Here is a 904,790-nt window from a genome sequence, read left to right on the forward strand (position 1 = left end):
TAAATATATAGCACGACTTTCATCTGAAAAATGGTAAATTTCTCTTTCCTTGAAATTGAACTGGGGGCAATTCCCCTTTTGTAATTATTTAGCATAATAAGATTCCTTTATATAAGATAACTCACAAAATAACGAGGCAAATATATAATAAAGACCCAGCCGACAAAATTTCTCTCTTGGTCCCATTTATCGTTCTCCCTTGCGTGTAACGCTTTTTCATACGACTTTCATTATCTCAGAAACGTAAATGTATAATATTCTTCCTGGTTTCGTAATATTCTTCCTGGAGACGCTAAACAAAACAAAATTAATGAATGCCACGGGCACTACGTTTTCCATAAATTATTTATTATAGTAAATCATATATCCAAGGGAGAGTTACACAAATTGAAAACATTACTCGTTACCTGCAGCGTCATTCCAGACATTAACAGATGACGCGTGGCCCAAACTTTCTCAGTGACAACGATCTATGTACGCGAACGAGAATTTCGCTCGCTTGCACTTTATAACAAAATATTAACTCACACTTACACGTGTGCGCGCATACACGTCGTACGTATTATTTTTTTATAGTAACAATTTATTAAGTCGTTTAAATCAACTCGTGTTCCTCGTGATTAATGTAAAAACGTGCGATTCGCAGTTCGGAAAAGAATCGAATCGACGGTTACACGATTATTTATAGTACAGCGATATTTACAGATGTGCTTACAAATTATACTTACAATAAAAACGTCTTAATATATCAACACTCTTTCATTTTTCTATTCTCTCTCTCTCTCTCTCTCTCTCTCTCTCTTTTTCTCTCTCTGTTAGATGCATGCACACTGTCACCACATCGATTTCATCGTCTGCATACAAAACATTACGTTATTTAACGCGAAGCAACGTTACGGTACGTACACGAGCCACTTTGTCGCCTAAAATAAGAATGCGTGAGATACAATCGTATAAATGTGTCTCAAGCAGCAATTTGAAATTCAAAAGCGTTTCGATCGGAAAATCTTTGGCATGGTATATATTCCGCGCAGTGATTTCCTTACTCCTAATGAGCGCCGGCTTTTTCTGGTCGCGTATTTTCAAAAGGAACGCGAACCAAGATTCGCGCGTGCAAATTCGTGCGTATTATTAAGTCGCCAATTTCGCGCACGGATTCCTCGCGGAAAATCGTATGCGATACAACGACGACAACAAGGTTACGAGTACGTACGGTACTTATGGACGCTTCTTGTTAGGTAAATATCAGGCACTCCGAACAAGTTGCTTCAACGAGAATAGACTAATTAATACCGAACGAGGTAAAGGGGCGCAATAAAACGCACAAAATTTCCCCAAGACTGTTTCGCGAAGTTCACGAATTCTCCGGTGCTCTTTTTCACGGCTTTGTCCGTTAATTGAAAGCGGTATCGGTGAAAAACCAGACAAGCGGACGAACTTAAGTCTTCAAAACTTCGCTTTATTTCAAAAAGTTTAATACGTTGCGTATCTACCTCGCAAACACTGCGCTGTCGGTACACGCAAAATTGTCTTTGATGCACGAACCCGTAATGACGTCACGAGATAATAAGGGTAACATAGCGGCGTGGAACAAATGTTTATTACCTGCATTTCTGATAAACATTTGTTTTACGCATCCGCATTACATTCCGTATTTAATACATCCCGTCATTAAAATGTACCGTCGCAGTATCGCTCACATTTTATATAACACACCTTTATACGGAAATAAATCTTTAACGAGAAATATTGCTCGCCTGCCTTTTACGGACGCCAGTCAATTCGCAGTAGAAGAGGAACGTGTGTAATCCGCCGCTTTACCCCCGTCGACCTTTCAATCATCGATCGATCGCCGCTCAATGAAGCGTCTTTGGTATAATTCATTCATCCCGCCAAACGAGCGCGATGGGGTGCGAGAATAAATAAAGCGCGAGCCCGCTGCGATATGATAATGAGGGTGGCTTGGGGTGAGAGGCGCGCAGGGGATTCGGCATTTCGAGAGCATGAAAAAGATAGATCGACAACGGATTCAGCACGCGCGGTCGCGGTAAAAAAAAAAAAAAAAAAAAAAAAAAAAAATAAAGAAGGCAAGCGTGAAAGGCCGTATAAGCGGCACTTCTTATAACGTATTTACACAAGTCTAATTTGCATTTTAGAGACGGCGATGCTCGCGGCGCGTGCGATTTGCATCTTGTCATGTAAATGACACTGACGGATAAGCGGGAACGTTACAGTTGGCAGGCTAGCAAGCACGCGGAGAACGATTCCCGGGCGAAATTATTTTTTCTAGTCTCGCGACACGTTTCAACTCGAAATATTAATGCAACTCGTGCGATGCATGATTATAACGAGTCTCTGGAGCATGAGAGAAATTTGTAAGCGACATCGATCGCACCCCCGCTGAAATGCATCAGGGGTGTATCTTTATACGTAACAAGTAATAGATTATTAACGGAGTTGTGTATATTCTTGAGATGTGTGGATGGTATCTATTATCCCTGGCGGAGCGTACAAAGAACTTTGGACAAATTAAGAATGGTATTATCGGTTGTCCCGACGAAAATAACAGGGACAAGAATAATTTTGTGCTGTAGAAATAAATAAAAGATGCTAAAATAAAAGCGAGAGTAGTGAATATTTCCGAGCTTCCAACGCCCCGGAGACGCATAAATGTTATACGACACTATTTGCATAAATACAAGGCGCCATCGTTGAAATTCCGCGAGGATTTCCACACAAAAGGAAACGTGAGGGGGTTCGCGAGGGGTAGCCAGCTCGTTGTGGGAAGTGGAAGAATAATAACGAAGAAGAACCATTCTCTCTGATGAGAAAATTTTCTTCCGGATCGCGATCTCTTTCCACAGCTTTGCGGTACGTAAACTTTAATTAACGCGGACCAATTAGAAAAAAAAAAGAAAAAAAAAAGAAAACGGAAAAAGCGCGCAAAGTTATGTAATGGCATCTCGACTGCGAGGAATCTCGTTTTTGAAGTTTTTGGATCTCGCCGAGCGTAGAGCAGCGTGATGATAGCTCTCGAGAATTACATTTTCTGTCGGTACTCGATTACACGTTCGGTTACACCATTGCGATTCGTAATGTCGATTCGCGGAAATCAAGTTGCCTTTCCTATCATCGAATTGCTCGTGATACTGCTGATTTCCAGAGAAACGGTCTTTAAGTTCAGTTATATTTTTTATTTCTCTACGAGACGTGTTAGAAATAATTATATAGATGCGATAAATTAAAAACACATATTAAAATAAATAATCTTTGTGCAATTTAGCTCATAAGATTTAATAAAAATAGCTTCATTAAACAGTTCTAAAAAGAATAAAAATAGTTGAAAAGATTAAAAAATGTCAATTATAAATAAAATTTCTATTTTGTTGGAAGAAAAAACTTTTTACAATGACTAACAGTTGTTCGCCAGAATAATAATCGATCTGTTTGCTGTATTCATACGTACAAGAGAATGAGAAAATTAAAAAAAACGAGATAGATGTATAAAAATGTTGACGAGAAATATATATCAAAGAAAAATAGAAGAATTAGAAAAATAGAAGTGCGTCGATTGAGCCAATGAGTCATCTCTTCGCAAGAGATTTTAACTTTTCTTTTTAAAAAAGATAAAATAGCAACTCTATCAAAAGCATAGTTCTCATGCGAAAATATACATATGTATATATAAAATAAATATTGATATTTATATAAAAAAAATACGTCTGTAATGTGTATGCCTGTTTGTGTGCATGTATGCGTGAGCGCGTGTATCTTCTCTCACGAGTTATTCGCATATATTTTTCGTTTCGGTGGACAGCAATGAAAAATCAATTCGCAAAAATGATATACGTCCCTGACGATCGCGATCTCGTGTGAGATCGTGTCAAATTATACCATTGATGTTCAGACGACTTCGACGTATTACCTAACTGATGGCCTAACTCTTAAGGATAACGATCAGTACGAGCATTATTGCATTAACGACCTCGCTGATGTGTCGAAAATGCGACTCCGTGTCGCCGGATGCTTGCAAGATCGATTCGTCATAACGACACTGTGTGAATTCAGGGGAATACGACTTACCGAACGACGTACAAACAAACAACGAGAGCTAGAGCTCGGATTTGTCGTATTTTGTCGTACACTACGGACAGTTGAGCGAAATTACATTAATGCGACTCGCGATACAAATAATAATGGCGCGGTCTCGTGATATGCAATCTATCGTAATTCTTTCCTTATGTAAAATGAAATTTTGATTCATTTTCTGCTCACAAGTAAATAAGTACGTTACTGCATTCAGTCGAAAGACTAAGAAAATATTTTGAAGAAATATAAAATTAAAAATTTAAATGTAAAAATAAAAATCCACATATTAAAAATTCCATAAAAATAAAAGATTTAAAAAAAAGAAGAAACGAATTATAATATTTTCAATTTCTATAATCGACCAATTTCAAATGCAATTAAATTCAAAATCAGATATTTCAGTCAGTTTCGCTTTATCGGAACTAATTTTTACTTTTAGATACGCCGACTTTCTCGTTCTGATTTCGTTGAAGAGCTGTACAATCCTGTCATTTGCCCAGTACAATCTTTGCGATCAATAGTTAGCGAGAAAGAACACATGTGACAAAAAAAAATTACGCATCACGAGAAGATACATCCGTTTTACTTGCCTTACAAAAGGAAAATCCGAGCTCTGCTTATTACATACTAATCCTTACGATCGTCCGCAAGGGAGAGTTTTCGCTGGTTCGACAAGCGCGCGCTCTCCCGTTTTCCCGCACGATTGTAAAATCGATTCTATGGCACGAAGGGCAACCTTCCAGTTACAATCTCCGACCATTTCCGATTTAAGTCTCGTTATGCGCGTCCTCTTCTTCCTCTCTCTCCTCTCTCTCTTTCTCTCTCGCTCTCTCACTCACTCACTCTCTCTCTCTCTCTCTCTCTCTCTCTCTCTCTCTCTCTCTCTCTCTCTCTCTCTCTCTCTTGTTTATCTGTACATTACATGTCTTTATTTACAGTGTGATGTACATACATATCAATCTTTATAAAAATCGTCTCGCGACTATGGCAGCTTCGATATACAAAACCGCTGTAAGTTCGTTGAGAGATTTTCTTGAGTATGGGCGTGATCACGTTTGGCCGCTGCTCCATCAGTGATGGTCAATAATTTTCAAGTGGCGCGCAAGCAGCGGTCGGTTTAGGAAACGTCAGGTAATATTGGGTTTTCCTATCACGGTCGCCTTACAAATTTCAACGTAAATTGGTCTGCTTAGATTTTGATATTGAGAAAATTATATATAAAATGTCACTTATAAAATGTCCCAAGTTGCTTTCCACATTGTCGACATTTACAGAAGAAATATTGGATCCATTGATTTCGTCCACTATGATACAAGTCGCTACAAACCAATTGTGAGTAAGAGATGTTCCAGAAGTCTGTTACCAGCAAAGTGTTACCGGCAGTGTTACAATCGATATGCTCCATGGAATTCGCTTCAGTGAGATTCTTCCGAGGGTATACAGCTGAGTATATAGTGAGTACAGGGTATACAGTGAGTAAGTCGATAGGGTCGATAACACAGTTTTCACGAGATATGTCCATTTATAGTAAACAACGAAACTCAACCCGTCGATTTTACAGTTTAATAAGTCAAGAAATAAATATCCGCGAGATACATATTTACTTTCTCAATACCATTTTATATTTGGAAAAATGACAGTACTGTCATGTGCCTGATCTCACAAAGCATTTCGTTCAACAAAAAAATTTGCTGTGGTCCTTAAAACTATTCCAGTTCTATTCAAAAAAATTAATCGAGCCTTCTTATACACATTTACAAATCGATCCACGTTGCTACGTTCTTGTTGCAATATCGCAATAACAAGATAATGCTCTAACTATATGTCTCGTTCACTCCTTTTCCATTCTCACTGACGATAGATTATACATTTCTAATCGAGAATTTTCGCAAATCCTCAAAATGGACGACACGTTTACAGATATACAAGTCCGCAATCCAGTCTGTTTTGGTGAACGTTGGCAGATGCTCATTGGCATTGATAAATCTGAGATCGTATTTTCACAATGTAGCATAATTCGGTGCATCGGCCGATGATTTCTTCGTCTTCAACGTAATTTACAGCGGCTTGGTGCGGCATATCCGCTTTTGTCGAACGCGTGTTCCCCTTTCTCGCAATTAAAAGCAATATTTTCGCGTACTAACTTCCGGTACCGGGCTCAAGGACGGGGGTCGTCCCTCGCGCGGGACACCCCCTTCCTCTTGTCAGCCATAGTAATAACTTTTGTTGTTGAGGCTTCGGGGATTCTCCGTGCGGAGGATCGTGTGAAGATTATCCGTGCCGACCATATGATTTCCAAGATCAACGCGCATCCCGGTATTGGTTGCATGAGGCACTGATGCGGTATGGACGCTGGGAATTGTTGTCGGGGATAAAGGTATTCTTGTGTCGGCGTAATAGCGTTCGCCGTGAAGTCTCTCGGCCAATTGAGTTTCGGGCAATCTGCAAAAGAAATATAATTAAAATCCACAATTAACAGTTAATTATCACGTAAGAAATAAAATTGCGGTAAAACTTTCAGAACCGTTTCTTCATAAAATAAAATTAAAAAAGCAATAAAAATTATTTATTTAAGATTAACATTGTTTAGAGAGTTCTCAAAGTAATTACGTATTTAAATTTTAAATAGATACTTTTCATTGCCGTCTTATGTTTTAATTTTATATATTTAATATCAATAATATATTTAAAATGAACATTATTTAAATGTTCTCGAAGCAATTACGTATTTAACTTTTAAATGGATATTTTTCATTGTCGTCTCATGTTTTGATTTTATATTATTTAGTATCAATTATATATTTAAAATTAACAGTTCTCGAAGCAATTACGTATCTAAATTTTAAATGGATACTTTTCATTGCCATCTCACATTTTGATTTTATATATTTAGTATCAGTTATTTAATTAAGATCTAAATAAAAAAAATGAAAGAAAGAGAGAGAACTTACATTAAAGCAATTTTATTAACTCGCGCAATAAGGAAAGGAGTTACTTTTTTTTTTATTAAAAGGAGATATTTACCTTGCATCTTGCATTGGTACTGCGACAGGCGTGGTGAGATCAATGTCGGCATCGATTTCGGAAATATCGTCGGTAAAGCCGTTCGGGAGGGTCTCATTATTTGCGTGAAACTTTGCATCTCTCTTCGCACGATGACGGCTAATTAATAAGCGACCGATAACCAATCCCAGACAAAGCAGGATACCAGCGCTGACTGATACAATAATGTAGAGGTAGAACTTCTCCTGGTTATCTGCGGAAATCACATTAAACATACATCTTAAACTTTCGTATTTCTTTCTTCCCTTCCTTTCTCTGCGTAAAATGTCGACAAGAGCAGATTTGAGCCTTATTAGCAGAATATAAAAATAGAGCACATGATTTTTTTTTAATCCGCTGAGTTTTTTATTTATTTAATATAATCTGCTTTTGTCCAAACAAATCTACATTGACTATGTAACACCTACATAGACAACACGATATTCAAATAAAATTCGGAAACAGTGAAACAAAAGGAAAAATCAATTAACATGCCGTACTAATTACTGCTACGGGAAACAATGCAATCCCAGACACACAATGCTCATATTTGTCAGACAGAAATCAATCGGTGGTTACATCTATCATTTCGATATACTCCGATATCGAAAAGTCTAAATACAAACCAATCAATTTCGATTAGTTCGGTTTCGGATATCAGACAAAAATTATGTCCATAGATGTGCAATAATTAAAATGCAACAATTAAGAAAGTAAAATCTATTTTAACACCCAAAATTGAACCATTCAATAATAATCTGTCTCGTCCAAATTGGTATCTCTTTTTACGTGCATGTGTCAACAAAATGTTCAAGCAACTACGGGAAACATACATGTTTCGCCAAACCTTTGCCCTCTCGCGGGGCAAACTACCCTATAGTATCCAACCCTGGCAAGAGCTCGTCGGGGTCGATAGCAATGGCGTTTTACCAGATGGTTTACCAGCTGAAAGTAACGATCGACCGATGGTGTACTCACTCGTTATGAAGGAATAGGCATTGATCCACTCATTCAGGAATCCCACCACCATGTGATCCTCCTCCGGAAAGGCGTAGACGACGGTGGTGCAATTTCCGGATGATGCGCTGGAGCTCGTGGATGCGGCATTACCAACCCCGCTGTCGCTCGCCATCGCGCTCCCCTGGATAACCGTGGGCGGTAAAGGCGGTAAGGGTAAATCTTTCGCTCCGATACCGAGCGACTTTAACATGTTCAACCGCGCGTCCACTGTGCACGCGAGAAACAAACGTGAGGAGGGGTGGCAGTTCGTAGCAATTGCAATTAGAATCCGAGTTTGGATGTTAGAGATGTGTTCTTATAATTCTTGCTAAATCAATTTTCGATGCTACGGACGCGAGAAAATCATCTTCATTTCCTCCTCTCCATGAAGAGATCAAGATCATTTTCATGCGTCTCCACAGTATCGAAATTTGGAATTTCGAAATTATATCGATTTCAATGAGAATCGAATGGATAAAAGCATCAGAGTGAGGTTGTTTGTGTAAGTTACACAGCAATTTTACAGCGGCGATGAATAAAGAAGTGTCTCGTGGAAACTAGAACGTTACGCTTCTTGAATATTTCAAACGCATTTTCATATAAAGAAGCTTTACAGCATGTTTAGAATTACTTCAAAACTAATTATAATGCATGACATAATTTTTTTCATTATAAAATACAATATCTTATTTACATAATTACACATAATATTATTATTACACATAAAATCAATTTAAAAAATATTAGCAAAGACATATTAATTAGTCACTGTGTTATTTACAACAAGTATCATTGATGATTTCAATCGAATAGGAATATTATTTTTTTCACAGCGTTTAACACAAAACATAAGCGAAATATAGCTGTATTTATATAAAAAATGCTACAAATAATATATTAAACAAATATAATAATGTGATAATATTTTATAATTAAAACTGATTTGCTGCATATAAAATTTTCCCTTATAACATTAAAGTCAGAACTAAATTGCAATTTTCTGCAAATTTAATGATATCTAAATGACACCGTTTTGCAGCAATATGAATTCGTTAATACATATTATTAAATTCATATCAAGTCATTCTTTAAACAAAATTTACGCGTCATTAATTGATATTTGTTGAATAAATATATACTTAATGTAAATGCTCATCTATAATTTAGACTAATAATGAAGAATGTAATGATTTTTTCGTAATGCTTCATTAAGTTTTGGTGTACATTGCGCGAGCCGATATGTGTATCTTTGTGTGCATAATGCAAATATGTTCTACATTATGTATGTATGTGTGTGTGTGTGTGTGTGTGTGTGTGTGTGTGTGTGTGTGTGTGTGTGTGTGTGTGTGTGTGTGTGTGTGTGTGTGTGTGTGTGTGTGTGCATAATGCAAATATGTTTTTCCAGCAAACTTCTACAGCGTGAATGATTGATTATATCATAACATCCCTAATAGTCTCTACCGAATGAATCATGGGAGCTGTTCGGCGCAGCTCTCGTCATTCCGAATACCATTATTTTCGCAAAAATTACAATTTAAGAAACAGGATTAGGTTGTTGTTAAAATTTATGATATTTTTCGCGCTTATTGAACGCCGTCTGAAATTTCTTCAAAAATTTCTCACGACAAGTCGTTTATACCGTGTCTCTCTACGGATCGCGGAACTTAAATGGCACATTGTGCTCCTGGAACGCTTCACGGTCTTCCGGATCCTGACTTACTTTTCACCCGGGTTATTTTTCAGGAAAGAACCACGTTCGGCGTCAATGGGAAATGGAAATGCGGGAGCGGAAGAAAGTATATAGAAACGAAATAGTTCGTGTCTTTGTTGCCGACGGTATATTATATAAAGATCATATGTAGTTAGCTACGCGAAGATACACGGTTTATGTAAATATATAAGTTTTAGATACATAGGATCGCAGCGCGAACTCAAATTATAAAACTTTGTAAAAAATTTATAAAATCAGGAAATTCTTTAAAATGCTGATAAATTGTCTATAATTATCAATAGACCATATTCAAGTGATTAAAGAGAATAGTTTTTAACTTACCGCTATACCACTTTCTGTTCGGTGCACACGCATATATTTTGTTTATAAAACTGACTGATCCAAGCGGACTGAAAGGTAACGAATTACTCGGACACAACGAGCCTCGCGAAGCAGTTTCGCTGACACGATGAAATTAAGGAAAGAATCAGCATATCATAATGCAGAGACATATACTTGTCAGACTATCTATTACGCTCCATGTAATTAATTATATTTTGAAAAGAGAAGTGTAATCCTCTTCTAGCAGTCGAGTTTCTATAACTAAAACATAATAAAATGTTTTATATTCCATTACAATTGTTTTATATTCCATTTTGCAAATGGAATATTTTCAGTGTATCCGTGTGTTAATGCGCTGTATATAAAATAGCCCGGAATCGGTACGTTCATTGAGAAGTTTCCGCGGAACTTAGTAATGTCTTAGCTTCGAGTTATTTACATCATAATTCAAACAATATGGTTCTAGTTCTTCCGGTCGCGTTGTTCCGCCAAGCTTACTATCTCTCCCGTGCGAGATAACGTTCGCAGTTTCTAGTTTTCTAATTAGTGACTTGGGAATGCTTACAATTAGCCAACGACGTCGTGAAATTCCATTCCTATTCTATCGCACGAGTGTTCATTCTGTTTACGATCAAATTATATCTGGTTATGATTTTACAACAAGTCTGATTTAAGAAAATTGATATTTGTGTAATATTTTTATTTGATACTTTTATAATGTCGCATTCAAAAATATCTTTTGTAAATGAAACTATTAATAAACAAAAAGATTCAACAAAAATAAAAGATTCAACAAAAATAAAAAAAACGAAATAAAAACATGGGACACGCGTTAATTGCTACCATATGTTTGTTCGAAATGTGATTATGACACATATTACTTATATAAATTTTACTTCTTCTACTTGACAAATTATAAAAAAATTGTACAAAGATCGTTTTTCAAAATCACTTACGCATTACTATATTTTTTAATTATTTAATGAAATACGATTAGGCTAAAAATGTTCATGGTACACACTTTTATCAGTGTTGCCAAGATGATAAGCAAAGATAAGAAATATGAAGATGAAGTATAGTGGAATACAACACTCATTTAAGTTGAGTGTCTTTTAAAATATACCGGTTACCGGAATATAGAAACATAAGAATATAATTTGTTTATCCGAAGCTTTGTTTTATCATAGAAAAATGTTTCGCGAGAAATATATACATGGCATACAATCATTATCTAATTATTACATGGAAACGTTTCCACCATGCGTCTTTAGACGAATTTACTCAGCCGACTAGATAATAGCTGCGTCTGACGTGAATCTTCAAACATTCACAGAGTTACGTAATTACATTTGTGTCTTATAGCAAGTAACGCGGATATATGATTTTCGTCTGTTCCGGTTAATTATGTCACCAAAGGAAACTAAACTACGAGCACACTCTATTCATTGTTACAAATACATTTAAGCGAAACAGCTCGTAATTCAGCCCCTTTGATTTATAATTTATGTCCCTTTCAATAAAACTGGTCGATTTGTCGCTACATAATTTTGAATTTTAAAATATGGTAATATTGTAACTGTTTTTAACACAATAAACGTCACGGCATGACTGCATGATGATTGACTATAACTGCTGTATAATTGATATTAAAAGTAATATTTTTCTGGATATTAAATTACGATACGGTGAGATGAGATTAAATGAATCTCATGAATCGTGAGGATTGCAGAATATCGAACAATGAATGTAAAATTGGGATGTAAAAAATATCGTACGAGAAAAAGGAGAATATGGTAACCGACTAATTTTAAACGTTTCGTTGAATTACAGGAACATCGGAATAAAATCCGTGCTCGAGATGGCAATCGATCGTCTATGAAAGTTTAATCGCAGTACCGCGCATTTCATATTTTATTCTTCATAAAGTATGCAATGCGCGCAAAGCTACATGTACACTTTTGGCCTGGTATTTTCTCGATTGTTTTTAACATAACGTAATATTACATTAAAAATGGAATCTCCTTTTTTAATTAAATGGATACGTAAACTACTTACGACTTATCACCAGAAATAATCCTCGTCGCGTAATGGGACGATTAAAAATTGATATTTCCAACGGCACAATAATATCCTTCGATATTGCAAAACACGACGTGACGTGACGTTAAGCGTAATCTATATATGTGAAGGGAGCACACACTACCATATTAATGTGAATTAATTTGTTTATTGTAACAGCGCTGAAAATTACTGTAACACCGTGTCTCAAATTATGAAAGTATATTAGAATAAACTTGCGAGTGCAAATCACGTGTATATTGAGAGACATAAAAGCGATATTCAATTATCTCCGTTGTAAATAATCCTTTAAATTTGCAAAATGTAATTTCGCTAAATCCGCAAAATTAGATATTTTTCCATTAGATATTATTCCACGCATTTGCCGTATAAACGCACGCATTTATCCGTGGAAAAAAAAGAAAAAAAAAAACCAGTAAAAGAGGAATAAATAAAATAAAGAAAAAACGTTTGACGCAAAACTCGGCAGCGGTCGAGAGAGAGAGAGAAAGAGTATTTGCGCGCACCGGCGAACGAGACGTGACAAAGCCGAAAAGTTATCACGGATAAAATGGGAACGAATGCCGTTGCTTTTACTGCGTAAACATTTTTATTCCACGGCGAAATAATTTCTCGTCAGACTCGTCGCGTAAAAAACGTTATGCACTGTCGCTGGCGCCGAGCTATATTCCTATGAGCTACTACGTTCCTGCGCGAAATTATCATTCGCATTGCACATCCGCGAGTCGCGCGAGCTACGTGCACTGTGACCGAAAGAATCACACACAACTCGTCTGCACTGCCACCTGTTCACACGCCGCGAGAAGCGAACATTTTATGACAGTCGTAACATACATGAGTTAATACGTTACGTGTAATTTCGAGGTCGCGCTTTACGATCTTTACGAGCGCGGTGCGTAGGACAGAGATCTCTTTCCGTATCTTTTTATTTTTTTTGAAAAATGTTTAGATAATATCCCGTAAAAGAGAGAATATCTTTTTATAATGCTCGTCTAAAAAAAAAAAAAAGATTAAAGAAATAGTACTGAAATTTTTGGTCTTTTATATTTAAACGCAAAATGGTCGAGTAAAGCATGATTTTCTGTAATCTGTGACAATCAGAACGGAAATAATTCATTAATAAACGTTCATGGAAGATTAAGAGATTAACATTAAATATCCAGCTGTCGTCAAATGATTACTTATTAATTTAATTGCTAAATAGAGGAATAACGAAGTGCTGATTTTTCATTTATCTAACGGTCAATTTGTCAATTTAACGATAAATAACAGGTAAATAACTCTCGAATTAATACTGTTTTTATAAAATTTGCAGGATTCCATTTATGAATGAAAAATTTATGCCGCCAAACACACGCACGCACGCACGCACGCACGCACGCACGCACACACACACGCACACACACACACACACACACACACACACACACACACACCCACACACACACACACACACACGCACGCACGCACGCACGCACGCACGCACGCACGCACGCACGCACGCACGCACGCACGCACGCACGCACGCACGCACGCACGCATACACATATATGCATGTAGCATATTCATCATTTATTGATTAATTGCGACTCCGGGAAAGGACTTAGCGCTTCATTATCAAGTAATCAAACGAGTGCCTCATAAATCTGCGGTGATAGAAAACGTGGGTATAAATTCGCTACTAAAACGCGTCGGACAACGACGCTTAAGGGCAATAAAGCATCGCACGGCGTTAAGCTCGTAAAGCGAGAGCCCGATCTCTGCCACCCTGCGAGGGTGAGAACTAAAATTCGAGGGAGCGGTCGCCACCTAATCGACATTCGATGGCTCGCCGTGTTGGTATATTGACTGTGGATCGATCATTGGCGAAGCGACCCCTAACGAAATAGTCATATCGCTCCCAGTTCTGGTACTAATGTCAACATCAATCACTAACAGCAGCTATTAATCGTGCCTCAAAGTTTGCGTAGGGACCAAAAGACACTTTGCGTTCGTGAGAGATCAGCTGCGAGATATTCTCCTCTTCAAATTGCCTAAGTCTGTAATGTTCTTATCACGTCTGTTTAATCGAGAAACAAGATACTCGTCAATTCTTTACTCTGCAATAAAATTAAGAATTTTCAATAAAAAACGCAACAAACTTTTTTATATCAATAATTGTTTAAATAATTTATAAAGTTATTTTTTTGGCCACTTCGGCTAAAATTTTGAATTGAATTATTTGTTGAGTTTGCTTAAGCTTTTTAATTGTTATCGTCGAAAAGGCGACAATTGCAATTTTTTTCATATTGAAAACATGTTAAGTACAATCATAGTTGCGATATAAGAAATTATCGTAATTAATATATAATAGTAGTTAAGATTCCAATTTCATCATTTCAGTTAATTTATAAAGTTTGTCAATGATAAGAATTCGATACGAGGATCAACAATTTCCCTTTACGAACTTAAAATTTTCATTTGGAAGTAGTTCGCGCGGTAGGTATTGATGTCGTGACAGCTGTTCGATAATTGCTTTTGCACGACAGCTTTCCACCTAGTTTGGAGGCGAGAGAGAACAGTCACCAAACTTACTAAATACTATGTACGACTTTATTAACTGATTGGCATTTACTTCGCTGTTGACGATTGCTCATTTAGCTTCAACAATTTATTGGTCATTGTATATACGATTTTATATTTGGTACACGATATTTCCAAACAGAAGCATCTAAAACAATGTTTCTGCATTCTCTCTAAAAAAAATATATATATTTTAATAAAAAATAAATAAAAAAAAAGATTAAAATATAAAATATCTTCTCATTGTATTCATGTAAACCATCGCGCAAGTTCGATTATTTTCGTAAATAATTAAAAATATGCTCCCAGAGCGTATTTTCAAATTATTGATTATTAATAACAATCTTCTTTCATATTCTATCATTAACTATTCTTAATTACGATTAAAAGTGCTGAGATTGAATAACTTGCGGAAATTAAAATTTTTAAGTTACAGTTAGAAGGTTGGGTATTTTCTTCTTCACAGCGTAAAAATAATTCTGCGTGAGTTTCTCGTAGAATAAATTTAACAATGGAAAAAATTAGGGAAAAAAATTTTACTGTGATGAAGAGGAAAGAGCCGAAGATAAAACCAAATTTTATTCCGTTTTGACGGTACGAGAGGATCTTTATCTTCGGAGAGTCGGAGTTAAAAGGCCGCGCCATAGTCCGTTGGTTCGGCCAGCAAGTTAAAAATGTAAATAGAAGGGAAAGTAAAGTTCCCCCGTGCCCTGAAAGCTCTCATCAAGCAATGTAACTTTTACTTAAGCGATTTTGTTCTACCTGGCGTCGTATTATACTCATGCTGTACGGCTTGCCAATGCGGGCTTACAAAAGATATTTAATGAGCCACAGTAACCTACTTTCTCTGCTCTCATTGGCTTGGTAAGAGAGTTATACGTATTTCCTATTTCCCTTTTTGTCTCCTCCTCTCTATCCTCTTTGTCCAAATTAATTTAATATATTTTCGCTTAAACAGCTTAAGTGACTGAAAAATTTTTAATTTAACTTTACACATATGTATAATTTATAATTTAAGACTAAATTCTTGACATTTGTTTAATGTAATCTCGCATTTTTGCGTATTAGTTGAAACATGAAGGACGTAAGTAAAGAGTCCTAGATTACGTGCTCGAGAAACAAGAGTGCACCGTCTCACGGTGAATTAACACCGCTTAATTAGTTACGTCAAGGTAACGACGAAACACGATAACTTAAGATTGTCTTCAGACATTCCACTCGATTAAAGCCATCCAATTTCAACGCCAAGTTGTATCATTGTTTGTCAGCTAATGTACGGGAATGGCTGCGGCCTAACGCGTGAAACGTGCCATTTCTTATCTTTACTAACGACGAAATATGCGCCGACCCCCATTTGTCTGTGTCGGCAGTACAATTCTGATGGTTTCTTCGTTGTCGCCTAAAATGTGACACTGGCATTCACACAATATCCGTTTATCACATTGTGCGTTACCTCGTAGCAGTGAATTTCAAATGATCATTAGCCAAACGCGCGTCACGTAAGTGAACATTGTCGAACAATTAACAATAGCTTGATTGTAAGATCATTGTATAGTGTCGTATAATTAAGCGTAGAATTAGATACGGTCAAATGGGATTCTGCATTAAATTATAAGTCTATGCATACGCTTATACTTCAATATAACGCTTATGTACTTCAATGTACTTCAATATAAAGCATAAACGAAGACAATTTTAAAGAAAAATTAAATATATCTACAAAAATTGAAATTTGTTTATTATTCCGATTTACCATTAAGTTAAATAAATCCCGAAATTACAATGTTTCATAAACTACATGTAGGCTTTTGTATTAAAAGCATCAATCTTTTCGATTTTCGTTTTCATCTTGTCAAAAAAAATAACGTTGACATGATTCAACATCTATGTATATTTGCTCAAATACCTTAATCATGATCGGATCAATTTTTCATTCGGTATACATTAAAATTAATATTAAAAAAACTCGAGTATAAATCTTCTTTGCGGCTATTAAAATGCTTCCACGGTTCCGTAAGCATTGACTTTCCTATCGTCTAATAGGATTCGAGATGCAATTTGCATTTTCCGATTCTAGTTGCGAAAGTGCATCAAAGAATCCGATCCGCTTACGCCGATTACCGGCGGGTCAATTTAACTCCATTTTTAATATCGAACAGTTTCTCGCGCGATATCACTAAGCACACCGGCGGGGCGCAGGAGCTCAATTATTAAATCCGCCGATCTAATCGACCGTGAGAGATTACGAGACGTACTGCTTGTCTGCGCGTAAGAACTTTGCAAATATTTTGTTCCACCTGAGCCACCGATAAGTTAAAATCGAATATGTCAAATTTCGACGACACTCCGAACAAAAGTACGACGCAGAAAAGTTAGAGCAGATTTTCCTCCTCGATGTCAGACCACCACGATTCGTATAATCTTCCTCGCCGATAGTTCATCCAATTTTTGAATTCTCTTCGCAATCTTATCACGTTCTGTACATCTGTCTCAGCGATATTCCTGTAATATTCTTCGATCACTTTTTTCTTTTTTTTTTTTTTTTTTTTTTTTTTAAAGAAATGCAAAATTCAGTTATTTCATTTCGAAGTGTTCATTTTTGTAAGTGTATAAACAGAATATTGATTATTTCAACGCATCTCTCCGTTTCTCTCTTAATCTTCTTTACGTAATGCTAGTTCATATAACGATTTATTCGCAGACTTTAATTTCGTTCTGACTTGGCGAAGATACAAACGGGTAAAGGAATACAGTCATGTCTCGGAGGAAGGTACTCGGTCATTATCTTTAATTAACGGCGCAATCCACGGTACCTTCGATAAAGTTTGCAAAGCCGGCGAAGTAAAACGTGTCGTCGACGACGATTCACGTTGAAATTGACCTAACGAAAGAGAAACGAGAGGGGAAGGGGAGAGAGAGAGAGAGAGAGGGGGAGAGAGAGAGAGAGAGAGAGAGAGAGAGAGATATTACTTCGCCAGACGCAAAGTCAGGTTCACAGGTTTTTCATCGCTCACATATCGTAGCCCATCAGGTGGCATTAACTTTATCTGAGATTTTTTTCCCCCGATAGTTCGATGTCCCCTTTCACCTTTAATCTCGGTCGGTGCACATCCGGCGCGTCCGATATTCCGCACCGCCGGCACGATGCGCAACCTTTTCCCCATGGACGATCACCATTTCAACCCTTTTTGCGTAGACGAGTAGAAAGACCCCGACGAAATCTTGATCAAAGGAAAAACTGATCCCGACGGAAGTTTTAAACGCCAATAAACAGTATCGTAAAATGCAAGAGGCGCGCGCCTCTACTTTTTAAATATGTATCAGCGAATGCAGAAAGGATACATATAGACTACTCCCTTTTGATGTTCCATAAGTGTTTGCTCCGTTTCTAAAATTTAAACCTCATAAACGCGAGTTTCGGAAGATTACGATATTCCAAGAAAATGAAATATATCATTTTTGAATTAAGAAATGAATTTTGTTCACACCGAATGTTGCAACGTTTCGAGAAATATTATTTATGCACCGAATGAGCACCGGTGAGCACCTTTGAAGACCGTTAGGGTCGAGTTATAGTATTTCGAAACTAAGATGGACGCACGATATGTCAAAATGAGAGCTTGTTATATTATACATGGAACATATCATATGAAAAAGTTTTTATATGAAACTGATATTGACTTGATATTGAGTTTAGTTATTCATCGATCTCGCAAGTACAAGAAGACGAAACTTTCTCTCGGGGAGCAGACGAACTATGTAAGAAAAATCGAGAAGAGACGAGGGAGCTTACAGGATTGGATAAGGTCCGGGAATGCGTGGGATATTGCCTTTCGGTGGCAAGGTATGTCGACATGCTATCTCCGCGCCGGTGATAGTTTTCAGAAACGTACACAAAGCCACCGTCATAAAAGCGAGATTTCTTTTGTGCTCGAACGGCAGTTGCAATTCAAAAGCCAAATATAACGAGCGCTTTCACGTGGGCAAGGTGGAGAAATTATACGGACTGGAACTAGGAAAAGAGCAAGCTGTGAGCGCTTTTAATTAGAAGCCTGAATTATATGCACCGATGGCGACACGTACTCCATTCAAGGGTCTCGTACCACAGAACCTCGCGTTTAATCGCACGATTTCAGCGGAATCTCGCGACGCTGAAATTTGGTGAACATTTATGTTATGCATTGTGTAAGTAAAAATTGCTAATTAACTCTTTCATTATTGTGGCTCTAGGGAATCCATTCGAATTTAATTTTTCGAATAAAATATCTAGATTAACAGAAAAACAAGTGTTAATACGTTTTAATTACATTGTTAGAAAATTGGAATATCCAATTTCGGAACATTTGATTTAAATGAGTAAAATTATTGTTGAAAATTCCTGAACTCAAATTCGCAAAATAAGGTTTAATCAAAAGTTTAATAAAACAGATAATTAGAAATAATTATACTTAATTCAACCTACAAAATGTAAAACTTCGGATGATATTAACCATTCGATCTAATTAATCATTAAGAGCGTTTAATGTTAATTATCATATTGTTATTTGTAATTTTTGATCTGTATCTGTATTAAAGAACAGATTTATATTCAAATCTTTTGTCTAACAGATTTCACACTGAACTTTAATAGAATATATTTTTCTGCTTCGATCTTATCTTTCGTTCTTTGTTCTGGAAAATGGCTTTTCTTCAACTTATGGACTAGTGAGAATGTCAAACGAACGGAGCATCAAGTATTTTATATATATATATGTGTGTGTGTGTGTGTGTGTGTGTGTGTGTGTGTGTGTGTGTGTGTGTGTGTGTGTGTGTGTGTGTGTGTGTGTGTGTAAAACATCGTGTCTGATTGTATTTACACGTGAGGTTCTTTGGAGAATGAAGGAAATGGAGACGGACAAATGCGTGGGCTTTGATCGAGGACAATAAAGTTGATAAGAACTCCTTTGTAATATATTTCGAAGAAATTTCGTTTTCCTTTCATAAAAAATAATCCATGAGATAATCATCTCTCAAGTTATCTTCCGACAACTAAATTAACTTCATTAATTTTCCTTTGTTCTTTACATTCTTGTTGTCAACGAATGTTAATAAAAAAAATATGTCATTCTTATTGAACTATTAACTTATTGAACTTACTGAACTATTTATTTGCGAGTTTTGTTTTATTAAATGAACAATACAGTTTTGCGTACTTCTAATATATTTTTACAAGTCTATATCACACTGAAGGAAAATTTAAAAAAAATTTTATATAAAATTGCAAGAAATATTATACTTTTTGAAATTTAAGAATATTTAAGGATTTTTTTATAACGTGATAATATTTTTTTAAAAAACATACAAACAATTGAAATGCGATACTACGTCCGAATATAATAGTTAACATTATACGCCATTATAAGACCTTACATTAATAAATCTTACTTATTTTCTCCGGTGTCAAGTCAATTATTTCGTTTGTTTCGCACGACGATAACGTAATTTCGATAATCTGCGGCGGGCATCAAAGCGGCGCACGCGGCGCAATCATTACGCGTTGGCGTCTCCGCGCGAAGACAATGACTACGAGAGGATCTCTTAGCGCATCGCATTATGCACGCCTCGTCGACGAACTCATTAAAGCTGCCGACCGCGCCACGTAACTGGAATCCGGAATAACCCTTCGAAAACTCGAGGGGATGCATGACGAACCTCCTCTTTCTCGCTCAACAAGATTGCTTTGGATTTGTAGTCAGCTATACTATCTAAAATTCATAATTGTTGAAATGTCTCATCGCAATATTTTGAATAACAATATTAATAGAATACTAAGATAATTTGTTTATAATAAATAATATCAATCAACATTTTACAGACGCATATTATTATACTAATTCATTTTTTTCTGTTGAGCTATGTATACATAGTTAACGTGACGTGTGTACGTGTGTGTGCGCGCGCGCGCGCGCGTGTGTGTGTGTGCTACATTTTCTAAAATTAAAAAAAAAAGATGCTCAAGGGTTAGCAACAATATGTTAGAAAAAAGCGGATATTTATAAAGTTATTGACAGCTATGGATATTGTACAGGAACTGAAAAAAGCTGCGTGGTATCTCTGAGTTAGCAACGCTTTTTAAGAAGCTCAGAAAGAATTTTTTTTTATCAATATAATGATCGCGTCCATTCTGCACGTTTAAAATGTAATTTTAATAAGAGTTCTTTTATTTTTATCTCATTATATTCTTCGATAGCTCTTTCACCGATTTTACCGCCTTTAATTAATATTCCGGTGTCTCAAATTGTGGTCGGAGAATATAAATATCGAAAGCGATATTGCACCCCGAGATTGGATATCCCGTTTGCCCACATATTCGCCGCAATGAAATAACAAATAGTAACTATATATATATACATATATTATGTACGTTAAGATGTATTTTATTACAGTATCGCATATCTATGTTACACGCGAATTGAATGCAATGGATTACCGATTACCGCATTTAATCCGCTTTTGAAATTAACAATTTAGTCTTATCGGGCATTTTTATTTTCGGACATGTGCTTCTGAATTCCTGTTTTAGCTGACCTATAAATACGCAGATAAGAATACCGAATAACATCGAGATTTGATATTTTTTACCTTCCTTAAGGATATATAAAGACTTTAATATCTCGTGCATAATTTACGCTCTGTCAGTGAATGTGGGTCCAATAAAATCAAACGTTGAGAAATTCTATGTTCCATTCAATAGTATAATAGATGTCCCATAAATTCCCTATTTATATCTTTATATCTTCCTTTATATCTTCTCCTTTATACTATTCTAATACATATCTTTCCGTGTTGCTTTGCCGAAGCCACTGAAGTGAATAACTGAGAGCAATAGCGAATGATTCAACGGGCCACGAGGCAAAGGTGTCAGCAAGGAGTGTTCGAGTGAATGCATATCCAATTACAGGACTGTGCTCGGTCAGGCGATCTTTGAAGCCGAACTTCCGAACCGATCGACTTACCTAATTTCGCCTTCGTGCTTTAATGAGTTGGTTTCACTCTTTCGACCGAAGGAACGATCGCTTTATTCCTAATTGGTCTTGATGGTGAAATCCTATCTAGTAGATAATAGATGGTATTTCATCGAGTTAGGAGTAATAATAGCGGCAAAAAAATTCCACCGTGCGAAGAGCCGCAAACATTTAAAACGTTTATAAACGCGTCTCGAGATGCGTCCGATTATAAATATCGAGATGAATTCATTCGAGTGCATTGGCCTAAATACTGAGTCGCATTATTGATGCGTGGCGGACCGAGCATCGAGCTGCATCACTGACGGAACGCCGCCGCTTAAATATCGAGCGAAAAAAATTACGTAAAACTGGCCGGAATGTTAATGAGAGATAATAATAGGAGATCGCAAAATGCGTTCGTTCGCACGATGCTAATAATGTCAGTTCCGCATAACGTTCCTCGCGAATTCGCGTAAAAAGTAAAAAAGCAGAAGAGAAAACGCTCGCAGGCGAAGTGAATATAAAGCGGATGCTGCCGCTCTCTCCGAGCATGCTTTTCATCGAGCTGGTAAGTAATTTCATTGCGGACATTACTATACACGATATAAAGTTACGTACATCCGGATACTTCCGGCAATGAAAGCGGCTCTAAGACGGGCGCTTTGCTCCCCCCGCATTTATGCAGTACGCAACGATAGGAGCGCGAAAGAAGAAAAGAAAAACGGAAAAAACGTTTCAATGCGTCAAAATGTCCCTTGACTACTGTGAAAAGTACGGAAGCGTAAAAATGGACTTTAATATGCCTCTTCGCGAGCCGGTCGTCGGTGCCACGATAAAAAAAAAAAGAGGAAAAAAAAAAATTAATGCAGCGCAGAAAAACAAGAAAATCCGAGATGCAATTTTCATTCGCAATTTCAATTGTCAAAACGTCATTTAAATGTAATTTTTATGTATATTAAATTTAATACAATATTATTATTCGTGCTATTGTTTCCAGACAACGCGTCATAAGTGTTCACTTTTAGCTTTGCACCCTTCATTGTTTCCTTTTTTCACACGGATTCATGGAAAGATAATTTTATTACGAAAAAAATGCGTTATGCGTTATGTATCGTGATAACGCAGTTGTAGACGTAGTGAAATGTGCAGTATAAATGGATCCCACGTTGATGTCCCGGCGCTCGCACCGGGATTAATTAGTCATGGAAATAATAATAATTTACCTCGTCACTCGCATGTAATTATACAATTACGCGGTTATTTATAAATGAGTAGAATTAAAGAACTGCTCGGATAATGCTTTGGCGCATGCTAGATAGGTGGAGAACTTGCCGAAATAAATTTTCATAATCCTGACACGGAAGTCGGCTAATCACCTTTAGCACTCACGCGTATTACCTGGATGCAACTTCCGCTACTGATGTACGTGTCTGATGTACGTGTGTTTCGCACGTCGGTTGGTCGGTGTGTCAAATGCAAACCGATCACGAAAGGCAGACATGCAAAAATACAGACCGGCCGGTAGGTGCCGAGGTACATGCAAAAAAGCTCCACTTTTGCTGCTCGCAAATTAAAATATCTTCGAACAAAGGAAGGATAAATATTTCAGAATAGAAAAATATACATTATTTTCAAGTTTGCTCGTTAAAAACTCTAGCATGCATAAAAATAACTCTGCTACATTTTTAGGAGTAAAATATTATGACGGAAATGCTATACAAACACATTCTTTATAATCAATGCAGCATATATATATGTATATACGTACATATATACTGTATTGATCATAAAAAATGTGTTTGTATGCTTTCTGTTATAATATTTTGTTTCTAAATATAGATTACATTCTCCTCATTTTGAAAAGAGAAACAAGCTTACAAAAAAACTTTTCTCTATATATTGAAAGAAAATAAAATTATATAGAAAACATTTAGAACCTTTTAAATCACATACTTTATATACGTGTGTGTATGAGTGTTGTGTGTGTGTGTGTGTGTGTGTGTGTGTGTGTGTGTGTGTGTGTGTGTGTGTTGTGTTCGTGGAGTTCTGTATTTTCACGTCTTCTCGTAGTATCAGCTGGACTGGACAGATCGATAAATCCAATAGAGGATCGATACCTGCAAATGGCCCGTCGTAAAGAAGAAAAATAAATAAACAGAATTGCGTAACAGCTGTCATCGCGCGAGAACAATTATTCTACCGCTCCTGCTTGTTATTTACGTTCTTCTCCGTTAATAAAGTTATGTTACTAAACGGTGTTACACAACGTATTTATGCGACTCGCACGAGTGAGGGTCGGAGTGTTTTACACTTGAATTTCTCAGAAAAGGAGATCTCGGACGCAACATTTTTGGACAACCCTCGTCCGAGGGTGAACGACACTATGAAGTAGCGAGCGGTGACAGCTGTCTGCAGAAAAAAAATATGCACGTGGTCGACATGAGATTTCCTCGGACCCAGCAATATATTTGTAACTTTTTATTTTATCAGAACTTTTTATTTTATGAAATAATAATAAATCACTAACTCACACATTTTGGTAATGCCTAAGGGAATGATTCAAAAAGGTTCTAAATATTTTTTATATAATTTTATTTTGTAATATACACATACATACGTATACATACGTATATATGTATGTATGTATATGTGTATATATATATATATATATATATTACATGAAATGATTAATTAAGATGGTATTTGCCATGATGCAACATGCATTTCTGAATAAAACGAAAAAGCAAAGGCGGAACTTACCGCCGTTGTTGGTTCGTGCTCGAGGCGGAGAGGAGCTAACGGTCGGAAAATTTCTAGAGACATTATCCCGTAGTGGCGGTTGTGGTCCTTCGAGATTTGGGCTGGGGCTGAATTCAGCTCTGAAGTCTGCTCTGTCGAATCCCTCCTCGAACTCATGCGTCATCTCCAACTCGTCCGCCTCAACCTCGCCCTCGTATTGCTCCCGTAACACCGACCTCGGAACTGGAATGGAAAAAGAGAGTTCAAAGTCTGCTCCTCGCTGTGTAATGGACTCCATCAGCGACACATCAAATATACATAGAGGAACGCCGTTTCGTACAAGATTGCCGATATAAGGAAAGAATCCAGAATCTGTCGACGACGAGCGTCGCGATAAAATCATTTCCGCGTCGGTATTGGTTTCCGTTAAAAGCCTGCGATTGACTGAATTGAGCGATTGACGAAGAGTGATACATGTTTCATGAGGGGAAGTTATGTAAAAGAAGCAAAAAAAGAAGCTGTAACTAAATTTTCCGCTTGTAATTATTTAATAATATACCCGGCATCGCTAAATTCCACGTTTTCATAGAAAACGGAAAGATGCGGGAGAGGCTCGCGGAAAGATAAGATCTGGATTTTATTGTACGCTCAACGACTCGTTTAACGATTCGCGTAATGCAAATGCGGAAAATGCGAAATTATCCAATCGTCGGACGTATCCCGCCTCTCAAGAATTCTCGTGGCATTCTATTCCGCGTATTCCACGCGCGTGGCATTCAACGTCGGCCTAAGTTCGCATGAATTTCCGCGATCGCCCGTAGAATGCGATCGTTCTGAGCGCGCGTAAGAGCCCGTCATAAGCGTCAATGAGAACGTAAATATTACCGTGGCGCAAACGGCAGATAAATCCGCCGTTCAAGATGTGTGAGCGCCGGCGGCTAATACCTGTCAAGGTAATAACGCTGCATTTGCACAAACGCGAGGCGCGCGTTATGTATCGAATCGGAATGAAATGCTACCGATACGCTACTGTAAAGCGATACGCAATCGTTATCGTGCTTACACGGACTGCCCATTTTTCACCGCACGTGCGTCGCCGCGTTCGCAATAAACCTCGTGCCCCTGCCAGGAGAGAGAGAGACAGAGAGAGAGAGAGAGAGAGAGAGAGAGAGAGAGAGAGAGAGAGAGAGAGAGAGAGAGCATGCTCGTGAATTCGCGACATAAAATAGTTTCGCTGCGCGGGGCGATCGCGAAATATCATTTTACGGTAAAATGTGAGGATATACGTGATATTTTGAGAAACGACGTTGGTCGACTGAGAACTTTACGAGAGACAATCGCGGCCCCCGCGAAAATCGATACGCGTTCAGAATGCATCACTATCAACAATGATAGTTTTTCATCGCATTTTATTTCAGAATCTGAATATATTACATTCACAAAAAAAATTAATAATTTTTATAAATTTATGTTTATAGAAATTTTAGAACGTAGAAAAAAAATTTAATATATACCTATTACTTTTTTATTTTTATTTTAAATCTTTAGGATAGATCCATAAAAGTAGATGTCTATAAATTCATAATTTTATATACAGCGGTATAGATGTGAATAATGATCAACCACTTATATAATATTCTTTCTTTTTCCCTAAGAAGTTAAAAGCTCGATATTTTATATCTCCACTCAGTCATATCTTTCCGCTGAGAAAGCCTAAAGCTTTTAAAAAGCCTGGGCTTCTGAAAGAACTTAAGGCTCCTGAGGTGATCTAAGAAAATTTCTTCAGGCCGATCAACAATTGTTCCAGGTCGATAAATTAACTTACGAGACGCTCCGCGCGACAAAATGGAGATCCCCCGTGAAATTTGGTTGGCCCGCTTTAAAATCCGTCATTTCGGTGCGAAATTTGATAAATCAGAATCCGACACGGGCGGCGGCCGTTCGTCGAATTAAAGACAAACGACGCGGGTACATAAGCGAATGGAACTGGCGGTGTGGCTTGTTTACTGCAATTAATAATTGTAATTTAACACCAATTCTGCGGCAGTGCATGCCGCAACGGGTTATACCCGGTCTTGGCGCCGGCGTCCGGCACTCGGCACGTTCGTGCGCGCGGAACACCCATGACGCTTTAAACCGAGCGAATACATTATGACCCGCGTCCACGTATAATGGAACGAAGAAATTGTGAAGGCGGAGAAGATGCGGTCGAGCTACCATTGCAGTCAGCGCAACGCATTATGAGCGAAGTAGGAAAAATATCATTTTCTTACTGCAGAAAAAGCATTATGAAACGCTATATCGATTTAGCATTGAGAATAATACTCGAACGTAAAGTAAGTAGATTTAACACAGTCGAGTAAACGATCGATTCTTGATAAAATATCAATATTCGTTTTCATAGCGAGACGGTTAATTTCATATGTTGATTTGTATATTGCAATTTTATAGAGTTTAATTACTACAAAATTTTCAACGAAATGAAAAATCGATTGTACGCGTTTATATAAACTGTGTTTCATCGCTTTGATCGATTTATTTTAAGAATTGTTTAAATGTTGTTGATATTAATATCAACTTTTTTTCAACGCGAGATTTTCAAGAAAGTGCAAAGATTAACAACATTCTATTGTTAAATAGTATGATAATTAATTATATCTCGTAATTCAAACTTAATTGAACGCACTGCATTGTTTTTTTTTTTTACTAAAACTATTAGTATTTATACAGAAATAACAGAATTTGTATAAACATACGAAACATAGTAATGACGCATACGACCGCGGTGTAGCTTACTCGTGGCAATTAATTACAGTAATTTAACATCAATTTCGCGGTACGGGTTGCCGTAAATGCGGGTTAAATTTACTTTGAGTCGGTACACCGAAGCTTTAATCTGCATGGATATATTAGAAGCCCACAACAAGCAAGAATAATATAACAAAGGAAATACTCCGCCGTTGCAGGTGCGCGCAAGTTGATGCAATAATTACTTCTCGCGTGATCGTCTAATTATGGTGGTTATTGGCGGACTCGCGTTTTGCCGTCTTACATCCTATCAATTACTTACAAAAAGTAGTTAACTTTTCTATCAGAGCGAAGTACAGACGTCAGTCGTCCTGGGGGTAAGTTAGATCGGCATCAGGAACACACCAAAGCTCGTTAGCGCATCATCGTAGTTATCATTAGCTTAACGCAGGTCGTCGTAATAACGCTGCGTTACCCCCCGTTCACCGGGATACACAAGATAGAGGGTGTTAGCCACGGTCAGCAGCAATAATAATGAGAACCAGCAATTTGCAACGGGCGAGGGTTTTACCACTTCGCTGCTCTCTTGAGGGAGCATTAATTTATTACCCCGAAATTGTTACACCTGTGCATAGATCATACCGCTCGCGTATTCATAATAAAATGTCAACGTGTATATACGAGGCAAATAGAAATTAACCGCGAGTTTATAACGCAACGCTTATAAAACTACCACACAGTCGCTCAACTCTGCTTCTTGCCACCTCGACCTTTAAATCCGTGTATTTTTTAATGATAAAAGCTTGTAAAATTATATACTGATAAATATATATATTTATAATTCTAAATCTTAACTTTTCCAATTCTTTTAATCATTGTTATTGTTTGTTTGCAAAAAAAATTATTCATAATTTATACATTAACGCAAATATTAATTTTAAGTATCATTCCGTTTCGCCGAGAATCATGAATCACAACGTTCATCTTGGCAAATCGAGAGCTTGCGGCGGATAGAGAACCTTCAATGAGTTCATCGTGGAGGCGGCCGGAATAAAGACGGAGGGGATTAGAATGGCAATAATTGTTCCCCAAAGTCCCATCGGTGAGATATACCGTATGGATCACCACGGCAAGACTCGGAGGCGTCCTAAATTTTGTGAGGCTACGTCGCGACGCGCTAATAAGACCTCTGTAACGCATGAGGGATTCTCTCAATCTCGCTTGACGGAGAAGCAAGCCTATGTAAGTCGACGGAATGATGAAAGGAGTTTTGAGATCAGATTAAGCCCCGCTACGAGCCACTCGTCGACAGAAACTCCTAAAGTGGTACAAGTGGTAGCGAGACGCGGATTTACATAGAAGTGTCTTCCGCCTAAACGACTTTTCATTTTCGATTAGCTGAATGCTGTACTCGAAATGGCCATCTGTTACTCTTTTCGAATACGGAAACTTTACTCAAACTTCAGTAAATTCAATCAATCTGGAAAATACGCCTAATAAATCTCGGATACATTTGTGTTATATCAAAAATGTTTAATTGTGTAAAACAAGAGAGGAGAATTAAAGGAGAAACAAATTTTCGAAAATACAGAAATGCAGCGAGAAGGTCTAACGTCGAGCGAATATTTTTGTTAAAATATCTATTTTCTGTCGAGTCTATTTTCACGCCTGAAAGTCAATACGCTCCTAAATGTATTAAAACAAAACACAATGACGTTGCTATTGAAAGAATTTCATGGCAAGCTGGATTTGTTACGTTCAAATTAAAGTGATATGTTTTGATAAATACACACGCAAGATAATATCGCAACAATATTAAGTCAAATATCGAAACACCTTTCTTCGCAGAACTTCCAAATCTGCATTAATATACTCAAAATATTTAAAATTTCAAGATTAAATATCTCGGTAATTACCGCTTCAATTAAATTTTTCTCAAGTTAAGTCAAAGTCGACTACGGCCTAATTGGAAGCAAAGCTTCCTTCCCACTTTTGAAACTTAAATAACTCGCTAATTAAGACATTGATAAGATTTTCCTTAAGAGAAAAACAAAACACAAAAGAAATGAAAAAATCTCTACCATTGTTGTTAAAGCAATAAAATCAAGTGTAACTTTATAAATTACACGATAAAAATATTTCCAATTTTCCAGAGGGAAAAAAAAATAATTAAAAGATATTTTAATTATTTTTTTTTTCCCTGGAAAATTGGGAATATTTTTACTTTTCTCTCTTTACTTTAAAAATCCCATTATCAAAATAGGGAGCTACAAATAGCTCCGAGGTAAGTATCCGTATAATGATCGCTTTGCGCCATATATCCTGCCGGTTTTTTTTTTCGCGAACAGTAAATGCAACACACTCATTATTGCAACGAGCCCCTCGAGGTATTCTTCTCGTTGTTTGCGTATCTGTTACGGACACCGAATATACATATTCAGCGAAAATCGGATCGGTACGAGACAACCTGGTAACGGCAGGCACGCAGATGATCTTGAATGGGCTGAGCTATGCTCACTGAAATTGAGAACATACGAACGAAAGGATGCTTCGCTTGCATCGACTGGTACACAGTTCGCAGTCGGATATTGCATAGGCACGTCGCTTCGTACCTCGTGCTTTTATCATCCATTTTGTTGTCAGCACCGACGCAAGATCACCTTAAAGTGCGGAAACACATATGTTCTTCAATTGGTAGACGGAAAGAACATTTTTGCTGGCAAATCTAAAAATTTGATCAGATACAGGTCTGAAAATAATTTTGTTCGTCCATCAAAATTATTTTATAGAACACTTAAATACGATGATAATACTGCAAAAATGTTTGATCCTCTAACAATCAATTTGAACATCGTATATAATAATTTTGAAGACCCGACAAAATCGTTTTCGGATCTGTATCTAACCAAATTTTTAGATTTGCCAGCAAAAATGTTCCGTGTACGTAAACTGAGAGAAATATTATTATAAAAATGTCTCTCTCCACGGAATCTAATGTTTATAAAAATGGAAAGAAGAGCTTATAATTCTCATTCATGGTTCATATTCATAGCGAATTTAAATAATAATACAGAGACAGAACAGTTTTGCTGGCGAATTTAAAAATTTCATCAGATATAAATAACTCTTTGGACCTACAAAATTATTATATATGACATATAAATTGATCGCTAAGATCAATAATTTTTGCAATATTATTATCATGTTTAAACATTCCGCATAATAATATTGATTATCCAGCCAAATTATTTTTCAAATCCGTATCTGCCAAACTTTCTGATTTGCCAGCAAAACTATTCTCTCCGTATATGTACTCGCAAAAATGTATACTTTTCAGGAAAATATTAACGATATTGCAGCGTACTTTTATAATGGATTCACTATATTTCATTTCTCGTCTATCGCGGCAAATTTAAACACACAGTTAGCCTGGACTGTCTGCTGAAAATCCATCAGACTCGCACAATGCCGGACTGCGCCGTGTTTTTTAATTGTGCCCAAAAACGTGAATAGAAATCCACGACTGACGCGAGGTGCGTCGTCTCATTCGCATCAATGTGAGAAGGGTCTGAATGACATATCCGATAAAATGGGATCGCATTTTCGGAAAGCGATCGCGCACGCGCGCGATAAATCTCTCCCTCAAGACTGACAAACGAAAAAGTTAAAGGCCGTAATCGAAAATGTAGTATGTAAATCCCGGTGTTACGTGGGGAACACGCGCCACGGCGGCCGTTTATCCGTCGCTATCGAAAATTTCACGCTCGTCGTTTTTTACCGAAACAACCCCACCGCTCTTGTCCAACCCCTCTGATTCTGTCCTGTCAGGCTGGTTGTGCCGCCGGAACAGGAGCGTTGACCGCAGGAAATGCAAAATCGTTTTGTCACGCGAAAAAGTGCTAACCAGTCGACAATGGTCGACTCTCGTTTTTATCGAGCGACCCCTTCCCGTCCACCCTCGCAAATTATATTTACACGGAAATATAAAAGAGAAAGGGAGAAAGAGACGAAGAGGGAAAGGGTAGCGCGCGGATGCGGCTGCCAGGCGTGTAAACGCGAGGATGATTAATGAAGAGCGATGGATCGTTCGCCGAACTCGCCGAAGGACGAACGCGTACCGAGTCGCGGTTATTAATTACACGCTTTGCGTAAAGCGACAAGACTAAAGCGATTGACTGCGAGCAGAGAAAGGAAAGTTAATGTAAATTAACGCCGGAGATTAAAAAGCGCAACATTCATCTTTTTCCGAGGCTTTCCCGCAGGATCATCATAAAAGTTTCCAGTGAATTCGAGTAGAACGCTCTTTCTCTCTTTCCCTCTCTCTCTCTCTCTCTCTTTTTCTTTATAGAAAAATCTATATCATAATTCATTTTCACATTCTTCACATATCTACCTCGCGAGGTATTAAATTCCTCCAGAATTCTAAAGAGTTTAATGACCGTTCTTATCTTATTAATCGACTCAATCATCCATCTCGTTTTACATAGGTACTATAATGTAATTACATAAAACAGACGTATCACTTGAATGCGAAACATTTTTCAACCACATGGAAAAGAATGGGGACAACGGGAATTCTTTTCATGCATCAGCATTTCACACCGGTGCATAATTTGTCATTTTATTTACATCTTGTTCTCTCTCGGTATTATGTGCCATTTCCTTTTTCCTTTTTTCTCCCGGTGCACAGAGCAAACTCTTTGCGATAAGGTAAAAGAGTTTTTGTTCCATTTTGGCACATAAGCCCCGCATCATATCAGATCTTAAAAATGCGCTCGAATCCTTTTCATTTATCTTTGGCTACTTTGCCGGCTTGACAAACTTCTATTAAATGTTTGATGCTCGGCGCTTTCTCGTTTTCTTACTTAAAAGCTCTTTACAGAAAATGTGGTCACTGTATTCAAAAAATTTCTTACAAAAATAGTCATTTCACATAAAAAATAAATAAAAAATAAATAAATTTTTGGAATCCATTTTTAATTACATATACATTTTGGTATTCCATGTATGTACACATATTACCAGAAATAGAATTCTCAATAAATACCTTTTATATTTCCTAAAATAATTGCATTATTATGATTATTGTACGACCAATATTAAGCGTGTATCTGTTTTATCTTACATCCATAAAAATATCGAACGTCAGACGCGATAGTTCTTGTGAATTCATAAAAATGGATTAGAGATGGATTTGTAAGGATTAAAAACGGCTTGAAATTATCTAGTATTTATTTGTTAGTTTTCCAACAGTAGTAATACAAACAGTTCGCTGCGCGCATTGATTTAGAGATACCCTGAGGGAGAGTGAAAAAGAGTGTAAAATAACTGAAAGCTTGAATTGCAATTTTTGTACAAAGGCCACGTGCCAGCGACAATATTGAGTAAAAACCAGGATGCAGGTTGAATCCGGTCGTGGAATGTATTACATATGTAGTTTGAACGAGTATGCAAATACGTTCGTGGCTGGCTATACACAGGCAGAGGCTACTTGCCCGAGCAGACACGGGGGCGTATTACTCGTGCATTAATTCTTCCTATTGTGTTGATAATCATAAAAATAAAATTAAGCTAGCTAAAATTTTAACACTATTCAAATGTTCTAAATGTGCTAAATAAACTTTTAAAGAATAATTTGAGAAAAATTAATTTGACTTTCCAATATTTTAATTTATTTATTTCCTATCAATATAATTAATCGGTGTAAGTTTCTATTTCGATATAACGATAAATCATATCAACGATGGATTACGAAGAGAAGCATACATATGTTTTCAGATATATTACAATTATCGCATGAAACAATATACTATTCCTATATATATATATATATATATATATATATATATATATATATATATGAAAATATATATAAATATAAAATAAAAAATAAATAATATATACATATATATATTTCTGCTATATATAAAAGTAAATTTTATGTTCAATTGCAATCATATATAAATGAAGATTATTCCTCCGCTGTTATTCATTGCGTGTTTCTAATGGTTATTTCTAATGGATTCTATATTTTTTTTCTGCTTTCTTTTCTAAAACATTCCTTTTATTTCCTTTCTGTTTCTTTCTCGCACCCGGTTTGTTGATGTTTGCATATTGTTGTTTGCATATTCATTCCGGGTCCACTTCGTCGTACAATTACTACCGTCACACGCGCGCGCGCATGTGTGTGTGTGTGTGTGTGTGTGTGTGTGTGTGTGTGTGTTATATCTGCTACATCCCCCCAGTCTATACGATCCGCTCAGAATTCAATAGAGAGAGAATATACGAGAAAGTAGAATGCAATTGCTTGGTTGAAGGCAGCTATCGCGCGAGATGTGTTATGTGCAATAACTTTGTAATTGTCGTCGCAAAGACACAAAGTGAACCAGTATTATCTGCTCAAACCCACTCCCCACATCGTCGGTTAGTCGCGTTATTCACGCAAAATGCATCGCAAGTGCATATAAATCTTTTATTGCATAGTACAATTTTTTGTTTACATCGCTAAAAGCTTGTCATAATTTCAATTTGTAACTTTGTAAAAAACTTTTACTCTGTAATAGTCTAAAAATTATTTGTAATCAATAATTTTAATTGTAATATAATACGCTCAACTAGCAAAAATGAATGATTTTATACAAATGGAAATATAAGGAGAATATATAAAAGAAAAAAATTGTATAAAATAAGAATCGATATATAAATGCATCGAATGTCCTCAGATAAATGTCAAATATATATGTATATAGTATTTTATTGATTTAAATCAGATAAATCAATAAATATTTATACGTAAATATATATATATACACACACACACACACACACACACACACACACACACGTGTGTGTGTGTGTGTGTGTGTATGCGTAGTGATATATAAAACTTAGCGATACGTAAATCATAAAACTTCTATTAAATGCAAATTTTTATCGTGATTAACAATACAATAATATGCATATGCATTAAAGATGCTGCCACTGAAAGAGAATGTAAGCGAACAATTTTTCACTTCACTTCAACCATTTAACGGCTTCACGTTACATGAACCAGTGAGCCTTTCTATCCTGTTTCACGTACAGAGGGTGGTAAGCGATACACATATGTCAGCCGCCATCGTCGCGCTAGACGCGTTCATTTGGTGCTCAAAGGGAAGGAAAACTTGAATTTTTAATAAGCCATGGGGTCTACACCCCGGCTAAAAGTGTGCACAAGCTCTACATAGTCGTCGCCGTAAATAACAACATATAACGATACATAGGTACCGCACTATATATCGATTCTATTCTGAATATATATCTCTTGTGCAAGAAGGATTTGTGTAATAAATTATATGTAATATATAAACGTAAACTGAATTTAAGCGCATCAATTATTTTATGGTCATTAATTTCTGAATAATTGATTTGCAAGTTAAATAAAGTAAGTAGTTAAATAAAGTAAGAGAAAATATTGTAAAATACATATATTATAAATATTTATATCTATTATTTTTATATTATAACATTTATTATATATATTTTTTATGCAAGATATCTAGTTAAATATGTATTATAAAAAAATTCTCTAAAAATTCTCTCCGGGATTTTCTATATACTTTGTTCAAAATATCATATAAAATTAATGAATATTTAAATGCAACTTCGAAATAAATTTATTTTATTGTGTATGCTTTTTCCTGATTTATTGTGTATGATATTTCCTGATCACAAAGACAAGGCGCTTAATATTTGAATTAATGATTTGGCTTAATCATTTTAAAGAGACTTTCTATTGGATTTTCTTTATAAAAATTCGCAAATTACATATCAATATACGCGATGATATACACAATCAATATACAGATCGGTATGTTACATTGTTAACTTAAATAATTGATAAATTATCAATAGTTTGCATTATAAAAGCAAAATTGTCAAAAATGTTTTCCGAGAAGTAAAATCTAAATTTAGAGATAAAGTTTCTCTGAATTGCAATAAAATTTCCTGATATTTCCTGACTTAAAAAAAATTCCATGAAAATTTTAGATTTCCTAGGTTTTTTCCACAGAGTTATAATTTATTTCAAGTACTGTAAAAATTTTTTTTAAAAAAGAGAATATTTTCTCTTTTGTATAAAAAATATTAATATTTAAAAAAAATGCATTGGATATATGTAAACTAAAGATGAAAAAACAAGAATATATTGCATATTACTTCAGACATGATCAGAATAAATTGCTTCTTTATCTGCTTTTGTAATAATCATTTTTATTCGGAAAACCGAGTATTAATTTTGTACTGATTGAAAAGTGGAGACGTCCCTTCTCACTCTCTCTCTCTCTCTCTCTCTCTCTCTCTCTCTCTCTCTCTCTCTCTCTCTCTCTCTCGCTCGCTACGTGTGTAAAAGCAGCCATAGGTGAGCGAACAGGGGAGCCGCCCATGAATTCATTTGCGAAGGGGCTTCGTTAATTTCGCCCGAGTACACTTCCCAATCGGCGGTCGTCTGTGATTGAGTGCATGGAGAGGAGTGCGTAAATCGAGCGTGCATATGTCTCAATATTCGCGCGCGTAGGATGTGTCTGCGTGCATTGTACGCGCACGGTTGAGCAATGCAGCGGCGCGATACGAGACATCCACGTCCCTTGATCAAAGTACTGCCTAGGTTGCGTGCCCGCATGGTTCAGCTATCGGTACGTCGCTTCATAGCGTTGACTTGTTCCACGTAATTTTCATTAAGCGACACACAAGCAAAAATAGTTCAACGCGTCTTCGCAATCGTTCAGCCGAATTACGTAACCACGTTTGTTGAATTTGCATATGTTAAAGCTACAAATAAATTCGCCATATTTATATATTTACATAAAAATTATGAAATACCTCTATTTTTATACGTTATGCATAAGTCGTTGTTTTATTAATTTACATGCCAGCGATTTATTTTTGAGGTTTTTTTTTTCCGCGGAATATCATGCATTTCATGAAATGGAATTTGCGGTTTGTCATTTTAAAGACTTCCAAAAACTTAAAAAAATATTATGTGTAGTTTCAACATACGCATACGTATATAGGCATATATACATATATATATATATATATATATTTATACGCGTATATTTATACACATAGTTCCTGCAAGTGCGGATAACGTTTTGAATCAAATTCAAATGTATTGTGCATTCTCGTCGCCACAATTCGTACATAATCCTGAAATCCGATATTAAAACGAGACGATCTATCTCGGCTGGAGTATCTCGTTATCTCGGGTCAAAGTAGCATTGGTAATGCGATGCATCGGCGCAAATGCGGTAGTTTCCCGAGCTTGGCAACGCAATTATAATGCAATTGTAAAGGATGGTTCTGTTGTAGAAAATTTAACCAACGGGTTTAACCAGCGAATTTCACAAATTTGGATCGACTGCCCAGAAAATGCCCGACAATCACGGCGGTTCTCACTTTATTCAATCATAAGATCTCGATGGTTTGGCTCGCAGGCTGCATCGAGCGAAAAAGTTGGATGGCTCCGAGCTGGCAGCCCTCGGCTATGCTGTAGGGAATTCAATTCTCGCGTCAACAGAAGCGAATTTATCGCGAGCCGGATAAAGGGAGGACGCGCGAGAGGTTTAGAGGAATTGTACGAATACAAAACTTTCCCCTCGAGTTGGTAGTGAATTTGTTGCTACGAGATTACACCTTGTTGCATCCATTCGCATATACATATTCCCTGTTCCCAGTTTGACGCGGGAAAGTAATTTTTCAGCAAATGCCATCTTAAATTCGTATTCGAAGAGTGCGAAGAAAACGCGCGTTAAGACTTGTTCCATCAGATATAGATATATATATATATCTCGAAGTCTCGAAAGAGAACAAGTTAAAGACTAAACCAATCGCAATGTGAATTTTAATGGCAAGAGATACGTTGTCTCAAAAAGCAAGGTTTTACTAGCAAGGCTTTATTTTATCATGATTCATTGATCTAACAGCGGACTTTGTCGGATAGAAACTTTAGGAAAAGATAGTAGCTAGTTGAAAAATATATGGGGTTCCTTTAAAAAGGGACCGAAATGGCCATTTATCTGATACCAAAGAGGCTGTAACAATATTATCGCAATTGCAGTGTTTTATGGAGAAAGACTTGTTTTATTTTTCATCCTCGCGATTCAATTATACTATATTCTAATTAATCTTCCAGGAATTAGTACTGTATCCCAGCCTGACAAAATATTACATGTATAGATGATATATGCATGTGTAAGTAAACCATTATTCATTATTTCATTATTTCATTATTTATATATATATATATATATATATATATATATATATATATATACATTCGCTGCTCAAAGAAAAACATTCTTGTTTTAGAGTAAATAAACTATTTTTGCGTGAGCAACAAATTAGCGTAGTATATCTTCTTTCTCACCTTCTCAGACTTCAACAAAACAAAAAACTTATTATCTAATAAATGGCGTACTCTCGATAATTAAGTATCGCTTTTTCGCAAACCGGAATAAACGAGATACTTTACTTCTGTTTCCCTCTAATTCGAACAAATCTTATTTATCTCTTTTTCGAAACAACAAATACCTCCGTGAAAGAAATTCGCATATTTAATCTTTGCATCCTCATTATAGTTGCATAATGAATAAATAAAAGAATAAGACTACGTAAAGCAATAAATTCATTTACAGCTTTCCGCAAAATAAACTTATAAATAGTTTATATTACTGTCAGCTTAAAACGAAAGGAGTGATTTGTATATTTCATAACGGAAAAAACACAACTAAAAAAAAATAAATAAATAAAAAAATACTGGTACTACTGGAAGAGAAAGCATGAACATCGAGATTATATGTATTAATCTTTCTCTAACATGGCAGATGTAAAGTAAAAAGTTGATTAAAATATATATACATATTGGAACGGGCAATGTGTAGAAATCAGAGATATCGTGTGTATCGTCATTGTCCGAGTTCGTGCTCAACAATGTGTGCTCACCAAATGCAATAATTTTGAAGATATAAAATAAATATTTGTCAAAAAAGCAGATGGTATTGATTTATCGGAATATTTTACGACGGAAATCGGTGGTGCAAACGACGACAGTATAACCGTATTTTGTAGTTCGTGGATTCAATTATTCGTGTTGTACACCTGGTCGAGATTGCAACCGGCAGCATGTTGCTAAACGTCCAGCTTGGCATTATGCGTAACATCTGGCACCTGAAGTTGATGGACATCTCGCCAAGGCCCGACCACTTGTTGTTGGAGAACTTGACGATTACGCGATGATCTGTAAACATCGCTGCAATTGCAATATTCCCCGCCTCGCGATATTCAGTGAAATCAAGAGAGGCGCGAGAGAGAAGCGATTGGTTAGTACATCAGGGATGGAACTCCGTAACAACACGTTTGCTTAGAAGTTTGTATCAGACGCAAACAACACAGGCTATTATTTCATTACATGTCCGCGAGGAATATTTGCTGGCAACGCGAAGGGTGCACGAAGTTGTATAAAACTTATGAAGAAATTTTCCTAAAAATATTTTTCCACCATTTTCTCTCCAGGCTGTTTTCGCGATGTTGTACGCAATTAAAATTGCACAGGGAAAATCTACGTTGCACTATAATGGCATAAAATTAGGATTATCATAGAATTCTTCGAAAATTCATCACTACGTGAATAAAACTGATCGCATAGCCACTTGTTGAAGATTGCGAAGGCGACAAGTTTCAGACACGGGAGAGAAAGGGAGGAGGCAGGGGGGAAGGAATTGCAATAGAATTCCGTACGATCTCGAACGAATCCGAGGACACTGGATAAGGAACGGCGGAAATAAAGCGCTCGGTCCTGGACAATTTTCGATGTCTTCAATTCTAGAAAGATCGGCAAACGTCGTTCGGCATCGGAGATAGCGAGTTTAACGAGTTTACGATCTAAAATATGCAATCAAAATCAATAAGGCAATATGCATCACATCCTTCCAAAATTCAACAGTTAGCGATCTCTCTTTTTTCTTTTCTCTCTCTTTATCTCTCTCTTTATTTCTCTGAATAACGCTGTAAATTTTGTGTGATTTCAACAAACGTAATAAAGAGATCAAAGAATTAAATTAATATTAAAAGAGGAAAATTTAAATCCCGTCAGAAACATTGATTCAAATAAAAACGCGTGACAGAAATATTATGCTTAAATTTCGAAGTCAAATATGTTTGTTTATTCATTTTATTTACTTGTTATCAATCTAAAAAAAATAAAATTAAATAAATCCATCGTCTGCTTATTTTACTTTGTAATAGAATTATTTTCTATAGATACAACAATTAATTGTATAATTAACTAAACCATTATTACTATTCTCAAATTTAATTAGTTTCATATGCGTAATTATCTTTTCTGTTTTTGTGGGGAATAACAATTATTCCCCACAACTTATTAGTTTCTATTCTAATTTATAACATATTATTGCACAAAGTAAATTGGACGCTGATTGCATTCAATTTCTTTAATTTTACCCGCCTGAAAAACTCACCGATTTTATCTTCTCGCAAAGTGCAGACTGTCTTAAATTCTAATACCTCTGCAGCGTAATACAGCAATTTACAGATGTTTCTCACGAATAATGAATACTAGATCAAGGCATTTATTAATATGGATGTTCGAACCTGTGCAACACCCGTCGCTGAAAACGATACCGATTGATCGGCATCGGCCTGAACTTGTTTAAACGCACGTCGAATAATTCAAGTGTCGACAGTATACCGGGTGCAAATTAGCGCACGCCGACGTGAAAAGACGAATTATACACGTCTGGATCTAGAAATAGCGTGCAATACTCACGCACAATGCGTATAACGGTTAAAAGCGCTTCTGGCTATGCACCATTGTACAGATAGATCGGGCATTATTATGAACACAACTGTCGTTGAAACTAAAGGGAATCGGCAACTGCCACTCAAAGTTGAGAATTAACGTCTATCCGGCGGTGCCGATACGAAATTTCAACAAAACAAGAAGGCCGAGGAGAGTAGGAACGACGTTTAATAAAATTCACTCGCGTTTCGTACGCGATACTTTTATTTTGCAACTCGTCAATTAATCGTGCCGGATGTGCGTGTGTAGTAGCAACTGGTTTTTTTTCGAAAAACATCCAAGGTCCAAACCGAGATGGGAGGAGAGAGGTCAGCTCTGAAGGATTCGTTCATTAATCTTCCATGAGACGTCGCCACGTGGTAATTCACTCTTTAAAATGGAAATCGAGAGAAATTTCCAATAAAGGACCTTGAGAGTATTGCGCGCGTCAATACAGCTGGACTCCTCCATTTTGTAAAGCAAAATTTTTGTAGCATTTAGTTTTTACATATTTATGAATATTTTAACAATGATTAAACGTAACTAATTAGTTATATTAACAATAATTAATTTATTACATTTCAGAGATCTTCAAATGCAATTTGATAATTATCAACATTAAAATATGTACAATTTAGCAATTATTGATACATATGCAGTATAAATATGATTACTGTATTAATCTCTTGATAATAGTCAATGAAATTAGTTATCAAAATTATTAAATTTATTTGCAATTAATTACAATTTATAATTTTCTCTATTTAGAATTTATAGTTAAATTCAAACTAAAGAAATTTCATTTAAGTTCAACGTTTACATTTCCTTACTCTTTTACATATTAATTTCATAATTACATGCGCTGTTTGAGCAAAGAATATTTGATATTTTTGACACACATTCCATATCTCATATCGTATTGTTGTCAACGTTAAAAATAAATATAAAAATCACTGTAAGTTTTTCCTATGTCTCTCATTTCTTAATGTACAAACGTATGACAAATTGGTAGCACTTGTCAACATTTGCTTCTTCTTTGAGTAAATATAATCAATAACAGATCTCTCTTTTTCGGCAAATATTTCGCAAGCGTTTTATAAAAAATATCGCAGAATATAGTATTTCTGAAATATCCAACGTTAATACACACAATCTCGTTGCATTCGTTATTTATTAATTAAAACACGTCTCTGTAACTAAAATAAATTGTGATATATTAGCTCGCCGCATTTCTAATGAAAATATATTGCGGCTACACAATACCATAAATACTAAACGCATTTCTCGCTGATAATGAAGATAGCGGGAGACTCAAGAGTTAACAAAGAATCGCTAGGATAACACCGATAACAGCGGCCGCACGTGAAATATACCGTTTTAAACGTAAATTATCAATCAATATCGAATAACGAAACCGTTCCGCGCGGATTGAATCGATTATTCGCCGCATGAAGGATATTTTTCATTAGCAGCGCAGCTCGGATTAATCGGCTGAAATTCGAGGGGTCATTATCTCGCGATGAACGCTGTGATGTAAAGTAGCTATATACCATACGCGCCATCGAGTTGGCACTTCGATCCCTAATTAGCTTCGCGGCTACGCGAGCGCTTGATTTTCTATCGTTGATTGACATGGCTCTTCAGCCGCGTGTCAAAATTCAATTGAGACGAATAGCCGTGATGCATCGACGCTTCGTTAAGCAGCGCGGGACGTATCAATAGCCTCTATTATTGTAAATCGAACGGCTATTATGTAAAAGCTATCGCGCATCAGTTTCTAACTATTTCCGTTCAAGTATTTCGAAAAGCCTTAAATCATGAAAACATTCTTACAGAAAAGAAACACGCCAAGAACGGATCATAATAAGAAAAGTTTGGCAACATAAAAACAAAAAAAAAAAACAAAAAGGAAATTTAAAAGTTTTGCAAAATTCAGAATAAATTCAATCAAAATTTTAAAGATGACTTTCGAGCGAAATTGCTCAATTAACGTCTCTCTCTCTCTAGGAAATCATTTAAATGCATTAAATCGAATTGGAGTCTTGCAAATGTATAAAAGATATTTTCATAAATGATTTTGCACATCCAGGGCGTGTATGTAAAATCAGTCGAGTGCTATTGGTGAGAATTATCAATTCTCTATGAAAAACAAGGAATAATCAACCAACTGCGTATGCAACGAGATCCCATCTCGGAAATAAACCATGAGCTTAATCTATTTTTTTCAATTGGCTGATATCAACCGATGTATTCGGTATCGTGGAATTAAGCAACGCATTCATACATCGTTAAGCGTCGACTGATTTGGCTTTGGACGTAGGCTGCGTATGTACATTCACTTTGTCAACGAGATCCCATGTGTAAAATCAACGGTTGATTCAGTTTGTACCAGGGAAATGGATGATGAAATCCCGCTGAATGAATTTAGCTTCTATCGTTAGACACAGACGTGGATAATAATTAATATAACAGACGTAATATAACAGACTCGTGAGAATTCTCAAGTTGCTCATTCTGTTGTATATAACGCCAGCTAATAACCATTATTATGATTTATGATTAATCAAGCAACATTATCTGGAAAAGTTTAGCTACGTGATATTTAACGGTTCGTATCAAAATTTCGTTGGTGTATTAACTACCAAATCAAACGACGAAGAGATTCGGTTGAGCGAATTAATAAAAATAAAAAAATCAATTGGTACAACATATACAATGTAATTTTAAAAACAAGAAATAATTTAATGAAACCCTTTGATTAATCGATTAAATATCTTTTTTTTCTACATGAGTATTGATTGGAAAAAGTAATCTGTATTTTTCAGCATCTTTCAAGAGTCGTTCTCATAATTTTAGCCAATCTAATTACACAAGCTGAAACAGTTGCAACGTTAAGTGCAAAAGGCAGTGATGGAATAAATTTGCGGTTAATGAAGCAGCCGTTTAAATAGGGTTGACGAATGGAATCAGAAATTGCTTTATACGGCTTCATAGATGGTACCGTGTGGTATTGTGCCTCTCATAATTTATGAAAGGTCGCATACTACCAGAAAAAAATATGCTTTGAATATTTTCCTTCCTGAAGTTTACCCTTCCCTCGTCTTCCCCTCCGCCGATACAGTTCTTTAATAGCTTCTGCTGTAAATAAGTTCTGCTTGAAAGAGGGATTTTTTACTTCGCGGATATTACCTCGCAGAAAAATATATGTTTAACGCGGTTGGAGACTAATTTGTGACGATTAAAAATTTTATACGTATATCACGGCGAGAGCATTTTATCTGGGGACTTTATGTTCTCATAATGTCCAAGTCATTCCTGGGAACAGTCTTTTTATTGTTTTTAATATACGCTTCAATGTAAGAAAGAAGTGGAAAGATAAAGAATAGAATAGAAAGTTAGGATACATTAAAGAGATGACTTTTTCTACTTCTTCTCCAATATATTTCGTATAAGTGTGACGATAATTTTCGTATTTATAAAATTGAGGTCAGATATCTAATTTCACGAAACCAGAAATATCTCATAAATATTTCTAGTATCTTCGATTCTGTCAATTTTGTTATATAATATTATAACAATAATACATTCCGAGTATCTCGAAACTGATTAGCATATTTTCGATGCTGATAATCGATCGGAACTCGATTATATCTCGCAGAAACGCGGATTTCCAGAGCTTCACTTTCAACTCCAGCGCGGTTGACGATCTGTGCTCGTGTCAGATCAAAGGGGAAGGAGGTAGGACTTTGATGTACATTGATAATTCATGCGGATCCAATTACACTTTGAAATCGTCCGATAATTGTTCCAAGTGAATGCCCCAGCAGGGAGAATTCAGCAAAGAAGTCAACGAGCACGCTTTACAGAAATAGTATGAATGGTATGGGAAGTACGTTTGATTTCATTCTGGATACCGTCATCCGATCGAATGCAAGTTCAACGGAAAGAATATTTCTGATATTGCCGTTCGCTATATGTTAATTTCATATCGATAGTATATCGTAATTTCTCATCTGTTTTGATATCTTTTAGTTGCAAATATTATTAAGATTACTTACATTTCCAATCCTCAAATGTAAAAGAAAAAATACAAATATAACATAAATATAAATTACAAGTATTGCATATAATTTGTACCTACGTTTTATTAACTATAAAAAAAAAACCAATTATGATCTATGATATAAAAATATTTTTACTTATATTATTATGTGTTTCACGTTTATTTAATTTTATTGAAAATTTATTTAATTTTACTGAAAGCATTTTGTAATTTCAATGTAATTCTTACGCAACCCAATTTTCCAAATCTCAGTAAATTATATCTGCTACGAAAAAAGTAGATTCACAACAAGCCTTACTTTCTTATCAAGCCAGTTTATTATTCCTCGAGCATGTTCTCTTGGCACCGTGTGCGCATACATGCATGAATAAGAAGGAACATTGGATCTCGCGTCAGAATATTTCAAATTATTTGAAAGTAAGTTGACAAATAACTTTAATATGTTTTCTTCACGTTATTCACTTTACGGTAAATTTATTTCGAAATAATTCATAATATTTTAATATTTTATAAAAGGAGCAATCTCGATTTGAAAAATACAAATAATGCTTCGCTTTTTTAAGAGAAAAAGGGAGAACATTTAACTTAATAAATGAAACATAAGGTAACCATTTACCTTTGTAAAGGGTCGTATCTACTAGACTTTTCGCACTCTATGGTATTTTATTTTTATAACAATATTTAAAAATTCTTCTCTAAAATGCGCTTTCACGACATTTCAAAACGTTCGATCACGACGAAATGTAATCGACTCGAATCGACGGACGCTTATTATTTCACGAATTTTTTTCACGTAGCAACGAATGCGCATATTTTGCTCGCGGCCTCCGGGAGAGCCGCGTGCCACGAAGAACTATGCATGACTCGCTGCCAAATTAGAATACCGAGCGACGATTCTTTCTTTTTTTTTTTCCTTTCGCAAACGTTGCCGGTCGGTAACAGGAACCGAAGTGACATTGACTAATGAGCTCGCATCGGCCATTCACAGGCACATGCAAATACGTTCTCGGCTACGTCGCGCGAATCATAATCCGTGCACGTTCGTTTACGGCCGGTAATTTGACGTGCGACGAGCCACGAAAGGGCCAGCGCGATTCCCTACCCTTCCACCTGCCAAGAGGCACTTACCATTTTAATCGCAAATTGAATTTCGAGCCCGCGAAAAAAAATTCAGCCCCGATCCTTTTAATCAAGAAATTTTCATCCGTAATCTCGTATTAACAAAATATACAGGAGATTTTTACATTTTACGATCGCGCCGCGTCTGAAACTTCGCCCGAATATGATCGGGGCAAGCTCCCAAAGTGCCATCGAAGTAAAATCAGAATGTAATATCTCAGGGGCAGGGGCGCTTTAAATGAAAGTATTAAGTTAAAGAATAATGTTATTCATTATGCGTAACGCTATCTTGATACACGAACCATTTCTCAATCCTCCACCTCCTCCTCTTTCTCATCCAGCTTCCTTTTTTCACCAATTCTTAAAGTAAGTTTTATAGCGAGGAATTCACGAGCCAGTTTCTACGGTAGGAATAAATTTTACACGTTTCAAGAAAAATTACAGCATATTTTTATAACATGGCACTTTCTTTTCTACGCTTTCCTCCCTTTGTTAAGGAAGTGAAAGATGGTTACGATTAATGTAAACGAGGTATTCCGCAACAAAGTAATATCAAGTTATAAGAGCGCGCAGCGCTATTTGCTGACAAAATGTACGTGTACGGGAGAAGGGGAGGGGGTATGTGTAATTTCGCTCGCAAAAGTAAAAAAAAAAAGGTCCCGAGCATGGAGTAACACCGCGACAACCGTATGCTTGCTTTTTCGTCGCTCCTGCGAGGGTGGCATAAGCGTGTAGCAAGTAATATAAAAGTTCCCCTGTTAACGTCTTCCAATTCGCGTGCAACTTTTCGCGAAGAATGTTATTGCGGCGTTGCGGCTTCGCTGAAAAGATTCGAAGATTTTCGCGAAAAGAGTTTGTATACACGGGCACGTTCGTGCCCGTATGCTCGGCGCTCGAAAATTCAACTCATGCGATGCAAATACCGCGCGCGGTTAGACGCAAACTGCAAACTCGTCCTACTCCGGATAGGAAAAACGCGGCTTTTATTTTTTTAAATTGCGACGAATTCTTGATTAGCTGCAGTTTTACGCAAAAATGCGCGGCGAACCGCGCGCGCGAGACGTAATCGGCGCTCGGCAGTAAAATTATTATCATGGATATATTCCATCGAACTCTTTTCGCGAACAAACAACGGGTAAACAAACAAGGCTGAAATTGCATCTCGTATCACGGCGATGGCCGGAAATTCTACTTTTCCGTTCTCGAGAGGATAACGTCCTGCGACGTCATTCTACGGAATACGCTCCGGTGATGCCGCTCGTTAGTTTTCGTCGACAGTTTTCACAACAGTTTCTTTCGCCATTCTTCGTGACACATCGTGCCTGGGGAGAGTGCCCATTAAAAATGTCAGGTACGAAATTCAGTACGAATCCCGTGTCCCCGAGCTGAAGGAAAGACCCTGCGACGACGTCATTTTGTTTAAAACTGTCGCTGACTCGTTGCTGCCACGCCGGTTACTTCGTACCTTCCAATAAAATAACTTCGCCTCAACGAAGAACGTTCTTGCGCTCATTATACGCCATTGTGTAGCGAGCTTCGAATAGATCCCCCTACCGAACACGTTATTGCACGGCGCCGTAATATCAGTTTTTCTCACTACTTTTCAAGGATTCCTACAGTGAATCGCCGCCGGCTACACTATCTCAGGAAAACACTCGTACAATTTTCCCGTTTAAATAAATAATTACTCTTTTCTCTGGACGACTAGACGCTGCATCCATCATTCCGCCATTTTTTCGTAATATTATTGCAACTCAATCATCAACTTCCTCATCCTATTTATAGAGGTTGCTGCAACAACAGCAGCAGCAGCAGAAAATGTAGCAAATATTTTTCTAATTCGCGCTTAAAATTAGTCTGTTATTATCTGTTATTATTTCAAGATATTATTATTATTATTATCTTATTATATTATATCTATATATATTTTATCCTATTATTTTATTATATTATTATTATCTCATTTCTTAAATGTATGGATATTTACGGTGAATATATTATTAATGAAATACGAATGGCTGAATAAACTTTATTTCTGAATTCTTAGCTATGATACTGTGAGATATGCTGTTTAGTTATTTCAGGAGTTATAACAGATTAGTTATAACAGGAGGATTAAAGACAAGGGAATTTTTTTTCACTCACCGCAGGTATACACGACTTTGAGATACGTTTTACTGTCTGGGCTGCAAGGGTCTGGTCTGCCGAACGTTGTGCTGTTAGCCACCACCGAGCATCGCCGCTTACCATGGCATAATTGCATTACGGTTTCCGTTGCAAAGTCCATCATACAAGCTGTAACAATAATAGTATAACGATAATAATATCAAAGTATGCACTACACGAAAAAAAAACTATCCAAAAATCGGATTTTTTTATATTTCCATACAAAGTATATTCTACGCGGCAAGGAAGTAACAACGCTTAGTAGTATTTTATGATAACAATTTTACAAAGGTAAAAATGAAAGACTCATGACTGACTCATTCTATGTGCATACATTTACTAAAGTTAAGAATTAAGCTTTTAGAAAATTACATGCACGCAAGTTCTCTTTTGCTCGGCTAAATTTTTTTGATAGTAAAAATCATACGAAGATTACGTAACGCGCAATTTCCACGCAATCAATTTACTTTTCAATTTAATAAAAATAAAGCTTTTATTTATTTAATGAGCTTACGTTCAAACATTTATAAAATATGAATAAGATACCGTTTATAACGGAAACGATTTACAGATACCGCGTATGTTGTTTTCATTATTGAAAAAGATTTAAAGCTGGCCGACGATACGTAAACAGTCGTATCCGGAGAAAGAATGAGAATTTATCGATAGGACTTCACGCAAAATGACAGAAAAGTCGGAAGAATCCAAGGAAGAGCGGGAAATCCTCCGGAGTTTCCGATACTCTTTTGTGCGAGAAAATGTACGCCTCGCTCACGCCGATCTGAGACGTGACGACGTCAGCGTGTCAGGTAAAGGGATATCAAGGCGACCGCGAGCCATTCATAGCGAAGAAGCACGAAAAAGCACTATTATAACGTGGCACCATTCCGTAAATTTTGTTCCTTATTGTCGCACTCAAGCGGCAAGCAACCTCCCGACCCTTCGCAAGCAACCCTTCGCGTTAAAAGGTAGCTCTACGAGTTAGCGGACGATGACCGGACAAGTGGAATTGTGTGGGATGGAGAGATTTATTGGATCATCGCGAACAGAGTCGAGCTATTCATACTCTGCTCTAAAACCAGAGTTTCTTTACAAAAGGAACGATATTTTCCCTAAAAAATTATTCAAAGCCAGATAAATAAGTAAAAGGCCTATCTAAAAGTCAATTGAGTAACATTTCTTTCCAATTCTATCTTTAGCGTTACGAGGGAATAATTTTATTATGTGTGTATGTGTACGGACTATTATTGCGATAATTAATTTAGAATTATTATTAAAAATTAATACGAGTAATTTAGAATTATTATTAAAAAGTAATACGATATTATAGATATAAGAGTACAGCAAAGATTATACAGCCAAATGAATGGGAACGTTGTTAAATGTGTACGTGAACAATAGTGCTTCGGAATTAAATGGTATCGTTAGAGTGTCAGTGATCCATGATCTTCACGAGTGACTTCGTGTTCTCTTCGTTTAAGTTCTCTCTATGAAAGACGAGAGACCGGGCGCTTTGATAAGAATCGATTGATTGGACGGAACAAAAAGTCGTCGTGGAAACGCGAGCGGTCGACCGGAGCATTCCGCATTCGCGAGTTAAAAGAATTTACTTTGAAAAGTTAAATAAAACCAAGTCTTAAGAATGAGAGAGGCAGATAACTCGTCACTCTTTTTGAATTAAAAGTAACGAGGATGCGCGCCCCTCTCTCTCTCTCTCTCTCGACGCGCGAACGCAAATAACAAGCTTCCCCAAGATATCAAACGTCACATTTGGCGTCCAAATGTATCCGTCGGTCATTGAATTATCCCGCTCCACTGAGGAAACGGCAACACTCGATTTTCCTTTTTCAGAATACCCTGCGGGAGAACTCACTTTAATTTTCTCTTCTCACGTCGCGCAACCTCCATCTGAAACTTCGGCGGCCACCGAAAGAAAGAGTCGCAATCTCGTCGCCAAGTATGACAATAAACTAGGACAAACATTGAAGCGCAGGCTCCTCCACAGAAAAACTCATTGGCGAGCAGAAAGATTGAACGACGAGAAATTATCGATATCGCGCGAAATCGAAATGTCCTGCCGAAAAAATCCTGCAATTTGTCGTCCGACTTCATTTTCGCTTGGGATTTGCGATAGCGCTGTAACGACACCGTTAATTTAAAAACGACACGTCGATCCGCGTAAATGCCTAAGCTATAATTTCTTAAGAGTGTCTTCGCATATTATTTTCTTTTTTTACGAGATAAACAACATACTTGGAATGGACGCGGCGTAAAACTAAAGCGATATCAAAACGTGAAGAGTATACGAGAGTTTCCTAACGCGAGCTTTATGTTTGATTACTATTTTGCCGTTTTATGTGTAATAACGAGTAATACGACGTCAGGTGTATTAAAAAAAATGACGCGTAATCGTGATAAAGGAGGGGAAAGGTTAAAAAGAAAATAGTACTGGTCGAGTCGTAAATTATAATTAACGGAAGGACGCGAGGTGTCGTTAATTGATGACGGTACTTACTTTCTTCTTGGACACCCAGCGGCTGTGGACACTGCATGGACTCGTATTGCGTTCTACCGAAGGACGCGCTGAAAATCGCCACCCTCTGACCGGGATAGCAAACGAGATTGACGACATCGTTCTCGCAAGCCACCTTACTCCTGAACTCATCTGAAACCACAAAAACCGGCTTTTAATAAAGCGGCCATCATATCGCCCACCACCGCTGCCGCCGCCGCCGCCGCCGCCGCCTTTCTGCAAAACGCAATTATGTTCGCGCGACGCCGGTTTATCAAGTGTACCTTATTAGCAAGCGACCGTGTTTCTCATCGTTTCCCTCGCAGGAAGAAGAAAAGAAAAAAGCTTCCCTATTTTGTTAAAATTGCCGAACAAAAATTGCGCGATTTCGTGGAAGACACGATCGTCTTTTTTCTTTCCTCTTCTTTTTTTCTCTTAGGAAACGAGCATTTCTTCCGAGTGAAACAGACGTTGTCTACTCGTCTCGTTACGACGTAATCTTGCATTCGCGAATTTCAATGAACCGGAATAGCTTGCAGCTGCCGATAGTACGTTTTTGTGCTTGTCACCCCCTGCGATGCAAAGGTCGCGTCGCGCTGGGAAATTTCTTGCGACGGACGTAGTTTGCGAGCTTACGGATTGTCGGCATTTGGTCTTGCACAGATGTCTAACCGTGAATATGTTTAACGAAGACAAAAACAAAATCAAAAAGGATTTCTCGCAGATTTTCGAATATTACATTAAATATTTTCCGACAATACGAAAAACTTCAGATAACCAATAATCAATATCAAAAGTAATTACAACGAGCCGCGAGATATTCGCTAATTAAAAATTAAAAATTAAAAATATTAATGAAATGAAAAAAAATTGCTCGCCAGATGCGATTGTTGTTCAAGGCGAATTTGCGGAATAAAACCCAGAGCTTATATAACTTTCGTCACATAGCGGAAACCGCTATTGCTCCTACCTTTTTTATGTTTCTTGCCCTCGTAAACTTACAATTAAACGCAAACTCGTTGCGGCAGAATTGGTGATAAAAATTCCGGGTATGCAGCATCCGGGTGAATCTACCTCCCTCCCCTCCTCCCACGTTCGAGTGTAGCGAAACACTATGGTAACCCGTTGATGTATCGCGGTTTTCTTGCGGAAGAACAAGTTTGACCATAACCCAGCGATTCCACGTCGGAGGCAACATCCTTTCATACCGCGACCATGTTTCTTAGCCACGCACGGAAGTCGGCGGGTGCACTTATGTCCGAGATAAAGTGTTATGTCTTGCTTTATTGAGTTGGCGATTTACGGTGGTTGCCATCGCTGGCTTTCGAACTTCCTCCGCCAGCGAACGAAGCCGAGGCCAATGGCTACCATCGGCGATTTAAGGCGAAATTACGTGCAACGCGAGCCGTGCACACACACACACACACACACACACACACACACACACACACACACACACACACACATTGTTTGACGCGATAGCTTCACCGTTGTTCGCCAACGTGCCAAAATCGAGGTAACAACATCAGCTAATCTCACCAATCCGCTGTATCAGCCAGTTTTGTCTTTACCCCGCACTACCATAAACATCGGCTGACCTATATCTAGCTTTATTTTTTTTTCTAGCTCATATTTTCGCTCTTCTGGCAAAAATATCGCGTTTTTCTAGATTCATACATATTTTTTCGTTTTCTCTCCACGCGCGTGTACAACCTGCGTCGAGTTCAACTAACGAGAACAGTTGTACTGATATAGTCCCGCTATAGTGAGAACTATATTAAAAGATGCAATAATTAAAATTATATTTTTCAAAATTTCCTCGCAGCTTCAGTTTTAACTGCACGAATCGTCCCGTTACTTTCTTTAATATACATATTCCATCATGTAGTTATACTGAAAAAAATCAATTATCCTACTTTCAATATCACATTTTAATATTTTTGATTCAATGCCGCTTGTTTTCAATATTGTATTTTAATATTTTTTAATTCCAATCCTTTTTAAATCCATATTTTTCTATATTTATGTATTTTACAATGTACACGATCCCGCATATCCAGCTAACAAATACATCTAATTTCAACTCTAACGAGAGAGGAGCAAATATGTTATTATTTTATTTTGTAACAAAGAATTTTTTATGTTCAAATATAATAATAAAAGTTAGTACTGTTCTCATTTATCTATTTTAATCATGGCACTCGAAATCCCACAATTAATATAAAATCTGTACCCACTGTTTCCAGCCAGAGAATCCGAAAGTCCAGGCTAACCCAAATTAACTGTCTTTGATTGTAATAAAAGGTAATATCATCACGATATCATTACGAAGGGCGACTTTAAAACGTGGAGATGGTCTTTCCTTTAGTGCAATCTCTTCTACGTTATCTGTAGATAACGTAGAAGAGATTGCACTAAAGGAAAGACCATCTCCACGCATAAGATTACGTTGGTTCGCGCGTTAGACCCTAAGACTTTCCTATCTTGAATACCGTATCGGTGCTACAGCTACGTTACATGCAAAGCAAAAATCGCCACGCCATACCTACCTGGAGCTCTCTGGAGGCCCGTATCCACGTAGAAGCGGCCAACGTTATCCAATGGACATATCAAAGACCGGGGCGTCAATGGCCCGTGAAATTTCGCTCGGAAAAGCGAATCCGTGGTATACGCGAGAGAGCTCGCGGAACTTCCTTATTGCCGTGGGATTCTCCACACAGTGAGAGAGAAAGAGAGAAAGAGACACAGACAGACAGACAGAGACCGAGAGAGAGAGAGAGAGAGAGAGAGAGAGAGAGAGAGAGAGAGGGGAGAGAGAGAGGAGAGAGAAATGTCCAGTCTGGGGCTTTAATTGGCAAAAAAGAGGAAGCGCCGTCATGGCGCGGAAGAGTGGTGGAAAGAGGGTTCAAAGGGGGAGAGAGGTAATTCCCTCGACAGCGGACTACTCGAAGCGACAATGGAGCCGGCTCCTCGCTTTTTCAGCAAAAGGCCGGGACTTCGATCGACCTACTTTTCCTGACATCGATGGAATCTCCAGTTCCCACGTATGCTCGTGTGCATGGGGGCGGGGGGGGGGGGCGAGAAAAGAGGTAAACGCGAGCGAGTACGTGCCCTTCTCTTTCCGACAGGGCACGTCGGTGCGGTCCGTGTATGCCGACGAATGGAATTCTTTTCAAGGTACGTCCGGTCCTTTTTCGAACACTCCACTTCGGTGCGGTGTGGACGCGAATAACGCGAAGGAGGAAATACGTGTCGAGGATGACTGACAAAGCTAAGGAGTTGATAAGGATGGTCTATTACATCCCGAGACGGATGAATCGCGCGTAGCGTGTAATAATGGCCTGTTGAAGGAGCGGCGTAAATTTTGAAAAATAAATAAAAAAAAAATACGGGCACACTTACTACGCTGCAAATCGAATTTCAACGATCGCATCGTTCCGAATTAATTCAAACAAGTACAATTTGCATAAAATGCAAAAAAAAAAAAAAAAAGAAATCAAAGTTTCCAAGCTTCAATTATTTTAAGCAAAATTTGAAGATTGAAACATGAAGAAATCGAGCTTATGAAAATCTGTTAACAACATTCAGCCGCGTGAATACTATCCGATTGCTCATTACACGCATTGCAAATCTCATCGCGATGAGAAACATGAGGCAACCTCGTTTACTCCTCATTACATTGATCATTACTTGGACGAACGATACAAAAATTGATTAGACAGATTAAGCACGTTCGTATATCCGGCTTATTGTGCGTGTACAGTGGTGCAATAAGTGGCATATGTTGTCGTCGGATAGATTTGCGGGCGGCGCGTGAGGTGTCGGCTGGCTTTGGCACGTAACGCGACACGTGTAATATGTAATCGTCCCGTTGATGTATTACAGAGGACAACCGCGTTAGCCACGTACAAGCGTCATCCCTCCGCTTGGTCGCTTCGTTTTGGACCAAGTTGTGACGGATGTAAATACGCGGAATATACATTTTAATGGATTCACGAATAGAACTTTATTCAGAGATAATGGATTTTCCTCCTCCTTCTTCCTCACCCTCCTCTCTCTCTCTCTCTCTCTCTCTCTCTCTCTTTCTCTCTCTTTGTTTCGATAAAAATGTGCCGCAAAATTATCGAATTTACACGCAAATCTACATGTCTACGTGTCTACATTTCACCACGTACGTTACAGACAGAATTTCAAGAATTTAATTTGATATAACATTAATTAATTTATAGATGCATCATATTGTTAGGAAGTAATGAGAAAACATTCGCTCTCCGGAAAATGTCATTGTAATTAAAACAAAGTTATAGAAATGCGAATTCTGCAGTCTGCATATTCAATGTGTTGCACAATGAATTTATATAAAATAATAAAAGTATTATGACATTATCATAAGTATTATGATAGAAAACGTTGCGTATGGAGTTGTAATGGGAAAACGCGTATGCTGGTCTAAAATAATAAAAACGGCAAGAATAAACTTTTGTCTAAAGCGTTGCCATTATCGTCATATTTCCTACGTGTCCGTTAGTGAACTGCAAGTACAAACGCATGCTTTCTAAATGACTGCTTGTGGTTTTTATTTCATCGTCGTATGCGACACTATATTCTCAAAAAAAAAAAAAAAAAAAAAAATTGAAATAAAAGTTTTGTAAAATGAACGTTTTGTGGGGCACATGGGTTTTTCGCTTATAGTTTCCTACACTCACCACCACTTTTGTAGCTAAAAAATTATGCGTTACATTTAAATAGTGTTCTATAAAATCAACAGCGTGGAAAACGATGCGTAAAGTAATTTGCGTTACATATCAATTTGTTTCAGGAATTGTATATATAATATTAAAGCAATATATATAAATTTTATGTTTTCCTTTGTATGTTCTTTTTCTTTTTTGTAAAAATTAATCAAATGCTTATATTATTTTACTAGATTCTTATGTTGAAAATTGCTTCATACAGTCATTAAGTGTGCACATAATAAATAATGCTTGCCTAATAAACAATATACAAAATTTATTTAATGATTATAAACAGTCTGCTATAAATCGTCGACTTATACTACTTGTCCGTTCGCAAATAACTTTACTATCACATCAAGTTGCTCGAAAAACAATTATATGTATCGCGTTATAATTAATTAAATATTTAAAATATTTTACTTTATACGTATATTTTTTTAAATTGAAAATGAATTTTAAAACAAATTAATCTCAATTCGTTTAAAATAAATTACCTAAATAGACTAAAGTTATTTGAAATTTAGGTTATTTATTCGGTAAGTAGATTGTTCCTAATGAAAATTAGTTTTAAAGTATCTTTTATCTCGCATTATAATCTTTTTTACAAATATTAAAAATTATTCCGTAAGATCTTAAAACAAAAAGTCCCAAGACAATATTTAAAATCATTGTCTTCTATATTACACGGCTTCTATATTATATTATACACCAGAAAAACTTTTTAACCTCATGGAATATGTACTCTCATTTTCCCGAACTTTTCTTCGTATCTTCAAGTGTTCTGCGTTTCCGCGCTCACTGTTCTAGAAACGATTTCATTCATTGATTGCAAAGCTTGTTAAATAAAAATTTTTTTGGAAGTTACTCTACGAAAACTATCAAATGAGAATTCAATATAAATGCAGTATACTTTCTTTCTTTCGATACTACTTTTACTGCGTATTTAATTGAATTCTCTCCTTTTTTTAATGTAAATTATAATTAAAACAGCTTGTCATAAACAAAATAAGTTAATTATATACATATCAAACTAATTTGTCGCATTCAATTATCATTTGATAATAAAATATTATTTATTATTATTTAGGTTGATGTCTGTCCCTCAAAAAAAATTATTTTTTTGAAATTGATTTTAAGTTACTTCATACTTTAGTACTTTAGTACTTTAATTATATAAAAATTAGTTTATATATATAAATCATAATAAAAGTGTACTAAATTAACAGTTGTGATAATAATAATTAAATGTTGTACTAATTATTTTAGTGATTTTAGAATGAACTATCAAATTTCAGAATATAACAGCTTTTATTTTATGATTTTTAACAATACTTGTAAAAAAAGATATTCGTTTCAAAGTGCGAAAAATATGACATTTTTTGAAAAATTGAAACAATTTTTATATCCGGTCTTGTTACCTATATATGGTTACATGAAAACGGAATATAAAAAATAATGTATTTAGCACTTCAATATCATCAGATTTGTTTTGATGCAAACGGCATAAAAACGAACACGCAATTTTTTTTCAAAATATAACACTCAACAAAGCAAATCTGTGATTTAGAATATTGCAAATCCGCAAGTTGTAATAATCAAAACATGTCAGAAAAATAGATGTGTATATTGGTTTTCGCACAAATCAACAAAATTTAAAAAAATTTCAATAAAATATATCATATAAAATAGATTCAAATATGAAAGTAAATTCTTACAGATTACAGCCAATATTTTATTCAGACTTGTCAAAAAAATCGAGAAAACAATAAGCATTTTGTGGATTAGCCACTCAACAATCTTTTATCGTATTGAACTGAAATAAACCGGTTACGAAACCGTATTTCTTGCGCTCGCGTTCTGTTGGTACTCTTTTTCAGCACGCGAAACTGACACACCTTTGTTCAGGAGAGTGATTTAACGCTGCCAGCAGTACCCTGAAAAAGTACTTGGATTTACCGTGTGTGCAGTAAACAATGAGATGACTGTGGCTTGAGTGCGGCTGCAGGAACCGGCGTGGACCTACAGAATGTAAAACGCGCCGCGATGGAGTTGCTATACTTCATGGCAAAAATTACTTGAAGCTTGTTACTGCAACAGGTTGTCCTCACGCTCATTGCTCATTGCTGTAAACGCGCATGTATAGATAGATCCCTCCGATCATTGCTACAGTTCAAACGCATAGTTTCGTCACTGGCACTAAATGCGTAGCATAGCGAATGCATTCCATGCGATATGAAATCAAAATTTATAAACTTCAATGCGAACGAGAGCGTTAAAATTAATCCTTCAAAAAAAAAAAAAAAAAAAAAAAAAAAGTAAATTATTCTTATTTTAAAATTAAATTTTCCTGTTTTCTGTCTTATCCTTAATTGTGTCCATCTAATAGTGTAAGATGCAATAAGCAAAGTGCAAAACGTAGAAAATGGGTAAAAAGGTAAAGTCCAGAGGGTAAGGTTGTATTAGTTATGGCCAATCTTCGCTTTTACTCGACTTCGGAATGATCGCAAAATTACCGTTTTTACTCGCAGTAAATATTCCCGCGGGCAAACGGGAATCGGTCGCAGTTTGCCGGGTCACGTCGCGCCTGAGAATTTCCCCGCGAGCCTCTCGGCGATCCGTCGTGCGTGTCGCGCGAGGAATTTCATCGATATCGCCGGTTCTTATGCGGCCGGCGAACCGACCTAACGCTCGAATATCCGCATAAAAAGGAATCGGATGTCTCAGAGAAAAACGATCTCTCCTCCTTCTCCCGAAGGGAGCTTGATCTCGCGCGTTTCGCTCCCGCACGTTCGCGCATGCATCCATGCGGACGTGTGTGTGTGTGTGTGTGTGTGTGTGTGTGTGTGTGTGTGTGTGTGTGGTGGGGGGGAGTGGGTGTGGATATATATAAGGATGTATGTATACGGATGAGAGTACTTACAGGGACGGCATTTGTAGGCGACTTCGATGTACTTCCGTAATCCGGGGCAAGGATCACCTTGGAAAGTCTTCGGACTAGTATTAAACTTGCACTGCCGTTTTTTCTGACAGACTCCGACTACCATCTGCAACAGTGAGTGCTAACGCGTCAATGAGAAGATCCGCTCACTTTGCGATCCGGATCCATAAGAAAAAAAAAAAAAAAAAAAAAAAAAGATGAGTTATATCTTTTCTTACAGAGTTTAAATCAAGCCGACAAAAGTCGCTGAAATTTTACTTTCTACTGCGGTATACGAAAGCAATCTTGTATATTCAGTATTGTATATTCAATAAATTATTAGGCTGAAAGTTCATAAGAAAAAAAGAAAAAAAATTTTTCTCGCAATAAATCGTAGAAATAATATTAATAAATACAAAAATTTATTATTTCAAAATACGTTAAATTGTTTATAAAAGTCCTGATTAAGACGTCTAAAGAAAGTAAAGTTAAATCTAAACAATCTCTTTCCGTATAATGTTACGTGTAATATAACACAGAATTAGTATCAGCTAATTATACGGATCACTGAGGCAAAAGAGGAGGAATCCAGAGATTAATATGATAACGTGAGCAAGCAGGTGCACCAACGGAACAATCTAGTTCGATGGCGCTTTGAAGTTGAAGCTCGAAATTACCGTAGCTGCACCCTTTGCCGTGGTTATTGCAATTGCTGTAGAGAGCATTCATCTAGACAAAAAAAAAATGATATTCACACACGGTAGGAAACAAACTGTGACAACTCCAAGTTGGTTTTCACATGAAATAGAGACTTAATTTCGATCGAATTTTTCTACCGACCAGTTTGAATTAGAATTATTTCTGCTTTTTATGAAGAGTTCTCGAACAAAGTAAAACTAATATCGTAGAGGTCAACCCGCATAGCGAAATCGTGTGTCATATGCCGATATTTGCACATATAATGCAAAAATAAATTGACAAGTCGAGCGATGAGCCGCTCGCAGAGATATAAATAACAAAGTTTGAATTTTTTAACTAGCTCCGTAAACGTCATATTGCAAAAGATGAACTTTAGAGCTCTACAGATGGACAAAAAAATGTCAGAATAAAAGTCAGTTATGTAATAAACGGTTACCATCTCTTAATAAAAAAATAAAATAAAAATCATGTTCCAACTTTTACGGAAATGCATTTTCAACGTTACCCGGAAACACGACGATTGGATTCTGCGGAAGCCGAAACGGAAAAGATAAAATCACGAACAAGCGTACAAAGGGACACAAGATATACCGACAAGAGATACCGATTTTTTAATTAAGAAAATTTCCACTTGGGCGAAAATTTCCACTCGCAAAAGTATTAGTTGTCAAGAACGAATAATTGTCATTAGGCACAGAATCATCCCTCCGAGTTTCGCGTTCCCCAGAAGTCATTGGTAATCTGACGTCGCTCGGTGATATCCGTACATCGCCGAGAATTCCAAGGATTCCATTTTCAATCGGCTAATTGCATGCGAAGGTTCGTGTTACATAGTCCCGTTCGAGCTTGATTACGTTAAATGCAATTTAATCGCGTTACGTCAACGCATCTTAATGAAGAGGATAGTAATTTTAATCGAGGTAAACGCATGCGATAACACCATGTCGCATAAGATACAAAGGCAAAAACGTCATCTTTCAAGATCAGCAAATGACTTTAAAATGATTTTCATTTTAAGCGAGCACCTCGATCAAGTAGAATAATATTATTTCTTTTCCCGTTTTAATTTCAAATTTATGTTAATAAAAGAATATTCCCATTGCATATTATTATACCTTTTGCTCTCGATTAAACGTTAAATCCGCCCAGCCCCCACGTGGGATAATTAAAAATCGATGAACGCACTCACGAAAACGCGAAAAAAACCTTGTAATAGATGTAATATCCCGTGAGAGGTGAGAGAAGACAGAAGACCTTTACCGTGGGAAATGTGGAAATTACGTTTCCAGGTTTCAAGCTGCTACCGACACACGCTCGCGTCTGGATTCCCGCATGCGATTCGATCGCATGTGTATTCCCGCGTATGTATACACCGCGTGTGTGTGTATATACGTATATATATATATATATATATATATATATATATATATATATATATATACGATATCCACCTAATTATCGGCTTTTCGGAGTTTCCGTCTTGGGCCATTCTCCTGCATTTCACGTGCACGCGGCGGCAAGACTTCCCCGGGGAGAAATCGATTTTCCGCGTGCGTCGATACATTCTGACCGTTACCGTGTCGTCCGTCACTATAAGTAAACGTTTACCGTTCCGTCGAGCAACTTTGCCCCAGGGGCCAAAGTCAGGACGCGTAATTCCCTTAAACCGCTACGTTTCTCTTGCCGTTGTGAGACGACCCGATACCGTAAACTAACAAACCAATCTCGGTGCAAGTAGAACCATTGCTTTGATATTAGTTAGTTCAACAGTTGAGCTATTTCGATTTATGTTGTAGAGCAATATGATTAGCAATATAACACGGAAGCATATATATATATATATATATTTTAGAGGGGGAGAGAGAAAGAGAGAGATGCTCGTTCGTTGTATTACTTATACGTGACGCGCGATAAAAATAAGAACTATGGTATACAGCGTAAAGCAGTAAACGTACAAAGCACCGGGAAACCGACGTAAGTCCTCGAGCGATAAAATTGAACTATAAACCGAAGGATCAGCATATCGGGTCTCAATCTTTAGAGTGGTACACATCTGACTTCGCAACAAAGCTCAAGTCGTAAAACGATCAGGTTTACTTCCCACGGTCCCCCTCTGGCTGTAATCCCGACAATCGAGCTTGATTTATCCTTCCTTCATTCGGTTATAATTCCCTCAATTTAACTTCGCCTCGTAATATCCGCCCGTTTAAACATAAACATCCCCCGCGAATTCTCGTTATCGATATTTGCACATCCGCTTCCGGTCCCCGATCTTCCTTCCAGACGCCGTGATTTACATACGTCTCTCGCGGAAGAAACGCGTCTGTCGGCGCGCGAGCGCACACGTCGCTTTTATTTCAGCAAGCCACGACTTTAAATTCCTACCTCTTTATGGAAGCAGCGACGTGTGTCGTCGGGAAGTTGCGACGAGGGTAAGCACTCGCGCGGAAAAGCTCTTTCGCGAGATTCGAATCGTTTCGGCGCAGGCACGGAGCCACTTTCGAGTCGAACTCTCCTTATGGTTCTACAGGGAATACGCCTTCATTCAGGAAACGCCTTTCCCCAGCTTGGAAAATTCCCATGCAACCTGTACCAGGAAAAAGTACCGCCGCGCTGATTCGTTCACGTGCAGTCGTCATGCCGGAAACGCTTCCATCGTGAAAACAGAAGCGTCGTCGGACAACCAGGAATTCCGCGCGTGCTTTCAAGCCAATGACACGAGCGATCGCTCGTTTTCGCGACATAATCTCAAGCGAGTCACACGACGGATGATTCCTTTACGTAATAACTACGTAATAACTATATATCGATGTAAGATAACTGGAATTAGAAATGTACGCGAATTATCCTATTATTCCATTTCGAAAGTGAATTAAAATTGGAAAAATCGATTCGTTTTTCACAAATATTATATAATTCTATTGGATTTTTCTGCTATTAAAAAGTTATCGCTTATTAACTTCCACTTATAATTCCGTTTGAAGAAGATGGAGTATTTTAATAACTTGATAACAAATTATTATAAGTAAAATTATTACATATGTTAAATCTTAATATTAAAGATTTTAAGATTTAAAATACATAATTATTAACATTTTATTTTAATATTTTTCTTAATTTTTAAATTCAAACAATTATAACTTTTTAATACAACTTACAATTATTTGAATTTCCACTTATTAAATTACAGAGTAAGTTACTATCTATTACTTCGAGAGTAACCTAAATTGGAACAATTCATATAAATTCATTTTTTAAAATTATATAATTATATAATTCTATTAAATTTGTTCTGCTATAGAAAAACTTATCGCTGTTAACTTCCGTCTATAACGTTCGAAAAAGATGGAGTATTTAAATAATAATAATATAAATAATTTTTTATAAATAAATTACGTATTTTAAATCTTAAGTTTTAATATTTTAGTATTTTTCTTAATTTTTAAATTTTCATACAACTTATAATTATTTTCTATTTGTTGAATAATAGAATAAACTTAACATAACTTTACATAAATTCTCTTTCCGCAAAAGCGATAACTATCGAATGAAAGTACTTTAGAACTCCATAAACTGTTCACAGTTAACATGATCGTAGGTTAATCCATTATAAGAGAACATAATACATAGATTACACACACTTCACAATGTGTTTTATGAGCTTGTTTTATGAATCGACCTTTTGTTAAGAGACCAAATAAATCATTCAGAAAGAAAATTCTTCCACATTGTGCTTGATCTTTTGGATTATCGACCATCGTTAGTTTTTCCTGCACTACGTTATAATCTGCCTATAGAAAGTATCCAAAAGCGCTATAAATCCCATTGGAAACATTATGGATAGTCATTGAAATAAAACGGGTGATTGAGTGGATGAACTGTATTTATGTCGTAAAACTATACTTATTATTCCTTTATGACTCAATCTGTTAGAAGCATAAACGAAAATCCAATTTCGTAACAATTTTAATAATAATAACGTTTTTACACACACATGCGCGCGCGCGTGTGTGTATGTGCATGTGTGTGCATAAAGAATGGAGAATATTATAATATTTTATAGGACTTATACTTTGAAAAATAAACGTCATTAGATGAAGTATATTCAGCAGCTAAAAAAATATATAGTAAAATGTGCAAGAGAACGCGCTAAATCTCATGAAAAGCAAGATCCGGAGAAGAGGATAAGATCGTCAACGAAATAAAAGAGTAACTCCATTTTCGCATTCTGGTGGGATCATACGTACAATGGTTCCTTCCACGAATCGGCGGAATATGAAATATGAAATCGATACGTGGACTCGCGAAAACCGCAAACCGACGGATATAACCGATGAAGATTTTTATTGTACACCGAAGATAAGTTATTATACCGCAATACTGCGCGAATAACATCGCTTTTTTTTTCTGAGATAATAGAAGTGGGGACCATTCTGAATTGGAACGCTTGATCCTTCCTGAAGAACATTGCTCAATGATGCTGACGCGAACCTAAACTTTCTTTATTATATAAGTACACACGCCTATTCCAAATTCCATTATAAAGAGCAAGTTTCGATTAAAAAAAAAAAAAAAATAATAATAATAATAATAATGGCAAAAAGATAATTACTAATGTTATATACTCGATTTTCGTTAGAATAAGATTAAATCATGATTGTCATAAATGAATGATTTAATGTCGAAGGAAGAGAGACTTAAAGCGATATATTCTAAGAACGTTATTTGTCACCGACAATCTCGTTACACCGCCAGGTCTGTTCTACCCTCCTCTCTTTAGCCCGCACGACCTCAAACGAATTTGTCAGTTGCACGCTTCGCGAAACACAAGGGTGCCGTTTTCAGGTCAGTTGCCATTATTTCGCGAACCAAGATTTTAGACCAGCGTGAGACGTACCTCCTTTCCCGGCCTCGCGCGAGAGATCCATAATTGCCAGTGAATTAAGCTCAAAGAAAACAAGTTTTCATGCGGGCGCATTCTCGGCGGACTTTTCTCGCGGAATTTCTTCCCGCCGTTGCATTCCTGTTGAGAGAATAAATCGCACACACACACACACACACACACACCGATGCTTCTTCTCCGACTTTCCGCCTTGCTCGATTACCATTCTCGCGAAAATTTCGCGGGAGCTCCTTTGACGATGTTTACAGCTACATTTGAGTTTCTTTGACGAAGCTTCTTCTTTTAGTTCGCGTAAATCAAACTCGCAATTTTGAAAAATCGCAACGAAAAATCGGATAGAAAGGTGAAGGAAGAGGCGAAAATATGGAGTGTTTTAACTTTTTAAATTTAAATATCCAGTTTTACGTATTAATCTAAGAACTAATAAGCGTAAATAGAAACGTTGACAAAAATAATCGCGATTAGAAGGCAATCTCGTTTTTACGCAAGACTTTTAAAAAAATAAGAACGGCTGTAGTCTGAGGCACGAATTCATACGTCCGTTTTACGACGCTTGAAACGTACGAAGGTTGACCCCAAAAGGGGAATTCGGTTTACGATTCTTTCCAGTTCGGTACTCACACGGGATAGAACGAAAAGGAGACGAAAGTGGGATGAATATATTACCTACGTTCTTCTCCGGGTTAGAAATGAAGAGCTCGAGAGGAGCTAATAAATGTAAGACGTTGAATAAAATTTCAAGACAAAACGACTGAGAGACCAAGGTGTCGTCACAAAAATTGACTTGGCGTAAATGACAACGTGAAATCTCTTTCGGATATATCAAAATAGAACGAGCAATCAGAGCTATGAAACAAAGATAACACATCCTATATTTGATCGGCGTTCGAATTCTTCAAAAGTTCCAAATTTAAGCGGCTCAGATTGAATAGAGTTTGAACTCGCGAAACTTCCTTTCAAAAGCTGAAGAGGCAGAATCGGAAGATAATCGGAATTTAAAGTACGTCCAAATATTAAACTTTCCGTGGGAGAATGGAATCATGTCTTACCAAGTTTTGCAAATTTGCAAACTTTGTGCACGTCATTACACGAGAATCTATGCGATCTGCCTATTAACTTATTACAAAAAAAAAGTATGTGACATTGAGCACTCGTTGTACTTTAATTTAATGTCAATTTTATGCGACATAATTTGGTAATAGTACTATTACATAAGATTTAAGATTTTACAGAAATAAGTTGTAATATCTTAGTTAATAAAATGTTCCATACAATTTAAAAAAATATGTATCTTAAGTATGTATCTTTTTTCTTTAAGTAAAAATATGTATCTTAAATATGTATCTTAATCTCTCTTTAAATATGTATCTCTATCTGCGAAAACAACAAAAATGTTTCAAATAGAAAAGTTAATTATCTTCTAACAAAATATTTAATAAAAATTTCTAATTACTTTAAATCTAATTGCTTTGTTTTTTTCACTAGTTTGCATTTTCTAAGTCTAATTAAATCAATCAACGCATTCAACGAGCGATAATTTTCAATAAACTTGAAAATCACACACGTTACGCCGCCCGATTGGCATTTATCTATGGCGGAACGAGAGAATTTCATTGGCACATACCTGCACTGATTGCGGCCAGATGCATGTGTGATTCGTCGGCCTGTCCCCCGCGATCATCGGAGGAACGGACGAGTTGCATTTGCTGATGCCGTACATTCCCGTTCTTCCATATTGAGCGTGTTCGACAAGGATGGTTGTGCCGGGTGGGCATTTTAACGTCATCGTTTCCTCGTCGCAAGCCGCGCGTTGATAGGTCTTCAGGGTGCCTGACAACAGGGCTGTCCAGTTAAAAAAGAAAGACCGCACGACCACACGTGTAAATCGTGTAAAAATGGAATCAAACGAGCCGCAGTACGACGTACGATTCGAATAAAATTATATTATATCGTTGTGATCGATAATAATCAATATAGATCAATGTGTAAATGAGAAGCAAAATATAAAATAAATGCAGAACATCGTGCAACGTGGGAAAACGTGGGAATAAAGAAGGGCACGAAAGAAAAGGCGCGCGAAAAGATATTGGTATCGAAGATCGATCGACGAACCGTAATGGCATCGTCACCGCAACAGTGATCAATTTAAGGGGATTCAGAGTAATTAACGAGTGGATCAGCCAGGGATTGGTTCGACGGAGCGGGACCGGATGTATCAATGGCACAAATTCGTCCGCGAAAGCAGCGTCGTTTCGTTTACACACGATACGCGGTTTAACATAACGAATAGGGAAGCAGTCGACATTTGCGGAATTTAACGCGGAGATCGTTCGTGACGATGGAGTTTGCGGACGGAACCGCAGACGATACCAACGTGTAAATGCAGATTCGCGCGATAATTTCGCGAGTCCGGCGTTCAATAAAGGCCGGTATCGCCGGATCGCAGAAGTTTTCGAGGAAATGGCGAAGTGATTGTAGGAATGCACGATAATAGTGATCCGCGAGTGAGAGTAATGTGTGATAAAGCGTAGGAAATATCCATTTTGTTATTGATATTGATAATTCAGGCATTGACGCATATATATGAATAGTTAACAGGGTGAGAGTAACAGTTAACAGTGTCAGCGGGAGGAATATAATATCAAGCGTACATGCCAAATTTTCAAGCAAATGCGAAATAAATTGAATAAAATACATCAATGTGTGTGTGTGTGTGTGTGTGTGTGTGTGTGTGTGTGTGTGTGTGTGTGTGTGTGTGTGTATGTAAATATGTATAGATGTCACCGTCACCAATGTGCGTTAATATGTCACCGAAATCACCACCACCATCACCACCACCATCACCACCATCACCACCACCACCACCACCACCACCATCACCACCACCACCACCACCACCACCATCATCACCACCATAGTTAGAGAGTCGTCGTCACCAGCATCGAGTTATCAGCAGGCATAGATGAGTGCGGCCAGAGTCGACATCCCGATGAGAAACATGAAAAATAAAACAGATAAAAAAAGCCTGTTAGTTATGTCGTGAGCAGTCACGTACGAGAGATGCGAAATATGCAAATTCTTCAATATTTCCTAACGGCAGGAGGAATTGCGCACGGAGGAGCAAAGTCGATAATTCACGCGGCGACGAAGGAACATCTGTCCGACCCGATATTGGTCGTTTCTCCTGCGACGAGGCGTTCGCGGTAAGATGGCGGTAAAGCATAGCATACGCCAATTTTCCCAATTTTCCCAATTTTATTGAGTAAATTTGTAGAACGAAAGAAGATCATAAGCGTTTTGATTATTCGGATATACTCGTAATTATGCCACGAATGTTATTGCCTTCTTTTGCAAGTATTAAATACTCGTGAAAACTTTGCCAACAAAATAATATTTCTATTTTTTTAATATTTCATCTCTTCTGAATTTATCATTAATTTGCATTCGTTGTTGTATCATCACAATATCGAATTTTATATTTGATATTCGCGCGAAAAAATATATTAATTAATTACTGTTAATATTAATCGAGAAAACATTTCACCAAATTATATATGTAAAAATCAGGAAACAAAATATCCGGAAATAAAGTAATAAAATTATGATTACCATTATTAAAAGGATTAAGATGGTTATTTTATATTCACCAATAAATATTTTTTAATCTGTCTCATATTACACGTTATAAAATTGTTCAATAAAATTTTTAAAAGGAAAGTGTTATTGTACCATAACGGGCTTTTGCGTTATATGTCAACCGGCGGTATCGTATAATCTGCGACATTGTATAATTCGTTGCCTTTTCCATCGACAAGGCTCGCAATAATGTCGCGACATCGCGGCGTTGAGAAGCAGAGTGCTTCTCGACATAGTCGGTACATTGTCTTGATAACGATCGTCTTCGTCCCGGCGTCTAGATTATATGCATAAAGCCGCGCACAAAGAGTAATGCATACAAACGATTGTTGCACCGGCAATAACAAACCTAGGTCGCGCTATTACATTTCTCCCGCCCTCTCCCCCCTCCTCCCCCCCGGTGCACGTCCGTAAATCAACGACTGCAAGTATGCAAACCGTAAAGCACTGAACTGCACTAGCAGCTACTTGGGATCTTCGGAGGACCGCTGTAACTCGACTACGTGATTGGAATTGGACCGAGCAATCCGATATTCGCCTCTTGATCTCCGAAGGTGAAGAATGCGCGTGAACAATTCACAGGCGTCAAGTTTTGTGTATTGCGATTCGATTAGATTTACTCGATTAAATTGTCCGTGATCTCTTTCTCTGTGCCTCCATCCCGCTCTCCTTTCCTCCCCCCCTCCACCTCTCTGTCTCTCGTGCGCGCTGAATATTTCCCTCGTTCCTGTCTATTGAAATAATCACTTCGTCGTCACTTGTGCAGATTGTCGTCGAACACGGAGCGAAAGAACGCGAACAAACTCTGAGATAGACCGGATAATAATACACGAAATATTTGAGATAATTCTGTAGCAGTTCTTTGGAGCGTTTATTTGTAATGCCCTCACAATTTTTCTTTTTACTTAGCACTTTGATCATTTAAAAAAAAAAAAAAAGAAGACACTATTTTACATTCAAAAAAGATCCAACAAACAAACGCTTTTGTTTCAGACAATTTTGAAGATATCTCTCCACATGTTTTACGTATTTATTTTATATATTTGATATATTTATTTTATTCATTTAAAAATGTAAGTCTAGAATTATCATCGCTTATTTTTACTACATAGCAAAGTTCACCGTAATAAAAATGAAAGATCTCGTTGAACCTTTGTCGTATTTTCATTCTAAAAATATCATACTATTTCTAGACGCCATTTCCACACCCACTCGTTATTCTAATACACTTAATCAGCGTCTATTCATTGCCGTGCACGCTAACAGACGACTACAAAAAAAAAAAAAAAAGATATATTTTACATGTAACGTGCTCTTATTACCGAAAGTAGGTTAACGAACAACAGTTTCAGAAACTGTATTCCAATTTCTCTTCTATAATTATTATTAGAGTTCGTACGGAAATTAAACGCCAGCATATCATAGACTAATCAAACCTAATGACATTTGAACATTACTACTATGTTTATACAATAAGTAATAAATACACATGTAATTCGTGACATTATTATATAAACAGCACAAATTAATATGTAAATATATATTAATAGGTATATAAATTAATATATAATTAATATATCATTTAATCACTTTAATATTTTTGCACTTAAAAGGATGCATAAAGGATATTGATTATAAAAAAGTTATGTATTGGAAAAAAACAGAATTATTATACGAAAGAAGAAAGATATTGTGTTGTATTATAATGCAAATTCATTGTATTCTGTTGTGCGCGCGGTTTAAGTACAATGAGTTAATATTTTGCAATAAAATAATTTGAGACTTTATTGTAAAACATAAAGAATGTCTGCCAACAACACAATGAAATTATATATAAAATATATATAATTTATAATTATATATAATTATAATTATATATAAAATAAAAAAATTACTCAATATGTTATAATCAACTATTATAATTTTATTTATTTAAATTATTAAAAATGTTTCCGAGAAAAGAGCATATCTCGAAGAGATTTTGTGATTTATATACGTGCTATTGTATCGAAAAAACGGAATTATAACTTTTTTTGTATGTTTTATCAAAAACTTTAATGAAAATGTTTCTCTTCTCTTTTTTTTTTTTAGTGTAAAAGCAGTAGCTGTACTCAGGATGATTCTTTTCGTTGAATGTTCCTTCCCAGACCGTTCGATTTCACTCTCATCTTGTCTCCCACTTACACGAACATGTTCGCACTTTTATGGCGACAAGCTGTAAAATAACTCACGGCTACGGGAAGTAAATTGTTGTTCTGGTAACGGATGAACATGGAAGCGGAAGTAGGACTGTGAATTCGAATGTTTATTCAGTTGCAACCTTACGAGCGCGACTTCCGCGGGGAACACATTATTTAAAAGGTCCATTTATCCAGCAGATCGTATATCGTGTATCGAATCGAAAGGGAGAGAGAGGACAAAAGCTGGAAAACAGCTTGTAAATTCGTAACTTGACATGAATGGCGCGTCCGTTCCTACTTTTGGCGTATCGCTTTACCATATGATTTTCACTCCTTTTTCAATCACGTACTTGTTATTATTCCATCCATGTATCTCGCTTAAAACGATCAATAGGAGTTATATTGCAAACAATAACGAATAATTATAATGCATTATCCATATAACTTCTAACTAAAATTGGATTTAAACACGATGTACATAATGAAATTTCATTCTGTTTATGCATTAAATATGTTTTTCATCTCATTATTATTGTAAATAGAATATCTTATTATTGTAAATAGAAGAGCCTTGATCCAATAAGTTGTTATTTTGTAGCTACTATGTTAAAAAACGCAAATAACGTAATATTTCGCGATGAAAGATTAACCCAAATCGAACGTACGTCTAGAGATATTTCGACTTAATTCGTTTGGCTAATCCAAGGTTTAAGGTTCCTCGAAACGAAGCTTACCAGAGGATTAAAGTATCGTTGCTCCGATAGAATGGATACCATGGTGCAATGTAAACGTGTCGGAGTCCAGCAAGGAAGTTTGATAATAATGACCGTACTAGTTTCGCAACAATCGTGTGCAATTATAGTAAATCGCCGTAGAATATAGGCCAATAAAATATATTAAAAAATAATTTATTTTCACACTTTACCAAGAAAAATGAAAAATGTCCTTTTATTTTAGTTTTACATACATCCATATGTTTCATAAAATCATAATAATGCAAATAATTTGGATAAACAAACATGTATAAATATTAAAATAATGAAAGCATAATATTTTTATGTATTGGCAAGCTATAACTAATTACGGTAATATTGTAACAAAAATCATTAAAATGGAATATAATAAAAAGCAACGTAATGCGATATATCCTTGCCATTAATAATTAAAACAGTACTTCAATACTACTATGCAGGAATATCTCATTTCACTACTCCGTTCTAACCATTATTACAATAACGTCCATTTGATTTTGATTCCTGTACTAATTAAATTCTCCTAACTTTCATGACACACGCCAACGATTACGTTTTGCAACTACAGCTCACTCAGAACTTCTCTTGAATCTAATTGTACGTTAATGTGCATTTACGAAACCGAAACATGAAATATATCATTTATGACGTTTAAGATTAATTTAACATCAAATTAACAAAAGGCTGTAGCACCTGATAAACATGTATCTTCAGGTTGTTTGCAAAAAGCTAATTATCCAATATTAACATTAAACACGCGGTTACATATAAATTGTAAAATAAAATTTAAATCAGCGAATTAAAGTTTAAATTCAAATAAAATTAACCATTTTCGAAAAAGCAAATATTAAACTTTCTGCTTTTCCATCAATATTATCATTGCATTTTACAAAATGGCAAGCTTTTAGCATTTGCTTTGTAAAACTTAAAAAAAGATTTCAATTTTCAAACTGTGATTATTCGATCTATGTAAATCGATCTAACGAACACGGTTCATATAATACCTCAATATATAAATGTTAAATTTATTTCATATAATACAATACAATATCGTAATACGCGTAGAATTTTATCTAACAGAGTTACTTTTGTAGAAATAAATTTAAACTGAATTGCCAGCTATAATCGTATCGATAAGTAAAGATCATGAGAGGACCGATGGCAGTTTAGATTTGCAGTCAGATTCGACCAATGTCTCGAGATTCTATCGTTACCGGAAGGACGTGCCGTCCGAGTTGCTTACGAGGCAGCTTGTACAAAACTCGCTTCGTTCGTTCTGTGGAACAACTAAAATCTGGAAGCGATGCCAACTTTTCAGAACTCGACCAGATAGGGCATTGTAGCCGTTTCCTCTTTCTCTCTGTCTCCCTTCCTCTCCCTTTTCTCTCTCTCTCTCTCTCTCTCTCTCTCTCTCTCTCTCTCTCTCTCTCTCTCTCTCTCTCTTCCCTTTCTTGTTATTACAAGTGCAGCCACTCAGACTTTTAACTTTTTATGCTTTTTACATTAAACGACGGTCACGAGTATCGTGACTTTATAAAAAACTGTGACGATGGAAAACGAATGAAATTTCAGAATACGGTTCAAAAGCGGTTTTAAACTTTAAAAATTGCTATTAACGTTGTGATATTTACCATTCATACGTACGCAATCGGCTTTTTTCACGTGTAAACAATTAACCAATTTCAGCTAAATTAAAAAAAAACTAATGGTACAAACGAAACAGTTTTAGCATTTTTATTTAATCTCGTTGAGACTTTTTTTAACGTTGAAAAAAAATGTATAATCATACATTATTCTAAATAATTATGTTTTTATATTATGTTTAATAATTATGCTAATAATTATGTTATGTATTATATTATGCTATGTGCTATAAATATACAACTAACTTATTACTAATTATTATTAAACTTTAACTCTCTCTGTTCAGCGCAACAGATTATTTAAAAGGTGAGCGAGAAACTATCTCAAACTTTATAAGCCTCATTTGCAATCCAACCGAAATCCATATCATGTATAACAGGGGTTAAGTAAACTTGAACTTTTCTCTTCCTATGCGTCTCCAAAATAGTCAATTCAAATTATAAAACTAATACAATAAAGCACACATTCGCCGAGAGCATTATCCTTTTTTCCACCAGAATAAAAAACGATAAATGTCGATGAACGTGAACGTAGAAACGTAGATAATTAAAAAATTCCGCGGCGATAAACAAAATCCCCCCATTTTGCACGTGAGATAATCAACAAAAAAGTTTATTAACGTGTACCGCCGGTGTACGCGCGTCTACATGTGGGGTGTATTTAAAATGCAAGATAACACATTGTGCATTCGAATTACCGGGGAGAGAACATACGTGCATATGATTACTGATTATTGCTTACGCATCGTCAGGGATTAACGAATTTCGATGAAAACGTAATCCGCACCGGCGCGGATCGATCCGGCGCTTACGGCATGTGTGCGATGCGCTTATTCGCGTATTCCCGTCAATCTGCACTTTTTGTATTTTCAACAACGGGCAACTGCGTTTCCACGTTGAAACGTATTCGCGGCGCGATACGCCGTTAAATGATTGCGACGCTAACAGAAAAATAGTAAGCTTACCGCGTACGCCAGACTCGCGAGCGCAATTTACGAATTAATTGATAATAGACGTCTGTATATAAGCGCACTTTATCGACAGCATGAGTTTTCAGCTGATGACGTCGGGACAACGCGCGTATAAATTGTTATTGATCATTATCTATATAGTCGGGGTTAATGGATATTTTCCCCAGCCGGGCATAATAACGCATCGAGGAATATGAGTGCGTTCCGCTCGGATATCGTGCCGTTAATTTAATTTCTCTTATTATATATAATATTATTCCGGGAAACTGACATGCATAGCTTTAAATATTAATTTGTTGATTGTATATAGCGAAAAATTAAGCGGACCTTTTTTTTTTCATAGAGAGATCCATCATATTTACAAAATTTTAAGTATGTGAAAATAATTCCGCGTAAATGTCAAGCATTATAATATTTTAAAAATTCTTTTAAAAATCACCGTCCGTATATTCAATTGCAATATATGAGTACTTTATTCACAGTACACAATAAATTTAGAGTTATACGTGAGTCAATAAGTCCCTAGTAATAAATTATTAATTAAAAATATCGTAGCATTAACTTTTTAATAATCTCGTAATAATTATGACCATTAAAAGAAAAATTTTATCAAAACTTTGACAATATTATTTAAAAAGCTAGTAGATAAACATCTAAAAAATAAAAAATACCTCAATTTTCTCAATTTTTTTTATTTGTTCATTTACTGAAGAATCATTGCTCAAGCTTCTTGTTATCGATACACTAATGTACATATCTAACATTCAAATATTTGCGTTTCGGATACTAGAACATAACATTACTGAAACTCATGGTCTATCATGTATACCCACATGTGTAATATCAACCATTATCCATCCATGTGTTGAATTAATCTACAGCAGAACTATTGATATATTTTACCAGATTCTAATCACGAATTATACATTCGATATGACCCATTATTCACATATCTGTCTGAACATTAATTAATTGCTGCGCAATTGCACGGCACGGCCATTTCTCTCGTCAACAGCAGACCAGCGTTTAAAATTGATAGACTCGACCTGTCGACGCTATCGCTAATTGTTATCGCTTATTATCCGCGGTATATAACGATATTTTTCTCAACGTTGGGGGCGCTTCGATCCGACGACCCACCCCGACTACGTCGCGTGCGTGTGTGATTGTTATTAATCGCACCTGAACGCAGCAAAAAGCGGTATTCTATTTTTATTGGCAACCGCGACGCGAAGCGTCGATCAGCGAACTCGTTTCCTTCGTCATTTCACGCGTTGGCGGCACGGAAGTAATTTCTCTCGACGTTCGCGTCAATGATTTCCCCTCGCGCGTGGCTCAATTTTCCTGCGCGCGAGAGAAAGCTCGCCGTCCGGATGGATTAAACAGAGGAACGAGCATTGCGCCACGTTTCATCGCATCCAGAATGCGCGGCGTGTCAAAAAAAAAACGCAATGCGCAACACAATGCGAGCTCTGTCGTGCAAAAATACGTCGGATCCTCCATATTAGATTACGGATTTTTTACCTTCCGGTAACTTAACCGGAAATGATCTTGCGCGCGTACTATCAGGTGTGTTTCCCCGTCGAATGCATCTTCCGTATTAAAAACATAACAAATATAAAAAAAAATTTAATTTTCGAAAGGAAGAAAGAGAATCGCAAAAAATGTGCAGATATACTTTGTTGATAAATTAGATAACTTTGTTGATAAAATGAAAAACTCTGTAGTAAAGAAAACCATTCTACACACTGACAAAAACCGTTGTAAAACTTTAGTCTGCTAGTGGAGTTAAATATCCATTATATAGAATAGGATTTTCCGAAAATGTAGCAGTAAATAAAGTTTTAAAACTCTATTGTTGTACGATTTCTATTCTATTGATGTCGTATATAAAACAAAGTATATTTTTTCAAATATTAAAATATTAGATAAACATTAGATAAACCATAAATTATTATATTTACGTTTATTATAATTATACATTCAGCAACTATTATTTCATTAATATTTAATTTTTTATTCACAATAAATTATGCAAATTTATAGGAAAATTGTACAATAAATATTGTGTAAGTATTGCATCGCTGATTAATATTATATTTAATTATTTATTCATAAAACTTCTATACGTGCTATTTAAATTAGTAAAGGTAAAATAAATCATTATATTTTGTATAATATTGATAATGATAAAGGTTCTCGTTTAATTTATATTTATTTTATTTTGTTAGAAATCGCGCTTGCTCACATCAACATGATATTATCCAAGTAATGCGCCTGCGGCTGACATTAGACACATTTCACTGAAAGCATATCGGAAAAGGTAAACATATTTTATGTAGACGTGCACGGAAAAGATGCTTACAGCTCTGTGTGTCAAAATCCTTCTCTTTCTTTAAAAGAAGAAAATATCAAAGAGCATTTGTTGTAGCTGTTGTTGCCTAGAATGTTAAGAAGATAAAGGATGATAATCCCTGAGAACTACACTTCATATAATACGGAAATTTACGGAACAGTAAACAGAATACGACGCGACTAGTAGCGTTTAACGTTTAAATCCAAATATGTTATGTAATTTTAAGAGATTTAATCTCGTATCAACAATTTCTCAATTTATTAAATATTTAAAAATTTTCATCATTTTACTTAAAAGTGTGTTCAATAATTAATTACGGATTAGAAAGAAAAATATAAATATTTAATATTTAATATTTTTTCTACTTTCATTCAATCAATATCAAAAATAAGCTTTTATGTATTTTTAATAAAAATAGAAATATTAAATATCGATATATTTTTATATTTTCCTTTCTAATTTCCAATTAACTATTGAACACGCTTTTAAATAACATAATTTTTTAATTTTATATATATATATATATAAAATCTTTATTGTGACCTTTATATATTTCGCTAAAAAGAATATAAATTTAAAAGAATATAAAGATAGGCATTACAGCTAAAACACCCAAATTTATAACTCATAGATATAGCGAGGCAAACATAAATATAAAAGACGTGGACTCATATTTACATCTATTCTTCCGGTAGATAAAAGTGTATCACTTTACGCGGAAAAATGCACAACCGTGGCACTAAAATTCTTCCCTGTACTCCGTAAAAATCTTCTTATTCTATATAGTACAAGGAACGTAAGAATCGGCGCGACCGATATGGCGTTGACATTTTCGATTTGAAATAACATTCTCACGATGGAACGCGGCTCTCTGAGTATTACGATGCAGTATTTCTCGACGACAAGAAGAAACGATTCGCGCGAAGAGAGTCCGCTGCAGAAGGCACTTCCCGTCCACTTACAAAGAGAAATACGCCTCGACGTAAGAGCGTCGTTTTACTTTCTGGTCGGTACAAGACTGTAAAAAACTCTGTACTTTTTGACGCGTTCTCAACGGACTCGCGTAAGCTGTTTCACGTCTTTCATTCACTTTGCATGCGCTTTTTTTAAATCTGCACTCTCTCTCATAACGAGGATCAATACGCGATCAATTATTCGCCGGGGGATAAAAAGGCTTTTAAGAGTTTCTCGAGAGTCAAAAATAAAATGAACCACCAGCTTGTCAATGACTCAATGTACTCGGGCGCTTTTTTTTATCATATAAGCTCATTAAAATGTGCACGGCCATGGCCATACATAAATGCCGCGGATATTGCTTGCCTGTGCTATTTTTCGCTCCTCGTGGTATGTAAAAACGTCTCGCCAAGCCTGCGAAGTCATTAATAATAATTTCGTGGTAGCGAAAGCTGAGATAATATTATCACAAGTGTAAGATGCTTGATCCGAGATAATTTCATAGCAATAAGCAATAAAAATTTTGGGATAAACGTCAAAACGTAATAAATTTGAACTAATTGAGACAAGAAGGGGAAATATGAATTATTTATCAAAAATTTCTATATTAATTCCGTAATATTTACTTAATAATCATATCGATCCGTTAAACACAAAACGTGTATGCATAATGTAGTATTTATATTTATTATGCACGTAATAAATCAAATCATTGTTACTTGGACGTATCAAATATGTATAGCCTCATATAGCTTCGTACAATACGATAATTAATGCACTGTTAAGATATTAATAAATTTGTAATAATGTCAGGTAATATTGTTCTTAATGTCTAAAGTCATTAAAAGAAATTTTTCCCTAAAATCTAGGCGTTTGCAAAGTTTTGCGGATAAATCGTTTGCGTAATCGTTGACCAGAAGATTAACAAACATTACTTAAATGGGAGTTTACCACACTAACTATGTAATATCCCTGTTCTAGTAACACCCGTTAATTCCCATTACGACCTCGAGTTTGTATACCGAAATTCCTCAGCGGATTACCGTTGTCAAGACAGTGGGAAAAAATAAAACGCTTAAAAGGATGGGTCTTTTCACTCAGCCACCCCCCCCTCCCCCCATCAGCAAGTTGATCCAGCCTCAGCACTATCCGTTAATCGCGACCATTCTTCAACGCATCTTCAATGGTTTCAGTTGCTTTCGGATGAGCTTGCAATTCGTCGGAGGTCAAAGTCGAATTGTTTCGAATCGCGCGTGCACGTATGTAGTTAATTTTCCAGCCAGCACTCGAGACAAAGTGCCGCCCGGATTGTTAAAGCGAGAGGCACTACCGGTCGTTCTCATGGAAACCATGGCGCTCGCTGTATTTACGACGAAGTGGCTTCGTATGCCCGTCTATTCGGGTCGCCTGGTACATTAAAAGCTCAAGCTCTGTAGAATGGAAAGAAAAGAGGAGTCAAAGTGACGGGAAGTGGAGAAAACCAACGAGGGAATGGACGCAAAGGCGGACGTCTCGCGATAACAAACTCGCGGAAAATTTACATAGAGGATAAGATGAAAAATTTTTACGTTACGCAGAAACGCAAGAAACCAATTCTTGGTTTTCTCACACATGTTCGCACACGTCTCCCACATGTGTATTTATTGTACGAACACTCCTCTCATGAATACTAATGTATCACTTGTATTACAAATACTAGATTTCTTTTACTCCTCAGTCGTTTTTCCTTCTCTCATACCTTTCTTCTTTTCAATACGTCAAACGATGAAATTTGTAACCAACCAAGCATGACGAAAGGGGAAAATCGTGAAGAAGCAAGACGAGAACGACAAAAATTAAAATGAGGATATTAAAAATTCCGCATTACATAATTAACTTTAAGCACATGATTTTTCAAAGTACCGCGAGTTCGATAAAAAGGGCTAATCACGCCATTCTCTCTTTTCTGAACAATTGCAGTAATTCTAATTATGCTCGATCCATCAGGTTTTCTGTCAGACCAACTAACTGTAATAGTTTGCATGGTCGGCGGAGAACGTAACCAACCTGCCTGGAAAACGGAAATGGGGATGTTGAAAAACTGCAAACTCAGATCGTCGAGGGTAAACGGAAAAGGTTATTTTTCTCCGGCACGCGCGATTACTTTTGTGAAAATACGACCATTACGTTTTAGCGTACTTCATGCATTTGTCTATTACTTCTTTGCGTATTAATATTAAATTTTTACATAATCATTATAAAGGATTTGATTGAATTTGATTGAATTTGAAAAAATAGAAATAATAAACATGTCATAAAATAACTAAATAAGAAAGTGTTACTTTATGATAATATGGAAATAAATTTTGCTTGTGTTATTATAATTTTGTATGTGTCATTAATGTTCAGCAATTTATTAAATATCTTTTATAATAAAATTTATCACAAAGACTATGCTTAATAATATCATTTCCATTTATTTAATTAATAGATAAATATAATAGATAAATAATAGATAAATATGAGAGATAAAACGCTTGACTGGTTTACATTACTTATAGTAATTAACATTTGCGTGTTCTACGAGATAACGATAATGTTAATATCATATGTTAATATCATATGTTAATATCATAAATAAATCAAAATCGAGTATTTGTTAAGTAATGACGAAATAACGACTCGTATATTAATAATTCACACATCAATTTTCACTGAATCGTTAAGTATTTCCTATATTCAAATTGTGATTTTCGCTATGATTCTAGCTTAAGCAATGTTATGCGATCACGTTAATCAAACTTCCAACACGGCGACGTGAAACGTTTACTATACTTAGTTTACTTTAGTTTATCGTAGATCGAAGGGGCCCTAAAATATTCATGTGACGGCGCATCGAGCAACCACGACACTAAAATGTCGAGAGAACTCAAAATCGTAAAAGCTTTGATCAGGCTTACGTCATACACTGTAGAAAGCTTTTAGAAATTAGTAAATTCCTTTTGAAGCTTTATCTTTGAGAAGTGTTCGTAAAAGACTCGGTTAAAACATGCTATGAGAATTACTAACAACAAAACGTCGAGAGCAAATTTTGCTTTAAATCCAGATAATAAATTTTAAAAACTGATAAGTATATTTTTTTTAATACATCTACTTATATATTACGAGATATCGACGATAAATAATATTTTACGAGATGAAAAGGAATAAATTTGCATTTCGTTTTTGCGTGTTTTATCGACAGATAAGAAAGGAATTCCAGTTACGATAACAATTGCCGTCAGAGATGTCATTGGGCGATCGTGATTTCATCGTAATACGTGACGTAGAAATCGAGAAACGCACAACATACAATATTTGCTTAGTCGTTGACTTTCTGGCGCGTCGCCCGGCTTTGGTTTCCGGCCTGAGACCGCATGCGCTCGACTTAATGGCAGCAAATCAACCTAGAAGCGATCGCATCCGGAACGATGCGCGGAAATTTTCGCAAACCTCGGAAACGATTCGTATAGATCGCTATCGGCGCTCGATTATTACGCCACGAAGTTTTTTCATCGTGGTCGTCCCGGCTCGCTGGATCTTTCTACCTTCTCCATTTTTACATAGGTAGGAATAGATCGGCGAGGTGCTCGATCTCTGGCCCGTAGAAACTGAATTATCCGCGCGCTCTTGAATTCGGATCGATCGCGCGGAAAAATCGATCGTTTTGTACCACACGAACAATTTACGATTCTCCCCCGCTGTGAAATCGCGCATAGAAACGTGGTACGACTCGCGAACGAAGAGGCCGAACATTTTACTGCGTGCCTGTAAAACGAAATCGAATATCCGGCGAACTTACCCGGTGATTTTTCGTACGATATCGTAGAGATATCGATTATGCGACGTATCAGGTATTCTGCCCCTCATCGGCAGAAATATGAATAAATAATTATATTTTATAATGTCACAATAATATTAAAATTTATAATTATTACATTACGTATGTTATATTAATAGTGAGATTATTCATCTGTACAAGTTTTTAATTCTAAATGCAAACTACACCGAGAAAAAGAGTTGAAATATTCAAAAGTAAAGTTGGTTTGTAATGCTTTCTTTAATGGTTATTAAAAAATTTGATTATAATAACAAAATATATTTACATTTTTCTGAAATATAACTTAATTTTTTTACCAATCACAGGACGGATATACAAATAAAATTTTATTTCGCCGTAGTTAAATAAATATTACTTCTCGCAAATAAATTTTCAAATGCTCTCTTCTCAGTGTACAAATCAAATTCGTGCAAGCATAATTGTATTTCCAAGTAGGTAACATAATATTGTGCATACAGCATACGGCTAAGATTGAAAAACAAAACTTATTTTTATGCTCTCCGAAGAATATCACTTACGCTAAAAACTCAATAACTTGCACCGTTGCAACTTGAATCGTTAATATTTAACGGTACGAGTGTAACCACAACTTTCTGAAGACCTCTCGAATATTATTAACGTCGCCAAGCCATAGTCGGCCAAGTTACGCCAAATATTATATCCGGTTACCCGGGTAAATATGCATCCAGGTTTACACCCCCAGACATTTGATGCGGTCGTCAACGAAGAATAACTCTTTGCACGGCACTAAGTAACGAGATTGTCTATACCTCGTTGTATTTTACGCTAAAACGGATGTAAGGCGTGCTAGCGCGCGGAGGAGGGGGGGGGGGGGAGGGAGGGGGAAAAGGGGGTTATACAAAGCGGTATATGAGGGATTGCATGGGGGTGACGTTAACGCGCACAGCAGGACAGAATAGTCGATAGCACGTCTCGACGCTTGTCTTTGCGGATAAATTTAAGTTGGATGTGAATGCAACGACAAAGGGCTGTTACATTTTACGTTGAAACGTTGAAACGTCGAGTGGTTGAGAGAAAGAAAAATGCGAAATGATGAACAAACGTGAAATGTCTATTCCATTTCGTATCCCAGAGAAAACAAACAACAGAAAATAATAAAACTCTTCATGTGTTTACTCAATTATATATTTTATTTATAAGCTGTATTAAAAAGTTTTAATTTGATTTTCCTTTAACATACCGTATTTATATGTAAATTTAAAAATAATGTATACGTTTTCATTGTATATTTATATTATATAAATTTACTCTGCTTTATCTAAAATTGTGAAATATAAATTCTTTCATTATTTTATTCAAATGCACATACCATCAGTACATAATATTAAAAATAATAATTCTAATAAATTCTTGTTTCTTTTTTTTTTTTTTTTATTTAAATAATATTATTTCTGAAATAATATAGTATTTTATGACTATATTAATAAAATCGATTTTAAATATTCTTTTATTTTATTAACATCAATCTTGTTTTAAATATCATTTGCAAATGTACGCGGGAATTTTATATACGACGATCACATTACATTACATTATTAACGCAATTATTATTCCTCCGCTTTAAAAGGTAAAAATGTTAGATGGACAAAAGTTGAAATCATATATTTAACAAGTATTTACTAACTGCAATAAAGTGAATGAGAAAGTTTGAGAACAAACAAAAAGTAGTGTCTGAGTGGAGGAAACTCCACTCCTTCCTGAGTTGCCGAGTATATACATAAATTCATGTTCCACTTTTTCTCTTTTTCTCGGTAATTTCGGAGGCAAGAAATTACACCCTTCGACTTCTATCACCGCGTGTACGCATTGTTCGACCTCGTTACTTAGCCGTTTCTACGACAGGGCAATGAATTTTTATATGAGATCTATTCCTCGCGTTGGGTTTCGTTTCAAAGATTTTTTTTAGATATATGGCGGAAAGAAAGGCGAGCTCATATAATCCAAAAACATATCCCACGTTACGTGACATGCGTACGCATAAATCTCACGTACCTTCATTTAATCTCGATGGTAGAAAAGTGTCCGATTTTAATTTACCCGCACGGTTCAACAGTGTCTACCGAGCAAAATGAAAAAATACATGAATAACAGATTTTAGTGTCGCTCCGCATTACACAAAACTGATTTGAGATTACGTTGAATTTTTTGATAAAACCTATCCGTATCCGCTATTGCAATTTTGTTCCTTTATGTAAATCGAATCGGTCATTCGTCATTGGTTATATGGATTACGAATAATGTTAAAAAAATAGAGTGTGGAGAAAACTCAATAGAAACTTATTGAGATTATTTAATGATTTAAATAGGGGGGTAATTCTGGACTGTAATGGAAGCCGATAGTATCTGACAGACTCGCCGTTTTCCGAAGTCTTCTAAGACAGTACCCTTAATTAACAAATATAATAGGTTAATTTGGTCTACAGTCCTTAATGCTTTATCAAGCGAGCTTACTGGTACTGATTAAACAGATTCCAACGTTCGTGCTGCTACTGCCCTGAGGTGAAGGAAATTAATTTCCACCGCACCTGTTCAAGAAATTTGATATGCCGAGAGAAAGATAAAAAAAAAGAGAGAAAGAGTAAGAAAGCGAAGAAAGGAAAGAAAGAGAGAGAAAGAGTGAGGAAGGAAAGAAAGGGGAAAGAAAGAGTGAAACATTGTCATATTTTAACAAAATATACTTGAAAAATTATTTAATTTCGCGTTATTTATTTAACAATTAATTCCGCATTTAATAAAATTAAACCTATTAATAAAGCAACGTAGCATTAGCAAAATAAAATATATTATTTGAAGATTTACAGTTAGTAGAGTTACAGTTTAGTTTTAACATGTTCAAAAACTAGTTGAAAGTAAAAAATATACGTATCGTTACAGATGCAAAGTTTATTGAGTTTTGAGACGTTAAATAAAAAATTATGCAAGTTATTTAAGTTACTCGGGCGTGAAAAAAGTTACATATTTACAAGAAGAACGATGACGCTCGTTTATCTTGGTGATGTTAGTGGACGTTAAATAAATTTCGAGACAGCCGTCCGCGTCGCTACAGGGAAGAGTAGAAACATGAATTACATCTGTTTTAGGATTCCGGTCCTCGAAAGAGTCCTTGGAAAAGATACAAAAAGGACGCGGCAGGAGCAGCAAGAAAACTCAACGAAAGACGTACTCATTACGGAGATTTAATTAAATTGTTTCAAAGGTGGCCGTGTTTAAACGTACCTTCGTATGATCTTTCAAACTGATTAATTAACCTCTGGAATCAATGGAGCCCGCGGTTCTCTGATCTCTGCTATTAAGAATATGAAAGGATATAATGATTCATCATCCTCTCTGCTGGCTCTTATGCGATCGTAAATGATAAGCCACAGCACCCTTCCGGGACACTTAATTACGTGCCCATCCAAGAACTTTACGTGACTCGCCTACTAAGTGGCTACCAATCCAAATGCAATTTAAACTAGATTGTGTAATTCTTCATCGAACTTTCAATTAAATTTTAATTTAACTTAATGCAAGCAAATTTCACTAACACTAGCACTTGTTACAATCCCCATAAATTTAAATCCCCGTGTTATATTAAAAAGTCATATAATATCAGATTTGTATCGTTACACAGAGATATATAAAAAGTCACTAAATCGTATTTTAGAAAATTAATTATTTTAGTGTAATACAAAGTTATATCTTCATTTCCTCTCTGTATCTTACACATCAAATGAAATAAAGTATTAATAAAGTAGCTTTTTTACGATGCTATCAATTATTTTCGAAAAGATATTTCGCTATTTCAAGTCGAATTATTCATTTGCTTTTAAATATTTTTCCATACTTCCTGGCACAATGCTGATATAAAATAACAGCGATTAATTAATATAAATCATTCAGTAAAAAAGGAGATGGTAATTTGATTAATTAAGCCTGTGTTAAGCTCGCCGTTAAATATTCTGGAATAATTGGAATTCTCCATTTAATCCATGATTTTTATACGCATCCGTACACGTAAAAATACAAAATTTCATGTTCTACGCGTGTTTCAAAGTTTACTGCGGTAGAGGCATGCTTAACCTACCACGATCGCATTTACGAGATTAAACGACTTTTGTAGGATAATCTCATTCCCGTGAATGCTGCGTGGCTAGGTCAAGAGTCGCAAGAGACGCGTCTTACAATGTAATTCAAGATTCTCGTGTCGTAAATTATCTTCGACAGGTGCTATCTTTTTGGCGTTTTCAAACTTATGATATTCTATCTCAGTTATGTTCATATTACATAAATAATTTATTATTACCAAGTAACAAAACTGGTTGGTTAGAGCAGCACGTTTATCGCGGAGATTTTTACTTAAAAACTACAACAATAATATATAAAATAAAATATAAGAATTATTTAAAATTAATCTCTACAATGAGAATGCCGTTCATAGATAATAACATTATCTTTTTGCAGGTAAAAAGTTAAATGTATTTTCAGATAATGGCTTTCGATAATAAAACTAACAAAGAACATCTCCCCATATTCTTTACGCTACTTACACCGAATGTTTAAATTATCTGTAGATAAGAGATTTCTTGTGTAACCATCCATTATATCGGACGCTAAAGAGTAAATTTTAGTCTCCAGCTTTAATCGTTTTCCCATGTTACCGCGCGACATTACTTGAACAAATCGCAGCTACTTTCGTAAGTAAAGTGAGTTCATGGAACAGAAATAACTCTACTAGTTAAAAATTCTACTATTTTCTACCTCGTCTTTTCCGCGCGGCCGCCGATCCGCAAACGAATAAGGGAGAAGGAATAACGAACGATGCAAAAGGATCAAGAATAGTCGTAAGTCATCGTACCGATGAAACTTTGGATCCTTTCCAAAGGAGGGCGAGGAGGGGGGAGGGGGGAGCGGGAAGGAAGGTAACATATCCAGCTGTAAGGAGAATAATAATACGATAAGCGAAACGAGCGTTGCAAAGGGACGATTTTTCATTGAGAGATTAAATAGATTAAGTGTCTCGATGTCACACGTCTTCGGGAATTTATGAGCCGGCCATCTCGATCGTCGATGTAGATGCACCGCCATTGTCAGTCAGTACATCCCCTCGACCAGAGTTTCCCATTACAAAACGTCGGGATGCTTAGTCTATGACAATGGAAGCCGATATATCTGGGACCAAGATTAGCGCCCATCCTCAGCGTTTACCCGGAGAAAAACTGAATTAATCCGTTCCGTAATTTCGCAATTTTGGCAATTTCTGGGGGAAATCGCCGTCTGGCAAAAAATAGAGAACTATTCCACTACTTGGAACTCCCATATCTTCGAGATACGATACAGCTTGGATATTAATAAATCTTCTCCATTTTATTTTACACTTCAAAAGTTCACAGTGTAATTTAAAGTAGGAAACGGGACCGGTAGATTTATCATTGGTAATGTTATCAATCTTCATCGTCCTAAATACGTTTTCAGAGACGCTTACCTAGCTTACGTACGATACGCTCTGATGGCACGAAGGGGAACTAAAACTAAATCGACGAACGTGCGAACGCATGAACAATCCCCCATTTATTCATATCCTACTTTAAAACGGCGATGTGAAACCGTCCCTTTAACGCGACGTCGTTTGTCGAAAGTGACCTCGTGAAATCAGTCGGAACACCCGGTACAATATTGAACCTCTCGACGCTAAATGTTCGACGAACGCTCCTCGAGAAATTCTTGGCGGAGCCGGGGTTCGTCGTCGTCGTCATCGTCTCAAAGGAAACGATAATCGCGGTCTACGTCGTCATATTGTTCGCTCAAGACTGCGCTTGTCTAATTATTATCAGTTCCAGGACACACAGGAGTTATCCAGCAACTCCTCGAGAACGCGTGGCGTAAGTTCGCTCCCTGGATCTATGTATGTCGTTGCGGTCTCCTACGGTTCAAAGACGTGCACTAGTCACGCGCACTCGTCCTTCGTATCGTTTCACCCCTAACCCGCGCCGCGCCACCCTCTCTCTGTACCGCCACGAGACTGGCTCCATCAGGGCAGGACGTTTCTCGTATCATGCCGCGTCACGTATAATATGCGGCTGTATGCATGGCATACGGCTGTGTCATACGGCGCACGTCTGATCCCTCTCCGGTGCGAATTACCGCCCCGCCGTCAGCAAGGAATTGCTAGAAAATTTGTCGTGCCGGCTTTATCAAATAAACCCGCGGATATATATATATATATATATATATATATATATATATATATATATATATATATGCGATTTCTTTCTCCGCGTTACGCACCCCGCGTTGCATACCGTTGAAAATATTAACTTACTTTCGAACGATGTCATTTCGTTCCGCGAGGCAACGATATTGGGTCCCCGCTATCTTCGAGCTTAAAGGCATCGAGAGATAACGCTACGAATTTCTGACATAATACTGATGTATGGTAAAGACATAATGCATGAGAGTAATTTTCTGGAGAGAAGAATGAGAATCCCCCAGAGAGCATTGTCCCGCGAAAATACAATTTTGTTCCTACTTTAGAAAAGGAAGTGGCACTCGTGTGGCACTCATAAGATAGACGCTCATTCAAAAATGCGCAAAAAGGTCGCTTTCATTTCTTTCGAGACAGAAACAGCTTGAGACAAATTGTTGAATTCATGATAATGTATATTGAAATCTTGTAATTATAATTTATAATTGCATTTCGTGAACTCAAAAACACATCGTGCACTTCTAAAAATTATGAACTTTTTTCATACGAGAATGTTTTGCAAATTTTTTTGTGTATATAAATAACCATGATATTTATTAATATCTGGAGCGATATCCGGTGAAAGTTTCCGTTCGTGGAGAGCACTCGCTAATAGAATAAAGGTTTATTTTAGACTCAACTCGACCACGTCATTTTTAACGAGGCGATATAATCACTGTATTCTCAAACACGTTCCTGTATAACCAGCAATTTTATAGCACCTTGTTTTATAAAACCTATTAGAAACTTTGAAGTAGAACGTTATTAAAATCTCATGCATTTCTCGCGAGAAATGAGAGTTAGTTCCTTTACAGAGGATATTTTTGACATTTTTATGACCTATTTATTTTATGACGTGCGTTTTAAAGCCTAGAGAAGTTTCATCGATCAGTCGTGTCACCACAATGCAACGGTGACATTTGCAATTGCTATAACAAACTGTCTCTCTTTCCTGTTCAAACCTAACAATCTTCGTTATCATTGAATAATGGTCAAGAAAAAAATGCTTAAAAGCCTACAAATATTTTTGTATTAATATTTTGAAATTAATATTTTTGTATTAATATTGTGAAAAATAAACAAATGCCCAACAAAGTTATGTGTAATATAAAATTATTGTAACATATAAAATTTACAAGTTAAAAATATTTATATAATAATAAATTTTGTGTGTAAATTCAATTTCAAAATCAAATAAATTTTTGTCACATTATACATTTGTATTATAAAAATATTTAGATATAATATAAGACACAGAAAATATAATATATAACACAGAAAATATTAACAAACACATTAAAAATTGCATTATCCGACTGAAAGTCTCTTCTTCGATCACACTGTATTTGATTGTGCCATCCATGTCAATGCTCGTTAAAATAAACAAAAAGGTATTTTAATTGCAATATTCTCGCAAAAAATTGCTCGTTTATCCTGCAGCCATGGCAACGATCGATGTGTACAAGCATCATCGTTTTCCGTTCGACAATTGAGATGTTAGTAACACTTCGTTGCGCCAGTTCCAAAAATTGAAACAGAAATCCGAATGTCGTCCGAGATAGCACGGAGTATAGTTTCGTGTGCCAGAATTTACTCAATGGATGTACCGTTATCGAAACGACGCTCGATAGAAATTTGCGTCGATTGCAGCCGGCCGACTTTGCGCGTACCCATAAAACTCTCGTTATAGATAACATTTACATTCACGATCGGAAAATTCTATAAAGTGTAATCGCGTAATGGAAACTGCAGCGGATTACGCTCGCTCGCGCTCCGCTAAAAAATGCAGACGATGAATTCTTTCTATTTTTCGAGCGCGCGCTAATTACACCGGGAAAAAGGATAAACTGCGCAAATCATCGATCGTGAGTTCCAAAGCAAGCAATAAGCTGCGAGCACGCTTCTCGGGGATCTGTTGCAATAAAGAAGTGCATCGTAGAAACCATGATCAAGCGCGGCAATATCGACGCGTAGACACTAGCTCGGCTTTATTGTTTCCCCGCGTACAATATTCCAGCTGCCGTTTGCTATGAATGACCGTACAACGAAGTACACAGCATGCACCAGAAATTAACTTCTGATTCATAAAATCTATGAAAATTACCATGGCTTCAAGCTTTGTGTTTTTTAATATCCGAACTGAAACGAAGGGAGTCACTCTCATTCTTCGTTTAAAATTAACTTCGAGGAAATTTTTAATCCTCACATACAACTAATACAAAAATAATCAATATTTCTTGAATTTTATAATAATTATCATAAAGTAAATAATTTGTTTAATTTAAAATTTATTTTAAAATAATATTTTTCAGCTAAACATGCTTTTCACTCATAACGGTCGGTAAACTCGGATAAACCTATTGCGAATCCACAGGTCAAAGAATTTTCGTCAAAAACTTTGAATCAAGATATTGGGTATTACCCAAGAGAGAAAAAATTTAGGTTAGATTATTTTGGAAAAAAGAACGGTACGGAAAATTCCCTCGAGAGTTTACTCTCGTCTAAAGTAATTATTTCGTATAAATCGATACTCATCGTATTTCTCCACAATAAACGTCTGATGAGCATAAATAAAAAAGTAATCATTGAAATAGTATTATAAATAGTATTATAAATCCTATCTCACAGTGTATTAAGACAATAATATTCAAGATATACCTAATAGAATTTCTCGCAGCTATGCAAAGCTACTCCAAAATAGCATCCATGGTATAAAGACAATAAGACGCGCATGGCGACCGAATGAGCCAGAAAACGAGGATGTTTTCGTACAACCACATCAGCCAGTTCTGAATTAAGATTCTTTAAGTTCTCCTCTGCTTTCAAGTTTCTTCATATTCAATAAGAAAAGATCGATATAAAAATAGAACTTCAAAAATTTCGTTAAATTTATATCTGAATAGATTTCTACACATTTTTCGTATCAGCAAAAAAAAAACAACTTAAAATTTTATATAAGAAAATCTACTAAATCTTTTAGAATCAATGCAATTAATCGAGAAAAGAAACTTTTCTTTAAAAAAAAAAAATTTCTAATTATCAGAATAAAGAGGGAATAAAAAGTTTCGACCACGTTATAAAAAAAAGACCGCGTTACAAAAAATAAATTCTAATACAAAAATATAAAAAAATAATTAACAATATTAAATACTCTTAGGAAATATTTAGTAGAATAATTTTATTTCGATATATATATATATATATATATATATATATATATATATATATATATATATTGCATATATATATATATATATATGCAAAGCTAATTACCATCAATTACCTGGGCACGAGTACAGCCCAGCGGAGTTAATAGTCAAATAAATGTAACAAAAACTGTAAAAGGTGTTTCCGGAAAATCAACAACTAGACATACAAAATGCATCATAAATGTCATGCTGCATTATCAAATCCCAACGGGAATTACTTTGAAGTTTAATTCATAGGATAAAGACTTCAGATAGTCCGCTTAGTGTCTCCATAATACGATACTGAGTGTAGTACGGCGAAGATTATTTCTGTGCGACTAAAAACGACTTCAAAGAGCGTAACAGAGAGAGGATAGATAGTAAAAGAGTAGACTCGAGAAATGGCACGGGGGAATGCAGAGAAGAACACTGCGCAATGCCGCCATGCTGGAACGTCGAAGATGCGAAGTACCAGGTGGTACATTGCTCCTTTTCCTTCTGCTCTTTGATTTTTACTCGTTCCCAGTTAGAGTGGGACGAAGGGGAATGCGAGAGAGAGAGAGGGATAATTTTCCGTGCTCGGTGCTCGACTTCGACCTTTGACTCTTTAAGCTTTCCCTCGTAATACGGCTTAGCCTAGCGGCATGGCGATGGCACGATTGAAATTTTCACCATTTCTTTCAAATCAAATTAAAACGACTGACACGTTAACGTTAATAACGAAATATCATACCTTTGACTCGATATTTCGCGTAAATATCGTGAACTTTAAATCGCGTATATGTGAAAACGAATGTAAAACAACTAACTTTCATTTGGTATATTAAAAGTCGACACTTTTACCCGTGAAAATGTTTACTTAATACTTAAAAGTTGTTATCTTTTAAAAATTTTTAATAAAAATTTTCAAATTTGCTATTAAAATATTTTCCGCATCATGATATGGTATGTAATAACAACTGGTTCATTTGCCTGTCAAAAAGGTTAATCAAAAATAGTTCTCATAGCAAAAAGACTAAAGCGTACTATTATTTAAAAATAAGAGTTTTATCCTTATTATATAGTATAACATAAGAGAGATGCGTTATATTTGGCTAGTAAATATTTTAGCTTTATTAAAATACTTTAACTTTTCGGTATGTTTGATGCAAGTGCTCTACTTCATGCTTACAAGTACTATTTTAATTTTAGAAAAGCGCTGTGTAGATTGTTTAAGTGTTTACGTTTCATGAAGCACGTAATGTGCATTTTAATCATTTTATAAATCTACAAGATATTTAATCAACACAAAGCGTTAAAAAAAAAACAGTGTTCCAAAAATGTAACAATCCTAAAATTCACGACGATTCAATCACTCTAAACTAAAAAACTGTAAATAATAAGATGTTAATGTTCTTAACAATGCAGTTATTTAGTTTGCTGTTGGAATCATATTACGATTTAATAAAGCACAATTTGTTTTCATTCAAATTTTTTTTGAATGTATGCATATATGAGCTATCTATTGTTAAATTTTTGTAATTATATTATAATAAATAAAAAAAAGCTTAGCTGTGTTATTGTATGTGTTATTAAAAAATTTTATATGTGCACAATTTTATTCACAGTATTTTGATATTTATAGTTTCCATAAAATTAACTTTACATTATATTCAATAAAAAAAATCTAATAACTATACGTTATAAATCGCACATTTCATAAAGCTTTTTCTCAATCTTTTGTTTTATGATCGATTGCTTTTTTTTCCTTTTTTCTTGTTTTTCTTTCTCTCTCTTTTTATAAATATATAATAAAATACATAAAAAATAATATATTTATTCAGACACTCAATACATTTATGTTATTGTAAAATATTATACAAATAAATATCAATAAAAAGTGACATATTTTTTGTCTTTTTCTTCTTTACTTTTTTTTTATTCTGATATTTAAATTACATTAATTTCTCTTCATATTTTTTACAAAAATTTTTAATAATATAAGTACTGTGACAATTTTTCTCGTATAGTCAAAATATATTTAAAGTAATGCGGAATAAAATTGTATAAACGGATGAAATAGAAATATTGAAAAATTATGAAAACAAAATTTTATATTGTTATTTTGTTGTTTCACAGTAAAGTGCATTAACAACTTATAATAAATATTCAATCGCTAATTGACTGTTAAAGTTTTTAAACCACAATTCTGTTATTTAATTTCAAGATGTATTTAATGCAACATATTTTGTGTCGTCAGATTAGTTATCAATTTATGACAGTGATAAGCGCATTTTCACGATGTATATTTTATTAACTTCATAGTTTACGTTTACGTCATTCTTGCGTTCATAAATATGATATACGTATCAAAAGTAGGCTATGACCTGATTAGAGAAAGGTAACGTAGCGTGTACATATATTATCGTGCGTGTAAATCAGTTAAAACAAAAAGAAAAACATTGCAATATAAAAGATGCTCATGTAATATTTTCATAGATTATAAAAAATATAATATAAATAAAAGAGAAAATAAAAGAGAGACAAACGTACGTAAAACGCTTTTTCAAATAAAAAAAAAAAAAAAACATATACTTTTGTGTATTTAAAAATCAATTTTCACTTTAATCGTCAATAATATTTTAATAATTTTTATAACTTTCATGTCGCCACAGATGACAGCACATTCATGTATAAATTAAATTTGTCGTGTCTCTTTCAAATAATAATTTCATGTTACATTTTAAAGGAAATTTAATATATAAAATTTCAAATTTAAAGAATTTAAGCTTTTTTTATGTCATTTATATAAACGTTTAATGCCATAAGATTAATAAAAACATATAAAACTTTTCTATAAAGCTGAAAAATATATTTTATATAATACATAAAAAAATGATAATATATATTGTAGTTATTCCTATGCTCTTGTGCAAATAAAAGCGAGATTCAAACTGATTTATTGAATAAACTTTCGCGAGAACAATTTTGAAAGATAAATTTGTATTCAACATAGAAGCGTATGTCGAACAATCTTTCCTCTAATAATAACTTCCGGCGCTGTCCGATAATATGGGTTTTCTGATCACAGCGCGAAAGTATTTTTCTACCTTGAGAGAAGGAACTTAATCATGTCGAGTCGTGCAAGAACACTGTATGAAACTGCCAGAGTGCTTTCGGGATGCCGGCCGCGCGGCAAATAATTTTCGGAATAATAAAGAGTTACAGCGACACGGTAATGTAACTTCCCAGATGATAATACGTGAGAAAGTTCCTTTCTTAAGAACACGAGTCTCTCACGTGATCATCTCATGTTTGCAAAAGTATAATGAAAATAAAATGACTTCAAAAAGTAACATTATATCTTCCATGTGGCATATTTTTTATATAATTAATTAATTTATATAATTAACTGTTACTTGAAAAACGTTAATTAAAATAAGTTGTTCTCCTCACTCCAACTACAGAAAAAAAATTCATAAAAATCCTTTTCACGATCAATTCAATCGCCTTGTTCTAATAATTTTGTACGTAGAGAAGTGAAAGAATGTCATTATTATTATGTTATTACAAACCTTAATTTTCAATCTTATCTTATGTCACTATTTCTTTCCCGAAGGAATGACATGCAATTAGGTCACTTTACTTCTCAGTCGAGCTTTTTAACGCTTCTCATTACGCAACGAGAGTTTATCGATTTTCCATATCGTTTTGCATCTATATCAGAAAATTGATTTCGCAACTAACTGGAGTTATTCAGCTTCATCTATCTAAGCTAATTGGATTCAACTGGTTTCACCTGTACCTTACTCGTAGCGAATATGTACGGATTGTAAGAATAATTCATATGTTTGTTTCAAGTTAATTTCAATCAAATCTAAATGACGCAAAAGAGAAATGAAATACGCAGCGCAACATATAAAGGATTGAAATAAATAAAAAGTTACCGATAGCAATAAATAACATCGATGCCGATGTCCTATTTTAATTTATTCTAATAAAATCACGTGAAAAAGACGCTTTTGATATCCTAACATATATTGGAAGATCGATTGGCAGTTACATGACCTATGAACTCGTGTGAGCCAATCGCGACAGAAAGCTGCAGGATAAGATTAATACGATCCCGCCGGAAGTTTTTCGTACTAGCGACTTACGGCGTAGGATATTCTGAACGTCCCGATTCGCTCCAGATCTTTCGCTTCCTTTTCTTTCGCTTTCGCGAGGAAAGTTTCTTTTGGCGAAATTCGATAAAGTAAATCGCGATTGGCGATTGGGGCTCCAGCGAGAGCGGGGGGTTTTCGGGCAACGACCCTATAATGTTCTCAATACGTTTACACAAGTTGTTTTAAAGTTGTAGAAAGAATTGAAAATGAATTGCAGAATCGAAATAATTGCAACATTAAAATAAATGCAACAACAAAATATCGTTCAATGAGTCGTAATAACATCAACCTTCTTTTTTAAATTACATCCATAAATTAATATCATTTTCAATAATTATTCAATAATTATTCAATATTAAATTTTTAAAAATAAAAAATTTTTAATAAATCTAATAATTAAATTTATAAAAAAAATATTTTCATAAAAAATAAATCTATACATTTTGAAACATTTTATATTTAAATACTTTCAATCCTTAATACTGCAAGCAAGGATATATTCATATGCTTTCTGTTACATCTACTTTTCAATCGGTTTAGGAAGTGAGATATATAATTAATGGCACAATAGTATTCTGCATGTAACTAACACGCGGGAAATCCACGTTTGATATTCAACATATCGAATGCGAAATACGAGCCGTATATTTATCGGAGAATTTATCGCTGCTCACGAGTGGAAGTGCGGTGATCGGATTCGTGCAAAAGTTATTGCACCACCGAAAGTCATCGATGTGCATCAACGGTGATATCCGTTGATTTATACCAACTGCAGAGTGTAGTTTTTCGGCAACAACTGAAATAGGTTACACGGCGAATAATGCCGCTTTCGCGGATGATATCAGTAGGAAACAAATAAACTGCAGCGACACGCATTTACGAATTATGGACGCCGTGCGCCGGTATACCTATGGTATACCTATGGTTCATTAATCTCGGTTGTCAACAATTTCACGATCTATTAGCCCACGTCAACCTAGACTCTTCCCAACGACTGCTGCATTCGTGAGCTTATTTTTCCACGTTCCATCATTCATTAATAACATATAGAGATACATATTGCGAGTGTAATAATATTGGTCAACATGTTAGATGACATTTACGTGAATTGTGGCGTGTTAGTAAAAGTATTTTGTTACATTTTTGTCACAGTTGTACCAATTTACTCTGTCCCATCGTCACAACCAAAATTATCTCGTATCCAATAATTAATCATATATTCCGCAATAATTAAGCACTCTGAGTTCAAAATCAGCAATGATACAAAATACTTTAATTAACGTATCATGTTGGCTTCATTAAGCTCTTAATACATCACGAAGTAAATAACTTCAATAATCTATTTTTGGTTTATACACATTTATACACATTTGCCTAATTTATATAAAATGCATTAATTATATTGATCTCTTTCTTAAACAATAGCGACTTTTTAAACATTTTATGAATAAAAACACCTGTATTTTAAACTTTTAATTAATATTACTGATGCAAGTTATAAATTAATTATTAATTATTAAAAAAAAATCTAGTTTTAAAATTAAAAGTTTAACTGTTATCATTTCTTACATATACAATTTACAATTATTATTAATTTATATTTTTAATTAAAATTAATAATATTTTTAAATAATTTTAAATAATATTTTTAATTAAAACGCATAAAAATTGTAAATATTAAAATATATTATAATAAAAAAATTTAATTTAATAATATGTAATGTGCAAATTAATTTAGATCGCAACCTTATGCGTCAGTAAGCAAATATTATTCCTCCACCTCGCTGACGCCGGCATTAGGATTCTAATGGTCGAAATAAAAACATGGTGGAGAATGTGAACATAGCGGAGCCAGTAAGACCAAGGAATTTGATAAATGGAAAACATAATCCCGGTGCAATACCATGAACGAAGTACATCCGTGAAAGTTATTTGTGAACACAATGAATTCATCAACAATAGCTTTCTCGCCTTCGTGACTTGCGAATAATAAGAAGGAATGTAAAAGGAGGAACAATCTTATTTACAATTTGAGTAACAAATACTTTGAATACTGGCATTTTCGTAATTAAATAGAACGTTTGCGGTTTAGATATCGAAATCTTTCCAAATTTTTGCAAGAATTATGTACAGAAACATGTAATATATAATTTTTTCCCAACTTTCCCTCCGAAACTTTTGAGCGCTTTATATCGTTAAAATGAAATTAAAATTGATGAGGTAAAACGTTAAAAATGAAAGCAGACCTAGAGAAGAGAGATTATAGATTGTCGACAAAGTATCTCATTAATCTCTCTCTCCGCGGTGTTCGCGATTGTTAAAAAAAAAAATCACCTGTTCGCAAATTTAACGATGCATTTTAAATCGCGTCTGCATGCGAAACAAAAATTTATCCCAACGAGACAAAACTTTTTTTTTTATTTGTACTCATACGTGCTTGCACCTGTGAGTAGACGTGGGAATAAAAACGGCGTACAATTCCACCTTTTTGTTTCATTTGTGGATTGTCACTCGTGTGACACGTGACACCAATACAAATTTAATTGGCGCCACAAAGAAAAAAGCTGGCCATGATGTGGAGGGTGCGGGAAAAACGCGGACGATACATTGGGGAAGGCAGAAACGTATGTATAAAGCAGGCACACAGAAAAGATACTTGCACGGATGATACGGCACGGTGAAAACAATGGCGTCCAGAAACGAATGTTTCCCTTCTGACCAACGGGGAATAATGGGAAAAGCCAGATCCGCGGAGATGCTGCCGGCGTCATCGCAAACTGAGCAATCTTTTGAAATGTTTGTTGAAACGTTTCTCGTTCCGCGGGCGAATATTTTCATGAAATTCTACCCAGAATATCTTAATATTAATAACATCAATATTTTAATTGCATGTAGACATCGCCTCTCTTTTATGTTACATTATTTCATAAAATTCCCGTTCTTTTATATCAAATATTGTCCAATCCGTGAATTATATAACTACTTTAATTAATCACCATGCGAGATTTACATGGATATTCATGTAAGATAACCGCGCAGTTTGTTCTCTCCCTTTCTACGTCCATTGGTTTAATAAAAATCGAATTATTCTCTAAAATTCAATGAAATGTTCCGATATAAAATTTTATCGGAGTCTCGTCGTTTTCCCGTATCTATCTTTGATTAAATTAATAAAAGGACAGGATTCGTTGATGACAATGACAAATGACAGTGAAAATTTACTGCTTTCAAACGCATCAGAGTAATTCTATAATCTTCTGGTTATCTCCATGTAACGTTTTCAAAGCTTTTAGTATTTAAATTCCGGATTGTGCCAAATAACGAGCATGTTCGTGCATGAAGTCGTTTCACCGGAAGTAGGAAACGATCGACCATAAATACCCATTGGCCATCGACGGCAGCGTGCCGTCTATCGACTGGACCCGGACATATCGATAATCGAACATGAAAGCCACGTGATGACAAATGCCTTATCAGAGAGACGGCTGCTGCGCGTTGCAGTCCGGTAATACTGTAAATAATTCGCAGACGGTAAATTTCAGCCGCGTATTGTTCCATATACGTTGCAACATTGACGATGGCGAACGCCGAGGAAATTAACGCGATGTTCAATCTGGTGGATTCCTTCCAGATGTGATAATTAATGCGTAGATAATCGATACGTTGTTTACACGCCTTATCGAGATTCTCCAAGATCCGCTAACGGAAACAGCAACGATATGTACATGCCGCACGTGTGCGCTCGGGAAAACAGGATATTAGATATTATCTAGCACAATCTATCTACGCTAAGAATTTCATCAAATTGATGAGCTTTGAAAGTTTATCATTCATCGTTTATCTAATCCTTTATTCTTTCGATTTATGACGTTAAGAGATAAAACTATAAATCGTTGATACTCCTTAAAGTTTCTTTCTTTAAGAAAGATAGATATTTTTAGCTTTTTTAATTGTTTTCAATTTAGAAATATCAAAACTGCTATTGTTAAAATTCTAATACTATTTGTGTATTATTAAAAATTATATAAAAATTTTTAGATATAAGCATAAAATAATTTTTATAAATAAGAAAGTCAAATCTTTTATGAATCAGGAATATAAAAAGTAATTTATATTAGTTATTTTTTTCTCTTATTGTAAGAAGAAATAAACACAATGTAACAATAATATCGTAATTATAATTGAAATTACTAAATCTTGTAGTTATTATCTTTATATGTTATATAAATTTATATTAAGATTTAATCCATTTTATATATTAAGTGATGAATTTATTTGCGCTCGTGTAAAAACTTCTGTTTTTTGATAAAGTATTATTTAATAAATTTGAAATATTTTGTATAACAATTTGAGTAATCGAGATGTATTTTTTTTTTAGATATAGATTTATTAAATTGTGCGAATCTAAATCATCGGTAAGTTTTAATCTTAATATATGTTGTGTGTGTGTGTGTGTGTGTGTGTGTGTGTGTGTGTGTGTGTGTGTGTGTGTTATATATATATATATATATATTATGTGTGTGTGTGTATATATATTATATATATTATATAAAGATAATTTTATTTTTATAATCCCGTCTCGTGCCTCGAAATATTTCATTTATTATCCAATTGTCTGCAATTCTATAGTTCTCAAGATAGCAATTAACAAAATACTATCGAAATTTTATACAGAAATGAAATTTTATACCATCATAAGTCCATCGCTCGGAAATCGATTCGAAACTCGTATCGGTGCGTAAATTTCATTCCCATTGAATTCCGCGCATAGTTAGCGAATCGGTTCCGAAGCAATCGTATCCCAAAATGGCTGCTTGAGGTTCCTGAACTTTTCACAAGATATTATACGCATAACAAGAATACCAGATCTTATTTATAAACTTTTATGAAGCCTTATTGTATTACTAAAACTTTTCGATAATTCAAATTCATACAATAAATAATAATTTAATAAATCTATATCTAAAAGCAAATACATCTGGATTATTCAAATTGTTATGTAAAATATTTTAAATTTATTAAATAATATTTTATCAAAAAAATAGAAAGATTTAAAAAATAAAAGTCTTCACACGAGCGTAAATAAATTCATCGCGATATATAAAGTGGATTAAATCCTAATTAAAGATTTAATTGGCATAAGATATTTAATGACATCGAAGTTTGATAAGTAATAAATAATAACATGACACAAATGGGTATCTTCTCAAACGTAAATTCAGATCGGTCCTAAAATATCATTCGGCGCATCCGTAGCACTCCGTATATCATTTTATCCATGCGACATAGACAAATGCATCCCAAGTTACGAAAATACAATACATTTTATTCAAAGATGGACAGTTCTAACAAAATAAAATTAGATCTTCTCATTGCATCTATTCGAATTGCATCTACTCGCTCAGACAGACCGAATACTTGAGAATCGATTATCCGCAGGGGACAATACTCTCTCGCGCCGAAGGAAAAAAAAACAAGATAAAGACACGCTAGGGACCGAGCAGAGGTAAAGGCAAAACGGACGAGCTCATCACGAGATGTAATCTTTTGTAATTAATCGCCATGCGCTCTCGCGCCTTGCGGTTTAACTGACGTAGAAAGAGAGGAACGGTACGCGAGTAAGGTAGGAGTGGCCGTGTCTGAGTGCCTAAATCCGCTTAATTATCTGGCGCTCTCATTTGATTCCTGCCGGCACCGCGCTCCTTTCTCTTTGTACTTGCCAGCAGGAGAACGCCAAAGGGGGCCATTTCGGTCTCCGACGTGTATGGCGAGGAGATAGACGCGAGCGTAAATGCGGCGATTTGTCTCACTCGTGAAACTTATGAAGCGATCTAGCTTTTAAGAAGATTTTGCGATGCTTCTTCCCGGAAACTTGCGGCGCGGGGGTAAGGGATGTTTCTTGTTTCCGGATAAAGCCGCGAGCGTTACTGGATATGAAGAAATGGATGATCTGTCCCATTTATTAACTTTCCGCGCTTAAGCCTTTCATGGTAGACTCTGACGTTTGATAAATTATTCATATTGCGGCCAGCAAGAATAATTTGAGAAGCAAAAATATATTATTGCACACCCGGTTTTGATGTTTCTTTTTTTTCCTTTCGCGCCATATGTATCAGCAACAGAGATATTTCAAGTTAGCCGAATATTTTCGCATATTTGCACGCGACCTATATTTTAATCAATATGTCTTTTGGTTATCCGAATACATGTAAAAAAATTTATAGAACGTCCTGTATATTACGTTCTTTCAGACACGAAAGAGTTGAATTATCAATACTCTTTATGCCATGAGTGAGTAAAAAAAAATTTATCAGACTGATAAACGGAACTGCGTATTCGTATTTAATCTCACGTGGATTTTAACGGAATTATAATTTGAGCTTGTATTACATAAATATTTAATATTAGATATCAAAATATTATGGAAAAATATACATTTCGTGCAATAAAATGCCCTTAATAAAATTTTCTCTAAAAAAGAATCAACATGACATTGATCAAACATTCGTGAATGAGGGAAAATGTGACAAACGACGTTCTGTATAAAATTCCTGACGGTGCTGCACACTCAAATCAACTTTGTTATGTTTTGTTAGTAAAGCATACAGCGACTACATTTATTCTGACTATAAAATAGAAACCACATAACAGAGAATAGCAATCTACATCGATCAATATGTCAAACGTGTACATCAACAGTATACATGTACGATACGTCATTTCGCTGACTCGATTGGACTTATTAATCGATCGAAAACGCCAGAATCGTAAAAGACAAAGCGTAAAAGGCTTAAGCTTTCGAGCGGTAGAAATGGTTATCCACATCACGTCTTCGATTTCGGATCAACAATGAAGCTCTGTATTAATATTTGCAATTGCTGGCACCGTTCTCGCGAGAGGAATGCCACAAAATTTCAAATATCTCCTACACAATCGTACGCCCACCGTTCTTTCTTTCCTTCGTCTTCGAAATATATGCTCCCTTCAATAAACCAGACGGAACGTTATTCGAAAGCATATAGAATATCGAATCCACAACTGGCAAAGATAAAACATCAAAAAGGTCAATTGTAAAAGGTGCCCTTTCCCGTCCCATTTCAAGCGACTGCCAGAGCGCAGTCTCTCCTCGACCATCTTTTGATTCCATTCTTTACTTTCCCAATCTTACTCCAACCTTGATGTTACCCCTCAGTCGGGAGTATACGATTTCACTGTAACGCAACAACCACGCCAAACTTCATTTCCGGAATTTTCGAAAGACTCAGAAGGAATTACTTCCCTCGGAAGATCTAATAATTTTTATCAGTTTGGAGAAAACGAGAGTGGCAGAGTTTAAAATTTCATATGGAGAACGCAGACAAGTAAGCATAACACTAGTTAGATAATAAATTATATACAATCTGCGTTTCAATGTTGTTTGATGTTCACATTAATTGCTAATTAGCCGATGATTAAGAGGCGTAAATATGAAATATTAATTTCAAACAAGGCAAGGCGGAACTTAATGACGAGAAACGGATCAGGAAACGCACGAATAATTAGTCAATTAAATTTCTAACAAGAATTTAGAATTTAGTCGGTCACGGGCGGTGCGACCGTGCTGCATATAAATGATAGGAATTCATCAACCCCGCGCGACACCGATAAATAAAATTCAACTGCACTATCTGCATTCGATACGCATGAAAATAGTTTATTGATCGCGAGCGTGCCTGCCCATTTCGACAAACGCGACCAAATATCAGAGGAGCTATTTTTTCACGGGAGATGTGAGTCATACAGAATTTTGATGCCGCCCGAGGGTACAGGTGCATGGTAACAGCGAGAAAGCGCTCGTGCTATAGCACGGGTATGTCCAATATGAGAGAGAGAGAGAGAGAGAGAGAGAGAGAGAGAGAAAGAGGGGGAGAGGAGGTACATGCGGCGAGAATAGCAGCGAGCGAAAATAGACAACGCGCGCGTCGAAATGCCGAAAGGCGAGGAATAGCTGCGGTCCAGAACGCTGACAAAGCTCCAGCTCGGGGAGCCGCGGACGATCAACCGCACGATATTAATGTCTCGGCAAAAAGAGAAGCGGCCTCGCAACGAGAGAGGGGAAAGTTTAACCGTAGCATCTCATTAATGCGAGACAGACGCCGGCCAGGAGGGAATGTTTTCTAAGGCCGGATCGCGGGACCGCGATATACATGCGATTTGCATCACGAACTCTCGCGATTCGTCGACCTAACACCTTGACAAATGTCGCGATGCGAAGGAGGAAAGCGATGTGCGAGGTCGATGCTCCGTTATACGTTACGCGATATGTTTGCAGTTTATCGCACAATCCGTTTTCGTTCGCCGCGCAAAAGCGCGCGCCTGGTATAATCGGTTTTTGTGCTCACATCAATGATCAAAAGCTTCGTTTCTAACGACTAATCGCATGATTCATGGGCCTCTATCCTCTTTCTTTTTGCTTCGACACTTTTGTTTTGCCTAACGCACATGTTGGATCGCAATTATCAAGAGACGCGGTATAGACGCGGAACTTCGTTCGTCTTTGCGACGCAACTACGACGGGCTTTCGTGCCAATGTGTGCAACAATGATTAATTAAATGTCACATGCTTTGCTATTAGCTTGCGAATTTCTACGTCCCACAACGCTTTCATAATTAAATTACGCTTCAGAGAGATTTGATTGTGACATTTAGGTAATCAAGTCACGGCCAATTGTATTTGTCTCTGGAATTTCTAATATTATTGGGATAACATTTCAAAAAACATACTTCCAATAGCTAAATAATAAATAAATAAAATAATATGCACAAATTTAAAAAAAAATAAAAATTACCCAATAAATGAAAATAATCCCTTCTATATTTGTACATATTAACAAAATCGCACAATGCATTATTGTGTATCGTAATTCAATTATTTCTAATTATTTTTAAAAAAGTTTAAATTTTATTTCGAAAAATTAAGAAATATTAATAAATAATGAGAAATCGCTTTATAACAAAAAAAATCTCATTTAGATGGAACGTTATTCTAACATAAACGTTAATAGAATGTTCGATCGTAATGGAACACTCCGAATTGACATAAATGAAACGCGATCCTTGTACCGACGTTCCTATTATTTCATTTGAAATCCTAGATATTCATCGCATCGCACGATGAAGATGTGACGTGTCAGATATTCGTGGAACATAATCGATAGCGCGAATCTGGTCTCCCCTCCTCTTCGACAAATCAACGTCGACGACAGATCATTTTCGGATATTGCATTGTGACTCGTTTTTGCTCGCCCGAGCTCTTGCCACGAAATTATTGCGCTCCTTTGTCTCCATTTCATTTCATTTCATTTTATTAATAACCCCTGTTAATTCGTATATCGCTGATTCTACATAACAAATTGGGACGGAAATGATCATTTTAATTTAGCAAAGTTATATATTAATAAACGCATTCATAAAAATTAATGTCCAATCTTCAAACGTGAGTTCTTTAATATAATTAAATCGAATTTTTTAATATAATTGATCGATTCAATTTTTTTGTTTTCAAATTTTTATGATAACAATTAATAAACGTCAGGTATGAGAAATTCCGATAATTTCAGCAAGATTTCAAATATCTACCTAAACAAGCGATCACGTTTCTACTCGTGTATTAAATTACATATTAATTATACACATCTTCGTAACGGAAGAATATAAAATTTCTTTAGGCATATAGAAAGATATATTAGATAAGTAGAATCTAAAATATTCCTAAATTAAAATATAGAATCTAAACGTAAAATTAAACGTATTCAATATACAATTTAAAATATAGAAATTATATTGATTTATATAAATTTCGAATCTTAACATATTGGTCAGTGCCAATCCAAATCCTTTTCCATCGTGTCGTGAATTTGTTGTAAGGGTGTGTCTAGAAATGAGTCACAAGAGGCTCGATTGATGAAAACAATAATATCAGATAATTCTGTCAATCAGCTGTCAAGGATCGCCTGTCTTTTCTTCAACTTGCGGCGCAAAGGCACCCTACGTCCGGAAGTTCAACCGAAACTCCATCAGTATCGATCGTAAGTTACTGGCAGCATTCTCTGTTTGGCTAGTCGATATAGTCGCGTTACAGGATCCGAAAGATGGGATATCAAAGGCAGAGAAAATGAGACAGGAAAGTAGAGAAGAGAGAAACACCGTGATGCAGGCCATTCCGCGTGGGGACACCGAGAGTGTTAGATACCCTCTGAAATAATAAAGATTTCCCACAGACCGTGTCCTCGAGTAATCGCATAAATATTTGCGCTGGTCAACGAATAGGCAAGGCTCCTTCGAAGGAAAGAGAAACCGATTCCTGAAGTTTCCTTCGTAAATCATACAAGTTACTCGCGTATTTGATTTACATTATGAAACGTTCGAAAAATGATTTAGACAACGGGAAAAAAATATGTTACAAATCAAACACTAAATGTAACGCGGTAACATACACTACAGAAAAAACACTACAATTTTTATCAAACGTGGAACATGATAATGGTATACCGCGATACCACTAGAACTCTGAACATTTCGGCCATCTCTCGATTGTATTTATTTTACAAAGACGGACGAGAGATTGCTTCTGTCGTTTCTTCCCTTTTTTTTTTTTCCTCAGGGTGTATCCGTTTGATTCATTCGGATCGTTGATAACTGCCACGAAAAAAAATTGGAGTTATGTCAAAAGGACAATCATGCTGTCGATGGAAACGAACGCCTGACACGTCCTTTACACTCCGCGCGATGCGTGTCGTCCGTAGGACATACGTCATTCGCGGACCACTCGATTCGAAGATCGCGAAAGCCGTGACGTGACGTGGCCTGACAGGAACAAGCGGGAATCGCATTAGCGTGTCACACCGTGTGCACGCGTGTGTCTACGCAAGATATTACGTATCTTATCAGAGAAATGCGCGGCAGGATACGAAACGGAACGGAATGAAACGGTTTCCAACACCTCTGGGATACGCGAGTGGAATCGATCAACGCGCGAATTTATGTGTGAAAACTTGCGGGAGGAGGGCGAAGATCTCGCTCGTATAATCGAATCTCGAGTTCTAATCGAATTTCACGCTTTGGAGCCAGGAGTCTCGAGCTCTCGCCTAAAGGAGAGACCCTTTTCCACGTTAATTTTTGTGTACTCTCTCTTTACCCCCATGGGCACGCGGAAGTTAATTTGTGCAATACCCGATTAATTAGAAAGACAAGATATAATAAATAATATGCGTAGATTAAAACTTACATAAAATTTTGTTGGTCAGAAATATCTTCGCGTATAACAAAAAAAAAAAAAAAACTTTTAAAATCGATTAATATCTAAGAGAGAACTAAATCACAATACACGATACTTAATTTAATACAAGAGAAATTCATAGTATTTCTTTCATTGTAAGATAATATTAAAAATGTTACAACAATAAGATAATAAATGGCACAAATCGGAGGACAGGATATTAATGTCAAATAATTTTTCTTCGTTTTCTTGAATTAATATCACATACTATAAATTCAAAGCAAAAGCTTATATCGCGAATCGTGTGTCGTTAAATTTTAAAACTTGCAACGTAGCCTGCTCAAAGCTGTACCTAGATCCTCTCCTTCTCAATAAATCAATAATCAATTTTGAAATCGATTCCGCCACTCAATAGAATTCTTATCGCGAAAAGTTTTTCTGCTACGTGTAGAAGAAAATCACTTAAAGGCCAGAGAAGTTTTAGGCGATCATGTGTGCGTGAACGCGCGCGGACTATCGCATCTGCGATTGCAAATCGCACGGTTTTACGCATGGTTAGTTTTCGACGCTGCGACTGCAGTATAAATCCACCCACGTACAATTGTGAGCACGAGTGAGCATTCGGCGAAGACGGCGGATCACGTCCGATTGTTCCTTTGCGGTCACGAAGAATGCTTTGGCCGAAACGATACCCGTCTTACTACTCCAAAGAAGTAAATTGGCACTCTCGTCAGAAGCGCTCGGTAAAAATTCTTCGCGCGGGATTTGACGATGCAACTATACGGATATACTTTTATTTACGCTAGCCCTGATTTACTCCAACTTTTATATTCAACTCGCGTGAAAAACTCGGTGAAAAATGACCGACATTAATCAACGAAAAAGTTAACGATCCAGAAACGGAGGAAGATTTAATTTCTCTTTAAGCAAAGTATAAAAGCTATAAAACTTTCCTATCAAAATTCTATTAACATAATTATAATTTATATTTGTAAGAAAAAAATTGATTATATAAATTACAACATTAAGAATTGCAACTGATATATGTTTCGCGTAGGGATGATTCGTTAACATTAACAAAATGATTAAAAAGTGAAAAGGTCACGATTGTTAAATGAAATGGTCACAAAAGCAAAATTAGGTTGCAGATATCGCGTATTTTCTTCATTGCCTTTTTATTATCGGAATGTTTATGATGAGTCATCTGCGAACATCAGAAATTAAAAGCATTTACGACGAAATAGTGCCTCTTTTATGTGCAGTTTATATATATTTCATTGACACTCTGTACAAGTCACACGAATCGATACAGTTATAGTTACAGTTAACTACCATCCACAGCCGTGCACTCGGTTATTAACTTTGACCATTCGTGAGAACGAGATATCCGAATCGATAGGAAATATTCTAATATCTATATGCAGAATACAGCGAGTTCCTTGTACTTCCTGTCATGCACACTATTGGATCAATTTAAAATAGAATTATCTTTCAGAAATTTGAGAATTTTAATCAATTAAAAAGTACAGATTCTGATCAATATCCTAGAAATTTTCGCAAAATAAATTTTAATGATATAAAATTTATAAATTTTATGTTAAAAGTTACAATTTAAAAAATTAATTATATAAATGTATTACACACCAAGAGTTAAATAATTGCTCAAAAATGCATTAAATCAAATTTTTATTTAAAAATTTTTAACAAATTCTTCAAATTGAGGAAAAATCAAAGAAAGACATAATAAAATGCGAGATGTATTTGAAAAATTCTAAATAATCATGAAATTACTAGTTTACAAAAACTAGTAATTTCGTTGATCAAAAATTAAAAATGTAGAACGTATCAAAAAATTATCTTAAAAATGACATAAAATTCTGTACCGACTGAAAACATGAGAAAAAGATTCGCTTCCTTCAACAAATAAATACAATCTTCTGCGGTGAAAGTCCAACGAACTATAACAGATGGTTTCGTGACTTAGATGTTAAGTTATGGTGAACTCTGACGGATACGAGACACCTACTCCCCCCATTCATGGTTCAAAGAATTTAAGAGTCCTCCAGGGAAACAAGAAGAAATAGACATGGAAAAAGACCACGGTATGTATTGTCTCGAGAATTTAGAAACACGAATATTTGAAACAACCGTAAAAAAATGGGATAGAAAAATTTAATGATTTATATCATTAATAATTTCTCAACTAATCAAGGTAAAAGAGAAATAAATACATAAACGTAAATAAAGTTATATATATCATATTATTGTCAACAACAACATTTCTACGAAAATTTTTATACTAATAAACAACAAAATTTTATAAATGGGTTAATTAAAATATATAAAAAAGAATTGTATTAAAATAAATAATTTTACATAATCAATCTTTAGCATAAAATAATTAAAAACAAAATTTAAGTTATTTTTTGATTGTTAACACTTATATTTTTTTTTTATCTCATTGATTTAAATATCTTTAAAAATATGCCTTTCTAAATTTTTAAATCAGAATCCTGAGAAGTAAAAAATTACATATTGAAATATTCATTTAATAGCACTTTGTTTCCGACGATCGATCTATTTATTCAGATTCTAGTGACTTAGCTACCCTACTTTGTTACTCGACATCCCGTTTTTGTGTGTCTCCGCAGTCGCTGTCTGCTGGTGGGAACAACGGCTTCAAAGTTGGAAGGAATGAGCCCGTATCGAGATGGATAGGTTTCCTCCGAGAATAATAGCCGACCTCGTCAGAAGGAGTTATCCCCAAGATCGACGTTAAGCGCTGTTCAGCCTTCTCAAGTATCGAAGCCACTTCTATCGTCCAACACGCGCTAGTGACCCTGCGGTTGCACCAGAATTGCATCAAACTTCTCCCCGTCTCCAGTTTCGCTCACTTCCTCCCTCTCCCTCTCACCCTCCCTTCATCTTTCTCACATAGATTGCCACATTCATCCATTGCACATCCACCGTAATTACGACGCCGGACTATTGAAGCTCTAATCACAAGGCGACAACTGTCCTATCGTTCTGTCTCCGTTTCTCTCTCTCTCTCTCTCTCTCTCTCTCTCTCTCTCTCTCTCTCTCTCTCGCTCGCTCGCTCGCTCGCTCTCTTCCTCTTCCTGGCCGCAGATCCTTCCGCCGGATCTCCTTTTCCCTATTTCTCTCTCCACTATCCCCTGACAACTACTTGGAACGGACGTGGACGACAAATGCAAGCTTCTCGAGCTTCGTCTCCCTTGGCAGACATGTGTATTCGCGTGTACTTGCCAGCGTCTTTGTGATTCAGAAGATCAAGCGAACCGTTCATTAAGCGATTGAAATTGTCATTAAGAGAACGGTCGAACTTATCATCGCTTTGAATAAGCTTACAGATCTCTGAGACAAGCTTGAAACCAGTACGCTCGATCTATGCCACCGTGTAATCAAATCGCTGGTACTCTGACTTGGTGAAAAGCGAGGCTAAATGAGAGGTCGAGATAAATCAGATATACGAATTATTACAAATGTCGTAATAAAGTTTAATCTCCAATTTGATATATAGAAATAAAGTTATTAAGATTTTTAATATTACACGGAGAGAATCTCTTTATTTATTTAATCTATAATCTCTATCTTTAGCACTAATTGAGATTTTAAGAATTAATCCACTCATTGTATAAGCATATAGTAAAAAATTACTTTTATAAAATTTAATATTCAAAGGAACAACTTTAGAAATAAGTCTATCTATAAAATATGTAAATAGTCAGACAAATTGTTCACAGATTATATTTCTTGTTATGTTAGTTATAAAACTGAATACAAATGGTTATTATCTCCACTTAGTTAATCAAATAATTAAATTGACTTAAGACAAATATTATTTATAATAGAAATATCCATCACGAACTATTCAATCAAACATTTGTCGAGACAATGCTTATATTCGTATCATTAATTAATAATTAATTCATCGACATTTAATCGATCATGTTACTATAGACTAAGATAAGAAGTTAATAGATAAGAATTGTATTATTCGACTATATATCGAATGTATGTATCGTTCAAGTTTCCAATCCAATAATATTTATAGACATAAAAATGAGATATAAAAGAAGCGGAACCGGTAAATTATTTTAAGAAAAAAAAAAAGGGACAGATTTATTTATACATTTTCTTTGGCCTTGGCAAAAAGATAAAAAAAGAAGTCACACGAAAATTTATTTTTAAATTGCTCGATCTTCCTCATCGATGTGATAGTAACATATTCCTAGGAGAAAAATCGAACGTAAAACTTCAGGATGCATCTGGGCTTTATTCAAACTGCCATTTTCAACTCAAAGTCTCTGTCAACGATTCTTCCTTCGAAAACGATCAGAAAAGTCCTTCTTGCGACGTCGACGACGTCGTCTTTAGCGAAAAATAGTTCCTTGAACCTGGAAAAGTTTGAACTAATCCGTCGCATTGACTGTTTTATATATATATATATATAATCTGCATATTGATTAATTGTATTAATGAATAATTTTCATAATCGCCAATGGAATAATCAAAGAGTCCAGTTTGCTGATTAATAACAAACAATAATGAAGCGCATCTAAAACAAATGATATCGCCCGCCAGTAACTTGAGCAAAATTTAATCAATAATTGTGTTATTTTGTTACAAACAAGTGAAATATAACAGTCTACATTTTCATGAATTGATCAAGCTATACAAAAATAAGCATTTAATTTAACAATCACTATATAATAAATAAGCAATATTTTTCCAAAAAATTATGACAAATTGACAAGATATATTAAATAAAAAAAATATTTTCAACTTGTGTAAACGAGAAATTGGAAATCTTTCAAGATGTTATTTTTCAAAGAAAAATTTTTATGCACAGAAATTTCATATTGTCTATATATACTTAAAAAATTGTGCTTTTTAAACATACCCAAGTCTCAAAATTTTATCTATAATTTCATTTGCTCGAAAAAAAACCAAGCAGAATATTATAAATAATTTCAATAAAAAAAATCAAATTATCATCTACTGTTCAAGTTTTCCCTCTTATATAACATTTGCAGACATAAAAATGAGATATAACAGAAATACCGCACAATCGGTAAATTATTTTAAGAAAAGAAAAAAGAAGGGACAGATTTATTTATTTTCTTCGGCCTTCGCAAGAAGATAAAAAAAGAAGTCACCCGAAAATTTATTTTTAAACTGCTCGATCTTCCTCATCGATGCGATAGTAAGGTATTCCAAAAAGAAAAAAAATCAAACGTGAAACTTCAGGATGCATCTGGTCTTTGTTCAAACCGCCATTTTCGACTCAAAGTCTCTGTCAAACGATTCTTCTTTCAAAAATGATCAGAAAAGTCCTTCTCGCGACGCCGACGACGTCGTCTTTAGTGAAAAACAGTTCCAACCTGGAAAAGTTTGAGCTAACCCGTCGCATTGATTACGGCGACGAATTGCAAGGCGTAAAATCGGATTTCGCGGTGGACGACGGGAGTCAATCAATGTAATTTACATAAATCCGTAGTGACGAGGTGGAAACACCGACACCGTGAGATTCACCACGTCGTTGAGATGATTTACGCGCGGCTTTATCGCACGATATATCAACAAAATCTTCATTCATTTTTCTTGTACGTCACAACAAGACTATCTATATTGTCAAGGCTTTGTCGACATGCATGTCAATGCATCACGCTGGGCTCGAAACAACACAAACACCGTATTCCGAAATAAATGCAACGCTCGCCAAATGTTTGCGGTGCAAATGGAACTTACACCGAGGCTCGTCATACCAAATTGCGATACATATTACAGGATGTAACTATTCAACGTATCTCCCCCGTTTTCGCTTTATTCGCACGTGCATGCTGAATTGCAGTCTCGCGAGCGCGGACTCTTTTCAATTGTAAATCTCATTATTCGCATTTGTCGGCGGACTGATATTGCAGGTTCCAATTCCCAGCGAATGTTATCCCGGCTGTAACAAGAATACTCCCCCGTCGTGTAATTATGACTAACCGAGCGTATGAAATACCAACGGGATGAACATATAAATCGAATCGATTATTTATTTACCCGCGTGAAAATTGATTGGCATTCCAAGATTTTTTCTTATACTTTCAAATGAAATGAACAATCTCGGCCACCGACGTGCTTCGCTCGCGTTTCCACGCTGTTCGTTTTCAATTTGAGAAGTACTCGGGAACGTACGTGGGAACAATGCGTAGTCGCTGCTAACGATCAAAAATGTCGAAAAATTACGCTACCACGCGTCTTCTTCAAAACACCTACACGCGCAATTTTAAACACCTATACGCGTCGCGTATTTCACCAACTCGAGAATTTCAGCCTGCGAATTAACGGGAATATTTAAACGGACGCGCATACGAGGTACTTATCAGCGACGTCATTAACCATTAGCTCCATTACTGCGACTACCATACGCGAATGCATTATTCGGCCCGTAATGCATCGCATGACCGTAGAAAGCGGACGTGCGTTGTTAGTTTTGCATTTTTTATCAGACCAAGTGTGATCACGAAAGAGTTATTATGATTACGGATATTTACGAACCAGCGGACTGATTATATTGCGTTGCTCTATTACATATTAAACCAGCGGTAATTATTACTGAATTTTTTAACCGCGCGGTAAAAATTAATGGTCGTTAAATTTATGAAACTGATTAAACATCGCCGCTTTATTCTTAACTGACTTAAATGTCAAAAAATAGCATTTATTTATTTTTCAATGAAATGTTTCTAAAAGGAAATATGTACTCTCGTCATTTTTTATAAGAACTTGCAACGTTGCTGTATTTTTAAAAGAAATTTACAAAAAAAATTTACAAAAAGAAATTTACAAAAAAAAACTTATATTCTCAGAAATTAAACTAAAAATAAAACTAAGATTATTGGCAACGTGCATAATAAAAAGTTATCTTGGAAAGTCAGAGGGAACTTACTAAACTTGTAATGTTCTAATAATAAATATAGATAGATAGTATTTCCATGCTTGCGAAACTCCCCTTTAGATTTCCAAAGTTTGTATCGTTTCCAGACGCGCTTCCACGCACAGCTTTCAATGAACAACGTTAAATATTGAATACGCCGACAAAATTAGCATTTAGATAATATCCATGGCTCTATATATATATATATATATATATATATATATATATCGCGCTAGGATATCTGGTAGTGACTTAATCCTTCCAAGACCAAGTTGGAGCCCTTGCGATGTCCTGGCCAGAATCTTGCCCAAGTTGCGGGCAAAGTGGTTGGGAGTTTCTGAGCGGCCATGCAAATGTGTTAGTTGCATTCCGAGGCCGAGTTTTCCTTCGACTTGGCCGGAAACTTCCTTTAACGAGCGGGAAGGAGCCCGAGGTTGTGCGAGACTTCTCCCATGCACTATATTGAACGGTTTTGGGAGCGAATTGTCGACATTGTACACGAAATTTTGTGGCCGCTAGATAAAATTTCGGACTATCCCCGTCGAATGAAATAAATTTAATCAATAATTTTGCTGTTGGAAATATTCGATCGCTAAAAGCACACGAGAGAGAATTGCACGAGTACAAAAGTACGACAATATCAATACGATCAATGTGATCATTATGATATAAGTGGATTTCAATGAATTAAAAATCAGGATTTTTACATCCTGGAAAGACTTCAGGATAATAAGTTAAGTTATTAGAAAAGTTTCGTCCCTAATTAAGTTTTTTCAAGTAATTATAAGACTTTTAAGGTATGTCGCAGATCTACATTCATAAAAAATCCAATGGGATAAAAGAGTGTAAGATACTCGATTATTTAAATCCTATTTTAGAATCTGAGTTTTGACAAGTTTAATGAAACTAAAAGTATAAATGTCTAAAAATGCGACTTTTAAAAAGTCTTCCGAAAACTTTTAAAGATATTACAGAAAAAATTATTAGGATTTATAAGATTAACTTTACCTATGATGATTATAATGTCTTATTATTACGAAAATAAAAATACGAATTTATAATAAATAAATAATTACGATTTTACTAAACTTAAATATACATATTTTATCCATAAAATTATACGCGACAAATCGAATAAACATTATGAAAATTACGAATTTAATTAAGATTTTAATTTACAATACACTTGTATCAATACATTATGTACAAGATGTTGATATAAATGTTCATATAACAGTAAATTATGCAAATGTGCATTATTAGATAAATTAAAAATGAAAAATAAGTTTCATAACATATATGAAAAACGGATTGAAAGATATTTAAAATGCTTAAATTCCGTAAAAATATGCATTTATATTATGATAAACACATCATTGAAAGGTACTTCACTTGCACGTCAGCAAATAACGGCAGTCTATTAACGATCAAGTGAGATAATTTAGCGTGATACTCAAGAGATTTTAATGATTTTCGAATCAACAACACTTCTAGCTGTCGAATAATAATTCGGTCATTCTCACTATCTTCCGATGCGCGCGTGTCAAATTGTCGTGCATTATCCGTCTTCTCTCCCTCCCTCCCTCCCTTCCTCCCTCCTTCTCTCTATTATCGATCGCTTTAAAATTTTTTTTATATATATGATAGTTTCTGTGGAGCTGATGAATATTAATGATATCATAGATAATAGATGAAATCTCGATAGTAGAATAGAATTTCTTGCGTATCATTCGTTAGCTATTTTTAAATCTTGTATTACCAAATGTAACGAGCGGGAAGGTAACAAAATTATTTCAAAACAAAATGTACATGTTCTATAAAAGTTATTAAACATGATCAAAGAATGCAAACAAAAGATAAGATTGATTTTTTTTTTAAATCAAACGCTCTTTGCCTTTCGTTGAAATTATTTAACACTAGAATTTGCGATAAAATTAAACATTTTTTTCCTTGCGCTGCAGATTTTTCTTTATGAACTTCTGGAGAAAAACAGTTTCCTCGAGATGCAACCAAATATCGACTTCATCATGTGACGACGCCATTATATTTCGCTGATACCAACTATTTAACTGCTCGGATTAAAACTAGTTGGCAAACTTCAGAAATAAAAGAGAAAAAAATTATCCTGCGAGTTTTGCACTTTAATAATAAAATTATTTTCTCTAGAGGATATTAAAATGTGGTTTATCTAAAATAAAAAATTACGTCTCAGATATAGCATTAATGTATTAATTAGACCTATAACAATAATCTGTTACTCAATATCCAGTTAATATTGCTTTATTGTATTACTGAAGCTTATATTCGATAATGTGTCAATACGAAAACTAATGCTACACTATATATTATTAGGTATTGATACAGTATCAATACTATCAATGCAGAGAGAGAGAGAGATTTAGGCCAATATTAATTGAAAATTATTATACTTGGCTTAATATTAATCCAATATTGTGTATATGTTTTAAAATGTTGTATCGTAGTAAATATTGGAATGATATCATGAATAATTATTAACATGCCAACAATTATGGTTGACATCTTAATTAAGAATGTTACAATATTAGGCTATTATTTTTTTGTTAAAAAGAATATAGGTTACTCATTTCTCGCAAAAATAATAATCTACTAAAATTTATGAAAGCTTTGGATCTTATTCTACTATCACAATCATTATTTGCGAGGAGATATAAATATTTCTTATAAATTTCAATTTTCTAATTTTCTTTTATTGCGACATAATAGAATAAAAAAATTAAATTCGTTAATATTTTAAGTATTATTAAGAGACATCAGTTCATTTCGGCTCCAGGAGTCGATAAGACATGTATTTACGAAACATGGTTTAAAATATGCACGGAGTTGTTGAAGTTACACCCGATGCAAAATTTGTTCTTTATAAGTTGCGGAGAAAGCAGGAGAAATTTAATCGAATCTAGGAAAATCGACGTTCGCAGGATGCTGAACTACCGCGAGAAGACGGAAACTTCATGCCGGAATGGGAGTTTAATGCGACATTTCGCTACTTGCAGCTGCAACGAAATTCGGGCAACTTCTGTTCCATTTGCCAAGAACTGCCGGGCATGGATATCTTCATCATGGAGAAAAGTCTGAAACGTGTGCGATATTGACTATATGAACCTCGAACAACCACTCTTCCCGTTTATTCTTTTTCAGTCAGAGCAAATCTCTCCGGGAAAAAATCATTTCTGGCCTAGGAACATTCGTTATCTGTTTAAATAAATACGTGAATACAATTCAAATTTAATATAATTAATTCGCGGAAAAAGTATATCCTTTTCCAGATTGCTTCACTCAATTGCGAACTCCTGCAAAACTTTGGCAACGTTATCATGAAATATGTTCCGCGGAATGCCCTTGTTGCATAACTGCAAAATAAGAAACAAAATCCACTCTTTAATAAGACGAGAGGGAGGCGACGAAAATTCGCTTAAATTTAGGAAAATTTAAGTACATCCTGCTCGGAGGTAAGAGAAAGCAAAATTCATGGAAATTCCACCGTCCCGACGTCGAATTCAGCGCAATTACTTTTGCATTGTAAGTCGAGATGCTCGTTTCATTTCCCGGAGAAAAAAGACTACAATAATTTTTCAGTTAAAAGTTATTTCCGATCGCCGGTATAATAAATGCAAATATTGCAAATTGCACATTTAAAAAAAGAATAAAGAAAAAAAAGCATTACTTTATGCTAACAGATTTCACATAGCTGTAACTCATTAACGGTTGCAAATAAAAAATTTTATGTCAACGACATATTACATATGTGTATTTACATATGATAATTATTATAATAATGTGTTATAATAATATGTATTAAATATGTGTATATATATATATATATATATATATATATATATATCCAAAATTTTAATTTTAAAAAAATTCGAGATTAAGCAATGGCTATCTCATACTAATTTCGACTATCTCATATTCTTACTGTTTGCTCTAATGCTCAATTGCAAAAATAATTTCATGTATATGAAAGCTGTATGAAGATAACGGTCTTACGATAAAATACGACTTTGAACGTGACGCGAGGGACAAATTTCATATTGCGGTTTCCCAAACGTGCCATCGTGCAGTTGCTCTTTTCTCGGACGCTTTTTGTCATTACAACGATGAACAGCCATATTCGAGGCAATACGAATAAACAGCCGCAAAGCTAGCGTAAAAATCTACCAGTCCGGAAAGAAATTCTAAACGTATATTTCCCGTGGGCACCAGTCATAAAGGCGGTCACGTAAATTGAATGTGTGAGAAATTTGTCATGTATCTCGCTTTCAATCCCAGGGCAATCAGGCCACCTCTGCAGAGAGCCTACTTGCAGAGAGGGATGCGATTCAAGAAAAAAAGTATTAAAAAAGAAAATTAAAAAAGGACAGAAAGTTAAAAAAAACACTAAATTGCATCGATTATAAATGGGACGCGATCCTAATCCCAAAATATTGTATTTAATATTTTGAAAATTAAATTTAGCAGTTTTTTTTTCATTTCTCTTAATTGCACAATCAAGCATAAACATATTATAAATATCAATATATATAATAAATTTATTCTACCAACGCACAGAACATATTTACAATATATTTATTTCAAACACGTAGTTTAGTACTATTTGGAAGGAAGCTATAGAAAATATCAATTTTTCTTACTACTTGCAGACCATTCCCTATGGGATTCGGGAAGTTAGAAATATTTTTCTCCCCTTGTCAAATTGTACGAACGCCATTTATGATTATGTATTGCGGAAGTACGCGCAAGAGCGCAACGACATTGTGTAGGCGAAGTAGATTTTCATATGAGGAATATCCAAAACAGTCTGCCATATTCAACTCAGCATGCAAATATCAGCATTTGAATGATGACGCAAGGGAGTATGAAAATCGATTTCCCTCTATCAACTTCGTATTTCCGATTCATGCGGTCGTTTAAAAACATTTTCAGACCACATCCTCAAAATCTCGTTCATCCGACTAAAATATATATTGAAATTATTGTGTTTTCGACATTTACATTGCGCTCGTAATTTATTAAACGTCATTTCGTAACATTTGCAGTTGTTCCGCATTATGAAATACATCTTAAACAGAAATGCCTGATCCTCCTATACTCTTTTTCGAAAATTACACATTTTAAAATATTACTGTCTCATATTTCACAGTCACATAATCTTAAATATAAAACACTGGAACAAATGTTTTATTTCGATAATCCCGAAAAAGAATATTTTCCAGAGAATATTCACCTCTCGGTTAAAAGGTGAAAGACCTTGGAATGCGATTGTATTCGTCATCTTGATATCTTCACACTTGAAATAGGAATGGAAATTTCATTAATGTCACAGAAACTTAACACGCGAATCAGTTTAGCGAATTTTTATCTTAAATATAGAACACATCCAAACGTTCCGCAGATTCGTCGCAGCTAAAGTTGATTAATTATTCATCTGATAATTACGACACTTGACGTTTGAATTTGCGACTTTCCAATCCGGAAAAGCAACTAATTGACGTCAGGAACACGTGACCGATTAAATAAACTTTCTTATCAAATATATGTCCCCATTGCTGCCTCTCGTTAATAATACTGACAGTACTGAATATATATCAAATCACTCACTCTCAATTTAAATCCCACTCTTCTGAGAGAGATTCTTGTGACAGAATCCTGACATTTTTATGTTGGAAAAAAATGTATCTCTGTATACTATGTATAACGAAAGATTGATTAAATGCCATTTTTACAACTTTTTAACACACAATACCATATTTTATAGTTAAACTCGAAATATAATCAAGATAATGTAAAAATTAATAGCTAATAAATTAAGAAGTTAAATTAAAGTTAAAAAGTTTTGTTGTGTATACATAATTTGCATCTCTAAAGTTTAATTTGCCAATATTTCAATATTTAAATTCATTATTTATAATTAGTATATGTAACATTAATTGTTACATTAATTGCGTACAAAAGTTTTCAATATTTATTTTAATTCGACTTCTACTATTCGCGATCAATAAAGAGCCCAACGCATATATCCTAATATATTATCTTATATAATAGACCCATTTATTTATAACAATAAAAATCTCGAAATAAAAAAATGTATCTCCTATATATATATATATATATATATATATATATATATATATATATATATATAAATACACTCAGCTTGATGTAATATATATTTTCGAGCTATGGCCCTAATTAAAATTCTGAATCTATTCAAACGTAAATGAATAAACAATGCTTAATTCATCTCATTAAATGTCATTGTCCGAATGAAGTACTAATGCATTCGCAAAGAAAGAATTGATTCTTCCTACGACGTCCATCGGAAGTCACGTCAACCGGTGAATGATTGGTAATCATCGCGTATACGTCCGCCAAATCTGTTCATGGCGATCTTACCTCCGTATACAGTGCACACAAAGCGGCATTGCCTGATTCCATATCTCCTCCTCTTTCATTCTTTTCAGACCATTAGTGTGTTGCTGTTCGACACTTTCATTCGAAAAATCCCATCTACCTCACCACACCCAATCCATCAACTAATTGCCGTAAATCCGCGGCACACCCTCATTCGTGTCGCTCGCAAACCCTGCGGCTCGACTCGGGGCGATCGCATTAAACAATTGCAAGACCAATTGCAATTTACGGGTCAACGCGCCATTCGTCCGATTCGTATTACCAGCATGTAAAAAAATTAACTAATGCTAACCAAGTTGTCAAGTTTCACCAGTGTGAAAAAGTCGCATAAAATAATAATAATATAATATAAAGCAATTGTAATCAATAATATGCTAAAGTGTATTGCAAGTTAACAACAATGCATAATAATATAAAATGTACATACATACTAAATAATGCTTCCTACACAAACATACACAAAGGAAAATATTGTAAATTTCAAGAAAAATATATATGTTGTTCTACAAAAGGATATTGATAGTACTCCGTGCATATAAATAATTTTTACATGTTTTTGCATTTTCTTGCAACATCAGAAAATATTAAAATGGTTGAAAAAATTATTAACAATATGCATTAAGATTTATCATACATATCGTTACATAACGTGTGCACGCTCGTGAGATATACATAAAAGAACTCTCTGCGAGAGATGCATAAAATGCATACAGAAATGCAAAAATCATGTTTGTCGTTATTCAAAAGTAGTATTGCTTACGTGTGTGAAATTTAATATGAGGCATTACACGGATTAGATCATACTATATAAAATAAAAATAACTGTGTTATTAATAATTATTACTTTTACTACTGTACAATTTTAACAGGCGACTCCGCTTTTTATATATTGAAGAAATATATATATAGAAAATTCGGGAATTATTAAATACTGATAAAATTTATTCTGATTTTGTTAATTTATAATGATATGATGTTATGATCTTAGAAAACCATAAAAAATTTTCTCCATCAAGCAAATAATCAGTTACAATTATAATTTATTATTATTACACATTGCAATTTATTATTTTGTATGCACAAATTCACATGATAAATAATCATTAAAATTAGTCTTTCATTTGTTATTCAGATTAAGTAACACTTAACAATTTATAATAGAAGCCACAACGTTTCCGGAAATTCTGGCTGCAATATTCGTCGCATCATTTAGCTCGTAGCCTATTGCGCACGTCCCTTATTTCATCTGTTTCTTGTTCTCTCTTTTCACTATTTTCGTTTCGTTTTATTATGTGCACATGACAGTTAACAAGAAAAATTTCGCTGTTAAACCTGGACTCCTATGAGTAATTCGCGCGTGCATCGTAAAAAGTTCGAAATGGAACCCATAAAAATTCGTATAAGAATTCAAACTGAATGGATAACTAAAGTGAACTTTAGAAGATAAAGTCAGAACATTCTCATCTTTTTTTAATGATTTTTTTGATTCTCGTTTGTTTTTATTTTTATCGAAATAAAAAGTTAACAGAAATAAAAGGAATATTAAGGAAATAAAGAGTTAACCAGCACAAAAAGCAAAGTCTTTTGTAAGTAATTATGTAATTGCAAAAGTTTATCTTTTTGGATATCTTTTCATGTTATTCGGATATCTAATCTAATAATATCTGACCTAATAAAACAAAATCACTTGACTTTATTTTATTTATAACTGAAAGTAATGTTATTTATTTTCCGAGATTTATAATTTGTCTTTATTCTTAAACTTTTAATCTATTTCAAAAGAAAAGTGTACAGATGTAAAAAGATTAAGTTATTAATTCAACATGACGATAATGCCATATTTCATTTTTAATTATTGAGAAAAACATTCTAGAAAATGTCATTTCGCAGCTTATAAGACCTTACGAAAAAGTATACAATAATTTCTCTCTCTCTCTCTCTCTCTCTCTCTCTCTCTCTCTCTCTCTCTCTCTCTCTCTCTCTCTTTCTTTCGTGATAAGTTCGATTTCATAAGAAATTGAAGAAAGAACTAAAAGAAGAACTGAGATAGAGATTACCTGCATCGTAACTGTTTGCTGAATCGTTATCGCGTGAAAGAGAGACTGCGGCAAAAGTTTGATTAGAACGTGAAGGCTTCGTTTCGGTCTGTACACAAACGTGCTGCTTGATGCTCGGCTCTCACTTGAGCGCGCGCGCGCTGTGTGTGTGTGTGTGTGTGTGTGTGTGTGTGTGTGTGTGTGTGTGTGTGTGTGTGTGTGTGTGTGTGTGAGTGAGTATATACATATATATGCGATATATCAGAATCCTCGGGAATTGAACGTTCATAATTAACACCTTATTTCGTACATAAATCTTTGAAAAAAAATGATGTACGTGCACAAAAAAAAATAAAAGAAAAATGACAGTACAGTGAAAAAAAAATTAAATTATTATGATTATATTCTTTTTCTCGGAGCAATCTTATCGAATCAAATATTAATCATTTCAACTTTTTGAATGAGTAACTTCAGATCAAATAATTTCCAAAAATTCCAAAAGTTTACGCATCCTATACACACACACACACACACACACACACACATACACACACACACACACACACACACATTTATCCCTCGCAATCCTCTTTTACTTTATGGACAAACTGCGAGTCGATATATATCCGACGACTTTGTCCTATTCTCTCGAGACGGAAGTGCACACTCGACCGAGTTTCAAGATATCGATTCAGTCACACGTGTGTCGCTACGTGCTCTCTTGTCTCGAGTTCGTAAGCGTTCGACGAAGTTAATCGTCGCGTTGCTGTTAGCATTCGAAACCCATAAAGGCGCTAACCCTTTCACCACTAGAACTGTATAGGACGCTTCAAAATTATTATCGCTCTTTTCTTCTACAAGCGTTATGAAAAACTTGAAAACAAATCCTTTATTGTGAAATTTAATAATTACTGTCATATTGTTATTTTTGGAAAAAAAAATATATATATATAGTTGTTATTAAATTCATAAAATGTATCAAGTAAATATTTGCTTACATAGGGAATGCAGTTATGCAGTTGTGGATGGAGTTATACAGTATCACATGTTCATATTGCATTTGAACATGGATTAAATGATTTTCGTCAATTTTCAGCGTGGATAAAACGAGCGACCAAATTGGTTGACAGGTCAAATGTCAAGTGTCAGGTTCGCAATGTCGATCAATGCATCGATGATATCGCAAATTGCTAGTCAGTGGGCGAAATTGAACGATCACCCGAATTTTGCAACATACACAATTTTCAGAGGCTTTGCGTTATCGAATTAGATGCCTATGTAATTTTCCTAATGATTAAAAATTATGATATGATATTAATAACATTTACGTTATTCTAATAAATTATTATTAATATTAATCCGTATCGTATAAGGACAAAAAATCTTACAAAAATTCAAGATTTTTTTATCATACGTAAGCAAAATTGCATGGTTAAATAGAAAAGTGCATTTTTAATATATAACGACTGTTATATATGACGAAAAATTCATACAGCGAAATCAATCGTATATCCTCGATATCTCGATCAAATTTCATTGTTTGGACAAACCAAAGTGATCGGTTTCTGTGGCCATTTGTGGGCATCCACCGTCACTTTTCCGCAAAAGAAAAAGAGAGGACAAATTGAAAATGGTCAATTTTTATTTCCTGATTGTTTGACGAAAAAAGATTGAAAGCGTACTGGCTCGTTCGCAATATTTTTCCGGAAGAGCGAAAGAACATTATCAACGGATTCTGCACGTTCCTCCGCCTGTAATGCGCCGCAATCGAAACGCCACGGAACACAGGCTCGGAATTAAACGCACAATACAATCGGAAAACGTACCTACGTACCTACGCGTGTTCCACGTAGCGAGTAATTAAGCGCCGGCCACATTCTCGAGGAAATAAGTATGCGATTACATGACCGGCGCGGCAGCTTCAATTACGTTCGTGCGAAACAAGAAACATCGGCCGCGTTTTGGCAAGCAGTAGAGCTTCCATTCTAAACCGCGAATGGTTACCAGATGCTTTCAAAGTATTCCCCGTTCTCACGTTGAATCAGATTTGATTAGATTCCGATAATTTGATCAGTTCCGAAAAATTAAGCGCGACCATCGTACCACATTGCACATACCGACAAAATAGAAAAATTTCCTTTCCACTGTTTAATTTCGGGTGTAAAATAATAATAAAATATTTCCAAATATAATTCCTTTTTTTTTTAATTTTTTTATTAACTTATTTGATCGATCCGATCAAGATTATGAAGATCCCATTAGAAATAAAATAATTTTCACTTCGTGACACTAATTATTCTTGAAAGGCAGTTCCTCACGTAAAACAGTAGCATTTAAAACAGTAGCATTTAAATCGGAAAGTCCCAGCTGCTTCGGATGATACGACGATAGGAAATAAAATTTTCCGCACATCGAGCAGGTGAGCTTTCACGGCATTTATAAACTTTTTTCAACTTTATATTTTTCTGTTGCCAGCGAGGAAACTGTAAAGTCAATTTTTTCAGCCGCGATGACGACTCGACTCGTCTGAAGTCTGAATATGAAATGGCTACCTCAACAAATTAAAGTTACTGCGTCCGAGATGAAAATGTTAAATGAATGAAAATTAAATAGCGACGATCTGCGTTTTCCAGCAGTAAAGTGGACTTCTACACTTGTAACAGCTGCTTTAATTTTAAGTAAGCATTTCAAATGCAAGAATTTCAACCAAGTAACTATTCTTGGAAAGCAAGAAATCAATTGAGCTATTTTTCATAAAAGCATAAATAAAGTTTATAAATAAATTAATATCCAAATAGAACAATGGACATATAAGATGTCACTGTTTATGCCATTAATATTTATATAAAAACATAATCGTCGAACTAACTTATTGGACAATGCCTACATCATTCCATGATTAATCTACACGCGGATGTTTGCCAATCTTGTAAGTTTTCTTTTGCAACTTCGAAAACTAGACGCTATAAGTTTTTAACGCGTTTAATAAAGCTTACTAGCTAGAAAAAAAAAGTAAATAGTTGATTAAAATCATTAACTATCGCGCAAATTGCATTCGCGTCAAAAATCAATCTATCTGGAACAAAACTTGAACGGCATCGAGAGATGATTAATGAAAACGTCCGCTCCAAGCGTATTGCAGCCAAGTAATTCGAGAACGAATATCAATTCGTGCTTTGTAATATAACTTTTTCACTTTTTCCTCGTCGTTTAACCACGCGTTTTTATTCACGTACAAGTGAAATTTGGATTGCTCGCAAATTAAATTTTCACGGAGATGTAATTACAAGAGCAATAGAAAGATATTATATTCAGATGTAATAAATGGATAATTTCATTGATCGTGTATAAGTTAAGAAACTATTATAAACGAGATCAGACATTTTCATCTTTTTGTAATAATATAATAGAATTATTATTAAAAATTTCCTGTGACGTCTATTTAATTCAGCTTGTGAACATAAAAGAATAAAATTTATTATTTAAATATTACATTGTGATAATAGAATATTTCTTGTTTCACTAAAAAATATTGTTTGGGCATCACATAATATTTTTAAGATACTTAAAAAATTGATAGTGAAGATTGATAGTGAAACAAGAAATGTTCTCATCATTATAATATAATATTTAAACAATAAGTTGTTTGTTGTTATAAAATTATTAACATACCTTATATCCTCATATAAGGGAAGAAAGAAAAAATATATAAGTAACAGATGACAAGGAAGAACATTGCGGTACATACCTGAAACAAAAAAAAAAAGATCATATTTTAATTTCTGAAATAAAATAAAATTTAAAAAAATATTTTATTTTTATTTTTCTATTCAACGCATATTGTTTGTCGAGAGATGCGATTTTTCCTTCAATATTAGATAATTCAGAGATTCATTTCTGTCAGTTCAACGCGTTTGAACGTATATTATAGCCGCTTCAATGGCTTGATTCCCGCCGAAAATCTTCACGAAACTAGCTGCATAATTTGACGATAGAAATCTGAATAAACGATAGAACTAACGAGCTACTAGAAAACGGCAAGCGATGCATTTTGACCGCCACTCAGCATTTTCGCGGACAAAGAAAAACGATCTACGAAGCACTTGAGCACACACTCATATTCTTTTATCATCAAATTACGCGTATAGAAGAGTAAAAAAAATGGGTCAATTTTGAAGGGCTGGTCGTTTCTCACCGCATGAGATTCGTTGACCGGAATAATTCGATCATTCACTGCGTTTCGAGCATCTCCACGCCTTTTCCGAATACTGTGTCCGCGCGGGTCGCTGCTCTATTGACGCGAAATCGTTTGTAGAAATTTAACGACCACTGTGGCGGGAAATGCGTACGACTACGGTAGCCCCCTTTGTTCCAGCGAATGACGTTTCGTAATGCGTGCAAACCACCTCTAAACTTCAAGAACTAGTCAGCTCGACACTTGGCAAAGAGAATTACGTCACTGAGAAATATCAATATCTTTCCCTTAACAATTTTCACCAAAATACAAAATAAAGGGGGATATTTCGGTATTAAACAAAAATTCTAACGCAATATGCTAAGACGCTCACATATTTGAGAAATCTTAAATCTTGCTATCGATAATTTATGTAGTACAATGCTAATCTTTATAAATTTGTTTGCCTTTTCAAAAACTAAAAAACATCAATTACACGTAAATATGTATAACAAATTCTATCAGTTCTAATGTTATGTTATAAATGTATATTATATAAAAAAAAAATAACTAGATATTTTATTAATTATAAATTTTACGGATATACGTTTATATACGTTTTTAGTTACAATAGACAACGCAAAAAAATAACAAGTATAAAAATAAGAAATATTATATTTTATGTTATATTTTATGTTGGACAAATTATCGATTAAGAAACAGCTTTGGCAAAAAATCCTATTCTTCGTGAAATATTTTCCAAGATAATTCAAATAAGAATCTCCACAGCTCTTAGATATGTAAGGAACCTTTGCTACTTTGCATAAATCCTTGAAAGAAAATGTTGATGGTGGATGATTCATTCCTGACGGCACCGCAGCTATACATCCACCCATCTCCCCTGCCCCACTTGCGTTCCGTTATACATTGCCCTCGTATTCATAAACGTGCATAAATTCGTCGTGTACATATGCACCTGCACAAGCGCACCCGAAATATATTAGCTCTGACCAAAATACATGAGACGCGTGCTACCCCAGTTGAATAACAGAACTTTCCAACGGTAGAAAAGATCAAGAACGAATTAAAAACTCGTTCAAGATAAACAAAGAGACGAGAAAGCACCACGCAACCATGAATCTGTCAGAAACCATGGTTGTCACAAGAGAAACAGATTGCATCCCCCGGATCTTTAAGAGATTACAGAAACAAGCTTGAACGAAAAGTCTAAATTCGAATCGTACCGTAATTTAAATAAAATAAAAAATCAGCAGGATTTAAATAAATAAATAAACAAATAAATAAATTCCCTCGAGGCTTGAATGCACACTCCCGATAGGAATTTATTTTATTAGGATGCCTATAGGTTTCTCTTATGAAAAATTCTATCGAACGTTCACGTTCGGGGGAAGGAATGAAATTTTCAACTATGTAATATGCCAGTATATTCCACGGTACCATCGCGCTACATCTCCTTACGTACACAATGTCACTTATGATAAAACGCAATAAAAAGGCTTGGCCGTCATTTGCCTAATGGGGAAAGGTATCCCAGCAACGTGCAAGTTCGCGTGCCGCATCAATATATCGTGATTTTCATTCCCTTGAGACTCGTTACGTCGATCGTTAGTATTGCGTCGGTGCGAAAGAGTGCACCGACCGCGGTCATCAGCCTTCTTTGCATGCTTTATTGCGGCATTATTCGCTGGCTCGTAAAATTCGTGCACTTTCCTATGATTGGGGCTTAACCGTTTCTTTCATTCGATATCCCATAAATGCTAACCTCCCAACTTTCGGAAGTAGTAAGGATAATCGCTCTTCCATCTGTAAGCGCTGCAAGCTATGAGCTTGTAATATTTGCACGATCTCTTTGCTAATAAATATTTCGCATGCATATATTGTAATACCATTTGCATAATTAAACAGGATTGTATTCATGTATATAAAATACGATTATCAAAACGGTGTTTATTCATTCCACTTATTTCGGAAATAAAACTTTATAATTCTTTGTTTGCTTAATAAATCCGCCTTAATATGTAAAAATTGTACATGTCGCGCTATTAAAAATAAAATTACAGATTGTGTTTGAAGCTGTTATTTATCATAATACTATATTTATCATAATACAAATTAAAAAAACTCAGAGTCAAACGGAAAATACCCCGAAAGAAAGACATTGACATGTAAAATCCTCTCCGACGTTCTGTTGTAACGTCGAATGAAGATAGCACAACTGTGGATGACAATTTATATACGACGCGTTTGGATTTACGATCGTTGACATTCGAATAATGAAATATAAATCCACGATTTTAGATCCCTGTCTCGTGAGAAATACGTTTTCTGAAAAAGTGACATGCGTTGCTTTATAGGATATGACGTAAGTTTTCATGTGCGTAAGTTTTCATTTTACGTCTTGAACAATAACAAAATACAATTGTTTTTCGGAACTATCGGATCGCAAGAATTACTCACAATATTGCATAATACAATATGAATAGAACATACGTTATTAATTTTCACAAATAAGCAACATAATAATAAACGATATACATATCGCCGGTAAACATAATTAACCGAGATTCGCGTTTAATGTCACACGACATTATATTCCGTTTCGGCGTATATTGATAGCCTGCTTTGATAAATTACAGAATGTCACTCCGTGAATAATCAATATCTATATATCAATATCAAGTGGACAATAGCTTCGCGAAACTTGAGTAAATAAAACGAAATACGAGATAAATCGATATAAAGATTGATGAGATTATCTGTATATATTTATTATACATTATTTGTATTATTTATCATATTTATTATTTATCATATTTATTATTTATTACATTCGAATTTTATTCGAAGTGTGACAGATGATAATAAGTCATTAATATTATTGATATATAAATGTTGCTAATGAAACAAATTTTTACCTTATTTGCATATAACAGTAATAATAAAAATCTTTTTAAATTTTTTGCAATATTCAAGTCTTCATTATTTTAGAAACTCATCACAATTTTATAACAGTTTTAGTATTTTTTGTTAAAATAAGGTAAAAAATAAATTTTGTATAATTATTGACATTGATTAATAACCAACTAATAATTATTAAAGATATTTGAGATGAAATTGTTATACTTTATAACACAGATTATTATCGTAGTGTAATTTGAAATACAACGTTCGAAACAGTATGCATTTTACAAAATATCGAATAGGTTTTCAATTAACGTAAGTATCATTTAATTATTGAACTATAAGCAATTACATAAATCATCAACTCGCAAATAACTATATTTCCGTTGTATCAAACTGCATCACCTGTTTAATTACTGCAATAATCATCTAATAAAGATTTCTATTGCGTAACGACTCGTGGAAACTTTTATCGCAAAACTTTTCGTAATCCGCGACATCGTTATTTCGAAGACGAAAACGATGAAAAACTCGCATCTTCTTCAGAGCTTCGCGGAAAGTTTTTATTATAATAACAAGTACGTGATCAAGAAAACGTTCTTTAATATACAAGAAATCGGGCTAACGATCATGATATTTTCAATTCTTCTGCATGTTCATCAACATAATTCTACATCATACAGTCCTGTTTAACCTTCGATTTGTTGAAATATAATTAAAAAAAGAATTAATAAATATATGTTGCCTATTAATTATAATCAAAAAAATCTATAATTTTGAACCATACGTGTTGCATAAATATTATAAATAATGGTAAACAAAAAAATGCGCAGTTTATCTTTCATTTAGGCGATTCGATTAACAAGAATTAATAAAAATTTAATTTCAATTTCAATTTAATTCTTTTTTTGTAAAAAATTATATTTACGAATAAATAGCCTTTGCTCTTCCAGGCAGGATTTGATTCATTTTCAACGTTTTAATCTATGCTATTGTAAGATTGAATTGCCGACGATTAATTGGCACTTTGGCATTACAAATACCGTTCGTAATGGAAATATTAAATCATTGAAACAAATTCATTTAGAGAGGCAGACAAAATTCTGAAGAAAAGAACACCGAGATGAAAGATGTGTCTCTGGCGCGACGTCTTTTCCCTGACGGATAATTAAAAGCGGTCCTTTCCGTACGGAAACTTAAAATGTCGGCGCGTCCTTTTGTCCGACGCTCAGAGTCTCGTTTCGCTCGTGGACGCTGAGGAATAAAGAGTGAGTCGACGGGCGACGCCGCGACGAGATTAAGGCGTTGTCGTGATATAGCTAGGACGAGGCGAATAAAAGGTGCGCTCGGCGCATCGTAATTGTTCCCTTGGCACGTGACTTAGCCGCGCAATCGGTTTTCTTGACGCCAATGGTGGGAACCATCGACGCGCTGTTTCCGCTCGGAGAAATAATTGCCGCGGTTTCTACGGTGGTAATTACGTGTTCTCAATGACCCTATAGAATGATCGAATACTGACGGAACGAAGCAAGGTGAATCAGAATTATTCAATCAATTCTTCCGCGGTGAAGAAAACTGTTAAAGCGCCTGATTTGCACAAAGATAAATGAATATTCTTTTTCACTAAAATTCGATTTTGGGTCACTTGCAGGTTATTTTCCTAGAATGTACCTACGATCGTACACAAACTCGTAAACCCCCTTTCTTAATTTCCTACATTCTTATTTGCTGATGTCATCTGATATGGAACTCGCTCGCATATTTGGTAATGTGGTTAAACCGGATACTCGATACCGAAAAAGCGGTCAGCATAAATTTTCCCTACCGTGGTGGTTCGTTTCCTCACGAGCGAAAGCCAAAAATACTGAACTCATGGACCAAAATACTATTCACAAATACTATTCAAAATGTCAATTTTCATATTTATAAAATAATTATAAATAAATAATATTGCGCAATTTTCCACTTTATTAACCTTATCTAAAAAAAAGTCTCATAACTCGGTAACGTTATAAAAAATAAATTTCTTTTGCGCGTGTAAGTTTTGAAAAAATGTTATCCTAACTTGAGAGCTTTATATATTTTATCGAGATTACGCTAGGCCGCTCAAGTAATATAATGCAAAAGGTATTGCGCACCAGAGGATGAAGATCGGAGATCGAAGGTTTAACTCCGGGTTTACTTCCAGCAATCTAAACAATAGGTAGCCTCGTTCGAGCGCGATTTCGGTCCGGTCGACCGATGGTAGCGGTCTCGTACGTACTGCTTGTACCGGTGCATTATCGTGAACCTCGTCTATGTGGTACAGCACTGAATTATACAGCGGCAAGCGAATGCAGTTAGCTACGGAGCTCTCTATATTTGTCGGTCCCTTTCGGTCGCGCACGGCCTCTCCTTCTCTCGCCTTTCACAATCCCCCTGCGTTCTGTGGTGGAGCGCAAGAAAACCCCGGGGAAACCCCCCGCAACTACTGCTGCAATAGGAATCTTGTCCGGCGGTTGATGCCTCACGATGGTAAGCGAAGACAGGTTTATATCTCCTTTTAACCGCTGGGAAGAGAGGCCTCACATACGTTCCCGCGCGTATCCCGGAATCGTAAGAAGGCACAGCGACCCTCGGCCGCTTTCTTTTTTTTTTTTCAAGGTTCTCTCTGGGACAGGCAGGCAGTTCGTTCTCGGAATCCCGTGATTCTGCGAACGACAAATCGAACGGCAAGAGGATAAGTTGGACGATCGCCTTCGTAACGCAGTTCATAAAGTTACGCGTGCACCGTAATTTTATCCTCGTCCAATTATTTTCACTCGAAATACAAGTAGGCTTCCACGACGCTTCCAACATTTCTTCATTTTCAACTTTAATTCACAGTTCACAATTTCAATTCGTCATTTTTATGATTCAAAATAAAAAAAAATCGGATTGTGTTATATAGCGCGTATAGAGTTAATTAAATCTCTAGTATATAAATCCTCTTCTTTCACATTTAATCTTCCACATTTAATTTTTTCAGGGTTATTTAATGCATCAACAGATGTTAAAAATAGACACTACTGCATGGGTGGCGTGTTTGTTGTAGGTGTTTAATGCCAAAAGACAATAAATGGAGAAGTGGCTGATGAGGATACGGCAGAATTATGAAAAAGTTTCAGCTGCAAAGAAGACGAATAAACGATTTCCCATTCACTTCTCTTCTTTAACGAATCTTTAACGATAACAAACTGGCGGACCGCAAAGATAACGACGTGTTAACTGCGAAGATCGCCGGCAACGATGACAAAGAATATCGACCCTCAAGCACTTACGCATGCGAGACACGCATACTTTACGGTCGACAAAAGCGCAATTTTTTTTACGGATACATCGTTTTCGAAATATAAAAATCATTGGACAAATAAAATATTTCTTCTTTTTTAACGCAAAATAATTTTTTATTGCGTACACTCATTTAATCTCGCAAAAAAAATTTGCAAAAAAATAATTTCGAAAAATTTAATTTAAATCTTTTGTAGAAAAATAATTAAATTTTCAGTTTATCAATTAATTTTATTATTTTATTAAATTAATGTATTGCAATGTTGCTTTGAGTTTTTTTTTTATTAAAATTCAGTTTATCTCGCAACAAGAGAGAGAGACAGAGAGAGAGAGAGAGAGAGAGAGAGAGAGAGAGAGAGAGAGAATGTTAACCGCTAACAGCGATAAAAAAATAAATATATTATTTTATAAATTTAAGCTTATTAAGGTTCCAGTTTGTTAAATTGGACTAATTTAATTGATAATATATTAATGCATATTCAATCAAAAATATCATTTCACATTAAATACTACGGATTATCTTCAAGACTCCTTTTTCGCACTTTAGAATTAAAACGGAGCTTTACAAACGTGGTAGGATTAAAGGGGTAAAAAGATATTTTCCTGGCGTTAAGTAGAAAAGCATTAAGATAAACTATTTGCAGAAGAAGCTGAAAGAAAGAAAAAGGAGCTATGAAGAGAGCAATGAGATTCCGGATCCCCTTAAAACGTGTTACAACTGCAGCGTTGTTTGTCTTAGCACGCCAGGCTGTTCTTCCTTGCCTACATATTAAATCCCTTCCGAGAAAACGTAGCCGAAACAGTCATCGCTTTCAATTTTTCGAATGAAGAGGCTCACAGTTACCCACTCGTTTTAAAATCACGTAAGTGCAAACGTCAAATCAAAAATATACCAAATCGTTCATCATTCGTTGCATCACAACTTTTATAATTATTGCAAAATAAAGAAAAATAAGGCGATTTTATTTCAAATGTGCAACTGAAACGATAACGTAAAATAATATTATTATGAAAAAAATGGTGGGTAGAGTAAATCTCAATCAGAAAATTTCTTAATGGCGTTGAATGCTGTAGCTATAGACACGTTTAATGAAGATACTCAAGCCTGGGACGAGAAGATTGAAGAGATAAAGAAGAAAACCCGTGGCGGATAATGACGACGGGATTATAGCGATTAATTTATTATTCCTTACGACGTGCTCAACGAACACGATGATTACGTGCGCATTCACGATTAGTAACCGTGCTTATAGGTAGAGCAAACATAGCGAGTCGATAGGACGAACTAATGGAGTGTAGACATAAGGATTTTTCCGGATGAAGCATTCGTTCGGAGATTCTTCCTATTTTAATGGTGATTTCCGTTTTATATTATTCCTCACGTATACATAAATTTCGCATAATGGCGCGTAAATACGTTCCTCCTAGGTGTTTTTTATGACACAATTTTCTATGCTGACAATGAAAAAATAAAAAATGATCAAATTGTAAAATATGTTCCGAGTAATGAAAACTTTTATAGGCTTCTATTTCGAATTAAATAAAATTTCGGAATTTGACTGAAGTATAACACTATAACTATATTATGCTATAAAATTACTTCTTAAATTATATAAAGAAATATTTAATTGAATAAATGCATTTCATGATCAATCAGAGTACACTTTCTCAACATTCTAGTAATTTTATTTTATTCTAGTATTTTATCTAGTATTTTATTCTAGTATTTTATACATTTTCTAGTATTTTATTTTGTGACGCGTATTCCATAAGCGCAAAATAAAAAGTGTTCTTGTTTGGCTAGAGCAAACATGAGCGTCATGAATATACCCTGAGGCTTTCATCATGTTGTTTTAAAAAAGCTTTGTTTCGACGTACGAAAAATCACTTTGAAAAATAAACATATATATGCTATATATATTTGTAAGAAATTACTTCTACGTGTGAAAATAATAAGCATACATATAATTTATATCTCACGTGAGAGTAACTCATAATTTTGTATTTATATTCATAATTTCAATAATGTAATTGTTATTTAAATAAACAATCATACGTACAAAATTTTAATAATTTTCTAAAGAAAGATCCTTTTCAAAAATTTCCTAAAAATTCTTCTTATTTCTCATATATTTACGAAATAAATTTAAGTAAAAGTGTCCTAACGTGAAATTTTACACACAGGCGCGGGCGAGTAAATTCCATAAGGACTCATATGTGGACATGTGAGCTCAAGGGGAGTGTGAAAATGCACCGTGCCTGCGCGCCATACGTGCTCTCGGAAGAACAATAGCGTCTGGAAGCCGCTAGAAGTTCACCGACGGGGGGCCACCCTGTCGACCTCGTCCGCGGCGTGACAAAAGTCTTAAAACAAAAGTTCACCCTCGGCACCGTGAATGCCCATCCGCCGAACTTTCGTAACGTTCGTTCCGTTTCCTATGACAGAGTCATCCGTTAAATAGTGTACAGGCCGCTTTTGTGCCGCACGCGAGCATTAGGCCGCGTGCACCGGCATGCGTATGCCGGTGCACAAATGGAGCACAATGCCGCCCGCCGACGATATGATTTAAATACTGAGCATGGAGAAGGGGAAACTATGAAAATCTAAAGTGTGTAACTGGCAGGCGGGATTACTTTGCGCTATATGTCATAATCCCAAGTCTGGAGGAACTTTCTTTCTTAACGCTACATTGTTTACTACATCTAGATTAATTATGACCTCATAGAAATTTGTCTTTTTACTATATTGTTATACCGATACATATATATTTTAGAAGCGAGCAGAAGCATTATTCTTCGTGCTAGATTCTGTAAGTGCATGTTTCACGCCAACCACGAGATTTTCTCGTTTCACGCATACATATGTATGTGCTTATTAGTATGAGTGGCTATTCATCATGGTTATATGATGATAAAGAAGCCATGACCTTTGGTAGTTTAATGAAGATAACTTTCGTTTTCTGAAGAGGGCAGATAATGTATGTACGATATAAGTAAATGTTAATGTAATACGTAATAAGTATAATAAAATATTTAAGAGTTAATTAAGATAGAAACTATTTTAATTGATTTTCATGCTTCAATTAATATTAATATTCTCTAAACGGCGTAAAGCATCTTTAATATACATATATCATTTTTTTATCATCCCATATATAAATAAAATAATAAATTATATATTTTTTAGCACCTGCTAAATAAATAACTTTGATGTTTCACAACAACCATTAATGAATCTAATTATATTACATTAATTAAAATACACTAAATTCTTCACGCAATTTCTTAAAAAAATACTTTTTTCAATTTATTTATTAGTGTGTAATAAGAAAAGAAAAATATTAACTAAAATTACAAGAGAAATTATTTTAGTGAAGATACATAGCTCAAAGTATCTAACTGAAACAATTTATATTATGAGTCAGGATCAGCCATAAAAATAAGATGTAACAGCTTGAGAAAGATATTGTAACTTGCACGCGCGTTATCTGATGCGGAAGAATAATATTTTTATGTAGCCAGACGGTAATTAAGAAACTTAATTTCTTTTTATTTTCAAACTCATTTTCCCCGCCGCAAGAGAGAAGATCTGCGAAATTTTTAGACTATTTTTAGTGTAGATGATTTCCGTAAAAAGTTATGATTTCCGTCAAATCGTTTTTAGCAGACAAATGTTTTTACAGAATTGGAACTATCTTAACGCGTTTAACTTTGTATGTAAAAGAACATAAAGTAACATTCTGAAAGTAACATTCGTGTAAGAGAATTGAAAATAACATTTTCTCTTCCAAAATAAAATGCGTTTCGAGATCGACATTATCGTTATTCTCAGATTTATAATTTTTGAAATACTTAAACATTTTAATATAAATTAATAACATAATATAATTAAAATAAATTGTAACTTTAATTATAATTCAAGTTTTATTTCGATATTGCATAAAAATCATGCATTTGTATAATAATCTGCGCTTACAATAACTATATATAATAAAACAAATTAAAATTAATATATTTAAATAAAGGCCTTGTAAATTATTTTTTCCGTTTTGTAAATTATTTTTCTCTTTTTTTTTTCTTGCAAATAATTAACGATTTCCTATTAACGATTTTCTATGAAAAAATGCACTCATCCGATTCCGATCTTGGTGAAACACATAATGTAGCAGGCATTCAAAATTATCCTAACAGCTTTGTTGATCCCGCAGCCTCATCGATCAAAGAAGGCTAACATTCACGTGTACACACAGTACACTCAGTTGTCGCGAATGTTCCGTGAGCCCTCTGGGACACACCAAGCGCCGACATTTAAATTCTGGCATCCCCGGCATTAATCCAACGCGATTTATGGTCCTATTACGCCGGACGTGTTACGATACGCTCCTCATTGGCAGATCGGCAAATCGATCTTTGGCCATTGCCGCCAATCGATCATCTACGTCAAAAATTATCTCGCGCAGAATAATTATTACAATTGCATAATTGTATCGGCAAGAGAAATACCTGATTGACCGCTCGTTTGCATTGTCAATATACATATTGACATCATATTGCCGACATTATATGTCGCATTGATCACGTACATTACCCGGTGCGCGGGATGAAATGTGTGAGCACCGTTTCGCTAAACTACCTAAATCATTTTACGCGATGGAGTTCGCGTCGTTTACCCCCGGAGTCAATCAGGGTAATTGTAACATTAAGATATATTCCACCGCTCGCTCGGAGAGTCCGAAGAACCAATCTGGACAAGATAGTAACGGTGACGGTAACCATAAAAGGAGACAGCGACATCGACGAGAGTAATTTTTGTAGTGAGGCTCTTTTATGCGCTTGACGTAAAAGACTGCGCCATAAATATTTCAGAGTGACGCGGGGCTCTCCAACCGCGAGTTCGGCCACTTGTTTGCCGAAAGTAATGACGTTTCCCATCGCGCGACGGTAAATGGGAAATGGGCGTGTGTCAGGGATAACTGATCGAATCCCTTTATCCCACTACCGATCTGCTACATTGAACTCATTCCGCGCTGTGTAACCTTTCGCTCTTGGTTGCTCGAATGAATGAACAGCTAAATCAGATTCGTGTGCGCGGCTTCCAAATGCCGAACCCACAGCTAAAACAACTTAACACGTCGTGCCACGTAAACATACAAAGTCTCTCGATAAACAACATACATTAAATTTTCTTCGCAATTAAACCATAATTCGCCTATCGGAAAATTATTTATAAAAAAACAGGATTAACGTTCATCGATTACGAGTTGTTAATTAATTTTTATCATTATCAAAGTTATTACAAAGTTATTAAAGTTTTTTTAAATATATTTATGTATTTTGACAGTCGTAAATATATACAAAAGAAAATACTGTCCTTTATAAAATTATTTTATAAAAACAAACGCATTACACAAAATTATTATTTCATTCATATAATTTAATGTTTAGTGTTTAGTTACGTAACCAGCAAAAGCGGAACCTTAATTAAAGTAATTAAATTGCTTTTTTTATTGCTCTTTATAATTCGAAATCATCGAGAACGAAGCGTTAATAAGCGTGTTTACAAACCGAGCTTAAATTTAATGCATCTTCATTTAATTGGTATACATTGCACGTAAGATATCCCCCCGTGCAAGACACAATTTCGATCACGAAATGCGTATCACATGGCAAAAAAGTTATCATGGTTAATAAAACATATCGTGCACAAGCGGCTTATTAATATTGAAAATATAATAATCTATCCTGAGGCAATTCGCGTCGTACTTTGCATAGGATATTTCACAAGCAAATTGCTCCTCGCCGGATATTTGCTTCACGTAATAGGAATACCGATCAGGAATGATCGCGCAGAATCGAATCTTTGGCACGCTGCGGCATGGTATGAGTTATGCAATGCCCGCCAATGTAATCGCGGCTTACGATTATGACCTCGCTAATGCTAGATAACGTATTACTTATGTGTACGACGTACACGTGCATATGTTATGCATAATATCTTTTGCGTCCTGTCCTCATCTTCCTTTAACGCCGTCCTCTACCCCCGTCATTTTTTTTCTCCGTTCCCTCTTTACTCCCATCTCCCATCCGATCTTTTTTCCTTCTAGAATTTCTAGTTTCCCTTTTTTGCCTCTTTATTTATTGCTACACTTATTTGTATATTCTTAGATTCACTCTCGAATTTTTTTATCTCTTTGCTATTTACATGGTAAAACGCAAAAGTGGAATATGACTGTGATAAGAAAATATCGAAATTCGAACGTATGTCAAACATGTGATCGATCGAATCAATATTTTTTCTTCGATATCAAATAAAGCGTATTTCGTATTTCAACAAGTTTTTTTAGCATATAAATGTCGTAGACTGAATGAGACAATACAAATTCCGCTTTCGGCTATTTCATAACTTCAAATGATATATGTCGAAGCCAAACCATAAATTTTTCCCGCAAAATCACCGCCGCGAATCTTTAGAAATATAAAATCCTGCAACTGCGAAACATCCTCGGACAAACGGTAAGCTATTGTGTCACGGGAAATATTGCAGGTGGTGAGTTAGTAGATAGCGTTTACATTTCTAGCGAGCCGTGCAGTATAGTGATTACGTCTGACTGATGCAAGTAATTTCTCAGGAAAACTACCCACTTACCAAAGTTTCCTCGGCGAGTTTACGTCCGAGTAACATTCGATTCGGGCTGAGCATCGCTCTAAGTCTCACGAAACGAGCGGCTCTCGAGCGCGAGAGCATGTCGCCGCACCGGCGGCAATCATTATCTCGCTAAGAGAGGCGAGAAAAAATTATTACGATAATGGCCGCAATAATAACGACGGTGCCGTAAACGATAATAATCGTCGTTACACATTTTAAAGAAATCGCAGCGTCTCTCGGAAAAGGGAAAAAAAAAACGATTGGTCGCCCGCGATGGAAACGTCGAAAAGACTAATGGTGGACTTCTTCCCATACCATCTGCCCCCTTCGGATGGCTCTATCCGGCCGGCCGATAAACTTTTCCATTCGCCTCGCAGCCACCAAGACCTTTTTTACCACGGTACGATTGATATTGTTCCAAAGCGACAACCCGGCGAAGTGGAGAAGTAGTTTAATTGTGTGAACGTGTATACTACAAATGAGGACGGCGTCCCTAAATCCCGCAATAAACGCTTGTACCCTCCGTTTTTGTCTGTCGTGAGTTTGTTATTCTTTAGAAGTTATTCTTAGAAGTGAGTGTTTTCAACATTGCCCGTAGTCCGCTAAAACTCCAAATTTATCTAGGTGCACGAGTATTTCGCAAAAAAAAAAAAAAAAATCAAAGTGTTGTATTACCACTTGAACAAGTGTAAAAGGTCTTCTAATTACAATATAAAGAGATGAAAGAGATTGAAACTGTGTTAGGACAATGGTAAATCGAAATGCTTTTGCGATCAATTTTTGAAACAATCGGAAACTTGTGAATTATTAATCAATTTTATATCGATTACCGATAACAGGAATTTAAAATTGGAATAAGGGAAATCACGCGCGGATTTATATTTCAATGCGTGCCTTATACTTTATTACGAGCTTAAATTTAGTAAAGCCGTAAACCGCTTCGCTGTCCTGTACTTTAATGCCTGCAATCGGGGCAGTCCCCGACCCAACTTAACAACGTTGAACGGATATTGCTATCGACCTCATACCGCATCAAGGATGGCAAAGCCACAGGGATGCTTGCGACACCACCGGTCGTGCCCATCCTTGTACACATAAATAGCTAAAGTAACTTATTAGATTGAAAAAATTATTTGACAAGCATATCTCGCAATTTATACTATGACATGATTAAAAAAAGTATACTTTATACCAACACTGTGTCTTTTTGATATGCGAGCAGTGAAGGGTTATACACTTCTCTCCAAGGTAAAGATAATATTAAATATATTAAAATCCAGTTATCCATAAAAAATAAAATATGTTATAAAAGTTGTCGAAATAAACAATTGTATTATATTAAATTAAAATATTAAATAAATATTCAAATAAGTAAAAAAAAGAATTTTACAATATCGCTTCCTTTGATCAAAATCATGTACACCAATGCTTATTAATGTTTAATTTTTTGATATTATTGAATTTTTATTACTAAACTCTTTGTGCCCAATAATTTTTTATGTAACATCCTAGTAATGCTCATTAATCTTTACTAAATAATGCGCAATAATGCCCCAAATTTATACGTCGCAATGCCCTCGGCGATTCACTTCTTGTTTCTCTTTCGTCTTAATTATATATGTGTATCGTTATTTACATACATATATGGATGTAAAATTCCTACTTCTACTCCGAATCCGGGATTGCTCGATTGCTTTTTTGCTGACGTGAACTCGCGAAGCTCTCATTGGAGCTGTCGGGATTTCCTTGCTCCGTGCGTGTTAATCCTTCGAGGTTTGTGGGCCTCGAGGCAATTTTCCGGCTTACATCGAGATTAGCGAAGTTGCACTTGGTTGATTTCATTGGCGAAACCGCGACTTATGTCTTTGTCCAAGAGATCCGATAACGCAAATGGAGCGAAAGTTACACGTGTGAAAATAATCGCATAAATGCGTTGTGATATGAGATCATATGCAGTACATCTCTCCGCTCTTATGTTACATATGAACTTTGAAAATGTAAAATTTTGTTGTTGTACAACTTAAATATATCGTATGATATTAGCGACATTATAAAATTTTTTTTCATTTATTTATGGATTTACTTAATATGGATTTAGTATAATACAATTTTAATTTAGCATAATACAATTGTTTATTTCGACAATTTTTATGATATAATTTTATGTAATTTATTTTTTAGGATAAGTATTTTTAATATATTTTACATTACACACATGTAAATATTTAACAATAACGTGAGCTCTTAACCAACCTTAATAATATGTGGAAAAAGAATAAATTAAAAATTAAATAGGAACAGTGTTTGCTGGACATGTTGAGGATTAACCGCAGAGTTGCAAAAGCTACATCATGAGGTGAAGCCATGCGCAAAAGTCATTTTGAAAGCAGACAAAAAAAAGTGTGATATATAATTTCGCGAATTTTAATGTCGAAATAAAAGTAGCGGGTGTGGTGGACGCAGAAAACGTTAACAAACAGATTTATGATAGCAGAAATTCTACAATCCATTTGGTTATGTGCATCAACGCTGTTGAGTTTTAGCAGTGTAAAATGCGTTCGTGTCACTATTACATCGTGGTCTCACTATTACACGCCACGTATAACATAATTAGAGCCCAAACTACATATATAATTCTCGCGTTGCACCGACTGTGCACTTCGCGTCTATCGTTGCGTGACAAAGCTATGTAAGTGGAATTAAAGTTGCGCCTCAGCGCGTCGTTGTACCGACAATATCGTCGTCGACATATGGAAAGGCCGCGAGCCCCAGGAATTTGTTTAACTACAAGCAAGATGATATAACTACTTTTGGAACGAAGTCTTAGCGTGATTGTAACTTTCGCGCTAACTTTGTCTTTCTCATTTGTGTTGTGCTCACATCGACTGTATTAACTATTCTCAAAGTTTTCTATCTTTCTTGAGTACTTGCAAATCCCTCGCGTTTTCAGCAGGTCCCTTCTCTTTTAATAAGATGTGAGCGCATATTTCATGCAACAGAAAAAGATATAGCACTGATATTTTATTATGTATGTACAAGAAGATTTCGCTTTTCGATCGATAAAAAGAACGGCACAATTATACACACTGAGAGTAAAAAATAAAGATTAAGAATGTTACAGTAACACAATTAAAAATTTCCTAAACCGCTATCTTTTTTAAAATAAAAATAATTTTTTTCTAATAATTAAAAATATTTAATTCTCATGTCTATTTAAAAAATTTTTTAAATTTTAATTAATAAAAAACACATCAAAGAATAAAACGCTTAATAAATTTCGCGATTAAAATCAGGGATCAGGGATTAGTTATCAGTTATCAGGGATTAATACACTAAGAAAAAAATGCTGTTGAATCAACAATATTAGTCTAATTGGAAATAATTTTGTTAATTCATTGATATTATTGAATTAATGAAACAAAGATCTTGATTATTAAAACAAGAGCATGACATATTGTTTCATTAATAATATCATTGAATTAACAAAATTATTTCCAATTAGACTGTGCTGTTGATTCAATAGTATTTTTTTCAGTTTTAAGAATATTTCAATTTTACACAAAGAGAAAGAATTAGAACTAACAGCTATCATAAAAAAATCATTGAAACATCATTGAGCCGTAAATATTGGCGAGAGAATTACTCATCAAAGATAATTAAATTTTTACTAATTATTCAAATAACACAATAATTAATTCAGTTCTCCAAATAATTCTTAAAGTATCATAAAAAAAAAACGGATAGCTTAAATATGTTCTCGAGTCTTAAAGTCAATCTTTCGCAATATTTTAAGAGCAGAGCGCTACAGGCCTTCAAAAAGGTCTCGTAAATCCCAGTCAGAAACGATGATGAAATTTCCAAAACAAACAGTCGATCGGTCAATGGTCCGGCGGGCAACGCGGGTACGATCGTTTGTATGCAAAACGCCCAACGAGATAACGACGAATGTTTCGCAAATTGCAGGCTGAACGTTTACGGAGCCTCGAGGGTGGCGAGTACCAGAGATACTCGGTAACTTTACGGTACTCCAGAAACCGGATCGATGCCTATGATTACGTCGACGCTTCGTGTTTCACCTCCGAACGTATGGTCGAAGCACATCCGGTTCTTTATCGCCTTTATGGCTTCATATTCGTATGGGCAACTGCGAACCGGTATTCTACTCATCGAAGAATTTGACGCAATTTGACTCTTCTTATGAGCTTATTATCGCTCGTTCTCCCTTTCCATCGCTCATATGTCACTAAGCATTAATCACGAGAACGTATATATCAAATCTGTTCAGCTATTCCGCTCTCGACAATCCGCCCTATCGCTACAATTCTGATTCAAGTTTCATTTTACAAAGCATAAAAAGTTGATAACGTTGATATAGAAAAAATATCCATTTTAGAAAATAATTACAATAATAGCAAATATACAGGCATTAAAACGCGGTTATTGGTGCGTGGTCATAGAAAAAAATTATCATTTCAAACGTATGCCATTAAAACAAAATTATACATACATAATATAAATTTTTTTGAATTATCAACATTTGTAAATGAAAACAATACATTAATATAATTTTTATCGAGTTTAAATAAAAATTGTTTATCAATTGTTATATTTTTAAATTAAAATATGCAATGTGTTAGAAAGTGCAAACTGTCACCTATTTCATAAAAATTAATGACATTGTACCGATTAGTCAATAACGAATAATTTTTAACAGATGTCTTGATAAGACGAACGATATTGAACCGGAGTGAAGGAATTCGATGCTAATCAAGATTTTAATTTCAAGCCAAGACGGCTTGGGATCTCGCGTTTCGTTTATCGCACCAAAATGTCAGGAAGATTCTGGTGGGTCATGAACCGCTGCCAAGAAAACGGGACGAGAGACATTCAGGGTCCACTTATCTTTCGCGCCAGGATTTATGAAATGCTCCACCCCTCTCCGCGAGAATAAGAGCACGAGAATAAGAGCTTGAAAGGAAACGATGCCTGCCTGACCCGTAGACACGCAGGATAATGCGAGAATTAAGAAGCGTCGCCGTTGAGATGGAGTTTGCTACTGGATTAAGTATGGACGCGATATTAAAGCGCTTCTCGAATCCGATTTGCGAGTAAAAGCCTTCTTCCGATGTTTCAAAGACGCGAAGTATCCTTCTCGTATACACACTATATCAAAATCTACAGATATAATTTATATAATTTATAGCGTAATGCGATCAGAGATCATAAATGCAAAGGAAATTATTATATATTATTATTTAATTATTATTATTATATACTCGAAAGCAATTTTAAATTCAAGAAAAGAATATCCAGAAATTGAAAGGTTGAGTCCATTATTTATTTTCTAGAAATAAGAATTTTCATTTGTATAATGGGAAAGCAATTTGCAGAAATATAAACGCGAAGGTATTTTCATATTAAATAAAAACTGTCTGTATTTCTGTACTTTTACGTGGATCATCATGTGTACGTAGACCTAGTATAATCCGGCGTGATACTCAAATGAGATGATCCTACGCGATCTAGAGAGACGCACAATATGGGATTAAGAATCCCGAGTGCGGAGCTCATTATTCACGGATTATGAATAAGCTAGAGCCACTAGCGAGTTACTCTCATAGAAATCCTTATCCCGCGAATAACTGTTGGAACACTATTTCATGATCTGAGGCCTCATCGTTCTAGAGATATCCTATTTCGCAGTTAAAGAAAGGCAACAAATTTTCCCAAGGTTAAAACGCGAAGTATCTAAAGAGGAAATTAAGATAAATGTCCAGGAAAATAATACTATTTTTGCAAATCTCTTTTCTTTCGTTTGTGCAAATAAAGACTTGATATAAGCATCTTCAAGAATGTTAAGAATAGATGTAATTGTTAAATTAACATCTCTGTCAATTTAAAGCTCTAAGTTATTGTATATTTATTTGTGTTATTATCGCAATCTTGATTTCATTTTATTCATTATCGCGCGCGCGCGTGTGTGTGTGTGTGTGTGTGTGTGTGTGTGTGTGTGTGTGTGTATGATTTTTATTGATCCTAATAAAAATTATAAAAAGAGAATGAATGAATTTCTTATTATATTTATAGCAAATAATTTCTTGCTCGAAAAACAAACATGAAATGCCAAGAAAAGACTTTATATGTTTTCTAGACTGCGCAACACAGATCTTATTTTCCACTATAAATGAAAGCGAGATAGTAATGAAGTATCTCACATCGAAAGGGCATCCAGATGGCAAATTTTACTCGAGTATACTCTCCCTAGGGAAACTGGTTGATTTATAACACAGGCAAGCTTTTTCTACCCGCATTCAAACCAATTTCCCTTTACATGTAAAGCGACCCACACATTCAAGCTGCCTATCACGTGAAAATATTTGATATAACAGTTCGCTTTAATTAGTCAGAAGAGTTTTCAATTACAATCAAACTGAAAAATATAACAACAAAAATAATATTAATCTATTTGATGTTATCATTACTAAGCAAATAGATAATAAGATTTGAATAATTTTGTATTATAATAATCATAAACATTTAAATATTTTTAAAATTAATATAAGATACTATAGCTTTTTTGCCAAAATATACCAATGCTTTAATGCTAATTGGTTTAAATGCCGATTTGTTGATAAATTGTTACAATCGATAAACGTTTAAAGAATGACAGAAATATTTCTAGGAACGACTTGATTTTAACACTAGAAAAATAACCTCAAAAAGAGAAACAAATTGAAATTCATCGAGAGATAATAAAAAAGATAAAGCAATTGGATTCGGAAACGGTTTTCGATCCTTCAACAAGATCAAGAGAAAATTCAAAATTTTGAGATACAAAGATATTCAAAGCCAGGGTTGCCTTCTGCTCAGTGACTTCGTACTTTTCGTATATCGTTTTCTCTTTCATGGCACGTAGCCAACGCAGGAATCTATCATCCCAAACTATTTCGATAAATTACAAAAGTTAAATATAAAACAAAGTTGAAGAAATCCAAACAGATCAGCCGCCTGGTTGATCTTACATATATAAATATTAAATAAAATTATTAAAAAATATTATAGGAACTTTCACTTTTTTAATACATTTTTTCGGTTGACAAGAATTAAAGAATTGAACTTTCATTAAGTTTGTAACTAATTTAATTCGTTCAATTATAAATGTATTCAAATAAAATAGAGTCTTTTCTTTTAATATTTTCAACTTTAGTTTTGTTTTATAAATGTTTCAGAATGTTACGAGGTAACAATATCAAAATACGTTAACAAATACGTTTCAACTTTTGACATTTTGTCAAAAGTTACAGATATTTATACTTGTAAAAGCATTATTAAATTAGTTAATACCTAATGAGAGCAAAAATGTTCGTATTTCCGTTGATGCCTTTCATCAAAATGATTTACACTCATGAAGAATATATCGTGCATACACATTATATTCCATTTATTCATAATTACTATAATTCCAGAATGCTTCGTATCGCAAACGTTTACAAACATTTACATAATTAGCAATAATTATGTGTCATTATATCAGATAAAAAATATATACAGCATATATGCATATAATGAACATCATATATTATTAACGTTATTATTACATTGAAAATAATCAAAATGGATATATATATCACAAATTATCAAAAAGCATTTCTCTTTATAATTTATTCATTGTCTAATATATAAAACATTAAAAATAGCTTATGAATGTTTTATGTGATATTAAAGAAAGGGAAATTATTGTTCTCTTACAATAATTCTCTTTATTAAAATATAGAATCTATTCAGGCCACACGTATTGTTTTAATAATACGCCTACTAGGAAAAGTAATATACTTGTTACAAGAGCAGTCGCGAGATATTATTTATGGATAAGAATAGTAGTAGAAAAATCAGGACACAAGCACTGTCATACACAATGTTATATATTCTTTTATCTCGTGAAGCGTGAAATCAAAGTATCGGCAAATGAGTTGAATTCCATCGATATACCTAACGGCACAATATCATATCTTCGCTCCAAAAATTTTATTCGGCAAAAATAGCGGCAAAAATAGCAGCAAAAATAACATGAACTAATTAATCACTACTAACTAACCACTGTATCTGTAGAGGTTTCACTATCTCTGTCCATTTCATTTTATTTATAATTTAATCGGTATCAATTTCGATACGGTTATTGATTTTTATTATCCGTGCTTTTTTACATTCTTGCATGTAAAAAAGCAATATAAATGGATGGAAATAAAAATTATTTAATTTCGTTATAAAAATAGAAAATAGGAAATAGAAAACATTTTTAATTTTTTATCGATATAATAATCAAAAACAAATTCTCTATCTTTTTTTCGCAATATGAACAATTTAAAATATGTTATATAAACTATCTTGCAATTTATACATCAAGTTTATATAACATCAATCACTTATGGCTAAGTACGAATTTTCGAAACTTATACTCCAATTTCAAAAATAAATTATCAAACGAGAAAAAATAAAAATTAATATAGTGGAGATTATAAATCATGATGTAAAACTAAATTTTAGAATTTCTCGAATTCTCGCAAAACGTACTAATAATATAGTAATATAGTAATATAGTATAATAGTAAACTCACATTTCAAATTTTATTATTAAAATATACTTTTGCAACAAATGTTTTGAAATCAAAATAATAAATATTTTCTCTCATATAATATAATTTTCTAATTTCTTAATTTCATTTTCATTGGATTTGCAAGCCCACCGATTCTTCAAAGAAATTTCGTGCCTCTTCGTAATACCTTTTTCTCATTCAGATTCATACGATGTCATACGTTGCCATTGAATCTACATGCACGACGTCGATGAATGTACTTGAATGCCATAAAATAAAATACGCGAGTCAAGCCTCTTTGCCAAGAATGTCGAAAAGCCAAAGGTGGAGGATGTAATTTTATTTTAAATATCTTTCTGACTAAAAACTTAGAACGTGTTTGATCGTGGAATTGTATAAAAGTTTTCAACAAAGTTCATTCAAAACCTCATTAAGCAAATCTTATAATTCTTTGTAAATAAATCTACTTTAATTCTTTGAACCCAACAAGCATATTGTAAAAATTATTATAAATACTTTCGGCTTAAATATATTTCATAAACACTCCATGCAATAAGAACTTATTTCTGTTTCTTCTCATGCGCTACAATCTTGTAAGATGGTTCTTTATAATGCTTTTTATCCTGACTTTCCTTTCATGGAAGTGTCATTGTACAGACCATTCGCGGCGAAGTCGTCGGAAAGTTAGCTATTAAAGGCAGAAACAATAATATTAACCCTTAGAGACTTATCCATGACAATATCTACAGTTTTCAAGGGATTACTACAACTGACAGATGGTACATGTACGTGTGGCAGTGCGTACATTCATGAATATAGGAAGTATACATAAAACTGGATATTAACAAATTGTTAATATCCAAAACTTTCACAAAAAATTATTTTTTATAATTTTCTGTGAAAGTTTTGGATATTAATTCAAAAAATAATTCTAATTTTGTAAGAAAAGTTTGTCATAAAACGAATCTGATAAATAAATAAATAAATAAATAATTATCTTATAAATATATCGTTTGCGTTAAAGACATAATAAGAAATAAAAAAAAAATTGAAAGCGGTTTAAATTAACAAATTAACTTCGCTTTGTTTACTAGCTATATAGCTTCTCTTGCAGTTAAAATTATTGTTGTCCGCGCTAAACATTAATTTTTTTTACACAGGAACAGCAAAACGTAAATTGCACATCACATTCGCATAAAATTACGAGTAAACATTATTCGTTATTGGCACACGACCGGGAAAACTACCAGATGAAATTCTGCACGTGATTCTCTCTTCGTACGTGCACGAAATTACCTATTCCCCGCAGATCCTCCCCAAACATAATTAGACCACTCTCTATCTCTAATTAAACAGTTGCGGCGTAGAATACTTCTTTTTTTCAAGTAGCTCCGTAATGACTACGCCACGAACATCCTCATCGCCGCTTCCGCGATGAGGAGAAACATGGGACGCGCGAACAAGACGAAAGGGGAAAATTCGAGAGTTTCCATATAGCCGGAAACTGAAATGGAAACTAATATACGACAGATGCAGCCATGATTCAACGCTACACCGGCGGCAACATTGCCCCATCCTGCTCTTCCCAGTTTTCGGAAAGTTGTCCCGATTCCCGCCCGCATGCTGCACCTAATTCTTCGTACAAACTCTTCCTGATATTTCCATGAAAATTCAAACCTAACTAGTTCACGTGTAATGATTTGAACATGTGTTTAAATAAAACTGAAAATTATCTCACATTAATTTATAACTAAATACTTTGTGAACATGAATCTAATTCCGTGAATGCTGACACATCATCAAATTGTTATAATAAAATAAAAATATAAAAAAACTCGGAGTAAAACGCGATATATAAAATATTGTATTTTGTAACATCGAGCTATAAAAATTCCAATATATTGATGGATGACAAAAGCCAATTAAAACTCATTCGTACGAGTTATATAGTAAAAAAAAAATCCATATTACACGTGACACGCTTTTCATCCTACAAGCTGCACTTTTTTACATAATTGCTGGTGTTTCCTACTTTTAGTCCTACCTTTAGTCATTAGGGCAAATCCGATTAAACAGGTGCGATACGGCGCTGTCGCCAGTAAATAGCAGCCAAGTAAATGCGTGGCATGCCTGCATGAAAAGCTTGTCGAGATCTATAGTGGCAGTAAATTCACATATACCTATAACAAAATGGACACGAAACGGCGATACGCGGTTATTTAGTGCGCTTCGATTTGCAAAACTGTTGGTGTTGGTTAATTTGTCCTGCGAAAGAATATTTTGCCTCAGCTTCAGATTTCAATTTCTACCACTGCCGCGAAACAAATGTGCATTAAGCGCGATAATGCAGCTTTTAAAACTGTATCACGTGGATTTAATACAATGAGCTTCGTGGCGTACAATCGCATTATTGAAAATTACGAAACAACGTGGTAGAATATACGTAAACAATAGAAAATATAGCATAAAATAGTTCGTAACGAATTAATGCAGTTGTTTCGTTTCAAAAACGGCAAAATTTACCATCGACCTTGTGCTTTCGCTTAAATAATCGCAGATGTAACAGCAGCCAACACGTTAAAATGAAGCAATCTAGCGTTATACTAAATTCTCCAACAGAAAGCGGTAAACAGTTTCAGCTAAAACACCAGAAACCACGTAATCTTTTTAGCTACTCCCAAGTTGGAAGTCCTAATTGAGGAATTCGCTGCAGCGTCACTGAGCTGAGCCATTTAACAAAAGTTACGGAATTAGGATGCCCCTAAAAGCCGTCCGTGTCAACTTCTTCAATTAATAGCGATCTAAATTTGTAAGTTGTAAGTTGTAGGTCGAAAATCATATTAAAATGCATGGAATAATTTTCATCATAATATTATTTACAGTTGCAATTTTACGCAATTTTAATTACGCGTTTAATCTACATAAATGGAAATTTAATTCGTAATTGATTTTCTTTTTTCCTCCAATAAAAATAATAGGCTCAATTTTTATCGTTGAAAAACATAATTGTAAATAAGAGAAGGAAACAAAATATATTAATGAAAGTATCTCGAGCGTACTTCGCAGAAATCATGACTTTCCACTAATTGCGCAATTTCGCGACAAAATTTACAGGATTTATTCGTTGAATTCTGTTGACGAGTGTATCACGCGTACTTATGCATGCATTGTTAATAAATTATCAAGTATGCCGCATGCATATACGATTGCCATTAAGCAGATGGCGACGATTGCAAATTAGTGGCTGATAATTATCTCGGATATACCCAATACATGCATTCCATTCGCAAAGTTATGATATAAACACCACCTCATCAATCGTAAGGGATAAACGTGACGAGAGACGCAGTGTAAATCGGATCGTCGCGGCCCGAATAATTTTACATTAATTACACACATCGCGGATTATACATATCTATTGTAGGTATTACCGCGTGCCGTTAAATAGATAAACAAATATCGTTTATACATGATTAGTTTGATATAAATTCTCATCGACCGAAATTACGCTAATTTCCCTATGTGTAATGTACAAGCGTGACAGGACGACGGGATCCGACAAGATCTCGCGCATTCCGGAAAGCTCGCTAATTCCCTCGGCCAACTTAATTTACGAAATAATATATTACGAGCGAAGCAAAGGGGAAACTCTGACACGTTTTTTGTACAAGGCGGATTTTGAGCCTCGCAAAATCGCGAATCTAGTTACGACTTCGTCGTAATACACTCGTTGCACCGACCGAACTTTGACCTCTTACATTCTAATGTTTAAAACATGCGACTCCACTGCTTATCTCGTCCGAGATCACAATTTCAAAGTAACCAACTTTTGGCTCCATCTATTTGTTCCCAAGGAATTCCGACGGTGGGAAAAGGAAGGATTAAAAAATTCGAACAGTGCATGCGAAATGTTCACGCGCCATGAAATCAATGCGAAAAAGAACGGCAAAAATGTTACATTCATACGAATATATAAACTGAACGCTCTAAAAAAAAAAAAAGAAAAAAAAAGAAAAGATCAAGATCGAATGATATATGTACTATTTTACGAAGCTCGTTCGCGCGTAGGGAAAAGTAACGCGCGTTACTCGCGAAAGGCTCGCCTCTAAATAAAAGCACAGATACAATCTCGGTGGCGACTTTGCGCCTCGAATTCGCAACTGTCAATGTTACGAAGGCAGCCTCGGCATTACGCCCGCAGGAATAACGGATGCGGAAAAGCGGCGAGCGGTAGCTTACGTGCAACGCCGGAAATATACACCGGAGCCAGATATGTAGATTGGGCACGAGCTTTCAACGCTCGGAAAAGAAAGACGAGCCAGCCGAACAATAGGTAAATGCACTTCCGTGAAGTGTAGACCAGCTACTAAACCGTAGCTGAGCAGCTACCTACTCTATGCGACTTGCTGAATCGGGAGTCGAGAAATAGGCGTTCTGTTGCGGCGACCGTAAGGCGGCCGGGGGTGGAAACGGAAATGGGAAAGCTTGAAAACGAAGTGCTCTCCCGTCGAAACTTTTATCCCGAAAAGAATGTGCGAGATTGAATGCGAGAGGGTGAGAGGGGAGAGGTGTCGATAGCGAAGGTGTTGGTAACACAACAAGAACACGCTTATCGTATCAATCATGAAACAAACCGTGATGGATGTATCGAGAAAACGTCATTTATTAAAGCCAAACAAAAAAGCGATAATATTACCGGTTAAATATACACGATAAATAATGATGAAAATGTTTTTATGGAATAACACGTAATAATTTCACACCTCGCGGAAAATTTCCCAACAACAATTTATGAAATAAGATAAATAAAACAATAATATAAAATGTAAACAAAATGTAAAATGTAGAATATAAAAAGATAAAAATAATATATAAAATTATATAAAAATGTAACAGAATGGATAAAAAATTGACAAAGTTATTTTAGGAACTGGCTAAAAATGCACGATAGAAGAAAATCGGAATGTCGATAACATCGAAAATGGAAGCCAAAACAGAAAAGCCTTTAATCGTGTTCGATTTTCAAAGCTGCTCTGTGAGATGGTTAATTATGCATACTAGAGAGCCATTGTTTTACTTCGTATATGAGCACTAGAATTGTACGTAAATTATATAATCGGCTACGAATGATTTTGGAACAATTTCCTATCACATTGTTTAAATAGTAGGAAAATTATTTGCATTCAACAACAAATGGTAGATACTTTTATAAATACCAATATTAATTATGTATAATTCATAAGATATGCGATGTACGAGGCGGTGTGCTTGTAGAAGCGACGGTATCGGAACAATATGAAAAAAAAAAAGCTCAGAAATTTTGCAAACTGTATGCGCATGGTTTTCGGGCGCGAAGTGCACAAGCCGGTCGACCCGTATTTCATCGTGGCGACTGTTGCGAATATAAAATATCTTGCATTAATTTTCGAATATTCGAATCTATTTCACGAAAGAGTGAAAATTATGACTTGTCCGCTCTCTCTTTTTTTTTTTTTTTTTCACTGGCACAGCACTGAATTATGGCCATGGAAGAATTGTTCCCGGTGAAATGCAGATAGGTGCAGCGCATTCCCCCTGCAGTTCATGACCTCATTTCGCACAGATTTTGTACAATTTATAGTGGAAGACGGCAAAGATATCCGAGAAAGATAATCAAGATTAAGCTATATAAGATATTGCCCGTGCGCAGATTTTGCATCGACTACACGGCGAACATTTCCTGCGAATCTATCCTCAATCCGGCGCAATGACGTTCCCCGACGCAACGCGCAACTAATCAGAATAATCCTTAAAAGACGATCTATTTCCGTTTCAGGACGTTCTATCTACTCAGGTAACTTTTTCTACAGATCGTAACGTCGAGCCCTTTAAGTCAAATGTTCTCGCGTTACTCGATAAAGTTCTATCATCTACTCGCTACCGCTTTCCTCCCAGTCTTTTTTGCAACCCCTCACGTGGATTTGTAAAACTTCAACTGTACGTAAGCCCGCGGGCGTCCATCGTTTCGCACGATTTATAGAGATGGCGATGACTTTTCAAACTACTAAGCTTACCGCAACGGCGATTCGTCGCCGATCGCGATTTCCGAGCGTTGCTGCGATCGCGCAAATTATAATAAGAATTTACGAGCGAGACTAAACGACCGCGCGGACTATCGATAAAGTGCCATCGCCGGGACGTCCCGGATCTTCTCTTTCCCTCCTTCGAAAACATCCGATAGATTTACGAGGGTAATTACGCGCTTTCTTCCCGCGGCTATTCGACACTCGGCGCAAATGCACTGTCCATTCTTCTCCCGCTCTTATTCGTCTTGTTTTTTCTTCCCCTCCCCTTCTTTCCGCACACGTTAGCACCTACATGACGAAGTCTGAGTAACTTTACGATCGCGCCGCTGATCTATCGACGTCATCTAGTATTTGGACATATATATATATATAACGTGTGCCGAGCACTTCTAGACCTTTAACGTTCGAAACGCAATTCAAGTGCATTAGTGGAGCACGAAAGATCCTAACGTAGAGGTAAATTATGAATCAAAATTTGTATAATAACTCTAACAAAATCCGAATATCAAATAATAATACATACGTAACGTATTACAGAAACACATTATTAAATAATTAATAACAGGGTCTCTATTCAAACTTAAAAAAAAAATTCTCTCTGAGAATTGCCTGATTTTCAAGGCAATTTGTTAAAAATTCCAAGTAAAGTATTTTTTAATGTATTTTACAAATAAATATATATATTTACTATGCACATTCTTAATATTTTTCATAAAAATTTAGGAATCATAAAATAAAATTAAAAATTATTCAAATTTTAATAACCAAATTTATACAATTTTTAAAGAAATTATAAAAATTTTAAAAAATAAATATTTTATATCGCGTAAAATTTTCAAATTTTATTTTCAAAAACTACAAACAAAAAATTATATAATATTAAATTAATAATGCATAACCGAGACAAAATTCAACTTTTATAAAATTATTAAAATAAATATCCGGATAAATAATAATTTCATTAAACAAAATTGCATCTAATATTAAATTGTTATTTTTAATACTGAATATTAGATTAGTCATCAAATCAGTATACTTTGATGTTTGCAATGGATGGTTCGATTGTTATTATTATTAACAATTCAACCGGTAAATTCTCGACTGTAATATAAAGACAAAATAGTAAAAAAAGCAACTTTCGAAAAATTCTCTGATATTCAATAAAATTCCCCAAGAATTCCCTGATTTTTCAAGGCAAACAAATTCCTTGAGAATTCCAGGTTTTTACATAGTAGACATTCTGAGTGATGTCTGTTGTAATTTCAAATTATTTCTGTAACATATTCATCCGTAATTCATTACAAATAACTTTCCCTTTCCGAAAAATTTAAATCAAAATACTCAACATGCATATCTAATAATCACATCTATCGCAGAATTACGTTGATCCGACACATAACATTATAACCGTTAATACCGGCTTTCTGAAATTTCTGCTAATAAGTTTAACTCGTAACTCTCGACCCGTAATCTCTCAATTTTGTATACTAAAATTCCACATGAATTTAGGACTGAATGCTGACATTCCAACGGAAAATTTGGCCAAACTCGATGGATAAGGTTTCATTTCACGTTTTACCCTCGCCCTCGCAGAACCATTAGTAAAATTTTCAAAAGTATCACACAGCGGTCACAATCCCGAAAATCGATTCCCTTCTCTCGCCTTACCATTAATTATTGACAAGTGCGCTAATTCCCCAACCAAAATCGACAATCGCGATATACGATACGCCGTCGTAAATTATCATAGTGGTAGCCGGATATAAGCGGACGGTTCTTACAAATCCCACGATATATTCGTTTAATCGCAAACCAGAGCGCACGCGCACGCGGGCATAAAACGCGCCTGACAACTGTTATCTATATGTAAACGATTTTACGCGCTAGATTAATTATACGAGCGGCTGGGTCGCAACTAATTCACGCGTCACAATGATCCTTGATTTATGGCGCATCGGATCCGAAATTTGCTCCATGAATCAAAACGATCGTAGATACCGAATACCGCCACGAGACGGAATATCGACTTTAACGTCATTAGATTTGATTATACTAATTATTGCAGGACTACGTGCAGCGCCTTAGGCATCGCGAAAGATGAGACTAAACGCGAGCGACATGCAACATCTCCCGCGCGGCAATTCCCTCAATTTGCTCTCTAATCCCTTAATTATATGCATATGGAGTTGCTACTCCGCATGGCAGTTGCCTCTATCCAGTATAAGCAACGACGCGATCTCTAACTTGGCCAATTTTAACCCCTCACGTTCAATCTTCAGAGGAGTAACATTAAAATAATATTAAAATTTTGCATTATCATCATCCGAATTAAAACGCAAAATACTAAATAGAAAACATTTTTGTCTAAAGAAGCGTCACGGAACATCATGTTCATTGGAAAGAAGTCTTCAAAAATAATCATTAATATAAAATTATATTATCTTATTATGTATTATATAATATCTTATGTGTATTGTTTTTATTACACAATCCAATTCCACCTAAAAAATGTGTATCTTTATGCTTAAAATTATATAAATATTTTCACAGAATCTTTCATGATGCAATGTAATAACCTTATGAATTACGCTTACGTCATTTTAATAATTTGCAAGGCAAAGATTGAACCGGAATAATTTTCCTTATAATTTATGCAGAAAATATTTTACGCCATTTCAATCGTTCAAACATGCACGCCAGATTTAAAATACAAAAATTATTACTTTTATGTAAAAATAAATAGAAATAATATAATTGAATCGAATCAACGAAAATATTGAAAGCGGGGAATTCATACGAGAATATATACATTTCGTACATATTAATTCACAGTTATTATATTCATAATTAAAATTACACGAAATATTGATAAATGATACTTGCGTCGAGCATTTCGCGGCATCGAGATTTATCGATATTCGTCAAAATTATAAAATCGCGAAAATAAAGAAAAAAAATGACTCACCCAAACGATCGGTGCCCGTCACCCGATGAGCCCGGAGGAGCAGCAACCACACCAGCACGAGCATGATTTTCCTGGTTGGAGCACTGGCTAACATCATCGTCGCACTAATCAGTCAGTCTTGACACCACACTGTCGTACGCTGCCAGCGGTCATATCACAGCACCCGCACTTTGATCATCGACCTCGCGCGATCGAGATGAATCTCCACGAGCGTTCAACGACGACGAGTCAGCCGCCGCGAAGTCGTCGAACTCGGATGGATCATTTCCGGCCGGTCTACCTCGGATTAAACTTCACGGCACCGGCTCGCTTCGTGACGCGCCATGGTTCACCAAAGTCCGATTCTCAACATTCAGGATCCCCGTCGACTTCCGCTCGCGCGAGTTCACCGGAGGAGGGGCGGGAGGGGGTGCGTCAAGGGTGATCCTGCTACGATCCCGAAAGTTCCACTGTCGCCTCGATCGTCAAACCGCGTGGCACGACGTCTCGCTTCGATCCGCCTCGCCGGGCGCAGCCCAAACGCGAATGTCATCCATTCCCAGAAATTTATCCAAATCGCAGGACACACGGAGCGAGGGCGGGAGAGACGCGATTCGATCGCGAAAATTCTGCGACGTGACTTATTTCCCGCGGACTGAACCGGCACTGAACCGTCGCGTCTGTTCAGCAACGCGCTCGTTCCACTCGTCGAGGATAGTGGGGAATGTCGGCTTAATTCACACTGTTCCACCGCCGCGTTCGCGAAAGATCGCCGCCGAATTTTCCGTGTCGGAAACGAAGATATCACTTCCAAGAAGGATCGTCGAGGCACTCCTGAGGATATACGGAGCCGGAAATACTTTTCCAAAATGACCGAAGGATCGAGATGCATGCGCGCGAGTGCTCAGCAGTAACACATACTCAATGTACGGTGATCGGCGCGCGACTGAGCGGCGCTGAGCGGGCAGTCAGGACTTTTGAAAGTGGGGTAGCGCGATGCGCTACGTCACGCGGCCGCTCTGCGCCGACGCACGACAAACTCGGTCGCTACCCCCTCCACACGGGCCGTACCGCCGAATTTTCGACATACCTGAGATGAGCGTGACCTCGCGTACGTACATAAAAATTCGTGGAAAATATAAAAACACAACATGCGTACAATCGGTTGAATAGCGCTTGTGTTTACTTCCTAATAGAAGTCGTTTTCGGACCGTTGTACACGACGTACGTATTTTGTCTACAGATAATTTTCGCATTCCGTCTTCGCACATTTTTATCTTTATTTTCTCCAATTCTGACTTAGTTTTATCATTATTTTTGTACTTAGATTATATTTGATTGAACACAGTCGTATCGTTCCTGTGATCACTGTAGTAGAACGGGAGCCAACAGAAATAAAAAGAAAACTTTCAAATAGCTTGAGATATTCGAGACGTAAGATCAAACGATACAGAAGCCATCATTAATGTTTTCTCTGAACTTGAATTACTTCCAAATCAGATATACTTCCATATCAGATATTCGTATATCGTTATTTAAGAAATGGATGATACTTCAAAACATTACCAAAAATATAAAAATCGCATAGATCGTTCTATTACACTTGCATAAAATTTAAGCACAAATACTTTTTTTAGTTTAAAAGTTTAACTTTTGTATGTCTTGATTCTGTTTCACGTATTATAAAATCATATTTTATAATACTTATTTGCAAATTTGATGAGAGAGTAGCATTACGAATCGAATCAAATTTTTTATATATATAAAATAGTAAAATTCTAAAAAATATTTGTACAAAAGTTTATTTGAATCCATTAAAAAGTAATATATTTAACAATCCATTTATTTATGACTATAAAAAATATACGTAATATGCAATATACTATATATTATATACATTATAAATCAAATTATTTGTTATTTGATTTTGCAGTTGGTTTTAAGACGTATTCAAGACCAAAATTTTTCATTGATTAGGAAAAAAAATCTATAAGGAACCTACAGCTTTTAAATTCCAATAATTTTTAATTGGTATTATATAATCACATATTCATAAATTCGATATTAGAATTTGAAATAAGATAATAAAACATAATTTGAAAATAATTAAGATAAACGCAACTTTTACTTTTATCATAAATTTTCAGAAATATTCTAATAATACCAACACACATACATAACATATGAATATCTAGATTCGCTAAAGCAATTAGCTTCAAGCGGAAAGATATTAATGGCGCCTTCTATAGAACTAAAATCAATTATACATATGTCATTTAGCATTCGCGAGGGCAGATAGAAATAGCACGTTTGCAAAAACGCGACGAAATTAAATCGACGCGATTAAAATGAACAAGCAATTTATCGATCTACTCACGAACGTCGTCTGTTTATCGGCTAACCTTTCAATAGCTTCATGTATAATCGTGATTTAGAAACTAAATGATTATCCTCTTGGAGAAACGAGAGAGCAATGAATATATAACGAACTGGTCGATACACGTAAAGTAGTCAACGATACGCAAGACAGAATGTGAAACGATGGAGAATAAACGTACATGTTCTCGTAATTTCCGATACGCAGTAGCGGTTTGTTATGATATTGGCTTTGGTATGTAACGCGGCAGGGGGTGCGCTCGCTTGTTTTGATTTGACTAGCGTGGTTACCTCGCGCCAATTTCACGGCGCCTCGCAGTCAGATTGGAGGTTCCGGCCTCCGGTTGATTTTCTCTGTGTGAATCTCCTCTTCCCTCCAATCCCCTTTGCATTCCACCGCTATGGAGCATCAGAGGTTATCGAGTCAAACAACGAGCGGCCTTGTCAATTCAGACAATTATCAAAGTTGGGAAAATTACCTTTTAAAAGTAACTCGTTGTCGTTCTACTCGTTCAGTTAAAAAAAATAACTATTTGCTATTATTATTTATTGATTCTGAAAAATAACTCGTTGTCATTATCGTTATGGAAAAAGAAATGACTCATTACTTCTTCCGTTATTTCTTGATAGTAAAACGAGATCAGATAAAAAATTTACTTTTCCAATATTTTTTTCTTAAACTATCAATAAAAATAATAAAATTTTTGTTTTAAATTTTTGTTTTAAACTTTTTATTTTAAATTTGCAAAATTGCATAAAATTTAAGAAGGAAATTTAAAAGGATTTTAAAATATACAAAATGAAAATTAAAAAATTGTGATTTTTGTTAAATTAAACTAAATACAAACAATTTATACTTCTTTTTTATCTTTATTTTTGTTTGCAAATTTTTAAAAGCCGATATTTATAAACTCTATTCTTATTCCAATGCGATTCTGTGATTGGTCGATGAAAAACTATTCTTAAGATCTTAAATATAACAACTATGAATATCAATTATGAATAATGATCGAAGACTAAATATTGAATAAAAATTATATCATAGGTTTTAGATTCAAAATATAAAAAGTAACTATTAAATTTATTATCGTTATTAAAAAAATATAACTCTACGTTACAGTTAACATTATAACTAAAAAAGAAGCAATACCAAAAAAAACGTCACTGTAATGTGTTATTTCTCAACTCTGATAATTATTACGATCGACATTTTGCGAAACTCTGCGTGTGTGACATGAAGTTAGTGCATGTTTCGAGTCGTTTCTTGGAAGTTTGAACAACGAGCGAGTGTAATGAGGTGAAATGATCATCGTATATATGTACATCTCTATGTTGTTTACGCATCTCAAATATGTATGTCGAACATGCAACGATCGTCGGAAGTGTTGTATGATGCGACGAACGATTACTGCGTTAATTTAGGACCACGGGGCTGCGATTAGTTGCCTGTTCGATCGATTTGCATCTGCGTCAGTATATGAAGGATGGAAACGAGGCAATGGCGACGCGGCACATCGCTTGGTAAGTAAATTCATTTGCTATATTATGGATAATTCGTTTATTTTGTTAACGACAACTCGATGCTGCGTCGTAATTATTATCACGATCGCATCTGACGCACAGCGTTACAGAAATGTGTAGGTACCGCTGTTTATGTTTATTAATGTTATGAATAGAGAGAGAAAGACGTACAAAAATATAGTAGGAAAATAATAAATGCAACATGAATATAATCATATTTTATTTAAGAAAAGAACGCGATAAAAGTACTAGTTTTTAATTTTGTTATAATTATTTTTCATACACCAATAAAATAAAAAAATTATTATGACTTAAATTTAAAATTTTATGGGTGTTTTTCTTGTATAATTAATTTGGTCCTTCAAATTAAAATATTTAAAAAGTTAGAAATATTAAAAAGAAATATATATTATTATTTAAATTATGATTTATACGAGATCGACATTAAGATAAACTTGATCTAGTCGTCTTATATAATCTAATTATAATTTGATATATTTTTCCTAAATATATTTATTGAAACCCATTAACTTTTGAATTTCTCGACATAACTTGAAATTATATAATTGGTATTTTATAATGACAATATAAGCAGAAGATTAATTATAATATGTTATCTAATCTGTTAATATTAATACAATGTATGCAATATAATTAAATGTGTATAATGTATTTTAATTATTGCATTAAATAACAGTTTAAATGAAAGTTAAATAACAATAAAGAGATATATTATTTAACGAATAAAGAGATATATTATTTAACGAAGTACAAATAAATAACACTATGCTTGTAAAAGTGCTTTGTACAAGTATCTTTGATAATCATATCCTGAAATTTCTGGATAACATCTTAATTATAAATTCTTTAATCAAGTTAAAATGATTTATTCTTTAACAAAAATATCGACATTGTCATAGATTTACTAATTTTTCATGTTCAGTACTTTTGTAAGCAAACTTTAAATTAAAACTCTGTTAAAATAAAGTTTTAAAATAAAGTATTTAAAATTAAATAGCTACATTATTTAACTATTGAAGCTAATAATTCACAGAAAGTCCTCCTTCTTAGTTGTTTTTAATTTAAAAACCATTGTTTCGGTATTTTCGTCGAAGAAAAATATAAAAGATTTACAAGTTCCGCCAAACACCTTTGAATAAAACATTATCCTATGTTTTTGTATTTTCTTTTAATTTTAACAATTTAAATAAGTTTTAAAAATTGACATGTGTGTATACATATATTCTATCTTTATATATGTGTATGTATATATATATATATATATATATAAATATATAAAGATAAAATACAGAATACTAATGTGTCAATACTGTCAACACATCACGTTCGAGAGGAGAATACGTGACGGACTGCGCGAAACCATGACCTAAAAAGATCATGGACCAAAGCCTGTTTCACTCGTGTGTCACTAAGCATGCGTGGGAATATAATTCGCATGCCGCATTCCGAATCTGGGGGCTGCGGCTCGCAGGGACGTTAAGTATGGGGGCGATTTGCAGCGATCGACACGATCGTGCGACAGATAAACGACATTCTGACGCACACTCTTATTACTCTGTGTGTTAAATCGCGTTGCGGATTTTATATTTCGATATGTAACTCCCTCCTGCAATATAGAGAGCGCAGATATGTAGATTCGCAATCTACCTTTCATTACTCTTTCTTCCGGACGATGGAAACGCGCAAACAGTCGTTCTGCCAAGAGATAAGCTGCACAAATTAGCTTTTTCCATCGCTGCTCTGTAAAGCTCTTTTTTTCTTTAGTTCATTTAACGTGTTCCCCCGTTGTAGATTTTAATCTAAACGTATAATTCTCTTTATCAACTTCTGTATTACTTTCACGTCGCAATACACGAGATGAATAACGAAATGGATATCATTTGCGTTTGAGATTAAAACTGCGAAAACACTGCTATGGAGTAATTCCATTAGCTTTCTAGATATAAAAGGTAAAAAAAAAATGTCCCATGCTATTGCATACTATTATTATCTTATTACCACTAGCTTTTGTTGGTATTACATTGATATTAATTTCAATCGTCCTTTCTACAGCGTCTAAAGCATCATTCGATATTTGTCATCATTTGTCATCTGAATATCAAAATGTAACATCAATTTTAGAACAAATTAGTATCAATCAATGTTTCATAAGCCATATTGTTAGATCTGAAATTAAAACGACGAAAATGTAAGAGCAGACTTTTTCTGCATCGCGACGTATGGAGTAGAGATAGCTAGCAGTATTAGTAGCATCGAGTGTAGGGGCCATGTGCACCAGAGTACAACGCGTAAGAACAACCTAAGTATACGCGAGGAAACGTCTGGTCGATGCGTGTTAATTTTATTCACCCGGCTGCCTAAAAACATGGCATCGAGGGCAGATATCGCAGAGAAACTCTCGAACTTCGCAAACGTACGAATTGCAAGAACGCAAGTTTGCGTTAGAAACGATAAGTTTCTATCTATTCCTAAATATTGCCCTAAGTATAGTTACAGACTTATCTACGAGTGCCTAAGTAATTGCATGAATTGCCTCGCTCGAATTGCATGAGTTGCCGCTCTCATTTCTTGTTACTCCAAACTTCGACTAAGTATGACACGTACACAGATCTGTCGAAGTTGGAAAATATTTTAGATTAAACAATCGTATTTTCCAAAATAATAGCTAATGAATGAACGAAATGGCTTACATAAATTGGTGATTAAAATTATGGGACTTTTAATTGGATTTATATGTATTTCGTACAAGTTTGATAAAATATTTTTTTTATTTTCGCGATGAATCAAATATTATTTCCTGTTGCCAATAAATTTTGCTGTTGGTAACTAATATTGCCATCACAATATTAGCTGTGCAATTCCGAAAAAATAGGAAAAATAAATCGCCAGTATTGAAAATCACGGAGAAAGAAGTCAAGAGATAAGCAAGCATTTTTGAGAAAATTGTTTGGCAACGTTCGAAGGATGCAGACGTAATAAAGTATAGAGACGAAGTAGGTAATATAGAACAACATAGGACGAGCTTTGAACGTAAAAGATACATTTTATGAGTTTACCGTACCAACTTCTTTAGAAAACTTTATCGATCACACTTGTATTTTTTTTTTCGTTGAAACAATCTACATAGCGTATCCATTAACCCTTCCGAGCATCAGGTTGCTTCTTCACTTGTTTTTCTTACGTAATTGATCTATATTTATGTATACAATAAGATGCTAATAAATACATAACAGTAAACGTGTAAGAATTAATTATTGTTTATATATGCATAAATTATTAAGCTTTATTTGATAATTTAAAATCCCTTTTTCTACATATTCGTATTTTATTTTCTAGAATAAAAAATATTTTTAGCATATGATTCCTCTAGAATTAAATATTATTATTAGAATTGTATAGATTCAGAATGTACGAAATTTGGAAAGTTCACAATAAAATATGTAGATACATTTAAAATGATATTCTACAAGGAATACGTAGATACATTTAAAATGATATTCTACAAGGTGGAACGTCGAAGATAACATTATTAATTCGTAAAACTTAAAGATGTTCTTCATGTTATTATGCTAGTTTCGCTAAAGACGTTACTACGGCAACCTCATAAAGCGCATTCTGAACGCTCGGAGCGCTTCCTATTTTACCAAGCTCGGTTCGACATTGTAGCTTATTACTTCTTCGTTCTTTCATAAGTAGAATGTTACATCTACTGCTATAATATATAATTAATATCTAATATGAAAAAGATACAGATTTGTAGTTTTCTATAATTTTATTTCTATCATTCATTTTTTTAAAATTTTATTATCCGATTATAAACAAAAGCTATTCAGTTATATAGTAGTTACAATAATACATAAAATATAAAAATTTAAATTAATAATTTGTGTTAATGTATATATTTAAATTATTTATACAAGTTTGATCATTCTAGTTTGCAGCAAAAATTATACTTGCAATTAATTATTCATTCTCCAGAATCAAATTCTTTAAATTCTTCAAATTTCTTATCAAATTTTCTCTCTTTTTCTCTTTCTTTCTTTTACTAACCATTGTACAGTATCAGAAAGATACAATCATTCATCGTGTAAAAATAAACATTGTTTTCTCCCGATCTCGGCTTCCTAGTTGATTTACAGTTTTAAAAACAAAGTACATAATTTTCCTTCGCGTTTCGTTGCTTTCTAAATAACGATATCACATGAGTTTGCAAAAATTTATCGAAGCTTTGGAGAATACTATGAGTTGGATAACGATGCAACCTCAGCGTATCAAAGTTTCTTCTTCTAAACAAGATGGAGGAAGCAAACTCGTAAAATACTTACCGCGCTTCCAAGATGTCTGATATTGTATTACTCAGTCTCAGCTTGCTACCATGATAGGAGAATGATGACAAACATATCCCTTTGATAGACAACGTGTTTATTGATTGAGCTTGGTTGGTTGAGGTTGGTTCTCTCAAAGGATTCGATGTTTGTCACTTGTTTAAGGTATCATGCTGCTCTGTTGAATTACAGTTTACCATTGAATTTTGACTGAAACTCATGAATCATAATCTATAAGGCTTCCGGACTTGTTCGCACAAGTAAATAAATTATTAAATATTCCTAGTGTTTAAAACTAGAGAATAATGAAATAAGTTAATTTAAACTTGCCGTAAAAAAAGATAGATAAATTGGAAAATATATGAAAAGATGTATTTTCAATATGACAAATATCGATTTAAAATATATATAACTTAAATGGAAATAATTAAGTTGGAAATCAATTTTATCATTTTCTCAGTACGTTAAAATCAACGATGTTGTATAAATAATTATTTGCAGTCATTCGATATGCTGAAAGTTCCTGTAATCAAAGTCGCATATTGATACATATACAATTTTACAGTCTCTATTGGTTTTACGCATATTTATTACATATTCACTGCGTATGCAAAATAACGATTACATTTTAACATTTTTAAACGCTGTTTTATGTTTTAATGGTTTTTCATTCATAATTTAACTTTTCATTTTTTTTCCGCAAAAATAACTCTTGTCTTTCATGTATGATATGAGATTTATTAATTAAATATTATCTACAAAACTTATCCGTAGAGATTAAATTAATTTACATTTAAATGTATGCAAATGTGTGCGCAAAATCGGTAGAAAATGTTATAAATATCCTTCCTTTCATTATGTTTTACTTGTTATAGTTTCAACACATTATTTTTGCAAAACGTATTTCGCAAAATCCATGTTGATTATTCGCAAAATCTCCTTGTTTGTAAAATCGTCGACAGTGCAACCATCTGACTCGATATGTCAATTACAAAAAGCAAACGAGACACGTAAATCATCGTTACGGCTAAACTCTCTCGTGATGCCAGGAGTTGCCGCATTCGCGAATAAAAAACGTTAGAAAAAAGTGCTCTCCATTCGTTTTGACATTACACGTTAATCCGACATACATCGATGATTGGCTATCGTTTTCAAATACACCATCGGCCTGAAAGGAAGCTTTTCATTGTTCCGAGAATGTTCGCCAGGCCACCGTTGAATTGCAGAAAACGTAAGTGGGATAAAGTCGCTTCCCAAAATAACTCACAGCAAAGACGCGAGTTATAATTTCATCGCTTTCTCTACGAAAATAGTCTATCAGAATATTGAACTTCGTTTTTTATTTCTTGTTCTCACAAATAATTACTGCAAATAATTACTTTTACTTTTTACTATTATAATTATTATTTTTTTCTTTTTTATCTCCACTTATTTTATTGATCTAGTGATCATCGATTGTTCATTCTTGTTAATCTAAAGAAAATATTTATTTTTATTACATAATATTCAACCTCCATGTAAATTAAAATGAACAACAGAAGGAACATCACTTTGTATTATAGAATTATTTTTTTTTTTTAGTTTTCTATTGTACAAGAAATGATAGTTTTTTTTCTCTTTCGCTCTTCCTCCTGTTTGAATAAATCAGTTGATCAAAGGCGACATGGTATGGCAAAGCTGCATACGCAAAGCCAAACGATGCGCGGTGCACCATGCACGAAACTCCGTGACCTGACGATCGATGAGCTTTGAAGATGAAACACTTTACGTCCAATTTATGTGAAAAAGCATATTTGTAAAATTCATCGATTGTTACATCACAAAAATTCACGGAACATTCTTACGGAATGCCTTCAAAATATTTTTCAATTATTATGCGATTACATTTGCTTTGTTATATTTAGAATAATGCTGAGATTTCTGCGAATACAATCTTTTAAATATACTAAGAATTATAAAGTCAGATGAATAGAAAAAAGTTATGGTTCTCAAGAACCCAAGAACAAGTACGACGAACGTAAAGAACATTGAAAATAAATGTAGTGAAATAAAATTAGACTGAAAATTTCTCTTGAGATACTTATTACATATTTGTGACTTTCCGGTGTTTCTAGATTTTATTATTTATATATACTCAGATATGAGCACGTTGTACAAATATTTTAAGAAAATACGAAATATGATTTTATATTTATCAATCTTTATTAATTCCATATTATATTATGTTTGCATATAAATATTTATGTAACACGAAAAAAATATTGCAATATTTAAACTGTACAAATTCATAATTTTGTGATTGTATTCACTATATCTGTTTTCTTTTCAAAAATATAATTTTTCTCCAGTGGCTCGACGTCTGTCATATTAGAAAAGCTAAAATGATATTGACTAAATCCTTTTGTATTGTCATAGTGAGTATTGTCATAGATTTATAGATCTTCCAGAAATTTTTCTTAGAGTCCAAGGAAAACTTTGAAAAACCTGATTGTTCAGGCTGACATATAGACCTGTTGAATTTTTAATCGCGATTTGAAAGTGATGCGGAATAATGCACTATCTTAAAAAAATAGATTAGCGTTTCTATCGACATAGATAGAATTTTACTTCCACTGATAAGCGAAATGACAGTAGAATTAAATCATAATAAAAGAGAACGAGCGTCCATCTTTTTCGTTCTCTTTACCGCGCGTGCGGAGATCTACGTCTTCACGCTCCGTAAATTCGACCCTGGGAATTTTTCATAAATTAGACAGGTGACGGTGGCGTTAAAGTCTGCGAGAAAATTCCAAGAAGCCCATAAATAAGGAAAATGCTCGCTTCCACGTCGTCTGTTCTTTCAGCGCGTCGGTTAGTTTACACGGCGCGACATCGGAGAGAATGGACTGCAAAGTCAAAAGATGGGAAAATTGCGGAATTGAAAGAAGAACAGGAGATGTGCCGATAGAAAAATTCGCACACTTCGAATCATATTTACGTCTTCTGTTTTTCTCTTCAACAAAACTAGAAAAGGATTGAAAAGGATCTCGTTTGCATTATTACGAGTGCCTCTTCTTTTTTATTTTTAATTTCTTTTTCCCTTTCCTTTTAATCCAATGCTTCTTATTGAATAGATTATTTTTATAAAAGCAAACGTAACATGTGAACAATGTAAACTTTAATTGTATTAAACTCATATTATCCGATTAATGAGCTATTGAAAAAGCTTTGAAAGAAAAAGCTTTGAATTATTCGAATAAAGAGGCAATTGTAAATTTGATTATTTCTTTGAAAGCGGATTTAATTGGATTTTTGTTTAACGTTTTCGTGATAGAAATACTCAGTAACGCCATCATTGACACCAATAAATGTATACCTTAACAATCTTAGATGATTAAAACCCTTCAAAAATCATTAAATTAAATCATTTTAATATTAATCATTTTCAATAATTTTAAACGGTAGAATTTTATTGAAATTTTGAATTATTTGAAAAGCTCTTACAGAAGATATAAATAAGGAATGAATTTCGAGCACAATCCAATAGCTCGCTTTCGGCGTATGATTTTCGAGATATCGTTGAAATTTTCGAAATTAACAGACGTATCTCTCGACGTCACTTTAAATTCGTATAATGCAAGAGACACGCGATTAAGTCGCAATTGCGAGCACAAAGTACCAATTATTTTAGTTGCAACGAGGATGGTCGCTAGTTATGATGCATCGGGCGCCTCGATGCCTACTTTTCGCGAGATGCGAACCCACGTGCGCACTCTCGCGGAAAGTAGAGCGGAAGGAAAACGGGCGGTTTTGAGGGGCGTATCGGCCGTGTATAAAGTGTCGAGAGGACACCCTTAACGAGAATGCTCGTGCGAATTGCGACCCGTGCGGTGAACCGCTGGCGAGAATTTCGAGAGCCAGCTGACAAATACTTTCGCGGGGGTATATATATATATATATATATATATATATATTCGATCGATAATCGCGAATACGAGAGTCCCTCGCGAGAGTGGCAATTATTTCGAAAAGCCGCCGTGTTGTTTATACAACTAGTGAGCCGAATGCAAACAATGCGTCATGCGTTTTTTACCGACATTGATGACGAGAGAGATACATCCGGTGGTAGTCGTCGTTAACCGCGCGATTATCCAAACATAAATGAATTTTACGTGGGAGGGGGAAAAAAGTTAAATAAACCAGTCCATCCAGTGGTCCAGCGGCACATAACTCGTGTCTATGCGAACGTATTTGTTTCAAAATTAAAATGCAATATAATCTTTCGCGAACAGAACGGCCGACGCGATGCGCGCCGATGCGTAATAATATGGACGATAAATTCCATGTGCGCAGCGTGCTCTCGCCGCACCTCTTAGATCCTCTAAGTAAAATATTTTCTCTCGGGAGCCTAGTCAAGATTTTCCTGACGTCGCTACGTGTAATGCCTCTTGCAACACTCACCGCGGTTGCTGGTGCGTCGTATTTCACGGTTCCTCCCGAAGCGAGGTCTTAAAGAGTGATATATTACTGCCGCGCGGGAACGTTTGTTGCGTTTGTATGCGTGTCCGTGTGGATCGATTTCTGAAAAGGTATACCAATAAGAACCGTTCGACACCCATAGGAAACACATGTGCCCATTGCGGCCTCCACGGAATTATAAAACGATTCTTTTCGAAACTGTTAACCCTCTCAATCCGGATTTATATCGAATGCACAGCGCAGTGCGGCGCGCACAGAAATGCGAAAAATTAAATTAACACTTTGGCCGATGCGCTACGCCAACAGATCGATATTTAGGTCATTTTATTTTACATCAATTATTTTATCTATAAGATAAAAGACAGAGAAGACAGAGGACGCGAGAACGTATTATATATATTACATATTAAATTTTCTTTTTACAATCTTCTTACAAAAGTGACAACAAAATAGCATCATCATTTCCTATTTTTTTCTTTTTTAATAAATAAAACGTCTAAAAGTTAGAAAATTGGCAGCATGTTATTTAAGCGAGAAATGAGAGTATATACTTAAGGTTAAACAATCAATAAACAATCTCTTCTTGAACGTCGTATAAAATGAGCCGGCAAGAAAAGAGAGGAACTGATTAGCGTATTAGCGATTGGTACATAAATGAAAATAAAGAAATTAAGAAAATAAAGAAATGAATATAAAGAAATTAGTATCGCAGGTCTAAATTTTTGTCTTCGTAGGAGTTTCCTACATATTTCGTGAGCGATTCGATTTTTGTTCGGCTCTCCCGCTGCCCGCTATGTCGTATAATCGAATTCTCCATTCCACTTCCTCGCGCGGGTGGTGGTTTGAAATATATTTGTTTGTCAGATTGCGTCGAGTCGGGGCGGCGAAGGAAAAGTAAAAGAAACGATAGGAAACGCTCGCGTCTCTCGAGGGAAGCGTAAGCCGTATTTACTGAAGCGCGCTGCTCGCGACATATGTAGCAAATTCGTATATATCTCGCCGCTTCGACGTACAAAGATTATTCCGCGGTAACAGCTTCGTATTGTCCAGAGCTTGGAACATTTAAAGAATTGGCGCCAAATCCTCATGAATGTCAAAAATAAAAATCTGAACGCCTGAATTATTCATTTAAATATTTATTTCATGTAAAAAGTGCAAAAAAATATTTCTTTTCTTCCGTCGAACAGAAATATTTTCTCATAAACAGCTATTGTCATTTATATGAATTTTATAATTTTCAATTTTGGTGTAGAATTTCTTTTTTCAGGAGATTTATTTTTTATAATATTTTACAAACTCGAAAATCTCTTTCTTTCTTCTTTTTTTCTTTTCTCTTCTCTCTTTTTTTCTAATTTTCATCATATAATAAATGCTTTATTTATAATATCAATTATTAATGTACAATTTGCGTTTATATTCAACTTTTATTCATAATACGAATTATATTTATGAAAATATATACGTGATAACAAGATTGCTTGGATCAAATAATTCAATATTAAAATGATTGCAAGGATTAGCTACATGCTAGTAAATGTAAATCACATATTACAATACAATGATTCAGTTTAAATTGTTTATCATTAAACTAATAAATCTCAAATAATGATCTCAAATAGCCATCAATTTAATTATACAAATCACGTTTGATAGGACGCATCAATGTTGCGGAGTCGAAATTCGTGACGTGAAGGCGGGCTGCGAAATACGAGAAATACGAGCCGAACGGTAAATTAAATGGGTGCGGCGTGATCTCCGGGGTGAGAAGTGCGCGGTGTTAAAAAATAAAAAATTAACGAATTTAATTTGGATTTACGAGGTCAGTTTAACTACAGTCGACGGCAGTGACGGCAGTGGCGGCGGTGTATCGGGTATTCTAGTTTCCGGCGACGGCGACGGCATGATGCGAGCGAGTATTACGTTTGCATCGAACGCGACAGCATGCATTCCAATTTGAAAGGCCGCGATTCTCGCGAGGATTCGTTTCGCGGTTACCACGGATGCGGTTTAATCTCGGTTACCAACTGCAGAGGAAACGTCGTTTCTCTCTCCCTCCCTCCCATTCTCTCTCTCTCTCTCTCTCTCTCTCTCTCTCTCTCTCTCTCTCTCTCTCTTCTGTCCCTCTGTCTCTCTCGCAGTGCTGCGAATTATTCACAAGTATTCTGACGTGGAGAGACGACGAGAGGGCGAGAGCATTCCTGCATGGTAACGAGGATCAAAATACCTCCGATCAATAATTCCGCGTCGCACTGCTTCTAGGACCAGTGTACTTAACTAAGGAGCTCGCGAGCTGAAACGTCTGCTGTTCGCTCTGTCGGCCGCCTATGACGGCTTTAGTATCGCTTTATGAGACATAGAGAATCTTGATCTTTGGCGTTTCGTCTCGCTTTGAAGTGCGACAAGCGTCGGAACAGCGAGCGAACGTTACAAGTGTTCGAAGAGAAACATTCCGGCTGACGTATCAATTTATCTTGTCAACCCGTAAAACAGCGGATCATCTTGCGCTAAAAAAAGAGAAAAAAAAAGGAAGAAGAAAGAAAGGAACCGAGATATTCCTCGCGTCATGCGAGATGTCAGACTTCAGAATAGCGGGAAATAGGCAACCCTTAAGATTTTCGTAAAAGCGACGGCTCTCGTTAGTGACCTCAGTTACCAGAACCGCGCACGAACAAGGGACGCTTTTTCTGCGGCGGCGTGGGCGGCGCCGTTCGAAAATGTTACAAGACCCTTTGACATTGTCCAGAGATACAGTGTCAGCTCGACTAAGCTCAAATTCAGCGAAATCGCTATCGTATAAAGCGTATCGCCCATAACCGACACATTCAAACTGTAATCGGCACAGCGCATACTTTTATCACACACGTAAAGCTCTAACATTTTTCAAAATATAAAAAGCGCAAATATTTTAAAAAAACGTAGAAAAGTCACATATAAATATATAAAATATTATGATTTTATGTTGTATCATTCATATTATAAAATATTGTAACAAAATGTATATTTCACACGCATATGGCTGATATACGACATACTTTGACATGCAAACATATTTTTGACATGCTTCTTTTACAATTAAAATATATATGTAAAAATATTAATATAACATCTTTAAAGTACAAAATCAACGTTCTTTTGCAAAGAAATATTATAAACTTTTAGTTGTACGTTTCACGTTTAATGTGCAAAATTTATAAATAATGGAAGAATTGGATGCGATTGACTAATGAATTATACTCCGTGTGTATATCCATTTCAAAACAACGTCTATAAAATGATCGAAAAATGGTAGCCACTCTTCGGTAAAGTTAGCGCAACGCTTCTCTGTAGGAAGCTGAAAATAAATCTTTCGTACGGTAACTGACATAAATGCATGTCACGCAGAAAGAACTCGACGCGTTCCTAAGAAAAGATTGTGCATTCTATTCGTCGCCTTTGAATCGTTCAGTTTTCATTTTACATTACGCCTACATCATGCGATCAAATAAAATAGATGTTAAACTGTTTGTCAAAATGAATTGTGAAATGAAAAATAGTGATATGAATATACTTGTAGTCGGCAATATATACGTATGTATGTATGTATGTATGTATGTATGTATGCTATATTTTTTCAAGCCAATCACATTTTTCAAAATAGATCATTATTGATATTTGTGCTTTATCTCGTTTAAATATATATTTGTGTTTCTTACATAAAGTTATATGAGTAGAATGATTAATGAGTAGAATTAATTTCATTAATCTAATTATCATTTGATAATTTATTAATGTCTTGAAATAAAATAAAAATTCAATGCAGAAATAGATAGAATTTGCAATTTCGTCAATCGATTTATATTTGAATTAGAATACTGGACACCAATTTTATTTTCGCGTTTCAAACTTCTACGTGTTGTTACAGTTTTCATTTTTGGTCTGCGTTTGCCAATCGATAAGCATTTGAGCTTAGCCATTTCGAGAACTTCACGCGCAGCGAAGTTCAGAATTCGCAACATTGCAGACGGGTTGCAAATGGAGGAACATATTTGAATACAAAAAGCACTATAAGTAAATTGATATTAGAGAATTTCTAAGAAGATAACAGTCCTATTTATTAATATTGTATAGTGTTCAAACAAAATATCAGTTCAACTAAAATATGCTTAATGATGTTATATTAATAACAAGAATATTTCTAGTGTTTTTGTTATTAATGTTATTATTTTATATAGACACACAGAAAAAACTTTGTTAAATTATTTAAAAATTTTATTACAGATTTGAAAATAATTTTATGGAATTTTTAAAATAATTACATCAAACATTTAAGTATAACAAATATTAAAAATGTAATAATATGTAATAATTTAATATTCTAACAAATTATTTGAGCGTTCTATATAATTATTTATTATTATTATTATTATTATTATTATTATTTATTATCATTATTTTAAATAAAGTTATTTTTAAATAAATTTGATCAAATTTTATCTGGTTTAGCAAAATTATCTTTTCTGTGTACGTACGTTTTACATAAATATATAATAACAACTTGTCCTGTTTTGTTTCTTAATGTTATATCGTTAAATATATTTGCTTTTCGAGAAAGAAATCGTAATTATTTTTAAAAAATTTAATATACATTCATATTAACAAAAATTTATTAATTTACACAATAACTTAGCAACTTCTACATGAAAAGAATAATTTTGTTAAAACATATATAAAAATTTGACAAGATACATATTCGAGAATAATTTTATTGTGCGATTAAAATTAAAAAGAACGTTCAAATTGCTCGCTAAAAATATTAATGCTTTTTGCAGTATTATTATCATGCTTAAGCGCTCTAATTATTTTTATGATCCAACACAAAATTATTATTTAATTTAACATTAGTATTCAGCCAACATAATTATTTCTTTTTTTATATAGAAATAAATTTATGCAAACTAATCCATAATCTATAATCCATATTTTTGTTTGCAAAGAAACATTCCACGTCACGAGATGTTAATAGTCATCGATTTCACATCGCATACCTCGCATATCCGCGGCAGTCAGGAACACGCTTACTTCGAATAAATCGTGCGATATTTTACAACGACTTAGAGCATCCTCCGCGACGGAGAGGATGGAGAAGATGGAAGACGAATCCATTCGAAATCGGCGGACCCTTTAATCTACTAGCTCAATGGCATCGCAAGGATGCGGTATCCTCCTCGCTTTTCTGTGTATCGGCGAATACGTCAAGCCGCGCGACGGTATGATTTACAACCCGCGTTGGTAAATGTCACCAGGTTATCCAAAACCGATAAATCGAGCCCGCGGCACGGCCGGTTGGTTGGTTATTGCCAGGTGCGTTTTCGTGATCCCGCGTCCTCCGCGTTTCGTACCGCACCACCCTCGACTCTGGGATTAGATCGGGAAATGGTTGCCAACTGATTTGAATATTGGCTACCATCGACTTATCTCCGGACAGCGACGGGGAGCACTTTACTCGCAGGCGTGATTTAGATTTGGAAACGGCCTTTGGCAAGGTAGAATATACGTAAGAGGAAAGGCGATAATAATGAGTCTGATATTTCAGAGCGCTTCAGGAATAGCTGATTATTTTGATTCAAATTTTATTAGATTCTCTTTACGATGTTTATTGATGCAAAAGTACAGAAAAAATATTATAATAAAATAGCTAATATTTGTATATTCCGCAAAATCCTTACTTTACAAAATAAGAAAATTATAACTTATACCTTTCTTTTATTCGGACAGAACAGCACGAAATGAAATAAATTCTGTTGATGCACGAGGATAATTCATGACTTCTGCACATTTATATTTTAGTTATAAAAAGAAACTGTAGAAGATAATATAAAAGAGGGTAGAAATATGAGATATTCATTGTCTTCTTGACCTATAAACTTAAACTTGCAATTTTATGAATTTCACCCATTATGTCTATCTTTTACATTTGACGCGCGCCTCAGTCGAGATGAATGTAGCTCGTATGAACTGTTGGCATACTTAATATTTCTATATATTTTGTAAAAAAAAAAAAAAAAAAAAAAAAAAAGTTAAATTTGTATGTCCCGGTGTCAGAAAGTTCCAAGCCCATCTCGTATTCCTATCATCTCCTCTAAACTTTAATTAAAGGCAGGATACAGTATTACGTGCTATAACAATGTTAAATGACGTTCATTTATTTCTACGATACCACCTCCTTATATGGCATAAAACGTGAAATACTATGCGCAATTTGTCACGCCGCGGTAACACTTGTCGGCCAGCGCGGTAAAACTTGTTGCACCCCACACTTCCCTCTCGGAGCACATCCTGATAATCGACGAAATCTGCTTTAGGGCAGAATTTACAGGGTGCCCACACTCAGCTGAACCCCGCCAATCCGGTCAGCCAGGCATGCCCACGGAAACTTCGATGCGAGCGACAGGATACGCTCTTCCTCCGTGTGCGTGTGACCTCCTATCCGTAGAGTTTGTAATTAACGAAGCTACATCGTCGTCGCCCGGAGATGCCCGAGGCGTAAAACGCGTATATCCCCCTCTATGCCGATGAACTTGTGTCTAATGTCAAACTTTGGTCCACGCTCGACCGCGCGTTTTAAAGCAAATACGTCCGTCGGACGTGCATGTGCCATGCACCATAACGATCGTAAAGACTCGAATACGTGCGCGACTTTCTAGACGAGAAGCCGCAGCACAGCGGGGAACCCTCATCAATCTCACGTGCGACTTTTGACACGTCACTGCACTCCGTCGCACGCTCGTCCGTACGCGTTTGCACCTTTCCCGGGGTGAAGCCCCATTCATAAGGTCATACGTCCCTCGACCGTCTGTCGATACTTTGGACATACTTCGTATTATCCGATTTTTATCACCGCCCGAACAACGTCCCGCGTGCGTTAAAGCGTACGGCATTTAACTTTCGTCGTGTGGTTACAACTTGTTGTAATCATAATTATTAGATTTTGTGACGCGTTCCGAGAATCGAGATTTTACATCAACTGTTATTAGGAGAAAAAGATGAGATGATTTTTAAATACAAAAGATTGCGTTGTTTTTCACAATGCTTTGTTATTTCTTTCCATTCGCGATTTCTTTCAAGTTTCTTCCAACAGAGGTACATTCGAGATAGATGCCAAATGCACAATTCGTGCTTTTCTCATTCTTATCGTTGCTTCTTTCGAGCTCCATCTCATCCTATCTTTTCGATTCGCAAAAGCAATGCAAATACACATCGATGCACAACAGCGCAGCTTCCGTCAGATAATAATGTATTATCAAGTTACAAATAGCTATGCGAAATTGTTAAAATTTGCATGTATGTTCTTTGTACGTGGTGCACCGAACAAAACATTTTTTTCTGAAAACGTTTTATTTTGTCAAATTCACATAAAATTAAAATTAAAATATGTAAAATAGAAAATCTGCAAAAGAATTTAAATTATTATGAATAATGTATCATTAATGCTATTTATATTCTAATTTAATATTGAATAACTAATAAAATAACTTCAAAAACAAAAGACAACTTTTTTTCGATAATCCTTAAAAGAATTTGACTTTTGAAATTTGCTGATACTAAACATTAGACTTAACAGGAATGACAATAAAAAATTTCAATGATAATTTTATTGTAACGAGTGTGAAATCTATAACTTTTTTTGTACTTAACAGTCGTGACACGAGAGTATTAAAACGTATTTCCTCCGCGTCACGGCAATAAATTCCTTCCGTTTACCAAACTGCGGAACGCTTCGCCTTGTATCTGCGCAAGGAGAAACTGGAGATTCTATTACTTTTGAGTGCTAGAACCACAGTGCGAGCTGCAACCAGGCTGAGCGGACGGCTTGATGCCGCAAAGTGAGTACTTACGGTTTACGGAAGATAGTTTGTTCGTCGAGACACGTTTGCTTCTTCAATGTAATCTTCCGGCGTATTCTGAAACGTTTTCATTCGTCTCTAGCGAAGGTTCCGAGGAGAGCTCGAGTAACGTTGATATAAATTAGAAATTCTAAATAACATAAAAGTCATATCGATAAAATAGCACAGTTCAAATATTATTAATTTGTATTCATTATATAATATTTGTACAATATTTGTACAAATAATTTGTTATATATTATTATAATGTAATGCAATAAATAAAAAAGATATATTAAATAGATTAATATATTAAATAGATAAATAGAGATAGACAGAGAAAAAAAGAGAATGGTATAAGAAACTAGACTTCTAAACGTTTAGAATTTAAGATAATTAAATCTGGTTAATCCCGTTACTATTTGATATAGATGTGTGTATAGTTTTTCCTAGATTCTTCCCAAATGTGTGTGTGTGTGTGTGTGTGTGTGTGTGTGTGTGTGTGTGTGTGTGTGTGTGTGTGTGTGTGTGTGTGTTCAATCTTTCCCCCCAAACTTTCCAACATTGGCGTCGTCGCCTGACATGAATGACGTTCAACCGCTCCGAGTCCGTGCCTGCTTCGTTTAAGAATGCAAATTTATGCTAACCGAGTAAAGTAATGCGACCAGGGGAGGAAACCCATAAGCAGGCAACGATTTAGAGAGGCATAATTCGCCGCCGACAAAAGTTCGGCGCTCGAAAAACTCTATGTAGATCTTTTTTTCGATAATACATCAAAATTACAAAAGACTTTTTACATGGTATAACTTTACATTCCGGATATAACTTTAAATCTATTTAGTTCTATGTATTACATGCTAATGTTAGTTCTATGTATTACATGCTAATGTAAAATACATTTACTATTTGGAGAATCCACTGTTAAATAGAATGAAATAGATAATGAAATAGAATAGTTATTAAATTGTAATCTACGTAATATTTGTCAATTATTTAGAATAATTTATAATATATTAAATCGTAAAATTAATAATCAAATCAATGTGTAAAATTCTTTATACTTCAATTCTTCAATTCTTTATATTTCAATGTGTTAAATACTTTATACTGTAAAACTATGTTATTCCGTATATGCAAAAGGAAGCTGGATTGCAAAAAGAAACTAGGTCGACATTGAAAGGATTAAGGTGTAAAAAGATTAACGGGAGACAGAAACTTCAAATTATGTTGAGACGCGTTTAGCACGAGGCGTTTATCTACGTGTCAAGATAGATCGTCTTTCTCACAAATAGTTATTCATTATAATATATTTCTAGTTAGTCTTAATCATCAGATAGGAAACCAACGACGTTATTGGCCGTTTTCTATGGCGACAGCGTGTTCGTGGCGGGCACCGACCCAGAATGCTCGTATCGCCGAAATGACCGGCCACTGCATGATTAATGTTTGCACGTAATTTCATCTACATGGAAACACACCGCACCTTGAGAGGTTAAGACTGATACACGATAAGAGCATATTATCCAACTAATCAATTCGTACACGATACACAAGATAACTGACCGGTTGACACTGAATAATGCTCGCGGATCAGATACTGGAGGAGATCGTTATCTGTAAATAAAATTATCGATTACATAAACGATGTCATTACTGATCTCGACATTAATTTATAACTTAGATTTGTTAATCATAATAGATTTGTTAACTTGCTCATTAACCCGGCATAAGTAATCGTGCCGTGAAATATAAGAGGGTGGAATCGCTCGAAGCTAAAGTAAAATAAAGATTTTGAAAAATTCGCAAAATATTCTGAGAGAGAAAGAGAAATGTGTATAAACTAGATTATAATTTTAGAAATGCGACAGATTTCACGAGATGCAAAAGGAACAATTATATCTTATTTGTGGTACGCGGTGGTATCGTACGGATTTCCTTTTCTGCGTCGGCGTGCACTGAAGTGTGTGCACACACGCGATAAGCATGAAAAGCGTCGATTTCTTTTCTGTGACAGAAAAGCATGAAGAATCTCCACGAAAAACTGACACTCGTAAAAGTGATGAAGCGGCGCGTAAACGCGGCTACGTTACTGAAAGATTATTGGAAAGCAGATATTTTCAGGCGGCCGTCGCGGATTACTCTCGATCGTAACTCTGATGTGACTTTAAAGGCACGGATATGTAGTTTATCGCTTCTTTGTTTCGATAATCAAATATTTAAACGTATCTTGGTTCTAAACTATAACTTTAATAAATGTAAGAAAATATTATTATTTGCTAATTGATTCCTGTCAATAATTGATTTTATTTTACTAAATTATGTTTTAAATTAATTTAATTGATAACTAGATTTTTGAAAAGGCACATATCTTTTACATTATTTATATAATTTAATTAATAGTTTTGAAAAATTATATATTATTTTAAAAACTTACTTTAAAAACTATATTATTTAATTATTGTCAAACTTTTTGTAGTAATTGATATATTTAGTTCCTATTCTCTAATGTAAAATACTTCGTAAAACAATTTCAAATTCGAAGATTACCATTCAAAATCAAACTTTTCGCAGATTGAAATAAGTGTACGGAGTGAAAACTTCGATGCTGACTGTGTCGCTCGTGTCCTCGCATGGTCTTTTCAGCAACGCCAAACAGGATAAGGAATCGATTTCTTTAATCGAGCAGATAGGTATCGGGTTGAGCGTATCGGGTTCTTGAACATCCCCCAAGGCTTGGCAGGATTCGACGTATCGAGAAGTTAGACGAGTGTATCTGACATTATTGCAAGCAATTCGCCGTACGACTGCTTCTCTCTCGTAATACGGACATTGCTGTTGCAACCCATTAGACAAAAGCATATTCGAAATTTGATATATCTGATAACTATCATTGAAAGCAAGATTAAGATCGACATTAACTAAACCATTTAATTGTTTAAACATAAATTAAAAGGTAAATTTCTGATATTATTTTGCAACTAAAATTTATTAAAATTTTAATTTATAACTTTTTTTAAAGATTGAAGAAGAGCTTTTTAATTAAATTATATGTATACATTATTAAATTGTATTATCTATATTATATTATTATATTCAGTTTATTATTTTTTATAAAATATGTTGCAACTAAAAATAACATTATACTGTATTATCTGTGTAGTAATTGAAAATAATTACAATGATTTTCAAATATTAAACAGATAATTCCATTGTTAAATTTATACGTATTATTATAAAATATTATTTTTATGTACTTTACATGTATGCAGTTGTAATGCGTATTGTGTGTGGACAATATTTTAAATTTCTCGATAAATTTCAATTAGAAAAACTCCTACGATTTTATATACATTGTCTGTAATAATTTAAATATATACATGAGCATTTCATAAATTATTAGTACATTAATTATTGATGCATTTATTAATATTTATGCATCTTTTATATTTAAATTGTTAATATATTAATTTAATCAATATGTTGTAAATTAAGAATGTATACTTATATACATAGAAGCATAAAACTATAACTTTATAATATATTTAATATATTTCACATATTAGGTTTCGGTTTTTTTGCCTTTAATTATGTCGCATAGAAGTATAAAATTTTGTAATCTACAATCGACATTTCAACAGCTCGGGTTATAATTACATCGCGTTGATGTTTCATTATACGTCACCGGTTTATAACGATCCTGCGCTGCAGGTGTTTTATGAGTATAAATAAAATTGCGGTGTTAATGCATCCCACGGTTGCTTATTAATTCATGGAGACGTTATATAACGAACCATCACAATAAATGGCTTTCAATCATCGCTCGTCATTGCCGTTAACGAATCAATCCAATGCGCTAAATATTTATTTATCAATTCTCGTGAACTTTTAATATTTATTATATATCATTACACATCGCAGTTTTAATTTAATTTTACAATAATTTTATCTCACCTATACTTTTACATTGTCTTTTCTGTATATTATTACGCTACATTTGGAAACATATTTATTATTTACACATATATATATATATTACTGATCTCATCACGTGTAATGCATATTAACACGATATCGAAATCCAACCGTACGAGACGAATAATTTAAAACGATCGAGCAACAATCGGCGATGTATTTCGTTGTCGCATGCACGAGCATTCCGGAAATAATCATAGAATCTAAATATTCCGATCGAACCGACAGCGAAACCTGAGCAACTATTGGCTAACAATTTGAACTATCGACTTTTAGTTAACTCTGCCCTTAGTTACTTCTTAGTTGAACCTCCTTTTCGAAATCAAATGACAGTAGCGTGGCTCGGAGTTAAAATCAATCGGTGAAAGACTCCCGTATCATACGTCCGAAACGGATCAACGATCGCGAAGCAAACACGACCTCGCATTCAATCGAGTACTTCGTAAATCCAGTGACGCGATCAACTTACTTGTCCGATAAGATGATTGCCAGAGTTTTCGAGAGTCCTCGGCGCAAGAAAATGCTCGCAATATTGAAACACTAAGGATAACCAATTCAATGAATAATGAATCTTGAAAATGATCCCGAAGCAAAGTTTAGAAAGCTCGTTTTGAAATAGATTTGGATTCGCAGTTACGATTAAGATTAAAACATTATAATACGAAGTAACGTAGTCGCGGATTAAAGTATTACATGTATTTGTGAATTCGCTTTCAAAGTATAAATAAATTCTTTTGCGAGTGTATAAAAAAGATAGGGAGGGTGTGCGTCACGGCGGGGCCCGACCACGAACCAGTCGTGAAAATTCGTAATTATTTTGCGAAAAAATACCACCTCAGCCAGGAATCGAACCTGGATCTCCTGCTTACCGGGCAGGCATCTTATCCTTTCGACTACCGAGGCATGTGATGATATTTATCGCAAATAACGTGTTTAGAATAACACGTCAACAATACAATGATACATATATATATATATATATTACAATATACATATATACATGTATTCTTTCGAATCCCCACGACCGGTACTCCAGAGCGATGTTGGTCTCTCACTCGATGGATGCAGGTCGGACTGCAGCGGCGACACCCTCCAACGCCATTGGCAAATATACAAATAATCCTCCTGGAGTACGACAGGAGAGATTGCATCAAGCATGGCTCGAGCCCCCGAATAAGAAGGGAGGGTGTGCGTCACGGCGGGGCCCGACCACGAACCAGTCGTGAAAATTCGTAATTATTTTGCGAAAAAAATTACAAAAATTACAAAAATACTTTATGACATATGAATAATATAAATAATTATGTGTCTAATCTGGTATTAAACATTTGTAAAAGATATAATAGATTATTCAGAAGGTATTTACGACATTATGATATGACATTTAATATTGAGTCAGAAGACGTTACAACGCCTCGTATCAATTAAATATTATTCGTAATATTATTTATTGAATATTTCATTTTATACACATAGCTATCATAACCTTGAGAATTGTTTACGCGCCATGGCTGTGCGCGCCGCGTGCCATATTTACGCCATGTGCTATCATTCTTTAATTTCGTTCGGGCAAATAGTAGTGCGCGTTGCTCCGCATTTCTTTGCATTTTTTCGTTGTAAAATGATACCAAAAGTTGTTATATTATATGAGTATAATAATAAATGCTTGTAAACAATTGATTAAACAACGTATCGAAACAACGACATTTTAATGAAGTACATACATATGTCCCTGCACACAAGTGGTATTATCACTAAGATCAATCATCTAAATATTAAATTATAGAATTAAATATATATTAATTTTTATATATTACGTAAGATAAAAGAAATGCAAAAGTATGCTGTAGATACAATTCTATTTCACTCATATAGTGAGAATATCACAAGCATTTTAAATAGTTATATAAATTTTATTACAATACTTTTATTACAATATTTAATATATTTAATATATTTAATTTTTTATTTAATTATTAAGCACCTATTTATAACATTGCTCGTATTGTTGTTTTTTCTGCAAATATATATTTATTTAATATCAGTAAAACAAAAGAACACAGTCGGCTATATAAATGTATGCACATGCAAATTCACTAATGTAAAACGTTTTCGATTTGAGCTTTTCGGTAGTGGCATTAAAAAGTTGACGATGATAAAAAGTCGCTGTTACATATAAAACTATGTAAACTTTCTCGATAGTTATGCACGAATCGCTTAGAGAGAAACAAATAGACAGGATCGACGCAAAGTTAATGATTTTCTTACGAAAGTACGTCTGGAAATTTCATTCATAACTTGTCGAGCTGAAAAATGTACTTTTCTAAACACATTTATTTCATGATTTTTAAAGTTAAGAAATCCAGTTTATCGTCATAAACTCCGAAATCACATAAAAATTCACATACAGAATTGAATACGAATATGGAAAATAAACATGAAAAATCGATAATAATAAATCTAAAAATATGTTCTTAATTTTATGAACTTGTAAGTAAAATACTAATATTGTCAATTAAACCTGCAAGTGACCTCGAGGGTTTTTGCATATCGAGAATTCTAAGGATAGGATCTGAGAAATATTGTGCATTCTCGCTGATGTCTTCGTCAAAAGCGGGAAACTTGCTCGTTAACTTGTCATCTTTATGTAACATTTACTCTTAAAGCGACCGCTTTGTCGACATACGACACTATTTGTCGGCACAGTACTGAAATGCAAAAACAAAGCCGACACCTCTGAAATATCTCGAGCACACGTTAAGAACCTTTATATATTCAAATGGGCCAACAACTTAACAAATGTACTTTAAAAAAATAATCTTTTACTAATATTATGCTTTTTTATAGTAATAGAGAATAGAAATAAAATCTCACCATATACAGTAATATTTATATTATGTTTATAAACGTTATATTTAATTTGTAGAAAAATTACAATTACTTTTAATTACTGCTTAAAATTGAAAATAAAAAAATAATTATCTGAAAACAATTTTTCATAAAGCAATCGTTTTTTTCATAATAAAATTTTTCAAGAGGAACCTAACGCGCAAATACATTTTTAACATTACATTTTTTGATAACTGAATTTTAAATTAAAATTCCATTAAAAATTCATTAAAATAAAATGAAAAATAATATTGTGTCCATATCTCTCGCGTACACGTTGCTTTAGCGAGATTGATTTTATTTCTTTTCTACAGCTATAGTGTTTTATATTATATTATCTTATTGTATCATATAATTATATATATTTTTCATATATACATTATATATATATTTTCAAATTGACATGTAGTTTACATTTAAAACTTGTGCTATGAAAAAAATATGTAATTTGCTTCATATTTTATTTTAATAAACTTTCAGCCGGGGCATATTTTTTTTTCATCGATTATATCGGCATCGAATATACCCTAATATTACCTATATCATTCTATTATTTATACTTTCCAATATTTATAAAGCAGAATGTTAATTAAACTGAAACTGTCCATCGGCACAAAATTTATTTCTTTAACCGCACAGAAAATCTATTTCTTTAACTGCCACATGTATCTCAGATTCACGTTTACTCCCACTGTTCCGCTCACACGGCACTGACAGTTGAAACTCTCCGAAGATGCATGCGACGCTTACGAAATCGGAAGCGCTTTGAAACAGGTGCCAGAAGACAGATCAAAATACTATGTCGAATTCGACGGGAGCGCGCAACAAACGATGAACGTGATCGCGTTCGCAACCGCTAAAGTATGCAACATTTGTTTGCAATTTTTGCTCTCCCTACAAGCGAACGAATTATCGATATCGTGATTGAATAATAGATAAACTATGTGTGAAACGAGCGATCAGTTTTAATAGAATTGTAGACTGTTATACGCAGTTACGTTAAATTAGATATTAATTTTAAAATACAAAAATTAACGTATTTTAGTGAAAAAGTAATATACATAAGAGAATATTTTTATTCGATAGAAATTGCTGATTTATTATTTCGAAGAACAAATTGCTTTCAAAAATTAATTTACACATTATTCTTGTTCATATTATTAATTTTAAATATTAAAAAGAAGTAATGACATATTATTTCAATCTTAAAGAAAGTAATGTCCGTATTCGCGCCATATAATATAATAATATCCACTCGATTTTTGACGTTAAGAGATCGCCTGTTATGGCACTGGAGTTATCTATGGGACCTCAAATCATCCAAGTGACGCGGACGGATAAAAATAGGGCAGATCGAATCTCAGCTTCCTCTTGATCCCTCGGGGCTAGGCCAGCTGGCGCAGTTTGAATTAGAAAAGACACCGCTTCTCTCCGAAGGTTCGGAAAACGGAAGTGAATTCGTTAATTAAAGCCGAAAGCCGTCGCGTCGTCATATTGAATAAAAATCAAATTTTTTGCTTTCGACTTTGCTACAACGAAATAACAAGTAAGCTAAGACAATGATTTTCACACAATTTTGGTGAAAAATTCCTTTTGAATTACAAAAATATTACATACGAAGTAGGAGCGATGAGTCACAATCTCTTACCGGTGAGGCATTTCTAAAAGATAAAACTAGACAATACATTTGGAAAATGCATAGACGTGAGAGCAAAATCACGAGGAAAAAAACGCCCCGATACACAGAGGCGTTCGTTGTTCCTGCAGTCGTGACTTTATATTATGTAGGAGTTGCAGAATAATAAAATAAACAGTGATGTAACAGCGAAGCGTAGACTCTTAGATGAAACAGCGTAGCGAATAAAAAAAGATATGAAAAACATGAAGAGGGAAAAAGAGGAGGAAAAAGTGAGACACTGTATTTTTATTTTAAAAAGTTTGTATCAGTTAGTTATAAAAAATATCGCGCTCTTTCATAGAAAAATCTTTTACTTGTACAACGAACATACATACAACGTTTTTATAAAAAAAGATAAATGGGAAATTATATAATATATTATTGTTAGATTTTAAACTCCTTAAATATTATATTGTGTACATAACATATACATTTGTCCATTGCATAATTACATGAGATAACTGTACTATATACTTACTTATAATTACATGAGATAACTTAATATTTTTTTTTAATACTAATCTTTTTATTCTGAATAATTTTAAATTAAGACAGAAGATTAAAAATATGATCGTAAAGTCCTATTAGTTTTACTTTTTTTCTTTTCAAATAAAAACTTTGTGGATTTATATTATTATGGATTTATGTTTTATTAAAATACATATAACTAATTATATTATAAAATACATATAACTATCTTTAGTATAAGATCACTAAAAGACCAATTTTTTTAATGGCTATTAAACTTTTAAATGTTTATTACTATAGCCGTCTTTAACTCGCTATAATAAAATTTCATGAATAATGTAAAGGAAACGCTCAATCAACAATATTGTATCTACTTTTGAACAAAATTAAATCGTTCATTCGATCACTTTCAATTGAATATTTAAAGATTAATATTAATTTCATGCTATTCTTCCACGTTTTCCTTCTTTGTCAGAATTTCTTATGCGCTAACTCGATATACTTGAACTCAAATAGAAAGAAAAAAAAAACTATAAACTAGCGAGGAGCTTCAGCTGAGAAAATAATAAATCCACGATCTTTTGCAATGCCCGTGCTTGGGAAGTGAGGAATTGTATGCGCATCGCGTGTACATCTCGATGGGTGCGGCACTGATGTAGCCCAATACAAAACGTGGTAAGACGAACAGCATGTTGGCCACGTTGGCGGATAGATGGCTGAAGCAATGTTCGAACGACAACGATAACAACGACGACGATGACGATGACGACGACGACGACGACAATGACGACGACGAGGACGACAACGACCGAGATCACGCAGAACGGAATGAATATATACGCGATGCTGAGGCGAGAAATGGTAATTTGATTACGCTTTGCTGTTGCAAAGGGATTCTCTTCAGTGGATCTTTTTCCGGTGTAATCCGGATCTGATCATATTTGATACCACGCCATTAGTCCGCTTTTTACACACATCATCACTTAAATATTTCAATTAATGATTTTAAAAAGCAAAATAAAATATAATATAATTGTATTATGTTTTTTTAAGTTTTAAACAATCGAGATGGGTAAAAGTTTCACGAAATAGATATATCATCTATTTAATTATTTTAAACCATTTCTATTTGCGATGGAGATGTTGTTGATGCGTTTGTTGATGTAAAAAATTTTACTCTCTCTCTCATATCTCTTATGTTATTAATTAAAAAGCATACAAAATCCTGATGGTAAAAGGACGTGCCACCATTCATCAATCCAATCAATGGTATATCTAAAATAAATTTCCCAAATGGAACACAGATGAGAAAATGAATAGGACAGTTTTGATAAAGAAAACAGGAAAAAAATAAAAGTGGGGTGTAAAGTTGCATGAGCGAAAAATAAAGAGATTTCCTTCCACTCTCGCGCACCGCGGGCGACGAGATTTTTTTTTCTCTCGCGGACGAGAGAGCATACCTGTCTCTTTTGAAGAGGACGTGAGAGAGAGCACCCTCCTCTCCACTTCCCGTCTCTTTAATTAACCATTCTCCCTGTCATAGGAGATAACTTCGACGTTCGAAGTCCGACATTAAGCGCGCCATAAATTAAGCGACCCGTCTAATTATTCAGATCACACACATTCGCGCTTCTGCTCTGAATGACCCCGGCATCGGTATGACGTTATATATATATATATATATATATATATATATATATATATATATATTTGATGTATTGGATTTCTGCTTTATTTCATGTAATACGTTAAAATCATATTTTTCTTTCCTATTATTGGCTCAAAATTGCATTGCGGTATAACTACACACAATTCTTTTTTATTGGGTTTGAAGGAAAAAAAAAAGATATTGTTTTTCCAGAATAAATTTTATTTTGTAGCTTCAAACATTTTTATAATAAATTGAAATTCTAGCGTAAACAATGGAAAAAATATATTAATAATTGCAAGTAATATTTTACATATAAAATATTTTATGAAATAATTAAATTTAAAACAACATAGAATTAATATTAAAATCAGACACGGTAATCTGATTTTTATTTAATTCTTTGAGCCTAATTCCTGTCTATTTTATTATAAAATTAATATTATTTATTTTTCTATACGTAACCACGCTCCATATAATTATTATTTTATCTTGTTATATTTGCATGTATGCATATGGAGATTTTAGAAAAATTGTTAGCTGTTAGGCGTAATTCATTTGGACTCGCACACATTGAGTACACGGGTAAGGCTACGAAAGAGGCTACGAAAGAGGCTTTAAAAGGGGTCTTGTTGAATTATTCGGTACAACATGATTGCACATAAAGTAAATTACCTTTCTAGTGACCACATGATACTACGACAAAGAAGATACTACGAAGGCGCGTTGGTATAAAAGATTGCGAAGGCTGTACTCTGCAGTTTTAGTAGTGTATATATACGACGCATGTATGTACGAAGAGTTGGGCAGCATCAACGGAGTATGTACGGAATAGATATAAAGTCTCCAGAGACTTTTAGATTATTGAACGTGGTCGATTGAATTTTCGATGTTCGGAAATGTACAAACTCGCAAATAAATACTGATTGCATATCAAGAAGGTTCAGAAGTAGGTTTACTAAAATTTATTCTGAAAGTAAATTTATTAAAATTTTAATATTACATATGTGCCATAAATGTTCTAATTTCAAACGTTATTTCTTAAATATTTAATATTGATACAAATATATGATATATTTTTACATAAATCGAAGAATTAAATAATATTATTTGCAATATGTGTTTAGAAAGCAGCTTTTATATAAATAAAATAAATAAAAGTAAAACTGTTGCAAATATAGAAAAGCAGTGCTTTTCGAATCAATCCTTAAGTCTAAGTTATGAAAAGAACGATTTCTGTGATTAAGATATTACATCAAATTCTGCAAGGAGCACACAAATCGGATTATTAGTACTTATCTTGTTACAAGTAAAGACCGAAGTACCTAAGTATCAAAACGTTTGTTTGGGCACGATCACATTGATTAGGTGAATTTATTATCGGTAAACAATAGCGGCAATTAATATTTTATGATTTCAATTTTTGTTGTAGTATCTTTCTCTACATGTGCAAAATTCAAAATTTCGTTAACATGACTTATATACAAGTTTATTATGTATAAGTCACTATATCCTTTCAAGAACAACGTCATTACTGTTGTAAGTATCAGTATTTATAAATAGACTGTGCAGAATACTATACAGTGCATCCCATCATCTTATCGTAACTTTATAATCTCTTGGGATCTTCTAATCTAACTGCCTAACTGCCTGTCTTGCTGCTTTAAAAATTTAATGTAAAGTCTTCTAACTTTAGTACTTGCTTTCACATAAAATATTTAGTCATCTGAAGTGATTTTCGTTAGAAAGTGACATACTTCCGAAGTTTTGTCTCGAGAAATTGTGAGAAACGCAAATAAAAAAGGATTTTTATTTTTATTTCTTATTATTTGTATTTTTATTTATATATTAAATATAATTTATTTAAATACAATTAATTAAGCACAAATATTTATAAATGTTACACAGATATCCTTATGACAAAATTATTATTTCCGAATTATCATGAAAATTCAATTATTTGCAATAATAACAATATCAATAAAATAAACACTCTCATATTTACGAATTTTCAAAGACGATTAAAATTAAAATCCATTAATGCTCACGTTAAACATAAATAATATATAGTACATCATTTTAAATTTTAAAAACTACATGAAATTCTATTTATTGCTCTCATAATTATTTGAAAGTTAGTATAATATAACAATTAAAATATTTTTGTTTTCTCTCGTTGTTTTGTTAATAATTTAAGCAAATCTTAAATATAATATTATACAATATATATTTTTTTGTTAAAACGACTAAAAATACAACATAGATACATCGTATTATTATAACTTTTTTAATGAGAAATTATCACTTTTGATTTGTTTTCTCCATCATTTGAGATAACACTTTAAAGGTCGCATGAATAGCACAACTACAAATAAAATTCAGTTATTATTCGAATAATAGCTTTTTTGAGCACAGCATTGTGTCGCTGAAAAAATTTATTAAACTTATTTTTAAAATATATAGTATGGCTTGCTACATGTTTTACATTAACGCTAACGTAACATTTGCCCGTTTACAACATCGATCTTCCGAGACTCTTATCCCTTTACGTCTCGCGTTTTCATTTCCGGTCAGGGTCGCTGTGAATTTCGTCTGTGTCTCGCGCCTACCCTGAAACTCGAGAACCGAAGCGAATTCGTCCGAATATGATGCACAGCTCGTAAAGCTCCCCGCGAATCCATTTCCTGCGTTCTACGAAACTCTCGTTCAAGATTCTCGCGAGATCGTGACAAAATTTAAACATAAGAATGCCTACCCCACATTACATATCGCTGTCACTTATATTTGAATTCGCGTGCAATTTGTGATACGTAAATTAAAATCATCCCGGATGTCTACGTTCTTTTTGCACCCGCGAATTTGTCGCGAGTCACGAGCGAGCACTCGGGGGGGAGGATTGCCGCATCAATCTGCCAACGGAGGAAATGTCATCGATACGCTCTTAACCCGACGGTTAGTATCGCTATCTCCGCGAATCCGAAACACTTCCGTTATACTAACTCGTAGACGGATATGCATACCGCATTGTACATACGGGACGTATACGGGAACGCGTATGTATGCGCACAGCCGGTATATTGTGTTACGTGCATCGCGTCTGTATACGCGCGCACGGATACGTTCTGCGTTGTTATCCAGAAACGGAGTGGATGTGCATCGTCAAATCGGTACGCTAGTTTATCGGTTAAATGCAGTAAGACCCGTCAGCGATGCCTGCACGACTTACGTACGTATCGCATAACCGTCAATTTAGCTTCAATAATGACGATCTGAGATACCGAGAAAGAAATACCTTGTTTATTTTGTACGTCCAACAAGGAAAGTATTAATTTGAATTTTATATTACAATGAATATTACATTTTATAATATTCACAATAAATATGAATTTGTCTCTTGTATCTCTTATAGAAATTTAATTTACTAGAAAGTTAATGATTAATTACTTATTTTGATTATTAAAAACACTATTTCAATATTAAATGATTAATCAGTATCTTCCGAAACTATTAAATTTCTATGAGGCATACAGAAGACAGATTTATTTTTTATAATTAATTAAGGACGAAAGAAATAATATTTTGTTTGCCAGTTAGTCAAAATACCATAGGTGGTTCCATTCTGGTGTGCTCTTCTTCTAATTATAGTTGAACCAAGAGTCGGCGTCTAGTCTTACAAAAGACGATATATCTTACCCACAGTGCGGTAGGTCTTAGCATGGTCAACTAACCTAATAACACTGTTCACTGTTGCGAACTTACACTGTGATTCTGTATCACATCATAAAACATCACCATAGTTTCTGCTCATTATCAAAATGTTGTTTAGTAAGATTCATATAATTTTTAATTATTAATTATTAACACAACATCGCAATTTAAAGAATCTTTATCAATTTCTTTATATTCCTTGCGGATATTAAAAACATATCTCGGACATAAAATTTTTTAAATTTATTTACTTATTTCTAAAAAAATCAAGACCAATGAATCCTATTAAAGTTTTCCGAAAAATTGTAATTAAAAATACACAATGCGGACAACACTTTATTTTTTGCAAAAGTGCATTAACCTGAATTTAATATGCGTGAAATTACTTTTTCCCGGAAAAGTGATTTATAATTTAATTTGCCTGCGGTAATAAGGGAATGTAACATCACTTGTTCAACAATGAAGCGATTTTCTAAAGATATGAAGCGATATACCTATAAACAGTTTTTACAGTATTTATCAGAGCTTATTTACTTTCTAAATTACTACATTAATATTTTATAAAAATAAAACCATTCCTGTCTGTTTCATTTATTATTAAAATCAATTCGGGTTCATTGCATTTTGAAACAAACGAAATAAATGAGCTCATCGCATTTATCGTTCACAGTAGTTTGAATTTTTCTTCCTATATCTCTCGCAACAATTTGAACATCCCTTTTGTAACTGTAAGCGGATCTCGAATACAAACGCGCGGATTCCTTCGATTTATACTGCAGAAAGCAAGAATGGCGCACGTGCGCTATTTGATAAAACCGAGAGATTCTGCCGGTACTTTTTCTCATGCACGCCCTTGTGAACAAAGCGCCAAGATGTACCGTGAAGGCGAAAAGGATGGCAGAAATGTATAAGAGAAGGTAATAACGCGGCCGGGACCACGGATTACAGTATGGAATGCAATTTAAACTGCGCAAACGTAATTATTACCCTCGTCGGTTTTATCACTGTCACGGTAAATAATTTAACGCATATTTCGCGCGTATCTAATCATTTCTCTGTGGATTGCAGCCACAAAGTTTTGTGAACGTATTATGCTGACAGAACAATAGTAAGAGCATTTAGAATAAAGCTAAATCTCAATATTTCTCTCTAACTAATGAACTAGCTATAATGAGATAAGGATATCACTTTGCAACAGACATTTGCAAATTTGATGATAATTTTGAATTTATATCTATCTATGTATATCTATCTATATTTAGCTTTCTTTTCATTTTAATTATAATTATCGTAATCAAATAAATAATTAAATAAGTATATAAATATTGTTATAAATAATCCTAATGTTATTAACTTACGATTTTATATCTCTTTTTATGGTTATTATATCGCTAGTATATATGGTACGGAACTAATTATACCTTGTGAAGAAACATAAATCTCGTATTTTCACAATTGGTTTGTCTGTAAAATTTCCTGTAAAATTATTCAAGTGTTCTTTCGCATTCTTACGTAGCATTTGGAGTAAGACGAAAGCCTACAAGTGGAGAAGAGCAGAAGCGTTTCGAGATAGAAGGGTAATGCGGCATTAAAAAACGTTGCTAGGTAGAAAACTTTTCTGCGTTGAAACCAAATTTATTCCTCTACGCAGATCCAGTTATAATCTCTCCAGCTCGGCTGAGATTGTGCACTACAAGAAATGCAAGTAAGCAAATGTGGTTTGTCGTTGTAAAAGTGTGATTTACATAATATTTTGCATTTACACGATAGCATTTTTTTAAAACTAAACCATCTTCTCGCTCGATATATAATGCTATAATTTATTATCGGTACTAACAATTTCTATCTTGAATGAAAGCCGCGATATTTTCTTCGTGACATTATGTATTATATTCTTGAAGTGATACAATTTCCATGGTAATAGAAAAAAAAATTAATTTTTCTATTTCTAATTTTTTAATTTTTTAAAATTATTAATTAGACAATACATAATTAAACGTTATTAAGGATTCATATTAATTAACTTTTTGTGGATAAAATTGTTACAAAGAGCTTTCAGTAACACGATCGCTAAATATTTATTGAATCACGGTACTTTCCTACGAGAAAGAAATAATGACTATATAATTCAATATCGCTTTTAGAATCTGAAATCCGATTATCTCTTTACGATGCATCTTGTTGCATCGTCATGATGAAGGAAAAAAAGTCTCTATGGAGCTTATATACGTCGAACTATATATAGCCGAGAGTGTTCGTAAGATACCGCCTCCGGGTAGGCTGTTTTCTGGAGGAAAAGATCAGGGACGGCAGGCAGGGCGTAGAAAATAGATGTCCTGGGTCAAGTCGACAATTAGAGCATCCGTAGAGGAGCGAAATGCGATGCGTGGAACGGCGAACCGACGAAAATATTCCAACAAATTGACTACACCCGCGGCACGCCGTACGTGCACGGCCGACTGCCATCGGAAATTGGGACACGTGAAAGCGTTTAGCGCGTTCCGAGGGTGGAATTTCCAGATTCTCGGTAACGTGATTGATGAAGGTGCTCTTTCTCGAGCGAGAGAGAGAGAGAGCAAGCGAGCCTCCGTTTTCATCCTCACAAATTGATAAACCGAGCGACGATAGATCTCACTTTGAAGGCGCGCGTATTATCCCCGCTCTCGGTCTGTCAAATGTCTCACTTCTAGCAATCGATATATCGAGCGAATGCTCAAAGAATGCAATATTAATAATATTGAACTGAATTTTTCTCCGTTTGTCATATTTTTCATTAGTGCGTTATTATTAAGAGACACGATCATGTCTCTTCCAAATTTAACAAGACAGATATATTAACATACGAGTCGTCTAGTTGAAAGATTCTTAGATTGTCAGATTTCTAAAAGATCATGTTTCAAGGTATTCTATAATTTTTATTTTAATATTATTTTATACAATATAATTTTGTTGCAACAAACGCGTTTGATGTCTTTTTTTATCTTTCTTTTTTGAAAGATAAAACTTTTTAGTATTTTATAAACTTAAGTAATTTTATTTCGTTTAGAGATATATATTTTTGAGAAATATTTCTTAACATAGTTATCTTTGCATAACAATTTAAATATTTAAAACCATATCCGTATAAATATTACATATAAATATTTTTATATATCTTACTGAATATAAGATTAAAATACTTTGACAGTTTATAATAATATTCACCGATTAAGTTAATTTCAGTACCTCTAATTTTAGTACCTCTCTAATTTTAGTACCTCTTGGCTTCTCTGATTATATGAACATCTAAAAAGTTGCGGAAATTTTTTAAAAAATTTACTATAAATTTATCCATTTCTAACGTCCGTAACAAAAAAGAATATTCCATTTTTGTATAATACTTTCATTTCAATTATTATATTATATTTTTTTATTTGCATTTGATTATATTACTACAGATTTCTATATTTCTAAATAATAATATCATAAAGATGCAAGTATACATAATAAACTTCAATATATTAATACAGAACTACATTATGAGAACAATTATCATTGAATAAGAAATTTATTTTTATTTGTATTTTTTCGGAAAAATTTTTTACTAGGATTAAAACTATGTAACCATTGTTATAAATTTTCCTCAGAAAAAACTACTACAAATTGTGTCAGTAAATAACTAGAAATCAACGCTGAAACAGAACAGAGAGAGAGAGAGAGAGAGAGAGAGAGAGAGAGAGAGAGAGAGAGAGAGAGAGAGAGAGAGAGAGAGAGAGGAATGGGGAAGAGAGAAATGCTGAGACAATTGTATCTACTCAGAGAACCCAGTTAATCGTGATATCAGGTATATTGCTATCAGGTATATTTGCTTCACGAATTGTCGTCTGTCAGTGCCGAGGTACCGCTATATCTCAAAGTCACATTCGATTCATGTTAAGCAATGGACACGACGATAATCGATCGCACATTATCCGAGAATCGTTGGGCGATGCTTCAATATTCTATGTGAACATATTACGACGCGAAACCGATGAAACACAGATTATGGAAGCTGAAACCTAGTATAACGAATCTCCGTTCTCCGGACATTAACATTCAGAGTACATTGACAGTAGTTTCTAAGGAATACTTGCTGATATTGTGAAATTTCCAAATTAAGTCACGTAAAAATATACAAATTATTGGAGCTAAATTAATTTATGTCCAGCACATTCAAAAAAAGTTCATAACTATACTAGCAATAATGACAAAAAATATTAAGAATATCATTAAATTATCACTTTGTAGAATAGTAAAGAAAATAATTTTTAAAGGAAAAAAAGAATTAGGTGGGCTCGTTCTTCACTCGTTAGTTTTTTCGCACTTTGCTATTCCTTTGCGGGACCTCTGTCCAAAAAAAAAAAAAAATGGATCAACTTGTTATTTCATGTCTATGAGGCCCTCGTAACCCATTCCATGTTCGCCGCTTACAACTAGACAACGTCGCCTCCGTTCTCAGGAACAACGTAGTGCAACGCCTTAAACCGTGCGCGCTGCCGTTTAAACTGAAATTTATCATCCGCGGCAATTTCACGGGATCTTATCCTTTTCGAGGGCACGGTGCTCTATACCCGTCGCGGTTGCGGTCCGCCCCCCACGTGGCATGAATAAAACATTCACGTTGAACGTACGCCTCTGTTTCACAGCGCCGTCTTAATGATTTCATACGGCTTTCGGCATGTATGACGCCCCGAAATCAGCACGAGTCATCGTAACTTTGCTCGTAATAAATCTCTCGCGACTTTCCCGAGTTAATGAGCGTTAATTTGCTAAAGCCGCGACGATAATAAGACCGGCAAACACGTAAATGTTATGAACATAATTAAATGCGAAAGATTACCGTAGACGGGTTACGCATGCGCTTTAACAATATTTGAATTTTAAGATTTATATTTGCAAATATTACTGCAACGCAATGCAGTTATGCGAGCGCACGAGAAGCAGGAGAATACGATAAGAGATAAGAAAGTATAACGGTAATCTTTATGGGCATTTTTGCATTTTTGTATTGCCTAAATTATTTATTGACGACGAAGATTTCATATTAATAATTCTTAATGTATGTAACGTATTTTTTAATTTTCTTTTCGTTTTTCTTTCATGATGATTTCTTTTGATTTCTTCTGAAGATTAAATTTAAAAAACGCGAGGATTATCTTGAGCATAACTAGAAATTTCAAAATTCAGACAAAAGCCATATTCATTATATATTCATTTAAGGAAAGGACGATGAGAAATTTATCTTAAAGTTTCGCTTTTACAAGCTGAATTTACGAGACACTTGCCAACCTCCAACAAAAAAGTATATCAGTTTAACAATCGAAAAAAATTTATCATTCTCTTCCTTTGTTAGTGCGTATAGACAATAAGGGCAAACAATGGAGTTCTAGATTATTGCATATTTTAAAAAATTCTCTATTATTTAATTTAAGGGCAAGAACAGCCGGTAATGAAAATATAAATATAATATAAAAAATTCCGAGAAAAATGTACGAGTTAAAATGAATTTATAGAAAATTAATTATTTTGTGTAAAGAATTTGCATTTCCAAGAATAAATGCATTTTCCGAGAATATATACATTTTCTTGAAAAAATATTTATAATTTATTATGAAAAATTAACTTTACAGATTGTTTATAATCATAATAATTTCTCATTGATTGATTATTGTAAATTTTCTTATACATATATGATTTCTTTTTTTATACATATATTTGTTACTGTTAACATGAAAACAATTAGAATTTTTATGCAATGAATTATTTATTTAATATTAAAACATATACTATATTTTTAAAAATTTTAAATTTATTTAGTTACAATCAATATATTGAAAATATATCAAACGACAAAGTAAATAAAAATTAGAGAGAACATAATTTTATATTTTGAAAATTACATATATATTACTTTATCGATTTAAAAATTGATAATAAACAATTTTATCTTTATTTACATTTTTATATTTTTCAAAGCGATATGAAGATGTCAGCCACGAGCGATAAGGCTTCCTATCGGTTTCTCGTTTTATCAGATATCCATCCGTATAAGGCTTTGAAGTGATTACGAGTTACGTAAAATACGTCGTCGAGCAGGGGACAAAGCTGGACCATTTCCAGACAGCATTTCGTGCTCCCTTTCTTTTCAGTTCCCACGTCATTTTTACACGAGAGTCATTGCCTTCGTTGGCCTTCTATATCCGCTAGACGAGAGAAGCATTCGGAAAACTCGGTTTCCTCCTTTCATTACTTATGTCCAGCGAACGGTAGCTCCGGTTATCGAGCGGCTGGTAAGGACGATCGTGACTCCATGGAGTGGAATTACTTGAGCTTATTATGTCGGCTGTAACTGCACCATAGATGTTATAACAACCCCTTGCCTTTGTACGCTCGTCTTAGCTTTCGCTATTATGGAAATCGATTCTTTACGGCCTTGAATAGTCGTACATTTTTCTCTAACTCATTCTTTCTTTATAACTGAACTGGATATGCATTTGGTATTAGTTGATAATTCTTGTACAATATATTATGATTAATGTACTTAAAAAAAAAAAAAAAAAAATTATAGTAAAATTACATAATAAAATTATGATATTTAAAATTATAAAATTATATAATAAAATTTTAATATTTGAAATTCTTTCTATTTTTTTTATATAACCGCGGCGCGTATATAAAAATATGTTTGTTTTGTTTATTCCTTTATGCAATTAAAATCCAAATAACTGCAATAAATAATTATCATGTACACTTACATACACTTATATGTACATATATCAGCTTTTATTGTATAAAATTCAAAGTCGAACGAATTATTATATATCGTTTATTTTTTATTAAAGCATCCTCCTCGTAAAAAGCTTCCCGCTTATGTGAAGTCAATTGGAGAGTCAATATCAGAACTTCCTTCCGGAAAACTCACAAATTGCCAAATGTCATAATGGATACTACTTTTTTTCGATATTCTAGAGATTGCACCTGTACTGGCACGTAGTTGAACGTGATATCAGTACCGATTGGCTCGATTCACGTACCGCCGAAATTATTGATGTGCGCAACGAGCTGATTCAGCTGTAGAAATGGATGACGAGTCGACTTTCGTTACGTTCGAGGCGACCACCTTAATCATTCGCCTCCAACAATAAAGATTAAATCGATCGCTATGGCGCACCCAGCCGCGAATGATGAACCGAGGTGAGGTCGCAAACGGATTTATCAGGCAAAATCGGGGAATATATTTTCTCCGCCGATTGAGACGTATCGCATCGCGTTTCATCATGATGGTAAATGGACAGCGGGTAGGGGAGAAGATGAAAAAGGAGACGGAGGATAATGGCCAAATGGAAAGTTAATTACCAATTTAGATGCAAGCATGCTGGTATATTTTATAAAAATCCCATTTAATAAAAAAGTAGAGATATAGAATATCTCCCCTAATCCCCACGTTCGTGTCCACGTTCACGTTCATATTTGTGCAATAATATGTATTGTGTGCCACTTTCCTTTTGCTACAAGTTATAATGCGATAATCGATGATAGCTTGTCGATACATCATTTAGATCGTCAATATTGCTCGTCAGCTAGTTCCGCCGTGCATCTTTCATCTTTATCAGCAGTTAGTCTGCTATATAGTCGTACTCTACAAAAAATGTATACAGAGAGATGGAAGGCTGGTACTTAATCTTTAAGTCTCGTGCTCGTTCAGGCGTGAAGATACCGAAACGCAGTCTTGCTGTTTAACAATAAAATATAAATGGGGATTTAGCGAACAGACGAAACTGCAATTACGACTATGTATGATGCATTGTCAGACATTATGGCAGGAGGTATTCCTGCTCTAATACCGTTTTGGTTGTTTACGGAACAAGAAACGGAAATTTACTTTATAATACGCAGTATTTGCTAGTTTTTTAGTAAATAAATTGTTAATCTGTGAATCGTGATAGCGAGAAGACGTTTGGATGATTAAACATTGCTCTGATTTGGTGTCTTAGCGCAGGAAATTAAACTGGCCGTGTTTAACCCGCTTAACCGCTATACATGTTGTATACCAATGTTTGCCAGGACAGACGAATACTTTATCCTAAGAGACATGCGGTTTCGAAGTAATTTGCGTCTGGGAAATTGCGAAACATTAGTTCTCGCCATTAATTATATGCGTTAATGGATTAGAATTATCTTACATGCCACAGGGAGAAATATCCGAAAATATTTCAGAAGTAAATTATATATGCCAAAAATAAATATAATTGTTTGATAATATTTTATTCATAGTTACAAAATTTTTATTTAACTTCTACGTCGAGTAAATTGTATAAATTTATAAATAATTTATAAATAAAACAAAAGATGTCAGAAGAATAGTTACTTGATTTTAAAAATTTTACGTTTATTATTTTAAATAGTCTCTTGATTAAATCATATTTGTATTGTGAAATATTATGTTATGTACTTTACATCATGATTGATGTTATTTCTCTTAAAATTTTTACATAAGCTTAACATTGTGTATATATACTTTAAATTTTCTAAACAAAAGAGTAAAATATAATTTCTTGATTATAAGTTAAAAAAATATCCTTTTTTATTATAGTTGTTTTAAAACAGAGAAAAAAATATTTTTGTAAATGAAACAATTTTCAAATGTTAATCCAATTTCCTTTGTATTTGTCTGTCCATGGTAATGCGCGACCTGACAAAATTCGATCCAAGGAATGGTTGTGTCCAAATTGGAGATTGGATTTCGTGCTACACAGAAGGACATGTTTCTCCGAATGCTCGAATTGCATTATGCAGTCCGCATTATATTTGCATCTGCTCGATCAATCATCACATACCTGGCATATGGTCGTCCCCGAGAAAATCGACGTGTCCCAGATGCAACGCGATTTCAAATTAAACTTCAAGAAAACTTCGATAATCGAAATGAAGTCGCATAGCTTCACGCGTATAATTTTGTTAGATACGAAAATTTGTTTAATGAGTTTAATAAGTAGTGAAATTTGAAAAATTAGATATTTATTATTTAATAATTATTCATATAATTAATGATGGAGACCAATATACATTTCTCGCAATTTCCCAAATTATTAAATTATTAAATTATTAAAAATCATATTTAAATTATTTAAAAATCACATTTTCTCTTAAGATAAAATATTCAATTATCTTAACAGAAAATACCATACAATTATTTAGATATCGATCCTTTTGGAGTAAATTTCAAAGTTTTATATATGTTTTCATATCCTTGTTTGTATAATATACATATACATGATTAATTTATTTGTTTATTATACTTGTTACAAGTATACTTTGTATTACGGAAAAATTATTTTACAAATTTTATGCATTTGTTTCTCTTCGCGTTCTGAAGCGTTCAAGAAAACATGCTTCATACGTTCATTATTGCACGAATTGTTAAGCCATGATAAGGCGTGGTCTGGGCAGACGTTTTTATTATCGTCCTGAAATTACCAGCTAACGAATCTGGAAATTTCTCACGGGACTAAAGGGCGCACACGCGCTCTCAAATAAATAATTTCACGTGGAAAGCTATGCGTCAGGCAAATATACTTTTGCACACATACGCTTGCACACGCGCGTACTCTGCGTTATTCTTCCTTTTTATGAATCGTTGACCTTACAAAATTAAATCTTCTTCATTTAGATGCCCGCAAAAGTTATCCCAGGGGCATCTTGCAAAAATTGCAAAAGTTAAAACGTATAAAAAAAACGTATGAAAATATTTTAACGAAACGTTAATTAAATGGGAAGCATTTAACATATAATATTATAAACAGTTTTATTTATTTTTATTGTCAGTGTTTTTTTATTAATCGTCTTCATTAAAAGAAAATGTTAATACAAATTAAATGGGGATGATTAAAAATCAAGACAAGACGAAAGGAGAATTTAAAACTAGAAAATAGACTTGAGATACAAAATCGCATCAATAAACTTTTTTAAATTTATTGTGAGATTAATATACTTACATTATCAGTAAATAAAATAAGAAACTACATTATTTTTATATTATATGGCATTATAATAAAATCCGGAAGGAATGTAGAAAAGTTTCAGGAAAGTGCCAATATCGAAGAGCAAAATTTCACGATGAAGTCTGCATAATTCATGAGATATTTTGTATTCTTAATACTTCAAACTCAACGTGAAAAAAATAAGTTATTTTGCAGCGACTTTAATTCTATGAGATTGTGGAGATATAGAATTGACATTAGTCCAAAAATCGAAACTTGACAGTTTCGACGCGATTATACTAATCATGACGGAAACAAAGCCAGCTGTTTCAATGCTGTTAATACGTTACTGGTAGCTGCATGTTAACGTACGTGATCTCTGCTGGTTAGATGCACAAGTGCAGGTCTCAAACGAGGAATCAATTAACGGTGTTACCTTAATAACGTACATGTTCGAGTAGTTAGATTTAGGCTTCGTACACTAACGAAGCAAAATTACGACTTAGCTCTTCGAATCTAATTTGTCTAATATATCGAATATTGCAAATGGAATTGCATTCGAAGCTTATCATCGAAAAATCAAAGACATTATTTATTTATATACTTACTCATACAGCTACATATTATAAATAGCTGTTATGTCAAATTTTTAACGAAAAATCTTATCGGAAAAGATATTAATAAAATTATTATTTTTAACATTTAAAAATGAAAGAAAGTATGTGCACGTCAGAACGCTTTGAACAAAATTAAAAAATTCTATCTATCTCGAGTCGCCATGGAATGACTGCAACGATATGTTTCTCATAATTTGAGAAATTTCTAAGTAAAACACGTTTAACCTTTCACACCGCACGCAATATTGTCATCACCGGCAACCCCCAATACATGGTTTCGCTCGTTATGTTCGCGGGTGTTATCCTCCTGCCTATAGTTCACGGATTTAAACGCTTCGAGACGAAGTTTCCAGGACAGATGGGTTTCTGCAGCCCTCCAGGAAGTTCCTTGATGTGCTTTCGTGTTCGTGAGGTAAGCAGCTCTTCGTTGCATGCGCAGCAAACGCTTTCGCGAAACACGCTGTATCGTGACGCTATTAGAGGTGAATTTCGACAGCAAACAAGTCGCGGCCATAACGAGGATTTAATCACATTAGAGGCACGATACGGCGTCCTTCGAAGTAACAGGAAGTGCGTGGCAAGAACTTTCAGGCTCATCGAACATCAACCTTTGTCTCAGCGTGTCAATGCTCAGCGATAAAGATTCAAAGCGAATTTTATCTCTTAAACAAAATTCCAGAAGACATTTACGTGCCTCGAATGGCTCAAAAGGCAAAAATAGGAAAGTAAGACAACGCTAAGCGTTGCAATTAGCAACGAGTGTTTTCTTAACGAAAATTGAATTGAAACTTCACATTAATTAAGATGCTTAACATTCTAAGTTAAAAGTAATGGAATTTTCTTTTTAATTAATTTATAGTATCTCTCGTACTATTAAAAGTTTAACATAGTTACTCATAGTACGCGTACATCAATATGAGAACATAATTGTATTATACTAAATTGACTTTCCTAAACTGTTTTAAAAATACAATTTAATAACAATCTTTTTAATAACAATGTTTTGATCGTAAACATTTACATCAAATATCCTTCCATAAATTATATTATACTATAAATAACTTAATAAATAAAGTTATAATTATTCTATTTACCAAGTACATTATAATTGCATTTATATACGCAAAATCACTATTACTAATCGTGCTATCAATCACGCATGCAAATTGTATTTACACATACCAAAGTGCTGTCTGTGCTTGCTTGGAGATTTAAGAGAAAAAAAAAAAAAAAAGGCGATGAAACAGAAAACCATGGAAATGCGCAAACTTAGGGTATGTAACCGAGAAGAAGTGCTTTCTTCTCCCTTGATAAAAGTTTTCATCGCTGAGAGCATGTGAGAGCCGTCGCCGGCAAGATGGCAAGATCTGCGGGGTTGAAAGAACGGAAGACGATGTACGTAGAATAAATATTAATGCGACTGTTGCCCCTCGCTTCGTGCATCTGCTCTATTTCAGTCTCGACGGCTTCACGATCGAATCCTCATTGTTTCTTCCTTCTCTCACCGCCCATCGCGGCTCTCAGCTACGCGAAATTCGCACCCTTTACGAGTTCGAATGTACGTGTGCACGTGTGTACGTCCGTACTTGTCGTGAATTGTAATTTTTCTGGCTTCGCATCGCGTGTGACACGATTTATTTCGCAGATTTTATTTTATCACTTCGGAACACTTGAATGTCGCGATATTTCATGAACTCGCGAAGTAGAAAATAAGCAGTCGTAAAAGTATACTACTAGCTACTTAACTACCTTACTACTTTACTACGTTATTCACCGAGTTTTAAATATCCTCGTGATTTATTGCCCCAATACCGTGATAAAATAAAACGAGACAACGTCTATGTTGATCTGACATTATAGTAGGACAATAAAATTGATCATAATTTATGAAAATAAACATGCTCACAAATATGTGAAATTTGATCAGTTTTAAAATCTATTTCAAAATTTTAAAACTTTAACGCTTTTTAGCGATGAATTCAATTACAATTTATGATTTGAGCTATACAAAATAAAAATATACAGGTATGCTGTATAAAAATGCATGCATGTTTACTTATGACATGCGTTTTCCTTTAATTATCTTTTTAAAAGATTGTACGAGTTATTGATTTATTTGAACTCTACATTTTTTAATTATAAAACCTTTAAATATTAAAAACCGTTTGTAAGAGTTAAAGAATTATTTCATTAAGAATAGGAGAATTATTTTTTAATTTAGAAAATTATAAATAGCATATTTCAATCTCTCTTTTATTCAATTTGAGACTTTGCTAAGTAGCAATCTTTTTTTATTTTTCCTGGCAGCTATAATAGAAAATAAAAGTCTTATCTATCAATAATATTTGTTTATTTTATATATTAATATAATTTTTTGTTATTTCCATTGGTATATAATTCTTAAAACAGACTGTCATCATAAAATTTAATCATTCTAACGAGTAATGGGAAAATGGGAACATTCGATTAAGAAAAATAAATTTAAATAAAAAGGAATTTATTTGTTATAAACTAATTTTGGATATATTTTATGATCAAATTTTACTAATTTTTTCATTAAAAATGCAATTATTTTAAAGTGCAATATATTTTAAATTAGATTCTCATTATACAAATTTTAGTAGTTTTTGAAATTTATTATTATTATATGTATTTAATAAATATATTTTTATAAATTGTCTTATCGTAATATACATCTAACTATCAGAAAGAAAATTTGCTCACAGTTTGAATGACTAATTACGGTTGAAACATAAAGGGATAATGAGCAAATACTCGACCGCGTTTGCTCAAAAGTATATCCTCTCTGGAAACTTGTACTAAGGATTGAAATATCGCGGTGAATTGCCGGAGAGACGAAAAGGCACTTCGCCACTTGGTTCGACCCGTTAAAATATTTACGTCGCTAAAGGAATATAGGGGCGATGTTCGCAGTGATTCTATCCACGTCGGACTGCTCGCGTTGAAGAAGAAAAAAAAAGCGATGCCCTTCGCTGCACCGGTGATAGCGAATTAAAATGCTAATTTGTCGCATTAATTTCCATCTATTATAGCCGCTTATACGCCTTTACCAGCAGAAAATAAGTTTAAACGCTTCCACGTTTGTTCAGGACGACAGTGCATTTGTGAAATACGCATTTATATCTTGTTATCATTTACAAATTTATTTATATGCTCGAACAAAATATAAATATAATCGAAAATCTTTTTCCTTTTTAAATTTTTATGTTTTATATTTTTGGAGTAAACAGATTTTTATAGAACAGATGTTCAAATTACACAGATTTTTTTTTATTAAAATCATTTCTGTTCTTGACAAAATTGGAATTTGCAAAAGTATTTTAAATGAAAAACAAGGAATTATATTATTTATATGATAAGAAAATAAATTTATATTATGTAAAATACAAGTTATAATAATTTCGGATAAATCAGACAAATCGAATACATCATTTAAAGTATTTGTTGCTTTTTTATGAAAGAGCTATTTTATTATCATCCATATAATAATTATTTAATGTGCGAGTATGCATTTTGTGCACAACAGATGCAATCGAATTCCTCGATTCTCATTTCCGGGCAAATATAACAATTGATAAAGTATTAGTTTTAATGCTCTTAACTGCCGGTAGACATTTTATTGAAGCACTGTAGGATTAGTTTCGTTTCGACGATTGGTCAATCGATTTCTTTTATGCATATCTATCGTATCTTACATGGTTACATTAAATCTATACTTAGTATATTTATATTTTTAATCCAACCACTTGTTGGACAGAAACGTTGCTGTACTGCGTTAAAAATTTTTAGTTTAAAATTTTTATGATTCCAAGTCTTGAATTTTTTGTGAAAACAATCAAATTTAACAGTCAAAATTTAATTTCGAGAATATAAAATTATTTGTTATTTTAATTTAATTATTTGTTTATTTTAAACATAAAAAATAATTTTATTTTCACAAAATATTAAATAGAGCATAGGACAAAAAATGTCATTTGTATTGTATAAAATTTCCCCTTTTATCCACTGACTGCAAAAAGAAAAATAAATCGTCGAAATAAATACAATATTTATAAATAATATTATTTTAAAGCAGTGTCGAAGGTACACTGTATTGTGCGCAAACATGAATTTTTACGAAATATCTAGCAAAAGTTTCATTAGCACCAACTTTTACGCCGCGGCAATTTAAAACTACTTCCCTAAGTGGAAGTCGAGTCATGCCCAAGAGGATGAAGTTGTCCAATTGCTAGATAAGTCGACAAATATCTTAACACCTCCGCGTAGTAAAAATGCTAATTGCATTGCGAATAATCTCGTGCGGTTTCACTCAACAAAAAAATAATCACGGTGCACCTTATTAAGATTTAAAAAATAATAGAAAAAGAACTTGACGTTGTAGATATTACATATCGTGCATTCTTGTTTTCGAAAAAAAAAAAAAAAAAAAAAGCAAATACTTTTTTTTTATAACTTTTTTTATATTTTTTTCTTATAAATCTTCAAAGATTATGTCGATTTAAATTGTTTTTGTTTTATATAGAAAAAAAGTGGTATTTGCATTGCCGTTTTAGTTATTGTTTTCGTGCGGTGCGTTCTTGCCTGACGAAATCTCATCTGCTCTGTTATCGACCTTCTTCTTTTAGCCGCGTGAAGAAACGTGTTTACGAGCGCGACTTCGAAAGTTCGCAGGGATTGAGTCTTGACAGTCGGTCGGCGCGACGGGGAGGAGAGAAACGTGCGAGAAACGAGTTTGCGCTCGACGGCGATGATACGCAGGATATTGCTAGCGATGCTCGTTGAATGAAACGTAGTAGTAAGACCCTTTCAGTTTCACCGAAACTTTCCATCATCCCATCGCTTCCGTGACATTCTCCGCCGGAGGATGGCAGAGTCTTTTTTCGCGTGACGCGAATATCCGGCGTTCCGAAGGGTTCCTTTCTCGATGCCATTTTCAGAAATGTAAAACGGATCACAATCCGTAAGATTTCCATTGTTCAATGAGGTATGTGGAATTTACGTGCTCTTTATAAAGAGGACACGTTGATTTTTACTATTAGATATTGTTTGCCGCTGATAGACCGATACGTACAGAGTGATTTATTTTTAAATACCGCGCCTACGCGTCAATCTGCAAACGTCTTTTGCAGAGGCTGTTGGAAACGCGGTTTACGAGCATGAAGTTCAAAAACTTTTGCAGATTGAGCCTTGGTAACTCATCGAGAAATCGTGTAGACGCGTGCCCCCGGGATATGGAGCACTTGTGAACGAACTTGAGACAAGGAAAGATCTAACACTTCCTAGCACTTCTTAGCTTTCGTAGTCCGTCGAAGGTCAAACTTATCTAAAACTTCGATACTCCTATAAGAAGCCGAGAATCGTTAGCGCGGAATATATAATAATGTATTTTGATGGTATCCTCGAAGAATCCATCAGCATTTATTTCGATATTGGCATTCGATTGATGGATTAATCGTGAAAAATTCATAGAAAAGTTGTGACAACCAAACTGTGAACTTTGATACTCCAATATATTTGTTTCTTTTTTTCTCTTATTTATCGCTTCTTCTTGTCGATTTTTTCGATTTGGCAACACCGGTGTCCAAACTATTTTCGTCAAAAAGTTTTTATCGATCTCGGTCTTCAATAGTTGATTAAGAACAAATACGGAATTTTCTTTATGTGCAACTCACTAGTGATCGATCAGCTAAATTATAAATTTAACGATTTCAAGCGCGTATCTACGGACAGCGAAAGCATTTTAGCAAACTCGGCTAATAACGACGTTCGCGCCCAATGACAAATGGCGTCGGATAAGTAATTAGCTGACCCTGATCATTAAAGAGTCAAATGAAATCTCGCACCATTCACGATTCAGATCCGTCAGCGAGCGACCGCCAACGATTTAAAGTTTTCACGAACTTGAGTTATCTGGCAAAGAAAAAAAGAGCTCTAGAAGTGGGTTAATGTTCGTCATTAAGACCCGCTACATGGAGCACATAGGAGTAAAAGGAAAATAAGAAGATAGAACTTTACGAGAAATCACGAAATTTGTCTTTTCGTGGTTTGGTCTACGTGGTGACAAATCCTCAAATTTTTCTGTTTATATGCGACTTATAATTCTAAATATAAAATTGAAAATAGAGTATTATATTAAACTGATAAATGCGCACGCGAGAAGAATAAAAATATTTTTGTCTATTTTGTCGTTTCTCTTTTTTTTTTAAAACTAAAACGATTAAATTCTGAAAGTATTATATATAAAAATTTTATCTTCCATTTAACTTAAGCATCTTGTTTCTTAAAAAAATGGAGGAACAAAAATCTGAGTTTTATATCATGCTAATCTAATTAAGTGTATCCTTAAAATATGCGACTTAATATTACTTGAGTTATGTCACTATTCCGCTCAACGGGTCAAAATAAAGCTCGCACGTCGTAGCGAAGGAAATTGTTAAGTAAGACAAATCGTCGAATGAAGTACATCATTTGACAAAAGCATATATTGCTGAGACTGTATGTATATTGCGAAACGTGATCGCGCCCTCTCCAGCATAAAATGTAATCTTTTTAAAAAAAAGATTGATTAATATATTATGCACATTTATTTATTTTACAATTTAAAATATACTCTATGAAGGGAACAAATGTTATTCAATACATTCTTATGAAAAACCATGATATACAACGCAACTACATAATTGATTAGACGAAAAATTCATGAAAATTAGGTCGAAGCTATAATTTTATATTGTAAATTAAACAATTTCGTGATGAATTAAATGTCAACATTGATTGAATTAAAATATAGTAAAAAAAAAATAAAGATTATATATAATATTATACTCACTGGGGAAAAGAATTAGCAAAAGAGCGGTAAACTTTCATTTAAATATAATATCGCGGAATGTAGCAAACAACACACCGACGGAATTTCGTAGATAACGGAGAATGTCAGGAAGATTAATTTTGTAAACGAATTGTATACAAAAATTTGTTTTGCCCAATTAACAAAGTTCTCTGGTCTAAATTAAAATACGGCTTTTCGCTAATAGTCCTTTCCATGACGGCAGCGGCAATTGAAACTCACCACGGAGGGAGAAGCACCACGTGGTTTCTCTTCATAAAATCATACGCGTTGGGGGATGAAAAGTGCGAATGCGTGCTTATACTTCGTGCACCTGCGGGCTCGTAATGCGCAGAGCAAACGGCTCGGTCATTCTGATAACCCTGCATTATTACCCGCGCACAGGTACAGGACGGGAACTGTCTACGGAAGGGAGAGGTATATAAAGGAGACTCCTAGGCAGCGATACGATTCAATGTACAACACGGGGCCTATGACCATTATTGTACGGCTCTTCTCATTGTTCGGCATCGGACAGTCGAGCTCGCTATGCGCTTCCGTTTCGCGTTTTTCACTCCGCCGTGAAAGCCGCGTATCAATGCGGAAAGCATAAGAAACTGTGTCTCACTTCCTACGCTGCGACATCGGAATGAAAAACGGAAAGCTATTTATTGCGTATTATATGCTCGCTATTATTAACGATAACTGCCCTGTATTTGCTCATTGTGACATAGAAAAAAGTTTACGATATAATTTTTGGGAAATAAGCTAGGATTATTATTAATTAGCTAGAACGAATTTTGTGATATTTATTCTTAGTTTACAACATTTTAAATGAAAACCTTTGAAATGAAATTTGTTTAATTTATTTAGACTTTTGAAGTTTAAGACTCAATAAGCTTTAATTTATGATACAAAATTATATTTTTCATTATACTTTTATTCTAGTGAGAGACAATAAAAATACATAATCGTGATGTGACAATTTAGTAAAAATATAGAGAAATGCCCATGCTGCCTATTTGCAGTGCAAATTTCTATTACAAATCCCAAGATTGTTTTGGCGAAATTTTTCTAGCACCAATTTTGTACGCATCTCTCGTGTGTTCTGGTATTCTCCCAACAATACCGGATGATCATATTTTCAAGAAAATATATGACTTCAATTTCGATTCTTCAGGATTGCCTGAAACCGATTTGCTTCGTTTCGTTCTCGTTGGTCTCGAGATATTCGATTTATATTGCGAATCTAGCTTTACTTTCTGCCGACCTGCCCCAGCAGGAGATATTGCGAAATATAGTGTGCTTTCAGAAGAATACTGACTCAAAACACACGGCCTACGAGCAAAATGTTATCTTACGTACGCACAATTGCTTTATAATATTTTTCCTCAAATATAACTTCAACTTAATCCTCTTTCCGAAAATGAATGTACGAAGAATTAAATTTATATTATATATTATACTTGGAAATTATATATGTAAAATATACATATTACATATATTATATATGTAAAGTCTTTTATTAAAAAGACTTAATGATATGAAAAACGTACTTTTAAAATTATAAGTTGTTTAAGTTAAATGACTAAATCAAATTTAATTTAAAAAAAAGAACAAGTATTTTAGAAAATGTAATTTCACATTCCATTAAATGAAAAAATGATATGACTTGATATTACAATCAATGTTTAGGAAAATACTACGATATGATAAAGCGTGATTTTGCATAAAATCGAAGATGAGTCACAATCTCGCCTTGACTGTAATATAATTTTTCAATATTAGTATTTAATAAATATCGATCTTAAAATAAAAGCATTTTTTTATTTTAATTTAATCAAATCTATTTTGAAACTTAACCTTATGTAATATATAAATGAATTTTACTTTTCAAATTTTGATATTATTTTAGTAAAATTTTATTAAAAATTTTTTAAATTCAAGTATAAATATTAAAATTTAATATTAAAATTTAAAATAAATCATAGAAAAGATGATGTCTAAATCTCGCTAAAGAGAAGATAAGATCTCGCGTAAGGAATATCGTTCTCCAAGGATAATCGTTTTATTCAGATGCACCTATTACCACACATGCATCTATGCATCTATTCTTTGCATTTTGCACTATCCTCCCTATGATCGTGAAATCTAATATAGTCGGGATCTATAAATCAGAAGCGACCATAATCTTTCGCGCAGCTTTATTTCCTATCCGTACGTAAAACGTAGACTACGAGCCAATTTCTTACGCGACGACAAGATAGCCGGCATTTTAAGGAGAAGAAACATAAAGGCAGCGATGCGTAGCGAGCATATCAGTGAGCCAAAAAATGCAAACCGAATCAGCGTTAGAACAGCATGAATTATGGATTCCACTTCGGATTATTAAAAACCATTATTCAGAATATATCCGCGGAAGAAGTGACATTAGTCAGATTTTCCTAAATTATGAACACTTTGCTGTAATAATACTGTACTTGCTGACGACCGATAAATCTCTTGAAATTCTATAAAATGAGAATAGAATTCCCGTGTTAAATCAAATATTTTCATCTCTGCTTCACTAGCCTGTTTACAATTTCTTTTAATTAACGCTTTTAATTAACGCAATAAACAGGTCAAATTTTTCATCCAATTCTCCAATTTAATTTCTCTTCAATTAATGTGCCAATTGATATTCAAACGTTTTTCCAAAGTAATATTGCAAAGGTAAATCTGTACATATTTTATTTATATATAAATATACATACCCCTTAATTAGAAATTGCAATATTACTGATTGCTAGCGCTTGCAATAACAAAATGTTTACATTGTATTTGCATCGAGCAGCTCTATGTTAGTATATCACAATGCATTACGAATGTATACACAATAACGGGATAACTACGCATTGGCATTCGTTAGCGTAGTTTAGGTTTCGCATAATAAACGCGTATAACTCTCGATACTCTCTGATCAAATATTCGATCATATGTTACACATTATAAAAATCATATTATCGATCTACATCTTTCTATATCTTTTTATTTTTTTTTTATATTAATTTTATAAAGTCTAATTAACTCTAATAGCAATATATTTTCATATTTTATAGAAACAGTAAACTGATCTTTTAAAAATGCCACTTAAACAAATATTAAATAAATAGAAGAAGGAGAGATGAAGAAAAAAGGAGTATGTATGATTTCATTAAAAATGTTATTAATAACGTATATTTTCTCTAAGGACACTTGGTATGTGTTGCATCTTCGACTTCATACGAGTGAGTTGGAAACTCTCTCAGCAATCAGTGCAGCAATATAAATAAATTAATGTATCATACCGCAAATAGCCAGCCCGGTGAGAGAGAGAGAGAGAGAGAGAGAGAGAGAGAGAGAGAGAGAGAGAGAGAGACTGTTGCTACAACGTCGTATTTATTACATACCAAGAACTGGCGGTTAGCGAGCAAAATTCTATCGTCTGTAATCATGATGCATGGACGGAGCACCACGCTCGTAACACCAAAGTGTTCCCATCGCGTGCTTTAATTAATACGGGGGTTGTAACGAATCTCGCGATTATTCTATACATCGTCCAACGACTGCGTCCGTTTTTAGTCGAAATGTCCATTACCCGCGAAACTTTACTTTGCAACGTATATTATTATTTTGGACGTTGCTCACCATTATTTAGTGCGCAACCGCTCGTACACGTTTAATTATATAGGAAATTATGATAAAGGTTGACAACGCAAGAAGAGGGATTTTAAATTTTTTCAAGATAATAAAAACATTAAAAATATGTGTAATTCTAAACATTTACTTCACAAATCGAAGAATAAATTCCATCATCAAATTTTCCATTAAAATAATAATGACGCTCTAATGTAATATATATATATATATATATATATATATGTGTGTGTGTGTGTGTGTGTGTGTGTGTGTGTGTGTGTGTGTGTGTGTGTGTGTGTGTGTTGTGTATGTATAAAAATTTTTTGTTTTAAAGTTTGCAAAACAATTGCCAAATAATTTGTGTCATTACCTATAAAATCCAGTGTACTCTTTTTAAAAAGAGTTGTCAATATCAGCGCTAGCCAATGATTGATATCGTTTCCGGTAGTCATCTGCTCGGGACGGACATTTATCAATCTATAAAATCGATCGATGCGAACTCGTCGATGGCGAACGATAGATTTGGGACGATCAGAAGCTTAGGATGTACGTTTGACAATGACAAACCCGGTCGAGGGAGATTAGAAAGCCTTTGTGCGTGCCAGCAAGCTGACCATTGTGCCGAAAGAGAGAGACCAGAGAATGCTGTTCTTTTGTCGCGGATGACAGGACCGATCTCCTTCTATCAGCGCAGATATTTGTAACAAAAGGCTGACCTATGGCCCCTCCCCCCCAGCCGCTAATTTTATATCGATGTATTTTATTACACTTTTATCTCTCTTTTTCTCTCTTCCTTTCTTCCCTAATGGCGTACTTAGAATTTTTTATTAGCAATGGAAAACATAAAACGTAAATTTTACTAGAAGAGGTTTATTATGTAGAAAGCGAAAGAATTTTAGACGTCAATATGTAATTACTATCTTATCTTCGAGGAAATATAATAATTGTAAATATAATAAAAATATAATAAAAATAAAAATCTTATCTTAATTTTTAAAATTATTTATTATTTCCTGAGATATGCCTGTTTTTTTTTATATTGCACGTTTTTAATTTATTGGTTTCCTCTTTTGAAGTTTGTTCTTAATAGTATCGATTAAAAAAAAAATTGGTAGAGGAGCACATTGTACTTAAGATACATTATATATGACACGCAAACTTCGTACAGCATTTCCGCTCAAGAAGGACTTTCTTAGCTGAGAGAATTCATTAAAACATTGACAGAACCTCGTGTCATGTAATGCATAATATACGATAGAGCAGCAAAAGCCATGCTTTGTCGATGTGGGAAGCTGATGAGCACCTTTGTAACGGCGGTATCATTTAATTAATCAGGAGTGGTGACTGCTAAATCACTGCCTTTTGCGGTATAGTCGGCAGATTCGTGAAAATTCCCACCGAAACGAGAGTCGGAATCAGAGAAATCAGGAACGAAGCGTGAATGGCTATAAACGGATTTATGTTGGTGAGGAAAAGGGAGGATGATGCCTATATCGATTTTCAATCGGCCGCAGAAGTTTTTTATTTTATAAAAATCGCGCTTTTTTTACGATCTAACACAACGAAGTCTCCTTGGCAAGATGATACTGGCCGGATTTATGAGAATAGTAAAAAGTAGTCAATTTATTATAGAATAGTAAAAAGTAGTCAACTTATTAAAAGCGACTGTTTTTATTTTATATTGAATTCTACCATGCAAATAATCGAAACATAAATAAAGTGAAAATTACATAATTAAGCAACAGGCTTAGAAGCACGTTAGCTTCTGCGTCGAAGAAAATATTCCTTGTTTAAAGAAAAAGAAAAGGAAAATATATAGAAATATCGAATTCGATAAACTTTAATATTATGTGTTAACAGGCGATTAAAATTAACTAACGTAGAAATTGAGCTTGCGACTAATACAAATGGTGTAATAACATAAAACGCGGTTCGGGGAGATTGCACTGCGTAATACGATTAATATTATACGCTAAAGCTTATAATTATTTTAGATTCATTAGCGTACTTCATATAAAGCTGCCAAACGTTGAACTAGATCGTGTCCCGAAATGCCCGTCGAAATGATTAGCATGACGCGTTATCTGTCGTTATAAATCGCTTTGTTACAACAAAGTGTAATGGATGTTTAGTACCATCACCGTTCTATATTGCTTGTAAACTTTCCGCCAAATCATTGGATTTACTCCGCGCCACATTTAACTGGTGCGCGGAGACGTGTCTGGTGTGCTGATACGATACATGAGCGTGCAGAATGGCACGTTCCATCGTTGAAACTTGGTAATAATGAACTTGGCTAAGGCTCTATGACCGACATTCTTGCCCCACATTTAGCGGTATACGTGTTCATCCAATACTTGCATCATGTCGCAAGCATCAAAAGCGATCTTCCCATCAGACCAAAATTCCTCCTAGGTCAAACTTTAAACGCTAAACAAGCGTCGGGTATAAAATTAATTATTTAATTTTGCAATAGTGCGAAGTTTCAGAAGGAAACTTGGATGGTTTACGATTTGTCTCTTAAGACTTTTTTCTATGATCCTTATAACGGTGGACCAACAGCAAGAGCGGCGCAAATAGATGCTTAGTGTAACGAGACGTAATTATCTTCGTACAGTGTCGGCATGCAACATGTACGACTATGCCGTACTGTTGTACGACGCCATAATTAAATTCGCCCACCGCTCGCATCGACAAGGATTTAAATCCTTGACCTAATCACTATCATGTCTGCAGCATCCCGATGACCTGCTGTTTCATCACGTATTATAAAATGAGCATGATACGGAACAGGTTAACAGGTTCTTTATACTAAATAACAATTTTATTTTTATAAATACGATTATTATATGTTTACATCACTATATATTTTCTCATAAAATATTCATCTTCAATTAACTTTTAAATAATCGCTATCGCAAATGTGAGTTTAACTTTCTATTAAATGTCAAAAGTCAATTTAATACAAATTTCCTAGAAATATCTTTATAATATATAGTAAATATCTATTGTATAATTGATATTAATATTAATTATTGTGAAAGATATAAAAAAGTGACATCTCACTTAAAGTTAATCTATAAATATAATATTGAGTTTGTTTATAAAGGAATGAAACAGTCATTAATCATTAATAAACATCTTCATTTTAATTTGCGTAATATAACGAAAAAGTATTGCATGAAAGAAGATTATGGAAGAAAATAATTTATTAATATATGTATATTTAAACTTTTTTATTCTTTCTTACTCAATTTAATTAATTAAATTTTCTACATAAAGATGTAGATGAAAATTATAATGGACTCTTACAAGCATATTCTTTTATTTGCAAGGATATATTAACTTTAATTATATTAAAAGAATCATTTTGCTAAGAAATGTTAAACACAATTATTTAATTATGATTGCTATATTCTTATACCTTGATATAATCTGATGGAAAAGCGGGATGAATAAATTTCCTCCTTTAAACCGCCGGCATCCATTCACTCGAATCGCCGGCAACGATCGATTGCATCAGCCGTCGACCTCAAGTAATACCATAGACGCGATCGATTCTAGGAAAGGCTGGTTATACCACGCCTCAACAATTCCTATATGCATCGGGATTAGACTCGTTATCTTCGTAATACGCGCGTTATCCTCCTCGAGATATCAATTACACTCTGATGAAATCGCCTGCCTTCGAAACGACGTTACGATTTACCTAATCGTGGCGTCGCACCATTCCTCCCATTAGATGCGGAATATGCATATTGCACAGCAGGCAATTCGGTAAAGACATTTATTTTAAAGCATTTACTTAATATCATTATTATTTAGTACAACTTTCTACCGAAATTGTAGGGCGTACGCAATATTCCGGTGTAGAATTTTAATTTGTTTTATAAATTGTTTTTGGTTTAAATTACACTTTCTGTTTTTTGGAATAAATTAATTAAATAAAGTTTTAATAAACTAAGAGAAAGGGAGAGAGAAAGAGAGAGAGAGAGAGAGAGAGAGAGAGAGAGAGAGAAAGAGAGAGAGTAAAGAAAGCCAGAATATATAATATGCAATTGAATTATTTTAATTTTTCTTCAATATTATCCTATTATCTTAAACAAACTAAGCAAAACGCAAGCATCTTGGTGGTTATTAATTTTTTTATTAGACAAACACAATTTTCTATTTGTAAATTAAATTTTAGCTATTATTTCTTATGCAATTAACTACAATCATTCTAATTATAGAGATAGCTTTAACAATCATGTTATAGATTTCATAAAAAATTAATGTAATATTAATATATAATGTAATATGTAATGTAATATTAATAGTACTATGCAACTTTGTAAATATCTACAACAATCTAATGTGACATTTGGATAAAAAAGAATTATGTCATGTGTTGTATGTGTCGATTTTGAAGCAAAATTGCGTCGAACGTCTTTTAGCTGAAGGCATAAAATAGCCGGCAGACTCGGAACGAATTTGCGCCCAAAATTGAATTGCACCGGAATGCAACAAACAACCGTAGAATTGGCGCCGCGAGAAAAATTCGGTATCGAGCAAGCGAAATTTATTTCGAATTCGATAAATTAAGTTTTACATAAAATCAATATGGTGAAAACGCTCGGCGGGTTTAATAATAATAATAATATCTCACCGCGAAATCAGGAATACTTCATATCGCCGGATTTTCGTCAATATGAATTTAATCATTCGTTAATATAAATTTAATACGATTGCACAATTTCTGTCTCTGATAAAGGCTTTAAGAATTATAAATATGTTTCATATTTTTCTAAAATTCGTATTTATTGTTCCGAAATATATGCATCCCTATATTATACTGCATACTGTTTTATGTGAAACTTTTCAAAGGTAATGCAATATTCTTCTGTTACTGAAAATGAGAAAGAAACGATATGAGGGCAGGTCGTATAATTTGAAAATACGCAGCTCGGTTTGAAATTTCAACGTGATTCGCATCAATTATAGCAAAGAGGATCTTCTTTCCCGGATGGTATCCTGGAAAACTGGGAAAAAGAGAACGTCCACTCTTCCGTCGGTCCTCGACATTTGCGACAGTGTAATCTTACACCGGAACTCCGTGAAAGATGAAATTAAAGTGTTAGATAATGCATCACAGTTTTAATACGTTGTAACGTCGCATTTATGATAAGCAGCTTGTGACGAAAAATACCAACATGATAGATTCAAAATTACATTTTTTTTATTTATTTATTTTTACCAATGTACAAAAATTATTATTTACTTTCAATATTGAATATGCAAAGGTATATTTACAGAGCTGTATTTACCTTTATCGTTAACGTAAAAAAATATTTTTAAAAAAATCCACTAAGGAAGATCTATGTTTGATTATTTTTTTGCAATATTTTACTGCGGATTAAAGTGATACATTTTGTATATATTGACGCATATCGCTATTGATCACTGTCAGTTAACCGAGAAAAAAAGGGGATAGGATAAATCGTCTAAAGCGCAGCAGCTGATCACGAACACGGTGGAGGAAAAGAGATAGTGAAAGGAATGCGAATACGACGAAAGCTAGCGAGAAATACGGGATAATTCGAAATAGTTTTCCTCCGCCAAATCCATTTCTCGCTTTCGGGTAATAACAAATCTGTAATATGTAATGACTGAGATTTTACGAGCAATAAGAGAAACCGAATCGAATCGATAACATGAGAACAGAATTAATGTTTTATTTGCCAGAACAAAATTACTGAAATAAAAAGTTTATATTGAGCTTTTATCATACTTATTACATATCTGTCTTTGTATCGTTATCAAATATAAAATGTCTGTGACTTGTAATTAAATAGAATGGGATTTTATAGGAATAATACACATGCTTTAACATTTACAAATAATTACGATATCAATGATAAATAATTATAGATAACAATGTTTTCTTAGAAACTATTTTATTAATATCAAAATGTATACCACAACGAACGTAGAGCTGTAAGGAGTAAAGCTGTAAGGATAAAACTTTCTTGAGATTAAAATAGATTTAAGTTTGAGCAATTTCTCTCCTGAAAGAAAGTAATCAACACTACGAAAAATATTTGTTTTTCATTCAAGTGGCCGACAGTTTGCGCGCATTTTCCAAATACTTTTCTAAGGTATTTTCCAATTCGTGATCTTCGAGCGAACAGTCGATCGACATTGGAGATTCGTGATCCTCCTCGCGGGGAAAAAATATTGCCGGAATACAAATCGTTTGTGAGGTACGGTAAATAAAAAATTTTATCAGTTGAAGATTTACGTCTCGCTGTTAAATATACATCTGGGGACGCTTGCGTCATTTTACTGCTGCACCCGGCGGAGGGGGGTTGGAGTACCACTTTCTCAGTGAAGAATCATGAATGTTTCGAGGATTCGTATGCTGTGCATATGTATACGTTTGTGCGAGAGGCTTTCCAGCCTGGAAATCTCCGTTTTTCCGCTGGATATACGTCTATTTGCTTGCCACTAGCACATCGCCGCAAGCACTTTCCGCGACATTTTGCATATTCCCGATCCACTCAACGATAAGCTTTGAGTATTATATCCCACCACTGACTTTACCAACCACTTTGCTATTATTCACCAGCTCTAGATGTATTTTTTTTTTTCTTTATAATGTCACATACATATATTAAACACGAGATGAAATATCCATATCTATTTACGTATATATATATATATATCTAAATATCTTTATCTCGAAACGTATGAATTATAGTCATATTAATAATTGCAAGATCAATTTATCAGCCTCAATATTCGTGAAATCCCTCCTTAATTAATTTTCTCGACGTCGGATGATCTGAAAATAAAATACTCCGTTTTATAGTGCAAACTCATCTCGACTGATGTAACGTAACCCCGTTTTACGGTAAATCGATATGAATATACGTTAAAATACAACGTATAGGAAAATTGAATCCGACGTTGCTCTCGTCACTCGTTTTCGTCGTCGTCGGAATCATTACGACATGACTTTATGCTCAACCGCGAGAGCTCGACGCGCCCATGCTGAAAGATCTAGGGACTCAGATTAACGAGGTCGAACCGCATCTGCTAGGAAGAAGAACATATGAGTAATGCCGCATCTGCTGCTTGCTGCTTCAACGGTTATTATTTGCGGTCGCTGAAGGAATTATCGGAGTGCATGCGTCTCGACAATGCAACCGCACGACCGTCTCGGAGGCTTCTCGCGCTGCGCGGCTAAATTTATTTTGTTAGTTACATGCAGTCCGATACGAAATTCCGGCTTTATTCACGACCGGTACTTCGCAGGCGGTTTGCATTAAAACTTACTTTACTACTCGCGAGCGTTATTTCGTTCCGTACATACATACATTCGCATGACGCGATATCGCGCGCGGGGAGTCTTTCTCGGTCGAAGCACGTGGCAAGCGCTGAGATCCGCGTCAAATACTTGTCACATAGATGCAACGGCTAATCCCTGTTAAGTCCTTTCGGTGGGAAATCCGCAGAGGATTTGAGGAACGTGTTTCCTCTCGCAAGTTTCCGTGTCACGCGATGGAAACTTACCTGGATGAAATGGATAAAGGTGTATGATCGTCCTGGATAAGATATACCCCATACACTTTTGTTAAATTTATTTTACTGCTATTAATTTCACTACCGTGAACAGGTTTTTTTTTTTTTGTAAATAGAGTCTTTATATCAATGTCTTTATATCTTTTCACTTGAACTAATAATTTTTTTATTTAAATATTTAATAAAAGACCCATGAAAAATTTATGAAAAGTAATGTGCTTTAATTTGAAAAAGGTATGACAGATGTGATTAAACAATAAAAGTGCATTATAATCGATATTTTTATGTATTTTATACGATATTAAATAAATATACATAACGGACAAATCAAGAAATTTTGAAGCCTGAAAATTTGTTATTTGTTAAAAACATTTGTTTGCTGAAACAGTAACATATTATTTAATTTGCTAAATGGATGTATTTTTAGGTCAGGAATATTGTACGTTTTAATTACGGTAGCGTAATAATATGATCGGTAAACGAGTAAAATCGTTTAATATCAGTCAATGGATTGCGAGAAAATAACGTAGCGAGAATAAGATAAAAAATCGAGTTAATATTTAGAATATGAATTAATCCCGCTGGATAAATAGTGCATTTCATTTTTTAAATTAACATTTGCCTGACGGTATAGTAGAGAGCGATTTATTTTAATCTAAAATAATTTTTGACGGTCTTTCGGATTAATAGAAATTAACGTGGGCTGCCGTTGAACTGCTCGCGAAACGCTGCTGCAGATTAAACCAAGGCTGTAAAAGTGAAGCTAGTATATCGCTAATTAGCATCAAGACTTCTCAAGATATGGCACGTTCGCTTTAATACCGTGTTTTATCGCTGCATCAAGTACATATCGTTCTTCCAGTTGAGCTACTTGCCACGTGTAAACACTTATTACAATTTTACTACAAACGTTCGCGTGTCACTTATCGCTTCTCATTTATGAAGCGTTGCAATCATAATATTCTGCTTATATTAACTGTTGGAAAATCAAGATCTTTAATACTCCATACATAATGTAATACTTTGATACACGAAATTATTTTTCATATGAGATGTAAAGATGTAAAATATTACGATTAGCTCTGATTCAAAACGATTTTTTTCTGACATTTCCGATTAACGAGATAACACAATCAAACTTTATAGTTTTGTACGATCGCCGCGAGTAGGGCGATCGTTAATGTCGAATATATAGCGCATGAATAAATAAAAAAATGGGCGAGCACGGTCGAGCGCTTCGCTTTTATTAGGAACGTTCAATCATAAGTGCTACGCACCCTCTCGTCCGGATTAATGCACAGGCTTTAAGCGCACACCGTTTACAGCACGAGCCTGCATTACAGGCGCCAAATTTTATGAGCTTTTGCAGAATCGGCGCTGCGACCAATCGCGGAATTGATTCGAATGAACGCACTCGATTTCGTTAATAAAAAGCGAGAGAACGATTAAAACAGAGAAAAAGGGAAAGTGAATTAGTGGATTCGTCATATATTATAAATAGAAATAGATTCATAAATTTTAACCTTAATTAAAACCTTTAATTTTACCTTTATTAAAAATAAAAATAAGACTAAATTATTCAGATTAAATTTAGTCTGCAATAATTATTAGTCATTATTTATGACAATGGAAAGGCAATAGTTCGTAGCATTAAAATGATAAAATTCTTTCCGCTCGTACTCGAAATTTATAATATTATCTCTGTAAATAATTGCTATAATAATAAATAAAAAAAAATGATCAGAACGTATGAGCGGAATCTTATTAAACCCATATTTTGATTTCTTCGAAGATAGAGCGTAAAATTTTTCTATTATAAAGCATAACGGTATTATAAAACACTCTTTCTGTGTTTACACAATATTAATAAAGCATTAAAAGTTGAACGTGGAAGATATATTCGTATTAACCTCGATTTATTACAATCGACAAATATGTATTCTTTGTAGGATAGATTTCAGTCCGGCTTATATTTAATAAATCCACATCGTTGATAGCGATCGGAGCGGAGATAACACGCACATGTTATTGAACAGATAAGTTAAAAGTTTAGAGAAAAGCTATTAGAACCGCGTCGACACGAATTCGTGAAAAATTGGTGTCTACGGAAAATTAATTTCTTCTTATCTGCCCGCATGGAGGAACCGATAAATCTGGTCAGCGCAAGGCCAGAGTACGATTTACGATGGTGCGGCAGCTTGGCACGGCCTGTATCATCGCGACTTTCTTTGAGCGCTGTCATCGATAGGAATTTATTGCCTGCCTTCGACGTTTCGTTCGATCGGCATGGAACGTTAATCCAGTTAAATTAATTATTGGAGACGTGAAATGATCATAATCCACTTAACTCGAAACACTTATTTATTGAATACAATCAATTTCGTACTTCAAATGAAATATCGATAAATTTCCAAATAAAAAATTGTTTAAGAGAGATGTTGTGATTTTTTTCTTAAATATATTTTACTCGAAAAAAGTAACTTTTTTCTTCTTTATGAGTGAAGCTGAAAGATAATGAAACTTGTAACAAAAATTATCAATCCATATTTAGTCTAAAGTGTAAATTGTTACGTAAGATTGAATTGCGTTTTCAAGAATGAAGGGGTAATTATTTTTTCTCAATTTTGCATGATAAAAATAAGCTCTTAAGAGACTGACATCAGAGAGGAAAAAAAATGTATAAATTTTAATACTCAAATGAATTCTTATGATGATTATTTTTTCAAACGACGATATAGATGTGTGATGTGTGATCCGAAAACTTTTCTAATTTTTTAATTTATAATATTTTAAAGATACTTTTATACGCTGGATGTAATGTGTTAAATTAAAATATGTAATCGTATCATTGGAACAATCATAAGCAAAGACAGGAAATTGCATTTCGATAAAAACCGAGTATTCGGCCAATCGCGACAAGACAGCGGCAATAAACATGATCGATGCATCCGATCGTGTGTACACCTTGCACGCATCTACAATCGATCAAACTCGACGACGTGAAGCGTTAACACGAGAATTTCCGCGTCCACCCTTTGACCCTACAAAAGGGAGATATGCGACGAAATACGGTGGTTCCGCAAGGCTCGGTACGCAATTGAGAAATGATCGGGATATGTAGACTCCGGCGGGGGGGGGGGGATGAGGCGTTGAAAGGGAAAAACTGCTCCGCCACAGCAGGTCGGGTATTGTAAGACTCAATTTCATGCTTGAATAAACGACGCGGGGCGCGGGGGCAGCCTCGACGATATTCTCTGTGCCTAGAGATTGCGCGCGACAGCGCGAGAAGGGGATAATGTGCCGATTCTCGATTTCTGCGGAATGTCATCCCACCGATAAATTTTATCTTACTGATTTATTAGGGATGCCGAAGGAAGCGTCGCTTCATGCGCAAGTAACGCACAGCTAGACCCTGCTTCTTTTCCAAATGTGATATTCTTTCTTCATTCTTGGTACTGTCCGTAGCATAAACTACGATATATAAGTACGTTTTCTTTTAATTTTATTAAAATTGTATTACATAAAATATCAATCAACATCCAAACGAATACTATATTATAAACGAATAAATGAATGATATATTTTAATAATATTTAATATTCTTTTTTCTATTTATGTGTCCATTTTGCTTAAATGTCAATTTTTCCTAATAAAAGGTAAAGGAAATATAAATTGCTTTAAATTTTCAGTGTATTCCTGTTAATGATTGATTTAATTATTAGAATTCTAAAATCGTCCCCCATAGAATATTCATCAGTTTACGTGCAAATTGATCTCTGAAGCGCAATCTTTTTAAAGAAGATTTTGCATCTTTAATGATTTTCCTTAATGATTGATTATGTGTCCAGGCACATTTAACGGTAATATCATTAACTGCCATTTTTGTCGTTTGAATAAAAAGTATGGAGACATGAAAACGCTTCGTTAATATTCGCCATATGCCTTTATTACAAATGCAGAATTTGGCGTGACCGGATTATATAATATGGTATGATACATAGAAGCAGAAAATGTATTTCAAGCACGTGAGATGTAATGAAGAGTAGCAAAAAGATACATTCTCGACGCTACGATCTCATTACGAGCTGTCCATCCTCCGCAACGATTCAGAGAGGAATGAGAAGCGAGGTGAATAGCAGCTTTTTTACTGGAAGAGATCTATTAAACGGTAGTAGTTAAAATTTCTGATGTTGCGTTATTTATTAATCTGCTCAAATAAATGTCGAGAAAGCAAGATGAATGCGATGTTGATACCATCCACAGTTTTAGAATGATATTTCAAAAATAAATATAATCCCTCTTTATTTAAATTATATGATCGATTTTATCCGTATCATATAATTTTCAACACGTTATACATTTATTCTCTAAATTCCATTTAATCATTTTGTTAATTTCTAAATTAGTATTTTATAAATTTTCAAAATATTCAAACAATTATTCGTTGAAGTTAAAAATATTTATAGGCTAGAGTCTTATTAATATTTAATCGATTTTTTTATGCCGAAATTATTATTTAATGGATTCGATCAAGATATTTTTTTCATAAACAAAAATCATAAACAAAAAAATTGAAACTTGTCTCAAAAATTGTAGTTTAAATTGTCTGCTACTTCTCCGCGACGAGACTCGCATTCACCGGTTTCCGTTTTCCTATCTTCTTTCCAGTAGTTCATTTCTCTTTGTAACTCGCCGAGTAATAGGCCATTATTAGGGGGAAATAATATCACGGTCCGGTAAGTTGGAGACGAGAAAAGTTTTCTCTTCCAAGAGATACCATGTAATCGTACGGGGCAAACTTGTAAAAAATTGAAACAACATGCGCATTATGAATAGGAAAATTTTGGTGGAAGGCACAATTTCTCGAAATCATCAGTCGATTTCAACGAGATTATATAAAAAAGTGTCAATGACACGAAGATATATTCAAGATGATATGTTTAACCATGCACTTTTAGTATTTGCTACGTTATTTTGTAAAAGAAAACGGTAATTATGATTTCAAAGAGAAAAAGATGTAGAAAAAGATGTAGAACTTAAAAGCGGCACGATTATTGACTGCCATTCTTGTTCCTTCATGATATTGTACAAATTATTACTCCCGTGCAGTCCTTCTCATGCAGGAGGAAAATGCCGTTCAATGTGATAGAACACCGACAAGGAAACAATTACCGGAGTACTCCGAAATATCCATTTATCACGCGGCCGCCTCGTAGAACTTTATCCACAGCAATCAATCAATGTTCCATTTAATGGAAAATCTTCGCGTCTAATTCTTAATGTCCTCCGAGGGATCCTTCTTTCTCCCGGGTTCTCGTTGGGAAAATGAAAACTTGGAAAGTGTCCGACGAATCCTCTGAAAGCGTGACGAGAACCTTTTGTAATCGAGTGGAAAGGGTTACGCGAAATTTTATAAAATAAAAACTCAATTTATATACCGTGTACATCCACCGTGTTATTCATTGACATTTAAATGCGAGCTCTATTATCCTCTAGCAGAAATTCAAATCTTTTTCCCTGTTTTCTAAATATATTCACTGATCTTTTATCCAGGATTTAATCTTAAAATGAAAAATCTTGTAGTTGATGTGATAATACGTTGCGTGTATATGTACGTAATTTGTGATATGTCTCTCGCTTTTAAAGATTAGTATTTAAATAAAGATTCTGGAATTATTCACGAATGTCCGGTATTCTGAACGCTTTTATTTCCTTTTGTAATCGTTGTACTATGATTTTACATTTTTAACTAGGGCGGAAATGGAAGCATAGTTTCTCAAAGTAGATATGCCGGCTTGAAGAAAATGTTAGCGGAAAAGGAATGTCAAATGCAGAAACCATGAAGTTTTGCGTGTCTCTCCTTATTTTAGAAATATGATATTAAAATAAAATTAAAAAGTGAAATATTAAAACTTTAAAAACCATTCATTTATTCGTATGAAGGGATTCTTCGTAAAATTTAATCTCGTTCGTCATTCGTAAATTTCGTTGGAAATTATTATAAATTTATAAAACGAATAATGATTTTTTTAAACGAAAAAATTATTATTTTATTTATTTTCCAATGTATATATATCATTACATTAAAAATATTGATATATGAATATTAGATTGTAATATTTAAATTTTAGTTTACCTAAAATGCAAAATAATTGTTTCTGAAATGTTTGGAAATTCAGTTCTATATTCATCAAATAAATAGAAACTATGTTACAACGGTACATGAAAAAAATTTTTTTACGTGTCGTTTTATATAGAAAATTTTAAACTGCTTTCATTTCCTAACAACATTTCGCTCAACACGATCACATTTCAATGCAACATGATATTTTTGGACTTTACGAGCCGGCATAACACATGTTGATCATAGCATTGGCCTTGCAGCTGGAAAATTTCAAAATTTTCACACATTCATTTATTTCAAGAATTTCAAGAATTGTATTTCAAGCATTTTATTAAACTTGATTAATAAAAAATAAATTTTTAATTTAAACTAATTAGTTAATAAAATGAAAAGTAATTAATTAAAATAAGACAAAACATAATTTAAAAAGAAACTTGTTATACGAACTTGTTTAAAATTTTTTCCAATTTCTTTATTATAAATTCATAAATCATGGTTACATGAATTGAATCTGGTTAGAAAACGTACGCACACAGACACAATCGTATTATTATTAAGATATTAATTAAAATTATGTCTCTTATATTGTTAAATAGTATTTATTTTCTTGAAATATGACGTACATGAAACATTGTTATGTAATTTTTATTATAATTAAGAAAAGCATTGTCTCTCTTGATTAAGAGCTATGCAATTTCTGTAATATTTCTAATTAGTATTTCTAATTTACATATATGAAGGATAAAAAGAAAAATATAAATATATAGCAAGAAAGAAAATAAGAAAGAAAAATACAGACAATAGAAAATATACATTGATAAAAAAATTTTGCGAGACATAATAAAACTGCAATGGAACAATGACAACTACGTTGCTATAATTAGTGCATTGTCCTGAAATGTACTTTACAGTCGTGCTGTGTACTTTTGCCTACAGGGCAAAAGCAGACAATAAAATAATTGAACAGAACGCAAAGATTTTTATAAGATTTCTTATAAAATGTCCACGCTCGTATTTAAAAACAATGATGCTTCACTTTTAGAAAATTTGATAAAATTTAATAAATTTAAAAATAAATTTATTTAAAAATTTACTTTAACAATATATAACTTTATTGTTGAATATCATATAGATCAGAACAATTTTTAATAAAACAAAATTTACAAATATATCTTTGTTGAAAAATTCTTAAACTAATTTTGAGAAATGAAGATTTAATAAACAGATATCAATTTAATATTCATTATATCATATTTGCAATTGCGATACTTAGTTGAGGAATTTAGATAAAATGTCTTGAGGCTGAGTTTCATTTCTCGCGAATCAAGAATCAATTCTTGAAAGAAACTCGTATATACTTATTAATATAAATAGTTTTTTAATCTCATATTTTTTCAAAGGATTTAAAAAATAATTATTTACATGAAAAATCTGATGTTAAGTACAACAAATTTTAAAACCATTAAAATTATTTCTCGAAAAAGAAACAAAGTAATAATAATATAAATTTTAAATAAATTTAATCATTTTTGAAAAAATAAGTGACTTATTTGTAAAAATTAAAATTTGCTATTTATAATGTATGTATATATATATATTACAAACATTAATACATTAATACACAAATACATTACAAACAGATATGTGGAACAGAGATTGAAGCGAATTCTCTTGTCAATTTATATTTAAATGATGATATTTTTTTTCCAAAATGCTCTCACAATTTAGCGGAACATATATTATTCAGCACATTTCAAATAAAATAGCTTTAACTACTTTGTATTGGTGATTAGCTCACCTTGATATTTGTTTGTTACGCAAGATCATCACGTGATGAGACGCAGATCCATAAATAGAACAATGTTCCGCGTTACATCTCATAAAAACATTGTATCGAATATCAGTGGATCTCAATTTATTATTTTGTACAAACATTAGTTATTGATTTGCATAAGCGCTTAATTAATTCCTACGATAAATGATTGTAAATGCGATTATTTATCCATTTTGCTAATTTACTTATTGCATAAAATCAAAATGACAGAGAACGTAAATAATAAATTATTGTTTTATTGTAATACTATATGGATAATAATAATAATATCTTTAACAATTAGATTTTAATGTATCTTGCAATATGCTATAATCTTTTTACTGATTTAAACATAATTTGCATATTACTTTCGAATTGAAATCGGAATAATATACAAATTGCCGGATCGAGTGATTTAAATTATGAAAGATGATGCATTGACTGTTTATTAGTTATTAGTTATTAACACGTATATTTCATTCAATTTACACATTTGAAATATATTGCGACTTTATTAATCGTGACGTATCGCATAATATTAGGTATTAAAGCATATTGCGATACGGTTAATTAATATATTATCGTAATTAGGCTTTTATTTTAATACACATTAATTGGCATAAAATTTGATGGATTTATAGATTTGTTAAAATCTTTTGCTACAACGTTGTTTAACAACAACTTTCATTCGTTATGCTATTTACGGGATCATAGAATTTTATTTTCTTTTCGTGTTATTTTTTTCATAATTCTGTTTTGACGGAATCCCATCGCAATGTATAGATAAAGCGGCCATTAAGTGCAATTAATATCGAGAGTATTATGCAAAGAGTGTTATCTAAAATTTTAATCTGATGGTTAATACGCGTAGTCGTAATTAAACGTGTTTTTATAATAATTATATTACGAATACAAAGAATTTAAGAGAAAGAGAAAATATGAAAAGCGACAACAATATCATCTATTGATGATTTGACGTTACATCTCTTGAAATAAAAAACGTTTAATTAAATATTCTTTATTCAAATATGTTTTATATATTATACATTTACATATCCAATAACTATTTCATAGCATAACACTCTTTGCATAATACTCTCGATATTAACTGCACTTAATGGCCGTTTTATCTATACATTGCGATGGAATTCCGTCAAAACGGAATTATGAAAAAAATAACGCGAAAAAAATATAAAATTGCTATGTAACATTGTGGAATATTTTACTACAATCGTAGTATACTTTATTTATCGGATTTGACGTCAAAAAGCAATTCATTTTTTGCAATTAATTGCGTACACTCTTAATTGATCTCTAGTCAAAAAATAACTATTAATTTATTTATGTCTTGAGATATAAAAATTGATTGATAATTTACATGTAATAATTTTTTCATAGATTCAATTCAATAAAATTCAACTTTATTTATAAAAGATGCATTTTTTTAATTATCTGAAAGGATTATTTTATAAAATTCCAAATAATTATAAAGAATGATAATTATAAAGAAATTTAAAAATTAAAACATGTATTGTAATAATTTATATTTTGTATATATCTAAAGTATGTATCTAATAATTTATGATTATATTTATACATTTTTATATAAAATTGAGATATTTAATTCTATAAATGTACAGCTATTTTAATATAACAGGTGTTGTCCAAACACACATATATAATTAGGTATATAAATTTATATCATAATGATTAAATATTTATTAAAGTCTCGTAACAATTTGTAGTCTTGTTCGCAACAAAAAAACTTTACTGTTGTGAATTTAGGAAGAATAAAACATGCTCACATAAAGAGCGAAAGAGATAAAAAGAGTAAAAGAGACCGAGAGAAAAAGGAGAAGAGACCGCCAGGCTGATGCATAATTTATCGCAATTGAAACAAGAAGATGTTTCACAGCGCAAGTGATCGTAGTGAAGATGGTAATTGCAAGACAAAATTTTATTCGTCGCATAAATTTGTGCGGTTGAGCTAGGCGTTGCTGGCGTTCTTCATTGCATGGCGAAACTTCATTCTCTCACTTTAAATAAATTATTTTTACAACTTCCGTGTCGTTTTATTTAAGTAAGCGAACACAACTTTCTGAAAACAAGATTCTTAAAAGTACATATCCGTTAATGAAGCAAGAATAACTCAAAAAAATGTGCATATCATTGTATATCTTAATTATAAGGTTAATTATAATATTTAATAAAACAATTATTTGCTATTTATTAAAGTTACTATATATATATATATATATATATATATAAAATATAATTGAATATAATTGAATATTGTATAATTCAAGAAGCACAATACAAATGTTGACGAAACTCTATTCCAAGCTATTCTTTTTTATTCTGAAAGATACTTGTAAGCAAGATTCCTTGCTTATGTGCCACGAAACATATGTGGACGTGTACAATTTTGCTTTAAATGTCACGCTGTTATCTCGTAATCGCAACATTTCGAAACAACATCTAACTACGCGGAACAGGTGTTTTCTACGTGACAGGAGTTTTCAGTTAAAATTATTGCATGCAGTTTGAGCAAATGTATGCCAAACCGGAACTGAGACTTTATCCGACCATGATAGTGGTAACTCCATTAAGCAAATTGAAAACTGATTTCGAGTTAAAAAGAAATTTAAGTTAAATGTTTTAGAGACAACCATATTCCGTAAAGTGGGAAACAACTGCACTTTGCACAATCAATAATACATTATCAATAATACATTAATACTAAACGAGTAATTATCACTATCCTTCACCTCAATTATACCTGTCCAAAATAATGTATTTTTTGTTGCGAGAAATTACAAAATTAAAATAAATTAACTCGTTAAAATATGATACGTTCATTCGTGTAAAAATGCTCGCAACTAGGCCTGACGAACGATGATGAGCAACATTCTGTGGACGCTTATGAATAGTGCTGTACACTGAAAAAGGCGGCAACGGTACCGTAGAGAATTGAATCTCGAGGGAAATTGGAGCTAGTTCCTGGCGAATCGACTAATATGCATTATTCAGCCAATAACTTCGTATCGCGCGGTACGAACATCGTGTATCGTGTCAAACGCGCTCGCGTAAGCTTAAACTGCATGCATGACTTTCGGTCAAACCGTGAAAAAAAAAAACATATTATCTGTTTACTAATAATTCTGCAAAATAAAATAATACGATTACAATAGCGACACTTTTACGAGTCCTTTCGTAAAAAAAAAAATCACATATTTTAATATATAACTGTATATATTTGCTCATATGCCTGGAGAAATTTTGATAAATTTTTAAAAGATTCCTTGACGTAATAAAGATCCTATGTTGCTTGCTGAAAATTTTGAATTTTCTTGTATTGTTAAAAACTTTCGTGATCCAAAAGATAATAAAAAATTAAAAGACAAATCATATACACGTAAATATTAAAATAAATGTTAAAATAAGATATGACAAAGGAAGAAATTATTATTGACGACTATCAATTGCAGACAGTATCTATATTTATTTCAACGATTACCCTGTAATTGCAGTACCGCACGTTCTAACAATGCAACATTAATCAGAAGTTCGGCTCGTCGTCATTACGGAACGACAAAGCCATTAACATGGTTGCAACCGCGAGTGGATAGGCATTAACGGTAGCACGAGGATAAATGTATTTGGGGAAAGTTAGAATCGGCCAATAATTTTGCATAAGCTATACGTTTCGCCGGCTTTATTATAGTTGATATGCTCGTAATGCAGATGTTCCGAAAGTTACCGGGGAATAACTGGAAAGTTACACTTCAATGAATTTACAGCGTGATATATGCGGAACCACCCTGGTCGGTGGATGCAATCGATCGAGAGGAAGTAACTATCTGTAAATGCTTTTTTAATCGTCGCGTGCTCTTATCCGGTCGCTTTGCTTTATATAATTTCACGCTAGAGTAGCGACCATTTCTGAATGTCTATCAGAATGATAAGAACAAGCAGAGAATTTTTTATCGTTCGTATTTTTCGATCGTATTTTTCGAATGGTGGAAATTTTTATGTAGATTAATATTCCGGTTTGTAAATAACGTAACGCAACGCAGAATTTATAATATTTTATTGCTGAAATCTCTTTTGTATAATTCCATAAAGAGAAAAATATTAAATATTAAATATTAAATATTAAAAATTAAAGACTAAAAATTTCAATCGTCAAAATTAATAAAATTAATAAAATATTGATACGAACGAAGCCATTACTTTTTTTTTTTTTTTTTACATACAGACTTGTATGTAAAAAATAGACACTATCTCCGTCTGGCGTGACACACAAAATTTATCTGAGTGAAAAATGCACGTTCAACTTCGCGATCTAGCGTTCTACGCGATCTAGTAAATTGGAACGACGGCTTTAGCTCTCGGCACGAAGGCCTTCTCTTAATAGTTTCAGCTTCTCCACCGTCGCTCTTTGCTCATCAACACATCTGCCTTTATCTACCTATCCGGCGCGCGGCGTTTGTTACCGCTTTGGCTTGAAAGCCTCCTATCAGCCGGGATTACTGGACTAAGTACTCGCCGTGTATTTCGTTCTTCCACCATTTGCGGCCGATGTGCTTTGCCTCTGAGAAACTTTACGATCGACTCTTTATGTCGAGATCCCCCGTAGCTCTTTAAACGGCTCTTTTAACGGTAATAAGACGTAAAAAAGGTGGCGCGTTGAAGACATTCTGATAAAACCAGGGGTGGTACGCACGCGGGATAAGGTCAAAGGGGTGGACGTGAGCGGAAGACGCGATTTACGTGAGAATCCAAGATATCCATGTACATATACATTAAATAAATACTCGCGTTTCTCGCGAATTATATCAGATTTTTTTTATGGAACTACTAAATTGTCGTTAAACTCGCATTACGCGACTCCTGAAGTCCTGAGATAAGTATTGGCGCATTAAGCTTTTTCGATCCATTTTGTAATTTTCTTTTTATATCAGTCAAAAAGAAATATAACAAGATTTTTGTCTAACTATGGATAATTAGAAAGAGTGAATTTGCAAAAAATTTGCAAAGCATTAGATTATTTCTGATTGCGATTATTAATCAATTTGCTCAAGAGATTCCAACGTCGTATTCTAAAAGTTCAACCTCCACTTTCTTTCGTTTCCACAATTTGCCGAGCTCTTGTTCCGAGGAATTCGTTGATTATCTGATCGTAAATTAGTAGTTACATCAAAATAGGTCATGCAGTGAGGGATGTAAATTCTCGTAATTATGCATTTGTGCACATTGTCATTAATTAGTTGCGGCCATATGCCTTCCCACATTGACATTTCATTATCCAGTATAGTTTCCAGGAATGAAACAGATTTATTTATTGTTATACCCAAAGGGATACCTGGTAAATGATCGCACGCACACATATACAACGCACAATTCAAATACGATGTTCGATGCAATTTATAAATATCCACGATACCATAATCGCTTTGGCAATTTTTCACGCAAAGAAATAACACAAATTATCTTTACCATCGCTTTTTATAGCCCGCATTGCTTTCGTATACAATTACGTGACGTGAAACATTGTTAACATAATCATGTTGTTAAATTTCTTCCAGTTATAAAGTATTAAACGGATTTCGAAATGGATATTAAATGGACCAACCGGACATAATGTGGCGGGCCTTCAGAAATAATTAAAACGATATTGCTGTATTTAATAATTCAAATAATAAAAATGTTTGCTGTGACATATTTACATATTAACCTGTGTTACGTACATTAAAGCGACACGAAGTCGCTCGTAACGTGAGTAAACGCGTCAATGTCGTATACTCTGGTGAGTCTAATTAAAATTTTTTGCGCACAACCGCTGGAGCAGTGTTAATTGCGCAGTGGCTGTTGATGTTGCAATCAGATGCCCGACAGCGTCGAATAGCGCGCTTATTACGGTATAATAGCGAAGACAAAGGAAAGGATACGATTAGATTCGGGGGCAGATAAGTCTTGGCCTACATTAAAACGCTCGAACGTGTCTGCATTAATTGTCACCCGGATGATTAGATAGAAGAATAAAAATTTAAGAATTATAAAAATGTTCAAAATATATGAACTCTTTATAGTGTTTTATCATAATTGAAGAATATATTATATCTAATTTTGTAATTTTTATATTTATAATGAAAAAAATTATGAAAAACTTACAGGTTGTTTTAAATCGAATTTAAGACGTAATACAAAAAAGTTTAGAACATGAATCCAAAATTATTTAAATAGGTAAAGATGTGTTTTAATAAAAATATAATTAAGAAATAATGATAAAAATCTTGATTGTTTTTGTATAAATATTTTAAATATTTAAAATGATTTATGTAAAGTTTTATTGCGATGCAGAGATTAGATTGTTCTGTAAATTTAATTTTTATTTTACAGAGCGATTAATTTCTACATCATAAAAAAACTTGATATAAACCATTTTGAAGACTTAAATAAATGAACATGATCTAGAATAATTTATAATTTTTTAATAATTTTATCATTGTGAATAAAAATAAATGTAATATATCCTTAAGACAGTTTTTTTTCTCTTTGTGTTTAATTGTTTGCATTTCAATTAAGGCAGTCGTCAAATATAACAACAACTAGACTATATGTTGATAAATTTCCGTAAATTTAGACGTTATAAAATGCATTTTCTTCAGGGACATATGGCACGTCCACATGAAATAACACGTAATCGTTTATTAATGAAAGAACTGTAAAGAAATTACATTTCAGTTAAAGCATACTTTGCACAACATGAGCGAAGGGAAGCACGAGAGAGCGTGCGAAAAAATTTATTTATTTCAATGCATATCTGTAAAAGGAATTTTCTTTGATTTTTCGCCGCTAACGGCGTAATTCATCGTGTCAAATCCGAAAATTGAAAATATCGAGTAGAGTCGAATCCGAAATTGAAAATATTGAGATATTAATTATAGCTTGCGGTGGAATTTTCTCTGCAGCGGAGAGAATAATAATCGGTCGCTGATCGGTCGATTGACGATTAGTACGACATCAAGTGCACTGCCGCGTATCGAAATCATTAATTCATCAAAGGAGTCCAAGGAGGGAACAGGAAGCGAGGGGAAAAGTTTGTACTTTGGGCGACATCAATGATATCGATGGTCTTGCATCGGAACTCATTACGAAGCGCAATTAATTTGCAAGAATTAAACAGTTTGCATTGTACACTTGCTACCGAGAGAGATAAAATGAAGTCACATAAAATGTTACAAGTTACATTCTCGAAAATTATTAACGGTAACTTCCTTTTTTTGAGATGTCAAGGTCCTTTATGAGAAAAATAAGCCATCATTATCGGACTCTTACGATGTCAAAAGAGCAAATCCTCTCATCCTTTTTGAGGAATAATATATGAACGGTTCCATTTTTAGGACTCTTTTAAAAGCAAATAATTTTTATTTGAAATATCGCTAGCACGTAGTTAGAAAGATATGATGGAAAATATTCTTCACTGAAAAATACTGTAAGTATCTCGATAAATCTTCAAATCCAGGAAAGAATTTTGTCGTTAGTCCTAATAGTCTCGAGAGAACGGCTTGTAATACTTTACCCGAATAATCACCCTATATATATAACGACAAGCTTGCATTTCAGCAAAATCCGCTCAAGGAAATCTGGGAATGTAATCTCGGGAAATCTCGAGGAATACGTAATCGTAATCTCGCAGGCCTATTTAATAATATGTAAAACAAAATTTCCTTTAGCCACATGAATGCCATGTGCACGATAATACCACAATGTATAAAATGATACCGATAAGTAATTTTAAACATACTATAAACTTGCTAAACTGAAATAATATAAACTTGCTAAACTGAAAATTAAACTCGATATTAGGATCATATTTCTCGCTAAAACGTCCGACTCTGTTCATCTCATATCTTCATAAAAGTTCCGACAAATTATTGATCTTCCATTAATAATATTATTTTTGAAGCGATATATTGTTAAATGTTACGGTGAAAATTTTCGCCGGAGGTAAAATTTATCCGATAACGGGACATCGCACACCCATTAACGTCCGAGTCATAACGGCACCCGTAGCCGACATAGTCGCCATTACGTTCGAAAGACTGAAGAAATTCGATTCGTTGTGAGGAAACGGGTCGGGAGGAGGCGCGCGCGTGATCCGAGCTGCGACGAAAGCAATCTCGTTTCGTGTCCACGAGCCCGTAATCGGATTTCTCGCGTTCACCGGAACAGCCGTGGTCGAAGTTAACGCGCGTCTCTGCGGCACGGGGCGGTGTATTTTGCCGGCCAGCGACCGGCGGCGGTGAAGCCTCGAACGACGGCTGACCCGGGAGGAATGATGGATTTCCTAAATAGAGGAAGAGGTTGAAGCGCGAGCGAGTAAACGAGCGGACGAACGCGCCCGCTGGCCGGGCTCCAGAAACCAACCCCCCGATTGACATTTATGCGTTATTAATGCATCGGAAACATTTCACCCCGATTGCCGCGACAATGGATTTAATCGTATATATCGGGAAGTAGCATGCACACACGCCGTGCATCGCGCATGGCGTTTCGGTGGGCTGCATCGAGTGAGGTGGTATACATCAGATATCCAGGGGGTAGGACGCTTTGTGTCAGCACTTTTTCTCCGCGTGTCTCCCGTCCCTTCGCGCCGCCACTCGAATGCCACTCGCAGCCGCGACGGTCTGGCGATGGTCCAAAATGTTTTTATTAACTGTCCGTATAATTAGAGCGGGATAGATGTTTCATCGAGCTCGAGTGACCCCGCGTAATTAGTCGAATTTACGTTATCTTTGTCAGCTTTACCCTTTAAGGAGGAAATAAAGGTGCTTTGAGTTGTTCTTCATCGAAAGGTGAAAAGAGAAAGAAAGATAAGAAAAAAATGAAAAATTAAATCTTATGTCTTATCGAATGTACATTCATTTCTAAACAGAATTTCTTTTCTCTATTGTTGTAAATATAAAGTTTATAGGAGTAAAAATAAAGACTTTTATCTAATATCTAATTGTATCATAATATTAATAAGCTAGTAATCTAAAACAATTAACGGTGAATGATCACATGTTTTTAAAAAAAGTAATGTGATATTATTAATTTAGCATCGATATTTCTGACCTAGTTTCTGGCTATTCAAAAATAACAATCTCTAACTTGAGATTCTATTTAATTATCTTTTAAACAAACCTCCAAGAGGAAATTTTTGATTGGCAATTAAACAAGAAAAATATTGAAGCACAAGTGACTGAATAGAAACTTTCCAATTGATTTATGAATTAAATTAATTACATACTAACCGCGCTTAAACTCTTACGAATCAATTATTATCAAAAAAATTATACATTTCCACTCATGCTGCAAATTGTAGGGTCTTACAACAAATGGTTTCTTCTTTCAAAAATTAATCTTAAGTAATGAAAATTTCATTTCAATTTCAAGCAGAGAATTTTAAAGTCTACTTTTCGAGATTTCAAAGCATCTGGAATCAAAGCCAAATATCGAAGATCTTCCGTGTATGCACTTCAAACTAATCATCTGTATTATTACTATTTGCGAAAAGGCACGCTATTTGCGAAAGGGGTCTTAGTACAATCTATCGAATTTATTTTTGAGCTTCTAACTCGAGGGAAATTCTTGATCCTTGGCACACGAGTGGGCAGCCCGTTCGCATATTCCGACCGATTTATGCGGGATTTGCATAGCTGAGATTGCATTTTACTTTTAAATCCTACGCCGCGGAAACTGCCCGGCTCGTCGTCATTTCCTAAGTTATGGCGCTCGGCGATATTCAATTTTTCTGAATGGCACCTTCATCGTGGCCGTCTGCCGCTCGTATTCGCCGCCTTTTATCCCAAAAGCGCTCGCGAGCCCCGCAATAATGATCCTTTGAAGGTAAACTCAGCCTTTCTGAATATCGATAGTGACACTCGATGGAGCGTCGAGGAAATTCAGATTGCGATATTCATTGACGCCCCGCCCGTGAGAGATAATTAAACGGTGTGGCATGAATTTTGCAGAGTTGTCGGAGGATGATTGTGAATATAGTATTCGCGACGAGAATATTGTCGGGGGAATTTTAATATGTTCCGGTCATCTCACAAAGATTACAAAGTGTATATATGTATACGTGTGTGCGCGTATGACTGCACCATAAATAATAATATTCGCCTCTCGAGCTTCCTGCTCTTTTTCATTCGGCGAACGTTACGCGTTATTTTTCGATAACGTAATCGGCACCTGATATCGAGAATTAATTATTTGTTCGCCGACAGGAAATTTATCACGAGATTTGTAGCCATGGGGAGGGGGGAGATTTGGCAATTCCGTGACTCTCCCTCCCTCCCTCTTCACCACCCCCCTCCCCCCATAGATGTATGTAACCAGCTGTTGGTCCGAATTGAGAAACTAGGAAACGGACATCCGTTCTGAGCATGCAAAGCATCTTGTGATTAACGCCTTGCAGATATTGCACAATAACACCACGACATCTGTTGCGCTCGCGGTATTAAGTTAGATTTCGCAGATCCGTAATATCGCACTTGCAAATAATGTCGGCGGGCGACACACGCCGAGAGAACCTAAGTGCAAATCCGAGTCTTGAGCTTTCGTATTCACTGCGAAACGTATTCACCCCTTAACACTTATGGATAAGTGAAGTAGCGAGAAGACGTCGCGCGAAGAATGGGAAGGGCAAAATGTGCGCGTAGGAGAAATGTACAAAGTGACGTTTTGTTAGCATCATAATTTACTACTCGCAAGTGTTTTAACTAACTAGAATGATTTAAGAAAACGCGCCGTTCTTAATCCGTCTACTCACTTAGCACGAAAACAAGAATTTCTCTTTAGCGAAATCTTTGTCTGTGCTAAAAAATACTTACATTCTTTGTTACTTTTTTTCTATCGAATGCAAAGTATATTTTATAATATTTAAATATTATATTTAGATAAAGTACAATTTGAACATTTTAGATAAATGTATTTTATCTGAAATTCTCGGTCACAATCCAATCTTCTTTATCGAAATACAAAAAAAATTGTATAAATCAAAAATGTATAAATCAAGAAAGGTTATATATAATATGTTATTAAAAAGTCTTTTGCAATATATAAAAGTTACATATAAAAATGTGCATCTTTTAAATGCGCTTTGAAAATACTTCCTCCAATCTCTTCGGCATTAAGACAATTTAACTTGCACAAATCCGCTCTAGAAAGCACGCCTGCTTTTAAACAACACCAAGTTGCAGGATTGCAGATTTAACTGCATTTGTAATTATTTATTTTCTCGGATGTTCCGCCCGGCTTTAACTTAGTTCCGCGGATATAAAACAGATAATTCCCGTTGCGCGGAATATTGCGGAAAACTTGACGAATCAGTAATCGCACTTTCCGTTTTCCGTTTTCGCCGCCGCCGTCATATATATTTTCTTGCCAGCCGAAAAATCAGCGAGCTGACGGAAAATATTTCTGCGAATTGTCTTTCGATCTCTGGCGAAAGCGACAAACACACCGTCGCGGGGCTAACGAATGAAGACGTATGACAGCCGGCATACGGAAAGCGATACGTGCGTTGACCATCGGGCCACGGAGTTGCTGAAAAATAGGAAAACTCATCTCGCCGCCGGGTAAATTGCGGGGGCGCGAAAAAGTTCCAAGTGCGAAATATGATTAACGGATGAGCGAGCGGCGTGCTTCCAACTCGCGTTCGCTTGCGCGTACTTATCTACGAGGCCGGTGAAGGTAAATGGTGAAAATGTAACGTGATTTGAGTGTGCACGGCACTACGCGACCTGCTACGCTGTGTTTTCCGCAATAAAAGCCCGAGAAATATATCGCATACACCACTGAGATTTGTATGAGCGCAAATAGCTCGCGTCGCGCCCAGATCGTCGGGCGCAACATTATTTGTTTCGAATATTTGGCCCGAAACATGAGCGGTGTCATTAATCTATTACAGTGCTTCGTAATACAATCACGAAAATATTTTGCGCGACATAATTGTAAGCAAATTTCATATCCATCCTCCAAAAATGTGTTGTTTGTCAAAACTGGCACTTTTACATTCGAATCGGTTTTATTAGCGGTGAATCTTAATCCCTTCATCTCTGTCCCATTTCTATTCGTCACTCTAACTTTTATAAACTATTTTCCATAATTGACTATTTTGAAAATAGAACGTATTGAATTTGAAACTGAAATACACTTCTGTATTTGGAAATTAAATAATTATAGCTTGGAAAAGGAGAAAATTTTTATGATAAAATATAACATTTTGAAAAATTATTCTATTTACAAAACTACTGGAATAGTATTTTAAATTATTTCTGTATTATTTTAATCCTAGAAAAATAGAAATTGTAATTCGGGACATTTTATTAAGAGGCTATAAAGCCACACGTACACACGCGCAATTATATAAAATCTTTTTGTTTAAGAGACATTTTACCAGAAAGTTGAAACTGAAAAAGGATAATCCCTGTGTTCGCGATAAGAAGCTTACCGCGATTGGCATTGTGAAAAATCTTTTTCAAGTTTCGAAGACTCTCGTATGTGGCATTCCGTCGCGTGAGATACGCGCGAAAACATTTATAAAAGACGGCAGTTTACGCTATCGTTCAAGAAACCCACGCTGATCGAAAGATTCATCCCGCCATTGAACAGTAACAGAAAACACTGAAGAATGAAATTGAAAAATAGAGTCTTAACTGAATCCAACTATCTGTTACCCATCCCAATACACCGTGTTAAGAAAAAAGGTTGACTACCCTATCTGCTGAGGGTGGAGCGGTGAGAGGAGGGCGAAGACACGAATTGGTTAGAAACTCCGATTCGATTTCGCCTCCGTTTCATCTTTTCTCACGCTAGTTTCTACAACTGAACGGGAACGCCGTACGAGGATGTCGAAACGACAGCATTTAAGACTATTTTTGACACACAAAGACTTATCCCTTCGGAAGTTTTGAAAGTTTCGGCATATATCACTTGAGGGATGTAATGCAATTTCATCCGTTCTTAGGCAAATTATTATTTATTTGAATAATAAATAAGCTAGACTAATCTAAGTAGAAAGAAGGAATAACTGAAGAGAAAGAAATTTAAGGGAGATTAAGATCTCCCTCATTTTTATTCTATTTATTTCTATCTACGTCATTTCCCTTGTAATTAGAGGCTTCTTGTCATGCTCCTTCACATCCAAACTGCTGAGACTAATTGAGATTAATACATAAAGATAATGCGATGAATTAGACGCATTATCTTTGGCGTAAATTAAATAAACGGATGATTAAGAAAAAGTATGGTAGTAATATATGTATACTGCGTATGAAAGATGCATTTAGCTTTAAAATTAATTTTGATTTTGAAATTGGGTCTTTCATTTAGATGGGATATGACATTTTTTTTCCGAATGAAACGTGACAAAGCAAAGTGCAAGATGCAATCTATAATATTCTATTCGAAATTATTGGATCTTGTCGCGTTTCATTGGCGTTTTTTTGCAATCGCGAGGAGCGTAGTTATTCACAGTTCGACGCTATCGAGTTGCGCAGTACCGTACAATCAAATTCCGGTTATTTACGGAGCACGCAAAGTACATGGTATACACACGCAGGCATGAAAAGAGGTCAAAAAAATCCCCTGGTGCAGTCTTTCTCAATAATTCCTTGTTGACGCAAGAAGCAATCATCTGCATCATGTTGCGAATATTAAATCCGCAATTTTGCACATTCCGAGATCAGGCAATTTCTCTTACAAAGTACGCTATATTCCAAAATGCAAACAGGAACAAAATTTGATTGATTGAAAGTACGCTTGATATATCTTATAATTTATACTACTTTTATTATTGAATTAATTTTCAATTATTAATAATCTTAAATATTTGAATATTAAAACTCGATTTCATCTTTTCCCATATCTCGATTTGCTTTTAAAAAACTGTTACATAATTTATTTTATCTAGCAGTTGTTATCATAAAAAATACTGATCTATATTAAACTAAATCATTGCAATGATATGGACAACAGTTCGAATTCTCAAAAAGCATTCTTGACAAATTTTGTTAATAATAAAATAATAGATGACATTGCTCGGCAGGATTGGATTTTATATTCTATAATTTTTTTATTTTTATTTATTTATTTATTTTTTTTTAATTAAATTTATATATATATATAAATTTGGGACAATTACAAATTTTGTTAAACTTTTGCTCAAAATTAATTATCAATTAAATTAATTATCAATTAAATCAATGTAAATCCAGTTAATTTTGATATACAATATATGATCTAGAATATAGAGACTCATTAAATTATTTAAAATGACAATCATGATGGAGTCCAATCACGGTTCACGGTCCCGAAGCGTACGACTCAAGGATATTTAATTTCACGGGTTCCCGTTATACTCGTGATTTCCCGGGTGATGCAGACAAAGAAAAAAAAATCACGCAGAAAATCAGTGCGGGTTAACCGAGTAACGTAAATAACGTCTACATCATAAAATTTAAATTTGAATAACAAATAATGTCGTTCGTATCTTACTCATTACAATATCAAAGACGATCATTAGCTCGAATTTCTTCTCGATTCTTTCTCTTCATCTAAAATAATAAAATACCGAGGAACAAAAGGCATTCCGATATAAAACTTTATTGTTAATAAAATTCATCAAAAATGCTTTCTGGAAATTCGAATTGTTGTCTGTCACTGCAATGATTTAATTTAATATATTGTAGATTAATATTTCTTTGTGATAACAATTGCTGGATTATTCGATAAATTATCAGAATATCCAATATTTGGAAAATTACCAAATTATTTTGTAAATTGATAATATTAACTGTGACAGAGAAAATGATATTGAAAATGTTATTGACTATCAAGAAATACAAAACTAGCAGAAGATTATTAGCATTTATAGAAAAATCCTAATGACTCAAAGAATAATATTTACAATTGTCTTTTAATGAATGAGAATTTCAGATATGTACACATTATAAGGCGCACACACACACACACACACACACACACACACACACACATTTATAATATAAATAACAATATAATATAAACAAATTTTCATACATTAAGGATAATTCTTATATCTTACAATATCAAACTCTTTATTATATTATTTTTACAATGAAATTTTTAATCGATTCATCTATAAATTATCACTCCAGCGCATACGAAATTATATTATACCCATCGAAGTCATATGGTCCGTCCACGATTACTCGGAGGGCGAGAGTGGATGGAGATTAATTCCAGCGCTAATTTAGTGGCAGGTAGTAAATGCTCCGGTTGAAGTATCCTCTCGGGTAAGCTGCGCCTAGACTCATAGAGCCGCAAATGAAACTCCACGCAGTTATCTCATTTTCTTCTTCTCTTTCTGGTAGGAAGTCCCTTCTCATCTTAGAGGCGTAAAAAAGTGTTAGCCGAGCCATAACAAAATTTCCGGCAAAATTATACCATCCCCGGAACAATTTGATGCATTCGCATTAGATGCATTTCAATTCAACGCGACAGTTGCGAAATAAGAAATTTTGCAATAAATAATAGATATAGAATAATAAATAATAGATATAGTAATTTGATCTTCTCTGAATCTGATATGTAAAAATTGCCTTGCAAAGAAAATTTACTTTGCAAATATTTTATATAATTAACAAAAATTTATCATAAATATTATAATATGAATATAATGAATAAAATGAATATAATAAATAAATTTACATACATACAACAATACAGATAAAAAAGATTTCTCAATCATTTTACAAAATTTTTTGTCTAGTCATATATTCTGTTAATTTTATGTATTTGTTTGTATATCTTCAATTTATAAGTTTATTAAATTAAAAATGATATAATTAATTATCAATGAGGCTTGTAATTGTCAATTTAATAAAACAAAGAAATACTAATATTTAAAAAGAGATAATTAAATAAATTTAATGGATGAAATAATTTAAAAACTTAATTAAATATTTAATTAATATTAAAAACATAAAATAAATTTAACTTAAATTCATATTAAATTAAATTGTTATTAAATTGTTATTGTATACATTGATTTAACACAAAATAAAAATAGAAATTTACTAAGTTTGAAGAAGAAATGAAGAATTAATGTTGAATTTAAATGAAATAAAACCTAAATTTTTTAATGAAATTAAATTGTTGTGTGAATATGCATCGATTTCACATAATGATTTTGAAATTGTAATAATTTGCTAATATTAGTCTTTCATGTTAGTTTATGCATTTAGTTTATGCATTTTTAAGAATTTTTAAGATATTCATCATCCATTTACATTTAAGATCATTTTAAACACTGTTTCAAAATTCTATACGACCATTTTATTGGCTGAGCAGGATTTAAAACGACTCGACTTGAGATTTTTCCTCTTTTATTTTATCCGAATATTCATGTGCATCTGATTTGTTTATTGTTTTTAGATGTGCGACAGATACATAAAAAACTAAACACACAATTAAAAGATCAACGATGAATTATCGAGAATAAGAATATTTCAGAGATACTATATTATCCGCGAGTACTGACTCGCGGCTACGCAATTGGACGCACCAAGACCAGATGACGCTGTCGTCGATCAGGCGACGCCCATCTTTCTATCTCGCCTGTTCCCCGATTGTTCCGAGCCAACGAGCGGTCGGGGCGCGCCATGTTTGCGGGCAGCGTTGTAGGTGGTGTTGTGCGTGGCGCTGAGTGCGCGTGGGGTATAGAGTATACGTATTGTGTCCGCTAATTTTTCCCGTGTGCGGTACTGCTCGGCCCGTTTATTTACGTAGCGTCGCGACGCGTGCGGATACCGGAGCGTGTGCCAGCGGTCGTCGACGACGTCGGGAAGCGCGGTAACGCGCGGGGATAACGCGCGATAATCCGCCGCCACGCCGTTAACAAGCCGCGCATCTCGAGAATTCTCAGACGCAAGGGCGACTCACACACGGCTAAATGCGCCTCCCATTCCCGTGGAGGTTGTTGTTTACGGGCAGGCCCGCGCCGTCGGACGGACGTGCGGTGCGTGACTTCTCTTAGGTGCGCGACGTGTCCTTCCCCCCTTCTCCTCCGCGCCGTCACAACAGCGCGACTCGACGCGTCCGCGCTGTGCCGCGCCAAGCGCGTGCACTCGTGCCGTGTTTTATAACCTGACAAACACGAGCGAGGTCCTGTATCACATCTCCTGTTTATTATCATGCCATCGCATCTTTGATGAAACATTTATCAAGCGGTAAGGTTGCCCGCGCCGTGCCTTGTCGCTTGGCTCTTTGTCTCGATTCCGCGAATTATTGCGTCTCTCGCGTGATCCCACCACCGTGAAGCATCAACCATTGTTTAGAATCCATTGATACTCGTCCAGGGCTGGGTTCAGTTGCATCAAATATATCATTTTAGCTTTTAAACAAAGGTAAAATGATACTTGAGCGTATCTGGATATTATTTTTGAACGCATTCTATGAGGGAATTTCTACTACGTTGGATCACGTTAAAATAAAAATTATTTATATTTTCTGGTGCCTAACCTTTTTGTGCCTTCCGTAAATGATGTAGTTTTAGTGTATCTATAGCATCGTGCTAATATTCTAGATTATTCTAGAAGCATGTCAAACTATCAATTGATATAAATATTTACGGTATATATCTGTTGCAGGTGCATACTTAATTAAAGAATACCAAAATGTGGCCGACGCAAAGTAATAATAATAATACAAATACGAATCCTACGTCGAGTGAAAAGAACAATTTACGCACTCTAGGGATGACATCCGCTATTAGTGTAGCTGAACCTAAACCTGTGGACATTTCCAGAACCAACGAATTGAAAGAGGCCCTGAAACCCTATAATGTTTTTGAATCAGAAGAAGAGTTGAATCATAGGATGGAGATTTTAAGGTATATATCTAATAAATTATCCATATTTGTATATTATTTATATATTATTAATAATGAAAGCTATAAAAGTATAGTTTTTATCTGAAGTTTTTTAAATAATTAATATTTCAGAAAGATATAAGATTGAAGATATAATTATATAAAAGTTATTTTTCAATAAATCCATTAATACTAATATTTAATGTTTTTTCCTTATATATTTTTTATCAAATAATATATATCTAACTTAATTGATTTTGGATTGATTCAAACCCACTGTAATAAATGCTATTATTAATTATTGAAACTTATTTTTACAGCAAATTAAATGCATTGGTTAAACAGTGGATAAGGGATACGAGTATAGCTAGAAATATGCCACCTAATGTAGCCGAACAAGTTGGTGGTAAAATATACACATTTGGTTCATATAGGTTAGGTGTACATCACAAAGGCGCCGATATTGATGCATTATGTGTTGTACCACGTCATATATATAGATCAGATTATTTTACATCCTTTTTTGAATTATTGAAGATGCAGGAAGAAGTTACAGATTTAAGGGTATATAGCTCATGGATATTTAATACATATGTAATATTATATAATTGTGTTAAATACTCTTTCCTTTGAGAACTCTAGTTTATATGATATTAAAAAAAAAGTTCAAGTTTGGGATCAAAATATTTCTGTACCATTTGTATAAAATTAAATTGTTTAATATAGATAATAATTGGATATATGAATTATGTTGATTCTTATAAGTTTTTTTTCACTTTCTTGATTTTGAAACCTTTTATTATTCAATATTGATATATTTATCATATTATAGGCAGTAGAAGAAGCCTTTGTACCGGTGATAAAAATGAACTTTGATGGTATAGAAATTGATATGCTATTTGCAAAGTTAACTCTTAAGGAAATTCCAGATTCAATGGTTAGTAATATCTTCATAAAAGTAGTATTCTAAGAGTTTTATTTTCTATAATAAATTTTTATAATAAAAAATTTTTATTATATTTAATTGTGTGTAGGATCTCAGGGATGACATGCTACTAAAAAATCTTGATCAAAAGTGTGTCAGAAGTCTCAATGGTTGCAGAGTGACAGACGAAATATTACGTTTAGTACCTAATATAGAAAATTTCAGATTGGCCCTTAGGGCTATAAAATTATGGGCAAAACGTAACATATAGTTATTGTTTTATAATTGATGCACAATACATAAAGTTTATTTATTTTGATATATATATATATTTTTTTTTTATCTTTAGGACATGGCATATACAGCAATGTCTTAGGTTATCTCGGTGGCGTATCTTGGGCAATGTTAGTTGCGCGGACATGTCAACTTTATCCCAACGCCGTGGCTGCAACTTTAATAGAAAAATTTTTCCTTGTATTCTCTCAATGGAAATGGCCACAACCAGTACTTTTAAAACAACCTGACAATGTTAATCTGGGTTATCCAGTTTGGGATCCAAGAGTAAAAATTAAACATTTTTTATATTTTATAAATTAATGTTGCATGTAAATTGCAATATTTTGAAAATAATATTGCGAGTAAAATAATAAAATAAAATTTTGTTTGACAAAATTTTGCATACTTACGTATCTACAAGATTTGTTTAAAATCTTTACTCTTTCTTTTTTTTTTTCCTTTTCTTTAGGTAAATGTATCAGATAGATATCATCTGATGCCGATAATCACACCTGCATATCCTCAACAAAATTCTACTTTTAATGTATCCGTATCGACCAGAACCATCATGCAAGAAGCGTTTGAAAATGGTTTAGCCATAACCGAAGAGATTATTATGGGTAAAGCAACGTGGGACAAATTGTTTGAGCCACCAAATTTTTTTGGCAAATACAAGCATTACATTGTATTATTAGCCAAAAGTTTAAGTGCCGAGGATCAACTTGAATGGTGTGGTCTTGTCGAGTCAAAAATACGACACTTAATAGGTAATAGAATATGATGATACATTTATAAGTAACATATATATATATTGTTTTTCTTACATAACATTTTATTTCTTATTGTACTATTTTTACTTTACATGTAAATTCAAATTAACATAAAATATTAGAAAAATCAAATATTTAATTTAGATGTCTTTAATTCATATGAAATGAACAATGGATTTTTAAATAATAATATTGATGTCTAAAACAAATTGATTTCTTATAAAATAATTGAATTTTTATCTTATTTTATTGTTTATATATATATATATATATATATATATATATATATATATATAATATATGAGATTGTAGATTAAAATACAGAAGCATATGCTAAAATGTAAAATATATGTAGAAAATTAGAAGTATATGCTATACATACAAATCAACAAAGATTAAAAGATAGAATAAATTATAATATTTTTTCAGGAAAGTAAGGAGTATTTGCTAGGCTTTGTCTTTTAATTTGTGTGTTATAATAGTAAAATTAAATATTATCTTTACATAAATTTTTAGTTAAATTTTTTTATCTTATTTTTTACATATATGTATATATTACTAATAATTCGCGGGTGCCAAATTGGCAAAATCATAACCATTCTCACAGGCATGTTGGAAAGGAATCCTCATATTACTTTGGCACACGTTAATCCGGAGGCGTTCCCACCATTGAACCCCGAATCGGGCAAGCAGTGTTCTATGTGGTTCATCGGCCTGGCTTTTGCTAAGTGTGAAAAGAACGAAAAAAGCGAAAAGGGTGAAAATATCAATGTTGATCTCACATACGACATCAAATCCTTTGTGGATACAGGTATTTTTAAACAAATTAGAATATATGTACAATCGATTGTAAACTTAGAATATATATGACTAAGGATATATTTGTTACAGTTGAAAGACAAGCAGAACAAATAAATATGTTTAAGGAAGGAATGTGGATTGAAGCTAAACATGTAAAAAGAAAGGATTTGCATACTTACGTATCTCCAAGTTTGTTGAAAAAAGAGAGAAAGGTATGAAAAAAAATTCTAATACCTAAATATTAAATATTATTTTTATATTATATATTTATAATTGTATAGCCATGTTATATAATTAAACATTTTTTAAGAGATATACAAATAAACATATTTAAACTATCCAACGCGAATATTTTATAAATTGTTTTAACTAAAATATGCTTTAAAATAATAATTATTTAGATTCAATTACTTACTACATGATGTTTTCTTTTTTATAGGCTTCTAGCAGTGTGCATAGGAATGGCAATATAGCTGGAAATGGAAACAGTGGCAGTGTTTCGCCGCGAAATCAAGGTGATGCAAGTGGCAGGAAGAGATTATCAGATCAGACACTTGATGCGATTGGGAAGAAACGACGAATTAATGAGGCGGAAGAGCAAGTAGGTAGTGTACATACCATAAAATGCGCTTGAAGGAAAAAGAAAGTTCTTTTAAAGTCATACAGAATGTACTTATTAATGTTAATATATGTATATGTATTAAATGTGTAGATATGTATCATTTGAATCTTTTTATAGACGGAGAATTCAACGTTAGTGGTTCAATCTTGCGGGGAAGATAGCAATTCTGGCTTCAGTATGGATGAATATAAACAAAATCTATCAACTAATAAGGACGTAAGACATTGTACATATAATAATCTTTATATAACAGGATAAAATAATTAAACATTTGAAAATGAAACATAGTAAGTGAAAAATTTATCACAAAATTTCTCTTCATTCTTCTGTCTCTCACCAGGTAGAGGTAAAAAAGGATAAACATATAATACGTAATAATTTTAATTATGTATATGCTTTATTATTACTTAATAATCGTATATTGGTATATTTTGTTTTGCTTATGCTCAATACAAAATTTTAGAAGCATTACACTTAGAAATATAAGTGTTACCAGTAGCAATCTTTTTTTATTTTCTGAAAAAGAATTCTTAGATCTGAAAAATAAGAAAACTAATGCGCCAAACAGCAAATAAATATTAAATAGTTTTTTTATTTAAATAAGATTTTTAATTGCAACATGAATTCCAACGGACGAAAATGTGAAAACTTGAGATTTTATTGGTGACAATCAATATTATGATTCATTCTTCCTTGATGTACATTTGTTTGTCTAGGAAGGACCTACTGGTGCAACTACAGTAGCTCAGGAAGGATTTGTCTGCACTTGATGATCATCGTGGGATTACTATCTTACTTGAATCCATTGATGCTCCTCTGGATCATCTAGACTGTAAACATTTCTCATGCAACCATCCACTGCCCACTGTAAGTCCTTCGTTTCGTAAATGCAAAAGCGTCACGCAATGGTGGAAGCTATCCAGGTGGAATCAATCAATTGATGACAATTTCTGTGTTTATGTGAGACATAACTAATAGTATTTATAAAAAGAAAAAAACATCGACAGTCAATGGGAACAATTACGCTGAAAATTTATGCGATTGTGCCAGTGTCTGTGATGTCATTTATATCACCATAATAATAGTTTTGAGATACATAGCGAAAAGAATTTGCCATCGTGAAGGATAAATCTATTTCACTTGGAAACAAAATAATAACCATACTTTTTATATTTCCTTTTTGTATATATCGTTTACATTATTCTTTTTTTTATCGATAAATACTTGAACAAGAAGCTTAAGATTTGATAATACATGATGTAACATAATTTTACATAATTTACATGACGAACGGGAATAGTTTGATCGAGAAAATTACATGTATGGAAATTTTCGTATTTGCGAATGTTTCCACATGTTAGAAAAAAAAATAAAAAATAAATTATATTCTTATATAAAGTGCATTTTTATAATGCATCGTGGAATATATATATGCTTTAAAAATGCATATGTGTACGATTTAGTTGTAAGTAGCTCTGATATACTTTAATACACGTAATAACGCAAGTCACGTGCCGTGATTTGCCTGCTTAGGGACTTGCAAACAGTACTGTTTTAATACGCTTTACTGTTTGTAGTAGATATGAACTATTATTTACACGCGATACTTAATGTTGCTAAGGATAAGGTGTTCCATGCAAGTTACGGAATAGAATATTATTTGCTCTCGAAGCTTACCATTGTATGCATAAAGAAAAACGTTAATGGTTTGCTCGATCATCTTTCGCTATATATGACTGTAATGCAATCGATAATATAATTGCATTACAAAAGTCACCGACACTGGCATAAATCTGAGGATGTTTCATTTACAGAATTTACGTAGGTAATAGTCATTTTAAAAAAATAATAGATAAACATTTGCAAATGAAACATCCCAAATAAGCCATTGACTATCTTATTGACGATTATGTTGCGTAAAACAGTTTCGTACGGAGCCGTCTTTTAGTTTTTGCGCAGAAACAAACGTTATAGCTTTAACGAATTAGAAACGGGCTGACACTTGGATGATTGAAACCACCTGTCACCAATCGGTGAGTTTTTTCAGGTGTTCAACTGCCTTCGTTCCCAATCAACGGCTCTGATCCTTGATCCTAATTCCGATCCTAATTCCTTATTCTCACAGCCTCAATTCGTGTGTTAAAGGCAGTCCACTGATTGTATGCTACAAGGTATTTGATGTTCATTCTTTCATGCTTGTAAGCAAATCTTGCAAATACCGCAGTGTACGCAGAAACCAGGTACTTGCAAAGTGCAAACATTTAATAAATTTAAAACGCAATTTGCATCAGCATTGAAAAATACAAGAAATATCTTTTCCATGATATCTTTTTTTTTCTCTTCACATAACCGCTAACATTATTATAATGTAATTTTTATTATAATACGATATTTAGAATTAAATAATCATCGTTGATTAAAATTTAAGTTTAACGTTTTTGATTCTTGTACTTTGCAAGTGCTATGATTCGATATTCAGTGATTAGGAATCATTCCGTTACTTGTACATATTTGTAGATGCGCTGAAGGTTTCACTCTTTCAGGACTTGTCTTGCCGAGTCATTTTATTTATTGATATATGTTTCCCTGCGTATTAAAAAAGCAGTAACACTGCTTCTTAATTTCTTTGCTTTTTCATAGATTCACGCTAATTTTGCTTGAGTCTGGAATTGAGGTATATTACGGTACCGTGCAAGAAAGATTAGGCCAGTTGATTTGTTCGATCATAAATCCTTCCGCTTTCCATTTGTATTCATATTAAGATAACATAACTAAAAACGCGATACAATAATTTCTTTAAATAATTAAACAATGCAATTTGCAGCAAATTTATGTAGATACAGTCACACAAGTGCATCTGATTTGTTATTATCACACGGTACTATGGATAACTATAAATTTATTTCGTAATAATTAATATTATAATTGTTCTTCTTTATAGATCCTGTGAAGAGAGAAAATAGATATTTCATTTTATCAAATCATGATTTAAAAATTATTTCATTCGCAACGCACAGGTAAAGTCAGATGGATTCGTGCGGAAATGAGGTCGGTTCCTTGCTTATTATCTTAATTTTCCAACATTTTTAGTCGCAGTTTTCTCTCAAAATTAAATTTATATAAAACAATATTTTTTAATAAAATACGTAAACATATGCATAATATTATTACAATACTCATATGATAACAATTCTGGAATTAAATGAGTGTCATTCATCTGTCTAAAAGTTCTTTGTAATTATATGAGAAAATTTTAATATGTTATAAAATTTAATCATTCTTAATCATCATCGTATCATTAAAATATAAGATATCTTTTGTTATGTAAAAAATAGCTTTGGCCTTATATTTTTCTAAATAATTGCTTGCCTAATCTTATTTGCTAGATCCAGAATATCTTTTGTGCGAGATCCAAATATTTTAATAAAAGGGATTTTTACGCACTATTGGAAGGAAATTATTTTGTTTATGCATACATGTATTTCTTTTATTAACATCTTTTTTTTCTTGTATAATTAATATAATTTTCTTGTATAAATATGAAGTTAAGTTTATGCAGCTGATACACTTAGAACTTCTATTCAACGACAAAAAAACATGTTGCATTAATAATCTTCAATAAATTGAACATTTATTTATTTTATTATGTAATTCATTAACATTTAACAGTATGTGAATATATAGTGTTAAATATTAATGATTAATATGATTATAAATATATTTATATGCTTGAATATAAATATATATTTATATGCAAGCATATTTATATACATATAATTAAGAAAAATTCAATGTATGGGAACAAATATTTGTGTGTTTTTAGCATAGAACAAATTAAATTCTGTAAAGTATATTAATTATAGTGCAATACGTTATTTTTTTTTTTGTCACGTACAGAGCTTCTAGTTAAAATGATGAATCGAGAACGCGAATTTAATCTTACATAGCATCATGCGATAAAATGTAAAAAGGATGCTATCTGATTATTAAATCATATAATTGTGAAATAACAGTCCAGACGTGATGATTTCTAGAAAAGGACATGAAGATTTTTATATAAATTTCCTCTTCAACAAATTTGGAATAATATAATTTCTCAAATATTAGTTTCTCCAATTTTCAAAATATAATTCAAACTATATATAACACTCAAGTTACTCTTTGTGATTATGCTGTTATTAATGTCATTATCCACAGTTAACACCGAGCTTTTATCACTATTGTTCGCATATTTCAAGTCCACTTTCATGAGTTTTTCATCGATGAACAATAATATTTCATTATTGCAAGATCAAAAGGATGCACGCGCGCGTATCACCAGATTCTTGTAAAGCTTTCGAATCTTCCGCATTTCATCACATTCAATAGTATCGGCTTTCCCTGCTGTCGAGCACTCTAGTTGCACTAATTCCTCTGATCATTCATTACAGCACTCGTCTCAATCCGTTGAACTTGCTAATCGTCCGTATATTCCCGAATCGTTAATCGTCGCTATCTCCTAAGTTTGAAGATTCACGAGACTCATCGTATCACATACTTTGCACAATTTGAATTTTAAGTGTGCAATAAGAAACATGGATCATTGTCGTCACGATTGTGCTAGTAGAAAAAGGAGGTACTTGTCGGCCGAAAAAGGAGGCCAAGGATCGAGTAGTGAACATCAATTTTATCCTTGTACGCTAAATCCTATCGGCTATTGATTCTCTATTGATTCGAGGCTGTCATGCGTCCGATTCGTACCTCTTTCTCTCTCTCTCCCCCCCCCCCCCTCCTTCTCTTTCTATTTCGGAAATAGCTAGACATGTCTGTAGCACAATTCTCAATTCTCACGTTAGTCTCTCCTTATCTCCTGAAAACCACCATCGTTGGCCGACGTGGGCATCTTGCAATTTCGATAATACGGCAAGGGAATAACAGGAAGGGAAACGCTACATCTCTCATCCGCAATCTTATCTTTTATTTGTGCATAGAAAAGGAAGGGTGAGAAAACACGAGACGGGAAAATGGGAAATACGCTGAAGGAAAGGAAATAAGACCGGGCGCGAGGGATTTGTGTCGCGAAATCGATTGACTCGCGCTTATGTGCGGGTCGCACTTAAGATATTACGTCTCTCACGTCACGTCCAATCTTTAATATGAATAGAAAATATGATGCATTCGATTCACCGAATTCGCAAACGAAACGTTGAGATGCGGTAGAAGTGTGGGTTCATGGGTTTGTTTACATGAACGATCATAGAAAAAGCCTGTTTCGATAAATTACTGTAGGATAAATTGCGACACATTCCTGCAAGCGATCGCGTACCGGTTCCACGAGATACCCCCGCGAGATACGCTTTCTCTCCATCTTTCTCGCAAATACCATTTCGTTCTCGGAATATTCTCAAGAAAAATTCGGAACTGAATGCGAATATCTTGCGAGCGTGTGCAAAAAAAAAAAACACGAATGCTCTGCATACGCGCGCGATATCACGATTATTCGATCCGTTGCGCACCCATAATCGGCAATAGCATAAACCGGGAAAAAGATAAGAGATACGACGGCAAGGACATGCATAATTTGTATCCTCGAACATTGTACACTCTGTATTTCTCCTGAATAAACGGAAATAAATTTTTCTTTCAACTCCTTCAGCCAAAAAGAGTGCACGCTGATGATCACGTTAAGACGAAACGATGCAGGAACATGTGTGACATCGAATTGAGTGAAATTGCTTTCGAATCACGTGTGGTCGTTTCCTCTTGTCGCGATCGGCAGATTTTTAAATATATCCCCAGCAGATTTTTCAATATATCCCCATCCGAAATTTTATAACAATTACAGCCCGTGCAGCTAATTTGAGCTAAATCTTGATATTTCATTATTATTTTTTGTTTGAATGACAAATCTTACAATTGTTTTTGTCAGTCGTCAATAAATTATTGTCGAGCGAATTATAATAAATATCGTTCAATTCATTACATATCGTCTATATATAAGTACTTTTAAAATACGAATTAATTAAAATTTGAAATAATATAATTCAATTATAACAATAAGATTTATGTATCGATGATACAGGTAATAAATTGTGAAGACATGTATTGACAACTGAAGTAATACCAATACATAAGAAAAATATATTAATGACGATGATATTTTTTAAAATAAGCATCTTTAACTTTTGCGAAAGGTAAGTATTATTTATGTCTTCTCAGATCGTTAATAACCCATTCCCAATTTGAACTACGTAATAGTTCTTAAAATTGAAAGGTACACCATGGCTTTTATAATCTATAACAAAACATAACTACATCATATTACATCCTCTTGCATCACATTCTCCTTGCAATTTAAATGAATCAAAAACACAAGATAATCACTCATGAAATAATTATAATTGTCCCATTAGAAACATTCATGAGGATTGTCGAAATTACCAATGTGTCAAATGTTTCTATAGAAAAGACAAAACTGCCCAGCCGTTAGATATAACGGCTTTTGCTATTCGACAATGCATATCATTAAAAAATGTATTGATTCTATTGGCATTTCATATCATTTTGTAAAATAACACGCCTCGTCTGAAGTTGTATTCTGAAATATGGTATATTAAATCAATATTTTTTTTTCATTAAACAATATTTTAGTATATGGAATGAAGATATTAATTAAAATTAGTAATAACAAACAGAATTTGTGCAAACAGAATGTTAGTTGATTTGTTTAAATAACTGCAATTTTAGCCATCTTTTTAGCCAACAAGTTTCTTTAAATACTAAATTTTATGTAAATATTTCTAAATTTCTGTAATTACTAAACTTTAAATCAAAATTGCTAAATTATTATTTAAAAAATCCTAAATATTTATATAAGATATTTACTGGATAAAATATAGCTGACAATTGATTTTAGATGAAACAACACTGTTAGGAATGACGTAATAAATAATGTTGAAATTATATTGTACATTATATTGCATCATTTTGCATTTCTCGATGGAATTACGATAAAGTCCTTCATATTTTTTCTCATGACTATCAACAATGACAATACTTGATTTCTTTTCGAAACATTACGTTTTTCAATATAATTAATATGCTCGGAAAGGCAAAAGTGGTGTATCTTATTAACATGTCGATATTATATATATATATATATATATATATATATATATATATATATTTCAATGCATTTATAGTCATTAACAATGTACAACTTGTAAATATAAGTGATGTAGAAGAAAAATCGAAAATTGTAACTTTTTGGCCATAGATACTAAGAGCAATACTTGTTTGCCATAAAATAATTCCATTCGCATGATTCTTCAGGAAAATATGGCTTGATAAATGCTAATTGATCGGAAATCACGAAATGAAATGATCGACTCGCGAAGTAAAATTTTTCTCCCTCTTTCGGTTTCGTAGAAAAGAATAAGAAATCCAAAGGAAAACTTCTACGTACGTTCCTAATTACAGCTTTTGTCGCCTGGATAATTTCAAAGTGTACAAAAGCTTCGAAGAAGCGATAATAATGAGGAATTGAAGAGTCTCGATGCGCGAGAACAATTGTCTTAGAATAAAGAAATGGTCGAACTTTCCGCACAAGAGGAAACTTTGAGCGCTCCGACGAGTTCGAAATCAATATCGCTTTTTTTATTAATACTAATTGCACGTTTTCACGGTGGTTCTCGCGTGAGATGTGCGAAATTTCGCCAACGGTGCGAATCGCTCGTGTGAATTCAACGTGTGAATAATCTTGAACGATGCAGGTGTAAGTAAATCTGCATGTCTGATGAGCTGCATTATGTCTTATTTTAAGCACAGTGCGGGGTGCTTTAGCCACAGATAACATTGCGATATATTTCACTTTCGATTGAACCTTAGTGACAGAGTATTGAGCTTTCCAGTAAACAGGATTCTGCTTCTGAAAGTTCATTCGCATCTTTAGACTGATATAATTATATCTAATATTAATTATAGATATGTACATTACAGTTTATTTACCTTTTAAATTTATCTTTTAAAAGTACATTAAAATAAGTTTAGATATTTGTATAATAAAATAAATATCTTTCATCAAAAATCTTTTTTTTTTATTTTTCGGTAATAATACATAAATATACTTTTTTATTTTATTATTATTATTATATATTGATACCAAGATGTTATATTCATAATAAACATAGAACAAGCAATTAAATTAAAGCAAGAAATTAAATTAAAGCACTCTGTGCTAAGTGTTATTTACACATTACTATGCTTATGGGCGAGGAAGAAGATTGGTAAAAAGATTGGAAGAAATACTAGGAAGGAAAGCTTTTCCAATGTCGACGAAGAGCGCGTGTGCAATACGATTGCAACTTATATCACGACCAAACGGATGCAAGCAGTGTCATACAGTTGGTGTCCTGAGTGCTAGTTAGTTACATGGCAGATATAAAAAGAAAAATTCTTTAACATAGTAATATAAAAAATATAAAAGACATTTTCTCGCGCCTAAAACAATTTTTTTTAAGATTATAATTGTATTTAAGAAGTTAGATATAATTCAGATTTAAAAAGATAATAAGGAAACATCATGAGATATAAGCATATCGTTTTTGTCGGCGTATCACTAATTACGACGCTCTGCTTGCTTTCTGGACTTATGTATTATTACAATCAAGGTAATTATATTATTAATTCGATTATTATATGTGAAATATTTTAATTTATTTTATCTCATTATTAATTTTTGTTTCTCTAAAGAATCTTATAAAATTGTAATTTTATTATTCATTTTTGTGGAACATTTTAATAAAAATCAATAATTTTTAAAGGAGAAAAAGAAACATTTTACAATTATAATAATACAATTCTCTAAGTCATATATATATATATATATATATATATATATATATCTATATATATGTTTTTTTTGAAAATTATTATTACAAAAAAATTATTTTTTATTCGAAAAATGTTCTCATATTTGAATCTCATTTATATAAAGTAAAAATTGAAAAAAAGAGTTTTACAGCTATAAAATTAAAGCATATTAAATCTTCAAGTATCATTTGCAACAATATCTTTCTTTTTCTGTAGCTATGACAGATTGTAAGTGTGAACATCGTCGAATGTGCAGGCTACTTAACAGTTTCCTATTCCTCAGCACGTACACGTGCATTGTTACAAGATAAATATGCGTCCTTCAAATTGTAGCTTGACAATGTTAAATTATTAAATTGTTTCCACAAAATGAAGTCATAATAATAGTAAAATAGTCATTGTCTGCATTCGTGACAAACCATGTTACGTGCGGTGATAGCTTCGAGAAATAATAATTCTCATAATTTTATAAGAAGAAATTAGAATTTAATAACAAAATATAACAAAAATTATATCGATGAACCTTAATATATTTTCGATATATTAATAATTTTAGACGAATGTCCTGTTGGTACTTTTTTGTGCTTCAACAGCACTACGTGCATGCCGCAACGTAGCTGGTGTAATGGCATACCGGATTGTCCACATAGTGACGATGAATCCACGGAAAATTGCTGTGTGTGTTTTAAATCTTACGTTTACTTTTAATATTTACTACAGTTTCTGCTACAAATCCATTCAATTTTTACGCGAATTTGCTTACAATTCTTTAGCCAGCTGCAAAATTCGTTCAATTTTCAATAATACAGCCGAGTCTCTCAAAGAATTGATCATTCGTTATTCGATAAACTTCAACAATACACACATGTGGCTAAATAATTTATACCTGGCTATGTAATTTTACTAATTTTTATTCATCGTAATTACACTTGAAGGAGAAAGATTATCCTGATTTTTAGATTTTCAAAAATAATTTCGCTTCCCTAATTGATAAATTTATTATACAGTTGACATGCACGGTAATTGGGATTGGTTCATGAAAGAAAGGGACTGGGGAAACTCGAAGAATTGCGGTAATATCATAAAATATGATAAATACGATAAATACATAAAATTTGCAATGTTTACAAAATTTTATATCTTTTGTCGCAGATATATTTGATGTTTCAGTTAAATGCATCTACAACGCGTGTCGTGTGACTTGTGCAAATTATACCGATGTGCCTAAGAATTTGTCATCGAACGTCACAGCGATGTACGTCTCGTAGAAAAATGTCATTTTTGTAATTATATAATTATTTTTATATTTTTATATATGTTATTTTTATATTTTATATATAAATGATTAATAATTTTTATTATAATAATTATAATTAACATCAGCGATAATTTTGATAATTAATATCAGCGATTCAGAATGATCTTGAATTGATTTCTTCAGTAGAGCTAAGGATTGAAATCAATTAAATGTGTGTTCTCAAGACACTATTAATAACGTAGATGTACAATTTCTGCAGTTTCCTAACCGACAACTTGCTCACACATTTATCTCGCGATGCATTATCAAGATATCCGGAAATACGCTTGTTGTAAGTCTTTCTTGTTGTAATGTTTCTGCTTCGAGATACACAAAATAAAAATCTTTAATGAAATTCTGTAAAATTTTATAATTTTTTATAATTTCAGATATCTTGATAATAATAATATAATTGAACTAGAAAAAGGAACCTTCCTCCATCAATCTAAGTTGTTTTGGTTGTAAGTACAAATGCTGCAGACTACATCATTTATATTAAAAAAAAAAATATTTCTATAAAACAAAGCTCGCTTATGCGTGCAGAATTCTCACAAATAATAGCATCAGCGAAGTTCTACCAGGGCATCTAACGGGACTGGATAAATTAGAAACTCTGCTACTGGATCAAAATAAAATTGTGACGGCGGATTTTTCTGATCTGGAAAATAGCACTACTGCATACTTGATGTAAACTATTTCAGTATAGAATTATTTTAATTATTCTATTATTATATTAGATTACGAAGAATTATGGACGATCTCAATCTGTTAACTTTCGTTTATCATAAAATAAATATTTGCCTCCTATTCATTGTATTTAACATACTTTTTTCTTAACTTGTTACACAAAATTATTTAACATTGTTATTTGAAATTTGGTTTAGTTATAATGCTTATTTTTAAATTTCGAAGATATGAGTCATAATTTGAAGTTTGAAATCAACCTAATTTCCAAGTAATCTAATCTGTATTATCTACACTTGTTTTTTATTGTATGTTATCAGTATATCAATCTGGAGCATCGTTGTGAAAACGTAAATCCGTTTGGAAATTGCTTTCTTGATATCTGTAGTAATTTCGAGATAGCTTGATTGGGAAACGATTAATATGCAAATCCTAAGCAATCGGATCATATCATTTATTATAAATTAAATTATATTTGCGATTATAAAATTTATTTAAATTGCAAAGTAAATTACAAACAAAATTATTATTGATTGTATTATTTAAATCCATCAATATTGCTTCTTTCGAAAAGCAATACATTCTTTTACTTACAAGAATCGCTATAAACAATTAGTTTCTTGAAGCAGCATTGCATCGTCCGTAATTACCAATACTGATTGAAAGTGAACGTATGTAAATCTGTTTTTTTTTTCTATCTATAAATAGAAATCTGAGTAAGAACATGTTGACGACTTCCGCTTTGAAGTTACCACGACTGCCGACGTTGACGGAAATGTAAGCTTTTAATGAAAATGGATAATGTAGAACGTTTGATTTTCTGAAGTTGCGTTTCAGAATATTGGACGGAAACCACTTCGAGTCGATAACGGAAGATCTATTCGCCGGATGCCCCGCTTTGAAATCACTGTACGTACGTAAGTAGATTACGGAAGCGATTGCTGTCATTGTTAATAAGATTCATGCGAGCTAACGGCGTAACGATGATTCAGGAGTATGGAGGACAATAGCGTAAGCAGCATCGGCGAGAACGCCTTTCGAAATTTGCAACAACTTGTCGAGCTGTAAGTGCGTAAATGTTAATGTGACTCAGTTTCAAGTTAACGGTACCAACGTTCGATTATTGTAATCATAGATTGTCAGATCGGGAAACGCAGCGTTTGAGTTTTCATTGTCACTCCTTTATAGAATTATAACTCGTGTCTACGAGGTTTAAGTATTAAAGATTTGTTACCGTCAGCAGTCGACGAGGCAGATTAGACAGTTAGAAGTTGGAAACTGCTTTTTATCTCGAATGTTATTAATGACAAACTTTACCGCGGATAATAGATTGATTATAGATCAGATATAGACAATCACACAACATTAAAATACAGCCTTATTTCAGGAACTTGGCGTACAATAGGATAGTCACGATACCGTCAAACGTGTTCCGACCCGTGAATAATCTATCGAAATTGTAAGTATAAATATTCGTGTCGTGATACCAATCCGTGATAATCAATCTTAAATATTTAAATTACGTGCTTCAAGTCCGCTCGCTGATACTTAATGCTTAATGCTTAAAGATCTGCTCGCGAAAGTGAACTACGAAAACGTCACGTACTTACGGGCGCAACCGGTTTTAATTGCATTTTAAAACTACATGTGTAAATCGAAATCTACTTGAAAATAAGACTTATTACTCTAGCAACGCGCATGATATAATCTTATCCTTCCAGATTAATCAGTTACAATCCTGTTGCCGAGTTACCAATGACGCTCTTTAATCCATTAAGAAATCTTCGCTCACTGTAAGTCGCATCGTAACTTTATGTAAAACATGAGTAATTTTCTTTTCTGCTTGATGATAATAATGAAATCTAATAGCAGCGTAAATTTTTTTTATATTAATTTTATAACGTTATCTTTTCTATTTTATAAACTTACCAGTTAATATAGTGAATAAATGTATAACTAAGTTTTATATTATGGAATGTTGAATTTCAGAAGTGTCGAGGACATAAATATGGACAATATGGATAAAAACATGTTTGATGTATTTCCAAGACTAGATTTCGTGTACGTTCTCCTTATAATGTGTGGAATAATTTTATTTTCTAGTGTACTTAGTATTTTTATATTTTTTCAAAAAAGACAGCAAACTAAATTAAAATTGAAATTGTTAACAAGTAGATAATTTTATTTATATATGACATTAATTTCATAAAACATTTATATTTAATTTTGAATATTTACCTATATTACACATCTATCTGTATTTAATCCTTATATAATCCAATAAATTATATTTCCTTTAGCATTTTAAACTTAAAAAATAGAAAATAAAATTGAAAATATACAATTTATAATCTTTACATTCATTAATTATTTCTTATTTTAAATTTCCTGTAATTTGATGATACAAATTTAATTAAAATCATTAATACATAAAATTATAAATTTTTCAGATATTTCAAGAAATTTCATTACTGCATGACTTACGCACCAAAGGTGCAGAAATGCAGACCAATTAGCGATGGTAAGACATAAATCGCGATTAGATAAATTGCAGTAACAGCTGATTAATCCAATATTGAATCAAACAGAACAAGATGTATGTATGTTAACGAAGATAAGCCCCCACATAATTTTTCCCATATTGCCCCATCTAGTTTTTCCCATCTAACGCCCACATAGTTTTTCCCATCTAATTCCTACATAGTTTTTCCCATCTAGTTCCTACATAGTTTTTCCCATCTAGCCCCCACATAGTTCTTCCCATATTGCTCCCACATAGTTTTTCTCATCTAGCCCCCACATAGTTTTTCCCACATTGTCCCCATCTAGTTTTTCTCTTCTAGCCTCCACATAATTTTTTCCATCTAGCCCCCACATAGTTTTTCCCATATTGCCCCTATCTAGTTTTTCCCATCTAGCTCCCACATAATTTAACCCCTTTCTCTCTCTCTCTCTCTCTCTCTCTCTCTCTCTCTCTCTCTCTCTCTCTCTCTCTCTCTCTCTCTCTCTCTCTCTCTCTCTCTCTCTCTGTCTCTTTGTCTTTTCGAAGGTGTGTCATCGATGTCTCATTTATTGGACAAACCTCTATTAAGGGCTGCTGTTTGGAGCATATCTTGCGTTACTTGTCTCAGTAATACCCTCGTTTTGTGGGGAAGATTTACTGCCAAAGATGAGAATCGTGTTTTGAGTATCATGATCAGAAATCTCGCAGGTAATTACGTAAATTTATCTTTAATAAAAGATTTCCAAATTTTTTTAAAAAAGAACTTCTCTTTAGTACTCTTCAAAAAAATTAGACATTTACAAAAGTTGAACAAGTTAAAATAATTTTCAAATATTATAACATTATAAACATAGAAAATAGTAATCATATAAAAATACAAGCGATTTTAATCGTTCGCTTTATCGATCACTCTATCCATCACTTTTTTGATCACTCTTTTACTACATCAATGAATACGTTTCAAATCTATATATAAAATTTTTCTAAAAAAATCGGAAAGCTTAATTAATTTCAAGTTCATTCGCTGCTGAATCGCATATTGTAAAATTATTAGACATAGACGTGAAATAACGACGGCGTAAATAATCCCTATTCAAACGATCTATGTACACGAAATGCACGCGAATTATCATCGTTCGCGGTTCACAACAAAGCGCAATGCGATGATCGATCGAGCATATTAATGTTAGGCTCACTATAAATCACAGGGTGATAAAGTCACGTAATCCTTTTATAGTGTCCGACATATTGATGGGAATATACCTCTTCATAATCGCCATAGAAGACGCAAGGTTCCGTGATAACTACAAAGAGGAAGCAAGTACGTGGATGTCCTCATGGCCCTGCACGATCTTAGGAGCGCTGGCGATGACATCATCCGAGGTATGCACATTAACACTTCGCTGAATCCCACAATTTTCAATTCGCAACGTACAATTGCTATTTAACGGTACTATTTATAATGACCGCACACGCTACTATTCAGCGAAATCTGGGCGTCATGACAAAGTCGACATATGTTAGCGATGCTGCTCGTGCTGCATTTGCCATGTAGTGCGTTTAATGTGTTTAACTTGTGTAATAACCGCGAAACATCGGAAATTTATTAATTAAAGAAGTCACAGTGCGTATATTTCTTGAAACGAGTTTACTAAAATTGAATAGCAATATGCATATTACAGTAATAATAGATATACAGTTATAATAGATATAAATTAACATTAGAAAATATTTTTGAAAAATTGAACGAAATTAAAATAAATGATTCTAAATTGTTCGGCAAGGTTTCCGTGCTCATCCTGTCATTCATGTCCGTGGAGCGATTTATTTTGATCGCAGCACCTTTGAAGTGTCATCGCGCCATGACATCTCAAGCTGCATCCTCATCGATGATCGTCATCTGGATTATCGGACTCATCCTCGCTCTTGTGCCAAGTTTGTTTAAAAAAAGAATACTTTCTTCATTTAACTTTATATATTGCATTTAATTTTAATATCTTGCACAGTAGAAATATTTTATTTTGATATTTTAAATATTATGATATTTAATAATATTTAAATTTCGATAATATTTGAATCATTTACGTCGTATTTTACTAAATCTAAAAATATTTTCGAAAGAAAATAATTTAAAATTTTCCTATAATCTTGATATAAATTGATTTTTTTCTCTGGATCTGAAAGTTATCCACTGGAGAAGCAGCACAAGATTCTACGGTGTCAATGGAATGTGCTTTCCTCTGCATATAGACGATCCGTATCTAATAGGCTGGGAATACTCGGCATTTATCTTTCTGGGACTTAATCTCGTCGGGTAAACTGCATATTACTACAAGAAATTTGTAATTGAATCTAATTTGACGCTATAAAACCAGTTGTCTTTTTAAGATTGCTTTTAAGCTTATAATTTATCGACTATCATTTCGTTTTTTAACATTCCACAACAAAATTTTTTATCCTTTCAAAAAATTGAATCCGTGCGGTTAGTTTTTAAAACGTTAGTTTTACATAACGCAACAATATATCTAATTGTTATCTAATTAGTATTTGAATTTTCTAGTTAGTTCAATTATGTTAATGATACAGTGTTCGTCAAGAAATTTAATCAACGTATGCCACAAGCTTGATTGACTCTCATTTCGCGATATTCATGATATTGCATTGGAAGAAAACAGCCTTTCAAGGCTATCATTGCATTCATTTGCAGATTGGTGATTATTGGTTACGTTTACGTTGCCATGTTCGCCAGCATCTGGAGAACGCGCCGTGCCACGCCATTGTCGGTCGGCGATTCCGAGTTCGCCCTCAGGTTCTTCCTAATCGTGTTGACAGACGCGGCATGTTGGGCACCGATTATAGCGTTGAAAATCCTCGCCATGATGAAATATCCCGTCCCACGTAAGCAGAAACGTTGATGCGAATTTTCGCGTTCCCACCGACTCGTTTCCACTCCAACATTATCTCCTTTAACAATCTTTACTTATAAGTATATATGCAGATCATAAAATTTAACATCTTCTATATTTTTGTTTAAAAAACATAAATATAATATTTATTTTTTTGTTTCATTTCGCAAAAAAATTAATCAAAAATTAAATAGTCAAAATTTAATATATATTTAATATATATATATATATATATATATATATATAAAATATATAATTTTATATATTTAATATATATAAAATTTACAAAAAGATATATATTTATAAATAAAATTCAATGTTGCTCTTTAGCAGCACTATTGAATTTAAATAATATTAATACATAAAAATATTTATAGCCGATTTACACGCTTGGGTAGTGATTTTTATTCTACCGTTGAATAGTGCGGTCAATCCGCTGTTGTATACTTTTACCACGCCAAAATTTCGCGAAAGGCTCAATGAGGGTTGGTTTAGAAAAGTGCGCAGCTACATATCGAGAAAACATTCCAGACAAGGTTTGTACTCCGATATGAATAATTGCTTCAACTCTTCTACTCATAAAACGTTTATTGCTTTTATTACAGATTCACAGGCATCAGCTAACACCAATAAAAGCATGATTACCGATAGGAACGTGATACAGCCGATCTGGACTGAATATGATGATGATGATGATGATAAAAAGAGAACAGCGCCTTTTCTCGAAGATGAAGAACTTCGATCCGAGAGGCAGGACTGAAATTTAGTAATATGTTTATCTATTAATTCTATCTATCTCACTTCTATTACTTTTATATTAAATGTTACATAAATTACTGATTACGCCAATGTTCATACATTGCAAAGTTAATAGATTCTAGTTACAAAAAAAGTACAAATTTTTTTTTAAGAATATATTCATCATATAGACTTAGACTAATAGATAAATAGATAGTTTAGAACTAGCTTTATTAAACAGTGAAATTCTATGATCTAATAACCACAACAAATATAAAATCCTCATAAAAAGCCTTCTATATAATTTTAATCAAACTCAATTAATTTGAATTACGAAATTACGGATCAGGAAAACTTTCTAGCGTGCTACAGAGAACAATTATTTATCGCTTCATTATCGCTTGATTATCGCGAAAGGCATTTTCGTCCACTCGAAAATGTTCCGTTTTACAAGACGGTGCCGCAGTGCTGTTTGAGAGCACGCACTGCTCTCCAGTGGCTAATCCGTTTTATTAGAAGCGATTCGGCAAGAAGCTTAGCACAGATATCCGTGCTCTTATCCCCCCCGTTTTCTCAGATTAGCCCAGAATCCGCTCCGTTTCTGAATGTATTGTTTCGCGCATGGGTGATCCCGGCATGCGGATGTTTCAATTGTATCAACTCTGATGGCCCCCGACGGAGTACCCACCCACGAATACGGGTCGTGCTCGAAAACGTACATAAATTATTTTCCGACGAAGTCGGAAACGCGAAACGTGCACCGAAAAATTTACGACATCGATTCTGATGTACCGGCAAATCATGTTCCACCGATGTGGCACCGTTATGCCGGGTCAGCGCCACTTGTTCCGTATTATTATTATTGCGAGATGAGAAATTTATCTTCGAACACACGGGCGGGATGACTTTTTAAGCGGCTTCACCGCTGTGTACACTCTAAAACGAGCACTACATCACTCAAATATGCTCGATTAGTCGGTGTAAAATCATCGGTCGGCACGATCATCCCTTGAGGAGAGATGACTTGCCTGTATAATGAAACGATACTAAGTGAAAAAGAGGAAGAAAGCGAGGACATTATCGATAATTAATTCCTACCTTTGTTAAGATACACGTATTTTATTTCTCTCGTCATCTTTATTTCCATATTATTTAAATTATAATTATGAGAAAGAAAACTAATATCAAATTGAAGCAAATACTCTTTAATCATAATAAATTTAATAAATTATAATAAATTTAATATAATAATAAAAATGATGGATAATTTTTTTATAAGTTTTTTTTAATAAGTAAATAATATAATAGCGTGTATTAAATTTATATTTAGCTCAATCATCTCTTTCTTATATTAAATAAGAAAGAAATTTATAATAAACAATAATATACGCGGATATATAGAATAGTTTTGCTGGATATTGAACTGAAAAATAATTTTAGGACATTCAAATTAAAAAATTTTACAGTATCGTCATACTTAAACGTTTTACATAATAATTTAGATAATCCAAATTATTATTATTATTTTTTTTTAGATCTGTATCTAACCAAATTTTTAGATTCTACAACAAAGCATAGAAAAAAATAAGAAAAAGTAAAGTGAGCTAAATAATAAGCTTTTACTTATCCATTTATGAATGAACTCTTGAATTGTAATCCATTAAAGCCTGCGGAGATATAAACAGCGAGAGATGCAACGATATCCGACTTCCGACTTTCGGAGGGTTACAGTCAGCCGTAAATCATGCGAACGGCCAAGAAAAATGCATCTCGCGAGCACTCTACGATCTACCGGCACGTGGGTTGGTTCTTACGCGATATAATGTGTAATTTATGGCGGATGGCCAATGGTAAGGTCCCGTTAAGGGGCCTCGATACTTCGCCCGAGACAGACCGCCTTTTAGGACTGACTTTTCTTCCGCCTTAAGCTGCTAAGATTTCTTCGGCTACAATACAATTACATTACGATGTAGGCGGATATGCGTTATGCGATCGTCCACGAAATTGTCCCGGTATAAAAAGAAGGCAAACATCTCGATGTAACGATGCCGGTAGATTGATGGCAAACCGCCGTGACGCATTGGTGCGACATCATTGAATTATCGAGTCGTGAAATAAAAATTGCACTCATTACACTAAATTGCACTAAATACACGAATGTTCAATTTGAAAAAAAGAAGATGAAGAATCTTTTTACAAATTTGTAAAAATTAAAATCAAAAAGATGTAGAAAATACGTGCATATAGTAAATATGTGCATTTAGTAAAACACTAATCAGAAAGTTTAAGATATATAATCACAACTGATAATGATAATTTAATTTTATCAATTATAATTTTTTTGATAAATATTGATAAATTGGTTATACATTTTTCGAAAGGTTTGAAATATATTTAAAATATTTCTGGATATTTCTGCAATTACTATTGCAATTAAAATATATGCAATTTAAATATTTCTAATATTTCTGATTTTTTAAATTAGTTTCTGCACGTATTTTAATACGCAATAAATATTAGTTAACTTGATATATATGACAAAGAGAATTTTCTAAGATATGATAATGGCGCCAGGGCTCCAACCGGAAGACAGGGAACGTGAAGGAATTTCCAATGAACGTATATTGTATATCTATAGTGTCGCCTGGCATAAATTATTACAACTCTTGGCAATAGAGAAGAATATTTTTCATGCATGCACGCACACGTGATACGCAAAGCGAAAGCGAGCAACAAGATCGCAACCTTCCGAAGGTCTTCTCGAGAATTGCTTCGAGTGAGTACTTGTCAGTAGCAGAATAAAAAAAAAGGGTGAAACGTCACGTAACCACCTTTATAAATGATATATGCGAGGTGTGTTCAACATATATATATGCCGATGATCAATCTAATGATATTCTTGCTTAGAAACTAAAAGACACAAAGATGACGAGATATATCATTTATCTTTACGACGTTTTCGTTTTTCAAAGTTCCAAATAATATAATTAAAAAAATTTAAATTAATATATTTCTCAAGTAATTATTCAATTCCATCAACTTCCGATGGAATCGATGGTCGACTCAAAGTTGATCGAAACTGTATGCCCGTCCGTGGGCTCCAACAATGGAAAGGTCTTGAAAACGTTAATAAAGTTTCGAACAGATCGCTCGGCAATCTACGAAATTGGCCGGCGCGATTCGCAAAGAGTTAAAGACGGCCATCAGACGATCTCCGGCGCGAAATCGATGCGAAAGAGAGCCGCCCGCGCCACGGATCTTCCTTCCCACAATTATAGGGTATAAAAATTCTTTCGGATTTCAGTCACGCAAGCGCAAGGCTGCATTCGGTCCACGGGAAGAAGATTTACGTGCGAGGCGGTAATTGGCGCCGTTTCGAATTTTTACAGCGCGGAGGATCCTCGGATACAGCCTTCCGCGATAAGAGAATGTCCGAGTACAGTGTAAGATATCAAAGAAAATGGCTCGGCCGTACTAGTTAACGCGACTGTAATATTTACGCTTCAATGCGGTTATCGGTGATGCCGGGTAATAGTGAAAGCTGAATGTGCAGTCTTTCTTTTATCACAGTCCGTGATTACATTGCATAATCTTATATACACGCCCAATATCGTATAAACGTAAATATTTCACAATGCGTACATTACAGAGAAATCTTACGTAAGCCAATATGAGCGATCAATAATTCACAGAAAGAACAGTTTTGCTGGCAAATTTAAAAATTCAGCTATATATATAGATTTGAAAATAATTTCGTTAGGCCTTTAAAATTATCGTGCACAACGTTCAAATTGATTGCTGGCAGATAAAAAATTTCTCGCAGTATTATTATATTTAAACATTTTATATTTTACATAATTTTGATGGTCCAACAAAATTATTTTCAGATTCAAATTCTTGCTAATAAAACTTCTTTCCGTTTTCATTTGCTAATTAACATCTTTTCGTTCAATATAAACAGATCTCGAAGACAAAAAAAGTTTTGAAAAGATCAGTTTGGAAATTTCATTGCCGGCGAAGTATATTTTGCATAAAATATACTTTGTCATAAAAAAAGACTAATATTAAGATAATAGATTCTGCATCTATCCATTCATCTATTCCTATGCATTCGTTCTAACATCCACCAATTTCTTAGAGAATATTCTACAGTATCGATTTATAAATACGTGTCGGAAGCACGTTCTAATGAACGGTGGCCGTAGTGATCGTCGATCGATATTCCTGTCGATCATATCCTTGGGTACCGTACAAAGAATCATTCAAGATCACAGCAATGGTGATGAGACCACTATACGTTCACCTATTACATTCTATTACATGAATTACGTTCATTACGCTCGGAGATGGTCGACGTGAACGACGCGACGGCAGGCGAGATTGACGGGAAATAGATGATACTAATACCGATCACCAATATATAATAATCATATATACAATAAATATATTATAATAATAAGTCGCAAATAATTAGGCCGCAATAGCATCCCAATAGGAAGGCACAGTCATAAATCATTTATGAACCGTAATAATATTATAATAATTTTACATCGATATATTGTCACCCATCATATTTTATCAATTTTCTCATATTAAAGAATTAATGTTTTAATTTTTATTAATTATAAAGATAAAAATAAAATTAATTATAACAACTAGATTTCAAAAAAGATTACTTAGATTTCAAAAAAAAAAAGAAAAATTAAAATTCCACTGTTTTTGCGAAACAAAATCTACCAAAATGGTCGAAATTTATTCTGACGTCGCGTGCGAGTGCATGTACATGAATGAACAACAAATGGCATTGGCAAAAGGAAGAAAAAGGGAGAAGGGGGAAAAGGGAGGATGTGAAGAAGCACTGCTTGACACGCTCGCCGACATATTAAATAACGCGACAGCTGCGGAATACGCGGCACCGATACCTCATACCGGCCCGGTACTTCTTTCGTATCGTTACTCGCAGATTATTAACGTTACACAGCATTTTCGAGATTCACGGTTCGAGTGGACCATCATATTTCGTTTTTCTGTTCCGGAGAAGCTTCAATATTTGTCCAAGAATTAATTTTTCTTTCCTTGACTTTTTTGCAATATAACATAACTGTAGCATTAAAACATAATACACGTACAGGGAAGAGAAAATGTTTCTTAGAATTAAAATAAAATCAATTGGTCGATAAGAAAGTAGCAAAGCAAGTTTGAATGTTGAGCAAGATTTCCAGATAAATCTTTATCGTAAGATTTATTTCATTGCGCATTTTGCGCGCCGTGACAAGATACGGAGCGATATTGGACCACATCGGGTCCGGACCCAAGACCTGGTCCAGCTGTTGAAGAGCTCGAAGAAGGATGATGCGAGCCACTGGAATGCGGGGAGTACATTCGTGAGGGGTGCATCTGAATCTGAGTGTATCGTGTGGCATCGCGTCACAGTATCACATTGCCATACCTGCCAATTACAAAACCGTTCGGTCGACTACCCGGCAATGAGCAACATATCGCGACACGGTCATCGACTCGTGTGCTGCAAAAAACCTCGCAATGTACATACATATCTATAGACAAATGGCGATACACGGAAACGATATATCGCTTAAATTCTCAACAGAATGTCTAAGAATATCTGTCGAAGAAATTCTCTGAGAATTTCTTAATTTTCAAGGTAATTGTTTTAAAAAATTTTAGGTAAAAATGAAAAGTATTTTTAAATACATCTTATAAATAAATATATATTTATTGTGCAAAGTCCTTAATATTTTTCATTCATAAAAGTTTGTAAAATAAAACTCACTCTAAAAAGAATCACTCGAGTTTCAATAATCAAATTTGAAAAAATTTTGAAAGAAATTATAAGGATTCTATAAAAAATAAATATTTCATACTGCATGAAATTTTCAAACTTTATTTTCAAAAATTACAAAAAATTATATAATGTATAATCGAAATATAATTCAATTTTTATAAAACTATTAAAATAAATATCTTCATTGCAACAAAATTGCATCTAACGCTACATCGTTCATTCGTCTTCAATATTGGATATTATATTAATCTTAAAATCATATATTTTGAATAAATGGTTCACTATCACCATTAACGATTCAATCAGTAAATTCCCGATTATAACACAAAGACAAGATATTATGATAACTTCAAAATAATTCCCTAATTTCCAACTAAATTGTCTAAGAATTCTCTGATTTTTCAAGGCACAAACAAATTCCTTGAAAATTCCGGATTTTCCTGATTTTTTTCAGATAGTAGACTGATTTTTTCAGATAGTATTCTGGTGAGATATAAACTAAAAAAGAAATAAAATAAAAAGGGGTATTTCAATTATCAAAATTGTTATTGCAGTATCCATTTTAAGATAATTATGAAAGAAGGCACAATCTTACTTCGTATGATATAATCTCGCTTTAAACATCCAAATGGAATTTATTCTCGGACTTTTTATTCTCGGTTGCGAAATAACTATAAAACAACTCGTGACGCAAACTCGATAAGCTTAAGTGAGGAAATCAGTGTCAAATCATTCCGGGGCAGAATGCGTGAGCGGAATCCTTGATACCGACGTTCTCCTATCAACGCGGCTTATGACTATTAATTAAAAGCGGCAACGCTCGACTCGCGCTTCGGCATTCACGCGGTCAGCGACACGAAAGCAGAAGGCGGAGACTCGACATAAACAACCACGCGGACGGAAATTAATGCGCCGCGTCGGTGCGAAATGCGGCGAAACTATCTGCCAATGCGGATAATTAGTCGGGCGCCGACTATGCTAGCGCTAATAAGATTCGAAACGGAAAGAGCAACGTAATGTAGCTATCTCAATTGCATTTTTCCAACGGAAGTGTTTAAATAAACTATTACGATTGTAATCAACTTTAATACTTAGAACGGCATCCAGAGTTCGATTCTCGCAAATTTCCTGCACAACCGGAATCAAATATAAGTAGCAACACGAATATATTTTAGTAAATCTTATGACATTCTTGCCTTTAAATCTTTGATCGAAATGTGATGATATTGATGATCATGAGGTCATTTAACGTTAAAACTGGAAAGCTATCGCGATGATAAATTCTCGATGATAGAAGATAACTTAATCTAGCTTTAATCGAACTTTCTCTTGCAGGAATTCAAGATTTAATTGTGGAGACTCGCTAAAGATGCGACAAATTATTACTGTTTATTATTATTGATTATTTTTGTTTAAGAAAAATCGACCGACTCCGAGTTGGTCTCAAAATCCATGGATAAAAAAGAATTTCCTCGTATATTTCGCGCGTTAGATGATAACAGCAAACACGGAAAGAACGATTTTGCTGAAGTATCTAAAAATTTGGATTTTCAGATACAAATCTAAAAATTTTGTTCGACTATCAGAATTATTATTAGGACGTATAAATATAATAATACCGCAAAAATTTTTGATATTCTATGCAAATAATTTAAATATTCTGTTTTGTGGACCGACAAAATTATTTTCAGATCCGTATAGAAAAAATTAATTAAATTAAGATTATATATTCTCATCTGTAAGCAAGAATGCTATAATCTTCTTAGAAAAATTTTAATCTTGATTTGATCAAATTTATATTGCAAGTATAGATATTCTCATATATACATAGCATATACAAGCAAAATATATAATCTTTATATAGAAAAATATAGAAAAATATTATATCTTATATAGAAAATTTTGAACAAAATTGAACAAAAGTAATACTTGCATTAATATATTAATTCAGTCTCTTGCTTATATATATTATTTTTGGTATGTAAATTATATTCTTGCTTATATATGAGAATATTTGTCTCGAATTAAGACTAATTGACGCGCGCGCGCGCGCGCGCGCGCGCGTGTGTGTGTGTGTGTGTGTGTGTGTGTGTGTGTGTATTATATATAGCCAAATTTTTAGATACTTGAGAAGTATTCTTTCTATGCAGGTGGGCCGTAAAGTTGAAGCGATACGCGGAGAGACGTAAGCTCGCGAGGAACGCGGCGTGCCGCGCACGATCTCTTTTCTCACGTCGTGGAAACGACTCGAGGACGCGGCCTCATACTCTTTCGGTCATTAGCTCGACCCCCGTGGGCACCCGCTCCCACCCGTACGCGTGCACTTATGTATTATTTGCATCCGACGACGTAAGTCCCGATGGCATGTGTGTACTCGGACTTCGCAGTGGCCGTCGCAGAATGCAGTCGGCCGGCGACGCAGCGCGCGCGCTTTGCGTGGCGCCCGCCGCCCTAATCATCCCCAGCCGGCCGGTCGATCGGCCGCTCCGTTCTCTGTGCTCTCACTTACCCACTTACTTAACCCACGTAAATTGCATCCTTGTAAAAGGCCCCGCGTTGAATTAATCTCCTGACCGGCAATGCGCTTAGCGTTATAAATATACATACTGTCAGCTCTCTCGGTGGCTTCGAGCAAAAAAAAAAAAAACGAAAAGAATTGTAAAAACGTAGACCCTCTTGAGGCTTTGATTCGTGATTAATAGAAAAAAAGCTTCTTCATAGAATTTTTATTATCGATCGATTATTCATCGGTTTGGTATTAATATATGTCGTTTATATATGTCGTTTTATGATGCGGAGATAAGGTTTGATTTATTGTGAAAAAAGAAAAAAACGTGAATTAGTCTTTTAAGCTTATCCATTTTATATCTGATTGTGAAATTTAATATGGCTAATTAGTAACAGGAAACTAATTAATTAAAATCTTCCTTAATTACGTATAATTCTCAGAGTTTACTTTAAGGTTTGAAAATTTAAGCTAATCACAGAACCTTGAGATCACGCGTAGATGATTTATGATGCCATTGGCTTTGTTCTTCTTCATTCAGTATTGTCAAATTAGCTACAAAGGCCTGCGTTGAGAGGCGCTTATCAGCTAAATACTACGATATCGATCTATCTTCACACATTCAGATTCGCGATGCTCGTGTAGTTTCTCACTTTTCGCCTCACACCGAGTCGAACAAGATACGAACGAGGCTCTCTTAGTGACTTAACGGTACCTCCTAAAGAACAGATCATGGCATTGTTCCAGCGGCAGTGCTTTCGCAGTCAAACTCGTTTCGAGTAAATCTCTCGCTAGCCGCAGTACCACCTTTTGTACCACCGAGAGAGATGATGAAATTCTCCCAAAGCAGTTTTATCACCATATTTTAATCTCGAGAAAATCATTTCCGTTATTTTAATCTGCGAGACGAACGTGAAAATAATAATAATAATATGCATACGAAAATTCCGTAACACAAGAGACATAAATAGATTCGATTGTCGTTGCCCCGAGATAATGTTTTTAATCTCGAAAGATGATTTTGGGTTTCGTCTGTATTAAAATGTAAATGCGTCTTAAACGGAATAATTCATGAGACAACAACGAAAAGAATATCTTTACTGAGAATTACAGGGGAGAATTACAGAGAGTAGAAAGATTACCCTGAAGTAATTCCGCTACGATCCTTGAGTCACAGGGACCAGAAGAGTCAATCACATTTCTCCGTGACCGTTCCCAGGTCTCCTCTCAAGTACGTAAACGGAAGAAACGCTGACGGGCAAAGTGGCTAAAGGTTGCCGCAGTACTTTCACCATCTGGCACGAGTAAGTTTTGGAATGCTATATCACCATTAGAGTGCACCACTACGATATCTCTTGCCTCTAGTGGTTGAGTTATGAATCACTCCATTATTTATTTATTTAATTATTTATCTCGACATGAGAAGATTTCTCTCATATCATTATTTATACCTTCTTTTGCGCGGAATCTTCTTTCTTAGAAATAACCTCGCATGTGTGACATTTGACATTATTGTATACATATTAATCCATCTATCTTTTTTCTTGATTTCTCTTAGCTCGAACGTCATGTACGAAAGAGACTATTCGGAATTTTGTCAGGTAAAATGATATTCGGTCGCCGAATCGCCAAGTATTCCGCCCGCACCTTTGGAGAATTCCCTCGCCTTGGGTGAAACAAGGGAGGAAACATATTAAAATAAAACAATAAATGGTCGTTGCGCGCGTGTCATCGCGAAGCGAGATGTTTAGTGCGCTACGTCTCATGTTTCTGCGAGCGGCGCGTTTAAATTACTCGATAATACCTCGAACTTAATCCCCCGCATGGTTCAGTTACGGCGATTTGTTAGTCGTTCGCGACAGTTACATACGAGCCCTTAAATCCCGCGCCCTTAAATCCGACTTTTTACGGCCGCAATTAAGCAACGCCGGCCAAAATTCATTTGGCCTGACCGTTAAATCACAGTCCTATCGCGTGCCATAAGTTTCGCAAGGACGGTAAGTCGCGCATAATTTCACGGCTCGTTATATTAATGGAGATGTTAATTTCACGAGAGAAGAAAGCCCCCTATGCGGGGGCTTTCCTCGGGCAAGGGACAATGGGGAGGAGGGGGCGGGGGGGGGGGGAATTCGTGGTAGTTACCTGTCGACGTTTCACGAAAGATACGACACGCCTATTCTCCATAATAAGGCTGTGACATATTGGCTCGGATTTTGTTAAGTTTCATTTCTCCGACTCTCCGAGTGCCGATATTAATCCTTGTCATCCCGGTAATGTAACGCGTTATCGCCAACGATTAACGCGGTTACTACTTTATCTCTCGCATCTCGTGTCTCCTTTTACATGACACAGATCCGAGGAGGAGAATCCTCGTGACGAACTAGTGCGTAGAATTACAAATGATCCGTATCCTCGTGGACCGCTTAATAGCTTATCTCGCCCCCGGTGAGATAACCCATTCTAATGTTTAATTTATTACCGTCTCGATTCCCAAGATTAATTCTTACTAATTCGAAATTAATTCGTACGCCCCGCGCGCGTTCCTCCAAATCGTTAGCAGCTTGTTATAACTGATGATTAACGACTCTTAACGAGGGCCCGTCAAAAAGCTAGCGTCGAATAACCAAACTTCTAATCATGAAATGAGATTTCTTCGTCGAATAAGCGCGTAAAATTTACTTTCTTTCTGTCTTCTTTAAGATATCCATTTTTCCTTCGTCCGGCCGAAGCTAATCGTGTTGTTAAGGAAAGTGATTTATTATAAGAGATTGGCCGGCTACCAGCTGCGTTTATGGGAAATAACGGTACACGGTGCATTATGCAATCGCGGGATGCGTAACGTCGAAGTAGTAGTTGAGCACTCTCGTAAAGATGCAACGAAGCACAATATGCACATAAAGATGAGAAAAGATATGAATCATCGGAGGGAGGGACTAAAGGGGGAAGAGATAGGTGACAGAAACTCGCTTCTACTTTCCTCAGGGTATAAATTACTCCAGTAATATTCGTTCTAACCGCGTATCTCGTTATCTTGTAAAACATATCTAGCAGTTATCGCTTCTGCTTCTGCTAGATCCAATTCGCTGAATCCGAAAATGTATGTTAAATGGAATTTAACCGTCTCTTTTCTTTTACAGTGTTTCTTGTCATAAGACGTCGCATGAAACATTTAAATTATATTCGATTGTTGCGCTAAGAAAGAGAGATTTTTAAGTGTTTTTAAGTGTTTGTCAATAATTCTTATTAATCATTAAATTTTGTTTTTTCTCTTTACTTATTTATATAACTTATTACTAAAATTATACTGAATTTTCTTCTTTAGAGTGTTTATTTAAATTCGAAAAAAATTTCCTGAAAATCTCTGATTTTTAGAGCAATTTGTTAAAAATTTGGTATAATAAAAAAAGTTTTTAAGTATATCCTTTGAAAATAAATAAATATTTATTATGCAAAGTCCTCAATATTTTCCATTCATAAAAGTTTATAAATTATAAAATAAAATTAAGAATCACTCGAGTTTCAATAATCAAATTTAAAAAATTTTGGAAGAACCTAAACATTTTAAAAGAGACACATTTTATATTGCATAAAATTTATTTTCAAAAGCTAACAAAAACTTACATAATGTATAACCAGTATAAAATGCAACTATAAAGTGATTAAAATAAATAAATTCGTCTTCATTAAATAAAATTGCAGACACAAAACCGTTATCTTCAATGTTGAACATTAGATTGTCGCAAAATCAATCTCTGATGCTTAAAATGGATCCACTATCACGGTCAACAATTCAGTCAGCAAATTCACGATTATAATACAAAAACAAAATATTAAAAAAGAGCAATTTCAAAAAAATTCTCTTTTTAATAAAATTCGTGAAGAATTTTTCCTAATTTTAAAGGCACAAATAAATTCCTTGAGAATTCAAGATTTTCCCGGCTTTTCCAGATGGTAAATATCCCGTTCTCTTATGTAAAGCATAAGTCGCGCGAAAGTCGCCGTAAACGCGATTACCCGAGCGAGAAAATGAAAAATACCGTCGTCCTGGCTCGACGCTCGCGACCCGGGACTTTCTTAACTACGTCGCGCATACATATTCATATTCGCGCGAACTCTCCGGGATCGCTCACGGGGGACGTTTGGGGACGCGGATGATAGAATTCGACGCGGATTCCAGTGCCGGACGAAAATAGAGAGGGGCCGCGCATCGCATCGAGAATACCATCGGTCCGCATGCCGTGCGGCCGTATGGCACGGCGTGACGCGTCGCGACGCGACGCGACGCCGCTTCGCGCTGCGCGCACGGACGCGAACAATGTGCGGCCCGCCGCAAAAGAAGGTGACAGTTAGCGTGCTAGGCGGTGAAAGGCGATTACTTGCGTAATCAGCAGTGGATCCAGAAATGATACACCGGAATGACGGAACGCGATTTGAATTTCATAGGATTCTAACGATCTCGACGACAACAAAAAAAAAGGAAAAAAAAAAAAATAAATCGCCAAGATGAATTAGATGAATTGGAGGATTGATCGTCGGACTCTCCTTCTCTCCGCAACGTCGGCCGGAAATGACCGGAGTTACCGCTCTCCGAGAAACGCGGCCGCGATATTTCGCAAGGGTGATATGCAGACATTGAAAGATTGCAAATGCAATGTGGAAGCAATTATTATTATCCCTATGGAATTTCTCGGTCTGTGTATTGCGAAATTTTACCTGATTGATTAGAAGAGAAGAGAACCTAATATATTATTTTAAAAGAAACGTGATTTAAAATGAAACGTGATATCCAGTGGTTACTCTCGATATAACATTAGAACAGGATATCTTATTCGCGATGTTCGAGGAGACTGTAAACGCAAAAAGGAATTGATTTTTTGGAATCAATTTTATGTATATAACAGCGTCCACTTTCTCTCATTTCTCACTTCCCACACACTGTTGTGGATTCTAAAATGAATGGCAATAATTAAAGTATGCTAATAAAGCACTGGAAAGGATAAATATTTTAGCGGTCACTAACCCGTTTCAATCGTTAGCGTAACCACGAGTGAATTATGAAATCCATTGACGCCAGTAAATTTCTGATCATTTTTAACGCGCGGTCGCATATTTTCTTCTTAGATTTGTTCACTTCTTTCTTTTTTTGCCAAACATTTCTCTCGACGGAAGCGGAATTACTGACACGAGGCTCAATCTTATTAGGCGGCCATCTAAGGGCAATCTGAAAGCAAATTGAGTTCGGTAATCTCCATAATTGGTGTTTTCCGTTTCGGGAAATTAAACTGTTGCGCAGAGCTACGATAGCAAATTGAGTTTGATGATTGATGCATACTGATAGATCCAGCCAATCACGCTCAATCGCCGGCGACTGCTAGAAGGGATCGCGATTGCACTATTATATTTCCTGAACGCGATCATTGATACAAAGTGCCAGCGCGGAGGCTCCGGCACTTCGACGTGACCATATGAGACAGAAATACGAGAAGCGGCGCGACGTGGAGGAGTCAAAAGCGACGAGGAAAACGCGTACGAGCAAAACGAATTCGTCCCGACCGCGCCCTGCTGAAGTAACGATCGCGCCTCGCGGGATTTATGCGCCGCGAAATGACGTTTCGCAATGTTCGATAAAACGTGGCGCACGTGGCATGTACCTTCAATTTTCCATCGTGCACTCTTAATTTAAGCTTTTGCATAATAAGCCGGCCGGTTAAAAGATCCGGCGCGTCTCCCGAGCGCGCCAAACACGGGGGCCGAGTCACGAAACTCCGGAAACTAATTCAGCAAATCCCAAATGTGGCTCCCAGTAATTTTAACCACGCGATATTCTGCGAGCGTATAAAGAAACGAGCGTATCCTCTTGTAAAAATAATCCCCGGCGGTTTACTTTACGGCGCATTGTCTTTCGTTGTTTCCCAGTACCTCTCGTTCCGTACGGCCGCAACTGTATCAACTGTATTAGCCGCATTAGGAAATCGCGAGAACCAGATGGTCTGTGCGAAAGAACGAAAAAAATCTCCGCAATGGGACTTTTCCCCTCGACGAACGTCCGGTATCCGAGACGCGGTCAACCGCTGCAAATGGTTTTCGAGAGCGAAAAGCTGAAAGGCTACGCTCTATAACTTTACGATTCACCGTTATGCGCAGCTTCTAAATTTTACTGCGAAACCTGATGCCGCCTGGGGCCATCAAAATGCAATTGGATTTAACTATTTCGTTATTATCTCTATCTACCAGTGGAATCCTCGACGATAAATCATAAAGCATTCGTACGCGTTGAGAGAAAGGATCGGTTTATTCTTTCTCCAGCGATATTTGATTTTTATACACCTATTTGTCAATATTGAAGATGCAGCTTTCGCAGATGAAATCATAAGAACAGAGCACTTATGGCTGTAAATATCTTTAGGTCAAACCCTTTCTTTAGAACAAATCGACATGGAATCACACTTTACTTGTAATGCTAAAAATAAAGGAGAAAATTAAAATTATATTTCATTATTTCTTTTAAATATGTAAATGAATGATACATATTAATAAAGGTTTTTAACATTCTGCTTAATTAATACAACATTACAATATTTTCTATTAATCTAATTAATATATAATTTTTGACAAGATTAAATTAATTAGCTACTTCTCTTTTTGTTACTAAAAATCTCTAAAAATATCAGCGTTGCAATCGTCCTTATCATTCCATACCATGTAGATAATTACGATACACGTGTCCTTCTTCGAGATTCTGAATATTTCCAAGCATTTCCGATCGCTCGGAACCCGAGGCCCTCTTCGTGAAAGATCGAAAGAGGCGATAGTCCATCTAGCAGCGTCGTCCAGCCGAGAGAGAGTTTCTTCGGTTTCCGCGCAATTATAAATAGAATCGTCGCGACGGCGGATGGCGACGGCGCGGAACCATAAATCGACGCTTTGTGATCTTACGGCGCGCGTTACGCATTTATCAATCCACGTGGCTACCCGCGATGCATCCCGCGATGTGTCGGGGAGGGGAGGGGGGGGGAGACCTAACAGAATGGCGATGGATGTAACATTGAATGCGACTGGTAATGTCCCGCAGTGATTCTATCGTGGCCCAATCGCGCTTTTGCCAAGTTAATCCATTAACGTCCGGATGTCAGGCGTCCGGGACTCGCGCAACGGCCGAGGACGTTAGGACGTTATCCAAAATCGATCTCTCGAGCGGCTAACCAGCTTCCCCCGGCTTGCTCTCCCGGCTGACGTTTTAATGTAATACGCGAGTGACAAATTTGCAATGCGTACGGATTCGCGATTTATCGCCGGCGCCGCGGATACGTGACGCGCGACGTCCCTCAACCTGGATGCAAATGCGCCCGGATGAGCGCGCGTTCTTCAACTTCTGCGTTATTATCAATTCAGGAAGAGCCGGGACACGTCTCATAAATCATTCTATAAATATGTCCCTTTATGATACGTGACGCAAATAGGTCCCGGAATAGGCCGTACGTGTCTCGTATCGGCGCGCGAATCGGCGCGAATAATGATGAATTAAGCCGGCAAATAACAACGACAATTATCGCGTCATTATTATCGAACAATGATCGTCGCGACGGCCGTCCAGTCGCCGTTTGCAATCCGCGGCCGGATATCACTCATGGTTTATTCACGAACCGCGAGAGAAGAGACGCGACATTGCGTTTGTCGTTCTAATTCTAATGAAAGTGAAGCGACAGCCTTATATCGAATGGCCAATCAGCTTTCTTAACTTTCTCTTAATTTGAGAATCAACGCGCACTCACGGCACGTTTGCATGTTGTATCATATGAAAGACACGATACGACGGTATCATTGTCACGTGATTCTTTTTTTTTCCCAAGAATTTTAGTTACCCTTCGATTACATCATACGAACAAAATATCTGATAAATATACATAAAAAAAGTTTTGAAGAATATAAAAGAGAGTTTAAAATATGATTAATTACAATTAAAATTGTACATTACATTTTTTTATTGCTCTGTATCTAACATATTCGATAATTATTTCCGAGTCGTACGCTTTAATTTTCGAATTAAACCGCAATAAAATGCGCCTGCGTTGGAATTACGTCAGAATTACGTTGGAATTGCGTGAATAATTTTCGTATGCACATGTAATTACAGAGTGATGCTGGCTATTTTATAATTTCTATGCCGCTCTGTCGATTGCAAGCACGCGATATGTATATCTATATATTACGTTTCTAGTTAGAATGTGATCATGCGATATTGCGAACGGAGTCGACGACCTCCCGCCGATTGCTAAGTCTAATTCCCTTCAGATTTCACCGCTGTTTCATTTTTATTCGTCCAAATTAGAAGTTGTAATCCGGTTGATACCCGCAAATCGCAGTGTGTCGTCGCGATGTAATTAAGCTTTTCTCTAATTAATTATGCATATCTCTTATCAAAAGTATGTAGTTCAATTGCCAGATGACTTTTCTGATGAACAAAACGAGGACAAATGAACTAAAAAAATTAGAAATTATGTTTTATGAAAACATTTCCGCTAAGAAGTAGACCAATTAAAATATGTCGCAACTTGTTAGTTAATGGCCTAATTTCTAGTTCTAAAAGAAGATAAGGAGTTATTTAAACTGACGAAAGAGGACATTGGTGAAACTGGCTATTACTGTAATAGTTTGTCATAATTTTGAGAATGTCTTAAAAAAACAGCCAACGCGAACGAATTGGCTGTTTCTCTCATTGTAAATAATGCGGCCTGAACTCGGTTTCCTTTATCCGTCCAACTTTCCCCATTGTCGGCTCAATCGATTATTGTCATTGCGATACGGTAACGAGATAGGCTGCGCAATGTTTCGCTTTCGTTTCAAACAATAGCTTTTTGTGCAAAAAATATTTGTGATGTGTGGAAAAAATTCAAACATAAATTTTACGACTCTAAGAATTTCATAATCACATTTATTTAATTTAATAATAGTAATAATTACAATATGTAATAATAATAAGAAAAATTACATGGGAACTTAATGAAGAAAAGAATTTCCCAAAACGATAAGAAATTTTGTTTCTTTTATAAATTTTATGCGAAAAATATTTGTGATGTTTAAATAAAATTCGAATATAAGTTTTACGACTTTAAGAATTTTATTATATATTTAATTCAATCTAAAAATTTAATTTAATATATATCTAATTTATTATATATTTAATTTAATAGTAATAATTACAATGCATAATAATAATAATAAGAAAATTACACGGGAATGAAGATAAATTTTCTCAAAAAGATAAGAAGCTTTGTTCTTTTTATAAATGTCATTCTATGTTATTCAAGAAACTAAAAGGTGCGAATAATTTCATGTAAATGTTCGCTACAAACGTGAACTTCGAGATGTTAAAGACCCAGCCGTCTACTCGTTTACATTTAACCAGTTTGGAAGAAGTGAAAGCTAATGTAATCATTGTTCCGCCGATTGACGTAACGGCATGTTCCACCGTTGAATGAGAGATAAGCAGAAATTAAAATGTATAAGCACGCTCGTAATCATGAGCAAATTCTAAAGGGATAATTAACTTTTTATTTGGCTTGTCATATTTACAGCAAGTACACCAATACAGATTAAATTGACTTCACTTAAATGAAATGTCGTGTTTTGCATTATAGATTTTGCAAATTAGATTATTGATTTATTATCTCTCTCTACGTTCCATTCCAGGTAAGTTTTATCTTAATTTGACAAGATTCCAAAGTTTTAAAGCAGTCTCTCTCTCTCTCTCTCTCTCTCTCTCTATCTCTCTCTCTCTCTCTATCTCTATCTCTATCTCTTGTCTCTTCTGAGAAAAAAGTTTCTTCTAATATTTTATATTAACGCGATTAAATCAAGACTCTTGAATCTCAATAAAGAAAATTGAACTATCCTCTGTACTGTCGTGACTGCCCTTCCCCATGGGGGAAATTTCCGCAACACAACGACAACGTGTTAAAGTTTTCATCCGGATGGAAAAATCTGGCACACCAACGTATCCCTCGCAGCGCGGGCATAGCTCGCCTCGCCTTATCCCGCAATTACCGGCGTAAATTATGCCGCAAGTTACCGAGAATATTTCACGCCGTTGACGGTAAACCTTGCGTTAACGCCGTCTCGCTCGTCCGCGTGAATTTACGAGCGATGTTGCTCGGCGCGCGATGCGCGCCGCTTTTTCGCGAGCCGCCGTTTGGATATCTCATGATAGCCATGATCTATCTAAATGAGCGCGTGTTATGGTGCTACACGACGTCGTCTCCCATCCCGGTGCTATCTTTGTTCCTTTAACCCCTATGAAAGTTTCCCGTATTTCCTCGCAATTAAGCACGTCGCCTTTCGTTACTTATCAAATCGATGGTGAAACTTGAAGAAGGAGATAGAAATATGAAATACGATGAAAATTTAAAATGTTGAGATGCGATGCGATGCTTTTTGGAAAATTATTCGACGAGGGGGGGGGGGGGGGGGAGGGGAGGTGACGGTTCGTGCATACGTATTGCTCGGAATGCGCGTAAAATATCTAATATTCGTATCTACGGATCGTATTCATTTCGAAGCCCATTAGAATAAAAAAAACGTGCCGTATCTCCTTCTGTTATAGATAAAAGTGTTAAATCGTGAAGTAGATGGTACAACCGCGAAACTCGTTTGCCACGATATTACACGGAGTATTACATGAGATTAACGTGCACGGTAATACACGCATTCCAAATGTGGATGTGTCGTTAAATCGTTGAGAATCGCGATTCGCGACAACTTTTCCAGTGCATTTCCGCATTCTGCGCGAGATACCGAACGACCGACAGTCCAATATTATATTTCCTCGTTAAAACAGAAAAGCAATAAACAAGACGCAGATATTGTTGGACGCTAACTTGGAAGGGAAACGATAAGGAGAGGCCGGTCGGATAGGATTTAGCCGGCGTGGCGTCCTGTTGCAACGCGGGCAAAAACTTTGGTTCGCGGTTAAGCCTAATCGGTATCGTGTCGCGCGAATGGAGATTAAGATATCGAAAGTAGGCCAAATGACCGGCCAAACCAAGCAAGACCATCGATATGCTCGATATAGCCGATAGCTTACTGCTACGTAGGTGTACTGTACGGTTATCCACGTGCGGATCAAATTTTTCTGTCTCGCCGCACAGACAATCTATCGCAAATATCTTGACGAACGCGATCCTGCAAAAGCTTCCTCACTCTAATCAGTTCTAAGATCACGACGGACGATGATATTACATTATGTTCTTGTGTTTCTATAGATTTATCGTGAATTATCATATTCGCTTACTGCGAGCCTTCTTACCGATTAATTTGTAACTTGTACGTAAATGTAATTACGTTCCACAAAAAGACTATAGTTACAATTTAAGGAATAAATATTAAATATCATATCAAGTCATACCCTTCTGTGCCTGTCAAAAATTTCTCTATTTTTTAGTTTAACTTTTTTATAGATTTATATATAGTTAATGTAGAGATGTAAAGATATTAATAATTATTAGTTAACAAAATAATATTTTAAATTTCAATTTATTACTAATATTATTTATCAATACGCTAATTAATGCTAATTAACAAAGTGTATTTAATTATAATTATGTTTTATAAAAAGACTATAGTTACAATTTAAGGAATAAATAATAAATATCATATCAAGTATGCTCCTCTATAGTTGCTAAAAATTTCTCATTCTGTTTTTTATAGATTTATATATAGTTAATGTAGAGATGTAAAGCTATTAAAAATTATTAGTTAACAAAATAATATTTTAAATTTCAATTTAACTAATATTATTTATAAATACGTGGTAATTAACAAAGTGTATCATTTATCATAAGTAATGAGTTGTATGCAAATGTAGCATAGATATAAATAACATTAATAAAACTATTACGTGAACGACTGAGACCGGCGATGCTCCAGTTTTACATCCATCATTAATCGTCAAGAATTTAAACCATCTGATAAAGATTTTTGTTACGGCTGAGGAAATATATATCCGCTAGAACAAATCGGTGCTCGATTCGAGTTACGTCTTGAACGTCAAGACGAACACATCAGATACGCGAACGGATCAATGGCCGCAACTCGACTCTATGGATATTATATTAAATCAGATTCTCTCGGGAGAGAAGCAAGAATAGAAACAAGCTCCTGATCAAATTCCATTAAACTAAACGCGAAATGTAAAGATTTTAAAGATTTTACGAGATTCCGACCACAGACCCGAACCACAGACTTCAACTTTAACATTTTTATTTGAAAAATTTCAAAAGAAAATGGAGAATACTTTTCTCAATAAATAAATAATAATAAATCGAAAAAATTGTGTTTTCATTGCAACAAGAAAAAAAAAACAGAAAATGCTGCTAATTGTGACAAGCGATTGTGCAAAATTTATAATTAATAAAAATCAGAAAGCTGCCATTATTTTTTTTTTATTTCTCTTTTTTTTAATATGTATTTACTTCACTTACGCCTATTCGTGCAAAATGTTTTTATCACTTTTTGTGCACATATGTAATGTGACGGAGATTGTGCAAGAATGATTCTCGAGCTAACCGCCGAGGTCATTCACGTCAATATGTGTCATTGATAATCTATAAACACGAATTGCCGTGACATCGACGGCGGTGATCTAGGCCTTGGCTGATCACGCAGAACTAGTTCCTGCCTTTCCTATCCGCGCGGAGAATCTCAAGGAATAGTGCGTAGGATGGCGATTGTTTAGTGGCGTTTCGGTCTTCGGCACGGACGCCATTGTAACAAGCTGTAACGCCCGCGACTTCACCACTATGGAATGCACCGTACCATTCGCGTGTGTCTTGCCACAAGGCTCTCCGCGCCTGTGTCTATATTGGCAATAATCCCCATTCCTATCCTGAACACCTGAACCGGTCGATGATTGGAGAACGATTGTGAAATAACGAATGGGCACAGTAGTCATCATTACAGATGAGATCAGATCTAGTTGGCACACTGGTAATAACTCGTTTGTCAATCGTATGCAATACTAATCATGTGGAGCGAAATTAATTGTACAATAGCGGCGACAATTTACAACATTTTAAGAAGAGTTACAAAGAATATTGCGCATATTTTATTATAAAAAAGAGAAGGGAGAGAAAGAGAGAAAATAATTTTATTATAATTTTTAATATACAAGATTTTAAGAGTCACAAAGAATATTGCGTATATCTTATTATTAAACTATTAAACTATTAAACTAACTTACTATTAAAAAAAAAAGGAGAGAGAGAGAGAGAGAGAGAGAGAGAGAGAGAAAGTAATTTTATACAATTTTTAATATGCAAAACGTTATTAAAAAACATATAAATTTATTTGAAGAGAATTTAAACTATTAAATTAAATCAAAAAGTATGATAATTTGTTAAAAAAGTATGATTTATAATTACATCTCAATTATAAAACCGATAAATAAAGTTTCCAAAAGCTATTCGTACTTTCTCTGTAGTAAATAAACAGCAATATTTTTCTCCAACATTTTTCGTCATGTTTCTTCAATATTTTACGTATTCGATGAATATATTCCATTCGATACTTTTACCAATTTATACACATCGATTTGCCTCATTCGGAAACGACCGTGCCCCGATCTCTTTTTCTCCCCATGGTTTTATGCAGCGCTTGCTGCGTAATGCTTGTAAAACGACGAGGATGATAATCGACGAATGAATAAAACAATATGATAAATACCGGGCGTTCGATCGTTCATCTCGGACGAATGAGTCCGCTCCAGATTCCGTTCGAGAAGCTCCAGCCTATAAATACTTTTATTTCACGCGCCGTATCGCGGTCTCGTTCCGTTAAATCGCATGCAAAAAAAAAAACCCGCGATGCTTTCCTTCAATCAAAATGATAATTTTTCGCGACGATAAAATTAGGAGGATGATAAAATTAGTTTCACCTCGAATAAAACTTTTGACAGGGCTATGCCATAAAACATCTACGATATTGATTTTTCAACATCATTTTCAACATTTACTGGTGCCTGTTAAATTTATTATTTTCGAGTTTATGTTAATATAAAAATAAACTATGTTTAATGTGCAATTCGTATTAGTGCGATAATCGAATTCATATAAAACTCGTATAAAACTCGTTAAATTACTTTTTCGACATCAATGTTCAAATTTGTAAAAGTGATATTTCAGATTTCTACCTGTTGGCGTCTTTCACAATATATTTACAGCTGCATCGAATATACTCATGCAAAAAAATCGTTAATTAATTTAACAATCATTATTCTGTATATGAAAATATAAAAATAACATTATATTTTATTATAGGGAAGTACCGTCGTCGATCATGGCTCATCATATGCAATTTTCCAGCCAAAATAGGACCGAACGTAGGCATTCGATCGTAGATCATTTGGGTCGTAAAGCATCGATTCGCAGAGACGGCACGATCCGAGTCTTATATTTTCCCTGACGGTCGTAATGGTTCAATTACGACGCGATTGCGTTAGCTGCAACAGTGCACATTTGTGGTCTCGAATACCCTTACGAGGAATGCGTAATCAGCGCGAATCGCCACATCTACGCCGCGAATTATTGACTATTAATCAAACACGAATTATTGAAGGAAAGGCGGGAATTAGTATAATAGCTCTATCGAACAAACTAAAACGTAATTTGCATGTATCCCGCAAGCATACCATATGGAACTAACGGAAACGGAACTACATTGTGCTATTGAAATATTTATCTAGTATATTACCTAGTATATTTAATCGTATCATCGATGAATTACGTTTCATGATAAAGGTAACATAATTTGCATCTTAATATTTATATTACATTATATTTATATTATATTATAAATTTAGATTAACTTTGCTTTAGACTAACTTTGCTAAAATTAGCCTAACTTATAAAAAAAATATAAATGAACTAAAAATATTTACTTTCAATTCAGAGTGAACGTTTTTATTTAATAACACAGTCAAATATTTAATTTAATGTAATTTGCGCAAGAAAATAGATTTACAAGCTTGTAGTTAGTCATCTTTATAAATTTTTAATTTCGTTGCGCGTAGACATTTTGTAAATATACGTAGACTTTATTACATCTTTTTCACCATGGTGTACTTCGTGACGGCGAATAATAAATTTAATGATCGGTCTTTTCCTCACGTAAACCAAACCGTTCGAAGTAGTTCCAATCAACGTTCGTAAGTAATATCCGCGATGGAATCGTGCGTGTATTGTAAAAGGAAAATCGCGCGGTATTCAAACAACTCTAATTATGTAAAGTAGATACTTAAACTAGATTTACAAGGAGATATTGCCGGACCTCGCGGCAAAATTGCGCGAACACGTATCGCTTTCGAACAATACGACGAGCCGATCACGTTTATCGGCCACATTGTTTCTATCAACACGTTTAAATTGTTAAGATAATCCATAAACTAACTAAAGTCATAAACTAACTTCACGCCCAAAGAAACTTTACGTTTAATCTTAGGAGCTTAGAAATATTCTCCCATTGCTCGATCGTTGCAAAATTGTTTTTCACAGGATGAAATTATTCATGTCTTATTGATTACGTTATTTTTCTTACATAACCGTCTTTTTTTAGGTACAAGTACAGAAAATTCATTATTGCTGTGGCCAACGAGAGAAACATTCCAAGGAGCACAATGTCGGGCGACATCGATTCATCACTCAAGCACCGACAAAAATAACCAGCCAGAGGTGAGCGCCATTAGGCGATACGAATTGCGACAATTTCGAATATCATGTTGATGCATCACGCCATTCCATCATTGAGAATGGACACACCGTCGACGGCGTTGTCGCTGGCCGTCGCACCTCTCTCCCTATCCTACCGCGCGTATTTTCCGCGCGAGTGCGAGCAGTCAGGCAGAGAAGAAGATAAACAGAGAAGGTGTATCAGCTGCGTGCTGTACTAATCTCTCGTTCCATGTTTTCTGGCCTAGGGATCACCGATCGAGCGGAGCAACGGGCGCCCGAGGAAAAATGGTTACCGGCATGCCCTAGTCCAGGTCAAGATGGAACCTCTCCCGCCGAGAGAAAGAGAGCGAGATGGAGAGCAAAATACAAGACTGCGAGAGGATCGAGAAAGAGGTGGGGAGGGGGAGGGAGAGAGAATGAGGGAGACGGACGGAGTGAGCAAGACGAAGAAACAGAATACGTTCTCTTGGCACTGCGGCAAGGCGGATGCTGTAGGGACGTGAGATTCTTGGCAACCGGGCGGAGTTGCCTGCTAACTCCGTACCACCATAAGGATCGCGGTCGTTGGATGTTTATATTCGTGATAGTGCCTCTCTCTGTCCCCAAATAACCGGCCGAATGGCGACCAATTTTCGTGCCGGTACGACATATTGGGCGCCTCCGAATAGCGACTCCAAATAGCGGGCGGCGAAGGCACCGCTCGTTGAGAGAAAGAAATATGGTCGCGATGCGGCGGCGAAGGCACGGTTTGTACCTCGCCGGCTATGATCCGCGCCGGTACGGGCTAATATCTCTGAGATGCCCGAAGAATTGTCGCGGCGTGCCTTAATCACCAGAGTGGTAGAGATTTTACGGCCGTTTCTGTCCGGCTTACCACCCGATGTCGCGGAAAATGCGGGCTGCGAAGTGAGTAAGTTAGCATGCCGAGTTCTCCACTCTTTTTCTATCTTTTTCTCTTCCTCTCCACCACGTCGCGATGCTCGCGACCGCGAGAATTTATCGCGCAATTTCCACAGGGCTAGTGCCAACTATCATCCCTCCCGCAATCATTCCCGCCGTAGGGCCCGCTCTCATAAAGATTCGTTAAAGTTAACTAGGGCTTAACTGATCTCCCGCCCCTCTCCCCGGTTCTGTCTCTAAAAACAGTCGTCGAGACGACTGTTAAGGTCCGTTAGCTTTAACTAATATTTATGAAGACGACGCGTACGAAAGTGTTCGATTTCTCTTTCATACGGACGACTGATGCGCTGCGGAAAGTAGCGTAAAAGCGACGGCGCAAATCGATCAAAAATGCGCCCCCTCGCAATCGCGAAATTATAGAATATTAACAAACTGTATAATTGCATACATGCGCAGGAAAATTTATTTGAAAAATCTCGAATCAACTCTCTAATTTCCTTAGTTTCTCTCAAAAAATCTAAAGAATAATTGGTATTTTCTATCTCCATACTTCAAATAAAATTATCTTACTATTCTCCATTTTTTTAAAGTGCATAAATATGGAAATCTTGCAAAGATACGAAAGACAACAATGAAAATCATATACTTGCGATTAAAATTGTTGTTTTGAAAAAGATTGATTTAACTATGAGTCAAAATATTTTTACTAATTTTTCCTTTATCGAAAAATTAAAATATATACGTCAAAATAAATATATTTTTAGAATACAAAAATTATTTTTAATTAAATATAAAAAAATTAAATATAATTAAATATAAATTAATTAAATATAAAAATTAAATAAAATTATTCTTAAGATAGCAAAAGAATTGATGACGGACGATTCAATTATACTTGCGATAGAGCATTGTGTAACGTCAATCTAGCGATTGACAAACACCGCTGACTCTGCCAGAGAAATTCGTCGAGTAATTCATCTGTATCAAGGAAAAAAGGAGAACGATCTGATCTACTGTCAGGTGCAACACCTACTTTTAGCATCACAATGAATCCGCAGAAAATTGCAGGAATTATTCATCTCCGGCATCCCAGAGTCGGCGTGCTGCGTAGCGCGTAAGTGAAAACGGTGCGTGATGATTTCTCTAACATTAATTTCTTGACAAGCTAATAATTTCGATAGGCCCGTACCGTCACCGCGGCGTTTCCCCCGTCCAGCTTGTATTTTCCCTGTAAAAGATCGGCGGAAACAACGAGCCTGTTTATCTCGCGAAATAGTTGACGCTGCTTTCGGCAGCGCGATAAATCCTTCCGTCGCGGTCAGATACACACGTCACGTGCTATAAATACTTAAAGGTGCATTTGCACACAGACGATCGGTTGATGACGTTCAAAGCCCCTTTGTGCACGGGCTCCTACGCTGCGAGGTTATAATTTTATTAGCCGAACGCTCGGCATCGCGAGGAAAGTGAAATATACCCACATGTCTGGAAGCGCATTAAAAACAATCGATTGCCGCCCACGCCGCGATCGAAGCCTCTCGTCTATCGACGTCGAGCGCAATTATCTTGCATTAATGATCAAGATGACAAACGGATGATAAAGATATCTCGGGAAAATGACAGGACGCAAATGTACATGCAAATATAAATCCCGTCAACGCGTCGAGATGAAATTTATCAAGTATGAAGCATTCATTAATGGCAAATAAATTAAATAATGTTTTAATTAATTTTAATAATTATTTAAAGATCTGTAGTATCCAGTAATCCTCGCATAAGGCAAATGCACATTTATCAACGGCGGTCTGAAGAATCGTTAAAAACAGGCGGGGACGGATGCCACGCAACGAAGTGGAAACGAAGCGCGCGGTTCAGAGATTTGAGGGAGAGTCAGCAGGTGCGTGTGGGCGAATATGTCAAACGTCGAAAAGCGTTAGAGAATTTCGTCCGCGAGCTTGACGTTGCGTGTCGACTACGAGCCTCCGGAGATCCGAGAGAGAGAGAGAGAGAGAGAGACTCTCGGAGCTTTCGTAGCCGGAGCGCCGAGCTCGCGCTCGCGTGGATCCGTTCCAAAGTAAAGCTGACCAGCATTCATCACGTTTGGATTATTCGCCCGGCATTTCGTCTCTCGCCTCGTCTCCTTGCTAAATTTATGTGCCGGTGATCATTACGCCCGCTGCCCACTCTATCGGCTAATTCGTCGAGCTTGCGTGTCCGCGAGATTGGCACAGAGATTGGCACAATGTTGCTTCGTTATTGCGTTGTCATTAACACGTTTGAAATATTTCCCAGCATGATGTTATACTTGGCGCGAGGCGCTAGCGCGTCTCTTGATATCATATTTTTTTTCAAAAAAATTTGATATTATCAAGAATTTTGAAATCACGCATCATCATTTTGAAAAATTCTTTACTTAGAAAAATTTGATATTATCAAGAAACGTGGTAATGTTAACATATGTTTTAGAATAAAACATATTTTTCGTCGGATTCTTGCGAACTTACTGATTGTTAACCACTTAAACATTTCAATTAAAAAAAATTTGATAATATGAAAAAAAAAATCAAGTAATATCAAAAATTTTTATATAATATCAAATTGATTCAAATGTATAAGTGATCGGTAAGCTCGCAAGGATCCGACGTGAAATATGTTTTATCCTGAAACCGCATACGTTAACCACTATTAAAATGTATCTATAACGGTTCGGTATCGTAATCGATAACCGTTCTTCCGCGTATGAAATAAATTCCGATCGATGGACGGCAGAAAATAGATCATCTCAAACAAACGGCGTTGCTTACTTGCGGGCAACCTTGGCGCAGGAACCCGGAGGTTGCGGTACGTCTTCGGTTACCGTGACCAACCACGAGTGTTTGTTTATTCGTCCAGTGTCTCTTCTGTCATATGTTAGATAGCATCTCCATGTAGAAGAAGTGATTAGTTCGCGCTGTAGCTCGCTCTATCATAAGTCGCTGGATTTAACGTTGAATTACTAATGGCCGGGTAGTGTATTGGAAAGCTAAACGTCAATTAATTATTAATTGCATTACGCGTGCTTCCGACCTTTGAGAAGTGCTGTAATAAACGTGGTAATGATAGTTCAATGAGTAAATCAAATCGAATGTTCGATAATCGTATCACGCGATAAAACTCGATTCCACTTTCGTGCACGCAATTTCAAGCGATCCTAAGGCAAATATCACGTGCGAAAAACGGTTTTACTTGCCACTTTTACGTAATCGTTCGTAATGCGGACGATTAAGATCTACGCATCTACCTGTTCGGTTAAATTGAAATGCCGCATGTTTGGCTGTATCGATCAAACTTATACGACGAAAAGAATATGCAACGTTACGCTCTTATGTAACCTCGAGAGAAGTTTACATAACGGTCGCCACAAGTTGGAGACACGTCACGATACCGCGACAGGAAATTAGTTTTAGTCCATACTGCCTCCTCGTAAGATAATCTCTCGCGCACTCGATTTTCAACTCTTACGTCAACCTCTGCTGTTATCTTACCGATATAAAGACCGCATTTTGCACTTTACGCATTGATAAGCATATATGAGGCAACAAAACGGATAAAGATCTTATAAAGATACGAATTCGTATGTTACGCTTAAACACGCCCGTTTGAGATTTTAAGTATCATTTATCTTACCTAAAGATCACCTATTGTGATTACATATCTGTTGTGATATACCTATTTGGATCAAGAGTCAGACTTATGATTTTTTAGTTCCGGTTATAAAAGTGTAGAACAAAACGTTATAAAATATCTGTTAAATTTATTTTAAATATATTTTTGAAAATAAATGTGTTTTTAATTTCATCTAAAAATATCACAATATCTAAATATCACGCAAGAAGATAGTAATCGGCAAAACTTGGTCGCACGATAAACCTGCCGGAAAGATCGTGCAACGAGAAAATCACCGATATGTCGGCTCCATGAAATGTTAATAAGCCTTCGCGAGTCTTCTTGACAATACAATGTCCTCGACCGCACATTCCGCTTGTATCGTAAGTCGCCGTTACTAACCGCAAAACACGTGCGGGTGTAACTTTCAGCAAACGACTCGAGTAAATAATGAATGCTCGCTGGTACGTAACATATGCAGCGTACATTAAAAGTCGTCTACTTTCTATTCTGTTACAGATTTGTTTAAGAAATTTGAAATCATTATTTATGAAAAATGCAATCTATTACTATAAACTTTTTAACATTAAGTAAGAAATAAAATTTCATCGTTTACTTTTACCTCTAAAAAACTTTACCTCTTAACTTTACCTCTGTGAACATTAATTTAATATTGGACATTCTTGCATTAATTTTATTTATGTCTCGAGAGGAAATATATAATTTTTATAATGCATTTGCTATATACTGACACATTTGTAAATAAAAGATAAAATATTCAGCTTCGATAAAAGCACATTTTTTTCAATATGTGTTTATTTATAAATTATATCAATCTAGTTTCCCTCCCTCTAATTTTTATAATTAATGTTAATAAAAATTATTATAAACTTTTATATAACATAAAATATGTGTGAATATTATTTTTTTAAATATAAATATAAATTTTATTTATTTAATTTCTAATAAATGAGAAGGAAAACAAAAGTTCCTAGAATTAAGAAAAAATTGAAACTTCTGCAATTTAAAACACATTATATTGGATAGAATAAAAAAAAGTGTAAATGAGATATGACAAGAACAGCACTTCATAAAATAAACGTCTGGGAAAAATTCTTTTCTTTCGAATGTCCTTCAGATATTTTTTTAGACGTTTTTAACTATCTTTCGCGATGTTTAAATTATAATTATTTCTGATTATTTCTGGTAACTTTTGTAAATAGCACGATATAATTCAAAATATTATTGACATGTTTTACGAAGTGTTAAGTGTCAAAGTGGCGCATAGTTTACCGGTTTCTTTTAGTATTCAAGGTGATAGCGATATAGCAGTACATTTAATAAATGAGTGTCTAACTTAAGATCTGTAACATCACGTAAGATGGAACTTAAGCAGCTACTAAACCGCCCTTGTTTCATTTCAATGTTCCCGATAAAGAAGCACGATATCTTTAGTTCCCTTGCCATCAGAATGACTTCAAAGTCGCAGAATCGAATGTATAAATCCGCACGCGAGATTCCGCAAGGTTAGTCTCAACATCGTCGCCAATTTGTGAATACACATGTTTCTCTAATATTAGAAAATATTCTTTGTGCGATCTAACTAATCTTGAATTCTGATATTCATACGAGATTTCGCCTAATAACATGTACGCATGTACCCGTATAAATCAGATGTACAAGTGAAATTTTTAAATAGAAGCATCTTTATAATCATAATCAAGATTAGATAAGCCGATGTGCTTTGCATAATGTTGCGAAATCTCATATAAATGTGTATAAATGTGATAAGACTATTGCTATATAAAACAATAGTTAAAATTATGTAATCTCTGTGCAACTATGATTATAAAATTCGGAATTAATGACAAATTATTTTTTTCTTGATTTTTCAGCAAATATCTTAAAAAAAAAGAAAAAAAAACCTAGCAGAGCGTGGTTTCGATCCACGGACCTCTGGGTTATGGGCCCAGCACGCTTCCACTGCGCCACTCTGCTTGTTGTACAGATGTCTCTAAAGAATATATTAATACATCAAACTAGTATACAGAAAAATGAAAAGGAAAAATTGTTTGTTTTTATAAATTAAATTATAAATACTATTATTACATCAAATATTGTAATTAATTAAAAAAAATTTAACTTCCAATAAAATATAATAATCAGATAATAGACGACATAAACCACCCTTCCACTTATTTGTTACTCAGAGGGTTGTGCTCAACAAGCAGAGTGGCGCAGTGGAAGCGTGCTGGGCCCATAACCCAGAGGTCCGTGGATCGAAACCACGCTCTGCTAGATTGTTTTTTTTTGTCTCTTTAAAAGTGCAAAGCTTTTGAAATCCGAAGAACTATAAAGTGACATGATAAACTGGTGACTAATATAGACTTAGTAAATATAAAAAAATGTTCTTATCTCTAAAATTTTTCGAGATTTTTAGGCTTGTTAGATTTAGGCTCAATTTTTCGGAATTTAGAATATTTATATATGTATAATAACATTGTCGCGCTGTGATTCTGAAATTGAAAAAGAGCGATACGATATCTATGTCCTAAAGTCCCGTAACTCCGTTAGCGATCGTTTCACGTGTACGCACGTGTACGCACGTGTGCGACACGCAACATTGGAGCGCGATGGCCATTCCTTCGTCATTGTCGCTCCGAGAAGAAGTCGAGACGCGCGCGCGAGACGAGAGTTCAGGAGTTCACCGGAGTTCACAGACATAAATTCGGTGGGTGTCGTGCTCACCACGAAGTCCGATCCGGGGTGCCGCGTTTTTCTCTCTTTCTTGACACAGCAATGTTGGTTAACTGTAAACTTAATTTAACTGAATCTTCTGCTTCTTCCCAGAACTAGAATTAGCGGTAGGCGAGGAATAAGTTACAATTAAAGTTAACCAACGTTGATGAAACCGGCCGTTAGGCGCTCACGTAACTGGCATTTTCTGCTTACTTGGATTACTACATAAACGAATTTCTTGATTATACTTTCTCCCGTTAATTATCGATTAGCCGGTTGCAATCTGGTCGAGGGTAATGGTAAATCAATTTGGCTTCGATATAAATTTGGTTGACATTTTCCTGCACTTTATTCGCGTATGTTCCACGGGATCGTCCGACTTTACAGCAAACCTGATTGCGTTCTGATGGTATCGATGCCCTTATATGCATATGTGGACGTACGAGATATTTTTTGGTATGCGAACGCGCGACACGACGTTGTCGCGCAACAGCGCGATGTCGCATAAATCATACGTAAATAGAAATAAAAAAAAAAGGCAAAATAGAGGGAAAGCGAATGGCCGGCGTCACGCGAGCGGACGCGTGCAATCGTCGTAACAATGGCGCCTGGATTACAAGGCGCGTGAATTCACGTCGCTCGCTCGTCGCATCTAGTTTCTAAAGTGAAATATCAACGCGATTGAATGCGTACGAGCGACGGTGACTCGTAAAGATGCGTATTGCAATATGCGAATGAGCCAACGCAGGTATGTACGTTCGCGCAAGTTGTCGACAGCAAGGAAATTCGCGCTGTTGCGAAGAACTTCCTTCGTTAGTAATCTATCCACCCACACGTCATTCAAGGACTCGTCAATTATGTCCGATTCGAATATTGAGAGACGGTATTCAAGTGGATAAAAATACTCGATAAATAACAATGATGGAACCAATCAAATCATTATTCGTTACTATTAAATATTTCTATTGAAACTCAATGATTGAATCAATTTTGTTCGTCGTTTAATTGATACTCTAGACCTTTGGACGTTCCGTAATTTGCATTAAAAGTTTCTATAAGCAATAGACTGCTGCAGAATTGAAGTTTAAAGCATCGAATACGCGATGCTACGCTTTAGATTAGATCTGTTTTGTGAGACAAATAAACATCTTGAGTGATCCAGGTGTGCTTCCCTTTTAAGATCTGAGATCTGAAACAAACTCTTACATACATACCAGCTGTCGCGACATACGTTTCACCGCTGCAATGTATTACACTGTAATATGTATATCTTTACAAATTTTTAATGATATTTCATATGCGAAAGATTATGACTTTTATTTTCTTACTTTAAATTTATTTAAAAAGAGATTAATCATTTTAAATTAATCGATTATTAAAAAATATTTATGTTATAAAGAAATTTAAAATCTTATCATTGATATTAAAAAAAAATATACAAATCGTTCGTAATCATTTCTATGTTTTAAATTAAGAGTCTTTTTTCTCGTATTTAAGAATTTTGGATTTTTTAATTTTTCATCAATCACACTCTTTATTCTGATGAAACATTATGGTCAAAAAAACTTTAAAATCTTATCTTTGATATTAGAAAAAGATACACCATGATTAAACTCCACCCTGCTATCATAGGAATATCGCAATTATAGTTGTCAGGATTTCTGATGCTGGAGAGCGAGCTTGACATAGTGGATAGCGCACTGGTCTACTGTGCTTAGAAATCCCAGATTCAAGTCTGACAGAACTAAAATATTTTCAAACGCTCTCTTCTCGTCGATCTGACAAACCCCGAGAGCATTTCTGCCCAAAGTACTTCCCTAAAAAAGTGCGCCGTTCGGAACCGGCGTTAATAAACTGTAGGTCCCATATTCTTGTGCATCACTTGTGCGCATCATAGATATATGAAACGGGAGGAAAAACAAGCTTTTAAGCCTATGTATGGAAGAAAAAGAGATATCTTCTATATAAAAGAGAAAGAAGAAGTTTTCTTTCTCCCGTGCTATCCCATTGATCGCACGAGATTTTCTCCTGATAAAAGGAATTAAATTTCCTGACTAAAAAAATGATTGACGAAAGAATCAATTATTCTTGACCATTTTTATTTTTTAAATATCTCTTTTCACGTATTTCAAATATAATTTTAGAATCTTCTAACTTTTTATCAATTACATTCTTTATTCTGATGGAATACTCTTTATACTAGATTGATAGTATAGTCGGAAAATTTCAAATCTTCGATAATAGAAAAAGCTATATCGATGAATGATCCTTTCTACAGAAGATTGAAATTTTCTCGATAATTATCCGATACGATCTCAGCCCCACGATCGGATCTGTGCAGATCACCGCGAAATGTCGAACGCATAAAGCGTAACAAAGTAAGGCGGCTGCGACCGCGACGGGCCGGTGACTCCCTCGATGCAGTTCCTGGTGACGTCTGACTAAGCGTTCTATTTCGACTCGCACTCTCGGAGGCCGTGTGACTAATCCAACGCGCGCATACATCAACGCAGGTGGAACTCATCCGAGAATGTCGCGTTTCGAGATTTGGATTAGTAGGCGAGGGAGCGCACACGAGCGGCGTTATTACGACATTGTGCTCGTAAACGTGCACTATCATTACTTTGCACAATACTCCCGTTTTTACGCAATTCAGACCTCTAGCTGAACGTGTCTCTGCGTGACCGATGCGATACGCAATGAAGTGAATGTCCCGTGAGAGACTCGTAAAGACGATGGGACAACGTGAGAACGATAAAACGGTATCGTGCGTATCGAGAAATTTTTTGGCACTTTCTTCTACGCCGCCGTGAGTTACATCACGGGTTTTTTTAGTGAAAAGCGGTAAGGTCATCCACTTTACCATGACTGTCACTCGGTGAATAAGCAGATTCCGCGAGCGCTCGTCGCGAAGCGGGGAATACTGTTTACAGTATCGCTTTCGTCGGACAACGCGACAGGAATAGGAAATAAGCGATCGCCACGGAAGTTGAAGGATCGCTTTCGTTGACCTTTTCCTTCTCTCGTCCGCGATCGAAATTTTTCACGACGGTCCGGATTCGTCACGTAAGCACGGAATCGGTAGAAAGTTCCATTTCGAAAGCACGGCTACGCGCAAATGGCCACGCGAATCGCTATGCGTACGACGTAAAACGCGTCCGCTGTGGGGACTGGCACTCGTTATAGCCCAGAATTATTTTCCCGAAATCAAAATGCGAGATGCGATGAGCATAGGTGTTTGGAATGCCAAATATATTCGGCATACGTATCGAACCGCGAACCTGCGACGGGCCGGCAAGCGTAATTCAAGAGGAACGTGAAGAGAAACATAGAGACGAATATGATTCGGAAGACTAAAATAAATTCTGTTTCTCCGTCGTGTCTTTAAATATACACATGGTGCATCATTCTTTACTATTTCAGTGAATAATGGCTCAAATATGCATTAATCTTAAATTTAATAATAGATTGTCGCAAATATATGTACAACTGTTATCGTAAATTATTTTTTTATATATATTTGACTTTTTTATTAAGAGAAATAAATTATTTGTTCAATAGATTTATTATTACAGATTATTTTAATTTGCTTATTTGCACATTATTGTTAATTTATCGCTCATTTTTATTATTATTTATCATTTATATTATTATCATTCTTTTTCGTTGGCAAGAGAAATTCTTTGATTCTAATACTACCTAAAGATAATTGAGAAATTAAATTCTCTCAAATTAAAGAATTATATTTTAAAATGATAATGAATATATAATAACGTATTTATGAAATAATAAATATATTACTTGGCAAAATGTATAAGTGAAACGAGAATGAAAATTATGTACTTGAGATTCAAAAAATTGAAAAGAATGATATTTTGTTAAAATGTCAAAAATTTGACTAGACACACATTTAAAAATAATTCTATTTGGCCATCAAAATAATTATGTAAAACATAACATTACAAAAAATTTTTCTTAATTTTAATAATTAACTTAAGTATCTCATATAAATATTTTGGTGTTCTCACCAAAAATAATTCTCAAATTTGTATATAATATATTTTTAGATTCACTTTAACAAAATCGCTCTTTCCTTTTAATGATTCCTTTCGTTATTATTTTTAATAGTAGAAGAATTAAATTGCTAGTTTTTAAATTTTAGATTTAATTAGATTTTCTCCTTTAAGTAATGTTTTATTTACGAAAAGCATACAATACCTAAACTAACTGGACCAGATCATTTCAATTCTCGCGTTTCGTCCAAAGACGAAACGAGCCTCGCCCTCGGCGTTTCTCATTTCCAGTTCGGCGAAGGGAGAGACGCGCATGTCGCGCATCTAAGGAAGGACGAAGAGCTGAGATCTGAAACAAAGGATCCAGATGAAGGAGAGAATACAGGCGAGGAGAAGAGTACGCGACGATCATTTTCCTGATCATAATTCAAAGCGCGAGCCACATATATAGCATACAGGAATATGAGTAAGATTTCGGCATTTCCGTTTGTGCAACCCGAATTGTCATCCAGAAATTATTTATTCCGTAAGAATATTCTTTCGGAGATTATGAAAAAGCAGAATAAACTCGATCGAATATCGCAAAGGATTATTTTGAGCATCGAAAGATAAAATAACTTGTGATTCAATTTAATACTAGATATCGAATAATCATTTCTGACCATTTCATTCTGATCGTTTTTAAATTAATATCTTTTTTCTCCTATTTTATATTAAAAAAATACGATTTTGGAATTTTTTAATTTTTCAACAATTATATTCTTTATTCTTATATGGAACATTGCAGACAGAAAATCATGTCTTTGATATAAAAACGTAAAAAATCGTCTGATATTTCTAGCGTTAACAAATAATACGTAAATATTTTATAACGGATTACTTTTAGCAATATCGATCAAAAATGGATACGATCTAATAGTCAATACGTGTAATACGTTTATTCCGTTCAGTTTAACAAATTCCAACGGCGCAAAGCCATATCAATATCACGAAGCAAAGGATATAGATATGGCTGCCATTTTTTTTATGGACTACTGTCGCGGCAACGGATGATGGATATGCGTTTATCAAGCGATTCAGATCTTACATGGGACTCTCAAGCGTAACACGAGATTATCCCTCTCGTCCTCACTCCACGTCCCTTGTTCCACTTTCGCATACCTATACACCGTACACGCATAAACAGAGAGGTATACCGTATGTATTTTCGCTACTGTGCGCCGCGCGTCTTTAACAAAGAAACCTTCGAAATCTCCGACGCGCGATGCACAGCGATGATTAACGTTCAGCCGTTTCCTCGCCGCTACGCTTTTCGTCGCGCGAACAACGAAGGCCGTTCGGCTTCATTTCAGCAAAACGGGGCAGAAAGTGACGAATTGTTACGGAGTTAACGAGATAGGTCGAGGATGAGGTATGTAACGGCCGTAAGAACGGGAAGCCGCCGCGGGAAGCCTCACCCTTCGACCCCCTGTCCTCCCCCCTCCCCTGTATATCATCCTTCTCCTTCTCCTGCTCCTGCATCTCGCCACGTTCGGCCTCGACCCGCACAAAAGTTCGTCGAGGTTGCCGCACACGAGGCGGCCCGAAGATGTCCGAACGCGAGCCGCGCCGCTCGCTCGTCGCGCCGGCCGTAAACGCCGAGCCCGAGTTCGGCCGAGCGGCGGCGTGAACGACCGAAGTCGCGGCCGCGAACCAAACAACCCTGCCCGCTCAGTCCTTCACGGTAAACCGGCTCAGTTGGTTCTCTCGATTCGTCTCTCCGCGACGTCGGTTCCTCTCTCTTTCTCTCTCATTCTCTCCCTCTTGTTCCCTCTCCCTCTGTCTCTCACGCCGTCTCCGTCTCTCATCCGCGCTCACCGAACGGAGGAGCCGTTCCTGATCTCGCGTCTCTCGGATTCCGCGGACTAACGCAACGCCAGCGGCAGTGATACCCGGTTCCATCTCGTGCGCGGCGAGAAGATCGTGCTTCCGCTTGCCGCGCGCTTTCCTCGCGCCACCGGATTCAAGTGCGATCGATAAGTTGGTTTTGACAAGCGCACGGACCCGGTGAACCAGCGAGCCAGCCAGCCAGCCAGCCAGCCAATTCGTCCGCCCGCCATACTTCCCCGTCTCTCTGCGTCTCTCGGCGGATCGTCCTGTGGATATTACTCGACGCAGGAAACCTCTCTCTCGCAAGGTGAGTGAGACAGAAGTACGAGAGCCAGGAGTCTTCTCGAAAAATATCGCATGCGGAAATTTTACAGCATGCTTCACGCATATTATAGATCGTCTTACGCGATATCGAGAAGATTCTGGGCTAGGTCGCGCACGCGACGGAAGATCGCACGTGAGAGTTTAGAAAGGCGTACCACCGCGGCGATTGAAGCTGAGCCGAGCGTATCTGCGTTCCGAGAGATCGTAAATGCGAAAGATCGTACGCAATTCTCAGCTTTAGCGGCTACCGTCCCCCGCGTCTCTCGCCGTCTGACCCAAATCTGTTCTTAATTCGACATCGCGTCGCGTCGCAAATCCCGGTTAGCACGGCCCCGTGGCGAGAAGTGACGCTATTCTGCGCGATAATGTAATTATCGCGGCGCCGAGGGGTGTCTGCGTCGTGGATGTCCGTCAGTCATCGCTTTTGTCTTGTTTTCTGGAATTTTTCACCTCGCGCACATCTCTTCGAACCGCGTTCCATTAGTGCAGATGAACTTTAATCTCTTGCTTCAGTTTACCTTTATCTTTTTTTTTGGCTTCAAGAATTAGGAAAAAATAAGTTGAATCGAAACAAAGTTAATCTGTATTAGTAGAAATAATTGTTTGACAACGATTACATCACGAGCCAGATTTTTTAACGATAGTTTTTGAAACTTGATTCGAAAAGTAAAAAGAAATAGAGAAGAGGCTCGATAAATCTAAATCGCTAATTGCGACAACTCGGCTCCGATTGCAGCAGCCGTCCAAGTTAGGCAAGAGCCCGATTTGCAATCCCTCTTTTGATTATTATACCCGCATAGATGTGAAATTATTTCTGCGAAGCGAGAGAAGACTTGTTCGATCGAAGTCCTTGTGCTACGTTTACGTTGACATAAACAACGCGACGTAAACATCGCGGACATTTAATTCAGCCGCGCGTACGAGTGTCTTTGTTGTTTTGACTAAAATGCCATTGGTCTGAAAACGTCGACGTAGATGTTATTACGTAGTTAATAATTAACGATGCAGATTGGACGGATGGTCTCGTCGTGTACGGCTCTGGTTGCGTGCGATGTCGTGCGAACGTGTTTCCATTAGCACGACCGACGCTCAAGTGTTTCGCGTGTTATTTTGGCGTGTTACATAATAGAGTCCATTAAATCGGAGTTGATTTATAATGGCACGGTTTGCGAAATAATTCCGCAGACCACGACGAGATATTGCCTGTGTTCCAACCTGTCGCGAAAAACGTCGCGTACGCGGAATCCGTATACAGTATAATTAAATCTCTGAAGAATGACACTAAATATTTTAGAATACACATTAAAGGAAAGATATTTATAAATCCATTTGTGGAAAATAAGATTTATTTAAGGATACATTACGCACTTATTTTTATTTACAATAAAAAGATTATAGATTATTGTAGATTGAATTTGAAAATAATACAAATGTTTTTGTGGTTTTTAGATAAAAAATTATTTAAATATAAAATAGAAATGTGCTTTAATAGAAATGTAATTAAGAAATCATAAAAATTTCAATTTAATAAAATAAGTATTGAGAAAAGATGATTTATAATCATTTCAATGTAGAGATTAGTTTCTCTTTTAAATAAAAGTTAAATTTTTATTAGGAGTATGTAACGATGCAAATAAAATTTTTATTTACAGAACAATTAATCCTTGCATTATAATGAAACTTTACATAAATAATCTTGAATATTTAAAGTACTTATATAAAAAAAAATAGATTTTTTATTTTATTATTTTTTAATTACATTTCCATTAAAGCGCAGTTCTATTTATATTTATTTAAATATTTTTTAATTCAGGTTCTAAACCAACATTTGTTTTTGAATATCACATTTGACATTTTTCTTCAGAATTCAAATGCAGGATTTAAGTAACACATATTCGAAAAATATCGTGAAAGCATTTAAATATTAATTTTTAAGACGCACAGATATCTTTTTACTTTTTTTAAATTAAATTAAATTAATTCAAATGTATAAATCTTCTAATTTTTAAGATGTTTTTTTTTAGATGTTCTTTAGATTGTTTCTTGAGCAATTTATTAACTTATTTCAAATTGATATATTATTAATAATCTTTTAATTTTTAAGATATATATATTTTGTAGGTATCTGTTAAATATTTAAATTAATAAATAACTTTTTAATTTCAATAATGTTTTATAGATATCTTTTAAAGATATCTCTTTGTTGCTTCATCAAATTATTAATTTAAACTACTTATAAATTTTCTAATTTTTCAAACGTATTTTTGAAATATTTTTTAAATTTCTTTATTGCTTGCTTGAAGCTTTGTTTTTCAAATTACGAATGCGTCAATTAAAACTTGAAATATTTCACTAATAATAATTAGAAAAAAACTACTCTTATCCTTCTTAAGAATTATTTATGTTTATGCACATATCTTTATTTGATCTAAAAATTTCGTGTTTTCATTCGAAGTTATTTATCATTTTCTCGCTGTGATGATAGAAAGAAATAGCTTCAGGCTATTTCGGTTATTTAACAACCCGTAATAACTCGTCTATCGTGTTATGAGATGAATATCTTGGCGTGTCTATCGTCTATCATGTTAATATTTACATGACGATGATCAATACCATACAGTGTCTTTCCATAGTCTCACTCCGAAAAAATTCAGTTATTGCGACATCTGACTTATAACACCAACGTCAACGTCCTTTGTTTTTCACCTCGGATTGCTTTCTTTAATATTCATCGAGTTTTTAGACGATTTTGCCCGCAACTCTTCCTCGAGTTAACTGCACGTTGCGGCTCGAAGTTTATCGATCAACCGGTGAAAGTGACGCTTCTTAGTATTTGATACAAATTTAGAAAGCCGGCTGTGCCATCCATGTCTCGATGCAAATAGTACATTTCCTCGCTGTTTCACTTTAAAATTTCAAGCTTTATAAATATATATCCTGGATATATGTGAAAGTCTTTTGCATACATCGAAGAATATTAGTGTGTAAGTCATTTCGAAAGGTTATGGACAAAAAGCGTGTTTATCATTCTCTTGATCTCGATGTTTTTTTTCTTTTTTTTTTAGCGATTAACTAAATAATAGCGTATTAATATCGATCGCGTGCTAGATCTTTATAATATAATATCATTTTTTATTCTACAAAACTTGCGTCGATTCCCCATTCGACGATATAATCCCGTGTAACTGCGTCGTTAAGAACGAATCGCGCGTTTTTACAGCGCCGTAATCGACGCGATTTGCTCTACATGCGGAACACAGGTGGAGGAAACACGTCGCTTCCCGTTCTTTATACCTCAGTACCGGAAATCCCAACAATCGTAATGCGCGAGCAGGTAGAGACAGGAGAGGATGACCGCCGGTAGAAATCGATGATTCGCTCTAGCCGCTTATTTTGTCCCCGCTTTTGATAGTCACGGAGGAAGTCGGCTGTCGCGCTTTCACGACCATTGTACTTTCGTCGACATCGGCAATCCCCCTCGAAACTTAACACCTTCGTCTAATATTGTTCCGCGCAGAACCGTCGAGAGGGTCGATGCACGAGAGTGACCGTGCGGGGACGTTCGCAAAATATATTGAAAAGGCGATTAATTAAACGCGCAGTACGCGGTAATACGTAGACACTGACTCGTCGGTTCCCGGAGAGCAAAAGCACTAATAGACATAATGCACTTGGCAATTATTTCTTCTTACCGCAGTTTCTAGCAACGCAGCCGCATATCCGCTGCGCGATACGGTCACATTGTAAACGAATCGGTCGTTACGCTCAAACGTTAAATAACGTTAAATAACGTTCACTTTTTCATATCCTGTTATGCGGATTTGAGTCCAATAAATGATAAAGAGCATCCGTTTTGACAAAAGTCTCGCGTTGACGCACTCTACAAATTAAACGGAATGCCTATCGCACACTATCTAGAATTCTCAGAGAATTTATTTATACCTTGAAAAATCAGGGAATTTTATCGAAAGTCACGGAATTTCTTTTTTTGCAACTTTTATCCTTAGTATTTTATCTTTATTTATACTCGCAAGTTTACTGACTGAATTATGAATGATAACGGTGAACTCATCCATTTTAAATATCAGAGCACGTTGATTTTATGACTAATCCAATAAAAATGAAACGTTGAAGAAAACGTTTTCGTGTCAGGCGTCATTTTGTCTAATGAAGATGGATATTTATTTTAATAGTTTTATAAAAGTTGAATTTTGTTATCGGTTACCTATTATATAATTTTTTATTTATAGCTTTTGAAAATCAACTTTGAAAATTTTGTGCAATATAAAATATTTATTTTTTAGAATCCTTATAATTTCTTTCAAAATTTTTAAAATTTAATGAAACGCGAATAATTCTTATTTTACAATTTATAAACTTTTTTTATGAATGCAAAATATTAAGAACTTTGCACAATAAATATATATTTGTAAAATATATTTAAAAATATTTTCATTTCATCAATTTTTTTCGGGCTTCAGTAGATAGCTCTGTTAATGAAAACTCATTAATGATCGATGGCTTATGAAAGTTTACAGCCAGGCAATCGGAAATTGCGGAATATCTAAATATAGATCACTCGAGTGTATATTAATCGATCGATATCGATGATATTGGAATATCAAATTATATATCATCACGATTATTCGTTCGCATCTGCATTCGCCATTTTCTCCCAGTTTAGAAAACCGGTTCATCATCTCCGAAGTATGCATGTAGGCGAGCAAGGCGACAGACGAGACGCGGTCGTCTACTTTCTTGTTATCGCCGATTTGAGTCGTTCTTGATGATAGCGAGCGATGCATGTGCATCGCGAAAGATGAAGGGGAAGACGCGTCGCGACTAACTTTCTCTACGTCGGTGATGCACCAGGTAGATTTCCATCCGAGACACCTGCGCGTATTGTTTTAATTCTTGAATAATGACGCGAATCTCCAAGTCCTGCGATTACAACGGAATTTTGTAACGTGACGCTCGGCGATGATTCGTCTTTTCTCAAGGATTCTTTTAATAATAATTTATATCTTGGAAAGTTGGTGAAAATATACGATTATAAATGACACGCGCGCATTCTTTGCATTCTTTTTTATCGTAACAAGATAATATCATTGGTCGTGACCTATGACCTATTCAATTGATCTCTGCTAAAATCAAGTTTAGTCGATTGTTTGACAAAGGTTTTCGGCAACTTAAGAGAATTGTATAAGTATAAACATGAGATTAATTTTGATTAATAGTAATAATTTCAGTAACAAATTAAATGCTATACTATTGCTTTGTCTTTCTTTTTTTTTTTCGATTTTTTTTTCGTCAAGTAGGTATATCCATTAGAGCGAATAATATACGACTAATCCATAGGCATAAATTATTCTAACGTCGTTATACGTACGTACTATGTAACGGAAACTTGAATGAAAATTACGTCCGTTCTGGCAACACGTGATTTACAGAATTTCACTCTTTCTTGCCGTCAACGTGTTATTACTCCGCGAGTTTTCTTGCGCACGGGTCACGCAAGTCTAATCATCACAATGATAAATCGCGGATCTTGGCAGAACGAAAGAGTGAAATCTCGAGATCCACGTCGCGCCGTCCGTCTTCATCGAGAAACCGTACGATTACTCGCTTGTCTCGGCATTTTTTCGAAGGTTAATTCCAACGGGGGACAAATCGCGATTAGGACACTTCACACGAAGTCGCGCATGAAAGTTATTTTTGAGATACCGCGCTCGAACAATGAGTCGAGATAAACTTGGGAATTCTTGTCAAAGTGAACTCTGCGCGATGTGCGACGTTGCTTAAGAGCTTTCCCCTCGTTTTTGTGAAAATGACCCCCTTCTCACAAGCGACTATTCACTCTCCTGCGAGGAAATTCTCAATGAGATAAAAGAAACGTTCACACGTCTGTCTTCCTTTCGTATATTCTATTTTCTCTCTCTCTTTCCTCTATGTTTATAATATGAGATCTTGATTCCACGTATACATACGATTATTTCAGAATAATTCTTGAGATTCAATATCTTAACTCCGAGAACTTTTAAAAATCTTATTTTATATATAATTACATAATTATATTGTGCTTGGACTACGTAACAGAAATAAAAAACATCTATTATTTTTCGCTTGTGGCTTTCTCGTGTATGTTTTAACTTTTAATATTTTAATTACTTTTAAATCTCTTTATTATAAATTTACATAATTATATATACTTGTGCTATGATCGCAAGAAATAAAAAATTTATTAGTTTTCACTTTTAACTTGTTCATGTAGCCATGACGTACAATTTTTTCCATATCGTATATGGAGAGATCTTTGCCTTCGGCACTTTGTTCAACAGGAAAGACGATACGTGGCGTGGGTGTAGACACAGCTAAATCCGTTCGAATCGGCTGTATATGCCAGTTTAATGCGCATTACGTACGTAGATAAAAAATCAGGGACAGACATTCAGAAATTACATTTGTACGATGAATGTATCCTATTTAAAGGTATGGCTTCTCAATCTCTTGTCATGCGAAGCTCGGTAAAATCTTTATTTGACTATGAAATAAGATCTGGAGAAATACCGATATACAAGAATATAATACAACTTTCGAATCTTTTTAGAAACTTATCTGACGAGATATCACATTACATTTTTTATCTCGCTTTTTTACAATCTAAGAATCATCTTGCATCATGTAGCTCCATCTAAAATTTAGTATTATAAAAATCTAGCGTTATAAAAATCAGAATCTGATTATTTTTCAAACTCGTGTAAATCATTTAAATAGATATCAAGATTTTTTTGAGATAATGAAACAAACTTGATGAGCTTAACGATATTAAAATAGGCACGAACGTAAAGACAATAAAAGAAACAAAGAATTAAACATGGAGAATTAAATTTCGACATATGGGAAATTATGCTTCAATACACCATTAAGGAACAACAAGATGATCTTTCATCAATCAAAACTAATTTTCCGTTTCTAATTCTTTTTATGTACATTTAATTTCTTATTCCCGTTCATTATGTCTGGGCTAACTGTTGTCTAGAATTACGTATCGACGTGGAATATTATGATAGATTAAACAAGTATTAGATTATTCACGGCGCTGTTGACTGGTTTACATTTACTCGACCGTACGCAGGCGATTAGTTATTAGTTTGTTTCGTATCTGCGTCCCGGTCGCGCACAGTAAGATAGAAGCGTGTCGGGTAAGTGCGACACCTGTTACCCGTAGATACGATAATTATAGTCATCGGTCTGTCGTCTGTTATTGCGCACGTAGGAATCCGGGTAGTTCAAGAATGTAGCGAGAGAGCCGCCGAACGACAGCTGTGAGCGCGTCTCGTCCATTTTATTGACCGCGAGAATCTCCTAAAGCGACATCCACATTTTCCACTTGGTACTGCATCTTTGACTATTAAACGGTCAAGAGAGAAGTCCCTCGACTTGAATTAATATCAATCATAATTTAATTACCCTCCCCGACTATTTCCTAGATTTCCTGAAAGAGACGAATATTTATGGAGATATTATGACGTTGGCAAAGTCTGGCTTCAGAAAAAAAAAAATAATTTCATGACGTTACGTGCACGAAAGAAATTACTTCACAATAGATAATTGAGTTTCCTCACTGTTTTTATCACTAATGTTAACTGTAAATTTGCAAAAATAGTATAGCATAGTATTAATATAACATGATCGTGGTCTAGCTATTTATACAGTGCGTTGCGTGTGAATTGTGTCTTGTCAGTTTAGAATAGCGGTTCTCAAACTGGTTCGTAAAGCCATAGAACCTGGTGAGATTTTACTAGTGCCGGAACAAAAAGAACACGTTACTGACCGGAATAAATCATGGCAGAAATGAAGGCTTACTCTCCAAACCGCATACAGCTGTCAGGAAAAACACATGCAGCCATGCGCGTGCGTACAATTTATGCGTGGATCGTTTCTGTGCATGATCGTGTCCGCGTGAGGTGAGCTCTGCGATTAACGAAATCTAAAGATTGTTGCTTTGAACGGAGATAGCAAAGTGAAACGGTGAAATATCGTCAGCGGCGGAATACCGTAGACAGAACACTTTTGCTTGAAAATTTAGAAATTTGGCCAGATGCGGATCTGAAAATAATTTTGTTGAGCATTCAAAATTATTATGTACGACTTTGAAATTGATTGTTAGAAGATAAAAAACGTTTGCAGTATTATTATGTTTAACAGAATATTTATTATTCGGAAAAATTTGAAAATATCTATTCTCAAAAAATTTGTTTGCCTTGAAAAATCAAGAAATTATTAGGAAATTTTTTTAAAATTGTTTTTTATCTAATTTTGTTATTTATCTTTATTTTATGATAATCGAGAATTTATCGATTTTTTAACGATAACAGTTAACGATAACATTCTTTCTAAACATCAAAGCACATTGATTTTATGACTAACTCAATATTCGGTATTAAAGATAACGTTAAGTACAAGAGTTTTATTTAATAAATACGAATAGTTTTTAATAGTTATAAAAATTGAATTTTGTATCAATTATTTATTATATAATTTTTTGTTGTAGCTTTTGAAAATCAAGTTTAAAAATTTGGTACACTATAAAATATTTATTAAAATATTTTTTAGTCTTATAATTTCTTTTAAAATTTTTCAGATTTGATTATTGAAAAGTTAAGAACTTTGTATAATGAATCTGTATTTATTTTTAAAATACATTTAAAATATTATTTTTATTTTACTTGGAATTTGTAATGAATTGTCTTGAAAAGCAGAGAATTCTCATGGAGTATTTTTTTTTTTTTTTTTTGGGAGTAAATATCCTGTTTAAGTGTGTTTTACATGATATTTTTTATGGTCCCACAAAATTATTTTTAGATCTGGCCAAATTTTTAGATTTATCAGCAAAACTGTTTTCTTTCTGTACTGGAATCTTTCTACCGTCGTACTTTTAATAAATTCGCGGATTTTGCTTGAAAAATTAATCGTGGAAAATTACTCGGGGCACTTCGGAGACGGAGATAACTTTCCAGCGGAATGCGCGCGGACGACTCGTCCCGATAATACCTCCGCACTCAGGCGACATACGTTCGGTCTAAGAGAGATCCCCTCTATTTTGCCTTTACGCCACTAAGTATCTTCGTGCATAAATCAAACCGCATGGCCGCGTATCGCCCTGCATGGTACGGGTAGATTGAACCACATTCCGGTGTGCATCGGATGCATTTACATGGACCCGACTTAACCTTTGTCTGGGAAAAAAATAAATACCGCGACCGACGTGAGAGGAGGTGACAGGACCAAGAGTTGAGAGAGAGAGAGAGAGAGAGAGAGAGAGAGAGAGAGAGTGCGATGAAATACTTGGACGACTAGGTCGTAATTTAAATTTAATCTACCGGCGATTAAAGTCTCATTAGGCGATCGGATCAACGATTGGGTACTCGCCAACTGCTCGCTCGATTTAAACGCGTAATGCTTCGCCACCGTGCAATCTACGGATCGCGTTTCTACTGTGCCAGAGAGGGATAAACAGTCGATTCTTATTAAAATGTACGGAGACGAATTCTTTTGTATGATCTACTTCGTTTGGTTGATCCAGTGGGGAGATATATTTTTATGTTCTCCTCTCTTGCCATTAACAAATTAACAAATTATCCGAGCAATGTGTTTGAATTTCTAAATGCAATGTATACATGTGTATATATCTTTGTATGCTTCATATTACTCATTATTTTTCAATTTAAATAACAATTAATATAATCGACAACATATTATCTAACAACATACGATTTCCATATGTAAAATTATTTTAAAATAGTATTATATGACAACAAGATATAAATATGAACAACGTACGAGTAAAAACATAAAGATAAAGCATATTTATGTAAAATCGCTGTCTTGCTGTAAAAAGAATTTATTTATAAATCGCTATTGACATTAAAATTTTAAATATAAAATTTGTCAGATAATAATGCAGATATAAAAAGAGGGAGAAATACTTATATTATTTTAGCTATATTATTATTTATCGGAGCAATGTTTTTCGAGATATTTTTAACTTTATTCTTTTCAGCGTCCATTACTAAAGTGTTCATTAAATCTCGCGGTTAACAATAGAACATAAGCCGTTAAACATTGTGTTGCTTGGAGCAAAGAGCCGGTACAGGTTTCACGGTACTCTTGAATCTTTAGAAGTTAGGCAGGGCCGCACAATGCAATCCACGGAAGATTAAATCTTTTGGCAGCTGACAGTAGGCTTTGTGCTTATTTCCGACCGACCTGCTTTAGCTCGTCGAACGCGTCGTCGTCGTCGTCGTCGTCGTCTCTCGTCTGTCGTCTCTCGCGGTCTCTCTCGAGGCGTATTTTCGCTCGTCCGAGGCTCTGAGGTGTTTGCGTCTATGAGAGAGCCCTTTCTGCCCATTCAAAACATGTTTTTACGAGAATAACACAGCGTCTGAAAAGCATGTGCGAATGAAAATACAGAAAACCACAAATCTTTCTACTATACGATCTTTGTGTTGTCAACATTACTTAATTATGTTTCCCTTCTTGAAACTACAATATTTTTACTTTACTTCATTTCTTCAAGGTAATCTACATTTCATTAATAATTAAACAGATTAGAAATTAGTTGTAATATATTTTCAGAGACAAATTATTTTAACTTTGAATAACATTAATTAATTCAAAGCACTGCCTTTTATGAGTCAATAATTTCAAATCAAAAATCTTTTTCTACAGGAAAAAGAAAAGTTAAAGTTAAGAAACCTATTATTATAATAATAATAATAATAATTGTAAAATTGCTATTGTTAAGAAGAAAACTTTCATCCTATTTTTTTCTCGAAAGGTGTACTTTCTAGGCTTCTTTTCCTTCTCTCTGTCTTTCTCTTAGAAACGTAATTGCGTGCTTCTTTTATTTTAAGTACAACGAAGTGCTGTAAGCAAGGCGCGGTACTGAGCATAACCGGTCTTTTTACAAGTTGTGTCTACGATAAGTGTGTGCCAAATCTGAATAACGTACGTACCGTACTCTCGGTCCGGATCGCCGAGCGGCGATATTACAAGGGAGAAGATGGCAGTGGAGAACGGCCGCAAAAATGCGTCTGTTTGAAATTAATACTATCCGCAGACCGATAAATCCTCCCGATGCTTCGCGGAAACGCACGGAAAACGTTGAAAATGAGCCAGTAACCGAGCAAACGAGGACAGCTGAAACGAGCGATGCGGAACACGATGCACCTATCGCGTAAGCGTAGTCCTCGCGCGTAATAATTATCGACGATAGCCGTTCGTAAACTCGCGGACTCGGTTACGCTCGCGGCTAAAGACGGCAAAGGCGTGCTCTCTCGACTTACTATGCTCGACTCCGCTTTCTTCCGTTTCGATGTTCTCATTAATTTAATGGGCGTACAGCAGGAATATCCATTACACTTTTAAACCGCAAAATTAGATCCGTGACTTTATGGGTGATGTCTGCGATTTTTACATTTCGCGATGTACTCGTCTTTCGACGGAACGGACTTCACGCGGACGCGGATTTTATATATATATATATATATATATATATATATATATATATATATACACACATATATTTCCTCGAGAGAGGTATGTTTCTTGAAAATTTATATTTCCTCTCGACAGCTGTGCGCGCGCGAGCGCGTGCGCGTCATGGATTTATACTGTTTCTGTTTCTTACGCCTTCTTCCGCAACGGAATCGCGTTAATGTCGACTCATACTTATTCATTTTGCTAACGCGATCCAATTCAAGGTTGCTCGTAACGTCGGTCATCGTTCTTTGCTGGCGCATCCGTCCTCCGCGCGTCAGTCTGTCATTCGCGCGAGGATGTCGTTGACCCTATCCTTAGGATCCTTAAGACGCAAAAAACGCACACGCGAGATACCGTTGGCACGAGTCGCCGACATAGATGCACCTGTTCCGCGCCGCCGCTATGACGATGCAACGCAAGCGACGCGCTCGTTTGCTTCTTCTTCGCCGCCGCGTTCCGCGCGAGAGGACTCCACGGAGGTCGCCGATATCGTGACGATGCCGTTTTAGTCCATCACTCTTCGGTTGGATGTGAATTACGTGGCCAGCGATGCCGCGTCGTAAAAGAAACGGGGAAGAGGGAGGGGGGGGGGAAAGCTCACAAAAAATTAATTTCTACACGTGAGTTTTTATTTCAATTTTTGGAAATGCGTAATTATGACGTAACAAATTAGTTCTGCTAATTTTTTGTACAACAGTGTTAAAAATAAAATATAGGGAAAAATGTTGAGATATAATGTGAGTTATTATAAGATACTTTCATGATTTAATAAAAAACTGAAATCAATTTTTAATAAAATAATTAAGATCATCTTCGTTTAATGCAATTTGCATGCTGAAATTATTTTACGTCAGTTTTTTAAATAGAGTAGAAAGTTTGATTTTATTATGGTGAAATAGGTAAGTTAATTTGTTAAAATAAAATCAAGCTAGAGCATGTCTTTTTCATCATAGAGTAAAATAGATCTTAGATTTTAGACAATGGTCTTGCGAACCCAGGTGACGAAAGAGTTCTCGGCGTGTCGTGTCGCGTCGTATAGTGTTGCATCGCGTCGCGCGTTACGGCGCGGCATTCCAGTGCGTCCTTCACCTCAGAGGGAGAGGAGTACTCACGTTTTATTTTCATGCTTTCGGTTGGCGCTCGTGCAATTGCATAACGGTCACGCACATACACGCACAGTCCTACGTGCGTGTACGCGCACGAACGGACGGTGCGCACAGTGAACGAGGGAAAGAGAGCGAAAGAGAGCGAGAGAATGAGAGGGCGTGGGGAGGAGGAGGGACGCAGCCGCATACAGGATCGCTGACTTTTCGCGTCACACGCGTACGTGCGTGAATGCGTGTTATTCCCGTCTGCGTCGAATAAAAATGGGCTCGGTCTCTCGGACGCGTCGCGCGCGAGAGCGCGAAATTGTGACGGTGCGCAACATAGTAGCTGATAATAATTCGCTGAAATATGTACCGGCGTTTCAGATAGCAGAGTAGTATTTTGCATCGGCACATACGCGGGCGGTTTATTCATGCGATTTTACGGCTTTCGGCGCCCGTCGCTGCCGCACGCTGCCGCGCGCGGATAACGGTACCTCGTAAAATTATTTTGCAAAACCAGGTAGCATGGGGATAGTCTCAGATTTAATCTTAATCCGTTGGATCTCATGCTATAATATATATATATATATATATATATATATATATATATATATACACATATATATATATACATATATACATATATATTGGAACATATGTTGGAGAACGCGATGAAGTTAAAGCACTTGTTCGTATTTACACATATGTTGCTTCGGCACACTTTTCGTTCCAAAATTAACTTGTTCAGCTGTATGCGCGATATATCGATATTTCCATTCTTAAAAAATTTCACAATTTAATGATACAACAAGGTCACCATTCGTTATGTAATAAATCGTAATAATTTAATTATATGTAACACCATAACAATAATCGTTAAAATTATATTATTAGAAATAAAAGTAACGCAGATTATCAACGTTAAATCTAATTATCACGTTTATCTCGGCTCTGTTCCGAAAGCGGTTCCGTACCACGACAAAACGCGGAAGCTGTTTACGAGCAAACTTGTCGCGATTACGACGATTACGTTTCTTGCTGCGAGTCATGGCAAACGACAGAGCAATTATTCGTACACTCCCATTGCCGATCCGCGATCGAAGGTTCCCATGCGCGTAATACGCGCGCTCGTTACGAGGCGCATTTCCGCTCGAGCGTTAAATAAGAAAACGCCCGGTAGACTCGCTCGCGCGTAAACAGCTGTCGCACGGAATTGCATGCGCTTTGTGTTCGGCAGACGCGATACTTCCCAAGTGGATGTGGCCGGTCGATTAACGGATTAATCGCTCGTCTCCGCGCTTTCATCGGCAACTGACGTGTGCGCCCGATAAATACGACGATCCGTTAAGAACGCTAACGGGAACGTCGATATTCGCGACGACTGATTGATCGCGATTTCGCATTGCGATTGGCAAGTTCCCCCCGTCGAGAATTTCGCTTGTAAGGGCGTCCATTGTTTCAGCGAGTTCTCTCTTGTGAATTTTTTATTGTGTCATTAAATTCCCAGTAGATGCGATCAAAAACCGAACAAAAGCAAAATAAAAGTTTATCATCTTAAATCTACAACTTGACAACTATTTTCTTTTAAAACGTACATTTTAATTATGCTATTGTATGTTAAAGAAAGGGGTAACGTTTTTTAATGTTTAAATTATATATAACTGATTATATATAGAAATTATATATCTTATTATTATTTTTCATTGTCTTACGTAATGTTTGTATTGCGATCAATATTACATATTGAACTGCTCTGTTATCATGATGACAAAAAATAAATTAATGGTTATTGATCATTAAATATATCAATATCCGCTTATGTAATGAATGGAAATTTATGAAACGCTTTAATTACGCAACTTTAAGACAGAATTATAAATCTCTTAGAATTGGCTCAAATATTATTATTATAAGATAATTTTTTTATTTCATTTATCAAGTGAGCATAGGAATTGAATTTAACTGTAATGAAATTTGTCAAATGATATTATTTAAACAATTAAAGTTTATAACTGTTTATCATAACTGTTACTTATGATTATGCAATAGATCATCTGAAAATAATAAGCATATTATATAATATTTTTAGTTGTAACGACAATTTTTATAATAAATAATTTGCTTTTAAATTTCCATCCAAACATGGGATTCATCGTTCCTACAAATCATGTGGGTGGAATAGTCATCGATATTATATTTCTATCGTGTTACAGTCTCTTGTGTGTGCAATGAAAATATGTGAAATATATCTTCTTGTCTATCAAGGAAAAGACGTGGCACGAAGCTTCGTGCAACCGCGGGCTCCGCTTTTTCTCGGCGAGTCGACGCGGCGTAACGGAAAGTTGGTAACAGTCAGTAGTAATAAAGGAATAACGGAGCATTTCCGCAGTTTAAAACGCGCACGACTTGACGATTTTTTTTAATAGCAATCTCGATCGAGTGTAGTATTCTTAATAAGAAAACAGGGTTTCTCCTCCGATTGTGATAAGCTCCTAATATGTTACATTCTATATCAAAATAAGCGATACGTATTTTTTTATACGTACCTTTTAGGGGATAAAACACCCTTTTGAAAGAAATTGGCTATCTGCTATTGAATATCGTCGAAACTTATGAAAGATGAAAAAAGTGTTTTGAATAAAAATTGATTGGTTTTAAAAGCATTTTTAATAATACATTTTTCTTTATTTTCTTATTTTTTAATATACTTCTATCATTTAATATCTTTTCCAAAACTTTAAAATTTTCTAAGAATATTTGTATTACATCTGCATGGTATATCATAACTGTAAAATCTCAGAATGTACTCAGAACGTTTACATAGTTTATCATTCTTAGAATGTAGTCGGATTATCATTTGTATTTTCTCAGGATTCCTTGATCCGTTAAGAACGGGTCTACAGAGAAAGTTATGTAAAAATATACTAATCTTACTGATACTTTTTAATGCGCTAATATTAAGTAAATATTAATTATTTTAAGTAACATAATATTATTCATCGTTAACGCTATAATAATGACTAAAATAATGATATCCAATTTAAAAAAAAATTTTAAAGAATTTTCACACTCATCAGGGGTTTTTATAGATGGTTATCTTGAAATTATATGGGACTGAAGAATTTGAATGAATAACAAGTATATTACTTAAATGCAACATTTATTAATTAATAGCCATTAAGTTTTATTATCTTGCTCTCGTACGTCTAAATTCTCACGGCGATTTAATACGTTGACAACTAAATTAATCGTCGTACGCAAACCCTACGCAATTTAGTGTAGTGAGAGAATGCCGTTGAAACGCTTCGCGCTTCCTCTCCCACGCCACACCCGCCTCTTCAACGCTTACTCGACGCACTTAAGACGTAGCCAACTTAATATGAACATCCATATTTTACGAACATGCATAAACTCCGGACGGTGCAGTTCCGCGAGAAATCACAGTCTCGTTAGGAATAGCAGAATAAAAATACAGCTCGGCGCTGTATTTTTGAGGTATAAAGAGAGAGAGAGAGAGAGAGAGAAAGAGAGAAAGAGCAGGACAGCGACGAACGATTCATCGGTGCAAAAACGACGATGACTATGACGAGGGGAATGCGAGCGTGTCTTACGTAAAGCAGGCACCTGCCTTATTGTGAAGCGGCTTAGCACACTCGGCCATTCTCCTCGTACCCACAAAGGAACCTCCTTTGCCTACCTTCTTTCGCCTTCGTTTGCCCCCCGCTGTTCTCCTCGACATCTCGTTCCAGATATTTGATACTGGTCCGTTTCTCGTAATCGATACTGTAGCGAAATATTGTGCAATTGTGCAACGCCAATCGAGCGATATGTATACACACAGACGAAATGTCGATTTGGCTAACAATCCACGTCATCATCGTCATCATGTGTTGTGTAGAAAGTGGCGCGCGTTTCTCGGCATCTCCGTCCCTTCGAGGACGCGAAGGATCGTCTGCCGCACCTCGGCATTATTATTATTATTCAGCAGAACCGGCCAGAAAGGGTCCTTGACAATGGGAGACGGTCTAGAAGGGGCGAGGGATTGATTTTGTTTCGACCTTAGGGACGGATGTGCCAACTCCCTTCCTTAGGGCTAACTCTGGTCAAGTTAAATAGCTTCTCCATTTTACCATATATACTATCGTATAAAATCGTCATTTAAAAAAGCAGGCAGGCATTAATCCAAATTTATTTAATCCTGATTCTTGATGCAACTCGGCATTCTGTATAGAATTAACATTCTATATGTATAGAATGCAATTCTGCATTGTATTCATGATCGCACGCGGATCGCATGGCGACCTTTCGATTCTCTAGTTTTCTAATTCTCGTATTTACTCTCTTTTCATTCAATTCAAAGGCTGCATTCTCCTCATGCACCTGCATCCACAATATTGATATAAATTATCTTTAAACTGATGCTAAATTAACTTTTATACATACTTATATATACGTAATAAGAATCATTGTTTTCAGCGATACAGTGAATTGTCGATCATTTTTTTAATACGTAATTAATAAAAACACAATTTAAAAGAAAACTGTCATATCAAGCTAAAATTCTTTATTTGCAAATTTAAATACAACAAAAAGGTGCTGTATATAATTATTACATATGATGAACCCTAATGACAGAAAGCAACCGTAACCTCGGAAAAATCTGGAAAAAACGCAAATTATCTGCGGCGTTATGTTTAGAAAACATGGATATTGCAATGGTTATAAATATTCATTGCGCAACGTAAGACGTCGAAACGAAATGACGTGTAGATTCGAGTCGGCAAGAGGAAGAGTTTCGACAGTTGCACTAGAGGCACTAGAGGCTCAAAATTTCTCCTACGATCGTTAGACCGTGTGCAACGTCTCGGGTATTGCAGCGCGTACGTGAATCTTAATCGAGCGAGATCGCTGTCTGAAAGTGGATAATGATACCGTGTTACTGCTTCGACGATACGCAATTTCCCGCGTTTGAACAAGCTTTATTATCCGACCGTCGTTTCATTCGCGTCTACGAACTACTCGGCTGTCACGAGGCCGCGTGACTCTCTTTCTCTCTTTGATTAAACGAAGGGAAGCGGCTCCGCGGAGTGATGAGTGTGCGAAGGACAAATACTGTGGCTACCTTTTTCTCCGCGTGCATCGTTCCGCGACCGCGTCTTACGATTGTATTCGATTCGCGACGGCGTTAATCGAGGGAGTCGACGAAGGCACGCCACAATCACGCCGCGGCCGCGGCTCGTTGTCGGCTGTGTATACACGACGGCGGGCGGGCATCTAGGAAAAACTTTCCCGAAGGCCCAATTCCCACGATCCACGTCGGGGCCTCTTACGCTTACGCCTTCGGCGGCTGCACGTAAAGATACGCGGCCGCCGCCGTTGCTGTTGCCGCAGTTGCCGCTACCTACGTGCATCCCGCGCACAATGCGCGCAAGGTGCACGTACAAATTGTACGCTCGCTCCTTTGGAAAGCGACGGGAAAAAGCAAGCCTGGATCGAATCCGGTCGCCGCTTCGTGGCGACGTACGGTCGATGCGTCGTGACGAGAGTGAGAGGTCGTGAGAGTCGAAGCTCCGAGATGCATGCCGAAGTGTCAGAAATGGAAACCCGAAGCCCCTGCGAGACTCCGAGAAATTGAAACCGAGAAATTGATACCAGCTGTTTTCACGTTAAAAAACTTTCGAATTATTTTTGTTTCTTCGCTGATTTTAATATCGAAGGAGGCAATAATTATTCTAACTATAATTACTGTTTAGTAAAACTGATTTTATGCAGGAAAAAAATTGGTCTTGAATCAAGACAAATATTTTTATATATCAGCAAGAATATTATAATCTTTTTAAAAGATTTTTCTTGATTTAATTGAATTTTTATTGAAAGTATTGCTTTTGCTCAATCTTATCTAAAGATTATAATATTTTGCTTATATATAAAAATATTTATTACTTGAATCAAATTTAATCAAATTAGGATTAAACATTTTTTTGAAATTTTATTCTTATACATGAGAATATCTGTCTTGATTTAAGATTAATTTTTCCTGTATAAGCTTGCTTTTGTCAAGATAAATTCTGCGCATCTTTTTATTAAATTATTTGCACATTTACGATAATACTTTCGCTCTTCTTCTTCTTGGCGCGTTCAAATTTTTTTTTACAACGTTTTTTGAACTATTCGCATTATTCTTGAAATTTTCTGTGGATTTAGTTTCGGAAGAGGAATTTCAGTACATAAGGACGTGAAACGTGTTGATGAAGTCATCGTGGTATGATTTTGAAAGAGAGGCCAATCGCCTCATTAGTAGTTTCGAGTGGTACGTGTAGCCACGTGGAATATCGCCAAAACCGAGCGTGTGACGCGATCTACCTGGTATCCCCGATCTATATTTGTAATGGAGAGAACGACCGATGGGATATGCGATCAATCGTATCCGCTGCCAAGTACTGCTGTCCGTACCTTCGATTCTTCCTGCTTTAAATGACCCCGTCTAAGTGCCAGCACGAAACTAACTGCTCAAGTGTTACTGTTAATTCCGCTATTATTAGAAAAGTTTAAATTAATAGTAAATTTAATCGTAATAAATTCATAAATTCTTAACTTTTCTTTTGACAATTCTGTCTTCTTGAATTAAGAAGCGTAATTTTTACTAATATTTCTAACGTTATTGCAATGCCTACTACTAGTAGTAGAACTAATCAGCGTGAAAATATTGATTGATCTGCTTGTTTCACAATCATTTTACTCTTTGTTAGGAGTCATGGTGTCTTTTTATAGGCTGGCATTAGCGTCGCTGGCGCCTGACTGGAACGCATCGTAAACCGACGTTTTCAGAAACGCGATCGAATTGCGTCGAGCTTCCCTTGCCTTTCCCTCCCCAAGGACGATCCTTTTCATTCTCATTGCAGCATTACGTCGTATATACAGGTGCTCGCAGAACGATCGCGCGATCATTTTGCACGTGCATAAATCATTCGTGATTTAATGCGGCGACGCGAGTTCTCGCCTCTGTTGCGACGCTCGCCGTCGCCGTCGTCGTCGCCGTCGCCGTCATCGTCGCCGTCGCCGTCGCCGTTGTCGTTTAAGGTGAAGGCTGGTGAAAAAGAGCGGGTTCCTTTCTCTCCTTCTTGAGACACGCAACTCCACGCGGCGGCAGATAGAGAAGGGACTCGCGTCGAGAATTAATCTCGTTCCGCGTAAATGCGTAAACCGAAGATAATGGGATATACCGTGTCTGCCTCCCCTGTACGCTCTCTTCTTTGTATGTGTTATATACGTATACACACATATGCGGCACACCGTACGGGAAACTCTCTCGCAGAACAGATCGGGAGTGCCACGCGCGTGCACATTATTGCAACTCGCGTCCCGGCATTGTTGCGCCGCGCGAGTAGTGGCAAGGACGGCCGCATCTGGATTGTAATTCGCTTTTGTTACACGTAACTCGACGCGTCCGCTCAATCATCATTTCTCATTGTCTATTTTTGTTCTGTCGTCGTCGTCGTCGTCGTCGTCGTGCATTTTGTCTTTTTTACGATTTGTGTTCTAATTAGCATTTATATGGAAGAATCACGCAATGCATACGAAAACGGAATCCAGTCGCATAAGAGAGAACCTCCTCATTATTTTTATTATGCTATTGTTTGTTTTTATTTTCTTTTTTGATACTTTTTTAATTTTTAAAAATTCCTTTTTTGATTGTTTTATCATACTTATTTAATGTGTGTGTGTGTGTGTGTGTGTGTGTGTGTGTGTGTGTGTGTGTGTGTGTGTGTGTGTGTGTGTGTGTGTGTGTGTGTGTGTGTGTGTGTGTGTGTGTGTGTGTGTGTGTGCATATTAAAATTAATAACTAACCGTACTCACGTCTATTTTACATCGTAATCGCTTGACAAAACTGAAGGCAACATTCGCGAGCGCGATAGACCGTTTCGGATTTACTTCCTGTTGCGATGCATAATAGAATCAGCACTTCGATATATCGAGTAATACCGGTATCCCTCGCTCTCCAGTGCAAAGATAAGTACGGCCAATTTTATCTCCCATATTTTACATAACGCGGTTATCTATCCGGACGCATCGAGGATCTGATCGCGCGTTAAATCACTCTCCTAAATAGCGAATTAACATACATATCGATCGATATCGGTGCACGCCTTAGGTTCCGCCGCTCCGGTTCTGCTCCACATTAGCACGGGAATATATGATAATGCGCATAAAAATCGTCTATTGTCCACGCGTCGTTTAACATCGAGTAGATCGAGTCTCGGATCCTATCGTTCCTTCGTGTCTCGTGGACTTCCGACATCGACGATCAATGCCCGTCGAAAATGGCCAAGTTTCTTTACTGTTTCTTTCGAAACGCGCGTGACAGAAGTGTCACGTCGTATCTCGCACAGGAGAGAAAATCTTAACGTCGTATCAAATCTCTCGTATCGAGATGGCGTGGCTCGGGATTCACTCAGAAAAAAAAATTAGTCTCAAATAAAAAAAGATATTTTCATATAAGCAAGAATATATTATAATATTATTAATATTGTATTAATTAATTAATATTATATGTTAATATTATATGTTAAAAAAATTTGGTCTTGATTTGATCGAATTTGTATTGACAAATGTTACTTTTGCTCAATTCAAGATTAAAAATTCTCTATGTGAAGATTACAATATCGTTGCTTATATATGAGAATATATAGAGAATATATAGATTTAAGTTACTAATTTTTTTCTGTGCAACGAACAAGATCCGCGAGTGTTTTCCCAGTAGAAGAATGCGTTGCGGGCGTCGACGTTGTTACATCAGCGATAGGCCAAGTAACCCCCCCGTAGAATCCGAGGTAACGGGCGGCGGGTTGCGCGGGTAAGAGGGTCTTCTATTCTGCGGGTGAACCGTGTGTGTTGGATATATCACGCCAGCTTGTATAACGCGAGGTAAATGCGCGCTTTACCTGCAGCCAGAAAGGCCGCTTACGTTACGTTACGGCCACGATGCCACGCCTCGAGAAACGTTTCCTCGTTCCACGGAAGGAGATTACTCGCGCCGGACCTGGCACGGCACGACGTACCGCTTTTCGCGCGATCGATTACGACACGCTAAAAACGTGATCCTACATTTGATTCAGAACCGTTATTATATCCATGCGTAAAAGTGGACATCGGGTATCTTACGACATTTGTATTTCCACATCAGGTATCCTACGCGTCCTGTTATCCTCACTCTGCAACTTTTTTCTTCCGCTGGATAATCTGTAGATTATAAGCTATCTTAGAGTGCGGTATAGCGATTACATTCCTCGATATTATTTTTATCTTGATATTTTTTTTATCTTTTTACATTACTTCTATATCTATATTATAAAATTATGAGAAAACTGCATGTTTTATGCTTTGCAAATATTTAAGAAATAATGTTAAATTTATAAGTGAACTAAATGTTTTATTTTCTATCTTAATTTCAATAAAAATAAGATGACACTTTCAAACGTAATTACATCAGGTTACTAGTTAAAGTCTCACGAAGCTGAGAATAATTATTTCGATCTTTCGAGGAAAAGAGAGAGAGAGAGAGAGAGAGAGAGAGAGAGAGAGAGACAGAGAGGCGTTAACTTAACTTTCGCTTATTATAAAATAAGATCAGCGATCTAATCAGTAGGACGTCACGTTAGTTGCCACCACACCACAGTAATTTACTTAATTAACCTCACAACGAGTCATAGGGCGTGCCGGATGATGATCTTTAGAATCTTAATCTCTGGGCGATTCGAGTCGACTGTTAGCGAAACCTCAATTAAGACAACGACATGGACATGGAGATTGTTAAGTTTCTTCTACTTTCCTTAAATAAGGAAGTCTGCTATCAATAAATCCTTTTGCTATACGAACAACCTAATCTTCGCGCGAGCGAGGAGTAAATTAACGAGACCTAATTAATGAGAATCACGCTCTCTTACAGTGGGCGGCTTATTCTCACTTCCGTTCGTTAAAATAATTGTTTTAGAGAGCTACGTTCTTAGATATTCTTTATGTATTTCAAGATTTAATACCTGTATTATAAATTTATGCGGACAAAATTACGATAATAATCGACATATAAATTAATTATTACAACATATCATCGTAGATTTTAAATAACAGGATTGTGACTTTTATTTTTTTAATAAGGTTTTATGAAAGCAATTAAATTATCATTATATATATATATATATATATATATATTTTGCTCGACTATCTATATATATATATATATATATATATATATATATATATATAGAGTCGGGCAAATCATAATATTTTCATAATAAGTTTATTATTTGTATTATTGGAAAATATTATGATTATTTTGCTGAATTCTAATGCAAAATATACGGGATTAGGAAAAGGCTCAAAAAACTAAAAATGAATTTTTTGAAATGAATGCTTAGGAAAGATATTTCTGTTTGCGCCGTGAATTACGTGAATAAAATACGCATCCATATACATATGTAAACAATCTGTCAGTATAATATTTCTGTCCATGGATATTCTCGTACGCATATGATATTACTCCGTACTCGACTTTTTCGTCACTCGAGAATCGTGAAACGAGATCCCGGACATCCTTCACGAGACAAGTTTTAACGTAGATTTCCGTCCTCGTAGTCATTAAATCTGCACGGTGATTCTCTTTACTACTGCCTTTTTCATTATTTGTTCTTTTATATTCCGTTCCTTTTTATTTGACTTCTTTTTCAGAAAAAAATCTATTCATTCTCTTATGTGTTGATATTTAAAAATCTAATCAATTATTGATATGATTTGAAAAATGGTATGGAAGCAACGGAAATTATTCCCATAAATATTTATTTGTATAAGTACAAAATATACAATATAATACAAAGTATTATTATATCTATAATACGTATAATATATATTACAATATTATTTGAAGATATAATTTTATAACATGTTAATTCAAAGGAATGAGAAATTTAAATATGCAATTCTTCTGATCATGTCCCTTCTACATCTTGATGAGAAGATGTCCTACTTTCTATGTTACAATTATGCGATATAATTTGATTTGAATATATATACATTGAAGGTTAAAAATAACAATTAAATAAATATTTTTGAAAAGATTTGTTTTTTGATAAATGGGATAATAAAAAGGTTGAATATAGTGTTATGTGAACATTCCGCTTTGTCGAGCGATCTCTACGGAAGAGGACGATTAGTTGCGGATTTAGAGAACAGCTGCATCGTGCAGCACGCAACGCGTGACGTCTGCACCGCTAATACTCCCGTTTTCCGTTTCGTTAATTTTTAAACACGACTGGAGCGATAGAAGTAACTTGTGCACTTCGATGACAGCACGAGAAACATAACAAGTAAATATCTCAGAAGTCATTAAAGAATGTCAGAAAAATTCTCTTCTTTTATGCAAAACGTAAAAAAATACATGTAACAATCAAACGGCCGGATCAATTTGAAGCGATTTTATAGACGTCAGACTTTAATTGCGATTACAGTGTCAGCAGGGATTACAGAATTTTTAGCCAAGTGGCAAAGATAAACCGAGAGATAAATGTCTTTGTGTGTATGCTGCAATCAATAAAAGATATGTTGTAAATTAAATTTATCATGTTTATCGTCACGCTTTATCGAGACATAAACTTTTTATTGCGCGTTTATCACTTATCGCTAATTGTTACATCGACGGACGCTCGATTATTTGATTTAAAATGATATTTTTATCTTGGCAATGTAGAGTCATCTTTCCTCGGGGAAAAATTCTCGAGATGGTTCCCTCGAGCCGGCGAAGAATTTTGCTCGGTCGCACGGAACGGCCGTGAAACGGTCGCGAAACGATCCACTCGACACAAAACGATTCGCATCCGTCTGGACGAGAGGCATCGGTCGCTGCCCGTATTATCGTAACGGTTTCCAGGTAGATCTTCCGAGAAGCGCGGTTTAAGGAAAGGCTACCCGGCACTCTTGAGGAAGAACTGGACCTTTGATACTGGACACTGGCCAGGGTAACATTCCGCCGTAGGCTGCGTCATGCGTCGCGTCGCGTCGCGTCGTCGCGTCGCGTCGCATTGTCGCGTCGCGTCGCATTGTCGCGTCATCGTGTCGTCGTGAAACACGCGTGCGCATACGGTATACGGTAAACTATGGATTCCATATGATTCTTCGAAGGACGATGCATCCGATGTACTCCGGCGACGTCGGCAAAAATCCCGGTAGCTGGTTGCCGTTCGTTCGTTCGTTCGTTCGTTCGTTCGTTCGTTCGTTCGTTCGTTCGTGATGGAGAAGGGAAACCCAGTCTTGCCTGGTTCGCATGCTCTCTAATCGCGTATCGTTATTTCCTGGGAATCCAATGGGGAAGATTTATCATTGCTCGTTTATATGGGACGTTACTGAAATAATTTCCTACGGCTAGAAAAAAAAGGGAGGATCTCGGCCGAGCTCAGATTCTTTGCTAGGAAAAGTCCGGCTCGCTCGACTTAATGCGAGGAGTTCATTTACAGAGGCAACAGTTTAGAGAGGCACTGTAGGTTTCCCGCTATCTGTTTGTCTGTTACCAAATATCATGTATATTTAGAATGGAGGATTAAAGAGAGGATGATCCGTAATAAAATGTTTCTTTTCATCTCTGGCTCTGTTTCTTCTTTCTTGTCTGAGCTATCTGTAAACCAGCTGGCAGTTTGATGATTCAAACGCTATTTTTGCCGTGCTATGGGAAACGGCTGGAAAACGTAATTATGCGTCTCGCAATAAGCTCGACTGATCTTTGATCAGGTTCTGATCGGAAAATCAACTGATGTATGAAGTTTATATAAAGTGTTGCACAATGCGAATTGTGCGTGCCTTCCGACGATTTTTTTCTTTTTTTAATTATGTCTCCTTGATTGCGTCATAATGATCGAAAATATTTCATATAATTAAGCAGATATCTTTTACGGACTCAATTGGCATCGACCCAGACATTCTCAAGATGATCGGTATTTTCGGCTCGGTGTTCTTATGTGGCGATTTAAATGGAAACGTGATGGGTAATAGTTAGGTAGCATGTTTTAGTTCCGTGTAGTAAAGCAAAGTATCTTGTTCCACAATCGCATTATAACGATGTCTTCGCTTTGTTTGACATGATGTTTCTACTTTCTTTGTTTGACATTTCTATATGATTCAGAACAAATTTTAGAAACCCAATAAATTTCAGGCGAATTTGATATGTTTGATAGAATAGAAAAAAGAAACTTTCACAATAGCATAAATTTTAAAAGGATTTTTTAAAAATAAAATAACATAGGTTTTACTTTTCTGCTTCTGTAATATTGTTATAGAGAGATAGATTTATATGAAACTTGCTTCTAAATGCTATTATGAGGAAATTACAACTGAAGGTTCCACTTCCTATTGACAGGCATATCATTTAATAGACATGAAACTTAGTCTACTCATTTATTGATTGACAGGTAATGATTATAATCCTAGCAGCAGCATAAAAAAGAAATAAGTGCAGTTCAAAGAACCCTACAGCGGTATTTGTGTGATTGTGAAGTAGGTGTGGTGTTAAAGCAGAATTAATTATTCAATAATCATGGAAAAAATGTGCTTTTGCGCGCACGCGCGCACATATGTATGTACATATACATATATTTTATATATGTGCATACATATTTCATAGAACTGCAATGTTGCGAGACAACGTTATGAAATTAATCGTAAACCACAAGCATGGAAATAAAACGGCAGGAAAGACTGCTGCAAACGACGTTCTTGGCGGATAGACGCGTTCGCACGTGCAACCAACTATTACGTGTTTACGTTGGATTATAATACTAATAAAGTTTGTTTTATTAGAATTGCGGATAGTGTCAGATATCGCTGGGTATAACAGCTGCGTGAAACTGATGTCCCTTCGCGTCGTTGAGAATTTAATTATGATTATCATCATTTCGCTTAGCGTTTTTGAGGCGCTACCGAAGTTCGCGCGATGACTAAAGTCGCCATGTTAACATAGGTCGATTAACATATTCCTGATGATAGATGTAACACATGTTCATCATTTTATTCAATTAAATTAGTCAACGGAATTTTTTATTCATAAGTTAACCAATGGAATTCCAGCTTATTTCATAAGCTGGCAGATAGAACAATACCATTTATATTTATATTTAATTACGACATGTTAATTACATATTAATTACCTGCGATGCGATTGCAAAATCAGAATCGGATTAATTGTAGTGTAATTTTCGCTTATCGGCGAAGTTGAATTGCGCGCCGCGTAATACCTTGTCTTGTCATTAAATACTAATAACACGGCACAAATCGTCGTGCGCCCACGTAGCTTGTGCGAAGGCGCGTCTTAAAGCCTTTTAAACGGCGGTGCTAATGGCGCGATTTGATCTCGAGGGGAAAACGATTTCCTTGGCGGAGCATTGCGATAACATGCCGCAGTAAAAGACGAACGTCGGCGTTCCTGGACAACAACGCGGCTATATGCTACCGGCACAAGGTCGTTGTGTAATGTCCGATAGAAATCGCGAGTTCTCTGATCTTAACGGCGAAAGAACGGCTGTAAAGCCTGGGCAACTTTGCAAAAGAGGAAAAGGCGCAAGAATGTCTTGGCTGCCCATCTTGAATTTTCGCCTCGATTTCTGAAATGTCGAAGCGCCTGCTGCAGTGTATCTTGGATAACACTTTCATCTCGAGAGACTCTCACGGAGAACGGTATCGATAGTCGCGAGTGAAAAAGCTCTATCACGACTGTTCACATACAACTACAAAAAATTATAATAGGTATTAATTTAAAAATGTAGATATTCTAAAAATGATAAGATGAGAAAAAAAAACTTTTTTTTAATATCTGATCAATATTTGCTTCTCATTAGTATTTTTATTTTTTTCAAATATTGTCTTTTCCTTTTTGCGAGTTCTATATTCTCGACATACATTTTACCTCAACGACGGCAGTAAAAGGGATAAAAAAAATCACGTGTATGATAAAGATCTTTCGAAATGCAATTCATCGACTGTGATTAGCGATAACTCGATATCGCATAACTTCATCGCTCCTATCCCGATACCGAGATACACGATGTAAACGAATAAATAACCTGGCAAGGGGGTAATTAATGCGAGCGTGTACGAATACGCGTACGAGAGCACGCGAGTACAAATCGTAAAAGGCAAAATGGTAGGAGTTTTCGAGGCGAGCTGGATGTCGGGATATAAAATAACTTGGCATAATCGTCACGGAACGGAGAGCCGGTGTAACCACTAGCACGTAGATAAAAGATGCACGTGTACGTGTACGTGTGCGTGCGTGTGCGCGCGCGCGCGCGCACACGTCGCGTGTGTATTAACCGCGCGAACGAAAGAATTCGCTCGTGCCGGTGCCACGTCCTTGCGTTTCCTCTCGAATGGAGGAACGCCACTCCTCTCTCGTACACTCCACGATTACGTTCACTTTCTACCCTTGCCGCGGGAATACGTACGTATGTATGTAATGCCGGTACCGGCTTCGATGCTTTCCAGCGAACCCGCCTTTTATTCCGGTTGCACTCAACGCGCGCGGGGAGAGAAACCCGCGATGCAATCGCGGACGCTGCATCTCAAAAAGATTCGTTCGCACGGGACGTAGATTCTTCCTGCTTCCTCGTCATTCGGCACATTTTACGATGTACGCCGATATCCCAAAGCCAGCAAGTGGAAACGCGTCTCGTTACGTCTCACGAAACTCGCGATCGATCTCTATTTGCGGGGATGACGTGGCATTAATAGCAAGGCGTTAATAATTGTCGAAACGACTTTTATCGGAAACGAATGTCTAGACGACTAGAGATTTTCGAAGCGTTGAGTTTCTTGCGACTAGATTCGGATATCCGGTGGGCGACTATCCGGTAATTTTTCATTCTGATTCGTACTGAGAGAAGAATATTTTTGAATGTTAAATAATAAATAGATAAATAACGGACTCTTCAGAATGTCGAAATTAATAAATTGAAAAAGGGCAAATTAGAGTCGGAATTGTTTATGTATATTAACGCTGTTATTGTATATTGGATATGATCACATATATTTATTTATATAAAACTTAAACTTCGTGCTTAGAATTTGCCCCCCTTTTTAATTAAAAAAAAATAATAATAAAATTAAGTTAATTTTTAATTAAGAGTGTATCACCATGAAAACTGATTACAGTACGAAAGCCATTGTATATTAAAAAATCGGCTGTTTGTTCAGAGAAGCTTCAATTATTTTTTAAAGTAAGTACAGATGTAACACCCTTTTCGTTCCAAGCTTCCGAGCGTTCCAAGATTTCAGCTGTTTTAAAGAGAGGAAAGGAAATCACCAAAAACCAGTTTTCAAGTATTTTAATTCGAGAGGCACGAAATAATTAATTAAATCTGTAAAAGAGATCATCGCTCGTATACGCGTACTCTCACACACGGTTCACCGTCGCGTGGACGCTCGTGGGCATCGAGGCAAGTCCCGCAGAAAGGCATGGAAAAGGCAGCAGCCGCTCGTCCGTCGTCCGCGAGATCTTTCGCGCGGATAACGCGATCACCGCGCGTGTTGCTTCCAGCGAACGCGAGATCGCATCTCGATTCTCTAATGGTGTTTCCCCCGCGCGATTTATAAACGACGCCGATCTCAATCCCGATCTCGGGACGACGACGGCGACGGCGACGGCGGAGGCCCTTACGAGGCAATTTCCCCGCGATAAGAAGTCACTCGGACGATCTATGAAAATTTATTAGCGGGGGAAGGGGGAGGATCGAGCGTGATGGCGATTAAACGACGGTGTATTCCAGCGCGGAAAGCCCGGCCGATCGGAGACGGCTAACGGTAATCCCGTCGCCGAACATCGCGTTCGATTAGCTTAATATGTAAATCCATGATATAAATTGCAAATTACGACGATACGGTGCGTGAGATAGAACGCGCGCGCACGGCTAGGCTTTGCACTTGGGCGCGCAGAAACGTTTTATACTTCCTGTTTACAAATGGAAAAAAAAAAGAAGGGATAGACGTCGAGATTCATTCAGTTCAGCAGTGGTGCAGGATTATGGCAGGATTGTGTAACCGGGCCCGAAGGGAGCATCGGCCTTATTAAAGGCACACCTCGCCGGCATTTTAGTCTCCTTCTTTTTTCGAGAGATGAAAGACGATACTTGTCCTTCCTTTTGATAAAATGTTTCGTATTCTTAGAATCTAATAATTATTATATTTATTAATATCTTCTGCGCGTTTTCTATGGTTTTTTTATACGAATCGTCCTTGTAAGGTTGGAAATAGATATGCGCATTGTAACAGGCAAATTTATAAAAATGTCAATGCTTAATGGCAAGAAAATATGTATAACCGTGAGCGTGCCATTATTTCGCAAAAGAGAAAGACACGACTGCGTGAACTTTTGAAGGAGGCTGAAGGAAAAAAATACAACGAGGCGAAAGGTCGCAACAATCGTTCCCTCGAGCAACAGTGATAAAAGTGAACGTCTTTCGAATGATTTCGTGTACGCGAAAAATGGAGAACGATGGAGAATGCGATAAGGCTGATAAATGCATTTATTTCATGACACAATTGAAATGCTGTTTTTTTTTTTTCCTGGCACATTTCGTTATCTCAAGGAAATGATTTAGGATATGATTTTGCATATTTTTTTTTAAGTTTCATCAAGAGTACAAGATAGCTAATTCCTTTTGGATGAATATGGTAGAGGCATATTTTTTTTTAAATACAGAGTTCCAAAATTACAATTCTTGAAAATTGACAAATTAACGCGTACGAATAGCACTCTCTTTAGTGCCACGTGTCATTTGTCTCTGCAAAGCCGCTTGCATGAATATACGGCGCCTATTCTTATAAAAGCTCAGATAGGTCATCGGACGAAAACGGACGGGTCCGCAGCTATTTTAGGTCCCTTTATTCCTTAGGCCCCCCTTTCCATCGTGATACTCCTACCCCGGGATCGTTACCGGGCTTCAGTTAGACGAAGATTTGTTGTTTCTCCCGCTGACGCTCGAATTTTCACGGAAACGTCCCTTTGAAAGGTTTCGATCCAGTGTTTCACCCCGTTGTAAAATGGCTTTAAAAGTTCGTTCCCATTTTCTAATGAATTTTGTAACGATAAACAATCCGTAAAATCTTTGCTTATAGAAAAACATGTAACCTGATCGTCCATCTAAAAGTCTCTGAAAAGTCAAACCATTTATTTATCGTAGTTTATAATGCTATTTTTATAAGAATACATACTAAGAAAGCATAACATCCCTTTTAATATTTTCTAGAATATTTAGAATATTGACTGTGTAATTATCTTATTAATTATAAAAATATTTTAGAGAATATACAAAAAAGTCGCGAGACTCTTTTTTATAATGATACAAATTTACGTTAAATATTTTTCTTGGCAAGTCGAAAGATCGGCGAGCATATGCAGCACGTTGCAGTCGTTTTATTTTTAACGTACCGTGCATGAAAACTAATTTTGATATCGTGCAATATCTTTACCGTTTATCCGCTTGCAGGAGGAGGAGGAGGAGAATTTACGATAGCCCGATGGAATAAGCAGTTAACGAGCGTGCCGGTTAATTGGAATCCGCGTCTGTGCCTGTTCATAATGTCGCACTATCGGCGCCGTCGCGGACTTGTGTGCGCCACTTTCAACAAATTACAATGTTCGGTGACATTCTCCTACGGAGCGGCAGAACGTCGGACCCGTTACTGGCCTCGACGACAAATTACGACATTGTTAATCACGTGAATTCATTTCATACGTGGCGTCGACGCGTGTATCTCCGCTCGAAATGTTCCAATGGGAATATCCCGAGTATTTGTTCAGTCGTAATCATATACCCATGTTAACGAGACAGATGTAACGTTCAAAATTGAAAATAAAAGCTTAACGCGTTAAAATATAACATTGTGGTGTTTGTCATTTGGAAAAATTTGAAACTTTTAAGAAATTTATTTATGCTTTGAAAAAGAGAACAGGGACTCTTACAGAATTTTATTAAAAATTAAGGAATTTTTTAAAGTTGCTTTTTCTAATATTTGGTCTTATAATCGAGACTGAAATTATTAATGATAATCATCCGCTCTAAACTTCAATATTCAATATTGAAGACGATTTTGCGTTAGTTGCAATTTTGTTTAATGAAGGCAGATATTTATTTTAATCACTTTAAAAATTGAATTTTGTACTTATTAGGTATTAATTAATTTTTTGTTCGTAGCTGTTGAAAACACAGTTTGAAAATTTTATACGATGTTTACAATTTTTTCCAAATTTTTCAAATTTTTCAAATTTAATTATTGAAGTTTTGAGTGATTCTTAATTTTGTAATCTATAAATTTTTATAAAGAGAAAATATTAAAGACACCGCACAATAAAGATATATTTAAAAATATCTTCATTTTACTTCTTCTAACAAATTGCCTTGAAAATTAGAAAATTCTCAGAGAATTCTTTTTTATAGATTTAAGTACACTCTGTTTAAGTTTGGCTTTATTTTACGAGGCGCGAAGCGTGATGTTTTGCGTGAAAATAGTTACACAGATAGAAACTTTAGGTGTATATAAAAATATTGTTTCTAGAATTTTTTATCTGTCATCTCCTACCGTTGTTGGATCTAACGATCCGAACGCGGTTGGTACGAGCTGGCTTAGATACGCCGAATTCGTTCTTGCTTCTTCGAAGCGAGCTGCCTAGATGTTTTCTAGCTCCGAGACTGTTCAGGACAACTCGGAGCAGTATCAGACTGAGTAGAAATCGCTCGTGGAGCTCGTACGATCCAAGTATGCCGGTCAGAAGAAGGCTGCTGCGCACGCCCACTGTAAATTTTAGTACGTCATCTCCGAGGAACGACCTCGTCCCACAACCGGCACTAAACTCTTTTACGAGCGAGGCTGCAGCCACGTTGCCGTTCACGGATGTCGTTGACTCGTTTTTTCCGTCCTCGTCCTTCCTCGGGCAACGAGCCCGTCGAGCCCCGATAGTCTCGGGAAGGGTAAACAAGACGTTCGGGAATCGCCTGAAATCGCTCGAGAATCGTTCAGGCCTTTCCTTTCACTCGCAAGGATAATTCGGCTCGATATCAGGAAGAAGGAAGTCGAGAGCTCGCGCGGAAACTCACCGGAGCTGTTTGGTGCAACGCATTGATAAATAAGATGAGGTGAACGCACCTCGCTCTTCCGCACGATGCACCGTGCTTGTTTCTTTTTTTTTTTTTCTTCTTTCTCTCTCTCGTTTTCTTCTCTTTATTGCTCTCGCTGCGTCTTTTCTAAGGGGCATAAAATAGAACGCTTCGTCTAACGTCGTTTGCCAGATCGGTAACCGTGGAAAATTATGATGTTTTTATTGCGGCTTTTAAAAACAATGGGTCACACGAGTTGGCAGCGAGGCGAGTGCAGCAACAACGATGCTGGGCGCGAAAAAATTGCAAACGAAAACATTTGCTTTACAACGGGAAAACGAAGCGCGTATTATCGTTGTTATGGGCGATCTTTTCTCTTTTATAAACGAAGCGTCCGTTTCGCGCGAGTTAGCTTAGTATGATGCAGCGTGAACTGTCTGTATAAATCGTGTAGCTTAATTTTTCGCGGCGAAAATATCTCGAAGTACCGAATGGAAGTAAGATTCATCTCGTCCCGACGACCGATTCAGCGGTTAGCTTATACACGCGAGCTTCTTCCAAGCATGCATAATAAACGACACTTCTGCGATCGCGTGTACCAAACATCTCTGACATTGTACTTCCACTTGCACGTCGCGTCTTGACCGAGACTCATATCTTATCCGCATTACTTTATCAAGGCAAACGAGGCAAATTTACGATCTACTTGCGCAGTTATTAAATGAATGTGATATAAGAGCAATAGACGTATGCACGTTCGCGTGTTCTACGCCTTTCGATTTCGCGTGAATTATTAGGAATAATAACTAGCTGTGTAATAATCAATAGATTTATATATGACAAGGTGTCTACTCTGGAAAAGCTGGATTTTTCAGAATTTGTTTTTATGCTTTAAAATCAAGGAATTGTTTGGAAATTTTTTTGCAGTTACTTTCTCTGACATTTTATCTTTATATCGTAATCGGGAGTTAACTGAATTTTTAACAATGACATTTTGTTTAATGAAGATGGATATTTATCTTAATAACTTTATAAAAGTTGAATTTTGTACTGATTTATATCTGATTTGATTTGCATTATATTCTTTGTTTTTAGCTTTTGAAAATTTTATGCAATATAAGATATTTATTTTTTAGAGTTTTTATGGGTTTTTCCAAATTTTTCAAATTTAATTATTCTCAAATGATTCTTAATTTTATGATTTGTAAATTTTTATGAAAATAATTTTTAGAAAAATATTAATTAATACTTTGCACAATAAATATTTATAAGATTATTTAAAAATACTTTTATCTCTGGAATTTTAACAAATTATTTTGAAAATCAGAGATTTTTTTTTTAATAGACACCTTGTATCATTCTCATCAGTTTTATTACATACATAAAACGTTCTATATGTTTTTTTCTCTCTTGATTAGATCTCTCTTAAAAATATTCTTATGAGAATCTGTAGTGATTACGTGACATAAAATAAAGCTCGTATTATCTGAGGTATGTAACATTTATCGTCGAGCACGCGAGAATCCGACGTGACAGATGCGACACGCTACAGAAGTTAAATATCGGATATCTTTACGACTCTCCTATCTCGTCATCCGACGGCGGCGGGGCAGGAGCTGACGATACTAATTCCAAAAATATATTGCCATCCGGGGGTGATGTTCCACGGTCTTGCTCGTATTTCGGTCTAGGGTAATGCACGCTACAGGGAAACACGCCATTCGCGGGGAGAAAGAGAGCACGCACGTGCGCGCCATATGTCGTCACCGTGTCGCGTAATTTTTTTCATACGTGCCGAACCTTGAACTGTCGACCGCATATCCTCCCAGCATCGAGGCGAGACGTGCCCGATCGATCGAATCGCGAACGTGAGTTTTGAGAATTCGAGCGTGGTGCGGCGTGGCGCGGCGCGGCGCGGCGCGGCATGGCGTGCCGTTTCGCGATCAAACCGCTCCGGCTTCTCCATCCTCCCCTGTATCGCTGTATTAATAGCTTACGCTTTGGCAGCTTGCCTATCGCTTCCTTTCATTCATATTCCTGTTGCCCTATGAGTTAGGTAGGGATAAAAATAAACCTGGAGTATGGCGATCTTCAACACGAGCGTCGTCAGGATTTCGAAATATGCAAGAAGAAATTAGTTACGGATCGTGCCGCTTCGAAACAAGAAATACGCGAGGTTTTGACATTTAATAAATAATGGATGATCTCTCGGAAATTTAATTTGCTTCGAGACGAGATGCTTCGAAATTAGCTCGACGATCATCTCAGAAGGAAGGATAAAAAAAAGAGGAGATTAAAAAAAAAATGAAGAATTAATGCAGGCAATGTCGGATGAAATAAAGTGGAAGAAATCTCGTGATGATTCTCGTGTTACTTCTACATCGGTAGTCGGCTTATCGATAATTGTTAGTTATTAGCCGTAGCTAAACTACTTTTAACTGCGACGAATCTGGTACGTCTATAAAAGTTAATCGTTTCAAGGTTAATTGTCAATACGACCACTATTGTAAATGAGAGAGTGGATATGAACTAATATTAGACCGATCGTAATTTATGATTTAGTTTTGTCGTTCTTTCGTCTCTTTCGATTCGAAAGGAACCTTTCCGAGCGACTCCCGTCAAGGATAACAACTAGGATATGCAAAAGGCACGAGACAATTTTTTATATACGGACATATGTACATACATTTGTTTTAGAAAATTGCTCTTTCGTAATTCATAAGACCTGCATTCCCGGTTTTCACGCAATGCACTTTCTCTTTCTCTTACGATGGCGATTACGTATTTCATAAGTAATTTAACCTTTAGTTGTCAAGTGTCAACGGCTGTACAAATGTTATCTTAATTTTCTACACAAGTTTTAAAATAGATAAAATTTTTAGAGTAGAAAAGAACAATGATTTATAATAAAAGAGAAAGTAAAAATATCTTTTTGTTTTTACATCAAGTTAGAAAATAATAATTATATTAAATGAAATAATTATTTCATGTACAATCGTGACGTGGCAACGAAATATTTTGCAATTTTTAATTATTAATTAGATTTGAGATAATAAAGATTGTTTTTCTGAGTTATGTCTCACATGCAAATTTATTCCGCGCACGGGCTTCATTTTCATTATCGAGAATGGACTTTCGTTCATTATCAAATGTTTGGGGATTGGTGAACGATTTCTATAGCGTGCCACCAGATGCTAATCACGATGCCGATCGGACAGAGACGATATAATCGCCTTCGTAAGCTAGATAAACCACAATTAAACCGGCAATTTCCGCATCAACTATTGTGCATGAAGAACGGATGCATGACGTAATGTCGAATGTAGGCCGTTGGAATTTTTTCTTTTTTTCCACTACGATATGCGATCGCACGTCCATGTGGATCACGTGTCGGAACGTTGTATGGCTGCAAAATAATACAATTACGTTCATTGCGTGGCACCATCGCTTTGGAGCGCAAAGAGCCAGTAGCGAAAAACTACGATTTGATTTTGTTCATATTTATCATTAGACAACAAGTATTCTCCACTCTCCATTTTAAAATAATCCAGAAATAAATCGGAGGAATGGATGCATAAATAATCGATGTAGTGAACGTAAGAAAGTAAAAGTTGCAGAAAAAATTATATAGTAAAAAGTGCGCAATAATTAGCATTCTTCGATCGTTATTTCGAGCGAAACTAAAAATATCCTTCAGGATATAACATTTAAAATTTTTATCTCTTTTTATGTAAATACGCTTATTTTACATAAAATTACGTGAGCACAACTCGTAATTGAGCTGTGATTAGGTTTTTAAATGAAGCTTTTTACTATGAATACCATGAATATTTTGCAATGAGGTAGCAAGCATTCGATAGATATAATTATAATCGTGGTGTTGATTTTCTGAAAGTGCGTTCATGTTTGACGACGTTGTCGCATAGTAATGTGTCACGAAAGTTTACCGGCAAGTAGGAATGGAGTTTTCACCGTGCTATAGAAACTAGAGCGGAACGAGTTGAAACACGAACCGCCATAAGATTTATCGTAAAATGTCCTTCCCTTTGTTATTTTCTAGTAATAATCCAAGTGCACTTTAAAAAGATAGCAAAGTGCGTTCAAATTTCACGTTTAAAATTTTATTAGGAAAGTTTAAAAAAGTTTTATTAGATATCAGAAAAATTTTGGAAAAACATTAATAATTTTAATTATTAATAAAAATTGTTTAAAAGAAGCTGATTTTTTATATTTTGTGTGGATAAATCTAATATATCTATTAAATAGAGATATCTTTATCTCTCTTTTTACTTCTCTAATTTTTTTTATATGGATAATATATTTAATCTTCTTTTATCTATATTTAATCTTTTTTGGTTAAATTTAAACAAAATGATTAAGCGATTAATTTTCTTTCTCCAGAAAGAAAAATTTGTTCTTGTATACACACGCAGTTAAAACCGATTGGTTTAGTGCATAGATAATCAACAAAATGAAAGTTTTATTGAACATTCTTAATCTAAGCTTAGCCAATTCAATTTTTTATTTATTTTCCTAATCTCTCTAATGTTACACATCACCTCGAGCCTTGCACACTTTGGTCACGAGCAAAGTAGATTCTGTCAAACTTTAGGTCGAGTTTGCGTTTTCTCGCGAAAGGAAAAACACATGTCTTCTCTGTTCTTTTCTTCTGGCGAAGGAGAGCAGGGCGCGTAATCTCGCGTCAATCTCGCATTCTCGGATCCGAACTTACGAATTCGAGAGATCTCGCGATCCCGTCGCGACGCGGATGCTGCGATTAATCTTTTGCGCGTGCCAGCGGCCGGGGAACGTCTATTTATTGCCCGTCGCGCGCCAAGGATGCAGACAATTTCCTGGTTCAAGTGCATCCGACGAATACGTACCGACGGTACGTCGCGAGCGCGTATCACGCGCCCGGGAATTTCAGACGACAGAGGAGACGACCTCCGTCGGAGACGAGATAGCGCTCGCGGCCGCGCTATGCATATTTGTACAGCGGACGTTTATTGCATCCCGAGATGCGACGCAGCGCACACGTCTGATAGCCCCCGTCTCTTCGTACGACGGCGCCAGGGGGACCGTGCTTTCATTGAATGTCTCTGCTTTTTCTCTCTCTTCGCTTCCTCCCGTCTGTGATTAACTCCTTCAGCGATCGGTTTCTGGTACGATGTATGCGCTGTGCGCATAACGGCACTGACGAGTCATTGTATACAATGTCTTTCCTCTCTCTCTTGTTTTAGCCATATCAATTCACAGGAAACCGTCTGATGATATACAGGGTGTTTCTACATACAATTTCAATCAATTTCGAGATCGTCAACAGGATGATATATTTTTAATGTAATTCATAAAAAACAAATTTAAGAATATGTTGATTTTAAGACGACGTCACATTTGAATGTAATTTTTCTATGTTTAAGATCATCTTAAAATCAACATATTCTTCATTTTTTATGAATTATTACATTACTACGTTAATGAAGATATATGCCATCCCTTAAAAAAAATGTTGATCTCGAAATTATATTTTATAAAGGATTAGGCACTAAAAAAATGCTGATATCTTCGCTTCTTCGAAACGATCAACTTTTCTATTTAGTATTTTTTCGTATCATTAAAAACAACAAAGATATTTTGAATGATCGAATTATAGAAAACATCCTGTATAGAGTTACTTTGCGCTTGTGGGAATTTTGCAATGCAATAAAACAACTTTTAAAACAGGATGAAATAATTCATAATTTCAAGCTAATTTGTAAATATACGTAGATATATATGTCTCTACAAGCGATAAGTTATTCATTGGTTGTTTTCCATAATGTTTTAATTATGTGCAAGCTTCCGCTTACGCGGAATGTCGACAGTCTCTTATTCAGTTTCGAAAAAGATATAGATTAATGTTCACTACGTTCACTATATTCACTATGACCATTTGTGATAAGGAGTCTTCGTGGAAACTAATGGGAACGAATAAATATTGACAGCTTTATAAATAATTAGAATCGAGTCCGAGAATCTTTTTTTTGCCATGGGAAACTTGTAGATCTGGTATGTTATCGAAATCTCGTTTCTCTGCAAAAAATCGGTCGAATCGTATTCGCCATCCTGTCTTCTATCGCGTGCTAACGACGACAATTGTCCGATTGCGAGCTGCCGCGCCGGATTTTTGCCACCGCGAAGATTTATCTCTCGCGGTCTAATTGAGTTCTCTCAGCGAGCTCGATCGCGATGTAAAGCACGCACAATATGAGGGAGGGAAAGGAGGAGGAAGTGGTGGACCCTCCGTACCACACACGTACGCATGATTCGTCGTTGGTCGCGTGGCCCACGAGATGCAGCTTTGGAGCATCGCAGCGACGGTGGCGGCGGCGGCGGCGGCTGCCACTTCTCTTTCTGCCCAAGGGAAGAAGAGGGCATCGCCCTGACCGTGACCTAGCCACCGCTCTCCACGGGCAAACAAACGTGCACGTATACGTACACGTACATGGAACATCCTACGCCGCGATCGACGCACGGCGAAGTGGCCAAGTTGTACTCGGGCTCAGGCAGCACACGTGCGTATCTCCTCCATGTACAAGACGTTCCTCCACGTGCTCGTTTTGTATTGCTAAAAGAAACGCAACGTGACAATTTTTCATTAAGGCCTAACCGACTAACTTGAGCCGGGAGTATCGCGATTACGATATCTCTGCGATAAATTTTCCTTTTTTTTTCTTTTTTTTTTCCTTTTTTTTTTATTTGAAAGAAAGATGGGAATTTGACGTATCATTAGAAATCTCAAAAACATTGAAGTTTCGCTTTTTTAAATTGTTTATTTTGATAGGCTTATCCTTTTTTATCTACTATTATTTTTCACATTTTATTTATGAACAATAGCCAAAACAGCGCGTATGAAATAATGCACAGAAAAAAAATTAGCCTCAAATCAAGAGAAACATTCTCATGTATAAGCAAGAATATTGTAACTTTCTTGAAAATTTTAGTCTTGAATTCTTTAATTGAATTTATATCGATGTAGGTATTTACTTTGATCAATTCAAGATTAAAAATATATCAAGATCACAACATTCTTGCTCGTATGAAAATATCTATACTCGCATCAATATAAATTTTCCTAAGAAGATTATAATATTCTCGCTTATATATGAGAATATATAGTCCTGATTTAAGATGTTTTTTTCTGCGGAGTATTAGAAAGTTTTTGATAAATAACCGAGGGATACCCGGTGTGAGGCAAGGTACGCGCTCTTTCGACGTGTTTCTAGACACACACGTACGCAAGATGCACGCGTAGGAGAGGACACACGTGATCACGCGATCGGGCCCGAGAAACGTGGCTATGCGTGCGTACAGATCGTATGTATGGGCCCGCATGCACGTCTGGACCGACAGCGAAACCGGCCAGAAGAGCTGCCTTCGCATTCGCGGTTGCCTTTTCTTCGCGTATATTTCGTCGTGAATTTGCCGCGCGACGCGTCTCGGCCTAGCCGCGTCGCTTACATAAGCGCCTTATAAATCCCAGCCTCCTCGTTTCTCTTCGTTCTAATGGTGAAGGATAGCCCCCACGTCTGATACCCCCACGACCTCGCTGTCTCGCCTCGGGGAGGAAGCAGAGGAGACATCCGCGAATAATTCTCGCGGCTCATTTAGCCGCACAAACGACTTTTTCCGCTCGACGACTGCCGCTCCGCTTCGATAAACCCGCTCGCGAAATATCGCGGAAATGCTCGTTACTCGAGGTAAAAATGTAAAAAATGATTTTTACCCGATGATTTACCTTGATTTCGAATTATTTTAATGCTGCGCCGTCGCATTTAATCTTCGTAGGATTTTATAGTTGATACAAGATATTTACATACTAGTAGCCTATTTTATCTCTTTTTATATCGAACCGATGTATTTTTTCAGTCATTTATGATACGACGCGTGTAATTTATGACATACGCGTCAATATTGAGGATACTTGACAGCAAGTGCTGCTAATAAAAAGGCAGCGTAGAAAGCAGTTCTATAATGCGACCGGGACCAACGTCGCCGACCAACCGTAGATGAATTGGACGTTCTATAAAAGCGAACGGGCGAGCTTGGCGTTTATGATGACCAGAGTGCTCGATGACCGTAAAACACCCTGACATAGTTTAATAAAAGACCGAAGCCGACCAATGGCGCTCGGTAGCATAAAGCAATCGTTTTATGTACCATAAAATATTACAACGACTCCTCTCGCGAGGGCTTGTCGCGTCCAGAAAAAGAACGTGTAAAAGTTCAGACGACGAAGCGTCGCGACGCCTCCACTAGGCTTCCATTCGGTTCAACGTTCGTCGCGAGGAGCTTGTCTCGGAACAGTCGCTCATTCTTTATCTCGATATAAAAATATTTATTCGCGTTCATTTTAAATGTCTGTGTCGCATTAATCGTTTCTTCTGAATTGTATATCTTCGCGTCGACACAGATATCGACATTGAATACACCTTGCATCTTGCAGTTACGCAATCACAATCGTCTGTCGACGCAATGAGTGAAACTTCGTGGAAGTTTATCCAGGTTATCGAGTTTAAAAAAAAAAAAAGCAGCAAAGTCACTGATAATTTGTTGTGTAAAGATAACGAAGAAAAAGACAGAATTATATTCGTTATATTACAAAAAGTATTTTATTAATATATTAAAATAATAACATCAAGGATATTTTGGCTTTAAGCGAGAAATTTTATATTTGTTGTGCAAAAGCAAAAGCAAAAAATCTAAAATGCTTTAATTTGCATCATAATAAAGTAAGCGTTTTGCATCAAACGCTATGCTTTAAATTTTTTTTTACAGTTTTCCATAAATGTTACATTTCTTATTTTAAATCTTAATTAATATTTTTTATAAATGAATATTACACTTCCTTACATGACATCTCATTGAGATAATAATAATGATGATGATGTGAAACGAATCATAATTGTTAATCAATGACGTATTAATCTTTCACGTCGATTTCTTCGTAACAGTGAAATACTTCATTAAAATGATTTGATTACTGACATATTTGTGAAGTGAACAGTTGGAAAAAAATGGATTTATATAATTAACTTTCGAAATATTCTTTTCATTACAATAGTTTTTTTTATTTTTTTATTTCTGGTTGTCATAATATTCATTCTCTGCTTTTAATAAATATATTCTTATATGTTATTACGTAAGTGCCATTTTTGGATATTGAAAGTAATTATTTCTTTATTTTTTTTATTTTCGAAAGAGTAACCATTTGTACATTCTTACAAAATTCTTGTTTTTAAACTGGAAAATCCCGAACACGCGATACCGTATCAGTTAATGCCTTAATTGTGTTGCATCTTCCTCACGCGAGCGTTAAGAGTCACGCTCCATCGGTCTTGAATCAAATTTTATACGAAAGCTCGGACGCTGATTAAAAATTACGTCCAAAGTTCAGCGAGTGGAGATAATCGGATCGACTGCGATTCACCGCGATCTTGAGCAAACCAAATAAGACCGCTGGGAAACGCAGACTGTTACGCGCGCGAGCCAGAAGCGAAGACAGAAATACCCCAGCCTTGACTTCTTCGCGATCTTCGCGTCGATTTCCTTCTTCGAAGACTGCATTCCGCATCGTTCGCTCCAGAACTGCTTTGAAAGGCTTGCTTGTGGTCTTCGCGAGCGGTCCGCAGCGGGGAGATCTGAAGCGTCGCTGCTGCTCGCCGTCGCATCGCATCGCGTTGCATCGCGTCGCTCGTCTCCGCTCGTCTCCGCTCGCGCGGTTTGGTACGCGCCGATAGGCACGATCGCCTACCATGCCATTGACGTGATCGCGATCCCGCACGTGTCATAGGTGTCACAGGGATTCTGTCGAACTGGCGCGCGATGCAATTGGACGTATTGAAGCCCGCGACCTCGGCGCGACATGCTCCGCCGTGGAGAACGAGCGGCAGCTATCGGCGAACGCATCTCGTTTGTGACGTATCGTAGACGTCTGCGAGGTCATCGGGAAAAGTATAATCTGAATCGCTTTAAAGGTCTCGAGTTCGTTCCTTTAAAAATAAAAAACGTTGACGAAGTGTTTTTTTTTATTTAAAAATTTTTTGTATTCTAATTTAAAATCTTTTGTATTTACGAGAAAAATGTATGCAGACTTTTAAAATTATTTTGGAGAGAGAGAGAGAGAGAGAGAGAGAGAGAGAGAGAGAGAGAGAGAGAGAGAGAGAGAGAGAGAGAGAGAGAGAGAGAGAGAGAGAACAATATAAGTTTCTTCAATGTAAGTCTTTCTTTTCTCCTGAAGGTATTCTAGAGAATTGAACGATGTACGTTTTTTTATTGTTGATTAATTTCAATTTTTACGACGAGGAGAAAAGTATATTCGTGTTTTGGAAAGGATCGCCTTCAGAAATAATACGTGTAGCGGATATGACGTGTGAGCATAAGCCGAATGTGATAATATTTGTTCGCAAGGCGATAAACATTCTCGAGAATTCAAGGCAAACATCTGCTGCAGATGAAAGTCTAACTAAAGCGAAAGATATCTCCGGTAGAAGATAAATGGATCACTCGCATTATCTTATTAGCTATTCCATTTTACGAATAGAATAACGACAAAATTATGATGTATTAGTTTCGATTTTTCTAATCATAATTTTAAATAATCAGTTTTATTATATGTAATCGTATTTTGTTGAATATAAAACGATTGAGAGAGGCAAGTTATACATTTTCATTTTCTAATTAAAGAATTTTCTATTAATCTTTAATTCTTGTTTTTAACAGGAACAGGACATAGGATGGGCCGACTCGCGCGAACAAGTGTCGTTTATCATTGAAGAGGAGGAGTATTTTAAAAAAGCGAGAGAAGCAGGAAAACGCAAAAAATGCCTGCTTCGTCGCAAACCGCCGCAACTGAGCGGCGAAATGAAAGAAATGAAAGAACAGTTAGTATTCGTTATTTAATATCTTTTTTCTTCTAGAGTGATTCTAAAGAGTTTAACTTTTCGAGTATGCTCGAGAAAAAATTAAATATAAATGAATTAAATAGATTTAAAATTTCTCAAAAAAAGATAATTTCTGCGATTTTAAGCCAGATTTTTTTATTTTGTAAATTCAAATCTGCAACATTTTTGTTTGTGAAAAAACTGACATGATATTTTTATATGATATATAATATGAGAAAAGATTAAATATAATCTTTTTTCTCTCACAGTTACCGCATGAACCACCAAAGTTGAAAACGACGTTGAAAACGCCTCCCAAGCAAGCGACCAATCCTTTACAATTTGTCAAAGTCGGTCCATGTTCGTTGTATCGAACTGCACAGGAGCAATTACAAAAAGTCCAAGAGGTGAAGAAAATCAAACAGGAAGTTCGCGATGATCCCGAGGATTGGCAATCAGTACGTAACTTTAGAAATATTATCTTTTTAATAGAAAAGAAGTATTACGGAATTAAATTTTAGTTTGATAATCTTAATTGTGTAATTTATTAATTACTATTTTAGACGACAAATCTTGGCATGTAAAAAAAATATCAAGTTTTGTGTTCTACTTCTATCATCAATTTTTTTAATTTATGCATCTTGATATATATTATCTGATATTTTATTTAACAGTTTGTACTTAGATGATTAAAATCGTGTAAGTTTTTTTAATAATGAAAGAGTGAAACATTTAGAATGAAACATTTTGTCCACAGAATTTAGATAATTGGAAGAGTAGTCGGAGGAAGCGACAGGAACATATAATTGAGCGGGTCGTGGAGGTGAAAAAACTTGAATTAGAAGAACATGATCGTCAGCGTCGTCGAAACAAAACCTTCTCAGAGATGATGGAAGAGCGCGGTAACAGAGGTCGTAAGCTGAGCATCAGTTTGGCTATGTACAACGACGAGGACGCGAATGATCTCAGCGACCTCGGAATCGGTACCAGCAGCGGCAAGAGTTCGGTCAGCGGCGATACGCATGACGACACGCATAGTGTTTTGGTATGCATTCATTCAAACACGTGCGTGATATATGCCTTACTTCTGTCGATTCACTTTTATTTAAAAAAAAAAAAAAAAAATATTTCTAATATAGTAGAATCTATCGATACATCAGTTTTGCGATTAAATTTATTTTTTAATTCTTTACTAATATATTATGGATCTATAAACGTCTTTACATTTTTTTAAAAACTCGTTGATTTACATTTTATTTACTTTTTTATCACAATTCAATAATATCGGTCTGTAGATTGAAAATTTACAATGATGTTACTAAATTATTTTTAATCAGTTAATATAAATGAAATATGCATTCATATATTTGTTTATATTTTATGTTATGAGTACTTGTTTAATATTAGAAATTAATTCATTCATAATCATTAATTATCTCCGTGTTTTTTCTGGAAAATATAAGAGTAGAAATACACTGAATCAACAGAAGAAAAATAACGTTACAAGTTAAACATTAAAGTAGATTTTTTTTTCTATTAGGAACCAATTTATAGACATCTATTTCTATGAAACTCACTTATATTGTTTGAGCAGATAACACTACGTTATCTTGTCAAATTGTAGAGTGACAGGGACAGCGAGATTGAGAAAAGCCATTCTGATGTGGATAATGCTACCGACATGACCTCATCCACGAGCATCGCAACGACGACGACGGCAACAATTGCGAGTACATCAGCAATAGCAACGATTGCATCAGCAACAACAGCGACGATAACGACGGTGGATACAAATACGGCAGTGTCATCGATAGACCCGACGACGACGACGGCATCAGTTGCGATTGCGTCTGTAACGACGACGTCCACTGCAACTAGAAAAATGTTTGGTAGTAGTTTTCACGATAATCTGAATCACAATCAAGAATATGATTCCGGTACTACCGCAACAACGAGCTCTCCCGAACCGGAAGAATATACATATGAAGGCGCTATTCGCGGTTACGTGTCGAGAGTGTCGCAAAATATACCACGGAGATCCTTGACCGGGATTGACTCCAAATTAGAGATGGCAAAATCGTCGATAAATGGCTCGAAGACGAATTTGAACGATGACAATAGTAAATCTCCTTTATCGATGGTGAAAGTGGATATACTGAAGCGACGCGAGGTGTTCGAAAAAGCGTCGCAAAAGAGCAACGACAGCAAAACGAACAATAGATTATCCGGTGATTTCACCGGCACGAAGTCGATCAAGGAAAGATTATCAAGTTTAGAAAGACAAAAATACGAGACAGAGACTAGTGACAAAATCGCCAACAAAACCTTCAATCGATTGTCGGGCGACATGAACTCTATCCGAGAGAGGTTCACCCATTTGGAGAAGCAAGCTTCGGAGCGAGAGAATAAGAGTTCCGTTCACCGCAAGCTCAGTACGGAGGACCTGGAGACAGTGAGGCCTCTCAGAGAGAGATTGTCCACCTTAGAGAAATACAGCAGTAGCGACGAGTCCTCGGTGCCGATCACAACAAATGAATCGCGCTCGCACAACGGCGAGCTCACCGCCAGGACGATCAAAGATCGTCTTAGCGCGCTGGACGCTGCTAGAAGCAAGGATGCGACGGATAAACGAGGGCCTGCACACGTCGGTAAACATCCACTCTGTTTCCGTGATCAAGAGAATAATAGGGTCGACACTTCCACACCTAGCGAGAGGAGCTCGTCACCCGATTCGGAATACCGCGTACCGCGAGCCGTTTTCCATAGAAGCTTGGACTCTCTGGACGCAGACGCATCCAGTGGTCCGGACACCTTCGAGCGCGTACAAAGCCTTGAGGAGCTCGATTACGGACGTCAATATCCAGCATCGTCGTCATCTGCGGAACTCCTGAATGACACAGACCGCGAGGACTCTGGTATTCACACCGCAGACGTGAGTTGCTCGGTCAGCCAAGCAGATGAGCCGATTGATGAGGAAATCGTACAGCATACCGTCGCTGGTGCAATCGTCGAGCGACGAGACGTTGCCGTCGAGGAGAGAATCAAAGCTATGCCCGTCGTACAGGAAAACGCGTCAACGTCGAGTACGACGATAGAAACACCGAACGATACCATAACGGCTATTCATTCGCAGTTCACCAGTCACCGGGAGGCAGTAGCAGTGAACAAGGTAAGAGAAACGTTGAAGCCTGAATTTTTGAAGTCTTGCAGTTCAAATTATAAAGTCGCATATTCTACGAGAAACAATCCGTATTTATTCGGCGTTTTTCATCATCGATTTTTTTAAGATATAGGTATAATGATTTAAATCTCTAAAAAATTTTTTGACTAGCTTGAAAAAGAGCATAATTCTATTGCCAGTTCATTTTTTATCTATTTTATCAGTGAGTAATCATTTTCTATTATATCTTATTTTTTTTTTCTATTAATTCTTTTTCTTACTGGTTATGGTTCTCTACTATTACATTTCGGCTTATAACTCTGATTCTGTAGGGTACTGCTGACACCTCTGGAGAACTATCGACTAACAAATCACAGCCGCAGGCACGCGTAGAGACCATTACTAATTCTAGTACACTTCGTTCGCATACTTCCGTACCCCGCGCGATCACCCATCCGAGTCCCAAGATACCTTTGCGAGAAACTATTTCTGAAAACTTACCGAAATCGCGAGCGTTCGGCAAAGACGCGGTCGAGTTCAAGACAGATTCCGAGTCGAGTCTCAACGAGTCCGTGGTGTCGGCCAGTCTGAAACTTTCCATTGAACAAGCGAGACCGAAATTCCTTGGTCAAGCGAAGCGGCAGAATTTGTCGAAGGAACATCTCACCACTCTTTCTCAGTCTCAGTCGGACGTCATTCCCAGCGCGGAGACCTATCAATTGTCATTTCCTTCCATCAGGGTGACGACTGTACCGACCAATCTCTCTCCGGAATCCAGTCCGGTTTCCAAACCCACGTCTTGCCGCACTACGTCCAAGATTCCCACTCCTCTCTCTCGCAAAACTACCAAAGTCTCCTCGCCGACGAGTTCCGATTCTGTCTTGGCCTCGCCCGGTCCCAAAGCTTCGCCCTCGAAGATCCTCAGCGCGAATAACAAGCCCTCGACAAGTCAATCTTCTTGTTCTGTTCGGAGAACATCCGAAATCGCGACTGTCGAGACCTACTCGCCTATGTTCTCGCAAGCGAATTCAGCGGAACTTCCATCCTCACCCTCGAGACTACCTCCGACTAATGCGCGAGATCAAGAAGAAACGCTACTACCTGCGGAACGACGTCGCACCGTGGTGGAGGTGTGCGAGAAGGTTGTGGTACCTCAGGGCAAGACGCCCACGACGCCGCCGGTGACGCCGTTCATCACGGTGAACTGCGTCAGCGCGGCGGACAAGCGGACAACCCTCCCCGTCACCGAGGTTAGAAGCGATCAGCAAGCCAGCAACGCCTCGAAAAATTCCTAAAGACGCGAGGACCATCATTTTCGACAAATAACAATCACGCCTTGTCCTCCGCTTTTGGTCAGCCTCTAGACAAACCGTGCTAGATCTTATGTATGTAGAGCTTACCGTCTTGCGGCTATATGCGGATTCGTCGAGCGCGAGAAACCCAAGGATGAGGGAATAAGGATTTTATAAGCAACGTCTTCGATTCTAACTCTTGCGTGTCTGTCTGCCGAATGATTTGAAAACGTGCGACATTCTACGTCACAGTTGAACGGTTATGCAGCTCCTCTTGGCTCGACATTCACGCTTTTACAAAAGTTCGAGCGTTCTACTTTCAGTTCTTCGGGACTCGAGGAATCCCCTGCGAGGAGGGATTTTATTTTATCATTAATGGATTTAGCGTTGACGAGCGTTAACGAATCTGCACTGTCTCTGCATTCATTCGAATGAATGCGAAATTACGCAAACTCAGGCTACGTACCACTCGCTATAATCATGTAAATAGGCACGGCGCAGGTGCGAAGTGCACCTATAAGATAATCTCCGGTTACGATATGTAGACTTAGATCGGGTTATATGGAAATTCTACCGTGAAATCGCTGCCACACGTTTATAACGGCGCAACGACTTGTAATAAAGTTCACAATTGCGGTATTATCTTTGTCTGCGACGTACCAGCAGGCGCCTAAGTACTGTAGCTATCGAAGCATATATGCATATGCCGTCTAAGGAAGGCGTAACGGCCGATCTCGGCACTTTAATTGACTTTAATCGGCAGTTTAACTTGATCCCCTTCGCAATTGCAGTTCGCGCGAGCATACGGCGAACATACGGTCGAACTGGGATTAAAGTCGACCGCCGATATCGACCGTGAGAGGAAATAAAACTATTGTGATAACACGTTCAACATCGCTCTCCTCATCTTAATTACCGAGCGCGATCAAAGTCGCGTATCGAGTCGAGTCACGTCGATTGGAATATCTGCGATATCGCGCCGGGCGTCTTCTCCAGGAAAACGCTTCAAATAGCTTCGCCTGGATTAATACTCCGTGATGATCTTAAAAGAACCTCGCCGACACTTGACGCGCGAATTATGACTAATTGTCATGGAATATAAGTGTTCCACCGAGAAGGAACGAGCAACGATGAAATATAAGATACACTGGCCAACGAAACTTGCCGTCTCGCATTCCTTCTCTCACACACACACTATTATTCTATTATGCGGAATTTTCATCTTACCTTCTAACTTCTTTAGTTTTAAATTACGCTATTTATTTTTCCTTTATAATATTACTTTTCGTTGAAAATAATTTGCAAAATTTAATTAGACATTTCTCGACACGTAAGTTAGTGAATTTTGATGGATCGCTGGCGATATCAATTAAGACGTTAAAAATAACAAGCGAGTTCGATGCAAATCTTGTCGCGGTTCACCTCTACGGTTAATAGGGCGCATAAACACGCGCTTTTAATAGCGACCGCGTTCAAAGTACGATGGATATATCGGCCGCGTGACGCACGGTGTCGAGGGTCAATTTGCGGTGACACTTAATTAGTAATAAAGAACCCGCGCCGACCGTGATAAAGGCAACCATGCGAGCCACGTCGCCGTCAACTGTATTTCCATCAACGGTTGTCGCTCGTTTGTCGGCGCGCGATCGCTTTCTTTCTACGCGTCTCGATCCTCGATTACGCCGAAGAGGTAAGACGTCATGTACTCTTGATTGCTTCGAGCAGCGATTTGCTTGAGCTGTGTGTTAGCCCCCTCCCCCCGTGAGGGACACCGGTCGACGAACGGCTTCTTTTTCTCTTTTTTTCTTGTAGAACGAATGGCAATTTCACAAGACACGCATGTCCGTACCGTATAGTTCCATCGGATTCAGGGCCTACCTTCGGAAACTCTACGTGACACTTTGTCCGATTTTCTCTATATCTTATCTTAGTAACATTTTAGTACCAGAAGAAAAAAGAGAACAGAGTGTCTACTTAAAAACAAAAAAAAAATTCCCTGAAGATTTTCCGGTCCCTTTTCCCCTTTCAAGGCAATCTGTTAAAAAGTCCAGATAAAATTAATATTTTTAAATGTATTTTAGAAATAAATATATATTATGTTTAATATTTCTATTATTCTATTTGTAAAAGTTTAAATAAAATCGTAATCAATAATAATGTCAATAATAGTGTTATAATAATGTTAATAATAGTGTAACAAAGTTTAAATAAAAAAGTTTAAATAAATCATAAAATTCGAAGAAATTAAGAACTCGAGTTTCGATAATCAAACTTGAAAAATCTTGAAAGAAACTATAAGAATTTTATGAAATAAATTTCATATCATATAAAACTCCATTTCAAACTCCATTTTCAAAAGTTACAAGTAAAAACTTATATAATACAAAATTTCCTGATTTTTAATAAAACAATCCCTGAAAATTCTGATTTTTTTTAAGGCATAGACAAATTCCCTGAAAATTCCAAATTTTCCAGGGTCTTTTGGATAGACACTCTAGAGAAAAAATTTAATATCAAAAAATATTTTAAAATTGTCTCTAGATTCAATACTCTGAGACAAAGATAAGAATATTGAAGTCTCATTACCGATAGTATCTGCTTCGCTCGTCGTTTATCGTTGTCATTTATCGGACATACTTAGGCACGCGTCGAATTTGTTCCTAAGCGGACATAAGGTAGGCCCTAATCGAATTCCTTCCTTATCAGTCGCATTTGGAATCGAACGATCGATTGATAAATTTACTTCGGGTCTGCATTCTACCGAAGAATTCGAGCCTCGATAGCGGTGACTAGATATATATCCCCCTTATCTCCCTCGGTCGCCGAAAGAATATCTCCCTTATCGCGCCGTGTATGCGCCCGCAATACCGCCTTTAATCAGTCCGACAACACCTGACATCACGGTGGATCTAGTGGCTGTGTGATTTTCGAGGCGTGTGCACGATCCGCTTGCGACTTGAGAAAGTGAACGTAGTTTTTTCCTCCCCGCGCGTCCTCGTCACCTGCATGCGATTTCCGAGTATGACTCGTGAGGTAAGAGGCACTACCGAGCGGGTGTTGTGCGTGCGTGCGTGCGTGCGTGTGTTAGTGAAGTGCGCCTTTTAATTTTGCTGTAGTGTTTGAAGAGATCGCGTGATCGAGTTGTCTCGATCGCCGTAACTCGTAGTCTTTCTTTGACAGCCCGAGAACTCACTCGTGCACTCGCTTTTGAGACAAGAAAGAGCGTTGAATAGGCTATTAGCTTTTATAATATAATGTTGTCTGAGTAGAGGTGTGATGAGTAGAGATGTGATCTTTTTACAGACCATTCTGCTTTGAGAAACGAAGTAGAAAACGAGAAAAGCTGAAAGTAATCTAAAATTGATTGAAGGCTTCTCTTATTTCGAACGCCTTTAATCGCATTAATTTTATTTGGCATTTTACTCGCATTTCTGAAGCTTCGTTCTTCTTTTCAAACGCTTATTATCGTTTAATTTAAGAAGAGGACACAGTTACACAGTGCATGAAAAAACTATTCATTTAGACCGTCGGGCTTTTACCGTCCTCGCTTCTTACCTCACTTCTATCCAGCAAGTTTTTGTTTCCTTTTTTGCTATTTATGTTATATTAAGATATTCTACAAAACAGTTGTCAGCACCTATGCCACACGGAGATTTTGCAACGATTTACATTTAATGATCGATAAGTTGTGTTAATGTCCTTCTTTCGACGGGTGTTTCGAGGATCCTTGATAGAGAAGGATACGTGAGATTGGATCACCCTCACGAGCGTGAGAGAATCGCTTGATCGTATAGCGTCATTATTCGGGTCATTACCCAAAATCAGTGCCTCTCGAGTTCGCGTCGGTTAACGCCGACAATATACGAGCTCGTACGCCTTCGTAAAGGCGCGTCAAATCGCGGAGAAAAGCGCACGTGATTGCGGAGAGATCCGCGAGGTCTTTATTGGACATGTAACATTACGCAACGACGTGCGTCGGTCTGGCAAAATGCACCTCGCGTATTCTCACAGCAAGAATTTCACATCTGGTATGGCGCGAGACATTCTCCTGGCGTTTTTCGTGCAACTTCCACGCTGGGAAGATACGCCGATCACAATCGCGGCGTCGAAGTACACGCATTTATATTATGTCACTTAACGCTTGCATCATCAGACCCGTTCATCGCGAATACGGATGCGCGATCCTCAGACACTTGAAAACGTCGCAACACCATTTTTTTCCGATTACGATTTTTGAAACGGTCTTATAGTTTATCTTATTAACCGACGAGCCCCTCGTGACATCACTTTTATATTTAATCGTTAGTTTGATATATGTACGTTGCGAAATGGATATTTTCTTGACGCTTCTTGAACACTCGAATTAATTGAAGAGTAAATAAAACATCGCGATTTTTTACTGGCATAATTTATTCGTCATCGTAATATGTCGCAATATTGAAATTACACTAATTACGCTGTCGAGAAATTTTTAAAATTATTCTTGGGGTATTAATTTATACGTTCGTATCTTTAGACAAGCGCGATCAAAAGAGGGACCTGTTCTTTCGATCGGGTTCCCCATTCGTTTCAGATTTTCGCGGATTTGAGAAACGCTATTCCAAACCATCACCTCTCGATTTGCATAGAATGTAGCGTTGCAAAATTTGCGCGGCGCACGGTGCGAGACCGCGTTTTACGTATTTCGCTCTCAGCTACACTGTGACTCGTCTCCTCAGGAACGGATCGTTATCGAGAAAGCGGATCAGAAGGAGGAGACGGTCGCTGCCGCGAACCACCCAGCGGCTCCGGCAGTCGAGCACAAGCAGCAGGAAACGTCGGAGACATCGACGGGTGTCGGGATGCCCGCCGCTACTGTCATCACCATGAAGAAGTGCGACGTCGACATCGACATGCACGACGCACCTAATGCCACGCCGACAGCCGATCATCCACTGGAACGACCAGCGAACTTGAGTTTAGCCAAGCAGGAAGTCAGTCTGGTCGATGCGTTGAGCATACCGAGTCCAGCCTCGCCAATCTCCAAACAAGTTAGTCGACATTTTACTTAGTTTCTTACTTCAACTTTAGCTTTATATAATATAAAATTTTCTGACTGACTGATTCTCAACGTACATATATATTTTTTGCTACAGATTCTACCGCTAACTTTGTCCAACGATGAGGAGATAATCGCCGATCAACCTTTCCTTCTAAGTCCACCGACGAGCGTGGAACCTCCGAAGGAGAAACCACCACCGCCTCCGGTGGACATCAGCGACGATGATAATCATCCGCCAGAACCGTTGAAGAGATTAAATTCCACTCGCAGAATAAAGAAAGAGTTGCGTACGAGACGCTCGGATTTCCTCGGTATTGAGGGGGTAAGAACGAAACACGCATATATGCCATGAATTTTGATTGATTAATTATTCTTGATTAATTATTCTTTCTCAATGTCGGTTTTAATAGCAGATCAACGACGACGATCTCGAGCCCGAGTTAACGCTGACGAAACCACCGGACATGGCGGCGATTCTCGCCGAGGAAAGACGGATCGAACAACTGCATCGTCGTTCCTACGACACCGACAGTAACTACGAGCAAGATTCGAGCCATGAGAGGGACTCTGGAGTCGAATTGGGACACGTCGAGGATTGGGCGAAGCAGCCCGTTAGCCCTGACATGTCACAGCACAGTAGGCAGAGCAGCGAGCCTTTCGGTGCCAGCGTAACTTCCTCTGAAGAGGACGAGATCACGAAGAAGGAGCGGGAAATCATCGAGGTACTTGAGAAGGAAGAACAGTGGCGATACGACGATAATTGTGAATATAACAGGTATGAAAAATTTATTGCATTTTTGTTGCAGATAAGTCATTTCTTAAAGAAAAAAAAAAAAAAAAGAAATATATAAAAGAAAATTGGAAAAATTTCCAAATATCTTTTGAATTAGTTTTATATATAAGAAAAAAAAATACTAAATTCATATTGGGGACGGATAAATCGTTAAATATATTGTTGACGATACAGTGACTTAGGGGAAAGATTGGCCCACAAATTGCGCGAACTCGAGGAAGAGAAGATGCAGCTGGAGAGGGAGGCGATATTGCGCTGCAACGAGGACGCATTTCGTAAGAGGGACGACAACACACGCAAGCAGGAAGATGCTTCCTCACACGAGCAATCGCAGCAGCAACACGATGAGACAGCGAAACAGCGGGAGGCCCAGGCGCGAACGACGGAGGAGGAAGCAAAGTACGTCGGAGACAAGCGAAAGGACGAGGAGCTTGAGACGCAGTCAGAACAGTTGAGGATGCAGAACGAGATCGAGGAGAAAGAGCGGAGAGTCGCTGATGCGTGTCGTAAGGAGGAGATGCGCATCCGGACGATGGAAAGTCAAATTCGCGAACAAGAGGTAAGGCGAATCGGTTTTACATTCGTCAAACGCGAGACTAACGAGGAAAGAAAAGCCTGATTTTACAAGTAGATAGCAAATTTAGAACGAGATATCTATTATTTTCCGAGTTCTTTCTATGACATTTTCTGCCAATCAAGGAAACTTGAAAGAAATTTCTGCACAGAATCTTTAAGCACGCATTTTTAACCAATAGCTTGAAAATATTTACTATTCTTGGGGCAATGAAATTCTTGAAATTCTATCTTGATTTTTATCGACGTTTTTTTTTATCCATTTTATTTTTATACATTGAGAAATTATGTGGCAGTTATATTTTTATTATTGTAACATTGCCCAAAGGATTTGATTATTCAGTAGTATGGTGCAAATCAAGTATATATTGTAGTGTAAATATTGATAGAGGGATCTCGTTGCTAATTATTCGCAGAGCAAGGCATTGGTCGGTGCTGGGTTGAGCAACAACGAAGATGAATTCCCTTCCGGGGTAAGACAACAGTTGTCTTCACCATTGTTTTAGTTGCTTATTTGCACTGACTTTTTATATAAATATAGTATAGTAATTCTATCTTTTTTCATTATCTATCTCTTAAATATCTTTCCTAGAATATCTTAACTAATTTTAACTTGATTCGATTTGCTCTCTTTTTGTGTAATAGTATATTATAGATCAATAAGATAAAAGGAAGTCTTTATTGTTATATTTATTAAAATTAAGTCTATAGATTGTAGAATCGCAAAGATAACAAGATTTAATAATATTTTGAATTAAATGTATTTATGAATTTAAAAATTTTTAAGAATTTTATTATTTTAACAATAACAATTTTTATTTAAATGAAAATAATTAAAATCAATTCAAAATCTTTATTTAAAATATATCAGGCAAAGATGACCAGTACAATTAGAAATATTATATGTTATCCCTATAGGAAGTGCTACGAGTGGAAAGAGAACTTTTGCAATTGGAACAGGAAGAATTAAAGAGACAACGCAGTAATTTGGCCTATCGTGAACAAAAGCAACTTAGATTAGCAGAGCAGTTACAGGAACAGTGGAAATCTTTGCAAGATGTTGCACAGAATTCAATTAAAAATACGCAACAATACAAATATCATGCGCCTACAGTGAATTATAGATCTTCAATGCCAAACTTACAGTTTCAAGATGCGCCAAGAAGAAGACCACCACCACCACCACCAATTTCTCTTTCTAAACCACGTATGTTAGATCAACGACAGAGAGATGTTACAATCAGGTAAATACAATAATAAATCATATTATACATTAATGTGTGTGCTCTCAATATTTATAAAATGTATGAAACGTATAAGATTTTTTTGCTATATTCATATAACGAATATTTGTACGGTATACATATAAATTAAAATAATTTTATATTTATATATTTATATGTTTTATATATGTACATGTATATTATATGTATATGTATATATAAAACAAAACAGGTCACATAGAATACTATGATAATTAGAATTATTAAATTTTTTTATTTAATTGGAAATGTGTAGAAATAGTCGTATACCGTCGGCGGATTCGATTCCTCAACAAGTAGACGCATCGATTCGGGAAAGTGCATCGACAACAACATTCGGGAGTCATGCTGGTCAGCAAATGTCCAGGCAAACTTTACAAGCATTAAGTGCAGCACCACGTCCACGAATTGTTCAAGGTGATCAATGGGTCCAGCGAAGAAAAAGTGACGTGCCAAGAGGTGCTCATGATGTGAATTATCAACATTGGCTTATTCAAGTATGTGTTAACGTATTAATAAAATTATTTCTATTAATTGACAAATTATTTCCTGCATAACTCCATAATTTTTTCTATAATTAAGTTATTACAAAAATGTTGAGAAAAAATAATTTATTGTTATTAGATTTTATTTTTTGTATAATTTAATTATTGAATAATTTCAATTTTTATCATATATTCTACTAAAGTTTTAAACAAGATATTCAAATATTTATATTATATAATAGAATATATAAGATATAGATAAATTTTATTATTTCAATTATTTTTCTCTTAGGAGGCGGAACAGAGAAGGATTAATGAGAGAAATCAGCGATCACCGGCACGAAAATCTCAACCGCATGTAACTGGAACTTCCGTACTGTATAATGCTCCAACTCGGACAGATAGCAAACCGTTGCCTGATTCTATTATACAAACTCTGACGCAAAGGGTACAAAATAAAACGCAAGAGAAACCTCTTCTAACAAGGCGAAGGTGAATTTAATATTCAACGAAAGGATTTATTTTATGAATAATAAAAATGTTATTTTTATTTTCTAGTAGTGAGAAAAAGATATAAAACTTTTTAATTTTTTCATTTGTATTTAAATTTACACATATAAATTTTCTATTCTATTAAGTCTTGTTTTTTACGTTTTACGTGAAAGAATGTTCTCATCTTTTTAGGCCAGAGCCAGTTCACAATCAAGAACACTTAACTGTGCAACATCAATCGCCACAGTATACGTTACAGTCTCAGAAAACACAGCATGCGCCTATCGCAAATAGTAACGGGAATCAAGAAAAAATGCTAAGCGTGAGCGGGAAAAAGAAGTGTTCTCATTGCGGAGAAGAATTAGGTAATTTAGCAAATTAAAACTAAAACATTTTGTCATCATTATAAATATCCTGACGATCTTAGGTCGAGGCGCTGCGATGATAATTGAGAGTCTACGATTGTTCTATCATATGGAGTGTTTCAAGTGTTGCGTATGCCATGTGCGTCTCGGCGATGGATTGATGGGAACAGACGTGCGTGTCCGAAATCACAAGCTTCACTGCCATAACTGCTACTCCAGTGACGATGGTACAAACATATAATTTTATTTAGACTGAATTGAATATGATCGTGCGCGTATTGATTCCAAGAATAATAAAATACATATTGTTCTCCAAATAGTCAAAGAAAGAATTTCTTGAAAAATTTATGTCAAAGGTAATTGTAAACTTGCGATATTTATTAACATGATGAAAATTTCATGTTTTAAAATCATAAGGATAATTAACACTATTGTGAATATGTAAAAATGTCTGAAAGATATCCTCATCTCAGAATTTACATTGCTGTCAAATTTTCAGGTGTCAAGTTCAGTTGTGTGTAGAAGCCTGGCATTTAACGGAATTATGCTGATTAATGCTTGATTGTAACGCTTTTCGGCTATATCTTGAGATCTTCAATCGTTCAGTTACCCTTATTTAAAAGCGTCGTGTCGGCACATGAAAACGACATAAAATACATAAATGTAATTAATTTTTTAACAGATCAAATGGAGAGAAATACCATTGTCCGCCGCGCGATATATTTTTTTTTATTTTTTTTTTTAATTTTTTTTATTCGAGGTAGCGAGTTTACCATGTACGCAACTGTTTCTACCAACTAACATGAATCATATGAAGGATGTATATAAGATGTATTTATGTAATTAGTATAGAGATAAGAAATCATAGATATAATTGTTGAGTTGGTTTAATGTGGATGTAACTGGCATCGCTTTGCCGATGCTGTATATTTTTGTAATATAGTTCTCGTACTATTTATACCTGGTATATATATATATATATATATATATAATATATAATTATATATATATATATATATATATATATATATATATATATATATAATTTACAATGGTTGAATAACAGAATGCGCGCGATTGTTTTTTTCAAGTGAAGTCTTCGATTTTTTTTTATTTTGGAAGCGGATAACGTGAGGTTGAATCTCCGCCAAAATAATCCTAAGAATTTTGACTTCAGTGGCGGATTTCGTAATACTGAAGTTCATGTTTCAGGAAGATATCGAGAGGTTCTTTGTATATAAATTTCTGTTTAGTATGTTATTTTTTGAACTAGTGTTTTCAGTTTTTTTCTTATCAATTTTAAAAGTGTGACAACATCAATCGGAATAAGATTTGTTTGCATATTTTATTTATATAAATTGTAAAAGTTAGTTTGTGATCTAGACAGATTTCTTATGTTATTAATAAATAATAAATATCTGTTACATATCTGACAAATAATTCTTTTTAAGAAATATTTTGCAGGAATATTTTAAATCCGCCACTGCTTACGAAAATGCAACTCGTATTAATTTCCATATATAATAGCATATCGGAATTAGTTTGATACAATTTGTGTAAATGTGAGTAAGACTAAACGTGAGTCCCTCAATCTTCCCACAATTATATCGAAGACATGTTACATTGTGAAATATTGTAACATACGCATCTCTCGTGTTATTAACATAATTTTATATTATTGAAAAGAATAAATGTAAAACAGATATAGGATTGCTTTTCTATTAAATATCTCCTACCTGTTCTGTGAATTTTCCTTAAACAGATTGCAGATGAAAGTTGCAGTATTAGCATGTAAACAAATATGTGCTTTTATGAAATATTAGATAATAAAATATTGGATAATATTTATCTATTTCCTATTGTGCTTTTCCAAAGAATCTTTTATATCGGTTGTATTATTGTGTATTAGATTGTTGTATAATAGAGTAGCCAATTTTTTATTAGAACTTCAAACTGTAACAAATTTTAAAGCAATTTGATTAATCAAAATATAGATATCAATAAATGAAAAATATGTTTTTAAAAAATGAAGTTCTAAAAATGTTAATGTTAAATATTCTAGTAGGACTTTTTAAACAATTTGTATTATGTTGAATTTATATGGTGAAAATAATTTAAGTGATGTATTGCAGAAGAATTTGAATCCTATTTGTTTAATTATTTTTCTTAGCACTGTACAATAGTAAACTGTTTTTCCTCTTTAATCTTATGTAAAAATAAAGGTCTATACTAAAATTTAACTTATATATTTTTTTCCGAGATTTCACTTAATTTTTCTAATATAACTATGCTATTAAAAAATTAAAAAAAAAAAATCGTGAAATTTATAAACCACTGGAAATTGTCTAATCGATTAATATTCGAAAAATTACCGAGTGTTGCGTTCAAAAAATCATCTGTCATGTCCGGTTTTGTAATGAACCGCAGAAAGTATATTTTCAATAATTTTGTGACTCACACAGAACGTGAGATTGCTCGGTAATCAGTGAAATTTTATCTGTGTTTTAATTTCGTAGAACGACAATATATCTCACTTTTATAGAACAATATATATATATATCTCAGTGTGCACAACAGAAGTGAAATTTAGTATATAGTAGGTTTTTGAGGTTAGGAAGTCTGTCGGCTTATAATCTTTTGAAAAAATAGTTTTTTTTAACAATTACAACTAGTTAATTCCCACGTGATTCGTTTTTCCTATAAAAGATATCCTCTCTCGAGAAAGATTGACAATTTCTCATTACTGAAAAAGTTATCACATTTCAATACCGCGTGTCGTATCCCACATAATTAATTTCCTAACCTCACTTTTAATACATTATTCCACAAGATTTCGTGTACTATTATTATTTATTTATTTAATTTTAATCTTTGCCTCCTGTATTTTTTTATCTTTATATTTCGCGGCTTTTTTTTATATTATTACTCTCCTGATCACTTTCGATTTATATAATTTTGATGTCTAAATTCTTTTTTTGTTTACTATTATATCTTTAAACTTCTTTTTTCCATTTCTTCTTCCAAATCTATATATATATATATATATATATATATATATATATATATATTAAATAATATTGGACTTAATGAGCTTGATGAGCTCCTATCTGCTTGAGGCTCCCTATTCTTTTCATGTAGATTTTTTCTGATTTATTTCATGTCTTCATATTTCTTGTTTCTTTGTATATATCTCCATTATTTCACTTAGATCTTCTCTTTTATCTTTTTCTTTTATATATATAAATATATACACATTGTTCTATTGTTTTAAGATTTTATGTACTACCTAAAAATTCTTACTACTTTTACAGTATCAACTAACAATTTTATTCTTGTATTTGTATTATATTGCTTGTGAAGGCACATAAGCAAAATAATGAAGAAATTTTTGTTGTGTTATTTACCACTTTATATTTTCAGATGTAAATTAAGGTAATATGCACCATGTGTTCCCACGAGAGTATTACCTGGGAAGTTATAGACAATTCTGTCATGGACAGAATGATTGATAACTCTTTGATGCATAAATTCATATCATCACCAAAGATACGAAGGAGAACAAAAGTACTTAATAAAGAAATAAAGAAGCATTGTAATATGAAAGATTACAAACATTATATAGAACTAAAAACTGCTGTCCTGCGAAACTTGATAAATGATACTGACACTGATGACAGCAGCAGTCTTACTGATATCGATTATGATATTATATATAGCTCTCCAACGAAACAAGCCAAATATGTAGCCGATAATTCTAAAAGGTATATTTTCACCAGCGAAGAGGATTGCGAAGGTTGTAAAAGGAAGAATGACAGCGAGCATAAAGAGAGACGTAGAAGTAATAACATGGAAAGAAGAATAGAGAAAAAAGAAAAGAGGAAAGCACCACAAACAAAACATACAGCAGAATCTCAAAAACGTATTAATATAGGTTGGCAAGAAGTCATAAAGAAAAACAACTTATCAAACTTATCTAAACAAAAGCATACAAATATCTCTGATAATGAAGAAAATATTTTAGAGAATAATGAATGTGATTATTTCAAATCACAATCTAATAATCAGTTTCTTTCACGAATTAATTCTCAGAAAAATATGAATTCTAATATAATAAAATCTGGAAACGAATTTGTAAGGCAAAATCACAGAGATTCTGCAATGGACAATGAATTGAATTCTGAAGATGATATGATATTCAATAAAACAAAATCTATAAGTAAAAGAAAAGTACAGAATCAGCAAAATCAAAATATGTTGATAAATGAATCAAATGCTGAACTGGATTTACAGGCTTCACATCAATTATCTTCACTTCGAACGATTAGTTTAGAAAATAGTGAATCTAACAATGAATTAAATACCCTGGCTAAAGATAGCAATAATTATAAATTCGAAGAAGTAATGACTGAAAATTCAATAAATACAAAGAATCGCAAATTAAAATTGTTGAAAAATGTTAAGAGAAACTTAATACCTGCGCTAGAAGAAGCCAATTCTACTGATAATAATAAGAATGTTGAACAAGATAAGAATGTAGAAGATAAATTAGCTGATAATCAGTCACTTTTATCTACTCCAAGCCGACATAGTACCCCGTTAAAGAAAATGGGAGTACATATATCCAAGATGCAAAATTTGTCTCCAGATGCATTGTCATTAGATCAACAGAAAGATTCCGGATTTGATGATGACTCACAAGATAGATTTGTCAAAATTAGTAAACAATCTAGTAAGATTTCAAGTCGAAATTTAGAAGAGAAGACGGAGAAAACGCTTACTTTTCAACAACTTAAAAAGATTAATGATGTCAAAACAGTTATTTCAAAAGATTGTAAAGACAGTGCACATTCGGAATCTAATATTTTAGAGGAACAAGTTAGTAAGGAGCCTTTTGAAGAGGAGAAAACAATGAATTCTTTCCAATTAGATAAAACTGATATGAATGCTGAAATTTGTTCGATAAATCAGAAAGATAAGCATTTTGTAAAAACTATAAATTCAAATAATATTAAAAAACAATTGTTATCTCTCAAACAAGATTTAAAAAACCAGTTAGACTCTTGCTATCATATTCAAAAGAAAGAAAATGGAGAAGTTAAAAATTCCTCTGAAGAAAAAGAAATATCTCTTCGATTTAATGAAATCGATAAAGATACAAAAATTTCTTCAACGAAAGAAGGTAAGACACATTTCATAAAACAAGAAAAGTTATACGATCAAAAACAGTCATTCTCTCCTAAAAAAAATTGTGTACAGAACTCAATGATATCTAATAATAATTTTTCAGAGAAACAAGATAGTAGAGAAGAAAAGGAGTCTTTTGGAGAAAATCAAATTGATGGAAATACAGAGATTTATTCAACAAATCAAGAAGATGAGATGCGCTTTGCGAAATCAAATGACTCGTGCGAGGTTCAAAAACAGCAACTGCTATTCCCTAAGGAAAATCATGAACAAGATATACACCTTAGATATACACCAAGAAAGGAGGAATCTTACAAGAATAATTTAAATGAAGATAACAAACAAGCGAACGAAAAGAAAGAAGAGAAAGATTTTCCTCAATTGTTACCTAAAGTTACATGCACTGAAATCTTAAATAAAAAATATAAGATAATGGACAAGACAGACGAAGACGATATCAAGAATAATATTGAGAAAAATGATTGTGTCAATAATAATATTGATATTGTCAATGAACATACTCCTATAAAAAAGACACATTGTCCAGATATCACTAATTACGGTACTAATAATTGGCAAGAAGAAGTAAACTCAGAAAAAATTGATACACCAATGGCATTGGAAACTGATAATGAAGAAGATAATGTAAACTATCTATCGCCTCAAGCGAAAAAGCGACTTCAACAGCAAGCGAGATTGAATTTAGTCGTAAGCAGCGATTCCAGTGAGAGCGATGACGAATGTGTAACCACTGAAACCTCGCAAAAGCGAATCAACAGTTTAGATATGAGCCATTGTAGTGAAAATGAGTCGGAGAATGAAACCGATTGTACTTTTGAACAAAGTAAAATGAATATTACATGCAATGAAAACAATAATTTATCTCAATCTTTAAAAAGCAGTCCACGAAACGAAATGCAATTTGATCAAGATGTAAATAGTGACGACGATGATAAAAGAAATGAAAGCGTTAAGGAAGATGAGAGTTTTCATTTAAGAGTTTCTGAAAGTAATATTTCGTGCAATAATGAGGAATCTATGGATCAATTTTCAAAAGACAAACAATCTTCTTTATTGAATAAAGAAAATATGTATCAAAGTAATCAAGATGAAGATAGAAGCATTGAGGTTGAATATAAGTCTGAATGTGAGCAAAGTAAGCAATCAACCAAATGTCCCAATGCAGAACTTAATATTTCCTGTCAGTATAGACCATGTAACGTAAGTAATACGAGCAATATTAGAATTATTTTCATATGAAATATGTTTTAGAAGAAATAGGAAAAATTGTATAAAATTCTTTTTTCTTTTTCCTTTATATGTTGAGATAATTAATCCATTTACTAATGAGGAACAAGTATGAGCATATTTTATATTAAATTACTACTTATGAATATTAATGAAATTATGAAATGAATTAGTGATATTAATAGTGAAATTAGTAATATTTGAAGTTCAATAATATCAATTTTGAAATTATCATTTTTTAAATTTATATCTTAGTTACGAGAACTAGTCGAGGATGAAGAGTTACTTGTAGAAACGACATCGGCAAGTTTTACATTAACGGATCTTTCTGAAGATGAAGAAGCTTTTATTTTGAATATTCCAAAAAAGGTACTAATTTTTATTTTCTAAATTATTGATATTTTTTAGAAATGAGGATGCTAAAATTATGGCAAACATTACTATCAATATAGATTTTTAATTTTTAAAGATTTTTCTTGGATATTAATTTTTTGCTAATGTATGAGAATAATTTAAATAACTAATAAAATTGATTAGTAATGAAGCATATAATTATGCAATAGATCCAAATTTGTTTCAATGAAAAAAAAGCTTTAATTTAACAAAAAGTGTCTGTAAAAGTGTCTGTAAAAGTATCTGTCATACACTGATGACAGAATAATACTTTGAAATAAAAATGTTTTCTTTTTGTAACAAAATTAATTCTTGAATTATTCTGTAGGTCTTACAATGTAATTTACAAGGTCAATTACTAACATTAAAAGAAAATTTGATAAAATTTAATAAAAGTAAATATAGAATCATGCATAAGGAAGTGGGTACTACATCTTGCATTTTTGCTACTGGTAAAAATCGGAAACCGTATAAGATAGGTAAGTAATTTTTTTTGTTAAATGAAAATAATACTTTTAAAATTAAAGATAAAAATTTTTCTTAATAAATTCTTAACAGAAAATAAATAAATTTTCCCCATGGATTTTTATATTATATCTTTTACTGGTGTTGAAGGAGATTTCATAATTTATTTTATATTTTACAGTAAATATTAAAAATATCAGTACTCTTACCGTACGAGAAAAATTGACACATTTGAAAAAATCAAGACCTCATTATACTGCTTCAAAATTATCCAAGATAAAAAGTCAACAAACAAAAAACAAACATTAAGAATCTTAAACAGTGCAAACAACAAAAAAAATCAGGTAAAGAAATCATTGCTTATTATTACAAAAAACTAATTGATGTATTATTATATTGCAAAATAATTGCTTTCCTATTTAAAATCATTAATCCAATAATTGTATAACTAAAGTTTAAAGATTTACTTCATTGTTTCCTTTCCTAAATAAGGAATAATTAAAATATCTTTAAGATCTATATCTTTAACAAGAAAAAGAAAAAAGAATATAAACGATTTTATTTAATTACAGATAACATATTTTTCAGATTCTGAAACCAGATATTTGTGATAAAGAAGATTGTTATGATAATGATTTACTAAATGATTTACTTAAAAAATTAGAAATTAGAAAATACATTTAAAAGAAACTGAAAATGATAATTTGAAATGATAATCTGATGATAACTGAAAATGATAATCTGAAAATTTTAAAAAGACAATGACAATATTCGTAATTTGAATATATTGTATTACGTACATCAATCGAAATCTCGAACAAAAATTGAATACTGATACAGTGGAATGCATTCTTATATCGTTTAGTTTGTCAATTTGATTCTTTTGTACTGTATCTTTATGTAGACGCAAAATAATCGCAATGAGTATCGAGTGTTAACTTTTTTTATAATTATGTTAATTCATAATTTGTAATATTATATAAATATTGTTTATATAGTTTAACTTATACATAATAAACATGTCGTTTGTAAAAGAGATAAAAGATAAGTTTTAAATACAAAAGATTTATTTACATGTGAGGGTGATATTATTTCATTTATACATTCTATCTATATAGATGTATAAATTATATATATTTTATATATATAGTGTACACACACACACACACACACACACACACACACACACACAATTTATATAGGTTATATATAATTACATAATACATAAATTATAATGTGTGTGCATAATGTGCATGATGCGTGTGTGTGAGCGTGCGCGCACGGCTCGTGCGTGTATGTATTATATAGAATCATTTATATAAGTTATATCAAAATACTTTATTATAGAGTTTCAAATAATATTAATTATTACAGAACGCGCGTAAATAAAAAAAATTATTTTATATGATCGTTTCTAATAAATATTTAACCACACTTTTTAACCACAAAAACAATGAATGTTTTACAGTTATAATTTGCAAATTAATGAAAATATTACTAAAAACAATTTGCCTATGCCATAAATTTTTAATGATAAATATTTTTTAAATAGTAATAAATATATTAGATATATTATAATCAAATATATTAGATTTATTATACAAAAGATATGGGGAAAAAATCAAACAAGAAAAAAAAACAAAAAAAACAAAAAAACACTTTAAGATGCATACTATATTTAATTTGTTATAACTTACAATATAAGATTTACATTGAATTACATTAATTTGCAAAAATTCTTTAAATCATTGTTTATAAATAAATCTAACAATTTTGTAAAACAATTATTTTCAATGAGAAATAGTGTATAATTATTATATACTTGAAATGTTAGAATTTTATTAAAAATCTATAATTATTTTTTATCTACATATTTGATTTTTAAGAAATAAACAATTTTAAAATTGTCTACAATAAAGCATATACAGTATAGTACAATATAGTATATACTTATCAGTGAGAAAATTTATATGTTAATTATGCAAAATTACTATTAAAATTTATAGAATTTCGATAATATATTAAAAATAGATATTAGCACACTGGTTTTCAATAATGAGTGTCTATTGTGAATTATAAATGCATGTCAAATTTTTCTAATTTTATTTTTTCACTAATAATTTATTAATTTCTATAAAATAATGAATCAATTTTTTTCAAACAATACAAATTAATATTATATATTTAAAAATTCTTCAATTTAAAATAAGATTATAGATGACATTAATTGACAGGATGAATAATTTGTTTCTTGAAATAACATATATAATAATATATATAAATTTAAGACAAAGTGCTTTATATCACGAACTATGTGTTGTTATAATTATTTGCGCGTGATCCGCTCAAAACATTTAAAACTTGAATTCATTTTTTTAATGAATCAATAATTAATTTTTAAAATTAATTATTCTCCATTCAACGAAATTCTTATTATGAAAAATATCATTCCAATCAGGAATAGAACTTGGATCACTTACTTTCTGTACGAGTGTCTTAACCATTCGATCATTGAGGCACGTGATATTCATCGCAATAACTAAAAGTTCAATAACTAAAAGATAAAAAATAATGAGAAAGAACGCTTGCCAAAACCGTAAAGAATAAACAATAATTTAAACTAATATATTTAAAACAATAAGATCATAAATGACAAATTTATTCATTTAAATTGATATCTTATCATTTCTTTTATAATTTAGAAGGGCGTATACCCTTTCTAGGATATTCCTTAAACGGTTTTAATAAAGGATATAAAGTTTGACTATTTTTAAATGACATAATGTCGTCAATTTTCTTAATGTTTTCATCCATTGATAAATCGGTAACTTTTTCAGTGCTGTTATTGACTGAGTTGTTTTCTACCGATGTTATCGCAGATATCACGTGGACTGACATTTTAGATTGAGTTTTGCTATGTACATTTTCCTAAAATATTATAAATATATTACTTTTTCAACCTTTCTAAAAAGTAATTTCTTTTAAAAAAGTTATATATAAAAATATACAAAAATTCTATATATTCTATGTTTTTCATTCGTTTCTTTATGATATTTTCTTTCTGAAGTTTGAGTTTCAATATGTTTTACAAAATGTAAAATGAAATGAAAACACAATAAATGATTACCTTATAAAAATTAAGTAACTGCTGCCGCGTTATAGTTTTCAAGTAAGATACTTCGATATTTACTCGATCGAAGTTATATTGTTGGCTTACAATTTCATTCCAATATAAATTACATCGTGCACTCAACATTTTTGGTTTCTCCAAACGTAATGTAGCCAGAGCTTTCTTGTGTTCCTCAAATTGCTCTTCAGGCATAGTAGTTATATGATCCTAAAATATGATTGTAGTGATATTAATGATATATTTCAATCATAATATTACATAATTTCATAATATTATATAAGAAATAGATTAATGAGCAGGCTTTGACTCACAAAGGACTGTCATGCCAATGATGATTATGAAACAGATTAATATTGATTTGACATTACAGAATATGTGATAAATATAAAAGAAAAAGAAATATTCTTATATTTTGATTAATGTATTAACATGCTATTTTATTATTATTATCATATAAATAATTATTACTTACCAACATAGAGTCCATAAAGGAGTTAATTCTTTTTTCGACATATTGTGGATGCTTGTCACTTTGAACCAAAATTCGCAGACCTTGTGCTCCTCCATATGCTCTATGAATATCACTAAATACTATATAGCCTAATTGTTCCTTAGTTCTTAAAATGTTGAAACAAGGCTCAGAAATAATTTGCGTCAAGAGTTCTAAGAGCATATTTGACTCTGTTGACTGTAAACCAGTCTGGTAATATACCATTGTACAAGAACTTTTATGTAATTTATTTTCCGTTTCAAATAGAAAACGATAACCTACAATATAATTATATAATATTGCGTATTGTATAATATGAACAATATTAACTTATTGGAAAAAAGAAAATATTTAGTAGTTGGAACAAAAATTTTAGTACAGATTACAAATAAAATAAAAATTATCTTTTTTTTTATTACTATGTATTAATCCGAATATAAATAATATAAATAGAAATTATTAAGAGTAAACAATTTATATTAAAATTATGTTTCTGTTCTAATATAAATTGATATTTTTTATATTAATTTGTTCAAATTTGTTATAAATGAGATTGTTACGCATACTTACCATCTTCTAATTTAATTTCACGATTCAATACTAGTTGTCTTTGCAACAAAGGTACTGGGTGAGGCACTTCATTTATCAATTTAGATTCAATTAGTTTAACTGTATCTATAGCTTCTAGTCTAGTTACATTACCATGTATTAAGCATTCCACATGAACTTTACTAAGTAGCTGCGGTATAAACCATTGAAGTCTCTCCACAGTTAAATCTATATATTATATTCAAATTTCAATAAATTTCAATTACATGTAATTAAGAAAAGTTGTCATTTTGATAAAGTGTAAATTAAAAAAAAAAAAAATTGTAGCAAAAAAAAAACATTTAAGTCTTCTACAACTTACAAGCAGTTGAGTCTAATAATTCATCCTTGAGCCAAGCATGCTCTGTCAGTAAGACTATAAGATAGTAAAGTGCATGTTGATAAGGCTGGTCAGCAACGAAATTTTTCAAATTCCTAATATACTGTAAATTATCAATGATTTTTTATAAAAATGCTGTATCTCAATTAAATTAAAAACTCATACATTTTTTATTGTACATACATTTTCCTTTAGAATTTCAAATCTTTTTGGATCAACTTTAAAATTTATCATTTGATCTATAATCTTTTCAAGTAGTACACGTTGCTTATTATCGTAACCACCTATAGCAAGCTAGAAAAATAATTAATTTTTCTCTTTAATTATTATATAGAAATTATACATTATATAGAATTATTAGAAATAGAATCAATTTCAAATTTTCAATAACAAATTAAATAACTCAAATAACTCATAATATTCCATGCTATTTATATTTTTTACTAATATTATTATTATTATTTTATATTTATATATATATATATATATGTGTATATATATATGTGTGTATACATTATATATATATATATATATATATATATATATACTCACTGTTATTCCATATTTACAATTACTAAGTTCCCATTGTAAACCAGCTAAATCAGCATCATATACATATTCATTTAGGGAATCACGAAATAGTTGGATAAACATATGAGTCAAATTACTATTAAGAGGATCCATATAGGCAATTGGACTATAAATTAAAAACAAAATAAAAACCTTGTATAATTACAATAAAATATATTTCTTTATAATTTTGAAGATAATAAATATATTTATATAAGTTTAATTCTATTGTTATAACTTACATAAACTAATAAGATTTTGAGAATATAAGCTTATTTGAAAATATTTTAATTATTTATATAATAAATTATATACTTAATTAAAAGAATGATATATTTCTTATCACTTTATTACATACCTGACAAAATCGAAGATCATCCTCGTTTTTGGTACAAGAAATTCATTGTCTTTTTTATACCAAAGCCTTATAAACGAAGTATCTTCCAAAATAATAGGAAACGTTTCTATCTGTGAAATATAAACTATTAGTGCACGTAATAATTATCACAATAAAACTATAAAATTAAAGATCAATGATATAATCGACAACAGATAATAATTCAACAGTATAAAATCCATCTTTTCTATCACTTCTCTCTTATCTATATCACAATAACTCTTTTATTTTGTATAAATTAATAGTTAATTTTCTTAAGGTTAATGTAGAGCAAAAATATTCCAAATTTATCATTATTACAATAAAGAGCTATTATATGTATAAAAAACCAAATAATTTTAAGTATATGTCAATATTAAATTATAGCAAATACCATAAGTAATAATTTATATTTTTCAAAGATTTCAGTTTAAATATTGCCAACTAATTAAACTCAAGAATTAATATTGTAAAACAAGATAATTTTAATTACATTAGTTTCAGGTTTGATATCAAATTTAGTAGCTATAAATTCATTCTTGGAAGGCAATTTCAAATCTGAGTTATAGCCAGTATTGTTCCACATGTCCATTGTTTCCTTGGATACTTTCTCTTTCTTATATTTAGTGCCATACCAACTTTCGGTTTCATTTGCTATATTTTCGTATATTTTCGCAGCAAGGTGAATTCTGATATTTTCTGGTGTCAAATATTTCATTATTTCTTCAATCAAATCCGGTCGCCATTCATTAAAAACACGTTCCGCACACAAAACATCAGTTATAGGATATTCTTGCAGGTCGTGAACCGTAGAAGACACATACCGAAGAGGTAAACACTTCTCTTTAAAACGAAAATTTATATTCGCGATATCTCTATATTCCTGTAAATGTTAAATCATATTGCTTCAGATGTAACATATGTACAATATTAAAATATAGAATGTCGAATAAATTATGATACCATAATTTGTCAGACATTCTATATACAATCACATTTTATTTCATCAATTACATTATAGATCCATTCGATTGGGCCATTCAACTTGAGCATATTGATATACTGAAATGTCAATTGAACAATATCTTCAACATGTTTAATTCCTTCCTCGGTTAGATCAACAAGAATACCTAAAAAATTGAAACCTCTGGCGCCACTGCGTTTTTCAGATACCAGAGAGTTACACCAACCCCTGGCCTTCAAAGCAGACAATAATGAGCCTTCTCCTTCATGTCCAAGCAGGTGACAAACGTAATGTGCAGGCTATGTTAACATTACTTTCATGTTATACATACATGTAAAATGTGTAATATTATTATGTGTATGTGTAATATTATATACGATATATATATATATATATATATATATATATATATATGAGATCATATAATTATAATTAAAAAAAGCATATATACATGTGTGTGTGTGCGTGTGTGTGTGTGTGTGTGTGTGTGTGTACTGTAGAAAGATAGAAGAAAAATATTACCGATGACCGATAATGTTGCTGTAAATCGGGCAAAGGAAACGACATATTCAAGTTTCTTGTATCTTTTATCGGAACAATGTACCATATTGTGCGAAAGTGCTCATCTTTGAATGGATGTTCAGGCCACACTGGAGTTTCAACTTCTTTGTTTCGTACTTCACAAAAGAGATCTACTACCATATTTTCGAGTTCATCTAAACTCTCTAAATATAAAATTGATTTGTTAGTACATAATAAATATAAAAATATAAGAAAGAAAAATTATAATCTGTTCATGAGAAAAGAATTAATTTTACTCAAAAGTTACATGCTCATTGCCTTGTATGACTTGAAATATTTAAATTTTTTAAAACAAACCAATCTCTTTTTCTTATTTCAAATAAACATGAAAATTTTTTAGATTCTTTTAAAAGCAAAATTTTAGCAATTTACACAAACATTTTCACATATTTTCACATATCGACATAAAATTTCTCTTTTTTAAAATTGGACAATGTATAAATATCGAACAATAAAAAATAAAAAATGTGTAACTTATAGACCAGTACTTATATACCAGTGTTCAATTCATATGTACTTCAAATTTAAAAATCTTTACAATCTTAAAAAATTATTAATTATGAATTAAAGAAAATATTCTATTCAGGAAGAGATTTTTTATATTAACATCGTACCTTTGCCGAGAACACACAGTGACATAATATTAGCAGAATAATATTTTTCATAAAATTCAAGAAGTCTATCTCGAACATTGATTCCCTTTTGTTTCGGTATTATGTCCAATGTTTCTCTATTGCCTGTGCCGAATTTTGAAAACGGATGATCAGGACATGCAGAGGACTTATCTAATTGATCAAATCGCCAAATATCATTTGCTAAATTTTTTTCATGTTCTGAATTTATAGCATTCAACTCAAGTTCGGTCAAGGTTTCCGTGAAAAGAGGTGCTAGGAAAAACTGCGCAAAGCGATCTAAAGCACCTTCCAATTTCTCTGGTGTTACATCAAAATAGTAAGTGGTATGATCTAAGTGTGTTAATGCATTGCTCGTGCCGCCGTTTTGCGACAAGTACGTAGCGTAATCATTTTGTTGAGGATATTTCTCTGTTCCCAAGAACAACATATGTTCGCAGAAGTGTGCTAACCCAGGCAGATCATCTGGATCGCACATGTAACCTGTAATACATTTCATTTCTAATTAATTGATCATGAGAGCGATAATTTGATAATCGTTGATAAAAATATATAAATTTTTAATTAATATCGAATAGAATCTATCTAATATAACTTATAAAGAATATGATATAGAAAACATAAAATCTCAAAACATTGAATGCATAGAAATAAAAAATATAAAATTTTTATGTAAAATAAGATTAATATATTAAAGAATATAAAATATATAAGACCGATATAAAGTTTTTTTTTTATGATTTTCATTATGTTATATATAATACATAGATAGAATAATTTTAAAATTTTCCTATGGAAATTCCTATATATATCATAGATGCATAATGACATAATTACCAACATTAACATCCATTGCTACAGCACTTTTATCAGTTGTTGGATCGCTGATTAAAAGTACTTTCATTTTATTAGCCAGTAACAAACCCCTGTATAATCGGTCGTCATTTTGTGATTTTATTATATCATCATATCGTTTTTCCACACGTTTATGAGTCGACATATTGGTCACTGAAGTGTTGGACTCAGGAACTTTATTTCTAAATATGATAATAGAGACACAAAATTTTAAAATAAGTGCATGATCTTTATTAATCAATTATGCTTATGTATATAAATAAAAAGTGAAAAGTAAAAAATACTCAATAATAAACAATATTCAAATAAATTCAAAATTGTAAAATCTTATAAAAAAATTATTTGTATAATCTCATCCCAAAATATTTATGTTTATTAGTTACATAAAATATTTAATAATTAATAGTAAATGAAATACTGAATAAAAATATTTAGATATTAGGAAAAATAAATCAAATATTGCAAAAGTAAAATATTATATAAATTATAAAATTATAATTTGATTTTTCTAACTTTCTTGAATTGTCAAGAATAAATATTCTTCAGCCAAATCATGTTTTCCTTAAATAAATTGAAAAGATCAAATTGTGAAAGATGAATCTCTAAATCTTATGTGTAATTGTTTATATTATAAAATTAAAAACAATCATATATAATATTTCGACTTCAGATTGAATCTTCCTCATCCTCAGTGTATGTATCATATATTGGTCACTGAAGACTTATATAATTTAAAATTATTCCATTATAATTGATGTTAAAAATAATACATAACAAATTGTAAAACATGTCACAAATAATATTTAATTAATATTTGATGTGTATCAGGAATAACTTTTCATTTAATTCATTTTTAAGCAATTATTGGAGCAATTTTTCTCTTTTCTATAAATGAAAGGAATCTTGTAGAGCCTATCACAAAAGGAGATTAGAAACAATAAAGCGAAAATATTTTGTGAACTTTATAGACTGTGTAGAACGGAAGAGAATATACAAAAGCGTATATAGATTCAGGATATAGTTTACATTATTGCTCAGACTTGGCTAGTATACGCAGTCACTAATTAACTATTAAACGACAGTATTCTTACTTGTAATTACAACTCTCTGCAAGCGAGATCTTGTTATTCTGACAGAATGACGTCATGGTGAAACACGATGAGACTTTGCGTGGAGCGCGTTACCGAATCTACCGTTTCCTCTTTATTTCTCACTCTTTTTTTTTTCTCCACTATCACTCAAGTGTCACAAGCACCGCCAAACTTGGTGAACCTGACTTACACGGGGAGAGGTACGCGTGAGCGACGAGTATCTTTGTTTTTTCTTTTCATATGCACGATGTCTCGTTTCGCATAACAGGCACATATGGACTCTACTCAATATTCAGAGATCTTATATTACCTCGTAATAAAAACACAGAGCGCCACTGACAAAGAACGAGTCACTCGGTTGTTGAGGTTAGATCCGGAGCGTCAACTTCCGAAAGTCGTGGTAATTTCTCGGTGATTGTAGCATGAAATCGTTCGTCGCGGTAAAACACGAAGCCGCGGAACTGCGCCTGGCCACGTACAGCGATTCGACTGGTGATCGACGTAACGATCCGAACGATGACACGGCGAATACGGGTTCGTCCTGTCAGGTGCACGTAGATCCGAGTATGCGACAATGGCAAGTGGCGTGCTCGTGTCTGCAAAGAAATATAAATACCTGAAAAGCAAATGTGACTGTGCGAATGCTTGCGAAATGCGGAATTTTAACAGGCGCATGGCGCGTGCAGAAGATGAATTTACAAAGTTGAAAGAAAACGAGAAAAAAGTTGATTATATACACGTACGATTACATCAACGACTGGCGATCGATAATGGCTTGAAGTTAGCAGCGCGACTTCTCCCTCCTTCGCCTCGAGGGTGCATTTCACTATCAATCTGACTAGTTAACGTTTAGTCAATCACGTGACCTCTTTCTTGACGCTTCTTGGCGTCAAAAAGAAAAAGCCGGATTTGTATTATGTTAACTTTTTCCGATCTTTAATAATACAGTGTCTAGTTGCTTTATTATAAGCTTTGTTCGAACTTTTATCTTGCTAAAGAAGGCAGTGTAATCGAAATGTTCAAGTATTGAAATTTCGTTTATTCGTGACATATTATTCTGATTTATTTTACTAAATGTCTTTATTGTTTTAACTTATTTTTGCTCGTTTATTTGCCTTATTCGTTTATATTATTTTATAACATGTCATAATGTAAGATTAAATTATTGATATTTTCTGAAAATGTTAAAATTATGGCAAGCATTACAATCAATATAGACTTTCTCTTGGGATATCGGTTTTTGCACATATATAATTTACAATATAAGGTTTACATTAAATTATGCTTAATTTACAAAAATTATTAAAATTGTTGTTTATAAATAAATTTAACAAATTTAAAACAATTATTTTCGGTGAAAAATATTGCATAATTATCACATACTTAAAATATTAAAATTTTATTAAAAAATTATAATTATTTTTCATCTACATAGTTGATTTTAAGAAATAAACAATAATTTTAAAATTATGTACAATAAATTATGTATAATAAAGCATATATAGAATAATATTTATAGAGCAAGAAAATTTATATTTTGCAATTAAAATTTATAGAATTTCGATAATATATTAAAAATAAATATTCGCAAACTAATTTTCAATAATAAACCGTCTCAGCTTCTGTGAATTATAAATGCATGTCAGATTTTTCTAATTTTAATTTCACTAATAAGTAATTCATTTCTATAAAATAATTAATCAATCTTTTTCAAACAATACAAATTAATATTATTTATTTAAAATTATTTAAAAATTCATTCATTTAAAATAATAAGATTGTAGATGGCATTAATTGACAGAGTCTTAGTGAATAATTTGCTTCTTGAATTAATATATATAAATTTAAGGCAAAGTTTTATCACGAACTACATGTCGTTATAATTACTTGCGCGTGGCCCGCTCAAAATAATACCTGAATTTATTTTCTTAATAAATCGATAAATTTGAAAATCAATAATCCTCCATTCAACGAAATTCTCATTGCGAAAAATATCATCCTACTCAGGAATAGAACTTTGGATCACTCAGTTTCTTTAGTTTCTCAGTTTCTGAGCATCTTAACCATTCGATCACTGAGGCACGTGATATTCATCACAATAACTAAAGATAAATAATGAGAAAGAACGCCTGTCAATGCCGCGTAAAGAATAAACCATAATCTAAATCTAAATATATGTTTGAAACAAGAAGATCGTAGATGACAAATTTATTCATATAAATTGATATCTCATCATTCCTTTTATAATTTAGAATGGCGTATACCCTTTCTAGGATATTCGTTAAATGGTTTTAATAGAGGATATAAAGTTTGACTATTTTTAAATGACAAAATATTGTCGATTTTCTTAACTTCTTCATCAAATGATAAATTGGCAACTTTTTTGGTGTTATCGATCGGATTGTTTTTTACTGATGTTACCGCAGATATCACATGAACTGACAATTTAGGTTGAGTTTTGCTATGTACATTTTCCTAAAATATTATAAATATATTACTTTCTCAACTTTTCTAAAAAGTAATTTCTCTTAAAAAAGTTATATTAGACCTTATATATAAAAAATATATTTTACCTTTTTCATTTATTTCTTTATGATAAAATGGTTTTTTTCTGATTTGAGTTTGAGTTCAATATGTTTTACATGTAAAATAAAATAAAAAAACAATAAATGATTACCTTATAAAAATTAAGTAACTGCTGCTGCGTTATCGTCTTCAAGTAAGATACTTCGATATTTACTCGATCGAAATTATATTGTTGGTTTAAAATTTCATTCCAATAAAAAGTGCATCGTGTTTTCATTTTTGGTTTCTCCAAAAATAATGTAACCAAAGTGTTCCTGTGTTTTTCAAATTGCTCTTCAGGCATAGTAGTTATATAATCCTAAAGTATATGATTGTAGTGATGTTAATGATATATATCAATTGTAATATAATTCTTAATATTACATAGAATAAATAAATGAGCAGGATCTGGTTCATAAAAGGCCGTCATGATGATTACGAAATAGATTAATATTGATTTGATATTACAGAATTTGTGATAAATATAAAAACAGAAAATATTCTTATATTTTGATTAATGTATATATAACATGCTATTTTATTATTATTATCATATAAATAATTATTACTTACCAACATGGAGTCCATAAAGGAGTTAATTCTTTTTTCGACATATTGTGGATGTTTGTTACTTTGAACCAAAATTCGCAGACCTTGCGCTCCTCCACGTGTTTTGTATATATCTCTAAGCACTATATAGCCTAATTGCTCCGTAGTCCTTAAAATGTTGTAGCAAGGCTCAGAAATAATTTGCATCAAGAGTCTTAAGAGCATATTTGACTCTGTTGACTCTAAACCAATCTGGTAATATATCATTGTACAAGAACTCTTATGTAACTTATTTTCTATTTCAAATAAAAAATGACAACCTACAATAATTTACATAATGTTGCGTATTGTGTAATATGAACAATATTAGAGTGGAACTTATTAGAGTGGAAAGGAGGGAACATTTAATATTTGAAGCAATAATTTCATTACAAATTACAAATAAAATAAAAATTATCCTTTTTCTTTATTACTATATTAATCCCAACATAATATTATTACTATATTAATCCTAATATAAACAATTTAAATAGAAGTTAATAAAAGTAAAAAGTTAAAGTATTACAATTTATATTAAAATTATGTTTCTGTTCTAATTTAAATTGGTACTTTTTACATTCATTCGTTCAAATTTGTTCTAAATGAGATTGTTACATATACTTACCATCTTCTAATTTAATTTCACGATTCAATACTAGTTGCTTTTGCAACAAAGGTATTGGGGGAGGCACATTATTTATCAATTTAGATTCAATTAGTTTAACTATATCTATAGCTTCTACTCTAGTCACATTACCGTATATTAAGCATTCCACATGAACTTTACTAAATAGCTGCGATATAAACCATTGGAGTCTTTCCACTGTTAAATCTATATATTATATTAAGATTTATTTAAATATTAAATAAACTTCAATTATATATAATTAAGAAAAGTTGTCATGTAATTAAAAAAAGTTGTTTAATAAGGTGTAAAGAAAAAAAAAATTATAGTGAAAAAAAGTTGTAATGAAGCAAAAAAAGAACATTTAAGTTGTTTTCTATACTTACAAGCAGTTGAGTCTAATAATTCATCATTGAGCCAGTCATGCTCTTTCAGTAAGAATGCAAGATAGATAAGTGCATGTTGATGGGGCTGATGAGCAGCGAAATTTTTCAAAATACTAATATACTGTAAATGATTTTTTTTATAAAAATGTTGTATTTTAATTAAATTAAAAACTTATTATACATTTTTTATTGTACATACCATTTCCTTTAGAATTTCAAATATTTTTGGATCAACTTTCAAATTCATCATTTGGTTTATAATCTTTTCAAGTAGTATCCGCTGCTTATTATCGTAACCATCTATAGTAAGCTAAAAAAATAATAGAGTTTTTTCTTGTATTATTGTTTAGGAATTATATATTATATAGAATTATTTGTAGAAATAAAATTGAATATACTTATGAAAATCAAGTTAAAAATTAAATTTGAGTTATGATGATTTTTGAATAAATAATATTTTATGCATTTAAGAAATAGTCAATTTTAGATTTTAATATTAATAACAAATTAAGTAACTCAAATAACTCAAGTAATTTTCAATATTATTTATATATAGTTTTTACTAATGTTATTATTATTGTATATATGTACTCACTCTTAATCCGTTTTCATAATCAATAAGGTCCCATTTTAAACCAGCTAAATAAGCATCATATACATATAGGGAATCACGAAATAGTAAGATAAACATATGACTTAAATTGCAAGTAATAGGATCCATATAGGCAATTGGACTATAAATTAAAAACAAAATAAAAACCTTGTGTAATTACGAGAAAAGATGTTTCTTTTGTTAGAAAAAAAAAACGTTATATTATTATTTATACCAAAGACATTTTTAAATAACAATATTAGAAAGTACATAGTTTGCAAATTTATTTCTTTATAATTGATTTCAAAGATAATGAATACATTTATATATTACAAGTTTCATTATTCCATTGTTATAACTTACATAAATTGGCAAAATAAGATTTTGAGAATAGAGGCTTATGTAAAGATATTTTGATTATTTATTTGTAATAAATCATATATTTAATTAAAAGAATGATATATTTCTTATCACTTTATTGCATACCTGACAAAATCGAAAATCATCCACGCTTTTGGTACAAAAAATTCATTATCCTTTTTATACCAAAGCCTTATATACGAAGTATCTTTCAAAATAATAGGAAACGTTTCTATCTGTAAAATATAACCTATTAGTGCACATAATAATTATGATAATAAAACTACAAAATAAATTTAAGGTTGATGATATAATCGACAAGAGATAATTCAAAAGTACAAAAATCATCCTTTGTATTGCTTCCCTCTTATTTATATCACAATAGCTCTTTTACGTCGTATAAATTAATAATTAGGCATTTTCTTAAAGATAATGCAGACCAAAAATATTTCAAATTTATCATTATTACAATGAAGAGCTATACATGTACAAAAAACCAAATAATTTTAAATATTCATCAATATTAAATTATAGCAAATACGATAAGTAACATAATTTATACTTTACAAAAACTTCGTTTAAATATTAGCAAACAGTACTTAAGAATTAATACTGTTGGTCAAGATAATTTTAATTACATTAGTTTCAGGTTTGATATCAAATTTAGTAGGTATAAATTTATTCTTGGAAGGCAATTTAAAATTCGAATTATAGCCAGCATTATTCCATGTGTCCATTGTTTCTTTGGAAACTTTTTCTTTCTTATATTTAGTGCCATACCAACTTTCGGTTTCATTTGCTATATTTTCATATGTTTTCGCAGCAACATGAATTCTGACATTGTCTGGTGTCAAATATTTCATTACTTCGACGATCAAATCCGGTCGCCATTCTTTGAAAACATGTGCCGCACATAAAACGTCAATCATGGGATATTTTTGCAACTTGTGAACCGTATTAGACACGTAATTCATAGGTAATTGCTTCTCTTGAAAACAAAAATTTATATTCGCGATATCTCTATATTCCTGTAAATGTTAAATCATATTATGTAACTTCATATGTAACATACAATATTAAAATATAGAATGTCGAATAAATTATGATATCATAATTTGTCAGACATTCTATATCACATTTTATTTCATCAATTACATTATAGATCCATTCGATTGGGCCATTCAACTTGAGCATATTGATATACTGAAATGTCAATTGAACAATATCTTCAACATGTTTAATTCCTTCCTCGGTTAGATCAACAAGAATACCAAAAAACATGATGCCTCTAGCGCTAGTGCGTAAGTGAGATAATAGATAGCAACTCCAATTCCTGGTCTTCAAAATTGATATTAATGAGCCTGTTCCTTCATGTCCAAGCAGTTCATAAACGTAAAATGCAGGCTATGTTAACAATTACTTTCACGTTATACATACACGTAAAATATATAGTATTATCATACATATATACGATATATACGATCATTAATTATAATTAAAAGGTGTGTGTGTGTGTGTGTGTGTGTGTGTGTGTGTGTGTGTGTGTGTGTGTGTGTGTGTGTGTGTGTGTGTGTGTGTGTGTGTCATCTGTAGAAAGATACGAGAAAAATATATTACCGATGACTTATAATGTTGCCGTAAATCGGGTATAGAAAACCATATGTTCAAGTTTCTCTCATCCTTTATCGGAACAATATACCATATTGTGCCAAAGTGCTCATCTTTGAATGGATGTTCAGACCACACTGGAATTTCAACTTCTTTGTTGCGTATTTCACAAAAGAGATCTACCACCATATTTTCGAGTTCATCTAAACTCTCTAAACGTAAAATTTATTTGTTAAAACGTAATAAATGTAAAAATATATAAAAGAAATTATAATCTGTTCATGAAAACAGGATTAAGTTTACTCAAAAATTAAGAATATAGATGCTCCTTGTCTTCTGTGACTTAAAATATTTAAATTTTATCAAAACACGTCAATGTAATTTTCTTATTTCAAATAAACATGAAAATTTTTTAGATTCTTTGAAAAGCAAAATTTTTGCAAAATTTACAAAAACATTTTCACATATTTTCACATATCGACGTAAATTTTTTTTTTTTAATTTGACAATGGATAAATATTAAACAAAAGTAAAAAATGAAAAGTAAAAAATGTGTAATTTATAGATATACCATTGTTCATTTTATATGTACTTCAAATTTAAAAATCTTTACAATCTTAAAAAATTATAAGTAAATATTCTATTCAGGAAAAAATTTTGGACATTATCATAGTACCTTTGCCGAGAATACACAGTGACATAATATTAGCAGAATAATATTTTTCATAAAATTCAAGAAGTCTATCTCGAACATTGATGCCCTTTTGTTTCGGTATTATGTCCAATGTTTCTCTATTGCCTGTGCCGAATTTTGAAAACGGATGATCGGGACACGCAGATGACTTCTCTAATTGATTAATTCGCCAAAAATCATTTGTTAAATTTTTTTCATGTTCTGAATTTATAGCATTCAACTCAAGTTCGATCAAGGTTTCCGTGAAGAGAGGTGCTAAGAAAAACTGCGCAAAGCGATCTAAAGCACCTTCCAATTTCTCTGGTGTTACATCAAAATAGTAAGTGGTATGATCTAACTGTGTTATTGCATTGCTCCTGCCGCCGTTTTGCGACAAATACGTAGCGTAATCATTCTGTTGAGGATATTTTTCTGTTCCCAAGAACAACATATGTTCGCAGAAGTGCGCTAATCCAGGCAGATCATCCGGATCGCACATAGTACCTGTAACACATTTTATTTCTAATTAATTGATCAGTGATAACTGAGAGCGATAATTTGATAAAATCATTGAAAAATGTATGAATTCTTGATTAATTCCGAATAGAATCTACCTAATGTAATACATAAATAATATAATAGAAGACATAGAAGACATAAAATAATGAATCCATAGAAAATATAAATTTTTTTATATAAAATGAGATTATCATGTTAAAGGATTTTAAATATATAAGACCGATATGTCTTACGATTTTCATTGTGCTATATATAATCCATATATAAAGTCATTTTAAAGTTTTCCTATGAAAATTCCTACATATATCATAAATGCAAAATAATATAATTACCAACGTTAACATCCATTGCTACAGCACTTTTATCAGTTATTGGATCGCTGATTAAAAGTACTTTCATTTTATTAGCGAGTAATAAACCCCTGTATAATCGATCGTCATTTTGTGATTTTATTATATCATCATATCGTTTTTCCACACGTTTATGAGTCGACATATTGGTCACTGAAGTGTTGAATTCAAGAATTTTATTTCTAAACATGATAAAACACAAGACATTAAAATAAATATGTACATATGCGTGTCTTTATTAATCAATTATGCGTTTATTTCATTAGTGGCTGTCGTCGCGAACATCGTTTTAACAATTGTGTTGTGACAAACGATTAATCGTGTAACCGTATTATAATATAATTTTTGTTCCTTTTATTTAAAAAGATAAATAGCGTGCAACGCTATAGTGTCTAGTATCCTAAATTGATATAAAAATTCAAAAATAAAACTAACAAACTAAAAAATAATGAAATAATGCATAAGATGTAAAACACGTCAAAAATAATATTTTATCTTTGACGCATTTATTATTTTTATTTGCGAAATTTTAACATTTATCTAGAATATAATATGATAATTTTATATTGTCATGATACTAAGGATTCAATCTGAGATCAAAACGTTTGTTATAATTGTTATTATTGTATTATTGTTTTTAATTTTAAAAGAAAAACAATCGCTCACAAGGTCCGGCTGTTTCAGCTCTTAATTTTTCGAGTTTCTTAGAAAAACAAATAGGATGTAATTATATAAATAATTAATTTATTTTCATTAAATATTTTCAATTCAAAAATAATTATAAAATAACATAGCATACTTTATTTTTCAATTATTTCAACATGATTACATATTTTAAGATAAATATGAAGAAGTAAAATACACAGATGAAACAAAAGAAAATTTAATTTTACAGACAATAAAAACAGGAGAATTAACTATAATAATAATAGAAAATATTTGCTGCAAATGTCTGAATTTTATTAAAATTGAACAACAAACGAAGAGTTATTCAAGCTAAAATATATGATAAATATATTTTAATAATTATTAACGTTTATAAAGGTTCATTGCCGCAACGCAAACGTTTCACTCTTCAAATAGTTAGCTTTAGTGCGAAAACATTAATAAAGACAAATTAAATAAAAATAAATTAAACAAAACGTTATTCCTACATATATATATCAAATTTGGTTAATAAAAAATTTGAGATATCTAACAGTTATCCAAGATATAAAATATATAGATGAGAAGTGAGTCACAATACCTTATTTTTGTTTGGCGAATTCGGCGAATAAGTTTGATTCTATCGAATGTACATAAGTCCAATTATGCATACATTAGCAAGTGGTGTGCTCACGCAGAGAAACGTTAGTATCTGAAAAGCAGACGTGATTGTGCGAATATGTGCGGCGCGCGGGATTTTAGTAGGCGCATTACGTATAGAAGATGAACTTGAAAAGTCGAAGGAAAACACGAAAAAAAGTTAACTATATACATACACACATATGATTGTATCGACGAGTATCGACGACGGTTTGAAATAAAAGCAGCATTAATTAGCAGCGCGAAATCCTTCCTCACCTTCGCACGCGAATATTTTTAAGAGATACAAAATTTAAGATTAATTTGCGTTAAGTGGCAATTATTGGATACGGATGGGAAATAGGGTGGATTCTATTAAATAAAAATTTTTACGTTCTAAAATTTATTTTTTTATCTCATAGTTTTATCTCATACTTTTTATCTCAAATTTTCTGTTAAATTTTTTTCTAAAGTAAGTTTTAGATAAGACAAAATATATTGATGAGCTCATATATATAAAACAATAGAAACAAATAATGTCTATACACGAGCAAAAATAAATATCGTTAAAATAATAAAAATATATTTAATAAAATAAGTCAAAATAATATCATTGAAAAAAATGTTTCTCCTTTTTTATATGAAACTAACTAGAACATATTATAAAATAGAAAAACATATTCGATATTTATACGAAGAATCAAAAGATGTAAGAAATTAAAAATTAGAAAACAAAGTCCCATATAAATTAATAATCAAAAATTGAAAATTAAAAAAAATCAAAATCCTTTATGTGAACTTTATTTAAGTATTATGCTAGTAACGTTTCGTTTCATATGTATTATGTTAACTTTCTCTTATCTTTAATAATACAGTGTTTTGAATTGATTTATTATAAGTTTTGCTTTATTAAAATTTTTATCTTGCTGAAGGCAACTCAGTGTAGCCGCGACGTTGAAATTTCGTTTATCTATGACATATTATTTTGATTTATTTGAATAACTGTTTTTATTGTTTCAACTTATTTTTGCTCGTTTATTGGCCTTATTTGTTTGTATTGTTTTACGTACACGAGCTGTCATAAATAATGTAAAATTGAATTATTGATAATTTTCTGAAATGAGGATGCTAAAATTATGGCAAGCATTATCACCAATATAGATTTTTAACTTGAACATTGATTTTTTATTAATGTAATGAGAATAACAATTTGGATAACTGAGATAATTTATTAGTAATCAAGCGAATATAATTATGCGATAAATTCAAATTTGTTTTATATTGAATAATCACTGATTTAATAAAAAGCGTGTGTCTGCTTCATTACATACTAATGGAAAAATACAAATAATACTTTGGAATAAAAATGTTCTTTTTTCTTAGAAGAATTGTTACTTGAATTATTCTGCAAGGTCTTACATTGCTACAATTTGTAATTATTAGCATTAAATGACAGTTAGTTAAAATTTAATACGGGTAAATATAAAATCGTGCACAAGGATGAGGCTACTACATTTTACATTATAACTATAAACGGTAAAAATTGGGAATCTGATAAGTAATTCTCTTTTTTATTAAATGAAAATTATATTTTCAAAAATAAAAGATAAAGTTTTTTGAACGTTTTTTTGAATTTTGAAGTAATAAGGTTAAGTAATAAGGTTAAAATAAATTTTTTCTATGGAAAACGCGACTTTTATCTTTTATTAGGTATTGGAGAAGGTATTAGAGAAGATTTCATTTATTTTGTATTTTACAGTAAATATTAAAAATACGAGAAAAATTGACGCATGAAAAAGTCAAGACCTCGTTATACTGCTTCAAAATTGTTCAAAGTAAAAAAAAAACAAACACAGAACAAATATTAAGAGTCCTAAAAAGCACAAATACAAAAAAAATCCCTCAATACATATAAAAATACCATCATACCATACAAAAATACCATCTTATATTATATTATCTTACAACATAAAATTTTTTTTACATTAAATTATGCTTACTTTGCAAAAATTATTTAAATCGTTGTTTCTAAATAAATCTAATAAATTTTGTAAAACACTTATTTTCAATAAAAAATATTGTACAATCATTATATAGTTAAAATGTTAGAATTTTATTATAAAACTGTAATTATTTTTCATTTACATATTTGATTTAAAAAACTGAACAATAATTTTAAAATTGTCTACAATAAAACGTATATAGAACAATATTAACACAGCAAGAAAATTCATATTATGCAACTAAAATTTATAAAATTTCGATAATATATAAAAAATAAATATTCGCAGACTGGTTTTCAATAATAAACCGTCTCAGTGTCTATTGTGAATTTTAAATGCATGTCAGATTTTCCTAATTTCAATTTCACTAATAAGTAATTCATTAAATTTTATAAAATAATTAATCAACTTTTTTCAAACAATACAAATTAATATTATGCATTTAAAAATTCATTTACTTAAAATAAAAAGATTATAGATGGCATTAATCGACAGACAATATCTTAGTGAATAATTTGTTTTTTGAAATAATATATATAAATTTAAGGCAGAGTGTTTCATATCATAAACTACGTATTGTTATAATTACTTGCGTGTAGCTCACTCAAAACAATACATGGATTCATTTTCTTAATAAATCGATAATTAATGTTGAAAATCAACAATCTTCATTCAACGAAATTTTTATTACGAAAAATATCATCCCAATTAGGAATAGAACTTGGATCACTCACTTTCTGTATGAGAGTCTTAAGCATTCGACTACTGAGACACGTGATATTCATCATAATAACTAAAAGGTAAATAATGAGAAAGAACGCCTGTCAATGCCGCGTAAAGAATAAACCATAATCTAAATCTAAATATATGTTTGAAACAAGAAGTTCGTAGATGACAAATTTATTCATATAAATTGATATCTCATCATTCCTTTTATAATTTAGAATGGCGTATACCCTTTCTAGGATATTCGTTAAATGGTTTTAATAGAGGATATAAAGTTTGACTATTTTTAAATGACAAAATATCGTCGATTTTCTTAACTTCTTCATCGAAAGATAAATCGGCAACTTTTTTGGTATTATCGATCGGATTGTTTTTTATTGATGTTATCGTAGATATCACATGGACTGACAATTTAGGTTGAGTTTTGCTATGTACATTTTCCTAAAATATTATAAATATATTACTTTTCCTTTATAGAAAAGTTCCTCTTAAAAAAGATATTTATATTATACTTTATAGTATATAAAAATTATACTCTATGTTTTTCATTTATTTCGTTATGATAAAATGTTTGAGTCTCAACATGTTTTACATGTAAAATGAAATAAAAATACAATAAATGATTACCTTATAAAAATTAAATAACTGCTGTTGCGTTATCGTCTCCAAGTAAGAGACTTCGATATTTACTCGATCAAAGTTATATTGTTGGGTTATAATTTCATTCCAATATAAATTACATCGTCCACTTAACATTCTTGGTTTCACCAAATGTAATGTGATCACAGCTTTCTTGTGTTTCTGAAATTGCTCTTCAGACATAGTAGATATATAATCCTAAAATATGATTGTAGTGATGTTAATGACATATTATATTTGTAATATAATTGCACAATATTACATAGCAAATAGATTAATAAGAAGGATCTGGCTCACAAAGAGCTGTCATGCCAATGATGATTATGAAATAGATTAATATTGATTTGACATTACAGAATATGTGATAAATATAAAAAAAGTATTTTTATATTTTGATTAATATATTAACATGTTATTTTATTATTATTATCATATAAATAAATATTATTTACCAACATGGAGTCCATAAAGGAGTTAATTCTTTTTTCTACATATTGTGGAGGCTTGTCACCTTGAACCAAAATTCGCAGACCTTGCGCTCCTCCACCTGTTTTATATATAGTTCTAAATACTATATAGCCTAATTGCTCTGTAGTTCTTAAAATGTTGTAGCAAGGCTCAGAAATAATTTGCATCAAGAGTCTTAAGAGCATATTTGACTCTGTTGACTCTAAACCAATCTGGTAATATATCATTGTACAAGAACTCTTATGTATCTTATTTTCTATTTCAAATAAAAAATGACAACCTAAAATAATTACATAATGTTGCGTACTGTATAATATGAACTATATTAACTTACTATAGTGGAAAGGAGGGAACATTTAATATTTGAAGCAATAATTTCATTACAAATTACAAATAAAATAAAAATTATCCTTTTTCTTTATTACTACATATTAATCCTAATATAAACAATTTAAATAGAAGTTATTAAAAGTAAAAAGTTAAAGTATTAAAACAATTTATATTAAAATTATGTTTCTGTTCTAATTTAAATTGGTACTTTTTACACTCATTCGTTCAAATTTGTTCTAAATGAGATTGTTACGTATACTTACCATCTTCTAATTTAATTTCACGATTCAATACTAATTGCCTTTGCAACAAAGGTATTGGGGGAGACACATTATTTATCAATTTAGATTCAATTAGTTTAACTATATCTATGGCTTCTAGCTTAGTCACATTACCGTGTATTATGCATTCCACATGAACTTTATTATATAGCTGCGGTATAAACCATTGGAGTCTCTCCACAGATAAATCTATACATTATATTAAGATTTATTTAAATAAACTTCAATTATATATAATTAAGAAAAGTTGTCGTTTTGCTACGATTTAAGTTAAAAAAAGAAAAATTGCAATGAAATAAAACAAGAACATGTAAGTTGTCTTTTATTCTTACAAGTAGTTGAGTCTAGTAATTCATCCTTAAGGCAAACATGCTCTGTCAGTAAGACTTTAAGATAGTAACGTGCATGTTCATGAGGCTGATCTGCAGCGAAATTTTTCAAATACCTAATATACTGTAAATTATCAATGATTTTTTATAAAAATGCTATATCTCAATTAAATTAAAAACTTGTCATACATTTTTTATTGTACATACATTTTCCTTTAGAATTTCAAATCTTTTTGGATCAACTTTAAAATTTATCATTTGATCTATAATCTTTTCAAGTAGTACCCGTTGCTTATTATCGTAACCACCTATAGCAAGCTAGAAAAACAATTAATTTTTCTCTTTAATTATTATATAGATATTACATATTATATAGAATTATTATATAAATATAAAAATAGAGATACTTATGAAAAACTAGTCAAAAATCAAATTTGATTTACTGATTTTTGAATAAATAATATTTAATGCATATATGAAATAGTCGATTTTAGATTTTAATTTCAATAACAAATTAAATAACTCAAATAATTCAAATAATATTCAATGCTATTTATATTTTTTATTAATATTATTAATATTATATATATGTACTCACAATTATTCCATTTTTAGAATAATCAAGTTCCCATTCTAGACCAGCTAAATCAGCATCATATATATGTTCATTTAGAGAATCACGAAGTAGTTGGATAAACATATAAGTCAAATTGCAATTAACAGGATCCATAAAGGCAACCGGACTATAAATTAAAAACAAAATAGAAACATCGTATAATTATAACAAAATATATTTCTTTTGTTAGAAAAAGAGATTATATTATTGTCTGTACTTGATACATTTATTATAGTTGCAAATTTATTTCTTTACAATTGATTTCAAAGATAATGAATACATTTATGTATTATATTTAATCATTCCATTATTATAACTTGTATAAATTGGCAAAATATACAATTTTGTGAATATAAGCTTATTTAAAGGTATTTCGATTATTTATGTAATAAATCCTTTATTTAATTAAAAGAATGAAATATTTTTTATACTTTATTGCATACCTGACAAATTCGAACATCATCCATGTTTTTGGTACAAAAAATTCGTTATCTTTTTTATACCAAAGCCTTATAAATGAAGTATCTTGTAAAATAATAGGAAACGTTTCTACCTGTAAAATATAAACTATATATTAGTGCACATAATAATTATGATAATAAAACTACAAAATAAATTTACGATTCATGATATAATCGGCATAAGATAATTCAACAGTATAAAATAAATCCATCTTTTTTATCACTTCTCTCTTATCTCTCACAATAGCTCTTTTATTTTGTATAAATTAATACTTATGCATTTTCTTAAAATTAATGCAAAGGAAAAATATTTCAAATTTATCATTATTACAATGAAGAGCTATATATGTACAAAAAAGCCAAATAATTTTAAATATATTAAATATGTCTATATTAAATTATAACAAATAGCATAACATAATTTATACTTTACAAAAACTTCAATTTAAATATTGACTTATTAGTCTACTATTGTCACTCAAGAATTAATATTGTGGAAGATAATTTTAATTACATTAGTTTCAGGTTTGATATCAAATTTAGTAGGTATAAATTCATTCTTAGAAGGCAATTTCAAATCCGAATTATAGCCAGCATTGTTCCATATATCCATTGTTTCCTTGGATATTTTCTCTTTCTTATATTTAGTGCCATACCAATTTTCGGTTTCATTTGCTATATTTTCATATGATTTTGCAGCAAGGTGAATTCTGATATTTTCTGGTGTCAAATATTTCATTATTTCGTCGATCAAATCCGGTCGCCATTCATTGAAAACACGTTTTGCACACAAAACTTCAGTCATGGGATATTCTTGCAGTTTGTGAACTATAGAAGACACGTAACTCATAGGTAAATGCTTCTCTTGAAAACAAAAATTTATATTCGCGATATCTCTATATTCCTGTAAACGTTAAATCATATGTAACGTACAATATTAAAATATAGAATGTCGAATAAATTACGATATCATAATTTATCATTCTATACAATCACATTTTATGTCATCAATTACATTATAGATCCATTCGATTGGGCCATTCAACTTGAGCATATTGATATACTGAAATGTCAGTTGAACGATATCTTTAACATGTTTAATTCCTTCCTCAGTTAGATCAACAAAAATACTTAAAAAATTGAAGCCTCGGGCGTTACTAAGTTCTTCTCTCTCACATGTCAGAGAATTACACCAATCCTTGGCCTTTAAAGCTGATAATAACGAGCCTCCTCCTTGGTGTCCAAGCAGATGAGAAACATAATATTCGGGCTATGTTAACAATTATTTTCACGTTATACATGTGCAAAATGTGTATATTACATACACGATATATATGATCATATAATTGTAATTAAAAAAGCATATATACATATATACCCAGTCAGCAAAATGTTAGTAGAATATCGGCAAACTGGCAACAGATTTAACCAGAAAATGTTAGCAGACTGATTTCATGTGAGGTCTCATTCTGCTTACATTCTGTTGACAGAATCTGTTGACATTCTATGTCAACAGACTGACGCAGAAGAAATTGAGCATATCCTGCCATCAAATTGTGCAGGTCCTGTTCGCTTTCTGCCCCCAATTTGACGGCAGACTGCAGCAGGATCTGTTCGATTTCTACTGCCAATCTGCTGGCACAGAATGTCAACAGATTCTGTCGGGTTTCTGGCAGTTTGCTAACAATGTCAGATATTACAGAATCTGTTAGCAATCTGTTAGCTTTCTAACAGCAGAAATTTATAACAGATTTTGCGCATAATCTGTCTTTTCAAGTTTGGTTATCGGGGGGAGGGGTATATATATATATATATATATATATATGTGTGTGCGTGTGTATCTGTAGAAAGATAGGAGAAAAATATATTACCGATGACCGATAATGTTGCCGTAAATCGGGCAAAGGAAACAACATGTTTAAGTTTCTTGCGTCCTTTATCGGAACAATGTACCATATTGTGCGAAAGTGCTCATCTTTGAATGGATGTTCAGGCCACACTGGAGTTTCAACTTCTTTGTTTTGTACTTTACAAAAAAGATCTACCACCATATTTTCGAGTTCATCTAAACTCTCTAAACATAAAATTTATGTATTAATACATATAATAATATAAATATAAAAATATATAAAAGAAATTATAATCTGTTCATGAGAAAAGGATTAATTTTACTCAAAAGTCAGGATTATACATGCTTATTATATGCCTTGTATAACTTGAGATACTTAAATTTTTTTAAATAATCCAATCTCTCTTTTTTATTTCAAATTAACATGAAAATTTTTTAGACCTTTTAAAAGCAAAATTTTAGCAATTTACACAAACATTTTCACATATCAACAAAAAATTTCTTTTTTTTTTTAAATTGGACAATGTATAAATATCAAATAATAAAAAGTAAAAAATGTGTAACTTATAGATATACCAGTGTTCAATTCATATTTCAATTCATAGTCACTTCAAATTTAAAAATCTTTATATAAAAAATTATAAGAAAATATTCTATATAGGAAGAGATTTTGGTTATTATCATCGTACCTTTGCCGAGAACACACAATGACATAATATTAGCAGAATAATATTTTTCATAAAATTCAAGAAGTTTATCTCGAACATTAATGCCCCTTTGTTTCGGTATTATGTCTAATGTTTCTCTATTGCCTGTATTGAATTTTGAAAACGCATGATCGGGACACGCAGACGACTTGTTTAATTGATCAAATCGCCAATCATCATCTGCTAAATGTTGTTCATGTTCTGAATTTACAGCATTCAACTCGCGTTCGATCATGATTTCCGTGAAGAGTGGTGCTAAGAAAAACTGCGCAAAATGATCTAAAGCACCTTCCAACTTCTCAGGTGTTATATCGAACATATAAACAGTGTGATCAGTATCTGTGTAAGCATCGGTATTGCCGCCATTTTGCGACAAGTACGTTTCGTGATCATTCTGTTGAGGATATTTCTCTGTTCCCAAGAACAACATATGTTCGCAGAAGTGCGCTAATCCAGGCAGATCATCTGGATCGCACATGTAACCTGTAACACATTTCATTTCTAATTAATTGATCATGAGAGCGATAATGTGATAATCATTGATAACAATATGTAAATTTTTTATTAATGTCGAATAGAATCTATTTAATACAACTTATAAAGAATATGATATAGAAAACATAAAGCATCTCAAAACATTGAATACAGAAATCAAAAATATAAAATTTTTATGTAAAATAAGATTAATATATTAAAGGATATAAAATATATAAGACCGATATAAAAAGTTTTTTTTATGATTTTCATTATGCTATATATAATAGATAGAATAATTTTAAAGTTTTCCTATGGGAATTCCTACATATATCATAGATGCATAATGATATAATTACCAATGTTAACATTCATTGCAGCAGCACTTTTATCAGTTGTTGAATCGCTGATTAAAAGTACTTTCATTTTATTAGCGAGTACTAAACCCCTGTATAATCGGTCGTCATTTTGTGATTTTATTATATCATCACATCGTTTTTCCACACGTTTAGTCGACATATTGGTCATTGAAGTTTTGGATTCAGAAACTTTATTTCTAAATGATAAAAGTAACCCACTTTAAAATAAGTATGCACGCTTTTATTAGTATATTATTATATAGTCAATTATGCTTCTTTGTTAGCTATCACGAACATAGTTTTGACAGTTTAATTTTTTAATTAGTTTTGACAGTTTGATAAAAGATTAATGATGTAACAGTATTATAATATAATTTTTGTTTCTTCTATTTAAAAAGATAAATAGCGCTGTAGTGTTTAATCCTAAATTAATGTTAAAAATAAAACTAGCAAACTAAAAAATAATAAAATAATAGATGTAAAATAAACACATCAAATTATATTTTATACAATAATATTTTATTATTTTTTACGCGTTTATTTTTATTTGCAATATTTTAACTTTTATCTAGAATATGATATGATAATTTTATATCACGATACTAAGAATGACTCAATCTGATATTAACACATTTGTTATGTATTATTATTGTTTTTAATTTTAAAATAAAAATGATTACTCACTAGAACGGTGTTTCAGCTTTCAGCGTCCCTAACTTTTGAATTTTCTTATAAAAATAAATAGATAATTATATAAATAATGAATTTATTTTCTTTAAATATTCTTAACTAGTAAAATAAATATAAAAATATAGAATGCTTCGTTTTTCACTTATTTCAACACGAATATATATTTTAAGATAAATATAAAGAAGAAGGACACATAGATAAAACAAAAGAAAATTTAACTTTACAGCTAATTAATAAAAATAAGAAAAATAATTCTAATAACATTAGAAAATAATTATAACTGCAAATGTCTAAATTGTATTAAGATTAAACAACAAAAAGTTATTCAAGCTGAAGTTATATGACAATGATAAATATATTTTAATAATTATTAATGTTTATAAAAATTTATTATTGCCACGCAATTGTTTCGATTTTCAATGTCTTTCATCTTTAATACGAAAATATTAATAAAAACAAATTGAACAAAGATAAATAAAATAAAATATTCTTGATACATGTCAGATTCATTTAATAAAAAATTTGAGATGTCTTACAGTTAGCCAAAGGATAAAATATATAGATGAAAAGAGAGTCACCTTATTTTAATCCGGTGAATTCGGTGAATAAATTCGGTTGTCAGGTGCACTAAATCCAGTTATGCGAATGATAACGTGTTGACGAAAGTGACGTGTCTGAAGAGAAACGTAGTTACACGAGAGACAAACTCTGCGAATATGCGACACGAGATTTTAATACTCATCTCGTGTGGAAGGTGAACTTGCAAAGTCGAATAAAGAAACACGAAAAAACTGTTTGTACATATATATGATTATATCGACGAGTAGCGATCGACAGCAGGTTGTATCAGTTCTTGCCTTCCCTTCGCTTGCAAATAATTTTGTGTTTCAAAATTTTAATTCGAACAGTGTAACGCTGTTGAAAAGCAGAAGGGTTGGGCTGCATAAAAACTTTAATAAAGTTTTAAATTTTCAAATTTCCTTTTTTTATTTCTTAACGTTTTTCATAGATTTTTCTCTAAAGTAAATTTTAAATAAGAGAAAATATATAAACCACTCGTATATGTGAAACAAATAAAAACAAATTAAGCTAATAGATGAGCAAAAAGTATCGTTGAAATAATAAAAATATTTTAAATAAATCAGAATATTAAATATTAAAATAAATCAGAATAATATGTCACCTACATACTTTCTTAGATTAGACAAATGGACTACTAATTGGATTAATATAAAGTTTGAATTTTCTATTTCATTTCTATTTAATTAATTAAATTAATTAATTGTACATCATAACTATGAATTATATGTCCCTAGTAATATATTTTTGTGAATCTTATTTAATTATATATATAGTAGCGTTTCATTTCATATATATTGTATTTAATTTTCTCTGGTCTTTAGACAATATCTACATATTAATAAATTTTATTTTATCTTGTTGAAAAGAACGCGCTATAGTCGAAACGTTCAAATATTTAAATTTCATTTGTTATTTGATATATTATTCCGACTCGTTTTAATAAATGTTTTTATTTCAATCATTAACTATTTGTTTTTGTTTATTTATTGACTTTATTTGTATTGTTTGTATTGTTTCATACACTAGTAGTATAAATAATATAAAATTAAATTATTAATATTTTCCAGAAATAAAAATGCTAAAATTATGGCAAGCATTACCATCAATATAGATTTTTAACTTGGATATTGATTTTTTGTTAATGTGAGAATAACAATTTACATAACTGATATAATTGATTAGTAATCAAGCATATAATTATGCAATAGATTCAAATTTGTTTCATACTTATTTTATACATATAACCGTCTTTAACAAATATTTAATCATAAAAGCATTAATATTTTATAGTTATACTTTGTCTGCAAATTAAGGAGAACATTATTAAAAACATAATTTGCATGTCCCATAAACTGCTTTTTAGTGCTAAATATCTTTTAAATAATATTGTCAAAATATTATACATACTATTTAAAAGATATGAAAGAAATAGGAGAAAAAAAAATAATATTTAAAATGCACACTATATTTAATTTATTAAAATTAATAATATAAGTTCTACATCAAATTGTACTTAATTCGTCAAAATCATTTATATATAAATTATTGTGTATATATATATATATAAATAATGTAAAATAAATTTTGTAAAATAGCTATCTAAAAACAATTAGATTACTTTTAACAAAAAATATTGTATTTCAAATATTAAAATTTTATAAGAAAATTTTTAATAATATTTTTAATTTACATTATTTGATTTTAATTAAAGAATAATAATTTTAAAATTTTGTAAAACGAGGTCTATATAAAACAATATTTATACACCAAGAAAGTGATATATGTTAATCATGCAAAGAAAATTTACAGAATTTCAACAATATAAATTAAAAATAAATACTATCAGACTGGTTCCCAATAATAAACCGTAAGCATCTGTCGTATTCTATAAATGCATGTCATATTTTTCTAATTGTAATTTCGCTAATAAGTGATTCATTAATTTCCATAAAATAATGAATCAATTTTTTTTAAATAATTTTACAAATTAATTAGTTATGCATGTAAACAAATTCATTCATTTAATTTGCTATTCTTATCATTTGATAGAAATTTTCTTATTCTATTTTAGAAGATCCATCTTTTTAGAATATTCTTTAAACGGTTTTAATATAGGATATAAACTTTGACTATTTTTAAATGACATAATATCGTTGATTTTCTTAATCTTTTCATCAATTGATAAATTTGCAATTTTCTCAGTATAGACTGAGTTCTTTTCTGTTGATGTCATTGTAGATATCACATGTATTGATAATTTAGGTTGAGCTTTGCTTTGTATCTTTTCCTAAAATATTGTATATGTTATTAATTTTTCAACATAAAAATTTCTCTCGCAAAAATTATATTATACCTAGAATATGTATACAAAAATTATATTCTATATATATTTTTCTATATGTAGAAATATATATATATATATATATATATATATATATATATATATATATAGAAATATATACAGAAAAATATATATCGAATATTTTTCTTATATATCGAATATAATTATATATATTTTTTTTCATATGTTTCGTCATAGTAATATATCTTATTTCTTGAGGTTTTTGCATGTACAATAACTTGTAAAATATAAACAATAAATAATTACCTTAAAGAAATCAAGTAATTGCTGTCGCGTTATCGTCTTTAAGTAAGATACTTCAATATTTGCTCGGTCGAAGTTATATTGTTGACTTGAAATCTCTTTCCAATATAAAGTACATCGTGCATTTATTTCTTCTGGTTTCTCTAAACATAATGTAACCACAGCTTTTTTAAATTTCTCAAATTGCTCTTCAGGCATGGCTGTAATATGATCCTAAAATGTTATTATAATGATGTTAATGATATATTCACATAGAAATATAATTTCATAATATTACATAATAAATAGATTAATATTGTTTTATTTACGATATTATAGAATATGTGATAAATATAAGTAAAGAAGGATTCTTAGATTTTGATTAATATATTAACATATTATTTTTTATTATTATTATTATATAAATAATTATTACTTACCAACATGAAGTCTATAAACGAATTAATCTCTTTTTCGACATATTGTGGATGCTTATCACCTTGAACTACAATTTGCAAACCTTGCGTCCCATTTGTTCTATAAATACCACTATATAGTATATAACCTAAATTCTTTTTTATTCTTAAAGTGTTGAAAGGCTCAGCAATAATTTGTAGCAAGAGTTCTAAGAGCATATTTGACTCTGTTGATTGTAAACCAGTCTGGTAATATATCATTGTACAAGAATTTTTTTGTAATTTACTTTCTATTTCAAATAAAAAATGGTAACCTAAAATAAACATTATTATATAATGTTGCGTATTGTATAATATGAACAATAATAGCTTATAACAGGGAGGAGAGAAACATTTAATTTTTAAAGCAAAAACTTCATTACAAATTAGAAATCTAATAAAAATTAAGCTTATTTTTTTCTTATTATTAGTTTATGTTCCTTAATGTAAATTGATTTTCTTTTTATTTAATTTGTTGTTGTGTAAATTTGCTATAATCAGATTATATTATGCATATTTACCATCTTCTAGTTTAATTCCACGATACAATATTGAGTACAGCAAAGGTATTGAATAAGGTTTAGTTTTCAACTTAGAGCTAATTAGTTTAACTGTATCTATAGCTTCTAGCTTAGTCACATTACCATGTATTAAGCATTCTATATGAATTTTATTAAATAGCTGCGGTATAAACCATTGGAGTCTCTCGACAGTTAAATCTACATATAACATATAAGGTATTTTTTAATAATTTTTAATTATATATAATTAAGAAGAGTTTGAAAAGGTTTAAATTTTTGAGAAGAAAAATAATTTTTAATGAAATAAAATAAAAAAAACATCCAAGTTATCTTCTATATTTACAAGTAGTTGATTCTAATAATTCATTTTCGAGCCAAGCTTGCTCGGTTAACAAGGTTCCCAGATAGTATTGTGCCTGTTCATAAGGCTCCTTAGCATCAAAATTTATTAAATTACTAATATACTGTAAATTATCAATAATTTTTTATTAAACTTTTTTATTAAAATGCTGCATTAAAAAAAAACTGGTTATATCGATTATACATTTTATTGTACATACATTTTCCTTCAGAATTTCAAATCTTTTTGGATCAACTTTAAAATTTATCATTCGATCTATAATATTTTCAAGCAGTATACCTTGCATATTATCGTAACCGCTTATGATAAGCTAAAAAAACGAATAGTTTTTCTCTTAATTTATTCTCTTTATAAATTTGTCAAGGATTACTATATAAGAATATAATTAGATGTAATTGTAAAAAACAAGTGACAAATAAAAATTAAGTTTGATTTGTGAACAAATAATATTTTATACATATATGAAGTAGCATTTCTTTTAAATATTAATTACAATAAAAAATTTAATAATTATTCAAATAACATCCAATATTATTTAAATAACATATTTCATCAATACCATTGGCCTAAATAATACATTTTACTAGTATCTTTATTGTTATATATATGTACTCACTGTCATTGCATATTTAGAATTATCAAGTTTCCATTGTATACCAGCTAACTCGGCATCATATGTATATTCACTTAGCGAATCGCAAAATACTTGGATAAACATACGAGTCAAATTGTAATTAACAGGATGCATATAGGCAAGTGGACTAAATTGAAAACAAAATAATGTATGTACAATAACGATAAAATACTGCTTTATTAAATATATTTCTTTTATTAAAAAAAAATATAGCAGTACTTATATTTAAGATATCTGTAAATAATAGTGTTTAAAGATATATAATTATAAATTTATTTCTTTAATAATATGATATCAATGACTACTTACTTATTAAAATACTATGATTACTTACGTATTAAAATTAATTATTGTTAAAATTTGCATAAAATGACAAAATAAGATTTTGAGAATATCACGAATCTTATTTAAAGATATTTTAATTATTTATAGTAATAAATCATATATTTATTTAAAACAGTTGATTCATTTAAACAATTCATTTAAAACAGTTAAAACATATTTCTTATAATCTTTTATTGCATACCTAATGAAATTGAAGATCATCTTCGCTTTTGGTACAAGAAATTCGTTATCTTTCTTATACCAAAGCTTTATGTACTCATTATCTTCCAAAATAATAGGAAATTGTTCTATCTGTAAAATTTAAACTATTAATACATATAATAATTATAAAAATAAAATAATAAATTGAAATAGATGATATAATTGATAAAGAATAGTGCAAAAGTGCATAAAATTCATCTTTTGTACCACTTCTCTCTTATCTCTATCACACTAGTTTTTTTATTTTCTATAAATTAATATCACTTCAGTATGTACATTTACTTAAAGCTAGTGCAGAGCAAAAATATTCTAAAATTGTTAATATTAGAATGTAAAGCTATATATGTAGAAGAAACCAAATTAATTTTAAATACATATCTATTTTAAACACATTAAATACATCTATTTTAAATTATATCAAATATTGTAAATAACGTAGTTTACGTTTTATATTTTATTTTAAATATTGCCAAATAGTACTAAAAAATTAATATTGTAGAACACAATAATTTTAATTATTTATTAGTTTCGTTAATTACATTAGCTTTGATGTCAAATTTAGTCGCTATAAAGTCGTTCTTGGATGGCAATTTCAATTCCGAATTATAGCCAGCGTTATTCCACATGTCTATTGTTTCTTCGGATATCTCCCCTTTCTTATAATCAATGTTGTACCATTTTTCGGTTTCATCTGCTATATCTTTGTGTACTTTCGCGATACAGTGAATTCTGATATTTTTTGGTGTCAAATAATTCATTATTTCAATAATCAAATCTGGTTGCCATTCAGTAAAAACGTGTTCTGCACTTAAAACTTTATTGATGGGATATTTTTGCAACGCGTAAGCCATAGACTGCATGTATGAAATAGGTTTATTTTTCTCCATAAAACGAAAATTTATATCCGCGATGTATTTATATTCCTGTAAATGTACAATCATATTGTTTCATATATAATAATTAATTATAACTGTAGAACGTCCAATAAATTGTGATACTACAATTTGTTAGACATTCTATATACAATTATATATTATTTTATCAATTACATTGTAGATCCATTCGACTGCGCCATTCAGTTTGAGCATATTGATATACTGAAATGTTAATTGAACAATATCTTTAACATGCTTAATACCTTCCTTAGTTAGATCAAAAAGAATACTGAAAAAACTGAAGCCTCTGGCACCATGGTTGTGTTTAGGTTCCACAGAATTACACCAATTTCTGGCCTTCAAAGCTGATAATAATGAGCCTTCTCCTTTATGTCCAAGCAAATGAGAAACGTAATGTGCAAGCTATATTATTAAGAAATAAGCACTAAATATATTATATTTCATTTAACACTTACTATACTTATTACTTTCATGTTATACATACAAAATGTAAAATAAAAATGTGTAATATTATCATAGGCAATACATATAATTATATAATTATATTTAAAAAAGCATATATTTATATACATATAAACGTATATAGACACACACACACACACACACACACACACACACACGCGCGCGCGCGCGCGCGCGCGCGCATGCACGCACACATGGGCACACTCGCGCGCACACACACATATATCTGTATAAAAATAAAAAAAAATATATTACCCGTGACTGGTAGTGTTGCTGTAAATCAGGCAAAGGGAACAACAAGTCCAATTTTCTTATATTCTTTATCGGAACAATATACCATATTGTGCAAAACTGCTCATTTTTAAATGGAGGTTCAGACCATACTGGACTTTCAATTTCTTTATTTCGTACTTCGGAAAAGAGATTTACTACCATATTTTCGAGTTCATTTAAACTCTCTAAACCTAAAATTTATTCCTTAATATAATATGTAATAAATAATATGTAGAGATATATAAAAAAGTTATAGTTCGTTCATGAAAAATGGATTAATTTTACTTAAAAGCCAAAACAAGAATATCCACAATTATTGTTCTATACTAGAGACATTTAAATTTTTTAAAAATAAGCCAATTTCTTTTTCTTATTTAAAATAAACGTGATAATGTTTTAGATATTTTCAAAAGCAAACTTTTAGCAATTTATACAAATATTTTCACATATTTTCTTATTTGTAATATTTCTCTTGTTCAAAATGGGACAATGCATAAATAATAAAATAATAAATTAAAATAATAAAAATAAGTTAAAAAGTAAAAAATGTATAACTTATATAAATAGATATTCTATTGTTCAATTCATACAGCGAGAAAAAATGAAATAGTTCTGGCAACTGTATTTATAGCAATTATGAAATTTAAGTATCTGCAATTAATTTTTCAAAGTGATAAGTATGAAAATAGTATTGACTACAATAAAAATATAATCTTGATAAAAATATGTAAATTATTATGATATGAAACAGCGACTCAACTATATAATTACTATAATTACTATAATTACTATAATTACATTTTTCTAATTTAGACAAATATTTTTGTGAAATAATATCACAATATCATTGAGATAAATTTAAAAAATACTGACAACAACGGTATACAATACATTACAGCTTCTAACGATTTACTAAAAGACATTAATATTATTACATTTTTTTGGTTCATATATATTTTGTTGATTGTTCTATTATAATTTTATCATACATAATTGAGACTCTATTTATGTACAAATTTCTAATTGCTGACATAACTTTTTTCTCTAGGTGTATATATCTCATGCTTCAATATTTTTACATGAAAAATTATAACAAAATGTTCCATTCATAAATAGATTTTTGTATATTATTATCGTACCTTTACCGAGAACACTTAGTGACATAATATTAGCAGAATAATATTTTTCATAAAATTCAAGCAGTCTATTTCGGATATTAATGCCTTTTTGCTTCGGTATTATATCTAATGTTTCTTTAGTGCCTATGTAGAATCTTGAAAATGGATGAGCGGGGTACGCAGATGATTTGTTTAATTGAATGATTCGCGTAGTATCATCTGCCAAGGTTGCCTCATATTCTGAATTTATGGCATTTATCTCGTGTTCGATCATGGTTTCCGTGAAGAGAGGTGCTATGAAAAACTGTGCAAAGTAATCTAAAGCATCTTCCAACTTCTCGGCTGTTATATCGAAGAGATAAGTAGTGTGATCTATGTTTGTTATTGCATCGGTCCTACCCCCGTTTTCGGCCACGTACGTAGTGTAAGCATTATGTTGAGGATATTTCTCCGTTCCCTTGATCAACATATGTTCGCAGAAATGCGTTAACCCAGGCAGATCATCCGGATCGCACAAATGACCTGTAACACATTTTTTTCTTAATTAATTAATAATGAAATCGATAATTTAATTTAATAATTATTGATAAAAACATATAAATTCTTTATTAATATCAAATATAATCTCTCTAAGATAAATAATATAACATAAAAGATTTAAAATCATAAAATATTGAATTCATTGAAAATAAAAATACAAAATTTTTTAATGTAAAATAAAGTTAACATATTAAAAGATTTTAAGTATAAGAGTAAGAATATATAAGAAAGCTATAAAAAGTTTTACTATATCTTTGTGCTATCTATAATATATATATATATATATATAAAGTGTTTTTAAAATTTTTCCTATGAGAATTCCTATACATATCATTGATGGAAAATAAAGTAATTACCAATATTAATATCCATTGCGGCAGCGCTTATATCAGTTGTTGGATCACTGACTAAAAGTACTTTCATTTTATTAGCGAGTAATAAACCTCTGTATAATCGATGATCATTTTGTGATTTTATTATATTATCATATCGTTTTTCCACACGTTTGTCAGTTATTATTCGCATATTGGTCACTGAAATCTTGGATTCGGGAAATTTATTTCTAAAGATGATAAAAGTAACATAAAAAGATTTAAGTATAGAAAATAAGTATGCGTTGTTTTACTAATTAATTATGCTTATATATAAGTGATAATAAATAATATTCAAATTAATATAAAATTGTACGTTAAAATTGTAAGTCAAAAAATTATTTGTATAATAATATTATCCCAAAATATTTGTTTATTACAAAACACATTAAAAAAAATTTAATAAATATTTAAGAATACATAAAATGCTAAATAAAAATATTTAGATATTCGGAGAAATAAATCGGATAAACAAATAGGAGAATATTATAAAAGTATAAAATATTACATATATTATAAAATTACAATAAAATTGATTCTTCTTGATTTTGTTGAATTGTCAAGAATGAAATTTCCTTTATTTAAATCAAGTTTTCTTTAAATAAGGATCTAAAAGCCGGGAGTATGTAAGCTAAAACGCCGAATCTCTTGTTTATATTATAAAATAATGATCATACCTAACAAACGTTACGACTTCAGATTAAATTCTCCTCATCCTCAGTATATCATAACTCATACAATGTAAAGTTGTCCTATTATATTCCAAATTAATGCAAAAAATCAGAAAATAAAGGTAACAAGCGCATTAAAAATAATATTTAAAATATAATATCAAATATAATGTAAAATATTATTTTCGACGCGTTTGTAAATTTTATTAAATTCTAAATTAAAAATAATTTAGAATATAATAGGATAATTTTACATTGTATAAGTCATGACACACGAAAATGTCTTTATCTGAATGTCAAAATGTTTGTTATGTATGACTATTATTTTTAATTGTATAATGTAAACAACCGCACGCAAAATTCGAATATTTCAGATTTCATGCTTTTAACGTTTCAACTTGTTTAGGAAAACGTATATGCTGTAATTATATATTAATTTATTTTTTAAAATTATTCTTGTCTAGTAGCATAACACAAGTATAACATATTCTGTTTTTTTTTAGTTATTTCAATATTATTACATATTTTAAGATATGTATAGAAGAGGAATGCACATGGATTAAACAAAAGAAAATTTGACTTTACAGCTAACTAATAAAAACAGAAGAATTAACTATAATAACACTAAAAAAAAATTATAAATGCTTACATTTTTAAGCATTTTATTAAAATTGAACATAATATCTATAAAACATACATTTAATTAGTGTTATTTACAAAATTAATAAAAAATTATATGATACATATTTTCAGACCAAAATATTTTAATTAATGACCAATTTAAACTTAGCTATAAATATTTCAATTTTTAACGACATAAATTGTTATTTAATAGAGTTGATCAAGAGATTAACTAAAGTATGTACAGTTTGTTTATATTATATGTATTTTTTCTGGAATTAATTTATTAAATGTTTATTATTTTTTAATTATTACTAAAGTTACTGGAAACTTATATTAATGCATTTCTTTCTTTGAGGAAAAAAATTTTAAATAAAGTAAAGAATTGTATACAGCAAAAAGAATATTTAAAGTATATTATTATAACATAAAAATAACTGAATATAAAGAAAATATATTGACTTCAATTACTTTAATTGATTCAGGAGTATCAAAATGCAGAAATAAGTTATATAATGTATAATAAATAATTAATAATAACAGTTAAAAGCTTTGTCTAGAAATAAATCAAGAGTATAAATAAAGGACTTTTCGAACTGAAGCTAGATGACAACATTAAATATTTTAATAATTATTAACGTTATAGAAATTTATTGTTGCAACGCAATTGTTTCGATCTTTAATATGGTCATCTTTAGTGCGAAAATATTAATAAAGATAAATTAAATAAAGATAAATTAAATGAAACGTTATTTCTGATACATGTTAAATTCGGATAAAAAATTCGAAATGTCTTACAGTTATCCAAAGTATAAAAGATATAGGTGAGAAGAGAATTATAATACCTTATTTTAATCCGGCGAATTCGGCGAATAAGTTTGATTCTGTCAGGTAAGTCACCTAAGGCCAATTATGTGAATAATGACGAGTGGCGTGCTCGCGTTTGCAGAGGCACGTAGTTACATGGAGAGCAAACTGTGCGAATGTGCGGCATGCGAGATTTTAATATCCTCGTGACGTGTAGAAGGAGAACTCGTAAGGTTCGAAAAAAAACACGAAAAAACTAATTGTATACATATACGAATGTATCGATGAGTAGCGATTGACAGCGAGTTGTTGTTAGCACTTCTCCCTTCCCTTCGTTCGAATAACTTTGTGTGATTGAAAATTTAAATTCAAACACTGAAAACAAATTGAAACGCTGCAAAATGAAAAGCGGATATATTGGCCTGTATGAGAAAATAAATAAATTTTTAATTTTTCAAATTTTCTTTTTTATTTTTAACATTTTTCACAGATTTTTCTCTAAAGTAAATTTTAAATAAGAAAAAATATGTAACAAAATATATAACAGCTCGTAGAGCAATACAAATAAATAAGATTGATAGATGAGCAAAAAGGATCGTTGAAATAATAAAAATATTTATTAAAATAAATCAGAACATATCTTATAAACAAAGTTTAAATACTTGAAAATTTCGACTCAACACTGAGCTTTTTTCAGTTAGATAAAAATTCTAATATAAAATTTATAATAAAATATACTGATTATTGTATTGATCGTACTGATCATATTAATAAAGCTGCAGAAAATTAATATAATATATATGAAATGAGGCTACTAACAATATATAATTAAATAAGGTTCACAAAAGTAGTGTGAAAATCGCTGAGAACATACCGTTTATATAAAAATTAGAAAGTTAATAAATGAAAGTAAAATAAGAAATTCATATAAAAATTCATATAAATATTAATTAAGTATATAAGTATTAAGTATAATTATATAATATGTTTACAAATATATAAGTAATAATATCTTTTAATTTTCACATAATAAGATTTTGGTTTTTTTTCTTAACTTTTAACTTTTATTAATTTACACGATATTTTGTTTTTTAATTTTTAATTTATTATATCTTTTGTTTGTCTATAAATAAAGTATTCATTTTTGTGTTTTATGCTAATAGATTCTTATTAAATAAGATTCCCATTAAACATACAAAAAAGAAGAAAATTTTTCCTGATGATTTTATAGCATTTGATAATCATCACGACTTTACATTTTTACATTTGATTCAATCTTATTCTAGCCATCAATCGATGAACAGTCTTATTCAATTATGTCATTTGATCTTCATAATTTTTAAGAAAAATCAAAATTTGTTTATGTGAAAATTTGATTTTTACATATTTTGTTATATTGCATTACACTATGAACTCTAGATTTTTTATTTTATTTTTATTTATTAGTTTTACATTGTCTGTAACTATAAATTATATGTTAACATACAAGTTATAGTGCAAACAAAGTAAATATATACAAATAATATAAATTTATAGATTATAAATTATTGAAAATCTTTTATAAATTTAATTATAAATACAAAAGTAAATTTTATAATATATGTGTGTATTTACAATCTGTTTCATATACGTAATCATATTTTACGATGTGTATTACCGATTTTATGGATATAGCATGGAGTAGAATTAAAAGTTCTATATAGAATAATTTTGAAATATGTGACACCCTGATTCTGGACATAGTATGGAACAGAACCAAAGACCATGCACATAGCATGTTAGCCATTGGAAAAACTCAGTTATGACATACATAATGTCAAACTGTTCATTTTGTGCCCTTAGAGGCGCTAGTGAACAGGTTCCAATTAAAATGTGGATTCATATGTACATACTTGGGCTGGGGCCACTTTCATCAACTTTAGTTAATTTAATCTACCAAGTCCAATTATTTCATTGGACTTGATCAATCGTATTTGTTGTCAACAAATTGCAATTGGTTAATTCTAGTGGAATAATTAGTCGATTAAATTAACCGAGGGGTAAAATGATCTTTATAATGATCTTAAATCGGACAAAAAGTCCGGTTGAAAAAATTATTTTAAATCGTTTGTATTTCGTATGAAAAGTTTTGAAGTGTAAGTCACTCAGTTAATTAATTGATTATTGTAACGCCGTGTATTTGACCAGAATAATTAGCCGGACATAAATTAAACAAAGTTCTTACATGGAATTATTTGTATTGTTTTTATTTGTATTTGTATGAAGAGTTATGAAGTGTTATTAAAAGATTTTTGAGTTATCTAATTATAATTAAATATTTAAGAATTAAAATTGATCGAAATATATATTTACGCCATTATTCCAAAAATTTCATCATACGTCATAGACTCTCTAATATTCCGAGACTCATGGTTCTTTCTTGATCGATAAGATGAATAAATGATTCGACGAATCATAGTCGAATAATAGGAGAATAATCGACTATGATTGGTCAATTTCTTATGGCTTAAGGCTTAAATCACCTATTGTAGACCGGGACTAAAGCGTAGTCTACAATAGGCAGTAGCAATAGTGAATGAATCCCATGTAAGCCATAAGAAATTACCATCAATCACAGTCGAGTATGAGTGTGTCGAATTATCAACTATGATCAATTTCTTATAGCTTACGATTCATTCACTACTGCTACTGCTCATTGTAGATTACGCTTAACGTTAATTTCCTTGCTGCTTAAGTCTTATTACTTAAGTTTTTTTATGTACCACGGCCTTTAGAATCTATCGCTCGTGTTACCGTTTTGTTTCTATTGTCTATTGTGCACAGATCTTCAAGCTTCTCTCTGCTATCGATTACTTTGTGATGCGCATATTAGTTCTGCCGCGCCCCACAAGGCGCGGTTGGCGGCGCGGCCGCAGCTGTTGATCAGCAGTGTTCCTTATACGTACGTGGTATGTGAATTTATGCGTCGCGATCGTGCGAGAGAAAGAAGGAAAGAAAAAGAAAGAGAGAGAAACCGAGCTGCGTCGTCGAGGTCGCTGGTTTCCGCGACAGCAATGCATAACGCGCAAGACGGTTCATAATCCTTCGGGGCCAAAGAGGGATCGTGGAGTACGCGTTAAGCGCGCATCGAGGGTTACGCGCAAAGTAAACACGCGTGCGTACACACGCCCGCGCGCGCGCATGCGCGAGCAAGCGAGCGAGCGAGCGAAAGAGTAATCGGGCAGACAGACGTCGTAGCGTGCGAGACGGTATCTTCGCGGTCAAGTGTCGGCGGTTGGTGTCATGCCCGACGATCGAACGTCCGGCGGGCGGAGTGCGCTGTTACGTGTACGCTAAGTGATTGAAAGTACGGTGCGAAGTGAGAGGCGGGTGATCGGCCAAGAGCGGCGACGTTCACAGCGTCGTTGACAGTGGCTTTGCTCAGGCGGGCGCACCGCGCCGTCTGTGCCGCGCCGGCGGCTCGTCGGCACCGTCTTTTGCTTGCATGCCACGCTTTGCCGTGAGGATAGGAGCTCCCTGTTGGCGTTTCATCGTGCTTATCGAGGTAGACTGGCTTTGTCGATATCGCGCATATGCCCAGAGCGATGGTAAGTTATCCTCGGCAGGCCCGATTATGCTCCAGTCATTTAACGCGTTTTTCACCGAATTGTTAGGCCCTGTGCATAATGGAGGTATTAGGAACAGGAATAAATATTAAATTTTGGAAATAAGCGTTAAATAGGAATGAAGATTAAACGTGACGAACAAGGCACAAGTAATGGATACAAGTAAGTATGAGATGTAGCTATATCTTTGTTCCTAATCTTTATTTCTAATCTTTATTTTATTTTATTGTTCTTTTTAATCTATCTCTAACTTCTATTTCCAAAATTTTTATCAGACACATAAATATTAAATTTTGAAAATAAGAATTAGGAAATGAAGTATACAAGTAACACAAGTAAGTATAAGATATAGCTGTATCTTATACTTATTCGTATCCATTGTGCCTTTATTTCTAAATTTTATTTAAAATTTTTATTTTTTAGGAAGTAAAAATAAATATTAAATTTTGGAAATAAGACTTAGGAGTAAAGATTAAATGTAACGCACAAGTATTAAATAAATATAAAATATATAGTTATATTTTGTACTTGTATCCATTGTATCTCTTATGTTTAATCTATAATTCCTTTCTAATTTTTATTTCGAAAATTTAATTTATTCTAGTTCCTAATATTTTTTTTATTGTGCACAGGAGTATTCTTTGACTGATTCATTTCAACTACATTTCTACACTTATGTTTAAAATGCAATGTATATTTAGGCTTCAGATTGAGATATATGAAGAATGGAAGGAAAGAATATCTTTGTTATTAAAATATAGTAAATTTTATATTATTAGTATTAAATATAGAGAGAAAAGTTGATTGCTAGGATTGATCCTCTAAATTCATTTGTATTTACAGCACTTTTCTGTTTGGTGGTTTCAACCGAAAAGAATTTAGATAATTCTAAGAATAATTAATGATGTAATGATTCTATTAAATATATTTAATTGTGTGAGCATAGGTTTATGCAAAAATTTCATCTTAGATTCAAACTTCTTTTGAAGTTAAAAAATTTTTTTTTTTTTAATAATATGGGAGATAAATTTTACCTTTTAACTATACTTTTCATACTTGTCATCTTTCAACAAGCATACTTATAAAATAGTTGAGACGTTTTTTAAATAAATATTAGAAGAAATTTAATAAAAAATAATTGAATTTTTATTTTTCATTTTGAAATCAATTTTCTTGTTGAATATTAAATACATTGAAAATTATTGAGAAAAAAGTGTCATCATGATTCTTTATGAAAAAATGATTATATATCCGTTTTATTTCAAAATACTAGAATTTGGTTTTATTTTGATTACATTTTGTATTTTTTATTTTTTGTGCTTAAACAAGTATTGAATTCTAGCAGATAACTATCTGTTTTATTTTCTAAAATATTATAAAGAAATCGAACTGTATATTTTAATATATATATAAATTAAATAAAATTAAATTTAAAACCGAATTCACATTTTTGATGAAGACATAAAAATTATTTTCGTGCATTTTAACAATAAAATTCTTTTGTTCTTTTTGTAGAAGAGGGATTATTCTTTTTTAGAATAGAGATTAGAAACCTTATCTGCTCTCTTGTGGTATTTTAATCTTTAACCCTTGTCCTAACGAAATATGTGTGTGGAACAAAAATGTCATTGCTCATTCTGTCTTTCTGTTGCTTTCTCACTCTACGCATGGCCATGTGATCACGTGGCAAACGCGTAGTGGGAGAGCGACGCAAGAGGAGACTTCCACTTGACAGAGAAACAGCTGTTTCAGAATGAAGGAGAATTCAGCATAGAGGGATTCTACTGTAAAACATTGAAAATTGAACTTGATATAATTAGGATATTGTAATAATTCTATTTAAATCTAGAATATTGATGATTGTTAATTAACTTTCAAAAGTTTTGCACACATATTCGAAAAATTACACGGCTTCAAAATGATTGAGATAGTTTTTTTTTCCAACAATAAGTAAAGTACACAGTTAAAAGTACACAGAAATATTTAATAACAAAAATTTTTTTTGCAGAAATCCCATTTGTTTTTTATAGCTAAATGTGTTTTTTTCATGTTCCCATATTTTTCTACCAACATTTATAATCATATCTATTTTTTAAATGCAAAAAATGTAATATAATGCAAATATTTTAATATAAAAAAAATGTCACGTGCAACGTTGGAGAGAAAATGTGGAAAGATGACACGAAAAGTTTAATCAAAAACAAACTAGTTTTTACGAAAGAAATTCGATTATAAATTATTTCGCGTGCGTTTCGAGCGTTTGTCATTGTTGAAAAGAAATTGTTACAGAAATTGTTGTTGTCGTTTTGAAATCATTACCTACGTACATAGAAACTGCAACAATAGAAACTGCAAATCGCTTTGATATAACAATGACTTCTAATTTTCTTTCGAAGATTAGAAAATTTGATGTGAAAACATTATATTTCACTTATGCGGACTCCCTGTCCGATGGTCGAGTCAATGTCGTTAAATCACGATGATTACGGCATTGGTCTTTATTGCTCGGAAGTAGGCAGTTTTCGTTTCAGGGACTTTCAAGTACGACGAGACTTTATAGGTACAACGAGATAGAGAGGAACGATACTAGGGCTGCAGCTCGAACGTTGACGAGTCGTTTCACGCTCTTGACGTTTGGTAATAGCCATTTAGCACTTTCATGTACCGGATGTAAAAGAAATTCCGCGTCATCAATTTCCCCAAATGAATTTTTTCTTGCATCTCTACGTGCATACGATCGACGTTTATCGATCGAACAAAAGATGAATAAAAGTAAAACGTATTCCATTAATCGACTCTGCGTTTTATTAAATAAATTTTTAAATTCGATGAAAAGGAATTTGTGCAGAGGAAACCGAATACGGAAATTTAGTAGTAAAATATTCAGTTAGTACGTAGTAGTAACAGATAAGTTATGATTTAAAAATAGAACCGAAAATCTTGACTTTACTCACGGGATGAAAGAATTTCAAGCCTATGCTGAGTTATTTACTACCTTTAGCACTTTAAAACCATAACATAAATATCAATATTGATATTTATATCTACGGAGAAAAAACAGTTTGGATATAGATCTGAAAAATAATTTTGTTAGACCATCAAAATAATTATATAGGACGTTCAAATTAGTTGCTAGAATATAAAAAGATTTTGCAGTATTTTCATCATATTTAGACATCCTACATAACAATTTTGATGACCCGAGAAAATTAATTTTTAAAACATCTGGCCAAATTTTTAAATCTTACAACAGAATTGTTCTTTTCTTATATACTTCTTGATTCCATTACAGCGATTCTAAACGCACCGTTAAAAGACCAAGAAGAAGATGATTCTCGCTCATGTTAAACCTTGGTTAATAGGTTTATTTTGCTGCGGTGGTAATCACCGGTTATTAATCCAACTGCAGATCTCTGAATCTCGCTTTACCTTTGTTCAGACGTGCACCTCGATCAATTTTATGGCGAGGTAAAAGAAACGTCATTGAACGTCATTTTTGCGCTATCTGCTTAACAGCCATCGTCAAAGAAACGGGAATTTTATTCTATCCATTGGTGCTCGGATTGCGTGAAGCTGCGTTACTTGCGGTGTGGATTAATCGGTCGAGCTCGCACAGTCGGCCCGGTGTACAACCACGTGTATTAATGGCGATCCGGTGCGTTCGCGTTCGCGTTTGCAAGGACACCACGTACAGCACGCGGCTCGCCGGGTCTTTCCGTACTTTGCGGGCGTGAAGCTATTGAACCATGCAAATTAACTACGTACACGAAAAAAAAAAGACACGTTTCCTAGACACTGCGGGGAAATTATTCATTGAGTGCAGGCGTACCGGACACGGTTAATGTACGTAGTCGTACGTGCGTATACAAGGTGGATTGCTCACAACGAGAATAAACCGAGAAGAGATCGGTTATTCACGCTATATTGTCCATGTATACGCGATTTAAATTTTAAATTTACGATTTTTAAAGAGATTTTTTTAAAAAATTTAATGACAGGTACGTGATGAATATGCACGCGGAAAGAATAGTTTTGCTGAAGTACCTAAAAATTTGATACAGACCTGAGGATGATGATTTTATTGGATATCATCAAAATAATTACGTAGGACGTTTAAGTATAATGAAAATATTATGAAAATTTTTAATATTCTAATAACCAATTTGAATCTTAATTATTTTGACCAATTTGAATCCTAATTATTTTGATGGCCCAAGAAAGTTATTTTTAGATATAATGTCTGATCAAATTTTTAAATACTTTGCAAAATTTTTTTATACATTTTTAATGCAAAATTTTTTTTATACATAGAATTACAAATATGCATACATATCGGATAGACACGTACTTTCCATTTAAATTCCATTTAAATATTTGTACATCATTATTAATTAAACAATTAAGTAAGTACATATTAAGTATACATAAATCAAGCTATTCATTCAAGTAAGAAACAGATAATTTAGGCCAGAATTTTTAATGTCTTAATTTTTTAATTTTTGAATTTATTAATAAATTATTATATTTATATTAATTATTACATATTTATAAATTCAAGAAACATTAAATTCTTCTAAGAATTTCTTTTTTTATATTATTGAATTAGTAAAGAAAACTGCTACGTTTCAAAGATTGTAAACAATATGTAATCAATAAAATAAGCTAAATGTTTCTTGAATTTATTTATTAAGTTACAAAATTAAAAGATTAATCAGATGCCAGAGATCTTGTGTGATTAAATAATGCCTAAATTATATGTTTTCTGCATAGCTTAATTTTATTCGAAAAACATATTTCTTAATTATTTATTATTATATTATTTATTACGTATTGATTTGTCAAATACATTCAGTTTCTTAGAGACATTTTAATGTTTTAAACTGTTGATTTAAATTTACTCATAAATTTTTACATCCGAATATATGTATATTTCAAGTGATTTTGATTAAGCTCTCATTAACTTAATCGGCTTATTAATTATTAATAGTTATTATTAATTTACTAAATAATACTTTTATTATTTTGTTAGTATAGATTAAATTATTAACGTTTTTTTTTCTCTTAACTCGCAGAAAGAGAGATTAGATCAGAAACAGCGAATTATATAGCTGCTACGAGCAATTCTGCCGGTTGTGTTAATTGCCGATTAAGTTAATCGGAGGTTGGTCACAGCTGTTGCAGGCTTTTAGTGCACTTAGCGCTGTTTTCTTACAAAATAGCAAACGCTCTAGTCTTTCTCCCGACCTCTGGTTCACAACGTGAACTCTCTATAAAAGATATTATTTATCTTCTCGAGAGGAGTTAAGAGCGGGAATTGCGTACGGCACTTCGTTAGCCGGGCCGAAGCTGGCGTTGCCCGGCTTGTTGATGAATTATTCAGCGTGCACAAATCCACGAGAAGTAGAATGATGATCCTCGCGGAATTGTCGGAGCCAAGGTCAAGACGCTGAGACGCGCCGAGCGTGCCGTTTGGCACTTGCGAAATTTCTCAGTAGCCGAATCGCGACCGCTTGGATTTCGTGCACTGAAATTACACGACATTGCGTAATCGTGCACGACCGCCGCTGCGTTGCACGCTACTGCTCGTTGTTTATTGCTCACTTCATCCGACCTGCTCCTCGACGATGTACAGTCGTAGGGAGACACCGCGCTAGAAGCACGCCTTTTTATCTCTGGCATTTTTATAGAGAAACGTTATTTATAGAGAAAACATTAAACCTCGCCGACGACCTTGATCTTGGTGCATCGTACAGAATGGAATTCTGAGTCAGCTGCATTTTAAATTAAGCCTGGATTGCTACTGATTTTTAAAACGCTCACATACACACGTGCGTTCGTGTCATTTTTTGATAATTTGAAATTATGCAACCTTTACTTGATCCAAAACTTACTGTATTTCTCGCGTAAAATTAAGCTTAATACGTATAGAAAAAAGAGATAACTAGGTCAAGTTGAATTAAGTTATATTAGGCTTAGCTTTTTGAGTCTGTTTCGTATAGAAAGCAGAAGGCAGTGTGTATTTCTTTATAAATTTATAATTAAAGCGATTCTGATTTAATTCGAAGTGTTTCTGTTTTAAGATTTCAAAATATCATTTATTCCAAATCATAAAATATTTAATAATTTTTGTAAATAATTAATTATATGTTTATCATATTTTCTACTATTTTTTTATTCAGATACTATATGTTATTAAGAAAAGTTTTATGAAATAAAACTTGTTTTAAATCGTTTTTTTTAGAAAATACAAAATTATTTCAAAATTATTAAAGATAATATTGAGAAAAAAAAATCTTCTGATATTTGTCCATTCTTTCTTTAAAGTTTATGTATTATCCACTTTACTTTTAATCACTTTTTATCTTGCGCCTTTCTTCCATCGCTTGGCATTTTTTTTATTGTACGAGCACACAATCAGTTTTCGGGAGATACAAAGTGACAATATAAATCAACAGTTTTATCTCTTTTCCGAGAAGTGTGAACCTTTTCTTCATGTTTCTCTTTCGAAAAGTTTGAACGAGGATGTAAGCATTCTGGAGAAAATTCGCGGCAAATAGGCTCCCTGTTTCACTTTGCGTATTCGACAATGCAATGCGCGCGCGTTTGCCTTTGCCTCCGCCTTTGATGCAATGTATTTATACTATCAAGTGGTTCGGAGCGCTCGGGACTTGCAATAATATTTATCTACAGCAGCAACTGCAAGTCTGCACATTCTATATATACGGGATGTCCTAAAATCTCCTTCACCCACAGGTTCCTTAACAGCGTTAGTTTTCACGAGATTACTTTGCGATCTTCAACATCTTTATTATCACTCGACGTGTGTGACTTTTAGATAGGACAGAAGACAGATTAAGAAACATAAGAGGAAACATCTTTTTTATATAAAGTTGCTGCAATAAGAGAAAAATCAGTTTGAACCCATGTGAAGTTCTAAAAATTACTTCGATCGCGTGGTTTTAGTATCACGCGTGTATCATATGAGCACTTTTGTAAGCAAAAATTTACCTGAAACATTCCAAAACTGTATTAGTAAAGTTTGCTCTTGCATCACATTTGCATATTGTTTGAAATAAATAATTAAAAAAAAAAAAAAGAAAAAAACTAGAGCAAGATTTCAATTGCAAAGTTTTGCAGCAAAATCTCTTTGGTACCGCTGTGTGCGTGTGTCTCGCGAGTAACACATGGTGCGTTGATAAGCATTAAAACGCATGTTCCTGGCCGAGAGATAACGCTTTTTTATTAATAACCGTTAAGTACACTGCGCGCGCGAGATTATAGCAGCTTCTGTTTTCGCATCTGGCCGAGCTGTTTTATTATTAGCGACAGCTCCCTCGCGTTAATTATATGTCATATTATATATTCATTGTCTCCGCTTAGGCCGTTTGCGTGTGTCTGATGACAGGTCAATGTCTGAAGCTTCTTTACGAGCAAAACGATAAGCAGCGATCGCGTTTTTTTTGGCAAATGATTTTTTTATTTTATTTTATTTTATTTTATTTTTACGAGAGACTGTTCAAATAAAATAACGCAATACAACTTAGACATAATGATATAATTTTCTATTATTGGATCATATCTTAAGGCAACTTTAAGTAAATTTTAATTAATTTGATTGCCGATTAATTTAATCAACTGAATCGTAGTCTGATTTCTAATTATAAATAATTCATTGTCCCTGATCTAATCTTTTTTTCCACTTTAAATGATGAAAAATTAATAATTACTGTTTATATTAATGAAATAGCCGACAATTTAAATCGATAATCAACTTGTCAAATAATATGTATTATTTTGTTAATATAGATAATTATTAATTTTTTACTGTAACATTCTGTTGTACATAAGATGAGATTATTAGATTCAACAGGTTACGTAGTTACAAATTTTATTTTAAACAATTTTGCTGATTAAATTAATTACCAATTAAATTTGATTGAAGCTGCTCTTTTTAACGTTCATCAAGTAGGATGTTTATGTTCTGTTTTTGCATAACTTTATGCATAATATTTAATGTTTAACGCGGAGTAGTGCAAGTAGCACTAAAATCGCTATAAATATTCTTGCATCACGACTCAGAATTACTCTCCAACGATTTGACATGTTGTATGTTTGACATGTACGAAGGAGGTTAAACGTGACTAAAAATTGAATGTCACGCTAAGTATATATGTTAAATAAATAAATTAAAATATAAACGTTTATAATTGCATCTCGATTACAATGAGTTTGAATCAATTCAAGATTGATTAAATTGTTGTACACATATTATAAATTTATATTCAACTATAAAAAGATAGATATCTATAGATATGTAAAGTATTATTATAATGGATTTTCATGGAATAATTTTTGTATAATTATATTTTTAAAATCATTATTATTTTTGCATATTTTTAATTTCTTAAAAAGTTGTCTTAAAAATATCTTAAATGTCTTTAATGTCTTATATGATTATGATTCAAATTAAAAGTATTATTAATTGAAGAATAATATAAGAATAATATTTTTTTATTAATACAGTTAAACTATATAGGATATATTTAGATGAGATTAAAATATAGTGAATGTTTTTCTAAAAGAGCCATAATTATATATATTATATGATATATGAATAAATGATCATGAAAGTGACTTAGAAAATGTACTCCTCGTTTGACATACTTCAAATTCTGCGTTTATATAATTCTGCGTTAAAAATATTTTTTTATTATGTTACAAAATAGATATTGTAATATATGTAGATATTGTAATATATGTATATAAATGCAAAATAAGAAGAAAATTCCATTTTAAAAAATTTTTTTACTTTCATTATTATTGAATATGAATTTCTGCTCATAAAATTCGTATTTTGTATTAAAATATTTATGCATTATAATTGTTGATTACTCCACAATAATTTATTAATAATATTATTTTACGATAATAACATAATGAATATAGTACTTACGTATCTAGTATATATATTTACATAATAGTTTATATATTTATTGTATACAATAAAATATTGCATATATAATATATAGTATATATGCAATTTATATATTTTTATAATATACATATTTTATTAATCGTATTATGTAAAATTAACATATAAAATATGCAAATACTCTCTAACATGATACGCAAATATGTATGTCGAGATATGACATGTATATACTTGTGACGTAAGGGTTCGAATTATTCGTGCGGTAAAGTGAAAAGAAAAAAGGCGAGCACGTGGTGGTGTGCCATATATGCGTATTCGCCGCGCTTGTTTACGCTGGCATCCTTACAACGAGACAATTGATTTCGGTCGTGTGATGGGTTACGCGGGCGGACAAGCGAGCGAACGAAGACGACGCCAGGAGGGAAGGATGTTGTTGCAATGCGATAGCGACAGATGTGCACAGTAAGCGCTAAAACATTATCTTGGAGCTCGCGCGAATTTACGAGATTCGCGTGATGCTGCAATCGCCTGTGCTATTGCGGCTTGTATTTAACTGTGTCGTGGAATGCGCGAAAAAAGGGTTGAACGTAATACCGCCTGTCGAACCTGTTCTAAAATAAATTATTCGCGTCTTCTGAGCCTGAGGGTGGCTTCGACCAAACCCCGGTTAAGCTTGCTTGGCGATCAATTCGACCGGCAGAATTGCTTGAGGCAAAATTTTTACACCGAAAGAACGGTGGCAACTGAGGCAACTAAACATTTGGCCGCACACAGATTTAAAAATAATTTTGCCTTCAGAAATATTTATGTAAGAAATTGGTTACTAGAATGTAGAAAAGGTTTACAGTATAATCATAATATTTAAACATCTTGCATAATTATTTTGTGGTCCAATAAGATTATTTTCACATTTGTATTTAGCTAAATTTTTAGATAATTTGGCAAAACCTTATATATTATATTTTGTTCTCGTTAATCTAATCTAATCTTTTTTTCTATGTACTAAACTATAAACAATAAATAATTCTATCTATTATATTAACAAAATAATACAGGCATTATTCGACAAGTTAATCGAAGTTAATTGCTCTAAGGGTATATCGCAGTTTACAAATATAAAAATTTCGAGGCAAAGTTAGAACTATGATTAATACTACTTATTGAGAGAAAAATAAAGAAAAATCTAATTGATCATTATTGGAGGAGATAAGATAAGGCAATTTAATAATGAAATGTTTGAAAATATAACTTTACTGCTCTCAGAGATGCAAAAACCGTTTTATGATATTAACTAAATTTTTCTAACATTAGTCAAACTTTAAGTTGATTATTCTATTTTATTCTATACACAATCCTATACTTTATTTACAACATAAAAAAAAATTTTTTTTAATGTGCAGGAACTAAAAATGATGGAAAAAAAAGAAAATATAAAATAAAGAATATTTATAGCATAAAATAAATAGTATTTAGTAAAATTTTATTATATATTATTATACGAATAAATAAATTATTTTATATTATTTCTCTAATCATAAGAGATAATTATGTATCCATGAGATATTGTCATATATTTCTTTCATCTTACTAATTGTAAGATAAATTTGCAAGTAGTACTTCAAGAATTTTTAAACTTATCCCATCACCCGTTTCATATAGATCTTTTTCTTTCAGATGAAAATTGAAACGTCTCAAGATATGACGTAGACAGGCAGGTGCGTGAAAAATCACCAGAGCAATCGCCATGAAGAATCTCGTGCCGTAGTTGTTAAGCGATGTTAGTGACTGCCTCCCCGATGGACAATTCGCCGAACACGCTGTCGGTGGTCGAAGAGGAGGCGACGAATGTCACCGACATCGATGACGCGTTCCCGCCGCATGTCGACACCAGCAACATTGTCATCCAGCCGGAATCGCCAACCAGCAAGAAGCAGACGCTGAAGACCTTCGCTGAGGTGAACACGTTGCTGCAGGCCGGCAGAAAGCGGGAGGCAAAGTTAATCATACGGGAGAATGCCTGGCCACTTAACAACGGCATCAGGGCGCAGCTTTGGCCGGCGCTATGTAACCAGCATGCACACGGCAAGAGTATGCTCGACGGATTCTACTGGGATATGGTTAACCAGGTGTTTGGAACGACTGGTTAGTAGTTACAATTAGTAGTACACTATGAATCTTTGACTTGGATTTACACTATTCTATTGTCAAAGCATTTGTGATTCTAAACAGGAACAGACAAAATATGAAGCAGCGCGAAAATAAACTTTCATTTTACATTTATAGCAATCCTAGTTTTATGAGAATATAACTGAATCCAAATAGTAATTGTTGAAAAACGCAAAAGGCGCAAACAAAGCGTGATTCAAGAAAAATAAAGTTTCAAGAGATAGTTTTTTCTTTTCTCATACAACGCAATAAGAAAGAAAATTATCTTTCTTGTATTTATATAAGATTTGAAATATCTTATTTACAGAATTACCAGAAAAATCAATCATGCTACCACCGTTTGTCGATAGTACACATTGCTTGTCTTACAATTTGACGAGGAAGGGCAGAAACGTGGCGGATAGAGTCGTATCTGTATTGGGATATGCTTGTCCTGATATAACATATAGTCCCTCTCTTTATCCCTTAACTGCACTTCTCTTGCATTTTGTGCCAGGTAAATTAATATACTTTAAACCAATAATTACTTATGTAATAGCAATTCGACATATAAATATCAGAAGAATTATTTTTTGTTTTACTTAATAAAATACATTTTATGATCAAAACATCTTCACATATAAATTGGTGAAATTTATATTTACAAAAAATATATTGAATAATTTACATGAATTTGAAGCATTTTACATATATGTATAAATTAAATTCATATAATCATTTATATCTTATAATTAACAGTAAAAATTATTATCATTCACTAAGTTAATGATTATTTTTAATTTAATTTTTCAATTTTCAATTTTTTTTGAGAAATAAATCTTAGATGAAAAAGTATTATTTAATAACATTTTCAATTTTATAATAGTAGATAGATATTATTAGTTATTAATATGATTTTTGAATAATTGAGAAATACTGTTTATACAATAGTATTATTTTTACTTGAAAATTATTGGAGTTATAATTTTATATATTTTTTAATTTAACTTGTTAAAATCTAAACTGAGCAAATTCATTGTACGGATCTTGTTTACTTCCAATGAATCGCTACTTATGTTATTTTGGGAATGTTATTTTTCAGAGGAGGAATGTTATCACTGTATGGCTACTTTGGTTGCTGCCAAAGAAAAAATGTTCATCACGCAAACCAAACTTCTTTATGAGGTTACGTGGAAAACAGTAGAACAAATCACTAAAAAACATGTTGTAAGTACCAATAAGTTTAAAAAAAAAATTTAGATTTTTGATAATTATATTTCTGAATTACATAATGTATTTCTATTTCTTTTTTCTTTTAAATGATTCAAACTTTAAATATAAAACATAGATATAAAATAAAATAATAAATATTATATGAATGAATATTATTCATTATTTAGAGATGTTTTATTTGTCATATAAAAATGAATATGTTTTGAAAGTGAATTTTAAAATCTTTAGAAAAGAAATTTTCATTGCTCTTTAATAATTTCGAATAAAACAGCTTGTAACTTTACGCGAGAAATCTTGTATTTTTCACTGCCCCTCAATCTCTCAGTCTTATCTCGTGGCAGAATAAACTTCTTTATCTATGTATCTATCTCTCTTTCAATTGATATTACTCCTGTGTGTACGTAATCGATATATATATTTGTTATAGTATTAATAAAATATATAAATTTAAAAATTATTTTATTATTTTATTAAAAAATTATTTATTTTTAAAATATTCTATTTAGTAATAAATGTATATGGTCAGCAACACACAATGATATATAGTTTTCAATTTCACAATTTCCAGAAATCAGCTGCTGTACATTTAGCGAGGCATTGCTCTGGTTCAAGAGCAGAAAGAATCTACATGGATTGGATTTGGTGGATTCTTCAACTTCTTCCATTTCAACATCTAGTCAGGGTTATGGACTGTTTCCTTCATGAAGGTATTAAGGTGAGTTTACATGCATAAGTTTTGTAATTTAAAGTTTTAACTAACTAACAAATATATATTGAATCTATTTACAATGAAAAGTTTGAATCTCAAATGTATGTTGTTTATACAATTAAAACACAATTGAGCAATTTATAATGTTCAAAAATAGATTTTGAATAGTTAATAGTTTAGTTTGAAAATATCAAAAAGTTGAGTAAAAATAAAAAAATTTATTACAAATAAAAACAATTATACCCATAAAGAAATAAAATTGGCATGTCATATTTCTTTATTAAGTTATAAAAAAAGAAATTAGTGTGTGTGTATATATATATATATATATATATATATATGTGTGTACTTACCCTTTATTTTATGTTAAACAATTGTGCGAATTCAAACTGGATATAAATACCTAATTTACAGATCTTCTAAATATTTAGAAGATTTGAACAATTTAAACTTTGAGAAGGAAGTTTGAATTGTTAGAATCATTCAATCACGTAGATTTCGAGTTCAAACTGTTTGAGCTGTTTGAACTGTTCACCAATCAGAAAATTCCTAACTTTCGTTCTTGCTACATTCAAGGAATCAGTTGAGAGATGGACGTGAGATCCATCTACTACATATAAGAGAGTGAGAGAAAAATTGGCGTTTACCCAACCGACAAATAAAGATCACCCATGTCTTATGTATACTGTGCAAATGCACTTATATTCTAGGAATAGGACAAATGTTAAATTTGACGATTGACTTAGTGCCAGCAAAAAGATGTTTGGCGAGCATTTTTGAATGTTGACTATGAAATGTGCATAAAATTGTTCTTTTTAAACATGTATGATTTACAGAATATTATCTTAACAATTATTACAAGTAAATTATCATTAAATAATTTTTTTTTTCAGGTCTTTTATCGGGTTGCTATGGCTATAATTTTATTATTTTATAAGCACTCGTCGCCGCAGAATTCCGAATGGATGAGTGAAATTTCGAAGAATGGGATAGATGCTGCTCTATCAAAATTTTGTAGACAAATGCCAGTAAGTAATATGATCTAAAATCAATCATATTTACAATAATTATGAAAGTTAAAAAAATTTTATTTAAATGATATAATCTATTATTTGACATAAAATATAAATTTTATATTTTACAAAAACATTGAAACAAAAAAATTGAAGCTATTAGTGATTTGTATCATAATTATTTCGAGATTTATAGATTTTTATCATATGATGGATTATTATTATTAATGTATTATTAATGCCAATGTTTCAAAAATCGCAAAGTTTAAACTAAACTATATTGTACATTGTTTGCTCAATATTTTATTTTAGTCTGAGATTTTAATTCTGAGGAATGTTGCTAAAAATGATAATCAATTTGTCAAACTTTCAGGTGACACCGGCTAAATTTCTGCGCACTGCATTTGGAATACGCGGACTCAGCTCAGCATACATATCACGAGTATTTCTGCGTACAGAAATGGCTCTTAAGAGCAAGAGTGTCCTGACGGGATCCCGATCCTTGGCCAGGTCACGCTCAACAGACAATCTACCAACCAGCCAGTCTCAAGTTAATATTCAGATGATGTCACACACATTGACGATACGAGAAGTATGTTATTTATCTATCCTTTTTTCTTTTAATTTAAATTTGCATTTTAAATTATTAATAAAAGTTTGCCGATTATTGACACATTATTTATCAAAATATATAAAATCTATAATAAAAATCTACGATATCTCACTTTAGCAATTACAGCGTGCAAATATTTATAAAATAAAAATAAGGTTATAAAATTTGATAAGCATAATAACAAATAATGAATAGTAATGAATAGATATAAATACATTGAATTGTTAAGAAAATTGTTGAGAACATGTATTGTTAAAAATCAATTTTTTTTTTCAAATTAATTTTTAAGCATATTTTTATAAACATAATGTATATGTCTTGTATAAAATTTCTAAATTTGATTTAAATTATATTGATTATATTAAGAAGATATATAGAAGTTTTATTGTTGATAAAATTTCTATTTTTTGTGTTTTTTAATATAAATTTTCTGTAAATATTAAAGTTTTTTAAAAAAGCATTAATGTTCCTCAAAAATGTTTTCTTTAAATTTTTTCTGAATTTTATTTAAAAATAATTATTAAATTATTTATAATACTAGAAATTGAAAAATTTTTATTTTAATCAATTCATAAAAATGACAACTATGTTTGCTTAATTTAAAATAGAATTACAAACATTTATTCAATATAATCATTTTAGTTTTAATAGAATATATCAACGTTAAATAATAAATTCCAATTGAACATATTAAAACTATTTTCTGCAGAATGATTCTGCAGAATGATTCAAAAGCAGAACTCTGTTATGAATATATCTATACATTCTGCATGCGTGGTAATTTTAATTGACGAAATTTTTACAGGTACAATTTGAAGTATTTATTTGAAGTTTTTTTATGGTATGCAATATTTTATTATTTCGGCATATGTAACTCTTCCCTTTTATTTCCTAAACCAAAGGATACAATTTAAATTATTAAACCTTATGGTCTATCTTCTTCAATTTAAGGAATGAAAGGGATTGCTTATGCTGGGGGATAACTTTTATAATTTCTTATTTTTTAATGAGAATTGAAACCGATATAATTTCGTTGAGTTTGATTTTCGATGTTACAGGTATGCGAGAAAAGACTTTATGCTGATTATCGCGTTTCGTTAACTCACGGATAAACGTAAGGATTATTATTGCATGCCTACGATATCCAAATCTTAACTCGATGAAATTTCAGAATGTTCAGTAAAAGTTGTCGTATAATCAATATGAGACAATTTCCTATGAAAAAGAAATGATTAAAAATACAAATATTTTTTATTCTAATTTATTTTGATTATATCGTTTCCGAGAAAAAATAGTTTGAAAAGAAGATATGTTTATTTTTGATTGTATCGACTTTTTGAAATGTTGAGACGTAATAATCATGAATATATCATGAACATTAATAATAATACTTTTGATATCAATAATTTAATATACTATTTTAATTGCTATTAATTATTAAACATTTTTATTCTTGATTTTCATCCTCCTCTACAAATACTGTGTTAAATATAGTTAAATAAATGTACACTTTTATTTAAAATAATTTTTTTAATAGACATTTATGATATTGACTGTTTTTTTTCATAAGAAATTTTTTTTTTTATGTTGATTGTATCATAATTTACTGAATGTCCTGTGTACTGGTTTCAATCTTCGCTTTGTACAGCCCAGCGTGTTAAAGTAGTCTCTTATAGGGTTCGGTAAGCCTTTGAATCTCTCAATGATTCCATTTGTTTTCAGAAAGAATGTGAAGACACGTACAAAGACAGGGTATCGTATAATTATCTTTTTGGGAAATGTGTTGTCAAGTTCATGTGCTCTGCCCACTCTTACCTTTGTTCCCCCTTTATACTCTGAAATATCATTTATATTACACTCATACTCTACACGTACTCACTCATCACTATACATTTGTCGTGCCAGCTTTGTTGCTGTTATTTATCCATCTGCAGTGACTCCTTTAATACATTTTCAACGCGGTAGTAACTCTTATTAGCAATGTCTACTGCAACGCATAATGTGAAACTCTTGCTGGCTTTTTTAGTGTGCCTCCGCGTGTATCAATGCGGATTGCAATCATGAATGATCTAAAGCAGCTCACAAAATCAGTTTTTTTAATAAATAAAAATTTTAACTCCAACATTTATAATTAAAGAAATGAATTTAAGTTTCTCATATATTAGTTTCTCATATATTTTATTGTATACATCGCGTTATTCTTTCTTCTTCCTTCTCTTAATAGATTCTTAAGTCTTCTGTAACTCCTCTTTGCAGCCATATTATATTATGAGTCAATAACAAAAATCATATAAATCTTTTCGTTATATTATACCTTATATTATAGTTGAAATAAATCAGTTTTTCGCATGCCATCATTCGATAATGTAAATTATTAAAACATGCTAAGAAAATTGGTTTTAATTATGTTTTATTAATAAATATTAAATATTTATATGTTCTACATTTTTAGGAGAATGTGTTTTTAAAGTTTGTCTATTTTTGACTTTGTCAATTTATAAACTTGTTCAATCAAATATGAAAAAAAGCATACAAAAAAGACTAATATATTTCAATGTAAAAAAAAATGCATATTTTTTTATTTTTAATTATTTTTTATTCAATATGGCTCTACTTAGAGAGAGGAGAGAGAGAGAGAGAGAGAGAGAGAGAGAGAGAGAGAGAGAGAGAGAGAGAGAGAGAGAGAGAAGAAAATCAGAAGTCTTAAGAAAAACAAATTAATTTTTTTAGTCTTTAATTTATAATTTAAATAATATGTTTTCTCAATTTTATAATCTATTAATGAACTCACAGATTGATTGCAATTTAAACATTATTGAAAATTAATTGAAAATTAAAAATTGGAAATTGGGAGCTATATAATAAAAATGAACTTGAAAGTGTAATACTAAAAAAAAAAAAATATTCAAAGAATAAAAGAATATAATAAAAATATTAAAAACATAAAAAACAGATTTTATCTTAATTGATTTTGATGATTTTAATCGAGCTTTGCTTGGCGAGCGTTTAGTATTAGTTTTACTCCTTTCATATATACATTGTGTTATCTGTTATAAACTTATATAACCCTGTTTTTTTAAATGTGATTTTATGATATCAATTCAGGTACTGTACCAACTTTTGGAAAATGCTTTCCTTAGATATAACTTTGTTCACATTCACATCATATTGTTCTTCGAAAATCGACATCTAAATAATATCCTACACTCTCTGTATCTTCATATCTATGTAAAAAGAATTCTACTCATACACAACAGAAACAGATATCGAAATTACATTTTTTAGTTGATCTTCAAGCGGTTCGGACTCAGATTAATATTCTGACATAAAGGCCAATTTTAAATACATACTAAAAATTGTAAAATAAAGTTTTTTGATATCTTTGGGAAAATTGTTTTTAAGCTTACCATATCGAACAATTTTTCAGTGATTTTTCCTCTGTATCTTGATGTACTTGAGGGTAATTCTTTTATTATATTGGAAATCAATATCGTCTATTTTATTTGCGAACTTCTTTTTAAAGAAGCCTGAAATATCTCGAGATATTTGGGACAAACGGGGTCACGATGTAGCAATATGTACCTATTAAAGCTGCTACTAATTCACTGCAGCAGGAGCTTTAAATATTCAAACATTGAAATACAATTTATGTTTATCATATGATATGATAAAACAATAATCAAATCTGTTTGATACAAGAAAATAAAAGTGAAATAGATTTTATTGAATTATATACAGCAGGGAATTTAAAATGAGATATTTATATCGAATAACTTTAGCTACAAACATAAATTTAATCATTTTATTTTTAATTTAATCATTTTATAAATTGTTATTTGTGAAAATATATATATATATATATATATATATATATATATATTATATATATTATATTAGGATGATGAAATAAAATGATTAAGACAGGACAATACAAATGAATAATTTGTAAAGAGGAAAACGTTGGCTGATTTAGGAATTGAATGTAGATCTCTTATTGTAGACTTTGAAATGTAATTTTCTGTTTTGTTACACGACTATAAATTCCTTAGCATTTTTTCGAAAAATTTTGAATTTAAATTTATATTCTATCAACTGCAAAAATGAATTTTGTAATATAATTCATCAAGGTTTACAATTGTCTATTATATCTACAAGCTAAAGGAAGAATCTTCGGCACACTTCATAAATGTAAATTCTATCGAATACAAGTTGTAGCGCATGCAAGAAACCTAATTTATTTCGATGTATAGTGCAAAATAAACGCGAGTTTTTATTTTGGATGTTGTAAAATATGATTATAGTGTAGAAAGATCAAGAGCCTTACATCATTCTAAAGGAATCAATCAATATTAAATTCCTGAAATTCTATGCAAGTGTTTGTATCGAGTAAATTGAATATTTACGTCCCAGATTATTTTGAATAACTTTATGTTACGAAAATAAGAAATCCATTATTCGTGGAACGTTTGTGCAGTGGGTATATGCAAAGCTCGCACTGGTATCATTAGTGCTCAGCACTGTACATCGATGTAACTGACGTGTTTGTGCTGTCTTGTGTTGTGCTGCCTTCACTGGAATGATGGATTACGAATGGTACCGGGTGTATAGGGCGCACACAGTCCTGGACCACGCGCCCTATCAATGGGCGTTTATCCCATACAAAGTATATGCTCCCAGATCCTAGACATGCCTGATGTAAGTACTCACGGTCGTCCTTTCATCGACTGAGTTAAGATTCGGAAGCTCCGTCCACTAGTCGTAGGTTTACCTGTGGCATGTCTACATTGGTGTCGTTGCGATTGTCTAAAAAAAATATATATATATATATATATATATATATACATATACAGAGCTTGACAGCAAGATTTAACAGGTTTTTTTTAGCTTATAAAGAAACGGCAAGATTTAAAGTTATAAGACATAGGAGCAATCCATTAATATTGTCTTTCATTTATAATGAATAAAGTTCTAAAATAACATTCTGTTAAAATAAGCATTTGTTAAATATAATGTTAAAGATAAGCATCTCTATATTTCACTTCTTTCATCAAATTGATTTTGAGGTAATTTTTAAATTTGCTGAAACTATTTTAACAAAAGTCTTTAAAATGAACTCTTCAAATATTTTTTAACTGAAAAATAATGTGCAGCATCAAATACAAGAATAAATTTAAATCAAAATTTAAATTTTTTTGAAAGAGTACAAAAAATTATTTTATATAGAGGAGTCAATTTTGTATGTATTTTAAAAATTTAAATTGTGTGATAATATTGAAAGATTATTTCTATGTTTTATTCATTATTTCAAATCTTGTTATTTCTTATGAATTAGAAAACTGTCACATCTTAATTTGTTGAATCTAAGAATGTGTCGAAATATTGTACGATTGTAGACAGAATATGTAATTATGATCATTTTAAAATAGGGTGAATGATTGATGAAGAGTTACTTTGCGCTAAGGAATCTTAAAATCTTCATGTTGAGGTACTTTGAAGTGGATTCAACTGAAAAAAGTAGATAATTCCTAAAATCAAATGTTGTCATGTTTCTTAAAATTAAATGTTTCCTTATATTGGAGGAAGAAAGAGTGAAAGGAGGAAAATTAAAGAAAATGCAACTGAAAGAATACATTTATCATCGCTAGCACAAGAACTCATGTTGATGTCTCGTTAATATCCATCTGTATTTTTATCTCTAACCAATTGACGCTATCCTGATTGTTGCATGACGAATGATATGCACTGATTTGCAAAAAAGATACGGATGTTTACTTTCGCGAGCGTTATTCCTTGATGTTTTATTGATATCTCACAAAAACGAGATAAAAACACATTTTGTTGCTAGAATTAAATGTTCCTTTATGAGAAAATGTTTGCGATGTTATGAATAGGAAATGCCCTAATTATTTTTGATTTTATATTTTTTATGCAGATATACATATATGTGTGTATATGTAAGTACTTATGAGAAAATAATATTTCATGATGTTAGATTAATTATAAATTAGTATATCGCTATATTAATTATAAATAATAAATCCCTAACGGGATGACAAATATTATTTTAGTCATTCCAGTAGAAACAAAGATTTTTTTACAAATATGTACATATGAAAAATCTTAAAAAAAAACTATTTTATATTTCAAATAGATTACACATATATTTATATCACAATTACATCTTTTTTATAATATTATTGCCTAAAAAATTAAGGGATTGCCAACAAGAAAATCTCTATTATATTTTACTGCTTCTTTATGCAAAAATACAGTAAATGAAAAGGAATAAAATAAATAGGAAAAATAAAATAAAAAATTAACAAAAAAAATCCCAAAAGATAAATGTTTTTAATTTGAAAAACATTAATTAATTTTTTTATTGATTTTCTTGTAGAGAAGTGTGTCAAACAAGCGATAAATTTTTCTTATCAATAAAATATAAAAATTTCAATGATTATTTATAAATTATACTGTATTTTTCCGTAAAACAGCTATTTCTAAATCAATTTAGTTTATCAATAAATCGCATGTTTTACCATAATTTAATTTGCTCTTTTTAAAATTATTAGTGAGCCGTTAGAAACTAATGTTTGCACAATTATAAAAATCATCTTTTACGTCCAAGTAAATGTTTGAATTTATTTATTCAGTTGTTCACTCTATGGTCATGGCTACCGATGAGGATCACGATGTATCAACCTATTCTATTGTACACAACCGAAGAACATGGATGCTCCTTGACGACGTTCTATGTGCGAGTTGAGCAACACGAACCGACTCTTTTGATGATAAAAACGTGTAATAACGAGGTGAGTATTATGTATAATAAGTATAATAAGTATTTATCATATTTTTTTAATATATTGGTAAACTGACTGATTATCTTATACAAACATAAATATGCCACATCTTCTTTCCTGCTTTCAATAGTTTGATTATTTGCATTTTTCATTATCATATGTTAAAGATTATATATATAACAATATCTATAAATAATTTTTATAAAATTTCAACAAGTTGCGACTCGAAAGAGAATATTGAGAATATTCGTTACTCAAATATAATGAATATTTAATTGAATATTTAATTTTGCACACTTCGAGATTCACACACATACATACACATACATTATTTTGCGACCTTATGTAATTTGTATCGTACTTCTTAGGTATTTGGAGCTTATTGTTCTACTAGATGGTGCGAACGTAACTTGAAGGATGACAAGGGTCAGAGACAAGCATATTTCGGTACCGGTGAGACATTCCTGTTCAGCTTGTATCCTGAACGAGCCAAATATCCTTGGGTAGGTATGGATTCGTCGCACAATGACTCTAGAGTACATCACTCAGCTGAACTATTTATGGCTGCTGATTCAAAGATGATTACTATTGGTGGCGGGTAAGTTCTGATATAAATTAAAATTGAATTATATGAAAAAGCTATCGTAAAAAGAATGAAGAGTATGAAAAAGAGAATTTTCTTATCTTTTTGTTTCGAATTAAAGCAGTAATAAATTTTATATAGGATAATTTATATTAATCGTAATGTTATGCAATATCTCAAGAAATATGTAGCAACTTATTATTATTTTATTACAGAGATGGTCAGGCGATTTGGATGGATGAGAATATAAGATTTGGCAAAACGGATCGATGCTCGACATTTAATAATCCCCCGCTCTGCGCCAGTGGTGACTTTGAAATCAGAGTATTGGAGGTATATGGCTTTGCCGGTGCCTGAAAAGGGAAAAAAACAGCAGTGTATTAGTTTGTTTTATTCCCTACTGCCATTTAGCGACTCTCTTTCTATATATACGTACTAAACACACTGTGTTATATGTCATGAATGTATCTCCGCGTATCATTCTTTCTAGTAAACCCGTATGCAAAGAGCGCACAATGTGAGATTTGTCTGATACAAGAGGATAGAAATATTTTATTATAATATTTAAAAATGTTTTTGCATTTTCTTTTGTATTTAATTTCTGAGAATCACTTGACATCCCTATTGGATTTTAATATTATTATTATATTTAGATTTATAATATTTATTTCATTGTGCAATTAAATAGGAAATGTGCCACTTATAAAAAAGACAGTATTAGAATAACATTGATTGGATAGGTAATAATTAAATAAAGCAATATAATTTATAAATAATTTATATAAAGATATAAATTTAGTTGAGAAGTTCTAAAATATTTAATAATAAAATTAATATATCAAATGAATACTATATTCAATATTATGAGCAATTTGTATGCAGTCAAATTAAATATTTTTGTCCTTTTAAATTGGCCAAATTTTATAATGTACAATACATCAATACAAGCTACGCTCTGCAATGTAACAACTTATAATTATTGCCAGCTTTGCATCTTCTGATTACTGATGGCAATAATTGATAAACGATTCATATATGACTTCTAAATATACATTATAGTAATGACTTTTTAGGACAATTATATGCGTCAAAAATATAACTGTCAAATATTATCGTAAATTATCAATGATAAATGATTAATATTAATCACTTATAGATTCATAAAACAATTATATCTTGTGAGTCTGTAGGTACGTATTATGAAACAATTAAAGCTATATTCCAAACCGGATAGCTTGTTATGACAATTATTGTCGGCAACATAGCAAAATATTGCAGGTAGTAATTCTATAGTTTTGGATATTTGTTAATTCACACGCGATAAATAAAGAAGTATGTTTATATTAATAAAATATTGTCCTTTTGAACATACCTTGGCATATCGAAAAATGTATCCACCATAGTTTACACAATAGTATTGTTTGTGAATATAATGAGACGAGAGAGAAGAAACATTAGACCTTTTGTTTCCTCTGCCACTTGAGATTATTTCTTTTTTATCGTCTCCATCACTTACCACGCAGTGAATTCTCTTAATTTTGCATATATGTTTGGACCTCGGCAACGAGATAACTCCTAAATGAAATTCAACATTAAATAAATTAATTCTATATTATTTTTTGCTGATTCACTTTTCTAATAATACTGATACTCCAGGATTGAAATAACGAATGTCAATTCTTATGCTTAAAATATTAGAAAATGTTATGTTATTTAGAAACAAAAGGAATAAAATGTGTTATTCTTTCGGATAGCATTAATTCGTTTATATCATTAATAATGATTTATTTAATTTCTTTCACTTCAAAAATATTATTGTTCTAATTAAGCCATTGTATGCTGTTTTAAAAATTATTTACATTACCTTATATAATGTAAAATAATTTTGCCCAAACAAATTTATGATCTTAGTTCTGGAGTTTGCCCATCGTCAAAATACAAAACTAAACGAAATACATATTAATCGTTAAAAATGTAATATTAATTGCGAACCAAGCTTCGACAATAAGCTGAAATTGAAAGCCATATAGTCGCGATGCGAAATTTCGCGATTTTCATATGTACATATATAAAGAGCACGCTGATTCGTTTATGCGAATACTTAATATTCATTGAACTAGGAATTATGTCGTATGTATGTATGTATATGTGTTATATATGCAAATAAAAACACATATACTGTGTATATGCGCCTGTGTATATACGTATATAAGTATACATATATATGTGCATGTGTACCGTTTCGCAGATTTTTTCGCTGCGCTTGTCATTAATTTCGTCATTGATGTTCGTGTACACACACATCTATTATAATGATTATTTATCTCTTACTGTTGTTATTTGTAGCTTTAACAAATTATTAGAAGCGGAAGAGTTCAGGTTTGTGCATAAAGTTGTATACACATACAACACACATACACGCGCGCGCGCGCGCCACTCACCACACACACACACACACGCGCGCGCGCGCGCGCACATACACACCTTGTAAATTGCGCATATATGTATATGTAGATTGTATACAGGATGGACCACAAGTATATTAAATTTGTGTTAAGAATTATGCAGAATGAAGTGAAAGTGTCGAAAATACGAGAACTCTTTATGTAAAAGCTGAAAAATGTATGTTAATGATTACCGGGAATGTTTATTAATTTTTAACATTCACAATATATTCCAGGAAAAGTGCGATTTTTGTGAAATATATTTTTTTAGCTCATCACCAAATTTATATAATTAGTATAAAAAAAAAATTAATATATAAAATTATGTTGAATATAATCCGAAGGTCTAAGAACTATACAATTATTAAATTATTCAATAATTCAATGATCTCTAATCATAAAATTACATATTCGTAATCTATTAATTTTTAATTAATTGTAAGATAACACTTCACATACAAATTGTCTATATTCAAAATTATAAATTTATGTTACAATTATGTTAATTTTTAAAGCTTGGCTTTCTCGAGTAGTCATTCATCGTTTTATAATAGGTTTTATCATAGGTGAGAATTGATGTGCAGTAATTTTCTCACGATGTATGTTTTTTTCTTTAAAAAAATTTTGTAATCCTGAAACCTGTAAAATGTGCGGAAAAGTGAGACATTTGTCTGTTACATAGAAGTATAAAATAATTTCTGTATTAATGGGTCATTTCTTCAGTTATACTCAGCTAGCCACTTACTATACAGCTCAAACTTTGTAGTTATATTGCAGCAACATTGCTAATATTGTAACAATGTTGCTCAATATGCAAAGTGTTATATGGGTTGACAGATTCTCAGTTTCCTGTATATTTTACAAGTTTCAAGATCACAAAATTATGTTTTTTTAAAAGAACTAAAAAAATAAAAGATTTTTCTTTATTCTTGCAAGGAAATTAGTACGTACCATTTGCTTATGACAGTTATGTTCCAAAATGTACTGTCGATGCTCAGCGCTAAAATAAGATAGAATATAAATTATGTGAAATATAAATTTTCAATACTGACAGTGAATTTTGGAACACAGCCGACGTGTGTCATATATGGGTGCGGTGAGAGAGACGAGTCTTAATATATATTAATATTTTTCATTAAATTTCCTGAAAAAAGTTCACATTGAAAATATTAACCCTTAATTCGCAAAAAATATTATTGCCTTCTCAATTTATATTCATGAAAATATAAGAATATACCTAAATTATTAATAAATATTATTAATGTTTAATAGTGATGCATAATTTTATAATTGCTCAATGCATGCACAAAATCTAATACATTTATAATAATTCCACAATCAGTATAAAAAAAACAGGCAAAATTAGATTCAAATTATGAAATTGTTATGTGGTCATAAAAATATTTCACTAAATTCAATCTAAATGAAAATATAAATAAATAAGATAGTATACTTGAAAACATTAAAATGTTTTGAAAAATAATTTATGTTGTATAAAATATATTCTATTTATTTTATTTTTTGTAAATATATTTTTTATATTATATAAAAACAAATATACTTATATTTGTATAGAAATAATATTCTATATAAAAATATTATTTATGTAATGACATTTATTGTTGAATAGAAATTATTTTTATATAGATAAATACCAATTTTATTATGTGTATAAAAGAAATATATATTTTCTTATACAACATTTATTATTGTTTTACAATTTCCAAATCTGAAAGACGCTATTAACGCTAAGTCTATTTTGTTGCTGTTAATATTAATTTATTGTAACAGCTAGACATGTGCGATATATTAAAGAATCTATTAATTTAATATAAAAATTTAATACAAAAATACCCGAGGACGGATTAAGGGTTAAAATATCTTGAGAAATTCACTATCGCATGCCCTATATATATATATATATATATATATATATATATATATATATATGAGACGAAAATTTTATGTAACAAATTCTTTTGTATATATATATATATAACAAAATATATGTATTATATTGAAAAAAATTATTTTAAAATGCAGCGTGATTTCTTTCATATGGGATTGTATAATTTTTTTTTTAAATGTATAGTAAACATATAAAGGAAAATTAATTATATTAGAAAAAAATATATACTAGAAATATATATTAGAAAAAAGAAGAAAAAAAATTAATATTGTTCCATTTCGATATTATGAAATAAAATGCAATGTGTGTATGTGTATATATATATACACATGTCTCATAATTAAGAGTATTATATAGGATGCGTTCTATCCGTGTAAGTCAATTTAATCTTTTATGTGTACAAGATAGTTATCATTGTTTTAAACAACAAAGTGATTCATTATTGAAAAAGAGACATTGAGAGAGAAAGAGAGATACTCAATATACAATCATATTTGGTTGTGTGATATTAGAAAACACATTAAGTTAATATGCAATATTTTACCTGATTATATTTCTTCGACTGCGGAAAAAAATGAAACAAATAAAAAGTAAGCCCTATAAAATTTATTCTTTCTTTTGTTCATGTTATTGCCAAAACAGCGATAAAACAGCGATAAATAGAGAAAAACCGAAAAATTAGAATATCAATACAGAGAAAATGTTATTAAAAGTTATTACACGCTATATATTTTATTATTTCATTTATCTCAATCAGATACATATCTTTTATTATATTTTTTTATATGTACAAAATCTTTATAATGCAAATTTATCACTTTATATACAAGATTTATAATATTAACAAGAGTGATTCTTAGTGTTATAACACTGGGAAATAATAGGACAATTAAGAATCAGCGCTGTAAATGCGCAATTAACACTTTATTACAAAAACTCACTTTTTATTACAAAATTCCAAACGTTTTGATTCAAATTTGAGTCATCTTCATATAAGAAAGTATAAATATAACACTGAGTCCATTCGATGAGCCCAACCACAAGAATTAATATATATTATTATATATAATATATATTATATATTATAATAATATATATTAATTATAATAGATAATTATATATTATATCACTGTCAATCAAAATCGCTTCATCAATTGAAATCGCTGATTAATAATTATTATTGTGACAATACATATATCTGTCATCTTTTCTGTTAAATATAACGAAAAAGTAATCACTGAATGGCTGTCCAGATCACCAGATGAACACAGTTCACATTAAAAATAGAAAAAACACACAAGAGTACAGGATAATTCACGAAAATGACTCAAACTTGAGTCGAAACGTTTTGTAATAAAAAGTGTTAATTATGCACCATTTATAACTGATTCTTAATTGCTATTCCCTATCATATCTCAAGATGTATAATTTTATTTGAATGCATTAAACCTATAATATTATTTTCCATTATTTTTATAACTATTTTATAACTTATAATAATTTTATAATTTTAAATCTAAATTAAACTTTAATAATCTATATTTATAATTAATTTGTTTTACATACTGCAATACTTTGAACACAAAATAATAAGGTGTTTTCAATGAGTTGAATGTTGCGCTTCAATTTTAATGCTCGTATTAAATTATTAATTTTTCTATGACAGCATAAAAAACCTGTAATAATAATTATATAAATAATAGTTATATATTCATATAATACAATGAGTAACGCGATATAAAGTACACAGCTACATTACTAACAAAACTAATTGCGACGTTTTTTCTTCAAGTACAATTTTTTATTATATTTTATTAAATGCAATATATTGCAAGAGAACAAATATAAATGATAATAAATTATAGATGATTATTATAATCTTGTAAATATATAAGTACATTCTATTTGACACTCATAATATTTGTCAGCATCTTTTGTCCTTGTTTAATATTCGATTAAAAACAAAGATATAATTCTGAAATATTGCAAGCGCTAAATAGAATGCACTTTATATACTATACTCAGATTTACCTCTATATTTTCTATATTTTACAAATTTACAATTGGATAATAGTAACATAGAATACACGCAAATATAAATTTTGTTTAGGTTAAACCGAGATCTGAATTTCTCTAAAAAAGTAGGTAAAAACGTGAAAAAGAAACTCATGAAACAAAAAGTAAATAATATACTTTATGGCTTATTTTATTCTTATCGTTGATTACAAACTCTAGAAATAAATTTTAATCATATGTACTTTGTGCGTGTTAAGGCGCTGCTTCCTTTCGTAGGATCCATCATTCGATCCCAATTAGTGTGTCCAACAACAAATCCGACAGCACGCATTTTTTCCTGCTCTTTACGTTCTTCTAAATCGGCCCAACGTACCTGTAACGAAAAATATACATGTTTCAAGATTTCTTTATTTATTAAACAATTATATTTGAAATTATAACTTTTCATTGAAATCATATTGAATTATATAAAAAATAAAAATTTGTATAACTTCAAAAATAAATATTATATATTTTAATCGATTGAATTAGACATTAATAAAATTTTAATTTATACTTTGGCAAATTTGTGTAACATTAAAAGAAAGAATGCAATAATAAAATCTTTGTGAATTAGCTAAAAATTGTAATTCAGAGGTTATAATTATTAATGATGTTTTAATAATAAAAATACATACTCGTTTTTTACCAGAAGTATCTTCCATATTATAATAATCAGGAACTTGAAGGAAATCTTCCATAGTTTGCGGTTTTGAATCATTTTTCCTTTTTGCCAAACCATCCAATCGATCTGATTTATTTCATTAAAAAAAAAAAATTAAAATAAATAACTTATTTACAGAAAACTGTAGAAAAAATCAAGATCAATCCAAATTTATAAGCACAGGTGTCCTTGCGATAATGCAATTATATTTTAATATTTTTTAAAAGTTTCTTATATATTTTTAATAGTTTCTAAATGAAACTAATTTAATTAACTTTTATTTAGGTTTTCTTAAAAATTTAATTATAAATAAGTTTTGAGTCATTTTGTGCGTGACATCTGTACTTGCAAATTTTTCTATTGTCTTTAATTAGATTCATTAAAGAAAATTAGAATATGTTTTTAAATATAAGAAATATGTACAAAATATAAATGTATAATAATCTATCATATAAATTAACGTAAATTAGCTAACCTAATTTATCCTCAGCTTCCATTTTTTCCCATTTACTAACACCCTGAAAACAATTATATTCATATCAAATTATTATAAAATTATTTTTAAAATATTGCTCAATAATGCAAAAAATAAGTATATTTTTAAGCATCTTGTTTAATTACAATTGCATCCTGCGTATCCTCCTGACTGTCTTGACTATCTTCAGTTTGTGTGATAGGTTTTTCATGCGTTTCTTGACTGTCTTCCATATCCACCTGCAATAAAAATATATATGTGATTATATTATATGTGACAATACGATTTACAGATTTATATATTCTGCAATAAAAGAATAGCATGTCTTACAATATTTGTATTAATTTATGTACTATACCGAAACAAGAAAATTAAATACTGAAATCATTTTGCTAGTAATACTACTATTGTAAATATCTTTATTATTTTAATACTAATAATTTGAAAACTTTTAATATTGACATCAAATACTAATATTGACATCAAACAATTATAATTGAAATTTTCATACTGGTATATATGTAATTTTTCGGCAATATCAATATTATATCGATTATATCACTAAATATAGATATTACTCAAAATTAACTTAATATGATCTTAAAGCATATTTTTAACAAATTAATTAAATTATCACATCTATTTACTCTCTTTGAGAAAAACAAATAAAATACCTCCTCTATTGCTTGCTCTTGCAACATCGAGTTTACATCTAATTTCTGATGATAGCTAGGCGTTGGTTCAAAATAATCTATAATCCGATTAATTTCATCTTCGGTACGATTGTGAATATTTCTTTTCAAGCATATTTGCAGATCCATTTCCATTTCACACACATATACCTATATACAGATAATATCATACTTCATTAGAAAAAAATTATTAATTAAGATATATCAATGTCTAAATGTTATTAATTAAGATATATATATTAATGTCTAAAAAAATTGAAATTTTTATATCAATTCTTTCTAGAATATTTTAAGATTTATATAATCTTTGCAGGTTTAAAATATTTATTGTTGAAAAAAGATCGATTGCAAATCGAAAAATTAATAACGAGGATATCTCTTGTAACTTTATTAAATTTAACTTACTTTAAAACCTTTTGTTTTGGCAAAACTCCACATTTCTTCATAATCTGAAATCTTTTCATTAATGCAATCTAATATGATAAAATTAAAGAATCCATCTGTAATGTTTTTCTTAAAAGCTTTAACGAGAGATGTCACGTAACTCTGTTCCATAGCCTCTTCGTATTCATATACCATTTCCTATTACAAATAAAATCTATATAAATGCGATGTATTTAATATATAAAAATATTATTAGGTTATTATCGTCTTATTTCTAATTAAAAATAATTGTCATATGTATACAATCAAAGCTTATTTTATATCACAAATATGATACCTTAACTATGACTTTCTTTCCATTATCATCCTTAGTTTCTTTTTCCTTTTCGACAAGGAAATAATCATCTAAACTCAATATTCTCGGTGCAGAGCCACCTTGCTCGACTTCTTTATCCTACATAAGAAAGCATTGTAATAAATTAAGTATATCTTCATACATTTCATTCTTCATACATAGAATATATATATATATATATATATATATATATATATATATATATATATACATATTTTTTAATTCCATCATATATTATATATGACATGGAAATAATAATTCAAATTATATAACATAAATTATTTAGAATTAAAATATATTAATGATTATAACATAGATAATAATTTACTGACAATGTTAATATATATATATATATATATATATATATATATATATATATAGATAGATAGATAGCATTACTAATATACCTTGATAAGTTTAGTCACAAAAGATTTGCCGCTACCAGGCGGGCCTCTGAGGATGATAGCTATTTTTGGTGGTCTGTTCTGACGACCCGGTGGGCACAATAAGTCATCGACCATCGTACAGTTTGGCATTTTTGCCAATTCCAAAGTTTTTGTACTTGATTCCGCATTTTTCTTTGTATCAGAAGGCAGGCTATAAGAAAGAAATATCTATCTTAGTAAAATAAAAACAAAACTATGTACTTTTATAAATGATTATAACAGATTGATAAAAAAATTATTATTCATTTTTTTTCGCATAAATCAATAAAAGAATAAATTTATCAATTTTGTAAAGAATAGTAATTTTTGTAATAATAAGTGCAGAAAAATGCAAATATATTTTATATCATTTAAATCTTTTTTCAGAAACGTAGTTTCAAGTTGCATATACATGACAATTTGAAATAATTTGCAAATATAACCCTATTTTTCACTAAATGTTTATAACTAGATCTTAATTAATTATATAACTAGTTTTAGAAATAAATCTGCAAATGTATCGAATATTGAAAGAAAATTATTTCATATAAATAGATCGTTGCTGTATGTAAAAGAATATTAGATATCATATTATATATTAATAATGACAAAATTTGATACAAATATCATTTGTTAAATTTTCAATTTATCAGATGTAATAAAAAGAAATGCCATATAACCCAAGGAAGGGAGCAAAGGCATCTATTTCCTTTTCTTAAAAAAAAAAAAAAAATCATGAAGAACATATTGCGAATAGATTGATAAATATGTTAAATTAAAAGATACTATAGATAAATCTATAAATATATAAATATCATCCTGTAAGAGTAAAATGTTCGTTATGTATAGTAAAATGACAAACATTTGTGAAAACAATAAAAACTTGTTATAAATACCATTTATATAATATAAAAAACTTTGTGCATCAAAAATAGAATTTAGATGTTCATTATAGATAGTAAAATTGCATATTTTCTTTCTTTCTCCCTCCCTCTTTTGTTCTCTCCAAGAGTAAAAATTTTTTAAATACATTGTAAACACACACAGATTAATTCCATAAAAAAGATTAATTTATCAGAGATAAAAATGTAAGAAATTCATTGTGATCAGATTTATACTAAAATTATAACTGTAGACGTAGAATCATGATTAATTCTACAGTAAGTAATAAAATAATACATAATATACATCTTAAAAGTAACAATAAGAACTTGGGACAAATATTTGTTTCAGATAAATTTGTGCTTATAGGAGCATATCTTACAGCTTTGTCCGCCAAAAGATTGTTATAGTAAAATGTAAAATTCATTCATTAAATTATTTTTCATATGTAGTATTTATATATAAGATATATATAAGTAGAAATTATGAAAAATAACTGGTAAATTTGTAGAATAAATTTTATCGATTATTATGCATAGTTCAATAGCTATGCATAATAATTAAAACATTAATCTGACTATAATACAGATATATTACATTTGATATATCTGTTACATCAGAAGACTATAAACGTGATCCAGATTTTATAAAGACATTCGGATATCCGAATTACATAAAATAATTATTCGGCTTTCTAAATTTAATCCGAATATTCAGATATTTTTCTGAACAAATTATAAAACATCGTAGAACATAAAATAGCTTATAAAACTATGGATATCTTAAAAATTACTACATAAATCTTTTCAGTCAAACTTTAGATAAATATATCATAAATCGTGTTGCAGCAAATGCACAAATGCATATGCGCAAAATCTATATATAGCAGAATATAATTATAATGTCAAATATGTCAACATAAATATTAAATTATCGCACAGTTGTAAATGATGCATATTAAACATAGTCCAATTTATAGGACATTAATTTGGAATCAAATGGTTAGTAAAATGAATTTAACAAAAAGATATATTTGAAAAAGAAAATATATCCTTTTTGATATATCTTTTTGAAAAATATATCACTAAAAACTTAATTTCAAAAATATAAAATTTTCTATTGTATTTTCTAAATTTTTAAATCTTATATGAATCGGGACTGTATACTTCTGAATTAACAATTTAAATTTATGTATAATAAAGATACGTAATGTAAATATTAATATAATTTTAATATTTAATTAATTAATATAATTTTTAATATAATTTTTGAGAAAAGTATTTCTTTTTATAAAAACATTTATTGAAAATATTATATTTTTATTAAATTTTACATTTCTAATCGTTATTTAATATGTTCAAAATTAATGTTTTCTTTCGCTCAAATATTTGATTAAATTCAAATTAAAGCTTTTGTAATAAATTAAAAAAATAATATTAACATACCTGGTCTCCTGTAGCTTTATGTCTACAACGTTCTTGTTTGAATTTTCCTGCCAGCTAGCATTTCCTTTAGATCTAAAGAAAATGTCATATTCACACAGTTACGTATTCAAACTCCAGTTAAATTTCAGTTAATATAATTATTTTTATCGTAAAAAAATTAAATAAAATGTTTTCATAATACCTGTTATCATCTTTATCATTATCTTTATTCATTTCCTTTTGGGAGCTATCATGCATGTCTTCAACTTGTTCCACATCTGAGAAACAATAGGCACAATAAAAAACATAAGTATAAATTATTCATCTTAATATTTTAATGTAATTTACAATTTGCAAACAACAATATTATGCCGTATAAAACTAAATTAGAATGTGAATTAGAAAAACACGTTTAAAAATATTTTATATCATAGCATAATAAATCTTTGACAATTCTTAGTTTATTTTCATAAAGAATTATACTAATTACTCAAAAATATTTAAATGTAATTGAGCGGAGATATCACGCGCTCATTTGTTATTCCCCATATCCGAAGAATAAAGAGAAGATGGAAAGCAAATGCGCTTGAAGATGGAAGGCAAATGCGCTTGAAAGTCGTTCTCAAATTCTTTTCTATTGTAATTAAATGCAATAAAGACTAGCGTTTCTTTTTAAAGTCTTGCTTTTTACAACCGCAAAAATGTCTGCGAGCGAATCTAATGGACGCAACAATATTATGACTTATTCTACAGTTATCAAATGGTAAAATTAGATTCAAAATAATTTTTATAAATATATAAATGAGATCCCATTGGTTACATATAGAAAACACAACCTTAGTTGTGCAACCATTAAATAAACGCTCGCTATTTTTAGTATATTCTTCAAATTCAACACAAATTTAAAAATTCATTTCAATCATAGACAATTACTGAGCGCTCACTCATTTGTGTTCCCTGAATGCATTTCTTGTTATCTAAAAGAAAAATAATTTTATTTTTAGAATAAGTATAATAGGTATATTACCTTTATGTATGTTTTTATCAAATTGATCGTTCTGGTCATTATCAGTATTTCGATCAAAGGTGTGAGAGTCTGATTCAGGATTATAGTCTTTCTCTTTATTGTCATTCTCCTTTTTCTCTCCATCGGATTTCTTATTATTTGACTGCCAGTCGTGGTCTCTTTGTTTATTATAGTCCATCGATTTACGCGCATCGTAATTTGTCGCGTAATTGTAATTCTTCGTCTTTCCGACATATCTCTTCGTACTTTCATAGTTGCTCATCTTCTCAGTATATTCCTTCAGATTCTGTTCGTTTTCCACCCAATTTCTAAAATCTCTCTTCGGATAATGACGCTGTAGTTGCTCGCGATCCACTGTCGGTTTTAAATCTCCATGACCGTAATCGAAACACTGAACCGGCGACAGATGATCCGAAATCGAGGGGCGAGACACGTGTCCGTAATCAATCACCTTCGCTGGAGTGAAGTTAACCGACTCGATGAATTTCTTATCACCATGATTATAATTAAACTGCTTCTGCGCGCAAAATTCTTGATCACTTTTCTGCTTCATAAATAAATTAGGGACATATCTTGATTGGAAATCGGATACAATCGTAGATTCACCATATTGTGACTTATAATCATCCACCTTTAGTTCGGTTGCGATTCTTCCCGACTTCGATCTTTCATCGAAAGTATTTGAGAAATTTTTGTCAACGTTATGTTGCCCTGCATTGGACTTCTGATCACTGCCGAACTTGTTCTTCCAAGCATCGTTAGATTCGTATTCTGAACGAGGTAAAGTTTCTAATTCTTTTTTATTAAGCTCAGGTATACATCCAACATTGACATTCTCTTTTCGCATTTCTATGTCCGGACAGTTCTTGTTGAATTCATCAATTGATTGTGGGTTTTCATATCTGGCTCGTTTAGCAAAAATATTCTCTTCAAATTGTTCTTTTCTAGTGAAAGAGTTTCTACGCATATAATCGTTGCGATTATGCAAAGATGGAAAATTTATATTAGTTGAATCATTTATTGAATCTTTTGCTTTGAAATCCGATGGTCCAAAAAGTTCATTGTTAGAATCTCGAGATTCAAATCGATTTTCGTTGAAATTCTTTGAGTTACGTTGAAGAACCTCATTTGAATCGCGAAGACCAAGTGGAATGGATTCATTAGAACCACCACGAGGACCAATAGAACTTTCATTGGGTCGAAAATCAATGGTTTTTTCATCAGATAAACTAAAGAGCCCACTGTTATCAAAAGGTCTTTTATCAAATGGTGTCATCTCATTCATTCTATCAAACTTATTAAGCCCCATAGGGCCAAACTGTGAGTCAGAAGAACGATTGACACCGAAAAATGTATCATTGGGTCCTCTTGGACCAAAAGATCTATCGTTAGGTCCTCGCGGACCAAATGATCTCTCGAAATTTAGTCGGGAATCCAAACGATCATTAATACCTTTAGGACCGAACTGCATAGGGCCTCTGGGACCAAATGGACCAAGATGTCGCGGAGCAAATGATGAATCAAATGGATCTCTTGGTCGATCAATAGATCCTCTCGGACCGAATTTTGCATTTATTGGTGCTCGAGATCCAAATAGACCAAGTTGATCATCCATAGGACCACGTGGTTCAAATTTCTCGCTGTTAAGAGGTTCAAGTAATTTATCACTACAATCTCGATCGCCATATTGTTCATCGTTGAATTTTCTGGGACTAAATCTATTTTCATTCATACTAGATCCAAATTGACTATCTCTGGAACCTCGTGGACCTAATTGTAAATTTACAGAACCTTGCAAAAATGTACCAGGAGAAGAACCGGATGAAAACATATGAGGATCTTTAGAACCAAACATTGGCGATCCCCGAGACATACCAGATTTAAATTCTATTCCTTTGGGACCAAAATTAGAATTAAAATGCATATCAAATTGATTATCAGCTGGTCCTTTTCTGTCAAAATCTTTGTTTACATTGTTCGGTTCATTTTGACTAGAATCCGTAGAAATAGGACATAAATTGGGTAGTTCTGGTGGTGGTTCAATGTTTAAATCCACTGGTCGTACATCATTTTCACCCATAAAGGGTAAGCTTTCAGGCTTTTTAATAACGTCGTCATTATTATTAGATTCATTTGTCTTTTCAACATTACTTTGGGTTTGATTATGCTCTTGGATATGATCATGTTCTTTATCGTGCTGCATTGAATTATCACTACCAATAATTTTATTTTCTTCTTTATTATCATCTTTCAAACTATTTTCAAAAGTAACGTTTTCTTTTTGTATCATAGAATTATTAGCTTCATTTATTTGCATGATTTCGGTACCTTTTGTATCAGCAATATTATTAGTTTGTAGTAAAGAATCAGACTCAGTAATTTCAACTTTTTCGGAATGCTTAATAGTATCTTGAGATTGATTGAGATGCGACCTGATCTCCATATCTTTTCCTCGATCATTGTAATCAGTAGGATTATGTTTAGTAAAATTATCTAAAGATCCTCTAAAAGGAGGTGCATTATCGCGACTGAAAAGATGATCTCGTGGCCCATAAAATGATGTGGAAATCTGTCCCGAATCAGAAGAAGAATGTGATTGAAAATTTGGTCCGCTACTTGTCAATCCACCACGATTTAATGGATTCTTTTGAAAATCAAAAGAGCTTTTAAACGGTGAGTCACCAGTAATTTTTTTAAAACTCTCACTAAGAGAACCGATACCAGTGGACTTATCAGAATCAACAAAACTAGGCCTAAATACATCCCCTGCTGCTTTTCGTTTCTCCATAAGTTTTTTCAGTTCTGGCGATAATTCGTTCGATGGACTAAATGATGAATTTCTATTAAATCCTCGAAGATTAGTATTAAAACTGTCTCGTCTATGATCAGTTGAATCTTTCGAATCAAAATAATCCGTGTTACCTCTATTAAATCGATCATTTGGACGAAAGAGCTCATTGTTGGGTCCAAATCGATCATTGCTAGAGAAGAAACGATTTTTAGACTCGAAACGATCAGTTCCTAATCCAGGAACATGTTGTTCATTATTTAATCCAAATCGCTCATTATCCGAAAATCTATCGTTTCCAGATCCGCGGTGATCTTTGTCCATTTCAAGACGATCATTCCCAGGTCTAAATCGATCACCTTCCTTTCCAAACCACTCATTGCTAAACCGATCAGATCCTGGACCAAAATTATTATTTGATCCGAAACGATCGCCTCCCAATGCAAATCTGTCATTTCCCATTGATCCAAATTGATTGTTTTCTCTGTTAAAACGATCATTTCCCGATCCAAAACGGTCATTTCCGGGCCCACTCTGTCCTGGTCCAAACTTGTCATTATTTGAATTAAAATTATTTTGCGAATTTAATTGATTATTCCCAAAGTCAGTATAATTTTTGTCGCCTCTTTTAAAATTTTGTTCTTCTTTGTCAAAAGTATCAGTAGATTTAAATTGATCTTTTTCATATAAATTTGGATTAGTATTATCTCGTCCAAAACGTTCTTGGTCGCCTCTTCTGAAATTGGTTTGTCCATCAAAATTGAGAGGTGGTCGATCATTTGGATGCATAAAACGCACATCTGTATTTGAAGAATTAGCAAGTGGAGGAGGACAATCTTTCATATTTGTTGGACCCGATGCTCTTACATTTTGCATTCGATCATTACTAAGGAAGTTTGGTGGAGGTTGTGAAAAATTTGGTAGACTCGGTGGCTGTGTAAAATTCGACATCATTTGGGATGATCCAGTATCCGATGTTGAAATTGGAGGCATCATCGGGGGCATCCCGGTAGCATATCCTGGACCTTCCATTCTGGGATTGTATTGTTGATTTCCCCATTGTTGCTGATTAGACCAATTTGGCATTGTGGGATTGGATCTAATCATATTTATTTGTGAAGTTTGCTGCATTCCTTGTATCATGGGTTCATTCTTAGAATTTGTATTTTCTGGCAGTGGTGGAGGCGGTGGTGGCGGAGGCAGTAAGGATGTGGAAACGTTTTGCTTTGCTGTCAGACCCAAAGTTTTCCCGATACCTAACAGATTGTTAATTAATCGCGCATTTTCAGTGTTTGATAAGATGTTCAATATTTTATCATCGCCAGGTATATTCTTGTTTTTTTCAGCTTCTGCTTTCGCAGCAGCTTGTTTTTGTTGTTCACGTTTTTTACGCATTTGTTCGCGTCGTTCAAGTAACTTTTCACGCCACGATGTCCACTTTGCTTCGTATTGTTTATACTGAGTCTGAAATTTGTAGATTAATTTAATTTGTTAATTTAATTTTCATATAAAATACAATATTAAATATTTACATTAAATTAGACACAATTTCGATAATTATATTACTCTAATGTGCATGTATAAAATTTTATAATTATATAGAATTTTTAATATTATATTAATATATATTATAAAAATAAAGATGTTTATTATAAAGATGTCTTATTTAAAACTAATAAATATATTTTTTGAATATAATTAAAGACATAATAATATAAATAAAAAATTAATTTTTCAATGTAATATTATATGCATAATTATATATCAGAAACTTGTGAAGAAATAAATTAGAATAAAATTAGAAATAAAATAAAAATCCTTTAATATCTTTTTATTTTTCTAATAAACATCAAAATTAAATTAATCGAAAATGTGTCTTCTAATGTAAATAATTATTCTTTAATATTTGTGTAATATTTCATAATAAGCTATGTATATTAAAAATAATACCACTTACCTTGTCTGGATGATTGGCATTTTGCTGTTTCCAGAGATTAAACTGTTCTTCCCATTGTTTGAACTGTGCATCAAATGTTTTCTCAGTTTCGGTCAATTCTTCATCTTCAAAGTTTAGTTTTTTAGCACTATTGGTTCCACTAATTACATTACTATTGCTTTTTTCAGAGGAAATCTCTTTATTCTCACCGCTTTCGGGTGGTAAAGGTGGTTGACTCGTAGTAGGCAATGGTGGGTTTGTAGGATAATTTGTCACATTTGCTTGCGATGTTATCTTATTAGCAGATTCTTTTGAGGGGAATAATGGAAGATTATTTTGGTGCGGAGGTGGCATGTTTGCAAATTGATATGTATTTGTGGTAGCAGGAGGCAAGGGAGGTCGTGTCTCCTCTTTAGGAAGAGGCGGTGGTTGCATATTTGATGGCACTTGCATCTGACCAGTTAAATTCATACCCTGCGCTGATAAATGCTTCATATCCTGATACTGAAATAATTTTTTTATTATTAAAAATTAATATGTTGAAAAACTCTATTATTCTTTCGACAAATATTAAATATTTAGTATATAAATTATTGAAACTTTTGCGATATTACAATAAATCATTTTGAAAAATGGATAAAGATGACAATGATAAAATGACAATAATATATACATTTGTGTTTTCTTTTACGTTATTTTGCATAAAAAATAAATAGAAAGACCAAATTTTATTGAAATATGTTATAAGTCCGTAAATATATAATGATCACTATATATATATATATATATATGTATAAGCAATTAACTATCAATTTAATAATGCAAATTTATAATTCCAGCTTTGCCATTTATTTTTACAATGTTTATTTTTATAAATTATGTATTTATATAAATTATATTAATTATATATTTTTATATTATACCTTGTCGCCATATTGTGCCTGCCATTGCTGATATTGTTGTTGCCATTGCTGCCACTGAGCCCAGCCTTGCTGTTGTGCTGCTGCCCATTGTTCTGGTGTATATCCAGTAGGTGTCTATAAGAAAAGGATATATGTATTATAATATGTAATTAGTCATAACATATCATAACATGTTAATGAATTAATTAATATAGTTAATTATCAAATATCCAAATATTAAATTGATTACTGAACTTTTCCATTAACTTCCTTATTCCTTTTACATAAAAAAAGATATTTTTCCATTCTTTTCTTCAAGATTTAAATTATCAATTTTGAAATAGAACTTGATGAAGACAATTTTTTTCACTGATTTAATAAAATAAAATTTGTGTGATCCAATTCATTTTAAATTTATATATATATATATATATATAAGCAATTTATAAATGCAAATTTTGATCAAATTATAAATAAATTACTGTATATAATATTACAGTATAATATATAATATTATATTGTATATAATATTTATTTTATTATATATATTTATATAAAAATATTTTATATAATATTTATTATATATATGTATCGCATTTATTGATCGTGATTAAAGAATTTGAATCGTATTTTATATGATTTTCTATAAATATAGTATACTTTAAAATTATACTTACTGGTTGATTATAATATTGCATATAATTTTGCATCAAAGCAGTAGGATCTGCGCCTGTAGCATAGCCAATTGGTGGCTGTGGCATTGGAGTAATAGCTCCAGGTGGCAACTGCCATTGATTCCAGTTTTGCATTTTGTAAATCTTCTGTTAGACTAGCAAACAGCTTGCCAGTCCGTTTCAAAGGCCGTAGTCCGTTCTAGAGGGAATGCTATCTTGTATTTAAAGAAAATTTACATACTTTATTTTTCGTAACTACAAATGCGTAGTATACATTTTGTAACTTTTGTAACTTTTTTTTAACTCTTACTTCTTATATTATACAATTGCATAAAACTGACAGATAAATACAAAAACAAATTGTTTGAACTATATCAAATGTAATTCATTGATTAATCATGATATAATATCAAACAATATTATTGAGAATGTGCAACAATCACAAATTTTGCAGTGTATGAATATATTTTTCTGCAAATAAAATATGTATAATAATTTTTTTGTAACGCGACGTAAAATTCAACATAGCATATGAGATATATAGTGGCATCACAGCTGATGCAGTTTGATAAATTGTCAAAGTAGTGATACAATTTTTGCACATCTTATAATAATATTATATTTATTAAAGAAATGATGTGAAAATATATAAATGTAAGAGAAAATCGATGAATACGTATCAATACAATACATCCTTGAAATATTCTTTCTTATTTTTCTTTATCAGATAAATGTAATCTGATAAATAAAAACCGTTATAATAAGGAATTGTCATTTAATATGTTTGACATATCAAAAATTCATGCAATAAAATAGCATAAAGTAAAAAAATGCATCAAACTTTCCGCACAAAAGTGTGGAAATGTGCAATTTGCATCTCTAATGATTGATGCAGCAAATCAACAAACATGTTAGCGCCATTTTTGCAGTCTGTAATGCACTGGTAATTTTTCATGCATATTAATAAGCTTCAAAAAGCAAGATATAAATCCATATCGCTATTCATCAGAATATATTAAATATAGATTATTAAATATATAGAATTTTAACTATGATAAATTTCATATATTTTATTTATCGTGATGATAAAAAATGTCATAAATATAATTCTGCAATTGGATTCTGCGATTGCATTCTTTTTAAATTATAGCTACTAACAGAAAGACTATAATATCTAAATAAACCATAATAAAATATAAACATCAAATATCAAATAACAACTATATTATTTTAATATAATATTTTATATATTATGTTAACATCAAAAGCTAGAATAAAGTTTTAGAAATGTTAATATTTCTTCTAAAAAAAATGTAAAAAAATATAATTTTGTAAAATTATATTTAATATCTCATTGTTATCTCATATTTAAGTGTTTATATTTTATTTAATCAATACAATATAACAGAGTAATGTTACATTAATGTTATAACTTCTTACTCAGCAATGTAACTATGTATACATTGCATTTATATGGCTGAGTGAGAAACAATCCAATTACAACATTTATGTAATGTTACTGTTAATTTGTGTTTATTGGATGTCATATCTAAACAATATTTACATGTTTGATATTATTCAGATATTATAATGTTTCCGTTAATGATTAAATTACTTTTAATGCCAACTAAAAAGAATGTTTTAAACTGCAAATTTATATTTAAAGAACATTTTTTTTTTTCATTAATATAATTAGTGGAACAAACTAGCAATTTATATAAAAATTTTATGGAATATTTCGCATACATCTGCTTGTGATATTTTTTTTAAACAGATTCTTCTATCAAAAGAGAATAATTAATGCGTGGAAGGGGCACTAATAAAAAAGTGTCTCCATTTTGTCGTCAATTACATACATGTCAATGTCAGACATAAAAATCAGATTCTTCTTGAAGAATCATGTAATAAAATAATTATGTCATAGACAAATACGCAGCATATAAAATATATAAAAATTAGGATATAAAAATTATTCAGAGAATGATATATAATGTGTATAAATGTATAATTTAGATTATACACTTATATACATTTGTGTAAAACTATATCATAATCGTGCAGGATTCGACTGATTGTTTTTTATGTCAAATCTGACACACAAAAACATAAATGCATTTGCGATAAAATATATATCCATGTATATATATATACATGTAAAAATGAAAAAATATTTGGAATAAAAAATACAAGTAATGGGAGAAATCGCTTGTATAAGATACAAGAAAGTGACTCCTTGTAAAAAATCAGACGTAGAGTAAAATTTTTTGATTAATTGTATAGTTTCTGAGAATAATTTTGAATTATTCCGTTCATTCTCTTCCGTTGCATACGCAAATGAGCCAAAGATACATTCTAATTTCAAAATGCGTTATTTTCAATGACTCATTGCCTTCAAAATAACTTCCATTATCATATCAAATAATTTATATTTCTTGTCTTAATTTATTTCTTAATTTATCATATTAATTATTCAATCCAGTTAAATCAAGTAAATAAAATTTTTTCATTATGATATAAATAGTGTTTATTTTTGTATACTTACCAATAAAAATGTATGATTGTGTTTTGTGTGTGTGTGTGTGTGTGTGTGTGCGCGCGTGTGCGTGTGTGCGCGCGCGCGCGTGTATCACACAGTAGAGACATATTATCTTTTTGTAATTACAAATAACATTTCTCCCCTGAAAACTCCTACAGTCAATCGAGAAGCAATGGGGAGGTTTACTTTACAGCTCTACTTTTTCACGACGGATAGCCTCCTCGTTAATTTATAACACGATCCTGGAGATAGGAGAAATTCTCCGATTAGTTTGGAGCAAATTCCCTCTCTTTGACACCTAATATTATTAATCAAACTGATGGGAGACAATCGCGAATCGAGCGACTTTTCCTTAAAAAAAAATTATCCATCGTTATCTAACTTGTATAACACTTGCTACTACGCTTCTCATATCGAATGATGATACAGGTTAAACCAGGTTAAGCTAGAATCTAAATTGCAATATCGTATCAAGTGACTACGAGGCTTAGGTCAGGAATAGATTTTATGTGTAAAAGTGTTTTTATTGATTTCCTGTGTTGTATATTAAATTATGGATACCACTATAAACCATTTTTCTCACTACAGATTCTCGCCTACCAGCGAAATCCAATCGATTTCGGGACAAATATTACCTTTATAAAAACATCGAGGGATGTTCTTCAACACGCACATTCTTTATAAATTTCTTTGTACGATTAAAGCTTCGAATTAAAAGTTGATTCAAAGCTGGAAACCGCTCAAGCTTTCGCAATTTTTAAATAAGAACAAAAGGAATAACTGATTGAACAATAAGTCAATTAATATTTCGTAATTAATTACATAAATTAATTACATAATGAATATCTTTTTAGAAGATTGTGATTTAATTTAAATTTTTATGTTGTGACAAAATTTTTAATCACAACAATTTTATTCAGTTATGTTTATATAAATATAATATAATACACTGTAGAAAACGAATGGACATATTGTCGAGAATTGATTATTTGCCATATACTCATCAGAAAAACATTGTCTCCAAACAGAGAAACTGTTATACACAACGGAGATTATATAACTTGTGTATAATATTAATGATTTAGAGTAGGATGTGCAAATAATGACTTATATCAGTTAACAAATAAAATAATCATGATTATCTGTACTTTCTTGTAGTATTTCTATTATCTATTTATCTATTTCTATAATCCATTTCTATTAATGTAGATTAAATTTAATTCTTAAAACTAAAAAAAGATAAAAAGTAAGTAAACTCGAGATTAAAGTTAATCTATATTGACAGAAATGAACATATATCCAAGATACCAACAGCGAATTTGGCAAATGACAGTTTTACAAAGATTGCTATACACGAAGATATGTCCTTTTACCAATGCAAATTAACTTTAATCTCATTGTCAGTTTAATTTATTTTTTCTAAGACCTTGCACAATGGAGGAAATATTAGAATCAGAATAAATATATTTGGAAATAAAAATTAAGAACAAAGATTAAACATAAGACACGATAAATACAAGTACAAGATATAACTACATCTTATGATATAACTATACTTATTTATCACTTGTGTATTACGTTTAGTCTTTAATTTTCCCCTAATTTTCATTTCCAAAATTTAATTTATTTTATTTATTTCATTTTATTTATTTCTGTTCCTAATATTTCCTCCGTTATACATTAGGTCTAATTCTTGGAATTGAGCTTTGTGTCCACAATGCTAAAAATCAATCCAAGATCTTGGATAGAGAAAAAATTGGCTAATTGCAGTGACTATTTTCGCCAATTCAATATGATCAATATGATTGGTCAATTTTTTCTTCACCCAAGATTTCAGGCCAATTTCTAGCATCATGAACACAAGACTTTAAGAAAAGATAAAACAAAGTTCACTTAAGGTTAAAATTAATTTACATTGGTAAAAATAGATATTAGAGTAATTCCAAAAGCAAAATCTGATTAACTTAATCAATAATTAATTCAACCTGGCATAGTTGCTGAATGTAAAATTTCTAATTATATAACAGAATGTATTTATTGTTGTTTCTACTCTAGTCCTTCTGTATTAAGCCTAAAAACTAAAACTTTTGTCCATGTTAACAATAGATTGTTCGACAACCCAATTATTTACTAATTACCTACTAATTATCTATTAATTACTGATAAAGTTAACAGCAGTTTGCTGAGTTATCCCAAGTGCAAGAGAGTAACACAAACATTTTAATCAATGAAATATACAATGTACATTCTCCTAAAAATGCGATATGACACTGATACAAGGTATTTTATTGATCAAAATGTTTATGTTTCGATTATTGAATAACTTCGTGTATTAACAGTTCATCTTCGAAGTGCAACGACAGAATTCCGTTGGTAAACCAAATTGGCTACGAATTGGTTACAATCGAAATTATATGCCGATTGAGAAGATATCTCAAAAAAACATACAGAAGACATTCGAAAATTTTCGTGAGTGAATGCGCGGATCGTCGCACCGCCATAGACGAGCTATATTTGTTCGAACGCAACTCAGGCGTTCTACCGTAGTAAAGAATAATAAATATATCGCATTACTCACAACTGATTTAAATCCGAAACAGGCCCTCGCTAATGATCACGAACGCGGGAACTCGCACGTTATCCGCACTCGTGCCGATTCGAGAAACGAACTTGCACAACAGATATCACAAACGCATTGTCGCAGCTGACTGCCTAACTGACCCATCAAGATCCATATCATTGATCGGAAGTTGCATGCACTAGATTGACTTCCATGGCAATGCTGCCAACAGAGAGAGAGAGAGATCGGGACATCGATTTTATAACTTTTCCCTAGAAATATATAAAACTCAGAGAGAAACCTGAATTGTCATAGACGCGTTTTAGCTGTAATCTTATTCGCGTAGGTAATGTGCACGATTTCTCTTCCATACTAGACGTAAGAATGACGGACAGTCGTGTCCGTATCGTCCATTGAGGTCACGTGACATCATACGCCGGCGCGGCGGCGTATCGTGCTACCTTCTTGCTGCGTCATATTTGTTCGCGCCACGCTCTGGATTGGACGCTCCGTAATTTTCGCGTTCCTGAAATTCGAATTACACGCAGATACGGTGTCTAGAAGACCGAATATGAAGTAAAGTAATTACTTTATTAAGTAAATGCTTGTATAATGTATAGAAAGTATCACATTTATTTATGAAATACGTGTACTTGTTACATCGTAATGGAATGAAATCTCGCGCGTTTATTCGTTCGAATAAAATGAGTTACTCGTGCATCTATCGGAAATCTTAAGAGAAATTTAGCATCATACAATATTAAATTCTTCATATTAAATACGAAATTTTTAAAACGAAACCAGATTTTATTCGATGTATGTATATATTTACGCGTGTAGTAAAACAGTAAACAGTAATTCTTGCCGTTTTTGCTTTTACTATTTTGAGGTCATATGACGTCACACGCCGGCGCGCCTTTCGCGCCTCGGTTTTCTTGTCGTGTCATATTTGTTCGCGCCCTGCTTCGGATCGGACGCTCCGTATTTTTCGCGTTTCGGAAATTCGAATTATACACAAATATGATGTCCAGAATGCCGAATATGGAAATGGATAATTACTTTATTACATAAATAACTGTGTAGTATATAAAGAGAATCATATTAATGAAATGCAACAATCGCGTACTGTATCATAACAGAATGAAATCTGGCGCGCATATTCGTTCGAATAGAATGTGTTACTTGCGCAATAATGCAATGAGAATATCGAGAAAAACGCGACTTAATGTGTCGTACAATATTAATTCATGCGTATCAGGTACGAAATTTTCAAATGGAAGTAAGTTATTTGTTTTTATTCGATGTACATATTTATGCGTGTCGTTGCCTCCGTCGACGAATTGTTCTATTGCATAAATAATGATGTAGTAAGTAAATGTAATCTCGTTCGTTAATAAATCGCTACTTAATGCAATTTAATACCTTTTGCGTCGCGACAATTTAAATTCTCTCGCACTATGTGATTCGCATTATTCGCGTAACCGGGAGTGCCGAATAAAGTGTCGGGCGATCGTTAATGTGCATGTAATTCGAGAAGGTGAGTGATCACTAGAATTTCAACGGGAGGCAGAACTTGATGAGAGCATTAATTATTATTTATTATATATTTCTACGTTCTAAAATAAAATATATTCTGTAAAGTTTGGTATATATTTAATAATTATATATGTAAAAAGCATCATATTATGTAAAGAATTGATGAGCATCATATTATGTAAAGAATTAATGAGATTATATTATATTTGAGTAAAATATTCGTTAATTAAATTAAATACTTTGTTCTTTATAATATTTTGTTTCTTAGTAATCTTTTTAATTTTAATAATCTTTTTAACCTAGAACTAACGAGAAAATTCAATGAACATCATAATATTTGATTGCTTTTTATACTTTAGAAGATGTGCCGTGCTGGAACACGAATTTAGTACATTTATTTTTTAATTTTAAAACTGCGTAATTTTAATATTTTTCAGAAACTGTAAAACTATGAAAACTATTATTACTGAAGTACTCTTCTTTCTTTTAAAAATTAATAAAATGTCGTGCCAACTTCACATAATTTTTTTTTTATTATAAATACTGATTAATATTACTATATACATTTATCTAACTATTAATTATTTACAATATGCTATTTATATAAAAAAATAACAACATTTTATTTTAATGTTTATATTTATTTAATTTGTTGAAGAAGAAAACCTCTATTTTTTTAAACACGCTATATTACATTTTACACGTATTTACATGTACATAGATACAAACATATTGATAAATATATACATACTATATTAAAGTTAATCAGTTATTAATCTACAATAAAAAAATTATGCGGTAGGTAATTTTAAAATTTTTAAAAATATATAAATTATATAAATTATATATTCTTAATGAATTGGGGATGCGGATACGCACTAAAATTTGATTTTATCAGCAGTGTCAGAAAATGATTGTAACTAAGCAGTTACAAATTCAAAAATAGATATACTGGCGGTAATGTACAGAAGGCTTTAATGATCTTGTGAAAAGGCAGGGATAACTGCTTTCGGATTTCTCTCTGGGAACACCGTTGAAATCGCTGTACACTACCGCCACCATTTATTTCACTGGTTATTAATTCAACTTGAAACTATAAATCACATCCATTTTATGACATTACTGATAAAATCATCTTGCAAAATAGATGTGGTGTGCGTCGATACTAAATTCACAGAATGAATTATTCGTTTGTTTCTTAGTATTTTCTATCATAGTATTTAAAGATTGCTAGCTTACCAATAATCGTTAACAATAATTACTTCTTACTATCTGCAAGAGGTAACAATCATAAGTAAGCTAAGTAAGAGTTAGATTTCAAATAAAGAAAAAAGTATTTTATAATAACAATGTTTTTTTTAAATAAAAATGATTTAAACTAATATACATTTAAATAAAACTGTCAGTAAATAAAAATTCAAGAATAATTTAATTAAATAAAAAATTTTCAAATAAAAATGCATTGATTCTATAAAAAAATAATAAAAAAGGACATATTTATTTACAAACTATTTTATGTTTATATATTCTAGACTTTGACATATATTTTTTACAAAACTTTACATACTAATATTTTATTATAATTTTAAAATATTTAATATCTCCTTAATTATAGAAAATGATTTGTACAATGTGTATTAATGTTATAAAATATTTTCAATATAAAACTTTAAAGGACACATACGTGCTTAAGTATTTAAAAATATAGCTTAACGTATTTTTAAAGCATTTTTAGTAAATTACATCTGCGTTATGTAATTAATGAAAATCAATTTTATCAATTTTAATCGAGATTTTATTTTATTCTATTTTACAAATGCATTATTAGATGTATCAAAATCATTCTTGGAATTGGAACTTGAACTCTATATAAAATGAATATTTCTATTATACAGAAAATATATAAAAATTTATCAAAAAACGAATTTATAAAGAGTATATAAAATGAAAAATTAAATATCACTACGATATTTTTTACGATATTTGATTGAATCGTCTCTTAAATTGATATTTATCTATTTCTCATTCGCTCGAAAGACTTGCTCATTCCGCAGAAATCCTTCGTTACCCAGATAAGTATCATGCATGTTTCAGTTATGTAAATTATCGCTTATCGCAGAGAACCTTACAAGCAATTCGATGGCTTGCTTTAAATCAACATTTCAACGGGTCGAAAACAGAACGGTCACTGTCAGCTACTACAACTCAAGAGGTTGTTTTTACATGTTTGTAAAACGAGAAAAAGAGAAAAAAACATGAAAAGTAGACACACGGGGTAGATGAGGGAGCGACGGGATTGTGACCTCAATTTTAATACTAGCTGGATTAACGAACGCCTGCCGGCGACTTTCCACGAGCATTTTTTAGTTTTAGCCGGAGTTAGCCGGGTTGCGAAGTGAGTTACAGTTCAAAGAACAATACAATAGAGAGGTGAGAAGAGTGTGCAGTTTACAACAAAATCGCAGAAATCGCTTAGTTTTATCGAGAGTCGATTGGGGTTTTGAAAAGTGAGTAAATTGTATGTGTTTTGTGAGATTTTATCGATTTCTTAATTCTCGATGTCTATGCAATGAGGATAAAATTCGTATAATATTGTTGTTACATTACAATTGATTTTTTTAAATGACAAAGTAATTTTGATGTGAATTTATTTAAATATTTACATTGCTAAAAATTTGATGTTATATTTTTACATCAAAGACTTGCTAATTTACAATTTCTTATCTATATGCTTTCAAATTCAAAACACACGAATACGCAAACATAAGATATATAAAAATTGTAAATGGAATTGATAACAATATTTACGAAAATTTACGAAAAAATTTGTATATTTGCATATCTAAGAATTATATATCATTATAACATTATTTTTGTTGATTTGTTCTAAAATCGTAGCCATTACATTTATCAAATAATCAAAAATAAATAATTTTATTTCCGTTAAATATTTTATTTATTATTTGCTTCATTTTGCAATTGTAAGGCAAATTTTTTTTATTTCATTTATTTTTATTTCATTAGAAAAAAGCTGATTTAAAAATAATGAATAATTTGAATTAAAAGCCTTGGCAATATTAAAAATAAAAGTATCGGCAATATTATCGATCGATATAAATGTTAATTAAAATAAATCGAAGTTGGCGCACTGAATCGAAAAACTCATTTTGAGTCATGAACCGCAAAATACAAAATGAAATGCGAAGCTACGTTTAAATGTGTTCGTAATTGATAACGCGATGGCATGCGAATAAGAATGTATGACAAAAGAAAAATATTGGTAAAAAAATTGAACTTATGATACAAATGTACATTATACTTGATTTATATTTTTATTTATATTTTTATAATTTATTATTTTTATAATTTAGGATTACGATCATCACAAGAAATGAATACATAGGTACATTCTTTAAAAAAATATAATAATTCGGCAGCTGGTAGGAAGGGATATATTTTTTTATGCGCATAAAATTTTTATTATGTGCATATCTAATAAAATAAAATAAAATAAAATAAAAGAACATTTTTACTGATTGAACATTTTAACTGATATTTATTATTATATAATTTTATAAATATTATAAAATTATTTCATAAAATTTATGAAATATATTAATTATTTCAAAATATTTATGAAATATTCTTTTAGGCTATTCGTAATTAATTAAAACTTAATTTTTTTGGATCAATTACCAACATCATGCAATATTTTATTCAGTTGGATGATATAGATTGTAAAGACATAAATTGCGTATTCGGTTGCGGAAAACTAATACAGATTAATCATAGGCGACGCGTTCGTTCCATCTCCTATGATATGATGTATCACGAAAAACGAAACCTTATCTCGATCCGAATGCATCGTGCGTGCATCGTCGGGTTACGGAATGTATCGTCATGTCGATACTCCATTGACGATCGGATGACGAAACACGGAGCGAAATGCGCGGCTACGTTTAAAGCGGTCGCGATATCTCGCGTTAGTTAGACATATCCGGAATGTGAAGAGGAAATGACACTTTGTTCGCAGTCTCTTCGTCAAAACCAAAGCCCAAACATTCTCGTTTGTCGCGGAAATCTCGAATAGACACGCGATTGAATGTTGCAAGTAATAGGAGATGTGAGCTCACAACAGCTCTCTATGACCGGCATCAGTCGGAAGTATCAGTAAAGTCCAGAAGTACAATAATAAGTTATTTGCCTGGAGTGATTGAGATAATTAATACAAATAATTCTTAAGTTGTGAAATTTCCATTTGAAAATTTAAATTTAAATTTTTAAAATAATTAATTTTTAAAAGAAACATCGCGACACTTGTAGATTTTGAAAAAAATCTAAAATTTTTAGAAGTTTTCGGAAACACGGAAAGATTTTCAAATTTAATGTTATGACTCTTCAATCTATCATAAATTAGAATCGATGTAGAATCATATTTCTTACTAAGAGTAGAATATTTTAAATAAAAATTTTAAAAAATATTTAAAATATGCTTAAAATATATATTTAATAATAATATTAAGAAATATTTAGAGTATTATATATATTTATATATATATATTATATATATATATATATATATATTTTTTGTTTAATTTTTTTCGCATGTGTATATACCACATGATGTCACATCTCTGCCATTACGTCAGAGCGATTCGTACCGTTTTGCAATTTGCACTCGCAAAATCCTTTCACGTTAATCGTGTACTTTACGCGTCAACAGTAAATGCCCTGTGCGTTAACAAGATTTTCTTTAATACCAGTAAATCGGAAGGGGTTTAGAGGATGTATGACGCGTACGCAAACGCGATTAATAACTGCGTTGTCTGGATCATGATTCGTAGTACCGATTTCGATTTGACTCACCATTAACATGGTGATTGTTCACCATGAATATTCTCGCATGTCTCAGATTTATTCATGCATGGGATCATGCTGAAAGTTTTATCGAACATATAATAAGTATCGAGTAGATTATCGAACGATTTGTTAATTAAAGCGCGGCAAGTTTTGCAACTCGATGCGCGATGAATACGAAATGTAAGATATCGCAGTGGTCGCGGTGAGTTTCTTTGTATTCCGCCCGTGTCTTTTTCTTCTGAATTAATGTCTGGAGTGCCAGTGGTAGAATCGCTTAAATGCTTTTCTCGTGAAATTTTTTTATTGAAAATATGCAAAATCAGAAAAAGTCATTGGTATATAAATTTATACTTATTATTATTGCGTGATTATTTTTGTAATTGGATTGGTATCATAAACATGCATATTTAACATTTTTATGAAGTTTTAATAAAAAAAAAATAATATAAAAATAATTTTTGATTATTAGCTGATAGAATATTTAAAACATAATATTATGTGTAAGAAATATTATATGTAACAAAATTATGTGTCGTTCTGATTCATTAATCTATATCAGATTTATTAATTGATATTTATATTTTACTTTAACAATTTTCATAATTAAATATTATATTTCATTTAAATTATTACATTAATTAAAATAAATGTTGAATGTCTTCTTCTATTTATATCACAGATTGTAATTTGAATCTTATTTTAATGAAAAATAATATAGTTAAATAAAATCTTTTTTTATTTTTTTTGTAGCATCTTATAACATGACAATATAAAAGAGTATTAGCGTTTGATGGATTAAATTTTTATTATCCTTTATTCATTATCAACTTATTGTTTACTCTATAAGAATCATTTATTATTCTTGTATATTATCAATCTTTATTTTGCTTCTTCTCGTTCAGATTAAATTGTAAAAGATAAAACATTGATAAACAGGATTTATTCCATTTTGCAATTAAAGTCTGTAAATTGTAAAAATGAGGTTATAAGTTGTAATAATACTTCTCAATAAAATCTCTCGATAAAATGTGAAATAGACACTGTTTGTATATTAATTTATACATATATGCATTCTCACTGAATATTATCATCAAAGTGCATATAGATCGTATATGTAGAGATGTACAATGAGAAATACTAAAAGCGAAATATACAATAAATATGCGTTAATATTATTCATATTACAAAAGCCAATATAAAAGAGCTAGCCAAAAAATACGTACTGTAAACGTATATTTTTTAATTATTTATTTTCTCATTAAAAATTTTTTAAAACATTAACTTTTTGATATTTTTAAATATATTTGAATTATTCTCAATAATGAGTTTTTACTTTCTCGTTATATCTTTAAATTTTTATTAAATGAAAGAATGAGTGTTAAGGTCACGTCTTTATATAATGCTAATAAGAATAAAAATTCAAATAATGCAGTATTTAAATTTACATTAAAGCATATCATTAGTATTAAAGAAGAAAATATTATCTTGAAATATGAGGAACTTTTTATCAGAAAGAATTAATAACTTTTGAAGTTATTTAAGATTGTTAGCGATGATTAGCACGCGCAAATTACATTGTTTGTTGCTTAACAACTTAGTACTTATCAATTTTGTAATCCATATAACAAACGACAAGAGCGAGAGAGAGAGGGACAACATAATTCTCTGTACTATTTTACATCAGCAAACTGTTTCAATCTGATAAAAGATCCATAGCAGTCGCGAGTTGTGGAACCTGCGATTGCTTCATGCCAACATAAGTTTCCAAAGAAGAACTATTCCGTTCGTTATTCGGAGCTGTAACTTTCGACAAAGTCAAACGGCCCCGTAGGGAGATGGCGATACAACTTTTGATGGGAAACTCTTGGGAAACTACGTGGCGAAATTTTACCGAGACGGACACGTAGACTTGCCTCTATGAAAGGACACTGGTTCTAGAAGGCCTTTGTACCTTCAACGCTTCTGTGTGCTTTCGACTTTTGAATAATCCTCTTATCGATAAGATCTTAAGATCGATACTAAGTCTCAGAATTTACTATTGTATTAATCGCATTACTTATGATGCGTTACATACGATTCGTTTGTTTTAATTTCTTAAAACAAATCATCCATGATGTTTTGAAAATATAATACATGATAATCAAAATTTTCTTAATATAAAAATTATTTATTAAAAAATTTGAGAAACTTATTAACTGATTTTATTATATTTAAAAACATATAATAAAATATATAATAAAATCATATAATAAAATATATAATAAAATCATATAATAAAATATATAATTTTGTATAAAAAAATGTGCTTTTATAAATTGTTGCAGGTCGTATTCACTTTGACTTGAGAATTTACATATAAATAATAAGATTAATAATAGATAAATAGATACAGATAAATAGATTCAGATTTCATCAAAAAGATTAAAATTAATTATATATGAAAACGATTAAAGTAATCATGCGTCTTAATTAATTATTAATTATTAAATTATTAATTATTTGAAATGAGTTACTTTATATTGCTTTCAGAGATTTTTTTATCTTTATTAGCAATATCGCGGGAAAAGAAAGAAAAGATTTTTAACGAAGGGCTCAGCAGTCAACTCGGTATAATTACGGAGCATTTCGCAGCTCTGGTGAATGCTTGGCCTTGTTCCTGGTCGGATAATTCCGCGTCCTTAATTTCTGTTGATCTTTGGGGATCAACGGTTCCAAGTATGCCAGCTGTGAACACAAACGATTTCTTTCGTGCTGCAGCAATCTTGTTATATTTTACAAAATATTTTAAAATATTTTGATATTCTAATATTACAACAATATTGCATAGATCCAAATAACAAATTTTAAAAATAAAATATCTCTTTATACTCTTATATTTAATGTAAATTATCTTTTCCTCTATATTTTTAGTTTTCGCTTTTGCTAAATCAATATATATTTTTATAACTTGTAATAATAAAAAAGAGAAAGTTTATATATACATATAATTTTGGAATAAATATTTGAAATTATTTTTTTATATAAAATAAAAAAGTAGAAGTTTTAATAAACAATATATAATTAAAGAATAAGTAGATAAGTATCATGATGTATTATATTGTATAATGCATTTTTCTAATGTAACATATTTAATAATTAAATTAATAATTAAATATTTTATTAATTAAATGGTAAATTACATTAATGTAATGTAATAAAGATCGTACATTTTACTGAATATCAAAGCGATATTCAGGCTAGAATACAACTATTTTAATTCACAATACAATAACATCAGCGCAATGTTGCAAGTTTTCTTTTTATTTTTTTCGCTGTAATAACGATCGCAAAAAACTACAGATAAAAAAATCTCACCGATTACAAGCGGAAACGACGTTGAAAAATTTTACGTAAAAGAGAGAAAAAAGAAAGGCAGAAAAATAGGCAAAAAGGACAGACTTTTATTCGCGAAAAATACTCCGGAAAATGCGACTGCATTTATTATGAATCTAAGAAATTATATTTGCAAAATCTGTTAAAAGAAATTCGCCCGTATTGCGACACATTGCTACTTCCATTGCTACTTCCTTTGTTCAAACTTTCAATTTACTTCTCGCGTACAAAGTCTGTCTTTTTCATGATTTTCCTAACAATGATAAATAGTCGCACTTTAGATTATATCGAATCTAGAATATATTTAAAAAGTTAATTAATATTTTAATAAAAATGAGTGCGGTTTAAATTAAATTTCTGAAAATAAGTAATGAAATAGATATTTAAATTAATAGTAATATTTTTATTTCCAAAAAATTTTCAAAAAATAAAAATATTTTAGAATTGCGACATATATAATTAGGTAAGATCTTAATCTTAAAATTAATAAATTCAATAAATCATTTCATTCGTAACTAAGACCTGTTTATTTACAGATTCGAAAATGTAGCAATCGAATGCAATCGATGACAATAGAAAGAATTGCGGTACATATAATTAAAATAATTTAATTTATATACACGTTATCGTTAATAGAGTTTATCGTTAATAGAGTTTTCACATTATTATTTATGGTTATTGTGATAATATTATCACATGTCTCAGTACTTGAAGGATGAGATACTCGCTTGGAAGTAGGAATTCCAAGATCGATTCCTGGCTGAGATAATATTTTTCACAATAATTTCTTGCAGATTTCTAATTGTTATTAAGATTATTATTGGGGAATTAGACATATATTTGATTGCTATATTTTCGGTTTTGTAAGTAATAATCTAATTATGAACAAAATTCTAGAAATTTTAAAAATTTATTGAATTTATTGATTTATTGAATTTATATGTGTAAAAACATTTTATTATATTTTTATTGATGAAAAAGATTTATTACAAATTCATTTATGCAAAATATTAAAATAATTATTTAAATTAATTATTTAAATATAATGTTTTTAATTTCGGCATATCAATTTTCAACATTTTGCATATTTCTTAATTTTTCTTAATTATTCACAAAACTGATATTTCAAAATGATTATTTGGAAATAAAATCTCTTTAGGATAATATATATTGAACCTTTTTAATTTACTGTATTATTTTCGGGATATTGCGTATCCACGTCAAAGTTATTATCACAGCTGTGTCAACGTACAACATTTCAAGAATGTTGCGTGAAAAGATCGTCTTATGGAGAAATTATTGGCTATGTCAGAGGGTGACTCTCGTCTTCAAGTTGCACTCTTTCACACGTTCATTAGAGTCAAGAATTTACCTAGTGGAACAGTACTTGTCCCTCAGTATTTTTCCCCAGTTTTTCTTTACTCCTTTTTATATTGCCATGATATATACGTGTTGTTCAACGTCTGCAATTATGAATCAATTTTGTATAATATTTATAATGTAGTTATACTAGGTTCAATGAATACTTATATTAATATTTTTTTATTAAAAAGAGAATACAACTAAAGTCTTAAAATAAGAAATAAAAATCATGTTTTATATAATTTTTATACATTTGCTTATATTATTTTCATTAACAAAGAATGAATTTAACAAAGAATTACATAAAAAATTTTTGTATGTACTCACATACTCTTGTATTACATACATGTTTATTTTTGTAATTATTGATATACATAAAACTATAATATACATAAAATTATATATTGTACAAAAATTATATAACTGTATATTATACAATTTATTATATAATCGACTGCAATTTTATTTTGGAATTGACATTAAATCATGCGTTTCTAAAAACTGCACCGAATTTCGCTAGTGGTGAAAATCTTACGAATGAAAAACCTACTGTATATTACTTCGCCTCAACGAAACGCCGCTATCAGACTAACTGACAACAAGGAAAAGAACTGTGAAGCCACCGTCGTTCTGTTGAAGACGGATGAATGGAAGCTTAAACGAAGTGTCTGCCTCGCTACTAACGGAAAGCTGAAAAATAACGTAACACTTAGCGGATGAACAAGAGAAACGTATGAGGTTCGTAATAATGAAACCGAAGAGGAGTGAAGGCTAGTGAAAAGAAAAGAGAGGAAAAAAAAATTTTATTTCTCGTCGGCACGTTTGTCAAATGTAAAGAAAAAACACATGAAAAGAGGATATGAGATCGTAATCTGCAGAGTTTGACGGAAATGAACAGAAAATGAGGGACATGGAAAAATGTAAAGAGAAAGCGACGGAAAATGTGTACGAGATTGAAAGCAGCTGATTCTTTCGTTCTTTCCGATTTTTTTTTTTTGAGTATTGTTAATAGAAGGAACATGAATATCATTTAAATCCTCCTAAATAAAAAGAATCAAAAATAATAATTTGAAAAGTATCAATTAAAATTCGATGCACGTTAAAAAAATGAAAAATGAAAGGATAAAGCGACAGAGATATGACAAAAGAATATAGATAAAGAATCAGTGAAAAAAAGATAAAGAAAAGAAAATGAAAGATCATCAAAAAGAAAGAAGACAAATAATCTAAAACTATGATCTGAGATGAAAATATAAGAGAAAGAGGTGCAGCTGATGATTGATACTAGTGGTGTAAATGGAATAATGAAAATATGAGAAAATCGAACGAAAAGAACCCTGAAGAGAATAAAACTGGGCTCGATGGTTAACACGCGAACGCGCAAATAGAATAAGTAACGAAAGGTAAATAGAATGAGAAAGGATTGTTCATCGCGATGAGAAACGGAAAATGAGAAGAGATAATAGGATTGAATTTAATTAAATAAATCCTTCGCGATATTATCGTACGAGAAGTATCAAAGTAATAAGAGCTGTTCTTATTTTATTTATCATTTTATCATTTTCATTCATGCGCATGCGAGTCAGGCGGTTAAATTAATAATGGCTGAATTTTTCTTAGCTGAGATAACTTGGATGGAGTTGCATAAGTGTCTCTCTTGAGTTTTTTTAGATCATGATGACAATGTAATATAAAAGAGTCAAGGTTAGCTAAGTGAAGGATAGACTTAATCGACTATAAGCCGGAATAAGTCTAGAACAAGCTCGATTACGGTGGAGAACGATGGATTACACGAGAGAATAGCAAAGTAAACTGAAATAAACCAGATTGACTTGATATTAAAATATATAAATGGTGAACAGGGTAAATGGGAAAGATTTGTGCTGAATTGATCGTATGAAATAAAAGCGAAAGGAGTTTCTTATCAAGAGAGAAGTGCAAAGAGTTTAACATTCCACTAGAGCAGATTTACATGGAGAATCATAACGCGGCAACGAGGACGAAGGAATGAATGAATGAATCCAAAAATACGAGGAAACACAACAATATGATAAATACGAAGGTTCGCGTGAAAGGCGAGAAGTAGACACGTTGGCTCGTGGTAACTTTTGTCACTCTCTCTCTCTTTTTCTCCCTCTCCCTCTTTGTCTCTTTTTCTCTCTCCATCCCTCTTTCTGCCCCTCTTCCTTTTCCTCTCATTAACAGACCAGGCGAAGCTGAAAGCCAGCGTTTCTCAAAGCGCGCAAGTAGGCTAAAGTGGAAATACGGGGGCAGCGACAGTGGTGGCGGATCGAGTGGTGAAGAAGGGGGCGGATATGGCGATGGGCGCGAAAGGGGTAGCAGTGGGAAACCGTGACGTCATCGTTGAGAGGTTGCCCGGGCAACGGGAAATGTTCGCCGCATCAGGACGCCGACGCGCGTCGCCACCGCCGCCACCGCCGCCACCGCCGCCGTCGCCGCCGCCGCCGCCGCCGCCGTAAAAATCAATTTAGACCTTGGCTAGGTGACCGCTCCGCGTTCGCACGGCGTTGCTGCGACGCGGTCGCTCCGCTCTCTCTGGCGAGGCGACGAGAGCCACGCTTCTCTGGAGGTGCCGGGCTGCCGACTGCCACCGACCACCGCACCACCACTGCGAACCACACAAGCTCTCGGGAGCCAAGCGGGCCAAGCTCAGGCAGTCGCGAGCGGCCAACTCATCGAGCGGGTGGTGCTCCAATCGTGGTGGTTGCGACGGTGCCGCGCGCGCAAAGGCATACGCGTTCACATAAGACAGCATACACACACACACACACACACACACACACACACACACACACACACACACGTACGCGTAATATACATACAGACGTACACACACTTGCACGAGACGATCGTCGGGCATACGCACGGCAACGTCCTCGCGTTACACGCAGTCACGCGTGCGTACGCATTGCTCGCGCGCGCAACGCGTCGCATCGCGCAGCGAGAGGAGCAGCGGTGGAGAAGCTCGAACGCGAGGAAATGATACTCGCGCACGAAGTAGCATCGGGCACACGGCGAGAAAGAAAGAGAGAAAAATAATCAGACAGAGGGGGAGAAAGAGAAAGAGAGAGAGAGAGAGAAAGAGAGAGAGAGTCGGCTTTATGAGTGGATCGCAGTGCGCGCAAGCTTGCGAAGAATAGTCCCAGGCGGTCGCCTGAGGGGGAAGATCGACGTGCGAGCTCCCAGTGCCGGAGCTTGCGGAGACGCGCTACCTTCTCGGGAAGATCTCCGTCCTGGAGGCTTTCGATCGGCTGGCGTGCTTCTGGAATCTCCGGATCGGCGTGTCACAGGGAACGATCGTTACGAGCTTATCAGACTGGATGCGTCGCGGGAGAAGCACGCGTGGTGCTTGCGTAAGCAGTCGCATGCGTCGATGAGACAGCTTCGTGCTTGCGCTCCGGCAGTTGCCAGGAAGAGCCACGACGAAAAAGTCCGGGACCATAAGAAGATAGACGCTGAGCGTGCGAGAAAAGCTCATGTGTATGCTTAATCGAAGTGCCCGATGAACGAAACCTGGCCGGTATTCGTTTCTCGGGCAAGTGACAAACACCTTTTTTTGTTCTGACACGAAGCACGGCGAGCTTTCAAAAAGTAAAGCCGGAAAGCTGCGGACGCTCTTCTTTCGTTGACTGTTTGGTGTTTACTCGTAAGCATTTTCTCCTCTATTCTATAAGTGGCTCTGACGAAGCTTCACCCCTACGAATTTCAACTTGACGAACGTGAAGGAGAGCTTACGATTATAATTTACGAAAATTTTGTAGCAAGGAATGAAATTCTCATCTTCTCAGCCAATTGGCATTCGTAAGCTGGATGATATTTTAAAAAACCTCGTATCTCGATACACAGTGTCTTAAATAATATTCTGTGGAGAGCTCTACGCGTGATCTTTATCTACTACAACATGTATAAGAGAAATTTTACAGAAACCCTTAATCTTCTCGCAGAATTCTAAACGTATTTTCTCAAGTGTCATGTGATCGTCTTCAGCCTTTAAAGAAAAAAAAAATCTCGTTATCATTAAAAAGAAAAACGTTTCGTTACTTGTTATGTGAACTCGTGAGGTTTGAACGTGAAATCGGCTCGATAGGGATACCCGTCGAGTCTCATCGACGAGCGATGTCGTTGATAGTCGTTTTTTTGAAGAGTGCACTCATATCTATATAGGGACCCGACGGAGAGCTCGCAAGCTCGAGAATGTAGTATCCTAGTGGGCGCTTGCTGGCGGAGACTCAAGCTCAGGCTTTCGCGGCGGCCAAGCGAGTCGAAACAGGTGGAAGATCTCCGGCGCGATACTCTGAAGAGTACCACACCAAGAGCTATCGCGTGACTATCAATGATGGTGGAAGGCACGTTGCCAGAACGCGATTGGTTGGCCCGGCGCGCGTCTCCGCTCGGCTCGTGCTTTGCTGCATGCCGATCATCACTTCGCTAAGCTCGATATTTCCTCGAGAGGTCGAGTTGGAGAAACGAGGATCTTGAGGAATGCCAAGCGTGAAATGACGATCTTCGGAATCGTGCCCGATTCTAAATCGATGTCATCCTCATCGTCGCGATGTTGGAGAGACAAACGCTGTCTGGTCAGTTAATTACGTCTCTCCGGTGCGACTCGCGATCCTATAAACGGCGAATGTCGCGAGGCGCGACGGTCTCGGTAAGAAACCATTTCGATATTCGCATTTTAGAGAGCAAATGTGATGACAAAAAATCTTCAGAGAAATCGAATTTGTTTTTCCCGCAAGAAAAAGCTTTGTTGAAAAAATTAAGTATACGCAGCCGCGACGAGTAGATAAATAAATAGAATTCGTAGATAAATAAGCAAAATAAATAGATGGAAGTAGAAGGGTTGCTGATAACAAGGAAGACGATAGAAGATGTAGATCTTGGATTTATGAGCTAAGATCAGATTAGAGGAATGTTAGAAGCCGAAAAGAATTTGAATTAAAAATAGAAATTAGCAGTGTGATCGTTTTTTGAGAGAGATCTAGGGCAATAATCGTACTACTGATCGCGCGGCGGAGTTGAAGAAGCATGAATCAAACAAACGTCAGTTTGAGCTGACGTAAGAAGAATCGGCGGCAAGAAGCGGCGTGTTCCATACCATAAATTGAAGGAAAGGAAGCCTTTAAGTTCCAAGAATTTATTGAATTTGAATGTAAAAGAGATTTTTTGGAAAGTTGCCAAGTCGCAAATGCAAAAAGTTGTTTCAAGTTTGTTGCAAGAAAGATATTTGAAGCACAATCATCGAGGCAGCGACAAATATTCGAGTGGCGCACGGTTTCAATTCATAAATGTCGAACCAGCGAAGAAACGCTCTACACAAGAATCTATTGCCCAAGCAAGTATCCATCGTAAGCGATCGATGTGGATCGAATCATCAATGTTAGACTACTCATAGATGTAGATGTCGTTATTCTGAAGAAAAGGATTCTAGACTTGAAGTTGAAGATTGATTCGGCGTGATAGAAGCAGAGCGTGCCGCCGATACGCTTCGGGTACGGTCAACGCTGGCTCTCCCGCTACCCTGAAGGAAGATTCCACCTTCAAATATGGCCTCGGTGGCAGCGTGGCTGCCATTCGCCCGTGCAGCGGCGATCGGCTGGGTACCGATCGCCACACACCCACTGCCACCGCCGCCGATCCCGAAGGATCGGCGCAAGGCCGACGATGAGAAGCTATTAATCAACGTGAGCGGTCGTCGCTTCGAGACGTGGCGTAACACCTTGGAGAAGTATCCGGACACGCTGCTCGGCTCGAACGAACGCGAATTCTTCTACGATGAAGAGAGCAAGGAGTACTTCTTCGACCGGGATCCAGACATCTTCCGGCACATTCTCAACTATTATAGAACTGGGAAATTACACTATCCGAAGCACGAGTGCCTGACGAGCTACGACGAGGAATTGGCGTTCTTCGGCATCCTGCCGGACGTGATCGGTGACTGTTGTTACGAGGATTATCGGGATCGCAAGCGCGAGAACGCCGAGCGGCTGATGGACGATAAGCTGAGCGAGAATGGCGATCAGACCCTCCAGCAGCTGCTCGACATCCGGCAGAAGATGTGGCGAGCCTTCCAGAATCCGCACATCTCCACCGCCGCGTTGGTGTTCTACTACGTTACCGGGTTCTTCATCGCTGTGAGCGTGTTGGCGAACGTGGTGGAGACCGTGCCGTGCGGCAATCGTCCGGGCCGCGCCGGCACTCTCTCGTGCGGCGAGCGTTACAAGATCGTGTTCTTTTGCCTGGACACTGCATGCGTGATGATCTTCACAGCCGAGTACCTGCTGAGGCTGTTCGCCGCGCCCAGCCGGTGCAAGTTCGCGCGCTCCGTGATGTCGATCATCGACGTGGTCGCGATACTGCCGTACTACATCGGACTCGGGATTACCGACAACGACGACGTATCGGGCGCGTTCGTGACGCTGCGGGTGTTCCGCGTGTTCCGTATCTTCAAATTCTCGCGTCATTCGCAGGGGCTACGTATCCTGGGCTACACTCTAAAGTCCTGCGCCTCCGAGCTGGGTTTCCTCGTGTTTTCGCTCGCGATGGCTATCATCATCTTCGCCACCGTCATGTTCTACGCGGAAAAGAACGTCGACCAAACCAACTTCACCTCGATACCCTCCGCCTTCTGGTATACCATCGTCACGATGACCACGCTGGGGTAAGTGTATTTCTTCATTGATTTTTATAATGATACATCGTGACGAATCTATTATGCGTCAGTTGCATACAATCACGCAATCACGTTGCAAATATTACATCAGTAATCTTTTTCGAACAAGAACTATAGTTTTTACTTATTTAGTTTTATTTGAATTAATATATTATGTGATATACGTATATATATTCACGTCATTATTTGAACAAATATGAATATCTTGTTCCTTTTTCTTTAGAGCGAATTGTAATATACTTTCCACGCTTGTTATGCAAGAATTGTTTCTTGCAAATGAAATATTCTTTCTATATTTCTTTTCTGCACGTATATGTGTTAATTTTTATTTCAAATTAAAATTATTTAATTTTAATGTATTTATATAATTTTAATCGATTTTATGCCATCTTCGAGTACGAAATAAAATATAATTATAAAATTATATAAAATATTATAAAATAAAATAAAATAAAATGAAATTTTTTATAAAATATTATAAAAAAATTATTACAAAGCGACAAATGACGCGCGTATAAATATTTAGATTGAATTCAATGAAACTTCTTTATTGAGAGATCATCGATAAATCAATCTTTGCAAATTTTACATTTAACTTGTTTAATTTAACGCAGTGATAGAATGCACTTACAATGCAACGAGCTATGTATTCCATAGTATAAGTGAATTGTCGGTCGAAATGTATGAAAGTTCGAGTATTTGACACAATCTGGTGACCAACTTTAGCATCGTTATAACTTTTTAACGAGATTGTCACAGTCCCTTGCCTATATCTAGGTTTTTTCGCACGGAACTTTGACACTTAGTGTTTTGCACTTGGAATTATTTCGATAATGCGAGTTTCTATGTATGCTTTATCGCATTTTCAAACTTTCTGAGATTATTATTGCTTTGGTATTCGAGTCATTTGTAAAATCGAAAATTATAAATTAAAAAATTTAGATATTATAAAAAATATTATTAAATACTAGTAACTCTTAGATTTTACAATATTACGGTATCTATTTTTACGTATTACTGAATTGAGCTTAAAAATATTTTATAATTTGTAAATACAAATTACAATAAAATCTATAAAAATATCTATTAAAACAAATCTATTAAAATCTTTAATGTAAAAAAAGGATTTTAAAATTGAACGTAAAAAGATCTGTTTTATTAGATTTTCTATCATATTTTTAGAGAAGTTAACTTAACTTAAATTTGCCAAATATTTATTGTACATGTTATTTATGTATGCGATTATATACTATGAATTTAGCATATAAGGCTCTATCGTGAGCCTAATTATACAGCTCATTGAATGAATGTAGCAAATTCAGTGGAAACATTGGCGTGGTCCGAAGCACATATTCCCGTGGAATTTATTGGTCTATAAAATCTCCCCTTTCTCCAAGCTGTAGATTTTCTTTCTCCTCTTGATATTGGAAATTGGGCGCCAGCAAAAAAAGTCTTAGACGCGTTTGTTCCGTGAGCGCGAAAACGCGCGCGCGCGGTCAGTGCTGAAGAAGCGCCGGTTCTTTCTCTATTTCACGACACGGTCGCTATTTCTACCCGGCCGAATCTATGCCAATGGTATTTTTGTTACGTTTTCGCTCGGACAGCTGACAATCACGCGTGTAACCCGAGTCACCGAAGATCGCCCGGTAGTTGCACCTACTTGTTACTATTCGTGTGATTTGAATCAAGTTTATCTAAATCGCGTCTCGCTAATTGCGATCTTTTTTTCTATTTATATCACAACGAGTATTAGATAATTCTAGTCTCTTTCTCTTCGAGAACTCTTCGAAGAGTTGGCAAGTCAATTAATTTTGCATTAACCATCAAGCACGAACGCTGCGAGAAAGAATTGCAGACAATAATCATTGTTGAATTGGATAGAAATAGAGTATGATCTCTTTTTGTAAAAAAATTTGAAATATGACTAGCTTTAGCTTGACTTATGAAATTCATTTAATTGCATTAATCGAAAAATATTGTTTATTTTATATTCGAATATTTAATTTGCCAAATCGCTTTAATTTTGAGTTTTTTTCGACGCTGCATCTATACATATCACAAGATTACAAGAACCACTATTATTCTTAGCTTCCTTAACGTCCTTCAACATCCAAATAGAAAGGTGTGGCAATAGTTATACGGCACTTTATATGCAAATCGCATTCCTCAAATAATTTCATGCAAAACTATCTTGTCTAACGTTATCGCGCGGACGAAGTGCGAGCATGCAGTTTCATGGAAGATCGAGTCTTTCCTTTAGAGCACCGGATGAGGCTCATAAAATAGAGCTAAAGATAATCTCGACATAGATCCGGATTTAATGAATAATGTGATGTCGGGCCGAGCAGGAAAAATCTGATTTGTCGGTAGAGCTGACGACGTGTCGCGCTACTTTTTCGTGTATCGGCGCCGCCTGAGCGTTTGCCTTGCGTGTCTGCAGGACCAGAACAGGTCACTTTCTTCAAACTTTAATGAGAAGGATCAACAGGTGCCTCGAGGGTTCGTCTAGTCACACGTGATCCTTTTTTAATCTATACCGGCCGAATAATGGCCGTCGATACGAATTAGCTTCGACTCAGGCTTACGCGGGTGAAAAAAAGGGCGAAAATTGCGGTATTAAAAATCACGCGAGAACTTTCCGACGAAACCAAACTAGTGCGCGAGATTAGTTTTGCGAAACTCTTCGCGTAGCATAGGGATTACGTAGTTCGTATATTGACTACGCAATAGCGTTATCCGATTGTACTTTTAATCCTCCATTGTGCAAATCTATTTTTATTAAAGGGGCGGATATTAATTTTCGCATACGTGGAGGACAAATATTTGAAAATAACGAAGTTAAAAAGCTTTTTGTCGCTGGAACTGTGAATTAATTTTGTAGTAACGTTTTTCCACATAAGCTGCGAGGTTACTTTTGCAGGATATAAGAAATATTTGTGCTTTAATATGACAATAATTTAAATAAATTTTTCCGGAAAATTTATCGGACGTTAGACAAGATAGTTTTGCATGAAATTATTTGAGGAATGCGATTTGCATTAAATGTTTCGCTTAATTCCATAAAAGTATTTTATAAATAAGAATAAAATTTCCAACAGAAATATTTCAACGTGTGTGTCTCTCACAAATTTTTATCATGTCGTGTTTTAAGAGATATGTTTCAAAGTAGAATGGCTTTCATAAGATGTGCTAAACAGGTCAACGTTTTGACGCAGTAATAAGAGCAGCTATAAAAAAGATGGTGGTTACATTTAAATAAATCGAGAAACTGCTAGATTTGTCTCCTTGTCATCTCATATATTGTTTTATCTGCACACTGCACGTGCGAAAATTTATCGGACTTTTTTCAAACGAATATCACATCAATGCGCGTCTTGCATCGTGATATGCAGATGCGACTCTTGATTTTTTTTTTGCACATGTTGTTTTTAATGTATTTGCACGTGTTTTATACATGCATATGGATAAATATTATAATGTAAAAGTGTCAAGCTGTTGGCGAACGTGTTTGAGAACGGATCGGGAACGAAAACCGTGAAAAATTCATATGACATACGACGACGCGAATGAATTTTTAATTTAACGTACGTTTGTGGTCAGTTATTGCGAATGTATTATGGTAGATGGTTTGATTATCAAAAATTCCTTGTGATTAGCAATGCTTTTTTATTTTGAACGTATGATGACATATAAAATGCATAATAGAAAAAATTGTCGTTTTTGTGGATGTATTAAAAAAATGTTATCCTATTGTTCGATATTTTAAGTTTAAACTTGAACAATATTATATGTGTACTAAAATTTAATACATCATGCATACGTACGTAATATTTTTGACAATATTTTGACAGCTTTTTCTTTCTTAAAACAAAACGCAGAGATTTCTATAAATCTTAAAAAGAAATAGATTACATTATTATTAAAAAAAAGTTTAAGGAGAAAAAGATTTGACATTTTTTCATATTGGAAGTATGAATTAATTAGAAAGAATTAAGGTAACGAAGTGTTATGAATATGTAAATTGATGTTTGAGATAGCATTCAGGGAATATTAAATTGAACTTAATTTACTGCAGCATAAAATTTGTTGCAATCTAAATTTATTTTACAGTTTTTCTTATTTTATCTTTGCAATTATTTTTAAATTTATGTGAAACTGAAATTAAAGTAAATCTTATAAGTCTTTTCGTAAGTGTATAACATGTACTCGTATACTCCAGTGGTTTTTAAGAGTTAAAATATTATCTATAAGCTCACATGAAGTAGGTAATGGTTGCCGTAAACGAAACTTAACAACATTCGAGGATAAAAGAGCTTGAACCTTTAAAGGGTTCGTTCGAGATCTTGAGAGCGCCGCACGTTGGACATTATTCAGTCTGCTGTAAATGGGACAGTCTCTCAAATCTCGACGTGTCGTATCATAGTACCTTATTCAATCTGCCCAGCGCACTCTATCAGCCAATCTCCCGCCAATGGAATCCATCGAGCGTGAATTCGCGTCGTGGCGTGAATAAGAATCGTGTTCGATACGACGACGATGACGATGTGTGTTTCGCAATCATGATGTATAGAATAATATATAATATCATGTAAAAAATTTGAATTTGTAGCAAAGATGTACTCATTGACAAATGTGCAGTTATATATTTTATTTGCGAAGATTTAATCAAAAACTGGATCTCTCTCTCTCTCTCTCTCTCTCTCTCTCTCTCTCTCTCAATCCAATTTCGGAAATTAAAAGTTTTCGACAGAATAAATTCCATTACGCGCGATTTTATTAAATCACGTATACTTCTTGATTGATTTCACGACTTAAATGTAAACTTAGTTTGGCGCACATGTTTAATCCCCCGCAATATTTTATATTTATTTAAAATGTTATTAAACTATGATATTTTCTATTTTGTATTATGACACTTGTACGTGATCTGTTATTTTCTCATTTTTCTTTATAGTCCATGATTCAGAATATTATCGATAAATATCTGTCTCTGTAAAACAATAAGTACGTGATAAATCTTTAGCAAGGAATTGTCGGGAAAAAGTGAGATAAAATCTCGGACGTGTACGATCATACTGACAACCGCGATGGATATAACGTATTTTACAAAAGCTGTACATCTATCTGTCATGATGTAAAAATATGTGTAAATCAATCAAGAAGTAACACATCATTAAATACGAATTATTTAATATTAATTTTAAAAAATTAATTAAATTAAATATAAATGAATTATTTTATAACAACACCATTGTGATTCAAATTATAATGCATATTTTGCAATATATATATATATATATATATATATATATTAATATACATAATGTATTTAGAAATGTTAATTTTAAGTATTTACTTATTATATTTTAAATTTATTTCCTAAATGTTTTTATATTCTTATTTCTCATCTCTAGTAGTTTTTTAAGGATAGGATTATATGTTGTATTAAAATTGAATGTTAGAATAGAAGTGGGAATAAGAAATTTTAATAATAGATTTTATGATGAATTTAAAATAAATTCCAATCGTCTTCTGATATGTATCATCGCGAATCGATGAAGGTGTTCACTTTCCGCAAGAACGGACTTATGAAGAAGGAGAAGATCGTGCGACGGGTAGCATAAGGATAAGAGAGATTATCTCACTGCAGAAATCTCTGCGGTTTAAGAAGCAAGCCAGAAAATACCAGAACAAATTTTCACAGTAGATCTTTAGCCGCGCCAAATCGAATATGCATCGCGGTAAGCGGCAAAAGGACAGGAAGGAGGGAAAGTTTCTATGATTGTTCGACTAATTTACGCGGTATATGTGCGCATATGGTGCATGCTGTGAGAAATAGCAATGCCGTTTTTCCTTGGCATACGAGCGAGCGCGAATTTTGAGGAGAGTTTTCTTTTTAAAGTGCCGCTGCCTATCCTCGAGAGTTTATTTAGGTCGTGCGACAGAGGTGGATTAAGGTGTGCACGTAAAAAATAAGTACAAGGGCGAACTTTCCCGAGTTTCGTATCCGTTCTCATTGAGTTCCGAAAATAAAATCTCTCGAGTTTATATGTTCTACGTTAGTGATACACAGTAGTGATCCTCAGGGATCATAAAAGGAGAATCCACGAGAATGAAAGGACAAAATTACGAGACAATATAATGTAAAATATGGCGAAATTTTTTGGTGAAATTTTTATTTCAAGTTGAATCTGTTTGAATATGCTTGAAGTTTTGCAACATGAAAAATGGCATTACTATAAATATCGATTAAATTTTGTGAAATATTTATTTTATTCTTTTCAAAATCATGTTAAATCTTGTGTTAATTAAAATATTTTTGACAGTCGAGAATTTTCTTGATGTTTAAATAAGATGGATCTTTTAACACTTTAAATTCTTAAATAAAAACAATTTAAATTCGTTAAATTGTAATTAATTGAAAAAAAAAGCTAATAAGCTAATATATTTCTTGTGTTTAAAGTACTTCATTAGTTTATAAATGTTTGTATATTTGCATTTAATAAGTTGCAAATGAATATGAACTCAAATTAATTTTACATTAATTTTAGGTTTGATCATTCTGCTTTTCTTATAAATAATAAAGAGTCTCGAAGAAATGCATAGTTTTTCTTGGTTAAGCTACGCAGCGCATAAAAAGCTACGATGATCAAAGTGAATTGTGCTATCATATAAAATTAACCCGGCGCGGCGTTGCTCTTAAAGATTTTTTCCGGGGATTAAAAACTTGAACGAAGCGGTATCGAAGATTCGTTCACGCGAAGTTTAACACGAGATGGCTTTAAAGCGTTGATGCATACCTTAAGAGTGGAAAAATAGGTCGAAAGGTAGTATAGGGATAACGAAGAGGAGGGATTGCAGGCATCGACAAACACTTTGCCGTGCCGGGAAAGCCTGATTGGCGTATCGCCAAAACACAGACTTCCCAGCCACGATAATGCGTGCTTTTTCCTTAGTCTGAATGTGCTTTCTATGAAATTCTCTCTCTCTTTCTCTCTCTCTCTCTCTCTCTCTCTCTCTCTCTCTCTCTCTTTCTCTGTCTTTCTTCCTCTTTTCGCTACGTAGCGTGAAAACTGCAGAGTATGCCGAGTCGGTCGCAGATTCAATTAAAAAGAAGATTACAAACTGTAACAAACCATTGTTTTCTCTAATCTTTTGCTTTTTATTTTTTTAACTTTCTACGTATTTTTACATAGTATTTTTACGTACGACATTATTTTCAATGTACATAAATTAAATGTATCGCATACAATTATGATTCATAGAATTTTCAAAATTAACATTAAAAGTGACATAATTTTTCTTACGTGATATTCATTATGTATTACGTAGTATATTCATTACATGATATTCATAATGAAATTATTTGAGTGTAACGTGGCGAGCGATTATAATCAGATATTAATTATTCGCACCTGTACTCGTATCGACACAATCTAATGAAATATATCGCACATTAAAGAGGAATATTATTGCAATTGATTTATCGAACGAATATTTCATTTGCCGTTTTAATCGCTGAAGAGTGAATGTATTTTATGACAAATTAGCAGCGCAAAACGCGTCAAAAACGAAACGAGATATGAAATCTCGATAACTTGCTGATAACTTCTCGTGGCTAATTTCTCCTTTGTTCATCGCGTTCTGAACTACGCATTGGATCGTTCTGTAGTATATTATTCGTCTAATTGGCTGCACTTGCCGAATTGTTGCCAAATTATGCAGACGGTACGATTATCGAAGTTCATCGCCTCGTGTACAGTTGGTTTTGTGAAACTTTGAGAAACCAAATTTGTACATCCTGATTACATTTTAAACTCGTTGAATTATTAATATAAGTAAAGTTTGGAATTATTATTGTGAATTCTTTAGCGAATATGAGATAAATTGTAAACGAATTTATAAGATTACAAAATCAATAATTATATTAATAATATCACTTATATGTAAAAAATACACTTCAAACAAAAATACTGTGTGTTGTTAATATAATGTTGCACAAAACATTTCACAAACATTTATTTATTTTATATTTAATATTTTGCTATACTTATATATTATAACATAAAGTTTATATACTTTTAATTATTTTTTAATTGTTATATTAAAATATAAATTAATATTTATTTAACAAATACAAAATACGTAAAGAAATGTTAATGATATAGCTCTTAATTAGTTTTAAGCAAAAGTTTTATTAAAATATTTATATTTTTTCATAAAAAATACAATTGTATTATTGTGGAGAAATAAATATGTCTCTTTACACTAAATAAATCAATGTATTCATACGGATAAAATTGCAGTTATGTGAGTAAATAACAATGAGATTAACAGATTATTTTTCTATCAATCTTTTTCGCCAACGCAATACTGTTTTCTCATTAGCTTTGAATTGACGTTCTTTAATTCTCTCGCTTTAAAAATGTTGTAAGTACATGCAGTTAAAACGATTGTATTTGGTTGGGTTAATAGAGATGGAACACAATGATAGGAATTGAGTGGTTAGCTAGTGTGGTTCATTTAAAGTTTTAATTAAAAAAGAACTGAGAATTTTTTTTTAAAACTAGTATAGTACAATAGTAAAAATATAGAAATACATAAAAAATATTGCATTTTATTGTTATCAATAAAATATAAACAATTTAAAATTATTCAACTAATTTTGGAAAAAATATTTTTTTAATTATTAAATATAAATTAAATAATGATTTCATACATATTTTATAATTTATTTAATTGAGAAGCATTGATAAATATAAAATATATTGGTATTTTATCATGGTCCTTCAATTGTGAATTTCGAAATGCGTTGATCATTTTTCACGTTTTATCAAACGTTTTGTGCACTTTTCACAAGATTGATTTTGATTTTATATCATGTGATAAACGTGAATCTTACCGAGGAAACACTTTGTTATAGTATCCTAGTAAAACTTGAAGCATTATTAAACCGATCTGTCCCTTTTGCTCTTCTTCCCACAGCGTGATTAATCGTGCGTTTTCGCAACGATTCCTTCGAGGCGAGATCGAAATTACTGACATACATTGTGTAATGTTTTATGTCAATTCGGAATTTTTATTTTATATTGATCAACCGCAACTAGATCAATGAATGAATAATTACATTTGCTTCATTCCGTTTTATATTAAACAGCACAAATTGCAATTTGTAAATTATTTTCTAATTAAGTATTTAAATATTAAGAATATTTATAATTCTTTTTCGTAATTTTTCTTAATTGACAATAAATCGTTATAATGATATATTCTAATGTAAACTGTCTTTTACATCTTAAATAGGTTTTATAAAAGATATGAGTATTGATGTTGATTGTGTTTTGTGTGTGTGTGTGTGTGTGTGTGTGTGTGTGTGTGTGTGTGTGTGTGTGTGTGTGTGTGTGATATTTGTATAATTTAAAAGTAAATATTTAATAATAATTTATGCATTTATGAAAATCTATTAAATTTGTTTTTACACAAAATAAAGATTTTGATAATTTTTTTTTAAACATAAAAGCATTTTAATATTTTGAAAAATAATTAAATAATATATTTATGATTTTTATTTTTTCGAATTTTGCGACAATTCGGCGTATTCTATTGAAGATTGGCAGAGATCATCTAGAGGCCATTTTCGAGCCGTATTTCCGTTTTAGTCTTCGACGCTATTTTCCACAGCTCGGATAAACTTCTCGCGTTGAATTTCCGGAAATATAAGGCCTCCACAGTTTCGACTCCAATATCCAATCTCGTTTTCTCTTGCCTTCCATATTTCCCTTTTTCTGTATCTCGCACCCTCCTTGAAAAACCTTGAAAATATCTATCGTATTTTTTGTTCAATGAGAAACCCCCATATCTTGTTGACGAAAAAAACATGTGATTCATACTTTCGAATTCGCAAAGGCAAAAATACATTTAGGTATTACAAGGGTCATACAAATATAAGATTCATTGATTTTAAATTCCTTATAAATTTTGGATAATATAAATAGAATATTTTATGCATACATTTTACATAGTCAAACTTTATTTTAGAAACATTATTATAAAAATACTTTATTGAATTATACAACTAAAAAATTGAACTACAAAATTGAATTTTTATTTAATCATCAAACTAAGTTTTAACAGTATATCAAAATAAATTTTATTAGTATAATATTTGGATTTTAAAAATTTGAGATCTATTTAAGATTTATTTGACATGCATGCATTGTGAAATAATTAGAAATTTAAATTATCTAAGGCTCCAATCATAAAACATACAATTCCTGAATTTTCAAAATTTTCAATTGTTCTCTTACTACGTGATAAAATATGTGATATGTTTAGGATTTTCAAAATGTTCTAGTATTCTTCGAGATTGAATACTTTCCTCTCAAGTTTACATCAAGCTTCGTTGAACAAAGGACCGTGGACAGAAAAATCAATGATTTTCGTGCGCGATTCTCGTCGTTTGTCATTAGTGCGAAACGTTGAAAAATGATTTCCGCAGCCTCGCCGAGCCGTATGTCGGTGGCATCTAGTTCCCGAACAAGCATCAGTGTTAACAAGGTCCGATTTGTAATTCATGAAACGCGCAAGCAGGATGGATTGCACGTAATGGATTGCACGACTAAAAAAAAGAATGCCAGTTGAAAAAAAAGTCTGGTTTTTCTTGGTCTTCGCGTTAACGCTCCGTAGAATTCATTAACTCCGCGAAAATGCATTGCCTCGGCTACGTTACTTACATCTCGCTGCTGATTGTTAATGGAAAAGAGAAAAGTACTGAAAAGAGATAAAAGTCGTTGGTTCCGCACTTTCCTTTGAACGGATAGGTCATTTTGAAAATGTAACGAAACTGTTTTTCTTTTTATTGAGCACTGTCTTATTTTTTATTTATATAATTTAGTTACACATTAATCTCCCATCAACAAATTTTACTTCAGTTTGGCTCATTTTGTGAATTTATACTGATTTTAATTGAGTAAGAATTTTTAATTTTCATGGTTGAGTATGAAAAAAATTATAAAACTATTATAACTTACAGTTTTAAGATCGCAATAACATTAAATGATTCGGATAAAGAAACCGTAAACAGAATCAAGCAATTTAAACTTTAATTCTATCTTGTTTTCGTTTGCTTTGTAAATATTAGTGTAAATATCATATGTAAGATTAGTTTATACATTAAAGAATATATTTTATTTGTTACATTTTTTCTTAATCAGAAAATATAGATTAATATCGATTTCAATTTTATGATGCATACATCTGATATATTTTTAAGTTGTTAATATATACATACATACATACATATATACATACATACATACATACATATATACATACATACATACATACATACATACATACATACATACATACATATATACATACATACATACATACATATATACATACATACATACATACATACATACATACATACATACATACATACATACATACATACATACATACACACACACACACACACACACACACACACACAGATATATATATATATATATATATATATATATATATATACATATATACATATATGTATACATATACACATTAACTTTTGATACAAAATCAAAGAATAGCTTTTATATTTATACGATTACATAATCAATATCAAATGACTTTCATATTGATTTACGTTATTTGAGGATAAAATAACAGATTTTTATTTCGTCAATTCGCTGATTAAATTCGACAACAAATCTACCACGTTCAGTTTCTGCGGTGCGACGGATCTATCTTTTTTTTTTTGCGTTAGCTCATTGTTTATTGTTGGCTCTTCTCTTCCCATAGAATCTTTTCATGGCCTTCCGGCATCTATGTCTCTATCGATCTGTCCGACCGAGGCCATGTACAAGGCCGGTTTGGGCGGGGTCACATCATGAGGAAAGAAAAATTGGCAGCGATGAGTCGATGCTTTGAATAAAGGATTTCGTAACTTCGATTTTGAGCACGGAGAAATGATCTTTCTCGTTAAAATACGCTCCGTCGTTTTTGAGAAATAAACGCTGCGATTTGACACGCTGTTTCTTTTGCGCAAAATTAGCATACGCAAGAATTGTTATGAGCTATAGCAGTAGCTTCTGCAAAAAGTTTCAGCGTAACTTTTGCAAACCTTTGATATATTGTTTTGCTTTTATCTTATTTATAACATCAATAGACAACGCAATTCAAAGCTAGAATTAAGAAAGAAAAACGTGTATTAATGATATTTATTAAAGGTGAAGCATCATTGAAATAATACTCGTTTAAATATTTAAATTATCATTTCTATTAAAATTTAGTTAAGTGCACAGAGAGCATGAAATTGACTGAATTGAATTTCAAGTACGTTAGGCCGAGGTGAATCTGCGAGCGACATAATCGACCATATTTTCGATGCAATTACTTACTTTGAGGGGGTATATATGCAAGATATATGATTCGGAGAAACTTTCGAGTTTGAAATAAGTCAGTTTGTCCATAGAGTGACCCAGTTGCTCGGCGCTAACGCGCTCTTCTGGATTACGGTGTTAAGTTCTGGTAAAGCCTTAGGTTGCATTTGACAGAAATTCTCTTCTTCATTACTTCTCCTCTGTTTTTTCCTTCGCGTTCTTCATGTAATTCTACCCTGCGTCATTAACGTCAAACGCAAGTTGACATTAAATGATATATTTAATTATCGTTTTTATGATTTTTAACAATGTGTTTCTTAATTTTTGTTATCTAATATCAAAATTAAAGTATAATCTCTGTTAAATAAAAATATAAATTACGAAATTGTTACAATCTTCTAATAAAATAATTTTAAAATAATTTTAATTTTATATTTTTTGTAATTGATATTTTTACAAATTTTATACAAAAAAGTAATATCTGATAATTTCAATGTTTTAAGCTAAATTAATTTTGTTTAATTATTTATTTTTCTCATTAATTTCAAATGTCATTATTTATTTGCTTGTGAATGGGAAAGAACGGGAGAAAGCTGGCGGTTGAAACAATTGCCAATCTATTTGTGCTTTACGAAAAAAAGAAATCGATGGAATCTCATCGACCCAGGATTTCGAGTCCAATTCTGCGACAATTTTTCACGCTCGTCCAATATCGCTTTAAAGCGGTTATCGTGTCGCCGTTTCCAGCGCCGATAGTGGCCGACTAAAAATAATATCTTCACTCGCCGGGCGTGACATTTAACGGTTACTCGCCCACGAATCGACCCGACTCCCTCAAACATAATTATCCTTTCTCATTAGCCTCTTTTACGGTTTACGGTCCAATCGGTCCCTCATCGCAGATAATCGCCGCGATAGAAGTGGTTCGCGATGTATTAGTTGATTGTAATTTTTTTGTTACGAAAATGTTTTTCAATGGTAATTTCTTATATGTTTCAATTGGTTTAAGTGCAGTATGCACTCACTAGCGAAGTAGCGAGCGTAAAATCAAAATATTCTTTCAATTTAATCTTATTCTATGTATTAATTTTTAACACTGCGAACTTTGATATTTTTCTATAGGACTATTAGATAATTTGGAAGATTTTAATAATGTGTTTGATATACATTTTATATTTTTTGATACGTATTTTTATTATAAAAGTATTCCTTAAGTAATGCCACATAAGATCAATAAGTGGATATATACTAGGATAGTTTGTATTTCTCCATTGTATGACTTAGCAATGTTATTGCTGAAAGTTATTCAGCTATATCATAATCAACAAATCTATTCGTAGTAGGGAATATGAATATATATGTAAACAGCAATATAGTCTAATATTGGATTATTGTATCTAAGAGCGAGAATTTGAGGAACTTTGACATTTAAATGAATCTAGAATTTATTACACTTGAGCATAACATCGATGTGTTATATATAAATAAATATAAAAAAATAACTTTTTTTCATACATTTTTATAAACGAGCAATAAGAGCATAAGATTGAAAAAAAGTCGAATTAATTTTTCTCTTTTAATTAAATCTCATTTATTATAAAATATAATTTCTTTTATTTATTTCCATAGAACATATTACTATTACTATTGTAATTGTAAGGCATTAAATAATTATTGTTTTTTGCAAGTTTCTGTTCAGGACGTGTTAGCGTGTGTTAAACGGCCGTTGAATCGAAAACACGCAATGCAATTAATATACGTGCTAATTGCTCAAGTTTGGGTAATTAAGAAGTTCCTGTGTGGTGAAATCTCGCGCGTGTACGGAATTACGGAACGGATATTAATCGTGACCGTCAAAAAGAATCACGCGACTTATAATATAACGACTTATAATATAATAACTGTAATTTATACTCCCCATACACACAACAAAATTTTCTAAAAATTACTACTTAAATATTTATTTCCCATACTGACATACTGCTCATTTCTTATCTTATCTAAAAGTTTTGCGTTAAGCCAATCATCCTATGCAATACATGTCATAGCTCGTAAAGTTAATGAGAGCGGAACACTAATTTAATTAAAGTGCAAAAGTAACTAACGACCGTGAAAAGATCTTAATTGCTCTTGCTAATCTTATTGCGTGCTTTCGGTTAATACCGTCGCATGGCACACGCCATCGTATGAACTCAGATGGCCGATTATAAATTACAAGATTATGCTGCTATATCCGTAATTCGGGAAAAACACGGAGTGTATGTTATTAAGTCGGTGCTAAGCTCTCTGGAAGTAACAATTATATAAACGAGGTGATGCGGATTAAAAATAAGCGCCACATTTCATCAAGTTAATTGCATTAAATGCTATGCAGGTTCTCTGGTTATAATTTTCTTAACGATATGTTATGTATAAAATATTTTAGAAAATATTTTTTAATTAAAATGTTGCGAAAAATAGCTTGATTCAAACGATTCGATTACAATTATACCGAGAGTGTATTTTTTCTGAGAAAGATTAGGGATCGTTTATTATTATTGGTTGTTTCAATGAGAATTTTGTGGAATTGATATTTTTATCACAAGGATTTAATGGATATATGTCGAAAGCCGTACAATGTAGTGATGCTAACGCAATCTCGACCTTCGTCGCAGTTAGAATTGAATCTGTTTATTTGACTTGAGTTGAAACGCGGTGCTAACATCGCGTGTCATTAAAGTGTTTTCAGGAAATCGGTATAGGGACCACCTCCAAGTACAGCCCGCGCCTTCGGATTTCTCTAGAATCTCTTGGTCGTTTGCCAAGGATTGTTAAATCGCATTCGACGATACGTATGTACGTAATATAATCTAGATGTATTAATATATATACTAAATCGCGACGTGGCGCAACGTCGATGGGTCGTTCGTTTATTCGTTTATTAGTACTTTACTGTGTAATCCATCCCCGTGTAATCCATCGAGGCTTTCTCATCTCAAATTAATTTAGCGTCTTTTTGCCACCACGTAATAAGATTTGATTTTATTATTTTTTTACTTTATATACGAAAAAATAATTCCTTTTGCTGCTGCTTTCTTTTGCCGCGATAAATGTATCATTCTCCGTTTCTCTTTTTTATTTTTTTACACAATTATTTTTTTCCTCTTCCATTACAATTCTTTTATGAGGATGTAATTACTTGGGATATTTTTTTATTTTAATTATTGTGAAATATTTTTTTTCACAAAAATTGAACATTTCTTTCTCGTTAACAAAGAAAAAGCGGGTGCATTGTATGTGTCTCTATTAAATATATTTGATATTAGCGAAAAGTTATAATTTAATACACATCGATGTTGTCCACACAATTTAAGAAAGTCTGATATTTCTCTCTTGATAGAAAGTGCGAGCTTTCAAGGTTGTTTCAAAGTTATTCTGCAAAGAAGAATTTCCCTCAGGATTTACTTTCCGAGAAAGCTCATTTCGGAGATAAAACGTCTTTTCGAAGTCTTCTCTGTTATTTGATTAATTATAGTTAAGGTTAAATTATTACTTCATTAACCGTCCCACCATCAAGAGGCCGCACAAATCCACGAAATATTTTTTTTCGTCGAGCAACGTTGAGATTTCGTTACACAAAGATAAAGAAATTGAAACTTGCTAACATTAACACAATTTATGGACGACGATATTAAAATTACTCCATATTTTTTAACATCCTATTTTTTTAACCTACTCTTTTTTTTTGAAATTTTAATTAACTTCACTTATTATCTTCAGACGATTTATGTCTTTTTGTATTTGTCTTAACCGTATCATTAACAAGCTAAAATGTGAGTTCTGGACTTCATCATGATCATACTAGAAAGTCGGAATGCATGAATTTTCGAACTGGCCGGAAGAGTTAAAATATCCGTGGAAAGGGTTTTAGACGATGAAGTTACCGCAGATAAAATGTAAAAGTTCTGCTTCTCTCCTACGGTTTTTACGACTTACACCATCAACGCTCGCTACTAATAAATTGTAGGAGCCGTAAAAGTTTCTTTATACGATGCGTGAGTAGCGCGATAGGCATTGGTACTCAAATCATGTTATAAAAGATAAAGTATGTGGTGTACCAGAATTTTAATTATAGATGCTTCACAGATGTTAAAAGTATTATACTGACACTATATGACTGTAACGTTTAAATATGATTGTTATCAAACGGTGTTACAGTTTTAGCACTCGCATAATTATGAAATGTGATAACTATGCTATATTTAATATAAACGTTCTCACTAGTCGTATAGAAATTTTGGACTTGTATTTGTCGTGTTTTTATTAAATGACTTCGCAGAAAACAATTTTGAGGCACAATACGATTTTATAAATAAATTTTGAGAGTCAATTTGGTATTCGTTACGTCATATTCGCAATCGCGTTTTAATCGATGAATCAGATGGCCTTCAAGAAATAGTCTAAATTTATTTCTCGCGGTTCAGCAATTGATTTTTGAGAAATCAACATATGAGCAATGTTGTTTTCAAATCTCTTACAATACTTTAATGCATTTGAATTGAGAAGTAAACGATTACTTAAACATTAAATAACAATTTTAATAATTTTTCTAAATAAAATTAATAATAATAGTTATTTATTTTGATATTAAAAAAATAATATTAAATAATTCTCGTTGAATATTTCAAATTTTTTATAAGTAATATATATGTTTGTTATATTTTTAAATCAAATTGAAGTAAATTTTTTCATCAAAATTCAGATTCAAATAACAATTTTATTTAAAAATATTTTTTTTAATTGATTGTCATCGGGTGAAATTAATTGTTATTTTAAACTGTATGTTAATAAGTTTGCAAAGCAAAGTGTAAAATATGCAATAATAATTTTTTTATTTAAATTTATTTAAAAAGCATTATTTACAAAGCAAGGAATAGAATATTCAGCTTTTTATTTCAAAATTCGTTGAATATTTCGCGGCTTTGGTGTTTGTTCCTTCTGGCGTATTGCGCGTTATTGTTTATACAATGTCACCATGTTATTATTCGTGTACTGAATTTTGAATAGAAAGGTAACAGAGCGAATCGTTCTGCATATCGTCACGTTATCATTCTTCGCAACAAATATTGCGAACTATTTGTTATTGTAAACGAGCAACTTTATCGCGCTTAAAATTTTTCGACAGATTAAAAATAATTCGACAGAATAAAAATAATTTTATTCTTTCTAATTTTTAAATGTGCAAGTGTATAGTCATATTTACGATTTATATGAGCAATTAATTTAAAATATAAACTAATATGAAAAAAAAAAATGTTTGATAATAACGAGATAGTAACGCACGCCTGGCACTCGGCCTTGGTGATCGTATTGTAGCGTATAGTACGCTATTGTTTATACAAGATCGCAGTGTTATCATTCATGCACAAAGCCTCTAGTGCTAGACTATGAGATAGCAGAATGAATCGCTCTGTGCGTCGTCGCGTTGTCATTCCTCGTGATGAGTACTACGAACAATGCGATCATTTTTTTCGTAGATCGAATAACGTCTATTAATTTGCACAATTAATGAATTTCTACTCTTTGTAATGAAAAATGATTTATTTTTTATTGTGCGGTTATTTTTCATGAAAATTTAACAATTGTCGTACGGGAATGTTTTGTAAAATATCACGTGTGTGATAATCACGTTCTAGTGTATTAATAAATAGAGAATTAATTAATCGTATTCGCGAAATATGTAATGAGAAATCAAAGAAATTTAAGAGGGAGAGGAAATTTTTGAAAAATCGAGCAATAGCGGACCAATTATGCAGTGAGTGCATAATTTAATCCTTTACATGTTATTTATTTTATTAAATATCTAGTTGATAAAGATGCATAAAAAACTTAATATATGCAATGATTATTCATTAAACATTAATTATTTGTCATATTATTTTATTGATACAAAGGAGTGAAAACTGTGAAAATTATTTAATTATATAGATACAAACAATGTGTGTATAATGAACAGAGAATATTTTAACTCTAAAGTGTATTTATGCATAATCTCGCGTATTATTATAAATTATAAATTATATTATTATAAATTAAACATATATTTAAGCATCGTGTGTTTATCATTCCTAGAATTAAAATTATCACAACTACAAATATCGCAACAAATTATCGCTTTTTTCTTCATCTATATCTAAATTAATATCTAACTGATACAATCAAAACAGAAATCATTTATATCGAAAAACATCTATTCAAATTTTAAGCACAAGTTAAATTAGCATTACCAGTTGATGAATAGATGTCACATTTGTTTCAAGAAATATCTCGTTCATTTTATTTACGTTGTGAACGTAGGAAATTCACGCATTCACGGAGAAGTGCATCGTCCGTATAATCCTCATTCATAATAGCGCGGCTGTTTCACTGATGACGAATGAAGTGTGCTATTGTGGCTTCACGCGTATCACTTAAATTCTTCGCCGTTGACTCCGTACCGGCATTTGGCATCGCGATGCGCATCTGGTGCGCGATTTTAATTTAACGACGACGGCGACGGCAGCGATTCTCCGCATCCGGAAATAACGTAGTGAAAACGTAGTCCGATGCACCTGTCTTTAAATAACTTACTGCGCAGCAAAAAAATTTGAGAGAGTCATGCGATTTTGATCAGTGGCGGAGATACAATTTTTCTATACTTAATGTGAAAGATTGCTGACTGGCCTTTCTAGAGATATAAAAAAATATATATTTACAAAATACAATTAGTATAAAATCCATCTCGTATAAATAGATTAAATGGTCTCAAGTATAAAGTATTATTTTTGTAATTTACAAATATTTATTTATTGAAGCTTACATCGCGATAAGCATAAAATCATGGATAAAAAAATTTATCCATGATTTTATGCTTATTTGGTGTCATAATAAAATCCAAACACATATGTATCTCTCTTTCGTGAAACATTGTGTATCGATTTACGGGAACAATTACATAATTGGATAACTTAATCGATGACGAATTGAAATGGGAGCTCACGAAACTATTTGAATTCTGGAGCACGTAACTCTAATCTGCTCGCATTCTGTTATCCATTACTGGCCTGCTCTTTGGCGATCAAACTGGTAGAATGGGTGGGTTATTACATCGTCGTTAAAACGTTGATCGCACAATGGCGTAACTGATATATGTAGGATCTAGTCTCACGTTTGCAGTGAGTTTGATACGAAATCGAAGCTGATAAGATCATCGTGTTACTGTCAATCAAGCAACACGGTTGATGGATCTTTTAACGATCACAGATCGATGTTGACGTTGATATAGTATTGTCAATACAACGCAGGGTAGTGAAAATTAAAAGTGCTCTATCTTTTACAAGAGATTTTATATTAAACAACAACTTACTTTAATTCTACATTTGTTAGAAAGATTATTTTTATTGTTTGTAATTTTGTATATTTTTGAATTTATTATGATATCTTCAAATAATCTAATAAATTTAGAATCTTAATTTAAACTGGATTTTGATGAAAACAAATTCCTAAGTTTAAAGCATATTTAATATAAGTATATTTAAAGAAATTTAAAATAGTATCATATTCATATTTAATTACATTTTCAGGATTTTAAAATAATCAGGATTAGTAGTAGTTTACACGTTTACAATAAAAAGTTTAATCAAATTAATATTAATTTGTTATATATAAAATGTTTTAAACATATGCATTATTTATTAAAGGAATAGCTTCTTTTCACAATTTCTATATATTTATTACATTAATATTTTGAAATATTTTAAGGTATTTATATTGTATCAAGAATATAATATTGGAAATAAAAAATATCTTATATAAAATATCTTATTGTAAATCTGTTTTCAAAAGTGCCTTTGTCTTTTATTACGACTACTTTGTGATAGTATTCCAATAAAGCTTTTATCGTACCATTCAATTAGAAGAAGTTTTTCTTTTTAAAGAAATTATTTATTCTCGAATTAGAAACTTTTAAATTATTTTTTTATATAGATCCAAACAGTTTTATACTTTTTTAAATAGATTTACAGATAGGCAAAAATTATCTTTCTTTTATAAAGTTTAAGTACATTTTTTTTATAGATCACAGAGTGCATTAGAGTTTTTTTTAGAAAAATGCAATGATTAAATTTCGAATGAACTTTACGACAGCAATTGATGAAAATTGCAATCTTTTTCTCAAACTATGATATTAGTTGGGATCCACATTTGCTGAACTCCCTGAACTTGCAATTAGAGCATGATAGATCGCCGACATTGATGTTGAAATCGTCTTTCCGTGGCAGACCGCATTACCCGATTAATCAGGAACTTTACGTGGCAGAGCTTATAGCACTTTGAAGTTAGGCAACTGGCAGATGAAATTAGAGTAGCCAGTGATGATTTATATGTTCCACTCGATTTTTACTTGATCCATATAATCTGATAACTGCCAATATAAAATTAGATTAATATTATTATATAAGAGCTACTTTTCTGTGTTAAGAAACAAAACTTAATAAAAATGTTTAAACAAGTTTTAACATTGACATATTTTGATGAATAATTGTGTGATTTAACATTTTGATATTTTTAAAGAAAATTTGCGAGAAATAGCATAATTAATTATTTAATTTTACAGCTCTAATTTTGTAACAAATGAAATTAATTGACATGATTATTTACACGATAATATTTTTCTTATTACTTAATTAATTAATATAATGATAATTAATGTTATATCAAGTTATAAACAAATGATAAGTATTTACGTGTTTCAAGTTTAACAAAAAATAAACTATTCTTATTTAAAATTATTTTCCTCTAAGTTTCTATTCAAAAGTTTTGATTGTTTTCAATTATCTTTCGACATCACGAGATCGCAAAGAACAAATCGTTATTACTGCTTTGAAATTGACATATTACTATTATTGGTTTGGAGGACGCGAATCTCTTTTTTCCTCGCTGTTTATATAAATGCTGAGATAATGTATGTAAATGGAAGTACAGATGCGCGTTCATGTACAGCTTTGGATTACTTCGACTTGATATTAAATCCACTTGTTAGTAGTTAAGTAGACAGATGCCAGTCTATTTCGAATTAATCTACTCTTCCATCTCTAAACTTTACAGCATCTTTATGTAACTAATTAATATATATAGAACGAATGAGTTTAAACAAAGGATAAGTACAGAATTATACTTTTGTGATTGTGACAATTATGTTATGTTTATCCATAAAAACTATTTCATTTATTTTATAAAAAGATATTATGATAAAGGAAAGACATATCATATCCAATTAAATTATATTTAGGCTTATAATAAAATACTATGTTAAAGAATATGTCATCATAAGTATATCAAAATATTTTTTTATATAATACATTTTAATCATTAGTAAATAAAATAATATTTAATAATTTTTATCCGTATTCTTAAATCAAACCTCACAAGGTAGAATTCGTTCTAATAGTGAAAATTCTGATCTTCTGTGGCATACCTTACATATCGATTAATTCAGAGACAATTAGAGAGTTCAGGTCAGTTAAGCTTTATTGCACTTGATTGATTCGTAAATAGCAAGTTCTCTTTTCTCGGCAGAAATTCTCGCCGTTTCTGGGACACTCTGTATATCGATTAATTCAGAAATAGCTGCAAGTGCGCTTAAAACGCTCGAGTATTAGAACCCTTCTTCATGGCAACGCGATTCTCATCTCTTGTGAACGTTGTATCATATCAACAATACTACTAGATGTTTTAATTACCGTATAAAATATATGTTACCTATAACAAACCCAGTACCAATAATGAACACGTACAACTGCACACACATAAAGTATCATATTTATTTATTACAAATATCTATCTATATACCTACCATCTTTCTCTATCTACATATAAATGAATAGATATTCTAATTTCATATCGTTTAATTTCATATCGTTATTTTAATTTTCTGTCTATTTAATTTTAACTACCATAAAAAAATATTATGTATACTATTTTTACTCACGTGATTCATTCATAAGTAGCAAGATTTCTTGTCATAACAGCGTTATCGCTCGATCATCGCTCGAGTATTCGTCTTTGTCTACGCCTTGGTCGTTTATAAGTTATTACGACGGACGCGTCTCGCGACTCGGGGCGAGAACGCACTTTATTTTCAGACGAGGCGCGCGAACACTTCGCGGCCAATGTGGAAAGCCGGTGGTTCGTCTTTTAATAGCACGTTTGCATCTCGGTAACGACGGGTCCCCGTCCGCGGAGCTTACCCGATATACCGGATGGCCCGAAAATGTCGCCCGGTTTGACAAAGATACAGTGCTGGTGGCCGATCGGCGATGGCCGATCGTTTTGCTATAAATATATTTGTTTGTTATAACCGTTTGTTTATAATCGAGTTGACCAGTTGTTGACCGGTTGGAAGATAGTTTACACACGGTCGAATTGCGTACAAACATGGGTCTCTTTGTGCCAAACGAAACCGCCAATATCGAATTTGCATTAGAATTTTTGACTTTAGAATTTTGTATTTTGACGACTGTCATATGTAAAATTTATTTCTGCGGTAGTTCGTGGTTTTATTTGCGCAATTTTTCTTTATAAAATATAATTTTTGAGATAAGCATTGGCATTTAAACATTATTGATATTTATGATAAAATAATTATTGTATATCATATTCCATTCTTAAGTAAATCAAATTGTCTTCTTTTTTTCTTTTCTTTCTATTCTTATTTATGGAATTTGTTAAAGTTTTAATACATAAAGAAATTCACATTATTTTGTAATTTAAATTTATATAATCATATATATATTATAATATGCACTGATTGCTTTTAGTTCGAGACTGCAAGTTATAAATATATGCTTATCGACCAGTGTATATGCATTGAGTTGTTTCTGTAAACGTTGACAACGAGAAGCAAACAGTTTGTAGCCGATCGATTCCCTGTCGCTTTTTCCCCTTTTGTCAAACAATGTCATTTACTACCTCGGAAGCAAATACAAATTCATTAAAGCCAGTAAAATACGCCGTGTCGGTATTAACGATTTTGTCACGCACAAAGAAAAACAAGAACATGACTACAATATTTTCAGGACACACGAGTATATACCAAGCATAAAAGAAAAATATACTAGCTTTACTTGTCAATATATGTAGATCAATTGTTCCGAAAGCAAAATTATATTAGGCTTATTATTCCTAATAGCTTTTTACCTTTGATATTTTATATATATATATATATATATATATATATATATATATATATTTGTTAAAAATAAATTTTGCAAAGTTAATGGAATGTAAGTAAATTGTGCATTATATCATGAAAAAATTTAGTCTTTTCTTTCTTTGTAACTGGGTTATTCTGAAATGGAGAAAATCATAGGACTAAGTGTCATTGTAAATATGAAAATCTTTAAATTTTTTGTTACGTAGTTCCTTACAAGTTTTTACCTCACGAATGTTATTTAAAAAAAAAGTGGGTCACTACTAAACAATAGCGCAAAGCAAGAAAAGTGTGCGATCATGTGCTACAACGAAGTTGCTACAACGATGAGCCGATGATGCATAGATCTCGTGTTAGAAGCTTTTGCTGTATTCATGACTGTCAACATAAATCAAAGCTACGTTTACAACAAGCGAGTTTTATTAAAAATCTATATTTCAGACAAAATTCCTTGAAGCCTTCATTGAAATACTAGAATTTAATTAAATTTGAAATTTTTTTATTAAATGTTTTGAAATAATATCAATTAATATAACATATTAATATATATTTTTTTTTGTTGCAAAATATGTATATACTATGTAATACTAATCAAAACGATTATAATTCTGAAATATTTTTTAATGATAAATATTAAGATTAATAAAAATTAATAAAATGCCAGTTACCTATATTCTAAACAGTGTAATTTAACAGTGTATTTTTTACAAATGACGTTTGTAGTTAGAAAATATTGTCATTATTCTAATGCAATATCGCAATTAGTCTAATTAATATCATTCCTTGAAACACTCCATTATGAAAATAACCGGAAAATACATCGTTTCTCACGTTATGAAAGTGCACTTCAAATCGATAAAATAGAGTTGTACAATATTCGTATGTTTTTCGAAGTTGTTGAATATTTTGTCGTGTTGGTAGAATTGTGTTATTGGTGTTATTTGCACAGTTGAAGTTCCAACGTAAGGCCACGTTATTTGCTTGATTCGCAGTTTTTCTTTTGCCAACAGATGTTGGAAAATAAAGCAATTCGATATTATTTTAGCGATGTTAAATGCATTATTTTGTATCTTACAGCTTTATAAGTTTTCTTTCCTAAAGACATCTTTTGTCAATATTAGTAGTTATGTACGATGACACAAAAGCATTTTCTAAGCTAAGAATTATAAAACTAAAAAATTTATAAGGAAGGAATTTATATAAATTATATTTTATTTCTCTTCTTACATTTTTGTGTGAAAAAATTTTTCTGATAATTTATAAATAATGTCAATGAAGATAAATTCTTTTTTCGTAATATGAGTAAAAATTTTGATTAAATGATCGCTTAAATGATTAAAGAAATATTTATCAAAATTTTTCCTTTTTACAGTAACATTTAAAAATTTTATATATATACTAATTACAAATTTTATGCAGCAATTATTAATGTATCTTATGCACATGCATAAAATATAATTAAAAATTTTATTTCATGTTTTATAAAAAAGGGTGTCGAGTTATAGCTACGTTGAATGTATATTGAATTAAATTGTAAAATATAGCATCAATTTGTAAATACAACTCTTTGAGAAATTATTAGATGTCAACAGATTTTATATCACTATAAATCTTTTATTATTTACATTGAATTGTTCACTTCATTTCACTTAAATATATTCTTCTATATGTATTATTTGCATATATGGTAATATTTAATATAAGATATTTTTTTCTAAGATTAACAAAATATTGAATTTTATATATTTTATTTATTTAATTTTGTTTATTTTTTATTTATTTTATTTTTGTCTTTTTTTTAAATAAATTATTCAATATAATTATAAGAATTATCTTTATAATTATTTATCATATCTATTCGGATTTTTAAGTGAATTTTCCTTGTGTATAAAAATAAAGAAAGATAATTGCATGTATCTTCTTTGTTATCTTCTTTTTTCTGCATATTATCTTCTTTTTTCTTCGCAACGTTCTCATGTGGTACTTATATACATTATAAATGCGTACGTAAAACTATTCCCATAACGAAACGAATTAAAAAAGATCGTGAAGATGATGGCAGTCTGCAGTTTGCGTGAACTTTGCTAATTCGAGGAAATTTTTGCATTCAAAATACCTGCTGTGACGGAGGTTTTATCTTCGTTCAACCAGTATACTTTTTATAAGTTGAGATTCATTACAAGATATAATGTGAATCAATCTCAAGATTATTTCTTTCTTGTAGCAAATTTTTCTAAATTTATTTAGAAACTTTTTTCAAACTTTAGTTGTGTTCATAAAAAGTTAAAGAAAACTGAAATATTTATCAAGAAATTTTACGACAGAATAAGAAAAAAAAGAAAGAGTACACGTAAAAATTTTTTATCATTTATTTAAATATGTAAGTTAACTTAAAAATTTCGTTAACTTCTTAGATATGAATACTGGATAGTTTGATATTTTTTTTTATTCCCAGATTTTATCAATTTATCTAGATTCGAGCTTTTGTTAATATGTTATAATCTTAATAAAATTAAAATTAAAAATATAAGTTTATTTTTATAAATTAAGCTTTAAAACTTTAAATAAATGAATAAAATTATTAATCTTTACATAATTTAACTGGAATGTTAATTTGAACTCATTAACGAGATCATTACAATTGAAATTGGCTGACTTATATATTAATAATATAATTGTGAAATATATTATATGCAGTAGTCAAATTATTTTATTTTATTTTTATCGTAGAAGAAAAATTGAAACTGTTTATTTTTATACATTTTTTATTTATATTGAGAAATTTGTGAAGTTAATGCTTAATTACTTAACAAGTTAATCTCATAATCTCTGAATGCGATAATAATTCGTCTTTGTCTGCATTGATAATCATGATTTGTAATTTAATTGTAAGTTTGACCTGATATATCTGCGAAATCCGAGTAAGTCCCAGGTAGTTGCGCGACCGCCCAAGGCGCGCTTGTCTAAAAATAGATCACTAATCCTACGTTTTCGTCGGTTCTAAGCTCGCTACCGTCGCGTGTCCCAGCTACATTGACAAGTAAGAAAAATCAGTCTCATCGGCTCGACCCGAGAACGTTTGCCTTGAACTCATGCGCTCTGCCATTTCTAATCCCCTGCGCTCGATATTTATCTATTTTGAGCATATGATATTATTGTAAAGCAAAATAAGACAACAATTACGTTTTGTTTATTGGCATAGGATACAAAAAATTATTTATTAATATTTCAAGATTTCGAATATTTTTGAATATTCGAAATCTTGAACGTTTTAAATTCCTATACAAATTTTTGAGTAAGGGAATGTCCTAATTTATTTGCAATTAAATAAAGATTTAAATACTTGTTAAATAAATAATTAAATATTCATCTGTATAGTATGTATGTTAAATAATTAAAGCTTTTTTTGAATGTTTTTCTTTAATACAAAAGATTTATGGTAAGATAATTAAAAGTTAATTTTGATAGTCTTTCTTTCATAATAAGTATAATATTTGTGATATTTATTTTTATTTTTCACATTGTTATCTTTTAGAATTTTTAATTTGACATTACCTTTTTGTTGGACAATAGCGTTTATTATTAGACTGAACTAATGCATTAATTATTTTTAATCGCTTATACTTGTTTACTGAGAAACAGATTTACCCGTGTGGAAGATACTCCCCACGGAAGATAATGTAAGAAAAAAAAAAATTATTTGATCGATAAATAACTGGCGTGAGAAATTGTTAATTAAATAAAAGGTGTGAAAAAGGAAGAAGATCAATAAGACGCGGCATATTACGTGCGCGAAAGATGATAGGGCGAGCATCAGGTGAGATCCCATTAGGACGAGTTTCATGGTCGCTGTAAAAGTCCGTAGGAAACGTAAATCAGGGTCGAGGAACCGGGCCCGGGGGGCCATAAGACGTGGGAAAATTATTGCCAGCCAGGAAAATCGAGCTTAGGCGAAAGTTCGCGTGACCTGTAATATCAGGTCAACTTTCACTCTTGTGCCTTCAATAAACAAATATCATTTACGTTATGCAAGAAGAAAACATTTATTTACAAAATAACGTGAGTAGCAAAGCAGTAAATGTATATTACTAATGTATGTTACTAATTGTATTAGAAAATTACCTGAATAAAACATGAAACTTTTTATTTAATCTAATTTACACATAATAAATGCTTGAAAATATGGAAATTTAATATTTCTCTATTTTTTATTTATTATGATTTGCAACTATTAATCTTTTCTAGAGAAAATATATTTAAATATATGACGAAAATTTATTAGGAGTTAGAATTTATAAAATTAAATTTTAGAAATTATAATTTAAATTTGAAGAATTTTAATATTTAAAAAATTCTAAAATTTTAGATTCCACAAAAAAATATAAAATTTTAATGCATTAGACATTTAAAAATGCGAAATTTAGATTCCTCTTGTTTTGTTTTAACTCTAAAAGTTTAAAATTCAAATAATCTGAGATGTTTACAGAATCTGAATTTAAGAATATTATATAATACATTTTTTTAGTATTTTTAAAATGGAACTTTTAAAATGGAGCTTTTATTAAGGTTATTTTATGACTATGAGAGGGTGTTCTAAGCTTATGTATGTCTTCTTCAATAATTCAGAATATAATAAATAATAAGCTTTACCATAATATCGTGGGATATTGAGTGATCGATCATTTCTGAGAAAACATTTTTTTCTACGGACTCGTGTCACGTCGTTTGCAGAATAGAAACCTTCCCTCTACCCTTATTCCCTTCGTCACGAGTCAAAATTGCGTGCGGCCCGAGAAATTCGCTGGAAAAAGGAACGATCTGTAGCTGTCGAGTGCGATCCATTACACTTCATTTTATCCCCAGCTTCATCGGCGTTCTCTCTTTTTCGCGCGCGCCTTCTTTTGATCTCTCGAGTGAGGCATGTCGGCAGAATAAACGATCGCCATTGTGCGCAGTATAACGTAGTTTCTGGTTTCCTCAGTAATAATACGACACCCTTTTTATACCAATTTTCGTGGTAAGCGTTAAGCACCGACATATCTTGTTTCCTTCCGGAGTTTTTGAATACCTAAGAACTCCATAAAGTGAGTGCTTAATTATAAATATAAACAGGTGGAGTTTTTAAAATTAATCCTATATGTATCCTATTTTTAATAATTTTTTATTAGATACATTTTTTTACATTATAATTTGTAAGTTGTACGAATTGTTTATAAATGTACGAGTAAAATCTTCTACGATAAACAAATACTGCACGAAATATTTTTCTGTCAATTGCAATGGAATTCTGTCAAATTTCTTTTAAAGATGTCATTGTCTCGCTCAATTTTTTCCATTATCGCATCCTTTGTCGAACTCACATGTCGCTATCTGTCGCACCTGCAGGTTTCTCCCTGCTTGAACGGAAGATATACGTCACAGAATGAAACCAGCGGGAAATTCTGACATGCACGACGAATTGCGAAATATCTGGTAGTTGGCGTAAAAAGATGAGATAACATTTGAAATGTCTGTTGAAAATATTTCGCATATAAAGAGTTTATTGAGGCATAAAGGATACTCGTCAGCAGAGCTAAATTTGCAAGGAATATCTTAAAACTGTTAACATCATTTTTATAAATGTAATCAAATTGACCAAGATTAATACATATAAATTGCTTTTTACTTCTATTTAAGAAATATATGCATTATTATTTATAAAAGTATTATTTAAATTACTTGATACTAGGTAAATAATTTTTGCAAATATTAATTTAGAATTCTGTTAGATTTCAAGAAATATTTCGATTTTAGGTATAATATTAGTAAAAGTTCGATAATCCAATTTTCTTAATAGCAAAATTAGTACAATATTAATAAAGAAAGATAATGCAGGTTTAAAAAAAATTGTGTCAAGTATTGCCATCGCAAATAGGATATGTCAAGGATATGTCACGAAAGAGAATTGATTAGGTAGTTATAGAATCGTGCGTATTTGTCGTGTATTTGTGTTGCTCGATATATAGTAAATATGTAATGGGGCTGGACTAGGAGCTTTTTACGGGAAATGGTCTACACTAGCCACGTGTAGCCGTGGAAAAGTTTTACGGGCGGACGTTCGCACGACTGAGAAACGAGGACGAACGTACCTTTTACGACTGAATTCTTCAAGCACGCTATGAATTATCCACGCTCTCCCGTTTCCTCCTCCGCGATGCGTCCTCTCGCGGGCGACAACGTCGGGAATGCATAATTCCATCGTGCCTTCTGAACATTTGGCCGGATCGTTTGTCTAAGCTGCCACTGTTTTGTGTCGCCAACAATGCTCATAACAATGTTTCGCGAATGAATTTCTGTTGCGCGAAGTGTGAATTCGCTTGGAACTATACATGATATCTCGAAATGTTTGTGAGCCTACGAGTTTGGAAATCTTTGAGATGTGAAATGTATTAGATTACAGAATATATAATTCTAAGACTTGCAAACTTTAAGATTTGAACATTTTAGAAACAGTGGATATTGGAAGGCTCAGGATTCTTACCTGCAAATTAGAAACTATGATATAATAGAAATATAATGTTTTGATACTTGAAAGTTATATATTTTAAAGTTCTTCGATTCTGAGAATTTTTCTAAATTTTTCTGTAAATTTTATAATTTATAATATAATTTTATTACAATTTAATATTTTCTTATTTTTAAAAGGTTATAAATTGTGATTGGTAAATAATTTAAAATTCTATAATATATCTATTAATATATCTTTTAATTTTTACTTTGTAATTATACAAAATAACATTTTGTATAAATTACAGAATTGTTGTTTTAATAAATATTTTTCTGTTTCAGCTACGGTGACATGGTTCCGAAAACGATCGCGGGAAAAGTCGTCGGGGGTGTATGCTCCTTAAGCGGTGTCCTAGTGATCGCTTTACCGGTACCTGTTATCGTGAGTAACTTCAGCAGAATATATCATCAAAACCAACGTGCTGACAAACGGAAGGCGCAAAGGGTAAGTACACATTTAAAATTAATAAAAAATCTAATATTAATACACATAAAATTTGGAGACAAAAAACTTTCTGTAAATTTAGATCCAGAACTTTAGAGCCAAAATTAAATGATAGAATATTATCTTTTCATTTAAAATTAATTTTAATTTGAGATTTAATCAGAATATCAAATGTTAAAATTTGGGAAATTCTGTTAAATAGAAAGAAACTTGATTTCACAAGAAATTACTTGAAGAATCACATATAAATAATTTAAAGAAGAATTTAATCATATGAGATCAATGTCACGATTTAACCTGTAATAATTTAATATTTCTTTATGTTAAATTAAATCTTACTTGTTTCAAAATGTATGCGTTATAATTTTATGTAGAGTATCTTTTGAAGTGTCTCGAAATATACGCGTTATAATTTTAGGCAGAATATCTTTTGAAATGTCGCTTCTTTTTCATATACGATATGTACCTACAAATAGTTTCGTCGTTATTCGCGTTATCGAGTATACATTTTATTCTGGTACAACGAATATCGATACTTCTGGATGCTGTCTTCTGACTAGAAAACTCGCTTCGCTAGCTCAAGGCCCCTTTTGTAACAAAGTTGCAAACGACAGAGTTTTTCTCCCATTGTTTGTTACATAGCGTAACTATTATTAATAGAAAGAACCACGGATTTATTATTAATAAAAAATACTTTTCAGTATGAGACATGTTGAAGTAATGATGATACGCAATGTAATATTTATGTAAAAAAATGTTCCCATTAATTAATTAGTTTTATTTTATTACTATTCTATATTTTTTATTTATATTGGAAAAATTATATACACACACACACACACACATATATATATATATATATATATATATATATATATATTATTCGTTAGAAATTACAATGTGTGACATAAAGTAACAAGACATAAATATCTATATTTCTAAATCTTCTTATAAAATAAAACAATATTAAATATACCATTCCTAAGAATTTGCATTTTTACATGAGTTGATTTTCATAAGATGACTAGCTTCGAACGGAGCGCATAAATTTCGCGGTCGACATGCTCGAAGGTGAGGAGGTGTCTCGTCGCCATTTTCGTATTCTGGCAATATCGACGTTTCAAAGATATTTCTTCCATTATAGGGAGGAAGTGATGGTCCCAGTCGGGTCGCAGTCGATGACACGTTAGCTCGTTTCGCGTTGTCGTTTCCAGAAGTCGGACGATTTATTCTCACCCACGTGTAGCTTGTAACTTCGTCCCCGTGGCACAGTTACAACCATTTAACCAAGCATTTCACAGACTGATGTCATCAAGGAAAGAGAGAAAACGAGTTATCTCTTCCGATAAAGAACTTAAAACTTTTTTGCTCTTTATATTTGCAATTATTTTCTCGAGCTTCGCATTTTTCCAACATCGAGAAAAAATAGAAATCTGCGTGATTGACTAAAGTTTAATAAAACAATTTATTAATGCTATAAAATGTTACAAAATACAAAAGAATTTTTTTATAAATTTAATTTCGAATAAATCTAGCAAGTTTTTGAAAATTAAACTTTCATAATTGAGTCATATTAAAGAAATTTTATACTAATGTAATTATAATTTGAATCAATTTCTGTTAAGTCCCGAGGCAAAGTACTTCTTCCAGAACTTCTTGAAAGTTTCCTTATAGTATCACAACGAAATAGGGACGGTCATTCTCATACACTCGCTTCGCTCCCGTGACACGATTACCATTTTTAGCGTCGACATTTCGGCAGCGCATCGATCGATCCGTAAAAAGAATTCCGGCCGAATTTGTCTCGAGAAAAGTAGGGAGAGAAGAGAAGACAAAATCAGCGCCTTGAATATTTTCTCATGAGACGCTACGTCTACCACTCGTGGATGCTCTCACGCAGAATATCGTCCGCCGTGCGATATTTTTACGGGAACTCGCGGGCGAATGTGCGAGCAAGATTTATTCTGAAAGGCGGGAGCGATCTTTTAAATCTTTCTCGTGCAGACGATTTATTCCTGCACGTGTATACTTATGCGTCTACTTTGCTCACGCCGATATACTCGCGACGATTTAAGGAGACATCGACGACTCCTCTCCAGATCGATCTCACCGAGAAGAGAGATGGAGTCATGCTCAGCTGAAGGGAGAAGTCAGCTGTGCTCTTTTATCTTTTCTGTACGCTTGATTTCGCGAAAATGTACCATGTTGCGAGTAAAAAAGATTTACGTTGCAGTTATAAATCGAACAACATAATTCACTCTAACTTGCGAAATTGTACTGTCGAGCGAAACTTTTTCGGGTTTCGCAATTTCCTGAGAATTAAGAAATTAACTTTCAGTCAGATGCAAGAAATTCAGTTTATATTGATGCATATTTCACATTATTTGTTATAAATATTATTTCCATTTTGAAAGTACATTATTTTAACATCATTTATTGTTTTTCGTAATATATTATTATGAAAACTTAATCACGATATTTCAACAATATTTAATTTAACGTAAAGAGCTTTTTTATGAAAAAGTAACTAATTTATTTGGTATCTTTTTATAAGTATCAACATATAATCTTTTTAGCAAAATATTTATGAGGTGAAACATCATAGAACATTTACTAATCATTATTAGAATATTATAAACAAAATAATTAAGTTGCATATAATTCAAGAATCTTCAAAGAATTAATATCTTGGTCTTAATTTATTTATCACAACTTGATTTTTTTTCCTACTCTTCTTTTCTGCTTTTTCCTTTTCTTTCTCTCTATCGCTTTCCGTTTTTAACTTTAATTTACTTCATGATTTTTCGAATTGCTTCATGCGGAATTGCGAAGTTTCGGATCACTCGGTTTCGTGAAGGTCGACTTGCCGATGCCGCACAGATCTGCATTGCAGATGCAGTTGCATCTACATATGCATGGACACGTTTGTTCTGATTCTCGCTTTTGGACAGCGACAGATTTTTCGTCAGGCTTCTTTCCTCTGCCTCGCCGACGTTTGAACTTTTGCGCCGAGTTCTCAGGGGCTTTCGGAAATCAAACACAACGTGTCTTATACGTCATGATAGAATTTAAAGTATAAAGGATGCTTTAGCATTGTCGAATAATAATATTTTGATGCAGATATTCTTTTTTTTTTTCTTTAAGAGATTTTTTTCGAGAAATTTTTACAGATTTTTGAGATTTTTGAATTATTAAAACAGAAATATTTTGTTCAAAAATTAAATATACTGAGAAATTCTAGATTTCTTTCAGGGATTAAAGGAACTAGCAAGACTAAAAGAATAACTAGATAACTATGCACATAAATATCTGGCATTATTTCCATGATTCATGCTGATTCGAGATGCTTTACAATCGTTCATTACGTATTCCATACGCTGCGATTTCCAGCCTGGGGGATTCCTTGCTACATATAAAATAGCGGTAATGAACCGACGATGCGACAGCTGGTAATATATCAAATTATTCATAGGTCTCGTATGAAAATCTGCTGAAGTAATTTGAAAATCTGAGGAGAAATAGAAATAGTAGTTAGTTTTACGCGGGTGTCTCGCGCATCTCATACATGGAAACAACGCTATTTAATTTACAATAGCGATACGTTATATTCTCGGATAAAGAATCGCGAGCACAATAATTTTCGATGTCAAAGGATTGCGTTTGTTGAAATTCTTGAGAGAAGGGAATTCTCGATCTCACGTCATTGTTACCGAGAGGGGTTTAATATAAAGTCATTCACAGTTACTATCTCTCCGCATATTACACGCCTGACAATCGAATATGAACTGCCGTAATAGCGATGTGATTTACGGGCTGTATGGCCGTCATCGATATACCTACATTGTCAGTAAACGCCACTGTGAACTTTGCATCTGCATTTAATGTCACGTCCGGCGTTAACGGGCAAACAGGGGTCCGGATCGATTTTCCGCTCTGACCGTCGCGCAAACAGCGACACGAATCTCCGTTTAACGTCGGTTACCTTACTGCCCGTTGCTTCGATTCTTCTTGCTTTGTTTGCCCGATCAGTATGTCCTATCTCGCACGATAACGGCACCATTTTTCGACGCATTCCACGCGGAGGCGTCCTTTCTTCGTCATTTTCAGTTCCGCGAAAATCTTGAAATTTATGGATCTTAAAATCTGTTGGGAGGAATTTATCTTGATGACTAAGTGCTTTATGCTCACAGCAGATATACGTTAAAATTTTTTTTAACCGAAAGGTTAAGCGAATCAGTAACGACGCGTATAAACGTTATGAGAACTCCCTCGTTAATCCCAGACTCAATTTTCCTGAAACAATAAAGTAAAAATAATTTGCTTTCCTCGAAGCTTTATACTTTATTTTTTTTTTCTTAATCTCTTGGATAAAATGAAATGGATTTTATTTTAGGATATTTGCAATTTTAAATTTCGGCATGTTTATGGAAACTCATGAAATTAATTTAATTTGAAAGATTTATTAAATTGTTGCGTATATAAAAAAATAATAGTTTCCAATTATATAAAATAAAATATAAAAACGATTTTGCAATATATAAAATCATCAAATCGATTATTTGATTCAAGATTAATTTTATATTAAATTGAGCATATTTCTGTATAGATTCAAATTGTAAAGTTCATGTTTTGTTATTAATTATTGAATTTGTCATATTTAACAAGATAACAAAAGATTATATTAATTTAATTGAATAGTCATAGGATTATAAAATATTAAAATTTATTTAAAAAGCAAACGTTAAATTCGTGCTATACGAATTATAATCATAGATTTCAATAAAGCTCTTAAAACTATCAGAAATATAGATATTATTATTTATCTGATTAAATATAATTTTAAGAATTATAAATTTTGTATTGTTAAATTTTACAAAAATTTAATTTATAAAATTAAAGTATAAAATTAATCAATTTTATCAATTATTAATGAGAGATTTATTTAAGTAACTTTTATTAAAGTGGATACATGGATTTTATATATTAAGTAAAATTGAATTGATGAAGTTTGAAAAAAACGAACGTTTTAAACAAAATAATAAATAAAATAAAATAAAATATTTTTTATAATTGATTTTTATTATCATTAGAAATTAACTTGTAAGATATAATGAAGTCAATTAAGTTCATTGAAAATCGAAGTTTGTTTTATTGCAAAAAGCTCAAAATAAAGCAGCTTAAGTGTATAAATACATTTTCAAACAGTCTACCTTTAGTTTCAGTTAACTTTAAACGTATAGAATTGATTCCGACGGTTGGTACGCGAATGAAAAACCGTGAAAACTCAGAAAGCTTATTCCAACTTTCACGCGCGATTTTCAATAAATCTCTCTAGTTAACGGAAACTTTATAAATTATCTTAAGATGAATAATGAGCTGAAAACTATGGAGTTCTAAATTTAATTATGTTTTATTTTATATTCCTGAAATATGTAATTATATTACACAAAATTTTGCATTTCTGTCCATTTTTATTTAATTATAATTTTTTTATACAAATTTTTTATAATTTACATTAATTTTTTGTTGTTAAATATTATTCTTTTTACGTTGTTTATACATGCTTTCTTCCTTTTTTATATTATACAAGTAAATTTTATTTTATATATTTTTTTCTGTTATAATTTGTAAGATAGTTTTATCTTGATATCTTATTTTCAATTTAAATTGATTTTGTTTTGCACTTGTATTTTCTTTTTATATTGGCATTTTATATATACAGTTACTTTCTGTATTTATATATATTTTTCACTTTTTATGTACACAAAAGCTTTTATAAATCGATATTTGTCGACAATGTACGCAGGTTAAGTGTTTGTGATATATATATATATATATATATATATATATATATATATATATCGATGCTAGTATCTTTATTGTCTTTCATCAGATTTCTTTTTCCTTCTAAGCGAGTATCTAATTCATAGTCTTTCTCTTATTTTTCATTCTGTTGCCTCTCAGAGGCATACACGACTAGAGAAAACGGAAAGGAAATGGGAACATGTAGCGTCAAGCGTGCCAAGGGTTCATTCCAGGAATAAATGAGAAACATGAAGGAGGCTCGTGAAAATCTTGACGAAATGTGAAGTCAGCGAGAATCATTAGCGGTAACATGTCGATTTTTTAAATCGTGATTCAGCGACTAGGAAGGTTGGATATAAAACGGAAGCTATTAAATAAAAATGCTACTTTTAAACTTTTAATATTTATTATTCATAATTAATATTCACATAAGAAACTCTTATATTTTTTAATATTTTATAGTACAATATTTTATAATACAATAATACATATACTTTATAATACATAAAGAGTAGAGTTTCTACAATTTTAAGTTTGTTCGAAAATGATAAATAAACAATTCAATTTAATAAAGACAAAATTATTTTTTATTGAAATCTATATTTTTTTTGTTTTACAAATGTTTTACAAACAACGTCGAATTTTATCAAAACAAAATGAAGATTTTAATTCATCACAAATTTTTTGTCATATATTAAATGTAATATCTTTTTACAATATATTATATTTTTGTTGAATATTTTGCGATATTTGTAATAATATTATTATAGGCAATATAGATGGATTATAACAATTAACGAAGCGATCTGAAATTTAGACGTGACCTACATTCGAGTAAATAGTAATTTTAGTTTGAAATTCCAGTAGGGAATATTTTTCCTAAGGGAAATATTTTGTATCTCTATTTTTTAGTTATGCAATCCAATAACTTACTATTTTACACATTCGATTGTAATCAGAAAATCAGTATAGATTGCTTACTTTTTTATATGAAATGAGTATTGAAAAAATTTTTTTATAAATAATCTTAAATAAATTTTGCTATTTAGGATTGTGTTACTTCAAGATTTCATTCGCTACATTTACAAAAACATCTCTTGATAATTTTTTGATCTTCGTACTTTGATCTTTTTACTTGAGTTTATTACAAGTAAACAAAAATAATCGCTATCTTAAGATACACAAGTTTTCGCAATTCTAGAATATACTTCTTTCCTTTCTTGGCAAAGAGAAAGACTTTCTGTCGATTACTGATGCTTCTGATTCACTCGTGACGCGTGATCAAATCGTTGACGTCATTGGCTGACTGTCGAAGTTTATTGCGCCGCTACTTTTCCACTAAACAAACAGTTGTGTGCGGCTGCAGCAATGGCGATCAACATGCTCACGTTTATTCTTAACATCGCAAATAGTTCCAAACGATTCGATTGCGTGGGCACGTTAATCAAGATCATCTCGTTCGATCATTCATCATCGAAGAACACAAAGTTCGGAATTATCGAGCTCTTTTTCTCTTCTCCGGTCAAGCTGAAGACTTCTTTCCATCGACAAATATTTATATTGATGTCAAATATATGATGTCAATATTTGTATATTAAATATGAACAGTCGAAATTTTGGATTTATTGAGAGATAAAGAAATATTGTTTTCTTCTTAATGGATCTATGAATGTTTTATCGAAATTTCAAGACTGAATGCAGATTAGGATTTAAATTTTTTTATTTAAAGATCAGAATTGAGATATTTCTTTGATCTTTTAAAAAATTATTTTCTTAATAGAAGAAAACTAATTTAAAAAGAAGTTAACTGTTTATAAAAGATGTTTACTGTGACAAAAGATCAATGTTATAGAATAATTAAACTTGATAATTGATGTAAAAATTAAGTTTTAATGTTAAGATGATATCATAAACAACATTTCTTACAATCATAAATCTTAATTAATTAAATTTAGCTTTTAGAGAAAGGAAGAAAAATATCAAGATTTTATTTTAAGTCGAATTTTCTTTTACATTAAGAATAATCAGAGTTTCTTCCATCTTTTATTATTTTTTTAAATAAATTTCTCGTTTCTTGATGTTCTAATAATAAATTGAAAATTTTAATTTGCGGATGATTAATCTTAATTATCATATTTTATTAAAGGCATTTTGTACTTATGATTAAGGATGGTGTTGAAATTAGCGAGTATTATTGCATTCCTGGAAAATCCGATATTAATTTTTTACGAACGACAGTAGGGCTGAGAATAGTTACGACGACGACATGGTATGCCGTTTCTTGCAAAAACGATATCGTGGGCAGGCAAAGCTATGGTAGATCGATGGATTAAAGATAGGACGATCATCAAACAATATTGCTGTAATTCTCATGCGGAAAGCCGAAGTTGATTACAGTCAAATTGAGTACAATTTCGCCTACATGCCACCCATAAAAATATACGAAAGCAAGTTTCTTGATAATGTATGACTCAACGAACAATGTAATAACTTGTCTATGCATAATCCGTTTAAACATGTAGATGTTAAACGAATAGCGAGTGTGAAAAATAATAAAATTCAGAATAAAATCGCTGCTTTGATCCATCACAACTTGTTAACAATCGCATATATGTATGTGAAGTGCGAGAATCATTTCATCATAAAATTAATTTCTTTTATATATCGCTTTTGCACAATGTACACTTTTATTTTAGAGAATTAATGTTAAAAGAATATTTTTAGATATTTTTTTATAACATTTGATAAAATAATTTTAAAATTACTTGTAATTAATTTATTTGTAATTAATTATTTGTAATAAATTTAAAATTATTTGTATTATTTTAAGTGAAACATAAAATAAAATTTAATTGCCTTGTGACCGAATTGGTAAAGATATCTGGTACAGATAATCGAGAAGTTCCAAATTTGAATCTTGACTCAGGTGATATTTTTCGCAATACGATTTTCTCATAGCGGAAAGGAAAGTAATTGATATCATATTTAATTATTTAAAAATTTATTAAAAGGGAAATTTAATTCTGGTTTTGAGTCACCACATTGCAAATCTGTTAAACATAACGACACATGGCGGTGTAAACAATTATCTTAAATTTACATATATATATGTAGGATTAAAAGAGAAATGAGATTATTAGGCGTCTAGGATTTTGCCTCACTGAATATTTGCTACTTATTACATTCAATTATTTAAATAGATAAAAACATTGCGATAAAAACGAAATTTTTATGTATTATATGGCGATCAAGCGAGCTTATTACCTAGTAATTACCTTGTATTTGTTGAAGAGCAGAGAACTTCATCAAAAAATGCGAAGTCGTGCGAAGTATTTATGCTTCTCGGCAGATCCAATAATGCAAATGCACGATTGGTGGATTATTCGTCGAGCGAGTTAATTATAAGCGGTGGCTAACGAAAAGTCTGGCAAGAAATTTGGGACGACACTTCCAGTCAGGCAGGATGAATTATCATGAAGCATCCATGTTGTCGCGCCTCTAATTAATTGCGATTGCTACGCACATGAGCGATAATTAGGACGCACTGATGTACGGATATTAACGCAAATAGTAATCACCAATAACTGGACCGACTAACGGATGTGCACGAGACATGATGTAAATAACTGACCTTAATTTTTCGACGCGACGCGCGGAAATTTTTAATAAATAGAGCATTGGCCCCTCTCTCTCTCTTTCTCTCTCTCCCCCTTCTTTTTCTCTGGAAGGTGATATATCTTAAATAATTGTGTATTTTGCAATTGAAAATAGTAAACATTTAAAAATTAAGAGGCGTAATAAATTTTTTGAAAGTTTCTTTATTGCATTAATAATTCTTATCAATATTCTTCAGAATTATGATTTGATTGATAAGAATTAATAATTTTTTTTCTTATATTCGCGCAAGTGTTATTACAAAAAAAGTTAATATTCAGTAATAACATAAATATATTTTGAAATGGAACTAATATAGATATCTACATAAATGATTTTGTTCTTTATGTAGATTGTCATGTAGATTGTCACTGCATGCGATGTTACACGCGATGTTACATGCGACGTTACATGTAGAACGATTAATCAAGAATATTGATATTTACAATTCTGTCATACCTGAACGTTATGTGCTTTTGGTTACCTATTACGTTCCCCAATACGATTTACAGTACTTAATATTTGAAAGGACGTTACTCATTCATTAAATTCGTTAATGGATGGAATATCAAAACGAGAATGCAGCGAACGCAGTTTACAATCTCCAAAGCGCGTTATTATGCAAGTACTGTGACGATTAATTAATACAGTTTAATTTATATGGTCCGGAAAATCATTTAATACGCACATGTGTGTTGCATTACATCAGAGAATTTGACCATCAATAATTCAAGAAAAACGGTTAATAATAATAATACAGAAGTATAAAATTAGTAATATATATTAAAATTAATAAAAGCACATAATTACTCAAATAATCTATGAATATTAATTACTGCTATATTTTTTAAATTGTTATTGCATATTATTTTTAAAGTTCAATTCGCAGTTTATTTTTAATATTTACTACAAGTGTTAAATATAGAATTTTGGTGTTAATAATTAATAATTAATAATTATCAATTATAATAATTTAAATTTAAATATCATAATTTCGATGGAGTAATTGAATCAACGATTGTTTTCATGATTATTTCTATTATTAATGACCGCGATATTAATGCGTTGAAATTAGTCACAAATGATAGATTGGTCGAGAAATCATCGAAATCATATAGTGAATGATCACGCAGCCGGCAATGTAGCGTTAATTAATAATGCGTAATTAGTACGCGTTTTCGCACAAAACCGTTTCAATCGAATGTTGAGTTTGAACAATACCAATACTAGACGCGATTGGTTCGCTATGTTTGTAAAAGATTGAGTAGGATTCTTTTATTTTCTTGATCGTGTGAGCGATATCGTGGCTTTACCAATAGCGAAATTACGATAGCCTTCGATATTTTCCAAGACGCTACCGAAACACGGCACTAACGTTTTTTCATTTCATGCGGATAGACATTTTCCTCTGGGAAAGAGACAATATTTGCGAAAAATATTCTTGGTATACGCTATCTGAGAAAATTTCACGGGAATTTATCATGTTACACTAGAATAAAGTAGGATTGGCAACAGTGAAAGCTGCGAAAGTGTGTAACATAGTATCTAAATTTGGTATTTTATTTCTTGACTTTTAAATTGAAGTAATACGAATAGTAATAGCATTTCTTTTTCATATTAATTTTTATTTCTGTATTTTTATGTTTTTCATGTTTACGTATTTTCACAACACAGTAGCCATATTTACATCTACATGATAAAATGTAAAATTTTAATAAGAAAGACAAACATACTTTATATATATTCAATAAAATAATATAAATTTTATTGAATGAAAGACAGACATTTTGAAATTGATTATTTTAACATTACCAATATACAAAACTAAATATATATTAAATTTAATATTGGCTTTTTGAACATTGTAAAAAACATTAATTATTATCAAATAACATTAATTTTTTAGAATTTTAGAATAGATTTATAATTAGTTGTTTCGATTTAATAATTATTTGAATCGAACTTTGCAAAGCAATTAGAAATCAGTTGTTGCAAAATAACGATTGCTTGAAACAATTACACGTATCGATTTCGGAATCGAATACTGCTTCGTGCAGTCCTACCGCTTACCGGCTCCTTGACAGGAATTTCCGAATTTGGTTGGGTAATAGAGCGATGTGAACATACCACGGATACACGCGATGACCCTCGCGTGGCATTCGACGATTAATTCCAGCCGCGCGCCAACGATAAGAAAAGAGTATCGCGAAGAGTAACGCGATCGGTAACAATCGCGAGCTTTCGCCCGTCGCTTATCCGCCTAAGTTAATTAGGCGAACCCTGCGAAATAACGCGGGTCATGGACAAGAGGTAGATTAACTTTAAGCTTCCGCGGTTTTTTCCTCTTTTTCTTCTTAAAAAAAAGCCTACCGCTCGTAATATGCTACGCAAGACCTACTTTCTCAGATTTTTTTCGACAAAGGTAAAAGTGATCTTTAGAATTGCGTTTTCTTTCACAAGAGGTTGGGAGACAGCAGAGAGAACTCTCTTGAGATTTCGACGAATTTCAATGAATGCATTCAGAATCCCGCGAGATAGAATTTTTCTGAAAGCGAAGTGTGCCTGATATTTATACGGATATCTGAAAATTTTTATGAACATGTGCATTTGAATGTTTTCTTCACTTGAAAATTGCAGTTTAAATAGGTCATCGTTCTTATACGAAAAGAACAGTTTTTCTAAAGCATCTAAAAATTTGGCAAGATATAGATTTGAAAATAATCTTGTCGCATAATCAAACTACTTATATAAGACGCTTAAGCATGATAATAATATTGCAAAAATTTTTTCAACTTCCCATAATTATTTTGATAGTTTAATAAAATTATTTCTACATGTAATCAAATTTTTAATTACTTTAACCAAATTATTCTTTCCGCGTTTGAACGAAATTAAGGAAGTATGTAAGAATTTAGAAGGATGTATGCAAGAATCGACAGACTCGCTCTGTCATAATTTCCGGCATAGTTTTTCTAGTAATTGCGCGGGCTCGCGTGCTTTTTAATCATTCTGTTTGCAGCCACGTGAATATAAGTACAATATTGTTATCGTTGCCGCTTTTGTTTTGCGCACGCGTTTATTTGGCGACTAGCTATTTGAGTATTCGATTGTGTCCGCCTTGGGTTGTGAAACCGCTGCAAGCTGTAGATACGTTTCAGCCGAACTTCTACTTTCCCTCGTTTCACAAGCGATACCATGCCGGTGGGTTGAATGCATTCGCGAATCTATGTAACTTCCGGCGGCGACGTTGCCAGACATTGATAACCCTTTCGAGATGTAAAAGCTTCTTCGGAAAGACATGTTTGTAATGTAACGACGATAAGGAAATTAAGCGTCTCTACATCGTTTCTGACGAAATATTTCTTTCGGTCATTTTCCATCGTGTGTTACATTAAACATCTCAAAATTCTTCTATTTGCAGATTTTCTCTTCTATCTGAAAATACTTCATATTTCTTCAATGAAACTTTGATTAAAAACGATGTAATTTAATAAAACAATTATGTTTTCTCTTTTGAAAATATTATAAAATATATTTAATATATTTTCGACTTTTATTTTTCTTGTTATCTTTTTTATCAACGTATTTATATCAGAAAATTATACGCATTACAGCCGTTTTCATATGAAAATCGATATGTGATGTCTGTAAAAATAAAATCATATTGTTGATTATCGATATATTAATTAAATAATTAATGCATATCGACGCTATCGTGTATTCTCGGTAAGAACTGCAGTCAATCCATACGTGAATTGGAAATGGTTATCATCAAGCAGTTGATTTGTTATACGGAGTCTGTCAGGCATGCCATTTGAAATACATCCGACATACGGCAACTTACATATACATCAGTATACATTATTTACGATGCGGCACTTTATTGTCTACGGTAGCAATCGTAATTTACATTTGGTTTATATGTACAGTCACGTCATAACAATGAATAACATTAGTTAACTTAAACGTACTTTTTTACGTCAAATTAATTTCAATTTCTTGTTGTGAAGAAACGATGACATAATATTTATATTTAAGAATAAAAACACACATACACGTACGTAGATATCGATTGATTGACAATTAATTAATTGACGATGTGTCAAGATGATATTTTATAAAATTTATCGAAATTCTCCGCGTCTCGACGTCGCTTCATCGTACGTTGAAACGTTATGAATTTCATCATGTTGTGCTGCGCGTCTGGAGAGCTCGATTTCGCTCATTTTACAGCGTTTTCATTGCGGTTTCATGAAGCCACGTTCAATCACAGCTGGCGACGATTCCGTGTTGTCGTGCAGCTTTATTATTCCCGGCTCTCTCAACAGTCGTCGCCGTTGCTGTCGCGGAGCGACAGTAAAGCGCAGTTAAGCCGCGGCTGCGAAGACGGCTTTCTGACGCTTCGCAGACGCCTCGATCCGTAACGATGCGACGTAAACATCCGCGAGTGCCGAACGAAACGCACATCGCGGAAAATCGTGGCTGCAGTTCTGGTTGGAATTGCACCGCGCGAAAATATACCGAGGGCGAACGTAAATCAGTAAACGGGCTTCTGTTCCGCGAGGCGATCTTGCGCCTTCGTATCTTTTGGTGCTCCGCATTTATCGCAAGTTCGCGATAAGCGGAGAGTTTCCGGTTCACCGGTCTCTAATGTGAATTTAGCGTTGAAACCGGCTGAAATTTCTGAATGGCGACGGAGAATTAGATCTAAATTCTCCATTACGCGGTTCATTTACCGCAAAATGCGATCTATGTTGCGAATCTGTAGAGATTATCTGAGTTAATAGAACGGGTATGAAGTTGATCTTATGCTAGGTTTGCGATAAGAACACGATGTTTTAAAGTTGCATTAATTTATTTAATATACGATACAAATATTTGTGTTCTACCAACCCAAATATTTTAAAGATGGCAAAGAGCGCACAATCTCTGATGTTTACATTTTTATCAACATTTATTAATTAATATAAAGTATCATAAATTCAAATGTGAGTAGCTTGCATATTACATATATTGCTTAATATGTGACATTTTATTCAAAATTATTGTGTTTACAAAACGATACATGTATCATTAGCTCTGCGTGGAAAATAATTTCCACTCACTAGTCATTTGAAGATAGAAAACGAAACATTTCTACAGTAAAGAGGGGATTTAATTTCTTGTGTCTACATTTTTATCGACTGAAGCAAATTCTCAGACCCTCTAACCGCTTGATGCTTTTACCCCTTCTTTTTAACAAAAATAGAATCGATAGAAACACTGAGCCCTTTCAATCTCTAATCAGCCGATTAATGGCAACTATCGATACGGTTCACAAAAATATATACTAGCGTTCGGAAAATCTCACAAAGAACAGATGGTCATCGTAATATTTTCATAATGATTGCGCACAGCAGGTCGAGACGTGGACATTGAATTAGCGCTCATTGCCGTCTGCCTCAATTTCCGCAATTAGATAGCGCAAGTTACGAAAGTTACAAAATTAGCACGGTCGATACGCGACCGCTCGGACTTCGTCGTTAATCCTCATTTGTGGCCGGAAAAGAGTCTGTCGAGAGTTTATTCGCAGTGTAATATCGCATAAAATTCCAGAAATTCCGATATTATCCGATTTCATCATAACTCTGGCCACAACATGTATGAAAAAGTGTTCAACGCTCAGTTTATTCTGAAATACTACTTTATTTTTTATATCTTCAAAAGCAAACCTTGTACCTTAATATAATATTTTTAATATTTGAATTATCTGTTAATTAAAAGTGTAATCAAACTTATTGATTTTTAGATACAATTTCGTTTTTTTTCTTTACAGAATGAGATTTTAGGAATTGATTTTTAATCCCATTATTAGTTTTATTATATGATCTTCTTTCTTAAAAAAATTAGATAATATGATTGAAAAAAAAGGTAGCAGCTGTGAAATGAATTCTGCACTTTCAGAATTAATTATGCAGAATTTTCAAAAAGCCTTTGTTTTAATCTAAAAAATATAAAATTAAAATTAAAAATTTTTTAATTTACATTTTTAATTAGTTTTGTTCTAATAGAATTATAATTGCCAATAAATATTATAAATGATATTTAAACTTAAATATTATTAATAAATAATATAATATATAAATTAAGTATATAAATTAATAAAATAATTATTAATAAAAGTAGTATCTGTTCAAATTTTTGCAACGCAAGAAAATTAAAATATTTTTATATTTGATTTTTTTTTTATAAAGAAAAGAAAACAATTTTCTTAAAAAAGTATTATGAAAGAAATCAGATCTAAAATTCAAAATCAAAATTTAATCTTAAAAAATTACTCACATCTTCTTCTTACATTTTTGAAATACAAAAAAATCATATAAAGATTAAGCAATATTGTAAGGAACTTATTTGTGCTTGCTAACTGCGCGCAGATTTCTTGCCGCATAAAATAGCGCCATAGTTGTTGCAGGTCGACCGTAAGAAAAAAGAAAAATTAAACACGTGGTTATATGCAGCGTCAATAAGGTTGCATAAGGTCGTTTATTTATAAAGACACTTAGAAAAATACAGGGCGGAAAGAGCTACGTTTATTTATAATTTCTCGCTTGTCCGGGATTATAAATAAATGATTCAAAGTATTTCAACTGCTAGTAATATTACTTATCATAACTTAGGATTTACGAATTCTGTAAATCCTTCTGTAAACACATTTTGCTTTCATGATTATAAGTGCTTTATTTTATTATAAGTAGAGAACAACTGGATGAAGTATATACATTGAATTTTCAAGTTATTTAGAATTTGAGAATTTTGCTGTAATAGCATTTAACATTAACATTACAATGTATTCTATTTATCTCTCGAATCAAGTTTTTCTAATATATGAAATCTTATTAGATTTTGATATGTTATTGATACGTCATACTTTTATATATTTGTAAAGTCAAGACCGAGACCTTCATAATTTTAATAATAAATTTATTAGATATATCATATGTATATAAAACACTTGTAGGGATTGTTTTTAATGGAATATGCCTGCTCTGTTCAAGCGACGATAATGATAGAAAGATGAAGAATACACATTATATAATAGGAACATGATATAATACATTTATTGAGGATAATTTAATTTAGATAAACTTTTCAAATACGTTCTTTATCTTTAATATACAGTTAATATTTTAGCAAAGAAATAGTTATATTTTAGCAAAGAAAAAACAAAAATACTGAGGGTTTTCAGAAACAAATTTTCCTGACAAAGGAAGACCCTCAGTATTTCTTTCTACTCATCTTAAGAATTTACGTAAAATATTTACGGCGACGAAATTCAGCCATTTCTCAACCGAAAGCTTCCCCACGCGAAATGAAATGGGAATTTAAGAAGGCACAATGAAGTTATGTGCCACGATTCTAAGATAAAGGTTTATTCAGGCTTTAGCGAAAATTTATTCCCGGTAAATATCAAAAGATACTCTTGCGCATACTTAATCGTAAAATAATATAAATGCTTTTATGTGTCTTCCGTGCGAATTTTGTCTACGCGACAGATCTCATTTATTTTAATAACCGCATGCTTAGAGATTAAACTCACTTTTATTCTATAAATTATTTTATATCTGAATTAAAAATTCTGGTCTCTAAAAAAGTAACTAAAATAAAATTTATTACTAATAATATAACAACATGTATGATAAATAGTAGAAAGTTAATTTCTAATAACTGAAATTTTCTATTATATTTACTCATTTGCATAAATTCAATTTTTCTCAATATATTATTGAATAAGAAAATTTAAAAATGAATAAAAATTATAGTTTTAATAAAAAGTTTAATAATGAATTTTCCAACTGGTTTCAGCTTTATGTTTAGATCTTAAAAAAAAACTGATGAACTAATAGTTTCCCTTTTTTTGTATTACAGAAAGCCAGATTGGCGCGTATCAGAATCGCGAAGGCATCGAGCGGCGCTGCCTTCGTGAGCAAAAAGAAGGCAGCGGAAGCGCGTTTAGCCGCTCAGGAGAGCGGACTGCAGCTGGAGGAGTTCTACAAGGAGGAGGATATCTTCGAGCTGCAGCATCATCATCTACTTCGTTGCTTGGAGAAGACCACGGTAACTATCAACGCCTTTATCTGGTAACTGCATGTCGCGCTTTCGTGTGGAAAGTGTCCCCGTAGTGTTTGTCGAATCGTTTTAAAATCCTTAAAATCTATCCGATAAATTTACTTTTTTACACAGTTAATTTTAATTTATCGCCGTGACAATTTCATGCAAAGAAATTCTTTCTTTTTTCTTTTTTTTTTTTTTTCGTTTTAGAGTTAGCGCTGTACAGAGTGAAATAGCAAGAAATAAGATTACCACTTTTTCATAAAAAGGATTTTTTTTAAATAATACGTGTTAGTTTGGAAATTATTACAAGCACGATGTACTATATTTGACGTATTGTTTTTAAAGTAGAATTTTGTTAAAATAAATTAATAATTAATAATTAATATATACAGAATAGAAATGTTGAGAGACAAGCTGAGTGACAATAACATATTGGATTTATTTATAAAATGGCACAGTTATGAAACGAAGAATAATTAAGAATCTTAAGGAAAATTTTAGGATAATATGAAGAGTATTTTGCTGTCATTATCTAGAGTTTCTCGACATTTTTGCATAAAGCTGCGATTAAGATTAATCAGCAAAATGATAATTAATCATTCATGAATGCGTTATTCTCTAGCCACGGACGGCGACAAACTCGTACAAAAACGCAGTCTATCTTAAGCGCCCCGTCATTAATCCCGCGCGAAGCGACAAAGCAACTGCATCGTCGCGAATGCAACGTCGACACTTCCGTTTCTCGCGCCGAGAATTCAATGGGTCCTCCTGCTCGAAAATCCGGCAGTCTGTTTCGCGAGTATTGCGCACGAGTAATTTGAATAAACCCTACCCTTTCCCCCTTCTCCCAGACGCTCCGTGCTCGTCTACTTTTAGCCCGATGAGAGCGGAGGTTGCCACGTACGGGGTGTAGTTGTTATCGAGCTCGAATACCCGCGAATTACTAACTTTCGTTTACGGAACTGCTGTTACAGAAACGTGCCGTCGTGAAATCGCACACATGCGGGGGTTACAGAAATCTCTCATACTTTTTGTACAGATATACAGAAATCTCGTACTTTTTATGCGGATAACAAAGCAAAGCGAGATAATAAAATATAAAAATTATTATTATACATCACGGTTTCGGATGAATTGCGAAACTTAAAGGGGTTAGATCTCGTTAAATTGAATTTTTGTCAAGTAACCGATAATACTTATTTGCTGGGCGTCAATTTTTAGTTTTGTTGTTTAATTTTTATACGGTTGGTATAAAAAAGATCATTCTGTATACATAAAATATGTATATATAAGATTAAACATAGAAGGTAAAATATAAGGTTAGATAAGGTAATAGAAATATGAAATAGTATAATATTTACAACGTTTACAACAAATATTTACAACACCGAGCTATATTTTTTTATCTTTACAAAGAATATACAAATACGATATAGCGCGGTCTGCATAATTTCTGTTTATATCACTGATATTTAACACTTAGCAGTAAATTAACATTTATCTTCTAAGAATGAATTTTTTATTTTAGATTATCTCTAATTTATGATTGAGAATATACAATATTGCATTTTTTAAATTTATTTTCATTGATTCTACTATAATATATAACAAAACAAAAATTTTAAGATAGAGAGAATTAGTTAAAAAAAAAACATGGACGCTGTACAAGAGAATATGAATATGAAATGAATATGAAATTTAAATAAATTTCCTCGAGAAATTCGATTCCGCATATTTGTAAAAGGATTTACGGTCGTGGAAAAATGTACCACTTTTCCAATACGTCCTGTTCACGTTACATATATGTGCATACTTCTGCACAGAAATGCATACAAGCTTATGCGATTAAACCAACGACATGCATGATATGCATATCGAAAAAATTATAAATACGTGATTTATACGATGGTGTGACAACATTAATTGTGTAATATATATATATATATATATATATATATATATATATATATATCAAAGAAAAAAATTATGGTTAATTAAACGTTAAAAAAAGAGAGAATTTATGAATTATGTTAGAAACTGATGATAAAATTATTTCGGAAAAATGTTAAATTAAATGTATGTTAATAATTTCTAATTAATTAAATTCTGATATATTTTTATTCTTTCGTTTCACTTAGAAGTTTCGAAGAACATTTCTGTAAAATAATTTAAAGACAGAATCAACGAAAAAAAAGAAACGCTGTAATGTAAGCAGCACGGTTGTCCATTTTTTATAAACCAACCAGGTGTCAGTAGGGCAATCTTGCTATTTGTGTATTTATCCTGTATATAGTAAGCAAAGTGCCACGCATGTGAGCAGATGGTAATGGACGCTAGCCTGCCTTATGCTGCCTTTGTTCCTTCGGGAATTCGCTATATATGGCATTTTGTAGATTAGGTAAAGGCAGTTACTTGCGATCGTATCACCTGCGCAACATTACGAGTGAATTTACATTTTGTACAAACAGTATTTCAAGCTTTGGAGAGAACCCTCGGTATATTATCGCGTTACATATTCAATTTCAGATTAATTTTTAATCAATAAATTCTCGCAGTCTGTACGTAATATTTTAATAAGCGTACGAAGAATTTTTTATTATCTTAAATAATTGATGCTAAAATAATCATAAAATTAACTTTGTATAAAATTATATAAAATCATAATAGATAAAGATGGACTTATTAATTAATTTTATTGATTTTTAAGACTAATAAAGAAAACGTTGTTTCGACGATAGATACAATCAAATGATTTTACTGAAAATCATGATTTTCAAGTTGACTCTATCGTTTGAGGGTAATCGCAAATATTTATCTACAGTTTACATATATCAGAATGTTTGCACTCTGCTCTAATCTTGATAAGGCTATTGTTATATATAGTTAATTTCATCGTTAACTGATATTTCCTGATGTTGCGACGACAGCATTGCCTGATGACGAGCGCTTCCTATGTCATAAACGACGACGCTTCGGCGCTTCGGGGTCGGGTTTCCGATCGATTCGTTGCTCACGTCGTCCATAAAGCTGGCGAATCTTTGACCCCGAGTTTCCTGGTTTCGCGCAAATCGTGTTGAATTCCTTCCGAGAGTGCAACGCTCGCGTGACGTTCGACAGGGAGATATTTTCTTGGGAAAACGAACGTTTCCTGCTGATCAAAGAATGACATAGGTAAAACCGCTGATTGAACGCGACGTGAAACTCGAGCAGGAGTTTCGCAATCGCACGCGAACTGTAGTTTATGTAAGCTGAGAATTGTGTTTTCAAAGAGTGACAAGTCAGGCGTGCATCTTCATTATCATTATATAATATTTTTACGTTAGATTAAAATGTAAATGATAAAAAATGTTCTGACAGCCAGAAAAAAATATATTACGGTATTGTTATTCACTTGCATCCTTGAAATTTACATTGACGATATTCTAAGTTTTAATAGAAAAGTTTTTAGAAATACATCTTTATTTTTAAATTAAAATTTTAATATCAAAATTTGGGAAATATGAAGCTTATTTTTATGTATAATTTTGGATGAATTTGAGAGCAATTTTTTTTACAAAAATTTACAAAAAGAAATTTGACGTTTTCTTATTTATACATCAATATTGTTGTATTAATATCATAATAGTTTTATTATAAAACGTAATATATTCTTTAACAAAAGTGTTCTTATAAAAATATAGAACGTAGCAACATTGATGTAATGTCGATAATGTCAAAAGTTTTAATATAGAAGCTTTGAGTAGCGAGTTTTGATTTAAACAGCGACTTAACTATAAACAACTCTTTTTATTTTATGTTGAAACTTATGGAATATCGACGACGTAAATTTCAAAACTGCATATAAATAACAATTTACTGTTTTGAATTAGCAGGTGAATTTTGTTTTAATAAAAAATTAATTTAAAGCTTGATTGCAAGACTAAAGTTGAAAAATAAAATATTGCAAAGAACAATAGAGTACATTTGAATTTTTTATCGATATCAATTTCAATCAAACCTGATTTTATATATAAAATTTTTTTATATATAAAAAAATTAAAACTAGGTAATTCTATTTCAATACATTTTCTGTAATATATATTAATGCAGTAGGAAAGATGATATGTTACAAAACTATTAGAATTAATCAACGAAATTATGTTGTACATAAAATGCATGAAAAAATACATCTTCTTTTATTATCAATATCAAGGATAGTATCGATATTTGGATAATTAAATAGGAATTGCTTTTATTAGATTATTTTACATCAGAAAACAAAGAAAAAAAAGACAGAAAAGGAAAATAATATTTAATGGACCATTTTAGACAAAATATTACAAAAATGTCCGACTGAAATTGAATATTCTCACCTAGATTCATACAAATGTGTGCGCCGTAACTGTGCTTTCGCGAAATGCATACTAGATGCGCCGCTTTACGTCATCGTGCAGCTACCGTTTGTACAAACGAAGATATTTCGGGAATCCACCAGAGTAGAGTAGCCTCTCTTCTTTGAATATTCCGGTGGAATCCTTGTATTGCTTATACGAATTTGCATTGCTATATATGGAGGAATGCATCATGGATGGGGTAAAGCGATAAGATGACAGTACAATTAACATTTCAATTGGCAATTTACGAATTATTCATTCTCTTTGTGAATATATCATGAAGTATAGTAATATCTTGCATCAAACGCGTCGGTAATGAATGAACAATGAGATCAATCCTATCTTTACGCGAGCCATTTGATCAAATATTTAATAGGCCTAGCTAATAACTTGGAATAACTTTGAATTATAAATTACAAAGTGTCTTTATTCTTGGTTTATCTTTTGCGTGCAGGTATTACAAGAAGAAGCGTGCGCTAACTGAAAGTTAAAAATAATAAAAAATATATATAATTACATTTCATGATTTGATATAAAAAATATAAAAATATAAAAACAAAATTACAAATATTTAATTCTTTTTTTAATTATTATTTAATTTTATATATGTTATATATTTGTAATAAAATGTACAAGTGTTAATTTTGATTTACATAACAATTAATTTATATTTTAGTTAAATGAGAAGATTAAAATAAGAGTTATGTGTTTTATTATTGTATATATAGATTTATATTTAATAATGACTTTGTCTTCCTAATTTTTTGTTTCGCTGTCATATTATTTGATTGAATACATTGATTAACTAGATTCTTTATGTATCATTAGAAATTACTTATATTTCTTATTATATTTCTTATTTATATTATTAGAAATTATTTCAATTTTCCAATGAAATAACTTTGAATCTTATCTTTCTACATTATATTTTATTTGGATCTTATCTCTGCAGACGTTTTTCTTCGTCTTCGTCAGATGCAGCCAATCGTTGGCGTCTTCGGGTCGACGTATTGATTTCTTCCGGGTTGTGGTTATGTATTTGATCCGATTGTAGATGCGGCATGTAAAACGTCATTACCGTGACTAATTATAGCCCGTTACGTTGAAAAGCTATTCGACAATAGCAATCAATTTATTTAGAGTAACGCGACCGCATGACCGATTATCGAATGGAAATCATTGACGATGTCGGAGAAATTCAAAGAAGTATAAGAGAGTAAAAAGTTCATAGAGATTGAAGAAAGATTTGGAAATATAATGGAGGAAAGCGGATTATTTTTGATTGTGTAATTTTGTGAAAGCTTACGGATAGAGACAAGAAACTTCTTTGGCTTTCTTTAAACACCACTGAATATCAATATGTCATAGTGATTTTAATAATTAAGTTGATAAAGAAAGAACGTTGGTTCTTAAGATAGAAAGTCGGTTTTCTAAGTTCTTCATAGGACGGAGTAAGATTTGCTCAGGAGCGATATAATAATAATGGTCTTGGTCTGAAACAAGCGCGTCCTCAAATCACGGCTTCAAATCGAAGTCAGGGGGTGGAATTGGATAAATATATAACGGAGTTCTCTGAGAGTGAGAGAGAGAGAGAGAGAGAGAGAGAGAGAGAGAGAGAGAGAGAGAGAGAGAGAGAGAGAGATGTAAATGGATGGAATTAATGCTGATATTTGTAGGAAGAAATACGTTAATTATTCCAAATGAAATAAATTGGATGAAAAGAATAAATTTTTTTTCACGCAAAGAATTGAAAAAATGTTATCAAAAATCAATTTTGCAGCTAACTTTTTATATATCAATTTTTATAAATAAATTGATTTACGAAGAAAATATTAGTTTTGACAAAAATTTCTAAAATTTTTCAAAATGTCGTATATTATTTTAACTAGAAAGATACATGATTCAATTAGTTTGACGTTTCGGAAAATTACTGCGGCAAAATGTCTCCTGGTTGGGTTGAAAAAAAAAATATTGCGCATGTTCCGCTCATTAAATCTTTAGAGGGTTTCGTCGCGCATTTTACAGGCTAGCACACCTCTTACACAAGGAATGTCTGCCAGAACCCAACTCCGAAAAGAGAGGCGGATACAATATGGTAGTTCGCAGTTACGTATGCATTGCCGTCGAAAAGAGTGACGCACGAGTGAGCGCTCCTGAATTTAATATCGGCCAGCTAGAAACAAACTCTCTGGAAAATGTGGAAGGTTGAGTAAGGCACGAGACTAGAACTCGCGGAATGGAGCGAATAAAATGTACTGACGGTCGCAGTTGCGACCTGACAGAGTTCTTTCGGGTCACTACATTTCATGCCAGACGTCGCGATACTTTTGATCGCGAAGCATCTGCCATGGCGAATTAAAATCCGCAATATTGTTACACAATTTATCATTTATGCAATCGCGCAAATGTTACTGTAAAATTGGCTTTTAACGCAAAAATTAATTCAAGAGTGCATTTTAAATACAATACATTGTTATAATATCTAAAACTATTTCGTTAAGATACGTTTCATTCGCCGATTATTTTTCAAATTTTAAAAATTTAATATATCAAAGTCGTACAGAATTTTCCTTTTTAAGAATCTCGATATTTTTGTTGAGAAATGTGAGAACAAGACTCGCAATATATATATAGTAATATGTCACGTATTCGAATGTATTATTCTCTTGATTATCTTGATAAATCCGACAATCGGTCTTGTTCAACTAATGTTTGATATGTAGTACGTCGGGATATGGCCGGCATCGACGTATGTGGGGTCATTCCGTTGATTCCGCAGTCACCGTGGTATTTAGACAATGCATACCCGCAATTCCACTATTGTACTTCTAGCAACGCGTTTATTCTCCATCGCAATTCTGTACTCCGACGCGGAATGTTGTAAAATATTATGTTGATCTACGGTCATCCGCTTATAACTATTGCATCGGATGTCCTAGTATTGTTTTATTTGTTACTATTTTAATTTGCAATTGATTTATTAAACACGTGTGAACAATGTATGACATTTCCGTTTCAAATATTGAATTTGTCTCAACGTTTATTATTTTTATGCGTGATGGTTTACAGTGAATATTTATATCAGATAAAAATAAAGAATAATAACATGTACGCAATATTTGAGCGCTCTTTTGCTGCTCGTCCAATTCAAATTAATAATTATTACTGTTATCATAACTGTTTGTATTATTTTAATTAATTTCTTGTAATTGTCACGCGAATTGTATTATATTTGTATAAAATGCAATGTAATGTTTCGTTCGACAAATCAAAATCGGAAGTTACAATATGTTCGCGACCGACTGTTTTTTTTCCCGCGTAACATATAAAATATTTCCGATCGAAGTCAGGAGTAAAGCCGTTATTTAATCCGACATCTATGTGCTAAATGCGATCCCTATGACCTCTTTTATGTACGTACATAACAATATATGTTACGGTGCAACAAGCGGATTGCTTTGCAAAAGTTTATAGTGGCAAGTGATTTTACGCATACAATCGTGCAAAAATCGTATCGAAACAAATAACATTGTCTCAAGAAAGTGCAAGTATTTACGATATGATATCCGTGTTCTCGAAGAAACATTGCGGGAAACGATATCTTTTACGCGAGCGGATATAAAAGCAACCATTACCTTCTCTTATGGAATTCAGTGATGCTCTAATACTCTAAAAGCAGCTAAATCTCGCGTACGACAAAGAAATACGCAGCCATAAATATACATTGCACGATAAATTTAAGCTTGATATAAGTGAACGCAGTAATATAAATTAAATTTTTCTGCTGTGTTTCATGTTTTATCGGATTGTAAAAAAATCTTCTCTTGAAAAAAGGAAGCAGATAAGAAGATTCAGTAGCATAATTCAAAAGACTGTAGATATTTTAGATAATAAGTCACGTAGACACCATATTTACATAACGTAATGACATTAATTTAATAGTTACTTTTATAGTTACAAAAGATGTACAAAACTTAAATAATCTGAAAATGTCATTTTTAACAAAATAATTTAACAAAACTATTGAACTAGCTTTGGATATGATTGTATGGGATCAATTCTGAGAAAAATCGTGGTTTCTTTACAATTTTCGACGCGAGAAGGATCTGCAATTTTTCGCTATCGTTGAAAGCTACGTGCCGATCTGCTTTTTCGCTAAGTATGGTTCGTATGAGTATGTCAAAATACCATTATGATCGTAAAATCGCGAAATATGGCAAGTCACGTATGCCGCGTTGAGTTATTTATGAGGCAACGCGATGGTTACTGATTTACGAACGCTGATCATGGCTCGTGTCGTGTCGGGAATGCATATGTATCTTCATCGCATCTTCTTGATTCGTCATTGCAAAATTGTGATGTCAGAAGCAAAGAACTATCATTTGTTATTATAATGTATAAATGTCATAAAATATTAGTCTCTTGCATATTATCGCGTATAATTCAAGCACATTTGTGAAATTTGCTAGTTTTTTTCCGGTTTGTTAATTGCAAATTTTTACCATCTAATTTATATCTATTTGTAACAAGAAAGAGAGTAAACATTAAATAGTATAATTATTTATTATTATTATATGTTATATAAAATACTTTTATTATATTTTTAATCTTATTAAACGTACAAGTTGTATATAGTAAGATTTTACGTCTATTGCAAAATAGAAATTTGTATGATTTTTTGCTTATATTATAATTTTTAAAATAGCAAAGGGGCTAATAAAAAAGAGTGATATTAAGAAAAATTCTTAATATCAATTTATATTGAAAATTTTGCTTGAATTATGATTGAATATTGAAAGTAAATACGTAGAGAAAAATACGAGTATATGTTATTTAAAAATTCGAAATCTGAAGAGATTCATATTTCACGGTAATTTTTCGTCCATCAGTATCAGGCATCGGCAAAAATTTCGAGGAATCGATCAGCCCATCGCACTGGCGCATCCGACTCATCCATCTTTCTGCAAAACCGTCATTAGCGGCGCCTCCTTTTGCGCGATATCCACACGAACAATGCTATACGTGCAAAAGTGTATTGCGAGTTCTCTTGAGAAAATAAAAGGGGAGACAACGTCTTTCATTGGACAGATCTCGGTCCCATAAAGACTCCTCGTTTTATCCTTATGCTCGGTTACTCTCCGAGGACACAGTGAGACGTGATAAGGACGAGTCTAATCTGACCTTTACGGAGGTTGTGAAGATCCTGGATGGAATATGGACCAGCCTTAGGTGAATAACTTCTAGGAAGGGAGTCAGACGATGAGTCAACAGGAGCTAAATCTGGGAATTTGGGAAAATCTTGAGACGAGAAAAGATTTGATTTGATTATTTGATTTTTGTATACACATTTAACGCACATTTCTTTTATAATTTTGTGTATAATTTATCTATAATAATTTGTGTATAATTTAATTTTAAATTAAAATTAAATACTTACTATATCTTAGTTTAGGAAGGAACACTATATTGATGATAAATACAATTAAATTCTTCATTAAAGATTTGCTTAATGAACTCACTACATAATTCATGGAATTATTTATTTGAGAGTCGTGATAGTATTCTTCAATTTTTATATTTTAATATAATTATTAAATATTATTTTAAAAAATATTTTGGCTGTCCAAACATCCATTTTGGTATTTAATTTTTTCATGTCATGTTTTTGATATATATTCTTTCATATAATTTTTGTTTATACAAAGAAACTTTTACAATTATAAAACATTTATTTCAGAAATTTTTTGGTAAGAAGAAAATTTTGATTTGAATAAACTGTATTATTGTCTAGATTTTAGCGTGGGTTATCAATGATAATCCCTCATGTTTCTTACACAAATCACATGACTCTTGCGCCGGGATTAGAATACGTCAGTCCGAATGATGAGGGCTTTATGTGGACAAATTGCATCTCTCCGCAAAGTCTGCGCGTTGAAATACGGACAGTCTCTCGAGTAATCCTATAGTTTTCCAAGATCGAGTTCGTTCGAATGCGAGCTATCTGTAGCTTTGAAAACTGTGCATGACTCCTTCGGGAATTCTTCGAAAAGCTGACAAAGCCGTTTTATACTGCTATAACTTTTTGCGTAAATGTGATATCAATATTTTATGTCGACATGATAAACCAATAAAAGTTAGTTACATTTTTCTTTTATCATATTACTACAACTATTATTACTACAACTTATTATTACTTCAAAATGAATTTCTAATAGAATTTCTAAATATTTATGAAATTTTTTTTTTTATATAATTGCCGTTCATGTAATATTAAAACTGTTAATGCAACGCTGTGGAATATATTTTTATATTCCTTATTAAAGTTTTATAAATAATTTTATACATAAAACATATAAATATATATATAAATGTATAAATATATAATATATTTTTATATTTTTTATTAGATTTTATACGTGAAATATGTATATGAAATATGTTTCTGTAATGCCAATTAATCTATTGAAGCGATCTTTTAATCATATTCAGCGTGGTAGCGTAAATCTACTAATTATGTAAAATAGCGAGGGAATAGTTATCGTGATCGTAATCGTCATCTATCGCACGGGAAAAGCTTTTGCCAGTTTATGCGAATCTCGTCGAGTTGTTCGGGCGCGTTTATCGCAAAAGAGATCGAGGCGCTGCTCCATTCTGTACAAGCAATATCCTTTCGCGCGACGCCCAAGAACGCGACGTTCACGTTGAGATCACTCGATAACCTCTCGTTTTCCGAGCATCGTCCCCGCAGGATTTCCTCAAGACATTTCGTCTCGCACGCGGTTCTCAGAATCCCACGTATACACGTATTTTTTTGTATCTATTGAAATTTTTCTAGTGATTGAACAATTCTTAAATAAAATAACGGTAAAGGATCGCGTTAATGAATTTAAAAAAAAAATTTTATTGAAAACCCTCTAAAAAAAGAAAAATTTTTTAAAATTTGAGATAAAATACGACAACGAAGCGAATTGAATTTCAAGTGGCATTTTTCCAATCATCATTTAATAAATAATATATGTAAACATTAAAAGAATAATTAAAAAGAGAGATATCGAAAAATGCTGCAGTATATTTATTTCAATAACATTTTACGTTTTGATTGAAGACAAATTATTATGAAAAAAATCAATAAATTTAATTAATGAGTAAATACTGCAACATTGTTGTCTTTCCTCGTTTTCTGATTTAATATGATTTATATGATAACGTTAATATAACAGAATATTAGTTATCGTAATTATGCAATCTTAAATTAATGCGAAATATATGTGATGCAATTCAGGCGGAGATCTGGAACCGCAAGCAAAATACAAGTTTGACATAGTTCAACAGCGAGAAACAATAGAAAGGGTGCGCCGCTTGCTTTCTCATCTTGGCTTAATTCGGGTTAACCAGTAACTTCGTAGATTAAGCAATACATGGCAGACCAAACTTGGGTCAGCGACGGTAACACGCCGAGAAATATAACTTCGCTACGTCTTGTCTCGGTGCGAAAGCGGCAGTGTATGCAAAGCAGATTAATTAATTAGCTAGCTGTAGCGAGATGTTATTTTCCGCTAGAATTAAAATTTAATGAAAAATATATCAAGGAAATTTTATATGAGAGGGAATTTATATTACGTCGTCAAGAAAGTATGAGATATGATTATGCTGAAAACCTGTTAATAATCGTATTTTCTGCTGCAACACAATGCTTTACGTACAATTAGATACGACTATTCATTTTGCTGTTACGTAATGAATGATATTCAAGAGAAGAAAGAATTATATAATAATTTCATTATAGTTAATTGTAATCCTATAAGGACAAACTCATAGATATGTTCTTTGTAATTCATATACTTCCTAGATAAATGTGCCATTGATGATTCACATATTAAATATTTCATATAATTAGAATAATTCTAATAAAGGCATTTATTTTTTCATATTTTATCTTGCATGGCTCAAATCAAGCTTTCTAGCAATACGATCCTCCTAATTAATGTGTCCCCTTTAAGAATTGGTAGAATTTTCAGCTTTGCAACTCCTTGTCCTTTCCCTTAAAATGAATGAAACCAGAAGGATCCTGCACGTCGTAGTTTTTCTTGTTACATTCTTCTATCCAATCCAATTATTCTTTTCGTTCTTCAGTGTGCCTCTACTTATTGTCAGTTTCACGTGGATCTTCTTTTCAGTATCTACATTATTAACCATTATTTTCTTTAGTTTTTATATATATATATATATTTTATTTATTTAATTTTTATATAACAAAGAGAAAGAAAGAAGGAGGGAGAAAATAGAAAAGAAAATCTAAAAAAGTTATATATATATATATATCTTTTTATCTTTTTCGTCTTTATTTTCTCTTTTCTTGCTTCGATCCTTTCTAGTTTATCGGATATCTGTTTTGTCCTTTAACTTTTTTCAGTCTTTTCATCATTCTATCTAGTTCATTTCTTTCATTCGTTATCTGAACCTTTTACAGCTCAACGACTATCTTCATTAATGTTATTCCGCATAAATAAGCCTGCAGCATGACTCTTCTTTTCGGCGTTTCCCAAGCTCAAACTCTCTCAAATCAAGAAAGCCCTCTCGTCTAAAAGCTCCGTCTGTTATTGTTTTTCCAGGATCGCGAATTCGTGGAGATGGAGGTGCCGTACAACGGTGCCCCGAAGAGGCCGGGCTCGCCATCGCCCCTGACCTCCCCCGCGCACAGCACTGCCTCCAGGGGCGGCCTGCTGCAGTCCTGCTGCGGGCGCTGCTACCCCCAACGTTACCAGGTACGCGGTCGACGTATACTCGCCTCGATTACCTCCATAAACGAGACCGCGCCCTCGTCCTCCTCCCATTCTCACCAATCACAACCCGGTCGGTCGCATTATCAGTCAGCCCCGGTCGACCCGACGACCGTGCCGAATGTCGTGTTCAACGTGCCAGGCGACGCCGACCGGCAGCGTCGCCAGGGCGCGAGCTCGTCCAGCCCGTACAACGAGACGAGGGTGTGAGCCGGGGTAAGGACTATCGCCGCGATCCTAATTATCCGGCGACGGAATCGATCTTTTCAGTCGATTGCTGGATACGAAACGTATCTCATTGCGATCCGGTCGCTCTCGACGAACCGTCGATTGAGATTCCTGTGGGTTTTTCGAAGACGTGACTACCCCAGTCAAGTTCCCAGGTGTTGATAATAATTTGGCGAACCTCTCGATGGATTTAAAGAAACAACAAGGGTTCTGTGAGTGAAGCATCTGTGGTCCATACTCCAGTCTCGTTGAAATTACTTGCTTTAAGCGTGACGAAAGTATTATTTCTAAGCTTTTCGGCTCGAGACGAATCGACTTATTCGCGCGCGGGAGAGAAGTAAGGTGGTACGAGAAGGAAACCCGCACGAGGCTGATTGCGACTGCAGTCAGATCGCGAGAAAGGAGTCCTAATTAAACGAACATCCTCTCAAGGAGTGCTTAATTCGGATACGACGCTTTTAATCGTCGCTGCTAATGAAAATCAGCTGTTTCCAAGTGAATGAACAGTTTAACCGTCGCAACTAATTATTTCTCCTAATTCTTGATCCCTCAGGGTCGTTTTAGTCGCTCTCAGTCAAAATTTACGATTAAATAGGGCCTCTGGCGACAAGGACTAACTGCAATGCGTATCAGGAATAGAGAACAAGACAGAGCACTGCATATACTCTGTCTTTCTTTGCGGGATACTGCAGGTACTCTATCTTCGTTTCTGTTGTCATTGGTACAACGTGCAGTTTCTCTTCTGGCGAGAATGTTAATAGTCTTTTCCGTATCGTTTGTTCTTTAGTGTTAACTTTCTTGAAGGTTATATCGTAAATTTAAAAAGATTAATGAAATTGGTGGAGATATGTCTAATTATGCAGGTCGACTCGACTCGATTTTCAAGGTAAAGATAAGGGCAAAGCAAAGCCTCGTTAAAGGCAAGGACGGTAATTATGCGGGTTGAATTATATCTAACTTGTTCATAATTTCACTGTTCTAAATGATAAAATTATATCTACGTTGCTTAGAAATTTTATAAGTTATGTTATATTTATTGTTTCATTTTTGCAAAATTAAAACGCTTGTAATACATATGTGTGATATTTTTACGTTAATTTGAAATTAATAATAAAATAAATTTATTATGTTATATTTTTTTAAAAATAATGTTTAAGAAAATATATAATTTATTAAGCAAATATATAATTTATTTTCAAAAGTATATTATATAAATATATATTATATAACATTTAAGAGCTTTGATTTTCCATTTTATAAATAATATTAGATTTAATACAATTTTATATTATATTATTTAATATTTTATATATTGTTTATAATTTTATAGTAAAGAATTTTATGACAATTAATAATAAAATTTTATGTTAAAAAAGGAAAAGTCAAAATGCGAGAGATATTAAAATGATGTTAATTTACAGAGTAAAAGGCTCTTATTGGAAGTAGTCGAGGTAATTCATTTTATTTGTTGGAAATAATTTATCATAAAAGTTATAATTGAGAAAGTTAATTCTAATGAACTTTAATTATTGAAAAAAGATCGATAAGTTTTGATCTGTGTCGTTTATCTTTCTTCAGCACTGCCAAAGAGGTGAATTTTGGGTTGATATTGGATTCTTAGGAATTACGAGACGATAATCTCTATTCTAATCTCCATGAGGGCGCGATAATTAATAGGATTGCTGGCGTTTCGCTCGCTTGGTTTCCAAAGATTTATCACCGAAAATGTCCAGATTGGCAGATCAATGAGGTGTCCAACATGCGAACGTTCCGTTCCGTTACGTTATTGTTGATTAATCTCTAGGATTGCTCAGGTACGCGTTGACTGAAGAATCTTGTCGCAAACATTAATCATGACAAATTTAGAGAATTTTGTCGCAAATATAACTAGGCATCCCAGTAAAAATTTAAAAAGACATTATCTCATAAGTAATTGCTATCTCTTTACCAAATTCTAAATCGGTGTCGTAGTTATAAACATAGTATAATGATAAATACACTGAACATTTTCCTGAACACTCTCCTTTGATTATTCTGTTATTTTTGTTATTTATATTAAATAGAGTCCTTGCAATTATTTAGCAACGAGATATAATAAATTATATTATAGTGGCTTTTTACATATGTTAATATTTCTTTGATAGTATTTATTTTATCTATACAATATATTCCTTTGTAATTGGCTTAATGTCTTTTCCTTTATATACATATATATATATAATATTTGAATATTATTTATTTAATTTATATTATCTAAAAAAATATTTATTTTATTGCTTTTTTTGAGTCAGCATGTCGAATACGATTCATACAGAAAAATTCGCCGCCAAAAAAATTAATCCGATCGTGTCTGTCATATTGAAAGCGCTTTGAGTCTTTCAGTCGTCAAGTTTAAATTTTTCTCGGATATATTTTTATTAGGCGTGTGTTACACGCGGTGATATTTAAGTCTTGATCGTTTCTCGTGAGATAAGTAAAATTTCCGTCTATTTGTCTTCCTTCGTTATTTCCTTGACTTTTTTACTGTCATCTGTTTTCGTTTCATCATTTTGAGTGATAGTTTTGAATGCCGTGCAAAGATCTCACTAGAGCACTTTCATATTATACAAACAACTCTGAGTTGTTTCTTTGGAGTTTCTCTTCCAGAATTGCGGAAAATCATGCTTTAAGATTTTCACTATATGCTAATTATTTTAAATATTTTAATTAAGTATTTTAATTATAGCAAAATTATATAACAAAAAATATATATTGATAATATTTATTGAGTAAAGTATTATTAATTCTCATATGTCCAATGATACATCATTGGTATCTATATTATATTGAGTCATAGAATTATGTTAGATATTTTATTGATAAACTATTGAATATCTTACGATAACATAAATGGGATTTTCGAAAAATTGAATATATTTTTCAATTTTTTAGAAAGTGATCGAAGAGATTTTTATTTTTCATATATCAAAAATCAAAACCAAGACAAATTTTAGAAATTAAATCATATTATTCGATGCATATTGACTGTCTACAGTTAAATCTACATACAAATCGATCTTCATATAGAAAGAAAGAGAGAGAGAGAAAGCTGAGACCGGTATTAATAAGAAAAAATGAATAATGATGAATGATTCGATCGATTGATAGATCGAGGACGAAACCTTGTTGAAATCCCATTTACAAATACCTCTGCTGTCTCGGCTTTCATTTTTCATGGCCTTGCTTAATGTCTTTTTACCCTTTTCTCTCGATCCTACTAATCGTCGATTAATCCAAGCCTACGAGTAGATTTTAAATTCTCATTATGTTCGTGAAATACTGGCGACCATTCTGAATGAGAATAATTACGGCAATTAGACTAGTACTTAATAATTTACGAATAATTCTTGATTCTAAGAATTATTTGTCTTGATTATAGTTAGATTAACATAATTTAATGTATTGTAACTTTATTTAATTTTAATGATTTTTTTGAAGATTTATTTATATCTATTAAAATATCCGTTACATATAATATTTTAGCTGTTTCACTAAAATATTTTTTTATCATGTTCTATTCTATTTCTTTTTTTGCCTTAATTCCTAATTATCCCTTTTATGTCGATCGTATCGTAGAAAGAATATTATTCTTAATCTGAAATATTGTCTTCCATTGAAATCATTTAAATTTTATGAAAGTATAGCGGAGTAAATTTCTTTTTCTTCCATGTCATAGATTCATGAAGGATCCCGATCCAATAGGATGCCTTTATCTTTCACTGATGTTAGACTTAAGAACAGGTCGCTCTTTCTTCCTCGATTATATTAATAAGCCAATGACACAGAACTCTCACTTTATAATTTCAATAAACAGATTTAACAATACATTACTTATATATACATTACTTATATAATCTTGTTTTAAACGAATTTTAATTTCATTATAACAATTATTTAATGATTATTATATATTAACTTTATATTTTATGTAATTAAATCTAATTTGCATTCTTATTTAAAACAAAGTAATATCTTAAATTTATTGAATTAAATTTGCATATTTAAAAAAAAGGCTACATTTGTTTTGATTATTAATTTAATTATATAATATGATCACAGGCAAACGAAGAGGAGAACGAAAAAAGAGAGAGAGGGTTGTGCGTCATTGCGCCTAGATCCGTAGAGGATCCAGAGCTGATAGAATCAAATCCGTCTTCCAGAGAAACTATCGATCCCCATCTTTCGCGGAGCGTGTCTCTCCGCAGCCCCGTATCCCACGTCTTCCATTTTTAGATTAACTTGACATATATCGCCGCATCGAGTCCCTGCCCCGAGCTCGCGCCCGTCCCTCGCTCTCGTCTGATAATCGCTCGTATTAATAACTCGTAACTCGATCTATATAATCCCCGTTCCATTAAAATCTACTCCGCCTAACGTGAGTACGCCGCGCCAAGAATTCAACCCGCAAACTTGATCCGATGTGGCCGATTCACGAACGAGGAGCCGATCGATATGCCAAGATAAATCCAGCTCGTATTTTATTATTCATAAATATATCATAATTGCTATTTTTTACGAACGCCCTAGTGTAACGTATTTCAATTTGATCGAAACGCGACGCAACGCCTCTATGCCGTAAATCAACTTTATTGAATTATTAATTAAAGAAAACAAAAAAAAAATCACGCACGAGATAACGAAGAAATCTTCGCTTACGTAATTAAATCTACGAAAGAATTTGGATAATTTTCTAAAAAATTTGCATACGCGTTACAATTGCATTTAAATTAACTTTAATATTAGAAATATCGCGTTAAGATAAATCGTAATGCCAAATTTATAGTCTTTAAGGCAGCGATTAACATTAAAATCATTCTTCGTGAATAATTTATATCTTAATCCTAAGACGTGAATTTCGTAATACGCAGTCTCGCATTTCGATCTAGGACCTACGTGACGCTAGTGATCACTATTAAAGCTGGAAATTGCTAATTGGCGATATCATGGGCGATATTTCATCAATGATTAATTATGATAATCAGCTTACTTCGAAAGTGGTGAGAAATTGGTGAAAAATTTTGAAATTTTTTTCTTACTAACGTGGCTATATTGATCATGAATAAAGAATAGAAGGTTTCAAGATCAAATTTCCCCGAGAGGATAAAAAGTTGATCAATAGATGTGAGATTTTTTTTGCCCTAAACTAGTTTTAAGAATCAAACCCTTCTCGTGTTGGTAGACTCGACGATAATGACGAAGCGTTTGAATTATTACGATTAATTATCAATTGATTGCGACAATCCAACCGGTAACAATAGGAGATAGGAGCTCGCACAGTGTGAGATATACATATATATATATATATATATATATATATATATATATATATATATATATTATAATATCCATTAATGCAAATCGTTCATTTCATTGAATCGTCGAAAATTGATTTACGTCGAAGAGCAAACAAAGAAGTTTTTATCTCAATGTTTTACTTTCGTGCGACTTTAATTTTCTCTCGCAATTTGTAATCTTCTTTTGCGGCAGGCAAATGACAATCTGCAAGTTTGAAGCTGTAATATCATCGAATTGATATAACAGAATTGATATAATTGCTGTCTTATTACACAGAATAAATTAAGATTTGTTTACCAACTTGGGGAACAATTTTAATGGTAATATTATTTTTGATATTCTTTTATACGAAATTTTAACAGATTGTTAAAACAAAGACAGCTGTAAATGATTAAAATGTTAAACATGTTAAATGTTTTTAATTTTATTATACTTTTAAATTGATTATATAGATTGTTATTATTGCCTTGTTGTGAGAAACTTAAATTGCGATAATATCGATTAATTGGATATCGCGTATTCTTTGATTTTGAATAGAATTCGTTTTTAATCGTCTAGTTTGGGTGACAGTCTGATATAATTTTTCCATTGTCATCGATTCATGGAAAAATACGCGCATTCTTTATTTATTTATTTTTTTTTACGTCGAGATCCATGTCGATGTCGTTCATTCGTCATGCATTTGACTTTACGTGGCGATTAAGGGTTGATCGCGAACCGGCGTGTGATTGTCAGGAAAGAATAAAAATGAGACGTGTCATGATTTCCTGAAGAATGTACAAATTTATTTGGTTACATATTTGAATAATTTATTGTTAATATTTCTATTTTCTAAATAATTTTGCATTTTGTTACTTTAGAAATTACATCTTTTGATATGAAATTGTATGTTATATTAAAATTGATTTGCCATTTGTTGTATCAATAATATTCATGTCGAAGTTTCCGATCGGCCCTTGTTATATTTTAATGACGAAATACTTGCCAATACATTCCAGAGCTTTTACTTTCGATAATGTGATTTCTTTTTCCCACATATCGCGGCCTAAGTGTGACATGATGAAATCAAATCAACAAAATCAAGGAAATAAAGAAACTGAGATTTTTTTAACATACTCCTTTATTTCTCACACGACTCTTTTTTGAGCAAATATAAATATCATAAAAACTTCATAAAAATTAAAATCAGAATATGAATGTTTAATGCAATATTGAATTACCAAAACATTTTACTACAGTTTTGTCTCGAGTAAATTGGAACGTGAAAGCCGTGATTTTATTTTGTGGCAATATATACGCATTCGCAATATATATAGTTTATACAGAAAATAAAATATGATATTTATGTTTGTGTGAAATTTGCACAAGAAAAAATTACAATGTATATTTAAAATCGTTCTTGCAGTTCATACATTAATACGATTAATGCCTGTTGACAGCGTTATTTAAGTGTCAAAGAAAGGAATATCATTATTTGACAGTAAATCGATATTTTTTATTTTTGTTTCTTTTTTACAATTTTTAAATGCAATGAATAATACCAAATCATCTGACTATGCCGTTTAATGCGGCAGAGGGATAATTCATAAAAGTTATTTATTGAGTTGGGTAAGAGATGGGAATCGATAGTGCTAATTACGGTGGGGAATTATCAGGGTGAAAAAAAATGGTGGTGGAAAATGCTAGTCGGGCAGCGAGCCAAAAATAAACGTTTGACAAGAAAATCGTTGTCCGTGTACGCGAGTTTGCACGAGTTTTTACAAGTCACTGTATATAACCGCGTGTGGTCATCCTTGCACAATTATCGACTTCAAGTTGATACAACAGCCCTGACCTTAGAATTATGCCAGTGATGTATAGCGTGTAGGATAGAGAAAGTAGGTTTAACTGTGTTTTTACATCCCCTTGTAAAACGGCATTCACATCACATAATTGTCATCGAGATTCAGAGAAAATTAATCCGTTAAAAGACATGGATTTATATTAAAAAATCCAAACTTTTGATAGAAGAATCTACATTTTATGTTAAAAATTAATGGATGAAAAAGCAGTATATTTATTACATGTTAAAATTTATATGTTAATATATAGCAAAACTTGTAACGTTATATGCTAACTAAATTGTTTATTTAACTTTAAATTTGGAATTTTACGTGAATAAAATGTGAATAATTCATCGTTTGTTGATTACGCGTTTTCCGAAATTCACACTCCTTTCGTTTCGCCATATCAATTTATCTGACGCATCTTGCGAAAGTAATTTTTTGTTAAAACAACGAACAAGAGAAATTGCAATTATAACTCAGAAAAATTTCAGTATTGATTTAAGAAATGAGATGCACTTTATGCATATATTCTGCACAGATGTATCATTCTCCCGGTCAAGTCTTTATTATAGAAAAATATTTATAGGATCCTGGATGCGTCACGCGATGCACGGCGTATAAATAGAGATGGAATTTATAAAATAACGAAGTATGCATATCAAGGGACACGCGAAGCCGAAAGAAGCACGATTTGTCTTAATTCGTCATAAGAGGAGTACTATTGCATGACGTAGAATATTACAACATCCTTTGTTACGTCGTCTCTCTTCGATTTTACGTTACGCTTCGCGTTCGCACACATAGACGTGACATGGTTTTTCCAGTGACGATACGTGATCCAAATCGGGCAATTGAAATGTTGGTGAGCAGCACCATTCTGAGCGTTCAACGAATTCATCCGCTCTCGAGCCCGGCGAGATTAATACGATCGTGATTATTTATACAGTCCGCAATCGCAGCTGCATGCACAAGTCGCGTGTGGCTTGCATATCTGTACGCGGCATGCAGTTTGTACACGTTGAATGGCAAGTGGCATACCTACGTTGCAAAATGATGATCGATCGGCCAGTGCAACCCGCACGTGACCGTCTGTACAGCGGGGATACATGCATTGCGAATGCACATCGTGTCAGAAACGCACGTGTACACAAGTCTGATCGACAAATTAATTTTAATCGTAGTAATGTCACGGATAACAATTCAATATCGCGCGCAACCAGTTTCGATATTAAGGAAATTGCTTGCGAGCGATAACGTTGTCGGGCAAAATTGTTCAATTAATTAATATTAACTTTTAAATTAGTGCGCGAACCACATCGTTCTTTTCATTTATCTCTTCTCTCGGGTATTGAATAGAGAGAATATTGCAATTTTGTGTAAATATATAAAAAAAACACAGGAAATTTAGTTTCGTATTGATGAATATCAATATCATGAATGACGCATTTAACGCCTCGTGTAACTTCTAAAGTAGAAAGCAAAATTAAGAATAGTTTCTTGTAAATTATCTATTTAGTAAGTTTAAATATTATATTAAAGATCAATATTAGGATAAATTAAATTGCTAGGAAAAATTCAAAGTTGGTCAAAGATCCTTTGAGCGGACCGATATTAATTAAATAGCAAGATGCTTTGTCGAGGAGGATCGTCAATTTAATCGCTCGTGAAAAATCCAGGAAATTCTGGAGACAATTTTCGGTCATGCGGGCATGGCACGTGAATAATTCATGCGTTGGAATCGGCTGAATGATATCCGTTTCCTTTCGTTCGGACTATCCGCGGTGGCGTTTTAATTAGGGCGCTTCGATCAACCGTCTTCCGCTCATTATGAAAACTTTTGTTGATCTTCTAGAAAAGAGAAAGGACTGAGGAATACATAGAGAGAACATAGACAGACGGTCTTGCTAACTCGCGAGCTTATTAAGCTTCGTTTTACTTGAGCTTTTCTTTAATGGGGTCTTTTACTTAGTCGTTCCAGCTTCGCTGATATTCTCTTGGTTCCGATCAATGTCGGTTCTCTTGGAAGAAATCCATCGAGTATAAAATCGTTTGATCAAAATTAACACACTTGACATATTTTTGACATATTTGCGTCTTTTTAAGTTATTAATTAAAGCATTACGTTATATTTTTAGTGCTTTTTATAAAATCATTTTTTTAATCAATGAAAAAAAGACGCGAAAGAGAACGAGAACGTAGAGAAAACTTTTACTTACTTTGTTTATTAAATATTGCAACTTTTAACTCAATCTAAAAATATAAGTCTGAAATTTTATGTTTGCGATACGCAATGCTCACGCGCGTAATAATTTAATGACAATTTTCTGTTTTGCTAAAGATTTTTTGCTAAAGACATTTTTTTTTAGATAATTTATATGTATATACATTTCTGGAACAAATATTCTTTATTAAGATGACTCTCTAGTAAAATTGACGTCAGTCTCTGTCAATAATCTTTGCTTACAGTAGAATTAGAACGATATTTACTTTCTATGCGCGCATGCGTTTCAAAGCAATAATAAACTTCTACTGCTCTCGCGTACTTAGAGATTATCGATTAATCAAGGCGGACAGCAATCAGGGTGATAATTAACCGCATCCGAGTCTATTAATGGTAACAATAAGCAGCCACATTATATCTTGGTTGTCCGTTACAAGCAGTTGTCCTCCATTGCGCGACATAAAATATCGATTCCAGCGACTTGTGATTCCGACCTGCACTATTTACTTTGCGCTGTATGTGATTACAGACAGTAATACATGGTTCGTAATGAAATGCCTTCTATGTTATTTCAATTTGCATGATTTTACTTTTTTAAAATATGCGTAGTTCAATGATTTGAATGATTGAATTCGATGAATAAAATTGATATTTTCGAGATGAATTACATCTTGCATAATGATATATGTCTACTTTTATTTTTATATTTTATATCTTAATAGCATTTCAGTAGAATTTAATTATTAAAGTTGTCAATTTTTAAAATTGTTAATGTTGTTAAAATGTTATAAACCTTGAAGGAATTATTATTATAATTGTTTTGATGATTTTTGTGATATCAGAAATGTTGTTGTATAAAAGTATTACCCATTTCATAAATTACGAAAACTTGGTACAACAATTAATAAAACTCCATTTGTTAAAAAACTAATTTTACTTTGTTTTGTTTTGACAATTTCTCAAAAACATTTTAAAATAAATTTCGATTCAATGCCACATCGTCTGAATATCTTCTGTCAGAAACAAAGTTGATAGCTCAGAGACAAGGTTTTAGTTCGTGAATTATCAGTGATAACAGATATTACAAGAATTACACAGCATTAATACTAGATTTAAGTACACGTCATTCTCAAGATGTATAGTATATATGGATTTTAAATAGAGCCATCTCATTATGCAACTAGTTCTTAAGGAAAATATCTCTTGACGTAAAAGATTCTTGTCTGCATCCATCTTTTATGAATGTTGTTCAAAATGTTTGAACCGCCAATGATGAATTTAAACTCCGTAGGTGTCATTATGAGTATACATAACGAAGGAGTGTGAGATTCGAAAGACGCGGCCTCGTGTCTTTACACTAGTACTTTGCAACGCAAATGATACACGTGCGAGCGACACGTGCGGCATAAAGTGTTGTACATAGAAAATTGCGTGTGAGTCCATAAATCATTAAGTTATAGAATATCGATATACCATTACGATCTTAATCTGAAAAAGATGTAGATAAAATTGATAATTTTCAAGCTATTTTTGAAAATTACATTTGTGCAACTGTAGGATGAAGAATTTATGAATGTAGAAGTTTTTAATTTTTTTTAAGTTTTTAATTTTTTTCTTTAGATAATAATGATATTAGTGCGAGATAGAATTTATTTGAAGCTGTTTTAGTTTTTGCCGTGAATATCATGATTAAAAATTTAATAAGATTACACATTTTTACAATTCCTTTAATTATTTATGTACGCTTGTATAATTATGACAAAGATTTTAGAATCATTAAAATAATTCTAAAATCTTTCATTCATAATTATACAAGCGTACATAAAGAATTAAAGGAATTAACGATTCTATATGAATCTTTTAAAATATTTTATGTGAAAATTATGAGGGTTTGTGTATTCCAAAGCGTAAATAGAGATCGATAAAGACATATTATAATGCTTTTATTATCGTTGGGAATGTTTACTAATTAAATAACTAATTTAAATAATTGGAAACAATTATTTAAATTAAACTAGCATTATTTATAACGTTTTATATTTTATTAGATTATAAAAAAATATATAAAATTAGATAAACAAGTAAAAGAAGTTTTATATTTGTTTATATAATATTATATATTTTTTACACAAATGCAGTCTATTAAAGTATGAGAAAGTATAAAAAAATAAATTTGGAAGATATTAATAAAATTCAAAAAGTCTTTATAGAAAAGAGATTTTTTTATATTAAAAGGAAAGGCTCGGCTTATGAAGATTTGGATGTAAAACTTTTACATAGTTTGAAAGAGAGATTCCATCCGAAGCGAACCCAAATCTTCATGAAAATTTCTTGCATTCGTAGACATGGGAAATCAATTAAGCTTCTTCCGCGAAAGTTTGTCGCGTATAAATACATCACTATCTGTTAGGATAAAAAACTGGGACTTTAAGAAAAAAATTTGACGCGGAAGATTTACCAGTCCTCAACGTCAATTTCTATCATGACATTATAATATCGTAAGGCATCGTCATCACGCGTAACGGATTTTCGGCCCTTTAATCCACGCAATTAATCACGATCATCGCAGGCGGCTATCGCTTTTTATGAAGACGTTCGGAAGTTAATAGATCGTATCACGTGGTCCGCGCATTAATATTTATAATTTTCTACTTCCGTTCCGTTCAAAAAGTCATCAGGACTCGCGGACGTCGGCGATGACGTCGCGTCGGATTAACCGGCGCATTATGCACACTATAATGTAACACGAGTTGCTTTTATGAATAATGCATAGCCGAAGGAACAGCGGGAGCCTGTAGTGGAGCACCCACTTCAGATCAGCCAGGCAAGACAAAATTGAATCTTAAGTGTACGTTCTAAAAAGCTCCGTCGATCCACTACTCGTCGTCGACCCAGTAACGAGCAGCGCCTTTTTTTATCTTCGTTCCCGGCAGACTCTATTACTATTAATTGTTAACTATGTGACTAAAGAGCCTAGCATGCTCGATCGAGTATATTTATAACTCGATATCTACTTCGATCGAATATTTTAATTTGCCAATTAAGATGATTTTAATCTAAAAGTGACTTTCTATTTTCTTTGATAACATGATAATGTGATGTGTCTGAAATATGTTAAATCTATTATAGACTAATCTAATATACATATACTTATGATAAAAATTTCAGAGATGCTAAATCTTGAAAATATCGAAAATTAATAAAATAAATAAAAATTTATAAATAGCAAAAAACATTAATTTGTCTAGATTTAAGAATAAAGCAATTTAAATTACGGAATATAAAAGTTTTTAGAATAAAATAATTATGACTAAAAAATTGTGAAAATATTTTAAAAGTTAAATCAATATTAATTGATATATTAATAATCTTATAAATCAGAATATTCTGTACAAAATAAAATTAAAGTACTCATCGCTATAAATCACTTTGGCATTATCAGTCAAATGATTTTATAACTTATACTGACTTATTCTGATAAAAATGACTCCGTTATGATTGGCACCTGTCACGAGATTAATTAATTTAAGTGCTCTCCTATTATTTGGAGTTGCGTCGAAATTATACGTCGGGGCGCGACGAAGAGCGTTGTTAAATCCGCTCGGATGAAAATACTCGCTCGAGCATGCCGAATTTCTTCCCCAACGTACCAATTACATGTCACTTAATTTATGTGCAACACATGTAAACGCATAATGTATGATTACGTCCTGAATTTACTCACGTTGTCGTGTGAGCAGTCGTTAGCTTGTATATACATATATATATTGTACCAAATATCTCTGACCGTGTAATTGCATGTCCAATCGCAAAATTGCTATTACTTCGCATAAACGTCAAACGTCGTATCTATATGCGCGTTACATTTCTCTCCTCTTCTATATTCTGATGTATTTCTAGTTACAAGTATATTGGATGCATCAGGCGTAATATCCCGATTGTACAGATCGTCGTCGTCAAGTTGCAAACATTTTTAGACAAACACTTTTCCTCTTTTACCAATATAGAAATCTTTTTGTGGCGCTTACGATTATGTTTTTACCAGTAATTTTTTCGAATTTAATCATTTTTGCATACAAATGTTAAAAATTTAGAATTGTTCTTGTTCACTTTTTGCTGTTTATTATTTAAAGGATTATTATTTTGTTACATATATTATAACCTTAGCTTGTTTCTTTGCAAAAAGTGATTATTTTCTCGCTCGGCTAATATCTTGTGACGTTCTGTATAATCGCCTTGTATATAACTGTATATACTCTATATCAACCGCTTCTTTCCGGCCTGAAATCTTATCCCGTCATAGTGAGCAAGATTAATTACGTATTATTCGTTATCCTGTCGAGTCGCGTCGATTACAGCCGGCCGTATGATTAATCGATGTTGAAATCGAGCGCTTTCCTCTTCGTTAATAACTTGCAAAGATTCTTCGTCGCATTCATTCAAGTTATGATTTCGCCGTCAATTCACATTGATTAATTGGCGTCCAACAGGTACGATGATTGGCTGTAAACACTACAGGTAGCTACACTCCCCCAATTGATCACGAAAAAAATCGCAAAACGCGAATTTTTAGCATTTCCTAAACGTTCTCGCGATACAAAATTTAATAATTACAATACTACGAATTTTTTTTCTTATTATTGACATTGGATTTGATGTTGAAACAAGTTGTATTATTTTTCTCGCATCTTTGCGATTTCTACTTTTTACGAGCGCGACGGCTTTGTTTCTAACATCGTATTTTCCAGTGTAAATTTGTTCCTTTGTATCTGTAATGTTCCCAGTTCTCGTTGTTACTTGCTTCTAAAAACGTACAATAATTTCGTAAATTTTGAAAATTATTCCCAAAATGTAATGCATTTGAAAAATAATTGCTAATGTGCATCGTGATTTGCACATTTGATTGTTTCTTTTTCAAGCGTGATTAATTAATCTCGATGCAGTTGATTGAAACTGCATTCGGATGAAACGACCACTCACATGTACATATATCTAACACTATTGTTTATATATTTTATATCATAAACATATCGATATATTTGTGAAATGTTCCATAAAAAGTGTTTCTTCCTAGTGTAAGGTAAGAATTAACAATATACAAATCGTTCTTCTTTAACTTCCGACTTTATTTCTATCTATTTGATCTGTTCCGATTATTTTATATACTTTCGTCGTTGGCAGCACAGAGTGTATTGTTCGAAACGTGCACTTTTTTATTTCCGCAGCATTTTGTATAAGTGTCCACATCAATTTACATGTACGTAATTATTAATTAATCTCTCTCTTATAATTTCCTATAGCCAGTTTCGAATTTAGTAATGAGACCTAATCGCTCGAGTATTCGAGGAAACATGCGACTCTTACTCTCTGGAATTGCGACAGCAAGAACAATTTGATGGAAAATAATTGCGCCGAAAATCGCGTTGCCTCCAGGCGCTCATTAGTTTTCCGCTTTGCAGATTCGTGGAAAACTCGCGATGCGCTTGAATGCGAAATCGTCGCTCGCGCTCTTTCCGCGGCGTGCATTTGGACTCGAATTCGAATTGTTTGACTCGTCCAAAGGACACAGGGGGGAGGGGAGTAAGAGAGGGGAGGGAGGGGGGATGATGCATCGACGTTTGCGAGTTAATTCGTTTTCGTCGGTGATGCGCGCGGTATGCGCGTCACTTCGTCAATTTGCAGGCTTTCCCGGGGTTATTGGATCAATCGAAAACGCCATGAAGCCCATCGATTTTCACGGTCGAGAATATGACATATATCTCTTCGAAAATCGCTGAAACCGGATTTTATTACGCGCGTCGAAAGGTTGAACGAGGGAAACGAGTGGATCGTGAAATATTAAAAAATTACTGCTTACGTGTTCAAGTTGGTACGATATATTCCGTGATTTATTAAACTATAATTTAGTATATAAAAATTATGCTTTATATTGATTATTAGGGATTAGCAAATAGAAATTGGGAAGCAAAATTTGCAGTGAATAAAAAAAAATAAATTTTTCGATATCATTCTTAATATAAATATAAAAATGCATTATGCGTAAAAGGGTATTTTCCCTTTCAAGTACAAATAAGCTTTTAATAATATGCTTGCAACTATCTGCTGCTAATAAAATCTAAATTGAAAGTATATCTTACTAAGAAATAAAAATTAGAATAAACAATTTCGAGACATAATATATAAAGCTTATAATTACATTACAAATCAGATCAGCACTAAAGATTCCCTAATTGCATTTTTACTAAAGAAAAAAATGAAAGGCTTCGGTGCAGTGAAATAACAGAGGCATAGGAAAGAACATGATGCGATAGATATTTATTAAAGTTTCATTTCCACACATACACATACACACACACACACACACACACACACACACACACACACACACACACACACACATCGATCGCGAAAGTAGATGGAAGTTTAGGAGAAGTCCGTAGAAAGCATTAGCATAGGCGTACCTAGCGTGCAACAATGTAGTGTGTGCTTGTGGTTGTGGATTTCAGCAGGCGTACAGTCAATACATCCCAGCTACAAGGGCCGAAGTGTCCGGGGCCCAGGGTGGGCAGACGGGGGTCGCCATGGATGGCACTTACCTCGTCGAGGCCTCATTCTGAAAAGTCCCCTTGCGCACTGTAAACAACATTTAAAACTGAACCGGACCGAACAGAAAAAAAAATAGAAAAAATAAAAGAGCAAAAGTAATAAGCGAAAAAAATGTGATATCGCCGTGCTAAATGACGCATGAGCGGTTGCAGTAAAAGTCGAGAGATGCATCAGAGGATGCGTCGGCGACAAGTAAATACGCGCTAGAAATTCGGAGCTTTGCGAACGAGAGCTGAGATATGCTCGCCTATCAATGTAAAGCAGATGCAATTTAGAGTAACCGAAGTGAGGGGAAAAGATTTCTGTATATAAATATCGTTTCTCTCTCCAACAGATACAAGGGAAGAGAGAGACAGAGAGAAAGAGAAAAAAGAAAAGCGGCAGATACGTATGAATAATCGGGCGAGTAATTGAATAAGAGAAAGTAGAAGAGTAAAAGAGAGAGATATATATGTATATATATATATATCATATATATAGAGCGAAAGTAATACGTATACCTGTATCGACTCGCCGATCGTTCGCGATCTAAGAAAATTATCAAAAAAAAAAAAAAAATCCACAAACAACACAAGTAAAGACACACACAGTTGCGCGAAATCCATAAAGTCAATCAATCAAATTCTTCTATTTCATCATTTCCGTGCCATCATCGACCCCCGACGACGTCGACGACGACGACGACGACGACGACGACGACGACGACGACAACACGACGACGATCATGACGTCGCCGTTTGGACCCATCGACAACGATTGGCGCTGCCTCATCATCCTTCCCTCTTCATCATCGTCCTTGGAACATGGTGGACGAATCCTTCATCGATGACAACGACGACTACGACGATGTCGACGAAAACTTCGACAAACATGAAAAAACAAAATATACAAATTTGGCGACAAATAACGCGATCGATGCGTTAATTGTCCGATCGATCTATTGAAAATCATGTAGAGCTTGTCCTATCAACTTACCTCGAACGAGAGCAAGGACAGAGTGGTGCTCATATATGGCGACCGTATACAGGTGCGGAAAAAGGTAAAGAAACCATGTTGGCAGACAGATGTAAAAATGATGATATTATTCATGATGATAATGCTGATGATGATGATGATGACGATGATGAGACATTACACACACACACACACACACACACATATATATATATATATATATATGTGTGTGTGTGTGTGTGTGTGTGTGTGTGTGTGTGTGTGATAAATTTATGTGTGGTGTATCAAGTGTCTAGAACGCGCTTTTGCGTGCCCTGCCATAACGTGAAGAACACGTCGGGATTCCCTTCAGCAAACCCCATCCCTTGCGGTGTTCGATAATGCCTTTAAGAGCAATCAACTTCTGGACTGGCTTCCTCGGTGTCTGCTTTCACCCTCGAAAAAAAATACCCCTTGTTCGCTGCGCTTGTTAGGGGTTCTTGCATCCCTTGAAGGCTCGTCGATGAGGCTGTGCATATATACTACTTAGTGTGCAATTTACTTCTTATAGTTATGGCTGTATGGCTGCCTTGCTTTTAGGGGGACGGTTGGATATGCTTTTAGGGATACACGAGTATTTTTTCGAATCGATAGTTTTTCTGCACTGACTGTGCTTTGTTTTGAATATTTTATTTCATATTATAGGTGAATTTATGATCTGTGCACTTTTTATAAATATAAATAAATGTAATTTTTTACGCCTTTATTATTTTTTATTTTCGGAATTAATTCTTCATATTTTTTAAAATAATATTTAATTTTGATATTTTGATATTTAGTTATTACATCGTATGTTGATATCTTATTATTTGGAAAATTTTATTTGTCTTTATGTACAAATTATAGAAATCTCTATAATAATTACATTTAAAAACATTTTCCCATTTTAATGTCAATTTATAGAAAACGTGTTTAATAATGTAAACGATTGTAATGAAAGTGCGAGTTAATTATTGTCTACAATGAAATCTTTTAATGAAAAGTGTATTTGTTGCAAATATTATATCATTAGCTTCTGATGAAACGGATATTTCATGCAAAATTTAGGTCACTTTATTGTCCTCGTGAAATACGTCAAATTTCGTTAATCCAATCTTGCTGGTGAATACGAAAATTGACGACGGATATTATCGTTATAATGCGCTCGCGCGGCTTTGCATCTTTTTTAGAACACAACACTTTATTCCCCGGCAATTTCTATAGTTTCGTGCAACACCTTTGTTGCGCTTCTTCTTTTGTTTAAACTTTGAGCACAAAGTACAGGAGTTTCTTGAACGAAAAAGATTGAAGGAAAAATTCTTTCTTAAATCATCCTTAAAATATTTTCCGCTATTCTTCCAGTATTCGGTTTTCTCATTCTTTAGTGAAATTTGTTTGCATGGAATATATATTCTCGTTTACGATTGCTAATGAGAAAGAATAAAACACATTGAAAGCATAAAAATATAATATTCTTTAAAATTATTTTTCATTATACACATTCTTATAAATCTCTGAACCTTTAGGTGTTGAATTTCTTGTAAGCGTACGTCAATTCTTTGAAAGTAGGACAGCTTTAATTATTTTATGATTTAGGAGAGAGAGAGACAGGCATCTCTTGTAAGTCATTCTACCAACATTAATAAACACTTTTATGACAAGTCTTTTGTGTATGATGAATTGAAATCAATTTTACTGATTTAAAAATCTATTAGTATTCTTTTCGCCTTTTATATAAGCATAAGTAATGAAAGTTATATTTAACATGTTTTGAAGAAAGATTAACTTTAAATTGATTAAAAAGATGAAGAAAGCATAACCTACACCAATCTATATATAATATTATATATTTCTTATTTACGTTTAAATTATAAAATAATATAAGCGATTTCACAGAAGAAAAGAGAGAGAGAGAGAAAAAGAGAGTTGAGATATATTGATATCTTCTCAGATATATAAATTTAAATTTAGTTGCACTCTTATTTCTGTCCTTGCTCTTTGTACATTTTTTTTAGTTAAGCAGAAACATGGCAGAAAATTTAAAGAGAGCGAGAAGTTAAGACCGTAAAAGGCCGTAAAGAAAAATACATACAACAGCCGGAATAGACCGTTAGTTTCTCTCGCTTCTACTTTATTTTTTTTTTTGGAGTTTCATGACTTTCTTCCGAGGCAATTTAAAGATGTCGGCGATTGAAATAGAAGTTCCATATCTCTTTCGAGATTTTACGGTCTGAAAAATACGTTTGGTTTTGTCGAACGCTTCCACTTTTCTGTTTTACATTTTTGCGACACATTTTACACGTGTGACACAAAAATATTTTTTTTAATGTTCTATAAAGGAGCGATAGAATATGCTGTTGTTATAATATTTGCATATCTCCGGCAATCCTATCTGCTTGTCATACCTCTATTTTATCTTTAATTTATTGTTTTACGGGTAAATTTATATTTTGTAACTAAATATATTTGACTGAATGCGTGACGGATTTTTTGCTAGATATATTTTATAAACTTGTATTTTTAATATTACATAACAAAAATGAGTAACCTAGTATATATAATTAATTAGAAGTTAAATTTAAAAGAGAAAAATAATTCTCCTCTGTGACTTTTTCCTGCTTTATGTACAATAGGTTTACCTTGTATAAAATAAATAGATAAATAAACTGGGAATTAGGCAGTTGTGCATTATCTCACGCAGCACCTAACGAACGTAATGAAAATTAAACAGACCATCTAAACTACCTTATTTGTAACGACGAGGGGTGTTTCGTGCGAAGTGTAATTAGATGTTATGAGAGTGACTATCAAAGGCAAAGGTTGTGCATTTATTTTAGTGGGATTTACTATCGCTCGCTCGCAGCCCTGGTACGTTAACCAAATCCTCGTAAATGTCTACTAAATTTCGCATAAACCAGCGGGCGCGTCAATACAGCGAATAAATTTAACCGTAGGAACACCTTTACGGTTGTCGTCTAAATCGAATGCGTTTAAAGGCGTGGCGTAAAATTTTACATAAATTTTCAATGCTTATTACACGGATCAGCTTGATTAAATCGTCAATCCGTTTTTTATGATTTTCTTTTTCCGATAACAGGCAAACGCGGTTTTGCTGTACTATTTCCCAAATTCTCTTATATTTTTATTATAAAAAATTATTAATGAAACAAATCTAATAATATAAAATTGAGTAAAATAGATAACATAAAATAAATAAATAATTTGTTACAATTGCTATGTATCAACTGTCAATCTTGAAAAATTTAATATTTTATTAAATATCGTAATATAATAAAATTTTTTAATTTTAGATTAGATTGCAAACTTTTTTGATTTCCTTTTGTGCTCATTGCATAACGAGCATTGGCGCAACTATTAAGCAATGCACCTCGAAACAACGCGGGCATTCTATTTTGCTTATATTATGTACATCGATCGCACTTTTTGCATTTGCATTTACATGCCAAATAAATTTATTTCCATCGATAAACAATATATTGTGTATTACCGCAGATAATGTTCATATCACGATCGACAAATTATGTGAAATGGTGTCAAATTGTGTAAAATTATACGTATATTTTATATATATATATATATATATATATATATATATACACAAAATTATTAAAATCTTTTTCAAAAATCTATTTTCAATAACTAAGATACTTCCACTTATTTTTTTTAAATTTTATCAATGCATTAGTTAATTGTTAATTTTAAATATGATAAAAATTTGCAAGATACTCCGTACACGCTTCGCATATTTTCATTTACAAACATCAAAAAGCAAGCTGTTTTATTTCTGTATTTTTCGCGATTCTGCTTTCATGCATGAAATCAGAGAGGCGCCATGTCAATAATTTTTAGTATTCTTATTTGCTCTCTCTCTGCGTATATATATATATATATATATATATATATATATATATATATATATATATATAAGAAGTGCTTATGCGTTTTATCGCGGTTTTATGTACAAATAATTTCAGTTGGTACTACATCGTTCTCAAAGATTCATAATGGGAACATTCTCTGTGCAAGCTGTTCTGCGTTTTGCTGCATTAATAAATTCGTCGGGTATTATTAGAAGAATGTGCCTCGAATATCTGTGGACGTTTATATGCCGTGAGAAAAATAAGCGATGCAAATAGTTTTGTCATAAATTTTATTTTTATTTAAATTCGATAATCGTATTTTTTTTTCAAATGAAAATAACGATTTATTTCGCACTTAATTCGATGTTTTTGTCCTATATATTTTGCTATGATTTTATTATTCTCCAATCGTAAAAGCGAAAACATTACATAATGTTTTTAAAATAGTTATTTAATAAAAAATTATTTTTTTAAATTTAGTTTACTATTGCGTTACACAATTAGTTAATTAAATTGCAGTTAAAATTATGTAATTTTGCTAACATTGATTTTAAACAATAAAATTAACGACAATAATTCGACATTAAATTGTAATTATTTGTATATTTTATACTAATGGATTCACATGAACTGAAATTTCCCCATTCTAAACAGAATGACTAAAAGTACAAAAAAATACAAAAAAATTTATGACATATACGTAATTATAATACATCTGTAAAAAGTTTTATATTTTTTATATAATAAAACAATACATTGCAATCAAGAGCTAAATTTTAAAAATTAAGAAAAATTTTTTAAAATTAAAGATTTAAAAAATTATTTATGTCGGTATTTTGTTACCTGCAAGTAATTATTGCTTGCTTGATTTATTAATAATAATAATTATTATTTGTTTTGCCTAATTCTTTAGAAGAAAATTTAGCGTTTCTCTAAAGTTATTGCTCTAGATTCAGGGTGTTTGCCATATTCTCGATACATACTACTGCATAAGCATCAATTCAATACACTCGCGCGACCTCGTGACATGTCGCGATTTACGCGTGCATGCATGTAACTGCACTGCGGCGCAACACCGCGGAGCCTCGCCTGGTGAAATTATCAGGACTTGTGAAGTAAGGGCATTATTGGACCGGACGCTTTTCCGTCGTGCGATTGCGAGGGATTAATGGTCGCGCACGTGTCGCGGAGGTCGACCCACGCGCCTTAAACTCGTCTAAAATTTACTGCATTGCAGTTCGCACGAGTCCAGTGCGAACCAGTCCAGTCGCTAAGCCAAACAATGCTGAATTTTTAATTTTAATAAAGAAAGAAAGATTATTTCGAGATTTTTTCCTTTTGTCACAATATATTATTTGCGTAATATCTAAATAGATATTTTTCCTACGGATATTTGTATTTATTTCTTATATAAAAAAATAATGCTTTATTGTTAACTGTGTAAAAATTTGTTTTATGTTAAACGTATTTTGGAACAATGGTGAATAACAAAGGGAACATTAACAAAAATCCAGATTCTAGATTTAGATGTTGCAGGAAAGAACATTTCAATATTCAAGGGATATATAAAAATATCTATTGCACATCTACATTGCATAGATCTTCACATGGCACGTGTCGCGTACACAGTACTCTTAAATATTTTTAGAATTGTAGCTCTAAGAAAATACATATGAAATTGGCATATGAGTTTAAATAAGATATGATGTAGATATATATTGGACGTTTCAATCCTCTATTTGAGTATTCTTTGGACCTATTAACAACGATGTAATATATAGATTATATTAAAAATGTGAGATTAAATATAGAAATCAATCGTCAATTGCATATATATATCATAGCTTAATTTAACGGGCACGTCATAGAATTTCTATTATACATTATATCTATTTTATTGTAAACTTAAAATAAGTCTAGAAGAAATAAATATATTTATTTTAATAGGAAGGATTAATTAACAAAAATGCATAACTTGAAACAAAGCTGCAATTGCAATTTTAGAGGTGATTTCTATTATCTTTTAAAAACTGCTTTGATATTTATTAATTTTTTAAAATCTTTTATTTGTTATGTATTAAAAATTTACTCTTATAGTTTACTCTTATAATTTACTCTTATAGTTTTTATAAATATCCTTCAAGTTTTTAAATGTCTTATAATTTCTTAGATACATCTAAAAAAATTACATAAATATGCAATTTCTAAACTTAAGTTTTTGAAATTAATTTTAATCAATCTTGCAGAAATTTCCATAGATTTTATCTAGCAGACAAAATAAGACAAGATTTTGAATCGTCTGGTGATTAATTATATTCCGCTTTATCTTTCTCTATTCGATCGTTATCTCGGTGCGTTCATGCTAGCAATTATGAAATCGATTTGCGATTACCACTACGCTGCCCTATTACTAATAGCATAATTAAACGTCTGAGATAAGATCGATGTGGTGTTATTAATCACGAAAGACGTAGCATAGAAAGTCACGTTGGTGTTAAGCGCAACACATTAGCCGTGCGATTATCGCGATAAAGTTCTGTGTGCGCTTAACGCTCGAGAGGGTCATGCTGCCAGGACGAGCTGTAAAAATTCGACTTAGAAACTATGTAAAGTATGATAGTTACTTATAACTGTTACGTTACGATTCAGGAGTATTCAATTTATGAATGCGCTTGTAAGATGTATAATGCATTTCGCATGCGGCTGTCAACAGCGATCGATCCTTCGCTCACGTCATTCGTCTATCTTGCAAGGCTGCTCCTGCAGACGTTGCAATTTCTGAAAGATATGACAGTTTTGCTCTGAATATTCTTGCACAAGGCGAGCTCAAAAAAAGAAGTTCTATTAATCTTTAATAGTTTACTACAGTTTGAATAATATAATGTGAATAAAAAAATGCGGGCATGATAATTATTATTCATATGTTACGACTGCATTTCAAATAGACATTTATCGCATGTTTTATCTTTATGGAGACTCATGTGAGTCTCTATTCACACGTATTTCTTAAATGTTATATTTAAAATCAGGTTGAAGGGAATTGTTAATTGCAATTAAAGATCAGTTTGCAGAAACAATAATAATTTATTCTTGTTTCTACATGATTTAACTATGGTTTTAATATAAGGTGTTTTTTTATTTACATTTTTTACATTGGGCGCTTTTGAAACTTATCAAATGTAGTTAAATGACATCAATTTTAAAAATTTACAAAACTTTTGAATATACACATGTTAATTTCTGTTATAAATGAAAAATCATTTTTGAGCCCAAGAATAATTCCAGTTACAGTGGCTTAAGCTGCGCGTTTGTGTTAATATGTAAATTTAAATATGTACAATATTTACAATATATGTACATATATTATTATTAATGAAATAAACATGTCATTTTGGTACCAGCAAAGTGTCTTGTTTCGGCTCTGCGCACTGTTTGCTTTCTTCTATCTTCATGTTCTACATTTAATGGAATGTGTTGTTCTTGTTATTGTTGTCTTGTTATTGTTGTTATTATATATCCTCCTTGTTGTGTTATTGTTTGCTTCACACCCTGGTTTCCTCTCGTATCGATTATTTCCGCTCGTATCTGTTTCTCATCCGTCGCATGTTTCTCTCTTTGCACGCGTTCTTTTTTCGTCCTTTTTCCCCCTACGCCCTCATCTCTCAGTCTCTCTTCGTTCTTCCGTCTCCACAGGACGGAAGTTGTCCAAAACTTTTTTCCGACCCCCTCGTCCTCGGAAGATTCACGAGCGCTTTTGCTCTTGAGGATCATTCGAAATCGATTATCAATCCATTAGCCGCAAAGGTCCATTCCAATCCGTAGATCATCAAAGATTCTAGAAATTGCAATGTAAATTCACTTCGCATCATCGACATGTTTGACTTGATTGTGGCGTCGATGATCATTTTTCTTTTCCGAGAAGGACGAGGAATGAAGGGAATGAAGGAAAGAGAGAGGAGAGGAGGAGGGATTACTATTGTAATTGCTTAGTCTGAATTTAGAGATTTAGAAATTAGAGAGCAATTGTGTGAGGGGATAAGAGAGGCGAGATGCAAGTGTGAGCGAGAAAGTGCGAGATGTAAGAGTTGAAAGAAAGCGAGAGTGAGAAAGAGAGAGAGAGAGAGAGAGAGAGAGAGAGAGAGAGAGAGAGAGAGAGAGAGAGAGAGAGAGAGAGAGAGAGAGAGAGAGAGAGAGAGAGAGAGAGAGGGAAAGAATGATAAAGAGAGAGAAAGGGAGGGAGAGAATGAAGGCGAGATGAGGGGAGCGAGAAATATAAGAAGGGAGGACGACAGAAGGAAAAAATTCAAACATGCCGAAATGCCACTTGTTCCAGGACCTAAAGAAGCGCGATTCCCACATCTGCGACATGCAGGCCCTACAGCCACTTCCGGCCCCCACCAACACCGCCAACACCGCGCCCGCCATGACTACTTCCGGTGGGCAGCCACCGCTCCCGGTATCGGAGACCGTTTGAATCACGACGATTACGAGAACCGATCACGATCGTCCGTGTGCGCGATGCGCTAACCACGCATTACCACACCACCACTCACCTCTAAACTCATCGCCGTCCTTCTCCACCTGTACTCGCTGAACCCGATGAACGAACCACGGCCGACCACGGTCGAAGCAACGGTGAGCCATCATCAATCACGATCTTTAAAGGGCGCCGCGCGAATCACCGGAAGTAGTCGTGGATGCCATTAGCCCATGTTACGCGATTTTTTTATTGTTCTGTTTCGGAGGTCCCGCAAGTGACTTTCTCAAAAAAATGTCGCGTGATGATAGTTTATTCATATAGAATTTGCATTTTTACTGTACTGTTTATTGAAAAGTAATTTTCTAAATGTAGTTGAAATCCCTTGGATTGATTAAATTAACGTAATAGAGCAAAATGTGTTTGTAAATGTTTTTCTAACGCGAAGATATATGTAACGTGAAAAAGTGAAATTTAATGTTGTTCCTAAAATCTCGGGAATTTATTTATAATTAATGAGTAATTTTTCAAATTTTGAATATTATTTTGAAAAATTTTACTCTATAAAGAAATTTGTTTCGTAGAGAATTTCTAGAAGATAATGTTACTTTCGCTTCATGTATATGTATAGAGCTTTAGAAATCAAAATTAATCTGTTTCAAATCCCTCGGGTTATATTGATATTTGCTAGTGCAACTTTATGTAAATTACATGCATCGTGATTGCAGGTATATCGTTGACTTTACACGCCATTGGTTTTGTTCATAGAATTTATTCGCGTTTACTTCCGGCAATTCACACTATTACCCTCGAGTATTAACCAATTTCTATAATTTGAAAAATTTTATGATTGAGAAATGATGATTGAGAATTAATGAAATCTCTTCAATTCTACAATTAGAATTGGAGTTGATCTGTATATTTAAAAAAATGGCTTTTTTGCTGAATAAAGATTTTTAAATTTTTAAAAATTATATTTTGTTTCAATTTTGATGTGAGATCTCTAATTATCAAGCTACAGATATTTTCAAATATTTAAAAGAATATTAGAAATATATTTGATGTAAAGTTTCGAGTTTTTCTTTATTCTTAATATTTTTTTTTTTTTTATTTAGAAGTAACCTCTTTGTTTCTTTTTTTTTTGTTAAAATATCGCGGAGATCATGCTGAAGAGCAAACCAATCGAATCGTTTGGAGGGGAATTGACGATTGAGACTAGTCAAGAGGAAGGGTGATTTATGATCGGCCAGTGGACGTAAGACAATTTTCCGAGATTACGTTCGCTTCGTTTGCCATCTTGAAATACGGCATGAAGCCGAGAGCGGCCGTTCGCGATTCGGGGCTGCCGGATGAGTCCTGAGTGCAGGCAATTTTTCTGGATTTGCGTCGGCTTTCCCTGACGCGGCCTAGTTTCGTCGTGGAAGCTCGCTGAATCGAGCTACGACAAAGCAATCTTTTCCGGTGAACCACGCACGAGTTCCCAATAATACGTATTCTAATATAAATGAACTGGATAATTGAGAAAGTATACGTGTTCAGAATTCGATAAAATAGGAATTTATATATAAATTTTGTATTCTTCTCACGAAAAAGATTTATTTTAAAGTAAATATATATATATATATATATATATATATATATATACGTTATTTTATTTCTTCGTATTGCAAATGATGTATTTCTCGAGGAAAATGAAATGGATTTTTCCTTAGCAAAAATGCCGCATTATTATCAGTATTTATTATCAGTATTATTATCAGTATAGATAATTAACAATAACGTATGTTTTATCATGCAATTTCTCAATCATCATATAAAATATATATATTTTGTAAATTATTTGCTTTAATTTATCAAGTGTGATAATTATTTTATAATTGCAATAAAGTGTCAGTAAATTATTGTGTGACTCCTTGATATTGTTGCAAACTTGCGCGAGTATGAATTTTTCGCGCCTTTTAATTCCAGTAATAAAAACGAGCCGTTCGCCACGCGAGATGAAGATCGTCATCAACGGTTCAACGGCATTCCGATCTGCAATTTCATAAGCGGATTGATTCACTCTACCGAGAGGACGGAACGATCGTTTGTTATTCGGGATCTACAGAGGATCTAGGAGGAAGATCCGGACTTCCGTTGGACGTCCCCTCGCGATCTACGTCATCGCGATGCGAATCGATTACTATCGAATCGAAACGCGAGGATCGACGCGCGGTTCCTCCTTTGCGATCATAGTTCCATTAGATCATTTGCGTCGATTCCGCAGATTTCCATTCGAAAAACAGAAAAATGTCTCGTTTTAGCAACGCGCCTCGTTACGCAATCGCATAATCGGTTGCGTGCTGATTGGATTTCTGTAGGGAAGAGAAAGCGTGGAAGTTCTTCCTGCGGAAATTTGTTCACGGCATCGTGATAATTAATTGATTTAATTGATTAAATCGCGCCGACGAGCGACGAGATCGCAAAATGGGTGGCCCAGGTGCAGCTGAGCGCGATTGCGATTAGGGTTGCGCAATTATACGGGATTTGTCCGTGCGGGATCGAGTGTCCTTCGAGGGTTTTCGCATTATGTTACTTCGCGTCAGGCCGTCCTTTAAATAATGTTCTTTCAGTGATCCTTGAAGGGAAAGAGGAGACATATTATTTCTCGCGTTTGTTCAAATGGTCGGAGGATCCATTAATCATGTCAGAATTCTAGAAGTTCACTTGCGCTATCGTAGCGGCGTTACTTGATGACTTTTAATGCTTATTACATTGATTATGAAAGTTATGAATTTATATGAATTTATATGAATAATCGTAGTTGAACTGCGGCTCGTATTTATTTTTAAATACAATTGTTTGGTTCTTGTCTTTGTAACTATCATATATGATATGACGTAACTATATTCTTGTCTTTGTAATTATCATATATGGTATGATACAATTATAATTCACAATCAGGCAGTATTTAACGGTAAGTAGTGACAAGATAATAAACCTAAGCATTTGTTTAAGAATTACATTATTCAGAATTGAGTTTATTGATCAAACTTTTCATTTTAATCAGAAATGGAATTTTGTGATCACGAGGATCACTTTCAGAGAATAAAACTTTCAAGTGTTTATTCAGTTTTAATAAATTATATGAATTTAATGATTTTTAATATGTATTATATAAATTATTATACGCGAAGCTATATGTATATATAATATATATGTATTAATCGTTAATGTAAAATTAAATGAAACCGATAATTTTTAATATGTTATTACAAACGTTTCTATAATCTTAATCTTCTATAATCTCAAGAATTCTTGAATAAAATTGTATACAATCAAATATTTATTGCACATTTTACACGTTTGTATCTCGTTATTTACTACTTCTGAATATCATTTATCAATATTAATATTTTTAAACATCCTTATAAACACAATGTCTTATATAACATTTTATTATTTATTGGATTATATTTAAAAAGAATAATATTAATTTAATAATAGTTAAAAATTATTATAATATATATAATTTAAAAGTACAATACTGTTGAAAGATCCTATAAAGATTTGTAGTATAAAATTATATTGTTAAAAGTTCTTATAAAAGTCTTTTTTGCAAGAACTTTACAGTGTACTGTTATTCATTTGACATGTTAATAGAACTACGACGACAAAAGCGACGACAGATAATATGAAATCAGGAGAAAGAGAGACAGAACATATCAAAAAAGCAAATACGCGTGGGAAACATTAATTAATATAGAATTGATAAGACCCTTACGTCATGATTTATTAAGACTGTTATTTTAAAATAATCAGTAAAAGCAATTAATTAAAGCAAGTATTGGGAAAGGAAAGTTGGAATTTTACGAAGAATTTTATCATTTTGATACATACGATTAATTCTTGATTTATTTCCTTTTCCTTATTTTCTTTACGTATATATATATATATATGAATTTAAATGGATAACAGTTCTTCCCTCATTTTCTCTCTCTCTCTCTCTCTCTCTCTCTCTCTCTCTCTCCTCTCTGTGTCTTTCTTATATTCTTACTAATAAGTAAATGTTTCATTTTTTTTTCATTGAGATATATATTCAAAAATCTTAAGAAAATATAATATCTTGTCTCTTGTATGTTTAAAAATAATTTAAAGTTGATTGGATCGATATAAATATTGATTTATCGGAATTCTTGCGACATTTATGTTTTGCATCAAGATTGACATGAAGTATTATTTGCAAGGGGGTTTGACGCGACGTGGTTAAAATGCGATTACGCGAAAGAATGTTAAAATGGAGGGACCTACGTACCTTTGTACTTTAACTTAAGATGATGCCCTCGTTCTTTCAAAGCTTCGTGACCGACTTTAGTCGATCGCGACTCTTAGACAGTAATTAAATTGAGATATCGTTTATTACGGTGTTATCGTTATTGTTGCCCGACTGTAGCGATTGATCGTCCGCTTTCTTTTGCTATTTGCAAAAGAAATTTTCTCTGAGTGCTACGAGAACTTTATCAAAAGCAAAAAGTATCTCCTTTTTATTATATTTTTATTATATTTTTCTTTGAGACGTGATTTTTAAGAGTAAAGTTATACTTTGTATAATGATATCAATATTAGAGTTATATCATAAATAACTTTCTGAGGAAGTAGAAGCTACGACAATTTTAATACGCAGCATCAGAAATATTTATATATTTCTGTATTTAATATATAATTGATTTATTTTTATTTATGAAATATTATTATTTATTTATGAAATATCAATTTAGCGAACTTTTTAAGGCATTTGAGAGAATACAATATTTGTGAAATTAATATTATCAGAATTTATTATATTACAAGAGCATTAAAACATTTTACATTAAATAAAACATCAAAACGATGAATCGCATCAAATTATAATTATTTCTATTATCGCGGACGATTGAATGATGCAGTCAAATGTGCCGAAAGAAATGAAGGTGAAAAATTGGATTATCGTGTGTGACTAACAGAAGTTGCTTAACGATAACATGACTCAATGTAAATATTCGTGGACTGTAACAAAAGAAGAAAGAGGTGAATGCACAGTCTGTTGTCTGTAATAAACCTTTGTAATTAATAACGTAATTCGCCGTTGAACAAAAGATTTTAACAGGAAGATAATATAAATATGTATAGAAAGATTATATTATATAACAAGTGCAAAAATATGAAGAAGGAAATATATTATATACAAATATAATATAATGAGAATACACGAAGAAACACATACAGGATACACACATGACATGCATATACACACCTACAACTCCAGCACCCTCGTGTCGCGCAATAAAATAAATTCTAAATTGTTCCGTATTAGAATGCGTGCCTGAGTGCGTGTGAAGCCAAGAAAAAAAAATAAAGAAAAATGATATATATATATATATATATATATATATATATATATATATGTATAGATATATAAAAATAATTGTATACAAATGAAGAGATTGATAATGTCCGGTCTCTCGTTTTGTCCAAGAGGTACCAGTAATACTTGAGATAACGTCAAAGAAGATGCGGCAATTTAATTAAGATATGGTAAAGGCGAGTCTGATGGGAGGAAGATATCGCAAGAATTGTCGCATGGATTTTCAGGATTAGCTGTTAATAATTAATTTTATCCCTCACGGACGATCACGCGCGAATACTTGTGCGATCCTCTGGTCTGCATTTTTATCAACAATTAATTTATCCATAGGATGTCATATGTTTTTCGTATACGTGTGCCAAACTTACGGAATAAAGTTACTTTTGAAATGATGAACTTTGAAATGATGAAACGACCTCCTTTAATACCACAAATTTCATTTGTTTCTTAAGTTAAATAAAATCATAATAACAATAAATTTAATTATTTAATTTATTATATTAACTGCATTGTATTTGCTTTATGACAGTAGATGATAGAAATTGATTGTATTGATTCAATGAATAATTTCTTTATCGATATTATTTATTATAATTTTCAATTCTTTCAAGTTTTGTAAAAGAAACTTTATATTCTCTGGAATTAATGGAATTTTTTCATATATACATGATCGTAATTTTAATTTACTAAATGATTCATTTGATGCGCCTGGGATGAACTTTCGTAGAAATCGATGTCGGGAGAATATTGAATTAGTCCGATTAATTTAATTATCATGCTGACGTAGTTTGGATATAACATCGGAGAAATTGCCGACACGGCGGGTCGCGACGTAGTCGATCGTCCTGTGAATTAGCCTGTAATAAATAAATACATCGTAAATAAGTTAAGCATGCAACTAAATATAAAAAAAAAATTTAATAGAGACTTTTGTTGGTGTTGTGACTCGTAGTGCGTGTATGATGTGCATGTGTATAATGCGTATGTGAAGAATTAGCCGAAAAAAATGAAATTTCGCGAATTTTAAGAGTTTTGCAGATACAAATATGTTGTTTTTTTGTTTAATGAAATGATTAAAATTTTCATTATCGTAATAACTTGTATTAATTATATTAAATATTAATAAAATATTAATAAATTAATTGTATTAAATTGTATTAATTTTTAGTAATCTTTTTTAAAGAAAATTTGTTATTTTTATTTTATTTTCATTTTTCCACAAGATTTTGTTTTTTCTTATAAAGCTTTGAAGAGAATTTGATGACATTGAATTTTTGTGTAAATATCTGTATTTATATTATATAATAATTAATAATTTATATAATAATTAAATTACTAATACATATTTTTATTTAAAAATATAAGACAAGACAATTTTTTCTTTTTTTAGAATTAAATAATATTCCGTAAATTCGCGACATTATATTATCGGCACGTAGTGAGAGAAAAGTAAGTAATTGCACATTGTGCGAATGTGCAATGAATAGCATGATTTCACAGTGGTATTATAAATAAACAATATCAACAAAAGCAAAGAAGCAAATATATTAAGAGAAACAACACGAGAAGTAAACCGATAAAGAGGATGATAAATGAGAGAAGTCTTTCAATTTACTACTGTACTGCCAATATTTTCCGAAGCGACATAATAACTTTAATAAGGATATTAGAGTGAAGTATAACAAAAATGTGCATTAGTCAGGGACTTTTCTTTTCATTTCCTTTCGCTGCTCCGAGCTCTTGTGGTTTCCATGGAGAAAGAAAACATCTATAACATCAAACGTTTTGATCTGTATTATTAAAGATCGAGAGTATTGAAGGTTATAAAGAGGATAGAAAGGAACGAATTTATGTCACTCAGCAGCAAGTCTGCGATAAATATGCAAATTTCGGTACTGTAAATAAGCTAGCGTGGCATTTGTGAACGTTAAAGAAGAAAACGGCAAAAGTTTTATTTTGATTGAGATATATAAAAAAGAAGAATGAATTGTAAAAGAGGAGTAATATGATAAAATTATGGGATGTCAATAAATTTTTTATCAAGTTTTATCAAGAAATCTATATCTGATTTTAGTTATACATGATTTAAATTTTTATTTGAACTCTTGGCTTACTGTTAAGTGACATGGTTTCGGAATAGTTAAAGTTATATCTTTTTTGCACGATCAGTATTATAAATGTCAGTTTATAATCAGTGAGCGTTCTATTTACAATTGATTGATATGATTTTCATAAGATCGACGATATAATTAATCAGTCAACGTCAAAAACTTTCTCGGGGTAGCGGAGGCTCTTCTTACTTGTTACTTTTATTTAATAACAAGAAATAAATTAATTTTTATGCGCAAAACTAACAAACTGATAAAGAAATATATCAAGAACTCATAGCAATGATATTTGTGATAATACTGAATAGAGAAGAAAGAAAAGGATTGCCGTGAAATCATTGTGAACTTCCGAATTTTGAGATAATCGCGATGTAATTACTGATCGTGCGAGAAACAAAATTTTCGCTATATCGTAATCGTAGAAAATTTGTGAGTGCCGTGAATATATTTGCAGATGATAGAGAGCAACTAAGTTGCAAAGATCTGCTCGTACCTGGACATTGATTCTTCATAAGTATGCGACCTCTTTTCTTTTCCTTTCTCTTTTCTTAAGCAGGACGCCGTCCATGGACTCGTTGGCAAGTGCCGATAATTGCGTTGACGATTAAGCGAGCGATTGAAGGGCCAAATGAATGGAGTTGTTAGATAATATTTTCAATTATTCGTTATTGATTTTCCAGAGAAAATTGAGGATTATAATGCACCTTAATATTGTATATTATAATTTTAAAATGAAAATTTTAAAAATTGAAAAGTTAAAAACTGTTTTATTAAAGTTATTTTATCATTTTATCATTTTATTACTAATAATTTTGTTAATACAAAAATATGCATTAAAAAATAAGGATATTGGGATTTTTGTGTTTGAATAACATGAGATATGAAATATTCCTTATTTAATTAAAAAAGAACAAATGTATGAATCCCAAATATAATATTATTAACATAGTGTGTTTTACTTTACTATACACAACAAATAATACTAAATAATAATATTACTGAATATTAGTAATAATAACATGTATAATTTAACGATTAAATTTTTGCAAAAATGATATAACTATTTCGTTCACTTAGCTCTTCAATTATTAGATCGCACAATCTCTGTCTGTTAAATACGAGAAACTAAAGGTCTACGTACATACGTACATTTTTACGTAAGTACAGATTCACTTACACATGACTGTGCGATGCAGCAAAGCTTGCGTTGCATGGTGAAATGCATATATTTCTAGGTCAGACTAATTAAATCAGAAGATTACGACTCTTTGGGACGCGATACGACTGACGCGTCGAAATAAATGCGCGCATTGCGTTTTCACAGAACGCCTCACTATAACTAAAAGTTATTTTATTGCCAACTTCGTGACTATGTTACAGTTAGAAGAATTGATTTTTTTCATTTATAACATGATTCTTTACCCTTTGAAAGAAATTTAATTAAGAAATTAATTGCAATGAAATATTTAACACAGCAGGCAATTTTAGCGAGTGAGATTTTCAACAAATAAAATATTTGCTTTAAATTTGTTAAACAGTCAGTTGGTCCGACATCATAAAATATTTTATAATGAGTATAAGCGATTTTGTATATTTTTTAAACGTATTTCAGAAATGCTGCTGCAAATCAACCGATCATATCTCTGTAGGATTTATGAAATCCCTGAGTGAGAAGTCATAAATTTAGAAAAGATATTATTATTCTTATTTATGTGTTACATTTATTCGAAAAAATATATAAATTATTATGTAGAATGTTCCCCTCTTGTTCGAATGATGGAAAGCTGGCTTTCCAAGGTCCACGAAGAATTAATGAAGTCGATCGCATCGGACGATACATAATATAAATACAATAATAAAGAAAAACTGTGTTATGAACAAAAAACGTTTTTTTAACGTGAGAGATTAGTTAATACAAGATATTTCACTTTTTCCACATATAATTATATTATTTTTATGTGTAACGCATGGCGATTTTGTATTCTATTATTATTATAACAGAAATGGAAATGTAATGAGATATTATAATAATAATGCGTTCGCAAGCATTCGAAGCGTTGGTGAGGAGCGGTGGAGCTTCGATCTTCTGCGTCCGCGAACAAATTAAAATTAAAATTAATATTACGAGGCAGGAATGAATTTATTCGTGATCACGATCTCTCGTACGACATTGTTTCTGACTATCTTTAGACATATATAAACGTGATAATTATTGTCTCTCTCTGATCAAAAGTTCGAGAAATATATCGCGTGACTAGGCCGTCGATATCATTATTTGAGTATTGGAGTTGAGAATAATTAGGAGTATAATAATTCGAATACTTGAATAACGATTACGCAGAACATCCGAATATCAATCAATTGATGTTTTAAGCATCTTATCGATAATTTACAAATTATTATTAACGTTATTATAAATTATGCTAACAATATAAATATTTATGTGTAATTAAAGGTAAGTTTTATATCGTAGTATAGATGAAATTAGTTTCTATAAATAGCGTCATAATACAATTATTACAATCGTCATAAGATTTGTTCTTATTTTGCATCTGTAAAGTTCCTATTTTGTTATCATCAACTTGAAGAATTCGTAACGCATGTTATTCGCAACATTCAAATGTGCAACACAAATATGTGTTAAGATATAAACCTATCGGATATTAGAGCAACGACGGCCTGGCAGAACGTCGATGTATCGATGATAATGATATTTTTAATTGAAGCGTTTGGGAAGAAATTGCAATATCCTGATTGCTGACAATTGTAATTAAAAGTGAAGACGTTTTAGCCAAAGATGTTGTCCATCTTCGGTAGCTTCCACGCCTTACTCAATGAGGAAATAAACTAAAATTCATACTTCCAACTCAATTTTATTATCAACTTTGCTCTCCCGTTTGTAGAAATTTTCATCTCAAGAATTATATCGCTAGCGATTTAATATTATTTAATTCTATGAGTAAACTGTTAAATGAAAAACGCATATGTGAAAGATAATTAGAACGATAAATTAAAACTCAGAATTATAGCCGTATTTTATTGCCACTTTATTTCTTCGATATCGAGATTTGTTTTAGCATGCATCATGCTGCTGATAATTAAATTCTTGTATCATTCGTAAATAGCAGAGGTAAACGAAAAGATAAATGAAGAGATAATATTAAAGATAAAACTAATCAGAAAGAGAGAGAATGAGAGAGAGAAAGATAGTTAACATTTATAATGCTGGTTTATTGCCAACACCGCGTTTGTTAGCAAGAAACAAATGCTCTGTTGTGTTTTTCGCGAGAATTATATGACTGGCAATGAGAGATTTTATTTTTGCATAATTCTGTAAATTAGAAGAGATCAGAGATAAACGATCGAATAAACCAAAAAGTAATTACAAAAGTAATTACGAGGATTCATTGAAATGAGGATTTATATCACTAGTTATTATCGTTCCTATGAAACAGAAATGTAAGAAAACTAACGTTTCTCGCAGCTTTTACCGCGATTAGATTTTGTTCGTTCCAGATTAAACACAAAATTGAATCAGAAGATAGACAAAAGCACGGAGTGAAAGAGGAGAAAGCAAGAAGTAAATTATAACCGTGATATTCATAGTTTGAGTTTATTGTCTCCAGAGAGAAGTACTGTGTTTCCAACAATTAAAAGCTTGCTATTAGTCTATGTTTGATCCATATAAATACTTTTGAGCTTTGACCTTTTTATTCATAGAGATGGCATTATTGTTTTAAGAGCGCAATAACATTGTTCAAAACAAATTTTAAATCATATTTTATTTTATCTTAGGTAATTGATTGTTTGATGATCTTGTGTTGTTTGACATTTTCAATCGAGAATAATTTGAATGTATTGGATTAATTTGCCATTTTTGTTTAATAAAAATGCTAAAAATCGAATTTGAAATAAGAAAGAACTCAATAATTTTCTAAATATTAGTTTAAACAGTTTTGATAAATTAAGATTTATAAATACAAATATTATAATTGAACATAATTACAAATTATTTTATTTATTTATCAAAATATGCAAATTACATTTTGATAGGAAATTTTTGATTAATATTTCATAAATGAAATATTTCATAATGTTTTGCTAAGAAAATAGTAATTCTAATCGCAAATTCGAGGAATAGCGCTAAAGAAGCGAGAAACTTAAATTATGATAGTTTACATAACTAACTTTTGCAATTTGGAGTTTTGAACGTAACAAGCAGCTCTTTAATCCATTCATTATAAAGTTCCGATATTGCTACACATGACATTATCGATATATTACTTGATTTGAAGCAGTCATCTAAGTAGAAATTGATTAAATATATAGAACATTTATGTATACGTATATATCGGATAATCGAGAACATTTCATTATCATTCATTCATTATTTCATTATTATTCATTTCATTATTTTACATTTTATGCGTTATTGTTTAAATCGGTAATGGATTGAATTAATTTATGAGAAAATGATGTAATTTAAACGATTTAATCCTTTTAACTGCTTCATTAGTACACAATTTTGTATAATGCCATCTGTAGCAAAATATAACGCGATATTTTACATTAATGTTTTCATAAAAATATTTATTCTTATAACAAACAAAAGATTACAAGAAAATTGAGATATAAGTTAATGACTCTAAACATATTTCAAGGATTATCATTATTACAACTAAATTCGACCATCACCATCATAATAAAAATTGTGAAGTTATTAAACAAATTTTTAATTTGAAAAATAATTTAACAAGAAAAATTTATTACATTAATAATCTATAAAATTTTAATAAATTTAAAAGATAAAATAAATTTTTTTATTTTAAAAGGTTTTAAATGTAATATTTAATATTACATTTCATTTTTTATTGTTATTTAAAATTATATATATTTATAAAATAAGTTCTTTGATTATAATTCTAAATCTTTTTAATGATTTCCGATTATGTTTAAATTTGTCATTTTCTTTGACTATTTTGCCTATAGTAAATGGGTGACTGGCAATTTGCGCCAAGCATAATAATTGTTTAGCCGCTTCTTAGAATACGCCCACGTTATCTCAAATCCATTAACGATCGGTATGACGCTCGTTAACTGCGTTGGCGACAGAAAGTCGATAGTTAATTACGCAAATGAAGGGATCTCGTTAACAGCCACGGCGAACACGACTACGATAGATCGTTAAGTAACGTGCCCACCTATTGGATCGCCGTTGAAAGTGCATAGATCACTGCATGTGAATCCTTGATGCATCCCTCTTTAAATCTCGAATGCAATCGCATTAGATTGCGTTTGGCTTTTAAATCGGGTAATAACTTTCATCCTTTTATCCACAACGTTTTCACGAACGCTTATGGAATGACTGTTCGAAAGCGAAATACAATCTGATGTAATATCGAAGTGCAGTTTACACTTGCTATTAATTGGATTTTATCTATCATTCTTCAATAAATTTTTAATTTTTAAATAAGAAAAAAGATTGCGCAGAAATATGTTTGGACTTTGTGATTTCAGAAAATTACATTCCTTCTTTTAAAGATTTTATTTTTATTTTCTAATCTTGGCACTTATACTTTCTAATGCATTTTTAATTGAAAATATTAGCACAATATATTTAACATTAAATATTCAAATTTTGATAAAATTATTCATTCTCACTTTGATTTTTATATTTTCTAAGAACGAAGAACAAAAACTTGAAAAAAAATAACGATTTTTCTAAAACAATAAAATTGTTGTCTGAAGATTAGTTTAATTAATAAAAATTAAAATAGCTTATGCATTATTTGAATATTTAAATAACAAATTAATGTTGATTAGGCATTACGTAAGTTCATTACATAATCGATTGATAGGCGATAGGTAATTGTATCAGATTTAATGGCTAATTAAATGTGGCATATGACATGTGTCACGTGCAGGTGACAGGCCATGAGACGTCACGAAATTATCGTCGGTACTCTCGCGAAAACGACAGAGCCAAAGAAAGGTAGCGTCAAGTCGGGAATGCACGGTAAAGATGAAGAGTCGGCGTGAATGGAATATTTTGGGTCACGACATACCGAGAAACGATCCATTCACTGCGACAGGCGACAATTATGATTCCTTACGTGAATATAATTATTCGCGCTGTGAGTGCGGTTCGCCTCAATTAATTGCTCTTCGCTGAGCAATTGCTGGATGATGAGCAGCGACATTTTCTCGATGCAGCTAACTGCAACGATTAAAAGAGGGATGAAAGGAATACTTCTATTCAGCTATCGAGCTAAGTTCTCACGTTGATGCTATCTCGCGTTATTATCGTGGAAGAAATTACGAATGTGAGAATACACAAGAACCCGAAATTGTTTTAAGGAATTAAATTGAAGAGTTTTATTCCTGAACTCTTTATTTACAGATTTTGGCATTTTATTTTATTATTATTATAACATCGAAATATAAATCTAAAGAATTCGATATCAAGTTTATCAAATGATTCTCTCAAGTAAATTTGTAAGAGAGAGAAAGAAAGAGAAAGTGAGTTTATCATAATACCTATCTTAATTTTATCAGATTCTTATACGTTTCAATTAGAAAACTTTCGCGTCCGATATAATTTAATTAAATTTTATGGTGCGAATTGAGCTAAAAGTTCCATCTAATTTCTTCGTTATTAAATTTTAATTAATAATTGTATTTACTGAGGAATCTGAATTCAGCATAGCACTTAAGAGGAAAATTTTACTTTAAAGATTGAGACATAAGAATGAAAGGAAGAAGCTTTCTTTTCTATAATTTCTATTTTCACGGTATGAAAAACTTAAACCAACAATTAACAACAATAATAGTTATCTTTCTGTTATCTCTAATTTTCTTTTTATTTTACATTCTTCACTACTGAGATAATATTATTAAATGCAATAACATGTAATCTATAACATAAAATATCATAAAATGTTTTTTATATTGTTTTGTATCTTGATTATAAAATAATAATTATGTATTTTTTTTTAAATCAAAAGCGATAAAAAAAATTCTTATTTTTCTCTACGGATTCTTTTTCAGAAATTACTTATAATTTTTTATTTTGCGATCGTGACATATATTTAGAATGAATTGATTATTTAGATCGCTTTACAGTGATCTAATAATCAATTATTCGCCTTTAATTATTCAGAATTATATTTAAAATGATTTAATTAGTTACTTGGTAATAATTATTGATGATAATTTAATTATTTGCTCAAAAGTTATCTTTACTCTCGTCATTTATTCACATCATTATTATTGCTTATGGAATAATATAAATAATGGATTATTCTTTTATTATTCTTTTATTATTCTAAACGAGATGTATATAAATTGCAGCAAAAAATAATTTGAATTTTTAAAATTATTTTAGTATTTGTATATTGTTTATTAGATATATAAATATTTTTTATTCTAAGTGTACATTTTACAAATTTTGCCTTTGTCACTCTTGATTTCATTTGTTTTATTGCATTTTATTTCTGTATTGCAGTATTGTGACTGTTGATCTCTCTCTACGCTGAGGAAATTTGTGATCGCTGCATGTAGATCTTCAAATAAAAAAACTTGTGCAAGGATGACTCGGATAATTTTATAACAAGAACAAGCAATTGTAATATAATTGAAAGGTACTGAGATAAAACACAAGTATAAATGACGAACTTTAGTCTTATAAAGTCTTATAACACTGATAAATTTTAACATATATAAGTAAACATTTCACGGCACCTTGTACACTCATATTTATTTAAGCAATATTTCATACACTTCTTTCGATCGTTAGTCTTAAAGTATATTTATAATTTATAATTTAATTCGTACTTTACATTTTTAAAGATACTAAATGTTATTTAATTAGAATAATTACACAAGTTTATTTAAATTTTGAGATAGATTCTTGTTTTATATAAATTTGTATATTTTTATTGTACTCTAACTCTTAAATCTTTATGTTAATCTTTACAATTAATAGTTACATTTTCTACCCAAAGTTATAGACGTTTTGAATTTACTTAAGCAGTCATATATAATTACGTTATAAGTTGAGAAACACTGACATAAATAAACTCAATTTATTAGTAGACCAGATAGTAGTGGTCTGCAGTAGTAATACTCCGTTATGTGTCAGACAATACGCGTCATTAACTCACCGCAAAACTGTTAAATTTAGTTACTAGATAGAACAGATATTAATTTTATTAATTTTATTAATGATATTATTTTATTAATTTTATTAATGATATTATTTTATTAATTTTATTAATGATATTATTTTTAATAGCAATCTTTTTCACATTGTTATTTCTTTATTTTTAAAAAATATTTTTTAATAATTTTAATTTCTAAGTTTTCCTTTTAATTAAATATTTCTTTCTAATCTTATTATTAGAAGTGATACAAACATCTCTTGATTAAATATTAAAAATTTTATGTAAAATGACAGTATGAGAAATATGTATATAGTCATAACGCATATTTTTTTATATATTAATTAGGTGGAAATATAATTATTATAAATCTAATTTCTAAGTTTCTAATTTTGGTATATCATTATAAATACGGACATGATAAAGGTGAGTAATTCGTATATATTTAGCTAATTAAAATATTGCAAATCTAAAATTAGATCTAAAAGTAGAAAGTTTTGCTAAAATATATTATTTCTTATCTTAATAAAATTTCAATACAATTATATATTATGATTTTTTAATAAAATATGAATAATATAAATTAATCGATATGTCTACAAAAGATAAAAGATACATTAAATATTTCTGACATGTCTTATTTATTTAGCTAAACTTTTCATAAGGTAGTTTTAATAATTTGTTATATTATTTTACTGTGTCTTGTAATTTGAACACAGATTGGTTTATTTTCTTTTTATCACAATCTATTAGATTATGCTTAATAAACTGGCGAATTTAATTCTGCTTTTACTAAATTCTTTTATTGTGCCATATGATATTATGCAAGATATTTTTCGTTAGCTTGTTTTAACAAATTTATTACCGCATCTCTCGTTGTATTTTTTTCATTAATAATTTGTAAAAGCATATTCGACTCTCGTCGGTCGGGCATGCGTCTTGCCGAGTTACATTACAGGAAGGTGCTCCAATAGACGACATTAAGAATGAAGAACGAGAAAGGGAAGAAGAATCTGGAAACCTTGTCGATGTAAATGGCGGTGGCTCGTCCTTGGCAGCAATGCTCATACTGAACCATTGGTGGCCTCGTTGGACTTCTATTTCTTTCAGCGTCCGGTCTCATCGGTGTCTATGAAAAATGAATAAAAATACATCACGCAAAATAACTTGAACATAATAAAGAAAATTATTCTGTGGATTCAATTTATTTCTTCTCTTTTCATTATTTTATTAAGATTGCATTGTGAGGTAAGTAAATTTATATTTACCTGCAGTGATTAATTACTAGATAAAGAACATAATAATATACACATCAGTTTGTAATAATTAACATATCTGGTATATAAAAACTAATTCGATTTGTTAAATTAAATAAGAATTTTTATTGTTTTTAAACAAATAAGATTCATATTTTTCAATTTTATACGTATTATATTTTTATAGATATTTGTGTAATGCAATAAATATTTATTATAATTTAATGTAAAGAAATAATTGTATGCTTTTGACAAAATTTAAAATAACATAAGATTTCTACTCGCTTATGTTGACAACAAAAATATGTTGACAAATTAGAGACAAGAGATAATTACAAAATCATAATTACAAAAATTGTACTTAATTGCGTGAAACATAACTTTTGCTTACCAACTATTAAAGAAAGACGATATTTATTTCGCGCACCAACGTTTTATCGTTGTAAAGCAAGCAAGAGCAAATACCGCAAGTACGAGCAAATATTACGTGCGATGGATGTAATGAAAACGGGATGCGTTCTATGTGTAGTACGCGGCAAACTGCAAAGTCTGTGTAAACTACACGGAAGAAAGGAGAAAATAAATATTTCTCTGCGAATCGAGTGTGGGACGAATGCATGCAATAAAATCAAACTTTAGAACTTGTTCAAGAGCAAGTGATTGTGCTTCAAGTAGCAGTACTTTGTCATACTTTCCGCCGTCGAGGGTTTTTATTGTATAACACTCGAATTTAGAAATGAACGTTTCTTCAGAAACCGATCATATAAATTTTCACGAGGTCAGTTCTTTATTTGGAAAAAGAATGATTATAAAAGAAAGCGTAGCGCAAAATTAAAAAAATTTTCCGTGTTGTAAAACTGCACAGGCACGTAATATTTTCTCTCTTTTTTGTCAAACAACGTGACATAATTTTATTATGCGTTCCAATAACTTTCACGATCTCACGAATGTCGATATTCATAACGGTCACGGTTTACAATGCAGTGTCTTTTATTTCTTGGTATTTTTGTTCAATTGAACGATATCGCAGATAGGGCTCGAAATCGAATTATTCATTCGCCGTAAATATCGCGTTGTGCTTTTCTCCGTTTACCTTAAAATCGTCGATGGCCTCGCGAAGATCCTCGTCCGAGTATCCTTTCATAGCTTTCGTGGCGACTGGCCCCATATAGTTATTCACTACTGCAAATTCCATGAGAGAGAGAAAGACGAACACGCTGCACGAAGACATCCACACGTCGATCGCCTTTACGTACGAGACCGGCGGCAGAGATTGCTGAGATTGCGTGTTCTGAGTGGCTGTAAGAGAGATATTAATCCTCAATTCTCTCTCTTACATGCGCAGTTACGTATACAATTGATGTAGTTAGCGTCTATCCCTATAAATCCATGTTGAATAACAGTGGCCTAATTATTGTCATTTTTGTTATAAATTTGATTTTATTTTATTTTAATTCCATTTTATTTTTATATATAAATATCGAGATTATTAATTTAAATATAGAATATTATGATATTTGTTTTTATAATCTTTTTTTGTAATTGTAGATTTAAATTAGTATAAATAAGTTTCAAATATAAGCTATTAATAATTTCAAATATAAATATAATTAGAATACTTATTTGTCATCAAAGCATTTTTCATTATTATTGCATAAAAAAATTATTGTTATCAGCTTTCAATTATTTATATTATATGATGATTTTTATTTTTTTGTTCTCGAAACGAAAATCGGAATGTATTGCAGATAATTTCATTTTAGTTTACAATATGTGGAAAATCGAGGAAAATTAACTAACAGTTTTGCTGAAACAAAAGATTTGTTAAACCATTTGGTCTTAGTAAATTACAATTTAGTTGAAATTTATGCCGTCGTTATATCTGGACAAAGCGCTTTATCGTGATCGCAAATATCATGAATAGTTATATCACGAGCAATGGGAGGAGAGATGGCCTAACCGAGGGTCAGTAGTGACGTCACACCAAGGGTGACCCGTGCTGGGATGGCTTCCGGTTTGATCCAGAAGGCGATCCAGGACATGACGACGATCAGAGCGGATGGGATGTACGTGTGGAACAGATGATAACCCAGTCTCCGGCGCAGATTGAAGACAATCTGTATGCACGTGAAGTTTCCGGTCGAGTATTCGATCGTGCAGTCCGTCGTGTAGTTGTTCGATATGTCGAGTTGCGGCAGCTCGATTTCCGGATTAACTACAAGGGGATCCGTCATGTTCCATAGGAATATTAGGTCTTGAGTCGTGTGCGAAACTGAAAAAAAAAATAATAATAATACTTAATAAATATTTGAATAATACTTAAGGAAAAGATAATAAATAATAATATTATAATATAAATAACTGCAAGATTATATAAATAAACGAGCCTTAATATTTTTACATAAAATATGAATATAAATATACTTGATATAAGTAATTTTTTCGAAATGATAAAAATTACAGATGCAGACAGTAATGCAGCAACTAATGAATATTAATATATGCCTTTTTTTATATTATAGATAGGAAAAATGTTATGTTATCTATATGAGTTTGCAGAATATAACGTTGCAATTATTATACATAATTTATAAACCAATATCTATGATACTTACGGCTTTCGATCATCATCGAGCAAATTTGAGTGTCATGAGGATAGGACTCGAATTTCATTGCGCATGAGAGCACCAATGTCAATCTAAAACGAATATTGCCTTTCTTTTGATACAACTCACTAATCAAATTACATTTCAATTTCTAATACGAATATATATCACTTGAGCTATTTTCGCTGTGACAAACAATATTGAAGCTTTTCTATCTTTTTATTTCCGACGAAACATGCGCTCAGAACAAGGGAAACTAAACTCGTATTATTTTATTGGCAATAAAACTTGACAAACCGGTGACTACTCGTTCAGCCAACATGTAGATTAAAATCGCCAGGAGATAGAAATAAATACAGCCAAGGTAGCCATAAACGAAAACGACGTATATCAATATTATGAAATATTTGAATATATTTCATACTAAGGTTTGTCATCAGCTTTTCAATTGTTCATTTGTATCAAGCTTTCAATTGTTCAGTTTAAAACATTCTGATACTTGAATTAATCATAAAACTTGCCATATATATTGTAAAAATATCTCATTGAAAAACTACAAAGAAATTTACAAAGAAATTTATGAAATATCAAAAGCAATGTATACATCTGTCACTCGAGCAATTGAAATTCCAGTTAATAGCACCTTTTTTATCAAGACGCTAAGTTATAATAAATTGACCAAAACTTAATTTTTCTTCAAATTCTGATATGTAGTATCGGTATTTTAGTGTGATAATGTTTCGTGTGATTTTAGTTTCGATGAATTTGATAATAGTGTGATAGTAGTTTCGTTCATATATTTTAATAAGAAAGATGAAAAAAAGCTAATAAATTTCTCAAGGCATTATGGCGATTTTTCTTAAGTTACGTATGTGTAGTGTTAGTTGTAATATGCTGGTTATCTTTTGTAATAGAACAAATAGAACTTAATTTATTAATTATCATTATTTGATTATCAAGAATTAATAATTGTTAATTAAATATAATTGTTTAATTAAACGTATTAATTTATTTATAACACGTTTTTCTATAAATAAATAAAATTCAAATAGCTATATTTATTATTGAATGCTCATCAATAATGTTTTACAGAAATTTTGTTCAAATTTATAGACTTACTTGGACATGTAAAGCAACGTCTTATCGTGATATAACCAGAGATAATGGTTTGGTATCGACATCTCATGGAAAGTAACTTTCTTCGCATTTTTGAAGAAGCAATCGGGTCTCCAGATATTGTGCAACCAATCTACGTCAAGTATTCGGTACTCCTCGGACATGTTTTCTGGTAGCCGCAGTCTAGAGTCCCGCCAACTCTGAGCGAGAAATATGTCGGCCACGTACGTCTGTCGCCGTGGAAAAATAACGTCAACAGATGCCGCGTTTCATATGCGACCGTATGCAGATGACATAATTATTCTCCTCTTCATATGAAAATAAAAGGTCCTTTAACTTGCACACTTTACAGATTACATCTCCATCATAAATTTTAAATCCACAAAATGTTTGAACAGTAATTTGCAAAATTTTGGAATTACGCTTGGATAATATTTAACACAAGCTCAATATGTTTTTGTTAATTATAACGACGATAGAAAATTTATTCATAAAATAAATAATTTACTTAACCGTTTGGCCGTTTTTTTTTTTTAATGTAAAGCAATTTTATGTTATATTCATGTAGCATAATATATATTTCGATTTATTAAATATGAAAAAAGTAGCCTAGTAAAGTTTAAAATAGAAGTAACGAACGTGTAATATTTCGGCAGAATATTCTCGGGTAAACGAATTTTCCGGTGTGTTACTTATATCTCTCTTGCTCACCATCGATTCCTCATTTATCGAGTCCAGGCTGAGCACTGTCACGTGAAAATAAACGATAGTGGGTTGCCCAAGGAATTTCGGTGCTCTGTGCTTATCATACTGCTTCGGATTCAAAGGCAGGATGTCTCTCAGCGACAAGGAGGTTTCCTTTTTTCCATACTCATCAAAGTCCAGTTCTCTGAAGTATCAAAAGTACATACACTGTTGTACACTTAAATATGTTATCTTTAATATATATCACATTAAAATTTTGTATTCTCACAAAAATAACGAACTGAGTTGTAATTAGAGTTGGAATAATTACAACAAAAAAAAAAAAGAAGAGTCTAATGCAATTACAATTTGCAGTTTTGATCTTAACGCTTAAATAATAGGTTGACAGCGATATTGCTGGTACAGCGATTTTTATCGCAGCATCGATAATGCTCATAAATTATTCACAGATCACAAGAACTGAGCGGTCTGTTGGCTTATTACAGAGTTTCATTATTACAGAGTGGATGCTATTTTTCTCAACTGGACCGGCCATGTCGATATCACAATTGCTAACCGTATGACTTTCTTTGTTCAATTGGAATGTGATTGCAACTATTGACTGAGCAACAACTGCATCGAGAAATACAGTTTATATAGGCACAATATACTCGTTATTAAATTACAACGCGTTTATAATCTGTACATGTCAACATTATACAGTATAATATATGATGCAATTTATGATGTAATAAATATCATGTAAGTATAATAAAATCTACTGGTATGCTTGTATATTTTATACGAGAATTTTGCTATTATTTACACTTAAATAATTTATCTGTCTTTTCTCTCACGGTTATTATTGAAAAGCTATTATATTTATGTATATAATTATTACATAATTCTTCTGTCAAAGTCTTGGAATTTTTGAAATATAAAATTGTAATTTAAGCAAGATGAAGATATAGACGCATAACATTATTTTTATTGAAATTGTTAATCTTGAAATTATGTAATACTTAAACTCTTTCATTTCAGTAAAGAAAGTATAAGTGGTATACTCACGGAAAATGCGAAGTAGTCATGTCAAATAGGATGTACAAGTAGCAGCATATGATGAGTAGAGAGTACTTCGTCATTCCTGAGAAGCGGGAGCAGGGAGTGAAGAAAGTGATATGATGTCCCAAAGAAAGAGCAGGGCATGCAATGAAGTATGCAGAGTACGTCATAAAGAATTCATCGACGCAGAGGGATCGATGAGATCGTTTTGAATTCACGAGCATCAAAGATGTCCCTACCTTTCTGTGAGCGGATGCGTTCGTTTCTTCAGTGTCACGCTGTGACGCGTATGAGTCTATTAATATTTTAAAATGATTGTAAAATTAATCATAACTTGACTGACTATATAAGAGCCTTGTATGTTTGTATTCATATGTTGACAAATAAGAATAATCTATCATCATATCTTCAAGACATGTTCAAGACATATCTTCAATATGTCTTTACCTTATACAAGTTATAAAGTTATAAATAATATTTGTATTTATTGTAAATGGATATCTACTGGTAATTTAAATACATGTGATTCGGTGTAATATAAAATAATTTTGCTATATAATAAATTAATAAATTAATGGAAGATTTAATCTAGATTCATACTTAGAAAATTTTATATTGTTTGGAATTATTGGAATTTTTTGTTTTCTTATTAATACACAATTTAGCATATTTTACAGACTATTTCCTGTGGTTCATTTATTTTTAAATTTTCGTGCTTTTTTATACAACGGTTTTCCGATCCAATTTTCCACTCACCAATCAACTGCACATTCTATAATTTGGAAATCCGGCGAATGCACTCGACAAAGATCGAACGGAAGTTGTTAACTGCTCGCCCGAACATCGGTTCCTTACAGATTAATGAACATTTGAATTACATCCAAACGTTATGTCTCACGAATAAAACCATTGACAATAAAACCATTGGACATTGAAAATCTTGTGTCACGTTATTGATATTAATTATCGATTGCGATCTACGTGAATCTATTGAATCAACAGAAATCATTTTTATCCAAAATTATTTTTAATAATGTACTGAATACTTCAATTAATACACTCGTTTTGAAATTTCTTAATGAGCTTTATCTATTTTTTATTAATATAACATTCTATAATTAAATTTAAGATTTATATTTGTAAAATTAGAAATTAATTCAAATCAAATTTGTTTAAAGAAATTCTATTGACGAATACATAACCGCACAGTTAAAAACACAAGTTGATTTTTAAGTTGTTTTAAATCAGCTCTTTTTTTAAGAACAAAATTAAAATTGAATAATAAGAAAGCATATTTATAATTGTAAGATAATACATAATTAAAAATTAATTTTACATAAATATAGTTTTCAAAAATAATGGATCATGAAATGTTTAAAGTGTATTGGATAAGCACACAGAAACATCATAATTGAAATAAATTTAAAAGATTAAAGAATCTGTCATCAAGAAGTATCTAAGAAAAACAAATTATTTTTTCAATTTTGTAAGATATTCTTTAAAAATTATAAATAAGATTACAAATCTCTGTACTTTGACTGAAGTTTTCTCTTGCGATTTTTGATAAAACACGTTGAAAAGATTGCCAATAGCTCAATGGCGTTCGATCCGCGATATCTTTCAACATACAAGGCTGTCTTTATTTTTTTCAATCACGATCTCCGAAGATGCCAAACAAACTTTGGAAACGTGGATTTTATCACGCGTCCAACACTTCAGGCTTATCATACGGAAACTGGCCATATCGTTGCACTTTCTTTACCGTTGTCTGTAAACCACCCCTCGCTTGGTAGTCTCTAAGCCAATTTACCTATCGACAAACTGATTAAGCCCTACTCTCTTTCATCTACAATATTGTGTAACAACTAAGCATGTGGATCTAAATTTACAGATTTTGTAATTTTAAAATCAAAAATATAAAAATAAATAAATAATGAGCATTATGCGTGCGTCATTTATTTTCTAACGTTATGTTTTTTAATTAAATATATATCATCCTTATATATATATATATATATATATATATATATCATTCTTTATTTGTGATTTAAAATAATTCCAAAAATTTATATTTTATATTTTATTATTTATATTTTATATGACGTATTCAAATAAAATTTAACAAATAAATGTTTAAAAAAATACAGACCTGTATACATTAAATTTATCGGCGAAATAATTTGTTAAAAGATCCATTCTCGCTATCTCGTGGCAGACATTCAGTTTAACTAATGTGGAAAATTATTGAAATTAATTTTTTGTTTGTCCGTTGTTAATTAGAACTGTAGAATAATTAATTATTATTTTAATGAAAATAATACAAAATTCACAAATATTTTGAAAAGTATATATTTTTTTAATATATTAGCAGTCAATAGGAAAGCTAGTCACTCTTATTGGAAGCTGCTAACTAAGCATTTTAAGTTGTATTATCAGTAATAAAATTTAGGAAGAAAAAAATTAAAATTAAATTATGTGATATTTTAACTTCTATACAAATATGAAAAAAATAACTGTTTAAATTTCCATTTATTTTAATTATCAACAAATGAGAAAATTAAGCTTCATTGATAAACCAAGCTTTACTTGGTACTTCCTAAATGGAATACGAGAGGCCACTTCTTATACATGCTTTGAAATCAATAATCATATAAATGTATAAAAATATAAGTTATATAAATATATTTCTGATGCTTATGTTTTTATAAGAAAAAAATTAAAAAAATTAATTACTAACCTCCTCTAACAATTAATAAGTTTCCAACAATAGTATAACAATTATTTAATATTGTTTAAAAACTTTTTCAAAAAAATTTATTATAAATAATATTTAGTAATATAATTAATAAATTATATCAATTTCAAGAATTATATAATTAAATTAAATTAAACTAATACAATATAACATGTACTACATTATATTCAAGGAAGATATTTAAAAAGAAATAGAGATATTCTTTTAACTTAAATAGAAAAGAATGGTTGGTTATATACTTTTATATATAAATAAATGAACGACAGCTCCAGTGGACAGGATTTTCCTGCATATTTATATCAGATCGTACATTATTTCCAAGATAGCTCTTGGAAGCTGCGCACCACTGCGCGATCGAGCCGTTTCACGAACTCTCGTTTCCTGTCGCGAGAAAAAGCGTCGAAAAAATTGAATCAATGCGAAACTAGAATAGAAATCCAGAGATTGGCTGGCCTTTTCTACAAGGCCTTGATATGTTCAATTGGAACCATCATATTTATTCTCGGCTTCGAGCAGTTAAAATTAACATTTAACTCCATGCGTCTTTTAATGTTTGTAGATATCTGATATAAGAAAATGTTAGATCAATTCATCAAAGCATTGTAAAATTCAAAATAATCATAGTTAACATTTATATCTAATGTAGAACATAAAAAAAAGAACATAATGTACATTCATTTTATATGTTAAATTAATCAGATTTGTTTTATAATTTACTTCAATAATAAATTTTGCTATTATTATTTTGCTATTATTAGCTATTGTTATTTAGCATAACAACTTAAATAGTAACGCAAGAAATTAATTAATTTCAATAAATAATAAATAATTGGATAACCATTACAATTTCGGCGATTTGCTTGTCTTTCTGTTCCTTTCTTGCAAAATATTTGAAACTATGTCTGGTATAATCGATTCCGCGGGTCTTCGTACTTCGCAATTGCCTAATAACTAAATTAATTGATACATTTGTTTTAACATCTTAATAAGATTTAAATATTAACTGTATTATTGCAACACGAATCTCGAAGCACAAGGCTGGAAGAGAATGATCGTTGGATACGACATAATTGACGGTTACAGATTGTTCTATTTGTTTGCATTATAAAATTGCAGAACTTTAAGCCTTTATGCATCTAAATTGTTAATTTTGAAATAAATGTGTTATTAAAATGTTGAAAATTAGATATAAGTTGTTAGTTTTACAATACTAATACATGATCGTAAATGTTATGAATATTATGAAATGTTTTTCAAGAGGATTGCACATGATTCATTAAACTTTTTATTAAAATATGTATAAAGATAATTATCTTTTCATTAATTTTTTAATTAATATAGTTAATATTAAAATATGTATCAATAATTTAATTAAAATATATAATAATTTATTACATTATTACTTATATAATAATTCATTATATATTTTAATTAAGTTTGTATTTTTGCATATTACTTGAAATGCAATAACATTGTGCATTTCATACTTGACTAACATTGACGCATATGGCTTAAAGACATACTCAGTAAGAGTTCTGTAATTTAGTAATACTTGTGATAATATAATAATACTTATTGTAAATTTTTATACGTATTGCGTTTGACGCACCTTTTCTTCTTTCTTTTAATTGTATTTCTTTAATAATGCTACATTAAATAACAAAATTGTTCTATAAAATTTCAATGGACAACATCATTTTTAGAACATTGTAACAGGAGATGGTGAGTATTTACTTCTACGTATTAAAAGAATCACCTTTGTAAAATTATCTTTGAATTTCTCCTCTATCTTTCTTATAGAACTTATGATGCTTCTCCAATTCATTTTAAATTCGTCCAACTCGTCAAAGTTATTACAATCATTATTACAATCATTAAGTTTCGGAAATCTCGTATAAAAGGAACTGTAAAATTCTTATACTTTAAAACCACTTGGTGGTATAACAATTTAACATAAAATTTACTTCCTTAAATAAATGAAGAAATATTTGTATTTAATTAAGGACATTTCTTCATTAATCTAATGGTACGCAATCTTAGAAATATGATATACACAACTCGAATACAATCGAGCGCAGTTTCATAAATAATCGTATTTTATTGATTCTAAAATTAATTCGTATTTGAATTTTTTTAATTGTAATTATTTTCATTCAAACCAATCTCTTTCTAATCTCTCTTGTATACTTTTGGAAGTAATATCAGATCGCGATGACTAATGAGAAATTTGCAAATACCCAAATTCTCACAGAAGATTTCATTCAGCTCTTAAATCGGTTCGATCGATCAGTAAATTCATGCAATAGTACAATATGATATGCGAGGAAGTTAGAATTTATACGACTTGTACGAAGACCCACGTCCACAACTTGTCTGGAAGAATTAATACCGCAAAAGTTGCTTTATAATCACGTTATTACTTTATTAGAGATTTCGCTTGAGAGAATATACTGTAAACTCTAATGTTAGATTATTCTGGATACATAGAAGTAATTTGTAATGAAATTTTTGATACACCAAAGCTAAAGCAATACCGATTTTATTAATTAACAACAATTTAATTTCTAAAAAGTTAAAGTTTCTTGATTCATGTAAATATTTAAAATTAAAATTTAAGTAATAAGTTTTGTAATTTAACAGTAGACTATTACTTCTTTATTGTCACATAAATTATTACTCAAAATGTGATTACAAGTAATAATTTAATGCTTGTAAAACTAAATATATCACATTAGCCTGTAAGCTTAAGCCTGTAATCAAGCAAAATGTAATATAAACTTTATGCGGAAGCAAGAGGCGGCTAAGTTTGAGAAAGATGGAAGTTTCTCTCTCAAGCGAGATCGTCGTATCAGTCACATCGTTATACAAAGTAACATCGCGGTCACAAAGCAAACTCTTTACAGTAACGCATGCCCTCCGACGCATCGGCTACACACACTCACACACACGTATGCGATCTCGCATGCATGCATAATTATTGCATCGCCGTCGCGTCGTTTTTTACAGTTAAGCAGTCACCCTCACGTTCACACGAAGCACGGAAGTTAATCGTGACAATATAAAAAAATATCAAAGTGCAAAAAATAAAAAATTATTCAAATCTCAATTATAAAAAATTTATTTTGTAAAACAAAAAGACTTTATTGTATCTTTTCTTTTTAATTAAAAAGACACATTTCTGTTCTGTGGCAAATTATGTCAATAAAATCCCCAAATGTTATCATTTCTGAGTTGCATCAGAATGTGTTATTCAGAACGTATCAAAACGTAGCAAAACATCATCTCGTTATTTATATTTGAGACCCATAGAAATGATTTTCTAGCGAGATGAATGTCATTATCGTTGACCGCTGAAATCGCGATTTCTCGACGTGCACGTGTATCTAATGCGCAATATGTTACGGAGAGTAATTAGGCCGCGTGTAGTCCCGACTTTGGTGTCGGATATTTGATTATCTTCAGCTGGATCATATGAGATGGCCACGAATAGATACACGCGCAGCCCTTAGCGTACATTAATGTTGATTACGCACATACATTCTGTATGAACTAAATATTCATTAAGAAAAGTAAGTTGTCTTAGCAAGATGTCTAAGGGACATCTCGTAAAACGTGATTCATCCTGCAGAATATGAGGAAAAAGGTAAAATTAAAAAATTCAAGAAAGAAGAACAGAATAAATTAAAAAAATAGAGAGACAGAAATGTAAAAAATATAATTTGTTAATATAAAAAATTTTGTATATCGTATAATTTAATAAATAATATCAAACTCTGCATATACAAAAAGATTTCGTAGTAAAATAGAATTTGTTAGTGATGACTAAGTGTTAAGTGATGACTAAAATGTTGATATATATATATATATATATATATATATATGAGACATCATTCTGTTCAATATCCGTGCTTCGTGGAAGAAAGTTGCATGCATCGAATGCAGCAGTATTAAAGCTACTCGTCGTCTTAGCGAACAGTGCGTCAAAAGTATCTTGCCAGTGATTAGTAATTGAGCGTAATGGTTCTTATCGGCTGATTCGTGCGTCTATAACCGACGATCTAGGATCGTCTAGGGGCATTATATTCGCGCAGTTATTTACAATTCTGTTGCAGCAACCGTCTTCGAGCAAACTCCGCGAGTTATTCCACTTTTTGGAACGTGTCGATCAAGGCTGAATATAGGTCTCTCTCGAAAAATTAGACGACGGTGAAATTTAGTTCAAACCACGGCGCGATTTTGAATGCGCGATTAATTAATTATTAATTAAAATATGGATACGATTAAATGTGCGGAATTAATTGATGTGACATTTCCATAGAATATAATTAATGAAAATACGCAATTAAAATACAACGAATTAATACGGGGTATTAAATTAACGAACGCATAATTCGGTGCAATAAAATATGCAATTTGCATTTCTACCAAATATCATATTAAATTAATTGAATTGAATCCTCGTTACATTTTTTATACACGGGCATTATAATCGCGCATGCACCTTAATTAGGTTTATATTTATAATGTGGTAATCAATGACCGAAGTTCGAGACGTTTTCCGCATATTTCGGATATCATATTTTTATCATATTTTCGCAGATCGTCAATTATTCAACCTTAATTCACACTTCTTGCGAGGTCCTCACATTTGGTCCACGTCTTCGAGATCGATCGAGTTTATCGTATAAGGATTTACTTTTTAATCAATCGTCCCCGAAGAGTCCACTTCGCTGCCGTTGAAACGATTAGCTTTGCCACTTTCTAACTAATCAACATATATTATATCTTGGCTACGTGCGCGTATGTATAACGTGACATTAACATCTTCTGTCCTCTTGAGCGACTGCCCGCGATTCATGAATTTTATACATTATTGCTTTTCCACATTGTGTACGCACAATCGGCCTCGCGCTTTTTCTCGTTACTAATTATAATTTAAATTTAATTAAATTTAATTTGTCACTATTTAACAGAATCTTTTCTTTAAATAATACTTGCTAATTATAATTAACAAGCTCTCTCTTTCAAAAATAAATTAGAATTGTCTCAGTTATGTATCTGATTTCATTCTCGTTTCTTCTGTTCATCGTGTATCAATTTCCATATGTTCTACGCATATCGTAAAATTTATGATAAAAAATTAAAAAAAAAATACATTAATTTTTAAATTAAATTTTAAACAAAGTATTGTTGCGAGTATAAATATGCGTGATTAGATGTAGCGCAGCTAAAATAAGAGAAAATTAATCTAAAGAATCGATTATAATGTTTGTCGTCTGACGGAATTTCATCGGAATAATTAAATTACGATATGTATAATAATGAATTAAATTATAGTACAGAATAATTATCGTTAAATCAGAACACGAAAGAACAAAATATTGATATTCACGCGATTATAATCGCTGTATAATCCGCTGTAATAATATCATTTATATTATCATTATTTTATTTGATATAATTCAGAGGGAAGGGGCGCGGGGAATGATTGGCACGCACAAACGTACTCTCGCATTTCACGCAGGACTCACACGCATACAAGGCGGTAGTTACACTCGCGCCTAGATCAACGAATGTCACCTAATTGAATTACCGTATTACAACTTGTTGTCTAATTCGCACTTGTCGTCCATGTACAAACAATATGACAGCCAGAACGCGCTGGCTGTCCACCTTTATCTCGCATTATTTATATATATATATATGCACTTACGTAACGTATATTTATAGAGTATATCTTATGCATAGAAGGGCTCTCTATTTATTTGCCGTATTGTTCCTGCCGCTACATTGTCTAGCGAGTTTTCGTTAGTTAACTCCGGCAGCTCCCGGATTCGCCTGAAGCTTTAGCGCAATTATAATCCTCAAGATCCCGTCCAATGGCTTCTCGTCACTTTTGGCTAGTAGAAGTTACTACTAGGATAACACAGTCCTCGTGGTAATTGTTACATTCTGTGTTTCCATCAATGACTGTGTCATATAACCCATATCTATTTTCAGAAATTTCATCTTCCCGTTTATTGATTGTTACTTTAGTTTTGGTAATGGAAATAAAAAAGAAATAATAAATAATAAATCAATTTAAATTCAATTAAAAAAATTTATAAGTATTTTTGAAATATATAAAAATAATAATTAAAAAAGTTATAGAAGTTAAGGTTTGATTAATATTTTCTTTGAGCTAATTGTAAGTAAATAAATAAGCTATTTAATTAAAGATTATTATAAATATTTAAATCGCAAGCAATATATATCATAAAATGGTATTTTTCTTTATAGCACAATTAAATAGATAGAAAGTTAAATTTTAATTATTAAATACTTATATTCAATTCTGCATTTATGATATGCACGATAAATAAAATCCGTATTTGAAATCTAATTAGTTAAAACACTTTCGAAATAAATTAATGGTACAAGATTATCGAGATCCGATATTAATAAGATTGTCTTCTATTCTTAAAACTGAGCTCACGCTTTAGTATCGTTTGGAGAGGAGGGTGGAGTAGTGACGAGTCTGTCACAGCAGGGGATAATTATCGGAATCCCGAGGGTTATTAATCGCCAGTATCGCCGAGATTATGATCGAGCCAGCGGGAGGACTTCCGGCTGAATAATTCCAGCTCGTGAATTTCTGAGTAATTTGTAAATGTCAAGCGTTCGGCCGCCGTTTACAAGTTTTCCGCTTCGTATCCCCCTCTCGTCTTCTGGGCTGACAAATCGACCGTTTATACAGGGTGCCTCCCACAGTCACGAACTATTGACATTGCGCGCCGTAATTACGGAGACGCGATGCGAGGTGCCGCGCCATTTCGCATTGATATGCGCCGTTCTTATCGGCGCCATCGGCTAATAAAATAATCAATGACACGAATGTACGATGGATACAGAAATGATCGAAGAGAACAAAGATACTTACATTGTGAATAATTTATATCTAACAAGGAGAGATATTGTCTTTCTCATATTATAAATGGAAAAAAGATCACACGTCTAGAAAGTTTGATTAACGATACCATTTATATATAATGAGTTGAAAAGTCGATTGTCCGATTTGTATGAATTTTTCTAAATAGTAACAGTAAGGCGATAGTAAATCTACTAAATTCTGAGGCCATTTTGTTTAGCGTAAATTTGATGATTGGACGTCTTGTTTCCAAATGGCTTACAATTCGTTAAGGCACCCCGTACATCTCTAAGAGTGACGATTTGATATTTGGATATGTAAGGTTTGGAAATAAATAAAATAGAGGAAAAGAAGAGAGAGAAATTCGGAAAAATATTCGTCGAAATTGTTTCGGGATACTTCGTATACATGACGCGACTTGAAACTTGAAAACGAGCGGGCCACGATCGATTTTTGCGCTAGACCGTATTTCCAGGCTACCTCTATTACACATCTTTCTTCGCTTATGTCGCTATTAACAATCTACATTTATCTACACACTCGAACCTCTCGCGACGCGTCGCAGACGCATGTGTTTTAGGTTTAGATTTCAACTTTAACAAACACCTAATGGTCCAGTACGGGAGGAGGTTTGCGTTGCTTGGCCGTTAATTATACAATAGATTAGTGCTTAGCCAGACTTTTATACAGACTGCCTCTCGCGATACGATAGATTTATTATACATGCGCCATACTCTCGTTCCAAACGATCGCGAATCGCGTCACCGCTTTTTGCTTTTTTTCGTTTTTCTCGTTATCTAATCTAATATCTTATCGCTAATATTTTATCTGATCTTATTCTTCTTGAGGTCAATTTTGAAAAAAATATAATTTCCGATATCTTTCTTTCTATCTCAGACTTCTTTTTACATTTTCTCAATTAATTTGTTTGCCAAAATCGCATCAAAGCGTAAATTAATACAACTTGCTCGATTTTCATCCATACTAACATTATATTATAATATTAATAATCGTGCAAAACAACAATTTCAACATTTAAATATAGAACGAATAAATTCAAATAAGTACATATAATACTCTTATTCAAACATTTGCGACAAAATGTTTTGTTCCTATTTATTTACGGACTTTTTAATCATTCGCCTTTCTAAGTTCTAATCTTATCTGCCAATCAAGATTAAACTTAGATTAAAAAATTTATTCTAAATATAATTTATACAAATTAGCTAATCTTATTAAAATAAAAATCTTAATTTATTTTCTTTATTATTTTCTAGTTTTTATAAATCATTTATTATTCTATCATCAATTATTTATACATAAATCATCATATAATCAAACATTATCAATATCGTGTACGACTGCCAATTATCAACTTGCGATGTAATTCGTATCCAAGTCACAAGTCGATTACACGTCGATCGTGCAACAATCTTGTCGCGAGACACTTTTGATGGCGAATTTATTAATGATCGAGCGCATAAAAAACGCAATGAGTCGACGATTTCTGCTCGATTTCTACTTGATTTCTGCATTTGACAAATACATTTCATGTCGATCTCGCTTCCGCATCAAGCTCGACTTCAAACTGGCGTCGATCGTCCAGGGCATCATCAATCATCCGTCGCTAACCCTTCGAGTACCAAATAGCACTCTTTCCTATGGAAGATATTATTACAGTGCAACTGCAGTAATCTTCAGTCAAGCAGAGTTATCATGTCCATGGGATGCATTAGCATCTATATTAAATGCTTTCAAAATGTTGGAACATGCAATGAATATTTTATAAAATATCCATGTGAATTTTCTATTTTCTCCAATATATATTCTGAAAATAAAATTAAGTAACCTCGAAATCGACAGTTTAGGTGCAATTTTAAACACGTGCCACATTCTCATTGATTACTAACTTTCATTTATCGTAAAAAGATAGACATAAAGTAAAATACATAATAACGACATAAAAAAATATACGTTACTAGAGAGTATATACTACTAAAACTTTGAAAATAAAATTTCTTAGTTCTCTTCGTCTATGATCTTATTTTGGAAGGAAAATAATTTTACTCGTAATATTAATTATGATAACTATCGCATATGTTTCAAGATTAAGTCTGAAACCATATGAATTGTTACGGTCGAAGAGTTAAGGACGAGATTCGAGGACGCTCCGTCGAGTAACAAAAAAAAAAATATTATTAGATATCAATATTATTTAATAATATCTTTAACGGCGCGGTGAGCAATCCGCGATCGGCGGAAATGGATAGAGATCGCTATTGCAGATCCGCTGATCGATCCCTGCGATCTGCATGGCGATCGAGGGGAAGACGGGAACTCTTCCCTTCGTTGATCTACGCCCTTCAAGGCCACGAGTCCTTTCTCGTCCGGATCGGAATCGTTGCGACAACGTGTACGCGACACGTAGCGATCTTCCGCAAGGGAGACATTCGATACGGATTCTTCGTGGTATCTTGATGTCCCTGTCACGAACCGAAGAGACACGTCGACCCGAAGAGGCCAATTGAGAACAGAATGACAAGGAGCGCTGACGACGATCTGGGGATCGCCGCCTCGCTATTGTACGGCATCTTCACCTCGACCTCGGCCATCTTGAAGATCGAGAGCAGCGGATGCGTGTGCACCTCGTGATGTTTATTGTTGATCTTATCACTAAGATCTTGCATCATCGACGCGCACTCCTCCTGCAAATCGAGCATTTTGATTAGCACAGAATATTCTAAATAAAGGAACAATTCAAAAACAGATTTTATTTTAAAGAAAATTTAACGTGAAATTTTTATGTGAAATTTATAATAAGATGAATTTTTCGGAAATTTTAATACTTATTATAATTAATCTCCTCCATATTGCTCTCTTAATTTCTTCTTTTGAATTAATTTTTATTCAAATTTACAAATATTCTCACACTTTATTTATCTTTCAATATTCTCTTCGTGTAATTTTATATAAAAAACAACTTGTTTAAATAGATGTTATAAACTGAAAAAAATTCAAGTTATTAAACCAGAAGAAAGTTTGTAAATAAAAGCTTTTCCAATAATTTTGTGCTCAATCACTCAGTAATGAAATGTTATACCATCGAAAAATTAAACCGATTAGAACTAATAAAATTTTCTTTTTAGGAACGTTCCGGTCGAAGAATCTGTGGATGAAAGAAGCGGCCAATAGCTCTGATAAACTCCGAGAATCTGTTATATAACGACTAAAATAAATCCCTCGCAAAAGTATAATCCCCACGAAAGCAGGCGCATTTTCCGCTCTTACTATCAATAGTTGTTCCACCAGAATTCGAGTTTCCCTCGAATACGACTTAACGACGTCGAATGTAACCCCTTTCCCTTTATCTTGTAGCTCTTCCCAGACAGAATCCGGTATCGATTTCCATTTTCAACCCTCTCCTGCTGCTCTTCACGTGCGGTCCCTGTTCCTCGTCCCCAAAATTACCCTCGGCTCGTTGAATCTTTAATTTCCGGCGTAGAAGTCCGCGAGGCTGAGAGCGATTTTTGGTGATATCTTTCTAGTGCGCCACGTGGCCCGACCAGATTTCTCGACGCCGGCGTTTCGTTCGCTCGTTTCGCACCGTGCGAGGTTTTCAATGAGATTAAATTCCGTGTGGAAGCTGGAATCTTGCGCGAATAACTTTGCCGTGACGAGCCGGCGTAGCTTCCAGCGTGGAATGAAACTTTCGACGAATTCGACCATGATATCTTCGGTGCTCGGAAAAAGGATGCGATTTGTCTAATTTGAGGTATGTCTTCGCGTATATAATGTATTAAAAATCTACACTTTAAAATTAAATTTGCTATATGCCGCATATCGTAATGCGATCCGTCAATGATAATTTTGTGATGTTGCCTCCCTTCTTGGGAAAAACGCTTAGATTTTTATGATTACGACGACTACTACATTATTTATTTTTTAAACAATTGTATTCTTTTCAAGATGTAAACTTTATGTAATGCTTGCTACATGAAACATTCAAGATATCTGATTATGAAATAATGTTGCTGCATATCTGTGTACTCAATAATTAACCCGCAACGTGAGAGAAACTCGGGTTTACAATTAGCACCAGCCAATACGTAAAATGAATTATCGCACTGGGCTTTTGTCCGGCCATGCTTGGATCATTACTGCTTCGCGCAGTTCAATTCAATTAGCCTAAAAAGCTGGCCAAACACATTCGGCGTATTTCCTTTTATCTATAGGTCATATCCATTTCGCAGTCAAGTATAATTACTAAATTTAAATATTTAAGATTTAATTAGATATACTGCGCAAAATTAAAAAAATTTGAATAAATTTATAAATAGCTTGGATCAACGATTTAAAAAAAATCTCAAAAGTAGATTTCTTGCAAATCTGATTATTTTCTGCAGAACTGTCCGTCATATTAAATATCATAATTTAAATGTGACAAGACGGATATTATTATATTATTACAGATAGATATTATTCAAACGAATTGATTGTGTGTGTGTCTCTCACTCTTGCATAAAATTATAAATTAAATTTATGTTTTAATTTAATACACCAGGCTCTAAATTTTCAATCTTAAACCGACGAGTTTATTGTTTGAAAGTTCGGTTTTTGCATAATTCGTATATTAAATGGAGTAGCTGAATATATGAAAATCACTAACTACTTATTTTATTTTTTGCTATATCATCATAATTTTGTTACGTGGAGAAAAGTCGACGAGGCTTTTAATTGCCACGTGTATTTCCGTGTGCTCGGTTTCCCTACCAGAGTAATCCGACTTTGAATGCAAATGTGCGGCGTAACTTTTTTTCCATCAGGATTATCCGGCAGATTCGCAACAGTATTGTGCGCCGCGGATATGTAACTCCTACTTTTTTACTTCGCGGATTGTGCTGCTTATCTCCCGTCGTGCTCCAACATCAGCCGACACGTGTTTAATTTTTCCCTGGATAATATTTTATTTAATCCGACTTTGTCATGAAATAATACATGTACGTTACGTAATGGTCTTCCGCGAGAGTCTCATTTGTTTCTACTAATAAAACATCAGTCTCCCACAGTAAAAATGTCAAATAATTCAATAGGGACCTTAATAAAGTTAAATAAAATCAAACCGCTTTTAAAATTCAAGTTAAATAATTTTATGGATTTCTAATTATTTCTAATTATTTTATTCTTAGTTCGGTCAATTATTGTGATTTACTTCTTGTGTTCAAAATAATAACAAATTAAAACATGTTTAATTAAATACGGTTAATTTTTATTAAATGTAAAAAATAATTAAACGACACAAAATCCGACATCGGAATGTATGATGTCATCGGATCATTTTAAAGATTTTACATATTATTTTTCTTCGTGTTATCTGAGATACAAGAGATTAACAATAATACTTTTTATGTATTTCAATCATATCACATTGTCTAACAATTTTCATTAGCAGTTCAGTTTCTTTTGTAGTCGTTAGCTATCACTCATTTATCCTTTTCAAGAGATTAGAATTGAATATAATAATAGTATTGCCCCTATTAAAATAATAACAATAACCAAAATGATCAAATCAATCAAGTTATCACGATTCATGCCGAACATAACATTCCGCTGTTTACGTCAGTTGTTTAACGTTATGCTTTAATTAATACCGAGCTGTACCACGACGAAACTCACCGGCAGCTCGATGGTTGTTCTAATTTACGCTCTCTTGCATTATGCGGTACGCGCGTGCCTCTTCTACCATATTAATCCAGGGTTAGAAGTACATCCGTGTTACATTGCGTTCCGCTGAAATAATTTCGCTTTACAGGTAGACACGCGCTAATAGAATTATTTGGAAATTGGCGAACGCATGAGCGAATATGCACAAGGAAAGCTAATAAATTATTTGCATAAACATTTAATTATAGAAAGTCTGATACGAATAACGTTGAGCTCATCCATAAAGAGTTATGTAGTGTAAGCGATCCTAAGCGGCTTAGAAATGAAAATTATTAAGACGACGCTTAACGATCATATAGGTAGAAGCAATTTATTAGTAAATCGCTATTAAAGCTATATCTTGTATTAAGTAATTTGCGTAAAATATTTGGAGAACCGACTCTTGCAAGAGATAAAATTAGATGATGTAAATCTAATTTTCAAATATAACAAATTTTAAGAAAAACGCTAAATTGCCATGGATTTATTTTTAATAAAATTTTCGAAATTGTATCTATATAATTTGTAAAATATTTACATTATTATTATATTTAAAAATCGCTGAGTGAAATGTATTATAAGTATTAATAATTAATTATTAAATATGTATTCCTAATAAAATAAAATTCAGAATTATTTCCAATTATTCAATTATTAGTGGTGCAAACTAAAAGTTAGTTCTTTTCTCGTGTAATATAAACAAAATTAAGTTTAAATAACAATCGTGTTTAATTTAGCAAAAACTTTTCAGTAGCTTCAAAGAAACATCGTGAGCTGAAGTGAGGGCATTAAGCCTCGAGCATGATCGTGCTGTTCTCTAGAAAGGACGATCTCAATTTGTGATCACCGGAAAGTAATGGTTGTCCTTACAGCGTCACAGGATCGGCCATTTATCCCCGCGTGAATGAAGGCAGGTGCAGGATGCAGCGTACCTGCAGGTGCAATTGCAGCTGATAATGGGGCAGGTACTATTATCTCTTCCGTCAGGACGAATCCCTTATTAATGGTCGACTAATTGGATTTCTGGACGGAGGAGTGATTATGAAATGTGGTCTCGTGCATGTTGACAGAAAAGGGAGGAAGAGGTATGAAACGTACAGGGTGTCTCTGGTTCGTCATATCTTCCAGTTATAGTTCGCATCTTTACTCTATTTAGACATGTTTTAATAACTTTTGAGTGCAAATATGTTAAAAATTTAAACATTTTTACGATTTATGATATACAAAGAGAAACACAATATTTAATTCTTTATTTCATTCCAGATAAATTAGATTTATATAATATTTATGTTCTGAAGAAACGCATTCAAGATTAAGCACTTGTATTATTGTTTAAAATTATAATTTTTAACGTAAAATTTTTAGTAAGAATTTTGCAATCGATATGTATATTGCCAGAACGATATGTGACTTTTGAGACCCTCTATATACGGTTAATAGAGAAGATAGATTCATCCTACAATGGCGATCTCTGCATTTGGTCCTTGCCCGATATCCTCCCTTTCAATCGAGGAAATACATCTGATATCAGAACGATTGTCGTCACTCAAAGACGAAACGTAATTGCAGCTCGCAATAATGAAACAATGGCGCCGATGTATAATAGTGCGGATATAGAATCCGCATGTGAATAAGCGGACGGTGATACAGTCTATTGATAAAGGACGAGAAGTAATTATGATTGAATAATTACGACAGTTTATAACGATTAATTGCATGGGACGAAAAATGAATTTTAATCAAAAGATTTCTCTTAAAGATATTTTTTTAAGAAAAATTTGCTCGCACGTAACTATCTTTCAATAACTTTATTCAGTCTATAATTTATTTTTAAAAACTCTCTAGTTTAATTTGTATCTTTTATTTTCTTACGATCTAATAATTCTCTTTTGCAAGTAATGCCAGTAATTATATCATTGGACTGTTATTAATCGAAGTGAAACAGAGTACGATGAAATACGAGTACGAGGTGAAATTGTGGTTTTCAGAAATAATAAAGTAATTTTTGTCGTAATAAAACTTCGCGTTGTGACAGAATTTTTTTGGCGCTAACAATAGCGATACTGTGCGTCGCACGATCGTGCCACGTTTCGTGTTTCATAGTTTTTCGCCGTCGTGCCGAGTCGCCGTCGAGAGGAGGAAAATTGCCGTCGCGAGGCAGCCGCCAATAAAATTTCGTCATTAAAGAATCCGGGCGCGCTTTCGCGTGGCCACTTAATCAATAACGACGTTGAGGAGCCAGTAACGACGTAAGGACGTAAGGGGAAAGCAACGTAAGAAAGGGACGAAAAGCGGGCGCGAGCAAGAGCCATCGGGGGTAAATGCGGATAAGGGTAAGAGTCACTGGGGAGCGGAAAGAGAGAGAAAATGTAAAAAAAAAAAAAGAGAGAACTCCAAGAGAAGGAGTAACGACATGCAACGCATACCGGCTTTGTAACACGTGAAGGCTTGCGAAAAGCGGGGTCGTCACGCAATGCAAATGAGCATAACGCTCGCAAAAAGCGATAGCGGGGCTCTCCCTTCGGCAGACAACGTCGGGATCCTTTAACTTTAAGAATATCAAGTTTTCTCTTGGCTGCGCGCCGAAGAGTTATGAAACAAAAGTAGTTTGCGACGGAAAACTTTGCGTTCCAACTGTATCATTTAACATTTATTCATAAATGTATTTAACAATTATTGCTTATTAATTCTTAAGATTATTATCTTTGCTCTATATATAATTTAACATTACTTTCGTTTGTCCGCAATATTGATAATTACCTTTTGCAGTTTCGTGTTTTTAAGAAAATGCTTTCCAAATACGCATTGAAAGATTCCTACTTTTAGAATACAAAACCGCACTTCTGTTCACTTCACTTTAATGTTTAATGCTGATGCGCTAAAAAACCCATCGACTCTCTCACGTTAAAAAGATCATCCCCTTTTCTTGTCGGGGGATGCATCGTTAACAGGATCCCCATTCATATTTCATCCCCAATGTATCTCCATCGAAGCGAGAGCGGGAGTCTTCGACTATCCCAACGATCTCGCTATTTTTCCGCGTCCGTCCTTGCTCGAGGGTGCAAATCTCGACTTTAGTTCTCCTTTGCTGGCTCCCCTTTTCTTCTTCACCGTGCTTTCTTTCTGCGAGCGAGCAGTCTTAGATCGTTCGAGTAATCGCCAGATTTGGCGGATCTTAAATCTTGCGCGTCGACGCTAATCGTCATCCGATTTAGAGGTCCTTCTATCCGTTCAGCAAGAAGCTGAAAATGGCTATAGGATGTAAGAGGATTTGCTGTAAGTGGCCGAATTGTTGACAATTTCGTAATTCGTCACAATAATTCTGGTAACTTGCGGTGATATAAATAGAAAGAATCTTCTTTCATCAACTTCTAAGAGAAGTTTACAAGTTTATTAATACGAATAACTTCATATCGCTGATAATTACTTGTCTTTTCTTTTTTTTTTTTTTATTCTTTTTTATTCAATTCTGGATATATGCCGTTATGAATTATTAAAGTACAAGGAAAAATTCTTATAGATAGAGATACATATTATACATATTCATACAAATGTGCGTATTTTTTTATATATTTGAAACATTTTATTCGAATTTTTATTTTCTTGGTTACATTTTAATAATAATTGTTTTTAAGAAAATTAGTTATAATTGATAAATAATAGAAGGAAAAGACTACTTATAGAAAGGAATGATTTTAAAAACTTTCAAAAACAAAATTCTTAATTTTAGATGAATTCTTTATCATAATAAAAAATATTTTAATGTTTTATTGTATCATTATAATTGATATTATGAAAAAAGAATATAAGTATACTATTATATACAAGATGTTTTTATTAATAATAAAGTATGTAAATAGATTCATGTTTCAAATTTCAATTTATATATATTATGAAGTCAACCAATATAATATGTTAAATGTGAGTCACACGATTGTTGTGTATATGGTTACGAAGCATATAGAAATCATTGAATTAGACAAGGATGTAAATTAATACTGAAAAACGGGAAATGTATGTTATATATAATTTTTAGCATTTTTTATTTAAAAAGATCGAACGTCGCAACGTTATATTGAGTGCATATACAAACTAGCTGCATTGCACATTGTAAATCATTTGATTAATTTACCGTCGCATTAGCAGCATTAAACAAGCTGTCACGGTCGCTGTAAGTGTCTGCAACATATTAATGTTAATGGTCGAATATTGGGATTATAGCACAAAACTCAGGATGTAATGTTCAATTATGGGCTATGTGGCGTATGTTGCGCCGCGGAACCGCATGCATTTTGTATAAACTTGCATAATGAGCGTTATCGGCTTTGCCATGTTTCAGCTAAAGAAAGCGTCTGAGAATAAGAGGATTTGCCGAGAATCACGACCGAATGATCAAGGTCATCGTAAGTTACGTCACCATTTTCGAGTATAACTTGCCTCTTCATTCACAGTCGATCATATATTTCGTTTCATAATATAACAATTAAACAATTTAAATAAATATTTTTATAAATAGAATGACTAACTTGATACAATTAAAAAAGTTAATAAAATTTGTAAATCGAAAAGTAATATTAAAAGAAGGAAAGACATTTTTAAATAATTTTATGGAGAAACTTTGATATTCCCTTCTTTCTTTGAAAATGATAATGTTTTATGAGAGTTAGTGTCTAAGAACTTTCTCTGTTTCAATCTGAATAATATCGTGTACATATCTCAAGATGACATATCATTTTAGTTATATCAAGGCATGTGCCAAAATATTAAAAATATTTTTAATATTCTAGCATATGTTTTATAAACACGCAAACAATGTTTTTCAAAAGAAAAAAATAAAGGAAGTCGTACCTCGCAAATTGCCTCGCGTCCAACCCTTGTTCCAATTTACTACCTGAAAAGGCATCCTGCATAATAAAGCCGCATCTGAAATCGCGTTAATCCCAAAAAACAATCAGCACGAAAGCGGTTTCCATCGTTGTTGAACGTGTTACGAGCGATAGGTCCGTAAGTACGTGTGAACACACTGTAGTGATAGTTTGTACAAACTTTTAAAGTAAACGAAACAAGTTGAAAAAGTTGCCAGTTGTCAGAAAAAAGTACTATAATGTGGTCTGGTAGTAAATTTTTCTAAAGAAAAAAAAATCGTAGCCATAGGTTGTCTTTTTAATAATAGAGATACACACACACACACACACACACACACACACCACACACACACACACACACACACACACACACACCACACACACACACACACACACACACACACACACACACACACACACACCACACACACACACACACACCACACACACACACACACACACACACACACACACACCACACACACACACACACACACACACACACACGCTCTGTAAAAATATTACAAAATAATTCTAAATTTAAAATATATTTTTATTCTATGATTAATTTTTTTAACATTTTAATAATAGTTACTTTTCAATCCTTATAAATTTCTTTTTGCATTTCATAAATATAATAAATCATTAACCAAATATATAAATATTAATGAAATAATTTATATTAATTTATATCAATTAATTTCAAATTTATATTAATATAATATTTGATATACAATAAATACTTTTTATACTATTATATTACATATAAAAATCATATTTATATACATTTTTAATGTATTTTATACATGTAACAAAATCTTTTTCAAAAGAGTAAGACAATCGTATGTCAAGCTCAGGGATTCGAAAATTGTGAGAACAGCCCTGCCAGTTGCAGCTTGCACGAGTTGCTTCCCTTTAAATCGACGAAAATAAGGGGTTTGCGTGTTAAAGGGTCTTTCCCGTTGTTCCGCGTGTTCGTTCTTAAACTCTAAAGCCCTCGAGGCGTCGGCGCCCCGCTGTTCTAAAAATGGAAGAGAAATTTCGTACACTCCCATGAAGATCAACTGTTCAAAACGTGAAAGAAGTTATTTGACATTTAGCATTCACGAATGAACGTTGAACGCAAAATAAGATAAACCAGTTAGTCTTGTGTTTGTGTATATGTGATCCGCGTTTCTTTCTTTATATAAGATTATTGTTTTCAACGTTGCATGATAGCTCGAAAAATGCAGGATATGAAAATACTTCGCTTGATTAGATATTTCGCTAAAATAATATCAAACGTCACAGTAATATGATATTTCCTCTTCTATCTCTTTTATTTAAAGACAAGAACAAGAGAAAACAAAAAATAAAAATTAAATTAGCATATGTAAAATACTTAACTATTAAAATAACGTTTGTAGTTCTATAGTGTAATAATATGATCTATGTGATAAAAAGTTGCAATTTTTTAAAAGTAATAAAAAAATTTTTAATTTTTTAATTGCTTTTATGTAATTAGAAAAGATTTTTGAATAAACTTATATGGTATGTAAGACAAACGAGCTATTTAAATATAGAGAAAAAAAAGAATGAGGGAGAGGAAAAAGAAAAAGGAGAAATGAGAAATTGAGTTGAAATAATATATATTCATATTTTGTGCCGTTCCTTTTTTATATTAAAGTTTCGTATCACAATATATGTTGGTTTCCTGTCGGATTCGCGAGTATTAAAGTGCGATTAAAATTGACGAGTTGACTGTCAAAGAGAAATGGCCACCCCCTTCCCCGATCTCTTATATGATCTTAAAACGCCCGAAGCTTCAGATCCACGTTAAAAATGAAAAATCGCTCTTTTCTGACTTTTGCTTTGTAGTTGCCCCTGCGGCACCGCTGCCTCAACATCGAACTTCAGACGGCAAGAAACTCTTGCGCATATCAAGTTCGTAGCTTCTGTTGGAATGAAATTAGATTGAAAATTCAAGAGAAGAAACTAGTACCTGTTTCTACAAATATATTCGCAGTAAAGCGAAAAATTCCTGTCCAGTTGCTAATCAATGCTTACCTCACTTGTTCCGCCAACTTTTACAGCGGTTGCGCAGCAATCTGTCGAAAAATGAGATACCACGGAACTTATATAATTCTCATTTAAGACGTGGATTAATAAGTAAAAAGAGGTGCTGAAAAGCAGTGTCGCCATTTGAGCCTTCATGTGGGTTATAAGACGGGAAGAATGGCTCCTCTCCGAGAGATCATCTGCGCGCGTCAGCTCGAACAGTCGAGACTGATAAAAAAACTAGCTTCCCGCTTCGTCTTGCTGTCGTAGAGCGGGCTGATAGACGCGGAGGAACCGCGTCGTTCGTCGAAAGCAATCGTCGCGGCGCGTGAGCGGAATACTCGCGTGAACACGTAACGCAACTACGTGTCCCGCCAGCCGTGACGACAAGTCGTTTCTCTCCTCGTCAAATTGGCAGCCTGGCAATACGTATACGTAAGGAGCTATTATCAGGAGCGCGTCTCTCAGCATCGTCATTCTCTGGAAGGATGCTGCTACGCCGAAGCGGATAACGAAATCTAGAACGAACGGCGCCGTGTACAAGATGATCTTGCAAGCTAATGCAATAGACTTTTTATAAGTGACACACCCGGAGCAACGAGAAAGAAATTAAAGAAAATAGAAAAGGGAGAAGACAAATTCAAAGAGAAAGAGAGAGTACTAGTCTTAGAGATTCGTGAATCAAACGGTTTTAAAGTTTTAAATTCTAATTCATAGAATTATTTCGCTTTTGCAATCGGTAAATTTTATCATTATCGATAATATCTAAACAAGATTTAAAGAACATTTTAAGGAGCATAGATTTTAATGCAGTTTTAATATGTTAAATTAAGAGTAAGTTTATGCGATCGCGATCGACAATCGCTATGCGATACGTTTTCTTTATCATGCAGAAATCCAAGAAAGGTGCTCAATGTCGGGTAGTTTGATGCTCTCATGCATCTTCGATGAAGTTTGTAAGACCCCTCGGGACTTCGCCCGTCTTCTCTGTCTCTCCGTAATAAAATTTGGATCGATCTCTTTATGACAGTTGAAACGACGCTGTCGTCATTAAATTATAAATCGGAATTTCGAATACAACTGGTCCCATTGCCCATGTGGCTGAAATATTTATGATTCCATAGATGATAAGCAAAAAATTTATACAGTTATACCATTGTTGGAACAGAAATGATATCTCAGAACAACTAAGCTAAAGATATTGAAAGATATTCTTGTTTAGAAGTTCTATATATATATAATTTATAGCTTTTCGGCAAGTGTGCGTGATCAATTGTATTAATAATTTAATCTTGTCCAAATATAATTTTAACTTAATTTTTATTATTCAAAAAGATATAAATTTATATTTAAGTTTTTTGTGTTACTAACAGTAATTTATAATCTATATCATATAACACAATGCTATTTAATAATGTTGTAATAATATTACAAGTTCAACAACAAATAGCCTTACAATTGCATATCTGTATCAACATCCTGAATACTCAATGTTAGAATGTTAGGTGGTCTCATTCTAGAGGTTGACCCATTAAGGCATTGTGACCTTATCTCAATGAAGATGACAATATTGTGCAAACTGATAGACCACCATTTCGAGTCCCATCGACTTGTCGATCTGCGAACACCGAAATATAATGATTCCTTGTCGTATCTATTCTGAAATCTGGGACAAATCCTCTAAGTTTCGCGCATAGGAACGCAACGATATTGGATGATGTCATCAAAAATCGATTTTGACACACAAATATAAATATATTTTATAATTTATCATATAAAAATTTAGAAAAGACTTTTTCTGTATAATAATAATAATTTCTAATTTAATAAATACACAAATAAAAAATAATTTTTAAAGAAAAATATTGAGGTAGTATTTTTGAGATCTATTTTCTATTTTACATATATTTTATATTGCTATCACACATATATATATATATATATATATATATATATATATATATATATATACAAATATTTTATAATATATTAATTACAATGAAGATTTATTAGTAAAAGTTGACAATTCTAAATTTAGAATTTAAAAATTAATTTTTTGTAGATTTCGTAGATGCTTTGTAGACATCTACAATGTCTTTTGTAGATGTCTCTGATAAAGATTCGATAAGATTTTAGAAAACATTAAAACTGAAGATACAAAATCTTTATTGTAATCTCATTGTAATCATTGCAATCTCGTCAAGTTTTATAATCAAACTCAATAAGACAATGCAGAAATGTTCTCTGTTTCATTTTAGAGAACGATCGTTCTCTTACTCCTTTGTCTTAAGACTCTCGTATTGTTCGATCTGTCGCGATTCGAGACATCAAGCAGACGCAGGTGTTCCATATAGATAGCAAGCATTGGCCAATAAAGGCACCTATACCTCTTCTCTCCTCTGTATTCCCCTCATATTTCCTAACGCGCTATCCTGCCGTGTTCAACTTCGTATCCAAGTATCGATTTTGAAGCTACCACGATTTTTCATCGAATTTCCATGTGTCACTCTTCTTCGTCAGTCCTTCCTCCTCCTTTCCGACCAATAGTGAAGAAATCAAAAGTATTGTGTTAAAGAATGTACAAAAAATATAATTGTATAAATAAGTATACAATTATTTTGTTATTAAATTCGTAAAATAAATGATATAACGTAATATTTCTTAATTAAAAAATACATTCTGAAAAAATTTATCGTATCTTTTTCAAACGTATTCAGAAAAATGATTTTTGATTTAAATATTGCAAGTCTATTAATAATTTTAATTTGTACTTTTATAAAATATTCAATATATTTTTATTGTACTTGATTTTTATTGTACTTGATAATAAAAGTAATAAGAATATGAGAGTAAGCTTTGTGTGTTATGTTATATTTGACACGATAAATGCTTTAACGATTTGTTCTTCGAAACAATCGATTTTTTGCGTGTCGTCGTACAAGACATCGTAAAAACTATTCCATCTTTTTTTGTCGTTATTTGTTATAATCGCGAGCAATATTTAGCGACAATACCGAATACGACGAATTGTCTTGTTAGCTCAAGTGGAAGTGAAACGACAGATTTTAACAAGCCTCAATTTTTTTGCAATTTGTTCTTAACTTGTGAAGTATTGAAACTTAACAACGAGAATCCACTTGATATCGCGACAGCGATAAAAGTGACTATCTATGAAAGAATGACTGATAATGGAAAGATAAAAGGAGATTAAATTTTGCAATGGCATCAAAATGAATTATTTAGAGATTTTGGATGTGTGAGTTATTCATTCCTAGATATCTTAATTTTTTGTTTATGATATCACGATAAAGTATTTTGTTTTCAGATTTTTCTGGACAGTTGCTATCTTGCACAAATGATATATTATAATTAAAAAAAATTTCATAGAAAAAAAGTTTGCAACTTCGAAAAACATTTTAATGTTTAATAAAGGATAAAATATTAAAACTTTTTAATACAGCATATAAGATAAAAAATTAAAGTATAGAAATTGTTTATATTTTTCTGTTTACTTTTATATATCTGTATACTTTTATGTATTATTTTCTATTTATTTTTTATAATTTTCTAATATCCATATTAATTTTTCATTTATTCAGATAAAAATGCACATTATAAAAGCGTGACGTTTTCAGAAATTTAAAGATCTATCATGCAAAATCTAGATATATAATTAACAACAATAATTATACTTGGGAATATCACAAAAGTATCTAGTACATGCTCGTAAGACGGTGACGTGAATTATTGTTAACCTGATAAATGCAGTCCGGCAGCTGTCGTCGCGCTCGTCGCTGAATGCGACAAGGCATTCTGGTAAAATATGCGAAATGCATAATTGAAAAACGGCGGGAAGCGTCGGGAAACCACGGCTTTTTCACCGTTTCTCGAACTGCTGTAAGATGGGATTAAATTGCACCTGTCAAAGATAACTTAGCGCCATACTGAATAAAAATCGTATCATCATTATTCTCTTTTTCTACTTACGATACTTAAGAAAATCTAAAATCTATCTACATTTTGACGTAAAAACCACCCTGCCGGTGCAGTTTTCAATTTTGTGACATAATTTCATTTTCTCACTTAGATCATTTCTGAACGATATAAAATAATAATATTTTAGTTTTTTATTCTTTATATTCTTTAATATATTCTTTAATATATTTATATTCTTTAAAAAATAAAAGTTCTTATTCTGAGGTAATAAAAATAAATTATTTAAAATTTTTAATAAAGAAAGCAAGACATATGCCAATTATATTAATAAAATAAATTAATTAAAATGAATATGACAATAGTGCATAGAATATGACAATTCTTAAAAATCATATTATTGTTAAAAAGGTATTTCTAAATAATTTAAGCAAATTTATGATGTTTAAAACAGGAATAACAGGCTATATCTTGAAATTATCAAATCCCAATTTGGTATTAAAAATTGAATTAAATATTTAATTTCATTGATTCAACTGTCCAACAGAGAGAAAAATTATTTGATGATTTAAATTAAACATCATTTAAATGTGCAATTAGAGCTATAACCATGTTTAATTGAAAGAGCGTTAATTGGCTGCACAGAATCTAAGAGCACGATATCAAATTAGGTCAAATTATTGAACAATCACAGTCGAATAATCAGGGGAAAATCGGACAAAATGGACAAAAATAATAATCGCATAGGCGATGGATAGCAAAGACTCAATTAAAGACAATCGATATCCATTCCTCGGCGATATTCGATTGCATCTGGCTGACAAACGACCAGGTAATTCGAATAATGATTTGAGCAAGATAACCAAAGTCGTAAAGTTCTGCACGAGCTTTGAATCGCATAAATTTCGCTCGACGATGAATAGAGAGTACGGGGGATGGGAACGCAAAAACACAGAAAAGAGGGATAGAAAGTGAAAGATGGGGGAAAGTAAGACGAATGCTGGCCCAGCGAGAGAGAAACGAGCGATTTCGAGTCGCCGATGTAAAGACGGCACCGCGGTCCTTCGCTATATTAGCAAAGTTTTATGACGTATGTACCAGCGACGTGCAGTCACCGGGGGAAAATGCAAGTTTCCATCCCCCTCGCTGTACGATGCAGTCCACCGCTACTACGAGCCCCTTGGGTTTACAGACAAGGAGAACGGAAAGGGTGAGATGACATTGGGGGCGAACCGCGTGGGCCGACTGCCAGGGAAACTTATGCAAATCTGAAAATTTTGAGATACATATCATGCGAACAAGTTCGTAATAATTTAATACCTCAATTAATCATTTTACTTAATAAAATTATTAATAGAAACGCAGAATAATCAGTAGAATAATTATCCATATAAAGACTTATCATCTTCATCGAGTACTGTATGTAAAATTAATAAATAAGATTAAATGTGTTTATGCACAATTTAAATATAAAAAAATAAATTATTCTTTTCTGCTAATATATTTGAAGATTCTTTAGAAATAGTACGGAACGGAAAAGCAAGAAATTGGTCTTTTATTAATGATAACAGGTCGTCTCGAGTTCGTATCCGATTTTCCAAACTTGCCTTTTTCTTCGCGATCGTTGCTTAGCGCGATTCTTCGATCTCACCGGGCGAACCTCAATCTATTTATCTATATATCTATCGCACAGTCGCCCAGTCGACCATTTCTTTCGAATCGAAACTCGCTATCCCGCTGGCAATGGCAGAAACGAATTCCCGTAATCCCGTCAGACGTTCTCCGTCGAGCCGTTATTTAAAGCCAACGGGCAAAGTTATCAGCCATAAAATAACTTTAGTTATATCTCTTGGTTTCAAAATATGAATAAAATTTCTTTTCCCTTCAGCTAAATGCCTCGTCTAATTATTTACATTAAACATGTTATTTAATTGATTATATATCGAATCAACTATTTCTTACTTACAACTTATTCTAGTAAAACTGTTTCTTATTATATAAAGACAAAATATGCATTTTTAAATTATTAATTTAAAATATTATTTTGCCAAAGTCATGATTTATCATTCATATCATTCTCTCTCTCTCTCTCTCTCTCTCTCTCTCTCTCTCTCTCTCTCTCTCTCTCTCTCGATTTGTTCAAAAGTCGCACTAGCTCCGCTAAATTAATAATAAAGTAGAGTTGAGAAATTCTCTGGTTTTCAATTCGAAATGGTGTGTAATTTTCCATCAATATTATTTTGCATCGATCAATTGTGACGTTTCTCTTCGACACCTGTATGTTGCTAAATGCATGTCGTTTTCTGTTCATGCACGCATTTTACACAGCCATACAGGTTCCCGGGGCGATTTCCAATCTGTGATCAAGCGCTGGTCCATTTGCAACTTGATGGAGGTATTCTGGATTCGAATTGGCGTGTTGTTCCGTTGGCCGATCTATCCCTTTTCCGTGCGAATTTTTGGACGTCGAGGATTCGTTATTATAAAAATCCCTCCCTTCGATACTCGCAGAATATGTTTGCCCAAGAGAAAACTTTATTATTATTTTTCGACGTAATCATATTCAGTATGTTTGTTTTTTTTTTTCATCCATCATTTTCTTTAAATATTAAACTTTACGAGACAGCTATTTTTAGATAACACATTTCTTTAAATATTAGATATAAGACAGATAAGATTAAATATAAGACGAGCTATATTCTTTAAATTTTATAAGACAGCTATTTTAAACGTAAACTAAGACATTTCAGATAGAATCATAATAGATTATCAAATCTTTTTATAAAAAAAGACATAGAAACATAAAAAACATTTCATTTTTAATTTAACAAATTCATATTTAATCATAATGCCACCTCGAAAGTACGCGTGAAGCGCGTACACACTACGTATGCAAATCGATCATGAATCACAGAGTTTTAATTACCCTGCGTATATTTTAAGCGAGCGCGTTATACGTTCTGGACACGCGTAAGGCTGCATTCTTGCGTGCAATAACCCGGAGGTCGATCGGCGGATCCGCTCCCGACTGTCGAGATCTATCGCGGCGCGAAGGGTGAAATTCGGCAAGGAACGAGCGGATTAATCGCGATAACTCCGCCGGAACGACGCCGAGATTCGCCGGGGAAATTAAAACTTTCGCGAGGATCCGTTATCGGCCTTTCGCACCGACTTCCTGTCGGGTGTACACGCACGCGCGTGTATCGAATCGCCGTCGTTCACGCGATCGGCCTTTCTTATTGTCGGCAAGATCCTTATGGGCCGTATAAACTCTCACGTTTGCAGATCCTACACGTAATTTAAAGACGATAAAGATTTAAGAGCTAATCTAATGTTTACAGTAAAGTTTACAAAGAGGGTAGTAAAATACAAAGAGCGAGAGGAGATATTATATCACGCCGTCAAATCATGAATTACGAGTTTTAACCGAACTATTATATTTTATCTTTGCTGTTCCGTTTCTTTAATGCATCATGTTACAAACTTCTAAAATAATACGTCGTGTTGTATTTAAAATATTTTAGCGACTATATATTAAATAAATAATAATTATAAACAAAAAAAGATTTTGTAAAAAAATAGTAATCAAAAAGATATAAATATCTCTATTTAAATATAAATTTTGTTCAGATTAATATATACCTTCATGTATAAATATAATTTATAACAATGTAGAGGCAGTCAATATATCGCGTCAAGTTTAAAATATCCTAATGCAGTTAATAAAAAACTATGACTAAAAACTCTGGTTATTTAATGATTTCGAAGAGGTAATAATAATAATGAAATGTATTGTAATAAAGTATTGTTTTTCTCGAGTGTGCATTTCCTTCCGTCTCGCACACTCGAAAGGCGCACTTTTGTGGCTTTATCTAGCTCTCGCAGCAAAGCTTTCAATTTTCTTCATACCGTACGAAAAGGTCCATTCAAGATTCGCTTACCTTGACGCGCAGCAGGTGCTGCAAACTCTGAGCTTGGCTGCTATTTAAGGGTGGATTGTCGGTCCCGAGTCGTGCCACTGCAATCACGTTTTCTCGGGTCGCGTTGTACAAGAAGAGCGTGCATACTGTCTGTAAATGAAAGACGGGAGAGTTGACCTAGATGAATAGATATAGGTACATTGGCGCGTCATCCGTCGCTGCTACGCGGCGGCTTTATTAAATTCCGCGCGGCCCGATTTAGTTTTTAATCGATCCGCGCAGTTTGACGAGCCATTACATTTCTCATTGACATTTCTCATTATCGGGATTTCGCACTCCGATCGGAGATGCTGCGCATTAATTGCATTCTGGAAATTTTCCGGAATGTTCTCCCTTCACCCATCTCCTTGACGCCGAAACGAGTAACACAGGATGTAATAAACCCCGGAATAATCGACTGATTTTAAATTCTTTTCTGGGTCATTGAATTCATAGCAGATTGTGCCAAGATAATCTCACGGTTTTGGAATTCAAGTAAAATTTCTACCGAGCCACCGAGCTGGCGTGTTCGGCGCTAACCGAAGAAGTGACAAAGAGTGAAATGTCGTTCCAGCGGGAATTAACGGTCAGTGGGAACAACATGATGGCACGCCTCACCTGATTATTGACTTCCTCTCTCATGAAATTGTCGAGAGACGACACCGCGTCCAGCACGGTTACATTGTTGTGCTGCTTCAATAAGGTCTCGTCCTTCTCGCTGTACCCCAGGAACATGAAAACCCCGTGCGGTATACTATATGTGTCTGCGCAAATAACACAATGCTGGTATTACAGCGAGAAGAGAAATCGTTTCCTGTCCTGACTACTCAAAAATCGTCATATTTCAAGCTCTGGTTGAGTCCAGCAAAAAAAGAAAGAAAAAATAAAAAAAAAAAGAAAGCGCTTATATTAAACACGTTTAATATAAACTTTGTAAAAAAGTAGAATTTTATTTTATTTTTATTTTATATTTATTTATTTTATATTTATTAATCTATTTATTCTTAAACAATTAAATTACTTTTAATTATTTTCATTTATTTATTTATTGATTGATGTTTAATTTAAAAATGAAACTACGAATAGATAGCTTTAATTTGATTAAATTATTTTGTAAATAAAATCTTTCTGTAATAAATTCCAAATATTTTATTCATTTTTACCATAAAATAAACGAAATCAAGATCTGTACGCAGAAATAGCATTTAAGCTATGAGGAATCAAGTAAACGCGTAGTAATCTAATTAACTTTAATTTCATCGCAACAATTATGAGAGAGATAATTACTCACCAGGCGAAGGCCGCATGCATATAAAGCCACCACTATAGCAAAGGCAAGGACCTCGATGCGCCTGATAGGCAGGCGCTTCATGATTGTAGAAAGCAAAATCTGTCTTGCAAGGAGATGAATCGACGCAGATGGTGTTGCAAACAAGTTGCTCACCCTCACCACAATGGCAGAGTTCCGAGCATTCGGGCTCGTCATCGCGATAGAGCTACGTAAGTATAATATATTGCAATCAATACATTTATCCATTATCCTTCTTTAAAAAAACATTTTAAGAGAAAAAAAAACTTTTAAAAGAAAAAAACTTTTTTATCATAAAGATAAAATATTATTTTATTATAAAATAAATGATATTTATATGTATATAAGAAATAATTTTATATATATGTGTTTTTATATTATTTAGTTTTAAATTAAAATAATAATAAAATAATAATATTTTGATCTTAATATCCTTCTCATTACAGAAAAATAATGAAATTACAAATACGTATATATGATTCATTAAAATCTGTTTTGATTAAAATTGCTCAAATATTCATATTTTAAATTATAACAACTATATTTCATATCTGTTTTAGGCAAAAAGCTTTATCTATTTTATATCCATCAGCGAGCTTATCAAAATAATATTCAGTTAAAATATTAGAAGAAGAATTAACACCGATATGCATTTCTTATATTTCTTATAAATATAAACGTAGTACAATTATGAAATAAAGTTTAAATTTAAATTCTATTTGTTAGATTCAAATATTCAACAATTCTGATTTCAAGTTAAATGGAAAACTCTTCTTTTTGATTAGAAATATATAAATAAATTTTTTTCTATGTGAGGATTAGTTCTTTTCTTTAAGTTCATGTTATAAAATATCTCATGGTATTTTGTCACTATATTATATTATTGATAGTGGATTTTTTACTAATAATTTCCAATTTCGAATTTCCAATCCAATTTCCAATTAAAAAACGTGATCATGTGATATAATATTTGTTATATATGTACAGCTGTTATATACAGCTTGGAAATTTAGTTATTCAAATTGTATCTTGCTATATTCAGAAATGTAATCTATGTTACATTTTTTAAAACAACATTTCCTAAAAATCAAAGAATTTACATCAATATTTATTTCTCCTTTGTCATATGTTAATTAATTCAAATAAGATACTTTCTAATTACATTTAAATAAAAAATTTTTTATTATATATATTATATTCAAAAAATAAAAATATAATTGAGCATTTAAAATTGTATCTTATATTATTATTAATTAAAGAGTTCTTCTTTATCTTCAGAATTAAAAAAATTTCTTGTTAAAGAAAAGATTAGTAGAATATGCCATGACGTTAAAAAAAAAAAAAGAAATTGCAATTGGTTTGTCCGCTTTTTTGCTGATGAAATTTACTAGTATACAGTATACGATTTCTATTGACCCCATGCCCATTCTTTTTCCGGTGTATAACGTCTTAACGTAACAAAACCTTCACTTTCTTTTTGTCTCGCGAGCGTTGGCTCTCGAGTGTGGCGGCGGTGGGCGTTTTATGCCGCGACGACGATCGCGAGGAACTTGAAAGATTGCAAACGACTCACCCTTTTGCCCTTGCCTTCTCTTATGTATTGGTGACTCTGTCTCGGCCTTTGAACGATGCAGAAGCCTACAAAGAGAGTGACGTGAGAAGCTGCTTTTTTCACCAGTTTATTTCTCCAGTCTCCTTTATCAACCCCTTTTTCCAACGTATCTCACCTGGAGGCGATCTATCTAATTTGCTTCTCGATGCGGCAGACGAAAGGGATTAAAAACTCTTCTTTTTTTCAAGCTTCCGATACGCGGAGTTTTTATTTATAAAAAATTTATTTATTTATAAAAAAAAAAACATTGTACATTCTGCTCAGATTAAAAAATATGAATATATAAAGTATAAAAATACAATAATTAAAAACGAGAAATTTTAAAAAATTAAAAATTTTTTTAATAGTTTAAAAAATAAATTTGAAATACTTTATGAAAATGAAGCAGTATAAAAAAAAGCATCACAATATATTTTGATACTAAATTTTAGAAGACTTTGCGAGGAATCCAATTTTTTCCATGTTAAATATATAGTAACTAATCAAATTCCAGATAAAACTATTGTTACAATAAAACTTACGAGAAATCCTTTTAGCATTTATTTTTCATAGCTTTCTGTATTTTTCTATACTTCCAATAATCAAACTGAATAAATAATTAGTATCTAAAATTTGCGAGTAGAAAGCTCGATATAATTTCAGAGAATTAGGTCAATTATTATATAGGAAATTAATAATCATTAAACCCGCGTTTAAACTCACGTGGTGTCGGCGTGGTGGTCGTGGTGGTGCTTGGAGTGGTGCTTATAGTAGTGGTTGTGATTTCCCAAGTTTCCGTGGGTTCGGTGGTCGGCCACTTCGTCACTTCCGGTATTTGATTATCTTCCACTTGTTCGACCGCGGTGGTCGCCGTCGTGCTTGTCGGTGACCTTGTCGTTGACGCGACGGCAGTCGTCGTTGTCGTTGTCTTCGCCGTTGTCGTTCGCGAATGATGGTGTTTCCTGCGCGCGTGATAGTCCTTCTGCGATTCCACTGTAATCACCGATAATATTTTCAAAACGATGCAAATTAAGGAACAAAATGGATTAAAAGTCGTATACAAGATAGGCAAGCAATAAGAACATTTACTTCAGAATTCATGTATTAGATTTAAAACTTTGTTTAAATATGTGAGAAGGACATAACTTAATTAAGATACAAATTATTTTCTACTTTACATCATAAGACTTATTATTAATTATTGATTTTTTATTCTATGATTACTTTTGCTGAATTTGGCAGATATACTTTGCAGAGAATTATTTACGATGATTCTATGATGACAATTTTATGCTCGCTCTTATGACATCTCACGACACAATAATAAGCGTTGAAAAACAGCCGACTCAAATCGGCATCGTCGCCTCGGAATAATTTTGGCTTAATACTTTCTCCCTCATGTTTTCTCTCGCTGCGCGCCAGGAAACGGACGTGTGGTCGCAAATAACAACCGCTAAGCAATATAAAGTGCCGAACGGAGAGCCTGTAAAATTGCAGTTGAATGTACACGTGTAGCCATCCGACGCGGAAGTATGAAAGTATCGGAAAAGTCGCCCGGTCCCGTATCGCCGACGGCACAGCTGCTGCGAAATATTTCAGCTACCGAGGGGGCTCCGGGGTGATTACACTTTCAAGGGGCACCGCGCACCTCTCCTCTCACGGGACGCGTACAGCAATAATAGGGAACGTAAGATGCGCGTAATAATATTTTACGAGCTGCAGCGTGGCGACCTGCAACTTTTATTTTTCCGCGAAATAGATTATACTTATCAGCATTTATAAATACAATATAAAAGAGCAATAATCTGAGTTTTTATTTCTTTTGAGTAGAGGCGCTTAAAGCTTGACAATAATATCTTTAACAAATATCACCTAATATTCCATAGTTTGTTTCCCGAATATTAAATTATAAACAGGGAATAATAATATATTATGTATCTTCTGTACTTATTATTAAAATATATTTGACAAAATTTTTATTTATTAAATTTTTTGTATTAAAAATAAGTTAAATGAAATGCCATCAGGGAAACCGAAAAATAAGATTTACAGAGATCTATGATGATCAATGTTGCTAAACGGTAATGCCATGCGCAGGATTACAATTATGCCGGTCGAACAAACGACACAGGTTGGCTCTTATCGATCCTTCCCGACTCCGTTGAGTTGTAAAGCATGGCGAATGCAATGGACTGCATTCAGTTGGTAGATAAGTCATTTAGATACGAAGAAATTGCATCTCTTACTGCGCTTTAGAAGTGCATCATGCCGAGTGCATCAATAAAGCTTCATAGAGCTTTGTCTGTTCTATGATAATTACATGCTGTAATGTTTATCCGTAGAAAATTATCTATCTAAAACTTTTTCAAAGATGATAAAAAAACGGCTAGTTTATGTGCCCTTTGTGATTTCTAATTATTTTCTATTTGCAAAGGTCTATTTTATTAATAAATAAACGTAAAATGTATTTATTCGAAAATATCGCTTTAATGAAGAACAGATATTGTCATGTTTTCACACTGGTCAGAATCATGTGAGATAAACATTGCAAGCATCGGTTAAATATCGAAGCAATATCATCAGTCTATATTAATTAACATTCCTATACCTCCTATTCCTCAGATAATGTGCAGTTTATGATTACTTTTATTTAATCTCAATGTTTTAATATCAATTTGAGATTGGTTCCTATATTTTCAAATAATTCATATAAAAAAATATATATTCTCGCTTATCCGCAATCTATCTAAATTATGACTCTTTAATTATTGCAAAAATTGCAAAATAGTATAGGATTTTTCTTATGGTACAATATAGGATATTCAATATAATCTATTCTACATGCTCACGAGAGGTTATTCAAAGCCACCCATATTTTCAAATATTTATCTTCATAGTTGAAATTTTACAATAAGCTTTCATATATTTATATCTGTGAATATATCTTAAAGAAATTTTCTCTGCTTATATCCATTGTCTATTAAGGACAATGAATCACTAAACTTAGCTTTTCTAATTTAGATTATTGCGATTTAATTCTCGAGTAATAAATGACTCAGAATTTTTCGCTTACCTACGCAAGGATTCACCCAGAGAAGTCGTTGCCAACCTAGACAGCCGTAGAGTTGGTTAAGCTCGGTGCCCTTACAAGCACAGTTGGTATGAAGTTCAGTACCCAGGATGCCCAGCATCGCTTTTCTGCATTCTGAGGTTGGCCCAGCGCATTTTTTCGTTACACTGTCGACCGCGCAGCTTTGTTCGTAGTACTCCAGTCTAAGTCTAGAAAATTAGATATATTAGGATTTTAATCTTTAATCATATTACATTTATTAAATGATCAATAAAACCGTGAGAGTGGAAAAATTAAAACCAAACAACACTTAAAATATTGTAGTTTACTTGGAAAATAAATCAGAGATCCTTTAAAATATTATCAAAATAATATGCAGTAAGTTATATTATAAAGAATGTTACATTAAATATTTTGTCAATAAAAAATTATATTGTTAATATTAATATAACCTATTATTAATATAGAGAGATTAATCTAGAGAGAGAAGAATATTAATCAAAGAATATTAATTTTTTCTAACAGTAAACATGTTCACACATTCTAAATGTAAACATGAAGAGATTAATATTTATATATTAATTAATTATGGATATTTTATTAGAATGTCAATATTCAACCGCAAGTGCAAATGACGCTTTGACAAATTATTACACGTAAAATTGACTTAATTGACAAGTTGACTGATTTTCGAGGCAAATAATTATCTTGATTAAAAAAATATTCAAAAGAATCTTTGGCAGCAATAAGTGATTCTAACAATTATTGAACGTATCTATACAATTATTGGTGACATATTAGAAGCCAATATTGCAACAATGGACAATTGATTGAGGAGCCAATATTGCAACAATGGACAATTACGGAGTGTTCTCATTGACTATAGGAACTACGGGTCCGACAATTGATGTGGATAATGAATGTGTTTATGATAAAACATAAATTTTATTTTTACAAAAAAATATCTTTTCGCAAATTTTCATATTAAAATATCATAAATTTCTTATTATTTGATTATATATATATGTATATATGTATATACATGCACACACACACACACACACACACACACACACACACACACACACACACACACACACACACACACACACACACACACACACACACACACACACACACACACATACACACACACACACACACACACACACACACACGTTTAATATTTTTTAAGAATAAATATATTATATAGAATCATGTTTGTGTCAAATAATAATGTATAATTTATTTTATATCCAAGTCAGTTTTATTTTCAAGTTATAAATTTAGAGACATGCAAACTAAAAACTATAATTTTTTATTTCAAGCTTTATCGTTATGCTTTTCCAATATGATTTCCAATATGATATTGATTATTATATGTCGTATATAATAATCAAAATATGTTTGTGTATCCATATATATTTAAAAACCATGTATTTTGGTTTGTAGGTAAAATAAAAATAAAAATACACTCGTTAAATCAGTCAACGGATGTCTAAATACGGAAAGTGATGAAGTTCATTACATTAGTGATGTTTCTAACGAGTTTGCATTGAATCAATAATAAACATATAAATGTGTACTCAATGTATTCGATGTAAAAGTTGCTGGTAAATACAAATAGAATCAAAATCTTTTTTTAACATAATATTAAATAAACTTTATATCGGTCATTTAATTATAAATAATATTATCATATTTATCATCTAAAAATTAAACAACTATATGAAATCATATATGGAAATCGTAAGTTAAAAATAAATAATTAACAAATAATTTGCAATAATACTTTGTAACAAAAGTTTGTAGCATTACAGTTAATTAATATAAACTATAAACATATAAGAAAGGCTAATAATATAATCGATGATTATATATTATAATCGACTATGACTTTTAGCGCATTGTATTAATTTTACTAATTGTGAGTTTCAAACGACTCAAACAACTGTCACGATAAAACGATTGAATAGCTATATTTCAAGCAATCATTATAGAAAGCAATTAAATAAATACTATAGAGACACTTCGATGCGCGGGGACGTATCCGACTCACAAAGTATGCATCGATGGCACACAGCAATTGCTCGTTTTCATGTCGTCTGTAGATTCTTCTAAATGGCAAAATTAAAAATAGATTCGTTCGCCCTCGGCGATAAATCAATTAAAACGCTGAATCGAATCGTGAATGCGTACGTGCGTGCGTGCACGCATGTTCTAATTTAATCGATTGGCGAGGCGCATACACACGTTCCATCGCTCACGATTGCACCTCCTTTTCGCTCGTTTAATCCTCCACTGTCTGCGCTGTTTTTTTAAACGTATTTATTAGCACAAAGTGTATTTTACTCCCTTACGTAATATTTCAATTTTCATTGTTTTGATATTTTGTCTTTAAATAAGAGTTGATATGATTGCGTACCAATTTATGATATACGCAGTAATATCTGAAAATTACAAAATATACATAAATTTAAAGGAATTTAATATTCTTATTGTAATTCTCAACTAATTTTTTACAAAAATATATTATTTTTAATATAATTATTATGCATTCTTATATAATTCATAAAATTATATATGTTTATATATGTTTATATAATATAATATCTTATAATATGTTCTATGTGCAGTACAACATATGAGTTTTAAAAATATTTTGTTAATATTATGTTAATATTATGTTAATATCTTGTTAATATTATGTTAAAAATATCTTGTTAATAAAATTCTAAATTGATCAATTTATTCCCTTCTAAATCGCGTTTTTATATTGAGTGTGAGTAATAGCAGATTAATCGGTGCATCGATATGCCCATGACAATTGAAACTGTGTATCCAACTAACTGTGAATTATCAGATTTCAATAAAAATGATATATAAACAATATGCGAATGGTTTAATACGATTCGTGTTAACATGCAAAAAGTATTAATTTATTAATATCGATACATAATATAATTTATAGACGAATAATAAAATTCGTTTCTTGGTAGCAATAATATTCTTGAAATAAAGTAAATAACCCGTTTTACAATCAATAATAATAAAGATTTTTGGCAAAGGAAAAAGAAAAAGGAGAGATCATGCAAATTTAATTGATTTAAATTTGTATAGTATTGAAATAGTGCTAGATCGACATTGTAGTTCATAATCATTAAGATTTAAAGCATTAAATATTTTATTATTATCTATCAAATTAAGAAATTTATAATAAATTGTTTATAATTTATTTTAACTTCCAATATTAAGAATGTTACATGTATTTTTCAATTAATTTAATTGCTGATATATCAATACTTCTATTTTAAGAGAATTAATTACACGCGACTTAAATTCCATTTATTAACATAATATATATAAAATTAAAGAAAAAAAATTTTCATGCAATTTTATACACAACGTTTAATACAGTCAAATTGCAAAGTCGCAACGTGTCTTTCTAAAAAAGTTATTATTTTAAAAAGTAAACAATTTCTAAAACAAAGTCTCTTTTTCTTTATCTTATCGCAATTTTTGTGAGATTTTTCGTGGCGAGTAAAACCGTCGTGTGATGAAACGGAGGCAAAATTGACACGTAAATAATAATGTCCAATTAGAACAACGCAATCTTATCTCGCTGAGTAAACCAGAGAACCACCCGATTAAACACCGCAAACACGTCGTCCCTTATTTTTTCTCGCAGTTCCGTCGGAACTTTTTCAATTTTAAAGTTAAATCGCGATCCAACAAGATTTATACTCGCGCTAATGCAATATTTTCTTAGCCAAGAGGACGTTCGTTTAGACTACAGGACCAATGTGACTATGAGGGATGAAACGATGTGTTCTTCATCTCCCGGATTTTGTACATTCAGTGATGTACATGAGTGTCGCTTTAAATGAATCCGCTTAAGCGTTGAGAAGACCATTTTATCTTAAGAAAATCTTTGTATTGTTTTACATTCGATAAAATTTTTGTTAAAATAAAACTGGCGACAAACTAAAATTTACGAAAAATCTTTAATTTGCTACTTGATGAAATCATAAAATTAAAGCAATTGTTATTTTTTTTTATCTACTAATATTAGAAATATTTTTTCCCAGGCATTCATTTATGTTTTGACCCAATTCTTACTTGTTTCCAGACATTTTCTTTTCACGCGCTTCATTCTACATTTCTATGCGATCCGTTGTATACGGATATTTCATGAAGAAACATGCAAATTTTCAAAAATGTGAATATGACACATTGCATACTCACCTACAGCTTCTGTTCTCTTTGCAAGTCTCGGCCAAGCTATGACACGTTGGCATTTCGGCGCCGTCTATGCGCTGCGCGCAAGTTGGATGCATTTTCTCTTGTGCTATTATGCACTCGTCCTTTTTGCTGTCCGTTTTCCTGCAACACGAGAAACACATATAGACGATGTAACAAGATTCAAGAAATTACTGTTAAAGAATTTTTTAAAGTACTCTATAGTTTATATAGAAGATATGCTCCGACAAAATTGAATCTACAATATTATCTAAAATAAGAAACAATTCATATTAAAAAAAAAATATTGTAACATAAAATTTCAACTATGTATAATATAATTAGAAACTAATTTACCATCTAATAAAATATGCAGCATAATAAAATATGTTAAAATTATTATCAATATTAAAAACATAAATAATATTTTTAATTATAGCATAGTAGAAAATGGAATTTGCATAGCATGCATTGTCCATTCGAGTATTAATCGAGTGTAATAATTTATTCAGCTGTGTTTTCTTATTCCGTTGTTTGATTCTTATTTCGGATGGACAAAAGAATGATTTTATGAAAAAGACTACCGCGAGGATTCGCAGAATAAAAGTAAGATGCAAAACGAGAACGGAAAGTTTCTGCATTGTTTTGCGACCGAAAGTCATTTAAAAATTAAAGGAGCGTCGTTAAAAAGGAGCCTTTCGCGCGAGAAGAATATTAGAGTTGTTTCAAGGATTTTCTCGAAATTGTCATTAGATCGCAAATTAATTTTATTTCGTTTTTCTAAGATTTTCATAGATTTTTATAAATCAATTTTCTTATCTGATGTTTGTTCTAACTGGAAATGATTTGTATATACAATTTTTATGAATTAATCTGTCTTAAGTAATTATTGAAACTATAAAGTACTTTTACACAAAGGTTCACAATTATAAAATTTTCTTAATTAATATTATTACAAAAAATTGTAGCATTGTTTAATATCGAAAAAGATACTTTGATAATTACACGAATCTTATCTCCTATCCTATCTCATTACTTCATTTTATTGTATCAAAGTCTCCTAACTTTTATGCAAATCTGTGTGTGTGTGTGTGTGTGTGTGTGTGTGTGTGTGTGTGTGTGTGTATATTTTATAAATTAACTAATATAAATTAATTCTATTGCACCATATATTTTTCATCTTATAATTTTTTTCATATTATGTTTTAAAAGCAATTGTTTTTCAAAAGCATTAAAAGCAATTTGTTTTTCATCTTTAATTTCATAAAGATTATGTAAAAAATTTAAATTAAATTTTACTTTGATAAAAAACACAAATAAAATATTGCAAAAATTTGTTAACATTTCTATCTTGTTAAGCATATGTATGTATTGTAGGAATTTTTTTTTCTATAAGAAACGTCAAAGAGACATCATTTGCAGTCAGGTAACGCATAAGAAACAGTACCTTATTATTTGTCAACTTAGTTTGAAATTTTCATAATAATGCACCGAGAACAATCGGTTGCAATTATACGTTCTCTCTACTTTATTCATCCCTGCAATTCTGCATTGTGCCTATTATTACCTTCATCCGAACAATTGAATGCATGGCAGCATCGGGGATGATCGCATCGAGAACATGATCTGGCATTTCTGTCAGTTAAACGTATTTGCGTTTTCTTTTTCGGCATATCAGTTGATTCGGCCGCGCGTAGCCGGATGCAATGTAACGCGCGCTACTCGGCATATGCATCCCGGGGCGTGCATTGTTTCGCATAGCGATTCGAAACAATTTCGATTGCCCGATATGTTGGATTTCGAAAAAATTTTTCGCCGGCGCGAGCACGTATGCGCGCGTGCGTAATTAGGCCGCGAGTTAACAATGCGCGTTCTTCGATTAATTCTAAATTAATTTACGACGGCGCCGACATTTGATTCGTCATTTCGCGTTCGTGGACCACACTATTTCCGATTACAATAATCCGTTATTAATTCACGTTGCGTCGCGCATTGTGTCGCGACACAGTCACCTGCGCAGTGCCCTGCGTTAATATTTTAACACGACTTTCTCACGACAATAGACGAGCAATTAAACATTCAGTGCCGACGGAACACAACTGAAAAGGGCAATTGCTCGAATATAGTTATGTGGCCGCAAAATCTTTCTACCGGAAAGAATGGTGTTTGCGAGGAACACAAAATTGCGATACAGTTTTCTAAATAAATATAAATTATATTTTGCGACAACATACGATAAAAATAAAAATATAAAAAATTCGAATAAGCCTGAAAACGTAAAGAGAAATAAAAATTAAGTCTGTATAAATTGTATAGCCAATTTATAATAAATATAATAATAAAAAATATAACAGTAACGGTGAGAGTTAGGAAAAAAAAAAATTGCTATTTTTACTCAACTAACCTGCAGAGGCAGAAAGCAATTTCCACGGAATGCTTGTGATTGGCGGTCTTATAGAAATGCTGCAACGCTTCCATACACTCGTTTCTCGCGCACGTCGTTGAGTCGCAGTGGTTCAGAACAGGTTGCAGGAGATTCTTGCATTCCGGATCATTTCTGAGCAAAGAAAAACATTCATATGTAATTTATCTTGTCTGTAATTATCAATCAATTAAACTTGCAAACTTACTTGCAGGACGTGTAAGCATGCTGACAAGTGCTGGATAAGATTACTTTCACCGGCTGCTGAAGCTTATCGATGTCTGAGGACGGTGATTCCACACCCGTTTCTGCGAAGCAAACAAACGCATTATGTTGATTCAACTGTTTGTAATTAAAACAAAGCCTAATTATAATTCCTTTACATATAAAAATTTTGTATAATTGATCTGTAAATAAAGACATAAATCATACTTTTTTTTATCTTAAGAAAGAAAGACGTTCGTGAAAATAACTAATATAAAATCCAGTTATATATTACATCTCTGCCCGTTACTTCATTATATAGCATTATATAGCACACTGAAGAGAGAAAAGTCTATAATTCTGTGTGATAAGTTAGAAATACGCTCGACGTTTAAAAGAAAAGTAGAAGACACGATCGTACGATGTAATTTATCTTAACTCACGATAACAAATGCAGTCATTTAATATCCTACTTTAAATTTATATTGATCAAATATGCATGTAAAAATAACAAGGTAAAATTTTCATTGTGACCGGCGAAACTTTTCCAATTAGCGCCATGTAATGCAATTGTACAGACGAGTCCGCATTTGATAAATTGTTGAAAAGCATCATTTATCATGGATATATCTAGTATTTTAGCGCGATGTTGAAGATTCCTCCAGCACAAATTGGAACGCGAGTTTTTACCATCGATCGCAGATGTGTGCAACATTCTTCTTCGAAAGAGATCGATATCAGCATAGTTAAACAGTTCTACCTGTTCCTATCCGTAATGCACTGTTTACACAGTCACTAGGAAGACCCACTTTTCTCATCGAAGGGACATAAATAAATGATAAATCATCAACGAGGCGCATCGATGCGCTTAGACGGAAGCGATACTTATCGTCTCCTTCATTTTCAACTTTGTAAGAATTATCCAAGAATTTTGAATCCAAGTCAGGACAAACAGGCAATTTTTCTTCATCATTTAAATGCTATTAAATCCCAAACTTCAGATTAAATTTGATCGACGCTAGAAATATTGTTAAAATCTTGCATATTTATATCAATTTTAAATTGACGTGCGTTTCCTTTCAAGAAAATAGATTTTAAAATATTCTCATAAAAGAAATAATGAACTGTCGTGGAAATCCTTGTTGCAAAATTTCCGACCTCGTAGCAGACTCAAAATCAATAAGCGATTGTCCGAGGCATTGAATATCTGTCCGATGACGAATGATCATCATCATTAACCAACCTCTCTTCGATTGATGGACTCTGGCGACGGGGTTAACGATTTCGAGGGAATGCCCGTGAATATCGGGAAGGGAGATCAAGACTACCTTTTCGGCATGAAGGGGAAAAAAGGGTCCAGGATTCCCCATGAGGAAAGCCGCCTCGCCAGATGACTGGCCATAAGTCAACTACCATGAAGAGCATGGCTTTGACGCACTTTATTAAGACAAAGCGACCGTCAACCCCCTCCTATCCCTTTGGAGGCCTTAATCGCACCCCTGAATCGCTAGTGGTTTATCTGTATGTGTATTTGTTTCGATGCAATAAAAGAAGATGTGCCAATAGCTGTTTAAAATTTTAATAAAAGCGAGGTAGAAATTTTAATAGAAAGCGGTAGAAAGTAGACTATATCTACATAGAAAAGAAATTATTTCTAGGTAATTGCAATAAATTGCAATAGAGAATATAATTGTACATATATGTGCATAAATATAAAATCACATTATTATTTTTATTAACAGATTTTTCGAAATACAGTACAGTTGTTGATAACGTTGTTTAAATTAAAACTTCTTTTTCTCTTTTTCAGTATTAAATTAATAAAACTCAAAGAGACGGAAGGAGAGGCTAAACTATAAATATCAAAGTGCAGAATTGGAACGATTTCGAGAAGATAAAACAAAATGCATTTTTACATATCCACAATATCCCATATCGCAAATTTCGGATCTGGTTGGTAATAAGAAGAAGAAGAAGGGCAATCTCAACTACTGGCAGTAATTCGAATTCGTGTCGTACCGGCTTGTCGAGATCGATGTTGAGTTCGCTTTCGCGTTGCGAGATATATCGCGGCTCTTCGGTCAGGTGAAGACCTTTTCGGTGACACAGGTGCGAGGATGCAGAAACTCACTCGGTGAGTCGTTAGACTCTCGAACCAACGAGATCATTTGCTCATGGAAAATGGAAAACGCCTAAAACACCACGAGTGAAACACGTGCTTGTCGCAGCACTTAAGCTAATGGTGTCAAACACCGAGTTCTTTTTGTCGATTCTAATTTGCAATAATAAAAGAAGATTAATCGAGAAAATAATCAAGTAACACAAATAAGTTGATATACGACTATAAAAAAATATAAAAAAAATGTGGAACAATTTAATTGATTAATATTGATTAACAAGCTGCTGTCAATTATCTTAAAGCAAAGAAATTTACACGAAGGATTCTTACGACATTAACAAATCCGTTTCACTTCCCTAAAATAGGTTCATAAAACGAGCCGCAAAATCCGCCATGAGTCAGACACGTCACTTAGAAACATAGAGCGACGAAACGTGACAGGGACTGTCAGGATACCTCAAACCTCGGCTAGATCCAAGCTGTGGTTTATATCCCCCGTGTTTCTGTGACTTTCATTAAATTTCATTAAATTTATTACTAACCCAGAAATAACCGGAATCGTGAATACGTCTTGCAAGTTTGCAGTCGCGATTTTTGCCGCCGTGCGTCATAAAGTTGACGGGAATGCAAATCGCCGGTTAACGAAATTGCAAGTTTAATTCGTCGACACTCGTGACTTGTCTGTCTGCGTTGCATATTCAGCGCAAAACGTTAAATTGGATGAGATATCCACGACACTACGCGATACTAACGATTAAATGCGGCTCTTAAAAAAGATCAAAATTCACTTGAGATAATTCACTTCCTCGCTCGTCGCGAGATTCATTCGCGAGATATAAAGCCGCTAATTCTTATTCACAGCAGCTTATTCATTTCGCGAATTTTCGATGTTGAACTGGACGAAATCGGCTGAAATTTATAATACTGTAACAAATTCCGCGAGCAAATTCACCGAGTACAAAATTTGCCTCGTGATTATTCTCTACTTTTAACGAGTGATTCAACCACGTCGGGAAGCTCTCGTCATATGCGCCCACTTCCGAGTTAAATATTAAATGTTCAATGTAAAAATTAAATCAGATAAGTTGCCACTGAGATAAGTCATGTGTAAATGTAATTTTAATAGACAGTGTGACGGCGAGGGCATCTCGACAAAATTATTCTGAAAACGATTTTTCGTGCGAGTAATTTATATATTCGTTATTTATATCATTAGATGTTTTATTTGGCCAAATAAATTTTATTGCAAAAGTTAAATTACGTAATAAAAGTTTATTACGTTTCATAACATGTACAATTTTCTAAATTTATTAATTTAAATAAATTAGAAATTATTTATTTTAACCAAGTACATATACAGCCAATTAAACTAAACAAAAAAAAAACGTCTTGCACAGAAAAATCATATAAAAACTCATTTTTTATTCTATTATTTTAAATCATCTAGTGTAATATGTAGCAAATAATATAATATTAAATCATTCTTTATTAAAAGTCTAACTAAGTGATTCTAACATGCAAAGTAACAAAATAAAAAAAAAAAAAATGGATAATATACAATCCATCAAATGTGACAATTGATGAGCGAGCGAACGTGCTAATTAATCATTAGCCCACTATCGTAGAGCGGTCTCTCGATTTTATCCGCTATTTATATATATTTCAAACCGCAATGAATATCCGTAATTGATCGGCCAACCGAGTAATTAGCGCAGCTGTAATTGAGAGAAAATCGCGTTAAAGAAGCGCGCAAAGCGCTGAGCGGGCCGCGTTTCCCGATCGCAATTGCATTTCCCATATTTGACGTTAATTGGCCGCGCGGGCAATTAGTTACAGCAATAATTGCGGAGAAACAAGATCTATGCCAGTGCCAAAAACGCTAGCTAATCGCGGTGTGATTCATGATTAACCATGGAGTCATGTCAAGCAAAAAATCGTCCAACATTTCCATATTATTTTAACGGATAAGAATAATTTACATATTTTACCCTGCGTTCATTTTATCCACATGTCATGATTTACTTTAAACAATTATTAATTAAAATAATTTATCTATGTTGTTCTGAAAATTGTGACATTTGTTATTTCAAGAAAAGATGAATTAATTATAGTTTTAAAATTAAACAAGAAATATTTTTCTTAAAGTATAAGTATTTTTATTTTATATCAATTTTTATATTTATCAAATAAACATCTTTCATTTTTTATTGTTTAAGAAAATATTATATTATATTATTAAATTATTATATACTTAACAAAAGTTTTATTATTTCAACAAATATTTATTTTATACAAATAAAGACTGAATTTTTGCCGAGCAGATATTTTGAAATTGTTTGTTACATCCAATAACGCTCTTGTTATAAAAAACTGAGAATGTTAGCGTTTTAATTTATTACATAAAAGATTAATTAATCATCGGTCTTATTTCTCACTGGTAGTTAAGTATAGCTATTCTCACAATTAATTGCGCCAATCTCTTTCTTGAATGCATTTGTAATCGTATTAAAACATTAATCATGGATGGATATCGCAATGCTAATTAACAAATAAGAAAGTAGCCAGTTGTAATTAATGTAAAAAATTTACAATGCACGATTGTTGGATAGAATTTAAATTATTGTTCGTTTTTCCGATAGTAATATTACTATCGGACAATATTAATTGCCCTGATAGAATTTCGATAAGTCAATCTAAACGCGCGTTTTCACGTTTATCGTATTGTTACGTCCGCGGCGGTTCACTGACGCTCTCACTTAACGCGCGTTCCGCGAGGAAGCCGCGCTCGGCAATGAACAACGCCGTTTAATTAAAATACGTAGGCTTTATTCAAATCAGAACAATCACAATAATTCAGCGGACACACGTCCGTACGCCACGAGTCACCGCGCCGTACTTCTTCGTAAACAACAACCGTTGCCTCGAAGAGCGTTTCTACTCCAAACGGCGGCTCGACTCCACTCGGCCGCAGAAGACTCGCGCATAACAATATTTTTCTTTTTTTTAATTTTTTTGAAGGCAAAGTACAAATAGATAACATATAAGTATAAGATTATTATTGGTGAAGCTAAATAAATAAACTGTCCTTACAGTTATACCGTACAGGTTAATTATGCTAATGTTCATTGAAAACGTTATCTATCTGAAATTTTTCAAACGCAGTAAAGTTTTTTAAATAAGATTTATAATTTTTGACAAATTTAGGACAAATTTTATTAATTAAAACAAAATGAATAATAAAGAGTAAACTTTTGCGCATTTTAAAGTGTAATATTTTGAAATTCATTATCATTTAAAATGTGAAAAAGTTAAATAAGAGATATTGAAATTATTAAAATTATTATATTGCTAATAATCTTTTTTCGTTTAAAATAGAAAAAGAATAAATTGATGTGTTGATATTAAGAATTTGCAAATAAAGGACAACAATTTCAATTAAGATATTTTGCTGTTCTAACAGTTAACAATTTACAGTATCATAAATTTACGTAAGAATTTCATTTGGTTTCGTACAAATTAAACGCAAAGAAATAATTTCTGAACAAATAATAAGAAATTGCAAAAAAGGTGAGATTGGCAGACTTCGTATCTCTTCAACAAAAAGTGAGCGATCAAATGAGTGCATCTGCCCGTGCAGACACATTTCTCTTGAATTCTCTGGAAAACGGCGATCGATGTAAAACCGTCGTGTAATATCGAATACGACGAAAACTTGGGGCGAATCTTGAGCACGCTGGCGGATTAAAGTTCCAAATCCGGCGGCTCGAGAAATAATATGCAGACGCGCAAGAGAGATACGAGGAGAAGCAGGAAATGAGAGCAACCGGAGAGAGAGTTGAAATTAAATTAAACTTTTGCCGCGATAAATCTTACTCGTTGAGGTGATATCTTCGTAAGATATTACCTCGCGGAGATGCGATCGATCGTCTGCTTTTTCATCTCGTCGACGGAAAATCGCGATTGTCGAAGTAATCTAAAAATTAATTTCTATTATTTGCCCTTCTATCATTTATCTTGACTAATTCACGAATTGTTGTTATCACATTTTTACTTTTATATATGTCTACATGTATATATGTATATACGGGTTACCCTGTACATAAACATGTATGAGTAAAGATGTAACAATTAATAATTTGCGATCAATTAAGTTTTAAATTATATATCTGCATGCAGATATATAATTTAAAATATTGTTATTAATATTTTCATAATAACAATTTTGTATAAAATACGTAATTTTAATTTTTTGTTGGTATAGAGTGTTTAGGCGTAATCATATAATACAGATAATAAAATACAATTATAATAAATAAAATAAATAAAATGTTTTGCATTAGAGAAATAAAAATACAAAGAATCAGATTTCGCGAGTATCGCGATATCAAGCGAAGCAATTTATTTAGTTGGCGTATAATAAACTTGCACGTGGAAATATATTTATTGCACGGAAACTAATGAATTTCATTTCATCGTGTTGCATCGGCTCACTGGGAAGCATTTTTATTGTAATTGGTTATCACTATTCGATATTGAAACGGACGTGCTCTTTTTTTCCTCTTCAAAACACGAAAAATTATTTCGGACGCGCGAAGATTTATCAGACCACGATATGTAATTAATATTTTCAGCGAGATATTGCCATGAATTTTCAGAATTTTATATTGTAGCACGTAATACTATAAACTCTCTCCGTGTATTCTTTTTCTATTTGCAGTTTATAAACAGATTTGCATCGAAAATGTGTATCGTATTACATTCATTCCTCGTTAATGAATAACAACGAATTTTTGGAGCTCTGAAGAGGGATATATGATTTGTTTTAGTTTAAATTGATTCATTTTTTATAACATTTAGTTTATAACGGTTTCGAAAAAAAATCTATAAAATAAACAATAGCTTATTTAAAAAATTTTGTCTAGAGCTCATGTAAATCACAATATACTTCAATATTTTTAATCCGTAATTTCTAAATCTAAATCAAACAATGCTTTTATATTTAAAAATAATATAATTATCAAAAGATGTTAAAAAGATAAAAGATGAAACATTTATGACCATCCATAAGATAATCTGTTGATTTTCATCATGCATCGCGCTTTGATAAAATTGGCAAGAACAAAAGGCTTTATGCATCTCTTTTTTTTTGGTTCTTTTTTTACACAAAACTCAACTATTTGTCAACAATGTGCCGTCACAGGCAGTTTAAAAGAAAATATGAATTTGTACAGAGTATTAAAACAAATGGAATTTTCCATGATGCACGACGGTTTTGATATAACTCATCGTTTTCGAAGAAAAGATCACTTGTTGAAAAAATTTATGATCACGCATTGGATGTCTTATTATTCGCATTGATTGCACGCAATTTGTGCTGGAATATAAAAAAAAAAGCGGTAATTGACAATTTCGTCCACACCACATTTTATATTACATTATATTAATCTTGACAATAATATAATATGAGCTAAAAGATTAATTTTTCTAATTATCATATGTGTGATTATATGCTTGATAAATTAATATATTATAAATAATTTATTGTTATATATTTTTATATTTATGCATTCTATATATAATAAAAATATAAATAATTTAACTAATATATTTTTAACAATGCAATGTATCATTATACAAAATTTTGTTTAATTAATTTATTTATTTGAAAATAAAATAAAATTAAATTAAATTAAATTGAATCAATAGTATTTATTTATTAAGAAAAACATATTTATTTTTAAATGTAAAAAACATTGTGAACAATAAAAAAACATTGTCAATTAAAAAATTATCTTAATTTGAAGAAATGGTTTTAATTAAGAAATAGATAATAAAAATAAAGATAAGATAAGAGGCAAGACTTACGTTCGAAATCGTCCGTCTGGTTTTTCTTGTGGTGAGTGCGATGATGATGGCCTGGAATAGGGATCTGCTTCATGTTGAATAAATTATGATGATCGGCATGATGATCAATCAGCGGATTTTCCAATTGCGATTCAATCACTTCGAGACTGGAGGAATTGTCGGGATGGGCGATGACCTTCACTGTAAATGACCGAGTGTAACAAGTTGTGCATAGATAGCGCAATCTTGAAGAAAAATCCATTTTCATAGAAGGAATTAAAAAATCTTTCTTCCGATTTCTTCTCATCTTGTAAAGAGAAAATGAAAGAAAATATTACGTAATTCCAGAAGTCATCAAAGAGCCACATTTGAAATTACACCTGCACTCGTGAGCTGCACAATTGCATTTAAAGATCATTGGAAAATTACGAGAGCGTTTTTTTTAGATAATCTGCGAAAATATTTGCGCGAAAATTTTACTGCGAACGATGCCGCAGCGCAAACGCGAGGAATCTAAGAAATTAATGTAATGGAATTGAAAGCATTTTTTTCTCGGCGTTGTAGTAATCAAAATGAGCGAAAACGAGATGAATCACGATTTAATCACAACTTTCTAACCCGTCCTAAATGTACTCAAGTGCATTAAATAAAATTTCAATCTTACTGAAAAAATAAATAAGAAAATTGCTGTCAATTATATTTGTAATTGAAACAACGTACTTAAATTTTCACTTTCTTCGATTCGAGAATGGTAAATTAGTCTATCCGATTATTAAAAGTTTTTAAAAAGATTTGTTGATATAAGCACCTTGAATATAAAATTTGCTTTTAACATTAATTTGTAAACGGTAATAGCAATAAAAATTTAAGTAAACAAAAAACTAAAATATAATTTATTTTCCTTCTTAAAAGAAAATATCTTATTCTAATGTCTTTGTTCATCAATACTTGTCAAACTTTAATAATATTTATTTTTTGTTTTTTTAAATTTCATTAACTCTTATATTAATTTAAAAAATGTATTATATAAGATTCTAAATAAGACATTAAACTCTTACACAATCTAATAACATTGCGCGAAAAATCAATAAGTTGAAAAATCATTTTTAAAATATTAAAAATGTTTATGTAGTAAGTTAAAGAAGGAAGATTGAGAAAAAAATATATGATATTAAATAACGAACAACCTGAACTTTTAATGTTAGTCGTTTTACCTTCCCATTAAAAAATTATTAATTTGCTGTTAATACGCGTATCAATATATTATTAGAAGTTCCTACATTCATATATTTACCTGTGATACGTACATATATATTTTTCACAAGTAATTTGCTTCTTATGTTGATAAATTATTAAAGCGAACTACGCTGGGACATGGATGGGTATTATAAACGTATATTTTTACATTATTATAAAAGTAAACATACGTACATAGTAATAAAAATTTTAAGTTTAAAATTTAATTGTTAAATTATTTCTATAAATATTATTCCTGAATCCTCTATATGGATTTAACAATTTAATTTCAATGGATATAATCAATAATTTCAATCTATATGCATAAAAATTTTGGAGACCGTCAGCATAGTTTTCACAGTTTCCAATTTTATTCTGAAAATACTCTATCAAAGATTTAAAGAAAAATGTCCATCACAGTGCCCGACGTATTCGCGACGATCCGTTTTCCGGAGATCTAACGTGCCTCTGGACATATCCTTCGGCGACCGATTTTTCCTTTAGAAAATGGGGTTTCTTGCGCGTGCCGGTGGACCCGGTACGAACCTTGATCGACGGACCCTTCGACGGTCTCGAGGAGATCGAAGAACCGATCGACGGGCGGCGCGGCTGGCCTGATTTCGAGGTCATCGAGATCGTCATCGGCGCGGTCGAAGATCGCGCGGTGCTCGTAGGTGGGCCTAGGCGCGAACTTCCTCGGGGCCGGCAGCCGAGGCGATTCGGCATGGCCGGGCCCGTGGGCTCCCAACGGCTCGTCCAACACGGTAGGCGTGGGACGAGCGGCCGCCGGCGCGTACGAGCCCGGCGACGACGACGACAGCGTCGCGACGACGGTCGGCGGTGCGGGTAGTGCGGGGTGCTGACGATGGTGATGGTGCTGGTGCTGTTGGTGGTGATGGTGCCGATGCTGGTGCGGGTGCGCGTCATGCTCGCTTTGGGGCTGCAGGTGCACTGTGCCGGAGACGCGGTCATGCTTGGACAACGAAGACGAAGACGAAGACGAAGAAGAAGAAGAAAAAGAAGAAGAAGAAGAAGAGGAGAAAGAAGAAGAAGAGGGAGAGGAGGAAAAAGATTTATCCGTCGACCGATCCGGATGATCAGCGCCTGGACGCGAGGTCGCCGCGCGATCCTCGAACCGATTCACGTCGGTTTCGTACCCGTCCGAATCGGCACGAGGGTCGTACGCCTCGACAACGAGAACGGCTGGCCTGCCGGGCAGTTCCGGCACTTCCTGGTGGTGATGTCGATCGCCGTGGCGGTGGTGATGCTGATAGCGATCGCCGGGCTCCCGTATGTCGTACGTGCTGTCGGGGTCGTAGTACGACGGAGTGCGCGCGGTCCCGGGGTACAGAAAATAGGGGTACCTACTGGTCGGCGGCAACCAGATCTCCTGGTAGTTCTCCTGCTGCGGGTCGAACGGGTACAGGGCCGAATCCGTGCCCGACAGGTCTACGGAGGTGGAGGAGGGCAGGACCTCTGTAACACAGAAGCAGAGCCGCGGACGAGAACAGGGTGAGTGAGGGTGCGCGTTCGCCATCGGTACGCAACGTGCGAGATCTGCGTGCTGTTGTTGTGGAGTTAAGTGTCGTGATGGTAATAGTGGCGGTGGTGATGGTGGTGGTAGTTGCGGTGCACGGGCGTTGACGGGAGAATCATCGCGTAGAGGAGATTTTAGTTCGATATCCCTAGGAGATGATATATTAGCTCTTGTTTGTCGAGATAAATAATCGCATGGATATTGAGTATTATCAATGTTCCCAGACGCTGAACGCGACAATAGGTCAGCATAATTATGGACACAACGTTCCACGTTGCAAAATTAATTTGAAACGTTCTCAAATGAAAAATGTATTCCCATTTGCGTAAGAATTTTAGACAAATCAAAGTTTTATTTGAAAAATGACAGAAAAGATTTAAATAAGAAATTAAGTAAAAATGTGTAATAAAATTATGTATAGATATAATTACAAAAAATTAATTGCAAAGTAATCAAAATGTATTTAGGTAATTGTTTTTCGAATAAATATGAATATTGTTAAAAAAAATGAAAGTATTTATTTCCGCTTATTATTTAATAAGAAAGTTGAAAGTTCTTAACCCATTAATTTTTCAGAGAATGTTATATATTTATTAAAAATTTATTAACTTATGTAAGATGTTTATATTTACCACATATTTTCTTGCATTTATGTTGTTTGGTCTCTCTCTTTCAATAATTAATTTCGATAAAATATTTTCTTAGATTTTAATATTTTAATACTAAAAATATTTCAAGCTTTTTATTATAAAAACAATTAATGACAAACTTTCATAGAAAAGAAAAAATTCGACAATTTTTATTTTATTCTATATTTGAGAATTGAAGGAAATAAATATATTAATTATATATATATAAAATAAATTATTCCGAGAAAAGAAGTACTTTATTTTTATATATTAAAATGTATCTCGTACACACGTATGTACACACACCCACACACATACACACACCCACATCTCCCCCCCCCACACACACACACACACACACACACACATTATACATAAAGATCGCAACTTTATTATCATCTATTATTAATATCTCTTTAATATTATTATATGAAATTGATTTTAAAATGCTCTTAAAATGAACGTTAATATAAGCAATAAATCATAAAATGATTGAAAGGAAAAATGTCATTTAAATTTGTAATTTAATTAAAAGCAATCTTAAATTTGTTACTGTCAAAAATCAAATTTAATTTCGTTACTGTCAATTACACGAGTTAGCCTTTTTAAAATGCACATTTATATTTATATTCTTCTTATATTACACTTATTTCTTCTTATATTACACTTTTAATGTGTATATATTGTGTCAATTTAATTCAGTCAAAGGAATTTTCTTTTAATACGTATCTGTCATTACATTTTCTACATTTTTAATACTTTATATTTAAACCGTTATTTTAAATGCATAATCATGAATCAGTTCGAGCGCGTTATTATCGAGCAGCAAACATATTTCTAAGTGTTCTTACCGCGATATCGCCGATTTTCTCGTTTATCGGACGCGATGGTGCGATGCGAAATAAAAAGTCGGCAAGAAGACGAAGTTAAATGAACCGGCCGGTAATCGAAATCGACAGGCGATCTGGCATCTCTTCCTGAGAAGGTTTTCGGGCTCCTTCGAGAATACTGCGGGACTTGAAACTCCATCTAGAGAGCCGAGGGATCCTCGTATTGAGCGTTACTGCACGCGAGAAATTATCCCGGGGCGACGCGGTGCTCGCCGAGCGTGATTTCGTTCTTAAGAGATTTTGGGATTCCCGAAGGATCGTCGCAAGGCCGCGAGATGCCGACCAAAAGGGTTAACCTTCTGTTCCGCGTTGATGGTTCGTAAACGAAATGGATACCCCTTAAATTATTAAGTGTCATTTTCTTTCATTTTTAATTGTATATTTTTCTTCGACTATCACGTTATATTATTAATTCAGCATTAAAACTTTTTTTCTATAAATTTAATAAAGAAAGAGAGAGAGAGAGATCTGTAGATTTATCTCGTATATTTATACATCTTCGTTCGTTTGATTAAACATCTTACAATTAGTAAAAATCAAATATATTATCGGAATTAAATACTCGCAAATTATAAATTCTATTTCCGACAAATAATATGTTCAATTTACAAAAAATTTTTTTCAAAAATACTTCGTTGGACTTACTTATCGGATATTAGAATGCAGAAAATAGATATACATACGTAACATGGACAAATTCATTGTTTCAATCGAATTTTATTAAATGTCAACCACCAACTTGTCCCAACTTGTTACAACCATCCGATATATTGCTCGACGACGTTTGAGGAACGAAGGGGAGAGTATAGTGAGTCGAGTATAGAGAGTAGACAGAATCGTAGTAGGCGTCACACACACTAACAGACTACACAGTTCAGAGAGAAAACAAGCCGTAAGTTACAGGGCATGCGGGTGCCGATTCGTCGATTTTCCAAGTACGGATTCTCAGCATGCAGAGATACGACATGCGGTGCACAATTCCTGGTACACCCCCGCCCCCGCAGGATCGTCCAAGAGGCTCGTCGCCGCCACCTTCGGCTCGCGCTTCATCCGTCAAGCGTACGTTTCATATTTCACGGCGCGAGCAATCTCGACCGATCGCGACGTTGATTCGTCGCGGTGGATTTACGGCGACAAAGGAAAATTGCGGGTGTCGATGGGAGCGATCGAGTCCCGTCAGACGTTCTATCGCGAATTCAACGGTACGTACAAGAGATTGATAAGTTGACACGCCATGAATCGACGATCGAGACTGACGAGACTCTGATTTCAAATAACGTGGCGTTAGAAAGAGAAATGAATAAATAATATACAATAATGCCATTGAATCATAGGTGCTTTCATTATAAATTATTCACGGATACGGAGGCAAGGAAATCAGATTCAAAAATATATTCCGTTGTATTTATGATAAAGTCTTTAATATTAAAAATAGCAAAATGTAACTAAAAATTGTAAAAATAATGCAAATATAATGCAGCGATATTCCCGCGAGACCGCTTCGTCTCGATAGCGATTCTCCGTCTCGTCGATTTATCTCGTGGGCGTTTGTCGAATAGGGCGCGAGCGATCGTCGAAATATTCATGGCGTATACACAGGGTGAAAATATATGCATGTACGCGGAAATCGGACGGATGAAGCAAGAGACACTCGGGGATAGCCGCTCCAAGGCCGGCGGCGAGGATATTGGTCTCGAAACGCGAATCCTCCAAGGGCGGAGTGCGTCCTCGTAGGGGGTGCCGAGGTGCAGCTTTCTCGTGCAGACGTTTCTCTCGTGCGTTCCGGGATTTCGAGGATCGATCCTCGCGTTTCCTCGGGCCTCCCTCCATTTCGGAACGGACGTCTTCCTCTCCGTGGACCGAGGAGGAGAACTCTCCTCGCCGAACCCCTTCAAGTACAAATCGAACGTTTCGAGACATTCGATTCTGAGTATCATGCACTCTGCCACTTCTCGTCGAGTGCCTCGTTTTATTAACCATCACGGATGAGTAACGTGAGATGTAACAGATATTGCGATAACCAAGATAGTCAGAAGCTTTGGTAATATTTGAAAAAGGGATATATCTCGGTTACGGGAGCAATTTATTTTGTACAACATTTGATGAGCATTTTATTTTGTACATTTTCGTACTTTCATACACCATGGCGAAAATATTGTAGCTCCTAAATATCGGTTATGAAACACCTCACGTTGTTCGAGATATTGCACTTTTTGGAATGTTATTCACCCAGAAAGTGCGACGATCGGATTTATAGAAATTTTTTCTTGTATCGTGTGATGAGAGTCATTTCATTTCAAAACAACAAGCAAGATTGTTATTAAAATAAAAGTTTGTCATGAAAACTTAATATTTTGTGAATGTTGTTATTTTAAAACAATTGTGTTTGTAGATACTTGCATTGTAATTAATCTACTTTTTAATTTGCTTCGTTTAAGTTGGATCTTGAATTTTTATATACGTCACAAATTATCATAATTACTTTACATGAGTTAATCATTGATTGAAACCTTAAAGAGAATGGATTGTAAAAATAATACTCATGTTATTATAAATAAAATGCATCAAATCCCAACGATAATGGATTTTCAGTTACTTGATGTGACTATTAATAATACCTATTAAATAGCGATTAAGTGACATTATGACTCGTCATCTATTAGTTAGACAATCTAGATGGCTTGAACTGTGAAAATAGTAACAAAAACTTTACATTTACAAATCAAATGTACATTTTCTAACTGATTTACAATCCGCAAATATAGAAACGTAATCGAAGATATATGATTAAGCTATTTTAACGAAGAAACATTTAGAACATTTCTTCTCATATCGAAGATTCGATCATTTGCAACAACAAGGAGTAATTTAATTCAATTGCGGAATAGTTCGAGCGTTTAAATAAATTTCGTGTTCGAGGATGGCACTCCTCCTTTCTCGTTCTCCTTTCTCCTTCATTGCTATTCATACACCGTCTGGTTGTTCGATATCTTGGGGGAAAGAAGAACGGAGGATGGTGAAGGGCCAGCCCATTTAAAGTCGCGCTTCCAATCTCAATTCAAGATCCAGATCTACATATCGGGCGAATCGTTTGGTATTATTGGTTTCAACGTCTCACATTTATGTTGAAGCTTGCACGAGACAGTAACGTTGAAAGTATCGCATCGATTTTAAAGACATTTAAAAATTTTCCAAAGAAAAAAATTGGAAAAGTTTGTATCGCGAGGGTGTGTAATTATGAATGTCAAAAATATATGAATTTTTAAAGAGACGAAACTTTTAAATCAAGTCAAATATGTGAAGATAATTTTTATTTTTATTTTTAAACAATAAGAATATTCTTATACGTAAAATTCAAAAATATTACTGAATAAATATAATTGATATTAAGATACAATTTGATTATCTGAATGTTTTGACATCTTCCAAAAATAATTAATTAAGTATTGAGCAAATAAATCTTTGGTAATAAATAAATTTTACATGAAAAATAAAGGACGTTCAATTTCAGTTTATTGAGTTCTAATGATCGACTCGTCAAAGCTTTAGATTATTTAAAACATTCTTTTCTTAGAATACGATTGTTTCGAGCTAAAAGTACAACACAAATTTTTCAGGCATTTATCATTTGACCTGATTTCGATATTGGATTTCGAATTTGGTCGCTAAATTGCATTAGTTTGTAATTATTGACCAAGTTGTCATCGACATAACGTCAAAATTAACTCAAAATTGTAGCAAAGAGACGTAGAATTTCTTCGGCTTCGCGAAGTAAAGTAGTTTGTTGCGACGAGAACTAAACTGAATTGTTTGTACATTATGTCTGTAGCATCGGATGTTAATTACAATATTGTTACCAGAATGATTAATTGTTCATTTATGTTTTTGTACTGAAAATTGCTCTCGGCCAGTCACGCATTCCAACAACTGTTAACTATTGTTAAGTGTGTATGTCGCGTTCATCATTTGCACTATGCATCGTTGGCGCGATTCATTCGTCAAACGCAACGCAAGAGACACATTTGTCACACATGCGTGTGATACGTGTAGAGATACTTACGTTTTTCTGCGTGCCTTGCACGCTTGAGTTTTATGTTACCTTAAATTACAATTGCGAGGCACGGGCGGAAGCGTCATCGATCCTGGATGTACAATCGACATAGATAATTAAGAGAGGAGAAATCAGAATAAAATGAAATGGAAATAAACCAAATAAATAAATTTAAAAGAGCGATTCAATTCTACATAAATAATTTATAATTAATTAATATTTAATGATTTTTTTTTTAAGAAATGTTTATCAATTGACTTTTGCTATCATTATAACTAATACTATTAAATATTATTAAATATGTTAATTGGATATATTTAGTTCCATTTTATTATTATTTCCGTAGAAGTAATTAATATTGCTTTAAAGATAATAAAAAAAAGTTGACTTATATTAAAAGTTATTAAAATAGTAAAATGTTTCAAGTTTTCGTTATAAAAGTTATAAAAAGTTTTGTTTGCTGCGGCAATTCGCGTATAATGTATCGATTATCACTTACTTCAAAGTTACAATTTATTGTTATCTTCGTTTTAATGCTTGCATCTCACTCTTTAGTTAATTATGAAGAAAGCTTATCCAAGGGTGAGGATAACGTTCTCCGACGAGCCTTGAACACCACAGTATCGCTTAAAAGTAATTGCTCCGTCGAGCAGCATTCTACCTTGCTCGCAACTTTGATGCCAGGGAAAAAATGAGAGAGTAACAGGAAGTGGCTTCAGTTTAGTGTACGTCAGTTCTCAGCTGGAAGTCTGCTCTAAACGCGAGACTGATGCTACAATGAGCCCTCTCGTTTATGCACTTTGTTGATAATAAATTTTGCACTTTGTTACAAGAATTTTAAAGTCGATTATGCTTAGAAAACGTAATCATCGTCGTAGTTATTAACAAATTAATTAATCTGTTCAGAAATTATTCTTCACATCTTATTTGCAAATATTTTAATATTTATCTACATTACATTTTGTAGCATATTTTTTTTATGAAATATATATTTATATCGGTTTTTTTAAATGTAATAAAATTGAAAGATTTTTATTAAATAACAGAACATTATATCTATAATATATTGACAGTTCATGTCAATATTATTTCTCATATTTTATTTTTAGTATTTTTAAATATAAAATACTAAATATATTTGAATTAAATAAAATTCTTTGGAACAGAAAATAAGAAATTTAATTCAGTTATAAATCGCAGTCGGTTTTCTTTAAATAAAATCTGAACGTTAAAAATACGTTTGTCTACTGAATAATTGCAATCGCTGTGATCCAGGATCGATACGGACGCTTCAATGCACACATTGACAGAAAAAAATCAAATGAGAATTCTGTACAAGATACACACAGACAGACACGCAAAGATAAATCCCGTAAACTCAATGTATATATATGAGAAAAAACTTTTCATAAATATTCAAAATTACTTCACAACATCGACAATCGTTTTTCACAAGGTGCTAATATAATTGTACTCGTTCATTCATATCACAACATTATATTCGAATTTCAATTCATGATAAAACTTATCAAACGAATTCCCCGTACACGTAGTTACGCGTTACATGGCGTGCACTTAAAGGCATCACACAATAAAATTAGATATAACAAATATTTTATCTGTCATTAACTTTGCAATGATATTTATACCAATAACTCAAATAATGTTTCATCTTTTTGCAATAGCATAGTTTATGTACGATTATATTCAATAAAGGAAATAAAGCAAACCTTTATTTTTTGTTTAAATTAAACAATTTAAATTAAATAAATGAATTACGATTATATCGATGGAATATCACAAAGATGTAACATGAATTTTCTATACGTGATTACGTGTACGATGGAAGTATATCAATACATGGATAGAGAGGGAGAGAGAACTTTATAAATCGCATATTATAATTCGACTCACCAACGCAGGGATTATGATTAACCGCTGAGAAGATCTTGTCACATCGTCGCTTGATATGATTATTCGGGCATATGCAGCCGAACATTGGCGACAGCCGCAATTGCGTCCAAGAATCTTGGCAAGCATCCCTAAAACAGAAAGAATAGAATGTGGTTACATACTCTGCAAGAATTATCTATATGAAAAAAAATTTCATATTTCAAAAGTACATAAAAAAATAGTAAAAAAAAATAAAAATGAATAATGTAGATTAGTAAACAAAATAATAATATAATAATAAAAAAGTTGAGAATATAGTGTGCTGTATGTCTAAATACAAGATTTTATGTTCATAATAAGTCATTATAGTGCATTGAATAATCCTGGCCCACTGCTTTATAAATATTATTAATTAATTGCGTTAAATTCCCGCTTCGCCTTGGGTCGCGTAAATCTCTGGCGCGAAGGATTAATGACTGGCCATCAAATATCGGCGCTTTGCCAAGTACATCGACCTACATCTGGTCTCCAATAGCCGTTAATAAATATTAAAATACGCAAACTCCGATATTCACCGAGCTACCGTACTATCAATATTTCGCTATATTTTTGCACACGTCTGTATTCCAATAATCCGCGGTAATTGCAAGACATTATCGATGCGATACATATCGGAATTTCAATACGCGCATAATTAGCAATTGCTATCTTCAATGTATTCTATATATAAAACAACGTGTAGAAGCAATGGTGTCTTTTATAAACCCGCCAATTTTTATTCATCACGTGACATAATAAAGAAATAACGAAACGGCATGTAATTAAATTTTTTCCGATAACTCAGAAAATTGAAACAAACTTCATAATTTCCTTGAGTTCGAGAAAACTCTAATAACACCACTAAAATTATAACAAAATTAATATAATATGAGAGTAAGAATAACTCGGCGTAAAACTACTAAAATGGTTGCATAAAAGTATGTAATATGTATGACAGCATGCAGTTTTTTAAAGGTTTATTTTCTTGCAAAGTCCATCCATGCTATATTATTAATAAAGTAATTATATATGTAAAATAAAACAACATTTAAAATTTAACTGATAATGATTATTAATATCTTCTTTTAATCATTACGAATATATATTATTTCAATAATTTTTAAAGGTTCAATATTGAAAACGCATATATTATTAAAATTTTTAATTATTATTGAATAGAAAAATCTTTTTAATAGAGATATAAATTTACATTTTATTACATTATCTCAACTTATAATAATAGTAACAAAACATTCAGTTAAGCGTTATTATTGCAAAAAAAGAATCTAAGAAGAAAATTTTTTAAGATTAATAAACTTCTATTTATTTCCTGTTGTCTCGTTTGGTCCAATTTATGTCTGCATGCATTATATAGATTATAGATATACCGGAAAATTTAACCGTCAAAGTTGTAAATAGTTTTGTTCCTTTGTAGTGGAATTTTCGTTAGCTTGGAAAGAGTCAATCGCGTGGGTTACATCCCATATCTGACACGAGAACCCCGATTGGGAACTGAAATGTACTCAACTCTTTCCTTCCTTTTCTTGTCGAAAGTAACGTAGAAACTTTACGCGAATCCAGACCAATTGACTTCCGAACTTACATGAGAACGCTTAACGGACCTTTTCTGCACACCATAATCTGCCACGAAGTATCAGCTCGATGTAGTTCGAAGCATTCGATGATGCACCAAGCGATTCAGATTATTTCATAGCGATAAGAAATTATATTCGATCATTGTCAGAAAAAGGAATTAAATGGAAAAAAAATTTTAATTATTTTTAACTTGTAATTAAATTGGATTAAAAGATTTTGAGATATGTATCGTATTTGATTTGAGAAAAGATGTAGTAATAATATTTATCAATTGTTGTATATAAGATACGCATCATTAATGTCACGCAGCAAAAGTGAATTTAAGTTTAAGAATAATAATACTAGTAATTATACAACTGATTTATTTGTTGATTTTCTAAAAATATTTTCTTATAAGTATCTAATTTATATTTAATTTATTAAATATATAATTGTTTTTCTTTAAAATATATAAATAAAATATATAATGTATAATTTTTTTCTGTTAAGCCAATGTAGTTCTAATTGCTTTCTTAATAAGAAAAAAAAAAATATGGATGAACGCAAGGGATAAGGTAAAGGAAAATTTGATGTGGAGAGTCTCGAGTTCAAAATTATTTGGGTTAATGGCACACACGCTACGGTGAATCTTGCTCGTCGAATTAGAAGTCAAAAGAGGCAAAAGGGAGTAGATGGTAAAGCTTGAACTGAAGAGACGGGATGAGGCTAAGAGGAGAAGGTGCATCAAAGGATGCAAGGGCTCACGTAAGAACGAGAACATGAGTTACGTTTCATTCCGCATCCTGTGATTTTGTTTGACTTCTCTTTCTTTCTGTACGATATTGCTAAATATTTTTATTATTGTACCGTAAATCCCTAAAGTGTTGCTTATCTTCATAAAAATCGTGTCAACTTTAAAAGTAGGAGTAAACATTTATTAAATAATATAAAAACATAAAGTATCAAATGTTTTTAACAAATTAAATTATTATTATATGTTTTATACTCAAAAGACTTAATCTGTTATCAAATATAGATAATAAATTATTTTTTTTACATAATAGAATTCATTAAAAGTTTAAACGTTTAAAAAAATACATCTGTAGATTCGATCATTGTCTTGACTTTTCTATATATTACAATAAAGTATTTTCACACTTCTCTGCTATCTACATTGTTATTCTGCTGCCATTACACCTGATCGCTTTGCTACTATTGCATTCATGTGGCAGCTGCGAGCTTCGCGCAGTACTACGCAAAGTTTCAACGAATTTCGCGACCCAGTGACCCGCGTGTTCACGCCATTGGCACAAATAAATCGCGTCACGGCAATGCGCATAACCGGTAAAAATAAGAAACAACGGAATAGAGATTTATGATCCTCATATACCGAAATCTCCGACTCAAGGATTCGTCGGCGCTGGGTCTTATATCCAATCGAGAAATAGCATATTCGTTTCCGCTCCATCGAGATCAAGAAAGCTGTTTCGAAGAAAGTTTAGTTCTTGAACAATTCGTTTTTCAACGTAAAACTGCTTCTTTCAAACTTGCTTTCGCGATTCTAAAGTTTTCCAAATTTCTTAAAAAGATCAAGAAATCGCTTACAGAACATTAATTTCCCAAGTATAAAATCTATATATATATGTGTTAAAAAAGTTTAAAGAAGAAAGAAATTATACGGTTTAGAATATAATTTAAAAATGTAATTCGTGCCGCTTGTTTTTATCGAAATTTTTGTAATAAATCGAATAACCATTAAATATTTTAATAATTACTATGCTATGGAATTTTGCGAAGTGTAAAATCAAATTCCGGTCGAGTTCCGGATGAGACTGGGATTTGCGCGAACGATCGATAATAAGACGAAGTGGTACAGACGCAAATTAGTCAGCCGTTTCTGCAGAGGAAATCGTGATGGTTCGTAGGAGTTTCTACGATTAGAAGTGTCGACGACAGACATTCGGGATGTCGTTTCCTAATGTTCTACAGCCGATTGGTGATCCTACTTCAAAAGAAAACCCTCGTATTGAGTTCAAATCGCTATAATATGACAGAAAATAAAAATTCAAACAGAAGATAAAAAATTTTTTGATAAGAAATCAAAGTCACAAAATAAAAATTAGCAAAATGAATTTTAGTATAGAAAATGTAGACAAATATTGCAAAGGAAATTACGCAAAAAGTACATTTAAATTTAATAAGCGCGCGTTGTCCTGAAATACTAGCCCATGCTTAATATTCGGTACGAGTAGAGAAAGGTCAAAATTCGTTTAACATTGCTATATTGAATCAGAAGAGATATTACGATTTTCGTAATTTATTCATCACATAAAATGCAAAATTAATCCTTGCAAAGGTATTGCAGACTATTTAATTATCCATTGACTATCGATTATTGATGAAAAAATTAGTTATTATCGTGATGCTTTGACAAGCCATTTCATTCACAAATATTTATTCTAATGTATATAATTATATCTAACGCATTTTATTCTTTATACATATGTCAAAGGTCTTTAAAATAATTAATATATATATATATATATATATATATATATATAATATTAAAGCATCACAATAAGTTTGTGTATGTATATCGCATAAAAATGATTTGCATGTATAGAAACAATGTTTCGACGAAAACTAAACTGGTTTTCCAAAGGTTTGATAGCGGTCCGCGATGAAATAGCCATGTTATCGTGAATGAATTACAGCGGGAGTCCCATATGCGACCGATACGGCCGCCATAGACACCCATTCTGCGGCAGCTCGAATACGAGCAAACTCACTCCTTTTCACACTTTTCCACACAAGTCTGACGGGTTTTCCGACGAATGTGGCCACCGACAAAAGCTATGCATAGTCGGCATCGAAAAGCTACTGAATAATTCATATGCCTATCGAGTCTCGTGCGAATGATTAACGATGCGAGATCCGAAAAGTCGAACCATTCTTTTTGATCATGTCTATTTCTTTTTCTCGTCTTCTTTCTTTAGCTATTTTTTTCTTTTTTTTTTTTTAATATAAACCTATGAATTGGACGAAGCGTAATACTTACTTTGTAGTACTGTAATATCTGCTCTTTGCAAAACAAGAATAATTGATTTCTGAATAAAAACGTATCGATTAATTAATCGTATCGATTTATGAAGAACTAAACTTCTCTCTTATTAGTTATTTTGTTTTCATTGATGTAATCAAAGTCACGAGGGCTGTTTCTCGTGTTATCTTTAATATTTACTGCTTACGTAATATGTAACAAAGTATTGTCAATATCGTGTTTCCACCACAACTCGCACAGTCTCTCGCAGATTATCTTCTGAAGTATAAGATCATAGTCATGACGACAGGGAAACTGGCGACCAGCAGCTTGGTTAAGGGTTGTTTGACAGCGAATATGAAGCTCGACTCGGGACAACCCTTACACCTATCACGTGACGATACGACCTCATTAAAATTCATAAGGAGACTCGCCAGTTCTCGCTTTAACGCCCCACGTCGTACGATGCGCGCATTATACATTTATAGATGCCCTCGAATATGTAAGGTGTTCTAGTTCTACATGTGCATGTATTTACGCGACTATTCGATGATTTGAAATAAACAAGCATCTCTCGTGTTGTACTTTCTATTAAGTTGATGTTATCTCATTTAATCTTTCTCTCATAATTTTAACGTGCTAAAGCACGCATAAATGTAACTGTATACAAAATTATTTTCCCAGATATGAATCGTCAAAGGAATAAACTAAAAATCTTAATAATAAATGATATTTTAGTGTAAATAGAAAATAAAATGATTGCTAAAAAAATTTGGTCGATAAATGGCGTACAAAGTCAAACATACTGAACATTTTATTGCTCATACGTGGCTTCTCCCAAAGAGAGATTTCCAATGACGAAAGACAGCCACGTGTTTGAAATTACTTATAAGCTGCATCGAGAAGCTAAGAAGCCTGTATTTATTTCTCTATACTCTCGTCGTAAGGAAAGTCTCTTCTTCCCTTCCACCATTCTCTCCAAACCACTTTTACTTGCTTCTTTACTTTCTTTTTCCTCACTTCCCTCGGGGAAGTTACGCCGGGCAAAGTCGGCGAGCCCGAAGTTTTGCTGGAAACTCGCAGTTGCAACTGCATTCTCCGAGCGTGAGCGTTGGGCGTGCGCACATACGGGAAAAGTTCGCAATTAGCACTAATTACGCTCGAATGGTCGACAATTAATTCGCGCAATCTGCCCCTCAATCTCGGTCACGGTTACCGGGTTTTGTGAAATAGAGTTGCATTTCACTTGACTGATGACGTAGCGCAAAAAATTTCAGCGATAATTTGACGCCTTTTGAGTCATTTAACTAGAATTACGTGGTTGATTAGTCAAAACTAAAACGTGATATATAAATCCTTTTGCTCCTTCTTCAACTTTACATAAATTTTGTGTGTGTGTGTGTGTGTGTGTGTGTGTGTGTGTGTGTGTGTGTGTGTGTGTGTGTGTCCTAAATTCTACATAAAATATTAATTCTAGTGTCAATATTACATGCGTATATTACCCACAAAACTTTTTTATTTAAATAGAAAAAGATATTATAAAGAAGTATGCTATTTTACTTTATTTGTATTAAACGAATTAACATTGTGCCATTTAAACGCCTATTAATTCTTATACACATTCTTCTCTAGTTAGAATGTATAAAAGCTGCATTGCCTGCATTGCTTGCAACCCCGTAAATAGTTAATGTTCTATTTTTCAATTATGGCCATTGTGTGCGATTTTCTTGCAAATATTTGTACATTTCAGCAACAGAACGCTTAATGTTCTTCGCTTAATGTTCTTCTCAATCAGCGAATATACGCTTTGCATTCTAAAGCATTCTGGGATTGCATTTTGCGAATATGAAATCGTATTTCACGCCGGGCGAACATATGAAGGCAACGGTATTCGCGATGAAGGCAACGCTACATTACTCTTTATTCATATCCTGAGAAAGTTGCAATAACTTCAGCATCGCGCGATAAATGAGAAGTTTTATCGAAGTTCATGCTGCACTTGTGCGGATTGCACGCGTTCCGCGCGCACCAAACTTCGATATTAACGCTAATTAAGAACGAGATTAATTTCGGTACAAGAACCGCCATCAGGTTGATAATTTGCAAAAAGAAAACGAGTTTAGCCAAGCGAATTTAATTACAAAGATAACAGTGTTGAAAAGACATTTTCAAGTACACCAACATTTATGACATCAAGAATCGCGATGTTACAAGCCACCCTCATTAAATTTTCTAACCACTCGAAAAACTATCGAGAAAATATATATTTAAAATGCTACGTTTAATTTTGCATAACTCAATTCGATTGATTTTTGTCGGATTTACGTCATTCAATTTACTGAGATTACAATAATTCCACGAGAATGCGAAGACAAATATGCATTGCCTGCGCTATGCGCTGCGTTAATTGACTAATCGCGTATTTGCAATCGCTCTTGTGACCAATGGCAAGAGTCGTATCATTGCTATCGCTCTCCTTCGTCGCGACGTGCCGGAATTCGCGTTGAAACCATCGAAAATCCCATTACGGAACTACGGCGTCGTAATTATGGCGTGGCGGGTCGCATACGTGCCGCACGTACGTAGCATCCCGTTCGTATTCGCACACCTGCAATGTGCACGCACACATGCATACGAGCATAGCACTCGTCACAGCTCGCAATGCGAGAAATGTAGTATACGATAAGGTCGTTGCCACCAAAAAAGCGTTTGCGAAATTACAGCTGATTTTTCGAGAGAGATAGCCAAAGAATGGGAGTGCTAAATTTTAAGCTTTGTACTGCTCGTTTTGTGAAAAACGAGGGGGATTCTTCCATTTTCCCGAATAAATGCGTGTTTCGGAATTTCGAGTATTACAGTTTTCCGAATGCGTCATTATTTATATGGCAGTGAGGATTTTTTTCAAAAATCTCCGGAGGCGCACTTTAATACACGCGCACATGTATACGCTCGTCACAATTTATAACACGGGTTGGAGATTTGGATCGCGATAATGTCGTTCATGCGAAAACGCTTGGGAAATTACGGCCAATTTTTGAAAAAAGATATCAAAACGACAGAAGTGTAAAATTCGAGGTTTTTAGAGCCGATGTACGAAATTTCGTAAAAACAAAAAAAAAACAAAAAAAAAAGAAGAATAAATAAATAATGCTTTTGCTCTCGTAAAAATCATCACCGTGACGTTTCTAAGAAATGCAATTTACGGAACTTCAACGCTCGGGGACAGCACGGAATATTCAGGATTCATCAGTGTAATGCGATCACAATGATTAAGGGCAGTGGAGTGGACGACGTGCGAGCTGGTAGCGAGAGAACGAGCGCGAGAAAGAGAAAAGAGGAAAAGAGGGGGGGAGAGAGAGAGAAAGAGAGAGAGTAGAGAATGAGAGGGACGCCGAAGGGGGGTTGAAATACACGGAAAAGCGGTGGCAGGTGGAAGAGACCCGTTCTCACCTGCATATTGTATGCCGTATGCTACGAGTTTACCGCACTGAATTACCACCGCTCCCCGCGGTTGCTTTCATAGCGCGCCCTCGTTCCACCCCCGCAAATCCTTCCCGGCGTTCTCACCCCCTCTGGCCCCGGCGTTCACTCGCTCGCGCGGTTGTATATGCTGGACACGAGACTAACGCATAAATTAACACTTTGCCCTCTTCGTTTCCCTCGGACTCGGAAATTCTTCGAGACGCCGGCTGTGCGCTCGGATCCTGGTGTAATTAACCTTCAAGTTAACTCCGCGTGTCGCGGTTACCATTGTTACCGGAATCTTGCGAATTAGAACAATTTCGGAGCCCACGAGTGAGATATCGACACTCGATCGCGGGGGTCGCCACGGGACTTTAATCGAGTGAAAATTGCGTTGATGGACTTGACTTAATTCCGTTCCTACACATATACTAAAATAGACACGTTGGAAAGATATAGTAAATCTAATTCTGAACATAATTACTTTTTCGGTTATGGTCACATAATCTGTATTTTCACTATATATATATATATATATATATATATATATATATATATATTTTTTTTATTACACATTTGTTACGATTTTATTATACATTTTTATATTTAAAATGTGCTATATATGTAAAATTCATTCTAAAATATAAAATCATATTATAAAAATAATTTAATTAATTTCAAAAGAACCTTTGCTAAAAAAAACCTTTAAAGTTTTAAATAATCATAAAATGATCAGTTTTATTTTAATAATTTTTAAATCGATCAATTGTAATAAAAAAAAAATAAACTTAGAAAAACGACATAACACTAAAATCTTACATTTCTCGATTTGCTTTGCTTGAAAGAGGATACCGAGCAGTGCATTTTCCATAGCCGTTCCAACCTTTAGCCTTTACCATTCTAGGATGCAATGATGCGTCCCGACGCGAGCGCGTAATTCTCGGTCGTGCTCGGCGTCAGGACGTGCGTAAAAAGAGCAGTAGAGAAGGAGCTGGACCGGAAAGGACGCGGGCGGGCAAGGCGGGATGGCGCTTTCAACCGCATTGCAGAATTACCCGGCCAAGTTCCTGCTCGGAGAGCATAAAACAACCGCCAGCGGCTGCTGGCCGACGCCAAATTTATGACGCGCTTATATGCCGAAATGGAAACGCGCGTGGAAGAGTCAAGTCCCCACTTCTCGCTCGAATCGTATCGTTCAATTTTATCAAAACTTCGTGAGATCGAAGATCGTGAATCGCAGATGTAAAATATATAAAACCCCGTCAACCTTTTATACTCTCATGCATCATGAATATCATCACTTCAACATCTTCCTTAACATCTTGAATTCAGTATACATATTTGACTTTTAAATTGCATAAATATATACCGTCTCATTAAATCAATCCCTCATAAAACGTAGTAGACATATAAATATGACAAGTATAAATTTTTATAAATCTTTCTCATTTCCTTTAAGCTAAATATAAATATTAATAAATATTTATATTTATTTATATTATTTATTAATTAGCTATAAACTTTTATTTCAATATCATATCTTTGTTCTTAGTTGTCTTGAATCTTCAATTAATTATTACAGCAGCGTTAGCATAAGAAATACCTATGGTCGGCGTATTGATCAGCCCATCTCAGATTGTCTCTTTCGTATTGCTAACAGATGCGGCGCAATTACGCGCGCCATGCGCAGAGTCACGTCGACGCGGACAACTTCATCGGGAATCGTCCCCAAAGAGAAGGAAGTTCGGCCTTCACTGTACAGCCGGTCGTGCTCCTGGCTTTGACGCCAGGTCTGTTATGGGCATCCCTAACGCTTGCCAGATATCCAGCCTCGTTTTCCTATCTTCCCTCCTTATTTCGCGTCCACACTTCTCGTTGTAAGCGTTACTCCTCCGCGCCAGGAATCGCGGCCACGTCCGCACCAGTTTCTCCGGAGATGTAACTCCGATAGATCGTGACTGCGCAAATCTACCCGAGGGAGACATACGTTCACTGCTATCCCGTTTCCATCGAGACTATCCAATGATGAACGCAACGTCCTGGATTGAAGAGTAAAATCCGGTCGAAGATGTAAAATCATGAGGGAAGCCAGATGCATTAGCATCTAAATAATAATTCCAAGATTCTTACAATTATATTTTACCTCATTCGTATATACATATATTTGACATCTCGTATTTTCTACCTTCAAATTTTGTAATTTCCCAGATATTTAAGAGGACATGATGTTTGAAACATGATGTTTATAAATCCTTACATTAGCGTATTATGAATCGTAATAACACGAGAATTCTCACGATTAATAAACTCACTGCATGAGAAGCAATGGAATTATTTAGTTTATTATTATTATTATTATTATTATTATTATTATTATTATTATTATTATAATAAGAGGTAATATTAATCAATTGCGATATTTATGTAAACTGACAATTCCTGTTGGAACTAACGCACACAAGAAAATCAATGTCATGCGGTCGGATCATACTACCGATTGTGCGCGTTTAAACGCAATCATTATGTATGCCACTATAATAACATTATTATACGATAGTATAATAACTGTTTAAACTACAAAATAAATGATACTTGGAAGGCTATACTCTTTGACATTATAGCGTCGTAACGCCGACGTTACGTTTTCCTCGAGATTTACGTCAAAAGCGCAGCTGTATTTGTTCGAGGGAGATATAATCAAGATGCGATGTGCGATCTGTTCATTCGATCGATCATCCGCGTACATCCCCGGAACTTATCCCGAACTGCCTGCTGTGGATCAATCTGATCCATCAACGAAAGATGAATCCGCCGCTCGTTTTATGACCTAAGATTCGCGTGCCGGGAGAAACGGTGAATAAATCAAATCGCAAATGCGTTTGACGTGTGGTCAGATTGCGAAGTTTTCCGCGGGATTGGCCGCGCAAGTCTGGCTCTAGTTGTCGACGGGGGAAAATTGCACGCTTACTCGACGCCACATGATTCAATTGCATCGCGAGAGTTGTCGATGCATCGTTTCTCTCGATCGATTGCGCTAAAGCGAAAATTGTCACACATTGCAAAACGACGTCGTGCGGTATCGAGAAATTTTATTCCGGCCGATTAAGAATAGCCGAAATGAGAGTAACTTGATGTACATTGATAATGTTTCAATTCATTGAGATAACTGAATGTTTCATTCACTTATTCTAAGTGTTAATTAATATATTAAGCTTTCTAAATTTATCTACACAGATATTTTTAATTAAAAATGTGTATCAGATGTTATTAGATTATAATCATACACATAATTCTTTTAGCAAAAGAAGTAATTTTGATTCTGTGGCTGAGTAACGTACTTTCATATCGTATGCTTTAGATTATGGACTTACTTCACAAAACAGATCGCAAAATTTTCCGATCGTTCCGCGAGTCTATCGGAAATTGAGCCGGTCTAAGTAGTCGCGTAATTAGTCATGTAATCCTATAGAGAATATGTGGAGAAGTTCGAGGGAACTGGGAAATGAAGGTGGGATCCAAGATGGACTCGAGGGATTTGCGAATCCGGTCATAGAAATTAATTTTCGACTGGTGGAGAAGGGGGAGAGAATTTAATGGCATCCAGAAATCAGGAGTGATCGCGCTAATTCGAAACTGCGTCCATCTCGCTTTTCTTCCTCATATTTCTTAGCCGAAATTGTGAAAATAATTTGCACAATCGTAATCACGTTAAAAATCATGCAAAAAGATATAAGAAATTTTTGTCAGCGTTTTGAAATTATGTCAATCAGCGTTTTGAAATTATGTCAAAATAATAAACTCAAATATATTTAATTAAAAGTAACCATATTAACAAAAATATAATTAACATAAAATTATTAATAAATAAATTAAATTATAAATTAAACATAAAAATATGTAAAGACTGTTTTAAAATTATAGAGTTTTTTATTAATTGAGGTTATTGTTAATTAATAATTAAGTTAAATTTTTTAATTTTGAGGCAAATATATATTTTTATCCATTTACTATATTAAAATCTTAATCTGTTAAAATATTTTGCTTTTTTCATGGTTTTACAACATAAAACTTATATTAATAGATAGAAAAAGAAATGACTCTATGTTGTTCAAAACGCTAAGGGCTGAAAAGAATGATGAAAGTTGTTAGGTATTCAATAAAGTCAACAGAAGCACGATCAGAAACATATAAATCAAATCAGATTGCCGATCACGAGCATATGGCGGAACTGACAGTTTCCTTTTTTTTTTTTTGCGCGATTCTGAATCGGGAGAAGACGAACGAGACGCGATTATCCGATAAAAACTGGCCGTTCGAAATCGGGTAAATATTTATCGAGCAACATGGGCGATCGTTCGGTCATGCGAAAGCGGCGGCGCTATTGTCATGATCGGACATTAACGGATGGCTTCCGCAGCTCGGCCGCGCATAAGACGCAACCATTTTTTCCCAGGCACTGGCAACTTTTCATCCCACCGCACGCCACGCTGCATTCGAGATGCTGTATTCGATCGCTTGCGATCAATGTGTTCCTGTCGATCGGCCAGACCTGACACTTAATCAAAATTGCTTACAACATTTCAATAGCGCCGAAGTGCATACAGATTTATATTACCTTTATCACATTATAATTTTAACTGTACTTACATTTCATATATCCCAAATTTATAACAAATATTTATTCCATTATCCATTCTTTCGCGTTATTCAATTATTAAATATAAGAAATGAAACTTTAACGAATTGAATTGCCCGGTGACGTAAATCCTTTAGCCGCGTCTATATATATGCGCTGGCGCGTTATTTTCGTTCATTATTTCGAGAACGGCTTTATTTGAGAATTAAGCAAGGAAAATGGGGAGAAGAAAGGGGAAAGAGCGTCAAAGCGAGAGGAAAAGGCGGAGCCGATTGTTCGCAAAAAGCTTGTCCTTCGTTAAGGAACCGTCTCATCGTCATCTTTGTTCGTTTCGGCGAGCTCATACGTGAGTCGCATCAGCCGCCGTAATTACGCTGACCTCGAAAAACTCGTTAATCTGGAAGATAATCAGCCCGCCGAAATGCAAGCTCGAACGCGCCTCGCCTGGACAGAACCTATTAAGTCTCCATACGTGCGCGGAAAATTAGCAAGATAAATTCACGATGTTTAGGAATGCTCGGCGAAAAGGGGCGAAATTCATAGATTATAAGTCGCAAGTGAAGAAATTGAAATTTGTATTCTCGTAAATTATCGATTTGTGCATTGTTAGTTTCTAATCGTATAACTTGCACATTTAAATCGCTTCTGTTTCTTCTGTAATAAGTGGCAAAAACTGGCAATGTGTAAATATTACAATTGTTAATAAGAAAACGTGTGAGTAACTAATGATACAAATTAATGTTACAATTATAAAACTTTTAAAAGTTTTATAATAGATTTCCACATAAATATATTTTTAAATATATTTTTTAATAATTTCCATATAAATATATTTACAAATTTTATTAAAACCAAAAATTCTATCTAAATCTATTACAGATTGTACCTTTATTAGGTTTAGTATCGTGATCGAGTATTATTAGATAGAATTTCCTCGGAAATTGAGGAAGCAGGTCGGCACGTGTAGGATTACGTATGTCCAAGTTAAATGATACAACAGTAGGCTCGGAAATCCCGTATGGATTATTCTGCGTATGATGGACTCGGTTGTGACCATCTGCTTTCGTCACTTCCGGCTAAGGCTGCTTTGCTAGGATTTCGTTACTTTGGTCTCATCAAACAAGATACATCCATAGGGTGGATCGATTCGTCGTATAATGAACGTTTACTAAGTAATTATCGCAGCTATGTGCTCACTGTGTAATTAAGAAAACGTACGAGTTGTTCTGCTCTTCTCATACTTCTCTCGGTAATCTTTTTTCTTTCGACCAGACTGGATTAGTGATTTTCTGTCCAATGCACATCGCGTAATTCAGCGCGAATTGCACACGCTGAAATCGAGATTTTGCGTGAAATGGAGATTTTTGCCCAAAGATTATTCGGCTTACGTGAAATTTACTTTTATAATTTTAGAAAAAATACCGATTATATATAGTAAGAATTATAAATTTCAAATTGTACTGCATTTAAAAGTATCTACACAATAATTTAGTATAATATATAGTTTAGTTGAAAAATATATTTTAATAAATTGGTTGGATAAGTTTTTCATACAACCGCTTTCATAATCTATACACAAATTAACTGAAAAAAATTATTATTATTATTTTATCATCTATTATCTTTTAATAACATTTATTTGATGGATTTATTTACTATACTATTTTCAACGATTCCAATAGATAGAGTTTAATTATAATTTATGAATTACGGCGAAGAATTATTTTCGGTAATAGCAAATAGTTTAATATTTTAATGATAAACAAATTAATTTAATCAGCATGGATTAATTTGCTTAAATGTAACAGTCGGGATTTAGTAAATGATACTAGTATCCGATTTGTCACGTTATTGAAATATTATATGTTATATAGATTGTTATAATTAATTGCGTGCTTTAGTTTCATATAATTGTATGTCTTTCTATCTTTTTGTACATTTTTTATGTGCAATTTTAAAAATGACAATATAGAAGCAAATGTATATAAATATTGATAATATAATAATAGTTACGAATTAGTTTAAACATACATATTAATCTAATGCTATTAGAAAACAATTAATATAATTAATATATAATTAATATATAATTAAATATATAATTTAGTGTCATTATACATTTGATATATCTTTGGTAATGTTAAAACGATAAAAAAAAAAGATTTGAATTAGGTATAAAACTTCAAAGTTTTACATAGTAGATATTGATTTTTGTTCTTACTCTAGATATATAAAACTTTGTATGCATAAAACAACATCTACACATAAATGTTTAAAGTTCCGTGCTTGATTATATATATTACATCGTCTTTCGTGAAGGACTTGTGCTCGAGCAACGGCAATATTGCTACTTATTCCAAAAGATTAACCCTGCAAGAAGTCCTGCGAGCGAGAATCTTGATCCATTGGGTAAAAACGAGCCTGGCCGGCCTGTACCGAGAGCTGCACCGGAGTAAGGAGGAGCTCTTCGAGACGGAATTGAAGGAACGAAGAACCGATGGAACGAAATTGCCTGCGATGTACGATGAACGTGGGTGGGGTGGATCGCGGGCTGGGTTAGGTCCCCGACCTCGTTAAGACACAATAAAATTGCACGGCGTAAAAAAAGGCCGCGAGGCAGAGATTGCTCCGAGCGATCTCCTAATCAAGCGCTCTCGCCTTCTCCCGCCCCTTGCCCTTTTCTTCTATTTCTTTTTCTTTCCCGCAATCCAGACACTTATTATCGTTCGAGGCGCTAGTTTTCGATCTCGATCGAGGCAGAATCCGATCGAGGCAGAATCCGATCGACATCTCACAATCAGCGACAATATCATTTGGCAATACTTTCCAGTTTAAGAATAATGAACTTGGGCTTTTGGAAATTACTGTGAAGTATTTCGAGTGTTATTAAATTTTAATTAAGATTGTTCAAATTAAGAGCCACTTCCACATTTTCAAATAAATACTTTTATTTCTTTTTTTATTCTGAATACGATATAATTTGTAGTGAATCTTTCTTTAGTAAACTTAATTACAGAAATGATATATTAACAAAGTTGTAATATTTTTAAACGAGAAATATAATTTTAAAAAACACATTGAAAAAAATTGAAAAATTAAGAGCCACTTTCACATGAACGAACAATTTCTACGTATTCTTATTAAAATACAAAGGAATTATGAATTCTTTTCAGAAATTTTCTTATCTTTTTGCAGCAATTAAAGCTTTTTATTTATATATGCTGTTGCCTTCAATTAGTTCTAATTGACGATGCTTGATTGACTCGATCTTGAAGGTATTGCTATTAAAATAGCTATGTAAAAATTGGGTCAATAATGCTAAATATAAACTAATATAAGAAATTTATATCGGCTTTGTGAAATTTTTTATGCAGTATCATCATTGTATGTGTAGACTGAGATTCTCTTTGAAAATATTCTTATTGCTGAACAAATGCATTCACTCGCTTAACACATATTATGTTTTTACTTTTAATTAATTCCAATCTTCTTCTCGTTTGCAAGCGCTCGTATTAAAATGAGAGATGCGAGAATTAGGTCAACGATCTGCTAAATATATCGCAGCCGCAGCGGAAGGTTCAATCGATAGAAGAATTAAGAGTTAAGTCAATAGTACGCCGGGCAACCAGTGACGGTACCTCGGTGACGTAATAAAACTGAGAATTTTTTTTTTATTCGAGGAGGCTCGTAGTCGTCATTCGCAAGGGCAATTGTCCCAACTGAAGGCTTGCGTGACACAACACAATAGATTTCTAACCAGAGAATACTCAGCTAATTCATTTCAGTTAAAATTGAATAGCGGCTTCAAAATTTCGGGCCAATAATTTTGAAAGACATAAACGTACAAAAGAAGATATGAAAAATAAATAATTTTTTCTTTTTTTTTAATTCTTTTTACACAATTTATAAATTTAATTTTAAAAATAAAGATATATTACGTAGCAAAATTATTTTATTAATTATTACTCATTAGTATTATATATCACTGAAAGATTTTTTTCTTAATTTTCTGTATGTAAGCATAAAAATTTTACAATAATTGCTTAATATGATTTATTTTGTTTTATTGTAAATTTTTTAAATAAATCAATGCGAAATTGTATATTTCTTTGCAATGACAAAACATTATTTTCCGATTACCAGGCTTTCATTCGCTATTGGAACAAATTGTGAAACAACATTTCAATGTTTATTTTCTATCGCACAAATGTACTCAAATCCGCGTTTAATCGCAATACTCATTTATAGTAATTTTAATTTACGACGAGATCTGCAGCGAATCGACGATAATTCTGCTCAATAAATATCCGAAATGTTTTGAGAGCACCGATGAGCGTGATTTTAATCAAAAACTACGAAACGGATTATTACATATATTCATGTCAATACAAAAAAGATCGTTATTTGTCGTGAAAAAAAATTTCTTGTATTAGCATCCTACAAAATATCGCGCCTTTATTTATTTTATCCATTTATTTCTTTTTTTTTTTTTCTACATAATGTCCGCACTAAGCACCGCGATAATTCTTCTTTATAAAATAAATATCTTTAAAATAAGAGTATGTCGACCGAGGGGGAGGGTATTTCAGAAACGCTCGCGTGTGCGTGCGCCGCATAATACACATGGTGCATTTGGAGGGTTAATTCGGTAGACAATTGCGCACACGCGGAACGCACGTAATCGCGATCCCGGGAGCCGCGCTCGCGTATCGGTGCGTTCTAATTTGTCCGACTGCAACCCGGGATTGTGGCCATAATCGCGTATGAATGCGTGCAGTTGCGTGCATCGCGTGAGCAGCCGCGTATGGCGCATGCGGCGGATTCCAGCGCGTGATCACGTCCACCAGGGTCAAGTAAAATTTTCACAAGGTGGACGAATTCTCCCGGTTATGAAAACAGCCGCGCGTGCCTGGCCGAATTGCCGCCGCGTCGGAGGAATATCTCGATGGGGCGGGCTCGATCACCGCGAATTTCGACAAATCGTGCGTTAATGCAATTCCGGATGAAAGTAAATTAATTGACATACACCCAGATGTTTGTCTCGTAACTTCTATACAAATCACACGCAAATTATCAGATTCATTTGTAAATATAATGAGCTTTACATTTATTATTTTGTAAATATTGGTTAATTAATTATTAATAATCAATATTGCATACATTGTACGTAGTATTATTTGATAAAGTTACAGATTCACAAATTTGATAGTGACACATATCATATGCACATATTAAGAGGCACGGATATGATTATTTTAAAAACTGCAAATGTTAGCTACTTTCGAAGATATCTTTTTTTCATATTTTCTCCTTTAATTAATTCACACCAATGATTTTTGTTCTCATGAAATGTAAAACAAATTCTGAATACAAATGCAATATTTATACTTCGAAAAAACTGTTTGAATAGACTCGTTGTCGACTAGGCAAAAGTTAAGAGCTAGCAGAGCATCGACATTGCGGCGGAAAATAGCGACATTTACACTACATGAAAGTAGCTCGATTTTTTGGTACAATGCGGTTTTTATCTGGGTTTTCCAAATGGAAAAGTCCAATAATGGTGCAACTATTTAAAGTGCACCGGGCAACAGCAAACCTATTCTCAATATTGTAAAACGCAATTTTCTATGTGTACGTACAACTCTCACCGTTATACTTACGTGTCAGCTTCTTTTTTAGAAAACCTTTAGCAAAATATTGGAGGATGAAATATTCAAATAATCAATTAATCTCTTACACATCTCTCTTTAATTTCTTTACAAATAATACAATTTACTTTACACAAAAATGCCGGAAAGATGCAAGAAATAAAATGCGATATGCATTGTAATAAATCTGTTAAGTGGAATTAATGAAGATAGATTACATTGCGTAATATCAAACTAATTGTAAATGATTTTTTATGTAAATATTATTTAATTATTATAACTTGAGAAATATGATTTACTATTGCTTGGATAATATAAAAAATAGAATGGTGGAACTTTATTTATTTGCGATGTATTTCAAATTATATTTCAATATATTATAAATACCAATTTTTCATTATTCTAAATTTTATTACATTGTTATAATTTTATTTTATTTTTATTCAATTTTTTCATTACATAAATTTCTAAAAAAGAAAAACATACAATCACAATAAAAATGTTTTAAATAAAAAGAATTAACTAATATTGTATTAAAAAAATAAATCATAAAAAAGAAATAAGCTGAAAAGCATGATTTCTTTTTCTCAAATTTTTAATAATCGCGAAAATACAAAGAATACTCAAAAGTCAACAAGGCAGAAATTTAGAAAAGCAAGAATGTTCAAAGTTTGACTGAACAATTCTCTATTGTTGATGATATATGTAAGTGTAGTTTCCGAATTTTCACATTCCCCATCATTCATGTTTGAAAGTCCACCCTCTCAACCGGGTTAAACCTCTGTTTTGTATTCGTCTAAAGTTCGCTCAAGAAATTCTATCCGAGTCGTATTACTTTGTCGGAAGTAGCTTTACTGGCGTTTCTTATAAATTGAATTTTGGAAAGACTTTAATGCACTGGAACACACGTGGGTCATTTGAAAGTAACAACTTTGTGCATACATTCGCATTTTAATATTTTTACATATTTAAATTCGTTTTTTTATATTATATCGATATTTAGTTTCAACATGTTAATGAGAAAAATGTGAATTTTGATTTAAAACTCGAATAATTTTTAAGTATATTCAACAAAGTTACCGAGCAAGGTAGATAGCATTAACATAATGTGATCCGCTTATTTGGAAAGTGGTGTAAGTTCAGTTTTGAAACATTATGCATTTCAATGAGAACGGGATATAAACTCATGCGGCGTATCGATTTCAACAAGTTCCTCGAAATTGGATTTACACCACTTTCACGATACTCATATCATTCACGAAGGCTTATATCAAACTATAGTAAGAGTTTATGTAGCACCATTGAAGCTACAATGACATTCTGCGACAGTATTATCTTGTGTGAGAACGGAATTGTAATACAAATCCGTTGAAGGGTACAAATCCATAGAAATTACGATGTAGCTTCATTACGAAATATCGATATCGTATGACTTTTATTATTAAAACGTCATCAAGAGTATTTTAAGACGTGGAGAGCTGAGGAATAAATACGCAAACGATTGCGCCGTAATAATTAATGCTTTACAGGCGACAGGTCATCGATCGGTCGTAGACTTCTGTCTGTAGTCACGACCTCGACAAAGGTTTCGCGTATTACATCCAACTTTGTATAATCATTCACATAATTTTGCAAAAAGATTTCATATAATTTTTTTAAATAATTCAATTGTTTTAAAATTGATAAAATAATAAAATAAGCATAGATAAAAAACATTTTTAATTAATTTATTTTAAATAATAAAATATATATTATTACTATTTAATGTAACAGCAATAAAATTTTAAATATATATTTATACTTATACATATGTGCTTTCAGATATAATTTCAGATTTATTCTAATTTACTTAAATTGATTAAATAAATTTAGAAAAGAAATTATGAAGCTATTAATTTGATATTCACTCTGATATCATATTCCAACAAAAATAAAAAATTTCAGACTGATAATTTTCACTTGCTAAAACCACTAAATTATCAGATTTTCTGAGAATAATAAATGATGATTTGACTATTTTAGAATTCTTGAATATCTATCAGTTTGCTAAGTTTAGAATAAAGCGATGTTGACTTTAAAAACTTCCTCATTTGCAAATGCAAGTTTTGCAGTTCAAGTATCTTGCAAATTTGAAAAAGTTAAAAGTTTAGCATTATAAGGGGTTTTGATTCAAAGACATTTTGATATATGAAAATCAAATAACCTTAAAACTTGAATAAATGAAATTTCTAAATCCATTTTTCGAGAAAAAATTTTTTTGTTGTATGCGAGGCAATTTCTACAGCGATTTTATCATTCAGCAGTTGACAATGTAGATATTAAAGAATTTTCGCGAATCGTATTATTTGAGAACTCGGAGATATAACAACTTTAGAATTTTCAGTCTCGTAGTTGGTGCAAATAAAACAACCAGTTTTGGTTGGATGATCGCCAAAAATAGAACCGAACCATGCGATGAAACTATCGAAAATGTTCGAGGCTATCAAACTTTCATACTTTGAAAATCCACTAATACATCTCAATAACATATAGAAACTAGAAAGAGCAATATACACGTGCATGCACGTATGCGTTGCGTGTGTGTCCATATATATGTATATGTATACATATATATATATATATATATATATATATGTTCGTCGAGTAATCTCGACCCCAATATCCGACTGACGTTTTGCGACGGTGACTGCATCTCCTTACTATTTCATACTTTGCCATTCCTGGGGGAAACCGACTCGCTTTCCACTTCTCAGAAAACCTATTTCTTGGGATATCCGGACGGGGGCGAAATAAAAGGGATAGCTAAAATAAAAGGAGTGGGTAAAATAAAAGAAGGGCAGTAGCACGAGATTGCTAAGGTTTGGTGTCTCAACATGCCACTCGCGGTGGTATCGAGTTCGCTCCCATCTCTTGTTCATTCCTCACTTTTCCTGTGGCCTTCATTCTGCCTATTAAATATATTCGAGCAAATTCAAATGTACAACTCTATTTCAACGCGGAAGAATAATTACGTCACATCGGCATATTCGTCACGGGATGTCTTTAGGAAAACGTGAAAATTTTTTAGGGTATCCTTGAAAATTAAATCATTAAATTCGCCGTGCACCGTCGTGAAATCAGTCGGAACCTCTTGTCCTTTAAATCCTAGTATCTTCCTTCGGGAATTGGAACCACGCTTATATAGGGTAATCCGAATAAATCTCGTACGAACACAAATCTTATCTGTTTAGAATTGATTTACATTATACATGACATCTTGCTTTCTAAGTATATTCAACACATTCAATTATAAATTAATTGTACTGAGATTAAATTTTATTTTGAATTGAAGTCAATTAAAATTTGAAATTAAATTAAATTAATTAAAATCCTAGTTTGGAATAAAAATTAAAATGAAATTAAAATAAAATAATATTTTATTTTTATTTAAATCGGCAAAAGATCGTCTTTAAATCTACAATTGCGAGGATTAGACTGCTGAAGTTTTATTCGAGGCACCCGATACGTACAGAGAACCGATTTCCGAAGTGTTACTCCATTGTGTTCCTTCTCCATGTTCTTCGCTTTCTGCTTTTCGGTCGTAAGAAAACGAGTGGTGGAAACGTTTGACTCGCTGAGCCATGTCGAAATCCGAGCACGACATATGTGTGCGTGCATGTCGGTAGCACATGTATAGTTATAGTTATGTTTCGAGTAGCATTCAACATCCATACTTATTGTTAGTGACGTCGCACAATAGCGATTGCATCTCATTTCAATTTCATGCATTTCTTTCCGCAAGAAAACGCTTACAAATAAAACAATACAAAGTTTAATAACGTATGTAAAATAAAATAAATTATTCTTGGGTATTAATGATATAATAAGGAAAATTAATTGCTTTTCCTTATTTTTCTAGAATTCAAAAATAGAAAGATTCAAGTTGAATTCTAAAAAAATAAAAGCTTTGTGTAAATTTATTATTAAAATCCCGTTCCAAAGAAAGAATTCGATACGTTATAAATAATAATAAAAATAATTATATACAAATTTTATTAATTTTCTCAAAATTTCTTTAAAGTTTCATATTTAATTATACTATACCTAATAAAATCTTATTTTTTAATAGAATCATCTAAGAATAAAACAAAGTTTTATTTAACAAATATTTAATTTGATATCTCTTTTATTTAAGTTTAAATATTCAATTAATTAATTATTATTAATAGTAAAAATAGTATTAAAAGTAGTAAACAAAAATATAAATTTTGAAATAAAGAGTTGATTCAGAATTTTTCCAAATAGTAAAATCTCATAGTTGGTATATATCTTTTTAGAACGTTATGAAAATGTCACATTTTTTTTAGCTGCATTGTTATTGATTGACGTCGCTTTCAAGCGGTATATTGGTGAAGTGACCTAATTTTTCTTTATTCGCCGCTCGTCTACGTGCCAAAGTGTTACCGACAGTCATTTAAATCTGTCAGAGATGAGACTTTCGCTCAATTTGACACGCGTACAATTTAACGCATTTATGAATTACACACATTGAAATACGTTTAAAACTGTGGACATAGAACGACAATTAGTGGAGGGTATAACATAGCGAAAGGATATACAGATGAGACGTTTAGGTAGGGTGAGATTTTACCATAGGAAATTTCCGAATAAATAGAAGCTAGGTACATTCAAGCCACGGAACATTTGAGTTTGCAAATACTCTGAAGGAATTCGACTAACTGGAAGGTGCATGGAATAGAAGTGAAGATTATAATACTGGAGCTTATATACCTGATAATATGTACATATAAACATGTATTAAGACAATGTATTCTTTGATAATATTTCTGATATCATTACAATACTTCAGATATAATTACGAAATCAAAATTTTGATGACTTTAATCTATATCTATATTTTATTGAGAATAAAAAAAAATGATTAAAAAATAATTTTCCAACTTAAATTAATTCAGTTTAATTCAAAATAATTTTAGGGAGAAAAAAGTTGTGAAACAATTCACGATGCTTACCTATAATGATTTATTAATTTTTCTTTTAAAATTTTTAATAAATACATAAAAAGTCTTTTCCTTTTGTATTTTTTAAAATTCTTTTAACGCTTAAATAAAATAAGGTCTAATGTTTATTTATAATATTTTACGCTTAATCTCTAAATTCCATATGATGTAAAAAGAATTTATCTGCAATATTTTTAATTTTTTTCAGCATTTTTATAGCAAAAATCTTGAAAAACGGATGATAAAATTCTTGATTTCAAATGTCGATGCAATGTCGATATTGTTATACGGGTTAGAGTATCGAGGTGTATTATTGATGCGAGAGGGAAACTGCGTCTTGTCAATATTGGTCTCAAGTGACAAAGGACTAATCAGGACTAGACTCAGCAGTGGACATATTGCTTATTGCTGCCATTGCCCGCTCACACAATCTCATATGCGAATTCCACACATCCCAATGTCTAACAAACAATACAAAATATCACTGTATAGTTCATCAGACCAATCGTATTCAATCTTGAGTTTTTAAATTCAGAATATCAATTTTACATAAATTTTATAAAATTATACTTACATGCAATGCTGTACTGTTTATACACACGAGCAAAATAGTTGTTAAAAATTTTCTAAATTTTGCTTGTTGTGTTACAATGATCATAGACTAATAAGTATTTCTATTTATAAAATGATATTGTCGCTAATATCGATATCGTTAAAATTGCTATAATTTTATTGCTATAATTTCTTTTCACTTCTAATGACTATTATTTTTTCAATTTATTATTTTTTCGGTGACCGTTTTCTCGGCGAGAAAATAACGAGAAGTGATTTGCATCGCGGATATGCTCAATAACAATGCACTCTTCACTCGATGGAAACGGTTGTATTCTCGAAGCGACCGGAAGTGGTCTTGCAGTTTTCCCAGTAATGGCGCATTCCCGGCTCTTAATCGTTGCATTTTAATTATCACTCCGTAGCATTTCCAGCGCCACAATTAAAAGCAAGAAAGGCATTAATCAACTTGATCAGTCCGAGCAATTATTGCTGTCATGCAAAGTTTATTGAAAATATTCAGTGCCATTAATTAAAATCTATGCGATGTAATTAACCGGTAATGATTAGAATAAAAACTAATTAGGCATTAAATCAATATTAAAATCTCGCGATGATTTATTTGTCCTTCCTATTCACAATCGCAACGTGCGACATCCGACAAACCGTAGTAACTTTAACCGAAATCAGCAGTTTACAAAATATCTATACGGCTCTTTTTATTGACCATTTTGTCTTTTGTATTTTCGTTTACAGGCAGAAACGCGGTAACATTTTGCGCGCGCACGTTTCGACGACGCACAAAAGCTGGCGGAGATATTTGTTTTTCGACCGAGAGAACGGACGACACGAATGTTGTCAGCGGGAATTGCTTGCTGCCGGATTAAACGTTCGCGTTTCCATGCGATCGATCAAAAGATCGACTGTCGAATGCACCACCACTGTCCGGATCCGATGGGGCTGAACGTAATGTCAGCTCAATCCCCTGCGCGTCCCTCATCACTGCCACACTTTATCTGCACCGCGTGCATCCGTCGCGTGTGTGCAGTACGCGTTTGAGATCCTTTCCATGTAGCATTCACGAGTGCTACGCGATTCGCACATTACGATATTGCGAGTCTATGATGCATTGTTAAGTTTTCGTTTCATTATAATTCGCGATTTTAAGCACGACGTTACGTCGTGAAAATTAAAACGCGGAATAAAATCGTTTTTCACTCTGGAGATATCCGTCCGTTCTTAATTCAAGTTTTTTTGAATCGCGAAAAACCGCGGACAATAGAAAAATAGAACTCCCTGTTCTTTCAAATTTTCTTCAGAGACTTTATTTTTTTTTTTCTTTAATTTTTTTTTTTTTTTTTTTTTTGGAAGCGACCATAATATAATCTCTGCCAGAGATGAATTCTTATTTCAATGCAATTAACGCAATCTTTTCTCGCGAAATCGTCGCTTTCCGACGTGCGATATCGGGATAAATTAAAAAATTACGAAACGTGCAAAAATCCAGCCACTTACCGCGGCTGAGAAAAGCGCGGGGTGTGAATCTGCGAAGAGAGAGAGAGAGAGAGAGAGAGAGAGAGAGAGAGAGAGAGAGAGAGAGAGAGAGAGAAAGGGAAAATAATTCCGTCTCCGCGGTAATCCGTAATTTAATTAACTCGGAACAATAGAAGGGGCTGTGCGAGACACCCGGATGGATTATCACTGCCCGGTGCAGTTGGATAACAGTATACATCACCGTATAAGCCCTACTTGGAGAACGCAGCGTATAGGTTCGTGAGAAGGGATAGAGGGAGGGATGAGACGATAAATCTCGTAGTTCTATTTCCTCGGTCGCACACTGATGTACGAGGAATCGATCGAATCAATGTCAAGTACTGTCGCTCGTTATGACTAAATCCGGCTCGCTTCATGAACTAGTCCCATTTATTTCGACTGTAATCATGGACGCAATCGCAGGATTTCTGTCTATACGAAAATGTACGCACGCGCAAGTCATTTAAAAATATACAAAAAAATATACAATTTTAATAACCATTAAAATCAAGACCGTGATTTTTACCATTAAAAATCAAGAAGAATAAAAAAAAGTAAAAAAAAAAAAAAAAGAGAAAGAAGCGTTTAAATTTAAAAATGTTCAAATTTTATATAAGTGGATAACAATGTTCTTCATATATTTTAGGATAATACATATCAAGCATTTATATTTTTATTCTCTTTTTAATAGTTTTAATTTTGTGGATGATAAATGCAAATAATATATATTCAGAGAAAATAAAATGTCTATTCAAAAATTCATTTGAAAAATATTCTATGTATTAGGCATTTTGTTATTTTTTTGTTTTATATAATATATTTTTATATTTCGCGCTGTCACTTTATATATTTTTTTATTTTATATTTAAAGTATCCTACATTTATGAATCTATCGTTGCTCTCAATTTGTATGAATAATTTTTAACGGTACATAATTACACAATCGGTGAGACTCAATCGACTTCGAGCGATTTGAGTCTCACCTATGTAAATTCCGTATCGAGGACCCGGTTCCGCTCATATTTCTCCAGCTTACGGATTCGGTGTATATTACAGAGGCGCATGGAGGAAAAATATCGGTTCGCCGATCGAGTCTCGGCGCCCAACGCAAACATTGCGGTCGGAGCAAACAGGTGGCCCAATATCGGGCGTGTTTGCTGGCGGATTAGCGATTCTATTGGATACTTTATTCCGGAGCAGAGCGACGCCGATACCGACGCCCACGCTATCGTCGAGAAACCCGCCGGGAGAGAATAGCGGCCGGAGCGGCGGCACGGCGGGATTTATCGCGCTTGCGAAACGGTTGACGGCTAACGTTTAGCAGCGAGTGCATCCCTCGCACGATCTCTGCATCGCTCGAATTGCGCGGCATGCCCTACGGGGAAGCTTTCGATTTTTCGAGCGACGAGACAGAGCTGCATTTTTCACGACTGCTGAAAAAGGTTTATGTTGGTTTTCGCGAACGAGAAACAAACACGTTGACGCGTCGATTTTTATGCTGTTTACACCAGCTTGCTTTCGCATTATTCTCGCATAATTCTCAATTATCATTAAAATAATAAGAAAATAAAAAAAATTTTTGGATATTATTTTTTAGAACGAGAGACGTAGACAAATTTATATCACTGACATTTAATATTTTCTTAAAATTTTGTTGTAAAGTTTTTTTTTAAATTATTTAATTATTAAAATGACATATATTTTGTATTTTATGTTAATTACTAATTTTATGTTAATTACTTGTAGCAGTAATGTTAAATATAATATTCATTGTTTTTATAAAGTAAATATACTTAATTACATATAAAGATAATGGAATTGAAAATTATTATTATGTATAAAAAAATGTTGTTCGAAGGGAGAGATATACAAGTGTCAGAGTCTATTAGTGTAGAGTCTATTAGTTTTTTTCCGTTGGTATTGAACATTATATGTCGATATAAAGATCATTAAAAAAAAAATCTTGTGTTTGCTAATATTTTTCTAAAATATACTCAAAATATACTCAAAATATACTCAAAACTTTTTATAGAATTGATTACATAAATTATCCTCAAAATCGACATGTAACACAATTTCTTTTTATATGTGTAATATTATATGTATCGTAGCGGTATGCATTTCTTTTTTTATCTTACTAATTATTGTTTATGATGCAGCATTGCGGTACATAGGAAATTCTCGATGAGACTGATAAGCAGATTTGCAACTCCGCGCATGCGATCGACCATTGATGTTTGATCTATGCAATACAAAATAGAATATTCCAAATAGAGTGTGTGTGTGTGTGTGTGTGTGTGTGTGTGTGTGTGTGTGTGTGTGTGTGTGTGTGTGTGTGTAGATAAAGTTTACACGTATTATGCTAAACTTGCGCATGATTTATAGCGATAACGTTTAATCAGTGACCTAGTTTTGTAGAAACTTTGAAGTGTTTTGCCAATAAACGCGGTAATGCGGTTGCAAAAGGAATATTTCATACAAAATAACAAAAAAGTGGCGCGTGATATTTTCAGGAAACAAAGAACGATCAATTTAAAAGGTATACATAAAAAAAATAATTCAAATGTTTTTTCTGTTAAAGTTAAAGTTAAAGTAACAAGAAAAAAAACACGAAAATTTTGTAACTAAAAAGAACAAATCTTATCGTGTATGTGTACATACGACACAACCCCAGTGTATTAAAAAGTATGGATTAAACTCTCAATGTATCTGCATCCTCATTGGACACCAAAATCTGCCTTAGTTGAAGGCATACATACTTATAATCCCCTTACACAGTTTCTGAAGATAAAACTTTTTGAAGTATTCTCAATACGCTTAGGGAGTTCCATCGCAATAAATATCCATGTAATCTGCGTTAGACTGCTTCAGATTCACCGTATTATCCTTTCATATCACGGATTTTTTCAGGAACGGAGCAAAAATTTTCACGAAAACTTACTCGCTGGAATGATTTAGATGCTCTTCACTTTGTAGCCATCCTTTATATCTTTATTAATGATCAATATTAATAGGACCGAACCCCTAAATTATCTACCAATTATAAGTAGTAAATGTCAATCATTTTGCCGCCTATCATACCAACGCGCACACGACGTGTAGTAAATTGATTCAACTGACCATCCCTTTATTTCGCTCAAATATCGCATTTCCAGATCGCGATTTCCCTTCATCGGCCTTCACCTGCGACGCTTCGGCAGAAGCGTGGCGACACGTGTTCTATCGCGCGATTCATAGATAAGAATGGAATGCAATCACGTGTCCTGTCGACCGTTAACTCGACAGGATAATTACCCCCATGTTGACCTTGACATTCGATCGGGGGATTGCGCGCACGAGGGAGATGTCGAAAATAGAAAAGCCGATACGGGATGCACGCGAGTACTCGTGACATAAATAAGTGCTTAAGAATGCGGGAGAACTTGCGTGTGCGCGCGCGCGCGCGCGCGTGTGTGTGTGTGTGTGTGTGTGTGTGTGTATGCTCGCGTGTGCACGCGCCTGTACACGGGTACGGGTATGCCTACTTCCTTATTGATTCGTAAACGCGCGGCCACGTACACGTGCATCCTGCGTCTTGCAGCGTTGAGATTTACGCGGCCTTGAGATGCATACGCCATTCAACGAGCAAGAATGGTCTAAAGGCTCTCGCGCAACTCCACCCCGAAAATACCGACCTACTCCACTTCGCAGCGTGAGAGAGTTTGCTTTTGGTTGCAGCATAACTACATGTACTACAGACACCTGGATGAGATCCTGCAGAGGATCGATGAGAGAGTACACCGTGGGAATTTAAATGGACGGAATGTCAAATGCAAATATTTTGAAAAATCATATTAATCCTTTTTTTCCTTTGATTGAACAACAGAGCTGTTTCAATTAAAAGCAAAGTAAGCAATGCAAATTGCTGATGATAAAGAGGAGAATTAAATGGAAATGTTAAAATCGCTCCAGATATGTAAAGTATAAAATTGAGACATAAAATCTTTAAAACGTTTTTTAAATGCTTCATGTTCCGATTGTGAACTTGTGTTATCTGGAGTAATGTTGCATGAATATTGATAAATATAAAGATAGACTGATTCATAACGAAATTATTTCTATAAAAAAAAATATATAAATATTTTGTATTTTTGTGTTTAATTTTACCTTATAATATTATTTATAATTATCCTCGTGTACATTTGATGCGAGAGATATTACAAGTATCTCTTGATATTTTAATTTATAATTCTTTCAAGTAATACGCTAAAAGCGATATGTAACGTTTCAAATTATTCACATGTGATAAATATGAAATAAAGCGTTATGATTCATAAAAAGTTAATAAAGTTATTGTAAGATATTTCGCGATGTATTATATTGTATTTATCTGAAAGCATAAGAAATTATTTATGTCAGATATTAAAAAAAAAAAAAAAAAAAACAATTTAACATAGTTAAAAATACAAAGATTAAAATGCATCTCAATAAAATATGAAATGATCTATATATCACGTTCCGGTTTTAGTAGCAGGTTTAAATTTCTTCTAACCCCGTTTTCTTTACATCTCGGTTTAGAGTTCAACCCGAAGACGAAGATGCCCGGCGCGGTGCTAAACATTCATCTCGCGCGAGGTCGGCACGATTGATGCTCGCCATAATGCAAACCGAATTGCCAGAGCCCTTATTCTGCGGGAATGCCATTGTGCCACGGCCATTTTTCACTATTTTCGCGAGCAACGGAAGTCTCGTCGACGGTCGATTCTGGAATCGGTAAGCCGCTCGGGGGTGTAAATTCCATGGGGGTTGTGACTTTCCGAGAATGTGGAGAGAGGAAAGCCGCAAACATATTCACAAAATTGAGAATTATATGCGTACGGTTTTGTGGTTAAGCAGTTGTGTGAGACTTTGCGAGATTAATATTTATATTCGCGGTTTATTTTATCGCTGTTTGCATAATATAAGTATGGAATTATAAGTTAAACAACAGATTTGGAATCGCTCTCTCTCTCTCTCTCTCTCTCTCTCTCTCTCTCTCTCTCTCTCTCTCTTTGTATCTTACATTATTTAAATTATTCAATAATTAAATTTAGATTTAATTTGAAACTTTTGAAATTAATAGTTATTAGCTAGAACTTGATTTAAATAATTAAATTAAACATTGCGCCAATAAGGTTATAATAATTAAATATTCAATTTAACATATTAGCATTTATTATAGATAATTAACTTTTTATAACGTAATTAAATAATGTATCGTATAAAAAAATTAATTACCTATAGTATTGCACGTTAAATTATTTAAGTTTCTCTATAGCGTATAACAATTAATAATTTAATTGAAAAATAGTTATTTAAAATTTTGTAAATTTAATCCTTTCTCAAAATTTTTGTTATAAAAATTCTTTCGAGCTAAATATATATTTATCTTTTTTTCTTTCTGGTGCATGTTATGAAAACAGAAATGGGGATCACTATTCTTATTGTCAGACTCGAAGAGTCTAACTCGTAAAGTCGTGTCTAACTCGTAAAGTCGTATTTCTCTTTTTTAAAGTGCGTATTCGCACTTTTGAGTTATCATATTAAAGTTACGACATCATGCAAAAGCATTGCAAGAAACTCGGGCATTAACCGAGGGGTAAACTGCATCAAAGAGAGAGAGAGAAGGGTGGCATGAGTGCGCGCCGCTGATTATTACCGTGTGAACGCCATCAAGCGCGAAGTCATGACGATATTGCGCATAAAGCAAATTATACGGCCTGTAGGCAAAATTATCGCGGCACGCAGTTTACACAGCGTGTAATGTTAGGCGTGTTCTTACGCGTGCTATACTGCTGCTATTTTCAAGCATGTACCGAACAAACATCCTAGTAATGAAGGTATGTTTTATTAATGTGAATGTATGTCAGAACCTGCGAGTTTCTTCAACCTGTTGGTTATATAATAAACAGAATTCGTAAATCGTAAATATATAATTTTTCCATCCCCAAAATAAAATTTTTATAGTAATTGTGATAAGATAAAATTTATATCTAATTGTTTTAACAAATCATTTGCATATAAAAATTTTTAATTATATTTATCTACATGTATTTAATTGATCAAGAGATGATAGAAAAAATTGTTAATTTACGATTGTAAATCAGAAACTAATAGCCAGGCTGTCCACGAGGATATATGCATATATCGCGAGTTGCAAGCCGTTAATTCGAACGATGTCAAATGCAAAGTCACGAGAACGCCATATTGTGTATAAAACGAGCAATCTGATTCCATGCATAACCATTGCATAATTTGTGTATTGTATATTAATAATGATTTAATACAATCACGTTTCTTTCTTATAATAGTGACATCATTATTACAGACGTAAATTTTAATATTTTTAACATTTTTTAAATTCATGTAGATTAAAAATTTTATTAAAGTAAAATTTTATTAAAGTAAAATTGAGGACAAGCAAAAAATAAGATGTCTTCGTTTATTTCTCTTTCTCCAAGATCTTAACAAACTCTAAAATAGAAAACATGAATTTCTTAATCGGCTTTAATTTTCTGGATTGACCGATTCAAATTTAAATCATCAAAATGAAATATCCTGCACATAAATTTAAGCTCATTGAAAATTTATCCCAAAAGAGATCCAACGTTGGAATATAGTAACATAAGGTTAAATGCAAGAGAGGAATTAATAGCCAATTATCGAGCACATCTGCTTCGGAGGATTGATGCGTTACAAGCAACGTGATTAATTGTAACCGAGCAGCTTCGCATTTGGCAAGTTCATTTCTGCGTTATGCCATTCTGCCATTCCATCGCCATTCGGCGTTCGGCGTGCCGTGGGAGCGAGGGGGGTGAGCGATATTATACGACGGCGATATCTGGCAGCCGTTGGGGGTCGCAGAGAGGGCGATTGTCGTCGGCCTCTATTGGCGGGCCCTTAGCCCTAACCGTGTATGTATGTGTGTGTGCGTGTGTGTGTGTGCGTGTGCGTGTGTGTGTGTGTGTGTGTGTGTGTGTGTGCAGGCGCGCATTACCGGTCGCCCCGAGTTATCTACGTCGGCCACCTACGTTACCGCACAAGCGACCCTTCGTCGAGCAGCTGCACTGCAGGATCCCGATAGTGCACGTATCCGCGGCCTACGTGCACCGTCGAATCCTGCCGTTTATGCGCTCCCTCGCGCCCCATTTCGGCTCGCCCTTCTCATCCGCAGTGAATGACGATTTTCGACAATGGACTTTCGAGCACGATATTGCACTGTGTGCGCATACTCCGATAGAATTATAATAATCCGTTGATATAACTACAATTATATTTAATACCTACGTTACAAATTGTAGATACGTTACTGATATTTCCTCAGAATTTTATAATTTTCTTTTGGCGATAATCTTTTCAATCAAACGAAATCATATGATTGATATACAGAGAAGAATGGCGCGTCAAGAAAAATTGCAAAATGCTAATAGATTGTAATATTAAAATAGAAGAAGATATATTAAATAACGTGCTAATTTTAGAGCTAAGAATTATTAAATTAGAGTTAGGAATTTAAATAATTTTACTTTTGAAAAGTAGCAAATAATTAAGAATTAATTTTTTTTATTTAAATTATTGTTATTTACAAAAGCTTGATAGAATTGGATGATAGAATGCACTTCTTTGTAGTTTCTCGAAAAAACATGTTGTCCTGAAACGTTCAAAATGAAAACGACATCACTGTTATGTCAACCCAAAGCAGTGATATTAATTTCCGATTTTCGTGGACCCTGCGCATTTTGGACACGACTTTACGTTTGCGCTATGCATATCCAAGTGCATACGTGCGCTCTGATGTCGCTGGAGATTATAAGGAGTGTGACTTGAGGGATTGTAGATTTAAGTCATGTCTTATCGCGAGGGAGTCATAGCCCGCGGGTTGGCATCGAGGATCATCACGAATCATTTCGAATCTGTGCCTCAAAGGTGCCTCTTTCCGAGTTTCCAAGAGTTTTCGTACTTTCTTCTAGAAATAGGCTTAAAGGCTTTAAAAACAGTCGACTTTGGTAAGCTGTAGTAGTGCGTAAATTTAAACCAACATGACATTTTCACAAAGTTATATGTGTTCTAAGTTTTATGTAAAACATTTAAAAATTATACATTTTAATAAAAATAATATACATGAATATTTGATAGGAAACAAAATCCAAAAACAATTAGATTTGGCGAACGAAAGGGATAAGCAGATGTACTTTTATCTTTCAGGAATTCAAATAGTGGGGGATGCGTATTTTGCAAATGGGTATTTGTCAAATTATCAAATTAATTCGAATTAATTCGAATTAAAAGATTATAATTTTCAATTAATTCTCCCAACTATGGAAATGTCAAAAGTGAAAAGAATTAGTTCGTTCAATCAGTTACTCCCAATTTCGTTTCCGCTACGCCATTGTGTGGGCCGTCTTGTGCCGTGCTCGTTCTCCTGTTAAGTCTGACTCTCGTGTCTGGCTCTCTATAACTGAATACATGCTCACGGCTCGGCGAGCGACTGCATTGCAGTACCTTTCCTCCATATGCCGGCATGCATCGGCCGAGAGACTGCATCGAGAGAAAGAGAAGGATTGGAGACGAGGGAATAGGACGACGATTTATCGAGTTTTCGAATTTCAAATTGCCCACCGAATGCCAACAAACTTTCTTATCGGATTATTTTACGAGTGATCGATATTACAACGGAAATTCCAAGTTGGATGAACGATTTACATCAATGATACCTCTTTATAACTCGAGTTCCGCACTTTAGAATCAGATATCGGCGTTCTCCGATTCTTTTTTTTCAGATATTTAGATGAAAATTTACCTATGATATTTTTTTAATAAAATATTAATACAAAAATATTAATATTTTTTTAATTAAAATTAATGTTTAATGAAAATAACGTGTACATTAATAAGTTGTTGTAGCCAGATTAATATAAAAATTCAACAGAGAGATAACTTTTGAATTAGTAATAATTGAATACAGTTAATCTGCAGCATGACCATAACGCAACAGTTAGAAAATTCTCTGACGATTTTATCTTCCGCGATCATACGCGCGTAAAATATCCCAAAAGAGAAATAGCAAGTTGGCTTACATGTGAAGGCCCTTCGGGCGTAAAATGGAAACGATTGTTCCAAAAACGCGTACAAAGCGCTGCACTGGACTGCTGAAATTTTAAATCGCTTCATCCTTCAAGTTGTTATCTGCGAGATAGGAAGAATGGGGAAGAGAGAGAGAGAGAGAGAGAGAGAGAGAGAGAGAGAAATTCTCTCTATTAAGAAATATTATTACTCTTATTATATGAATGTATAAATTCTAAAATTAAATTTTAGAAGAATATAAAATTCTCCATACTAAAATCATATGTTATTTCAAGAATAGATGTAAAACAACATATATCTTCCATTAATTTCGGACTGGGAGATGTATGAGTTTTGATGAAAATACATAGAAATAAAATTTCTAAAAAACTAGCAAATATATTTTAACAAGCGCAGACAACAAAATTTTTTCGAGCAGTGCATATTTTACAGTAAACTCGTATTTCAAAATTTATTATTTTATAAAAGACACTAAACTGAAATTGCACAGAGAGTCCTAACGAGAATCTACAAATGCACAAATAAATTTTCAAAAGGATATAAAGTTCGTGCATTCAAAGGAAAGGGACTTGGTATTCTTCTAAGGTGAGCGATAAAATTCTTTCGATCAACGTACTTAGCATAAGAAGTTCACTTTTCTCGTTCTCGATTTCGACTGATGTTTTAACCAGAGGTAGATTGGCACATAAAAAGTCTCATAAAAGGCAATGATGTCATTCGTGTGGTAAGTCAACGGCTCGCAAGAACGGTAAATGACGGCAGTCCTGGCAGTTTCGAAGAATACATAAGACTGCAAAAGGAACAAAGCTCGACGTGAAGGACGAGTGTTGTGCAAGTGCAAGGTAAAGCGGATGCACCGAGCGAGAGAGGGAAGAAAAGGAAAAGAGGTCGAAGGGGACATGGAGGTGGAGGGATGACATATTTTCCGGGGCGTTGGCCCGTGGCAATTTTGCCACGCGTGTTTTTCCCAAGATTTATGTCCGACCATGCCGCCATTTAAACGGCGCCTCTTGCCTTCTACGGTTATTATCGCCCCGCGACGCTCCACGAGTTATCGTCCGATAACTGTCTGGCCTTTTCGGCAGCGCGATGCTGCACATGAAATTCCAAAGGCGAGCCCGACTACGGCGACGATGACGACAACAAGGACACTCACATGCCGGTTCCCGGCCAGCCGGCGCATGACAACGTGATATTTCAACACGTCAAACTTTATGCTACCTTAAGTCAATTTCTTATTGCATATTTTTAAATGTTATAGAAAATAAATTTATACAAAAACTTATGTCATAATTAAAGAATGGATGAAAATAAAATGATATGAATAAATGTCGGGCGATACTTAGCACCTAGATATAAATATGGGAGGCCGATTATTATTAAAAATTAAGAAAACGTATAATAAATTATAGACTAAAAAATACGATTTAAATATTTATAATTATTTATAGCAAGATATTTTATTTAATTAAATTTTATAACATATGCAAACTTCTATTTACTCTTAAAAAATATTTATAAAAAAAAAAACAATTGTAAAAATTACGTTTATGATGTATTAATTTGTCATCATTTTTGAATAATATAAATTGATACCATTTTTTTTTTAAATGGCTAAATTAATTGAATATTTATTTTCCTTGCGAACGTTTCTTTAATTTAATAGTATGACATCTTTAGGATTCTAGAAAGGTTTTAATGATATTCGCGACTGCCGTTACTATCTCCATCCAGTTGTAACTTACTTCGCGAGACAGTAAAAGGAAAAGAAAAGTCAGAGCGTGCGAAATCCTGGAAGAGCTCCGAAATTAGAAGAACGGCTGCACGAGGCGGCCGAGATCCTGCCGGAGAATCCTTTTCGGGACGTCGATAACGCTGGCCGACGGGAAACTAATTTCAGGCCGGAAGATTACAAACGGACGGCGGAACACATCCGGTGGAAATTTACTGGCCAGATCGGTACGCTTAGCGAAAATCGACTTCTCGCACCGGCAGCTTCGATCGGGCGGGACATAATTGCCGCAATTACAAAGATCTGCCGTCCGTCCGAGAGACCTAAAGAGGCTAAATTCTCCATCTGATGAGCTCGTCTTGCGTAATTGTTATTCCACCTGTCGCTCGTACCGAGAAAAAATCTGATGTTCGGATTTAACGACCGTCAGTCTTTTAAAAGTAATCCATCTAGAAACAGATGCGCTTAGCGCCATTTCGTAGTTGAGATATATATCTTGTGTATCTGTCTTGCAAATTAGAATTTTATTAATTATTAATTTGCTAATTTAACTTTTGATTTTGCTGTTTATTTCCAATTCTATTTTATATTATAACGAATTATGTTATCACGAATTATATCCTATTTTATATTATAACGAATGATGCGAATTATACATATTACAGAAATCTAATAAATATGTATTTGTCAAAATTTTGTCATTACAATCTTATTTAGTTGAAACAATATCTTACTATTTATATCTTATTTTATACGTAGTTGATTATTATTTACTAACTTCTAAAAGATATACGATGATAAAAAAAAGGTAGGCTAAGCAAAAGCAATCAAAATGTCTTTGTATAATTAAATAAGAGAATCATACGATACGATAATTATTTCAAGTCGAATTAAATTAATGCATACTTTGAAGAAAACAATAGCAATGAAAGTACAATTTCATTCAATTAAAGTTTAAAAGAAACAATTTTCAGACCATATTGTGCAAAGATTCCAGCCAATTCGCGTCAATTTGCCCGCTTGCTTCACTCGCGAGGCAGGTCGTTCGGAAAAAAAAAAGAAGAAGAAGACGAGGTGGGTCAGCCGCTTTCACGCGTCCCGGTATTCAGCGAGAAATTGGGGCGAGCGCTTTAAGACTCGCTGAAAACGGAAGGAAAGAGGAGAGAACTGCGAGGGAGGAACGAGGAAAAAGGTTCTTGTATGAACGAATTTGGGAGAGCGTCTTCTTCCGTCCCTGAAAGGACCGCGTGCACTCGTCCTACACTCGTTATCATCCTGTATCTCGATTAGCTCACACCGAGAAATTTTCTCTTGCGCGAACGAGCTCCAGTTTTTCTTCTTTTTTTTTTTTTCCTTTTTTTGACGCTGCATATATCTGTTCTCTACTCTTTTTTGCCATTCTCGAAAAATGCGTTGGCCGCCTCGGGGACGACTTTCAATCGCGGTCCTAATTGCGTCGCGCGTAAAAGCGTACTGCTACGCGCGAATCGGTAAAGTGCAGTCGCGTGCATTCTCTTTGTCGCGGAAAAACAGAAAAAAAACCAAGAGCAGTTGACTCGAGAGAACCTTTTGCGGTTTTTTGCGTGGCTTTTTGCGTGGGTGCATTATGTGCCAGTATGCAAATATGGCGCTTGGTCAATTGCAGAGTGATGTTTTATTTCCTCTTGAGTTCATATCGCGTTTGTGTTTTATAAACTGTTGATAACAATTAATATCATCTTGCGCAAAATACTAAATCATTTTAATCACAAAGATTTTGTAAAAAAAAATATAAAGAGAATTAAAAATATTTGTAAATTAAAAGGAAAGTTTCCATTTAGAACAAGGCTTTGTTATTGTAAATACTTGTTATTGTAAATAATTTAAATATCTTCTCAACTATTTAGATTCTTAATAAAATTGATGCAAAAATATTAATTGTTCTATGCTGTTAAATTGATATTTATTTATATAGATCAATTTTACCGTAAAGATATTAAAACCAGATGTACTGCTGAACATATAGAGCTCTCTCTTTGTTAAGGCATATTCGATAATTCATCAATAAACATGTTTCCATCGAAATTACCACCGTTAAGTTGCCATCGACGAAGAAAAATATCCGCGGGACGTTGTGCTGCGCCGCAAAATGGCAGACGGAATTTACCACCTGCAGCTGGACAAGCGGACACGTAATTAAGCCGAGCGGATAAACACGCAATTACCTCGGCGACGACGTAGGGGTAAATGCAGGGTTGGGTACTCGTCGTATTTGGTACCGGTGAGGGTGTTGGTGACGACATTGTAGTGGTAGTAGTACCTAGTGGTGGTAGTGGTGGTACTGCTGTTGTCGGCTGGTTGGTGAGAAACGCAAAGAAGAGAAACAGTTGCTCCTGATCTCGTCACTTCGTCCTTTCCTTTTCCCTCATGTCACACCGTATGCAACGATCTTCTCTTTTTATGTTACCCTTACTACAGGAGAGGCATAATAATGTTCGTGCTGAGTGCGCGACTTGTGCAACGTTAACTTTTCAACATTATTAACCCTGCCGGAAGAACATGGATAATAATGCTGCCAAATATAATGAGCTTAATCTTGTCGTTACAAGGCGTTTTACGTCTACATAACGATTTATATTCACAAAAATTTCACAGAAAAGTTTGAAAGCTGTATTATTTAATCATAAACAATATAGAAAAGCATAAGAAGTATAAATTTACAAAAATTATAATCTTTCTATTAATACTTTGTAAATCTTTCTATTAATACTTTCTCATACGAATAATTCTGTAATAGTTACATTAAAATTTAATATTAGGAATTGTAATTTTTCATAACATAGAGATATATCTATTTAATCTTACATTTTGAACATAGATATAAAAAGTGTAATTAAGGATTTTATGTTATGTTTTTTTCACAGAAGAAAAGTTTTATATTTCAGTTATGCAAAATACTTTCTGCGACTTGATATTAATTGCGTTCATATAAATAGAGATTATTTAAATAATCTGATACAATATGTTTTTCATTTAAAATAATTTTTCATAAAATAATTAAAATCTTTTTCTGTTCAATTATCTGCAAATATTATCAACAAATTCATAAAAATAATATCAGCATTTTATATATAATTGTTACATATAAAATTCTAATAACAAATTCGAAATAATAAATTTAAAAAATTAGATTAAATCATTGCGCGCAACTTAATACTATTTAGACTCCCTTAACTCATTAAAATTATATAATTTTATTGCTATTGCGACGTAAAAAAATTTACCTTTTTAGAAAAAGTAAGAAAGTACGCCAAGAGTTATATTATGTATGCAAAAAAATCTTTATTAATAATTCATGATTTATTTAAAATGTCTTTAAAGATTATTTCTTTTATAGTAAGAATTTTTCACTCAATCGATGCAGTCGCTGAGACATGAAAATGTAAGTCGTTTATTTCAACGGCTCACATTTATAGATCGCCGCCATTTCCTTTACGTGGCATGAATTATTACGTGTCTCTTGATTAAAAAGAGAATAATAATTATGACATAACAGGTAACAAATTTCCTTTCAAATTCTATTTGTTAGATTGCGTTATATTTTAAGATTCTGATTTCAATTTGCGTTCTTCAGCAGACACGTGAGTATAAATACAAAACAATGATTAATAAAACAAAGAAGAATCAGGAGGAAATTTCGTATCGAAACAGGAAGGTTTAATCTACCTGCGTTACAACGCTTACCGACTAACAAAAGGCAAGAGGATTTCTCGCGGCAACAAATCATCGCGGCCATTTCTTCGGTTTCTGCGGGCCGAATTTTCCGCTCGCCGACGCGCAGGATTGAAATATGGCTGGGCAAAGGAATCGCATCGCATGGACGCTGTTCCTTTCCGTGGGCGGCAACGTGAGTTTCTCGTTTTCGAGCTCACACCAAGCTGAGAGTTTATATTGCATCGCGTCGATTCCGTGGGATTTTCCAGTAAACCTCCGCGATAAAGAGAAACGCGTATATATCGAATGACCGAGAATCGATTGGCAAGTTGTATTTCTTTCGAAAGCAAATAAAGCTTTTGATTCAAATTTTAATAATTTCTGACAAGTAACATAAAATCTATAAAAAATATAAAAAATGATAAAAGATAAAAGAAAATAACTTTTTTCATATAATTTTAAAAACAATTTTATCTTACTTTTATCTTAAAAAAAGAAATACTTTTAACAAGAATAATTTTATCTGACATTTTTTTTTTACTTCTTTGATTGCACTAATTCCTTGCTCTATATCTGTCAATTTTCTGTCATGAATTATACATTTCACAATGTTAAATTATATATATTTTTCTCACACTTTGAAAAAATTATGAAGAAAACGTTAAACAATATTATTTTAAAATTGTTGCATTAATCAGTTTAATTTTATTAAAATTTGTCGAAAATAACACGCGCTTAATGAAGCTTCAAAGTCATAATTTGCTATCTAAAACTGCAGCACAAGTCGTAGCGGTGACTTAATTTTAATAGCATCATAAAGTAAAAGGAAAATTTAGATGGCGGATATAACAAAAGTTGTAGCAAGGTTTCAATTCATTGTTCTTTTTTTTTTTTGCAGTGCGGTGGAGCTTTCGGAAAAATCAGGAGTGTATTTCTTGGGTGCTGGAACCACCAGCCGAAGTCGGTGCGCGCTCGAGCGAGCATAATCGTGTTAAGAACAATAACGGAGGTAATAATGGGACTTTATTACACGACGTCGTGAAGCCAGGTGCCGGCTATGTGCTCCGTTACAACGCACGAGTATATAAGTAACGGAAAATTACGGCTCCCGCGAGATGCTGGATAGCGAATAACCGGGGTCCGACAGACGCTAACGCGATTTCAAAATCGATTTACAACGGGTATTGTATTTCATAACTGGAATTTCACAACTGCAATGACCTTGCATCGACCGTAATAAGGAACAAACGATTCGAGAATCATCGCTAATCGGGAGAGATTGCGACTTAAATAGACGAAGATGCTCAAGTTTAAGATTCGAGCATTAATATGTGTGAAGAAATCGATCGATATTTTATTACATGCAAAAACGTAATCTATCATAGATAGAAGAATTTTATTCCTAAAGATAAAAGTTGAATACGTGGAGAGAAGATATATAAAGGGAAATATATATGGAGAAAAGGAAATCGAGATTGCAATTGTCACAAACGTCAAGGATTGAGAGAGAAAGCGAGTGAGTGCCATCATCTTCCATAACTCGAATCGCACCAATATGCCCGTTAACGTGCTGGGTTGCGCTCCGGTTTCGTATATAACATTGCACGAATTATTCGCATGAGCGTCATCGACTCCAAAGGAGGTTCATTAAGGGAGATAAGGGGCCCGCTGTATAAGGAGGCCGATCTCTTTTTCTGTCACGAAATCGAAGAACGGTGTCCTTCTCACACTGGCATTCTTCTCACCAGTAGCGACTGCTTGGAAAACTTTCGGCGAGGATATCCGGAAGGTGGGCGTAAGAGATAGGCTGAATTGGGTGGGATGCGAGAGGTTGAGGAGGGTGCTTACTTCTACGGCTGGAATTTGGATCGCGCGAAAATGCAATCTTCTGGCTCGATGCACCGTGCAATAGCTGACGTATCCGTAGCGGTTTCCTTCTCGCTTGATCATAGATGGAGATGCAGCGTGGTGAAACCGTGTATTACAAGATAAAGCGAGTATCATATTCAAGAAAAGGCAATTAAGTTCAAAGCGAAAACTTTTCAAAAGAAAGCAAATAATATATTGTAACTGTTAAAATTAAGAGTAGAAACAGCCCTAAAAAAACTTTGCATATTATAAAACTATGTAACTTGTTGATAAAGAAAATATATATATAGATTTCGTAAAAATTTAGATGTATATTTAAAAAACACATTATTATATAAATGTAATTGTTTTTTTATGTAAATCGTGCACATTAAAATATAATGATTTATTATTTTTTTGACCTAAATAATTATCATAAGGTTGTTAATTTTTTTTTATAATTATTACAAAGTAAAAATGAAAATATAAGCAAATCTGCCAAAGATGCAGATTTTGCTTAAAAAGCAAAAATGTCACATTCACCAAATGTAAACGAAACATCATCCCAGTGTAATAGCCGTACACGATAGAATATGTTCCCTACTATCTCACCCCCTGTGGCCCATTTACTGCTCGGAAGATGATCCAGCTAGAACTTAGCGGTCCGATACACGTGACCGATACAGCCGCTGCACTTCGCCATTAAGGCGTAATTGAGAATCGATAACCGATCCTACACGACGTATCCGATATCGGGGTTTCTCCTTGATTTTAATAAGACGACGTCGGTGCCTTTCGGAGCCTCGTCCTCTCGCGCTGATTTCCTGAAATTGCTGTAGGGCTGAATATCGAAATTTTTCTAAATAGAAACTATACATCGATCATCCCTAAATCAACATGCCATGCAGCATCGCCGCTACGAACACAATTATACACAATTATACACAAAGTATCAAAAATAATCCAACATCTATCATGAATATCTTTTCTTAACTATAATAAAAAATAAAGAATTATAAATATTATACATCCTAAAATAAATAATTTTCAAGTGCGTAACATATCAAAATTTAAAATATCCATCAAATGTCAATTTAATTTTACTGATTCAATAATTCTGTAGCGTCTAATATTATTATTCTTTATTGATTTCCATTTCTTACTTTCCTTCTTATTTTTTCTTAGTTTTATATATATTCCTGATTTTCGCACAAAATTATTAGTTGTAAATATACAATTAGTATTTAAAGGTAGTTTCCGAAGTTAAGAAATTTGCAAGTAAATTATAAAATTTCCGAGCACATTTTTTTCCTTTTTCCTTCATTCATCTAATTCTTCTCACAAATCCTCTATCTTCCCTTCTTGCGATCTTTAAAATACCTTCAGTATCATTCCCGGAAACTTATCTTGTGAAACTCTTATGTATGGAAATATTCTGAATACGCGTTCGTATTGAAACAAAATCTGGAGCTAATTTAAAAAAAGTCAAAATCAAATTATTGTTAAATAAATAAGAAATACGTTGAACATTCTTTAAGTAATCATAAGTACAAATAATATTTATTTTATATCGCGATCTAATAAGTTTTTGTAAATATATACATCTTGCTATAATAAATTGAGGTACATTAACATAATTAATGTACAAACTATTATTTAAATATAACAAAAATAATAAAGTCAATATTAATCTAATAATATGAATAAAAGTGCAAATAACTGATTTAGTAATTAATATATAAAGTAGCAGATTTACATTAAAATTATATAGTTCTCGTTATATATATTTTTTAAAATTATCTAAAATAATATAATAAAAAAATTATTATAATTATAAATTTTTATTTTAATTTTATTTCAAATTTTATTTTTTTCTTTATTGTGTTAATAAAATTAATTAAAATTACTGTACATAAGATTACTTACACACAATTTTTAATTTAAAAAGTTTTGAAATTAAATTTTCATCTCTATGTAAAGATAAAATTTACTTGATACTTGAATAAGAATTTAATGCGTTGTAAGATTAAGATATATAATTGGCGACTTTTAATGTGGCGACTTTTTACAAATTTGAATTATATAGTGGAAAACAATTATCATGAAAAAATGCAGTTAATATAATTAAATATAAACTATAAAATTGCATTTGTAGATATTATAATGTGTGTAAGTTTAACTAAAAGCAATTTATTATTTCATCACAATTTATAAACACAATTATAATATTCGTAGATGTAATTACAAAATGTGTTTTAAAAATATTTTTATTCATGCCACGCTACACTTTCGCTACACTTTTCTTTATTTAATTAAGCAATATAATTCGATAAATATAATGGAAATTACAATAATTGTACAGATATTGCGTGCAATAATCGTATAAAAACATAATCTCTCTATGTCCCTGGTGCTACATTATAAGAATTATTGAAACATACCTATTTTACCCCCTACCTATTGGTCTTTTGATCTTTTCAAATTACAAGTTAAATAAACCAGCAATCATATTCTTGCCACAAAATTCTATAAATTGAATGAGTTATAATGATAATTAAATTCTTCTCTCTTTCTTTCTCTCTGTCCTTTTTTTCACTTAGATATATTTGATGTCACCACAATGTAATTTCTCAGTATAAAAAAAAATTTTAGATTTTATAAAATAATTTTGTGATTTCAGCAAGCAGAAGAAAGTATTAATCATTTTCCTCTTTCTCTCTTTATTCAAATTTACTATTAAAAAGAATATTAATTATTATACTTCATAAAAAGATTAAATTCATAAAAAGATAAAATCACATAATTTAATCTTCATAAATTTTACGTACTGCATAGTCATTATTAACATTTTTAAAAATTTCAAGAAAATTTAAAAGATAATAAAAAACAATAATTATTTTACAAAAATTGATTTATGTTTATGTTATTTATGTTTTTTGTATTTGATACGTTGCTTCATTATTAATATATTATCAATTGATGTGATATAGTTAATTGTGTTTAGTGAAATAAATATATTTATATTTCATAATTTTACTGTCAGTTATAATTTTCATATATCAAATTTATAAATCATAAGTCTGAAAAGAATAATATTTTTTAGATACAAGGATCGTGCGTGAAACAAAACAGCGATTGGCTATTATATATCTCATATAAAAATCATTAAATGAGTATACGTGCTCCCATAAACGATATTATTATTTACGATTACACAATAGCATATTAAAGAGATAAAGTAGCAGCTTTGCGTAATCAACATATTGAAAATTTCGCTCCATTTTTGAAGCAAAACAGAGAAAGAGAGAAAAAGAGAATGAACAATCGATTGCCGGCAGCATTGATGTTAATGATATTGTTCGAAAGCACATAATAACGAGTTTTGGATATCAGGACAGATAGTAGTACGAACTACATCATAGCTCATAGCGGCCATCCGGTTTGCCATAATGGTGTCCCTCAGCAGGCCGAAGCGATGAATGCACTAATCAGCAGCGCGCAGTTGGCACACAAATTCGATGAAATTAAATATCAAGTTGAAATGCTCGACGAAAATGTTTTTTCACGTTATTCTAAAGGGGAATTGGACAAACAAACTACGGGAGAAACGATTTTGCGTTGAAAGTGCGAGAAGAAATTGGAATGAATGTCTACATGGATAATTCATTTTGTATCGTAGCTCTTTAGCCTCGATGAGATGCTTTCAGGTTTCAATCAGATATTAAAGTTTATTCTAGTAATGAAATTAAAAACTTGTAATATGTATATATATATATATATATATATATATATATATATTCAGAATTTATAAATCAAACATTTCTTTAAATTGCGAATAAAATATATTAATATATTCTTGAGGTAATACCAAATTAGAATAATTATAAAAATATAAATATTGTAAGAAATAGTAAACAATTAAAATAAAAAATAAATAATTAAAATTAATACTTCCAATATTCATTTCTAATTACGTATCTTTTTAAAATACAAATTTAAGGTCTTAAAAATTAAATTAATTGTTTATTTTCTTACCCAATAAAAGATAAGGCACATAATTAATATTTCATAACATTTTACAAAAAATATACCGTTAATTGTTAATTAAATTTAAAATAATCAGAAAGTAAAATAAGCTTGTATTCTATTCTTTGTCTTCTTTTATTTTTTTTTTTAATTAAACATGAAATTTTGAATATATAAAAGCTTTTGTTAAAAATATAAAATTCATCGATGTGTACACTAATCTGCTAGATTTTACAGCAGTTACTTTAAGAAAATTTTAATAAAAATAAGTTTAAATATAAATTCTATTTATAAAACCAATAAAAAATTAATTTTAAATATAATAAAATAAATGTTTTATTTGTATACAATATAAAATATGTTTTATCATTCAAAAAGAAAGCACTCCATAATCCTCTTAATTTTAGCTTTCAAATCATCTTACATAGCAGCCGTTATTACGAAGGTATTAAGACTTCTTCAACGAGATCGATTCTTAAGTGACGATGAGAAAAAGAACGAAAGAACCGCATTTGAGGGATCGGCGCGTCGATCGCATAATTAGTCACGACGCGCTGGGAAGCGACGAGGGAGGCTTTGCGGAAAATAAGAGGGCAAACAAGGGTGCAATGAATCACGATCTGATTTGTAGGCGCAGAGTGATCGTGCAAACCAGCCGAGCTCGTTAAGATTCCGCGAAGAGCCTGAGACTTTTTAAGGACAAGCCGTTTGTAAAAAAGTGCAGATTCCTTTCGGACCAATTAACTTGTCGCGACACCTAAAATGCAAAGACTGCGACAATTTAAACTTCTTATGAGATGCAAAACTTTCTAGAATGGTTTTAAAGTTTCAAAATTCATGAGATTATAATAAAAAAAATATAATTATAAAATAATCGTAAATAATTGAAGTAAGTACAAGTAAAAAATTTCCTAAAAATTTTTCATCTTTTAAATTATTAAATATTTATTCTAATTTCGCATATTTTTGATTTACATACAATTTTAATACAACGTTGAAATTTGATGTATGTGCAAATCATTTATATTATGTAGAATTTTAATTAAAATGCTGTGCTAAAGATGTAAATGGGATATTAGTATGTTTTAATGTTTTATTATATTATAATTTTGAAAATTATCCTTTGTTATTAAAAACATTTTCAAGGTGTTTATATCATATCGCATAATTATTAGTCAGTACTTTATCTCTACAAAATAAAAATATATTTAAGTACAATTAATTGCCTTCACAATTTACGGATCATATCTATTAACCTTTAAGGAACTTTTTCCTAGGTAGATGGATAAAGTTATGCTTCAATTATTACGTCCTACGGGTCAATGGTTAATATTGCAGAAGAATTTTCTGTAACACACCTAATGTAAATCGCAATCTAAATTAATCGCTACAGAACTCTTTCACGACGTTAATTTACGATCAGATTCTTTTATGTAACTTACTTTAATAAATTAAATTGATTAAAAATAGTTACTTTATTGTTACATGACAAATTTTGAAAATTATACACTCGTCACTTTCATAAAAGGTCGGTGTGTATAAGTATAATTATGTGTATATAAGTACAATGTGTGTATAATTATCTTACACAGTAAATATTATATATATAAAATCCCTCAATTTAGCTTTAGCTTTAGCTTAGTAAGATAAGAATAGCGATTCGTTCAATAATTTGCGTAATATGTATAATAAAATTAACAAAATTATAATCAAAAATGCTCACTTAAAAATCAAGATTCAGATTTATAACAATACGTTTTTATAATTATTATAAATGTTTGCAAAAAATTTTATATTTCATCGAAATTATTCTTAAACTATTCTTGAAGAATGTCCATTGATGTATTATTCACTGATGCATTATTCATCAAAATAAATTCTTGTTAGCCTGTTTTTTGCATAGAAAAAACTCTAAGATATGTAATGTGTTTAAGCAATGTTATTTGTTCCATTCTGTAGTAAGCTTTGCAACTAAGCGTCAAATATTGTGCGACCGACCGCGTGAACTCTCGCAAAATTGACTTGGTGCTTTCATCACGAACTCTCGCACGGATATGTGTATATGAATATATTAAATACATCGCCGAAATGTAATTTTGCTCGGGCGAGTTTATACCGGGAGTGACGAGTGGCTCGTAAAAGCCGATGAGTTTACAATGAAATTACATCGTCAGCCGAGCAGCGTTCCACACCTTATTACTGTCATTACGTTTAAACGATCTATCGTGCCGTGAATCAATTCGATAGCTAGATTGATAATCGTTCCAATAACGAATATTCCATGTTCGGATTCATTTTCACGTCGATTTATATCCTGATATAGATATCAATGTATTGAATAAATTCAATTACAATAGAAACAAAAGTTATCATATACACTCATAAATCGAACGCATGTATCACATAAAAGTGATAATTATATCGTATAATTAACTGATAATCAAGTGCCAACATATACAGGAATAAGCTGCACGTTAATTCTACATCATTTATATTTAAATTCTTTATTATACAAAATTCCATTAAAAATTGTAAGAAAATAACTATATCTTTCTCGTCTATATTTTCTCTTAATACATACACGGCACGTGGGAAGACAAAAAAATATTCCTAAACTATAAAAATAAAATAGCCAGGAAAATGCCAGGTGCGAGTAATCACTCGTAAATGTCATCTTATCGCTCGAGGCCATTCGGCTATTCCCGTCAATGTTTTTCAAGTATACGTAACTACATGTGTATCGCGATTGTAGCGCGATTGACCATTCACGCAAATCAACGCCGTTACATTGGACTTGTAATCCGTCCGCACCAATCTGTCCGTGGCACTTTACGACTGCAATAACGATTTTACGCGAGTAGGATTGCTCCGTCACGTGTATGTGTACGAGCAAGCACAAGATTGCGTATATATGCACGCGACTATCCTCATTCGTCCGATATCCTCCGGTACAATGGGAGAGGATATCGCGTGACGTGCTCTTCCGATTTTGCGACGGATTCTAATGTGAGCGGGTTCGAGTTCGAAACTAGAAACGAGACACTCTTTTGAGTGTCCTTTGCCTTTGTGCCAGGCGTCGATTCCATTCCCGCCGGGCATCGATTCCCATTTAAATAGCGCCCCGCAATACTTGCAAAGTGTTAAAAAAAAAATTGCGGGGCAAAGGAGTTTTAATGCTGCACAATAGAACCTTTATGTTAAGCCGTAAATATAAAATCTGCCCGAAGCTCTAATAAAATTATATTAAAATTTATTTTAGTTTAAAAGAGATTGTAAAAATAGAAGCTACGAAAATATTCTCGAGAATTTAGCATTTAGCGTCCGAGTTTCCGATTTCTCTGTCAGAATTATACATTCACTTATAGATTTATAGATGTCATATGTATTCATATATATTTCAAATATATATATTTCTGAAAATATTTTAAGAAATATTGAGATGAATGAATAAATTTAAAATCGTTCGTGTGCACCATTGGACACATTAAAAATGACAGGCAAGGCATCTTATTCTTTGTGAAGATCAATGTCCTTTCACCAAAGGCGAGAGAAGAAAGAAGAACTCGACAAATGTTGAATGTGAATTCTCGCAGCTCATTAACGTTTGTCTAGATTAACGAACTTGAGGAAGTGTAAATGCAGGGGCAAAGAACTTTCAACTCGCGCAAGCGCGATCACTTCAGATGATCTTCCGTCACCATCATTGTGTGATGTATGCACAAAGAGTACGACAAATTGTACAAATATGCATTTGTATTCTGAGATTTTAAGAAAGCACTTAATAATTTTTCATTCTGTGACAATTACATTTAAAAATTCAAATAAGTTCCAAATTTATAAATATTATTTCTATTTAAATCTTTTTGATAACTTTTCACAAATCATCGTAAATATCATAAGTTACATAAAAATTTTCTTATACAAATTTGATGTAATTTAAATCTATGTAAATCGATGAAATAATTAAAATGCATGCGGCGAAAAAACATCTTTTGATCCGGATTAATTTAACTTTCAATTAGTACAGTAAAGTTGTCGTATAATTATTGTGGCAGGAACTGAAGATTAAAGAAAAATTATTTTTTAATAAAACATCTGATAAAAGAATTGCTCATTTAAATCAAAATTATAATTATAAGACAAAATGAAAAATATATAACGTTATAACTGTAAATAATTTATTACATATTTAATTTTAATTAAGAAATAGATTTTTAAAACGTTTTGTTATAAAACTTTTTTTGTTAGGAAATTTGGAAAGCATGAAGCTTTGTCGAAATAACTTTTAATAACAATCATAAATAAAACTGTTCAAGGTGACAATTTCGAAAATAAAAATCTCTAGCTTTTATTAATAGATGTATAAACAGATGCTAAAATAATATGCATCATATAACTGAAATATTAGCTTTTTCGATCTTGTTGTACGAGTGTCTTGTGTTATGTACTATTCAAACCGATACGAGGCTTGCATAAATTTTTCTTTTTTCTATCAGTAGTTGAAAAACAATAGTCGTCGTTTCTCTCGCGAAAGTTTTCCCTTACCATTTTCCCAACAAACCGATTGGCGCATGCTAACTTCTAGCGTGAATTCGGTTTAAGCGGAGCGAGCGGTCGACGAAAATTCGAGGGGGATAAAACAATCAGACTAACGCGAAAACTGTATCAGACGTGCAATTCGCACTAATTGTCCCGCCAGTCCTTCCATGCGGCCTCATCCCCATTCTCGTCGGTGATAACTGCCCGCCTTCTAATCTCCGAGCTCGTGCTACAATAGGGCGATGATTACCCGAACGGTGCAATTTGGTATCCTCGAAACGGAGGATACGAGAAGGGAGGATATCCTATCTGTCTCTCCTCTCAATTCCCTTATATCGTAGCGACACTCGAAAATGTGCTGTATTATACCATTTTCTTAATGACTTCAAATATAAAAAATATAAAACCATCATTAAAATATTTTAACATTAGAACGTAACATTAGAATTACAACATGTGACCTATATTTACTTAAAACAATTGACTTGCAAATTAGACCATCTACTATATTTTTTTATTTTTTATTCTCCTTCCCTTCTTTCTGATTTCATTAATTTTTCTAGATATTGATTTATATTCTGTTTTTTAATAAAAAAGAGTTGTTTGTAATAATTTAAATTATTCTGATCATTAAAAATTAATTTAATAATTATGATAAACTAATTTATTAAAGATATACTTAAAATAACGAGTTTGATGAAATAAATTAAATATTAAATTATGTTTTAATGTTTTTGGAGGGAAAAGAGGGGAGGCAATTTTTTTGTAATTATAACTTTTGATCAAAAAGAGTGTACGTTTAATTGCATGAAATAGTCATGGGAGTAGTTATCCATTATGTTTTCGTTTCACGCTCTGTAATAGGCTGTATTTCTCTCGGCAGCAATCCATCTCCTTCTCGTCGTTCGTAGATACATGTACTTATCCGAACATTCGTCTAGCTGCACGTACATCTCTGGAGGACTATAGCTCTTCGCACTTCCAAAAAGGACTTCCCATTCACTACTTCAGTAAGATTTTTTTTCTTTTTCTATTTCTATTTCTCTTTCAATAGTCTTTTTACTTCTTTCCTATCTATTTCATTCTCTAACAACATAAAACCATAGCATTTGTACAATATGTAAAAGTGGAGCTACGAATACTCCTATAATTATCAAGGCATTTTTTTCATAAATGTGTGCAATAAATAAATCTCAAGAGAAAAATGTAGCAATAAATAAATCTCAAGAGAAAAATGTAGCAATAAAAATTGTTTAAATAAAATATGGACTTTTTTATACACACAGAGTAACAAATATATTTTAAGGCACAAAAAAATCGATATACTTATTTACTCTAAATATTCTAAAACTTCTTTGTTTACCAGATTATACTTGTCATCCTCTTGTCATCCTAAATAATAAGAAATTCGAAATTTTAGACTTCAGTTATTAATTCTTCTCTTTTATTTTAATATTGATTATCAGTATTTATTTCTTCTCTTAAGAAATGTATCCAAAATTTTGTGAGGGTACAAGAGAATTTCAGAATAATGTTCGAAAACTTATTATTGATTTTGAAGGTAGAAATTTAACAGTCGATTAGCAGTCGCATTTGCAACTGCGACGCTTAACGAGATGAGCAAGAAGCGTCGCAACGGGATGCGTGTGGTCATCGAAATGATTCATGCGTTCCGGAGCGGCGACAAAGCGGCGCGCCTCCGAAAACTGACACGCTTCATAACCACAGAGGACGCACTGGGCCGGATAAACGCGTTATTGGAAAGCAATCAGTGGGCTAACGTAATTATCGAACTGTACGCACGCCACGCACAGGATCGTTATGACGACGCGACACGTTTGCGATAAACTGAGAAATTCGCGACTGCTCGACGCTCGTATATTTCTAGCGGAACGACTGGTAAAGACTACAATCGAATAAAGCGCTGGAAATAGAAAAGATAATTGGATCAAATATATAGATTTGTCGTCGAATATCCGTGTCAGCTTCCTAACACACTCTGAATATAACGAACTTTATCCTCGGTTAATTTCGAATAGATTTATAATAAGGACCATTTGAAATTCTCTGAATGTAACGAACTTTATCCTCGTTAATTTCGAATAGATTTATAATAAGGACCATTTGAAATTCACTACACACAAAATAGAACTTCTTGCTAAAAGTAGCAAGAAATTGTTCGAGATGTTCTAACTAGTATGTTTTGAGGCACAATTAAACAAACAATATCAACGATGAAAGGATTACGAGTATTGAAAAGACGTAAGAAGCGAGTGTATGTCTTTTCAGTCAAGCCATTCTTGTTGTGAGAAAAATGTCAAACTCATGAACGAAAATCAAGGTAAACTCGAGAGGCGCTAGATGGAAATGGAAACCTGAGTGGAAGGTGGACAAGCAAAAAGCTATCCACTCGGGGATGGATAAATATTAACTCTTTTATAAATATGAAACGCGCTCGACGCATCCTCTTGTTACTGTCGACCAACGAGCGTGGCCGCAGGATGGAAATGAAAGAAAACGCAGGGGAATGGAGAATTGCGGTGAAGGTACTGACGAAAGGAGCATAATGTATGAAAATTGCGCTTTGCTTGTGTCAGAAATTAATTTACCATCACCGTCTATCAATACCATTAATATTAACATTCGAAATGTTGCTGCAAATTGATTCGCATTTCAATCTTAAAATGAAATTTAAGAGAATTAATTAATTAATTTCTCCAATATATTCTTCAATATTAATTTCTTTCAAACATATTAAATAAATTTTCTCTAAAATAGTCTCTTCTCAAACTTTATCCGGTTTTTTTTTATTTCTTTGAAAAAACAGAGCGCAATTGTGTACATATATGTGCACAAATATGTACACAATTGCGCTATAACTATATTTAAAGACTAAAAGTTGTTTTTTTCAAAGAAATAAAAAAAAACCGGATAAAGTTACTGAAGAATTGGTTTCTCTTCTGGAGAAACGTTTCGCTCATGCTACACGCGTAAGCACGGATTTCAATAAACTCTGCCTCGGAAACGTATCGGAGGCTTTCTCTACGTATGGAAATCCGGTCGACCGGCTTTTCTCGCGTTTCCCGAGAAGATTCCGGGAGCTCGTATCTCCGCTAAACAGCAGTCGAATCATAGCATACGGTACGGAGGTGCGTCGGGAAGGTGCACTCGGGATGGCTAAAGCCGATTGAAACAATCGGCGATCAGTGTTCGGTGATCCCGCTCGGAAATGGCGGAGGAAGAGAAGAGGAGAGAGAGGGAGAGAGAAAGAGTGAAATCTCGCAACTTCGTCCCTGGCACCGCGAACAATCTTTCCCAAGGCGTCGATTCAGATAAATCTCCGACGGATGCAGCCGCCTTGCGACAGGGAAATAAAGGCGACAGGATTCAGTAGCGGCTTGTCGATAAATTATGTATTGATTTCTTTCAAAGATTTCCATCGATGTCTTCGGATTACCGCAACTTTAAGAACCGATTATTCAATTAAAATAATTTAAGTGAAAAAATATGAGACTGTACGAAATATATAGTTTCCAAAATTTGTATAGACAGAATAAATTGTGCTGTAAAAGATTAATACGCTGGATGAGACATTGTCATTAATTAATTACGAAACATCTTGGTTATCATAATAAATGTCATATTTTAGTAATTTAAAATTATTTCAAGCGATAACATAAAGATAGAAGAAAATCGATTCTTCAACTGGAGAAATTCCCTTCCCTATTACTACTCCGAAATTCTCTGTCCGGAGTCTTGCTAAACTGTAAACGCTAATGCACTCAGTATGCAGTTCAGTAACTCAAGACCCACGTGCGCATGCATTTAACATGTAACTTTGAAAATCCCAGGTCACTTATACAATAATGAAATTATTTCCCTCTTAATATATCAAGATAACAAGTTCGTCTAAGGACATAACATCATCCTTACATTTTTATTACAGTATATTGCATGCAACAAGAAACAAAGGTTTTAAAAGTGTTTTTTCATTATTATTATTATTGCAAAGTCACAGAATCGTTAAATAAATATCTATTTAAAAATTAAAAAATAACTTAATATGCAAAATTAATTTATTGTTACCATTAAATAATCTGTATTCTTAATTGCATGAGTTATTTATATATATTATAATTATTATATAAAAGTCAATTTTTTAATTTATAACAAAATATTACACGGATGGATTTTATATAAATTTTTTATTGTCTACCGAATCATCCTTTAAATATATAATAAAAATTCTATCATGGTGGATTAATGACATTAGACTTGGTTGAAAGTAATGAGAATTGGCGTTTCAACCCCAACTTGATAACTCCCATATCGTGCCACCCTCTCGTTTTGCCGGTGTAAAATTGTGCAATTCCGTTGCCATCTCTCCTTTTCCCTTCGTATTCTCTCTATTATGAAATAGGAGAGATAATGTAAGCGAGAGACTCTGTGCACAAAAATTCTTATCGCGGATCAAAGTAATTTCTTCAAAACGTATTCCTGCGGGGATCGACGAAAATGGCCTCGAGAAGGCAGAATTTGGCAGTAAAATATATTTTTAGCTTCAAATTTTTCTCAAAGCGAGAATACGACAATAAAGTAAGGAAATAAATAAAGATTTGGCGAGAGTACAAGCGTTTCTTCAAGTCCTTTGTGTGTAGAATTATTCGTAACAGTAATTCGAAAGAATAAAGTATAAAATACATAATCCAAAATATATAGCTATGAAACATGTACATGTGTGTGTAATATTTATATAATTTTTTAATAAATTTGTATTATGAGTTTTATTATTTGCTTTCCTCTTTTGTATTTTCTCAGACAATATAAAAAATTTGCACTTGATGAAAAAATTGTATTAAATAATCGTTGCTTTATTTATGTCTTTAAAAAGAAGAAAATGGAAAATTTTTAATTTAAATAACGGACAGAGAAGAGAATGAATTCTCGCGCGAATAGTTATTGTTGAGAACTAAGTTGTACTCGCTTCGACGAAGAACAAACGCACACGACGACTTGCCAATCGAACAAAGTTGAGAATCGGCGAAAGCTGTTGACATTTAATTTAAATCGAGCACGACAAGTTTCTCCGTTATCGATCTGGTTATGATGACGACAGAATGCATATTACATCTATCTGACTTTCATTCTGCAATCGGGTTTCGTTTTAGGAATTATTTAGTACCACAACCACGTTACTGTGGTTTTGTGCAAATGTACCAGAGAGATTAATAATTTCTTCTTTCCCACTTGAAAGAATGTGTATGTGTACAATATAATTTTTAAATGGTCACAATAAAAAAATAAAAAAATAAAATAAGCTTTTTGAAATAAAAATCCCTATTCATTTTTATTAAATTTATTTAAGCTTTTTGATATGTACGACACAAACATAAAGCACGAAAAATGTTTAAATATTTATTAATAAACAAAATAATTGCCTTGCAGCAAAAAATGAGATTTTATAGGATACATATGCCGCTCTATTCAAATTATAAAAATTGATTCAATAATTTTTGTTTAAATAATCTATTTCATTTATAAGAGTTAGTTCGCTAACTTTTGAGGATAATTCGTCACTAGATGCAATCTTGCGTTTTTGAGAGACCGGCTCGACGAGGGCACCATCGTAATGTGCTGGTCGATGCAATCCATTCGTTTCGAACGTCAGTTCCTTCGTCAGGGACCGACAGTCTCGCCGACACGTCCGTAATTATCTTCGCTTTCCGATCCCTTGGGAATCCTCCGTGGCAGCCCTAATTAACGCGCTACACAGCTCGGCCATTTCACGTCGTAAATATTTTCGACAAGAGATGCGTTCCGTCACGCTCACGTCCGTTCGCCGCGCCTAACGGAGTCACGTGACAAAATTCACGAATCTAATTTAGCGGAACGTAATTATGGAATATCGCACGTAGTTTTTTACGAATAAAAGTCTTACAATAGTCTCGCAATGTGAATAAAATTAGTAATGAGAAAGTATGGTTGCAATTTTAATATTATCCATTTTAATATTATTTTAATATTATCCATAATTTTAATATTATCCATTTTAATATTATCCATTTTAATATTATCCATTTTAATATTATCCATTTTAATATTATCAACAATCACGAAAAAAATAGTTTTGCTGAAGTGTCTAAAAGTTGTGGATCTGAAAATAATTGTTGGAGTATTAAATTATCACGTAGAACACTTAAGCTTAATAAAAATTCTGTCAAAATTTTTGATATTCCAGCAACCAATTTATCGTCCTATATAAATTTTAGTTCAACAAAATGATTTTAAGATCTGTTTTTGGATCTAAATTTTAACATACTTGAAAATATTTCTTTCGTGATAAAATGGAAATAAATTGGAGAATAAAATAATTAAAAATATAATTTGTTATATATATATATATATATATATATATATATATATGTGTGTTGTGTGTGTATGTGTGTGAATATATGAAAGAATAATTAATTAATTTTAGAGATCAACATTTTAAAGGCATATGATAAATTTAAATTATAATTTATAATACAGATTATTTTTGCTCAAGTCATTTTTAAAATTTTGTTCGTTTTTAATCTCCTGCGTAAGTTATGCAAAACTTTGCAGTAGATATATTTTATTTCACGTGTATGATATACTAGCTTCAGTGTATTTCACAATGGAAAAGAATGTACTTTGCAATTTATACAGTATGCTGCTGGAATATACTTCGTAATAGGATACTTTATATTTCAGTTTAATTTAATGTACTATTTACATTGTGTAATGAATTTTTATATTTATTATTTCGTTATTGAGTGAATATATTTAGACAAATGTAATACAAAACCATTTATATAATTATATAAAATAAAATTCATAATAAATATAAAATTAAAAGAAGCTTAAGAAATAATATCATTCGATATATGTAAGATATTATTTTAAAAAATATTATTAACTATACAATTCTATTTTATAAATAACATCCCTTACAATCAATATCCTTTCTATTGTCGTCTCAGTTTCATTCCGCAAGCCATTTCGGGATCCATTTGAGTCGAGATATCTACGATCAAGTTACGAGGGTCAGTTATTCAATAGAGGAAATGTTAAGTTTTCTTCCTAAGAGAGTCATATTGCTCCACCGAAATAAGTGTGCCGTATGCTTCTCTTTTCTTCTACAAGAGTAGATACTCCTTCGCTATTCGCAGGCGGCCGAAACATGTTGTCGAGGAAGGTTTGTCTTCGTCAAGCGGCCGAAAGGAGCGGAAAAGCGGTAGCCTTTTAGAAAGCACACTCTCTTCGCCTTCGTTTTCGAGACGATTCACTCGTCAAGGAGAAAGATGGTGTATTGCCGCTTGAAAAATGAATATCTCGCCAAGGCAAAAGGAAATTCTGTACTGTCGGACCAATCGGCCTCCGACGAATGATACAACACTTTGCACCAATCCTGTATGGAAGCTATTTTCAAGACTCCAAAAGATCCAGCAATTTCATTTTCGTTTGCGGAATTAAATTACATATACTCAAAATAAAATTATTAAAATACGTTAGTACGATATTAAAATTATTTTTACTTTTGAGAGAAAATGCACAAAATAATATTATATAATAGAAAACGTATGGCAATGCACATGAGAAAAGAATGGAATTGTAAATTGGGAACATTATTCTTCCCGCTAACTGCCGTCACTCCTCATAAACTCTGTTGTTTTAATTATCAACCTGAGATTAATCCATGACGCAAACCTCAACGCATCCGGCAACGCATCCGATGATGCAGTATCCACTCCCCCTTCCTCCCTCCCTCCCTCGCCACGGTTCGCTCACGCAAGAAACTCGACGCGCGCGGGGCAAGAAAATTTCCGCCTTCAAGGAGGAAAGACAATTTCCTCCATGCTTAAGGATCCTCTTTCTTCCGGCCCTTGAAACACCAAGCTGCATCCTTTAACGATACTCGTACTAAATGTGGTAGAAGGGAGGTGAAGGAGATGGCAGTGGAAAATCCACACAGTGCGCGCCCGCGGGATCCAAAGTTTCCAGCAACATGTAAGTGGGTAGTTAAACCACGCGATAGTGGCTCCGACTTCAAGTCTCTCCTCCCTGCAGCGTGAGGCACCCTTCACCTTCTACGCAACTCATCACCCTAATTAATATCAATTTCGCTAATCTGTAATGTGAACGCCATTTCGCTTAGTTCACGAGAGTACTCGTCGTCGATTACGTGAGATAATTCAAATTTACTGTGGCTCTGTCGTTTCCAGATTTGTCCGCAGTCCAATTCAATTAGCATGACATATTAAATTTAAATTTAACATAAAACTAAGCAAATTAATATCGTAAAATAAAATATTTAGATGACAGAATCATATCATATACGACAGTGTGTATTATAAGAAAAAGTAAAAATTTTTTGTCACATTGAATTTTTAATAATGTGACGTAATAATAACATAACATTTAAAATCTTAACTTGAAAAAAAGTATTAACAAAATAATCAAGTAATATGATTTTCACATAATAAAATTTCAAATGATATAATCAATACAAGACATTTTTTATTGATGTGTAAGTTTTAAAAATACTTTTATTTGTATAAACTTGTAATACTAAATGTGATATATTATTTCAAACATTACTTTAAATAGCAATATGAATATCTATCGATAGTATGCTAATATCGAATTTAATACACAGCTCACGTTTTCATATGAAGTGCCGACTGCAGCGTATGGGTAGAGAGAGAGAGAGAAAGAGAGAGAGAGAGAGAGAGAGAAAGAGAGCATATGTACAGCATAATATTTTAAATGATAATGCGAACAATGGGTTATCGATACAGAATCTCTATAATCTGACGTAATTTGTAATTTCAGATTTTGATTTCAAACTCAATTTAGACCAGCAAGTATTATTATCACAAAACACAACAAGTACAAGAGCAAATAATTAACTAAAGACCTAAAATAAAATAGTTTCAGTGCACTTTAATAAGTTCAAGTTGTTACATTGTAAGTAAATGTATTTTAATCTAAAAAATGATTGTTTTCGTTTTTTTTTTTTTTAAATAATATAATTTACATCAGAAAGTATAAACGTGGATATATCAATTTAAATCAATTAAATTTCTTTAAAACGAAAGAAATAAAATAAAAAGTGTAAATTTTTAATAAATTAAATTCTGCATATAAAAAATATAACAAAAATCCTTTTTTAATTAATTTAGCTTTATTTCTACATTATTTTAATTTAATTTGTGGCATAATTACAAAGTAATCTAACAAAGATAACATTTTTTTAAACAGTCATTTGGCAAATTTATATAGCGAATTTTCAAATTTTTTGTGAAAAGAAATATAATTAAAACCTTTATAATTAAAAATAGCATTTTTTCAAAAACAATATTTTCAAAATAATCTGCATTTCATAATATAATAATTAATAGCATTGTTACAATTTACTGTCATTATTAATACCAATTAAACAAAAACCAGTATTATTTTTCCTTAGACATCAACAATGAGCTTGTGACATTTTCTTGAGAGTAACTTTTGCGAAGTGGAATGGAAGCTCATTGACACATCAGAGCAAAAGAGACAGCTGGAAGGATTTTCCACGTCTGCAAGGATTGGCGCTTCGATATTGGACTCGTTACATTCTCCGCCAATCGACAAGTTCTCAATTCTGCTAATTGAGCCGCCGAATGCAATAAGAAAACGAGGGTGGACTTCTTTTCCATTTTTTTCTTTTAATTTATTCCGTCTATAATCTTGAAAATTCTCGATGTTATGTCATCGACAATGACAAGAACGTCGTGAGAAGGAGATGAAAGGATGATGGGAAAAGAAATACGAATTTGTCGATGGATTAATTTGATTTATGAAGAATAAGAAAAGGGAGCAATGTATTTTCCTACAATATAAAAGTAAAAATATGCGGAAGGACTTATGTAAGAAATCTATCTACTAAATCAAATAATAAAAGCAAAGAAAAATGGGTAATATTTATTATTAAAATAAAATTATTATTATTAAAATAAAAGTGTACTATTTATTCTATCATTATTTTTGCACTAATTTGTTTGTTAAATCTATATTAAGATACTTATATTATTATCAAAATTGTGACTTTATCCTATTATAAAAAAATAACCTAATAACTTCAGTTTTTTTCTCTTGCCAGACATACTATTATTAGTTGATTATTAAATATTCCAACGTTCAGAAAACTAATAATGTTTATTCGATCCTGCCAGTTTAATTATCAATACCCTAGTAAGGTTGAATAACCAACTGATCGTGAAAAATATAGAAAAACGATAACGAAGGGCTCGCCGAGATCGATCGGCGAATTCACCATCTTGCTCGATCTTGGTATCGCAGATTAAAGGAAAATGGGGACAGGGATAAAGACCGATGATCGGGGGAACTTCATCGGCGAAGTTTACTTTTATCAGGAGCAACGTGGGATTGAATTTCAATGTTATTACGGATAAGAAGAACACTATCGCAGGGGAGAGAGGTAAGAGAACGAGGTCTTAGGAACTTCACGGATTTCTTCAGAATTTGCAGAACCATGTCCGTGACGTGACTCGCAAAAATCCGATATTATTTTGTAGCGTCGCCAACGCTAAGCTATTGCCACAACATTTATTGAATATTAGTTCGATATACTCTAATTTTTTTTTTCTACGTAAAATTTTTTTACACAACACACACACACACACACACACACACACACACACACACTCTCTTTCTCTCTCTCTCTCTCTCTCTCTCTCTCTCTCTCTCTCTCTCATATATATATATATTTGCTGCCTTGTAAATATGAACATAAAGGTAGCTTTTAGCTTTATGTTCAAAGATTAGCTTTTAGCGTTATAATTAATATAAAGTCATAGTTGTGTTTATGAGAACCCAACTGTAAGTTTATTTCTTGCAGCCATCTAATCACTTCATAAAGACGCGAAGTTTGCCGCAAAGTCGTCCTTCGGGGCAGTTCGCACGAATTTACGGAGATACGAAATCCTTGAGCAACCCGAGAGGCCACAATTAATGATCCCGTTAATTTAATTAATGTTCGCCGTAAAAACCGCGGTTTCACTTGCTAAAGCTTGACTTCATCTCGTAGCAAAAAAAAAGCAAATATTGCTTAAGGCAAGAAGTATGAGCAAAATAATACAGCTTTGCCAGAATTAATTATATATATTTTTCAATTATTTGCAAGTATCCAAGATGTGTCAGAGATGGTATGCAATTATGAATGATAAAAGTTCAAGAGAAAGAATATTTTTTTAAATAATTGTGTATTTTAAATTTTTAATTTTAAATTAAAACTATCTGTAAAAAAAAATATCAATCAAATCTTTTTCTGAAAATAATTGAAAATAATTGATGAAAATAATTGATGTGGAACTTAATAGAATGTCATTTTTTAACATCTTATAGACCAAATTATTCATGTAATAAGTTAATTAGATAAGCTAATTAGAAATCATATAATATACATATGCATCGTATAATATACATAATATATACATATTATATGTTATACACATATCATATATACATAGTTAATATTCCGCTGAAACGTGATTATATATTTCGTGTAATTATCATTTGTGGAATGCTTTTATCAGACATTTAATACTAAATAACTATCTAAGTAACTGTATATGTGTTATGTACGTGTATATTTTATTCCAAAAATGATTTCTTTTTCTACATTAAGCTTCATATTGATATATTTACACTGACACAAATAAGAAATTAAATTAGAACTAATTCTAAGATATCGAAAGAATAGATAAAAATGGATTTTTTTCTCATATTTACCAAATTATTATTTTCAATAAAAACATATAGACAATTATCAAATCTATTATTATCATAAATATCTTTCTAAAATTCTGTTATAAATTCTGTTAATTTGTATCAAATTACATTATTATTTTATACAAAACAGAATTGATTAAATTAATACGTTTTTTCTTTGTTCTCAAGGATTGCAAAATAAGGTGGTAATGCAGTAAGATAATTTGTTTCCACGAAGGAAATTATGTGGCTTTGCATGCAAGTGCAGCATACCCGTCGATTAATTCTAAGGAATGTAGTCCGACGTTTTTCACGATACTTTTCAGTGTTTTTTAGCACCTACATTCATGTTGTTTCTTTACATAATTAATAAACTAATTTGCGTAGATTGCTTTAACGACGATAATGATAAAGTAGACTGGTATTTCATAAAAGAACAATTCGATTTAATGAGAATCAACTAACGATATGGATTTTATTTTTCAATCAATTAAAATGCACGGAAAATTCGATGTCCTGTTCTATTATGCAAAAAATATATATAATAACAGTATAAAAAAGATATTTGTTTGTTTAAAGTCTCGGTTGAATTAAGGAAAGAATAACAATGATTTAACAAACAAGTAATGGAGAAAAAAATAAAGACCGCAAGAAAAATATGGGATCGTTAAAAGGCGCAAAGGATTGCTCGTAAATGTCTGACTAACAATCACAGAACTAGTGTAATTAAAAGTGCGTATACACATACCTACCTGTTAATGATTTTATGACAGGAAGGAAACGAAGACTGTTATTCGGTAAAATCCGAGTGATGTTCCTCGCATTTTACATTCTTCAAAATATTCACTATAAGTTTAAAAATGTGTCTACTAAATTTGAATAAATAAAATAAAGTTTAAAAAAATTAACAAGAAGATTTTACCCTACACACACACATATACATATATTATATATTATATATTATATATTTTACATATAAAAATCCAATTTCTTTTTGTTTTTACATTACATTAAATAGATTCCTAATTAATTTTTATATATATTCATTAAAATTTTCCTGACTAAAGATATTAATTTTTATAATTCCAATTTAGAAAAATCAAATTTTATTAAAAAAGAATAAAAAGAATTTTATTGAAAGTATTCTCTCTCTCTCTCTCTCTCTCTCTCTCTCTCTCTCTCTCTCTTTCTCTCCCGATTTCTTTAGCAAAAGAAACATTTTTCAAGATTTTCTGTACCCAGGAAAGTGACAACCCGATAAATTGTCATCTATGCTTGGATAGATCACAGTTTCAGATACGCTCTTGGGTACATCGCGGCCGATCTCAAAAGTTTAGCAGACTCGGTGCTAACTCGCCGGAGTTACGATACTAGAGAGGTTCGTATCTCGGCGTTTAATGGGATCGGGACAAAGTGGCCCGCAAATTCCGCGGCAAAATAAAACGAGATAGCGCGGCGCGAGGCGTGCGCAACTTTTAAAACTACGATGGGAAATGCAATTTACCGTTGATGCGCGACCCGCGCGACAATTCTCCTACTTTGTTCCTACGAGTTAATTATATGCAAACAATTAATTAACCGCGCGCCCATCGGCGAACCGTTTGTCTTCGCGAGTACTCCATCGAAATGCCCCTCGTTCCTTCGGATTATTTATCGCTGGTAATGCAACCAATTTCCGCGACGAATTACTTTAACTAACTCAGATGTAAGTAAATTCCCTTGCGCGGATTTTAAAATAAAAATCTACGGAAGAAGGAAATTAAGCTAATAAAGTTAGTTTCGCGGATATTCAAGAATCAAAGGGAACATGTAGTATTAAAATAATCATTCAATATTATCAGCAAATATTTTTTGTATGTCGGAATTAATATCAACAAATTTCCTTTTTAATTCTGGATAATGTTTTTATTTATTATAACGCGCGCAATAATTGTTAATGTAGTTCTATCATATGTTATGTTCATAATAAAATAAATTTGTTCTGTAATCACAACGTACTATTTTTTTAATTTTATTACGTAAAATAACGATTTGTTAATATAATTTTGCCACAGCAGCATAAAACGAGATTCATTATATTTATTTAAAATTTGTGTAAAGTTTTATATTAAATAAATATGTCGTATTAACAGAGTAATGATATTGCTATATTGTGTACTAATATACGAAAAATGAATAAAAGAAGATAAATAAATGTCTGCAGTTCGTTTATAGAGCCTTCCAATTAAATCTTCCATCATGCATCTCTTCATTTCAAAGTAAACATTCATATTATTTTATTACAATGGTTTTAATTTTTTCGTCCAAACATATCCAGTTTTATTTTATCTCTGTGATATTATAAAAGTAACGGAGATATAGAACTGCAAGATTAATAAATGTAAATCCGATAAATGTAAAATTGTTACTCACCGATTCTCCATTCGGCATTGGCCGTCTTGAATTTTGCAATTAGTTCTGAAGTCCTTGTAGATCTGATTGCAAGGTTTTCCACGCTGACAAAGATTAAGTGCATGATTGCATGTCGGCAATGCGTCTATCGGATATGGATCCTTATCTATAAAAATATTTATTAAAAAAATAAGTAAAAATAAGTATATTCGAAATCATTTATTAAAAATTAATAAAGCAAATAAGATAAAACTATGGATGCAAAGGATATCAATGTGAAACAAAGATTATTAATTTTAATATAGTAACAACATATATACATAATTTCTTTTTTCTGTGTAACAAATATTATATCTTCTGCATATTTCATATATTTATTTGCGAGGTCAAGATGATTTATTCATTATGCATTTGTAATAGATTATCAATGGATATTTTTATGGATATTTTATGGATGTTCTCCCAAGAATAATTGCTTTTCCCTTTGACTCATTTTCATTGAGAAAGTGAAGAAATAATCTGTTGATCGGTCACTTTTTTATTTCCCCATCTTCATCTCTCTTTTTTATGTCATTCTTAAAGTACTTTTATTTGAATCGTATTAAATCAAATGTAAACTATAGATAAACTGTATATTTCAATCTCACAATTGATATATCTCATGATTTATTTTATTCGCGCTAATAATATATATCAGAATATATTTCGGAAAGTACTTCAACAATCAAAAAGCTTTTGTGGCTAAAATTATTTGACTATTTGACTTGTTCTAATTGGAATAAGTGCAAAATAACCAGATTTATCAAAGTAGATACAGCAGGAATTGAGAATTGTCTTTATTTTTTTTTGTCTTATATCATTTGTCCACATATATTTCTATGACATATATCCTTTGTCATCTTTATATTATATTAAAATCTGTAGTGTAGAAGAATAAATTTTTCAATACGAGTGACTATTTTAAATTAAATCACGTGATCAAACAACAATATCTTCTCTTCTTTCTAGGTAAGATATAGTTTACAACGAGTTTAATTCATTTTTTATTACAAAACTAATTTTACAGAGATGCATGCACTGGCAAAAACTAAAATAAATTCGAGAAAAATTTACTTTTCCAAAAACGCAAACTATTATGCAGTATCTTGAAAACTTCACAAACTTTTATAATCATGCCTGCGTATATAACGTTTTGACATTTAAACAATTTTTCAAAACCGCGGGTCATTAAGCTTTTAAAGTTTTAAAAAATCTGCCCGCTTGACACAACATGCAATATAGCTCGCGATTCGCGGGCTGATTCTTTTTGCAATCTTGCTGCCTGCTTCCGCTTCCTTTTTCGAAGCACGAGAGCGAATTTAATCTCATTAAGTGCCGAAGCTTCCTGGTTTCATAGCCGGCGCCGGCTGCGCGGCGGGGTTTCCATTATCCGTCGCGCTCTTGTATGACCGGCTTTCGGCAGGATAAATGTAATTAAGCCGCGATCTGGAGTGGCCTAATTGCACAACTTATTACTTGAATTATACTTACGCCTCTATGCGCGTTCGTGATTTATCCTAATCTGCGTAATTCGATAATCGATAAGGACCTTCCATATTTCTAATCCTGATTTAATCGTCTACGATTACATGCTATTTACATTCAACAGAGTTAACTAGAAAAGTATTCTTGTCTACAACTTTATACAGATTCATTAGTCAATAATGAGTCAATATTAAGTTAAAAAGAAAATAGGCCAATATGTTAAATCAGAAAATGTTGCATAAAAAAAAATTGTCATCGTGGCTATATATTGAACGTAGCAGATTATCAATATCCTACCATTCTCTGTTCTTTTTATAAATCCGAAAATAACTTATTGATATTTGAAATATAAAAAGCTTTTTCGTAGGCAACAATTTTTTCCGAATGTGAATTGAAAATGTAAAAAAGATAATAAATGGGAAATGAAACAAATGAAAAACAGCAGTTATTTAGAAAAGCTCAAAATTCATTCATGGTACACACAAATAAACCGAGAAAAATCGAGAAAATTAACAGCAAAGTCCATCCATAAGAAGCAAAAATATAAAATAGTGAGTGCAAAAATATTGGTTAGGCCTTTGTTTCCCTTGAAAAATAAATGTCCGAATAGCATCTACAGTTGTTTTATTTTAAATTTCACGTACATTTCATGTCAAATTTGTACGACTTTCACGATGTTGGTCGTAAGAAATTACTAACTTGACACAGAATCGATACCAAATACGTCGATTGACTTCCCGTGATACATCAAATTCCGATTAAAAAAAAAAAATTCAATATAATGACAAAAATATATAATTGTTTTGTCAATTCACTCATCGTAATACGCGCCTTAATCGTATCACATGGTGTGTACGTCGTACAGAGTTGAATATAACGATTTGCGTATGTAACTAAACGTTAACTTTCAGTTTATCGCTAATATGGATTATTACCTTTCCATTCGACGTAGTCGCACGGGTGGTCGAACAGGAAGTTCTGAAAACTGTTGCAGTCTGGATCGACATGCGGCTCCCTGCAGAGGCACGTTGGTCGGAAGAAAGTGAAAGCCTGCAGGGTACGCAGAGCCGCCTGACACTTTTTCACCGTCACCGTCGAGCATGCCACTGTAACCGGAGAAATTATTATTAAAACGACGCAACAATGTTTCGGTCGGGTGACAAATCACGTGCGAATTTTAGCACGCGATAGCGGCCATCGCGCGCAAATTGGCTCGACAGTATAACGTATAAGCTGCGTGACTAATGGCGGGCCAAATATAAGTTGTCGTATTGTTTGATAGAATTTATGCAGAATGTTTTATCCGTCGGCGGGCTTACGCGCCACGCTTACACTTTTAAATTGACACATATACGACGACTTAAAATCGCGAATGTGTAAGTGCGAAAAGTTGGGTGGAAAAAATGCGATAAAGCGTTCTCACGCGGATATTATTTTTTTTGAAAGCAAATCCGTTCTACTAGATTGTTGTAAAACGCGTGGACGCGAGATCTCCGTGGAACAATTAATTTTTCCACCGATACCCATTCTCGTTTGTTCTCGTTATGTCGTCCGGATAGTTTTGTCGACAACAATCAAAAATCATACAGCGCGCAAATAATTTGACAAGTTACTATCGTTTCCGATAGTCATATTGAAATAAAGTTAATAAAACGATATTAATAAAATATAATTAATGTAAATAATTAGCATGAAGTAAATTATTTATAAATAAATATTAATTTTTGTAGAAATGGATTGTATTATCAACTATCGACGTAATAATTACTTTATTATAATTACTTTATGTGATATTAACATAGTATCAAACTATTCATAATAAGTCATGCAAAAAGTTTAAATCAAACATCCATCAAATGGACTTAATGTTGAATTTAAATTATTTGCAAAATTGAAAAGAAAATGATTGTACAATGTTTAAGTGAACTTATCGTAGCATGTTGAAATATAACGGCAACAATTATTTGTCACAGTATACTCGTACATTAATCGCGCTACAACTAGACGGTGACATTAATGTATGCCATTATTACATAACGTTCGTGCGTGATGTAATTTACTTAATATATTTATCGTAGTTAATAACCATCTTAACCCTAAGAGATTTATAAACAAATTTAAAATTACATTAACAAATGTAAAATTATATTTATTATAAATCTCTTATTTATAAATACTAAAATCAATAAAATATAGAATATTATATAAAGAGTATATTATATATCATCTTAAATAAAATCTTAATATTTAAATATTGCAAAAGAGTATCATATAAATTAGACATTTAATAAATTTTATTGAATTTCGATTTTAATAATTATAATTTTTTAACACAAAATTTTGTAAAAGGAAATTTATTATGTAATTGCAAAATCTCAATTTATTAGCAAATAAATAATGAATTTAACTAATAATTTAAATTAAACAAATATTTTATAATATATATACAAGATATCTGATTTTTAATAGTACAATGCTTATGCACAGGTATATCGGATCAAATTGAGCAAGAAAATCCTTTACCATTTTGCGATTTTCGCAATTAATAACAAATTATTAATTGAATAATTTTTTAATGTTTACATTTATAAATTTTAGTATGACGATTTCCCATTATTTTTATAAATTTTTTAGAAAATATAATTTTTCTTAGCAAGATTTAAATAAATCCGATGCTTTTTTAAAAAATCGTTTTATGCTTTATTCAACATTTCGACGCTCGCGGCTTAATTAGTATAACGTCATTCGGAGAAAGAATGGAAGTGAGAGAGTGCTTTAATTACTATCCTGAGACACCGTAAGTTTCGTAATAACTGAGCGGTGCCAAGCTATAAGTAATGAATCCAGATGTCGGCGTTACCGTTGACGTCGACGTTGTCGTCGTCGTCGTCGTCGCCGAATGTCAGACAGAAAAATGACGGAGCAGCAGTGCGAAAGTTTCAATTACATTCTGATGTTATCACCTGCCGCTTCCTCATTCCCTTCCCAATTCATTCTGTCGGTTCTAATGTTTCAACCCTACTTCGGACTATACGGACTTGCCCTTGCATCCACGTTCTTTCATTAAACACAAAATAGAAATGCTTAAAAAGGAGTATCTTTGGTAATTTGAAAAACAGAAAAGTTTCAGAGGCCAATTGTGTGGACAGAAGAGTAATCTTTTACTGGGTCAGTTGTCCCAGATCTTTTTAAAGAGAATTAAATTAATTTATATTGATCTTCCACAAATGAATTACAATTTTCAACATTGGCCAAAATTGGATGAGAAGTGAAAAAAAATTTACTAATTCATGATTAAAATTTATTAATAAATGACTAATTATCAGTATTAAATTACAGGGTCAATAAAGTATTTTAATAAAACTATAGTATAGCAAAAATCAAATCTAAAGAGTAACTTACAATAGCGGTTTAAAGGTGACTGAAAAAATCATATGTATCATAATGCAAGCTAATATGCTGAAATTGTGAAATTTTAAAGCGTTGCTTTAAAATTTATGCCAAAACAATAAAACGATAAAGCAAAGTAGATATTGTAATAATAGACAGAAATTTTGTCATTAATAGAATTTTGCATATCTAAAACAGCTTTTAAAAGAAATGTTGATAAAAATAATACTATTATTGTTATAATAAAAATATAAAAAGTTTTAAGTATTTTATTACTCGTAAATGAAAAATATATAAAGTCTCGAACTAATTTTCTGTTTGAAACTTTCTATCTTTTCATTAATTAGCAATCCATTAATAGTTTCAAATAACTATTTTGATTTAAGTTTTGATAAACTTGATAATTACTTTTCGTTACACCGGTTCTTGACAGTTTCTTAGGCAAGTCAATCTATTATCTATAAAAATTGTATCAAATCGAATATTGCATTTTACGAACTTTGGGTGACAAATTGTGAGTAATAAAATTCCACCGAAAGGAAAGTCGTATTGTTAATGACGAATTAATAATACTTGAAAGACATATGCCATGTTTCAAAACAGCCAGAAATAAAAGTTATCTCAGTAATTCGGCGTACTAAAATATACGTATATTTACCGTATATTTCCGTCAAGACTATAATCGGAAATTTGTCAAAATGAAGGACGCCATAATACAATTAAATGGCTATTACACGAATAGCAACAAGCGGAATAAAACATGACGAACGAGAGACCGTTTCCAATAAATAATGCTAATCCATTATACTGTAAAAGAAAATAATTGACAGAAATAATTAACGATAGTTGAAATATAACTGTGAAAAATGTAAAAATATTTATATAGCGGAATAATACTACTATAATACTAAAAGAATTAAATTAAATCAGAAAGTTATTTCATATTTATCATCGAATTGTCGAAAACAACTAATTAGTAATTGGATCGTTATAGTAATTTTTAATATCATCGTAAATATCTGATTTTTGTTATTTATGATTAGATATTCTTGCAGATTGCTAGTTTTCGTAAAGTACCATATTCATGTCGCAAAAATATACTACGCACGCGTGCATAGATGTGGAGGAAAAAATTAGAACGAGGCAAACAAACTATCAGCCGCACTAGGAAAATCTGAAAACAGACTTTTCATTCTCGTGCAGCGAGTACGAGGAAATATGTACGAGAATACAGCTTTGAAGTCGGCGCGACTATCACTTGCAGCCATGTACTGTATCTGTTTTTGACACGTTTGTGTTTTCGAACAGTTGTAATAATTGCGACCAAAATTCATCGCAATATTGCATTGTGCATAATATTTTTAACTTGCTTTATTGATTAAACAAAGTTTTATAAACATTTGTGCATAATTTATAAACTCTATATTTACTGTTTTCCATACTCGTCGGAATGATATAATAATAGAAAATGAATATTGTAATAAATATTTAATAACATTTCGTTAAATATGCACAAAATAAAGCAAACAAAAATTAGTCACGCAATATAGTCGCGGAATATAAAATATTAATAAACAATCCATTTTTTTAACATTACTTAAGATTATATAAGTATTTAAAATAATATTATATAAAATTGTTATATTTTTCCATTTTGATACATTATTTTGAAAGATTTATTTATAAAATTATTTATATATCTAATTAATATTTAGTAAATCATTAAAATCTCATTATGCCAGAATTATACTTTTAATATCAATTCCTTTATAAAACTTGATTTAAATTTTAGGCTTTTGCGATTTTTGTATAATATTTTATATGTATATATATATATATATATATATATATATATATATACTTTTAAAGTTACTTTTATATATATTTATATATATTTAAATTTACTTTGTATACTTATATATATATATATATATATATATATATATATTTATTTATTTATTTATTAATTACTTAATTTTCATACAAGCGTTTTTCTCTAACGGGACAAGTACAATCTCAAAAGTTATTTTTATACAAGAATTGAAAGAAGAATTGAGCTAAAATAAAAATTTCTTGTCGAGGCAATGTTCAAAATAAATAAGGCTCGACTCGTTTCGCGAGGTTCTACTCCGCTTTAATTATCGGGGTGTGTATCCGGGAACATCCTACGGTGATGAACGGCGCCGCGGCTCCATAAAAAGCGCGAGCGTTCCAGAATCGTTCTACCGTGAGCTATAATTCATGGATGGAAAAAAACAGTATCGGAAAAAAGTGTGCCAAAGAGGGAGAAAGAGAGTGGTCGGGAAAAGTTGCAGTCTCTGTGCCGAAACTGACGACGCGTATTCTCTCTTCGCGGGCTCGCGCTATCTTCCTCCCGCACCGGCGCCATTGTGCTCGAGGGTCGTGCATGCCGCTTTGGCATAACAACGTACATTGTACTTCCGAACAATGCTATCCTTCTGTCAGCCTGTACAACCACCCTTCTTTCCCCGCGTCGCCGATGCTCCCCATCTTATCGTGCGGCGGGTGTTCATCCCTTTTTTTCGATCCGGGCTTTTTGAGGGAATAAACGACACCACGATTGACAGTTAAGGAGGGTGCGAATAGCTCGTGTCATTTCGAACAAGCACCATAAAATCGAAAAATTGATGAGCTGACCTTAGGGATTATTTTTTTTCTTCTTCAAGAGCTACTTCTGCGATTTGAAATGATTTTCTTAAAAGAGTCTATATTTTCAAAAAATATTTTTGACAATTTGTTTTTTATAAACCGAGAATAATTTGGAATTTTCGTAGAAAAAATAAGAATAAAATCATCATGCAGTTTACGTCGTTCAACTATCAAATGTGCTTAAATTAACCGAGTGAAATTATTTAGACGTGAAATAGTGAATTAAGAAAAATGTGTTGGGAAAAATGGCTACTTCTCCAACATTAGCGATGCTAAACGGAACAGCAGCTGCTCACTCAAAAACTCGCTCAACTTGATGACGCTAGATTTCAAAGTCCACTCAAACTACGCGACCCTTCAACTCTCGCGGAAGTATTGGGTCAAGAATTTCCCTCGACTTTACGTTAATGGCCACTACATTGCTTCTGCCTTGCAAAAAGTTTAGGAAGAGAACAGACAATTTAAAAATTTGTATATTCTCCCGCATTAAAAAAAAAGTCTTATTTATAATTTCTTATACAAAACATCAACAAGTTACTTGTAGTATTACATCTATCTTTTATGTATGATTATTATTGTATATAATAAATATTACATACAACGTGTGATATATAACTAATATTTATAAATAATATGGTGAATATAATAAGAAAGGATATGCAAAAACAAAGCGTTAAATAAAGCAGAAAAGATTGAATAAAATCTGTATGCACTTATAAAACATTGTGTCATTGGGTAAAAGGATTTCAACCCTCTTCAAGTGCCGTCGGTCTCTCCATCTTGAAGTTATTGTTTTAGGTTGAGAGTGTAAATGGAATTCGCACAAAAACACGAACGGCGTGCTACGGTGTGCCGTTTCTAAATTGAAAATTTGTCTAAAATCCTTTCCCCTATCAATTGCTTTCCATTCTTGAGAGAAAATTACATTCTAAACTCTTTCTGATAAAATTATAAGAGCAACGTCGATTATATCTATATATTGAAATTTCAATAAATATCGATGAGACATTCTAAATTTAAATATATAATAATTTTTCGACTATTTCGAGATATCATATACGCGCTGATAAAAATAGGATCTATCTCAAATTTGTTCTAAATAATTCTAAAATTCCTTTTACTTAATTAAACGTAATAAACTGCACGCTCTATGTGCATTTTAATTTTCTGATTACTTGAATAATTATTTATCTTTCTGATCGATATAAAAATAAATTGTTGAAAGTGCGGTTCATGTTAACAAATAATATTGATTCAAATTACTACACAATATGCAAACATCTCTTTAATCAGATTGTGAATTGCTATATAATTAAGCTTGTGGTTATTAAAATTAATTAACTGAATAATTTCATAATTTTCTTTTCAATTTCTCAAGAGTATACAAACGATGACGTTTATTAATTTTTAATACTAACATATTACGCTAATGCCAATCAATCGATATCGAGGTATGACATTGCGGATTATTTACGTCTCTAATTCAGTTCTGCATGCAAATCAATGTGCATCGTACGCTTGATTATGCATGGTTGAGCTTACGTTCTCGCGTGGCGTTCAACAACCTGGTTAAAGGTAAAATGGAGCTCGTGTTCCGACGTTACTCGTATTCCAACTATCGTTAGATTATCAGTTGGATAAACCGATAAATCAACTATCGTTTGATCATAAAGCAACCTGGATCCTGAATCAATACACGGAGAAAATATCTTCGATATCGGAATCGGAATTGATAGAAGCATTCTATAATAATTAGTAAGCGTAACAAGAATCTCAAAAGCTAATTAAATATTAATTAAACTTATAATTGAGTTAGCGCAAGATTTTATCAATCTTCATTACGAAACATAATGAAAAACTATGAAAAATTGTTAAAATACCTTCAATACAATACAATAATAACTATCCTTTAATCAACCTATATTTGTTCTACTATTACAAATAGTAATTCAATCTCTCATGTCTAATTTATTTTTAATTTAAATTACGCGATAGATTTAATAAATTTTGCAAACTTTTAAATAATAATGAAACCTAGATAATTTGATATTACAAATGCGTTTAATTAAATAAAACATAAAATGTGTGATAAATAAAATAAAAGACACATTAAAGATTTTATAATATGATATTTATCTAAAATAACTGAATATATTGAGTGAATATATTAAGAAAAATATCACAAGATGTAATCATGCACATAATCGAGTGCACTCCATTGAAGAAAAAAAATACAGAAAAAACAACCGCACCGGTACAATATTTAATCTCCTAATGCAGGATTATAAAAAAAAATTTAAAAGAGAATATATTGTAGCTCTGACTTGAAGAAGCAGGAAATTAATTATATTAAGGATTTATATCAAGATTATATATTATTCTATTATTTGTATTTCGAATATAATATTTTCTTTGCTTTATGATTATCTATGTATCAATATTGATGGATTTAAATTCTTACATTAAATTACATTAATACAGATATTCAGATAAAAACTGAAGATTGATAGAATATTCATAGAACGCAGTTATAAAATAAAAAAAACAAAATAGTACTATTCACAAACAAAAAAGTCTTGATTGTTAAATGTCAATAATTAAGTAAAGACATTTATTAATTATTCAGAATAAGTCAACATCCGCTTTTCTCATCAATCGTCCTCTCAAGATGGATCAAGATGAATAATTCATAACAGCAATTATATCAAAGACCCGATAAGTTCACGTAGCATGATTAATAAGTTCATAGTCATTTACTTGCTTTAGTGTGAAATAGCTTCAATTAATTCTAATAAAGCAATCTCAGAAATATTTTTCCATAATATAATCTTTTTCCATAATATAATATATTCTCAGGACACAAGGCAATACTGACTGATTTTATTTATGATTCAGCGCTTGTGCAGACCGCCATATTGCTTCCACGGTCTGAAATATCACTACTGCATTGAATATATTCTGCAATAACTACTCGCTAGCCTGTGGTAACGATGCAACTAGCGTTCTTTCTGTTCCGTTTGTAAATAAGTGAGAGGCAAATAATAAGCGACTACATGCATGACATTTTACTTGTATATTTATTAATAGAATTCTGGTTGATATTTTAATATTAAATGTAAGATTTATATGATTTGGTTTTTGATCTTTTTCAATATGCAACAAATATTTTATAAAAACATGTTAACTAAAAAAAGCTTATATATAAATAATAATATCAAAAATCCTATAATACACATGGAACAATTAAGTTCAATATCGATTTCTTTGTGAAATAGTTGATATATGGTTCTTATAGTGAAGTCAATATTTTCTATATATTTTCTATCTATATAATAATTTATTTGTAAAATTTACTGCCACTGAAAACTTTTTTGAGATTTAATATATAAAACTTTAATATATAAAACGACTCCAATATTGAGTTAGTGAAAAGATAATTAATCGAAGCCGTACTCTAATATGGCAAGGTAAATTGTGTGTCGCCCTCGCCGATTGCCGTGTCGTGTGAGGGAAATATTTTAATCTTGTCCCTAATGAGGCAGTCCACAATATATAATTGATTTATAACGATAATATTTTAGTGGATTTAATCGATTAATGTCAAATCTATTACAGTAGAGTTAGGCCGTTTATGGTGATAATGTTTATCGTATTCGCACATTGTCTGTCTTTCGACTAGCACACTTGTTTAAAATTTATTAACGTTTTTTAAAATTCATTTGACGATTTAACTTTTGAAATTTACACGTTATCGAGTATTAGAGTTAGCGACTTAATTATCTTTTCACTGAAGATGGCTCAATATTGGAGCCGAAACATTTAAAGGATTGATTTTTAATAAAGAAAAATTATAAATCTAATTGCGCACTGCTTACCGCGCGTTTCTCATTGCCCTTTGCTAATTAATTTGAATTAACGAGAAACTCATTAATTAAAATTGTTTAGATTGGAATAATTGATACTTTATATATATTGAACCGAAATAAAATGGCTGTATGAATTTTTTTCGCATTTTGAACAGAAAAAAATGACCATTTTAAAAATCAATTTACATGCAAATATGGACAACATTTGCAATTTCAGTTCATATCAGAGTCAATGCTCTATATTCGTCATCTTCTAATTCTTCGAATTTGAAATTATACACAAAAAGAAATCTTCCAAAAATTTAGATCAAGTTTAAAAAAGCTGAATCTTACTTTTAAAATTAAATATAAGTGCCAATTTATAATAATTATCATCGCCGTATTTGGAAGATTTAAACCAAGAGAAAGATATTTTCTATTTATGTAGTTTTCTATCTACTTATAATTTACAAAAAAAAATACAAAAAATTAATATATCTCAAATAATGAATTATTTTAAAACTTCTTCCACCGATATACTAAATAAAAATTTCCAATTTTAATAAATTTTTCGAGAATATCTCACATTATCGCTTTTTTGCGATTCTTTCATCTGTTCACGAATCTTCGCAAAGTGGCAAAATTTCATGGTAAGATGCGATTGGCCGTGCGGTCAATCCGTAAGTCAGCGACAGTGACTTCGGCATTGGTGCTGGTGTTGTGCGTCTTGCTGCACTTGCAACCAGGAATGCGCAGCCCAAGAAGAGAGCGATACAACCTCCACTTTGGAGTCGAACCGAAATCTCCTGAGTGGTCCAAACGCGCCTTTGGACTCGCTCTGAGTTGTGCGCTTGACAGCCTGCGGCGGCTAACCGGTTGCCTTGGCAGAACCTGGAATGGATGGTAGTAGGTCCTGGGATTTCCGGCTTTGTGGAAGCGTCAATGTGTACACATTCTACTGGCAAAGCCCCTTTTGCACACCCTCATCGCCTAGTACGAGCCGAGACGTCGTCCATTCCTCGGAGTTCCTTTTGGATTTATTCGTGTGACATTGCAAAAGATTTTTCCGGCGAGCGAGCTATTATAAAAGACTCCAAGCCTTTTTTACTCGGTGCAAAAATACACGTAAAATCTATTTATCAAAGAAAGCGTTTAATTTATATACGTCAAATAAAAATTTGGCTTATTCTATAAAATCAGGATCTTTCTAAAATACACGGTTCAATTAAAAATTATAATAAAATATAAATTCATCGTTTTCCATAGTTTGGCTTTACTCTTTTATAGACAAATTTTTAAATCAACAGGTTTAAACAAAATTTTTTTAATCTGTTGGGTTAAAAATATGTCCATAAAAACTATAGAGTAAAGCCGAACTATGAAAACCTAAATTATAATCAAATAAAATAAACAAATAAAATAAGTATCTTATATTTCAAGATTTAATAAACAAAATTTTATAAACAATTTTTTATTAATAATTTTACACACATGTACAGAAAGTTATGCAATATATTTTATAACATCTAATATCCTGATAAAAATGGATATATAACTTGCTCGAAAGTTTAACAACGTGTTGAATATATGATACAATAATGTATTGAATTTTGTGGTAATTTTGTAAAATTCTGCCAAAATCTGCATAACGTTGCACGACTAGAAGTACACGTGTTATTTAGAAAAAGAGATTTGTATGCGATTATCGTCAGTATTGTATCATCGGTGCAACGTTTTTCGGTCTCGATTGTATCGTAAATAAGTTACCGAGACTTCATCACACAAGTCGTATAAAACTTTCGTGAAACATTATCCGCGAACTCTCCGGTTCCACTTAGAATTTAAAACTTTCGAAGCGCATCCCGCAGGATTAGTGCAGACGCGCGACCGGGGATGCGTTACATGCACCGTCGTTGCAATCTGTTCATCATGCCGAGCGAAACATGCCGCACTAGCCGAAAAAGTACATTACCCGTCATTTCGAACCAGTTTCTAGGCCACGCCAGATTTTTTTTTATATATTCGTGGAATCCCATGTATTGTCTCTTTTTTTTTGTACTTTTATTGGCTATTAGAAAACATGAAAACAGATTTTTTTTTAAACTGTGTTTTTGAGTGATACTGCTAGCTTTTCGTGATGGACGAGCGCAATATATGATGTACAAACAATTGTTCAGTGAACATACAATAAAAAAATAAAAACCATAGTACTGCATTTGTTGAGATATAGCGCAGCTACAATTTTTATCCGTAATTTAATATTGTTTTTTGTATTAATTTTTACTTGTTAATTAATTTTTTAATTATCTAAATTACCTTTTGCGGTTACAATCTATTTGGAATTCATTCGCAATAATAAACTTTAATTTAAATTAATATCTTTAATTTGCCAAATGATTTAACAGATTTAATTATTTTATTGACCTAGTTATACATAGTAATTTAATATTATACAAAAATAGAAATAATTTTGTAATTATAAATAAAGAATAACACATATATGTATAATATTTTATTAAATTGTAATATATATAATAAAATCTAATATACAAAGAAAAAGATAATTTTTGTTTCCCATTTTATAATTCGTTTTTACAATTTTTAGTAATATTTCTAATACTTTACATATATTAAAAATTACAAAAGTTTCAAAAATTACATTTAACTTTTGTGCTTCTTTCAATCCGTAAATATTTCAAACATTAATTTTAATAATTCCCAATTTTAACGATATTATATAAATATTTTCGCAATTAATTAATTATTCTTCAAACTGTTATTTCACTAGCATATTTAGCTTAATACCAATATGCTTCTATGCATATTTTTGTAAAAAGATAAGAAGTTTGCTTATTAGAGAGTTCTCAAGCTCTTCGAATACATAATACCTCGGTAAAAGTAAGGAGGTATTATGGTTAAATTTACTACTCGTTATGCGAGTTTACTCGGCTCAAGACTGCGGGATACGAATCGTATGGGTTACTAACGTAATTCGTGTTTCCGTACCAGATCGTTAATGTCGCCCGAGTGACCGTGAATGGCGTTTGTAACGTAATCCACGACCCTTATTTCGCACTTCAGTGATCCACAAGATGAATGTTATCGACTATTATGCTGGATCCCACTCCCACGCTCTATCGACGCAAATGATCGTCCCGGAACAATGACAAGCCTCGACATATTCCTTGTTTGGTAGTCACACACTTTCCCGTTTGGTTTAATCCTTTATCATGCTACTTTTATCCCTTCATATTATTGGACATATTCATCACGCGTCTGCCAATACATGTTTACTTGACACGTCGCGATACGTCCTATTAATTATTGCGTTAACCTTTACGTTACCAATTCGATACTGATAATTAATTGATAGATTAATTTCGGACTCATTTGAATATCTAAATATATTCTTTTTTTTTTTTACATTTGAATATTACAATTATCTTGTGAATTATTGGTACTTTCGCTAAAGTTTGAGCGATGAATGTTAGAAATCTGTTATTTAGAAATCTTAAGGGGATGAAATCTGAGGGCGCGGTATCAATGTACCCCCGAGCATTTGCCGGGCTCGCGATCGGCCGGCCGTTAATAGTGCGGGCCTCCGAAATGCGCGTATCGAGATATCGATCTCAGTGGAGCTTCCGGCATGGCCCGTCCAAGCTGAAATTTCGGCGGAAGGGGATAGAAACAGGTCAGCCGGAAGTTGTCGATGTACAACGCCGTGTTCCCACGCAGGTTATTATCGTCCTACGGAGTTGTACCGCAGCAGGGGCCAGCCACTTCGGTAACGCTATCCCATTCACAAGCCCTAATTTTACAACCTATTACTTTGTAAGATGAACCTTGTAAATCGACTCTTTACTTTATTTCCCGCGAGATTTATTCAAATCACGATGTTGCCTGATAAACACATTTTTCCTGCAAAATGAGCAAGTTACAAAGCAATTGGAGAAATTTGGGAGAAAAACAGATTTTAAAAAAAGAAAAAGGAAAAAGAGTTCTCTTGGAAACATTGTCGAAAAATAAATTAAGTTTCTATTTGTAACATTTGGTATTTTCTAAATTTATAATTGTTAAAAGTTTTTTGATACAAAAAATGTAGAAGATATCAGATTATTTATTTTAGTAAAAAGATTTAAAAAAAAATGCGTAGATATTCCTGATCATACAACGTTTTATAAGCTATAATCTATTAATCTTTATTTTCTGAAATCTTTTTATTAAGCTTTCGCAAAAGTTATTTATAAGATACTATGTCATTTCGTTCAAACAGTAACGATATGAAGGACATGATATGGTTTCGTTTGTATTGCAAACTATTAATTTATATGCACCCGCTGTGAGTATGGTAATAACATCATAATTATGGCATCGGAAATCTGATCATGCTTTATTCCTAATACGCATCAAACTGTATTTAATAGTACTACCTCGAAAATTATCCAGTTTTAATATTAAATTATTGTTACTTTAAATTTAAGATGTTAAACACATATATTTTTTTCCAAATTTAAAAAAAAAAGTTTTAGAAATTATTTTTGTAATTGTGAATTAACATAATAGAGGATCCATTTCACAATAATATATTAGTTACACATGGTTGCCAATTACAGGTGTGTACAATATTAACTGGTGAAAGAGGATACGCGCGATATGTGTGTAGTATACTAAACATAATTTTGCGTTAGGATGAATCATGTTATGCAGAAAATGAAGATCTCTTGCACGCGGATATCCTCGCATAAATCGAATAGTCGTGCTATCACAGCTCGCTACAATTTGGCATATATAGTTCCTATCGTTAGTAAGTGAAATTAGTCAAAATTTTGATCGCGCGGATTATCGTTTACCTTGATGTTAATTATGATGTTAATTTATTTTTATGCAATATTATTAATAATATTATTATTATTAGAAATTATCAAAATAGTTTAATTTAATGAATACCTTTGTTTAAATTCTGTGTCAAGAGCAATATGTATCACAATATGTTTTTCTTTGAAGATTTCTTTGAATCTTTGAAGATTTGAAGTAAAATTTACAACTTTTTACTAAGAATGAACATAATTAGCTATAAATATCTTAGTAACGATTTTATATCTTATTATCGGAGATAAATAAGACCTCCAGATATTGCTAATACAGATTTAAGTTAATTAAATTGCGTACTGTTAAACTAGAGACTTGGATAAAGATATTTAATTAACTTGTTTGTTTTATTCTTAGATCTAAAAGCTATTCCAAGTTCAAATCTGCAAATTCAATTTAAATATTCTTTTTAATTCACCGTGCTTATTTTGTCTCAAAAGTTTAAGTCAATTTTCATTAGCAAACACAAGAAAAAAAAAGTGAATATTTTAAAATATAACAATATATATTGTTTTATTGAACAAAACTAGATCAATACTTATTGTTTTCTAGAATATTTTCAGATTAAAAATAGTATTTTATTACATCACTTACAACGTTCCAAATAAATTCTTGTATAAATATAATCACCAATCTTAGAACATTAAATTAAAAATAAAAGCATTTATTTAAGATATTGATTATATCATTTAAAAAAAGATAGATAGAGAGAGAGAGAGAGAGAGAGAGAGAGAGAGAAGAGAACATAGAAGAGAAAGAGAGCAGAAAAAAATTTAAAAACATACTTAAATTCTAATAAACATAATATTAAAAATTAAAATTTATTAATTTATAATTTCATTAATATTTAGTTATTTAGTTATTTATTTTTGTTTAAGTTACTCGTGCATATGATATAATTACGAGTGCGTATAATCAAATTATTATTATCGAAAAAATATACAACTCGTATTTCGTGTTAACGCTCTTGTACGTTTAATCGCATGAATTGTTCATTGTGCGAATCTTGTCCAAGACGATAAATAATACACGTTCCCATTTCTGGTTTTTTATTATCCTCGTTACTACATATAATAAATATAAAAAAATATTAACTTGAAACAATTCGCGTGTTAAATCGTCGCATCGGAGAGCATTTTTAAACTTCCGCAGTCGATTTATTTGAGCTTTCCCGGAATAATTGTCCTCGTGGGAGTGATTAATTCAATGACGAAATCGAAAGGTATAGAGTTGAGTTCTCCACCTCACTACCTCCAATGTGATCGTAACGAGAGAAAGAAAACGAGGACAGCTCGAGAGGAGGCGGTCGACGACCTCGTTTCTCCAATCCTCGTTATCCCTCCACCCGTCCTCGGTTGCATCTTTTTCCTTCGTCGCATCCGAATGGAAATCGCGTTACGGACGCGATCGCAACGCGAACAGTAAATTATTCTCGACACCGCTAAATCTTATCATCGCACCAGATTCCCCTCGACTTTAATGTCACATTATCAGCTAAAGAATATTTATATAAAGATCGTTAAAGTTCTCGTTTTTTCCTGCTTAGAAAATTTTTATTTAAAAATGTTCAAAATTTAATTAAAATGTCTTTGATAAAATACATACTGTCGATATATGTTGTAAATTTTAAGAAACGAACGGACTTTTATAGACGAAAATATAAATTAAAATGTCTGATAAAATACATATTATATGAAAGAAACTTCTTTAAATGGAATCAAGAATTTAAGAAGAATATAAGAAAGACTGTCGTGACTTCGAAGCTATCGATATATCTTGTAAATTTTAAGGAACGAATGGATTTTTATAGACGAGAAAATATAAATGTTTTAACTTAAATTTAACATTATTTAAATTTAACATTATTCTTTTATGTAGTCTGACATCGAGTCTGGCATAGAAATAGATAAAATCAAGTTACTAGATTCTCAAGTATTTTAAAAATTGTATTTAAAAGTGGATTCAGCTTTTTGGATCATTAAATAAAAATTGAATGAATTGTGTAAATAATAATGCTTTGTCGCCAGTTTCTTTCTATCTTTTAATCGCAAACGGAATACCGTCGTCGTATCGCAAGAAATGCGCTTGAAGCTCTCGCAAACATTGTCGACGTGCAAAATGCAAAATGGCGTGTGTTGCATTAAAAAGCAGTCCGCCTTCGAGCAAAGTTGAGAGAGAGAGAGAGAGAGAGAGAGAGAGAGAGAGAGAGCGCACGAACGCCGTTATATATTTTATTTCGTTCGACATGGTAGGAGTGCGCGCACGCGGCTTTTTAAAACAAAGACACCGTCCATTGTGATTTATGCCGCGGCTTCCGCGCTCCTTTCTGATACCAAGGAGTTACGTGAATAATCTATCATGTAATCGCCCAGGCGAAAGTAAAACAAATGGCACTGCTTTCGGAAAGCTTTTAGCTTGGAAAATCTACTGAGGCTTTTACTTCTGTTTTAAGAACGGTGCGACGAACGATACTTTTTATTTATCATGTCCGATACGTCACTGCCATTCGCGGATCCATTATGATTCATAATCATTTATGGAGAGAGGTATTGCTTTATGAAATCGAATAAAAGAAATAAACAACTTGAAAATAGATATATACGACTATTTGTGTTATATATAACGAGAAATATTAGAATTATATTTCGGCTGTTAATAACTAATTTCTCGACGTTATTTTTACATCAATACAAACAAAGAAATGTTTATTTCATAAATATTACCTGCAATAGTCAGTCAAATATCTACAGACCAAAATGGCAATCCTCAAACTCAAAATAGTTTCTATGAATTCATCTTCACTTATAAAAAATGCTGGCAAGATACTTTTAGAAGTTCTGCGGACTTTCACACGGAATTCAAAATTTAAACATTAATGTCATCATCGTTTCCATAAGAAATTCCTAGGGATTTGGGAATCCATATGCAAATTTTATGGAAATGCGGTACGACGCTTTCACGTCGCAAATTTCAAATGTGACGCTGTCGCGTTCGCGGGCCGTCTTTTATTTTACGCGGACTAATATGAGATTTTACGAATCATGTGCGACCCATTAGGACCCATGATTATTACAAGAAGGAATGTATGAATAATATATTGCATGAGATTAAGTATTGCACGATCTATAAAAAGCTAAAGCTCTTGCTAGAATTTTCCTGCATATTGTGACAACAGATTATATCAAACTATATCTCATTTCTTTAGTGAGAATCGATATCATATTTATCTGATGCATGAATAATGGTTTATATAGATATAAAAATAAAAAAATGTCGAGGTTAGTTTTTATTTTGCAGAATTGATCATGATTTTTATTTTTGCGTAAACTTTTCGATTTATAAACTCGTATAGTAAATCACGTTTCATATTTTTCTACGTAAACTATTTAAATTATCCTTTTAAAAAAAATAAAGAAGGCATTAAGTACGATACATCATAAGAAAAAAAAAATGTCTTTTGTATAAGATTTGATATAAAGCTAAGACGTCAATTCAGTAAAATCTTAAGCAATATATTTAATTTTCAGATATCGATTGAGCTTTAAAACTCATTCGTGTAGATGTTTCTAAGATGTGAAATTATGAGCTCCGCTTATTTTGGTAATTTACGTTAATAAAATCATTAATTTGCAAAAATAAAATAAGTTTACTAAAAAATTATTATAATTAAAATTATTAAAATTATTATATATTTATTAAAAATCGTAAAATATAATTTTTAAACCGAATATAAAAATGTAATTAAACTATCAATTTCATTGAATTATTATAATATCCGATATATCAAAGTTGTGTGATTGATTTATCAAGTTAGAGGTATGGTAGTAACATATAATCGACTATTTTGATTATCACCAATTTGATTATTATTAATTCAATCCTAAATGTATGTGTGTACAATGAAAATTGTGATAAGCACGTATAATTGGTGTAACTTAATTTAAGTTATTAACAATTAATATGAGCACATTAATTAATTACTCCGAATTATTAGGAAAAGATGACCTAATTAACTTACCTAATTCTGGACCGCAAACTCTTGGTATAATCTCCAAAATGGCGCTGCATGACGGATCCTCGTAGCACAATTGTCGGGCGTAGAGGCAATTCAGAATGGCCATCGGCACCTTGATGCCAGATCCTGAAACAGAATCGACAACGTACATATTAAAACGCCAGTCCGCACATAAAGAATGTACCTGTAACATTTTTCTCGAGCCGCAGCGTGGCGGGCAAGATTAAAACCCGACGTTACGGTGGGAAGAAAAAAAGAAAATAAAAGTGGAATTCCATTGAGATCAGTTTGCCAGCGCCAAAAAATTCGGGAAATTCGTCGTTATTACGGCAAATTACCGCGCGACAAAACGCTGCTCGAAAGACGGAGGTGGAGTAAGAGGGGAAAAGCGAGAGTGCGCAATGATTTAATATCCTCGCGATAAAGCGTTTCCGTTATTTATAACTGGCCGACGTGAAACTCTCCGACGACGACAAATTATATTTCATTAGGCGCGCACGAATAGTTTGAATGAGAACGAAGGGTCGTGAACAAAACGGACGTACGCGCCTGCACCAACTCATCATAAATCAGCACAAATAAATTATTACGTCAAGATAAATTTTTTTCTTTAATGTGAATAAACGCATTTTTGTAAAACATCGAAAAAGTAACTGATGCAATAATGAAAATAATAAAACAGTGAAAATTTTATACTCAAAATTATTCTATACTTAGAAAGATTCTTGCAAATATAACACAAAATCATAAATAGACAAAGTGGTATTTCAATATCTCAAATTAAAAGAGAACGCAATCAGAAAGGATTTTATAAATGTATCAGCTTAATTCGCGTTAGCTTTATATATTGTTTCTGTAAGATGTTTCTGTAATTACCTTTTTAAATTGCAGAATAGTGAAGAATAAAATGGAAAAAAATGTTTGTTCAAATATCAATCAACTTTCTATAAAAATTGTGTTACTGAAAAATATGAAAATTTAAGGATTGCTAAAATAAAAAAAAGCTTTCAATAACTTTTATAATATGCTTGAATTTGCGCGAATTCTGCTGTTCTCAATTCTGTTCATTTGGACGCATGGAGATTTGATGGTGACCAATGACGATCGCCATATTTTATCGATTGTTTACTATGCGAGTTTTTTCGCGACCACAAACACAGTAAATTGCCGAGCGTGTGCGTATAAAGCGCAAATTGTGTCGCTGTTAATGCATCGATAAAGCTGCATCGAGATGAATCGGGTTTTTTGATTAATCAAACGACGTGATCAGTCGCGCATCGCGCGTAAAAGAGCATAAAGCAACTTTCAGATTTTATCAATTTGCGATATGATATTCATCCCTTTGCCACTCGCTTTGTTTAATTCATCCCTGTATGTATAGCATGGATACTATTAGACCTTTGATTGCAATTTGTCTTACTATTCGTAGTATTCTTTTGCAATTAAATTGTTCAATATAGAAACATTAATAAAATTATTATCAAAGATATTTAGTTAAGATAAGTAAAACAGATTATAAGCTTGATATTTATCAAAAATAATCAAAGAAAATTTTATTTTATCGCACAATGCAATTTTATTATTTATAGAAACTATAAAATTATCCCAACATAAAATATCTTAAATGGAATCTTTATTCTGTAACTATTACTTTTTTAATTAATTATTTTTTTATTAATTATTATTGTAAAATTGTAAATATATTATAAATAATAAATATGAATGTCAGTTATTATATGGATATAAATGTTTGAATTATTATAGAAAAGCTGTTATTTGTTTTAAAATTCGTTTCTTCTTCATTTATGACAAAACAATAATATCGGATAACATTGTCAAATAACATTGTTTTCTTTTTGGAGTGCATCTATACTGTATCAGTACGCGGTGTCGAGAATTGAATTACTACGTATACTACAGAAATGTCGTTGCCAGCGGGATTACATCCCACGAGATGATGGGAGGGTCGGGGGAGAGAGAGAAGGGTCACGAGCATCGCTTATGATACCTTATGATATCACAATGCGTCCCCCGTGCGCACACAAATTTGTTTTGCGTTTGATGTATCGCGCAATACCGTAACGGGAATACGAATCCTTTCATCTCTCTTCGGGCTACAACGAAATTCTCAAAGATGCAGGAGCACTTTCAGAAATGGCCGCTGTCAAAGGCATCATTCGGCGCTCGCGATTGCAGAAATCCGTCTATTCGGCGCCGTGCGAGGAAATATTCGGCATTGTGATCTGAACTCTTTCAAAATGGCTCCCCCATGATTATTAAGATCTTACATCTCCCGTGGAATTGCTTTGATATATATTGTAGATTGCAAATGCACAGACATAATTTCCATTGCATAATTAAATTCTCATTTCTTTTTCTCTCTCTCTATCTCTGTATACCCTATCCCTTGTTTCTCTCTTTCATTTTGAATAAGCTCTTTTGGAAAATGTCTAATAATGGATTTTAATTTCGTAATACTAATAAGATAATTATATATACATATTTGTTTACGAAAGTTTCGCTATTTCCCGTTTAAGTATAGTATGTCATTTGCATAAACGATTGGAAAACGTCGCTTTAACCGACCATATTAGCATTACCGTTCCGCTTATATCCGAGCACATTAACGTCGCCATTATATACCGGTTAACTACTGCTGCTATAAATTCTCTCCTTATTCACGTAGGATGATCGGAAAAATCTCGCTGTTACAGTGCTGCGCCCGAGCGAATGCACGCTCAAGTACGGCCATGAGGTGACTACGCCTCGTATAGAGAATTTTTTATAGCCGCTCGTACCGCCTAACCGTCCTCCTCCAAACCCCTGCTTGTCTCTGCTTCTCACCGAACGTTTTATAATTAATTACGAGGCGAGAGAGCGACCAGTCCGTGCTTCTTTTATCGACTTCCGTTTCGCGAGTAGCTCGTAAAAATCCATGTGCTCAGTTTTGCAGTGTCTCTTTTGCTCTCTCCTTATCGCTTCCTCTCTCTTTCTCTTTTGCGCCTGCTTCGTCCATTTTCTATCCCCGGTTGTTCTTTCAATCTTTCTCTCATTGCGAAAAATCTCAACAACTTTACTGTTACGATGAAAAGCATACAAATAATTGCGGACGAGCTATTAAATTCGAGAAATGAAAACCTGCGTCGAGGAAAGTCCGTCAGCTGGAGCACTTCCGGCTAGATTTGATGGGGATATTATTTGATCTATATAATAATTACGATTTTCTAAATCAGTTTTATATATGCAAAAAGTGTTATGATAAAAAAAATGAAGAAAATTTTTTTTCTTTTAATTATGTTGATAAAGATTAATTTTAATTAAAAACAACAGTTTTGCATTGTACGATAAGTACGCGAAGAGAATTTATATTTAAATTTATTCAACAGATAAACACATAAGATTATCTTTAATAAGGAAACACGAATTTTAATAAATAAGGGACTGTAACTGCACGCTTACCCACACCAGTGCATACTTGCACCTTCAAATTTTTTCAAGGTGCGAGTACGATATTCTGGCTGCAAATCGGTTTTTAAACCAAACGTTCCTTTAAAATTCAATTTAGCGAGTGGATTTCGCGCACACGCTTGCTCTCAAGATGCACAGCGCTTTATGTCCTGCATTAAAAATGAGTGCCACTACTTATTTTTCTTCCCGCCGTCGTTAAGCGAGAAAATGCCTCCACGAAAGATGGTGCGGGAGAGAAAGAAGAGTGGCAGAGATAGACAACGGTAGAAGGAAGGAAAGAAAGAGAAAGAGGGGAGAGAGAGAGAGAGAGAGAGAGAGAGAGAAGGGGGGAGGGGAACAACGAAATTTCTATTCGCCTAAAACAACGAGTGATTATAAAACCGCGGCCAAGACGCAGCAAAAACGTTCGGAGAGGCAAAAAGCTGCACGCGGTTGCAACGAAGAATAATTATACTGCGGAAGGATAGCAACACAAACTGTGGTAAGGAGGAGATTTCTAGTTCCGAGCATAATAAAGCGAAATGGAAATATTATTCCACCTTTTTCTCTCTTTCCGTTCTTCGTTTCCCTCGTCAGTTTTACAATGAGTTGATGGAACACAACGTACAGACGTTTGTGGAAATCAGAATTCTTCTATCCGATAAGCCACGGTAGAAAAATATACGGCAAAAAGTTTCTAAGAGAGAGTACTCTGAAAGCTTAAACTCTCTAAGCTGTAAAGTATCATCAATTATGAATGTAAACTTTTTGATAACCATTTTTTTAAAAATATTTAGTTTGAGAGAAGATCATTTGTAGTACAAAAGTATATTTTCCTTAGAAAATAAATAAAGCAAAAATACCTTTTGTATTCAAAAAATATTAATTTTATATATATGAATAAATATTTAAATAAAAACTTAAAAAAAGAATACTTAACTTAAAATAACATTTCTTGTGTTTACCTATAGAATATATCATAGTTAGTAAAATCTCTACTGTTCTTTATGAGATACGTTGTAAAGTTTCTGCCGAATAATCCGATAATATTTTTATCGGGTGCGTGTTTTCAAAAAATCAGATTGGGCGAAACAATGTTTGCCTGGTCGATTTGCAGGCGCGTTGTGAAAATCGGGCGACCATCGGTCACAATTATATAGACGTGTTGATATTCCAGTACGTTGTGACTCTAGGTGAGGCGAGCACACGCAGGTTTATCGCGATAAATCATAATGCGTCGCATGATTACAAATTACGCGACTCCCCTTCGTCCTTCGCGCCCTTCCATTATGTCGGCATTATGAGAGTAGATATCTCGATATGTTTAGAAACTAGATTACGACTGTACAATGTGAAGATACAAACCACTCGGCGGGATATAGGGTTTTAACACGGGCGACAGTTGGACGGAAAGGTATCAAAAGTGAGATTATACTTCTCAGTGTTAAACTTCAAAAGATATTAAATCAAGAATAGGAATTAAGAATTATTATAATTTGATAACTCTTATAAGCAAACAAAAGAAATTAACAGTTCTATTTCACAGATCTCAGAAATAACTTCCAAAGTATTGTCTTAATCTGTTTAACTTCCAACGTTAAAATTATTAATATTGTTTATAAATATATACATAAAATTACATTACATTTATAAACATATTTATTTTAATTATTTAAGTTTATAGTTATTTTGAATATTTTATTAAGCTAAAATTATTTTTCTATATCGTAAAATTAAAAGTATAAATGATTTTATGTTACTGAGAATTATATGCAGATTTTTTCACATATTTTAATATGCTATGTGAAAACTATTGGAAAAGCTTATTTATTATTTGTTATCAATTTAGACTGTTCTAGTAAATTTTTAATAAATAATATATTTAGTAAATAATACAAAAAAGAAGGAGATATATTGATATTATTTCACATTATTAAATTTAAATGAGTTAAATGGAAAAAATACATATCCAAGAATTTTATATACTATTACTTATATAAAGGTCTCACAATATATAAACATATTCTTCAAAATATCAAGTATCATATTTCAAAATATCAAGTATAATATTTCATAAAGAGATTATAAATTTAACAAATTTTTCGTTTCTGGATAACATAAAAAAATTATTTATAACTAAAGAGATAATTGAATTTGACGAGTTGTGATCACAAATAAAATTCTGAGAGAATAAAATTCAATAGGAAATTCATTGATTAAAGAATGAATGAACGGCCGAAAAATCGACTTCAATTTTTACCACAGTTGGCGCAACACATTCCCTCTTTTAATTTATTCACTTTCCGCTCAATTTTTTTTCCATTTGCTGTGAAATCTTTTAACATTAAAATCGATTATATTCGTCTTTTTCGTTTTTACCAAAGTATTTTGACGTGCGTAAAAAATATTTTACAAAGATGTATTTGTTTCATTTAATTAAACAATTAAAATATTTATTTAATAATTCAATAATTAAAATATATAGTTAATTATTATCAAGCATAATAAAACATAAACTTATTACAAATGTTTTTAATTAGAGGGTGCAATTTATAAAGACTTTATATAATTAATTTTATGTTATATGTAAATATATATTCATAATATAATGTATATATACATATAATGTATAATAAAACAATAATGAAGTTTTGTATTATCATTAGTTGTTGTTTATTCTACTATTATCATGTATTAAATTTTAAGCTTTGTCCAATCATGACATTGCAAAAATTATAAAAACCTAGGAATAAATTATAAAATTTATTATTGCTTAAAAGAATTTCGTGTTCTTTGATTATGAAGGCTGCACAAAAGGACCCTTTTTCCTTATCAAAGCTTGTCGGTTTGATGAATTAAATGAAAGCGAGTAGGTTCCTTCGGGATCTCGATGTCGCAGTGCCGCGAGTCGAGTTACGCTATGCGGCATAGTAATTATAGTCCTTCGTTCACGACTAACTTTTGCTGAGTGGAAGTTCGCACGAGGCTAACTCGATTGACTTAAAAAAAAAAAAATGAAACTTAATGGCGCCCCTTTCGAAAGGTTCGCAATAATTTTAAAACCCTTACTGATCTTGTATCACGTCTCAAAATAAAATCGCGGCTTATGCTTTAATACTCTTTTCAAGGAGGTACTTATATAAATATATACTGTAACACTTCTCAATTTACCGTGACAGATAACTTCATAACACATATCGCGATAACAAAAATAAAAATTTATTTAAATTTTTACCGTTTTACAGAAATTATGATACAATTTTTCTTTTCTTTTAAAATTTGGAAAACAATAAAATAAATTTTATATTCTAATAAAATTTATATTATACAGAAACGTTTTTAAATTATAAGCTCTGTAAATTCTAATTATTATAATAAATTTCAAATTTTACAATTTTTCAATATGTAAATATTTCCTTTCGCCATATGCAATTATTATCGTAAGATCTTCTATTAAAATAGTACAATATAAATATAACAAATTTAGTAATTCCAATCTTTCTACAGACTTTATAATAACAAATTTTTCTACAAAAAAAGTATTAAAATAAGAATATTTTCTTAATGTACATAGAATTTATGTCTTATTGAATTTCTTCGTAATTTTACAACTTATCACTACTTATCACTACTCTTCTGTAATCTTTGCAATATCATGACTATGGTTCAAGATCAATTTAACATGGTATAATCATCTGCGAAATAAAAGAGAATTGCCAATGATATAACAAAGAAAAAGAGGGACGACAAAGGAGGGGAAACTTTTTCCGGCAGCGCTGTTTTCCCGAACGGAAAATTTCTTATCGCGGCTCTCCTCTTGGGGAAAATCCATTTGAGCATTTTCGTGGACGGATATATTTAATTATCTCAGGCGATGGCGGACTAAGGCCGGCACCGACGAAGTAGAGGATAATTCCGACGAAACTTTCGCGCTCGAATTGCGCATCGCGACCGATTCCGCTCCGGCGGAAAGTATAACTCTCCTGTCTTATTAAATATAGATCCAGCCGGCAATTGGAACTTCCGTCCGAACAGTTACTTCCGTCTTGTTTCTCGTCCCCGTGTCTCTCTGCCTCCTAGATCTACCCCTCTCTTTTTCGTATTGCAACCCTTCCCGTTTCGTGGACCGTTTAAGACCGCCAATATTGCTCGTTTTACGTCCGTTCTCTTCCGCAGTAAAATCTGCGGAAGGTAGCTATATATTAACGACGAAAAATACTAGAAGAATTTTTAATTATTTTAACAAATATATAATTTTGAATATACATATTTAATTTATATTTACTTTACATATTTATTTTGAAAGACTCTTTTGAGGTTGATCTCGTGCGAGAAGGTGCGACATTACATACGTCTCACATTTATAAAATATAAATTTATATATTTTTTATTTTACAACTATATAAAAATCAAAAGTAAATTGATAGTTCTATGTCATGAAGTTGGCAATATCGATTAGATACACACATACACATACACAATACACACGCGCGAGCGAAATTTTAAACCGCACGTTCACTCGCGGAGAACAGTCGTTTCATTATGAAACGCGATTTGCAACGAGTGGCCTGCTTTATCTCGCGGCCGGGAAAGTCACGATTTTTTAGCCGCTTGTTATCGCGCGGCCGACCGCGCGTTGCATAATTTGTTGGGCGTCCCCTTCGCGGTCGCGCATCGCATCCTCAAAATCCGGAAAATCCTCTTAGCATTCATATCCGGCTGGCTGACTCGGATACGAGGATTACACCGATTACAATGCGAAAAATTACCCTCCTCGACGACGCGTACGGCGAAAACGAGCGGAACTGGTGAATTTAACACAAAGTACATTGTCACCATAGTTTCCATTGCTCGTTTTCTTTTTACGTGAATTTACTTTTTACAATATCGGATTATTTCAATATAACACAATCCCTCATTTCTAAGATAATTTTCTATAAATTAATTTTTTTATTGAAATTTTAAATAGTCAAGTTTTTAGTGTCGGGATAATTAATAATATTAAAAAGTTGTTTTATTCGAAAACTATTCTTACAGACTATTTTTACAGATATATTATTTTGAGTAAGATACAGAAATAGAATTGGTAGCATTTAAAATATAAATGACTAAATGGACTAAATATTTAAAATGTAATAAAAAAATTACACACGTGTTTACGATTTTGTATCAAAATAATCGAATTTTGACATTTATTTTCATTTATACATCTTGAGCTTTTATTTGATATATCCACATTGTTTCACGATATTTGACATTTGTCGCGTTCAACGATAATCTGTACAGCAAATAAATAGCAGCGTGCGAATAACAAATATGCTACATGTTCCACAAATTTTTGTAGCACAATTTTATTTCAAATATCGTTCCTTTTTTTTTTATCTTTTTTCATACAAAATGTATCGTAATACAATTTCGTCGTTTAACGTGTTATTAAAATGATAAAACAGGAGCAAAGTTTTCATTAAAAACTCATTTGCGCACGCGCGAAGTAGAGACGAAAGGGAGGCGAGTGCGTTTAGAGATTCGACAATCCGGCGAATCGATATATGGGACACTGATTTTCAATTATCGGTCCGACGCGGAATTCGCGCACCCCACGCTCTGTTCATCCGTCCGACAGATCATGAGATGTTATCGTTTTGGGGACGTGCAACGGCGCGGACAATCGTCCTCGCGCTACCTGCAGCTTGCGCCGATGCACGAATTGCACTCGTCCGGGATTTACCAGGGATTTTCTCTGGTGCAGTTCGCTCGTTCGTACGCGATTAACGCATAGTGTTCGCGTCACGAAACACACGTTGCTTTAAATTAAAATAGCGGATGTACAGTGAATGTCCGTGCCGCCAAATACGCAAATTATATATAGCGCGTCGCAGATGTGTCGTGTCTGTTTATCAGCCGCTGAATTATTTTTAAAGACCATTTTTCATTCGTTTACAATTTTAGAAAAATTATTTATTAAAGCGTTGTAGGTTTAGCTCGCTCTGTATAATTGATTGAATTATATTTTAGGCGAATTAATTAACAAATCAACTTTTATATATATATATATATATATATATATATATATATAAAAGTTGATTTATATATATATATATATATATATATATTTTACATGTTAATTAACATTAGTCTAATTATTAAATAATTATTTTAAATTTAATCTAATTTAGCGATTATTGATAATTTATTGGCTATTAATGCTATTATTAAATTTAATGTAGTATTAATTTTAAGATGTATAATATTGTAGTTAACAATTGTAAGCAGTATAAAATTTATGTAAAATATTAAATAAATGTATATCTCATATCTAAATCTATTTTCTTATATGCACATTTTTGTCTCTTACATGTTAAGCACATCACCTTCTCATGTTAATTTATTTTTAATTCATGTGTGAAAGATAAATATTCATGCCGGAATCTCTCTCTCTCTCTCTCTCTCTCTCTCTCTCTCTCTCTCTCTCTTTCTTTCTCTCTCTCCCTCTCTTCCCCTCTCTCATACAGTTTAATCACTTCGACTGACGAAATCATAACGAACCGAAGAATGAATTCTCTAATACTAAAAATCCGAAAGCCCTGTTCCTGTTTTTCCAGAACAGGATTTCGACAGAATTGCACGAGTCTCTCGAACTACGAAACCGATTAAAATGTTCCACACCGATGAAATACGTCACATGAAGCAACTATGTACACGATAGGACGATCAAAAGGAGGTCAGGCAGGCGTTCGTTTAATTTCGACGAAGGCCGCCAGCACTCGACAAAAGCGGGTGTTTTTGCTGTTATAAATCCGGATTGTGCTACAAAGTGCGACCCGCTCGTCCGTCTGCGATGATCTGCTGCGACTAAAGATAGGTTTGCAATGCGCGATATTTGGCATATTGTAACGATTTTGTTGCAGATTTCGTAAAAAAAAATCGTACTGGTTTTCACGGCACGTGGCGTGTCCATATATTTCGTAACGCTATGACAGAAACGTCGAATTGCGTACAAATTATTTCTATCTATTTCTATCTATAATATTCGGCATACTTATTTGTTTTTAATTTATAATAGAGGTGTATATACTTAGATACTTATAATTAATATAAAAATTATGTAGATTCATATAAATTGTTATTAATTTTAAGCTAATTAAGTATTAATTTGCAATTAAAATTATTTAAATTTCAAAATAAAAATTTTAAATCAATTTGACATTAACATTTATAGTGTTATATTGAGTTTACATTTGTCTGAACATGAAAAGAAAAAAATATAAAAAAATATATATAAATAATTTAGCAATTAAGTAATTAAACTGTAGATGAATTTTAATAATCCATTTTAATCATAGAACCAGAATTCAGCTGGTATTTTTAAGACCAAGATTATGCGAATTCGAATTAATGCACGCGAATGCTCGATGGAGAAGCGTAATCGATTCTCGATGCTGCGACCGCTCGTTCGCGTTCTCGTTATTGCTCAGTTATTAATGCTTGCGATGGACGATAACAGCGGCCGGATAATTTGGAAATAATTCCGGATTGCGAAGTAGCTGATTCGCGGATAATGCAACGCCAGGCAGTATAATAATCCGCGAAATACGATAGCCGCTCGCTTCTATGACGGGGTTCGCCAAAATAAAGCTCGACAGTACAATTTGTCCCGTATCGAAAATTTCGCACTCACCGAATGAAGTTCCGTTTAATTTCAATAAAGCCCCGCGATTGCCGGCCGCCGGGGCATTGATATAAATCAGGATTACGTCGTAAAAATACGCCAGTGTACGATGGTGGTCCATTTTAATTCTTTCATGTAGAAGTGTGTATGTGTACGCATGCGCACGTGTATGTATGTGTAGTGTGCGTTTGTATGCTAGAAATAATAGAGATAAAGATATTCTTTATCCCAATTGGTCTTTTATTGATTTCAAAACTGAATAGCAAGCGCTATTCATGTACTATGGTTTCTATTAAACAAAATTAATTAATTAAAATAATATTCTTTATTAAACTGGGCCTCTAATTACTCAAGAACACTTTATAAATTTTTGCGATTATTTAACTTGATTTGAGGACCTCGGTTAAATAAACCTCGTATAACTCTTTTACTTTTGTTCGTTCTAAAAGATTAGATTATATACTCGAGATAAAATTTTATGTTGAGATACGCAAGATTTAATAATTACGTTTAGGTAACAGATCAATTAAGAATATATTCAGCTGATTGTGAAAAGCGAAAAAATTATTCTTATGAAACTTAACACTGTTAAAATATTGTAATTGTGTCGGACATTCCATGATATTACATTACATGACGAGATTAAATTTGCGTCATTAAATAATGTAAAATCAATTGTTATTAAATAAGAATAGACAGGCTAAGGATGAATAAAAAATTATTAAAAAAGATATATTCTATATAATTAAAAGAAACATTGCTTCCTTGTACTAATTTAAATAAAATTCAATCAGAAATTATACAGAGAAATCGAAATTTAAATTTCTATTTGAACAATATTTAAGCAGAGGGAATGAAATAGTATGATTAAATTAATTAATATTATTTCTCCCTATTGTGTTGTAGAGATAATTAATTTTCATTTCAAGTGTAAAATACAAGTAATAGATAATAAACATCTTGTTTTAATTTACATTATCGATGAGATACATAAACATCATAAAGAAATTTAAATAAATTTAATATTTAATTATATCAATATTGCATCTGTTATAGTATTATTCTACTTCTTTTTCCTTTTTCTCGTTTTTTATTAATTTTCTAAGCAATAAACTTAAAAATTAAATTTATTATAATTTATTCATTATTATATTTTATAATAAAATTTAAAAAAAATATTAATATATAACACATATTTTTATCAAACTTCTTTTCTTTTTTTTTATTCATTTGCTTTTGTACAATATCACTCGTGAAAATAAAGCTAATGTGTATATTAAAAATTAGAATAGAATAATTATTTATATTTTGCATTTCCAATATCAATCATACGATTTACATTGTTATTTACGATGCTACCTTACAATTTGATGTGATAAAATTGCATCAAATGTGATTGCGAAAATAACGTAAAAACACAGTACAAAATATCCATGATTTAATTGACATCTGTAAATCATGTAAATTAACACAATCAGTCAAACAGCGGAGAATTTGGGCAAATTATGATGTGTATGCAATGTCGAATTTATACTATATGTTTAATAAATATTAGAACACATGCGTAATTATGATTGTACTTATTAACTAAACTTATTAAATAAATCGTAATGCGAAAAAATGATGTTTATTTTTATATCGTGCATTAATAAAATTAAATTTATAATTAAAAAAACGCAATTACTCAAAAATATACATCTGAAATGCACTACTGCATGCATATGTTCTAAATATCTAAATATATAAGTCCAATGAGATATACCAATTTTTAATATCATATTTTTTATTACTTTTTGTGAATTATATTCTGCACTCTTAATCTAAAAGTAATTTATATTTAAATAAAAAAAATGTTAGAATAAAACTTGAAATCTTCAACTCTAAACATCGTTAAAAAAATTATTGAAATTGGATTGTAATAATTAAACACGCAAGTAGTTGCTTGTGTGCTTAATTATTACAATCCAATTTCTAATTCCCAATCTTCTCAAATACAAATTCATTGTTATCTAAAAAAATTATTGAAAAAAATCCATTAAAATACAAATACAGAAAAAGAAAGAAATAAAAATTCCGCAAACAATAAATGCATCGGATTGTAAAGTGTGAAAAAAAATGTTTTTTTTAATAAACGCTGAATATCAAACTCATCGTACAACAGAATAATTTTACGGAATAGAGTTTTTATTCTGTTGTTGTGTACGATTCGAAAGCTGATGATATTAATTGAATAATAATTCGCTCATTTTATGTACAACTATAATATGTACGAATTATTAAAACAAAAAGTGAACCCTTCATTTTGTATCATAGTCATTGTAATTAACAAAAACTATTATTACTATATTTTCTTGCAAAAAATAACGGATATTAGTAAAAGACGTAATTAACAAATTTCAAAATTTGATATATAATATATTAATAAAATTAATAATTAAAACGACATAAGAATATTTTACGATATTTAAATAAAGTGACGGAGGTAATAAATTAAATATGTTTAAAAATTTCTTTCCGTGCTTTTCCTACAACTGCAAGTAAAACCGCTTAATTCTAATTTAATTAAAGTTCTGAGAAAACACAATTATTCATTCTCGTACTTACACTTTTTTATGCATACTTTTTTTCCGACAAGTTGATCATTAATCACACATTGTCGCTCAACTGCATCATGCGACCGCTCACATCCGTAGCCCGCAATTTTCGATCGCGCGATTATAACCGGGCGGGCACGCGTAAACGCCGTAAATTGCATAACCCTTGCGGCCGCGCATCGACGGCGTTGCAGTTAATGCAGTCGCCGATAACAAGAAGTGTCGTGCACTCGAGCGCGCGAGCGCATATCGGAATTCTCGAGCGTGTGTTAATTGGATCGAAGTGTTTGCCAGATAGAATTCCAGGCAATTAGACGAGGGGAGACAGCGTACGGGGAAATGCGTGAATAAAAGAAATCGTACATACAATATAAATCAGTTTATAAGATTAAAGTTTCTTTTTACCTTTAGAGACCCTCAGAGTTCAGAGCTTACAAATGGTATAGATAGTTTCAATAATTTGTGTCCGATACCGTAATAATTCACGGTTATGAATAATTGGATCCAGGCGAGGGTTGAACGTGGCGAATAATCCGGGGAAACATAAGCCGTGCGGATTACGAGCTTACTATTCGGATGTTAACTCAACCGTATAATCTACTGAATCCTTTCTTGATTAAATTATCAAAAAGACAAATTTCCTTCTACATTTCTTAAGAATTGTTTAAAATATAAACCGTGAGAGTCTTCTTACAGTTTTACTTTATTAAAGAAACGCTTCTAATCTTTAAGAAAATAATTTTTTTAATTTTAATTTGCTTTATCTCTCTTCTCTTCTCTTCTAAATATTTTTCTACACACGTAATTGCTTATAATCTCATTCTCAAAATAGTATAGATAAAGATACGTGATTAAAAATCATAAAATGTGCTTAAGAACTTGTTGTTAATAGAATGTTGGAAAAAGATTGTGTTTTAAAATTTATCAAAAAAATGTTAAAAAAATATAAAGCTTTGATAAATACCTGTAAGATTTCAAAGAATTAACCGACAGTCCACTTTTTCTGTAGAAGAAAAGTAAGAAAAGTCAGAACTCAGGAAAATTCAAACAGAGCGGGCAGTTTCAATAAACGCGTATTCGCCGGCCAATGCGAGTCGCGACTGAAAAATGCATGAAAACTTCGCCAAGGGAAATCAAAAAAGCGGACTCGTAAGTTAGCGGGATGGCAAGCGAGACGCGTGTAATATATATGTACGTGCATATATGTACACGTACATATCAATACACACGTATGTGCTATCGATATCTCGAGCTTGTACATCTACAATTCACATCGCAGAAGAACAATGTCTGGTAGCGATAAATTATTGCAGAACTTGAAAATTTTTCTCTTTTAAATAATGTTTATTTGCGATATCACGATAATAATTTTTAATAGCGTGCAAATCGATATAAAAAGATCAACACGAGCTTAAAACTAAGATCTCGGAATGATTATTGTATGATTTATGTTTCTGATTTTTATTATGCAGTACAGAAAATGAGTTATCTGAAAAATTTATTGAAATAAACTTAACTGAAAATAAGATTGAAAAAAAGAAAATCAATCTTAGCATTAAAAAAAAGTTATTACTTTTTGCATTATCACAAATTGTTTTTAATAATATTGATATTTAATATTATACAATCTTCCATAAAATTATTTTGTTTATTTTTATTTTACTACATTTTAAATTAAATAACATTACAATTAAACAATAAAATTATTAATATGTTTCAAGTATCAAAGTTTTAAATGCTTTGTATTATAAATATTTAAAAAAATCTCAAAATAAGTTCTCGAAAATACATTATTTAATAGATATTGTTTTCAATTTAAGTATTATTATCATAAATATATTTTGCATTAATTTTATTAAAATCCTCTCTACTTAGGCATAATCTTTTTCGACAAAAACATTATATATTAGAAAGTTAAGATATCTCACGAGTTGTTCGACTATCGACCGAAGAAATCGCGTACCGCTCACTTTCAAAGAGAGGGAAGCTGCGTACCTTTTAAAAACACCCGCCCCCAAGCACGAAACTAACTTTCAAAAGTGCCTATCTATTCACGTTACCCTTCCCTTTCTCTTCCCGCTTTTTCTCCTCCACGACTTCTCGATAGCGATATGGGAACAAGGCGGCATCCCTTCGAAGGTTATCCATTTGTACCCTTAGATGCATTACTCAATAGAGCACATCTCCAGTAATCTCTTTTCCCTACTGCTAAGTTGTAAAGGAAACAAAAACAAGGACCGCTTTTCTTTTCAATTCCACGCCATTCTTTTCTCATTTTCAAAAAATTACGTACAAAAAGAAAAAGTAAAAAAAAGAAAATACTGTTCGTTCTTTCGATTAAATAAAGGTTAAACACGGCGATTTCTTGTTTTTTCTTATTGAGGGAAATGACGAATGAGAATAAAAGAAAGGTGGCTGCGTGCAACCCTGGTCACGAGAGCCAATCACGGCATAGATAATGATCGCGTGGAGGTGCACGCCAACTTAGCGGAGATGGGTGACTTTAATTGTCGAGCAGAGATCGATTTGTCGCCACGAGGTGGCCTATCGTGCGCACGAACTACTTTTCACTTCTTTTTTTTTTTTTTTTACCTCGCCGTTCGTTTTCCTGCCCTCTTCGGTGCTCGAAATGTTGAGTGCGTTTCCACGCTACGGAAACACTTATCGTTATTACGCCACGTCGCTCTCAAAGCCACTAAAATCGAATATGAAATCCAGTGCGTAAACGAAATTCCTTGACCCGTTTTTATATTTGCTTCTATTTTTATCTGTTAGATTGTTGCTATCGTTTATTCCATGGATTTTAAAAATTATAATAAAATAGGACCTTTGCACTATTTATTAATTAACTTAATTTAAAGTGACAAAAAATATTTTTTATAATATCCAATTAATTAAAATTTAATTTAAAAAATGCAGGATCTGATTAAATTATGTTCAATAACGCATGCTGCATTTGAAAAATATATTCAAGATATTATTATCTAATGATTAATTGTCTGCAAAATTCGAGCTAAGAGAAAGCTAAGAGAATAGCAGGTCTTTTTAGAATCGATTCAAAACGGCGAGCGTTCTTTCCGACTATCGGCAGTTTGTCTTCATAACGGCTCTTATCTCGCAACAATTTGCGCACGGGCATGCTCCATTATCGATTTCGCTTCATTTCACGGCCAGGAAGTTGCGAGTGCAGAAAACGGCGAGGCATAGGAACGTGCGGCATTCCACATCGAAATCGTCGCGACGTTTCTGGAGGATGGACGGTTATTCGAGTTTCCATTTTCTCAGCCGAAAAAGAGAAGCGACATTCGTTCGGTTACAAATATCTTCTTTTTTCTTAGAGTTTTAACTACTCGAAAGAAAATGTTTTTCTTACAAAAAAAAAAAACTTTAATGTGAAATATAAATTAGAGTCTAATCTAGTTGATTAATAGCTATTTTATAAAATTTTTGACTGCACATTAAAATAAATGGCTAAATAAGTAGCATTTAAATAAATCAAATTAAACTAATACATATTTTGCAACATTTTATATTTTAAAATTAATTTTCCACGACTTTGCTTGTATTAAAATATCAAAATTCAAAAAAATTTAGATGTTTTCAATGCAAGAAATTGTATAACTCAGTATCGCCAGTTAAAAACAAAGTAAACGTAAACATAAAGTCAAATAGTTTACTTCATAATTAGAGTTTAAAGATTGCTTAATTATTTGCAAGATGCTTGTTCAGTGAGCGAACTCTCAGTAGGCGTCCACAAAGATCGTGAGAGGACTTCGAAAGTAACTGCGAGCTAGTTATCGATTATCGAGTTCTTGCATTTTACATTCAACCATTTTCACGATCGACAGGAGAAACCGAAGGAACGCGGGTATTTCACGAGAGAATCGTTCAACGTCTATCGGCGATCGACGGGTATTCGAGTTTCCCGAGCGCGAAGTAATTTCTAAGGAGCAAATTGCACTTACAAATGCATGAAGTCGGGCTTTTCCGCCGCTCTGAGTCTGTTCGCAATCTTAGAATCTTGATCATGCTAGAATCGACAAGACTAATAAGATCGACGAGATTGTAAGATTACCCTTAGGTACGTAAAATGATCCATAATCGATTTCTTTTTTTTTCCTTTTTTTTATGAAAAAGGCAGAAAATGTCTGAAATTTTTATTCGTCTATCGATTTCGTCTTCGTAAATTCAGATTTTTATTTTTAACATAAAAGTTGCTATGCCTGTATAACATAAAGTTAAAGATTATAAAATATAAAGTCCAATTAACCTGTAATAAAAAAGTAAAGTTTCTTCTCTTATTTCCGTTTTTAAAATTTAATTTATTACAAGAGTCTTCATCTTTAACTGCTCAGAAACTTTTAAAGCTAAAGTTGAAATACTATCCCCTGTTTGGTCAAAGAAACAATAATAATAACAGAATGCTCTGTGTAATTAAACAAAATATTAAATAAATTTATTTATATTAATTAATAATTAAAAATTCATTAATGTTTAAAGTTTAATCTTGTTAATCTATAGCAAAGAAAGAGAATTGAATAACATTTACCTTTTAAAAGTATTGTTTCACAATTTTAAAACACTCTATGTGATTGTTGGCTACTCATTTATTAAGTTAAAACGACAAAAATCAGTGGAAGAGCGATGCAGCTGCAACTGATCTTCTATGATTTATATAAATTAAATAACAAAGAATCCTATACACAAGCGTGCGTTTTCAACATTTCATCGTCGGCAAGAACCGGAAGCCTTTAACTCAATCTGCAGTCGTCCATTTATGGCGGATTTAGAACGGCTTTAGCTTAAAACCCGATTGCCTCGCTATACACATTGCCTGATGCAAATCGTCTAACGCATTACTTTGTTTACCGTCAAATTTACAGCACATCAATGAAATGTTACATAAAATATATTCATCACATTTACGATGATATTATGCATGAAAATGTAATATGTGCGACGCGTAATTTGCCTTGTGCGAGCTATTCGCCGCGTATGCACACATACACATTGACCAACATTGAAATATCCGACATTCTAATATTTAATTGCAAACGCTAATTAATGGTTCAATGATAAGATGTATTACAAAATTGTTAATAAATTGTCATCAATGTTTCAATGAATAGTTTGGGATAATCTTCAATGCTTCATGTAATGCGTCGATGAAGATACATGTACTGCATAAAATTTAGATTAATAATTAAAAATATACTTTTTCTGATAATTATATTTCTTGAAAATATTTTCTTGACAAATTTTTTTATTTAAATATCGAACTTTGATCATTAAATATTTATTATATTTAATAATCATTATATGTAGTTTAATAATAAGTCAAATTTTCTAATTTAGTAGTTATTTTAAAAGATAATTTTCACGATTGTTTAATTTTTTTTACGCAAAATGCGCGCGCGCAGTTTTTTCATGAAACAATACGTATTCGAATCACTTTAAATTTCTCGGGATTAAAACATAAATAAGTGCGCTACATAAATTGTATGTATGCTGCTAAACGCCAATTCCATGCTTGCATACAGTCTCGTTAAGCGCAATTATTACAGTAGCAGTCGTTTACGTATGTAAAAGATAAGGGAAACTCTGTAATTACCGAAAAACTCGGATACAATGCGAACTGGTACAGCCAGATTTTTCATGAATGTAGTTTGAAAAAAAAAGTTTTGCTTCGCTAAATTTTCAAGAGAATTAATATTGTGTAATATTGTGGCGAAATAACAATTAATTCGAATATAATGTTTGCTGTCTCTTTTTCCGCAAATATGTCTAGTAATTTACTTCAATAAAGTTATATATTTCTGCTAAAGTAAATGCGAATCTATTATTTATGAAGTAGCTTATTAGAATTTTGCTGATATACTTTACATATGAAATCGCAAATTTGATGTTCATGCAATTTCATATAGTTGCAAATTATTTCCGCTTGAAATGCAACATATTCTTTAAATTAAAATAAAATACAATTTTAAATATGTAAGCAATTCAGTATAAAAGATTAGGCAATAATATATTTCTTGAGATTTTTCGGATGCAACTTGATAGATGTCTTACGTTTATAAATCTTTTTAACAAAATGTGAAAAACTTCAAGGATCAGTACTTGTTACAGTGTATATAGTTATGTATACAGCATATTAGTAAAAATTACTGTCTCGAGAGAAAAATTCTCGTTCCAAAAACATAGAATTATGAACAATACGCATGACAAAATATAAAATACAAAATAAGCAAGAATTATTCCCGGTGCTTTTTTTCGGATTACACATGTTGAAGAAAGTGAAACGTATTACATTTTTAGTATCCGGATTTCTATAAATTTTAAATAATTAATATAAAAAACTTTAGCGTGGTAACACTAAAGTGCTAATTATATTAATACATTAATTCAAGAAATTAAACAAATTATTATTTTATTTATTAAGGGCATATTTCATATTTACAATTATACTTTATATTTTTATTTTGCTACACATATTTCTAAAAATTTTTAATTATTATGTTATTAATATTATTTTTATTGTGTATATGATATATAAAGATATAATTAGTATTAATTGTCTTGTGATTTGAAAGTATGAATTATGCAACAATTTTGCAGAGTGATGAACTTTGATTCATTTAGGATTCTGATGATGCGTTAGAGAACAAGGTTTATCGATTGGTTATCTTCGGTAACATCTGCAGAGCTCACGGATTATTTAAGCAACCACCACAAATGACAATAAAGTCAGCACTTACGTCGAGCCCAACCCATATGCATAATGCGATCTATTAGGACAGGAAGCGATGTTTGCACGGTACAAAGCATCGTGCACATTATGCGCACCCCATTATTTCAGTGACCATCCCTGATAAAAGTTTAAACTTATGCAACCTGTCGTCCTAGAATTCGTAACGTTGGTTGTACGACAACCAAAACAGTAAATATATCATGAAGACACAAATGACAGATGCTAATTAATATTCATAATAATGAGACTGTGACGAGTATCGCTTTATAAATTTTCCACAAATGAGTTGTAGATTTCTATAAATTTTTGATTACGAATCTATGGATCTAATTAATAGCAATCCTTGTTCAACTGTATTTCATTCAATTTTTCTCATTCAATCATGCAAAATTGAATTACATGCATAACTGAAAGATATGTACAATAATTCTGAAAGTACAACAATTGAATATAAAATACGAGAACAAATAGAATATAATTTTCAGTAACGTTAAAAAAACAGAGTTAAAAAGAAATATCTCGTCTCTGAGAAGAAAAGCACGAAACAATCACGTTGCGGACTTGCGAGTACGCAATACAGCAAGATTTACACATGGAATAGCTTGTCGAAGACACAGATGTCATACCGGATAATGTTGCGGAGAAATACATTATTTTTTAAATAACTCAATGTAATTTCGCAACATTATTTTTCACATATTTATTACGGTTGTTTCATCAGGCTTTGTGCATGCATGCGCGTTTTTCACATTCCACATAGTCGAAAATACATGCAACGAAAAAATGCAGTTTTTTTTCTCATATTAGCTATATAACATGCGCCACATTCACGTACGGAAAATTGAAATCGTAACGAGGAAACATATGAATGGAAGTTGACGATACCAATAATAACAATGGCGATGCGAGCCGTGAAGTGTAAAAAAATCGATAATAATAAAGATAAGACTGCATTATATAAATTACATTACAATTGTTGCAAATTTATATAATACTTCATGTGTATGTTGAATGACATTACTTATGATGAAATAATTAATTTGACATTTGCAAATTAGATTTAATAATTTTTTCATACATGTAATTTTCTAGAAAATTTGAGATATGTATAAAATAGATATTCATGTCAAATTTCTAGAAAATTTTATCATAAATTATAGATGTACTGTACAACTACAATAGAAGAAATTACAATAGAAATTCAGTAGCAAAATTCAATAGCGAACAGAAATAAGTGTGCTGGTAATAGGTAAATATTTAAATAATAAGATTATTAATTAAATAGTTTAAAAGATAATAAGTAACTATTGTAGAGTTAACTCAATAATTTATGCAACTGCAGAATTAGGATTTACAATGTTAATGAGCTCGGAACAAAAAACACTTTAAACACTTTAAATATCCAAGTAAAATTTTGTTTTTCCACAAATCTGTCTAATAAAATCCAATTTTATAATCTTGAATTTTTCGCTAATTCTAATAATCAGCATGGTAAAAATTCTACCGAAGACTCAGAAAGTACAACATTCAACGAAAATAAATGTTTTTTTGAATTTATTTAATATATTCAAAAGGTTAATAATACTTAAAATCCTACTCAATGTAATGCATTAATTACTTATTTTTTATTGAACAGTTTCCTCAATTACAAATATTCTCTATCCTTTATGAATATATAGGTTTTTAAATTTAATATCTAACATCTTTTTTAAAAGTATCAAACGAAGTAATCAAACAATTTAATTATATCGCTTCTTACAAATTATAAATAAAAATAATAAAAAGCTTTTTATTTTTAGTATCAAGAGTAACTTATTTAATATTTTATACATAAAAATTCATAGATTTTTCACTTTAATCAACAATTATTTACAAAATCTATTTTTATTGGTCAACATAGAGTAAATAGAAAAGATTACTGAAAAGATGCAAGAAGTTATCGTAAATAGCTTATTTACACCAAATAATTTAATTTTGTACGGTTGTGATATTTCACCTTTTAATATAATATAATATAATATAATATAATATAATATAATATAAAAAAAAGCTATCTCTTAACTTGTTAAACTCTTGACTTTTCCATAACACTCTAATTATTGTCGGCAAACTATTGCCTGAAAATCTTTACGCAGGAAGAAAAATGTGTCTAAACGAACAGAGAAAACACATCACGCAGTAAAACAGACTTCATGCCAACATGTTGGAAATTTGATGTTCTGCGGCCGATAAAAAGCGCAATAACGCGCCACGATAGCACGCGCTTGTAAATCATGTTTTTCCACTGACGTAAATTCTCCGCTGCGCTATGAAGCCGTCCGAGATCACTGCAGTCCTGCGATTAAACTGTAATAAGCTTTTCCTCACGCTTGTTGTTGATTACTAGTTCATTACTTGGTATTATATGGATAAACATGTCGTTTTAAATGCATAACTACACTCAGATAAAAAAATAAAATAAAATCATTGTCATAATTATTACGTTTCATAATATTTCTATAAATTATTATGTATAAAACATCAAATATTTAAAAAAAAATTGATAACACTTAATTTAAATTTAATTCGAATTAAAATAATTGTAAGTACATTTACTAATGCAATTTTATTTTGTGAAGATAAGAAGCAATATAAAATTCAAATATTTCTTAAGAATCCGGCATAAATGAGAAGAATCACGAATCTTAGAATCGACGATAACTTTTAGTCTGTCGGGATATTTATATCACCAATGTAAAGCATTGCGGAATGGTGAGAAATGTCTTTCTCGCGGAATGTTGATATTGTGCAGGAAGCAGAAACTACAACAATATCTTTCGATTCCGTTCCGTCGCGATAAATCGCGGTTTCCGTGTGCTGTAAATTCTTGTCAATGAAAATCGAGCTTCGTTCGTTTTCTATTTTCTACGTGTGAAAAACTCGTCTACGTTTGTCTACGCTTTTAAGCATTCAATTCAGATCTAGTAAAACAACTATCTGTTATCCATTTTAATTGTTGTCGCTTTTCCGCAATGCTGATTGGTTTCTTGTTTCGCTCGTTATCAACATAATGACCGTGCATTTTGACACTTTACATATCTTTAACATATGTATATGACTGTTAAATGTCGAAAATGTGTGATTATGTAAATAGTGATTATGTAAATTTGCTTCACACAACAGTTACTTACGAAGTACGAAGTAATGTGCACATAGTTTGTAATGTTCAGTTTTTAGAAATTTTATAAGTATATATTAATTATAAACATAATAAAATTTAAATTTATGTTATAAAAAATATGAGTTTTTCCATTTATTGGATTTGTTTTTAGTTTTGTTTCTTCTTGTTAATCTACTTGAGATTCTTGTCTTTTCCTATCTTTCAGAATAGAATAAATTCACCTTTGTTTACAATGAATATATATATATATATATATAATATATATATATATATATATATATATATATATATATAATATTTCAAATTTTTATATTCCTCTTACTTAAATTTATTTTACTTATGCGGTATAAATTTTTTAAATAAGTTTAAGAGGAAGATTTTTCAAACCTTCGGCAACCTTTTTTCAACGCGGGCGTCCCGTTATATAGCGTCATTAAAATTAGCGCGGGATAACGAGAGCGTCTCGATCGGTGATCTCGTCGAGTTCTCGATTAGCGGACGAGCTCTCAAGAAGATTAAAGGCGAAGCAGTTGAGGATCGAGCGCAGGCGTGTACTTAATGAAACGTAATTTCGCGTCCATTACGGCGTAAAAACGGCAGAAAAACGGCACTCGCGTACATTTTAATACGGCGCGAGCTCAAAGGGGACGAAATTTGCGCAAGTCCGTGTACCGACAATATGCGCCATGGAAAACGAGCACAGATTCACCCGACCTATTTAGAACTCCTGCAATTTTTATTTCACCGCAAAATATGCGGTTGTTCGCGTCATTCTGCCCGCAATGCCGTTCGATCGTTAACTCTCGCGAAAGAAAAAAAGAACACTGCGCTTCTATAACGCGCGTCGCGCTTAACGCGATTCCTTTTAAAGCAATTTACTCAATTTTCCTGGCAAAAATGCAAAGATGTGGTTTAATGAAAATTTTATATTTTAGCTATATTTTTTTCTGTGCAATCTCTTTTTAAGCAAAATTATTAAACATGATTAAACATTATTACTTTTCAAAACTAATTAAGAGGCATGTAATAAACAAAGTTAATTCGCTAAACTTTATGTATTTTCCATGAATTATCTACATTTAAAGCATTCCAATTTACAGCTCCCAGAGCGCAATAGAATATGGAGATATTCAAATTTATCTAGCATAAAATACTAACCACTCGTGTTTACATTCCGCTAAATTTCAAAGGACCGAATCTGGTCTTAATTGCGAGCGAACGAACGGACATGCAAAAGAGACTTCGACGTCAGTCGTCGTCGCAGATCGAATATCAGGGATAAAATTGTCGTCGTTTGATTTGTATAATCGTCAGGTTCGTCCGGTCGTCGGCGCATCCGCAAATGTGGATCCCAGAGTTTTTCCGGGCACCTTCATCTCAGTAATTACTCGAGAGAGGAGAGTCGCTCTCCGTGTACTTTCTCGCGCGTTTCACCGCAAAAAACACATGCGCACACTCGGACGTTTCTATCCGGCTCGTATGTTTCGACTGGACGCGACCTCGCATCCTCGACGAAGGGAAAAAAGGAAGAAGAAAAAAAAACACACTATCTACCTTATCGCCATGAATCCATAAGATTGCTTGGCATATCGGCCATATATGGTGGAAAAAAGAGGAAAAGGAAACCCAACAGAAGGGGATGATTCTCCATACGTTGCTCGTACACCTTCGATCGGAAAGCGAAGAGGGTCGCACGAGATGTGTGAATGCGTATATGGGGTGCGCTGATGTTAACACATAGCTCGATCTACAATTACTCATGATATCATGTAAATTGCATTTATCCGAACATAGATAATTACTACTATTAACTCTTGGACAGATTTAGGTAATTAAAATAATTACAATTATAATTTTTATAGAACGAACTATATTTGGATATTTTCTTTCTTCGAGCAATTTACACTATCAGCAAAATTAAATTAATGACAAGTTATAGATTAAGTTATTATGATATAAATATGGTCCATCGTTATAAATGGATCGTAATTGATTCGAATAAATTTTTCTTATCTACATCATTTATCTTATCATTAAAACATTTCAAAATAGGTGCAATTAAAATATTGTGGGAAATTTATTCATATTGCAGGGAATTTTTTTGTATTTATTAAGACAGAATCAAGATTTTCTCCAAATTAGTATTTTAAGTAAGATATTCAAAGTTGCCTGTATATTATATTAAAATATAGAGATATTTAAATTTACTTTGCTCAAATTAGTAAGAGAACGCAAATCGCTCAAATTTGCCTTTCAGATTAGGGTAGTACAAAGTATCCAATTTACTTGCTATTTTCCACGGGAATCTGACACCTCTAAATTTACTTTCATTACTTCCCTGTAATAGCGAGTACTCAAATTTACTCTCCACAAGTTGCATAAGATTTAACGCACTCTATTTACACTACGCCAATTGAAATAACTCGGAGCATACATACCTATTCACTCTACCAGAATTACAGAAGACCAAAGCATCGGGATTTACCGGATCTACGAATCGCAAATCCAAAGTATTCAGATTTCCGTTATTTTGGAGACACCCAGTGCACGCACGCGTGCACAGGATCCCGCGAAATCCTCGGTAGAAGGTCGACTGGGAGTTGGGGATGAACCCAAATCTAGGGGAAAATTTTATCGTATATTCAGGACGTGTTCTGACTCACAAATGCGCGGTCTGTTAGGACGAGAAAGATGGAAAAGGATGAAAGAAAGTTCCGTTACGCTCCTACAGGATAGAAGGGATAAACGCCCAAAAGGGACGACGACCAAAATCGTTGGATTTTATTGCCAGCTTAAACGGTTTGCAGTCGAACGCATGCACGGTCCGTCGTGAAATTGCGCAGTCATTTTGCAGTCATAATTTTTACCGCTCGCTGCAAATCACAATAATATATTTAAAGTAGCGAAGCACAAAATTTTTTAAAACTTCTCAAAACTTCTTAAATAAAAATTGTTAATTTCCACACTTCCACACGTTTATATCACATTTTGAAATATTCTCTCTTTGAAATATTATTTGTTAGCAACACATATGTATGTATTTTTAAAAAATTAAGAATTTTTGTAAAACTTTTTTTGCATGTAATGATATTTAGATAAAAATAATTTTTTTTACACATCATATATTGCATGCTGCACCAAAGCAATTCCCAAACTTTTCTTAACATATGTATTATATAAAAATAAAACAGATCATTAATTTATGTTTAAAAAAAATATAAATACTTATTTTGCCAAAACGTAGAAATAATTTTAAAATAAAAAAGCGATCTGATCTTAATATCTTATCTTAATATCTTTCTATCAAAGATTACTTTAATATTTTTACAGTCAAAGATTACTTTAATATTTTTATATGTGATAAATAACAAAACAAGAAATGAACGGCAATAAAATAAATCAAAAAGTGTTGCATTTCGCGAAACTTATCTTATTCTTTTTCTCATTACGTGGAATATATCAATTGCAGAGCGCAAGTTATAAACGAAAGTGAAACAGTTTTTATCGCGCTGGAAATCACAATAACGCGGATCCGCCAGTTAACTTTTAAATTTATCGCAGATAAATGCACCTCTTTTAATTTCCTTTAACGCATCGCAAGATGCGAGTGCGGCTCCGCAACGTGCGACGCGATGTCGACGAGTAATTACGCAAAGACGAGTGGAGGCGAACGGAAGAACGTTTATGAAAAGCCCCGCGTCGCCGAACGACAATAATAAAACCGAGAAAAGTGGATAATAATTCTAAGAGCGACAGAAAGACCTCCGAGCTCTGGCGTTCCTCCAGAACAACCGCGAGCCCGGCGGCCATTACGAAGAGTCCGGACTCGGAAAAAAAGACAAAGATATAAAAGTAGGAGAGAGAACTATGGCAGCCTGAGATATTATTCGCGTTGGAAAATTTGTGTACCGCGGAATTTCGCATCAAATATGCAGATACGCTAAAATGAGCCACACGAAAAAATGCGCTGCAAATAATGTGTAACTTTTCCCATTTTGTATTGCTATTTTGCGCTTTCGTATTTCTTCATTCAGCATCGTGCATCAAATCGGCAATGCATTCGTGATTCAATCATTTACGGTAGCGACAGAAAAATAATCCATGACAAATGAACTCTACTTGCCAACCATACTTCCTCATTTGCATTTGTTGGATTTATGCAATTTGAAAAATTTGTCATGCGGATAAACATTTCTTACGCTAATTTTGTAATTCAAGTTTACCAACTTTAAAACAAATCAATGCAGAAACAACAAATTAGGTTAAGAGAATATAATAAATTAATATTTATATTTTAATAATTTAAGCTTAAATTTTTCTGTTGGACTAAAAAATTAAATCTCTCTCTATCTAATTAAAAGAAATACAAAATTAATTGAAATATAAAATTATAATAGATTTAAAGAATCATAATTTTCTTATAGATTAATTAGCTTCAATTTTACTATGTTTTCGATACTAATTAGATTTCCATAATTCCATCTCTAAATTTATAAGTTTATTTAATTCTTTTATTCAAATTAAATTACATATTTCTTTATTTACATATTAAATTTATAGATTCATAAATTTATTTATAGATTATGTCATGGATGATGAAAATAAATGTAAATCAATGATACATCGTTCGAAATTCGTAAATAAACTTATAAACTACTAAATCTAGTTTAAGAAATCAATTCGAAGAAATAAATTAAAAAACATAAGGAATAAAAAAATAATACATTAAAATATAGAAAGTTAAATTCATATATGAAGTATTTCGTGCAAGCTGCATTCAATTCAAATAATCAATGATCGCAAATTGTATGTGTGTAAAACGTGGTTATCTTAATCAGGACACGTTAATGCGAACAATTGCATTGGAAAATTCACGTTCTGTAAAGTCTATCGTCCATGATTTCAAAAATGTATGAATGCAACGAGCTGATAATTTCGCTTGACTGCGCAAAATCAAAGCGTCTTAAACATGATTGCAGTGACGGGAGGAAGAAGAAAAGAGGAGAGAAGGGAAGTACGTAATCAAATTCAAAAAAGATTTGATGTTATTCAACATCGAGATATAATGTCCATTCATTAATGCATATGGATGACATTTCTCTTTTCAAATCAGTATCATACAATTGTAAACGTTGTATTATCTTATTAAGTCATCAATGTCTACTGTCATCTTTACTCAAAAAAAAAACATGTAATTTTTTACACATTCTATACACTATCATACACTTTGAGATAATCGATCCGCGGATTGATCGATCCACAGCACACCGAAACGAGCAATTCTATCCTCAGCATAATGCATCAATCACGTCCTCGTTACCGACAGCTTCATCTACCTCGACATCTTCCAAAGACGGACACCATCCCTTCACCTCTCATCAGCTCCTCACCCTTTATGGACAACATTTCGTTCCTTGTCACCGAAGGATTTGCCAGTGACTGAAGAGGATAAAAAGAAAGGAGCCCGGGGGGGGGGGGGTTGAAAAGCGAGCCATCTCAAAGATCACACGAATGTTGGCAAGACAGATTCTCTTTGATTGTTGGATACAGCGAAAGATTGATTGGAAGGGAGTTACTTTCGCACTTGTCTTACTCACGCGATCGACAGTCGCTGAAGAGTCTTAGCAAGAAAAAAAGGGAATAAAATCTACCACTCTAGCTCCTTACACACTTTACTAATGTTATTAATTGAGAAAATGTTGTTTTCCGAAAAATTTTTCGGAAGTTTGAATATTACGCAAAAATCAGATAAGCAGATATAAGCAGATAATTTTTCAGATATTAAAAATCAAATATAGTTTTAAAATGTAATATAAGATCATGAAAGTTCATCACTCATGAAAGTTTAGTTTAAAAAGATTATAAATGTGACATTAAAACATTTTTCGGTTTTCAATTATATTCATGGAGAATATTACAATGATTTATTTATAATTTTTTCTCCCGTATTGATACATCAAACTATCGTTATTAAATAATAAGCGTCGTTGTCCGAAATAAATTTTTTTAATTCTTATGTTCAAATCTTTGTTTGATTTTTCAAAGTCAGAATTTGTTCTGGAATTTCGTTTTGTTTAGATAAGTCGATGTGTATTTTGCGCAGTTTGCCATGTAAACAGAAACAATGATACAGAGTTATAGTTTGGGGATACTCGTCAGGAGTGAATCTGATGGATGCTGATTTCACGATGAGTTTTAGGGAGATATGTTAGCAAGATAGATTGTTTTGGCAGTTCGTGTTAATTTGGATAGGATTGTATTTGATAGCGCGCCATTAATAATTAATTTACGTATGTATTAATTTGAGTTCGAGATAAATTATTCGTGTGTATTTAGAATTTTAGCAAAATAAATTAATCGCACATTCCAAGAAGTAATGAAGACAAAAAAGGCGTGATAAAAAACGCATTAAGAAAAAAAAAATGAAGTATCGATCACATAACATTTTTAGAAAATTAAAAAACTTTCTTTTATAACATTTCTTCTCTTGCGAATACATCTTGGGATATATGAGTTAGACACTTAGGTATAACGCATCCCGTAAAAGTAAATAGAATGTAACTTTAAAAGTAAGTCTCTAAAAAGTAGACTATAAAAATACTCTCTTCCCGTTTATCTTGTTTTTTCCTAGTACATTTTGTTGACAATAATCTATTACAAATATAAATAAAAAAAAAGTCGCATATTATGTCACTTAACCATTAGACATTCGTTTTAAAATATAAGCAAATCTAAGTTATGATGAATAACAAACGAATAAATAAAAACAAATAAATGGTGTAGCCATAAATTAAAGTAAATATCCAATCAATTTAATAATTACAGATAAATTCAACCAATTTAATACTTCTCATTTTGTAAATTTTATTTTATAAATTGAGAACAAGATTATATTTAAAGAACGCTTTACTATACTGACTATACACTATCTACCGACTATTTTACACTGGCTATAAACTAATAACTATGAATTTATTATATATTTATTATATATAAAAACTTCTGCTCACGCTTTAAATCGTTTATATTTTAATTGTCTCATAATATTATCTTTCTATTTTGTTTGAAAAAAAAAAAAAAAAAAAAAAAAAAAAAAAAAAAACAACCCGAAATTACCACGTCCACAAGGCGCGGATCAACCGTACGACGCCATTACCTACAACCTCCATCACCCTTGGTGAATCCCTTTATCCACCGCAGCTTTTCCAACGGCAAAAACGCCGTAGGAGGCGATGGGGGTGCTTATCCACGATGCGATACGGCACTGTCAGCTCCAGCAGATACTGGGAGAATACCAGTGGAAGGAAAGGAGCGGGATCGGAACCTAAGGGGAGAGGGCTCATGGCAAACTTGTCGAAGTGGAAGTAGCAAAGGACGTATTATCCAAGCGGATCGAATTGTCCTGTTCGTCATTCAAATTCGTTTAAGCTACCCGAGTCTTCGACGACTGTGGATATCTCGGGAACGGATAGCTCTACGCCAGTAAGGAAAGCGTTATCTTTCTCTGAGAAATTCTCCCATCCCATAATCGATCCTCCTCTCCGGCCCTTCGAGAACACCCTCGACCCTTTGACAAAGGATCGACCACAGCAAGAAGCACGAATTGTTTCTCTCAACAAAAGCTCCGTTTGTTTCCATAAAATGATCTGTTTTCTTTAATGTGGAACAACTCGCCGTTGCCAGTCTACAAGTTGTTACCGATAAAAGGATTTTCAGAGCTTTCCATTAATTTAAAGATAATCTATTATGCTCAATCATGATTTTTCTGTTACTTTTAATTACAAATATCAATGTCATCTACTTTTGGACAATAAAGTCAGCTTCAAATAATAGAGAGGAATATGCAATACGATATTAATATTTATAATTTAATTATATAATTTAATTATATAATATAATTATAATTTATATAATTGTGTATATCGATTGTATATAAAAATAAAAATCTATAACAACCTTAACAGTTATGAAAAATTATGATAAGTTTACTACTTTATAGTAAAAGCGACATTTTTCAAATTAAAGAGTTTTTATCCTCGATTGATATCATAAATGTGTCTTGGCAACGGTATATCACTGTCGGCTGCGACCGTAGCTGCATTTTCCAAGAGCATCCGCAGGAAAGTGTACTAAATCACTCGAACTAATGAACGACGTCAGGCGGCGTTCGCTTGCACTCTCTCTGGCAAGCGCGCAGGCAGTAAAGTGAGAGTCTCGAAAAGATCCTCGAGAGCCGAGTGGAAGAGGCGGCCGAGGGTATCGACTTAATTATGCGATAATGAAAACTTGAGATACTACCAATGTCCTAGTACGCGTACAAGTGGGCGGTCCTTGAATCTCCTATATCGGATGATTTTCTTCGATTCTTCTCCTTCTTAATTCTAATCCTTTAACGAGTTTCATTTAATTTTTACGCAAATGTGATAAAATTAGAAAAATGATCAAAGTCAAGTGACAAATTATACAGAATTATATATCAATTATACAGAAAAATAGAATTGATTTTTACTTGATTAAGTTAATGGAGCGTATATAAATTGTACCATTATCATTTATATGCATAAAATTAGTTTATCAATCTCAAAATAAATCAGAAACAACTATTCTGCATGTATTCCACAAAATCAAACTCGTTCTGTTTGTCCCCTGGGCTAAATCTCTTGTATAATTCAATAATTAGTTTCAATCTCGATCAGTGTTCGTTCAATTAATGCCGATAGCATATGGAGTCTTTATTTATTCATGAACAAATTATGCACCAATTATCTCTACGTATTTATTTGATACATTCTCGTGTTTAAATATAGTTTTATATATATCATATTTAATAGAAAAACTTGAAAAATATATTTTCTTCTATAGCAATATTAGATCTTTTACGTTGCGTCTGACTATATTTTATCTTGTAATATTATCAATAAAAAATTTAGTAAATTTAGTTTTACATTCAATAAAAAATTTAGTAAATTTAGTTTTGTATGCTTTATTTTTCAATATTTCTTTTCAATATTTGATTGTTAAAACCTGATATTTATTCCTACATTTTTTTATCATGTATAACGTTATTAAATTTCCGTTATGTACATCAAATACTGATGCATTTTGTTCGATATAAAAACATTTGAAAATAAGACAACCAATATTTGCATTCTGACAGCGTCGCACGATCTCGCAATGGAAAACGTTTATCACGTTCGCCAACGAATATTCTCGACAACGAAGAACCGTGTCTTACGCGTCGCAAAGTTTTCGAAAGATACGACGAGTGAAATTCGCAACGCTTGGAATTTATCGAGTAAATGCCCGACCGGCTGATTGATTTTACCTCTCGAATCGTATCGCAGCCATGTTGTATTCGATTCGACCTCGACCGAGTTACGTGCTTCCAAGAGAAAACGACAATTCCAAAAATTTTCCACATAAAAGACGAAAATATTAAAGAAAAGAATTCAAATATTTATGAACACTTAGAGCAATATTCACAATTCTTATAGACATATATATTTTAGATCTTAAGATTACATTTCGACTAATAAGAAGATAGCTTACTATAAGCTTACAAGAGCTTAAATATAGAATAATAAATACCTTAATGTTTATTGAAAGAAAGAATAAAGACAAACATTAATATATATCAAACATTAAATTTCTTTACAGATATGATCTACTTTGTTTCGCAAATATATACGGTATCCTTTTATCATGAGCATAAAAAATTTCTCTCGCTTTGAATTTTAAAAATTTTATAATTCTTGTAATAAATTAAAATTTATTAATGAGATATTTATAATACCAAGTTTAAAATAAGTAAATATTTGATTGTGCGCAAATTTTTATGTCACAAATAAAGATCTATTAAGCATGAAAAACAGATTTTAATAATCTATCATTTTGTTGTTGTTTATAAGAGGCATCAATTAAACAAATTGTAATGTATCATTTTGATTAGCCAAATAGAAATTGGCATAAATATCGTTAAAAACATTTATCGGCTAAATCCTTTCCACTCTTTTGGATAAGCTCTTTGCGTCCTCTTAAATATTCAAATTCTTGCTTTTATCATTCCGTACACCTTTACGAGAGATAGAAACGAGGCGAAGGGTGCACCTGCAGATAGCAGCTGCACTTTAGAAAAACGGAAGGGAGATCGTACGACTGCTCGAACACGTCTCGCTCTTTGATACTTCTCAAGAATGCTTCCATACGCTCCGGCGATCCTCTCGATCCCTCTTGTGATGTGAAGGGTTTCTGAATAAACGTTGAAGATGATAGAAACGTTGTTGGTCGAGTGACAAACCTCATATGCACATGTAATAGGATATCTTCATTATTATTCAGAATATCTCACGGTACGGTTATATATTATTTGTATGAGTATTATTTATAAAACATTTTAATGGATATATGTCTGAAAATACAAAAATTCAAATAATTAATAATCAAACGTGTAATACTGAGAACGATCTGTCACTGTAATAAATTAAATATATTGTACACGTATATGTGTGTCTATGTGTGTGACATTGTAGTTACGTAGTATCATATATTACATTAATAAAAACCACATGCAAAATGCAATAATCCATATTTGTTTAAAATTTCCATTATCATTTATCTCGTTACGAGCACCTAGCGAAACTTGGTTAACTTCGAGAGACCGGAGATATCAATCTTTCCTGCAGGAATATTTCTCAGATAAGATGAGTTTCACAGAAAGATTTCAAACTATGTATGGCGCCTTATCGATTTTTCATTACCAGTTTATCTTGTGCTTTATAGACTGAAAACTTCGTTAGAGTAGGAGTTAGAGCGGGTGGGCATACCTTTGACTTTTAACGAAATTGCAATGGCGATTTAATTATTACGGGGATGGGATTAAATTTCTTAATGACAATAATCGCATCCAAATTATGCGCAAATATTTAACGTATCAGTTTTATATATATATATATATATATATATATATATAAAACTATATGCGTGTCTTATATTATTTTAGAAATTGAAAATAAAAAAATTCTAATTGCATGAAAAGCAAATAATTTTCTTAAATATTTATGAAATTCTTTAAATGTCCATGAATGCTAATTATTTTCTTAAGTAATTTGTTTATATCTATTATGTAATATATTTCCTCTTTTACCTATATATATGTTTCGCTATAATTTCGACATTGCATTACAACATCTTCTATTGTTTTGACCATAATCATTGAAATGTCCAGATCCCTTTCCTGTGGAAACTAATGCTGTACACAAATACTATATACTAATGGAATATTCAATGTGAATAACTTTATATATGTATACATGCATCAGAAATATCGTATTTCGCGTGTTGATATGCAGAAAATACCTGCCATTTCGGACGTCAAACCTGTTAATATTTCGATTTTCTTCAGCTACACGTGCCTTGCTTTCGTAAGCGATTCAGGAAAATCGCTGTTTTTTTTAACATAAGAATAGTTTGCTTTCTTTAAAAGAATGTAATTTAAAAGAATGTAATGAATCATTTTACAGATAAATAAATCATAAATTCTTGAATATTAAAAAATTTCGTTCGTAATACATTTAAAAAAATATTTCTTTATTTAAAATTCATCTTAATTCATCAATCATTAAAATAGATCTTTTCTTTTTATATTCACCAATTAAAAATATAAAAAGTTATAAAATATTTAAATATATATATATATATATATATATATATATATATATCAAACAGTAATCAAATACATCTAATAAAGAATTATTTGATGTATTGTTTAAAATTAAATATTTTATAAATGTAGAAATTATAAAGTGAAAGAATTAAAAAATAAAATTGGCACATACGACTGCATTGGACATTTCTTACATATAATTCTGATAAAATCAGTGCAAAAGCTTTGGAAAATACCCGCGCTAATATCCTTGGATATTGTTGGTGGATAATGAGGGTCTCGCATGGTCAAAAATACAGTGTTTCCGGCGGGGTTGCACTCGATCCAGCAATAATTCACCATCGATTTCGAGATAAACATTGCGTGACGGCGATGGAACGCGGATACCTGACCCAGATTCGGATGCAATTACATATATGTACACATGTAAATACACACACATATTCGCCTTAGTATAATTATCGACGGCGCTTATCGTTCCGCCGCGCTCGAGATTCCCAAATTTAGCTTGAGAAATTAATTGCAAAAATTGATCGTCTCTCTGCAGAGTAGGCAATAACGTTATTCGTGATTAATCCAATAATCACGAGTTATAAAAGAAGATAATGTAATTTTATAAATGTAATTATCTATAAAATGTAATCTTGCTATTCTTACATAGAAATAATGTATTAAAAAAACTGTTATTACTTGCAATGATAGATAAATAAATAATATCACTTTTTATTTTTCTACTCATGTTTTAAAACTCAAGTTATTTTGTGCCACAATTATCTAAATGTGTAATAATGTATAAGACATTATCGAAGCATGAAAAATAATGACCATCCATTAAATGTATATTGCAGCAGAAAGAAAAGTACATAGGAAAAAACTAATAAAAGACAGCTCTTGACACATCCTACAAATTTTTTAGACACGCTACACGCGCATTAAACGTGCATGCATTCGTAGAATTTGTTATGTGAGATAAAAGTATCATAAATACGCAGGTGTTCGATCGCGCGGCCGCTGATACTAAATACACGCCGTCCATGAATTGACGCAGGCATTACATGTATGCAAATTATCACGTATCGCCATTAGATTACTTAAGCGCAATTAGTGTCGCATGGGGTGCGTGCACGGTATCCTAATTGCCATGATCGCCACTTTCAACGCGATACGAGCGCTCGAAAAAAGATTGTCCTCGATCCACGGTCCGGTTTTTGATAAGCTGCCGTTTAACTGGCGATTTCTTCGGAGATATGTCAGTGGCGTGATACCAAAACATCCAATGTCAATCAGTATCAGTATCAGGCTAAATAAAAAAAAATATATATATATATATTTTATATCTATTTAAAAGTCCCTTTTCTTTGCCTACGACTTGTAAGAAATTATTTCCTTCTGTATGGTATTGATTTATATATTAAGATTTGTATCTTGAGATTTATTTATTAAGTAAAAGATAAGTCACGTTATCACGCACATGAAAAATAGTTGCAAGCGTTTTGGAAGGGAAGAAGTTGAAATATAATTCAAAAGATTAATATCCTGAAATAAATGAAAGGAAATGTTTTTATATATTTTTTAATCCACAATAAATATTATTAAATGATAATACTTGCAAACTTAATAAAAATATTGTGTAAGATACATTAATTCAACAAAATTCATATTCCATTCACTATTTCTATTCCACTCTCATTCTCTATGCTGTCCATATTTAATGGAACCCTTGGCAACCGACCGATTCGTTCTACATCATCGTCATCCGAGTAGATTCATTCCTCTCGCCAGAAAAATGTCGAAAAGTTTAAGGGATGCTAAGGATGCAAAGCGAAGCTGACGTGAAAAGAGACGCGGATATCGGCGTTGATCGCCCCAGATCGGCCGGAGCGGTGGATGGAGGGCGTGAGAAATTTCAGTTTTATAGTGGCCTGAAAAATTGTCGTCCGTATTCGGTTGGCATGAAAAATCACCCGGAAAGCCCGAAAGATCTCCATTGGATCGACAGCTATCACTAGCATGTCAAAGCTCTCTTGCTAGGCAGTCAAAATTAGAAAATTATATGGCGTTAAATTTAAATTTTTCTCTATATCTAATATATTATCAAATTAAAAGATATTAATATTTTTTAATATGTAAACAAAAGAACTTACTATAATAAAATAAAATTTAATTTTTTTATTACCCGAAAATTAAATATTTCTTTCTATTTTAATTAAATAAACAGAATAAATCTTCTGCTGAATATAATAATAAGTATGTTAGTTAGGATTTAATTAAATCAAATATTCAAGACTTATCCTTAATCAATTCATGTTTAATAAAATAAGCTAATAATTAAAAGCTTATTTGAGCGTATATGTTAGAAAGAGAAAGAATTAATTAACGGATTATTTCACTTTGGAGACATAAGCTCTCTTCATTCTTCTTTATCTCTCTTGCAAGTCAAATATTTCGGCGACCCGTTTTACCTCGATCGATGATCGGTAAACTTTTGAATAATTATAACGTGAGGATGATATATCAACGACAACCTGATTATATATAGGCCAGATCAGGCAGCCAGAAAATTGGAATTGGCTCCATCAACGGTACGGAGATCAACCTTTATTTTCTCCCAACCTCCCTAATAATTCGCCTTGTTGCTTCCTAAATTTTCATTGGACAACAAGAGAAAATTTGGAAAACTTGTAAAGTTTTGCATATATTTTCATCAATTATTGATACGTAGAAATCAATTAATTATAATTGGAATTTTTCTTCTTTTCTTTAAATTTAAAAATTAATAAACTTTTTTGAGGCTGTTTAATTAGATATAATATAATTAATTCATTAATTTTTAATTTTGATTTTTTAATTAATTATAAAAATAACATTTATTTTAAATATTATACATATATATACATATAATATTATATATACATTATTATATATACATTATACATTATCTTCGTTTTAAAATAATTAATATTATCATTCAATCAATTTTTATTATTTATATATGGAGTTTATTTAATATTTCTATGATATTTTGTTAAATAACATAATGTTCATTTTGCCTAATGCTGTGTTAACATATAAATTTTTGATAATAAAAGAAAATTTTTTTTAACAGTAAGTTTAACAGTAAGTTTAACAGTAAGTTTTTTAACAGTACAAGGACAAAGTCGCGATAAAGAGCCTTTCGAAAGTTTACGCCATTTTTCCGGGAAATTTTCGATCTTCCCTTCCGTCGATGGCATCTCGACACCGACGATTTATGGCGGCGCGGACGCCGCGAAAGTTTGTGCATAAATTTCATGCCGATTCGAAGCGCCGGCACGTTTCCCTCTTTTTGAGTTCTAGGCTTTCCGTGACCCGTCATAATTATAAGGGATGACTAATGTTATACTCTGTCAGTCGATCGTAATTTCTGTAAAAACGCATCTATGTTTTCTGCGACCTGTTAACCCTTTTAAAATTGTAGCAAAATATTTTACACCTTATTTAAATTGCTGAATAATTTGGCAAAACTGTGAAAAAAATTTAGTGCAGTAACTTTAAATTAATTAATTAATTTTATAAAAATATTTTATGAAAAAAAACATAATGCTTACATCATTATTACATTCAGATATTTTTGTGTTTCCAATATAATTATTTATTTTAGATATATTACATATATTATTTCACATATTTCTGTTTCGTTCTATTAAATTATTGACATTTCTCATTTTTTTATATTCACCTCTAAAATAGCTTTAAAATATTTCTCTAAATTATAAGAAAATTAATATTATATCAAACGTATTTAATTGTGATGTATAAATTATCCAAGGAAATAATTTCTAAAGAAAAAATTTCTAAATGAATAATTCATTTGAAAACATCCGACTTATTAATAACATAAATAATAGACTCTGAAATTGGATCAATAATGGCAAATGTGGTAAGTTATTATATCTATTTACTATTAATATCCACTTTATTGACAATTAACCACGAGATAGATGTAAATATGGTTGTAGTATGTCGGTCTACGGCATGTATATTTATAGAGACAGGTATTTTATACGTTATATCATCCTACGTGCGCGTGCAACTTAACGACACATAATCAAAAATAAGATAAGAAAAATAACACTTGCACAATTTTCCATACTTAACAACTTACATTTTACATTTATTACATTACATCCATGAGATTATGTAAGGCAATATGCATGAAAATAATGCTAGCTAAATACATGTTAATTTTACGATAAATAATGCATTGCTTTGAAAGAAGAGCAGACAGTTTTTAGATGAATTTCCGCGCTAATATGGATTTAGATAATGGGCATTTTTTTTTATACTTCATGGAATTCTGCATCGACAACGAGGAAGAGGGCAAAGCTGTCGGATCGCATTATTTTCCACGCGATCGTCGCGCTTTTCGGGATCGGCGACAGTGACGAATCGTTGGCGACGTCAATAATGAAATAAAAGCGAGTGGCGAAAAAAATGGAGGCTCGCAGGAAATTGATGCATGGAGTCGAGCGGTCCGTTGAACCGCGGCCGGCGTAATTCCGTCATCGAAAAAGTATAATTCCGAGTGAACCACGTTTCCGGCCAGTAGCGAGAAAAGCTTTCACTTGTTGCGAAATCAATTTCTCGCCCGAAATACCTGTCATCGTCGTTTTGTCGCATTCCAGCGCTTTTTATCGCAGCGACATTAAATCTCGCAAGCCCGAATTAACCGGAAAAAATCAAATTATCACGCCGGTAACTTGATTGAATTTTATTTGCAATATCGGAAGTCTAAATCGATCTATTATCTACTTATTGATTACCACATAAAAAGAAGAAATTAAAATTGTTTTAAGAACTAAAAGAAAGATAAATATGATATAAATATAAATCAATGATTTTAAACTTTATATTCCGCGGCCCTGTGATTAATAGCAATAAAACGAAAAACTAATGATTTTTGCAGAACAAAAATATATCTCTCTTATATCTCTAGAAATTTTAGTTTAAATAATCGAAATGCAGTAATTAAAATGTAAATTTATTTTACATTATATTATTAAAATGTAAATTTATTTTACATTATATTATTTTGCGTGTATTTATTTTTTATTTTTTGTTGTAATATTCCAACGTAATGCTCCTTATCTAACTCATCTAACTTAAACTAATGTTTGCATCACTCTAATTTAAACTGGAGAAACGTTACACAAAATTGACTCGTTAGTACACAATTGTAACGAGTGGAATCGCGAATCTGTTCAAGATAAGATATATGCAATATGTTATCGATACATCGGGTGACGAAACATTTCCGTCCACATGCAGATATTCTGTTCTTCATTTGCCTAATTGATTTGCCTAATTGAATGAGCTTTCAATGACTGGCGGTTAGATATGAGTTTCAGACATGTAAACGTTGCGATCGCATCCATTTGTGAGGTGCAACGTCGTTTCATCCGCGATAATCTTTTATTTTTCACAAAAATTGACTTTTAAAACGTTTGCATAAAATATTTTTTAGTAAAGGCATATTGATTGATCGCAAACTGACAGCACAACAAATAAACATATAGAATTTACATCCTGTTCATTTTTTTTTAAATATTTTTGCAAAAATATTAATAAGATCTAATTTTCGACACGTGCTTTATATTGCTCTCTGCTTTATGCAATTATAGTTCAAATAAAAATTAAATTTGAAATTAAAACAAAAACAAAATTATTTAAATTTAAGAAGTCTTTCAAAAATTTAATTTATATACATAAGTAAATAGTATAAAGTAGAAAAAGTAACGCGCTTAAATAAATATAATAATTACATAAATGCACGTGCAACTAATTAGAAAAAAATTTTAATCATAATAACACAAGAGACGCGTAAATCAAGAGACGCTTTAGCGGATGGTGCCAAGTTGACGCGCAACAAAGTTTACGCAGAACTGCGATGAATCGCCCGCGGCTCTATTTACGCGAGTCAGTGTGATGAACCCAGCTCACATTTTTCTTTTCTCAGTAACGGCTAAACTGATTGAGTTCTAACTAGTCTCAATCGATAGCTGGGATTTATATTTCATACGAAAACCAGTTCCTAGTTTTTTCCCTCGTGTCTGACAAACAGAAATAACGCAACGATGAAGACTAAATGTGTAAATTTTTAAAGAAGATTCACATCATCATTATCGTCAACCAGGAAATGATTTCCTATATTCGATGCTAGCAAGCAGCATTTTCTTGGAGATAATGACATATGTCAGTTTAATCTTGAGACTATTTTATACAATTTAGAACTTGCAATAGAATTTATAATAAAGTATTGCAATTATATCTATTGTATATGAAATAAAAATTATTTTTAAAGTTAAATAATTGTCAATTAAGAAATATAAAAAATAAAAATTTAATAAAATATTATTGTTATAGTATATTGTACATAAAATTTTGTTTACTCCAATAGTTATATTACTTTACTGATAATTACGAAATTGATATTAGTTTTCAATATCAAATTTTTACGTCATAATTTAATTTTAGTATTATTAATATATTAAATTTTATTGATAATTAGAGTTAGTTAGAGTTAGAGTTAGTTTTTGTGATTGATTGGTAAAACCTTTTAATAATAAAGTTAGAAAAGAAATAATTATAAAAATAATAAATGAGATTATAATTTTTGCAAAACAGCAATATAACCCAAAAATACAATTCTAAAAAATATAAAATACAATAAAAATAAGTTCAATATGTAAAACTTGGAAAGTAATTGAAGTTATAATAATCTCATGTGCTTTAATGTCCAGCAATAAAGTTTGATGATAGAAGAAGTGTATAAAAAAATTTATTCCGGCATCTGCCAAACAGATTTATATGTTGATGTTAATTACAACATAGTTATTAGGAAAACTTCAATATCGCCAACGTAGTTTCAATAATCCGCTTAAAATTTTAGGAGGATTTATTAGTTTCAGCAGTAATTTCATTATGGAGGAGTTTCACCGACATTGGCGGCCGCATATCACTTTCACATTAAACACGTAATTAACCATAATTAGCTAGTGAATGAAAATGAATATACCACTCATGTCAGTGGCTCATAAAATTAAATCTAGATTAATGCAGTTTCTTATTTAAAATGAATACATGAAATATTAAAAATATATCACATATTATTTTAATAAATAGTTAAAAAGTCAGTAGTTATATTTTATTAATTTTATATTTATTAATTATACAACGATAAGATATTCAATTAATGATGTCATTGATATGTTCTTATTATACAATTAAATAAAAATAATTTATTTTAAATAATATCACAATCGCGATGTTTTAATTAATACTAAGTAAATCATATAATTAATTATTATTTCCAAGGATCGTTTTATAATCGAATTCTTTCGATCCTGATAAAGAAGAAAATAGAGACCTCTTATCAATTTTCCATTAAGTACGTAATCATCCAATATAAGCTTCAAAAAGGGAACTCTGTATCTTCCTTTATCGTCTTTCTTCGCATTATATGTAACATAAATGGACATCAATTGAGTTTTAAAGAGCACATTTCTAGCTGCATAGAATTTTCAAGATGTAACTCCAAGATGTAAAACGTTCATAGAATAAATATGAGAAATAATATTCAACATTTGACAAACGCCAATCTACGACGTCTCACCTGCTAATTAGAGTGGATTTTCAGTTCTGAATAAAAATATATATCGTAAATATTTAATGGGCTCAGGGTATAATTATCCTCTAACTATGCGTATTTAGCGTTGCGATTATAAAGCCGCGTGCAACGGGTGTCGTGACGTTTACAGAAGCGACTTGCGTTTCCGTCTCACGTACAAAGCGGTTTATTTCGTGCCAGCGTTCTTCGTCGTGAGCTTAATTAAGGTCATCCGACGCCCATACACGCGCGAAGAGGAGGCAGCTTTGAACGAACGCACGTGCGCGCACGTGACAAGACATCCGGTGATTAACGGTCGAACGAGACAAGACGCGACAGAAGATAAAAGATATACCACCGATAATAATCGCGAGGATATACGTGTCAAGGTTTCCCTTTTGATCGTCCGGATCAATCCTATTCATCATGTTACATTTCAATATTATTCATACAACATACATACTACTTGCATACATACTCATCAAATAACTTATTTGGCTATTCCAACGTCATGACAACTTCGGAGAGCAACTGCAAGAATTGAAGACACGAGCCAGAGTGAGGACATTCATACACACTGCACTCGCGACATGTATAACAAGTTGTACAAATTACATACAAACAACATGAATATACCGAGTCATCGTATTACGTATTTAAGATGATGTCCTTTAAATTACGCATTAAACTTACGCATTAAATTACGCTTAAAATTACGCATTAAACAAGTTTGTTGCGTGACTGAAAAATGAAGAATAAAAAAAAAAAATAAAAAAAAACAAAGAATAATTGTTAAATTTTTCTGGATAAGTTTTACAAAAGATTGTATTAAAAGTGATATTAACTCATGTAAAATATATCGAAAAGCTCTATATATATCTCTATAATATTTCATATTAATTACATATTATGTAAATTAATATTACTTTAAATAATTCACTTTTCTATTCATTTATTTATATTAATATGAATATTTCTAGTATGACTTATGATCAATTATATATGATATAAATAATAAGTATTATCAAATGCATACGTACTGTGTTATATGACAATTACAATAAAAGTTCTTGTTTCTTAAATTGAATTCGGTAACAAGCAAGCTCACTTATTTTTATTGTTCTTTGAAAAGGTATTCGTTCAATTTTACTTTGTCCCTTTTCTCGAAAACGACAAAGCCTCGTCCGAATCGAAACGGGGGGATTAAATGTGCGCAGACGGTGGAAGGGAAAGTAACTCTTCGGAAAACTTTCCGGGAACGGGGATAAAGAGTATAAAGGACTATAAGAAGAAGAATTTCTAGATGGGGGCAGCAATCTATCCACAAAAGAGGTCCGCAAGCTCGATCGGATGAGGCATTCCAGCTCTATTGTTGCAGACACTGAATCCGTTTACGGCGATTTAATTGAGCTAAATTAATCGGCTATTCAAAAGCATGACCTCAAAAAACACTAATGTTCATCGTACTAAAAAAGTGCATCCATAAAACTCGCAAACTAATTTTCTGTTTCTCTCGTATAGAGCTAATTACCCTTAATACTATCGCACAGATTCTTTAACATAGTTTTACTTTTCCAATTAAGATGTATACGCATTGTTAAAAATATATTCAAGATTTTTCTTTAAAAATGATGCTTTCATTGAACAATTTTTACATAAAAAAAACCAAGGTGCTTCTATGTAAAAACTTAAAAAATATTTTTATACATTCATTTATAATATTAATGCAGTAAATTAGTAGTATAATTAATAAATTAACAATGTATTTAATGTAGTCATATTTAGTTCATAAATTATTCAAGAAAATTTAATTATATTAACATTTATCACGAAGAGCTATATTTTTTATCGGTTAATATGAGAGAATTAATATTTAATGTTTTACGAATCTTGTATCGTATTTATCACATTCAAATATAATATACAATATTAATGCAATAAATTAATAATTAATAACATTTATAATGAATTAATGATAATTTCAATTATATATTAGTGTTAGTTAAAAGTAAAGCGAATATTAAATTTACCGATTTGTATATAAAAAAAATAGAAATAATTTTTTGTAAATATAAAATTATATAAAATTAGTTTTTACATGAGTCAACTTCCGTGCAGAAACGACATTAATACTTAATACATTGTTATTATTCAAAACAATGTTTCATTCTATTTTCGTATAATTCAATATGTTATATGTATTTTTCTTATAAATATTCCGCATAAACATAAATAGATTTTTCTTATATATAAAATTATTAGATTAAATAATTTTATGGAATTAAATTTTAAATCTTAGATTTAAAATTTTCTTTTCTTTATCGAATACTATTAATTGAATACTTCGCATTAATTTACATCCAAATATACTACTTTTTATTCTTTTTTTTTTTCTCTAAATAATCAAAGTGCAAATTAATTTGATATATAAATAATACTCAATAACATATAAACAATTTATTGAGAAATTTATAAACAAAAACAACGGTTTAAAGATTTGTCTAAGGATTCAAAAATAATTTGGATTTGAATTATCAAAATAATTATATAGAATTCTTAAGCATAACGATAATACTGTAGAAACTTTTGATATTCTAATAAACAACTTGAGCTTCTACATAATTATTTTGATAATCCAACAAAATAACAAAATTATTTTTAGATCTAACTTTTAGATCCAAATTTTCATATAACTTAATAAAATCATTTCTTCTGTGTATAAATTATAACAAAGTCTACTTCTAAATTATTAATATCCAGAATGATAACTAATATCTGATCTTCATATTTTATTTTCATTTTTTATAAATAAATTCTTAATAAGAAAAATCTATTTATGTTTATGCGAAATATTTAAAAAAAATACATATAACATATTGAATTATACGAAATAGAATGAATCATTGTTTTGAATAATACGCAATGTATTAAATATTAATGTCTGTTGCTGCACAGAAGTTGACTCATCTAAAAATTAATGGCAGATAGAATCAACGGCACATTGTGAACAAATCACGTTTATTCCCAAAGATGGAACAATTCGCTTGGCACCGCTCTTTTATTTCTCCGCGGGGTCACGTAAAATTGGACGAGTTCAAGGCTCTTTCTTAGCAGACTCCATTTCGAAGTGTCGCAAATTGGTCGTACGAGGTCGACACACCTCGGCAACGGAGTTAAGTCGCTTTCTGGTTAGAGATGGGGTTGTTCCGGCGAACCTCTGTTAGATTCGCCGGTGTGTAACTGCGCGTGTCGCTCTTAGTGACGACATTTTAACTAGAAAGACCATTCGAACAGTCACGAACAACTTCCATCGTGTACCTCATGCGCATAGTTACATCCCCGACTTCAGCACCGGAGATGCTGCCTCGTTGTCTTCCTGCGAAACGCGGCAACGTACCCTTTCTCGCGATTCTTGATAAGTTCCGCCATGTGATGTTCGAGATAATTTCCCCAAAACTTGTAATTACATCAATTGTTCTTTTAATCACGTAAATTAAAGACGATGGTTCGGATTAAACAGAACATTATAACATTAATTATCTGAAAAAGATTTTTAATACTATGATGAATTGAAGTTCTTAGATTCTTAAGTTATTGATTAAAATTATGTGGAAAATTACATATTAGATTGTACAAGTTGAAATTTATCAAAGTTTGGCCTAAAAATATTTATTCTCTAAAAATTACGATAGTAAATATTAAACTTAATAGAAATACAGTTTTTAATATTATACTTGACTTATTTTTAATTGTAATTATTAACTATTCTCAAAATTGTGATAATTTTGTATCTGTACAGTAAAATGTCAAGTATCATGCGACAAGACTCGCATTATCGATTCACCGAAAGTAGAATACTATGAAGAGCCGGGGAGAAAGATCCGTTGCTAGAAATCGCATTTCGACTTCAGCTTAATGAGTTTTCGCGAGATACATTGTCGGTGGTTTAGCTACAACTTTCGGTGGTAACTAACCGAACGCCACTCACATCCTCGCCTTGGCGTTTTGAGACATTCCGATGTGATTGCAATTATTCTGGAAAATGGAATTGTCAAGAACGATATGAGTGCTTGCATACCCGTGTCAAATTAGATATTATGCTGACATCACTTATTTTTAGCTCGTTTCTTAAAGGCTGTCTAGTACATTAGATTTTATTTAACTTTTCTTCCCTCCATTTCAAAATTCGATTATTAACCAAATCAAATAGCGAGAAAAATTTAAATATGCTAAACTTTTTATATGTATATTTAGATATATGCAAATAATGTAATACTACTAAAGCGTTATTCTATTCGTTAAAGCGTTATATCTTATTCAGTTTCAGATGAATAATACTATTAAATTTTATATTTAATATAATATTTTATATTTATATTTAAATTTTCCCTTGCTATAATAAAATTTTATATTCTTTCAGGAATTATTTTAAAATTTCCAATAATTTCGCTACAAAATCTTCAAAGTTTCGTATTTCACGAATAACTTTGAAATTATATATAACGTTACGACCTATCATTTATCCTTCCCGCTATTAACTCGATATTTCGTGATCTTTTATTTCGATAATACGCTGTTTCTCCTGAATTCATTAAATCGCTCTCGATCTCGCGGCGAGACATTCTCGATTGCCGCCAAAATCCTGGCGATCGCACGAGCATCCTTGGCATGGAATTCCACACATAAGACATTCCAACCATAGCCATGCCGTCCATTCCACGTAGGCTATGGACAATTCGATTGTTCTTTCCATATGATCGAAGCTAGATCGAAAACTGAACGTATAGGAATCTGAAATACTTAAATTTGCATTTCATTTCTCGTGCCATTTGGCGAGTTCGTTTTCACGATACATTTTATCTTAAAATAAATAAACAAGTATTTTATGTTCCCGGAGAACAAAGTAACATTTTCTATCGGAGTTAACAAAATTATCTCTGTTCAAAATAACAGAGAATGCATTAATAAATGAACAGATATGTTGACTCGGTTATATATAACAAGTAACTGTAAACAGTGCTACATCTTATTTCATTAGAGATATTCTCATTACACAATATTCTTTCTTAACTTTCTCTTTTACATATTATAAAATATGTAAAAAAAACAAAAAAAAGAACAGCTTGGCTCATAGAATTGTGTCATACTATGTTATTTGTGATATGTGAATATCGACAAATTTGTCGTGTTACGACTTGTCTCTAATTACATGATTTCAAGCTAGCCTTAAATGAAAGCGTCCAATATTGCGCGACATTACTCGTACGATGGACAGACTATGACAATAATCAATTTAATTATAGAACCGTTAATCCTAAAATCCTTTAAATATCACTCGCGCATATTCGCATATCATATTGAAAATATTGACGTATTACCGAAGCTGCACCGCTGCGAATGCAATGTTTATCGACGTTGGCTTAAAGCTTCAGATTGCGGTAGCATACAGATCAAATTTCTGTTTAAACTGTTGGTCATCCACGCCCCCGAGGGAACGCTTTCGTGCGAGCCGTGCGCGGTATGCACTAACTACTTGCGAAACTGCAGCGAAATCGCTAGCCCGCGAACTTGATCCTTTCCTTAACCGCTCGAATACGCTACGAATCGCGCGCGCTTTGTGAACTAACACTGAGGCAAATGGAACGGGCATCGAATTAATCTTCCGGTTCTCAAAATTCGTAAAGCCTAACTAAATACAACATTACGTTTACATTACAATTACATAATTAAGTACACATTTACAGCATTTACAACATTACAACTACCGCACGATTAAATAAACTCTTAAAATGCGACACTATTAAAGTAAAACGTTTTTTATATATATATATATATATATAGCATACATGTTATAAATTATTTTAATTGTGTAAAATATTATGAATAAAAAAATACTTTTAAAATATTATATCTCGAAACCTGTCTAGAATATTTTAAATATTTCAAAATGTATGATATTTAAATTAACAAAAGGATCAAAATCAAAATGAAAATAAAGGATTTTTATTCTGAAAAATTCATTCAATTCAAATATAATTCTATTTTTCTAAATATAATTCTATTTTTTTAATATAAAAATAAAGAAATAACCAAAGTATATATTAAATAATTCAAATCGTTGAAAGATTTAGAAAATTTAAAATGTCAATCTTATTTAGCATACACTTGATAGCTATCGTTGATCTTATTTCTTCAATTTTAAATCCTCTATTCTTTAAATATAATTCTTCCCGCTTGACAAGTGTTCGTTAGCACTGTCAATTGTTAAATCGTTCTATTTTCAACGAAGCGTAAAAGATAAATGTTGTCAATTTAATGTTCGTTAACGAGGAGTTGGAGAAGCTTAGAGAAATAGGTTATCGTCAGAATATTTTGCATTTATAAGCCCGTAATGTTGCACGAACAAAACGCTCGAGGGATACGTTTCTCAATTACCATAATTAAAAAGATTCGCGCGCGTCGCAAGTGTTAATTCGCGAAAATGTAAATCTCAGTTATTCGTACCGTGCGCACTCAACTTCGTGAGTTTTTTTAAGCGTGTACCACGCGAATTTCATCCTTCCTTTTTCTCTTATTGTGAATTACGTTGAAGCTTGTTTAGCTTAGCAGACGGTGAGATTCTTGATTCGTATAGTTCCATTCGTCCTCAACAATTCCCCCATAGGGACCGAAGAACAATGAAGTGGCATGCCTGGTTACGTTAGAAGTAGCAAATCCTCGCACATGTATACTCAGGAGATTAATCAAAATCTTCCACTACAACGCGCATGAGAAAATAGCTATGTTGAGTCAAACTCGAAATTAATTTCCAAAACAAATATCATATAATGTTTGTCTTCACGTTACTAATTATTTTTCATCTACTTTTTGATAATGATATTGTTTTAGGATGATGTTAAACCGTAAGTGTAGGTGAGAAAGAAAAGATCTATGTAATTTTAATCAATATCTTTCTCACACTGTTTTGTTCCTTTTCATTAAAATTATGTAATCAATAAAGTTCATCAAGTCTTTTATAAATAAAAAAAAAACAAATAATGTTATTAACAGCGTTAATATAAAATTTTCTTAATTTTGCTATAGAAAAATATACGAAGAAAATATCTAAAATAAAATTCCATAACAAGTTCTAATCATGATTATGATGAACGACTTTTGTATAAAAGAAACGAAGTTTTTCTATATGAAAAAGGAAAGATAGATTTCTTAAGTTTTCCTCTCTAAAGAAAAGCCTCTATTTTACAAAAAATTTGAAAATTAACTACATTAAAGTCTTTAAAATAAGTCTCGTGTTCTAATAAATTTTGAATTACAATCTTAGATTTCTTTCCAAGTTATTTGAATAAATTTTATATCCGCATTGTAATTTTGCTTGATATTTCACGAATACTTTGCAATAAACTAATTCTCAAAGACGTGACTAAATCTATAATTGCACGCTTCCTATCCTAATTAACGTTCGATGTCGTTTCTTTTTCTGTTTCATTCGAGACTTTACAAAATCGATCGTTAGATTACGAAGGCTACTAAACGCTTTCGCGGCAAACTCGCTTCAATCTTCACGATACAAATCTGTAATTTCGCGATTAGCTCCGCGTCGACTTATATACGCGCTCGTATTTATGTGAAAAGGTGCCGAAGGGTTGGTGAGGAAGTGTCGTAATTCGAATCGATCCGGAACTGAATTTACGTGCCCTTAATGACTGGTCGGACCGTATTTTAACATAAGGTAATGTCGAAGTAACCCCATTGAATATCATAAATTGCTTGAATTTAAGAAAATTTCCTAGAAACCAAAACCGATATGAAAAAGTTTAATTGAAATTTAATTCAAATGTGGAACAAATCTTGAGAAACTATTTGTATAAAGAATATAAATAAAATATAAAATACACATAAATATGTCCATATAAATATGTGAAAGTACATCTTATTCAAAAATTATATATACAAAACTTAACTTGTCTTACAAGTTAAAAAAATAAGAAGTTATAAAAATTTACAATAATACGTCTTGCAAAACATATTTTTCACAACAAGGACTAACATTTAAGCAATAAAAACTTCGCAAAATTTCTCACTTACAAATTAAATCTAGAATCTCTTCTGTTACCTTATACGTAACGACAAACTCGTAACTGACGCATAATCGTCTCACTAAATTACCTATCAAGGATTAAATTTACAACTAGACAGCAATATAAACGTGTTTATATCACGTGTTAGCCGATAAACGAGTCGAAAAAGGGAAACTGCGGTGATTTTACTAGATCCAGTCGTCTCGAGCTTTATGAGGCGACTGTGAGACAGACGAATAGGCACCTACGTGCCTAATGGGAGGTCGCACCGCGGCTTAGGTCAACGAGCCTGTGCACGACTTCTCCACTATTCCTGCGGACTTCACCCCGGAATTTCAAACATATCCGGACCGTGTGCCATCCCATCGTTCCAATATCTCTCATGGGGATTTGTCAAAGTGTAGTGACGCCATTCGGACCAACAAGTCCACTAATACTAAACAACTCCCATTGAATTCCAAGCAGAACAACGGAGACAGTGCCGGTTTCTTACAACACAAACAGCTGGCGCTGTGACGCATACATTACACCACAGGAGAAAAGCTCCTGCCGGTGTTATTTCAGTCTAATGTTTCAAAAGTGATCCGGCATTCTCAAAAACAAAACAGCAAAGATATAACGTGTAATTTACTTTCGTTATCCGCGACTGGCTGAAATTTTAGTTTTAATCGCATTACATCGCGAGAGAGATTTTATATTTGACATGTCCAACGGCTAATTCGAGTTAAATAATTGCGTGTGTAACAACTAAAAGCCGAACGTCACCTTTTTCGAGATAAATCATATGTACGGCATTCAATCGAGTGCTTATAAACAAGAAACTTTTAATGAATAACACACAATAAAGAGAGAGAGAGAGAGAGAGGGGGGGGGGCGGTGGAGAGACCGATAGATTAATCGAACACGCGACAAACGCGACAAACGATCGTCGGCGCGGCGACGCGGCGGGGCGTTCGGAATTCATGAATTCGTTAACGAGCATAAAACTTCTCTCTCTCTCTCTCTCTCTCTCTTTTTTAAAGGACGTTTATCGCGGATGCGGGCCTGCGCGAGAAAATTAAAAAACCGATCGCCCCGCGGTGCGCAGCAATTTTTCAAACGTTACTGTCGCCGCTGTCATCGTCGTTGTTATTGGCCTCGTTGCCGTTCGCCGTTGCCGTACGACGGACTTTTCGCAAGAATCACGCGAACCAAGTATCAATCAGGCATACCTGCCCCCGACCCGGTATCACGATAACCCCAGTTTTGACGAATATGAATATATTTATGTATCCAGCAAAACGCACAACGACAGGTCGATAGGTCCCCAGTAATAATATCAGACCTTTGTCGATCTTTCCTTCCCGATAAAACATATTTCTTGTTCTCAATATACTGTGTGATATCGATTAGATAACTTTCACACAAAACTTTGCCTTTTAGGAAATCTAACTTAGGGCTCAATGTGCCTTAATATTAAAATGTTTCGAAATAAGGAGAAACCCTCTTGCCTTGAGAAAAAATATTTTCCATCATTCAATATCAATAATATTAAAACAATTTTTTTCTTTCTTTTATTTGGGTGTCAATAATTTATGAGATATATCTATCATTCAATTGTATACATACGACTGTGTTAAATAAAAGTTCATTTAATTTAGTTTATATTCCAATTGTATATTAGAAATATATAATTCTTCTAGTATTTAGATGTGCATAATATTTTAATAAAAAATAAATTTTTAATTTTCCTTCCACAATTTACTAATGATTGATTTTTGTAGGGAATTTATATAAACAAAAAGTGCTCGTTATACTCGTGTATAATAATCTACGATTGTGATCTTGTGAAAAATCGACACGTTCTCGAAAGATAAAGACATGGTCACGTGCTTATTAGCGCACCGAGCTAATTTTCTAATTTCCAGTTTCAGTACCCTAATTTGTCGGCTAATATCCCATTACGCTGTGCCTCGATGCCCTTCCCTAATTCTGTCGTTAATATCTAATTAGCCATCGGGCTTGCAGTCGATCCAACTAGAGTGCTGGTGGAACGGCGTACTTCCTCCAAGATTCGCATGCTCGTGCGCGTGCTTGCACAAACGTGCCTATTAGTCACTCAAAATTTATTAACCGTATCCCAATGCTTTCGAGCTTCCGTAGAAACTTCCAGGAAAAAATCCCATCACGTACGTATAATTTTGTTAAATGTAATTTCCCTTTCAAATTAATAATTTAGAATCAAATTAAGAAAGGTTTAAAAGTTTCTTAGTTTTAAATAATATAAAGACGAGAAATTATAAAATTATATATTTTTTATATTGAATTAAGTTTTTTTTTTTTATCAAAAAGATTCATGTATAGTAAATGTTGCGTGAATTTTTGAAAAAAGAGTCCTTTAATACTATTCAATGTTAATAAAAAATTTGAAATATATAAAAAGATGATTTTTTTTCGGCAGTTTTAGGTATTTAGTTGTATTAAATGATGCACATATAGAATTGCTTCATGTTTGCTCGAGTAGAAAGAAGGGAGATGAGAACAATTGAGAGCGAAACGGTTGTCGTGGTATCAGAACTATGGCCGAAACAATTAAACAGTGTACCTTCGATCGTTTATTTACCGCAAATAACTGGCGAAAGGGATCGTTCTAGGGAATGAGTCTTGTTGCTCGTAAAGGCATGAAATTGGGTATGCCGATTATAACTACTTCATTGGATACGGGAAACCACTATACAACGTTGCATTCTCTTTTATAAATATATAAAACGTAATTTTTTTTTATAAAAAATTGAATCTAAATTAACAAATCATTTTGTACATAATAAAATAAAAAAATAATAAAAATAAAAATATTATATATATAAATATAATCACTAATTTTCATAGACAATAAATTTGGAGAGAAGAATTGGATATGTGAATTTGGAAACTATATATTTAGATACATATACATATACACACATATATATATATATATATATATATATATATATATATTTGTGTGTATGTGTGTGTATTCAAATATATAGTTTGTAAATTCACATACTCAATTCTTCTCTCTAAATTTATTATCTGTGAAAATTAGCGATTTAAAATTAGACAATTTGTCACTATTTCAAAATCAAGATAAATTTGTTGCGATCATTCTCATGGCGCTTCTTTAATTTACAGTCTTTCTTTAATTAACAGTCACAATGAAAGAATAAAAAGTAAAATACAAATCGTAGAGTCATATGTGCCTGACAAAGTGCGGCCGCCATCCCGGGCAGACGTATAAATTCACGACTCTTTATTTTAGTGGTGCGCGTCCGCCCGCAAAAAGGGGATAAAGAGTCGACGAAAAAAAGGAAGACAAAACGGAAGTCGCACATCCGTCCGTGTGCCGGAAAGTGTGGCTTGATTAACGAGCCCGTTATTGGAATTAGTTATCCATAACGAGTCTGTGCAGATACTTTTTTCCGCTATCATTGATGCAGCATCACTTTAACTTCAAAATATGGCAAAAATGAAAACAGAATAGAGAAAAGACGCGTCATTAATGCAAGTGTTTTGGGCACTTTACAGAATTAAGTGAAAAGTCACGCTTTTTTGTAGAAAAAAAGATGACAGATCAATTTATGACAGATTTGTGAATAAAATTCAAAGCAAAAAAAGTGTATTTTTTACAGAAATATAAAAAATTTGAGTAGAAACAACGCTTCATAAGAAAAAAATTAAGTGTTTATAAATTCTTTAAAATCTTTTAGATAAATTGAAAAGCTTACGGTTTTTTAATTTTATTATAAGATGTAATAAGAATTATCTTATTATAAAAATATTTACATAATTCCAGATCAAATTTCATTTTAATAAAACATTTTAATTAAAATTTTCATTATTTTCATTATTATTATAAAGTCTTAATTTTTTTTTAATCAATGTAACATAAGATTACAGATTCACTTATATTAAAAACATGCTTTATCATGGTTCATACAGATAATTCTCGAGAAAGGATAAGGTTTACTTGTGTATTAGCAGTTAGATAATTAACTGTACATGCAAAGCAAGCTTGCTTATTCCTGCCGGAGGGGGTTGGAATAGGAGAGAGGATGTTAAAATACATTGTTATATATCGACAGTCCTGGACCAAGACGATGTGCATGCCACATCCTCGGGGCGGCACATGAATTAATTCATAATACGCCGTATATGAATGCCTCTGGCAAATTCGAGATAGCTGTTACGAGCTAAATTTGATGCGCAAACTCTCTCTCTCTCTCTCTCTCTCTCTCTCTCTCTCTCTCTCTCTCTCTCTCTCTCTCTCTCTCTCTCTTTCTTTCTCTCGCTCGCTTATTCGCTCTTTTCTTTCTTTCTCGCTCGAGTAAAGCAGCAACTTCTTGACAACAGAAACTTTAAAGTCAGCTTAGTGCTTAAATCGAGCCAAAACTTTTTTCCTTTCGATCCTTCTGTTACCCTTTCTCTTCTTTCTCACACCCTATTTTTTCACTATCGCAGCCGTCGTTTCATCGAAACGTCTTCACTCGACAAATGTTAGAGGAAAAAAACCCCAGAGGGTGCTAGGACTTTACAGAGGGCTTAACGACAAAACTTCTCGATTAGGGTGACGACGAAAAATTTGCAACGGCTAGAAGCTACGTATCTACCGCGATTTTTCAACCACAGAGCCTTCTACAAATAGCGAGACAGACGCAAGCACACGATTAATCGAGAAGACCACGTCGGACGATCATTTGTTTGCTCACTCAATTATTCAAAACACTGTTTAATGTCTAGGCTGATAAATAAACCTAAGTATCAAGTAATCTCAAAATATAATCTAACCGAATTTATCTTTTTCTTTTTTTCTTGTAAACAGATCTTTATACATTTAATTTAAATAACTCTATTAGTGCAAATTAAAACAGATAAATAATTTTCTTCAAAAAAATATAAAAATGTAATATTTAAAGTCATGTAATTTTTTGACATTTAATTCTATAAAATATAAATTTTATAATTATGTCATATATAAAAATATATATAATTTTATATTTTATATAAATTTATATGTATATATGTAGAAAGAGAGAGAGAGAGAGAGAGAGAGAGAGAGAGAGAGAGCAAGAAAGGAAGAAAAAAAAAGATGTAAATACACCAATTTATAATCTTGTTATTTTTATTGGAATGTATTTGATATTTATTGATAGTTCGTGTGAGATAACTTATGTAAAAGAAAATCGAGAGCAAAAAGAAAGAAAGATCTATAAGATCTATAGGATGTATGCTGTTTCTACATGGGAGAACAGGATCGCAATATAAATCTGAAGGAGGTAGTTCGAGGATTTTACTTCCATGCTCGCGCGACGAATAAATCTCATCGCGGTCCCGAATGCAGGAATCGAGCCGAAAAGCATGAGATTTTGTGGACGATTCGAGGAGCGCGCGCGTTTTCCCGGCGAAGTGGCTCCATTAATCATCATTTGTCGAAGCGATTGCCGAGATCGAATCGTGCACTCGATTAATCACGACACCACGAGTAGGGATAAAGCTGCGAGAAAGCGGAGTCGTCGCGTGAATTTTCTATGAAATTTATTCGCCGTGGTAATTTAAAACCACCCTTTGGATGTCGCCATTTTCCTCACAAAGAGAGTGAGTTTATTTGCATTCTTTTGATCTGTTTTAAAAGAGATCAATTGTTAGTTTGCTTTGCGAGAAAAGTTTGATTTTTTAATTTCTATGATCTGCTTTGAAGCAGCACAACCATTGATTTTTTAATTTAACTTAGTTACCTTTCTTCTTTAAAGAGAAATAATTATTACTAAATTCGTTTAACCTGTTCTAAAAAAAATAAAAAATAGCTTCTCTTTTCCAATTTTTATAAACATCGTTAAGTTTCCTAGTACTACTTTTGACATTTTATGTGCTGTATATTTATATATTATGTAAATTGTAAAGAATAAAATGTATGAATATAGCAATATAAATAATAATACGAGCGGATGAAAATGTGATATGCGATATTGTTAGCGAGCAGCTCCAACATTTTGAACGATAAACATCAGTAAATCCTCCAAGCGCGCGTGATAAGCAGAGAAGCCTGGATTATCGATATTCCTTGGTAAACCTGCCTCGAACAACCTTCACGATGCCGTTCGATCCCTCAAGCTTCCTAGGATACTCGTACAAAATTGATGCGAGTATCAATTTATTGGCGCCAAACAAACACGCGTTCCATTCGAAATATTCTATGTGATCACGCAACATCCACAAACATTCCTGTCATGTCCAAGATAGGATAGGTGTTCTAACAAGTCAAAGTGTTCAAAGCGTCAATTTTACGAAATATATAACTTTTCCTAATGCAAATGCTTTTATTTTCACGTTGCACTTATTTTATATTTAAAATTTTTATTTTTGTTTAAATTATAATAATATATAAGTAGATACATAAATTTAATACGTATTATCAATGAAACTTCTTGGTTAACATACATAATTAAAATCAACTAACGTCTTAATATTAAATCTATTCGTGAATGGAACGAGCTTTCATGTATATAAAAGTTATATCAAATTTATTATAATTAATTATAATTTAAATATTTTATTTATGTATAGTAAATCGGTAAATGAGAGACAAGATTAATTTCGTTCTCGTAACATCATGTTCGAGATATTTTTCATCGAGAATACGCGAACTGATAAAAGAAGATCGATAAAATGGTCCAGTCCATCTTGCAGCCGCACATTTCGACTCTCGGATTATGGACCGTTCAATCGTGATGCCATTCAATCGCAATGCTATTTCCCTCTCAGTATGGAGAGTTGACCATCGAGACTTGCTGTGTATCCACAGGCGGTACCAGATTTCGCGGATCTCTATTTTCCGCAACAAAAAGCAAGATAAGCAAAATTTTCAAAGCAAAAAAATGCTATTTATCGGTATTATTTGAATATAATATTTGAATACAATATTTTAATTAATATATTTAATTAATTTACTTGACTATTTTAATATAAATAATATAATTATTATTTTATAAATATAAAAATGTTGGATTAAGTAATTTATTAGAAATGTTAATCTCATGACTGTTATATTAAATTTTAATTTTACCATAAACATTATAAATGTGAACTGTTCTATAATTCATCTTTTAATAACACAAACCGCCCGTGTCTAATCAATGTCGCGCGCCAAAGAGGACTACTCTTGCATTGTGAACAATGCGTATCTATACTCATGCACCGGAGCAGTGACACTTGGACAGGCCCTTCGTATCTTCATCCCGACACGCTACGAGCCCTTGAACTCGCCTCCCGACTCCGGTTCTCTTCAGTCTTTCCACGGGAGACTTATTGTCTCAAGCGAGCTGCTTTCATTCAAAGACATCGAAAGAAGCAGGTCCACTCGAGAAACGCACGAGTGATTTTCAAGCTTTTTACAACCCTTTTCTAGTTCCGCATGTGACATAGCTCCCCTCAAACTTCTCGTCGTAGCTTCGAGAAGAACTTTCCATCATGAGAAAAATCGCGGAGGATTGCTTCTTAAAGTTAAATCTTTTTATATTATGATTGATTACATGGTGATAAAAAGAAATTTTTAAACCTTGTATTTCAGATATTTGAAGTCTCGATAACAAGAAAAAACAATAATTAATCCGCTTAATTATTTATATCTTGTAAAATCTTGTAATATCTTTGTACTTTGTCTAAAATAAAAATTTAGGACATGCTAATATATATATATATATATATATATATATATATATATATATATATATTTAATTTTTATTTAGTAAGCTCTTGCCACATCGAGTTTATTCTTCGTGTTACGTAAAAATAAATTTTACACTATAACATACACGTAGACACATAGATACACGTAGTACGATCGATATAATTTTCTTCCCAGCTCGGCTGCTTCTGTAAACTTACAGGCTACGTTATGTGCAATCATTCACCGTTAGTTTTCTTTTCCGGACACTTCATTTTTCATATTTCTCGTCGCAGTCGACGTACAGTGACACTTTCGATTACCTGTGCAACCTCCATGCATGTCAGTAGTCATATGTGTGCATTTCGAAATTGCGTGTGTGTGTGTGTGTGTGTGTGTGTGTGTGTGTGTGTGTGTGTGTATACTTTTTCATTTCATTCTTTCGCTTTGGTTATTTAAATTCGGCCTTAAATTTTATATATTTATATATAAATAACAGAAACAGAGTAATCAATAGAGCACATATTATTGTAAATATCATATATCTAGTTTACTATATTTTTTAATTTATAAATCATATATATTATAATACGTATCACGTATATTAGTATATCAGTATATAAAAAAATTTTTAAGTTTTAATTTCAGAATTTTCCTGGAATTTTCTTCTCATTTTATAAATTATAATACAGATTAAATTAAAAAATATTATAAAATGTATTAATCATACGCATGCAATGTCTAATTACAGTAAATATAATGTCTATGGTCGAAGAGAAAATATTTAGTTAAAATATATTTAACTTTAGTTTTTAGATAAATGCGTAAACAGAATCCAATATAAAAAAGATAAACATGGCTTTAATAGCCGAGAAGTTGCTAAAATCGAAACTTCAACTCTCATTCAAACTCGGCTAGAGTTCTCAGAAACTGCATATTACGCGCGTACGATGCAGCCGCGGCTGTTAAACGCGGTTATGATTGAGTTATTTATTCGCGGCATAATTTCCCTTGCATTTCCGCCTCCCGCATCGCCATCTCTTCCGCTCTTCACCACTCTCTTTCCCTTTCACCGTTCTCATCTCCCTTGCCAAATACTTCATTTCATATATCTCGCCCTTCGACGTATTGTCGCTTTTTGCAATTTTCCATACGTTTCCACGTTGCGTATTTCATGTCACGCCGGCTGCGCGTCCTTCCGCTATTTTCGCGACACAGCAGACTAGACGTTATCGTGATGAAGCAGATGAGATGACACACGTGCTCGTAAATTTTTAGCCTACCTGGTGTGAAAAAGTCATATCGATCAGCGTAACCTGGACAAAGTTAGAACCAGCACCGAAAATTTTTTCTTTCTCGCTCAAATATTTCAGAGAGATACATTACTTAAACATCAAATTGCCCCGCTATTCTAATTTTGCGTCATAATAAATTAGATTTTTTTAATTTTTTAAATTAATTGATTTCTAAAAAAATATATTTAATAAACTTTTATTTTAATCTGTAGAAAAAATTAACCGTTTGTCAATTATTTTTTTAAGTGCACGATTTTGAGATAAATTCTTTAATGTAATCTAAAGTCAAAATAGCGCTGTCCATTTTTTAATAAAAAAAGACATTTATATGTTCAAAATAAATAAATATTTTATATAATTAAATACTTTAAATATTACACATATAGAGTATCTATCTCATTACATTGAAATTCTTTCTGTAGAAAATGTTACTAAAAATTAAAATATATTTTGGAAACTAGAGCGTGTCATTTGACAAAGTGACATGATTTTTCTCCCTCGAAACGAATATGTATTAAATATCTCTAAATATGATTGACAATAACAGCAGATTTATAAATAAGATTTTATTTAATATTATCCCCGCATGCAATTATACATATATATATATATATATAAAATTGCAGATGCATATGGACACATACACACATGTATATATACATGTAATATATATTCTAATAATTTTTACAATAGCGTCCGCAATAACTATAAACAACGAAACAATACAAATTTACTTTTAACATGTAAATACGACAACCCAAATGTGATATATTAAATTTACATACTATTCATTGACATAGTATTAATGGCAAAATAACGGTTTCAGAAATAATTACCTCATTTTGCAAAATAGTAATGATTCAAAGAGAATATAAAAACAATTCGTAATACTTTTCAAAAAGAATCACGTCATAAAATTTCATTTCTTTAATATATTATTTAATTAATTATTTAACGCTACCGATAGGTTAAATAATTAAATGTTGTCCCCAATACTTGCTGTTAACCAATTAAAATATAATAAAATATAATTAAATATATAAAATATAATGAAGATATTGGCCTTAAGTTACATGCTTACACGCTGTAGATTACCAAATAGGAACGTTGTACTCACTATTTTTCATTACTACGAAAGCATCACGTAAGGCCGCTGACTCTTGTTCGGGCCATTCCTTAGATGAGGGTGCCCGAGTGTACAAGCGGAGGTGGAAAAGCGCGCTATAGTTGGTATGCGAAGGGTTGCCTGCGCACCGGGTTCGCGTATCCATCACGTTGGTTCGAACGGCCTCGGCGAAGCCCGTCGTCCCTCACCCTGCGAGCCATGATAGGGCTGGGAGAAGACAGATGCGACCCGTGCCTCGCCGGTGAGCCACGAACTGACGCGAACCAATCTCCGAGTCCTGCCCTCCCCCATGGTAACCCGCCGGCAACCCCGGCCCGTACGCGACCCCGAATGGCTAAACTGGCTCTATCCATGCTACGTAGCTTGTCTCGAAAGATCAACAGAGCGGTCTAATTCCACGTTAAACGACTGTAACAGACGGTACTTTCGAGCTTTGCAAGCCATGGGCGATTACGCCGCAGTGTCGGAGGGCAAAGCGTTTATTCATTGATCCTCCGAAAGTTAATTGTACATCGAAACTATTGGAATTGAATAAAGACGACTTCTGCCCACAAGTGAAAGAAAGTATATTTAATTTAAATATACTTAATAATATTCAGTATTTCTTAATTGTAATAGAATTTTTCAGTATTCGATAGGATACTTTATCAAATTTATTTAAATAATTTCTTAAATATATGAAATGCTTCCCAACATGGGGATGTTATTTCAGTAAGGTGAATATCGACAAAACAAGCGCGTAACACAAAGTAGTACAATATCCCCAATATGTATGTGTTCCCGTCGTAAATATTAACATTATTGAAAGATAAATATCATAAAATAAATTTATTTATCTTTCATAACTTATGAAGATGCACATCGTCCCACATGATTATACCCTGTAACGCCACTGTGGAATTTACATCGAACGTGAAATTGCTTTTGCCATCATGAGAGCTCAACTGTCAGACGAGATCCGGATATATTGACGAAGAATTTTCAAAGCTACCGAATCCGCCAAAAACGGTCGACATTAAATAGATTCTCGAAACTCAATAACTAGAGCGATGTATCGGCCTCTCTTGTCTCTTTCTTCTCTTCCCCTACTATCTTTATTCCTCCATCCAATCGGTTCTTGCTTCTAGAACCTCGATCTCGTCTCATGTTCGTACAAGTGTATGTGCATGGCTGTGTCAATATAAGGTGTTCTAGAAGTTATACATTTTTTTCGTTTGGTGAGATCAGATAAAAGCGCGTTGTTACTGGTAACTTTTTAATTTTTGACACATTTGTATATACATAACTAGGTCAAATTATAAAAATAATTTTAATTAAAATAAAGATTATTTTAAAATATTTGTTATGTATTTTACAAATACACATATCTCGATAACTATTTAAAATAATAAATTTAAAGAAAAATTAAATATTTTTCAGATTTTTAATTTCAATAAAATAAATAATAAGAAAAGAACAAGTTTGTTGTGCTCGCAGATTAATTTATACATTTTTTAAATAATTTTAATAATTTTAATAATTTTAATTAATTTTTAATAAACTTTAACATAAAAATGTTCAATTTTTCACCAATTTAATATGCAACCAACATTTCTTCAATTCCTTAATAGCTATCCTTTTCGCATTCCAAGAAAAATACTTTCGAATGCTTTCGAGAACACCCCATATACTTGCGTGCATGTATTCCGTAGGAAATCGATCCAAAGTTCTCGTGTTTCTCATTGTAAGAAGGCGGGTAGCTTCCTTTGGACCACGCGTTTATATTGCAAAAGACGCTTGTATCTCTCCCTTTGCCCACGTAGGATCGCAAATCCTTCTAGGATATTTTTCCGATCCCGGCGACATCCGGCTTTAACGTCACCTTGCATTTATTCAAATGCGTCCCTTGCTTCTCTCACGCTTAACAACGCTTATATCCGTTTCTCGCGCGAAGCATTTTCTTTTTGCACGAAGCAATTTGTCGCACGATTGAAGAGTGGGTAGCACCGTGAATTTTTCAGCTTTATTGCGTTTCATTTCGCCTCGTTGCCGCATTCTCGCGACGATGAAATCGATGTAATATTGACAATCTCGTCAACCCCGCGCTTTGTTGCCGTAGAAATAATTTAAGTCAACGAGAACGCAGAAAGTATTGCCTTCGTGCAATTTTCATAACTGTGCAATTTCTTTAAAATAACCAACATTAAATCACGCAACAAGAACTACGGATTTAAATTGAAATATTTCTAAAAATGGTATCTTTCCCTCCCTAGATGGTACCTATATAAGAATATATTCATAACATTCATGTTTTATCAATAAAATCGATCATAATTCATGAGATTTTTCTTAGCAAAAAATAGAAAGATTTTCCGTGTAGAATTTTAGATTATTAAATACATTTTCAATAACTTTTCTTAATAAGCTTACTACTAAATAGGCTTACTATTAAAATAAAACTGAAATAATTTCATAAATCCAGACATAATAATTTAATAATAAATTTAATGAATTTATAAAAAGATCAAAAATTTCATTTCATAATGTAGCCTATCTTTAATAAAAGATAATGTTGACAATACTGATGTATACAATCAGGAAATGAATAAACTCGATATTATTATTCTTGCCATATATATTCAAGTAAAAAATAATTGTAATCCTGATACGTCGATGCACATCTCGCGTTTCTGGCAACTGCAGTCCGCATATGCAAGAATAAACGTACGTTGCCGGAATTAATTCCTGAAATTGAAACACTTCCGAGAGGCGCCATACGACCGGTTATAACGTTTTCAGCTTGCTGCTGGATTAATGCCGAGGAACCGGCGGATTCTAGGACGTGATTTAACTCGACAGGAATACAAGCCGCGGCAGTTCTGCAAGCTCTCCTTTCTAAAGCGGATAACGATCTAATTTCGATTCACGGTATTCACGTACACGTACTATGATTATGCTCGTACGGATGATTGCAAATTAAAAAATCGCCCACATAAAGTCAACAAAATCAATGAAAATGAGCATAAATTACTAAGCTATAATCATATCAACATTGATTAACTTATTATTAGATAATTATTTTAATATATAGATAAAAAGTATATGAAAATATACATTTTATTTAGAAAATTTTAATATATCTTTGAATAATAACAATGAATTTTTCTCTCATTAGTTCAAGATTTCGTAATTAAAGAGAGAGAATATAAAAAGTGAGGATTAAATAAATGTCCATACAATATTTTCTCTAAAGATTAATTTTTAAAACAAAAGATTTAAACTTCAAAGTTACATAATTTTTAAAAATTAAAAAAACTTTAAAATCACAATTAATTAAAATCACAAAGATTAAAAATTTTAGTTTGAGATTGTGAATATATGAAACAATTGTGAAAATTATTATGAAAATTTAAGAATAAAGACAATGCTAATATTATTTGATCGTTTTTCTCTCTATCTTAAAAACTTTTATAAGATTAATTTATTTTCACAATTACAATTAATATTGTCTAAAACATTAATTGTTTAGTTATTCGACAAATACATTGTCATTAAATGTCAAATATCTTATGAAATATGTCAGTTTGTTCTAATTAATTATAGTTTACAATATAATTAATTTAATTTACAATATTTACATAAACATGCAATATTAATAAAATATTTCCTCTTCATATGTATATACATTATTATTGTGTAAAAATAATATTTATAGAAATCATCCAATAAAGAATCAAAATAAATTACTCATTTTTGGTATGTTCTGAGTTGTTGCAGTCTCTTATATAAAGAACCAAGTCAGAGTCGTACTTTCTAACTCGGTCTCAGTTTTAAAATAAAATCAAATACACTGTGAATTTCACAAGTATAAATAAAACACACATGTTTGCCGGCATTTTAAAACTATGAGCGAAATCAGACGAAGTATATTTGACTTGATTATTTATCCAAAATAGAACGAGTTAACTTGGAAGAACCGCATCGGAAGCGAATAAGCAATTTTCCGTGCGTTTGGTAATTACATGGTGTATTTATTACATGGTGTATGTGTTCAAATATCTCCCTTCCTCTCTTCTCCCCATTTTCCCGCCTTATACATTCCCCTACACAAAGTACCATAGCGGAACTCTGGCACAGCTTATCCGGAAAACGTTTGATCCTCCCTTCATGCCTGTCCCTTCATCCCTTAATCCTGCGGGTTAAGCTGCTTGCGGTGACGACAAAACGATAAAAAGGGATTGCTCGTTGTGCCTTCGGCTTGTTTCGTGTACGATAATAATACATTGTTATCGACCCACAGGAAGTGAACATCATTTACCACGAAACAATAATCCTAATAATTGTTCAAGATATAGTTAATAATTAAGATATCGAAATTAATCGTCTATAATTTCAAGAAATTGATCAACTTTAATTTTATTGATTTCAATTATTATTGCCATATATAATATCACTCTTTTTAACTATATCCGATTTTATTTAAAACATATTACGTATTCTTTTCCTTAAAATGTCTAAATACTCAGCTTGTGTTAAATTCTGCTTGCAACTGATTATACTGACACGATCTAACCAATTGATCGAATCCGAGTCAAATACGATCTCCTATTCGAACAGGAGAAACCGAGTCTGCTTTTAATCGGATTACCATGATCGATCTTGAGAACGTGACACAAAGCACCGTTGTCTAAGCGTTTATATATAGCACAACTGTCATGTTTATTTACTAGTTACTACATGACTATGTCATGTCTAAAATATTATTTCCTTTGTGGCTTTAAAATAAATTCTCAAAATTCAATCTATGAAAATATATTAATTTCTGGAGATTAAATTTTTTATTTATCTTCAATACAATTCAGAACGCGATGTCCAAATAAATACATATAATATATACATAAAAACATTTGTGTGTGTGTGTGGGTGTTTTATTATTATAAATATTTTGTAAATATATAATATATGTATGTATATATATATATATATATATATATATATATATATATATACATACACACACAACAAATATTTATATACATGGTTAAATTGTTTCAAGTCAAATAAAATAAAAGTATCGTACTTCCCGTTTTGAAAATAAGATTTTGCATTTCAGAATGTCTGGAATGATTTCACATGCTTTTCAGAAGAGAATAAAAATAATAGTAAATTTCTAGAGTTATCGAAGAAAATACAGGTCGCAAGCTCACGCAATTTCCCGAATATCTTCAGCGTCGCATCGATGTCGGCGCAGCACAAGCAATATCGATAACTGCATACATCCCAATATGAGTGCGCATTAGCCTCGTTCGTTGCGAATTTATGCGAGTATTTGAATATAGCTTTCAAAATATTCTTTCTACGATTGGTACTCGTTTATCCACATTGTAATATAAAAATATTTTAAAACAGATTCTGCGAATTGTAAATGTTTCTAGTATGTTGATTGAAACATAAATGAAGAAACTATATCTTAATTTTTTTCAAAATTATTTTCTTGGTAAATTAATTTATATTGCATTTATTATTAATTTATTATAATAATTTTTATTATTTCTCAATAAAAAAAGAAAGAAGTAAATGTCTTATCAAATAGACATTAATTTTTATTAATTTTTATAAATAAGTATAATATCGTCCGATTTAATAATATATTATTCTAAATTATTTAAAATTATCCTAATTATTAAATATATTTATATTTTAATAATTTCATTTTAACTATTTAAAATTATATAAATAAATTTGTTGTACAGCATCATTTAATAACTTTGAATCTATGAATGAAATAATTTTATGCGTAATAATATAAAGCTATTTTTATTTCAAGAAGGTATTTAAAGATTGCGTAAATGTTATTCTCTTATGTATAATTGATATATAATTCTATTTTAATTTAATTTCTCGGAATATTACTAAAATTACAATAAGCCTACACAATTCTCTATTAGTTTCGAGTAAAACATACTTCGCTTTGATGTTCTACATTCTGTCGTTCGCATACTCGTTCTTATCAATAATCAGGATGCCTCACAGGTGAAATTAAAAATTCTGTGGTACACGATGCGATCAGTGCTATACTTCAAAGAACGATCTGAACACTTTGTGAGCGCAAAATGTTAATTAATGTGGTAATTAATTTCGTGGTTGCTTTTATCATGGCGGTTTCGATGTTGTAATGATACTCTTTCAAACGTTAAACATTAAACATTTTGTATAAAAAAGAATAAATGTCTAAAATTTGACAAAATATAATCACTCATAATAATCCTTGCTATCTAAACTGTATGGATAACAAATTATAAATTAAAACCATAAAAACATTTTTTTCATAATTTGCATTCATGTATTATATAACATTATTTCTTTGTCATGTAATGTATGTATAATATATAAGAACAATCTTATATGTTCTTCCAACTAGTACATATATTAATATAATTAATATCAATAAACTATAGTATATAATATAATATTATTAATATCTATTTCATGTTTACACACTAATAAATATTAAACCAAGTGTTAAATACCAAAAGCACGGTAATTATTATGATGTTAATATGTGCATTATAAAATTAAATTTAATATTATTACATTAGAATGCTAATGCTAATTAAAATATTTTTTATACAATATAATTTAGATTTTTAGTTTTACCTTATCTTTTAATATATATATATATGTGTGTATTTAAATATCATTATCATTTATTAAATAAACGAATTAATAAAAAAATACTATTAATTTATTTATATATTTGTTCTCTGTCTATATATTTCTATTATTATATTCACTGTGTTAATTAATTTTCGTGTTTGCGACGTTTCTCGGCAGTCAATGGTCCGAAAATAAAGTTACCGGTTAACGGTATCTCAACAGAAATTGGATCGCGGTTGCATCAACTTTTCGATTTCCTCAATCTGGAAGAACGATTGGATGAGGCAAGGGGCCCTTTTCGTGTTCGAATTACTTTCCGTATATCATACAATGGAAGGAATTCGCTTTCCGCGATGCACACATACCGCCAACAATGGTGGACAATGGCAAAGGGCTGGCAGTTTGAAGATGAAAGATAGATACGAACGAAGAGACAGGAAAATAGGAAAGAATTACAAAAGTGGCTGCAGCGAAAAAATCTAAGACGATGAATGGAAAACTGGAATAGCGGTTCACATATATGCGTTAAACAAGAATCATTGATGGAAACTTCGCGGTACAACTATTCCTTTAATAATTTATTTAATATTATATATTTATTACAAAAAAATTTTTTTTTTTAATTTAACTTTTGTTATAAATTATTTATAGTTAAATATCGGCAGAAATATCGTAATAAAAATTACTATAATTTTATCAGGTTGTTTTACAATTATTATTCTCTAAATTTATAATATAAAATAAAAAAATATTACACATTTATAACTTAGCATAATTAATGAGTGTCATATATGAAAATTTCAATAAATTTTAATATTGCAAAAACATCTCATACACAATCAGTGTAATAGATTTACAGAACTTCAATTCGCGTATTAAAGTTTGCAAAGCCATTGAAAGGCGAGAAGTGTGTTCGAAATCTTGAAAGTCTCAAGTCGTCTTATCATGAATTCTCATCTCGAACTTTTCGAACGAGAAGTAGTCCAATTTCTTTCATATTTCTATATTCATCATCTATATTATATATTAAAAAACAATATGAAAAAAAACAATATGAATAAATTAAGTATAATTTTCAATAAAAAGTTTTAGTAAGAATATTTCAATTGAATTAACTTTGATATGCAAATAATTTGTTAATATATTTGTTAATGTACATAAATTTTGTGATAAAATTAATGTATATAAAAATAGATTAGTAAAGTTTGTAAGATTTTTTTGTAAAATAAAATAGGTTTCAAATAAATAAAATATCAATTAAAGAACTTTTTCATATTTGGTAATACAATAAAAATGAAAAATGTCAATAAAATGTATTCCATAAGTTTAGTAAAGCGCAAAATGGAAGCAAGTTGACATGAGCTACATCACGACAAAAAGAATGAAACTGCAATGCACTGCATGCACGGTTGCTTTTTGTCGTTTCTACGCGAAGGTTGATGGTAAATAACTTTTCGCCTTAAGTCTAAAGTGACTGAAAGTCTACTTCCAGCTTTTTGTAAAGAACGTCGAGTTTGCGAGGAAATACTTTTAACGAAACTCGCAGACGATGAATTACTATCGCAAATTTTCAAGCGAATATATTGATTTGTCGGAAATGAGAAAAGCTATACTAGGTAGAAAGACAAAACACTTATTTTTCTTGACATGCAACTTACAACATACAAACAAGAAATCTCTCAAAAGATAAAAGGAACAGAGAGAGAAAAAGAGAAATCTATATCAGAAATTATTCAAAATTATTCAAAATTATATTTTTTTTCTATGCTATGCGTTTTTACATTTAATTTTTTAAACTTTCAGAATAATTATATAATATGTAATAATAATTACGTAACGATTTATTTTTATGATGAAACTATTATTTTCAAAATATCAATTTCTTTTCGATATAATTTATTTTCTGTCTTTCTCTGTCTTTCCGTATCTACCTTTTTTCCGCTCTTCCTTTTCTACTTTTGCTATAGCTTAATCTTACTCTCGCTTCTGCGGTTATCGAAAGGCCATCGATTGTGCCCCGCGAAATGGCGGGCCTGTGCAGCGGACTATAATGTTAGCCGATGCACGTAAAAGGGAAAGCAATGCGGCGGAACAGTTCCCGTTTCCCGTTCACTTCTAATGCTGCTTACAGCGGAAGTTGGTAAATATAACTAGCATCGAAGGAATCGCTTTGTTACTGAAAGCTGAAGCGAGGAGAAAATGATTACACAGCGGATCACGAAAAGATTGAAATTTTACAGCAAACCAGCAAGCGCCAAATTTATCGCATTGGTTTTCAAAAACTAGAAAGTTGGAATTTTTACTTGCACAATATTAAATTATATTTTTCGCGATTATAAATGCCATATCGATCATACCTCATAAAATTTAACGCATAGTTGCATCGTAAAAAAAAAACTTTATTCTTATGTAAAAACTTTTATTTTTATATTATATATAATAATGCACGCAAATATTTGCTAATTAAATTTTGTGTAATATAAATTATTTTAAAAAACATCTATATAAAAAAATATTTTTAATATATTTGTGGAGCATATCGAAATTATATACTAATTTATCGTGTACATTTGTTCATTTTACTTTTATATATATGCTTATATAAACTAAATTAATTAAATGCGAGAGATAATAATAAAGTTAATCTATTATACACATTTTGAGACGTATAATAATAGTTTTTATGTGTGTAGTATATTATGGTATAAGATGAATATAAAGAGCAAACCCATCGCTGCATTGTTCACGATAAAGCTGTAAAGATCTGGTGGCCCGAGGCATCGATATTATTCGTCCTAGAAGACATCGCTGTCGCGTTTACGCTCTTAGAATCTATCGGAAATTTCTTTCAATCAAATAAAAGCGGTGCCGACTCGATCGATTCGCCCATCTCTCGTTCGTACATCATTCAACCGCCCTTATCAATCTTTTATCTCGGTTCATCTCGCGGTTCACATCGCCTTAAGGGATACGCTCGTGTCCTAATCTCGAAGTGTAGTTGGCGCTCATCCACCGCTACTATCGCTACTAGTACTATTAACCTCGTCGAATACTCGAAAGATCAGCAGACTCGGTCTTGCGACCGCGCATCACTCCGTAAGCGATTATTTTATCACAGCAGGGCAATCTGCCATTTTTTATGTTCCTCGGTAATCTTTTTTTGCCAGAATTTATCAATGATGCAATCATCGTCTCTGACTTATTCAAATTCAAATCTTAAAATAAGACAAAAATAAATGTTAAATAGACAGATCGGATTTGGAATTGCTCAATACATTAGCCGTCTGTTTTATTATTAATTTTTTTTTTTAAAGAGAGCTTTACTTATCTCTCCTAACTTTTCATAATTCATTCGTGTAAATAATCTGATGCTTATTTTACAACCCAAAAGTCTATTAAACTGCAAAGCCTTTGCACAAGCAGATACCTTAGTTGTAACAAGAACCGGTCGATCGCAACAGCTAGAGGGTTCGCGTATATTCAAGGCTGTCTCCTTCACCGATACCCAAATCGATTTCAGATCTAATGATATACGATAAGAGCTCTCTAGTTCCTCTTTCCTGCCTCTTCTCCGTTATTAATCGTGCGAGGCGCATAAACGCGCACCTATCAGACGACCCAAATGCAAAGTTACCGCGACGTCACGCATCTACCTACATCTCAGGACGCTCTTCCGCGTTGCCGTCCTCCTTTTACCCTTGATAATAATGAGATACCTCCTTCATCTCGTCTTTCCACTTCCCACAGAACGAAATCCGAGAGCGAGATAGGCCGGTGTAATCGACGCCAAGCGATGCGACGTCCTCGTACTCATGTCACGAGGAAATACAGCCTATGATGCGTGTACGCCGAATTGTTGTGATAGCTTAACTTCCAAACTTCCAACTTAATCTAACAAATTTGCGTTTATATATCTTTATATATTTCATTAATTTCTTTAAATTACCATATAATATTGCATTACATTATTATTAATTTTAATCTTATATTTCATATTATTATTAATATTATATTTTTCAACTTTCATTCTTTTATTGCATTTTTAATTTTAATAATTGCATAAACTTACTCATTTATAACATGAATTATCATTAATCATATCAGTACTGAATTTTTTATTGCATTTTATATATTATTGTAATTATTTAATTGTTATTGCACTTATATATTTTATTTATAACGAAATCTTGATTATTTATAGAAGAATAACTTTTAATTTTATAATAGATATATTCGTTCTATAGATTTCAATTATTAAACATAACTAACTTATATTTATGTGGCAATAAAATAACGTTGTAACGTAACATTGAAATTAGCAAAGGATATTGCTCTTCGATCAGTCAAGACCTTTAATCAGTAAAAAGACCTGGTTGACAAATGATCGATCGGAAACAAACAGTGCGTGGCTAGGCGGAAAATTGTCAACCATGAGTGTTTATTCATTTCGTAAATGCGACTGAGCACTGGATTTGATTCACTGATGCATGTTAATCGCAGCTTACGCACAAACGCTCAAATTTTCGAATGAGCGGACAAACAGAAATATGCGAAAGATAAAAGGCGAAAATAAATCCAGCAGTATAGATTTAATGAAAAATAGATGTATTATCTTGTAAAATTTCTCTTTACCAATAATGTTGTCACTTAATTTCCAATAGCTTGTCAATTTAGTAAGTAAAAAGAGAAATTTTACGAGATAACGTTTGATAACGTTTAATTTGTGAATTTCTGACGTATTAAATATATTCGGCGTATTTAATTACAGTGTCGAGTAAAATAGTAAGACAAACGATTTGCTATCATCTACTATTTCGTGAACTTGAATAGATTAGAACAGTAGAAAGAGATTTTCCAGCTTAATTGGCTTGCCACTGAGTCTATCTATGTACCCTTAGCGAATTCGGGCCCTTTGTCCTTTTGTCCTGTGCTACTAGATAACGTAGCTAGATTTACTCTCGCTGCGACCGGCATTACAACGGTTCGGAACAAAGTGTTTTATCAAACATTTGTATTATAAATTTTATACTTAAAACTAGTAGAAACTAAAAAATTTCTTGATTAATAAAAAATATCTTATTAACCAAGAAATTTTTTAGTTTCTACTAATTTTAAGCATAACATCTATATTTTATTAATAAAATATTCCTGACCATTTAATTTTTAAATATTTAAGTATACAACTTTTATATAAAGAATACAAATATTGCAACCTACTTATAGATCTATTATAGATTAATTAAATAAGCAACTTATGTCTAATTTGAGCTTCACATAAAATATAAATTTTTATAAATAAAACTTCGTTAAACAATATCTGTACAATAACATATCTGTACAACTTTAGAAAGCAAAAAAATTTGGGGTTCAAAACGTTTTTGCATTAATAAATAAAATTGTCAAATGTAGAAGTTATGACCTCGTCACGTTATTTGATTAAATTATCATGATAGATCGATAAGTAACATGCAGTGTACAACAAAATGCAATGGCGCGACGATGCACCATGATTAATTAATCGCATTTCTTTCATCTTATTTCAGTATTTCTCGAGATTAAATGTCAAACAGCTAATGGCAAGTATCTGAGAAGGACCGGGCACCCGCGGAATCGCGTTTTATTATTCGAAGTACTATGGAAACCGGATGCAACTGGGCGCAGCGACAGGCCAATTAACGGAGAGAACGGTTTAAATCCTGTGACTCGTTACAATGAAAACGCTTTTTGAGGGGGCTGTTATTATTACCGCGGCACAAGGTACCTTTGATGCCGCGATCCCGAATAGATAGAAGGAAAACAAAGCCGACCACGGAAGAGAGAAATGGAAATTTTAATTGCGCGAAAGGGAGAAACCGTATCCTACTCTCTTCACCCTCTCGCGCATCCTCCAACTCCTCCCCATTTTCCGGATTATTTTCAGATCTTGACGGTAACATCCTTTTTATTTCCGTCTGTTTCATTACGCTGCTCTCTCGTGTTAGCCTCTCTCAGCTTGAACGAGTGAAGATTAAACGCGCAACATTTAATGCCGCGCGGTATCGCGCTTTCCATTGGTGCAATATCGCGTTTAGCTATTTCGGATTAAATATCAAATAATAAGAACTATGAGTATTAAGATATATCGCAAAATAAATTTGTTGCCAAAAGAGTTGCTTTGTCATTTAGATTATTCTTTTTCCATGTATACTTCATTTATCGTAAGAAAACAAATTCTTACAGGTTATTTTTTTCTAGATAATTTTTTATATTTTTTTGAAATATAAAAACAATAGAAAATATAAGTAAATAAAAAATACACACAAAAATGAATTAATAAAAATGAAAAATTTATCAAACGTTACTTGTATTATTTTTATATACTATTTTTTTCCTTCCATTTCATTTCTGCAAATACAAATGTACAATTTATTGATTTCACAACTTTTTAGTTTTAGATACAAAAATGTTCTTTCTACATTTTTGATGATTATTATTTCAGTCATACATTCACTTTTGTATCGCATAGCATAGTCAGTTAAATCACACGTACATTGCTTTCGGGAAAGACGTTTGATAACAATTCGCTCCAATCACAAGCGCAACTACATTTCCAATTTTGTATGTAAGGGGGAAGTGCATTTGTGCAAGCGGCACATTGTTTCGGCTTTATAATGCCAAGTCGAAGCATTTCAAATCAATACAACAATACCCAATGTTCGGAGAAATGCCTATCGATTAAGGAACATTTCAATGGGCATCGTACGCCGATGATAAGACGTCAGACGCACAATCGCGTTCTCCGTTTGATATAGTGTTAGAAGGTAAGCGTGTATCACTATTGTATTGATTGTCACTCAAAATAGAACTATCCGCGACAATGATAATGCACGTTTCTCGATTGATACTTAATAATTTTACGAAAAACATCATACAATAATTGTGAAAGAGAAAATAGAAACAAGTGAAAAATAAAAATTCGCACAAGTTTCATGTAACTTTCTTTCTCTGTAACTACTGTCACTATGTAAGTTGCAAAGTTTTACAATTTTATATATAATAAGGCATATCACATATCATCTTATTATAATTTTATCGAAAATATTTCAAGCTAAATAATATGTGTAGATGATAAATTTTATATCTCATGTTATATTTTAAAGCTAAACATATTCTGTTCCATCAAAAATTCGTGGTCCTTTAATTAGAAAAAAGCTTGATGTAGATAACGTTAATATAGCCATTTGCAATATGTAATATACATAAATTGATAGTAATATCAAATAACTAGTAATAAATTATCAACATCTTTAATAAATTTTTATTACAATTTATTTGACTTTATGAATAAAATATTTTAACATAAATCCAGGAAAAAATTGTTTACTGATTTATTTGCAAGTAAGAATGATTATATTAAATTTGCAGATTATATTAAAATTTAAATATTACATATAAAATATGTTTAATAAAATCTTTATAATAATGATTAAACTAAATATTTTTATTAAAATTAGTTGTAATTAAGTTTTTGCTGCTTATAATTATAATATTATAATAATAAATCTGAGGAATGGTGTAAAAATGGAGAGGTGCAAAAATGCTAAAAACGCCCCTTTTGAAACTCCCATCGACAATCAGACGTGCTTATATACTGTTATCCTTTGTCTGCATCTTCACAAAAATCTTGTACTTTTCAACATGAATTTTTCAAAACATTTGTTCGTCTTTTATTCTCATCACAGTACCGTGACGAGCAGATGAAAGAAATAATAACGTAAGTAGAAGTAACTGCAACAAGAAAAGGGCGGAAGTCGAGGAAAATGGAAAGGATAGAGTATATGAAAAGGATAGACGAACATATATACACATAACGGAGGGTTGTTCGTAGCGACGGGATGAAAAGAAAGGGAGGAAAACGAGAGAGGGTTGGCGTATTCGCCATAATAATTATCGCACTTTCTTCCTCGCATGCTGCGAAAGCAACAGGTGGCTACGATCGCGCGCGCCACTCGCAATCGCACGGACAAATCGTTCAGGATAACGACGAATCGCAATCGAAGTCCGGTGATTAGTGCACCCCGATGGAGACTCGATTACTGTCGTTGGTTGAAGGGCGACCTCGATTGCACGTCGCGGTCGAGGCAGAAAAGATCGAAGCCGAGTTTTCGCTCGTTTTAAACGTTGACTCGCATCTTTAACTCACGATATATACTCACACAGAATACTTTCAGAGTACAAGTCAGATTGAAAAAAAATATAAAATTTTTATAAGAAAATTCAAAAGCATTCGACATTGAAAAATATAAGGAAATAAGAAATAATAAGAGTATCTTTATAACTGTTCTAACAACTTTAGGTTTAATTATTAATTAAGCCGAAATATCCGGATTACAAACATATAAATGTCGAACGAAGAATATAAGATTCTTACAACGCAATAATCTCATTTCTTTATATATTTTACAAATAAGCTTAGCATTTTCAAACAAAAATTAATTTTTTGAATATTTCCCTGCTTGTTACATACACAATACATTTATATATTTTTTCTCAAGTATTCAAATAATTACATTGCATTATTATTTCAATAATGTAACTAGAAATGAAGATAACAAATTTCTATATTTTCATCAATTTTATTAACACGAATTATTTATATTATTTTGAAAAAATTCTAAAAAATTCCACTTTTTAAAGATATAAAATATAGAACCGAAAAAATGAAAAGTCAAAGGCAACATATAAGATATTATTGCTTTAAATGACTACTGTAGTTTTTTAATCTTCTCTTTATAACATAACTAAGAGCTATTTATATCAATGTGCTCGGTATGCAATCATCCTAATGGAATAGCACGTGAAGTTTAAAGTTTAACAAGGGCGCCTTGGCCAGCTTCCCGACTTTCCTGTTCACGCCCTTTGCACGGAAGGATGCACCTTCAGGGGACTATTTGCATAGACTGATTGCAGTTTCAATTAGGAGAGAGCGACGTAACTTTTTCGCGAGTTACAAAGGCGCCGCGACGAGTGGAGTGGAAAAGAAAAAGACCGAGGAAAGAAAAGAGGCAGGAAAAAGCAAGCAAGATGGAAGAAATGGAGTTTGCCGTATCCTATTGTCGACGGCACAATGGAGCCGGCAATCTCCTTCGACTGATGCGACTGTTTTTGTACTGATGCAAAATGGGCCAATCCATAATCGGAAATTACAGTCAGACAATGCGGTGAAAAATTTTGTTCATAATATTTTGGTATAATAAAGCTGAGGACAACTTGTCATTAAAGATAGATGTATTAATTTAATCATTTTTATTGTGTACATAATTGTTATTAACATAATTTTTATAAATTTCTTTGCCTAATAAGAGATTTAATTAATAAAGTAATTTTTATCCTACTATTTTTAATTTCAATTGTTTTTATTAATTCAGAAATCGTTATTTAAATCGTGATTTAAAATAACTATATTCTTATAACTTACTATTTATAACTGTATTCTCTTTCTCTTAAATTTAGCGACTAAGTTTAATGATATTTTTCTCAAATCATTTATTAAAAACAATAGCAATGTAATCACATTATTTTCTTCGTTTTCTTTATTTATGATAATTTAATGTGGATTATTATTTTGCTTTATTTTAATATAAATTTTAATATAATTAGACAATTAATAACTCAAATCACGTATTTAAGAAGATTGGAATTGAAGTAAGTTTAACTTATGGAATCTACTTCGTAAGTTATTAGACTCTTATCAAGTCATGAATCATTTGCGCCCACTAACAAGATCCAAAAATTTCATAAAACTAGAGACATATCGCCGGCTTCTCTTAAATCACGACTGGCAACAAAAACTGCCGACGACGACGATGCTGCGCGTTCCGACGGAAAATTAATTTGTCTATATAAAACGGCGGGAAGGAAGAAACGCGTTGAGACATGAAGACGACGGGGAAGAGAGATAACCCCGCGGCAAAACCGATCTGCTTCTGCTTTTTGCACGGCAATGTCGGAATCAATTTAAAGAGAATCGAGACTCAACCTACAATTGTCTCCTGTTTTCACGGTTTATCTGTAATCAGAGGTACTTTACGATATACACTATAGCTATATAAATTTTATATAATTCGAGGTGGTAAGTTAATCTTTACGCTATTAACACGATACTTGTAATTCAATCGCAGCAAAAAGTCAAAGAAAGAGAGAAATTAATAAAAGTCGCATTCACTATTTCTCTATTTCTGGTTAAAGCTTATTCTTGATCATCAAATCGTGAACTAGAAAACCGATTGGAATTTCCAACAATTTCTCCTCTCCGCTTCATCTACGTACTTATTTTAGACCATCCGTCCTGAAAGATAAAACGAATCACTCTGTATAATTCGAAGAGCGCGGTTCTTCTATCTCGCGAGGATATATAAATTGTGCGCGTGTACCGATGTGTATCACTCGAAATTGAATTTCGAGATATGAACGCGGTCCATGTCCAATTCTCGACACATGCACACTATCCTACATCCACGCGCGCACCACCAAATCCCCGTATATCCACGTATAACGCGTACAAATGTGTGCATGCACAATCGATACTCTTCGACCTACTTGCAGAAAAGAGCATGGGAAGCAGAGCACATATGTGTGTGGACGGAAAGACATTATATACCGGTATCTCTCGAGTTATAATGATCCGTGGGACACTACGTAACGGGTCAATGCTTCCAATGTGAGCCACTCTACGCTATTGCTCGCGAAAATGTCCCATCTCAAAGAACGAGTCACACGTTTCGACGTCGAACGTCGTGTGTGTAAATAACGCCCGACAAATATTTCTGCCATGACGTACGGAGCAGTCAGTTAATCGAGAGGACGACGATATTTATCTTTATATGATTGATGATATGATACCTTCTTACTTGTTTTTTATATTTACGTTTATTCTACACATTTCAAAATCAATAAAGATTCATATTTTTATATATACTTAAAAATAGGTAAGTTGTACTTAAAAGTATTTAAAATAAAATTTTACTACATCATATAAAATAAAATAGTTAAAAACAATAAAAAAGATAATAAAATCAATCAACGAATGAGTACATAGATGCAATCGATAATAAAAGGAATGATTTGCATCATTCCGTCCATAAATAAAAAAAATAATTATGCCACTTTAAATGAGCATAAAAATTAATATACTCTTCAGCGGATGTTTATCAATGACCGATAATATATATTGATTGTTTCTTCAAATGTAAATTGAAATGTTCTTGGCTATAATCCGAGAATAACTTCCTATATTGACATCTCGATTGAACTGATCTGTTTCAGTTCATGCAGTTCTGGCACAGGCGCGAAACATGCGAATGCGCAGTATGTGTCCGTTCACACGTTCGAGGATATGGCATTCCAATAACTCGCCAAGCGACGTTAATTAGCCGGAAACGTGGAGGAAACGGAATTTAGAGATTGCCACGCGCGTTTGAATTTTTGCGAAATAACGACACACGCTGGAATTTCCGCGCTGTAATTATCGATATAATTGCAAATGCAAACGCAACGTTATTAATTTTTTAAAAGTTTTTAAGTGGTTTTTTTAAGAGAACAGATTATGCCGTTTCAATTTCACGGAGAAAAAGATTTATCAAATCATCTATTTTACTTATATCTTTAGTGTTTTCTTTTGTAACATATTTATATACTAAAAAAATATATAATAAACTGTTTACATTAGAAATGCGCTAATTGCGAGATATAATTTTACTGGTGTTACTAAGTAAATCTTTTTAACTTTAATAATCAAATTATGATTATTAAAAATTTAAATCTTTATTTGATATAACTTCTTTAATATAAATATTAAACGAGGTAATTTTCAAGTAAAGTTGCTTAAAAATAATAATAATTCTACATATAAATCGATATGTTACAAGTGGGTAGTGGTAAAACATTTTTTGTATCGTCAATCGTTGCAGAAAGAGCTTCGATATTGACGTCTGCAATCATGAATTCGCTGTTTTAGTTAATTATATCATCGTATGAAATACGAAAGCAATCAAAGTATATTTGATTGCTTCGAGAAAGTCAATGCGATCCTATTCGACCGAGCCCTGTGTCCCAACGGAAATTATCGAATCGTATCAAGGTACGGCTTTGTAAAACGGCAGTCTGCAGGTAGTTTAATTAAACCTCCGCCGTTAATTAACGCCGATTTTATGGCGTTCACATCTCTCGAGGTTCGCGTCATAGCTGAGTGATTTCGAATAGTTCTCAGATCTTTAAAGTGCTGCAAAACGAAAAGCAAAAGAATGCACGGTGCCTATCCGTAAATTGGAATTTTTGTTAATTTACGTTTACGTCAATGATCAAAAACAGAATACGATAAGCGATCATTCTTAGATAATTATTCGTTCGTAAATGCTTTTTAATATCGCAATAAAAAGTATGAATGGATGGGTTATCGTGAGCATGAAATTCCTCACTGAGGAATTATCCGATTATAAAGTTATTTTATAATTAAGAACTTGGAAGCAAAATTAATAAGTGAGATGTTGAAAATCTGCCGCGAAGGATGAACGCTGTCATCGACAGAAGCTTCTTTTGCAAAGTTTCTAAATTGTATTACGGCAATAATAAAAATAAATTATATTTTATTATTGCGACAAGTAGAAAAGTCTTTCGATTTTTCTCAGTCGAATAGATGCATTTTTCAGTATTAAATAAAAATTAATTTATGTCTCTCTCTCCTTCTCCCTGTTTCTCAAAACTCTTCAAATCAAAATTTATCAATAGTACAATTTATCGATAGTACATCGCTTCAATTTAATATCACAGAAGAAAAAGTTGCATAAATACAATATTGATCTTAATTGAAAATATTCGTCTAATTATCACTGTCTGAGGCAATTAATAACGACGAATTAATTTGCTACGTAACAAATTTTGGCCAACAATCAATGCTACGTAACGGACACATCACATTGAATTATGATGCGCATTGAAGATACGCGCGAATAAACTGAGCAATTAATCACACGGATATAATGAATCGTACGAGGCAAGTGCTTTCGCTTTTACTCCTGCAGATAAATACGTTGAGGAATACGAGTAAAGAGTATCAAAAGATTCTTTGTTTTTTTAATTAAACAGTTGTAAAAGGTGATACGAACAGTAAACAACAGAATTGCGTATCGTAATGTCAAACGCGTGATCAGCTTTTATTCCTCGAGCGATATGCGCGGTCGTTTTCGTTTTGTAGTATTTTTATCAATGTCCTTTTATCTTAAATTTAGACATTGCACAGTAGTGATGTAAAATCCAAGAGATTTATTTTTAAATGTTAACTAAAAAAAATAAAAAATAAAAATAACTGTTCCGTACTTTCTGTTTTCATCATTATTAATATTTTTTTAACATTATTGTGCATAAAATCAAGTTGTATTATTTAAAAAAATATAATTTCACTAAAATAACAAAAATGTGGTAAGAATCCTACAGATTCAATATTTGAAGTTAAACGACGATAACGTTTATAAATATTTCAACTACAAAGTTAATATCTCGTTGTAACAAAACAAAAGATACGCGTTTTCTATTTCACTGTGTTCATTTCAATCAAAACTTTAATAAAGCAAAATTGAAAAACGCGAATGTAATTCGTAATATAACCACGTCCGAACATGATAAGCATGAGTGTATGATTCATGATTGCTACATATATTTAATTGTTGTTAATTATTGTGCCTTGTTTAATTAATATTATTACTTCTTTTTGTAACAATGTGTATTAAATATAATCAATTGACATTAGTAGACAGAATTGCGACTGAAAACATACTGTCTTAATAAAGAAATTAAATAGTTCATTCTAGCTATATAACATAAAAAAATCAAAAAGTCCTGCAATAAACAAATGCCTCTGTTTCCGTAACAATATTTAATTCATCGTCATTTGATAATAGGATTCACTCACCGAGCTGCCGTTGTTCCTCCATCGGTTACTCGTTACCCATCGTCAGACATCCTCTCGAATAAGAATCAATCAGCAGGCCACAAATTTAATTATACTCACATCCGTTAATTAATTAAATTATCCGTGATCTAATATTTCCGGTACTTCCGATATCATAAAAAAATCGATATGGAATACATGAGCGAAATACAAAAAGCGCGCGAGAAATTTCGATGCAAACTCCACGCTGCTGCTTATTGCGTCTTCAGCGCACTCAAAAAAAAAAAAAAAAGCGAAAATGATTATGAATATTTGCAACTATTAGATCGTGCGCGATGGAGGAAAGAGAAATAGGAAACAAGACTAGATATTAAATTTTGTAAATAAAAATTAAGAACAGAGCTTAAACGTAATGCAAAATAGATCCGAGTGAATAGACAAGACATAACTATATCTTATACTCGAGATAGCGCCTGTTCCTTTTTATTTCCAAAATTTAATACTTACTTCTGCGCCCTCCATTGTCGCAGGGCCTTAATCGCGTCCGCGAATACTCGCGCATATGTCCCTTCACTCGGGGCGCACCCGGTGCTCACCCGGAACCGATCGCAAGTGAAAAGTCCCGTGAGCGATCAGCAACGTGTTCCGTAGTTATCGCGAAGTACTACGCGAATAGCGCGAAATACTGCGCGCGACTCACTACGTGAGTCAGGCGCGCTTTCCAAAACAAAGATTCGCGCCCGGCAGGATGAAAACAAAACAGATTCAAAATGTAAATAACCCCCGTGTGTTACTGCGAGACTGCCATTCCACTTAACGTTCCCAACGCTTACGATCATGTTTGTTCATCTTTAATACTTGGTGGATAATAAAAATGAAATGATTCTGAGAGCATTGGTCGGAACGTAGCCATTATTATTTCGTGAGACTATGACTGTTTTATTTAATGCGATTTTGATCTGGACAATATATATTTCATTTTATATGCTCTAATATTTTTAGATATAATATTGCCAAAAGAAAAGATACGTAAAATTAAAATATGATATGGTTTTATGTTAAATACATGGTGAGTTCATAACGTGTTATTAATTAAACATCGAGATTATTATAAGATTAATGAAATTTGAATGATATAAAATTAATATCCATATAAATTTATTGTAAATATTGAAGATTTATAACTTGTACATAATTATTATTTTTGCAAATATTGATTTATTAAAGAGATCTCTCAAAATTAAATGCTAAATATATTAGCATAAACAGGAACTCATAAGTAAATACTAAAGTTTTCATTTACATATATTTAAGATATCTTTAAATAAAAGATAAAATTAATATAAAAATAATACTAAAATACAGGCAGGAACTTTTAACGTAATCTGTATAAACAGCGTTTTTAATGTCAGCATTTACTGCCCACGAACAGAACATCGCAAACAACCAGGTATACTCTCCGCGAAACACTTTACGCTACGAAACAATTAACACGCTACGACGATCACTCAATCTTAATTAACACGCTAGGCGGAAAGTTCACGTAGCATTTGCATAAATTAACTCTTTCGTGCACAAATTCATTCTTCTGGTTATCACATATGTATATAAATATTGATAAATATTAAATAAAACTTTTTTTTGTTGGCCATAATTAATAAATTCGTAAATTAATAAATAAGCAAATGATTCTTTATTTATGTGTTGATTTAAAATATCTCACAATATGCAAAATATACAAAATATATATACAAATATACAAAATATTAAAAATCTTGCAACATAAGTACGTAAAAAATACGAAGAAAATGTGTACATAATAATGTTGAATAAGAAATTAAATATTAAATTCGTATATTTTGTAGTAATTTTAAAAGTGCTAATTAAATTTATATTTCCAAATATTTTATATGCACTTAAAATAAAAAGTATGTTTTATTATTTAACCTTTTACCCCCATTAACATCAGATTACAATTAAATGATTAATAAATTAATTAATCAATAAATTAAATAACAGTCGATTGTATTTATTTAACATATGATAACCATATGTTATTCTATATTCCTTTATCATTCTTTCCGAAATATAATTTTAATTCTTATTGTATTATTATATTAACTTTGACAACAACAATTTTATTTTTGATATTTTTGTCACATGTTTCATATATAATTTAAATGTCATATTTTAAAAATATACACTTATAAATTGCTTATAAATTTTTTAAATTTATTTTAAATATAAAATAACATCTTTATTAAAGAATAAGAAAAATTGTTTGCGTGAATAAAAAAATAAAGATGTAGAATCGCTTTTATTCGGGATACGGATAAGATCTGGAACGAGTAAACGAAGTTGAAAGCATCCGGAAGAAACGTCCGCGCACAAAGAACGAAAGGGAAAGAGCTGGAAAAGGTCGAGCTGCTTTCAAATGGAAACCCAAAAAACGTACCCGGCTTCAGCCAGACAAATACATTACTGTCATTTTCATGTTCAGTTTATTTTGGTAACTGACAAACTTTGTTGCGCGATAAATAAACTTTCTATTATTCTGATTATAATGTTTTCATGTATATTTAATAATGATAAAAAATCATACTTTCTTCAACTTTATATTTTTGACTATTCTTAAAGAAATTAATAGATAATATTTATTGGTTCAAATTTAAATTACAAAAAAGCATTTATGTACTAGAGATAATAATAAATAACTATGATAACTATGACGAAAATCAAATTCATGACGTAAAAATTAAAATAAATCAATTTTTATAGTGTTTTTATAAAGTTTTACAATCATATCGTATACGATAAATAATGTAAATTTTTATTTTATATCTGTGTTTTTATAAGTATTATCTATTGATTAAATAAATTGTACCTAGGATTCATCATCCAACCCGCTTATTATGATTTGATTTATGTATACTATATATTTTGTAATATGATTGTACACAACGGCATTAATTTCTCACAGTATTCAGTTCGCGTTTATTCGTCATTAAGCATCGCCGCGATGAAAGTCACGCAATTAATTCATCGCGCGATTGCCGTTTGTCCGCTGCACACGATTACCGGTGGCCGCAAAATACCGCCTTTAATTCGCTCAACGCTACTACCACGCAGCTGATAACGCTGCCAATAAGGTCTCGTTAAAATTTGCTTCCGCACGGCAATTAGAGCGATCAATTTTTATTGTATGGTTTCGGCATCGCGTTGGAAATTTTGGACAAAACCCGCCGCAGACAAATAATATACCGCTGCATTCGATGGCTGAACCGATCTCTCGCGCGAAATATAGTACTTTGATGTTGACAGAATATTGATACTTTTTCCAACGAGAGAAATATTTCCGTTATTTATAATCCTTTAATCCTGAGAGTAAAAGAACAAGTTTAAAATTTTATCTTAAAGAATAAAAGGAAAGCATAAAGGAAAAAAATATATATGATAAAGGAATATATCGAAAAAGATTGTTTTAATTTATTATTCAAAATTTGGAATATAAAGAAAGATAAAATTGTTTTGCTTCATACTTCTTCCTGTTGTCTAGAAATTTTCAATTTTTTAAGTATTTTTACATAATGAAATTTGTTTCTTTTAATCCCAATTGAACAATCAAAATCTGATTTTGTATTGTCTAAAAGCGTCAAAAGCAATCAAACTTGACTGCACCGATTGTAATGAAAAATTCGATTTATCGCGATACAATAGTAACTTAATCAGAACGACAGGTTTTCGATGCATGATGTAATACTTGATATACATATATATTATCTAAAATAATATATTTGCTATTTATCACAAATCTGCTTCTCGTAAGAAATTGTGTCTGTCGTATGTGAAATTATGTCATATATTAAATATTTAAAGATAAGATATTTTTTTCTCTAGTTTAATAAATATAAGTACATATTGCAACATGCAAATCATTATTCAATCCATTTTGACATTTTCGCTAATTTTTGAATGAGATCTTTTATCAATATCAGTCCAATTGTGAGAGAGTGTTTCATTATATACATGTATCTATAATGCATATTGAATTATCGCTGTTTGATTTAATTAATCAACCAATATTCTTTTTCATTATACCTATATTATACTATATTTTTGCAATATATCATTCATTTTCTGATTTTATTTTTTTATTATTAATAACGTAATATCGACAAGAGAGATAGTGTACAATCGTATTATTACAATCCCGCATTCCAATCGTTCAACTTCTAAATTTAATTTTCCATCACAAATTCCTGACAATATTGCGAATATATTACACATTATTCAACGAGCGTAAAATCAACAATATCGAACAATACTATAAAAAGATACCTTTATAATTCTATTTCGTGTCAAATTATTGTCACATCATAACCCAACTGATTGACAATTTTCAGAACTTTAAAATTGTATAATTAAAGCACAGATAATTACAATTTATATGCGAGATTTAAAATATTGGCAATAAATTCTTTGAAAATATTGGTAATAAGAATAAAATGTAATCCAAGGAAATCTGATGTTATAGAAAATATATATAATGAATGAATGAATGAATGAAAGAAAAGTTCAAATGTGTTTTATTCACATTGACTTCATATCATTTACATTTTAAAAAATGTAAAATTAATTCTCAAAGTGAAGAATCTATTTGATTCTTATCATAAAAATAAATTCTGTATTTCATTGGAAATATCTTATCGTCGCACGATTGTTGTAAACGTCGACCGAATTTTATATGTCTTCGAATGCTCGATTCGAATTAGTGAGACGTTAGATTTTCATTTTTCTTATATGCTGAGAAAAAAAGAAGCTTGTATAAAAATTATAAATAATTTTAAATAAACTTGATGCACGATACATAAGTGTAACATTTTGTTGTAACATGTGTAATAAGAATATTCCCTTTTTTTATTATTTTTTATGTTACTAGTTTACTCATCTTCGTTTATGGGTTCGTTCACTTCTGCTTTCCGCTTATGCTACTCGCTTTATGTCGCTCGTCTCGTTGCTCTCGATCTACGTTCGAGATCGATCGCGCATAAAGCGAGCGCATGCACGCACGTTGAATTTCTATGGAGCGGAATTCCCCATTCATTCATACTGTTCGCTCGCGATTTCACCACAGATGTATTCATACGAATTCATATCGCGCCTCCTCGAGCTTTCTTGATCATATCGGAAATGCAGTACGATGGATGCAACGCATACACACAGGGCCATTCAACGCTCACCATTTTCTTAACTCTTTTGGTCCAAACTTTTTTAATTTAAAAGAAGGCATATATCTTTTGATAACAATATAATAAAATTTTTAACAGATAACAGAAAAATATTTAGAAAAAGAAAAAAATTTATTTGAATGTCACATTGTATATGAACAAATTTTTAAAATGCATATATATATATATATATAAATTATTTATAAAATATTGATAAGATGTATCATAATTAAAAATTACCATAATAAGACAATTTTTTACATCGGCTACTGATGCAGTTGCATTATCGCATCAACTATGAATTTGCAATTCCCTAAATATTAACGTGGGAGTATATTCCCTATTCTCTCTCTCTACTTCTCTCTCTCTCTCTCTCTCTCTCTCTCTCTTTCTCTCTCTCTCTCTCTCCTCTCCTCTCTTCTTTCTCTTTGTGATCGTCCTTACCTTCTTATGGCTTTATGTCGCGGTGCATAATGCAAGTCGAGTTCCCAGCGGAGAGGTGCGAGAAAACCCGTTTGTCGCATAAATTCGCACGATGGGAAAACCTCCTGGTCGGCATGTTCGCGAGAAGCATACTCGCGAATCTGCCGCAGTTCATCGTGTATCGTTCGCTATGAGAGTTTTATCGTACGAAACGCGTGCCACTGTAAGGGCACGCAAGGAATTTGCAAGGAATTTTCGTTCCAGCAAAAAAGATACTTTTTTTTTACAAGACTGCTTTGCTATTTATAAGCAAAGTCGCTATTTACGAACATATATCTCTTGAGTAAAAAATAAGCTAGTTAAGTTGTAATAATTAATTCTTTATTTACAAAATTACCTACAAAATTATATATTATACTTACCAAATTATGTAAAATATATTATTTTAAAAAGTTATTTACCAAATTTTATATAGAACATGAGATATTTTATTTTTTTAAATTTATATTATAGTAGAAATAAAATAATTTTAATTTACATATATATATATATATATATAAATTTTGTTAAATTAATTAAAAATTGGAATTTATCTAAATCTAATTTAATTTTATATATTTATATATTTTTGTTTATATATATTATAATAAATGTCAACATTTTTTTATTATAAATATATATCAAATAAATATATAATAATTTAAAAACCTGTCAAAAATTTCTTGGCATAGAATATTTAGTAATTTTCAAATAAAAACTATCGATTTTTCTTGCAATAGATAATGCTTATTAAAATCTTTATTAAACATGATTTTTTGCATTTTTGCATCTTCAAATTAATATTTAAAAAGAAATAATTGAGATAATGTTTTAAATTTAATTTATATTTATTGTTTTTGTATGTGTTTTCATTTATCTATGTTTTGATTACTTATATTTGTTTTTGAACAAGTTAGAAACTTTCTAATTAATCTGAATTACTTTCAACTGGGAATAAGAAGTTTCCGATTGTACGTACGGCCGGAAAACTGATTTATTCCCCAAGTTATATAGTATCATCAAATATTACAGTGAAGTCTTACAGTTATTCCCTGTGCAAATACTTTACAAAGTATGAGAAAAAATTTTCAACTTTTATTTTCAGTTTATTAGTATTCTAATTTATAATCTCGTATAATCATTCTCTTTTTAAATAACTGACAAAAAATGATGATAATAAAATTTTTTACTTAATAACAAGTATATGAAAGGTAATACTTTTCATAAATGAATAATGTATTATAAGATAATATACGATTACAGATAACTAACATTACTTTTCAAATAAAAGATTATTTTCTCTCTAAATTTATATAAGATAATGCATACGAGATATTTCATTAAACTAACGCACTAATGGCATACTAAGAAGTATGAAAAAATTACACTATCATGTATCAACCGTCGTTTCCTATTTCTGCAAAGAAGAAAATTTTACGCGAGACTTTTCGCGATCTCACCGTATTCTGATCTCTTCTCCTTTTACTTTTGAGGAAAACCTCAGACCGATTTATAAAGTTCCTATCTCACTGACGGTACGCCTTTATCCTCCATATAATTCTCAGGTAGAGCGATAATGTAAAATTTAATCTTGCTTAAAGTTTTGCGTTTGATGAAACCTGACGATTTTAGTCCCGTCGTGCCAGGGTTCAAACTTTCAGATCGACCCCGATAAAAGTCGGCCTGTTATGGTATTTATTATTCTTACTGCTGCGCTATTTTTATGATACGAATTTTTGCCAATCGCGCCATGTATCAAGCGTCTCGCGGTATCTATTCTTACGACACTAATTCTTTGCGCAACTTTTCCAGACCGAACTGCGTCATTGATGCACGCGACAGAGCTGAAGAAATCAAGTTTTCATCATGGTCGTTTTCCGCAAACGACAGAGCAAGTTTATCGGGGGTTGCCGGTAACTGGGTAAAAGACCTACGTGCGACGTGCTTCCTTGCTTTTACGTGGCATACTACAGCCATCTCATGAATCGGAATTGTTTATGAGAAGTATTGCTTCAGATTAATATCGAAACATTATTATCAATTCATGAAAATAATAAAAAATAAATAGCTGTATATAAGCCGTTCAATGATTTAAATTATTGCATGATCGCTTTACTTTAGTGAGAATATTGATATTTACATTTAATTATTATTTTTTATAAATTTTTATATTGTAATATTTTAATTTTGTATTTCACTTCCATATAAACATTTAAAATAATTCTCTCGTGTTTTTTAAACATTTCCAAATATATTGTGCAGAATACTTGTACAAGAAAAAAGTATTTATCTCAAATACTTTGCGAAAACTTCAGTTTCAGTTAAATTAGCCAGTATAAAAAAATCACGTTATCTATTCGAAAACAATTAATGTAATTCTATGGAAACGAAGGAAAAGAAGAGCCATTGCAATTTCTAGTGCTATGAATATTTTGCACGCGTCGGTGTTTCTTCTCCGTAGTGCCTTCTTCGCGGTACGTTTGGAACGCGCGTGATGCATAAAGCGCGGAGAATGCAAGCGCACGAATTCAGTTTGACTTACAAAGTCCACCGGTACGGCGGAATGCCCTCGAATTTTTCTCCATCGCACATTTTCATGTGCTCCAGGCTATCGAGCAACGTGCTTTAAGGCATATACATATCGCCGATATAAGCCCCCGCGACGATTTCCTCCTCGCTATTGCAAATATGTCACTTCGATAAAATTTATGAATAAAATAAACATGTTATTCAAATATTTCGGTTAAGATTTAATTCGCTGAGTTTCCTAAATGTAGAATTTATTGACAACCACAGCATTACTTTATACAGTTTCAGAAAGCAGATGATTATATCGTGCAAAAAGAAAGAGTATTTAATTATTTTCATTAATTTAATTGTTAATTGATATTAAAACATTGCATTATTGATTAGGAAATTATATTTGTATATAAGATAATATGCTACTTTATAGTTTATTATTATTAAAGTCTTTATTTGCATATAGAAAAGATATAAAATATTTTAAGTATATATATTTGTGTTGTGTCTTTTTTCATTTTTATTTATTAAAAGCAGGATAAATAAATAAAAATTAATATTTATTTAAATACAAGTGTCAATTATATCCAATTATATCTAATTATATCTAATATCTTGATACGAAAGACAAAATCACTGCGTTACTTTTACGCAAACATAGATACGCGACAGTTCTCGATTAGGAATTATTATTAGATCTAGATTCGAAATAAGGCGGTACGGGATTTTAGCGTCAGCTCTCCTCAGACACAAAGGGACGGAATTTCCCGGGATCTGCAAAGTTTACGAGGCGCAAAGTCGTGCTAGTTTAAAATTTCAGCGAGAGTCTCGTTCTCGTAGCCTGAAGCCATCGCGCTAGATACTCTTAATACATCGCTGACTCCCTCGAAGGCGAACTTCAAGTAAAAAAGAATATTCCTTGGTTGTTAGGTGTCGACTTTTTTCCATCTTAGATTGTACGAAAAATAAAGATTTGATACGGAAAAAAAGTACAATAGAAGAAACTCTGAATCTTTTAATTTTCGATAAGTTAATATTACAATACATTCACAAGGTTCATTATAATTAGTTCTTTGTGAAAAAGCATAATCTTGTAAATTTAACAGTAAAATAATAGATAATAGACAATTATTTTAGAATAAGTGCTTTTTCAAATATTTTCCAGTTCTTATAATTAATAATCGTAAATTTTCCATAACTTAATAGAAAAATAATTTTATTATTGGTAAATTTTTTCAATAAAAATTTCGTTTATAAACGATTACACTGCTGGAATAGGCGAACGAGGGAAACATAGAAACGGCAATGACGACTGAGATGCGTGCTAGGTGAAATAATCAACGACGTTGTCAGTTTTCTCAGAACCGCTTTTCTAAGCACGTTTCAGGGATAGAGAGATGGGAGGAGAACCAAGGTAAGGAAGTAGTTACAGAAGAAAGGAAGTCCCGAGAAGAAAGAGAAAGAGGAGGATGTTATCTTTTATCTACTCGCGAGTTACGACCGGTTGTTTGGCGGAGGCCATTGTACCGTTTCTATGGTCAAGACACGTAACGTGCGGAAACAGCAGCCGGCCCTCTCCCTGCGTCACGAGCGGAGATGATCTTCGCGAGAGAGGAGAGACATTAAGCTATGAAACTTCCCCAGCCGATCTCTTTCGAGCAAACATATTTATTTTAGCATTTTTAATCTCGAAAGAAACGAAGAAAGTAAAATAAAATTCTTTCGATATTTGTTCGATGTAAATAATCGTCTGTGTAATTAATGAAAGCCGTCTAGACAAACAATATCTAAAGATTTTCGATAATTAACAAAATAATTTTACTCGGAAAATATTTATAAACTGTTTAAAATTATATATTTACTGAACATATTTAACCTTCTTCAGTAAAAAAGATCAATTTCTATTGAAAATAACATTTTTTTTTTTTACAGTCTTTTCCACGTTGCAACTATCTCTATCTAAAAGTGCCGTCAAAGGTACCTCACAAATCGCTCCCCGTAATTTACCCTCTTTAAATACGTCCTCTTTAAATACTGCAAAGATTTTGCCTGCAAGATCGGGGATGTACTAATCAGCAGGCATTCATTAAGAGTTGGGTTTGGACAAAATGGCAGAGAAGGACGTATTTGGGATGCGACGAGTAGAGACGGTTCGAGGGCCGGTCGTCCCTTGTCTAAGTCCGGAGGATAACAGCCGGATTAGCGCGCGAGGATGCAGCGTTAATGCCGCCACCGCCCGCCGGGTTTCCTCTCGTTCCTTATGCACCGACGCACTCCTGATGCACTCCGCCGAGTTAAACTCCTACCAAGGAAAACAGTGACGGGGCTACCGACGGCGAACTTTCGACTTAAGTCAGCCAGCCCGGCAGCCCGACTTTCGACGCCATCTTCGCCGACTTGAATCCGCGAAAACAGGATTTCCGGCTAAGCGCCATTACGCATCCCCGCACGGCAGCTGTCGGTATAAAACGTAATAGCATGAGCGATTTGATTATAAAATTAAGATCGGGGATTCGTTGATTTTACGTTCGTTTAAGTAAATATCATGCAAATTCAAGAGTTGCAAAAAAACTGTAAATAACTTTAAAAATGCAAGAGAAAGATCTGTAATTGTAAAAAAATATTTGTAAAGTAATGTTTAATATAATAATATTTGCCGCTTATTTTTATTATCTCGTTACAGAATATTGTAATATAAATTTTAGTTTTGACTAATGACTATTAAAAGATAAAAATAAATATCTCGGTTTATAGGAATATTAGTTTATGTCACTGTACTGATAAATATTTTTTTAACATTAAACACAAATTAATACAATTTTTATTATTTCAATTAAATTTTTATTAATTATACAAAAAAAGTAAAAACTTTATATTAAGATATACGAGCACAGCTCTTACAAAATAGTGCTAAAGAGTTAATGATTCTATGTATTTCAATCGAGAATGATTTCACATATATATGTGTCCCATTCGAAGATGTATGTCTCCTGATTGCCTCATCAGAAATTATGAATGTCTTTCCCTGGTTTCCCTTTACCGAAGTCAAATCCCTCGAGCATCACAATTATTGCACCGGTCGCTCAGCAAAGGCGGATTTAAATGGTCGCCGCCGGCACGCTTGAAATATGTATTGGTTCTGGGATACCGACTTCCGCTCGCTTAATTAGCGTTAAATAAAGGCGAACGTAGACAATTTGTCATTTCTTCAACTCGCTATTTTCTCTTTAGATATGTGTACGTAAGCAAAATAAAATTGCATTGTGTTGAGGAAGCGCCTTCCACAGTTAGAAATAAACCGGAAAAGGATATAATCGGAAAAAGAGAGACAAGGAAAAAAGAAAGATCACGTCTTAAAATTCTTATTTTGTGTTCTTCATGACGACGAGATCGTTACGTCATTCGCGAGACTGCAGGTAATTTTTTCGAATATAATAAGAAAGATCAAACAAATATTTTTCTTTTATATTACGTAGTATAAAAATGTCGAATATTACAGAAAATTTTGTTTTATTAATATAATTAATAGTATATAATTAATAATATAAGTTATATTGTCAGTGTTATTACATCTTGATAAAAATTGCACAATTTTGCATAACTGCTGCTATTTTTATATACATTGTTTTGTACTATGGTTTCACAACAAAATGAACAACTTCAATTGTTAGCAAATTTAAGAGTAGAGGCGATATAGTATTGCACTTTTGTGGCTTGAAAACGGAACAATAAGTAAACAATGCCGAATAAATATTGACGCGTGTCGAATGGGTACCGTTTGTTTAACCACAATACTTGATATTGTTGGCCATTGTTGATATTTAATCGTATTTTGTTAGTAAGAAATAGAATTATTCCTAGAAAAATTTTTTAAATTATGTCCATTAGGTTTTAAATATACAAATGTATTAATTACACGCGAGCGTTTACCGTTTAACCATTTACACAATAAATGACAATAAATTAAATTAAAAAGATAAAAAGTAAATAAATCATTACATTTGTAACTTGTATAGTATCTAATGTATGAACTAATAAATGCAGAAAATCTTTTATAAATGAACGAATAGTGTTTAGAACTTAGAATAATAATTATGAACAATAATCATTAAAAAAATTACTTTTTTTTATTTAGAGACCTGTTAATTAAATTATTTTTTTAAGTTTTAATCTAAATATATTGTTATATATTGTTATATTGAAAACTTCTGAGAATAATGATTTTACAGGTTTATGCTAATTAGTAAACGAAACAATGGTAACTTATTACTTGATCGTCTTATGACCTCAGCAATGCTTTATGCGTTTTTACAAAAAGATTCCACCGTTCTACCATTTCTCAAAATATAAATAACTCTAACTTTTGCTAATTAATACAACTGGTAGCAATATAAAAGAATTTAAATTAATATTATTAATTTATTAATTTTTATAATTGCTTTATATACACTCTGACCATTGCATATACATTACTAATATATTATTATTCTACATATTATTATTTATAACATAATTTAACTGTATAATAATAACATATAAAATCTGAATAACTTCAATGTTTATGAATCAATAAACTACTATTTACCATCGGAATATAATTAATCTTTTGAATTTTTAAAGTTATCAAAAACTTAAACACTCTGTATAATTTGTATATAATATGTTTCATTAAAAGGACTAAAATATTTTAATAATACTTGAGCAAGCGCTAAATGTGCAAAAGATAAAATAATAAGAGTATTTCTCTAAAACAATTCTTCTTTTTTTCTGAATGATTCTCCTTACTGAAAACAAAAGTTTGCTCATTAATAATAAAAAATTGAGATATATTTTCAGAAATTTCAAAGATTATTTATCTTTCTACAAAATATGTCATTCAAGTTTGACACAGTGTAATATTAACACTGCACAGTGTAATATTGCAAGTAGAATATTATTGCAGAATGAAATAACAAATATATTCCAAACGGTATATGGTTTTACTTTAATAACTTTTTTCTAATATCTATCTTCTTATTACATACAAAATTAAAAGTCTTTAACTGTAACTGTAACTTTAAAATAATGCGTCCAACTAGGAATTATCTATATAATGAAGAAGTAAATTTGGCCAACGTGAAATACAGTTCACGAAGAAACGGGCAACTTGGCACTTGGAATGTACGTGAATGGAATTGTGGCCTCTTTATTCGTCACTTCAAGTGTACGTAAACGTTCCACTAGACGTAATTATCACCGTGGCGCGGTAATTTCTATTTATTATGCTACAAAACATTCCAATTTGAGAGCAAATAGGTAGAATAAATCGATAGAATGATAAAAAGACTAAAAGAAATTGGCTTTCGTTTTTTATTATTTTAAGCAAATAATTGTTTGCATTGTCTCATTATAGATCTTTGTTTGCTTTACAATGATTACGTCTTACATATATATCTTTTTTTAGCATTTAACATTAAACAATTTATAATTTGTAATAACAAAATGGTTTCATATCTTAACGTACTCGTGTATCATTAACGAATTCGAAAACATAAATAATTTGAATATATTTTATTATTATACACTATAACAAGAAGAATCTAAGAATAGGAAGAAAGGGAACTTTTAATTTAAGTGTTTATTTAGATATTGCATAAAAGTGGCTTTGTACCGAGGAAACCACCGTCGCACTCTCACAAGTTGAGGCGCGTAATTGCGCTTAGCGCGAAAATCCTGTTTTCGCGGATATGCCCCGACAAACGACGGCAACCGAATAGCGCCTAGACCGAGTTAAGTCAAAAGTTTCTATGTCGTCACGACTCGGTTCGGAGTTAAACTCAGCAAAGTGCGTCAGCGGTGCATCAGCGGCATCGCGGATGTACGGAAAGACAGTAATGTTGAAGCAGCGATTAAATCGTCGAGATGTTTCGCGAGCTCAAAGAGACGCGGTAGCACTCAAGTACTGCTATTCTCTGCGACATATTAAGATGGATGAGGGGGAAACTTAATTTGCACTCATTCGTTCATGAATTATAATTTTAAATGTAATAAAAGGACCTGTTAATTATAACAAGCGTCTAGCTTCTAAATAGGTATACATATACATAACGTGTAACACTTATATGTAAATATGTGTTAAAAAAATTTAAATTTTTTAATTAATATAAAATTTTATAAACGTATATAAGAATTATTATGACGATTCTGTAGTAATCCAAACCAATATCAAGTAATGATATTATATCAATATAATTCATAATCATTATAATTTCTCACTAATAATATTATATTGTAATATGTAATATTGTTAAGTGGGAAATTGTAATATTGATATAATGTTACTGATAGTCGGTGTTTACTGAGATTCTGTAATTTCATCTAATAAAGTTATTTGTATAAAGTTCAGGAGAGATCAAGACATACCGGAAATATTTTCCTACGAAGGTATGAGCTTACATTTAAGCTTCCATTATTAGAACTATTATTATTATAAAATACTATTAGTATTATTACTTAAGTCTGTTATAAATGCTCTAATCACAGTTCTACAATCCGTTTATTTCAGCATTCAGCTGCTTCGTGCACTTCTGACGCACTCTAGCTGCAAACTCCAAGGATAACAATGACGTGACGGTAAAGGACGGAACTTCCGTCTTAAATCAGAGCGAGCAAGCGGTTTCTCAACCCGGCTGTTCTTATCCTCTTGAACCAGGTACGCGAAAACAAGATTTTGCAGTTGACAGCCATTACTGGCTTCATTTCGCATACGGTTCGCCTGAAGCCGATCCACTGCGATTTATCTGTTTGATTTCCTGTTCCTCGCTCTTGTTTTGACTTTGCAAATTCGCCCGTCACTTGTCAAAACGATTTTCTCAAGTGCGAAATTCGTTGCTTTGATGCAGTGACACATTACGTGTGGTATGATATATCGATACATTTCCGACGTATTTGATCAATTGTAGCTTTAAAAAGTTTATGGATGCAAATTAATTCACATCAATAACTTATTTTATTAATCATGCTTTATATAATTAGGAATTTAATGTACAATTATGTGTGTCAATATAAAACAGAAAAAGTAAAAAAATAAAAAAAAGAGAAAAGAATAAGTTAACTGTATATATAAAAATCTATTGCAAATAATATAATCAATTAATAATATTACATAACATTAAAAATTATTTAACAAATTATTTAAAGTACAGGTTTTACTTTGCTGCTTTAAGTAATCCCAATTTCAACAGAAAATAAAAGGAATAATACAAACTTATCAATAATATAAAGTACAAACATTTTGCCAAATGATTTATGTTGTTATTCAATTTGCTTCTTTCGAGAAATTAAGTAAATCAATTTTCAAAGCTTTTATTAAAATATTATATTATCTTTCTATGTATTTATATCTATATTTATTGTTGAAAAAGATAAAGAAGTTTTTAAGTGCAAGCTAAATGTACGTGCTAAAATATATATTGTCTAAAAATAAAATTGTGAAGGATAAACATTTCGGCCAAAATCAGATTATCTTCAGGATAAAATGCAGAACAAAAATTCTCTTACAAACTTAGAAGTTCCTTCTTAATTTATATGTGAATGATGAAATTTTTTTGGTCGAAGAGAGAATTATGTAAAATATGTAAAATAGCCGAATATTGTCAAGATATAAAAAGGTATCTGTCATCCCTTCAGAATGTACTTATGTCAAAATGAACAGTTGAAATGAAGCGACAGAATCCAGAATGATAATTAAAACTTGTTCAGACTGATGTTTCTTAAATGGATATATATATATATAATTAGTTATGAATTCTGTCACTTTATCCTAACCATTTTGACATTTTATACTTTGAAATGATAACAGATATTTTTTATCTTGACAATATCAGTTATTTTCTTTTTGACAAAGAAAATTTTCTCATTAGCATATAAAAAAGAACTAAAAGAAAATTTTCAAAATTTGTGAAAATATTTTGATATTCTGTAATGAAAGTTTAATTTTGGCCGAAACATTTGTTTCTCATAACTTTATCTTTGAACAATATTTTAGCACGTATATCTAACTTGCGTTCATAAGCTTTTATCTTTTTCATTGATTTTAATCTACTAAGCCCTGCCAATTTCATTTACATTTGTTGCATTTTTAAATTTAACTAAAAAAAAATATATTGTTTTGTGTTGGACAATGCAAAATATTAAATAAAATAATAAAAATAAAACGAAAAATATAGATAATCTCTAAACAATTATTTTGAAGTCTTTCATAGTCTTAATAGAAGTATTGATTTTTTAAATTAGAAACTTATATTGTTACTTTATACGTTGATTTTTTTCGTTAATTAAGAAATTTTAAAATTTAAGATTGTTAGAAATTTAAATATTAATAAATTTAAAATATGGGTATGTACATGATTCTAACATATTTTAATAAAAACTTTAAAATTCAATTTACGTTATTTTAAATTAACTAGTTACTTTTATAGTATACTTTTTTAAAAGACATATTTCTAAAAATGAAATTATATATTTCAACAATTCAATCACTTTGTTTTGTATTAAAAATAAATTCAATCGGTAAACATTTAAAACTTTGAAATTCTAGCCAAGTTTTTATATTTTCTCTAGAGAAATAAAAATTCTGTAACCAAACACACGGAAGCACGTATCATCTCCCAAAAGATTACTTTTACGTCATCATATCGTTATATCTTTTTCATGTTCTGTTTCATTGGTATTACCAGCTTGTAACAAACCAAAGTCGTTTGTATTTCTTTGTTGCGATCTAGAGAAGATGAAGTAATAAACCAAACCTCGTAGTTTTCAACAACGATGTCGCCAAGATGCACCCTAGGAAACAGCGAAGCGATTTCGCAAAGTTGTTTCTTTCTTCCTCGTATGTTGCAACACCATGTGTCCAACGAAACTGGAAACACGCTCGCAAAAAGAAACGACCGGTCACTTTTCCTCACTTTGTTTACTAGCGGCTTGCGGATACTTGTTCGATTTTCCTCGGAGAGAAGATCCTGAGAACGCGGAGAATACTATCTCGTTTTCTTCCTTCTGTTTCGTTTGCAATAGAGCGAGCACCTGATACAACGGATAATAAATGTTACTTCCAGCGATAGCTCGATCTCAAATGGTAACGATTTTCTATTTTGTGCTCTGATTTTTATTTTACGTCACTTCGGTGGAGATCAATTTAAATCATATATCTTATCCTTGGAAGTTAAAATATAACTTATTTTTCTATTACATTTTTTTTAGTTATATATCCACTATTCACAAAATTTCTTCCCGTTAATTAATTTTCTATTTTTACAAAAAATATATTTTTTTAAACTTTTATTTAACAATATATAGTGATTTTATTTCTACATCAAACCGTAACAATAACGCTTGCAATAGAAACTTGTATAGAAAATAATAAATACTATCAATCGAGAATTCCATTTTATAGCAACTTTATTTTATATTTAAATTCGTGAAGATTTACAAATTAAAAAAACTTCTTATTCTTTCAGAATATTTAAAATTTTTTTTATATTCTTCTACATTATATTTTTTTAAATTTGATTATTAATTGCTTTTTTGCTGTTTAATATTTTTTCATAAATTTTTGATCAAATTTTGTTTTTATTTTTATTATTTTAAGAATATAATTATTTTATTGAATATAATATAATCATCTACAAGATTAATAATTAACAAATTTATAATTATCATTATTTAATTGATCAATTGTATTAAAAAAGGAAATTTTTAATCATAGTACTTAAGTATTAATATATATATTGAATGATAAATGTCAAGATAAAAACTATAGTCGACAAAAAACCGTTAATTAATTATCAATTAATTACAAAGGAGCATTATAGTTTCCTTAATGATATATATTTAAACTTATAAGACTATTATAATGTCTTTACCTTTAATTTTTAATTCATTAATTCATTTGACTCTATTATTTTGTCTCTAAAATGAAATTATTAACTACATTCATCTGTTATTACAGACATATGTATGTAACATAATTCCTGCAAGAAAATTGATTACTTAAAATAGTCAATGAATATCTATCCTGCAACATTTTTCAAATTTTAATTAAATTAATAATATAAGTAAAAGAAACTACATGTACCATAATATTTCTTATCTTATTGTGTCAAAGTGCGTATAAAGCTTATCCATTATTCTGTACTTTTATATAAAACTGAGTAATTGTTGTTAGACGATCCAGATTAATCGATTAGACGCAATGCAGTTCTCACCAAGACGTTTCTCTAATCCGCGTTTTCGCAAACGGAAACGAGTGAGAACGAGCGGCCACCGAAGCGGCCGTCGTCGCCATCGTACTCGACCCGATCGATGCCCGCACGAAAGTGAGGTCACGAGATTCCGTCGTTTCGTTTATAATTTCGTCGTGCCCCGTCGAGGGAAATGAATCGCACGTGAGCGCAAAGACCAGAAGGAGCAAGAATCGGGGAAGAAAGCAACCCGCCGTCAGAAAATCAATAACGTCGCCGGTGTGTTTTATAAACGCGTTGCAAGACGCGCCATCGACATTTGTCCAGAAAGAAGACAGAGCCTCTTTTTATTGATAGTCATTGAATTATGTCACACGGATATATACCGTGTCTCCTCTTGGCTACCAATCTTGGTTCATCGCAAGATTTATTAACGTGGTACAATTTTGGATCGTACGATTGTACGATCGAAAATATTACTCACGTGACATTCGAAATTCAGAAACGGTAGGATATCTATACTTTTTCAGTATTTGGAGCATCGTGTATTTTAAGTTGACTCAATTTAATAATCTTACAATCAATTTAATAATCTTGGACAAATAACGTAAGATGTAGCATTAAAAAAAAAAAAAAAAAACAAGTGTTTAAAACGAAAATAAACAGGGTCAGTTATGGCAAAATACAAATTTGATTTAAATTAGCTCTTTTATCATCTTTAGTATACTAAAACTTATTAAAAGTATTATAAATCGGTCATGTTAAATCTTATTATGTTAAGATGTTTGTCAATTAGGGAATTTACGCCGGTTGTTACAAGACGTAATAATCGATGCTAAATTGAACGAGATCACAGCATATTGAAAAATGACGGGCATTCAACGGTGTCGAGCCGGTAATATTTCTGAATTTCATAATCGGCATGCGCCCTTTTCCGCCCGCGTTATATAATTGCAAGCAATGCGCCGTGTAGCGACGTAGCTACGGAATTGCCGGGACGTGCAGCGGACCCATTTCTCCGTCCGACAATAATTTATCCCCGGTTCGATGCGCCAGGCGTCGGTTTATTGCCAATATATCGTTGCACCTCCGGCGTACTTTCCTAATCTGCATCGCGCCCACGATGCATCGAGTGTCTCGGAATTCACGGCGGGAAAGGAGATCGTGCGCGAACGGATGCGCTTTCTAGTGGCGTCGGAGAGATGATTTAGGCATCCCACATGACCTATCGACGATGGAAATCTCTTAGTCACAGATTTAGCATTTCGATAAATTTTATTTCAGACAATGCGTATCATTTAATGACTCAAAGAATTTTAATTGTTTCAAGAAATAGTCATTAAGTTATAATTAAGTATAAATGTAAAGACGTGTTTTAAAAGTTGAGTTTCTCTTCTGTTCTTTATTATTGGCATTATAATTGTATATGATTGATAAATAAATAATTAATTTCTTCATTTCTTTTTGCTGTCATAAATAAACTTAAATAAACTAAATTCTTTCATCTCGTGATTCTATACTATATCAATAAATTCATAAGCAATAGAGTTTGATTTGTGTTTACGTATATTTATGGATATATAACAGTCATTTTCCGAATTCACGGAAAACACACACACACACACACACACACACACACACAAAACACTGATTTTAATTTTATTGCAAGAATTTCTCAATGCTGATATATTTCAAAATATCTAGTGGAAAGAGTGCGGCAGGCACAAATGGTTCGACTCGATTTTTAATTCGATCGATACGCAACACCCGGAATCGAATCAAACGCTTCTTCATGTAGTTTCATCATCACGATATTTGCTCTCGCATTTTCGCGAGTTTAAAGCTTTTATTTCTTATGTAACTGTTACTAACAAATACTACCGTGTATTCCGAATAAAATTGCCCATGAGAAATAATACTTGCTTAAACCGTAATTCAACGTAAAATAATAAATAAAATAATAAATATGGAATATGAAAACTGCAAAATATATATTAATTAATAATCACTATTTTTTATTACTTAATGTTGCATAAATATAACATGTATTCTAAGTGTTGCAATAATTTTCATTAATTCTAACATACATTAAAAGATTAAATTTGAATAAAACTGTTACATATTTTTATGTATATTTTTATGATTTTTAGATATTTTTTTAGAAATTACTATTATTACTATTATTTAAAAAAATTTATTTTATATTTTTTTAAAAAGTATTTATATAAAACAAAATTTGTAAAGCAAAAATTTGTTTGCAAATATTTATTAATGTTTATAAAATTAAATTAAAACCTTCCACAATTTCTATAAATTAATTTATATATATGTCACCAACTTTTCAACAAAAGTTAATACCGAAAACATGTAATTTAATAACATGTTTTATATTCGTCATAGGGTAATATAAACTTATTGTTTAGCAAAAAGGTGTTGTATTTTGCATTCTTTATTTGCAGATTTCGTTATTCTTTTGCACGCTCATCAGAAATCAAAGCCGATCTTTTATTTCAAACTGGAAAACAAGTCGGAACTATGACAACGATTTCACACGCCACGTGGCGTACCAACCACCGCAAGTTTCTGCTTTTAATATCGTCATCGATCCAACATCCGAACAAACTCGAGGAAAAAAATACAAAAACACCATAATCGGATAACGGAACGTCCTAACCAGAATTATTACTTGTTTTATTTAAAAATTCTTTGAGTAAAATAAAAAAAAATTTAATTATATGCTAATTTACGTGCAGCTATTTTACTTTCAAGTTTTCGAACATTTCTGAACTGTAAAAAATAATAATATAATATTTTCCTTTATAAGAAACCCTAAAAGGCATTCTTTAATGTTATTCCATATCTTTATTAGATCCTCCTTTCTACTCGCGTGTCAAAATTGACGACGGCATTAAAATTGCCGTGTGCTTACTGGATGGCGTGTAAACTCGTCATCGTCGCGCGAGCGGAGACCGAGGGCGGGGCAACGGATCGTCTACGAGAGGCCCCGACGTTCATAAATGACGGAGGAGGGTGATTATAACTCTTCTTTCATTATACGCCTTCGCGGCTTAACGATGATTTTGTTATTCAATTGCCGAAAATCAAACTGTCTCGCCAGTAAATTTGCGATGGCTAGACTATTCATGCAAATTCAATTTCTCTATATTTAAACGTATTTTTCTCATTATTCAGTAATTCTTTTTAATAATTTTGTGAGCAATAAAAAAATAAAAAAAATAAATTAAACAATAGTTTGTTACAAAATGATATACATGATTCAAAAATAATATAAGTTTTAATAAATTAGTTTATTGATAGACAATCTTAATTTCAAAGGAACAACAGAAAATCTATATACAGAATTTGTTCTTTTCAGTTTATTAAATAATAAAATAGCATTTAATATAATCTTATTAATATTATAGTATAAAAATAAAATAATTAAAATGCTTTCTTTACAAATGAAGATTGCTTCATATTTCTTAATATATTTTACGAAGCTATTTTTAAAAGTATTACAAAAATTAAAAAATTATAAAATACAAACGTTTATATATTATGTTTATAAAATACAAATAAGTTTATATATTATTTTAATACATATTAATTCAATAGATTTTAATACAATAGATTTGTTTACGTGCCATTTTTAATAATTTTTTATGTTTTTAGGATTTTTTTATTATTTATTTACTTTCATAGAATGTTCCTTTCTATATTTCTTCCAAATAACAAGAACTATAAATATTGGAAGAATGGTATTGTTTTACTTAAACCATTGTCTTGCCGCAGGATATTATTTTTAAGCGATTTCTATCAAACTCTGTAAATGTCTAGATTGTTTTCAAAAAAGAGTCGTATTTTTCTCAATTTTTTACATCCAAAGAGCTCCGCTCTTTTGCAAAGGATTGCAAAAGTTTAAGTTTCACTGATAATAATGATAAAAATGTATAATGAAAGGTAATATAATTTGTATGAAATAAATAAATATTATAAATGTTGCGTTTACAAATTCTGAAATCAAGCTATCCGAGCGCGGTCAAGTTCGTGAAATCAGTAAGGTCCGATCGATCGGCAGCTATGCGCGAGATTCGCGATAAGAACGGAACCAACTTCCCGAAAGGGAAGCATGGGGGTCTGCCGGGCACATTTGCGAATGCCCTTTAAGAGGCAAAGATTCATGTCACGAATGCTCGCGTATCAAAGAAACCACGAACAACGCGCAGCAGCGAGAATATTTTTATAACGCCGTCGCTGCGCTGCCGGTCGGCGGGGGGGGGAGGGGGGAGGGGGAGGGCAAGGGTGTCGTAGGGGTGGACACGCGAGGGGGCGTCAGGTTTCGACACGAAAGCTCCGCGAACGAGCGCGTTTGCAGGCCTTATCGCGACGTAGGGCTCTGGTAGAGGCTTAACCCTTCGAAGGAAAGATCTAATCTGACCGGTGGTTTCCTTGGACTCGCCGCTGCTCGTTCTCGTGCTCGCCCGTTCTTTGCTCGCCCTCACGGCAAGAACCATCGGCACCGTCCCACCTTGGAGAACCACCCTCTTCGCACCCCACTTGCTCCCTTCTTACCGGCGGGATCGCGGTCGACCGTTTACCACCGTCTGGTGGTCGACACGATGACGACGATGTCGCACGCCACACGTGAGAGCGCGAGAACGCTTGCACACTCTAAACGCGAACAATTGTGTGTGTGTGTGTGTGTGTGTGTGTGTGTGTGTGTGTGTGTGTGTGTGTGTGTGTGTGTGGTATGTGTGTGTGTGTGTGGTGTGTGGTGTGTGTGTGTGTGTGTGTGTGTGTGTGTGTGTGTGTGTGTTTACCGGATATTCCGGCCGCGCGGAGCTGCGGTCGATCATTTATTCATACGTAATCTATAGGGTAGCGAAGTGCAGTTTGTCGCAAGCGACAACGCTCCGGGATCGAACGACCCGACCGGAATAGAGCACTAATCTCCGTTAATTGCGTTTTGCGATAAGGCAAACTAGAGATTTCCATTAATACTTATAGAAAAAATTAAATCCTAAAAAATTCCGATAGTTTTATATCTGTTGAAGTATGAGAGATAAAAAGAATAATCCGAATTAGCTTGTATAGATAGCAACGTTTAAAAGTTCGATAGATTCTATTCTTATCGAAAAATATGAAAAGAATTTCTTTAGAAAATAGATATCTATGCTAACAAGTATTTTTAACAATTCAAATTAATCTCTCCCTCTCTCTCTCTCTCTCTCTCTCTTCACTAAAAACAAAGAGAAATAAAAAGATAAGAATAAAGAGACGTGAATAAACAACATTTTCTCTATTTGAAAAATTGACGTATTAATAAATTCGTGTATATTCTGTATTATCGCCGTTCTTATTTTACATTTCATTAAATTTTCAAGTAGCTGAATTATATTAGTCGACAAAAAGATATTTTTTATGTTATCATATGTTATGTGGTAAGTAAATAATATGCTATAATCTCTAAAAAATTTCTGTTTCAACTCCGATAAAAAGTTCCTTTAATGTATTTATTTCGCAGATTTAGAACATTAGAAAGAATTGGATAAAATAAAATCAAATTTCTCAATTGAGCAATCCTCAAGATCAAAATACATCGATTTAACGTTACGGCATCTTGTTGCTCGTCGACGCTCGTAATGATGCAAACGCATTGCGAATGCATAATTGCATATCGACCGTTTAATGCACGCTTTGCCGATATAATCTTTCGATGGTGTCTTCACCGAATACGTATTGACGGTGTATACATGTGTGTTTTCATACGTATACGTTTACGTTTACGTGTGGCGAGTGCGTGTGCGTGTGCGTGTGCGTGCGTGCGTGTGTGTGTGTGTGTGTGTGTGTGTGTGTGTGTGTGTGTGTGTGTGTGTGTGTGTGTGTGTGTGTGTGCGCATGTGCAACCGCTCGATCCACGTACGTACGCGATTCTACGTGACCGCGTCTGAGCGCCGACTAGCATAGCATTATGGGGGTTGTAACTCATCGCGAGCCGCCCCGTTTGCGGAAAAATGGTAGCGACGGTTGGAAAAATACGCCACAAAATACGTGCATTTCCGAGCGGGCTCAATCGCTTGGAAAACTTCTATTTTACCGCGCTTCCGATTTATCGCGAGCACGTCGCGAGCCTTAGCGTGCTTTCCGCTGCGCGACGATATTACGAGTGTATATCCACAATCGTGCGATTCTATTTTATACGGATAAATCTAATTTTTTAAAATTAAATATATATTGAAAAAAATCAAAGAGCTTTTTTTCTCAAGTGTGATTCTTCTCTGTTTATGAACAGATGGTACTGTAATGTATGATTTATTTTAATATTATTAGTGAATTCGATTGGTGAACGCTTCATCAATGCAAAAAGGAAAGAGGAAGTGCAAATTGGATGGAAATTTATTTTGATCAATAGACTGCAGACTATTCGATAACTTTGCCATGACATATTTAACGCAACGTGATAATTTTAATTAATACAATTGCTTGTTGTAACATTGTGCGAGGTAATACACGCGGAAAACATCAATATACGAGCTGATGCCATCGGCAATTTCAATTACATACGATTCTAGTAAATGTATGCACATCATAAGGAAGTCTGATCAAAGGGCGAGAATGTTTGTTAATGATTACCCTGAATTTATTCCGTAAATGCTGCAGAAGCTGCAAATGGTAAGTAACTCATGATGCCATTACATGCAACATAACGCTGTACATTTCTGCTGCAATATTACAATACGCGCAGCTTAAGATTTCAAAAACGGTTTTAAGTATTATTATTATTATATGCAATTAGGAGATAAAATTTTATTAAAAAAAAACATTAAAAATAAAAGAATAACAAAGGCTGCTTTAATTAAAAATCTGATTTTATATGGTTTTATAAGTTATATGTTATAATTTATTCGTATAATTTTATGTGTATATTTTGTTTTGTGTGTGTGTGTGTGTGTGTGTGTGTGTGTGTGTGTGTGTGTGTATATATATATGTGTAGCTAAGAAAGATATTTATTAATATTTATAAGCACTAATAATTTATGAAGTAAAATATTAAAAATATAGAAGAAATGTATTCGTATTAAATTATTAATTAAAAATTTTCCAAAACTTTTTATTATATTAATTATTTACATTGTAAAATATTAATTTCATACACCAATGTTTGGAAACTTTTATTAAATATAATTCTAAATGTTCCATAATCATATATAATTTATAGCAATAAAATAATGATATGAGCCACGATATAATAATAGTAATTTAATAATAATTTATAATAAATAACTTATAGCAAATTTAGAAAAGAAAAATTCACATTTGTGTCTTACAACAAATAACATACACGAGAAAAAAAATTCAGTAAATTTATTCGATTTTCAGTCTCTAACTTCGCTTTAACCAGTCGCGTTGCGGATCCAATAGAGTCAGCCACTGTTTTTATTTAAACACGGCCGGCTTCGACGCATTTAGCGAACATGTTGACACGAAGAGGAAGGCGCGACTTGTTTCAGTAATCGCATTATATAAATGTTCATGCACACGCGGATGGCGGAGGTACGATGGATGCGTACGTAAGGAGCCGGCTCGAATGCTCGATAAATCGCGTTCAAACGCCGGTGATATTTGCGTCCCGTTTACCTCCTAGGAGTTTACCCAGAAATCATTGGCGCGAACGAAGCGCAATTCCTGCAGACGAGGCCCGTAATAAGGGTGTAAACGATGAACCGACGACTGGCGTCGCGTCGACCGCCTTCGCGATTCCATGAATGTGCGTGCCTCACGACTGCCATGGCAATAAAAAGTTCACGAAGGGATTTTTGCTTGCCTCGCGCTTGCCTTCGAGGAAGTCGCTTTTTAGAATGCACCTTTCTAGAAATACCATCTCTACGTAATGGACAAATAGGGAAGAGGACGCAAGTTGCAAAGTGTATAAAAATCTCGTCGCGAACTAAAAGCTTCGAGAGAGTAAATAGAATAACAGTATTTCCGTGTAATCAATTTCAAGTAAATCTCACTTTAATTTGGGATTTAAGGTTTATTTGTAAAAAAAATATTTATTTATTATTATCTTTTTTTTTAAAGAAACTCAATGATGACATTGTGTGTTTCCATTCAATAAAATTTTTGATGGAAACAATTTGACTTGGGAAAGTCGATGCACGATTTTTCGCCCAAAACGGCTTGCATGTTCAATACAGTGATTGACGCTAAGTTTGAAGATCAAGTTGACGTCCTGTACGCGCTGGAGTTTCCACTTTAAAACGTTGTACGCTCAAAACTCGGGAGAGTGTAATATCGAGGGCTGCCTGAGAGATTGATAACGGACTCGATTTCCAACTGCATCCGGATGAAAAAAACCATTTCATGAATTCGATACCCACCGCGAGGCCGACAGTTTCGTATTTTTATTACGCGGTGTGCATCGAAGAATTCTCGATCGACCGCGAATTATTGCACCATGTGGCTGCACTTAATTTGCCAGATTTCAGGACGATCGCGCGTTACGACGTATTATAAGCACACATTCGTTCGGATGTATCTCATGTCCTTAAAACTGTCATCACATACGCATTTTCGACGAGGAGCAATCTTCGTTTATATTTTCCTTATATATGCATCTATATCGTTTTACTTCAATAAATGGAGCTATTTAAACTGAAATCGAGCACCATATTTGATAAAACGTGTACTCCTATCGTGTGATATTCAGTTTTATTTTGCAGTCTTAAACATAAATATAATATAAACATGTTTCACTCTGTTTTTCAAACTAGGTCGAAAATACGTAATTGAAGTATACTTCAACAAATGGAGCTATTTAAACTGAAATCGAGCACCATATTTGATAAAATGTGTACTCCTATCGTGTGATATTCAGTTTTATTTTGCAGTCTTAAACATAAATATAATATAAACATGTTTCACTCTGTTTTTCAAACTAGGTCGAAAATACGTAATTGAAGTATACTTCAACAAATGGAGCTATTTAAACTGAAATCGAGCACCATATTTGATAAAATGTGTACTCCTATCGTGTGATATTCAGTTTTATTTTGCAGTCTTAAACATAAATATAATATAAACATGTTTCACTCTGTTTTTCAAACTAGGTCGAAAATACGTAATTGAAGTATTAAAGCGAGAGATTAAATTCGATACAATTATAAATCATATGATAAATATGATCGTATAATTAATAATTGTATTAAATTTCTATCATGTATATCATATGTACAAATTTTTTATAACATTAGTTTATTTGTCGACAAACAATTTCTTCGCAAATGAAGCTATAAGGCAATATTATTAAAAAAAAAAAAAAGGCATTCAACAACACAATGGCGCTTTGCAGGAGAGAACATTATTTCGCGGAAAACGTAACGTTTTACGAATGGATAGTTATAACCGATGATCGATGAGGGGTAACGGACGTGTGCCTTATTTTCCTCTTTCTTCACCCTTTCTCCTCTTCCCCGTTTTGTTTCTTACTTCTTTACCGCAACACTATTGCCGGAAGTTGCCTTTTCTCAACGAGCTCGACCAGGAAACTTTTGTCTCGCAGGCAACCGGGGCTTTGCCGATATTGGTTTCTCGAACGTTATTTACCCTTTCCCCTGATCCCTTGGTTCCTCGCACACCCCTTGAAGCCTGCATCAAGCGGTACTGCTGGTTCATAATAAGGGTTCGACGCCCCGCAAGGCGTCGACCGATTCTACTAAATTCCAATGGCTATTCCATTGCATTCGATTCTTGTACGTACGTCTGTCCTACCGTTTTCATATCTACTAGTTTTTAAGAACATCGTATACCATAAAATGTATGAATCAAATAAATAATAATTTCCTAGTAAGATAATTATTATAAAAATTAAAATAATTATTATACTTATGTTTATAATACTTACTACATTAATATATTAAAATATTACTAATATTATATTACTTTAATTTTTATTTTCATATACTTATTATATTTGACATAATTTTAAACACTTATTATTATTATATTATATTATTATATAATATCAATAATAATAAGTATTTAAAATTATATCATTATCTTACATTGTTATTACTGTAATATTATTATTGATGAATTGTTATGTAGAAGCAATCATTAATTTAAATATCCACTAAACGACTTGGTTGTATATACGAGAGAGAAAGAGAGAGAGAGAGAGAGAGAGAGAGAGAGAAAGAGAGAGAGAAAAAACTTTCCATAATTACTGTATCGTCTTTAACGTTCTAATTATTAATTATTAAATACGAAGATTTTGATATGGAAATATCGGATAATAATTTTGGAATTATAATCATACTCAACTCATATTATACATATTTTATAACATATGTATGTGTGTGTGTGTATTAATAAACAAAAACATGTACATTGACAAATTAAAAAAGAAAGTTAAAATAAAATAATTAAAACAAAATAAAATAATTAAACAAAATATTAAAATCAATCATTTAAAGTTTAAAAACCAATATTTTGGAGAAAAGTATATAATAATAAAATAACTGCTAATAATATTTTATAAAAATATCTTAATATTTAAATAAACAATTTTTATATCCTCATAGAAAATAATTACTACTTTCTTTTAACTAGCTTTAATTTTGTTTTAAACATTGCGACATTAAATTTAATTTATCTTATTTTAATAAAACGCATCTCTAGTATTAATTTTATTTTAGTCGAATTGCACTCTTGTAGTTGTTTAACTTATTTTCGTTTCGTTAGCCTGTGATTGTATTCGACTAGTCCATCTTAATCAGACTTTGATCAGATTTGCTTGCTTTTGCTTTAATTAAAGCTGCATTACAATATGTGTATTTTACTCTTCAATATCAAGATAATTTAATTAACTCAATTTATTTTAATTTAATGGCAATTTATTATAATTATTTTAATGGCATAATTTTGTTATTAATTTTACCATCTATTATTTTATCATTGTTTTACATTTAATCAGATTTATTTATTTTATTTTGTTTTATTTATTTCGTATGTTTTCGACAAATTTCATTCCATTCTTATATTTTTGCAATATTTATTTTATAGTATATAGAATTTTTTGAAAGAATGTATTTTGTAAACGATCAATTACAATAAAAAATATATAAAGGTAGAATAGTATAATTTTATAACCCACTTTTATTGAGAAAGAAAACTGCTGCACATTAATACCCAAAAATATAAAATTTTATTTAAAGACTCAAATTAAACTTATATGATCTTAATCTTGATCTTATTCCTAATTATCACCAAATGCGTAGTTTTTTCTAAATCTTAAAATTTTATCTTCTATAAAAATATTTCAAGAACTTAATCTTTCTTATTAACTTCAGTTCAGTTGCTTAATCAAACTTTGCTTTACGTATCTATCACAATAAAGTCAATTTAATAAAAAGGATTTGTGAAAGTCAATAGATCATGCTATTGAGATGAAGGTATGAAATACTATGTTTTTCCGAGGTACACTAATGGGAAAATTTCCGTGCTGTCGATTTTAACGAGTATCGAGATTTTCGTCTGAGTGATCAACAAGGTCAAATTGTATACTTCTATCCTTTTATTTTTATCCGGGCACTCTTTTCTGAGAGCGCATTTTACTCAAACGTATCTTCGTCAACGGTATCTTGATTGGATCATTACCGCTTTTAATTGGAAAATCAGACGGTGCGTACTAGTCAATTAATACCAAAAAAAAATCAAGTAATTGCCATCCTTCGTAATTCAATAATTGCCGTGAATGTCTGAGATTAAATGGGCGCTTGATTTATATTCATTGATTTCGTTGCCTCTACAATTTTCGACGAATTTGTGGCTGCATTCCGTACTCACCGCGATTAATCTCGCTCAACGTGCGCATCCCGCAGTCACATTTCATTAAGCGTTTTCTCCGGACGAAAGTCGTTATGCGCCTCGATTCATCCCGTTGGCACGGCAATCGATTCACGTAAATTTGATTCCCAGGATAACAAAATGTCCCAGCTTGCGTAAACACTTCGGCATTTATCGTTTTTTTTTTTTTTAAATTTTGTTCAAAAATGTTTTTGATCTTTTTATGAAGAATCAAAACATAAATAGAACTTTTCTCGGACTAATCAATTATAATAATTCTATTTTTAAAATAGATTTTTTTAAATAAATGTCTATTTTAAGATTTATATTTTAATTTCAAAGCTTAAAAAAAAGAAAATGGAGGCAAAAATATAAAGAAAGTATATAACGCAGTTTTATAAAAATTGTCTAAATTTATATTTCTACCGCAATTCTGTTCACGAAAAAAAATGATTTTGGCCATTACGCGTAACGGAATTTTTCAAAATATAGTTATCGCATAGCAAATCTATCTTTGCATATCTTTTCGCATTTTGTGACGTAAGCATTCCCAGAGGTGGTAGAAAATACCACACCACCGCGAGGCTGACGCATTTCGAGAAGGCGGGTTTGAGTTGAGCAGAGTTCGAGGCAGGGGTATGTCGGGGGTATGTGAACAAGAGAAATAGAAAGAGAGAAGAAATATTTTAGTCTGAGTGAGAAGAGAGCTATGACGAGTAGACGCAAGGAGCAGAACGACGCGAAAGAGCTTATACGATCCGAGTGCTCGACGGGCGAACTCTTCTCCGCGACGGCGTGGAATTTCAGGGCGGTCTCATGAACGCGGCTATTCCGTCGCGACGCTGGACGACTCCGGCGCGCATATGAAACGTCATTCCTCATGATTAACGGTCGCAAAATTAATTTTGCGCCGCGCGTCGCCGAACATGCTTTAAGCGTCATCGTTCGGCGAAGAATGCACCAACTATTTTGAACCGGTACGGTCGATTACACTAGACGACGGGGTAAAGCAAATTTTGGTATAAACATAGATCATTAATGACGCGGCTAAAAATTGAGATAAAATAGATATATATAAATATTTTCTATAAATATGATCCCAATCTTTACAGATACCCAATATACATTCTGTACCAAATAATCAAAATTTTCTTTATTACTTTATTACAACTACTCTGCTTAAGTTACAAATCTGGTTTAGAGACTTGATGAAACTTTATGTAAAAGCAGTACTATTAAAACAGTCGAAAATTTCGCAATTGCTAAGCGAGCGACCAGAAATGTCGACTGGAAGACACTTTGAATTTGTTCGAAGGCAAGCTCGTTACGATGCATAAAGTAGGTCGCATGAAAATAGCTATGTTAAAATCGGTTTAGCGTGCGATTTAACATTATGAAGATATTCATCCCTATCTCTTCTGCATTAAGATCCTGCACTTCACTCTATGCTCATATGTATTTTATATTATATATATATATTTTAAAAAATTTCTAAAACTAGAATATATTATATATATATATATATATATATATATATATATATATATATATATAGTATATACGCATTAATATACATGACTATAATAATACATTCTAGTTTTAGAAATTTTTTTAAAAATATTACTATATATAATTAATATCAAATATGTTATTTATATTGCTACAAAGTTATACTGCTATTTAATACATTAATTTTAATATATCATAAAATTTATAGATTGTTATAAATTATCTTCATGATTGAAAAATAATTTGTTTATCGTCAATTACCATAGTGTTGTATGCAAGATTGAAATTTGATTATAATTTCAGCCATTTATAATTTCTATGTATGTAAGAAAATTTTAATGTAATAGAAATATACAGTATTTCTCTTTTTCTCTCTCGCAAAAATGCAATGCTGAATACAAATGTTAGTAAAAGAACATTAAGAATAAATTGCCGATTATTTCTATCGATTATGCAACTTTTTTCTTACACTATTTTCTACCTTACGAACTGACTTTCAACATCTACAGATATAATCGTATCAAAATGCGAGCACCTCGTAATTTACTTTTCCTTTTTAAATTTCCAGGCTTATATTTAATTTTCTCGAGTAAATTTCTTTTAAACGAACTGACGCTTCTCTCTCTCTCTCTCTCTCTCTCTCTCTCTCTCTCTCTCTCTCCTATCATCCGCCTTAACATGTTGATGGGTATAAAGAGAACTTTGACGTCAGAAATGTGCGGTAAAAGCAGCTGAAGAAAAAAAATATGTTAGTGTAAAGAGCATTATCGTAAATAATGTATTACTTTTTTACAATACAGAAGTTGAATTATAAAAAATGATTGAGAAATTTTTCAATATCAAAATAATTTTTTAATTATAACTGATTGAAGATTATAATCGCATTTATACAGAGGTCTCTTTTTATATTCATTCAATTTGCTTTTTATGTTAAAAGCTTTAAAGATATCAATACGAAAATACAATTTACGATTAATTTATTTTTTATGTAAATACTTTAAAGATATAATAGAAAGATAGTTATAATTTACAATTGTTGGATAAACTTATTATTAAATTATGTCCCCTTTTAATTCGAAATTTAATTACACAAATATTACTTTTATTAAAGATGATAGACTTTTTGCTGAATAAAACAAAAGGAAAAAGTGTGTAAATTATTAAATACGTTATACCCAAACAAATCGATATTACACACAGAACAAAACTTTAGTGATGACGAAAGGTAGTTCGTGTCGAGAGGAGTATTCACTGCGGCGTGATTCACAAATCCGGCGTGCTAAGAATCGATGAATTATGCAACACATTGAACGATAAATCTCGGGACTAGCCTGGTCTGATCGGATTAAGCGTATTTCGTTATTTATACTCCATACCTAGATATAGACAATGTTTCGGGCATACGGTGATTCCACAGGGAAACGAACAATTTCCGTCGCAGAGTGTCCACGTGAAACCTTCTAGCGTGGAAATCAATACAGAAATATCAATATACGAGTATATTACATTACGCACATCAATCTATTATATCTATATCAATCTAATTATTTCAAATTATCTCTTCATTTCTCATCGATTTATTTATTTCTTAATGCGAGAATAATCAGAAATCCGTCACACGCAATGCTCGCAACGTGATACTTTCACTTTGTCATGAAATTTTTAATGAAAATCACGAGTTAAACAACAATTTAATTACATTAAATCGCTACCCTTTGAAATGTAGGCTGTATACCAGAAATTAATATTTTATATACAATTTAAATTGTAAATTTCCATTAAATTGAGATTACTGTTACTTTGTCCTATATCACACGTATGTTTAACAATCAATATTATATATCGTGACATATTAAAAATATAAATTTAATAAATATGTAAGTACATTTTGCAAATTTAACTCTGGTTTTAAATATTATCGATTTACAATGTATAAATATTAACGTGAACATTGTTATATTTTTTGTTTTAATAATAAAACTTCTATTTAAAGTTGTTAATTATACGATAATCTGAAGGTGCTAAAAATGCAATTGTCTTTTTTCAGAATTTGTTAAATATGAGTTGGTCTTATTTTGCAACGACAGAATACAATTCCATTATAGATTATGATTGATTGCCCGAGTGCTTAACTTCCATCGAAATCATTATTAATTCTTAGGGCAAAGTTTCTCGGTGAACGCAAGTTTTTTTAAATACGCTCGGCTATGAGTTCTTTTTTTTTCATGCTGTATTGTTTCGCCCTCGATTGGTCTGAACGTTTATGAAACGCCGTCTGATAAACGAGCGATAAATTGGAGCCTACCCGGACGATCATCTTTCATCATTAAGCACGTACAGCGCACCAACGCGGCAAAGTTCTGTGGGGAATGTAAGACGATTCTCTCGCGGAAGCTTATTTCAGAGTGTCACGGACGAGAAGGTGCAAACGAATCGACTGCAATTATGCGTTTACGTGACTCCCGTCGCTTCTGATTACTTCGCGAAAATTCAGCGACCCTCAAAAAAGAAGTCGACTACACTTCGCGAACTCATAATCGTCTAGGAAATTAATTCCATGATCGTTAAGTAAGGCAATCGATGAAGCAGATCACGTTTCGTCATTAAGTCTCTCCGATAGGCACTTTGCAGAAAACGTTTACATAATGTGCTCGAAAAGGTAACTTATAAGTAGGAAGTATTCATTCCTTGCAAAGCTAATCGCGATATAGTGAATAATTAATTTAAAAGATTATATCTTCTTTATTAAATTAAATAATTTATAATTTGAATTTTATTTTTTTCGAAAGAGAAGAAAAAACTGCTAAATTAATGGTAGAATAAATTAATTAATAATAGATTTTAATTTAAAAAATAATTCTTTAAAGAAGACATGTAAAAAATTATATTTTTCTATAATAAAATAATATTAAAAATAAAAACAAAATATTTAACAATAACAGTAATTTTTATATCTTTTATTTAACTTAAAGTTTTAAAGTAACTTTGAAAATAATATAATTTTACATGTTGCTGGATAATCTATTATTATCTTTGTGACCTAATCTTATAACAAATTTTATTCAAGCAAAAAACACCATATATATTTCATTATTATCTTATATTTTAATATTTCAATATTCTCTTTTAAAGTGAACAATTACTAAACATTTTCTCATTCTGTTACATCAGAAAAAGAGTATTCAATTATATGTATAATTGTACTGGACAATATAGAACTGTGTTTAAAACAAATTGTTTCAAATATCGACGATAAAATAAAATAAATGTTAATAAAAAATATTTAAATGTACAAATCTGCGAAAATAATTAAATTCGTGCGTAATGCAGCAAAAATTACACTTGACTGAGTTTTTCATCAATATAACCATATATATATAAAAACTGAATAACTTCCCTTAACATATAAATGAACTGCTAATCATATCAAATTTCTCTGAAACTGTATGCACGACTATTATTATATAACATAGATTAAAATAAAGTGTGCTTATAATCAAATTAGCAAGAATAAAAGATTAAACATGAAAATATTTAAAATATATAAGAAATATATAAAAATACTTGTACGTATTTAAAAACATGTATTATTTTTCTAAGAAATTTTTATTATGCCAAAAGAGCTATTTGTAGAAACTCAAGTATGAGTCAACGGTGTCTAGTTCACGGGCATCTGGTATAAAACCGGCGAATAAAACCGGGTTGGTCGTCTTTCATCATTAACGGTCTCTATAGCCACATAGACGACGCCCTGCCGCACGAGAAATTCCACAAGGGGTACGAACGACTTCCACCCTGTCGGAACTTATGCTACCGCTTTAGCAGGGAGAGCGTAGATAACCTTCGATCGAACGCGCGACCTCAATCGAAGTTCATCCGAGTACGAAAGATCGGAGTGCTCACACGGACACAAATAATACGATCAATTACGCGGTAACTTCCCTCGTTACTTTATACACCAACGATGATGTAGTGCAACCGCGAGCTCCGAGAGTTAATATAAAAAATTGCGTTGTAAGTCGCGTTTAATTATGTCATCGTATAGAATCAAGTTACTTTATATTTAAAAGGTTAGTTATTTTTACTTAATTTGCTTTATATTTATTTTATTAAAACCATCAAGAATTCTATAATGTTTATATAGACAACGCATTTTATTTAGAAAAATATCAATTTTTATATTTGCACTGTAATCTATATACGATTTTGAATGAATAGTTAGCTGTTAATTATCACTATTTTATCTGATTAAAACTTTCTGTAATCGCTGTCCAAATAATTGTTAAAATTTAAGTTGTTCATTATTATAGAAAAGTAAAGAATGTATATATTGTAAAGAATAAATTAATCCAAAGTTTTGAGATATTTTCTTTAAAACTCTAAAGTTTTTGCTGTTTACTTTATCCTCAACAATTTTTAAATGTGTAATAAATATTTTCTGTTATATCACGATCTTGTATAAATAAGATAAATTTTAATGAAAGATTAAACTGAGATGAAATAAATTTGCATTTTATTATGCAATTTCCTGATATGCATTAAAGATATGCAAGATACTCGTCGGATTGACATTTAAATTCATAATGCGGCCAACTTGAGTTGGTTACGCACTGTTAAATTAATAACCCATTGTAACCGAATTAATGATCCGCTCATCCGCGAACGAGAATCATAGTAGTTGCGGTTAGTGGAACGTGGCTAGAGCATACCTACAGTTATTGGTTCCCATTCAATTATTGGAGCCTGTCTCCCCTCTGCGTTCTGTCAGTGTTCTACTCACATAGAATATTATATTGTATAACATATAAAATGAGAATGCTTTTGAGGGAAAATTACGAATTACTTATAAAGGTAAAGTAAATTTTAAGACTTGAATCTTATTGTCAGAGTTCTCGAGTCTTTTATCTTAATTATATAATTATATTTATAGCAATATAAATTTATAGTAATACAGAATTAACATAAAGTTATGTATTTTTGGAAATTTGCATATAAAGGAATTTGTGTATGAAACATTTATTTATTTATTTAATCTCATTTCCTCTTTTTACATTTTGAATCTGATTTTAACATTCTCTGATATATATATAAATATTCTTATGAGCTACTGTGCCTAAAGTATTTTATTGCTAACTCCATAGAAATATATTTCGTGCCAATATCACACAATATTTAATTCCGTAAAAGCAAACGCGTAATGAAAACGCGGTTCTACGACGGTTAGCCAGAACGTCGTTGTAATTACATTGGAATTTATTTTCCAGTCCGTTGCCATTAGTACCGGAATATTATTTCATTGTTCCACTAATAACCGGCGTTGTATGCGAATTGTATGAAAGCAGATTTTCGCGCTTGCAACACGGTTTATATTTCCCCAATATCTCATTAAAAATCAAAATTCACTGTATTTGCTGTTGCCTTTTATTGATAAACGTTATTGATAATTATGATACACGTAATTGTTACATGCAATATTTTGTTCACAAATATAACAATTTTTAACTGATTCTTTTATACAAATTTCTCTTTTCTCTCTGTCGATTATATAATTACGTTAAGTATAAAATAATTTAGATTTTTATATAAAATTTACAAACTTCCCTAAGATATTTAAATGAAAATCCGTGTAATAATAAGTACATATTTACGTGACAAATTAATACGTATTCATAGTGGGAAAAAGGTCGGGTAGTCTATATTTCAAATAAAATATTTTTTATGTCAACCTTACGATTCCGCCAGGACTTACCGCTTCTTCCGGTTGGCGTCGGCGCGGACGTGGACCTGCCGGTGGGCTCCGGAATCGGGTAGGGTAGGTCACAGCATTCCCGCTCGGGGAATTCACTGGCGCGAGCGCAGCAGCAGGACAGCGCGACGAGCAGCGTCGTCAGGGTCGTCAGTAGAGGCCGCGAGCGCGACGTGAGCGTCCCGGCGACGCGCGCCGTTAGACCGTCATGCCTCGTCATCGGTCCTCCTACCAGTCGGCCAGAGCCGATTCGGGGACTGCGAGCAAGACTCCTGCGCTGCGAGATCTTCCCGCCCGCAGCATCCTGCGGGCTTTGGTACCGTTCGGTCTCCCAAGAGCCGCCGCCGCCGCCGCCGCCGCCGCCACCGCGAGTCACCTCGGTGGTCCCCGCGGCGCGATCTTCATCGTCATCACACATACACACTCGAATCCTACACCCGCAGGACCGACTCCCGCCAGCGGAAGCGCGGCTCGTCCGCAGAATCAATGGCGCGGCAAACGGAAACTTGTCCTGTAGCTCTCAATGTTGCAGCGACCGCTTCGAGATGTCACTTAACTATTCTCGAGCTGCTTCCTGTCTCGATTCGATCATTAAGATAATCCGTAATAAGTTCTTGATCGTGCGGTGATCTCTCTTGAGCAAGTCGACTAAATGCGGAATTGTATGCGGATTTAGATATTTCACCTCGGAAGCGTTCATTGAGATTTTTTTTACTGAGAGAGATTCCTCCTCCCTTACCGATTTGAATCCGAAGCGGAAACTTTATTTCTAGCAAAGTATTAATGGATCGAGACTTTTTACTTAGAAACTTGAATGCTGACGAATTATTCTTCCAATACCGGAGGATGTTGTTCCCTGGTACACCATATAAAGTAGATAGAAAATGGAAGAGTCTAAACAATTTGATAAAGTATTCATCGTATTAAATTTCTATTGTTAACAATTTTGCTTTTGAAGCTACGGAATCTATAAAGCATACTTCCAATGTCGCGATTGTTATTTTTATTGCAATACATGATTTTTTAGAAAAATCAAAATTATGTACGTAAGAACGAAACAAATTGCTCGTCGTCGAAGTATTCAGTATAATTTTATCATGAGAGAAAGCTTTTTCTCCTCTCTTACAAATTCATAATTTATGAATCCTTTTTGAGATACTGAGGATCTTTTTCTAGCGAGGCGTTTAAATGGATCCAAGGATAAATACTTTGTGGAACGTTCCCCAACATTTTTCATTAAAACGCTACTTTTAAAGATCTTTTCTGCAAAATTGGGATCTGTTTAAGACTCATAGCACTCAGAGCATCCTCGAGTATTAAGTTTAAGACACTTTCAAAAAATATTGCACTATTCTCCACTCTTTCTCCGCACTGAATCCTATTATTCTTTAATATTTAAGATCTACGAGTTCCTCCGAATTCTAAAACAGCGAGGATCTTTTGAGCAACACACGGCTTTGATTGGAAGAATATCGAAATTATAAAAAGACGCCTCTCTCGAAAACCAAGAATCTCGTGGATGTTTCTTGAGGTAGCGAGAATCACGCGGTCTTCTCATTCACCGTTGCCGAATCGTAATACACGCGCGCACACACACTAATAATTTATCAGTCGAACCTTAGCGATCTTCTGGAGAACTGAGTCATCCGCGATCAATATGAAATCAATCTTCTCCGCGCAATCTCACCGCTGACGGATTCTGCAATTGTTGTCACTTACAAAGATGATTAGTTCGATGATTCACGATAACGACTATCATATTTCCGCGAGATCGATCTTGCTCTCCGAAAAAAAAAATCAATTGCCGCCGATTTCGCAGCGGCGTCACGATCTTCCTCGGAAGTGGATCAGCGTTTGGCTTTTTTCTCAAATGCGTGTCTCTCCTGAGGAAGCGTGTGCTTGCGGTTTCCGAGAGCTCGGAAGCGGATATTCGTTCGAAGGCTCTCCGAAAGAATCTTGTCCTCGTGTCGCGGCACTTCGCGGTCGCGTTTTCGCGATTCGGAGTCGAGAGCGCTGCGTCGTGGCGGCGTCCCGACGCCCAATGACGTTGAGGCCGTTCGCCATACGAGCGAGAGCCCACCGCGAGGACGCCCATCCCCGCCAACTCTGCACTCACCGCTCGTCGACACGCGATAGCTTCTGCGCACGAACTGGCGCTGGTTCGCTCGCCCGTGTGGGGTATACGGGGTGTCGCAACTTTTTGTCACACCAAAGAGAACAGACTGATGACTTCATGTTATGACATCAATAATTTTTAAAAAGTTTTGATATAAGCAACTGAAATATATGAAAATAATGAAAATTATATATACTTTGAAATTATACATAGACCAAAAATACAAATTGAATACTTTGTTTTAAAAAAAAAAAAACCATCTTCGATAATTTTAATTATTGAAAATAACTAGTAATAATTTAAAAAACGTTTAAATAATAAATAGAAAATAATAAATAGAAAGACTTATTAATTTAAAATATAAATACGGTTAACAAAGGAAACATAAAAGTTTGACTTTCATGCTTCTTCGTTAACTACATTTATATTTTTAAAAACTTTAATTTTTAGTTAGTTTTCATTCAATCTCAATATAGAAGAAAATTTCCAGCATTAATTATCAAATAATTTTAAATCTGGATAACGCATATGTTTTATATCTTTTTAAAGATACAATAAGAATATTTGTACACAGATAATATATGAAAAAATATATGAAAAAATCTTGTAATCAAGTTTTAAACTGAGAAATAAATATCAAATGCTATATTCAAAAATAAGGGATTTCTCATTGATTTGTACTTGACAAATCAATTTTGACGAGATTCTATTGGAGAACCCTCGGCTTATATGAAAATCCGCGACTCATACGAAGAGGGACAATGCGGTATAAATCCGGAACACCCCATAGGGGGTGTACAGGTGTATGTGTGTGTGTGTATGTGTGTGTGGGGCTGCTCGTTGCAGGTGTGCAGGTGGAGTGCTACGACGGTGTCGTCCCGTCGAATCGAGCCGAGCGGCTCCGAGCGAAACTACCCCCGGCTAGCAGCTAGGCTGCCGCCGTGCCGCACCGCGAAACGAACGTGCGACCCTCGTTCAGCGTTGTGTGCGCCGTTCCTGACCTCGTTTTGCCCCGGCTTGTCGAGGTCGGTTACGCGGAAGTGCCCGCCGGCACGGCCGGCTCCACTATGGTCGCCGCTCGTAACCGGACTGGGGATGTTTAAATATAACGGGGTATCGATACCTTCACTCGTTCGGCATCAAATACCGCAAACATCGATGACTATCCGATACTTTCTGCGAACAGCGTTGTTACTTTACTTACAGTACGAGCAGCGCCGAGAAATAAAATTGCTTGAATCAGCAATGAATCAGCGAAAACAAAGATAGATGATCATTACGAATGTGTGCGAGTATTTCGAAATTACAATTCGCAGGTAATTGTAAACGTTTTTTATTCGCCACAACAAGCGGGCCAATATTTTGCACTTAATACTGTATTCCAGAAATTGTATATTTATAAACAAAAATATCGAAATATTTAATATCATCAAATACTTCCGCAATAAAAATAAACTGCGAGTGAATGTTTTCTCCATAAAGGGAATTAAGTTAAAAGTTATTGTAAAAATATAATTTATATTTGTTAAAAAATGAGTGTAATTGTCTATTTAATAAAACAAATTTAATATAGTTTTATTAAAACTATAAACAATTAAAAATAAATGCTAATAAAATGATTTAGAACATTTTAATTAAGTGTATATATATATATATATATATATATATACATATATTTTATATAAGTAAATACAATTATTTAAAATCATATTTTACATAACATTATTCTGTCATAATTAAATTTTGTTAAAATTTTAATTATGACAGAAGAAGAGATTTTTGCAGAGAATTTACGAGAAGTCATATATAACCTAAATTTTCCATTTAGAAGTTCAAAATTTATAAAAATTTATTTATTATTGGATAATATTTATATAAAACACTATATAATTTATATTTATATAGAATGTTTATGTAGAAATTCTCTACATAATTAAAAATTGTTTTATTTCTTTTAAAATGATTTTTTTGTATAAATAAGAACATTTTCAAACGTAAGAAATTTCATATAATTAATATTTTTCGTATCAATGGCTGGGGATCAAATTTAATTGTTTAATCTTAACTATTAATAAAAATTATATAATAAGCAAAAGAATTGACAATTAAATAATTGAATTAGTACTAGAACAACAGAATAAAAAAAAATATAGTGTGTAATTTTTCTCTATATCTTCTGTCACTTTTCGATATGGATGATATTATACAAGATAGCATACCTTTGTTTAAATAAATTTAATTAAATACCATTACTTGCGTCAATCAGCAAAAAGTTGGTATGATCGGAATTAATCGGGACTAAATGCACACACGCAATATATTATTTTACCACAGATTCAGCTATCGACAACTTTCTATCCTGCGGCACAAAATTGGCATCCGAAATCGTGTAACTCTTTGGTCGCGCGTTCTAATTTTCATTTTGCTTTTTCTCGATCAATGAGTGTGAAATTAACCCTCGAGCGTCATACTTTACTAAGTTACGCATTCTAATGCAATAATTTATTGCTCTGGAATAATATACTCTCTGCAATTTGTTAAAGATATTAACTCAAAAATAAAATTATTAAACACATTATAAAAATATGTTGTGTAATATATATATGTTTGTAACATCATCTACAAATAAATACTAAAAATTTGTAAGATATAATAATATCAAAGCACATTTTTGCTATGTAAAGTTTATCTTAAAATAAGTAAAAGATGCATATGTGAATATGTATAAAATTTATAAATTACTTTATACTTTGGATATATAAATATATTATATCATTGAATTGTTACTTTTAGTATAATACAACTATAATTTCTAATTCTGATCAGGTTACGCTTTATTTTCCATCGCTAATGTAAAAGGATATGAGCGGTGCACAATCGTAATTCAGCTGCGTCCATTAAACGCGATTGCACTAATATTGGCGCGTGATATTAACTAAGTTTAATTGCTAGATCGTAATTGTTTGATTAGTTGAGTGCTGAAGTGCTGATGGATCACGTCGCATCGATTTCTGCTCTTCGTTTGATTGCGATCGTTTTAGGCTCAAGACATAATCTTATTAACACAACATTCAAATACTTTGTTTTAATATATAAAATATGCAAAGCTACTAGTTTTCCTCTTTTTATTTTTCTTTTTTAGAAAATTTTTTCATAAACTGTTTCAGATAAAAATTTATCATAATCAAACATTATTATCTCTTATACATTATTATTTTAATATTTTAAGATAATATAATATAAAGATATAATGTGTACAATTTATGCACAATTTAAACCTTAATCTAAAATTTATTTATGTTAAAATTAAATAGAATGTTACGTTTAAAATTAAGTAAAATATCAAATATATGTATATACGATTGTTAATTTACAATATAAATAAAAACTTGCATAGCAGTATTGATATTGTTTTTGAGATATTTTTCTTTTGACTCGTACTCGACTAGTATATATGTGACATCTAGATAATAAATCTATGCAATATGTATATATAACAATATAAACTTGTGGAAAAAATCGATATATTTTTGTTAAAAATATTTCTGACAGTAGACTAAACCAAGACTAGCTAACCTTGCAAGTAGTGCAAGTATCTGACGAGTCAGACACTTTGCAGCAGTGAAGCAAGCATTTATTTAATGAGACAGGTGTCGTTCTTGTCAGTAGTAAAAGTCTATCATATATCCAACAGATTATCATAATAATGAAATTATGACTTCGGTCTGACAAATAAAGATAATTTATAGTGGTTAAACAAAAATTCGCGAACTAAGTTCAAATTCATGTTACTTTTATATAATTTTTTTTCATATAATAAATTTTTATCAGAATGCTATCATATTGCGTTTCTTACAATAATACCTTATCAAGTTTATCGTTTTGTGCAATTCAAATATTTCAAAATATTTGAATCAAAAACAGTAAATATCAAAAAATTGAGTTGTTCAATTAATTGTCATTGTTAAACTAATTTTAGTATTAGATAAATATTACTTCTGAAGTTTGATACAAAATGTTTGATATAAAATTATATACCTATGTAATTTATGTAAAGAATTTATTAAATTTATGTAAAGAAGCATCTATTTTTTATATTACATTTTTTATAAATCAATTTCTTAAATATTTCTATTTTTCTAAGTTTTATATTCTTTCTTATTATCAGATTTTTTTATTAATTTTACTCTAATGGAAGAAGATATCTGGGATTTACTTTCTCAGCAATATTATTAATGGATATGCAATATAAATGTGACTAAAAAATAAATCGAAATAAGTTAATCACAAGTAAATGTATTACTCTAGAAAATATTAGAAATTAGATATAGTACATATTTTCAAATTTAACTCTAATCATTTATTCTTCGATTATATTTTTCTGGCCGCTTTTAAAATAGATTATATGATTCAGACTATTTTGTTGCAGGCCATCTAACTACCCACTACCGAAATTCATATTTCAGAAAATTGATCCAATATATTATTATTATCTTCGGCACGAAGAAGTTTACGATCGACATACACTGGGAAAGTGGTAGAGAGTACGGAATTAGCGTAACGAAGCAATATTTCACGAAGCTGGCGCGACTCACCTAGGTTTATTTCGGCAACTGCAACGTCACCGAGTGCAAATAGGATTCGTGAAAGAAATTCTAAAGGTCACGGAGCCGACGGTCACGCAACCACGATCGTGCAACGTACGCCCTAAACCACAAGAGACGCTTCTCAAGTTCGGTGATTTATCTAGCGCTCGCGAGTACCCGATGTGTATTTATAGCGTCGACCAAGTGCTTCGATCGGTCACTTTGGACGAAGTTAAAGGCCGTACGAGGTCAGCTGCGCGTGTCATTGCTTCATACTAGCTATAGACAATTCAAAAATTGCCGGAGTCCCAATCTGTATTCTCTAATAAAATAATGCCAAAGTTAATTAAAGATACATAAATCTATATATTAGTAATTATATGATACCGCCATAAAAAATTGAAAAAATATGAATTACAATTTTTTTTACAAAAGACAATATAATTTACAAACTCGTTTTGACACATTATAAAAGATTGTTTCTGATTACCTGATTTAAATGATTTTATTGCTGTGGCTGACATGCTTATTTAATGACAATCCTAAGTTTATTCATTTTAAATTATTTTACATTAGATTTAAAATAATCTCTGAAGCTAATAAATTAGTCTTTACATATACATTCTCAAAGTGGCTTAGATGATCAAATTATACTATTAATACATTGATAAATATTAATCAGTCAATCGATTGGACAATGATATTAATATACAATAACGTTGGAGACAAATACAAATTGAAACTACCACATTATGGGATCGAAAAGTTATTTACTCAGGAGAACGAAATAATACGCTGGAAAATAATGCGGAATTTATTCATTGAGTCTAATTTACGCGGAAAATTTAATCATGTAATTACACTTTGGCTACCTTAATGACAATTTGTAACGTGGTTCGGCATGTGCTTGCGTAACGATTATTAGTGGAATCCCGCTAATCAGCGGTATAAGCGGATTATTGCGTTGATATTGCGGAATGATAGACACGCTTAAGATTGTTACCAACGAACACAACTCATTATAAATAAAAAACTATTTTTATTATTTAATCTTAAGTAAAGATAGAAATATTTAATCCTTTTACAAATTAGAATTAGTTAGTTTTTTAATTCTTTTAATTATTTAAAATCTTTGAAAATGTTAAAATATTTAAATTTGATTTCTAATCTTGCAATACAATAACAATATATCAGCTAAAAGCTTTAATTGAACTTAGGAAAAAATAATATAAAAGTACCTTTTTATTAAACTTTGTTTAGTTTCATAAATTTTAAAGATTATATTAATCTGTAATAATAAAATTTTTTAAAGTAATGTAAAATAATGTATAAAATCCAGAATTAAATTAACTTAATTATTATTATAAGAATAATCTTGGAAATAATACGATAAATATAGTTTTTAATGAAATTAATAAAAAATAATTTGTTAACATTTTCCGATAAATCTTTATAAAAATAGAATATTAGTAAACTTAAAAGATAATAACAAGAATATTAGAAGAATATATATAGCATAATTAACTAATTATATAATAAAATAATGATTAAATAATGATTAAATTGATATTAAGTGAATATAAAACATTCGACTTACCTAATAAACTATTTGTCAAATATTTTAACATCTTATCTTTTCGATATATTGTTTTCCCCTTGATAATGAGTTAAATAATCAGCGATTCATTCCATTATGAGTTAAAGTTTTAGTTAAATTGCTCTACCAGTTTTTTTAGGTTTAATCTGCCAATGGTTTTGTGCCTTATCGAAGCCTTCTAATAATGCGATCGATAAAAAAGGGAGTATCGTATCTTAACGCGATCGTCCTTGACTTTGTTTGATTAGGTTCGTTGCCCTCGTCAAAGCGAGTTTCTTTGGTAGAACGATCACGTGCCAAATAACGTCTTCGAATTTAGTGTGAATCCTTTACAATCCGAAAAGTATGATCGATCGCACCCACGACAAAGTTGCGAATCTCAAACTAACCGCATAATAGCCCTCGGTGATCGCCAACTGCATCGCGACGCTATGATTTAAGTTAAAAGTAATTGCTGTGTATCGAGATTTATGGACTACAGCTCGCGAAGTTTGCCGGTAAAAATACTACTTGTGAAAATAATGGGTAGAATATTCGTGCTATTTAACGAAGACAGTCGATATATAGAACAGACAGAGTTCGATTGAGAAGAGATTTCCGACCTCAATATTTTTACTATACTTTTAAAGTTGAACGTTATTTTTTAAGCAAGATTAAGAAATATCGTACTGTAACGAGAATTAATTTAATTCTATTATATATTTCTGAATTACTTAAAAAATTTAAGTCTCTGCATTTCTCTTGCATTCGTACATTTTCCAATAATCTTTAAATCAATCAAAAATATTGAATGTCCAAAAATCTTTTAAGATTCGCTTTAAAATCAGAATATCCATTTTATTTAAACTTATTATTATTATTTTATTTAATTAAATTTCTTAAGTAATTCAGAAATATGCTCATAGAACTCTCTAATTATTTCTAGCTGAGAAGAAAACATCATTAAAATTTAATAGAGAAAGAATAATAAAACTAGACGAATTATAATAGAATTAAATTAATTCTTCTTGCAGTATGATATTCCTTAATCTCGATTAAAAAAAATAACGTCTTAATTCTATTCGCGATAGAAACACGTGATGCAGACCAAAGTAATTGTTCCGAACGATCAAAGTGAGACGAGCACTTCGTGTGCCGTTGATACGCTCGAAAGATTTATGAGCGTGTAGCGAGAAAGCGAGGCCCACGATTCAACGATGCGGGCGGGGGGAGGGGGGGGGGAGGAGGGCGAAACGCAGATAGTCTCGTCGTTTTGTCATGTATGTCGGAAATCACATTCGGCGTGATATAATAGATTCGGCGGTTCATCGGTACGACGCGACGACGAGACGAGTGCAAGGATCGCGTCGGGATGCGAGCGTCACTGGGAGTCAACACCGGCGACAGTCAACACTCGGTCGTCGGTCTGCGGTCCGCGGGCGAGCTCAAGCGACAGGCAGCAGTACCTGCATAATGACTCGACTGCAGCCGTGCACTGCGGTGTGCGGGCTGTGCGCGATGCACCGATGCGGCCGGGCCAATCGTGGCAAGGCCATCCGCGCTGCGAAATGCATCGATGCATCTTTCACGCGTTGCCGGAGTCAGGGCCGTTCTAAAGTCTTCGCCTCGGAGGATATTCTTGCTCCTCCTCAGAGATGCTAAATAAATGCAACTTTCTATGTTTCTGTTACAATTGTAAATCGTTTCGGAGGATTTTTATCCAAATTCCACTTGGGAGATATTTTGGAAATTTTACATTAATTTCTTCCAAGTTTTAAAACGGATTTTTATTAAGTTTTATTTAGTTTGGTTTCTCAAGAATTAACTTAATCATATGTGGCATTGTATACCTTTACATAAGTACATTTTTAATTAAATATTTATTTATCTCCGTAAATAGAATAAATTGTTTTTCAAAAATTGTTGTTGTCGTTTTATTGTGGAAATATTAAATCGGATTAGTTTCTTTGTGAATCCTTCCTGAATTATTTTTTTAGAACTATCTTTGATAATAATATTGATATATTTAATATTTATAATTATTTATAATTATTTATATAAATTATTTAATACATAAATGAATTTTGTTCCTATAATTGATGTACCATGATGTGTAATGTAATAATCAAATAAATTAAGAAAATTTAAATTTAATATTATTTTTATAGGTATTTTAATAAGACGAATGTAATTATCTTGATAGTAGTAAATTATATTATAGAAAGTTTCAATAAATTAACTCGCTCAGTAATGTATACAATTAGAGATTAACTTAATTCATTACTTTAAAAATATATTTTATTTTATATATAATGTATCTGTCACAATTTAATTTATTTGCGGTTTCTCTCTATGAAGTGATGACTTTTGTAACAAAACAGAAATCACTTCATCAACAATTCATTTCATCAACATTAAATCGTTTAAATTTACAAATATTTTTATTATTTTTAACGTTAGATGTAAATATATCTAAAAGTTAATAGATTAAAACTAAATAGATATAGAATTTGAAATTTTTCATGTTTCACTTGCATTTTTAAGAGTAAGTCTTATGCATTTTATTATACCTATTTATACCTAGTTTTAAGGTTTCTTACGCAATTTATTACCTATAATCTAATAAATTTTTCCAAAATTAAGTATTAAGAGTAGAACAGAAAGAAACTTTAATGTAATAATTATTTTCTTCCGTGGATATAAGTAAATCGTACTTATCGACCTATTCATAATGTTAGCAACACAGAAGCTACTCTACAAGCGGTCTATCGGAATTCTATATTTGCTGCTGTAGATATTCTAAATAAACTGATTGAAAATACTGTACTATATTTTACTTTTTTATACTATATATTTCTTACTACAAATCTTTTTGTTTTTTTTTTAATATAATAAAAAATCGTTGTGTAACGTAATAAATATTTGTTTAACTTTATTTTTTCTAAAAGCTACGAGATGTTATATATTTCCAATAAAAATTTTTCCATATATAATTATATAAATATATATTCATATATAAAAATATATAATTACATATTTTTATATATAGACATATTTTATATATAGAAGACTTCTAGATAATTATATCTCAGTATATCTAATACATAAAAATTTTTTTACCGAATTTCCAATCAATTTCATCAGAAGACATTGTCATCGAGTACTTTATTCTTCGCTTTGAAACTTATTAATATCATTTCAGACAAAAATTGATCATTCCCGCTTAAACACAAGTGATTTTCTGGAAATACAGGAGATACTTATCCAGAATAAGAAGACATTCCAAGATGATGTTCGGTACCTAGGACGATTATTAACTGATTTACCTGATAGAGTATATGTAGGAACGTGCGGCGAATAGTCCGTTTATCAAAATTTAAAAGACACAATTACATTATTTCGATGATGACGTATCAAAAACAACAAATAAACGCGGCGCTCGAACACTTGTTTCTGTGTACGTGTGACGTAGGCGTGTTGAGTTTTATGACCGCACCATGTTTATAAAAGTCACCTCGCGTTATCAGTCTTGTCCTAATGGTCGTATTGAGAGGATCGTAGAGCAAATCGCTTCACAGACAATGTAATTGCGTTAGAGATCATGACCAATGAAAATCAAGAAGACATATCTCGTGTCTGTATTAATCACCAGCATGTTCGCTCGTGCGACGTGACCGATTCCCGCCATTTGCGCTCGTACTTTGTGAGGACAATCATTCCGCGCAACTTATCCGCATTCTGATCGAAGAGTGCGGGGAACAGTTAAAAATATCACATTAATTGTTTTACTTACCGGAGGACGATCATTTTTGCATGGGTTTCTCGAGCGCGACTCGTACTGCGTGTTGATTGCGCGTCGCCGCGCAAGTGATTCGCGCCAAATACTACGCGAGTCGTTCAGTGACATTGATTTACACATGGCGGAATATGCGACTCGTGTAATTCACGCCAACGAATAACTATAATGCGTCAGTTGTTTAATTTCACTTATATTTCGGGATTTATAAATCTAGGCGTTTGAATTATGCCGGATGTAATACTTTCGAACAGTGTGTTCGCTCTTCCGTTGAGTACCGACTCGACTCACGTCGTACTCACGCATAAAGTCAACGATGTTTGAATCAACGATGCTTGAATCACTTAACGCCTTGGCTCATTTTGTAAGTAATGTAAATAATATAAATATCTTATGGTATGCTTCATATAAATAAATTATAGTTTTAAACTTAATATAAATAATTATGCTAGTCTTAATATAAATAATTGAATGATTTTTATAAAATTATATCTATTATTATACATTTACTACCGTAACGCATTCTAATAATAACAGCATTTAACATTATTTTGCAATACAAAAGTGAATAATTATTTCCGATGTATATATATAAAATAATTAGTCTGATATATACACAATAAATATATAATATATTTATTGTGTATATATCAAATTAACAATTTATTCTTTACTTTTTGGTTTTTATATTTTGAGAAGATCATAATCATATTAATTATAAATCAAGAAAAAACTTTTATTTTTTGCAGCGATTGAATTTCATTTGCATGATTATAATCTAATATAATATTATATTATAATCTAATATAAAATTATTTCTTAATGTATTCATATGCATATTAATGTAACATATTCATGTAGCATATTAATTAAATTTTGTCTGGAAATATAAAAATTTGCAAGCATATCGACAAATGTCGAAAATTTAATATAATTTATTCTATTACAATCGAAATGATATACATTGGATTCACGATAATTACAGATAATTTCTATAATATTGGTCTAAATCAAATATCTTTAACTTTTGATTTTCTTTAAATTCGTATAGATTTTACTGTAATTTGCAATTGTATTTTGTAATACATGCATATAGCGACAGTTAGTTTATTATAACAATTATTTAATGTAACAGATGTAAGATATCACATTTGGTATTTTTGATTATAACGAGTATAAAATTAAACTTTAGCTATTAAAATTAAAGATTATATAAAATAAAACAGCAAATGTACGATAATAGATTATTCAGAGGATATTTAAAACGTAACAATTACAGTATTTAATATTGAGTCATCAAAAGATGTTATAGCGTTTCGTAATAAATTAAATTATTTGATATTATTCATAAATTGTTAAATATTTCGTTTTACACACATTGTAGCTGTCGTAGCCTTGAGAATTGTTTACCTGCTGTGTTTACGCGAATGCCGCGTGCCGTGTTTATGAGCGCTCTACGTACTATTATTCTTTAATCATACGGGCAGGTAGCAGTGCGCGTCGCTCCTTCGCGCGTTTCTTCACACTTTTTCATTAATAAATGAAACCGAACATTGCCATATTATTTAAATATAATAGTAAATCTTCATTATTACAATTGATTAACGCTTGATTAAATGTATCGAAACAACGACTTCTTAATACAGTATATACATATGTCGCGCGACTTACTCCTTTGAAATTTATGACTTTCATAAATGATAACCCTTCCAAAGGGTAATGGCCTTGACGTGGCAGAGTATTCCGAGGGGTTTCCAATATACCACAAAGACGAAGAAGCTAACTGTACTTAATGCACCGTTATTAATAACATTAATATTAGATAACACTAATGTTGTTAATAACGTATTAACACAGCATAGCCACGAGTCGTCCAATGGCTCCTATGTGGCAAATACACATTAATCATCAGTTTTGACTCGCCATTCCGCCGTAGATTTAAAAAAATGAACGAACTGTATCCAGTTCGTTGCGTCACGCATTTGCTTCGGGAGTGCCGGAAATGGCCCGATGGAATTCGATAATTTCACGGGCAGTTAAATGTGGAGTATAAAATGACATTTAAAAGACATTTAAAATTAGTCCACATGCGATTATAATTGCAAATGTTTTTCGCGAGTGTCCTGTGATACAAAGAGACCCGATGACCTAACATCCTGAGAAGAAAGAAGAGGAGGACTAGGAAAAACATCCGGCACCGGCGGGACCTTACGGTAAATATACATTTTTTTCATAAAATTAAATCGTTTTTTATTAACTTGGATCAATAGATTTTAACATTTAATATTTATTTAATATTTATTGTTCGGGAAAAAGAAATATTTTAGAATTCTATTCAAATTCATTTTTATAATAAAATAATGCAGAATTGTAAATGTGGCGACACAGTAGAAGTTTAAAATATTAATTTTCACGTGCAATTATGCGATAAGATTTATTTATATAAATAAGACGATTGAAAAGGTTCAATTTATAAAGAAAGTGCTTAGCTAAATGTGTGCACAGGAATGTCATGCCAATTTCACATAATTCCTTTTATTGTAGACTATAATGCTAATCAACTTCAACATTGGGATATGCATTTATCAGTATGTACTATTTATATGTCAATAGTATAACAGAACATAACATTTTTATTTTATTACTTTGTTAAAGGAGTAAATTTCTTTTTCTATAAATACGCTGAATATATATATATATATATATTTATATACATATAAATATGAACATATTGATAAATGTATATGTATACTATATTAATCAATACTTTAATCTATAATAAAAAAAATTACTAAAGCATATAATCATATAAGCATATTCTTGACACACAAATTATAGATGCAACACGGTATACATTCGAATGCGATTTTATCGATAGTGTCGGAAAATGAATGGAACTACGTAGTTCCAATTCAAGAATAAACTGTATTGGCGGTAGTGTACAGAGAGTTTTGACGGTCCACGAAAAAGGCCGGCATTTCAAGCTTTTCTCTGGAATTACTATTTAATCAAAAAGATGAAATTAAAATGCCTTTTTAAAAATGAAAACAACAGAGAATGAAAATTTTTATTTATTATCTTATTAATTGTAGAGAAATATCATGAAATTTCATATATGCACGCACACATTCTATTAAATAATATGAGTATAATGAAAAACCATAATATTCTGTATATGTTTCTCATTTGTTTACTAATACTGAAATACAAAATACAAAATATTTAATGTAAATTTATTCTATAAAATATTAAATACTTTTAATAATAAGTTAGTTAAGACTAGATATATAATAAAAAATATTATATAAAGAGAATTTAAATTCAAAGACATTTTATATTTGCAATTTATTTTTATTTTTTATTTAGTCTGAAAATAGTGAAAGGAAATAGACAAGAAAGAAATTTCTTTGTAATACATATAATTTACTTAAAAAATTTATACTTTAGAATATTTACAAGTAATTTTACAAGTATTTTTTTCGCTAGTAAAAATTTAACTGAAGATCACATCTATTATTTTTTGGCTAATACTAAAAATAAGTTAATATAAATAATAATAATATTTTAAATGTTTTATAAATTAAAAATAATGAAAATCATTCCGGTCTTATTGTTTTGTAAATGCCTTATACTTAAACATGTCTTAAATTTAAATGATTTGATCTAATACAAAAATAGACGAATGTCTCATAAATCAGTTTTATTAAAGTACTCGAAACGACGCCGATTATACGCTACAACTGATGTAATAATAACTGAGTGGTATACAAGCTTTTAAACGAAGAAATTTGATATATATGAATATATGTGTAATAAAAGAGAAAATGTGTAGCTTTTGTCTATAAATTTTAAAATATAATGTTAATAATTATATGTGGACAGTATAAAAATAAGTAATAGATTGGATTTAGCATGATTCTTTTCACAATAAAATTGTTTTGGATATTTAAAATTTTTCTTCGGAGTATAAAATAATATTTCCAAGATTTATTTAAAACGTTATGACTCAAATGTGTTTATTCTAAGATAGATCAATTATTGTCAGCGTTTATATAACAAAAGTATCATATCTTTTTTATTATTTTCTTGTAGATTATTTTAATTTGCGTTTTCTACTTTAATATTTTATTCGCTATTTACCTTTTCTTACCTTCTCTTAATCTATAGAAGAATTTCTGATTATCACCTTTGTAACTTTGAAACTCCGCACCCGAAAATAGATGCCAAAATGCGCAAGCGCTATATATTAATGGACCAACCCTTATCGTCATGTGTAAAATTAACATTGACATTTTCTTTGATTGCTCTAACATTAATCGTACGGTTGGTTAAACTTTCACGATTGTTTCTGTTTTAAAAGCTTCCCATTGAATTGTATAATTCAGCTAAAGCTATTGTGCCTAGCAACAGCACCCTTTGTTGAGCCAGCAGCAGCAGCTTCGTCGGTATAGTTACCGCAACGTGAGCACGTGGCATGGACTGGCGACTCCGTCATATTGATCGACCTGAATCCGCGCTCCGGTCGGCGCGTTGACTAGCGCGCTTGTCAGTACCCTGAAAGCGCTTGTACGCTGCATTTACAGCGTAATCGCTATCACATAGTCGCATCGTGGCATTTTGCGAAACTGCACCGTGCTGCATACCCTCGTACCCTCGTACCCTCGTTATGCGCGTCTCACCGACGCTATGCATCGGTGATGTAGACTCGTCGATAGACGCGTCTAGGGTGTCTGAGTTTGAAGAAGGTGTAGGCGCAGAGCAGTGCTGGATCCCATTATAAGGTCGACAATCGAATCTGAGATCGCGAGACAACGCGCGAGGAATGACAAAGTAAAAGAAAGTGGATTCTGTGCTCGAGATTTCATTTAAAAACGGGTCGACAGTGCCGGAAAGAAAGTCAACGTATCTAGATTCGATAGTGCAAAAATAAAAGTATGTGCATATTGTGATTAGGCATGCAAATTCGTTAAGTCTGTTCTGTAAATCCCGTTTATAAATACAAGTGATTTTAAATTTGTGCTCTTTTGATTCTCATTCTAATTGTTACAGCTAATTAAGTACTTGTGTCACAATTAAATTATTGTGAAATAAGATCTACATATTTTGCGTAAAATAATATATTAAATAAAAAGAATTTAATTAGAAAAATTAATAATTGAACGTAATAATTTTTTCGACTAATTATGTAAATAATTAACCAATTTTGTTTCGAAATGAAATATAATCAATACAGAAGAAATTAACGTATAAAAAAAAGTAACATTTTAAACTACATTTATCAGTTACATAAAAGAAAAAACTGTTATCTTTTAGGAAAATTACAAGAGATAAAAGAAAAAAAGTAAAGAATTTTTTATAAAACTCTTTCTTGTTTTAAAAGTTATGATTATAACTGTCCTTATATAAAAATGTTAGTAATTTTTAATTGTATTTTGTATTTTTTAATGTAGATATTATTCTGCAATATAATCTTATATTTATTTTAAAATTTGGATTTGTTTTATATTGTAAAATAATAGATTTTGAAATAAATTTATTTTAAATAACGTTTTCATTAATTAATTATTAATATATTTTATTAATGTAATTGACATGTAAAAATTAAGCATATGGATAATGAACATTGTAAGTTGATACTAGTAACTTAATATAATTATTTAATTATTTATTATTATTATTATTATTATTGTTGTTATCATGAAACATGATACTAAGTTTCGTCATCAGTTAAATGATTTAGTGCGTTATTATTTCATTGAGCTACTAAGTGCCTTTAATAGAGCAGTCATGTTATGACAGTTCTCAAATATGCGTATGTTAGCATACGTATATAAACATATCTCAAAACGCTTCCGGTGATTAAATGTTGACAGTGATAAATTAATTATAATTTTAGTTTTATGAAACTAGCATAACTTTTGTCTAACATTAATTAAATTTTTACAATGTAATAAAGTGAATAAGAATATGTGTAACAAATAATTAAGATATATAATTTAAATGACGTTACCATAAAGCTATTAATAATTTTATTTTATTTAGGATTTCTAAAAAAAAAAGTAAATTAAATTTATTTGTAAATTGTGACATATTTAAAACAATCAGATATAAAAAAAATGAATTTAATTCAGGCATTTATTTTAATTGTACAATTACTTTCGTGTTTAGGTAGCTTCAAGTCGAATCGAATTGAAAAATATTTATTATAGGCAATATGTTTCCGCCTGAAATTGGATTTGTACATCTCTAGAGATTGTCCTAAGTGTAATTTGAAGATCAATTCGTAATTTCAGGGACAGCCTGAAATATACGGCTAAATCAGCTCGCACTAATCGGACGCTACTCGATGTTTGAGAAAGTCTCGACATGACACGAAGCTAAACAAAGTGTAAGGAGATCCTATCGCTGTCAGCATGTGGACGAATCACTTGATAGTGGGTGAGTGTGCATGCGTCCTCGATAAACTTAATCCCGAAAGGTTCTTTAATATTATAAGAAAAGCATTAAATCAAATTCAGATAAGCTTCTCGCTTACGCGAATGATTATATTCATCATTTAGCTTTTATTATTTTAAAATTAAAATATCTATTATAATCTATTATAACGTTTCTTGGAACTAGGATAAAAAATATCAGGTATCCAAAGTATTGGATATCTACTCTTTTAATATTAAACTAATTCTCTTTGCAAATGCAAGTGTTAGAAGACACAAATAGATTGCGATTTTTGTACATTATGTTAAGACATTGATAATCTTGAAAATTTATACAATATAAATTAATACGGTCTTACTTGCAATTATTATGAGTCTTATTACGAGTCTTACTATTAGATCATAGGTGTTATATAATTAAATCAATCAACGCGCGTACAGCCGCTGCCTCCGTGCTGCTAGGTACGTGGACACGTACGTAAGATCCATGAAAGAAAGATCACATTTGAGAAATGTAGAGGACTGCAATATAAAGATATACTGCATATATGTTTTTATATAATAATACATACTTTTTACGAAAGCTTTTTATTATTAGAATAATTAATAGATTTAATCAAAATTGTTATATAAATTATATTTAAAGTACACAAATTCTCTACATTTAATAAAATGCGACATTTCCAAAAGCGTGCGTCGGACATCTTCAAGTTGTTTCGGTTCGAAAGATAATTATCGCTGAAAATTTCATCAATGTTGACTACTTGGTAATATTATAAAATGTAGTAATATAACAATTATATTTTATTTTAAAAAGAATTTATTTTATTATTTCTATTGTTACATACATTGTTACAGTCGATGCACTTCACATTTTTACACTTACTGCATTGTATGTGCGCGTATCACTTTTATCTTTTCCATCCTGTAGCGTTATCCGTAGCGTTATATATTTCTTATGTACATATCTTTTATTTGATATTCCATTATATGGCCTGAGAACTTTATATTTCCCGCAGACAATAGCAAGTCTTTTACATCTTACAACTATAATATTACATACAATATTACATAAAAAAATACACGATGATACACGAATATAAAAATATCTATTTATTTATTTAATTAATATATTACCTATCTATTTATTATTATATGATATGATCCGCTTATAATAAATAAATAATTATAATAATAAATATTAATTATAATAATCCTTCTTTGACGAAGTTTAATGAAGAAAATGCAACTGCTCTCGATTTAAATAACTTTTGTACAAACCACGCAAGATATTAATTCTTTGGCATTTCACGCCTACGTTCATTAAAATATCAAAGATACAAAAGAGTTAAAAAAACCTGAAGAAAATTCTAAATATGCACATGCATTTTAATTAGAAAATTTAATTAGAAAATTTATTCAAACGTTTGTCTAACATATCATAAGAGAATTATAGCTTTTGTCTTAATAAACTATTTCCTTATTTAAATAAAAACTTGTTCCACCAAAACAAATATAACGTATGTCTCAAAGTTCTTTGAAAATTGCACGACCAAATTTGATTTCTAAGTCACGTCCCAGATATTGCCGCTGATCTATACTTTTCTATGCTACATGCTTTGTTCTATGTACAGTATTTATACTGCGTGTCATATATGCGTGTTATATTTTGTATTCTACACTCTATACTCTACAACCTCAATGATCAATTTCTCAATGATCAGTTCCTTTGTAAATCTCATTATCTGCAAGAGCGAAAGCTCAGCAAGATTAGAATCCTTCCAGCGAACCGAAAAATTTCGAACGTGTCTGCCGCATGGATCCTCTTTGATCAATGAAGCGAATAGCATTATTAGCTAGCACAACTATCGGCGGTTTCCCCAACATCAATTAATACCGGTATGCTAGAGAAACGCGCTATAGAAACAGTAGCGGTTATAATGGTAGTCGCAGCCACCGTAGCCGGTGCATAATAGCGCTAGTCTTGTCGCTTGCGTTTTACTACAGACCACGCCAAGTTACTTAAGCTATAGCAACCTGCGCACCCTGCCGACTGCATACTGCCCAAAACAGTAACGAATCTTTCGTTTTCAGCGGCAATTGTACTCGCGGTTGCCAACGTCTGTCATGCGGAGTGCCAGAGTGAGTGATTAAACCAGCTTACTCTCTTCGGTGTGCCCGTGCCGTATCGTCGGATTCGTTCGATAGGGATTCGATGAAGCTCGATGCGCTCCGCGGCCAAGTGGCTCAGAATATCTCCATCTCTCAGGGTTTTCCATCCTGAGGGAGGGAAAGCGTTCTCTGCCGACGATTACCCTGGTCAAGATCGCTTTCGCTCCTAACTGGACGAGAAGTGCATGAGAAAAACGTCTTGCTTTACGTAAACTCGTGTAGATATTTCAACAATTGGATATTGAGCTCTTCGTAAATTTATAAGAGTAATTTGTGAGTCGTAAATGTCGCTTGATGTGAATTAATCTTACTTTCGTCCAGTCTCATCGAGCACAACAACGTATTACCGAAGCACTTGTGCTTCTCTATTGTGCCATGAAAAGCGAACGGTGCCTGATATTTCATTTTTAGAACTCACGCGCGTGCCCATGCGTAAAATTTTACGTGAAAGCTATGCACTTGGGAAACTATGTGGTTGTAAATTTTCCAAATTAAAAAAATTAGAAATCTAGATTAAATAGGTCCAAATTATCAAATTGTAATTTTACTTTTAATTGGTCATTTTATGTGTATTATAATTACTTAGTTAACGTTAAATATCGCTTAACAGTTTGCTACTTGATAAATTATAATCAAATGCACATTAGATTATATGATTATTAGATTATTATATTAGATTATATTATTACATTCCACAAAGCAAAAATTAATATGAACAAAAAATTAAATTAATTAAATATTAAATATTAAACATATAATTGCTAAAAAGAAGATTGTTCGCGAATGAATTATTTTATTCTAACTTTGCGCACATTATTTCCCCAGTGCGATAGAGATGGTGCATAACTTTTAAAAGCATATCTATTTCATAGCTCGCTCCATTTACTGCTACGAATGCGATTCATGGACGGATCTCAGATGCAAGGATCCTTTCAATTACACGGCACTACCTAGGGATCAGCCACCGCTGATGACATGTAACGGATGTTGCGTAAAAATGGTCCGCAACGCAAAATCACGTAAGCATTTTTATTTATTGTAAAAGATGTTGTAAAAGATTCATTTATTTTTTTAAAAAGAATTAAAATACTTATGAAATAGTACGTGAACCAGATTATATTTTAATCTATTTTAAACATTAATAACTAAAACTCAGCAAACCAGCCATTTAATAAATCATGGTATTACAAACAAATTTATTTGTATATTAATATAGTAATATATATATATTATGCTCTCTATCGTGTTATACATAATAAGTACAACTATGATATCAGATTTGCACAAGCAAGAATTTACTTGCTGCTTATCGTTTTCTCTTTCTTACAGCATACGAGAGCGTGAGGAGAACTTGTACCTCGCAACTACAAATAAACTTATTCATGGTGGACCACGTGTGCATGATGGAAAGTACCGGCACTGGTCACATGTGCTTCTGTGAGGAGGATATGTGCAATCGTGTACCCCCGACCTCGCGCTCGAATCCCGTACTCCTGCTGATCCTGTCGACCATCCTTATTCTGCGTTCGGCCGTCTTAGGAGCCTCAGCTTGCTTTGTAGAACATTGCAATGATCACATCGTATAACACCAATTAATTCGATCCACCCATCGCAGTGGTGTCCAATCATATCCTTTGTAGATTCTAGCGAGTCGACAACATGACCATTCGTCGGAACGAACGATCGAGCTGGCTTCGATCCCGAAAGCTAGATCCTTCTAGATAATAAAAGAGGAAAGTCGAAAGCATAGAGTGTGATAGACGACGTATATCATTATCATTAATTTCGTGTCTCTGTTGAACGCGCATTGTCGATCCATCAGATCACATAGATATCATATATGTTATATTTATATGATATAAAAGTTTTATCAAAGTTGCATATCTTATGAATATTACAAATATTCTACGCATGGAAAATAAAAATACTAAGGATAAATTTGATATATATTAAATGCTGGAGAAAATATATATAAATGAATGTCTTAAGAAAAATATAATATACAAGATGTTGCGTAATAGATAATACAATTGAAAAGAGAATAATTTTATACAAAAAAATAAAGTTTTTTTTCTTTTAAAGCTTCATTTTTTAAAAAATTGAATTTGAAAATTTAATACATATGCATGCGTTTAACTACATTTAAGTTAATAGATCTTGTGAAGTGTCGTTGCTTGCGTTGGTGCTAGTGCGTACATATTTATGCATTTATTGCATATTCTCTATCATATAAAAGTTATATGAATAGAGTGATAAAAACCGAAAGGTCATGTGATAAATAAGTTCAATGTAGCAAGACTGACACAAAACATGATTCTGAAAATGTAAATCTGCGATGAGATGGCAAAAGTGGGGTCTATAGCAAGATCCGTTAATTTAAAATATAGTTAAACGTATCTAACAAATGTTCAAACTTGATTTTTTTCAAAAACAAAAAAGTCTTAAATAACAATCTCAAGATAATTTTATCTAACATTTTTTATTTGTTCTTTTACCACTCCTTTTTTGATTTAGATGATCATCTAAATGATATAATCGGAAAGGGAGTAATATGTAATATATTTCATGACAACCGTTACAAAACATTCTATATATTCATTCTTGTAAAAAATTTTATGTAAAAAATTTTATTATATTCGCTTTAATTAAATTAATTTAAATTATTTTTAAATTATACTTGTAACACAAAACAAGAAACTAAAAGAAAGTTAAAAAGAGCTATCAAACAATGTTGATAATAAATTTTATTATAAACTTATTGTAGGAGTTGCTATAAGATTAGATAATTCTAATTTAAGAGATGAAATACTATAAGAAATGAAAAAAATAATCTTCTCGTTTTCTATTTTGCGAGATTTGCCCTATTTATGTGTATCGTTCGTTCCGATCACTGGCCTTAGACAGCATCGATAGTACCTAGGCGTTTTTCGTTTAGAAATCATTTCAACTATCTAATCGATTTCTCTAACAATTTTGGCGCGAGTCCGAGTTCTCTATTAGTTGCTCTTTGAGCAAGCACGACTGGCATCATTTCAATACATTCGTGACATAAACCCTGAGGAAGGAATTTTATAAAAAACACATTATTAAATTATAAAATAAAGTGTTGAATATTCTACGATTTATTTTAATGATAGATTTGAATAATGAAAGCAATTACATCTCTCTGTAACAAAAACTAATTTGCTTAATGCAGAAGAAAATATTTACATATCTTTGAAATACCTATTTAATGAAATACCTATGTAGAATGCATATTATTTAAATTATATAATTTACAATATTTCTTACTTCAATTTTTAATCACTCATTAACTTCAACACTTAGCTGTTATAGAATATATCTTAAATTTTTATTCTAAAATTCAAAATATACGTTTTAACTACAAATCAACAAACAAAATATAAATTAAATTTTTTCCTCAGCGTTACCGTTGCATGTACTGTCGTCTAGGAACATCGATGATGATTTAAACATTTATCCTAATATTATGATAAAGAGAAAAAACAGAAGGTGGATACTCTAACTATCGGATTTTTCTCACAACAATGCACCTCACTATGTCGTTTCTTTTATTCTAATGCGACAATGTTCGACGCGACAGATCGAGTTTTGTTCAATGCAAAATCATATGAAAAAGCACAATAAAATTGCGCGAGATATGAACGCCGATTGTACACAATACACATAACATAAAAAATATTAAAGTATGTAAAGATTTTCAGAAACTTTTTTATTTTTAGATAAAAGAATTAAATAGAAAAAGAAAAGCTGTATTAACTTTTATTTAAAATGTATAATTTTGAAATTTATTACACATTGCTTGACAAATAAATATTGAATAGATATTTTTCTAAATCATATTTTTTCAGTTATATCTTTTATATGTATTTATTTAATATATATATTATTATTTTGCATAATTATTTATATTTATACTGTTTTAAGCAAGTCTATAGCCTTTAATATTATAACACTATATAAACTTATATAAACTTATAAAATAATTATTACATTATTAATGATAGTAGTAATCGTTATGTAATAATGATTATTACGTATTATGATGACAAGTGGCGTTCATTCGTTATGCAATTTAATTGAAGCAAAACGCTTCCTGGATTGTACCCAATTATGACTCTCTTTTTCACTCTTCTTAACATAATCTTTCTCTCTTCCTCTCTTTTTCTCACATCGTCACAGTAGTCTGATTCTTGATCTTCTGCACTCTTTTTTCATTCTTCTCATTCTATAACAATGCAACTTCCTCATAGACACCTCTCGTCCGATCTGAAAAAGCATCCTCATATTTGAGATGAAAGATACGGGAGGCAATCGAGTCTACAATAGAAGGCGAGCTTGTACGATAGAAAGATTCTATCTTAGAAGGCATGGTTGCAGCATGCACATCCGACAGACAACGCCGACAGACGCAGAGAGAACCGACCGACGAGCAACGAGGATGATCTTCTCGAGTTTCCGAAGTTATCTAGTCATATATGCGCGCACGTTTTCCGAAACAAATATACTTTTCAATAAACGCTTTTTTCAAGCATTTTAGAATTCGTAGGTTAAAGAGATAGATACAAAGATTGAGGAACTAAATAAATAAAATTTTGATTTCATATTATACAAAAGTTTTCAAAACTCTAAGAATTATGAAGAATTTTGAGTTTTGATAAGAAATATATAAACGTTTAAAAATTATATAAATTGAATTTTTTAAAAATATTAAAAAAATATTAAAAATTTGAAAATTTGATGATACTAAAATTTACATGTTTGAATAAAAATTTAAGATAACAATATAAGATAAAAATTTGCTTAAGATCTTCTGGAAATGGGCGCACTCTTAAGAATCTAGATCATTATAGTAATAAAATTTCAAGGCACTTAGGAAAAAATTGAGTTACACGTAGATGAAAATGAAGTTGAGTGCATGGATTGTAGTTTACAAGACTGTACGATTTATGAAAAGTCAGCGCAAAAAGTTTTAGTTTTAAACATAAATTTGACTTTATTATATACACAGTAAAAATTAATTTGCTATATAATATAGAATTTTCCTTACGTAAAATCAATAACTTGAATATATTTATATATTTTTATAAAAAGGGGAGCTCTATATATATATATATATATATATATATATATATATATATATATACATATATATATATATATATATATATATACCCACAGAGAGATTTTTAAATCTTTATATGACAATTTTATTTTTCTCAAAGAAAGGTAATTTGTCCAATAATATTATTTTTATAATATCAGTTATTTAAAAATATCTTTTATGTTATAATTCTACATAAAATATATTAATAAAATTATTTTAACATATTATGTGCTATATATAAATCGTTAACAATGATGTTTCATACAAATGATATTATGATTAAAACCATGATCAATTATGCAAAAAAGTATAGCGTTCGACTTTCAACTAAACGTACAGCACCACTTTGCATGACACTTTGCATGACTCTGTCGTTATTACTTTTGCGTGTGAACAAGTACACAGGTACTCCATTTTCACAGTCACTGGTCGAAAACGAACAGCGTCTATAATTTTTTTACATTGTAAAATACACATCATTAGATTACAGGTAAAAAATTTTTTAAATTTAGAACTATTTGACGCTTATAGATTTAGAACCGATTAATCCGCTGTTTCTTTTCTCCCGTGGCTCGTCCAAATGCAACAACAACAGCATTAATAAAAATAACGGTTATAACAACTATTACAACTATAGAAACCCACGATACCTTCCACCCTAACAAATGCAACGCAAAGCAGACGAAAAACAAAGCACAACGTGGGCCTTCAGCTTTATTCATGCCATAACTGACAAATTTATAGCTGCTAATAAAAATTAATCTTATCTATATAATTAAATTATACTTAATTCTATTTAATCACTTGAAAAAGTTTCAGCAGGGAAAATCGCTGAATCAACTTATTGAAGTTCAGTAGAAAGTTCAGTAATTACATTTAAACACATCAACAATTTCCAATGAGTATTTTACAAATATTTTACTTCAAACATTAATAATACAATAAACGTAATAATAATTAAAAAAAATTATTTAATAATTAAAAAACTTTTATATAATGTTATAATCTTTAACATAAGCTTCTACTTCCTATGGTCAGCATATATTACTTGTTCACAATATAAAGTATGTAAAGTGATTAAAATATCTCGATTTTTTTCATTTAAATCATATTCTTCTTTAGAGCAAAAATTATTATAAAGCAAATAATTTAGAACTGACACTATTTAAATTGTAATGAGTGACCGTTACTTATGCTAAATACAATTGTCAATTAACAATTGCAATTGCTCGCGCAAGTGGCACGACTAAGCTGAACGCACATGTCCTCACAGAGAGGCTTTCGAATTGGAGCCTCTTGCCAAACAAGCTTCGGTTCTTGCTTGATCGATGGCAAGCAGACTGATGTTTTTCTGGCAAGCCATGCGGCTCGTGTCGCGTCATTTGTTCATTGTCGCACGCGCGGCTGCGAGGCTTTATATTTTTATCGTAATCTATAATCTCTTATGTCCTCTCTCGTCTCTTCTTTATTTTTTGTTTCTTTTCTCTTTCTATTGTTTCATTTCGAGTCGCATATAAACGCTCGGAGTGCGATCGAAGAAAATGCTCAGATTGATCTGTATATTAGAATTTTACTTGGTTTTAGTAGTATTTTACAATCTTATAAATCAACGATGTTATTCTTCTCAAAAAATATATTTCTTTAATACAAATTAAAATTAAATAATATTTAAACAGAAGATTATCTTACACTCATGAATATGCTTATTTGTGTCAGTAACAAGAACTTTTTTTCTAGAATTTAATCAAATTAATGAGTATTTTAATCATTTTTAATTAAAATATACAAAATTTTAAAAATTTAACACATTTAAAATTAATTAATTTTTTGTTAAGGATTTTATATCTTTCTTATTAGAAATATATTGAAAATAGGATTAATAAGAATTGGAAAATAAGGCGAGCATGTTTCTTTATTTCACTCATCTCAATGGAGATATGAAAATATCAAAATTGAATTCTCATTTACCGACAATAATCGGTACTAAATTTGGCCTCGCAGCTGAAAAGTATCCACGTATAATTATTAAATCAATCCATGTTTATGATATGGATTGCTTAATGTAGCAAGATATCGACGCAAGGAGATGGATATAGATTAGCAGAAATAATTTTAATAGATATAAATAAATAAATTCTTTCGGTCTTTTAACTTAAAAATTGTATATGTGAAATTTTAATTTTATTTATTAGAACAATAAAATATGTTTTATAATAAATTATAGAAGATACAATTGCGTTTTAAAATTAATAAAGTGTAATAAATGAAATACATTTAAAAAGTTAATTATTGAGATACATATGTTTTATTATATGTATATTGCGTTTCTGTGTGATATGTATACAATTATATAATATAGTATAAAATATTTAAAAAAATAACTTTTAAATAACTTTTATTTTATGATAATGTAACAAAGTAACAAAGAGTTATAACATGTTAATCTTACTTAGAAGTTTAAGAGTAAATGGCGATGAAAATTATATCTTTGTTATCGTCTGCATCGATAGATTGTAAATGATAGCAAACATGTTCCCCATTCTCGAATTGTTAATAATTAATAATTAATAATTAATGTATTTTATCATATTAATAAGCTTTAATTTATTTTTATGAATTATTATTAAAATTATTACTTAAGAAGCCAAGTTATATGTGATAAGAGAAGTGGGATTCTTATTTAAATGCATTTAGCATTAACTCCCTTGTTTTAAATTTGATGCATAAAATATGAAGAATTTAATACAAATTTGTAACTAGATTTTTAGATAAAAAAAAACAACATATTTTATTAAGTTACATGATAAAATAATGAGAATAAACTATTTCATGAGTTTTAATTTAATAATATTAATTATAAAAGTAATTAAAAATTACTTCTGCTCAATTTTATATTTTGAATGAACAATTGAAATATACATCTTAAAATTTAATAAAAATGTTATATGAATTTAGAATTAAATACATTTTCAATTAATATTAAAAGTATATTTTTATGTACGTTAATACTAATTATACAAATTGCTTATTTATCAAATTTTAGAAATGATTTGTATCTACAATACAAATAGCAATTACATTGCTAAATGCCAATTTAAATTTTATCTATCTTATGATAATTTTAACACGTGAATTGATCCCATTTTATAACATGCCTTAACGTAAAGCAAATTAAATTAAGATAATTATAATATTAAATTAATTAATGTTTGAAATGTATATTATAAAAATGTATATTATAAATGTATATTGACCTGTGAATTTACAAACCGATGTATTAGTGTTTTACACATGATCCATATGTTCATATATCATCATGATATGATTGTATTTACAATTGCAAAATTAAAAAAAAATTTAAATTTATTTAAGATTAAAAGTTTGTAAATGCAAATAATATATTATTTCGAACCTTTTAGTGTTATCATCATTTCATCAATAATTGTTACAAAGTAATTAAATTTGAAGTGAAATGTAAACAAAAGATATAAAAAAATAAATATACAAAATATTCTGATTTGTATATGTAAAAATTATAAATAAAGAAATGTTACAAAAATTTATAATTTTTATACATATTCATCTATTTGAACTTTCGTTAAAATTTTTTTGTTTTTCTTTGATTTTTCATATATTAGTTTTCTGATTTATAAATTCCAGTCATGCATTTTTACAAAGATTTTGATAAATGCGTATATACAATATAATATTAAATTTATATTCATTTTAATATAATTTCAAGAATTTTACGGTCAAAGGATAGGAATGGAATATATAGGTGCCAGTAATAATTGATAAGCTTAAATGTTTTGTCATATTGTGCATTTATTTTATTTCATACGTTTATTACGCACAAAACATTGCACTCTACGCCTTTTTTTTGACAATTACTACAATTCCTCTAACAAGCAACAAAAACTAATTAAACATTAAACATAAAATAACTGTTAATTCTTCTCATATGCATTAATAATATAATTTATATAAATATTATACTAATAAATAAAAATACAATTACATTTTTAATGATTTTTTAAATGAATTTTTTAAATGAAAATAAATGAATTTTTTAAATGAAAATAAATACATTCATTAATAACTTTAACAAACATTATAAGTATTTATTTACAAAAAGAATAAAGTTAATTTTGTATCATTTTATAATGTTTTAATAGTTTCGGTAATATTTCGAAATAATGTTTTTAATGTTTGAAAATTTATTTAATACTGATAGAACATATTTGTTCTTTCATCATACCACACCAATGATATATTGGCAAAATAATCTTAAACTGTCATTTTTGCAAAAAACGTGAAACACGGCTTTGAGTGCGTACGTTCTTCAACGCATGAAGAATACTTAAAGCTTCTGGACTAATTACTGATGTTCAGAGAAATGACCACATTTTCTACAGAATTCTCCCTTGTCATTTTTTTCTTCATTTCCTTTCACTGACTTTTCCTTCCTCAAAAATCGGATAGGCTCTAAATCGCCTGTATAAGGTCGATGACCGATAGCAGCTATGGTCTCACTTCTAGGAAAGCCTACATTAGCCGAAGCAATAGTTACCGTGTTTTCGCTGTTATCTTCAACATCAATGTTAATTAGCGAACCATTCACCACTGTATAACATGAGGCCTTCGAGATAGATGATTCCTTTTTAGTTGCTTCGGAGTTATCAGAATCTTCCCAATTTTTATAAACAATCGATTTATCTGTAATAGCCATAAGCCTTGTGATGCATTTTTTTATTTATTTGTTATTTATTAAAGTAATAGCAACGCACCGTTATCGGATTCATCCATTGTGTCAACATCAGATGTTGACTCGCATGCCCCGGCATCTTCATCCTCTTTCATTAGTGGTAATTCAGAAGGAGAATCTGAGAGTGGACGGCTACAAACGTATCCCTAGGAAATATATGTAACATTATTAAACTATTGATTATAATGTCATATTTTGTGCTAACTAAAAGCATCAAAATATATAAGAGTAAAAATTATCGATTGGTTTAAACATACCTGAACAAGATCCATGCGAGAATCCAAAGAAAACTGCTTGCCTGACATTAATATTCCGCGAATACGACGACGCATAGCTAAAATTAATAATGTTTAAATATTAAAATTATTAATTAAAATTATTAAAATTAAATATTAAAATCACATAATATAATTAATGCTTAATATTAAATGCTTACCTGGACTATCTCTCGCCTCAAGATGAATTTTTCCAAAAGTTTTCATGCATTCTTCAAATACATCGGCCGTATCGTATATGGCGGCAAAACTACCATTCACGATTTTTGGCGACATCGGTGAATTGGCTAATAGTAAACTCGATCCGAAATTCTCGTTCTTCTGCCGTGTGTCTACAAATAATTTAATTAATTAATAATTAATTACATGTTTTTTCGGAACAGATATTAAATATTATTAACTAGTAAAGAAGAAATAAGTGTATTTCAATTTGATTTTCACAAAAATTATTTACAACTTATCCTTGAGAAGTGTAATGTGTAGAGTGTAGAGCAAACGCAGATATGTGTGTTCATACTAATTAAAAAATAAGGAAACATTGTATAAACGCAATAAAATCATTTATTCAACTGCGATTACCTTTATCTTAACTTAATAAAAACAATAAACATAAATCAGACAAATTTTAAAAATCATAATTATTACTTTAAATTATTATTTTAAATAAAGTTTAACATTATTTATATTAATTAACATTATTTATAGTATTATTAAACATAAAATAAAAATCTTTTTTTCAGTATGTAACATAATTGGTATTGTGTGACTTCTGTTAATTAATAAAAAGAATAATTATTAAAGTATAAGATAAAAATACTTTTGCGCCATATATATATATATATATATAAAATAAAGTATATATTATATACAGATTATCAATTTTTTATTTGTGTAAAAGATGACTTTAATTCATCATATTTTATGAATCATGTATAGCGCAAAATCTCTTTGACGTATACATATATTCTATGCATGATATATCTTTGCATCATATATCTTTAGTTAAATACAAGTACTATCTTCAAGAAAATAACTTCATATTATTATTGTTATAGATATTGTTATAGATTTATATATTAAATATTTTATTAAATATTTCAGAAATTGTTTAAGTTTTGGCTCGTTATTACCTGCCAGAGGAACTTTAGCTCGTATAGGTGCTTGCGTAGTATCACCCAAGATTTCTTTAGCCGTACTCCGTATTTCTGCCCAATCTCTTAAAATATCCTCATTCGTCGTGCTAAAATATCGAATTTTATTTGAAAAATTTAAAAATTATGAAAAGAATACATTACAATAATCGTTGACAGATATATTAAAAGAATGTCTCTTGTCTATTTATTTCTATCCATAAAAGAATACTGTTTAAAATATATATTTAATATCTTTAATCCTTTTTTTTAATTTTTAGTCTTTAATATAATTGTATGAATATTGAAAGATAAATATAAAAACATACTTTGTCGAAGTAACTGTAAATCTGATGACATATTTTCCATGTAAGGCGGCTGGCACGCAATGTAGTCGACCTCGCGAATTAAGCTTTTTTAGCAAACGTTCTGTCAAAGTATTTTCGCCGCGAAGACGAAAAACTACCATGCCAAGATGTCTCGGAGCAGGAATTTCGAAGCGAGCATCGGCCAAAACTAGAGCTTCGAATTTCTGTGCCAATCTCACACCCTTATAAATATAAAGTATATACATTATGCATTTAGCTTATATAGAAAATAAAATAAGCGACAATTAAATTTAGTATTGTCTGAAAATTTTTTATCTTCAGATAAAAAAGTGTATTTTTATTTCGTGTTTTTACCTCTCGTATATGTTTTTGTAAGCCAGTAATTCCATAATTCCTGATAACGAACCACAATTTTAAAGCTCTAAATCTTTTGGATAGAGGAATCTGCCAATGCTAAAAGAATTAACATTAAAAAAAATATATTTATTTAATGTATATATTTTTTATTTAAAAATTTAATAATACCAAAAATTTATCTGTAGCCATATTCATGCATTTCGTACATAATTTTATGTTGTAATTTTCATATTTTAGATATAATTTTATATTATATAATATTATAGTATTATAAAATATTAAGATATTAAAATTTATTTGTTGCTCACCATGTAATCAATCGCAAGACCTATTAAAATAAGTTTGTTATAAAAAGAACATTTTATACTTTTTTAATTCATATCTTTTATATTTTATAAATTAAATATTATATATTATATTAAAAATTATGTATATATATATATATATATATATATACATAATATATATACATAATATATATATTTACGTGAACTCTCTTAATTATATAAACTCTACTTTATTAACATTTAAAATAATAATTAAACAAAATAAAATTTGAATTTTACAATCACTGAATTAACTTCCTCTAATATTATATAAAATGCAATAAATTCTTTTAATTATCAAATTGATTAATTATCAAAGAACATATTATATTATAAAATTACCTGAATTTTCGTGCTTTAAATACAATGGATCAACATTAAATGTTCTGTGCAGTGCTTGACTGTTTTTTACCCTAAAACAAATCAAGAAAATATATATCGATTTCTTATCTAATCTGATCTTTTTTACGTATTACTTTAATTAATTTTGAGAAATCCGAACATATTTTACATTTGACTCAATTTTTTATATATGTATATTTCTATTTTCTTAACTGAATATAATTGCATAAAATGAAAGAAAATGTATTTCAGTAAATATATAATAAGACAAAATATTAAAAAATATTATAAATCACGTTACTTCACGCTATCGACTTTAAACGCAATTGAAATAATATTGCGAAAGATTGTGAACTGCATTCGATCTCTGGAACAGCCTTGAAAGGAAATTGAGGAAGGAATGGAAAAAGATGAGCGTACCTCTGCAATCTAACTAATAAAACGAAAATCAAGGAATAATAGATAATCTTGCAAGCACGTGGCTTACTTTCATAAAATTAAAATTACGTGCACTACTAATTAATAACATATTTTATAAAATTTACAAGTTGTATCGATGCAGTATCGATTTTTTTATTTACTTTTATTATAAATTTAATTATTCTAATCATTTTTTCCAATCAAAATTTATATTTGCTGTTAAGCTATAAGTGTAGATTGTAAATTGAGAAAGATGTTAACTTTTTTGTATTATAAGAAAAACCTTGATATATAATAATATTGCTCATACCACATGGCTGTACAATCAAAGTGGACCATAAGCCACTTGCTTGGATTGAAGGCGATGGAATCAGTAAGCTCCACTCCTTGAAGCCAACCGCGAAATTCGGGACACACGAAAGCACTACCAGCATAGGCCGCATCAACATGTAACCATAAGCCATTTTGTTGGCCTATAATGGCATAATAAAAATTTCACACAATTTAATAATTTGCTTTAGAATGCAGAGAGTCTAAGAAAATAAGAATTAAATTGATTTAAAAATGTATTAATGTAATTTTATATATAAACCTCTTACTTACATATCGGTCCGATTTCTTTGAGATTGTCGAAAGCACATGCACCTGTAGTGCCTAGAGTTGCACATACCTATATAAATAAAAAAATCGTCGTATGTACATTGTATGTGAAGGAAAAGAAAAATATGTAGATTACAATTTCTTAGCTTTTTATTATGCATAAAGAAAGAGAAAGATAGAGAAAGAGAGAGAGAGAGAGAGAGAGAGAGAGAGAGAGAGAGAGAAATTATATTTATCCTAGATTTTTTTAAATATTTTATGTTTCTCGTAACTTTAAAATATTTAATATTATAAATTTTTAATATTATTAAAATGAAAATCTATCAATCTATGACATATAACTATTAAACGTGTTATGATAAGTTTATATTTAAAATTATAATATAGTTTATATTTAAAAGAATTTTAAGAAAAAAAAAGGAGTATTTGCATCATAACGAATATTAGTAAAACAAATTTCGAAGGAAAATGGACTCTTAATCATGTAATATCTATGTTATCATTGTGGAAAACATCTAATTGGCAAAATAAATCAGAAAAATATTATTACATCGCGAGAAATCTCAATTATAAATATTTTTCATTGTGAACAGATTTAACTTGCAGGACTCAAATCGGACTAGGAGGTTTCTATGGGACCAACTATCTCGATGGCAATCCGGCTTTGTTCGTCGAATCTACGTGTCTGTTACTACTTGCAGGGAATACGTCTATAATTGGCAGAGTCCGTTCATACCATATACTTAAACTACTAGTTTCTTGCGTTTACGAAGCAACATGAATCATCATTATAGTAATTCCGAATTTCGTTAAATTTTCCTTAAATTGTTATTAAATCTACTACTATATTACGATTTGCTAAGATTTATAATAGCTAAGTATTATAACTTTTAATAAAAATATTATATAATAAAATAAATAAAATTTATAAAAAAGTATATAATAGAATTATTCTTTTAGAAAAATAACATAATATATAACAATAATACATTATGTATACATGATTGTTCATAAAACATTACAAAGTTACAATAAATAAAAGAATTATAAATAAAATAAAATTATAGATAGAAATAAGTAAAAATTAAAAAATCGATGATATAAAATGTATAAAATGTATTTAGAGATATATGTAGATGTGACAAATTCGTTAAAATATTTGAATAATAGAAAAAATATTAGTGAAACTTACGAAGAAAGGAAGTAGACCATCAGCTCGATCGCGCGTTAGTGCTTCAAGTAAAGCGTCTCCTCTCATGCTTAACTCATTGTCCGATTCAATGTATCGCATTCGAACTAGTCCTATAAGTCCAGCTTTCTCGACACTCGAATGTGCCTGTCAAACGAGTAAAAATAATAAAATAAAAAATTGTATTGTAGTTTAAAGATTATCATCATGTCATAAACTGTTAATGCCAATGTTTCGTAAACTGTAATATTCACAACACATTTATGACACAGTGATAATCTGCAAATTACAATAATACAAATACAATTTTAAAAGAAAAATTCGTGAGAGCCTCAAAAGTATAATAATATAGAAAATCCATAAAAATTTGTAAATTATTGAAAATATTAAATGAAAGCATTATCAAAAAATGTTTTACTTGTTACTTTATAAATTTTAATTATAAAATGAGTCAAATAATTTCTAATAAATAATTTTCTAATAATTTTCATATTTATTTAAAATCATCTGCGACAAGATTTTAATACCCCAAAAGAAATTTATTTCAATGCTAGTACACATTTCAGTAGTACACGTTCATTCATGTAATGAGTCTAAGTGCACTTTAAAGAGCTCTCAAAGGAACGCTTTAAAATTTTCATTCGCCGCAATATATACCGTATTTAATGTTCTCATTCTTATTAGCATTTATTATTTCTGCTTGCTACTTTCGCGATTGCTCCCAGTCGTCGTATATTTTTAAATAAAGCATCATGAGAATTTGTATTCTTACTTCATCGTCTACACGTTCCTAAGCTTCTTACTTTCAACAAGAGAAAACAGCGTTTACAGACCTGATCCGAGCAGTATGCGACTAGTCGCGAATTGATTTCAGTCGCCAAACAGTTAGGATCATTCTCCTGCACGTCCCTAATAGCTCTAGTTCTGGCTGCAAGCAAACACACTAGCGTGGCTTCCGATGCCGTTGTTTGTATGACGCCACCGCCGCCGGAACCGCCCGGTCGATGCAGGAAATCTTCAGGTAAACCGATCATTTTGCCTAACCAATTCATAACGATCGTTTCTAACTCGGTACATGCTGGACTGGAAGCCTATAAAAATAAAATCACATTAACTTTTAAACTGTATTATATTAAGAAAATTGATTATTATAATTTCAAATTTGTAAGCTTAAAGACGGAAATTACTTCTAATAATTTAATTAATTTTTTATATAATTGTAAGTAATTAAATAATTAAAAGATTATACATAAGATAAATTTTAGAGTCTAAGAAGCAAATTTGTCAAATTAGGATACATATAAGAGGACAATGTGTAATGTATTTTATTAATTGCAAAGGTTGACATCATATTTTAATTTTCATTAAAATAGAAAATAATATCTTAAAAAAATTATAAATCGGAAATCTTTAATTAGTTAAAAAGATCTAAAGTATAATAATTGTCCCTTTTCTACGAAAGCGATAAGAAATATGATTAAATATTATATATACGAAAAGAAATGTCACATACTGTTAAAAATTAATACGTAAAATTGCGTACTTACCCATGTGAAACCCAGACAGTTTATTGCGTCGGCCAGCATGTCGCCCAGTAGACTGGCAGGTGAATTCAGGGCCGGAAAGTAGGCATGCATGTGCGGACTCTGCCAATGCGTCACACCCGGCATGATGCATTTCTCAATGTCGGCAAATATGTCCTCCCAGGATTCACCGTCTACTGGGGCTGACGCTGGCAGAACATTTCTCAAGTATCCCGGCGAGACCGCCGGATATACTCGCCGAGAACGGATGTTTTCTAAATAATCGGCGATGTAATCCACCATTTCCTTTCCTGTGCCATTTTCAAGTAATCATAACTATCTTAGATTATTGTATATAATCTCTAACGGAGATATTAGGACGAGAAATAATTTTTTTTAGAAATAATGTATTTTATTTTAATACTAATTAATTTCATATATTTATAAAAATTATAATTTATAAAAATATTAATTAACATATATCTTATTTCTCATTTAAATATACATAAAATATATTGCATAATACACAAAATGAAAATGGAATATATAAATAATTATATTTCAATAATTATAATAAATATGAACTTGATACAACAATTTGCAATAATTACAGTAACATAAAATAATTATGCAAGAAATTCTAATAATTATTTTATTTTTATTATTATCAATTTTACGAAAAGAAAAGATATCTTAAATTTTCATACAGCATTTATAAAAATTTGTTTTTAATTCTTTATCAATAATCAACCAATGTATCATAAATATTGACGAAAATTGTGAAACTAAAATTTAAAGTGTTGACAAATCAGAATTTAAAATCGTAATACTAAATAGAAAATAGATTTGCGGATCCTCTTCATTTAAAATTTAGTGCGATTGTTCTTACCTACAACTAAAAGCAATCAAGCAGAAACAAAAGATACTTTGAGATAGAATCAACAAGCTATTCTGTACCCCAAATGAAAGACAAGATTTCTCGAAGATGAGACTTCCTCTATTTCACACATGTGGATTCCTTTATTTCAGAAATGTATAGTTGTTTGAAAAATGTAATCACTCTTTTTATTATACGACGTCTCAAATAGAAATTGCACTATTGCAAGTGAAATGCATTGTGTTAAGTAAGAATATACAATTTGTTCAAGTTATTTATTATTATTATAAATTAATTTTTTATTTTTTATTAAGATACTTTACAAAAATCCCTCTAAAAAATTTCTATTTATTGTTATTGTTATTGATAATAATTACAAATGAAAGAATAGATAATTCTATATAACATAAAACAATACACTTTAAACTTTTAGCATTAAAAATTTCACTCCTAACAAGAATGAATGATAAAGTCACTGCCCTGAGAGCTTCACTTCTCTTAAATAATAAAGTCTTAAAATGCTAATATGATTCTGCTGATGATAACTTCTTAAGACAATACTTAAGACAGTTTTAAATATAAGATTTGATTATGAATTAATCTCCAAATTCATTCCTTTTTGGAGTAAATTTTTTATTCCGGTGACAAATTCACTCCAATTGTTGAGTCGATGTTTCACTTCTATCTTGAATAAAATTCACTGCAGTAGCACTGGTTCAATTGCCACTAACGCTTAGAGTGAAATCTCAATTCATTGCAGTGAAATTTCATTGCTCAAAGTTTAGAGTATACGCATTGCCAATCCTAATTTATAAGACAAATAGACAGAATAATCGAATAGAATTGAAGTCGTAAGAAAGGCGAGTTCAAACCAGTCGTAATTTCGAATCGAGAGATTTATTTCACGATGTCGTATCAGAAACAATATCGTACCTATAAAGTCTCTATCAATTCTACCGGTGATCTCTGTTTATTGATACTTTGTCAGCGTAGTACAATCATTGTCTTATAATGATTTGATTTTTTTCATCGTAGCGATTCTGATACGATCAATTTAATTTAAATTTATATTGATTCATATATTGAAGATATATTAAACAAATCTTTTAGCTTTTACATATTTGTCGAATATTGTTATATTAGTTTTTATTTTATAAATCGTAAAAATTTAATATTTTAATATTTTATAAAATACAAATAATTTTACCATGCAATCTAAATAATCATGCAAACTATTGTTATTTTTTTTATTCTATTCATATGTTGTTTTACTTACCATGTTTGCGATATTCCTCCAAATTCATTCTATCTATAACAGATATATATATATAATATATCAATAATTAGTTAACTTTTCATTTTTATTATATAAAATTTATTACTAATATTTGAAACTTAGAGTCCTTAGAAAATTATAGTACTTCTATAATACTTTCTAACATAACATTACATTAAAACTTATTTTCTTCGTTTACTGAAGAATCCTTTTTGTTGCAATGGATTGACATCAATAATCGAGTGATATGCATACAAAAGACTCCACTTCTCACAAAAACCGCTAAATGTCAGATGTGACTTTTTTTTTCAAATCACATATTATATTCTGAAGAAAATGACATAACTACAAAATTTTTATAATAATAAAATAATTATTTCTATTTAAAAGTTATTATTTATAATATATCTGAATAATTCTTTGTTCATTTATTAATCGTACTTCGTTAAGTAACATATTTCATGTCATACCAAGTTACGAGAATTATTGCACACTGTTCTAAACTCGCCGCGTGCTTTTCAATTCGACACAAATTGATGTCGCAAGTTTGAAGTCGAAGAAATCTAGGATCAAAATTATACGAACACTCTCGTAATTATTCGACAAAGATTTGCGGAATTTACTCACAAAGTTTTTACACAGATGCCTCCGGAACGCGATTACAAGACAACGAACGATGTTGACCTAATACAAAAATTCGCGGTGCGAGTTGGCTGTTAATTTCTATGGATTCATCATCGATCGCGCTGGCGTCACAACGTCAAGCTTCTTAGTACAAGTGATCCGTGAAGATTTTCATTTAACGATATCGTAGTTTTAATATTATATCATTCTTATATAATTATTATATAAGATATTATAATTCTTATATAATTATGTATTCCAAAGTGTCATTATTTAACAAAATATAATATTTAACATGTTAAAAATAAGAATTGTCTGCAAAAGCAATATTTTAATATAAACAGTCTTTTCATACTTTGATAATATCAAAACACAAAATTTGTTAATATAACTTACCAATAATTAATAATTAACTTAATACACAAGTTAATAATTTTATCATTGGTTATATACACAAAGTGAATAATATTTTTTATTGATTTATTATAAGTAAATCAGATATTAACATGCCAATTAAAATAGATTAATTAGTTTATATTTAAAAAAGTTCTATATTAAAAATCTTATTATATTATATTTTAGACGAATAGTAAGATTTTCTCTTATACAATCATTAATTGTTAATTAAGAAAAACTAAATATTTTTTGTAAGTAGATCTCTGTTCATAGCATTGATTTAATAATCAAATAAATTATTCTATTTTTATAACATATTCCAAACATTTAATTATGCTTAAACCTGTTTCATTAATATCAGCCTTTTGATATTAATCAATTCTAGATATAAATACAAAAATACATACACATTTTATTTTATATAAAATAACATATAATGACATAACAGTTATAAAAATATAGAAAAAGATTTTTTTATACTTGAAATTTTCTTTAATTAGATACAATTATGAAAATAAAAATTTGTATATCTATTTCTATAACAATTATAATATAATTTAATATCTTTTTATATTGATGGATTAACTAGTGTACAATTTTAATAGAAAAACTTTTATATGATACTACGAAACATCAAAAAGTCGATAGATCGAAATCATAGTTTCAACAAGACGATCTTAGTAGAGACGGAAAGAATTGCGAGGCAAGCAGAACAGAAAATCGAACTGGTCGCAGGCAGTAACGAGGATCTAAAGCCAGAATGACGCCCGGCGATATTAAAAGCTCGTCCTTCCTCTGTTTCCGCTTCCGACTTTTGTAATTTCCCGTAGCTTTCACTACTGCCGAGCGGTTGGCTGAGAGATTTATCCGCGACGCCGTCGGTCGCTCGCGGATTCTCCATCAGTGATTCGCGATTCAACGAAGAAAATGCCAGTTAAGCATTTGATAGCGGCATGATAGCATTGACGATTATTGAGTAATTCAATGCGTACAAGTCAAATCAAGTTTACATCAAATTTCATGAACTCGCGGAATGTCTCGAGATGAAATGGTTGGTAATGAAATTTTTTTTATATAGAGTAGTTTTTTTATAATTTAGTAAAAACAAAAAAAATGTCACATAAACATCGATCCAAAAACATCTTTTCGACAAATTATAATAATAATTATAATAACATTACTAAATTTCTTGTTAATATATAAGAACAATACGTAGTATTGTATTTATTTAGTTTAGCTATGTTTATTATTTAAAATAATAAAGAATAATTGAAATAATTTATATCTCGAAGATTAGTATAAAATATAATTTTGTATTAAAATGCCATTCTCAAACAAAGAATATAACATTACTTTTGCTAATAGTTTCTCGAATGGGACTGCTCAACGGGACTTGAGAAAGAAAGAGAGAGAGAGAGAGAGAGAGAGAGAGAGAGAGAGAGAGAAAATAACAAGCATATAACTTATCTATTGCCTTATTTGAAGTAATTATAACTCTAGAATTTTATCTTAATTGACTATTTTAATTGTTTGATCGTTTAACTTCAATAATATTGTTGATAAAAATAAACATGAATATTAAAATAATATATAAAATTAATATCTGCCACGTATTGGAATTATAACAGTATAATATTTAACATCAACAAACTTTTAGCAAACTTTTTTATATAATGCGTTTTTCTTCAGTCTGATACATGAATCAAATTCTGCAGTTATTTATCTGCAATTATTCCTATTAAATACATTATTTTTCTGTAAATTCCTTTCTTCCAAAAATTATATATATATATATATATATATATATATATATATATATATAAATTCGACAAGTGTATAAATACATTTTAAATTATACGTTTTCAATTAAACTGTTATGCTAATCTTACAGATTAAACTCACTACGTCATAATTTTAAATAATTGATTATAATGGGTGACTAAAAATCATAAGATAAATCAATACAATCTAAATGTTAAGAATAATATTATTACATATTTCTCTTCGCTATAAATTTAATTTTATTTAATTAATTTAAATGTCAACATTTCAACATTTGATTTATTTAATTATAAAATTAAAAAAGAAAAAAATGTCTCTAAATAATAATTATCATGATTAAAATAACATTTTTTATACGAATCGAAAATTCTTCTTATTATAAGGATGTTAATGTAAATTGTATATCAATGTTTGTCTATCAATTTATTCGACCAAATCCAGAATAACACAAAGTTTAAAATTGAAACATAAGACATCTAAAAAATGCCCCATATTAATTTTGAGTTTTGTGTTATCTTGATAAATATATTCATATATCATAAACTATATACAAAAATCGGAAATAAAAAGATTATTAAATAATATTTAGCAAGTTAATTCTTTCTACTATTAATTCCATATGAAATTATTATTTATTATTCTAATTTAAAAATATCTGATTTACTTATGTCTTATCTTTTTATTGCCACATTTTATATTAACAATGATAATAAATACAATACAATAACAGAAATCATTTTACTTTTACCAATAAATTTCTATTTGTAATATATAATAATATTATAATATTCATAATAACTTTGTACTAAAAAAACAATATTACAATTAATTTATATTTATATTTAGAATCTTAGTCTGAAACTAGTTTACTCTTCGAATAAATGTTAATTCGATTTAGCTAACTTGTTAATATGGTTTAATCGCTGACCTGATGGAAAATCCTACGTTGATCACTCTCGTGACGAATTGAGCTGGAAATATGACTTGAAGTTGCACAATACGGGAAATACCGTCGTAGCCACCTGTCAGATGTTTGCTCCCCTTTTCGTCCTCAAGCAGGATATATCCGCGACGGAAGCGAATCAGCGGAATGCGTGTCGCTCAACAAGTGGCTGCTTTTATATAGCCGCGCGCTCAGTGTACAAGTTTTGATAGCGCAAGCGTGATGAAGCCGGGAACGATGATAAGTCCTGTGACTCCATGATTTACTGCTCCAAGACACTATCTACAATAATAAATAACAATTTGCACAATTTTAATGAAGTTACATAAAAATATTGAAAAATAGTAATCCCTTGAATATTAACAAAATAAAAAATGTCATAATATTTTAGAAAATAAAAATTTAAATATAATGTCAACAGACTAATAATAAATAAACTTAAATTATATCCTTTTTAACATAAAAGCTAAATTTCCTATGAGAAAATTATATTTATTATTAGATTTTTAATTATTGGGCATTTATCTTCATGTATAATTTTCTCTCGCTAATTAACTTTTTGGATGCACAAATATAAATATTATGTAAAATTGTATTACAAATCGATATAATATTCAAGATGATACTATTATATATAATAATTTATAAAATAATTTAGAAAAAAACAAATACTTTTAATTTTATTTAGTTTATTTCATCCAGTCACAATTGCATTTGAATGTGGGATTATTTATTTAGGCTTATGAAGAAAGCGAGTGAGATATAACCCTTCCCAATTTCGAGTCAGTCGCATTTAACGTTTTCCTCTTTGCGTATACGATGATACAATTTCATTTTGACAAGCGATACTATTTCTCATATATCAATATCTTGTAACGAAAGCATTATTAACAGTAATGCATGTCATTTCATGCTTTAAAGGTAAAAGTGCATATTTCTCTTCCTAAAAATTATTAATGGCTTTCATTTTAGAATATCGATTTCTTTAATACATAAAATTTAAGATTAATAAAATATCTTGTTTAAATTAATTTTCAATGCTAAAAATTCTTTTTGATTTTTTTATCAATTACAACAATTTTTTATCGTTAAACGTTGTCTTACCCGACATTCTTAAGAAACATTAAAAATAAATAAATAGACAATTTAAAAAATTTATCATGAAATGTAACTAGAAGGTTTTTTTTTCTTTATTTTTAATCAACATAAAAGCTACATGAAAATAGAGAGAACTAATAGAAGATTGTTAAACTATTTACAAAATTCTTAAAAATATTTTCTAAAAAAAACAAATTTAGAAGCCGTGTATTTTTTCGAGAGCTAAGCTTGCGATTAATCAATAAAAAGAATGGTATCGTGGTAGAACAATTGTATCCTTAAATATAAACTCTGAGCGAAGTCAGTACAAATCTGACATTGGATACGAATGCATTTGTTAAAATATTTTCCTAGTGACAATTAATAGAAAAATTCAAAAATTCTGATTTCAATGAAACTTTACATATATGTCATAGCATCCTTTTGGAATGTTGATCTATATTTGGAGATGCGTTAGAGACTCGTCTTATTGATCTATTGCATTGATCTATAAAAGAATATCTGTAGTCTTTTTCTGTCCTTTTCTGCAATCGTACCTTATTCCATAAATCAAAAAAGTAGATCTCAAAAGAGAATGGCGCTTAGAGATAATAGCCTTATATTTTACCTCTATTTTGCAATATATACATTTAATTCTTTGTACGATATTACGCGGTGGAATATAAAAATATATATTTTAAAAATATGTAATATATTATAAAATATTAAACCTGCCTTTTTTTTAAGTACATAAATTTTTAATTAAAAATTATTTTTAGTAATTAAAGGCATAATAAACAAATAATTATTATATCCCAACATATATATGCTAATAAAATTGTTTGTAAATAAATATTTTGTTAAATTATTACACATTACTTATAACGAAATAATGATGCAGCGATTGACTTTTAAAAATTACACTTCGACAAGTACCTTTCGGTAGATTGTATACACCAGTGAAAAGTGCATACTCAAAGTATCGATTGACTTTAACGCGTGAATGAAGCCCCCCCAAGCTCTCGTGTAGTATGATAAATTATTTTAGGGCTTCGCTGTACAAATTGCATCATTGGCAATGTTTTATCTTCCAAAATAACATGAAAATAAAATTTTGAAAAATACCATATACTTATGCAATTATTATAAACATGTGTACAATTTTCATGTATTTAAATAAGAAAATTTTGCAATAAACTACACTGAGAAAAAAATGCTGTTGATTCAAGAACTCTGAAACTTTGAAAAATATCTTGAAGTTATCCTGCGACGATTTTCTGTTCACTGGGATAAATACTACTGGAAATGTTTAATTATTCTTGCCGCGCCCATTTACGGCTTCGGGAGAGACATATTACATGAATTTCCTCTTTTTGTTTAGATCCAATGTATACACTTGTTTTCCATAATAATATCCTTTATTCTCAAAAAAGGAACAGATCAATATTTTAGGGAATATGAACGTTAATTACACATAAGAATGACTAAAAGAACTCTTCTTTTTATTGCGCCACACACGGCGCAACACGGTGAGACGAGAGAGTTCTTATGAAAAGCCGTATTATAATTACGTAAGCGCTGTCTTACAAGGAGGAAATTCAAATTAAAAGAATTAGCGCCGCCGGCTAAAATTAAAAATACTTTACACTGCCTCCCTTGAAAGCCTCTGAGTTTCAATAGAATATTTAAGGTAACAGAAGGAAGAAGTTAAAACTAAAACATGCGATTTTAATACAATGCGAATGGAATTACGCTTTACATTATTCATTAACTATATTTAAACATTACAATGTACATATAACATAATAACGCAGATAAATAATACAGATGATACGTAAACAATAACGGTTAATTAAGTATTTGATGACAATATAGCCAAGATAAAAGGCGGGTTATTACGCCATTGCTAGCTTTAAGTTTTGCGGACCTGATCTTATTATCCGCACTTATGTTCACGCTTAACACGCGCTCCAATAACCATTGTAGGGGTGCTAATCTCGGGTTGTTGGATTATAACTAGTTGCCCTATCTTAAGAGGCTCATCCTTATCACTCATCCACTTCTCTTCCTTGTAAATTGTTAAGATACTCGACGCGTCATCGCTGCCGCAATCGCTCTACCGAGATAGCCGATTCATACGAACATCCTCTAAACTTAGATGGGCATAACTATTTAGCGGTTGTCTTATAAGAAAGTGTCTCGGCGGTTAAAGACTGCAAATCATTATCGGATCATTAGACTTATGGGCCCTGAATTTAAAATATTTCGATTTCAGCAATCACTGTATACATTTTCATCATAATTGAGCGAAGCATTTTCGATAATTCTCTTCATATGATATTTAGCAGATTTTATCGCTGCCTCTCAAATCCCTCCAAAATGGGGGAAGCTAGAGAGGTATATGTTTCCAATGAATTTGGGACTCTACAAAGAAATAGCTTAGGTTACACTGCACCTGTTCTTGCATAAAAATTCTGTAAATCATTAATGTAAATTATTAAGTTTGCAGGCAGCTCCGACAAAATTCGTTTCATCTGAATCCAGACAGATGTGCATTCGCATATACGCCCGAATATATGTGCCTTATTTTGTCTCGTTGTATTTTCAATAAAACGTGTGCCTGAATCAATTCTCGGATCCAAAATGGCGCGGATCCGGTTCGAAGGGAACCGGAAAAATTTGTTTAGTTCTTGTCGACTCATTTACGGCTTCGAGAGAGACATATTACATGAATCTCTTCTTTTTATTTAGATTCAATGAACACACTTGTTTTCCACAATAATATCCTTTATTCTCAAAAAAGAAACATATCAATACCTTTCAAAGAGTATAAACGTTAAGAGTATAAACGTTAATTATGCACAAGACAATTAAAAAAATTCTTATTGCGCCACACACGACGAGGCGACGAGGCTTTCTTAGTTCTTCTCTGAAAAGCCGCGATATCTATAATTACGTGAGCGCTAATATCTCACAAGGAGGAAATTCAAAAGATTAGAAGAATTAGTGCCGCCAGCTAAAATTAAAAATACTATACAGGAAATATTATTATTAAATTTTATTTTTAATAAAAACGTTTATTTTAAAATTTTTTTAACTTTATTTACCAATATTGCAATATTTTAAAAATTACGAAAAGGAATAAGTTAATAAAATATGCCTACGCATTCTTCATACATAAACAAATTTTATTAGTCATGTAGTTATGCCTGATACATAATTAATTTAAAAATTAGAAAAACAGTATAAATATTAGTATAAATAGTATAAATTTTGACATAATTTTAATTTAATTTGCCTTGATTAGTTAACAAGTACTTCAAAATCAATGATTATTAAAATTGTTATACACATAAATGCTAATAAATCGAGCGATCGTTAATTATAACAGTTTGTGTGATACATTTGATATTACAGGAACAATGATATCAAACTGCACAATCAAGCCAAACAACATTCCAAATATATGTAAAATGATAAGCTTTTCTGGACACACTCACGATTATTTACAAAAGGTCAAATTTTATAACACTTGATTTATTTTATGATTATATAAAATAGTATTACTTGCATTAATTTTATATAAAAATAAAAGTGACAAAGAATAGAAATGCATATCACAAAATTATATTTAGAAATTAAATTTAAGAAAGAATAAAATAATATATATTAATTGGTATATGTATAGTACGGTATGTGTAATGATATGGTATATGTTATGGGATGGTAATTTGATGCATCATTTATGTATTAATGTTTCAGAATACTATGATACTTTGTATTAGAAAAAAGCAATATCTTTTTTGTGACAAAATAGTTTTTATAAGTAATTTTTTTTATATATTATTGTACGTTTTTAGCACATCTTATTACAAAAATAGATATAGCGAACGCTTGAATTTATTACGCATCAGATAATTGCTCTGGATACATAATCCGCAGATATGGAATGATAACAAATTAAATATATAACAATGTACAGAACATTAATAAAAAACAATTAAATTTATCAAAGAATCTAAAAAAATTATTATTTTTATTTAAAATAATATCTACAATATTGTATATAATAATATCTACAATATATGTATATAATAAAGTATGTGCTTTTATATAATTTCAATTATCTTAAAAAATTTAGTTAATTCGATTTGTTTTGTTGCCATTTCTTAAAATAATTTGCACAATCTATTTCATTTTTTTATTTTTTATTTAAAAGTAGAATTCATGTTCTTAAAGTAGTAAAAATCAAAATGCAATCAAAGTGCAATCAAAATATAATATGTACATATATGTGTACGATATAAATTAAAATATTTACTAAATAAAGGAAACAGGTACAGGTACATCTTGATTCTAAATAGCAAATTCACCAATAATGTATCAACAAATAAGGAACATCGACTATACTGTTAAATAATTATTATTAGAAGAAATCAGTACAAAAATTATAGCAACTATATTATGTACGTAAGTATGTGTCAAATAAAAGAATTATATAATGAGAGAACCAATTAAAATTTTTGGAAAATATATATAAAAATTAAATCTTTTACACATCTTTTCTAAAAGTAGAGAGAAAACTAGAGAGTTATTATATAAAGTAATTTATCTTTATTATATAAGGATGAATTATTTAAATTAATGCAAAAAAATTAAATTAAAATTACAATAATTCCATATTTAAAGATATTTAAAATTAACTGTAAATTAACTTTTAACAAGAAGAGATAAATTAAGTCGTTATTTGAAAAAACTTTTATAATAATATAATAAATTAATTATAATAAATAAAATAAATTAATTTAAAAATTAAAATTTAATTCTAATCTAATTTAATTAAATTTTAATTTCTGTAATAAATCAACTTATTTTACTTATCACAAAGATCAATCGATACTAATCCATTTTTTTTAATGAACAAATTAAAGAGTTATATATTGATGTTAATGTACATAATACAGTTTATTTATAAAGAAATAATTAAAAAATGATATTGTATTATACATGTATAACAATGATATAACATGAAACAGAAGTATATACATATGCATATGCATGTGTAACAAACAAAACATAAAATAAGAAATTTTCTAATGTCGATAAAATAGAATGTACGGAACACGACGGAAGATAATTGTTCTGTTACCTTCTTCTTACTGTGTACATACATACGTGTTTGGATCTTTCTTTCGTGCATTGCATGGTTGATGGCGCATCTATTACGAGAAGAAATCTTTCCGAGATATCTTGCAGAAATAATCCGGACAATCATTTAAACATAGCGAATCTAAATACACTCTAAACTTATACAAATTTGCACAGCATATATACTCAAATTACTACTTTAAAATAAGCGATAATGCAATAAACAGTTAAAAAGAAGTTAAGAAAAATAGTTAATTTTAAAGATAAAAATATATATATATAAAACAATAAGAATCTTTGAATATTATATCTATAAAAACATCATTAAAAACATTGATCTATAACTTTGAAAATACTATATGGATATTTAATATACATAAAGGAAATTGATTGTATAGCTAGAAATTATAATGTTTTAATTCAACTCAAAAAAAGAATAGACATATATTTAGCTAATGAAATACAACAAATTTAAAAAATTCTATTTTAAGGAATTTTTGATTTAATAATGTCTAGATACTAGCACTCCTATGTAAAGAAATGTCAACGTTATTCTCTATTACTTTTTATATAAAACAACTAAATATAGTCATAACAAGTTTCTTTTAAGAAAAAAATCTTGCATACATATATCTTCATATTCTGTTAGTTCTTTTAGTTTTATAAAAATGTATGATTAATAAAAACTTTTTATAAACATAAATAAATGAATCAAATATAAAACTTTTTACAGATTTATAAATGTGTATTTTGTAATATTACAGACATTAATAATTATTCATCTCACTTTTTCTTTTCTCTCTTCTAAAAAAATTATATATGAGATTATAAAATATTAGACATTAGATATAAATAAGAGTATTTAAATGTTGAAAATATAGAACAAAATTATACATTTCATGATTGCAATAATTTCACTATATTACAATACTACGCGGAAAAAGTGATTTTATTAAAGCATATAACAATTTGGTCATACACATGGTCCATTGTGTTTGACTATTAAAGTAATTATGTAGAACGTTCAAGTTGGTTGCTACTCAAAAGTTTTTTTATAATATTGCATCATGTTTAAGCAGTCTCTCCATTATTTTGATAAGCCGATTATATTATTTTCAGATGTATATTTGGCTAAATTTTTAAACACTTTAGTAAAATCGCATGTATGAATGAAAGTACGATAGTTGTCGGTATCTTGCTCGCGCGTTTCTGTGATCGAGAAATGAAGCTCAATACATGTAATACTCACGAGAAGCTAGAAGATTTACATATTTACGTACGGACTTATTACCTGAGGCGCGCATACGGCTGCTGCACGAGGCATTACGAGCGGGTGCGATGTACCGTTGATCGCCGTGGGCGTCACAGCTCTCTTCCACTCTCTTCTCCTCTCCACTTTGCCAGTTTCTTCTCATCTTGCGCGTCCCGTTTGGAATATAATTCTCGATGGATTCAAAGAATTGGACACGTCATGACGTTCAACCGCATCCGAAATTACAGCATAACATTTCGATTAGCGTTATTTGCAAGTCTCGATACTCTTGTCCGTAATAATATTCGGATAACGAATAATATTGGATAACGAATAAATAAAAATAAGAGAATAATAACAGAATGTGTAAACATTTCATCAAGTGTATAAAAAAATTCTTAAATATTTTCTTTCAATTTTTATAACATTCAAGTATTATATTATAGTGCAAAATAAAGATAAATTTTTTGTGTCTTTAATTATTGTATATATAATGTATATTTTGTTCTATGTATTTGCAATTAAATCGTATATATTGTAAGACAATTCAGATAATTGCAAAAGAAATATCTGTAAAGCTAAAGCTAAAGCGAAAATAAGATAACTTATAAAGTAGATTTCATATGCGATTTCATTATACAGAAGGCAAACGGTCCGTGATGGTGAACGAACAGCGAACAAACGACCGACCGTGAACTTCACGGGGAACGAAGTATTCCAAAATGTATGATCAGTGATATGGCTTCTTCCAAAAAATTATTTCCAAAAAATTTTTCTACTTTTATATCGGTATATAAAATTTTTTATATACTGATATTAAAGTAGAAAAATTGATAACTTTATTACAATATTTATATAAGAGATAAAAGTTTAAATTGATTGGTAGAAATTATAATTTTTTAAATCAAAATATTATAATGTGTTTGTTATTGAGTTAAATTTTAAATAAATATGCATTTAAATAATAAACCTTCGTATAATAAATAATATTAGATAATTCTTAAATAGTTATTTTACAATATAATAATTCTTATCATTATAATAATAAAGTTAATAATATAATTTTATTGGAATCATTTGAATTATAAATAAATTATAATAATGTTTATTACTGCAATAATTGGAGCTGATATACTTAATGTAATCTGATTTATTCAATGATATGGCAAAGTGTCTTGCCAAAGTAGCATTACAAATTACTATTGTCGAAAAAAATTTACATTTCTATTCTAAAGTTAGTGTTGTGCAAGGTAATATTGAAGGCGAGACTATAAATAGAACTGAAATAATCGTGAACGTGTAAGCAATAGAAATGAACGACCGACCATGAACCTTAAAGGTGTCAGCATCGAAGTTACTAGGCAGCGGTAGGGCGAAGTCCCGATATCTTCGAAACTTCCATGTCTTCGAAAGTGCCACGTCTTTGCTAGCTTTGCCTCATGGTCAACCGTTAGATATTTCTTTTTTTTACGATGATGTTAACATTCTTAAAATTTTTCTAAGAAGAGACAACTCTGATGTCATACTGTTTAAAATGGAATTGAGAATATGGCTTTTTCTTTATATGACTTTTTAATATTTTAAAATAAACTATCAATTGCAATGTACAAATTAATATCGAAAAAGGGAGCTTTCAATTTTATTATATTTTGTATATTCTGTTTTTTAAAATCAATTGTATTTTTATGTTTTATTTATTACATTTTCAATTGTTCAATTTAATTTGCAAACGTATAGATAGTATTTATTTACATTTTACTTTTATTTTTAATATTAAAAATGTATTTGGAATAATTATATTAGAAGTCTTAAAAAGAAGTCTAAAGATTTTAAAAGAGCATGTAACTTGGTACGAAAAAATTAATATTACTAGGATATAAAAGAAATTATTCTGACTATAAACTTATTAAAATTATAACGTAATATAAAACATAATAAAAATGTACCGCTGTAACAGTAACTTTATAATTTCTGCAATCATATCTCGATAAACTGGTTATGTATGATGAGAGGAAAAGATTAATTTTCTCTCTCTTTCTCTGTTGTTACAGATATTAATATTTTCTTAGATATTTCAAATTTATTATTTAAAAAATGTAATACTCGCGTAATTGTAAACTAACGCTTAATAATATTTTGATCAAAATATAGTAATAAAAAAATTCTTTGTTTTATTGCGGAGTAACATACCAGCTTTATGATAGTAATAAAAATAAATAATAAACGCAATTCTACAAGATGCCTTATATATCAATTTCTTGAGAGATTAAATTCTTCAAATAAATATTTAAATAAAAGAATTTAATAATTTAATAATATAATAACTTTATTGTAATTAATTAAAATAATTGAAATTGTTTCAAAATGTAAAACTATTTAAAAATGGACTATATTAAAATAAATGTGGCATAATTCATCATTATACAAACATTCTCTAAATATTAATCTTAATAACAAAAGAATATTTCTTATTTATCATTTACTTCATATTATGTTTAGAATTGCATCTGCAATTAAATGCAAATAAAACTAATATTCGACATTTCTTCAGCTTTTCCATTTTATATCAAAAGGATTAAACAAAGCCTTTCAGTGCCGCTGACATCTGAATCGTTACTTCGATCGCGGCGTGTCGTAGAGAAATAAACAGATTATTATTGCTCAACGGCGCTCTACCGCGCACTATACAGCGCGATATTATCATAAAATACCGGTTCCCGAGCTATCGGTCACGGTATCCCACGGAAAATTAAAAAACGAGCTCCGTACGCGCGATAGCCACGAATTACGACTGTCCATGAACCCCGAGGATGATTTCACCGACGGTGGGGATGCTGTACCGCTATGTGTTACATCGTCGATCTCTCCCCTCTCATCTCCCTCCTGTCATGCAGCCGTGCCCCTCTCGTCTCCCCTCCCCGCCCCTCCTCATCACAATTTTCGCAGTCGGGGGCACAACGGTTACGTTTTACCGTTGCGAGCCGCTCGTTCGCTCGCGCGGCATCCGCGCCCGGCGTTCTCCTCTTTGCTCTCTCGCACGCCTACTCGGGCGAAAAACAAGGTTTTGCGCGCGATACGATTCAGCAACGGTGGTCCCCGTTTGAGCGCGAGCGGGCCTACTTGGCACGTCTACTTGGATGGAGGGCCCTCGCGAGAATATGAGCCAAATAGGTGCTTTGCTTATGAACGTACCCAGGCAAAGCTCTCGCACACGAACGAGCCTTTCGAACGAATCTCATTCGTATTTAAACAAATGTTCTTTTACACACGCGAGTTTGGAGCACGCAAGTTTTTGCATCGCGCATGTCTGAACTTTTGCAGCCAAGATTTCTGATCGAGATAGATATTGAAAAACGGCTTAGATTAAGATTACGAGAAATTGTCACTTCGGCAACTGACGGCATGGTTAAATTACGCTATCAATAAAGTAAGCGCTTTATGGTAAAATTTTGTTTTTTTTTTACATATATACACGCTCTATGATTTTACATCATTACAAGATTTACTTATCGTTTATATTAAAAATATCAATAATTGCGGTGGAAAAAAGAACTTGAGTGATAACAAAAGAGCAGAATTGCCGCAAAATTGCCGCCATTGAGTTTGAAAAATTGTATAAAAATTCAATAAACAACATGTATTTAAGATATTGCAAGAAAGATATATTATAAAAATATTATTAAATTTTAAAAATAATAATTTTATTATGAAAGATGAAGATAAATAACGATTTTTTACACGCACAGATTTCTATGTATTCATTCGAATATGCGTGGAATAAAATCGGGAAAAATCGGAAAGGGAAAGATTATAGACACCATGCGAATGTTCGCACAGTTAGAAAATTCATTGTGTTTCCCTCCAAAAGTGTCGGAGCGCGAATATATAAAGGTTTACTACTAAATATCTGGTAGCAAGCGTTTTACAAGAGTCGGGTTAGCCTTGGGTTTGGCGCCAAAGACCGGCCTGAGGTCAATGACCATCGGAATATTCACGTTCAGCTGGCGAACAACCGCGGGTTCGGTCCGGCAATTTCTCGGGCTCGAGATAATCGCGCATTCAAGAGTACAGAAGACGCGACGAATTGATTTCAGCAAATCTCAATTTCTTTTTCATCATCAAAATATCTTCCTCTTTGTTGTACCATTCGGATATCTCTAATATCAATCAGTGGTCAAAAAATAAAATTTAATTTTCTTAAACAATGATAAATAAAAAGAAGATGCTTCTCAATGTAAAAGATAAAGTCAGGATCCAAAAATAAAAATATATTAATAAATGCGTGCAATATGATTATTTTATTAAAATTTCTTTATTTTTAATAAAAAAACAACATTCTAGGCTGAATATATGTTTAGAAATGTCTTATCGTAAACTAATATACTCAAAAATTATGTAAATTTTATTACTAATGATCCTTTTCTATACCTTAGTGAATCTAACCATTTAGATGAACGGTTCTTAATAGTTGGGTTACACAAATGGGTATCCTATTATCTGTTATAACACATGTCACAAATTTTTTTTTATTATTAGCTTTATGAATACCTCAAAATCTATCATTTACGTAACATCCATTAATAATATCAATAAAATATTGTCAATATATGGAAAAGAATTTTTAATAAACAAGTTTCAAGAATTTTTAATATATTAACTTTTGCATAATATTTCTTATATTAAAATATCCAGACGAAAATTTTGAGAATTTTTTTCTTGTATAATTTTTTATTTATAATTTATTACACACATCATAATCTTATAAATTCGTCAAAAATATAATTAAAATTGACATATTTAAAGTTAGTATTACAACACTAGAAAATGTTTTAAAAATTTTAAAATAAGAGAAATCTTTAAAAGACAAATTTCTAAATACATTTCTTCAATTAAATCTGATAGACTTAATAGATTTAATATTTATAATGTTCATAAATTCCTGAATTAATTCTTAGAGAAGATTTATCTTGAATATTCTTGCAATAATAAATTATTGCAAGCGATTAATTTTAGCGATTGAACTGTGTCACAAAATGTGTAACAAAATGTGTAACATTAACTGCAGAAAAAATAAAATATATAAAATATATAAATTCTTCTAATTTAACAATACAATATTTAATAAATGTATAACTATTTAATGTTTTAGTTATTAATAATTTTACAAGCAATTTAATAAAATTATTTATAATAACTATTAAATCACTAATTAAATCACTATTTATAAAATGAGACCAAAACTTGAATCAATTTCTCATTAGACGCGTATATCGTCATGATACCCATTCTTGATTATCATTGATCTCACACTTTACTGAATATAAACAGTATGATATCTGAGCATCTGAATCTTTGATCAATTGGTCCCGCGTACTCAATGCACATCGG

The 904,790-nt window shown here is 32.3% G+C and overlaps 16 protein-coding genes, 4 long non-coding RNA genes and 2 other non-coding genes across 72 annotated transcripts; 9 read left to right on the forward strand and 13 right to left on the reverse strand.

Annotated features, from left to right (window-relative positions):
• Positions 1 to 327: 327 nt before the first annotated feature.
• On the reverse strand, positions 328 to 155,495 carry LOC105425770 (uncharacterized). Of its 4 annotated transcripts, none has more exons than XM_089074089.1 (9): positions 154,546 to 155,495; positions 64,872 to 65,077; positions 57,649 to 57,787; positions 49,996 to 50,145; positions 47,460 to 47,609; positions 24,571 to 24,792; positions 8,110 to 8,358; positions 7,114 to 7,345; positions 328 to 6,531 (listed from the first exon to the last, which is right to left on the reverse strand). In XM_089074089.1, exons 1-9 carry the CDS (start codon positions 154,640 to 154,642, stop codon positions 6,294 to 6,296), a joined length of 1,683 nt encoding a protein of 560 aa, XP_088930215.1. In that variant the 5' UTR covers positions 154,643 to 155,495; the 3' UTR covers positions 328 to 6,293. The 4 variants fall into 4 exon arrangements, with proteins under 4 accessions (XP_088930215.1, XP_088930216.1, XP_011634983.3 ...); XM_089074090.1 differs by having other exon boundaries at positions 57,649 to 57,772; positions 64,872 to 65,089; XM_011636681.3 differs by having other exon boundaries at positions 64,872 to 65,089; positions 154,546 to 155,494.
• Positions 155,496 to 242,755: 87,260 nt separating this feature from the next.
• Positions 242,756 to 253,010, forward strand: hrg (poly(A) polymerase hiiragi). Of its 4 annotated transcripts, none has more exons than XM_089073895.1 (12): positions 242,756 to 243,333; positions 243,754 to 243,995; positions 244,295 to 244,538; positions 244,807 to 244,911; positions 245,009 to 245,159; positions 245,249 to 245,460; positions 245,645 to 245,942; positions 246,553 to 246,756; positions 246,837 to 246,958; positions 247,186 to 247,347; positions 247,486 to 247,584; positions 248,089 to 253,010. In XM_089073895.1, exons 2-12 carry the CDS (start codon positions 243,781 to 243,783, stop codon positions 248,110 to 248,112), a joined length of 1,836 nt encoding a protein of 611 aa, XP_088930021.1. In that variant the 5' UTR covers positions 242,756 to 243,333; positions 243,754 to 243,780; the 3' UTR covers positions 248,113 to 253,010. The 4 variants fall into 4 exon arrangements, with proteins under 4 accessions (XP_088930021.1, XP_011634987.2, XP_011634985.2 ...); XM_011636685.2 differs by having other exon boundaries at positions 242,756 to 243,140; positions 248,085 to 253,010; XM_011636683.2 differs by having other exon boundaries at positions 242,757 to 243,333; positions 248,085 to 253,010.
• Positions 253,011 to 255,448: 2,438 nt separating this feature from the next.
• Positions 255,449 to 289,508, forward strand: Lgr3 (Leucine-rich repeat-containing G protein-coupled receptor 3). Of its 7 annotated transcripts, none has more exons than XM_089074067.1 (23): positions 255,449 to 256,016; positions 256,775 to 256,894; positions 257,226 to 257,291; positions 257,371 to 257,473; positions 257,736 to 257,807; positions 257,905 to 257,976; positions 258,059 to 258,202; positions 258,908 to 258,976; positions 259,037 to 259,108; positions 259,192 to 259,263; positions 259,587 to 259,658; positions 259,921 to 259,992; positions 260,189 to 260,260; positions 260,650 to 260,720; positions 261,249 to 261,410; positions 261,940 to 262,085; positions 262,487 to 262,637; positions 262,887 to 263,016; positions 263,410 to 263,600; positions 263,986 to 264,144; positions 264,214 to 264,358; positions 288,259 to 288,374; positions 288,620 to 289,508. In XM_089074067.1, exons 1-22 carry the CDS (start codon positions 255,929 to 255,931, stop codon positions 288,362 to 288,364), a joined length of 2,355 nt encoding a protein of 784 aa, XP_088930193.1. In that variant the 5' UTR covers positions 255,449 to 255,928; the 3' UTR covers positions 288,365 to 288,374; positions 288,620 to 289,508. The 7 variants fall into 7 exon arrangements, 6 of the variants coding, with proteins under 6 accessions (XP_088930193.1, XP_088930192.1, XP_088930194.1 ...); XR_016138650.1 differs by having other exon boundaries at positions 255,451 to 256,016; positions 264,214 to 264,374; XM_089074066.1 differs by having other exon boundaries at positions 288,259 to 289,508.
• A 5,337-nt stretch (positions 289,509 to 294,845) lies between these two features.
• Positions 294,846 to 294,917, reverse strand: TRNAM-CAU (transfer RNA methionine (anticodon CAU)). The gene has a single exon. It is a non-coding gene; the product is annotated as a tRNA-Met (tRNA).
• Positions 294,918 to 295,145: 228 nt separating this feature from the next.
• Positions 295,146 to 295,217, forward strand: TRNAM-CAU (transfer RNA methionine (anticodon CAU)). The gene has a single exon. It is a non-coding gene; the product is annotated as a tRNA-Met (tRNA).
• A 6,163-nt stretch (positions 295,218 to 301,380) lies between these two features.
• On the forward strand, positions 301,381 to 360,712 carry smash (smallish). Of its 3 annotated transcripts, none has more exons than XM_089074047.1 (17): positions 301,381 to 301,847; positions 345,384 to 345,544; positions 345,814 to 346,002; positions 346,302 to 346,589; positions 347,169 to 348,713; positions 349,037 to 349,954; positions 354,715 to 355,026; positions 355,132 to 355,359; positions 355,448 to 355,812; positions 356,005 to 356,389; positions 356,820 to 356,876; positions 357,322 to 357,647; positions 357,922 to 358,162; positions 358,443 to 358,642; positions 358,835 to 359,007; positions 359,070 to 359,234; positions 359,507 to 360,712. In XM_089074047.1, the coding sequence occupies exons 2-17, from the start codon at positions 345,485 to 345,487 to the stop codon at positions 359,527 to 359,529; spliced, it is 5,475 nt and encodes a 1,824-aa protein (XP_088930173.1). In that variant the 5' UTR covers positions 301,381 to 301,847; positions 345,384 to 345,484; the 3' UTR covers positions 359,530 to 360,712. The 3 variants fall into 3 exon arrangements, with proteins under 3 accessions (XP_088930173.1, XP_088930174.1, XP_088930175.1); XM_089074048.1 differs by having other exon boundaries at positions 355,451 to 355,812; XM_089074049.1 differs by lacking the exon at positions 349,037 to 349,954.
• Positions 360,713 to 361,350: 638 nt separating this feature from the next.
• On the forward strand, positions 361,351 to 367,372 carry LOC105425774 (uncharacterized). 4 transcript variants are annotated; one of them, XM_089074051.1, is made up of 7 exons: positions 361,351 to 361,485; positions 362,428 to 364,186; positions 364,295 to 365,412; positions 365,695 to 365,808; positions 366,161 to 366,311; positions 366,479 to 366,641; positions 366,886 to 367,372. In XM_089074051.1, the coding sequence occupies exons 2-6, from the start codon at positions 362,452 to 362,454 to the stop codon at positions 366,604 to 366,606; spliced, it is 3,246 nt and encodes a 1,081-aa protein (XP_088930177.1). In that variant the 5' UTR covers positions 361,351 to 361,485; positions 362,428 to 362,451; the 3' UTR covers positions 366,607 to 366,641; positions 366,886 to 367,372. The 4 variants fall into 4 exon arrangements, with proteins under 4 accessions (XP_088930177.1, XP_088930179.1, XP_088930176.1 ...); XM_089074053.1 differs by having other exon boundaries at positions 361,477 to 361,616; positions 366,870 to 367,372; XM_089074050.1 differs by having other exon boundaries at positions 361,477 to 361,616.
• Positions 367,373 to 367,956: 584 nt separating this feature from the next.
• LOC105425778 (insulin-degrading enzyme-like) lies at positions 367,957 to 376,793 on the reverse strand. Of its 5 annotated transcripts, none has more exons than XM_089074054.1 (15): positions 376,659 to 376,793; positions 375,916 to 376,511; positions 374,807 to 375,006; positions 373,952 to 374,452; positions 373,278 to 373,480; positions 372,806 to 373,054; positions 372,285 to 372,674; positions 371,774 to 371,883; positions 371,398 to 371,542; positions 371,029 to 371,139; positions 370,828 to 370,948; positions 370,488 to 370,694; positions 369,900 to 370,195; positions 369,425 to 369,634; positions 367,957 to 369,225 (listed from the first exon to the last, which is right to left on the reverse strand). In XM_089074054.1, exons 2-15 carry the CDS (start codon positions 375,969 to 375,971, stop codon positions 368,989 to 368,991), a joined length of 3,036 nt encoding a protein of 1,011 aa, XP_088930180.1. In that variant the 5' UTR covers positions 375,972 to 376,511; positions 376,659 to 376,793; the 3' UTR covers positions 367,957 to 368,988. The 5 variants fall into 5 exon arrangements, with proteins under 5 accessions (XP_088930180.1, XP_088930181.1, XP_088930182.1 ...); XM_089074055.1 differs by lacking the exon at positions 376,659 to 376,793 and having other exon boundaries at positions 375,916 to 376,096; positions 376,226 to 376,652; XM_089074056.1 differs by lacking the exon at positions 376,659 to 376,793 and having other exon boundaries at positions 375,916 to 376,100; positions 376,226 to 376,652.
• A 629-nt stretch (positions 376,794 to 377,422) lies between these two features.
• On the reverse strand, positions 377,423 to 385,562 carry LOC105425777 (insulin-degrading enzyme-like). Of its 2 annotated transcripts, none has more exons than XM_089074060.1 (14): positions 385,428 to 385,562; positions 384,164 to 384,363; positions 383,316 to 383,816; positions 382,649 to 382,851; positions 382,187 to 382,435; positions 381,670 to 382,059; positions 381,158 to 381,267; positions 380,675 to 380,813; positions 380,279 to 380,389; positions 380,080 to 380,200; positions 379,694 to 379,900; positions 379,054 to 379,349; positions 378,593 to 378,799; positions 377,423 to 378,390 (listed from the first exon to the last, which is right to left on the reverse strand). In XM_089074060.1, exons 2-14 carry the CDS (start codon positions 384,324 to 384,326, stop codon positions 378,157 to 378,159), a joined length of 2,931 nt encoding a protein of 976 aa, XP_088930186.1. In that variant the 5' UTR covers positions 384,327 to 384,363; positions 385,428 to 385,562; the 3' UTR covers positions 377,423 to 378,156. The 2 variants fall into 2 exon arrangements, with proteins under 2 accessions (XP_088930186.1, XP_088930185.1); XM_089074059.1 differs by having other exon boundaries at positions 384,164 to 384,771; positions 385,428 to 385,541.
• Positions 385,563 to 387,554: 1,992 nt separating this feature from the next.
• LOC105425776 (insulin-degrading enzyme-like) lies at positions 387,555 to 396,304 on the reverse strand. 4 transcript variants are annotated; one of them, XM_089074065.1, is made up of 15 exons: positions 395,976 to 396,304; positions 395,392 to 395,435; positions 394,708 to 394,904; positions 393,857 to 394,357; positions 393,190 to 393,392; positions 392,334 to 392,588; positions 391,833 to 392,222; positions 391,301 to 391,410; positions 390,840 to 390,984; positions 390,449 to 390,559; positions 390,245 to 390,365; positions 389,895 to 390,101; positions 389,286 to 389,557; positions 388,822 to 389,031; positions 387,555 to 388,635 (listed from the first exon to the last, which is right to left on the reverse strand). In XM_089074065.1, the coding sequence occupies exons 3-15, from the start codon at positions 394,874 to 394,876 to the stop codon at positions 388,402 to 388,404; spliced, it is 2,928 nt and encodes a 975-aa protein (XP_088930191.1). In that variant the 5' UTR covers positions 394,877 to 394,904; positions 395,392 to 395,435; positions 395,976 to 396,304; the 3' UTR covers positions 387,555 to 388,401. The 4 variants fall into 4 exon arrangements, with proteins under 4 accessions (XP_088930191.1, XP_088930190.1, XP_088930187.1 ...); XM_089074064.1 differs by having other exon boundaries at positions 389,286 to 389,581; positions 395,392 to 395,423; positions 395,976 to 396,295; XM_089074061.1 differs by having other exon boundaries at positions 389,286 to 389,581; positions 395,976 to 396,294.
• Positions 396,305 to 397,428: 1,124 nt separating this feature from the next.
• Positions 397,429 to 407,200, reverse strand: LOC105425799 (insulin-degrading enzyme-like). Of its 3 annotated transcripts, none has more exons than XM_089073937.1 (14): positions 406,878 to 407,200; positions 404,726 to 404,909; positions 403,851 to 404,351; positions 402,694 to 402,902; positions 402,130 to 402,378; positions 401,620 to 402,003; positions 401,061 to 401,170; positions 400,517 to 400,661; positions 400,100 to 400,210; positions 399,883 to 400,003; positions 399,540 to 399,737; positions 399,004 to 399,293; positions 398,588 to 398,797; positions 397,429 to 398,266 (listed from the first exon to the last, which is right to left on the reverse strand). In XM_089073937.1, the coding sequence occupies exons 2-14, from the start codon at positions 404,892 to 404,894 to the stop codon at positions 398,042 to 398,044; spliced, it is 2,922 nt and encodes a 973-aa protein (XP_088930063.1). In that variant the 5' UTR covers positions 404,895 to 404,909; positions 406,878 to 407,200; the 3' UTR covers positions 397,429 to 398,041. The 3 variants fall into 3 exon arrangements, with proteins under 3 accessions (XP_088930063.1, XP_088930062.1, XP_088930064.1); XM_089073936.1 differs by having other exon boundaries at positions 404,726 to 404,931; positions 406,878 to 407,198; XM_089073938.1 differs by having other exon boundaries at positions 402,694 to 402,896; positions 404,726 to 404,931; positions 406,878 to 407,195.
• A 2,540-nt stretch (positions 407,201 to 409,740) lies between these two features.
• Positions 409,741 to 437,434, forward strand: sky (GTPase-activating protein skywalker). 5 transcript variants are annotated; one of them, XM_089073950.1, is made up of 13 exons: positions 409,741 to 410,426; positions 410,493 to 410,606; positions 421,051 to 421,518; positions 421,850 to 422,038; positions 422,624 to 422,748; positions 423,323 to 423,469; positions 424,357 to 424,491; positions 424,850 to 425,068; positions 426,812 to 426,841; positions 429,698 to 429,784; positions 431,740 to 431,898; positions 432,258 to 432,487; positions 432,688 to 437,434. In XM_089073950.1, the coding sequence occupies exons 3-13, from the start codon at positions 421,152 to 421,154 to the stop codon at positions 432,827 to 432,829; spliced, it is 1,830 nt and encodes a 609-aa protein (XP_088930076.1). In that variant the 5' UTR covers positions 409,741 to 410,426; positions 410,493 to 410,606; positions 421,051 to 421,151; the 3' UTR covers positions 432,830 to 437,434. The 5 variants fall into 5 exon arrangements, with proteins under 5 accessions (XP_088930076.1, XP_011634999.1, XP_011635001.1 ...); XM_011636697.3 differs by lacking the exon at positions 410,493 to 410,606 and having other exon boundaries at positions 409,742 to 410,426; XM_011636699.3 differs by lacking the exons at positions 410,493 to 410,606; positions 426,812 to 426,841 and having other exon boundaries at positions 409,742 to 410,426.
• A 123-nt stretch (positions 437,435 to 437,557) lies between these two features.
• LOC105425780 (uncharacterized) lies at positions 437,558 to 457,023 on the reverse strand. 6 transcript variants are annotated; one of them, XM_089073939.1, is made up of 17 exons: positions 456,906 to 457,023; positions 456,623 to 456,826; positions 451,512 to 451,707; positions 450,856 to 450,969; positions 449,954 to 450,436; positions 445,209 to 449,460; positions 444,384 to 444,459; positions 444,203 to 444,274; positions 441,858 to 442,047; positions 441,433 to 441,549; positions 441,117 to 441,293; positions 440,694 to 440,861; positions 440,166 to 440,258; positions 440,020 to 440,062; positions 439,519 to 439,631; positions 439,084 to 439,214; positions 437,558 to 438,501 (listed from the first exon to the last, which is right to left on the reverse strand). In XM_089073939.1, the coding sequence occupies exons 3-17, from the start codon at positions 451,641 to 451,643 to the stop codon at positions 438,483 to 438,485; spliced, it is 6,180 nt and encodes a 2,059-aa protein (XP_088930065.1). In that variant the 5' UTR covers positions 451,644 to 451,707; positions 456,623 to 456,826; positions 456,906 to 457,023; the 3' UTR covers positions 437,558 to 438,482. The 6 variants fall into 6 exon arrangements, with proteins under 6 accessions (XP_088930065.1, XP_088930067.1, XP_011635004.2 ...); XM_089073941.1 differs by having other exon boundaries at positions 451,512 to 451,719; XM_011636702.3 differs by having other exon boundaries at positions 451,512 to 451,723.
• Positions 457,024 to 466,291: 9,268 nt separating this feature from the next.
• LOC148937129 (uncharacterized) lies at positions 466,292 to 470,235 on the reverse strand. The gene is made up of 2 exons (XR_016138620.1): positions 468,285 to 470,235; positions 466,292 to 467,835 (listed from the first exon to the last, which is right to left on the reverse strand). It is a non-coding gene; the product is annotated as an uncharacterized LOC148937129 (long non-coding RNA).
• A 162-nt stretch (positions 470,236 to 470,397) lies between these two features.
• On the forward strand, positions 470,398 to 578,133 carry Shal (potassium voltage-gated channel protein Shal). Of its 7 annotated transcripts, none has more exons than XM_025217935.2 (7): positions 470,400 to 474,416; positions 504,870 to 505,032; positions 522,397 to 522,585; positions 535,568 to 535,720; positions 552,906 to 552,989; positions 561,137 to 561,438; positions 563,249 to 571,637. In XM_025217935.2, exons 1-6 carry the CDS (start codon positions 473,302 to 473,304, stop codon positions 561,275 to 561,277), a joined length of 1,845 nt encoding a protein of 614 aa, XP_025073720.2. In that variant the 5' UTR covers positions 470,400 to 473,301; the 3' UTR covers positions 561,278 to 561,438; positions 563,249 to 571,637. The 7 variants fall into 7 exon arrangements, with proteins under 7 accessions (XP_088930072.1, XP_088930073.1, XP_025073720.2 ...); XM_089073944.1 differs by lacking the exon at positions 552,906 to 552,989 and adding an exon at positions 548,118 to 548,168 and having other exon boundaries at positions 470,404 to 474,416; XM_089073948.1 differs by lacking the exons at positions 552,906 to 552,989; positions 563,249 to 571,637 and adding an exon at positions 548,118 to 548,192 and having other exon boundaries at positions 561,137 to 561,261.
• On the reverse strand, positions 486,181 to 498,019 carry LOC105425781 (uncharacterized). Its single transcript, XR_016138622.1, has 2 exons — positions 496,308 to 498,019; positions 486,181 to 495,254 (listed from the first exon to the last, which is right to left on the reverse strand). It is a non-coding gene; the product is annotated as an uncharacterized LOC105425781 (long non-coding RNA).
• Positions 535,727 to 547,558, forward strand: LOC148937130 (uncharacterized). Its single transcript, XR_016138621.1, has 2 exons — positions 535,727 to 545,886; positions 546,636 to 547,558. It is a non-coding gene; the product is annotated as an uncharacterized LOC148937130 (long non-coding RNA).
• On the reverse strand, positions 577,883 to 585,632 carry HisCl1 (Histamine-gated chloride channel subunit 1). Of its 5 annotated transcripts, XM_089073955.1 has the most exons (10): positions 585,188 to 585,632; positions 584,411 to 584,641; positions 583,894 to 583,949; positions 583,661 to 583,736; positions 582,620 to 582,797; positions 581,912 to 582,138; positions 580,802 to 580,884; positions 580,147 to 580,458; positions 579,280 to 579,485; positions 577,883 to 578,059 (listed from the first exon to the last, which is right to left on the reverse strand). In XM_089073955.1, exons 4-10 carry the CDS (start codon positions 583,732 to 583,734, stop codon positions 577,883 to 577,885), a joined length of 1,257 nt encoding a protein of 418 aa, XP_088930081.1. In that variant the 5' UTR covers positions 583,735 to 583,736; positions 583,894 to 583,949; positions 584,411 to 584,641; positions 585,188 to 585,632. The 5 variants fall into 5 exon arrangements, with proteins under 5 accessions (XP_088930081.1, XP_088930080.1, XP_088930077.1 ...); XM_089073954.1 differs by having other exon boundaries at positions 583,661 to 583,949; positions 584,411 to 584,504; positions 585,284 to 585,632; XM_089073951.1 differs by having other exon boundaries at positions 583,661 to 583,949.
• Positions 585,633 to 586,676: 1,044 nt separating this feature from the next.
• On the reverse strand, positions 586,677 to 851,081 carry Gfrl (Glial cell line-derived neurotrophic family receptor-like). 2 transcript variants are annotated; one of them, XM_089073808.1, is made up of 18 exons: positions 850,581 to 851,081; positions 848,967 to 849,819; positions 729,770 to 729,892; positions 711,913 to 712,083; positions 709,475 to 709,619; positions 644,866 to 644,993; positions 636,391 to 637,320; positions 634,630 to 634,809; positions 626,650 to 626,749; positions 626,424 to 626,576; positions 624,026 to 624,163; positions 619,784 to 619,989; positions 617,434 to 617,703; positions 616,693 to 616,757; positions 615,102 to 615,306; positions 614,429 to 614,574; positions 613,793 to 613,921; positions 586,677 to 596,021 (listed from the first exon to the last, which is right to left on the reverse strand). In XM_089073808.1, the coding sequence occupies exons 2-18, from the start codon at positions 849,379 to 849,381 to the stop codon at positions 595,803 to 595,805; spliced, it is 3,723 nt and encodes a 1,240-aa protein (XP_088929934.1). In that variant the 5' UTR covers positions 849,382 to 849,819; positions 850,581 to 851,081; the 3' UTR covers positions 586,677 to 595,802. The 2 variants fall into 2 exon arrangements, with proteins under 2 accessions (XP_088929934.1, XP_025073707.2); XM_025217922.2 differs by having other exon boundaries at positions 848,967 to 851,081.
• On the reverse strand, positions 640,983 to 644,858 carry LOC148937131 (uncharacterized). The gene is made up of 2 exons (XR_016138597.1): positions 643,451 to 644,858; positions 640,983 to 643,042 (listed from the first exon to the last, which is right to left on the reverse strand). It is a non-coding gene; the product is annotated as an uncharacterized LOC148937131 (long non-coding RNA).
• A 14,402-nt stretch (positions 851,082 to 865,483) lies between the features above and the next one.
• qvr (glycosylphosphatidylinositol-anchored protein quiver) lies at positions 865,484 to 878,040 on the forward strand. Its single transcript, XM_011636710.3, has 5 exons — positions 865,484 to 865,969; positions 867,331 to 867,475; positions 869,566 to 869,613; positions 870,516 to 870,662; positions 870,973 to 878,040. The coding sequence occupies exons 2-5, from the start codon at positions 867,451 to 867,453 to the stop codon at positions 871,227 to 871,229; spliced, it is 477 nt and encodes a 158-aa protein (XP_011635012.2). The 5' UTR covers positions 865,484 to 865,969; positions 867,331 to 867,450; the 3' UTR covers positions 871,230 to 878,040.
• A 536-nt stretch (positions 878,041 to 878,576) lies between these two features.
• Hdc (histidine decarboxylase) lies at positions 878,577 to 892,137 on the reverse strand. Of its 4 annotated transcripts, none has more exons than XM_089073862.1 (16): positions 891,911 to 892,131; positions 888,181 to 888,213; positions 886,052 to 886,338; positions 885,338 to 885,595; positions 884,508 to 884,651; positions 883,319 to 883,385; positions 883,026 to 883,188; positions 882,296 to 882,366; positions 881,936 to 881,955; positions 881,625 to 881,723; positions 881,271 to 881,491; positions 880,942 to 881,051; positions 879,973 to 880,143; positions 879,794 to 879,870; positions 879,559 to 879,682; positions 878,577 to 879,487 (listed from the first exon to the last, which is right to left on the reverse strand). In XM_089073862.1, the coding sequence occupies exons 2-16, from the start codon at positions 888,206 to 888,208 to the stop codon at positions 879,150 to 879,152; spliced, it is 2,178 nt and encodes a 725-aa protein (XP_088929988.1). In that variant the 5' UTR covers positions 888,209 to 888,213; positions 891,911 to 892,131; the 3' UTR covers positions 878,577 to 879,149. The 4 variants fall into 4 exon arrangements, with proteins under 4 accessions (XP_088929988.1, XP_088929990.1, XP_088929989.1 ...); XM_089073864.1 differs by lacking the exon at positions 891,911 to 892,131 and adding an exon at positions 888,808 to 888,861; XM_089073863.1 differs by lacking the exon at positions 891,911 to 892,131 and adding an exon at positions 888,651 to 888,748.
• Positions 892,138 to 904,790: the final 12,653 nt, after the last annotated feature.

This window comes from Pogonomyrmex barbatus, unplaced genomic scaffold (assembly GCF_055798465.1).
Source record: "Pogonomyrmex barbatus isolate J1 unplaced genomic scaffold, ASM5579846v1 scaffold16, whole genome shotgun sequence".
Lineage (NCBI taxonomy): Eukaryota > Metazoa > Arthropoda > Insecta > Hymenoptera > Formicidae > Pogonomyrmex > Pogonomyrmex barbatus.

Coding starts and splice junctions, on each gene's coding strand:
- Hdc (XM_089073862.1), bottom strand. CDS start 888,208: ATGAATTTGGAGGAATATCGCAAACATG. Junction 882,367..883,025: donor TTTGATTGTACAGCCATGTG/GTATGAGCAATA, acceptor GATTTGTTTTAG/GGTAAAAAACAGTCAAGCAC. Junction 881,052..881,270: donor TTTACAGTTACTTCGACAAA/GTATGTTTTTAT, acceptor TCGATATTTTAG/CACGACGAATGAGGATATTT.
- Gfrl (XM_089073808.1), bottom strand. CDS start 849,381: ATGTGTGATGACGATGAAGATCGCGCCGCGGGGACCACCGAGGTGACT. Junction 729,893..848,966: donor GACGCCAACCGGAAGAAGCG/GTAAGTCCTGGC, acceptor ATTCTGTTTCAG/GATCTGGCATCAAGGTGCCG. Junction 709,620..711,912: donor CGACTACGTCGAATGGAAAG/GTAATAATCCAT, acceptor ATATTTTTATAG/ATAAGGATCCATATCCGATA.
- Lgr3 (XM_089074066.1), top strand. CDS start 255,929: ATGAGATATAAGCATATCGTTTTTGTCGGCGTATCACTAATTACGACG. Junction 259,659..259,920: donor GTGAATAATCTATCGAAATT/GTAAGTATAAAT, acceptor TTATCCTTCCAG/ATTAATCAGTTACAATCCTG. Junction 260,261..260,649: donor TTTCCAAGACTAGATTTCGT/GTACGTTCTCCT, acceptor TAAATTTTTCAG/ATATTTCAAGAAATTTCATT.
- smash (XM_089074047.1), top strand. CDS start 345,485: ATGCCTGCTTCGTCGCAAACCGCCGCAACTGAGCGGCGAAATGAAAGA. Junction 358,163..358,442: donor ATCAACATTGGCTTATTCAA/GTATGTGTTAAC, acceptor TTTTTCTCTTAG/GAGGCGGAACAGAGAAGGAT. Junction 359,235..359,506: donor CTGCTACTCCAGTGACGATG/GTACAAACATAT, acceptor TCAAATTTTCAG/GTGTCAAGTTCAGTTGTGTG.
- HisCl1 (XM_089073954.1), bottom strand. CDS start 583,878: ATGCTCGTGAATTCAAAACGATCTCATCGATCCCTCTGCGTCGATGAA. Junction 580,459..580,801: donor CTCGATGATGATCGAAAGCC/GTAAGTATCATA, acceptor TTTTTTTTTCAG/TTTCGCACACGACTCAAGAC. Junction 579,486..580,146: donor GACGTCACTACTGACCCTCG/GTTAGGCCATCT, acceptor TCTCTCTTACAG/CCACTCAGAACACGCAATCT.
- sky (XM_089073950.1), top strand. CDS start 421,152: ATGTTAGTGACTGCCTCCCCGATGGACAATTCGCCGAACACGCTGTCG. Junction 422,039..422,623: donor TCTCTTGCATTTTGTGCCAG/GTAAATTAATAT, acceptor GTTATTTTTCAG/AGGAGGAATGTTATCACTGT. Junction 423,470..424,356: donor TCCTTCATGAAGGTATTAAG/GTGAGTTTACAT, acceptor TTTTTTTTTCAG/GTCTTTTATCGGGTTGCTAT.
- LOC105425799 (XM_089073937.1), bottom strand. CDS start 404,894: ATGCGAATAATAACTGACAAACGTGTGGAAAAACGATATGATAATATA. Junction 402,903..403,850: donor ACTAAGTGTTCTCGGTAAAG/GTACGATAATAA, acceptor AATAAATTTTAG/GTTTAGAGAGTTTAAATGAA. Junction 400,211..400,516: donor ATTCTAAATATGCAATGACA/GTGAGTACATAT, acceptor TCGTTTTTTTAG/CTTATCATAAGCGGTTACGA.
- LOC105425770 (XM_011636681.3), bottom strand. CDS start 154,642: ATGATGTTAGCCAGTGCTCCAACCAGGAAAATCATGCTCGTGCTGGTG. Junction 65,090..154,545: donor GACGGGCACCGATCGTTTGG/GTGAGTCATTTT, acceptor TTAACTGGACAG/CCCTGTTGTCAGGCACCCTG. Junction 57,788..64,871: donor TCTGGCCGCAATCAGTGCAG/GTATGTGCCAAT, acceptor TTGACGCGTTAG/CACTCACTGTTGCAGATGGT.
- LOC105425777 (XM_089074059.1), bottom strand. CDS start 384,371: ATGTTTAGAAATAAAATTCTTGAATTCAACACTTCAGTGACCAATATG. Junction 380,390..380,674: donor ATTATGAAAACGGATTAAGA/GTGAGTACATAT, acceptor TTATTTTTTTAG/CTTACTATAGATGGTTACGA. Junction 379,901..380,079: donor ATTATTAGACTCAACTGCTT/GTAAGTATAGAA, acceptor TATAATATATAG/ATTTAACAGTGGAAAGACTC.
- hrg (XM_011636685.2), top strand. CDS start 243,781: ATGTGGCCGACGCAAAGTAATAATAATAATACAAATACGAATCCTACG. Junction 245,943..246,552: donor AAAAATACGACACTTAATAG/GTAATAGAATAT, acceptor CCATTCTCACAG/GCATGTTGGAAAGGAATCCT. Junction 246,959..247,185: donor TGTTGAAAAAAGAGAGAAAG/GTATGAAAAAAA, acceptor TCTTTTTTATAG/GCTTCTAGCAGTGTGCATAG.
- LOC105425776 (XM_089074063.1), bottom strand. CDS start 394,876: ATGACCAATATGTCGACTAAACGTGTGGAAAAACGATGTGATGATATA. Junction 390,102..390,244: donor ATTACTAGACTCAACTACTT/GTAAGAATAAAA, acceptor TATAATGTATAG/ATTTATCTGTGGAGAGACTC. Junction 389,032..389,285: donor CCTTTATGGACTCCATGTTG/GTAAATAATATT, acceptor ATCATATTTTAG/GATTATATATCTACTATGTC.
- qvr (XM_011636710.3), top strand. CDS start 867,451: ATGTGGACGAATCACTTGATAGTGG. Junction 869,614..870,515: donor CTGTCATGCGGAGTGCCAGA/GTGAGTGATTAA, acceptor TCTATTTCATAG/CTCGCTCCATTTACTGCTAC. Junction 870,663..870,972: donor GGTCCGCAACGCAAAATCAC/GTAAGCATTTTT, acceptor TCTTTCTTACAG/CATACGAGAGCGTGAGGAGA.
- LOC105425774 (XM_089074051.1), top strand. CDS start 362,452: ATGTGTTCCCACGAGAGTATTACCTGGGAAGTTATAGACAATTCTGTC. Junction 365,413..365,694: donor GTCAGTATAGACCATGTAAC/GTAAGTAATACG, acceptor TTTATATCTTAG/TTACGAGAACTAGTCGAGGA. Junction 366,312..366,478: donor TCGGAAACCGTATAAGATAG/GTAAGTAATTTT, acceptor TATATTTTACAG/TAAATATTAAAAATATCAGT.
- LOC105425780 (XM_089073939.1), bottom strand. CDS start 451,643: ATGCAAAACTGGAATCAATGGCAGTTGCCACCTGGAGCTATTACTCCA. Junction 450,437..450,855: donor AGGCACAATATGGCGACAAG/GTATAATATAAA, acceptor AAATTATTTCAG/TATCAGGATATGAAGCATTT. Junction 440,259..440,693: donor AAGAGCAAGCAATAGAGGAG/GTATTTTATTTG, acceptor TTTTTATTGCAG/GTGGATATGGAAGACAGTCA.
- LOC105425778 (XM_089074054.1), bottom strand. CDS start 375,971: ATGACGTCATTCTGTCAGAATAACAAGATCTCGCTTGCAGAGAGTTGT. Junction 373,055..373,277: donor AGCAACATTATCGGTCATCG/GTAATATTTTTC, acceptor ATGTTAACATAG/CCTGCACATTACGTTTGTCA. Junction 371,543..371,773: donor ATGATCTTCGATTTTGTCAG/GTATGTAATAAA, acceptor TTTAATTTATAG/TCCAATTGCCTATATGGATC.
- Shal (XM_025217935.2), top strand. CDS start 473,302: ATGGCCTCGGTGGCAGCGTGGCTGCCATTCGCCCGTGCAGCGGCGATC. Junction 535,721..552,905: donor GCTACCCCCAACGTTACCAG/GTACGCGGTCGA, acceptor AAAATCATGTAG/AGCTTGTCCTATCAACTTAC. Junction 552,990..561,136: donor GTATACAGGTGCGGAAAAAG/GTAAAGAAACCA, acceptor CACTTGTTCCAG/GACCTAAAGAAGCGCGATTC.